The sequence below is a fragment of the Podarcis erhardii genome, assembly GCF_964252035.2.
Source record: "Podarcis erhardii genome assembly, chromosome: 1".
In the NCBI taxonomy this organism is placed as follows: domain Eukaryota; kingdom Metazoa; phylum Chordata; class Lepidosauria; order Squamata; family Lacertidae; genus Podarcis; species Podarcis erhardii.
Window position 1 is genome coordinate 98,742,253 of NC_138497.1, and position 1,096,953 is coordinate 99,839,205.

The 1,096,953-nt window shown below is 41.7% G+C and overlaps 9 protein-coding genes and 3 long non-coding RNA genes across 38 annotated transcripts; 5 read left to right on the forward strand and 7 right to left on the reverse strand.

The window, feature by feature from the left end:
• The first annotated feature begins 207 nt into the window (after nt 1–207).
• Nucleotides 208–47,095, forward strand: R3HDM1 (R3H domain containing 1). Of its 6 annotated transcripts, XM_081871049.1 has the most exons (26): nt 208–346; nt 1,449–1,659; nt 8,524–8,565; nt 9,007–9,096; nt 13,430–13,544; nt 14,444–14,522; nt 15,591–15,650; nt 15,739–15,879; nt 18,669–18,777; nt 18,863–18,958; nt 20,081–20,118; nt 20,204–20,254; nt 20,375–20,601; nt 24,935–25,189; nt 26,063–26,217; nt 26,700–26,801; nt 28,396–28,671; nt 29,694–29,817; nt 36,200–36,354; nt 37,318–37,466; nt 40,535–40,638; nt 41,834–42,003; nt 43,271–43,421; nt 43,672–43,754; nt 44,433–44,517; nt 45,653–47,095. In XM_081871049.1, exons 2-26 carry the CDS (start codon nt 1,489–1,491, stop codon nt 46,015–46,017), a joined length of 3,393 nt encoding a protein of 1,130 aa, XP_081727175.1. In that variant the 5' UTR covers nt 208–346; nt 1,449–1,488; the 3' UTR covers nt 46,018–47,095. The 6 variants fall into 6 exon arrangements, with proteins under 6 accessions (XP_081727175.1, XP_081727177.1, XP_081727179.1 ...); XM_081871051.1 differs by lacking the exon at nt 26,700–26,801; XM_081871053.1 differs by lacking the exon at nt 24,935–25,189.
• Nucleotides 47,096–50,071: 2,976 nt separating this feature from the next.
• UBXN4 (UBX domain protein 4) lies at nt 50,072–69,248 on the forward strand. 2 transcript variants are annotated; one of them, XM_081872432.1, is made up of 13 exons: nt 50,072–50,334; nt 57,874–57,976; nt 58,740–58,768; nt 60,728–60,846; nt 62,311–62,449; nt 63,094–63,181; nt 64,645–64,699; nt 65,208–65,369; nt 66,166–66,293; nt 66,682–66,784; nt 67,494–67,625; nt 67,776–67,981; nt 68,655–69,248. In XM_081872432.1, exons 1-13 carry the CDS (start codon nt 50,253–50,255, stop codon nt 68,791–68,793), a joined length of 1,485 nt encoding a protein of 494 aa, XP_081728558.1. In that variant the 5' UTR covers nt 50,072–50,252; the 3' UTR covers nt 68,794–69,248. The 2 variants fall into 2 exon arrangements, with proteins under 2 accessions (XP_081728558.1, XP_081728557.1); XM_081872431.1 differs by having other exon boundaries at nt 50,075–50,334; nt 65,205–65,369.
• Nucleotides 63,190–64,633, reverse strand: LOC309348817. Its single transcript, XR_014159560.1, has 3 exons — nt 64,303–64,633; nt 63,590–64,072; nt 63,190–63,407 (listed from the first exon to the last, which is right to left on the reverse strand). It is a non-coding gene; the product is annotated as an uncharacterized lncRNA (long non-coding RNA).
• A 57-nt stretch (nt 69,249–69,305) lies between the features above and the next one.
• Nucleotides 69,306–93,195, reverse strand: LCT (lactase). Of its 2 annotated transcripts, XM_081870421.1 has the most exons (17): nt 91,712–93,195; nt 90,669–90,745; nt 89,213–89,296; nt 88,971–89,076; nt 88,319–88,397; nt 86,399–87,107; nt 81,788–82,436; nt 78,092–79,654; nt 76,403–76,671; nt 75,285–75,575; nt 74,188–74,386; nt 73,709–73,911; nt 72,376–72,473; nt 71,622–71,756; nt 71,051–71,274; nt 70,195–70,431; nt 69,306–69,846 (listed from the first exon to the last, which is right to left on the reverse strand). In XM_081870421.1, the coding sequence occupies exons 1-17, from the start codon at nt 92,367–92,369 to the stop codon at nt 69,635–69,637; spliced, it is 5,793 nt and encodes a 1,930-aa protein (XP_081726547.1). In that variant the 5' UTR covers nt 92,370–93,195; the 3' UTR covers nt 69,306–69,634. The 2 variants fall into 2 exon arrangements, with proteins under 2 accessions (XP_081726547.1, XP_081726548.1); XM_081870422.1 differs by lacking the exons at nt 88,971–89,076; nt 90,669–90,745; nt 91,712–93,195 and having other exon boundaries at nt 89,213–89,231.
• Nucleotides 93,196–93,324: 129 nt separating this feature from the next.
• MCM6 (minichromosome maintenance complex component 6) lies at nt 93,325–112,511 on the reverse strand. The gene is made up of 17 exons (XM_081871473.1): nt 112,326–112,511; nt 110,670–110,816; nt 109,980–110,090; nt 108,705–108,954; nt 106,377–106,542; nt 105,565–105,710; nt 104,738–104,888; nt 103,712–103,853; nt 101,914–102,055; nt 101,706–101,813; nt 100,550–100,705; nt 98,657–98,785; nt 97,681–97,842; nt 96,863–96,998; nt 95,282–95,446; nt 94,597–94,736; nt 93,325–93,816 (listed from the first exon to the last, which is right to left on the reverse strand). Exons 1-17 carry the CDS (start codon nt 112,442–112,444, stop codon nt 93,700–93,702), a joined length of 2,487 nt encoding a protein of 828 aa, XP_081727599.1. The 5' UTR covers nt 112,445–112,511; the 3' UTR covers nt 93,325–93,699.
• A 3,268-nt stretch (nt 112,512–115,779) lies between these two features.
• DARS1 (aspartyl-tRNA synthetase 1) lies at nt 115,780–163,934 on the reverse strand. The gene is made up of 16 exons (XM_081872333.1): nt 163,656–163,934; nt 160,198–160,255; nt 156,324–156,416; nt 149,263–149,365; nt 139,554–139,656; nt 137,203–137,283; nt 136,127–136,186; nt 127,255–127,366; nt 125,640–125,774; nt 124,160–124,307; nt 121,930–122,076; nt 120,273–120,315; nt 119,846–119,926; nt 119,267–119,378; nt 118,260–118,331; nt 115,780–116,335 (listed from the first exon to the last, which is right to left on the reverse strand). Exons 1-16 carry the CDS (start codon nt 163,725–163,727, stop codon nt 116,244–116,246), a joined length of 1,512 nt encoding a protein of 503 aa, XP_081728459.1. The 5' UTR covers nt 163,728–163,934; the 3' UTR covers nt 115,780–116,243.
• A 54,940-nt stretch (nt 163,935–218,874) lies between these two features.
• CXCR4 (C-X-C motif chemokine receptor 4) lies at nt 218,875–224,221 on the reverse strand. Its single transcript, XM_081869386.1, has 2 exons — nt 224,007–224,221; nt 218,875–220,567 (listed from the first exon to the last, which is right to left on the reverse strand). Exons 1-2 carry the CDS (start codon nt 224,022–224,024, stop codon nt 219,494–219,496), a joined length of 1,092 nt encoding a protein of 363 aa, XP_081725512.1. The 5' UTR covers nt 224,025–224,221; the 3' UTR covers nt 218,875–219,493.
• Nucleotides 224,222–232,386: 8,165 nt separating this feature from the next.
• Nucleotides 232,387–848,666, forward strand: THSD7B (thrombospondin type 1 domain containing 7B). 9 transcript variants are annotated; one of them, XM_081870551.1, is made up of 34 exons: nt 232,387–232,412; nt 236,784–237,092; nt 307,340–307,436; nt 429,330–429,430; nt 478,491–478,612; nt 479,236–479,400; nt 481,343–481,394; nt 552,316–552,490; nt 632,622–633,459; nt 635,946–636,197; nt 642,399–642,565; nt 651,662–651,817; nt 654,267–654,464; nt 700,142–700,336; nt 703,401–703,635; nt 707,323–707,438; nt 713,089–713,221; nt 716,269–716,372; nt 744,172–744,366; nt 751,589–751,852; nt 763,641–763,819; nt 812,150–812,283; nt 813,167–813,320; nt 823,226–823,367; nt 825,192–825,307; nt 826,345–826,462; nt 835,658–835,803; nt 837,064–837,223; nt 838,851–839,024; nt 839,751–839,846; nt 841,413–841,495; nt 843,768–843,960; nt 844,823–844,910; nt 847,515–848,666. In XM_081870551.1, the coding sequence occupies exons 8-34, from the start codon at nt 552,352–552,354 to the stop codon at nt 847,594–847,596; spliced, it is 4,857 nt and encodes a 1,618-aa protein (XP_081726677.1). In that variant the 5' UTR covers nt 232,387–232,412; nt 236,784–237,092; nt 307,340–307,436; nt 429,330–429,430; nt 478,491–478,612; nt 479,236–479,400; nt 481,343–481,394; nt 552,316–552,351; the 3' UTR covers nt 847,597–848,666. The 9 variants fall into 9 exon arrangements, with proteins under 9 accessions (XP_081726677.1, XP_081726678.1, XP_081726673.1 ...); XM_081870547.1 differs by lacking the exons at nt 232,387–232,412; nt 236,784–237,092; nt 307,340–307,436 and adding exons at nt 416,551–416,620; nt 417,934–418,001; nt 434,555–434,657; XM_081870550.1 differs by lacking the exons at nt 232,387–232,412; nt 236,784–237,092; nt 307,340–307,436 and adding exons at nt 416,562–416,620; nt 417,872–418,001; nt 434,555–434,657.
• On the reverse strand, nt 287,308–292,769 carry LOC309348869. The gene is made up of 3 exons (XR_014159574.1): nt 292,653–292,769; nt 289,140–289,279; nt 287,308–287,836 (listed from the first exon to the last, which is right to left on the reverse strand). It is a non-coding gene; the product is annotated as an uncharacterized lncRNA (long non-coding RNA).
• LOC309348642 lies at nt 825,482–951,925 on the reverse strand. Of its 3 annotated transcripts, none has more exons than XR_014159497.1 (4): nt 880,133–880,254; nt 851,288–851,373; nt 849,227–849,300; nt 825,482–825,561 (listed from the first exon to the last, which is right to left on the reverse strand). It is a non-coding gene; the product is annotated as an uncharacterized lncRNA (long non-coding RNA). The 3 variants fall into 3 exon arrangements; XR_014159499.1 differs by lacking the exons at nt 825,482–825,561; nt 880,133–880,254 and adding exons at nt 942,151–942,269; nt 947,782–951,925; XR_014159498.1 differs by lacking the exons at nt 825,482–825,561; nt 851,288–851,373; nt 880,133–880,254 and adding exons at nt 942,151–942,269; nt 947,782–951,925.
• LOC309348188 (carnosine N-methyltransferase 2-like) lies at nt 881,121–897,111 on the forward strand. 9 transcript variants are annotated; one of them, XM_081873207.1, is made up of 12 exons: nt 881,457–881,804; nt 882,027–882,172; nt 883,776–883,864; nt 887,656–887,875; nt 889,268–889,405; nt 889,538–889,596; nt 892,505–892,643; nt 893,587–893,639; nt 894,413–894,520; nt 894,610–894,740; nt 895,241–895,334; nt 896,093–897,111. In XM_081873207.1, the coding sequence occupies exons 4-12, from the start codon at nt 887,850–887,852 to the stop codon at nt 896,446–896,448; spliced, it is 1,104 nt and encodes a 367-aa protein (XP_081729333.1). In that variant the 5' UTR covers nt 881,457–881,804; nt 882,027–882,172; nt 883,776–883,864; nt 887,656–887,849; the 3' UTR covers nt 896,449–897,111. The 9 variants fall into 9 exon arrangements, with proteins under 9 accessions (XP_081729331.1, XP_081729337.1, XP_081729338.1 ...); XM_081873205.1 differs by lacking the exons at nt 882,027–882,172; nt 883,776–883,864 and adding an exon at nt 881,121–881,341 and having other exon boundaries at nt 881,498–881,804; XM_081873206.1 differs by lacking the exon at nt 883,776–883,864.
• On the forward strand, nt 931,425–954,453 carry LOC309348332 (histamine N-methyltransferase-like). 2 transcript variants are annotated; one of them, XM_081873455.1, is made up of 7 exons: nt 931,425–931,549; nt 934,260–934,404; nt 935,134–935,186; nt 937,291–937,398; nt 940,902–941,032; nt 943,125–943,218; nt 951,943–954,453. In XM_081873455.1, exons 2-7 carry the CDS (start codon nt 934,274–934,276, stop codon nt 952,296–952,298), a joined length of 873 nt encoding a protein of 290 aa, XP_081729581.1. In that variant the 5' UTR covers nt 931,425–931,549; nt 934,260–934,273; the 3' UTR covers nt 952,299–954,453. The 2 variants fall into 2 exon arrangements, with proteins under 2 accessions (XP_081729581.1, XP_081729580.1); XM_081873454.1 differs by lacking the exon at nt 931,425–931,549 and adding an exon at nt 934,034–934,067.
• Nucleotides 954,454–1,096,953: the final 142,500 nt, after the last annotated feature.

Genomic DNA, 1,096,953 nt, shown 5'->3' on the forward strand with positions numbered 1-1,096,953 from the left:
TACACTTCCCACGTTTCAAAGGCAATCTGGGAGGATACTATTGAATGGATTGTAGAGAATGGGCTTAATGTCATGTTTTTAAAAGATTCTAAACTTTGGATTGACTTTTATATATATATATATATATATAATTGTTTTAGGTGTCTAAAAGGGATGGTATTTCTGATGCCAGACAATATAATACCGTCCAGGGGTCTCCAATGGTGATAAGGACATGGGACTCCTGCCAGATTCCAGATGGTTCATCACAACTGACATCTTGGTTGGCGACTGTGAAAAAGATCCTTGGATTATTTTATTTTATTTTCGTGGGAGACCGCAGTCGCAGATCTACAGGATACACCAGGCAAGTAATGCCAAGCAGCTATTGATTATGTAACTCTTTTAAATAAGATTTTTTTTTAAAGGTCTAAGTTTTCTACTTAACAGTGCAAATCCTTTGCCTGTTTACTAAAAAATCCCACTGTGTCCAATGGAACTTAGCTCATAGTTTGCGTTGTTAGGGTTACAGTCTTAAAGACTTAAGTATGTAGAATGGACCCCATAGCTGTTGACTATGTGTGTATTTATGTATATTTTTATCCTGCTTTTTATTGTCTCCCAAGGTGGCTGATGTCAACAAAATAAAATAAAGAGAGAGACAGAAGTCTTTCCATCAGGCTTACAAACTAAAAAGACAAGGGGAATGGCAATGGAGGGCAAAGATAGAGGAGAGGGAGTTCTGGGAAACAAAAGCTTTTACTACATTACTTGTGACATTTTTCGTGGCCTAATAAATGGCTAATCCATTTTTTGAATATTTGTCATTGGCCTTCCCTTACTTTTCATGTATCCTGCTTTTATTCATTTTAATTTTTCTTAACAGATTTGTCTGATTTTTAAATACTGTGGATTGGATCCAAAGTATCCCTTCCATGAATGAAAGGACTTCTTCTTTTTATAAAATAATTTGAGATCCAGTAGAGGCTCCCACTGGAATAAAGGGGGAAGTAATTTCCACTTGCATCCCCCATCACCTCCTGTTCTGTTCCACAAATTCATCCAGTGCTCTGGAACAGCTTTTGGGGGTTCTGAAAAGGAGCATCTTATGACTGGATTTCCACTCTATATGTTTAGTACAAATAATAGGTAGAGAATATTCTACTGAAAATGACATTTTCTTGGATCAAGCTCAAAGTTCTAGTTGGGGAATCACACCGGAGTTTTAATAAATGGACTTTCATAGTTCTTACTCTTAAAGCTTAATAAATCTTGTTTGGTTTTCAGACTTAGTTTTGATACTTAAATTGGTTCTGAGATCTGTAATTGTGGTCGTTCATGATGAAAGGATGTTCATGGAGAAAACTATTTTTAAGCATGGATTAGATATTGTTCTTGTTACAGTTATGTTATATAATATGTGAACTAGGAGAACACAAATTATAATGGCTCCTCCTCTTCTTTTTAAGGCTCCATATTTCCTTTAGATTTTTAAAATAACCTTTTCTAATGAGGATGACTGATACTGTTACTGTAAAGGAGGGAGGTGAAACAATGAAAGATTCAGAAACGGAGGTAAAAGACAACACTGCAGTGCAGCCCTTCATAAAATCAGAAAGCCACGAGCGAATTCAAGTGGAAAAGGATGAAAGGTGTACCGATAATAAAAATGATGTGCAGGTAAGAGATTTCTTTCACCTTATTTTCACCCTCATAATGCATATTGAGCAATGAATTCTTTAGTGCTACTGCACTTTTTAGGTTCCACCCCACAATTTCCTACTGTGAGATGCCATTCTGCTTCAATGATGTTTTAATAACAGAAACTGCATGTATATTTTTCTCTTTCTTTACATTTCCCTTCCCTTATTGTTTACTTGTTAGTTTGCTTTCAGTTATTCCTGAATAGATATGAAGGTACGTTTGCCAATTTTCCCAGATAGGGAGATGGAGGTATTATTGTAGCGGTACATGTTTTGTTGCACCAAATTGTAGAGTTATTATCTCACTATTAATATTGTGACTGCATGCTGCTTGATAAAACACATCGAGCCTAAATTAATATCTGTTGTTTTGACCTGATTGCAAAGTCAGGCAATTTGTCTCCATTCAGTGGCCCAAACAACACGCTCCATGAACGGAATACATGAATTTTGCTGTGTGGTGGTTCCTCTTTTTACTCTGTATGTGTGGTCATGTTTTGTCTTTCCAAATTATATAAATTGGTTCATTTCAAAAGTGCTTCAGTTTTTTTGCTTACTTAAGCATTCATATTCTGCTTAACTCAACAAAAATGGAAAGCCATCTTTTTAAAAAAATAGTAAACTTAAAGGTGGCTTAGAGGGTCTAGCCATCTTAAAAGGGTTAAATGCCTTTGCCTGAATGCTACCCACCTGTCAAAGTTGACCTGCAGGAGAAGGATCTGCTTCACCAACATGTTCCCTGACGAAACAACACCCAGCAGGTTAACCCTTTCCTCACAAGCTTGACGAGAATCATGGGATTATAATTTTGTAGGGTTGGAAGGGATCACAAGGATCATCTAGTCCAACCCCCTGCAATTCAGGAATCTTTCACCCAATGTAGGGCTCGAACCCACAGGCTTGTGATTAAGGGTATCATGCCCCACTGACTGAGGATTCAATCATGTTGGTCAAGCAGCACCCAACAGGATTGAAACCTGCCCATCAGGTTGGCTTGCGCTGGCCTTACGGACCCACTTGGACCTTCTGGCCAATATTTTGTCATCTCAGTTCTCCTAATCTACTTAAATTACACCCACACTTCCTCTTCCTGTGTGTGTTTATGTGCAGGCAGACAGTCTGCTGAAGTTTGCAGTTAGCATGTAAAGGTGGCAAAAGGGGAAAGCTTAAGAAGCCCCACTGCACCACAATGCCAGGTGTCCCTGTGAAATGCAAGTTCAGTACTTTGCCCACAGTTGGGAGTTGTTGGTGGGGTGGCAGGCAAAATAGTGTGTGCAACTGCTGCAGCAGTTTTGGCGGGAATGTCTGGTTCCTCAACCTCTTCAGCCCTGCCATAGATTGTTTTGCCACTTATCTAAGTGACAGAGGTAGCAACTATGGTGCAGCCATCTGCTGCTGAGTTGTTGTGAAGCACTCAGAAAATGGTCAACAAATATCTCTCTCCTGCCTTGCATTGATTTGTGGGGGCACAATGGAGCTGCTTTTGGAGGAAGAAGGGACTGCTCATAAGCTAAGTACAGAGGTAGTGAATTCCTCTTCCTCAAGTAATGGCTATAATGGTTTTAATCTATCCCCTAGAGTTTGTCAGCAGGGGTCTGTAGTTTTAGTAAAGCCAGCAATAGATTTGTCAATGGTCCGTATTGTGGTTATAGCAACTGATACAAACTCATGCGAGTAGCCTACCCTTTTCCCCACAGACCAGCCTTTACAACTGAATGAAGCAATGCTGCAGGAAATTAGAGAAGCCCTGTTAGCGAATATTTCTAAGGAAATAAGGGAACTTCACAGTGCTTCTAGTACCTAGTGTTCCAGTGCCTGTACTCCAGGCAGGGCTTCAGCATTTCTGCTGCTGTTGTTCGTTCCACTGCTCAGACTAATGTAATGCCAGCCTCCACATGCAGTTCCAAGAGGGCAAGTGAATAAGAGGAGGTGCTTTAGACTCAAAGCAAGTTACTGACACCATGTCATTGTAGACCTTTTTTTAGTTTTGGAATTGAAAGAAGGCGAACACAGTGATGAAGCGGAAGAACACACCTCTCATATTCTTTCCCCTGCATGCCTTTGCTGTACAAGACATTGGCCTCACTGGGTCTTAATGACAAACCTATTTGATACTCAGTGCTACATTGCTTTTGGTCCTTGCATTCCTTGCATTCCTTGACATTGGCATTTGTCGGATTTTTGTTTTACATAAAGTAGAAATAGTACAGTTGGCGCTGATTATAAACAATATGTGACTTGATTGTATTTGATTATAACTTAGTTGCTCATTTATGATTTGGGATAGACAGTGATACAGTTCCCCCAAGTATTAAGAGCAATAGATCTAACACAATTTATGCTGGTTTCATCATTACAATGCCTGAAGAAGCTTCCATTTGATAGCTATAACATTCAGAGTGGCTTGTATGTGAATGGGGAGTTTCCTGCTATGAATGTCTGGTGACACTGTGAGAAATGTCTCCCCCCTCCCCCCAATAGGTACATGCAATAGGCCTGTGAGCAGAAGTGTGTTCTCAGTATAAGCAATGTGGAAATTATTTTTTAAACTGAGGCTATGTGGCAGTGTTTGAAACTCCCATTGTTCTAGGCGCATTTTGTAACAGGGAATTTCATTAGCACAAGCAGTTTCTGAGCTCTGGGCACAGTACTGCATCTAATATTTCAGATTAAAACTGCAGAGTGGAAGGAAATAAGGACCTTTTCGTGCCTCCCCACTTCCAGCTACTCTCTGAAGAGTGGAGGAGAGACCCTCTTAAGAATATTAGGGGGTGGGATGGGGAAGGACTAGACCACGTGAAAATATATTATTAGCTGCAGTTCATTCATTTCCAGCTTTGTATTCTTGTTATAAAAAAGCGTGCCTAGATATTCCGTTATTGCGCCCATAACCTAGGTTTAAAGTGCCATTTAGCTCCTAGCTTTCACATCTGTTTCTAACACTACTATGTGGAAATTAGTGTCATGCAGAAACTCTCTGTGTTATAGGTACTACTAACCTCCTGAGTCCTTACCGCTTCCCATCACCTGTTGTTTTGGCATCTCTATTCCCTTAATCTTAGTTCTTGAAGAATGAGATCATATTGCACACTTATTCAGAAAAAGTGCTTTATAGGCAGTTCTCATGTTATTTGCAAGTAGACTGAAAGAAGCAATTTGCACCTGGTTTTTAGGTTACAGTTAAAAGGTTTGCCCATCTGTTAGGAAAAGATACTTGTAAAATGAATGAGATAGAAAAATCCTTCCTCCAAATGCCACCTACTTAATACAAATTGTGCTGTTGATGATTTCTTTTACTCAAATTAAGCATTGATGCAAGCCTGCTACATGTAAGTTTCTCTTTAACAGGCCTTGATTTTCATTGTAATGATTTTAGCAATTTTAAGTAAAGAATGAATGCATCTATATATATGAGGGGGCATGCATGGGTGGCAGGATTTTGTTTAGGCCACGATTTAGCACTTTGGAATCTTTCTCTGAGACACTACATAGGTTTCCAGATTAGGCTGTTTCCATCAGAGTGTGATTCATGCTTCCTCCTCATTCACCATTAGGAAATGTAAAAAGAAAAGAAAAAGCCTTTCCCACACTCCATTTAACAGAAGCAGATGAAATTTACAGGCATACTGCCAAATTACAAGCAAGTGCCTCTAGGGGTGCTAATGCTAGGCACCCTTTTAAGTTTATAGGAGTTCACTTTCCATATGAAATCATTCCCTCTGGTTATAGGCATGATCTATTAATCACAGTGGAGCTCTTTCTCTCCTTCCATGTTGTTCTCCTTTCCTCCTTTACCCCATTTTGCTTTTTATGGTAAGCTCTGATATTTTATTTTTGCTTCCTGCGGATACTAACTTACTGTACACTGTGGAACTTCTACCTCCACTCTGTTCTGCTCCCATCTCTGCATGCACCTTGCACCCTCCCCAGATCTGTTCCAGAAGATTTGGAGGACCCCTAAATCCATAACAGATTTAGGGACTTACAGGTGGTAGAAAGGGGAGATTCTGTTGCACAAGTTGGGCTCCAAATCATTTTTCCTTAAAATTTTATTCATGGTAATATATGCAAGAGGCTCTAATTTTAAGACTGCAATCCTAACTGTATATTCAATGGGACTTGCTCCCAGATAAGTGTGGTTAGAATTGGTGCCTAAGACTGAAAACATTTAAAGCTGACAACTTCTACAGGTACCTACTGCATCTGGCAATGCACACCTACATTGTTCCAGTTTGGGGGCATCAGTGCTTTTGTAGAGTTACCTTATCAGGGTGATGTTATGCATCAAGAAGGCTAGCAATGCTAAATAGGAAAGGACAAAAAAAATCTATGACAAAATCTGTCAAAAACAGCACTTTATCCTTAATGTAAACCACATACATTATCAGAAGTCAACATTTATAATTTATGCATAAAAGCACCAACTGTTTTATGCATGCTACTGTTTTATGCATGCTGTTGTAAATAACTTTGTTCCTTTCAGGCCTGCATCAATTATAAAACTTGCTCCTATAGCAGTGATCCTAAGCATCTGACTGTTTGTCAGCCTTGGATTATACAGCTCCACCACTAGGACTCTTTGCATGATCTCCTAATCTCTCATTTGGTGCAAATGCAGCTGCATCTCACACGTGCACACTGTATTACCAAAAACCGCCATCTCACAGTTTGCACACTTGAAATTGGGCAAGTTCTAACAATAGGCCTAGTAGAAGGATCTTGGACCCTAGATCAGGCATAGGCAACCTCGGCCCTCCAGATGTTTTGAGACTACAACTCTCATGATCCCTAGCTAACAGGACCGGTGGTCAGGGATGATGGGAATTGTAGTCTCGAAACATCTGGAGGGCCAAGGTTGCCTATGCCTGCCCCTAGATTCTTACTTACACTTGAAAAACAACTATACATGTATTTAAAGGTCTAGCTCACTGTTAGATGAACAAACAAAAGATATTTATATCTTTTCTGAAGAGGTTGTTTACAGTAGCTTTATCCACCATCAAGGGATGTTTCTAGGGAACGTTACCTTTGTGTAGTAATAAGAAGAGCTTGGTGTATCAGACTACTCAGTCTGGCATCCTGTTCCTTTACAGTGGTCAGCCAGGTGCCTGTGGAAAGCCTGTAAGGAGGATATGAGGACAGTTTCTCTCTCCCACAGTGGTTCTCCAGCAACTGATAATCAGAGGCTTTCATTCTGGGGGGAATATATTGCTATTGTGACTAAAAGCATTGGCTGACCTGAGATTGGTCACTTTCATTGAGAAGAAGGCTACTGTCTAAACTGTAGTTTAATCATGCAGTGTGTGGAAAAAGTAGTGCCTTTGTCCTGATTCTCCTGATTTGATAACCCCAGGTTTCTCTCTCTCTCTCTCTCTCTCTCTCTCTCTCTCTCTCTCTCCACCATGTATATTTTTATATCTGTTAAGATGTCTCCCTTTCTGAATTGCTTTCAAACTAAATAGTTCTAAAATGTAGCCCAGGCATAGGCAAACTTGGTCCTCCAGATGTTTTGGGACTACAACTCCCGTCATCCCTAGCTAAGAAGACCAGTGGTCAGGGATGATGGGAGTTGTAGTCCCAAAACATCTGGAGGGCCAAGTTTGCCTATGCCTGATGTAGCACTACCACTTATTATCTTTACCTTGAAGAAAAGAATCCAGAATTTCTGCAAGCAATTAGTTTACCTCCAAGGGCTAGTGAACCTTCAGCTTTATCTTAGAACTTGCAAGCAAATGCTTTCACAAAAAATTGTTTAGAAAATGCCTTAGGGGCTCTTCAGTTCCAAGAATATATATATGCAAAAAATGCAAATACTCATAAAGAAGGAAGATTTGGGATCCCAGATTTAGAATTGTATCACCAAGCATATTTACTGTCAGGTACACAATTCTGGAGATCCACAACTGAAAACAACTGTCTAAATTGGGCTGCTTTGGAATATTTTTATGTAGCGCCTTTAGAAAGATGAGCGGCATTTGGGTCTAAATACATTATGCTCCTAAGTCTCTCTGCCAGCATTGCTTGCTGGAGGAAATCACTAGCAGAGGGACTCAGGAATGGTGGCGGTTTCACCAGTGATATTCCGCTGAGTGAAGCCAACCACAGTCTGTTCCTCATACTGGTCCTTGGCGATGTATTGCTATATCACCCAGGCCTAGTCATGTGTCGTTTCTATACTGGACGAAGTAGTAGTTTTGATGCAGGTCATTTCCAGACCATTTTCAACTTGTGGCAGGCAGTGTCAAATTGGCTGTACCTAGTGGCTGATCAGATAACTGTTGATATAAAGTTTGATTGCTTTCAGCAGGATGTTTTTGCTTATATGTGTAGCAGTGCCTACTGAAGATGGCACTTTCTCTGAGGAATACAGTAAAAGGTGGTAAGAACAGTAGTTACTTTCCAGAACATAAACCAGGCAGAAGAGTATTGGCTAAGTGGCGGCAATGTTATTTTAGAAACAATAATCTTCCTTAGTTTCTGACAGTTGTGTAACCCCTTTGCCAGTCTGAGCTGAGCAGATGTGGGGGGCAGAGCGAGCAGGGACTTTTTTTGCACTTGTCCTGGGGTGTGTTAACTTTTCATTAGCAAGTTATAAACTTGACAGACTTTTCAACGTATAAACAGAATTATTGCTCTAGAAAGGAAGGTTGATGTTTCTCCATCCAAAGATCTTCGGACCATGCCTTTTGCATTTGCTCATAGGATGGATAATCCTGTAAATAATGGTCAGGGTGGCATTGTTTTCTCTCTGCTGTGCACACTGGTGAATTGATTAATGCTTTTATACAGTCAGTGCATAAAGTTTTAATGCAAACTCTCTTTTGTTATGCTCACCATTCAGCGGCCAGTGCAGTCTTTTGGACAGACAGGAAAAAGGTCAAAGGTACAGTAGACTTGTGTGCTGGCATGCTAAGGAAGTCTTCATGCTTGATGAAGCCTTGCTATTTTGTGAAAATATGTATTGACTTCAGTTTTGTTCTTTTTTTTGGCAATAAAGTATTTTTGTTTTGGATTTTTGATTTGCCTAATTGTTTTGTTTTGCTTTGCCTGTATATTTATAGTGGCTTCTTGTTGCTAGACAGAGGAAATAGTGCTTCTCTTTGCTTAATTTTTTTTCCAGTAACTGAAGTTGCTTTCTGCTGATATCATGATGACTTTAAAGCTTTAACTGCTTGTTCTTTTGCCTTCTCATAATGAATGATTGTGTATTGAAAATAGTCAGCATACGAATGTGAGCAGTTTTGTTATGCGCTTGGCAGTAAGTTAAATTGAGGAAAACTATCTGTGAACTGTAGATTTTTAATTTATAAATACTTTTCTTTAGTCAAGTACAAAGTTAAAGCTAGTTCGGGGCCTGGCTGTGTGTGAAGAATCTCCTCCACCTCCCACAGCTGAAATTTCACAGGACAACCAGGTAAAAATAAAATTGAGTATGAGACCTGAAACCTGGGCTTTTTGCTCTTTAAATTATGTTTTGAAAGAGAGCGGGAGTAGGGTTGCAGTTAGCCCTTTTGGGGAATATGTGAGCAGCTAGAAAAAGTGTACGCATATGGATGCATGTTGGTGTGTGAACAATTCATCACGATAGAACACTAAATCATTCCCTTGATCAATAACATAAAAGTACTTGGGTTGAGTGAATATTGTTTGCACACATGCTCTGTGTTTCCTGTGGCTCATACCCAGCTTTCTGGTTGGCAAAGTCATTTGATTTTTGAATGTTTGGTAACTCTAGAATATCTCTGTGTGACTAATACAGTATAGAAGGTTTAGCTCTGCAATCAATAAAGTGATTTGCAGTATACCTACTAGTGACTTAGAGACTTGTTTCCTGACGTTGAAGCAGTCATATTTAATGTGCCTGAATTTCATGTTCTGTAGAAATACGGTACTTCCCTTGACACCAGTGTGGCCTTATGAGTCCATCTTACTAGAGGAGCATAGTGGGATTGTCTTGTAAATCTCTTTAAAAGTCTGCCCTGTGTGGGGACTCCTGAGTAAATGCAGTTGTATCATAGGGCTTTATTATAGTCATTGGCCTGTTTTGCATGGAACACTAGTCCATGATTTAGTGCTGTATGAGCAAGCCCAAGGTACAACTGGAAAAGGTCTAAATGAGTCAAGAAACAGAAAGTAATGGGAGAAGTTGGATTATGTGGTGGCCAGTATTATGACGTAGGTGACAGGAATTTGAAATGAAAGCAGGGTTTTTCCCCCCGCTACAAAAATATATCTGACAGGAATATAGTTTTCTCCTCCCTTTTGCAAGTAAAATAAGTGCTTAGTTGTTGTTTTGTTGTTATTTTTGAACTCACAAGTCAGAAAGTTGCTACCTTTTAAAATAAGTGTTCCTTTCAGTGTGCTGGTGTACTGTACACTCTTTGGCATGTGGTATCTGTATCATTTTAGTTGTCAGTTAGCGGTAATAAGTTATTTCTCTTTAACAGCAGGGGTATGCATTCTGTTATTTGCTATGAACCTATACTAAGTTATTTACTAAATGCAAATCCTCATCAGGGAAATTAGCTAACTACTTTGGGGGGGGTGTCATGACTCATACCTTACAACATTCCATTGTAGTATGAGTATCCGATTTCTACTTCCATAGTCAAGAGAGTCATATTGTCTTGTGTATATTCAGAAGTGATACTAGCACTATAGTTGGCTGAACCTCCTTGACATCTGTGGCATAATGGAAGCAGGAGTTGGAAAAGATAATAGATTCCTACACTCAAATGCAAGAGAGGTGTTGGGGTTGTTTTTTGTTTTTGTTGTTTTTTACAATAAAGTAACTCCTATCAGTCAAATCAGAATTGTAATGTAGGGTTGAATTATTCTCCGAAATGGACGGATTTCTCATATTTCTCTTTTAACTTCAGCTGTGAGGGTGAGTCAGGTTTCCTTCGAAGCAGAAGCATTTCTCATTCATTCTCTAAAATGATATTGGCAGATTTTGCAGTTGCTTTGTTGTATCTTCACAATTTGCTAAACTACAGGAAGTATGGTGAGAGTAACTTAGATTAATTTTTGTTGAGCCCTGAGTAAATAAGGAGATCAAGGCCACTGAGAGGGGACTAGGCTTTGTGCACTGGGCCCAGCGCCAACCAAGGGTCTGGACTCCTAGCTTTCAGTAAAAAAACAACCCTAAAACAGATTTTTGTATGCTCTGAAAGGAAAGTTTTGAAGCTATGTAGAGCCACTCACCCAGAGACTTTTCTGAGATGAGCCAGCCTGCACACACCCTTTTATGTTTTTAATCAGTGAAGTGAGAGCTGTGTTTGGTAAGTGAGCTGTTTGGACACTGGGCAATAGATTTGAAACCTGGTGTCCTAAAGTGTTGTTGTTTCTCCCTCTGATTTACTGCACTTTTATTTCCTGTTTGGTATAGTTTTCTTCCATCCTAGCAACCAGAAGAAATTCACTGTAAAGCAAACTTACGCTCCATCTTCGCTATACATTTAAAACAGTATCATACCACTTTATACAGTCATGGCTCCCCCCCCAACCCCGGTTACTATTGTTTATTAAGGGTGCTGAGAGTTGTTAGGAGACCCATTCATTCTGCTCATGGAGGTGCCATTCTTAGAGGAGGCAGCCCTTTAGGCTGAGAATTAGTGGACTGGCTGGAGCAAAAAGTATCACAAGTTAGTTTAAAGTGTGAGACTACATATTCTCAGAGTATTTTTGTTCACATGGTTAGCAAACTGGCATTTGTTCGTATTTTGCTGTAAACACCTGTTGGCATTCTGTTTGTCAGACTTATTACCTGTGTGTAACTCCAGATTTATTTCAGGCCTGCCCACCCCACAACTGCAAGAAAAGGGTAAAAATTTGAATATGACCTAAAAATATTCACAGATGTTATGCAAATTTGAGTCTTTGAGAACAGCAGCAGAGGGCCTAATCCATATACTTTATACCGTATTGGCCTGAATATAAGCCTCACCTTTTCCCCAAATTCCAACTGTGAAAAGTTAAAGTGCGGCTTATATTTGTGACCTTACGGTATGCAACCATGAGTGCAGGGGAAACAGCACCAGGAGCGTGGCAAAGCAGTGCCTGCCAGGAGCAGCGAGGAATGGAGCGGCTTAGGTATATTCGGGTATTTTTTCTTTTTCTCTCCCCCCCCCCCCCATCAAGTTTAAAGGTGCAGCTTATATTTGGGTGCAGCTTATATTTGGGCCAATACGGTATGTAGCTCAGGAAATCCTATTTGAGATCCCTAGTTGGGATACTTGACAGTTGAAAGGGGCCAAAAGGATATAAAGTGAAAATGCCTAATCACAAAGCAGGAGACACCTCTACTCAAGCTTAGTTGAACAGTCCTCAAATCTGAAGCTCGTTTTAAAAGATGAATGAATGCAAAAAGTCATGTTTCCATAAATGTTTTATGACTAGTTTACACATCATAATATTTATGTGTTATTTTGATACTTTGGGAAGGTTTGGTATATATTCCTTTTTAAAGTAGACTGAACTAGTTTTTGAAACAGTGAAGTTTTGTGCAGTTTATGACATAATTCAACAATTTCTGGTTTTTGTGTGCTCTATAGTAGTTATTCTCTGGCAAGGTTCTCAACTTGAATTCATTTCTATTTCTTGAAGATTCTCTGGTGAATGTTGAAACGAGTTACAATTGAAAATTTAATGAATACTTTATTTATTTTGCTGCTGTTCTGTCTTTAATGGCACAAATGAGCAGTGTTTCACTAGCTGCAACTATATTTCACATCCCTTAAATCAGATTTATAGAGTTGTGTCCACTGTAGCAATTGTCATTTTGGAAAGATTTAGATAAATGAAAAAAGACTAAAGCAGTATGCTTAAAGGTATGTGACAAATTGTTCAAAATAAAAAAATCTGTATCAATGTAAATTCTGTCAAATCCAGGCACTAAAATGGGTTGTTGTTGTTTTAATAAGTAAACTGAAGGAAAGATTGCTACAAGGTAAGAGTTAGCTTTACAGAATGCATCTTTCCTTCTCTCTCTCTCCCCCCCCCCCCAGTTCTGTGTCCTTTGTTAGTTCCAGGGAATGGGAATCTGCACCATCAACTTTGTTTTTTTTGTAAGTCCTACTGAGTTCAGTGGAGTTAACTCACAAGTAAGTGGGTGTAGAATTGCCATCTAAATGCTGAAACGAATGGCCAGCCATAATTACCCAGTTTCATGTAACGTTAAGCCAAACACATGGTTTAGCGTAAACAAGCAAATGTCCAGGTTTCCATTGAGAAAATCATGGCTGCTTTGCTCTTTTTCTGGTCCTACTGCTGTTGTGCTGCTGTGAGCAAAGCCATGTTTTGACCCGACATCACGTCCCCTGAGTGATAAGCCAGAGAACAAATCTTGGTTAAAGCACATGGTTTGTCTCTCTAGCGAAATAAAGCATGAGCCCAGACTGAGAGACAATGCAAAACCCAGAGCAAATGCCCATATATTTGCTTGTCTGCGTTAATCCATGTTTGCCTTAGCATTATAACTGGACCACTGCTTGGGTTTTGTTTGGTCCCCAGCCACTGAAATCTATGTTGTGCACTAAAGACACATAGTGGGTTTGTGGGAAATAAAATAACGCTAATAAATCAATTTTCCTTTTAAATGGATTGAGAGGTTCAAACAAAATGCTGTGTGATTCCTTTCTGGATTCCAACCAACATACTAGGCTCTCTGCTGCAGTTGGTCGATTGCTTAAAATGACACATTTTTCATAGTGGGAGGGGAAAAAATGACGGATTTTACTTTTCAACAGGAGAAAATTCAGATCCAGCTAACACAATCTTTTGAAAAGGAGGAGAAACCCTTGAAAGATGAAGCAGAAAAGGAAAAGTCCATTGATAAATTGCCCAGGAAAATGTTATCAAGAGGTTTGCTATCTATTGTCCTTTTTAAAAATCTCATTAATCTAGCAGGAATGCTGTGAGGTGGCAGTGGGGGGGGTAGGGTGGAGAAGTATAACTAGAATAGGACAGTGGCCTGGACCTGACTGAGAACGTTTTTATCTACTCCCTCTTTCATTCAGAAGCCAGAAGGTGGGGAAAGGCCAAGGACAAAAGCTAGGCCGTTGCCAAATTTATTGTATGATTCTGTGCATGTTTGTTCAGAAGTAAGATTTCAGTGGCCATGTTTGGATAATCATATCTCTACTTAATAACCCAAGATATGAACAAGCTTTGTGGTCTCCCCCCCCTTTTATATGAGGAAGAGAACAAACAACCCACTTGTCTCAACTGGGAAACAATGTTTTACAACTTGGGAACAAGCTGGGATATGACACCATGGTTTGAAGCTGGCTTAATTTTCTGGCTTATTCTGGAACTATTAACCATAGTTTCCTGGTTTGGACAAAAAAGAAAATTTATAGTTAGTTCAAGACTTCCTTTCTTGCTTGTTGGCTTTCACAAAGGAAGGAGTAAAGGGGTTTCTTGTCTGCTCCCAAGGCATCTTCATATATTGGCTATTAACCCATGATGTGGTTGGCCAAACCAACCCCCTGCCTTCAAAGGGGATTACCCCTGGGTTAGTTTGGGTGACCCTTGGGAATAGTGTGGGGTATAGAGGGGGGAGTTGGCAGAAAGCATGCCCCCCTTATTTGAGCCGTGGTACAACTTCGTTTCCAAGCTGGTGTGCAACTATACTTCCAAATGTGGTGTTCTGGTTACTAATATGTAAAAAGGACAGCTTTTAAAATATAAGGAATATATTTTACTAAAATAATTAATACATTTTCTCCAATCCTGGATTTTTCTTTCTTGTTTCTTTTTAGATTCTAGCCAAGAATATACAGATTCAACTGGTATAGATCTACACGAGTTTTTAGTAAATACGTTGAAAAATAATCCCAGGTAAAGAGGTGGTAGTTTGTTCGTTGTTTTTAAATTCAAAATTTATTAAATTCAAATTTTGTTACTCATTTTAGTTTGTGGTACTAGTAAGTGCCTCAAATATTGCTCTGAGACAGTGGTTCCCAATTAGCTCATAACTGTGGAAATAAGTTTTGAAGATAAGTTTTTCACATGACCCAAACAGCTGAGGGGTATGGAATGATGCCATGGGACAGTTACACAGACCCCAATTACGAATCACTGCTTTAGGATGCCTTGTGTAAAGCCTTAAAATATTTATAATTCTGTATTTTGCTGCATCAAAGCCTACTCCTTCAAATGATTATTTCCATTCCCTTTACTCACATGTTAAGATAGCTTTGTCTGAATGATTATCTGCTGAAATGGGTACAGAAACTTACGTAAGTGATGGCTAATATGATGGAAAGCAGGGGCTATAGCAGGGGAAGCCAATGTGGAGCCCGGCAGATGTTGCTGGACCACAGCTAGCATGCTTGCGGAGGCTGATGGAAATGGTAGTGCCACAGCATCTGGAGGGAAACATGTTGGCGATCCTTTATCTACAGCAATTCCCTTGGCTGCAACTCATGTGGCTTTTGTTGTTTACACCAAGAAACCATTTTTTTGGGAGGGGAGGCCTGGGGGCAGGGAGACTCTGCCAGGCTCTGCCTGGGTGGAACAACACCAGCATTACTCCACTAGTGCAGGGCTTCTTGTTCTACCTGCCAAATAAGGCTTTCCAAGGCTGAGCCAGTCCAGGATCCACTGGATCCAAAGGCAAACTATCATACAATATCACTGGGCTCAGTTGTTGTGCCAACAATTTGCCTGAACCCCACCTACCCGCCTATCCAGTGTGCATGGCAGAGCCATGGCAGGGCCATGGCTTTATTAAGCTCTTCTTGTTAATATATTTTAATACATTTGTGATTTATAATCATAGAATCATTTTTAATAGAACAAATAGTATTCTTGCATAATACACTTACTATATTACGGCATCTGGAAGCACTATTGTCTTCTTTTGGATTACCTCCTTTGTCTCACCCCTGTGTTTTTGGTTTCTAGGGACAGAATGATGCTGCTGAAATTGGAACAGGAAATCTTAGATTTCATTGGTAATAACGAGTAAGTGCTACTTGCTGGTTTTGAAGAAGTTTTTATTATATATGGTGTAGTAACACAAGTAAAACTAAAACTTGATGCTGCTTTTCAGAATCCCTCGAAAGAAATTCCCCCCCATGACCTCTTACCATAGAATGTTATTGCACAGAGTGGCTGCTTACTTTGGACTGGAGCACAATGTGGACCAGAGTGGGAAGTCGGTTATAGTAAATAAAACCAGCAATACCAGAATGTAAGTTAGGAATTTTTTTAATTCTTCATTAATCAAGCAGTCCAGTTGTCTGGATGATGGAACGTTTTAGTCTACTGACCCAGGTAGAATCTAATGAATGTCTATTTTTATTTCATTTTTTTAAAGGATTCTTCTTTTCCTAGAGGTGATCCCTAAAATATGATTGTATTTCAAATCAAAGGGATCACTAATTTTGTGGGTATCATGATAATTGAAAGCTACTTTCAGTGTCTGGGGTGAGGATGTCACTATTCATTCTCTGACTATCTAGAAATCTCTCCAGTGCTGCTGTTCCTCCATCTTGTGAGAATAATTCTTATTCCTGAACTGTAAGAATTTGGGAGCTTGAAAGTAGAAGGGTTACAGCAGGCAAGACAATTAAAATGTATAATTGGGTTAGAGCTAGCTTTTTGTTGCACTACCTGTTTTTCTGTTTGTTATTCTGTAATTGTTATGCACAAATCATACATTATTCATAAAATAACAGAGTCTTCAGTAATTATCTACACCACAAAAAGGGTCTTTTGCTGTATTATCCTGAAAAAAAATATTGTAATATTTTTAACAGATTAGTTCTAACTTGACACACAGTTCCTTGCATTAGACAACCTTGAGCTCCCTCTTGAAATCAGACAAAATGCACAAGCTTTTCCATGTACAATGTATGCCAAACGTCATTCAATCAGTCATTTGCCTATGGGATTTCCATATTTCCCCATTTATGAAACATTTCTCTTCTAGCTGTAGTAATTTAGAGGAAACAATAATTAATGCCAACCTTGGGAACCAAGTCTTCAGTTTTGATGGTGTTGGTGGCAGCTCACACACAGTAATTGTCCTTAATAATTTCAGCAACTTTCTTCCCTACATTCACATCATACACGAAAGTCTTCTGGTCTTGGTGCAACACTTCTTGTGTTAATTTGTTGTTTTCCTGGTCTTTTAAAAATAGCGTTAAAGGTGCTGAAATGCTTTGTCAAATTGGGGATTAAGTATGGCAGCCAAAGTCAAAGGACAGCATGCAACGTTTTGCATAAATAGAACAGTTCAGCAAGAACAGTAGACAAAGTACCTTCATATGTAATAAATTGATTTCATTGGGAAACTAGCAGTGGGCCTCTTTTCCTTTTGGAGCCTTACACCAAGCCATTGTGTTCAATGAGATGTTGATTCTCATATAGTTGCTCCCATGTAGAAGACCCATAGAAATATTTCTACTGTGTAAGAGTTTGAATACAGGAGGGTTAACCTTCACTTACCATGTAGATGCCTGATCAGAAAGTCACAAGTAATATTCACAAAGGTCATTTTATGCAGAAGTAAGGGAGCCATAGGTATTGCTGAAGGTTTTCTGGAAGCCTCTCGCATGCTGGATGAGGGAAACCTTACTATTGAGTTAAAGTATAGCTTGCCTCTTAGGGAAGAGGAGCTAGTTTAGAGAACACGCAGTTCCATTGCTCACCCACAAATTAGTCATCTGAATAACAGTAGAGTCACAAGCACCTTGTGGTCTGCTGATATACCATAAGTTTTTTCTTTGTCTTTGGGTGGCAGCTATATTTGCTCAGAAAATGGTATTGCAGAAAAGTGAAACTTATTAGCTGTTATGAGGGTTTTCATTTCATTCCCACAATTATTTTTTGTGTTTGGAAATAATTATCTCATCTTTGTAACTCCATCTTTTCAGTCTGTAAAATGAAACAGACATACAGCATTAAAAAAAAGCTATATTTAAGATGTGCTTATGCAAGATGTGCTCAACAATTACATATATTTGCTTGCTATACTCTTTGTTGTCTTCCCTGTTGTAAAATGACTTTGACACCTAGTTAATGAAGACTTTAGTGAGTTGGAGAATGAGCTACAGTAACAGATGAGCCCTTTTATTGTGAAAATAACTTTTGATATCAAAAAACATAGGCTGCTTTCTGGAAGCCCCAATAATAATTAGCAGGCATTTCATATAACCTATAGACTATGTAAATTATTTTAAAAGGTTTTCAATGTTCTTATTTTAAATCATTTGGGATGTAAAATAAGAATTTTAAAAGAAAACCTTGGAGGTCTGCTCCATATTGAATAAAACCCAACTTGCCTTTTCCTCATAGGCAGATTCCCCGCTCCAGTGCCGATCAGTGCTGTTAATGACATCATCAACCCAGTGCACACTGGGACGACTCAGTGGAGTGGTGATTGCAGGGCAGTAAATTCAGGGACCTTTAAGAGAAAAGAGGTAAGACAGTCTAAAGGTTCTCTGAAGTGCCTGCTAATTACATTTGGGCATCCAGTAACTCTTAGGTAGTTTGGGAAGTATTTCATTTAATTATAATACAGTTCAGGAATTAACTTGATCCTTGCTTTTATGCAAATCTCTAGAGTAGAAAATAAATGAAAAAAATTGCAAAACATGTGTGCTAGTGTACCACAGTGTGTAGTTAGCAAGGCCCCAAATAAATTTCTTATTTGTGAATGGGTTTAGAATTCCCATTTACAAATTAAATGTTTATTCTGCTGTTAGCATTACTTAGTATCTGTATGCCTCAATACAATTTATTCAAATAAACGTATGAAATGAAGGGACATCAGTGCTCTCACAAGTGCATAAACTTCACTAGTTGCAAAAAAAATAGATCAAAGAAAATGAAGGTGTTAGGACAGAAGCTGTATCCAGGGCAGTATCCCAAGTGTGTCCTCAGAGTTGTACCTTCTTCAGATTTAAAGGTACACACAATTTAAAACATTTTCATACCTGTCATGATTTATTTCATCTTACTCATTTTTTTTTAAAGACCTGACCAGAAGTTTTGTGAACATATAAAAGATGAAAAAAGTGAAGATTTTCAAAAGCGGTACATCCTTAAAAGAGAGAACTCTAGTCTAGACAAAGATGATAACCAGGTAAATGTTAAACTCATATAGTTGTTTTGACTACACACTTGCATTGTGCAATAGAAATTGGCAATTAATAACTTATTTAATTTAGATGCGAATACGATTAAAAGATGACAGAAGAAGCAAATCTATAGAAGAACGAGAAGAAGAGTACCAGAGAGCTAGAGAACGAATATTTGCACAAGATGTAGGTATTAAATTAGAAGGAACATTCATAGCATCTTTGACTATGTATGACTACCGTGACCCTAGATTGTTATACAGTACTTTGTTTATAATACTTGAATATTTAAATCACTTTGTTATGCATTGGGTAAAGGTTATAAAAATGCTGTGACTACATTAACATTCAACAGTGTGTTGAGGGAGCATTCAGTTGGTTTGGAAACCAGCAAGCAACCTGCTATTCTTCTCCAACTCTAGACCTTTAGATAAGGAAAATTTACGCCAAATAAGGAGTGGTGGATAACAGACTGAGGAATAAAAACTAATCAGGCCAGCTGTCCCCTGAGGACTTGTTAAATTCTGGATGTTTTAAGACTTGCTGTCCAGTTTCCATTGTTTCTAATAAAACTTATGTCCATATTAATTTCTTGGAATCTTAAGGTTTTCAAGAATATTTTGTATTTCTGAGAAACTTGCAGTAGAGACATGAAGGTGGGGAGGCATTTGTTCACTTTTTAAATAATATGGAATGTGGATTTTTTTTAATAACATGCTACTTCTGTGACAAGAGTGTGGGATAGTAGGGATGTGCCAATGTGGAGGATGTAGGTTTCATTACTTTTTGTCAAGGTAGCCTTGCCCCCTTTACCACCTCCTTACAATCCTGATCTGCCCTTACAGAGGGAGTGAAGATCTCTGTATTGCTGTTCATTAAGCATAAATCATCTTACCATTATTTAAAATGAGTTCAGACATCCACCTGTACATATGGTGATTCTTAATCGTTCTGACTCTTTCGTATCGTTGTAATTTCGTACAGTGTAATGAAAAAAGCAGCCAGCACCTTATGGTTTGGCATAAAACAAGTCAGGCTTAGATTGCTGGGCTGGGTTCACATGTTCAAACAAACCATAGTTAGACTAAACAAACCACGGCTTAGCATTAGGAGTAGACTAGGCTAGCGTGTGACATGGCTTGCTATAATCTTACTATTAACTTGTGAACCGTTATTGGGTAGTATGGGCTATTTATTACAGGTGACCTAAAGACATTTAAACATGTGTGTCATATTATTTGTCACATTGGGATTGATAATACAGTAGTTAGCAATGGTGATCTTCATTCTACACTGTTTCTTCCTCAGTCGCTGTGTTCCCAAGAGAATTACATTATTGACAAAAGGTAAGAGAAATCAGTTTTTAAACAAGTTCCTGTTTGCTTTTTCTAATAAAATATTAAGCTACTGTTTTATTGAACATGCCAACAGAATCCAGGAGGAAGAAGCCAATAGTACCCAGCAAAGGCGGCAGATCTTTAGGTATTGAATAAATTGGGTTTTTAAAAAAATCCCAAAGTATTTTGCACGTATTTCACTTTTTCTTGTCCCTGATTTTGCAAATAATCCCTGTATTTTATAAGCCAATTTGGTGAATTGCAGGGTCAATAAGGATGCTTCAGGGAGGTCAACCAACAGCCTTCAAAGTAGTACAGACAATGAGCTAAAGTATTCTGAATCCCGTCCATGGAGCAGCACCGACTCTGATAGCTCCCTTCGCAATTTGAAGCCAGCTGTGACCAAAGCCAGCAGCTTCAGTGGGATCTCTGTTCTGACAAGAGGCGATAGCACTGGAAGCAGCAAAAGCACAGGCAGACTATCTAAGACAGGTATGAGTGACAAACAATCTGCTAATGTGTACATGCATCAAATATCTAAGGAGAAAATATACCCCCTTTTTGCAAAAAGTAGTCCTCCGCCCTTTCAGAGATTATTTTGAGGAGAGTTGCTTTGGCTTAATTGCAATAGCATTTTGCTGCAAAACAAGTCTGTAGTGTGGTGGTTGGGAATCTGTGGCTTTCCAAATGTCATTGGACAACAACAGCAATTGTATCTTACCACTGGTCATTCATTGCTTGCTGGGGCTGATGAGATTTGGGAGTCCTGCAGCATCTGGAGGGCCACAGGTTCCCCATTCCTGATATAGTGATTAAGTTTGTGTTGTTATAAAAAGACAAGCAAGGCCCAGTGTTATCCCATTGCAGCTGGAATAAAGGCAATGGCTTTACCCACCTTTACCACCTGAGTCAGTTACCCCCCCCCAAAAAAAAAACCAACCATGTTAGAAGCCATTGATTATGCAACATATTTGGAACTACCTGGTTAGGCAAGGCATTTGGGTCAGCATTAACCCAACTGGTCCTGATTAATTACTGTGGGCAATATAATGAAGCTTGACATACAGTATACAGTGCCAGTCAAGGAACTGAAATTCAGTTAACATTACAGTGTGTCCCTGACATATTTAGATTGGAAAGTTTTTGTTTCAATAACACTGTGGGGTCCTAGACATAAGCAAAAAATTGGGGGGAAGAACTACAATAGCCAGTTTCATAAGAATGGCTGAGAATTTCTTGGTGTAAGGTTTCAAATGGCAAGTGTACTCTTCATGTAAGATAAAACACACATTGGGTTTAATGTACACAAGTACTTATGCAAGTACTTACCTTTGAAGCAAATACGTGAGCCAGGATAGATTGAGACCGTTGTGACCCAGTGTCTATAAAGCAGGGATTTGAGTGCAGGCCACCCATGCCCAAATCCCAGCACAGCCTTCTGCACTTCTGGGCTGGGACAAGCTGAGCTTTCCCGCTGTCTCACTGTTCCCCCTTTCCCTCTTGGTAATTGGTAGTGATGTTCAGTTTTGGGAAGCCAGGTGAACAACCCTGCCAGCGTTGCCTCCCATGGGCAACTGCCTAGTTCAGTATTGTCTACTCTGACTGGCAGCAGGTCTCTGGGATTTAAGATAAGGGTCTTTCCCAGCCCTACCTGGAAATACTGGGGATTGAATCTAGGACCTTCTGCATTCAGAGCAGTTGCCCTGCCACTGAGCTACAGCCCTTCCCTGACGACGAAAGCAGTTTGTTATTTTTTATGTCTACATTTAGGCTATCTCCTATTGAAGGCAATTATCTTCTGTATCAAGTTTTGCTTCGCTTATAGAAATTAAATAAATAAGTAAATAAGATGAAATAATTTTTTGTTAAGCATGAATTTAAGGAATAACTTCATTTGACAAAAGGTGTGAGCTATGAGAGGCTCAGTCCTGCTACTGGGAACCAGTTTTAAAATATATCTTCCTATGGATACAGGTGATCTAGGAGCTATGTTCTTTGCCAGCTAAGCAGTTATCAACTTTTCGTTTCTGGGAGTGTAAAGCTCTGAATTATCCTAAATCTGTAGTAGTGCATGTCCTTTCTGAAACACAAAGTACCAGTCATGAAAGTCAGCTTGCTTAGTTATCTTTATTTTATTTTTTTAGCCTCCTGATGTTAGCAAAAGCTGTTGATCTTTGGGTCTTATAGGAGAACATGTCAATGAAACATGGTTTGTGGCCTCACTCGATGGAGGCTGTTAAGAGCTTGTTTGTGATATGACTGTGAAAGGCAGCAGGGCATTTGCAGAACTTCCAATGTTCCAGCATTTACTTAGCTCTTTCAGAACCTTCTCTTAATTTCACAGGGTCCATCTCATCTCTGCTTTACAATTCAACGCTGAGTTTGGACGTAGCCCAACATATCAATCTATAGGCCATGTTGTGGGAGGAATAGGGATATTTGTTGGTGATGGTGCTCAGTCTCTTGTGGAGAGTTTCTTCACATAAAAAATTAAGGTTACGGGCACAGCAATGTACAAGAGCCCTTTCCATTACTACTGTCTAGCAAGAAAAACAGCCACTGTTTGATGTTTGGATTTCACAACAATGTTCCTATAGTATTGAGGCTACAGTACTGTAATATTTTCCTTGGTAGTTCTCCAGGATTGGTCCTTCCAGTTCTTAGCTGTGTTAGAATATACTCATTTCTCCCTCTCTGAACTTCCTAATAGGCATCCACAGGTATAAAATAAAACTTTTAAACTTGTGCAAAATGTTCACTGTTGTGAAATGAGTGCATACCTGTGCATGTTAGAAGATCCTATAGTTAGGTTGGCCTTATAAGAAACAAGTTGGGTAATTCATTAGGAAAGCACTAACTTCAGTCCCGGGAGCACTTTTGTTTTTTGCTGGAATCTCAGCGGTCACCCACAGTGTGTTAAATTTCCAAAGCAAGAGTACGTACACAGGATCTCTTCACAGTTAAGGTACAAGCAATCTGTGTCAAGCGGTCCTGAGTCTGCAGTCTTGCTTAGGAACATAACGAGTGCCTTGCTGGATCAGATTGTAGTCTTTTAGGTTGTTGCTTGATTTTAAATGGCAGTTTGAATATAATTTGATTGATGTTACGAATGTAATTTTATGTTGCTTGGTTTTAATTATATACTTTAAGTTGATGGTTTAATTATGTTGACTTGGCTCCCAGTTGAGCAAAACGGCAGCATAAAAATCAGATAAATGAATAAACTAGTTGAGCATTATTTGCAGTCAGCCTACAGTCAGTGAATGATCCTCCAGAAATAGACCAGTGGGCCATGCCTACATTGATCTGATGCACCAAAACGAAAGCATTAAAGCTTTAGGTATTCAGATTTCATATGTAACATACTAGTTCACAGAGGCCATTTCAGTCTGGCAAACCATAGTATAAATCTGGAGTAGCCAACTTGGTGCTATCCAGACATTTTGGACTATTGATTCCTGGTGGTAGTAGTACTAGTAGTAGTAATAATAATAAGAAGAAGAAGAAGAAGAAGAAGAAGAAGAAGACTATCCTGCTCTTCCTCCCAAATGAGTGCAAGCTAGCAAACACACAAACGATAAACCTCTAAAATACTGAAAAATGATTCTAATATGGATGCAGCTTTAATTATGCTGATGTCAATCAAATTTGAAATCTTGGAAGATTATACCATTTTATAAATGGTTAATTGTTTTCCTAGCATGTGGCTTGATTTAGAATGCTACGAAAGCCAGTATAAATTCTTTCCACAGTTTCATCAGTGCTGCATCATGTTGCAAGGTACACTTGTAGACACGCTTGCAGCATACTGATTCAGCCACAACTGAAAAGCAAAATTAGTACCATAAATTTTGATCTGCTGTGTGAAGATGAAAAGTGCAATCAGAGTGAGAGCTCTTCTCAGTGAGGAGCAATTGTTCATTAAAAAAAGACAAATCTTGGCTCACCAGAGCCATTTAAAATGAAAGATGTTGGCTTCATCTCAGATATTTATCACCTTAAAGACTATACAGAAGCTGCTGACTTATTCTTGCATCTCATATATGTACTTTTATTACAGAATTTGAAATATTAAAGCTAAAGTTGAGGTATGCCAGGTCCCATTTTGGTAATAGGTTAAACACGTTGTCCATATTGCCTATTGACATCAACATGGCTTAGTATTGACTTCCCCTTAAGATTAGCTTCATCTTGATACCTAATTCACTGACTGATATGCGAGGGTGCGGTAGATCAGGATGGGGAACCTGTGGCCTTCCAGTTCTTGTTGCACTACAATTTCCATTTCCCCTGACAGTTGGCCTTGCTGGTTGGGGCTGATGTGTTGGAGCTCAGGAGCCTCAGAGTCCCCCCACCCAATGCTGTAGATAAACTGTGTTGTAGGCTATGTATGTGATAGAGGGGGATCTAATGGTATTACATGGTCTCTTTTGAAGATTGCTTCTGCATGCTTTGGTTGCCTCAGATTTCTCAGCCTACTGCTCCATTGATTAGAACCCTTTTTTGGGTGGGTGGGAGGGAATAAGACATGGTGTGTTGCCATTCTGCTTTATTTTTCTCATGCCTGGCATGAGGGCAGCGAACCTGTGCAGAAGTTTGGGGCAGCTTTAGGGCAGGCCCCTCTTCTCTCCTGGCATTCACTTGTAGCTGATGCAACTCACAATCAGGAGAAGCTGCAGGGGTTGGGGCGCGACGGGGCAGCTACTGTAGTTCTAGACTGTGCATTTAAAAGCGTTAAGTATTTAATAACAACCTGCCTATTTAAATGTGCATGACGATTATTCTGTCTCTAGGTGAAATTCATTTCTCGTTACTCCTCTCCTAGGTTCAGAGTCTTCTAGTAGTGTAGGGTCATCCACGGGTTCTCTTTCTCACACCCAGCAGCCTCTTCCAGTCACAGCTCTCAGCCAGCCTTCTCATGGCACATCTGCCGTCTATCCAACTGTCAGCACTAGTAGTTCCCTTCCCTTTGACGGTGGCATAAGTGGGCAAGTGGCGCCTCCTAGCAGTAGCTTCTTTTTGCTTCCCTTGGAAGCGGCAGGCATACCACCTGGAAGTATTCTGATCAACCCTCAAACAGGTTGGTATCCAGCCGTGGATGTCTGTGCCTTGTCTCTGTCTCTCTGTCTCTCTCTCTCTCTCTCTCCTTCCCCTTTCCTTCCTTTTAACAATAACATTTAACTTGCAATAATGTGTAAAAGAAAATAAATAAATAAATAAATATTATTATCAGTTATTTATTAAATGTATATCCCACCCTTCGTCTGAAGATCACAAAGATCTTTCTGCCTTTCCCTCCCCACCCTCCCAGCCTGATTTCCCCTTCTCCTAATTTTGCAGCAACATGTATTTTAACACCTCCTCAGAGGACTTTGTAAAATTGTAATGTTATATACCCTGATGTACAAACAGTGAGGAATAGTGAAGATTTCTCATCAGATGATGCTCTTCTGCCTTATGAGGAGCTCTTGTGCGTACAATATTTTCAAATGACACATGAATAAATAATAATAATAATAATAATAATAATAATAATAATAATAATGTGGAATTGACAAGTATAGATGCTGCAATTGGTTTATTATCTTAAATTACTTTTTTCTGTTAATACCTTCTATACCTAGGTTGGTCTGTAGATAGGAATAAATGTACAGTAGTCCTTTATTGGGCCACCTTCAGTTGAGAGTGAAGGGGTGTGATATGGTTCTGCTGCTAAAGCTGAACAGTGTCTGAAAGGGAGACCATCTGCAAAGCCTTCGCTTTCCCACTTAATCTTCCCACAAAAAAGCCTTGCTTTGACGCCTGCTATTAAACCCTTTTGTCCTCTTGAGGAGTAAACTATAAAGCAGCGCTGTCTCTTGAAAATAGGCAGTGGTTGTAATGCTATGTTTTGTTTTGCTGGTAAATTGCCTTTTGCTGAATAATGTGTGTGTGTTTCATCTCGGTCCTCTAGGTCAGCCATTCATTAATCCAGATGGCACTCCAGTTGTGTATAATCCTCCTATGCCTCAGCAGCCTGTTAGAAACCAAGTGCCTGGACCTCCTCAGCAGCCACCTCCTCCCCTACCACCTCAGCAACAGCCAGCAACCAATCACATCCTATCACAGGTGCACATGCCAAAATATGCAATGCTTGACTGAGTGTTCTTGGCATCCGATGAGAAGAAAACGGTGGATCGTTGTGGCTATTAGTTGGGGAAAGGTGGTGCTGTCCTATTTATGACTTGGGGGGACAAATTTTTGTTCCAAGCGACTGCATTTTCTTAAAGCAGTGAGACAACCTGTCATGGTTACATATGCAATGTGTGTGCCTAAGATAAAAATCTTACAAATCCGTCTTGCTTAATGTGGTGTGGGACATCCTTATGAAGCAAGTCACACCTATAGATAGAGGAATGCTTGTCTTTAGGGTTACTGTAGGTAATCTGAGTCTTGTGTCAAATTTACTTTTAGTTGCACAATTAATATGGAGGATGTTCTTGATTTTGCATAAATTTATCCCCCCCCCCAAAAAAGAAGAGAAATACTGCCACTTCCATTTCTTCTTACTCTGTTGTTAACTGGTGTGTGTTCCACTGTTACTTCTTCAGCCTATCCGACCTCTTCAGCCTTCTTCACAGCCTGTTCAATTCTCCACAGTCACTTATCCACCCCCGCTCCTGCCCGTCTCGTCTACCCAGCAATACACTGTGGTATAATACCTTCTACTCACCTCTTCTGTGCATGACAGAATCTTTATAGACTTAGCTTCATGTGTTGGGATGTGCATGCATAATAAATAATACAAATACTGATTGGCTGTGGCATCCAAGGTAATTCAGCATGGGCCGGGGAGGACAAAAAAGGGTTCAAGGAAGAAAATAATCCTGTCCTGAGTTCGTTGGAAGTTTACCTGCAAGTTAAAAACAAGCTGTGTGCACAAAAACAATTGCATTCTTGATTTTTTTAAAAAAAACCTTCTTTGACATTGCTTTTTCTCAGCCAAACAGTATTTGTTTGTACCCCTTGAATATTTTTTATTTTGTTAGGGCCCTTCTCTCCCTCCCCCCCGCCCGCCTATTTCTTTGACTAACCTCCTAAGGTGTTTTGCTTTCTCTCATCTCCCACTGCAATAAAAAGCTTTCTGCCACCCTTTAATGTTTGATGGGTACCAGAGTTTGTTTCCCCCTCCCCTGCTTTTGAGTGCTGCAGCTTAGCTGCATTCCTCAAAATTATAGACATCCAGCTTCCTGATGCAAGGTAAGATTCTCCACATATTGGAGTCCTTCATTGCAGTCTTTTGGATGAATCTGAAAATTTCAGATTCTGTCAGTTCTTGCTTTTTCCGCCTAAAGTTCAATTCACCCAATTCTGCATCAGTTCGTGGTTTTTTTAAAGGACCGCATGAATATTTGCACGCATTTTCATGCTAATTTCTCCCAGTACTCTCATTCTTGTGTTCATTTCCCCCCAGTATATAATTTTTTGTGTGCAGTTCATTTGTTTGTTGGATAACCGCATTGCAAAATTTGGAGAAGTGTGAATTTCAAAGGATAAGTTGCACTTTGGTTTGTGTATTGATTCAGGAAGTGTGAATTTGGTATGTTTGCATTAAAAAGAAACTGGATGAATTTCTCGTCCATTTCTACTTGGAGAATTATGCTTTAACATCAAATCAGATGAATGGGAAAGCCCCATTGCATTAGTGGAAGTCCTTGTGTGCACTTCTGCTAGTGGCACTAGTTAGCTGAATCCTGCCCTATATATAATATGCGCGCGCGCGCACACACACACACACACACACACACCACTCCCAACATATTTAAAACCAAGTTCGATGAATGGACAGGTGATTTGTCCTGGCTACTAAATGTCATTTTTGTTACAAACTCAAATTTGCTCTTTTGTGTAATTGAACTTCTCATACACAAAATAGCCAGATTTCCGTGCCTCCCTCCCACCAAGGTTCCCCAGCTTGTTGCATCTGTATCTGTTGGCAAATATTTCCATGGTACAATAGCACCAGAAAGTATTACCAAGAACACTGAGCACAGCTTTTACAAACATTAAAGTTTGTGTTTCTTGCTGTAGGTATAAAATTTGTGTGTCATTTCCCATATTTCTACTTATTGCTGCTAATGAGATGCTACCTTTGTCTTAAAGCTTTCACTTTTAAGCTGCTATAACTAGATGTGAGGCTACTTCAATATTTCATGTTTAGTTGTGTGTTGTTGTTTTAATCGAACAGTGCTATCTCCTCTCGTGCATTCGAAAGAGGAATAACTCTTACTGTTTTGCTTATTTTAGCAAGACAACCTAGGATCCCAATTTAGCCATATGAGTCTCTCCCGACAGCCATCTGGGGAAGCTGCTGATCCTCATGCCACCATGTTCCAGTCCACGGTTGTCCTTCAGCCCCCACAGCAATCTGGTTTCATCATAGCAACGGCCCCACCTCCTCCACCAGCCCCACCGCCACCCCCTGGCCAACCTGTTCCTACTCCTAATTACAGTGCATCCAGCCACCCTGTCAACCAGCAAGTTCTTCAGCAACAGGGATATATGCAGCAACCAATGCCACAGGTAGAGAGAGCTTTGTAATATTACCAGACAATGTCAAAGGTGTAGTTCATATTAACTGCTGATTAAACTGAATCTGGCTTTGTGTAGGGCTTCCTCTTCCTCCCACTCCTTTAATTTATGTGGAAGCAATCTGAACTTCATACTTCAATCACAGAAAGAATTAGAGGACCCTTGCTGTCAACAAGTATTAACTTTGTTTTTGCTTAATTTTAGCAGAATTAGAAGTTGATGCATATTTATTACATATGCGAGTCTTCTGTTCTTTAAAAGGACTATGTGTGCATTACAATAGTTAAAATAAAGCCTCATAGGTGTTCCACTGACATATTTGTAATACAGTATTTTGACCTAAACAATACGTACTTTAAGTGAGACTATAGTACTCCTTTTTTTATAGCTGTGATAGCATGCCTTAGCCTGTATCTTGTTATTGTTGAGACTTCCACAAGAGCCTCCTCTGTTTATGATAATGGATTGTATCCAACAAAGTCATATTCAGAAAAAACCCCTATTGAAATAAGTGTACTTAGGTTAATCATGCTCATTGTGTCCACCCAGGCATGGCCAAACTTGGCCCTCCAGCTGTTTTGGGACTACAATTCCCATCATCCCTGACCACTGCTCCTGTTAGCTAGGGATGATGGAAGTTGTAGTCCCAAAACAGCTGGAAAGCCAAGTTTGGCCATGCCTGATACAACCCAATACTTCGGTTATCACATCGGCTGACAAAGCATGGAGCCACATTGTGTCTTTTTGCTGTTTTGGATCTAAAGCTGGATACAATGAATGCATGTTAAAATTTCACCAAGAGATAATGCTGTTCAGCAGCTAAGCATTTAAATAACCCCACTCCTCCTATTTTTCACTAGACTTGCTTTTCTGAGTGTGTGTGTGTGTGTGTGTGTGTGTGTGTGTGTGTGTTTATATGCTTTCTTATTTATCTGCCATCATTTTATGCTGTTGGACTTGACTCAATTATAGAAGCATATAAATGAATCTTCAACATGTTGCTTCCTTTTTAGATGCCAGCCTGTTACTGCGCTCCAGGCCAGTATCCACACTCCAGTCAGCAGTATCGGCCAGTTACTTCTGTTCATTACAACACACAGCAAAACCAGCCACTGCCACAGCCTGCACAGCAGACAGGTTGGTGGTCTCTCCCCCTCCCCACCCCCTATAGCCCAAATGCATGGACTTTTTCAGGGTGCTGTGTAATGCAGGAGGGAATGCGGTTTCGTTGTGAAAGCCTAAAAGGTCTGTTACAAATAAAGTAAGGGTTTTTTTGGCTTTGAAGTGCTGATAGAATTCCCATTTGGTGAAAATGCATTCTTTTAAATTGTTCAAGCTGATAAATCCCAAGTGACCGGATTCACAAGAAAAGAGGGTGGGAAGTAAATTATTTGTTTGGAAAACATAACCTTGAACACTCATTCTCTTCAATCCATTTTTGGCAATGTGAATAACTTCTAACAAAAGTCCAAATTGACATGGATTGATGTTCTCCTCAATTTTCAACTCTCAAGTTTGTGCAATTTATACTGTAACTGTAGCATTGCTCCATAAGTTTTTACCTTAAACTTGTTCAGAAATTCTTCAGATAAGATATCTCTGATCCTGAGTTATGGCGAACAAGTTTATCTCCCATTGCCCTTGGCTTTTGATGTTTCTCTGAGTCTTCATCCTCAAAATCGCATAAAACTATAACATTTTGGCTTTGTCTTTTCCGTGTGTTTTCTGCTGTTTCTTGAACCTCGTTTAGTCATAGGTGGTAGTTTTAATACAATGACACCCTTACTTTTTGCAGATTGAGCTCTATTGTCAAGAAGTTTTGTACTTCAGTATGGTTTAGTGTTTGTGCATGCATTAATTGTTAAGAAGTACAAAGGGGATTCTTCTTTGAGAATTGACAATTGGACTCAGATGCTTTGCTTTATTTTTTGAAATTTTGCATTACATCAGAGCCTCTTAGAAACGCTTTCTAGAATATGAAGAGGAACAGTTACGGCTTTTGTCCCACTGGCAACACCTGTGTTCTCAATGAGCATGTTTTCATTCCCACAGCAGCTAAATAAATAGCAGGGAATATAGGATTGGCTTCTCTTTTAATATGTGCTGTAGAAGTGCAAGGGCTGTCAAAAATGAGACTGTGGCCTTGATCTAGTCATGTTGATAAGGGTTTTAATAATTTTTAATGCCGCCTTTGAAAACTTTGAAAAGGAATACCTCTTACACCATTGGGTCAGGCATGCTGTATCTACGTAGGCCCACATGGAAAGATCTTTTATAGGAAAGGATCAGGCTGGTTATCAGAATACCCAGAATGTCTGCTCTCTTCCAAATCCCACACAAAGGCCTCCAGGAAGACCTGTTTTAAAGTCTGTGTTGATTATATTGGTAGGAGCCACCTTGACTCATTGTGAAGGGATGAAGTAGCATTTGAGCATTCGAAAAGTCAAATATTACCCATTCCTTTATATATCAACTATTTTAAGTCACCTTGAGGATGTCTTTGGGACAGAAGGGTAGCATGCGTTCCAGAAAAAAAAAAAAAAAGTTAAGATTTTCTCACTTTAAAATACAAATTTAAAATCACATAACTAATTCTTATTGAGCAGTGTTTAAAAACATTTACAGAGCACCACAATATTACAAGGGCAAGGATGATAAAGAAATCCTAATAGAAAATAATATATTTTATTTTTTTAAAGAACCACCTTTCAAATCTATTATATTTCAGCAGTGATTTTGGCACTAATAAAGTGTAGTTCTGTAGTAGGTTTAGGGCTACTAACATTGAATGAGAGAGAATTGTATGATCATATTTGCTTATATTTGCTATTGTACATGGGAATACAACCATGTTAAAGTTAGATTTTGCCCATCTTAGCAAGGTTTAAAATGAACCCTCCCTCTTTTTGTGTGCACATGGTATTACTTTAATCTTTATTTTAGATCTGAACAAGTTGCCTTGAATCAATATGAAGTTGGGACCTATTGAAATCAATATAAAAAATAGGTACAAACTTTTCACACTGATTTATTGAATTTCAATGGGACTGCAAGTAACTTCTAAGTATAGAGGTTGGATGTATGCAGTGGCTTGGATCCTAATTCTTCCTGCTTCCAGAAACGCCCTGCATTCCACCTTGCATTCTTTAGAAGCCCTGCCCCAATAAACCTTTGGGGAGGGCACAGGTGACTATAGGAAGGAAGGAGAGGGCTAGAAATTCCTTAATTTACCTTCTAATCCAAGATACTTCCTTTAATTGCATAAGGATACTGTCTCTGACTTGGCTGCCTTTGAGATACTTTAGGGCTCATTAGCCAACCATGTCACACAGTTATTAAAATTCTCCTCTGTTTTCTCATGCAAGTTTGCCTTACAATATTGAGGATTGCTATTGATGAAACGCAAGCAGAAACTTCCTTTGCAGTGTAGAACTTGGTTGCAAGTAATTCTCACTTCCTGTTTTACAACTCACGCTGGGCAAGACTGCCATGACCAATACATTGTGGATGTAGACATTGCTCATCAGTATGCTCCTGCAGAAGGGGTTTTGCACGTTAGGCAAAGGGCCAGAGCAGGTTTGTTTCTGAGGAGTTGTGCCAGCTTATACACACATTTAGAAGCTTCTGGAACCACCAGTGCTCTGCTGGAAAATTAGGTCCAAGCTGCTGAAGCTTAGAGGAAATGTCAAGTTAGTTTAAGGTTTTTTGAAGAATGGCCTGGAAAGTTTCCTGTTGTGTGTATGGGAGTTTAAAGATTTCTAGGGCAATAGGAAATAGTATCTATGTAAGTACAAAAAAAGCACAAGTGCTCTGCAAAATGTGAAAGGATGGAAGTGTTTAAGCCCATTCTTTTTAAGTGAAAGCAAAAATAAGCCCATTTGAATGCTCCCTGTTGTTCACCACTATCTTCAGTGACCTGTGTTTTTTTTTACTTTGCAGCATTTAAAATATTTTAGATAATTACTGAGAACAACTTTCAGAATGTCTACGTATTTTGTAGTAAATGTGGTTTTATGTGTGTCTCTGTGACAAACCAGGCCGTGGTATGTGTGATAGATTGTGCAATAGATTGGTTTTATTCATGAGCTGTTGGATTCGGGGCCGTAACACTGTCTGAGAGGGTTACATTTCTCACAGTGAACCGGTCTCTTTTTCAGCTGCTTCCTGGCTTCCTTTTTAAAGGGGTCTCAGGTGTGTCTGTCTTGGATTGTTGCTTTCTGATCAAGGAGCAAACACTGTTCTTCCCTTTAAGAAAATAAAGAAAGAAAAGTCAGCAACATCTGTCCTTACCTAGGTGGCACTAGAAGGAAGCACCAGGAAGGTGATGTTCAGAAACAGACATTGGGCAAGAATATCTTTGACAGGCTTTTTTTGCCTTTTTGTGGTCTGTTTTGTGTGTCCTGTGTTTTTTGTGTGTTTTCTCACCATGCTTGAGGTTTGCACTTCGTTAGTGAAATATTATGTCTCTTCCTAATTGCATGAGATGCAGATCGTGGTACTATAAGCAATTTCGTTATTTAAGGAAGAGATAGTATTGCAGAATGTATTTTCTCGTTCTTTGCAGAGCTCTTGAATTTTGGGAAGCATGAGGTTTTTAACTACAGTTTGCTAGCGCTGCTGTAAAATAAATTTCAGCAGGTGTTGCTTCTTCCCTTTCTTTTTCCTGCTGAGTGCTGTATTTCTTTCATGCCACTTGGTATTCTGGGGTAGAATAGTGAAGCTAAAAATAGAAAGTGTCTTGAAACCCCATGGGGCAGTGTGTTAGCAGCAATTTATATTGCCCTAGTTCCTCTCTCAGCATGGAAAATTGATTTTTGCTTTGTCTGTGTGAAAGTGCCAGAAGACACTGAATAATTTTCACAGCTACACTGCAGTCCCTGAGAAATATATATATATATATATATATATATATATATATTTAATTGAAGTTGCAGCACTTTTGTAGATTTCCAGGTTTCTATGCCATCATTGGTGCCGTAGCCTGGGTTCTAGTGCTGCTGGACACAATTTGTTAGGTGCTGAATATATTCAGGCATCTATTTTATATGAAAATATAGAACTGTTGAGAGGAGAGCATGATAAACCCTCAGGATCTCTCTTTTCTAAACAAGATTGGGAGGGAGGTATACTAAGTAAACTGTAACTTTGCAACCATGCATATTTAATCTGGCTTGTACACATCTTTTAAGTTTATGTTTTAATAGTAGATTGTTAACATGTGTTTTAGCTGCAGTCCCACTCAATTACTTCAGATTATTACTGATTTCACCTTTTAAAAGAGATTGGATGCTCTATTTCCTTGATGCATACATATGATCTTAATAAGGAAATAAAGATCCTGCTTCTACAGGATGTAGTTTTACATAGTCCGTCCAATATTTTAGGTACAAGGCAAACCTGCCTTAAGGACAAGAAGTTGGGTGAAATCATCCACTTCTCCGTTCCGAGCTTTTGAATCTTTATCTAGTAATGAACATGATATTTGATAGCCTGTGCCTAGAAAACAGGTGTAGTCCACTCATCAGACTTAACATCTTATGCCATGCTCATTACTAATCAAATAAATTTGCTGCAGCAAAGACTTGTAGGAAAACAAAAACAAGGTGTCATGAATGGGTTCATTATTTTTGGGAGAGCCCTAAGGTTTAGTACTGTATTCAGTCTGTCTGGGATTGTGAATGCACACATGTAAATAATGCAGCATGGCTGTCCAGATGAAACACTTCTATTTAGAGTTAGGCAGAACCGATTATTATTATTATTATTAAACAGCAAAGCACTGACACAGGCGATACATCTTGTTTTCAAAAGCAGGACAGCAAAGTGTAATGGAATGTGATACTTCCCTTGAAACTGGGAAATCAGTGTCTGAAAGTTCAGCACACCATTCACCATTTCAAAGTACAAATAGTAGCTTGGCCCCCCTCATGTTTTCAAAGGAGAAAAAAAATGCCAAACACATTATAATGCAACAGCTGAAATGAGGCCTCTCAAGCACTGGGTGCTTTACTTTATTTATATGATTTTCCAGGGAGAAAGGAAGGCACAATTGTAAAGGAGTAATTAGGAAGAAGAGCAAAACGATAGCATTATGTGGCCAGAAAAAAAAGAGAAAGGGGCAGCTGATCATATTTTAACAGATGAAGGTGTATATTGCAGAATGTAGGTCTTAATTTGAGTTTCTAAGGGCTCAGTGTCAGTTTATTGAAATAAAACATGTTTGAATGTTACAGATACAGTGCTGGGTTTTCACTGGAGAAATATCCCATGCCTTTAAAAGCTGTGCTCAGCACCCAGTGCTTTACACTGTATAAAAAAAAGCTTACAAGAATGGTACATTTTTTTTACATTCCACATGCAAATTATTTTCCAGTAATTGGATGGGAAAGAGAACCTTTTCTATTAACTTATTCTGTTCACCCAGCAAAGGATCAGTGCCGAATCTTGCCAGCTCCATGCATAGTTTTACTGGGACCATATACCTTATTCTCAAAATAGAAGAAAAATAGGCACCTGGCATTGATAAGACTATGCTCAGTCTTTATTTCTTAAGTAACTTAGAAACTTGAGCCTGTTCTGTCAATCTGTATGAAGGCATTTGGTTTAAGAAGATCTGGTAATATACTTTTAAGGTGATCTGATAATACCTTGGCCTTTAAGTAGCGAGGTGGTACCTTAGCTTAAGGTCAGTGAGAATTTAGCCCTTGTTCCTGTCCTTTGAACCCCTTTGGGAGACTTCCAAACTACCATCTTGTCAGTAAATGGAAAAGGTGATAGGAGGGGGAACCTTTTGTTGCAAAATATTCCATGTTCTTTTTATACTTAGGACTGTTCCAACTCATGAAATAAGTCAGACCTGTGACCAGGTAAACAGACACACACATAACACACACACCTCAGCCTTCAAAAGTAAGATAAATTGTCTGTCTTGCATTGTTGTTCGGTGGGCTTGTTCAACTTGATATGCATGTGTTGTTACTGATTAAAATAAAACAAAATTACTCAAGGAGACAATGAAAAAAGAAAGGAATCAAAGTTCAAAAAGCCAATGCTTTGTATACCTGAATAGAATCTGTCATTTTAGTAAAAATGAAGTACAAACTCATAGTTGCACTGGACTTAAGTAGGCAGAAGTTGCCACATGCCAACTAATTATAATTCGTTGGAGGAACCATCCAAACAAAACTGCCCCATGTATCTATAGTGCCCTTTAGATGTTATAACACTGGCATGGGAGCTCATTTTCCTGTGAGTTCAGTCAGTGCTATTGCTGTGACATCTGAAAAGGCCCACAATTATATGAGCAGGGCTATTGACATGGGTCTTACTGCACAGTTGTTGACAGATCCTGTGCAGTTATCCCTGCCAACCTCATGCTGATCCTTTAAACATTACAACATATTTGTGCAATAAACCCACAGATTCCTGTACTACAGCTGTAGCATCTAAAGGGAACTGGGGTATAAATATGTTTTGTTATAACATGTCAAAATGAATAATAATATTTCTGTATTTGCAGGTTACCAAGTTATGCCTAACCAGCAGCAAAACTACCAGGGTTTAGTTGGCGTCCAGCAATCTCAGAACCAAAATCTAGTCAGTGGCCAGCCAAACAATATTGGAAATCAGATCCAAGGTGTACTTGTTCCGTACCCACCTGTGCCATCTTATCAAGTAAGCTATTGTCTGTTGTTGTCTTCTTATTGCAAATATGAAATATAATTGATTCTTTTTTAAAACACTGAAGCTTTGCCTAGTCAGGACTAAGGGTGGTTGGTCACTTTTGGTTATCACAAATGTATGCAAACTTCATTCTTAACTGCCGCAAAATGGTTTGTTGAAGTGAAACATTTTATTTGTAGACTAAAGCTTCACAGTTACTCAGTTTGGATTTTAAGCAATGGAGAAATTTTGCTTACTCTGTTTCCAGAGATCAGCTAAGCCCATTTGCAGAACAATCAAGGTGGCCGAATACAGTGCGTCACCTTGTCTTTCTGCATATTAGTTTTGTGTAGCTGACATTCACCTACCACTGTTCCACATCGTTTTCATAGGCATCTTGAAGAGCCAAAGTCTCTGGAAAATCCTCTCTGCCATTCCACAGGCTCTGGTCAAGAGTGAGACCTAAGACTTCCTCTGAGCTAAACCACTTCAAATTATATGTAGGGGCTGCTGGAAAACTAGAACCAGGAAGAATATTAGGCTCTGGAAGGCCCTTGCACCTAGTTTTCTTTGTGAAGGGAATTACTTTGTATGGATGAGAACTCATTCATTTTGGACCCCTACCTATAATTTGAAGCATTTCATCCTAGCGATAGGTTTTTGCCTCCTTGGTAAGTACTAGGCTGTCTCTCTTGGACCCATGAAGCTGTTGTCAGGATGGGTATTTATGGACCTTGGTTTACAGCAGGACTTGGGAATGTGTGGCCCTCCATTTGATATTGGACTCCCTTCTTCTATCAGCCCCAGCTAGCATGGTCAATGCGCTGGGATTATGAGAGGTGCAGTCCAGCAACTTCTGGAGGGTCACTGGTTCCCCACCCCTTGTTTACTAAACAGGTTGTCACAATAAATGTCTCAGTTCTTTTTCTTTTAAAAAAACTTCATTAGGTATCCTAATGTACTTCTAATCCTCAGGTTTCAATGGCTCAAGGTTCCCAAGGAATGTCTCAGCAGACATATCAACAGCCAGTTGTTATTCCCAGTCAGTCTAACCAAGGACTATCCACATCGGGAATGCCAGTTTACTACAGTGTCATTCCATCTGGACAACAGAATAATTTAAGGTGAGTTTAACATTATTATTTTTTTAAGAATGGGTCATATTATTTGTATGCTGCTTTTCCAAAAAATGGTTGTGCTCAAAGTAGCCAGAATCCACAAGAAAAAAAGGCAGTAGGAAAAGCAGTTCATTCAAAAACGTATTGATCTTTAGTAATCTGAGCTGATGTATTTACAAGGATCTGAAATACAATTTCCTACATAGAGGCTGTTTTATTTTTATTATTAAAAGAGAAATGTCTGGTGGTCATTTTAGTCAAGAAATGCTGTAATTGTGCAGGGCATGTAGCTCAGTTGGTTAGAGCGTGGTGCTGATAATGCCAAGGTTGCATTTTCAATACCTGTAAGGCACAGCTGCATATTCCTGCATTGCAGGGGGTTCGACTAGAAGATCTTCAGGGTCCCTCCCAACTGTTATGATTCTATGTCTGCTGAAACTTCAAAAACCATAAACTGCCTTCCTGGGCATATATTTATTTTCTCAAATTTCTTATTTTGCTCAGTGGATCTTAGACTTTACAGCAATATGTTCTGTGCCTTGTTCTCACTCCTCCTTGCAGGAAAATTGCAACTGTGCTTACTTAGGATGCAAAAAGATAATACATTTTCAAACTGTACTTACTCCCTTTTTTCCGGCACAGAAACAGTACAGCTTTCCCCACAGCTTCACAACACAATGGGGAGTTAATCATCAACATTTTAAATGCCTTTCTTGGCTGTCTGTCTTGCCCACCCTCCTCCTAGTCTTAAGATGTGCTGTTCACCTTTTCAAAAGTTGAAAGAGCAGGAAAACACAGCATTAAAAACAATCCCTTAAAATGAGCAGCAAAGCTGCTTCAAAGATGTGGGTCTGAGTTTGCCGTTTCGAACTGATAAGCATTATGCATAGCCAGATTCTACTGCGGAGCTGGTTACCTCTGACCTAGACACCAGACAAGGAATGATACATCTGTATATAACAGGCATAGGCAAACTCAGCCCTCCAGATGTTTTGGGACTGCAACTCCCATCATCCCTGACCACTGGTCCTGTTAGCTAGGGATGATGGGAATTGTAGTCCCAAAACATCTGGAGGGCCGAGTTTGCCTATGCCTGGTATATAACATAGTGAGTGCATTTCCTCAGTGTCTTGACTGCTCAAGCTGTCTTAGGTCTCTGTGCAATCCTGGTTTCTTGGAAGGAGTTAATTTGGCAGCAGTCCCAGACAAGTAGGAGAATTACCTATGCTATCTGTTTCACTTATGCCAGTCTGCAGGTGACCTGCTCTAGCTTTTGTAAAATTATAAATATATTTATTTACAGCCCACCTTTTCCCCAGACGAGGACTCAAGTCAGCCAACAGATAAAAACACAGATAAAACAGAAAAAGGCTAAATACACAGGAAATGTGACATATTCCAGTGAACCTTTGCATCCAGCCAAAGTGTATGTGTGAGGGGGTTGTGTAACATATGCAGTACCTCGTGCCAGGCTCAAATTTTACTCCTAATTGTGGCGTTTCATTTGCACCATCACAAAGAAGGTTGTGATTTAAACAGTGGGAGCTGACAGCAAGCCGCTTTGTGGTTCAATTGGATTTATTCAAGCATTTAACAAATACACAGTTGTTCTAATGGCATTCATGTAGTTATTATTACTAGCGGTACTACATGGATGGAATGAAACGATCTGATTCTTATTTGAGTGCTAAGAGGCAAACTAAGATGTCTCAAAAGGGCAATCCTATACGTGTCTACTTGAAGGTAAAAGCCCCACGTAGTTCAAAGGGGCTCACTCCCAGGGTATAGGATTGCATAGGATTATAGCCCAAGTAGTGTGGTGTATTCTTCCATTGGTCCAAAAGGTATATTTTAGCCTGTTACCGGCTCCTGTTGTGTTTGTGGAACCCACGCCCTACCATTTCCTCTCCTATAGTGATGAAAGACATAATGCAGAACTTATTTCTACATATCATCCAATGGATTTCTGCATTAGGATGGATTAATCTGATTTGTGACAAATGAATAAACCTGTAATTACTCCCTAATGACAAAACAGACAAAGTGTTTTAAGCAGTACCTGCAAATGGATACCGAGAGATGACTGTATCCTATGGTTCTACTTCACAAACATGGATATGCCACTGGGCAGAGAGTAAAGTATCAACACAACATTAGTTTCCCACTTAAGGCCAATTTCTTTCCCTTATCAAGTAAAATGGATGGGTTTCCAAGGATAAAGCAATAGTATCCTGCACAGCTTTTTGGTCATCTGCAGTTATTCTGCAGAAGTACTGCGAAATAGATTTTGAGGTCACCTTGGTGAAGAGTTCTGACTTTGTTTATATTCCCTGCAAAACAACGAAAAAATCTCGCCTGTAGGTTATCTTTGTATCAGTTCTATTTGATATTTAGGGTTCCTTTGATCTTTGAGCGTTGTGCTTTGAAAGCAGCTTTTATTTTTTTAATGTCAGCAATTTGCAGTAATGTGTTGCATTAATGGCAATCTTCAAAGCCTGGTCACCTTTCCAAAAGCCACACCATGAATAATTCACAAGAAGATTAGAGAAATGAGAACAGTCACTAATTTTTTCCCCTATGGCAACTGTTTCACCCTCTCATCTTAAATTTTATTAGTATAAATTGTAAGTAGGGTTCATTTCCCCCCCTAGAGCTTATAAATCTTTTCAAATTATGAAATGACAAACGAATTGTAAAATGGCAAAAAGGGAAGGAATAACAATGTGCCCAAGCAGTCTGTAGGATAACCACATTACACAGGTTTGGCTGCTTTCTTCATCCTGCGGGGGCCAAGGAGGAGGGCTACAGCTAGCCAGCCCTGTGCTACCTCTTTACCTATTTTGCCAGGATGGCAGGTGTATGAACTAGCAGGGTTGCGCAGCTGTACTTTCTGTAACAAGTAAATTATGTATTGGTTCTCCTGTTCAAAATCAGATTGCATGCTACAAGCGGCTTTCACAAATTTCAGATATCCTGGCTGAGGTCTACAGTTTGCATTTAATACACGGTGTTTTCCTTCCTTCCATCTCTCTCTCTCTCTCCGCCGCCCCCCCCCCCCGGCCCGCCTTCTGCAGCTCATCAGTAGCATATCTTCAGCCTCCTGGATCAGAGCAGATACAGTTCTCTAGGACAACCTCTCCCTGCAACTCCCAGCAACTCCAAGGACAACAGTGTGCAGGTGTGAAAAGAGAATCGTGACCATTAGACCCTTTCACTCTCTGATCGTGGGGCTAATTTTTTAAAAATAAAAACAACAACCTTATTTGCTTATCAATCCTAGTCCAGTGAAATTGCATACAGTGAGTAGTGCATGTACTGGATTCTAAGATTTGTTGAAGTTCATGAATGGAGACTTGCCTGCCTTCTTATCTCCATACCCCTCCAGGCCCCGTGACCCCTGAGAAGCCCTATCAAGAAGGCCAGGGGCACCCTTCCAACCAGTGTGGGATGGCATGCATCAGGCAGGGGTGGGCCTTCTGCTGGGGAAGTGGAGTTCACCAAAATTAGACAGACCTCTTCCTGGCGGCGGCAGCAGCCGCCGCCGCCGCCGCCGCCGCCGCCAATGAAGTGGGCATTGGGGCAATGATGTCAACTGTCTGCTCTCCTGGCCTAAAATATTTTTGCTGTTCTGGCCTAACTTACCTCACAAGGTTATGGAAAGAATGAACTTGAGAAGGAGAGACTGTATGTGCCACCTTCAGTTCCTTCAAGGAAGGGAAGGAGACGAATGAAATAAGGATCTCGAGAGCAGTGGGTGCTCAGCATATCCTAGGTCTGGCTTTTGTGTTCAAAGCACACACAAAAAGTTTCTCGTAACTCCTTATAATTTCAGAGAACAATTGGTACTTTGCATTGTGTACTTGGTGTTCTTAATGGAACTGTAAAAAGAGGAAGAAAAAGAATAATAGCTTAACAATGTGCTCTGGGTTTCTAAATGTTATTAGTTGAGATTTTGGAGATTTGTTTCTTTAGGAAATATATAAAAAAATTTAAAAAATTGTCCAGTAGCACCTTAGAGACCAACTAAATTTGTTCTTGGTATAAGCTTTCATGTGCATGGACACTTTTTCAGATACACAAATACCTGTTTCTTTATGAGCTATAGTCCCCCCCCCCTTTCAGGAAAACTGTTGTGCAGTAGACAGTATATATATAAAAAGTAGGTTGGAGGGCTGCAAAATTGCTTCCGACATGTACAAAAGCCCTGAATTGTGTCTCACCCCATTTTCATCTCTGACCTTGGTGGATCACGGAGTGGAGAATTTGCTGATGGCCTTAGCAGGTGGATGGATTAAGGTGGCTGGAAGCAATCTTTAGGAAGGTTGGGGTAACTAGGAACTTAAGCACCCTTCTTTCCTAATTTTGTTTTGTAGCAGTAGCACCACCACCAGGTGGAGGAATGGTAATGATGCAACTCAGTATACCCAACAATCCTCAGCCTCGACCCCATTCACCTCCCCAGTGGAAACAAAATAAATATTATTGTGACCATCAAAGAGGGCAGAAGTCAACAGATTTTGGCGCTTTGGACAGCTCTACACAGGTATTCCATTTTGATGTTTTAAAAAGGGGGGAGCATTCATTTCATCATTTTCAGTGTGTAACAGGTTTTAAAAAATATTTATATACCATATTTTTTGTCCCATAGGACGCTCTGTCCCATAGGACGCACCTAGTTTTTTGGGGGGGAAATAAAGGAAAAAATTTTTTCCTTTATTTCCCCCCCAAAAGCAGGTCGGGGAAACCGAACCAGGTCGAGGAACGGCGCTGCGCCTCCCTTCTGTCCCCCGAGCTTGTGGGGCTGGCCGATGTCTGCCTCAGGCGGCAGGCTGCTATCCGCAGCGTGGGGAGCCCTGCGGGGAACTCCTGCAGGGCTCCCCATGCTGCGGATGTCTGTCCGGCGCGCAGGGCGCTCTGCTTCAGGGCGCCCCGCCCGCTGGGCGTCAGGCTGCTATCCGCAGCGTGGGGAGCCCTGCGGAGAACTCCCACAGGGCTTCCCAGGCTGCGGATGTGCTCCCGAAGCGCCGGGCGCTCTGCTTTCAGGGCGCCCGATGCTCCGGGAAGCAGGCTGCTATCCGCAGCCTAGACATCCCTGCCGGACCTCCTGCAGGGCTGCCCAGGCTGCGGATGTCTTCCTGAAGCCTGGAGAGCGAGAGGGGTCAGTGCGCACCGACCCCTCTCGCTCTCCAAGCTTCAGCGAAAGCCTGCATTCGCCCCATAGGACGCACCCAGATTTCTCCTTCATTTTTGGAGGGGGAAAAGTGCGTCCTATGGGGCGAAAAATACGGTACCTAAATATTATATATTGTGGAAACGACTAAGAAAGTTGTACAGATCGCCAGTATAAAATTGCCCCTTTTTTGGTATAATCAGTGGTTCCTGTGTCTTCGCCCACACGCACCACAATATTGGATGGCCTAGTGCTGCAGCAAAAGGAACAGCACACTAGTATGGGGCACAGTCTGTCCTTCAAATGGTATCCCCAAAAGGTTTCCTGACTTACATGTCTAGGAAGAGGGGCAGAGTATTGTTTCTTGCGTTTAAGCATCTTGCCAGTCACAGAAGTAGTAACTTTGTAATGGGCTTGTGATTTTATGCATCATAGCTGCATAACAGAGAATCATCTCTTTATATGAAATGGAAAATGAGAAGATTTCAAAATGCACAAATTCACAGTTCACTTGCAGTCTATGAAACTGATATTCACAAGGGCCACCGCCCCCCACCAAACAAACTTGAAAGGGTTGCTTTCATCTATTCTCGTAAACTCAGGCATAATGTTCTCTTTCCTTTTTTGTTTTCTTTTAAAGTTGCAGCATAGTCCACAAATAGGTAGTCCTGTCACCTCTCCAGCCCAGTCGCCAGCGCCAAGTCAGCTGTCAAACATAAAGAACATCCGTCCCACGTTAACACCTCTTCCTCTTGTACCCCCATTCTCTAGACCCTTTGTTCCTGGACAAGGTAAGAACTTGATTACATTTTTTACTTTTTTAAATTCACTTGGAGAGTCGAATTTTAATGTTTCTCCTAAGGCATGTTGACTTCCCATGAATTTGGAATTGACTCCATCCTAATTAACTGCTGTCAGTGCAGCTTCATTGACTTGGAATATCGATACCATTGCACAGAAACAGTTAATTGCATTTGTTTAGAATTATTTAGAATTGATTGAGCAATCTGAAACCTAAGTTTATTTCTATGTCTTCTTCAGGAGATGCCAGATATCCCTTACTTGGTCAGCCGTTGCAGTACAATCCTCCAGCTCTGCTACATGGGCATGTAGCAGGTCCACAGGTAGGAAACAGTAGGAAACAGCCCAATAATTTGGATGTCACTTGTTTGTAAGTCAGGTTCATTTTATAAATGGGAAAGAGAGATTACCCGCTTTCCTAAAAAAAAGGAATTGTTTACGTTAGTAAAAAGTAGGAGCAGCTATTTTGAAATAAAAAACATGCATAAGTGATGCTCCAGTTTGGGGTGGGGAGAACCAAGATAGTTTCATTACAAATTAGGCTAGACAAAAATGTCCATTGTCAAAATGAAACTGCATACTGTTACAGATTTCTGTATATGTTTGCCCTCTTTGTCTTAAGTTGAAATCCAGGTTAAAGACAGGTTTGGGGGTAGTAAGAATCTAGGCTTCACCTAGAACTACTGCCATCTTGCAAAGTGTAGAGGTGCACTGTGCTGTTTGGATCTCAAAGAGGGTTCATTGACCAATTGCTCCAATGCAATTATTCAAGTTCTTCTGGAGTGCAAGTAATTTTTGTCAATGTGAGAGATGTGCCACTTCATGGGTTCAAATGGCACAGCACTGCACCTATTGCCAAGTAAAACATTTTCAAGAAAAGGAAGCAGTTGTTTATCATTTGCTCAACTTAGATGAATTGTGTCACACCCTGCATCCCTTGTGGGAGGTAAAAATCAACCTCTGATCATTCTTTGTGTATGTCTGACCCCTCTCCCTGGTAGTGTCAGCCTGGAAGCAGACATGGGAACCGAGGAAGAAAGCCAGCCAAAAAGGCTGCTTCTACAGACCTTGGTGCAGGAGAACCAGGTATGTGACGTATTGTAACTTTGATGCAGCTGAACTACTAGGAAGGTATATTATGCCTGTTACCATTCTATCACAGCTCTCTAGGTCTAAATGTCGTCTGGAGATGGATTCAGAATATGCCACAGCAATAAGAGGTGTGATAGGTTACCTGTTCAAAGTGCTTTGCATCTGTGCTCAGATTGTGCGAGCTACTGCTATTTCCCTATCACCATGATCACATTCATGATCTAAAGCTGATATTGCATAGTATGCTTTCTACACGTGCCCCTCTCTGTGATGAAGAGCCAGAGTACGTTTTTAGTTTTGAAACTGCTGCCATATCTGGAATGTGTATAAATCTCATTGGAGAACCTTTTTTTTAACGTACCAGTAACGGAGACAGAGTTTGTGAAAGACTCTTGCAAGAATCACAAAGTGACATTTTTGTTCCAGCAGAGTGTGTGTGTGTGTGTGTGTGTGTGTGTTTGTGTTTTATAATTTGTAGGGTTCCTGCCATGAGAGGGGAAAGCCAAATATTATAATTTGGGTTCCTGCTGGAAATGCTGGTTCTCACATTCAATTTGTTGCAAAATAGCAGATTTTGAAGTTGGTGACTATTGCTACTACTTACTGAAACCCATAGCCACTTAAAATTTACTGGGTAATCTCTAATTATGGCATTGGGTTGTCAGAAGGGAATCTGTCAGTAGAAAAGGGAAGGAGACATTTCAGTGATCCTCCCAGCACCCCTCCTAAATCTGCTTCAGAGAGTCCCACTAATCAATTCCCTCCTGCCTAAGGACAATCACCACTGGATACACTGATCCTGACATTAGTAGCCTCAGGCCATGTAGAAAACTTGGCAGTTAATAGATTACCTTTTCTCTAGGTATTGAGAGGGTGTGGTGGCCCTTGTCATTTCATGTCCATATGCTGCACCTTTCCATTCAGTAAGTTTTTAAAATAGCTGCTGCACAGCTATTGATGTCTCATTTGTCTCTTCTTGATAACAATGGGCATTATTGAATTGTTAGTTCAAGGAACTGGGTTGATTGCCAGCCAAGCACAAAAACTTGTTGGTGGGTCTGGATCTGGATACCATAGGCATTACAAAGCAAGCCATTTTTAATCCTGCATGTCTTTTTCCACCCCTCAGTTGTAGGAAAAGTCTTAGAAATTACTGAACTGCCAGAAGGAATAACTCGAGCAGAAGCTGAAAAATTATTTGTGGAACTTCTTAAAGTTGGTGCCAAGATTCGGTGGCTACGGGATCCCCAGTTCCTACAGGTGCAACAGCAGCAACACCATCACTACTGTGGTAGTGGAGATAGTAATGTGAACGCTGAACCTTCCAAACTTAGTGACTTGGCATCTACGTACACGGTTCTAGCAACGTTTCCAACCATGTCTGCAGCCCAAAATGCATTGAAGAAACAAAGTAATTCACTGAACAAGTTTAGGCTGAGAACAAGCAAGAAGCACTATGACTTTCACATTCTGGAAAGGGCTAGTTCTCAGTAACAGCTAGGTCATTGAACATTCAGCCTTTATCACTTCCATGTCCTTATCTCCTCTACTTGATTGGCTTGATGTTTATGGGTTTTTGTTGTCTTCATAAAAGACTCCTTGGATGCCATGTGACAGTAAAGCCTTTGAAGAAAATAAGCCCAGTGATCCAGGAGAAGATGCAGAAATAAACACGCAATTTAAATCATCAACAACAAAGTAAAATACTGCTGTGATGTGAAACGGACAGGCAGCCTTCTTTGAAGAATGCTGTTGAAAACACCCCTTTTGTAGTAGTTTCGTTTTATATTTCTGAATTCTTGTATCAGATCCAAAGCTCTGTTGTACAGCGAACTTTTGTTCATAAGGAAAAACCATATTCTTACGTGTATTTTGTAATCCCTTTGCACACAGCCAGCACACTTCTGTCAGTTTAAGGGCAGTGATCTGGGGGAGGGAGGGAAAGAGAAGCGCTCCTAAGGAATTTCACTGTGTTTCTAGCCCAGTATGCCAAAGGGCAAGGAAGGTAGCATATTTCTCTTCCCCTCTGATCCTCTTCCAAGGGTAATGGAATCCAACAATAACTACTGAAGACCTTCTCCAGTCCTGCCGTTTCAAGATTTACTTTAGAGATGTGAACCTTTAACTGCCAATAAATTATATTCCTGAGCAGCTTGCTTCTGTTCCATCAGGATAAGTATTAAAAGGGGGAAATGAGCACTGCAGAAAATTTTTAACTGGAGCCCATTAGTTTTTAATACACAGTGAGGAAATTAAATGTGACTCCCCCAAATGGCAAAAAAGTAAAAAAAAAAAAAAGTTTGCACTTTAATTGTGTTCCCATTGATATAGTTTTCTTTTCTTTTTCTTTTTTTACTGTAAGAGTAATCGCATTTGATAAGTGCTGGAAACTTCTTAAGTGGTTTAAATATGTTTTTTCATCATTTGTAGAGGATCACTGGACATCAAATGATTCATTGCACATATAAAGGAGACACCTTTTCAATTTCTGTATAATTTGCAAGGCTGTACAATGTGTGCTGATGCAAGCCTTTCTTCAGTTTGGAAAAAAAATAAATGTTTACAAGTACAAGTTTTCTGGTGTATTTTTTTTTTGTGAGCTTGAAAGAAATGGACATATTTCATATTTCATAATGCAGTTGTAGATAGTCATAGCAGGCATCCTTAAGCAATGAAGGGTACTGGATTGGACTTCTGCATGAGGTAAGACTTCAATTAAATTGAATTAGTTCTGGCTGTAAATAGAGAAAGTAAGATCATAGTAGCAAAGTCATACAATGCCCATTCTGTGTACAATTACTTGGAACTAAATTACAGTGGTACCTCTGGTTGTGAACGGCATCCGTTCCGGAGACCCGTTTGCAACATGAAAAGAGTGCAACCTGAAGCGCCGTGTCTGCGCAGGTGCGCAGCACGATTTGGTGTTTTATGTGCGAAGCATGATTTAGCCCTTCTGCGCATGCGCGAGTGACGAAACCCAGAAGTAACCCTTTCCGGTACTTCCGGGTCACTGCGGGACGTAACCTGAAAGAACGTAACATGAAGCAAACGTAACATGAGGTATGACTGTACATTAAGTTTAGTGGAATAATCTATGGTGGGTTTATAGCTTTAATGTAAAAACCTTTGTTGTAATCAGCATCTCTTTGACTAATTCCACTTTCTGTTAGTTTCTCTGTTCCACACTACTCTTCCTCCTCCTGAAATCACAGTGGCATTAAATGAATTACGGAGATAAACTGGGTGGAATATGGTGCTGAACAAAAAAAGTTGTCAAATCCCCTTTTATGGCATACAAAACGGTAGTACAACCTTGGCTACAGTCGATTTGGTCCGGGAAACTGCCTGGATGGAAGACTGATTAGGAACGAGTTACAAGCTGCTAAGTAGAAAGTAGGATTTAATTGTTAGCAGTAAAATAAGCTGCCCAGCCAAATGCAACCACAGTACATCAGTTATCCGTTTTATTCTGTACGATGGGTGGTGAACTTAGTGCCTTCCAGATGTATTTAGAACTCCTATTAGCTGCAGCCAGCATGACCAGTAGTCGGATCAAGGGAGATGTAGTCCAGCGGCCATCGCTGCTACACAAGATTAGCCCATACAAGTGGAGATAACAAGTGGAGGAGGAAATTGTTCAGATTGTCAATTCAGATAATAGATTGGCAGAAATTTATATTAGGTGGCTAAGTACTGAGAAAATATCATATTCAGGAGATATTGTTGTCCTTAAACTCATATTAAGGACTTAATTTGTTGAGGCAGGTTCTTAGTACATACTGCCTGTTAATGTCATTTCCTCAAAGTATAACAAAGCATTTTAGTACAGAGTTAGCATGCTATATTTTTTAGATTGGCAGCCAGCATTTTTAGCCTACTTAAAAATGCAGGTGTTGCATTTTGGGTTGTATCTTCCAGACAGCTGTCTGCCAATAGCATGTTTTTGTTTGAGTTGTCACTCGCAAATACAGTGGCAAACTCATTTATTAGAGCCAAGATTGGTCTTGTGCCTGGTTTTCACTATTAGTAAAGGTAAAGGTACCCCTGCCCGTACGGGCCAGTCTTGACAGACTCTAGGGTTGTGCGCCCATCTCACTCAAGAGGCCGGGGGCCAGCGCTGTCCGGAGACACTTCCGGGTCACGTGGCCAGCGTGACAAAGCTGCATCTGGCGAGCCAGCGCAGCACACGGAACGCTGTTTACCTTCCCGCCAGTAAGCGGTCCCTATTTATCTACTTGCACCCGGGGGTGCTTTCGAACTGCTAGGTTGGCAGGCGCTGGGACCGAGCAGCGGGAGCGCACCCCGCCGCGGGGATTCGAACCGCCGACCTTTCGATCGGCAAGCCCTAGGACCTGAGGCTTTTACCCACAGCGCCACCCGCGTCCTAAGACGCTATTAGTATAACTACTAAAATTATTACTATTAGTATAACTACTAAAATGCCTCAAGGATACAAGAAGCCAATTTACCTATCTCATTAGACTGTCATCTGCATTTACTTGAGTTTTTAGTGTCTGGAAAAAACAGCTACATAAAAAGCAATGAGTGCAGCTCAATCTTTATACATGTTTACTCAAAAGCAAATACTCTTAAGCTCCGTAAGGCCTAATTTCCTCTCACACCCCAAAAACAAGAGTGTTGCAGCCTTTGATATTAGGAAGCTAATAAGTTTGTTGGTGAGATGAGTACTTAATTGTTTAGAAGTTTTATCCTACCTGTCCAGATACATTTACAATTTCAATAAAAAGGCAGCTGTAATCATAAAAAGCAGCTAAATTCTAGATACCAAAAGGCCATTGTAGAAACATTTTTGGCTAGCAGGCTTGCATGAAAATCAGTGGAATGTTTATAGGCTTTGTTTCCCACAAGATAAAATTACTTAAAGTCTGCTTTGTTTTAAACGTTTGTAACTTTCCAGATCTTAGTTCTATTTTTTAAATAGATATACTGCATAAACAAACCCTACATCTTGCAACACATGGGCTTGGAGATGAGCCTTTCCCCCACAGGACTTAGGAGTAGGTTTAAATAGCTGCCACTTGATTTGTGCTTGGTTCGCATTAGCAAATAAAATCATTCAGTGTTGCATAAAAATCAAGTGGTTTTTATTTGACACGTTCACTTTTCAGCCAATACTACGGTGCAGTTTTGAGTACCTCGCCTACAAAATCAAGATTTTTGGCAGTTTTCCAGTTCATGCCCTCATTTTTGCTGCTGTCCCCACCCCAAAGCGCCGCTCTCCTTGTCACTCCCTCGCGAATCGGCTGCTGCTGAGCCGCCGCCTAAAAACAACAAGAAAGCCGCCGCGGAATCTACAGGCGCGAATCGCAGCCCAGTTTACCTCCCGAATCTAAGCGTGCCCTACTGCCACAAACGCTTCCTCTTTGGTGTTGTGAGGGTGATGATTGGTGGTGGGTGGGATTTTTTTTTTTTATTATTAAGGCGCATGCGCCCTTCAATGTTTTTCCCCTAGCTTGGGCGGAGGAATCCAGGAAGCGGATCTGAGTGGGCGGAGAGAGAGAGAGAGAGAGAGAGAGAGAGAGAGACGTCGTAGTAGGTGCAGCGAAGCGCGACGCAATCGCGTCCGAAGCGAGGCTGACGTTTGTGACGCGCATGCGCGCTCCGCGTCGAGGCAAACGGACCGCTGGGGAGGCCGCGGAGGGGCAGGCAGCGGGGCGAGTGCTTGTGCATAATAAGCCCAGGCCCGACGGTCCGCCGCCGCCGCCATTATGCTGTGGTTCCCTGGCACCATCCCGGCCGCCATTGCCGCCGCCAAACAGCGCAGCGCCGTCTTCGTGGTGTTTGTGAGAGGTACGGGCCCACCCCCGTGTTTCCCTAACGTGAGGATGGGCGGGGGAGGTTTCGGCTGCCTCCGTGCCTCTCTTCTCAGGCTTCTTTCCCTCCCCGCCCAGCCTCAGGCAAGCTCCCTCCGCCCATGAAGAGGCCTCTTGAACGTACGGAGGGGCTTCGTCCCACCCTCGGCGGGGCCTTTGAGTCCGACGCCCCGCCGACTGCCCAGCAAATTTGGGAAGAGGAGAGGGGCTTTTTTGCTTAGAAGCACCCGAGCTCGCCAGTTCAGCCGGTTTTCCCCTTTAACGAAATAAAAGAAAAAAAAGGGGGGGGAGGTGTCTTCTTGAAGGATTGGGGGGGGGTAGCGGAGAAGATGGGAAAGCCAGCCAGATGGGCAGGGTATAAATAATAAATTGTTGTTGTTGTCATGAGGAGCGCCCGCGTTTCTGTGGAAATACCGAAAGGAGGCACACATACGTGGGCGCACTCGTGTGCAAATAACTCAGTCGACAGAGCGTGGAGACTCATAATCCCAGGGTCGTGGGTTCGAGCCCCACGTTGGGCCAAAAGATTCCTGCATTGCGGGGGGGGGGGTTGGACTAGATGACCCCCGTGGTCTCTTCTGACCTTACAAATTTTATGTTAACGGGTGTCCTGGTGCGTGGAAGGGGATTGGCGATTTAGTGGAAACATCCCCGTGTCCTGTAATCACAGTTGGCTCCCTTCCTTCCAATGCTTGTTACAGAACAGGCTTCCCTAGCTCAGTGCTTGTAAAAAAAGCCATGGCTATATGCTTCATTCAGTAAGGTCTTGTGCTTCCTCCCCCCCTTTATTTCTTGTACGCCCAGCCTAATGCTTCTTGCTTGTTCTTATTCCAGTGTATATTCATAGCAGCCATATGTGTGCCCTGGAGCTTGGTACTGATTTGGTGCTCTCTCCTGTCTTGTGACCTATATGGGGGCAGTGCTTGCTGTGTCATGCTGAGCAGGAAATAAAATGCCTTCATTGCGTAGGATAAGAAGGAATTTTTAATGTGCATTCCTTCATGGAACTCAAGGCAGCGTATATGTATGAAAGGACTGACCGAATCGAAACATGCTTAGCTTCAGCAAGCTGGCTGCATCATGTGTTTTTACACCCTGGAAAGGGGTATCTGTAGCACTTCTATGTTGTTGGAAGTTGGTTTGATGGGAGTTGTAGCCTGACAGCATCTGGAGGGCCACAATTTCACCATTGTGCTTTACGACTTATGCTAGTGCCATGTATCCTGCATATAGTTTCTGGGAGGACTTGTTGGTTTAAAGTTTATCCATGTTTGAATATGTTGGGTTCAGGTCATCACATTTTGGTTTGGTGCTGTAGCACACAACTAGAAGTTCCTGTGGGAAAGTCAGATAACATTTCTTCCAGGACACTACCTTTAAAAGCCCTGTCTCCAGTGCATGTAGGCTATGGGAATTAGAAGTGCTGCACCAGTGCATCAAACGCTGGAGATTATTGTCACACTATACTTTTCATTAAACTGGTTTTCTGTAGAATCTGGTATGACTTCTTCCCCACAATGTAAATAGTTGTCATGATTCTTCAACTGGAGACCTGTCTTCAGGAAGATAGTAAAGGACAATAATGGGCTGTCATTACCACAATTACCTCACATTTTCTCAAAAATTACCCGTAATACCTTTGATACTGTCATTGCCATGTCCCTATTGCCACTTTTTTCTTAAGACTCAGGGCAAATTATAAAGGGTAATTTTTTGCCTGTGCCATGCAAACTTACACTTACATTCCTGCTGTCACCTTTTTTGGAATTGCCACAAATACATTTATGTATCTAATTTCTCTTGTTACATCTCTTTCCTCCCATCCTTCCTAAATATATGTGTAGTCATAAGTTCTGAAAGTACTTTTACCATAACTGGAAAAATCTGGCATCTGATCATGTAAATGCCTCAGAATGTGCCTAATTTGTTCTGCCTTTCAGCTGTATGCTATGAATTCTGGATGCAGTTCTGTGTTCTTAATATTCCCACATGAATAGTAATAATATTTAAAATACATATGCTTACAGTAACTAGACTACAGATAACTATTAAGGCCTTGCAGATTTATTGCCAGAGTGCATGAACTTTTAGATTTCCCACTGAAGTAGAAGGGACAAGGAAGTGCTTCATTTTAGAATATCCTGTCCAGTGTGTCAATCATCTGGGAGAATGCTAGTTAAGTAACACTAGAGAGGTTATTGGTAGTTTACAGAGTAGCCTCAGATCTACTAACAAGCATACAGGAAGCTAAGTTAGCTAAGATAGGATGTTAGGTGTTCACTTGTTATATTTGTCCATGCCAGGATTTTTTTCCTCCAGTATATTTGACACTTCTGATAAAAAATTAATTTTCTTCTATTATAGTGTGCAAAATATCTGTCTGCACATGCCATTGTTATTCTAGAATCCAAAATAATTGATTGTTAAACTGTTTAGTGTACCATATGCAGATGTTAAAATAGAATGCACTAGAATTTGCAGTCTGCATTAATTTTATTTATTGTAAGAGCACTAAGAGTTTTATCCAACTAAATTACTGGATGCACAGAATGATTTCCACACCCTTCATATCATCTCAAAATCTGATCTAGAGGATTGGAGAAACCCTAGGGCAGAAAAGGGAGGCAGAGTTCCATTGTGCTTGCGAAAGTTGTTCCATGCTTACAGCTACATAGTTGGATGCAACCCTATATCCTTTCCTCATTTGCACTATAGTATGCAATCATTCCACTTGTGACACAGGATTAGAAAGTATTCTGGGTGCACCCTTTGAGATAGTTGGTGGAAGTCATATTGTTCATGTTGCACTAAAAATTGATACAGAGATGGCCTGCATTTCCTAGAATGGTGGAGCTTCAGGATATGCACACATATTTTGAAATCTCACTGTTTTAGTGTATTTGATGTATCTTAATTGACAAGGCAACAGGAGAGAATGAAATATTTTTCTGCATCTGTGAAACAATTGTTGACAGCTCCTGGTCATTATGCAGCAAAATTATTACCAATACATTTCTAGTAAATGGGTTTTCAGGAATGTGGAAATGTGTGGCATCCAGTTTTGTTCTGAATAGTGATAGTAATGGTATGTATATTGTGGTTGGTAGACTGATATAAGTTGCTCTACAGCTCTGGAAAATTGTCCATAACTGGAAATAGTGACTGTTTGACTTACTGCCTAAAGTTGGCTTTTTTGGATACACCAAAAAGCTGCTTAGAGAGAGGGTAGGATATAAATATAGTAAATAATTCAAAAGAATTGAAGTCATCCATGTCAATTTAATGATCTGAAGTATTTCTAAATTTTAACACAACACTGTATAGGCTGATACAGGCATGTCCAACAAGAGACTGTGAACTACTCCCAGTATAAAAAAACTTGCAGTGATTGTCATTGGAGGAGGAGCGTGCGTGGGGTGGGTGGGTTGCCCAGAGTTGTTAAGCTTTCTTTAGGAGGGAAGTGCCCAGAGTTGTTGAGCTTTTTGTGGGAGGATTACACAGAGGTTGTTTTTTTTGCCCCCCCCCCCATAAATTTTTGTACACGATAAGGATCCTGTGATCTACCAGGATTAGTCAGGGATCTACCGGTAGGTCGCAGTCTACTAGTTGGACATCCCTGGGCTAAAACAATCAGCCCACCCAGCATAGCCAGTGGTCAGGGATGCTGTAGTCCAGCAATATTTTTGTGGCTGCAGTTTCCCTCATCCCTGGGCTAAAATACTGAAATTTTGCAGCCATCTTTGAAGTAAAAATTACTAGAATGGTCAGGCCCCGCAGTCTTAAGCAAAAACAGTATCATCAAACTGATGAAAACTCATGAACAGCTAGAAGAGTGCAGAACTGTTAGAATTGATCGTGGCACAATGGAATGATTGCTTAAAAGCATTGAAATTTTGCAAAGTCAGTTATATAGCATTTTGTAAATTAACAGCACTCAGCTTGTGCATGGTATGTTTCTTGCATGTCTGCTGCATTTTACATCGCATGATGAATATCCTTGTGGGAAATCAGCACACTTGAGCTCTTTATTTTTCTTTCCATGTTCTCTCTAGGGAAGTGATTCTAGAGTACACAGATTATAGCTGTGCTAGCAATTGGCTCAGCTCAGCTATTTTCTATGTGTGCCTGCCTCTGTCAATACTGCAGAGTTGTTCTTAAGCATAGTTTAATTATACAAGTTAACCTATTGACAAGATCATTTGAAAAAAATGTAACCTTCCCTTTCTCAGACTACTGTACTTTACTAAGTATCAGTATATGCACAGAAAAATGGTGGACTTTTCTGTTGTAAAGCTCTGTAGGTATTAAATAGTGATGAGATACAGTATGCTACTCAGAAGTCAAATGGAAAGCAAGTGGGTTAACAACAGTATTAAATCAGATCACATACCTATGATCCTTTCCCTTCTGTTCTCTTCTATGTATTTGTATTCAGCTTTGCACTCTTTCCTGAAAACTCGGGTCCTTGAGTTTGGAGAGCATCTTGGGGAAACATAATGAGAAGTGTGTTCCTATCAAAAGTATGAATAAGGGATTCAGACACACTTTCTATCATAAGTTTTCAAAGTTTAAACCCTGCTTCTTCAACTACAGAAGTGAAAAGCAGCAGATACCACGGGAAGGGTCCACACTGCACCTATTCATCAGTCCTCCTGGAAACTGGGAAGCTTGGGCTCTTCCTGCATACCCCCCACTTCTCATGTATGCTAATGGCTAAACAGTGCAGGAAAGAACCCCCAGCATGAAAATAAAGGAAGAAGGGCCCTGAAGTGAATAGGTTTCCCTCAGAAATTATCATTTTTAAACTGATAGTATCTTAAGTTATAAATAGAAGGGGAGAGCAAGAGTTAAGTAATGTTTCACCCAGATGCAGGTGCTGCTTCAAACATTCACATTACTGTAAAGTTGTTGGCATCCCTCTGTCTCGGGAGACAATGGAGTGCGTCTCCAGGGGTAAAGTCAAACTGCTATGTTAGCAGCACCAAAGTGATCTCCCCAGTACGCAAGCCTGGGAGTGTGTATGGGGGACCTGGGCTGCCCAGATGACAAGACCCCCCTCTTGGCCGTGCTGATGTGATCTAAAGGAAAGCAGGGCAATATGTTTGGCACCAGTTTAGCTGCAGAAGTTGCTGGAAGGAGGCGTACAAAATGCCATCCAACCACCTTAGGAAATTCACTCCAGATTTGTGTAAAATATATAAAAACACAAATTCAGAGAAATAAAAATAGGGTCTAATCTTATGGGCCAGGGAAAGCCCAGTCTGAAAGCTAAAATATATATGTGTGTGTGTATCTGAAGTACAGGAGTAATCTCATGCATAGATCATATTGCTGGAAGTAGGAGGAACTGCTATGTATAACATTGGTAGCTTGAACTTTTAGGATATAGTCTGGCTGACGCATTAGGATCTCAGACAGAGAGAAACATTACATCAGTAACAAATGGATTTAGAACTAACTCAGTTGGTCTTTAAGGTGCTACTGGAAAGAATTTTTATTTTATTTTGTTTTGACCATGGCAGACCAACACGGCTACCTATCTGTAAATGGATTTAGATTTATGATAGTGGGTGAATGAAGGTATAGAAGACTCTTCCAGACCACTTAACTTATATTTGTTTTCTTCACTTATGAAGAGCCACTAATAGTTCCCTTGCTCCTTTGAACTGGCAATAATTACAGTGGTGCCTCACAAGACGAAATTATTTCGTTCCGCAAGTTTTTTCTTCTTGCGAGTTTTTTGCCTTGCGAAGCACGGTTTCCCATAGGAATGCATTGAAAATCAATCAATGCGTTCCTATGGAAACCGCCTTCAGACCAGGTCCGGGGACATTCTGTCCCCCGACCTCTTCTGAAGGCTGGGGGGGGGGGGACAAGGGCTTTTCTTCCCACCGCCAGCCTTCAGAAGGCTGTTCTGAAGGCTGGCGGTGGGAAGAAAAGCCCTTCTCCCCACCTCCCGCCCCGCAAGCTCCGGGGACAGGAAGGCTTTGCTGCCGCCCGCCAGCATTTTAAAAGCCCCCGGGACAGCGGAGACTTCTCCGCTGTCCCGGGGTGATCTTAAAATGCTGGCGGGTGGCAGCGAAGCCCCCGGGACAGCGGAGACTTCTCCGCTGTCCCGGGGCGATCTTAAAATGCTGGCGGGTGGCAGCAAAGCCCCCGGGACAGCGGAGACTTCTCCACTGTCCCGGGGCGATCTTAAAATGCTGGCGGGCGGCAGCGAAGCCTTCGCTGCCGACCCCCAGCATTTTAAAAGCCCCCGGGACAGCGGAGGTCTTCTGAAGGCCGGCGGTGGGTGAAAGTCTTTGCTCCCCCCCGCCTGCCTTCAAAAGCCGTCCGGGATAGCGGAGAAACGCGCTCCCTGCTATCCCGGACCGCTTTTAAAATGCTGGCGGTGGGGAGCAAAGCCTTTCGGCCCCCACCGGCCTTCCTGGACCTCTTCTGAAGGCCGGAGGGGGGGAAAGGCTTTGCTCCCCACCGCCAGCATTTAAAAGAGGTCCCCGGAGATTTCTTGCTTCGCAAGAAGAAAGCCCATAGGGAAATTCGTCTTGCGGAACGACTCAAAAACGGAAAACTCTTTCGTCTTGCGAGTTTTTCGTTTTGCGAGGCGTTTGTCTTGCGAGGCACCACTGTATTCTCTTTCAAATTCTGCCCTCTTTCAGTTTCTAAAATTGTGAATTATAATAGCTGAAAATATAAATGAACACTTCATGCCTAATTTCATTAGGGGGAACATTGCAAATTGACAACAGGCTTTCTATATGGGTTGTTATAGCTTTGTTCTGTTAAAAATTGTTACTTTGCTTTTACAATAATTGCACATGAATATGTATGCTTTTATATTGCTATATGAATAAGTATTCATTAAATTGCTTCTAAAATGTTACAATTTTCTAGCTGGTGCATTGTTTGGCCACTTTGTTGTCCTTTAAAAATCATAGGATTGACAGATTATAAAATAAATACTAGCTATTTGGCTTTTAGAGAGTGGTGAAAGATTTATTTGCTGGAACATAATGAGTTTGTTGCAAACAGAATAGTTAAAATTTTTTCATATGTAAATTAATAAAATAGCAAATACAAGTTGATCTATTGCACATACTGATGTAATTATCAGTCATATTTCTAGCGCAATCCCTTTGATCACATGATCTAAAAATGTTTTAAATGAACACCAAACTGTGAGAGACCCTTGTTTTGTGGAGCACTGCATGTTGATGTTGCACCCCCTTTACATAATTATATGTCACTTGTCTTTCTCGTTTGGGTTATCTGGAGCTGCTGGTTGTGCATATCTTGTACCTGTTGTCTGTCTGTGACACTTTTGGGTCTAGAGTCTTTTTTTAAAGCTGAGCCGTTGGCACCTGGTAAGTGGCTTATACTATCTTTGGGTCTATCCCAACTCTGTAGTTGTGTGATCATCCTTGCCCTAAAGTTATAAACATTGCATTTCTAGTATGCTGTAATCTGTAATTAATCTATATTTGCATCTGTGAAGAAGACTTCTTCTTTTTCGCAGGGGATGATGAACAGTCCATAGAGATGGCTGCCAGCTGGGAGAATGAGAAAGTGACTGAGGCAGCAACAGATGGCTTTGTAGCTATTAAAATAGATACTCAAAGGTTTGGCAACTTATTTTACTGTTGTTTTTGTTGTTAGTAGTAATTTACTTTTAAAGAGACCGCTGTATAATCAATATGTAGTTATTTTGGAAGGGAATTCAATTGGTATGTGTGTGGAATATTGTTATCCAACTACACACTAAGTGTATATTTTACTGAATAGTTTACTTTATTCTCGTTATATTTGTGCTACTCCATTCTCCATTAAAATAAGATCCAACTGATACTTTTCACTTTGAAAATTAAAAGCCATAATACTTTCAGGAGGACTTTAAAGTCTGGAGGAGACAAACCGTGAACCCATGTTCAGACGACACCTAAGCCAAACCATGGCTTAACTCACGCATAGGCAAACTCGGCCTTCTAGATGTTTTGGGACTACAACTCCCATCATCCGTAGCTAACAGGACCAGTGGTCAGGGATGATGGGAATTGTAGTCTCAAAACATCTGGAGGGCCGAGTTTGCCTATGCCTGGCTTAACTCACAGGACTGGAGAAGGAATAAAGCAGCCATTATCTCCTTTCCTGGAGCCCATAATTTGTGCTAAGCCATGGTTTAGCATAACATTACATATAATCTGTATACTGTTTTATGTAAGTTAATTTCAGTGTAGTGTTTTAGAGAAATAAAAATTAATTTGTTGTGATCCTACAAGGCTTTTAAACAGTCAGATATACAATAACAGTATATACAATAACTGATTATTTTATGACATTTCATATTAGTGTGATTGTCTAAACTTGATACTTTTTTTTACACAGTGAAGCCTGCCTGCAGTTCTCCCAAATCTGTATCCTTGAACAAAATATAATAAATTGAATCATTTCACACTCAGATGTTCATTTATGGACTTGGTTATTGTATGGTGCAAACTACAGGATCTCCTCCCTCAGGAGATTCTGTCTGTTCTCCTTTACTGCTCCATATGCTTGGAACTTCCTTCAGGAATACCTGTGTGATGCCACCTTTCTTACTCCATCTAAACGCATCTTCAAACCCACCTTTTCCTGAAGCCTTTGGCAGAGTTTCCTGGTTACTGTACCTGGTTACTAAGCCTAAGTATGTGAAAGTGAAACACCCCTTGTATATCTCGCCTCCACTTCCTAATATTGTAAATAATAATATTAGGTAATAATTTAGTATTACTGTTCTCAACAGAGAGGCATCAAAACCATAGTCATTTCTGGCTCTCCTCACTGGGGGTTTATCTCTGGTTTTTCATCCTGTGCTTTTCTTAATTGTTTATATAGTGATATGGTGTATACTGAAAAACTGGGATTTTGAGGGTGCTGTTCCATGAAGAAAACAGGTTGCATGAAACAGCACCATGATTGGGATGGTTGTTCTACTTGTAACCATCTTGGCTAAGGTTTATTGAATAACTATCTGGCATGAGACCATTTCAGAAAAACAATGTGACCAAACTGAAGATAGTTCTTCAATTTTTAATTACAGCAAGTTGATTTGCAGTAAATTTAGGAGTAATGAAAAACAAATAAAAGCCCACCATGCTATTGACTTTTGAGCTTCACTACCAAAACATGTTTTGTGTGTGGAATGTTAGTTGATGCCAAAACGATTAGACTTAAGACATGTAGAATAGCATCTACTACAACCTTGGTGTACAGAGGCAATTTACTTTTGAGTACCAATGACAGTGCGGGTGGTGCTGTGGGTTAAACCACAGAGCCTAGGACTTGCCGATCAGCAGGTTGGCGGTTTGAATCCCCGTGATGGGGTGAGCTCCCGTTGCTCGGTCCCTGCTCCTGCCAACCTAGCAGTTTGAAAGCACGTCAAGTGCAAGCAGATAAATAGGTACTGCTCTGGCGGGAAGGTAAACGGCGTTTCCCTGTGCTGCTCTGGTTTGCCAGAAGTGGCTTAGTCATGCTGGCCACATGACCCGAAAGCTGTACGCCGGCTCCCTCGGCCAATAAAGCGAGATGAGCGCTGCAACCCCAGAGTCGGTCACAACTGGACCTAATGGTCAGGGGTTACCAATGACAGAGACAAATCACAGGAAAAGCTGTTTTCTTCATGGTCCTGCTTATGAGCGTGCCAGAGGGATTTGACTGGCTGCTGTTAGGAAAACTAAACTGGGTTGAACAAATCTTTGCTGATCCATCAGGGTAGGACCCAAGCAATATTTGACCATGAACTACTGCCCATGTGATTTAATTGAATCTCAAGATGTGGCTCACAGAGGATGCCACTTAAAAACAAAAGAGGTGTATGTTTTGAGGTTAGAAGTGATCCTTCTAATTTGTGTTGTTTTCATTCAAAAGTTTTTTGTGCAAACTGTCTCCATGATAATCTGACACATTTCTTTAGAGCTGGGAGAAGAGGGGCGAGGCAGCAGAAAAGTGATGGGCTTGGTATCACTTAAATTTTCCATGGGGAATTCAGATATTTCTGTACTGGTAGCATCAGTTTGCTATAGGTGGCATCCAGTTGGTGTCCCATCACTGATAAAAGGTGCTGTTGGCAGATCAGGAAGGCAGGCTCTTTTGAGCTACTCCTCTTACTCCTCTAGCCCTACACACCCCTAATTAGCTTTAGAAGGCCCCTATATTTGGAAAGAAGAGGAAACTGTCAAAAATTGTCTCCCCCATTTCAGTGAGGGGCACTAGTTCAGTATATGCTTTGCTCAGCTGTTTGCAATAATTTATAATCATTTGCATTTATGTTTCTTTTCCAAATTACTTTTGCCTTCCTTACAATTGAGATGTTGTCCTTTACTATTGCTGCATAGATCCTGTAGTGTGTGTTCCATCCAGTTTCTTTATAGGAGACAATGGAGTCCCGTTGGAAGTGATTGCTGGCAGCGTTTCTGCAGAGGAACTTGTTACAAGAATTCATAAAGTCAAGCAGGTAAGAAATAGTGACTGACCTGGTTTTTCAGCATAGTGAAATAAATGTTTAAAAGCTCGTTCCTGTTGAATGGATTACAGGCAGAAAAGGTCACTGTGTCAGTGTCAGTATGCCTATAGAATTGTGAATTCTATATGTTCTTGCTTGAAGAAAGAATACTTAATCATACTATAGTTATGCTAAATTAAGCCAGTTTTATGTACCAAGTTGGAAATGTACTAATAGAGCAATAATGACTTTTTCTAGAAGACATTTTTCTTGATGGGCTTGATCATTGGGGGGGAAAAATCACTCCTGAAATGTACTTGTTTCTTACCCTTTTTTTAATGCAGCAAGAAAGGTCAGGTTACATGTGTTTCCCCTCATTTGCCCCTTTAAGATCAGGCTGTACAGTGGTACCTTTGGTTGTGGGTGGGATCCATTCCGGAGCTCTGGTCGGATCCCAAGGTTTCCGCAACTGGAGGCACCGCTTCTGTGCATGCACATAGTGTGGTAGAGCGCATCTGCGCATGCGCGCGCAGTGAAACACAGGTTTGCCGCTTTTTCAACCCAAAGTTTACGTTACCCGAGGGTAATGTAAGCCGAGGTACTACTGTAATTAGTCTTGAGACATGGTATAGAACTATTGTCCCCTTCACACCTCCCACTGGCACTTTTATGATGATTATTTTACTGCAAACTGACAAACTGGTAATCTGGATTAAGTTTTCCATAAGATTAGGCCAGGTGGCGACCCAAGCTTTTTATTTAATCCTAGCTGCCTCTTAAGTGTGTACCAGGACATGTGCTATTCAAGCATCTTTTTCTAAATGTTGTATCTTTCCTTATCAACCCCTGTGATATTAGTTTGCCTTCAGCCCCTGCTTGTGGGATAATATTAAATACTAATTTGATTGTTATATTCAAGGCTCCTTGACTCGGTGACCTATAGTTAAGTGGTCTGGAATTTTGTTATAGAACTCTCTTCTCATTCTACAACTGCTAAAAAAGGGGACAGAGCTGTGCTACACACCAGTTTTCAGGAGATTCAAAACAACATCAGAGAAAAACTGCAAACAAAACAACTTGTTCTCACATTAAGAAATAGTAATATATGACATATTTTGCTTCCTTGTCCCTCTGCCATATGCCAATAGAAGGGTTATTGTACTCATTTCAGGAGATCTTTAGCTACACACTACTCTTGAAAGTGAAGTCATCCATAAAATAATAGTTGCTTTTTCTTTCTGCAGTCAAACAGGGCCTTTGACAGCCATGCAGCCATGGTTCTGCTCTTTTCACCATGTATTAGTATCATACAAAGTGCACTCTTAAGCTTACTATTTGTAGATTAGGCTACATGAGCATCAGTTTTGTACTTTGAAGCCTAGCACTTGTTTTCACTTTGATTTAGAAAATGGCTTAAAAATCAAATGTTCTGGAATTACAGTCATTTACTGATATCTACGCTTCTTTCTTCCTTAGATGCACACGTTAAAAAATGAAGCAATGGAAAGTTCTACGCCGTGTTCCTCATCTTTAAATGGCATCACAGAGGGCTCTCAGTCCCAAACAGCTGAGTTTGCTGAAGCACAGCCTGAAAGGCTAAGTGTATCCTCAGTTGGTGAGTATGTGGAGCTGCCTACATTCAAGATTAGTATTTACATATGGAGTTAAAATGGTAATCTTTCAAAAGTAAAGGATGGGAAAGACCTCCTTTAAGTGATTACCATTTTTGTGTGTGCCTCATTATGCTACTACCTTTTAAGTATTTTTTCATTCCCCTCCATAACTGCTGCTCGTCCCTGCCACGCTCTTTCTCATCTGCAGTTGTTTCTTCAGGGCTGCATCAAGAACAGGACAGGGCCAGCCATGCCTTGCTCATTCTGACACAAGGAAAGAGTGGTACAGAGACAGGTGAAGTGGAGGTTGTAGTGCTGTCAGGTATGCTACTGGCGTTGCTGAGAATGAGCAATTCAGTGCATTAATTAGGCAAAGGATATCTGAAACTATGTTAATTGCTTAACTGTTGTGAAGAACCTGGTTCCAAAGTTGAAGTATTCAGAATATCAACTTTGTGCAGAAGCAGCTGAAGATGTTCTTGATTTTAAATAGTGAGCTAGTTTGGATCATTAATATTCATAGTGGCATGATAACAATATTTTGTAAGAGTTCATACAGCAATTGCTTATGATGGTAAAATGTTGATACTTTTCCCCTTTCCCATCTCCTCCTTTTCACTTACCTGCTATTTCTAAACTACTGAAGGTGAAGTAAATTTGGACCAGACAAATGTGGAAAGTGGCGGAAGGGGGGAATCGCAGACTACAGATGACCTTACAGCCAAAGTAGAAAGGTATGTTTTTTGCAGACTTTCTGGTTATTCTAGAAAGCAGGGCTAGGCAACCTTGAGCCCTGAGGGCTGCATGCAGCAGTGGGAAAGCAGTTGAGGATTGTCTGGCAGTTTTCATGGTCAGAGCCAGCCACACACATGCATGCACTCTCATTCGTTTTTCCAACATACAAACACACACAAAGAAAAGATGGGACTGTGTGGCAAGCACAAGACTGCCCTGTAATAACTGTTACAGATAGGTAGCCGTGTTGGTCTGCCATAGTCAAAACAAAACAAATTCCTTCCAGTAGCACCTTAAAGACCAACTAAGTCAGTTCTTGGTATGAGCTTTCGTGTGCATGCACACTTCTTCAGATACTTCTTTAAGGTGCTACTGGAAGGAATTTGTTTTGTTTTGTCTGTAATAACTGTGTCATCCATATCTATCAGACTGGATCAGTTCAAGAGGAAATTGCCGCCATTTATCATTACTTATTATTTCTAGAGTCTGACTTAAGGGCCAAATCATCAAGCCAAGGCTTAAAAGGCAGATAGTGTGAGAAGAAGCCATTTCAAGAGAATGTGAAAAGCACAGGAGAGGGCAAAATTACACTGATCTGTCATCTGGATTGCACTTCTCAACTGTAGTGCAGAGCTACAATGCAGTTTAAATTGCCCATCGAAACAGTCCAGATCTTTTTAAGCGCCTTTTGAAACCTGTTCTTTGGCAGAACGTCTTCTAGGTCTATGACAGGCTCTCATGTTTTGTTATTTGCTGCCGGCCAACCCTTCTCCAGCTTTGCAACAGCACAGAATGAAGGTGTTGTTTTTTACCCACAGTTTTCTAGTCTATGCATCTTCATGGCAAAGTTCTTACCCCTTTTGTGTCATTCTAAAGTTAATTCGCCAGGCCTGTGTACAGTGCTGCCTCGCAAGACGAAATTAATTCGTTCCGTGAGTCTCTTCGTCTTGCGAAGCACCCCGATTAGCGGATTAGCGGCTATTAGCGGCTTAGAAAAAGGGGGGGGGAGGGAAAAAACTTGCAAGACTCGCAAGACGTTTTCGTGAAGCACCTCAAAAGACGGAAAACTCTTTCGTCTAGCGAGTTTTTCGTCTTGCAAGGCATTCGTCTTGCGGGGCACCACTGTATTTGGCAGTGCAGGCAAGGAAGTGCAACCTAAAATTTAATAAAAGATAATACTGATATATTGTTTTTGCTTGTTATTATGATACATATTTTTGTGTTTTTATATTGTAAACTGTCCTGTTGTTTTTGGATAAAGGGCAGTATAGAAATTTAATAAATATAAAATTAATAATGGTAATAGAACTGCTGTTGGAAAGCAGAATTGCTGTATTATAATATACTGCCTTTCAGTTTTGGGTAGTTTTGTTTTTTGGCAGAGTCATGTATAGCACTTTGATGTGCACTTCCCCACACAGAAATAAGGTTTCACCTTGTGTTTGTATTCTTCTAAATTTAGAGTGACAAAAAAACTTGAAGAAAGAAGAGAAGAGAAAAAGAAAGAAGAAGAGCAGGTAGAGTGTAACTGAATTTATAATGTTGCATTTTATTTTTATTTTGAAAAACGTATAAGCTGCTTAATAAAATACTGTACATAAAATAATATGAATATCAGTAATACATAATGTCCCCCCCCCAAAAAATATTTAATTAAATTATAGGGATAGGCTTGCTGGAATAACAATTATCAGGTGGCTAAAGCAGCAATTTCATTCTCTTTTGATGTCCGGGAATTTTCTATTAAACTAATTTTCAGGAAAAATTTAAATTAGTTGTGTATTATATGATAGGTAAAGGTAAAAGGACCCCTGACTATAAAGTCCAGTCGGGGACTCAAGTTGCATGCTCATCTCGCTCTATGGCTGAGGGAGCTGGGACTGAACAATGGGAGTTCACCCCGTTGCGGGAATTCGAACCGCCGACCTTCTGACCAGCAAGCCCTAGGCTCTGTGGTTTAGACTACAGCGCCACCCGCATCCCTTTAAAAGCTTAGGAAAGGTGTATTCTCTTTTCACTCAGAAGGAAATCAAGAAAGAAGTAGAAAGAAGAAAAAGTGGGAAAGATATGTTGGAGTACAAAAGGAAACAAGAAGAAGAACTTACAAAGCGAATACTGGAAGAAAGGAACAGAGAAAAAGCTGAAGACAGAGCTGCTAGGGAGCGCATCAGACAGCAGATTCAAATGGTAAGTCATCTGTTACAAGGGGGCCTTCAACAAAGTGTTGCGTAATAGAGTGCTCTCTGTTCAGGATGTCAGTCTCTCAATTCCTGTTCACCATCTTCTCCTCTCTCCAGTTTCCTATCCCCACGCCACCCCCCGCTGGCCAGTCAGCATTTCACTCTCACTCATTTTTCTGATTCTCCTTTGTGTGTTGAATATGGAACATCACTCAAATAACTGAAATCTCTATTAGTACAATATATATGATTTATTAGGTGAGCTTCTTGGAAAAAAGTATTTTCTTAGCAAATTGATCTTCAATATACTGTATTTTCCCGTGTATAACGCTCCCATGTATAAGACGACCCCTATTCTTTGGGACTTCAAATTAAGGAAATGGGGAGATTGCTCAGAGTTGTTGAGCTTTTTGGGGAGGATTGCCGACAATCACTTATCTGCCTGGCCACTGCACACCACCTGCCAATCACACACCTCGCCAAAGCCACCAATCATTTGTCAGTTCAAACACAATGGATAAGCAAGGCTTCCAAACTCCTATTCCCAGTTGCACACAGGGAGGAGGGAGAGGACATATCTAAGACTCACCTAGGCTCGTTCATGGCATGGTAAAGCGTGGTTTAGCATGAAGATGGCATGTAAAGGTTAAGTGTTCATTGAATATAATAAATGAGAACAAATTATGTCCCTCACCACATACAAGTTGGTTGGTAGTAATTTCTTTCCATGAGACTGCACTGATTAAAATAGCCTTGACTGGGCCATGGTAACATGTAGTGAATGTCTTTGTCCTCTTATGAAGGATCGTGCTGAAAGAGCAGCTCGTTTTGCAAGGTCCAAGGAAGAAGCAGAAGCTGCAAAAGCTGCTGCTATCCAAGCTAAGCTGCTTGAAATGGGAGCCAGGAAGGAAGCATCACAGAGGGAAAGAAGGTGAATTCTTTTTCATGCCTTCATCCAACTCTTCCCATTCCCTTCACCTTGTACACACCAACTTCCTCCTTTATTGTAGCACCATGCATTTTTTGCTTTGTTGTCTCACTCCTTTATCAGTCCATACAATCAACCTTCTTGCCCCTCTCTTTGTAAAACGATAAACCCTCAGCTGAGAACATGTTTCTTCTGTATTCTGTATATTCTCTTAGTATGCTACTGCTGCTAAGGAGATGTCAAATAATAATTTGATCTAACTTAAAAATAAGTGCAGTTGATGAACTCTTCCTCTCTAATATCTCCTGGTATATGAGTGAAGCATTTAAAGGAACTTAAGTGATGGAAGCTGTTCTTAAAATTCATTCTTAAACTGATATATTTTCCCTAGTGCTATAGCAAGAATTCAGTTTCGCCTTCCAGATGGATCCTCTTTTACCAATAGTTTCCCTTCGGATGCCCCGTTGGAAGAAGCCAGACAATTTGCTGCACAGGTAAATGAGGATTTGTTTTATTTTTAAGTTATAGAAGAGCATGTATGTATAGTTACCATAATCTCTTCAGGATTTCTGAGAGAAAGATGGAACGTTTTGAGGAAAAAACAGGTGGCAGCTTTGGCCCTTTGTCTGAATGCTTGGGAGGGTTTTAAAGATGCCAGTTATTGATCTTGTTAGTGCATAACATTGACCATAAATAATGTGGGTCAGTTGCATTAACACAACTACAAACCACAAGCAGCTAAGTGAGCTGGTCTTCAGTTTGTTTCCCACTGTGGTAAGGGCAGTTGAGAAATGGAGACTCTGTGTGCACCAATTTGCATCTTGTACACAAGCTAATTACCCTAATATCTGAACAATTGTAAACTGTTCTGAGAATATTTGTTAAACTAAATGAAAGTTTTACAACCTTATACATGTCACTACTCGTTTTGGTCTGGCCACAAAATAGGATGCTTCCAGGTGTCCTCAAACTTGCCCTAACTGGCATACCTCTTGCATAATTTTTGGGTCCTGTGTCTTCAGAAGACAAAAATAGTAGATGTTGGGCACAGATACCATGTGTAAATTAAGAGTGTTGTTTTCCCCCTTTGAAATAACTTATTTTGAGATGAAGCTCTGCATTTCATGGTTAAAGGTCCTTCCCATTTTTATTTCTAAATTTTAAGGGGAATATAAAGTACTTACCTGATTTGTTCTACTACAGACAGTTGGCAACACATATGGCAATTTCTCATTGGCGACAATGTTCCCCAGGAGGGAATTTACCAAAGATGATTATGGGAAAAAATTAGTGGACCTGGAACTTGCCCCAAGTGCTTCCGTAGTATTGTTGCCGGTAAGTGTGCTTTATAGAAAAGATTATTCAAATTGTATCATGAACTATTTTACAACCATTCAATATTACTTCTTGAAATAACCTCGTGTATTTATGGAGTTTCTTCTAGAGTCCAGTTTTCAGTCCTGTTTGTTTTGTATCTTCAAACAGGCTGGAAGGCCAGCAACAGCAGTTGTCCAGTCTTCAAGTGGAGATTTTTGGAGATTCCTGGGTACTATCCTTTATCCACTCATAGCTGTTTGGCGATTTATTAGCAACTTCCTGTTTACGAATCCTCCTCCTTCCCAGCCTACTGCAAGACCTCATCAGCAGGATCACTCAAACCCTTCAGCATCAAACACTGCAGAATCAAGCAGGTAGGACTGACAAGTGTTCTTAAATTATTGTTTTTCACTCCCTCTGGTAGATGCAAGGGCTTGGGAGAAAGACAGGGTTTCCCCTTGTTTAGGCTGGCATACAGAGAAACTCCACATGAATAACTAACATGTATGTCAGTGGCTCAAACTGGCTTCTATGGACAGGATACCATGTTGTAATCCAAATCTACTTTTTGATGGGCAATTAGCAGTGTAGGGGTAAGTAATAAGAATAAACAGTGTGTTGCATGCTCCCTGGCCATCTTCGCTTGGTAAGGTTTCTTTCTGAAACAGCAGTTTGGATTTCCATGCCAGCTGCTGCCAGAAAGATAGCTTCTGAAATGCATCCAGGAGCATTTAAGATTACATTTTGTGAATGTGCCAAATTAATATCACCATGAGCCAGGAAGTGATGGGCTGGAACCGGCAGCAAACATGTCAGTGCACTATAGTCATTCATAGGTGACATTCCCTCTGTTCTTCAGCTGAATCCACTCTAGGGTGCATTTGGAAAGAAATAAAAACTACCTTTTGTACACTGAAAGGGGTATTAATGTGAACTGAATCAAATTCTCCCGTTACTTCTCCTGGGTGGAGGGTGCTAGAATTGAATCAGGAGCTGAAATTGCCACTGTAAGGATTTAATCTCGAACTGCATTTCTTCTTTATTTAGACAAGCAGTCAGGAAACGAGTATTGGAAAAGCGGGGTGAAGAATTCAAAAAAGAAGGCAAAATCTATAGACTGAGAACTCAGGATGATGGAGAAGATGATAACAATACTTGGAATGGAAATTCAACCCAACAGATGTAGTTTTTATGAGTAAACTGTGCATAGTAATCACTGATTTTTCCCTTTGATTTAGTTATTCCTTCTGCTGCACAGGTGGGCTTGTATGAGTATGCTGCCTGCATTATGCCATATTCCTGTCATAGCACATGGAATAAGGTGTTAATTGTGTAGCTGGATACTGCAACTGTAACTACTGCCAAAAGCTCAAAGAATGTAAAAAAATCCCCATCTTCCATCAGCTTTCAGAATTTCATACTAACTAGCCCTGTTGTCATCTGAAGGCACTTTTTAATCTATATAAATCTTGGAACAAATCGGAAGCCCAGATTAAAACAAGAGAGTCTGACTAGCAGAAGCGTAATACCTTGCAAATTGGATAACTTATTTTTCCCCCCTTTAGTGCTTCTGCAACTACAAGACTATATACTGGTAGTTTTTAATCTCAGAGCATTCAATAAAGGTTTTCAAAAAAAGAAGTCTGTATGTTCCTTATTCAGAAGTTCTCTGATACCAACTTGACGCTTTGCAATATGTTATCAACTTGTTCATTTATTTTAAAATTGTCCCCACCCCTTATTCCCAGGGTGAACTGCACATAACAATTCAAGCAATAAAAATATTAACGTCAACAATAGGTATTAAAATCAGTGCTTTTTTTCAGGGAGTATTCAAGGGTACGCAGTACCAGCACCTCTTCTTCTTGCTTAAAAAGTATAGCACTTACTGTAACAACTTCATGCTGAGTACTGGCACCTATTTTTTCTAGAAAAAAAGCACTGATTAAAATAATTGTGTGTCTGTTCTAAACACGGGCAGGAGAAAAAACTCGCATGATAAACTAATTAAATGCAAGCTGCAATATTTAAAAACTTTTTTGGCTGGCTTTTTTGGTCCTTTTTCTATATAGATATGAAAAAAGAACAATGCCTAGCACAGACATTAAGAATAGGGAAAAGAGCACATAAAGGCCTACTTCTGCATTAGACAAAGTCAAGTCCAGTCCCAAAAACTGCACCTTCATGGCTGAATTGTCGATAGGCCGAGCAGTGCTGCTTGTTGGCGCCATAGTAGTACCTAGAAATGTAAGTGAAATTCACATGAATGACACTATGAGCAGGCCTTCTGATCACCCCTCATTTAAATCTTTTTTACTTGCTTCTCCAGCCTTCCAAAATACATCAGGCCATTCGGGCAACTTTTCTGTAAAAATCTAGACTAAATCATTTAAGGACATTACACCAAGGATTTTTTTTTTACACAGCCTACCTTTCGGTAACCACATACCACCTTACTTTCCAGAATGTCATTAACACGATATGCAAGTTTTCTATAAAAGCGAAGTTAAAAGTTTTAAACATTTAGGTTATTTTTACTGTACCACTTCATGGATTTTCCTAACTCCTCAATTAGTAATTTACTTACCTCCAGATTGTGACTCAAGGCACAAATGAGGCCCAGTGGCTGGATCTGGAAAGCCATTACACCGGATGATAGATGAATAATATTTTGAAGACTCCTTTGGAATTCTGGATAGATTTGGGTCTGTATAGTTGGTGTAATACAACCCAAATCTTTCAGCAAAGCCCACTGCCCATTCAAAATTATCCATCAGGCTCCATACAGTGTAGCCTCGCAGATCAACACCATCAAGTACAATTCCTGTTAAGGTGGTGGGGGGAAGAGTTTTAAAATGCAGCCCTATACATGCGTACACTGTACTTTAATGATCAACAGGGAGTGAAAACCAAAGACCCCTTATTAACACTAGGTGCTTTACAAAGTATCCATTCCAAACAGAGAGTGGCTGCACCTTAAAAATCCCAAATTCCTTTTGTATCCACAATCTGGATGATCAAAAAGTCGTCAATTAATGGATTTTTTTTCTCACATCTTCATATTTACTGGCAATGACAACAATGAAACCAGACAGTGGTAACCATTTTAGAGGACGTAATCCAGAGTAAGAGTATGATCTTGTGTCAATGGGAATTAAGCAACATATTCTATCTTGATTCTGGAGACTATTCTTTCACCCCTGAAGTCAATAGAAAGTGGAAGTCCTGGGGCAGCTCCAGAAGACATGTTAACTCCCACACTAAAAACCAGTCGTGCTTTCTGCCCAGCCCTATGCAGATACAGCCACAGAAGGGCCTTACCACCAACTCTGTTGCAAGGAATGCAGGGCAGGGCAGGGCAGAGGATCACAGATCAATTTAAATCCAAGTGTCACAAACATTTGGGGGGTGATTTGGAACCATGTGGAGGGGAAACCATGTACCTTTTAAAGCTTCGTTGATGTAACTCCTTAAGTAGTGAATTCTCCAAGTATCATTGAAGCCCCCGTCTATACGCTCTGAAATCCCATTCTCGGTCACATAAATAGGTGGGTCATTGTATTCTTCCTGGATCCACTTCAGGAGCCTCCTGAAGCCGAAAGGGGTCACCTTCAACCAAAAGGAACCAGAGCCCAGCCAGCTGCGGTCTGTTATAGAGGCAACACCCCTGCAAAAAAAGAACATGATAATAACGTGGGAAAAGGTTATTTGTATTGATCCATTAAAGTCAGCTAGACATCAACCATGAAGACTGGTCAACAGTAGCCTGGTCAACAGTAGTTGGGGGCTTAAGTGTGATGCAGTGTGCAATGCACTGGGTTTAGAGAGGAAAATGGGTGCTCAGCCTTAAAACTTTCTAGTAGATCACCAACTTGATGCCCTCCAGATGTTTTGGAATACAATTTCCATCAGCTACAGCCAGCCCAACCAAGATTATTAGGCACAGAGTGAAAGCACAGATTCCAGAAAAGTATGCATGCTTTGATGCAGTATGAAGTCATGCTCACATCTTACCTATCAGCATCGTAGGATGTAAAGAGAGAAGAATAGTTTAAGTTGGATGCCAATACTGTTGTATAGTGGTTCAAACCAAAGAAGTCAAATGTGCCTTTAATCCTCTGCTTTTCACTTTCAGTAAATTCAGGGAGTCTGCAACACACACAAAATGGGAGAGAGGCTCACATAGATGCATTTAACAAAAGGGAAAGCTTCAATTATCATACTTACTTTTTTAAAGAAAAGGGCACTGTCATTCAGAGCAAAAGTATTGTTTTTAAAAGCAACAGCTGGTAGCTGGAAATTTTAACATGAACAGTAATGATGACCACATGTACTTCACCTTATTCAAAGAGCAGGTACTCAAAAAGACTAGTCCCCTGCTTTGTCTCAATCACCACCCTTTCCTGCTCCCTTGCTGTACTACAGTATTACAGGCTCTGAACATACCCTGGATGGAGGAGAAGGAACTTTCAATATAGGGTGGTTCTGTTTCAAGGGGAGTTTACCCACAACTGTGCTTTAGCTGCTGATTGCCTGCAGCATTAAGCGAAGAGGGCAGTGCACACCAGGAGGAAAGCAGCAGCAGAGGAAAACCACTTTGGGGAGGGTAAATTTGTTCTTGGACACAGCCAGGGTGGCCCTTCAAAATGTGTGGTTTATTTTTATTTCAACAATTTAGATAGAATTGCTTCTAAGTGACATGAGCCAACAGTATGGACCGGCCGTGGTTGTGGTCCAGCTGCTGCAGTTAGTCCTGCCAGACACTTACCTCGATTGGCCGGCACTTCTCTCTTGTATCCTCCTTTTCATCACTTCGCTATAATCACCGTTTCTGAAGATAGGGTGAGCAAACCAACCAGCAAAGAACTACAACAGGGAAATAAAAAGGGATGCTTATTAAGCAACGCTTTGGCAACAGAAGAAGAAGAGTTTGGATTTGATATCCCGTCTTTCACTCCCCTTCAGGAGTCTCAAAGCGGCTAACAATCTCCTTTCCCTTCCTCCCCCACAACAAACACTCTGTGAGGTGAGTGGGGCTGAGAGACTTCAAAGAAGTGTGACTGGCCCAAGGTCACCCAACAGCTGCATGTGGAGGAGCGGAGACGCGAACCCGGTTCCCCAGATTACATGACTACCGCTCTTAGCCACTACACCACACTGGCTCTTCAGGTCTCTTGGCTGAACCAATAGTTACCAGTTCGTCAGACTGACCCAAAAGGCAAAGTCTCATCCCTGTCTCCAAGTGTCTGTTTTTAAAGGATAGTGCAACACCCCCCAAGATATCCAAACAATGGCAGCTGACTGGTCAGGATCGTGGCCAACATTATGATTTGAGTGTTCAGATGAAATATGGTGCCCAAGGATCAACACCTTGGGTCCTTTAGAAGGATTGACATCTTGTTTTGCTGAGTCTCTGAAGCAGAGTTAAGGAAATAATACAAGAGCCTGCCAGAGGAGGCTAAATGACCCCCTAGTCCAGCATTCTGTCCCCATAGAAGCCCCAAAGGGAAACCTGTGAGCAGAACCTGAGTGCAACAGCACTCTTCCCAGCAACTGGTACACAGAGGTTTACTGCCTCCGACAGTGGAGGAGTTCTGTAAGACAAGTGTGCTAGGTCACACCTGGCCTTTGCAATACAGCGTTGCTCCAGGTGGGAAAAGGCCTGCAAGGCAGGATGTATGCATGCACAGCTTAGCTGCACAGAAGTGGAAGCGAGGTCAATCTGGGTACCAGAGGCGGGAGCACTATGTGGAGGGGGGGAGACACACACACACACACACACACACACACACACACACACCCCTCTCCAATCATACGAAGACTTATCATTTATGCATTGACTGGGGGCCTGGCTGGTACACATTCAGGAGCTAGTCCACATGTTCTTGATAGCTTCTTCATGTGTTTGTTACCTACAGCTACAGCTCTGCCTGAGCAGAGGTTTTGTGTCTGTTCTTTCTCTAATTGGAAGATCACATACCCATTAGTGTAGTCCTGGCTACCACAAAGCTGGCAAAGGTGCTATACCGCCCTAAGGAAGTGAAAGCAGGGTGTGTGGCTAAAATGTACTGATGTGGGTCCCTTTGGAGTCATCACATTACCTGGACATATCTCCTGGCAGCGTCGAGGTCCTCCTGCTTGGCAGGGTTCTTGGGTTCAGCCCACTCTACGCTGATGGAAAGAGAGATCAATCCTCCTTGCTTTGGGCGGTATGTTTCATTGTAAAGATGCCAGACTTCTGCATGGGCCTTGATCAAGTTGTGGCCCACTATGTAAGGGGCTCGGCCTGGTCTGGCAGAGATGCCTAAGAAAACAACATGATTGGAAGTGTGTTATTCTGCAGCACTGGACTCAGCTGAAGCAGCAATTAATGGTGCATTTTGATAGTGTTTCTCAATAGTTCTAGGCAATTTGGCTTTCAACCAGGAGACACCTTCAAGAATGGCATCAGATTGTCTCCCACTTTCACTGGGCATCTATCACAAAGCTGTGTTCTCACAAACAACCACACAAGGTCAGATCATCAGTGTCCTTTGGTTCTGCAAAGCTTTGCTCTTGCCAATGAGAACCTATACCTTACCTGGAGCTGAGACTCCATAACCGTAACCAATGTTAGCAATGGCATAGGGTTCGTTCAAGGTTATCCAGAATTTCACCTTCTCGCCAAATCTTTGGAAAAGGATCTCTGCGTAATCTTTAAATTTCTGGATTATAGTCTCATTTTCCCACCCTCCAACATCTTGAAGGGCCTGAGGGAGGTCCCAGTGGTACATAGTTACCTAGAGATGGAGACAAGACATTCACAAACATCTGCCATTTTGTCAAAATAACCAACCATCAAATTGTAGTAGGAAACAGGGGCAATGCAATGGGGGGGGCATACAAAAGTAAAGCTAAATGTGAAGTTTGTCCATTATTTAACTATTAGGCACAGTCAGCCATTTTATGCAGATCTACCACATGTAACTCAACAACAATTCCTGGATTGCGATGGTCGGAAAGCAAACTATTTCCAGAAAACACGTGAGGATTAGCAACACCTTTTACAAGGCTATCGAGACTTTGAACGTAGCATCTTCAGTTCTCCCTTTTCCACCTTTCCCTGAACCCTCATTCAGTCAAGGAAAGCGATAATCAAGAAAGGAGTACAATATGGGATGTATTTCAGAAGTTCTTGCGGCATGACCTGGAAGGTGTAACACAGATGGGACCTGCCATGCCTAATGGTGTCCAGAAAAAGGCTACAGTTTGGGAGTGGAAGATGAATTCCTGATAAAAGTTTATTCTACTTCCTTGTGGATACTTGGAAGAAATCCAATGCAGAAACTTAGATTTCTGGAGCAAAGACACTGCAGTCTCTGCTCTCTTAAAAACCAAGGCAGATTTCATAATTGTTAAGTTCTAGATAAACACCCTGAGCCCACATTATCTTCTGCACAGGTTTAAAATAGGTAGAACTTGTAAGTGACTCCTCTGATTAGAGTATGGCAGCATGCATTTGTGTCAGCCTCTATGAAATGGTCTCTGACCATTTAACACAAGCTAATTGAAGATGTCTGAGAATTGAAGATATTGCCAGGTTCTACAGTGAACACTGATAAACATAATCTAATTAAAAATCAGACTGATAACATATGTTACACCTCTTCCCCTGAGTGCAGAAGTCCAATCATTTACCTGAGGCTGGATATTGGCCGCAAGGAGAGCATCCACAAGCCTTTCATAGTATTTCAGGCCAGCTTCATTTATGTACTTGGTGGTCCCATCAGGGAGAATGCGAGTCCAGGAGATGGAAAAGCGATAATGAGTCACCTGGAGGTCCTTCAGAATAGCCAAGTCTGCCTCCATCTTGTGGTAGCTGTCGCAAGCTACATCTCCATTTTCATCGTTGCCGATTTTCAAAGGCGTATGTGCAAACTGGTCCCAAATGCTGAGACCTTTCCCATCTGCTCTCCATGCCCCTTCGATCTTTAAGGAAACAAATATTTCTCACATTTGTATCCCAGCTCAAGGTGACATACATGCCCCAGCCTCGGTTTTTATCCTCACAACGACCTTGTGGAAGTAGGTTAGGCTGAGAGTGACTAGGCAAAGGTTGCCCAGTGAGCTTCACGGCTGAGTAGGAATCTGAACCAGGGTCTCGCCAACCTTAGCCCACCATTTTAATCCAGGCTTCCCCAACACGGTGCCCTCCAGATGTTTTGGACTACAACTTCCTCAGCCACAAGCTGACTGGCCAATGGTCAGGGATGCTAGGAGTTGTAGACCAAAACATCTGGAGGGCAACAGCTTGGGGGGGGGGAGGCAGCTCTAACCACTACATCACCCTGGCTCTCACCCCAGTGATTCATCATCATCAAGGTCCCCAAGCCTGACAGCATTCAGCTTGCTTAGTTGGCATATTATTCACAAAATGAAGGTTTAGGATAGCTTCCACCAAACAAGCAACCGTCTACCAATAGATTACCTAAACCTGGAGTTTCATTCATGTGGTCTGCAGCATGACGGCAAATCTGTGGTTGAAGACTCACACATCCATGCCATTAAATCCTTATTTGCATTTTTTTATTGCTTCTTGTTGCTCCTTTTATTTCTTATATATTTATATATTACGGAATTCAAATTTCAGTACAATAAAATATGACAGGTAAGGAACAAAAGAAGCAATTAAACTGCAATTAAGTATCATACAGCATCTAGCACAGTGCATTGCAATTTTCACCACAAGCAGAAAAATCATTAAGCTGCTCTGCAATTTTTGAGTGGTCCGGTGGGTGGGGACCAACTGACCTAACCTGATATGCTGATGATGCCACACTCCAATAAAAGTTCTCCGGAAATTCTCCATAAAGGAATTCTTCCTCTTTTGCCAGAGGGATTCCATTTTGACGTATGATTCCAGCGTAATATATCGCTGAACGTTTTGGAGTTCTTGGCCTGTTCGGATTTTCAAAATCAACCTGGTGAAGGCCGAATCTTGGCTCGTAACCATTTAACCATTCAAAACTATCCATGAAAGACCAAGCAACATAGCCACGAACGTTCACGCCGTCCAGCTTGTAGGCTAAAACAGAAAGAAACACTTGCTTAATAGACCATCAATGTAACGATGAGCAAGAAAGTAGAATTGTGAAAAAATACACTAGTTACCCATTATATGTTCACATGCATATTAATAGTCAATCCTTGCCAATTCACAAGTCCCACCGACTTACTCCCTTTCCACAAGCATTATTTATTTATTTAAATTACATACCACCTTTTTCTCCAGGTACAAGAGGAGATGGGCGCTGACAAGCGCAAAAAAAAAAAAAAAAAGGGTAAGGAATTTGCACAATATTTTGTTTCAGCTCTTACTTCATAGTCATGCATTTTCAAGGATAGCAAATCCCCAAACCAGGCTTTACTAAAAACCTTATGAATTATATACCTTTAGGAAAGATCAAAAATTGTATTTATTATAACTATAATTAAAAACCATTATCAAGAAAGGAAAGAAAAAAGGACTTCTGCACACTTTAATGATGTTTTGTACTTATTAAAATGCTATTGACTGTACCATTACACTCTGTGACACAAAGGCTGAGGATGACCAGACTAATTTAATGCATGTAGCAGAAACAACCCTCACGTGTAGCTGTTTGGATAATCCACGGTTTGAGGCCTGTAGCCAGACATTTTGTAGAGAAAAGAGGGAGGCCTGAGGGGTTCAGAACAGTTTCAGAGCAATCAGAATATAAATACAAGTAGCCTAATATGTTTAAAGCTATTTAATTGGGTTCAGTGTTAAAACATGGGTGTGTAAAGTAAATTTCAGGAGGAGCACAACCTTGACTGAATCAGACTCTAGCATGAAGGCTATAACCCTTGTAACCACCCACCTTCTCTTGTGCTCTGGATCAATACCCTCGATCTAGCAATATACTTTAAAAAAACCCAATCACATAACTGGTAATGGTGTGACCAGTGTGTTGTCTAATTTGGCACTCACAGAGTTCTTTTAATGATGCCTTGTGGCGTACAGTGGTGCCTCGCAAGACAAAATTAATTCGTTCCGCGAGTCTCTTTGTCTTGCAGTTTTTTCGTCTTGCAAAGCACGGCTATTAGCGGCTTAGCGGCTATTAGCGGCTTAGCCGCTATTAGAGGCTTAGAAAAAGGGGGGGAAAAGGAAAAAAACTTGCAAGAACTCGCAAGACGTTTCGTCTTGTGAAGCAAGCCCATAGGGAAATTCGTCTTGCGAAGCACCTCAAGACGGAAAACTCTTTCGTCTAGCGAGTTTTTCGTCTTGCGAGGCACCACTGTATAAGCATTTTGTGCTGACTCTGCACAGTTTGGGAATGACTGATCTAGAATCTAAAACTAAAACTAGTCTACACAGACCTCTAACTGATTATTTAGCTGATTACATTGAGCAAACTTCTATTTTTACCCAGTATCTTAAAACTAGACAACCTCAACCTGTTGCGTTATTACAACATCTTTACCTTTCAAAACTTCATCAATGTGTGTTTTGTAATAGAAGATCCTGCTGGTGTCATCAACATCAGACTTGGCTTTTAGCCCAACCCCGTTCTCAGTAATGTAAATGGGAGGATTGCTATATTCCTCTTTGATCCAGTTTAGCAGCCTACGCAGCCCCCAGGGCACTGCCCGCATATTTTCCATTGCCGAGCTAGGCCAAGAAGGGTCAATCTCCAATACTCGTTCTTGATCATACTCGTAAGAATATGGTTTCAGCCTGGTGGTGCTGTGCTTTATAATTCCAGCAGTGTAATAATTCAGGCAAAAGACATCGGCTGTGCCCCTGATATAGTCTTTTTCTTCTTGTGTGAAACCTGGAAGCCGGGAAGATGGTAGTTTCTGTAGTTCACTCCTGTTCCCTACTTTCCACTTCATTGCATCTGGGTAATCGCCGTTTTTAAAAATTGGGTGTGCAAACCACCCTCCCATGAACTGCAGGTAGCGATCAGCAGCTTCTACATCCCGAGGATTGTTTAGTGTCTTTGGCTCAACCCAATCCATGTTGAGACTCAGAGAGATCACACCTTTCTGACTCTCTCTGTATTTCTGGTCATATGTGTGGTAAACTCTTGCATGGGCCTTTAGTATTGCATGAGTAACACTGTAGGATGCATTGCCCGGGTTATCTTTTACATTTGGTGGGAATAATCCCGTATCGTAGCCTAGCACAGAGATGGCAATAGGTTCATTGAAAGTAATCCAGAACTTGACCCTGTCTCCAAATGCCTGAAAACAAAAGTCTGCAAAACTATCAAACAGTTCAACCATCACAGGGTTTCCCCAGCCACCAATGTCTTGTAGAGCTTGGGGCAGATCCCAGTGGTAGAGAGTGACCATTGGTGTGATGTTCTGGGCCAGCAAACCATCAATCAGCCGGTTGTAATAACTGACACCATAGTTATTTATAGAATGGTTTCTTCCATTTGGAAAGATCCGAGGCCACGCCAGGGAGAAGCGATAGGTGTTTACCCTTAAGGCTCTCAGCAAATAAAGATCTTCATCTACTTTATTGTAGCTGTTGCAAGCTATATCTCCTGTATCATTGTTCTTAACATTCCCTGGGATGTGGGTAAAATTATCCCAGATGCTAGGTCCCTTCCCATCTGCATCCCAACCTCCTTCAGTTTGGTAGGCAGCAGTAGAAACACCCCACAGAAAATCTTCTGGGAAGGTGCCATAAAAATATGTGTCTCTTTCCAAATCAGACTGTTTTGAAAATTTCTCCCAAACCACCTTTGCCTTGGAAGGAACTTCAGAAGCTGATAAACTAGGCAGCCGTGGAGGTATGGAAACATCCTTTCTGAGCGGCTGGAGAAATTTTCTTGAGACCGTGCTAGGAAATCCATTATTTTCAATAATGGTGGAGAAGAAATAGGCAGATTCTTTGGGTGTCCTTTGTCTGTTTGCATCTTCAAAATTCACTTGGTGTAGGCCAAACCTTTGACTGTAACCTGCTGGGCCTTCAAAGCCATCAATCAATGATCGGGCAATGTATGCTTGAACATCAACTTCATCTTGCTTTATAGCTGTCAATGAAGGAGATAGAATTTAGTTAAGATTTTTAATCATTTGTTTAAATACATAGCACAACCACACCTATCTTCTTCTCTCAGCATTGCAGCAACGGCATGGATTTTCAGAGGGTAGTCCATATTGTCCCGAGTCAGTGCAAGCTATTATTGCTATTCATCTGCACATTTGAATTTCCTTTTAAAGTCATTTGCATGTAAGAGACAATATACAAAATGGCATAGGGAAGTGATAATGCACTAAAGGAGTTCAAGGACTTTGGCCGGTTCACACATGCATCCTCATCATTACTCAACTATACAGTACTTGGCTATACAGTACCTGGAAGAATACTTCCAGATGTATAAAGTAGCAACCAATCATTTCTATCTGGCTTTGAGCAGCAAGTGAAGCAGCAAATCTTTTCCAGACGTCTGGAATCTAAGTGGCATTATGTAGCCAGGTGTGCAGTTCTTTTCCCCAGCTCTACATTAAAAGGTAAAGGTAAAGGACCCCTAACAGTTAAGTCCAGTCGTGAACAACTCTGGGGTTGCCGCGCTCATCTCGCTTTACTGGCTGAGGGAGCCAATGTTCGTCTGCAGAAAGTTTTTCTGGGTCATGTGGGCAGCATGACTAAGCCGCTTCTGGTGAAACCAGAGCAGCGCCGAAAACGCCGTTTACCTTCCCACTGGAGTGGTACCTATTTATCTACTTGCATTCTGACGTGCTTTCGAACTGCTAGGTGGGCAGGAGCAGGGACCCAGCAACAGGAGCTCACCCTGTCGCGGGGATTCGAACTGCCGACCTTCCGATCAGCAAGCCCAAGGCTCAGTGGTTTAGACCACAGCGCCACCCGCATCCCAGCTCTACATTAGGATCATGTTTATATATTCCTTCCTCACTTACAGCACTGCAGATCATGTATTCTTTCCCAGCCACCACACCCGCAATTTAATGGCAGGGAAAGGAGTGAGAGAGAGAAAAGAACCAGATATAAGACAATTCTTTTTGGAGGGGAAAGGGTTGAAGTGACAAAACTGGTTCCTAGGGGGAAGAGATGAACCACAGAGGCTACAACAATGTAAATAGCACATAATTGGCCAAACAATTTGCTAACAGCTGCGCGATAGGTCATCTATCTATATCTTGGGGAAATTGTGCAACTGTTCCAGTGCGTTAAAAAACAACAACTGGTCAGATTTTCTGAGCCCTGAAAACAAAAAAAAAAGGAAGGTAATGGGAAATGTGGGAAGAGTATGTATTGATCACTATGTCATGCAGATGACATAAGTACATGTAAATTCCACAGTAAATGTCCAAGGTTGAAGCAGCCTGACTCTTGAAAAGCCTTGTGAGTGAAGCAATGTGAAAATTCTGTCTGTGGCATGTAATCTTTGATGGTTCATTCCTATGAGTAAATCACTACAGGATACAGGAGTAACCAAAAAGGAATGAAGATGCAAGGTGTGAACTAGCATTCTCATGTTCAGGCATTCAGGGGTTACAAACTAGGCATTCCTTGATGTCCTTTATCATGGGGTGACAAAATATACTCTGGCTGGGATGAATGCATTAATTACATCGTTTTCCACCAGGCTCAACTCAAAAGAGCATCCAGACCTGTTTGGAGGTGCAGAGCAAAACAGTCCTGCATCTTCTAAGCAGGCAGGTCAAAATCTGATAGCTAAGCAAGGAAGTCTCAGGCGCTGTCCTTCAAGCCAACCTAGGTAAGCAACCTGTGTATTTCATACACTGCATTTAAGCTGCTTTTCTAACACTGTATGCCTATTACCCGGCAAAACTGTTCTTTTGAGGACATTTAATTAAAGTATTAAATTTGCTTCCGATTAGTTAGGTCAGTGTCTCAAACCATTTTTAAATGAAAATCATCACATTTAAAAAGTGATGTTTGCATGCCATGTTCACATGGTGAACATATCTACTCATTCCATTCCTTTCCCCACTGGGACGGGGCATGATATTTACAGTTATGCTGGAGATTGACAGGAATGTGATAAGATCTTGGAGGATATTGTGTTGAAAGGGAACAGGGGGCTAAGTCAATAAACTTGACTTCATCCTGACAGGTTTACTTTCAATTCCCTTTTGCATGCCTGTTCCCTGCCCCAATTCATAACAGCCCCTTGTACCTTTCAAAGCCTCGTTGATATAAAGCCGGTAGTAATCCACTCTCACGGTGTCATTAACAAGATCGCCTCCGTCACCTGTGGGCGCCCCATTGTCTGCTATATAAATTGGAACCCTTGTTATCCCAGTATATTCTTTGGACACAAACAGCAGCAGTCTCCTCAGCCCCCAAGGCACTGCGTAGAGCCAAGGTGCAGCCGTCTGCGGCCAAGAAGGATCCACGTGTTGGGAAAAGTCTCCGATATCCTCATAAGTTGGAGCGCAGCTATGATTCACTGGAGCACTGATGAGCCTGGAAGTGTAGTGGGAAAGGCCAAAGAAGTCAGCCGTCCCCTTCACTTGCTGCTTCTCCTCATCGGTGAACCCGGGGAGCTTGGCGATGGGAGTTGAGCACTGCTGGTTCTTCTCCTGGATCTGGGATTTCAGGACTTCTGGGTAATCGCCGTTGACGAATATCGGGTGAGCAAACCAGCCCAACATGAAGTGCAAGTAGCGTTCTGCCGCTCTCACATCCTCGGCACTGCTTGGGGTCTTGGGTTCAGCCCAGTCTGAATTCAATACTATTCCCACCTTCCCATGCTGTTCAGGGCGGTACTGGGTATCATAAATGTGCCAGGCTCGAGAATGAGCTTTGAGAATAACATGAGCCACCTTTTTTATGGGAAGGAAGGAAAAAGTATTATTCCACTGAGTACAACTCACTGGTAGAGCACATCATTTTCATGAAGGAAGTGCCCCCACTTCTCATCCTTTACATGATCTATATACAGTGGTACCTCGGGTTACATACGCTTCGGGTTACATACGCTTCAGGTTACAGACTCCGCTAACCCAGAAATAGTACCTCGGGTTAAGAACTTTGCTTCAGGATGAGAACAGAAATTGTGCTCCGGTGGCGCAGCAGCATGAGGCCCCATTAGCTAAAGTAGTGCTTCAGGTTAAGTACAATTTCAGGTTAAGAACGGACCTCCGGAACGAATTAAGTACTTAACCCGAGGTACCACTGTAAATGCTAGGGAAGGCCTCTGCTTGAGACTTTGGAGAACTGCTTTCAACTGCAGCAGAGAAGGGTAGCCAATATGGATTCCCTCCAGATGTTGTTGGACTCCCATTAGGCCCAGTCAGCATGGCCAAAGGTCAGGAATGGGGAGGGGGGAGTTGTAGCCCAACAACATCTGAAGGTACAACATTGGACTACGCTTGGGCTTGCTGGACCAAGTAGAAAGACAGGTTTATACGTAAAAACAAAATAAAAAAATTCCTTCCAGTAGCACCTTAAAGACCAACTAAGTTAGTTCTAGGTATGAGCTTTCGTGTGCATGCACACTTCTTCAGACAGAGAAGCCAGTAGGAGAACATTTCAATCTCCCAGGACATTCTATACAAGATCTCAAAGTAGCTGTTCTATTACAAAGGAATTTCAGAAATAGACTGGAAAGAGAAGCTGCTGAATTGCAACTTATTACCAAACTTAAAACCATGGAGAGACCTGGTCTTAACAAAGACATTGGATTCTTATCTCATTATACATGACAAAGCCATTTTTCACCTTCTCACCCCTTGCTTTTTCCTGTAAGACCTATTGCAGTTGTTAAGAGTCGTCAACAGGCTCATCACAGCTATCTGCCAATCACCCATTCCCACCACCCTTCTGAGTAATACCCTTCCCCACCTTCCCACTATTTAGAAGGGTCTGGTGACTTCTGTTTCAGTGTATCTGAAGAAGTGTGCATGCACACGAAAGCTCATACCAAGAACTGACTTAGTTGGTCTTTAAGGTGCTACTGGAAGGAATTTTTTTATTTTGTTTTGACTATGGCGGACCAACACGGCTACCTATCTATAACAGGTTTATACGTACACACCATTGATATTTGCAGCCCACTACATTTCCTCATAACATTCAAATGATATTTGAGGGGCCCAGGCTCCAACCCCCTCCCACCTCAAGGCTTAAAGAGATCAGATAATTATAGCAGCTTTTTGTCATACCTTAGCTCAAAATCAACTTTGCACCATGTCATAAAGAACACTTACTACAGTTTGCAATGCAGGAAACAGTTCCTTCAAATGCAAGAGAACTACCTTCTCACTTATTTGCTTGCTGCTGCAACATTTCCAGTCCCCAACATCTGAAAACATGGCTGTAGTATATGGTATTGTAGTATCAATAAAAGTATCTGTCCTAAACTGGTTTCAATTCCAGTCTGCTAAAGATTCCATTTCTTCCCCCAACTCCTTTCTTTGGAAGCCAAAGCGTCCTGACAACTAAATCTAAATTAGCCTATATTCCAAGTAACTGGTAACATAATATACGCTCATGTGGCAGAAACTATTCCCAGAGCAAGCTAATCCAGGTCTGCCTACAGGCTGATACATGTGCTGCATGTACCGTATTTTTTGAACCATAGGGCGCACCCAGTTCCCCCCCCCCCAGCCCCAAAGAGCAGCGTACAGGCTGCACACAACCTCTCCCTGCCAGAGGGGTTGCGTGCAGCTATGGAAGAAGGCAAGGCAGCGAGCGGGATGGATCCCGCTCGCTGTTCTGGCTTCCGCTTTAGCCCCGTGCAGCCTCTCCTTGCGGAGGGGTTGCGCGCAGCTATGGAAGAAGGCAAGGCAGCGAGTGGGATGGATCCCGCTCGCTGTTCTGGCTTCCCCTTTAGCCCCGTGCAGCCTCTCCTTGCTGGGAGACGCTGCGCAGGGCTAAAGAATCCATAGCCCCGTGCAGCCTCTCCCTGCGGAGGGGTTGCGCGCAGCTATGGAAGAAGGCAAGGCAGCGAGTGGGATGGATCCCGCTCGCTGTTCTGGCTTCCCCTTTAGCCCCGTGCAGCCTCTCCTTGCCGGGAGACGCTGCACAGGGCTAAAGAAGCCATAGCCCCGTGCAGCCTCTCCCTGCCGGAGGGGTTGCGCGCGGCTATGGCAGAAGCCTGCATTCGCTCCATAGGACGCACACACATTTCCCCTCAATTTTTGGAGGGGAAAAACTGTGTCCAATTGAGCGAAAAATACGGTATTCAGAAACTGTCCATCAGCCAGTCTCATGGCAGGACAGTCACATGATGGATAGCTGTGTGGTATTTGTAAGGCAATAAAAAAATCCCTGGGATTCTTCCCTGAAGATGTCCTGACATCTACTCAGTTATCTGTATTGATGTATGGTTACAAAATCCTCACAAATCTGCCAGGAAATATTGAATGTGCCAGTAGTTCTCATTGTACCACCTGCTTATACATTCTGTTTTAGAAGTTAGAGATAAGATACCCAATATTTGGAAATCTTTGCCAACCCCTTTTAAATTTTTAAAACCCCTTGAAGCACAATACCCTAATAAAACTCTTTTCTTCCTCCTTATACCTAAGTGGTGCACAAACATTCTGATACACTGCTCAACTGCACTATGATCTCAGGTGTGGAAGCAGAGAAAAATAACTTCTGCTGATCCAAGAGATTCCTAGTCTACTTGTAGATATGGGTTTAAAGATGCTTATTTGGGCAACCACTTCTGAATATAAAGGTAAAGGGACCCCTGACCATTAGGTCCAGTTGTGGACAACTCTGGGGTTGCGGCGCTCGCTTTATTGGCTGAGGGAGCCGGCGTACAGCTTCCAGGTCATGTGGCCAGCATGACTAAGCCGCTTCTGGCGAACCAGAGCAGCACACGGAAACGCCGTTTACCTTTCCGCCACAACGGTACCTATTTATCTACTTGCACTTTGACATGTTTTCAAACTGCTAGGTGGGCAGGAGCTGGGACCGAGCAATGGGAGCTCACCCCGTTGCGGGGATTCGAACCCTAAACCTTCTTATTGGCAAGTCCCAGGCTCTGTGGTTTAACCCACAGTGCCACCTGCGTCCCACCTCTGTATAGGATGCCAAATATACAGTGGCCCCTATCAGGAGCAAGATAATGGGTTTTTTCTTCAGTGCATGAAAATGCTTCTGAGGGTCCCTTCCAACATTACACAACCAGTGTCTCTCTAACCACACTGCAGCCACTTCCAATACTACTCTGTAGTGCCAGAAGTAACATGCAAGGAGTTTGTTCTATGCTGTGACACCCTTCCCTGCCAGTATTGTTCCAAGCCCTGGGAGGGACAACTCTCTGACATGGGAAGAAGCCAAGTGGTGTAAGAGCTATGAGAGAATGGTTTCCGTGCCACCACAGTTCCAATGGCAGAGACCCTTCTCTGGAATGTATCATGTCAATACCATTAAGGTAGACAAGAAAGCCAGAGAGCCATTTCAGAATGAAAAGGGCACAAATCCAGCCAATCTCGATTTTTTCCATTCATGTTATCTGATGGTTAAATCAAAACATCTGGGGGTTCAAAGCCATCCTCTGAACAAGAACAGTGACCAACTGAAGGGTCAACTGCATGCTCACACACTTGCTGCAAGATTGCTGATACTATAGATTAGAACACGGTAGCTTGACCAGACCTAAAGACTCATTTGCACATTGACTCCATTCATGCCCTCTGGTAGAATCAGACATGGGGCCAAGTCTGGTGAGAGAAGAACTAGATTAGGAGGCAATGGTCCACCTTTTCTATTTGTGGAGTCAACACAACCCGTAAAATTAGGCCCAAACTGCTGCACTTGTTGTCAGTACCTGATAGGATGCCACGGCTGGATCAATAATTCCTGGAGGATGCTGCCCAGTGCCATATCCAGCGTAGCTAATGACCCAGGGTTCATGGAAGGTAATCCAGAATTTAACACGATCCCCAAAAGTGGCAAAGCAGAACTCTGCATATTCTGCAAAGGCAGTGACGATGCTCTCGTTTTGCCAGCCACCAAGATCCTGCAGAGCTTGTGGCAGGTCCCAGTGGAACAAGGTCACCATGGGCTCAATATTTGAATCCAGCAAGCTGTCTATCAGTTTGTTGTAGTAATCTACGCCTTGAGGGTTCAAGCTGCTCTTACTCCCATTGGCAAAAACCCTAGGCCAGGATATAGAAAATTTATAAATATTTGGGCGAAGGCCTCTAAGGAGATAAACGTCATAATCCAGCTTGTGGTAGCTATCGCATGCAACATCAGCTGTTTGATTCATGTGGGCATGGCCCTGGTGCCCGTATTGATCCCAAATGCTCTCCCCTTTCCCAGCCTCTCTCCAGGCTCCTTCCACATTGAAGGAACCTGTCGATGTGCCCCAGAGAAAACCGCTAGGGAAAAGGTCAAGCAAAAAGGAGTCTCTCTCCAGCTCAGGTTGGCTGGCAAATCTTTCCCAAACTGCTTGATAGGATGAAAGTGGAGCAATAGTAGGTATCAGGGTTTCCTTTGCCTTTGGTTGGCCGGCCAGATTTCCTGTGTTTGTGCTAAAAAAAGAAAGAGAGAATATGTCAACAAGTTAGGCACCAGGCATAAACATTCCTCTTCTCCCAGGCCTCTGGCTAATTAAACAATCTATGGTCGTTCAAAATAGGGGAGGGGGTCATTGTTTTATTTGTTACTATATTGTGTATTTTGTATTTTAAACTACCCTGTGATCTTCAGAGGAAGGGCAGAACAGAAATGCAGTAAGTTAAATAAATAAATCAAACTTGTATTGTCATTAAATTTTTATTCAGGATGGATAAGCATTCAAATCAGGCTGAAAATAGAGATTTCAAATATCGTGGGTATCAAACTTACAGAAATTTATCCAGTTTTTCGTTGTTTTTTTTTAATGTGGCAAGCCTAAATCTGTATAACAATGATCATCTACATATAGATTAGCGGTGGGGAATCATAGGCTTTGGGACTAATTGTGAACTGCTGGACCTCTCTATGTGGCCCTCAGGATTCTCCCCAGGCCACTGAGGAGGGTGCAGAGAGCATTGGCCCTGCTCTCTGCACCCTCCCCAATGGCTTTCGCATGGCTAGACTGTGTCCTTGAACTGTGATAATGTCTCTTGCCTTCTTGGATAGAGAAATAGGTGGAACCTCTGGCTTTCTGTAGCTGGAATGTAGCAATGTAAGAGTCACATTGATTCCTCCACTCAATTTTAGCTCTGTCCCCGCCCACTACCACCACTGCCATGTGGCTCCCAGAAGGTTGCTCACGACAGAATGTGGCCCTTATCCCTGAATAAAAGAAACTCTAACTATTCAGCTAAACATACAGATTCATGAAGCCTGCTAGTCTATGTTCCATATTTATATTACACAGTTGAAACGTTATTTGCTACATCCTGATTAAATATACATATACCCAGTGCTTTTTGTAGTTAAAAAAAAGAGAGAGTGAGAGAGAGAGCTGGCAGGACTCATACCTTGATAAAAATGACATTGGTGCCAGCACAAAATGGCTGCCAATGTCAGCAACAACAAGAAGAAAAAAAGGTAACAGTATTGCATACCATAGAGTACCATCATTGGAATATACATCTATATTAGATACTTGTATACACATGCACACACGTATGCATGCAGAAACACACACATACACACACAAACATATGCCTGTGTAAGGACTGTAGTCTTAATTGTGCAAGTAGCACAGCTTCATAACCAAACTAGTTTAACATTAAAAATTAACATTTTGTACCAAATTGCTTGAACGGACGAGCTGTTCATGACGCAATTCACATCATACCCTATTGCCCATGCTTGAACTTCAGAAATGGCTGAAAATAGAGGGGGGGGGGAGAGAGAAAGAGAAGAGAAGTGTATCAGCACAATGGAAAAGGGCACACATTAGGCCAGTAACATCCAGTCCTATGCTATAGTTCTTTTTCAGTGAAGCCCCACTTCCTGTAAATAGTACCAAGGTCTCTCTCGGACAGTAATAGTGGGGACAGGCGGTAGTGGGGAGAGACTTGGCTCATTTCCACCAGGAGCTGTGCATTCAGTATTGTGGGCCCAATTCTGTGGAACTTTCTCACAACTGAGATCAGACAGCCCCCCCCCCCCCCCAGCAAAATTGGTGCAGGTAAATTTTTCATTTCAGCAGGCGTTTAAAGTAGCTTTTCTGATTTTACTGTTAACTTTAACCAATTCTATCCTCAGTAAATCTTTTGTAACTTCACTGTATACCACTTGGAGACCATGCTATTAGGTGATATATAAAGGGTTGAAATAAATACATACATATACGGACGACAGCATAGCCTGTATTGTATTTCACTTCCACCCACACATCCAAAATACCACACAGGCAAGCCACAAGACCACAGTTCCTTCCTACAGAAGACACTTACCACTGAAAATGGAAGCCACTGTTGCAAATCGGTTTTCTTGCAAGGAGGAACACTCGTGGAACTTGAGACTAAAGAGCAAAATACCCATATTGTTCGTCCCCATATGCTATAAACGAAAAAGCAAAGCAAAATGCATGAGTTGTATCAAGGAGGACTGTCAAAACTGTGTGACATCACCTCCCGTGTCCATCTATAACAGATAGCATCCATATAGAACACTTGGTACAATTGCTAAGAATTACCTGTAGCTCATCCAGGAACTTTTGGAAAGCTGCTTCCCTTTCACAGTTGTACTGAAGGTTGAGAGAGAGAAAGTCCAGAGAGTCCTGGAATCAAAACAGAGCATTGTCATAGAGAGATATAGCATTTATAATAACTGATGTTACACTTTAGGCAGCAGCTACATCTATTATTATTACTTTATATTTGGAACCAGAGTTCCTCTATTGACATTCTTCCTTATTTTCTAGGTGGGATTCAATTGGGCAAGAGTTTGGCTTGCACAGTGGGGCTCCTCCCTCCTCTCCCCAAGTCCCTGAAATTTGCTCAGGGGAGGGTGTTGCGAGGACACCCAGAAAAGCACACAAGTGTAGGGGGGATCATTCCATCTGACTAGCCAAAATGCTCTCCCTAATGGAATGATTGACATAGTGCGCCGTAAATTACGTAACAATTAATTCCGCCTCATTCTCAAATAAAGAATCATTAACGTATCACCAATTTTCTTGGAGAGCTCTTTAACTGAAGTTTCATGGGGTGAGGGATAAGAGAAATTCTGAATCATCTTGCATGTCATGCTTCTGGTTTTTCCCTCACATGTAAAATGCCAATTTGAAAAATAATGAAAGGTTGGTAAATGATCTTTAAGAGTGATAGACTAAAATAGTTAAAATAGATATATTTTAACTATATATGAAAATAGTTAAAATAATATATTTTAACTATATATGAAAATGAAAAATGGGTCTGTGGGTTGACATTTTCAGGGAATACCTCTGGTTGTTATGAGGTAAAAAGGTAAATAAAGGATCGCTGGACAGTTAAGTCCAATCAAAGGCGACTATGGGGTGCAGCGCTCATCTCACTTTTCAGGCCGAGGAAGCCAGCGTTTGTCCATAGACAGCTTTCAGGGTCATGTGGCCAGCATGACTAAACTGCTCCTGGCGCAATGGAACACCGTGGCGGAGACCAGAGCGCATGGAAATGCCGTTTACCTTCCCACCACAGTGGTACCTATTTATCTACTTGCACTGGTATGCTTTCAAACTGCTGGGTTGGCAAAAACTGGGATAGAGCAATGGGAGTTCACCCTGTTGGGCAGATTCGAGCCACTGACCTTCTGATTAGCAAACCCAAGAGGCTTAGTAGTTTAGGCCACCGCACCAACCAAAACCCCCTAATTATGAGAAAGTGACAACTATGTATCTATCTAGAAAGAGGCAACTCTGCTTTGGCAAATAACTTCCAGAGAGTTGTAACCTGCCCAGGGAGCTTATGGGGAAGAATAGTTAAGATATCTTATAAAACAAGCAAATAAACAAGCCACTGATATGCCCACCCTTCATTCGTCTAACCCCCTTTTATAACCATCTAAGTGGCAATGGGTTTCACAAAAGAATTAGGCATTGAAATAATTTCTTTCCTCTGGCTTTACTGGATATGCTGTTGTAAGAGTCCTAAGAAAATAAAAGGCGTTACCAGAATTGAAGTCAACAAAGATCTTGCTGACACCAGCCCAGCATCACTAACATCTAGTGAAATGGACACTTTCCCATCTGTAAATGAGAGACAAAGTATGTTGTCAATTTTACTTTCAAAATTTCAATGCAAGGAGAGGGAATACTTTCACTAGAAGCAATCTCCAGGAATTCCTTTATAGTTTTCTCATTATATACTGTATTGGCCTGAATATAAGCCTCACTTTCCCCCAAATTCTGACTGTGAAAAGTTAAAGCGTGGCTTAAATTTGCGACCTTACAAAAATGGGCTCCTATGATATCACTGCTGAAACAGACATACGGTAAAACGGTATGGGCATGAGTGCCTGCGGAATTTTAAGGGTTCGGGTATTGTCTTTTTTTCTCCCCCCCCCCCCCGAATTTTAAAGGTGCGGCTTATATTTGAGTGTGGCTTATATTCGGGCCAATACGGTAGTGACATCAACATTCATGTGCCCTACAAACTGATCTCTGCCCCAATTCTAAGTTTGGTGGAGTATACTGCATGTAATATATTCAAGCAATGTGTGTTCATCTGAATGAACTTCTGTTCAGTATCAGGAGGAGGAGGAGGAGAACAACAAGTTCTTTGCACTTAAGCCTTAATGGAAAAAGTGTGGGCTGAGAGGAGATTTGAATGAAGAGATCGTTCTGATTTTAGCTGTGTTCTCTCCACGTCATTCTTAAATATTATAAGGCTCCTTGGCCCATTTGTTCAGCAGACAAGAAATAATTTTGGCAGGAGTCTTAGAAAGATGGCGCAGGACAATGGCTGGGCCCATCTAAGAGGCCTGGTGGGCAAGACAGAAGAAGTCAAAGGATTTTTTTTCTTAGATGAAAGACGTCCCTCCCCTCCCAGCAAGATAGCGATCAGAACTTCCAAGGCCTGTGCAGTATCAGTATGTGCACAGAAGTCACGTCTTCCATACGCACTTCATTCACATGCACACCCCATACGCATAGTGCATGTTACATTATCCAGAGGCACATCCCATGTTCCCTCCTCCCCACCAATTTCTTTACCTTCTGCTGAGTATTTTTCATGGTAGATTTCATAAGCTTTCTCATGTGCTGAAGCTAGCACCTGCAAAGGGAGGGCCAGCGGATCTCCATGAGGCAAGCGCTCCATGTCCTCAGGCAGGCTGCCAAAAGTGAGCCAGGTGTCCACCAAGTCGCCAAAAGATGCAAAGGAAAATTCTGCATATTCCACAAAAAGGTCGGTGAAAGTCACAGATTTGCTCAAAGCAAGCCGGGTCTCCAAAGACTTCGGCAAACGTTTCTGATGTAGAATTAAAACCGGTTCAATGCCAGCTGCTTTGAGAGTTCTCAGAAGTTGTCTGTAGCATTCAACGTTTGTCCGGTTGGGGTTTCGGGCATTTGCCTCTGGAAGGATGCGAGTCCAAGGCAAGAAGACTTTAAAATGGGTCACACCACTTGAACGGAGCTCAGCGAAGTACGGCGGCAGAGAAGGTAAGGAAGACCCATCGCAAAGGTAGTTTGACTGTCCTGTTGCAGAACTGAGAGGTTCTCTTAGAAGTCCACTTTGGAAGTTTAAATTACTTACTAAGTCATCGCTAAGAGGGCCGGCGACTAAAATAAATTTCTGAGTAAGATCCCAGCCTACTCCAAAGCAAGGCAAAGGAAACAGAAAAACCAAACACACCTTGTACACCAGTGCCATATCTGCTAATGCAATGGTGGAAGAACTTGTGCCACTCTTATACTACATCAGAGATAAAATTAACAACTTGTGCAATCACGAAGATGCAAAGTTCCCTAACCTCAACGTACACAAAGATAAGACAATCAAAGGTTTAAGTCCCACTGAAGGTGCTATTATTAATGAATCATATGCAGAGTATTGAAGAAATAAAGTTGCTGGGCTTAACAATACAGGCCTCAATACAGATATTGGAAAACTCCATTTAGATAACTAGAAGATACTAAAATGCAGGGCTCCCAAATCAAAGCTGCTAACACAAGTGCAGAGAATTGGAAGGAAAATAGTTAACATTCCCCTCGATAAAAAACCCCATTGTTTTCTACCCAAAGTTTACTCCGAGATCAGAATAAGAAAATAATAGTAAAAAACAGCATGCAGAAAATCTTATACACAGAATAGACAGCATGTCAACGATAATTATTGTGTGGGCTTGACTTCCATTTTACATTAAGAACAGGAACTGGCACTGGTGGGGTGGGGATGACAACAACGACAAGTGACCCTTCCTCCTGTGCGCTTTTCTCACCCCAAGTTACTGCCACCCAGATACTTTGGGAGCAAAGAGCTGGGGGCGAGGATTGTGGTCAGGAAAACAGCATGTGTGGGAAGTCAGACCTGCCCTTGCATGCCATGGCCTGCATTCCCATCCCTGTATCGCTACTCTTTCTTTTAATAAAACCAAGTGCAGGCCTGGGATAGAGCCTCACGGGCCAAATGTATCATCTACTCATGGTCTTAATGTGTTTCTATGTGAGGGTGATATCATCATACTCATACCAAGTCCCAAACATTTAAGCCTATAATTCAAGCATTGAACAATAGATCCCAAATCCGGTTTGGAGCCACAACCTTATAGAATCCTATTAAAGTGGTGTTTGGGCCTATTTCTGTAGTGAAAAAGAAAAAGAAATCATTTTGTATATAAGGAATACTTTATTTTTCACAAATTAAGATAGGCGTCAAGGGGACCTACAACATAAGATTATGCTACAGAGATGCAGAAAAAATATGTAAAAAGCATAAAAGGAGCTGAGGATATGGAAGTTTTGTTCTAAACAGCTGCCCTGTTAGGTTGCTGGGCCCTTTTTCTGGAAAGGAATGGAGCAGCTTTTCCCTTAATAAAAGAGAATTAAAAAGAGAAGGTGGGTGAATTATGTGACAAAGCTTTTTTTGGGTAGCCAACTATGTACAACAGTGATAAGACAGATAAGATATAAAATTAGCCAGTTGAGTGCTGGTCTCCAATAGGGAATGGATACGTTGTGACTGTAGAATTGTTTCATAATCCCTAGTCTTCCAACAAGTAGTTAGGATTAACTACAAGGTAAGGGTCTTCTTCATCAATGCTCTGTCCTTCCACAGAATCTTTCAGCCCGGTCTGTGTGAGCTCAATTAGAATGTGGTCCTGAAATACAGAGAGCCTCAGTCAGGCCATGTTCTGAAGAGTCCTAGGTCCACACATTGTAAGACACCCCAGTCACAAGCATACTTGCTTCAAAGGAAAATGCCATTGCTTTAAAGCAGGATTTACAGTGGTACCTCGGGTTACATACACTTCAGGTTATAGACTCCGCTAACCCAGAAATAGTACCTCGGGTTAAAAACTTTGCTTCAGGATGAGAACAGAAATCGCACGGCAGCGGCGCAGCAGGTCCCATTAGCTAAAGTGGTGCTTCAGGTTAGGAACAGTTTCAGGTTAAGAACGGACCTCCAGAACAAATTAAGTAAGTAACCAGAGGTACCACTGTACTTCCAATTGAGCAATTAATATCATGTCCTCTTCATCTCCATTTCTCACCAAACTTATGTGTGCCAGAGTTAAAGGCTACCACCAACAGCTCATCAAGTGCATTCTTCTGCATATCTACTTGGAAGAATGTACTACTGATTCAGTGAACTCGCACCCAAGTATGTGCAGTATTGCAACCTTAGATTACAATCATATGCACACCTACCTGGAACTAAGCTCCACTAAACACAACAAGACATGCAATTCTATATATACTTGCTTGGAAGCAAGACGGATTTAACACAGTGCCATGTGTCACAAGGTAAACATGCATATAAGATGGGGCATTGAGCTAATCAAAGACCACATTATTTTTATCATCACATCCTTCAAGGAATTTAAAGTAGGGTTTTTACTTCAAAAAAACCTTACAATTTCAGGTATAAGTGTACGTACATAGTGTGTAAGACGATGGATCACTTTTTCTATTATCATCTTCTTATTTATCAGTTCTTCTTCAGAATCTATTTCTGATTCAATTTCCTTTAAATACCAGTTGATAAGTTCACTCTTTTTTAAGGAGGCGTCATCATCTTCTGCAGGAAGAAAAGAAAGCAAGGTGATGATGATGATAAAACACTCTGAGATCCCAGACTGACTGCCTCAAAAATGTTTCAAACATGATTCAGGAAGTCAAGACACCATATACGGAAAACGCTTGCTGGCAGCGTAGAAGGGGAGCTGGACTTTGTTTATTATTTACAGCTAAGACCTTCCAATCCAGGATTTATATTTTTTTTGGGGGGGGGGGAGAGCAGAGGGGAATTGAACTTGCTGATCCAAATTGCTGAATTGAGCCCCAAATCAAATTTGGCAGGCTGTCCGCAACCCTACTTCCTCCCCCCACTCTTGCTACAGTTAGCATTAGGGGGAAATCATCTTGTAATGGTAAGTCGGAGGGTGGGAGAAGGAGATGATTTCATGGGGACTGTAGCTGGGGAGGGATGGCTTAAACCACTTAACCCCACACGCTGCAATTCTGAGACCTTCCCAGTGGCTTGCACTTGGATTTCAAAGAACATGCAATGTGATTACTAAGCATGTACTTAATTCTGCATGCACCAAGACAATGCTTTATTACCTTCTTCCGATTTTCTCAGATGCATTACAATGAGGTTTGAGATTCTGCGATATTCAGGGAAACTAAGCCTTAGGGAAGCCTTTGGTGCCACATCCTTGCTCAGATCATCTGCATGTCCATTGATGCCATTCACCAAGCCATTAATGACTGCATTGTCTCCATCTCCTGAGCACAGAAAGTTTTTGTACACATTATGCCAAGGTGGGGACAGAAGCCGCAGTAGAAGCACATCACAAATGACTTAATTGCCTGTTTCCCCCCTCTACCCAGAACAAACATTTTGAAAGTGTAGCAGTTGCATTTCTCTTATCATATCAAATGATGTTATCTATATTTTCTAGCTGGCTGAGATTTTATAGTCTTCCAAACAGATACCTTATCATTTTTAGTTCTGTAGCCATAAGGATTTCAGGGCATAGTTCTTATTTTCAAAACAATAAATATGAAAGATACGATGTCTGTTATCTTGATTAGACCAATGCACATTATTGACTGATTTACAGCTCCATAAGACACATATCTGCTCAGAGGTAAGCCCTACTGACTTCAATGGGAGTTACTCCTTGGTAACAGATTACACGATTGTGGTTGAAAGCTTATATACTGGGTCCACAGAAATGTTCTCTTAGTAGTGGTCCACACTAAATCCACCACATATAAAATAAAGAACAAAGAACAAAATGCCTTCTATTGGTTTTTTTTTTAAAAAAAAACCAAAACAAAACAGGTTTCAAATAAAAATCCAATTCATTTAAAAGCTTTTTGGTGGACTAAATACTTGTTGAGAAGATGCCAAGCAGGCAATGCCAAGCAAGAGCTCCACCACTAAAAAGGTTCCACTTGAGATCTTAAACCTACTGGCTTAAGGCAAATGCACAGTGTGGTGGCACACACTGCTAAAAGATTCTCTGCTCCACTCTGCCTCCTGTTGCTGCTGCACCGCCAAGAAAGCAAGCCAGAGCCTGACTTGTCATGAAGTCTGAACCTGGGCGTTTAGTTTTTCTCCTTCAAAACAAATCATGAGCAATAAAGCCAGGAAGAAACTTTGGTTTTCTACACGTTAAACCATAGCTTGTTTTTAACTATGCTTCAAGAGTACTGCAGGAAAAATGTGTGTGTGTGTGTATATATATGTACATATATATGTGTGTGTGTGTTGATGTATAAATATGTATATATGTGAGTATATATATAATATATATGTGTGTGCATGTGTATATATGTGCATGTGTACATATATGTGTGTGTGTGTGTGTGTGTATCTGTACAAGGCTTCAAAGGACAAAACTAGAACCTGAACTGGACCCAGAAACAAGCATGTTCCAAGAATTATTTTATTATTAAGAGATTTATTTTGCGACCTTTATTATAACAGCTTTCAATGAGGCTATCAGTTAAAAACATTTGTCAGGTGTTCCCCAACCTGGTGCCTTCTGAATGTTCTGGATCACAGCTTCCAAGAGCCCTAGCCGGCATGACCAATGACCAGTGACAATAGGAGCTGTATTATAAAACATTCTAGAGGGCATCACAGGTTGTGGAAGTCTGATATAGTCTATAGTTCATCAGCAAATTACTCACTCTGAACTCCATCCTGGGCCTCAGGCTCATCAATGGCTTGTTCTTCATCTTGGTCTAAATTGATATCTGGAGTTTCAACTCTGATGATGGATTTGTTCAATAACCTGAAGGCTTCCTTCACATGTTTTGGATGGACCTTTACAAATATTTAAGAAGAGTCAAGATGAATAAAGAAATACCTGTCCAAACACATTATTTATTTATTAAAAAAAAATACATGCCATGAACTCATATAAAAATAAATAAATCCAAGGTCGTGTACAACAAAATATACACGTGAAACAATTTATAGACAATACAATTGATGGGCTCCAAAACATCTGTTGGACATAGAAGCAACAAGAGTACTTTCCAACTTGTCCCCCTTCCCTGTGCCAAGGAGGAAGGCTCCACTAACACTGGATTCACAGTCAAAAGCCAAACACGGCCAACTTCTAGAAATGAAGAAAGCTAAAGATACAGTTCATAAAGTTGTTATCTTTTACTTAACTCTCTTTCTCTGAAAGACTGAAGGCTTGTGGGCCACACAAAAACTTGCAGCTGGTCTAAAATTTCAGCTAAAAACTTCTGCAGAATAAGCATTTCCACCCCTATGTAGAAACATAAGCTAGCACTGGACTAGTTACAAACTGAACATGTACCATTCATATAAAAGGTTTTCATTTCAAGCAAAAGTAATCCTCAAATTTATGCTTAAAATGATGAGAATGAACCATGGGCATTTTTAGCTATATGTTTAAATAGAATAAAAATGTTAAGAACAGCTGCATTGGTCAAAGCTCTGTCCTGTTCCATGCTGCCCCATTAAGTATAGCTACCTCGTCGCAGCAATGCATCCGTGCCATTGCTTCCGACAGCCGAATCATGCTTTCTAGCTGCCGCACTGTGATTCTCCATGACGATTTTGTAATGCCAGAACCATCCCTCTGGCGAAGGCGCTTATATTGTTCAACTATAAAATCCTCCGAGTCCTTAGAAATCTATTGGAGAACGAATGAAAGGAAAACGTGGTAAGCTATAGTGAAATTGTGCACCACTTCCCATTTATAAACTTCATATATTCATTGGGGCCGGAGAGTCAAACTTCCATTACAAACTAGATCAACAGCTGGATATGGATTCGACATTTATTTGCAATGAACGACAAGAAAGAGTCAATCTAAAAAAAATTATTGCGTAATTAAAATGCGCCTGTCTACTGTGATTGACAAGAGCGGCACAAAAATACAGTACAAAATTATTTATTGTATTTATATGCCATCCAAGGGGCTCAAGGTGGCATGCACAATCTGTCCCCCATCCTCTTTTTATCTTCACAGCAACCTTGTGAGTGACTGGCCCAAGGTCACCCTGTGAGTTTCATGGCTGAGTGGGGATTCCTACTCTGGTCTCTCTAGCCCAACACTCCAACCACTGCACAACAATGGCTCACCTGGACACTTCTTGCTGCATCAAACAACAGACACACTAAACTTTAGGCAAACCCAACTGGCTCCAAATCGCTGCCACAGAAGTAGAAACCAGTTACACTACATCCTAATTAACCAGGCATGCTCGTACGTGAGCCTGAGCATTAGCAACAACTATGCCGAAGTAAAAGTAACCACTATACATTTGGTATCAGTTCAGGTTTCTCATGCCATGCTGTGCTCAAACTCTCTGGAATCACAGATCTCGTAGAGTTGGAAGCGACCACAAGAGTCATCTAGTCCAGTCCCCATGACCCTGAGATCAAGTGTCTCATGCTCTATTGACTGAGCTATCCCAACCTAATGCTGAAGTCTGTCTCATTACCTTGGGTTTAAACTGCCTGGCAAAGAGAAGATACCTTCGGATGTCATCTAGCGAATACAGGCGATCAATTGATTCGTCTATCCTAGAATGAAGATCCACAATGCGCCTTGCAATGGCATAATCTGTAACCTGAAGGGGGTAGGTTTTGGTCAGAATACGTGAACTAAAGTTATAACAAATCATTAACAAAACAACAGAATAAAAATGATGCACACAGCAACTTCCAAAACGTTTGAGGATATATCGATGGTTGTTTAGGTAATGCAAGCAGCTCAAATGAAACTGAGCTGTCCAATACAGGAATAGATACCAAATTAGTCCAGTCAGTGAGTTCATTTGAGTCTTTAGGGGTAAAAAGAGAACACCAAAACAGGATTAAAAAAAACCAACAAACTACCATCTGTTGTAGAAGCAATCTGTTTTATACATTTTTTTAAAGGACTAAATATTCTATTATGCACAAGCTTCCAAATAATTCCATCAGCTTGGATCCTAAGAGAGTTCATAGAAGGAAAGTTTTCCCTCTCCTGCATCGCAGCCACCAGTGCCCCCATTACCTGCTAGCTACCCTGAGGCGTGTGTTTGTGTGAGAGGAGAGAATATATAAAAAATACACTGGGATGTTTCTCCCTTCCTCCAGCAATCTCCTGCACATCATCCTACATTGATCAATAATGCCCCCCAACACTCTAAAGAGGATTTTTAGTCAGGTGGACACAAGAGAGATGGGGAGCTTTCCTTCCACAACTTCCTTGAGGTTGATGCAGGGGCATAGAAAGGGGGGGGTGCGGTGGGGGCAGCTCGCCCCCCCCCCCCGTGCATGGCATGGGTGCCCATGCAGTTAACTCTGTCATTGGGTTAGCAGGGGTTAGCAAACTTTTTCAGCACAGGGCCGGTCCACCATCCCTCAGACCATGTGGTAGGCCGGACTATATTTTTTGGAGGGAAATATGAACGAATTCCTATGCCCCACAAATAACCCCGAGATGCATTTTAAATAAAAGCACACATTCTACTCATGTAAAAACACCAGGCAGGCCCCACAAATAACCCACTGTTGCCTTGGGCTGCAGTGGTGCAAAAACGTGGTTACAAAGCATGGATCCTCAGGATCTTTGCATTGGGTCACCCCAAATTCACCTCAGGATCTTTGCATTGGGTCACCCCAAATTCACCATCAGATCACATGTCTGTGGCCACAGCATGAAGCACAAAAATGATACATCCACTGTTTCATTCAGATTTTTTTTTTCTTGTTTTCCTCCTCTAAAAACTATGTGCGTGTTATGGTCAGGTGCATGTTATCGAGCGAAAAATACGGTAACCCAGAAATGCATTTTAAATAAAAGCACACATTCTACTCATGTAAAAACACCAGGCAGGCCCCACAAATAACCCAGAGATGCATTTTAAATAAAAGGACATATTCTACTCATGTAAAAACACCAGGCAGGCCCCACAAATAACCCAGAGATGCATTTTTTTAAAAAGGACATATTCTACTCATGTAAAAACACACTGACTCCCAGACCATCCGCGGGCCGGATTGAGAAGGCGATTGGGCCGCATCCAGCCACGGACCTTAGTTTGCCTACCAATGGGTTAATGTCTTGGATCCCAAGATAAAATTGCACCTGCCACATTGTTGTAAGATGTTCAGGTTACGCTCCTCCCACCCCATATGTGCTACTGTGTAAGCAATGGGCAGACTAAGACAGAAATGTAGCAATGGTTGTAGGGGGAGCAAAGACAGACATATGGCAATGGAAGGGATTAAAATGCACCAATGAGTATGAATGGGCAAAAAAAGAGAATTCATAGACAACTGCATTTATAGCCTGCATATTTCTGAATCTAAAATGCATAATATACAGTATGTAGGTTACGCATTACCTCATTGCATTCATCCACAAGAATAAAGAAGAGATCAAATCGAGACATGATGGGGGCTGATAGGTTTATGTTCTGTTTCAGAGACTTTGCTCTATCATAACGTCCACCAACTGGGTTAGCTGCGGCCAAAATAGAGGTCCTGGCATTCAGAGTAGCCTATTAAAACAAGAACATGTTTGTTTGCTTTTCCTAAGCAGTGTAGAGTTGTTAACAAATTACATAAAGAAAAAGTGTTGGGGAAGAAAGCACAGCAGTTTCAATGGTAAAAACATCCTCCACTCTACCAAAATACATCAACAGGAAAATGATTTCCAGGAACACTGTATAAGACGATAGTAAAGCCTTTATTATATTTTCCCTGCAACATTTATAACAAAGGTGAAAATCAGCATATTTCATTGCAGGCTACTTTCTTCATTGTTTATGTGGATGGGCTTTTCAAAAGGAATACAATCTACTGCTGTTTAAGGCCATCAACATGCCCCTAATTATCAGGTGCTTAAGCCATTAACTTCATGAAATTATGGACACCTAACTTGATGTATACTGCAGCACAATTGTTAACTTTCTTGCTTAGAAGCATGTCCTACTGGGTTCGATGGAGCTTGCTCCCCCAAAAAGCCTGCAAAGGATTATAACCCAATTATCCAGTTTTTCACAGTGGGACAGATTTCTGGAAGAAATGTCTAACAGGAGGGACTAGCATGGAAAGTTGGTGTTGTGCAGATGTCTTGCAACAGTAGTGCTCCCGCTGCTTTCCAGGATGGGGTGGGACAGAAAAACCATGAGATTGGGACTATTGCAGGACTCTCATAGCCACTAACTTCCCATCACCCTCTGGGCCCCTGCACTGGTCCAGGTAAGCAGCAGTATTGCTGCTGCTGCCAGGGACTGGTGGGCTTAATTTTGATGTAGGGTTGTGGAAGAGGAAGATATCCTCTTATGAGTATGGACAACAGACTGCCACCCTATTCTAGAAGCATTCAGTTGAAAGAAAAGTTCCTTAGTTTTTCTAATGGAATGAAACTATTTGACAGAAAATAGGAAGGGTGGAAAGACGATCTGGCCCAAAGGTCACTGGAGAAGCAAAGAAATCTCTCTCCAATACCATCTGAGCAAAGGATACACAAAGTTCAAGCAACACACAGCCACTTACCTTAACTCCTGCTTTAGTAATGGATATAGTCTGTTGCTCCATAGCTTCGTGAATGGCAACTTGATCCCTCATATCCATTTTGTCAAATTCATCAATGCAACAGACTCCCTAAAAGAGAGTGCAGATTCAACAACTGTACTTCAGCACTTGAAAACAAAAGGGGCCCCTCCTTTCAGAGCTACTAAATACTATGCATTGGATAACTTACATTATCTGCCAACATCAGAGCTCCAGCTTCAATGACAAATTCATAGGACTCTTCGTCTTTCACAACAGCAGCCGTTAAGCCAGCAGCGCTAGAGGCCTTTCCACTGGTGTAGACAGCTCGGGGGCTGAACTCCTCCACGTGCCTGTTGGTTCAAATTGGCAGGCTACTCAGCAATTCGCATCAGAAAGGGCAACACAAACACTGCAGTTGACTTTAAAGTTTTGCAGGCTGCAGGGCTCTAAATTACCTAGATGATTATTTGATAGCCATGAGCAAGGGGGGAAAGCAAGCCTATTTAGTAATTACAATGTTTATTACTTCAAGAAAGTAGTTTTTGTTCCAACAAGTAGCAGCGCCCTGCTCAGTGTTTAAGATCTCCTGCAGAGGCCCTTCTCCCTGTATTCCTTCCATCAGGAGAATGGAGGGCATCTACTGGGGGTGGGGTGGGGGGCTTTCTCAGGAGTCATAATGGAGGGCACTCTCCCCACAAGGAGGTTGCCTGGCATCAAAACTGTTATCATTTCAGTGCCGGGTTAAGAGCAGTCTTTTTCATCTAGGCATTTTAATATATTCTAGCCATATTAGCAGAAATTGAGTGATATTTGTAAAGAAAACAATTAGAGGAATACATACAAGGCAGAAAGAAATGATATTATACAATACAAATCTGTGTTAAAAAAGAATGTTTATATTATGAGAATGGGTATAATGAGAAGGATGGGAAGGATTGTGTCGATGAACACTTTTATTGTGTAAATAGTGTTGTCTTCTCTTGTCTTTTCTTCTTTTGATTTTTTTATTTCATATCTTTGTTATTTCTTTATTTTTTTTCTTTTCTTTTTTATTATTTATAAATTTTCTATTTACTACCTAATTTTCTTTTTCTTCATATGTAAAGAGATAGCACATGTTTGTATAGATATGTAAATTTTAATCAATAAAGAATTATATACTGTATTTTTTGCCCTATAGGTCGCACTTTTCCCCCTCCAAAAATGAAGGGAAAATGTGTGTGCATCCTATGGGGCAAATGCAGGCTTTCGCTGAAGCCTGGAGAGCTTCAGGAAGCTATCCGCAAGCCTTGGGAGCCCGGCGGGAGGTCCCGCTGGGCTCCCAAGGCTTGCGGACAGCAGCCTGCAGCCCGAAACCCAGGGAGCGCAGCGGGGCACATCCCGGGCTTTGGGCAGCTCTCCGCAAGCCTTGGGAGCCCGGTGCGACTTCCCGCCGGGCTCCCAAGGCTTGTGGACAGCAAGCTCCGCAAGCGATGGCGAGGTTGAGCGCAACCTCGCCATCGCTCCCGGACCCATTCTGGGGGCTGGGGTTGGGGGAAGCTCGGGTTTCCATCCCGCTCGCTGTCATGGCTTCTTTGCTCTTTGGGGCTCAGGGGGGAAATAATTCCCCCCCTTTATTCCCCCTCCAAAATAAGTGCGCCCAATGGGCCGGTGCGAAAAATACGGGGTGTGTGTGTGTGTGTATATATATATATATATATATATATATATATATATATTCTAGTCATGTTTTATTTTTGAAAGTCTCTACAACTCAATTAACGTCTTCTTGGTGCATCACAAATTTAAAAGACAACAAAATACAACTACAATCCAAAGCCAGAATAACGGGTACAGAGACAGAAATCAGCATAAAGCCACTGTTTTACAGACAGAGGCAGCAATCCTATATCCTCTTACCAGCGACTAAATCCTCCTGAACACAACATACACGAACAAGTATGTGTAGCCAGCTACCTACAGTGACAATGCAAGTTAACCATATGCTAGTTCGCAAGAAAACTTACTTAAGAAATTGACTCTTGGCAGTACTCGGATCGCCAACAATACAAACGTTGATGTCACCACGAAGTGAAGTGCTTTCTGCTGTTGTCTTAGGAACACCACCAAACAGCATGAGTAAAACCCCTCGCTTAACTTCATCATTACCTGCATCACATAAACTAACAGTTAGTTTTGGGGACGCTCACATTTAGAGTCAATTCTAAGAACACAATGCAGGAGAAAAGCTTAAGATTCTAGTTGTTGTTATGGGCTGGCTTCAGACAGTAATTCAAAATTCAAACAAGTTTTTTCAGGGACTGGTTAAATCTCTGACAAGCTACTGTTCTGATTGAGCAGCACCAGCCTGGTGCATAGCCACAGGAAAGTCTCAACATCACAGCTGCTTCGTCACCTCTCCCCGATATGGCATTAAAATGCAAACAAGGGACGTGATCGCTAAACATAATTAAATATTACAGTTCAAATTTATTTGTGTTGGACAGAGTGATTACCAAGATAACACAGCAGTCAATAGGAATAAGCCATCTTAAACGGTCTATAAATCAGAGTCCAGGGTTATAATCATCTTTTAGAGCACAGAGGTTACTGAATAAGGAAAAGCCAGAGAAGTTATCTGTACAGATTAAAACCCACAATTACAGGATCATGTTCTCACAGCAAGGTTTGAAGTAAAAGGTAAAACAAAACTGGGGGCTCTTCTTTCCATGGTCCCATGAAAATAGAATGCACAGAAAAGCAGCATTATGTATTTGCAAAAATGGCCAGAAAACAGGCAAATAATCTTAAAAAGGACTGCATGTAACTCTCAATTGCTGTATTCCTATCTTACTCTTTGGGTGCAACACCACAAATGACATACAGGAAACAAAATTCAGAGTTTTGATACCTCCTGTTCAAAAGGGATAACGAAACAAAAAAAGACATGAATACATATTAGACAATAGGAATTTAATTTGAAAGCTTCCAGCTGACCTATAAAATTTGTCAACGATAGCAAACATTACTATGGCTCCACAATTAGATTTTACCATGTATGGTTGGAAAGAGGCTGGTACAAAGATTGTGATAAAGGTTTTTATCCTGGCTCATTTCAAATACTTTTTCCCACTCCTTTACTGACATCTGGTTTTTAATGCTTTCTGCAGTCTGTTCTTCATCTCGCAGCTCTTTGCCACCAAACTAAAACAAAAGAGGGTTGAGGGAAAATATATAAAAATGCAAATATATTGCAGAGACTAGAAAATAACTTAAGTCTTAAGTCAGGGAAGGGGACTCTGGGGGGCTCCAGATGCTGTTGAACTCTTAACCCCCACCAGCCCCAATGCTCAGGGGTGATGGGGAATGTAATTAAGCAACATCTGGATGGGCACAGGTTTCCTATCCCTGGTGGGAAGTATGTCACAAGAGGACTTCAATTTAAATATCTCCAAAATGAGACCATTTAGGGCTGTATCTAAACATTCAACATGTGGTGGCAGAATGCAATAAAATATTTTAGGTTACAGGTGGGAGAATACTCCCCCAAGTGGATGAGGTTGGAAGGTTCTAGCCCAGAATTTGCTCCGCTGTTCTAGTTCTTGAATATCTAAAAAGTGTCCAATCTACCACTTTACTCTATTGCAGTGGTTCTCAACCTGTGGGTCCCCAGATGTTGTTGGAGTACAACTCCCATCATCCCTGAGCTCTGGCCTTGCTCGCTAGGGGTGATGGGAGTTGTAGTTCAACAACATCTGGGGACCCACAGGTTGAGAAAGCTGCTCTATTGCTTGGCTGAAAGGGACAAGAGAACCAAATCCCATCATTAATATCTTCAAGAAAAATATTTTGGAAGCTCCTCTTCCTGAGTAAGGCTTACCCTTGGGTTCGTTGGTGCAACGTAACATGCTAGAAAGACCAATTTATAGGATAACTCTCTGACTCCAAGTGCACGAAGTCCTCTGACACCTTCAGTTTCATAGCCTTCTTTCCCACTCACACGAGAGCCAGTTTCTGCTCGGACACCTATAAGAGCAAGACCTGTTTTAAGTTCTGCTCTAGGAACATGTGGTCATTTTCAGCCTACACATTTGAAAAAGGCAGAAAGGCACAGCTTTTCACTTTGGAATGTAGGTGGGAACAGCAATGCCTGCACTGAACAAGCTCCCACACCACAGAGAAAGCAAGCCTTTTGCTTGAAGTATACTGAAGCTGCAGAGTTTCAGGAAGGCTGTCCTACACGTGCCCTTTCTTTCTTTCTTTTTCTTTTTATTAAATTTTTATTTTTTACCAACAACCAAAACACAAACAGTGAAACCCCCCAGGCGGCTGGTACACTGCGTATACATAATCAATAATAACATATTCAAATCAACCATATGTACAATTTTATATACGTTAACACTCCTCCATCCACAAGGATTATTTAACTTTTAACATTTTAATTGCCCCAAATTGTTCAAACCTACCCAAATAATTCAATATCTTCTCAAACCAATCCTCCTCTTTCCCTTTCATTCTGTGTATCTTGACGGTTAGATATTCTAATATTATTCAGTTTCTTCCTCCATTGGTTCATCCCCAGCTGTTCTGCATTTTTCCAATTACTCGCTATAACCATGCCATTTCTGAACAAGGAAAGAGCCCCTCCCACTGCTCTGCTCTGCTTTGCTCTGCACAGGGTCAACCAACCTGGGGTAGACAGCTGGGACACATCAGGCACAACAATGAGGGAACCTGTGAAGTCACACTTGTCACCAGCCTGGGCCGATTCCACAGCTTCAGCCCGTAGTATCACCTCAACACTGCGAGGAATGCTTCCCCGGGGTAGCTCAGCTTGTGTCTCCTGAATACGGACCTGATGAGATAGGAAAAGCAAGCTGTCAAGAGGCAGGAAGTTATCTTATCATTACTAGTTTACCTGAAAATGTCACAAAACTGAACCCAAATGTTTCCAGCATGAAGACTACCGGGGGGGGGGGGGCGGGTAATGATGCTGCATTCCTAATGAAGTGCCTTACATTTTTTAAGAACCCAGAATTTTTGAGATTTCTAATTACCAACATCAAGTTTCTAGGAGCCCTGGTAACAGTTACAAATACCTGATTAATTTTCAGGCTCTATCTGATAGCTATCATGGAGCATCACCATAAAACAAAACTAACAGCACAGCTATTAAGCAGGTTCCCTTAAATGTCTAAATCACCCTCAGTAGGCAAAGGGCAAATCTCACAGGGAGCACTGTCAGAAGTGCAAGCTTGTTTCTACCATGCTAACGGCTGTGGAAAAAACTGAGATGGACAACCACCAAAGAAGCAATACACCAGCAGCAAAAGATTCTGTCAAATATAGCTCTTAGTCTTCCATCAATGACAAATGTCTAAGCACGCATTCAAAGCAGATTTTTGTTGATACACCTTTCTACTTCTCAAGTGGAAAGCACTTTACAAATGTGACAGGTCTATACAGCAACAAAACGCATGTGGTTCAAAATGGTAAATTCAAGAATGTTTCTAATATTGTGAAAAAATATCTAGAGAGACTAGGTGGTCCCTGTAGGCTGCACAATGAGATCACTTCTCAGCGCTATTGCTGATCTCTACAGCAGCTGAGACAGATTCCTAAATTTACAAGGTGCATCTTGCTCTTTGGGTTCTGAAAAACACCTGATAATTAAATACATTTTTCACTACAGAAAATTATTCTTAATAGGTTGAATATATGCACACTTTAGTTTGGATTGTGAGCTTTCCTGAAAGGAAGGCCAGGCCCCTTCCATTTGTGCAAGGTGTGCGTGTGTATATGTGCCTGACCTCTCATGCAAACAATTGCAGGTAGAAGCTACTGGGAAAAGTTACTGGGAGCATGACATGAGTGAACTCCAGTCACTTCAATTATGAAGACAAGAGAACTTTCAGGTCTGAATACAGCATTCTGGAAGACGAATGGCAGTAATTTACAAGAGCTGACCATAAGATATTCCAGAGGGACTGCTGTGTTATCCTGCTGTAACGAAACCAACGCAGCCTTGTGGCACCTTAAAGACAAACTAATTTAATATGGCATAAGCTAGAATGCATTTCGTAAGTTGCATCCACTGTATCCTCAGTTGGCAGATTTTCACTTACACACAGGAAAAACACAAAAATTGCTACATTTTACTCAAGTGCAGGTGGTGACCATTTTCTGTACATCCAACTGACATGTGACTGCTGATGCACAGGTCGGACCCAGAAAAGGGCAAAACAGGAGTGGAACAGGGCACAGTGGACTTACACGTGCTCCACTGATGTGTACAAGGGCCAGGAATGGATCTCCTGTGCAAAATGTTTGCCACTTGTAGTAAGAGCAAAACTTTACACTTAAAAGAGACACAGGACATAATGCTAAATCACTGTTCAATCCTACATCAACAGGCCTTTACCGTCAGGCACCTGTGTTCCTTCTCCTTCCTGCATGTCAAGACTCCCGTCCTTTCACTATAGTTTAGTTTACTATTTTATCCAAAACCAGCAAACTAAGATTTGTTAGCTGCAAACCAAGATATTTTGATTCTGAATTCCAAGGCAAGCATAAACTTTAGTTTGTCAATTTAGACTAAACAGCATACAATGGTTTGCCACAAACCCGTGAAAGCAGGGAGGAAATTACAGTTCATGTGGTGCCAAACCATAATAATAATAATAATAATAATTTATTATTTATACCCCGCCCATCTGGCTGGGCTTCCCCAGCCACTCTGGGCGGCTTCCCAAAAAAATAAAAATAAATTAAAATACTGTACTACATCAAAACAAAATAAAAGGAAAAAAATTCCTTCCAGTAGCACCTTAAAGACCAACTAAGTTAGTTCTAGGTATGAGCTTTCGTGTGCATGCACACTTCTTCAGATACCTGTACTACATCAAATAAACCATGGTTTATTTAACTTTACAGCTGAACCAGTCAAGTATAGAAGACTAACCTGACATCACATCATGTTTTCAAACCCAGCAGAAATTCTGACAATTGATGAATTACCTTTTGAAAGTCAACGAATCTGGATTTGTTGGTGTCCAGAAGGAACCGTTTCCTATTGGCACAAACTGGGTTTCTGCAGATGTTGGGTTGTGTGTACTTGAACTGCTGCTCAACATCTTTTATCACTGTCTGGCAATCCAGGCACAGGAATGTTCCGCTTACGAGCTCTGGGTGAACCGGGTGGGTGCGGACTACTTGCCCGCTAATACGCATTAGCGACCCAATTCGAGCTGACGTCATTTCACGAATTCTGTTTAAAGAACAAAGTCAAATTCAAAAGCTCATCAGTTTTAAAATACATTCCAGAAAATCAGATAGCAAGTGCATGGCCTATTATGGTCCATTGTTGTCGAAAGAGAACCAGAACTGACAAGTACAAACTGTTCTGTAGCTAACTGCTCACAGCAGTTAGGTGCAAGCCAACTGAATATGGTGGGATGATTTCCCTGACATTTAAACAGAGGACGTAATCAAACCTTTAGAAGTTTAGGAACCTGAGCTGCTGACTTTCAATCTTGTTCCCCGTAACTTTTAAAAATACCTTGTTGAAATATTGTAAGCAGACAAGACACCATGGTTGACAGTGTCTAACACCACATAAAGTTCCAACAGAATCCAAAGGACACACTTCCCCATTTTATTTTTGGCAAAGGTCACCACCTACAAAGGCTAGCAAGGTAATTTCATGATCAGGCTGGAAGCCAGGCTGAAGCTGATTTTCTAGGCCCATTTCATTATGGCAAACCTGGAGCTAAGATGCCACCTTGAGACCCAATGGGTTTCATACTTTAATGGAAAGAAGCATTTGCCACAACACTAACCCACACAGATAGTTTTATTGGGCAACTTTTCTTAGTCAGGACGGGCAAGGGTCTAAAGCACAGGTAGTAGGCCTCATATCTGCAAAATCGCTATCCATGTCTTCAGGCAAAACATCATCAGTCTGAAAAAAAAAACTTCTCTCCATATTTCTGAAGCATATCCACATGGCAATCTCCTGCACATTTTCTTTTAACTGTATAAAAAAGAAAAAAATTGATGGGAGTATGGTTGTGTGCATCAGCATCACTCTTCCTGATAAACCATGTTGGCTATCAGTATATTCTGATAGATGAAATGATGGTATAATCGGCATGGGTAGCCTATGACTCACAAGTTAATGGAGGCCATTTGAATGCTCCTGAATTGTAAATAACATCCTACAAAGAAGGAGCTTATTTGGAGTTACCTTACTAAATTGTATGCTTACATCTTTACAGTATCAATGTATCTTACTTGTGTCTGGTAGGTAGGTCCTGGAAAGCAACATAGAAGTCCTTATTGGGGGGAACATTTCCATGGTCTCTAGCAAAGGTTTTTACAGCTCGACACAAGAAAGGATAGACTCTAAAATAGAAAAACAAGTTTTAGTGATGCAAATCTTTATTTTATACCCTTTGGATCAAAGTAGCAGCATACACCATGAATTTCTATCCTTTAAAGTATCTTGGAACAGTACATTGGTAAAATACAGTAATATTAAAACAAGTGAAAAATACAAAACTGTGGTCTGACATATCTGTTTGGCTTTTTGTTCAAGTAACAACTTTGCAAACGTTATATATATAATTAACTATACTTTAACAACTTTGCAAACGTTATATATATAATTAACTATACTTTTAAAAACCACCACCAGAGGGCTGTGAATGACAAGCACCTTTAACTGTGAAAACATATTCCCTTCTTTCTTAATGTTACTTAGAGCAGAAATGGGGTAACTGTGACCATCCGTATGTTTTTGAACTACATCTTCCATCATCCCTAACCAAAGCCCATGCTGGCTATGGGGCATGAGGTGGAGCCCAACATCATCCAGAGGTCCACAGGTTCCCCAGCCTTGACTTAGAACTCCTCTAATAAAACCCAGGATGGGTAAAATAGTTATGATGGAGCCAACTATTCAATAAAAAAAACTATTCTTACCTATAGAACTCTTCTTGGATTGTGGTAGCAAGCTGCTGATTAAACTGCTCCAGATCCTCAAAGCTCACAATTAACGTGTTTCTCTCTGGACGAATCAATTCCTCTGCATCTCGCAAGTATTTAACTTCTCCATCACTGTTCTGAAATCTGAAAATAACAGTATTTTAAGGGACAGTTTGCAGGAATCGTTTCCTAAATAGTGAGTCTGTGCACATGCTACACTCTGTGCTAAGACTATAAAGAGAAAGGCTTAAAAGCTAATAATGAGACGCCATCACTTAATGGGAGGGAATCCCTGCTGCTACTGAACACCTAATGAAAAGCTGAGTTATCGCTGCAAGTAAAAATGTTCATTTTGTATAAGCTGCACACAGAATACTGAAGAGCCCTGACATTTCACTAATTATGCCACATGAAAAGGAAGGAAGCATCTAAATATGAGAAAAAAATACACAGACCCCAGTGGTGTGGTCATCAGATTACAAGAAATAATGATTACAGTTAGGAGGGTTGATGTAATCAGTGAAAAAATGAGAAAAAAATAGCTGCCTTTTATCAAGGAGTCCCACACTACAGCCCATTATAAGCTTTGTAGTCCTATGCAAGTTTACTCAGATGCAAGAATCATTGAGCTCAATAGGATTTTACTGATTCGTAATAGTGTAGTGGTTAGTGTCTAGTGTTAGACTAGGACCTGAGAAACTAAGGTTCAAATCTCCACTTAACCATGAAACTCATTTAGGTGACCTTGGGCCAGTCATTGACTCTCAGCACACCCAACGCCACTGGGTTGTTGTGAGGATATGGGGCAGGAAGAGAACCATGTGCAACACCTTGAGGTCCTTGAATAGAAATGTAGTCGTAAATAATTAAAAGTGTGCATAGGATTGCAGCTATGCAGACTGAGCCTATGTACGCTTCCTCAGAAGTAAGCCTCAAAAGTGTTTAAGCTGCAGCGGCAGATTTACATTTGAGCAAGGGCAAGGTGGGGCTGTTAAAAAGCTGTTTCACAGCACTTCAAAAGGTTAACGTTATTCAGGAGGAGGCAACAGCGGGTGCTGAATACTGCAAAGAAAACCCCCTACTACTATTCTTGTTTATTAAACTTATTAGTCCCTCCCCCCCCCAAAAAAAAACCCTAACTCAAGGCGACTTACAGCAGTAAATAAATAACACGTACAATTAAAACCGGCACAAAACTAAAGTAGAGTAAAATATTTATCCCTCTCTCCATGGGCGTGGCCAGGATTTATGTAGTTAAGTTTTATTTGTTTGTTTGATTTAGGGCGGGCAACTGCGCCCCCCGTACGCCCCTCCCCCCCAAATAAATAGGGCACACCTGTTGACATGTGGGAATGAGGCGCAATCCCAGCAATCAAACACACTTGTCCAAACAAAACAAAACCAAACCAACAGCGTCTTAGGGCCAGGAGAAGCAGGATGTCAGGGGATAAATACTATGCACTCTCCGCCCCCCCCGCCCCCCACTAAGGGAAAGCACAAGTGCAAAAGCTACGGGCAGCGGATGAGCGCCGGCCTTGCTCCCAGGTGGAGGGGGGCTATCTAGGCCTCCTAGTCCAGCAAAGCGCAGCGCACGACCACCGCCAAGCGCCCAACTTCGCTCCCCTCCCCCCCCCCGCAGCTCCTACGACTCACGATTCGAGGAAGTCCTGGAACAGCTTCTGGCACTTCTCGGCCACCTCGTCGCGGATTTGCTTGAGCGGCGCCGCCGCCGCCGCCGCCAGCCCAGCATCCCCCGCAGCGGCTAAATCCATGGCGGACAAGTTCTCTTTCTTTCTTTCTCTCCGGCTCGGACAGAGGGGAGGATTCGCGCCACTAGCGGAGCCCTCGTGACAGCACCCGCCAACCAGAAGCGCTCGGAGGCCGAGGCCACGCCCCACCGGAACGTTCGCCCGGGAAAACTTTTCGCGCCAAACCTGACGGCGCGGGAAACGGGGAGAGCGAGCGGCGGGGGCGTTCTGAATACGTAATAAGTGGGCGGGAACAACCTCTGGCACTTCTCAGTGCAAGAACACACACACACACACACAGTGAATCTACCCTCCTGTCCCATCCCTTGGAAGGTGGTAGACCAGGGGTAGGCAAACTAAGGCCTGGGGGCCAGATGTGGCCCAATTGCCTCCTCAATCCGGCCCACAGACGGTCTGTGAATCAGCATCTTTTTACATGAGTAGAATGTGTTCTTTTATTTAAAATGCATCTCTGGGCTATTTGTGGGGCCTGCCTGGTGTTTTTACATGAGTAGAATGTGTGCTTTTATTTAAAATGCATTTCTGGGTTACCGTATTTTTCGCTCGATAACACGCACCTGACCATAACACGCACATAGTTTTTAGAGGAGGAAAACAAGAAAAAAAATTCTGAATGAAACAGTGGATGTATCATTTTTGTGCTTCATGCTGTGGCCACAGACATGGGATCTGATGGTGAATTTGGGGTGACCCAATGCAAAGATCCTGAGGATCCATGCTTTGTAACCACGTTTTTGCACCACTGCAGCCCAAGGCAACAGTGGGTGCATGATTTTTTTGGTGCAGGCTGTAGCCATGGACATGTAATGTGATCTGATGGTGAATTTGGGGTGACCCAATGCAAAGATCCTGAGGATCCATGTGGATCCGTGCTTTGTAACCATGTTTTAAGTGGGGAGGGAAGGAAAAACACAGAAGGGACAAGGAGCACGAGAGGGGTGCGCGGAGAAGCAGCTGGCTAACAATGCAGGAGAGGGGTTTAACGGGAGGGAGGAAAGAAAGCCAAAAGTTTTCCCCCACCCACCCAAGCCAGCCCCCCCCCCTCCCACCTGCATTTTCCGGCTGCCTGTGATGGACGCAGCAGCAGCACCAGCAGCGGAGCACGGAGAGGAGGTGGTGGTGGCTATCAGCTGCGCTCCTAGCGAAAACAGTGGGCAGCAAGACCCTGAGGCAGAATGCAGGAAAGCAGCAACCTCCTCTTTTTAGCCTTCCCTCCTCCGCGATCTGATTTTTGCTTGATTTTTGCCCCATACTTGGGCCAGTCGGCTCCAGGGACCACACATTCGCTCAAGAACACACAGAGACATTTCCCCTTACTTTTTAGGAGAAAAAATGTGAGTGTTATAGAGAGAAAAATAGGGTATTTGTGAGGCATAGGAATTCGTTCATTCCCCCCCCCCCAAAATAGTCCGGCCCAGCACATGGTCTGAGGGACGGTGGACCAGCCCCCTGCTGCGAAAGGTTGCTGACCCCTGTGGTAGACTCTGCTTCTTTGGAAGTTTTTAAGCAGAGCTTGGATCTGTCATGGATGCTTTAGTTGAGATTCCTAGAGGTTGAAGGAGATGACCCTTGGGGTCCCTTCCAACTCTACAATTATATGATTCTATGATGGCACATGACATTCACCATGAGGATGGAAGTGGAATTACCCCAAGTGTCATGTTTAGTTGATTTCTACAGAAGTATTTGCATACAGTTACTAGGAATGTTAACTAGGACCACTAAGACAAACAACATGTGGCAGCCATCCTTACAGCAGACTAATCTATTCAGTAAAGAGGGAGTGAAGACCTTGATACAGGGATGTCATTTTTTGCAGTATCCCCCTTAATGGCTGTAATGTGCTCCATTTCATAGAATCATAGAATCATAGAGTTGGAAGAGACCACAAGGGCCATCGAATTTCATAGGTTGTCTACTGTCAGGGCACCAGGTACCACTGTTTAAGAACTACTGTCATCTGTGTGAGTTACTCAAATGAATATAGTAAGCACAGCAATATGGAGCAAAGACATTTCCACACACATGGGATGAAGGCATAAGGGATGATCTGTGAGAAAACAAACAGAAATCTGCAATAAATTCATTTGTCCTAAAACATCATTTTCCAAACCTTTCAGCATGAATCAGTGAGCGACTCTGTTATTTATTAGGATGAAGCATCCAATAAAGCCTATTATCCAGAGATACTACTAGCTCTGCATGGGAAAAGGTAATTGAATTTGATCGATTCCAGTTAGATTAGCTGAACAAACAACTCTTTCTGGAACCAGATTTAACAGCAATAAAATTGTGGTAATAAGTAGTTATTTATAATCCACTTAGCAAACAAATACAGCTGGGAACGTGCACACGCAGGCAAACCCATTTTAAAAAATGTTTCTGGGAATATGCCAGTGCTTAGTACTCAGAGCTGGCCCATTAGCCAAGCTGCCTAACCTGGTTTCTCAACTGGATGACTTCATAGTCCTCATTTTCTGCACTGTCCATTTTTTGCCCAGACCTTTGTTTTGAGTGATAATCCTCAAAAAAAGGTATGAAACAAAATATCAGTGTGTCATTTGGCTGAGTCTATTTAAGTGTCTGCAATTTGCACACACTGATTTCTGCATCAGGACCTTTAATTAATGGCAATGCCCCTGAAAATTAGGATACCATAATTCTGTACATACATTGGTACCACCCACCGTCAAATCTCACATCGTGGCTTAATTGCTTGGAAACACTTAAAAATCTGGCCAGCAATTAAATAATAATAATTATAATTATTTAATATCTTACTCCTGAATAAATAAAAACATCACAGAACTGTAACTATTAGCTCTTTTAGTTGCAATTTCAAAACACAAGACCAAATTATTGTATTTTACAGGAGCATCAGTGTGTATGGCACTTTACAAGAGAGCAGGTTCCAGTATTACAATCTCAGCGATCTCAGGTTCCAGCACTTACAATCTCAGAAAGTATGGGTAATGTCACTGAACTCTAGTTCCCACCGGCTTCAGCCACCAAGCCCAAAGGTCAAATATTATAGGAGTTGTAGTTCAGCAAGAGTGCCCCTGCCATGCTGTGGCCCTGAGGTTCCTCATGCCTGTTTTAAGCACATTCTCTTAAGGCTTACATACATGATCATCTCTTTTTATCCTCAATAGTCCTGTGAGATACGGAGGTTGAGAGGCAAGCCAGTTATTAAGGCTCCCAGCATAGTTCATTGTTCAGCAGGGATCAAGATAATTATGCCCTGCTTAAAGTTATTTTCTAGTGTTGAAAAGCAAGACAGCACACTGACAAAAAAATACAGACAAATTCTGCAATGTAGAAAAAAAGAGACACACACAAAATAGTTAGGGAGTTTTATTGCAACCTGCATTTATAAGTATGTAAGATCAGAGTTCAGTATTTCCCATGTTAATTGTCAAAATAATCTGTTTCCAACTCACTATTTTGTCAATTTCTCTTACTACTGTTTATCAAATTCTACTCTGCTGCCATATTTTTTAAAAAACAAATGTCCTCCCCTTATTACACAACTATGAATTTTTTAAAAATTCAAGTGTATAGAAAACTGTAAAGTACAAGATGGTAACAGTACCCTTAACTTCAAATATGTTTCATAAAAAGATTACGTTTTCTGCAACACGACCCAGATCTGTTAAAATGGTTGGCTTCATTATTAGTAATAAATTAGTGGAACATTTGTTATTGTGGCACTTTAGTAGGTTAGATGTACATCCGTTGCATACTGCATTTATGCTATATTGTTCAGAGCAGGGAGCAAACTTTCAAACTCGCTCTGGTCTCCTTAAGGCGTTAGACGTTTAGGATCACGAGGGAACATGGACGTTTGCCTGACATTGCTCAGTCCAAGGAACAGCATGGTGACTCTTTCCAACCCTGTAAAATTAAATCCAGTCTCATCAGCTAGGTGTAAACATATACAGATATACATATACATGAGCCAACAGAGTGGTTCATGAGTCGCGTCAAGCTTTGTACTCAATGTGCTCCTCTGCTGTACAGCCAGGAGGGGATAGAAAGTTTTCACTTTAGTTTTTAATTCAATGCAATTTAACAGGTCATCCAAACCTTAATCCGTGGTTCATTGAAACAAACCAACCCATTGCTGGAAGGTAGCTTGTTGGGTTTGGATGGATCACCAAGCTTGCAGTTCATCACAAACAGAAGCAAACACAGTTTGAGCTGCTACATTTGCTGAAAAGAATTTTGTTGGAGGGCATCACCACACCCCAAAGCCTCATATGCACAGCAGGCTGCCCCATTAGCTTCTGCTGAGAGCGCTCTCATCCCTTAAACACTACCACATGCTCATTAGATCTGCAGCACAAACAATGCATCGTAGCAGGCTAAGCTCAAAATCCACTGTGTGGTTCACTGCTACAAATTCTTCAAAATATGTAATTTCTATTTCTATTAATATTTAAAGCAGCCTTATGCAAAAAGTACCACCAATCTGAAAGCCTGATATCTGAAGTTGTTTGGATTTTTAGTTTGGCAAAGACGGGATCCAGCACCGTTTTTACCAAGAAAAGAATGCAGGAGGCACTTACAGGATATACTGATTAACCTTTCCCAGGCTTGTGGATTCTTCTCCGTAAATCTACCCCTAGCTGTTTTGCCTTTAGCCTGGTTTCAGAGCTTGGCTGAGATAAAAAGAGGATAGGAAGCAGAAGTGAGGTAGGTTAATCCCACCTTCTCTTATTCTGCAAACACTTCCCTGGCCGTCCCTTCAATTAGCAATATGAGGGAAAGATGGGTTTGGGAAACCTGCATTTCCCTTCAAAATGTGAAAGTCTGTGAGGCTGGTGGGGCTAGAGCCCGGAACAATTTTCCTTCTCAGCTGAAGCCACACCAGAAGAGTTAGCAATGGAATAGTATCCCATTGCTTGCTGTATTTGAGTAGCGTAACATGGTTGTACAGTGGGTGCTCGGGTTGTGAACATGATCCTTGCGGGAGGCACGTTCGCAACCCGCAGCGTTCGCGACCTGCGCACGTGCGGGTCACAATTCGGTGCTTCTGCATAAGTGCAAAGTGCGATTGAGCACTTCTGTATATGTGACGAAACCCGGAAGTAACCGTTCCGGTACTTCCGGGTTCGGCGCGGTGCGCAACCCAAAATCGCACAACCCAAAGCGTCTGTAACCCGGGGTATGACTGTACTATTCCGTGTTTGTCATGTGCTAATTACTGCCTGCAAAATTGTTCTTGTAAAATCAGCAAAGTTTTGCCATATAAAGCAAGTTGCATAACCTGTAAATGAAAAAGTGTTAAATAAATCACCAACTTTGTACTTGGGGGAAAAAATGTTCAAGTTTGGTCCAAATACAACCAGTGGAGGTGGGGGAGAATTAAATGAGTTTCATCAAAACGCACTGAGTATCCTAGACTTTATATCATTACCTCTATTAACAGCAGGAATAAATCTCCATCAAATAAACAACCGCTTTCTTTCTTCATCATTCAGTGCCCCACTAGTGGGAAGAGGGGCTGGAAAGGAAACACCACCGCTAACAAGCAGTAGGATTTTCTCCTTTGATTGTGGGCTTTTGAATCTTGTCCGATCTTTTCCTTTGATAGTTGTCTTGTAGAAAGGAAAGCAAAGCTTAAAGCATGGATTGTTTTATAAATCTCAGAGATAAGAAGCTTAGGATGTTTCTCAAACATACACATCCCTGGTAAATCCAGGTTAGCTTTCCAAATTAAGCTCAAATGCTATGATCATCTTTGTTGTAAAACTGTCCTTCCATATGATGATAATCCAGGGCCAGAATACAATGAAAATAAAATAAGCTACGTTACCTATGCCACCACCAGCATGGGGAGGTGCACCAAAACGGAAGGAATCAATGTAAGACTTAATTTTCTCTAAATCTGTAAAAGAAATAGATTATTTTGCTTCACGTCCAATTCTCGTTAGCACAGCAAAAGCATGCAGCATAAATAGAAAGAATACACATTAATCCAAAGTAGTTCAGTTTCTGGACAGCTCCCCCCCGCAACAGACTATTACTGTTTTGCACAAATCCAGTGTGCTTAGTAGCCAAAGCTGTGTTGATCCTGTTGTTGCTGTTTAAAAATTGAACAGAAGATATGAGCAGCAGCTCTGTTTAAGGGGTTACACCCCCACCCAAAAAAGTAAATCCACAGAACAGCAGGATATTGCTTTCGGCTTTAATATAGTACAGGGAAAGGCACCAGGTCCACCAGCCCCCAGGCCCACCTGTCCTTTCTGTAACTGACATCCTACCTGGGGACAATATTCTTTGATTTCCCTTCAGCAACTAACAGCTGCATGTTTACCAAATGATAAAATGATTACCCTGAAACACCTGCAGGTATCCAAATCCACTTTTGTGCATCCCCTGCATTTAAGTCCACCTGACAATTCAACATATTTGATGGTCCCCTGAGCTTTTGGGTGGATGGAACTGAAATATAATTGTAGCGAGACTGACAAATATTGTACAGAATAGAAACTCGTGACCTGGGGAAAGTTCCCTGGAACAGGCACCCTTAGAAAAGTTGTTTGTGGCTGAAAACTTGTTGGACACATTTGTTATATGTTGCTAAGACACTTGGCTGTGTTCTGACTAAGATCCTACACTTAGGGCCCATCAAAATCAACATAGTAAGTTAGATACCGCTTAATTTCAATGGGAAGTAACTTAAATTTGGATCTAACCATTATATTTCTATACAAAGAATAAGGCTTCCATTTCCTGCTCTAATCTCTCCTCTTCATATCCTTGTTGCATGCATTGATTTGAAAGTGAAAGACAGGATTATATATATATCTGAAATATTACCAATGCCATGGTGCAAAGCTCTCTCAGTCAGCAGCTGAGGATCGTGAACTCGCTGAGCCCCAGACAAAATTTCTTCTCCCCTCATGAACATATCATAGGAGTTGGATGTTTTCTTTTTAAAAAAAGATTGAATTTTAGTAACTAGCAGTTAAACGGTATGCAAAATTTGGCCGTTGTTAAGCACAGATTATGCCCATCCCACTTCCAACGGAGAAGGCAGGCCTCTCCTTCCCTTGTGTCCACTGCTTTCAAAATTGCTGAAACTGTCAGTACAATAGCAGCATCTTTTTCCATTGGAGATCATGGGACTTGTAGTAAGAAAAACAAACAAACAAACACCTGCTGCTAGCATTGGTTTTAGTTCCTGAAGGAACCTGTGCAAAGGACAATGATCAGTTCAGATTATGAGACCCATACCTACTCAACACCTGACTTTAAACTTACTACATAAATATGATATAATTGTGGCACAAACTCCATGCCAGGCCAATCCCCTATTGACACCTGAAAGAGGCCTGCAATGTTCCATCATATTTCACAGCAATCAAAACACTGATAAGCATGCGACAATTTACTTACAGGATTTGCTGGATCTGGCATTGTGTAGAAAGGTCTTACAGCCAGAGGGTATTTGTCAAGAATATAGAAGTCTGTGTCATACTGCAAAATACCAGGTATAAATAAAATTAAGGGTTTTTTTTTGAAGGAAAGAGGTTTTAAAAAACAACAACTAAATAATACATATCTAAAAATTTGAGGAGTTTAACAACACATGATTTTGCTAATCAGTTAATTCCAAAGTTAATTCCAACAAGTTTAAGGAAGTTAAATTTGATAGTATCACGCAGGTTCTAAGACAGCATATTAAAAACACTGTAAAATTCTATATGAATGACCTGCTACAAATGTAAACAATTTCCTGTGTCAAGCATACCTGTTCAAACTTGTTCCAAAAATACGCTTTACTGCTATATTAAGGATTCAAAGTAATTTTTAAAAGGTTTACCTTTTCCTTCACCAGTCGACCCAAGAGCTTTTCACTTGGTGTACTGAAAGCAAAGATTTTAAGGTTCAGGTTAAAGCAGCTTTTTTATAGTTCGTGTTTCTGAGTCTTTATGCACTGATCTTTGAAAAGCTGTACAAATCCCACAAATGAGAAAATACGTGTATAGATCCACTCATGCCATTCAATTGTTTTAGGCCAACCCTGGATGAATGTGATACTGTATTATTGGTCATGGGAGCCAGACAAGCTCCAAATGTTGGATCAGGAGTGGCTGGTTTTATTGCTTACCACCCAAGCCTGCAGTGGGCTTTATTCCCTGCTGGTCTCTGCTTGGCCACATGACTAAAAGGGACCAGACCAGACTCTGCAGTATGTTATGCAGAGGTGGCTATGCAGTCACTATTTGCATACTCCACTTCCATATACTGCATTCATAATAATGCCTACACAATTAATTGTTTCGCTAAATGTGTCTGTGAGAACCAAGATTGGCTCTGGTATAGTACACTTCGTTTCCTGCAGTGGGAGTGCCCTCCCTGTATGCTTTCCATTCTCCAGTATACAACTGGCATCTTTAGGCACACTCCACTTAGGATCACTGGTTGCTAGCTTCAGGCAATTCAAAGCGCCACAGAGATTTTTTTTAAAAAATGAAACTACTATAATACTTATAGCAAAAGGCCCAACGCTACACGTTTTTCTTTTGCAGTAGGGTGGTCAGGACATTTGTTTACTCCTGAGATATTGTGAGCCTATAAAGAGACACATAACCATCTGGAGAAGCAGACAGAAAGTAAGCTGTCACTGCTTTACAGAATTGTATGTCTTCATTAGACAGAAACTATGTTAAGTCTAAGTAATATTTCCTAGGGATGCTTAAATGGGTATAAGACCCACTGACTCCAATGGATGCATTTCTGAATAAGCATGCATACAACGAAACTCTTAGGATGTTCAAGCCTCTATAATGAACATAGTTCACAAACATGGAAGCCAGACTTCCTTATTTTGTGCAGAAGACAAATTTAATCAGAAGGCTTTCCATCATCTGTTGATTAACTGGACAGGTCAAATATTTGTTTTGGTAAATAATCACATCAACTTTTCTCCATTAAAGTAATTTTACGTTCCAGAATGAACTATTGTAATCCCAGGACCGAGGATTTTCAGTTTGTTTGTTTTTAAACAGACCACTGTTTACAGAAAGAAGAAGCTGTTACACTGCTCTGGGTGGTCTAGGATGAATTAAGGGACAAGAGAGAGACTTCAGGGCCACACAGATTTGGGTTGACCTGTTTATAGACAGCTCCCGGCTATACTGCACCACCAGGTTTGTTCCCTCCACTTAAGAGCTTGGATTCTGGAACAGATGTTTTATACTACTTGGAATGGTGAGAAACCAACATTTAAGGTGCTCTTCACACATCACATTCTTAACAAGGAGAATTATTTTAATGGGGCGTCTCTCTATTTTGTACATGAGTGCATAATGGTGGCAATTCCTATAGCTGGAAAAGTGTGACAGGCTTGTGTTGGCATTCCAGCAAATGTATGAACTGTTTTCACAGCGACATGTAATCCAAATGTAGTCCCAAAATGGTTACATCTGCAATACCAATAGATATGGCACTAATCTTTCCCATCAACATGAGTGTACCTGAGATCATCTTCATCCCCCATCTCTACTCCAGCTTCCCGAAGCATGGCCAGAGCTTCTCGGTACTCTAGCCTCAACGTCGGCTCCAAGAACTTGAATGGGTCACATGGAAATTGTTTGCTCACAGTCTGGATCTCCGTTTGAAACCTTCACGTAAAAAAGATTGCCATTTTCAACAAAAGCAAAAACACAGAAGAGAAAAGGCACTACCCTTCTTCACCACAAGAGCTCACTCTGACACCATGCAACATTTATGATCTATGTTTTTCTGACTTCCTTCAACAACAAAAAAGATTGGATGAAATGCGAGGAGATTTTCATCATCAGATCTCAGGGAGTAAGAAGGAGCACATGCAAGACCCTCAGGTATTATGGGCCTAAACTATGAAGGGCCCTAAAGGCAAGAATTGGCACTGAATTTAGCCTGGAAACAACCTGTAACCACGAATCTCATATAAAACAGGTTATAATGGAAAATCAATTTGGCTGCTGTATTCTGAACCAGTTGCTGTTTCCAGGCAGCCACACCCTGTCTTGAGGGCATTATGGTAGCCAACTGTAGGGGTTATCAGTAAATGTGCTACTGTATTCATATTGCTATTTTCCACAAAAAGCTGCAAAAGGTTGTTGCTGCTCCTGGTCACAGTTTCAAGCTGGGCATATAGAAGGGGACTGTGGTCCAAGAGAATTCTGCAGCTGCAAGCTTAAGTATCCTCCAGAATGTTATGAAACTGTCCTGTATGAGGTGTGATGCCAAAGTGGGAAAGCATGCTAAGCCTTTGTAACAACAATACTAACTGTAATGTACATGGCTATGTGGCAGCCCTTACATCCGAGAGCAGCCTTATGGCCTTACCATTCCATCCACAAAAACCTGTGGGTTGCCCTTCGATGCAGCTCAGAAAGCTGTTGTCGGGAGGAAGACAGCAAAAGGAAACAGTTCATGGCCTACAACCTAATCCTAAAATGGGCCAAGGGGCTGTACATCATTCCCATGGCATATATATCCTTACTGTTCTGTAGTCTACAATAGGGAGCGAATGGATTTCATGCCAAAGGGATCTGTTTGGCTTTTCCCCAGAAATCTGAATTCCACCAGCAAAATTCAAGTGTAAATAGTAGTTTAGAAAGAGAGCTTGATGCTTCCAGTTAAGGAATGAGTGCATCTTCGTCCAGGAATTTATTTTCAGGGCCAAAACTTGAGCACTCAGTTCTTTCACCCCAACCCATTCCTGCAAAACCACTCCCCCCCCCAGCCCCAATTATATTTGTTTCAGCAGCCTAGCTTGGAAACAAAAGTTGCTGCTATTGTTACACAACTCAGAATCAAATATCAAATCTACTTCAGGTATTCCAGAGATCTCCCAGTAGATTTATTCTCTGCCCACCCCTGGTCTAGAATGGGTTTGTGTGTGAAAGAGCTGAGTGCTCAGTTTTGGCCCTGAAAACAGATTCCTGGACGAAGATGCACTTGTTCCTTAATTGTAAGCGTATTCTCTGCCTACCCCTGGTCTATAAAAAAATATTAGGGGCCAAAAAGGATGATACGTGTAGGTATGAGAAGAAATCTGAAAGGCAGTTCAGCAGGGCAAGAACAAGTATTCACAAGCTGTATCAGACTAAAGGACCACACAGTCCAGCACTCTGTATCCAACACTGACTAGTTTGATGCTTACAAACAGGGCAATGAATTGAGAGAGTCACCTATGTTGTTCAGCAGCATAACACCTATGAACACAGAGGCTCCTTCTTAGCTATTATAACCAAGAAAGGCCTATTCATGAATCTATTTAATCCTTTTAAGAAGCCATCAAGGCTTCTTAAAGCCATCAAGTTCATACTGCATTAGAGAAACATGAAATGCTTTTATGCTTGTCTTTAACCTGCTTCCATTCTATTATTTCACTGACTTATGGTCCATCAGTAGAAAGAAAAAGAGATTTCTCTCTACTCATGTAGTTCCTCGTATGCAAGATCATGCTTGTGCCCTGCTAGCAGACTTCAGTATCAAAAACTGTACTTCTTGCAAGATAGAAAAAGCTGAGATTTGGTGTACAGATAGTCAAAAGTTATCCTGATTACAGATCCATCTGGCAACAGGGTACTTTTATGACTGTTGCCTGTAAGACATGATACAAACTCTCTTTCTCACATTAGCTTTGTCACTCCAGACAACATTAAATAGCCTCTCATTTTCTATGGTTTCTATAGCATGTAATTTACTTCTTACCTTTCTTGGAGTCCTTTGAATATCTGCACCATGGTGTCTGCGATCTCATCCACCACCTCATGATAATGGTAATTAAAGGCCATTTCAATATCCAGACCAACAAACTCTGTCAGGTGTCTATGAGTATTAGAGTCTTCTGCCCTAAACACTATACAAAGGGGGAGAACGTTTTAAATTACTTTAAGATCCTGAACAAATGGGTCTCAGTAGAGACTAGCTTCAGACAGACACTCTAGCACCAAATTACTATTTTAAATAGACAGAACAATAGCTCTTATCTGAAACAGGACTCTAATCTCCTGCCAGAGAGACCCCTGTTAAACACCAAAATGGTCATTGTGGTAGTAAAATTTCTGCAAGTGACTCTGAATCCTGGCAAGGAGGTGCTGTTGGCTCCCCTGGGAGATAACAGTTCAACAACAGCTGTCCATGCTCTGAGTTGGGAGCTAAACCACTAGATCAGGACAAATACAGGGCTCTTTTTGTGACTTGAGAGTGCAGCTCCTATCTGAAAACCGCAGTCTGTGCTATTCCCAAACTTGTGAAGATTTAGAACAGTAACACACACCAGTGTGCATGTAGGTCCTTTGAACACCATCAAGAAACAATTTAAGCCAACAATGAAGTCAGTGAGACTTACAAATATTTTTGTATTATCTCAGAATATTTCCCCAGTTCATATATTACACAGTGGTATTTCTCCTGCCATGGAAAAGTAGCTTTTATCTCTATCTCCACCCACATTTTATATTATGGTACCTATGATCCAGGGTCTCTGTGTCAACCAATACTTTGTGCAATTTCTCTCCATCGAAAAGAAATAGGCGGGGGCAGGAGCTAAAGTAGTGCAGCTTTGGTGTGCAGCACTTGGTTCTTATATTCAAGAATATGTTTGGGGATATGAGGTGCACGGATTGCTCTACAATACAAAAATGAGTACAGTACTCCCCTGTAATTTATAGATCAGGGAAGGGGAGAGGGAAGATAAGCACATGCTATCTATGATGATAATCCAAACTGATATATTGTGAAAAATCAGAACATGAAAATATTTTGCACCGTCTAATTTAGGATGTATTGATTTTCAGCAAGCCCACATTAATAAAACCTCTAGGGCTGCCAAGCTTGTAGGCTTCTATTAAGTTCATTGAGAGATTAACCATTACAGTTGCAGTCATCTTTTTCTCTGCCAGGAAACAGCTGTATGATACTTCCAACAACCACTAGAGAACACCATAGCTCTGTTCACTGTTCTCACGTCAGCTGAAAATATTACATTTGTTCCGCCTGCAAACCCTGTCAAACTGCCATATGGATTAGCAGCCTTTGCATGAAACTTTTGTTTGGTTTGCAGATTAGAAAGGAAAAGGCCTCGCAATGCTCAGTACGTGCATAACCTGAACATTTAGTGCACGCTGGCTCCAGAGACATGACTGTTGCATTAGTAAGAAAGGGGGAAAAACAAAAGAGCTTTCCTCACCTGGCCCAATGCAGAAAACCTTGTCAAAGTCAGCACAGATACACATTTGCTTATAAAGCTGTGGGGACTGTGCAAGGTAGGCACTGCTTTTGAAGTAAGAAACAGTAAACACATTGGCACCACCTTCGCTGGCAGCTGAAAAATAAATGCATTTATCTATAAAGCAGGAGCAAACTTAAGTGATGTATTTTTCTTGATTTCTTCAATTATTGCATGCAACTGACAATTCAGCAAGTACACTTTCAGAGATGAAAATGGAATGTTTAAACACTTTCTCCAAGGGTCAGAAGACACCACCCGGCGCCATTTTGCTGACTGAGGTAAATTACAAGATGGCACTTCCCCTCCAACACTACCACCACTCCACATATAGAAGCTGCCCGGCAAATGAATCTTACTTCGACACAGTCAATAGGATAGCACCAGACAGACCCAACGGCATTGTTCTTGGGAGGGTATACACAGCTCTAATGTCCAGCAAAGGTGAATGGCCTCAGAGTTCAGGAGGAATGGCTGTAGGGACTGCTGCCACCGCCCCAGCACCTGAAGCAACTGCCACACACTACCTAAAAATAGGGCTGGCCGTAGTAATAATGCCTGACACATTTGGTATCACCTAGGTCTGTGTTGTTAGGGTCGACAGACCCAAGCCTTCTGCAATATGCTGGAATGAAGAGCAACCTTCCAAGCCCGATTCTCACCTTCTTTCCCTATCTATGGTGCTAAAATGGACTTAAAACCAAGACAAGCTAAAATGCCTGCTCCAGAAGAGGAGGAATGTGGCATGAGGCATTCAGGTGGGGTTTTATAGGAGAAGGGAGGAACTGCAGTAAGAATGTTGCATTGCAATCCATATTCTACTATTTCCATTCCTTTCCAGACTATGGATTTTGGCTTCACACAGCCAATGGCAGTGAGAGGGGGCAGGTGGGTGGCTTGTCTGTAGGTCCCAGTGGGCACATGAATTGGCTGTTGCCAGCCACTGCTGTAACTACACAATATAGTTTGTTTTCAATGTTTGTTATATTGCCTTTGGTTGAAAGCAGCCTTGCATTTAAGCAGTAGCCTAGTAGCCACCGGTGACAAGGAGCTCTGTGTAGAGGAGTGAACAGGCTGGCAAAGGAGAAATGAAGCAGTATATCCACCCTGTGTCCAACAAACAAACCAATAAAGGAACAGGAGAAGCCTCCCCCCCCCCCAATATGAACCAAATATATAAATGCAAAAGTTAGCTGCTGTGGGAAAGATAGATCTCTCTGTCTCTCTTCTGCCAGCCCCAAGCAGCCTAGGAAGCCTTTCTGCAGGCCAGCTCATTTTTCTGGGCTTCAAGACTGGTTAAACAGATGTAGAAACCTACACAAAATGCTAAGGAATAAGCCTGTTTCTCTACCCTGAGATTACTGGAGAGTGCACCAACTTTTGTTTTTCCAAAGGATACAGCAGCATCTTTTTTAAAAAGAAAAGAAAAGAAAAGGTTTTAATGTGCAATTGATTACTTAAAAATCAGTGAATCCTTTATGGTTCGATAATATACTCCCCCCCCCACCTGCACAATAGTGTACTGCCTCCAAAATTGCAAATTTATTTGAATCTATTACAAATAACCAGTACATACCAGAAATAATCTTTGGAGTCTGAATTTCCACAAACCCCTTGTGAATGAGTGTTTCTCGAAAAAGCTGGCAAATGCCAGACTGCAGGCGAAAGACAGCTTGGCTAGTGGAGGTCTGTTAAAGAGAAGATATTACACTAAGATTTCTAGCTTTATTTCACTTGCTGGACACTGTTTGAATTTTATCAGGACAACAGATTTCATTAAACAGTTCTCTCAAGAGAAATTTTTATTACCCAAAGGCCTGCAGAGGAAACTTTCTGATAGGTTTGCACAAAAAGAGCAAGCAAAGCTGCTAAAAATCTGTACCAACAGCTGAGACAAAGGGGTTGATTAACTTTTATTCATCATATAGATATACAGGTAAGGCGTTTAGACAAAAGTTACAAAGGTACAACTGTCTTCTATAGAACGACATTATAGCATTCTGCTACCAATAGCTGAATCCGCTCTACAGTAGTCATTGCACGCATCCATAATGAATATATAGAAGTAAAAATAATGCTTAATGTAAACTAGATGAAAAAACCAAATTGATAAAATATATATAGAGAGGCTATACAAAGTCACCCACTCCCGTCACCCACACACAGCAAAGAAAAGTCAGCTCAATACAGAGTTGGAGGTAAAATCTAATGCAGTGATGGGTGTGGGGGGGGGGGAACCTTCTGCCATTTCTCCCCTCCAATACAATAGTTCTTCTTCCAAAACAGAGACAAGCTTGATACTGCTCAGAGATCACAGAGATTGCTTGCTTGCAAAACAGTTAACATACCAGCATGCTATGCAAATCAAGAACCCTGAGGTTTATTGTGAAGAAAAAATAAATAATAGTTAAAAGCAAACCCACAACTGCGTTGCCAACATACAGCTGCATGTGTCTATACAGTAATGGCATTTTTTATCCTCCCCTTCCCCCACCATCTGTGCCTCCTAAATAAGGATGTGCGTCACTGTTCTGTTTACTGCAACTTTTTCAAGATGCCTACCTTTTCAGTTAGGTTGAGATGTGTGGTTTTTCACATGACATGACGCCAAGCCACAGATGTGCAGAAACGAATACAAATGTGATACATCTGTCAGGGTTTTTTTGTTTTCAAATAAAGTTGCTTTTTCGTTTTTGTTTTAAACACAACGGACTGCATTTTTTAAACCAAAGCTTGCTTTCATTTCTTCACTGGAAAGTTGCAGATTCTAGTTAATTAAAATAGTGCGAGAAAGTGGCTGGTACCATCTTTCTGGTTTGGTTTCCCACCCCCCTCTGTTTTGTTTTTAGCCACGTGAGATCTTAACCACAGTCACACTGCGTTCCTAAAGTAGAGGGTTCAGCGCAACCTGACTTTGTTTTCAGCTGATTGGTGGAAATAAAGTCTGGCTTGAAGTGCAGAGGCTCATCTCTAACAAACATACAGGCTCATCTCTAACAAAGCTGTGCAAAGTACAGGAGGCATAGCTGCAAGGAAGCACAGCATGAGATGTGCTTTATGTGACGCACACACGACTGTGTTCTGCACAAACAAAACAAAAAGACTCGTAGAAGAGAGTGAAAACTAAGCAACCACCAGCGGCTTAGTCTCACCACAACCACCCCCATAATATATTTAGCCTACATTAAAAAATATATACAAATGCTTGCACAACATTTTTGTTGGAGTGCTCTTGATAATTTGCTGTCTTGCTAAATAATAAGAGCAATGAACTGAATACAGAGTTTGGCTTTTGCGTTCATTACAACAGCCTGAATGTATTATACAATCTAATGAGTTATTTTGTTAACTAGGCTAGTACAGTATATGATTAGTACAGTACAGTACAGTACAGTACAGTATATGGGGAAATCCAGCCAGATGGGCAGGGTATAGTGAAATTATTATTATTATTACCAAGTGCTGCCAGATCTACACTCCATTTTAGTTTATCTTCAAAAATAGTTCTGCTGTAAAAAAAAAATAACCATTGTGTATTGTTCAACATCTTCACAAGGAACTAGGCTTTGGCAAATTTCTAGGGCTAAAAACAGAAGCAGATGCTTTCAATCTCTCTCTCACAGACCTGGTGGAGAAAAGCGAGGGGCACATGAGCCCTCACATTCTCATATCTCATTAAGCCATAGTTTGGCTCACTGTCACATGTGAACAAGACCAATGTCAACAGTATTAGGTTAGATGGATGAATGGTCTGTCCCTATATAAGGCCAAACCCAGAGAACTAACAGATTTCTGTCAATAAGCAGCATTTGGTTGCTCTTTTATTTCTTCCTCCTTACTCAAAGTTTAAGGAAAGCAAATCATGTTAAATATATATTTTTAGGTGACTTCTAACAATGAGACCCCTAAATAGCAAATAACCTCTATCAACCAAACCCTGGCCAATGAATTCTAATCCAGGGGCTAAGTTTTAGTACAGCAGCGCTATATCTTTAACTAGGAAAGAAAAGGAATCTTGAGTTACTATCTAATCCTCAAATTCAGCTGACATATCTAGCAAAGTAGCACAATGTGCTGCCACAGGCCCTAAAACTAAAATTCTTGATATGGGACCCTACAACAAAAGCTCTGGAAAAGCAATTTGATGGAGACAAATGATCACTGCTCAAGAAAATATACTGCAAGATCCCCAAGACTGGAAGTTGAACCTTAAGCAGGTTTTGACCTTGAAGTGAAGATGCAGATTAGGGAACAGACAATAAACAAAGGCTGAACTTGTTTCTGTTACCTAATTTATTACTGAGTAATTCCCAGATTAGATTAGATATGTAACCAAAACATTTACGTCAACTCAACTAGGGCAAATCATTTTTGTTTGTTTGTTTCAAAGTGTCACAATGAAGCCTTAGATAATAATAAAAAAAGAAGGGAACAATTTTGGTTCTCCTTTGTCGAAGGTGGCTAAAGTCTGAGTTTCATGTGCTAACAGAAGTCCACTTTAAAGAAATAGCATAGGAATCTCTGAATCACAGGCTACAAGACTCTGATATCAATTTGCCTTTTCATTCCATTGTCCACTACATACGGCATGTCAGAAACTAGAAAAATTTCACTTCATTTCTTTCGTCTAGATACAGGAATCTCTTTAAGTTTACTGTTTCTTGGAATTACAAAGTCACTTTTTAAAATAAATTTATTTTTACTTGTGTTGACAGTGGCCAGTTATTCAGGCTGAAGCTCTACAATGTTTACTACAAGTGTTGAATTTGTATAAAATCTACAATAGTAGCAAGCGCATTAAAAATGAAACATATCAAATGTGGTGTAGTGGTTAAGAGTGGTAGTCTCGTAATCTGGGGAACTGGGTTCGCGTCTTTGCTCCCCCACATGCAGCTGCTGGGTGACCTTGGGCCAGTCATACTTCTTTGAAGTCTCTCAGCCCCACTCACCTCACAGAGTGTTTGTTGTGGGGGAGGAAGGGCAAGGAGAATGTTAGCCGCTTTGAGACTCCTTAAAGGGAGTGAAAGGCAGGATATCAAATCCAAACTACTCTTCTTCTTCTTCTTCTTCTTCTTCTTCTTCTTCTTCTTCTACCTGCAGGATTCAAATCTTACTAGCTTGATGAGAACCATGCTTCCACGTCACCTGGATCAGCTTATCTTAAACTTTCTAATTAGCTATAACAGGCATAGCTACCTATTTATGGACTTAAAGCCAAGTTTACATGGTATACTAATGTGCTTATGATTGCACAGAGACATCTATTTTTATTTTAAAATGTACTACATTCATATCCTACCTTCTCTCCATCTTTGGCCAGTCACTTGCTCTCAGGCTAACCTACCTCACACAGTTACTGTGTGGATAAAATGAAGGATAACTGTATACACCACATTGAGATCAGCCAGTGAGCTTCATGACTGAGTGAGGATGTCAACCACAGGTCCAGCACTCTATTCACTAAACCACACTGGGTCTAAAGTATTGTATTAAAGCACAGCAAATGTAGTGCGGCAGGCCAATGGGGATTTTGCCAGCCCCCCCAACCCCAATCTGATAAATACAATACGAGAGCCTCCATTCAACTTCCTCAGACAAAACACAGGATGTAGTCTCCGAAACCTTTCTAACAATTGGATTTAAGAGATCTGGCTATATGTATATACAACTGTGTTTATTGAATGCTTGCATAGAATTCAACTACTGCTGCTGCTGCAGCAAAAACAGTAGATGCTGTCAATGTAAGCTATAAAAGATAACAAATACAAAGAAATAAGAAACAAAGTAAGGCCACCTAATTTATAAGTGTAGGCTCATGTCCAACTGAAAGGAGAGCTAACTGACTAACACAGCTGCTGCTGTTTTATTGAATGATTAAACTTCTGAGAAATTGGAATGTTACTTTAAAAAGCGGAGATGGGGGTGGGGAGATGCCTGGACCAGATGGAAGTGTTGAGGTCAAGAGTTTGACAGAAGATATGCCTGTATGTCAGTAGAGGCAAATGTGAGGACAAATGAGGTGTCAACACTGGGAAATTAAACAAAAACCCCATCTACAAAATTGCACATTTATCCATGTGTATTCCTATCAGTCCTCTAGAATCAATTGTCACAGCAGGACTTGGGATTTTCATTTTAAATCTGAGTGATTTTATTGATATCATTCTGCAAAGCTTCTGTCAGTTACTCTGAATCTAAAGAAGAGAGCTATAGACTGGATATGGGATTACATATAATTTCCATTTCAACCACCTGACTTTCAAACGAGGAAAACATGACACCAGGAAACCATATTTGACAAAAGTCATTCCTGTGCATTTACTCTTTCTTCCTCATGCAGTTAACTGACTCTGCAATCAAAGAAGTGTAAGGATTAACGGATTGAAGGGAGGAGGAGAAAACTTATCTTATTCTGAAAGTCTTAAATTCTTCCACAGTCTATGTACAGTAGTACAATAAGGAACTGGAGACTGTGCTAAAGCAATAAAGAATATCTTAAACACATTCCTGAAGTTTAAGCTTCAAAAACAAGTCTTAAATAATGTGCGAGACTCTGGTGTCAATGTTATATACTATTGCTCATAAAATGTGAAAATGAATATTGCTTTTGGGATGCCAGAGGCAATATTTTATCTTTCTGTTCACATACATCTCTGTTGTATGTGAACACACATATCCATGCGGAGACAAATGCTTTGTTTAAGCTTAAGGAAAAACACCACAACCTTCTTGTGTTGTCAGATTGTAGATACATGCATTAAGGCTAAACTCTTGTTCTCACCAAACTTGCTAAACTCGCTAAATTCTTGTTCTCACCTGTGTCTTGGCTGTACCACTTAAGACGGCAGGTAGGGTGCTCTCCCATGATATAGCACCCTTAAATACCAAGATTTCCCTGCATGTAGACAACGAGGTCTACCTGCAGTCTGAAATTGTACAGTCCGGACAAAGACATACCATCTGAGTAAGAACTAGGCCCACTTGAAAGAGGCATGCTTAAAAAGGGGGGGGGGGTTGCAAGTTAGGAGCCGATCCTGCAACACACCTCGAAGCCTGGAGTTGTCAACTCATTCAATCTGAAGTTCAAAGTTGTGACAGGTGTGAGCACTAACACCACATTGAAGGAACAGTGAAATGCACAGAGGAGCCACAATTCGGCCTGCTCAAGCCTCTCAGCTTAACAACTGAGGGTAGTGGAGTTACACATTTTTCCCATTCTCTCCTGTCCTCACTCCATTCCACCTACCCCTTTCTTGGTTTTTATTTGGACAGGATTCATTAGCTATTTTAAGACTGGGCATATCCTTCCCCACCTGTAAGATACAGAAGTATTTCTTTGCTATTTTCTTCTTCTCCCAGTTACATGTTTTATCTATATCTAACGGTTCTGTTTACATTTCACTTTTCAGGTGGTCCCATCCTCATCCACCCCAAGCGAGGGATTGCTAAGGCTTAGTTGTGAGTCCTATTTTAAAACATCAGGGATTGGCCTAGAAATATGGGGATTTGTTTATTTCTTAGATCTACAGTCTGCTCCTTCTCCCAAATGAGATGGGTCAATAACAGAATACAATTAAAACCAGGTCTACTTTTTTAAAAAACCAACCTTCTTTTTAAAAGCTGAGAACAGCTTTAAAACAACAACCTATCACCCACTACACAGCTAATAATGACACCAAATATTTTATGTACTGAAGCTTTTTCCAGGTCTTAATCTGAGTCAAAGCTTTAGGCCCAGTACCTAGAGATCTAGAATTCAAACCTGAAGTAGCAAAGAAGTACAAAAGTACCTCTGGGGTTGTTCAGAATGCTCTCTGACTCTACACAGAGCAATGCTGCCTGCCTGCAAGGATATCTGAGAAGGGGCTTTCAAGATGATGTACATAATTTCAGCACAAACCTGGGCACAGTCACCTCTAATTTTATAAATTCAAGCAAGAAATGAAACGAGCAAAAGCCCCATGCCTGACAGAAGTCACTTAAAACAAAGGTATGTACAGCTGACTGGCAATGTGAGAAAATAAAATATCCCCTCCTGTCTCTATCTGGGATTGCTGCGGACATTCAAGCTTAGGCAGAAGTTTTCAACATTATGAGATCTAAAACTGAATAAGCAGCTTCCGCTATGCTGAAGCCAGCAATCCACGCTGCCCAAATCATCTTCCAGTGGCCTTTCCCCAAAATTGTATTTCTTTCATTAAAAAGAGCTCAATGCTTCTTAAGAACACAGATATTTGAGGGGAGCAATGAAGCAGAACCACCAGCATCAGCAGGTTTTTCCCCCTCCTGTATTTCTTCACAGAATGCACACAATGATTTTTAAGAGAGATGACACTTCCAGAAATATCAAGAGCAATCATGGATAAGGTTGCTCTGACAGATGGTTTAAGATGCATTTTTATCCTCTCTAACATATATACTTTTGCAGCAGAAAGAGCTACAGCCTACAAATGTTCCATTTATTTGGCACTGGATGCTTGGGCTCATTATTTGTGGGCAGGCAAATCACTTCAAGCTGCAGCCTTTACTTATGACCCTGATGATGGTATTGCTAATGGAATCAGAGGTGGACTGAGAAAGTTAGGCTGATCCTGCTACACAAACACAGGAAGACAACAACTCTGGGGCAATTATTTGTACTAATAGTTTTCCATACACTATTTAATGTGCAAACAATGGCAGAAGTCGCCCTGTCCCTTACTGTATTACAGGATCATGCACTTTAGACTAAAAACTAATGATAATTATTCATGAAGAAAAGAGGGTTCTGCAACAGTATCCATATAAACACACACACACACACACACACACACACACACACACAATGTGTATTTGCAAAGTGAGTGGTTCAGAACAAGAACATGCGAAGAGTCCATCCTTGCCAAAAGACAAAATCTATCAACCTACCAGACATCATATCACCCGGTTTCCCAAGGGTGTGTCACAGGGAGCAAACACATCATGGAAAAGCACCAGCAAAATAAACTGTACCAGATGTTTTAAATAAGGAAGGAAGCCATCTGTCCATCAAATGGGGGGGGGGGGAGGTGTTCTCAGCCATGGGATGGAAATGCCCAGACTAGTGAAATGTAATATATGTATATTTAGTCCTTCTTCTGGCATTGTTAAAGGTATTCCTATACCCTTTTTCAAGTGAACATGATAAAACAGTTCACATAACGTTATTAAAGCTATAAGCATCGATAAAAATTATACAACTGAAAAGAAAAAAACCAACAAGTGTTTTGTCTTGAAGGTGCTAAAGCAACTTCTCCACCCACCTCCCACCCAGGACAAGAATATTTGCTTTATATTAAATATGATTTAGGATTATGCAGTAATTTACAGGCCACAGTCAGGTATTTATCTCTGTGTACCATGAAATGCCTCACTGCAGATTTTTAGTTGTGACACTCCTGTAATATTCACTGGTAAGCATGCTTAGGAACTGCTGCCTTAGTATAACAAAGTCTGTAATCACAGACAGGCATGCTAACTTGGAATAAAACGCATGGAATTTGATGGATCTTGCTTCTGAGAAAACATGCATGGGATTGGAATACATTTTACATTTGAATCATTCCTTCACCTCAAGTCTCGGTAGGCAACTAGTCACTGAGACTCAAATAACAACGAGCAAAGAATGGCCAAGTTGAACTCCCAACAGCAGGGACAAGTTTCATGTATGTTTTCTGTGTTCTGGGCCAACACTCCCTAGTTGAAGCACATGGTGTTGACCCAGGTGAGCATTTGGTGCACAGGAGAATGTGACTCGTAGAGTGACTAGTGACATGGCATGTTTTATTTCTCTCAAAAGGTATCCATGTTCTACTATAAACAGAGCTTCAAGGGAAGGGCAATGCAACTCTCAGGTGTCATCATGCAGCCAGCTCTTAGCTGGCTCCAAACATCCCCGATTACATCACATTACTATGCAATTCGGTTGGGCAACCAGGATCGCATAGCAAAGTACCAAAACGGCAGCCTGATAGAAATAGTATCTAGGCAGCAGCAGATTACCGGAACAGTGGTTGCAAAGAAGCATGAGAAAGTTGATACCATTTTTTCCCGGAGGGCTTCCCACACCCCTTGAAAAATCAGTTTTCTCCTCAGAAATGTTTTGATGGCAAAAATTCACTGTGACTCTTAAAAAACTGGGCTAAAGAGGCCACTGTGTATTATGTGGGTGTATGTGTTTGCCACTGATGTAACAAACTCAAAGGCATTTGAAGCATCTTTCCATTGGCAGTTTTTTCATGTTACACATCCCAGGAATACAAGTAAGTGGTCACTTTTAGCACTACCATTATCACTGACTTTTGCTGGAGTGAAACAAGTTTACAGCAAATGGGTCATACAAACCCCCCAGAATTCTGAGTCCTGAGAAATAATCTTCCCACCTTCTAAACCATTTGCTTAGTTTCAAGGCCAACACAAGGGGTTCTTACCCTTAAGTCAATCACTCTGTTGTCCAATCTTGTATCCTGGTTTACAGTAGCTCTTCCTTCCTGAAGAGTTGCAAAAGAAAAACACACTGAAAACCACACGTGCAGAAGGGCGGGTGGGAGAGAGAAACAATGAATGTTTTGTAACATAAGAAATCTTTTGGTTCGTTGCACATTCAGAGGGAAACTCCGTAAGCTGCTCACACCTAAGATTTTCAGTGCCTGAGATAAAGACACCTGCCAAGTGTCTAGCACAGCTTGAGTGAACCACTTCTGCACCAAGAGGGAGCAGCTGTGTGGTCTGCATGTATCATATTGCCTTCACTAAGGATGTTTCTGAACGGGAGCTTCCTGTGCTCTTGGCATGATGCTTAAGTACAAAGCCAGACGTGTAAGGTGAACATAATTCAAATAGCAGGTGTATGCTGGTTCCATCACCATCCTTGGCTACAGAAGGGAGATCAGGACAGGCCATCCCATCTGGCTGATTCTGTCAGCAGGCTACCTGGAGAAGTCCTTTTCAGAGACTGTTCTCAAAGGACCAAATAAAGTTTTGGAACATTTGACATGTTTGACCTGTGACAAGTTTTCCTAGTGACTTTTAAAGAACGATTTTCCTTCAGGATGACTATCTTTGGAGAGGGAAATCTAGACAGGCAGACAATGAATGCAGGGCATCTTATCCAAAACCTGCTATGCTTGCGAAATAATTTCTTCATACAAAACTTCAGGTCTATCTATCTGCTTGTTAAGTATCTCTGTACAAAATGTTGAAATAGGAGTAATTACTATAGGTACCAACCTTGTTCTCTTGAGTAAAAAGAGCAGTTAAGCCCTGTTTAGGAAAGTTTTTAATGTTTGATGTTTTGTTTTGCTTTTAATATTCTGTTGGGAGCTGCCCAGAGTGGCTGGGGAAACCCAGACGGGTGGGGTGTAAATAACAACAACAACAACAACAATAACAACATTAATGCTGGATGATAACAAAATTCAAGGCTTTAAAAAATAAACTATGAATAGTAGCTACTGAGATTTCAAGCCCTTGTTTAATCATTAACTTTTAAAAAAGTTATTTTCACCTCTTCTCCTTCCACCTCTGGCCGAATAGCATCATCCAGCTGCAAGGGCAGTCGGGGTTCAGCCAAACTGATCACATAGATCTGAAAGAAACATTTTTTTAAAAAAGAAGCATAAAAGTACTGAGAAACAGTGTGATTTACAGAAGTATATTTTTGGCAGAAATATGAAACAAGCTTTGCATAATGATTTTCTGGAAGAATATAGAATAAGTCAAGGGGGAAAAGTAAAGAGAGACATTTGTTTGGTTTTACTTTCAGTGCAATATCAAAGACACTTAATAAGAACTTTGTTATCTTGCATTCTATGAAAGTTGATTACATTGATATTGATTTGGTTTGCACATTCCTTCTCCCAGGTCATTCTGCTGCTACGCTGCACTAAGCCAAGCATGAAGCATGTTGTTTGAACCCAGGATCATGGTCTGTTTCTCCTGGTCAAACCATGAACCTTAAACCATAGACCAGGGGTAGGCAACGTAAGGCCCGGGGGCCGGATGCTGCCCAATCGCATTCTCAAACCGGCTCATGGACGGTCCTGGAATCAGTATGTTTTTACATGAATAGAATGTGTCCTTTTATTTAAAAAGCATCTCTGGGTTATTTGTTGGGCCTGCCTGGTGTTTTTACATGAGTAGAATGTGTGCTTTTATTTAAAATGCATCTCTGGGTGATTTGTGGGGCATAGGAATTTCGTTCTTTTTCTTTTTTTCTTCTTCTTCTTCTTCAAAATATAGTCTTGCCCACCACATGGTCTGAGGGATGGTGGACTGGCCCACGGCTGAAAAAGGTTGCTGACCCCTGCCATAGACAAACTTATGGTTAGGCTGGAGAGAGCTAAACCACAAACACGGGTTCAGATTACACACCAAACAATGGCTTAGCTCAGCGGAACAGAAAGACCAGGGAGGAACAAAGTGGTCATGATCTCTTCTCCCAAAATCCACACACTCGTACATTCACACTAAGCCACAGTTTGGTGTAGCGAGACATATGAACCATGCCACCATCTCAAAAGCCGATTTAATGATCTAGCTATTAGGCCTGAAATAGCTGATCTTTCTGAAAACTCACATTCTGATGCTAGATTAAGTATGTTAATTCCCAATATTCTTCACGGCTACACTGACAGAAGTCTAAAGGCATATATCACTGCAGTAAAATGGGTAAGGATGCAGCTGATGTTCAGAACAGGATTGCAACTTAATGCTTGCATTTTTAAAAGGTGAAAAAGTACCCAAAAAATTAGCACGCCAACAGAACATCCATAATACCCAAGAGATATTTCAGAGGGGGGAAATAGGTGTTTTATCAACAGTGTGAGTAAACATGTGATTTCTAAGGGAGCTGTTTCAGTTGACTGGATCCAAACTTCCAACAGTGGGACTGAAGCTGGGCAGGGGGATTCTGGCCAGCTGCCCCTTCTTCCTGCAAACATTTGCACCTTCTTAAACTCTGCTTTGGAGAGCTGGGAGCAGGTGGGTGCAGGGGAAGGGTGAAATAAGCAAATGACTTCTCCCCACCGCTACTCCTGGATCAAAAGCCTTTCATGATCAGCAATTCATGGAAAGCTAAGCCTGGAGTCTGTCATCTTTGGCTTAAACACCTCGCATTCCATGTTCTCAAAATTGACTTTTGTCCTCCAGCTGCAGGTGACTGAATTTAAGTTGTGACAAACATTTACAGCACGGGTTGAAGTCGTACTCAATCTATGAAACAGGTCTGCAAGTCATCAGCCTCCCAGAAAAGAGGGACAAAAAATATGGCCAACACTCTAGTGTGTTCAATAATGTTTACTGCCTTTCAAGCAACCCTCCCCACAACATGGGGATTAACATTTAAAAGTTTGGGGATCCTGAATTTTCTCCACTTCCACTACTACTACAGAAATAGTAAGTGGTTCCACCTTTCAGGATTGCCTGGAAGACACATACGATTTAAATGTCTTGTGCTGTGTTACACTTTAGAAGCAGATGTTTATGTACGCTGGGTTATCCATCTATTTCTGAATAGGTTTCTGGGGAAAATGTGAACTGGTCATTCCTACAAAAAAACCCCAGGTCTGTCTGCATATTTTTCTTTTGAGAAAAACAGATTTTTAAACACAATCTAGAAGATACCATTTAAGGAACACATGGAAATGAATATTTCCTTTAATATACAAATAAAATGGCTTTATAGTTACCTCATGTTGCTATTTTAATTGCATATGCTGGATAAATCATTTTATTTCTTCTTTTTGCTATTTGCTTGCCTAACTCTCCACCAAGAAGAATAGTACTTAAGAGTATCACCAGAAATCTTAAAACAACAACACACAATAGCATTTTTTAGTTTCCTTCTAAAAATATTACCCTCTGAACATGCAGTTCAATATCTTGCTGAGTGCAGCCTCCAATTTTATGCGGTACTTTCCTCACAACACCTTCGATGTCAACAATGCTCTCTTTGTTGATGCTGCCAATTAAAAAAAAAAGTCGGTATGATAATTGCGTCACAGTTGGGAGTATTCATTTGCATTTTTGATGACCACAATGTGGAATTATTATTCTTATTCTTATTTTTAAATTAAATGTTGTACCACTGTAAAGAGATTTAGAAAGTGATTTAAAACACATCATCAGGAAGCAGGGGACATTAGTGAAATTATTTCTCAGCTGTGATAAATTAACAACAGGGTTGATGGCTGAAATGGAGGATAGCCCTAAAGAGATTTTTTGTCAGCATTTCAGATCCAATCATTACATCATCTGTCTGGGAAGCATTAAGCAGAAATAATACTCTAAATGCAAATGAGCAAGGCTACAGTTCTTCCAGATTGTCAGGTGTATTTTTAAAGCATGCACTTTAAAGGAAGATGCAGATAAAGATGGGACAAAAGATAAACTTAAAAGTGGAATATTTTGATTTTGTTGGTAAACTCAAGCATGGAAAAGCAATAGTAGAAAAATGCTAAGGCTGCTTTTCTTCTTAGTAACAAAAAAATCTCAAAATTATCTGTAGGGTGGAGACAGAAGGCTTGTCTTCAGTCAAAAAAGTCAGAAGCTTCATTTTAAAAAGGGGATTGAAAGATAAAATTACCAGTGCATTAATATCTTTTACCCTAGCATCTCATATTTTTAGATGCATTTCATTCCGACAGCACTTTTCCGATGAAAAGGGGTGTATTTATATTTCTTTTGCTTTAACCACTATTGGCTGAAAAAATCCAGTGGACAGATTTACTCAAGTTCTTTGTGAACATCATGGCCGAGTAAGGATTTGACCCTTCCATGATCAAACTCAAAGCCCAATACACTGCACTGGTAGATGTTTGTGCTTCTGAACCAGGTGCCTCTTTGGGCTATGTTTGGTTTAGTGTTACAAGAAATATCCTACCCTTTTCTCCCCCACCCCCTGGCCACTGCTTCACAGACAGTTCCCTTCTCCTCTGGCATGAGATTGGAAGTTTCTGCTTTGAATTTTGAGTAAAAACACATTAATGTGTCATCCAAAAAATATACACTGTGGTTAATATTAACTATGCTCAGCTTGTTTTTCTAGAACAGTTGATCTAGAAAAGAAGCAAAGGTTTCCAAACAACTCCTCATGCCTGCACCAGAGTAGAGGGGAGTGCACGAACCTGGAGTATGGCATGCTCATTCCTGTTATGCCAGACTATGGTTTATCTGAAACGTAACTGTGATGCTCAGACCAACCTACTGGCTTGCCTCCAACATTTATGTAGGTAGATTCTGAACTGCAACATCCGGTGCTCCCTGAAATGCTTCTCCTGAGGGCCAGGGGGGATCAGTGGAAATTGGAGAGAGGCAATGTAGGTAGATTGCATGCTAACCCCATCAATCTACTATGCGCCCACCTCACTATTTCTCTACAGGGGTAGGAGATAGTATCCTGTACCAGACAAAGCTTCCAAACAGTTTTCACAGACAGATCCATACCACATAGCTGTTCTTCAAGTTTGCAATGGGATGACTTTAATAAGATCAGGAAGGGACACAGCCATGGTGTCAGATGGACCTGACATTAACACACATCTGGCTATAATAGCTAGCTGTTTGTCCAGGAGCCAGGGAGGGTGTAGAAGAGAACCCAAGACTGCAGAGACTCAAATAACAGATTAAGAGGAAACAGACACCGCACAATATTCAAGTAAATAAGCCTTGATGAGGTTCCAAATTCTTTAATCCCACCTACTTTAAAAGGCAAACACTCGACCCTGTGGTATGTCAGCAACATCAGGAAACGAGAATGAGATGTTTAAATCTGATCAACCATTAAATCACACTATGCAAATTAAAAGTTCCCATGAAGACTGTTAAAGATCATTGTCATTTCTTGATCTGCCAAGCCTCACTGAAATAGAAGGTTTCTGTCAAAGCCATCAATGCCTGCTCTTAATAAGGACATCGAAAGGATTTGAAATAATAGAGTCTGCTGATTTTAATTCCACCCTCCTCTCCTTTACTCATTCAAGCAGTCCCTACAAGTGACTCACTGATCCTCTGTTTCCCATTCGTGATGGTAGGTGTTGGCATACTAATATCAAAAACGTTGATTTTTGGAAAGGTCAAGGTTTCTCTCAAGATGCTTATATTATAAGGTGATGATTTCTCAGCAGAGGTTCAGTAGTTTTTCCAAGCCCAGTAGTTGCCAAACTGAAGCAACGGAAACCTTAAGAAGGTACTTATATACTTATCAGGAGCATCAACAGAAAAATCCAATCCTGGTGAAATGCCCTTTCCCTACTCCTCATACCATCTACTTCAGCTGTTGTCTTCAATGTTTCATACCAACAAGCCTATGGCTGAAAATAGTGGTGGCTGAAAGGTTTCATGGGAGTTAATGTTTGTATAGGCCCAACCATTGTCGAGATAGACAGAGGTCATGAGGAAGAGGGAGAGAAAGGTTGAACTGTACAGCGTTGCCAGCTGTTGGCTTGTCCAACCCCAGCAATGATCTTGCAAGAATGAGAGAACGTAAAAGAGCACTAATGGGCAGACTACAACTCTTAACAAGAAGCCTGAGAACACAGATCAGAGTATCAACAGAGGCCAGGGACTTATTGCACAGGAGTTAATAGTTTGTAAGTGCTATATAGATGAACAAAAAGTATAAAATTCTGCTTCTCCAGTAGTCAGAAAAAGCACACTTGACTGGTTTTTAAAAGCAGAGCTGTATAAATCAATGAAAAGTATTTTAGAGCTGATATCTGGTCTCTCATAATCTCAGAATCTGGGGGGTCCTGAGGGACTGCCCTGCTGCTATTTACCCACCCATGATTCTCAATGGGAAATTATCAAGCGAAAGCTTTCTTCCTTTACCACAGGTAGAAGTCAGCTTCCATACTGGGAGATTCCATGCTTGTTTGAACATAGGATCTTCCCTAATTCTGGGAAATTAAACCTTTGTTAAAGGCTTAGGAGACTGTGCGGTTTGCTCTAAATCTTCCTGGGGAATTTAGGACTGTGGGAAGATTTGAACAGGGCACTGCTAGTAGCTCATGGTCATGAACATGCCAGAATAGGTATAGTAATAGTAACAAAATGATTACCTACATCTTATCATTTGCTTCAAACCTATGGTACACGAGGGCCTTGGCTGAATTTGTGTATTCTCCCATGCATACTTTGTAGCACTTAGTAATGTGTCAATGAAAAGTCAAAACAGGATAGCCAGGATTACAAAAACAAGTATAAAAAATCCAGTGTCAACCAACTCCCACCTAGGGTCAGAATTAAGAAGTTAGAGTCTGTGTCTCCATGCAGGGATAGGAAATAATAGAGGTAAGTAGAAAGTGAACCGCAGGTCACTTGTCAGTTTCCAACAGGCTGCCTAAACTCCTTCAAAGAATGGTGGAGCACGTAAACCTCAACCTTATACAGTAGCAACACATCAATGTGTTTTAACTTGGCTAGCATATACAGTATAGCATGGCACTTCTTCTATATATTCTAAGCAACAGTATATACTTAGAATCACTTAACAAATAACTATTATGCCTACCCTAAAGAGATCCTAAGAATGCACTTGTGCTTTGTTAAGTTTAAGACACACTGGTGGGCTGTGGGAAAATTAATAAACATAAAAGTAGACAACATAAAACTAAAGTCAACCCAAACCCAGGGCAGTCAGAAAAGCAAGATCACAACTGTGATCTTTTTTCCTTTTTTTTAAACTCCAAGAAATAACTGTTCTGGACTCAAAGGAAATTAGGAATGATTGTGTACAGGAACTAATGATTTAAGAGTCAGTTTAGGAATGCCCCCTGAGCAAACAGAAAACAATTCAGAGGAAGAAGCAAAGAGGGACTACAAAGGTCAGTAGCAAAGAAAAGTGGAACTTTTGCTGAACGCAGCTTACTTCCAAGTAAATATATATGGGCATCTTTGCACCCGGGGAAAGGCATTAATATCATTGTTTCCAGCTGACTGCTCAAAAACTATATGTCAACAACATACAAGAGTGTCTAGTGAATTATTGTATTTTAGTATTTTGTTGGCAGCCGCCCAGAGAGGCTGGGGGAAACCCAGCCAGATGGGAATAATAATAATAATAATAATAATAATAATAATAATAATAATAATAATTTAGTGTGGGAAGCAATCGCACCATGTGTTTTTCCTACCTCAGAAATATCTTTTGAAGAAGAAAAGAGTATAAAATCTGCATGTATGGCTATTCTATACAGTCACCTATAGTGTCATAGGAAAAGGTTTACATGCAATGCGTCCCTTGGTTCATACCTATTTAATCTACTCCACTCAAAACAGAGCATGCATTTTTATCCCACTCTATCACTGTCTGTAGGTACTAGGGGCCTGCACAACCACATGATTTAGTTCAGAACATAATTTGGTGTTTTGGAGAAGAGCCCATTTCAAATGGGCTCTTCTCCAACACTCTAAATTGGGTTCTGAACCAAATCAAGTGGTTGTGCAGACCCCTAGACTGGACTGAAACAATTTAGAGGCTTATCAGGGTCCAAAGTTAAATTCCAACTCAGAAAAATAAAGCTTTGCATCTCCTCCATTTACAATTAATGTGGAATTAAAAAATATATAGTAATACCCCTAAGCACTGTGATTGGAGATCCCTGGGAATATCATTCCATCCAAGAGAAGTTAGACATGCCAGTCACACAAGCTCCCTTTCTCCCTTCTCCCCACCTTGGTGCTTTTCGTATATGGCAAGCGGAGCGGGATGGGGGATTCAATTTTTGCAGGCACACATTCTGCAATATGCTTTTAACATTGCTGAAGCAGCCCAGTCCCACTGGAGGTTCTTGCTTTGGGTACTTTATCTAAAACAAGCCCCAAATCTGCCCAAAGAATCCTGCTTCAATGTGGGATGTGTCCAAATCAGATTCTTTAAAAAAAAAAAAAATGTTATGAGGAGCAATCTATCACTTGATTTCAAACTAGACCACAAAGGCACGCTATTCCAAATGGTCAAATTATTTAGGTCATGAGGCTCAATAAATACGCAAGTGTGCTTGCATTGCATCCCTTTCAGGAACGTAAACTGGATAACCTACATTTCCACCGTTAAAAGTTTTATGTCATCAAAGCCAACAACACTCTGTTTCTGCACATGGCAACGTTTAAGCTCAGCTATCCAAGTATTAGTCAAGACTTTCTGCTTTAACCACATTGATTGTGCAGTCTGGTTGCATTTGAGCAAACTTCTTTCAACAACTTTGTATTGCAAGATCAAACCCACAGCCACCGCTTAGTAATGAATCACTTTCAATCAGGTTTCTTGATAGAAAGCTTTCCATACTGCAGAAAGTTCACGGAGGTTATTTTTCTTTAGCTGACACCTAAGTGCTTTTTTAGTTGTGTTGAATTAAACAATAACAGCATCCCTGAACCTGAGCCTGATTCAACAAAAAGATCTGTTCTGACCATATTGCCTCCTTTTGCTCTCTCAAATGCGGTCAACTCCAAGGGCACATGCAAGATGTGGCATCCCATAATTGGGCTATAGTCAAATGTAGGTTACCAATTTTTGACCTAAAGTGCACCACCATATTAATTTCAGTTTGTCCTCATCTGTCCATTTTCATTTAAAGATTTGGTTCTGGGCTACATTCTATCCAAAATCTGACATTAACTTATTTAGGGCTCTGAAATATGACATAATTGCAAACTGATGAATGAGACACTAAGATTTATTATTGATGCTCCAGGGAGGACCTCTTGAATCATGACAAGAACAGAAATGGGTACTTACCACTGCTAAGTGAGCTCATGCAGGCCTATCAAACAAGTTTCATGGGTCAGTAATTTAAATCAATGGCTAGTTTATGTCAGGTAACACTTTAACTGCTTATGGCCAAAGACTTTTACAACAATAGTTTTCTTGGCTTTTTCTCTCAATCCTTTTAATCAAAAGTACCCATTGCTTGAGTCAAGTCTCATAAAACACCTTGGTATTCATGAATTTGAGCTCTGTTTGCTGAAGCTGAACATACTTTACATGACTCAAGTTCCAAAATTGTTGTTTGAGTTTAAAGTTTCATTTGCAACGAACAATGAAAAAAAATACTAATATATGTATAAAGAAACTGTAGTACTGGTGACCCATTTCGCTACATGTTATTTGAAAATATACAACAAAGGTTTATTTTGCAGTTATTGGAAGGACAGTTCTATTAGGCTATGCTGAATGTCATTTACTATCCAACCCAATAGGCTGGTTAACAGTAAAAACTCTAGGAAACTAATCCATGCTAAATGAACATGTCAACTTTTGCTACCTGAGATCAGTTCCTGCTACCTTATATATTGAGCTACAATTGGCAATCCTTTGCTCCCTTCTCCAATATCCTATTTACTGTAACTCAGCAGTAGCAAGGCTAACAAAGAGAGCAATCGATTGATGTCACCTCTTAAGAAAGGTAGCACTAAACCTTCAACATTTTAACTGTGCCAGTAAATTCAGTGAAGGTTGCGGGGGGCGGGCGGGGAGTGGCTTTGACATGACTGCTCCATGGTCACTGATACACAAGAGCTCAGCTTGACTGGCAAGAAAGTGGAGCTGTGCAGGAAGCTTTCCTCTAAACAACTGGATAGATCTAGTGGGCCCTTTCATACATAGCATTCACAACCATGTGCGTCTGCTTCAGCACATCAGTCTCTGTTGGTTTAAACTACAATTCCCTGCTATGTCCATAATAAAACATTGCCGTTTTAATGTTGGTTTACTAGCCAGGATCATGTAGTGCGTTCAAAACAGGTTCAAAATCTTTTCAGGGATAAAATGAGCTGTAGTTTACACTAACCAGGACCAGCTCACTGAAGCAGGAATGAAAAGGGGAAAGAGGCTTGGGGAGGCACCAACCCCAGTCTCATTTCTCAGCTTGCTAAACTATATGGGATGTTATGCACAGAACAGCATGTGGTGGGAGGAGAGGGGATATTATTCTGAAATGAAATCTTCCCTTCTTGCACAGGTATGGTGGAAAAACAAATGTAACATGTTTTGCCACATGCTCACTAGATCTCAAGTGTCTTGGGTTTAAGCATGGCTAGGTTCTGCACTGTTCCTTACACATCACATTCCAGTGATGGCCAAACTTGGCCCTCCAGCTGTATTGGGACTACAACTCCCATCATCCTTAGCTAACAGGACCAGTGGTCAGGGATGATGGGAATTGTAGTCCCAAAATAGTTGGAGGGCCAAGTTTTGCCATCACTGAGTTAAGCAGTGTCACTCTGCTGGCACTTCAAAGTCAACAGTAGCATGTTAAATGTTTTCAGTTTGAGCAAGAACACATTTCTTCTAATGACTAAGTAGCAGAAAAGCATCGCTCAGAGAAAGAGCTTCTGGCATGAAAGCTGGAGTATTTTCAGCTAAACATTTCATATCAATAGTTTCCCCCATTACGAAAGTTCTCAGCTCTGTGCCAACACTGAGAAAAGGAGAACTATACTTGTTTGGCTATGTGCAAGAAGCAGCAGAAGCAGTGTGAACCTAAGATGCTCGAAAACTGCAGATGCCTCTCATATACAGCCAGATGTTCAAAACTGTGTTCGGATAGATCCCATGAAATGGGTAGGAGAGCCAGTTCATGTGAAATGAAGGCAAGGTCATTCATTCATATACACATAAGAAATATTGACAGCATTCGAACAGGGATAAATGCTTAAGTCCACTCCAAATGCATTATTATTTTCTCCTCTATTTTATAGAAAGCTGTAAAGAAATAAAAGGATGAAGCAGCCAGATGTGATGTGAAGGGGGTTTGGGTTCATTAGCATGCCTTCCTCTTTGGACAGACTCCTTTTGATTCAAGCTTCTTTTTCTTTTACAAAAGGTGGTGAGAGGTTAGAGTGAGCAATCGAGATTGGCATCAACTTTTTTTGGTAATCACTACAAGTCAGTAGGATTTTGATTTGATTTGATTCTTTACACTGGCTAATTCAAAGTGTATAGTGTTAAGTGGGGAACACTCCAAATTAAGGCCAAAAAAGAACTGGGGAGCGCAACCAGTTGCCTAGGGAGCAGTTGTCTAAGGGAGATGGAGATGACAAATTGACAATTAGAGGCAAAATGCATGGCTTTGTTAGGGGGAAAAACCTTCAGTATGAAGGCATGAACAGAGGATACAATAGGAAATGCCTGGTGCAGAGCAGAGCTGAAACCATTAGGAAGGTCAATCAAGGACTCATGACACAGTTGGAGCCAAAGCGAGGGCACCACTTAGGAAGACCAAATAAAGAGAAAACCCACATTTCTCTAATTATGTTCTCCAGGAACTAGGAAAAAAATTGAATCTCAAAGACACTAAAAGAATTAACAGAACATGTTACACATGCTCTAAATACTAGTAAGCTAATGTGATACTGAGTGTGCTGCTCCCTATGGCCTTGAACTTAATTTCCAGAACTTTTTGGCCCTTTTAAAAACTTTTCTAAGGAGAACAATGCATCACTTTCCTCTCCACCCCATCAGAACTGTCTACACCTTCTGGCATGCATTTAGGGCCCACCCCTGAGCCACGAAAGCTATGTCGAGAAACAGAACAGAAGTATCTTGAGTTCTCCATACTAAGGTAGACTCAGAATTTAAAGCCTGGATGTACCAGGTCAAAAGCTGGACACAGAAACATGTTCTGTTCTTGTAAAGGCCACTTTGACACATAGGCGTGTAAGGGATCAAACCAATCGGTGTTTCAAAACTAAAAGGTGTAAACGATAACCCACCCACTCTCAGTAGTGTAACTTTACACACAATGCAAGGCCCAGACGTAGAGAGAGTTCTAAGATCAGAACTGGAAGCCTGCTCTGGTGCCACAATCTAGTTCTGTTGCCTAGCTTGTTTCCAGGGTACCTTGCTTTCTGCCCTCATTCCCAAATTGCTTTGGTAACCCAGGCACCCATCAACTCAGACCACAATCTTAAAGGCCCCTGTGGAGAGAAGGCAGACCCTTGCCTTGACCATAGTGCTTCTTGCTAAAATAGAAACAGAGCCAATTACAATCGGGGGAGGAGGACTTGAGGAAGGGGGGGGGGGAATGCTACACAGAACAAGTTTTAGTTCCAGTAATGAAGATTACAAGAGTGCAAATTAGGTTCCTAACCCTTTCTGTCTTTTGGAGAGAAAAAAAAATTTGCACTGCTGAACTTCTAAATACCTTCAATTTGCACTTTGCATTTAAATGAGGCAGAATACATTACACAGTAAAGATCTCATGCTTAAGTAAAATAAAATAAAAAAAGATCGAGCCTGTGTTCACATGCACACACAAACATCCGACAAAATAATGTGTCCAAGTTCAGCCTGCCAACCTTTTTGTTAGCCAGCTTGAAAGTAAACAGGAGCTGTCTGCAGAGACAGAATGCTCCCCCAGCAGTTCAGAATGAATTTCAAGGCTGTGTTCCATTTTGTCTTTGTAAGTGTAATGCATTCAACACTATAGTGAGCTGACAATTTAAATAACTACATTTTAAAAACAAACGTGGCATTGATGTTAATGTGCGAAAATGGTCCCAACCACTGGGAGCCTGGGTTCCCACCATTGTTTACTGTGACAACAGGATATAATTGCTTACTTACTTGGCAGCAAACTTTACCATCTGCTTACTTGCATGGTCTCCCACAGCCACCAGAGCCTGGACATTAAACTGCTGCTGACGTAGGACTAAGAAACACTGTTTTCCTGAAAAGAAAGAGGAAGGAACAATGCAGGTGTATTCAGGGCAAGTTACTTGGGATCTTTCTGAATGAATACAAAAATATGTTCTACTACTTTAAAATTAAGCCAGACTTTTAAACGCTCACAAAGCAAAGCCTAAAGGCAGACATGTGCATCCTTTGGCACAGATTTTTTTACTCACAATAACCTTTTCATAGTTCCAAATAATTTCTTTCTTTTTTTTTTAAAGCCAAATAACCTCTTTGGATTGCAGCCTATGTATTTAGGACACTTGAAATGATCAAACAACTTATCCTTATTTTATAACAGTTGTCTTTGTGAAGTGGGTGCAAATATAAATAAAATTTTGTGGGCATCTCTATGGCTGCAATCCTATACACATGTACCCAAGACGTAAATGCCACTTAACTCAATGGTATTTTCTTTTGAGTAGACATGCAAAGGATTGCGCTGTAAATTAAAGGGTAACTGCACTGGCGGAATGGCTTTTGCTCACAGCAACAGGATTCTGCTTCCTCACTTCCTCCCACCACACTCCCAAATCTGCTCTGGGGGTTCCCCCAACTCTCTGCAACAGATGGATAAAAAGATTGAGAGGACTTATTGCAAAACTTGCTTTCATCCTTCTCAGGATGCCTCCAGCATCCGTATTGCAAAACTTGCTTTCATCCTTCTCAGGATGCCTCACCACCTTTCTCCTGTTATCTTCCCCTGGAAGGTCTTATTCAGCCTTTTTCTCTGATTGCTCCTGCCTGTCAGTGACTAGTGGGGGGAATGGGAGAGAAAGAGAGAGCACTGGGGCCTGAAGGCACTGTGACACAGAGGTAGTTGGGAGCTACATCTCTGGTCCCTTCTGTGTCTCACTGCTGCAGATGCAATCTGAGTGATTCCAGGAAGAATGGGATCGTCACTTGCCCTCTGAATGTGGTGCTTCCCCCTCTGATATTAGAGCCTACTAGGAGAAGGAGGATGCACTCTAGCCCCTGTGTAAGATACAGACTAGAGGGCCTTAGGCTTGCTTGCTAGAGTCAAGCCTGGAGGTTTGACTCCCCTTATAAGAAGGCTACCTCCCCTTATGGGACATGGGTGGCGCTGTGGGTTAAACCACAGAGCCTAGGACTTGCTGATCAGAAGGTCAGCGGTTCGAATCCCCGCAACGGGGTGAGCTCCCATTGCTTGGTCCCTGCTCCTGCCAACCTAGCAGTTCGAAAGCACGTCAAAGTGCAAGTAGATAAATAGGTACTGCTCTGGCGGGAAGGTAAACGGTGTTTCCGTGCACTGCTCTGGTTCGCCAGAAGCGGCTTATGCTGGCCACATGACCCGGAAGCTGTACGCCGGCTCCCTCGGCCAATAAAGCGAGATGAGTGCCGCAACCCCAGAGTCGGCCTCGACTGGACCTAATGGTCAGGGGTCCCTTTACCTTTATCCCCCCTTCCAGGATCCACTAACTCCTTTTTCAGGAGAAATTAGTCCTTGCCTATATGCTCCACTCCTCCACTGGCTGAGAATGTGTTCTTTTTCTGTCTCTCAGGATTGTTCACATTTTCTCTTTTCAGTGGGGGGGGGGGGGGATGGAAGGAAACCTATTATGAAACCTGGTTAATACCTCTGTTTATTTAACTCAGAAATATATATGTGGTGTTCTGCCAAGTATCTGTGTCAGAGATCATGGCCATTTCTGATTAAAATGACTATTGTTTAAAACACACTCTCACTCTTTTGCGATTCTGCGAAACAGACAAGATGAATTTTCCATATGCAGCTCAACACCTTTTGAAACAGCTTTCTGACTCATAACATTAATGTTGCAATGAACTGGCGACTGGACTTCTACCGAGACTCATATCAGTTCCTCCAATGCTTGCCACCAACGGAACCTGAATCACACATCTCATTTTTAGTTTGACAGCTTGGATTCCTACCAGTTAGCGGTTTGGGCCAAATATTGTGGCTAACATAAGGCAGACAGGGAAATTTGTCATCTCTCTGCCTTACGCAGTACAACCCCTAATCAGACGTGTCACTTTCTAATCCCATCCTTATACCAAGCACCTCCGAGAAGTACAAATGAGTTTATCTCCATATTTTCTCACAGTTAACCTGAGAGATAGCAACTAGCCCATGGCCCCCCAAAAAATATTATTATTGAACAGTATGATATCTTGTTATGCTCAAGCTTGCAGAAAGGCTCTCAGCTGTGTACGTTAATAAATTTTCAGACTCTTGAGTGATTCTTTTATCATGACATGGTACGAGGGATAGAAAGATTTTTAGAAAGGGCCATAAGGAAACCAACTTGCCCATTCTGAAATTTTCTACCCATCCCAAGACAAGCCCTCAGCACCAGTCTTCTCACCTGCCCATTCCCCACCCTTTTACAAACATATAAATCTGAAAGAGAATGGAAATAAGGGAGACCAGTAGCCCAGCCTAAAGCTGAAGGCTGGTTAAACTGTTCCAGCATTCTAATTTCCCGCTACACACACACACACACACACACACACACACACACACATATATATATAAAATTCACTGACCAGTAGGGGGAAAAAACCCTCATTTGCATAGTTAAGGGGGGATCTGTTCCTTCTGAGCCATACCAATGACTCCAGACTGTGCTCAGAGCATGTGACGCTGTGAAGTGTAGCACTTTATTCACTCAGATTCATTTCTCTGGTGGGTTTTTAAATTTTATTTTAACAATGCATTTACCAGTGCTCCTCTGGACAATGGTGGTTTCAAGCAGGCCCAAAAATGATCTGGAAATTTAGGCAGCATTGGTGTTGTACATTTTGTATCCTTCCTGTCACAATTTGCAAATCAGGCGAGGGAGGAGTGCAAGAGGGAAACAAATACAAAGGGGCTGGGGCAGTAATGCCCCCAGGTTGGGTCTTTCCAAACTTTGGGAGAATTCTCAGAAATATCTCTGGCTTTTTAGGAGAATTTGAACGCACCATGTGGTATTATGCATTTCCACAACTGCGCAAGAGTTAATTTGTCTGAAACAAATTAAAATTAACCACGGTTTGGATAACGTGGCAGGCTGTGGTTAGGCAAAAGTAGAAGCGAAAGCTTTTGAAAACTCCCTCCTTGCAGTCATGACGCAAAAGTGGCGAAGATCACAAACCTGAGGCTTGCCTGGTCTCATTCATATGAAACTAAACTTTTCACATCAGTGCACAGTAGGGAAATCTGAATCCCGTCTCATTTTAGGCAGCCCCTATAGCCTCCTGAAGCTGCCTTGTGCTGCCCCCATCCTTCCATCTCCATAGAGTTCCTTCATTTGTGTTTGTTTCCTACTTATTTTTTCCTGGCTACTTACTGTGTTTCACCTCCCTTCATGCAGTTTTAGTACAATTGGAAGTAGTTCACTTTATAAAAAATAAACTCCCTCCCCCTGCTTCTTCCCTATGGAACTTTTCCCCTCAACTTTCCAAGATCAAATTTGTATGCTTCTGTCATATATGCATGTGTGTGCGGCACACTAAAGTCAGAAAGGAGTTACTTTCACTTGCTTTCCACAACAGGGGGTTTATTGGTCTGTTGTTCTAAAGATAAAATGCTCTGTATATTTGAGTGCAACTGAATCAAACTCAGTAGGCTTTACTTCCAAGTTAACCACACAAGAGCGAGAATTCTAATGTAAGGTAACCACGGTGAAAATTGAAGCAGGGGGGACTTTACTCTGGATTAGTTAATTCAGAAACTTGTCCCTAGCTCCACCCATCATCTGCTCTGGCTCTGCATACCACTGGTGTGGGATTATGGTCCCTCAAGTGGGGGGGGGGGGAGGCTACCCACTCCTGGTTTAGCCCGGCGTATGAACACGGGTCACTGTCCAAATTGTTCGCTTGTTCTTAATTCTACCGAGAATTATAGAATCATAGTTGGGAGGGACCATGAGGATCATATAGTCCAACCGCCTGCAAAGTAGGAAGGGGGGCGGGGTAATTCTGAAATAAAATAAGGTCACCATTTTAAGAAATATATTTATTCATTTCTTTCTATACCATTCTTCATTTTGAGAATTATCAAGGTGGTTCGCAAACAAGTGAAACAGCAAGATGCAGCACTAAAACCAGATCAATAAAATACAGTGGTACCTCTGGTTACGTGCTTAATTCGTTCCGGAGGTCCGTTCTTAACCTGAAACTGTTCTTAACCTGAAGCACCGCTTTAGCTAATGGGGCCTCCTGCTGCTGCTGCCGCCACCTGATTTCTGTTCTCATCCTGAAGCAAAATTCTTAACCTGAGGTACTATTTCTTGGTTAGCGGAGTCTGTAACCTGAAGCCTATGTAACCTGAAGCATATGTAACCCGAGGTACCACTGTAAAGTTAAAAGTATCAATCACAGTGGCCAGGAATGTTGAGCAACAGGAATTAATGGTCAGGGAATTACCCAGATGAACAGGTACGTTTTCATTTGTCAGCAAAAACATCACAGAGTTGAAGCCCACCTGATCTCTATGGGCAGGTCATTCCACAAAGGAGGTATCCTGCTGAAAAAAGATCTCCCCTGCACCAGTGTAAGGTGCACTTCTACAGGCCATGGTACTGTAAAGAGACCTCCTCCGCAGATCACAGCAACTAGGCTGGTCTGTACAGGAGAAAGGCTGGTCTGTATGCTCCCTTGATAACTTGGTCCTGAGCTGCTTAGGGCTTTGTATACTAAAACCATAAACTAGCCAGTGCCGCTCTTTCAACTATCTAACTCTGAGTGAATGTTGGCACTCATGTGTGCCTGCCAACCATCCCAGATGAGCTTCATGGCTGCATAAGATTACATATTTTTCCATTTTAAAAACACATATATGCAAGTTAAAGCTGGCACACCCATTCAGGCCACTATCAACATTTGCTAGTACAGTTGTACCTTGGAAGTCAAACAGAATCTGTTCCGGAAGTCCGTTCGGCTTCCAAAACGTTCGGAAACCAAAGTGCGGCTTCTGATTGGCTGCAGGAAGCTCCTGTAGCCAATCGGAAACCATGGAAGCCCCTTCGGACATTCAGCTTCCAAAAATAATTCGCAAACCGGAACAGTCCCTTCCGGGTTAGCAGCGTTCGGGAGCCAAAACGTTCGAGAACCAAGCTGTTCGAAAACCAAGGTATGACTGTATTATTATTATTATTATGAAAATCTCTCTCTCTCACACACACAAAAATCCCTGGGATCTTTAAAATAAATGATTAACATTTACTGTTAACATTTATGCCCCCAGAACAAGTATGAAACTATAGTGAAATAGGTAACTGACCAGATTTAGTAACTAACCTTTCTTTTCTCCCTATTTATGCCCAATACAAGAAGCATTTCTATCAAGCATGTCAAAGATTTTGGGGAGCAGAGTTCAACTCCAGTTCCTCAAGCTATTGTCATATTTGGTTCCAGAAAGCCTTTTTTCTTTAAATATACGGTTTCTCAACCATGAGGTAAGTGAAGTTCAAACAAATGGAACATCTGTCAGACTTGTATGTCACCTGAAGAGGTCAAAGCATATTTAAACTTGTGCAATGGAAAGTGATCCCCAAGAGAAGTAGTACTCCCATAGTGAAGAAAAATGGCAGGCAGGTGGTTCTGTCTGAACAAGCCATGCCATGGAGCTCAAGCTTAGATAAGGATTTCTTTGAGGCCACTCTAAGAACATTTTTAAAAAAAAAAAATAATGAGCTGGCATATTTTGTTTGGGGCTACGTGAAAGGCCAATTCGTTCCAGGGTTTCCCATTTCCTTTAAAACTTAGGAAGTAACACAAACTAGCTTTATTCCGATTATCCAACTTGAAAAGAGAAATTCTAGTATGCCTGATGACTGATACTTCAGCAATGGTTTTAAATTTTACTTCAAAATAGTACTTTATAACTTTAGAGGCATTTAAAAGTAAGTATTCCATTATACAGCCTTCTTGAAAGCACCGTATTTACCTGTAGGTCTTTTTCTACCATGTTTAACTATAGAAAAAGAACTAACGCAGAAAGACAGGCACATTTATTTTGCAATATGGAAAACAGAAATAAAAAGTTTTGGCTACTGCATTTGTGGCAAACCGTTCTCAAGAGTGTAACATTCCATAAAAATCCAGGAGGGAAAGACACAGAAAGCAAGAATCTAGAGCACCTTTAAACACATGCAACTATTTCCAAGCAAGCAGTCTGGGGCCATCTCCTAGCAATCTACTCCTGAGTAAACAACCTAGTTATCATTTCAAGCTGCAAACTGAGGGAACTAGGTGAAGGCATTCAGCTTGTTCCACCCCATTTTCCTGCCAGGGAGATATCTAGATATCCTTGACACAGATATCCTTGACACAGCAGGCTGGAATATTTTCTTTTAAAATCCCTAAGCTGCTATTCAGAGTACAGTAGTACCTCTGGTTACGTACTTAATTCGTTGCAGGGGTCCGTTCTTAACCTGAAACTGTTCTTAACCTGAAGCACCACTTTAGCTAATGGGGCCTCCTGCTGCTGCCATGCCGCCAGAGCACAATTTCTGTTCTCATCCTGAAGCAAAGTTCTTAACCCAAGGTAATATTTCTGGGTTAGCGGAGTCTGTAACCTGAAGCATATGTAACCTGAAGCGTATGTAACCCGAGGTACCACTGTAGTTCTAGAAAGCATCAGGACAAGGGGAGAAAACTTGACCCTTACTGACCCATAATAAAATGTTTTTAAAGAACTGTGCTATTTTAATGGACCTTTAATAAAGGACAGATCTACAGATAGTTTTATTTGTTGTAAGCTGTGGGCAGTACATAAACCATCTAAATAAATAAATGGTGCATAAACAGACTAGGACAGCCTTCCCCAACTTGGTGCCCTCAATATAATTTTGAACCACAACTCCCATCAATCCCAGCCACCGTGGCCAATGATCAGGGTTGATGGAGTTGTGGTCCAGCAACATCTGGATGGCACCAGGTTGAGAAAGGCTTATCTAGGGCAACCTTGGAAGAGCTAAGCTTACCTTTTGCTCTGCTGGTATGAATCCTCCCACGAACCCAGACGACGTCATCGGCTTTCTCTGCTGTCAAGTCCTTTATTCGAACCAACACACGATCTGCAGGCAATACATTACTTGGTTAGCTATTATATTCATGGGAAGGAGGAACAATAGCCATTTTGATGCAACAAAGCTACCCTGTAGATTTTATGTACATTTACAAGGAAAGCTATTTACAATGCATTCGTGGCTGAAATGAAACCTTGGTGGCAAGGGATGCCTTTTCCCAGCTTCAGTCAGTTCACCATCTCTGACTTGGTACTGGATATGAAGTCTGGGCGCATGTTTTCTTAACCTCCCATTTGGATGACAGCAGTACCTCTCCCTGGGTATGAGGGTTTATTATTTCACACACATAGTTCTACCCCTTTGAATAATCTGACCAAGTGCTTTAGAGGAGGGAATGGAATAGGTGGAGCAGCATGAATGAATGGTGAGTTGAGTACTCTGTTATTTTATATAAGGTATGCAAGATAAGGAGTCTGTGGTGGGGGATAGAGGGAATATGAAGTACTGTGTATACAAAGATTGCATGTCGTGGTCGGAAAATGAGAGGAGGGGATATCCATCGAAGTGGTGGGGAAACTAAGATGGCTACAAGCCATTCCACTCTCTGCCCTAAGGATGCCGTTTGTGAATGCTGCTCCTCATGCCAAGGTCCATGCTGCTCAGTTTTATTCCATTTTTACTTAGCTTTTAAGATTTTATCTGATTCCTGCATTTTATATGAATTTATATTGACTTTTTAAATTACATTTTATGATAGCCGCTTAGAGATTTCTCTTCATGCTAAGTGGTATGCACATTTTTATAAATAATAAATAATGTTGCCTTTTTAATAAGGCAAGCAATCTTGTAAACTATTAATATCTGTGTTAGTTGAAAACCACTGCTTCAGGTACTGGAGTTGGTTCTTTCTGTCTGGAAGCACAACTACCTTGTGTAGTACCTTAGATGTCTGCTCTTTTCACACTAAGCTTTTCTCTTTCTTTCTCTCTCTCTCTCTTTCTCTCTGTCTCCTTCCAACTTCTGACTTTAGTGTCTTCCTATTCCAGCATGCCTGTTTTGTTAATTTTTCACTTTCTGAATATCTTCACAGCTATACAACTACCATATTATACGCTGAGGTTGGATTCTCTTCAGAATAATTCTTTTAGGTTCTGCAGATTCATTTAAACTTTTAAAAGGATAAGATGACTCTAAGGAAGTTCTATGTGATGAATACCATGAATCTCAAAGGTAATTCTGTTGATATGGATAAGTTTGGGAATAGTTAGAGGTAACCACTGCTCTTCCATGAAGGAGAGATGTTGTCTTCTCTAAGTAGTTTGGACAGAAAAACCTAAACACACTTAACAGATAGTGTCAGCCTCACTGAACACATTGTGACTTACTTTCTAGCAAACATGCATTGGATTAAGCTGTTGAAAACAAATTACTCTGAAACAGGGATCTGTGGTAAAAGGGATACACCACTACACTGTTGATGCGCTTGAGGCGGAAAAATAGAAAAACGATGAAACGGAGTAACAAGTTCTAATCCAATTTCAAGTTTCACCAATGTTAACGAAAACTGAAACAGATCTGCTAAGCCTTAGTCAGACAGAATTACATCAACAATTTAAAATTATTACAAAGCTGCAACATTTTCCAGACATGAATAAAAAGGACAAAATGAGGTATCACCCTTTTCATAAGTCCCTAATGTTCAAGGCATCACCCAAAATGTGCATTAGATTAACTTTTTAAAAAATTACTGTAGACATAATGGCCCAACTTTCATTAAAACCAGATGGCAAACACATTTGACTACATGTTCTGACAAGGTCCAAATAATTATTTTCAACTATTGCACTGCTTCTATAAAAAAATCAGAAAGCAACTGCTAAAGAGAAACATACTGCAGAAAAGTATTTTTGCACAAGTAGGTGAAGTAATCTGTTGCTTTTCCTTAATGGTGGTTTTTTTTAAAGAAGAAGAAAGTTCTAATAACTTGTTTCTTTAAACACTGAATCTGAATGCTTTCCTTTTCTCCAATCCACAATGGCAACTTAATCAACCTTTTTAAAGCACTATCCAACTTTCTATTCCTTCCAACTCTTTCTTTACATGATGCAGTGAACCACTGCCCAATTTCCCCCCTCATGTTTCTCTCTCTCTCTCAAAAATGAGAACCAAACCTCTCAATTTATTTCTTCTTCAAAGCTGCATTTTGCAAAAGCAGCACAATATACATCCCAACACTTATGTGCTTGGATTACTCCCAGCTCGCACACAGAACATGACTTCTCAAAGGCTAGCATTATGTCCAAATACAAATTCATGTAGTGTAATATCTATTATGGACTTATCTGCAAGGCTGAACTGAAGCCATAAGCATGCCTACCCGGGAAACTGGCAAGTATGCAGGAGTGGCTTGATGTATTTGTAGGCATACACATAAACTGTCTTATTAGCCCAAGTAAGTTGCTGGGCCACACCCAACAAGTGAAAAAAGGCCATTATTAGCTTAGTTTTGTGCATATCTAATTCTCCCTTAATAATTACTTATGAGGAGGAGTGTGGAGTGTTAGGCGAGGGGTAGTACACATCATTCTCTTTCTGGGATAGTTTGTCCCACCTTTGGTCCCCATCCTGCACTCATCTCTCACCTGTGGCCCCTAGAAGCCGTCAGCATGCGACACCGCTCAAACCCCAGGAAACAGCTTCGACTGGCCAGCTTCGACTGGCCAGAGTTAAACAACTTTTGGATGGCTTCCCCATACTTGATGTATGATTACAAGAAATCATGGCTGCAATCCTATGAATGCCTAGAAGTCAGTCCAATTGTATTCATTGAAATTTACATCTGTAAGCAAAGTTTCAAGAAGGAATCTAATGTTGTGCTAAGGCAATTGTTCCGTCATGGCAAGCATTCTGGCTTGCTAGACTCAGCAATCCCCTCTTGTAATGGGGTATGGGGTTGCTTGTGCGTAAGGCGCAAACTGCTCCGAGCTGAGTAGTTTGGTTAAAACTTTCCCCCAGGCTGGACAGTCAGTACTCCGTGACTGTCTCAATCACTGGCAGAATCCGTCAGTGGGCGTTTCCTGAATTTCTTCCAACATAGAAGTTCTTTCACACCCAATCGCCGCCTGCCTTCTCTGCGCGAAACCTTTCTGTGCAGAGTGGGCGTCCCCAGAGGAGGTCCCGTGCTCTCCCCGCTGGCTTCACTGGAAGAGTCCTGGAGCCTTCTCTCCGAAGCTCCCTCAGACTCCCCTTTCTCCCTAGCGTCACGTCTATTTCCTTCCCCAGCGGAAGCTTCCTCACTCTCCTTGCTGGTTCCCTCTCCCGCATCATTATGGAGCCTCATCACCACCCTTGGCTCCGATGGCAGTTTCCTGACACCTCTCCTCCTCCTGTGTGCTGTTCCAGGGCTTCTCCTGATCCCCTCAAAGCAAATTTTGGGGGGTGCAAGGAGGGAGGGTGAAGGGGGCAACCCCATCTGCGCAAATAGAAGTCCTTGCACAGGCATTCTGCTCACAAAGAGAAAGGGGCCTCTATAATTTCTGTCTTAATACGTGGCAATTGTTCTCTCAGATTTTTAGCACATAGCAAATGTGACTGGGTTGTTTTTTTTTGCCATGTGTTAAATTTAGCTGAAGTTCCACAGTATTTTGTTAACTGCAAGCATGAAGTGAAACAACCTCTTACCTTTTTTCCCTCAGACAGACTGGCTCCACTGCAGCTAGAAATGGTTATCTGTATATTGGACCTGACACAACTATCAGCACTATCTTGCAGATTGTGGTATTTACAACCCAATAGTTTTTTGTCTGCTTTCCAGAATTTTGAAACTGACCTGGTTTCTCCTGAGACTGGATCAGCGGCAATACTCCATACCTTTCCTTGGCATAATCCTATAAAGGGGAAGAACAGTGTGTTATGCTAAAAGCTTTTACACCAAGCCAGAGTCCAAATAAGACAAAAACAAAAAAACGCCTGCATGTTGTGTGCACAAATCTGAAATGACACGCTTCATTTGAGCATTGCTAGCTCTTAACGGATGGCAATGTTCTATATAAGAAGTCAAGTGCTAAACACAGACTCCAAATAAGAGCCAATTTTCACTTTGCTTTTGGTAGTTTAGAAAATGTACATCTCATCAAGTTTGCATTCATCTTTTATCAAGTTACTTTAAAATGTACACCACAAGCTAAATTCAGCACTATATGCTACATGACATTGCCTTTAGTACTGATCATTCCACACACACACACACATACACACACAGGGGAAAACATCATGTGAGTGACATCAGCCTAGGGATCAACTTTCTCAAACTACGCTTTTATCACAGAATGAGTTGAGCCTTGACAACTGTGAAATCACCATGCTTCCCATGCATCATCGCCATAACAGATATAAGCTCAAATAACTCAGCTGCAACCACCAGCTATAAACCTATGGGAATAGACTGCTTTTCGTGGAGGAATTGGACTATGGCATTCAATATCCCAGTTGATCTGCCAGACCCAGACTTCAAGTCATGGAACAGAGTTCATTATTTACTCAGGCTTGTGCCTAACAGGTGCACAAATGGGAATACAAGGAATGCAGTGTTCCCAGAATTTAGACTATATTTCCAAACTTTTTCATCCCATTTACTCTAGTGTAGTTTCAGATTAATAATGTGAGACTAAGAAAACACTCCAGTAACTAAATATTAAAGCTGCAACCTCATTATGTTTCAATATACTATTTGAGGCTCCGTCTGTGTAATAAATAAATGATCCTAATTTCTATCCTTGGTATCTCAGGAAACAAGACTCCAGTCCATAAAAGGTTATGCTAAGAAAGGTTACCTAAAGGATCAACCCCCCCATATGCCCCTGCCCAGCAACTGCGCTTCTCAAATGAGCTGCTGCTGAGAGTACTGCATGCTCCAGAGGTATGCTCTGGTTACATTAGAAACTGGACTTTTAGTGTTGCAGTTCCAGCCCTCTGGAATCAATTCCCAGCTGAAATTAGTTAAGACAACCAACATCATGACGTTCAGGCATCTACTGAAAACATTTCTGTTTAAGATGGTTTCCCCTAAGGTGTGACCTAATTGACTATGAAACATTAACTGTGCATCTGTAGGAATGGTTTAAGTGTTATTAGAATTTATATTTAATCTTATTTTTGCCCTGTTGTACCTCACTTTGATGGTCTTAGATTGTGAACCTGTTTATAAATTTGTACAATATGAATGAATTAAAAACATTTGTTAATCTTTAGGAAGCCACAAGTCTCTTTGTTGTTTCTACTGCCAGCCGCAGTGGGCAATAATAGGCAAGCCAGAATAACAATTGGGGGGGGGGGACCTAAGATAGTTCCACTAGAGAAATATTAGGATGGCCTCATCTTGGGAAATATATAGATAGAACTAGTTATTGCATTAGGCAATTCCAATTTTCCTAACACTGACATGAACATAAAATGTAATTACAAATGCTACCCAATCACTCTATCATCTAAGTTTACTCAAGAATGGAATATATTTTATTTTCTCAAGCTACAATTGCTCCAGAGATCATGTGCAAGGAATTTTCTACTAACAGAAGGAAAGGGGTTGATTTTTGTCCTGTACAGCCCAAAAACCTGCTCCAGATCACTGGAGGACCCTCTGGAACAGCATGGGAGGTGGAACATCAAATTGCAAAGGGAATCACCAAAATCTCCTCCCTCTTTCATGAGTGTCAGCATCCACTGAATCGCCAACCCTTCCACAAAGCAAAGAGCTGATTCAAGCTGCAATGTACAGCTGCCTTTTATGGCTGTGATACTCAAAGTCAGAGGTAATGCAGCAGCTGATTCTCAGGGGCTGCTCATCATTATTGGGAATAATTTTTGAGCAGATGAGCTTGAACTAAGTAGTTTAGGCAGCAAGACTAATCCCACTTACCCACTGAATTCAACAGGACACTTCTCAGTAAACACAGTTAGGACTGTGATGTTAAATCAACTGTGGAGACAGTTGCCTGCTCCAAGAATTAATAATTACAACAAAAACAAATATAAATGATAGATATTTATGAAAGCAGAAGACACTGAATATAGTTTGCACATAACATAAATTATACAATGCATATTTTCTGCTAGAGGACTCATGTTCAAAGGTCTTCTTAATAAAAATGATATAGTCATAATAAATATAGGTGCTCAGAACAGATCACCTTTGATAAAGAATTCAAGAAGCTAATCATGTTTCAGCTTGTTAGGACATTAGTAGAGTGTACGTTTCCACCCTTTTCTATGATGCAAGCCTCCTGTAACAGGCCCATATGCCTGTTCAGTGAGCAGAATAGAGGTTTTGACACCACAGGGCACGGGTGGAGCCTCCCAGGGGCTGCACCTTGGCCTATGAGGCCCATAACCTGTTGTTGGGATACTGCCAGGGAGTCAGAGGCATCAGGCAGCCGTCCACGTCGTCACTGGATGAACTCCAGACTCCCATTGGAACAGTATCAGTCAATCAGATATATCCTAACACACACCACCCGCCCATCAACTGACATCACTGGTGGTGGGCAGGAGGGCAGGGTTGAATCCTGCATCCGCTGTCCAACCCTGTTCCTAGCAGGATGTCCTCCCGGCTCATCAGCTGAAATCTATTCACCCCTAACCCTGAGGAACGTGCCAACAATTGCACAGCCCCTCCATTCACCTTTCCGTAAGACACCCCTTAACCTGAAGACGGACAATAATAGCCACGCACATGCACACCCCACTGACAGCAGTTTCATTTAAGGTTTGGCGACACAGCGCTCACACACAAACTCATTGTGCTGTTGCTTCTAGCAAACAGGTCTTTCTGCAGTGTTTAAAAAATGCCTGGATGAGTGCTTTTTCTTTTTTAGTGAGTAAGTTCGCTCCCACTGTGTGAGTGAGGAAACTCCAACCCCCCAAAAAAGTTGCTGCTCTCATCTTGCACAGCACAACGAGTGGGGGGGGGGAGTTTGATTGAAACGCGTAACGGGGAGCTATGAAGACCCCTGTGTTACCCGACAGCGTCTTCATGGGGCAGGCGGGGGGGGGGGTTACGTGCATAGGTATAACATAGCACCTTCCAAGCCCTTCCCAGCGGAGTTTCGCGTGAGGAAATGGGATGGGGGGGGCGGAGAGAAAACGGAAACGGGGGGGGGGAGACTTCTGACCAGGCAGTGGGCCTTTGAAGTTTGCAGTCCGCCCCCTTGAAACCCCCCCTCAGTGCCCACCCCCTCCCAATAAAGCAGTAGGAGACCCCACCACACCCCGCCCCCTTCGGAGACCCACATCAGCCGGCGGCTGCTCCATGGCGCTGTCTCGGTTCCGTTCCTGGTTCTTGCGGGCGGCAACGCCGGGCATTTTGCCACCTCCGGCAATAAAGTTGGCCAGAGCCGCTTTATTTCTTTTCTTTGTCCCCTACGGGCTTCCGTACCACCCTTTCTCTTTCTCTCTTTTTCTAGCCCCGACCCCGCTTTTTTCCTTTCCGATACTTGCTCTCCCCAGAGTCCCTCCGCGTGTCCGTTCACGCCGCTTCCGGGCACGTAAAGCACGCACAGGAGGACACGGCGGCTACGTCACGCGACAGCGCTCCCGGCCGTTCTTTGCTCACTCAACCCCTCCCTCCTCGCTCAGGGAGACGCATCGCGCGAAGCGGCCTCGTTCTCGCGAGCTTTCCCGAGTTCCTCCGCTCAATGTGTCCTCCCGTTTCTCCCTTGTCTTAGAAGTTGCCCGTCGCAGGGGAAAGGGAGGCGCGGGAAATTCAGGAAAAATAAGATAAAGGGCCTCTAGATAAAACGGGGGCGGGGGGGGGGGTTTGCATTGCTCTCTCTCTCCCACGGGAGGCAGTGAAGGTACTAAACTTGGGTGGCTTTTAAAAGAGGGCTGTGCAGATCAGTGCAGGATAAGCCGGCTATTGATTTGTTTTCAGCCGCATTCCCTCCGCCGTCAGGAATCAAAGGAGCGCTTGTGCTTGGCTTCTTGTCAGACTCCTACAAATTGGCAGCCCAGAAAGCTGTTGGGTAGAACGTGTGGCTCGAACCCACGACGCTGGGATTTAAGAGTCTCATGCTATGCATGACCTATGCAGTTGGCTGCTTTGAAAACAGGATGCTGGGCTGTTGGCCTAATCCAACAATGGAACAGCGGTCGCTGGTGTCGCTGTGGTCTAAACCACTGAGCTTTTTGGGCTGCCAATCAGAAGGTCAGTGGTTCAAATCCCCGCTATCCTGTTGCCTCTGTCCCAGCTCCTGCCAACCTAGCAGTTCAAAAGTATGGCAGCGCAACTAGATAAATAGGTACCACTATGGCGGGAAGGTAAACGCCGTTTCCATGCAATTCTGTCACTGTGTTCCCATTGCTTCAGAAGCGGTTCAGTCCTGCTGGCCACATGACCCAGAAAGCTGTCTGTGGACAAATGCTGGCTTCCTCAGCCTGAAAGGAAGATGAGTGCCGCAACCCCAGAGTCACGTTTGACTGGACTTAACCATCCAGGGGTCCTTTACCTTTTTTATTTCTCCACAAAAACATACAGTATGCCGCCACAAACGACTTACAATGCCGTATACGTTATTCTTACTGTAAACTGCTTTATTTACCGTATTTATTTGTTGTTGTTTTGCAATCAAAACAGTATATAAATTTTGTGAACTAAGATAAACGTACCCACCCAGAAGTAAATGCCACTTTTTCAATGAGTCTTATTCCCAAGTAAAAGTAACTACAGGATTGGAGCCTAGAATTCAACATGACTTTCTTCTGAGTTGGCATGCGTATATTTGCAGTGAATAGGCATATACAGTATAACCTGCACTGATAGTCATACTCAGAGTAGACCCACTGAGGTCCATTTATTTTACAGGTCTGCTCTAAGAGTAATATCTGATACCACTATGCAATCATAACCCCACTTACCTTGGAGTAAGACCTACTGAATTCAATAAGCCTTACTTCTGAATTGGGTTAGGGTAGGATTGAGCTGTGAATCTGAAAGAGCTGCAAGATGGGAAGAAATTAAACATGCAACAACAACGCAAACATATGTGTGTATATATATATTTAAAAGTGAAACTAAAAGATGGATATGAATGCCCATTAATTTCAGCAACACTTACGCACCTGCCATTGTGGTAAAACCCTCCTTAGCAGGATGATATATAGATTACTGAATCAGCCTGAGGTAAGGGTTCAGCCCCTAGCGTACTTTGGTAATCTGCCAGTCCTTTTTTAATGTTTGGGCTGCTCCTATGTTCCATTAATTTGGACTAAGTGAGGGCAAGGGGAGCGACATCACAAGGGCAGGCTTCACCTCCAGCTGGATAAACAGACAATAACAACTCTACAGTGTGCCTATCCATGTATATTTGAATGCAAGGAGAGATGCCAATGAATACAAGCGAGGCAGGGGCAGAGCCTCTCCCCATCCACTCCTGGGCTGGAGGTTCCCTACCCATTTCATAAAACCCAAGGGTTAGATCCAACATTAGTTGTATTTAGAGTAGACCTACTAAATCAACAGACTTAGTCGTGGGCCTGCAGGGCAGCAATGGGCCATTGGATCTGGTATAGCTCAGCCCCTCAGACTCACGCATACAGAAGCAGACACCAGTTCTGTGGAGGAAACCTTACTTAGAGTGTCTGTGCTACCAAATGAGCTGCTGGTGGTGATAAGGGATGATAGCCACCTCATCCTAAGAGCTTTTGAAGAGGCCACTTTTCTCTAATATTACTGCTTTGAATAACTAGCTAACTATTTAATATAGCTTTGAATGAATGACTTCGCTCCACTTGCCTGGGATAAGGGGATATTATTGCCTTTTGCGGCTGACACACAATCTTGATTCTAGCAAAAGCAGCAGCACAAGATTCGGTTGTTAAATAATTTGCCATTATCTGCTGAGTCCTGTCTCTTTTGCTGTGGGGGCTCTTTTTTCCAATCCTTGGTAACTGCATAAAAACTCGTGTCAAATAGAACCTCAGTGAAGGGTAAATTAAATTAAAACTGAACATCTGGGGCTCAATCTAGTCAAACAATGGCAGACAAAGTGCCCATGCATGGAGTCCCACAGAGCTAAGACTGCCTTCCACCAGCACAAGTACTCGCTTTCCCTGTTGCCATTCACTGTAGTATCCCACCTTTGCACTCATTGGAAAGGAAATGAGGAAAGCAGAACTCTGTTTAGTTTTGTGAGATTCTGCACATGTGTGCTGTGTACCGAAACCCCTTTTTTTAGTCCTGAAAACTCATCTGCAGAATACGTTCTCCCCTCTCCCTCGGCTATAAATAATGCCTCAGGTTTTTCCCAGGAGCCACTGTTTTAATTGTTTCTTACTCATTTGACAAAAAACAAAACATGTTTACGATTCCCAGATGTCCTGTATTTGAATGGAACAATCTTTGTTTCTAGAAGAACGTAACTCCATGGGACACAACACATTTTTCTTTCCATAGACCTTCACAGTGCCAATGCCACACCTCCACAATATCTCCTATTGATGAGTTTTTTACTTCTCTCTCCCCCCACTATCCAAATAAACATGCATTTTGGTGTTAATTGCAATGCGATTCTACAGCCAACACCCTGAAAACCAAACCACAAAATATTAACTTCAACTTTAAGGAAATGATACACACACACATACACTATTATTTTGATTGGGTGAAGTGAAATCTGCAAGGTTAAGTCATTTAAGTCCATTCATTTCAATGGGCTTACTCTGAGTGCAACTTAGTAGGATATCACCCATTATTTCCCATTTTTAATAGCTAATCAATGATGTAAGCAACATCTCCAGTCTTTCTAGTAATGGGACTGGCAAGGAGCTTTACTCAAACTAGCTCAATCTGGAATGGAAATGGATGGAGGCAGCAGAGTTCATCTGCTGTGCCTTCTGTTAAGTGGAAACAGTTGCCCTTTGAGCCATATTTTGTTTAAAAACCCAATTAATAGGGGTGCTACCTGCCGTGAACTTAACAGTGATGAGTCCAAATAAATCTGTTACACAGAGTTAAACTAGGCAGAGGAGCACGCTAAGCCCTGTTGAAAAAGCTTTAACACCCTCCCTCTCCATTCATAAGGGGATTGCCAAATGGGGGTGACATCACCAGCTGTCAATTGGACGGCCCCCTTGGGTATACACAGATGAAAGCTGTATTGCACTTAAGTAACAAGACATGACAGACCATGTGTGAGTGCTAAATAATTTATACTTCAGGCTATGTACAGTATACCACAAAGCCAAACTGAAGACATTTTGGCAGCTTGGGATTTAAAACAAAACTAATTCTATTCTCCCTCCCCCATCCCCCCCCAAAAAAAAGAGGGGGAGAGAAAGCAGGCAAGTGCAGTGCAAAAAATAAAAAATAAACTAAGTGGATGAATTTAGAGGTTAGAGTCTCTTTGGGTATAAGTCCAATAAATGCTTGACAAGTTGTGCCAAAATAAGGCCTATGCTGTATTTTAATAAAACTATTATAGTTGTGCTCTTTTGAACTCTTATTTTTGAATTCAGCTATGGGTGCTTCTGCACTGCCTACTCATTGTTCTACAAATCGACGCAATTTTTCATGCTTAAGCATGTGCATCTCCTAATTTCCATCACGTCGGTTTTTCACCTTCAAATCATGAAATGCTTTGTAGACAAAAAAGGATGTGATTGATAAATTGGTAGTGCTACCTGTAGTAAAAAAAATACTTCATTGTTATTATTCTGTTGCCCTTTGATGGGGGAAAAGGATTTTTTTTTCTGTTTTGCATATAACAACATAACAGGTCGAATGAAGAGGATTAATTTAATTAAATCCTGTAACTATGAGGGAAAACGCAACTATTGGCAGGTATGTAACAAATTTATCAATTTTTGACCAAAACTCCCATCAAAATAAACAAAGCAAATAATGAATCCTTACAAAATGGTGTAGGAATAGAATTTGCAGGAAAATCCAAATCCATCCTGGATTTTCATTTAGGAAGTTGCTACCCTCCGGATGTTTTTCCCCCTCCTTCAATGGGAAACAAAACCTTATTCAAAGGATTAAATGAGATGGCTATTCTCTTTGTTTTGCAACTTCAGTCAGAAGTCTTTTCCTCTGACAAACAGCGTTTTCAATTAATACACTTCTAAAACAGGAACTTTGAGGAAGTGCATGCCTGTGATAAGAAGCAAAGAGTATTTCTTTTCCAAAAGGACTTCACACAAAGAGGCATCCTTTTTCAATTAAAAGGTTGATAACAACGGAGGTTTAAAAATCACGGTTCTGAAGGGCTATTCTGATAAGAAGCAAACCACATTTTGTGCTAAGCTGAGATGAGCGGTGCATTTAAATTGGAGAGAACCAATCTCATCAACACTTTTGGTTGCTATGAATTTCAAGGTCTTTTTAACAGAATTGGGAGCGGGGGACTCCAATCTTATATTTGGAAGAGCAGAGTTAAATCTAGCAATCATTACTTGAATACACACACACACACACACACAGTGTGTGTGTGTGTGTGTGTGTGTGTGTGTGTGTGTGAAATATGTACAGCTTGAGATGTTTTGAAAATGTTCCCCATATTCTTTCTATAATACCAGGCGGTTCCCCTTTTGTAAAATGCTGGAAATATTTTATCCTACTAATAAATTCACCAATTCATCTTAATCTCCAAGAAAATGTAATATGTGTTCTTCAGTTTCACTTACAACACATCCCCCAAAGTTTTTCTGACTTGTGATAAGTCATATGTGAACATGTGTACAGTTCTGGTTGCCTCACCTCAAAAAGGATATTGTAGAGTTGGAAAAGGTTCAAAAAAAGGGCAACTAAAATGATAAAGGGGATGGAGCAACTCTCCTGTGAAGAAAGGTTGCAGCCTTTGGGACTTTTCAGCTTGGAGAAAAGGCAAGTTATAAAATTATGCATGGCATGAACAAAATGGATAGAAAAAAATAATTTATTTCTTTTATAACACTAGAACTCATGGGCATGCAATGAAGCTGAATGCTGGAATATTCAAGGAGAGCGCATCTTCTTGAAGGAACTGAGATCCTGGATGCTTCTGAAGCCTGATAGTGGTCTGCACCCTTGCCCCTAATTTCATTTCTGCATCACATTGGCACTGCTAATGCAGCAGTCTGACTTCACCCCTGGAGGCATACTCCATTGCCTTTCAAGGCAGATGGAAGCCAACAACAATATAACCACTCCATATGTCTTTTTGTTTTTCATTAATGATGGTGGCAAGGTGGTTATATTGTTGTTGGCCTCCATCTGCCTTGAGAGACTTTCCTGGAGCCCAAGCCTGGGCAGTGTGTAGGGAGATCTTGGGCCGCCAAGACAACAAGACCCCCCTCTCAGCCTTGCTGATGTGGTCCAGAGGAAAGCAGAGCAATACATCTAGCATCAGCTTGGCTGCAGGAATTGCCAGAAGGAGGCGTACAAGTCGCCATCCAACCATCTTAGGGACTCCACTCCAGATTTGTGTGGGGTTTACTCCTTAGCGTTTTCTTCTTCTGAAGATATCCCACAAAGCAGCGGAGATTTAGGTTCGGAGTTTTACTTCTCCTGGATGTACTACCTTCCCAGTTTGAAGAGCCCCATCTGCCCCTCACTTTCCTCTACAGCACATGCAGAAACCACCTTCTTGACCTTTGAGCCCACTATTGGTCTCATCCGTTCAATCTGCTGGAGCCAGTCTTCACATGCAGGGGAAGTCCCTAACTCACCGGGGGGGGGGGGGGAGCAGGTTGAGATTCATTGGCTACCCTTACCTGGTTTAACTGGCCAGCCAAAGCTGTTTCCTGGGATGTTGCCGATATCACATGCTGACAGCTTCCAGGAGCCACAGAATGGGGACCAAAGGTGGACAAACTACCTCAGAAGGAGCATGATGTGTCCCCCAACAAAGGTAACAGCCCTACTGTTATTGCATCAATGACATTACCAAAACAAAACGACCCAGCAGTCTGGAAGGGTCCATAGTGATACCACCCTGTTCCTTAATTTTATGTATGCACAAATTCTTTGGAAGTGTATGCATCAACTAATAATAAAAAAATTAAATAAGTCATGTTGGTGGCTCTTTCAGAAAAGCAAAGCAGGTGCTCAAGCACAGAACGATAAACACTAAAAGTGGTGATGCAGAGAGCTAAGAAGCAATATCTAAGATGTACCGGTAGGTTATCACATTTACAATATACTGGAATAATTGTGCAAAAAGAAGGGGGCTGCTGTTGTTACCAAAGCAAACCTAAGAGGTCTTTTTGTGTGTGCTCAAGACTATGGGATGACAGTCACACACAAAGGTCTCGCAGCAAGAGAACTGAGCGATTCCTGGAGGAAATAAACGTTATCCTGAGAACAACAGCTGAACCAAAATCCCATAAGCCAGGAAAAACAGCTACACAATTACACTAACAGGTGGCTGGTTTCAAAACAAATTTCAAGGTCTGACAGCTCTGTGCACCTGCTATAGGCTGCTTTCTTTTTAAGGGGTTGAGTTTGGCATGATCCATACATAAAAACTATGGTTTGTATTAATAAGAAAAGCCACCCCTGCATTCGAGAGACGATAAATGTCTAGAATTAGCCAATAGGCAGTTTCCCTAATTTTACATTCTGTCTTAGTGCAAAAGTAATGTTGGAGCCAGAAGTTGTTAGTGTCAAATTGAGGGATATAATGAGCAATTTCTTTCACGATCATGAGCACCAGAAAATTAATCCCAGTGTTCAGGACAGGCAAAACTATAACAAGGGCTATTTAATTCTGAGCTCAATATCTGAATAATTTTAGGGCAAATTTAGGATGTTTTAAAAGTTGTTATTTTAAATTTGGGTATGCCTTTTCTCTCTCCAGTGCAACTATAGATCAGGGCACACTTTCTTTTTTGTTTCTGCTTTGGCTGAGGAATAAAATTGTTTTACCCACTTTCTCAGGACTGTCTGGCCCCATCACCTGGCATCTTTGGGAAGGTGCTGGGGCCACAGCACCCCATCAGGAGCCATTGCCTGGGGCCCCACTTAAAAAAACCCACACTACTCAGTGGTTTGAGCAATGATCCAGCAGTTGGGCCCAGGTCCCATTTTAATTTCCCACAACTCCCTAGACCAATAAACAGCAACATGAAAGGATGATATGATTTAAATCATAATCTGGGCTGCCATACCAAATGAGTTTATTAAACAATACAATTTCTTAAACTTCTTCTTAAAAGCCCCCCCCCCCCCGTTGCCAATATCTTGTCAGTGCTTGAGAAGTATTTGTCCCTGTTTCCCCTCAGATCCAAGGTTGTAACTTCATGTAACACTTTGGCCATTGCTGGCCATGCCATTAAAGGTAAAGGGTCCCCCTGACTGTTAGGTCCAGTCGCAGACAACTCTGGGGTTGCGCGCTCATCTTGCTCTATAGGCCGAGGGAGCTGGCATTTGTCCGCAGACAGCTTCCGGGTCATGTGGTCAGCATGACTAAGCAGCTTCTGGCGAACCAGATCAGCATACGGAAACGTCGTTTACCTTCCCACTGGAGTGGTACCTATTTATCTACTTGTACTTTGATGTGCACTTTGCTGGCCATGCCATTACCCACTGTAATTACCCACACTGTCATTGTCAGGCATTAGCCAAAATAAAGGGAAAAGAACCATCTAAATTAGCCCTGCTTGAGGCAAACTACACCCACCTGCCAATCACCTGATGTTATACAATGTTAGGCAGGAGACAATTAAAGGGATATTGTATTTCTGAACTAAGCATTAGGACAGACAATAAGTCCTCTATGATAGTAAAAGGTGGCAGAGGAATCTTTTATCTCTGATCTTAATGCTAAGCACCTACTGTTGTTGGCATGGAGTGCACCTTCAGAGGTGTGTGAAGTCAAACTGTTGGGAGGTTGCAGCACCTTCTGTGGCTGTAGAGACCAATATGGGACAGACATGTTTTGTTGCAGCTGGGGCAATAGAAGGTTGTGCTAATGCAGATGAACCATGGCATTTCTTCTCTTTTCGCTCCTCTCAGTGGTCATTCCTCCTCTGGTCACTGCTATGGAGACACGCAGAGGCACCAGCCCTCTGTCTGCCTGCTCTTGGCAGTAAAAGGCAGCATTTCTCCCCATGCCCACACCAGCACTGTGATTGGTTAAAGGTACTGTGAGAGGTAAACTGCAATGCCCAGAATTCTTTGGCAGAAACTATAGAAAGCAGAGACATCACCTTGCTGACAAAGGTCCGTATAGTTAAAGCTATGGTTTTCCCAGTACAGTGGTACCTCTGGTTACGTACTTAATTCATTCTGGAAGTCTGTTCTTAACCTGAAACTGTTCTTAACCTGAAGACCACTTTAGCTAATGGGGTCTCCTGCTGCAAGAAGATCAAACCTATCCATTCTTAAGGAAATTAGCCCTGAGTGCTCACTGGAAGGACAGATCCTGAAGCTGAGGCTCCAATACTTTGGCCACCTCATTGGGAAAGATTGAGGGCACAAGGAGAGTTTGACCAAACTGCGGGAGGCAGTGGAAGTCAGGAATGCCTGGCGTGCTCTGGTCCATGTGCACCTAAAAATGTACTTTCCAACTCGCTGTTGGAAAGAGTCCACATATGTTAAAAGTGTTTGCAAAATATACAATGGTTGCATTCCGACATTGCATTTTTAGGTGTACATGCTAAGGGCCAGTTTGTACTTATGCTTATCAGTAGTAAAGTATATTTAGTATTAGGCTGTCAGTCTCTGCAGTATTGAGATATTCACATTTCTTTGCTATTTAAAGCAGGCTGAATGCAGATTTTTTTCCAAAGTATTTTGAATACTGAATTTGAATTAGCTTTCTGACGTTGCCCAAAGCATCTAGAAAAGCATAAGTGGAACTGATCCCAAGAGTACATTAGGCTTAAAAACCTATTAAGGAAACTTAACTATAAGCTAGTAATGTTTATTATTCATATAATTTGTTCACAGACCGGAAGACCAGTGCGACTGAACCAGAGAAACGTGAATTAGAGAGATGTAGAATTCTTCAGATCTGCAAAACTATGGTAGTCCTCTGTGATCTCAGGAAGGATTTAATTCCTTGAACTTAAATTCTACTGTATTGCAAAGGTCACTGTGCAGTCATCAAAACACTTTCCATTCTAAGTGCTTGGAGCGCTTTGTGCTTATGAAGGAGCTTGGCTTCTTCCTGTGAGATGTCAGCACTTCCTCTGGTGGTGTTGGGTTCATAGCTCCCTGAGCCATTAGGATTTTGGAAGTATTTCTGTAGCTTTTGGCAAGGGGAAGAGTTCCATCTCCTCAGTTCACACAATTATGAAACGCATATGCCCAGGATAAATGATCATTCCAGCCTCATTACCTGAACAGCTTGATGAAGTTTGTGGAAGATGGGACAAAAATTAGAAAAACAGGTGGGGGGGAAATGGTCCAGGAGACTTGATGTAAAAAGTACATGCTGCACAAATGTCTACTTCTGAATATCATGCTCCCTAGGGTCTATTGAACGGCAGAGTACTATTTGCATATGCATTTTGAATTAGCTTGTTACAGGTCAGGAACTGCTAAAATCATACCTTACATTTAACGTGTGTGTGTGTGTGTGTGTGTGTAAAAAAAGGGCAACAGGACAAAAAAAGTACACCTTGAAGAAGAACTATACAAAAACACAGAACACAAAATGAGTAAGAAGCAAAATTACTATAAGGGCATACCTACAACTAACACCAGTGGGACAGGGGAAAAAATGTTTGAAGGGCATGAGGAAGAGACAAAGCGCCAAAGTAAGTTCAATAATTTCCCCAAACAAAATCATACTGGGCTGTAATGAGACAACCCATTGTGTGAGTAGAATCTACCTGAAGTGCTGTGAATGCACAGAAAACATGAGGGATATGGTTTTCTTGGAGAAGCTAACTCATGAACTCAAAGTCACCATAAGATTTTATAGTCATAAGGGAGCCCTTTCTTTATCTGACATGATGATGGGCTTTTAGCCTGTACTGGATTCTGGGACACCTGCACTTTGATACTAGCCTTGTTGCTCCTCAGGAGAGATTACACTTTACTTGACGTGGTTTGGCTCACTATGGGAAGGAAATGGAATAAATAGAACTGGAAGTGCCAAGGTCACTTTTAATAGCACACGAATTACTTCTCAACAAGCTTCACAATTGCTTTGTTTCTTCCTCCCTGTAACATTATAAACAGGCATCGTCAAAGAAAGCTAAAAAAAACCACACAAACACAAGGAAGCTGCAGAAGCTCTTAAGAAAGGACAGAAGTTGGCCAAAAGGGTTCACTGAGAATCCCACATTGTCCAGCAAGTGTATTTTGAAGTGACGTCCAAAAGGCTGGCTTTGTTTTTTTTAAAGAGGAAGCAGCTATATTGTCTGTATTCCTGTGCTTTAAGCACAACATAAAACACATTGGAGGTGTAAATGCTGCGTGTAATTAAGGCTCAACGTTGTGACAACAGAAGGTTTTTTAAAAAGAGTGATACACCCTAATGAAACAAACAAACAAACAAAGCCTAATTCAGCATGCATTTCCCTATAGAATTCAATCCTATTGATTTCCATGAGGTTCCCAGACTCACAGGTGAATCTATTTCAATGCTGGCCATGGGACAACATCTTCCGCTGCACCCAAGGACAGCAGGCTGGTTTAGGGGGCACAGGGAAGGCCATGTAAAACACACACTCCAGTACCTTGCCACCACTCACTCCCTGTTCCCCTGCATCCTCTGTCATGGGTGGTTGCCTCACTTTGCCTAACGGTAGGGCCAGCCTTTCATAAAATCTGCGAGCCTTACCCACCTCCTCCCAGTTTTGTCTGATTGTGGCAGTCCCTATAAACTTCTGTGGAGGGTGTCATCACAAAAGGATACCACAATAGGGTATCAGGTTCTTTTTGCCCTGCTGTGTCAGTCAAGCACTGCTTTATGTAAGGGTGTGTAGTATTTAAAGGAACCACATTATCTTGCAGTTCCTGAAAGAAGCATCAAATATAAACCAGATTTATAAGGTTCAGTAATTCACTGAGCTACATGAACAGCATTGGCTCGTTTTGTTTTCCCAAATGGCAAAGGCTGGCGAAATGTCATTTAAAAGGCCTCTTTAGCACCTTACCCTTTGGAAAGGATTCAAGGTTTTTTGTTGTTTTTTTAAGGGTGACCTTTAGCTCACTATGTCTCTAAAAATGTGTGACGGAGGAAGGGATGCATTAAAAGAGATGCTCCTCGTGGTTGTTCTCATCTTCCCACCTGCCATTCAGTCACTTCTTACAATTGCTGCATTTGTTATACAGGACTGAGAATCGGGAATCTGATTCATGCCATTGGCACTTAAGTTTTTTAATGCACTGGCTGCTGCTTTGTTATTAACTCTTTTTATAAGGTTCTGTTGGTGACTGATCACATCTTCAGTTAGCCCTTCCTCGCCTGCGAAACGCTCTTTCTTTTAAACCCGAAGTTCACATGTCCAGGGCCAAATACTTTACATCACTTACCATGGTCCAGTAATCCTTTGACCACTCTGATGTACTAACAGTAATAAAAGGAGAGAGGCGAATGCATACTTTAGGGAAAAGCAGGGACTTGACTCTTCATTCATCATTATCAGCTTGAGTAGAAATTATCCCACTTGAGTTCAGAGCTACTAGCCACAATGGCTATGCTCGACCTCCACTGTAGCAGGCAGTATGCCTAGGACCCTCGTACTTATAGCACTGCCTCTCTCAGTATGCCCTGCGGAGGACCATAAATAGCAACACCCTAGAGGTCCCGGGCCCTAAGGAAGTCAGATTAGCCTCAGCCAGAGCCAGGGCCTTTTCAACACTGGCTCCGGCCTGGTGGAACGCTCTGTCTCATGAGACCAGGGCCCTGATTTCTTTCCGCCTGGCCTTTGGCTTGGAATCAACTTGATCCCTTCCCCCTCTTTCCTTTTTCCTTTCTCCTTCTGTGATGGAACTCTTATTTGGGGACTTCCCTGGCTTTTTTCTGGCCCGCACAGCACCAGTCTGGATAGTTGGCCTTGGTGAAGATTTGACGTTTTCATCCCCCCAAAGTTCTTGATTTGAGTTGCTACTGAAATGAGGCTGCATTTTAATGCTGTGCTTAATCTTGTTTTTAAGTTGTATTTTAATCAGTTGTTTTTACCTGGTGTTAGCTGCCCTGAGCCCACTCTTGGCTGGGGAGGGCGGGGTATAAATAAAATTTATTATCATTATCATTATCATTATTATTATTATTATTATTATTAACAACAACCAGTTGCTGGGAATCACAAGTGGGGAAAGTGCTCTTGTGGCTCAGGTATACTGCTTCTAGGCTTCCTGTAGGCAACTGGCTGGCCACTGCTGAGAACAGGACGCTGGACTAGATGGGCCATTGGCCTGATCCAACAGATTCTTCTTATGTTCCTATGTTCTTGCACATGTGGTGAAAAGTTCACAGGGCAAATGACTTCCCTCTTTGGCAGTGGTGTTGCACAGAGGGAATGCCAGGGAGTATAGCTCTAGAGGAGCAATGGTGTCACCTTTAGAGGGTAAGTGATGGGCTCTCCTTGCTATGGCAAAGGAGGTGATAACGAGGCTTTCAGGTTTTACTATTATTTGTGACATATTAGCATAGAGGACCCCTTCATGGATCACTGCCTTGCCGTGGCGAAGGGGCTTGAATAACTCAGAGAAGCTATGAACTATGCCGAGCAGGGCACCCAAGATGAACAGGTCATAGTGGAGAGTTTTGACCAAACGTGATCCACCTGGAGGAGGAACCGGCAAGCCGGTATCCCTGCCAAGAAAACTCCATGGACAAAGACAACAGGCATATAAAAGTTATGACGCTGGAAGATGAGCCCCTCAGGTCGGAAGAGCAGAGGACAAGTACAAGTAGATCCGGAGTTGATGAAGCGGCTGGGCCCAAGCCGAAAGGACGCTCAGTTGCAGATATGCATGGAAGCGAAAGGAAAGTCCAATGCTGTAAAGAAAAATATTGCATAGGAACCTGGAATGTAAGAACCATGAACCTGGGTAAGTTGGATGTGGTCAAAAATGATATGGCAAGAATAAATATTGACATCCTGAGCATCAGTGAACTAAAATGGATGGGAATGGGTGAATTCAGTTCGGATGACTATCATATCTACTACTGTGGGCAAGAAACCCGTAAAAGAAATGGAGTGGCCCTCATAGTCAACAAAAGAGTGGCGAATGCTGTACTGGGATGCAATCTCAAAAATGATAGAATGATCTCGATACGAATCCAAGGCAGACCTTTTAACATCACAGTAATCCAAGTTTATGCACCAACTACTGCTGCTGAAGAAACTGAAATTGACCAATTCTATGAAGACTTACAAGACCTTATAGAAGTGACACCAAAGAAGGATGTTATTCTCATTATAGGGGATTGGAATGCTAAAGTAGGGAATCAAGAGATAAAAGGAACAACTGGCAAGTTTGCCCTTGGAGATCAAAATGAAGCAGGGCAAAGGCTAATAGAGTTCTGTCAAGAGAACAAGCTGGTCATCACAAACACACTTTTCCAACAACACAAGAGACGACTCTACACATGGACATCACCAGATTGGCAACATCGAAATCAGATTGATTATATTCTCTGCAGCCAAAGATGGAGAAGCTCTATACAGTCAGCAAAAACAAGACCCGGAGCTGACTGTGGCTCAGATCATCAGCTTCTTATAGCAAAATTCAAGCTTAAACTGAAGAAAGTAGGAAAAACCACTGGGCCGGTAAGATACAATCTAAACCAAATCCCTTATAAATACACAGTGGAAGTGAGGAACAGGTTTAAGGATTTAGATTTGCTGGACAGAGTGCCTGAAGAACTATGGGTGGAGGCTCGCAACATTATACAGGAGGCAGCAACGAAAACCATCCCAATGAAAAAGAAATGCAAGAAAGCAAAGTGGCTGTCCAACGAGGCCTTACAAATAGCGGGGGAGAGAAGGCAAGCAAAATGCGAGGGAGATAGTGAAAGATACAGGAAATTGAATGCAGATTTCCAAAGAATAGCAAGGAGAGACAAGAAGGCCTTCTTAAACGAGCAATGCAAAGAAATAGAGGAAAACAACAGAATGGGAAGAACCAGAGATCTGTTCAAGAAAATCGGAAATATGAAAGGAACATTTCGTACAAAGATTACCATAATAAAGGACAAAAGTGGTGAGGACCTAACAGAAGCAGAAGACATCAAGAAGAGGTGGCAAGAATACACAGAGGAATTATACCAGAAAGATATGGATGGCTCGTACACCCCAGGTAGTGTAGTTGCTGACCTTGAGCCAGACATCCTGGAGAGTGAAGTCAAATGGGCTTTAGAAAGCACTGAAAATAACAAGGCCAGTGGAAGAGATGGTATTCCAGCTGAACTATTTAAAATTGTAAAAGATGATGCTGTTAAGGTGCTACACTCAATATGCCAGCAAGTTTGGAAAACTCAGCAGTGGCCAGAGGCTTGGAGAAGATCAGTCTACATCCCAATCCCAAAGAAAGGCAGTGCCAAAGAATGCTCCAACTACTGCACAATTGCACTCATTTCACACGCTAGCAACTCTACAAGGAAGGCTCAAGCAGTATGTGGACCGAGAACTCCCAGAAGTGCAAGCTGGATTTAGAAGAGGCAGAGGAACCAGAGACCAAATTGCAAACATGCGCTGGATTATGGAGAAAGCTAGAGAGTTCCAGAAAGACATCTACTTCTGCTTCATTGACTATGCAAAAGCCTTTGACTGTGTCGACCACAGCAAACTATGGCAAGTTCTTAAAGAAATGGGAGTGCCTGATCACCTCATCTGTCTCCTGAGAAATCTCTATGTGGGACAAGAAGCTACAGTTAGAACTGGATACGTAACAACTGATTGGTTCAAAATTGGGAAAGGAGTACGACAAGGCTGTATATTGTCTCCCTGCTTATTTAACTTATATGCAGAATTCATCATGCAAAAGGCTGGGCTGGGTGAATCCCAAACTGGAATTAAGATTGCCGGAAGAAATATCCAGAACCTCAGATATGCAGATGACACAACCTTGATGGCAGAAAGTGAGGAGGAATTAAAGAACCTTTTAATGAGGGTGAAAGAGGATAGCGCAAAATATGGTCTGAAGCTCAACATCAAAAAAACAAAGATCATGGCCCCTGGGCCCATCACCTCCTGGCAAATAGAAGGGGAAGAAATGGAGACAGTGAGAAATTTTACTTTCTTGGGCTCCATGATCACTGCAGATGGTGACAGCAGTCACGAAATTAAAAGACGCCTGCTTCTTGGGAGAAAAGCAGTGACAAACCTAGACAGCATCTTAAAAAGTAGAGACATCACCTTGCCAACAAAGGTCGGTAAAGTAAAAGCTATGGTTTTCCCAGTAGTGATGTGTGGAAGTGAGAGCTGGACCATAAAGAAGGCTGATCGCCGAAGAATTGATGCTTTTGAATTATGGTGCTGGAGGAGACTCTTGAGAGTCCCATGGACGGCAAGAAGATCAAACCTATCCATTCTGAAGGAAATCAGCCCTGAGTGCTCACTGGAAGGACAGATCCTGAAGCTGAGGCTCCAATACTTTGGCCACCTCATGAGAAGAGAAGACTCCCTGGAAAAGACCCTGATGTTGGGAAAGATGGAGGGCACAAGGAGAAGGGGACGACAGAGGATGAGATGGTTGGACAGTGTTCTCGAAGCTACAAACATGTGTCTGACCAAACTGCGGGAGGCAGTGGAGGACAGAAGTGCCTGGCGTGCTCTGGTCCATGGGGTCACGAAGAGTCGAACACAACTAAATGACTAAACAACAAAGCATAGAGGAAGTAAGACAATGAGGCTAGCTTCCTATTCAATGACCTCCCCGATTATTTATCTGTAATTAACACAGTTCCCTTCCTTTTTTTGATCTCTCGGGGGGGGGGGGCTATCATGGTGAGTTTCTGTGATTCAAAATTTACCACTATGCCACTGCTTTTGAGCAAACCCAAGCCAAGTCTTCTCTCATGCCCCTGCTCATCTTGTTTCACACTTTAATGCAGACTTTCCAGATTTGGTGCCATCCAGCTGCTTTGGACTGCAGCTCCCACTAGCCCCAGCCAGCATGGTTGAGGAAGGCTGCTTCCTTCAGTAATAATAATAATAATTTATTATTTGTACCCCGCCCATCTGGCTGGGTTTCCCCAGCCACTCTGGGCGGCTTCCAACAGAGATAAAAAATACACTAAAATGTCACATATTAAAAACTTCCCTGAACAGGGCTGCCTTCAGATGTCTTCTGAATGTCAAGTAGTTGTCCATCGCCTTGACATCCGATGGGAGGGCATTCCACAGGGCGGGCGCCACCACCGAGAAGGCCCTCTGCCTGGTTCCCTGCAACTTGGCCTCTCGCAGTGAGGGAACCGCCAGAAGGCCCTCGGAGCTGGACCTCAGTGTCCGGGCAGAACGATGGGGGAGGAGACGCTCCTTCAGATATACTGGACCGAGGCCATTTAGGGCTTTAAAGGTCAGCACCAACACTTTGAATTGTGCTCGGAAACGTACTGGGAGCCAATGTAGGTCTTTCAAGACCGGTGTTATATGGTCTCGGCGGCCGCTCCCAGTCACCAGTCTAGCTGCCGCATTCTGTATTAGTTGTAGTTTCCGGGTCACCTTCAAAGGTAGCCCCACGTAGAGCGCATTGCAGTAGTCCAAGCGGGAGATAACCAGAGCATGTACCACTCTGGCGAGACAGTCCGCAGGCAGATAGGGTCTCAGCCTACGTACCAGATGGAGCTGGTAAACAGCTGCCCTGGATACAGATTTGACCTGTGCCTCCATGGACAGCTGTGAGTCCAAAATGACTCCCAAGCTGCGCACCTGGTCCTTCAGGGGCACAGTTACCCCATTCAGGACCAGGGAATCCTCCACACCTGCCCGCCTCCTGTCCCCCCAAAACAGTACTTCTGTCTTGTCAGGATTCAACCTCAATCTGTTAGCCGCCATCCATCCTCCAACCGCTTCCAGACACTCACACAGGACCTTTACCGCCTTCACTGGTTCTGATTTAAAAGAACCAGGATTTAAAAGAACCACCTCAGGATGGTGATGTGAGGTAAAATGAATACATGTATGTGAGAGAGACATTGCTGTGGTGGAGTTGTGGTTGTTTTGGTCCCATGGATCACTGGGTTGTTGGAAGTCCCTTCCCAGTTAACAGGGGGGGAAATGACCACAGCGCTTGACCAACGTGTCAAAATGCCAAAAACTTTGTTCCCATTGAAACCAATGGGAATTTAAATTAATACATGACTAGGGTTGCAACCTCACTTTACATTTAAAGCACATGAGTACAGTGGTACCTTGGGTTACATACGCTTCAGGTTACAGGCTCTGCTAACCCAGAAATAGTACCTTGGGTTAAGAACTTTGCTTCAGGATGAGAACACAAATCATGCTCTGGCTGCGCAGCAGCAGCAGCAGGAGGCCCCATTAGCTAAAGTGGTGCTTCAGGTTAAGAACAGTTTCAGGTTAAGAACAGACCTCCAGAACGAATTAAGTACGTAACCAGAGGTACCACTGTACTTCAAATGTATGGTACAGATGTGACCTAATTTGTCCCAACTAAGCTCAGCTGAGCTCAACTAACTTGTTGCAGCTAATCTTTACTAACTAGGGCTGCAGTACCAACTCCATGTATTTGGGTGTAAAGCCCAATGAATTCAGTACGGCTTAGTTGTAAGTAAACATGGTTGGTGTTATGGTGTTGGTGTGGATCCAACCCTATGTATGTGGCAAGCTAAAATAACTTAAACCCCTGCATGCTATTGGTGACCTTTACTAACCCTGCTATGGCCATGGAAGTCTGCATTGTAAGATGCCTTTGTTTCTTGCGCTTATTTGTTTTTTGATACTATCTATGAGTGTTGAGCGATTTCTTCCTGCAGGGCCCACATTTACTGCAGCAAAAGGAAAGGCTGGGACCTGAGAGCCTTTTGACGGTTTGATTCCAAAATGCAAAGGGCATGGATTGCTCCCTGCCCTTTCCTTGCTTTCCTTATCTCTCTTGCCTATTCAGAGACATGGGCTTCTGTAGCAGACTGAATGGCTTTATAGTCCAGCCAGAAATGTCTCAATGCATGTGTCTACCTCAGACAGAGAATAATATTCTTGGATGCCAATCAGCTTGCAAGATACCAGGTTTTGACATGGGAGTCTGGGCTTTGGTTCTTACCATAATGTGAGCCATAACTTGAGATTACCAGACATCCCCGTTTCCCGGGGACAGTCCCTGTATTTACAAATCAGTCCCCATACAAAATCCATTGAAGCTGAAAAGCGTCCCCGGATTCATTGAAAAAAATCTGGTAACCGACTTCCGGGTTAGCGCCTCCGGTAATGGCAGAATTCCTCTGATCGGGAGGAATTTGCTTCGTAGGAATCCGGGTCTGGCTGCCACGGCGAAGGCGGAGACCCACTAGAAATCACAGGTGGGTGAAGCCTGTGAACGTGGGATTCGGCTGGCACCTTTTGCACCTCCCCTACTCGCGGGGAAACCCGGTTTCGGGGATCCGGAGCGACGTGGGGTGAGCGGCGCGGTGCTTCGAATTGACTGCTTCTTCCACGGAGTTAAGCCACATAGCTGTTGCCGGAGAGCGCTGACTTTTTCCTGTGGAAAATTTGATCTTAAAGCAACTACCCGTGAGTAGAGCGGAGAATTGGATTTTTAAACGTCTTAATTTGGTGCCAAAACGAGGAGGTCTAAAACAGGAAGTCCACCTTCACCTTTTGTAAATAGATTGAAGTAATGAGGATGCAAACTGAAGTCTCGGAAAGCCTATTGTAAAGGACTAAATTTCCACCAGTAAAAAATACTAAACCCCCCTTGGTGGCAGGAGAAGAGGGGGGAAAGTTTTGGACTGAGTATACCTGCAGGAGAGAGCGAACAGAATTAATATACCACCGCTCCGATCCTGGAAACGGGCTGCCAACAGGACTGACCGTGATTAGAATGTTCACTGACAGTTAGTTAAATAAGAGGAATACATTGTTTCCATGGTCTCTGTCTGCGTTTAAAAAGGAGTAAAAGTAACAGAAAATTGAAACTAACTTTATTGTTTGAATTGAGTTTAAAAGGACTAATACAAATAGAAACTGTTTCCCTCTAGAGGAACTGTTTCCCTCTAGAGGAAGCTTTTGAAACTGTCACAAGAGCTGAGCTGGGGAAATTTCCAGCTGCAAGATAAAAACCTGTGAGAGTCTGGGGACCTTGAATCGGTTAAGAATCTTGACAGAAGAGGCCTTAGTGGTTGTATTATGTAAGATAAGTGACTCACTGGAACAGCTTCACAAAAAGGTGGATGTGGTAACTACCAAAATTGACAATTTGGGACAAAAAGTGAACACCAATATAGAAACTATTCAGAAACTGACACAGGAATCTACTTTTACATGGCAAACTGCGGAGAAGGCTAGGGAGAAAGTTATTGCCGTTGAATCTAAAGTAACACAATTGGAGAGAGAGAGAGTCCCAGCCTTACAGATGATGACCAAAAGTTGATGCCTGCTATGATTGAATTTAAAGAAAATCAGATTTCGAGGATCAGAGCCCTACCTGAACTGGAGAAGGAAAGTATGATAGCTTTCCTTACACAGGAATTTGATGACTTTTGGGACCGGGAATTGGGTCAAAAGAGATTAAAACTGTGAGGGCTCTCAGACTTGGAAGAGGAGGGAAAAAAGAGAAGAACAAAATAAGAGACTGTTGGAAATTCCAGAGGAACTTAGAAGAACAACAGTCAAGAGTGGAAATTTTGAAAGACGTCCTGAAATACCTTTCGGATCTTAGATTTAATTATGGAGATTTGGTTGCCCTGTCGAGAAGGAAAAAAATCATCTTTAGGTGGGAGTTTCCCCGAGATCTACTCTTTAGCCTCAAAGGAAAGAAAATGAAAATAAGATCAGTGGAAGACAAAGTAAAGTTCATGTATAAATATGAAGAAGACTCGCAGAAGGGACTTGGAAAAGAGTTAAGAGCATCGGACAGAAGATCACCGGGTTGATGGACTATAGGGAATTGGCGGATATGACTGGCAGAATCCAGGACCAGGGAGAAGAGTCGGTGGAAGAAGATTGGAAAAAGTTTAAAGACTATTTATAAAAATATTGTAAAATTAATGAGTGTTAGAAAAATGTTGGAAAGGAGCTATATGGCTTTAGTAGAAATGTTACAAGGAATTAAGTACAAATAGATTATTAGAGTATTAAAGGGAAAATAAAGTTAAAATATGTTAAGACAATTATATATTAAAGGGAAAAATAAGGTTAGAATATGTTAAGATAAATTACAGGACAGAAAACAGAGGAAGATGGAAAGGAATTGCTGAAACAGTTAATTAAAGTGGAATACAAAAAGGGAGGTGTGAGGAGGTCATTGAAACAAGTAAATGAAAGTTAAGATACTGAACTTATTAGATGTGTTTTAAATTGTGTTTGTTTGGTTTTGTTAATTTAATGTTTGGGGGTTGGTGTTGTGTGGTGTTTTTGTTTTTGTATTGTATTGTATTGTTTTGTTTAATTCTTTTGTTTTTCTTTTCAGTCTTTAAAATGTTAATAAATATTATTTTTTTAAAAAAAAGAAAAAAATCTGGTAACCTTACTATCTCCAGATGAGCCATACCCAGAAAGAAGAAAAGAATATAGTAGGTTTTAAAATAAATAAATAAATAAAATAAAATCTTAAAATATGCTAGCTTTCTGTAATTTGGGTGGAATGCCTGCACTTTTGTGGCTTGGTTTGCCCCCCCCCTTTTTTTCACCTTTCCACTTTTATGCTTCTTCTGTGTCGTGTAGAAAAAGAATGATGGCCTGCTTCCCCTTAACCCTCACTGTGCTACCCTGCCTTTTCAGCACAGGAACCACTTTACTGTATTGCATCATCCAAGCTGTTGGAATATGAAGATCTGTGTTTTATGGTACAAGAAAAAGTCATGATAATAATTAATACCAAGCCAAACAAGGGGGAGGTTTGCGTGTGGCTCATATTTCAACTGCTTAGGAAATTGCTTTACCTTGGACCATGTCAGCAAGGCCAAGAACTGGGTCTTGTCGTTTGCCAGCCCAGGACCTCCAGACACACTGCCCGGGCTTGCACCCCAGAGAAGTTGCAGCAAAAGCAACAAGGGAGGCAACAGTTACGAGTTATAAGCGCAACCTGATTGGCATAAGGTGTGAGCACTACGGGTTGCCTTCATTGGTGGAAAAGCCTAAGGAAAGTCACATACCGGTATGCTTTGGCTCACTTAAACATAAATACACAGTTAAGGGCTTCAGATTCTTCAGGGATTTACACTACTTGCTTTTGGATTCGCCCATCATATCTTAGAGGAAGCTAAGAATCATGATGGTGATTCAGTAACCAAACCATTCTCCCCATGGCATCAAGACAGAACAATATAGTAAGGAAGAAAATGCAGACTTCTCAACACCATGATAGTCATGAAGGGGCATGAATGTTAAGATAGAATGGGGCATAATCCTGTAGCATATTTCCCCCCTTCCTGCTAGACTGTGAGACCAGAAGTGAGTAAGAATGGGGCAAAACAAGCAAGTACTTGCAAGCAAGAAGGGAGATGCTCAAGAGGTGTGTGTGTGTGTGTATGTATATGTACCTCCTCTTTCTCCTGGCCACAAATTTCCCCCTGCAAACTCACCCTTCCTCTGTATGCCCAGTATATTGGTAGTTGTGCCATTTGGTCCATGCATTTGCTGAGATCATGTCAGGTTCTGGCTTTCACCTATGTAGCTTCTGTGCCTGTTTCCACCCAGATGGCATACACCAGAACTTGAACTTAACTTTGGTTTTTGCTGTCACCCATAATGTCCTTGTATTGCCTTTCTGCCATTTTGCCTATGTTAGTTTTGATAACTTGCAGGGAACCAACAGGAGGGGCTGCAAGTCCTGTCGAATGACATTTCCCACCTGAATTTTCATGCACACAAATGTCTGTGAGCACTCCAGCCACAACACGTAGGGTGATGTTTTGGTTTACACAGAAAGGCATGTCCTTTAAGAATGGGCACAGGTGTGGCAGAGGACTCAACATAGCCTATAGCCGGTCTGTTGGGCAAAAGGAAATGGACAGGAATCCTGCCCTATTAGTCCTCTTCCTTTTCCAGTAGCAATGAGCCTGGAGATGGAGGGAAATGAACAAACGCCAATCAGTCTTTCCCTCTAAGCCCCGAGGCCCTTCTTTGCACACCAGCTGAAGAAAGGAAATGCAGTAGGATTAGCCCATTTCCCTTTGAAGACAGCTGTGTGTACACAGCGCACAGAACTGGAGTATTATTTTGTTCCTTGCTGGCTGGCAGCAGCCTCAACTTGCAATGTCATCTTTAACTGGGGGTGGAACCAACGTCCTGTTGCGGCATCTGCCCAGAGGGCTGCTCCGGTGGCCTCTCTCTCTTTTTTCCTGTTTTTGCGAGCAAAGCTTAACATGAAACTGTTAAATAGAGAAGCACCGGAATAATCTTGCAACAGCACCAGCTGCAACTATGGACGGGGTGTGGTGGTGGTGAGGGGGTTGCCCATTTTGGGATTGTAAAATGTAACTGAATCTCTTTCCTGCCTCTGTGTGCTTCATTGTTATGGGGAATTAGAGCCAAACCAGATACGGTGTTCTGATGGGATCCCCCGTCTCTTTGTTTAAAAAGTCAATGGGATGGGTACGAGCGTGTGTGGATTTTGGGACCCATGGCACCATGGAGGAAGGGAGCTTCCGTTTGTGCTGTTGTCCAAGTCTCAAGAATCTCCACCAGCTTTTTATATAGGCTGCATGGAGGCAAATAGCTGCTGGCATGGGCATAGCCAGGATTTTTGTTGTTAGGGAGGGTAGAACCAACATGATTGGTCAGTCAGTTGAATATTTCTATTGTTTTACTTGACCTAAGGGGGGCAGCTGCTCCCCCTGCCCTCCTCTCTGCTGGTTGCTGGGGCAAAGCCGTTTAGGTGAGATAAAGACACAGGGCAGAGATGGGGAATCTGTGGCACTCCAGAAGTTGTTGGACTTCAAGTCGCATCAGCCCCAGCCAACTTGGCCAGTAGTCAGGCATGATTGGAGCTACAGTCCAGAGACATCTTGAGGGCTACCGGTTCCCCAACCTTGGCACAGGCAGAAGGAGAGAGAGCCACAGCAGTGAACTCCCGATGTGGTAGAGCCCTAGCCAATGATCAGAAGTGATGGGAACTGTAATCCAACAACATTTGGGGTACCTAATAGGGGGAGGAGAAGAGTTAGCCTTCTTCCAGCACAGTGGTCTGATTCCAAATTGAGGGCACCTGGAGATGCTTTTAAAAGAAGCAGGAAATCAGACTACGGGTAATCAATCACAGCCTCCCCAGCTATGGTACTAAAAGCAGAAAACTAACAGCAATTCATCCCTACCTTTTTTCAAAATTTGGATCCAACTGTGGCCCTCAGGATCCTAAATACCAGTCACTGGAGACAAACAGCAGGAGAGGGCTGTTGTGCTCAAGTCTTGCTCATGGGCTTCCCAAAGGCAACTGGTTGGCCATTGTGAAGTACAGTGGTACCTCAGGTTACATATGCTTCAGGTTACAGACTCCGCTAACCCAGAAATAGTACCTCGGGTTAAGAACTTTGCTTCAGAATGAGAACAGAAATCGTGCTCCGGCGGCGCGGCGACAGCAGGAGGCCCCATTAGCTAAAGTGGTGCTTCAGGTTAAGAACAGTTTCAGGCTAAGAACAGACCTCCGGAATGAATTAAGTACGTAACCTGAGGTACCACTGTACAGGCTAGTAGAACAGATAGGCCTTAGGTTTGATCCATTAGGGCTTATGTTCTTAAATAGACGGTGAAAGACTGGGAAAAGATCCTAAGAAGATTCTGCAGCAGTGGTTTCATGGAAGAGGGTTTACTTTAGAACATTCTGATATTACTGTAACAGAAAACAGAAGCAGCAGGTAGTGTTTTCTTTTCTTACTTAAAATCTAACAAAACTATAATTCACAAATAGATCTCTCCTTATGAAGGGTTACAAGAAAGTTTAAGGATGGATCTCATCACTTCATGGGAAGTTGCCTTTTACATGGAGTCAGACCACTGGCGCACAATCCAGCTCGGTATTGTCGACAAGCTTACACTGACTGGCGCCTTCAGCCAAATGCTGCTCCAAATTTGGCAGTAATTCATAAGACAGTGAGCTATTCCAAACTCTGGCAAGTGGATTGGGTGTGCGTGATTTCAAGGGGCCTAGGGGTGGAATGAGAAGAGGAGGACGGAGGGCAAGCCCAAGCCAAACAACAAAATAATGTTCCCGATAATTCCGCATTCCTCACCAGCCATACTGAAGAAGGGTCCCCTTTCGTACCCAAATTCAGAGAGGCAAAAATTAGCCCATGGCACTTCAGCATCCCTGGAGCAGACTGGCCTGCTTTGTCGATGCCAGCAGCATTTTGCTCCCCTTTTTGGAGAGTTGCCTGGCAACGGAATGCTGTCCGCCTGAGCAACTGTAGAAGCCCATTGAAAATATCAGGGGGGGGAAAGAGAGGAACAGAGGCAAAGAAAAGAGGAGGGTGGAAGAAAATGAGCTCACCTATTCAGACTGGGTTGGCAGGCATTTAAAAAACGGGGAAAGCTGAATGGAAGGGTAAATAATTAGTAATGCAGCTATGCAGACATAGGCACTCATTCTCACATGTGTCATAGTAGATGTATACGGCTGTCAATCCGATGGTTGCATTGTGCTTTAGAAGACTGAGACGAGGGCCTGCCCTCCATGTTTAAGACGACAGGAAGACCTAGAGAAGGGACGATAGATATAAGAAGCTGGGAGCAGTTATGTCGGTCCACTACCATCCCCCACCACCTTGAGAATAAAGGAGGAAATGGCCTCAGTGGGGAGATTTGCTCCTGCTAAGAGAGAGCTTGGTGACTTGAGAATGACAATATCCCTTATGGATATGTGTTTCTGCTTCAGATTTAGTGGATGATAGGTACTTTTGAACATGAGAGCTTGAGGAATGGAAATTAGTTAAGTCAATCAAAGTGGCATCGTGGGCTTGGAGGGAGGGCAGATTTAGGGATAGGGCAGGCAATGAACAGTGCCTTGATGAGGATTTTTGTTTCTCATTGTTACCTGCCCTGAGGCTTCAAATATCAAAACACTGTGTTGTCTTTCTTGTCAGTCATAATGGGAAAACTTTGTGTGCATGTAAAGAAGCTACCGGGGACAAGCGCTGCGTGTAATTTCTAGAAGACAGGAAATATTGTAAGAAATTCTCGTCCCTTTAATACACAACAGCTCCAGTCATAAACACACTTATTAGGCAGTTAACCCCATTGAACACAGTAGGAATTTCTTCCAGGCAAATGCACAGCGTGTGCTATTAGACTGCAGTTCTATCCACCTTTATCTGAGAGACTACTGAGCACAGCGGGACTTAGTTATAGTGGTGCCAGAGACAACTATTACTCAGTTTGCACATTTGGCATAATAGAAATGCGAACAATCATAATCTGAATGAAGGTCATAAGAATGTAAGAAAAGCCTGCTGGATTGGGCCAGTGACCCATCTAGTCCAGCATCCAGTTCTCAGAGTGGCCAACCAGTGGGAAACCTGCAATCAGGATTCAAGCACTCTCTCCTGTGGTTTCCAGCAAAGAGTATTCTGAAGCATTGCTGCCTCAATCTGTGGCAGCAGAGCATAGCCATCGTGGTTTGTATTGTAGTTGATTCAGATGATCACAGGACCACATACACAGCACGACAATCTCAGTGCATTGTAACAATAAGAGTAGCCTAAGGTTAAATGTGCTGCATGTTTGGAAATTGTTAGCATCATCATTATCAACAGCGACATTTACAGTATATTCTACTGCTCCTCCAAGGGCTTCAATTGAGGGAACATGGTTCTGCCCAAATTTGATCCACACAATAATCCTGTAGGTTTGGCTAAGCGACGGTGACTGGTGAAAGGTCACTCAGTGAGACTAATGGCTGAGTGGGGATTTGAACCCAGGTCTCCCAGGTTCTAGCTAGTCCAGCCCTCTAACCACTGCACCACAATGGTTTTTTCTTTCTTTCTTTTTTGTATAAACCCCAGGGGAAGACCAGATTCAGAACTGCTGGACAAAATGGAGCTTTTTGAAGAATGCAACCATTACAGATATAATCTATTCGGCAGGTTAGAGAACCAAATCATTTGGGGCTTAAATGAACCTCCGAACGTATGACATAGTGTAGGTTAATTCAAAACTGGATTAAATTTTTTTAGCTATTTGTGGATGCATTCACCCGGCATATCATTTCAATTCTCTGCAGTTCAGTGGCTTGTGCATCTCCCCACCCCCACCTGCCCCCAGTTTCCTTGCAATGCCCAGAAAATGAGCCACACAAGTTGCCCATTGGGGAGAACACACATGAAGGTCAGCATTCTGCGTCTTATGAATATATATCTATATATATCTACATCTATCTATCTATCTATCTATCTGGTGGATTTTTCCTTTTAAGAGAGAGAGAGAGAGAGAGAGAGAGAGATGACCACAGCAATCAAATATTTCCAGGATATAGGAACACACCAGCAATTCTTACGCCTGAGAAAATGCATTTCACTTTCTTAATCTAGGCTTGACCTTTACAGTTTTCTTATCAGCTTTGCCAGGCATGCCACACACAAAACAACAATGTTGGAATAACTATAAGATGAAGGCAAGCATTCACAAAAGAAGGAAATTCTGAATTAAAGGTTTTCACTCATGCCTTTCAGGCCAGCTGGGTGGTGTGCTACTTAGCGAGGAATCGGGGAGCTTACAGCTCAGTACCAGGCATGCTTAGATGAGTCACACCCTCACCATACATTAAAAGGAGATTTAGAGCACACAGATTCCCCCAAAGAATCCAGGGAATTGTAGCTTTGCAAGGGCTACATTCAGTTCCCCAAAGCCCCACATAGCTCAGCATGGCCAACTCATAGGTAACCGTGCATAGACATGCAGCTGGAGTTGCACTAAGCCGAGTCTCTTCCCAAAGTACAGTCATCCTATTGTGTGGAAGTGACAAAGTAATTATTGCCAATATTTTTGCAAGTGCTCAGCAAGATTCGTTTGCCCAGTGGCTTGCTTCATAATACTTGGTTATTTAATTACTTATATTCCGCCTTTCCCCCCAGAACAAGGATGCAAGGTGGCTCACAAGTTAATACAAACATGGATAATCCTAGTGCAAAAGCTATAGCTAGTATTGTGCTGGATGTTGCTTAGCTGAAGGGAGTTAGAATGTAGAGTTCTTAATATAGAAACTAATTGCCACCAGTGATTCTTAAATTGTGTTGCATTGCAAACTGGGACAATCATGTTTTCTGTTTTCTTTTTTACATTTACACCCTACCTTTCAACCCAAGCCACCATCCAGGCATCAACTGAAACCAGATCTGCTCAGTTAAAGGATGGGGGTGTTACGAAAGCATGCAGTGTGGGATAAACAGTTGATTGATCAGGCCAAATGCTTATTGTCATAAAATGTCCCCGCAAACAAATCAGAATGAATACTCAATGAAAAGTAAAGGTACAGGACCCCTGGATGGTTAAGTCCAGTTGAATTCTATTATGAGGTGCAGCACTCATCTCCGCTTTAAGACTGAGGGAGCCGGCATTTGTTTGCAGATATGTGGACTCTCCAATGTCATCCATTCCTTCAACCAACAAAGACAAGATGCTTCATAATATAATCTCGTTTCCAGCAGGGAGAAACCTCCTCTCTCTTTTGCATCTATCAATATTCTCTGTTTTTCCCCTTGACAGATATATTTAGAAATATGTTTTTGCCATACATTGAAACAATCTGTCTTGCCAATTACCGGAATTGATTGAAACAAAAATAACATTCTTGGTAATACAGTGGTGCCTCACAAGACGAAAAGAATCCGTTCCGCAATTCTCTTCGTCTAGCGGTTTTTTTGTCTTGCGAAGCAAGCCCATTGACGGCTTAGCAGATTAGCGCTATTAGCGGCTTATCGGCTTTTAGCGGCTTAGCGGCTTAGCGGATAAGCGGCTTAGCAGCTTAGAAAAAAGGGGGGGAGGAAAAAAACCCCGCAGGAACTCGCAATACATTTTCGTCTTGCGAAGCAAGCCCATAGGAAATTCGTTTTGCAAAGCACCTCCAAAACGGAAAACTCTTTCGTCTAGTGAGTTTTCCATCTTGCGAGGCATTCGTCTTGCGGGGCACCACTGTACATTCATTTTTATAGTCAACATTCTACCTAACAGTGAAAGTTTCATTCTGCCCAAATTTACCCATTTCTTTTAATATCTTCTCAGGTTTTTTAAAAATTATCTTGATAGAGAATTATATTATTTGCTGTTAACCATATATCTAGATACTTGATCTTCCTTTCAATCTTTAGACCTGATACATCTTGTAATTTATTTTTACTCTCATCATTCATATTTTTTACCAAGAGTTTGGTTTGTCTTTATTAATCTTAAGACCTGCTACATCTCCATTATTCTGTATCTCTTGTAATACTTTCCGGATTGACTCTATTGGTTCTTTTAAGGATATCACCATGTCATCTGTGAATGCTTTTAATTTATATTGTCTCTTTCCCACTCTTATACCTTTAATTTCTTGATTACATATTATTGTTTGTACCAATACTTCTAAAACTAATATAAACAACAAGGGTGACAACAGGGAGCCTTGTCTCATTCCTTTAATTATTTTGAGATTCTCAGTCATGACATTATTTACTATCAGTTTAGCTAACTGTTTAGTATATATTGCCCTGACTCTGTGTCTCCACAGCTCATATATTCCAAAACTTTAAACATAGAATCCCAGGAAACATTGTCAAATGCTTTCTCTGCGTCTAAAAACATTAAAGCCGTTTGCTTTTCATTTCTCACTTGTAAATATTCTGTTATATCAATTATATTCCTAATATTGCCCTTCATTTCTCTTCTTGGCAAGAATCTGGCCTGGTCATAATGGATTACCTCTTTTAATGCTGTTTTCAGCCTATTTGCTAATATATCTGCAAAAAGTTTATAATCGTTATGCAACAAAGATATAGGTCGATAATTGTTGAGTGGCCCATGTCAAATGGCAACAAATCCTAAGGAGCTGCCTAAAACGCTGTGGCCTATCAAAAGAGGAACATCAAAGCTGATTATTTTACCAAGAGGCACCACACAGGGCAACCCTTTGATTTCTCCCTTTACAGCTTATACGGTCAGATAAAGCTATTAAAAAAAACCAAAACCTCAAAGAATCCTCTTTATTTCTATTGGGGGGAGAGAAAGCAGTGATCAGGAGCAAGGTGGTAGTGCAGGCTAATATCATCTACACATGCTGATGGCCTGGGCTTTTTAAATTACCCCCCCCCCCCCGTGGGATGAATAGAAATGCTGCTCTAAATAAAATATAAAGAAAGAAAGCCCTTTACGGAAAATCCTGCATTACACTGCATCAGCATCATTGCATTGTGAATGATGACGGACCACAGCTGTTTATTCCTTTGATTCTTCTTACTGACAAGAATTTTAAGATCGATTTGGACAAAGTGAAATCATCTTCCTGTTGTGTGCCACGAGATAGGCAAACAAAAGCACCTGTGATATTTAGAATGTCAGCAGTTATCAAAGAGTCGGAGACTCTGTGGAGGAGTCAGCAGAGGCAAGCAGATGGGTCCCCAATCTAATCCCTGCTCTGGCTTAGATGTGAAAGATGTGTACTGCTTACAAGCAGTCTTTAAATAATGGCTATACCATATGCTGCTGCAGAGAAGCACATTAAAGTTTGGCAGACTTGGGCGAAAGAACATATTTTGTATCATTCAAAGCTTAATTGCCCAACTTTTTGCAATGTTACCTTAAAACACTGGTCTGTGTGCATTATCGCTATATTTATCAGATCAGATGGGTGTTTTGAAAAGTAAATACTACTTTCTGGGGTTTTGTCTTTTAGCAGATTTAACTAGTACATCTTTCTACAAACATCCTCTCCCCACCCTGAAACACATGAAAATATCGATCAGGAATGATGATACCTTTTAAGCCCAAACTATTCCCAAACTATGGACATAGTAGGGTGCAATGAGAAAGGAGAACGTACCTTCAAAAATTAAGCCGCCACTTCGGACTTGCTCCTTGGAGTAAGGAAGCCCCCTGTGGCATTGCACCCTTTCTTGCCATACCAGTACAGTGGTACCTTGGGTTACGAACTTAATTCGTTCTGGAGGTCCGTTCTTAACCCGAAACCGTTCTGAGGTGTGCTTTCACTAATGGGGCCTCCTGCTGTTGCCACGTCGCCGGCGCATGATTTCCATTCTCATCCTGGGGCAAAGTTCTCAACCCGAGGTACTACTTCCAGGTTAGCGGAGTTTGTAACCCAAAGTGTTTGTAACCCGAAGTACCACTGTATATGGGCAGCGATATCACCCCAAGCAAAGGTGTATGGTGGTGATGCTGATGCATTCCAGGCTATACCTGACAGGTGTATGGGAATCCCAGAAGCCCAATAAAACACATTCGGGATAGGCACAAGGTTTGAGAAGGCCTCATGTTTCCCTGTGGGTTTACCTGGTGTCAGCAGCTGGGTCTGGAAAGCCTCTCATCATATTTATTTATCACAATACCCTGCGGTGACACTCTGCCAGGTGCTACAGGCACTTTGGGAAATGTAGCATTGGTGGATGGCTTCCTGGAGTGTGTGGCGGGGTATAAATAAATTATGATTATTAAGCCGCTGCCAGGTGCTGATACCCTGACCCTGCAAATGCTGTTCATGCCTTGTTACACCAGAAGAGCTGGGTATACATGTCCTGATTCATAGGTAAATTGAGCCCTTTAAATACATTTTGACTGGGTTCCTCCTATCACAATTCTGCAGTTTTTTTAATCACTATCGGTGCTGGTCAATGGCGAATTTTGCAGATTTGTAGTGAGCAAGGATCAGGCACACTTTAGTTTTTAATTTTAGGAGATATGACTAACTGATACACAGCACAGTTTATTTCCATTCTGAGATGGAGCTTCTTTAAACAGCCAGGAGCTGTAACTGTCCTCTAATGACTTCCTCTTCATATTTACATGCAAAAGCAACTTCATTAGTTCTGCTTTGTTTCAGTGTTTTCTCAAGCTTGTTTTGTTTTTGTTGATAAGAGACCAGGGCACACTGAAAGAGTTTGCAAAGCATTGTCTCTAATCAAGTGACAAGTGATAAACAGGCTTCATTTAAACTGCGAATCCCAGCAGTAGTTCCACTGAAAACAAATGGCGTTTGCTGTTTTGTAGTTTGGAGTGTCCCCATCTCTCTGATTCTGTTCCCATTGCAGAGCAAAGACGACAATTTGCATATGCTGTTTACAGCTTTGTGCCAAAAGTTCTGATTTGGTGGTGTCCAAGAACTTGATAGTCACGTCTCTTACCCTTTACAGAAGTTTTTGAAGATGCCATTATCTAACCCTTTCAAGAACATGCTGGGCAACATCTACCACTTTCTCTCTCTCTCTTTCATAACAACTGCATCTGAAGCAATAATCCCAAAGGAACTTATTGTGCGCAAGGAGCTTCAGAAAAACAGATTTTGATGGATCCTGTGCCAGGAAAGTGTTTCCTCCTGAATCAACGTACAGCCCCAAAGTCTGCAATCTACTTGTTAGTGCTGGCAACAGTTTTCTTTTGAATACTGATAAATGGTAATTCTCTCAGATTCCCCCAGCCCTTGAATTTCATTATTTCTAAGCTAGTTACAGAGCCTCTCATAATTTTAAAGGGCTCTAAGCCCCCACAACTTCATATTACCAAAGAAGAATCCTGTTATTTACAGAAGATTTCCTATATGTATAAAACATTCCTGATGATCCAGTTGCAGCTATCAGCCTTCTACAGCACAGCCCTATAGATATCTACTCAAAAGTAAGTCCCATTGAGTTCAAAAGGGTTTTCTTCTAGGTTGGCTGGTCCTGAATGGGGTAACTGTGCCCCTGAAGGACCAGGTGCGGGGGGCACAGTCCTTCAGGGGCACAGTTACCCCATTCAGGACCAGCCAACCTAGAAGAAAACATTCCTGATGATCCAGTTGCAGCTATCAGCCTTCTACAGCACAGCCCTATAGATATCTACTCAAAAGTAAGTCCCATTGAGTTCAAAAGGGTTTTCTTCTAGGTTGGCTGGTCCTGAATGGGGTAACTGTGCCCCTGAAGGACCAGGTGCGCAGCCTGGGAGTCATTTTGGACTCACAGCTGTCCATGGAGGCACAGGTCAAATCTGTGTCCAGGGCAGCTGTTTACCAGCTCCATCTGGTACGTAGGCTGAGACCCTATCTGCCTGCGGACTGTCTCGCCAGAGTGGTGCATGCTCTGGTTATCTCCCGCTTGGACTACTGCAATGCACTCTACGTGGGGCTACCTTTGAAGGTGACTCGGAAACTACAACTAATCCAGAATGCGGCAGCTAGACTGGTGACTGGGAGCGGCCGCCGAGACCATATAACACCGGTCTTGAAAGACCTACATTGGCTCCCAGTATGTTTCCGAGCACAATTCAAAGTGTTGGTGCTGACCTTTAAAGCCCTAAATGGCCTCGGTCCAGTATACCTGAAGGAGCGTCTCCACCCCCATCATTCTGCCCGGACGCTGAGGTCCAGCGCCGAGGGCCTTCTGGCGGTTCCCTCATTGCGAGAAGCAAAGCTACAGGGAACCAGGCAGAGGGCCTTCTCGGTAGTGGCGCCCACCCTGTGGAACGCCCTTCCAGCAGATGTCAAAGCGATAAACAACTACCTGACATTCAGAAGACATCTTAAGGTAGCCCTGTTCAGGGAGGTTTTTAACGTGTGATTTTACTGTATTTTTGGTTTTTATGGAAGCCGCCCAGAGTGGCCGGGGAGGCCCAGCCAGATGGGCGGGGTATAAATAATAAATTATTATTATTATTATTATTATTATTATTATTATTATTATTATTGGCTGCAGTGCAATCTCATACCTACTTAATCTGGGAAGATGTGCCACTGAACTTAATGGTACATATTTCTGAACAGATATGGAGAGGAGTGCAGTATCAATCCTTTTATTCCCACTCTGTAAGAACACACAGGCCCTCACCTAGCATGTGTCACTAGTTTATGCCCTCTCTTGATTTTTAAAAAATAAGTCTCATTAAGAAAAGCTAGGGCAAAATACAGTATTTCAAAGTTTAATTCTTTTATCTGTGTGTTTCCCCTTTCATTAATTAAACTGTGTGATGATGAAAGAGGCCCAAATTGGATAACTTTCCTGCAGGGAAAGGCAGCAGGATGGTGGCCAAATTTTAACCATATCAGGCTATTTTTATTTACCTAGTATCTTTTCAATATTTCACATTGATTTATAAAGTCTATCCCAGTATATCCATAGCTCCCCTTCCCACCGTAACAATTCTGGCCATGGACCTGAGTGAATGCTATCTGAAAATGCAGCACTTTTGTTTGCATGGCCATTCAGGAGGTGAAGGAAATGTGGTCCTCATGGTAGCCTTGCAGGAAGACACTCGTTTGACTAAGACTCTGCATGCAGGTGTTGGCTTTGTGGTTTGAGAGCAGATGTCAACTGTCTGGCTAACTTAGACTTCCCAGACATCCTGTGACCGATGAGTAAGTTTATAGTTTGCTCATAGCCGTTGAGCCAACCAACAGTTTGTCAACAAGTTCAAATGTTGCACCTAACTTGTGGTGGTATCTCTTTAAGGGGACTGTCATATTTTGGAGGGAAACCCCTGACTTTCAGTAAGTGGGGAGGGCATGGAGTCACAGCCTGGCAGAGGCGGCTAATACAACTACAGGCCCCAGTGAAAACAACTATTAAAACAGCTATCTCGTGAAATAAAGGAAGTTATATTACACTGAGTTACTATGACATCTGTCTCCACTGGTGCATCTAAGAGAAAATTACATAAACCACATAGGAACTAGGAGGGCTAAATATTTATTTTATTTCTTTAGTGGACAAAAAGCACCTCCCCTATGAGAAAAAGTTTTGGGGCTTTTTAGTTTAGGAACAAGGCAAGTATGAGGGGATGTGGTAGAGGTTTATGAAAACATGCACTGTGCAGATAAAGTGGATAGAGAAATGTTTTTCTCCCTCTCATTTATTTGGCATATTTTTAGCTGGCTCATTTCATCTTATTAGAATTGCAGGGTAGGGTATAATTTGCAAGTCAGGATGCCTACAAACCATGTAAAATGGGCTTTTAGACAAAGCTACACATTGACATTTTTAAGCAGAGGTTAGATGGTCATCTGTCATGGATGCTTTAGCTGAGATTCCTGCATTGCAAGAGGGTTGGGGTACATGGCCCTTGGGGTCCCTTCCAACTCTACGATTCTATGACAGTAAAGACAGTTAAAAAGACTTTGATCCTACTACTACTACTAAGTCCTATATCTTGGGAGGGGGGATATTTGGATCATCCTAGGAAGATTGGCAGAAGATTCAGACTCAGTGCAGATGAAAGGAAATACTTTTTCACACAGGGCCCAAGTGATTTGTGGAATCCTCCATTAAAGTGGAGGTTTAAAAAAATGCTGTTGTAGTCAAGGATGATTGATGTCTCTAATTGTTCCCATAATTTTTACTGTGATTAATTGCTGGTTCATAGATTTCATTTATTCTTTATTCTTTATTCGTACTGTAGCACCCTGCTTGTGGTTAACGCTTAGCTGGAATGAAATATTCAACGCAGCAATAGAGAAATTAAAATAGTAATTTATTTGTCAGACAAATAAATAAGAGGCTCAGTGGTACGTGGTTACCAAGCTCTGGCCTGGCCTCCTGCCATTCTGGCCAGCACTTATATTCCCTTAATCCAGCCCCCTTTGCTCCTCCTGTGGCTGCCTCTGTCCAATCAGCCTGGTTGAAATTCCTATTGGCTGTTTGCTAGAACCAATCACAAAAGATACACCCACAAAAGATACACCCACTTCCTTGCCCTTATAAGGGAGACAAAGAGCTATATATATGACATATAAGTAATAATATATCTTACATGGAATCTTAATTACCAGCTCACCTCTTGCCCTCCTTGCCCTATTGCCTTATAAAACAAATGTTTAATCTTACATTTTTATGTTCAACAGATGTCAAGGATCTTGAGTTTCACATCAACATTGAAAGATTTCCTTCATTTAATGTTTCTAAACAAAATGCCTGACAACTATATATCAAGACTGCTTGGATGGCGTCTTCTGTCTGGCAGGGGGGGGGCTGGTGGCTGACTTAATTTCAGGATAAATACAACTCTTACAACCATATGAAATAAGAATCTAGCATTCCTTAAATCCTTTGCATAATTACATTTAAGCCAATATATTTAAGCTAATATATTTCATACATTTATCATAGGTAGCCTCTTAAAAGAATAAAGCTTTTCAAAGTAAAAAGGAAGGAACTCAATAAAACACAGCTTTTAAAAGAAGCCTCTTCAGTTTGCACCTCCCCCTTTCCCCCTCCTCTCCAGCCTCAAAATAAAATAGGAAGAAGCTGCTTCTTCTGCCAAGCCAGTTGCCTTTCCAACATTTAACACATTTTAACCTTTTTAACTCTCTCAGTTTAAGAAACAGCTTTAGAAGAGACTTCCCCAAAAATGCTCTCTTTCTTTCTAGCTAAATGTTTTTCCTTCCATTTGCTCCTGGCCTTTCAACCTTAGAAAGAAGATCTGGCTCATTTTACTGGGAGGCACATTAGTATTATCTTTCCCCATTCCTAATGGTGTTTTCTCAGCCTTGGGGCAGCATATGTAATTCTCCCTTTTTATGACTTTGAGAATTGTTTTTCTACTATAAATCAATGGGGCCCTCTTGTCTTAGGAGAATGGCCAAGGTTTCTTCTGCCTGGCATGAAACATTTGAAAATCCTTTTTTAAGCTCATTTTTAAATACAAGCCTTGATTGAAATATATAGAAGCTTTGATAAAAATGCAGGCTTATGGTTAGGTGCCTCAGTACGTACATCTGATTGAATGTTATAGCTTATAACTTTATTAGAATCATGTTCACATTCTACCTTTAAAACGTTTTGCATTTTAACAGCCATGCCTTCCCCCCAAGAATTGTGGGAACTGTATTCTGTTTGGAGATCCCCTCACAGAGCTACAGTTTCCCAGCATCCTTAACAAACTAAGTTCCCAGAATTCTCTGGGGGAAGCCATGACTGTTGAAGTGATATAAGAGCACTGTCAATTTAACAGTGTGGATGTGCCCTAATAGGCCCATCCATTTATTATTTGTAAACAGCTTATTTTTAAAAAATCTCTTAAGTGTTGTTATGCATCTAGTCCTACACAGTGCTATTTTTTTAAAAAAAAAATAGGTGCCAGAACTCACCATGAACGTCTCTTTTGTTCTGTTATCATGGCAATGGTGCCCACCTGAGAGGTACCAGAACTGAGTTCCAGGTGAAAGAAAGCCCTGGTCCTTCATCTGTTTCTGAAGCCAATTGCATCCAGGCACACACAATCAGGACATACAGGTGACGGCCTTCTCCCTTCATTTGCCTCCACCATCAAGTATTTAGAGCACATGTAAACATCTCTCTCTCTCTCTCTCTCTCTCTCTCTCTCTCTCTCTCTCCACAGGAATGCTGCTTTTTCACAGTATCCCTCTGGTGAACAGAACATGCACTCCAACCCTCAGCTGGACACTGCTTACTTCCATCACATTTTGACCTCACCTTCTGCAAAATGTCACTTTGCCGTTCAGTTCAGGAGCTTCATTCTGATGCCACAGAGTACCCCTTGCATCATTGGTGAGGCAGCAACGACTATCAGTCCTGCTAACCGATGCTTGTCCTCTCCTTCTGAAGGATCAGGCTGTTCTAGGAAACATGCTCATGCTGACATGCAGCGTGTTCGGAACAGTGCAAGTAGGCATTGCTCAACATGCATGGAAGAGCTGACTGGTTGCGCCCCATTTCTCATACTTTGGATTGAACTGTAGCAAACAAATTCTATTTGCTGCTACAGCTAAAGCTGATCTGCACTGCCAGCCATAAGATGATTTCTGCTCTTAGATGCCAATGAGAAAGGTAACGGAACTGCAGGAAGCAAAAGGGTTGACTATAACATGGGTCTGTTCAATGTGTAGTTTAGTTGTGTTCCTTGTGTAACTGGAAAAGGGATTTCAAATCAAGACAAGAATGCTTGCCTTCAGTCCACTGCTTCGTTCGCTCTGTCACGGGCAACCTCCCTGTTAGCCTAAAGGTGCCAACAGCAAGCCAGGCATTGCTGCCGGGGGAGACCCGCATTTCTGAGGTGACATCTGGGTCCTGCAGCTGGGGACAGTAGAAGGGGGAATGGGAAACAGTGTACTCTGTCATCAAAAGGTGGTGGTGGTGCCAAGTTAGCATGGAGGTTACATACAGATGTCATTTTTAAGAAATTCAGACAAATAGCTTGGCTATTAGATAAAGACAAAGATTTGTTCAGAAAAACCTGATTTGTGTACAAATATTGGCCAAATGGGGCTAGCAGGAGATGTGTTGATTCTGAAATCCTGATGGCTGGCTAAATAATATTTTAATGTTGAGCGATCACATTCAGAAGCCTCCGTGCAGAAGAACAGATGTAGACTGGTTTACAGCAGTGGTTTCCTGAATAACTCACTGTTTGTGGTTTTCCTAGGCAGATACTTCAGATCTGATCAGTGTGCAGGGCAAAGAGTGTCTTCTGAAAAGACCCAGTATTCGGGAAATCAACACAAATCAAAATCCGTCAGGTAGCTGCATTGGGGCTAAAGGAAACTGGAAGGCTATTGAACTGGCTCTGTTTTAGAAGTCTGATCCAAGCCAAGGACAATCTTTCCACTGACTCCTATTAACTTTTGATCAAGCTCTGGGCGAGATAATTGAATCTCTTTTGGGGGTATATATATCCAGAAGGGATGCTGGAACTGAAATCCTTTGAAAGCAGAAGCAAAACAGAATAAAGCACAAAGTTGTACAGGGCTGCATCTCCTTTGGTTCCTAAAGAGATAGAGAGAAACGAAAAGGAAGAAGCAAGGAAACCCAGGGGATCTCCAGCAGAGAATAAAGCACACTTAAAGACGATTGATTTTATCAGGCTCAAGTTTGCCCGACTCTGCACTGGATTGTGACCAGTGCCTTAAAGATAGGGCTTTTCTGTTGGCACCAGCCGCATTGATAGGTCTTGAGACCAGTTGGGAAACTACAAGCCTTTGATTCACACATTGTTCTCTCAGGATTTCCTTAGGCTAAACTACAGAGCATGAAAGAGTCCCATTTACAGGAGCCAGTGAATAACTAGGAAGTGAGAATCACACCAGCCATTATTAAAAGATGTTTGCAAACGTGCAGGCTGCTCTGAAAGGCCTTTCTCTCAAGCAATAGGCGCTTTCAGGCTGATTCAAAGCAAGCCAGGTTTTCTGTGGTACCACAGCCTGCGTGTCACCATAGACAGCCACTCATGTGACTGGTCTGTGCCTCTTTCTCTGCTTTCTTGCAGGTTTTCAGGCACAAGAGCATTTTGTGTCATGGGTGGGAAAACTGTTCAGATGGGGGTGGGGGCAGGGCAAGTCTAACAATCCCTTAAACAAGAATGCTGTGGTTGTAGTTCATTCCTGCACTGCTTCTACCTCTATGTCAGGGAATCTTTTGTGGCATGCATGCAAGCAAGCAAAGAAGCAAGCAAGGAGGAGCTGTCCCACCCGTGGCTCTCCAGATCTGCCCTGTCTCTGGGCAACTTGGCACAGACCTTTTCATCTGCAGGAAAAAATTGCTGTTTTGGCTTCTTGACCATTTTTGATGTAGTTTTTTTGTTAGCTTCTTACCTCTTCCTTGTCTATATTTGTTTCCCCTGCTGCCCCCCTCCCTTCTTCATTTAAATAAATAAACAATGCCTGGGTGCAAACCTTAATTAAATGTGCCATGGATGCCTATGTTCCTGCTCTTACAGGATGTCATATCTTAAGTAATGGTTTGAGAGAGGCTTTACACACTCATGGTATATAGCACATTGCTTCTTTGTCGCTCTGGTCAAGCAGGATTTTAAAACAAAACAAATCCCTTGGTTGCAGGAATTTGAATTACATATAGGATTTCACTACCTGTCAGGACAAGAAGCAACAGTGACCTTCAGTGAACCAGGTGTCATTTTTACCTAGGTGCTCAACTGAAACCCAGCCTTGAAGATAGATGTCTATATATCAATTCTAACAAATGAAGAGCAACTGTACAAATCAATTGTGTGATGAAATTATTTTTTGGAAGGCCTAAGTCAACCCAGGATGAGAAAATACAGTTTAGAAAATGGTATAGTTTTGGACAGCATCAATGTAGAGTTTCTTACTAATACCCCTCCCTATTCCGATTGTGTGGACAAGGTTTGGAAGACTAATTACTCAAGCATTAGCCTTAATGAATGCATTGTTGCATGAGTATTTAGCTGAAATGTTCACACTGATGACTATTTGCTTTATATTTAACACCTTTGAAGCCTAAATAAATATTTCGCTAGTTTTATGCCTGAAAGGCATCCTTATTCGCACTTATTGTTCTGCAGGTTGCTTAAGGGTCATCTGTACCTCATGTTCAGATGGGTGGGCACTGACTCCTGAAGGAGATGTTTTCAGCCCTTGTCATTTGATTGTCCCTTGCTGATTGTTCATTGAAGACATCTGTTCAGTTTAAAATGAACGAGCCTCCAGGGAGTCTTGATCTGTGCGTTTTCTTCATAGACATCTATACTTATTTCTATATAATTTAAAACTGAAATGGAACTCTGCTCACGGAGGAAAATGAGTTTAAAGGTTTCCTAGTAAGTGATGGGCTGTTATCTATCTAGCTATTCTTTTCGTTTACTAGAATATGGAATATTCATTTTGAGTTCAGTTGTGTGTGTACCTAGGCCCAATTAGGGATAGTGAAGGGGGAGAAACTGTTTGGTTCATATTATAATGTGAACCTAGCTAACCCACACTTTCTGAACCAATACACTAAAAAGCAGCAACATGCAGCCATCCTTTGACATTCATGCTTCTGAGAATTTTGTAATGTAGCTCTCTAACAAAAAAAGTGTGTATCAAAAAATGCTGGGGAGAATTGCACACAAAAAGGCTTATATTAGTGAAATAATGTGCAAAAATGCATTATGTGAGGGGAAATTGCTTGCAAAAATGCATATATTAGGCCAAAAAATGCAAACACAATGTGTATTTTAGGTAAAATGCACAGAAAAAATGCATATGAATTTTCAGATGGATTTTTTAAAAAAACCCCAAATGGGTATCAATTTGGGAATAATAATTTAAGACGGAAAAATGAGAGAAACGAAAATTGACAAATTGGTCCTTCTCTAATCAGGGTTGCATATATTAAACTTTAAAGGTGTGTGTCTTTCAGACTTTGTATTTACCAGCAAACACCAGTCCTGCACTACGACACTTGCAGCACAATGTGTGTAGCTGCTCCAAGGCCACTACTGCCCAATGAATTATCTTAATAGGCAAGAAAATTGTTTGGCTTTCTCTTCTGTCATATGCCTTCAGTGGTTGTGCTTTGCCCTTGCTGCTTTCTGAGAGGGAGGGCAGGCAGGCAGTGTGATGCCATGGTTAGCTACAATTCTGTGCAACACTTACTTGGAAGTAAGTTCCTTTAAACAAGTGCTGTTAAGTTCTGACTAAACGCGCATGGGATTAGGGTGATAAGAGTATTTCAACCTGAGTTCAAATGCCTCCTTGGTAATGAACTCAGTAGGTGGTTTTGGGCAGTTACTGTCTCTCAGGCTCATCTACCTATGTGTGTGTGCTCCACGACTTGGAGGAAGTTCAAATATAGTTGTTAAAAATGCTGCAGTGGCTGTGTAAATTGGCAAGAAAATAAACCAGGGGTCAGCAAACTTTTTCAGCGGGGGGGCCGGTCCACGGCCCCTCAGACCTTGTGGGGGGCCGGACTGTATTTTGAAAAAATATATATGAATTCCTATGCCCCACAAATAACCCAGAGATGCATTTTAAATAAAAGCACACAATCTACTCATGTATGAAATGAAATGAAATGAAATTAATTTATTACGGTCGTAGACCAGAAAAAAAACAAAAAACAACGGTAGTTTACAAGGGGAGTAATGGTGTCAATTAAAAAAATTATACATAAAAGCAATACACATATGCACACACACACACACACACGCACATGTAAAAACACGCTGATTCCCTGACCGTCTGCAGGCCAGATTTAGAAGGTGATTGGGCCGGATCCAGCCCCTGGGCCTTAGTTTGCCTACCCATGCCCTAAACAGACAACTCAGAAATGAGGCTTAGGATAGGCAGTAAATGAGGCTTAGGTTAAGCAGTAAATTCTGTGTAGAACTGCGTAATCTTAACTGCGATGAAGAGTGAAGTGCTGGATGATCACCACGTCCAAAGTCTTGCTTGCTCATGCCACCCAAAGCAGAACTTACTGAGTTCATAATCGAGGAGGCATTTGAACTCCAAAGCCAAAGTGTCCCTCTTTTTCTCCCAATAGTTTGTTGTTGTTGTTGTTTTTTAAATCATACCCTCTTTTGTTTTCTATGTGGGAAGGGAAATGGCAAGGGACCCGATCCTGGGGACTCTCAGGGGATGTGCATCCAGTGGATCTGAGACTGCCTCTGCCCAGCTCATCTTAAGCACCACATTTTAAGCACCAGTACAGTCGACTGTAAATCCATGCCTGTGAAGCTTTCAGTGGGTGTAATGAGATCTCTGGGGCAGACATGCCCCTCCAGCTGGTGAAAAGGAACCTGCCCCACCCTAACCCCTCCTTGCTAGTGGACCTGGGAATTACAATTATTATTTTTTTACTTCAGTGTAAACCTGCATAGAATCAGAATGTAGCTTTTACTTTTAGTTAGGTTTTTTCTCCAGCTCACTATTTGTAAAAGGATTATAACGAAGCCGGCAGAAAATCCATAGCTGCTTCTGTTGGGCAAACATTATCACCTTGCTTCTGCATGATCCTCACAGCTTCCAAAGAATTCCTTTACATATGGAAGGAATCATATATATAACTGTGTAGCAAATAAAATGCATCATAAACCGTAACAGCCACTACCAAATACTAGATGAAACGTACCTACCTATTTTAAGTGATAAATGATTAGGAGTTTCTCTGCCATCACACTGGATAGAATCTCTGAATATTTATTGGCAACCATACCCCAAGAAAAATAGAACCATTACCTTTCGATAGAAGCGCAGTTCAAATGAAATTAGCCTTTCGAATGAGAGTGCTTGGAGAGTCTTGTCCATGATTTAGTGATGTAATAATCAGCACTAATTTGATTTAAAAGGGACTTGTGGTTGCCTTCATACAACTGGGAGGCATTAGCCATGACATGACCTCCTAGGCAGCTGTAGATGTAATGGCAGAATGAAGGTAGGGTCCCATTATTAATGTCCCGAGCTGACTGACCTTCGGTTAGATTAACTCCACTCTTTAGTGGATAATTTCATTTGCAGCAGCTGAGATGCCTTTTTCAGGGTTTGCTGATTCAGGTTTACAATGTCACTGTGGTTGTAGAGCTTGTTAACGTCAACCGTCCAATGAGCTTTGCTCCTAAAATACTTTATCTAAGAATGGCAAAAAGTGCTGTATTCGGCATTTTGGGGCATGCTGGTAGCAATCACGTACCTTTCGCTGCCTTGGGCACATGTCCTGATTGAGGTGGGCACAAAGAGCCTTAGAAGAGTATGCGTGGAATTGTGGGTGTTCATCAGTGTATGAAAAAAGAAGCTGGCAAATAAGTGTTGGTTTTCCCCAATCTGGAAACTCTTACAAGTTAAATGAGAGATGGTGGATTGCTTCTGAAGGTAACTTTGGTTTAAGGCAGGCTTCCTCAACCTCGGCTCTCCAGATGTTTTGAGACTACAATTCCCATCATCCCTGACCCCTGGTCCTTCTAGCTAGGGATCATGGGAGTTGTAGGCCAAAAACGTCTGGAGGGCCGAGGCTGAGGAAGCCTGCTTTAAGGGAAATCACTGACAGAAGTTGGGGTGTCTGATTTTTGCAGGGAATGGGGGGAGTTTGGCAAAAATGGTGCTGCCCAGCTTGCCCTAGCAGAAGTGATTTTTGCTAAGATGAAACAACGATGGGCTACAACCCAGTTGTCAAGCAGCAGACTCTGCCTTTCGGATTACTAGTTGTTTTTAGTGCAACTCTTGTGCTTTTTACAGCTGACTCATGCACACAAATTTAGCAGAGGATTCATTTCATATTAATTAATTTAATATGGAAATTTAGAGAAAATTTCCAGGGAAAGTTAGCTTCCTGTGCTAAATTTGTGTGTGTGAACTGCTGATAAGGCACAGGAACAGAGCCAGGCACAAGGCTGAAATTGGTTCTAGTTCCCAGTTTCATATTCAATAGAAAGCTGCATGAGTGGCCTAGATAAGGTAGTGACATTTATACACTGCTACATCATAAGAGAGTCAGTATGGTGGTGTAGTTATTAGAAGAATGTTGCACTAGGACCTGAGAGACCAAGAGTCAAATCCCCACTCAACCATGAAGCTCACTGGGTGACCTTGAGCCAGTCACTGTCTCACAGCCTAGCCTACCTCACAAGGTTGTTGGGAGGATAAAATGGGGAGGAGTAGAACTATGTACACCATCTTGGACCCCTGGAGGAAAGGTGGGATATAAATGTAATAAACAAAAATCAAATGAATAAACAAAGCTTTCGGCTAACCCACTCCCTTCTTGACAAGAAGTCTGCTTCCTTCAAGATGACCCAGCATTTTTGAGCGATGCAGGAATTATTTTTAGATGTAGAGATGTAGTTACCAACTTTTGGTTGGTCTGTGCTGAATAAGAATCTGGGAACCAAGAACCAGCTTATAATAATTTGGTAATTCATGCTTCTAAACATGTTAAAAATGAACCTTAACGACAACCCAAATTTACTTTGGGGCAATTTAAATTCTGTAGTCTTAGGTCCCTCTAGACAAGTTGCTTTTTAAGGATTTGACATGTTTAACTTGGAACAGCCACCCAGAAATTTGGAAATGCTGCTTTTGATGTTCACTATGTTTTGACCAGTGACCTTCTGTTCAGGTGGCTTTTGTACTTAGGTGTTGTGCGCATTCAACATGTTTTTAAACTTTCTTTTGCAAAATGAAATTTGTGTGGTGTGGTTCCCCTGATTATACTTTCCTTCTTTTCCTGTATGTTGTAAAATGAAAAGTTTCTAGTAAAAATCACTTATTTTGGAACCTCTTTGTGCTTTCACTGAAAATCTCTTGGTCATAACAATATGTACCCTTGGTCATAACAATACCCTTCCCTACTCTTTTCTTAAATATGCAAAGCTTTGTTGGTCAGACCATAGCAAAGCGGTTGTGTCCCCAGAGTGCGTACCATTTAAATAGTATATTCCAAAACAGGGTGCATTCACCTAGTGTCGAAACAAATATAAGCAAAATTCTGCTTGTAGTTTCCATGGTACTGTATCCAGTGCCTTTAATACAGGAATCATACCAGACCAGAGTAATTAATAGTGGGGCACAATTTGGCTTGGTGTTACTGGTCGCAACAAGACTTCTTTCTGTAGTGGATTAATGGTGACATGCTTGCCAGAAGGAGTGTCTTTTCAAAAGGGAAATGACTGAAGTGATCTTTGGTGCTCTAGGAGAGGGAAAAGGAATCCCAGTGTATAGAACAGCATGGAAGAAGATGGGCAAAGACAACCGTGGGAACAGGCTTCAAAGGCAGGGGAAAGTCAGTGAACAGCAGAGGCGGAACAGCTTGTAAGCATGTTCTTTCTCTTTGTGGGTGTGCTGCACACGTCACGGGCGCCCACTGTTTAAAAATAAGACCAGTGATCCCATCACACTGCAATGTATTTCATCTTTGCTGTTGCCTGTTTTAGTCTTATGCTGTATTGTGATTTTTAAAAATGCATTCTGTATATTGAAGGAATTCAAGAAACAACCTTAGAGGCACAATGAATACAAATTACAAATTTGTATTATTATTATTAGTAGTAGTAATGTTTAGCAGTAAGATCCTAGGCTGCAATCCTAAGCACACTTACTAATTGGGGAGTAAGTCCAATTGATCTCAGTGAGAATTTCTCTTGAGTAAATGGGCTCCTGCTTTGCATACAGAAAGTCCCAGGTTCAATCCCTGGCATCTCCAGGCAGGGCTGCCTGAAATCCGGGATTGCTGTTGCCAGTCAGTGTCAGCAGTACTAAGCTACATGGACGAAGAGCCCAACTCTTTATAAATAGATTCCTATATTCCTACTCTTATGTTCAAAGAACTTCCCATTTGTCATTTATTTTAAGCAATAGCAATGACCTCTTAAGGCAGGTCATAATTTCTTTGCCAACATTGCAGGTAAGGCTGAAGCAGGATGGCTCGCTTAACCAACTGAGTTCTTGGCAGCAGGGCGATTTCAGACATTGCACCATGCTGTTTCTCCTTCTCTGGTAAAGCCATTCAGGGAGTAAATAGGAACAGAAGCAAACGGGCAGCTCTTTGTCTTCAGTGATGTCACTGATGGAACTGACACAGAGATAAAGGCCTTCATCAGAAGAAATCCTCTCTCACTTAGACCAATCAAAGTAATCACGGGAAGATCTGACTGGTTTATGGAGCATTAGATAACAGTTTCCAAATCAAACAAGCCTGGTTAACGTTTGCTCCCTGGAGGGATGAAAATAAAAATCAGAACAGCAAAAGTGGTGTCACATCATAGAAGCCTTTCACATGACACATTTAGCTGTTTTTAGGCAAATATAGCTGTGCACACTGTGAAAGCATCACATCACGAGAGGTAGAAGATTTCTTGTCATACTTTTACTTGCCTCTTTCTTACACATTGCTGTGTAATCCTGTTTGAAAATTGAGTTTAAAAGGAAACAGCAGCATGTGGGGAAGAATGCTAGCCAGGGAGAATGGATGCACTTGGTTTGATTTTGAGCTGCAATCGAAACTCCTTAGGAGAGCTAGCTAGTCTTTCCTAGGTGCTACACAGTTTTCATACCCTCCAAGTGTCCAGATTTTCCAGGAACAGTACGGGAATGATTTGATCCTGAAATGTCCCTATTTCCCCTGCCAGTGCCGCTGCCACGGACAACATTGAAGCATGCCTGACTTACTCATCGGCATTTGGTATTGCTGATGTTTCTGCACAGGTCTGGCCCAATACATTTTGCTGCCTGAGGTGGAACAGTAAATGGACCCCCCCCCCAACACACACCCTAGCCAAATCAGTGTGTATAGTACCCAAGGTCAACCAAGTTGTTTTAGCCCCTGGAGCAGAAAATACCACAAACACTGTTTCTTCCTCTAGCAGTAAAAACACAACAATAATGAATGAAATAATGAACTGTTGGCTGCACTTCAGTGCCACCCAAAATCTGTTGCCTGAGGCAACCACCCCAGACTCCTAATGGAAGAGCTGGCTCTCTTTATAAATCTTGAGTTCCTATGCATGTGCATTGGATATAGTTTCCAACAGAGCTGACATTAATCTAGAAAATTCATTATGCAAGAAGAAGAAGAAGCACTGCTAAGTCACATAATGATGGGTGTTATTTCAAAGGAGATTGACTTTTCCATCAACAAGTACCTTACAGCTGCATTTCTGTTTTGGTGCCAAAGGCCCATTGAATGCATAACTGAAGGAGTGGCATCCTTTAAGAGACTTAAGCTCAACCGTTTCCTAAGTTTTAATTCTTGGTTCTGTGAGAGAATGTACCATTGTTGTGTTGCTACAGCAATACATCTGGTTTGAGGAAATCCTTCCTTTCATCCTTATGGTACTTCCTTTCCCAAACATTTTTTTAAAATGCTGCTTTTGAATGAATGTGAAGGGCTCATTCATTTAATTAACAAACACCAGCACTACCACTGAAGTACAATACAGATAATACAGATGCAATTATTTAATGGCTTCATCATATATACTATTTCTCCCGCAGAATGATTATTCTTTTGTGCAGGACAAATCATGTATTTTGTGACATATGTTGATGTTTGGATTTTTGGCCCCTGAGAGACAGTAGCATTTGTGTAATGGTTAGAGTGTCAAGAGTTGCAGCAGGGAGACCCAGGTTCAAATCTGTATTGAACTATGAAGCACAATGGGGATCTTTTGCTCAGATACTCTTTCTTAGTTTAACCTAGAGTAGAATAAAAATGAGGGAGGAGGTGATAACCATGTGTGCAACCCTGAACTCCTTGGAGAATGGGTTAGCCAAAATCTTCCTAAATAAGTACATTGCATATACATTAGTGCTGGATAGACATTCAGTGACATTTTTCTCTAGTCATGGAAAAGGGGATAGTGTTCATAGCACAGGTGTTACTTCTTTTGCATCCCTGATATCCAACCATACAGTAGAATATTTGCATAGGGGTGTGTGCATGTAAATTGTGTTTGTAAGAGTCTAGCAGTCTTCCCAATATACTGTTTGTGTGAGCCTGAGGTCATGGATCATGTACTTGGCTGGGTTTGTGCAACCACTTTTGCCTTGGATCCTTGCCTATCATGACTTATCTGGAAGGAGGGGATAGCCATGGAGATACACAATGTCTCAGTTCAAGAAGGATTGGTCCCAGGCTCCCGGTGAGGAGTGTAGCTGGGACTGGGACACACCGGGGCAAGTTGGGGAATGGGAAGGAAGGTACTCATAGGGTGATGGAGGATGGCGAAGGTATGGGGGTCAGTGTATAGGAACCAGACCAGCAGGACTCATCACCAGAGACAAAGGAGCCTCTGTCCTCACAAACACAGTGGGCTCCGAGGCGTAGGTAACAGAGGAAGGAACGCTCTAGGGCAGTGTTCCCCAACCTTGGGCCTCCAGCTGTTTTTGGACTACAACTCCCATCATCCCTCGCTAGCAAGACCAGTGGTCAAGGATGATGGGAATTGTAGTCCAAAAACAGCTGGAGGCCCAAGGTTGGGGAACACTGCTCTAGGGCAGGCATAGGCAAACCCTGGCCCTCCAGATATTTGGGACTACAATTCCCATCATCCATAGCTAAAAGTACCAGTGGTCAGGGATGATGGGAATTGTAGTCCCAAACATCTGGAGGGCCGGAGTTTGCCTATGTCTGCTCTAGGGAGGCTGAGACAGGTAAGGGCCCATAGCCCAACTCCCTAGCTGGCCAGGTGGGGCCTGCAAGCTGTGGGAGGAGGTGATTCCTCAGCTGGAGCGGGCTCAGAACAAGTGAGGGTCACATGCCTCATCAAGCCCAGGTGCTGTAACCAGCTTGCATAAAAGGGAATCTAAAAGGAAAGCAGAGCTGAGGTGCTGTTTCTGCTCAACTGCCCATGTTGATGGACCTTGGCTTGGATGCTCCTGGACCTCTTTGGACTCTGCTTTGGGTTTGACTCTGGACTATATCCTGACTGCTGGACTTTAGACTTGGCTGACTTGGCTTGATCCTGGACTGTGTTTCCTGACCTTTGGACGCATGGCTTTTGAACTTTGGACTTGACATACTGACTTGCCACCAGGTAGGCCAAGGGTTCAGAACGGGGCTGTCTTTGAAAATGGTTTAGAAGCTTCAATTAGTGCAGAATGTAAGGAAAACACTGGGGCCTAGTTCAATTAGCAGAATACCTGGCACCTGGTGGAGTTTGTGTTGTGCTCAGGAATTGGCCTCTCCCTTTGGATGGTCAGTCAGAGAGGCCTACTGTCATTCTTGCTTCTTGCTCATGGTGTTGTTTTTTTTAGTTTCCCTCAGACAGTATGTTATTGTGTTACTGTTTACTTAAAGCTTTGTTTGACATATACGTGAGCTGCTTACTTTGCTGAAAGAAAAGAAGCTCTGCTGAAGAATAATGAATTTCCTAAACTTGGGTGAGTGAGGAGATATTCCCAGTCTGACAGGAGAAGCTTCAGTTACTGCAGAATGCAGTTGCCTGACCGTTGACAAGTTTTGTTTTTCTTTCCTGAAAGAAAGTCTCGGCTCCATAAAATTCCCACTGATTACAAATGTCGCTAATCCTGAATACTTTACTTCCATAAATCATCCGGGTGGATCAATGCGGTTTTTTGTGTTCTAACAAATGGCAAGCTGGTCTTCAAGGACTTTTGGATCTGGCCTCTGGAGGTTTAAATCACCGGCATACTAGCTCTTCCTGAGGTTTCCTTTTCATAGGTTCTCTTGCTGGTAAAGGTCTGTTGTTTTTTATTCCGTTATACAGTATCTTGCATTAGTTTCATGTGAAATATAAAGGCTGGCTGACTGCAAAGTGTAAAGGAGTGGTGGCCGAAGTTAATACTGGAGTCTTGTGAGCATTTGCTAGCTGTTTGCTCTATATAAATTAGACAAACCACACAGAATCCATTGTTAGGGGTGGAATTAAAATGAGCCGATAACATCTCAACAAGAAGACCTGGAGGTGGGCAGGTATCTTATTTCTAGATTGGTTGCAATATTGAACCAATTAATTATCTGGTACTGTTGTTTTATCTTCAATAGGACCACTTCAGACTATATTTTCTTTTGGGAGTTTGTTTTGTTATTGCTATTAATTCCCCAGGGAATTTAATTGAGGATTACATGACATCAGATGGGAGAGAAAGATGAGGTCAGAATTGAAGGAGGAAACATCAGGCTTGCATTTTAAATAAGAGCAACAACAAAAAAGCACAGCAGTTTTGTTCCTTTATGTGAAATTACATTCACACACATCCTTGTGATGTTCAGTTTACTCTAGAAAAGACATGCTTTGTTAGACCACTACATTATTTGTTTGATTTTCACATTTGTGATTTTCACACTGTGATTTCCTCATTCCTTCCAATGTCAGCTAAACCACAAGGTACTTGGAGCTGTATTAAATTTTTCCCCGCTCTAAGCAGTAACTGTGAGACCCCTTGATTAGGGCTGGGCTGGATTAACCCTTTATATCCTGCTACAGAATACCCTCCAACATTTCTCTGATGAAAATAGGGACATCCTATTTAATAATAGTAATAATAATACTTATACCCCACCCATCTGACTGGGTTGCCCCAGCCACTCTGCATGGCTTCCAAGATATATAAAAACATAATAAAACATTGAACATGGAAAATTTTCCCTATATAGGGCTGCCTTCAGATGTCTTCTAAAGGTTTTATACTTATCTCCTTGGCATGGGTGTGGGTGGGTGTCGCATAACTATTCTCACTGTACTGAAATCAGTGCTGGATCTATACTTTGCGGTCTGTACACATCCTGCACTGGGCCATCTTGTCTAATTTGCAAGCTGATTTCTCATGTACAGCAGCTCTTGAAATGGAGTATGCATTCTTAGGGAGATCTTTTGTCCATTTACATACATGTGCAAAAACACCACTCTCCCTGCATTTGGTTACTTTTTTTAGGGTTGAGCATATATTGCTAAAAATGCATACGTTGCAAGCATGAGAAAATGCATTTGTTAAAAGAGGCCACACTAGCAAACCATGCATACCACCCTCCAGTATAAATGACTGAAAATGAGACTCTTGCTTTTGTCATTCTAATATAATAGAACTATGAGTGTGTTGTGGTCACTCAGCTTTTGGAATATATTACACTCTGGTTTATTAGAAGCGGTGCATGTGATTTAATTTGAGTGACTTGCATTGGACTCTATGCAAATAGAACCAGAGTGCTGACCTTCTAAGGAACCTCACTTCAGCAAAATGGTTTAAACATGAGTGCGGAAACAATAAACCATTTCAGCGCCAGCACAGTGTTTAGATTTTTCTCAGTAAATCTGAATTGTTTCAAAGATCTGAAATGCTCTAAAAAGAAGGGTTGTGGGAGCCAAGCTACTCCTTTCACAGAGGAAATAGCAATGCACTATTGTATTCCCTGGGAAAAATATGTCTCTTAAAAGTAAAGCCGGAGTGGGGACCCTTGGCTCCAGAGGCAAAAAGTGGCCTTCCGAGCTTCTCTCATTGGACCGACGTGATTCTTTCCAGGCTACACTCTTCATCAGCCTTGCTTCACTCTGAGTGCTCTTGCCTGGATGGAACATGTCTTTGAACTGATTAGGTCTATTGCTTGCCTGGATGGAGGATAGAGGGCAATGGGAAGATAAAGGGAAGGATGGCATCTATTGCTCCACCCACTTTCACCTCTGGCTCCACCCAACACTGACATGTTGCCCTGGAAAGGTTGCTCAGATAATACAGCTCTTGAAAAATGCTCCCCAGCCATGGACTAAGGGAAGAGATAGTGAAGCTCCAGATAATGAGAACAACATACAGTGGTACCTCAGGTTAAGTACTTAATTCGTTCTGGAGGTCCGTACTTAACCTGGAACTGTTCTTAACCTGAAGCACCACTTTAGCTACTGGGGCCTCCTGTTGCTGCCACGCTGCCGGAGTACGATTTCTGTTCCCATCCTGAAACAAAGTTCTTAACCTGAAGCACTATTTCTGGGTTAGCGGAGTCTGTAACCTGAAGCGTATGTAACTTGAAGCGTACGTAACCTGAGGTACCACTGTACACCACAAGGGCAAGGTGAGAAAGCTTGCTCACTCATGTTGTCTTACTTTGACGCATCATTGTAATGAATAGAGCTTTGCTTAGCAGAACCTTCTTCAGTGCACGAGTTAAACTAAACAGTTGCTTTTTAAAGCTCCGTTCCTGACTGCCCAGCGTATACTCTACCACGGCAGGCTGTGCAGTTGCTTCTGGTGGCACAACTGAAGGCATGTCTGCTATGCCACCAGCATCATGCAAGTTTAATCTCTCTCTCTTCTGTGCAAACAGAAAGCATGTAGCAAACTTCTCTTTTCCATTACACTACATTTCCAGAGGCAATCTCTGTTTGGGTGCAGAGCCACCCAGCCAGCTGTGCTGGGAGAAATTACCCTTCCAAACGTTCAGCAACTTTCAGTGGGCCAACTTCCCTTGTGAACAGGGTTCAGGCTTAGAGGTAGAGCATTAGCTTTATGTTCAGATGGTCAAAGGTTTGATCCTTGGCATCTCTAGGTAGTGTTAAGGATAGATGTGTCTAAAACATTTGGAGTTGTGCCAATCAGCACAGCTAATACTGAGCTAGATGGATCAGTGGTTTGGCTCAGTACAAGACAGCTTCCAATTTTCCTTACCACCCCAAGTACATGAGTTATGTCATTATGTGCACAGACCCACACTTTGTATGATAACTCTCCCAGCCATATTTTTTCCCAATCTTGTATGTCAGTTTCTTCTAAAGAAATCTCAGCACACTCCAAGTTTCTCATCTCAGGAAGAAACTACGTGCACATGGGGGTCTCTCTCAACCCTTAAGGCTGCGATTTCCTGAAAAAAAACATTGCAACCATGTCAAATGGTGTCATTGTGCCAGTTAATATGGTGCATACTTTTAGTGAATGTGAGGGTGCTCCTGCCATGAAAGGCTGTCAAAATAATTGACATCTCTCCCTTTTCGTGATCATGCTTCCTCTTGCTTTGACCCCATGTCATTTCAGTCACATATCCTCACTGAAGCAGTGTGTTTAATTTATTATCATTTTAGGTACCAGGTAAATGCCTTTTTGTTCCCAGAGTCCTTTTAACTGCAGTGTTGTATAGTCATCTTATGATTCTAGGTTCTTCTACCAAATTGTTCCCTTTGTTATGATTTTGTAGTTAGCTGCTGTGCTTACGTTGCTGTTGTTTGTTACGATTTTGTAGCATTTATGACTAGTTTTTACTGTTTAAACTTTGCATTGCTCTTGGAATTCTGAAAAAGGTTGGTCAGCTGCCCAGAAAACCAAGTTATATGGATAGCCAATAAATGCAAAAAATAAGGTCAGTAAGCAAGCACTGCTGGTATGGATCAAAATAATATCCAGTCCAGCATGCAGCTTTCAACAGTAGTTCCAGAAAGTTCATAAGCAGGGCATGAAGGCACCAGGGTCTCCCTTCTTTGTCCACAGAACTGGCATTCAGAGGTATACAATCTCTGCAGTGATCACAGCTAACCCACACCCATGGGGACGTTGTGGGTCTTCAGCTGTTGGACTCACAAACTCCCATAATTCCTTATGTGGAGAGCCACAGGTTTCCTATTCCTGCTTATTTGCTTAGTCCCTTCCTATAGTCACTTAAAGTGAACCACATCCCCAAACCTTTGTTCAGCGAATTCCTTAAGTTAGCTACCAACTCCCTTTTTCTGGAAACTACAAGCAAGTCTTGCTTCATTGAACAAGTCTGTGTTCTAGAATTATGAGGGAGAAACATGTGCCTGCATCCACATCTTGTACAATCATATTATCTGCAGTTTCCTGTCAAAAAAGCCCTACTTGACAGTTACATTTGTTGTGCTCTATGAAACAACACCTGCAAAAGTGCTCAGTGGAGAATGCAAGTTCACCCAAAGCCATTAATGTCTCATCCCCAAAAGATCACTGTATAGGCCAGGGGGGCTTAAAGGGTGTCCCCGCCCCGCTTCCTGAGTGTAGGCCTATTACAAATACAGACAAGTTTCTTCTCCATTTAGTTTCAAATTGATTTAATGGAGGCAGAGACAAGTTTACACATACAGGATATGGTTAAAAAATTAAAATTAAAATTCTAGCCTTAATGTAAGAGGTGATATTAGTCAGCTACTTGCTGTCCTGAAATTATGGGAGCACTCAACTCCTCTTGACTTTTGCAATGCCTTTCAAGGGTGAGAAAATAATTCAATAACTTTGAAATTGTGCCAGAATAGCATTCTCTGAAAAAAAAAAAAGAAATCGTTGTATTCTTTCTGGCTCTGTGCAATCAGAAATAAGGAACTTTGGTTAGAAAGAGGTGGTTTTGAGACATCAATGTGACTCTCGAGCCTGTAGCTCTCCCAACTTTGTTGGTTTACAACTCCCATAATTCCCAACCATTGGCCTTGCTGGCTGGGAGTAATGGAAGTTGGCAGTCCAACTGAATCTGAAGAACTACATTTACCACCCCCAACATAAACAGAAAGAGGCAATGGATGGGAGAGAGCAAACAGGGCAAGGGGAAAGTAGGTTTTTTTACTACTGCTGCTGCAAGGCTGTGTAAACAATAAACAAATCACCAGCATCCTAGGAAAAAAACACACACAGAGAAATTGGGTTTGGTGTCAATGACCCCCAAACTCAAGACCGCAAATCAGAATCTAACCTTGGGAAGGAAGAACAATAGTTGATTTCAAAGACTAGGGGCTATTTCATAGTACAGGGCAGAGTGGCTTGTGTAGACAAGCAAAATGTTCTGGTGCAAGTCAGAAAAACAAAGTTTGGACTGTTTTACTCAATATTAAGGAATGGACATATAATATGGCATCACAGGTATCCCCATCCCCAGCAATACTCAGGAATGAGAGTTTTGTCTAGAACCATGTTGTACCCTCCAGATGTTAATAGAATACAACCTCCATCAGCCCCAGACAGTATGGTCAGGGATGAATGTACCTGTAGTTTAACTTCTGGAGGGCACCAGGTTGTCTAGAATTTAAAATACCCTATTCATCCAAAATTTTCAAGGGCAGAAAAAAATAATAATTACTAACTGAAATTCCAAGCAGGACAAAGGGAAATAAATAAGGAGCTCCAAAATGAAAACAAGATCCCAAGTAGTTTTATTTTATCACAAACTTTTATTTACAACTTTACAATGGCAAAAGATTTACAAACCAATTTGCTATCAAAAGAGCACTTGACAAGAAGATACTTTGGTTGTAAGTGTCACTGGGTGCAATCCAGCTGCATTCAATTTTATGCATTTTGATATTTGCCTTCTGTAGGATGTGGATTGCACCCACTTTCTGCAATGAAATAAAACTAGTGTAAACCAAAACAGCTTATGCAATCTGGACCAGAGGCCTAAATAGCCGTATAAAAGATTATGTCTTTTTTCAACCAGTACAATGAAAATACTTCTTTTATATACAAAAAACTCAAACGCAACTGTTATTCAACATCTGCACAACTAGACAGACAAGCAGTAAAACTTGTATCTCCTAGCCACATATTCAGGCCCTGCCTCCTAGACACACACACTCACCAAGATGTACAGTTTATTTTATAAATAAGTCCATTAAATCCCACAGAAAACTAAAAGCAAATACAACATTCCGTCTGGGAATAAACTTGTACATTATCTTGAAGGAGTTCAACCTCCAAAATCACATAGAACAAATATATATAGAGAGAGAGTCCCAATTTTACAAATATTGAGAGAAAATAAAATATATTGTTAGCTGGAATGGAAACTCGAAGACTCCGACTCTGTCGAAACAGAAGAATGTCCCCCTCGCTTGCCTTTGGAGAGAATCTTAAGGCTTGAGCCTCTGCTAACAGAGGTCAAAGCATTTTGGGCAGATGTCTTGAATTTGGCACCCAGGAAAGCATAAAGGATGGGATTCAGGCAACAATGGAAATATGCCAGGGCTTCAGTAATGGCGATCCATTTGTGCACAACCTCCTCAAAGTAACAGCCGTTCTGGATGACTCCAAGGAAGACAAAGGTGTCTATGCTGATGCCAATGTAGTATGGTAGCCAGCAGGCAAAGAAGGCAACAATGAGGATGACTGTGGTCTTCAAAGCTTTGCGCTTCTGTTGGCCTTTTGACTGTGACAACTTGGAAATGATAATGCAGTAGCAAGTCAGGATTATAAGACCAGGCAGGATGAGGCCTACTATAATATGCTGAAACCTGAAGGAAATTGTCCAGGTTTCATGAGGGTAAAATCGCTGGCATACGTATTTTACACCCGGCTCACCAGTGACCTTTGTGCTAGCAAAGATGATATCAGGCACAGTCAGAAGCAGAGCTGGTAGCCAGACACCAATGTAGACGATCCTTTCTGCCAGCAACTTCCTGGGTCTCTGGCTGTTGGTTGCATGCACAATTGCCAAGTATCGATCTAAGCTTATGAAGGCCAAGATCAGGACACTGCTATAGAGGTTGACCGTATAAATGCAATGGACTACTTTGCACAAGAAGTTGCCGAAGTACCAGCCGATCACGGCATCCACAGACCAGAAGGGCAAAGTGATTACAAACAGGAGGTCAGCCACTGAGAGATGTACTCGATACTTGTCAGTCATGCTCTTCAGCTTCTTCTGATAGCCCATGACAACAATAACCAAGCCATTGCCAATGATTCCCGTCAAGAAAATGATGGAGAAGATTGTGGGCAAGAAGATCCGGTTGAAATCAGCGTTCTCCTGTCCAAAACATGCTTCTCCTTGGTAGATGCCATCGTCACCAGAGCCGGTCTCATCAGTACTATTGTCAGAAAGGTCAAAAAAGTACGCAGAAGACAGCTGTAGAAGAATTAAAAGAAAAAAAAACAGTAGTTAGATGACAGCGAGAGAGCTTAGAGTTAGTGTACACTCACTAGCAGCAAGCGTCAATGTTGTATAGCAGATAGCACCTTAGATTTGATAACCAGGATTCAAATCCTCAAGAGTACCTCGAGGTAACCTTAAGCCACTAACTGTCAGTCTTTTCTTCTATGACTTTTAGGGAAATTAGAGTGATGGAAGCAGTGCTTTTGAGAACATTTATTATACTTTTATTAGTTGCAACAGACAGGGAAGGTTCTCTTTTAATTGTTTATGCTTTGCTACGGTAGTGTACCCAAGGGTTCTGTCATTCTGCCTTTAAAGCTCCTAATTCTGCAACTATAAACAATAACAGCCTAGTTCCTTTTTGTAAACTTTCAATTTTTCTTAACATATAGACTACATATTTTAGTTTCCAAGAATGGTCAGTGACCTAACCAAAAACTAGGAAGAAAACATGAATCTTTCAAGACAAGAAATGGAAACTAGCTGTGCAAATTAGTTCCAGACTAATTTGGAATTTTTCAATTTCTTTCCCCGCTGTTCTTCAAACACAAGGAATTTCCTTCATGGATCACTAGATAAAATCTTGCAAATCATGTGCCCATAATGCAACAGGTGACAACTGTTACAGGCAAGTTAGATCAGAGCACATGTGATATACTTGCAATACTGTCAATCACTGCTTTCCATTGCATCTATGTGTAGGCTATGAACAAAATAGTACACAGTGGGGATCACATGTGGTCTGCAGGGTTTTTGTAGATAGAAGTGCTATCTATGAAGTCAAGTCATCATGACTGAAGTGATTCCCAGATGTACAGTAAAAAAATGAACATTAGTTCCCTATTTATCTTAATGACAAGAAGAAACTAATTTTAAAACAGAAGTAGGCATTATAATGGATTTACAAAAGCCACCCAATAGAGCTTCAACTTGGGATATAAAAGCAAACATCCAGACTATCTTCAGTATTTCCTCTATGGAATAAAATGCTGGTCAGAAAATTTGTTTATGAACCTGAAGCAAAGTTTTTATACAAAGTTTTCATTAGCCATGCAGAGCACTGTGCTATACAGTTTCACATATTATGACCTGGAGGAGTCTAGGAAAGGGATAATGGATTACTGGTCCATTAAGAGGAAAATCCAAGAACATCCATAGGGCCAACTCAAAGGACCTTTATTAGGGCCTACTAACAAGTTACAATGAAGTGGGGAAACCTGTGACTTAATGGAAATTCACTGGGTTGGATGTTGAGCAAAACAGAGAGAGAGAGAAGGGGGCAGAGAAGAAATAATGAGGATGTTGGGCAAAATGGACAAGCCTAAGTCCTCATGCGATTACTGTTCCCCCATGGCTGTTGCATAGGACTGTGTGTCAGTAGGAGGGAAAGGACATTTTTCAATTTTGCCCGCCAACAGAAGAAAGAAAAAAAGAGAGAAGTAGCAAGAGAAAGGGCATCTTAGGAAACCACCAGCCAAGCAGACAGGGGGAAAAAAAGCAAGGGGAGGGCGTGGCCATCTAGGTACAGCCCCTGCCCTCTCAGGCATTGAGGTTTTTTCCCCAGTCTCTTGCACAAGCTTGTGACATGAGAAGGGCATCTCAGGAAACCACCAGCCGTTTGAACACTTAGGCAGCAGCGAATGAATAACAGCCAAGGGAGGGAGTGGCTACCTGGGCGCAGCTGCTGCTACCCAAGACTTTGAGATTCCCTCCACCCTCTGCATCTCTTGCACAATCTTTGCTCTCACTCTTCAACAGAACTCAAGCAACTTTGTAGGCCAATTCAAAGCACATCTATTTTTATTTGGGCCACAGATTTATTTATTTTTAACAACTTTTAAAAAGGAGGCCATCCTGGATCAAACCAGAAGCGCCAACATTGCTTTCCAACAGAGAAATCTCTTCCCCAAGCAGAACACAGATGTTCAAACTGCAAATGAACTAGGACCCTTTAGATCTTAACATCTCCAAGCATGCAAGGGCTCAAAAACTTATTCAGGAATTTTTGTTGAGGTCTAGAAATCCTTTGCTGAATGTTAAGTAACCTTTTGAACCAAATCTGTTACCCATTTAGCTAATGAAAGTTGGTATTATTCTGTCATGGATGCTTTAGTTGAGATTCCTGCATTGCAGGGGGTTGGACTAGATGACCCTTGGGGTCCCTTCCAACTCTACAATTTGATGATTCTAAACAGCCATTGGCCATCTGGTGTGATACACCCTCCAAGCAAACTTACACAAATCACAATATTCCTCTAGCTAACCTCCGCCACCCTTTGGCTCCACCTCCCCAGTCTTAAACGGATCCATCATACAGATCCCGCTGCGTGTTTAACTTGGGACAGGTCAACTTAAGAAGCAATCGTTACTGCTCATAATGACGAAAGGCTGCAGTCCTAAACCCTCTAATCTGGGAGTGAACTCCACTGAATTAAGGCAGGGCTCACTTCTGAGTAGACATAGCCCATTTCTAAATATGAGTTCCCACTGTCTTCAGCGAGTTCTGCACCATTCCTCTGGTTTTGTAGCAATGCAAGCTTACGACTGAAGAGAACTGGAAAGGCAAGGCGGCTTCAAGAGTGCTCAAACGCGCTCGATCCACCTCCTAACTTTTCCTCGCTTAAGCCTAACAGAGACAGAAGGCATGCCAAAAAAAAGTTTGGGTTTTTTGGGGGGCAGTATGTAAACATGACTTTTTTTTAAGGGCAAGCTGCCGTTTTAGTTAAGTGATTCATGCCCTTCCCCCCGCAACAGGTTCCTCGGGCTGCAAACCACGCGCGCACCCCGCCAGAGGTCCATCTACGATTCTACTTCTTATTATTGCGTTGTGGGGAAGATCTTAAACCGCCAACCCCAACTCGCGCACATTTACGTGCAAGCAAGTCGCGTTCCTGTCCATGGAATTTCTCCCTAAGGGAAACTGAAAAAAGGACGCACGGAAGGGTGCACGAGCACGCGCTCCACGGCCGCCTCGACCCCCAGCCTTAAAAAAGAGGGCAAAGTCCGGGGGCGACTTTTCTACAGTCTCTTGCAAGGCTACTGCGCCGGCTGTTATTGCAAGGTGCAGTCCCGATCTACTGCCAAAGGGCGAGAATCTGCTTTATTGTAAGAGTCCCTAGGAGCCTTAGAAGCTCAGAAGCAGATTTGCTTGCAAAGAGGAATGAGCGCGCTCCCATCTCTTCGCCTCTTGGAGAAGCGGAGGCGTCACCCACGTCCAACACGACTACTATTGTGATTATTACCACCGAAACGGCCGCATGGCTGTGCTTGGGCTCTCCCTTATTTCCCGCGAGATCCCGCTCAGTTAGGCAACGCGCGCCACTGGAAAGCGGCATCTCCACAGCCCTCCAGTCCGAACACTCTTTCTCATTCATTCAGTCATTCCACCCCTCCGTCGTCGCGCCACACTTACACCCGCGCTCCGATCCATGGCTCCCGTGCTCTCTCGGCACAGCCTCGCCTCGCCACTTGCAGCTGCCGAACCAAACACAAACAAACTAAAGTTCTCGCGCCGGCGCCACCCGCGCTCCTTATAAAGGCGCCCTCCCCTCGGAGCCAGCCCGCAAGGCAGCAGGCGCCTCCTCCCAAGTCCGTAAGGGAGGGGTAGGGTGGGGATCGCGGGTAAGAGTAGGAGGGCGAGCAAGCGAGCGATCGGCAGAGCGTGCAAAGGAGGTACCCCGCGTGGTGCCTGAGCATGCGCCGAGGGACACCGCCGAGCTTTCCTTGCATGAGGTCGTCGCCGCGGACTACACGCCTGGGGGGAGGGAAGTCCCTAATGGATTTGCAAGGGATGCAAATCCTTTCACTTACGTTTGCCCACTGAGTCTACGGCTCCGCTTAAGAGGGCTTCGTTTTCCAGAATCCAAGGCTGAGGACTGAGTTCGTGTCTTCTGTATCGCCAGGGATTCCACGTACTGTATACTAAAAGAGGGAAGCAACCCAAATCAGACCCCAGAGAAACATTGTTAGCAACGAGAAGAGAAAGCCATACTTAGAAGATGCAGATCATGTTCGTTTTAAGGAGAGGTCTCCGAAAGCGACAGGCCAAATTTACATAGTCATAGTTTGCTCTTTGTCCGTTGTTTGGTACTCAGTGAACATGGAGGTGTTGTTCCATATATATATATATATATATATATATATATATATATATATGTACAAACACACACACACACACCATCTAAACTTGATTCGTAATCTATAAAAGTTGCCCAAACTGCAATCCTGTACATGTTTATTTTCGATTAGTCTGTTGAACTCAAATGACAGTTGCATACATAAGAATGGGTTGCAAGAAGAGTAAGCAAGGATAATGATGTTGATAATAATAAAAACATATAATAATAATAATAATAATAATAATAATAATTAACAACATAGTGCCAAATTAAGGAAGATCCAACTAGAAAACTATTTATCAACACCCAAAATACCGGAGAGATGTAAAGTACCGCATTAACTAGCACTGGTGAAGCCTTTGTTTGCCTTGAACAGGCAAGGATCATGTATGCTTTTCATTTGTACAATTCTAGCAAAGACGTCTTTGTCACAACTGTGGTCATAATCCCGGTGTGTACTGCTAGTTTGGTGTGTTACACGCACACGCACACACACACGCGCGCGCACACACACACACACACACACACACACTGCTTAACAGTTGGAAAGTAATGCAGAATCACTGGTGTCTTTGCACTTGTTTGCAGCACTTTCCATGCATAAGTTTGTTATTGCTGCCACAATTTGTTGTGCAATTTTTTTGCAACCATCACTATACCTTGTGGCAAAGAATTTCATACATTAAAGCCACTTCCGGCCTGCCCAGGAGGTGGGGTTGCGGGCTTCACGCCCACCCCACATGAGCGGGGGCTGGTTTCAGCCCCCGCGAGAACAGGGGAATCCCGGCCGCGTCTGCCCCCCCCCCAGCCAGCCCTATTTAGGGCCGGCGCAGAGGGGGCCCCCACGTTTTTCCCACCCTCTCTCCCTTTAGGTAGGCTTTGGGTAGGTCTTTGACTTTGCTATGGACTTCCGTCTGTCGCCGCAAGGGGCATGGTAGGAATTTTTCCCAATTGGCAATTTATAGCCTTTTGGTTTTTCGCCTACCTCGTAGCAACTCGTAAGAGGATGTGGGGGGGGGGGAGGAACGCCATCACCTCCCCCCCAGTGAGCAAAGGGTGGTCCGTTAAAGGACTCCGGGGGGCGTGGCCCTGTCCGAAGCCTATGGAGGTGTGGGCCAAAGGCACGCCCCCGAGCGGTGACCTGGTGGAGCTCCTAGTCGACGTGCCTTGGCAGGAGACTCCCCCGATATAGTGTTAACCCTTCCCCGTGTCTCCAGCAAATGGGCTGGAGCCGGATAGTCGATAGGGCCAATGCCTAAGCCAATGCCTCTCATTCCTGAATTCAATAAAGTTGTGGCCTAATTCGCCCAATTAACCTTAAATTATGGTGTCTCGTGTCTTTATTTATCCTGGTGGGGGGCGGGAACTCGCCACGCAACTACTATGAGCTGTGTGAAAAAGTCGTTTAGCTGTTCTTACTGCCTTTCCAGTGTTTTCAGAGAGAAACAATTGCCACACTCGCCTTCCTTTAGACATTGTTTTTTTCTCCCTGAACCTAACCTCGTAAGCCTTTTTTCATATGAACTTCTGGACTTCTGATAATTTTTGTTGCTCCCCCTTTCTGTATAACCTGCAGTTCTTCGGTGGGGGGGCATAGCTCTATAGGATCTTGGTGCGTCGCTGCTTCAGGAGCACAGAGCTACACTGATCTACATGATTGTTGACTGGGCCAATAAGTAGGTTGCACAAGTGACTTAAGGTGGGTTGCATCTGTGGCATTTCATTTCCTTTTTTTAAAATAGAAGTGGAAAAATATGGAGAAGGAAGTTTTACACAGGCCTCCCCAGCTCTTGGGAATTGCAGTTCCCATACTGCAATACTGAAGGTTTTCTAGGCAGGACTGTTAGCAGTGTAGGTAAGGATGGGGAAAGGTGACAACGTGAAAAGAGGGACATAGAAGTCAAATCATTAAATTGGGTCCTACACTGCTGGTTTAGCTAAATGTTTTGAAGAGCCCAAGGACTGAAGCAGAAATGTTTCACCATCCAATTTGAACCTGTCTTATGAATTTCAGTGATAAGGACATCTTTGATAGAATTCTACTGATCTGATAGAATGACAGGTGACTTCATTTACAGATTTTCTGTAGGACGTACAAACCACTCTAAAACAGGTGTGGGGAGCCTCAGTTCCACCTGACAGTATTTTACTGTATTGTTTTGATATGTTTATTGCGGTAAACCATCCTGGGGCGTTCTCAACAAAAAACAATATACAGTGGATGCTCGGGTTGCCAACGTGATCCACACGGGTTGCGATTCGGCACTTCTGTGCATGTGCAAAGCATGATTTAGCACTTCTGTGCATGAGCGACCACTGAAACCCGGAAGTAACCTGTTCGGTATTTCCGGGTTTTGGCGGTCCATAACCTGAAAAAACGCAACCTGAAGCATCTATAACTTGAGGTATGACTGTATGAGGGATAGATAAATAAATAAATACACAAATCTCTTGCTTCTCCCAGTTTCTTTCCAACTTTGCTCACTTCTTGCTTTTGGGCCTCATCCAGCACTGGCATGCAGCTCTTGGAAAGTTCCCTGTGAGGGAATGAATGGTCTGTCAGGCTGAAAAAAACTTTCCCCACCCTAAAACCAGCATCATAATAATCAGTATTCCTGTCTCTCCCACCCCAGTCCCATGTTTATAACTGGAAATGGAAACCAAAGAACTTGCTTCGCAGCAAATGGGCATGTTGGGACACAACCTGGATCTCCTGGCCTTGAAGCTCACCCTTTGGCAGGTGGGCCAGAGGCAACTGTCTACAGCCGGCATAGGCAAACTCCAGCCCTCCAGATGTTTGGGACTACAATTGATGGAAATTGTAGTCCCAAACATCTGGAGGGCCGGAGTTTGCCTATGCCTGGTCTGCAGACTTTTCTCTAAACTCTACTATTTACTCTAGAGTATTTACTTACAGGTCCAGCAATAAAGTCAAGGTTTGCTACATTGAATTGGCACAGAGGCTGGTTGTCCCCTCCTATTCTACTTCGCTGGTTCACAAATTAAGCTCATTCAGCAGTGAAAAGAAGGTCAAAGGTGACTTTATTGGTTCGATGAAAAACTCCCTTGAAGGCAAGGGTCTTCAAGAACGGAGTTTTCAAATGTCAATGACTATAAGATCGATCATTCATTTATTTGGGAATCGGAACTGTGCTCTGCTGCTTTTGATGAAACTTAGAGTTGCTTGAAGTATTAGGCGTTTTCTTCGAGGACAGAACAGGGGAACCACCTCCCTCCCCTCCCAAACCAACATGCAGATAACAACACACAACCATTTCACTGAGTGTGCACATGTGGGGAAAAGGTGATTGGTTGTGGTTGTGGCTTCTCATAAGAAGTCAAATCCATGCATGAGTTCCATGCTTTTTATGATATCAATGTGTTTGCTTCTGTGTAGAAAACATGTCCTGTTTGAAGCAAACCTTACTTACCAGTCAATGGCTTAGTACTGCAGCCTTGGAGTGGAGTCCACAACTCATTTGTCTGGCATTAATTTCACTGGAATTCCTCCACGGTTAGTAGTTTTGGGATTATGGTCTTTTGGAGTTGGCTTTTAAAAAATGTATAGTCCCTGTTGTTACTCAAACTATATTTAAGGGATGCGGGGGGGCGGGGGGCGGGGAATTGTCTGAAAAGCTTCTTTTGAAAAGGAGTAGAAGTCTGTGATTAATGATTTCCAAAGCAATAAAAGAGGTGGCTACGTCAGCAAAAGCATCTCATTCTCTGTGTGTGCAACAAATCTTTTCTGGAAAAAAAACAGCACTTTTCCTCATTTGTTGATTGCATTAAATGCTCTGCTACCATGGAATAGGTTGTGAAAATTAGAATCAAGTCTACTTGTTAGAAGTTTTTGAAAACGTGCAATTTACAGTGTGGAACCTTAAGTGCTTTTACAATAATAGCATATCAGGCATCTGTGAATCATTAGCACACACTTGTTGAATGATTACAAAATGTTTATGACATTCGCTGATGAACGAAGTGTGACACTTAAATGTAACTGCTGAAATGGTTGACTAGCTTTTGAAAAGATGAACTAAAAGCGTCTTTAGTCACATTATTCTATAGATATAAGAGTCAAGCCTATGGCAGCAGGAGTCTTTGTTGCATCCGTGTGCTTGCCATGAACAGAAAGAGCACTTCCACTCACAGTGGAGGCATCAAGCAGCATCCTATGGTCCTATATGTTGCAGCTGTGTCACCTCTGTTGCTGCAAACAGATGGAATGGTTACTAATAGCTGGCAACTGAGAGGAAGGAGGAGCCAAAGGGCCCTGTTTTCACTGCTGAGGAGGATGGGAGTGGGCCCTGGGATAATGAAAAACAAATGTTCTGTTACACCTCTCTTTCTGCGGCAGACAAATGGAATGGAAAAGGTATCCCCTATTCCAGACATAGGCAAACTCGGCCATCCAGATGTTTTGGGACTACAACTCCCATCATCCCTAGCTAACAAGACCAGTGGTCAGGGATGATGGGAGTTGTAGTCCCAAAACATCTGGAGGGCCGAGTTTGGGGGTGCCTGCCCCATTCCAACCATGACACTGTACCAAGGGAGGTATGCACCATTATTGTCACCCGACTATTCCTACTTTTGATTCCGATTCTTCCATTTTGCTCATCCAAACCACGTGCTTGTTACTGAGTGACTACTGTCTAATGGCCTGTGCAATGAAGGCGTGCTGTGTGCTGTGTAGCAGAAGCAAGACTATTTTCTCTATGGCTCCCTTTGTGGCCTCCAGCAAAGCACTTAACCCCAGTGCCTTAACTCATCCATCTGTAAAATGGGATAACACTGTTTTAAGTGCCTCAGAGGGGTATTGTGTTGAGCTAATTTGATGCCTGGAAATCACCTCGTAAATGGACAGAGCTGTATTTCAGAGTCCCAAACCGAACTCAGAAGGGAACCCCAAAGAAGGCTGTGGTCTTATTTTCTTCCATTGGGTAGGATGTTATGTTCAAGAGGAAGAAAAATCTGCTCTCCTGTGGGATAGTTTACTGCTTGCTAAGACTGAACTGACCCTGACAAAATGCTTTTGAGCAACTCAGTTAATCTTTCTAGCAAACACGTCTCCATTTGTGTGCCAGCACAAGCTGACAGTTTTATCTCTGAGGATTACATAGCAGGGCGATGCAGGATGCATTTCCAGGACGTTTCCAGATCTGACATCAGATCAGGATTAGGAAGACAGTCAAAATGACAGGCATTATTACCTGACTTGTGTCATTGCTTCACCTTGAGCAACAGGTCCTCTTGGCTCAGACTTGCTTAACCAGACGTGGCTCTGGCTTTCCTCCTGATGTGAAAGTTCCATGAAAACTCTTCAAGGTGTTGGTCAATGTGAATGGCAAGTTGCAAGTTGAACAGGCTTATTCTGAAATCTAATTTTGGGCCTTTATTTAGTGCTAAGCACAATTTGATTTTGCCTGTACTGAAGAATGGTTATTATGGGTGACCTATTTAGAAGATCCCATAAGAGCCCTGCTGGATCAGGTCAAGAATTCTGTACTTCCAGCAATGTACTAGATGCTTCCACAAAGCCCATTACTTGCCAGGCCATAAAGGTGACAGCTCTCACCTCATCCTATACCTTCATCAAATGGTGTTCAGAAGTATGCTGCCTCTGTAGATGGAGACCAAGTTTAATTTCCATGGCTATCATATGAACATAAGAAGAGCCCTGCTGAATCAGGCCAGAGGCCCATCTAATATAGCATCCTGTTATCACAGTGGCCAACCAGATGCCTATGGGAAGCCTACAAGCAGGACCTGAATACAACAGCACTCTTCCTCCCTGTGATTTCCAGCAACTGGTATTCAGAGACATATTGCCACTGATAGTGGAGTTAGAACATAACCATTGTGGCTAGTAGCCATTGAGATCCTTAACTCCCCCTTCCTTTTTTTTTTTTTTTGTAATCCCAAATAGCCAGGAGAGGTCCAGCAAGCTTTGGGTGGTTGCCATACAATGGTTGGTGAGCTATGTTGAGTTTGGTGGGTCACCAACCGTTCCATGGTTTGGAAATTAAGGAGAAATTAAGCTGAGCCTATGGCATGGAAGAGATTGATTCTTGTGTCCCCCAGGACTTGACAAACATCAAATCTGTGTTATGTCTAGGAGGTATCTCTGAAGTGGTTTGTTCAGAACTAAACACAAGGTTAGAAAAATAGTACACTGAACAGTAGAGTTGGTATGCTAAAAATATCTTGGGTACAGTCTGTTCAGGACGTTGTGTGCTATCAGATACTTTGATACCCGTTTCAAAACAGGAAGAAATACTGGTACATCTGAGGGACCCTGAGGATAAGTCGACTACCTGCCTCATTGCTTCTAGAAAGGTCCCCTGCTGTCGCTTAGGGCAACGTAACCATGGACACGCTCACTCATTTGTTGCTTTGAGTTCCGCTGTCTAAAAATTGGCGCAACTCCCAGTTCAAAACCACATTGGTCTTTAGGTATTAGGTAATCATATGGGCGTAATGTTTTTAACCGTTTTTTTGCGGTCAAGGGCATGGCACAGACAAATTTGCTCAGATAACTATTACACCATCAAGAAGAATAACCCTAGGGAGGGATTAACTCTGGCATGGCCAAAATTTGAAATCAAACCAAGAAACCACTTATTGTACAGTTAAGAAGTGCTGAACAATTTGGCATATAAATGTATGTTTGAAAACATGTGGTATATAGCAGCCAAGGGACTTCTGAAGAACTTTAGTCTTCTTTGTTCTCTGATCTGAACACCCCTGGCAATCTGGAGCTGTAACAAAATCTATTTCAGTTTTGCTGCTGAACACCTGTGCACGATGAAATGGACCTGCGCCTAGCAAAAGCTTGTAAAAGCTGTAAACAACCAGTTGGTCCAAAAGATACAATGCCACCTGGTCTTTTTATGATGGATATGTTGATGGTGACAATTTTAAAATGTATTTATTATATTAATGAGAGCATTTTGGTATTGGTGATTACATCATGGAAATAAGCTTTCTCCACATCCTCCCACCACTCCCCCTTGTGATTCAGAGCAAATCAGCCATGGCTTGTTTCAAACACCTTTTAAAAACTTTTTTGTATAATCAGGCTTCCTCCGATGTTTTATTTTCCCCACTCTCTCTGTCAGTATCTGCTTAGTGTTGTGATTCAGTATTTTATTGTATTTTGATACTGTACCATGTATTTCTTAGACTTAAGCTGTGATTTTTATTTTTTTTTAAATCACTGTACTTTTTCTTATAAACTGGTTGTAGAGATATATAAATTGTATGCATGCATGCCTGCATGATAATATACTGTCTTTCTGGCAAATCGTTGGGGGGCGGGGGTTATAGTCTAAGAGGTATAACAGAAAAAGAAAAAGAAGCAAATTCAGGCACCAGCAAATTGTGTGTGTAAGCAAATGGCAATTGGTCTCAGGCAGCTGGATGAAGGGGCTTTTATCTCTCTCCTTCTCCATCTGATGTATTTAAAGTGGATTGGCTCTTGATGGGGTCAGTCATGTGGTGAGAATTGCCCTGGGGTAGTTGGTCCCAGCTGAACCAATGGAAGAGCCTCACACATTTCCTTGGATGCAACCAGGTGATATATTTAGCACCATCCATATATCTGGCCCTTTTATGTCACAGGCACATAAACAAAAGAGATATATCTTCTTCTGACAGGGGGAAAGCAAAACTGAAGAAGAGAGAAGGTGGTGACTGAGGTAACAGCATTGACTTAGTGTTGATTTGCATTCTATGGAAATACAAATATTGCTACAAATATTGATTTTTGTGTTTAAATCCTGCCTTTGTTTTAAGGAGCTTAGGACAATGCTAAGCAGTGGCCCATGTGGTGAAGCAGCTTATTTTATTGGGGTTGCATGGGATCCTCTGCAGGAATGGTTATGTTGCTGTGTATGCGCAGACCTGCCCTTCCCATTGCCCTGCTCTTACTCCATCCCTATCCAGGTAAACAGCAGTGATGCCCATATGGGCTACAATGCAATGCTGTAAACATATGTTCTTTCCCTGCTTTCCATTTGATACTCAAAACAACCCAGAGTCAGTTTAGACTGAGACATGAGTCCCCCTAAAGTGTTATTTACATGAATGGGGCCCATGCATTAAAATCGGGGCTGATGGCCCTGCCCTTGATGCCACACATCTTTCCTGGCTCCCTCCTTTGGCATCCAGGAATGGAGCATGGGCATTTGAGCTGAGGAGGAAGCCTCTGCATGTAGACTTCCATGGGTGCTGGAACCCTGTACCATTGGGATTCTAGCTCTCATGAAAGCTCATATGTATAGGCTTCTCCTGCTAAGTCACCCACACTCAGGTCCCATGCCTGGGGACACCATGCTGCATGGGGGCAGAACCAGCAGCACAGCCCCACTGCCCCTTTGGACACATGGACCCCCTTCACATATAATGTATGGTATAGTGATTGTCCCAAGTTTTATGACTGACCAAGGATTTAGATCTGGCTCTCAGCGTTCCTCATTCAGTACTTCTAAGTGGTATCCCACACTGGGGTAATATACCTAACAAATATGGTGTGTGAAGTGCTTCCCCATGCAATGCTGCAAAAGTACAAATAGTGCAAATAGTCAAATACAGGGGAAGATAGATCAGGAAAGCACTTTACAACACTTAAAAAAAAGGATTATAGGTAGTACATAGTAGCTGCTTAATTTTTAAAAATTCTGACATGTAATGTAGAGAAATACAGATTTATGTCGGCAGATAAAAGCCCCATTTGCACTATAATTTCAAAGCAGCACCATATCACTTTAAAGAGTCTTGGCTGCTCCCAAAGAATCCTGGGAATTGTGGTTTGTTAAGGATGCTGGAAATTGTTAGGAGACCCCGTATCCCCCTTCCAAAGCTACAATTCTTAGAGTTGTTAAACGATTGATCCTTCTTCCTAGGGAACTCAGTGAATTGTAGCTCTGTGAGGCGAATAGGGGTCTCCTAGCAACTTTCAGTATCTTTAATAAACCACAATTCCTAGGATTCTTTCGGAGCGGCCACAGGTGTTTAAAGTGGTATAATATTGCTTTGATTGTATAGTGCACATGGGACCAAAGGCCAGCCCATTATACTCTAATGTAGGTAATTGTCCAATGTTACCTAAGGAAAAAGCACATCAAGAAGGAAAGGGAAGAGAAGAAAGAGAGGAAGAGAAGAAATCACAATTAATATTTGTACCCCGCCTATCTGACTGCCCCAGCTACTCTGGCATCTTCCAGCTTATATAAATACACAGCAAAACGTTAAACCTTAAAAAGCTTTGCTATACAGGACTGCCTTCTGTTATTCAGTATATTTCAGGAGGGACTGTAGCTTAGGGGTAGAGCACATGCTTTGCATCCGTGGCTTCTGTTAAAAGGATCTCATAATGCCAAAGACTTCTGCCAGAGCCTCTGGCGAGAGATTGTCCATCAGTACTGGGCTAGGTGTACAAATAGTCCAACCTTGTCTAAGGCAGCTTCCCATGTTAGCTCCTTTAATAATTTACAGAGAATATGATGAACTGGCATCTCTCGTTAAAAACATCTCACATACAGTGCAAATAAAAGGTCAGTGTTACTCAATTAGCTGTATGTAAAGTGATAGCTGTGCAGAAAAGATATCTCAGAGAACTCATCTGACGTATGTGTCTGCTTTGTCCAAAGGGAGTTTTAAGAAATACAGAAGAGTTTTAAAGGGCATAAAGAGACTGCGCCTCCTGTCATTGTTCTGAATGTAGGAATTGAAATAAAAAGGGTTGTGTGAGAGGATGTGTGTGTTTTGAGGCAAAATAGGGAAAAAAATGAGGAGAACCAAGTACAGTCAAGAAAGACAAAGTAAAAATAAGCCCATAAGAAGAAAACAGGAGTTGCGGGTAGGGAGAGAGGCAGGAACCCAGGCCACTGAAGGGCAATGGACAGATAAAAGGAAAGATGACCTTAAGGATTAGGAAGGGCCTCATCTGCAAGGTGCAATAAAGGGGAAGATGGCATTGCTGTAGCATATCCGTCCCATTTATGAAATACTGTTGCAGGGCTGTTTTATGCAAGTCTCAAGGTGACTTTCTCTTAAAATATTCAAATGGTGAGCTGCAAAAAGGGCTCCCAACATGATAAAATGGCAAGGCATGTCTCACCCTGAAATATGTTATAGAAAAAACCTTTTTTTCTGGATGTGTTATTTACAACTTTATCATGTTGTGAGTAGGCTTGCACAACCATATTATGAGAAATACCAAGGGGGAAGCTTACATTAGACTGCACTTCTTTTTGAATCAGCCTGCCTTTAAGAGTACAATGGTACCTCGGGTTACATACGCTTCAGGTTACATACACTTCAGGTTACATACGCTTCAGGTTACATACGCTTCAGGTTACAGACTCCATTAACCCAGAAATATTACCGTGGGTTAAGAACTTGGCTTCAGGATGAGAACAGGATAAATTGTGCTCCGGCGGCAGCAGGAGGCCCTATTAGCTAAAGTGGTGCTTCAGGTTAAGAACAGACCTCTGGAACGAATTAAGTACTTAACCCGAGGTACCACTGTAGCTAAAATGACTGATTCAAAGATACGGAATATGGAAGGTTTCTATTAGCATCAAGAAGTGTCAAGGACTTTTTTGGGGGGGACGGCAGCGGTTTTGATTCCAGTTCACAGTATAGATAATGAATGAGATTCTGTGTGAATAGTGGGTTTTTATGTTGGTTGGGAATTTGTATCGTGCTGTGTAGTGATTTTCTCTGATATTGTGGATATGGATAATATGTTATTTGGATTTTTCTTAACTCATTTGAAATCATGCTTATTGTCTGTGTATATATCTAGATTATTTTGATTTTTCTTTATTGTAAACCACTTGGAGATATGTACATAGTAAGTGAACTTAGCTTTTTCGTGTCATCATTTAGACACATCAGATTTTCCTGCTGTTGAGCAGGACACATCACAGGCTCTTTCTAAATCAAACAAAGAGTGATGCACATATAGGGATTCTAATTAGTTTGAACCGGGCGGGGTCTTATCCTAGCTATAACATCATGGATGATATTCTGAACTGACAGAGAACATCTTAAGCATGTAAATATACCCCTTTTCAGATGAACCTTGAAAAGTATAAACAAAACAAATTCCTTCCAGTAGCACCTTAAAGACCAACTAAGTCAGTTCTTGGTATGAGCTTTCGTGTGCATGCACACTTCTTCAGATACACTGAAACAGAAGTTTCCAGACCCTTCTATATAGTGAGAAGGTGGGGAGGGGTATTACTCAGAAGGGTGGTGGGAATGGGTGATTGGCAGATAGCTGTGATGAGCCTGTTGACGACTCTTAACGACTGCAATAGGTCTTACAGGAAAAAGCAAGGGGTGAAAAGGTGAAAAATGGCTTTGTCATGTATAATGAGATAAGAATCCAAGGTCTTTGTTCAGACCAGGTTTCTCCATGGTTTTAAGTTTGGTGATAAGTTGTAATTCAGCAGCTTCTCTTTCCAGTCTATTTCTGAAATTCCTTTGTAGTAAAACAGCTACTTTGAGATCTTGTATAGAATGTCCTGTTCAATCTCCCAGGACATTCTATACAAGATCTCAAAGTAGCTGTTCTATTACAAAGGAATTTCAGAAATAGACTGGAAAGAGAAGCTGCTGAATTACAACTTATCACCAAACTCAAAACCATGGAGAAACCTGGTCTGAACAAAGACCTTGGATTCTTATCTCATTATACATGACAAAGCCATTTTTCACCTTTTCACCCCTTGCTTTTTCCTGTAAGACCTATTGCAGTCGTTAAGAGTCGTCAACAGGCTCATCACAGCTATCTGCCAATCACCCATTCCCACCACCCTTCTGAGTAATACCCCTCCCCACCTTCTCACTATATAGAAGGGTCTGGAAACTTCTGTTTCAGTGTATCTGAAGAAGTGTGCATGCACACGAAAGCTCATACCAAGAACTGACTTAGTTGGTCTTTAAGGTGCTACTGGAAGGAATTTGTTTTGTTTTGACTATGGCAGACCAACACGGCTACCTATCTGTAACTTGAAAAGTATGTTATGCATTCTCATTTTTTACTTTTTTACTTCCAGACATGTTGGACATGAATGCACATACGTTATGGCTATTATTTCCTAATGCCATTGAGCGCAGAGAGAAGAAATGCTATGGTGCATCTGCATCAGCACAACCAGATGCTTCATCTGCCCCAGCTCTGAAAAGACATGCTGCTCCCGTATTGGTCTCTTCAGCCACAACGGGTGCTGTAACCTTCCAACAGTTTGACTTCACCTCTAAAGGTGCTCTCCTGCATTGTTTCCTGAGACAGACGGATGCCAACAAAAGCAATCTGCTTTAATTCAGCATCTTCAGCCAAACATGCTCCAATAGTTCTTCATCAGGTAATTCTACCTTCTTGTTTCTACCAGCTAAGTTACTCGTGTTGGGTTTGAGTGTAATGTGCTAAAGAGGGTCTCGAACCTGGATCTCCAGTAACCAGCCTCCAGAACCTTTCTTCCTGGACCCCTACCATCCTGTTTCCTTGGAAGGTATACTCGGCCTTTGGGCAATGGTGGGGAACCTGCGGCCCTCCAGATGCTGCTGGACTTCAGCACTCATCATCCCTGATCATTGGCTATGCAGCTTGGCCCACCGGTGGGACTGGGAATCCAACAACATTGGGAGAGTCATAGGTTCTCAACTCTTGCCTTGTGTAAAAGGGCATCCTCTATTTGCAGATTCCCATAATCAGCTAGCTGACCTTTCCCTCTGCAGCTTTTGTACTTCCAGCTGATTCTACAAGTCAATCAGAACATATAAAGCCCCAGCTCTTCAGACTGTATAACTCAGTAGCAACAGCAGACTCTTGGACCTTGCCTTGCTACCTGATTCCAGTCTGTTTCTAACCATGCCAGTTGCTTCTAGTTTAGCCCTTCTGATGCTTGCCCATGTGAAGCGCACCCCAGCTACAGCACACACATCTTGGAGCAAATCCCGACAGAGTAAGGGGGTTGTGGTTTTCCCTGCTGGAAAATCCCAAACACCCTCCCCCAAAAGCTCATTACAAAAAGAACTGAATGTCAGGGCTGCATATGTTGAGATCTATCCAGCTGGATGCTGCTCTGCAGCTATGTGTATGGAGGGCCATCAAGGGTTCAGTGAACTTCCTGTTTTGCTGCCTGCCTGGGACTTCAAAAACAGGAGGGGTTGCCATTGTCAAGCACCTGGGCTGATGTGGGCATGAGTAAAGATAGCTAGAGGTAAGAACATTTTGGGGAGAGCATTAAACATGTAAACAAACTGTAGCTTCTTGGTGAAGACATGATGTGCTGTGGCATACTTCACCTTTTGTTTTGCTAGAATTTTTGAAAACCCCCTGACAGATTCATTACCAGTCCACCCAGTCCCTTACTTTCATAAAATGATCTGGCCAGAAGAGAATAGCACTATAGTATCATTGAAACATGAGTCCTTTGTTAGACTGTCAATCAAATGGGAGTCATCGGATATGGACAACTGTCTGTCAGGAATTGGAACAAAACATCTGTCTGTATGCTAAGCATTTTCAGCACCAACTGACTTTTTGAACACTTGAACCAACGATCCAGAACTGTTTCAGTGTATCTGAAGAGTGTGCATGCACACGAAAGCTTATACCCAGAACAAACTTAGTTTGTCTCTAAGGTGGACAATTTTTTTATTTATTTCAACTGTGAATCGTGTTGTATGCTTCTTACTTAGCCTAGAGAGAGAGAAAGAGAGAGAATCCCTAAGCAATAAGTTAGCAGAGGATAGATGAAGACACTGGAATTCTCTTATATAGGCTATTTAGCAGCTCACTGAATTTTGGACCTATTGGGACTATCAGCTATCAGTAGGGACACAGGAGGGTTTTACGACAAGGGGTAGGGAGAATTCCACAAAAAGCTAGCAGCAGGCATGATAACTGGGAGCATTTTATGAACTTGGTCAAGAACATAACATGCATTCTTATGAAGGTTTTGCTCAGTACTGTTGAATTTGGTGAAACGGGCTGGATCTAGACACATAAAAGAAGTGTTTCAGTTAAAGGCGTTGTAAATTTCAACAGGGAAAACAGGTAGAGAAAAACCGGACTCCACAGCACCATCTGGTGGCACAAAGTTATATCGCATATACAACACATATAAATCGCTTTTTCTTTACCAATTTAGCTGAGTCCAGCGAACCAAGGAAACTAGCTGACTGACTTGGCAGGCAGATGTTAGTCAACAAATAGTCAAACACTGCAGGTACACAACCAATAAAATGCATAGCATACAACACAAATAAAACAGGAGGCACATAGAGTGATATCTAACATTAGTCATACATGGTGTAGACCTATTGAAATCAATGAACTTAAATCCTGTACTACTAATATATATTTAGCATATATATTTAACTGGAGTTCTCATACCAGGATTTCCAGCTGTACTGGAAAATGTCCTTAGGTGGGGTACAAGGTACAGAGAAGGAATTGGCATTTTACTCTTGAAAACTGGATCCCCTCCTCCCACTCCTCCCTCTTTATATTGGGACAGATCCAGGTTTAAACAATTCTATGTTTCTATAGGTGTACGTGTACTTTGGCCCTCATCCTCCTTGAATCTTTTAAGAGCTAGAGTTTTGTCAGTTTCGACTGTCTTCCTTGGAATTCTGACAAAGTTATTACAAAGCAAGTCATTTTCTTCATGCCAGTTTTGCCAACTTTACCTCCCTTTCTAGCACACTGTTGATCAAAAGAGCCTTGCAGCCCAACTTGGTAAACTTGACAAAACTCCAAAGCAAGATTACCCCTCATTTATATGGATAAAGTGCTGTGAGAGGAACTTTTGGAAGGATTGCATTAAAGGAAAAGACAATGCAGCAGGCCTCACTTGGCAGGAGAGTATGGATAAGCCATGCAAATGTAAATAGTTGCAAGTACACTGAGTTTCTGTATGCCTTGTTTTGGAATTTTAAAGTGAACAACATCAATAAGTACAGTGTTTTTGAAATTTCAGAAAGTGCTTTGTGGGGTAGGTGACACACTATAGTTATTCTGACAAAGGTAAGGCTATGACCAAGTGGTTAGGAGGTTGGATTTATCAGCCAAAGCTGTAGGGTGTAAGACTTGCTTTTTGCAATCGCAGCCTGTGCGGCTTTAGGCAAGTCATTTAACCATCCTCTACATTAGTGTATCCACCTGAAAAAATCAGGTATTGATATCTGCCTCACAGAGGTGCTTCAGGACTTAATTTTGGAACTGATACCACACATTGGAAATCCTCAAATGAAAGATGACAAAAATGTTCCAAGTTATTTTCTATTATTCTGCCATGCCCTTAATCTCGGTCCTTGAGCAACTATTGATCTCCAAGGGAGTTCTGTGTACAAATCAAGGGCTTCATAGTGCATCATTCACAAAACATGAACTTTTGCAGCACAGTGACGGCAAAAGACTAGGGAAAAAAGGGTACCAGTCACAGAAAGTCAGTCAGTTGCAGCTAGGTAAGCTTTGAAAGCTAATGAAGTTCAATATAGTGTAGTTGATGTTGCGCTAGATTAGGCTGTGGGAGGCACCAAGCATAGAGACTGAAAGCGGATAGAGTGATACATAGCCTGAATGTCTGGTAAATGTTGCTCTATCCCTTGGCCGGTTGTGAAAACCCTATATTTTTCATTGGGTATTAGGGGCCAAAACAGGCAAAGTTTTAGACTGGAATTCCAATAAAGACTACACTGGTGTGTGACTCCAGATTTCCCCCTGTCTCTGTGAGTTCAAATGCTTGTAGCGTTGAAGAAAGATTTATTATGTCAGCAAGACTGAGCTTCACGATCCCACAAAATTCATTGCATCCCCATTACTTGTCAAAGCAGAGAAAATAATACTACATAAATATAGCACAATCGATTTGCTCAGTTTGTATAAATATCTACTGATCACGCCATTCAGCTTCCTTTACACATACATTGGTTGCCTCGGTACACATTTCTGTTTTGTTTCAAGAGCAGATTATTCACAGTTCTGGTTGCCTGTTGATCTTTATTGGATGTTAGATAGGAGAGGCTTAGAAGAGAGCATCCCAATGTGTTCTGAGAATGTTGTACTCTGGACTTGCATCAATCCTGCTTTGGCCCTCTTAAGCTGTTCATTTTAAATGTTCAGAAATATGTGGGTGGGGGAGCTGTGAGGATGAATGTGGTAGCTCCATCCCATGTTACCTTTCAAGTCAAGCTCCATAAATTGGAGAGTAGCTGAAGTTGGGAGCCTCTTTTGTACTCTGGAGATTCTCTGTGAATTTCAGAACTGTGATGGAGTTCCTCTAACATGGGAAGACTCCATGAGTACTGCTGACTACAGATAGGCACCCTATCCGAATAGGGTAGTTTTTCTGAGGGGTGATGAGAATGCCAATGATAGGGACCAGAGCTAGTGTGCTTGTCCCTGCACCCCTTGTGTATTCACTGAACACTTGAAGTGAATAGTTGAGAGGAGCTTTAGTTGTTCCTTCTCATACTATACATTTATAAACTATAGGTAAATGGTCTTCCACAGCTATTCTGCACTTCATATAAATAGGAGAAAGGGAGCAAGCCAAATGTGCTCACAACCAATCCCCAGCCTCTGAGTCAAAAATGAAAAGGAAATTGAAATAAGAAAAATAAAATGCAATTGCTTTGTGATGAAATCAGTGCAGTCTATGTTTGAATGCAATTTTGATTCCAGCCCTTACATCCCTAGACTGATGGTAAAATGTAAAATTTGTGGGGGAGGGGCACACACAAACACATTGCAGTTTCTTGGATATATCACAATGTCTGGAGGTTCAGGAACCTCCAACTTTTTCTGCAATGAGCCATAATCCATTCCACGAAGTTACAACATCTTCTGGAAAGCTAGTTATTACAGCAAAACCTACAAAGACACTTGTGGCCATAACTATCCCAGTGGCCCTTTGATCGAAGCCATTGTCTTCTGGGCTCTCCCTGACTTTGTTTCTGCTGCCTTTCCGGCCCTCTCTGGTGCTCCCTTGCATTGAACAAGCCTTAAAAATGTTCCCAACTGGCTGATTGCAGTGGTGTTGTGAAAGTCTGTGGGGTTTGTGGTTAGAGGCAAACCCAATGATTTAACATCTGCATGCCCATTTAAGAATTGGGGCTGATGTAGTAAATAATTAGGGACGCAGGTGGCGCTGTGGGTAAAACCTCAGCGCCTAGGGCTTGCCAATCGCATGGTCGGCGGTTCGAATCTCTGCGGCGGGGTGAGCTCCCGTCTTTCGGTCCCAGCTCCTGCCCACCTAGCAGTTCGAAAGCACCCCTAAATGCAAGTAGATAAATAGGTACTGCTTTATAGCGGGAAGGTAAACGGCGTTTCCGTGTGCTGCACTGGTGCTGGCTCGCCAGAGCAGCTTTGTCACGCTGGCCACGTGACCCAGAAGTGTCTCCGGACAGTGCTGGCCCCCGGCCTCTTAAGTGAGATGGGCGCACAACCCTAGAGTCGGACACGACTGGCCCGTACGGGCAGGGGTACCTTTACCTTTAGTAAATAAGCCACTGAAACACTGAGTCCAAACTGTACTCTGCCTGAACAGTGTCTGCCCTTCTTGATGTCATTGAGCCAATTTCCTGCTGGTAGCATACTCAATTGGCAAGTGAAAATAGCCCATCATCCTCTTCCATTTTAGTTATCCAAAGAAGGGCGATTGAGATAAAGAAAAGTCTTATTATTACCATGTATTATTGAGCCTACTACTTTGTAATTTGTTGCCAGCAACTAAATTTTACTATCTTATCAGTCCTGCGTGTTTGGTCTGAATGAACGCAACAGCATGAAGCATTTAAAAAACAAGCTTCTATAACCATTTTGCATCATCTAGGTTAGGGATGTGGAACTTTTTTCAGCCCAAGGGCTACATTCCCTTCTGGACAATCTTCCAGGGGCTACATGCCAGTGGTGGGTAGGAAGAGCAACAAAATTGACTTTTACCACTGTGCAGTAGGCTACTTTCTACATACTCTTTCGCAACCTTCTATATCTTCCATCCAGACTTGGTAGAGAGCTGCACTTGGGCCCTGGGGTAAGGTTCCTCATCCCTGTCCTAAATATAGAACAGGATAAGCCAGATGTCTCAGGCATTGGAGTCAAGATAGACTTGTGTCCACACAGGACTTGAACCAATGGGTGGAAATGGTAAGAAAGCAGATTTTAGCTAAACCAGTTTCAGACAACTTTCCAAGAGTATGAGCTGTTTGAGAGTGGAACATTCTTCCCTGGAAAGTAAGCGGTTGGCTTTCTCTGCTTGATGTATTCAAGCCATTGCAGGAGAACCTGTGTTTCTCAAGATGCTGTTAGCATGGCCAATGATCAGGGACAATGGAAGGCTTCTCATTCCTGCTTGAGGTTGGATAGCTATCTGTCAGGGATGCTGTGGATAGCTGCATCATGCATTGTAGGTATGCATTGTAGGTAGCTATTCATTGGAGTAGCTGATGTAAAGTCCCTTCTAATCTATTTAACACCACAGAGCTTGTCTGTCTATTGACAACACCTCAGACACAGTGCTTTGGAGGGAGGCGGTTGCCAAGCTCAGCTGTGAGTCTTAGATGATGGACATATATGCGTACCCCAGTGCTTTGTGATCAAATACAGAGTTTACTGAGAACTGTAATCATCATCATCATCATCATCAAATTTATTATTTATACCCCGGCCATTTGGCTGGGTTTCCCCAGCCACTTTGGGTGGCTTCCAACAAAATATTAAAATACAGTGGTCTGTTAAACATTTAAAGCTTCCCTAAACAGGGCTGCCTTCAGATGTCTTCTAAAAGTCTGGTAGTTGTTCTTCTCTTTGACATCTGGTGGGAGGGCGTTCCACAGGGTGGGTGCCACTACCGAGAAGCCCCTCTGCCTGGTTCCCTGTAACTTTGCTTCTCTCAGTGAGGGAACCTCGGCGTTGGACCTCAGTGTCCGGGCAGAATGATGGGGGTGGAGACGCTCCTTCAGGTATACTGGATCAATGCCATTTAGGGCTTTAAAGGTCAGCACCAACATTTTGAATTTTGCTCGGAAATATACTGGGAGCCAATGTAGATCTTTCAAGATCGGTGTTATGTGGTTTCGGAGGCCACTCCCAGTCACCAGTCTAGCTGCCGCATTCTGGATTAGTTGTTGTTTCCGGGTCACCTTCAAAGGTAGCCCCACATAGAGCGCATTGCAGTAATCCAAGCAAGAGATAACTAGAGCATGCACCACTCTGGTGAGATAGTCTGCGGGCAGATAGGGTCTCAGCCTGTGTACCAGATGGAGCTGGTAAACAGCTTCCCTGGACACAGAATTGACCTGCGCCTCCATGGACAGCTGTGAGTCCAAAATGACTCTCAGGCTGCACACCTGGTCCTTCAGGGGCACAGTTACCCAATTCAGGACCAGGGAGTCCTCCACACCTGCCCGCCTCCTGTCCCCCCAAAACAGTACTTCTGTCTTGTCAGGATTCAGCCTCAATCTGTTAGCCGCCATCCATCCTCCAACCACCTCCAGACACTCACACAGGACCTTCACTGGTTCTGATTTGAAAGAGAGGTAGAGCTGGGTATCATCCACATATTGATGAACACCCAACCCAAACCCAGTGGCTGCATGTAGATGTTGAAAAGCATGGGGGAGAGGACAGAACCCTGAGGCACCCCACAAGTGAGAGCCCAGGGGTCTGAACACTCATGTCCCCCCCCCACTTTCTGAACATGGCCCAGGAGGAAGGAGCAGAACCACTGTATAACAGTGCCCCCAGCTCTCAGCCGCCCTAGATGCTCCAGAAGGATGTTATGGTCGATGGTATCAAAAGCCGCTAAGAGATCCAGCAGAACTAGGAAACAGCTCTCACCTTTGTCCCTAGCCCGCCAGAGATCACAGACCAGTGTGACCAAGGCAGTCTTAGTCCCATGATGAGGCCTGAATCCCGACTGGAAGGGATCCAAATGGTCCGCTTCTTCCAGGTGTGCCAGGAGTTGTTCAGCAACCACTCGCTCAATCACCTTGCCCAAGAATGGAAGATTTGAGACTGGGCGATAGTTGGCCATATTGGTTGGGTCTAGAAATGTTTTTTAAAGAAGCGGTTTAATGACCGCCTCTTTCAACAGGTCTGGGAAGGCTCCCTCACAGAGAGAAGCATTCACCACCCCATGAAGCCCATCACCCAGCCCTTCCCGGCTAGCTTTTATAAGCTAGGATGGGCAAGGATCAAGGAAACAGGTGGTTGGTTTCACTCATCCAAGCAGCCTGTCCACATCCTTGGAGGTAACAGATTGGAATTGATCCCATGCAACTTGACTAGACAGGACTCTAGCACTCTCCCACCTTGGCCCTGCTCCCACAGTGGAGTCTACCTCTTCCCGAACCTGAGCGATTTTATCTGCAAAAAACTTTGCAAAATCATTGCAGGAGAGCATGTGGCCCGTACTGGGCCCCGATGGAGCAGGTGGTTCCGCTAAATTGTGAACCACCTGAAAAAGTCTCCTGCTTCTGTTTTCTGCAGATGCAATAGAGGCGGTGAAGAAGGTCCTCTTCGTCGTTCCTATCGCCAGTTGGTAGGCTTGACACTGAGCTCTAACCCGTGTCCGGTCAGCTTCAGAATGAGTTATCCGCCACCGGCACTCTAGCCGTCTCAGCGATTGTTTCATTGCCCTCAGATCTGTGGAAAACCACGGGGCTGTCCATGCTCCATGCAATTGGAGAGGGCGCTTTGGAGGCAAACAGTCAATAGCCCTGGTTAACTCCACATTCCAGCGAGCCACCAGGGAATCAGCTGAAAGGCCATCAACATTCCCTACCACTCTTTGGAAACCATTTGGATCCATTAAGTGGCAGGGGCGGACCATCCAAATTGGTCCCACCTCCCTGCCGAGGGGAAGGGTTGCGGAGAAGTACAGTTGCACCAGGAAGTAATCTGACAATGGCACTTCTTTAGTTTCACTTTTACTTAGTGTCAGATCACCAACATCCATAGAGGTGAACACCAGGTTTAAGGCATGTCTGCAGCTATGAGTTGGGCCAGACTTATTCAGGGACAGCCCCATGGAGGCCACGCTTTCCACGAAGTCCCAAGCGGCCCCTTGTAAGGTTGTGTCGGCATGGATGTTAAAATCCCCTAGGACAACCAAACTAGGTGTTTCCAGGAGAACATCCGCCATGACCTGAAGCAGCTCAGGCAGGGAATCCTTGGTGCAGCAGGGAGGTCAGTACACCACAAGGAATCCTGTACTGCCCCTATTGCCCAACTTCCAGAACATGCACTCAGAGAACTGGGTCTTCCCAATAGGACGCCTGGTGCAAACTAATGACTTCCTAAAAATCACTGCAACCCCCCCTCCCCGGCCACAAGGCCTGGGTTGCTGTGCATAAGAGAAACCTGGTGGACAAGCAGTGGCAAGGACAGGCCCATATGCTTCATCCAACCAAGTCTCTGTTACACATGCCAGGTCAAGTCCTCCATCCATGATCAAGTCATGGATGGCAGTGGTCTTATGAATCATTGACCTGGCATTGCACAGCAGCACCTTCAGGCCATGTGGGTATCCCTTGCTGATTCCAGTATCCGTCAGGACAAGACCAGACCAGACCCGTGGGCAGGTATAGTCTTCAAATAACGACTAAACCTGCCTCCTCGGTAATGACATGGTCTGGTCTTAGTGTAACTCCTCCTCCTACCCGTGATCACTGAGATCGGTTGTCCCAGTGCATCCCCCCCCCCCCATGGAACCTGCCCCAGCCATTTTGTTGTCTGGGACCCACCCCCAGGCAGCCCTGACCCCTCCCCTTAAAACAAAATAAAACCTATATAAAAACAAAACAACACAATAAAACAATAAAAACCAAAAACAGTAAAAATTACAAACATACCAAAATTAAACAAATTCCCAAACCCGACTAAACATCCATCCCACCCCCACACCAAAAAGAATTTTAAAAAGTTAAAAAAGAAAATTTAAAAACAGAAAGAACTCTGCGCTGTTCTGCGTTCTCCTGGGCCAGGTGGTGAGAGGCAGGGACAGGACCCGAATGAAACACATTCAGTTGAGTGTCCAATATGTAATTCAATGTAAAACACCTTGGCATGTATGAAAGGAGTTCCAAAGAATGTAAGTGAATACGATGAACATCATCTAGGTAACTTTCAAATAAAATTCAATATCCCCTCCCCTTAATCTTTTTGTATGTTCAAATTGTTAAAATGGTTCCTTTGCTGGAGTAGCTGCATTGCTTAACAATGAATTTCATACAAAGGATCCCCAGGGCAAGAAAGAGGAACAGGATGCAGGCTTTGAAACTTTGCTGGCCCAATCAAGATCTTTATAGCCCCAGGCTTTGAAGAGGGTTAATTTGGAGGGCTGTTTTAACCTTTTCTTTTCTTTTCTTTTCTTTTCTTTTCTTTTCTTTTCTTTTCTTTTCTTTTCTTTTCTTTTCTTTTCTTTTCTAAACACATTACAATATATCTGTGCCTTCAACTGAAAGCTTTTATCTGTTACCAGCTGGAATTGTTCTTAAATTTTCTTTAAAACATCTCAAAAAGCTACAGTCCACTGCTGGGATTCTTTAACAACTGTTATGTAATGAAAGTGAAGTACTGTAATGGGTGTGGGTAACTCCCTTTCTGGTGCTTTAACTTGCAAGAAACTTTACAGAGCAACATAGATGCTGCTGTTAGATCTGGCTGAATCAAACCCAACACCCATCCAGCCCAAAATAAGCTCCCTCCTAAATGGCTTCATGGTAAGGCAGACCAAATTGTCCTTTCGACAGTAACATCTACAAATGATTCAAGAAGTATCCGTCATAGGAAAGGTTTGTTGTGGTCGTATTAGAATACAGTGGTACCTCGGGTTACATACGCTTCAGGTTACAGACTCTGCTAACTCAGAAATATTACCTCGGGTTAATAACTTTGCTTCAGGATGAGAACAGAAATTGTGCTCTGTCTGCACGGCGGCAGCAGGAGGCCCCATTAGCTAAAGTAGTGCTTCAGGTTAAGAACAGTTTCAGGTTAAGAACAGACCTCCAGAACGACTTAAGTTCTTAACCAGAGGTACCACTGTACTCCACTTTTTCCTTTGTGTTCATTAAAAAGTAATGTAGTTAATATTTTTTCAAACTCTGCAATGCAGTGAAACTTTTTTACCCACTTTAAAAAAACAGGGAACACTCTCTCTCTCTCTCTCTCTCTCTCTCTCACACACACACACACACACACACACACACACACACACATGTTTACCCTGCAGAAAACTAGGCATTTAGTGGTATATAAATTCATAAATAATAATAAATATTTTTTTTCTGGCTTAGAGTGCATACTTGTCCAAAGCATGGTTGGCATCGTCTGTCTTGGGAGACAATGGAAATGTGTACCTTTGGGGGTGAAGTCAAACTGTAGGAGAATTACAGCGCCTGCTGTGGTTGTTGAGACCGATATGGGAGAGGCATGCTTTGTTGCAGCTGGGGCAGATGAAAGTGAAGATGCAGATGCAATCATATGCGTATTTACTAAGAAGTCAAGTTCAGTTGGGTTTAACTGCCAAATAAGTGTATTTCGGATTGCATAAGTGCTACAACTGTTATTTGTATTACACTTGCATGTACTGTATAGGGTAGATGATTGGTGACTGCACTGGGTTAGGCAATCAGGCCTGTGAGCTAATCCAGATTGCCAAGGCTATGCCTTTGGCCCATGTGCTGCCATATGCGATGCTGCAGAGATGGGTTTTCTACAATTAGCAGGAGGTTGAACTTGATAGGTTTGCAACCTTCTCATTCTATGCAATGATCGTAACAGGCTGACTATTTCAGAAGAAAACTGGAGAAAAGCATTTTCTGAGGGAGGGGGCAGAGACCTTGGCAAGCCTTACTTTATAATACATATGTAGAGGCATGACTCATTTTTCAGATTATTGCTCTTTTTTGCAGGATTTACCACACTCTCTATTTAAGTTATTATTATATGAGCTGTTAGTTCTCAAAGGACAGTATGGCTAATGAGACTCGCACAGGCTTTTATTTTCAAGCTGTAAGGCATGAGGCTAAGCAGTTAGCTGTTGGATTAAAACCCAAACAGAAAGCGTTGGGATAGATTGCAAAGGTATTTTTAAAATGGTGTGCTGCGAGTTTAACTTGTAAGAGCTCCGAAATGAGGCTTTGTTTCCCAAGTTTTTCCCAAGCAAATTCAGTACAAAAGGTCCACTGTTCCCTCGGGGCTTTACATCATGGTGCTATCTTATTGTGCCTGATATTTTGCCAGGCATGTTGTGAGGTTCTTGAGATGGATGAAAATAAGAAGGGGAGGGGGTGAGTTGATCCTAACGTCCTTTATAGCAAGGAAGCAGAACCACATTTCCTTTCACTCTGCCACAGCAATATTTTCCCTGGACTTGTTTCTGCTTAGACTGACCAAACTAATTTGAAATTCTTTCCTTTTTTTCTTTTTCTTTTTTCTTAAGAAATTTTAATTTGTATGATCAAACTAAATACAATGTGTCTGTGGAAGGCAGCTAAGAAACTTTATGGCTGTATGTGTACATATCCTAAGGCCATGTTGAGAATGTATCAAGTCATGTTTTTATATTGGGTGGTATTCAGTGTTCCTGTTCTACTAGTGCAAGTGGCTTGTAGTAGTGGAATGGAACTCTCTCTCCCTTTGCAACCCCCTGTGCACCCTCAGAATAAGCTCTGGAGGATTGTGGGACACTCTGGAGAAGATTTTGGGGAAAGGAGAGGAAACGGAAGAGTAACTGCAGCTGGTACTGCTTTGGATACAATCCCATAGTATGCTCTTGAGAAATATACTGATATGAATGCATTGTGTCATCAACAACTTCCCATGGTCTTATATGCAAAGCATAGATTAATTCCATTAGCTCTGGCATAAGTTTGTATGAAGTAAATTATGCTGAGCTAAGGTCCAGGATGCGGGTGGCACTGTGGGTTAAACCACAGAGCCTAGGACTTGCCAATCAGAAGGTCGGCGGTTCGAATCCCCACAACAGGGTGAGCGCCCATTGCTCGGTCCCTGTTCCTGCCAACCTAGCAGTTTGAAAGCATGTCAAAGTGCTGTACCTCATTGGTTATCCCCACTGGAGGTCATGAGTGTTAAAAAGACAAACATGAGAGAGGATTGGATGACTTATGGAGATATTGTAATTAAAGAGGGGGGGAAATGGAAATTGAAGCCATATGAACAAGTTAAAAAATATGTATATGATTGGTTGCACTACTTCCAAACAAATGAAATGTTTAAAAAGGATTGTAAAGAGAGGAAATATATTGAAGGAGAGTCTAGATTTCAGAAAGAGATAATAAATAATGATTATGAGGCTTCAGGCCCAGGAGGACTCCCCTGAGTGAGTGCTGGAGGGTCCTGCTCTTGCCACTTACCATCTGGCCTGGGGCGGGGCCTGACAGGCCTCATAAGGACTGCTTGGTGCTTGCTGCCTGCTGCCCAGGAGGACTCCCCTGAGTGAGTGCTGGAGGGTCCTGCTCTTGCCACTTACCATCTGGCCTGGGGCGGGGCCTGAAGCCTCATAAGGACTGCTTGGTGCTTGCTGCCTGCTGCCCAGGAGGACTCCCCTGAGTGAGTGCTGGAGGGTCCTGCTCTTGCCACTTACCATCTGGCCTGGGGCGGGGCCTGACAGGCCTCATAAGGACTGCTTGGTGCTTGCTGCCTGCTGCCCAGGAGGACTCCCCTGAGTGAGTGCCTGAGGGTCCTGCTCTTGCCACTTACCATCTGGCCTGGGGCGGGGCCTGAAGCCTCATAAGGACTGCTTGGTGCTTGCTGCCTGCTGCCCAGGAGGACTCCCCTGAGTGAGTGCTGGAGGGTCCTGCTCTTGCCACTTACCATCTGGCCTGGGGCGGGGCCTGAAGCCTCATAAGGACTGCTTGGTGCTTGCTGCCGGCTGCCCAGGAGGACTCCCCTGAGTGAGTGCTTGAGGGCCCTGCTCCTTCCTGCCACTTACCATCTGGCCCAGGGCGGGGCCTGACAGGCCTCACTAGGACAGTGTTACTGCAGGAGGGGCACAGAGTGTTTTTAAAATGTTTTTAAAAAATTTCTTTTGGATTTTTTGTATGTGGGGGTGGGGGTGGGATGGATGTTTGGTTGGGTTTGGGGATTTTTTTTTTTTTTTTGATGATCTTGTAATTTTTACATATTTTTGTTTGTATTGTTTTATTAGTTTTGTTTGTTTGTATAAGTTGTTATTTTGTTCTTAGGGGGAGGGGTCAGGGCTGCCGGGGAGTGGGCCCCAGCCCACAAAATAGCTGGGGCATGTTCCACAGGGGGGAATGCACTGGGACAACCGATCTCAGTGATCACGGGTAGGAGGAGGAGTTACGCTAAGACCAGACCATGTCATTACAGAGGAGGCAGGTTTAGTCGTTGTCTGAGGACTATTCCTGCCTCCGGGTCTGGTCCTGACCGGATGGATACTAGAATCAGCAAGGGATACCCACATGACCTGAAAGTGTTGCTGTGCAATGCCAGGTCAATGATTCATAAGACCACTGCCATCCATGACTTGATCATGGATGGAGGATTTGATCTGGCATGTGTAACAGAGACTTGGTTGGATGAAGCTGATGGGCCTGTCCTTGCCGCTGCTTGCCCACCAGGTTTCTCTTACGCACAGCAACCCAGGTCATGTGGGCGGGGAGGGGGGGTTGCAGTGATTTTTAGGAAGTCATTAGTCTGCACCAGGCGTCCTATTGGGAAGACCCAGTTTTCTGAGTGCATGTTCTGGAAGTTGGGCAATAGGGGCAGTACAGGATTCCTACTGGTGTACCGACCTCCCCGCTGCACCAAGGATTCCCTGCCCGAGCTGCTTCAGGTCGTGGCGGATATGCTCCTGGAGACACCTAGCCTGGTTGTCCTGGGGGATTTTAACATCCATGCCGACACGACCTTACAAGGGGCCGCTCGGGACTTCGTGGAAAGCATGGCCTCCATGGGGCTGTCCCTGAATAAGTCTGGCCCAACTCATAGCCACGGACATGCCTTAGACTTGGTGTTTACCTCTACGGATGCTGGTGATCTGACATTAACTAAAAGTGAAACAAAAGAAGTGCCATGGTCAGATCACTTCCTGGTGCAACTGGACTTCTCCGCAACCCTTCCCCTCCGCAGGGAGGTGGGACCGATTCGGATGGTCCGCCCCTGCCACTTAATGGATCCAATTGGCTTCCAGAGAGTGGTAGGGGATGCTCTATCCCAAGTTGATGGCCTTTCAGCTGATTCCCTGGTGGCCCGCTGGAATGCGGAGTTAACCAGGGCTATTGACTGTCTGGCTCCGAAGCGCCCTCTCCGATTGCATGGAGCCCGGACAGCCCCGTGGTTTTCCCCGGAGCTGAGGGTGATGAAACAATCGTTGAGACGGCTAGAGCGCCGGTGGCGGAAAACTCATTCTGAATCAGACCGGACACGGGTTAGAGCTCAACGTCGAGCCTACCAAGTGGCAATGGCGACGGCGAAGAGGGCCTTCTTCACCGCCTCCATTGCATCTGCAGAAAACAGCAGCAGGAGACTTTTTCAGGTGGTTCGCAATCTATCAGAACCACCTGTACCAACGGGGCCTGGTAGGGACCCCAAGATCTCCTGCAATGCTTTTGCAAAGTTTTTTGCAGATAAAATCGCTCAGATTCAGAAGGAGGTAGACTCCACCGTGGGAGCAGGGCCAGGGCGGGAGAGTGCTAGAGTTCTGTCTGGTCCTGTTACATGGGATCAATTCCAATCTGTTACCTCCGAGGATGTGGACAGGCTGCTTGGACGAGTGAAAACGACCACCTGTCTCCTTGATCCTTGCCCATCCTGGCTGATAAAAGCGAGCCGGGAAGGGCTGGGCGATGGGCTCTGCGGGGTGGTGAACGCTTCCCTCCATGAGGGAGCCTTCCCAGACCCGCTGAAAGAGGCGGTCATTAAACCGCTTCTTAAAAAAACATCTTTAGACCCGGCCAATTTGGCCAACTATCGCCCAGTCTCAAATCTGCCATTCTTGGGCAAGGTGATTGAGCGGGTGGTTGCTGAACAACTCCAAGCACGCCTGGAGGAAACGGACCATTTGGATCCCTTCCAATCGGGATTCAGGCCTCACCATGGGACTGAAACTGCCTTGGTTGCGCTGGTTGATGATCTCCGGCGGGCTAGGGACAAAGGTGAGAGCTGTTTCCTAGTTCTGCTGGATCTCTCAGCGGCCTTTGACACCATCGACCATAACATCCTTCTGGACCGTCTAGAGGGGCTGGGAGCTGGGGGCACTGTTATACAGTGGTTCCGCTCCTTCCTCCTGGGCCGTGTCCAGAAGGTGGTGGTGGGGGATGAATGTTCAGACCCCTGGGCTCTCACTTGTGGGGTGCCTCAGGGTTCTGTCCTCTCCCCCATGCTTTTTAATATCTATATGAAGCCGCTGGGAGAGATCATCAGGGGGTTTGGACTGGGTGTTCATCAGTATGCAGATGACACCCAGCTCTACCTCTCCTTTAAATCAGAACCAGTGAAGGCGGTGAAGGTCCTGTGTGAGTGCCTGGAGGCGGTTGGAGGTTGGATGGCGGCTAACAGATTGAGGTTGAATCCTGACAAGACAGAAGTACTGTTTTTGGGGGACAGGAGGCGGGCAGGTGTGGAGGATTCCCTGGTCCTGAATGGGGTAACTGTGCCCCTGAAGGACCAGGTGCGCAGCCTGGGAGTCATTTTGGACTCACAGCTGTCCATGGAGGCGCAGATTAACTCTGTGTCCAGGGCAGCTGTCTACCAGCTCCACCTGGTACGCAGGCTAAGACCCTACCTCCCCGCGGACTGTCTCGCCAGAGTGGTGCATGCTCTAGTTATCTCACGCTTGGACTACTGCAATGCACTCTACTTGGGGCTACCTTTGAAGGTGACCCGGAAACTGCAATTAATCCAGAATGCGGCAGCTAGACTGGTGACTGGGAGTGGCCGCCGGGACCACATAACACCGGTTCTGAGAGATCTGCATTGGCTCCCAGTACGTTTCCGAGCACAATTCAAAGTGTTGGTGCTGACCTTTAAAGCCCTAAACGGCCTCGGTCCTGTATACCTGAAGGAGCGTCTCCACCCCCATCGTTCAGCCCGGACACTGAGATCCAGCGCCGAGGGCCTTCTGGCGGTTCCCTCATTGCGAGAAGTGAGGTTACAGGGAACCAGACAGAGGGCCTTCTCGGTAGTGGCGCCCGCCCTGTGGAACGCCCTCCCATCAGATGTCAAAGAGATAAAGAATTACCTGACGTTCAGAAGACATCTTAAGGCAGCCCTGTTCAGGGATGTTTTTAATATGTAATGCTGTATTGTTTTTAATACTGATTGGGAGCCGCCCAGAGTGGCTGGGGAAACTCAGCCAGATGGGCGGGGTATAAATAATAAATTATTATTATTATTATTATTATTATTATTATTATTATAAGGTTTTGTCAAAAATGTATAAAATGCTATTGGAATGGCAAACAAAAGACGAAGAAGTTAAATCGGTTATGATACATTGGGCCAAGGATTTTGGTTATAATATACAGCTGACAGATTGGGAGAAGGTATGGAAGGAAAATATGAAATTCACTGCATGTATGACGATAAAGGAAAATATCATGAAAATGGTATATAGATGGTATATCACTCCCGTTAAACTTGCAAAAATGTATAAGACATGTAATAAATGTTGGAAATGTAAGGAGAAGGAAGGGTCGTTTTATCATATGTGGTGGGAGTGTAAGAAAGTAAAAGGCTTCTGGGAAATGATGTATAATGAGTTGAAAAAGATGTTTAAATATACGTTTGTGAAGAAACCAGAAGCCTTTTTGTTAGGAATTACAGGAAGCGAGATCAATAGAAGTGATTATAAACTTTTTCAATATGCAGTGACTGCGGCAAGAATTTTAATGGCTCAAAAATGGAAACAAGAAGATTTACCAACATTGGAAGAATGGAGACGGAAATTGATGGACTTTGCTGAATTAGATAAACTGACAGGAAAAATCAGATACCAAAAGGATCACAAGTTCATACAGGACTGGAGAAAGTTTACGATTCATCTGGAAAATATATGTGATGAACAGACAACGCTAGTCGGTTTTAAAGAGGCTTTGTGAGGAGAAAGGGTGTTGTAAGAGGGGAAAGAGCTGTAAAGATTCACTAACTAGCAATACAATTATAAAGGAAATGTGAATTAAATTTTAAAATCATGAGGATTGTGGAGGGAGCTGGGGGAAGTCTAAAAGAATTTATGTATTATATTGGAAAGTATGTGTTATTTAAATTTGTAAAAGAAAAACTTTTCTAAAAAATTAATAAAAAAAAAAAAAAGAAAGCATGTCAAAGTGCAAGTAGATAAATAGGTACCGCTCCAGCAGGAAGGTAAATGGCGTTTCCGTGCGCTGCTTTGGTTCACCAGAAGCAGCTTAGTCATGCTGGCCACATGACCCGGAAGCTGTACACCCTTGGCCAATAAAGCGAGATGAGCGCCGCAACACCAGAGTCGGTCATGACTGGACCTAATGGTCAGGGGTCCCTTTACCTTTACCTTTACCTTAAGGTCCAGGAAGTGAACCCTACTGACAAGGGAAGGAAACATACATGGCATGGCTGGGCTTGCTAAGAGGCAATGGTCCAACCAGTGAGATTTCTGAGTATACATGTTTTTATTACTTGCCAAGCCAGTGCTCAGAAATTTGTCCCTCATGAAATTACTATTGTTGTAATTTCATGAGAGTAATGCAAACACTGATTTTGGTTTTTTGTTTAACTAGCTCCACTGCTGGCAATTCCGCATGTTTAAATAAAGAAATGGTCAAGGTACATAGACAGAGGGGAAGTTGGAGTCCAGTTTATTTTTTAAAGATACAGAAATGTAACATATTATCTGTTTTCAGCTGGAGAAAACTGTGTGATTCAGGGACCTCACCTGGTACCTGGTTCATTGAACAGAAAGCCAATGCAGTGCAATGCAGAAAGCCAATGCAATGCACTTTTCACCCTTGGACTGCAACTTCCACCAGCCCTAACCATTGGCCATGCTGACTGGGATTGATGGGAGCAGGAGTCCAACAATATTTGAAGGGCAACATGCTCCCAGATGTGGTTTATGTAGACCAGCCCTCACTATGTAATCAAACTCTAAATAGGAAAGCATTACTTCTGAAGCGATATGTAAGGTCTCTGTGTAGTCTTTTTCTGTTTCATAATAACTGTCTTACACATGCAATTGGCCATTGAATGCATAGCTGTCAAGTGTCCCTTATTTGAAGGGACAGTCCCTTATTCCAGCACCATGGCCCGCTGCTATCCCTTATTGATGGATGTCCCTTAAATGTCCCTTAAATGATGTCCCTTAAATTTCAAAGGAAGCAGCTCCTCTCCCTCCCTCCCTGCCGGCCAGGGAGGAGGGAGGCTCCAACTGTGTTGCTTGGCTGTGTTGCTCACCCAATAAGAAGTCTAAGAACGACTGGGGGGTGGAGCTTGCATGCCTTGTGCGTGGCTAGTTAATGCAAGCTGAGGGGGGTTTTTGAATGCTGGACGCCATTTTGTTGCATGTGCTGCTGCAAACTTTGCAGTGCAAAGCCAGGCCGGGGAGCCATCTTAAGTTGAGGCTGCATAGGCCTTGTGGTGCATGTGATCCAGATTCTATTCAGTTGAACCTCTGGTTACAAAGTTGGTTGGACAGTGTTCATGAAGCTACCCAGCATGAGTTTGTGCAGACTGCAGGAGGACAGGAAGACTGGAGTGCCTGGAACAGGTGAGGCTGCAGGTCCCTTATTTTGGCTGCTGGTCCCTTATTTTCAAGGCTGCTGGTCCCTTATTTTCAAATCTGTAAGCTGACAGCTACGATTGAATGTTGCAGGGACTGAGCAATAGACATGTTTGTTTGAATTTACCTTGGCATAAATATAAATGAAGAAGAAAAGCAGTTCTCTGGTTAGCTGTTGTTGTTTAGTAATTTAGTCGTCTCCGACTCTTCGTGACCCCATAGACCAGAGCACACCAGGCACTCCTGTCTTCCACTGCCTCCCGCAGTTTGGTCAAACTCATTGTTAGAGGTATCGGGTTGTTGCTCGAGAGCAATCAGGCAAAATGCCTCAATAGTCTGTTCTAAAGCTTTCTTATTGGTGGTGAAAACCTTTAGAATTCAGAGTGCCTCTATTCCATGTCTTGCTCATTCACTGGCAGAATCTGAGAGTGGGCGGTCCTTAAATCTTCCCCAGCAGAGTAGTTTCTTGACCCCCAGTCTGCACCTCCCCTCTCTGTGCGAAAGCTTACTGCGCAAGGAAGGCTTGGGTAACGGGGGACCTCCCTCCTCCCCGCTTTGCTCAGGCAAGGTGTCCTGGCACCGCCTTGCATCCTCCGAGCCCTGCATCTCCTCCCCACTAGAGGCGTGGCTGCCTTCCTCCGCTGAGGAAGTGCTGCTTCCTGCGATCTTTGGGGGCTCTCTGTAATCCATCCGCCTTTTCCCCTCTCGCTCCTGAACTGATGGCAGTTCCCTGACACTCATGTTAGTAGCTTCGAGAACACTGTCCAACCATCTCGTCCTCTGTTGTTCCCTTTTCCTTGTGCCCTCAATCTTTCCCAACATCAGGGTCTTTTCCAGGGAGTCCTCTCTTCTCATGTTAGCTACTGTTTTATAAAGGGACCATTTTGAGATGGATGATGATGATTATCATCATCATCATCATCATCACCGTGGACAGATCATTTTGGGGGTAAAGTCTATTTTGACTTTATATTCTGGCTCAAACTGTTGACAGGCTTCAGAAATGTTCAGTCTGTTTTCTAGTGGGATTATAGTAGGACAGCAAGATAAGACTGGACTGTAATAAAAGTGGCTTGGAGAACCCCTGGGCTGGCAGCCACAGGTTTTCTTTTAAGTAAGGAGAAGAAAAGCCAACTATTGCTGAAAATACTTCTCCAGAAAATGCTGTGTCCATAGTGAAAAAATTGCCATGTGACTCTGGGAAAACCAACTTGAAGAAAAGCACTGGCAGCTTAAGGTCTTTCAGTCAGTCTAGGAATGGAATGAAAAAATAGCAACACAGAACATTAGAGAAACTGGGATATTTGCCATATACACAATGATAGGCCTGAATTCCTTGGAGAGAGGGTGGGATACAAATATGATTTATAATAATGCATTTGGTGTTTCTGTGAAGCTTAAGTGCTCAAGGTACTTCATCTACATTATCATCTTTGCTGCCAGAACCCCTAGGATTACTGCTGAACCAAGGGCCTCCATAGTAAGTGATATAGTAATGAGGCCTCGGAATTATTAAAATGAAAACATGACCTAATAGGAAACCACTGGAGCAACTGCATAATTGGAATAATAATTAGTCAGCAAGCAACTGGAGTGATAGATGCTTAGGAACTCTGAAATCTCCAGTCTTGCTGACTGCAAATGTTGCAGAACCAAACAGAGTTACAAAAGCACGTTCCATCATCATATTTACACTGTAGGGTTTCACAACCAAAGAGATATGCTCAGGGAAATAAGGCAAGAATTTCTGCTTACTTGTTAAGTATCCCTGTGTCCAAAATGGTGTTTCTCCATTCCTTATTTTCAGTTAGGATTGCAGATGTTCAAGGGCTTACGTTTTATGGTGGAACATCGTAGTCCCCAGAGAACAAAATGGTTGCCCCTTTTTCAATCAGCCTTTTTTTCCCCCTTTAAGCAACTGTGCTCCCCTTCCTTCTCCACATAACCAATAGAATGGATGACAAAATCTGAATGATCATAGATACACACAGGAAACTGTCTTAAATTAAGTTGGACCATTTATCCATATATTTCAGTATTGTCTATTCTGTCTGGCAGCCACTCTCTAAGGTCTTGGGCAGAGAAGGTATTTTATATCACCTGCTATGTGCTTTGTTATAGACAAAATTATCCACACTTTGCTGCTGTAAACATACTAGCTAGGAAGGAAGAATAGTGGATAGTAGCCACTGTATTGCAATGGGTCATTGTGTCTTGGTGTTAACCAGAAGGTTGGTGATTCAAGCTCACCCCAGCATAGCAGTGGGCAGTATTCCTGCATTGCAGGGGGCTGCACTAGATGACCCTCTGGGTCCCTTGCAACTTACGATTCTGTGATTCTGTGAAGAAGAAAGAAAGCTAACAGTAAACTGGCAAAAAAGAAAAAGAAGTGATTTTATTATAGCAATTACATTGCCCAGCAAGATCAGACCAAAAAGAGGTACAGGTCTGAATTCTAATGTTGGTATTAATCTCACAGAAAGGCTGTATTCATTTGAAATAGGACAAGTTTCTAAAATGTGAAATGCTGTATTAGTACATGAAATGGAGATGTATCTATCATCTATCACCTATTGTTCTCCTGCAGTATAGGCTTTACTTTGTTCATCTGATCGCACAGCCCATGCACTAATATGACGCACACATACGATGTGGCAATAAACCACTGCCACTGTGCCATTAGAATGTGAAATGCTGTATTAGTACATGAAATGGAGATGTATCTATCATCTATCACCTATTGTTCTCCTGCAGTATAGGCTTCACTTTGTTCACCTGATCGCACAGCCCATGCACTAATATGACGCACACATACGATGTGGCAATGAACCACTGCCACTGTGCCATTATCAAAATTGTCGGGCATGGCCTGGAATTGAGTACATGTTTGTGTCACTGGGGGGATGCTGTCTCCAGCTTGGAAAACACTGTTGTGTGGCTCTTCCATTCCCTTCCTGTTGGGCAGAGACCTTGGAAACCTATCACATCCATCTCTTTTCCTGAGGAACAAACAAGTGATGTGATATGGCAGTATTCTGCATGTACACATAACTGGAAAGTGCAGTTCTGCAATGGTGCCCTCCAGCCACCACCTTGCAAGGGGCATGGCAAGGCCAGTCCTACACTTAGGCAGAGTGCAGTGACCCTCCTCAAGTAGCAGCAGCAACCACAAGCCATTCCCCTGTGTTGAAAGGCAAAGCTATGTGTGCCACATAACCTTCCCTGTACTCTGCAAGCTGTGGAAGTAAGATTCAACTTCCAGCCTAGTCATCTTCTTTACACACAATGGAACAGTGGCACCATCTTGTCCTTCACCTCAAGCTGCATAATGTTTAGGGTGATTAGATGTCTGCTTGGTGTTCTCTTCCTCCTCACACAAGATATACATGGTGTTACCTTCTTCAGCCTTGTCTTCCCACTTGGATTTGATGGCTGCCTATTCTTTTCTGATGCTACCACTTGGGGCCACTTGGGGTATTTGGGTGGGGTCTGAAAACATGCTTCTGGATCTTGTCCCTTGCATGTGTGGGGCTGCCATGGGTATGTATGAATAATTAGTGGTATTGCTATGTTGGGGTTGGGGGGGGGGAGTGAGGTTGCACCTAAGCAGTTATACCCTCCTAAGCAGTGCACATGTCAGCCATGCTGCTGCCGACCACTCAGCCAGCTTGTGAAGTGGCCTCATGTGTGTGTCAGCACTATGGGCATAGTGAATTTCCACATGAGGGGAGAACCTGATTGTCCCAGCATCCCCATATGCATGAAGGGGCTCTAGCATAACTCATCTGGTCAAAGAGGTGCAACTCCTGCTCCCCCACTGCCAGCCTTGTGGTTTCAGGAACAACCTTTGTTCCTTGTGTCTGCTATGGATATGCATTCTTGAAAGTGTTGGTGGATATTGGATACAGTATGTTTCTTATGTCATTTATGTATTCAGGAAGATTTGTAAACTGCTTAATCAGAAAGCTCTCTAAGCAATGTATGTAATAAGATTGTTAGTGAAAGACAGCTAAAATCCACAAAATAGTTAAACAAATATATGGAAATCTATCTTAAGAAGTGTGCATGCACACGGAAGCTTATACCAAGAACAAACTTAGTTGGTCTCTAAGGTGCTACTGGACAGGATTTTTTTTTATTTTTTTATATATTTCGACTGCATCAGACCGACACAGCTACCTACCTGAATCTAAATACATGTGTGCATGAGAGAAGGGGTGTGTGTGTGTGTGTGTGTGTTTCTGGTGACTGTGCATTTGGGAATGGAGTAGGCCCCATGCATATTAAGTCTTGAGGAAATTATTGAGGTATTCTCAACACACACGAGTTCTTTGTTAGTTTTTTTCCTGCATTGGCTATTTGCCAGTGCTATAATCATATTACCTTGGAGAAAATATAGAAGGAAACCCTTCCTTCCTTCCTTCCTTCCTTCCTTCCTTCCTTCCTTCCTTCCTTCCTCTCTCTCTCTCTCTCTCTCTCTCTCTCTCTCTCACACACACACGCACGCACGCACACACACAGCTTTTCTTAATGATTAAAAGTTAATTAGTGGTTTATTCTTTTCAGACACTTCCCCACTCTGTTCCAATTAACACTGTCTCATCAGTACTATTATCCTGTGATATCTCTAGCTGTCATCAAACATGCACCTCTTATAGTTACAACAGCATCTTATTTAAAGTCTGGAAACACCAGAGGAGATTACTGTTATCTTTGGTGCAAACATTACATAGGAGTGGCTTGTTAGGATAATGTCTAAATAGCGAGTAGCAAAATAATCTAGGCCTGAGCGAGGAGAGGAGAGATAGCCTTCCTTTATTCCTGACAGTTGAAAATTCCTATGGACAGATTTAAAGTGCATCATAAAGAGTTTAAGAACAGTCAATGATATCAGAGAATGTGTTATGTGTCTTGTGTCTGAAGAGGTTCCCCACTCAGTCATGAAGCTTACTTTGTGACTTTAGACTTCTTTCTTTCTTTCTTTCTTTCTTTCTTTCTTTCTTTTTTTGCAGCGTAACCTACCTCACAGGGTTCTTGTTAGGGTAAAATAAAAACATTTATTCTGCCTTGAGCTCCAAATATTGTTGTTCCATGTTGTGGCCAGTGATGTGAACTATGGATGGAAAAGAAACACAGAACGCCAGTTATTGAACGCAATCACAAGAACATTATTTTAGTCATCAAGCAAACTAAAGAAACTAAAACTTAACTAAACTTATTTTTTTAAATTAACAACTAAAATTTTCATTAAAAATACAAACTTAAAAACTGAAACACAGAATACAATTTTTTGCTGTTCTGATAACCATATACTGTCAATATTCATGATCTTTAGCTTTAGTAGTGTGGTTTGCCCAATGAGTTTAAAAGTGGCAACACCCTTAACCACATGCAATGGGTAGTTCAGTTATTGTGGATTATATTTCCCTGTAGATTTTTTTTTCTTGTGCAAACCAACCTACTGCCTCCCTAATCTTGTATTTTTTAAACAGATAACACAGAAACTACATTCTGCCCTCATTCATACTGTGCATGCCAAAATAGGAACATGGTTGTTATCAGAAGTTGGAAAGATAAATCCCCTTGCTTATGCTGTAAGTTATTTCAAAACAACAGTTTTTAAGGCTGAGTCAACTTTATCTTTTGTACTCCTGTATCATTACCCAAATTCAACACGTATGCACATTCGATCCATGCTCCTTTAAATACAGGCAGTGACTGTTTTGCATAGGCATTGTGTTTCTGACCACCGTGTGTGTTGGTGGAGTGCATGTAAGCCCACCTCACCCTGTTATGCCCCCCTTTCCAGCCATTTTTGGGGTCTGCACCATCCACTTGTGCATGGTTGCACGCCAGTTGGACATGCTTAAACCAGCCATTTCCTGTACTTAGAAGCAAGGACCCACTGCCCACTTGTCTGCTGCTTCTGTGTCTGTCACCTTTCTCCACCCAGCTGTTCATATGTTTTGGGACTACAACTCCCATCAACCCCAGTCATGCTGGCTGTGCTGATTGGACCTCTAGTCTAAAATATCTGGAGGGTTGTCAAAGGCTGGTGTATTCTAAAAGTAAATGCACTTTAAAAGGAGTCGTTTCAAATATTTACAAAATACGGTACTTACATTGAACTCATGCGGTATGCTGACTGGTTTCAAAAAGTCTTCTGGAGAAAAGATCCTGAAAACACCATTGTAGAGAATGTTTGGAGCTCAATTTGGTCTAAACTCCTTCTGAAGAATATATCTTCTAGGGTAAGATAAACAATGATTACATTAGTATGTACAGTGGTGCCCCGCAAGACGAATGCCTCGCAAGACGGAAAACTCGCTAGACGAAAGAGTTTTCCGTTTTGGAGGTGCTTCGCAAAATGAATTTCCTATGGGCTTGCTTCGCAAGACGAAAATGTCTTGTGAGTTCCTGCGGGTTTTTTCCCCTCCCCCCCTTTTCTAAGCCGAAAAGCCGCTAAAAGCCGCTAAACCGCTAATAGCGCTAATCCGCTAAGACGTCAATGGGCTTGCTTCGCAAGACGAAAAAACCGCTAGACGAAGAGACTCGCAGAACGGATTCTTTTCGTCTTGCGAGGCACCACTGTATATGATATTACAGTGGTACATACGCTTCAGGTTACATACGCTTCAGGTTACAGACTCTGCTAACCCAGAAATAGTACCTCAGGTTAAGAACTTTGCTTCAGGATGAGAACAGAAATTGTGCTCCGGCGGCACGGCGGCAGCGGGAGGCCCCATTAGCTAAAGTGGTGCTTCAGGTTAAAAACAGTTTCAGGTTAAGAACGGACTTCCGGAACGAATTAAGTACTTAACCCGAGGTACCACTGTGTATGCTAGTCAAGTTAAAACACATTGATGCGTTGCTTTCAACAAAGTGCTGGTGTGGTTGCCACTGATGAGGGAGTTATTCTCATATGTGATGGCTATGCCCAGTTGCACAAGATTTTTGCCTAAAGGTATTTCAATAAATACTAATTATCTTACAACCAATAACCTGGCCAATGACCTGGCTAAGCTAGGACCCTTAAGAAACAATATAGGGCCATCGGCAGTGCAGGAGAACTGTCCTTCCCCACTGCTCACCCCTGCCCTAAGATGTGAACAGAGACTGCAGATTTGGAAGGTTGCCAGGGTAACTAGGTGTCTTTAGCAAAGTGTGCTGGGAAGAAGAAGGGGGAGAAAAACAACAGAGATCCATTATAGGCAGGCTGGGAGAGATGCCTTGGGCTCGAGCTTGGTTACTTCTGTGGGGAACTAGCCTCTCTTGAAGTGACCATGCTGTAAGATCTACACTCCCTCCATGCAGACTGAAGGTGTAAATAAATCAGATTTCTTAAAGCTATGACAGCGTCTACCGCATCTTTAATTCTCCAAAAGGGGCACAGATCCTGGTTGAGGGCCAAGAACCCTGGAAGCCAATGCATGGATATACAACCAGAAACAGTATCCATGCCTCTCTTCAAAACTATTGGCTATTCTACAGTTCTCCACAACATAATATTGTGAACAGGAATTTTCAACTCTGACAAATATGAAAGATCAGAAAAAGAGAAGGGCTTCTTTGTGTTGATGAGGAGATGAGAATTTGTCTCAAATTAGACTAAATATGAATTAGATACTCAGCAAACTCACACCTCTTATTGAGTTTGTAGGCTTGTTTGTAATTATATTTTGGGAATGATTTATGTTCTTATGTATCTTCATTATTTTATACTTTCTGGATGTCCCATGATCGCATTATAAAGTAGTTGCCTACCTATCGCTTTTCTGCCCACTCTACTTTTGGCTCAAAAGCTATTCTTGCTGAGCTATTCTGTTGCATTATCCCCAGCACCTAGTTCTAACCCAGCATTGGCAAAGCCCCTGTAAGCCTTCTGAAATGTCCCAATGAGTCCTATCATTTGGGAATTATTGCCCTAGAAAATTACATGTCCATGTGACAGGTGCACATATATTCTGCATTTTATATTGCTCAGAACAGCTATTTTATTGGACATCTTTGAATTCTGAATTCTTTCCACATAAGTAAGCAGAATGATGAGCCTGCTATTGTTAATCTGTTTAAAGGCTCAGTTCCTGAAAATAATTATAAATGCTCAAGGGCGAGCAACCTATAGGTTCCATTCATTCAAAAAGCATTCTTCAGATCAATATGGATCACTATCCCATTTTATTACTCTCCCAGCTATGCCTGGGTTCAGTGTTTCATCATTCCATACTCCTGCTATAGCTGTCTGCTTTTTGTAATTATTTTTGCATAAAATTAGTTGCATATTTCATTCTATTCAATAAAAAAGCCCAGAAAAAAGGGTTTTCTGGGGTGATCAATAGTGAGCTGGTGCCTGACGAGCTAGGGGTGGAATGAAGCTGATAAATGAATAATCCTTTTGGTCTAGTGTGTTTAATTAAATTATTGAAATCTTGTTACTGAGGCCTCCGTTCTTGCATTTTAAAATCCCAGAGTTTGAAACGTACTATCTGTTCTTAGCTTAGGTTTCTTAGTTGTGGAAAAAGTACAATTTATAAGAGATACAGAGCAATCCCATACATGTCTATATAAAGTAAGTCCTGTTGATTTTAATGGGACTTACTCCTAGGTAATTAGTTATAGGACCGCTGCCATAATATAAGTGCATGTCCTTTGTTCCGAGGACCACTTTTCCTGCTATATTTTATTGCATTTGTTTCCAAATGAAGAATCGTGCCTAGAAAACTGGCTACAAGTTGTAATGCGGGAACAGGCATACACAAATCTGTGATAGCAAATAAGGTCCTGTGAACTTTCACACGTTTCTTCGATCCTTCTCATGTTATTCAAATATGTATTTAAAACTTGGTGGCTGCTTCTTGAAATGAAAAAATAGTTTCAAGGGAGGGTGAATCAGTGGCAGAGGAAGAGGACTGCGGGGAGAGTGCACCGCCCCTGGCAGCGCGGTCCCGGTGGGGTGCCGTCACAGCTGCTCCCCCTCCTGTGCTGGGTGCCACGCCCCTGGGACGTGTGACACGCCCTGCCATGCCCCCGGGATCCGTGCCAGCCCCGCCTCCGCCTGCTCCCCCCCCCCCGGGGCTGGAGCATGAAGCTCTGCCACTGGGGTGAATTTCATTGGAGAAGGTCCAGATGTATGTTTGCCCTTGAAAACTCAACCATAGAACTGTAGAGTTGGAAGGGACCCCAAAGATCATCTAGTCCAAACCCCTGCAATGCAGAAACATGCCACTGTCCTGGGATCGAACCTGCAATCTTAGCATTATCTGCACTACTGATATTAACTTGTATCTAGAACTCTGTGTGGAGAAAAGTGGCTACTGGGTGGGGGTGGGGGTGGGGACAAATTTGAAGCCAGAAGAGAAGGCGTCAAGTAAAGCTGTTTTTCACTATGAGAAGCAGATGTGACTGTAGAAATACACACCTTTGTCTGAAACATCTAGTTTATCCCATTGCAGTGAGAAAATGTTTGGAAGGAAATGCAGGAATTCAATTTTAATTCCTCTCATACACTCTGGAGCACACTGGATTTGGAGTAGGCAGTGTAGTACTATTAATTCCCATAGCAAAGGCTATGCAGGAATACAGGATTTGAAGAGTTGAGGCTGAAGGTATTTGATGCCTGGGAGTGTGGAAAAGGAGATGATTGTGGTGATTTGGGGAACAGCAGGGCTCATGTGGAATCAGGATGCTGAAGGGATGTATCACAACATGGCCTGTTACTTGCTGGGTTTGGCTAGAGAGAAATACGCACCTATCTTTGAGCCTTCCTTTGCCTGTTACTGTATTCCTACATGAAAAGCACTTATGCATGGGAAAATACATGAAAATGCCATACATTCATAGTTCTGTGGTTGAACACAGCTTCCCAATATTCATACACCATGCACACATGACATAAAAAACGTGTGTGAGATCATAAATTGCAAACTACCTGTGGGTTTTTCACATATTGTTCTACACATGCTTCAATCACCATCAGAAAAACAAATGGGTGGGGGGAATAACCCAGGAAACTTTGGTTATTACTGATTATATTATTATTTCCTAGATATGTAAAAAACAAGGCTCTGTCCAATATAAAACATAGGACCAAAGACAGCAGAGCCTTCCTGTGGGCTGACATTGAAATATACAAAGAGCGAGAAGCAACATTGGCGCAAGAGTTTTGAGAGCTGACATGGTTGCACAAGCTGAAGCCCACAAGCCTGTCACTGAGTCTTTCACTACTTCCTTACTTCTTCCATAATCAATTTGTTAGTCTTCAAAGTGCTACAAAACAATTTTTTGTTTTTGCTGCAAGATACTGGCATGGCGCCTCTTCTGGAAAAACCTCTTTGCTTGTTTCCCTCAAAACATGAGCAGCAGAATGTGTCATGAGAATGGACCCTGAGAGAAATGAATTCGTTTTATCCTCACCTTTCTCACTTTCACCTTTCAAATATAAGCAACAACTCCCTGCTTGTCGCCTCTCTCACCTACTTCTTTGGTTTATCTGACACCTTTGCAAGATGTGGCGGATCCTGTTACTCAATATGAAGCATTTGTCCCTCTCATGAAGAGAACCTTCTTCCTGTGATGGTTGTGGGTGTGAAAGGAAGAGAGTTGTCAAACACCCTTGACAATCTTCTCCTCTTGTTAGGCCTTGGTTGCATCTTCAGATTTTAACAGGCCATGGAATGGCTGCCAGAAGCGCCAGTGTCAAACTCCTCCCAATGTTTGTCTCACAACGGCAACCGAAAAGGAGTTGACACACTTATGCTATTCTTCTTTAGGTTCTCTTGAATGCAGTTTTCACACAAACCAATTTGTCCACTTTCACAGTTATTGCACACAGAAATTCAAGCGCACTTGTGAAGTGTGCTTTGGGCTGTAAATTTGCCAAAGGAGCACAGTCTGCAGCTCGAATTCTGCTACTGAGCTAGATGGACCAATGGCCTGACTTAGTATATGGCAGCCACCTAGGCTCCTAATGTGGGATGTCTCATGGGGAAGCTGTTGAGAGAGGAGAGAATCACCCCAGACTGTAGCCCCTTGCACCTCATCCCACTTTGTTCAGGAGGTCCTCCAAGGAGGCCTCTTGTGGGGCACCGGGGGGGGGGGCAGGGCAATCTCCTTCAATGAACTTTTAACTTAGGATCCAAGCTAATGTATATGACCTGTGACCCTCTAGGCCAGTCTTTCTGAATCTTGGGTCTTTAGATGTTGTTGGACTACAACTCCCATCATTCCTAGCTAGCAGGACCAGTGATCGGGGTGATGGGAGTAATTGTGGTAGAATATTACACATATTTTCTATAGTGCCTTATGATACTGCAATACTGCATTATCAAGAATATCCAATACACCATAGGGGGAAAATATTTTTTGTTGGACCAAACTTTTTCCAACCTGCTTCTTTCAACTGACTTATGGCAGAAAGCTGTGTATGAGTTTTCGCTGATATTATCCGAGACGCTTTGACAAGCATATCTGAAAGATTTCGTAACTGCCTCTTGAGTGCAAGAAAGCGAAAGACTGCAGATGAGGGGAGCAAGGGAAGAAGCAACTAATTAAAACTGTGATGTTGGGAAACAGCAGTTCTGCTTGAATATTGCAAGTGTGGAAGGAAGCTGGCACTGTGTCGCCATTCAGGCTGTGAGATAAAATAAAAAGGGGTTGGGAAAGCAAATGAAGGAGCAAAAAAAATGAAGACAAGAGGTAACGTATTGTCTTGCATGAAGCTCATTCACTTTCAGATTTATGTTTTGGCCTTAGCAAAATGAAATAGAATCCAAGGAATTGTGGAAATCCCTTGGCAAAAAGCACAAAGTGAACGTGTTGTCATTCAGCTGGCACAGAGGAGAACTTCCCTTTGGGTTGTTTTTAATAAGATGATCGTTACAGCAGAGTGAGAGGTGGGTGGGTGAAGGAAGCCAGGTCTCAGCGATTGACTAACTTCCCTCAGAGATAAAAGCAAAAGATGCCTTGATACTTAATCTAGGGATGGCTGAGAGGGGAAAAAAAAGATAACATATTAGATGTGGGAGTTACTATCAATTTAATCTGACAAAGAATTGTTATACATACAGTGGTACCTCGAGTTACAAATTCCTCAGGTTACAAATGCTTCAGGTTACAAATTCTGCTAACCTGGTAGAGTTACCTCGAGTTGAGAACTTTGCCCCAGGATGAGAATGGAAATCGTGTGCCGGTGGTGCAGTGGCAGCCAGAGGCCCCATTAGCGAAAGCACGCCTCTAGTTAAGAACAGTTTCAGGTTAAGAACGGACCTGCAGAATGAATGAAGTTCATAACTAGAGGTACCACTGTATTCAGAATTCACAGAAAATGCCACTATCTAGAGTTTTGCAATCTCTAGAGTACTCTCAACTTTGTATGGTTCACCAGAGCTTTTTTGTGATGGTGCTCAACAGCGAGGTAGACTGTCACCTATTTTCATTTTTCTTTTGCCTATGGCAGCCATTTCATCAATATAAGTGTACTGAAACCTCAGAGTTTTTTTAAATAAAAAAGGAGAGGTTTATGCATTCTTTTCAACAAAGGTGGCCATTCTGTGCCTATGTGCCCTCCATTGATCTGAATGAGGTAGACATCTTAGTCCTAACCAGGTGTTTGTCTGAAACTGTGTTTAGTGGGTGGGGAGGAAGCTGAGAATGCTGGGTTTGCTCCTAACATCCCAGTCCCTTCCAACTGCAGGCCCAGATATTTGTACATTGGGTGGAAGATCTGAAAGGGGGCTTAAAGTGGGTTTAGCTGAACATGCTTCTCCCTTCTTCTTCAGAATTTCCTGGTCAATGTGGGAAGTTATGGGATGGAGCCAGAAGGAAAGTTGGGGGCTGGGTTTGGCATGCGTGGCTCCCATGTGTTATCTGAATATCCAGATGGGGCTCTAGTGTGTGAGCATTTTCTGTAGGTAACTGTGAAGTTGTGCAAGGCACACAGCCTGTAAAGTGTCCAGAAAGTTGCTATCACTGATAAATGCAGCAGTAACACTATAGATCTGGGGGAGTAGTGGGGTAGCCTGACACTAAGGACAGAGGTGTTCATGTCATGGTGTCACTTTGATCCTAAAAGTTCCTTTGAAGAAGCTGTGAGCAGCATGGGGATCTGCAGTTTTCTGTGCAGATTTCACACCTGATTTAGTGTGCCTGACCCAAGGCTTCCATCTGGGAGCTGACAGAGACCAAAAGCTAATTGGGCTTTTGTAGGGTTGAGATGATATTACTGTGGATTGAGCAATGCTCCCATTGGTCCATCTGTATGATATCTATGCAACCTGTAACTTTGCAAATAAAAATAATATTAAACAGACATGGAAAAACTTTAGCACTTTCTTTTCCTAAATGGACATTGCAAGGATTGAGGTGAATATTTCATAGCTCAAGAAAGAGGGAAATATAATGCAATATTTATATTGTAATATTACTTGGAGAGCTCAGTTACCTTGCTCTGACATCAAGAAGGTTTATTCTGATATTTTAGAGGGTTCTAATGGAGGCATTATTCTGTATTGTTGGTTTTGGGTCCCCCCCCCAATAAATCAACAAGAGCTACCTATATTTGGAGAATACAAAATTGATCAGCCAAGGAATGCAATAATAGAAAATGACTTTTTAGTACCTGAGGATAAGACTTGAGGGTTACATGCTCTCTAGCAACTATGTAATCCTACCCAGCTTGGCTTTTTTTGACTTTTCACCTGATGCGCTACCTAAAATTATTCTCCAGCTTTGCTAATGTGAGTACTACCGTTTTCTTTTTTTTACTGTACTGTCTCAGAAGGGACCTGTTTGTTCAATTTCTGTTTCATATAATCATAGAATGGTAGAGTTGGAAGGGACAGTGAAGGTCATCTAATCCAACCCCCTGCAATACAGGAATCTTTTGCCCAATATGAGGCTTGAACCCATGACCCTGAGATTAAGAGTCTTATGCCCTACTGACTAAGCTATCCCAGTTTTGCTTATGAATTATTTTTAAATCTCATATCCTACCTATTTTTTCAGAAGAAATTCAAGGTGGCTAACAATAAAAAACAAAAACATCAACAATGTATAAAATTCAACCTTTTCATAAACCAAAATATTGGCAAAAAACAAAACTCAAGTCCACAATCATAATTACAAAGCAGTCATCAGAATGAAAACATCAAAATATCAAAAAGAATGAAATCTTATTCTGAGTAACTGCTGGGTTTTGTATTTTCAAAAAAAAAGGGGGGGGAGGGGGAAATAGCCATTCCTGTTTATTTGTCCCAGAAGCCTTTGGGGCAACATGAAATCTGTTTTGCATCTAGGAGAACCTAATCCAATTAAGTCTGGATTGCATCTCTTGTACACCAATTTTGGAGTGTTAAAAACTGCAGAGCCCAGTCCTTCAGCATTCCAAGCCTTTTCTCTCTTCCACCTTCCGTGACTTTGCTGTTATTCAAACCAAAGAGGAATTCTGGAGTACTAAAGAGCTAACATTTTACTTGACTAGAAAATGGCATTTACGCTGTTGTGAATGGCTTCCCATATATATATATGATGTTTTGTACATCCTGACTAAAAATACAAGGAGCTCTGAAAAGACAAGATGGGTCCAAACGGCGAGCTTAATACATTAGAAACCAGAGGAAATTAATGAGGGTAAAAGAGAGACTTGGGGAGGAAACCCTCTGAGACACATTCTGTGGAAAACAACAGCCTTCTATGCTGTAACGTGAAGCATTAGATCAGCCACTATTCACTGCCAACCGTTGATTGGGAAAGTCTGCCAAATGCCTTCCTGCTTTAGAAGTTTGATGGGCTTTTCTGATAGGCAGTTGGTACTGCTATCCTGTCATCATTTGTGCTACAGGATTGTGTCACAGGGGAGGTGATGTTAAGGAGGAAGTAAGCAAAACAACTGGAAGTGATGGTTAGTGTGATCAGGTATCTTTTCTGTGTGTGAACAACAGGAACCCTCCGGGAATTTGACACTGGCCAGTATCATCTTCTCACCATTTTAGTTCTAGCCTACGAGGCTGGACCCCTCTTGTTAATATGGAGGCAATTAAAGTGCAGGAAGACCTGTCCTGTACATTTTCTGAGTAGGTTGTTTTGTAATATGACTGGTATGTTGCCAAACATTCGGTAATACAATTAGGTTCTGTTTGTCTTGAGTGTTTCCTATATTGTATGATTTGCTCCTGTAAATTACTGCATTTTTCTGCTTTATCAAGGACATATAGAGATCAAGATGGAGATGGAGAGGGGCACTGGTGTCTGATCATTATATTTTCATTTACTGCTCATTTTTAAAATCTGCTCCTCTTAAAGCTTGAAAAATCAGACCCCTCAGCCATTGCCCTGAATAAGACTTATCGGTCTGCAAACTAATGAATGTAGCCTGCTGTGACCTCTTTTTATTCAAAATAACAGTGGATTCTGCCTGAATAGAATCAATCAGCCTGGACATATCTATTTTGATTTTATTTTTACTTGGAAATTTAAAAGTGTGCAGTTTAAAAAATACAGCCCATTTCACCTGCTTTGGCTGTCTTCTCCTGAAAGGAGCATGGATTTCAGACAGCAAAATGCAAAGATAATTTCATCTGATTGCATAAATATAATAATAACAACAATTTTATTATTTGCACCTTACCCATTTGACTGGGTTGTCCCAGCCACTCTAGGCGGCTTCCATCATATACAGGACATAATGAAACATCAAACATAAATATCAAATAAAACAATAGGAAAATCCAGACCCTGTTCACAGATAGCAAATATAACATGCTGGGTTGTGTCTAGTGTTGGTTCAATGTTAAAATTAATGCGTATAATTCACTTGGGTCCATTAATTTCAATGGATCTAGTCTTATTGCTTAGTTGGATGCACAACAATGCTACAAAAACAAACGAAAGACATTTTAGTGGAGCCATTTCTCATCTTGAGTTTCTAGTCAACAAATGTGAAATGATCAAGGCCAGATCTACACATGCATGATGCAGGACAACAATATGTAGCATCTTCAGATGACAAAGCTGACTTTTTCACTCGGGGCTGCAGGTTAGGAACCATCCTAATTTATTGTCATCCTACGAGGAAAACCTGCAATTCCACACCTCTGACAAGTGTTTTGCCTGCTGTCTGCTGAGTGCATTTTCTACTTACAGGGATTTCTTCAATGCAGAGAAACATGTTAAAATGTGACACCCCTACATGTTGCCTGAAGTGGTACAGTCTGTTTTATCGCTTCAGGATTCAACCACTTTCACCAGCTGACCCAAGGCTGCACCAGTGATATAGGAAATCTCCTACATTAAACCTGCACTGCAAAAGAAAGCCATCACCAGAGACAAAGGGCCAGGCTAGAACCTCATTATTTTGTGTGTTAAGTTTTCTTTTTACATTTTCTTTGTTTTTAGTGTGAGGAATATATGAAAGTGATATTCCTGCCACCTGTGGTTTGAAATGGCACACTTCATTCTCTCTTGCTTATGTAGACTAAGCCCAAGGCTGCAAAACACACACAAGTTGTTGTTGTTTTTTTCTGGGGCGGGGGGTGGAGACTGATGATGTGTGTGCATAAAAGTCATTTGCAAATGCTGTAGAAAAAAAATACATACTAGCTGAAATACTGTACATTTCATTGGAATTTGTTCTCACATGCAGGCAGCAGCACACCACACATTTCAGGATTGGAAATGTGGTTGGTTAAGCCCTTGTTTGTAATAGCCTCCAGGGCCACTGCCATATGTCCGACAACATTTTCCTTGATGAAAGTGTTGGGGTCATTCATCACACACACAACAGATCCATTCAGACAAATCACCTCCATGTAAGCTCCTTCTGCAGAGTGATTGCATAAAACAGTGGGGAAATGGTGGTTGAGTTTATTCCATGTAGTATCACAGAAATCAAGGGGTACATTAAGTGAATCCTGTCCAATGAGTTTGGCCTCTAAATGCTATAAAGCTAGTTCCTTTGATGATGCAAAGCAGCTTTTGTAATGTGGTTAATTAGACTAACAATTCATTCCCCTGCCTAGCTTTATCTTGCTTGAATTGTCTTCAAATATTCTTTTTATTTTCTTCCCCTTCCGCTGGATATCAAACTTCCCCTTGTACAATATGCACCTCTGAAATGACACCAATAAATTAAGCTACGTACATGTTTGAACAAGAGGTTTGCAGCTCTGAAATAATCAGGCAGTTGTTTTCTCAAACCAGCTCCGCTGAACTTTACAGAGCAGTTTGTAGTTAATTAAGCCTAATTGTAAGATCATATTGTAATACACATTGTCTAAGTGAAGTGAGGCAGTAGATTGGGGTTATTGTCCTTAGACACAAAAGAAGTGGAAATGATGACTTGGCCCCTTGACGAGACCGCCTACATCTATTTTCAAATGGACACACTGTAGGGAAGTGCAGAATAAATCTGCAATGAGCTTTTCTTTCCAATGAACCCAATTTCTCAAGAAGTGCTTTTCAGTGGCAAAAAAAATAAGCAATAGATCTAGATTGTGTGTGGAGAAAACACAAGTACTCAGATTCCATTGACTCTAGAATATAGTGTCATGTGTAAGCAGCCAACTCTGGTTTATTTAACTGATTGTTAATGGAAACAATCCACCTTCAAAACATGGTGTATGAAGTTGGCTTGTTTCCGTAAACCATAGTTCAGATTAACCACAGTAAACCATGGCACAGTAAACTGGTTAATCTAAAATGGAAGGAGGAATTTCTGAACTCTTCATGGGCATGTCAGAAAAGGTGAGGTGGGAACTTGCAAGTGCATAGAGAGGTTAGTCTTTGTATAATGTGAGGATGCAGCCAAAGTATTAATTTGTCTTGTGTTACTTAAAGACAAAGTAGCAAGAACTGGTTCATCTGATTAATGAAGGTAGACCAAGAAGGATTGTGGATATTGAACTCTGTAGCTATAAACACATCCTGGTTGAGAAGGAGCAGAGGGAAAACAACACCTTAACAATGTCAGAAGTCCTGAAGATAACAGAAGTGCAAATAGCATGTCATGATAAATGTTGTGAGACAAGGAAGCAGCATGTGCTTTGCATTTGTCAGTGTATTAAACACTTAATTATTATCTAATGCCAGATGGAGCACTTTTTTGTATTATTACAAAAAAAAATTTTTAAGGCAAAAGATAAAATATCTAGGGCAGTGGTGGCCAAACTCGGCTCTCCAGCTGTTTTGGGACTACGTTTCCCATCATCCCTGACTACTGTTCCTGTTAGCTAGGGATGATGGGAGTTGTAGTCCCAAAACAGCTAGAGGGCCGAGTTTGGCTACCACTGATCTAGGGAGAATGAAATTACTGATTTACACATGTCCAATTCATGCACGACTGCACATGCACACATCACAGCGACCTGGAAGTGACCAGAAAAGGGCAAAATGGGGCGTGGACATAATGAGGCAGAGTGGTCTTATGAGCCCTCCACCATCGTGTGTGCTGACCTGAAACACAACCTCTGCACAAGTTGGGGGAAGCCTGTGTATATTTCAATATTTTTAAAAATCTGATTTGTGTGCATTCATTCACAACTGGAAAAAAGGCTGAGAGGAAACTGTCTCTCAAAGCAAAAGGAAACCCCAGTGTGTTGTGTTTGCACACTTGCTGAGTTTTTGCCATTTCCCAGCAATGCTATTAAAGAAGGTGACCAGTCTGTGCCTAAGCATTACCTGCACATTCAGATTCCTTGTGAGGGGTCAAAAGGTAACACTTGTCTGATCATCAGGTCTAGGCTCAATACATTTTGTTGCCTCAGGGAAATGGTGTCCACTGATCTCACCTATAGAAACTGATCAGAGTGGCAGTCCCCCCCCCCCAGCCTACTGACAGCACAGCATCCTTCTGAGGATAGCAGCCTTGCTTAGGGGGCACAAGGCAGGCCTTCCAGCACTGCACTGCCACTCCCTGCCCTCCATTGTCCGCTGCCCAAGGCAACTGCCTCACACTGCCTATTGGTACGTCTGGTTCTGATGATAAGCTCATCTAGTTTCATTCTTTTTAAACTCTTTAAAAAGTAACAGCAAATTTAAGAACTGTTTTGATTAGTGATGAGCATATCAACAGAATCTGTCCAACCACCTTTGTTTATTCAGAGTTCAGCTCTTCTAGAGTTGATCCCTCAGTGACTTTTGACACTGATACGTGAGTCATGTGGGCAAACATTATGACCATTGTGTTGTTTGTGTCTGAGGCATGAACTTTGGTTTCCTATCTTTCAGCTTAGTTGTCTGTAGCCGCCTGGGTCATTTGGTGTAACAGCTGGAGCTTCCTGTTTTGAAATCTGATACTAATCAAGCATGGAAACTGGTCAACAATGATACATATTTCTGTTGGCCTTAAGAGTCCTGGGGAAGAGTCCTGCCAGACTCTTCTATAAGTGATATAAGAGAGCTGCTTTCTCCAGAGGGTGCCTGAAGAGGAAGCTTCCTTAATGTAGGATGCCAGATGACTTATCAGCTGTATGCACCCAATTTGTCAAGCAAGTCCTTATTTTCAAGTTTGCATCTCAGTGGGGAATTTTCTTAGCTGCCTACAGAGCATGGATTCTAAACATTTTGCAATGAGTTGGGTTGCCATATTTCCCAAAGTAAAAATCTGGACACAAAAGTTCTTGAGTTTTTTGGGTTTTTTAAACATATGGCTCTGCATGCCAATTTCCCTGCACGCCTCCTTTCCCTCCTTCCCTCTTATCCAGCCCTTCATATCCCCCACTGAAGCCTCTCTCCGAAGCTTTCTGCCGGATGGTATCCCCACCAAGTGTGTCCGGCAAAACAGAGGAGGCGGTTGTTAGGCTGGAACCTAGAAGTGCCTTTGTGGCCAACCAAACCTCAGCCTCTTTTGGCTTTCAGCCTCTTTTGGCTACACAGCTGCTGAGCATGAAGGGCCGGGCTTTGACAGGGCGACCCACGGGGAATGAGCCACCACTGGCAGCAGCAGCAGCAGCACAGCCACTATCTGCGTTATGGGCAGGAGAAGCCCCATGAGGAACTGAGGCCATGGTAAGGTGAGAGTAGTTGGGCAGGGTGGGGGGTGGGGAGAAGGTTGGTTTGCACGTTAAACTTGACATTTTGAGCTATTTTTATGGGAAACTGGCAAAAACGCCAACGCCAACATGTGTTGTGTAGTAAACGAAAATCTGCCCTTATTCATAAGACCTTTTTTTTTTTTTTATTTCAGTTGCCATACGTTCAAATTTTCCTGGACATTTGTCCAATTTCTGTGTGGACACTGCTTTCTACTACAGTATTCCGGATATGTCCGGGAAATTCGAGATGTATGGCAACCCTAACAATTATCCTCCTCCCAACTGTATGTGTGCCATGGGGAAATAAATTGTTCTGAGACTCCAATTCCAAAGAGTGACAAAGCAATTGTAATCCTATAAGTGATGGCTGAGAGGCAAGAAAAACTATTGGCACAAAAGTTACCCCTGGAAGTAAGGGTGGAATATCTGCTACGCTGGAGAATATTTATTACACACACACATACACCCCCTCCCCCAATTTCTTTAAAAATGACTAAAGCAGTTAACAATTATCTCTACACAATAAAAACCATGTGAAAATGTAAACATATGCACACCCAAACTCATAAAACTATAATATGTGGGACTGCCTTTGAGGGCTGTCTGGAAAATAGAACTGGTGCTGGATGTAGCTGCCAATGTATTAACTGGGGCATGTAGCTTGGAGAACATAATGTCAATTCTCCAACAACTGTTTTGACTGTGAGTTGGTTTCTGGTCCCAATTCAAAGTGCCAGCTTTTACCTTAAAGGTCCTAAACAGTCTGGCTCTGGCATATTTTGTAGGAGTTCCTTCTCCCATCTTAATATCCCAGGTAGCACATAAATTTTTCTTTGAGGTCCCTGGTTGTGGGAGGCCCAACCAGACATATGGCTGATGACTCCTGGGAATGGTGCTTTCTCAATGGTGCCAAATCTTTGGATTTTTCTCCATTATGTAATTAATCTTGCTCCTTCCCTTTTGACCTTTCACCATCACTCCAAACCGGTACTGTTCTGGAGTGTTCTTGGGATTTCCTAATGGTATTAAGCTGTGACTGCCCTTTGCTCCTGATGGATCATTTTGGTGCTGGTGATCTGTTAGTTTTAGTTGCTATTTGGATTATTGCTTTTAATGTTTTGTGATTTTAATGCTGCAATTTGCCTTATGGATTCTTGATTCAAAGCAGTGTGTGTGTGTGTGTGTGTGTGTGTGTGTGTGTGTTTATTTATCTACACATACAAATAAATATTCTTCCATATTTATTAAGATCAGGAATGTTGGTACACACTGCAATGTTTGCTAAATTTGTCAGACAGGATTCAAGCTGTCCCAGAGGAGCTGAAAGTGAAATTACTAATCTGTTCTCACAAATGGGAATTTCCATGGGGGTCCTGTTTTTATATATATATATATATAGATAGCACTGGGTTAATTTTATGGAAATCTTAAGTCTGTAAATGGCTAAGATAAACATGACATTATTATTTCTGTAGTGTATGCATTATCAACTAAATATCTGGCATGTGACTCCTTTAATAGGAGCAGCTATGACACAGGAGGCCAGCTCCTGGAGAGTTGGCTTGGAGGTGTGGCTAGGAAAGTTTTTACAACCCCAGCAGTTTCCCAGACCTCATCAAGAATGACTGTTAGCTCAGTTTGCAGTGAGTTTCTGTGTAAGCAGCGGAAGACAACAGAGTTTCTTCTTTCTTTTTACTATTATAATTTAAATGGTTCTTAATTATCTGCACATCCTTTATTTCAAAATAAAATATTTAGTAGTCACTTTTAAATAATGTCATGAACTGTGAGGAGTTGAAAATCCTAAACGGTGTTTACTCTTAACTATGGCTTGTTGATACAAGTCAGACTCATAAGTCATAGTTTGAAGCTGGTTTGGTTCAAACAAACCATAGTTAAGATTATCCAGAGCTTGTCAGATTAAAGGTGAGATTCTGTTGGTGTTGGTGTGGTGGAAACACGCTGGTGGAACCAATCTGATGCTCCCACCAGCATGTTTGTACTATGCTGACTTCCCCCCACCCCTCAACAAGAGTAGTGTGGCCGAAGAGATCCTGCCTCACTGCACTGTCCACTTCTGCACTGCACTGAAGGAGGAGTAGGGAGGCTAGTCTCATTGCTGTCCCAATAAACTATGGTTTATTATGACATCTGAATATATCTGTGGTAGAAGAAGAAGAAGAAAAGGGCATTGTGCTGCAAGTTTGGAGTGAAACCCTTTACCAGGTTTCAAAATGCTGAAGATTACTGAACTAATGAAAACACTTTGCAATTAATTGAGACTAGGGGGTAGTAAAGCTCCCATTTTCAGTGTTCCAGCCCTTTACAATCCAGAACAGTATAAATCAGAATGTGCCATAGCTTGCAACATAGATTTTGATGAATTCAGGCTGTCAAGGAGAATGTTGTCCTCAGAATTTGTGTGACACTAGTGGAAATTACAGGGCTATAGATGACCTTGAGGCAAATCAGTATAAAGTGGACTTATCAAGCTTAAGGAAACAAGCAAAAATAGTGTGCTGACCGCCGTAATGTGCAAAATGAATGTCTTATCTGCCTGCTTTGAAAAACAAAGAAATTCACAGAATGCAGAGGAGTGATTCGTATTAGACTTACAGCCTAGTTTATGTTTCTACTAGATAATGATGTTTGCTTCACCTCTGGGTGTTACTGAGGCACTGCTTGTCCACAATCAGGTGGACGCAGATTAATTTTTTTTCTTTTTAAGGTGATTGCATATGGCAATTCTATGGTGGTGGAATTGTGATTCTATACATTCGATTTCCATTTGCTACGCACTCGTGTCAGTTGGATTGCTGCTGCTGACCAGGAAGTAGAGGAGGAACAAGGCAGGCATGGTGCATATTCACTGGTGGAAACCAATCTGGTGCTCCTGGTGGTGCGTTTGCACCATGGTGACCTCACCACTGCCTCCCCCTGTACTTCCTAGTAAGCATCAGCAATGTGAGCAGGTGAGTGGTGAGTGGTGGTCTCTTCCTACACCATCCACTACTGCTTTTAGGTACACCCACACAGCATTTTCAGATACATTTTATAAGTTTATATTCAAATTCTGTTCTTAGCATCAGTTGTGATCCTTTTTTTAAATAAATAAATAAATAAATCATTTTCATCCTATTTTTATTCCATGATAGAACACAGAGTGGCTGGGTCACTGGATAGAATGCAAGGTGGGATACTCAGGGTTCCAAAGTGGATTCCTGTTCAAACATAGAGCCAACCCAACTCTGCTTAATTCCAGCAAAGCTGCTTTGTGAAGTACAGCCGTACTGTGTTCTGGCACTATAAGCTTGCTTCTGAAGCTAGAAGCTACACCTCTACTGCAGTCTGATCAGAAAGTGAATATTTCCAAAACAAGACAATGGAACCAGGGAATATTAGGGCTTAGTCCTGGGTATGTGAATTAATCCTGAAGAGCCCCTGCCAACACATGCTTAGGTTTAGGAAGTAGGCTTTGCATAGATGAAGACTGCAATCTTAGATCTACTTACCTGTGAATAAACCCCATTTAATTCAAGGAGCCTTACTTCTGAGTAGACATGCGTAGGCGCGTACTATTGGAGCCCTTTTTGTGTTGCAAATTCCAGGGCACTGGGAGCCTGAACCATACTTTCCCTGCATACAAGTTTTCTCAACTGAAAAGTAGTTTGGCCTTTAAGTACCAAGAGGACAAATGGCATTTACACAGAACCAAACGAGAGGAGAATGTCAACGAGAATCCCATAGCGTAAGGAGTACTAACTCATCAGACAGGGTTTTGACTAATTGCTGGCATTCACAAAGATTTTCCCCTTTTTCCCCTTTAGCTGAATCGGGTTTGTGTGCATCCCAACCCTCCAGATATAACACAGCATTCTCACTAGAAAGCGAAGGGCCTAATTGCACAGCACCATATTTCCTCAACATTTAAATAGTTCTCTCGCTCTCATTTTTCATTACCTCCAGGCAACTATAGCAATATCGTAAAGGGTGGCACATTATTTATTGCAGGTTCAAAGACTGGTAGACTGTTGCCACTTAAAAGTAATAAGGCTAATTAAGGTTTATTCCAAATTAATATGAATTATACATTTCCTGACCTTTGAATCACCATGCAATATTATTCCATTGTTGTTCTGCATGTTCAAAGGTCAACTTTGTATTTCTCTAGACACTCTAGTCGGGCTTTAACAAATCACTAGGGAATACCCCTAGACCTCTTGATTAAGAGCCAAATTAGACATGAATGCACCTCCTCTGCCCCATCTAGTATGGCTCTTAGGCTCAGACTACATTTAACAATGGTAGTCCCATATGTTGAAACTCAGATTTGCCCTGGTGATATAGAAAGTGGAGTTGAGGGGTGGATTTAATGACCAAAAGAGGATATGCAGTGGGGGAGTGCTGTTCATCTACCTCCTGGATGACATTTTCCCTTCACCTGGACTCCCATAGTGGAAGTGAACACAGCCAAATTTAAAAGGTCACACAAGCCACACTTGCCAAGGAACACTCAGGAATGCATTTTAAGGCTCCTGATTGTATTTTACAGCTGCGCTTTTACCTGCTCCATTCCTGACATAGTACATGACATCAGGAGAGGGGCAGGTAGGCATGGCATGGAGGAAATGGCCTTCTGGGCTAAAATGGGACCTGGGCTGGCTCACACTGGGCCCATGGTCCAGAGATTTCCTGCAACATATAATGTTTGCCCAGTTCTTAACATGTTCCATTGAATGTGTTTGCAGTGGATCTGTTACAGTGCATATGTTAAGGTGTTACAACAGTGGATCAGCTGAAAAGGGAGAGAAGGTTTTAAGTGTTATTGTTTTTGACAGTTTGTGTTGGTCTGCCTTGAAAAGATGTGGAGTTCAGCATCTGGTGACAACATGCACACGATTGTTTCACCAGCACTACAACTCATTTCAGGCTTTCTGAAACCCGGGGCTGCAGCCACAGATTGAGGTGAAAACAAACTCTGCTTCTCTGCTCCCCCCCCAAAAAAAATTTCAGATGTCTAAATTATCAGTATAAGGAAACATAGCAAATACCTAAGCTCACAATGAAACTGTCAAGAGCAAACTGAACTACTTGTTCAAACGATGCAATCTGTATCCTGTATTACATTTAGTCATTTTAAATGTCACACAATTCCTCATTGTAGGATGGCCTCGGCTGAGCCAATCTATGACCAATTTTGCAATTTTTGTGATGTCTATCAAATATGATTAGCTTGTCAGAAAGATCTATTGCTGTGTTGGTGGCAGACAAAATAAGATAATCTATTTTTATCAAATTTCTGTTGAAAAAAGGGAATGAAAGGGGTTCTTCCCCCCTCCCAAAGAAAGAACCCTGAGGTTTCAAAGTGTTTGATCTAAATGTAGCTCTGTCCCAGTTTAGTGTGCTGGACCCATTTTGTTATCATAACAAATATCATCTCCCGTATCACTGTGGTTGTGGGCATTTAGAGTGAGCAGACACTAGATTAAACTCACTGTAAAAATATATTAAGCAGTCCATTCACATAACAGAGCTTTTCTCATATGTGGCCTAGAATTCAAGTCTTGGTCAGTTTGTGAAAGTGTCACAAAAACGTAGAAGTGTAGAGTTGGAAGGGGCACTGATGGTCATCTAGTCCAACCCCTTTGCGATGCAGGGAGCTCAGCTAAAGCATCCATGACAGATGGCCATCCAACCTCTGCTTAAAAACCCCCAAGGAAGGAGAATCCACCACCTCTAATGGGAGTCTGTTCCAGCTCTTAGTGTCAGGAAGTTCTTCCTGCTGTTTGCTGATGAAGTAGATAAAGGTAAAGGGATCCCTAACCGTTTAGGTCCAGTCGTGGCCGACTCTGGGGTTGTGGTGCTCATCTCGCTTTACTGGCTGAGGGAGCCGGCATACAGCTTCTGGGTCATGTGGCCAGCATGACTAAGCCGCTTCTGGTGAACCAGAGCAGCACATGGAAATGCCATTTACCTTCCCGCCGGAGCGGTACCTATTTATCTACTTGCACTTTGACATGATTTCAAACTGCTAGGTTGGCAGGAGCAGGGACCAAGCAACAGGAGCTCACCCCGTTGTGGGGATTCGAACTGCCGATCTTCTAATCGGCAAGCCCTAGGCTCTGCAGTTTAGATTATACTTTATAGCTATTATTTCATGTCACCCCCAATCCCTACTCAGTGCAAGAATTCAGGGGTTCCAGGTGTGCTTACCCAGTGTTTGTGTTTCCTTTTGTAAATGAGGCACAGTGGAGGCTGTGGTGCTTTTATGATATATGTTTTATTTACACATTTCTACATCCTGATCCTACGATGGAGGGGTTCACAGCATCAGCACCCCAGAATAGTCCTGCTTCTTCCATAGCTGCAGTTCTAGATCCGAACAGTCCTCAGCCATTTATCTTCTTCCTGCTTTCTGCTTGTCACATAACTCCTACTCTCTAAGCTTCTGGTCTACATTGTTTTCCCCTTCCTTCTCTAATCTATTGGTTTTCTCTCTCGAGTGAACAGGGCCCCACTTCTTTGCCACCTCTAACAGAGGTACTTTGTACTCCTATTGGCCCATCCCTCAGGTGACTACCTAAACATAGGAAGATTAGTCTAGCTTAATTAGCCCTTAACACATGCTGGATTTAGGAACGTCTAATACACAGGTTTAAATACACACTGGTCTAGCACAATTTTATCACACTAAGCCTTGATTAAATTATAACACCTACTGAACCTGGCAATTTAGGGTGTCTAGCACTCACGAACTCATAACACTATATTATGCCTCCCCCACGTCATGGTTTTCAGTTCAGAAATAAAGGAACTAGAGATGATCTCTTGACATTTCATGGGGAACTACAGATGCGAAATGAGACAGATAACTTGTCAAAATGCACATGCCTCAGACTTGAGATGGTACAGTGTGATTTCTGAAAGTTTTAAATATAATTCCAGAACTGACCACAGGAAACTTGTGGTGAGATGGAAATTGTACTCTGGCCAATTTCTGGACCAAACTTCCTTAAAGTTAAAAACAAATGAAGCAGACAGCCTGCCAGTCAGTCAGTCAGTCAGTCAGAGAGTTGGAAAAAGCGAATGACCTTGGACCATGAGACACTGATTCATTCTGGGGCATGACACAAGTCACTTGCACCTCTTTGGCCTGAGTCATCTCGTTGACCAGAAAAAAGTAAGTAAAAAGGAGAGACTCTTTGTCCCCCCCCTCAAACTGGGAAAGTGGTTTGATCTGAGTTGATATCCTTCTAATTACCATTAAACATCAAAGACAGCCTTAACCATCAAGGGATATTGGGAACGTGCACCTACCAAATGGGTCCATGATTAAATGATATGGAGACACTCAGTGCTTTTGCATTTATGAAAGTAGAGGCTATGCCTTTTCACTGAAAAGGTTTGAATAACTCAAAAACTAGGGGTAAGTTGGCTAGAATACTACCAGCTTAGGGTGACCTTTGAAAAAGATAAGACGTTAAAAGGGTTTGATAATAAAACATCGACCTTAGAGAAGGAGGTTTTACAGAACAACTGAAAGACTCTCTCCAAAATGTATAAGCTGTTACAGAATGCTCAAATAGAAAAAGAGGAAAAGGGAAAGCCATAATAAGATGGGAGCAGGATTTAGGTTATGTAATTGAATATAAAGAGTGGAAAAACTGTGGTCAAAATTTAAAAATTTTACAGCATGTTATTTAAATAAGATAAAACTATCTGAAAATGCACCATAGGTGTAGTTAACACCGGAGAGATTGGCTAAAATGAACAAGTCACTTAGTAATAAGTGTTGGAGATGCACAAAGCTGATTGGAACCTTCTGCCATATGTGGTGGACATGTCCAGAGATCAGAAGGTTCTGGGACATGATCCATGATGAAATAAAAAAGTTACTAAGAACTTCACATAGCAAAAGACCAGAAACATATCTTTTGGGAATATTGAATAGTGATATTCCAAGAGAAAATACGAAATTCTTTCTATATGCGACATCAGTGGCGAGAATCCTGGTGGCTAAATACTGGAAGGGTAACCAGGTACCGACCAAAGAGGAATGGTTATGTAAATTATGTGAATATTTGGAACTGGTCAAATTGACAGATATAATATGACTAAAGCCAATGAATACAGTCAAGAAGGAATGGAAGTGCCTTGAATGATTATTTAGAAAGACAAGGTTCTAATGTAAAAATTTGGCTGTGTCTAGAATGACCTCGTGAATGGAAAAGGGGAAATATACATACAGTGGAACCTCGGGTTGCAGACGTAATCCTTGATGGAGGCACATCTGCAACCTGCAGTGTTGTGTCTGCGCACGCGCGTGATGCGATTTGGCACTTCTGTGCATGCGCAAAGCGTGATTTAGCACTTCCGTGCATGCACCAGCAGTGAAATCCACTCGTAACCCTTTCTGGTACTTCCGGGTTTCCTGCTGTCTGCAACCTGAAAACACGTAACCCAAAGCGTTTGTAATCCGAGGTACCACTATATATACATATCTATATATTAAGATGAAAATAATACTGAAATACAGATAAAATATGAAAGGTGAAAGGAAGTGTGACAGTAATGGAAGTCTATTATTACTATTATTTTGTAAAATAGTGTTTATTGTATTGAAATATTGTATTGAAATACTTCTCTATTCTTTTACTGACTACTTTTCTTTGCATTTTCTTCTCTATTTTTTCTTTCTTTATATTATTCTTTATGTATGGTTTGGTATTGATGTATTTACTTTGCAATGAAAATATAAAGAAAGAAAGAAAGAAAGAAAGAGAAAGAAAGTAAGTAAGTAGAGGCTATGGACTGGATTAATACTTATGAGTCCCTTGCTAATGACAATTGGTTCCTGAAGAGGAGACTATAGGGGAACCCCCCATTTATCAGAAGTGCCAAGACCCGGAACCAAAGATAATTGGATGAGGAGGCACAGGGAGAGTAGGATCCTCCTAGTAGACTCCCCACATTGCTGGCTATCCTGAAGAAATCTCTATTCCTGAAGAGCCTTAGGACCTGAACATGCCAATGGCAGCATGAGATGACTCCACAAAGGTTGCCTGAACTCTAAGCTGGACCTTGAACCCCACCTTGTCACTGCTGTGTGACCCAAAAGCAGCTGCCTTAAACTACTGTCTTTTGCAACTATTTGGGAGGAGGGGGGGAAACCCATGTACAGAGCCGGTCTGCCCATGAGGCATACTGAGGCAGCTGCCTCGGGTAGCAGAAACCCATGGGGTGGCATTTCCCACAAGTGCCCCGTTCCTGCTGCCACCACTGGAGAAACAATGAGAACTAGCAGCGGTGGCTTCCAGCAAGCTCAAGAGTTCTGCTAATTGTAATGGTTTCATTGGATTGTTGACATCCAGCCTGGGACTTTTATGGTGAAGGGCAGGTATGAAATCCTATATTACACGCAGCCTTGTACCTGGAGTTACTTTGGAATTCCAAGTAACCAATAAAAACTTAGATTTATAAATGGATAATGTAATTTGTTAGTTTCCTTCCAAATTTTGTTAAAATCAGTGCAGTTTTGCATCATCTTCATTCAAAATAGGCATCCAAACAAAGAGAAAAACTGCTTCTAGATCTCAGGAACAATTATGCAAAATTTAATTATTATTCTGTTCCAGATGAAACCAAATCGAGCAGCCTCATGACCACTCACAGGAGAAATACAAAAAGAGAAGTTAGATCAGAGTCAAAACACAGGGAAGTCTCTCCCCCCCCTCTCCCTCTCCCTCTCCCTCTCCCTCTCCCTCTCCCTCTCGCTCTCCCTCCCTCCCTCCTCTGCAGGACACCAAGGTTTACAGTACAGTGTTTCAATTTGTTTTGCATACATGTGTGTGTGTTTATTTTTTTCTAACTGGTTGCCTAGACAAAGTTTGTAACAGAGGTCCCGTTACCCATCATAGAGCTGGATGAACCAAGGGTTTGGGTGTTTTTTGTGTGCTAGTTGCCGCTGCTGCAATACCTTCTGGGCTTATATTATTGGATCACTTTATAATTCTCTGGAAGATTTACAGTGGAATGAATCTGTTACTACTGTAATAAATAAGAGTAGTTTAAAATGGTTGGTTGGGGTCTGTATGAGAAATGGTACCACCATGGATCTCATCACAGGTGTGATATTACATAAATCAGTTATAGGTTTTCCCCTTGCATTCTATAGATCACCCTTGCCAGCCCAGCTGTGAGAAGCACATGGCTCATCACAGCTCCACTTTTCACTTGGTCTCTTAACAAAAAGTGCAAAGTGGAAGCTGCGAGGGAAGCTTTAAAGCTAGCATCCTTGATAAATGGCACAGAAGAGTATTTGTGGCTTAAGGCCTTGAACATTCATTTCCCCCTAATATTACTCCCAAAGTTGCACTACTGATGGTTAGGCCTGGGGCTATCTGAAAGTGGAGATTTCAAAACACCTCATTGAACTAATTCTCCAGACTGATACATTTTAATTTGGTTTCGATCAAGGTTGTGTACATGTCGCCAGCTTAAAATGCAGCAAGGTCATTCTCCCCCAACCCAATTCATATTGGAGCTGGTTTGTGGGAAAATGCAGCAAAATGCAGCAAAATGCAATGTTTCACAAGAAATGACTAAATAAATATGGATTGTGACTAACATTGTGTCTCCACTGCTCTCCAAATCAACATTGGGGGTGCACCGGGGGTGCAGAAAAGGCAAGAGTGTGTGCATAGTCCAACAAATGCAACTGTATAACATGAATGAAACTGAACAGTGAACAGAGGAAAAATTAAAAATTAGCAGTCAGAGTCCAGGCTAGATCTACTTTCCTGAATGCTAATAATTAATGTGACTTAATTCATAGACTAGAAGCACTGAAAGATGGGAAGAGGCTTGTTTCTTACAAACCAACGAATATAATAGTACTTGTACATTTTGCCTCCTATATTGGGTTTTACAAGTGCTAGAGGTTTTTTGTTTTTTGTTTTTTGTTTATAAATAAAGTTGGGAATCCAGAGAATATAGTTCATTGGGGTGAGGGGAACTGGCTCCTTCTCTCCCCCACCCCCAGTAGATGCCAATGTATTTCTCTCACAGAACAACAGCTTGACTCAGCCATTGTTGAGGCACATCTGCCTTCCCATTCAGCTGCTGGAAGGCCACATGTTGTTTGCCGTCATTTTCCACGAGTCAAATCACCCATGACTACCTTATTAAAAAACTGATTTGTTTTGAAGTCTTTCTTTTTGCAAGGCTTTTCAAGACTCTGGAAGGCTAGCTCAAAGGTGCTCCTTAAATGCAGGAGGGTTACAACAACTGTGACCCAAATAACCTTTTGTTGGTTTGTTTACTGCTGTGTTCCTGGAAGAAAGGGCCAGACAGATAAGCAACAATTAACTAGGCAGCAGTTCAAGAAACCAGTCAGCAATAAACACAGTTTGAACAGGAATGGTTAAGACACAAGAAGACCAATTCAGCCCTGCAAAAGAAACACTGCATGCTGGGAGCTCTCAATAAATAACTCATTGGCTTTCCTGATAGTTCCTAAAGTGTTTTTTCTTCTTCTGTTGGAGAAATTCACTGTTCACATTGTGGGCTCACATTTAACTCTGTGCATGTTTATTTTGTAAAATATAAAGTGACCTTTGTATTGAAAAAGGGATCTTAGCTACCTTTGGATAAGACACTAAAAAAGGAATCACAAACCTTTTTGGGTAGTGAGCACATTTGGAATTCTGAGGAAGTATCAATGCAGGTCACAAAATGGCAGCTGCAGGGGTATGGCATAATACAAAATGGCTGCCACATATAACAGAGCAGAAAAAGAGAAAGTAATACAAAATGGTGTAGACATGCTCATCCCTAATCTCGTGCACTGTGGTTTTCTGAGCAGTTATTTGCTAAGTCCTTTCATGGCTGTCATATTATGTACTGGCAGGCACCCTGGGACCCATGGGCCTCAGGTTGGTGACCCTTGTACTAAGCCATAGCTTAGCATAGCATAGTGAGAATTAGAACAAGCAACAGTGAGTCTCAGGCATTACCTCTCCTGTTTCCTCTCTTCTCCAGCCAAGCTGAGGAGGAGATCAGAAGCTTTTGCTTCTGATACTGATTAGCTGTAGTTTAGCATTACGTTCAAACCCTAAACTGTGGCTAATCGGAACTACAATCCGTGAAAATAAGTCCGCTTCTTAAACTATGGTTCAAAGTTGTGATTTCAAGCAAAGCATAGTTAAGTTTAACCACAGTTTGAAGGGTCTGGACAATGTAATGACATGTGGTTCGTCCTCACAACTGTGCCAGAGAAGGTGAGGCTTGTGGTTTAGTGTTTTGTCTGAATGCATCCATTGGGTAAAGGTCCACTCATTCATCCTTCACTCTGACTGCTATCACCGTTTACTTGAAATAGTTTGTTTATGATAGTGTTACCACAACCAAATTGTTTCAAACCTCAGAAAACCAGTATATTACAGAATTTCCATTATGTGTTAAGTACCACATTAGTTCTGGTAAACATTGTTTTGTGGAATGCTGTGTGGTGCATTTCAGGGTGAGTGAGTTACTTTCCATTTTTCTTTTATTACACTTTGCTTACATTTTTATTACTTTGCTCTAGATGAGCCAGTTTCTATTACTGAAATCCATCTGAGAGAGATCTTATTACCTGCAAAAATAGCTTTTGATCTTTACACTTCAAAGGTAATCCTTTTCTTCTCTGCAAATGGGATAGCCTGTGATATAAATACCACCCTTTAGACACGTTTTCCAGGGATGCCTCTCAAAGAAAGCCACGGATTAGTTCATCTGTTGGTTAGAATGTGCAACTCTTTTCAGAATGTAAAAATCTGGTATTTAAAACATAAGTTGATGGTTTCTTTCATCATTGTAATGTGTGTGTGATATATTGCTAAAAGCTGCACAGGAATAATACTTATCTTTCTGGTTATAATTCCTTCCTCTTCATGGATACAAAGTTGCATGTACCTGAATCAGTTGCAAACTTTGTACTCTTAAGGTATTACCGTAAGATTCATAAGCAACTTTTGCAGAATTGGCAATGGTACTGGTTGTTTGCATTTTTTTTAACAATGAAAAGATGTATTCTTAATGGGCTTTTTTTTGTAATTCTCCCCACCATCCTATTGTATGGAATAATTTTACCATTCATACTGCTTGTAGTCTCAAATCTATGAGTAGTTGCCCTTTAGCTATCTTTATGTAGCCACAATGACACTTTTCACATACAAGAGACAGGTATTATTGATTGGAGGAGGCCCATGCCAGCCCAGGGACCACTTCATGCCTGGCCATGCTGACTGCTGATGCATGTTGAGCCTAGTTGCTGTCCCAATCCTTTGCTCCCAACAGATGCAGAAAATAAAGGAAAAAGACATGTTGGTCCCATTCTGTCTTCAAACCCAGTGCAGTGACAAAATCCATTTCCACTGCTGTCCACACTTCAAGAAGGATCAAGATCAGAGAACTAACAAATTAGTTAGACTGTCATTGATGAAACTGCCAATCCTGCCTAAAGCAGTCATGATCAGGAAATAGAAGAAATGACAGCAGCTCTCTTCACCCAGGCAGATATTAAATCTGTGCTTATGTTTCCTCGTGATTTCTCTTTCTCTTGGTTTATTAACTATGCAAAGCTGCCACTGTAATGCTGGAAAGGATATTTGATGAAGAGAGAGTGCAGCCAAGCCCTATCCCTTCTGGCACATCATATATTATGTGCTGGACAGGATGAAAGGTGTAGAATCAGAGAATTGTAGAGTTGGAAGGGACCACAAGGCTTATCTAGTCCAACCCTCTGCAATGCAGGAAACTTTCACCCAGTATGAGGTTGGAACTCACTATCCTGAGAATAAGACTCTCATGCGCTACCAACAGAGCTATACATTACATTTGTGAGGAGCTGCTACAGCCCAGAAGATCTCTACATTTTTTATTTGCATGTTTTAATCAAAGATGTTTAGATTTTAATGTTTGTGAAATTAGTTTATATACTTGCATTTGGCTTAGAAGCCTATTTTTGACACGAAACAGTATATAAATACAAATAATAATAATTGAAAGCAAGGTGGGGAATTAGCAATGCAAACTCTAGCCCAGATCAACCTCCTCTCAGGGGAATGGAGCAACTTAGGATCCAGTGGCCAGTTCTGCCCATCCCCTATAACGAACTGTTTAGGGACCCAACACTTGCAACATAACAATTCAATGCATAGCAAAGGCTGATCTAGGGGAGGATGACCAGGCACAGAGCTTCTGGGGTGCTGCCGCGAAAATGAAATCCAACAGAAGGCAAGTAGCAGTGTGGTGGATTTTGGTGTTGCGTTCATGTACCCAGCTATGTCCCCCCTGCAAACCTCAGAATAAATGCTCAGTTTAGCAGTTTCTGTTTGGTTGCTTGCTAAGCAGAGACCCTGCTGGGTTTGAGGAGTTTACTTTTAATTTTAAAAGTATATCACTTTTCTGGTGAGGTTTTTTGAGAAGATGGCCATGGCAGATGGGGGCAGAATCTCTAGACCATTTGGCTCCTTATAATATTTCAGTCTAAAAGCTGATTTAAACTCATCATGTGTGACTTCAGAGAGCAATGTTAAAAGAGTAATAGGCACACTTTTGCTGTTTTAATTGAAAAGGAGAAGGGATACATTACTAGTTTGTAATATATAGCATGTGAGCTGCTGTTTAGGATGGAGATATGATCGTGAAAAACATTCTCTCTTCTGTCTTTAGCGGTCCAAGCTGTACAACAGAAGTGGGACTCCCCGCCCTATGTACTGAGATGTAGATGGAGTGCATTTCAGAATTCTGTCTCAGTTAAATATTAGACATTTTTAGGGGTTCATTTTCACTTTACTTGCTCCTTTCACAGAATGATTTAAAGAGGGGATGGATTAAGCAGGCCATTTTCAGAATGAAGCATCCCTTATCATTCCTCATCATTCCTCATCTGTACAGCTCCAATGTTCTTTACAAACTCGACACCAATCTCATTATATCCGTGCACCAGACTAGTGGTTTGAGGCAGACAATGGAGGTACATATGTATTATAAAATGGTGGGGAAAGCTGCACCCGATTCAGACTCTGCAATGGATTCTTTTCATCCAGAAGCGCATCAAGATATGTCTGCATATCTGCTTCTAATCTGTGCCAGAATAACTAGTGGTAATGTTTATTAGTGGTCCAGTGCGAAAGGCAAAGCATAAATGGACAACCTCTTATTTCACATAATAGACTTTCTGCATCCAATATTGAACAGAATGCTACACCCACTGCAAACCCTTCCTCCAGGGGCAAGGGCAACAGCTTGCCCCCGCAACTGAAAATTTTGGGGGAGCCCTCAGTCTCCTGCCCCCCTATGATGCCCCTGTCCATGGATGTTATTAAGGAGCAGCCCAAGGACCTTGATCCCAGATCTCTTTCCCCTTCCTTGCTTTAAAAATACTTTCAAAAACTTTGTTTACACATATGCTGGGCATGCTGCAAAATGCAGTGTGTCAGTGGGAGCCCACCCACCACCTCGGTTTCCTCACAGACATAAATTGGCACCTGCAAATTTGAGCCATAAGCCTATGCATTAAGTGTCTTAAGAACCTAGCAACACCTCTGCTTCTTGGGATGGCCACTGATCCATTCAGCTAGGGATAGACAACACAGTGCTTCCCCTGCCATCCCATCATCCCTGTGTATTGGCCATACTGACTGGGTCTGTTGGGATTTGTGGTCCCACAAGATATGGAGGATGCTGCATTGGCTGGGCATGTGAGAGTCTCTTAAGTGGAAAAGGTTCTTTTAGGAGCAACGAGGGTGCTGTTGAAATGACAAAGTGATTGCCTTGATCTTCTTCCAAGATCTCATCTGGTGGGTGTCTTATCAGAGTGATCTCTGAGAACATAAGGCCGACTAGAAGAACAAAGGGAATTGTCTGTGTTTTACTTGGGAGTTGCAAACAGAAGAGATAAATTTATGTGGCGATTTAAAAGGAGGAGGGTTGTGAACCCATCTGGAAGAAAGGAAAGCCAAGAGCCACCTAAAGAGGCTGGCTGACAACCTGCTGTTTTTATTGTTAACATGGCGTGTGGTTCAAAGCTGTCCTTCCCAAACCACACACTTCTGTGTAAAAGCGGATTACAATTATTTATAGATGTCAGCTGGCTGCTCACCTCTCTCCCAATGCAAGCACCACTGCTTCTCAAATTCCTGCACATTGACTTTTCCAAAGCGTAAGAACCTAACACCATTTTTGTTTTGGAGTGCTGTTGCCAGGTTCATTCGAGTGCACAAAGGCTGGGAAATAAGCAAGCTGACACAATATAGAATGGGGAGAGTTCCTAGGTCATAGAGCACATGACTGGTGTGCAGAAATTCCAATCCAGTGCCACCAGGTGAAGCTTCCCTAGCTGAGACCTTTGAGAATTACTGCTCCTCACTGTATGCAGCACAGCACTAAATGGACCAGCAATTTGACTCAGTCTAACTGTATATTCGTGAACCTTCCATAGTTTTATTCTTGTAACAAAATTGAATTCTGCAGCTACAGAATTTGAGATAATTTAGCTTTTTAATGCTCTCCATTCAAATTCTTCTTCCCTGCCCTCCCCTTTATGTTTGTATTCACCTCCGTTTTGCTTCCTCAGCTCTCCTTATCCTTGTCTATAACCCCCCATAGCTATCTCTTCCATTATTGTGGTGAATTATCTGTGAATCAGGACAGTTGTCTAGCATGTATTAGGTTCTGCTTACTGCTCTGTTTTTCACAAGTCACCTCACAGAAGTTAGGCGGCCATGGTTTTCAGTCTCAGGACCTGGAGAGACTTCCAGCCTTTGACAATCATTTTCTCTGTGATGAGCTTTGTTTTGCACCTGACATATAGAAAGGCAGAAGGATAGAACTGTAAATCTTTTGGCTGTAAAAACAAAAGGTTCACTCTGTCTCCATGAAGCTGGACAAACCCAGGGGAATCCCTATACGGCTGTAATAATGAAAAAAGTTTATCTTCAACTCTAATTTTATGCAAAATAAATGACATCGATTAAAGTCATTTATGAATGCCCAGAATTTGGAATGTTCCTTATTGTTCATGAAATATATTTCATTGGGCTTAATATTCTATTTTTAAAAAGGGAAAACTTTGTACTATACCTCTCTACGATCACCCACAGACTTCATTTTTATAACTGGGTAGCTATGCTGACGTTGAGCTGCTTATGGTGGCCTTGTGGTGTTTAACTAAGGCCATGAAAATGGCTGGATTCGTGCTTTCCCTGTGCTTAGGCAAAATGTGTTTAAGAGGCATAGGCTCAAAGTAAATTGAAGTGAGTTTTTTTGAAGAGAGAAACAAGCTGTTCCTCAAAAACCATTAAGGGTTCTGTCACCCGGAACATCCCCATCCTGTTGACCTTATTTACAGGTTTATTTATTTATTTCGCTGAAAAACGGAATGCCATAACTTTGATATATAGACCTGGAGAGCATTCACTTTCTGTAAAAGGAGGTGCTGTGCAAAATGGCCAAGAGAATCTGTGCGTGCCCCAGCAACATAAACAAGTCTAAGCACAGTGAAAGGTATCATACACGATGGGTGCTTTTTCTTTTCTCGTGTAGCCATACACTTTGGAGGCGAAGCAATTTGGCCTCTTGCCATGGTTACCAGTGCAATAATGCATTGAGAGAGGGGTGGGGGAGGGAGACGGGTAATAAAAGTGACAGCTGTGGAGTGTTATTGACAGTCCTTCTTTTAAATGGCAAACTGGGTCTGCATTTGTCCTGATTGTCACAGAGCGGCTTCTTATTACAAGGGAAGGACCAAGGACTGCAATACAGAAACTCGTTACTTCACCAGACCAAGCCCCACATACAGACTTTTATTTTGAGGAGTAGGTGCTGGGGTTGCACATTGCAGGTACTGAGTGCGTTGTGTGATTACAAGGCGAAAGGTATTTTGATGGGTTGCAATGTCTGCTCCTTGTTAGCTGTGGCGGGCTCTTTTGCTCCCTATTAAGTGGAACGCCTTTTGTTTTAGGGGAATAGTCATTGTAAGGACATAAGATGGCCCTTCCTGGATCAGACCAAAACCATATCTAGTCCAGCATCCTATTCACACAGCATTTGACCAAAGGACTATGGGAAGCCTGCAAGGAAGGTATGAGCACAGTACCTCTCTCCTGCTTGTGAACCCTAGTGACTGTTATTTGGAAGCATACTGCCTCCAGTACACTGGAAGTAGGACACAGCCATTGTGGCTATTAGTTATTGATAGCTCTGTCTTCCATGAATTTGTCTAATACCCTTTTGAAGCTGCCAAATCTGGTGGCCATCACCACATCTACTAGAAGCAGATTCTATAGGTTACCTATACACTGTATAAATAAGTATTTCCTTTTGTGTTTCCTGAATTTTGCTTCAGTTCAGCTTCATTAGATGGCCCATGGCTGTAGTATAATGAGAGATGGATAAAATGTTTCTGTCTCTCCCCCCACTCATGCATAATTTTAATGCAGCTCTATCATGTCTCCCTCCTTACTTGGCTTTTTTCATTCTCAAGAGACCTTTCGTCAAAAGGGAGTTGCTCCAGTCCCTTGATTATTTTGGTTGGCCTTTAGGGCACCTTCCCTGGCTCTACAATATTCTTTTTGAGATGAAGGAATCAGAACTGTACATGGTATTCCAAAGGTGGTCACACCATAGATTTGTATAATGGCATTATAAAATTGGCAGTTTTATTTTTAACCCTAATTGACATCAAGTTTTCTTTGTGCAGGGAATTTAAAATTGGAAATGAAATACCTCACCTGCAATGACAACCCAGAGACATGTTTGCGAATGAGGTCACTAACATATCCCCTGGCAGGAGACATTCATTCTGGGATATGTCTTGTGTTGCCCATGTGCTTCCTAACCCTGGTTCATATTATCCAAACATCATACTGCAGCCCAGGAGACATAACTGAATATTCATTTATTCAATTATATTCCAAGGTGCTTTCCAATAAATCTCAAAATATGGCATACAACAGTGTTCTTTTGACATTGTGTATGTAAATGTGCACTTCAATTGCAATCTTGGCCAGGAGATCAATTGGGAATACGCAGTTGTTGCACATGTGTTTGTGTGTTTGTGTGTGCATGCTCACAGTTTTAATATCTGGTCAATAAGTTCATTTGGGGCCCCTTCAGGCATTTGCTTTTATTTAAGAGTTCAATTATTCATTAAGTAAGAAATAAAACCATGCTTTGCCCTATAAGTATCTCTGGCTATTTGAAAACCACTTGGGCTGTTGTCAATTAGAAGTCACATAGGAGCAAATTCTGATTCATGCATATTCTTGACAACCCAATGTCAGAACACTTATTTCAAATCCCTAGGAATCAGTCTGCAGTGGAGCATCTCTAGGTGAAGAATGTGACTTCTTCCCTAAGTAGCATTCACACACCTCTCTGGATTTCTTTAATATGTAGGAAGCCAAGCGACAGCAGGAGTAACTGTTTGGCTCCAGGATGTCCACTGCTGCTTCTTTGTTAAATGTTATGCCCCAGATTTTTACTACTTGATGTAAAAATGACTCATTTTTGTCCCACCCAAGTGTCATTTTAAGCCTTCTGCGTTCCCTGGGAATGCCTTAACCATATTGGGGTATCCACCTTGAGAGAGAAGGGTAAATATTGCCTGTTTTCAAATATTTTTCTAGTTACTGGGCTATGCAGGTGCCAAATTTCAGGGCTCATCAGCAAGCTGTCTCACACATTTGATATCCCTATCAGTAACTGAGTGCGTGGGCTGTGTACAATACAGGAGACAGAACTATCTGTTTACACCATAATTACTTAACCATGTAATTTCCATTCCTTTCTCTGCAAACCACTTGGCACCTCAGTGATCAATAGCTTTCTCATGAACGAATCAAGCACGCCAATGAAATTTGTGGTCTGTGAAATAACCTTTACCAAATGGGATGCGCTAAATTGACTAGAAATTATTAGAGCTATCCAATACATACCAATACGCAAGTAGCACAGCCGCCACTGGACGGCATGAATTGCCATTATTTGTTGTCAGAAATTCCAATGAGATATGTGCTTCTGGTTAAGTGCTAATTCATATTGAGCAGCCCAGTGGCTGAAGCCTGAAGCTGTCAGGCATTTGGCTTGGGTGAACTGGAATATTGACCTACACCTCGTATATTTATGCATTTATCCATCAGCACAGATCCATGGCTTGTCAGGTTTATATTGCATCTGGTCATACTTGGCTCAACAGAGAAGAAGGAGGATTATTTCTGTGTTAGCCAAACAGAGTTAACTGTAGCACTCAGGGCTAAACTACAAATAGTTGTAGAAGGGAATGGATGATGGAAGGGAAGGATAGGGAACATGTGAGTCCACAAGGCTGTCTTGATTGTGTAGGAAGCTGCCATTGGTCCATCTAGCTTACTATGGCTAGACTTGGTCAAAGCTCTCCCAGACCTACCTGGAGATGCCAGGAACACAGTTAGACAAGGTTGGGAGATAAACCAGTTGTTAATGTCTGCACCAGACCTTAAACTCTGTTGTTCAAATTTCATTTTTCAAAGCATATATCAGCGGGTTGTCCATTGCAATTAACATAATTGCTCCTTTTTAAATGTTTTGAGATTCATGGGATCAGGGAGGGACACTATATTTTAGTCCTCAGCATTATGAAGTAAATTAGACAGTAATCTCTCTAATCCATGGTTAGGGATTGAGCTCTAACATTTCATGCAAGTGGCAGATCACTTTAAAACGACTGCAGTGTTTAAAAGTTGCTAAATTTGTTGATCTCTAGCCCCAGAATATATGTACAGCATAAGGTAGCGAAAGATTAAAAGGAGCATTCCAGAGATTTTTAAAGGTATGAATTTCCAGGGATTTTCCTATTGTCACTTGGCATGACTGACTGACCTCTGCAAGCACGTCATGTCTTGATGGATGGCCCTTCTCTGAATAACAATAACAGCAATAAGGGACACAACAAAACCCAGCTCCTTTTCTTCATAATCGCCATGGACGGCTGGCTGTCAGGCTCAAGCACGCCATCATTGTTCAATGCATTTACAAACCAGGCAACATTACAATGGCTTCTACTTATTGGCTTGTGAACAAGTTCCTGGGGAGATGGGCGGGGGAGCGAGTACTGCAGCCAGAACTTCTCGGTATTAAGAGAAAGCGATGATGGAGAGCAGATTGGACTCTCAAAGAAAATATGCCGCTTCTCTCATGGATCTGGCTGGACATTTTACAGAGGAAGCCGATGAAGTCTGTTTTAGTAGACTTCACACTTCCGCCCACTCTCTCTTTCTGATATAAAGTCACAAAGTGATGCTTCAGATGTGATCATTTTCTAACATGGAAAGCATGAAAAAATGTATGAAAATTGCACATGTGTCTCTTTCACTGGTTGACTACGGCACTCAACACACACACACATATATGAGAAAATTACACATGTTTACAGTATACATAATACAGGTATGTCCAAAGTCTGTTTTGGGGGCCTAATCTGGCCCCTCGGCCGGTTTTATCTGGCCCCTGTGGCAGTTTATTTATAGGGGTCAAATCCTAAAAAAAAGCTCAACAAGTTCAATCCTAAAGAAAGCTCAACAACTTTGGTCAGCCCTCACGCATGTTGACTTTATCAAATCTGGCCCTCTTTGAAAAAAGTTGGGGTACCCCTGATGTAATATGTGTACAGCCTTTCCGTATGATTCTGTTTGGAAGTGAATATACTAAGGCACAGTACAAAGGATAGGGAACCTCTGGTCCTCCAGATGTTGCTGGACTACAAGACCCAGCATCCCTGACCACTGAACATGCTGGTTAGGGCTGATGAGAGTTAGAGTGCAACAATACCTGGAGGGCCACAGGGCCACCCCAGCCCAGCAGTGACACATGCCATATAAATGCCTACTACCATCAGTGAATGAACACTGAAGGACAACCGTTCAGGTTCCTTCTCAAGTTGTGATACAATTATGCTCTGAATAATGTATTACAGTCATACCTTGGGTTACGAACGCTGTGGGTTGCGCGTTTTTGAGTTGCAGACCGCGCCAAACCCGGAAGTACTGAACAGGTTACTTCCGGGTTTCGGCGCTCGTGCATGCGCAGAAACACTGAATCGCACCACGTGCGTGCACAGACACGGCACTTCAGGCTGCGAACGCTGCGGGTTGTGAACATGCCTCCTGCACGGATCACGTTCGCAACCTGAGGTATGACTGTATTGGTGTTATTGAGTCAGAGGTGTGGTTCCACTTATGTCCAGTGGGTGTCAGCAGCACATGTGCACAGCCCTCATGCTTAGCACAGTAGTTCATGCAATGGGGAACTGGGGAAATTGGGTTCATTATCTGGAGAATCCCACCCATTACATCACATGTTTTGTATATATGCGGGGAGGACAGAAAGAAGGAAGTTGTAAGGGGTCGGATCCTTCCCACACTGTCCTTATATTCCTTTACTGATGTGCTGTTGCATGGTGCAATAATTCATAATATTTTACATAGCTCCTTTTGGTATTGTTCCTTTGAAGCAGAATTATTTGTTATCCAATCAGTTAAAATACCCATTAATATGTACCCATAACAAAGCTTAACATAAGCAGCAATCTATTGACACTGGATTGATGTTGTCTCATAGGTGAAGAGAACATGCATTTCCACATAAAAACATCATTTCTTAACCTCACTTAAAAACAAATCAAAACCAGAGAATCTCACCTCTCATGCTTCTTTCTTTCTTTCTTTCTTTCTTTCTTTCTTTCTTTCTTTCTTTCTTTCTTTAAAAAAAATCCCATTGTGAATCTATCTTGACTGGATGCTTTTTCTGATTTCATGACCCTTAAAGCATCAATTATCTCTGACAATTCTATCAAGCTTCTATTACGTTTCCACCTATTAAGTTTCCAGAAACCACAAGTAAATTAATCTGCTTCAATCCAGTCATTAATCAGATGGCTAAGGGAATAACTTTGAGGAGGAGGGGGAAAGCTGTGTGTAATTTATGGTAATAGGATTCCACAGAATGTGCTCCTTTCAGTTAATGATTTGTTCTCTTCTACATATAAGATTGATATTAGATTTCCAGGACTTGTTTTCCAGGCTAGATCAATTAGGTAATATTTGCACAGTTATTTGAAGATGCAAAACACTATGTAAATTCAGAGTATTGCTGGTAATAGCAGTTTAGTCAGTAATCTGCTGGGTGTGTAGTCCTATTTGTAAAATACTGCTTATCACTTTCCAAATAGAGTTTAAAGGACCCAGACAGATGACTCATTTTCTGAGGCACAGAAATACTTGCAGCATGTGATAATAACACACACTAATGTTTTTTGTTTCATTTCTTTCACATGCATACTGTCCTGTTCCCCTTTGATTTCTGAGCATATGTGGGAGGGAGGAACCTGCTAAAATCTGACACTTCCCTTAGGACCTATAGGAATCCGGTGATGACAAGAGATGGCTCTGCTATTGTGTGAAAATTATGAGTAGCTATTGGACAGTCCCTGTGAACAAAATCAATGAGACATAGGTTCTCTTGCTTCCAAAGAATAAGAAGTGGAAAGAGAATATGCATTTCTATTGTTCTGTGAACTCTTGCTTAAGAACTAGTGGAAGACTTCTGGTAGGGCAGCTTCAATATCAAGGCTTCCTGATACAGGTGCTCCTGTGGAAGCTGATGACAGCGGATGACACACAGCTCTACTTCTCTACATCTGCAGGTGTGCCAATTAGGACTGCAATACCTCAGGGACTGCCTCTCTCCATATGAACCTACCTGGACCCTGAGATCATCATCTGAGGCCCTTCTTTGTATGCCTCCTCCATGAGAGGTCCAGAGGGTGGCTACATGAGAACGGGCCTTTTCTGCAGTAGCTCCCTATTTGTGGAATGCTCCCCCCAGGGATGTTTGATTGGTGCCTTCATTATACCCCATTAGGCACCAGGCAAACGTTCCTCTTCAACCAGGCCTTTGGCTGATTAACTTTCGATACCCTTTTAAATGTGTTTGTGGGAGAGGGTGTAGGGAGGGGTCTTATTATTTTGTTTTGTCCTTGCTTTTATTATGTATTTAATGTTTTTATCTTGTATTTTATGCTGCGAACTTCCCTGAGACTTACGGATAAAGGATGGCATACAAATTTAATAAATAATAATAAAACTTTTGGCCAAATGCCTAAAGTCATAAAGTCCTGAGGCATTCCACTTCCTAGATGCCACCACTGCTACCTGGAATCTGGAGTAGGTCCTCTGATGATGAGCAGAGCAAACAAAGGGGAATGTAGGGGAAAAGAAAGTCCTTAAGGGATCCAAACTGTTTAAAGCTTAATAACCACCTTGAATTGAGCGTGGAAATAAACTGGCAACCAATGTAGATCAAACAAAACGAATCTAATGTGTTCTGATAGCCTCATTCCAGTCAATATCCTCATAGCAGTATGTTGTACTAGTTGCAGTTTCTGATCACTTTTCAAGAGCAACTCCACTATTCATTACAGTAGTCTAATCTAGAGGTAATGAAGGTATGGATGTCTGTGATGAGGTCATCTTTCATTCAAGTAAGGTCATAGCTGACGTACCAGCTGGAAAAATATGCTTCTCACTAACTATAACACTTGTCCACCCAACAGTAGTGCCAACTGGAACGTCCTCAAACTAAAGACTTGATCTTTTAGGGAAATTGCAATCCCACCCAGGACAGGCTGCACCCCCTAATCAAAATCTGATGGTCCACCCAGTACCAGTATTTCACTCGTGTTAACATCACACCTTCAGAAAGCTGCTGACATAGACCCGGTGTCCTCTATCTGAGTATCACTGGGTTTGGAAGGCACTTATCCTTTAATGGGCTGCGAGATGCACTTATTATTTAATCAGTAAATGCTTTCACCATATCAGAACAATAGGCTGAAAGGGGACAAATGAATAACTAAGAGAATGAAATGCAACCTCAAAACCATTTGGACAACTGCTTCAGGGGGCCATCTGACATATGTTTTTTCCCTTCAACTTTACTAAGGGCTTGGCAGCGAACACTTCTCTTTTTTTTAAGTTACTAAAACGCAAACAAATTAACTCAACTTTAAAATTACTGACATTTAAACAAATTAATAAATGCTGATTGACAATGGACTTCTATAACATTTCAAATTAATTAAAAAGTGGGCATCATAAGGTTTCCCTTTGGCATTTCAGGCACCTGAAGTAGCCCGTAAGCTTGATCCCTGTTGTCAAGTTAAATACAAGGCACAGGACACACGTTTTAGTGAGTCCGTTCCAGAAGCCTGACAGGCTGAGAGGCCCATGGGGAGTTTCCCTCAAATAAGGAGTCCATCAAGTGCTAAGACAAGTGTTTTGTATCAGCTAACCTGTGACTTCTTTGCTTGATTGGGAAAAGGAAAAAAAAAAGATTCAAATGCCCTGGCCTTGTCTTACAAACTCCAGTGGGCTAAATTGGTTTTTCCCCTTTCCTCGCAAGAGATTAATGTTCCCTAGTGTGTGGTGGTGCTGGGGATAGAAATGATGAAGTGATGCTGCTTGAATGAGAATGGGATTCCCAGAGCCAAGAGATATTACCAATAAGAAAATATAGTTAAATATCTCCCTCATATTTTTATTATTGTAAAGAAGCAGTGCGACAGCAAATGAGTCAGACTCAAAAAGACAACACTTTTCTGTCAGTACGCAGAAGGCTAAGAAGCAGGTAAGGTGGCTGGTGGAAGGTGTTTCTAATAGTGCTTCTAATAGTGAAGAAAAGGCTTGGATGCCTCACAGAAAGGCTCTGAGATGTGGCGCAGCAGTGCCACCACCTGAGAGAAAACAAGAGCGGAAGAGGAAATGGAAATAATTGAAGTGTAAAGAAAGGTGTTAGTGGAGTCCTAATTTCAAAACCATATGACTTCTCACACCCCATTGACAGCAGCTCTCTGGGAGCAAGGCCAGCTTCTGGGCCTCTGCCCAGATAGCAGTTATATTTCTTGTTTTCACAAAGCTTTTTCGAGCCGTAATATAGATCAAGCAGTCCCAGTCCTGTGGAGGCTGTTTTAGTTACTGAGGCAGGAACAGTGGTAGCTGGCAAGAAAGCAAAGTAGCTAAGGGGAATGAGACACCCCAGTTCTTCTCCTACATCTCCTTTAACTGCCTCTGGACGTGCAAGTTCCATTTAACCATGATGGCTAATAGCAACTTATAAACCTGAGCAACACAAATGCATCTCATCCTTTTAAAAAGCCATCTAGCCTACTAGCCATTGCTATATCTTATGGCAGTGAATTCTGTTTTAATTGTGAAGTATACACAATTCCAGCTGCCAATGTGGCTGATTTTAATTATTATTTTACTGTTTTAAATAACAGCTATTCTCAGAAAGAAGACAATATCAAGGACTGAATGACCATAGGAATTGGATATCTTTCCAGACTGGCTTTTTAAAAATTCTGCAACATGACACTGATGCATAGTGCATTACTGGTGGATTCATTCTGGACCATCCCAAACATCATTCTGCCTTATTGAGTGTTTTGCAATGCTTCCCCAGCATTACTGCATTATTGCTGTCTGGAGAGACACTCTTACACTATAGCACAACAAAAGCTGGGACAGAACTCTCTCATGGAATATTTGGGTTTTTGCATTCTTACTGTCTAGTTATAAAATTCTCCATTCACCAAATTGTCTCTAGCCTTCAGGCCATGCTATCTTATGCCTGCAGCGGTTCTGATATACAGACTTTAGATGCTTATTTAAACCAATATCTTTTACAATGCTTGGCCTCTTGTTGAAACTTTGGGATGACCACTTGGGGTGTGAGTTTGAAAACTCAAATGTGATGCTTGTGGAGGCAGGAAGCAGAAGACTTCCAGGTTCTTGCTCTGAAATTTAACTCCCTGGAGATCCAGTCAAGAAGGCTTAGCTACCACAAGCCCCCTGAAACATCTAGTCAGAACCATAAAAATAAGAATAGCCTCCTGGATTGCAGCAGTAGCCTGTTTAGTCCACCAACCTGCTCCCACAGTGGCTAACCACATGCCTCTGGGAAAGTCGCAGACAGAATCTGACCACAACACACTCCCTTTCTGTGGTTTCCAGCAGCTGGTATTCAGAAGTGTATTGCCACCAAAAGTGGTAGTAGAATATAACCACCAAGGTTTATTCTGCCGCTCATTCTCATCTGTAAATTCATGCTGAAGTATTCTTATAAGAAATCGAATTTACTTTTCGTTACATCTGCTGCAAATACTATTGTGTATATTTGAGTGGCTAAGCATAAATGTGGAGTTGTGGAATAAAGCAGAAGTCTTATTTCTAGTTGGACACAATATTTTGTTTAGCAACGACGGTACCTTGGGGCAATCCAGAGAGCTAATAGGATTGACTTGTCGGCCCTGGAAGTCAGGATATGCATGAAGCAGCATCTCAAAACCACTTATTTATAAGTGGGCCTATTAATTGTATCCAAAGGCATTTATGGACAAGTGAAGGCAGCTTTAGTCGATCTTCCCCCCACCCCAGCACCCTGCCTCTGCCGCCTCTGCAGTAATTATTTCTGGTTCCTTCATGGCAGTCCCTCCAAAATGTTAATAGAGGTATGGTAAAAAGATTGTCCATAGTTTCATTCCTAAAGGGGGAAAAACCTACTTTCAAGATTTAAGCGGTGGGGTGGTGGTGGTGGAATCCACTTTATTGCATGCAAAATCAGAAAGAGTGACAAGAGATGTGCTTTAGGTAAAAGCACATATTCAAATGATTCCTTATTGACCAGGCATAGCCCCTATCTTCTGGCATCTGCACTTGCTAAACCATTTTCTTAATTATTTGAAATAGTTCTGACCCACCATTCAGGGCATACTGGCCTCACAAAGTGGTTTACAAAATGTTTTAATTACACACACTAATAAAGTACCTCATCAGCCCCACTAATTTACAGCATAAGCATATCTTAAGAGCATGAAATAGTAGTCAGTCAGACACTGATTGGAATGGGAAAAAAGCCTTTATGGACTTCTTGATGACCAGTGTTGATGGACCCTTGCATATTTTCCTAGGCAGAGAGTTCTAAAAGTCACCACCAAAAAGTCCCTGCTACACTGGTTATAATCTACCATCAATCAGTGGTGGGCTAAAAGCAGGATCTCTGATGCAGATCTTAAAGCTTGTACAGATTTAAAAGGTAAAAGGACCCCTGACCGTTAAGTCCAGTCACAGACGACTCTGGGTTGCAGCGCTCATCTCACTTTATTGGCCCGGGAGCTGGCGTTTGTCCGCAGACATGTGGGGCATGTGGCCAGCATGTGGCCGGGGCATGTGGCCAGCATGACTAAGCCGCTTCTGGCAAAACCAGAGCAGCGAATGGAAACACTGTTTACCTTTCCACCAGAGCGGTACCTATTTATCTACTTGCACTTTGACATGCTTTTGAACTGCTAGGTTAGCAGGACCAGGGACCAAACAACATTGGTAACACATTCCCAGGCCAAGTATACAAGTATGGCCCTATTTTCATCTGTGACATGTTTAGGGAGTATAAATATTTCTGAAGGCAGCCCTGTTTAGAGAAGTTTTTAATGTTTAATGCTGTATTGTTTTTAATATTCGATTGGGAGCCACCCTGAGTGGCTGGGGAAACTCAGCCAGATGGGTGGGGTATAAATAATAAATTACTACTACTACTACTACTATTATGAAATGCTGTGTCTGCATCCTTATTGCTAAATGGCACCATTAGATTATGTTGCAAAATATCCTCCTGGACCACCAAACAGGACAGAGGGGTCCTAAGAACACAGTGGTTTTTGATCCTCGTTTTTAGTTAGCTCTGAATTGGGGTTGCTGACTTATGGCCCTCCAGATGTTGTTGGACTACAACTCCCATCATCCAAGATTATTGGCAATGCTGATGGGAGCTGGATTCCAAACTATTTGGAGGGCCACAGATTAGCCACCCCCAGATTAAATCACGATACAGTTGCAAGACCCTAGTAAGATAATAGTCAATTAGCAATCTGTTAGGCTACATACCTACAGTACTATTCATAACATGCTACATTGGGTAAGAATTAAAAAAATTATTTATAAATTTCCATCCTTTTTCTTTTAAAGGCAAGGCTTATATGTGTGTTTAGGATCTACCTGCCTTGCATATATTTGTGTGGGGCTGGCATAAATACCTGGCCCTACAATCCATCAGGACCCACCTGCATTACCACCTCCTTTTAAAATCCAGCATAGTATTGTACTCCAAACATCCCCTGAGTGTTGGGTCTAGCTACCAACACTGTTGCTCCAGGGCACTGTGAGATATTAAAATGTGGTTAGACTCCAGTGCCCAACATTGTTTGGGAATATTGCTGCCTGCCGTGAGGGATGCTTGCAAGGGATGGCTATAGGACAGAGAGTCAACTCGGGTGTTCTGTTCTGTTAATTATGCGTTTGGCTTTTAAGAAGTTTGTTCTAAGCAGCATCCAGTATCTGAGGCGAAAGAGTGGAGCAGAGCGAAGAAAGTGGTGGTATAAATATGTTGTGAGTGTGACGGGAGGTTATGACTAAAGCCCTCTGAGCATTGCTGGAATCTGTTTCTTATGGGTGCAGAGGTACGGTAAATGCCAAACACTGTATCTGAGTGAAGTCCCTCCATTGGCAGACAAAATAAACAAATCCTTTGCCTTTGAATTTTTGCAGGTAAGAATACAGGAGCGTTACCAGGATCCGATAAAAGTCTGGTTTCGTCCCCCCCCCACCTCATATTTCAGTACAGCGACTACTTTAAATTTTGGTTGAGTAGAATATCAAATATTAATGGTAAATGCAATAGGAAGAACATAAGCACAGAACATAAAGTGTTAAAAATCGCATATAGTATTTTTTATATTCACCACCGTAGTCTTAGGTTTCTGGCTTTATCAGCAGAAATCCATAGCAATGAATAAATATCTCGAAATATCTGAAAGGTATGCACAGTGTGTATGGAGACTGATCTGAGACACTAAAATGTCAGGATCTGTGTGGTTCAAGAATAAATTACAAAGAAAAGAAGAAGCAACAGTTTGTATAAGCTGGGTGCTTGAAAAGCAAGGGTGTCTAAGGTTATCTGTCCTATCTGTACCAAACACTCTCTTCATCACAGGATGGAGAAGTGTCTGCCGAATGTGTCATGTAAGCAAACAGAATTGATTTTCTGCTGATGTGACACTGCTGCATGTAAAGTCTTCTATCTCTGTTTGTTGCAGCACTGCTAGACAAATACAAAGCAGACCTCAGTCACTCCTAGACCTCTTGAAACTGGGTATGAATGTCAGTCTGGGGCTTGTACCTGATATGCAGGAGATTGTCCAACATTTTTTTCCTGATGATTTCCATCTTTGAGGGAGACGTTGGTTCTTTTAATGTCACATTGTACATTTTTCTCCCCCCTTTGACAAATGGAGATAGGAGTTCATCTGGCACTTACTGTATTTTTTGCACCATAACACTCACTTTTTTCCTCCTAGAAAGTAAAGGGAAATGTCTGTGCGTGTTATGGAGGGAATGCCTACGGGTGGCATGCCTACGGATTTTCCTCCTCTAAAAACTACGTGCTTGTTATGGTTGGGGGCGTGTTATAGAGCGAAAAATACGGTAATTTGAAACACAGAATTGTGCTCTGAAGCTGGTCTATTTAGAGCAACCAGGGCTCAGAGAGAATTCCACATGGAATTCAGTGGGGGCTTACTTCTCAGTAATGCATTGACCCACACTGGAAATTGTGACAGCAGTTCTTAACCAATATAAGACAGTTAGGCGTTAAGTATTTATACAAGTGCAAAGTGAAAGTGTCCACTGTTTCTTTGAAAAGGATGAAGATATGGAGAGAACCAGAACAGGTGGAGGCTACGCGACTTTTCTCCCAACAGAGAAGCAACTGCGACAGCAGGGACTTCAGCTGAACCAAAGTAAGACCCCACCCCCATTTAGTTAGGTGCTAAGTATTTGTCCAACTGCAGTGTTTAAGTGTCCACGTTATCTTTGCAATGGAGGAGGATGGGGAGGAAAACAGAACAACTGGTCACAGTCCATCATCTCAGCTTTGGGGGACACCAGCTGCCACGGTTGCCCATTCACTTGCCTTCCTCCTCTAGGCTGGTTGGCAGAGGTCAAGGCAAAAGGAGGTTGCTGTCCTTTTCTGTGCTCTCATTGCTGCTGCTCACACAGGGTGGTCAACTTGACAGCAGCAGGAAAAAGAATGAATAGGACCAGAGAGATCTGGGAGTTAACTGTGGGTTCCAGGGTGTGTGGGGCCCAGGACATTGCCCAACAATGTCAGTCCTTCCTGAAATGTGTGTTTCTAATTTCATTTGGATATCTTGGCTTCAGATGATGCTATTGCTTATGAAAAACAATTGCATAGTTGAGTTAAACTTATGGCCTCACTTTGCTCAGCCAACCACTGCTGATTATTCACAATGAACAATTTTTGTAGGAAGTGAAGAGAAAGGTTGGATGACTCAGTTGAGAGAAGGAAAGTTTCTGGTTGAAGGCTTTGGATGTGGTGAAGTGCTGTTAGCACCAGCGGTTTCAATAGGAAGTTGATTGCATCCTTTGTGTTGGTCATTAGGATCATATCAACTATCAGCACCATCAGAACGAAATGACATTTTCCATCAATGTCAGTCCCTAATGGAAGGGAACATTGTGCTGTATTTCTCTTGGACTCCAATGCCCCAACAACCCAGTTTCAGGTTCCATTGTTAAAACAAACAAAAAAAGCTTCCAGCTTGTTTTTGATGGGACTCTCCAGGCATCTTCATTTCCACCTAGCCATTTGGCAAGGAAATTGCTAAGATCTTTAGATCTGTTCTATTTACTAGTTAGTGTGAATGATGGCAAGAGGAATCAATTACACTGCAATAATGCACCCCCCCTTGCAATCCCCAGGCTCTATTCTTCATGTTCTGAACCAGAAAGATTTAAAAACCTGAACTGGGGATAAAACAAATTTGAACTCAGCCTATTTTACTTCTTGAGGATTGTTGTTCCTTGCTGAAAAGTTGGCTGAAAGGGGGGTGTGTGTGTGTGTGTCATTTTGCAATGCAAGAAAAGAACTATTATTTGTTTAGGAAACTGCTGCTGCTTTTTGAACTGCAGGGGTCTTCAAAGCAAATTAGAATACTCAACAATATAAAAACACCTCAAAGCAGAAAAACAGCTTGGCCAGAACAAGTACCCTTTAGACAGCAGTTATAAAACACATACAAAGCACAGCAAAGACTGATGGGCAAGATGAGTGGCATTTCTTCATCCAATTCAGTGTTTGGAAACAAGGGTTTTGTTAACTTCTGAAATACAAGATTCTATCATTGCCCAATTTAAGCTCAGTTTTCCTACATCTTCTTTAGTGAGCTCTGTTGGGCTTTGATTCCAGCACTGTCAAAATAGTTACACTTTGGTATTTAAATGAATAAAGAAAAGCTGCTTGAGATTAAGGACTCAGCTGCACAGCTGCAGATAAAACGTTTTAAGTGTGTTGTAAAGTGCAATATACAATGTGACACTAGATGGTGACAGTGAGCTATGGCAAATTCAATATATTTTTCAAAATGTTTTTTTAAAAAAGCATTTTCACAGCGTTTTTTATATGTGTGTAGATTCCACTTAAGAAACAGTGAGTACACTGGCAACTGTGTCAGAGTACGTGCATGACCCTATGCCTATCAGGTTCATAGTAGCAGTTTGAAAGTTCTGCACATGTCAGCTACTTAGTTGTAGCCAGATATATGATATTCTGTGACACAGGAACCTAGGAAGCTACCTTCTTTCATGTCTGCCCATTGGTTCATCTAACTCAGTGTTGTGTATATTAACTGGCAGTGGATATCCAGGGTTTCAGACAAAGACCACCATGCAGTGGATTAAGAATTTTGCATGTCACACTATAAGCCGACACTTTGGTCATGTGCCAAGTCATGCTGATAGCTTAATAATAGGGACATTGGAGGCTGCCTTTTACCAAGTCAGACCATGCTCCCTTTTAGCTCAGCATTGTGAACACTCACTGGCAGCAGCTCTGCAGGGTTTCAGACAGGAATCTCTGCCATCCCTACCTGAAGACACCTGGGATCGAACTTGGAACCTTTTGCCTGCAATGGGATTTGCGTGTGTAGGTCCCCAGACCACCCCTCAAATAATTTCACACATCACACGTAATTTTAGTTTTGGTTTTGGGGCACTATTTTGGCCACAACTTTATTAAAATACAAAATCAGTGAGTGGTTGTATAGACATTGGTTATGACTATCTGTTCCCCCACCAGGGACAGAACTGACATCCGAGCTCCGATCGAAAGCCAGTAGAAGGGAAAGTCAATGTTGGGAATCAGTTGAGCTTCAGACCACGCCGCTCACCCAACCAGCTCCTCAAGGCTTGCCGGCCCTGGTCCCATGACAGGGATTGGATGAAATCGTGGCAAGCCCCAGGATTCCTTTAACGGAATTCCCTTCAGCACAATTTGAGGGGCAGGCACAGCCTAACCTGACCCCTCCACCACCAGCAATTTATAACCAATGCCTAACCGCAACTTTACAAGTTGTGACAAATTGCTAAGTAGTAGGCAAAAACCAAATGGCACCAGCCAATCAGCCAAATGGCAAAATTCCTACTAGGCCCCTGCACCAAGGCAGACGACCCCATGACAGGCAAAGCAAGGTCAACCGGAAAACAGGGCGGGCGGGCGGGTGATCTGATGCACTCTTCAAAAGAGTAAGGGAAACCAAAGAGCCCCGTATTTAAAGCCTAATGGTCCCACCCACCAACTTGCAACATGCAATTTGCCCCAGCAACCCGGTCATCCAATCAATGCCCCATGCAGTAGCCATAAACCTGCCTGGCAACACAGGGCTGACCCGGTGGCCCACACCGCAACACACACTCTCATTTAATTGGAGAATGTGCTTTATATGATTGCACTGTAAGGTTGCAATCCTAAATTTAGGAGTAACCAACATTCAGATACTGTTGGAATGCTGCTCAGTCCCAGCCCGCGTGGCCAATAGCCTGGGGTGATGGGATCTGCACTCAGACAACATTTGGAAGGCATCACATTGGCCAAGCCACCTTGAAGAAAACCTAGCTGTACTTCATGGGACTACTTCTGTGTAGAGATATGCATTATTGCTGTGTCATTCCGCTGCCTGAGTCATGCAAACATCTATTCCACGGATTACTGTGCTGTGTATATTTATGAGCTTTTTTTTGTAAGATGCTTTGAATTTCTCTTATCAAGAAGAGCTGGGTATACATTTCTAAATAACTTTTCACCTAATAACATAATGTGGTTTCCTGGGAGAAGTATCCATAAGAATTTTGTTCAGAGAAAGGCGCAGGTACATTATGCGTTCCTTCTCTTGCTTGTTGTTGTTTTTCCTAGCCAATATGCAAATGTCCCTATTGCATTTCCATCTGAGCAGACTGCACAACTTATATCATTGTGATTGTAGCAGATGCGAGCAAAGAGTATTTACCAAGAAGGAGCAGAGGCACTGCTGTTGCTTCTGTTGTTATTTCCTGCAGCAGAACCTGTCGGCTGGCAAAGGGAAGCAGAATGGAACAGCCATGAGGCTTTGGCATCATCGTGGCATAAGAACCTTTTGCTCAGCTTCAGGGGTATGAAGGAAAGCACCAGCCAATTCTATTAAAATAGGCTTTCCAGCCAATTCTTGCTTCCCCAGATGCAGTCTGTTCGTATTCTAAATAAGAAAAATCTACTTAGTAGAAGTACCACCGCAACTGGACCAGTAAGAACAAAGAAACCTGTAACTGATTGTACAATCCATTAAAATTAAGTAAAATAAATAATGCAGGATGTCATGCCTGCTGGAGGTGTGCTGTATCAAGAGGAAACGATTTTCACATATTCAGTGGTTTTGGAGAGAGACTATTGAAACTGAGGGTGGAATTCAATGTTGCCCTATTACAAATAATCTCTCTGTGTAAGCATGTCAACTTGCCAGATGGAACAATCACCTCTCTTCACTGTATGCTGTTCTGGGGTTCTCCCCAGAGCTATTTTTTTTTGGGGGGGGGTGCACAGGTTGAGGAGAGGAGAGGGAAAGCCCCACTGCGCAAGTGGAAAGCCTTGTGCAGGGCTTCATCTGATGAGGTTAATTAGGTGAATCTTCCCTTGGAGAAGGACTATATGTGAGTTAGCAATAACACCAACATTTGAAGGTTTGGTCCCTAAAAGGAGACAAGAAATAGATAGAATAGAAGTGGCTTCTGAATGGAAGAGAACACAATGAAGAATGAAGGATGATGGGTTGAATAAGATGTGTTGTACGTTGTGTATGGAAAAATGCACACATCTTAAAAAGCATGTGGAAATAAATGCTTTTGATTTACCAGATTTGTGCAAAGCAACAGTTTAAAAATAAATAAATAAATTTTGTGCTGTGCCTGGCCTTGCCAGGTGGAAAGCCAGCAGTCTCCTAAGGAGCACCTCACCGGGGCAAGGCAGGTGGAGGTAGGAGCTCCTTGGATCTCCAGACTTAGAGAAAAACATAAGCACACTGGACACTTCCCAACTTTTCTGTTTTTGGTTGGGACTCAGTCACATACTGGCTAATTCAGGAGCGTCCCCAATTATAGTGGATGGGGAGATCTTGAGCAACAAACCTGCTTCCCAAAATTTATTGCAATATTTATTGCAATAAGGAAAGTGGCATGAAAATGCACAGTTGCTTTGATGCAGTGTCACAACAAACAAATCAGAATGAATGCTCATTAAATAGCCAATGCTGTCTAGCCTCCTCTCAAACAATCAGGACAAATGGTTGTCTAGAAGCACCCAGCATTTCACGTACAAGCACAGACAGCCAAGTTGGGGTGTGGAGAGCAATTTAATGCAGTTGTTTTGCACAAGAGCAGTTCTGCACAAAACAGCTATAAAGTGGTACCTCGGGTTAAGTACTTAATTCGTTCCGGAGGTCCGTTCTTAACCTGAAACTGTTCTTAACCTGAAGCACCACTTTAGCTAATGGGGCCTCCCACTACTGCCACGCCGCTGGAGCACAATTTCTGTTCTCACCCTGAAGCAAAGTTCTTAACCCAAGGTACTATTTCTGGGTTAGCGGAGTCTGTAACCTGAAGCGTATGTAACCTGAAGCGTATGTAACCTGAGGTACCGCTCTCTCTCTCTCTCTCTGTGTGTGTGTGTGTATATATATATATATATATATATATATATATATATATATATATAATACTGTGAATGTGCCTTCAGCAACAACCAGTGGAAATAGGCACACCACATTCTTTCCTTTGGGCTGATAGAGTAAAATGGCTAGGTTTTGCCAATCCAAATAAATGGGAAGAAAGTACAAGCTGCCCTTTGGATGATTTTGTGTGGATGACTCAAAAAGCATGCACACATCTACTTCAAACTCTTACGTGTAACGTGGCCCTAGCTAGGACCTGTAAATGTTGCCTGTATAGCTCTGAAAAGTGTCATGATGCTGGTGGTGCCAAAATAATCACCAACAATGTATTAATCACCCTCATCACCATCATCCTGTACCCCCCCAACAAAAATTAAAATCCAGGCAAGAAACCACGACATAGACCACTGTAATGGCAGTCCTTAGTGTAAAGTGAGCCTGACCTGATGATAAGAAAACTTGCAGCAGAATAGACCTGGCATATGTAAGTGCAAACCTTAGATGCCTGCCGGTTCCTTCTCTTTGCCTCCTGCAGCTTATAGGGTCTCTCTCATTTTGTTATTTATTTTTGCCTCCTTTTCAAATGTTTATATGGAAGAAACCTTCAGGGCATAACACCTGGAGTTTCTCTATGTGTTCATATAATTATTACACCACGTTTTTATATGCACTGCAGCATAGTACTCCTGCAGTAAGGAGGGGGAGGGAAATCTATATTTTTCAATCATACTTTGGAGCCTGATTCCCTTAAGTAATCTCTGTTCTCGGGTATTTTATTCAAAGTAACATTGATTTTCCTGGGAGATTAAAACTTGCCTTGAAGATTGGCAGTATGTGTGTTGGGCAGCGGGGGAAGCTTTCCTGAAAGTGTGTGTGTGTTAAGCAGGAATTTTATTAATCGACTCCCTGCAGCTTAATTTTGTTTATGTAAGTAAAGAACAATAAAGAAGATTGGTTTAAAGTTTAGTTTGCTTGCTGAAGAAAGGGTGAGGGAGAGAAAGAACAAAATGAGAGCTGTTCTTCTCCTCTCCTGTGAAACACCATGCACTGCAGTAAACAAAATTCAACAAAGAAAATAGTAGGCAATGAGTCACCTCTCAGGGCTCATGACGGATGTCTAGTTTACCTGGGATATCCTAAATCTTGCAGTAAACCAGCATAGCACAGTGTGTGTGTTTTGTTAGCCAGGAGAGATTTTTTCATTATGAGCAACAATAAGCACATTGTTTAGTTGTTCACAAAGCTACAACCTGCTGTGTTTGCTTCTGGGGTGTGTGTAGGTTGCGACTTGAGTGGGGTGTGCATGTCTATTTCATCTTGCAGACAAACTGTGTGAACACACACACACTGTTTTGAAGTCACTTCTTGTGGCTTTACTCTGAAATGTATGCCTTCCCCCCATATGCTATTATTATCATTTCTCTATAGCACTGGGCATTTAGTGCCTCATTTAATTTACCTTCACAGTAGTCCCACGAGCAGTAGCAGACAGTGCAGGGAGGCTGTGCCATGTACATAACCTCCTTCCTGCTGTGTCTCTTCTGTTGCATAGCTGCATATTGTGATGGAGAGTGGCAAGGTCGAGGTCAACACAGTGCAGACACACCCAGTTGGGTCCATACCCTGAAGGGAGGTCAAGTGAGTGGGGCAGCCACACCACATCATCTGCCCCTTCCTGTGAAGTAGAGGATGATAGTTTATTCCTGTTGTACAGAATGGCTAAAGCTAAGGCTATAATATTTAGGAACATAAGGACATAGGAAGCTGCCTTATACCAAATTAAACCATTGGTCCATTTAGTTGAGCATTGTCAACACAAGCCTTCCCTAATGTGGTGCCCTCTATAACTCCCATCAGCCCTGGCCAGAATGGCCAGTGGTCAGGGATGATTGGAGTTTGAGTCCAATAGCACCTTGGGATTGCAATGTTGGAGAAGTGCTTGGCAGTAACTTTCCAGAGCTTTGGGGAAAAGAGTGGACTCTCAAATAACCAGGGGCGCCGACTTATAAAAAATATTGGGGGGGCGGGGGCCCATACCGACTTATAAAAAATATTGGGGGGGCCCAAGACCTCCAAACCGCTGCTGCTGGGGGAACGAAAGGGGCAAGCCCCGGGCTGCCCCGACCTTAAGTGAACCTGTGAGGGCCCGCCCTTTGCGGCAGCCGATTGGCTGCCGCCGTGGGCGGTGAATATTAATGAGCTAGGGGGAATCCCTGCTTCTCGCGGGGCTGACGCCAGCCCCGCGAGATTGTTGATGGGTCGAGAGCCTGCAACCCCACCCCCTCTCTAGATCGGGAGTGGCTTTGTTTTAACTCATTACTGAATGTATTTTAAAAGGTAACTATCGTCAAACAAGGAAAATAAAAAATACCAACATAATTTTGTGATTTTACAAAGCATAATATAACTAATAATTTTCTTAAATTATTGGGGGGGCAGAGCCCCCCCAAACGAATTTTTGAGGGGGCTCGGGCCCCCTCAGGCCCCATGGAGTCGGCGCCTATGCAAATAACGTTGGTATACCAGTGTTGCAGCTTGCAATGCAAATGCTTCTCAGAGCTACTCTGGCTGGGGGCTGAGAATACTAGAGGAAATGACCAGGCTTTGTGGCAGAATACATGCAAACAGCCCCTAGCAAATCCCTGGAATCTCCAGTTGTGGTTGTTGTTTAGATTCTAATCTAGCAGTGCTGGGAAAATCCACTGCCTTTGGTTGGTTTAACTTCTGCTCTTTTGAAAGAGAATTCAGTGCATTACATGAGTTCTCTTGTAGTGGGGTTGTGTGGGACAGGGGCAATTTGTAACTTTACTGCTGCTGTATAATTGTTAGAATGCATGCTGCAGTTTAAGCTATAATCTGTTACACACTTTCCTGGGAGTAAGCCCACTGAGCACATAGGCACTTCTGAGTAAACATGTGCTGCTAATGTGCTAGTTTATCTTTTACATATCTTATCCCATAGTATGTATATAATTAAAAGCATTTATAGGGTTGTACCCATTACTGACCCTACTCAGAGTAGACCCATTAAAGTTAATGAGCATGACTAACTTACATCTATTAATTTCATTGGGTTTCTTTTGAGTAAAACTTAGCAGGATACAACCTATAAACTATGTAATATTTTAAAAATATCTTAAGTGGTAATCTTTACATCAATTTTGCAAAGTAGGCTGTTTAGTAGGTTATTAGCTCTGGTTTTTGTCATTATCTCCACAGCTTGCCAATCAGAGCTGTGCAGTGGTGGAGGAAGGGGGTGCAGGGGGTGCACCCCGCCCCGGGTGTCATCACTGAGGGTGGGTGACAAAATGAGGTTTTTTTAAGGGGCTCTCGAAATTTTTTAGGAGTGATGTGGTGGCTTAGGTGCCTGCAGGTTCTGCGCGGCCTGAAACGGCAGCGTGGGACTTGCGTCTGCGTACGGCCTCTCCCTCAGTCGCCCTACAGCTGAGGGGGAGGCGGCGGAGAGGCTCTAAGTGTCAGAGAGGCTTGCCTCGCCCCCGGCTGCAGGACACGCCCCCACAATAGGCACCCGAGCGGCTAGTTACGCCACTAGAGCGGTGCTACTTCTTGTCAGCATTTCCTCTTTTTCCTCTCAAAATCCCACTTGACTGGCATTCCAGTATTTTCCAGTAGATCACTTAGCATTGAAAAATGTTGGTATCCACAGTAGATTTCCCAGAAACCAGTAAAATGGAGACCCTTGCAATACTCTTGAAGTTTTGATGTAATCTTAACCAGCAAAAAGAGAAAAGTAAAGGTGGGCAGAACATGGTTTGTAAATAAAGAAAAATTGCCTTTGGTGCAAAATATTGGAAGTGAACTTGGCAGTTCTTTTTCAGTTATTTCCTGGCAGTTGGCCAGATCATTTCCTTGTCATGCAGACTTGCCTCCTTGGCAAATGTTAAACCGGCAGAACAAATTGTCTTGATTTTATGAATTTTCAGCCACTAGACTGGTACAACACTGAAAAACCCAGTTGCCTTAACTATACAGCTGCTCTTGCAGCAGTATAATGCAACAGGCTCAGAGACCAATGTGTGTCTGCCTACTGTTGTTGCAATGGATGAAAATCATTTTAAAATATACAGTGATTAAAAAAACCAAAAACAATCCCCAAATGATGTCTTCTGTGGGAGAAAGGGACAGAGCTGAGAAAGAACCATATGCCATAATTTCCAAGTCTTGTCACCCAGACACTTCTGGGAAGTGCTCAATTTGGTCCTGTAATAAGGTCTATAGAAGATCATAATAGGACAGACTACAACAGGATAAACCTGTGGAAGCGAAGACAAATATTGTGGGATGAGCATAATGCTGCATTCATGTAACAGCCAATTTCCCAAAGCCCAAAGGCAGATTTATATTCCCTTGCCAGCCAAGCAGTAGAGCCAAAAAAGCAGAGATGGCAGTTAAATGTCATTGCCTGGAAATTAATTATGATGCTGGGTATCTTTCAGGGGCTGCAGGCTTTTTCTGCATGTAGCCACAGGAATATTTCTCAATTCTGAAACAACACGGAAAGTAGATATGATACCAGACAAAGTTCAAGGTTTCAAATGTCAAGTGTATTGGCTTACAGTGTATTAGTTTAGGATTAGATCAGTAATAAGTCTTTATTGAGCTTAGTTCATTGTGGGAAACTTTGTTTTTGTTTCATGCTATTTCTGCATTTCATTTTCAGTTTTCACCCCCCCCCCTTCCTATGAGCACAGACAAAATTCAGAGAATATGAGTTTGTTTCCCCACCACTTTCTGCAGCAGAATTTCTGGTTTCAGGTATCAACTAGCTGGAGATTAACTTAGCTCCTAGATAAGGCTTACTTGTAAACCATCTCAAGCTTGTGGCTGAAAGTTGTGGTAAACCCAATCACAACTCTGATTCCACAACACAATGATTTCCAGTGACAACTTTCACATGAGAAACATAGTTCAGCTCAGGCTAAAATAAAGTTGGTATTATGCTTTTGACCACTAAGATCCCAAACTCAGTTCTTCTGAGTGTGGTTGTGTAATGCAAAAGTTGTTTCAATCTGTGGTGTCACTCTTATCAGCCATCTAAGGGAGGTCAGTCTCAATACCTAACCGGAGGTCCTTTTAACTGGAGATGCCAGAGAATGAACCTAGTACCTTCTGCTTACAAACCATGTGCTCTTTCTCTGTGTTATGGTTTCTCCTCAACTTACCCTAACTCTTTATCAACTGGATGGTAAGGTGGACAGATACATCATGATTTCCAGATTCAGTAGCCAAGTAATTCCTGCATTGCAGGAGGTTGGACTCGATAACCCTTGGGATTCCCTTCCAACTCTATGATTCTAAGTCCAAGCAAATGTGTTATTTAATAAATGTACTTATTACAAAGCTTTCAGCGCATTGCGGTTCATTTTGCTGGATGAGTGCAGAATTGTAAACACTGAGGACAGAAGGAGACAAAACGCAGAAAACTGCAGATGGTGATAATTACATTCTTAACAGTGGCCATTCACACATACACAAGGTCTTGATAACACTGGCATCCTGGCATTATAAAACCAAGAACTCATGTTGTTCGATAGAAATCCATTGTCCCGATTTGATCCACAAGCAATAGCACTGAACCATTTGATGAATTGCAGTTCAGTGGTTTCCCACAGCAGACTGCCTCTGAAATTCCTTTGTTCTAGTATGCTTGCTTTAAGGTCAGTTAACTGACTCTTGAAGAATGTATAATGGAACGTGTTTGCTTGAACTAAGCTTTAGATAGCCATTTGGGCACAACAGAGTAATAAATTGATACTGTTGCTGATACATTTTTAATAAAAATTCTCCTAGTTCCATTCTTTCTTTAGCACTCCCAATGAACTGTTAGCCTTCACCAAACAGGTGTCCTGCATATGCTTTGGACTACAACTCCCATCAGCCCTAGCCAGTATGGCTAATGGGTCAGAACTGATGGATGTTGTCCGAAGTCACAGCCGATTCTGAGAGAAATTAAACTATATCAAGCTCAATATTCCAAATTGATAAACCAAGAAATAGAATGGAAGATTAAATCAATGAAACAAAAAACTTTTGAATCGGCAAATAAATGTGGGAAACTGCTAGCTTGGCAGTTGAAGAAGAGACAGAAATTAAATACAGTTACAAACCTAGAAATTGAAGGAAGAAATATCCAGAACCCCATGGAAATTAGAAAGTGCTTCCAGAGATACTTAAAAAAATTATACACTCAAGGGCCGCAAGATGAGGTTGAGATTAAACAATTTTTGGAAAGAAATGGACTAACAAAGTTGTCACAAAAAAACAGATTAATCCTGAACAACAAAATAACACAACAAGAGATTGAACAAGCTATCCAGAACATGCAACTGGGCAAATCTCCAGGGCCAGACGGCCTGACCTCCAAGTATTATAAGACATTAAAAGACTATCTGATCCAACCAATGATGGAGGTCTGTAATGAAATTATGGAAGGGAAGAAGGCGCCGGAATCGTGGAAGGAAGCTTTTATCACATTGATACCAAAATCTGAAGCTGAAAAGACACAACTCAAAAACTATCGTCCCATCTCCCTTCTGAATGTGGATTACAAAATATTTGCAGACATTTTGGCAAGTAGATTTAAAAGAGTTCTTAATGAAGTAATTCATAAAGACCAGGCAGGCTTTCTCCCAGGCAGACATATGTTTGCAAATACTAGGAACATTATTGACGTTTTGGAGCTTTTGCAAACAGACATAAATACAAAAGCAGTGTTAATTTTTATAGACGCGGAGAAGGCCTTTGACAATATTTCTTGGAAATTTATGAAGGGAAATTTGAATGAAATGGGAGTGGGACGGGGGTTTGAGAATGGGATTGACGCAATATATTCAGAACAAAAGGCTAAACTGATAGTTAACAATGTGGTTACAGAAGAGTTCAAAATTGAAAAAGGAACACGACAAGGCTGCCCGATTTCCCCTTTGTTATTTATTTCGGTTCTGGAGGTGCTCTTGAACTTGATCAGAGGGGACCGGTTGGTGGAAGGGATTCAGGTCGGAGCGAAACAATACAAATTGAAAGCTTTTGCAGATGACCTAGTTTTGACCCTGCAGGAGCCAGAATCTAGTACGAAAAGAGTATTACAATTGATACAGGATTTTGGTCGGGTGGCAGGATTTAAATTAAATAAACAGAAAACTAAAGTGTTGGGAAAAAATTTGACAGATATAGAGTCGGAACGGTTTCAGAGAGAAACAGAACTAACTATGGTTAAAAAAGTAAAATACCTAGGGGTAAACATAACAGCAAAAAACCTGAGTCTATTTAAGGATAATTATGAAAAATGTTGGTCTGAAATTAAGAGAGACTTGGATAGTTGGACAAAATTGAAGCTTTCTTTGTTAGGCCGAATTGCTGCTATCAAGATGAATGTATTGCCAAAAATGTTGTTTTTGTTTCAAACATTACAGATTGTGGACAAAACGGAGTGCTTCCGGAAGTGGCAGAAAGATATATCTAAATTTGTCTGGCAGGGCAAAAAGCCCAGAATTAAGTTTAAGATATTAACAGATGCGAAAGAAAGAGGTGGCTTTGCCCTGCCAGACTTAAAGTTGTACTATGAAGCCGCAGCTTTTTGCTGGCTAAAAGATTGGCTACTTCTCGAAGACACTGACGTGCTGGACTTGGAAGGTTTTAACAATGCTTTTGGTTGGCATGCATACTTATGGTATGACAAAGTTAAGATCAATAAGGCCTTTAAGAACCATATTGTCAGGAAAGCAGTGTTTAATGTCTGGACAAAATATAAAGACTTATTGGAAAATAAAACTCCAAGGTGGCTTTCACCTCTGGAGGCTAAGGCCCGAAAAAGACCCAATATGGAGGCCAAATGGCCAAAATATTGGGAAATATTAGAAAAAGATGGAGACAATTGGAAACTGCAGAGTTTGGAGAAAATGAAGGACAAGGTGCGAGACTGGTTACATTATGCTCAGATTAAAGAAGTTTTTAAAAATGACAAAAAGTTAGGGTTCCAGGTGGAGAAATCGAAGTTAGAAACAGAATTGTTAGAACCAAAGACCAAGGTACTATCTAGAATGTATAACTTGCTGCTAAAATGGAATACACAAGACGAAATGGTTAAATCGGCTATGATAAAATGGGCACAGGACATTGGGCATAACATTATGTTTGAGGACTGGGAAAGGTTGTGGACCACTGGGCTGAACTTCACTGCATGTAATGCTCTGAAGGAAAATGTAATGAAAATGATATATAGATGGTACATGACCCCAGTTAAACTTGCCAAAATATACCATTCGTCTGATAATAAATGTTGGAAATGTAAAGAAAATGAAGGAACATTCTTTCACCTCTGGTGGACATGCCCTAAGGTGAAGGCCTTCTGGGAAATGATATATAATGAGTTGAAAAAGGTATTTAAGTATACCTTCACTAAGAAACCAGAGGCCTTCCTTCTGGGTATTGTCGGCCAGAGGGTGTTAAAGAAGGATCGAACATTTTTCATGTATGCAACAACGGCAGCAAGGATTCTTATCGCAAAAAATTGGAAAACTCAAGATTTACCCACACTGGAAGAGTGGCAGATGCAGCTGATGGACTATATGCAACTGGCCGAGATGACTGGCAGAATCCGAGATCTGGGAGAAGAAAAGATGGAGGAAGACTGGGAGAAATTCAAGATGTATCTACAAAAACATTGTAATTTGTTTGAATGTTAAGAAGGATGCTAGATTATAAAAAATTGGCCACCACTAAACTAGATTTAAATTTGATGCTAAGTGAGATTAAAGAAAATATAAAAATTTTATTGGAAAAAGTGCTAGATTATATTTGAATGTGTGGACATGTGACTGTAAACAAGTTGATAATTTGTTTGGAAAAATTTTTTTAACGACGTAAATGGGAGAGGGGGACGTGAGGGAGTCCAAAGAAGCGAAGAATTTGTTGTCATAGAAGCAAGATTGTTTTATGTGTGCATTTTATATCTAAAAAAACCTTAATAAATATTTTTTTTTAAAAAAAAGAACTGATGGATGTTGTAGTCTAATACATCTGGGTGGCATCAGGTTGGAGAGAGCTGCTCTGCATGGTGAGCTAGTGTAGTGATTATTACACTTAAGACTGATGGAGTGCTGCCACCTCTTGGTCATGCAAATTATACATGATGTAGACGAGTTAGTGGGTAATACCAGACCTGAGACACTCACATTACCCTTGCTTTCACACAGGGAGAGATGAAATCCTTGTCATACAGTGGTACCTCGGGTTACATACGCTTCAGGTTACATACGCTTCAGGTTACAGACTCCGCTAACCCAGAAATAGTACCTCGGGTTAAGAACTTTGCTTCAGGATGAGAACAGAAATCATGCTCCGGCGGCGCGGTGGCAGCAGGAGGCCCCATTAGCTAAAGTGGTGCTTCAGGTTAAGAACAGTTTCAGGTTAAGAACGGACCTCCGGAACGAATTAAGTACTTAACCCGAGGTACCACTGTATTTGCAAAACTATCCATTATATTTGAAAGATGGTGTGGCATTATAGCTGGCTTGGGTGTCAATATTCATTCTAAGGGGCTAACCAGAAAATGTTTTTGATTGGCAACATAGATAAGCTGTCAAAAACCGTGGCTGGCATGAACAGTGGGCGAGAATTTGATCCTCAGGCTTGCCGAATTCTGCTAAGATATCCTTCAGATATTATCAACATTCCATGAATTAATCAGTGCTTTCAGGATAGCACAAAAACTGCGCTGTAGGAAAAGGGAATAAACTGTTGTTGTTTTTAACACATAGGGTTTATTTGAGCTTAATGTAGCTAATACTGAGACACTGAGGATGAAGGATGGGCAAATCCACCAATTTTTATTTTTCTCATTTTTCCAAATCTTGAGTTCAGGTCACGACATTTTCATACCATTTTCTCATTTGTTAAAGTCCTCATCAGCATTATAGCGTGAATTTCTCTCAATATGTGCACTGTTGTATGCAAATTTTCCTATGTGCACTGTTGTATGCCCATTTTTTTGCAAAGCGATTTCCCTATGCTAACGTATGCACAAATATGCAGACCTTACCCTAGTACACATATTTCTGTACACGTCCCTTGACTGGAGAACTGCACTGGAAAATTTGGAGAAGTGCAGATTTCAAAAGGTGGCTGTCTTTTGGTTCGCATAATGTTTTGGCAAATGCAAATTAGGTATGTATGCCTTTAAATGCAAACAGGATTGTATTTCGCACCCATCCCTATGGAGGAATCAAGATTTTGTGACCCATGCACCTGACAGTTGTCTTCCTAGAGAAGCCTGCCCCACATGCTGACAGCAGGTGCCTGTGAAGATTCTATTACTGCACTCACAGCAAGTTGCACTTCAGAAAATGCCTTTGATGCAGAATGAGGGTGGGGACCCTAGAATTTACAGGGCTTATTCAGACAGATCTCCTGTTTCCTAAAGAGCTCTTCAACCCAGGAAGCTTTATGCATGAGTGAGGTGATCTGTTGTGGAGCAAGACAGCGGTCTTGTACCTTCGCCAACTGTGCAGAAGAGACGTTTTGACTGTTGCAGATTTTCATCTCTGCTTGACAAGCTGCACCTGCCAAAATACCTCCTTTTGTGTAATGGTTGAAGGAATAAGAACCCTGTCCTTCTTGCATTTGATCACTTTAGGCACGCAGCCTCCATTTATGTCCATATGTTCTTTCTCCCTTCACTCAGAGGAGGAAGGGCTGAAAACTGACCACAGCATCACAGCAGCCACAAGGAAGATCACCCTTTCTGGATGTCTGGTAACTGAAAGGGAGGAAAATGCCACCAGTAGACTTGCAATGTGGCCAGACTTCAACAATACCTTAATCTACTGCACCCCCCGCCCACCAGTAATAATCTTAAGAGTAAGTTATTCGCAAAGGTTCATGACAGCGGAAAATCACTCATGATTAATGACTGCAAATGCTGGCATTCCTTTTCAATTGTTATGTTTACATGAAGCTTGAAATAAACAAGCATTAATATTCTAATCTGTGGTTACCTCACTGAGCTCCATGCATGGCGATTGTAATGACAAATTCAGTTTGATTTGCTGCTGGGTTCATCTGGCTTGATGATTAAAACTGTTTTTAAGGTTGGGGGGGGGTAGATGCTCTCACCAAACATATTAATGGCAAATAAATCAAGGTTTACGAAGCAGCAAATGTCAAAACAGATGGGTATACCTAACTTTGCTGAAGTCTCTACTACTCACAGGAGGCAAGAGACCTTATTATTGAGGGTGTAATGTGCTTGCTTTTAATTGTGAAGTCCATAGTGGAGTGGGTGACTTTCTGGCCCGACAGCAGCACATGTCAAAAGGACCTAGAGGTTTTAGTAGACCATGAGCTAAACGCAACTCAGCAGTGTGGTGTGGCAGTTTAAAAGCTAATTCAGTTCTAGGCTGCTATAACACCCAGATCGCAAAAAGCAATGGCACCACTCTGTTCTTCTTTGTTCAGACCTCAGCAGGAGTACTCTGTCCACTTCTGGGCAGCACAGTTCAAGAATTATATTAAACAGCTGGACTATGTCTAGAGAAGGTGACAAAAATGATAGGGAGCCTGTAGACCAAGTTTTATATGATATGGTTGAAGGAAGTGGGGTTTTTTGGCCTGGAGCAGAGACAACTAAGGAGGCAGGATGATGGGCATCTTCAAATGTTTGGCTACCACATGGAACAACTTTGTTTTCTGTTGCTCTGAAGCATCCTTTCTCAACTGGGTGCTCTCCAGATATTGTTGCATTACAGCTATCATCATCTGTGACCACTGACCATGCTGTCTGGGGCTGATGAGAGTTGCAGAGGGCACCAGGTTGGGAGAAGCTTCTCTAAAGGGTAGGATCCAAACCAGCAGAATCAAAGGACAAGAAAGGGTTTCTTTTAAACAAAGCATTAGGAAGAATGACCAAATAGTACGAGGTATTCAGTAGGGAAACATGCTGCCTTGGAAGATGGTGGATTCACCTTCATTATAGGTTTTTAAGCAGAGGCTCAGATGGCCAGGGATGCAGGATTTTCTCCATCAACAGGGTCCCTTTCAACTCTCCATTTCTTCACCTTTCTAACTATAGGAACAGAGTCAGACAAGCTTCTTGCAAGTTTGCATTTATATTTTTCTGCCTAATTTTCTTTCCCAAGCTAAACTTCTCTAGTATTGCCAGTGGGAAAGTGGGAAAGCATATTTAGGCAATGTATTATTTCTCATTCTCCTGCCTTACTGATACGACCTTAAAAATTGTTAAAATGGTTCCACGTTTTCCCATTTCCCTGAGTGGTAAGAGATTCCAGGGGTAACACTAAAGAGCTTAATTTCCTTGGGGTGATGATGATGATGAGAGAGAAAATATTGGTGTTACAGTATTTTTTTTAAATATTTCCTTTATTTACAATTATACCAGCAGACCATAACTGGTGGCAAAGAGAAAAGCAGAAAAACTGCCAGGTTCCCAGAGAGGGATCCTGCACCATTAAGGTGTTTTCAGCCAACTCATAGCTCTGTGTATCTCTAGTTCCAAAGGAAACTAGCTGATTGTGAGAAAAACTACGTGGGAGGAGACTTGATGATTTCCTGACCTGGCATTGATATTCACTGGGTGAATGCTTGTGGTGATAGGTTGTGCTTTGGCCCATTGCCAAGGCAGGCAGAACCTGGGAAGACATCAGGCCTAGAAGCGAGTGAGTCTGTGAGTCTGCTCCTGCCATTTAAGGGTGGAACATTTGCATGTTGACTGCCAAAATAGTAGTCAACGTCAATGAAACATTGTTTGAAAATGTACTGTGTAAATTGCTTTGAGGACAGTAAAAAGGTAAAGGGACCCCTGACCATTAGGTCCAGTCGTGACCGACTCTGGGGTTGCAGCGCTCATCTCGCTTTATAACCCACAAATAAAAAACCAACCAACCAACAAAAGGTTGATCCTTTTACATACCCCTCTTCAAACCTTTAGTTTGGGAAGGGTATCTTCTTTTTGTACCTCTATGTTGCTACTTTTCTGTCTTTTATTGTTGCTCTGATTTATTGATTTATTCTATCGTTGTGCTTTTATTGTCTGTTTTGTCATATTAATATGCTGTTCACTGCTTCCGGAGGCCTTTGGGCCAAAAAGTGGCAGATAAATCACCAACCAGAACAACAGCAGCAGCAGCAGCAGCAGCAGCACTAACACATACTTGTTTACATGGATATAACAGTTCCTTAGGACTGCAATCTCCAATAAATAATTGACTTCAGCAGGGCTTTAAAGGTGCTTTAGCTTGTGCTATCAGGCTCACTGTTTCTTTCTTGCTGGTCACAATCACCACAGAGTTTCCTTATCTGAAACCAGCCTTCCCAAACTGTGCCCTTCCAGATATTGCTAGACCGCAGGTCTTATAGCCTTGACTATTGCCAAGTGGGACTTGGTAGGGCTAGAGAGGCAGAGAGGCCAACGATGAATGGGGCTAGAGCCAATGACAGTACTGAGGCTAAGGAGGAAGGAGCCGACAGCCAGGACCATCTCCTGGACTGCAGGTAAGTAAGAAGGCAGACAGGTGGAGGCTGGCTAAGGGTAGACTGAGGTTGAGGGAGCAGTTCCCCAGTCGTCCCAATGGATTAGCCTCCTTCACCATTGGATTTGCTGGCTGGGGCTGGTGGCAGTGCCCAACATCTGTTGGGCATCAGGTTGCAGAAGTTTGTTTTAAACAGAGTACACCCCCTGCCCTCCTCTGTCTAGTCCTCATCCCTGCAGGAGTTGCCTATATGGGAAACATCTACAGCCATTACAGAGCATTCATGTTTGTTTGTGGCAAATCTCTCATGTCCACTTTGGACAAAACAGAGGGATAAGCCTGCCTGTACTAATCAGACAACAACAACAACTAATACTACTACTGCTACTGCTACTGCTACTACAACTAAATTCATTTATGCCCCTCACATTTCCCTGACAGGACTCAAGGCAGCTTACGTATAAAATAAAAACACTAAAAACATGGAAAAATAATAATTAAAAACAAACATTAATATAATCAAAACTTTATACATATAAAACACATGCATATACCTGTACATACATATAAAATATATACGTATATTAGAGGAGGGGTAGTACTTCTGGTGGGGGATACATCACGCTCCTTGTGGGGTAGTTTCCCCCCACCTTTGGTCTCTACCTGAACTCAGCTCTCAAATGTGGCTTGTAGAAGCTGTCAGCCAAACCCCAGGAAAGGCTTTGATTGGCTGGGTAAATCAGGTGAGGGTAGCTGATAGGTCTCAAAACCTTGGTGAGTTAGAGACTGCATGCAAAGTCAGGCTCTGGAGCAGAAAAGACCAATAGTGGGCTCAAAGGTCAAGAAGGTGGTTTCTGCATGTGCAGCAGAGGGAAGTGAGGGGCAGATGGGGCTCATCAACCTGGGAAGGGAACACATCCAGGAGAAGGAAGACTCTGAACCTAAATCTCTGTTGCCTTGTGAGATATCGCTGGGAAAAGAAAAGGATAAGGAGTAAACCCTACACAAATCAGGAGTGGAATCCCTAAGATGGTTGGATGGTGCCTCGTACACCTCCTTCCAGCAACGCCTGCAGCCAAACATAATGCTCTGCTTTCCTTTGGACCACATCCGCAAGGCTGAGAGCAGAGTCTTGTTGTCTGGGCAGCCCAAGATCTCCCTACACACTGCCCAGGCCTGGGCTCCAGGGAAGTCACTTTGGTGCTGCTAACACAGCGGTTTGACTTCACCCCCGGAGGCACACTCCATTGTCTCTCAAGACAGACGGATGCCAACAATATATTTAAATGTAAACACAACAAATAATCTTCTGGGGAGGTCTCAAAGTTTCCTTGTGCTGAACACTCTGGGGAGTTTCAGGACCGCAGATGCCAGTCTCACAGCTACATCACTGGATACAACAAACAAACATTTGATATACCAGACCGTCTATTTACAAGAAAGGGTATGGAAGAGAGATGCATTTTGGAGGGGAAAATGGATAAAATGAGAGATGAGTCACTGTCAGCAGTTTGGAAAGCTCTGTATGAGTGCATATGTGTGAGGGCAAGATTTTATCTTTACTTATACACTTATATATAGTGCATTCAGAAATGAGCTGTAACTGACTTATGGGTCGCTCAAGTCATGGCTTGGTCTTTAGTAGCTAATATAAAGATCAAAGCAGAAGTGCCCTGGAAGAAAGCAGGATCATTTCCCACTAGAGTGGCAGGCAGCATCTGCTTGTGGAGCAGCTCATTGGAGGCCACTCCTGAGCCCTACTGCACAGCAAAGGGGAAGGTCTAGTGCCTTTCCCTCAGGGTGCCACACTGTGGCAGTAGAGTGACAGGAGCCAGCGGCACAACTAGCCAACCAGGGCCCTACAGCCCAGAGACTGGAAGAAGATGGAGGCAGCAGTAAACAGGCACCATGTCAGTATCAGGGCCAGCACAGGCATGCCAGGCTTCACCAGAGCTGCTGCTGGTTTTGCAGCATCCCACATTTTTTCCTATTCGGAAAATATGAAACAAAAAACCAGGGCATTTTTAGTCAGAGGGCAGCTGGCCAGGCATGCACATGATGAGAGATGCTTATTTCATTATAAAATAGATCTCCCTTTTCTAAAAAAATAATGGACACCAGCAGGAAGCAGAGTTAAAGCAGCACCTAGCAGGACTGGACCCTTCCACTCTGTGCAGTGTGGGTGGGAGAGCAAGAAAGGAGCACAACATCTCCTTTAAAAATCCCAGTTTAGCATTAGCCCAGCCCCTGGGGAAGAATCAAGATAAGATGTTTCCTGGGCCGTGGTGCGTGCATGTGCATGTTCATCCCTAGGAACTAACAAATTGCATTACCTTGTTGTATTTATAAACCTCAGTATATTTTGTTTGTTAAGAATTCCTGCACGGTACCAGGTACTTTCTGTTGGTTTGAAATATTTATATTTGATTTGTCTGTTTTTATTTTATCTTTTACATTTTATATCCTACCCTTGGTCACATGACCTCAGGGCAGGTTTCAATATTAGAATATGAATTAATCATAAAGCAATAAAGCAGCCCGATGGAGCTCTGTGGGGAGCATGTTCCATAACAGTGGCATTATTGCCAAGAAGGCCCTCCGGCAGGTCCTAGACGCCCCCTCCCTTTATTCCATTGAGTGATGGAACTACTTAAAGGGCCTCCCTAGAAGATCTTAGGCCACAGGCAAGACAATATTGAGAGAGGCTCTCCTTCACGTAGCCAGGTCCAAAAATATTCAGTGTCAGGGACTGGGCAGAGGAGGAATGGTGGAAACGGCCTCCCCAGCCTGACCCTTCCAGAGAAGAAGGAGACAGTTTAGAGTTACAATAGGGGTTTAAGGGAGGTCACATCTCAGAGGCAGATGAGGGGAAAAGTTGGGAAATAATAGGAGAGGAGGCAGCGGGGAGAAAGCAGCAGCAGCAGCAGCAGGGGGGTGACAGCTAATGGACACAGTGTCTTTAGAAAGCATTCCAGATCCCCCTCTCCCAGAACCTGGCAAGCCTTGAAAGTAGGAGAGCAAAGGGCTCAAAGACAGAGGGCACTGCTCAGCACCCTTAGCAGAGACGTTGAGATTGACAAATGAGGAAGTGGAAGAGACAGGGGTGTGTGGATATTCACTTGGGACAACGCCATTATCCAAGAGGCTGGGTTCTAAAGCCTCTCTCTGTAAATACTGAATAAAAAGTAAATGGTAAGAACATTCCTTGTCTTTGTATATTCCTGGGCAACTGGCCATGGGAGTCGCTGGCAGCATTCAGGGCTTTATAAGGTGAAACCTTGAATGAGGCTGGATGACAAATCAGCCAGTACAGATTTTTGAGGACTGCTGTTACATGATTGTGAGCCATCAGACCTATCAAAATCCTGATGGTTGAATTTTCACTAGCAGCAATTTCCGAACTGTCTTCAAGCCCAAAACTGAGTGAACTGGATTACTTTAAATGGGAGGATTTAGAGCATGTAACCACACTTTCTCCATCTAGGAACAACTGTAACTGGCAAACCAGACATAGCTGGAATTACATTGGTACCTTTGGATGCTAACGGGATCCGTTCCAGAGCCCCGTTCACATCCTGAAGCGAACGCAATCCGCGTCTGCACGGGTTGCGATTCACCACTTCTGTGCATGCGCGTGACATCATTTTGAGCGTCTGCGCATGCGCGAGTGGCAAAACCCAGAAGTAACGCATTCTGTTACTTGCGGGTCACCACAGAGCGCAACCTGAAAATGCTCAACCCAAAGCTACTTCAGCCCAAGGTATGACTGTATATCCTATCTTTCTCTTTGACGAGAGGTCTTCAAGAAGAGTTATAGTACAATAATACACCAACAGGCAAGCAAAAGAAACATAACAGCCAATCATCACTGAAGTCTTTTCATGCACAAATATTATCTGATGTTCTGTGGGTGTCAGCTGATTCAAGTGGGCCACAAACAGGGCACTTAGGTAGAAGTAGAATTAAGGGACTCATTACATCCTCACAAGGATTTCTGCTTGCATAATGGAATGGCATCTCTTGGCCCCCTGTACACTCCCTAAATCTGTTCTAGGAGTTCCCCCAATCCCCTAAAGCTGATTTGTGGAGGTCTCAGGACAGGGGGTGGGTGGAAGGAAAGGCTGGAAGGTTCTTTTCAGTAACCAAGTATAACAGAACAAGTGTATTAGGTACTGCTCAGAGAGATAGCGTTTGGTCCTGCCTCCTGTTGGATCAAATGTGTTGACCCGCTCCATAAAATGTGGAAATCACTGCTGTGGGGAGCAAAACTTGATAAAATTATATAAAACTGCAAAACTGCACAGGCTTCCTGCAGTCTTCCATTTTTGTACCATCTTCACTGTGCTACCCCTTGGCCATCTTAATATTCTGGAGGCTGCACAACACATTAAATAAATAATGTAGCCGCCTAATTTTAAAATAATTTCATTGTCAGGCCTTTTTCATGACATGTAATCAATATTTATGCCTGCCTTGTTCACAGGAGAAGCAACTTTTCTCTTTCCCTTTTATACATTTGACCTCATGTTAAGAGATGGCAGTCCTTCCCCCCATGCTTTAAAACAATTTACCACAGTTTCAGTCACTTTCTTCTTCTACTGATCTAGAGGTTCAGGTGAGGAGTTTGATAAGCTCTTGTTTTATTTCCAGCTTCCAAGGGCTCTTCATGCTGTGGTGTATTTCAAGCAAATGGGCTATGAACTAGCTGTATTCTCCTGCATTCATAAGTCAGAGAAAGTATGTCAACAATATTTACTGCTCTGAAAAGCTTTACCAATATCTGGCAGAGTATCAGCATGCTTGGTTGTAATTTCGAAAGAGAAATAGATTATTTTTTCATCAGTTTTTTTCTTCTTCTTCATAGGGTTGATATTGATTTTAAAAATTCACACACGGCACTGCTTTTTTTTTTTACATATTGAATAAAAATAAAATGTGCACACGATGCTTCTTTTAGGAACATTTTGTGAACGCTAAGATTTCAGTATTGGACAAGAATGCTTTCCCTCACAGTGTGCACATTCATAAAGTGTTATTTTCTTCTGCACTACAAAGAGCTAGCCAGACACGCTCTACAGTACAGTCAGCGAGGGAAGATTCCACCCCCCTGTGAAATACACAGTGAATGTTTTTAGGACTTCACAATAGCTAAGCCAGGTTGTAGGTTTTTCTTCATAGTTAGAGCTCTGGCTCTAAGTGACTCACTCTGTGCAAATGGCTTGTGGTGGCCATTGGCTGTTGGCTCTGAGGCAAGGGTAGCTGGAGATTTTCAAAGGACACAGAAACAGGACTGGAGACAGCTGATGTTCACTCATTCCTTCCATGTCCAGAACAGAAATCAATCTAGGGAATACAATCAGTATTTGCTGTGGTTGTTTTCAGTCTGTAAATGATACATAATGATACATAATTGGGAAAGCACCACATTGGCTTGGCATTCCTGCTGTGGGAATTCAGTTGCCAGCAGAGGGCAAGTGGCAGCATAAAAACTTGCTGGCTGGCTGGCTGGCTGGCTGGCTAAATAAATAAATAAATAAATAGATACTCTTTTTTAAAAAATAATGTTTATTAAGGGTTTTTTAATTACAATATGAATAAGCAAACAAAAATATTACATATCATAACATATTTTCTTATCTCCTTTGGACTTCCTCACATCCCCCGCTCCTGCGTTCCAAGTTGTAAAAAATTAAACCAGCAGTTTGTCACCTTGTCTCCATCCTTACTGTCTAATTTTCCAATGTTATATCTCAAATTTTAGATACATTTATTTCACTCCTTAACAAATTAAACTTAGCCTAATAATTATCTAAAAAATTTGTTTTTTCTTGAATTTGACTTATCTTCATAGTTCACTTCGTCTGTTTTAATGGTGCCAAGTTGTTTATAATCAAGCATCCTGCTTAACATTCATACAATTTACAATATTTTTGCAAGTAAATCTTGAATTTTTTCCAGTCTTCTTCTACCGTCTCCTCTCCCAGATCTCGGATTCTGCCAGTCATCTCGGCCAGTTCCATGTAGTCTATCAGTTGCATCTGCCATTCTTCCAGTGTGGGTAGATCTTGAGTTTTCCAATGCCTTGCTACAAGTATCCTTGCTGCTGTTGTTGCATACATAAAAAATGTTCGGTCCTTCTTTAGCACCCCTTGGCCGACAATACCCAAAAGGAAGGCCTCTGGTTTCTTAGGGAAGGTATACTTAAATACCTTTTTCAGCTCATTATATATCATTTCCCAGAAAGCCTTCACTCTAGGACAAGTCCACCAAAGGTGAAAGAACGTTCCTTCATTTCCCTTACATTTCCAACATTTGTTATCAGACAAGTGGTATATTTTTGCAAGTTTGACTGGGGTCATGTACCATCTATATATCATTTTCATTAGATTTTCTTTCAAAGCATTACATGCAGTGAAATTCAGCCCAGTAGTCCACAACCTTTCCCAGTCCTCAAACATAATATTATACCCAATGTCCTGTGCCCACTTTATCATAGCCGATTTAACCGTTTCATCTTGTGTGTTCCATTTTAACAGCAAGTTATACATTCTTGAAAGTACCTTAGTCTTAGGCTCTAACAATTCCGTTTCTAACTTCGATTTTTCCACTTGGAATCCTAACTTTTTATCAAGTTTGAAAACTTCTTTAATCTGAGCGTAGTGTAACCAATCTCGGACTTTGTCTTTCATTTTCTCCTGACTCTGCAATTTCCAATTATCCCCATCTTTTTCTAATATTTCCCAATACTTTGGCCATTTGGCCTCCATATTGAGCCTTTTCCGGGCCTTAGCTTCCAATGGTGAAAGCCACCTTGGAGTTTTATTTTCCAATAAGTCTTTATATTTTGTCCAGACATTAAACACTGCTTTTCTGACAATATGATTCTTGAAAGCCTTATGAATCTTAACCTTGTCATACCATAAATATGCATGCCAACCAAACGCATTGTCAAAACCTTCCAAATCTAGTACATCAGTGTCCTCGAGAAGCAGCCAGTCTTTTAACCAGCAGAAAGCTGCTGATTCATAATACAGCCTTAAGTCTGGCAGGGCAAAGCCCCCTCTTTCTTTCGCATCAGTTAGTATCTTAAACTTAATTCTGGGCTTTTTGCCCTGCCAGACAAATTTGGAAATGTCTCTCTGCCACTTCCGGAAGCACACTGTTTTGTCCACAATCTGTAATGTTTGAAACAAAAACAGCATTTTTGGCAATACATTCATCTTTACAGCAGCGATTCGGCCTAACAAGGAAAGTTTCAGTCTTGTCCAACTTTCTAAGTCTCTCTTAATTTCTGACCAGCATTTCTCATAATTATCCTTAAATAGACTCAGATTTTTTGCTGTTATGTTTACCCCTAGGTATTTTACTTTTTTAACCACATTTAACTCTGTCTCTTTCTGAAACCGTTCTGACTCTGTAACTGTCAAATTTTTCCCCAGTACCTTAGTTTTCTGCTTGTTTAATTTAAATCCCGCCACCCGACCAAACTCAGTTGTAATACTTTTTTCGTACTAGATTCTGGCTCCTGTAAAGTCAAAACTAGGTCATCTGCAAACGCTTTAAGTTTATATTGTTTCGCTCCGACCTGAATTCCTTCAACCAGCCGGTCCCCTCTAATCATGTTCAAGAGCACCTCCAGGACTGAAATAAATAGCAGTGGGGAAATAGGACAGCCTTGTCGTGTTCCTTTTTCAATTTTGAACTCTTCTGTAATCACATTGTTAACTATCAATTTAGCCTTTTGTTCTGAATAAATTGCATCTATCCCATTTTCAAAACCCCGTCCCACTCCCATTCCTTCCAGATTTTTCTTCATGAAATTCCAAGAAATATTATCAAAGGCCTTCTCCGCATCTATGAAAATTAGCACAGCTTTTGTATTGATATTTGTTTGCAAAAGTTCCAAAATATCAATGATGTTCCTTGTGTTAGCAAACAAATGTCTACCTGGGAGAAAGCCTGCCTGGTCCTTATGAATTACTTCATTTAAAACTTTTTAAAATCTGCTTGCTAAAATGTCTGCAAATATTTTATAATCCATATTCAGGAGGGAGATGGGGCGGTAGTTCTTAAGTTGTGTCTTTTCAGTTTCTAATTTTGGTATCAATGTGATAAACGCTTCTTTCCACGATTCCGGCGCCTTTTTCCCCTCCAAAATTTCGTTGCTAACCTCCATCAGTGGTTGTATCAGATAGTCTTTCAATGTCTTATAATACTTGGAGGTAAGCCCATCTGGCCCTGGAGATTTGCCCAATTGCATATTCTGAATGGCTTGTTCAACCTCTTGTCGTGTTATCTTACAGTTCAGGATTACTCTATTTTCTGGTGACAATTTTGGTCGTCCATTCTTTTTCAAAAATTGTTTTATCTCAGCCTCGTCTTGCGGCCCTTGAGTATATAGTTTTTTAAAATATCTCTGGAAGCACTTTCTAATATCTGCAGGATTCTGAATGTTTCTTTCTTCAATCTCTAAACTTGTAACTGTATTTAGTTTTTGTCTCTTCTTCAACTGCCATGCTAGCAGTTTCCCACATTTATTCGCCGATTCAAATGTTCTTTGTTTCATTAGTTTAACTTTCCACTCTATTTCCTGGTTTATCAATTTGGAATATTGTGCTTGATAGAGTTTAATTTCTCTCAGGATCGGCTGTGACTTCGGGTTTAATCTTAACTTCTTCTCAAATTCTTTAATTTTCTCCAGGATCTTGTCTTTTTTCTCATTTTGTGTCCTTTTCTTTACAGCATTCTGTTGTATCAAGAACCCCCTCATCACGGCCTTGCTTGCGTCCCAGATAGTTCTTTTTTCCACTGTGGTGTTCAAATTTATCTCAAAGTAATCCTTCAGGACTTTTTGGGCCTTCTTGGTAATCTCCTGATCTCTAAACAAATTGTCATTCATCTTCCATCTAAAGGAGCCGGTAGGTAGTAGTGTCATATCCATCTTTACTGCATTATGGTCGGAGCAGGTCTTTGGGCAGATTTCCACCTTTCTGGTCTTAGGTGCCAGACCTCTAGATATCCATATTTGGTCGATTCTCGTCCATGTCAGTTGGGCTTCAGAAAAGAATGTTCCTTCTCTTCCCAAGGGGTTCTTTGTCCTCCAGATGTCAATCAAGTCCATATTGTCAGTCAGTTCGAAAAAGGTCTTAGGTAGTCTGCCATCTTTTGTCACGTTTTGATTTTGTGACTTATCCATGTTGGTTGATACCACGCCGTTCATATCTCCCATCATAATGATGTTGTCATAGTCCAGATAGTCCAGGACGCTCTCATGCAACTTCTTATAAAATTCTGATTTCCCCTCATTTGGTGCGTAGATTCCTAATATCAAAAACTTCTCTCCTTGATGTTGTATCTCAATTGCCAAAATTCTTCCTTGCTCATCTTTAAATAAAAGTTTAGGTGACAGGCTCTCCTTTGCATAAATCACCACTCCTCTCTTCTTCACTCGATCCGAAGAAATAAATTCTTGGCCTAATCTTTTATTTATTAGCACTTTTTTATGGAGCCTAGTCACATGTGTTTCTTGCAGACAAATAATGTCCAATTGTTCTTTTTTCAATATGTAAAATATCCTCCTCCTTTTTCCCGGGGAGTTGCACCCATTAATATTCCAGCTCAGCAGTTGCAGAGACATCCTGAACAATTCTGTTATTTCTCTGGGGGTGGTATCTTTTTCTCTGGATCTTCAGGTTCCAAGGGTAAAGGTACAACAGATGCTCCAGGCCCCAAAGGTGTTTCAGTTCCTTTCTGGAGGTCCTCTCCGTAGGCAATCAGAAATTGATCTCTGTCTTTAAGTGTTTTGATTTTAACCTTCTTCCCTCTGAAGGTGAAGGATAATCCCTGAGGAAATTCCCACCTAAAGATAATTGAATTGCTCCTTAACAGTCTAACCAGTTCAAGATAGGCGGATCTAAGGTCCAGCAGTTGTTTCGGGATGTCCTTGTAAATTTCAGCTCTTCTATCCAAAATGTCCAGTGACTTTTCGTAGTGCAGACCCAATATCCTGTCCCTTTCCTCCTTCGATCTCAAAGTTATCAAACAGTCTCTGGGCTTGTCTTTCTTTGCAAATTTTCCAAGTCTGAAAGCCGACACAATTTTAAAGTCCTTTTCCTCCTGTATAGGCCAGAACTTGGAAAATTCTTTAGTCAGGAACTCAACTAAATTTCCTTCTTCAACTTCTGGTATCGACCTTAACCTTAGGTTATTTTCCCGATTCCTCAGTTCTATCATAGACAAATACATCTGTTGCTCTCCAACTTGTTTATAAAATGGTTTTACCTCTTGTTCTAAATTTTCAACTTTTTGGCTAGTTGCCTCAGCCAATTTACGATTTTCTGCAGTGGCCTCAGCTAACTGCCCAATTGCTTGTACATTCTGTGCCACCTGCCCAGTTATTTTATTTAGACAGGCTGTGTTCTGGTCAATTTTGGCTGTTTGTTCATCCGCTTTCTTGTCCAAAGATTCCACTCTCTTATCCAAAGATTCCAATTTTTCATAAATTTTCTCTAAAATTGAAGCAGTTGCTCCTGCGGCCATATCTTCCAGCTGTAGCTGCTCAGTTTCTTCTTCCCCTGCCAATGGCAGAGTAGGCACAATTTCTTCTTCCCCTGCCAATGGCAGAGTAGGTACAGATGATCTACGTGTCTGTAAGGCTGAGGTTAAAGTTGTTTGTCTAGTTCTTGCTCCCCTTTTTCTTGTGCCGCTCATTCCAATTTTATCTAGAAGTCAAGGTCAAACTAAGTTGTTCCCATGGGAGTGCAGCAGCCCAAGAGCAAACAGTCAAATAGGAGGAAAGGAAAGAGAAAGTAGAATAATATCACTGCTGTAAGTCCAAAGTCCTCTAGAGGGAACTTAAAATGTCTTGAGGGAAGAAGCCAAATCAAAGAAAGTCAATAAAATCAAATTTAATGTCCAGAGACCTTCAGTAGCTAGTATTTAGCAGAGTTGGTATTGACAGCATTACATTGTTTCTGACAAGTGCCAACTGGTGTTTCAAAATAGCAAGTCCAGAAACCCTCAGGTTGTTACAAGTCCAGATACAAAATAGCCAAATCTGCAAACTGACAGTTCTATTGTTCAGGCAGCCCAAGTACCTGGGCTTCTCAATCAAAATTTGTAGTTCCCAAAAAAGAAGGTTAACACAGTCCAAGTAAAAGGTGAATCCTATAAATAAGTTAAGTCCTTACTTTGCCTAGAAGCAGCTTCAGTGAATGCTCAAATCAGTTAGTTTAAAAGCCTCTTCAGCGGCTCCACACCTCCAGCTCTTTTTGCTTTGAAGTTTAAGTAGCAGCGGAAGACGGACTTCCTGTTTACATCTCTCCGCTTTTAGCCAAATTTCCACTAATTTAGACTCAAATTGTAAAAGTCCTTCCTTACTCACGGGTTGTTGCTTTTCCGTTCCGAATGTTTTCAGGAAAAAAGGTCAGCGCTCACCGACAGCAGCTGCGCAGCTTCACTCCACAGAATAGCGATTGACTCACAGCGCCGCAACCCCCTCCACGTTCAGAGGCTCCTTACGGGGTCTCTTCTTCGTTTCAAGGGCCGCTTCTGGCACCCGCCGAGTCCCACGTCCCCAGGCTCTTGCTGCCTGCGGTTTTTCAGTGCGGGTCTCCGCTTTGCCGTAGCGGATGACCCGTTTCTGCAGAGCTTCCTCCTCACAGCGCAAGGAGGACCGCCATTGCCATTCGCGCCGCCTCTGGAAGTACTCTTTCCCCATATTTGGCCTCATAGCTAGAGATCTGTTTAGAACTGACCCGTATCAAGCACAATCATCTTGGATGCTAGCTGACTGTGGCTGTGAGGCAGGTAAATGGTCTGGTTTGTGAATGTCTTGATATGAAATGGCTTCACAATGCCACTGGCCCTACCATTAGGCAGAGTAGGGTGGCTGCCTCAGGTAGCAGAATATCACTGGCCTGCAGATGCAGAGCAGCAGGGAACATCAAGGTGTTAGAAGACAGAGCTGTTGGCTATGCACATGGGATGAAAGGGGGAAGCGCCATTTTGGCTTTGTATCATCTTGTCCTTCAGGTAGTAGATTATTTTGGGCCAACATTCTTCTATATCTATTTGTAGAAAATCACGAAGGAAACTATGTAATACAGTGGAACCTCTGGTTACATACCTTCCTCCTTGTGAACGCTTTGGGTTATGAGCTCCGCTAACCTGGAAGCAGGTGCTCCCAGTAGCGAACTTTGCCCCAGGATGCAAGCAGAAGTTGTGCACCAGCAGTGCGCTGGCAGCAGGAGGCCCCGTTAGCAAAAGCGTGCCTCTGGTTAAGAATGGTTTCAGGTTAAGATTGGACCTCCGGAACGAATTAAGTTTGTAAGCGGAGGTACCACTGTAGAGATGTTTGAGGAGGACAATGTCATCAGCTGGTAGACATCTTGTCATTCAAACAATGGAGAGACAGATTTGTGGAGCATTATCCATGGTCCATCCAAGAGAGGTGTTCATATGCATGAATACGTGTGCATGTTCTTCTTCTTTTCCTCATTTTATGCCAGCCTTCTTCTTGGGAGACAGCAGGAGACTGAACGAGAGCGTGACAAAGACAGACAGAGAGAAATGAAGAAAATGAGAAGGGTCTTTGCTTATTTCAACCTCATTCAGGAGGCAGCAGGTAGAGTGATAGGCTAGTTAACTATCTTGTCACATGATTCTGTAACTTCAGGATGCATGATATATCTATATCTAACTAAAATAAAGATAGCTGTGGGAATAAAGAGCAGCATCTAAATGTAACGTGGAAAGTTACCTGTAAGAAATATCAGAAGGCATTATGTAATTTAGATAGACTGGTGGCTCAATTCCCCCCACCCTTGCCACTTTTCTTTCTAGTGTTATTTTGTCTGCTGTTTTTAGAATGGGGACTGGTTAGATATGATTTATTTTGTATTCATTACATTTTTTTTATTGCTTCCCACAATAAAATATCTCAAAGTGACGTATAAATTCATAAAATACAAAACAGCTTGAAAAGCCCTGGTTTAGAGAAGGTAGGGGAAATAGGAAACTATATCTGCAGAGAGGAACACAGGGCCTGGAGATGTTCCACTGAGGGGGTTTCGATGATCTGTGAAGGGAGACAAAATCTCATATTGGGAGCAACCCCTATGCTTATCTGATTCATGAACAGATAGCAGGAATTGACCTCCTGTTTTCCATTTTACTCTGCAGCCATGTGGCCAACGTCTGCATCTCTGTCGAAGGACTTCTTCATTTCTTTCCTTCCTTCCCTTTGAGTTTGCCCTGAAAGAGCAATCTCTTTCACACCTCTGGTTCTTGCGTTTTGCAGTCTTCGCCTCAGACTCCCTCTGTTCAATCTGTTCTGCTTTACTGCATTCCCTGTAGCAGTTCTGAGCATCTCCTTCAACCTGCCGTTTGTGGCTGCATCTGCCAGCTTCAGTAGGCTGATCTAGGGAGAGATCTGCAGTGCCAGAAGCTAGGTGTTGAGCATCTGCGCCCATTCAGTTTGCTGCAGTTGGCAAAGCAGACACTGACACACACAGGCTGAAGGAGGTGCTCAGTACTTTGGTTGCTGAAGCTGTTAAATGGGAATGTAGCAAACAGAAGAGCTCTTGAGCTGAACAAGAAGGTGGCAGCAGACAGGAAAAGGATGGATGTCTTTCCCAGATGCTCAGGAGAAGTAGGTTTAGGCTAAGACTCAGGCAAAGGACCCAATGATCCCCCCAGATTCTACACACAGAATTTGACCAGATTTATCAGTTAAATCTTTCTACAGCAATGGCAATGGGGCAACATTGGAGGGTGAGTGGGGAGGTTAACACAGTATCAGTGCAGCAATGTGAGAATCAGATTGGCTCCTCCACTGTACTAGAGGACAGCTTGCTAGGTTAGGAAGTGCAGAACGAGCTAAGTTAGGGGACTCATGGGGAATGGCGGTGGTGAGGAAGCCATCCATTTTCTGGTATCTGCCCCCTGAAGCAGCTGTCTCACTTTGTCCAATGGTAGGGCTGGCCCAGCTTCTGGAGCTAGAAAAGAAAAGATATAAAAAGGGAGCCAGCACTGGCCAGATGAAACCAACATGGGCTGCAAGGTGAGCATCCCTGACTGAAGGAATTGTCAGTGATAAAGAGATGTGATAATGAATGTTGAGTTGGGGTGGGTGGGTGCGCTAGCTTTCAGAGATGAATAAATAAAAGGTAGGAATAGAGCTAAAGAGAGCTTCTGTTCTGCTTACTACTGAAATATCCAATGCTTGATAGGTAGCAAAGAAATGTCCCGGAAGGACAATATGAAATTAATTACAATTTTACTAGAGGGCAAAGGTGACAGCTTAGCTGAGGCACATTGCTTGGGCACTACTGCGCTAAACAACATAGAATGGGAGAAGAAAATGTTCAAGTCAGCATCTTCAGGCAGAAAAGAATACAAGGCTGAGTGTTATTTTGTTAATTCATCTAGAGAGGCACTTCAATGTTTAGGATGGTGCAGTTGAAATTGCAAACCCAGGGTTTCTAAATGCTTTGATTGTGTAAGTAATACCTTGAGTTTAGGTCATTATAGGATGCCTGCATTGTCACCCAAGGTGTCTGTGATGAGGGCTGTGGCCTCTTCAAAAGCTTTCAGTGCCTCATTAAGACATTGCCCACAAGAATTACGTAAACCATGCTGACAACTGCAAAACCACTTCAAAACTAAAATCACTGCCTGTAGTTTTCCAGAAGGGAACAGAAGCGAGGCCTCACATTTCACATTGTGTGAAGGGCACGCAGATAATAAAAACTAAAAATACTTGATTTATATCCTGAAGCAGTATGTTCCATTATAAACAACAATTTGTTTTACTCTTAGACGTTGGTCAGCCCTCGCAGGGCATAAACCAACAGCCCTGTTAGAACCGGGAATCCTGGTTTCCTATTCCAGATACCAATGGGACAGCTGCCCATAGGAGAGAGTGGCAGGCATATGTAGCGGAGACACTCTTGCAACAGCCTAGGACAGCCTTCCACAACCTGGCTCTCTTTGAACTGCTCCAGCCTGCATAACCAATAGGCAGGAATGATGGGAGTTGTAGTTCAAAATATCTGGAGGGCATCAGGTTGTGGAAAGATGGCCTATAACCATCCTAGACTTGGAAATTAGGGTAGGTTTTGTCCTTCACTACTCCCTAATATAAAGATTGTGGGTCTCCCACATTCTCTCTAGCCATGAATGAGAGGACAGAATGGTGTGCGTGTGTTTCCCGCACCCCACTCCCTTCCTCATTTGTCATTGCTGCTCTCCCTCTATGTGTTGGGGGTTCTGAACTCGCTCAGTGGAGCTTTCTCTACATGTTTTCCTGCACAATTTTAGAACACTCTGAACTTGCAGGGTTCTAAACAACGCAGGATAGGGCAGCTGCTCCCTTGCAGAAGTTCAGCCACTGTGGAGGACTTTAAGAGGAGGCACCAGGTGGTTCTCCCTAGAGAAAGCATTCTAAAGACGGGGCACAATGTCCAAAACAAACGGCCTCTCTCCAGTTGCTGCTTGACTCACCTCAGGCAGTGGGACATCTGGAGAAGGGTCTCTTCATGTACGGCAAGTTGTGTGGGTGTTCATACCACCTTGTCTGAGGGAGAAAAGAAACTGGTCCTCTCTCCAGACTTAGTGATCCCTTACCATCATTATCCCTACTATTCTTTTATTAAAAAATCGCCTACAGGTTGCTTGCTTGTTTGCCGAGGATCATGGCAGTGGATGGGATTTTACATGACAGGGGAGTTAGCAGCTTTGTTGCTGAGTCATAGGTTTACCTGGCCATGGTCTCGAAAGCTTTGAAGAGGGTGACATTACCTTGGAGTCCCTGATGAGACAGTAGCCATCTTGGTGCCTGCAAGCTCCAAACCAGCCTTAGGCACCACTTCAAAGCCTAAGGGATGCTCTTAAGTTATCAAAGCACCAGCACCCCATATAATATGGGGGGGCAGAGGCACACTACTGCTTTTTGGCTTGGAGTATGTAAGGATTGGATTTACCCATATTTTTTGAACATGGCATTATTGGAAAACAGTTATTCCTTTCCTTCTGAAAGCTGACCAAGCAGCCTAGGACGATCCCTTTAACAAACCAGACAGATGGAACTAAAGACAATGGCAGCAACTTGCACAAAAATTTGGATTTTTGTACAATTTTCCTAGGTATAAACCATGTTGAGCTAAAATGATAGATTCATGTACACCTGCAAGCTGTCTTTCTACAATGCAGTCTTTGATTTCAGGTGCATTTGAAATGGATGGCAATTGAATATGAGACATGACAAAGAATATATTATCCTTACTCTGATATTTCTGATGCCTATTTTTTCTTAGGGAAGATGAGCACTTAAAATACAAAATTGTTGAGTACAATAGAATATTGCAGGATTCTATTTCTATACTGTTTACTGGCAGTTTTCCTGATTTCTTTCCACATTCTTCTAGCTGTTTATTCCCAGTACTTCCTCTCTCCTGCTTTGAAAAATGGCAGTGGGGAAGAGCAGTGGTGTAGCGTGGGGGGTGCAAGGGGTGCCAGCCGCACCGGGCGCAACATTTTTGGGGGCGCACTCGGAGCTCTCTGCCCCTACCTGGTCCTGGCTCACTCTCTCTCTCACAGTGCTGGCTGTGCGAATCTGATCCGAGCTGCCGGGTCGCCGCCCACTGTGGAGGGGGAGGGTGCCAGGCGTGCATTGCGGAGCGGAGAGAGAGCGAGGGAGGGACTATCTGGGGGAGGGAAAATGCAGCGGCCGCCCAGCGCAGAGCTGAGCGCAGGAGAGAACTACATCCGACCAGCCCAGTTTTGGAGGGAAGGTGTTAGTTGCGGCGGAGCCCTGGCGCCCCGGGAGGCTGGCCGGGCCGGTAATGGGGCTGGCCGGTGGCGCCGCTGCCATCCTGCGGACAAAAGGGCTGCCGCCCCCGGCCGAGCCCCCCCCCCCGCGAAACCAGGAGCAGCTCTCTGGTGCTCGAGGGCTTCGCAGGCCCTTCATCTCCCCTCCATTGGCGCCTCAGCCCCCAGCCCTGCCTGCGCGGCTCCTGCGTCTGGGGGCGCGCTCGCGCGGATGGGGTGCCGCTCCCCGCTTGCAAATGGTGCCCGTAAAGTCACATCAGAGACGCCCCCGGGACCCAGTTGCTGCCTTCTTCCCCGCCATGTGATTAAGCCTCGCACTACTTTGTGGCAGTGGTGTAGCGTGGGGGGTGCAGGGGGGGCCGGCCGCACCGGCCGCAACATCTGGGGGTTAGGGTTAGGGGGCGCAAATTACTTGCCTTGCCCCGGGTGCTGACAACCCACGCTACGCCACTGGGGAAGAGGCAAAGTGACCAAATCCCCAATTCCTTCATATTTTTTAAAATGAAGATGCACCCCACAGCAAGTTTTTCTTTTTTAAAAAAATCCAGAGATTATTCTGACTGGGTGAGTACTGATTTCAAAGTCCAGTGATATGAAAGGATTGGTATTCATCCATCCATCCATCCCTCCATTCATTTTAACTTTTATTTTCCATTACTAGAATTTCCTGGAATTTCAAAGCAGCTTCCATTAAAATATAAATTTATGGCATATAAAGTGCCATAAAGCCCCAAACATGACCAATTAAAAAGTCACTTGGCAGCAGAGCAGCAGAAATAATTAAGCCCAAGATGTGTGACAGTATCTTGCTGTAGGTTCAAGAGATATGATGATGTCAAACTGAAGATAAAAGCAAGCAATTAGATGGATGTACTAATATATGATTGTGACATTTCTGATAATGACCTTCAATCAGGGTAATCTGTCTAGAGTGTCTCATGGCCCCAGAATAAACCAGAGCTAGAGGATTCCTCAAATATCTCCATGAGGTGAAAAATGAGTTACCAGACAGAAGCTGTGTATCTCTGTGTCCCCTTCAAGGGAGAGGGACCAAGTAGTGCTTGCAGTGTTGGAGTCACTGATTTGGACAGTACAATGTCCATTGCAGGCATTTTCATAGTTATCTGTGACCTTGTAGGTGTTGTGTCAAGCGCAATGTTTTAGAAACTCTCATGCCTCCATTGCAATGTAGGAGTACTTGAAGTTTACTGTTCTCCATCATTGAGATGATGGATTTCAGGTGCTTTTAGCTACTGGTATGTTCCAGGTTATTAAACAATATTGCTATGTAGAGTAATAATACTAATAATAGCAACCATAAATAATATTATAACAGCAGCATTGATAAGACAATAGTTCAAAGACTGCTGCCTCAGCCTTGGCATCTTCTTTCAATGTGTATTTCTGGATCAACATCTTAATCTTAAGTATCAATCATAAGACATGATAGGCAACTTTGACATCTGCAGGCAGGATTAGACAGCTGTAATATAACTTCACTTAGGAGTTTATTGACGTTTCCATTTTGAGTCTAATACTCGCCATTGACTGTTTTTTTGACGTTCATTAGCTATGAAGACTTTGGAAACCTATCACATTATAGAAGAGTTAACATGCTAGAAAGGCATTAACTGCCTGCCTCAGGCCTTGAAGAAGCATTACTGTCTTCCATATGAACCTGCCTGACAGAAGAGTGCTTCATCTGAGACTTCTGTCAGGAAGAATGTTCCTGTCTTCCGAGAGGAGGCAGCCTGGTACCTGAGACAGGTCTTTCTCCATAGCAGTGACCCATTCTTGAACTACCATCCCTAGTACATTGGCCTGACATTGACATGTGCATCTGTAATGTTCAGGCTGAAACTGTCCTGTTCACCTGAGCTACTGATGGCCAATGAATACATTTCTGCTTTAAACTGCTCACTTATTTATGCTGCTTTACTTTTTTAACTATATGGATTTGAATCAGATTTGTAGACCTTGAAGGCCAATATAATAATAATAATAATATAATAAATTTTATTTATATCCCGCCCTCCCCAGCTGAAGCCGAATATGGTGGAAGGTGGATTTTTTAAGTAAGTAAGTAAGTAAGTAAGTAAGTAAGTAAGTAAGCAAGCAAGCAAGTTATAGGAAAAATAATTATTATCCATTTTGGCAAGTGTATAGGGTGCTATAAAAGCCCAGTGGGTTACTGTTTATTGTTCTACCAGCCAGAATATAGTTTATTATCCTGTTGACTGTTGTTGTTAATTAAATTCTATACCACCCTTCATCCAAGGATCACAGGGTATTTTACAAAGTAAAAAAACAAAAATACATACCATAGTAACAAACAAAGACAATATTCCGTGCCCCCCCCGCCCCAAGTTTAAAAGGCCATAGACTGTTGAATTAGCCAAAGGCCTGGGATGTTTTTGCTTGTCACCTAAATATATGTAGCATAAGTGCCAGGTGAGCCTCCCTGAGGAGAGCCTTCCACAAAGAACAAGAATTTAAGATTTGAATAGGCTCTTAATAGTCTCCCAACTCAGCAAGCTTTACTTATATCTTGCACTAGGTGGCAGGCTATACACTTGCATTTGGAACAGGAGGTGGACAGTGTACATCAGGGTCTATTATATTGCATTTGGATAGCTGCTGGTAGAAGCCACGCCCAATGTCTCAGTGTTTTAGAGATCATGGCATTTGTTATACTTTTGGAAGCCCCACTCCGAAGTTGCCAAGATGACTGATTTAAAATACACCTTCTCAAAACACACCAACAGTTTTATTTACAAGAAATAGTCACATAAACCTGGAGCAAAGAGATGAAAAACTGGATGGATCACGATGTGCCTTGAGTGATTTTTTTTTTAATGGTATGCCGAGAACAATACACAAGTGCCCTATTGATTATTATTTTTTTGTAGAACAATTTTAATGTTTAAACTTTGCTCCAAAGTTAACTTTGCTCCATGTTCTATGTAAGTCTAGGCTGCCCTTGAGCTCAGATTGTTAGTCAAGTTGAATTTTCTGAGTGATGCATTCAAATGGAAAATGATGCCAAACCACTAAACTCATTTTCTATTATCTTCCAATCCAGAGTCTATTATTATAAGATATATAAGTGAACTCTCACTGATGACTGGACAGGATAATTTCATTATTGCCAGGAAGATATGCATTTACTGAATCTGACACCACCAAAATCTCCTTTTGGTTAGAAGGGATTGAGTTCCAGATACCCTAAGACGAAAAACACAACATCACACTCAGGTCTCCAACCTGATTGATAAACATCTGACAGGGGGGGTTTGTTATAAACATGTTTTGAACCCAGATTTAAAACCACAATGGTCTCCAAGGTGGGGTCATAACATGACCAAACTGGCTTTAGTTACCATGACTATGGAGTCTGATTATGGACTTCTCATCTTCCTTTGCTTCTTCCCTAGTTCAAAAGATAAGCTTTGCGGTGTGTGAGAATATCAATTGTCCTTGAGCAACTGCACAGATTTCCTAGATTAGCCCAGATAGCCCCCCTGAGAAGTTAGAGGATCAAAAATAAGGTGTCTCTCTGTGTTTATATGCAGCCATAATAGGAACCCTGGAAGAAGCGGAGCATGTGAGTAGTTTGTCAACGCTGAACATAAGAAAAGACTTCTGAATCAGGCCAATGGCCCATCTAATCCATCATCTTGTTCTCACAGTGGCCTACCAGATGCCCGTGGGAAGCTCATAAGCAGTGCTCTGTAACAACTCCATCCAACTAGGATTCTCAGCAATAGGTATTTAGAGGCATACTGCCTCTGACAGTGGAAGCAGAACATATTGTGGCTGGTAGCTTTCCTCCATGCTTTGGAGGAACAGTGATGACGACAAAACCCAGGTCCTGTGTATCACTAGGGACAACTTGGTTTCTTAAGAATATGTCCAGATTGCTAATATGTGAGAACATGAGAAGGAGATGTCCATATTCAAGAGCGCTGTAAGCAATAGGGAAGCACCTGCTCCTCAGGCGGTAGCATCTTCACCTGCCATGCATACATAGCCTAGGAACTGAAAGGTAGTCAAAGGCAAAATTCTGTAATGCCAAAGGAATGATGCTGTTTTCCTTAAAAAAGAAGAAGTGTAGGGGTACTCTCAATTTGACTCAAGAAAATCACAATTTTATTCTTCAAATCGGGGAAAATAAATACAGTAAATGGACAAAAGTACAAAGATTCACAAAATGTTTAGGGGTATGCATCCCCTTGTGCCCCCTCAAAAGCACTGGGAATGGGATTATAGTTTTGTTTTCTGAAGTAAATAAAATTCCCCTTCAGAGGAAAGGATATTTGAGAGTTACACTTATAGATCTCAGCATACAGTGATGTGTTGCAACATTCAGTTCATTAGCAAATAATAGAGAATGTCTTGGTACGTTGGTTAGATTATTTGTTGCTCAGTCATTAGGTGTAGAGATGTGAAGGGGAGTATTATGGGCTAATTTGTCATTCTATGAGGCTGTGTATGGATCTGAGCAGGGGGCATCTACCATGATGTAGAATGGATGATGAGAGGTGGGGGTGTACACAGAATTTTGGCATTGTACAGGACCCCACTGAAATTTGAGATACCAAGGTCTACCACTGATGTGAGAAGTATAATACATGTTATTGGCCACTTAAGAATGGCAAAGAGGACATCTAATTACTCTCTTCTACAGTACCAGTAGCCTAATAGTCGGTTCCTGTTTCTATCAAAAATGCAAAGATTGCAAGCAGTGGAACAATCAAACAACTGGTTTCCTGTATATCCAGTACATTGAATTTGCTGCACACCTGGTACTGAAGTTTATAGTTTGGAAAGTAATTTGTTCAGTTGACATTTATTTGCAATTCCCAAACTGGTATTCCCAAACTGATTCAAAATTCTCACTTCTCCAAATCTTGCAATGTCAAACGAAATGAACGTGCACAAAAATGCATATGCTGGTGAAAGTGACATATAAAAATACAAAACATTGTATTTGGGGGAATTTCTTGCAACACCCCCCCCAAAAAACCCCAACAACCCACAGACATGTTCATCATTCCCTATTATAAATAATGAATAAATGAGTTAGTTTGGACAAGTTGCTAGAGTTGTATGGAGGCAGTGAGAAAGTATGGTTCAGTCAGCCAGTGCTTTGGAGGGAGTCATGGAACACTTCCAGACTGCTATTAATTTTTGGTTGGATTCAATCACATACTGTACTGTCAATTTCAGGTTGTACTATGAAAATTGATTTCAAGCTCTTGTTCAACACACACAAACTGGTGCCCAAATCAGACATTTTGTCATTAGAAAATATCCTGGAAAGTGTGGGATAACATTTGCTTGGCACAATATTGTCTAACCTCCCTGCAAACAAATAAAAATGAATAGTTTTTAATAGCCAACTTCACCTAATCTCCATGCCAACCAGACAGAATGAATGCTCAATAAACAGGGCATCTGAAAGTGAGCAAATAACGTTGGGTAGATCAGATGGATCTCTGGAAAAGTGGCAGTGGGGGTGGTTTTGGAGGCTGTAGACACCTAGCAAGGTGCTTTATAGGTTGGCAGGAAGGAGGGCTAGGCTTTCAGAAGACTGAGCATTCATAATTATGGGCCACCCCTGTTCCAGAACCACTCCAAAACTAGAGGTTTTAGGTCTCTACGCCTTACAATAGCAGAATAAAACTGCAGCCAGCCCCCACCGTGAGCATAACAAGCTGAGATATCTTATTTTTCTTCCTTTATGGGTTTATTCTATACCATGCCCATCTCACTTCAGGAAACAAAATGTAAATCTCTAAAACTGTCACTTTCTCCAAATAATAGTGAATTATTACTGAGATTCTGTTATCCCGATAGTCTATAATAACAGCACTTTCCTGAGCGAACAATCACATCCCAACCGAGCTCACAGCTGAAAGGATGAAACCTGCCATTGAAAATTTCTGGCAGAAAAGCAGTGTGTTCTCTCAAAGAAAAGAACTATACAGAAGGAAAGGGAAGAGGGACTGCTTCCTATGGTTGCCTCCAAACTCTTCTTGATTGCTGTATTGCCTTACCTTGAGTCATAAGGATGGCTGTTTTTCAAATTAAAGCTTCCTTGCACTTTTTGATGATCTATTGCTCTCCTAATCTATCTGTATTCATAGGCAAGGTTAGAAACATTGATGTTTGAGCTTTCACGCAGTTCCTTTTTAAGATCCATGATCTTCTGAAAAAGTCAATCTAGTCCCCCCTCAGCACGATGTCTGGTTACGGCCCATTGTTGCTCATGATTTCTAACTGGGCTGGACGTGAGTGAGTGGCAATGTGGCTTAGGTTTTGCTGTGCCCCTAGCTACCTAATTATACTCATTATTAAGGGGTTCCCCCCACCCTGTGATGCGAATTAATGGATTCTGACTGAATGAACTGAGTGCCACAAGGCTATTGCCTTTCGTGAAATTTATGCATTAATTAATCCTTTCATTAACAAATTATTTATACTATCAGCTTCTCTGGCGGTGATGTGCAAACTCATTAAGCTGTTGTATCTGGTGAGTTATGGGCAGAGTTATTGGATAGAAGAAAGCACCTTAAAGTCCCACTGATTCCAACAGAAGAGATGAGGGGAAGGGGCATAATTCTGTGGCAAAGCATCTGCTTTGATGTGGGGGGTTCCAGATTCAATGCCCAGCGTCTCCAAGTAGGGTTGGGAGAGACTCCCTGCCAGAAACCTTGGAGAGCTGCTGCCAGTCAGTGTCAATGGATCAATGGTCTGAGTCAGGATAAGGCAGCTTCCTTCATTCCAACAACAAGCACTTGCTTAAATATCTGCCATTGCATCTAATGGGTCTTAAAAGGCCTAATGTTTGCTGGCTCATTCTTTTACTAGTCTCACTAAAACAAAGAGGCCAATTTTGCCAAATACCATGCAGGCAAAGCAACACGTAGGATGAGACCTAAGTAACTTGAACACTGGGCTGGATCTGGACACATCAAAGAAGTGTTTCATTTAAACACGTTTTAAACTTTGTATGAGAAATTGGCTTGGCAAAAACGGAACTCCACAGCACCATCTGTATCACCATGTTAGAATGCATAAACAACGTGTATAAAGCGCTTTTTTCCTTTGCCAATGTCGCTGAGTCCCTGGTATGAAAAAGGTAGCCCATGTCAGCCCTAAGAAAAGAGCTGTTGATTTAGCCCAGTGGTGCACAGTTGGCGCTAAACACAAGTAGTCCTGCAGCAGGCTTTAAGAGGTACAGCTGTAGGACGAGGATCATGGCCAGAAGACTTCGTTGTCTTTGCTTGTCTTGCCAGGAATCAGATGGCACTTTAGCTGTACAGTGGTGCCCCGCAAGACGAATGCCTCTCAAGATGGAAAACTCGCTAGACGAAAGAGTTTTCCGTTTTGGAGGTGCTTTGCAAAACAAATTTCCTATGGGCTTGCTTCGCAAGACGAAAATGTCTTGCGAGTTCCTGCGGTCCCCCCCCTTTTTCTAAGCCGCTAAGCCGCTTATCCGCTTATCCGCTAAAAGCCGCTAAACCGCTAATAGTGCTAATCCGCTAAGCCGTCAATGGGCTTGCTTCGCAAGATGAAAAAAACGCTAGACGAAGAGACTCGCGGAATGGATTCTTTTCGTCTTGCGAGGCACCACTGTAGTGATCAAGTCACATCTGCAAGACTTGAGCAAAAGCTGGCTTTGGGAGAAGGCCACTTATAAGATTTGACCGAATTGCTGCCTTGGTGCTGCTCACCCTAAATAGGTGCCCATCTCTCTATATGCTGTAGACCTTAATTTTAGCCAAAGAAAGCTGAAATTTCTCCTCATGTTGTCTTTTTTTGCATTCTGCACCAATGAAGGGGTGTGTGTTGCTGGTGGGGAGATCTACACTGCAGTAATTTGTATGCATGATATATCTGTATCCTGTCTTTCCACCAAATGGCACTCAAGGTGGTTACTTTATTTTACTCCATGGGAGTGCGGGTAGGTGGGGATCCCAAATCGTTTATTTTGAGCTGGACAGTAACATTGCCATCAACATTTCCTTTGCTTTTTTCACTTTGTCGTGTTGTAAACAAAATAAATCTGCCCTTTTCCCCTTATGGGGTATCCAAGAGCCCGTATAGAGTCCTTACATGGGTTCCCTATTGGTAGGAGAAAATAACAGAGGCCAACCAAGAGAATATTGAGAAGCAAAGCGGCTAGTAAGCCTGATCTTTATTGATCTGTTGCAACAGGATGCTCCCCTCACATGCAGGAAAAGAGGAGGACCCAGAACCAAGGTGTGTCTGCCCTTATATAGATTTAAATTCCCTGCCCTGGAGCTCAAGACCACCCCTCCATACATCATACATACATCACAGAAGGGGTGTAACCCAAGACCACCCCCCACAAACATCATACCTACCTCACAGAAAAGGTGGTCTAAAACAGAAATTTGAATGTTGTTGTTTTTCCTGTCTGCCAGGTTATCTGATAATGCCTTATCTGATTGCCTTTCCTGGTAGTCTGTCACACTTTGAAATGGTGATTACTAAATTCCTGTAACAATGAGAAGGCTCCCTGACCCCCTCCCTCCTTGCAGAGAAAACATTTGGTCAGTTTGGAAGGCAAAATGGTTTCAGGTCGGTCTTCCTGTGCTGATCTATGTACGTGCTTGGTTGGTACATTTATGAACATTTATTATATATATATAAGACCTTAAATTTTATTATTACAGTCTATTGACAATGTGTCGGGGGGTGGGGAGTCAAAGTACGGGAGGAACATTTGTTGACAAGAGATTGCATTTCAAGGGTGTTAAGTTTGTTGTCGGATCAATTTGATCCATTGCTTTAAGTGTCTTTATTTTTTGGGGTGGGGGGTGGGGGGGGGTGGAGTAATGTATTTTATTACTGCTACACGGTAGCGTATTGCATGGATTGTTTATTTTATATTGTCTATGCTGCTCTTGTATCAATAGAGTTTATTGATAACAGTTTTAAAAATGAATTTATTTATGAACGTATGTATACTTAACCTTTCACAAAACATCAGGATGGTGTGCAACAACATAAAAAAAGAAAAAAACCAAGAAAAGCATACAGAAAAAGTGGGTTAATGACAATAACCACAAAATCCTGTTGTTGTTGTTGTTGTTGTTGTTGTTGTTGTTGTTGTTGTTGTTGTTGTCTTCCCAAGAAGAGGACAGACATAATAACACCATGAGATGTAAATAAAGGGGGCCAGCCACTTATTCCATATCTTTCTCTAATTCATCAGGGGTTGCTTTGATTTCATTCTTCCCTGACCCAGTCATGTTATTTACTAAGAGATAAGCCCTAATTCAATAGGGACGCGGGTGGCGCTGTGGGTAAAACCTCAGCACCTAGGACTTGCTGATCATATGGTCGGCGGTTTGAATCCCCGCGGCGGGGTGAGCTCCCGTCATTTGGTCCCAGCTCCTGCCCACCTAGCAGTTCGAAAGCACGTCAAAGTGCAAGTAGATAAATAGGTACCGCTTTATAGCGGGAAGGTAAATGGTGTTTCCATGTGCTGCGCTGGTGCCGGCTCGCCAGAGCAGCTTCGTTACGCTGGCTACGTGACCCGGAAGTGTCTCCGGACAGCACTGGCCCCCAGCCTCTTAAGTGAGATGGGCACACAACCCTAGAGTCGGACACGACTGGCCTGTACGGGCAGGGGTACCTTTACTTACCTTTAAGCCCTAATTCTATTGACATCAGTAACTAATATTTTGTGAACTGAGCCAAAGAAAGTTCAGAAGTGGCCTTGTGTTTTTTTTTAAAGGACTGGTTCACCTTGTGACTAAAGGGCAGGAAGAACAGCAATAGTGCAAAACGAATAGAGGATGCAAATCTTTTTATAGTGCTTGAAAGCACCGGCTGATCAAATCATTCTGTTTCTGAACAACATTATACAATTTAAGGCGCGACCTGGCGAATATACCACATATGAAGAGTCAGGTTCATTACAATGCAGTAAAGCGTTTACCATTTGACTTTTCCTTCAAAGGACTTTTGAGATGCTTCTTTGGCACATCCTCTCTGATCTCCGCTATCTTCTCTAAGGCTTTTGTGAAGAACACAACTTTCAAAGGGAGTGATCAGACCTGCATGCTGCTACTGGATTAAATGCGCGGATAAGGGGAGCATGGAATACTAAAGGGGAGCTAATTTGTGCTGCCCAAGTGCTTGTCAATCCATACTAAAAAAAGGGTGATTTGGGGACTTGGATCCAGAGAAGGCTTGTGGGGGTTTGGTTTTCTTCTTCTTGAGGCTGGAAGAGTGTGCAAATTGGACCAATGGTCTTAGCACAGAACAAGAATGATCAGTGAACTGAATTTGAATTTGAGGGACCTGGATTGAAGACCCACCTCTGCTATGAACATGGAGGGGGAGAAGCTCCTCCTCTAGGCCTGTCTGGCCCATTGCTCAGCAATATGCAGGACTCTCTTCAAGTGGGGTGTCAGGGGGGAAAAGAGCCAGCAGGACTGGAGCTGTCATGCTGCTGGGTATCAGGGGCAACCTCTGACTCCCCTCTGAGTCTGCACTCACACTGAGACTCAGCCTCCAGACCTGTCCTGGAAGCACTGCTTTTCCTGACTCCCCTTGATTGCTCAAACCCCCTGCTTCTAGCACTTCTCAGCTGGTCCTTTCACCCAGACTGCTTCCCAGTATCCTACCACCTCGATCTGGGGTCAAATTTTTCTTCTGGGGGGCTTTTGGGAGTGCAGCACCCACTGCTCTTCCTCATACAGTGGTACCTCGGGTTAAGTACTTAATTCGTTCTGGAGGTCCTGAAGCTGTTCTTAACCTGAAGCACTACTTTAGCTACTGGGGCCTCCCACTGCCGCCACACCACCGGAGCACGATTTCTGTTCTCATCCTGAAGCAGAGTTCTTAACCCGAGGTAATATTTCTGGGTTAGCGGAGTCTGTAACCTGAAGCGTATGTAACCTGAAGTTTATGTAACCCGAGGTACTACTGTATAGCCAGTCCCCCTCTCTCTCAACCCACACCCACCTACACCCACACATAAACAACTATCAGACATATGACCTGGCTTTAGTATATCTCCCTTAAGGGAGATCACCTACAATAGCCCAAAGTAGTATGGCAGCTTTAACACTTTACAAAAATTAGTTGCATTTATAAAGCTTTCAGTGGCACAGTGAGAGAGGAAATTGGACATCGGGCCTTTGCTTGTTTTTTTTTTAAATAATAAAAGCAGGTAGCAGCTATTTGAAAGAAGGTGTCAATCAAGCTGATGGGTCTCTCAAGCCAGTACTGGAATGGGAAGAATGAGCGCAAGAAAGGAGGACGTTTCTCAAACACAAACATATTAATGTTGGCAGCCAGTGCGTGGAATGTGGGAAATTGTGCCATTGTCTATGGTAATTTACTAAAAATGTTTTCTGTAAATTATAGCTATTATTGCAAGAGCCTTTCTTTCAGTGGGTATAAAAGAGAGCTTAGTTTATACCTAGGGATGCTTGGTGCTGCTTGCATTAAATAATTTCAGTTGCAAATTATGACAGCCTCAGCATCCATGTCAGAATGTATGAATATATATGTGTGTGTGTGTGTAAAGGTATATCCAGAACATGTTCTCTATAAGGCTTTCCTAAAAAGTGACCAGTCAATCTTTTGTTTTCAAGATCCATTTTATTTAACTGAGGGACTTCATTGTGTTCTTTACCTATATTAGGCTGGTGTATAGTACCTTTCAAAATTCCTTCTCATGGATGCTGTGTTGGAAACAGACTACCGTATATTCATTCTTGGACCTACTTCAAAAGGGGCCTTTTCATAAGCAGAGTTACTCAGTTTGCTTTGTGGTAAAACAATTGCAGTAGGCACACACATTCATAGAATCATAGAATCATAGAATCATAGAGTTGGAAGAGACCACAAGGGCCATCGAGTCCAACCCCCTGCCAAGCAGGAAACACCATCAGAGCACTCCTGACATATGGTTGTCAAGCCTCTGCTTAAAGACCTCCAAAGAAGGAGACTCCACCACACTCCTTGGCAGCAAATTCCACTGTCGAACAGCTCTTACTGTCAGGAAGTTCTTCCTAATGTTTAGGTGGAATCTTTTTTCTTGTAGTTTGGAACCATTGCTCCGTGTCCGCTTCTCTGGAGCAGCAGAAAACAACCTTTCTCCCTCCTCTATGTGACATCCTTTTATATATTTGAACATGGCTATCATATCACCCCTTAACCTCCTCTTCTCCAGGCTAAACATGCCCAGCTCCCTTAGCCGTTCTTCATAAGGCATCGTTTCCAGGCCTTTGACCATTTTGGTTGCCCTCCTCTGGACCCGTTCCAGTTTGTCAGTGTCCTTCTTGAACTGTGGTGCCCAGAACTGGACACAGTACTCCAGGTGAGGTCTGACCAGAGCAGAATACAGTGGCACTATTACTTCCCTTGATCTAGATGCAATACTCCTATTGATGCAGCCCAGAATTGCATTGGCTTTTTTAGCTGCCGCGTCACACTGTTGGCTCATGTCAAGTTTGTGGTCAACCAAGACTCCTAGATCCTTTTCACATGTACTGCTCTCAAGCCAGGTGTCACCCATCTTTTATTTGTGCCTCTCATTTTTTTTGCCCAAGTGCAATACTTTACATTTCTCCCTGTTAAAATTCATCTTGTTTGTTTTGGCCCAGTTCTCTAATCTGTCAAGGTCATTTTGAAGTGTGATCCTGTCCTCTGGGGTGTTAGCCACCCCTCCCAGTTTGGTGTCATCTGCAAATTTGATCAGGATGCCCTTGAGTCCATCATCCAAGTCGTTGATAAAGATGTTGAATAAGACCGGGCCCAAGACAGAACCCTGTGGCACCCCACTAGTCACTCTTCTCCAGGATGAAGAGGAACCATTGAGGAACCATTCAGCTCCAGGGTGTCTTTTTTAGTGTGTTAGAGTATTGCTAGGGTATTTTGCTTTTAACTGGTGAAGTGTGTAGCATAGCCAGAACTGAGCATTGCTTTGGGATTAGCATTCCCTGCACAATTGCCAATACCCCTCAATAACTATGGTCTGTGAATGGGGCCCTGCAGACTCTACTTCAACCTGTGAATGTCCATTTGGTGAGGACCCATTTGATTGGGATATTTTCCACTGTGGAATTTTGTTCTCTGTTGAGAATAGGGATACCAGCATTAAGGTGTTTCCATAATCAACTAAATAATATTAAACTGTTGTTGTTGTTAAATTTCTTAATCACTTTTCTCAATATGACCCAAACAATGAAACAATGAATCCATAGACCATTTTATGCACTCCATACAATTAATAAAACAAAAACTGGTAGTATATAGAATTAGCTAAAAATAAACGGAATATTAATTATCAAAGCAGCCCATAACATGCCACCAAATAGCTTACAGTAGAGGAAAGTTTTAACTGTTTCCTCAGGCTTCTCCCGACCATTGGTTGTTTTTAAATTGCATTTTGTTGTGCTTTATAGTGTAAACTGCTTCGGGATTTATTTTTGGAAAACAAAAAGCAGAATAGACATTCGTTCAATAAACAAATAATACTTGCTTGATTTGTACCTGTGAGATAGTAGAAAGGGAAGATACTTTCTGCATAAGTGGTGTGACCACACAAGGAACTAAAGAGGCAAGCTGCAAAAGGTCAGGTGAACTGGGCCACATTTAATTAAATATTTAAACCCCAAACTGATTTGCATAGGTGAAAAAAGGTGTGGGATTAACCAGAAGCCAAACTCTGGGTGAGTTAACCCTGCCAAGGGCCAGGGGTAGCCCATTTTCTACTCCTTTCCTTAATCCCCACCCTTTTGGGTGAGCAGGGAGAACTTCCTGTTCCACTCCCTCCCTGAGCCCCACAATTCTGGGCAGGTGTAACAAGTTGTCCCCAAAGGTGCTCCCTAATCATGCCATGAGATCCTACAGCCCTGAAGGCAGGTCTCAGGACTACACCCTCCTTCTTTAAAGGGTTCTAAGGGTGCTTTCCTGCCCACCTAGCAGTTCGAAAGCACGTCAAAGTGCAAGTAGATAGGTACCACTCCGACGGGAAGGTAAATGGCGTTTCTGTGCTCTACTCTGGTTCACCAGAAGCGGCTTAGTCATGCTGGCCACATGGCCCGGAAGCTGTACGCCAGCTCCCTCGGCCAATAAAGCAAGATGAGCGCCACAACCCCAGAGTCGGTCACGACTGGACCTAATGGTCAGGGGTCCCTTTACCTTTACCTTTACCTTTACCTTTACCTTTACCTTTACCTTTACCTTTACCTTTAAGGGTGCTTACCAAACCTTAACAAGCTCATAACTTCCTACACCTCCCTGACAATCTGGCCAATTAACATACTTAATAACTACCACCTGCTAAATGCACATACCACTATGCTAGTTCGTGTCTATTACTCTACCCACTGCACCACACTTGCTCAGACAACTCTGCATGTTTACAAAGGGACGGGTAGCTCTTTGAGCAGGAGACTGGGGTATGAGCTCTCACTTCTTCTAGTTCTGTCACTGTATTACCATTGGTCCAATGCAGCATGAATCCATTATTTTTTTAGGACATGGATCAGGAACTATTGGTTCCCCAGATATTCTTCCCAGCTCCCATCAGCCCCAGACACCATGGCCAACAGTGTTTAGGGGGCTGGAGCTGCCTCATCTTTGATGTATGGGGTAGGAAAGGTTCCATTAATTTGTCTAACAAAATGCTGGATCCCCCCCACTCCTGTAGCAGTCTTTCCCATGTGCACGCATTTTACAATGGCAGCAGAGGAAACAATGGGTTTCCTTTTATTTCAAGAAGCATGAATTATTTCATGGCCTCAGTTGGAGACACTCCAAGTAGGTCATCTATTGTGAATTTAAGTGTCCTTTAATTACATTTAAACAGCACGCACTCCTCTTACCCTGGATTTTAAAGGGCTGCCAACTAATTGTTTCATGATTGCTATGATGTGGCATTTGCCACCTTGGCTATTTGTCTTCTGCTGCCTTTCCCTCTATATAGATATTCCCTATGTTCTCCTGCCCCATCCTTGTGACAAGAAGGGCACCTCATAGGAACAGAAGAAGCCACTTCCTATCCACTGTTCTGCAAAAATGCATGTGAGCATCCAGTCTGTATATGAACAGAGTTCTTGAAGTGGAAAGCAATAGCAGGTGTATCTGGTAAATCAGCCAAGTCATGAGCATCTCGAGGGCTAAGGCTGTTACTCTTATGTCAGTCATTCTGGCTGATGGTCGCTAATGAGCTTTTTGGTTGACAGTAGGCAATGCTCAAAGTCCCACCCCTTGACATGATATCTTCCTCACAGATCAGTCAACTTCTCCATTTGTCATTCTTAAAGGCCAGCTCTTGGCACTTACCTGCCTGGGGGGCAAAAACGTATAGCTAACTTCATGCCATCTGCCTTGATATCATGAAGCATTTGAAAGAAAGAAGCCTGCTATGGTACTTTTCTTTTCTCTCCTCTGTCCTTCCTATTTTACAAAATGCTCATTCTGTGGCATTTGTCACCAGAGCAGAGACCACATCTTCCCATTTGCTTCCCTTGTTCTCAGTCCATATAAACCAGGGACAAAACACAAATAGCCCTGCTGAATCAGACCAAAGACTATGGTCTGATTTGGTCCTGACAATTGGGAAACACTGGCCTGTGAGCGTTCCAATTGGAGAAGAGCCTTTACTAAAGGTGTCATGGACTTTGAAGATGCTCAAACTCAGGATGAAAGGGAGAAACATGCTAAGAGGAAGGCATGTTTGGCAAACCCTCACCATGATCAATTCCTGCCCAGAAGTCTATGTCCCCACTATGGAAGGATGTGTGGACCCAGAATTGGCCTCCACAATCACTTACGGACTCACTGTTAAGACCGTTTTAATGGAAGACAATCTTACTCAGCTATGAGTGATCGCCGAAGAAGAAGAATGGTCCTACAGTGACCAATCACATGCCTTTGGGAAGCCCACAAGGAACAAATGGGGGCAAGAGCCCTCTTGTGCTCATATTCTCTGGCAACTAGTGTTCAGAGGTAATCATTGATAGCCTTATCCTCCATGGGTTTGTTCAGTCTCCTTTTAAAGCTATCTGCTTTGGTGGCCATAACTGCATCTTGTAGTAGCAAGTTCCATAGTTAAATAACTATGCTTGGTATGAAGAAATACTTTTGTCTGTCCTGAATATTCCAATAATCAACTTCAATGGATGACTCCAGATTCTAGTATTATTAAAATATCTGCCCATCCACCCCATGCATAATTCTGTACTCTTCAATCATTGCTCCAGACATTGTAACCTGTGGCCTTCTGAATGTTGTTAAGACTGTAACTCTCTTCATTCCTGATAGCTAGCTTGGGTTGATGGGAGTTGGAGTTCAACAACATCCGAAGGGACACAGATTCTCCATTCCTTATATAAACCTTATTACAGGCCTGCATATTCCATAGTCTTCCTGGTTGATGGGATTTTTCTATAACTACAATCCTAAATCATGGTAATAATCATTCCAGTAATATGCACAATAAGATAGCTTTTATCCAGACCTCTCTCTCCTGGACCTTGACTTATATAACCCTGTTTTGATATTTTTTGAAATCTCCAGATTTCTGTGAGTTTCTGTTTGGGTTGGAGATCTCTCTTTGGCTCCTTGGCTTGCACTTGCCCCTTCTCTTCTCAGAGCTTTGTATTGTTACACTGTTCCTGTATCACAGATCTTTATATATAGACAAAGATCTATATAGTTCAGGCACAGAAGCAGAACCAAATAGCAGAGATTCATTCAAGCATTCATTGAAAGGAACACAGGGCTCCAGATCTTCTCACCTCATTATCTTTTGGTGTCCCAGCTATATTCCAGCTTATTTTCTCTCAGTTGCTTATTAAATATTTTTAAATGGTATGATAGCTCTACTAATCCATTCTTTTCACTCATGCTCTCTTACTATGGACTGTGTTGACAATGAACTAGCTGCACTTCTGACCCACAGCTTTTCTAACTATCCAATGGGTTTCTAAGGCATCCAGTATGCCGTATCCACAATTTCCCCTTGGTGGAATTCTAGGCAAGAAAGTGTTTTCCTTGAAAAAAATGCTGCTTATTTCCCTTTGCTCTCCTACTGGGAGGATCAATTTAAGGTAGTAATACCTGTTTGTGGAATGCTCATATCTTACAAGTGGGGTCGTGGGTGGTACTGTGGTCTAAACCACTGAGCTTCTTGGGCTTACCGATCGGAAAGTTGGCTGTTCGAATCTGTGTGATAGGGTGAGCTCCCATTGCTGTTGCAATTTCTGCCAACCTAGCAGTTCAAAAGCATACCAGCGCAAGTAAATAAATAGGTACCGCTGCGGCAGGAAGGTAAACAGTGTTTCCAGGTGCGCTCTGGTTTCCATCACAGTGTTCCGTTGTGCCAGAAGCAGTTTAGTCATGCTGGCCACATGACCCAGAAAGCTGTCTGTGGACAAATGCCGGCTCCCTTGGCCTGAAAAGTGAGATGAGTGGAGCACCCCATAGTCGCCTTTGACTGGACTTAACCATCCAGGGGTCCTTTACCTTTTACCTTTATCTTACAAGTAAGGTTGGTGCTGGCACTACTATATTTTATGTGCCAAATTGGCAAACAAATCTGTTCCAATCAGATTATAAATCAGGCAGGGGATCTCATACACAGTCAAGGCTGCCTATTTCAGACATGATCTTCAATTCAATGATGACAGTGGTGGGGGCAGGAGAAGTAGTGTGACTTTAAGAACAGGCATAAATGCACTACTGTGAGTTCCTTTCAACATGTCTGCCCTCTGCATGTGAGCAATCCAGCACTTATGATTCTATGATCAGAATGAGGGCGAGTTCATATATGATTGAAACATGAAATGTTGACCTGAATGTGTAAAACAGCCATCAGAGATCAAATTGCACTGCTGGAGTAGTCATGTCACCTGACATTACTGAATGGAAGAATTTTCCATGGAAGCAAATCACATGTTCAGCTATGATGAGATGAGTGAGATCTACACATATGAAATTGCCCTGGGATAATTTTATACCTGGTCATCCCACTGCCTTTAATGGCATTCTTTTCCTTCTTTGTTTATAAATTGCTTCCTATGAAACATCTCGAAGCTGCCATGTGGAACATTTTCATTAAATGTAGTACTTTTCACTGAAACTGTTTATTTTTCCCCTCCGCCCCATCAGCCATTTCTAAACACCATATACAGATGACCTTTTTTTTTTGACAAGCTGGCTTTATTAATGCAACTTACAAAACCTAATTAGATCTTGCAGAACCATACACCAGCTAAACAGTCTCTACTGCATTATTTTGAAGTTTACTAATTACTTTCACAAGCTACAGGCTTGAAGACGGTATGAAAATTCAGGTAATAATACACAGGCAAACATACACCGATCTATCTTGGCATGTGAACAATGTTTCATAGGGTTTGAGAGACATATAAATGAAGCCAAAGTACACACACTAGAGAGAGCCTCCTGGGAATTCTTAAAAGGCAGGAAAGGGTGTCCCGCAGAGGTTGTTTCAGCTCGTTAATGAGCTGACTTAGCATGACAATTCCTTGCAAGTTGCTTTTAAATTATATAAATATGTAAAATGAAAGCTTATTTCCTTGTCCACCACTGGGGAAGGCTGCTTGGGAAAGTGCCCAGAAGAAAATGGATTTTGCTGCACAGCATATTCCGAATTTTCAATGTTTATTCATTGTGTAAAGGGGTGTGTTTCATGAGTTAAACAATTCTGTGATAATTAAAGGCATATTTAAATGTTTCCTATCCTCTCATTAGGCCTATGCTCACTACAAGTGCTTCCCCATCTCGCTTCCTGCTGTCCAAGCTAATCCTTTCTAGGAAAAGGGATTGATGTAAGGAAATAATAAGAGCTGTACTAGATTAGACCAGGGCTTATCTAGTCATGTATTCTGTTTTTCTGCAGTGGCCAACCAGATGCCTATAGTAAGTCCACAAGCTGGACATGTGGTACATTATAGTGTAAGACATGTTGGTATAGGAAATGCTTGCATTATACAACACATAGCTTTCTAACTTAGGGGTCCAATAGGAAAACAATTCTATTGGAACCTATGAGTCATAGGTTTATGCAACTGAATGTTACAAAACTGCAAGGCTGCAGATGAGAACTTGCATGGAATCATAGAATCATACAAGTTGCAAGAGACCAGGATCATCTAGTCCAGTCAAACCCAATACAGGAATCTTTTGCCCAATGCGGGGCTCAAGCCCTCAACCCTGAAATTAAAAGCCTCATGATCTATTGACTGAGCTGTCCCAGCTGTCAATGTATGAAGAAACCTCACAACTCACACTAGATTGTCTCCTCTTGCCTTTTGCAGTCCTTGTTGCCGTATCCCACACTGTGCCATGGTGTGCCCTAGCAGTCAAGAGCAGCTTTCCAGAGACTCATGTGCATTGCAGAAGGGGGAATTGGCAAAAACCAGGAGACCCACTGGATACAACCCCATTTGTGCCTATGGATTGAATTTTCTAGGTGACTCAATTAAATGGGAGAATCAAAACTGCCAGTCATCCATAATAACTAATAGAGTCATACTTTCTGGGGTGAGGGTTGAGCAGGATGGCCCATATGGATTTGAACTGAAAAGAGTTGAGATAATGTGCTCCTCCCACAAACCGTTAAAGCTGATCTTCGCTACCACATGATCTGAGCATTAGCTGTTAATTAAATGTAATCCTAATGCTAAATAGAGTTTTCTTGACAAAAACGACATCACTGCTTTTTGGTAAAAGACTTTATGCGAACTGCTAGTAGAGGTTTCACATGTAAACACATACTGGTAAGGGTGGAGAGCTGTCATTTCCCCCAGTCATTAGTCTAACCATGACTGCTTATTTGGAACCTGTTAATTCAGTCCTAGCCAAATCCGTTCATGTACTTGATGGCTGAGGGACTTGGCAAGAGTAGAGGGAGGCAGACAGTGGAAAAGGTGTTTGAATAGAAACCATTGAGTTGGCTGCAGAGAGCTAATTCTACAGCTTTGTCAGCTGGCTGCAACCAAGGGGGCTCTTTGAGCTTCAGTCAGGCTACTAACACAATCCATGATTTGGCTGTGGCAATCATTTAAATGCTCATCTCTTGTTGTCAATCTGTTCTGGCTTAACCAACTGAATCCTGGGAGAGAGCAAAAGCTTTGCAGCTTTCAACCCTCTCCCCACCTCACCTCCAATATGCAGACCTAACTGCTGATGCTCTTCTGAGCTCTCAGGAAGCACTACCCTTACAAACATAGCAAGGGCCACTGTTAAGATCATTCCAACAGACGTTTGCATGGCACATCAAAGCAGAGGAGAAAAATAAAGTAAAGCTTCAAAAAAATGATTAAGCAGACTTTCACAGGATGAATGGCTTGCAATGAATTGAATAGCTGACATGCTACTGTGAGAGCCAAACACTGTGTCTTCTGGTGGCACCCAGGTATCATCTTTGACTGGATTCCAGCTAACATATTTTAATCCCCCCCCTTTATGTTGGAGTTTGCTAAATTAGCTCTTGTTTTGCTATGACAGAAATCATACATTGAATCCAGAAATTAAGATTTTTTTCTCCCTGCAGGGCACACTCTTTAAGAAATTTGTCATTCACACATTTTGAATATGCCTTTCTTACGTAGCTGACAAAGACAGGAGGAGTAGAAAATAATGTGAAGCAGAATAATTGAGGGCAATGTGTCTTTTAATTTGTGTCTGATTCTGAAGAAATCCGAAGATGCCGCAGCAATTATTTGGTTTCTATGGGTACTGAGGATCAGCTGTGTTAAGGGCAAACATCCTTCCAGTCTCAAGTGGGCCATTATTTCAAAGATGGTTGTGCCACAGTCATTTGATTAGAGATGTCAAAAATTACTGGATATATGGCTAGTTCCATCTTGATTTCTAGAGTTGATCCTCAAAGCCTGTGAAACTCACATGTGCATGTTTTCATCACTTGGGGACTGCAACATCCATTAATGTCTTTTGTCTGTGATAGGGTCTTTGCAGCTCTATATCCAAGAGAACTTTCATTTTACTGTAGGCTCACAGGCATATAAGCCTTTTTCAGATATCCATCTGAATTGGGATAATGGGAATGAAGAGGTTCCTGGTTGCAAGCCCCATCCCTAACCTAGGTAATTTTGAAGGTGTTAACTTGTGTATTTACAGTTCCCTCCATACAATCAGGATACCTACTTTTCAGATTTCCAATCACACAGAAGAGCATATGCACATAAACTATGTTTGTATCTTCAAATGTATGAGCATGAGTCGGTGTTAGGCATCTTCCCTTAAGTCACACTTACTCCCAACAAGTTTATAGTGTATACCCATCAAAGGCATGAATGGGGCTAATGCTGTTCAGTTGATGCATTCAGTTTGCAGTCATTAAACGGGGAGAAATAAATCAAGCACAGAAGAATCAAGTGATCCAGGGCCAACCTGGGAACCAGCTGTTAGTCCTGAATTAGTTCCAGGAGATGGGCTAATGTTAAGGTTTTTAAAAACCCAAATGAAACCAAGAGCAGAGGATTCACGACCATGGTGTTCTCCTTTGCAAGCAGCTTCTCAGCTGGGAAGCAACTTGCAAAGGAGTACCCTGCACCGTGCTGATTCTATGCCTCTTCTGAGCAGCTGTTAAGTGGAAGCACCTGTGGGATGCTGTGTTGCAAGCAGCTTTCCTGTAGGAAAGCCGTTTGGGAAGAAGCACTCTGCAACCCACAGGATTGATGCCTCCATGCAACAGATGATGCATGGAGGCATCAGTCCTGTGGGTTGCTGCTTTAAGGATGGGGTATTTGGCTGGAAGGAGAGTCAGCTAGCATAGGGCTCTTACCTTCCCCCGGAAAGACGTAGTCAGGTAGGTCTTGGCCTTTTTACATGGTTTTTCTACGCAATGCTTGCCTCTCCTTCTTTCCTGATATCCCGTTCCTTGACAGCTCTCGGCCATCAATATGACCCATGACAATATGTGGCTGTCTCAGCTTGACTTGGCCGATGCCCAAATTCCTCTGAATAAGCTTGATTTGGCTCGGGCACAGCCCTAATGTCTAACAGTGGATCAGTTCCAGGTTTTCCCTGTTGGTCATCAGAAGATGTTATGCATAATTTGTGAACAGTTTTTAACTGCTGCATATGAGTTGCCTTGCACTGAAAATGCTGGCCTGTAATAAATGTTGGAAATGTAAGGAAAGGGAAGGGTCGTTTTATCATATGTGGTGGGAGTGTAAGAAAGTAAAAGGCTTCTGGGAAATGATATATAATGAGTTGAAAAAGATGTTCAAATATACGTTTGTGAAGAAACCAGAAGCCTTTTTGTTAGGAATTACAGGAAGAGAAATCAATAGAAGTGATTATAAACTTTTTCAATATGCAGTGACTGCGGCAAGAATTTTAATGGCTCAAAAATGGAAACAAGAAGAATTACCAACATTGGAAGAATGGAGACGGAAACTGACGGACTTTGCTGAATTGGATAAACTGACAGGAAAAATTAGATACCAAAAAGATCACAAGTTCACACAGGACTGGAGAAAGTTTACGATTTATCTGGAAAATATTTGTGATGAACAGACAACGCTAGTTGGATTTAAAGAGGCTTTGTGAGGAGAAAGGGTATTGTAAGAGGGAAAAGAGCTGTAAAGATTTATTAACTGGCAATACAATTATAAAGGAAATGTGAACCAAATTTAAAATTATGAGGATTGTGGAGGGAGCTGGGGGAAGTCTAAAAGAATTTTGTATTATATTGGATATGATGTGTTATTTAAATTTGTAAAAGAAAAACTTTCTTAAAAAATTAAGAAAAAAAAGAAAATAAGAAAATGCTGGCCTGGGTAAAGTATAAACTTTGCTAAATGGTGAAGCTTGGACACAGATCAAGAAATTCTTGAGATACAATGAATATGGTGCCTTCCGAATTTTGTTGGATTACAACTCTCATCAGCCCCACCATCATGGACAATGGGAGCTAGAATCTAGCAATATCTGGAGGTAACCATGTTGGCAACACCTGCTCTAGCTTGTCAAATTCGCACTTAATCATCAGCTTCACCACATTTTAATTAGTCTTGACAATAGCAAATACATCAAAAGTATTTTTTTTAATGCAGTCTCTGAATCTTTAAAAAATGAAATACGCACAAAATTATGGCCAATTGTATTCATGTCAGTCTATCATGGCTATAAAATGGATTTTTATTAATAAAAATAACAGTAGAAATTCAATTATGCTGATTGTAATCTTACAGATATATCAAAATAACTTTGATGCCATTTTACTGTCAGAAAGGCAAAAGAGGTCATTTTTCCTGTTAGCCATCTGTCATAACTGGCAAGTAAGAACTCATTTTCCCGTTGCTTGGACCGATATTCATATATCCCTTGAATAGGTGATGCACACATTTATTTTGTACATTGCTAAGACAGGATATTGGAGCATGCAATGCAGATGTCTACTGCACTTTCACTGTTATTATAACTGAAAAGAATATTTTGTCACTGGTTGAAGGGGATAATCTGATGCCTGTTTAAAACTGCAGATAGCACCAGTTGGGGCCTGAGAAGAAAACTTACTCAAGTCTACTTGAGTAATTGGGCTTAGATTTGCGGGGTTTCCCCACTTCCTCATAGTAACATTGCTTACATTATACAGTGGTACCTCAGGTTACAGACGCTTCAGGTTACAGACTCCGCTAACCCAGAAATAGTACCTCGGGTTAAGAACTTTGCTTCAGGATGAGAACAGAAATCGTGCTCCGGCAGCGCAGCAGCAGCGGGAGGCCCCATTAGCTAAAGTGGTGCTTCAGGTTAAGAACAGTTTCAGGTTAATAACGGACCTCTGGAACGAATTAAGTTCTTAACCTGAGGTACCACTGTACCTTATTTTGTCACAACTTATCCTATCAGGCTGTGGAGACACTGGGCCAGGTCCACAGCAGGGGAAAATGATATTGGATGGCAGCTTGTTCTCCAGTTTGTTCAGATAAGGCATATTGGGGTATCACTTCTAGACCTCAGCCACCACTTTTTTTGGGGGGGGGGGGTTACTGGCAAGGCTGCCACACTCCCAAATTGCATAATAATAAGCCCATGTTATTTATTTGTGGCATGATGGGGCTGAGATTCATGGAACCTCCATCAAATTTATCCCAGCATTCGGGCTGGGAAGGTGGTGTCAGCCAGACACTGGGCTGCCACATGACTTTCCGTTGGGCATACCAAACTTTCTGTAACCAATAAATTTTGTGACCATTTTAAACTGCACTTCAGCCTATTTTTCAAAGTTATTTTACCCTTCATACACACTCAGACACAAATCTCTGGTAGTTTGCGGCGGTGTGGGGTGGGGGCTCTGTTGTGCTAATATACAGTTGAGTTCAAGTAGAGCCCACCACCACCACCACAAAACTTCTAACATAGATTTCATCGGATTTAAAATGTGCTGTGACACAAACAGATTTGGGAACTTGGCTACCTGAAAGCAAACAGGAAATGGTTAATACATAATAGGTCAGGAAGAAAGGAAGATGGGAAAATGGCTAAGCCTATTCATTTACACAGCAGTGCCATGGCACAGCGTTAGCACAAAGTCATATAAAATGCTTTAAAATGTATGAAAGGAAAATGCTGTTTTCCTGAAGCAAACAACTTCTGGCACCAGGAGGTACCTTTTGTTAGGTTGCATTGTATGAGGGAGCTGTCCAGTTGAGTGATTGCACAACTAGATCCCAGTTAAGCCTGGAGAAGAGGAGGTTTCTTACAGACAACAACAATGGGGAACCTTCAAGGAAAATAAGCAGCCAGAGTAATTGAACATGTGTTTTATGTAACCATCGCTGTATCTTTGAGCCAAGCTGTGCATTGTGTACTGCTTCTAAATCAATGAATTAATAGAATAGCTTATGTGCAACATCTCTATAATTAATAAGTGGGACAGCTTCTGGATCTTACACATAACTGTCCTGAATGGGTAGCAAGCAAACTTTTCTTAACATGTGGACTTTGCATATGTTTTTCAGCTGCTTCTATCAAATTTCTTATGTTTACTTAGACAGTGGGGACTAGACGATTTGATCTGGGAAACCAATGTTCTAAGTCCTTGGTCAAATTTGCCTGGGAGAGGGCATTTGCTGTGGAATTTCCTCCCTGCAGAGGTATGTCTGGCTGTTGGCATTCCTAGTCACATGCTTGCATGTTCTTCCTCTTGTTTGATTACCAGATCCCATCTGCCTATGCACTAACTGGAGGCTGTGGTTAGTGGTCTTCAACTAAAATGGGTTATTTGTCCACCTTGTTGTGGCAATTGTGTGATGTTAAATGTTGGTATTTGTTCTGATAACTTTTGAGGGATTATGGGAATTTTAACCATTGCTCCAATAGCCCAGGAGGCAGATGTTCAGTCTGCCCTGTGTGTCTTCCAGGAAGCAGTGACACCTTCCCCATCGCCTAGGTCCTAGAGACTCTGATGAACAGATGGAGCAGGTTCAGCCCCCTCCCTGGTGGAGTGTTAGATTGCTTGCCATCTAACACAACCACTTGCCATGCTCAGTTGTGCTCAGTCCATTCCTTTATAATGGGATTGCAAGGGTGTGTGTGTCAGTTTTGGATCAACATCTTTGCTTGAGTAGCATCATCACCTGTGGTGCCTTTAATTTTTTAAATATTATGTTTCTGCTGAAAGATTTTTCATAAGTAACAAAAATGCATTCCGTGTCTCTGTTTTTAAATCATAGCAACCTTCATACAAATCAATTACAGTCAGTTTGAGACATTTCTTGTGGACAATGTGGGGTTGAGAGGGAAAGAGAGGTGGGGAGAGACTGGGGAGAAAGTAGAGAAAGAAGTGTAACTGTGCCTTTGAGTAGATATGTGTATTGCCTGCTGTGTCTTTGAATTGCGTTTTGCATCTGTATTGCACTGATTTGAGCATTAAAGCATTTTTTTTTGGGGGGGGGATGACATCCGAGTAGACATTCTTCAGTGACTGAGAGCCAGGGTAGCCTTCTCCTAAAATACATTCAAAGTTGCCATAGCCATCTGCTACTAAAATAGTCATCCAGGGGCCTGGATGGAAAGGTGGAGAGTGGCAATGCAGCTGAGTGAGGCTGGTGAGGAGACCTTCTGAGCCCCTGGAGCTTTCCACCAGTGCCCAATTTAACCCAGGCTATGGTCACAGGACACGGGTGGCACAGTGGGTTAAACCACGGAGCCTAGGACTTGCTGATCAGAAGGTTGGCAGTTTGAATCCCCGCAACGGGGTGAGCTCCCGTTGCTTGGTCCCTGCTTCTGCCAACCTAGCAGTTTGAAAGCACGTCAAAGTACAAGTAGATAAATAGGTACCGCTCCAGCAGGAAGGTAAACGGCGTTTCCGTGCGCTGCTCTGGTTTGCCAGAAGTGGCTTTGTGATGCTGGCCACATGACCCGGAAGCTGTACGCTGGCTCCCTCGGGCAATAAAGCGAGATGAGTGCCGCAACCCCAAAGTCATCCGTGACTGGACCTAATGGTCAGGGGTCCCTTTACCTTTACCTATGGTCACAGGAGCAGTGGAATATGCATTATAAAGTCAAGACTACTGGTCTATCTAACTTAGCATTGTCTGGACCGACTAACAGAGAAGGTTTCTGACAGAGGTTTCTGACAGAGGTCTCTCCCTGCCCTACCTGGAATTACCAGGAATCGAACCTGGAACTTTCTGCATGCAAAGCAACTGTTTTCCTGCTGAGCTATGGTGCTTCCAATATCATTAAATGTCAGAACAGGTTATGTTAACTATAGAAACAGCGTTCCCTTATCCCAGTCTGATACGGCCGGTCTTCAAATGTTTTGGGGCTCATCCTAGTAACACTCACTGAACAGAGTGAAGCGGATTTCTAAGTAAATATGCATAGGAATGCAATGTTTGTCACTTCAACCATACCATAACTTGATTGCCCAGCAGCTATCCTACTTTGCAACTCACTGATCCTTCTCTTCCAATCCTCACCATTCATGTATCTCAATGTAGGACATTTTTAATCCTCTTATGTGCATAATGAGATCAGCATCAAAGATGGTGGGAAAGTCAGTGCTCAGTCAACTGTTATCAGCAGCAAGCTATTTGATCCTGCTTTCCCCTAATATGCATAGCCCTGGGAAGCCTACAGGTCACCCTGTAGGTACTACCCTGTATACATCTTGCTGTATGCATCTATGTTTACTTGGAATTAAGTTGAAATGGTACTTGTTCCCCAGTAAATATGCACAGGAATGTAGCCTTCTTATTGCAAGATTGCAGCAAAACTTGGGTTTCTTTCCCCCCTCTTTTATTAAATAATTTTTATTAAGTTTTCACTTTTACATCTTAAAATAAACATTTTATATACTGTTAAATATCCAACGACTTCCCTCCTCTCTTCCCTTCGTTCATTTTATTAATCTTTCATTCCTGCATATTTTACTCTGACCATATTAATCAGTTCTCCACTTTTACATCATTCGAACATTAATTACACTGTTGATTTTATCTTAATGCTGCCAGCATTTTCAGTTGTGTACAGTTATTTTCCATATACTCACTAAATATTTTCTGCTCTTCTTTGAATGTGTGTTCTTCTTGCTCTCTTATTCTATATGTTAAGCCTGCATATTCTACCATCTCAAGTTGCCAGTCCTCTTTGCCTGGGACCTCCCTCTCCATTTTTGGGCTGACAAAACTTGGGGCAAAACTTGGGTTTCAACTTGTGAATTGAAACTGTTGCAAAACATCTCAGGAAGAAATCATTTGTTAACAAGTACAGAGCAATTGCTTTTTATGACTGAAACATTTGCTAACTGCGGAATTCATGGATTTTAGCATTTCCTGGAAATATATATAAATCTTTATATCTGAGAAGGGCATGAGGCAGTGATAGAAACTGCACCTAAGAATGAAAGAAGTCTCTGACAATGAAAGTGCCATGTCATCTAGACAATTGGTATCAACTATAAGGTGTAGTTATGCTTTCACTTATATTTGTTTTAAATTGATTTTCCCACCCCAGAAAGTGATAGTTTGAAGCCTATCCTTATAGGCTAACAATTTTACCTGCTGGATGACTCCCAATATCCTGCAGTGCGGTACTTTAATTTTATCTGACTTTATTTTGTCTCTGCTTGATCGCTATTGTTTTCCCAAGAATAGCCAAAAGCAAAATGTATACAACAGGAAAGTGCTGTGTTCCATAAGAATGGTACAAAGGAAACCAATTCATCTTAACCCTGAGCCAGGGAGTAGATTAGCCAATAAAACTCACAAGTGTCACTGCTTAACAGATTTTTTTTTTTGGGGGGGGGTATACTTCTCACATTCACAAACCTTAAAAGGTTTTTCTGTTTCATGAAGCATTCTTACAATTGTTGCTGTCAGGCAGATATTTTTCTTTATAGCCACAACGGCATGTTTCTAAGAGACAGTGTTCATATGCACTCTGGTTTGCCTGCATGGCCGGAAGCAAAGCCTAATGCTCTTTGAGTTATCGATGGCTCTCCAGTGATGAAAACGGTAAGTCCGTAAAATAAGTCCATCACAAGGACTTATAACTGTGCTTACTCTTGAGTCCAACACAGGTACAAGGAGAGTCCAAGGAGTGGGTCAGTATAAATCCTTCTGATGTTATAATTTTCATCCTTGCTGAGACTTGCAGGTATGTTCTCGTGAGCAAGTGCCCTAAAATCAGGAACTGCTCTAAAAATCTCAGTTGTATTTACTAACAAGAAGGAATTTTACTACCTGCAGTCCCAGAGGACAGATTTACCTACCTATCTCAGGGATGAGAATCTGTGGCTTTCCAGATGTTGTTGGAGGTCAACTCCTATCAGCTCCAGCATGGAGCCTGGCCAATGGCTAGGGATGATGGGAGCTGGAATCCAGAAGCATCTAGAGGGGAGTGTCGGTTGCCATCACTGCCTCCTGAGGGAGCAACTTTCATAGTTTCATGCATGAAGTAGTGCTTTCTTTTATCAGTCCTGTATCTCCCATCATTCTGCTTCATTGTATGTCCACAAGGTCTAGTGTTATGAGACAGGGAGACAGGGAGAAAAACTTTTCTCTATCCACTCTCCATACAACAATGTTATATCTAGTTTCCCAGGTACAGCCCTGGTTGGAAGAAGAACACTTGTAGAGAGCTTCCCCGTCCCTTCCTCCATCATTCTAGTCATGTTGGTTTCCTTGATTTCCCCCACTCTCCTTCCCAACTCCTCTCAGCTGTGTGAAGTTAGGCGGCATGAAATTTGGCTGAGAGCCTATAGGGCCCCTTGGGTCTCAGGTTCCCCACTTCTGATCTAGGTCTTTGAGGTGTCCCAACTGTTTTACAACTTAGCCTCAAAGGCCAGTTTAAATATTCTTTCAGTGCATACAAAATCAGTTTGCTGCATCTGTGGTCATCTATATGACCATTCCTTCTTTGCTTGACCTTGCATCAGAACAGAAGCATTGTACTGACATAAAGAAATGCCAAAAGGTGGAACCATCCAATTGAATTGCTAAGTGACTTTACTGTAACAGATGTAGTTAGTATCTTTTGCAGTATCATCTAGAAGTTCCCTCCCTCCCGTGAAAACTGTCAACATGGAAACAAGTCCTTCACCAAGAGGTACTTATGTATGGGTCAGTTTTAAATGCACTGGCTGCATAGCTAGCTGAAAGCTATTGCTCCTTCACAGCTATGCTGCATCCAAATGAGCCCATCTAGGAAACTGTTCCACATTTTTCAAAAGCAGCTGCCCAGAATTGGCTTAACATCTATTGCATTTCTGTCAAGTGGCACTAGCTTTCACATTAGCCCAGGGGCCTAATTAATAACGGAGCATAGTTAAACCGTGGCTGGCTAGAAGTACCCTTTATATAAAGCTATTGAAAACAGATTGGATACAAGTGATATGTGAGGGAAGAGTTAATGTGAATGGTAGCAAAGCAGAGAGGTGGCAGGCGCAAGATGGAATCATTGCACAAGTCTTCTCCTGCAAGCTAGGATTGCTTCTGATACTGTGGCCAGCTGGTCCATTACAAACCTTTCAACACATAACCTGTTGAACAAGAGAACTGTCATTAACATGGCCATGGTGGTGACTAACATTACAGTGGTACCTCGGGTTACATACACTTCAGGTTACATACGCTTCAGGTTACAGACTCCGCTAACCCAGAAATAGTGCTTCAAGTTAAGAACTTTGCTTCAGGATGAGAACAGAAATTGTGCTTCGGCGGTGCAGCGGCAGCAGGAGGCCCCATTAGCTAAAGTGGTGCTTCAGGTTAAGAACAGTTTCAGGTTAAGAACCAACCTCGGGAACAAATTAAGTACTTAACCTGAGGTACCACTGTACACTGAGTGCTTCAAGACTTTGCTGTACTAGGCTTTCAGAACTTATTGGGTTGCATGAGACACATAGCGTTCGTCCTGAGTTGCTTGCAGCGAGGCTAAATGATACTGTGTCAAGCAAGTGTTATCCAGGACTGGCCCACCATGAGGCAAGGTGAGGTGACCACCTTAGGATTCACAGGGGCAGTAGACCCAGCCTCCAAAGAATGCATTCCCTGCTCCTGCTCCTGCTCCTACCATGGTAGCAGGACACTCCTTGGATGCCAGATCTGCCTCCTCCTTGGCAGCTCTGTCCCCCGGTGCTACCTCTGCAGCCAATGAATAGGAGGTGTGCTGGTCTCCTCCCATGCTTGTTCCCAATGAATAGCTGGTCTCCTCCCATGCTTGTTCCCAGTGTAGATCTTCATTCAACCCTACTTTCCTAGCCAGGTTTGTGTGTGTGCATTTTCTGGTTCGCTTGGGCTGGCCCTGGTGTTATTTCACACTTTCCATTGCATTTTCCTGTCACTTTCCTTATCAGAAAAGGGACTATCTTTTGTGGAAGCAGGTTTATTGCACAATGTCTTCCAATAAACTTTAATTGCTCAGCCTGAATTGCTGGTTTGCGATTGCACTCCATGTGGCACTGGCAGCAGTGACAGTCTGGTCTGGAAGAGCTCATAATATTAGCTTAGCAAAGAAGATTTTGCTTAGGAGAAAGAGAGAAAATAAGAGTTGTTATGGAAGTCTTCCTTCCTTCCTTCCTTCCTTCCTTCCTTCCTTCCTTCCTTCCTTCCTTCCTTTTCTTTCTATGAGGTAGGGAGAGGAAGAGAAGAGAAGAGAAGAGAAGAGAAGAGAAGAGAAGAGAAGAGAAGAGAGAGGTGATGTACATGGTTAATTTATATAACACTGAAGAGAGATTATGAGATTATTATGCAGTTCTAACTTCAGTGAATAAACAAGAGACTGTGCAATGCAGGTGACATAAAAATAATTATGGCAACTTGCAGGGAATTTGAAACGACGTGGCAATCTATTTACCCAAGTATTCAAACAGCTGCTGACCAAACAATTATAACAGCAGAACATAGTGTTTTGCCAGTGTATTAGATTTTTCTTAATAGACTAGGAGCTGTTTAAAGAAATCAATAAATATGGAATAAGGAGAATAGCTTCTAGACTGAAAGGCCTATATTTTGAATGGTATTAATGCTCTGGAAATACTAGGGATAATGGTAGAGACCCGCAGTTTGCTAACTATCTTTGGTGGGCAGTTGAAGAGAAGACTGTGTGGGTTTGAAGCAAGCTACAACCAAGCTGGGCTAGTTGCCATTATGTTCTCAGTCTAGAAGGTAATGCACCCTGAAAGAATAATTTGCTCTAATCATACATCTTGATGAGTTCAGAATTAACTGCAACACAGCCCGTGGAAATAAAAAGAGTTGGCCACGAAAGCCAAGAAGTTATTGAACCACAGACGGTTTTACAGCTGCCTCAAGGAATTACACTGAGTTCTTTCTTCACATAATGTGAGAAATGACTTAAACAAATAGTGTGCTGAATTGTGGGGCTGAATTCTAGTCTCATCATGTAAAATGACATAGTGGAAAGTTCTTGAAAATGCCCTACTAGAAATGGCTGGGAATTGCTTGACAGTCCTGGGACATCAACATTTTATTTGTAGACCTATCTGGCTCATCAGGGAATTTGTTGTTGTTGTTGTTTAGTCGTTTAGTCGTGTCCAACTCTTTGTGATCCCATGGACCAGAGCACGCCAGGCACTCCTGTCTTCCACTGCCTCTCACAGTTTGGTCAGACTCATGTTTGTAGCTTCGAGAACACTGTCCAACCATCTCATCCTCTGTCGTCGCCTTCTTCTTGTGCCCTCAGTCTTTCCCAACATCAGGGTCTTTCCCAGGGAGTCTTCTCTTCTCATGAGGTGGCCAAAGTATTGGAGCCTCAGCTTCACAATCTGTCCTTCCAGTGAGCACTCAGGGCTGATTTCCTTAAGAATGGATATGTTTGATCTTCTTGTAGTCCATGGGATTCTCAAGAGTCTCTTCCAGCACCATAATTCAAAAGCATCAATTCTTCAGTGATCAGCCTTCTTTATGGTCCAGCTCTCACTTCTATACATCACTACTGGAAAAACCATGGCTTTAACTATACGGAGCTTTGTTGGCAAGGTAATGTCTCTGCTTTTTAGGATGCTGTCTAGGTTTGTTATCGCCTTTCTCCCAAGGAGCAGGCGTCTTTTAATTTCATGGCTGCTGTCACCATCTGCAGTGATCATGGAGCCCAAGAAAGTAAAATCTCTCACTGCCTCCATTTCTTCCCCTTCTATTTGCCAGGAGGTGATGGGCCCAGTGGCCATGATCTTCGGTTTTTTGATGTTGAGCTTCAGACCATATTTTGCGCTCTCCTCTTTCACCCTCAATAAAAGGTTCTTTAATTCCTCCTCACTTTCCGCCATCAAGGTTGTGTCATCTGCATATCTGAGGTTCTGGATATTTCTTCCGGCAATCTTAATTCTGGCTTGGGATTCATCCCGCCCAGCCTTTTGCATGATGAATTCTGCATATAAGTTAAATAAGCAGGGAGACAATATACAGCCTTGTCGTACTCCTTTCCCAATTTTGAACCAATCAGTTTTTCCATATCCAGTTCTAACTGTTGCTTCTTGTCCCACATAGAGATTTCTCAGGTGACAGATGAGGTGATCAGGCACTCCCATTTCTTTAAGAACTTGCCATAGTTTGCTGTGGTCGACACAGTCAAAGCCTTTTGCATAGTCAATGAAGCAGAAGTAGATGTCTTTCTGGAACTCTCTAGCTTTCTCCATACTCCAGCACATGTTTGCAATTTGGTCTCTGGTTCCTCTGCCCCTTCTAAATCCAGCTTGCACTTCTGGGAGTTCTTGGTCCACATACTGCTTGAGCCTTCCTTGTAGAATTTTAAGCATAACCTTGCTAGCGTGTGAAATGAGTGCAATTGTGCGGTAGTTGGCACATTTTTTGGCACTGCCCTTCTTTGGGATTGGGATGTAGACTGATCTTCTCCAATCCTCTGGCCACTGCTGAGTTTTCCAAACTTGCTGGCATATTGAGTGTAGCACCTTAACAGCATCATCTTTAAAAATTTTAAATAGTTCAGCTGGAATACCATCACTTCCATTGGCCTTGTTATTAGCAGTGCTTTCTAAGGCCCATTTGACTTCACTCTCCAGGATGTCTGGCTCAAGGTCAGCAACCATACTACCTGGGGTGTATGAGCCATCCATATCTTTCTGGTATAATTCCTCTTTGTATTCTTGCCAGCTCTTCTTGATGTCTTCTGCTTCTGTTAGGTCCTTACCAGGCATATAAAAGTTATGACGCTGGAAGATGAGCCCATCAGGGAATAGGAGAAAGTAAATACATAGTAAAACAAAACACAGTTAAAATCAGTAGAAACTATTTTTTTAAAAAACCAGAAGTCTGCATAGTGTTGAGTATAAGAAATTTTGCATGCCTCCAGTCAGCAGGGGAAGGGTTGAAGCTAACAGGCAGGGGAAATGTACACTTTGTGGTTTCCTGCCAAACTCCCAAGCTCCACACCATCCTTTTCATCTCTGTCTGTCTGTCTGTCTCTCTCTCTCCTGAATGAGGCAGCCATGAGAAACCACCCTGCACCATGTAGGCTTAGAATCTGAAGCCATCCTTGTCAATGAGACAGAAAAAGGCTGCTGGTGGTGGGACTGCAAAACTACAGCTTCCATTCTTTTTAACTGCTATAAACCATTAAAAGATATAGAGCAATTGTCAGTTGAACACAGAGAGTGCCTGCAACACTTTCCAAACAAGTATGCATAAATAACTGTAGAGCTACAACATACATTTAAAGCACATCTAATGCATATTGAAAGCATGTGGCTTCCCCAAAAGAATCCTGGGAACTGATGATTAACCCTCACAGAGCTGTGATCCCCATAATTTTTTAGCAAACTACATAATATTATAGTCCAGCAAGCTCGGGAGTCCCCATCCCTATATTAGAGATAGCTCAGGCCAAGAGTTGTGAACCCTATTGAGAGCAGTCAACATCAAAACCATGAATGCATTAAGGCATCTACTGCTTTTCTACTCTTCTAAACCACACCACCAATTCCTGGAATGAATTAGTCATTGCTCAGTAGGGATGCAAAGCCCCTGTTAAAGAGAGCAAATACCCATGATGGAACAGGCTCACAGATCTTCAGGCTTGCCTACTATGAGCATTACGTTTCCATTAATAGCTGATTATGTAAGCTCACAGCTCTTCTCCTATGGCGCTCCTGCTACACGTTCCCTGTGGCTCACAACATGCTCACAGAAATAAACCCAGATGCAGGAAAACTAATTTCCACTTATTACATTTTAATTCTTTGTTTTAAAATGTCTCGCTTGCGATGCCTTTTTCCGATGTAGCAACAATTGGTTGGGAACAATTGGAAATCAAAATAGTCGGGGTGCCCTCAAACCATAACATGAATAATCTCCTCCCCCACCCGTAATGCTGGGGTGATTAGGCTGGCAGAACAGTAGCATTGTAGCACATTAAAGTTAGCTATATATTAAATGGAAATTACACAGAAATAATAGCCTACGTTTCTATAGACCCCTGGGGTACTTTCTTGCTTTGTTATGTTCAGCAGCAGTAGGGAGAAAATTTATCCTTCTCTGCAGTGGGAAGCAGTAATCAGTTTGTTTCTAGTACTCTGACTGAGCATTTGAAGGGAAGGGCTCTAGCTCAGCGGTAGGGTTGAGCTGGTTTGCATAAAGAAAGTTGCAGGTCAATCTCTGACAACTCTAGGTTGGACTGGGAGAAATGTCTGAAAACCTGGGGAGCAGCTGCTGGTCCATTTAGACAGCACCGAAACAGATGGACCTTACAGATCCAACAGATGGATCTGTAAGACAATTTCCTATGTTCCATTGTGCCAGTGTGAGAATGCTTTTAACAAAAGAGATTGTGATCTCCAGAAAATTTTCACAGCCTTCATTTTTAAGATAAGAGGTGGTTTGGCTTCTGCTGCACTTGAAGATATAGAAAGATTCTCAGGCTTCAGTCTTAAACACACTTACCTGAGAGGAATACCCATAAATATGATGGGACTTCAGAGTTAATATGCACAGGATTGTAGGGTACTAATAGCAGAATGGATCTATTTTATACTATTTTGCCAATATTTGCTCACTTTCTTTCTTTGTGTAAATGACTGGGGAAATCATAGGGCTGACTGACACTTGTGCCTTGCTTGACAGACTTATCCTTCTCAAGTACTTGGTACTTGATGTCTCACAGTTGGTGGTGTGAACTGCCTTTGCTGAGGAATATTGTGTTCATGATCATGTCAGATGAAACAAAAGCACTCTGTGGTGTTTGATCTGTGATTGCTCTTTGAAATATGCAAGTCACCACCAAATGTGAAGGAAGCAAAGATGTAGAACCAACGATTGAGTGCTTTATCCCACACCCGAAGGATGGTGCTGTTGCTAGACCAGATCCTGCCTGGAACTCTGGAGGACTCTTCCTCAGCCAATTCATCTTTTTAGGAAGGAAAACTATTCCCAGAATGAGTGTGCTCAGTGAATGTATGGGGGGGGGGGGAGGGAGCAAAACTGTCCGTGGCAAACTCCCTCAGAAAAGATGGGAGCAAAGTAGTGTAGGTGAATTAAACTTAGACTTGCCCTGTCAGAAACAGCTATGAATCCAGAGGTTCTATGTTTGTGGCAGAGTGTGTATAATACTATAATTCAGCAAACAAGGACTCTTACTGTTGTTGTGGAGGTCCTGTGACCACTTATTTCTTGAACTGGGAATAAATTAAAGATGAGGCACAATGGGGAAAAGGCTAGAATTTTATTAACAAGCATTCAGTGTGAGATAAAGCTTTGTGGTTTCTCTAGTAAATGCACAGTACTTCAATCAAAACTTCTTTTACAGATGTAATTAGGAACTTTACTTATAACTTTCACCCATAAGTCTGTTTCTAATAAATCCAATTCCTCCTAGAATCTGTTTTACCCTGCCTGTAAAACGCCTCTAGCCCCTTTCTAGTATCTCTTCCTTTCCCTCAGGAAATTAAACCAGTTTCTCTTGCCTAACAAACTCCTAACTTCTCTAGCCAGGCCTTTTCTGGCAGTTAAACTTTCAAATTCTACTTTTTTTAAAAAAAAAATGTCCACTCCTGCTTGATGGTTCGTTTCTCCACCCTCCCATGGTTGTCTGCAAGGTCTCTAGGACAATAACCCAAGGTCTGTCCATCATGGTTCCTGCTGCCCATGCCCTCCCCCTGGTCCACTGGTTAGCAAATGGTGTCACAGCTTCTGTTTCTAGCCACACTTTTGTCTGTAATGAGAGCACAATAGTTATTTACTTCTTTTTTTACATAGTAATATAAAGCGATATATATATATATATATATATATATATATATATATATATATATAGCAGTGAACAAAATAACATTATAAAGCACAGCAAAGAAAACAAATCAGTATAAAACCATAAAACATTTACAATCCACCCTGCTGGCAGTGTGCATGCAGGCAAAATTACTGATTTATTATTAGTGTGTGTGTGTTAAAAATGTGGCATGAGAACTCTTGTAAATTTTTTTTAAAAAACATCCTAGCAGGACTATATTACTGTGCCTGCCAGGGCTATATTTTCCATCAGTGGATTCAAATTGCTTCTAGCGCCAGCAGCATTTTGTTGTATCACTTCTTTATTTTGAGGCTAGGCATGAAATACATTTCTTAAGATACCACTGTGGCAGCAGTAGCAGCAACCATGACGTAGATAAAGTTTATGTGGGAGAGAGTAATGGAGTTTGAAAAGAGCCTGAAAACTGGAAATCTGTTTGAGCTACTTAATGCCAGTGTCTCCGCATGGCAAGCGATCAAATAGCAAGGAAGAGATAGGCGTGCGTATAATCTATTTATTCTTTTACGGTAAACTAAAGGCAGCTTATAAATAATACCTTTTGCTTGTACTAATGTGTGGCTTCTACAGGGATGACTGCAGCCAGCTGGTTTGGCACTGAGGTTGGCATTGATTGCAGCAGTAGGAACCGGCCAGATGATCTGAACATCAGATCCCAAATCAGGATGATTTAGGCTGGGGTAAAGGCATTAGGTGAAAGGGAGTCATAGCACAACAGCGTATATGCTTTGCATGCAGAGAGTCCTGGGTCCAATCCCAGGCATTGCTGGTTGACAGAATCAGGTAGGGTGATATGAAGGGCCTCAGCCTGCGACCCTGGAGAGATGCTGCCTGCCAGAGAAGACTAATGGGATAGATGATTTAAATAGCCTGACCTGGTATATGGCTGCTTCCTAAGTGAAAACTGCAATGTTCATGTAAAACAAACTTGGGGTAGATCTCTCCATTTTTACGAAGAAATTATGTGAAGACACTTCATAAATCAGGCTGAACTGAGATGGCCACCCTTCAGGAAGTGCAGCTCAGGCTTCAGCCATCAAAACTATAGTTATAATACTGCCATGATTGGAGGCAGTAATTCTTCTGAATGCCAGTTGCTGGGAAACCGCAAGAGAGGAGTGTTGCTCTTCGGCTTGGGTCCTGCTTGTGGGTTTCCCACAGATATTTGGTTGGCCACAGTGAGATCAGAAAGCTGGACTAGGTGGGTTGTTGGCCTGAGTCAGCAGGTTCACCTTATGTTCTTGGGAAGATATGTCTCCACCATGGAAGTTTGAGCAGGTTTTCTTCAGTTCCTGCCCTATTTTTAAGGGCTTTTTATAATTCAAGAGCTGAGTTCTACAGGCAAAAATGATATATACAGTATCAATACATTTTAAACAACAACAACAACACCTTGTTCCAATCAGTCCAGTAAGGATGCTCCATTTGCACTTCCTGAATTAATATGCAGATTTGAATGCAATTATCCTTCATTTTTTGCACTTCTCCTGATTATGTGATAGATTTCTCCTAAAACTGCATGTTTGTTGTTTAAAATGGGTACAAAAGTGCATATTTTAGAATAATGCATACAATGATGTATATTTTGCTCCCAAAATGTTAAAATCAATGTGAATTTTTGTCTGTATGGTGGGTGTTTTTTTAAATGCAGATTGGTATGGAAATATGAGCCAACACATGTGAAACTTACATAGAGTGCTACTGGAAGGAATTTGTTTTGTTTTTACATAGAGTGGAAATAGATTGATCTATCAGTCTTTAGTGTCTGTTTTTGCTTGGCACTTTATTCCTATTTCTTAGTCTTTCTCTTGTTGTTCATACTTTTCCTTACCTTGGCATTTTTTGACTTGCCTCCAATTATGGTGAATTGCAATGTGGCTGGTACTGGATAGCCTGACTCTTGAAGTAGGTGACCTCCTTGGCTTCTGATTAAACCTCTGCCTTTTCACCATTCTGCCCTCCCTTCCAGCCTTCTCCATTACACACCCACCCCACATCACGCCACACATACCTTGGTTCTGACACATAGCATCCCAATTCAGCACATGTTTCTCAATTGCACTTCTCAGCAAAAGCATTTAAGTTATGAAATGTCTCTGAAATGTAAATTGTAGAAGGAGGTGAGGAATAAATGAAGCAGTCACTGAATAAATAATAGACTCTGAGTTGGTGCCTGTCCATCTATGTGTCAGGCATCCCATTCCAGAGTGTAAACTGTCTAGTTATATCACAGAAGGGAGAAACAGCTTAATGCAAATCAAAAAGAAGAAAGCGGTATTATTTAAAGCTTCTGTTTTTGTTTGGGGGTAAATTGCCGGAGCTGTACATGATACGAAATATAATCAATTTCAGAGTGAACCAATTTGCTTCTGTAGCATTTCTTGGGTTTAAATACAAAAGTCAAAGATGGGGGTCAGGGCAGGGGTGGTCTTCTCCCTCTGCTAATTAGTCATGATAATAAATTATATCAATAATGGATCAGAAAGAGAAAAGTGCAAATTTGCATCGCAGTAAGCTGCTTTTTCTTCCTCTCTCAGCTTCATCAGGTTGTAGAGCAGAGATGGGGACCCTGTGGTCCTGCAGATGCTGTTGGACTACAGTTCCCATAATTCATAAACATTGGCCATGCTGAGTGGGGTTGAATAGGGCTGATGGGAGTTAGAGTCCAGCAACACCCATAGAGTCACGGGTTCCCATCCCTGGATTTATAACAATTGACTGTTCAACATGAAGTCTAGCAAATACCAAACAAATGTTTGAAAAGGATTATTTGAATTGCTTCTCTAGAAAAAAAGAAAGGTTTCATTCTTCTCTTTAAATGTGTTTGTTCCTAAGAAGCTCTCCATGCAGAAATGATATCCATGTGCCTCAATTTTGGATGATCTCTCTTCCTTCTTTGAGGGGAAAGAATCTCACAGGACTGGATCAAATTTGCTGGAGAAAGCAGAATAAGTAACTTCAGTATACTTAGGCCAATCAGTCTTCAATTTGAAGAACAGAACAGGGAAGAGAAGTATATAATTAATGTAAAATCTTATCTGTATGGCCAGCTAACCATGAGAGAATGGGTGTCAGTCTCTGACCTGGGAGCAAACTGGATTTGAGCTATGAACTTGCTGAGCAGCACTGAATACATTCCTCAGCCTCGGTCTCCCACGTATGTGACAGGTCACTGCTTTTCTATCCATTTCACAAGGTTGTTTGGAGAATGAAAAATGGCATGACTATATAATAATTTGCTTAAGAAAAGTGCAGGAAGAATTAATCGTAACCTATTCACCCTGAAAACAGAAGGATAGTTCTAAATGTTCCTGATAACAAGTTGTCTTGACCCTACTTGCCAGTAGAAGAGGAAGTTCTCTGCAGATGTGAATGCTGGAAGTGAAACATTGTGGGATCCCTTCTTTGGCAAGTTTCCCCCTTAACATAAAACATCTCTCATAATTTCTAACCGCTGACCATGCTAGCTGGGGCCAGTGGGAGTTGGGATTCCAACAACATCTGGAGGGCCATGGGTTCTTCACCCCAGCCATAGAAGAAGGGTTCATTTCTTATTCTGCATGCGTTAGGACTATCCTGCTACCCCCACAGGCTCTTGTTAGAAGCCCGCTGATTTGGAACAATCAGCAAAGGGCCTGAAATATGGGGGAAAGATAAGGGGTCCCTCCAAGAAATCAACAAGCCCCTCCACCTGATTCTCATCAGTTTTAGCTAAGTTCTTCCCATTCTCTACCTAAAAGCAGTAGCTCAAGATGGCAGAGCACAAATGGTAAGGGGAGAGGGAAGTCCCCTTATGGCGTCCTATAATTCTGTCACTGAATCAATGACATATTTAGGTTGTGGAGCTGATACAAATCCACTGGAAGGATAGGTCAGAAGTAATATGAGACCACCACTTTGCTGAAGCTAAGCAGATATGGGGATGGTCAGTGTTTGGATGGAAGCCCTTCTGGGAGCCACGTTGGGTTCCATGTTGGAAGAAAAGTGGGATATAAATGCAAAAACAAAAGAGAGGGGGGAGGGAGGGAGGGGGGAGACATTCTGCATGGCTTTATTTTTACCATTTCAGAAGTGCATAAGCGGGAATTGGTTACTTTCAAAATTGCCCTACACCACACTCAGGTGCTCTATGTAACTGGTCTTCAACTCTGAATCCCCTTACTTTATTCTACACCAGGGGAAATAACATGCCACAAACTTCAAAGTATGCCACTCATGTGAGCAGCTGTCTGTGAGAGTGAGCATCCCAATAATTTAGCATCTCTTAGTATCACATAATTTTACTTCTCTGAAGTGAGCACATCTCCCATGCTAATCTATGGCTCCATGAGGAATAGAATTAAGAAAGAAAGCAAGGAATCGGGGGATAAAAGCAAGCTCTTTCCCAGACAAGACAAACAGAATGAAGTGAAATTATCCTACTAAATGCTTGCCAGGATATGTTTGTTCTGCTTTCCCATAAGCAAGGAGTTGATGCAGGCAAAGAAAACCAGAAAGGGTGTTATTTTGTTTGATAAAATACAGCTCACCTGCATACACTGCCTTTGTGGATACAGTTTCATATCTTTGGCTGTAAAACTCACAAATTCTCATTCTAATCACTCTGGTTATGAAAAGTGTAGACCAACTAGATATACTCCCTTTCCAGAGGTCATAATATGAGAGGGAAGCAGGGTGATTATTTGGGAAGAGGGAGAGAAAATAAGTTTAAATAAACATGGGCAATCTAGGATGAGGATAGGCCTCCAAAGGAGTGTCCAGTAATGAGGTCAGCCCAGAGGGAGGCTGGTGGGTGGCAAAGGCAAAAGGGAAATGTTGAAAACAAATAGAAGCAACAAGGATGGAAATCTTCGTCTCTCTCTCTGCCATGCTGTGAGGTTGCAACAAAGCAAATCTAATGAATGTCACTGTTCCATTTCTCCCTCCCCTCTTCAGACACCATTTCTCAAATATGAAATGTGGTTCATTATCTGTCATGAATGTTTCCAGCCGTCTGCCAGAAAGGGAAAAAAAGAGAGAGAAAAGAACACGTCAGGAAATGAACTATGTAGTCTCTCCTCCTTCCCTGTCAACATCATCACAGGGACAAGTAAATAACGGCACTTTGAAGATACACTGAGACATCAATGCTGTTGCATGTTTGGAAGACATTGGTTTGGGTCTGGAAGTTCTGTAAGCAGAACTCCACTTGGGATACTTTCTTTGGAAGTGGCCAGGGCTGGAGAGTAATTTCTTCCTTCCACCTGCTACCCCCTGTGCTTCCTAAAAAGCTAAAGGGTGGCCCCTTCAGAACAGAATGGGAGGTGGGTTTAGGGACTGCAGGGGAGAAGAGGGATCATTGCAAAGCAAAAAAGGAAGGAAAGCAGAAACACTAATCACTCAAACCTCAGTCTTCCTAAAGAGCCATATTAAGTGCAAGACTAAAATGTTGGGGCTCAGTGAGCCTTCCTGGGGAGGGCATGATCATATCAGAGTAAACAAGAAGTCTCCTAATGAGGTTGTAGATGTCTGACAACCACAGTCCCAGAAAGTCAATCATAAAATCTGGCCCTCTCTCTGTGTGTGAATTGAAACAAGCCATATTGAAACAAACCAGCTGGTATCTGCTCTCTTCAATGGACTAAGGAAATGGTGGGTTGTGTTTTGTTCCTCGGAAGTTGTCTGAGAGCTGAGGATTCTGTTCCCCAACAAGAGCAGGGCTGGTTTACATGCTGGTTTAAGTTCATTCACTGAATGGAAACTCGACTGGAGAAAGCCATGTGATCAAATTGCCCCTTATTTGGGTTCATTCACACTTCCTCTTAGCCTGCACCTGGAAAGCTCAGGTTCAAGTGCTTTTCCTCTTGTCCCACGCTTTTGTTTTTTTTAAAATAATATTTATTCAGATTTTTTAAAGACTACAGAGAAAACTTGAGAAAAAAAGACAAAAAATACACAATACAACACAAAAAGCAGGAAATAAAAATAAAAAAGAAAGGAAAAAAAGAGAAAAAACAGAAAAATACAAAGAAAAAATGCAATCATAAAAAAAAAATTTAAATCCTTTGCATAACAACTTCCCTTTACTTATTTTCTTGACCTCCCCACACCTCCCTTTTCTGTATTCAAGTTCAAATTTTTATTTCAGCAAGTCCTTTCAACCTTATTTTTTAACTTAATAATTTATTTTAATATGTTATTATTTTACTTTCTTTCTTTCGTCCATTTCCTCAGTTCATTTTTGCTTAATCTTCTATATCTAATCATTTTTCCTATATATCCTTCCAACCTTATTTTCATTTAATTTAGTTCATTTTAAAAACCACTTTTACTTTATCCAATCTTAACTCTCATCCAAACTTATACATCAATACTTATTCTTAAGACATTTCTCTAAGGTCGACCAAAATTCCCTTCCACGAATTTCCCAATTTTCATACAGATAACAAGACAAAAAGAAAAAGCAAATTATAATTATGTACCCTTTGAGTTCCCAATTTCTATTCCACCCATACCCCCTTCCCGGTTTCAGTCCCCAACAGATGTCCAACAGTCTCAATATACAATCAGCCTGGAGATCTTACATCCGAGGCTCTTAATTCTCTCTCACTTCCTCTCTGCCGGTCTTTTTGATAGTCCTTAATATTGAAAACCAAATCTCGGGGGAGCTCCGGCCCAACAGGATCCACATTTCTTCCAGCCAGGCCTTCATACTTAAAGGTAAAGCCTATGGGGTATTCCAAATCTTGTTTCATACTCCTTTCAAATCCAAATGTCCCCAAAGCTCCAACTTCCACCTTGATCAAATTTGTAATCCTTAGGTCTTCAGCTCTCCACATAAAGAGATCTCTCCATTTTTCACTCTCCAATTCAGGCCGGACTTTCCACATCAAGTTTTTATTTTCCTTTATTGCCATCATGTCAGGCCTCAAATTACAGCTCTCCTTTAACATCTGCAAGGTTGCGGCTCCCCCTTCCTTTTCTTCAGGGACAACATATATCTCCTCCAAATTCTCAGAACTCTCAAATTTCTCTGTTTGTCCAGTTAAGTAGGCTTCCTGTGTTGGATCCTTATCAAATTCAATGAAGGTATTCACTGTTACATCCAAAGTTGTAACACTTGTAGCCAAAACATCAATTTGACCTTGCAACTTTCCCAAGAGAACAAATGCTCTGTTCAGTTCAGCCTGTATTTTTCCTCCTCCAGCCATTCTTTGTAATGTCCCAAAACCCCCTCTAGGGGAATTTTAGTTCCTTGATGTTCCTTTCAGCACAAGTCCAAAAGTCCAGTTAGTTTGTATCAGCCCTTCCCTTTTTTTCCCCCCAGGAGCAAATTGTAACAAATGTAACCAGCAGAAGCAACAGAAACAAAGTCCTCTTTTTGCGTCTTGACAGCTAGCTTGACAGCTGTCAAGATCTTCTATACCTCATCACCAGGCTCTCACGGAACACTCCCGGGTCCGGGGGGGGGGTGGCACTTCAGGTCCCAGATTTAGTTCTTTTTTCTGCAGGCTCCCCTGCTTCCAATAAGATTTCTTATAGTGCCAAACCGTGAAATTAAAGTCTTTTACAAGAAAAAAAAAAAGAGAAATTCTCCTCGACCTTAGTTAACAGGTCCTTTGCTTTAAGTAGTTTACAGAGAGGGAAGGCGGACTTCCTGTTTAGACCTTCCCCGATCGTGCCGAATTAAAATTTTTTTCTTTAAAATTCCAATTTCCGTACTACTCACAGGTTGTTGCTTTAGTCCAATTGTTCACAAGAAGAAGTCAGCGCTCTCCGACAACAGCTGTGCGGCTTCACTCCGTGGAAGAAGCAATCGACTCTCAGCACCGCGCCGCTCACCCCGTCCCGTTCCGGAGCCTTCTTGTCCCACACTTTTGAGGCACAGATCCAAGTGGTTGTTTGTTGTTTGTTGTTGTTTTTTGTCTTTCTCCTATGGCTTTCCTCCAGAAAACCCAATAGATCAAAAAAGTGGAAACCCCAGTTGCTGCTTGTTCTGATGCAGAGCTAAAGATTGGGTTTCCTCTGGGGAAAGCAACAGGGCAAATGGATGTATGATAAGCCTTTTTATGCTGCTGTGTGAATACTAATGCTTATATAGACTAAATGGAGACGAGGGAGGTATTTGGGCTCTGAGGTTTCCAGAACTACAAAGAAAACCTTCAAGGGGCAAACTCTCCAGCCAACCCTATGAGCCCTGGTGTCCTAAGAGGCAGTTGAATGCTGATTAACTTTTGGGCAGAGGGGGGTGTAAAACTGGATGGGAGAGGGAATGCCATCAGTGGCATGGCTGGCAGGAAGTACCCTGTGTATATAGGAGCACCCTGCACAGCTACATGTAGTTTTTGGGAGGGGAAAGTGTTTTTCATTGTTGAGGCACTATGGACTTTCTCTTTCTTGTTCTCAGATAAAGTGTATTGTTCTCAATCTTACAAATACATTATCACTTGATCCTTACAAAGACTATGGCTGCAACCCTGCACACTTCCTCTCTTTGGCTTTAATGGATTTAAGCATGATTAACTCTGTGTTGGATTATAGTTTCCAGATAAAGGTCAGTGTGCCTTATCCCTACTGAAAGCATAGGAGCATAAGAAGCAAGGTTCATTGAATCAAGCAGTGGTGAGATGTGTCCTGGAAAACTTATAGGATAATGATGGAGATAACTGTTCCCTATTGTTCAGGCCTCACATTTGGTAATCTGGGGTAGACTGCCTCTTTTTTTGATCCCTGTGCTTAACGATAGATTACCCTCTGTGAATTTATCTAACCCTTTGTCATAAAAAAGAGTGGTGATCGCCACATGCTGCGTGAGTTCATTGAGTTAATTAGGCATTATGGGAATAAATACTTTTACTTATATGACTATATAAGTGATTGTGAACATAGTGGCAACCAACTTTTCCATCTCTCATCTTACCTTCCTCTTTTTCCATTTTAGTTTTTCTCTTGACTGTGACAGGGTAAGCATGGTCATCTTGTGTCCTGCTGTGATATGGCTCTCAACCCTGCATAACCCATAAAATGTGCTCTTTTAAAGCAATTGGGATGTTACATGGACAGAGTCATTTTTGTCTGTTACCTGTGGGATTGTCAGTTTTCTGTGAAAAGGAATTGCAGCAAGGCAAAGTTTATTACAGCATAGACATATTCTTTGATGCTTGACATTTTTACGCTCATGAGGAGGATCGGGTCAGTTAATATATGCATATGCTACTTAAATCTCTTTTGAGGACATGTTCCTTGAAGTCTGCAAGGAGTTTTTGCCCTAAATCATCTGTTAATTCTAGTCATGCATTTTGCGAATGGCCTACCATCCTGGGGGGAAAGGAAAGGTCTGTGTGTTTCACTGAAAAAGGAAAACTAATAAGGTGAAGGAATTGAAATGGGAAAGGATTATCATTCTCTTGTTACTGGCATAGGAGCATCATCTATGCTGTTACTTACCTCAGCAGCGCATTAATGTCCCCATTTCTCTAATGAGCAAATGCATTTATTTATTTTTAGAAAATGAGGTGCTTTCTTTGTAAAATTTCTTGTAAATATTGTTTTGATTTTTTGTCGATCTCATTTCCTTCTCTTGTAGATTCTCAGTCTGTAATTATTTCCATTTTTTAAATGGAGAAAAGAAAAGAACAATTTCTAATGAGAATCTCAACTGTCATAGTTTTATAAATTCATTGTGTTTCTTTATGTAGCAACATTTTTATTGATTCTGTATGAAGCTTCCTGTTCCAACTGGCTGAAGGCCTATGGTGTGCTGGGTAAGATCCCAGAGGAAATTACCTGGCTGGAAGAGTGACCAGCACTAATTGCAAGGGACAGGCAGAAAGCAACCTAGAAAGCAGTTTGAGGCTAAGGTTTTTCAGGACCTAGGAGAGCTCCAATGGATATTTCTCCAAAGTTCAAGTGAATGCTTCCATCAGGGCCCTTCTGCCCTAGGCCTGGCTCCCCAATCTTAACAACATATTGACAGAGGCATCATATTGATACCTGTGTCTGGCTTCTGCTGCTTCCTGCAGCCCAACCACCTGTCTGTCTTGGACCATATCACCTGCCTCTGACCAGAATCCGGACATCATCTAATCATATCACCTGCATCTTTCACTTCTGTTTGACTGCTGTGGAATTTAATAATCATTCTTTCATTGTTCATATCACCAGCCTTCAGATTTTTGAGTGGCTGCTTTTGGACTTAACCCAATGTCTTCTCTGGATGATGCTACTGGCTTCTGTCTTTGCTGGACCAGAACAAACTCAAAGCCAGTCCTGTTATTTATCTATTTCATTTATTCATTGCCTGATTCAAAAAGGCTCAGTGTTCAGTAGAAGGCAATGGACAAAAATTACATGGAAGATGAAAAACACACAGTCATATGCTACTTCTCAATACAATAATGAAAGCCCTTCTCTGAAAACATTATCACCAGTAAAACTAACTAGCTACCAAATGGCCTACAGAACATAGGGGTGGGTGACTGGGAATTAACAATCATAGAGGTGGTGGAAAAGGAGAGTCCTTGCATGGCACTGAGAAGATGTTAATGCGACCTGCACATGAGTCTCTTTGGGGAGAACATTCCTTAAACAGAAGCCATTGTGCTGAGATCATTTTCATTGTTAAATCTGTGACTCACTGTGCAAAAAGGTCAACATGGTGAACAGTTTGCCTTGGATGTTCTACGCAAGTAGAACTGTGACACTTGCATAGGATAGTGGATAAAAACCAGAGATATGAATTATGATTTGAACCCAACTTCTGAGACAGAATGTAAAAGCCAGGACCATCAAAGTTTCACTCAATATATTATTGTATGCAAATCATTATAGAGCCTTTGAACACAATAAAATACTAAAATTCAATGTGGACTGAGAGACATGAGGGTAAACAACACTTCCAGGTGCTAAACAGGTTTCAACCATATAGCTTTCTTCAGTGGCAAATATTACTAAGTACACAAGCCACTCCAGAGTGGATCCAGAGTACATGGTAGGTCAAGCTTGCTTATATCAGGCCTCAGGCTCTTGGAAAAATAAAAATTATGAAAGCATTTTATATTTACATATTATTACAAGCCTAAAACATGAATAATGTAACTATGACAGATCAGATATCACAGGCAGAGCATTCATATTACCTCTCAACATCTCAAAAATACCAGTTTTCAGTTGGAGCTGCTCACCGAGTTATCTTCAAGATTAGTGAGAAGACATTGAATGGTGTCTTAGGGATTGTGGATCATTACTGATTTCATGGACTGATGCTGTCTGCAGATGTGAATCCTTCCAGAGCTTATCACTTAATGACATAATAGCTGCCTATGTAAGGCAATCTGTGTCTACTGAAAAGTGCTGTTATGTGATATGTAAGATCTGATTTTCAGCTGTGATCTTTCTGCACATGCAACTTATGATTTCTTGCTGCAGTCTTTCAGTAATGAAAAAAATGTGCAAAATGAGGTATGCATGTCACATTTCTTGCTTTGAATTGTGATCTCTCTAATATTTCATATTCATAAGTCTGCTTGCATGTTAGATTCCAAACTGTTTTGCTGGCATAGGCAGGAAAGTTAATGCTGGGAAACTTAAAGGTAAGATAATAAGCTATGTTTGAGAAACTGTATACCTTTCACAAGGGAGAAAGTCCAGCAGATGTTCCTTCTTCCTAAAAACTGCAGTGGAAAAGGCACAGCAAGATTGCCTTAGTGTGCAAACTTATGAACTAATCATGTACTGGATTGACCTTGGGCAAAGGGCAATGATTGCCAGATGTCTAGAAAGTTACCTTAGGCTCAGCTTCTTTCTAAATCGATAGGTCATCATTACACAGAAGAATACTATAAATAGACAGGTTGAATAAATTACTGCATTAAAATGTAGACATCTCTCTAAAAATACTGTATGAAGAAACTTCATACAGTAGCTCCTCACAGTGTGCATGGACTGTATATTGGGGTGGACAACTACATCTGGCCATATCCTTACCTTCCCCACTCCTGGTAGCAGCATGCATCTGCCAACCATCTCACATCATTATGACCTCAAGTGACAGCTTCAAAGGAGATCACTGCCAATCAGCTGATTGGCAATTGTAGTGAATACATGCTATCATGGCAAATCAGCTGATTGGTGCTGAGAATGTCATTCTATCATTCTGCACATATTCAAATGCAGCTTTTAAATGTTTTATTATTTGTGTAATGCCTGAGACTTAATTGCCTTTTCTGCATGTTTAACTTTTGTCTTAGGCAATACAATCAATTACTCTGCTTATCAATAGTACCCTTTTGGATTGTTTCCTGTTTGTTATAATAGGTTTTGACTCCCTCTTTCTGACAGTTTGATTCCTTCTTTTTATTAGCTTAATTCTTTTCCTTTGACCTCATATTTCTCCTTTCCCCCTCTTTTTATGACTAAATATATATTAAAGGAACAGTTGCCATTCCCGTGTCCTTATGCATCTGGGGTGCAACTGCAACCCATAAAAATGTTAAGAACTGGCACCCTTGTAAGTTTTATACCACTTTCTCAAAAGAGATAAAATCCTTGGGGAAGGAACTTGCTCAACAGTGGTAAAAGTTGAGTAGAAAATGGCTTTCTATAAAAATAAAGCACTAAAAAATGAGATGAGTAAAGCAGTTTTAAGAGTAACTTTAAGCAGAGAGGATTTCAGATACCCTTTTGATAGTAAACACTCCCAAGCTGGTGGTTATTGCCTTCAGGATGAATGTGCTGTAACTCCTAGAAGTGCCAAGATTATCCTCTTTCACTTTCTAGATTCCCCCCCCCCCCAGTCCTGTAACAAGTTTATTTGGTGTCACCAAGGTCTCAAGGATGTTCCAATTCGGTAGTGCAAACTTTTACAATCTGTTCAAACTCTCCACTATGTTGGCAGTGAAAATGAGTCACCGCCATAATTCTCCAGTTTCTTGGGGAGAGTAAACTGCTTTCCTTCTTCAGCATGTGTCATTTTCTTATCAATGGAACAGACTAGATCAATCAGCCCTCCATTCCCAAAATATCATTGGCAGAACTGAAATAGCAGCTATGGGCTTATCCATGCTTACCTTCCTCTGCTCTTTCCAGACACAGTCCACAATTTAAAGCTTTGGGTCTGAACACCCCTCTTCTTTTGCTCCAGAACTTTCTCCATGAAAATGCATTCTTTAAAGCTCAATTGGAGCAAATATCAATCTGCGGAAAACCCAAATTGGTGTATGCTCGGATTCAGCTTTAAAGAGTGAGGGTTTGCGGGGAAAGATCCAGGGCAAAAACAAAACAAAAAAACCCCCAACAACGATGCTCAGACATGGAGTATTAAAGTGCAGATCTCTGGCTGGAGTGGGGCAAAAGGTAAGTTTGGGTAAGCCCTTAGTGAGTGACTGTACTCAAACAGCTCCTCAAGGGCAGCCCCCACATGGATTCAGTCTTAAGCTACCTCCCTACCTTCCTCTTGTTTGTAGTCTGTAGTCATGCTCTGCTCTTATTCTTCAGTTGGGATCACATTATGACCCTTTGCCTTGCAGCTGGCTCAGATAGTCCTTACCATCTTTCTCATCTAGATTCCAACTGGAAATTCTTACATGCATATGAGCCTATATTTGTTTTATTTTATTTTTTGAAGGAAAAAAGAACTACAATGGCACAACAGAAATCAGCAAGAAAATTTCTTTGAGTGTTTTCTAAGTCTCTTCAGTCCAATGTTCCTGGTGTGTAAGAAAACCCTTTGAACATGTTTGGCTAACTGAATCTTTCAGAACACAAGAAAGACCTTTCTTACATCTAATAGCTGTTGCCCTGAAGATGAACTCTTTTGAGTTGGAAACGCACTGGGAATCTTGAACTGAACAAACCCTTACATGCACACACAGAAGCCTTTTGCTATCTCCCAAGTTTTTTCATCTGAACCACTTACTTGGTTTTCTCTCAACTTGCATCTTGATCTGTCTGGTTTTACCCTAGTACTACAGGTGATTCTTTCCTAGATCGCCTGTGGGGTGGTGGTAGGTGGTCAATCTACATCAGCACCCTGATGTATATGAGGGTAAGAAGACTTTAACCATAGCCTCCCACTGTAGCCCCAACACAGGCTACAGGACTGTCTTTCCTACTAGGGAGAGTGAGGAAGCTACCACAGGCCTTAGATTTAAACTATCATGAAAAGCCAGCAAATCGTTGTAACTCAATTTATTGTTTTGTTTTTTCTGCCAGGTAGGGGGAATGGTGCTTGTGAGGTTTTCTGCTATGCACCTTAACCTGGGGGTTCGGAAGGAATATTTTGATGCTTTGAGGTATCCACGCCCTCCAGTGCCTGCAATTTGCATTGGGGGGGGGGGAACTACCATTGGAGGCAGTGGGAGCTTTCCTTCAATGCCAATCGCAGGCATGATGTGAGAAGCAGTCAGAGGACAGTACCCCACCCAGTGCCGATAAAGAAAAAGCTTGCAAATGGTGTGATCACAGCTGGCTTGACCCTTTAACACAAGAATTTCTAGATCAGGAAACTGTTTTTGGACTAATACATTTAGCTGCAGTAATGTTAAAGAGCGTGCATTGGTTATGTTATGTTGGAATGCTTCTATATCAGTTTCATCATGACGTTTCTGAGTATTTGATTTAAATTGTGTGTGTGTGTTTTTTAAAAAAATGTGTTTGTCTTAATACAATTTCCACCTATTTGTATTTTTTCAATATAAAATGTATCCAGAAATTAATTAGAGATGAAAAAGAACACATTCCAATGGTAAAGCAAAGGTCAATGTACTTCTTTCATCCCTTTGCAGGGCTAGTCTCATTCTAAGCATCATCTTGGCAAGTGTTTGGTTATTCTCAGCAAAATTTAATCAATTTCCAGGTGATCATTACAAGCTTCAAAAAACTATTGAAGTGAAGTTTGTTCATTGTGAAAACCTATGGCCTTTTCTGCAGTTGTCTTCCCACTTTCCTTCCCCCCCCCTCAAGATCTCCCCCCCCCATGAGTTAGTACCACAAGTGCTGCTTCCTCGGGCCATTTCACATGACACAATAACAAGCCCTGGTTTGCAACTGAAATCCTAGTCAGGTGTTCATAAGTGGCTTCAGTGAACATGCAAGGAGGTGGGAATGCACTGGTTCTGCCCTTCCCCATGGTAGTTGCCCTCCATGAGTTGAGGAGGGGAAGCTTCTGGTACAAATGGAATGCAATACATATTTAAGACCCTGTTTTTCCAGCATTCTCTGTGAATCCCTGCTTCAGACAGTCCAACTCATGGTAGATGACTAGAACAGCAACTGGCGACGAGCTAATGTGCAAATGTCTACTCTCCCTACATTGTGAGTTCATTTTAAAAAAATAAAAATTATTAAAGTTTTTAAAACAAATTTTAACATATTCAAGAAACTCAAATTACATTTTACATACTCAATATACCCCCCCCCATGACTTCCCCAACTTCCCTTTCTGGTTTAGAGTGAATTATATTTGTTGTGCATATAGTTTTGTATCCCTTCTATGATAAAATAAACTTATTTCTTAATCTGTACTTAGTCTTTTAGTCCTTATTTGTATTTACTATTTGTATTTGTCGATTGTAAGTGTATTACTCAAATCCTGCAAATGAGTTCATTTCAGTGTATTGTTTCTGTATATATATCTTAAAAGGTTCCCAATCCTTTTTGAAGTCATTATTGTATTTATCTTTAAGTCTCTCAGTTAGCTTTGCCATTTCCATGTATTCCATTAACTTTTCTTGTCATTGTTCTTTCGTTGGTATTTCATCGCTTTTCCATCTTTCAGCTAATAGCATTCTCGCTGCTGTTGTCACATACATAAATAAATTCTTCTTGTCTTTTGGTATATCTTGACCTATAATACCTAATAAAAAGGCTTCTGGATTTTTAACAAAGGTTATCTTAAACATTTTTTTCATTTCATTATAAATCATGTCCCAATAATTTTTAATTAGTTTGCAATTCCGCCACATATGATAAAAAGTACCCTCCTTTTCTTTGCATTTCCAACACTTAGTAGTAGTAGTAGTAGTAGTAATAATAATAATAATAATAATAATAATAATAATTTATTTATACCCTGCCCATCTGGCTGGGCCTCCCCAGCCACTCTGGGCGGCTTCCATAGAAACCAAAAATACAGTAAAATATCACACGTTAAAAACTTCCCTGAACAGGGCTGCCTTAAGATGTCTTCTGAATGTCAGGTAGTTGTTTATCGCTTTGACATCTGCTGGAAGGGCGTTCCGCAGGGCAGGCGCCACTACCGAGAAGGCCCTCTGCCTGGTTCCCTGTAGCTTTGCTTCTCGCAATGAGGGAACCGCCAGAAGGCCCTTGGCGCTGGACCTCAGCGTCCGAGCAGAACGATGGGGGTGGAGACGCTCCTTCAGGTATACTGGACTGAGGCCGTTTAGGGCTTTAAAGATCAGCACCAACACTTTGAATTGTGCTCGGAAACGTACTGGGAGCCAATGTAGGTCTTTCAAGACCGGTGTTATATGGTCTCGGCGGCCGCCCCCAGTCACCAGTCTAGCTACCACATTCTGGATTAGTTGTAGTTTCCAAGTCACCTTCAAAGGTAGCCCCACGTAGAGTGCATTGCAGTAGTCCAAGCGGGAGATAACCAGAGCATGCACCACTCTGGCGAGACAGTCCGCAGGCAGATAGGGTCTCAGCCTACGTACCAGATGGAGCTGGTAAACAGCTGCCCTGGACACAGATTTGACCTGTGCCTCCATGGACAGCTGTGAGTCCAAAATGACTCCCAGGCTGCACACCTGGTCCTTCAGGGGCACAGTTACCCAATTCAGGACCAGGGAATCCTCCACACCTGCCCGCCTCCTGTCCCCCCAAAACAGTACTTCTGTCTTGTCAGGATTCAGCCTCAATCTGTTAGCTGCCATCCATCCTCCAACCGCCTCCAGACACTCACACAGGACCTTCACCGCCTTCACTGGTTCTGATTTAAAAGAGAGGTAGAACTGGGTATCATCCGCATACTGATGAATACCCAGCCCAAACCTCCTGATGATCTCTCCCAGCAGCTGCATGTAAATGTTGAAAAGCATGGGGGAGAGGACAGAACCCTGAGGCACCCCACAAGTGAGAGCCCAGGGGTCTGAACACTCATCCCCCACCACCACTTTCTGAACACAGCCCAGGAGGAAGGAGCGGAACCACTGTATGACAGTGCCCCCAGCTCCCAGCCCCTCAAGACGGTCCAGAAGGATGTTATGGTCAATGGTATCAAACGCCGCTGAGAGATCCAGCAGAACTAGGAAACAGCTCTCACCTTTGTTCCTAGCCCGCCGGAGATCATCAACCAGTGCGACCAAGGCAGTTTCAGTCCCATGATGAGGCCTGAATCCCAACTGGAAGGGATCCAAATGGTCCGCTTCTTCCAGGCATGCCTGGAGTTGTTCAGCAACTGCTCGCTCAATCACCTTGCCCAAGAATGGAAGATTTGAGACTGGCGATAGTTGGCCATCGTGGCCGCATCTAAAGATGGTTTTTTAAGAAGCGGTTTAATAACCGCCTCTTTCAGCGGGTCTGGGAAGGCTCCCTCATGGAGGGAAGCATTCACCACCCCACGAAGCCCATCGCCCAGTCCTTCCCGGCTAGCTTTTATAAGCCAGGATGGGCAAGGATCCAGGAGACAGGTGGTTGGTTTCACTCGTCCAAGCAGCCTGTCCACATCCTCGGAGGTAACAGATTGGAATTGATCCCACTCAACTTGACTAGACAAAACTCTAGCACTCTCCCGCCCCGGCCCTGCTCCCACGGTGGAGTCTACTTCTTCCCGAATCTGAGCGATTTTATCTGCAAAAAACTTTGCAAAATCATTGCAGGAGAACATGTGGCCCGTACTGGGCCCCGATGTTGCAGGTGGTTCCGCTAAATTGTGAACCACCTGAAAAAGTCTCCTGCTGCTGTTTTCTGCAGATGCAATAGAGGCGGTGAAGAAATTCTTCTTCGCCGTCGCTATCGCCACTTGGTAGGCTCGACGTTGAGCTCTAACCTGTGTCCGGTCAGATTCGGAATGAGTTATCCGCCACCGGCGCTCTAGCCGTCTCAACAATTGTTTCATTGCCCTCAGATCCATGGAAAACCATGGGGCTGTCCGGGCTCCATGCAATCGAAGAGGGCGCTTTGGAGCCAAACAGTCAATAGCCCTGGTTAACTCCACATTCCAGCGGGCCACCAGGGAATCAGTTGAAAGGCCATCAACATGGGATAAAGCATCCCCTACCACTCTCTGGAAACCATTTGGATTCATTAAGTGGCGGGGGTGGACCATCCAAATTGGTCCCACCTCCCTGCAGAGGGGATGGGTCGCAGAGAAGTCCAGTTGCACCAGGAAGTGAGCTCATTTTATACATTTTTGCCATTTTCACTGGTGTAATATACCATCTATACATCATTTTTCATATAATTCTCTTTCAGCAGTATACAGTTTGTGAATTTCAAATTGCTCTTCCATAGCTTTTCCCATTCATCCAAATGTATATTATGTCCTAGGTTTTATGCCCACTTAATCATGACTGATTTCACCTCTTCATCTTTTGTCTCCCATTCTAATAATAAGCTGTAAGTTTTCTTTAACAGTTTATTATTCTCTTCTATTATTTATTTTTGAAATCTAGAAACAGTATAACTAAATCCTTTCTTATTATCTTCCTTAAAAATCTCATTTAATTGTCGATGTTGCAGCCAATCACTATCCTCATCCTTGGTTTATTCATACTCTTTTAATTTTAATTTCCCTTCTCTTTCTATCAATAAGTCTCTATATGTCGGCCATTTTGACTCCATATTTATTCTCTTGATTGACATTGTCTCTGTAGGAGCCACCCAACAAGGGTTTTTTTTTGCTTTAACCACAATGTGAATTCATTTAAGTCACATAAGAATGCCTTAATAGGGCTTGAGTAAATGGTCAACAGGGAGAATGATACCACATGTTTTCAAACACCTTTGTCTCAAACATGGCCTCAAATGTATGTAATGGTAATCTGAATTTAGATCAGGAATAGCCATTTTGGGTAGGAGACAATCTGGAGTGAAGAAACAGCAGGGGGAGAGATTGTTGACCCTTTCCAAAGCTTGTCACACACCACACACCTCTAGACTTTGTCCATGAATAATTTAATTCTCTGCTACAGCAAGGAATAAGTCTCTGAATAAATGCTAATGAGTAAGTCACAAGTACCAAAATAGTGACTCACTCTTTATGCTTGTACAAACCTGGCGACAAACTCATGCATGAGAAGAGCCTCTTCTGTTTAATGGAAATCACACTGCTGACTAACTTGGCCCACCTACAATGGAAAATAGGACAATTTTGCACATGGCAATTATGTTCTCAGTGCAGTCTCTGACAAGAGATAGTAGTTTCAAAGGAAATTCTAAACCACAAAGAGTACAGCATACTCTCTTACTGCTCTATCCTGCCTACCTTAACTTTTGATCTCATGTAAATGCGGATTTAAATGGGTACTCAGCTGTTCCAGTTAGAAAGTACTTCTTGGACTGCTTTTAGGCCACGCCAGAGCAGATGTGCATGGGACAAACAGGTAGAAGATTATGTAAAATAAGCATTACTTGCTGAAATTGAGCAGGTAAGAGCCATGTTTCTATTGTTTAGAGAATTGTTTAGAGTTTAGCAAAGAAGAAGAGGAAGAGAAATAGGAAGATTTACTAATAGAGTGTATGTAACAGAGATAAAATCAGTTAAGATGAACTATAAAATCAGAAAACCTATGTAAAATGCTGACTGATTTTTTATATATATAACAAAGTCTTCACCAGATGCCTGAAGTTCAACAGGGATGAGACATGTCTGATCTCAGCTGGGAGGGAGTTCCACAGAATTGGGTCCACAATACTTAATGCACAGCTCCTGCTAGATATGAGGCATATGCCTGTGCAATGGGGGGCCACTAACAGTGACTCCCCTGAAGACCTCAGCGATTGAGCAGGGACATAAGGGATTAGGTCCGTGTTGTATCCCAGACCCATGTTGTTAAGGGCCTTGTGAATTAATATGTGGAAATGAGCCTGGTAGCATATGAGCAGCCAGTGATCATCCCACCCTAGCTGTGCTTAGTAATTATTTTGTTTTTCTTTTGGCACCATTAGTTTTTCCATGGCCAAGAGGCACACTTTGTAACGTGCATTAAAATGCACATCTCATTGAAAACAATGCAGCGGAGAGAGCAAGCAGCAACCATGTTCAGATGAACATTCCAACAGACATATAGATGACAGCATCTGATTTATGCCCCAAGACAGTTTTACATGTCTAGAAGCCTGCGTCCGAATATCTATCTTTTGAGCCGGTTTGGGGCAGCTATCCAGGACAATCTGATGCCAAAGCCCAGCCATCCTATATGCCACCTAATCATACCAGCTTGTGTTAAGTAAAAGCAGCTTAATCATAATCTTAATCCCAGGAATGATTTATGTTTGCCCAATTATGGCTAAGCATATAACGGTTAAAAGTCCCTTGCAAGAGCAAAAGCCTGCATTTGCAAGTCATTTTTCCGTATGACTGATGAGTCTTTTCAGTTTGCCTCCGTAGTTGTGGAATTGCCAGCAGCAATTAGAGGTGGTGAAAAGGATCTCTGTGCATTGAAAAGCTTTGCCGGCTACCTCGCTTGAGTATCAAGCAATTGGCAATTCTTGGTTTGGAGTCGCCCCCGCCCCAGTCACTTAGAAACAGGGCTGGTTCTACCATCCAGCACAGTGAAGCAAATGGCTTCACTGGGTAGGGGGTAGGGAGAAATAGATAGGGACATGGATTTGGTCTCTGAATGCAAAGCTTTTAGAAGCCTTGTTCCACTGCAGGCAACAAAATATTCGGAGCCAGCATGGCCAGAAAATAAAGTCTTTGCTTGCAATGGGAATGATGCCATTTCACAAACATCCCTCCCCACACGGGCAATTCTAAAACTTCTTGAACAACCTTCAAATAATTATAACACACACTTCTGAATTGCACAAAGGGTTCCAGCTGCACAACTCCATTTGTCTTTTGGATTTGTGCATTTTAATTCTCCAGTGTCATTTATGAAATGCAGCAGACTGAAGCTAGACCACCTCCTCCCCCTGCTCCACTCTTACATCTTACATCTTCTTGGGAAGCATCGCATTATATACAGCATAATTACATAGTACAGAAAGAGCAAAGGAATACAGTGAAATGGTAATTCCTCTCATGACATCCCTTTTGCCGCAAGATAGCAACAAAAGTTCCAGTAACCCTTACAGACTAGCAAAGAACTGTGAAGGTGGACTACTGGGGGCGGCAGATCATATTGCACTGTTATTGTTGTTGTTTATTAGACTTGTTAGCCATTGCTACCCAAAGACCTCCAAGCAACTTAAATGCATGTAAAAATGTAGACATAAATGCATTATACCTTTGAAAAATATCATACAAAGCACCTACTATTCATTAGTATGTATGTATACAAAATACACACATGAGCAGAAACATACACAATCACCCCACAGGAATCTCTGGCAGCACGCAACATCCATTAAAATAAGGACCACACATTCCAAAAGTCTGTTACGCTCGTGATATAACTAGTTTCATCAGCGTTAAAGAAGACAATTCAAGCTCTTGCGGTTGATAGATCTGTGATTGTTTTAAATGACATTTGAGGATTTTAGCAATTTTCAGTACTACCATGCCCCATTATTAACCTCCGTCAGGACAAGTATTATCACTAGATCAACAGGACCAGGGATGTCAACTTGAATAAAATATTAGGGGGAGGCAAGTACGCCCTACCCCACATAATCAATCCCCTATGCACCCCTTAAATCTGTTCCAGGGGGTTCCCCAACCCTCTGGATTGTGGGTGGGTGGGGTGCACACATAGGGGCAGGAGAGGGAAGAAAGTTCCATTGCACAAATGTAAATCTTTGTGCTGATAGGATACATTAGTTGTATACTGCCCAAAGTTTTTGACCTCTGTACCATATTGTAAATATGCAAGATCAGAAGTCCACTTCTGTATTATAGGCAGATGTACGGTATACAGCTGTGCATGCAGACATGCAAGCTTTGTAAAATAGAATCCCCAGTGTGTGACTAAAGCCATAGCAGCCCAATTAGATTTTGCCAAATCATTGTAAAAGGGATGTTAATAATGGATGTCAGCAGGTGTCATCCCAAATCATTATGCTGCCTGAGAGGGACAAGATGATGACCATTCTTTGTCCAATGCACAAATGCTGAATGTACTGGCAACTGACTCTTACTTCCACACATGAGGTGGCAGGGCAGGAGAAGCAGCCCAGGAGAGACCATGTGGCAACAGGGCAGAATAGTGGGGAACTCAAGAGGAACAGCTGCTGCTTCCCCTTAGCCAGGCCAGACTTTATGAAGGCCGTTATTATGAAACCTTCAGGGCACAGATACACATCATCATCTAAAGAACGGCCCCAGAAGACTATTATGTTCAGAGCCTAAAATTATTCAACTGTACCAATGTATCTATGCTTTCTGGCTCTGTGCATGGTGATTCTGACTGCAGCAACATGTCCACCTGGGTTTCAAATCTTGGGAAACCTCTGGGGATTATAACTCAGGGGTGATCTCACAACAAGGCACAGAACATTTTTGTTTGTTTGTTATTGTTGCTTTATGTCAAGAGGACATGCTGAAGAAATAGGTGGATTCAGAAACATTTGCTTTCAGGGGGCATAGGAATGTATTCACATGTTGAGAAATTTAAGGTTGGTTTTTCAAAATAATAATAATAATAATAATAATAATAATAATAATAATAATAATAATAATTTATTATTTGTACCTCGCCCATCTGGCTGGGTTTCCCCAGCCACTCTGGGCGGCTTCCAACAAAGATGAAAAATACACTAAAATGTCACATATTAAAAACTTCCCTGAACAGGGAATTCAGATGTCTTCTGAATTTCAGGTAGTTGTTTATCGCTTTGACATCTGATGGGAGGGCGTTCCACAGGGCGGGCGCCACTACCGAGAAGGCCCTCTGCCTGGTTCCCTGTAACTTGGCCTCTCGCAGTGAGGGAACCGCCAGAAGGCCCTCGGAGCTGGACCTCAGTGTCCGGGCAGAACAATGAGGGAGGAGACACTCCTTTAGATATACTGGACCGAAGCCGTTTAGGGCTTTAAAGGTCAGCACCAACACTTTGAATTGTGCTCGGAAATGTACTGGGAGCCAATGTAGGTCTTTCAAGACCGGTGTGGCGTTTCTGTAGGCCATTTGATCATTCCTCTATTTTTAATCCATTGTTCATTAAAAATATGCTACAAGTGTCAAGATGCCTCACCTCTACTTCCTCCTTTATCAAGCAGTTTTACTTTAAAAAAAGATCAGGCTGCTCCACATTTATTTAGGTTGGAGTTTTCAAATGAATTCAAGGTACCTGCATTCCTAGACCTTAGCTCCTTTTAAAAGATTGGGCTGTTCTTCAATTATCCAGGTTGGTGTTTTCAAATGACTTCGTGCCATCCACATTCCTAAGCCTCAGCTCCCAGACTTCACAGTATTACCAGGGATGAGAAACATGCATAAAGCCCTTCAGATGTTGTTATGCTTCAGCTCTCATCAGCCTCAGCCAACATGACAAGTGGTCATGGATGACAGTAGCTGTACTGCATCATCTTCTGAAGGTCCACACATTCTTCATCCCTAGGAGAAAGGAAGAATCAGCCATGATCCAGTCAGCCACAGACTGGCATCATTCTGCCTAATTGCTGAATAAGAATAAAAATAACAGGGTCATTGTGAGGATAATGTGGTGCAGGTCCCACAAGATATGATCAATTTTTAGCTTTCCCCCTCATGCCCCTTTAGTGATCTAAAACAAAAAGGATCCAAACAGTCACAAAATATATATCAAATGATCATTTATATTAAGCCAAAAGTCAAACAATGAGCACTCCAACTTCCCTCTTTTTTCTTCATGGGAATAATGCTTGCCAAAATCTTCACCGTGTGAAATTTTATTTATTACAATTGTGTATTTATATGTGTCTGTGCTAGCCTTCTGCTTGACAATAGGCCTCCATGGTGCATAAAAATAAGATAAAATTAAAACACAATAAATGTAAGCAATACTTATTAGAGGAGATGCTAAAATGCCCCACCAAAGCATGAGATATGCAAACAGCAAATGAATTCAATGATAATAACACAACAGAAATTAGAAAGAAGACCCTACCCAATGTACAACCGGTATCAGGTTTCAACGAGAGAAGCATTTCCATCCATTATCTTCTAATGTGTCCAGCTGTCACTGACACACCCCTCCTGTTCCCTCTAGAGGAGTTAGAGAAAGATGATGCTACCCAGTCTATGAATTCCCCACTAACCATAGTTAAATAGGAAAGGTGACAACACCGCTTTAGTCTCAAACCTGAAGCGATGACCTCAAAGGGATTAACCCTTTGGAGGTGGCCTGCCAGTTCTAGGCAAATGAGAAATGGCACTTGAGAAGTGTGCTTCTACCAGGATGCTTCTAATAGCACTGGATTATCCCATCTCTAGTTCATAGGTTTTCTCCTTGCCTGCAGAGCTAAACACCACCACCATCTCTTTCTGTATTGATTAACAAAGGCATTAGGAGTGAGGACAGGGAATGATGATATAAAATGAGCTCCCCCTGCCCTTAGAAGTTGCTATTGCTATTCTTTAACAAGTCTGCATCAGCCATGGAGGAAATAGTTCCCTCTACTAGAAGTGGACTATTTAGATACTAAGGTCAACTAGCACTGGATATTTGCAGTCTTCTGGGTTCTCTTTGTCCAGATAGCTGGACAGTCTGAAGCTCCCTGCTCTTCCTGGTACCAGTGGCCCTGGTGACTGATGAAAGGGAGATGAAATTATGTAAAATGTCGTTACAAATTAAACTGATGTGAACATGCCCAAAGTGGCACAAGAATGCCATCATTTCCGCTGGAAGTTGTGTAGATAGCTAATTCTGCCCCAAAGATTCAGCAGATCTCTGGCGATTAGGATATGACATATTTAGTAAGCTTCCCTAAGCTTCTCCTTTTAAACACTGCCTCTGCTAACATAATTTCACTACTGAGAATGTTCAAGTCTGCTTTATATGCTTTTTTTTTTTTTTTAAAGGTAATGTTCATAGATTGCATGCTGGAAACTTAATTTATACAATTTTTTGCTATACTTACCTTGGATTTTATTTTATTATTACTTTTAAATTAAAGAACAAGAACTTGTCACTAATCTGTTTTGAATAAATTGTTTACATCCTGGTATTAAAGGTACTGCAGGGGATCAAAATACCATTCCCATATTGAATATATCAGAGGAAGAAAAAAAATGTCACTTTTTCTTTTGAAACCTACAAACCTAGAGAAAAATCAAACAAAATAGATGTTAGGTCTTTGATCTCTTTCCATGCTTAGAATCACAGGAGAATGGTCCTTTCGTTTTGTCTTGAAATTATTCACCCACTGTAACTTCAAGGCAAAGGAATGCTCAAGAGTTTCCATAACTTATCATGGCTACCTAATTAGAAAAAAATAACCTCTCTTGCACAAGATTTTTAGATGATGCCTCTAACATTACAAAGAGGCAACATCATAGCCTGCAATCCTTGCTATTGACTTTTGCCAGACCTAATGTTGCTATAGAGCGGCTAGCTCCATCATTTGTGTGTATGTGGTGTGTGAACCTCAGATGAAATCTGCTAAGTAATGATTTACTGTGCTTTCAGCATATGCCTGTGTTATTGAAACAAATTGAAGAAGCAGAGACATGTAATTTATTTGTTGGAGCCAACTGAGTAAATAGGGAAGTGTCTCAATCGAATGAGTGATGCTTAGGTGTAACTAGCATTGTATTTAAAAATCTAATATTTACTCCCTTGTGACACCTCCTTACCTCAAATGCATGATTAAGGATCATACTAAGTGTCTTCTCCCATTTACTAGGACAGGAATAAATAATATTGCTTACCATATCAGGATCTTATGTTTGTTTGTTTTTTAATTAAAAATTAAAATGGTCGGCATGCAGCATTACTATTAATGTTGTCTTTTTTTGTCTACCTCTCCTTCCAGAGAACTGGTCCTGTGCCTCATGAAAAGGGAACAGTGATGGAAGGAGAGAGGCAATGTTGGGTAGGAAAGAGGGGGGGGAGCAGTGATGATTCACCCCACCCTCATTGTTCATGCCCCCATTTTTGAATTTTGAAATAAAGCTCTCCTGTTTACATACCTCCCTGCGCCTCCCAGAAAATTCAAGTTTTTTTAAAAACAAATAAGAAATTGTAAGTACAATGATACCTTGGGTTACATACGCTTCAGGTTACATACGCTTCAGGTTACAGACTCCGCTAACCCAGAAATAGTACCTTGGGTTAAGAACTTTGCTTCAGGATGAGAACAGAAATCATGCTCCTGTGGTGCAGCGGCAGTGGGAGGCCCCATTAGCTAAAGTGGTCTTCAGGTTAAGAACAGTTTCAGGTTAAGAACGGACCTCCAGAACGAATTAAGTTCTTAACCCGAGGTACCACTGTAGTGTAAATATTCGCTGGGTGAACTTTTTCTTTTCATTACTCATTCCAAAGCATCTGTTGGAGCATATTGTCATTAACTGCTGGTTTGTTTGCTTCCTTTGGTTTACAATGCAGTATAACAAATTGTACAATAAAAAATAACAGCATTAACTCAACATCATAGCAACCTATAGAAAGTAGTAGTGTCAGCAAGAAGGTTAGTTACATTCAATTTCACCTTTTGCTTAAATAAACCCAATGTAGGTCAACCAAATTCTTTGGGAATCCTAGAATCAGCCCCCCCCCCCGAACACCCTGCCTCATGCTGTCACCCACCCAGGCAAAGCTAAGGTTAGATTAAGAAGTAGGGCATCCCCAGCAGATCTTAAAATACAGACTAGGCAGTAATTGCTCATTATATATGAGAAATATATTAGAGAAAAGAAGGGGTGGGCCTTCTTAGGGAGGGAATTCTTCAAAGACCTTTCTTGTAGCTATCAGCTTTGCAGAATAAAGGCACACATTTGTTATCATTTCATTATACTGTTCATTTTCATTATAAAACATCTCTCATTTTGGTACTCATTTGTTAAAACCATCTTTCTTTCATTATTTATTCATTAATCGTGCACCTATCATCATTTTCATTGTATGTTTTCTTACCTTAACTCTTTTTTTGGGGGGGGGCACCATTCTGAGCAGCAGGGGAACTGATACTAGTGGGCATTCCTATTGGCTACCATCTTACATTCCCAGAATGTTCCTAGACATTGCATTCTTCCTGGGCATGAGTGAAAGGGAAACAGTGGCTTCACCCACCGAAAAGGGGAACTCGGATTAGCGTGCATCCTTTTTGTGCCACAAATGGCCCCCAAACGATACAACATTCTTGGAAAATTAAATGGCTGCCAATATCAGCCCCATTGCTGCCACCAGGGAGAACCAGGTTAGACCTCCCCTTCCAAAATGGGTATGAACAGGCATGAAATGTGAGCAATGTATGCTTTCATTATTCATGGCATTCTCTTCAGAATGAATGAAAACGGAACCCAATGCCCCCTTTCAGTTAATATTTTCAAACATTGCAAAATGAAGGCACGCTTCTGAGGCAGAATGCAGCTGCTTTTGAATATATTAATACATAGGGCAGTTTATGTGGGCAAAAGCTCTCCTTATACATTTTGCCTAGCACTCAGCAAATGTTAGTTCTAAACACATGTGGAGGGACAGCTGTAGCAGAAGCCATTTTTATGATTTTCATGACACAGAAAGGTACCTCACGGTTTCATTTGGTGGCCTTCATTCCTTTCTGACAGCTTCTTTAAACCTTATGAATTTTCTTGACATCCTCCAGCTTCCTTGCTCTCTTCCCTCACTATATCAGTTAATGCCCAAAAGATTGCTCAGCCACGATCAACCATGAGCCTCAAAAGAGAAGATTTCTGCCATGTTGACTACTGCCAGTCAAACTTCTAAGCCAGTCATATAACAAAAGGTTAGCCAAATACAGTGCATTTTGCTGGAAGAATGAGCAAACAGGCTGCTGATCACGACAGCTTTGTATATTAGCCTCCTACTGTGAACCAGGGAGGCAAGATTATATTAAATGAATATGTAATCCCAAGCATTATATACAGATTAAAAGTGACTTTAGCTTGGATGTCAGAACGATGATGGATGGAAGTTCCTTGCATATGCATTTCCCAAGTAAACTCTATTAAAACAGCAAGCCTTTGTGGAATTGAATCTGCTAGTTTTGAAAGAGACAAAATCAATAATTCTGGCAAACCTGACAAATTTTATTGCCTCCCCCCACACCCTGACTTTGGTAGGCCGGTAATGGGTCTGCAAAAGTCTGACTTGAAAAAACATGCTAGTCTCTGTTGAGGTAATCAATTAAAGCTGCAATCCTTCACTCTCCTGGGAGTAAGCCCTACTGAGCATACTGGGTCTTACATCTGACTAAGAAGAGAGGGCTACCTATGGCTATTAGCCATGATGACTATACTCTGCCTACACAGGAATGCTTCTGAATACCAGTTGCTAGAAACCTCAGGAGAGAAGATGGCTCTTGTGCTCAAATCCTGCTTGCGGGTTTCCCATAGCCATCTAGCTAAGAACAGGATGCCGGACTAAATGGGCTATTGGTCTGACCAGCAGGCTCTTCATATGTTCTTATGAGTAAACATGTTTAAGCTTTCACTGCAAATATATTTTCCTTTGCTAAGATAAAGCCACTTCTGCCCTGCAGAGGAGGTGGAATTGTGGGCGTCACGGCCCCACCATGCGTGCAGTGGCTGGAATCCCCAGCCACGTCGCCAATCGGCCGGCTCTGGGGTCATGGCCTGCCCTATTTAACACAGGTGCGGGTGGGGATCTCCTTCTTTTCCCACCTATCAGCTGTTCCTGTTTCCCACCCTCCTGCCCTTTAAGGTTTCCGTTCCTTGACCTTGCTATGGACCTTGGTTGGTCGCCGTTGATGGGCCTGGTAGGAATTTTTCCACTTGGCAAATTGGCACCAGCCACTTGGTTTTCGCCTACCTCGTAGCAAATCGTCACAACTTTCTTGGTATTGGTGGTTAGGCATTGGTATTGTTTTGTAGATGGAAGACCATCACCTGCCCCACATATTGAGGGGTAGTCTGATAAAGGATTCCGGGGGGGCGTGGTCCTGTCTGAAGCCTATGGAGGTGAGGGCCTAAGGCATGCCCCCGAGTGGTGACCCCGGGGGAGTTCCTAGTTGATGTGCATCAGCAGGACTCCCCCTACTGGTGGTTAACCCTTCCCAGACTTCAAGGGGACGGGCTGAAGCTGGATATAGTTGGTTAGGACCAGTGCCTAAGCCAATACCGCTCCTCACCTGTAACCAATAAAGTTAACCTTAATAATTGTGTCATGTGTCTTTATTTCCACTGGGGGGGACGGGAACTCGCCACACAATGCATGTAGATGCCATGCTATGGGGTACAGGTATTATACTGGTTTGTTTGTTTTGCTTTGCATTTCCCCATCTGAAAAGCTTGTGGCCAGGAAACCATTGTTTCTTTAAAAAAATAATTGACTCATAAATTACACTAAAATAAAACTGTGCCAACTTAAATGCATACTAAACAAAGTGATTCTGTCGTGTCCAAGAGATACCCTGCTGGGTGGGAGAGATTTTTCCTCCAATCCCAGGAAGGCTCCCACTGTTTATCAATAAAAGCAATTGGGAGCACAGACAGTTATTGTAAAGGCTTTCTGCCCTAATAATTGCTAGAGCTGGCCATGTTCTTGTATATCATGTGCTTTGTGAAAAGGGAGCTAGGACTCATATAGAGCCAGGACTCCCAATGGCTTTTGGTGTTATATAGTGGGAGCATACCTGGGTTTGGAAGACAATATTTTCCATCCAACGGGATAACTCATAGAGCAGGCTGGAGAGAAACTTAAGAAAATTCCAGCGCAGCTTCCTTCAGTAGCAAGTATTGTTGCAATGATTGTACTGTTTTCCCAAGGTAGACCTCATCATCATTGTCACTGTCATCATCATCATCATAATTATAAATTATATTTATAGCCCACCTTTCCCCTGTCACCTGATATGTACAAGTGAGAACGCTGCTTTGCCTGTTTTGTTTTGTTTGTTTTTTGTTTGCCTTAATGGAATCTGGAAAGTTCAGGTTCTAGCAAGCAAAGCAAGACAAGATCAAGTAGTGGAAGTTCAAATCCAGCTTTTAGTAAGGCAAAGCAAAATAATGTTCTGATTTGAACATACTCAGGTGGCAGTATTTTGGACAACTCTGAGTGAGCAACATGCCGTGTAAATGCTAAAGATAAACTGAGGGTTTGGCTTTTTAAAAGTAATTTATTTCAGCCCATCCTTTCCACAACTCTACTGCCTGAGGATAAGCGTTACTTGTCTTTCTTGGGCTTCGCACCTGGCATGTGGGGGCCATGCAATTCCTCCTGAGTTAGGCTGAGTAAGGATCCTGGATTCAGCTCTGCAGGCTCCTTCCCTCCAGCCTCAGCATCAGGAGACTGGTCAACTTCCCCAAGCTCAGGCCAGCTTCACCTTTGACATCAAGGCCTGCGTTATGACAAGCAGTGGTCAAGTTCCAGTAGCTAAGTGCCTTGCATCTCCATCTGAAAGTATCTTAGATAGCAAAATGAACTCTGCCTGCATACATACCATACATTTAAAGCACACTGCTTCCCTCAAAGAACCCTAGGAACTGTAGCTTACCCCTCACAGAGCGACAGTTCCCAGTGCCCTTAACAAATGACAGTTCTCAGGATTCTTGGTGGGGAGGTTGCATACTTTAAATGTATGGTGTGTACATAGCCTCTATCTGGCTCCTTGGCGAATTGCTGCTAGCGCAGAGGTAGGCAATGTGGTACCTTTCAGATGTTTCAGACAACAATCCCCATCCGCCCTAGGCAGCATGGCCAATGGTCAAGGATGATGGGAGCTGTAGTCCACAGTCACCACAATGGCTATGTCTATGCTGGACAATACTGGGCTTGACAGTTGAGGACAGCTTGATGTGTTTATTTGCGTGCAATATGAAATTCAGCCCATGTATGTACAGAACTGAAAATGCTCAAATGATGCCATCTAACTGTGAAAATGCATAGTCTTCCCCCCAGCAAAAAAGAAAAAGAAGAGAGATTTGCTTAGGTAGTACCACAGAATCAGCTTGATTTCCAATAGATGTATGACAAGAGAGAATATGAGATTATGGCAAGTTTGATATATGAGAAGTGTTCTGTTTGAAAGTAGGATGCTACTCTGAAAATAAAGGGGGAAATAGTGGTGCTGAAGCAAAGGAGCTGGAAAAATAAATTGAATGGCCATTAGAAATCATTTTTCACATCTTACAAAGCTGAAATAATTAGCGCTTTGTGGGTTATCTGTCTCTTATAGTTTGGGTTATTTATTTATTTATTTATTTTTAACAGATGACAGGTAATTTGACAGCTCGTGTAGGAAGGTGTAATTTTTTTTCTCCCCTGACACATTCAAACTGCTAGTTATCTGCAAAGAAACACACAAAGGACCTATTTTTATACACTTGGCTCAGAAGCTCTCCATAATAAGAGTTCTTGTTTTGTACTCCTGTGAGGGATTGGTCTGAAGGGGAAACAAGCTGCAAAGTCTGGGAGTCCACAGGAGGACATTTGGCAAAGCTTGTCCATCAGATTCATAACCCGGTGAGTCATCTAGGCCTAAGAAACCACTTTAGCTCTAGTGGTCCAAAGGGAATCACCAAAACAGAGAGCCTAAAGCAAGTGGGGAGTGCTTTGAAGATTGCTTATCTGTTTCTTTAAAAAAACGAAGTGGTACATGACGCCACCTGCCCAGTTCATCCAGGAGTGTTCTGGTGTTCTTAGTACCCAGTACCAGAGGCTACCACCTTCCCAGACCCTCCAAGTGTCCCTATTTTCTACGGACAGTCCTGGATTTACAGAAGCCATCCCAGTTGATCCCAGATGTCTCCCTTTCTTTAGAACATTCCTGTTTTCATTGGAGAAATGTTGCAGGGTGTGGAGTTATGTGACCCCCAAACCAAGGAGATAAGTAACTTTGCAACCTTTATAAGACATCTGTACACTTTTATTATGTTTTCATATATGTTGGAAGCCACCTACAGTGGCTGGGGTAAACCAGTCAGATGGGTGGGGGAAAATCATCATCATCATTGAATAGGACAACCCTATTTTAATTGGAGAAATGTTGAAGGGCAAGCCTCCTGTTGATCCACCCAGAGCCAAATGGGTCCTTGCGTATCATTGCTTCAGGAAAATTATACAGTACAGTGCCAGTGGGTGAGGTGGTTCTCAGGTGGCCACAGCATTGTGACCGATGTTGGAGGACCCTTCCCACTGTTTCCTTTAGGTGCTAGGAAGTAGCAGTGGAGCTGAGTGCTGCAGGGTGGCCGAGCTGGTACCCTTTAGGGATGATGGGAATTGTAGTCCTCCAACAACTGGAGGGGACCAAGTTGGATGCCGGCCTGTGTAAGTGGTTGAGGATTGGACGGTTACTTTGGAATGAGCACAGGCTATTCACGTCTTCTCTCTCCTCTATCTCACTTCTATGGTAGCTATGACAGCAGTCTCTTTCTTGAGCCAGGAATGGAGATTGGACAGAAGTTGGAAGCCAGTGTCTGCAGAAAGTCACTTTGACCTCTTGCTCTGAAGGCAAGGACAGCCAGTATGCAAGCTGGTTCAGTGACTCTGCGTTGCCATGAATATAAAATATGATAACTAGATGTGGCCTGAACAACTTGGAGAAAGGATATGGTACAAATGTATGTGCATTTTGTTTAAAAGACATTCATTCAGGTCCATTGTTTCCTCTTCCCCATTCTTCCCATTCCAGAACAGACCTCACTCATTGAATGGATGAAGTACAAGCAGGACAAAGGGTCACGGAGGAGGCACCTGTTGTGGTATATAAAACTGAATCGACCCTTTGGGCTCCCACAATATTTTTCTCTAGAGATGCAGCAACTCAAAATCATAGTTCTAACAAGAGACCTCAAAGGTCAGTAAGTCCAACTCCTGTTGACCTCATAACCTGATTCCTCATATAAGCTTTCACATCACTTAATGGACTTCCAACAAGTTGTGGCATTAAGCTTAATTAAATTGGAACGGGAGCCATTAAAGCCATGAACACATTTAAGGTTGTAGACCTATTGAAATTCATGGACCTAAATTAGTCATCGGTGTTAATTTCAATGGGTCTACTCTGAGTGGGACCAGCACTGGATAGTACCTTTATCTTCCTTGGCCTCATATTGTATTTTCGCTCTTTTTGATGTGTACTTCTCTGTGCTTTTTTATTATTATTAAGGACTAAAAAATAATAATAATGCACCATAATTTATTAAAAAATAATCACTTAATGAGAAGGCATATCTTTTTATTACTATATGCCTCAAAATAGGGAATAGCTGGAAGTACTGCCAAAGTGCAAATCACTATTATGTATGTTCCCGCTGCCAGTTTTGGAAGCTTTTCCATTATGAATGAGCTAAGTAGCAATTACTGGAGGAATTACGAGGGAGCAGCTTTTTAAAAATTAAGAGCCTTGCCCTGCTCCTGTTGAAATGAATGGCCAGGCTCACTTTGACTAAATTGGCTGGATGATGCAACATATATTCATTTATGATAATGATATGTAAACATAAAGGCAATCTTTCAGCTGGAGAGTTATTGAACATGGACTGCTATTGCAACTACTTTCAGGAGTCTAATATAAAAGGAACTGGCAGTAAAAAACTACACACACATGCACACAAAGACCCTGGCATTTCTTGGTCCAATATTTGTCACCACTAACCCCCTATTAAGTATTTTATGCCTACACATATTTCCCCCCTCTTGTGTGCCTGCACATTTTCCTTTCTGTACTGTAATATCCCAAGCAGAGCTGAAAGCATTAATTGAGAATAATGAAGAACTCAAAAATTAATTATAGATTACAAAACCGGATCTTAATATGATTGTAAGCGGAGCTGTCACCCATGAAAATGCATGGTGATCATTCCATTATTGTTAAAATCTATGTAACTCATGTCATGGCAACAATTCACCGTAGGTAATTTTTCCTCAACTGCTGTGTTACTGGTTTTTTAAAAATAAAAAATGCTATTAATTAAATATCCAAAGAAATTATCTGTATTTAGTAACTACAGTAGTAATTTAAATGAGTTCACTGTTCAAACAAAAGCACAACACTTCAATCAACTAGACATATACAGTACTGACTTGGAAATAAGTCCCTTTTAAATCAGTGGGCCTTATTGCCATGCCAATACGCTAAGGACTGGGGTGTAAAAGGCAAGCAACCCTGATATTAAATTAAATCAAATATGTAAGTGTGCAGTACAGTAGTGTTCATTTCTAAACAGCAATCTCCCCTTCCCTTTTTGGAGTAAAATTGGGGGGGGGGGAACATTTCAAAACAGTGGAGAATTTCAAAAGGAAGCCAGTCATCTAAATAACAGTAATCTAAATAACAGTGTATGACAGTCTGCTTGTGATGGGCAGGGAGAACGTTCTGACTGTTAAAAATATTCCTTTCCTTGGTTTCTTTGGCAAGAGACGGGTGGAGATAAGAAAATACACTTGTCTGATGTTTTCTGTATTGGCCCCTTCTCTCCGGGAGATAATGTATTTGTGGAACCATGAACAAATGGATCGCTGCGCCAGGCTTAGTTCCTGCTGTGTACCTTAGCTGGGTGCATCATCTGGTATCACGGACTCTGAAAGACATGGTTCTTTCTTGCTGAAAAGAGGCGCATTTCACAAAAGGAGATCCAGCTCTGCTTCATGTCAACGTGTTTCCTATTCTTTCTCCAGCTGATTTAGGGTTCAGTTTAACGTGATTGTATTCCAATGGGGGAATGCAATGAGTTGAACAAATTGTTCCCAGCTCCTGTGTACACTGTAGACCTTGCTTAGACAAAGGTCAGCAGTTACTCTATTGAAGAAAACTGACTGATCAGCATTTAATGCGGCAAGTAAAAACAAAGGAAGCTTGGGGATTTGTGTGTCATAACTCAGCATTGGGTGAGTAAGCAACATTTGCAGTTCATAACGGCCTCAAGCTCAGTTGCTTCCCTGCCCCTCTCCAACGTTTTATGTCCCACACACTGCAGAAGGCCTAGAACAAACCCTCAGGGTGTAGGGAAGATGGTAGTGGGTTCTTTGGGGGAGATTCATATACCCTCCTGTGGATTTATTTTTGATTCAGATTTGTCATGGCCAGTGGCTAGTACAATAAAGTTATTTGGATCTTGGAATACCCTCCAGAATTTTCCCAATGAAAATAGGGGTGTCCTCCATACCCTCCAGCATTCCTCCAGTGAAAATAGGGACGTTCTGAGAAAAAGCGGTACATTCCAGGATCAAATCAGAAACCAGGGCGGCTTCTGTAAATCCATGACTGTCCCTGGAAAATAGGGGCACATGGAGGGTCTGGAGTCAGATGCATGTTATGGGAGTTCCCTGCTTCACAATTCACCAGACATACTGGGTGAAAGGGTAAACTGGAAAAAGGAAAGCTAAGATGATAATGAATGGGAGAAATCAACAATAAGAAGTTAGGGTTCCTTTCCTTACACGCAGGCACACTGACACTCTTGGAGGAACAATAAAAACACCTGATCCTGATACTGTGGAAGCATCCAGACCGTGTGTATTTGTCATCTCTGTCCACCTCTTCCATCCATTTATTTGTTTGCCTTTTTTCTCTCCCCACTGTCGAGTTATTTCTTCATTGGGGTCCAATTTATGAGAAAATAAACTTTCCCCTCCGTAATTATGTTTGATGATTTATAGATTAAGAACCAGTATTTGAAAAAGAGTTACACAAGAGCTTATATCCACAACTGCTTTCCCTTGAGTCCAGCATAACTGTTCTGGTTGCAATATGGCAACATCCTTATGAATGTCTACGTGAGAGGAGAATTAATGTCATAGACCGATGAATTCAGAAGTCTATGCGGTGTGCATTGAGTTGTAATCATGGGCCCAAAATAAGAGGCTAACGCCTAGCTGTCTCAATAGGAAGCAAAGAAGCTTATTTAAGTCTTGTGAAGATTAGTGAAGAATATTTTGTATGCTAGTAGACAAGTAATTATGAGGAAGTGGGGGAATGTAACCTGCCTATTACTGTCAGGCTGAGTAACAATGATGCTTAGCTTAGCTGCCAGAAAGTGGATTGCATCCAGAGAATGTTTGATCGCGTTTTGTTATCTTTTATGTCCCAGTGATGCAATTTTTACTGATTCCTGTTATTCATCCTGTGTAGAAATATATAAACAGATCAAAGATGGATTTTAAAGCAATACTGTTAAGCAGATGAGTTTATTTCCTTGTTTGTTATTTATGGGGTTTTTTTATATACTGCAGGAAGGGAGCGGGGAAAAGAAAAGGGTGGACTAAGAAAACCAAGGAGGAATTGCTCTTTTTGATCATCCTGTGTCAGTATCACACAGGAGCACGTTTCTACAATGTTTAAGAATTCTTTGCTCATTGGTCCTTCTAGTTCTTGACTTTAAGTGAATAGCTAGACAGGGAAGGTCAAATGTGGCTTCCAAGGCTGTAAAATGAGAAAGCTGCCATCACACTGCAGTTCACACAGTCACCCATAGCAACTCCAATGTGACGACAGAACAGGCAGATGAGAAATCAAGCAGCGCAGGTGGCAGGTGGCCCAGGCGGCCCAGGGAGGCTATTTAATGGAGGTTAGGAGGTAAAACAGAGAGCAGTTTGGCTAACTTCTCTCTGAAGCACCTGACACTCCTTTAAAAGGGGTTGTGGGTTGAGGTGAGTGGTGAGGGAAGAGGTAAGCTGAGAGGGGAGGAGGGTTAGGTAAGCTGAAACAGAAGGTTTGGACAAGATGTAAAGGGATGGGTGAGGTGTAAAGAGAGCAGGGGTTGATCAGGCATGGGGAAGGTATGTGGGGTCAGTAAGCAGAGCAAGCATATGTGCCCCTAACACACTCAATTTGGGAATTTCACTGGGAGTGTAGGAGCCACATCCCAGTCCTTAAGAGCTTTCCCATGCTAAGAAATATGCACAGAGCTGCCCCCCCCATTCTGTAAAGTGAATGCACAAGCACACGTGGAGATCTCAGATTGAATGACAAGGATTTGTTGTTCTCATCATAAAACTGACCCAGTTAATTGTCAAGCGCTACCTCACCAGGCCTGCTGAGCCCTGAGGCCCCATCTGCACTATACATTTATAGCAGTATCACAGCACTTTGTACAGCCATGGGTCCCCCAAAATAATCTTGGGATTATTTCCTTTTCCTTCATTTCCTTTTCAGAACTATAATTCCCAGAGTTCCCTAGGAAGACGGATTTACTGTTAAACGATTCTGAGAATAGTTACTCTGTGAGGGCACAATTCTCAGCACTCTTAACAAACTACCGTTTCCAGGATTCTTTGGGAGAAGCCATGACTTTTCAAAGTGGTATGATGATGCTTTAAATGTATACTGCAGATGGAGCCTGAATCTTGACTGGAACCAACGAAGGACTAATCTTCTAATAATGTACAGTTGTACCTTGGAAGTCGAACGGAATCCGTTCCAGAAATCTGTTCGACTTCCAAAATGTTTGAAGCCACTGCAGCAAATCAGAAGCCTAGGAAGCCCCATCGGACATTTGGGTTCCAAAAGAACATTCGCAAACCAGAACAATCACTTCTGGGTTTGCGGCCTTCGGGAGCCAAAACGTCCGTGTTCCAGGGCATTCGGGATCCAAGGTACAACTGTATTGTGACAAAGCATGAAGACTAGCGATATATTACAAGTTTGTCTCCTATGACTGAGCACTCAGTCAACATTACAAGGCCTTTCTAGCCATGGTAGACATAAGTCGGCTGGGTATTAATAGAGATGGGCCACTGCTGACTGGATATCTGTGTAAGTCAGCTACCTGGGCTAGAAAGTAGATCTCATTCTTGACTGAAAAGACTTGAGGGATGGAAATATGTGGGTGTTTCTTTTTTTAATTCCCTGTAGCAATTTACATCTCCAAGAGAAATGTCCTCCTCTGCTCTCTTTTACAGATTTTTATCTCTAGCAATTTAAATCTCCTAGAGAAATGTCCACTTCCTCTGCTCTCTTCTAGGCTAGGACTTTGGCAGTCCCCCGTAGATGCATGCAAAAGTTCCCAGACACAATTTCTCGCACCTCAAGGTAGGATTGGGAAACTCTTTAATCTACAATCCTGCCTGAACAGCCTCTGCTAGTCAGTAGCTAGATGAGCCAATAGTCTTACCTGGTATAAGAAAACTTCCTGTATTCCTGAGACCCATCAAGGAATAACTGTACTGCACTGTAAAAAATGAAGAAGTGGGCATAATAGCACTGATCTACTGTTATGTTTTGGAAAGTCCATTGTCCATCTGTTCTCTATGTGATCAAATGCCTATTGAGATATCATCACCATACTTGGCATGATGGTTCCTGAGATAGAGGAGCTGGTTTTCATCTGTGTTTGGATACCATTGGGCACCATTTTGAGTCAAGATGTTGATCCAAACTATTCCAAACTGTACTGATTTGGACACTTCAGATGATATCGTCACACAATTTAGCGTGGTTGTTCCTCAGATTGAGAAAAATATTTTAATCTATAATCTGGAGACTATTGGGTGCCATTTTCAATCATGATGGTAGGCCAAAATATTCCAAACTGCACTGATTGGGATGCCTCTGGAGATATCATCATCCAGTTTGACATTATAGTTCCTGATATGAAGGAACAGGCTTTGGTTTAGATACTGTCATGTGCCATTTTGAATCATGATGGGGTACCAAACTATTCCAAACTGCACTGATTTGGACACCTCTGAAGCTATCATCATATAATTTTTTTGCCTAGAGTATCCTGTTTCAAAGGTATTGAAACAATAATAAGCATGCCTCCTTTGAACACCCTGTGTTCAGTGAGATATACACAAAGGAAATGTGCATAGTGGGATAGGGAACCTAGGACCTGTGCCATTGTACTACAACTATTATAATACTGTACATGATCCTTGATTATGTTGGCTGGGGTTGATGGGAGTTGGAGTCCAATGTCCTTCAGAGGGCCACAGGTTCCCCAACCCTGGTGTATAGCATTGCAACCTAAGTCGGTTTTACAACTTCTCATTCTGTTTTGTTCAGCCTGAAGCACAAAGTGCTTCCACTACATATCCAGTTAGCTTTTCAACAAGTACCATCCACTTCATCACTGCTAGAGAAGATTAAAAGCAGGTCATTTATTTCTCACATCTATACTTTTCTCCTCCTAGCAAAGTGAAAAGGCATGCATTTGAGCACAGACATCCTCAGAACCACATTGTTGCCTTTAAAAATTGAATATTTAGAGCATTTAACAAACCTGTGAGCTATCTGATAAATTCTATTGATCGACATACCAAAATTTATTTAGCCTGCTAAACGAGAAATATATCAAATGTGCATAAAATGTGATAGGAACATAGGCAAGGAAATTGTGGTCATGCAATATTTTTTTAAAGCAACCTGTGATTTACTTCAATTTCAGTATGATTTTATTTCTTCCTTGTCAAAAAGGTCAGGCTCATTTCTGTATCTCCCAGTGGTAAATACAGTTAATGTGCTGAGGCTGCAATGCATCCAGCATGGAGGTCATTTAATGGTGACATAAATTATTTTACTAGCTTTTCCTTCAAGTGGGCTATGAATCCATGTAGTATAAATGAATATCAGAGCTGTGATGCTGTTTCATCCTGCCAAGCAGGCTGAACTTTAGTGTTTCTTCTCTCAGTTGGGATGCTGCAGAGTGACAAAGACGATAAGCACTTTTGATGGAGACAGTGGGATATTGCTATTTTTTTTTCTTCATCTTATTTTTTAAAAAAGATCTTCCATACTGTGTATTGAATTCTAGTATGCAAATAGATTTTTTAATTTAAAAAGTATTTACTTTCTTTTAAGCAGGAAAAAAAAGGGACATGGGTGGCGCTGTGGGTTAAACCACAGAGCCTAGGACTTGCCGATCAGAAGGTCAGTGGTTTGAATCCCTGCAACGGGGTGAGCTCTCATTGTTCGGTCCCATCTCCTGCCAACCTAGCAGTTCGAAATCACGTCAAAGTGCAAGTAGATAAATAGGTACCGCTCCGGCGGGAAGGTAAGCGGCGTTTCCGTGCGCTGCTCTGGTTTGCCAGAAGCGGCTTAGTCATGCTGGCCACATGACCCAGAAGCTGTACGCCGGCTCCCTCGGCCAATAAAGCAAGATGAGCGCTGCAACCCCAGAGTCGGCCACGACTGGACCTAATGGTCAGGGGTCCCTTTACCTTTACCCAGTGGCGTAGCGTGGGTTGTCAGCACCCGGGGCAAGGCAAGTGATTTGCGCCCCCTAACCCGTGGATTTGCGCCCCCTAACCCGTGGATTTGCCCTAACCCCAGAAGTTGCGCCCGGTGCGGCCGGCCCCCCCTGCACCCCCCACGCTACGCCACTGCCTTTACCTTAAGCAGGAAAATTTTTGCAATTGAATGATTATTATTTTTAAGTAACACTTTATTTTAAGCAGGATAAGGTTTGCAATTTGTATGGGTGTCAAGTTTCCATTTTTTTAAAAAAAAAATCTTTAGATTTTCAAACATAACATAATCTAAAAGTAAAATATCGACATACCAAACTATCATATATTAGCGGCCTCAGTAACACGTATCACACATCTAAATTAACTTCAAGGGGGGAAAGCTTTAAAACAGTTTTTAAAGATAGCTGTGTTAGAAACTTTTCCATATGCTTCCATATGCTACCACAAAGGCCTAATCTGAAATGGGTCACCATTTAACAAGACTTATGAAAGCTTCTTTCAGTTCAGTTGAGCTGTAAGGTCCAAGTGGCTCTGCAAGATATCATGGGTGTTCAGGGGGTGGTGGATGTTGGCCTTTGTCTTTTCTGCTGGTTTCACTTAAGTGCCCACACATAATAGAGATTTCAACTGAGTGTTGGAACAAGGGACAGAAAGGTCACCTTCTGGAGGAGTTCTTCTGAACAGTTGGTAATAAGGGTTGAGCAGTTTGGGGATAGGAGCATGATAGGCTGCTGTGCTTGAGACTAAATAGAACTCTCAAAAGTACCTTGTAGTTTGGGATGTCATGCTTGTGACAGTTATTAATAGGGATGGAAGTTGTAAGATAGCTATTTAAAAATCTACGTTCTAACCCAGGGTGACTGCTTTTAGGAGCTCTGAGGCTGGATCCTGAGCGACATAATTTGTACTCTATTGGAGAAGATGTCAGTAATGAGCTTGGTTTTCTAACACACCATGTTAAATAATCTTTCTTGTATGGGCATATCAGTGCTGTTTTTGTTTACCTCCATTTAGTTTTTGGTTTTTTAGAGTGTCCCTTGCTGGGATTCTTGCTTCCTATGTTTATTGCTGTTTTATTATGATGGTGGTTTGATGCATTTTGTGGTTTTGTATTGGGTTGTTTGATATTTTATGGTGCCTTGAATTCTTAAAATAAAAAAAAGCAGGATATGATTTTTTTTTTAAAAAAAAATGGTGGCCCTAATATAGTTGGCAATCACAGAAAAATCAAAGGGTGATTCAAGCTACTTCATAGGTACCAACCAGCACCCATAGTGAGCTCCCTATTTGCTATAGATGGGTGTTGGTTGGTACCCAGGGCGCATGGATCATTTACAACGTATCTGCTTGGAAACAGAGGACCAGGTGAACTAATTATTTGTCCTGATCCATAACAATTTATATATTCAGGAGGCATTGACCCAAACAAGATGGTGGAAGCATGCTCAGAACTACCCAAGATGGTTTCATGCTTTTGATTATGTGGTTGAGCTTTCTGGTAAATAGAAATAACTGGGGGGAGGGCAGAATTCCATCCCTCTTATCTGCTGGACAAATTACAGCCACATGCTGTGGCCACACAACAAGGTTTGTTACACTCTTCCCTCCTTGCCGCTTATGTATGAATCTGACATGCACCATGTTCACCCTGTAGCCATCCCAAACCATAGGAATTATTGCAAATCCTATTTAAATTCCCTCACCTGCCCAGACAAAATGCTATTTGGGCCAAATTAAAGAACATGCCTCTGGTCACACAGATGACACCAAACAGTGTGGAGCACAGGTGAAAAAGAGGAGACCCAGAGCCAATGAGGAGCTCTCCTCCAAATTCCTACTCAGCCCCCCTCCAAAAGGGTGAATAGCAATGCCCACCCGGCAAAGGGTGGGATGGCGGGTGCCAACCAAAGGAAAGTGGGGGCAGGGCAGAGCTGGCTTAAGTAGCCTGCTCTCTGCCTCTTCCCTATTGGACAATGCAGCCCATGTGTTTGCCTCCCCCAGCCAAACCATCTCTCCTGTTCTTCCAGCACTATTGTACCAACTCCTGCCACACTATCAGTTGTCAGTGGGAGAGTGGTATAAAGAAAGGGATCTACAGGTAACTCTTTGGCAATCTCTTCAAGGGTTACTCACTTGGTATCAATTGTGTGAAAGAAATATTTTCTTTTTTAAAAAATTGTGATTATTGTACACAAATAGCTGTTCCAGAGGGCTGTTCCAGCAGTGTTCTGCTTATGGCTTTAACAAGTAATTCATTGGACCCCCAAAACAGCATGTTTACTGAATCTCTGTTCAGAAAAAGATCACCTCTTAGGAATCATTATATCTTCCGCTGAATTATTACAAATGTAATTTGATGCAATTATACTTTCAAATTATACTATATACCCCCATTGTGTTTGCTTTGTATATTTACATGAACTAGGCTAAGGATGAGTTTATTATTGGGTTTCAGAACAGTAATTATAACGTAGTTATTTCACCCAACTTCTAATGAAGCTTACAGTCAGGCACAGCCGATGGAACATTAACATTAGAGTGGAAACACTCCTTAAAGCAATCCACAGGAAAGGATCAATCAGTGTAAAAAGTCACAGCCTTCACGCAGTATCGCTGTGCTCTGATAGTCTCTAAAAATGAATTCTTAAGGATCATTTAACAAGGACTGTTTATCACTTAATATACAGTAACCATTCTGAATACACAATCATGGCAGTTAAAAAGACGGTGGAAGAAAGTTGCATTTTAATTATTATTTTTACCTTTTTACCACTATAGAGTGGTAGTGAACACAGAACCAGGGTGAAATTACCTTGGGGCCCTCCAGATGGGTGTTTTATTACAGGGGTCTGCTCTTTGACACCCTAATGGTGCATTAGTGATGGATTTCTTCTGCTTTAGTTTGTTCTATGATGCTTTCCCAATGCTACCAAATTGGTGGCACTCAGGCATGGGGTTTGATGCATTAGTTTTTCTGGTTATATTGCTAGTACTTCTGTCTGGACTTTGAACATTCCAAGTGTTTCTGGACTACAATTTCCATTAGCCCCAGCATAGCAAATAGTGAAAAATAATAGGAAGCAGATTCCAGCAATATCTGGAGGGTATCCGGGTGGCTACCCCTGCATTATAGCCTGCCTATCCAACACCTAGAGCTACAGACAGACACAAAAAATTAAGTTACAGATAGGTAGCCGTGTTGGTCTGCCATAGTCAAAACAAAACAAATTCCTTCCAGTAGCACCTTAAAGACCAACTAAGTCAGTTCTTGGTATGAGCTTTCGTGTGCATGCACACTTCTTCAGATACAAAAAATTAAGTTACAGATAGGTAGCCGTGTTGGTCTGCCATGGTCAAAACAAAATAAAAAAATTCCTTCCAGTAGCACCTTAAAGACCAACTGAGTTAGTTCTAGGTATGAGCTTTCGTGTGCATGCACACTTCTTCAGATACCTGACAGGTAGCCGTGTTGGTCTGCCATGGTCAAAACAAAATAAAAAAATTCCTTCCAGTAGCACCTTAAAGACCAACTGAGTTAGTTCTAGGTATGAGCTTTCGTGTGCATGCACACTTCTTCAGATACCTGAAGAAGTATCTGAAGAAGTGTGCATGCACACGAAAGCTCATACCTAGAACTAACTCAGTTGGTCTTTAAGGTGCTACTGGAAGGAATTTTTTTATTTTGTTTTGACAAAAAATTAAATTAGTTTCTCTGCAATCTCCTTTTCCTCCTTTAGCACACCTTTCCTTTCAGTCCCTTGTCATCTAAAGGTTCAACCTACTTCCTAGACAGTTTTCTGCTTCTGATTTATTTAAATACTTTTTGTTATTATTGTAATTGGTCCTAATGCTTTTAGCAATATGTTCCTTGTCTTGAATTACCCCCCTCACTGATCCCTCATTGTCCACTTGCATTTCTTTCGTCCACTTGCATTTCTTTTGTGTTCCTTTTTGTCCTCCACATTTGGGCAAGATTTCCATTTTCCGAAAGAAGCCTTCTTGCCTCCAGATGCTTCCTTGATTCTGCTCCTTAATGACATCCTGTTAGACCTTTCTGCTCTGTTGTATCTGTTCTCTTTTTCTGTTATGGTTTTAATAAGCCCTAAGCATTCTGGTGAGATTTGACCCTCCTGCCTTTTCCGGGAGTATGTCCTACTGAATTCAGTGGGACACCACACCTCTGAATAGACATACTAGAATGGTGCTCTTAAATCTGTGTTAGAATATGGAAGAAACACTGAAGCAGCTTCAAAACAAATGGAAGCAGTAACAATTGGTGGCAAGTATCTATTATTTGTCATTTCTGACCAGAAAGCATTGCTGTGTCTGTCATGGGTGTAGCCAGGATTTTTGTGGGGGGCATGCCTTTTATTGTGGGGCCAGAACCTCAGTCAGCTTTGTATTTATTTATTTATTGGGGGGCAGCTGTCCCGCCCTGCCTCCCTTGGCTACACCCATGGTGTCAGTGGTGGGAAACCTGTGGCCTTCCAGATGTTATTGGACCCCAACTCCCATAATGTCTGACCATTGGCCATGCTAGCTAGGGCTGGGGGTTTTTTTATTCTAACAACATTGGGGGGGCAGCACAGGTTTTCCACTGCTACACTATTTGCTTCAGATAGCATGTATATATTACCTGTATATACTTTGAAAGGAATGCCTCATTGCTTTGCCTATCACAACCTAAGCAGAAACTCTTTTAGCACGCTCTTATTGAAGACATTAAGCTGGGGGGCATCTCCATACTTGATTAAATGGGGAGACAGAAATGGCCATTTCACTTTGCTGGTAAATCGTTTTGCCCAGCTTTGACACAATAATTTGCTTAATTTCTTAATGCGCTTCTACAGTTCAGACTGCGCTCCCAGCTTTTAAGTGCCATCATTAAATTCTCATTTCAAATCAATGTACTAGTTGCACATTGCTGGGCAAACAAAGTATTTAAAGAGTTATCCCCATAATGCAAGGTAATTTGTGGATCCTCAGCAAGGCCCATGAAGTTGCAGTTGTCTTTGCCAGTAGAAGGCCAGCAAAAGGAGGGGGAGTCTAGAAAAGACTCATTTGCTGCCAGTATCACAGTGTTTGGCCTGGAAGTCAGCTGCCCTTTACAGAAAGAGCCTGAATAAACCAGCAGCACAAAACACAGCTGACAAGGCCCAGCAGCTGAACAAATGGACAAGTATGTAATTTAGCTCAGCCTTCCTTTTGGGGTGGGTGTGCTTAATTAATGAGGGTGGTATAAAAGGGTGGTAATGAATACTGAGTGTCTGTTAGGTCAGTTAAAGATCATTTTTGTGCACACAGTGGCTTCATTTTCGACTAAATCTTTCAGCCTATGATAAAAGAGCTTACCTTGAGAGAGTTCAAGGAATTGAAAGCAGAACAGGGGTTTTTTTTGGGGGGGGAGGGATATTCAAAAACATAAGAAAAGAAAAGGGGGGATTGATACCAAATGGGACAATGAAAAGATACAAAGCAAAGAGAGATAATTGGGTGCTTGTGAAGAGCAAATAGGAAAGTATGGTGACGTGAGATACAAAATTATACAATAAACACCTGGTCTTCAATAGATGAGCCATATTCCACAACTGAATCACATTGTAATGTAAAGTCATACCATTCACACCAACTTTTTTTGTCTCTCTGTTTACAGATTTTTAAGAGAAGGGAAGTTAAAAGTAGTTGTCAGGATTAAATTTTTTTAAGACTACCACAATAAAAACATCAAGTTAAAGGAGTGAGCATAATAATATGTTTTGGAATTTTTGCTCCCTATTTTTCTTGATTTGTTATTTTCTTTCTTTCTTATAATTATTGTCTATGCCCCCCCCCCTTTGTCAGAGATGTAGTTGTTTTGACGGGACCAAGGCAAACTCATAGAATTGTAGAAATGTAGAGTTGGGAGTGACCTGAAGGGTCATCTGGTCCAACCCCCTGCAATGCAGGAATCTAAACTAAAGCATCCATGTCAGATGTCCATCCAACCTCAGAGATGGCCACCCACATGGTCTCAGAGTTGCAAAAAGGAAACCATGGTTCCAGACTGACCTCATCGCTTCATATTATAGCATTGTGCACAAAATACCCAACAAAGGGAGGCTATTTTAGTTCCCTGCTGTGGTGAATGTTTCCATCTGGTTAGGTATTCATGTGCACTCATTTGCAGTCAGAGTATGTGATAAGGATAGACTCGACTCAAGATCTGAAACAAGGTTTGCCACATGAAGACAGCCACCAAAGGCAGGAATATAGTCGCTATTATGGTTATTCTGGCCATTTTTGGACCACACTTCCCATCATCCCTGATCATTGGCAGTGATGACTGGGACTGATAGGTGCTGGAAATCAATAGCACCTGGAGGGGCACAGATTCCCTACCCCTGTGTTATGAAATCACACTGTTTATGTAATGGAATATTAAAGATCGCAGCTGCATAAGCATTTTTCTATGCTGGGAAGAAAGGTGAGAGCAGCATAATAATTCAAAGCAATTCCAATTCATTTCAAATGCAACATGCAAGTGACCATGATTTGTTCACGCTGGACCATTGTGCTCAACAAGGTGTCATAGACCTCTGCTGAATATTCACGGAAATTAAGTTTTTTGACCACTAGAGGGCTTCCATATTTTTATTTAAAGCAATAGAAACACAACATGGGGCATAAGTGTAAAACTGTAAGATGACTGTATGCAGACATACAGGATCTACATTATCGAAGAAATATATATTTCAGTGACTAACATAGCAGAACTTTTAAATTCTTGCAGCAAAACATTTTTGCTTCTGCCTTCATCAGTTGCTCTGATTAAAATGTTGCTGTTTCCAAGGTGGCAGTTACGGTGTTTGTTTGTTTGTGTGTGTGTGTGTGTGTGTGTGTGTGTCTATATGTGTATATGTTTATAAGTATGCAACATTCTCTCTATCATTATGTTGCCAGTTTCTTGCAAATGAAACAGCAGCTATAAACATCTAATATGTGAATCCTAATGGGAAAGCTAGCAAAAAATCAGAACAAAGTTGTCAGAGCAAATAGTTTAAAAAAATTAACATTGTACATGAAATTTAAATAGCAATACATAGGATAGTATGTATCATCAAGTCTCAGTAGCATATCATCAAGTCTCAGGAGTTCCACAGGTCTGGGTATAAATTACTCAGGTTTGAATAGAAATTCATCTCTTGCTTTGGATGCATGGCATTTTAGCTTTGTTCCACCCTTCATCATTGCAGACATTTATTTCATTTTTTAAGACCTGGATCTGACAGAAGATCATGATTGCAATAAAAATCTAGGCTGAGTTTCAAATTGGTAAGAGGCAGCACACTTCATACTACACAGTGCAGAAGTCCTGAAATATAGATAGCTTCTTATCTTCCACATGCCCCAAGCTCAGTCCACAACAGCCATAGTGTGCTTACAGCCTAAATGTGTTTAATTTGCTCAAATTGAAGGTTGGGAGAGAGAGGGGGAGAGGGGAGAGGGGAGAGGGGAGAGGGGGGAGGGGGGAGGGGAGAGAGAGAGAGAGAGAGAGAGAGAGAGAGAGAGAGAGAGATTATAGTGCCATTCTAATGGATATGATGCTAACTGAAGGTTTGGGATGTGGGAGTATAAGAAGTTAATTGGTAGCTCTTAACATAAGCTCTTGCTTATTAGACCCCCACCTGATCTATACATAAGGGAAAGGGCATCTGAGGTTTAATTGGGTGAAAGGAGAAGGGATGTGCAAGGACATCTTATGTTTGGTTCTGAATGCTTGATTACAGCCTGTCTTAAAAGACTTAAGAAGAACTGCATCCCAGTGGATTTCGTTGGCTTCCTAGCTTTGTGTATCTCCATTTTCTTTTTAATGGACCTAAAGGGGTTTAATAACTTGATCTCATAAAATTCAGGGGGTGGCTGAAGATTGTTTTGCTGGGCAGGTACAGAAGCTGACCTGGCTACTAAATATTACATCAAAACTGGTGATGGGACATGACCTCTTCAGAACTTGTGGGCAGGAGGCTAGCTCAGGTGGTCCCACAGCAGACACTACTCCATCTTTACTACTGCTTCCAACATCACAGAATTTGTCGCCTGAGGCAGCTGCCTTATTCTGCCTAAACGGTGGGACTGGACCTGACAAAACTGATGTCCTGAGGAAGCTGTCCTGCTTCACGTATGTTACTATTATTGCTTGATGTGAGAGGAAAACCATATTGCAGATGCCTTTGGTAACTGTCCTTGCTAGAATTACAGAATACTTTGCTATGATATTTCAGGGACAGAATGGATCTTGCAAATGCTCTGTTGAGCAAAGTGCTGAAATGCTATAAGCATAGAAAAGGTACAATAGGCAGTTTTTCAGGCAGTGTGAGAATGGCCTTCCGTACAGCCTAGTACTGTATTGCTTATTATGAGGCTATAGGATGGGAGGGATGCACAATGGATGTTTACAGACCAGTTTCACAACTGTACCTTTAAAAGGGAAGGAATCTCAGAAACTATTTTTAGCTGCTGCCAGCTTCATTATATTTTAAACTGAAAGACAGATGAATTGCCTTGAGAATACAGCAAGAGGTTTCTTGGAAGCAAAGCTCAAATGGCCACATTATTCATGGCCCAAAAACTATAGTTGGTGAATCTAGAATTGCCATGAACCTGCCCCAGGGGCTTGTGGTGTATACTGTGTCAAAGACCAAATGAGGCAGCTAACAGCTTTTTGCTCAGAGAAGAGGCAGAGCTAGCAGGCTGGATCCAGACTTAGGTTGCAATTTTATTCTCATTTACCTGGGAGTAAACCCCGCTGAAATCAGTGGAACTTACTTCTGAGTTTATGTTGTTAGGATTCCAGCCTTAGTCATGCTTAGGGTAGACACATTGAAATGAACTGGGCAAGTAATGATTAGGAATGGGCAAATCTGTCAGTTCTTTGAATTTATCGTCCCCCCCCCATCTTCAGTTCATTCTTCCACATTTCCTCATCAGTTTGAAATGCTTTCTCATAAAAATTCTTAAGTGTTTTACTGTGAATTCCTCCTAATGTTCACATTTTTGTATGCAGTTTTGCCTAACAAACATAAATTTTCATAGAAATTCCCCCCATACAATACATCTTTTAAATGTTATTTTCTCCAATATATGCATTATTATCCAAACTTTGTCCTAATGTATCCATTTTTGCACACAGGAAATCTCTGGAGAACTGGACTGCATAATTTGAAGAAGTGCACATATTTCAAAGGGTGGCTGTGTTTTGGTTCCCATATTATTTCAGGATGTGCAAATAAGGTAGGTTCTCTTTTAACGTGAACTGAATTGTATTTTCCCCATCCCTATAATGGTTAGGGCCCATTGATTTCAGGGGGTCTACCCTAAGCATGGTGGTGCCTGGCTCCAGTGGAATAGGTAATATCCGAGTAAGTAATACTTCTGACATTGACTATCACCCAATGTTTTTAATAAGGCTGAAAATCATGGCACTTTTTATTTTAATCAAGCAGTCTACATAGTACCAAACATTGAGTTAAGTTATTAAATAACTCATGCAACATGAAGTGAATAGGTAAACTGTGTCAGTTAATGTTGCACATCACACCAATCTCAGAATGACGCGATGTTCCAGGGACATACCCAGGGTTTACGTTTCCTTTGGGAATGAGGCAGAGCAGAGACTGTGGTGTCTTAATGATATATAGTTTACACATATATACAACCTGAGCCTGCAATGGCGGGATTCACAGCATTAACACCCCAAGAGGGTCTTGCTTCTCCCATGGCTACAGCTTTGGATTCAAATGGAAATCAAACATTGCTCTCAGATGTTGCTTTGACTCTCTCTCCAGATTGCTGCTTTACCTCTAGGTCACATCACTGTAAACAGTCAACTCTCACCTTTCTCTTTTTCTAACTACCAGCCAATTGAAGGTGATGGTGGTACCAGCTGTCTCACCCAGATCCGCTTCCTTTGTTCCCTTAATGGCCCACCAGCCAGGCCATCACCTCAACAGGAAGCTAGCCTGGCTATTCCAAGAATTAGAAGGGGGGAAGGCATTAGAAGGGTCTTGGCCTGCTCCTACCACCCAAACTCATAACAATAATCAATCAAATAAGCTACTCATAGAGTCAGCAAAGTAAACCAGTCCCACCATGTTTTGGCTTGCAGTTATTACTCATAGCATGTTAAGACTCTTCTGTTGTCTCCTTCATCTGTGTTTTGTTACACCAAATTCTTTCCCAGGTGCCTTGAGGTTCACTGACCCAGTTTTCTCAATAATAACTAATAGACCCTGTTCAATGTGGCTTCTTCTTTGATGCAAGCAGCACCTTGAATTAAGGCTGTGAGAGAAGAGATGAAAGGTCAACAAAGGTTGCTCTTGATTTGTTCCATGCCAGTTTGTCCCTGTGGTCCAGTAGAAGCTAATGCCTTTGTTTCCCCTTTGCTCACTCACTAAGACAACGGAGCAACAGAGCACTTGTGAAGAAGGGATGTGCCCACTGTTCTCTGGCCAGCTAGATAGCACTTTGATATTTGGATCAAAAGTCTTGCTTTCAAGGGGACAGAAGTTATTTCCCGGGGAGGGCGGGGAGAGGAGAGAGAAGCTTAAATGGAGAGAGATTTCACCTATGTCCAATCTTGTTCTGTGTCATTGTCTCCTGTATCTGCTTTAGCGCTATTCTAGCCCATTAATGACAACATTGTAAATAAAATAACAACACAGTGCCATGTAGCTGGCTAGCCAGATTTGGTTGTGTGATGAGACTGGTGGCAAATAAAGTCCACCGTGAATGATGGCAGTGCTTCCTGGATCAGTCCTATGCAGCCAACTGGAAATCATACAGGTAGTAGGATGGTGCCACAACTATTTGCAATGTCACTGAAGGCAAACAAAGTGCATTCAGACTGAGGGCAATGCTTCCTGAATATGAAATTAGCTTTGATCATTATGGCAGCTGTGGAGAGGCAGCAGACTGGACAAACTGGAAGCAATGCCTCAAAACAAAATAAAAAAATTCCTTCCAGTAGCACCTTAAAGACCAACTGAGTTAGTTCTAGGTATGAGCCTACATAGTATCTGAAGAATCTGAAGAAGTGTGCATGCACACGAAAGCTCATACCTAGAACTAACTCAGTTGGTCTTTAAGGTGCTACTGGAAGGAATTTTTTTATTTTGTTTTGACCATGGCAGACCAACACGGCTACCTATGAAGCAATGCCTGTTTATATAGTATGACTTACTGGTTCGTGTACAGATGATTGCTGCCCACTCCCCTACATGCTTATTCATTTTGAAGATGCACATTTGCTTTCTGTTTGTGCAGAGTAGGACCCATTCCAACAAGTTCAAATGATAAGAAAGGAGATTTCAGCTAAATATTAGGATGGTATGAGCTTTTTAACAGTGAAGCAATTTGTGTCAAAAGGAGATGGAGCTTTTTAAGCAGACTACTGATGACCGCCTCTCGGTGATTTAGTAGCGGTGGCTTTTCTGCATAGGTGGGTGCTGGACTAGATGACTTTTGAAGCTCCTTCCAACTCTATGCATCTATGATTGCACTGGGAAAGACTCCTTAACTACAGCATGCAATTTGTAGCTTATTTCCAAACTGTAAATTGGATGATTTTTAGTGTCAATCTTATGTTGTATTTATTGTATCCCTTGCATACCTCCTATAGATCTCTTTTATCACTTTAGTTGAAGGGCATTTTAAAAATATAACAAATGAAAAGTAGTCTGTCATACTTGCTCAGGACTCTTTTTCTTTTTCTGTTTAGGTTAGGGTCCTTTGGTCACCATCTCCCTTTGCCATAATGCCCTTGTGTGACTTGAATTATCTGCACTTGGACAGTGGAATCCTATCTGTCTTTTACTAAAAAAACCCAAACTGAGTTAGGTGACACTTCTAAGAAAAGATGCTTCTGACTATAGCCAGAGAGTACTCATGGTCCATAGCATCTGTAAAGATAGATAGCTAAAAATCCTGCACATAAGAGTCATGATATCTTTATAAAACCCTTTGCAAAAATTGACTCTGTTCACAGCTAGGAGTCAGGGACATGTCACAACAGCATAGGAATTTGCTGTTATTTCTGCGGCATGTTGTTTTCCTCTGTTCTCTGTTCCCTTCACTCCTGGCTTTTGTACAACACCCAGGTCCATGTCTCTGAACATCTGATCAACTGTAGTACTTCTTAGTCACGCACAGTTTCTTGCAGAATGGGAAGCTTGCATGACAGTCTAGATAGGTTTGGCTATTCCTCATGGATGAGCATCCCTCTCTTTTTCCCCTCTGATGCATTGTGAGCATAATGTGTCCTGTCCTGCTGCCAATACATCCACAATAGATGGCACCACTTCTCTGCATACAGATACACAGGAGTAATCCCCCCCCCCGTTGCAATTATTTATTCATTTCTTCTGGATTCTTTTGCTTTCTTGCTCCCTGCCCCCAAGAGAAGAGATGCATTGGGAATTGGACCTATTGTGATTTCTGAAATGAAATGGCCCGATTTGCACTTCCCAGAGTCATGTGTGGATCAGATCACAGCTCTCCATGAGATTCTGCACTTTTTCTGAATGTTGCAACATGATTCTTAGAAAGAAAAGATAGATATTTAAATAATCCAATGCAGATATATATAATTTAAAATCCCAATGCAGATCCAAGTGGAGATGGGAATGGAGTCATGGTGCAAATGTGTGAAAATGACCAGTACTGCAAATAGTATCTGTCTATCCCTGTTTAATATACAACAGAACTTAATTTAAATCACCTAGACAACTTGAGTTATGATCATCACAGGCACTGCATCCTCATACCTGGTCTTTCTGACTTTTTAAGATCTACGCATATTGCCTTGCTGTACTGAGTCTACTCCGCAGCTATTGGGTGTGGAGCAGGTGGGCATGGATTGGGAAAACTTGTGGGCTATCTTAGGTTTGCATGGTTAGAGGTTGCCCTCTGCTCCTCTGCTGGACTTTAACCTGCAAGGGCATGTGGTCAGGCTCTGAGTGGTGCCCAGATAATGAAATCCCTTTCTTAGTGTTCTGCACCTTCATTTGCTTTGATTTGCTATCAAGTTAAATGAAAAAATGTATCCTGAGGAGCTAGCACTGGGGAGAAGAGTGGCTAATGAAAGCACTGTGCTCTGATTTTTTAAAAAATGAAATGAAATGGTACAATTCAAACATTGTACAATTTAAATATTGTTTCAGAAATGAAACTGTTTTCATTATGCATGCATGTGAAGGGATGGTGTGTGCCCTGATGTGCAGAATAAGCTTCAACATAATCGGTTTTATCATGTACTTGACAAAGTAGGCTTTAGTGCACAACAGCTTGTGCCATAGAACATTCGAAATGTACTGTGTGCATCTTCCCTATGAGGAAAGGTTGCAGCATTTGGGACTTTTTAGTTTAGAGAAAAGGTGAGTAAAAGGTGACATGACAGAAGTTTATAAAGTTATGCATGCCATGGAGAAAGTGGCTAGAGAAAGATTCTTCTCCTCCCTCTCATAATGCTAGGACTCGGGGACATCCAATGAAGCTGAACGTTGGAAGTTTTAGGACATATAAATAAAAGTACGTCTTTACACAGTGCATAGTTTAACTACAGAGTTGGCTCTCACAGGACACAGTCATGGCCAGCAATCTAGATGGCTTTAATGGAGAAGTAGACAAATTCAAGGAGAGTTCCGTCAGGGACTACAAGCCATGATGGCTCCACAGTCAGAGGCAGTAGTGTTTCTGAATGCCAGTTGCAGAGAACCATGGCAGGACAGCGTGCTCTTGTCCTTGGGTCCTGCTTGCATCCTTCCCACAAGCATCTTTCTGGCCTCTACCAGAACAGGATGCTGGACTAGATGGACCATTGGCCTGATCCAGCAGGTTTTTCTTAGGTTCTTATGATAGGCAACAAAAATAACCCCTCTTAAGGCACCTTCAGAACTCCTCCAATCATTTCAGTGAATGTATGGGAATGGTAGTGAGATTTTACTCACTACTCATGCTCCATGTTCACAGTTGGGTGAAGGTGGCTGGTATGCATATAGATCAGTGTTTCCCAACCTTGTGCCTCCAGCTGTTTTTGAACTACAACTCCCATCATCCCTGACTAGCAAGACCAGTGGCAAGGGATGATGGGAATTGTAGTCCAAAAACAGCTGAAGGCACAAGGTTGGGAAACACTGATATAGATGCTATGGTTTCCACTTCATTGGAGGTGGCCTTCATGCATCTGTTTATATAGCAGCCCCCTACAGGCTACCACTGAATATGTGGCCATCAGGCTGCATCATCCATGGATGAGATCCTTCTATCCCTTCACATGCTCATTGAATCCATAGGCTGGGAAATGACTTTCATTGAACTTAGTGGGTCTGAATGTTTAGGACTTCTCTCTTTGTCTGTTAGATGCTGTTACTATTTTTGCTGCATGAGAACGTGGCTACTGTTTTGGAACTCATGATATCACTGAAGGCTCTTCTGTGTGTGATTCCAAGCCATACTCACAAAGGTAAAGTGAGAGTGCTTCTAATATTCTCTTCAAAATAGAGAATATATACCTTTATACGCCTGGAAATGGAGGTGTTATGTCTTCATTTTTGCTCCCATGATGCTTTCTATATGGGTGTAAATTGACTCATGATCTGCTCCCAGGGGCGGCTTTTGAGAAACTTGTGGGATTTTATCCATACTCTAATTGGTAATCCTGCTTCTCCTTTTTGTGTTTATTGTGCTTAGATTATCTGATACAGTTCAATGAAAATCAGTTCAGTGAAAGCATGACATGCCCAATTTGTCAGCTACATTACCTTGGTGATTCCTCTCTCTGCTTCCTTTCTTGTCAATGCAGCACCCAAGATCAGAGTGAGTTTGCACTAGGGCTTTCTTTATGTCTGATCCTATTAGTACTCATTTTGATATAGTAGAGTTATTCTCCAAAATGGAAATAAGGAGAGGGAAAGTGTTCACATAATATAGAAATGATTTGAAATCCGTTAGAGTGGAACAAAAATGTAGCTCAAGAGGAAAATGGCATGGAGATGAAAATTAAAAATAATAATGAAACTGGAGTGTTGAGTGCCCACTAAATCATTCCCAAAAATTTGTGTAAAAAGTGAAGGTTATTGCATAATCTTCTGGGCTGGATGATGGGAATGGAATTGGCATGTAACTCCCCAGTCACTGTAAATTACAACGATCACTATACTACATTTTATTTTAGCAGAAATGCTGCAGAGTTCCTTATTGGGCCTTGATTGCTTTGCACCTGTGACTCCCTTAGTAGGCAATGCAGAAGAACTAGCTCCATGCACATTTCTGGAATGCTTTTGTGAAATACCTCCATTCATCAAGGGGATTGTGAGAGATACTGCAACACTTCTTTGTGTCTAGGCCTGTACTATGAAAGGTACAAGAAAGACTTGTCTCCTAATAAACTGCTGTATGCTACCCACTTCCTTGAGTGATGAGTGGTTCCAACGTAAGTACTACCTGGGTTTGGCTTCCTTTGAAGGAGAGAGAGGGAGAGAGAGACAGAGAGACACAGAGAGCATGCACGCTAGTCTGGTTCATTACATTTTTTGTAGCATTTCAGTAGTAGCATTAAATTTTGTTTTTAACTCATTTTTATAATGTTTTATAATGTTGTATTGTTTTAGTGTTGTTAGCCGCCCTGAGCCCGGCTTCGGCTGGGGAGGGCGGGATATAAATAAAATTTATTATTATTATTATTATTAGTTACCTACAAATATGCAAAGCCTAGGCAAGCAACATACACCCCTCCAAGACAACCATAACAGCCAGAAGTCCTCTCTCTCTGACTCTCTGTCTGTCTGTTCCAAATTGCAAGTTCTTGTTTCATCTCTCTCTCTCCCCTGACTCCTCATAGCTAGGAAAGTTCCTCAATATCGGTTCGGTAGGTTCCCATTATGATGCAAACTGAGTAAACCCATCCCTCTGCACTCTAGAATGCTTCCCAGTGACTGCCAGTGAATTACTTTCCTCATCTGTCCTGCCCTACTTAATTATAAAATGTAACCCAGCCCAATGGAAAAGCTTCTATTATTGTAGGAACAGTGTTGGGGAATTGAAAAAACCTGCTTCTCTTGATCAATTTTGTTAAATGGCCAAACAAACAAACAAAACTATCACCACCCATATTTGACCCAGAAGCAACCAACTGTTCCTACACTGCCTTTTCTATGTGAGGGGTGTGAGAGAGTACCGCTGAGCAAAATTCAAAGAGGGCTGGCAAAGGGGTGGACACCCTGTGACTGGTTTCTTACAATCAGCTCTAAGAATGTGCTACAGAAATCTAGTGCTGGCAGGAATTTCAAGGTAATAGAGCGTGATTACCTGTCCCAAAGCCAGAATAGCTGCACAATATCCCCTTTTGGTTAACCTGCGTAAATGAGCCTTAGTCGCAAAAAGTTCTCTTACTTAACAATAACATTCTGAATCTTTGTTTAAATTTGTTTTCTTTTTTAACACTCTGCATTAAAAAGCAGGGTACAGAAGAAGCAGCCAAGCCCTCGTACTCTTTGATTGAGCTAGAGAAGTCAGGGCTTCAAATTAGAATAATTTTAGTGGCCAGAAACTCAGACAATAGCAAGAGCAATTTTCTTCAAATTTTGCAGGCAAATCTCGTTTGACTTCACAGCAAACCTGGCAATTTTCAGGCCAAACCAATTTGTGTCATTTTTTTCCCCTGGCCAAAATTACAGGGGTCTAAAAATAGGGTTTAGATTATAATGACAGTTTCTGCCTTTAACCTGTGAACATGAAATGCAAGTCTCCATTATACTGTAGTTCTTGCTAATTAAGTTGGGGGGGTAGCGACAGGGGAAGAAAGTCAAGTAAACCATTAAAGCCGTAGTGTTGCCCTAAGTCAACTATTCTGAGCTTTTTCCTGTGAGCTTTTTTTGGTCTCTCAATACAAACTCAGAGATAGGACTTTAAGTAGCATCTATGAAATGTTTTTGATCATTGTCATTCTGTCTTATTGTCTTTGACAAATGATTGTGATTTGGGGGGCACTTTTGTTCTCTTTGGGAGGGAGTCCTGCAGTGTGGAACAATTGAATAGTAGTGGCAGGTTGATTTTAGACCCTAGACTGCAACATGCTGCTATACAAAGCTATGGACTGAACCTTAAGCGTAACAACATTTTTTTGTTCCTATTGTGCTTTAAAGAAGCACCCACAGCCCAAAATAATTTTGTTCTTAAACAAAGCTTTCAGATAAACTACAAACTTTTTGTAAAAGCTTCACAGATATGTTGGGGGCAGAACCCAATATTGATTCCAACCCATCTGAATTAGTTTTATTCAGTTTCTATATCACTTCATACAGAAAGAATCCCAAATATATTTACAGGGGCAAAAACAATGAATAACCACTTAAACAGAAAGGATTTAGATATAGTGTTGAAATCTTATCTGTTATTTAAATATCCCAGTGTACCTTCCGAAATATGTGTCACTATAATAAAACCAATACTTCGTTGTAAAACCCCGGCTGTTCAACATGTGTTTTCTTAGCTGAGCTCATGGTAAGTGACTCTTACCTGGTTTGGGGTGGGTGCTGGTTTCACCCCCCCCACCCCAGGAGCAGAAAATCTTTCCCCTCACAACTAGCCATTGGACGTCTCCACAACAGGACACAATGGGTTCTGGGGTCACCCAGGTCCACTTCATTCTGGTCCGCTGTTGGAGAATAAAAGCCTGCTGTGGTGAGGACTGTCAACACAGTTGGCGGAAAAGCAACCTGCCTGCCTCACATGTTGCTTTTAGTTGATTAGTATAATGACCTTGCTGTGGTTTAAAAATGGTTGCCATATTTGGAGCCAGGAAGGAATTTGCCTGCAAACACATTGGACTTGTTTGGGGTTTCTGCCTTCCTCACAGCTATTGTCACATCTTTCAGCAAATAAAGCACTGGGTAATCCTTAGTCTGGTTTCTGGGTCCAGGGTGATTTGGGGCATTGGCCTGACCTCAGGCAGGTGTGTTCTCAGGGTACCCTAGTAAAGCGGTCTGAATGAAAGCTTCTGTCCTGAAGCCAAGCATGGGGCAGAAGGGCCATAGAAGCTCTCTTTTTTACCCAGATGTGACTCTCTCTCTCTCTCACTCACGCACACACACACAACATACTCATCCCCCAGAATAGTATTCCAGTACCTTGCTGTAGGCAGCATAACAACATATTCACAGGGCTTCAATGACTCCATAAGGACATAAAAAGAGCCTGCTGGATCAGGCCAATGGCCCATTTAGTTCAGCATCCCCACCGTGGCTGAACAAATGTCTGTGGAAAACCTGCAATTGGTACGCAAGCAAGCAGTCTCCCCTCCTGTGGTTTACAGAATCTCCTATTCAGAAGCATGCTGCCTTCCTATGGAGGCAGAGTACAGCCACTATGGCTGGTAGCCATCGATAGCCTTATCTTCCATGAATCTGCCTAATCCTCTTTTAAAGCTATCCAATTTGGCTTTCTATCACCTGTCTGGATTCTTCCAACATGCAGCTTCATTGGATGTCCACAATTTCTAGTTTTATGAGAAACTAGAGCTTTCTCCATGCCATGCATATATATATATATATATATATATATATATGCAGGTTTTGGTGTCCTCGGGTGTCTTCCCGTGTAAAAGTTGGGGTGTCTAGGCGACGTTTCGACGAGGTCTCACTCGTCATCTTCAGGCTGGTGCTTTCGGCTTCTTGTTACTGGAACAGAGCAGGATCTCAGTGTTTGAGTTCCTATAAATACTGTAGAGGGGGTGTGGTGTATAGCCTCCAATGTTCTGGGCAGAGAGGAAGTTCCCAGGCTAGTGTGCCTTTTCTTCTTTTGTTCCTTAATTACTTGAGAGATATCTTGAGTGATTTCTTGAGTGATATCCTGAGTACCACTTAGGTGGGTCATTAGGTGTGGATTAGTTGTTAAAGTCTTTGTGTCTTGACCTCTTGAACTTTGTGAAGAGTTTTCCTGAGAAGATGGCTGTACTGTACTTAGTTGTGCTCTGGCTTGGCTTCGTGTATAGGGGCGAGCTGTGGTTTTGTGGCTTGTGTCAGCCAGGTCTGTGTAGGGATTGCAGGGGGGTGCAGCATCCGGAGGTGCCACCATGGATTGGCTACTGGATGGTGTCTGTAATTCATCTGTGGAGAGGGTCTGGGTTTGGGTCTGGTGTGGTTGATTGGTGTTGGCGTTCTGTGTGCCTCTGGATCTGGTGTCAGTTTTTGTGGGGAGGGCTAATTTCCAGATGTCTGGCAAGCGGGATGTGTCGTCACGCTTGTTCATGTTGTGAGGGTGTTTCTCTATCTCGATGGCTTCCATGATTATTCTCTTGTGGTGATGTTCCGTGTTAAAGAGCAATTTGGAATCTGCAAAATTAATTTCGTGTCCTGTTTCTTTCATGTGTTGGAAAAGAGAGGAAGTTTTTTCTTCTTTTTTGACGGCATTCTTGTGTTCTGCGATACGTGCATTTATTCGTCTGTTTGTTTGTCCAATGTACGTGGCTGGGCAGACTTTGCAGGGTATTTCATAGATCCCTTGGTTTTCCAACTGGATTTTATCCTTGGGGTTTCTGAGGATATTGGCTATTTGGGGGTAGCCAATCCATGGTGGCACCTCCGGATGCTGCACCCCCCTGCAATCCCTACACAGACCTGGCTGACACAAGCCACAAAACCACAGCTCGCCCCTATACACGAAGCCAAGCCAGAGCACAACTAAGTACAGTACAGCCATCTTCTCAGGAAAACTCTTCACAAAGTTCAAGAGGTCAAGACACAAAGACTTTAACAACTAATCCACACCTAATGACCCACCTAAGTGGTACTCAGGATATCACTCAAGAAATCACTCAAGATATCTCTCAAGTAATTAAGGAACAAAAGAAGAAAAGGCACACTAGCCTGGGAACTTCCTCTCTGCCCAGAACATTGGAGGCTATACACCACACCCCCTCTACAGTATTTATAGGAACTCAAACACTGAGATCCTGCTCTGTTCCAGTAACAAGAAGCCGAAAGCACCAGCCTGAAGATGACGAGTGAGACCTCGTTGAAACGTCGCCTAGACACCCCAACTTTTACACGGGAAGACACCCGAGGACACCCAAACCTGCATTCCTGTACCCGTGAAAATCTACGAAAGCATATATATATATATATATATATATTGCAGTTCTATCATGTCACCTTTTACTTGATTTTTCTCTAAACTAAAAAAAATCCTACAAACCTTTCTCATGGAGGAGTTGCTCTGTCCCCATATCATTTTGGTTGCCCTTTTCCAAACCTCTTCCAACTCCAACATCCATTTTGAAGTGAGAAGACCAGACAGGTACACAGGATTCCAAATGCGGCTACACAGCATTTACATTGACAAGTTTGTTTTCCTTTCCTAATGATCCCTTGCATGGAATTTGCCCTTTTCACAAGTGAAATGATGATTACTGCATTAACTGTACACTTGTTTACACTGAATTGCCTTTGCCATTTTACCGCCTATGCACTTAGTCTCTTTAGAGCATTTTAGAATTTCTTTTTAACTATCCTGAACAGTTTAGTATCATCAGAAAATTGGGCCACCTCGCTGCTCACCCACAACTCTAGATCATTTATGAACTAGTTAAAAAGCAACATATCCCTCTGTCCATCCATTCAGGGAACCGTCCCTTTATTCCTACTGTTTCCTAGTCCACAAGAGGAGCTTCTCCTCTTACTTCATGACTGCTCAGCTTACTCAAGAGTCTTTGGTTTGTGGATGTCAGCTGGGAATCACTCCTTTGAATTGTTTCAGACTAGATATGTTGATCAAAATGTTATTTATTGTAACTTTCTTTCATGGCTGTCATTGTGCATTTATCCATTTTCACCATAATGACATCTTCCTTTCTCTCTCCTCCTCTGGGTCTCATTATCTAATTCAAAACTGGCAGGATTCCTGCTTTAATTGGATGGTCTTGGCTGTGTTTCCTGGGCACTGATACGCTGATTCCAAGGTGAAGGAGTGGTGCCCTTGTAGTTGACAGCTGGGATAGATTTTCAGCAGTCGCTGTTTAGAATTGACACCTTGCAGCTGGGCCTTTGCCCAGACCTTGGACTGGATATTGAATGCCAAGGACCCAGAAGCCAAGTTGCAGCCTTGCACTGTGATCTGGAGTACAGGCTGGTAGCTGTCACTCTGAACAGACACTAACGGCTTCCTGCTGACATCTTCTGTAGACCATGGTGGCCAATTGGGAGTGAAGTGTGTGTGACCAGTCAGCTAATTAGAGAAAACATTGCCTGCACACAAATGAAGCCATTGATGGGAAGCCTCCACTATATATTCACAGAACTTTTCTACATGTCCAGGTTTTATTAAGTGAGCATTTGTTATAAACTACATTAATATCTAAAATGAAAAGTCCTTAAAGCCTGCCTGGGCATATCACATTTTCCCGGGAAGCCGAAATCCACAATGAGAGACACTTCTTTTAGTGCCAAGCGACAAACACTTTGCACATGCTTAGACACATTCTTCTTTGTCTGATTTTTGTCAGTTCCAGCCTAAGCCCTAGCTCATATTAAGACCTGATTATAAATGAATCTTTCCACTGGGCTTTGCCAAGGAAGGAATCTTCTGATTTTGTTGACTGTTTTATCATAAACTGAATCCACAGAGTCTATAAGCACCAATAAACTTTTGTGCTTCCCCCTTTATCTCTACAATATATTTTCTTTTAATATTTACTACGGACTATTTTATTACAGGTTAGAAAGAAAACTGGGAATTATCTGACAGATAAAGAACAGAGAAGCGGCTGAACTCTAAATTACGAACCATAGCAAATAACTGTTATAATCCATTTGCGGTTTCCCACTCCGCTCTTCCCCTCCTTCCTTCTCCTGTCTTAATAGAATATAACTGATGTTTCACACTGTGGTCTGCATTATAACTTCACAGTGGCTGTAGAGATGTATTAATGTGCTTATAAATCTTTTATATTTCAGCAGGTTTTTAAAAAATCACACCATCATTCCTAATATAATTTTGAACAGTCATAGTGGATTTTCTGGCGTTGTTTCTTTCTTTCTTTTTTTAACAAAACAGTGAATGACAAGCTTACCCTGGGCCTTTTAACTTCTCCATCCATTCCTTCTCTGGCATCTAAAATATGCCCCGGAGGCTGCATCAATGTTTATTTAGGAAAAACATTCATGACGACATTTCAAAATGTGCAAAGACAGATTAGTTTAGCAAAGGAAATTGCTAATATAATTCTGTTCATCATTTCCAGCGAGATTTTTCTTTTCCTATCGATTCTCCAGTGTGCTCTTCTAGGAGCCAAACAGAACCCCCTTCTCACAGCTGGACCCACCACTTAAGCAGAGCTTGGGAGGGGACCATAGCTGAGGTTTTTGCATGCAGAACATCGCAGGTTCAACCCCCAGTATCTCTGATTAGGAAGTATCTCAGATAGGTGATGGGAAGGACTAGAGACAAAGTAGAGAATCCTGGCAAAAAAAGACTAAGTGTTTGATCTGGTAGGCTGAATTCTGTGGGTCAAACTGAACAAGGGATAAACATGTAGCAGGCAACTACAGAACAAGTGGGGAAGTCTGATTCTCACTGCGAAGGCAGCATGTGGTAAGGAAGGGCTTATCTATTCACTCCCACACTGAGCCTGGAACAATCATGTCCCTTGTCATTGTTCACTTCCCATGGGGAAGCCTTAAAAGAAGGTCCCTGTTGGCACCAATGGGACTTCTCTCCTAAGACTTCTAGCTCAACAGTGGATGGTGTGGTGTGGGAACACTGTCATAGGCCAGGAGTCATCTTCACCTGCTGAACATCAGCCTGAAGAGGGGATAGGGCAGAGTGACTCCACCTGCAGCTGATCAGCCTTCAAGGACACAGAGGAGAAGGCACAGATGAGAACCAGCTAGCTTTAGCCTTCTTAAGCAGAGCTTCCAGCTGCAGTCAGATGCTGATAACAATGCTTGTAGTTCCTGGCCCCTGTCTTGCTGCTTCCTGCTCATCTTGACCCTTGACTCCCTGTTCATCAGATTCCCTGAGCCCTGGACTGTCTGACAATGTGGATTGTGGATTGCTCTTCACCCGACCCTTGGACCGGACCTAACTTTGGACACTGACTCTGTCTCCAAGCAAGTACACCTCAGACACTCTTTGGGTTGGCTCCACTGAGCTCTGCACATTGTGGCTTAGCAATGAGACCATGACAGACACTTCCATTCCAATCCTGGTTGAGTTGTTGTTGTTGTTGTTTAGTCGTTTAGTCGTGTCCAACTCTTCGTGGACCAGAGCACGCCAGGCACTCCTGTCTTCCACTGCCTCCCGCAGTTTGGTCAAACTCATTCTGGTAGCTTCGAGAACACTGTCCAACCTGGTTGAGTACTGAAGAGATAAACCCCTTTTTCTTGTGTGCTGCTTTTACAACATTAATTTAGATCCCCTGCTATATATTCAAGCACACATCTAGAGATTCTTTCATATTTTACATAGCAAAATTGACAAGCCTGTTAATTCCTGGGGTGAATTAAGTGATATCATGAGAACCACAGTTATCCTACTGTATGTCTTGAATGATTCAAGTGCAGCACATCTGCATTCAGGGTCTCCCTGTATCCATCATAACAGCTTTGAGATATCACATGAGCTTACTAGTGCTAGGGGGAAGCACACTCATACTCACACCAAACACATCTAGTTTCCTACTCCATGCCATGATATGCGAGTGTGATGAAGTAATTTTTTTTATCCGTTCACTTTAAATGCCAGGGCTATGTGTCTAAGTAGAATTTTATTAGATTGTTTTTATGGACTAATACAGACAGAGGCAGCGATGGCGCAATAAAACAGTTAGGTTCCCTTTGAGAATTTGGAGGAGCAGACTTTGGTTTTCTGTCAGAACTTCCTGCCACCATCCATCTCTATGGATTGCTGCTTGCAGTGCACACAAGAACTAAATTGTTTTATTGCTATTAACTGCAGATGCTATGGAAACCCAAAATAATTCTTCCCCTATGATCAGGGTCTGTAGAGCCCGCTAGTTGGATCTACCTATGTTTTCATGGCGTGAGTGCCTTGTTTCTGGCCGTCAGAATCGCTTTTCCAAAAAAACTTCAGGCCCCATTCAGCAGAAGCTGGCTTATCACACTTTGAACTAAGTGAAGTAATGTGCACATTATCACTATAAGTTCAGAATCCAGAATGACCCAATTGAACCACTGCAGCTACAAAGCTATTCATGTAGGAGATGTGCTACCTACAATTGCTGGTCAGGAGCACCTCTCCCCCCCCCCCCCGCTAATTCGCTGATTTTGTGCAATGAGTAAGTATTGTTATAAACAATGAAATGGCCCTATGACCTTTGAAGAACCACTCTAAGAAAGGGGCAAGTGCTGTATCTACATCTCCTAAAGAAATCTACCAGCAAGGTTCCCCCCCTTTTTTGCCACATATACACTTCCAACATACTCTACTGGGGAGAAAGGTAGCCTTTTCAAGGGGCCATATTTCTCCCAAGGGTCTCCAGTTGCTACCACCTTGTACAGTGTCAAAGGTATTAAAAATAACTGTGCTACACAACAAAGGTACTAATCAAAGTGTTTGTGTGGGGGGAGATTGAGATACAATTTGACCTGTGGTAATTAATTCTGGTAGTATAGTTTGTTATTTTCAATGCTAATTGCATGCTTCAAAGCAGCTTACAAAATCAAAGCAATAAACTTTCCCCCCATTTTTTAAATCAAATAAAACCATACTTCTGGGCTGGAGAAGCTGTGATTCTCCAGCTGTTCTTCTCTAGCTGTTGATACAGCTCCTTTCATCCCTTACTTTTCATTGGCCATGCTGACTGTTGGCCATTGGAATATGGAGGGCCACAGCTTCCCCACCCCACAAAGCCTCCAACATTTCTCTGATGAAAATAGGAACGTCCCATTCCATAGTGATAATTTTACTATTTATACCCAACACATCTTACTGGGTTGCCCCAGCCACTCTGAGTAGCTTCCAACATATATAAAAAACACAATAAAACATTAGGTAAAGGGACCCCTGACCATTTGGTCCAGTCGTGGCCGACTCTGGGGTTGCAGCGCTGATCTTGCTTTATTGGCCAAGGGAGCCTGCGTACAGCTTCCGGGTCATGTGGCCAGCATGACTAAGCTGCTTCTGGTGAACCAGAGCAGCGCATGGAAACACTGTTTACCTTCCCGCCGGAGCAGTACCTATTTATCTACTTGCACTTTGACGTGCTTTTGAGCTGCTAGGTTGGCAGGAGCAGGGACCGAGCAATGGGAGCTCACCCCGTTGCGGGGATTCGAACCGCCGACCTTCTGATCGGCAAGTCCTAGGCTCTGTGGTTTAACCCACAGCGCCACCCGCATCCCTCAATAAAACATTAGAAAGAAAGAAAAATTCCTTATACATGAGTTGCCTTCAGTTGGCTCAGGGGTTGGATAACCTCATACCCTCCAACATTTCTCCAATGAAAATAGGGATGTCTTAAGGGAACGTGGGACATTTCAGGATAAAGTCAGAAAGCGGGACGGCTTCTCTAAATCAGGGACATCCCTGGAAAATAAGGACACTTGGAGGGTCTGCACCCCATCATAATGAAACAGATCATATCATAAAATATCTGTATGTTAAAATATCAAAAAATGTTTGACTAAATTAAATGGTTTTTACCTGATGGAATTTCAGTTGCAGAACTTTGCAATGGAAAGACCACCCACCTTGCTTCAGAAGGCAGAGGACATGGAGGTCTTTGATAATATACCTTATTATGAGGTATAATTTGCCACAGTATGTGCCCATAAAATACACTACTTACCTAGACTAGAGCATGCTTTTCAATCTCATTGAGTATATTTGCCTTTTTCTTGCTGAAATCTGGAGTGAGCAGTCTTTCTTGAATGCTACCAGGAACTGAATAATGATTGGTAGGTTCTGCCACATTAAGGTGACGACTCTAGCGTGACAAAATGCACACAGCCTCCAGAAGGTAGAAGGTGCAGTGTCCAAATACAGTGGTGCTACAAGGTTTAGCCATGACTACATTTGGGGGAAATGAGCCAAGTGCAAACTAGGCACCAAGGAATGCCTGACAATCCAAATTTGGTGCATCTGTATCCAGATCATGAAGATGATAATCTAGATGATGATGATGATGATGATGATATAACCATAACAGTTTTCATTTCACTTGGAAGAAGCAAAGTCAGGGTGATGTCATCTAGATGTAGGCAGAACGGGGAGTCCCAATCGCTTGCTCTGTCAGACTTTTCAGGAGTTGTTGAGGGAAGGAAAATAAGAATATATGTATGGAAAAATCTGCACAAAATGTGGCAATCTCATCTTATTTCATGCAAAGCACTTTGAAGCTCTTTGAAACAGCATGCAATCCTTTATCTTTCTTTAGCCTTCATGTGACATGATACTTCTGTAAGTCACTGAGATAAAGCATCACAAGGAGAAAATCTTTTGAATTACCTTGGTGACCTTGCTTTTTCAAAAAATGCAAATGTGTGTGGGAAATGTGATATCCCAGAAAAGCAAAAGTTGAAGAGAGCCTGTCTTCCCTAAACGAATGAGAGAGAAAGCAACTATATATGTGTGTGTGTGTGTGTTCTGTGGCGCCTTAAAGGCCCACTGGTATATTGTTGCAGTGACACGCCCCCCCCCCGAAACTGTATCCATGGTAGAAATGGCTGTGGAATGGCTAAGTTTGGACAGGGCCAGTGGGCCTATAGTAATTCATCCAGGATCAGGCTGCATACACAAGATACCCTTAAGCCTGTGGTTCCCAATTAGTGGGTTGTTCTAAAGTGAATTTCTTAGGATGTTTTCAAAGGGTTTTGTTCTTTAGATATGTTCCAAATTCTTTTTAATGTATTATTTGGTGGTTTTGCATGTTCCTTGAAGAAGGAAAACTTTTTCTAAATGTAATTGGCATTAACAACCACAATAAACCTTAAGAGGGCATGTTTAAAACCTATTTGGCTGTATCCAATGCTAGTAATCTGAATCAGTGGCGTAGCGTGGGGGGTGCAGGGGGGGCCGGCCGCACCGGGCGCAACTTCTGGGGTTAGGGCAAATCCACGGGTTAGGGGGCGCAAATCCACGGGTTAGGGGGCGCAAATTACTTGCCTTGCCCCGGGTGCTGACAACCCACGCTACGCCACTGATCTGAATAGACTCATTGAAATAATGAGCCTACTCTGAGTAGTGGGTCTACTCTGAGTAGAGTCATACTCTTTTGTTTCTGGGCTTTTATTTTCCTTATTATGACAACATTTTAAAAATTTGTCAGAATATCCCACATTTTCAACAATCGTTACCTCTCTCACATGGCACCTGCTGAAGGCCAAGGTTCTTGGAATTTTACCATTCCAGTACAGTGGTACCTTGGGTTACATATGCTTCAGGTTACAGACTCCGCAGGTTACAGACTCCGCTAACCCAGAAATAGTACCTCGGGTTAAGAACTTTGCTTCAGGATGAGAACAGAAATCACACGGCGGTGGCGCAGCAGCAGTGGGAGGCCCCATTAGCTAAAGCGTTGCTTCAGGTTAAGAACAGTTTCGGGTTAAGAACAGACCTCCGGAACGAATTAAGTACGTAACCAGAGGTACCACTGTATTAGGAAGGGCATTTCTCTGGATCTCATAGAAATGGCTTGCTCATTTGGCTGGTACAAGGAATGATTGTTAATTCTACCAAAAGAGTAAGAAGGAAAGAAAGAAAATAGTGTGTGTGCTTGAGATATACAGTAAAACGGTTCACACCACCTCAATCTCCAAGCCGTGTGAGATTCCAGGGGTTCCAGGTGCTTAACCAGGGTTCAGTTTCCTTCAGAATGAGGTACAGTGAAGACTGTGGTGTCCTTAGGACATATGGTTTATTTACACATATATACAGCCTACGCCTGCAACTGAGAGACTCACAGCATTGAGACCTCAAGAGGGTCTTGCTTTTCACAGAGCCCCAGCTTTGTATTCTAGTGGTCATCAGGCATGGCGCTCTCTCTCTCTCCCTCTCTCTCTCTCTCTCTCTCTCTCTCTCTAGCTTTTGCCTGCTCCTAGCCTCTAGCTTCTAGTTCACACACCTCAACTCTGGCTTTCATCTTTCTAACTAGCAGGCAGCTGAGGGGGAGGGGTTGCTTCCATTTGTCATCTGGCACAGAGCCACTTACTTTGTTACCTTAACACATAGGTTCCAACTCATTGTAGCCCTGGGTGCCCGAGCAGCCACAAAATTCTGCATGAAGGGGTCGGGCACCCACAAATTTCAGTGTCAGGGCCATGCACACTGCCTGGCACCCATGGCCCCAGGCACCCATGGTCGTGGGGCCAAGTTGGCATTGCTGCCTTAACAGCTCATACTATGGAGGGGCATTATCAAGACACTTGTCTGGCTATTCCAGCTACTGGGTTCTTGTTAAAAGTATTAGAAGGAACTCGGGCATACAACATTCCCCTCCCAGCCCTCACCAAACTCACAGCAGTACTTTTCAAATGTAGCCTTTGAAGGGTAACAGAAGAGCACAGTATTAACACATTAAAAGCTGTAACAGAAAATAGGGCAATCTTCCAGGTTATAACACAAGTCCACATCAGACCCCATAATGGAACTCATGTATTTTATTTGGCTGGTTCTTGTTTGCTAAATCTTGCTGTTTCGGACAAAGGACAAAGAAACCTGAATCTGCTAAACCGAAGCTTCCTTTTAATGCTAAATTCACTTTTATGGCCTTTTAAGAACTGACAGAGCAACATAAAAAGGAGAGAGAGATGGAAAAGCAAAACCCTAAAGAACTAGAACATGTTTTGAGGTATAACACAGCAGGGGGATATTGTAGACTGATCAAGTGGCAGTTAGAGAGAGGAGAGGGAGAAATAAGAACCCAAAGGAAAACAAAATGTAAGGCTGAGCAAAAAAGCTTGGCTTTGGTAAAGGTAAAAGAGAACAGTTTTATGCCTTAATAAAAGATTGCTTATTTTATTGATTTCAAAATAAACTAGCCTGTTCACTCCTGAATAAACCAGCTGAAGCTTGAAAAACACAGGCATTCATATGGCCTTGGGCAGCACTGAAGCCCCAAGCTAATAACTCTTGCCTCAGCCAAATAAGTCTACCAAAACTGGTGTTCTCTCACTGCAAGGGCATTCATCTCCAGGGTGAGGGGCATGTGGGATAAAGGAAAACCATTGCAGCTATCAGATCTCTTTAACTATGTGCCAATCTAAATAAAATGCGGAGGATGCCAGTGCTGCTATTTGTTCTGCTTTCATTGCTACTAAATGGAAGCATCTACAAAAGCTAAATTTTTAGCACACCGGCAGCAAGAATTTTGCCAATATTTCTAGTTTCCAATGGGATGGTTTTACGTTTTAAAGCCGTTTGCTCTGCTATAAGCAAGAACTTTCCTTCACTGTCTTACAACGATAAGGCAACAGAATTAAATAAGGACAAATCAATACAAAGTAGGGAGGTAAGGGGAAAAACTATTTCCAACAACTAATGTCCAGGAGGAAAGCTAGGCAAAATAAAGCAAGCAAGCAAGAGAAGTACCCAGGAATACCTTTTACCAGTGTCTGGCTAGTAGGGCAGCTATGGCCATTCCTGAACAGAAACAGCATGACCTCAGTTGTCGATGCATTAGAATAATAGAATTATAGAGTTGGAAGATACTACGAGAGTAATCTAGTCCAACCCTCTGCAATGGAGGACTCTTTTGCCCAATGTGGTGCTCCAACGCATGACCCTGAGATTAAGAATCTCATGGTCCACTGACTGAGCTATATTGGTGCCTTCAAGATTAGTTTATTGCAATGTGCTTTGTTAGAGGCTTTGTTAGAGGCTTTGTTAGAGGCCTTAAGGTTGGCCTAGAAGCTGCAGCTGCTGTGTATCATTGTGGCTTGACTGCTGCTTTAGCAGTGGTGCAGTGAGAGTGCCCTCCCAGCAGCAGAGGTGCTACATTTGCTGGGGAAGGGCAACAGTGAGGACAGGGGAGCTGCAGGCTGGTGGCAATGGCTGCTTACAAGTAAGTGCATCATAAGCGATGCCAGAGGGGGGCAAGTCCCATCCATCACAAAACGTAAGATAGCATAAAGGAGGAGGCAGCTTTCTTGATTCATTAAGCTCAAGCCAATTAGGAGTATTGAAGAGCCTATTTGTAAATGAATTTGTGATATCATCTTAACCCACGTTCCACCAAACCCAAAAGGTTTCTACAATATGGAGAAAAAGGCAGTGCAATTAGGGTTGTTGACTTTTCATGGGTGGTATTCAACTACATTTTACTCAGAACTGACTCCCTGAAATGAATGAACATGACTAAGTTAGGTCCATTACTTTCATTGGGTTTACTCTGAGTAAAACTTAGTTGAATACCACCCTATTCCAAGCTTTTTTGGCCTACCATTTCATCACTAGGTTTAGGTACATATAACATTAAAAGAAATCAATGAAGCCCTGTGGGCAATTTATGGAATATATAAAATATTCTTTTCACTGCATTTAAGCAGAATACTTGTAGGATAACCATCTATGTCCTAGTGAGCGATGAAAATGTACTTTGAGATAACAGTGCTTTCGATCTCACCTAAATGTTGGTGTGGGGACTCCAAAATAAATTGAAACATTTGTCTATTTTACTTGTTTAGCCAGTTGCATTGCTTTTAAATTTTGAGATGGCTGATGTTTGTTAAAATTATTTTTAACAAAATGATTGCCTGCTGCTGGTTATGGCCTCTCAATAAAAATAGCACATTAGTCAGTGAGGAGGCTGCCAGCATGATGTATAATTTACGGGTTTACTGTTTTAGGATCTCTGCTGTTTTAAGATATCTTACTATCTGGTATGATCAAAACAAAGATGGATTTTATGCATCTGTTTTGCAATACCACGGTGCTGTGGTCTGTGATAAATTGGCACGCTTTCCTTGCTGACTGTTTATGGCTTATTTCAATATTAATGCTATGGCAACCTCTAGTGCCCCTACAATTTCTGGGTATTGTTACAGATCTGGGGTAATGGAGTTTGGGGATGCAAAGGCACCCATAATTTCTATTCACATAACTTTAGCCACATTGCATGTTGATTCTGTAGTTTCTTGACAAATATTGCTTTTTGATGTGTTTTATTTCCTCAAAGCACCTTCAGTCTGATCTGACTAGAAAATGTAACTCACATTCACTTTGTACTGCTTTGATGCCGACAACATCTGGGGACCCAAAGTTGAGAAAGGCTGAATTAGAGACTTGGACGCCAATCCTAGACCCATTTGCCTGTGAGTAAGTCCCACTGAATTCAATAGGACTGACTTCTGAGTGGATGTGATTATGGTTGTGCTGTTAGTTACAATGGGCAATGGAGGCTAAGGTCTCATATCTTACGAATCTCAACATACTAACTGTTCATTAGTTCACTTAAAAATGATGTCCTGCTTTATCTGTATTCAAACCTCACAGTGGTGCACATAGGTTTCCATTAGCATGAATCAAAGTATATCGTATAGCAAGGTAATCTCCTAATGTAAAATAACTATGTCAACTTTATATTAGAACCTCTATTGAGTAGGCAAATCCTCTGTAGGTTTTGATTCTCATCAAATCACCACTGGGATTTGATGGTGGTTTCTTTGCAGATATCTCCTTCTTCCCTATGATTTCTGCACAGTGAGCTGGATCATAAATATGATCCCAAACAAGTATAAATGTACGGCATCTATTGCTGAGGTACCTTCAGGCTGAGCAACAGCCTCAATAGTGTGGCTCACCACCAACCAGGGGAAGAAATAAGATTTTAATCCAGAAGAAGTAAAAAGTGACTTTGGTTTATTTATAACTTTTGGAAAGAGATGAGAAATCAAGGAAGGTTTAGATTGTTCACCAGGCTATCAAATACTTAGAAGCCCACAAACAACTTAATAGTAGCGGGTCTTCTGTTCCTCAAATCCTTGCAGATTAGGCTTCACCACTGGGAAGCAGTAGAATTAGATGGCAGCTCCACTCCCAATATATGTTTCTGTCCTGGGGGATTCTGGATTTGCAGCTTTGTCTGTCAGGGTTATGCTCAATTAGGCTTCCTTAGAAATCTTTACAAGGCCTCTACTGCATAAGCTCTCCTAGCTCTGTAAAGGCTCTGATCTCTCTTGTTCACAGAGATGGGCCGTCATACCTGGTGCCCGTGGGGACTGATGCAGTGGAAGGCAGGGAGCCCAGACAGGAAATGGAGCCAAAGGCAGTGGCAGGCAGAGCCATACCCCTCAGCTGTCCTGATTTAAGCATGGCATCTTGTTTTGGGGGACCGTGCTTTCACGAGACATCTGGTTCTCGCAAGATCACAGCTCTGAAAGACGTGTGTTTTGTGGTGCTGTGCTCTTGTGCAAGTCACCAGGCTCCTGCGAGATCACGGTCCCCAGAGACACACATTCCAGTTTTCCTCAGGGCCTCATGCCTCTTGCCTTCTGTTCAATGCCCAGTGTGGTGGAACAAGCTACGCTGCCCTAAATCCGTCTCTGGTGCTCAGCACCTTGGCTTGAGTTGAACAGCCATTTACTTCTTCCTCAGGCAGCAAAATGATTATGAGCCGTTCAGTACATGTAAGATATTGCCAGGGCTTTCTGGAGGCTTCATTAGTGTCAATAGCACATTTAAAAGGGCTATCCCTCTCCTCAGAGGGTCAATTACCAATTTTGGGAATGTGGAGAGGGGAACCCACCACAGAGCATAGCTACTTGCAATATTTCTTTGGCAATTCTAAACCTGTGCAGTGTAAGCTAATATCTGAAGGAGGACGAGAGAGATCTGTCTACTCATTCCCCCCCGCCCCACCATCCGTAACACTTATTTCACTGTAATTATTCTACTGTTACTGCTCCCAGCACCTCAGTTAAGAGTGTGTCAGCACTTTCATTATGAAAGATCTATTTACAGGGCCTAAGAATTTGGCTCAGGAGGAGACTGTGAACAATCTTATATTGTGAAACTTTTGTGTGTGTGAGAGAGAGACTGTTTATCTAAATTACATGAATATCACTTAAAAAGAGAGAATGAAACGAACATAAATCTGTTAAGCCATAATACCCTCGTCAGGTCTGATTCATGCAGCCACTGAGCAGGTATGGCCATCTGATTTCTTTTGTGCCCTGACATGCACAGTTTCTGAACTTGGAGGAAGTTCTGAAAACAGGTGGCTAAGTGACACAGTACAATAACAAAGTACAATAACAAACAGCAAATGTTTGAAGCACATTTAAAGTTCCTGAAGAATCCTGGACACAAGTTTGTTAATGGTACTGGGAACGGTAGCTCTGCGATGGGGTAAACTACAATTCCCAGGATTCTTTCGGGGAAGCCATGTGCTTTAAACATGCTTGAAATGTATGGTGTGGCTGTGGCTGTAAAGTCATCATCCCATAATCCCATTTACTATGAACAAACGGCATACTGGCGAGGCATGCTGTTAACTCAAGCTGTGTGAAGTGGCCATTAATCAGCTTAAATCTGAGAGGTCTTGTTTAACTGGCTTGTGGAATAAGCTTCCCCTACAGGACTGAAATGAAGAGATTGGATGTGAAATACGATTCATGCTACCTGGTGTCATTCATTCCTGCCCTTAATTAGGTAGGCTGCAGTATGGGAGCAGGGGGGTGACAACATGAGTCAAACGTTTTAAAACATTGGCTTGGCTCCAGAGTTGTATGGAACAGAATTCTTCCAACTTCATGCTCCCAAGGGAGGAAGGGAAGAGACAACCCCTCTCCCTTGCCAGCCCCCAGTGTCGCCTAAAATCTGCTCTCACTTCTGTGAATGAGCAGGTCTGGAGTTAACTCTTTGAGAAAGATACCGTTAATAAGAGAGTTACCACTGACTTTTGCTCAAGAATGAACTGAGGCCAGATCAATTCCAAGTTCAACCTTAGGTAGACTGTGGATTTGTGGAAGAAGGAGAGGTTGGGCTCATCAGAATCTGAGGAGCTCTGATGTATCCCAGCCCTTGGACTTTTCCAGATGATCTGTTTATTGAGAATTCATCTTCATTTGCTTGTGCAAAGTTAGACTGGGGCTGCATTTGCACACCACACATTTAAAGCAATCCTAGGAGCTGTAGTTTAAGAGTTGCAAGGGTACCTCTATTCCCTCTCCTAGAGCTACAATTCTCAGAGGGGTTTAACAATCAATCCCTCTGGGAACTCTAATGTGAGGGGAGTAGGCATCTCTTAACTCTCAACAACTCCTAGGATTGTTCAGGGGAAGCCATGACTTTATTGACAATTAGATGGTCCTCTTTCCCATTTCTATGTCTCTCTTCCTTTATTGACTTTATTGAGTATTCATTCTGATTTGTTTACATTTCTTCTTGTTAACCATCCATTCACCCCACGTTTTTCAGAGCACTCTCCAAATTGAAAAAAGTGCAACCAGGATTTTTTTTTTTAAGTGTTTTTTTTTGGGGGGGAGCTTTGTTGCACCAGGCTGACAGGCCCTTTAATCTCTTTTAATTGTCCCAAAGGGATACCATCAAATCCCTTCCCCAAAATACTGACAGTCTGGAAGCAGCCACTATCTCTGATGTACACAGCAATCCCTATCAAAACTCCTATTTGGGACATTGCAAATGCATTGGAAGTGACCGTTTTGTGAGCCCATCAAGAAGACTCTTTGTCTCCTTTGTACAAGTGCATTAAACCACCCGGGTAGTTTTGATTCATTTCAATTCCACCACCCATCCCATGGCTTTTCCTGAGGCAGGTTATTTATAAATAAATAAATAAAACAATTGTATTTCTATCCTATCCTCATCTCAGTAAGGTGGCATGTGAGGCATAACCGTAGGGTTCAGTGAGTCGCCTTTGATTTAATAACATTTGCTTCACATAACTTATCTACAGGTAGCAAGAGATAAATCACCCACAGGTTAATTCTTGAAAGTTCAAAAGCATTTGGGATAAGCTGCATATTTGTGCATGTTGAGGCTGCCCTTAAGCTGCTTTAATTTATGCAACCGGGACTTACTCAGCAAGTCACCATAACTCTTATTGACCTTGGCAGCTGTCGAATTGCTCATCCACTTTTATGTAGCCTGGGTGTCAACATTCAGAGAAAGTAACTGGAGTTTATAGGCACAGTTTTATTTTCAGGTCAGAACAAAACTTACCTTTCCAAAAGCACTCGGTAGCAACCAGTCATGATCAATCAAGATCTCCCTTACAGGGGCAGATTCTCTGGAGCAATTTTCTTGCCATGTGGTATGATCCAAAAGCCCAGAAATCTCTTGCCATGCTTGGCTCCTCTAGTCATCAACACACAAGGAGCAACTCGTATTTTTAAGGCTTTAGAACAGAGATGCACCCTAGGTTGATTTCCCACATCTTAGGGCCTAATTTCATGCAACTTTAAATGTGTAGCTTGAAATGATTTTTTTTTTTTAAATGAAAGTAAATGCCTGGACAGAGATCCAGATGGGGATCACAATAGAGAGGGAAGGGAGGTTTAACCCTTCCCTCTCCTTGCAATTTCGAGGGGCAAAGAGCATTCTCCAGCAGAGCAAATAGTAAGGGTGAAAAACACCCTTCTAATTGCCATATTTTTTCAGGATCACAAGTCCTGTTGAACTCAGTAGGAGTTACTTCTGAGTTGGCATAAATAGGATTGCATAGTAAAAGACAGCAGTGTATCACATCAAGGGTCAACACATGGATAACATACACAATGGTGTGTAGTAACAAAAATATGTATCCATAGACACTAAACATATTTATTTGATTAATTTCCCCCATATAATATCAGAAAGCAATTTCAAAAACAATTCCATATATAAAATAACAATTCCATATATAAAAAATCCACATATAAAAACAGTTTCATATGTGAAAATAGTTTCAGAACCTGCCCATTATGTTGTGGTATGTAAGTTGAAATTTGTCTTTGAAGTTGTTGTCATTTATTCATTCAGCAATGTATACCCCAAATGGCCCACGGGTTAGTTGCCATTGCTATTGTTGCACTAAAGAAGGCTTAGGCTGCAATCCTAGGCATACTTACCCGAGAGGAAGTCCCACTGAACTCAGTGAAGCTGACTCCAAAGAAAGTGTTCACAGGATTGCAGTCTTAGTGGTGTCAAGCTCGGCTGATGGACAGGTCTTGGAACAATTATCCCCCAGAGTAGCCTGGCACAAACAATCAGGGCATAGTGCCATCTGCTGCAGTAACTCTTGATGACAGATGTCACCACTGTTGGACAGTCAGTGTAATATGTGGCATTTTTGTTTTGACCTAAAATTGATTACCTCACCTTTTGAAAAAAGACTAGCAAATAACTATGCTAATCAAGATGTATCAAGTCACACAGGTCACCATCAAACTGCCAAGGTCTGCATCATTTAGGCAACAAAACACTCTTTAGGTATTATCTCAGAAGGGCTAAATCTGTACCAAAAATATGGAGCACAGCATTTTTATTACCCACCTATTGGATATTTGCCCAATGTGCTGTTGCTATTTATTCTCTATCTGGCAAATAAAGTGGGGGAGATACATAAAAATAAAAATTAGCAAGTATTAAATATATGTTCGATCACAGACCTACAATTTTTCAGAGTGGTTTAACAGGAACACTTCCTGGGGAACTCGTAGCTGTGTGAAGGGCCAGTATGTCAGCCCTTTTATAAATAAATAAATACAGGTAACTCACAGCTTACACTTGTTATATTTATGTGATCACAGCTTTACATGGGTCGGTGGGTAATAAATAAATGGAGAGCAGAGGAACCTCACCATTCCCTACTATTTATTTATTTCCCACCCTTTGTGCACACCTGCAGTTGTGGGCTTGCCAGGCTTTGGGGGAAAGGTGGAAGGGCTCTGGTAGCATCCTAGAGCCCTCGTAAAGCCTTCCCAGAGCTTGATAAGCAGCCCTCCACCTTATGGGGTGGGGGCTGGTTCCTGGGGTTCCTGGCTTTATTGGGTTTTGTGTTTACATGTGGGCCCCCAAATTGAACCCTCACATCAGATGCGAATTACCTATACAGACGCCAATAAGAGGTGAGAATAATCTATTCATCTAGGCTCAAACTTTAAAAGTCCATGAGAAATACTTAAATCTATAGTACTTAAATATATATTTAAGCTTTCTACCACATCAGCTTGCCCAGTCCATTAAGATAAACTTGGGAGGCCCTGCTCTGAATTCACATCTGGAACCCATTCTGATGTCTTTCTGGTAACTGGCAAAAACACCTTTTTATTTTTCCAAGCCTTCTTAAATTATTGCTTTTAGCTTTTATTTCACTTACTTTTTCTTACTGCTTTGGTTTTTCATATTACTCTTTGATTGTTAATAGGTTTATTTGACTGTAATGCTGCAGTTCTTATACACACTTTGCTCAGGGGAGGGGCAAATGAACAACTTACTTCTGAGTAGGCATCTACGGAATTGAACTCTGAGCTGTCTTGATGGTCAGCGCTCATCATCTTTCTTATATGACTTTTCATTGATGTGCAATTGTTTGTTAACCTTTCAAGGCAAACTTGTCCTTAACCTCAAGGCTGTCATAGGTGGCCAGTAAAGATATCCAGATGTGTGCTGAGGTGAGAAAACCCTTGGAGCAATCTCCGGAAAGGAATCCTCCAGACACATGAAGTACCTGCCATTAGAAATTCACCAGAGAAACTGAGAAGGAAAACAGGAGCCCACCATTTGCAAGTTCAGCTTTTCAAGGGACTACTTGACCTGCTTCTACACAACTTCCTTTGCCAATGAAAAACATAATCTGTCACTGGCCAAAAGGTGATAGAACACACATTTCTCTTAAATACCTGAGGATCTGAACTTTTGAGGTCACATAAACTAATATTTACTTCTAAGCCAGCATGTATAATATCAGAATGCAGAGCAATGATTCCACCCTTCTACATTGCTAAGGGGATATGAAAAGGATGTCTTCAACCTGACACAGGATTCACAATAAAAAAACCTGACTCTTGACACTAAACCTAATGATCAATAGCCATGATCAAATGGCATGTTAAGATCCCATGTGCCTCTTTGGCTTCATTTTTATGTACACACACACATACCTGCTCATACACACAGTGTCCAATGTAAAATGCATATTTATTTATTTTATTCCATTTACAAATTGCTTCCCATAATATATATATCTATAGGATATCAAGAGATTTCACACTGAAAAAATCAACAATTCTGCCTGCAAGAACAATTCCATATATGTAAACAGTTAAAACAGTAACATATATAAAAACAATTCAAAACCGAAACAGATATGACAGCCTCATCTTCCCAAGTGTAGTGCAATTTTTTTCTTAACTGAGTGCACTATTCCCACACAGAAGGAGCCTCTCAAACAAGATCTATAATAATAATAATAATAATAATAATAATAATAATAATAATAATAATTTTTATTTATACCCCGCCCTCCCCAGCCAAGGCCGGGCTCAGAGTGGCTTACAAGCAATAATAAAAACAAGTTGAATGATTACAATTTAAAAACAAAATTAAAATACAACATTAAAATATTGAAACATTAAAATATTAAAATGTAGCCTCATCATAGGAGGAGAAGGAAAGGAAAAAAGAAAGAGAGGGAGGGAATCAAATTGGCTCCAAGCCAAAGGCCAGGCGGAACAACTCTGTCTTACAGGCCCTGCGGAAAGAAATCTGATCCTGTAGGGCCCTGGTCTCATGAGGCAGAGCGTTCCACCAGGCCAGAGCCAGAGTTGAAAAGGCCCTGGCTCTGGTTGAAGCCAATCTAACTTCCTTAGGGCCCGGGACCACTAGGGTGTTGCTATTTATGGACCTTGACGCTCTCCGTGGGGCATACCGGGGGAGGCAGTCCTGTAGGTACGAGGGTCCTAGACCGTGAAGGGCTTTAAAGGTCAGAAGCAGCACCTTAAATCTGACCCTGTACTCTACCGGGAGCCAGTGCAGTTTGAAAAGCACTGGGTGAATATGCTCCCATGGCAGAGACCCCGTGAGGAGCCTCGCTGCAGCACTCTGCACCCTCTGGAGTTTCTGGGTCAGCTTCAAGGGCAGCCCCGCGTAGAGCGAATCACAGTAGTCAAGCCTGAAGATGACCATCGCATGGATCACTGTGGCCAGGTCGGGGAGGGAAAGGTAAGGGACCAACTGCTTGATGCGGCAAAGGTGGAAAAATGTCGCCTTGGCTGTTGCTATAACTTGCGCCTCCATGGAAAGGGAGGCGTCAAGGATTACACCCAAACTCTTAACGGAAGGCAATGGCACTAATTAGGCCCCCGCAAGAGAAGGGAGTTGGTCCCTCATCCCCATGCCATCCCGTCCCAGCCATAGGACCTCTGTCTTCGAAGGATTTAGTTTCAATCGGCTCCCATGAAACCATCCAGCCACAGCTTCCAAGCATCTGGTCAGTGTGTTTGGGGCCGAGTTGGTGTGGCCATCCATCAGCAGATAGAGCTGAGTGTCATCAGCATATTGGTGACAGCCCAGCCCAAAGCTCCGGATAATCTGGGCAAGGGGGGACGTAAAGATGTTAAAAAGCATTGGGGAGAGAATTGCGCCCTGCGGCACTCCACACACCAAGGAATGGCGGGACGACATTTCCCTCCCTAGTGCCACCCTCTGTCCCCGACCAGAGATAAAAGAGCACAGCCAGTTACGGGCTATGCCCTGTATCCCCACGTCTGTGAGGCAGTGGTCCAGAAGATCATGATCGACCATGTCAAGGGCTGCTGACAAATCTAAAAGGATCACCAGTCCTGACCCGCCTCGATCCAGTTGTCTACGGAGATAATCTGTTAGGGCAACCAGAGCTGTCTTGGTCCCAAAACCAGGACGGAAACAGGACTGAAATGGATCTAAAGCCGATGTTTCCTCCAGAAACCTACCAAGCTGTTCAGCAACCGCTCTCTCAATTACCTTACCCAGATATGGAAGATTTGAAACTGGGTGGTAATTGGATAGGTCTAAGGGATCTAATGAAGTTTTCTTTAAGAGTGGACACACTACTGCTTCCTTCAGTTCCCCTGGGAATGTCCCCGTGTCAAGGGACAAATTGATAATTTCAACCAGGGGGGTCCGCACAACATCTGGACACTCCCTAATTAGCCAAGATGGGCATGGATCAAGGAGGCAGGTGGTGGGCCTACCAACTTATATGATTCTGAGAATCATATGTTCATTTTTATCAGACATCAGTTGTCACCATCACTGTGAAGGTTTCTTCACAATGCAGTAAATCAGATGTGCTGAGAGCTGTCATCAAATGGTTTCAGCCTTAAATATGTGGATGTTCCTGGCAACATGTTTACTTCTGGAGTCTGTTGTTGGGCTACAGCTCCCATCATCCCTGACCACTGGACATGCTGGCTGGGACTGATGGGAGTTTGAGCCCAACAACACCAGGTCTGCCACAGGTTAGTCACCCCTGCTTTGAATGGTCCACTTCTGCCCATCATCAAAGGATTTATGGGCATGTGTGAATGAGCTCAGTTCCTTGTATGCACATATGATTTCACTTGATTATAAGTGCATTAGTAGATAATTATTAATATTCTAGACCACTTATTTTGGGTCTTAGGTGCAGATATTTAGAAAGATTTCCATCACCAAAGACTGTTGCACCATTCTAAAGAGTTTTCTTTGCTGACTTTTTGCACCCAAAACACATTGATTTTATTGACTGTGCTAAGTTAGCAGTTCTGAGGGCTGATGATCATAATTCTAGCATACTGCACAGCTTGAAGAAAGAGATACGTTGAGAGGTTAATGCTTTCAGTTATCTAATTGCAAATTAACATCATTCTTTGTAAATGACAAGTAAATGGGTTTTTCCCTTCCTTCTCATCGCAAGTCACATTAAATAGCTCAATTATTTGGGAGACCATTGCCAGTTTGGTTTGGAGAGGGAGACTAGCCAAGGCTTTAATTTTTTTCTGCCTCACAAAGAATCTGTATCTGCAGATTTTGAAAGTTCTCCTGCAGAAGGATGCTCAGACTCTTGCCTTCTCTTCTACTAAGAGAAATTAGTCCAATAAAAAGTCACATTATCTGCTTTATGTCAAGAATTCTGGTGACAAATTGCAAGATAATTTTGAATCACATCCACCTAATTACAACCTCTTTACTTACACTAATGAGATAAATATTATGCTTGGATATCCTCTGTTTTGACAGCTGCAGATGAGTGCAGGCACTTAGCAGACTACATTAAAATTAAAGAAAGGCTTGTTTTTAAAGTTGAATAATAATGGAACTGGATTACACAAAGCTGACTGCTTCCGATACAACATTTCTATACAATTCTGTGACTCAGTGCTGAGAAAACCACTCATTTGTAAAGTGGAACACTAAGATAGCCTCCTGTTAAACTAACATTGTCATTAAAGACAAGGATAAAAGTAATCTAAAATGTTACACTCAGGTCAATTTTGGCCACCCATTGTGCTACACCCTTTTAGAGTGGGGTGGTGGGGTGGTTTTTTTGTCTGGTTCGTGGCCAGGGAGGGACGGGGGGAAAACCTCCCTCCCTGTACACTGCAATGCAGTTGAGAATTGGTTTAGGTAGGAAAAATCCGTATGAGACTACAAATATAGTGTGACCCTCCACAAAAGGTGTTAGTGCTGTAGCAAGATAAGTGAACAAGAAATGATGTTGAAGTGAAACAGGTTTGGACTTGGCTGGTTTCTGGATGGGAGACTGTTTGGTAACTGTCTGTTTAATGCCTTTAGAGATTCCAGAATAATAGCTGTCATTTGCACTTACTGATGAAATGTTGGTCAGTTAATTTCTGATCCAACAAAGGATGGTAGCTATGCTTTCACACATAGTATGGTAGTAGTAGTAGTAGTAGTAGTAGTAGTAGTAGTAAAATAACCTTCAGTGTATTCAATAACGGGCCTTTGAGCCTTGCTGTGAATGTTGCCACACTCAGATTAATAATTGACACTTTCTTTCTTTCTTTCTTTCTTTCTTTCTTTCTTTCTTTCTTTCTTTCTATTTATTTATTTTTAAAACCCACAATAACTTTCAGGTCTGTTGTAAATATTGATTAGATGAAGATCATAAAGTACTTTGTACATTGTTTTAAAGTCCAAGGCACTTTTTAATATTCTGTTTGGCAGCATGAACAAGGCATGAAAACTATGGAAGACTTCTGCCAACAATTGGACTGGATGAAAATGATGCATTTTCCATTGCTGTATACCAAAAAATAGGATAGATGTTTATATGGTATTATGGTGACATTATTTATTTATACATACATGCATGCATACATACATACATACTAAAACACTTGCACTGTGCAGCATTTTACAGAGTAACATAAGCAACAAAGCAGAACTTTGCTCCAGGTTTCTCTGCAGTCAGTATGTAGACAGTGGGGCTGACAAGTGAAGAAGAGGTGGAAAAGAAACATGGGAAACAGTAAGGGAATGTGAACAAATGGAGCTCTGTGTTTGGAAGGTGCAGCCAGTTTGAACCTGGGTCGTCCCTAGTGTGGGCTCACAGTGTGCCAGAATGGGGAGAACATGGGATGCCTCCTGATAGGAACAGAAAGGAGATGCCATGGTTATCATGGAAAAAAACAGCTTTCCCCCCACCAACTGCTTCAGAAAGATGCCAATTATGGATGGAATATAACACAGCAATTCTCATTTTGCATGAGTGGCACTCTCTTAAGCAAATAATCCCACTGATGTCAATGTGACTTCAGAGTACTTCTCAACTTAACCAATTAGAATATTTATTGTGTCACGCCTCTGTGCTACAGGAGCTAGCTTCACCTCATTTCATATGAATATTGCATTACTTCTTGGCTTGTCGGTACGAAATTATTGCACATCAGCTACAACTATAGCTGTCTGCCATCTCCAGTCTTGGGGATTTGCAAGCAATCTCAGCCTTGCAAAATATGGGCTGTGCTAAGTAGCCTTTTTCTAAACTTCCCATCTACTTTTGAAATCTACCAGATCCATCCCCTCCCCAAAAGCTGATTTTTTAAAATGAATTGCATGTATAATACATTTTCCATTCCGTTTCCCAATGGAAAATGTATTTTACCCTCTGTCAAATAGAAAATGAGTCCTGTGCAGTATAGGTAACAAGATTAATGAGCCTCGGCACTTATTTCTTAAGTGTATTTTAAAGGCAAGCAGTAACTTTTAGTCCAAGGGAAGTTTCCATTCCCTTTATTACATTTTTGCATTTGATTTTGTTTGGCAGCTTAAGACAGCAACTTTACATAAAATGGAAGATAGGCTAAGATTGCATGAATTCCTATTTCCATGTTATTGCATTCCTAATAAATCATTTGTGGCGAAAAAATTGGGTTCTCTCATCAGCATGATTTGAAACAGACAGCAGTTTATTTATGGTCAATTTCTGAGGGTATATACATTGTTCATCAAGAGTCTCCTCTGCTCTCCCTCTGTGCTCCTTTCATTTGATTTTAGATTTTGATTATGAATGGAGCTATAAAAGCAATCTTCTAAAGCTCATCAACACTAAAACTCTTTGTCCTGGCATCCAAGATCTCATCCATCATGTAGAAATCTATGGACAACTGTGGGCATGAACTTGCTGAAAGTATTATGTTTGTGTTTACAAAGTCTTATGCAAAAAGCAATTTTTGGCAAAAGGTCCAGGATGCAATGTGTCACTGAAAGATGATCAAATGATCCAGAGATCTGCCAGTAGACATCTATCTTCCAGCAGGTTTACAAGTCTTTGTTGTGGATTATTTTACTGCTGGTGGATGCAAGAGGCTCCAGACTACTGCAACCTCATATGTGAATGTAGCATTTGATGCTGTGATTATGACCAACCCAGACAACATGGTCCTGTAAAAGGAACTGAGACAGACTGAAAAGCCTTACTGCTGATCTGACCACCAGGCATTCTAAATTAGGTCAGGTATCAATAGGTATAAAAAGAAAATGCTATCAGTTTTCACCTGTGGAACAGACCTGGAAATGAGCTCTGAGCCCTACAGAAGAGTTTCTTATGAATCACCCTTGAAATATTTCTATGAAACATAGAAATTGCCTTATAACAAGTCCAAATGGCTCAGTATTGTCTATACTGACCGGCAGAAGTGATGGGGTCTCTCCCAAGGCTACCCAGAGGCCCTCGGGATTGAAACCAAGACTTTTTGCTTGCAAAACAGATGTTCTCCTGAGCTATGGTCCTTCTCTGAGTGAATTATTAGTGGATGACACATAGATTCCTGTGCTAGAGTTCACACAGTGCTATGTTAGCAGTTCATACATCTACTTGTGCAAGAGATTGTGTAATGTATCACACTACCTATGCTGAACAAGCAGATGCACATCAGAGTTTTGGTCTTCTTGCCCTATCCTGTTGCCAGCATGTAAAGTTGCCCTCGTGGGAGTGGAAGACACCTTCCACATGTGGTAGGTCATTCCCAGACTGCTGTGCTCATTCCTAGATACAGATTTAGCAAAACACTACTATATTCTCTCATTATCTGCTAAAACCATTCGAGTATGTGTAACATGTTTAAAATAACAAAAATACAAATATTACGGCTGATAATTATTCTATATAACAACTAACCATCATCCTTTCCTTTCTTTTTGAAACACACTTTCTGATGTTTTCTGCTGTCGCCTTCCCTAACACTGTATTGATTTATTTAACACATTTTTATCCTGTTCTTCAGCCAAAAACAGGGACCTGGAGCAGCTTACAAATGAAAATGAAAAGACAGTCCCTGGCCTAAGGCTTAACGCAGACTTACAAAGTTGCTCGTAAGTTTGTTCAGATGCACAGCTCTGCCCTCACAAAGCATAGGAGCAAACTCCCTAAAAAGTTCTCCACTTCTTATGGATGGAGCTTCTGAAATATGAACCATCAGTAACAACTTTGCTCAGGTTGCAACCATTTATGCTTCACATAAACAGCTCCTAAATCAAAACCTTCTCCCAATAGAAATGCAACCAGCCAAGGTCACTGCCTCAAGCGCTTGGCTTGTGCATTTGTTTCCTCTTAGGATACTAGTCATCTTTCTCAGTTTTGTTTTTCCAGTACATGCTGCATATTTTCTTACGGGTTTGCAGAGCAGAGCCTCACATTACCTTTAATAATAGGGGACTGTTTGTATAGCAAAATGTACATCAAGAATGAAATGAAAATGGGGGAGACTTTGAACAATTTAGTACTATGTTGCCTAGCTATTAAAATAATTGTTGCCGATTCTTTTGTAAACTAGCTACTGTTGTACAACATATCACAGAAGTGATTGTTTTTTTAATCACTCCTAAAGCTTATAGAAACGTTATCTATGTAGACACCTGAAATCTGAGTTATATAGCTAGGTTAATCTGGTGCTAATGCACCTTTTTGCTGGCTGCTCAAATAGTTAATAAACAACTAGAAATCTGTCCAGTGACTTGGAAATATTAAAGACTGGAAAACTGCATGAACACCCAATCTTTCCAAATGGAGCACAGAGATAAAACTCTTTAAAAAAAATCAAAACGTGGAATGGTGATACTTTGCATACTTTAAAAAAGTTCCTTTTATTGTCTTTGTTTCAGCCATCATGTTTAATGAATCAGGTTGAAACATACATAGCCTAGAAGATAGTATGTTATTTATTGAATTTATATCCTGCCGTTTCTCCTAAAGGAGCCCAGGGTGGCAAACAATAAGTAGCAATTAGCACATGGATTCCTAAAAGGGGTTGGAAAGCAGGGTTCTAGTCTGACTCCAACAAAATTTCAGAGTGTTCTTCCCTGACTATAACTTCTGAGAATAAAAACCTTATCACACAAAATGAAAAAAATAAAATAAAAATCCCTCCCTCAGAGATGTGTTTTGGAGGTGAAATGGATGGGGAGCAGGAATGGAACACACAGAACCTTTTCTGTTTAGTGAGAGGAAATCCTTCCCCACAAATGTCTCCTCAGCACCAACTTTGCTAAGTTAGGACAAAAGCGAAACAGCTCCCTTACTCTATGACAGTTGATTGTGGTGGCTGGTAAGATTTTTACTTGGTAGGGCTGCAAGTTTTAACCTTACAATATTTATTTATTTTTTCAGCCCATGAAATTTATGCACCACTCAATGTGGTTTACAAAAGGAATGAAACAATACAGTTATGAGCAAGAACCATTAAACATTCAAAAAGTTAAAACCAGGACTTGCACACCACTTATTTAGGAAAGTGTGCCATTAAACATATGCAGAATTACATTGCCCTCTCACTAAACAAAATGTCAATCATTCTCTGCACATCTATGGACACAGGATGAGATTTTGCTTAAGAAGATCCAAGTATGATAATCAGACTCCATACCTCTTATTTAGAAATCAAGCCATATCATATGGCATATGTTTTTCAATTTCTGTATTGATTACACCTAACATCCATGGCCAAAAATGCTAAACAAGCACAAAATGCTTTAAAAATAGAAGTAAGTAACATTTGCTTCCAGGTGCATGCAGTTTTCCTTGTCCCTAAAGTAAATGTAACTTTTCATTTTCCAAAACATTTTCCACCCTTTAAATTTGAATCAAGTATTCCAACCAACAGAGAAAACAATGATTGCTTCATTTGAGCCAGGGCACATCAGAGCGCATCAGAATGTATTTACAGTGCATGGCTCAGTCATGAAAATGTGAAGTAATAATATATGTTCGTGTGCAGAGTATATCACACTGAAGTAATCATAATCAACCTCTTTTGTCTGAGATTAGGAAGAATATCTTCAAGGTTTGATGAAGGATGTAGAATCAATCAGAGTGACACCCAGACAGGCATAGAGCCCAAACTTTTCATTTTACAAATTCATTGGGGGGCGGCGGAAGCAAGCAAGAAATAAGAGCAAGAACATTTTGCTCAGTTCTGCAGTCCATAGGCTTGCCATACATCTGAAAAATTCTGGACATGTATGGAAATCAGATGTCTAAAATGGTGGCTGGCAGGAAATTTTTGAATTTTAAGAGATGTCCAGAATTTCCTGCATGTATGGAAACCCAGGGTTTTGGTTTTTTTTTGGTTTTCTGTTTGTGTGTATGTGTGTGCCACCAAAGCTTTCTGTCTTGCTTCAGCCACTGTCTGCTTCCCTTTTGGCCCTGTCCTCTGCCTCCTGGCACGTCTGCTTGGCCCACTGCTCTGGCTCCACCCACCATATTGCCACTGCCTTTGGAGGCAAGAGAGAGTGATGGATGAACGCAGGCATGGGTGAGACAAAGCATTCGGCAGGGAGGGTCTGCCCGGGCATGGAGTGTATCCCTTCCTTGAGCACCTCTCTCTCTCTGGGTTCTGGGGATGGAAATCTCCCCTCTTTGATGGGGGTCATCTCCCCTCCTTGATGGCTTCTTTGGTCCTTCTCCCCCGGAGGTCTCTGGATCTCCTCCCCAGCTTTGCACCCCTGCACTCTGGGTTCGCTGCTCCAGCAAAGCCTTTGCGCTCCATCCCTTGTACATGGGGTGGGGGCTGCAGCCTTGGGCTGGGCGCAGGGCTCTGCTGAGGCCAGGGCTGTTTTTTGCTGCCCTTCTGGGCTGCCTCACAGCAGCAGCAGGAAGAGGGAGTCAACACTTTCTCCACCCACAGCTGAGTTTGAGGCAGGATAATATTTGAAGCCCTTCACAATACATCTGTTTGTGAGGCGCGATATATAAATAACCAACAGGATGGTGGGCAGGTTGTCTAACCCTATGCATATGTACTGCTGTGTTCACTGGGGCCTATTCCTATGCAAGTGTGAACAGGACTGCAACCTAAAGATGGTTTTTAGAAAGCTGATGAGCTCATCCAAGTCTGCTATCTTTTCACAATGTTTTATTGTACAAGATCTCACAAAACTAAATGCAGCCCATTAACCTTGTATGATCACCAGTTGCAGATGGCATGGTGGGGCAGAGGCAGTGGAAATGTATCAGCAGAACCAATCTGGCACTCCTGCCAGTGTGTTTGCACTGTATCACCCTCACTGCCTAAGCAGCAGTAACTCACCTTCTGCATGGTCAGGTAATTGCCTCTGCACCACCACACCATCTGCTACTAGTGGTGACTAGCAGGGTTTGACATACTCCCTTGCTGTCTGCCTGGGTTATCTAGCTCTTGGTAAGTCTCAGTATATGGTTGATTACCTGCATTTAGCCTTTGTGGGTCAGGCTGTGCAGCCCCGCATGAACAACTTTCTGTAATTGTAGACTCTAGAACTATAGAGCCCCATGCAATGTGTGCAACTGAATGCACAATCTAGAGAAGCCAAATGCAAAAACTAGATAAATGCAGTAAATGCACACTTCTTCTTCTTCTTCTTCTTCTTCTTCTTCTTCTTCTTCTTCTTCTTGTTGTTAAAAAGCAGCTATCATGCAATTTCTTTGTTGCAAGCCTAACTCTTTCCATTGTTTGGGAACAAAACATTGCACTTCTGGCATAGGATCAAGATTAGCTCTACTTCAGCACTATATAAACCTAGGTGTTCTTGATTCACATGAAACACCCTGAGGGAGTTCTGTACAATTGGCTTTGCGCAACTAGTGAATTACAGCTTCATAAGTGACATCACAAATGTGGATTTCATTATTTTTGTATATACAATTGACAGTGGCTACCTTGAAAAAATAGATAGATAATCAATTGACTACTTTAGCAGTTCTAAAAATAAGTGGCTAAGCCTTAGGCTACTACATACCGAGAGCCTGTAAGTTCAAGGACTAGATAAAGAAGCTGCCATTTTTATTCTGAATGTTAATCTTCAAACATAGCCCATCCCCCTGCACAGTTTGTTATTGTCAGAAACACTGTTATGTATATTGTGAAGTAAAAATAAGCCAAGATGGGGAATGTTTTAGACCAAGGTAATAGAACTGTACGAGAACAGAATAGAGATGTTTTAATCATGCTTGCTGCTGATCTTTATATGTATATGTATATGTATATAAAATTATTAATCTGAGTAGTTAGGGGGGAAATGACACAATGACAGTTAATTATAAGTAATCCTGCAGCACTTCAACACAGACTAATAAGAACAGAGAGCTCTGCCAGCAGTTGGTTATATCCTCAAGGGGGAAAAGTGATTTATTTTAATTTTTGCCTAAAATAATTTCACTTGCTTCAGATTCAAAACTGAAGTATAATTTGCTTAGTAAATATATCAGATGATTGGTCTCTAGTACTCAGAAAATCAAGAATGTAAGAAAGGAACTGGTTGTTTAGATCTAAATGCCTGTGGAGGTTTTTCAGGAATCGAAGTTGGGAAAGAGACTTATGCATGTCTTGCTTTATTCAGATAAGCACAGCAGCTGAATAAAAACCCTGCCCCTTCTCAGACGACTGTGCCCATGCCATCATGTGGGATGAGGGACTGGTCACCATTTAATTTCCAGGAGGGCTGTTGCACAATACAAGCAGAAGGTTCATGGATCTTCTTGGACTCCATTTGCAAAGAGACAGATCAGACCCTTCTGCTTCCTCATATTATCTATAACAGAGGTGGGCAGAAAGTAGAACAGATTCTACTGGTAGATCTCTGGGTGATTTGCAGTAGGTTTACAAAGATTTCTGACTCCCAATGATTTGACAATAGCAATAAATGAAAAAGGGCTCCGACTCAAATTTTGCTGTTGAAATTAAGGATGCTTAGGAAGATGAACCCAGTCTAGGTTTGTGGGTGACAGAAATACAAGCTGTGTTCTGTTACTGAAAACAAACTCCCTGGGCTAAGCATTGCTCAGAGTTATCCATTTCTTAATTCTAAGTTTATGCCTGCTCCATGAACCACTATGCTTCACTAAAACCTGGCTGATAATCTTGGGATTCTAGCTAAAACCTGAAGGCAATCATGTAAGATAGCAGTCTGTTCACTCCTATTCTCTAATTCTCAGAGAATTCAAAGGAAAGGTGTTCATCCCAGGAGGAGGTCTCTTGCTATCTAAGAGCTGGTAAAAGGATTTGTGGAGCTTTGTGTATATTCTTTAGTGGATTTTAGTCTTACTAATCACAGGAACAATGCTTTATTAATTACCACTCCTTTGTGAGAAGTTGAGCACTGTTAATCCCCACAGAGCCATAAGAGGAGAGGGCTTGCATAGCACCTTGAGGCTTCTATACAACGTTGGTCAGACTTTCTGAATTTGGCTCCTTTTTTATCTCCTCCTAACCTAATATTAGTAATCTGCTGCATAAATAAGCATGTGGAGATACTCATCTTCAGTTGCATCCAGCCTGCTACTGCATGCAAGGATCATATAAATTGGAGGTAAACAGCAAGAGGAGTATTATGAACTCAGGCTTGCTAGAGAGGTTAAAAGCAACAAAAAAGGCTTTTATGGGTATGTTCGTAGCAAAAGGAAGAACAAAGAAACAGTGGGGTCACTCAGAGGAGAAGATGGTGAAATGCAAACAGGGGATACAGAAAGGGCTGAACTCCTCAATGCCTTCTTTGCCTCAGTCTTCTCCGATAAAGAAAACAATGCCTGACCTGAAGAATTTGGAGCAAATGATTCAGCAGAGGAAACACAGCCCAGAATAACTAAGGAGATAGTACAAGAACACTTGGCTAGTTTAGATGTATTCAAGTCTCCAGGGCCAGATGAACTGCATCCAAGAGTATTAAAAGAACTGGCAGATGTGATCTCAGAACCACTGGCACTCATCTTTGAGAATTCCTGGAGAACAGGCGAAGTCCCGGCAGACTGGAGGAGGGCAAATGTTGTCCCTATTTTCAAAAAGGGGAAAAGAGAGGACCCAAATAATTACCGCCCAGTCAGTCTGACATCAATACCAGGGAAGATTCTGGAGCAGATCATTAAGCAAACAGTCTGTGAGCACCTAGAAAGGAATACTGTGATCACCAATAGTCAGCATGGATTTCTGAAAAATAAGTCATGTCAGACTAACCTGATCTCGTTTTTTGACAGAATTACAAGCCTGGTAGATGAAGGGAACGCAGTGGATGTAGTCTACCTTGATTTCAGCAAGGCATTTGACAAGGTGCCCCATGATATTCTCGTAAAGAAGCTGGTAAAATGCGGACTTGACTATGCTACCACTCAGTGGATTTGTAACTGGCTGACTGACCGAACCCAAAGGGTGCTCATCAATGGTTCCTCTTCATCCTGGAGAAGAGTGACTAGTGGGGTGCCACAGGGTTCTGTCTTGGGCCCGGTCTTATTCAACATCTTTATCAACGACTTGGATGATGGACTCAAGGGCATCCTGATCAAATTTGCAGATGACACCAAACTGGGAGGGGTGGCTAACACCCCAGAGGACAGGATCACACTTCAAAATGACCTTGACAGATTAGAGAACTGGGCCCAAACAAACAAGATGAATTTTAACAGGGAGAAATGTAAAGTATTGCACTTGGGCAAAAAAAATGAGAGGCACAAATACAAGATGGGTGACACCTGGCTTGAGAGCAGTACATGTGAAAAGGATCTAGGAGTCTTGGTTGACCACAAGCTTGACATGAGCCAACAGTGTGATGCGGCAGCTAAAAAAGCCAATGCAATTCTGGGCTGCATCAATAGGAGTATAGCATCTAGATCAAGGGAAGTAATAGTGCCACTATATTCTGCGCTGGTCAGACCTCACCTGGAGTACTGTGTCCAGTTCTGGGCACCACAGTTCAAGAAGGACACTGACAAACTGGAACGTGTCCAGAGGAGGGCAACCAAAATGATCAAAGGCCTGGAAACGATGCCTTATGAGGAACGGCTAAGGGAGCTGGGCATGTTTAGCCTGGAGAAGAGGAGGTTAAGGGGTGATATGATAGCCATGTTCAAATATATAAAAGGATGTCACATAGAGGAGGGAGAAAGGTTGTTTTCTGCTGCTCCAGAGAAGCGGACACGGAGCAATGGTTCCAAACTACAAGAAAGAAGATTCCACCTAAACATTAGGAAGAACTTCCTGACAGTGAGAGCTGTTCGACAGTGGAATTTGCTGCCAAGGAGTGTGGTGGAGTCTCCTTCTTTGGAGGTCTTTAAGCAGAGGCTTGACGACCATATGTCAGGAGTACTCTGATGGTGTTTCCTGCTTGGCAGGGGGTTGGACTCGATGGCCCTTGTGGTCTCTTCCAACTCTATGATTCTATGATTCTATGATTCTATTAGAAGAGAGAGATCACAGGACACATCTGATTCTTTATTAAAATAGCAAATCAGGAAGGAATCATCAGCAGAATAAAAAAAACAGCTCTTCCTGAGATTCTTTACCCCAAAATCAGTTTGGGTTCATAAGGGCACTGGAGGTGCACTCATCTCCACTAATTCAAAGGGAATCAGGAAGGGTCCTCTGCCAGATGGATATGGGAAGCAAGTTCTCACATGCTGTAGAACCTTATTCCCCCTCCCCATGTAATTTGTGCCCTCCATTAGGTCTCCTATAGACCCCAGTTTGAGTATCACTGGCTGTAATGATCCAAAGATGCTTGAATTCCACTCCTGCATATTTCCCTCATAAAGATCATCCTGACTTCCTAACAATTAATGCTTGTCTTCACAGTACCATGGACAGCTCCCAAACACACGTTCTGTGTTCTTTCTCTTAATCCATGTATTTAGGAGGCGATCTTTGAATCCCAACCTAAAAGCTTTATTCTACATGTTATTAAATTAGTGGTGAGATTCCCGTATTGCAAGTGGCTGGAGTAGATGACCCTCAGGATCCCCCCCTAAAATTCTATGATTCTATGGGTGTATGATTCTATTTTTAAGAAATACTAGTTTAAATGTTTTTTTTTAAAATAATATATAAAAACAACCTTTTTGAAGCATTGGGCATCCCTATTTATTAAATTATTGTATTAGTGCTCAGATATTCATGCAAAGGCAAGCCTGCCCAATCTGCAAGACATCAAGTCAAATAAATATAGTTCAACAGCAGTAGAACTGCCCAGACTAGCAGGAGAAACATGGTGTTTATGAAGCTGTCATGCATGGCTGGTGTGCTGTGTTTGACTTCGTGGGTTTCAGACTGTGCAGGTCTGATGTAAATATTTTAAATACAATTTTCTTATATGATCCATATAATTCCAAAGTCAGCTGTGCCTACCCTCTTATATCAGCCATTCCCTCTTTCCATAACAGATTTGAGTTTTCAATGCAAGGTTATTCTGACTGCTCTATCTAAAATTGTCACACAAAGGCACATGTAGGGAGCCTGGTTTACAATTATACAATTGCTGGCAATTTCAGTATTAGACTCCAAAAGGCCTTCAAAACTAGAAAAGATTAAATTGCACTGCTGTCAAGAAGTCTGCATAATCAGGGTCATGAAATGCTATGCAGAAAACTCTTTGGAAGAATTATATTAGAATTTTAGGGTTGGTTCACACATACACATGATTGGCATGTGTGGATGAGCTATCAGATTAAGCTCTACAGTATTTTCAATATAAGCTCACATCATGACAATCCCACTTTTTCTGTTTAGTTAATTCAGACACACCAGTTGAATCATCAAGGGCTGAGTAAACAAGTTTCTAGACCTTCTGGTTTATGGAGAAGGTTTTAAAGTCTGCCTAATGTCTTAGCAGTAAAAAAAAAAAAAAAAAATTCCCCTGAACCATAACTTGCTTTTCAGGGACAGTCTTGTCAGAACAGGCATAAGGCATCAAGGATGAGACAGGGAATCCCAATGATTTCCTTACAGCACAGGGAGTGGCTGTAAAACACCTGTCCTTTTCCCTTTCAGTTTGAAGAAGGGTTCACCTCATTTCCCTTTTTGTCTTTGCACTGCAATCAACAGACTTTGTTGCCACTGATTGAAATGTTGATCTAATCCTCAGTTGTGCCACTCCACCATGCTTGTGAGGAAGGAGGTTTCCTGCTTTTTATTTTTGATTAAAAGCACCACTTGTATGTTTATGCAAATGAAAGTTATTTTAAAACAAACCCTCTTAAACATCTTTTTAAAAACTTTGGAAAAAGTTCTCTGGGCTGGGAGCATAGATTCAAAACATCACAGGCACCCCTCATTCTGAATTTTATACCACAAAGTTTCCCAGTGAATTGGCAAATGGCAAAACTCATTTTCCCTAGTGGTGTTGCCAGTACCCATAATTAGCTTGGTATGTATAATTTAATTTATTTGGCTCGTAACGCTCAGCTATTATGTTCCCAGACACATCTTCTCTGATATTAAAACAGATTATGTGCATTTAAACCAAGAAAATTAGAGTGGTGATACTCTTTAATGTTAACCACTTATTCTCAATTAAGCCTTCAGTAAGCTTTCAGTAATTGCTGTGAATACATGTCAGGATCACTCAGATAAGCAGCTTTTTGTTGGGTGAGTATCCTGACTATTTGGGCTGCCATACATCCAGAATTTCTAGGACATAGTTGAAAGCAGTGTCTGGATGGAAAACCTGAAGCAAAACTAAAAAAAGCTCAACAACCAGATATCCACTTTTTGAAATATGGCAACTCTATATTTGGTTAAATCAATAAACTCTTTCATTCCTGGGAACATTTTTATGGGGTCAGAGTTGACTTTCCAAACAGCAAACCACCATGCATGATGCTACTAAAAGTGGATGCAGAGCAGGTGAAAATAAAGCAGTTTCCAGAGATTTTCAGTTACATCATTAATGTTCCATCATGCACCATGCACAATGTCAGGTTCAAAAACTAGTTTCTGAGGTTGATAATGATTTTTAATTTTGTCTCCATTCATAATGGAGCTCTGCTTTGAAATAGGTGAGCTGTGGGTCAGGTGAAGCTGGTTCAACTTCTCCAGGGAACTTCTCTGGGGAACTTCCAATTTTTCTTCCAATTGCTCTTCCTTCAATTGCCTACCGCCAGCACCACTGTGGTCAAACTTTATAATGCTTCTTCATGCATCCTTAAATATGGTATGAACTATGAATCACTGGATGTAAATAAATCTGGTGGTACTTGCAGGCATCCATGTTTATGCACAATATTGATAAGAAAGCATGAGTAGAGGAAGTGGAACTGCAAAAGCCAGAAGAAGCTGTAGCAATGATTGCTTTGGCGAGAGAGGCCAGGAATGTGGTTGGCCCTTCTGACAATGGATACCAATGTCCTGGAGCAGCTTATATGATGCAATATTATTCCATCTTATCAGAACAGTAATAAATCAGAGGAAGAATATACTTGAGAAGCAAATCTGAGCTTGACAACAGGTACCATGCAGCCACCCTCTCTAGCTGTATGTTCAAGACTCCAATCAGGAAAGGTTAATAGCTTGTGAATTTCTTTGCCAGGCTTTTCTTGTTTTGCATGGCAGGTAAAATTCCTGCCCTCCTAAAATGGTTGAATAATTGGGGAGGGGAAATACATTGCTTTAGGCTGCACTTTACTAAAATTTCATTTCCTCCATTCCCCAGCATCTTTGATACATAGCCCATCAGGGAGGCAGTGTTGACCACTGTACTTTCTAATTGTCCTTTTCAAGTGTTGTAATACTTGCTATATATTAAAAACAAACAAACTCATAGCAATAGGCTTCCCAAATATTTATCTCTTTTCTCTTGTCACTCAAGTTTTGACTCATAACCTTGTAATACAACCTTTTTGTTACGTCAACACTCTTTACTGGCAAATCACCTACCAGTAAAGGTGTAGTATGGTAGGGTGGAAGGCCAACAACAGGTGGAGCCAGAGTCGATGGTAGACAGAGCCAGAGACAATGAGAGGCAGAGCCAATTAAATCCAGCTTTGCTCTTGTCATCCTCCTTGGTGAATTCTGCAAGGGCAACACTGAGACCAAGGAGAAGCAAGCTGACAATGCCATCCTTTTGGAATGGACATAGATAGGAAGGCAGGCAGGCAGCTGGCTGAGGCTGGTGGGGCTGTGTCTGATTTGGATCAACCTCCACTGGTAGAAGGACAAGCCAGTGTGATATCATGGGTAAATAATGTTTAGTCGGCAGAATGCTTCTGTGCTTTAAATATATAGCCAAGAAAACATATATACTTAGCTTTCTATGAGGACTGGCTTCATGTAAGGACATGAAGCAGAGTAAAGATACCCCCTTGAGTGACAGATGCAGTGAGTGGTGGCAAGGTGTTGGAGCAACGTGTGCCAAGTGGAGGACACTGTCCCATCATCAGTGCTGAACTAAGATTTAACTGCCAGTCCAGTCAGCTTCTCTTCGTGGAATGGAGTTGGGAAGGATGCCATGCTGCCTCAGGCACCAAAAGTCTTGGGCCAACTTTGCTTCCAACCACGTCTAACATTATTCTTTGCAAGTCAGCTACTACATCAGCTATAGGAGGAGCAAGGTAGTATTCAAAGCACCGGCATAGTGGAAGATTACTTAGAAGTTCCTTTGTGTGCACTGTAGCTAGGTTTTCATCCAAGTGCATGTAAAAGTGTGTGTGTGTGGAGGGGAGGCCTTTATCCTCCTAAGCCAGAGAAATCATTATGAAATAATGTATTTTCTCTCCCTACACAAATATGCGGTGAAGTATAGTAATATAACACTTGCAGAAGTTTGGGCTGCAGTTTTCTAACAAACTTCCTAATAGAAATAGCATTGGGATTCACCTCCACAACCACTTGCCTCTCAGTATCTCTGTCTTTCCATCCCCAAATAAAGTAGCTGCGATTGGCTTGTGAAATAAATGTTCTGTTTACTTGCACAGAAGTGGAAAAAAGCAGCAGCTTTATGCCCTAATCTTGCTTTGCCTGATATTTTGGGTGCGATAGAACCTATTTGGTAACCAGTGTGGTACCTGCAGATAATGAGGAGCCTGACTGGACTGGGAAACATCTCCATAGCATCCGCATTCAGTCATTATCTGATCCACCACCACTAGTAATAGTCTAGCTAAATATTCTGTCTATCTGCATTTTTTCATATTCTCTGGGGATCTGCTGACCTATCCTATCTTGAAAAGTTGTTGTTGCCACAAAATGAGGTGCTTTCTTTTCTTTCTTGCTTCTTCATTATTTCATTCTGTTTTTGCTGGGGTTTCTCTCTGCGTCTCTCCTCCTCCCCCACTACACAGGAATATTATTAAATGGAATGTTTTGTTAATCAATCTGTGCTCAAGCTGCCAGGCAAGGAGATAATACCCTGTGTAAACCATGGATGAATGACTTCCTGCCTATCTCCTCTGCTCTTCTAATTGCACATGACAACACTCAAAGGGGCCCCTGTGAATCTCTGGCACTGACAGAGCAGAGGAGACACCAGCTTCCCCTTGCTACTCTCTGTTCATTAGCATTGATGCTGCTGAGCAACCATCCCTAGGGATGAGATGGGGAGTTCTTTATTCCTTTCCTTTTCTAGGCCTCCTAAACTAGCACAGGAGCTCCGATCTAAAAATATATCTATGATAACTAAGAAAACAGCTGGTTGACACAACAATACTTTTAAAACAAGGCCTTTCTGTAGGTAGTTTCATGCCCAGCACAACAGCTCTCCTTGAGTAGTTTCATGCCCCCAGCTGATACCTCTCCATTCTTGCTGACCCCTCTGTAGCATGCACCACCATCTGGGCCATTGTATTGCATAGTCCTTTGGGATTTTAGACCTATTATCTGCTTGGCTGTTTGCTTCCACTACTGGAATAGTTATCACAAGAGAAATTAGGTGATAAAAGAGTACAGAGTTTCTGTGGTTGAGATATGCCAGTATAAATAATGGTGTGTGTTCTCTTAGGCTCAAGGATCGTCTTAACCTAACCTATCCATTCCTATCCAGACAGAGGTCTGATGGGAATAACAAGATTTTGCTTCTAATTAGATGTGTTTCAGATAGGAAAGTCAGTTGTGTTCCTTCCTGTCTTCTTGCCATAAAACACAGTCCCAAGTGTTTTGCAATTGTCTAAAGCCAGAGAACAACAAGCAGCATTTACAGATCAAGTTAATCACCTTGAAGTCCAATGGATTGCAGTGGGAAAATTAAGCAAACCACTTGTATTGAAATCAATGAGGCTTTAAAGTCCATAATGTTTACTGGATCACACCCAACAGTTCTGGAGCAAATTGAAATGGCATAAAGGTGACGTGTTCCCTCTGGAATATGCAAATATTTATTTTGCTCACTCTTGTATCTGACCATATGTTTTTGCGGGATTTTCTGGTAGTCAAAATGTCTGCAAAGTCTGTAAACAGAGGCAATCATGAAGTGAACATACACTGCAGACAAGGATCCTTCCTTCAACAATTTTTTTGGGGGGAGTGATTTTGTGTCACCAGCTTCTGTTCATTTCTAGAGTTATCGCCCCATCACCACCTAAGAGACTATAGACAAGTACTAAAATTTTATGGAAAAGATTTAATTTTAAATTTGATTGTAGACTTATCCCAGTAATGCTATGTTTATGTGTTATTATTTATTGCACCTCCTCCAGAAACCATTCTGTACGCCTAGGGTGATGAACTCCACAAAATAAACATGCAGCAGGAAATAATTAAAGCAAATATTTCAGGAACCAGCCGCATGCTCAAGAGGTGCTTGTTCAAACTTTTCCAGGTATGTCAGCAAATAATTATTTCCATCCAGAAATGAACCAGGAGTATTTCTTTCAAAATGAGCTGGTATTTGTAATGAGTCAGGCTGACTGCTTCTAAGACAGGAAAAGGAAGAAGACAGTGACCCTATGTATTAGTTATAAAATGGGAACTTTCCATATTGCTTGTTATAATCCAAGGGGGTTTTGTGAGAAGAACCATCACAGTGATACATTTGTTAAATACATGGTGCTAAATTCAGACTTCCTTCGCCTTTTGAGATTCAGCTTGCGTGCTCTTCTAGAAGCTCTTCAAAAGAACCGAAGATACAGCAGCAGGCTTCCTATGCCCATGGGACACAAGCAAAAAAAAGGGAGCACCCCTTCTCTGCCTGGTTTAGTATAGGACTTGCTTGAGCAAATGGCTTTGTGCCCAGCTTTCTTGGAACTATCAGTTGAGCAGCAGGGTTGCCAAAATGATGCACAATAACAAGCTCCAATCTACATAACACCTGGCCTATACAAACCAGGTCATTATGAATTTGATCCAAGCTGTCATTCACGTTGCTTTGTTATTCCCATACAGGTTTGCACTACTCATCCATGAAAGGGAATCGTCTCTTAGCATTTCCATTCTCACTTCCAGGTGCCATCCTCCTTTACCTGAGCATCACATTGGAGGACTTGCAAGATCCATTTAAGCAACAGGGACAGCGATGAAAAGAAGAAGCATCTGAATGCTAGATGAGGCAGGAGGACAGCTGGAGGAATCCTGTGGGTTCAAACTCCTGCTTCTCGCTGCTTGCACCAGGTTAGACATTCCTTTTTCTTTCACTGATACTCTGCTTTGCAATTCTAATCCCCCAAATGCCTTTGATAAACTTTGGAAGGAATGCACATCTTAAAAATTTACTCAAGGAGTATATCTTTAAAATACAGTAGATCAGTAGATGATATAGTATAGAACAGGAAGATGCAATAACAGTATGTGGTCCATCAAGCTCCTCCCCGTCCCCCAAATCCATACAGATTCTCACTGCCATCTTGTGGCATCCAATCTGCACAACCACCATTCCATATTAACTCTTTTCCTGGGGGAAAGACTTTGCTGGGTTTTCCTGATGCACACAACAGGTTTTTATGTTGCATAGGCATTGTGTACAAAAAATGGAAATTTGTTAAACTTGTCTACCTATTCAGATTGCTCAGTTTAGGTAAACATGGTGGACGTTTTGTGTAGGGAGTCACCTACCACCACCACCACATGTGTCTTTCTCCTCTGGGCAGTGGCAGGAATAGATAGTTCTATACAATGTTCCTTCCACATCCACCTCAATGTATTCTGAGATCTGCAACTGCTGTTCTTGCTCTTCTGGCCCAGAATCGGTGTCTGAGGTGAGGGCATGGAATCGATTTTGCAGCTCCAGTGACACAACATTACTTCTGACAGTCCTGCTTCTGAGTGTCATGTTCCTCCAGGGGTTCATCTTCTGCAGTGGGCAATTTCCCTTCTCCTTAGGGGCACCCCACCTGTGTTGTTGTTCCAGGGCAGTCCATTCTGCTGTATTTAGAACTTCCTTCTCTTGCCCAGTAACTCAAAGTGTGTACAGGTGGGCCTCAAGTTACTGTACCTTCTCTTCTACTTGCTGCAGGTGTAGTTTTGCACATTCTCAGACAGGAAGGCAAACGTGGCACAAGTGCTGCAGGTCACTTGCCATCCATGTTTCTTGGTTCTATGTACGCTGTGAGACAGCACTCTTGGCCTCCCCTTCAAAATGCCGTCACAAAGGCTCCTGTTTACAAGTCTGGTCACAAGCTCCCAAAGGCTGCAATCAGCAAAATAGAACTGATAAGCTTCATCAGATAAGCTTTGGTTGGCAAGAAGTCACAAACTTTGGTCTGGCAAATTCTTGCCAGAAGTTATTCCAGTAACATGTGGTAACTTTACCTGTTTGCAGTCTGATCCCTAAACCTGTTAGTTCAGTTTAAAGGAATGAAATCTCAAGCAGGCATGCTTTAGGATAGCACACTACCTGGGTTGAATCCAGGAATCTTGTGAGTGAAGTTGTGCTCATGGAAACTCCTAGCCTTGAAAGGAGAGGGGAGGAAGTCATCAGCATGTTGCCACTCAGAATTTGCTGAGAGATAGAGGACTTATGGAGAAATGGTATGGGAATCTGCAGTGGAAAGCAGTCATTGGTAAAAATGTCCTTTCCTCTCTCTGCCAGTAACAGTCTCTGTGTGATTACGAGGCTTTTGGCAAATGGAAGGAGCTCTTCCATTCATGAAAGGTATCCTCTGAATCCCAGCCAAGGCACTTTTTGGGTTCAATTGTGGCTCCTAGGGGCTGCAGCTGTTCACATTTTTAGACCTTTTCGCTTTGTTCTTGCCTCGTTTTTTTGTGCATAGTTGACACTCAGGTCATTCACTCTACTTGGAGAATCTGAAAGTGCAATGTAGTTTGAAGTCTACAGTGGGCTAGAAGCAGGAGGGGAACACCTATTAGCCTAGATTTGGCTTTAAAGAAGTGACAGCCTTGGAGATTTCTGTGTTGCTACAGTTTTACAAGAGCTTGTGTGCTAATCCCTTCAGGACTGCAGCATTTATCACCTACCACATAGGTGTTAAGCACTGCTTTCTAGGGGAATTAGTGCTTCCTCTCTCGGCTGCTTTTCCACTGAAAAATAAGCAAGGAAAAATGATGGCCCACAGAAGGAAAGCTAGAGAATAATCTTTTGTCTTTTTGTTTGTAGATTCTTCTTCTGAAAGAAATAGCTCATCGGGGTTTAATGTCACTTCTAGCTGGTAAGCTCAAAGAAAGAGTCATTCTTCAGAGGTATTGCTGCCACTTCAGAATGTGAATGAAAGTAGGTCCCTTTTCCTCTTCCTGGGTAAACAGATGGTTTCCAAAAGAGGGCATATCATGATCAAGAAAGCTTTGTTTATAAAATGATGGTTGTCCTGCTCTATCTGGGGTTGCCCCACTCCCAAAATCCTAGCTCCAGCTTTGTCACTTGTGGTTTAGCAGGCCTGCTTCATAAGGTGTGCCTCTCATCAGCTTAGACTGGTGCACCAGCTGTGACTTCTTCAGGACAGAGGTGGCCTGGCTGCTAACTTCTGAATTCACTGCTGTCTTTGAAGACAGTAATGTAGGAAATGGGGCAGGAGCCGGCCACTGGCAGAGGAACGGGACTGCAGAGGGAGCGGTCCGCCCCTGGCACCCTATTCCAGTAGGGTGCCATCGCAGCGGCCCCCCCCCCGGACTGCGGGCGGCGCACCATGCCATGCCCTCGCGGGCGGCGTACCACACCCCTAGGATGTACGCCACACCCCCAGGGCACACGCCATGCCCCCCCGGGGGGTGCCAGCCGCCCCCCCGCCTGCTCACTGCCCCCAGTAGCGGAGCATGCAGCTTTGCCACTGGAGCAGGCACCCATCAACTAGTAATTGCAAATATAGCACATCATAACAGATTTATTAAGATTATTTGCTGTACTAAGAAAGCAATCCAATGGTACAGTCTGCCAGGATGAGCAGCTTAAGATGCAGCAGATCTCCCAAGAGACACCAATGTCACTTGCTCATCCCAGTTTAGCGAGAGCTCAAGCAGTGTATGTCCCCCAACCAGGGTATACTGGAAGTGTGATGTGGCAGGGAACAAGAGAGGCAGGACTTGGGCTAGAATTTAATCCTGTTCAGCTCAGTCACATGACCTGGCAACCAAGCGTACAACACTGTTTTAAATGCTTTCTTTTTTTTGCTGGGCTTTGGGTTTGGTGGGCTGCTGCTGCTGCTGAATGGCATTTGTTGTATCACAGTATTTTAATATTTTTTGGAAGCCGCCCAGAGTGACTGGGGAAGCCCAGCCAGATGGGCGGGGTATAAATTATTATTATTATTATTATTATTATTATTATTATTATTATGCCAGCTTCTTGTACATAGGAGTGTATTCCCTCAGAAACAGCATAAGATCTGAAGTATTAATTTCAAAAAGTGACAGATCCAAGGTAAATTTGGGAGAAATCTATAAAATAATTACAGAACTGGAATCATCACAACAAATCTGTTGATCAAAATGGGATGCAGATATGTCTAGCAACATATCTTAGTGAAATATGGACATAGATCTGGGAAATTTTTTTTTCAAACTTTGTAGGATCTTAAAATAAAATTTCTGTAAAATCATGACTTGTTGGTATCTGACTCCAGCTAGACTGACTAAAATATATCCAACAATAAATAATCAATGCCCAAGATTCAGGAAAGTCCAAACACAAACATTTATTATATAATTTTGGAATGCCCAAGTTTTAAAATTATTTTGGGAGTCAGTATTAAGAGAAATAAATAATTTCCTAGGTCAATATCTTCCAATAGTAGTAGACTTTAAAAGATCTCTTAAGAGTCTTGTTCCACCCTACCCTCCTTTGTGGTGATCCCATTAGAGAGAAGGGAAAAGCAAAGCAGCAATAACAAAAAACCCCGAAGAGCTTTACAAACAGGTCCTTCTGCAGTGCTAAGAAATGTTAATCTAAAGGCAGATTGGGAGTGGGAGATGCTGCAGTCCAACTGTTCCTGGTGCTCAGCGGATGTGTTGATTCATTGCCCCAAGTCAATCTCTGCTACCCCAAATACAGATAAAGAAGCTGAACACCAAAACACATTGCAAAGCGATCACCCTAATCAATCCAAGCCCACTCCTATGGTGCCCACAATTTACATGGAATAGCTTCATTTAGGTGCACCCTTAGCCACACTTACTTGGAAATAAATAGTGACTGGATTTCACTTGTGTATAAACTTGCATATCAAAAGGGTGTAAATTTGAAGTGGCTTTTCAAAGGAAAGATATTGTCACTGCCTGTAGTAGGGCAGGCATAGGAATAAAGGAAGCCTTTAAACCAAGTCAGACAACTGGTCCATCTAGACTGTCAGAGTGGTAAGAGCTTTCCAGGCCTCTTTCCCAGCCTCCCACCCAGAGGCGATAACAATTGAATATTGCACCTTTTGCATGTAAAGCATGTGGTCTACCACTGACTTACCACCCCTTCCTTTAATATGTTGCACACTGCAGCTTAGTTTCATCTTGCCTGGCATCTCTAGTTACAAAAAAACACACACCCCAAGTTAGGTAGTAGGCAATGTGAAAACCCTCTTCCTGAAATACTGGAATGCTGCTGCTGCTGCTGCTGCTAGTCCATGTAGTCACTACTGGTGTGGATAAACAAACAGACTGGCCTTGAATAAGGCAGCTTCTGATGTTCCTAATAGCAGCTTAATCTGCAGCTGGTGAAGTTTCTAAAAGCATAAATATCTGCTCTACCCAGTCTTCTGTTCATAAAAGAGATCACTGGGGTCTAATTTAATGATTTTATATTATTTAACAAAACATTTATACCACTAGCTGCAATAAAAAAAATCAAGCCGTTATTATCCCCCCCCCTCAATATTTGAGTTAGTTACAATTATGAAGCTGTCCCATAATGCAGCTCTCCACAGCAAGCCACCCCTTTGCCTCAGATGCTTTGAGCTATAGCTACCTCTTTGCCTCTTTGTTCTTTTCTCCAAACTACAGTTTGTTAAGAACATATAAATCTGCCTTATGTCGAGTCAGTTCCATATAGCTCAATATTGTCTACACTGACAGGCAGTAGTTTTCTATGGGATGTTGGGTGGGTTCTCACCCAGCCGTACCTCAAGATGCTGGGGATTAAATTAGGGACCTTTTGTTTGCATAGAAGGTGCTTTACTAGTTAGCTACAGCCCTTATCCACACATAGACCATTAAATTCTAAGAACAGCAGCTGGTGAGGATGGGTGAGAAAGGATGAGTCCATCTTCTTCAAAAGCAGGGGTCAGCAAGCTTTTTCAGCAGGGGGCCGATCTACAGTCCCTCAGACCTTGTGGGGGGCCGGACTATATATTTTTTTGGAAAATGAACAAATTCCTATGCGCCACAAATAACCCAGAGATGCATTTTAAATAAAAGGACACATTCTACTCATGTAAAAATATGTTGATTCCCAGAATGTCCGTGGGCCAGATTTAGAAGGCGATTGGGCTGGATCCGGCCCTGGACCTTAGTTTGCCTACCGATGTTTAAAAGGGCTTCACATTTCAGCAATTATCTCTGTAAGGTCCTCCAACCTTTGCTCCCACAGAGGAAACATGAACAGCCATCCTAGTAATTTGCTTAACAAGAGATAATAGACAGCGGCATTCATCATAACTCTATTGTCACCTTCTGATGTCTGCACATCAACCTGCCATTAAAGCTGCACGGGCAATTCAAAAGCTGGCAGTCCCTTTTGGATGCTTCACACTGAAAGGGACAGTGATCACCAAACTACCCTCCTTGACCTTTCCATCCTGGTAACTTTAATGGCAATTGTGACAGAGGCCTCTGTAAACTGCTGTACAGCCACCATCAACAAAGCTCTTTCTACATTATTTAACAAACCGCAACATAATCCATGAAAGATAAATTGGTTTCCTTCTTAGGAAAAAAAGAAAGAAAAAAGAACAACCACCTCTTTACCTTGTAGACACCAATTAACAATCTGTAAGATTCAAAAGTGGAGAAGGAAAAATTGCTTGCTTCATTGACTTCAAAAACAAAAAGTGTTTTGACTCCATCTGGAACACAATAATCATAAATTACTACAAAGTGGAACCTGAGGGGAAAACATGACTTCTTCAAAATCAAAGTACAAAACAAGGCAAACAATGGGAAAGCAGAAAATATTTTTTAAAAGCAGGGTGGGGGGAAGCCAACAGAATTCTTCAAAGGAAGAGAGTAATGTATAAAATTCAAACCCTATTCAACTTGATATATCAGTGACTTACTTATCTTAAGAAGTGAATACCTAAGACCTGAACATTCTTCAAGTAGGGTTCTCAACCGTTCAGAATAAACCAAAACAGACAAACAAAAATACAGTCTTGTCTTTCAACAGCAACATAATCTGTGCAAATCGGCAGGCATGCTTAAATTTAGGGGGAGCCACCCAAGTGAGTGTGTGTATGTGCTTGGTTTCGGGAGGGTGCCTGTCATGAATAATCTACTTGAGTGTTCTCTTAACAGCTGGAACAAAAAGTACAACACAGTTCATTTTCAGGTGTAAAGCTGGTGATACTGGTCATCACGTGGCCATCGCTGTATTAATTATTGCTTTTGTTTTTAATTTAATGGGGGGAGGGATGCACAACACCAGTGCCCATTCAGTGAGTGACATGCATGTGAGAGGCTGTGACCAGATCCATGCATTGACATACGACATGGATAAATCATCCAAGAAAATCATGCATCAAAGTTGTGAAAAAGGGAAAAGCCATAAAAAGCAAGGTATTGAAAAGCTGAAAACTTTTGTGTACTTTGGGTTGTTTTTAATGGCTACTGTTGCCTGTTTCACAACTTTGATGCATTATCTTCTTGGATGATTTATCTGTGCTATATAGGACAATAAATCTGTATGCATGGATCTGGTCACAGTCTTCTGCAAGAATCTATTGGTATATGGGAGCTGGCTTGCCCCTAATGTTCCTGTGCACACAGGGTGTTTGAGCAGAAAAGGGACTTGAAAGAGTTTCAGCCAAATGTGCTTACAAAGTCTCCTTGTGATCAGGACTCCAATAATGCTGGATGTGCTTATAAGCCGGGATAGCTCAGTTGGTTAGAGCATGGTGCTGATAACACCAAGGTTGCAGGTTTGATCCCCATATGGGTCAACTGCATATTCCTGCATTGCAGGGGTTAAAATGAGGGTCCCTTCTTCAGGGTCCCTTCCAGCTCTATGATTCTAAGCCTCCTTTATTGGGCTGGAGAGGCACCCCCACTCCTCTTTCCCGATTGTAACCCTCATGCGTTTGTTTTGCATGAATAGGGCTAGGCGTACTTGGTGGTGGGTAATAATACTCTTTAACCTGTGTAGTGTTGACACACTCAGATATGACATCATTCACACAACTACTTTATCTTCCTGAATATGATCCATAAATCACCTGATGTCCCTTAAACAGGATCACTATGGAAAGCAACTGATCTAGTTGATTGTACACCCATGGTATTGTCAGAACACATAGTTTCTTAGTTTTTAGCACTCTTAAGCAAGGCTTTTTCTTATTCTTAAGACATGACCTTAATTCTCAGTAACAAGAGGTAGGCCTTTTGCAAAGGTTCATGCATTCCTTATCTCAAGGCAGGTTATTTGTCTTCCTTTTTGCTTAACCAAACAGCCAAGACAGTGAGAATCTCTTGCTGTGTGTTCTACAGCTTCCCTCCTTTAGAATGTCTCCTAAGGCAGACAATCAGTCAACCCTTCCCTTCAGAGCACTCCAAGACACTTCTGCCATTAGTACTTCTGGCCAATGGGAAGATGCAACCCAAGACTGCATGCAACAGCTGAGGTCAGAAATCTATAGAAGCAATGGGATAAAGATTACCATTTCCTGCTTACAAACAGTGTGGCTTGCTATTACTGTACCTGTGCATGGGCCATTTACTCCCCTTCCAAGATCTTAATAAACATATGTTTTTACAAAGCTCATCATCACGATGTTTTACATTGTTGTTAACCACCATTAACAGTAATTTTGGAAAGAGAAGGGCTGTTATTGACTGAATTGGAAAGGTTTCATTTGTAAGAAGGCAAATTGGAGAAGTCATGTGGGCAACAAGCTTGCAGCTGTTTGGTCATTTGTGATGCTTTGGATGTGTATCTGGACACCCTTTCCAAGATTTTTCAGGGCTGCTGAAATATGTTGCCTGACTACTGTTCCTACTGTCTCTTTGTTGTACAATGTGGGTGTAACTGGTTGGGTTGATCGCTGGCAAGCAACTGCAGTGGATAGTTGGGGTGCCAATTTTTCAACTGTCATTTGTAGCTGTGTCTTAAACAGTAGCACAGTCTGTATAAATTAACAGAGAAAAGGTTTTCACGAGTAGATATGGAGGTCAGCAAAGCAGGCACCTAATTGCTGGACTCAAGCTTTGGCAAAAAGCTAGAAGCAGTAGTATCAGCTGTAATTTCTTTTTGTATTCACTCTAAGTCACAACAAAAGAAACAATGTCTGTTATGCAAGTTCCAGCGTTACACATAAAAAACCCCCACCTAAATATAATAAGTGTGGATATCAGTAAAAAACAGCTGCCTGTCTATCATCACACATCACCCACATAAGTATCAAGAAATTTGACACGGAAAAATTGACTGAAAAATTGCCCCCCTTAATTGCAGAAAACTTCTCTGATTCAGAAGTGCCTCTATTAGCTACAGACAAAAACTAGTGGTACTAGGTTTATTCAGAGCTGGGAGTATTCAAACAAACGAGGTGGCACAATGGACTATACCGTTTCAGATACAGTTTGTATTCCTTCCAAACAGAAAAAAGCACAGCAGGAAAAGAGTTGGGTTACAACATTCTTGTATGCTATTGTGTTGTTGCTTTTATTCCAACAGGATTTTTTTAAACAAACAACAACAAAAAACGGGAAGTAAAAAGTGGTACCCCTCACTTACGGTATTGCTGTGGTACAATCCATACCTCAGAGCTCTACCACTTCATTTACCCTGTTGTGTAAGGTCCATCCTGAGTACAGGTGCACCATATGCAAGCACAGAGACCCTATTTTCCTCCTCATTATGACTTTATACAGGCAGGCAGGCAGGCGTCAGGAAGCGACACCCTGGAGTAACTGCTAGCCAGTCTTGTTGGGCGGATGGGGACCTGGTCTGTGCTGTGCCCAGCAACAATATCTCGTCCCCCTCGGACCCTGGTAGTGCAGGGCATAGGCAGGGAGGCCAACAATCTGCAGAGCCAATGACAGGCCAAGTCAGCGCATCCTAGCTTGGTGCCCCTCCTGTTCCCTGCTACAGTTCCACCCAGGCAAAATGGATCCTGAGGAGGAAGCTGGCAGCCAGGGCTGCCTTCTGGTTTGGAAGTAAGTCAGAACCCAGGTTGGCTGAGGGTTGGTAGGGCTGTGCCTCCTTTGCCTTCATGGACCAGTCTTCCTTGGACTCCTCAGAGTGGGCAAAAGGATGGCTTTAAACATTTTAATGCTTTTCATTGCATGGTTTCATTTCCTTTTATTGCTGCTTTTGATTCTATGGAAATGTTTGTCTCTTATTTTTCAATAAACCAACACATAAGTTAAGGTTTCAAGGAAGGGTCCTTGTTGCTCCTCGCTCCCAAGGCTGCCTCTGCAGCTGCGGGCGAGCAAGTGGCACCGGTGGGGGCTGCACTGCCGGGGGCCCAACTTATTACCTCCGCCCACTAATTTGCTCCCCTCCCCCCCTCAGGGAGCTCCAGGTGAGGAGCATTGTGGTGACGCTGCGGGGGGGGGGGGCAAATGGCCCTCCTCTCCCCGAGAGTCTTTCTTAAAGTTCCAGAACTTGCCCTTTCTTCCCTTGGCTTGTGTTCTGGGGCTGAACCAAAGAGCTCCCTTGGGCAGCCGCCGCCCTGTCTGCGGGGCCCCCGCCTTCCCTCCCTCTCTCCCTCCGCCCCTCCTCCTGAGCTGGGCGTCCCCCCTGCCCTTGATTCCTCTCGCCCTGCCTTGGCGGAGGCAGGTGGACGGGCTGGGCTGGGCTGGGTTGGCTGGCTGGTTGCCGGCGGGAGCCTCTGCGCAGCCAATCGGGTGGCGGCGCCGTGGAGCAGCTGGCGCGTTGGGCCGGCGCGCCTTTCGCTCCTCGCGGTTCCCCTGCGAAGCGGCCGAGCGCCGGGCGGCTGTTGCACACGGGCGCCGGGCTATGGGTGCGCTGCTGCCGAGCCACCATCTTCCTCTGCCCGGGGAAGTGCGCCGCCGCCGCCGCCGCCCACTTGGCCAGACCCAGGCGAGCCCGGTAAGTGCGGAGCTGCTTGGCAGCCGCAGCAGCCTCCTCTTCGGCGGCGCCGCCTCCTCTCGCTGCGCCCGTGCAGGATGCCAACTTGGGAGCAGGAGGGCGCGGGCTCTCCCTCTCGACCTGTTAGTTTCCCGGCCGCCTTTTCTTTAGGATCGCGAAGGGATCGGGCGGGGCAAGCCCTTGGACCTCCGGAGGCTGCAGTCCGGGTCCCGCTTACCTGCGCGTAGGCTCCATTGAACTCGGCAGGACTTACTTCGGAGTAGGCAGGCAGATAGGATCGCGCTATTCGTCTGCATTCTAATAACTGCGAGGAGGGTTGCGCTCCCCGTACTGCTGACTTTTTTGGGGGGTGGGGGTGGGGGGGTGGTATATCATTGCTTTCATTTCTTTTACTTTGTTTTCAGCGCGCGTCCTCGGAATATTCAGGGAAGGTGTAAAATCTGCATTGCCTTTGTAGTGAACTGTCCGTGCACAATTGATCCAAAGGGCTGCGCTCTCGGGAGTGATCCAGCCAGCTCCCAGGACCGTTCATTTTCGCTTTCTGACTCTTTTTTGGGGGAGGGGGGCGGCCGTCAATCTGCATTGCGATTGTTTAGATCTGCAGCCCTCAATACAGGAAAGAAGTTTGCGGGCGTCTGCGGAAGGGAACGTGATAGCAGCTGATCCCTACATGAGATCATGTAGTCTGTTCCGTAGTCTTCACTTTGGCGAGGAAAAAACGACAGCGAACGGGAGTTGCAAAGGAGTCGCTGTAGCATCAGGAGAAACTGGCAGCGCGGTCCTTAGGTATGTTTTGGCCAGAACGAAACTGCTCAGTAAACCAGCGCAAGATTGCAACAGAGCAATCCGAGGTATTAATTGGAAACCAAGCCCTCCTTTAATTCAGTGGGATTTAACTCTTAGCAGACAGACATAGGATTTGGTTGCGCACCTTTTGGCCAGGGTGTTTGAAGGGCTTTGATCCCAAACACGCTTGCTAGGCAGTAAATCATCGCTGAACTCCGTGAGGCTTATTCTTGGGTAACGCGATTAGGTTTGGTGTGAATGTGCCTTTAAAGTGAAACTGCTTAGTTCAGTCATTCTGTCTCCCTATCTTTATTTCAAGCATGTCGCTGTATAAAAGGAGTTTCAGTATCTTGGGAATTATAAACACACACGCCTAAAAAACACACCACCCCATCAACTATCTTCCTACCGCTTCAAGTACATTCATTTTCCTTGTAACACTTTTCTAGAGATCTTAAGAATGGGATCAGTTGCTTATCATTTCCTTGGAACAGATAGTCTCTTATCAACGTGGTTAAAATGCCTTGCAGGTTTGTTCTTTAGTATGTGTCTTGGTTGTATTTCATTGGGGGGGGGGAGAGATGTATTTTATTGGGAAAGTGATAGATGCTGTCATGGCATTTCTGAATGCATGCTATATTTTTTGATACTGTGTATGATTAAAATTTTCGGGGAGGGGAATCCAAGTAGTTTCCCCCTCCCTCCTTCCTTTAAGTGTGCCTCAATATTTTCACTGTGTTTTATTAACCATGCCTGGTACAATGCGTGTGGTAAAACGTTTCCTGGTGTGTGTATGTGTGTTTCCAGGCAGTTGCTGAATGTCAAGATGATGAATTTATGTTTCAGATGTAGTGTCAAGGATAGCACAGGTTTGTTGGGTAACTAGAAGGCAGCTAATCTTCAGGGACATCCCTTTTGTGCTTTCTGGTACGTGAATCTAATAGCTGCTTTAAGGTTGTTCCATGGAAGGGGGGGGGGTAGGAAACTTTTCCCCTTTCTAATAAAGGCAAAGCCTTTTATTAAGACTGCAAGCTCTTCATTGTGAATATGATTAATTTTTTCATGTGTAGCAAAAAAAATACAGTCTTGGGAAGAAAAAAAACCCCTGCATAAATTGAAGGTTTCTCTTTTTTAAAAAAGTAGCTATCACTTTATTCTTATTGAGCTGTCATTTTTTAAAAATATTTTTCATACTATGTGTGTAATGCTACACTTCTCTCTCCCAGTAAAATACACTCACCCCTGAAGTTGTTTCCTGCACATTAAACCTGCATCACAACCCTTTTCTGCTTTCTTTGAAAGACTGAAATTGACCCTTTGAGTCAATGGATTTCACTGTTCTCCTTACCTGCATAACCTTTTGGTTTGGGTCAGCTATTGAAAAGCCATTACTCTTGGGGTCGATCAGGTCATCTTCACATTTCAGTTTCTTCCCCCAGTGTTCTGATAAATGCACCAAGGTCAAGCCATGTAGAAATTTGTTCTTTGATAAAGAGCAATTGGCAGCAATAGGTTTTTGATTCCAAGTCTCCCTTCCCCCCTTTATACTTCAAAACTCCAGGAGTAATCTTGCCCTTGCTGAAGAATCATTCTCTTATTGTGTAGACGCTATTTGAAAAAGTTGGATGTTCCTAAAAATAATAAAACCAATTTACACAATTAAGAATACGGTCATCTTGTAGTTACTAAGCTTAGCTGAACTCTGTGAGGCTTACTTCTGAGTGGACATCTATAGAATTGCACTGCAAAGATGAAACCAGCACAAAAATGAGTCTTCCTCTAGATTTTAATGAGTCTTCCTCTAGATTTTAATATCAAAGTGTTCATGAAGTACCATGGTAATTAATAGTATAGCATGCAGTTAGCCTGTGCTGTGCTTCTGCTGGTGTCAGGAAAGTGAGTTCATTTTACATGTGAATTCTGCACACCCAACCAAAATTACTTAGAAGACGCTTTCAACTGGAGTGATTGAGGTATGCTTCCATATAAATGTGTTTAGGATTATACTAAATGAGATGTTTTATAGAAATTGCTGGTAAAGTGGGAGAAAGGCAGTCATACCACACTGACTTTAACCTATATGAGAAACTACTGAATATTACTAAATCTCAGAAACCTCCAGTCATCTGTTAAACAGGATGCCAATATTTCTGCTTTAAAAATAGTTTGGGCTCACTTTTTAAAATATGTGGTGCTTTGTTCAAGTTAGCATCACTTGTGCAAGTCAGTTGTGTTGTGGTCACTTCTTAATTGATTAGTCTGTACACAACTCAGCAGGACATTTTTTGTGTGTGACTTGCATATAGGAGACTTTATATGGAATGCAGATAGCATTCAGGATGCTGAACTTTCTCTCCTGGCTGTTTTTGAATTTCACCTGTCCCCATTAAAAAGAGGGGAAAAATAAACTCTCCTTATGGGAAATATGCCATATATTTGCCCAGAAGAAGTGTGTCAGGTGGTGTGGAGACTGTAATGTCCACATCAGAATGATAGTGGGAGAGGTAATCGACCAACTGAAGAACTGGTTTGCAACACACAAGTTCTTAGGACGGGTTGTTACATGTCTTCAAGCCTGGTTGCTATTTTTATTTATTTATTTAGAAAATTTATACTGTGCCCTTGAGTAAAAACTCTCAGAGCAGCTCCCAATCAATAAAGTATAATAGATTGATCAGAAACGGGGAGGCTTTGGAGCTGACACTGTGCTCTACTTGATTGCAGTTTCTCTTTTATCCTTGATACCGAAGGATGTGCAAGAGGTAAGAAAATCTACATTAGGAAGTTATAATATGAGCATCTATGTAATTTTGTTTCAGAGGTTTCATTGTAATACTCTCAGTGTGCAACAAAGTACTCCGACAATGGCATCCTATATATACATGTCAGCTCAGAAGTACGTAAGCAAGTAAAGGATTGCAGAAGTACATAAGTGTGTATAAACATCACAGTATGACTGCAAACTTTGACAAATGGGTCTTCCTAAGTGGAACTGTGCTGATAATTCAAGAATACCTTTTCGAAGTACCTTAAGATTGTAGACTCAGGCTGCAATGTTGCTTGTAGGCTGATTAAAATCCCTATCGGGGCTGCTAGGATTTAAGAGGCTTAGTTGTGCACAGGATTGCAACCTCAGTTTGTATTTTTGGCATATCAGTTTAGTGCTCATCTTTCACTGTGCTGTACATAGAGGACTAGACAGATGCTAGCTGCTGTGCTCCATATGTATGCATTATGGTAGGCTGTTGACTTGTGCCCTAGGGTCATGTTCCTTCCTACTTCATTACTTCTGTTTGAGCAAGGACATTCAAACAAGCTCTGTGTCTTGTAGCTATTGTTTCCAAGAAGTTATATGGCTGGTTTTTAATTCTGGCTTCTGAGCTGCATTTCTTTTTCCAATAGGCTGCCTAGATCATTGTGAAGCATATTTTCTGTGTTGGCAACTGCAGCTTATACGAAGTGCTGGGTTATGCTATATGAAATCTGGAAACTTTTTTCCTAGATTTCTTGATCAACGTGCTACTTTGTATGAGGCATATGTAGGAGTCCTTTACTTATGTTGTTTTTCAAGGACTGTCTGGGCTTCTTTTTGCCTAATCTTTGGGGCTAAAGGATAGGGGTAGTTTACGAAGTATTGTATGATACGGAACAACCCATGCTCCTTAAGGGTTCTTAGAAACTGACAGAATTTTAGAAAGTGTAAAATAAATATTAGACTAATGTTTAGCTTGTGATGTGAAGGTGGGTGAGTATTGGAGGTATTGGCAGCAACAGATGTAATAATGATATCTCCCTTTAGAGCACAGGTGGGAAGCTCTTGAGATTCTTCTTGGCCACGCTCTTGTTCCCAGACCACAGGGTGTTTGCCTGGTTAGAATGTGCCCTTGAACTCTGATGATGCCCCTTCCTTGCCTGGATGAAGGGTAGGGAGGGCTGGGTGAGTGTGTGTGTAGAAACCTGCCTCCTGTTCAAAAGTAAAATTTACATTCATTGCTGCACCCACTCTGGCCCCACCTAGCACTGACATGTCCAGGAGTGAATGTGGCCTTCAGTCTGAAAAAGGTTCACCTCCCCTGCACTAAAGTAGGGGTAGGGAATATAGCTTCCCCATGAACCAGCCAGTGTTACATAATAACTGTCATTTCAGCTTCCTTTTCCTTCTTTGCATGCTACTTAAACATAGCCAGGATTTGTTTTCCTTCTCTGCATGGCAGATTGCAGCCATAGCCCTTCTCATCCTGTGACAAGGTTGTGGACCAGGCATGCCGCACGCCTCAGAGATTTGTGCATAGGCAACCCAGGCTGTATGATGAGACTCAGATATGTCTCTGATCTTCTGCAAGAAATATATATATATGAATTAGTATGCATGTATTCCATTGCATGTGATTGCAAATATTCAAGTACTCACACTTCTCCTTCAGGAGCAACTGCATATCCTAGTGTCTGCATGTATTTACTGTTTACATAGCACTTCCTTAGGCATTCATATTTGCATATCTTCTCTATTTCCACATTTGAGGATTCTCATCTTCACACTTCTTAGTAAGGTCTATTGAAAGATGCAAACAAGAATGGCAATCAACTGCAATAACTATAGTGAGAAAACTTGGGTAGCTCTTTCAGAACTAGGGTAAACTGGGAAAAAGGAAGGGCATGTGTGGGAAAGAGTTTTATAAATGCTTTGTAACTGGCAGATGTTCTGAGAAGTGGTGAGAGACGAGTTTCCCGGTTGATATCCAACAGACCAGTAGCATAATTAGTTGGATAACCTGAGAAATTATTATAAGAATGAGGTCATGAAATCTTCTGGGTAATTATTTTCAGCTAAGTGGCCTCCAACATTGTTGCCATCTGGTTTTCTAAGGAAAAATTATTTAAATGGGTTAGTTCAGTAGTATCAAAACAGTATTATGTTGCTGTGTATTTCAATATATACTATAGTATTCATATACCCCCTGCTACTGTTGTCTAGGGTTGCCATATTTCAAAAAGTAAAAAACAGGAAACCCTGAAAGTTGTTCAGGTTTTTTTTTTAGGAAGACCCCAAAATTGTATTGCATTAGAGTCCAGGTGGTACTTAGGGTGGAGAAGCTTTTTATATATTGCTTTATTGATAGTTACATCATTGCCCAATATAAATAATTGTATTTATGGATTTTTAATTGCATTTTCCATTTAATATATTACGCATCACCTAGAGGCATTGGTGCGGGTGACACACTAATGAGTAATATTAATTCAGGCAGCATCAGGTCTGAATTTTGGAGGGAAGTGGGGTTGTCGTGCAAGACCTCCCCATCCACTATATTTGTGCAACCCACATTTCTGGTATGTGATGGAAACTCACTATGCCAGTTGCAGTCTGTCTGCCTAACCTACCTTACTGGGTCGTTGTTAAAATGAAATTGGGAGGGAGTGCAGGGATAACCATGTTCTCCATCTTGAGATCCGGGGGGGGGGGAAGGAGAGTATATATGTAATAATAATAAATAATAATAAAAACTTGGCAGAGAAAGATAATCAGATCACATTAATAAACTATTTAGTTTTTGCGAGCCAAACTGTTGACAGAACCCTTTCTGTTGAATGGTTTGTAGCAAAAGGGTCCAAACAGGCTTCTTAGACAGGTAGGGAAAAGGGGGGAGGCTCTTTTGTAGGTCAGCAGCTGTAAGGGAAATGGGTCCAGCAGAAAGAAGGAGCTGCGTTTAAGAGAGTTAACAAAAACCACATGTGTGAAGGGAGGCTTGGGAAAGATGATTGGAAGTATGGTATGTGAACAAAGACTGAGATGCATGAGTGACAAAGGAAAAGGTGCTGGCCACCCTGAACAGAAATGATATGTGACAAGAAAGAGTTCTGCTGAATGAAAATAGAAGTTGTGGGAGGCAGGAGAGGCGGTGCGGGTGGGGTGGAACAAAGAGGCAAGGTAATATCAAACTGATTGGGACAGTGAATGCATGAACGAGGAGGGTAGAAGAAAAGGCACAGAAAAAGACATGGTATTAAGTGATGTTGAAGCAGAATGAGCGGGGGGGGGGGGAGATGAGTGTGTATGCCAATCGGATCATGACTTGAATAGGAGATAAGGAGAAAGAGAGAGGAAAGGAGCGTGAATTTGCAAGGAAGGTGCGGAAGGAAATGGCATGGCAGACAGTTTGGCTTTTGCGATGGGAGGATTCCTATAAACAGGGCTGTCTTAAGCATATGCGATGCCGGGGTACAAAGATCTGCCCGGTGCCCCCTCCCCCAGGTTGCCCAGTCCCAGGTGCGCAGGAGGGCGGAGCCGGCTGGCCACCTCAGCATCTCACTGGCTCGGTTGCCCCTGAACTTGCAGCGCAGAGCCACCCACAGCAAAAGAGCCCGCCGCAGCACTTCAACAACGGGCAGGCTCTTCCCTAGACTCAACTCTTGGGCCCCAGACTCTCGGCCTGGCGCCCCTGAGAGCCTGGTGCCCAGGTGCCCTGCACCCCTAGCACCTGTGGGTTAGATGGTCCTGTAGGCTGAAGAGTTTGGGGGCTCTGTTTCATTACAGAATTTCGTTAGGAGCTAGTTTGCTGCATGCATAAGACTCAGCACAGCTTGTCAGTGTGTGACTTGCAAGTAACAGTAGGAATCCTTCCTACACAGCAGTTGTACCCCTGGAGTGATTTGGAATGCACTTCCCCACCCGCCCCCAGGGAAAAATAATGGGGGCAGTGACTTTTGGCAAATGAAAAAGTTACTGGATGCACCCAATTCTTCTGTATTCAAACCTTTAACATGAGTAAGGCAGCTTAATCAAGAGCACATGCAGAAAAGTTACAAAGTAGTAGAAACATTTATTATGATACGACGTTAGCAGGACTAAGGCATGAGCTGCCAGTTTGGAACAGAAAGAAAGATTCTGAATATGAACGCATTCATGTAAATGTGCTGCCTCTTTTCTAGAGCACTGAGGAGCACATGGAGCCCCAGCAAAAACTCCCATTCACTTTGTGCAGAACCGCCTCTATTCATCTGAATGGGTTGACCTTTTGTGGATGTGGGAACCCCTTTTATGCCAACCTGATTTCCTACATCTGCAAACAACTACAGGTTTGGTGTAGTTATAGCAGGTGGAAGTGAGGATAGGCTGGATAGCAGAAACCAGTAAGTCTCTGACCCAGTCCAGCATGGAGATAGCTATGCTTTAAGGCTTTTGATTTCAGTGGTTTTAAGCATCCTAACTCCCTCTTGGCTTGTGGCCAGGAGCACCTGCTGCTTCATCAAACATACTTGGTGCTTGCATCATGTTACAGACTTTGCTTCAACTTCTTTGCTTTACTAAAATAACAGAATAAAGCTAGCCACGATTTCTTGGGTAAATAAAGCACTGTCGGAGAAAAGCTCTACCTTCAAGAGGCTGGAAGTATCCTCCAGTGGTTACTTCACAATATTTCTTGTTGCTTTGGGAAAACTCTGCATGTTCAGAAACACAAGTGGCAGCGCAAGAGAGGAGGACTGGTAGGTGTTTGTTTCTGGGTGCAAACAACCACTTCTGTGCCAAGGAGATTTATATGAGAATTGGTGTGATTGTGATTGGTCTTCATTTTATTTTTTTTAATAAGGACATGTTCTTTTTCTGTTTCCTGCTAAACTTGCAATGTAAAAGCAAAGTGGCTCCCTTGAGATGAATTTCCTGAAGTCAGAAATACAGCTCTCATGGGAATAATTTTAAAACAGCAAATAATTTAATGTTTTGATGGCGAATCATAAAGAAGTAATCCCTGATGTGAGGATATCTGCCTATACGGGCACAAGTCATAACAGGACTGTTTCTACACAGTCAGAGGTGAACTGACAGACTGAGGCAGTTTGTAATCTGTGGCTAATGAAGGCTACCTACTGAGTCTCCCTGGAGGATGCAGAACTTTGTTAACCCATTTGACAGATTTGCATGTAACCTATTATTATTATTATTATTATTATTATTATTATTATTATTATTAAAAACCCACATCAAACATTTAATGTATGAGATGGTTGGATTAAATATTTCTAATTATCTCCTGCAAATGCCTTCCACTGATAGGCAAACATGTAATTCTTCCACTGGACACCATTTCCGCTCAAGATGCCTTTATTAATCATTAAAAAAGATTTAGCTGCTTGTGCATCTCTATACTTGTGCATCTGTTCTGACACTGAGCTGTTCTCAATAGGTCGAACTTAATAAATGTAGCAAGTGAATTATACCAAGTGCTTGTTGAGCACTGGTATGAATTTTATTCCTCCAGAGTCTTGTCATTTGAATGCATTATAGTACTAACCTACAAATATTTCAAGTATTTTCTTCTGAGCTAAATAAGAACTATAGTTGTGCTCGCATCACTTTTATGTTATCTTGACCCTGTTGGAATATGAGAAGTGCAAGTCCACACTCGGGGGGGGGGGATCCTCACTACCCACAATGCACATCTTATTTAGAGAATGAAAGTTCAGCAAGACAGAGAGTCTTTCCTTTGCAACCACTTCATACTAGGAAAGGGAGCTTGAGTCGGATGGACTAAAACAAGCCCTTTGGAAAGTACCAAAGCATTGAAATCTGGGACCTAAGGCAAGAAGGGTTTATTATGTACTAATCCACAACATCTTCAAACACAGTATTGTCTGACATATTAGCTTACCAAGAATCCAGATCAGTGTTGCTCATGAAAAAGAAGAAAAGTGCATAATGCCAGTCCACACTAGGGCAAGGATATGGAGTCTGTGGCCTTCCAGGTGTAGCTGGGTTCCAACTTCCATCAGCTTCAGCCAGAATGGCTGCTGGACAGGGATGGGGTGCAGGGAGTTGTAGTCCAGAAACAAAAAGTAAGGATCTGCACTTAGGCAGGAAGAACCAAATGCACAAATAAAGATGGGGGGGGCACCTGGTGGACTAGTCCATCTAGGGGTGGACTACAAGTGTAACATGAGTCAACAGTGTGATCCTTGGAGGTTTTTAAGTAGAGGTTGGATGTCCATCTGTCATGGATGCTTTAGCTAAGATTCCTGCATTGCAGGGGGTTGGACTAGATGACTCTTGGATCCCTTTCCAACTCTATGGTTTCATGATTTGAAGGATCACAGGTTCCCCATCCCAGCATCCCTATTCCTGAAAGCTGCTTCAAGTTTTCGGCATCTTGGTACTGTGACTCTATGATTAGTGTTTCTCACTTCTTATTCTCCATGGAAATGCTACATGGAGTAACACTGAGAGTATTGGAAGTGTTGTAGACATAATCAAGATTGTGTGTACCTTTAGATTGGACTATAAAGCCCCCTGTGTTTAGCTTTGACATGCGTTGATTTGATCTTTAGGGTGGCAACCTGGCAAAAAGCAACACAGAATCTGTCTGGCAGCTGTTCACCTGTTTGATCCCTGAAGTCAATTGAGTGCTGCACTTTCTTTCTCAGCTAAATGCCTTTCTGGACCAGGGCAACTATAATGAGACACCCATTGTGGAAGGTACTACACAGGATTTTCTCTAAACATAGGAGTCATTCTTCCTCAACTAGATTAAACAACAACATCAAGATTCATTCTGATTTTTAATTATTTGTTGTTGTTGTGGAAGGATGGAGAAAAAGTATTTTCAAAAAAATATTTGATAGAGAAATGCTTTTAATGAAAGGGTTTTTTTTTGCAGGGGGTGGAGTGGGTTATTCCCTCTAAAAGATACATGATTAATAGCACCAACACTGCCTTCTGGATCACCTTGCAAGAGGTTTCCTTCATCAATCTGGCAAGCGGATTGTATAGCAGTTTGCACCCTAATTAAACTCCCCAGTTGGGAATGTGCTGTTTAACAGATTACCTGTAGTTAAAGTGCAGTCACTGGAGATGTAGTTAACATGTCAGTGTTTAATACCGAGTTCCAAACATCAATTTTTTAAAGGGAAAAAAACAAAAACAAAGCAGGCTCATTGCAACGTAACAAATGCTTCCTTAAAATTACATACCTAAGTTACAGTGAGTCCTGTTTATTTACTCAGAAGTAAGCCCCACTAAAAAAAAGGAAAAAGAAAAAGAAGTAAGCCCCACTGAGTATATTTATTTATTATTTTATTTATTTATTTATATTTATACCCCGCCCTCCCCAGCCAAGGCCGGGCTCAGAGCGGCTTACAAACAATAATAAAAACAAGAAGAATGATTACAACTTAAAAACAAAAATAAAATACAACATTAAAATAATGGAACATTAAAATATTAAAATGTAGCCTCATCGCAGGAGGAGAAGGAAAAGAAAAGAGAGAGGGAGGGAGGGAATCAAATTGGCTCCAAGCCAAAGGTCAGGCGGAACAACTCTGTCTTACAGGCCCTGCGGAAAGAAATCGGATCCTGCAGGGCCCTGGTCTCATGAGGCAGAGCGTTCCACCAGGCCGGAGCCAGAGTTGAAAAGGCCCTGGCTCTGGTTGAAGCCAATCTAACTTCCTTAGGGCCTGGGACCACTAGGGTGTTGCTATTTATGGACCTTGAGGCTCTCCGTGGGGCATACTGGGAGAGGCGGTCCCGTAGGTACGAGGGTCCTAGGCTGTGAAGGGCTTTAAAGGTCAAAAGCAGCACCTTAAATCTGACCCTGTACTCCACCGGGAGCCAGTGAAGCTTGAAAAGCACTGGGTGAATATGCTCCCATGGCAGAGACCCCGTGAGGAGCCTCGCTGCAGCATTCTGTACCCGCTGGAGTTTCTGGGACAGCTTCAGGGGCAGCCCCGCGTAGAGCGAATTACAGTAGTCAAGCCTGGAGGTGACCGTCGCATGGATCACTGTGGCCAAGTCAGGGCGGGAAAGGTAAGGGACCAACTGCTTGATGCGGCGAAGGTGGAAAAATGTCGCCTTGGCTGTTGCTGTAACTTGCGCCTCCATGGAAAGGGAGGCGTCAAGGATTACACCCAAACTCTTAACGGAAGGCAATGGCACTAATTGGGCCCCCGCAAGAGAAGGGAGTTGGTCCCTCATCCCCATGCCATCCCGACCCAGCCATAGGACCTCTGTCTTCGAAGGATTTAGTTTTCAATCGGCTCCCACGAAACCATCTAGCCACAGCTTCCAAGCATCTGGTCAGTGTGTTCAGGGTTGAGTCGGTGTGGCCATCCATCAGCAGATAGAGCTGAGTGTCATCAGCATATTGGTGACAGCCCAGCCCAAAGCTCCGGATAATCTGGGCAAGGGGGCGCATAAAGATGTTAAAAAGCATCGGGGAGAGAATTGCGCCCTGCGGCACTCCACATACCAAGGAGTGGCGCGACGACATTTCCCTCCCTAGTGCCACCCTCTGTCCCCGACCAGAGATAAAAGAGCACAACCAGTTACGGACTATGCCCTGTATCCCCACGTCTGTGAGGCGGTGGTCCAAAAGATCATGATCGACCATGTCAAAGGCTGCTGACAAATCTAAAAGGATCAGCAGTCCTGACCCGCCTCGATCCAGTTGTCTACGGAGATCATCTGTTAGGGCAACCAGAGCCGTCTCTGTCCCAAAACCAGGACGGAAACCGGACTGAAATGGATCTAATGCCGATGTTTCCTCCAGAAACCTACCAAGCTGTTCAGCAACCGCACTCTCAATTACCTTACCCAGGTATGGAGTATATTGAGGTTTACTTCCAGGTAAGCATGCACCGGATTGCAGCTTCAGTAGTATAATAACAGCAATGTTAGGCATCTCATAAGTCCTCCTGTTTCATTTGTTTGGTAATTTCATTGAGGAGAAAATATTTTGATGCTCTAATGATATCACCAATAATGCCTTTATTCCAGGGCAGAAATTAGGTGATTGTCTCCACTTTGAACCCAGGGATAATGTTAAGTATTTGATTATTTCAGAGTGGCTTCTACCCAAGATAAATGCCACTAATTGCAGTTGCTGGGTTGGTTGGATGATCAGGAAGGTACTGAGAGAGTTGTTTTCCTCCTGCCCCCCTCACCACTAAGGGTAATAAGCAATTCCAATCCATTCTTTGCTACCAGATGTAATACACTCCTTAAATGAGGACTTAATGGTGTGGAAACAGAAGGCTTTTTGAACTTTAGATACCTATAACCACAGGCAGTAGCTAATAATGCAGTGGTTATTGCCACGCTGAAGTCAAGTTATTCTACAACATTAAAAAATTGCTGATCACTGAGTCTTGGTTTTGGGGTAAAGCAAAGGCAGGTCTATTATTGAGCTGGTCCAAGTAGTGATCATGTTGGGATCTGCACATATAGGCTACTAGAGATACCATTATCTATAGCATGTGTAGGCAAACTAAGGTCCAGGGGCCGGATTCCGCCCAATCGCCTTCTAAATCCGGCCTGCAGATGGGAATCAACGTGTTTTTACATGAGTAGAATGTGTGCTTTTATTTAAAATGCATCTCTGGGTTATTTGTGGGGCATAGGAATTCATTCATTCCCCCTCCAAATATAGTCTGGCCCCCCACAAGGTCTGAGGGACAGTGGACCGGCCCCCTGCTGAAAAAGTTTGCTGACTCCTGATCTATAGTCTAACCTGTGGCCTCCAACATTCTTCAGATGAAAACTGGGACATTCTATTCTACATTGGTACCACTGCTTTAAAGTAATAGGCACCCCCTTTGCCCCCAATTCTTGCCTCTGTCTCCATCTATAGCATCCTTCCACCCACCCCTCCAGCAGGGAGGAGATGGGTGTGTGGTTACCCCTGGTACTTCCATCTGCATGCCAAAGGGTAAGAGAGGGTTTCCCCCCCTTCTTCCCACACTGCTACAAGACAGCAAAAGGGAGCTGGAGCGCTCAAATGAGAGGAGGCTGTGGAGGTGAAACATCCCTCCTTGTTAATGTTACAGCTCATCCCAGAGCATCAAAATATTCTGCACAATTTATTTTGTTGCAATAAAGCTGTTTCTATTCCTGAAACCCAGGATTTGTGCATTAACTGTGTATGGGGCCTAAATAATGTATGTATGTGTGTGTAAGTGTAATTCACACATTCATTCTACATATATTGCTCCTCCTCTTATTTTACTCTCATGGTGCAAGCCTGTATGTTTATCTCCTTGGAAGTAAACCCCGCAGAGTGCTAAGGATTTTGCTCACAGGAAAATGGGAGACGTGTGTAGGATCGCACCTTCAGTTGTGACATACTTTTTGAATGTGTGGTGTGTACAGTAGACTGTAAATTCCTGCAGGCAGGGACCTAATTATTCCAGTGCCACTCTGTGTATATATACCCAGCAACAAAATAATCATAGCAATACAGTAATAATAGTGTATTAATGTGAGAGAGTTATTTCTCCCACTGGTATTGGAAAACAGGATACCTCCGCGTATATATTTCAGGCTGAAGCCCTGTACTTTATACATTTACCTGGGAGTAAGTATCAATGAACTTAATGGTTTTTGCTTATGAGTAGGCACATGTAAGGCTCGCACTGCATTTTGACCTGATCAGGTCAGCGCACACTGAGTTGCGGTCCTGTTCTGTGGGTCACAGTCTAATAACCTGATTCAGTGCATACTTACTCAGGTGTAGGTCCCATTATGTTTAGGAGTACTTACCTTCATGACGTGTATGTGGAAGATTGCATCCTGGTGCCTCAGAAGTAAGTCCACTTGATCCCATGTCTGTGTTTGGGTGCAATAGGACCCTTCACACAATTACTCTAAATACGATTTCATTGAGCTCGGTGGGAGTAATTACTTCACCTCCCTAGCCCTGCACAACCCTAACTCACGAATAACATTACTCTTATACATGCCGGCTCATAAGTAAGCTCTGCCTTGTTCAGTGGAATTTACTCTCAGGTAAAGGCATGGGATGAAGGGAGTCAATACAGCTCCTTGCCAAGGGAGCCTCGATATGCCTCTGCATGTGAGTAAAGGTGAAGGTGAAGGGACACCGGACCATTAGGTCCAGTTGTGACCGACTCTGGGGTTGCAGCGCTCATCTCGCTTTATTGGCCAAGGGAGCCGGCGTACAGCTCATGTGGCCAGCATGACTAAGCCGCTTTTGGCGAACCAGAGCAGCGCACGGAAACACCGTTTACCTTCCTGCCAGAGTGGTACCTATTTATCTACTTGCACTTTGATGTGCTTTCGAACTGCTAGGTGGGCAGGAGCAGGGACTGAGCAACGGGAGCTTGCCCCGTCGCGGGGATTTGAACCGCTGACCTTCTGATCGGCAAGTCCTAGGCTCTGTGGTTTAACCCACAGTGCCACCAAAGCAGAGAATGAGAATATGGGTGGATCCCTGGGAGGGACAGAGTCCATTGAACAAAGGCTGCCTTCCTTGCCGGGTGAAAGGACTGAAGGAGGCAGTGAGACGCACAGGCATAACTGGGCAACCACCCTTCCTTCCCTGACTGAGAGGGAGCCCCATATGGAAGAACCTCAATGGGCAGAGTTCTCTGCTGCCTTCCAGCCAGCACTGGCAATGAAACCAAAAAGCAAGCCCTGAGAAAGAACTTGTGATGGATGCCAAAGGTCTGGCTTCTGGAAGGAGATGTGAGGGCTTTGACAGGATCCCGGAGTCCACTTGCCTTCTTCCCAAAGCCCAGTAAGTGCTAACTAGGTTTTGGGCAGGAGCCCTCATGTCTCCTTCCAGTGTCTCCCTTGCCACCTTAGGAGCTGCTTCTGTCCGCTGGCCAAGGGAATTTGGGATTCTGAATGGCCAAGTGAGAAACTGTGATAAGGGTTTTCACGACTGTCTCGGCATTTTCGAGGCAGTTGGAGGGTATGCTAACGTAGATGTCAGGGTTGATGAGCAGCACAGACATGTATCCCTCATGACCTCTTATTTTTATTAGATAATCTTCATTTTATTGATGCCTCAGATGTTCACAAAAAGCTTGGAATTATGATGCATATTTCCTTGATCCATGTCAACTACTTAGCATCTCTTACTTTTCTAGTAGAGATGTTAATTTCATACATATTCTTTGATCAAAAAGAAGAAACGTGACCTTTTGTATTGACATTGGTTGGAGCTGCCTTTGTTCTATGTATGATTACGATAGCTATAATCCTTGAATGTTGTGCCTTTCTGTCTGTAGAAGTGATCTGGTTCTCCAGTGTTGTTAACTTGGCCTTGGTGGTAATTATATCTATTGTCTATAATTATATCTATTGTCTGATATTTTTCAACTGGGTGCCTTGAGGAGGCTGTTTGAGTTTCTGCATCAGTGTTGCGGAAAAAAACACATCTGATGATGTCATGCATATAAATTGCAAAATGACACATTGCCTGTTACTTAATGTTAGAAAGCATTGTTTAGCTTTTTGCTTATTGTTTTAAGAACAGATGAGTGCATGTTCTGAAGACAGAATGCATTCACCCTCCAGTAAACTTAGCAAATGGAAACATATGCTAGCTGGAGAGAGTTTATTTTGGCTTTGAGCCTATGTGAATAGTGCCATCATATAGTTCAGACACTAGGGTGGAATCTAGACACATATTAAAAATGCTGTAAAAATGTTTTTTAAAAAGTTTTGAAAAATATTGAATTTGGCATAGCTCACCATCACCATCTAGCGTCACATTTGTATAATGCACTCTAGCATACACTTAAAACATTTTATTTGCAGATGTATAGCTGAGTCCCCAGAGGCACGGGGCTTAGTTGTATCTGGGTGGAGTCAGTTGTGCAATGGTGTGTTTGTCTTTCTTGTTTTAAGAGACAGTATAGTTATTGTTTGCTTCCTGACTGGCCTGCCCTCAAAGCCTTCTGTGGCAGGATTCGGTCATACTGTATACAGATGAATAAATTAGATGCTTAGTATTTCAAGCTTTACCTGGATTAAATATTTTTTTATGTACTGGAAACCTATATGCTCCTGCGGCCACCATGTTTCTCATGGAAGGAGGCTTGAGTACATTTATCAGTGCTTGCAACTGGAAAAGAGAGATTTGGTTCTCTAACTGCTAATTGAAACCCAGCCTTTTAGATCAACTTTTAATTGGCAAAAATAGACCTGCAAGCACATGCAGATCTTGCCCCCCTCTGTTTGGAATGCTGTTTTTACAATTCAAACGGAAGCCTGGTTACTTGGCAACTACATAAGCTCTTATAATGAAGCCCAGAAGCCCAGATTACTATAAATGAATAGTTCATGTACATATTTTTTCACAAGTTAATTGAGATTATGTTTAGGAGCCTTCACTAGGTTCTAATTCAGATGCATCTCCTCCTCCTTGAAAGAAAAGAAAGAAATGATAGAATGGCAGGAAGACTTTTGAGAAGTCAAATGATTATCTTAAATAAAATGTTAAAGAAGATGCATAGGATGCTAAAGAGTAATAATTTAAGTGTACTTAAAGGGTGTCCCAAGTCATGAGATGTTTTGAATGGTACCTGCTTGCTGGGGAGAGTGTGGTTTCCTTCCTGTATACAGAACACTGGAGACTTTTTTGTAATATTCTTGCAACTATACAAGTTGCAAGCATTAAACCCTAGCACAAGGATTCAACCCTAGAAGACATCAGGTTGGCCCCACACCAAAGCACAAGAAATAGGCCCTGTACCCCCAAACTGTTAACCCACAGTTTTCTATGCCTTTGTCTCACTTTGAGCCAAAATTGCTGTTATGAAGTCACACATAAAGAGTTTCATCAGCCTCACCCTTTAACTGTGTGTCTGTGTGTGAGAGAGACCAGTCCAATTATTCTTTCATTCAAACACGTGAGAGAGTGCCAATGATATCCCAGGCATTAGCTGCCATCCGAAGATTATTATGTACTATTAATGAAAGAACAACCAGTCAGAAGCTGCAAGTGGGACATGCAACAAAGGGAGTGCTCCAGTTCAGAATACTCAGTACCGTTTCCCATCTCTCTCAGCTTTCCATTATTTCTCTCTGCTTCTTTGTCCACTCCATCTGCTAGTCAGCATTCTCTGGGTCTAATTTTGGTGATTCCTCCTTATGTTTTTTTTTCTCCTTTGAAGAACTTTTGTATTCTGAAAACCTCAGACCCCTGTGCCCCACCCAGCAACCTACTGATATTGCCATTTGTGCATGGATGGTTCTGTTTGTGTACATCAGCAATGACAGTCCCTCCTGATCACTGGAAATAGATGGAATGCTAATCTCACCAGGTAAACTGTTGTTATTCAGTCAAAGGCTATGACAGACATGTAAAGCAATGAATCAATATTATACTGCAAAGCTAGAATTTCAAACCGTCTATTATAACACAAATAAATGGCAGAGGTGCAAACACAGAGGCAAGGAGCACGAACAACGGAAAGAAGTGTGCCGAGTCAAAAGACGGTTGAAGATGGGCAGCAATCAGACAGATATTTGCTAGCAATAACTTTTGCAGGTGTGGAAAACTAAGCCAAAAAATTCACTCACAAACTAGGAAGATCACCGTGGGTTCAGCTTCCTAGTGTACAGAGCAATGCCAGATGAACCCAGTCAAATAGCAGCTCAATCTTCAATATCCCTCTTTGTGAAAAGGTTATGGCTGCCTTTGAGAAGGCAACCTGATGATTTGGAGCAGCGGGTGGAGAATCATTTTCAGATAAGTGGGTGAAGCCAGAGGCAAAAGTGGACAGAGTAATGGATGTGCCTATTACCTTTTGTCCCGTTCACCTGCATTCTGGCCTCACAAAAGTCAAGAGTTTTTTGCACACCCACACCTACCTCTCCCTTCACCATCTAGGCAAGAAAGAGGCATCACCACAGCTCATGAACACATTCACAGCCAGGCAAAAGCACTTCAGGCAGTTGTGAAGCAGGGCCAGTGAAGGGCATGGCCAGAGGTGGTGGCAACAGTCCTGAAGACCTGGTAGAGAGGACTGGAGGGCTTAGAGGGCAACACTTGGTTCCCCTGCCTGGCGTTAGAGCAGTCTTGTTTAGCATCAAGGTAAATGCTGCTGCATTCGGTGCTAAGAATTGCAGCTTTAAATTGGATGTGAAATTCCAGAATGAGGTCTGGGGCCTAATAAAATTTTGTGGGGAAAAAAGATACACATGGGATATAGAGACCCACCTCCTGACCATTATAAGCTTTGATTCCCAGCAGGCCCCACACTCCCTGAAGCCACAACCTTTGTCTCTGTGTACTTTGCTTGAATTCCTTATAATGCAAAATCATATGTACTGTACTATTATAACAATCTTGGCTGCTTTTTGGAAGGAAGTGGTGGACCATACAGGCAGGGGTTTAAAGTCCCCAAGAACAAATACGTAAATCACGAAATGGTATGAAAATTCCTACAGGAAGACTTCCCTCCATCTTTAATTACACACACAAAACAAACTCTAGAAGACTTTTTTCTTTTTTTAAAAAAAAGCTTTCCTCCATAGCCCCAAGAGGTTAGACGCATGGCTGTTTCACAGTAATTAAATTCTTTTAACGCCAAATTGCATGCAAAATAACTGTTAATAAATTCGCCAAGCTTTCTCATGGAGATCAGAAAGTGGATCTGGCATGCTCTTTGGTCAGAAGGTACAGCTCTTGAGATACGATTCTGATTGGGTTACTGCTGAAAACTGTAGGGACACCTCCTCCCTTTAATGGGTCCTGTGCCCTCACCAGGCAAGCCCATCATTCTTGTTTGGTTAAAGCTCTCCTATCCCCAGGTCACATTAATCATTTTACAGATCATTCTGTTCCTAGAGCTGTAGATATATAAGCTGTTGAAATGGAGAGTGAAATTCCTCTTGTACGAAAGCTCTTGTAAGGTTTTCAGATTCTTTTTAGAAATATAGGTTTGTGATTTCAGAAAGTTTTAAAGCCACTGATGACCACCAACTTTTTAAAAGCAGCAGTGACTGGAAATCAAGGTTTAGACATGGGGGGGGGGGAAATGGAGGGTTCTTATTTTGCAGCAAGTTTCACTATTTTTGCTGGACTTGTCTAAACTTTCCCTTGAGAAATCATGTCTGAAAAGCTGTTTATCAGTTTCCATATGCACTGCTTCTTCTGTCATTGTTCTTTGTTTTTGGCTGCTGTGACCTAGAGTTGCAGCTTCTTCAGAAATTCCTTCTTGTTTATGGAAAACACCTCTCTTCTGCTAGTACTCAAAGCACAGCTTAATCTTTAGATTCACTGACCTTTATTCCTGAGTTCCAATCAAGACTGTCACTTACTGTGGGTTGGTTGAGGCACATTATAAATCATTACTTCTTCCACCAGTCAATCAATGGCCAGTTCTGTTCTTTAGCATTCTGAAACTTCCTTTCCTTGTTAAATGTGAGGTAGCGTTGTCTGGTGGATTGAACACACAGCTGCATGCTCACTTGTACATGTCCAGCCCATTTGTGACTTTCTTCTGTTTTCTAACCTTAGCTCAATTCCCACCCTCCCCCTAGCTCTGTTAGTTTGGTGTGGGAATGTCTAGGGGCCAAAGCACATGTACTGAATGAGATCTATGAATGACTCTTCCAATTTTTATAACTGGCACAGGGGACACTTAATTTCATTGTCGGAATTGTGCTGGAGCAGGTTGTGTTTAATCTTCCAAAATCTGCCATTAACCTTGCAGAAGAATAAGTAAATTACCGTTTCTGTACCTCTTTTTCCACTCTAGAGGGCTGAGAGATACTGTGTTTTAGAGAAACCTCAACCTGCTTCATGCTCTGGATATATGCTGCATAAGCATTATCGCTTATTCTGGTTCTAGTGCAGTCCCACAGCTGTTGTTTGAAGCCTAAGTACAAATGATGTTAGGCACTAATTCATCCGCATTCTATGGTTTCTCAAGAAATACTGCTGTTTGATGAGTTTTCCCTCAAACCAACTCCTATCCATTTTGAAAATGTATGCTGCAGTTAAGGTGAGATATGTGCTTTTGAGAGACCCACTGCACATATGCAGATGACAGTCCATGCACAGATGATGGCTTCATTGAAAAGGTGTTTGAGTGGTTTGCATGAGCAAAATAGTACTAGTCATCACTGGATTAAATTTGGACTTTTTAAAAATGATTGGTCCATCCCCCCCCCCAAACTCTATACTAGAAAGAGTGTGGAAAAAATGTTTATGCAGTTCACAGGTATTTAGAATGTACTGTTAATATATTCAATATTTTGGCATATTACACAGTTTCTAGTTTATTAAAATGATTGCAGCTACAGTAAATTCCCAGACTCTGAAGCTACTAGACCTTTCAACATAATACTTTGATAAAAAAGGAAAAAATTAAAGAGCTAGCACTCTTTTAATTTTTTTTAAAAAGTCCAACTGTAAAAGTTAGATTGGAATTAAACATAATTGTAAAATGATAAAAAATATTTTTTCTTGAGGCAGATGGCACTAAAAGGATACTTATTATAAATCAAATGCAAGCTAAGACTTTCATCCCATCTTTTTTGCTTCCTCTTGGCCTATGATTTCTTTTTGTTTTGAAAGTGCCTCCATTTCAGTTGACTTTTTTTTCTTTTTTTGCTACTGCGGGTGGAGAATGAATTATCATTACAGACAGTTTCTGTTTATGTGTGAAGACTGTATTTCCAATTGTAGCTTCCAACTGGAAATAAAATAAGGAAAGAACACAGGAAGGACTGGTTTACTAAATAATACAGTATTTTATTTTATTTTATTTTATTTTATTTTATTATTTTATTTTATTTTATTTTATTTTATTTTATTTTATTTTATTTTATTTTATTTTATTTTATTTTTGTTCCTTAGACCGGATGGATGGGAGGTTGCCTGCTCTTACATTCCCTTCTAAGAAGCAGGTACCAGTGTTTGAAACTCCCATTGTTCTAGGCACATTTTGCGACAGGGAATTTCATTAGCGCAAGCAGTTTCTGAGCTCTGGGCGCAGTACTGCACCTAAGATTTCAGATTAAAACTGCAGAGTGGGAGGAAAGGAGGACCTTTTTCTGCCTCCCCACTTCCAGCTACTCTCCATAGACTGGAGAAGAAACCCTCTTAAGAATATTGGGAGGGTGGGCAGGGGAAGGACTAGACCATGTGAAAAATGAACATAATATTTTAGCTGCATTTTCAGCTGCATGTGTGCCTAGACATTCTGTTGTTGCGCCTATAACCTAGGTTTAAGGTGCCATTTAGCTCCTAACTTTCATATCTCAGTTTCTAACACTGGCAGGTGCATAGTTTTGGGGGTACTTCTGGATCTGGAAGTGCAGGTATCTTCTATGAGATTTCTTTGAAGTGAGAGTGGTGTGGCTAACTTTTATATATTTTCCTTTTACTGAGGAATGCTTTTGTTATTAGATAGCACCAGTGTGTACAGGCATGTTTGATCTCCATAATTGGGTCCAGCAGGACATAGTTGATCTCCCATGCTAAGCATAAGGCGGTCAGGGGTGTCTCTTAATTTTGTGTTATGCTTCAACTCCTCCAAGGCAGCCATTTTGTGACTAGAATCCCCAGCACTCTCTCAAATTCCAAAATGTGTCCAAAACAGTTGTTGACTCCTGGAATACAACTTTCAGCAACTGTGGTGGTTGTATGGGAACTTACCATGTGGCTGCCCCATACATTGCGTACTGTGGAGGTCGCCATATGGAAACACTTAATTAGGGACAGTCACATACTGTATTTGCTTCGTCGCCACCGCCATCATCATAAGGCTATAGTCATTTTTACTGCTGGTTTGTATGGTACTTAAAGTGCATCTTCAATACCTCTGTCATTCAGTACCTGAAATACAGGCCAGCTGAATAGCGAGGCAGTCGCCCATCTTCTCACTTGTTCTAGCTGATATATACTGTTCTTGCATGTTTTAAGAAGAAGGGGTTTTAGTGGCCAGGACTAATCACCTTTCCTTTATTTCTGCTTTCACTGGGGTTGTATCTTTCCAGCTCTTTTGTGAATGAAATATCCTATAAAAATTAAATGACTATTAAAGTGTGTTTTAAAGTCCTCTGCCCTTTACTTTAAAGCATCTTAATGTTTTATGAGGCAATTCTTGAAAGATTTTATAGGATAGCCCTTTAAAAAAACCCTGGAAGTGTGCATTTTATAGGGGCATTTGTACCTGTAAAACTGTATGGACACATGCTGTCTGTTCTTTAAATCTTACAACAAAATAAATAAGCTTGAACATTCAGTCAGGAATGGCCTGTCGGTGGCTATTACAAAGAGCAAGGCTGATGTGGATGACCAGGGGATATGATGTTATGCCATATTGCCCCCTAATCACTCCTGAGAGTGAATAACTAGGCTTGAATGTTTTCCTAATTGTATGGTTGTGCTTTCTGAAACATTAATTACTGGCCACAGTTGGAGATTACAGTTGGGCTAAATAGATCATTTGTGTGGCTCAGTATGATATTTATTGTATCTATTTATTAAGATGTTTAGATAGAACAGGAAAAAAATGAACTGAGTTTTAGCATCGAGCATCTTAACTTACATGACACCATGCTTCTCATAATTAAAAATAAAATTTAACAGCTGGTTTGAGTCAACATCTAAATTTATGCTGTAAAACCTGGAAAATAAAGAAGTAAAGGGTCCTTTATCTTAAACGGTGGTTTCATCCTTTCCTTTAGAATAATTTGGGCTGTTGCAGATCAGACTTGCATTCTGGTTTCTAAGTAGGGCAGACAAATGATGAAAGGGGAAAAATGTCTTTCAAATACTACAAAATGGTGGACACTTCAGTGTCTCCTCCTTCTAAATAGGATTATTTGGAGAGAGAAAAGATCTTTGAGGATTGTTATAAATATGTGATAGTGCACTGGTGCTAAAATGATTTAAGATCTTGCATACAAACAGCTTACATATCCACAGGGTGGCAAAATGCAGCATTTTACCTACATTGCAGCAATTTTATGCTGGTTGCAGATAAAAACAATAGACTAAGATCTTCTTGTAGAAGCAGCATGTATCTGATGCAGATGTGCATATCTAACTCTGTTAGAAAGTTCATTGAACTAGAGGATATGGTTTTTAAAGGCATCAGAAACTTACATATATATATCTAGTCACATGCAAGTTGGACTGGAGTTAGATCATTTGTACCAGAATACAACTGAGTTCCCAACATATCTGTGCCAGGTTCCCTTTAGGGTAAAGGCTTGGGAGAACCTACTAATTTGAGGAATGATTGGTGATAGGTCGTTTTAGATCCTACAGCAGGGTCATATTGTGAGGAGCAGAAGTGAACGTTCAATTTGCTAGTGACATGATTAGAATTTTACCTTTAAATATATGGGGGACTTACCCACAGAAGCAGGATTAGTGGATTTCTAGTCCACCAGTGACTGCTAGTCTGGATCTGAGTGCCATGGCTGTGTGCATGGCCTGTTGTGATTGCACTATTTTTGCAATGGAGCAAGTAGATAAAAAACAAAGACTTTTGTAAACATGAACAGAGATTTTTCACTGCATTTGGTTGGTTTTATAATCTGAGAATTGCCAGATGTAAATCCTTAAACTGTAAATCCTGTTCAGTGAGTTGGGGCAGATAGAGTTGTATCAGCATGTAGCTTGTGTGTGACTATTTGTCTTGTCAGATATGGCCCTGTTACCTCTTGTCCCTTCCTATTTTATGCATTTTAGTGAGGCAGAGAGAGACAGAAGCAGACAGGCAGACATACACAAAAGCTTGGAGGTCCAACCACTGAGTGTGATGTAAAGTATTCTTCAGAAAGGCAATCTAGCCACCATGCTCCATGGCTGAGTCTCCAAGCTCATGTATGAGCTTACAGGGAACCAGGCACGAGGGCCTTCTTGGTAGTGGTGTTCACCCCATGAAACGCCCTCCCATCAGATGTCAAGGAGATAAGTGACTATACAACCTTTAGAAAACATCTGAAGGTAGCCCTGTATAGGGAAGTTTTTAAATGTTTAATTTTTTTTTTTTAAAAAATGTTTTTAAACATGTTGAAAGCTGCCCAAAGTAGCTGGGGCAACCCAGTCAGATGGTAAAGGGACCCCTGACCATTAGGTCCAGTCGTGACCGACTCTGGGGTTGTGGCACTCATCTTGCTTTATTGGCCGAGGGAGCCGGCATACAGCTTCTGGGCCATGTGGCCAGCATGACTAAGCTGCTTCTGGCGAACCAGAGCAGCGCATGGAAATGCCGTTTACCTTCCCGCCGGAGCGGTACCTATTTATCTACTTGCACTTTGACGTGCTTTCGAACTGCTAGGTTGGCAGGAGCAGAGACCGAGCAACGGGAGCTCACTGTGTCGCGGGGATTCGAACCTCCAACCTTCTGATCGGCAAGTCCTAGGCTCTGTGGTTTAATCCACAGCGCCATCCGTGTCCCTAGTCAGAGGGTAGGAGTACAAATAATAAAATTATTATTATTATTACCTGCTTCCTTTTTGCTCATCTAGCCTGCAGTGGTCCAGGCTCTGCTGCAAGAAGATAGGCTGGCAGGTGCACCCTGCAAATTCATATGGTGAAACATGGAGCATGGCAACTAGAACAGCATAGCATCCTGTTGTAAGGGTTAACAGAATCGGTTTATTTGTGTGTATGTAGTGGATGGGCTGTTGGGCTGTATAAATGGATGGATATGGTGGGAGTGAGACATGGAGAACATGGGAAGAGCATTCCTTTGTAGAAATGTCTTTAACTCAAGCTGAGCTACAATGGAAGAAAGGAATAACAGAAAGGGCACTTATGTTTCCTTTGAAGTTCAATCATTTGCAATCATAGTTATATTAGCTGAATGATAGGTCGGTGGCTAGATCCTCTTGCTCAGGATCCTTACTGCTTAGGTATAGTTTCATCAAGGATAATCACAGAGTTTACAAGGTCAGATAAATTGTTCAGCACCTTGGAAAGCTCCCGTTGGAATGGGCCTGCCTGGAACTTTCCCCTCATAATAGGACATAGGGTGAAGTTGCCACTGTGAAGATTTGGAGCCTGTTTTGTTTCAGGACTCACCCTCTGAAAAGAGCTGGCTATACTGTTTGAAGGGCCTGGTCTGTTTTCTTGTTCCAAGCTTCTGCAGAGCTGAGGAGAGCTCTGTGCAGCTGCTGGCCTATCCTTTGACTCTGAGGATGAGGCTAGCACTACTATACCTGCTGACCAGGAGGACATAAAGTAGGGTCCTCAGTGATCCCCACTGGGTACAGCTCTCTGAACTTCATCTTCCTCCCTGTGCCCTGTAAGACCCTAAGGTTAGGCGTCATGACACTAAATAATGATAAATACTCTTAGTATTTTAAATTGCAACCAGGATGTACTGGTTAGTGTTCATGTACAGCTGACACATGTTTTCTCCCAAGGAAGGACAAAACTAATTTCTGTTGTCTCTCATTAAATTTTAAAGGTTTTTGTGTGATAAATATTTAATTGGCCAGGTATATTATGAGTAATGATGAAATATATAATATTTGTCTTTAGCTTCTGTTTGTGTTAGCTTGTCTAAACAGTTTAATTTCACCAAGCAGTAGTTAAATGCCTAAAAATACTATAATAATGCAGTGCACTTCTCTTGCACCATGCAGCATGAATTGACTTTTATAAAGCTGCTGAATCTAGAATTACATGACCTATGTTCAGATCTCTCTTTTCCATTACAAAGATTTGTTGGCAGGGAAGGGATTAAAGATTTTCTTTTTTCTTAATTGAAAAATGTATTCATATTTCCCGATATACAAATTGCTAATACATCGGCCTATAAAAGACAAATGGATCTTTTAAAAAAACTATAAGGCTATGTTGTAAATGAGTTCATGGAAAAAAAGAAAATAAGAAAAATCAATCAAGGCATAGTTGATCATTATGTTGGCAGTGTTAAATGTACAATTAGGTTATTCACCAAGGGCTGATTTGGAAACTATACTACAGATTGAGCCTGCCATACAAAAATTCTCTTGGAGATGCTTCACATTCCAAAAAGTAGTAAGTTTTCTGCATTCTTTAATGTACTTGGAAATTTCCATTAATTGCCATTCCACATCTTAAATAATGCAGAAAGAATAGCAATACTTCTGTTTCAATAAACAGAATATAGAAAGACAAGTATAGGCACTCTCCTTGCTCAGTAATTTTCAATGGGTAGTTTCAGAGTCAAATTAGATTTTTTATTATGTTACACCTCCTCAAATGACCTTAAATCACATGGTCCTTGGGTAGTTTCCATCCAGACACAATATCAAAGAAAACTTGGCTTAAGCAGTAGAATGAGCAGATTTCATGCTTCAGGGATTTGCATTCTAATCCATTGACCTGTTCTACCTCTAGCCATCAAGCAAGGATATCTATCTACAGGTTTCCTATAGAAGCAAAGTTACAAAAGATATATTATTATGATATCTGTTCTGATACCTTAGTATATTCCAGATTACAAGTAGCAAGAACACAGCCCCAGTTGCCTCAGTCAATCAACCCATACATCCCAGAAATTGTTCCTGCTCATTGAATGGCTCCATTAATTCCCTCTTTGCTCACATATTATTTTTTTCCCATATAGGTCCAAGGGTAAACACCTGCAGAAACAGTTTTCCATTGTATTAGTCAATGTGGTATAGGAGGTCTGATGAAGGTCACTCAGAGCTGCTAATGAGTCTTGTATATTCTTCACTCTGGTGCATGATTGTAGCTTGACTAAAGCATTGCATATCCTTCTATTTCTCACGCCCCAGCAAGGTCCAGGCAGACAGAGACAGTTCTGCCCCTAAGACAGGTATTCACGCCTTCTTAAGCCATTAGCTAAAGTCTCATTGACCAAAGTTTGTTTCATTTCTTTCCATAGCTTCTGGGGTGATCATTTTCACCATGCACACAGATTTGCCTCTGAGAGTTGAGCTCAGTAGCAAGCTTGAGCCAGCACTGGGCCCAACATTGTCTCTAGTTGTTGCAGTCCTTAAAACCACTGAGGAGATGGGACCTCAAAATTATACTGCAAGAATTGTAACTTCTAGAATTCCCTGAATTTTGATTAACATACCAGAACAAACATAGCAATGTATCATCTGTGAATGTATCCAATTCTGGTTCAAATTCAGTGAAACTATTTGTTCCCTCTGTTGTTACAGGCACATTTCCGGATTTTTTACACATTTCATCTTCTAATATATTCCTTTTTATATTATGAGACTTAGGCCGGTTTGGCACAGTGAGACTTACATGTATAGGATTGTTCTGTAAATTTGGTAATGGCCACTAGTTCATAGGTCAGCCATCCCCTCCTTGAATAGCCTTTTGTCTTCTGATTACTGAAATAGCTTCATATTTTCACCATGCCTTTCAGTGAAACCAGTGAAAGGAGGTGGGAAATAATGGCTAACTCTCCACGCTTATAAAAACGAATCTTTATTCATTGAGATGTTTCTAGAGAAGAACTGAAATGTTTTCAAAATGTCCAAATGTTCTTGCAAAAACCCAACCAAATCCTTTCTTTGTACTATTAGGGTTAATTTTGTTTTGTAAATGGGTTTAGCGACAGACCAGCTTTTACTGGAAATGCAGCAGAAGCGCATTGTTAAAAATTGTATGGATTCCGTGTCCATAAATGCAAAGGATTAAAACTTAGAAAATAGCTAGTAGACTGCTCCAGGGTGCTTTGCCAATTTCCTGACATACTGTGATTCTGCCAGTACACCTGATTCCTGACATTTAATATTTCTGCTGTTCTGGTTTTTAGCTTCTAAGTTCTGAATGTCAATTGGAGGTGAGGAAACTCTTTGACATATGCAGTAATTTTTCCAGTACCTTTTGGGTACTTTTTTTTTATTTGCATGTACTGCTGCTTTCATTATTGCATTTTTATTGTGGTTAGCTTTTTGTGTACATCAGCTTTGTGGATTATGCTGGAAATTGGGCTTAGCAGAATACATGCATAAAAAATCTGTCACTTTCTAAAACTTTAGTTATTTACATTGCTGTTATTTACATTGCCACAGTTTGTCATAAAACGGAGATTTGTGCAGGCTTATGACACTTAGCATCCCATCAAAATATTAAAATGGTGCTCATCCATATCTGCTCTTGATCCCATAGTTCTCAGGACTGTTGTCCCTTTCTTCCCCCCATGCTAGCTAGGGAATGTTAAACTTGTGGAAGCATGTGGAGGTGTCCATTAATTCTGTTAATGGTACAACATGCATCAGTGATTTATATTTCAGTGAATGAAAATTGCATATTGGCAGCTGCAGATAACTGCCTCAGATGTAGCAACAGGTTTCCAAACAATTAGTGCAGGAAGAAAGAGCTACTTGTCATGTGGATAAGCCAGTGGCACAAAGTTGTGTAGGCTTCATAGGAGCCAATATCTACATTTGAGTACAGTTGCCATACTTCCAGTAATTCCTGGACATGTCCTCTTTTGGGGGTCCTACATGCCCATCCGGGGGGATTTTTACATTTTAAAGCAAGTGTCATAGATTTGGGGTTGTTGTTGTTGTTTTAAAAATAATTGTGTGCAGGTGGCACTGGCTCTGGTGTAGGCGGCTCAGGCTTGGCAGTGGCAGAGGAGATGTCGGGCGATTGCCCTAAAAGAGCTCAACAAATTTTTGTGTCTGGATTTTTACCTCTTGAAATATGGCAGCCCTACATTTGAGGCACCTGTATTCAGATGCCCATATGTAGGTCTGTTAGAGAATAACTAAGCACACTGTGTGGGTGTAAGCCCATTTCCTTTGAACACAATCAAGGAGAGAGGCTCGATAATGATGAGGCAGATGTGCAGATTCTATGCTGCAGAAGCTTCTCATTCCCTGTAGTCATCTTGTGGTGCTGAGTAGCCATATATGCCAGTTTGCCACAGGAGAAGGGAGGTACTGTGGTCTAAACCACTGAGCCTCTTGGTCTTGCCGATCGTAAGGTCGGCAGTTCGAATCTGCATGATGGGGTGAGCTCCTGTTGCTTTGTCTCAGCTTCTGCCAACCTAGCAGCTCGAAGGCTTACCAGCGTGAGTAGATAAATTGGTACCACTGTGGCGGGAAGGTAAAAGGCATTTCCATGCACTCCGGCTTCCGTCACGGTGTCCCATTGCACCAGAGGTGGTTTAGTCATGCTGGCCACATGACCCTGAAAGCTGTCTGTGAACAAATGCCAGCTCCCTCGGCCTGAAGCGAGACGAATGTTGCACACCAGTCACCAGTCCTTTACCTTTTTTTTTTTTTTTACAGCAGAATAGGCAGAAATATTTTCTTAAATCAAAAGGGAATCACTTTGTATGTGCATGCTGTATTCACATAGGATTTGACTGAGTCTAAAACAGTTTTTCATGTTATATTTTGTAACTGCTTATTTTTTTTCAAATAAAAGCCAGGAACAACAGGTAACACTGATGCAACTTAATTTATTTGCCTAAATTGTCAGCTGTGAATAATAGCTGATCACAACAGTTCAGAATCTACTTTTTCCTATTTCAGATCATTTAAGTAATTTTGTTGTGATTAGCTTAAATTATGGTTCTATTGAATTAATGCTCTGTGCAGAGTGCTTTGAACACTTGACATGCACTTTAGAAATGCTAAAGGATTATTCTTACCTGTCCATTATTTAAATGGTAAACTGAGAATTTTTAAAATGCATGTCAAGTGGCCAAACTGATCTAAACAATCTGTCCCACTTAGAAATAAAAAACAACCATTGTTTAGTGTCAGACTAAAATACTGCTGGAATCACCTGTATGTTAGCCATGTCAGGAGAATGGTGAGCTTTTAGTGGGAAGTGTAATGCAACCCTCAAGAGGGGGGAAACAATTGATCTACTCTATTTAAGACCAGATGCATGTGATGCTGAAAATCTCTTCCCTTTTAATTTCCCATTTGAAACCACAGCAGTTTGCTGAGTCCATCTAGCTTTCACCATTCTTCCTTTGGATCTTGCACTTCAACAGGATTTTTGCATTCTTCTGCTTCCTTCAGCCACACTGAATCCCAGCCAGCCATTCCTGCCACCCAGGCATTTCATCTCCTTTCCTGTCAGCAGCACATCACCTCTTATTTTCTTAAGCAATGTATGGTCTTTCTTCTGCTCTCCTCCCCTTGCTGCCTTTTCCATGGAGTGTCTTTTCCCTTGTATTTCCATCAGGTTTCATAGAATTTTCACAGAATTGCAGAGTTCTGTATGCTTTGTTCCCAACCTTCCCTACCTTATGAGACACTTCCGGCCATTAGTCTTTTTCTGCACAGCGCCCCCCCCCTCCATTTTTAACATCTCAGCCAAACTAGGAACTTACCCTTTCCTCAGTGGAAGGAGTAAGATAATCCTGTTGTTGACACCTTCCTTCTCTGAGCTGTTTGAACATTTGTGAATATTCCATGATGGGCCTGTTGCCAGACAGTTATCACAAAAGTCTTTAGTATGCTGCAATATAAATGGTGAGATCTTCAGTGGCAAATGCAAATTGTAGGATTTAAAAGTAAGTTGAAAGTATTGTGTCTTTTCTGATGAGCTTCATATATTCTAAGAAAGTACAGAGGAGAATTCAGTTTATGCATCAATGGAGAAAAGTTTAATGAATGGGAAAAAGACATTCTTTGCTCATTTTAGACTCTCTACTTCAAATGAAGTCCTCAAAGAAGCTGCATTATTAACACCATGCACCAAAATTCCCTGTGGTTTTCTTAATGTGTATGCAAAGAAATTGGAGAAGCTGCTATACGATTAAGTCAGGAGAGTATTGGCAGATTGAGAAAGTTATGGCAAGCATTGATAAGATCATTGGCTACAGAATATAGAAGTATTTAAAGGATGACCACATTACACATACAACACTAACATAAATACAAGATCAACTTGTATGTCTTTTCTTGCATCGTTTGGCAACGGCATTGGGGACAATACAGAACACAACACAGAGAAAAACTTCCCTACAACTGAAGTGGTAGCCTGTCTATGGTGCTGAATTAGGAATAATTAAAACCCAGAGGTGTGAACATTTGTTTTTCTTTAACAAAGGATGGTTATAATGGTCATGAAGTTTAAGGAACGGTAGCCTTTTTTTCTGAAGATGTACTAGTCAGTAAGGTGGCAGTATAGCTAAAACAAAAGGTTAAATGTTGTCTCTCACACACACCCTAATTGTATAAGAGTCACACAAATTTTACAGAAGTTGTTTTGATCATCCAGTTTGGGGAAAGGCGGATGACCAAATCCAGCTATTTGTTCCTTTTCTTCTCACCTTTCTATATCTGCTAAGCAACAGACTATAGACATTTTTTTAAAAAAAACAGGCAATATTTTAGTTGCTATAGGAAAGGAGGATTAAAAATATTCATTCTGAAAATTTTTTCCTCTGTGATTGACAACTTTGTGTATGGGAATCATTTTGTAAATTGTTGTCTGCAAGAATTTTATGGTGCCATTTTTGTGTGGCTTTGAATTACATTTCTCATACGACATTCACCTTAGAAGACCATTTGTTTAGTCCTTGGTTCTTGTTGTAGCCATTTTCTTTTTTGTGATATACCTGTTGGAGTGAGATTATGCAGCGTTACATGGCCCAGGTTTTTCTCATACCCCGTTCCCCCAAACACCCTTAGTACATTTTGGCTGGTGTTACATGATTGAGCCACGTGCAAAATTGGGGTAGGTACGAGTTTATGTGGGGCTGGGAGAAATAGATCAATGGAGTCAGTGTGGAAGCAATAGAAGTCATGAGGACATCACTGGCTCACATGGTTCAGCCATCACATCCAAGGGGGTTGTTTCTGTGGGACTTCTAACTGTGCTGTAAATTGCAGCTAGCACATAAGAAATCCCATTTTGGACCAAACTAGTTTTTGTACAATAACTCAGGGACTTTCCTATTTCCCAGCTGTGCCTATTTAAGATGCCACAGGTAAAATCAAGATTGATTAATGCACAGTAAGGCACTGATGAAGCAGCCTTCTGGCTTCTGGCTGCACCAAACGCAGTCATTTTTTCACCTTATTACATATGGTACCTGCCACCTATTTTATTATGTTTGGGAACTTCTAATATAGTGCCTCCTGTCTTGTTGCTGATAGCAAAAAGTCATTGGGGAAAAAAAAGATATTTAATATACGTCCCCCTTCTGTTTTCTCTGATAAGATATTTCTGTCGAAATGGATAAGGAGATGAGATGAGGATCAGTCACGATTCATATGCAAAATCAGTGCTGTAGGATGCATGTTAAATCCTTGATGCAGCATCTCATTAACTTCCCATACATTTAGTGATAGGCACACGGACTGCCTGTAACAGGCAGCTATGAATTATTGGTGATGGTAAACTTCCATTTACTAAAGCGCTGACAAGATATGCATGTCAGTATATCTTGTAGCTAGTTTTATGTTCACCTAATGTGAAGATTGTGTCTGCTTAACCATATCTTTCATGACGGTAATAGATATGGGGAATTTACATTTATTTCTGATTGATTGACTCCTGAAATGCAATGTTACAAAGGGAGAGTGACGATCAGCTTTTCAGTATGCAAATTTGATCATAACCAGAAACAACAGCAGCGGCTTAAAAAATTGTCACATTAATATTTGATGTACATTTTTTCTTTGGCTACATATTTCAAAGTCTCTTTTCCAGGGATTACGGTTAAGACAATGTAAATCTTTATGTTTTGCTGTTCCCAAGCACTTTAAATAGTATGCCACTCTTGAGAATTTTAAAATTAGGTATAAGGAACATGGAGGAGATAAATGGCTTTGCTCATCTGCAGCTGGGAACATAAGTCAAAATTCTCCTTTCGTACTAGGACTGATCTAGTTAAAATTTCAAGAGAAAAAAAGAGGGTATCAAATATGAGAGAAGGAGTGGGGGGAAGGTGCAAGGCTCAAAATGATGTTGAGAGATCTACAGATTGTATTATTGTATCCCTTGGGCAGGAATGGTTTCACCAAAACACCTTGGGTCAGGTCATGTACTAGTTTAATTCCCTGCATGTTTAACTCTGACCTGGTAGTTAGCGTTGATGGTCCTAAGACATTTGTTCAGCCCTACAGGTTGTGCCGGTGTTCCGTGTGCTGCGCTGGTGCAGGCTCGCCAGAGCAGCGATGTCACACTGGCCACGTTACCTGGAAATGTCTGCGGACGGCGCCAGCCCCCAGCCTCTAGAGTGAGATGAGCGCACAACCCTAGAGTCTGACAAGACTGGCCCATACGGGCAGGGGTACCTTTACCTTTACCTTACAGGTTGTGCCAGATGACAGTTCTTTCGCTGGCATCCCTAGAGCAGAAACCTTTGGATGCACTGTGTCAAATGCTTTTTTCAGAGTAGAGTGGGGATGTGTGGAATCCTGAGGGCCTTTAGAATGGTTCTGGATCCTCAATACTGGCAAAACATCATTTCTGTAAGCTAGGGTTTTGAGCAGGTTTCATACTTGGGCACTGCTGCACTTACCATTGTAGATTTTCCTGCTCAAGTCTTTCAGCTCTGTGACCCGTTTCACCTTGAACTTGGAGGCTGTTTGATATAATCTCAAACGTTGGTTCCATGTGTGGTGACAGTTATGCTTGGGCTTCACCATACATTACAGGAAGGCTTTACGCTAAAAGATCTATCCTATGCACAGTGGCACTTGTGGATTTGCCAGTTTGCTATGAACAAGGAGGTAACCTATACACTGATTTCAAGTGGCCACTTTGTCATGTGAATCAGCTCTAAGTGTTTAGCTTTGTTTATTCAAGCCAGCGTAGTGCTCTTCAGGGGTTTTCTGCTCCTGCTTTCTTAGACGTGTTGCAAGTGATTTGAGAGTTCATAAAATGCAAGAATAACAGCATACATTAATTTGCATATTCTGAAGAGTGCTCAAGGATGATTGAAATGAAGAAAATGGTTCTTCTGCTGAAGCATTACATTGATAGTTATTATTCCTAATGGTTTCTGACTGTGGGTTTTCCCAAAAGCTCTGCAGTTTTCCAGAGCTTTGTTTAAAAAGCAAAGAGGAACAGCACAGCAATCTCTTCCAGTATATTAAGTTAATAAACCCAGAAAAAAGAGCAACATCTGGTATCTTACAAAATTGGAAATGAGGAGAAGGACTGTGCAGATGCTATTATTTGATAAATTAGATTTGGTATGTAAACCAGTTGGTACAGATTCAGTTAAATGACAGCTATGTCAAGCTTCAAGGTAAGCATTTAAAATAAATTAAAATAATGACGGTCAAGTAAATTCATACAAACAGTCATGTTGCATTTGGACACTGGTAAGCACTCAGAGAGGGGCTGTAGCTCAAGGGTGGAGCATCAGCTTTACAGGCCAAGGTCTCCTGCTCAGTCCTTAGCATCTTCAAGTAGGGGTGGGAGAGACTTCCTAACTGAAACCCTGAAGGGTCACTGCCAGTCAAGGTAGCCTTTACTGAGCTAGATGGCCTCATCTCTCTTGACACCAGCTTTCAAATGGTTATAGAGTATAATTCACAAAACAAGGTAAACCCAAGCTCAATGATTTTTTGGAACTGTGTGATAGCCAAAAACACCATCATCCTGTGCATTCAGAAATAACATTGAAGTCATCAGAGCTTACATCCAGGCAAGCCTGCTTAGCTTTGAGCTGTCAGGGAATTGCTGTGTTGTGTAAGTTGCCAGTTCCATACCTCTGCCTTGGGATCAGTGAGGGCATGTTGTGGGATATGTTGTCAAACAACTGGATGTGGTAGACCTGGAGGGTAACTGATTACGAAAGATACTTGAAGCGTTAGTAAGTACTGCCAGTTCTGTAGGGGCATGTAAAGGTTGTAAAACGGATCTGTTCAATATAAAAAAAACCTGCAATAAAAGTGTTAATAAAAACTGTTTTATTGTGGCATAAATGTCCAAACCATATGAATACCTATAGCTTATGTTGTATATATGCGACACCGGCTACATAATTGGAGAGGCAACCAAGGTTGTTTTGGAAACGGTTGAAATCAAAAGGTTCCATGTTTGTTGCATGCCAAAGAGAGGACTTAATATATTAATCTTCCTGGGGGCAGGTCAGCTTGTGGAGGGTTCCCAAGCAGTCTCTCATGTGTGAGCTGACCGAACCTTTGCTTATCTTCAAAGTGGGCCTTTAGATCTTGCCCCAAACACTTATCGCCTGCAAGGAAAGAACTTATTGTGTCATGTGTCACAATGAATTAAATGTGCACTCCCTCCTTAACTTCAGGCCAGCCTCCAGACTCCCCACTCCCACCAGCCCTCTTTGCTTGAATCAGGAGAAACACTTGCTGCAGGCCTCGCTTTCAGAGCTTTATCAGAGCAATCTGTTCTATCACCAGTGGGTGCAGAGAGATTAAATCGGTAGTCAAGAAGCACACAACTGTTATGTTTCGAATTCTGTTTGTTTGCCAAATGAGGACAGGCACCATTTATAAATGCACAATTGCAACCTGAACTGCTAGTGTATTGAAGGACCCCATGCATAGTGTTTGGTGTGTTGGTTTGTGATGCTAATACATCATGTCTGTAGCGCCAACATAATTTGTTATGTTCTGTTGGCACAGCAAGTCTTAGGATCACGCTATTTATTGTTAAAGTTGGTTCTTTCTATGTGATTCATTGCTTAGTTCTTTTTTAAACAGGATTAAGGGAATTGTTGAAGTAAGTCTATGCTGTGTGAATTTATTGAGGTTCAAGCATAGGTTAAGTGGTTCAAAAGGGCTTAACAGGATCTTTGTTTGAAATATCCCTTTTATTTTCCATTTCCATACTCAAATGTGTATTTAAAAAAACTGCTGATCTAAGACAAGTCTGGAAATGCAGAAAGATTGTTTTATTGTCTTCCAGAATGTGTTGAAGGCTTCACAGAACAATTTTACCAGACTTTTAACACCTTATTTTTCTTCTTTAAGAAGCAGCTAATTAAAACAAACCTGTTGTAAGAGTGGCTAAAATAGAAATGTTGTGTCTGCGCTGTGAATTCCTGGGACGATTGAGAATGATTAGAGCTTTGCCCTTTGGGGATTCTGGATTTACATGGTGAGTGAGCACAGACTATGTGTATACCTAATATAATAATTAAAAAATAGGAAAAACACCTGGGGCTTGCAAGACTCACTATTGCAAGACTTACTCACTACAGATCAGCTTTTTATTTTCTATTCCAGTTCAGCAAGAGTGATGTTCTTATATGTATATTTTAAAAAATGGTATCGGGAATCTTTTGATTTGACTATTTCCTTTAAAATATCTGATAGCTTGTGATTTTTTATGTTTAATGGCAATAACCAGTTATAGTAAGAAAATGCAGAGCTGCTGATTTGGAATATTGGGGGAATATTGGTGAGGAATAGGGGTCTGCTGACAACTCTCAGTATCCTTAACAGACTACATCTCCCAGGATTCTTAGGGGAAGGCTTAGGCCTTGATCTGATTGGGGGTTTGGTTCTTGCACATGCAGATCAAGGGCCAGAGACACAGAGTACAGTCAAATAAAGGCTGTCAGGTTTTTTATCCAGTAGGCAAGAAGGGTGAGGTGAGATGGGGGCATATTCCATGGGACAAGATGAGGAACCAGTCCTGGAGCAGCTGTGTCAATAGAGACAGTCATGCCCCTATTGTGGTGGGGAACTTGTGACTCTCCAGATGTTATTGGATTCCTAACTCCTATCAGCCCTAGATAGTATGGCAATTGGTCAGGGATTATGGAACTTGTAGTCCTACAGTAACTGGAGATCCACATATTAGCCACCACTGCCCTCTTGGTTTCTTAGGTTACCTGGCCTTGCTGGGCTGATCAGAAGCAGCATGCTGTCTGTCCTTTATATGGCTTGTACTGCAATGTAGGAAAGATCAAGTAATGCCTTTGGTGTGCAAGCTTCTTGGGCCAAGCTGCCTGAATTCCCTTTCATGTATCCTGGTGCTTAACAATACGCAATCAAGTTGCCAGATGTGTGGTATTACAGTTGAGGAGGGGCACATTTTCAGCCTGAGCACTGCATCCCATCACGTAGGTGCTGTCTGGTGTGTGGGACCAGATGCAAAGATCAGAGGAGCAACAGATGGGCCTCTTACCTTTATACCATGCAAAAGTCAGGGGTGTCTGTCTCTCTGTCCAGGCAAGCAAGAGGCATGATGACAATTCAAGGACACATTCCAATGAGGCAAAGACATTTGAGGAGTGCTTAGTGCAGCACTAATTTGGATGGTTCCAGTTGTTGCCTAGGGAGGATAAAGAGAGCATTTGGCTTTTAGGCTTGAGGTTCCCCACCTTCCCCACTAGCAGAAGTACAGATGTTTCCTTTTGCCTACTTTCCTGAAAAGGGATCGCAGGGTACCATCACTGTGAAACAGCTACGGGCAATGTAAGTATCTCCTCTGCCACACTGTTTATATGAGTAGACAACTTGCACAGGCAGTTATTTGTCTATATCAGCTGGCTCAGTGATAGATCTAAGAGCTCTCGGAGGGATGCCTGTTGAGACCCAGAACTGTACAAGACCCCAATTCTTTTGCTGCAGCTAAAAATACTTGGCGAGCAACTCTGAAATATCTGTGCATTCTGAAATGTTATCTGTTTTGGCTAAGGAGTTGTTTCTTAATTCCACCCCTCCTTTAAATTATAGGCTATGGCTGTCGTGTCCCTCAGAGCCATTAAGACATGTAGGTGAGCCCCATGTCTCATGGCACTATGAATATTTTTATTATACCTTGTTGCACATAAACTAGTGTATGCTAGAGTTTGCCAGGGAAAAACCTTTAAAAGCAATCATTTTAAGGATTGCTCAAACTATACCATTATCCTTTAGCCTTTTCATCTCAGTGGTTTCTGTATTTTCAGGATAAGCCTTCCACTTATGATGTCTTATTGAAAAATAGCCTCAGATTATTTTATGGGTGTCAAATGCTGTAAAAGGTGCATACTTACTATATATTAAATAGTAAAGCAGTTTGTGTGCCTTGTACCTTGTCCAAAAATAATTGACTCATTAATCTCAGCCATATCAACCTGGTCCCATTAGGAGGGTCAAATGCAGGTTAATTTTAATAGGAGAATGGAAATCAGCTTATGCAGATGTATGCTTTTGCTGGTGATTTTTGCTGTATGCAATTGTTTCTTATTTTAAGAAGGCACAACTCCAGAAATATGAAAGAATTATCGTTGAGCAAAAAAATTGTTGTACACCTGAACAATTCTGGTTTTGGAAATCAGTAAAAGCTGAGCAGAAACCTTAGATGATCTCTCAAAGTGATATGTTGTGAAGGAATCATGTAACCTTTTTTCAGGCTGTCTTAAAATGCCCTTAGCTCACCATTCCCCCCCCCCACACCCATCATTAGCTTTTATGGTTGAGCTGTAGTGCAGGCATCCCCAACCTGCAGTCCTCCAGATGTTTTAGTCTACAACTTCCATGATCCCTAGCTAACAGGAGCAGTGGTCAGGGATGATGGGAACTGTAGTTCAAAACATCTGGAGGGCCGAAGGTTGGGGATGCCTGCTGTAGTGGATCCAACTCGATCATCTGATGAGGCCAACCTAATTTTTTTTTAAAAAAGCATGAATGGCTCATGCCACATCTCTCTTGGCAAGGTGTTCGGCAGGACAGGGTTTGTCCCTCTAAAGGTCAATGCCTCCAGGGGCATATGCAAGCACCAGAAATATCCCATCAGAAGATTTAAGTGATAGAGGTGAATCTTTTATTGGTTTTCAGGTCATCTGCTGCATGCTTGGTAGCCTGTTTACAAAGAAATTGCATCATACTTTGAGATATTATCTTTCCATAGCAACCAAGATTCAAAGATATAAAGGGAAAATCATTAAATAATAAAAGTTTGCTAGCTAGCTACCACCCTATTTTGATCTTATTTAATTGAAACCATTAAGTGTATTGCTGTAGAGGCAAATGGAGCCCACTGAAAATGAACCTGGTTCCCACATATAATTGCTAGACCAAATCCACAGGGAGAGATTCTGTAGAGTTTAAGTAGGATTAAACCAATATGTATTTATAGAAAAATCTTTGATCCTGGAGAATGCTGTAATATACAGCAATATTATTTCTATATATCTAAAAAAAATCAAAAAAATCCATGGTGTCTAGTGGAGGATTATAATAATTTTATATGAAGAGTGACTGTGCTGTATAACATAATTGGATGGAAAGATGAATTGACGCTGGTATTATTTCCTTTATAAAAAATAGAAACTAAAAATAAACTAACTTTGTATCAATTTTCAAAAGGATTAGCATCCTTTTCCCATATATTTTACAAGAACATTTAATGTCCTACTTCTCTTTGGGAGGGTTTTTTATAGATACATTTGAAAGAATATCGAACCCTGTCTTAATCCACTGTTGATGTTTGCTACTAAGTCTATGAAATGAAGTTTAATCTTATCAGGAAAATATCCAGTGATTCCAACTAAAATTAATGGGTGGCATTCTTTCATTTGGTTGTTGGTATTGTTCTGTTTTATCAGCAGAGCATCTGCCGGAGTTAATGTTGTATGACCATTTCAAAGTTTATGAGAAGTTCTGCTTTTATACAAGCTAGCAACATAATGTTAGCCTCTTAATGGATTTGAATGGCAGAATGTTATGGAGGTCTAACTTGGTATCAGCTGTAGGCTTTGAAAATTCCACCCTGAATCCAACTAATCCTTCTTTTCAAATGTGTTATGATGTTAGGCTTACCTTTTTGTTTCTTTGGCTTGTATCTAATGGGAAATTAGCTCTAGCAAAAAGTGGTTTTACATGTTCAAGGCAAAGGTCCCAATTTTCACAACTGCAGTCCTCTGTGGCATATTCTGGTCTGTTCCAGAGCCTCAGGAGAAACTGTTTGAGTGGCTCATAAGCCAGCCGAAAGGTACTCATTTTGATCCATATAGGCCCAGAGGTTTTCATCCTCTTAAGACGTCTCTTCTTTGGGCTTGGTCCCAGTAAGAAGGTGGTGGGGCATAACCTCTAATTAGCCAGCGGAAGTCTTTATTCAGTAAAATTCACCCATAATATATAATGTGTGTACCTTTGCTGTGATACATGTGTATAATAATATACATGCTATGATACATCCTTCCCAAGTAACATTTGCATGCATCTTTAGAACACATTTAATATGCATCTCTTTGGATGGAAGTGGTTCTGAGTTAGGGCTGAAGGTCAGAAGAAAAGGGAGCTGACAAAAGTATAAGAATGGGAACAAGGATGCACACTCTTTAATGAGAAAGGTAGTCTCCGTTGTGTATCATTCATGCTCTTAGCAATCCTGTGGGAAGATTTTTTTCCCCTACATGCTCTCGGCAAAGGGGATAATTGAGGGCTGAAGGACTTGCACATGTTACTCAGTAAGCATGTGCCAGACGATAGATTGCAATCAAAGTCTAGCATACCATTAGTTTCAACCCATTAACTCCCTTGACCATTGGTTAATTGGACAGGTAGAGCTTCTGTTTTGTCATCTTGGCTGTGTGTGTGTGTGTGTGTGTGTGTGTGTGTGGCTTTTGCATGCTCACGGCAATCAAAATTGTGAGCAACAAACAGGGGGAGTTGTTTCAGTTGCACCAGTGTGTAGGGCCAGCAAAGCACAGTCTTAAATATGTCTTCTTGGATTGTGCAGATATGGAGGGAATGAAGGGATTGACCCAAAGCTTGTAACTGGATAACTTTGTAGGTTTTCATTTTATTCTCAAATCTTTTAGAGTGTCTTTGCTCCTCCTCAGATCCTGGCTGTCACACTACTGTTAAGTATTGCTTGGCTTTGCATTACATCTGAACCTGGGGTCTTGGTTTTTCTCACTCCAGACAAACAATGAGCTGTAGCCAGAGTTTCTTCTGTGGCTTAATACTCATGGGTTGTCAGGGGAATATAAACCAGGAGCCCAGGTTGGACATAACACCGTCAAAACCATGGCTTAGCTCACATCAGTTCAGCACCAACAGCACTGCAGGAGGAGCAAAGCAGCAACAGCCTTCTCCCTTAGAGCCCACACGTTTGCTCGTGCTAAGCCACAGTTTGGCTTACTGATATGTGCAAACTGGACCTAGGAGGTAAATATTCAAACAGAAGCTGGATACTTCTCTCCTTTCCTTTGATGGGGTTCTTACTTCATGCTGGCAATTTAAGTATGACACTTATTCGCCAGTTTATTTGCACTTCTAGTTAAAAGCTAATCTTTTGCTAAATTTTGGTGTGTTTTATAAATTAATCCTATGCAGTCAGAAGTAAGCACCACTGAGTTCAGTAATGCTTAACCTCAAATAACTGCACAAGCTTGTAGTCTTGCAGTATTAATAAACTGAGTATTATGCTATGTACTGCTGCTGTTTGTGCGCTCTCTCTCTCTCTCTCTCTCTCTCTGTGTGTGTGTGTAAGTGTAATAATGGATCAACACTGTGGCCTTCATTTTTGAACTCTCCCTGGGAATGTAGCTCTGAGGGCTGACATGTTGAACTCCTGCACTTAACAGATTACACCAGTGATAAGGCATATGCCATAGGTTGCCATGGATAGCTGGTGGTGTGGTTTTAAATGTTTTTATGTGTGGTCCCCGCCCCCCCCGTCGAAGGGAGGCTGCGACCTATGGTCAAGACAATAAACTAAGCAAACTGTAAACTGTTGACTGAGAGATGGCGATCATTACAGGATCATCTCTTGGACAGTACCCTGATGATGTGCTAGTCAATGGGAAGTGGTTTCCTGCAGATTATTTTTTCATTGGTAACATTTCTGTTTTTCCTTTTTAAAAATTCATGGCTGTCTGACAGAGCAGCAAATGCCCCCCCCCCAATCACAATACATACTATCTAAAGTCGAATTATTTTGAAACCAGCAGTAGAAAATCTGCCCTCAAAATGCATCAATAACAAATCAAATAACTGACCAATTTGTTGTCCTTTTCTGACATCCCACTGTTGGTTTCTATTTCCCTCACTGAGCAGCAACTGCAGTCACAAGACATTGTTTTGCATTCCACAGTCCAAGTTACTGTTGGATTCCCACGGGAATGGGAGACTGGATGTGACGTACACTGGTTTCCTGTTTTTCAGTGTTCTCTCGGTTTCTTTGTTAGAGAGACAGTTGCTTCTCTGCTCTCAGAGGCAAGATGCATGTTTGGATTCTCTCAGCATAGAAGTGTAAATAAAGTTAAGAATGTGGCACATACTGCTTATCCTTCTACTGTGTGGACTACTCTGCTTGGGCTCAAGATAAGACGAACCTGTATCAGCTTCAGATGGGCTGAAGCTGGTCAAAATCTCACACCCACATCATCTGCTAGAATAATTCAAGTCACCTGTCTGAGTCAGCTGCCTTGCTCTGTGTCATTTTATTTTATTTTTTAAAAGAAGGCTTGCTTGATGATCAATCAGATTTCTTCCCTCCTTCTGTTCCATGGCAGTATGAATGGCATGGCAAGTTCCAGACCTGAGGTTGTCAATAAAGCTCCCACCGTCTGCATTGGATCAATCAAGCTCTTATCAGGAGAACTGAAGGAAATATATGCGCACATAAATTTTTCCCTTCCCCTGGACAAGCATTTCAGAATGCACAGGACGAAAGTCTGCAGTTGATTGGAATAGCTAAAAAAAATGTGTGGGGTTTGCCCCCCCCCCCAAGTGGTATGTAGTTGTGGATGGAATTGGCATTTCTAAATCATTTCTGCCTTAGTCATTCCCCCATCCCCTTGCAACTGCCCATTCAGAGGGAAACAATTGAGCTGCTAGAGAACTTTTTCCTCTTATTTGTTTTGGCTTGTGTGTCAGCTTGAGAACTTGTGTCCCTTAAGTAGAATCCTCTTAAATGTGTTACTGAAATTAAAACTGAAAACTGGGAGAGCTCTAGAACCATCCATAATATTAACAGTCATTTTTCAGCATTATGGCTTACCTTATGGCATGTGTAGCAGTTCTGCAATTCAGGGCAGGTCTTCAGGCTGAAGTGATAAATAACCCCAGCATCCTGATAATAAATACATGAAAAAGATGCATATGTACAGTCCCACTGGGACTGCAGTGGAAAGAGGTGATTTATGTCCCCATGAGCCTGGGTGGGAGGTTGAGCGACACCAGAGTGGAGTACTCCACTTGTCAGCCCTGTCAGAATGCTGCCCGGAGTTCTGTTTTGCAGCAAAAGCAGCAGAGATTCCTGAAAATAAGTGGAACAAAATTAATTGAGAGTTTTATTTCGATCTCTTATATGCACAATCAGAAGCAGTGGCTCTATAGCTAAGCCAAGCCTCCTCTGTGGCATGTGGTTGGGTTTGTTTTCTCAAGACATCTGCAGAACCCACCTCTGCAGTTCATCTCTCTCTTTGCACTGCAGTATAGTATCTGTAACACAGCGATGGGGAGCTTGTGGCCCTCCAGATGTTGCTGGACCAAGTTCCATCATCCCTGACCACTAGCTGGGGCTGACAGGAGTGATGTTGCTGGACTACAAGTCCCATCTTCCATGGTGCTCGAGCATGCTTGACAGAGGCTGATGGGAGTCCAACAAGATCTGTTCTAACTAGAACTGTTAAGAGTTAGTGATCCACCAAGCCCCATATATACACTGTCTTATCAGGTGCTTAGCAAGCCTTGAGGTTGGTTTTTTTTTTTTTTTTTCTTTGTTGCCTGCCTGGGATGGCAAAAACAGGTTGGGTGGATAGATGAGAAAAGTAACTGGCAGGCCATAATACATGACTGGTGATGCCAACTCACTGTTGATCGGATATGTTATGGGTTCATGTAAGGCCAGTCCTTCCTTGAGTCAAGAGGATAACCTTGATGGTCTTTACTCTTTTAAAAATATGTAGAGAATTTATTTATTTATTTGCATTTATATGCCACTTAATATTTCAAAAATCTCCAAGCAGGTATATATCATAAAACACTAAAACAAAAACACAACCTAAAACCAGTGAAACACAAAGCACATAAAATGGATATAAAGGCAGATCGAACAGAAATCCAGAAGATGCAAACATGGTCCAATCCCAGGGATTAGGAAGAGCCAGGGCAAAAAGATAAGTCTTCACAAGGTGTCTGAAGCAACTAGTGTTTGCTGCTTCATTCATGGAAGAGGGAAGGATCTAAACTAGAATGTAAACATGGCACTTAAGGATTGGCTTCATCAGGGTGGGTGGGTGGGGATTAGGTGTCCATTGGATGAGCTCCTGCACCACCCCAGTACGGCCTACATTACTGCATGGATCGCCCTAGAAGATCAGGGAGTATTCTTACTTTGAATAGTTCTTTCAGCTTAAAACAAGACTGGGGAGCCCCTGTGGCCCCTCTGTTGTTCGGTCCCAACTCCCATCTGCCCCAGCCACCATGCCCAATCATCAGGAATCATGGGAGATGTAGTCCACCAATCTTTGGAAGGCAACAGGTTCCTCACCCCTGGCTTAAAAGGATCCACTGCGGGCCCCTTAAAATCTTGCTACAAGCACTGATGAGAGAGTAGTACATTGTAATAGGGTTAAGATAGAAAGTGAGCTGCATGACTTTTAAAAATGCTTGCTGAGTTTTCCTACAAAACCCATGTGGTATGTCCAGTGGCGTAGCGTGGGGGGTGCAGGGGGTGCCAGCCGCACCGGGCGCAACATTGGGGGGGGGGGCACGCTCGCAGCTCTCTGCCCCTACCTGGCTCACTCACTCTCTCTCACAGTGCTGGCTGTGCGAATCCAATCCGAGCTGCCGGGTCGCCGCCCACTGTGGAGGGGGAGGGTGCCAGGCGTGCGTTGCGGTGCGGAGCGGAGAGAGAGTGAGGGAGGGACTATCTGGGGGAGGGACAGTGCAGCGGCCGCCCAGCGCAATGCTGAGCGCGGGAGAGAACCACATCCGACCAGCCCAGGCAGCAGCAAGAAGAAGCTGGCAGCGGCGGCAGGTTAGGGGTTAGGGGCGCAAATTACTTGCCTTGCCCCAGGTTAGGGGGCGCAAATTACTTGCCTTGCCCCAGGTTAGGGGGCGCAAATTACTTTCCTTGCCCCGGGTTAGGGGGCGCAAATTACTTGCCTTGCCCCGGGTGCTGACAACCCACGCTACGCCGCTGGGTATGTCCATTGTTTGAGGGTTAATAATCCTGGTGCTTCAGCCTCAATGTATCTACAGCCACTGGGCTGGTACAGATGTTCTATTGATGTCCTCCATCCTCATTTCTTGGATTGCCATGGGATATGTTAACTCCGTAGAAGGCTGTGCTGCTAGGAGAAGAAAAAGCTGCTTTGTGTCCCAGAATGATTTGATGAAGCTTCTAGTGTGAGTTGCCTTGGAACTTAAATTGGGATGGAGAAAAGAATGTTTGCTGTAAAACATGAAAGGATATCAAGTGACTCTTAAGGATGAGGTATTGTTGCCCAGTAATTATCCGAGTTTATAATTAAATAAAAGATTATGTGTGGCTGGCTGTGTCTTTAGATTTTTATTTTATTTTACATTTGTGGCAAGAGTGCTTTTCTTTCTTTTAAACCCAGTTTTTAAGAAACTGTTGTACAGATATAGGTTTTTACTTGATAAATATTTGGGAGAAGGGTTTTTGTGTATGTATCCTGCAGCTTGGTCTGATAGCATATGATGCAGCAACTGTGTTGAAACAAAGGATGTTCGGCCATGGATAGGAGATCATCTAGGAACTCTAGATATGTTGTCTTGGTGTCCTGTTCTGTGAGAACCCTAGGCTTGCAGTGGAAGCCAGTCAGAAGCCCATCAGGAGTTCAGAGCTTCCAGAGCACTGCAGGACCTTGGAGAGCTCCAAGCGTCTTGGTGAGTTAGCTTTACAACTGCTTAGCTCTGCAAGTACATAACTCCAGCTGAAGCCTTATATATGTTGTCTGGACTATAGTGACAGATGGGCTGACTGGCTGTTAAATGTAATCTTTGGTTTTTTTTTTTTTTTAAAAGCTAGCTGGATAGAGGCAGTGTTTAAAGTTCATCTTCCCAATCTAGCTGCTGGGGCTGTGTTTCTGAATTTTCCTTAGAAAAAGCAGTAATTGTGCTGAACAGACATTCAGGAGAGACGTTGAGATAGGATGGGGTTACACCCTTTCCCCTCTTTGTCACTGAACATTGTTCTAAGAGGGCTCTATGTATGCAGGCATGGCTGTTGGGTATGCATATTGTGCATGGATTGGACATAATGTGAAAAGGAAGCTCTTCTCTTAAATCTTATTCTTTCCCCCTGTCACTCACTGTATCACTGAAAGCGTCATGATTTCAAAGACTGTTACCCTAATCCACCAATATATCCATGCGTGCTCCTAATGTAGATATGCACTGTGATGCTTATACCATCTCCTGTGAATGTAATTGATGAACCCAGTGCAGAGTTCAAGACCTATCCCCATCTGGGGTCACTAGTTGCATGCAACTAGTTCAACAATGTGTAGTTTGGTAGGGAAGCTTTATGCTTTTTGAGTTGCATCAAATCTCCATGGTGCCTCCATGGTGAACCCTTGGAAAATTAGGGTCATTGCTTAGTGATAGAGCACATGCAACCACTGCAGAAGGTCTCAGTTTAAATCTTCCAATTAAAATTTCTCTTGAGATTTTGGAGAGCTTTAGCTAGGCAGCAGTACAGGACCTGATAGGCCAAACACTCTTGATAGACAGAGTGTGCAGCAGTTTCATATGTTAGCAAAGTTGACTGCTGTGAGTCGGAAGTCTTGGGAAAATATGAATGCTCTCTGTAGCTTTACCATCCCATGTGCAGTGCTTAACACATGCGCCTTTCTGAATGGATATGCTGTGTATTTTTATTTATATATTCTTTCTTTACCTTTTCCAAGCCTTGAGGCATCATGTAAAATGAATAAAAGCAATATTCAGGTATAAAATGAAAAAATAAATAAATCTAATATAGCAGAATTAAAACAATAGGTTTAAAGTGCTATAAAATAAAAGCAACACAATTCTCTGAAATGTTTCCCACCTTTCCCCCCCTTTTGATGTTATACGCACCATAGTTAATAGTGGGTACAGGAGTGATTCTAGTATCAGTAAGTATGGCCTGGTTTTTCAAAAAGTTAACAATTGAACAACTTCTTCAAACTTAATGAGCAGATAATGAGTTCTGTTGCTTGCTTTGCTTTGGCTAAATGCAACTTTGTTCATGAAGCATTTTAAGTAGGAACAGTTAGGGCTGCCTTTTTCACTCATTCCACTTTTTGGTCTTTAAAAGTTCCTTATTCTATGGACTCTAGGTAACAATGCTTATCTCCATGCTATGGAAACCTTCATTTGCCCTGAAAACCTTCACTTGATGACTTCTGCAGATCAGACTGCTGTGAAAGAATAGAGCAGACTATTTTTTTGGCATTTTTTTTTCTTTCAACTTCCTCAACACTTGGTTGGCAGCACTGGGAACAATGGTTTGGATCTAAAGAACTGAAAGCAGGACGAGAAAATACATATATTTGTACTGATCTGTGAACTTTTGTTGAAGACTTCTTGCAGTGCAGTTACACAATGTATTGTGGTTTGCACAAAACGTATCAGAAACGGGGTAAATAAAAAGTTAGTAGCTGTAGCTGGCCCAAGACATTTTGCTGCCTGAGATGAAGGTCAAGGCAGCATTCCCACACAATGAGATAGTATCCTCCTATTGCAGGCATAGTGAACTGTGGCTCTCTGGATGCTATTGGAGTCCATCATCCCTGATTCATGCTTTTGAAGACTGTTCCCATTATCATCCTAGCTGGAACAGAGGTTGGAGCCGAAAGTCCACAGGTTCCCCACCCCTGTTTCACTGCAGCTGTAGTGGGGTAGGTGAGCTGAAAAAATTCACATCTGGCAACCAATGTGCCTCTTTGGTTTCAAATACATTGGTAGATGAGTCTAAAAAGCCTGGGGCACAAAGCGTCAGGCAAAAAGGGTCCATATGTACATACCATTAACACCTTTAGATATCTCCCATTTCTGTTTCTTATGAAACAGGTTTAAGTACCATTTTGAACTTTTTTTTTAACCCCCCCATATAACTACTTATTCATTTAAGGTTGTCCATATAAATAGGATACAAATAAAGGAAATGTGGAACATGAAGAAAAGGGAGGAAGGAAAAAAATATAAGATGGAGTAGGCAACCTCCAGATATTATTGGATTGCAACCTGCATCATTGTCCATCTGGGTGGAGGGTTAGCTATCCCTGATCTAAGACATAGCTAAAGCAGTTTTATAAACATGTACAGCTCCTACATAGTTCTCTTAATTTAGTTAGGTTAGTTGATTTAGGGAGCACAGAAATTTGTCTTGTGTCCATTTAGACCATTATTAGTGATTCAGAATGGCACTGGCTTTCCAGGTCTTGGAGAGAGATGCTTCATTAGTTCTGTCCCTGAGCTGAGGCCCATTCCCATAGACACTATTTCCCACTATCTCTAATGGCAAGAGATGAAGATGGGAATGGTTGGCTGTCAAAGACTCTCAAAACTGCTAGTTAGGAAAGCATCACTGTTTAACACCTGAATCTTTAGAAAGAGTATTCTCTCTTCACCTGATACTTCTGTATAAACCCCAATCTTTGAAAAGGCAACAGAACACAAGGACTCCTGTTAAAGGAGAAAGGTGAAGAATGGCAAGCAAGTAAACCTCTTCAGCATGTCTGCTTCTCTGTATGTAAGAGAAAATCTTCCGTTTGGACATTAATCTTACAAATAAGGTGCTCACATGAAGCAATTTCTGGCATGGCGACATCCTCATCTTTTAAAAGTGGGACGCGATAGATTTGCCATTTCTTAAGAATCAATCTCTCTCCCTTCAACCCTGAGCAATTGCAGCCCACTTCTAAAATGCTTTTTGAGGTTCATGTATTGAAGAAAAATAATGTAACAAATATAGCTCTAACTCATTCAATAGCATATGATTCCGTACTATTTTGAGTCTTTGAACAAAAATGTCTTTAACAGATGTAAGATTGCTACTATCCTTTCTGAACTGGCTGTGCACTCACACACATTGTTTCCTAGTCGGATGCATCCAAAAATGAACATGGCCCTCACTTTATTAGGAGGAGGATGCAGAAGACCCTGCTACTGCTTTGCTGAGTTGGAGAAGTCTTTTTATTTTATTTATCTAGCAAAACTTCTATACTGCTTGATAGTAATAAAACCTCTAGGTGGTTTGCAAGAAATAATAAAAATTATCAATATAAAGCAGTTAGAAAGAAATAATTAAAAACATTTAAAAAGGTAATTAAAATTAGGAATAAAAAATGAAAACACATCAGCACCTGTGCATCTTGGTAGACTAACTGAAACAAAAATGCTTTAAAGAGGTGCTGGAAAGAGTATAGTGAAAGTTTCTGGCCAATGTCAACAAGCAGGGATTTTCAAAGTGAGAATTCTTACAAATCTGAACTCCACCAACATGTTTGCAAATGGAAACAGGCTGTAGAAAAGCCTTGCAGAACTTTAAAAAAAGGGCACATGTTGTCGGAAGATGAAGGAAGGCTGATATTCTGAGCAGATGGGCAGGCTGATAAAGCAGGAAAGGAAACGAAAGGTTTAATCCTTCTCTCTACTGTGGTTTTGTGTGATTTTTGTTCTGCAGGTTCATTGTAATGAGTACATTTTTGGATCCTGCTGATGAAAAGCTGTGTTAGAAGACGGTGTAAATGACAGGTGCTGTTATTGCTTCATATTGCATCAACTCTAGGTTTTACGTTAGAGCAGGAAACTGAATGTCTTGTTCCGATGATAGGCCAAATTAAATAAGACAAAATCAAACTGCCCTTTAAAACAAGAATGAACATTTCTTATAAATATTAAAATGCTATTACAGAATTGATTGGAAATTAATTTGCCATACATTTAAATCAAATTAAACTAAACTAAGGAATGCACTCCCGGTTCCAGTGAATTTAATGAAATCTAAACTCCCATCTTCAATTATTATTTTAGCATCTCACTAAATTATGACAATATAATAAGTACGCCACCAACGATGTATCAATGTACATAATGATTAAACAGTAACTGGCCAAGTTGAATAATCATACCAGAAAAGTGTTTGGAATGTTATATGGTTATTGGACTTATTTTTCAGTTCTGTGCAGTGTTGGCAATTCATATAGTTATTCTTCACAGCCATCTTTCTTCTTCTCTTTTTTTTTTTTTTTTTTTTTTTTTTTTTTTTTTGGTGACTTCTGTTTCATTTTTTTTTTTTTTTAAAAAATATTTATTAAGGTTTTTTTAAAATATAAATGCACACATCAAACAATCTTACTTTTATAACAACAAATTCTTCACTTCTTTGGACTCCCTCACGTCCCCCTCTCCCATTTACATCATTAAAAAAAGAATTTTTCCAAACAAATTATCAACTTGTTTACAATCTCATGTCCACACATTCCAATATAATTTAACACTTTTTCCAATAAAGTTTTTATATTTTCTTTAGTCTCACTTATCATCAAATTTAAGTCTAGTTTAGTGGTGGCCAGTTTTTTATAATCTAGCATCCTTCTTAACATTCAAACAAATTACAATGTTTTTGTAGATACATCTTGAATTTCTCCCAGTCTTCCTCCATCTTTTCTTCTCCCAGGTCTCGGATTCTGCCAGTCATCTCGGCCAGTTGCATATAGTCCATCAGCTGCATCTGCCACTCTTCCAGTGTGGGTAAATCTTGAGTTTTCCAATTTTTTGCGATGAGAATCCTTGCTGCCGTTGTTGCATACATGAAAAATGTTCGATCCTTCTTTAACACCTTCTGGCCGACAATACCCAGAAGGAAGGCCTCTGGTTTCTTAGTGAAGGTATACTTAAATACCTTTTTCAGCTCATTATATATCATTTCCCAGAAGGCCTTCACCTTTCTTCTTCTCGTCTGTGTTAGACTAAGATCTGGAAAACTTGGGTTCTAGTCCCCACTCAGCCATGAAGCTCACTGGGTGACCTTGGGCCAGCCACCAGCTCTCAGGCTGACTTACCTCACACGGTTGCTGTGAGAATGAATTGGGGAGTGGGATAATCATGTGTTTCCCAAACTTTTCCTGACCGTGGTCCCCTTCCAACCTTGTTTCCTTCCTTTGGTCCTCCAGAAGCATAGCCAAGGGGCCCCCAAAATAAGTAAAAATCAATACAAATCTGAGGTTCTGCTACCTTAACAAAAGCCTGCCCCCTAACAAAAATCCTGGCTATGCCCATGCCCCCCACCCTACCAGTAGAAAGGTAGCTATTTAAATGTTTTGTTTAAATGTAAATCATGAAAATAGAACATGTTTTATTTTATTTTTATAATTTATACAAAATACAATTACATAAAATAATAGGAACATAATGGAATATTGTTGAAGCAGAAAAACATAGAATCATGGAGCTGGAAGGGACCCCAAGGGCCATCTTTCTAGTGAAACCTCCTGTAAGTAGGAAACTCAGCTTAAGCATCAGTGACAGATGGCCATCCACTCTCTGCTTAGAAACCTCCAAGGAAGGAGAGTTTTGACTCAACAAACTTTTTTTTATATATATATCAACGACTTGGATGATGGACTTAAGGGCATCCTGATCAAATTTGCAGATGACACCAAACTGGGAGGGGTGGCTAACACCCCAGAGGACAGGATCACACTTCAAAATGACCTTGACAGATTAGAGAACTGGGCCAAAACAAACAAGATGAATTTTAACAGGGAGAAATGTAAAGTATTGCACTTGGGCAAAAAAAATGAGAGGCACAAATACAAGATGGGTGACACCTGGCTTGAGAGCAGTACATGTGAAAAGGATCTAGGAGTCTTGGTTGACCACAAACTTGACATGAGCCAACAGTGTGACGCGGCAGCTAAAAAAGCCAATGCAATTCTGGGCTGCATCAATAGGAGTATAGCATCTAGATCAAGGGAAGTAATAGTGCCACTGTATTCTGCTCTGGTCAGACCTCACCTGGAGTACTGTGTCCAGTTCTGGGCACCACAGTTCAAGAAGGACACTGACAAACTGGAACGTGTCCAGAGGAGGGCAACCAAAATGGTCCAAGGCCTGGAAACGATGCCTTATGAGGAACGGCTAAGGGAGCTGGGCATGTTTAGCCTGGAGAAGAGGAGGTTAAGGGGTGATGTGATAGCCATGTTCAAATATATAAAAGGATGCCACATAGAGGAGGGAGAAAGGTTGTTTTCTGCTGCTCCAGAGAAGCGGACATGGAGCAATGGATCCAAACTACAAGAAAGAAGATTCCACCTAAACATTAGGAAGAACTTTCTGACAGTAAGAGCTGTTCGACAGTGGAATTTGCTGCCAAGGAGTGTGGTGGAGTCTCCTTCTTTGGAGGTCTTTAAGCAGAGGCTTGACAACCATATGTCAGGAGTGCTCTGATGGTGTTTCCTGCTTGGCAGGGGGTTGGACTCGATGGCCCTTGTGGTCTCTTCCAACTCTATGATTCTATGATTCTATGATTCTATGACTCATAATCGTTGCTATCAATCTATATTCATTTTGTGAAGCACAAGATGACCACTTGCTGCTGCCAGGAGTCTACAATCAACATTTTAATATGCGAGAGACAAAATAGTGGAAGAAACAGGAAAGGGTAATGGAAATGGTGCTCAATTGGGAAAGAACTGCATGGCACGTCCAGGTAGAGGGGATGGCAAGAGAGAAAGGGTGGAATTGTTCTGCATGAGCAGCAGGCCTTCAGGCAATTGAGGATGACATGGAGCTAGAGAAGCAGGATATACTGGGATTTAAGTGTGGACAAAGAGTGGGTGCAAGGCCATGGAGGGCATTGGAGATAATGGACAAGGAATCTGTGTTGCATCCTAATGAGAAGAGGAAACCAGTGTAGGGATTTTAGGAGAGGTTTCATGTGGGCAGAGTGATGGGGGAAGTGAATGGCTGTGGCAGCAGAGGGGTCTGAGTGGGCTGAGGTCAGATGTGCTATACAGCCATTTATAAATGCCATCTCCAACTCCTCGAAAGATTCCATCAACAGTGTCTCCGAAAAATTCTACATATCACTTGGGAAGATGGGTGAATTAATGCCAGTGTACTGGAAGAAGAAGATAACCAGTGTTGAAGCGATGATTCTTCAATGTTAACTTTGTTGGACTGGTAATGTTGTTCAGATGCCTGATTATCGTATTCCAAAGCAACTACTCTATTCTGAACTTAAAAATGGAAAGCATAATGCTGGTGGTCAACAAAAGAGGTTTAAAGACTCTCTCAAGGTAAATCTAAAAAAAGTAGGATAAACACCAACAATTGGGAAACACTGGCCTCCAATTGGAGAACAGCCTTTACCAAAGGTATCATGGACTTTGAAGATGCTCAAACTCGGGAGGAAAGGAAGAAACATGCTAAGAGAAAGGCACACTTGGCAAACCCTCGCCATAATCAACTCCCGCCCAGAAACCTATGTCCCCAATGTGGAAGGACATGTGGATCCAGAATTGGCCTCCACAGTCACTTACGAACTCACTGTTAAACCCGTGTTAATGGAAGACAATCTTACTTGGCTACAAGTAATCGCCAAAGAAGAAGCTATACAGCCATGGAAGCTGTCCCAGGTAGTGCTATTACTACTGTGTTAGGACTCCACGCACTACATGGCTTTGCCACTGCTGTTGAACAGCTATCCTTAGCAAGAAATGTGGAGCAGTCTCCTGTCTGCTTAGCAAATCTTCCTGCGTTTTAACCAGTAGAGGCACTTATACCTAACCCTGTATTTTCCTGAGTAGTTCATGGGATTGAGTGAAAATCAGACACACATGAAGTAGGTCTGCACAAAGAGGAAGGAACAGGACTGTGCCTTGCCCTCATGTCACTTGCCCAGCCTAAATCTGCCCGTGACATCAACCCATTGAGTATGGAAGTCTAATGAGGAATACATACACATGCTCTCTTTGCTCTGCATATGTGTATTGAGTGAAGGGAGCCTGGTCATTTTATCTGCAGTGAGAAGTTCTGCTGCTAGTCATTTAATGGGTATAGGCTTATAAAATTCTTAAGAATTAAGCTTTCCATTTTATAAAGCATATACTAGCAATGCTTATGTCACAGAATTTTTTTGTCACAGGACTAAGGAACATCTTGACTTCAGTACAGGTAGAATAAACAAAAACTTTCATCTTTTCAGGTGGTAATAGCATGTTTAAAATCCGAAATGTGAAATGAGTGGATCATTTTCTGTAGGTCGTGCTCCTTCCCATAAGCCAAGCTGCTCTGCATTCTCAAGGGGAAAAGGAACAACCGAGTTGACTTCTCATTATTTCTTCCTATGGTGTGTTCTTATTGAATTATTGCCAGGTATTGCCAGCAGATGCTCATCAAGCCACTGCAGGGCTCCTCTGTTAATTGAACTATAATGGGTATGACAGCAGGGAAGGTCAAAAATGATAGGACCAGTGATGATATAACATGAACTCTGGTCTCCTACAAACTGAAGAGATAATTGCCCTTGCCAGGGTATGGTTCTGCAAAAGTTTTCTTTGGAGAATCTGCCGTGTTCCTCTTTGTGTTCCATAGTTATACTAGTCATCTTGGTAAGAACAAGGTCAACCTTGCACATGGGCTGGTAGCTTTTACTCTGAAACTACAGAAACTGTCATTGTAGAGGTTGAAAGGTAAAAGTGGTCACGGGCTTGAATTTAAGGACAACCCCATTGTTTTCAAGGCTTGTTACCGTAATTGAGCACAATACAACTATAGGATCTGTTTTCTCATTTGCAGTAGTAATTATTGAATTGTTTGAGAACAAGGCATGTTGTTGGTAAATAAGCGGTTCTTTTCAAGCAAGAATATTTAGCAAACAATAAACATGTTTAAAAGGATGGAGTTTTCCAGGAGTAGCCATTTTTATTTTTTATTTTGCTTACAAATGAAAGAATAATAATATGGGAGTATCTGGTGACAACTTGATTGCACATCTAAGCCATATGGTTACTCTGGGCAACAATATTTTGGGAACATATTTCTTTTTCAGAGATGGAAATCCCTAAAAAAGTAATGCTCTGTATAGGTGCTTTGTGTTACTGTTGTGAGACCTGATGATGCACCTGAATGCCCACGTTGGTCATGGATTGAGCATGGAAGCATCAGTGACCAGCTATATCCTGACAGATGGGCATTGCTCTGCTGCTAATATCCAAGGGTTAAAGGTGCCTGCCTCTTCCAAGCCATCTTGATGCATTTTTTGTTTAAGTACTAAACCACAGAGCCAACAACATGGGAAGTTGGCTTTTGGGTGTGTGTGTTTGTGTGGTGGATTGATTTTTAAATCAAGGCAATTTAAATAATTGATATTGTCCTTTGATCATGCAGCCCTCATATGCTGTCTTTATTTAGAGACCCAGAGACTGATTTCCACTTGACACTTTTTCCTCATGCAAGGATTCTAAGCAAGGATACATATTGAAAGCTAAGGCTGTAACGCTAAGCAGCAAAAAGTACTGTGGCATGTTAAAGACTAACAGATTTATGGTGGCATAAAGATTTCGTGGACTAGAGAGCTTACACGAAAGCTTATGTCACAGTAAATCTGTTTGTCTTTATGGTGCTGCAAGACTCTGTTTCAGCAAAAACAACAAATACTTGGGATGCACACTTCCTATCCATGCTTCTAGAATTGTCTAGAAGCAACAGGGTTACTCGGCAAAGTAGTGTTCCTGAAAACAGAAAGCAAATAGCCATGCTGTTTGGCTGACAGTCATAAAGATTCATAATTTGAGAACTAGACACATTGTGGAAGCACTGGCAGAGGAAGAGGCATGTGGGGGGATTGCACCGCGCCTGGCAGCGTGATCCCGGCCAGGTGCCATCGTGGCTGCCCCCCTGCCCGCGCTGGGCACCACACCACTATGGGTGGCACACCACGCCCCCAGGATGTGACCACACCCCCGGGACATGTGCCACCCCCACCTGCTCTCTGCCCCCCCCCCCCGGTGCCGGAGCATGAAGCTCTGCCACTGTGTGGAAGTTGTTTTGAATTTGGTTTGCTGGGGACTCAAAGGTCAGAGTTTCCCAGCTCAGATAATGTGGCCATTTGTGGTTTGCCTTAAATGAAGAAGGGAAGCAAGACATTGTGATGCTTGCTGGAAGTTGGAAATGCTTGGCCAGAGGATCCCGTGAGGCTCATTCATGCAACAGTGAACCATAGTCTGATATTACATCTGAAGCAGACCAATCTGTTGCTGAGCTTTAAGAGATTAGGCCACAATCAACTTGTATTTAGCATAAGATTTTATTTTAAACATGATTGTATTTTTATAGAAACACTGGTGATAATTAAATTGGAAAAAAAACTTTTGTAATCTGCAAATTAATTTTTATATATTGCACATGTGTTTGTGTATGTGTGTATGCTTTTTATTTTACCCACTTATTAACCATTTACTTCCATTTCCCCATAATTTTAACTTGCATTTTATTTTCAGTGTTATTTTACTGCTTGTATTTTTTTTGCTAGTGTGACACACGATCACTTGTGTCGAGAGGTGGGGTACTCTCTAAACACGCAAAATAAATAATATTGCGAACAATGTTATTGATGCTTCTCCCACTGTCTCCTTGTTACTCCCGGTTCTCTGCTCATTTGCATAGCAGGTACAAGATGCAGAACAGTTTCACTTCCAGCGCTATTTAGGCATTATTTCTGAGCATTGTTTGTATCATATTTACGCTTCCCCAAATATTTTCACTTATGCGCGCTGCCTTTCAATTTTCTGTAGTGTAAGGAATCTGTCCCAATCTTTTGATTACGGTTTTATTATGTAAGTGCAGGCATATGGGCAGCGGTGTAATGTGATATATTTGCATACAGATGAAACAAGCCTGACTTCACTTGCATCTTTCTGAATGACCTGCTCAATCTACACCATCAGGAAATATGGAAAAAACAATGCAGTGCTTTCAGAAAGTATCCAAACTTGGGAGTCATTTCTTTGCATGTGCTGGAAGTACCTAATGATAGATTGGAGTATAAGAGTAATATCACTTCACAGAAGAGTTCTGTTCTATGATTCTTTTAATTAAAAACCTTTTTGCTGATGGAAAGTTCATTCTCTGGTGTTTTCCTTAATGTATTCGTAATGCATCTGTTTGGACTCCCTTGCTAGAGATATCTTTCATTATAATCCACTTAACCGAGTTCATAATTAAACTTCTAAATGCAAAGCTTCCTTCATTAAATTTCCAGGTCGTACACTGAAAATCAAGGTTTGTGGTACTAAAGTAGGAAATGTGTGGGTTTCTTTTCTCTTCCTAATTATATCAACAGAATGAAAGATATATATTTATTACAACAGCCTTCACTCCTCTGTACATTGCAACCCTATATACCTGGAGACAAGGCTTCTTGTACTCCTTGGGGTTTTCTTCTGAAAGTAAATGTAGAGGATACATTGTTAAAGAGTTCTTCATAACTCTGCCGGGGTGGTGTCAACTAATGATGTAAGGTGGGGGCACAATCTTACTAAAAACTAAAAGAAAGAGACTCAAAAACCTTACTAGATTTTAATGAGTCAGGTCTTTGACTGCAAAGCAATTTATCTCAACATTAAATACCTCCCCACCCCACCCCTGCTATGGTATCTACCTAATACTATCCATTGCAGACACACATTGTGGAATGGTTGTTTTAAGGTTTTCTGTACACACTGATAGTTCTTGCATAATGAGGAATGATGCACAATGTGTTGGTATTCCTAGATGCTGGAATACAAGCCAGGGATGGATGTTGAACTACAGTTATTTGTGAGCAAATACTATATATCTTTATCTATATCTATATATCTATATCTATCGTCTGAATATCTTCAAAGTTTGCTGCATCACTTCAGTATCTGAGCAAATGCACACTCCTACTCTCTACACAGTCAAAATGCCCTCTTAACTCCCTTGCCTTAGGTGAGCTCTTTGTACCCAAAAGGACTTCCATTTGTGATACAACATAAACTCGCAAGCATTTCCTACTAAACACAGGAAATTGCCTTATAGTAAGTCAGATCATTGCTCCACCTAGCTCTGGATTACCTACACTGACTGGCAGCAGGGCTCTGGGGTTTCAGGAAGGGACAGTCCCAGTCCTAGCTGGAGATGGAACCTATGACCTTTTGCATGCAAAGTAGATGCTCTACCATGGATCCACAGGCCTTAGAAAAAAAGAAACAATCTTTGCCTTTTCCCTTCTGATTTTCCCCCTTTCTGCAGCAGCTCAGCCCTTCACAAACCAGCCTCTTTTTGTTCTGTAATCAGTCTGCAGTTAAGAAATGTTAAGTGGAAATAATAATAATAATAATAATAATAATAATAATAATAATAATAAGTTGTTTCCATAGCACAGTTTCAACTTAAAATTTTCATTTATTTTTAATGATTTTCATCTGCAAAAGGAGTGAATCAATTGGCAGAATGCATGAAAGGAATTTGAAATGGCAGGGTATGCTACCTGTTTGCATTTAAGTCATATATATCCCCTGCTGAATGCTGAATGGAAAATACACAAGCATTCCCTGCTTCATCAGCCAGACTACTGCATCTGGAAGCTGAGATACACAGTAACTTAATTTTAATCTGAAAATTGGAGGCCCCCCTAATGCAATTTATTCATGGTGCTGTGGATTGGCATATGGTGTCTGTACGTTTTTATTTTATCACCTTGACAAAAAATTTAGTGTGTCAGATTGTGTTATGGAAACCTTGCATGTCATTCTGATCTTGCTATTTTACTTGGGTGCAAATTATTGGAACCAAGTAGTTAACCTGGCATATGAGAGATGAGAATCTGGCTCAGCCTGGTGTAATTTATTCCTGTTTTCCCTGACTTGATATAATCTCTACATTCATGTCAGAGAAAGCGCCAGCCTGTTTTTGCTGCCTTTCTTAAGAAATTACAATATGCTGAGACTTAGAAGCAACAGCCTCATAATATACACAAATTTCCTTTCAGCCATTGTCTTCCATGAACACGGTCTTAACAGTGAGTCTGTAAGTGACTGTGGAGGCCAATTCTGGATCCCCACATCTTTCCACAGTGGGGACATAGGTTTCTGGGTGGTAGTTGATCATGGCGAGGGTTTGCCAAGCGTGCCTTTCTCTTAGCACGTTTCTCTCTTTCATCCCAACTTCGAGCGTTTTCAAAGTCCACGACACCTTTGGTAAAGGTTGTTCTACAATTGGAGTACTCACAAGCCAGTGTTTCCCAATTGTTGGTGTTTATACTACATTTTTTTAGATTTACCTTGAGAGAATCATTGCTTCGACACTAGTGATCTTTGCTTCTTCCAGTACACTGGCAGTAGTTCGCCTGTATTCCCAAGTGATGTGTAAAATTTTTCGGAGACATCATTTATGGAATATTTCGAGGAGTTGGAGATGGCGTTTATAAGTGGTCCATGTTTCACAAGCATACTGTAAGGTTGGAAGTACTTTACAAAATGCTTTGCAAACAAGCATTTTGGTTTCCCAAACATTGCACTTCAATTGGGAGAAAGCTGCACTCACCAAGCTCAGGCGATGCTGGATTTTGGCATCAATGTCGGCCCTTGTGGAAAGGTAACTGCCCGGGTATGAGAAGCGATCAACATTTTTCCAATGTTACACTATTGAGTTGGATTTGTGGCGCTACGGGTGTGTGTGTGTGTGTGTGTGTGTGTGTGTGTTTTATGCTTGTTGGAAGTTTACTCATAAGCCACCTCCCCTGTGTTCAGTAGGCATGCCAGTATTGTAGCATGAGTGTGGTTTTTCAATAACATGCAGAAACGAGAACAAAGCAATATACAAATGTTCTTACTGGATTTGGGTTCTGCAGTAAAATCTGGGATTTTCAGTTTAGGAACCTGCTCAACTCAGGGAAGAACAGTTTAGTAGTATATTCATCTCCAGCAGGATCATGGGCACTGGGATATGTTTTCACTTGCAGCTGTCAGCATCTGCAAGAAAAGGGAGAGGGTGACTAGGGCTGAGCTAAGTACGGGCTGAGTCTGAATTGCAGTAAGGCTGGGGCTCAGATTGTAATTAGCTGGGAAATTCTGAATGCGTTGGTATTCCAAAATTCTCAATGATCCATCCAATGATGTAGCCGCTTCAGGAGGTGCAGGAGAGATTTTAAATAATAGTAGCAATTATTTCCCTGCCCTAGCACAGGCCCCGGACCCTAATTCAAGCTGAATGAGTGTTTACTGTTTTCACAGAGAAGCTCCATTGAATAGCTAAACTAACTTACGTTGCTGCTTCTTTTCCAGCAAGACCATCTCTATAGCTTCTAAATTATTGCCATTTGCTATTGGCTAAGCTATATACGTGAATGAAGTTAGATAAAAATGTCATTTCACTTCCATTTTGGGTAGCCTCTACCTGATAAATATAATTGCATACGTTTATCATGATAGAGACTGTTTGAAAGTAATTTAAATAAAACTATCTTTTTTTAAAAAAGTTTTTTTTTATATTTTGTACATCTACTTTGTGTGGTATTTTCAGGCTTATCTTTGCCTTATCTGCACACCATGTATTGTGTATAGTAATAATAGTTCATTTTATAAGGTTACAAATGTAATAGTTTGGAAAGAAGCTTTTAATAACTGATAACTATAAAGAAAAGCACCAAAAATGATGCAACTAACCTTTTGTGGAACGAAACCTGTTCCTAATATTTGACTCTTCGTATTATGAGATATGAAGCTTCACGCTACAAAACATGAGGGAAATGACCAGTAGCAAATGTAAAATGTTAGAATCTGAGATAAATGCCTGGCAGGCAGAATAAATGCATGGAATGGGAAAGGGAGTTCAATGTTTTATAAATTTGTTCTTGGTAACAAAGCAATTGACTTTTGTTGATGCATTTATTTTGGTGTTTGAGATGCTACCATTTGTATTTCAGCTTTGTGAAACATCCTGCAAGTTGGCAGTATGCTTTCCTATTACAAATATGGGTCCTAACATACCAACATAGCAATCCTGTACTCTATAATTATTCTGTCACAGGGAGAGAAGATATGCTGCTATTGCTCTAGTGGATATGGCCACTGTATCTCTATGCAAGATTATCCTCATAGTATTTTTTTAGTGTTGTACACTCCTTTGTTATCTTTGCTAGGCAAATATAAATAAAGCAAAACAACTGGTTTGCAGCTCATGAAACTCATTTTTTACATGGTTTAGGGATGGCACAAGACTACTGGAAGAATCTTGTGCCTTTAGCAGCTGTGTGGCAGGCAGAAATTCAACATATTTAGCTATATCTTGTAAGGAAATGTAAATCTGGGAAAAGCTGCACTTGTTGACATTCTGTCTATCAAACATCACCCTGATTTATTTTGGTGCTCTCTGCCCCATATTTACCTAACTTTGAGAATGGCACAAAGCATACACAGCTGTCATGTAAGTTTGTGTGTGTCCTCTTTTGTAGACGTGGTAGAGGGTCAAATGCACATGTAGTGTATTGGACCCAGAAAACCCTGCTAGCAACCTGGATCACTTTTGCTTTGCAGAGATCTTCATATTCTCCTCAAAATGTCACTGTAAGTGACATTTGATGCCACCTCGTATCCCAAGTCATATTAATTTTGCTATTGCAAAGTGGTATATCTCCACTAGAGCGATGGATTAAATTAAATATCCTAGTAAGGTAAATAAGAAATAAGAGTATCAAATCTCAAAGGGCCTTTGCAGAAATTCTGTGAAAGTGGAGAATGGCGGTGGCAAGCAGACAGGGAATAAGAATCTCTTCCATTTCTCCAGTCGCTTCCTCGTTAAAACACTCTTTCTTTGAAGGGAAAAGGGCTACCAGGGTCCAGTGATATATGTGCTTTTGTGTGTGTAATAAGTAGTTCAACCATGTAGTGTAAGACTTATTTCTGTATAAAATACCTTAGTGAAATATTAGGGCCCGCTTCAAGTTGGCTGTCACTTCTGCATAGGGGAAACCACATACATTTTCTGCTGTAGTGAGTGCCACCCATGTTTGTCTTGTTGTATATACAGCCAATCTCAGCTTCTTAACATATACAGTGGTACCTCGGGTTACGGTAAGTACTTAATTCGTTCCGGAGGTTGATTCTTAACCTGAAACTGTTCTTAACCTGAAGCACCACTTTAGCTAATGGGGCCTCCCGCTGCTGCCACACCGCCAGAGCATGATTTTTGTTCTCATCCTGAAGCAAAGTTCTTAACCCGAAGTACTATTTCTGGGTTAGTGGAGTCTGTAACCTGAAGCGTCTTTAATCTGAGGTACCACTGCACATGTTTGTTTTTGACGTGTAAGTGGCAATATGTGTATGAAAATATGAGACACCACTTAGAGGTGAATGTTCTTATGAACATAGTATTATACTGACCCATACCATAGGCTACAAGATTGCTACATTCCTTCTTAAAATCTGTACAAGTGGCATATTTAAAGGGTTAGCTGGTGACTCTGCTCCTCTTTAACTAACTCTTTTTCTATTTCCCACCTCCCTTCTCTTTATTTTAGGAATAGTGAAGTGATCTGGATTGAACTTCATGAAGTATGGTTCTAAGGGATACCTGGCTTTGCGCTCACTGGGCATGGCAGAGCACAAGAAGCTGCTTGGTTGTGCTTGCTCTCTTATTATTACACACATCTGATTTGGAAGGCAGGAAATCGCATCCATTTGTCTGGAAAACAGGTAGGGATGCGCATATTCTTCCTTACTGTGACTGTGATTCTGTGTGAGTTTAGGCCAGTGGTCCCCAAACGTTTACCTCCATGGTCCACTGGAAAATTGTTGCGGGTCTTGGAGGTCCACTTAATGATTTTACCTATCTGTTGTAGCAATTATAATGTACTGTATGTTTTTTTTTTTAATATCAAACATCTTAATTTTAGCTCCTCGTTAACTTTGGTGCTACTCCTTTCCTCCGCTTTCAAGTGCCTCTTCCTCTTGTCACTTCCAATTTGTCCTCTTCAACTTCCAGGTGACAATGCACCTGCTGTTCTTCACAGGTGTGCAGCAGAGCACCTGAATGAAGCTTGTGGATCATGGTTTGGGAATCCCTAACTTAGATACATTGAACCAAACTGCCTTTTCAGAATATCAGGTGGTTCAAGCTCTTCAGAACATAGGTGAAGTTGACTCTTCTGAGTATAAATCTTTCTTTATGTAAAAACAAATTAGTAAGTGTGGGGCTAGATGCCATCTTCTTGATAGACTAGCTTTCCACAGGCATTTTTTTAAAAAAAATTGGCATGGGAGTATGAAGATACCTCTACACATTTTCCCCACCTGTATTCTGGTATAATTCCAGGGGGCTGTACTGCACATTTTACTTGAAGCTGTAGAGGAGTTGTTAGTCCTTTTTTATTTTTTCTTAAAAAAAAAGATGAATAGTTTCAAAGATGCATAAGATAAAAAAAATATATACTTTCAAATTTAACCTGCTAGCTGGGCCTACAGTAGTTTACTGTTCCTATTTGCTTGTATGTACAACTTGAAGCAAGACCAGAGGAGAGAAGTTTGCACAAATTTAAATTCATGCATTTCTTTGGCAGAGTGACCGATTTTTGCACATGAACAGAGCAGAAATTAGTCTACATCTGCAAGTTGTACAAGGGGAAGTGGTCATTCCCTGAAGCAATCAGCCCATAATTTGAGTTTTAGTAGTTAATCAAGCATAGCTCTTCAAAGTCATTCTGGGTTTATGCCAAGACAAAGTGGTGGTTTCTTTCTCCCTCCACCCCACAAGTCTGGGTTTCTGTGGGTCCAAATGCCTTGTTATATCTGGAGTGCCACATGTTCACCATCCCTGGGACTTCATTCAAAAAATTTCAAGGGCCTGGAGGCAAGGGGAACAAATATATCCAACAAAATTTTAAAGAGATGTAAGACTGACCACTATTCTTTTTTACTGTAGTATCTTAACTTAATGTCCCAAATTATATCACACCTAAAAGATGTCTTAGAGATAAATATGTGTAACAGACTATGCATTTCATTCTTTTTTCATTCAAAAAAGGAGAGCTTCATGCTCTGGCATTGGGGGGTGGAGAGCAGGCGGGGGCAGGGCGGGTGCGTGTCCTGGGGGCATTGCGCATGTCCTGGGGCATGGCATGCTGCTTGCAGGGGCGTGGCACCCAGCGCAGGCGGGGGGGCAGCCGTGATGGCACCCCACCGGGATCGCACTGCCAGGGGCTGTACACTCCCCCCGCACTCCTCTTCCTCTGCCAGTGCACACAGGTCAATTTTCTAAAGGCTGCGTATTCTGCACCAGTTGCAGTTTCCAGAACATCTTCAAGGGAAGCCCATCACAGAGTTCATTTTGGCAGCATCATAGCTGAAAATCCAAACCATCACCTTTTTATGTTGAGAAGAATGGTCAGTTCCACCTAATCAGGTTTACTCCGTGTATTTTTATTGCACAGAAAGGAGAATGCATGGGGCCAAAGTTTAACTATCTTGTGGGCCAATTGATTAATTGTAATATATACATATAGCAATATGCAGTAGAAAATAGGAATCATCTGCCTGTTTTCCTTAATGTCACTTTCAGTCATGTGAATGAGACAATTATTATCATGATTGTTATTATTTGGTTCCTGATTTCCATGCTTGGTTTTGAATTGGTAGTTTCCTTTTCCCTGTGTAAAATGCAAAGATTCAGGCTCTGCAGCTGCTTTCTTGCACTCAGGCTGTAATGAGCACACTGGAATGCAACAAGCAATAAGTAAGCATGCTTAGGTTTGTAGCCTTGACTTTATATCATAGTTAAACAGAAGCATTGTAAGCACATTGTGATAAATTTTAAAACTTGAAGATGTTGAAATTAGATCACATAAGAAATAACCTAATGCAATTTGGAGCATTCTAAAAATAGATGTTATTGTCAGTGAAAATTTTAAGAAAGAAAAATAGCTATATTACATATTTTTCTCAGAGCATAGCACATTCAGCAGAGATATGGAGTGCTGATCTCATGAAGTAGCTGGGGGGGGGGAATGTTTCAAGATATAATTTCAGAGTAAGTGAAGTTTCTCATGTTCATTGTTACATTTCTATCGTGAACTGAATGTGTTTAGAGATGTGCATTGTTGTTCATAAGAAAGTGAACACCCTCTTTGGGTGCTTCTCCTGGAAATATTTTGACCTTTGCAGGTATGCCTTCATTGATTATATGAAATACCTCAGAAGTTTTAAAGATTCTTAAAATGCCATTGAAAATGAGCTAATCTCTATTTCTGTTTGTGATATTTGTGATCAAAACAGTTGTGAAGAACATACCAGTTTCTGATTTCTAAATAGATGAAGTATCGGGGTAAACATGGAAAAGTATGTTAAGGGAAACAAAACAGAACATAGCATTTGGTTCCTTTTCCTCACTGATAATTGAATTATAGATAATAAGGACAGACATTATTTTGCAGGTCTTTAATGGATATGGTTGCATTCAACAAATGTTATTGTACTGGACATAATTATTTTGTAAATACTATCCTTATTTTAGGATAAATTAACAGATGCTTGCTTGGAGGATTTTCCTACGCTTTGAATATTGATTTACACAAAATGCTCAACAAAGAGTGATATGGTTTTTTTTAATTGTTATTTTATTATTGTTATTTTTTATCGTGTATTAAATTTGTATACCACACTTCATACGAATATCACAGGGTGGTTCACAACATAAAAATACAAAATAAAACACAAAATACAAAATAAACACACCCACACACCCAATATGTTTCTCAGAAATCACCAGTAAAGTTTGAGAGTACTAAAAGCTTTTATTTTGGGGCGATAATGCAAGGATCCCAGCTAGATATAGTTTAGAAGCAGGGTAAGGGTGAGGAATCTAGCTAAGGAAAGGAAATCTTCTTCCCGAAGCCATTCATGAAAAGAGTGGTGTGGATCAGCCTATGAAGACTATAGAGCTTTCTGATGAGCATGGGATCTGACACACAGAGTAATCTCATTCAGGACAGGCTCAGTTGAGGGACAATACATGGCAAAGGGCAGAGGCTGTGAACTGCCATGAAACACCACAATAGGATTTTTTCGCTGGGGGGTCACAAGAGATCTCTGAGCCAATCAGTGTCCACTGCAGGAAATGTAGTGGTACTATCCTAGAAATTGTAAATTTGGACTTAATCCAATTACAGGAGAACATGCTTGCTGGAGGCTGCGCCTTAATTTCTGTGAAAGAAGGGCATCTACTTGCAATAGATGTAGCACATATTTCAGGGACTGATTAGACTTGCAGTTACATGATCCATTATGCATATCAGTTATTGTGAGAAATTACCTTATGCAGCAGCCACTCTGGGGATGATTTTCGGTGTGAACCACTGGGGCTTTCCTTAGATAAATGATACTGGGGTTAAGCTTCCTCTGAATAATGCTGGAGCTGTCTCTGATTACGAGCGCTTCACCATGTTGCTTAGAGCGATGCCAAAATAAATACTTTGGGAAGGATTCACCTGATGAGCCCCGCCAGTGGAAGTCCTGTCAAAGAGCAGGCAGTAATAACAACAATACAAATAAGAATAGGAAAAACAACAGTAGCAGCAAATTTTTTGTTTTATGGAGCTTTTAAAACCTGATTTTGTCTATACTGTTGCAACTTTCATTGCAATTTTTTTTAATAGTTTTTACATCCATTGCTTATGTGGCTTTATTATTCAGATTTTCCCACTTTTTTGTCAACATTAAAATCCATCATTTCCAAAAGTTGAAAAAAATCAATTTAATATTAGAAATCTCACAGAAGTGTTATTTTTCTTGCTGATCATTAAATAAATGCATTAATTTATGGTGAGTGAGCCTTGTTTATCCATTTTTGTGTGTGGCTATGACTTGCCTTCCTCATTTAATTCTAATATAGGTAGCCAAATTAAACCAAATATTTACTTACTCTGTTTTTCCACCAAAGTTGATGTGAGAAATGCTCTCCCAGCATTTAGCATAATGTTTTACTGCAGTGACTATGGGATTGTGTTGTTATATCGTTTTGGTAAAAAAAAAAAGTTATATCAATTATTGAAAGTCTCATTGTCAATGTTTATAGTTTTCTTTTATGTTACATGCCTTTGTTCCTTCTAGTATGATCACATCTGCCACATCTTGAAACTGTTGTCCTCTCCCTTCTATCTGTGACCCAACATTTGGTGTTAATTATGTCTTATAATTCATACAGTTTCCAAAGGGCAAAACACCATCTGGTCATGGTCTTAAAAGAAAAACAACATCAACAACAAGTTTTGGTCATCCGAAATGTATTGCATTCATCAGGTATAGGGTATCACGTGGCGTTGTTGGACCCCAAATCTCACTAACCCCAGCCACCATGGGTTGTAGTCTGGCAAAATCTGAAAGGCCACGGGTTCCTCACCCACTCCTGCCATACCTCTAAAGTCACCAGCTAACAGAAATTCTGTACCCACCCTATTACCTAGCTCTTAACATGTTCTTACCCACTGGAAACTGGTCCATTAGGGCAAATGGAGGCAATGCCCCACCAACTTCAGTCTGTACTTAGTCCTCACCTGGCTGCTGCCTTCCATTCAGCTACTCACAGTGTGAGCTTTGTCAGTCATTGGCCCTGTCTCCACCTACTGGTGGTCTCCCAGCCTTCTGTGTTAGCCACCATGGCTCTTAACAGTACATCTTTGCACTTCTAAACTTATTCTTCACTGTGAGGTTTTATGAGTTTTTTTTTTAAAAAAACCTCTGAGATATTTATTTTACTGTGTGTGTGTGTTTAATATTTCCACAGTTATAGATATTCAGAGCACAGCACCTGACAGACATTCATTAATGGCTTAATATCTTAATATGTCCAGATTGATTGCAACTGAACAGATCCATATACACATTCCCCCCACCCCACAATTCAAAATGCCCCTGCTCAGCATTTTAAACAAAATTATAGATAGCAGCAGTGATGGGTGATTTTAGTAGGGCTAATTTTCCTCAGCATCCCTCTGTGTGCCACTGCAGTTCGATTCAACCAAAGTTAAGCTCTTTTCAAGCTTTTTGACTTCAATAGAACTGATTTGTAAGAATGCCCTGAAATCTCTCCCACTGAATTCAATGGGATGCAAAAAAAGAAAAAGAAAAGAAGATGATTCACTTTCACTGGATTATAATGTATGATTATTACATTCAAATGTACATTTTTTTCTTTTTAAAAAAGCATAATTAAAAGTGTTTTACTTTATCGCAGTTCGGAATATGTATACTGGGCAGAAACTCGCAGGCTTTGCTGAAGCAGAGTTTCCTTTTATGCCCTGTGTCTTGGAAGGCTGGTCATGAAAAATCACTTTTCAAATTAGAACTTAATAAAAAACTTTCCTGCTCCGAACAGTAAGCCCTACTCCCTATGCGATTAGTGGTTTCATTTCTTTCTCAGCAGTTGGGTAATGATTATAGCTCCAGATGCTGCGGGAGCGATAAAGAGATTGATTAATTTCACTTGAAAGGGCATATGTTCAAAGAGAATCCAATCGGAACACCACGAAAAGGGTGCTGACATCCTTGCAGCAAGAAAGCTTAACATAACTTGCTCCCCGACTGTTTCTCGGGAAAAGGATCCTCACACAAATATTATTCATCAAGTCAACATATGAAACGTTTAGCTTTTGCCTACTCAACAAGGAGAGAGATTTCATTTCTGGGTGGTAGTTGTTTCATGAGTTTATGCTGAATCATTCTAAAACACACACACACAACACAACACAACACAATAGAGGTTCTGCTGTACTGGAAACTGCCAGTGAAACTAGAGTGAGTGCCTTCAGAGCTGACCTAAGCATTGAAGTATATTTGTTGAATGATTTATATGGATAACCCAAGGCTAATTGCTCAATAATATTGCTGTGTCTGAAGATCAGTTGAAATGCCTGTGAATCAGCATTCTTGTAAGGATGATGTTTTGGAGGGAGGGAGGCATCCCCAGCATCATCCTGTGCTACAGTTTAGTTGTGTCAGCTTGTACCATTGAACCAGGCAGAGTAAAACCTAGCTTTTCTCCAGTACTTTCTCCTCCAAATTCTAGTTTTAACAGTACAATAAATCAGATGGGGGACCCCTTAGACCTGGGCCACCCAAATATGGTCCTTCAAACATCTGTCTGGCCCTTGGAAACCGCCTTCGTTGGTCCTGCTTTGCAGCCCAGCTTTTTTGAATGACCAGAATGTGTCCTTGAATTCTGATATTGCTTGCTTATCTGGGTGCAGAACAGAGGGGGGCATGTGAGGGTGAATAAAAAAATAGGCTACTGGACAAAGATTAAAAAAACAACATTTGTCACTCTGTTCACTTTCCTGTGGTCCTTCCCACCACCACTGCCAAATGGTCCTTGGAATATTGCCCAGGAGGAATGTGGCCCTTGAGGTAAAAAAAGGTTCACTACCCCTGAAGTAGGAAGTAGGAAGGAACGTGCTGGACTGTTCACACAGCAACTAAGCTTTGTGTGTATGCGTTAAAAGAGAAATCCTTAGCTATGTGGTCTGGAATGGTAAGCCCCACCTCTAAATGCTTAGAATTTGTCCCCACTCCCAGCAATTTTACTGAATATCCTGCCAACTTCTGTGGGCAACAAATGGGTTCTGGGATACTCACCTCAGCTTTAGTTATTGCAGATTCTTCAACAACCCACTTTTGTTTTTTTCGGTATTTTTTTAAAAATTTCTGGTTTAAAAAAGAAACCCTTGCAAATCATTCAATGGCCTATTACTTTTTGTATTTAAGTATATATTTACTGCGCTTTCATAAACAAAAATAACAAGGTGGTATACAACATATTAAAAAAAACCCCTACTATGACATCAATAAAGACTGATTGCTTTAAAAAAAACCCATCCCAAAGGCCTGCCTAAATGGTACAGATTTTAAAAGGTATCTGAAAGGAGGCAGAAAGTAAATCCTGAAGGACTTCTGTTGACAAGGAGCTCCACAGGGCAGGGCCTGCCACACCGAAAGCTTGGTTCTTGGTGAAGGCCAGCTGCAATTCAACATCATGGGGGAATCACTGAAAGTGCCCCGTAAGAAGATGTCAGTTATCAAGGATAGACGATAAGCAATCAGGCTAATGTACTTTGGGCCCAAGTTGTTTAGAATTAAGCACAGGAACCTTGAACCTAACCAGGTAGCAAATTGGGAGCTTACCACTAGACCCCTCTCTGTCTTTGGACTGCCTTTGCTCTTTGCCTTCATCTGTGCCCTTCTGCCTCACCACAATAACACACAGTCTTAGATTATCAGCCCAAATAGTATGTTTTCATATTTCCTTTTTAGATTTTATTAGTCATATTTTTGCATAATGAGAAAAAAATTGATTAGTTTCAGCAAGCTAAGGCATCTAGATAGCAGTGGCTGGTGATAATCTTGCCGTTAAACTGCATCTTCCCACGATAGCTTATCATATATTACTAGTAATCTAATCTATATTTTGCCTGACAATTTTATTTATCTGGAATACATTATGGAACCATAATCCTCACATAAGTTTCCAAAATCCATTATTATTTTCCCCAAGTCTAGCCTAGTCAAGAAACATTCTCAACTTTCCTCAGTGTGAAGTTAATGTCAGGCAACATTAAATTCCAGACCAGTAACAAGGTTAAAGTCCATTCTCTTTTGATCCTTCAGAAATGGTTCTATGTGTCATTTTATATGCCTTCTTAATAGGGCAAATCATTTTTGCTTCTAGTCCCTTGGAAGCCCTGAGACATCACTGTCTTTAGTTATGACATTTTATGCGTATGGAAGATTCCATAATTAAATTAGTAATGTGCATTAATTATACATTTCTTTCCATAGTAGTTGTCTGTGCTGTTGGCTCTATTAGAAAATGGCAGAATACCATCAGAAAATTTAAAAATATATAGAGGTAATTAAAATCTTTAAAAACTATTCTAACCAGCTTTCCATCTGTTAAGCTTTACTGGGGTGTGTGGTATTACACAGAAATTGGTAAGCAATGCATTTTAGGTGTTTTTTCCTGTGTATAATTTCTGAACTCATGACGAAATGCATGCTGTTATTTGTACCATTTCCAAATCCAAGCAGCTCATGTTCTTGACACCGTCCAGTCAATTTTCAAACTGTTCTGTTCCAACTCCATTGATATGATTTGAGGCCTGAGCGGCAGGGCTACTGTGGTTCATAGATAAGATGTGGGGGTTTTTCTGGATCTTTGTATTCTCCACAGTCTCTTAGCAGCAGCTGATGGAGCACAAATTGATTTTCAGTGGGACTGATTAAGGTTTATTTTTTATCAATTAACTGTCTTGCTTTTAACTAATTAATCTGTCAAGGTATATAATATATTATTCTAAAGGGGACATTTTGGGAATGTTAAATATAAGATGCTCTTAATTAAATAACAAAAGAAAATTATCCAGGCTGCAATTTTCACCAGGTTACTGTATAATTTGCCCTACCAAAGGCAACAAAGGTTAGATTGCGCTTAAACTTGGGGGCACCTTGTTGGCTTGAGAGCATACATGTAATAGGCACCTTACTGGTTTGAATCCATCTTACGTCTATTTCCTAACTCAAGGGTCAGATATGCAGTATTTTGCACCACATTTTTACAAACAACATTTGGGTTTAATCTTATAACAAATGTATTATTAAAGTCCACAATAGGGAAAAGACACTATCACTGTTTTCAACCCTACTTGGGAAAGTGAAACAGTGCTTCTACATGGTTGGGAAAGGACCCATGCAATCATGAAACAAGCCCTGGTGGGGCTTTAGACTTCTTTTTCTAGAACAAGGATAGGGAACCTTTTTCGGCCTAAGGGCTGCATTTCCTCATGAATAACTTTCAGTGGGAGGTAGGGGGAGTCTTCCCCCTTAGGTATTTCTGTGTTTCTCCTTTTGATGTACAGAGCAAGGCCGCCTCCAGAATAGCCTTCCCTGTCCTTCCTGTAGAGAGAAACATGCCACACTGTTTATTTCCATTCTACAGTCGTACCTTGGTTCTGGAACACCTTGTGACTCAAATGTTTTGGCTCTCTCTTTTTTTTAATAATAATTTTTTATTCATTTTCCAAACATTTTTATACAATCAACTCATATTAACTCTCACATTCATCAATTTTTGACTTCCCTCAGTTTCTCTGCCAATCTTCCGTTAAAATTTCTATTGTTAACGCATTTCTGAACTTATTATTGCCTTTAACCATTCCTCTTCCTTTCTCCTACTTTCTTTTTTACAATATTTCTTAATTTTTCACAGAGACTCTTCAAAACCAACAAGCGTTGTCTGTGCATCACATATGCTTTTCAGATAATCTGTAAATTTCCCCCAGTCCTCGATAAACTTTTGGTCTTTCTGATATCGAATCTTCCCAGTCAATTTATCAAATTCTGCATATTCAGTCAGTTTCATTCTCCATTCTTCCACAGTTGGAATTTCTTCCTGCTTCCATCTTTACGCCAGAAGTATTCTTGCAGCTGTTACAGCATATTGGAAAAGTTTACAATCTTTTCTATTAATTTCATTACCTACCAATCCTAGTAAGAAGGCTTCTGGTTTTCTAACAAATGTATATCTCAACATCTTTTTCAATTCCTTATATATCGTTTCCCAGAAGCCTTTCACTTTTTTGCATTCCCACCACATATGATAGAAAGTTCCTTCTTTTTCTTTACATTTCCAACACTTGTTACATGTTTTATACATTTTATCTAGTTTAACTGGCGTTATGTACCATCTATATACCATTTTCATTACATTTTCCTTCAATGCGGTACACGCTGTAAATTTTAACCTTTCATTCCATAATTTCGTCCAATCATCATATTGTATATTATAACCAAAGTCTCTGGCCCAATGTATCATTACTGATTTCACCTCTTCATCTTTTGTATGCCATTCCAACAACATTCTATACATTTTAGACCAATTTTTATACTCATTATTCAATACCTCTATTTGAAATTTTGATTCTTTTCCTTCATATCCACACATTTTACAGTCTTTTTCAAACATTTCACTAATCTGGTAGTAGTGCAACCGATCATAAATAAATTCTTTCACCTCTTCATAAGTCTTCATTTTCCATTCCCCCCCCCCTCTCATACTATCAATTCTCCATAAGTTATCTACCTCCCCCTCATGTTTATCTTTTTCACACACATCACTTCCAATGGTGAAAGCCAATGGGGGAGTCTTGGTTCCAACAAATTTTTATACCTCTCCCACACCTCTATCAATGATCTTCGGAAGATGTGGTTTTCAAAGCCTTTATGAATTTTTTTCTTTTCATACCACAGATATGCATGCCACCCGAATCTATTATCAAATCCTTCTAAATCTAACAACTCTCCATTCTCTAATTTAATCCATTCCTTTAACCAACAGAGGCATGATGCTTCATAATATAATTTCAAGTCTGGCAGGGCGAAGCCACCTCTTTCTCTCGGATCTGTTAATAACTTAAACTGGATCCTTGGCTTCTTGTTTTGGCTCTCAAATGCCACAAACCTAGAAGTGAGTGTTCCGGTTTGCAAACTTTTTTTGGAAGCTGAATGTCCGACACGACTTCCATGGCTTCCAATTGAGTGCAGGAAGCTCCTGCAGCCAATCGGAAGTCGTGCCTTGGTTTTCGAATGTTTTTGGAAGTCGAACAGACTTCTGGAACAGATTACGTTCAAGAACCAAGGTATAACTGCACTAGGTTTCTGTTATGCTCACTTGATCTCCTTTAAGATCAAGCACCATGGCTTGGAGGCTTCTAGCGCTAACCTACAAACACATACGTATGGTATCTCTCTCTTCAAATGTCTTCAGTATTCCTGGTCTAGGCTATGGTGCTTTGGTGTCCTTGAAATACTAACATATGTCCCTGCACCCTCAGTGCTTAATTCTACCTCCCCTCCTTTTAACAATCATTAACATCTCCCCGCTCATCCCTGGGAGTTGATTTGTTCTGAACAGCATGCTCCTGATCGCCTGCTGGGTCTTCAGAAGCTTGACTCTCCACCTTTTTTTTATTTTAAGGGCAAGCAGTCTAGTTCCATCTGACTCAAGTGGAGCCCATTCCTTTTGTGCAGACCCAGCGCCTAACCACATCCCACTGTGTCTTAACAAAGTCAAACCCTTCTCCCAACACTACCATATCATTCAGACTACACAGCTGAGTCTTTCTAGTTGGCATTGTGCAGGGAACCTGTCTAGGTGGTCCTGTGCATGGAAACTGTAGCATTTCAGAGAAAGTCTTGTTGAAGATTTTAGCTTTCAGCATCCTACTTAGGCTCTCTAGGACCTTCTGCAAGCTGCACACCCATCACACACCTAAGTCACTAATGACTGAATCACCCACTACAAGGATCTTCCCTTTCCTCAGGAGGAGTATTCTAGGTGCAAAGGGATAATTGTTCATCTCCCAAGTAGTGGGCCCCTTCTAAGGGATTATTTCTGTCTTCCTTTGCTTCTGTCTGTCTACCTCCCCCTAGACCCTCATACTCCATGGCAAGAGGGGAACTATCATCCTGGTATTGGAATGCAGTTATCACACCCCCAGAGGTCTTGTCTGCCAGCCTCTCTGCCTCTCTCAGCCACCTTGGCCATGAGGGAATGACCCAAGAGCTCATTGCACCGAATACAAATTCACAATTTCTGTCCAGTAGGCAGAGAGTCATACTTGTGACAGTCTCGGCAGTATACTGGAAAAATCCCACACCCTGCTGTCTTTCAACCTGCAACAGAAAAAGAAAATGCTTCATGTAGATTAGCAGGATGAATGAAGGTACAAAATAAAAATGTTAGACATGGCAGCTGGAGAAACCCTTGGCATCTAAATGTAGGCCATAAAAGTAGGAAAAACAACGACCTTTGGTTCAGCCAGGGCACAACAGGAGATTAAATCTGCATGAGTGTGAACAACTGAGCAAAGCAGGAAGAATGTAGCCAGAGAGGTAATGATATTGGACTGTAGGCGAAAGAGAGAGGTTGGGCAAAAAGGGGGTGATGGTGATGGGAGAGAAGAGGGGAAAAAAAAATATGAGGAGCTTGCTTTAATATACCCCTATGGTTCCCAGCTAGTCAAATTATGTCAGCATCTTCAGGATTTGTTCTATTCTTTCCACATTTACCACTGCTGTACTGCAGGTCTGCATAACTAATCAGCCAGCAAGCACATTTCAACCCACTATCCATGAAATGAGTCTCACCAGAAATTTAGGCTCCCTTCCATTTTTATGTCTGCCTGGGACTAGTGAAACGGGGGTTATCTGTCAGACGATGATATATGGAGTGTAATCCAACATAATGCTATTATGATTGCTCCATCAGCACAAGTATTTCTGCTTGCCAGACAGAATGATAGACCCTGTCTCCCCACCCTGCATGCTGCTCTGGGTGTTGTTCAGAACCTGCCCCCCGGCTGATTTGGAAGGGGCGGGACACACACCAGGGGAGGAGATGAGAGAAAGTTCCATTGCACTAGTGGGGCTCATTGTGCTTGCTCCCTCCAATGCAACTATTTAGTGCATTGGTGCCCTATGTTTGGCCTGGTGGCTCTCAAGCGGGGCCTAGTTTTTCCCTCCTAAAAAGTTATGTGAAATCAGAATACAACTTAGGAAGTTTAGCAATGAAGGTGTACTAGGGTAGATCCAGTACTTAACATTTTCACCTCTTTAGTGTGTATTGATGGGCGTTTGACTGCTGACCTTTACTAGAATACCTTCTGAAAATGCACAGACGGTGGATGAATGATATTTGAGGATAACAAGCCTATGACACTGGAATAAATTGGGCTTTTGAGGAAGATAAGGGATTAAAGCTGTCCCCTGCAAATGGATCTTTCTGAAAAACAGCATCTGTACGTACTTCTTAAAGTCTCAAGGGATGGTGTTGCCACACCTGTACATGAATTTTGCACTATTACCATAAATAATAAAAGCTAATCTTGGTATTTTTCTACTTTTAATGTCATCTCCATCAGCATTTATCCTTATACTTGCTGTGGAAACAGCAAAAGGATGTATGTACCGCAAATTAAAAAGTTGCCAGGTGAATATCTTCACCTTTGCTGATATTCTCATTAGTTTGTCCTTGATTGATTCTGGGAGGGGTAGATCAGCTTTTGGAGCCCTCACAATGATTTAATCATTACAGCACACAAGGTCCCAAATCAGATTTGAGGTACATTTATAAGTGTGTGTGGGGGGGGGGAGGGAACTAGTGAACAGCTGCAGCGCATATGAGGTGGCTGATAAGTGATAGCACCCAACTGGCCTGTTACTAATGGATTCCCTCTAGGCCTTCTCTGAAAGATCATAGGAATGAAAGTAAAAGTGCTATTTCCTCTGCAAAATATCTGGGGCTTTATTCACAGATACCTGTGTGCACACAGGTGCTATATGCTTACAGTACCATGTGCAAGAGCAAGATTCACCAAGGCTTTTTCTCCTTCTTCTTGCTAAACCATGGTTTTGCATATAAGAATAAATGTAGAATATATGCAATACACCTGTGTGTGTGTGTGTGTGTGTGTGTGTGTGTGTATCTGCAAACATATGCAGATATATACAATATAAAATGTATATATGTGAATATATGCAAATATATACTACAATATAAAAATGTTCCTATATCATAGCAATAATTAAATACTCATAGACACTAGAAAACAATCCCCTTTTTCTTTTCATCTTTTATGAAAACAATAATACTAAATCATTTCCTTTGTACTTGTGTTACACATTATTTGTGCACGTGTATATGTATGTATCAGGAGAAGCTCTTAAATGTCCCATGCTTTGAGCTGTATAACTTAAGCCTCTTGGTAGAAAATAAAATAAAAGGACTCCTTTCAAGATCTACTGACTTCTTCCCCTTTGGGGAACTGTGTAACTACAGCCTCTCAGGGAAGAGCCTTCCAGATCTGGCATGGTTCCCCTCATCCAGATTGCCTCCTCCTGGCCAGGAAGGATTATTAAAAAATGCTTCTTTTTCCAGTTGACCTTTGCCTTCACAACAAGGTTGTTGGAACTCCACTGTGTCCTGTACTACTTTTTTTTTTTTTGAAAGTCCTAAATCTTAGCTTGTTCTCTGGTCAGCTGAACTGACTGCACTCTCTATTTAGAACTAGTAACAGAATAATTAAATAAAAGCACTTTTAACTTAAGCGGCAGTTTCAGTATTAACACCAGTGACCCATGGTTAACTATGTGAGCCTCAGCAGAACATTCTAATTGAAACATAATAAGTCAATTTCATCTGCCACTATGTAATAACATGGAGAAACTTGTTTTGTGTTTGTTTGTTTTTAAACCCTGGCTGGAAAGAAGCATTTCAGTTTAAAGTGTTGTAAATTTAAACAGGAAAAACAAGTAGAGAAAAGCAGGACTCCACATCGCCATCTGGTGGCACAATGTCATATCGCATATACAATGCATATAAATCGCTTTTTCTTTACCAGTCTAGCTGAGTCTCCTGTCTTTTCACCATTCCCATTCATGCAAAATGGCTCACAGTGTCCAGGGGCTAAATAAATCTCATGTACTTATAGATGAGCTGTCAAATGAACATAAAAAAAATCACCAACAGGGTTTTTTCTTTAGTGTGCAACAGCTCACGCTTAACCATGTCTACTCAGAAGTAAGTCCTATTTAATTAAATGGGGACCTACCCCCTAATAAATGGGGTTAGGATTGCAGCTCTTGGAAACTTGGGAAAAGAATGTTTTTCTCCTCTCAGTGTATGTTGCTAAATTCTTGAAGCTGATCATTTGTGCAGTTTCATACACTGACATCTTATGCAAAAAATGTAAATGGAGGAAATCATTTGATGCTCTGCTTGCTTTAACATTTTTATGCATTTCAAACTGTGGTGTGTATCTGACCCAATTCTCTCTTCAAATTCGTGGGGGGGGGTTATGTGGAAAATATTACTTTAATTAATTACTTGTTTTGATCTGTTTTTTTATTCTGATGGCTGAAATTTCATGTACAATTTCATCCACTTCTAATAATAAAAAAACACCCTTCCATTGCTTCCCTGGAGATGCTATTGATGTCCTCTCCTTTAAGGCATACATTACAAATTAAATGTGAGAACCTGCAGCTAAAAGAAATTGCTCCAAGGCACTGATTTGCAGGGATGAAAAATCAATAACAGTTTCATTAAGGAAAAGAAGGATGGGAACTTTAGACATGCTTTTTTATGAAAAAAAGAAAAGAAAAGGGACAATCACTGATCATTTTGCTCTGTTGTATCCTAAGAAATTAGTTACACCACACAGCGCTGATTGGGTGGATTTTCAAGCCTGTACGACTGTCCTGAAACACCCATCCAAAGTAGAAAAGGCAGATTAAGAAATCTTGCTATGTAGAAGAAAATGGGGTGAGGTGCTCTTAGTTGTTGTTGATATCCAGTTCTGCTTTCCTGTAACATCTGAATCAGGAGAGGCTGTGCAAGCTCTGGACTGGTGCCTGAATTCAGCAGTGAGCTCGATGGGGGACAATAAACTGACTCTGAATCTTGGCAAGATGGTGGGATTGTGGGTGGTTCCCTAGTCCAGGTAATTGGTCAATTTCCTGCTTTGGATGGGGGTCATCCTTCCCTTGAAAGAGCAGGTTCATAGTCCAGGGCTTCTCCTGGATCCATCTTTATCACTAGAGACCCAGATGACCTCAGTGGCTATGAGAGCCTTCTGCCAGCTACAGCTGGGAAGACAGCTACCACCATATCTGCACCAGGGTAGCTGGACCGCTGTCATCCATGCTCTGGTAACATCCATCTGTATTTGGGTGTGCTGCATTTTGGGTTGCCCTTGAGGTTGGTGCAGAAGCTATAGCTGGTGCAAAATGCGGCAGCTGGACTGCTCACTGGGGCAGGATATTGCCAATGCGTCACCTCACTCTTGAAAGATTTGCACTGCCAGTTAGCTACTAGGCTATGTTCAAAGTGCTGATTTTGGTGTTTAAATCCTTATACAACTTGGGAACAAGGTGCCTGAAAGATAGTTTCACTCCTTATATACCCAACCAACCTCCACACTCTGTAGGTGAAGGCCTTCTGCAGCTACCATTGTATCAAGTAGCTGGTTCCACACATTGTAGGAATTGGGCCTTTAATGTTGTAGCAACTTTGGGATTCCCCTCCCCTTGAATATTAGCTGTCATCTTGTTTGTCTTTTAAGTTAAGACATTTCCTAGTCTGTTTCGATATTGTAATTGTTTTTTAAGATGGATTTTATTGTTTTATCACATGTTGTTTGTCTCCTGGGCTCCTGGTGGGGGGGGGGATAGTGGGCTGTTCAACAAAGTAAGTTTGAGGCAGTTTAAATCTATTTTCATATATAATAGGTTTACACAATCTGTAGCCTCCATGCTATAGGTGATCCACCAAGCATGTCTTTTGGCTTGGTAACAGTCTTTCTTGTTGGCTTGCCTGGGACTGTATAAATAAAATGAAAGCAACTAGAAAACCAGACGACATAGTTTATGGACTCCATAAAAATTTGGGGGGACCACCTGTTGTGCAAATATATCACATTCTGAGTCTTTTGACCAGGCCCTTTGTGTGTGTGCCATGAATGTTTAATGTATGTTCACTTTCCTCTCTGCTGGGATGAGGGAAGTTAGTTACAAAGCTGAATAAAAGACAGATTCAAGCCCCTCCCTTGTGGTGGGTTGTGAGATTTAGTTTGGGCAAATGTGTCCCTCCACTCAGCTCTGCTGCCTAATCCAACCTCCCACTGGTAACCACCAGTGGAGTGATGCAAGTGCCATTTGGCTGGTACAGAGTTTATCCTTCCACCTGCTGTGGGCAGGTGGAAGTGCCACTGGTGGAATCCCTGTTGGCAGCAGTCACCGGAAGACCCCAAACACAGTGCTCTGGAGTTAAGGAGGGGCTGAGTAGTCTAGGATCTGTTGGATCTCAAGATGGATCCGCTGCTATTGTGTGATGGCATTGGACCTGTTTGAGGCCCTTGACAGCCAGGGTTTGGAATGCTGTCAAGTTGGCGGAGAAGAAGGAACATGTCTCATTGTTTGCAAGATTATAAAGTGCCTGTAAACCGCAGAATCCACTTATTGCTTGATAACAGTTCCACATGTCCTTGCTGTATGCAAGGTGTTTTGTCTTTTTGAGGCATTAGACTTAGCCAGCCCTGCAGCTGCCAGAGCATTTCAGAGTTCTGTAGCTGAGATTTATCTGTGCACATTTGGGTTGTAAAATGTCTCGTATCGTATGCGGTGAACAAAACAGAGAACACTATCATGTATGGCATATTAATCCCAGGTCCTGTTCAGATGTCACAAAAGCAGATGGCATGGGATAACCAGTGCTATTTAAAGGTCTTTTGTAGCAGGCCAGACTTAATGCTTTTCTTCTCCTCCCTAAGGGCTTCTATACCTCCTGCTGACATCAGTATCAATCATGGAAAGATGGGAGTAATGAAAATGGAACTCTGGCAATTGCTCGATGCCATAAAGGTAGAAAGGTAAAGGCATCATGAGAGGGTCAATGCCACTGGCTTTACCAAAACAGGCAAAGAAAACAAATGTACTCTAGACTCCAGCCCAAATTGCAGTGATCATGGCAGTGCAATAATATCCAAGAGCATTGATGTTTCCACTTCTGCTGCTGATTAGAAATATTATTTAGGTTTTAAAACCAAGTTTTTATTTGCCTGCTGCCATTTAAAAATTCTTCCCGACTTGCCCTTCTCAACTACTTAACTGAAAAGCCAGCCACACCAGGTTCCTCTATTTTCAGGGAAATCAAAGGGAGAAAGTGAAAGGCCACTCCACTGGCCAAACTGTTAGCAACTTTTGGCTCCTCCTCTCCTTTGGCTGTGTTCCATCCCAGCTGGTCCTTAGAAGAAGTTTGTTACTATAAGAAGTAGCACCTGAGGTTGTTTTCTCTCTCTACCTTCTGTGAAAATGGATGCTGGAGAAGATAAAACTTTGGTCTGCTTGAGGAGTGATCTTCCTGGATCCTTACTTATCTACTAAAGTGAGACCTCTATTAGTAGAAAACAGTGAACTTGAACAAAAAGGTAAGAATTTAATATGCATATGTTCAAATAGTCCCTTTAAAACACGGTCTCAGTTTTATTGAGTCAGATCAATCTTCTGTTTGGGAGTCATTCTCCAGCCTTCTTAGGAAGCTCCTGCATTTTCGTAAATTTGTGGGCACTCATTAATTGCATTCAGATCCTTAAAAGACTTTTGGTATTCATGTAAAGGCTGAATTGATACCCAATTGTCTTCACAGCAGATGTAGGGAACCTCCCATTGTCTACTGGTGCCTCAAATAGAAAGCTGAAATGTTGGCATCAAAGGACAGATGCTGGACTATCTTCTGCAGTTGAGCTGTATGATGAAGAACATTGCCAACTTAGAATGTGGAGAACAAGAAAGAGAATGTATTTCACATGTGCAGCATCTCTGCCATTATATAGGTAGCATTTAATGGTAATCAGAATTTCCTTTGCCAAAATAAGGTTTGTTGTATACCATGTCCATTCATCCGCTGCACACAGATATTGGTTACAATCTGAAATTGTCTTAAAGCTCTATCTTATTATCCACTGAGGAGCACAAATATGGGAAGTACTGGGAAATGTGACTGAAGGTGACATTTGTCTATGAATGCATATGCCATCTTTGTAGTTGCAGACAGTGCAGAATATAAACTCACAATTTGTGTATATTTAGAGAATGTATGTCTTTCAGCTTTACATCTACCCTATACTTTTTGATGCCATTTTAGCTTTGTATTATTATGCCTTGGTGATAATAACACATTGAGACAAATGCTGTCAATGCATATGGCAGTTATAGGCCTGTTTAGTGTTCCCATTATACACTCCCATTCTGGAAAATGTAATGACCAACCCATTAAAATGTACTTAGGACTGATTATTTTGGTCAGCAGCAAGATTTATTTGCAAAAGCCTGCATGGCTTTCTCTCTGGCTTTTTAATTTTAGCATAAAAACTGAAAGGAGAGCACAAGTGAGCATGAGAATGAGCCTCTTTCGTAGCTGTATTGTTTGAGTCTATTCAGGGCTTCTTGGTTTTTGGGATTATGCTGTGGAATGGACAATTTACTTGGGTATCCAAATACATATCTACCCAGGAGAATAACCTTCCTGCTAAGACACAGTATTTTTACAGGTTTTAATCCCTAAACTTTTCTGTGATGGCTGTGTTTCAGCTTTGTGGCTGTTCAGATTTATAGATCAGGAGTAGAAAACAACATCCTACACAGCCAGTTTCACAACAAAGCAAAGGCAACTTTTGACTTGTTATTCTTGAATAGCATACTAATTCATGCTACATGGAAAAATGATTTAGAGACTTAGGACACTTTTTAAAATGGTTTGTGATGTGGCCTGCCAATAGAGTGGAAAAATTACAATTCTATTGCTAATCTGGTTTACCTCTTTCAATCCAAAGCAGTTTTACTGAGATACTTTTTGTATTGTGTGGAGCCTTCCTTGTTCATATAATCAGCATTTTATTTGTCTTTATGTGATAGCTCTAAGGCATTCACTTACTTACACTATTGAGAAGCTAAGTTGCTATATGTTTCATTTGTACAAACAATCATGGATCCAGATATGGAAAGTTGGGAAGAGCAGTATGATGGCAGTATGATGATATATCTTGCTCAATGGTTTAGTAGCTGAACTTTATCTATGGAAGTCTTGAATGTATTGGTTTGCTGTTGATGCTGGACTAGATTGCTGACGGATGTTGATGTTAGTGCAAAATACATTCATATCAGATCTTCACGGTGGGATAGGAAAGAGAATGCTACGTCTTATAATTGTGTTTTCCAGTAGGCAGGGAGGGAACACGACACAGTGTTTAGCCTATTCATACTTGCCCACATGTGTTCACATCCAGTTGTGTTCTTGTGTGATCCAGGATGGTTTAGATTTGCATGACGATTCAGGTCATTGTGTAGAGTGCAAGGTTGACAGGTTTTGCAAAGGAAGTCTGGGTGGAAAGAGGGCCTGTAGAAAAATCACAATAGGTATAAGTATAGAATGTGTTATGGATTGCTGAATGGAAAGAAAAATGGATAGAGAAGGGCATTTTGGAAGTTTGGAGCTTTATGGGCATTGAAGACTAAAAGCATGATAGGAGAAAAAATTGCATCATGATTTTAACTGATAATCTCTAGATTTGGCTATGATCGATTCCTCACAATTGTGGGTGTTTTGTTTTCTAAATTGTACTGGTGTATTGTATGGTATAATCATGAGTTATAGCCTACGTAACAATGTGAGGTCAGATCTTAGTATAATCAGCAGAATAGATTTTATTTACCTGTTCTAAGTTTTATTTACCTTTTATTTACCTGTCCTTTATACTATCCTTCAATCATATTCACATGGCAATTTACAAAAAGAATGAAACAATTAAAATGTAAATAAAATGTGTGTGTGTGTGTGTGTGCGTGTGTGTGTGCAAGTGAGAAGTCACATAATAATAATAATAATAATAATAATAATAATAATAATAATAATTTATTTATACCCCGCCCAACAAACTTCCAACAAAACACTAAAATACAATAACCTATTAAACATTAAAAGCTTCCCTAAACAGGGCTGCCTTTAGATGTCATAAAAGAAACAAGCAAAATCCCCAACTGGGAGAGTAGAAATGATGCCAGTTAACCCCCAGGAAAGGTTTCCTTGCATAACATAGCTAGGTATTGGTGTAAACACAAACTGTACTTTTATATATGGATGTGATTTTAAAACAATCGTGCACAGATGCTGTGCAAGTCTTTTTTAAAAAATGTTCAAGACCATGGCAAGTGATCAAGAGACAAATCCTCAAAACTGACTTAGCCCCTGTCTTTGCAGAGTTGTACACAAAGCTTTGGTTAATGTATACTCTGCGTACTGAGCTAATTATACAGTACAGCAGTTAGTCAACTTAGTTTTTCATGGGTTGTAGATTTGTTCTGGGGTTTTTTTTTTAAAGTCAATTAGCTGAAGAGATCTTTGTGGTTCTTCTTCAACTTACACTTTGTTGTATAAGATATTTTTAATAGGGCCAAACAGCTGTTCAGTGCTTAAGTTTCAAGTCCCTGGGAGACCTTTTCCTGACTAATGGGCTCTGTCCACCTTTCCTAGTCTTAGAATACCAATTAGCGTACAGAGTGAGACAGATCTCATTTCAGCGCAGTCTGTTCTTTGAATTGAAATGCTCACATCATATCAATTATTGAAGATACAGGATATGTGTAACTGGAGCCACAGGTAATGGCTATGGGCTCGTCTGTTTAGAGTGTGGAAACGTCCAGTATGCCTCAAGCTGTTGCTGCACATTTAAGGACCATCTAACATCAACGTGGGAGTCTCCCATAACTGCCATTCATTTCACTAGAATTCCTCCAGGGATACTTTGGGCACAGCAGTTAGCAATCTCCAGTTGAAATTTAAACCAGATGCTTTAGACTTCCAGAGATGGTGAATTTTGCACTGGTATATGATGTATAAGCAAGAAACCAGTGCATGAAAGCTTCAATTGAAAAACCCAAGGGGCAATATATGCAGTCTTCATGTGACATAGTTTTTAATTTAATCAACCAGCCAATTCACTCCCTGAAGAATCCTCAAAGTAGTGACCAACATTCATTTCAAAACAATCCATAAAAGAAGAGGCAGCATGAATTAGAAGAATACCAGTACAAGAGGAAATCAGCCTGAAGTCATCAGTTGGTGATGGGTGACAAATAAAGAGGTGGAATTGTGTGCTCCATTTTAAGTGGGATAAGCACCCCTGGTCAACACTGCCACCATTTGAGAATGTAGGAGCAAGGCCAAGAGTAGGAGCACCCCAGACCTGTAAACTTGACCCTTGAAAGGGAATGCAATCCTGTCCCAAACAGGTAAAGTTTCTATCAGCATGCATACTGGCCAAGAGAACTGTGTCATCCAGATTGAGTTTGGATTGTTAGCCCACATTTGGTCCATTACCATTCTCAGACAGCAGTTCATAACTTTCCCTAAATAGCGTTGGGAAAGAGAACCAGTGTTGCATAACATACGCATGCTGATGACAGCAAAACACCATCTCTCAATCTGATAGCTTCCTACAGGTGCATGCAAATGTTAAGCAGCATGTGATAAGGGTGAGGTGCAATCCTGTGCAACACTAAAGGCTGAAGCCTCAACCGTAAATCACCCAGGACCACATTCCGTAATTGCCTATCAGGAAGAATAGAAAACTCTGCTAAATAGTACCCCTTATCCTCAAGCCTAGAAATGTGTTAACACAGATTTGTCAGTCTTTAGTTTGCCTCAGTAGCTAATAGCAAAGCCAAAGGGTTGTCACTGAGTACATTAATTCACTCTGATTTGGAATAAAAGTGGGAGAGACTTGGGAGTTTTGATGGGCATTTCTTTTGTGTGCATGTGCATTTGCATTCATATATTCCTTCTTAGTGAGCCATTTACAAGAGATGTGATGCTGTCGACTTATTTATGATCACTCTTCAGGAGTACTTAATGTAACAAGGGCAACATATCAAAACACTGCTCAAGGGTTTGTGGGGATTTGTTCTCGTCTGGTGTCATTCTTCTGCTTCCATACGGTATTCTTCCCCTGAAACCCAGGAGAGCTGCTCCCGAGCATTGCATAGAATGCCAAGCTATATGGAGCAGTGATCTGACTTGGTAGAAGGCAGAATCCTGTGTTGAATCTGAAGAACCCCAAGGACTCCAAATCATACAGAGAAGCTCCATCAGCAGAAAAGACTCCTCACGGCAGAAGTATATCCAAACACAGGGAAGCTGTGGGGAAGTACTGGGCAGCTGAGTTTCCTTGAAGAAGTGAGAGGGCTCAAGAGGATGAAGGTCAGTTGGATGATATGCCCATCGAGCATTGTAGCACGTAGTTTATGCTTGGTTCTTGCTGCTAAGCCAGCAGCTAACCATTCTCACTTGCAGTGGACAGCAGCCTATTTGAGACTGTAAAAATGTTGCCTGACCAGCTGATGCTGCCTCACAAGTCCTGTAGAGTAAATGGAACTCTTTATTACCACATACCAAAGCAATAATTTAAGAAAAGAAATATCCTTTCTAAAGACCAACATAATTGTTTTATTTTTCTGTGTCTCTGCCCCCCCAAAAGTCTTACAAGATTGTTCCAGAGTACAATCTTCTGTGTTCCATTGTGTTCAGTGTGGCTTATTCCTGGATAAGTGTTTTTAAGTTGGCAGTCCTATGACAGAATCCCATGCATACTTACTTGGAAAGAAGTACAAGTAAATTCAAGAGGCTTCCGCTCAGGGAATATGGAATTGCAGACTTAATCCCAGCTTCAAGGCTTCAGAAACACAACAGTATACTTCTTAGCATTTGCAACTCTCTGTACTCTTCAGAATTTATTCCTTTAAGACAGGGATGGGGAACTTGTGGACCTCCAGATATTGTTGGGGTACAAATCCCTTCATCCCTGAACAATAGCCATGCCATGCTGGCTGGACCTGCTAAAAGTTGTTCCAGTCTAGCAACATCTGTTCCCCATTCTTGCCTTAAAAGTAAAGGTAAAGGGACCCCTGACCATTAGGTCCAGTCGTGACCGACTCTGGGGTTGTGGCACTCATCTTGCTTTATTGGCCGAGGGAGCCGGCGTACAGCTTCCGGGTCATATGGCCAGCAGGACTAAGCCACTTCTGGCAAACCAGAGCAGCACACGGAAACGTCGTTTACCTTCCCGCCAGAGCGGTACCTATTTATCTACTTGCACTTTGACGTGCTTTCAAACTGCTAGGTTGGCAAGAGCAGGGACCGAGCAACGGGAGCTCACCCCGTCGCGGGGATTCAAACCGCTGACCTTCTGATCGGCAAGTCCTAGGCTCTGTGGTTTAACCCACAGCACCACCCGCATCCCTCTCATGCCTGCCTTAAGGCACATTAATTCATTTGTATTTTGGGGTCGCCACCTTTCTGAAGTCATTTGGAGATTTGCCCATATATTCTTCATAAGACCAAAAGTTTGGAGTGTTCTGTGCTGGCTTTTTTTCAGACAATTTCAGAATCGTGAATGAAGTGAATTTTTCAGCCCATAGAAAGGAATATGTGGACCCCCACACCCTTCAGTATTACCTGTAGGCACAGCTTAATTACTGATTTAATGATTTCAGCTGTCCTATGTCTATAGCTTGTTCATCATGCAGTGGTGCACAATGCTCAGCCTAGTCCTTGGAATAGCATGCTAGCATCAAGGATTTGTCCAACCGAGAAAGAATACAGAAATGTAATCCCCCCAACCCCTCTTTATATAGTATTTATTCTGGCTTCACAAGGTTTCCCTTCTGTGCCATTATTACTATGATTTGCCTGCACAGAAATGTAGAAAGTACAAAAGCATGAAAGCTCAACAATCAGACATACATTTCCCCATAGCAATCCCATTGGCTGATCGCTGCTGGAAGGCTCATGTAAACCTTCTGTCTGATTTATGTTTTTCAGTAGAATTTCTGCTTCTAACAACATGATCTCAGGTTACGTAGTTCTGAAGATACCCAGCCTTTCTGTGTGTTGTGCTTTCACTGTGAAGTGGCCTTTCTCCACCTTCCACACCACAATTTCCAAGATTTGGAGAAATGCCAAATACAGAAGCCATCTCTTGTCAAACTGCAAATCTGTTGCCTGCAGTTTCCAGGCATATGCTGGAGCTGAGTATTCCAGTTGCAGCTGTAAATATGTTTTACAGACCAGGTGTTCCAAAAAGCACATTAGATTTGTCGTCTTTTGGGGATGGGGCTTCTGAGAAGCAGCTGGGGAGGGGATCAAATAAGTGCAGTGAACTACGATGCCTCAGAGTGACCTCTTCGTTTCCCCAGTAACTCTGACTGCGTTCTCAAGTGAAGCTTTCTGGCCATGATTATTGAATGTGCTGAAAAGTCTAAGGCTAATATAACTTAAAATGTCTAAGCTTATTTTCAGCGCTTTCGGGCTCAAGAAATCACGTTGTTAGGACTTGCGTAATGGTTGCTGCTACACTTGCTAATTATTGCTTTTAAGTCCCTTGGGGTGATATCCAATGTCATGAAAATGAATGTCCGCTTGTGTGACAGGACTTCCTCTCCTTTTCCTTCCTTCAGCAGCCCTCCATCTGCTCTGCAGGATTCCCAAACCTCTGGAGACAATTTGGAATTGCACTTTGGCCATAGAAGGAGGGGGACCCTCAAACAGCATCTATCCTGTTGGTGTTGGGTATCACCCTTGAGCTTTTTTGCACAGTGTTTCCTGGTGTACTCATCAGTGACAGAGTTATGTTAAAGATTTGCTTGTTTTTTTAATATTGATATCTCAATTATTGATATTAATTAATAAATTGGCAAAGAGGGCCGTATCACGTAATTTCTGTCCTGGGTAACGTGTGCAGTTGGGTAGCTTTTGGATGAAATGTCTGGATCACAAAGTGCTCTTTAGCAAGCCTTTGATGTATGATGCTGCACTGCTGCGAGTAATTCATGTTTATAATCAAAGAATAGCCCAAGGACTCAGTTCCATGTAGGTGATACTTCCTAAGGATTTTTTTTTTCCTCCTTCAGAATAAGACTCTCATAGGGCTTACTTATTACCCTCTGATGCTAAATAGCCATGGGGAGGAAATGGTTGTGAGAAACATCATGTTCCTTTTCAGCAATTCATTTAGTACTGTGAAAGAAGTAATTTCAGTTGCTGGTTGTAAAGAAATAACTGAAGATGTTAGCTCATGGTAGTGAGTTATTGACCTGTGTGAGAATAGTATGAAGAGCACATCATTTTTCTGATACAAGTCAAGATAATTTACTGGGGTGAAAAACAGGAAATCAGATTTACTTATTGGGGTGAAAACAAAGAAGTAAAATTTACTTTGTTTAGCATATAACTTTCATGGTCATCCAGTGACATATGGAAGACCTGGGGAAAAACAAGAATTCTTTCTAAACACGTGCACATGTATATTATGCTTATTCCTGGTTTCCTTACACTCTTATAAAAGAAGAGGATTCACTGTCCTTTACACCTCTTTCAAGATGCCAGTAAAGTAACTGTCAATGTCCCTTCTTGTTCTTTCACCTTCTTTGGATTTTTGTAATACTAATTTTCTGGCTAAGCCTACAGAGCATTCTACTCATCTTAGTAACTCTAGGCAATGCCCAGGTCATTTCAAGAGGAAAAGTGAAATACAAGATTTGGTTGGGCATATGCTGCATGTGGAGGGAACCACTTACTTCTGTGAATTCATTATAGCAGGTGTTCTCAAATTGTGGTCCACAGACCACCAGTGGTTCATTCAGGGGGGCTAAATTGTAGAAATTGTAGAGTTGGAAGGGACCCCAAGGTTCATCTAGTCCAACCCCCAGCAATGCACAGCACATTACAATTGCTACAACAGGCAGAACATTCATTAAGTTGTATACCAGTGCTCTCAGCAATGGTTTCTTGCCCAGTCACCAAAAGTAAGAATAGACCACCAAGTCACCCAGTCCAACCTTCTGTATAATTTATTTGCTGTTAACAACTGGGAATAGCTGTGAAGGAGTTCCTTTTAATCACAATAGTAAGTGCCCAAATTATTATTCCGCTGTGTCAGACTGTATCTGGAGTATTGTGTCCAGTTCTGGGTTCCACATTTTAAGAAAGGAAAGTATCCAGAGGAGGGTGGCCAGCATGGTGAGGAATATGAAAACCAAGGCCTGTGAGAAATGCTTGAAAGAGCAGGACATGTTTAGCTTGAAGAACAGAAGATTAAGGGGAGGTGTGGTAGCCATCTTTATATATCTGAACAGATTTATTGTGTTGCTGCAGAGGGGACGACAAGAACCAATGGATGTAAATTGCAGGGAAGTAGTTTTCAGCCAAACGTAGTGGTAAGTGTTGTCCAGTAATAGAACAGGGCACCTTGGGAGGTGATAGGCTTTCCTGAATTGGTGGCATTTCTGCAGAGACTAAATCAACATCCATCAGGGATGCCATAGCTGCATCCTATATTGCAGATTCTGCATTGAGCAGGGGGTGAGCTAGTTGAAATCCAAGTTCCCTTCCTGTTCTATGATTCTGTGAAAGAAAAGGAAAATGTGTACACTAAGTGTATCCTCAAATGTAGCATTTGCTGATTCTGGTGCCTGGAAAAGATACTGAAACCAGAATGCATACACAGCAAGAGCCACAAATGAGGCAGGTATATGTACCTCAGCAGAAGATGCTGTCCTTATTTTATCAAATAATTCCCAGGTGAATGCTCAAATTGTGTCTGGCTTAGAATCTGTGTTGTCAGTGACTAGGCTTGCACAACTTTCTGCCAATTAAGTTGCAATTAAAGTACAAATTAAGTTTAGATACCCCATCTGTCCTTCATTCTGTGTTACATCGAATCTTAAAACTATACTGAGGTTGTATGTACGTTTTCCATGCATAATTTTGTTTTATTAGATTCCTTAAACAGCTATTTCTTAAAAAGACCAAGGTGTCTTGCAGAAGTTATAGTATACAAAATTAAAACAAAATGATACAAAGCAGTATTAACAATATTCCCCAGAGTGGCTGGGGAAACCCAGCCAGATGGGTGGGACATAGATAATAAAATTAATAATCATAATAATATAATCACCTCACCCCAAAAAACAAACAAACAAACAAACAAAAAAAAAAAAAACAGGGATGATCAGTTTAAAAAGCCACAAAAGCAAACATTGCATCAAATCCCTGAAACATCTTGATCTGGCATCAAAAAGATAACAAAATCAAGTGCCAGGTGGCATCAGGTGGGCATAAGAATAAGAATAATGCATGAGATATTAAAATATAGGAAGTAGCTGCTATTGGGAACTAATATATAGTTAAAATGTTAGAATCCAAAAGCTCATTCTGTAGTAGTCTTAGTTAAAGGAAGTCATATAGCCTTAGAGCCAGAGAAATGTGGGTGGAAGAAGGCTTCCTTCTATGGCCAGGCACACTTTGAAGGTGGAATTGCACTTTCAGGAAAAGGAGCTTCTTCCTTCTCCCCTCCACCCACAGTAGAGGGTGTTTTTTTGGGTTTTTTTGTAGGGGCAGGGGGACAGTAAGGGGTGGGATAGTGAGAGAAGATGACATTCTACCAACCCCCTTGTGCTGGTGCTTCTCTGCATCAAAGCCATAGATGTCTATAATGCTTTACTAGCTCTTTAAATATTAGATCGAAAGTCAAAGACAGAATCATTTAAGGGTACTGATTTATTTGTCAAGGATTTTCCTTCTTTGAGAAGTTGCTCCCTTTGATATTTGTGTCACTGATGCCATAGCTCTACAAGGTAATGTTTTCTGTATCTGCAGAGATATCCTGGCCACAGAAACCTTCATTTAGGTAGAAACAAGCAAGATATTTGTGTGTGTGTGTGTGTGTGTGTGTGTGTGTGTGTGTGTGTGTGTATTTCATCCTTCTGCCCCTTTATTTATTTATTTATTTATTCATTTATTCATTTTAAAAAAACCTCACTAACTTTTATACTGTTCACACCACACTGTCCCTACTGGAAAACATACGTGCAGTTTTATGGTTCAGTTCATGATCCCAATTCTCACTACATTTTATTTCCTATTTTTTGCTTCTCTTAAGTGTTTTTTTCTCCAGTGTTTGAGTACTTCAGGTTGGCAGTAGGTCATGGAAAATAATCTTCCTTTTTGAAAAGTTACTGAGCAGGGGTTGTATAACTTCTGTGGGTCTGTGTAGTGCACAGCACAATACTGTGGATTGTGCTGTTCCATGAATGCAAGCAAGCCATCTCTGTTAAGTGAAAGGGTTGGATCCAACAGCAGTTCCCAATGGTGAAAGTGTGTATGTGGAGGGATGGTATTTTTTTGCTGAGTTCACCTCCTTCCTGCAAGCCTCCAGCACTACTTCTCATAATGTTCTGAAGCACCCCCACCCACCCACTATCTCTGGTGCAGGTTATCAGAGAGACATTTATCCCATGAGCAGAAGCCAGTGTTTCTAAACACAAGAGGATGGATATAAAAACGCTCATTCACACGAAGGGGGTGTTTTTGCACATTGAAGGGCTGTTTACACCTGCACTAGAAAGCTGTGTGAGGCAAGTGAACCCCAATCCAAATATGTTCTTTTAGATGCACAAGCAGTTGTGCAAGGTCTTTCAGAAGCTTGAGTTACTGACATGAAAAGGATCCTCTTTTGGACCAACACTGCTGTGCTTTTACTCCTCCCCCACTCATTTTTTCTTTTTTTCCAAGTGTCAAGCTATGAAAAAGTATTTCCTTTATGCTATCTAGCATTTGCATGTATTTTTATTTTTTTGCACATTGATCAGGAGCCAGTTTGACCTAAACAGCCCAACGGTCCTGCTGAATTATTTTAGCAAAAAATTGTTGGGTGATACATGGTTTGGTCATGTACAATAATTTTTGGAATCCATTCAACTGTTGGCTCATACAACAATAAAGCCAATGGATCAATAGTTCTTATAAAGTGATTAGCTTCAATGAATAAGAACCTGGAGAAAATACCGAGTTAAAGGTTAAACCATAAATAAGTTGGGAAATACCATCTGAAGAGTCTAGGCATACAAATACCCTGCTATTTTTACATCTGTGTATTGTGTATTGCATATTTTAAATGACTGCTTGCATCCAACAGATTTTCCTTTAGTTAAAGCAAAATATAGATGTGTTTATGAATGAACTATACAGGAAAGGGCTGTAGCTCAGCGGCAAAGCACATTCTCTGCATAAAGAAGGCCCCAGGTTATTATTTTTATTGTTGTTTTCTATCCTCTGTGTCTTCATGTAGTGTTGGGAAGGACTCCTGATGTGCTGCCAGTCAATGGTGGTTGTTTTCTTTCTAATAACAGATTTTATTGATTTTTCATCAAAATATGAACAGAGCATTAAGTTTCTTCCAGTTTCATTCCCCCTGTTTCTTGAACAGAAGATGAACCTGCCAGATTTTGCCATAAGCCCGCTTGCAAAGTTGGTGCTTGCCAGTCATCACAGTGTTCCTTTGGATATTTTATAAATATTTTGATAAAACCATCCACATCATACATGTTGTTCAAGGCAGGCACCCTCTTTGTCAGTTTCTCAGATAAGCCAATTGCCCATACACTCTGTCACTATTGTTTGATGTGTTTAACCTGGCCAGTAGCTAATAGGCAGATTGTGAAATCTTCCAACATGGTGTAATATATGTATAGTGTCCCACAAAGCATCATAGTAACTGGGTTATGAAGCTTCTGAACCAGGCACAAGGGTAGCACACGACAGTAGTCTAACTGTGAGGTTATAGATATATTGATTACCATGTCAAAGCTATTCCTGTCCAGGAATAGTTATAGTTCATACAGTGGTGCCCCGCAAGACGAACGCCTCGCAAGACGGAAAACCCGCTAGACGAAAGGGTTTTCCGTTTTGGAGGCGCTTCGTAAAACGAATTTCCCTATGGGCTTGCTTCGCAAGACGAAATGTCTTGCGAGTTCCTGCGGGTTTCCCCCCCTTTCCCCCCCTTTTCCTAAGCCGCTAAGCCGCTTATCAGCTGATCCGCTAAAAGCCGCTAAACCGCTAATAGCGCTAATCCGCTAAGCTGTCAATGGGCTTGCTTCGCAAGACGAAAAAACCGCTATACGAAGAGCCTCACGGAACGGATTAATTTTGTCTTGCGAGGCACCACTGTATTGGATAATGGGATAAACATGGGAGGAAGTGTAGTTATAGACAGAGGCTTCAGGCAAACAGGTCCCACTGTGCCTAACAATTCCTTCTTGGGATACTGAAGAACTCACTTCTACCTGCCTCCATGGCTTTAAGGAGACTGCTTTTTTTTTTTTTTTACCAGAAAAAAAGAAAGAAAAATGAGCCAGAGTGTTCCAGTAAACCCAGTCTCAATTCCTCAAGCCCAGTAGCGTAGCCTGTGATCCAGCATTTTCCCAATAGCAGTCTTGGAGATTTCTCTGATTCCCTGCCCCTGGCTCCAAGCCTCTGCCAGTCCTGATGAGGTACAGCTGTATCTTTTGTAGGTTTTTAAAGAGATGGCATTCTGGCATACATTTCTTGTTCAGGCCACCCTTAACACTGATTATCTGGGTTTAAACGACATACCCTTTTGGGTGGGTGGTGTATATGTCTCCTGAAGCAATCGTGCTCTGCTTTTTTCTGCTTTTTTCACAGAAGTTTTCCATGTGATTCTAACTGTATAGTGTAGAGTTAAAGCTGGAAAATAAGTGAAAGGAAAAACCCCTCTTGACTTTGGCTTAGTGAATCTTAATTACATGGAATATCCCCTTGTGACCTGGCATTTTCAGAGCCAAAGGCTTATTTCAGTGAGATCTATTAGGCTGAAGAGCATTTTCCCAAAGGAGATGGCAGAATCTCTGATATTTGATATATTTAAAAGTACACTTGGGAGATAGCTAGAAAAACCTTAACTACAGCTGGGGCCAATTTGTGTGTTGTCAAAGGCATGGGCTCAAGGGACGATTAGGAACATGTAAAGGTGCCCTAGACCTAATCAGACCTTTGGTACATCTATATTGGCATTGTCTGTAGTGACTGGCAGTTGGCTCTCCAGGGTTTCTGACAGGAACCTTTCCCAGCTGTACCTGGAAATGTCAGGGATTGAACCTGGACCTTTTGCATGCACAGCATGTGCTCTACCACAGAGCTATGGCCTTTCCCTGCCTGGTTTGTATGAATTTCCAGCAGGAAATGAGGTCTGCCAGTGTGATTGTGGTCAAACATTTACTTATTCTTGGAGCACACTGATTATTAACATTCATTCCAATCTGGCTTTCAACCTCCGTTTTGCCTTGGTGAGTCAATGGATGTTGGGAGTGCAAATCTGCTAGTTCTCCTGCATTCACTTCAACTGGGTCAGTTCAACTACTCAGTGAGTCTCCTCCACAAGGTTTCTTTTAGTTGTGACATCTACATTCTGGTCTTCTTCATGGAGCCTGTAATTCCAGTAGATGATTTCTTTCTGCCTTTGGAAATTGGCTGGAACTAAGACAATAAATAAGTAACACAGATTAATTAAATCAACTTTCACTCTTCTTTGGTACTAAGTTATTATACACGAAATTGTCCAGATCTGATAAATCTGACAGGTGTAATCAGTGGTTGTTTAAAGGCATTCAGTACCATTTCCCATTTCCGTGTAATGAGCTCTTTTGAGTAAGAGCCACCTTCATCAGATGCGACTGGCGACATGGGCTCTGGCCATAAATATATTCATGCCACAGTAAACCAGTTAATTGCTAAGAACACCGTGTTCTCATAGGTTGTTTTTTTTTTGTCACTATAAGTTTCATTCTTTTGTCTTGGACCAAAAGCTTTGTTTCCAAGGCCATTACTATACTCTAAGAGCTCTATTAAGTCCCTAGGCAATAATGCTGTGATGTCTGTATAATTACGCTATCATAAATTTAATAAACTACAGATTGCTCATTTTCTGAACACATAAAGTGCAAATTGCAAAATGCATTTGTCCTTCCCTATGCTGAACACTTATAAGTACGTGGTCTTATTCCGCTCCACCTTCAAAATTTAAAAGAGAGGATATATCTAGTTCATGTTTATGCTGTAGTTTGATTTAAGTTGGAATTGTTTATTTTTGTGTGTGTGCAGCATTTTTGAGATGTGGGGGATGACTCTATTGTTGAGTCTTCAAATCATAGTGCCAGATTCTTCCACAATGGAATGACTGAAACAGAAAAATTGAAATGATAGCAATTGTAAATGTTTAAATATTTTGTGGTATTTCAAAGAGATACAGAGGTTTGTCCCATTCTTTAGCACCACAAATGAACCAGAAGCGCACCTCATATCAACAAGGAGTTTGGACTTCCGTGTATAGTGGGCCCAACTCTGTGGAATCCCCTCCCATCAGAAATCAGGCTGCTGAGTTTCAGGTATAGAAGGTTTTATTTCAGTAGGCCTTTGCATTTTGAACATTGCTCTAATGTTTCTATTTTCTGATGTTTTAGCATATGTTTTGAACCTTGCACATTGTGTGGTTTTGTTGCTTCCCTTCTGTAAGTCATTTTGAGACATAGTGAAAAGTGGAGTGTGTGAATTCCTTAAATGAATGGATAAATACAAAACGTCTCATTTTCAATTTCTCATAAGTAAAATAATCAGGTAGTAATATATGTCCTTCTAATGTTCCACACAAGTGCTGTCCTGGAGAGGGAGAGGATAGAGAATCAGACCTAAGAACAGGCTAGATGCTCAAAAGGTCATTGGCAAATCTCATCTGGTAAAGCAACCAGCTATGCTTTCAACATTTAATTTTCCCCAATATCATCAAAAAGGAAATTAAGCTAAAATAAATATAGATCCATACTTTTTTTTGAGGGTGGGGGAAGCAGTATGTTGAGATGCAATGCATTGTCGACAACTTTGTTATCTAGTCAGCAGACCACTTGGCCTGTGGCACATTAAGAAGCTTCTAGTACATACTCCCTTTTCTTCTCTTTGTCTCCTTCTCCTTCCTCAATAAACAATCAGAGAAGTGTGAAGGCAGATTTCCAGGCAGTCCTCAGTATAATACTTCTGTGCTGCTTTGCAATCTACTTTCGAATGTGGTGGGATAATAAATCCACAGTGTGTGCGCAAGCCCCTGGGTGAGCATATAACCCACAAGAAGTAGTTTTCTGTTTTTCCGATTACCTCTAAGCAGGCAAGAAAAGGAGGGTTAGTTATTCCCACAACTCCTAGCCATAATGAGGTTGAAGGATGAGCTGTACATAATTTGCCGTGTTGTAATACTTTCAAAATTTGTTTGGGCCTGTAAGATAGTTCACTTGATATTTAGGATTGAAATAAAATCAACCAGGTGCCAGATCAATGCTTTTGGGCTGCGGCATATACCCATGGCAGTGTCGGGGGCACTTCCCAGCCAAAGGAATGCACACACAGTTAACTCTTTATTGTCAAAACTGATACAGTAGTTTCTGTGGCTCTGAATACCCACCCAGGCTAGCATCTAGGCAACTATTCTCAGGTCTGCACTCTATGGAACAGTTGCAGCAACAAGGGGGCCACACTCCCTTCCATCAGTTTATGTACCCCGCCCCCACATGGGCTGTTTGCACACAGCTCCCTCTGCCCATCTCTCTTCAATCTCCTCCTGCAGTGGTGTGGAAACATCTAACCCTTCACTTGCCTGGCCTGTCTCTTTCTCATCTTTTGACCCTGTTCTGTGCTCCTACCTCCAGCTCTGAAGCTTCCCTTGCCTGTCACTCTTGCTTCCTGGCTGGTCCAGTTCCCTACAAATCACTGGCCCCCTCTCTTGATTCAGACTCTAGCCTCCCTTCTTCCAGTGCACACTAATCAGCATCTTGCCAGCCCCTGACATGAGGCATCCAACTAACACATTCCATAAGTGCAAAGATTTGTGCTTGTGCAAAAAAATCACCGCTCTGCCCTCCACAATTCCTAAACCTGTTCTAGAGGTTATCCCAACCTTTTGGAGCAGATTTGGGGAGGGTATGGGGGTGCACAGGAAGAGGAGAGGGGGAAATGTTCTGTTGCACGAGTACAAATCCTTGTGCTGACATGATGTGTTAATTAGATACTACCCATAACTTTCACTATGTATAGAGTCGCTTCATACGTGCAGTTAACTCAGGCAAATTCAGCTATATGTACAGTACAGTGGTACCTCAGGTTACATACGCTTCAGGTTACAGACTCCGCTAACCCAGAAATAGTGCTTCAGGGTAAGAACTTTGCTTCAGGGTGAGAACAGAAATCGTGCTCCAGCGGCACGGCGGCAGAAGGAGGCCCCATTAGCTAAAGTGGTCTTCAGGTTAAGAACAGTTTCAGGCTAAGTACGGACCTCCAGAACGAATTAAGTACTTAACCTGAGGTACCACTGTACTTGGCAAAAAAGTGCTCTGCAATAGGAAGCCTACTGCAGCAGTTCCTGCAAAGGCATCTAGGAATCTTTTGTTTTCCTTGTTTCTCCTTCCCTCTAACTAGGATCCCACCCTCCAATTTTAGGATTCACCCCCCACAAGTGCTGGAAGGTCCAGCAGTTGCCCATCAAATATGGTGGTGGTTGGGTCAGCCTTTAGGCAGGGGCTTCCCCCCAGCTTGCCAAGTGGTAGCCACTGCTTACCAAGGAGCCACAAGCTCCCAAGCTGTCTCCCGGTCCATCAATTCACCTAGCTCTTGCTTGCTGGCCTCAGAAAGGCGCAGTGACTGAGGGAGGAATAGGTGGAGGCATGGCCTCTGTGTAAACAAACAGCTGGTGCCCTCAAGATAGACAGGGAAGTGAGAGTGAGCCAGAAGACCCCTTATAGCTCATGGCTCCCTCCCCAACCACAGGGCATTCATAAGCGGAGTGTACTTTGATGAATTTTCAAGCATACTGTGATTTTTACTATTTGTGTTTTTCGCTTTATTCGCTGAATTTAGAACCTACTCCCCACATAAAAGCTGATTCTGCTGCACTCTGTGGATGTTAATATAGGAAAAGAAATCCAACTAAAATAAGAAAATGGAGGCTGTCAGCTATTTACAGCTGGGTAGTTACTGAATTTTTCTAATAATGATGCAGGCTCTTCGTAAAACTGCTTTTGATTCTGTTTTAACTAACTGAGTAAATTAACTCCCAGGCACTCATTTTGACTCAGAACACCATGTGCCCATGGATCTCCTCAGTGTGGAGGCTTCCTCATATGTTTCAAATGGAGACAGGAGCTCTACTGCTTGGTTATGTGATTACAGGCATTTCATAGCTCCGGTAAAAATTATATGTCCCATGCCAAATGCTCAGGGCAAGTTTCTTGACCTTTTCATTCACTTAAAAAGCTCTCCAGCATTTTGAAATTATTTATACCCTCTTTAGGCTCTTCAGCTGGGTTTAATTCTTGCCGAGCAAATGTTGCAATTGCAGCTAACACAATTCATTCAATTCTCTGATTGTATCAATATGCAATACAGTGGTACCTTGGGTCACATATGCTTCAGGTTACATACGCTTCAGCTTACAGACTCCGCTAACCCAGAAATAGTGCTTCAGGTTAAGAACTTTGCTTCAGGATAAGAACAGAAATCGTGCTCCGGCACTGTGGCGGCAGCAGGAGGCCCCATTAGCTAAAGTGGTGCTTCAGGTTAAGAACAGTTTCAGGTTAAGAACAGACCTCCGGAATGAATTAAGTACTTAACCCAAGGTACCACTGTATACTTGTACGCTTCCTTCTCTGCAAGGAGTGTTTCATCTTATTATTCTACTGTCTCCAGAAACACTTTTTTGGGGGGTGGTGGTGAGTATATAGAGAGAATAATGGTTTTAAATTTGCTTTAAAGCCAGTGTGGTGGTGTAGTGGTTAAGAGCGGTAGTCTTGTAATCTGGGGAACCGGGTTCGCGTCTCTCCGCTCCTCCACATGCAGCTGCTGGGTGACCTTGGGCCAGTCACACTTCCTTGAAGTCTCTCAGCCCCACTCACCTCACAGAGTGTTTGTTGTGGGGGAGGAAGGGAAAGGAGAATGTTAGCCGCTTTGAGACTCCTGAAGGGGAGTGAAAGGCGGGATATCAAATCCTAACTCCTCCTCCTCCTCTTCTTCTTCTTCTTCTTCTTCTTCTTCTTCTTCTTCTTCTTCTTCTTTTGGCACATGACCAGTGGTTGTATTGATGGAGTCAATGATTAAAAATACAGTTATAATGAACACAGCTAAAGCTATTTTTTCTGCTTTGTTTTATTTCAGTATGAAAGAGCAGAAAAATAATAATATAAACCCAAACAAGTTTTGAAAATATAACAGCAGTGTACATTTCTGAAAATACAGAAATGATTTTTTAGAAGTACATTTATCATGGTATTTCTTTTAATTTGCACTCCTGCTGTACTATAAATGTAATAACCATCAAAATGAAAAATGCAACAGATTGATAATACCATTGAGTTTTAATTAAAGCACTGAATTGAAAAAGGCCCAGATGGATAACAGGATAATGTAGTTATAACCCTGTTATGAAAAATGCTGGGCTGCCAGTTATAGCATCTTATAAATAAAATGTATGCCAAAATAACATAGTTTTTTTTTAGAAGACTACCCAAAAATTAATCATTTAAGTCTGCAAAACAGATGGTTTCTCTGTTTTATTTGGTTCGTCTGAAAGGCACAGATCTCTTTAAATCAGTAAATGTTCCTTTCCTCCCAATTGCCCAGATCCCTCTCCAGCTACTCCATCCAGTTCTGTCACTACTGGTTCACAGTTGTAAAATCTCTGAAACATTAAACTCTGAAAGGTCAGTAGGTGTTTGTATTTAACTATTTAGCATACTGAAATACTAATGGAGTTTAAAACAGAAAGCCACTACTGCAACCATATGTCTTGTCTACTTAGAGGTATGCCCAATTGATTTCAGTGGGATCTACTCTCCAGTGGGTGTGCATAGCATTGCAGCCTGAATATCTCATGATGGCTATAAAACCTGTGTCTCCATTACAGGGGGCATTGTGCCCTGTTCAACTATTGCTATCTGTGACATTGCTGTCACTAACTATATTAAAGGAAGTCACCATCCACATCTGAAAATCACTCAGCGATGAAAGCCATATGCCATTGCTGTGTTGTGTGTGTTTTGACAGCTCCATAGGTTGTGCCCGTCATTTTAAATGAAACTCAGTAAGCTACACTTAGTATAAAAGTCCAGAGCTGACCACTACACCTGGGCATAAGACCTCATGAACTCAGGTTCCTGGCTCTGCAGCTGATCCAGGGGTCAAGGCACCTGAAGGTCTTTCTCACACAAACACAGTCCCAAAGAGCTCTCTAGAACACCTGAGCTGCGTTTCAACTAACGTGGGCAGTTGAGAAAGCACAGCACCTCAGCTCTGGTTTCCCTTGCCTGCTGATTGCAACATCCAGGCTTGATGAGGCATGTGACCCTCACCTGCTCCAAGCCTACTCCAGCTGAGGAACCACACATCATCTCCTAGAGCTAACGAGCCCCACCAGGCCAGCTGTGGACTCTTGCCTTCCTCAGCCTCCCAGAGTGCCCTTACACCTCAGAGCCCTTTGTGTTTGAGGAGACAGGGGCCTCTCTGGCTATGGTGATGGGTCCTGCTGTTCTGGTTCCTGTGCACTGACTACCATCCTCTGTTGTCCCGTGAGTATTTTCTGCATCAACCTCTTTTCAGTCCCCAGCCTGCCTTTTTGTCCCAGTCAAGGCTACACCCCTCTTCCTCCTCCCCATTGTCCTGCCAGTTCATGACACATATAATCTAGCTAGTCTTGTTTAAATGGTAATGAGCTTCTTTGAAACCCTAGTTTGAATTTTGAAGATTCTCTATGCCTTGCCTAGTCTAACTTTCTGTGTTCCTCATGCACTGAGAATGTCACGAATGGGAAGCTATTATTTTACCAGCAAGGGGTCAACATGGAGCATGATTATTTAAAGTCACTTGCCTTCCAAGGCATGAGGTTAGGATGATGAGGATTGAATTGTAGTTTATAAATGTGGAGCATGTCTTACTTTCCCAAGTTTTATTTTAAGATAGAAGCTTAAATTTCATTGTAAAAAAACAGAAAAAAGGTGAAGACTGATAATTTCAGAACTGAAGGGTGCACATTCCTGATGAAATACAATTTGAAAATAAATGTCTAATAATACATTAGAAGGAAGGAAACTTGCAGAAACTCTTATTTGAACTTAGTAAGAGTATATTTGAGAAAGGGCTTCCACAAATTGCATGACAATTGATATGAACACTTGCAAAAACGGGTGATCAAGAATTGTCACCTAGAATTGTTAGCTAGCTGCTTGTAAATTCATTAACTTGTATTTTGCAACGCTGGCACTTATCTGTATTGAATGCTTTTATAATCACCACATTATTATTGGCTGAAATATACAACAACTATAAAAATTCATAGAATGAGAGACACACCATTATCAAGACTTTTATTTAGGTATAGTGGCTAATGGAGTGTGCAGAATAATAGAACAGGCTTTCATTTGCTAGTAGGCATCAAATTTGTTGCTTACGTTATTTCAAATTTGAACATGGGTAACTTCACATCTTTATAACTGCATAAACAAATTATTCCAATTGTGCCAGGAAGTTTGCAAGTACCTGTCTGTGTGGCAAAGCTTAAGCAATTTTTCATAGCTTATTCCAGAGATTTCTGATTTAAAAAATAATAATCTTCAAAACTAGTAGAAATACTAGTTCTTTTCTATAGCTCACATTGAGTAATGCGCAGCGGCACATCTGGTCTTGCTACCAATTTTTATTTCAGCAGGACCCCTATTCAGAAATTAAATAGCAGTGTGAATGTGGAGGCCTGCCCTTCTAGATGCCAATGTGTGCTCTGACTGTACCCTCTGGCCAATGTCTTGTCAGTCTCAGTGTGAAGAGGCCATATGTACTCACATAGGGATCCCTGCAGGGGTGAGAATGCCTAGCCAGCTTATCCTTGCCAGCTAATTCATGCATTTAGTGCCCTCAAAAAGCCACTAGTTCCATCCTTCTAAAGGACATACATATATGTTTCCAAACTCCCACCTGGCAGTTTCAGAACAATTCCATCTTCATGTGCCAGCTATGACTCTGCAGGTACAGTAATGTAACATGGATGTTTCCTGTAGGCAGCACACAGTAGGGGTGACGTGCATCTATACCATGCAGGTGTTTAAAGATGCAAGTGTGTGAGCCATACTTTGATTTTGATAGGGAGAACATAACTGAAATGCTAATGAATCTGTGGCAATTGTGTCTGCAGAGCTGGCATCGCAGGGTCTGTTTTTTTTGGGGGGGGCATATATTTACAATAACAATCGATGTAGTCCTAAAATTGTGCTCTTACGTGAAGAGGCCCTCTTCGTAAGACACACTCCTAGAGTTAGACGGGAAGCTCTAGAAAGGGCTTGTAGCAGTTTTGAGAACCATTAGAAGGAAAATTTTAGACATTGGAAGGAAATATTTCAGGCACTTTATTCTTCCTGCATACAGATTAATACAAATGAGATGGGCTGGTGTTGGATGGAGTTGTCCAAGTAAATTATAGCCTCCCTGCAAAAGGGAGAGGATTATCTAGCTGCTATATTTTACATGCTGATTCCTATTTCAGTCCCTTTCTGTGTGTGCTTTAAAAGGACAGCTTAATCCTGATTAATCATTTGGAATACTCTTTAAAAAAAAAAAAAAGTCTATCTAGTTAAATATTTGGAATAGCCCAAATATTCTTGTCTGCAGTTTGACTTCAGCTGACTAATTTTCTCCATCATAGCATGGGGAAGGCATCAATTTGTCTACAGTATAAATCAATGTTAGTGTGTAGCATGCTGTGGTAAGGCTGAGATCCCCTACTGGGATTGAGCTCCAGTAAACTCAATGGGACTTACTGCTGAGTAGGCATGTAGAGGATTACATTGCTAACTTCAGTTGAAACTTGGAGCCACCAACTTGTGAATAATTACACTATATTTTAAGTTGTGACTTTACATGGATTGTGGACAACGTTTGCTTTCTTTTTAAAAAAATGTATTGAGCTGTGCATTCAGTGAAGTTGTCCTTTCCACTCAAGGACTTCCATTTGAATTATGCAACTTCCCTTTCCCCTCCTTATGCACCCTCCAAATCTGTTCTGCTGTTGTTGTTTGGGGGGTGGGGGTGGGCACACCCTTGCACGAATGGGACACCTTTGTTGGATGTAATCAGTTGATCCCTCTGTGGCTGTTACTATTGAACTGCAGCCAAGAAAGTGTTGGTAGCAATACATTAATTTTACAGGACCTAGAAAGCAAACTTTGCTCAAGTTACAGTTTAAACTGACTTTGCTCAGTTAACACAAACCCATCATTCCATTGCAGGGCTGTAAACAAGGAGTGATACACTTTGTAAAAAATTGATGCAGGTCTAGGTGCCTGACCATCCTGGCTGAACACTACCTACAGTCCCTGTATTGTGACTTACCAGGTGCTTGATAACCCTCTTGAGAACCATCTATTGAATACTTTTTCCAGGGAGGCCCATTGGATGCCAACTTTTGTCACTGTTTTGATACCATACAAAAACGTTTTTCATTTTGGGAAGCACTTAGGGAGCATCACTGATTAGTTGTTATTACTCTACTCCGATTATGTTTTAAATATGTTTTTTATATACTGCATCACTGCATTTTATCCTTGTGCATCGCTTTGGGACTTTCCGCTCTGTGAAGGGATTCATAAACTGATAAACTGAAAAGCTGCCAAAAACAGTTGGTTTGACTTTGCATCTCTCCCCTGTCCCACAGCTTTGAGCCTTGGGGGCGGTTTTGATTTTGATCTGTTAATGTGGGGGGTGGCCACACTCCTTCTGTCAGCTGTCAGGTTCCCTTGATCACAGCATGTGTCTGGACAAAAGCAAGAGCAAATTAAAATCATTACATTTCTAGCCTGCATACACATATACACACCTGCAGAATTTTCCTAGCATTCAGGGGTCCCTCTTCTACACCTGTTAAATTTCTTGGCCCATCCAGAATCGGTCCCATACCACACCGCAGTTGTTCCTATTGACCTCAAGGGATCCCAACAGCAATACATACCTGCAGTTGTTTGTAGGTCACAAGTTTAGGGTGAGTTGGGAAAGGTTTAGAGAACTGAGGTCTGTGGAACCGCAGAAGAGAAAAGATATAGCATAGTGTTTAAGAGTAAGAGCTGCAAGTCTCCATTTTGAACCTCAGCTTAGCCACGATCTTATTCATTAAGGTCCTCAGGAAAGTCAGTATTTATAAGCTACATATTGTAATATGACCATTTGTGATGGGTGAGCTCCTTTGGCTCATGTTGGATTGGCTCCAAATCTCATACCCTTACCCCCAAATCTCCAATCCTCTCTTTTCTACCTACTACCTTACTTTACTAGGGTGCTCTGATGGAATCATTAATACTCTCAAACTGTAGGAAGCAGAAGGAAATCTGTCTCCTTATCTCTCTCAAACCTGACACCCTACATAACTGGTCAGTCCTCAAATTCCAGTGTCTATATTCCTTGCAAAAGCTACATTTCCCAGGAGTTATGGGCAGCCTAGTACACTAGTATATGGTGCACTAGATATGGGAGGGGGGGAGAGATCTTCATCTCCTCTCTTTGTTGCTTTCCCAGGCAACCAGAGTATGAATGATAGGTAGAATTGAATGGAACTGAGGATATTGCAATACCCGTGAGATGGGTATTGCAACTCTGGCTCAGATTAAAATCCTACCCCGGGAAGAATTTGAGGGCTGAAATACTCACTTGTAGTGGAGGAGAATGTTTCAGGTTCTTGAAACTTGACTCATTCCAAGCCTGGAAGTACGAGTTTGATGGCATCACTTGTGAGACTAATGACATTGGTTTACTTTCCAGGATTACTATACGTGAAGTGCCGTGAGCATCTGTGGGAGGTGAAATTATAAATACTAGCATTATGGGATTAACTCTCTCTAAAAAATTCAGTCAACTTTCTTAAGTTCAGGAATGCACAAATGCAGAAATGTTTAACTTTTTCTAAAAGCAACATATTGAAAATGGTGGAAAATGAGAGATGTTTTATGTCTGGCATGTTTTGATCACTACCTAATGTGGCGAATACTTTGCATTGGCATCCCATCTGTATCAAACAGTTGTAAATAATGACCCATCTGCTTGAAAATGGTGATTTCGTTAGCACATTCATGAATTCAGTGCTTTGCATAATTATGTTTATTAAAGAAATGCACCTGAGTTTCCATTTTAAACTGTTTTTCTGAACTGCAACATTTCAGTGAGTCTATGTTTATAGGAGTGGTTTGCAGAAAACACACACACACCAAAGTCCTGTTTAGGCTGTGTGTGCTGCTTTTTGTTTTGCTTAGCTTGAGTCATTTTTCAAAATAATATTTGGGAGTGACAGTGGCTGTATAGAATCGTGAAGACCTAATTGTGTTTCCATATCATGTAAATGATTTTAAATAAAAAAACACCCAATTTATTTTAAAGGCAACCATTCTTGAGTTGAAATCGAAGGCTGAAAAGTCCACCTCTTGGGAATGTCACATCTTGAGAGTTGGGCAAAATAAATGTCAGGGATGATTAACTTAAAATCATCATTTCTTTGCAGTTTAATTTAGTAGTTGTTCACAAACCTCTATTAAATATGACTGAACAGTCAGATGTATAGGGGGAGAAAACACTAGCACAGGATCAGAGAGAGAGAGAAGCAATCTATACAACTCAGTAGTTTTATGGCAAGCCATAAATCATCACTAATGCCCTCTCCCTCCTCCTGTATATGTGTATCTTTCACGTCTCGGGTTTGTTCATTTCCCTCTCATTTATCTTATCTGCTTGTGTCTTTTTTTGTCTGTTTCTTTTAAAAAAAGAAGTCTAGAAAAATTGTGACTTCTTAGCATTCCTTCCTACTGTCCCTCATGCCCATAAACAGCTTAGTTTGATTTGACATTTAGTGCTGTGTTGGATCAAAAGGAAAGTCCTGTTAGAAATGGGCTCCCCCACCCTTCTTCCCCCTTTCACCCCCCCAGTGGCCCCCAAACTCTCTCCAGCAGTCTGTAGGTCACTGCTGAATGGGATGGGCTCTGGCATGGAGCAATCCCAAGTATACGAAGCCTGCGCAATTTATGCCAGCTTAATTTCCAACATCATAAATTAGCCCTGTTCCAAACTCCTATCAGGAGCAGGGTTCCTGCTAGCTTAGCCAGCCTAAGTGCAGCAGAGGGAAAACAAGCTGTTAAAACAGCAATTGGTTTACCCTTTTTGCTGGTGTGAGTTCTGCCAGGTTGTTGCCTGCCCCTTCCGCTCCCCTAGAACACCCATTTTTCAGAGCTTACGCCAGCGTAAGATCCAGTGGACTCAGCTCAGCTGGCTAAATCCAGGCTAAGCCCAGGGGAGGGAGTTACACTGGCATTTCTCTGGCTGAGCTGGGATGTGGGATTTTTTTTTTTCAAGCAGCCTGCTGAACCAGAGAGCTGCTGGGTCTTAATTTGCTCATCCCAGTGGACCTTGGATTTGGATTGCTTCCTCAGACTGCAAGGTGTAAGCAGAGATCAATAGTTGCTTCTGAGAGCAATTTTTAAAATATTATGTAAAGAAATCTGTTTGCTGGAGGCGATTTTGACTCCCGTCATGGGGAATAACGAAGGGAATAGTTGCTATATTTCCATCTGAAAAACCCCCAGAGCTTTTCTGTTATATTGGGGTGGAGAACTCCAGGCCCAGGAGCCAAACCTGCAGTCTTCTCTACCTGGCCTCAGAAACCTCACACGGTGAGGGCCCAGATGTTCTTCAGATTGTAGCTTGGCTTCTGTTTAAATCCGTGCATGAAAAGCAGCTTGCCCTGCACCCTTCGGCCCATGAATCCACACCCCACACCTCAGCTTTTGCATAGAAAATTACAGTAATTGCCTCAACTGTCTCATGAATCCTAGCAGGGTCCAAGAATTAAGCAAATGTTACCTACTGTCTTTCTTGCTCTGCTTGCCGTTGCACAGTTTTGCATCATCTAAAACTCATTTAGTTGATTGATATAGCAATAAAAATACATTTACTAGCAGCCAAGATAAAAAGCTTTGCTAAACAGTCTTTGTCAAATACGAATCTTCTTCACATGATTTCACCTCCTCCCCATTTTTTAAAGGAAAAAAAGACAAGGGCTCAGTAGGGAGGCAAAAAAACAGGATACCTGACAACCTTACAGCAGATGAGAGATTGTTTTCAGCATGGGAATATCAATTTATAGAATTTAAAGTGATAACATTTTGTATGATAAGGACTGGAAAACAAACCGAAACCAGCAGGTAGTAACCATAAATGTTTCAAAATGATTCAACAGCAATGCATAATAGGGCCAGCGCAAGACATGTCGATGTTTGAGCCAAGGGGAGTCACCACTCTTCCTCTTCTCCGCCATGGCTCCCCCTTCCCTCTCCCTGTTTACTTCTAAATGTTTTCCTCCTGTTAACTTGGAGGGATTGTGCCTCCCTCTCTTTGCCCTGTCCCCTCTACCTTGCTCTGAGGATGCAAAGGTGGGCTTTCCTCAGAGCAAGACATTCTGGGAGAGGAGGCTTAGGAGAGTGCTATTTGGCCACAAAGGTAACTTTTTATTATTTAGAACAAAATTAGCACCTTGCCCTGGGTGCTTAACACTGAGTAATGGCTTGTGTGGGAAGCCATGTATTGGCCAAGGGCTCTGATTGGTGGCAGCAGCAATGCACTTGCTGCTGAATGGCGTCTCAGCACAAATAGATAGCACCAATCTATAGCTGTACGAAATCTATAGATTCCATAGATCTGTGGGCCAGACCGTTCCATTTTGGGTGAATGAAAATGGCACATTTCCCCTGTGGATGGAAGCAGCCCCACTGCCTGCCTGTAACTACAATTGGCACCCGAGGGTCTGCTGGGAGGGCAGTGACTGGCAGTGCAGTGAGGAACCCTTCTTACTGCTCAGGGCCCCAGCCAATGCCCAACCTGACTGACTGCTGGCACCTGATAATGGAGACCTGATAGATGCAGTTTTCTTCCCTGAGAGCGCAGCTGCTGTAATGCACATTAGTTTGGGGCGTGTTGGAGGAAGGGGTGTGACATTCTGTGATACTGAGCCACAGAACATCCCGTTGGATGGTACTGCAGGTAATGTTGCTCTCTGCCATATTTGAGCATTTTATACAAACTCTTGCAAGACATCCTTAGGAAGTAAATTTTAAGTATCTCAGTGTCTTATCACAATGGAAGACCTCTAGCACCCGAATGAACTCATTAAAGGGCAGATCCTGCTGTGCACTATCCAGCCACAGCTTTGTGCTTAATTCAAAACAGTAACCTGTGTGGGAAGAGGCTTTGTGTGTGACAGGTGCAGTTGCGTCTGTTTCAAAAGTATATCAGTGTGGTGTTGCATTGCGTAGGCAAAGGAAAACTGAAATAGCAATTGTGAAATCTCCTCCCTTCCCTTGAAGAAAATGATACGGTTGAAATCTACTCAGCTTCGATGATACCCTGTCATCTGTGAGACACAGTAAGAGGACAGTGATTTGAAGGGAAAGGGTGGTGCAAATCAGTGATCTCTCCACCCACCCTGCAAGAAAATATCTTAAATAATCAGAACACCAGTGGGTTTCAGTTGGTGGCTGAGCTTGAAGGAGTATACTCTTTATCACTTTCCCTGTAACTTAGGTAACTTGAGAGCTGAATCTCCTGCCCACATTTGATTTAGTAAAGCCAAAATGTCTTTTGCTTATTCCGTTTGATAAAAGGCCTTGCTCATGGTAAGACCTTGTCGCATCCCTGGCATGGTAAATACCATCTTTTACCACATGGGGGAGTATTGGCAAGAAATACGCATCACATGAGACTGGCAAAGTAGAATAATCTTGTGATTAATCTGACCATTAACTGGTTTTAAAATAGCAGCCCACAGGCAATTTCAGCCCTTGGATTTTATGGTGGTGGTGGTGGGAATCTTAAAGGTAAAGGTAAAGGTAAAGGTAAAGGTACCCCTGCCCGTACGGGCCAGTCTTGCCAGACTCTAGGGTTGTGCGCTCATCTCACTCTATAGGCCGGGAGCCAGCGCTGTCCGCAGACACTTCCGGGTCACGTGGCCAGCGTGACAAGCTGCATCTGGCGAGCCAGCGCAGCACACGGAATACCATTTACCTTCCCGCTGGTAAGCGGTCCCTATTTATCTACTTGCACCTGGGGGTGCTTTCGAACTGCTAGGTTGGCAGGCGCTGGGACCGAACGACGGGAGCACACCCCGCCGCGGGGATTCGAACCGCCGACCATGCAATCGGCAAGTCCTAGGCACTGAGGTTTTACCCACAGCGCCACCCGCGTCCCTGGTGGGAATCTTACCTGTTCCTAATTCTGGCCTGAACCCTGATTGATTTGGGTCTAGATTTGGTTCATAATGCCTTGCAGTTCTTAACACCATATACAGTGGTACCTCAGGATAAGAACTTAATTCGTTCTGGAGGTCCGTTCTTAACCTGAAACTGTTCTTAACCTGAGGTACCACTTTAGCTAATGGGGCCTCCCGCTGCCACACAATTTCTGTTCTCATCCTGAAGCAAAGTTCTTAACCCGAGGTACTATTTCTGGGTTAGCGGAGTCTGTAACCTGAAGCGTCTGTAACCCGATTTTAGTGATTTTAGTTACAGATAGGTAGCCGTGTTGGTCTGCCATAGTCAAAACAAAATAAAAAAATTCCTTCCAGAATCACAAGACAGAGAAACCAGTAGGAGAACACTTCAATCTCCCAGGACATTCTATACAAGATCTCAAAGTAGCTGTTCTATTACAAAGGAATTTCAGAAATAGACTGGAAAGAGAAGCTGCTGAATTGCAACTTATTACCAAACTTAAAACCATGGAGAGACCTGGTCTGAACAAAGACATTGGATTCTTATCTCATTATACATGACAAAGCCATTTTTCACCTTCTCACCCCTTGCTTTTTCCTGCAAGACCTATTGCAGTCGTTAAGAGTCGTCAACAGGCTCATCACAGCTATCTGCCAATCACCCAATCCCACCACCCTTCTGAGTTATACCCCTCCCCACCTTCTCACTATATAGAAGGGTCTGGTGACTTCTGTTTCAGTGTATCTGAAGAAGTGTGCATTCACACGAAAGCTCATACCAAGAACTAACTTAGTTGGTCTTTAAGGTGCTACTGGAAGGAATTTTTTTATTTTGTTAGTGATTTTAGTTACACTTTTGTGGTTCGTTTTGTTACGATTCCATTTCTTACTTATCAGTACAGGGCTACAAGAAGGTGGTGTCAAAATCCAAAACAACCTAATGCTAAAATTCATTAGAAATTGTTTGTGCGTTAACCTTAAACGTATTTTAAGTGGTGAACAATTCCACACACAAATTTAAACTAGTTTATACAACTCTGAACATGGCTTAGGGCTATAATGTTGGGATGTGGGTCAATACATTCTTCTCATTCCTTCTCTGGCTGGGTTTTGTTCTGCATCAATAATATCTTTGCCCCTTTGGCATTGAGGAAAACTTGACACTTTTTTTGGTCATACTCTGCTGCCTCATAGGCATTTTCCTACAGATTTACATCTCCAAACTTGGGTATTCAGTCATGGGAGTAAAAATATGTGTTGAGTACAATTCTGCTTTGCCATAATCTAGCACAGGGGTTCCCAAAGCGACCACCAGAGGTCTGTGAGCTTCATTCATGTGGTCAGCATGGGTGACATTTCTGTGTGCTAACTTAACAGCCAGTGAGGTTTTCTGTTATGCAGAGAAAGATATATCAGGATAATACTCATAACAGGACTGGTAGACTTCATTTTTGTATTTCTGAACAGAATAGTTGGATGTGTTTTATTATATTTAATTATTTGAAGGGGAAAGACATTTTAATGCTGTTGCTTGGGGATTCTAAATGCATTAGCAAAGGATTGGCTCTAATTAATTCCACAGTCTATGATAATTATCAAGTAAAGCAGCCTCATAAAAGCATACAATTACATTGAAGCAAATGCATATTTGATCATTAATTAGTAAACCATCAAAAGCAACGCTGCAGATGTTTGTCGTTTTGTATAACAGAATTAAATCTGGTCACAGTAATCATGGTATACCTAAATGGGTATCTTGGCAGCAGCAATAATTTTGAAGCCTTTATGTGGTCGATTTCCTGCAGTGTATGTTTATGGTAATGTGTTTACATATGTCTGAGCATGTTGAAGTGTTAATCTGCTGCTGGGGTGGCTATCCTCCAGAAGCTCCTACTTCCATCAGCCCCTGCCCCCGTGGCCAGGATGATGATCAAAAGAGCCATAGGTCATCCATCCCTGATCTATTACAAGCCTAGATGTACTTGGTTAAAATCACCAACTCTACACCACACACAGAAGTGCTGTCTCTCTCACACTCATGCACACACACACATGGGCTGTCCCAGATGCTGTACTGTATATCCCATGATACTTTGTTTTAATGATGTTTATGCTAGGTACAATTATCCTGTGTACAGTACCCCGTGCAGTATTATTTAACACCATTCCCCCTATTTCTGAAGTTCAGATGTGAGTGATGAGCTTTCTGTAGTCAAAACTGCTCACAGCATTCATGCACGAGATGTAGATGTCAGCAGGCCTGAGGGGATTCCAGGGTTTTGAGAAGTGAGATACCACTGCTGAAGGAGGGATGGATGCCTCTGACACCCTACTGAGGACTGAGCACACTCAGTAGCCACAGACTGTTGCATCTCTGTAGGGTGCAGAGAAACATGGCATCACCTGGAAGTGGTCAGAGAGAAAAGGAAGGCATGGCTGCAGCTGCCCAAGAGATGTCAGCTTGTGGCGGATCAGCTGGCAGGAAAAGTTAGCTGGGAAGGAAGGCAAGGGTAGATGAGAGGTCCAGAGGAGACCAGTAGGTAAGCAGGTAAATCTGTGTGTCTTTTCCTCTGTTGTTCTTGGCTCCAATTCTCTCCTTCTGCTTCCTTGTCCAAGAGGATGCAGAAGAGATACAGAGATATAAAAAGGATGGAGAGAAACATTCTCATTTTCTGGAGAGGTAATTTCCCGGTTCGAACTGGGAAGGTATTGTTAAACACCTCCAGGGGCAAAAGGAAAAGCTGCCCATAGAGAGGAAGAGAGAAATCCAAGAGAAATCCAGCATTGGACACCAGTATGTTAAGTGCCCCTCCCCACTAACAAAAAAATTAAGGATAGCAGCAAATAATGCAAATTCGAAACCAAAAGCAATGCATTGGCCCCATGGTTCAAATTAGAAGGGGATGTGATTTTAAGCCAGACATGCTAGAGCTCAGGTAGACCTCGGTGCTTGAGTGAGGCTTGTCTGTAACAGGAAGTTCCTTTATATGTCTTTCCGTCCAGGAGGAGCCCATGGTCAACCTTGGATGGTTGCACCCAAGCCTGTGTGAAAGGTTCTTTTTTGAGACATAGCAGTTCATTTATTAAGAGACTGTATATGCCTCCTTTCGTTTCTAAACAAAATGCCAAGGTGGTTCACAATCAACAGCCAGAAGTGAAGGGAAAATGTTCCCCACATGAAGACATCCACACAGCCTGGAACCTTGGATTGCACAGGCTTCCCATGGATGCCTTCTTGTCTATGTAGAAGGTTCAATCACTGACATGTCCAGTTAAAAAGAATTAGCAGGTGATGGGAAATACTTCAGATGGAAACCCCAGAAAGTTGTTGCCAGGCGGAGTAGATCATATTATATTAGACAGATATTCCGACATAGCTTAAGGCAGCTTCCTGTTTGTAGCTATGATTAGGGTAAATAACATCATTGGTAAAGTAATTAATTGCATGCTGTCAGCATTTATGGAGCAAGCCAAGCAAGTAGGAGTGGATAAAAGCTTTGTCTGGAGTCTTCATTTGCAAGGATATGAAATATTTGACATGCTAGAGGGAGGGTGAAGTTCATCCCGTGGTGCCTTTTATGCCACATCTACTGATAGACAGTGAAGATATTAAGTGTTTTGAAAGTTCAAGATAATTTTCATGCCAAGTACAATAGGAGTTCAACTCTATTTTAGTCAATGAATGCATATCTACTGTTATAAGAACCTTGCGACTCTATCTCTGCCATTATTATTATTCAAATATTTCACTAGATTGCTCTCATGGTTGGGTCTCTTTATTCCACCTGCAATCATATAGTTGCAGCTATAGCTTGTTCTGTGTTTAATCCTCAGTATTTTCCACCCAGATAATTGCTTCTTTCGGTTTAATCCCCTTTTCCTCCTTTCTTTTCTTCCATAAACCTGGCTGTGCTCTTGTCTGCAAGGCACAGGTCACTTATGTATGTCATTCTTTTCTCTTTCCCCCCCCTGAACTGTCAGCCAGTTATGCCAGGGAGGAGCTAATTCTGCCCTCTCTCCATGTGATGGGAGGTAATGGTATAAACAGACCTGGTGATTAGGCAGTGGATTTTGAGTATCTTGAAAGTGCAGAAGATTGTTGGTTATTTAATTTAGTACTATTATATTTTTACTCCTAAGGAGCAGCACGTGTGTGGGATTTTCTACCTCAGGTGCCAAAATGAATTGGCTGGGTTGGGTTATTACGCACCTTCACTCTGGCAAGTTGGTTATTCTGCCTTAGGCTGCAAAATGCCTTCAGCATAAAAGTTAAGCCTGTTTAATTCCACATCAATTTCTGTGGGAGAGTGAAGCACAAGCCTAACTCTGTCCCTTTGAAGCTGCTGTGATCTGAAATTCTTTTTACTAGGTCAATTATGTTCAAAATGCACATGCCATTTGCCTGACAGGGAGAAGTATCCATAATTTACGACATTATCACAAGTCCTATTATGTCATGGTAATAACACCTAGTTAGAATGCTTTCCTTGAACCCCCTCACTAATAGAAACAAAGGAGAGGGGGTTGTGGATTCCCAAGCACTGCCTTACAGCCCTTGGTGGTAAAGTGATATAAAGGGGTCCTATGTGTTTAGGATTCCTCCACATGATGGGGATCCTGCCCCAGTTAGGTTCCTCAGTTTCATGGAAAAGCTCTGTGCATGTAGGGTTGCCATACGTCCGGGAATTCCTGGGCATGTCCTCTTTTGGGTGTCCTACATGCCTATCCGGGGGGGGGTTTATATTTGAAAGCAAATGTTCTGGATTTTGGGTGGTTGTTTTTTTAAAAAAAATGTGTGCATGGGCAGTTCTGGTTCAGGCTCTGGCTTTGGTGTGCTAGGCCTGGGCTCTGGTGCCCTGGGCACGATGGTGGCAGAAGGGCTATCGGGCAATTGCCCTAAAAATGCTCTACAGCTTTTTGTGTCTGGAATTTTGCCTCTTGAAGTATGGCCACCCTAAGTATATCTAAACATGAATGGCATTCAGGTGTGTCCTTCACACACCCACACACCAAACAGTGCCAGCAGTTGCATTGGCACTGGGCGCCAAGCTTGGCCCTCTCACACTTTGGATAGATGCCTGAGGCTCCCCCTGCTCTCCTGAGTGTACCTTCCTTAGAGTATCATGAATCCATGTTTTGAAATGTAATTGAAGTTTTTAACTTGAGTCACTGGGTCAGCGCCATGTTGTCATACTATAGCCTGATGTATTATGTACTGTACTGATATGGGCTCTGCATGTGCAGTCAGGATTGTATATGAGAAGGATAAGAGATTGTAGGCTTCTTTATATACATATGGGCCTCTTTATATACATTAAAATAGTAACCTGTGTAATTGAAGGGAATGGATGGAAGTTGATTTGGCTTTGTTTAGTCTTTCCAGAGGAAACTCTTTCCCCCTGGTAATTGCTGTGAGGAGACTATAAACTCTTATCTTGGAAAAATGAATATGAATGATTGTAAACAACTTACTTTTTTAAAAGAAAGAAAGAAAGAAAGTGTTCCTTGGTTTATTGCCCCTGTAGTATTTTTCCGTTTTAAGTTACTGTACAAGAAAAGTTATTTTTGTTAGCTGGTGCATGTTCTGCATATAGCAACAATAGCCCTCAGGCAACTGAAAGCAAAATGCTTACATGTGTTTGTCGCAGACCAAGCCCAATTGTATTTTCAGCTTTATTTGTGTTAATGAGAAATAACTCCATTAACACCGGTGAAGTAAGTGATAGCAAGGTAAGCAAAAGCAGAATTTTCTTGTCAAATTTTCTTGTCAGAATAGACAGGGACAGGTGTGTATGTCAGGGGAGAGGGATTGTAATGTATGAATCTTACAGAATGCATTTTTTTTTGTTCTTCAGCCAGGAAGCGTTTATGTAAAAATGCTCTGTAGCGCTGCCAAACTAATTCAGTTGCTTGGAGTTTGTATTCCCCAAAGAAGTGCAATACAGAGGGCCCTACAGGAAATGACACCTGTCCACTATCCTTCTAAGGCCAAGAGGCATAAATCCTGATCAGGGGAAATGCTTACCTTAAACCTTGTTTGATTGACACGTACTGACTTGTCATATCAATCCAGCTGTTAAGACACTTGTCATTTTTGTCAGGTCGAGCTGCATTACATATGCTGGCCTTACGCGCTTTGAGGAACGGAGCCACCTGAATAAGCAAGGCACTGAATGCATATTACAAAACGTACCTGGCATTTTGTCTTACAAGGACAGCAGATTCCAGAGTCTTTAAAAGAAAAGGGAATGGGCTTCCTGGTAGGTCTAGAGTAGCTCTCCACTTTCTGAATGACGATTGTTTTCGGAAGAAAGGATTACTCATATTGCATTAAAAATATAAATAGTGTTGAAAGGGATACCAAGAGTTATGTAGCCCAACTCCCTGCAATGCAGGGGGTACAGGCTGTTTGTATTACCTATAGAGCAGGTGTAGTGGAACCTCAGAGCTGAAGGCAAAATGCAGCCCTTCAGGTCCACACCCCAGTCCCAGTCCATACCCCACCAGCCTTGTTTTGCACCCTCCATGGATGTTTTTGCCTGGTTCAAATATGTCCTTGCATTCTAAAATGCTTCTTGCTTTGCCTTGATGGAGGATAGAGAGGGCTGTGCATGGAAACTAGCCTACAGTATAAAGGTAGAATTAGTTATCATCTTTTTTTTCTGCCCACCTTTGCTTCTGGCTGCACCCACCACTTCCATATGTCTCCAGAAAGTAGCCCCCAGGAAATGTGGCCCTGGCACTGTGGGAAAAAGTGCATAGGTTTCTGGTATGGCTTATCCTAAACATTAGATTATCAGATTACCCAACTGGATGGGCACACACGTACAGTGCACCTTTCTACATTGGTATGGATAACTGTGTTGCTAGAATCAGCCATGCATAAGGCAGGCTCACCTTCTCTCAGGAAATGGCTCAGAAACCTTTGGTGGGCAGTCTTCTATTTTCTGACGAAGCCTGGTGCTAGCCAGCTGGAAAGAGGCCTGCTAGCTCAACTCTTTCCAAGCAACTTGGAGGACAGCCCTTGATTCTCAAAGTTGAGGAAATCGGTGATAGCTGCAGTTGTCTAAGGCAGGCACCCCCAAACTCGGCCCTCCAGATGTTTGGAACTGCAACTCCCATCATCCCTAGCTAACAGGACCAGTGGTCAGGGATGATGGGAAGTGTAGTCCCAAAACAGCTGGAGGGCCGAGTTTGGGGGTGCCTGGTCTGAGGGATAAAAACCAGCATGCTGTGGTGCTGTGCTTGCCTAACCACCTTTCCCTTTTACTATTGCTGTTTGCTTTCAGCCTTGTCTACAGGTTTTGTGATGTCTGGGAAGTTGCTGCATCTGCCTCAGCAGTTGGATTCCATCCAAATACAAGTCGGGATGGGGAATCTGTGCCCCTAAGACTAATTTCACGCAGCCATAATTTCATGTGGCTTGCAGAGATGGTATAGAGCAGAGAGAAAGATGCAGTGGGGTGGCACAGAGAAAGGAGGGGATGAGGTGTGTGGAGAGAGAGAAGGAATACAGTTCAATAATGTTGAAAACTCCACCCACTATCAGCTCTGGCTCTACTCACCTTATGGTTGCTGTCACTTACACTTCACAGGGAAAAGTATCCTCATCTCTGAATTAAAGCAGTGTCCTGTAACTGGCAAGTGTCATAAAGACCATGGAGTCTTCTTCATTTGCCCCAACAACCTCCAAATGAACTTTGGTAATCCAGTGGATAAAGCATTCATGGGATAAAAGGCAAGGTTGTCCCTGGGCATGCCTCCTCCTGGTTCCCGCCTAAGAAGACCTTTACCTTGGCTATGCAGAAGAGAGGAGTGTTTCATTATTGAGAGGAGCTATAGTGTTGGCCTTGGGTAGGTTTTCAGTAATCCTGCAAAAGACTTGCATATCTTCCTCATTGCATTGGGACCCTTGCCCCTACCTAATATTTGGGAAGTCCATGGTGCTGGCAGGGGAAACTTGAAGCTGGCTCCAGCAGTCCTAAGACAGCCAAGATTGCTGCAGATATCAGTCTGGGCTTCACTGGAAGTGTTGAGACAGAGGGAAGGCAGTGTGTGTGTGTGTGTGTGTGAGAGAGAGAGAGAGAGAGAGAGAGAGAGAGATGGGGGAGAGGAGATACTTGTTTGTATCCATGTTTGTGCATGGGCATGTCTGACTATGACCACCAACCACCACTACATGTGGCCCTGAGAGCCAAAAGGGTTGCTCATCCTAGCTGAAAACAATAACCCTTTCTGCAAGTGAAAAACTAGTGAAATTTACACTGGCCTTATTAGGAAGCAGTGTTGGGTCAAGAGCTGGTGTAATAGAAAGAAAAGAATGCACAAACTGAGCAGACCAACTACAGTATGAACAAGTCTGGAGGCTGAGAAAATCAAGAGAGAAAACCAGAAAGAATTATTCATGACTGCAGGAAATAGTTATTAGGGGAGAGTAGAAGGTACTTTAACAGAGTCCTTGCTGCCCATGGTGTTCATTCATTAATTTTGTTCCACGTGTTTTGTGGCCAAAAAGGTTTTCAAAGCAGTACAAATCCCTGCAAAATATGTTCACAAGAAACGATAGTGGGATGAGTATGTTTATCATCGGCAAGAGCACTGCTGTCCTTCTATGTTCAGCACTCTCTGGAGAAAAGAAAACAAGCACCCTGCCCCTGAGGGCCAGCCAGAGGCATTTTGCTGCCTGAAGCAAAGGGCAAGTTGGTCTCTCCCCCACCTTCTGTTTTTTGTATGGAAGTTGGCTGGAATGGAAGTTAAACCAGACTTCAATACCGGCAGTAGGTTGGCATGCTGCAGCACACTTAAGAGCAGAAGACTAGAGAGTGCAGTACAAGCCCTGTGGCACTCACAGCTCTATCATGGGCTCAGCAGAAACACCCTGGGGGGTGGATTCCACTGCCCCCTTCCCACACCTGATTGTCTGAGGCAGGCTCCTCACTCTGCCTAAGGATAGGGCCATTCCTGTTGTCTGCATCCAAACAAGGCTGAACATGGCCACTTTCTAACAATTGATGGCATAATTATTCAGACACCCTCTGTCTTTACATGAGCTCCTGGTTCAAATCCAATGTCTTCTATGCCTAAGTGTGCTCTGAGCTCCTGTAAAAAGGACTGCGTGCACCAGACAATCACTCATTTCTCTCCATCCACGGGCAACTTCCATTATGTACTTTCATATAAAATTTGATAAATGAAAAGATTGAATAGGTAATCATTAATGCTGTGCACTTGCATAGATAAGGATTAAAGTAAGAAAGCATGAAGTCATTCATTTTGAGGTGCCAAGATTATTTTTATGGGTTTGAATTAGAATCAGGATATTTAGAGTAAGAAGACCCTACCCTGCGGTGATTATTGAGAGAAATTTATACAGGGTGGCAGCAATTTATCTTTGGGAAACCACAAGGGAATAAAGTTAGGTGCACATTTAACATTTTGATCTGTAAATTATCTGTGTGGTCCTGAGCATCTTCCCCCAGAAGTAAGCATCATGGATTTGAAAGATTCTTACGTTTTAGCATGCTTAAGATTATAACTTCGTAATGCTTTCACATTATTTATGCAGTAGTAAATATATTTTAAATGATATTTGGAAAAGTGAGTCTTTACAGAAGCAAAATAATAAGAGTGGCTTGTGTGTGTAAGTCTGTCGGTCCATGTGTGAGCCAGAGCAGAATCATGCAAAAGTGGATTAGGACACAAAGATGTCTTATTGGATCTCTCAGTGTTTTTGGTGGTAACTCCAGATTTGATCAGAGCTATGACTTTGGGACAGGGTTGTTTAGATCTCTCTCCTAATACGTTATTTTCCTCTAGTCTAAATTGCCCCTGAAGCTGTTAGTAGGGCTAGCAGCAGTTTAGGGCAAGTTGAAGTGGGAAAAGGTATTAAACAAAGGGATTGCTGTAAATTCAAGTAAACTTCCAAGCCACAAGTGAGAAGAGTACAGATTACTGAGTTGCTTGACCCAACAGTTTGACTTGGTTTAAGGCAGCTCCCTTTGTTCCTGAGTCCCTATCATAGGCATCCCCAACCTTTGGCCCTCCAGATGTTTTGAATTACAATTCCCATCATCCCTGACCACTGGTCCTGTTGTAGGCTAAAACATCTGGAGGGCCGCAGGTTGGGGATGTCTGCATTAGCATATTAGAGAAGGGCTCTAGTAGAGCCTAATCCATGACATATAATCATAGAATGGTAGAGTTGGAAGGGACCCTGAGGGTCATCTGGTCCAAATCCCCACAGTGAAGGAATCTCCATGACAAATGACCACCAACCTCTGCTTAAAAACCTCCAATGAAGGAGAATCCACCATCTCTCATGGAAGTTCATTCCACTGTTGAACAGATCTTACAGTCAGAAAGTTATTCCTGATGTTTAGTCGGAGTCTCCTTCTTTGGCACTTGAAGCCATTGGTTGGGGTCCTACCCTCCAGAGCAGAAGAAAAAAGCTTGCGCCATCTTCCATGTGACAGCCCTTTAGATATTGGAAGATAGGAGGAACATCCAGTCACGTGATCCACCCTATCTCCATTCTGATGCATGTCAGTTTGAGATTTACTCTCCTCTCCCCCTGTGAGCACTAAGCATTAAAAGTAAGATAAACTGGTGTTTGGGCATCTATCACACTGTTACGCTATATGCATTTAGCAGATTGAAGTGCATTATGTCCTGTGGCATGAACCTGAAAATGATTGTGTTTAAACCGATGCCAGCTTCTGACAAGGATGCCGTGCTTTCTAAAAATCTCTTTGAAATGACATCTGAAAAGTTGCCCGTGTTCCTTGAAGTGTAGTTAATAGCCATTACATTTTCTTGACAGTACTGTTCAAGATAATGTGGGAGCTCTATTATTCAGAGCTAGTTATCTATCATTTACCAGTTAAAAGAAGAAGAAAAAACACCCCAAAAGCCCAACAACAGAAAATGATAAATGAACATATTCCCCAAATGGTATTTGAAAACATTTGATTTGATTTGTTGGTGACATGGAAGAACAAAGATGCAATGAAAAGATTACTGCTGCTGATGTTCAATTCACAACTTCCTACAGATTTATGCATGTTCCTTTCTTATCAAAGGAATGCTGTTGAAATGCAGGTGTGGTTTGTGTTGCTTTCAGAGGCAGCCATGACAATTCTGCAAGTTTTAGGTTTGCTTAGAAATGGATATGTGGAATTAGTGCTCATATTAAGCTATTCAATAAAACCACATGGGTCTGCAGTAGTAAGCTCTTTCCGATTGAAATTTTATGCAAATACCTGTATTTGCAGTGTGCGAGAGATGAAGGAAACCACCTTTGAATATTTTTGTTCAGCTTGTGTAAAATGATAGCTCTGTGCAGAAAATGCATCTGCAGCTTTGTGGCGCCAAAGGAAGCAGATGAATGGCTCTGGGGACAAAAGTATGTGCATTAGGGGAAAGAAGAAGAAGAAGGTGATGATGATGTATTGTAAACACATGCAGAAGTTATCTTCATAGTTTTGCCTTTAGGAAGGCATCATCTAAGATGATAAAATGAGAAACAACCAGAGACCATCTCCAACAGAGGACTGCACAAGCACAGTAAATTCCTGGTGTCCTCTGTTTCCCCTCAAACATGATAGCATCTGGGGTGATCTGTATAGTATTCACCTGTGCAGAACAGAAGGTCCGCACCTGGGTTGGTATATACAGGACTCCCATTAAACACTTCTGTCACTTATCAAAACCACATCCCTGTTGTCCAGGGTTTGTGAATTGGCTCCCACGCTGCTAGGTGATTGCATGTCTGTTTGAGAAAGTGGGGCATTTTTATAATTATTCAATAAACTGAGGTGATAGGTCATGGAACAGTAAGGAAGGAGAGGAAAGGTGGAGGGATCTCTCTCTATATATATATCGATCATCTATCTATCGCACAATAGAGAGAGTTAAAACTTACATAGCAGTTTTCCTCCAAAGAGCTCAGAGTGGCTCCTCCAGCATTTCCAAGGAGTGTTTTCCAGTGGAGACTGGTCTTGCTTACAACCAGTCCAGGGGTTGGCCCTGGGTGTCATCTGTCAAGTGTTGCCCTTATGCGTAGCATCAGAAAGGAGGATAGGGACAAAAACTAGAAATGGTTCTCCTTGTCTACCATTGGCTCTGGCTCCAGCTACTGTTGATCTCCCTGCCTTCTGCCTTACCAGTCCCAGTGCACACAAGCTGCCACCAGGTTCTATTCAGGCAACTACCAGAGCTAAACCAGCCTAGCCTCAACTGTTGGAATTCTGCCTCGGTCAGAGGAATGTGCCATTATCCAGGCACCGGCTGAATTCCTTACTGACCTCCCTCCTGCGACTCCCGGCAGGAAAACAGGCGAGGTCTGTAATCGGCGATTTTTCCCAGAGAAAAACACACCACTGCTTCTCTCTCCTCCCTGCTATCCCCAGGGAGGGGAAACAGACAGACAGAAATGTATCTACATGCTTTTATTTCTGTCCTTTGCAGCCATACAGATAAACATGTCTGCACTCTTTACAACAACAGCAGAGAGTATCTAACTCCACCCATGTACATCCTGTACAGGTCAGATGACACACACTGAGCTAACGTCCGGTGCTCAGTACGGAGAATGGACTGCCCCTTTCTTTTTTTTATAATATTTTATTTGGATTTTTCAAACTTAAATGCAAAAATAAAAAACAGTATAACATATATCATAACATCTTTTCATAACATCTTTGGACTTCCTCACGCCTCCCGCTCCCATTTGCATCATTGCCAATTCTTGCCAGCAATTTATCATCTTATTTACACTCTTATGTCAGATTCATTTAAGTATAATCTATAAATTCTCCAAAAGGTTTATAATTTTTCCTCAAATTTACTTATCATCTTAATTCTCACTAATTTAGTGGTGCACAATTATTTATGATCTAGCATCCTTTCTTAGCATTCAACCAAATTACAGTATTTTTTAAAATAAATCTTGAATTTCTTCCAGTCTTCTTCGACTCTCTCCTCTCCCAGGTCTCGGATTCTGCCAGTCATCTTGTACTGCCCCTTTCTTGCCATGGTAACAGTCACAAACATCAACATCCTGTCTGGCTTTCCAGCCACCTGCAGCTGACAAAGCTGCCGCTTGCTGCTGCATTGCTTCTTTATGGTAACATCAACTGTAGGGTGAATCTGGGCATTCACCAACTAAATGTGATTAAATGTGCTGATAATGCACCTTCAGTGCATTACCTTAATCTTTTTTTTTGGCAACTCTATGAATGGGAAAGCAAATTTCTGAAGCAGGGATTCTCCTACTGGAACCCTACTTAGGTGGCGGGGACAAGCAAACAAGACAAAGGTGATGCGCCCGAGCTCATGAAACCTGGCTGTGCTCCCCTCCCTCTCTTAAATGATTTGCTTTGCATGTAAGCCGTGAACACCCAAACAGGGCTGAGCTCTTTATCATGTGTTTTCTAAACCAATCTAATTGCCACTGGCAACACAGAATATCCTTCAACTTCTTTTGACAGTTAAATAAGCTCATAAGTTGAATGGGTGGCAGGGATTTAACAAGTCTCTTGGCTCTAGTAATTCTGTGCTTCCCTTGTCTTCAGGATCATTGTACTTACTTGTCAAATGCCAAGAAAGGTCTGGAAACTCTTGTAGCAGCTAGCCTTGAGAATTGTTATAATTATTACATATTTATTCACACCCTGCTAAATAATTTATACCCTGACAGGGACTCAAGGTGGCTTACAGATAAAATAAGAACATGGAAACGGGAGTTCCAATGTCTTTTTGTGTCTCTTGTAGGTCTGCACCAGTCTGTTGATGCAAAGTGTGTTCTAGGATTAAAAGTAGCACTAGTGCTTAAATGCATTTTCCAGTTGTAGTTACTCATTTTTATTTATCACATCTATATGCCATGTTTTGCCTCAGCTAGAGGTGGTGTACATTGTTCTTCCCTCTCAATTTCATCCTTGCCACAGCCCTGTGAGGTAGGTTAGGTTAAGAGACTAGCCATAGGTGAGCTCTACAAGTGGGCTTCATGGCTGGGTGGGGATTCTCGCAGCGCAAGGTTGTCCCCTGTTTATACCACTAACCTTAGAATTGAAAACAGTGCCTCTCTCTTAATTCAGAATGACCCTTTTTAGTATCATGGATGTCAGCTGGGATTTTTTGTTTTATGTCAGTGTTCTTTTTTAAAAATTCAACTGTAAAAATTCAATAGAATGTGCAAATCAATCAAAGGAGAATTTTTTTAAAAAAGCATAACTGTAACTTCAGTGTCTGAAGTTAATACAGATGCTAACTTCCTGCTGTGGTTTGAGAGAGAGTTTCTCCTACAAATTGCAGAGATCTCAGAAGCCACAGTAACTTGGAGTAGGACTTTTAGTGTGGCTGTCTCTGTTCTGTGGAACAGCATTACTGATGATCTACGACAGGCACCCACTATCAGCTCTTTCCGGGGGGCAAACCTGAAGACGTTTTTGTTTCAACAGGCTTTCTCAGCTGGATAAATGTGTCTTTGTCACAAATGCCTAGTTTTTGTCTTGTATCAAATGCATTTGCTGTTTTTTTGTGTGTGTGTTTTTAAACTGTTTTTAATCGCCTGATGTGTAAATGAGTGAACTGACCTCTTGGTTCTTCAGCTGAAAGTGCAGACAAGTCAATAGTGAGTCTTTTCCCCTTTTGTTCAAATGCTGTACTGCGCAAACCCAAGAGAAAGGCACGTCTGCTCCTGGAAGAGAACTGTCAGTTAACATTCTGCCCACCACAGTAGCTGCTGCTCTTGTGCTCTTAGAGATTTACAGCCACAAATTTATGAGTCTCAACTCCCTAGTTTTTCTTTTTCTTTTTCTTTTTCCTTTTCCCCCTGCCTTCCCCCATTTCTCAACTTCTCTTTGCCCTTTACACACACACACAAAATTCTTGGCTGAAGGAGAAAACATACCATCCCCCAAAAGAAGAAAGACATTTTAGCAGTAGAACTTTGAATTTCTCCCTTTCTTGCCTTCAGCCCACCCAGAGTGAAAACAGGAATTGTATGCTGACTTAGTCATGTTCATTAATTTCAGTTTGTCTTCTCTGAGTAAAACTTCACCACCCAAGTTCTTTGGATAGATAGCTCAGTTGGTTAGAGCGAGGTACTGATAATGCCAAGGTTGCAGGTTTGATCCCTGTATGGGACAGCTGCATATTCCTGCATTGCAGGGGGTTGGACTAGATGATCCTCGGGATCCCTTCCAACTCTGCAATTCTATGAACTTGATTTCTCATCATTTGGTGCTGACTATTGAATGAGCTTTTCTGTAAAGTATTGTGTGTGCTGATATGCTGATATTACCACATTTTTCGCTCTGTAAGACGCACTTTCCCCCTCCTAAAAAGTAAGGGGAAATGTGTGTGAGTCTTATGGAGTGAATGCAGGCTGGAGGCTCTGCTCAGCACTCCCTCCTGCGCTGCGATCCCGCTTGCTGCCCTGGCTTCTGGCTTAGCCGCGTGCAGCCTCTTCCAGGCAGGGGGAGCCTTCATCTCGCTGCCCGGGAGAGGCTGCGCGCAGCTGTCCCATAAGCCAGAACAGCAAGAGGCTATCCCAGAAGCCAGATCCCTCTTGCTGTTCTGGCTTCTGGGATTCAGAATATTTTTTTTCTTGTTTTCCTCCTCCTAAAACTAGGTGCGTCTTATGGTCTGGTGTGTCTTATAGAGCAAAAAATATGGTAGATTTCTATGAGTTGGCTCACATGCAAACCACCACTTGATTCTGCAGTCATCAGTAAAGCTTGAGTTGACTGAAACTCTGCAATACCCTGAGACTATTTGTGTAATTTGGATTTACTTTGAGTGAAATGTGTTACAGTGCTAGCATATTTAACTGGAGGAAGCACAAGCCCACTATCATTTATTCAGGAGAATCCCCAGTGGTTCCTACCAAACATAGATCTCAGAGTGACTGCAGAACAGAGGATTCCCCCTCAGGGACAAATGAGTCACATTAATGCATTCCTAATTAATCCCCTGGAATCAGTGTCATATCTGATGGTCATATCTGATGCAGGTAACAGCTCTTATTCTGCTATTGATTTATGTCTTAGAAGGAACAGATTCCCTTCAGCAAGCATACCTTTGCCTTAATTGAAGTAATTACTCTTGTTTGCATTTTCTGAGAAATACAAACCAGTTTCTTTCAGCAAGAACCTAGTTCCCTTCGCAAACACACAGATTAGTAGAATGCACTTTGTGACCATGCTGCACCTCTGTGGTGGGGAATTCAATTGCTCTAACTTATGACAACTAGTACCTGTGCCCTTTGTTATTTACATTGCTTGTGTTTTCATTTGGGCCCCTGCGAAAGTTCTTTACAAATTCGAGCTGCTGCTTGGTGATAAACCCTAACCTTGCATCTCCATCGTCTGCAATTGTTGGGGGGTATGTCTAGGAATCTTGCCCATGTTCTCCCTTGTCAACATGTGCTGACCCTGTGGATCACTATGGGAGCCATCTCTTTTTCTTCAGTTCTAGCTAGCATTCCTCCTTGCCTCACATTCCCATTTAACAGATAAATGCATCAATTTCCTTTTGCTGTTCATTACTTGCATCTCCAGGACTGGATTCAAAGGTGTCTTTTGTGAGTAGAAGAGCACTACCACTTGGTAAAGGCAGCCTGGTTGATTTCTCTCTCTACTACAGCCCACCCGCATCCCATCTAATGCTGTTCTGGAGGGTCCACTTACCATCAGAAGAAGCTTCTGGGGACACAGTGGGCTATATAGCAGGTGACGGAACCAAAAAAGTTCTACTGCAGAAGCAAAGGTTGACTTGCTCTTCTGTGGCTCTTTGCCGAGACTACCAGTTCAGGAGCTTCTGGCAAGACATAACCAGACATATTAATTGGGAACATGTAGAGGGAAATGTTGTTCTGGGCCATTTATTGCCGCCTATATTTAAAGTTTCTAAAAAAATTACCCAAATGACCAGATCTTTCCCAGATTGACTCTTCAGATTATTCTGTAAATCTTTTTAACCTTCCAAAGTGTCAGGTACCATGTGTATAAAATAGTAGAGTGTGATTGCCTCAAAGTCATATGGGTTGTTGCCATCACCAATCCACATATAATACAAATCCATCCACACCATTCAAAATAATGTTAAAGTCAAATTCCTGTTGTCCAACTTAAAGAATGCATTTCAGGAGATAAATATGCAAGATTCCTATATGAAGCGTTCTCCCAACTCCCCCCCCCCCAAAAAAAAAACGCTGCTACCATTGAAGGCATGCATCTGGGGTTGGGGCTGGGGGCTGCCCCATCTGAAATAACTGAAATAATAATTGTGTTGTTCTTTGATTGTCTAAATGCATACTTCTATAGGAAATCAATTTATCATTGTGGAAGCAGGAAAAAAATATTTTAATCTTGCTGAATAGTGCATTTCCCATCTTGAAAAAAACTTCCCATAACATTTTTTTGGGTTAAAGATTACATCAATAGCACATGGAATCAACTGGCAGGTAACAGGTTTTTAAATGTCACAGCCGCAACATGACCCAGATTAGGCTTGCCTGAACTCATTAGAATCAATGTGTTTGAAGCACGGCAAAATCGGTAAAGGATTTTGACTTCTGAATTTATTCCAAATGTTTGTGAATGGTGTCATAAAACAACTCTTCTGACTTCAACCAACTCTTTCACTATAAAGGATCTGAAACAGACATTTTAAAAGAACTCTATATATTACTCAACAAGTCTCTTGTTAGCCACTCAGATACAAGGGCTGGTTAGTATATTGAATAGCTGGCATATCAGTCTGGAGTTGCATAGCTTGGTGCCCTCTATCACTGTAAACCTATGAACCTCAGATGAAGGACATTTAATAAACAAGGAGTGTAACAGTACTGGGTACTTGATAGTGGAGAGTGAATTGGCTTTGTAAATTACCTGGTGTGAGGTTCTGGAAGACACCAGTGTCATGTTACAGGGAACCAGGCAGAGGGCCTTCTCTGTAGGGCCACCCTCCCTGTGGAATGCCCTCCCTTTAGGGCAAGGAGATAAATAACTATACAACTTTTAGAAGATATATGAAGGGAGCCCTGTATTGGGAGGTTTTCAATGTTTGATGTTTTATTATGTTTTTATATGTGTTGGAAGCTGCCCAGAGTGGCTGGGGCAACCCAGCCAGATGGGTGGGATATAAATAAAACTATTTTATTTTATTTTATTTTATTTTATTTTATTATTTATTATATTTTACAAGTTGTGCTTGGACAGGATAAAGCACATCTAAATGCAGACATCTATCAGATACATTGTTAATAAATCTAGATATCTGTTCTAGTACTGTAATGAATAGCATGTTTATTGCCAAATTTTCTATCTTGCCCTTCATTGTAAACGATCACAGGTGAGGTTGCAACACTTAATTGGACTATGCTAATTTGTTAAAGTTGGAACAAAATTCACTGTATTGTTTTGTACAATTGTGTGTTTTTTGGGGGGGAGGGTGTAATGGAGAACATTGAAGAACCCTGCAGCCACAGAAGTAGTTTGATGAAGGAAGGATATCTGAGACATTCCACAGCTTTTCTGTCGGTGATATGTAAGAGCAGGGAGACAAAGCAGAAAACTGTAGAAACAAAGGGACAGGCTTCCCATGTCTCTGTAAGCAATAGATGTGTCATTTCTATTTCTCAGAAACAGAACAAATGTGCCTTCATACACACCACCAATAATATGCAGTGTTCAGAAATGCCTACCCATGACATTTAATGCAGCTGACCCTCAAGACTGGGTGTACTTTGTATATGGATTGAATATTAATTAGTAGCAATGTGAACATCAAGGGTATGTGCTCTGCATAGTGCTAATAAATCTGTCAGTACCCCTCATCAGAGCTATACAAGTGCATGGCTGTTATCCCATTTGCTGATATTAAACAGAATGACGGGAGTACCTTTTGTAGGCCAGCCAGCTTGTAGGAGCAATATGCTTGCATCAGTGGCTCCCTCCCACTTTGGCTTGCACAGCAGGGGCTGTCATTCCATTCAAACAGCAGCTTCCCAAAACTTAATCTACAGCTGCTTCCAGCACACAGAAGGCAGCTTCCAGTACAGAGGCAGCTTCTAGTATAACCAAGGAAAACATCTTTTTGAAAAACTCCTGCTGATTCTTTGGGGGCCTGAGGTTTTCCTCTTGAAATAGAACAGGGATGAATGAAAAATTACATGCGACTTAATCTGTTCCTTCCAGGGTTGTTATATTTCTCAACCTTCATTGTTAACTTAGAGCCATAATGATATTTGTAGGGTCCTATAATTGGAGGGAGTTGTGGCTACACATCCCCTTGTTGATAATAGGAAGAGGATTCATATCTAAATCCTCAAGCTATTTTAGCCATCAAATCCTACAATAAGCTATTTCAGTGGGTAAGTGGTACTATTGAAAGTCAGTGTGGCTTGGTTGTTGGACAAGGACCAGGAGACCCAGGTTCAGATAAGGAAAGCTTATTGGGTGATCTTGGGCCAGTCAGTACCTCTCAGCCTAACATACCTTACAGAATTATTATGAAGATAAGACAGGATAGATTAATGTATGCACCCCTTTGCTCTTTGTTGGAAGAGTGGCATATAAATATAATACACAATAATTTTTTCTCTGTGTGTGCTCTGTAAAGATATTGTAAGGGAATAAACCTGCTTAAAGCTTCCTAGATATGGATGTGTTCAGTGGATATTTCTGTTCATTATTTGGAGTGGAGTTGGAAGCATTGTCCATTTTGCAGTATGTAGGTATGAGAGTATGGCATTCTTACTGAAGAAAGGTGTAAGGTTGAATACACACAGTTCATTAGTCTCTGGTTTTCACATCTTTGTTAAAGGAAGTAGCAGAGAGAGTGACAAGATGCACAGAGGCAAGGGCTCCTGTCCCTTTAACAGTTGCTCAGAGAGAGAGAGGGAAATTAAATCAATGGAAGAAGGAACTTTGCAGTCAAGTTTTGTCTTGTAGGGGAAGCTGTTAAAATTTCCTCTTCCATATAGCAGTTAAAAGTATAGGAGCTCTCCCTTCCTTTGCATGTGGCTATAATAGGTAAATTCATTGAATTGCTAATACAGTTTGGGTTTTTCTTGCTGCATCTAAATTTACAAGCCCTGTTGAGATCAATGGGAGTTCTGCACTGGTAACTGTAAAGCGTTGCTGACTTAATCAATCTTAGAAGAAGTGAAAAATGGTGCTTCACATTCTCAATATATTAAAAGTACTAAAAGAGATGAACAAGGGACCTTTCTGCCTGATGCTAATCCTGGCCAGGGCATTTAGCTGAGAAATAAAATAACTGATGTGAGTCAACATGGTTTAATTGAAAATGCTTTTGCCAAACATCCTGTTATTCCTTTGTGGCGAGATTAACAGTCTGCTTGATAAAGGCATTTGTGATGTAATATTATACCCTCAATTAAAAGGAGGTATTATATAGAACACAATCAGGGTTCACATTGTATGGATTAAAATTATCTTTTGTACAGCTGTGAATAGAGATACCGGTTAACAACACCGTGTATAGCCAAGGTTAATTTCTTAGTTCAACATTGTTCTACTATCTACTGTTGTAATGACATTATAAAATGTTTGCTGAAAAAGTTTTTACGGTTAACCATATGACAGCTGCTGAAGAATAGCCTGTGAAATGGAGGGAGTGCAGGGGAGTTAAGCCTACCTGGTAAATTATCAATTGCAAGCAAATTAATACCATTTGAAGGAAGACGATAAATTTGATACCAAAAGGCATCCTGTGTCCACGAGGAAGCAAGTCTTGTTGGCTCACCACTGCCCACTTGCTCATTTTGAGTTGCTGCCATATTGCCAAAGGAGCCAAGGAGGTTGATGAATGTGCGTGATGGTCCAAAAACCACAAAGGCTGTAAGTACTTGGCTAGAATAAAAATTAAGACAAGTGACATGACCAGATGAAGAATTAATATTTGTATTCAGTTAATATTTACACCCCACCTTTCTTCCATCATGGAAGCCAAGGCAGCTTCCATGGGGTTCCCAAGGGCTCTCTCATGCACTGGAGGCTGAACCATTAGGGTGCATAGAGCACGACCTCACCAGTCTCAAGTCTGTCCTCAGCCAGCCCTCATCAGCCAGTCTTCTTACTTACAGCCAGTCCAGGGGGTCAGGGTGGCCATGGTTGTCAGCTTTCTCCTCTTTTCTATTAATGTAGCATTTTAGGAGGAGGATGGTGGAGAAAATGAGAATTAGTTGGCACTGCCTGTTATCAGCTTGGCCTCTGACTACTGTTGGCCTCTCTGCTTTCTTCCCATGCCAGTCCAAATGGACACTAGCCACAAATGCGTCCAGGCATTGACCAGACCTCACTGCCTTGAAACCTTTAACAGGAGAATGTTTTTGTTCAATCAGCAACAACTGCTACAAATATTACTACAAATGTTTTAATGTAAACAATTACTATTATTATTATTTATTCATTTTGTTGCCTCTTTTATAGTTTTAAGAGGGGTGGAATCTCCAAGAAGTTTACGACACATTAAAACATCAAATGAAACACTCCAGAACAAAACATTAAGAGAAGAAAGTCAAATATAAAGTATACATTCAAAGCAACATGATTAACAGGAAACTAAAATATTAGCTTAAAGATTTCAAAATAAAACATTACAAGGTCAGCTACAGCATAAACATTTAATGCAGCAAAGTTAACAACACTAACAAAAACTATTTTAAACATTTCAGATAAAAATATTGCTAAATTAAGTTTGATACTAAATGTGCATTTAAAACAGCGTAAGTAGGAAAAGAATAAAATATTATATGTACAGAACATATACCGGTAAGCTTCTGTTGCTGCCAGTCCTGCCAATGGTGGTGCATGGTGGGCGGTGGCTATGGAAGCTCAGGCTCAGTGACCTGGGTCTGCATTCAAAGACAGCCAAGATATTCTTTGGCATCTTCAGCGCCCTCAGCTTTTGCAGTTGGAGTCAGCGAGGGCCCTGCTCTCCCATGCCAGGTGGAAAAAGCCCTGCACGCCAGGGAGCAGGGCTTCCAGGTCTCTCACTCAAAATGATGTCAACTTGGGTTTGAGAACAGGACGTTACCTAATACAGGGAAGGGCCAGGTTTCCTCACTTAGTAGAAGGTAAATCTCATGTAATTTTGTTTATGGGACTGGTTCATGTATCTTGTGCCTAATCTGAATTTCCTGCAAAGCTTCTCTTGCTTGAGAGCATAATGGGATTTTGGTTTTGTGGGCCATGCCAATCCAAACAAATATGGTTAGCTCTAGTAATCTGAGCATTAGTTTCCAAGATCTTGAGAACAAGGTCAGCTTTCGGCACCACCTCTCCACCCCATAATATGATGATGATGATAGTGCTCAGCATCTGGCTAGGTTCTACATAATAACTAGGTTTTAACTCCACTGTTAGAGGGAAAATCCTTCTGAATGCAACTTGCTAGAAGTTGCAGATGGGGAGAGAGCTCTTGGTCACTGTGAGAACAGATTGCTGGACTAGATGGGTCTTTGGACACATCCAGCAAACACTTCCTATGTTCTTTCTTTCTTGCTATCTGTGGTGTGAGAGGGGGAGAGAGAGAATCTTTATAATGGATAAAAATGAGCAGGTTGGATCTGTGAATGGAAAGTGATTAGCTTTGTGTTTCCATTTTATCCAACCCCCCCATGTTTATAAATAGTATTTTGCAAAACATCCTAATATGTATTCAGCTATTATTTAAGTTAATGGAGGGCTTGATTTTATGGTTTCTTCCTTCATATTGTTAGACAAGCTAATGGGATTTTATAAGCAAGTTCATAATGCAGTGTTCTATGTAGCCATCTCAGAATTGATTATCCATTAACTACTGATTAAAAAATACCCTCCAGACAAATTGGAAATAGAACGGAATTTTATTTTGAGTCAGCAGCATCTGTCCATGACGATAAAAGCACAACAACTCAGAGCTTTCTTCTAAGTGTCAGACTGTCAGGCTAGAACATGATCATATGGAGAGAGGCTGGAGTTGTGCCAACAGTACTTATGCTAGACGTCAACTACAAATATTCAGCCAAAGTGAACTGGGATGATCTTGAAGAACAGTAATAGCAGCTGCCTAAAGTAATTCTCCAGACTGGCGGTAATGAAATCATGATTTGCTGCTATTATGTCTGGTAGTTGCTGTCTATTCCAAGAATTAATCCATGCTTTTAAAAGGCATATCACTTGATTCCCATACAAGAGCTGTGTAATGCGTTTTTACTTTTTGTGGATGATCCATCTTTGGTGGATGGAAGTGAAGAAACAGATATTTCTTTTAATAAAATGCTAATGAGTGCAGTTAGTAACTAGCAGCAAAAGCAATGTATTCATTCCCTTGCCCCCGGGGTTCTGTCTCTAGTATGAATTGCATGTTGCAGCTTAGACAGTACCTGCCTAAAATGAATCCGGGTATTGAATTAATAATTTAATCTGTATCCCACAGAAATGAATGGGACTTAAGTTCGTAATGTGTAACTTAAATCTCATTGATTTCAGTGGAAACTAAGTGAAACCTATTGGATGCAAACCACTGTGTGTATACAGTAACACACACACACACACAGAGAGAGAGAGCGGGGGGGGGGGACTGGCTTCCAAACTTGAATGAACTGTGGAATGGTGAGCTGTTGACAAAATGTCAAACTGCAAACATGATTATAATTGCCATCCTTATTAAACTACATATTTTTAGGGCTGATGATGCCATTTTGTCCCCTAATATATGATCATTATCCAAACAGCTTGTTTTCCAATGTACATGTGCCCTGCATGTCAAAAGTGTGCGCAAATGTCATTGTGCCCTTGTGAGTGTAATTATTGTATAATTTTTTTACTCTGCAGGCATGAAAAGAAATTCGGCCTACACCACATAAAGCAAGTTGTAACTACTATTATGTGCTGGTTAACTGAATTAGATAAGGAATATGGGCTGACATCATAGTACTTTCCCCATCAAATAAAAAGCTTACAAATTAAAATATTGACTGCTTTAAAATATAGCTGCATTCACATTTCTTTTTAACTCAGGACTACTGATGATAGCTTTCCAGGCACACTATGATTTTATTATTTATTATGTTGCCAAACTTCTGTTAGTTTGAGATTCTAAAATTTCAATTTCAATTTCTTTCTTTCTTTCTTTCTTTCTTTCTTTCTTTCTTTCTTTCTTTCTTTCTTTCCCGTCTGCCATTTTACTGCATCACCCCTTTGTTTTGGGCTGTATACTATTGTGATGAATTATTTCCCCTATACTATTGTGACTTAATCAATCTCTGATCCCTCTCTGATCCCTCCTTTTACAAGGTGCTCTGTTAACAGGCTTGTAAATCCTATCTCATCCACCTTTTCACCTGAGAAGATCTTTAGCTACTTTAATTTACTGACTAATAATGGCAAATGGCGGGGCTGCAAGAGCGTAAACTGCACATGAATCAGCAATGTGAAGCTGTTCTGAAATAGATGGGGTGTAGTTCCTTACCTAGGGAACATAGGAAGGAGAACTAATGATGATTGGGCACAAATTAGGATTCAGGAGCAGCTGTTACTTAACAACCATTTTAAATGGTTCCTGTGGAGGGCAGGGCTACTCTGTCTTTTAGTGGTTGTATACAGCAGGTACTTTCTGGAGGTACAGTTTATCATGCAGGTATGAGAGAAGCCTCAAGTACTGGAAAGTCCTACAGGGATCTCATCCTGATATTTTCCCAGTTGGATTACTGCAATGCATTACACATGGGGCTACCCGCGAAGATGTCTTGGAAGCTTCTACAAGTATAGTGGTACCTTGGGTTACATATGCTTCAGGTTACATACGCTTCAGGTTACACCTCCGCTAACCCAGAAATAGTGCTTCAGGTTAAGAACTTTGCTTCAGGATGAGAACAGAAATTGGGCTCTGGCGGCGCAGCAGCAGCAGGAGGCCCCATTAGCTAAAGTGGTGCTTCAGGTTAAGAACAGTTTCAGGTTAAGAACGGACCTCCGGAATGAATTCAGTACTTAACCTGAGGTACCACTGTATAGAATATGACTGTAAGTCCCTCATTCATTGGAACTTGAGCCTGGATTATTTCAGAGGGGAGGGAGTTCCACAAGTTGAGCACCACTACAGAAAAGACCTTCCCTAGGTTGGTGCATAATGCACCTCAGCCAGCAGTGGCAAAATCAGTCTCAAGAAATGGGCATGTCTGTGTCAAAGCAGGTTTTCCTTTGCATGTGCACAACCCAAATTGTTTAGACCTTTCGATGCTAACATTGTGGGTGCCTGCCCCAAAGTCCTGCTCATAATGTCCTACTGCCGTTGACCTGAGGCTGAGAAACCCTGAGGATTTGTGAAGCATGGCGTTCAAACACGGTGTGAATCCATTTCAATTCAGTCAAATAACCCAGACACGACTACTTCGGGACGATTGTTCAAAACCTAGGTCATCTAACAGAAGGCCCTCTCTGTGCAATGCTTCCACATTTTTTTTAATTGTTTTGACCACAACCCATAATGTTGCTTCTTCAGTGATGGGTGTGAGGTTTCTGATCATGCCTTTTAATCTTCTCATGCTTAAATGCACAAGGATTTATGTTAGCACTTCAGGTGGAGAAAGAAGGATTCTTGTATCACTGGGTATTTGTGCTTCCCTGCAGTACAGATCAAACTGAGGGTTTAGAGACTGTTGGTTTAATGTTACAAAGACACAGTTTCTCACTAGAAATGGCTCATTTGTCAGCAGGTTAAATTCCAGAGGGCTTTGCTTCATGTTTTGTTTTACTTTTTAAAAATGAATCTCACGTGAGCATTTACCATTTCTGACAGCTGCTGAATGCTCCCTTCTGTGGATTTTCCCGGCATAAAAGAATCATTTGTTGTTGTTTCAAGTATCTCTTGTGGTCAGGGACATTTCTACTACTCCTCTGCTCGTGCTTACTGTTTGCATTCTTCCCCTTGCATTATCCCTAAATGAATACCTACTGCTTCTAACCTCTACCTAATGCCTCTAGCCCTCTACATTTGTTAAGTGTTTGATGGTTTGTTTGCCAGACACTCATATTTGCCATTTATAGCTTTAACAAAAGATAGAGAATGGTGTTATTCCTCATCGTGATGATGCTATATTTCCTAATTTTCTGACAATAAAAAGCTATCAAAGCAAAAGAAAAACCCCACGATTGGTGCAAAGATATTGATGGTACTCAAAGATGCTTAGAGATTAATAAGTTATTATGCCTCGTGGCTCTGGCAGGGGCCTTTCTCTTGCTTGTTTGCCGAGACACAAACGATTGAATTGGGGACCTTGTGTGTGCTATGTTTCTCTCCACAAAGGTGGTGCTGGTAGCCTGTTTTTTCCCCTCACTGAGCTTTTATGTGCAGTGCGCTCTCTCTCTCTCTCTCTCTCTCTCTCTCTCTCTCTCTCTCTTATACACAAGACTACTGGAAGAATTCATCCAGTGTTTTCAAGTGGGTTGCTGGCAGCTTGCCATTGTCACTTGACTCTATTTCTCCTTTTCATCTGAATAAGGTATGGTGGTTTTACCTTTGAATGGGTGTTTCGGATCAGTTTCAGCTGAAACTTAATCCAGACGAGAAGGAATTTTTCATGATGGGTGGTCTTAAAGTACAGGAGCCTCCTCATTTACGGGGGGGTTACATTCCCAGGTACCACGAGTATACATGAATTGCGTATAGTGGGAAGCACCATCTTAAAAGCCTGTAAACACCTTCTAAACCTTTGGAAACTGTTGAAACCGCCATTCCCAAACTCCAACTCTCTACAGGCCTTAAAGGTAAGTGCAAAGGCTCTTGAGATTGCAGTTGCCATTTTCCCACTCTTTTCTGTCCGTTTTTGCATCTTTTTGCAGTTTAAATCAATTGTACTTAATTACCGGTATTTCCTGGTGCCGTGTGTATACATGGTTGTGCATCAGTGTGGTGTAGTGGTTAAGAGCAGTGGACTCGAAATCTGGTGAACCGGGTTCGCTTCCCCGCTCCTCCACATGCAGCTGCTGGGTGACCTTGGGCTAGTCACACTTCTCCCTGAAGTCTCTCAGCCTCACTCACCTCACAGAGTGTTTGTTGTGGGGGAGGAAGGGAAAAGGAGATTGTTAGCCAATTTGAGACTCCTTAGGGTAGTGATAAAGCGGGATATCAAATCCAAACTCTTCTTCTTCACCATCATCAGTCAAACACGCATGGGTGTGCGTGTGCATGACATCATGATGTCACACGCACTAGACACCCATAACCTGGGGACCAAGTCGCCTCTCCTGATAGCAGCTATTTTATGATTGGCATCCCCGGGACTCCCTCAAAGTTCAAAATGTGCCCACTATCTCAAAAATGTTGGCGACTTTTGCATTAGGGCAGTTAGGGCACTGTGCCATCAATTTCACCCTTCCCACTCCACCACTTTCTGCTCTCTTACTGACAAGTCAGGGTGACAATGCCTGCCATTACCTCTGGCCCCATTTATGGTTGGTCTCCGTGCACCCCACGGTGCACCAATCTCGTCTCAATGCACCCCACCAGTCTCAATGTGCACCAATACACCACTGAAATGTAGTATGATAAACTCTAGGTTCTCATAATCTCTGAAATAATAACACAAAAAGTCTGACTAGCTAGAGGGCAAAGCAAACAAGACACTTCCTATGGTGAATGGAGAGATTTCATTATGTATATAAACTGCAAAGACCGAGACAGGCGAGTTGCATCAAAATATCTGAGTTTGTGGAAGACTTGGGGAAAAAAAAAGCCTTTTCTTGAATAAAAACAAGTCATCTGCATTTAAATATGTATTTCTAATGCATTTTATCTCAAAGTGCACATGCCTAAACTTCTGCATTAAAAGCACGTTTCGAGATAAAATATTTTGTAACTGTTTTGAGCCTGAGGACTATGTCAGAGAATTTTGGAAATGCAAGAGCTGGTGGATAGCTGTGTCCTGATCCACAGATTAAGATGGGGAATGTGGATCAGGCTAGTTCATATCACAATTTGCAAAGACGGAATCCCTCAAACATCCATACTGGGAGCAAGTGCTCCCTCGGACATACTGGGCCCAGGTTAAATAGCGCTTTAAGCAAGAAGAATCAGCATCTTGAAAACAGCACTGAAACCAACTGGAGGCATTCCTGCAGTCTGGCTGTTACATTCTGGGCAAACTGTTTACAAATTGTCCTCATGAGAAGCCTCACGTGCAGTAGCACATGACATCAATCCAGCGGTGCAGATGTACAGTATCTTTTCCCAACAGCAGGCTATATAACCAGGAAACCTATTATTTGAATGCTGTAAGCACCCTGGTGGTTTGCTCCATTAGTTGTTTGCTTGAAATGAAGGAACAAACTTGTTGACACAGAGGCAACGTGTGTTTGAACACTGTAGTTCAAAAAATGTGTGTTCCCCCATTGGGTAACCATGCAAATACAAATCCTGGAGCATGGATGCAGATTTTTGTGCAGATTCTTTCTTTCTTTCTTTCTTTCTTTCTTTCTTTCTTTCTTTCTTTCTTTCTTTCTTTTAGAAAGGACATAATAACCAAACACATGCATAAGTGATGCAGACCAGAAACTACAGGTCCCAGGATTTTGGGGGGTGGCATTAGTGAAATCTACTTTAAAGGTAATGGTGTGTACACAGCCAGTGTGTGCAGGGTGTGTTTACACCTCTTGCTACACCTCAATGCTTCTGAATATACAGACTACAAAGGCACCATGGCTCTCCAGTAATTTCTTCCTACGAGAAAACTGATCCTGGATGTTTCTATTACTTGAAAATGAGAGGCTGTATTTATATTGTGAAGAAACCAAGGGAAAGCATGCAGACTGGTGATTGACAGGAGTTTTTAGATTAGGACAGGATGCAGACTTGGGAGCTGAAGGCCTATATGTCTTTGTGAATCACTTCAATGCCAGCCCATAATTATGGCTTTTTGAAGCCACTGTTTCTTTTGGTTTTTAATAAATGTAAGCACATTCTTGTTCACTCTCTGCAGCTATTTCTGGTAATGGATCATGGATTTATGGAGAAAAACTGCTCATTACAGCCTTTTAAAGGATCTAATTAATTGCTAATTACCAAGCACTATTTAGTGGGAAGATCTGGAGCTTTCTACTCTGTTTAAACTACGGAAGTGGAAATTTGGTGGCGCAATGAGGCATCATAGATTAGTTTGCTGCTGTGTTTAACAGCAAATGTCAAGAGGCACTGAGAACCCATCAGAATAAATTCTATATGTTTGTTATAGTTTCTTTTAAAAACAGAATAGAAAAGATTAGGGTTTTTTGTGGGGGCGAGAAGGAATAAGTTGAACATACGTATGCATTTTGCATTTTGGCTTCAGCGCTATCAGCCTGTCCATGTGTCAGGAGTTGGAGTCCATGATACGATGTCTGTTTGACATGGACACACACAACCAGATTTTGGCTATTTTTATATTATAAATTCTTCTTTGATGAGTCTTATTTTTATGTTCACTATGGCCTTGTTTATATTGGGGTGGGGAATGATATGTAGGAGTTGTTCCTTTGTGATTGTGTTGTACTCCCACTGAGAGGAAAATTTGAGAAAGTGAGCATCTGTAAGGGGGCTAGACATGTGGATATGGTGACTTGTGTAGTCACAGCAACCCTTCTCTGCAAATTACTGTGGCTGCCCATATACATTGTTTACATGTGTGCTAATTATAATCACAAATCTTGCCTCTGAAACAAAAAGAGCGAGGACAAAGGAGGCATCTCAGGCAAAGCCAACCGTGAAATAAAAAAAGTTAATAATAGAATAATAGAGTGGCAGAGTTGGAAGGGACCCTAAGGAGCATCTAGTCCAACCCCCTGCAATACAGGAACATGTGGCCCTCTCATTGATTGAACCTGCAATCTTGTCATATGATCACCAAGTTCTAACCAACTGAGCTATCCATAGTATAGAACAGTTCGGTTGACTTCCACAGTCTTCAATAAGCAGAAATGCAGATTCACACACTATGTAACTGCTGTGGTACATATTCAGTAGGAGATGTTCAGTAGGGAGGTGATTAATGCCTCCTTGAAGGAGGCGGTAGAAAAACCACTCCTCAAGAAAACCTGGATTTGGAAATTTTAAATAATTACTGGCCGGTTGCCAATGTCTCCTTCTTGGGCAAGGTTTTGGAGTGGGTGTCCGCAGACCAGATCAGGCTCTGTTGAAGGAAACTGATTTTCTGGATCCATTTCAGTCTGGGTTTTGGCCTGGATGTTGCTCTGTCAGGATAGAGACAGAGGAAATGTGTCCTTAATAATCCTCCTCAACCTCTTGGTGGCTTTCAATACCATTGACCATGGTATCCTTCTGGAAGGGCTGTCCAAGTTGGGAGTGGGCAGCTCCACTTTGCGTTGGTTCCTGTACCACTTGGATGGTCATTTGCAGAGGGTGATGCTCTGGTTGTCAATTAGTTCCCGGGCCCAATTCAAAGTGCTATTTTTTTTACCTGTAAAGCCTTAAAACGCCATCTCATGATGGTCTTTATCTTAAATCTATCTCATGATGGTCTGTTAGTGGTTAAACAATCCAATGCTTGGTGAATTTTGCTTCACAATGGTGGAGAGAGCTGACTTTGAAAGGATTAGAAAGTGAGGTCTTAATGATGCAGCAATTTTAGCTATTCATTTTATTTGTTATTCCTGTTTAAAAAATGTTTTCCTAAACCTTTCAGAAATGAGTTTTACATTGTGACTATATCATTTCTTTATAAATTTTGTTCTGATTCATTCAACACGTTAAAAAAACTTTTTTATGTATAAATTGATATTAATTCTGCATGTGCCTCTAGGCCATTTTTACTTTTCAAATGAGTTTTTGTATATATTTCCCCTTTTCCTGCTTATAATTGAAGATGCTAGAAGGTATATATGAAGAAGCTGAGAGAAAATTTGATTAATATATGTTAGCCTTTAAGAGAGGATAATTTTCTTTTTGTATGCAGAAGTACTAAATGCAACTTCTTTTCATGGTAGAATAATAAGTAAATGTACCTTTCATCACTTCTATGTTTGCCTGCATTTCTTTTATTTTTAGTGTTTAACTCACCTCAAATATCTCTAATGCTAAAAAACAGCAAATCACAATCAAAGTTGTGGGAGGCAAGGGTTTCTTATCTTCTCAATTTGATGCCATCCTGTTCTGACATACTGACAGTGGAGAACTATCTGTGTCTATTCGGAAGTAAATCCATTTGAGTCCATTGGTGCTTACTCCCAGGCAACTAAGTATAGGATTGCATCTTGAGGTTATGCAAATTATTTCCTTCAGAGTCTCTGTATATCGGATCTTTTGATCAATCTGTTATCAGAAGCTTATACAGTTCAAATACTTGGACATCTAGAAAATGTACTGTGAGGATATACCTACAATGGAGACTTCAGGCGGTTTAACAAAGCCCTTAAAACCCTAGGAACTGTGTGTATGTATGTGTGGCTATCATGTTAATCAGACAAAATCTCCCAGCATTCTTTAAGAGAAGCCATGAAAGCTGTGGTATAGATGTTTTTTGGCTGAGGACCACTTTCCAACCAAAGTATGTACACATTCTCTGCCCGGTAGGCAGAGTTTTCCTGAAATTTTGGCATAAGTGAAATCTGAAAAGAATCTGGGCAAAACTTGAGGAAGGCTAAAGAGTTTTGTTATGTGTTTTGTGGAAGACAGCCACGTGTCACTTGGGGAAAATAATTTGATAGTTTGTGTCTTCTGACGTAATGCAGGTGTTAGCTACTTAAATGGTTTTAATGGGTCTGTACAGCTCTTTGGCATGGGTGTTAATGCTCAGCTCAAGGCCAGATAGAGAGATCAGAAGGGGCATATTTGACCCCCTAGGCCTCATATTTCCTACCCTGACCCTCCTGGGTCAAAGGAAGAGAGTCAAAGAGGTCCAAAAGCTGGGCAGTGTTTAAGAAGACAGTGCACAGATAATTTATTATGCTGGAATGTAAGAGAGTCTTCAACCGTTTTCTAGATTTCTCATGGGTTTACTTTTGGGCTTTGTATGCTAACAGACGACAGTTTTATATCTAACCTGGTGGAAATATTACCTAGGTGGGTGTATTGCATGAATATAGGTTTAATCAATCCACTGGGCTCACTCTGCATCCAATAGAAAACTAATCCTCAGTGATGACAAAAACAAAACAATACCCCTTTTCCCTTTTGCTTTCACATTTTGTCCTGGATCCCTCTCAATTTGCGCTCATGACTATTCTGCATTTCTTCCCTCTTCTTTATTAGTAAATGTGACCAGGCCTCCATGAAAGAGCTGCCAAGAGATAATTATTCAGCAAAGATGGATGACCTACCTACTTCAGTAGATGCACATCAGGGGGAAACTTGGACAGACTTGAATAAAAGCTGAGTCAAAGCCAGCAGAATTCCAGTCTAAGCTCTTAAGATACTATATTTTAAATGTGGGCTGAAATAAACAGATAGTGGTTTTATAGAATCATAGAGCTTGAAGGGACCATGAGGGGCATCTAGTCCAACCCCCTGCAATGCAGGAAACTTTTGCTCAAGGTGGGGCTTGAACCTACAACCCTGAAATTAAAGAGTCTCATGCTCTGCCAACTGAGCGATGTCTTAATATTTATTGCAAAACTGGTAGAAACAGGATCTATCAATTGCAAGGTTCAGATACAACCCCCACCACACCCCATTCTACAGGTGTGTGTATTTAAAAATAAATAGGTATATAGGGTTTTTTAAAAGAAGTTTTTCCCACAAATTGTGAAAACCGTGCAGAAGACAGTGCCGAAATGCAAGAAGCCTGGATTGGGTGTGTCTTGCTGGGCATAATTCCTTGCTTGCAGCTGTTTGTTCTGGTCTGTAGTTGCATTGTGTTTCCCCATTTTCTGTTAGTGAAGGATGGTGAATTTGAGAAACGGGGGTTTCTAAAGAGACAGAAATCATTTTACACTTCAAGCCAGTTATTCCCTTCATAGATGCAAACTTTAACCAATTCTTTAAGATTTCCTTTCCTTTCCTTTTTTTAGGTCATTGGGGACGATGTATAGGTGATTGTGGTTCGGGCGGTGTTCAGAGCCGAGTAGTCTGGTGTGTTCATTCTGAAGGGTGGACAACCCATCATTCAAATTGTGAACAAAGTGACAGACCTGAAAGCCAGAGGAGCTGTTTTAAAATATGTGACTGGCATCTTGAACTCTTTGAGTGGGAAGTTTCAGAATGGCACCTGTGTGTTCTTGTTCCTTTTGCCCTTGGTGAAGTCAGACCAAGAACTTCGGCATGTGTAACAGCCCAGCATGGATTACAACACAGAAAAGTACAATGTATACAGAAGTTGAACAGAACAGTAGTTGCGAATGAGATATGTGAATATTTTACCCCTCAGCCACCTATGGAACAAGCTTGCCTAATACCTTGCCCACGGGATTGTGTAGTGTCTGAGTTTTCCTCCTGGTCTGTATGTGGCAGACACTGTGGAAAGAGTTTACAACACAGAACCCGTTCTGTTATTGCGCCGCCACTCTATGGCGGAGCCAAATGCCCAAATCTAACTGAATCGAGGGTTTGTGATGTTTGGATGTCTTGTCCTCATGGGGAAGAGGAATATACGTACAGTCTTAAAGTTGGACCCTGGAGTAAGTGTCGGATGCCTCACCTTAAGGAAATGAATATGATTGGGAGAACTATGCTGGATTTTGGTTCCGAATCAACAGAACGAAGCACCTTCAAACTTCAAGTGGTGGAGAATTTCCAGAATTTTCATAGATCTAGGTCACACTACAGTTCCAAGCCTTGGGATATAGAAATTGGTTATCAAACAAGGCAGGTGAGGTGTACGAGAAGTGATGGGAAGAATGCTATGCTGAGGTAAGAGATCAACTTCATTCCTAAGAGATGTATGCTTTAAAGGCTGCTAAACATATCTACTTCTCTAGTTTTGAATGTGCATTTTGCCATGTACAGTGTTTTGGTTTCATTCACATGTAGTCTCGTTTAGCACTAAAGTTTCATATGTTGAAGAGACAGTTTTGGTAGTGATGTATACATATAAACTACAATTTAAATGAGGTTTTGTTTTGCTGATTTTCAACCAGCATTCAAGTTTTCTTCCATCAAAGGGAGCAGATAGTTATTTGTTTCCAGAGCTTCCATGGCTATTGAGAGCCAGTTCAGACATATGTAAGTCATCCAAAGCCTGGAAGAAACATCTTTGTGGATGAAATAATTTCAGCCCAGCATAGGAGCCAACTCCTAGGGGCTGAGGGGTCTTCACCACCTCCAATAAAATATTTGAGAGGGCCTGCCATTCATATGGTGTGCAAACATCACGTCATGTGATCGACTATACAGGGCAGGGCTTACCTACCCCCCCCATATTTTATTCAAGTTGGCGCAGCTTAAACCTAGTTAATGGCTCCCACTTTCAGTGTCAATTCACAGGCGCAGAATAGCTGGAACACATGCTGTTGTACTCATACATACTGCTGGGAATAAACTGCTACTTTCCGAGATGTTCTGTGTTCGGCACTCTTCCTTTCATTCTACTGAATCTCTGGTCAGACCAATCCATGAGAATAATTTGTAGTTTGCTGAGCTAACTAAAATATTATTCTGGTTCATTACTGTACTTCCATTATTACCATACAGGCCACATTAATCCTCCCATCATGGTGAGTGAGGTGGAGCAACACTGCTGTATTTTTGGCAGAGTATGCCTCAACAGGAAATCCTGAGGAAGAAAAAAAAAACATTCTTCTGGAACAGTTCTTCTGGAACAGTTAAATGTAAAATATATTAGCACTGATATTTGGCTTAAGTTGGTGTGTGTGTCTATGATATGAAAAACATTAAAAGTTTTTGAAGTAATTGTGCTCATAAGTTTCTCAGGCTGTTCCCAGTGTTTTCTCATAATCTGTAGTTCTCAATGGGTTGGTCATTGCATGTGAGGTGCATGTATTTTATTAATGTTGCTGAACATCTTGTACAACCACCGAAATAGCCTTTTAAGGACCTGATGTTTATTATGCTATATCTTTTAAGGGGGCATTGGTTAGGCGAAAAGTTGATATTTTTTATTGGTTAGAGAAAGAGTACTTGGGTTCAAAGATATAGCTTGTCTTAATCTTGTTTGCACCAGTTGCACCAAGAGTTTCGGTAGTTGGCTTCAATATATACCAGTTAAACTTGCAACATGGTTCACAGATGGAAAAGAAACTGTTAAAATAGCTTCACCAGTTTACATTTTTTTAATTGGCGAGAAGTGCTAATGACACCATTTTCCTTTACCACATTGGGAGCAGGAATGTGGAAAGTTGTTTCTTTGGATCAGATATGGATGGTAGTAGTGTCATTTTTCTACTGGGGATTGGCATTCCCAGTGCAGTCCCTGGTAGAAAAAGACACTCCACTTGGGTTCTGTCCATGTCCATCCCTGATTCTGCCTCCTTTGCATGATCCAGGGTCAGTTACCAGGCCTTGAAGCAATGGAATGGGAGATAGCAGCAGTGGTGAGATTTGCTATACTGAGCTCAGCTGGGACCTGTCCATCCCATTTGCCTTGATACTAAGCTGCAAGCACTCAAACAGGGGCAATCACTTTTGTGGTCACCTCTGTTGGTATGTTCATGCCACCTAGTAATAGCACCCCTCCTAATAATGTATCCAAATAAAATACCTGAAAGATCCTATTCAGATTTTCACGCGGACCAAATATCAATTAAATTAGTTTTCCATCTGCAAAGCAGAAACAACCCTTTAGTACCTTTGCAATTTTATGCTACATTTAGTGTAATTAACCTCACATTATGGGTAATTAAACACCGTGATCCTGTTTTAAAAATGTAGCGTTGTGAGACATTATGAAGAAAGGGGGCGTTTCAGCTTGTCTTTCATTTCATGAAATTTATGATTTAGATTTTTATTTATTTATTTATTTGGGGAATAAACACATTAGTGGAGGTGTCTTCTATATGGCATTTGCATGCAGCTTTTGCCTAGGTTGTTTAAAGTTTCCAAGCAGTGCCTTGGCTTTGCCATGCAAACAGTTGCAAATAGTGCCCCTGAAGTTGAGAGTGGAAGGGGAATGCTAGCACCCTTGCAAGCTAGCTGTGGACTTACATAATTTTAAAGAAACATGAATTTTAACCAGACATGGAGTTGTTGCTTTTGCCATGACCCTGGAATTTCTTGGGTTTCTCTCTTCCCAATGGAGGCTTGGTAAAGTGTAACTTGCAGATCTGGCTATTACGGAATGCTTCATAGTCTTCCTGCCTCTGTTTAATCACAGACCAGGTATAAGAGAGAATGCTTCAGGGTTGTTGTGGTGTTGTTAACAAAATACTTTCTTATCACAGCCTTTGTGTGCAAGAAACCATCCCTTTGACCTTTCAGTCCTGTGTTATGCCTAAAGACTGTGAAACATCAGATTGGTCTTCATGGAGCTCCTGTTCAAAGACTTGTCACTCGGGGGATCTCTCACCAGGATACCGAATTAGAACTCGGAGTATAAAGCATGTTGCTGTAGGAGCCGGCCGAGAATGTCCTGAAACAGAAGAAAGGGAAGCCTGCAATGTTGGAGGAGGTGATCGTGCTCATCCATGCCCAAGGTAGATTCCATAATAATAATAATAATAATAATAATAATAATAATAATAATTTATTTATACCCCACCCATCTGGCTGGGTTTCCCCAGCCACTCTTGGCGGCTTCCAACAAAATATTAAAATACATTGGTCTGTTAAACATCCTTGCCTTCCTTTTTCCTTTATTCAAAGAGAGTCTGAACCTCAAATACATTGGATGGTTTAGTAACTTTTGTTCATGTGGTACCACTTGCTTGGCCTGTGGCCCAGTGAGGGCAGAGTGAGGGCATGTCTCAGTGCAGATTTGTCTGTACATCTGTGTGTAGGTCTGTACATGTGCATGCATGTGCATGTGGCGATCACACAGGGTCCCCGGATGTTTCAATGTCTATTGATCCCTGTGCCACCACTTTATTTCTCGCTGCCACCACCCAGGCCCTACCTGGTACAATACTGAATCTAGTCAGGGTTAAATTGGAACATAAACATCTGTTTATTTATTGCAGTTTAACAAGCGTGTGGTTTCATAAACAGTATTGGTCAATTACAATCATGGGGTGCCTATCCAGACCTATAACTTCCACTACCTGTTCTCACTCACAAAACCACCTCTCAGTTGGTCTTCCTAGCTCCTAACTGTTCCTGACTCAGCTTGTTTCACTACACTAACTCAACCTACCCACAGACTCTATCCCAAATCATTCCCACTTCAACCAACCACCCAACTCTCAACGAACTCCTCCCTTCGCCTCTCCCAGAGCTGGTTTTATAGTCCCTCCGACTCCACACCCCCCAGGTTCTGATTGGGTAACCTGTTTAACTATTTCACCTCCAGCACTCTCATATGTTAACATCACAGTGCACTCTCTCTGACTTCCTCTGTGGTATCTTTTAAAGAGAACCCCATTTTTACTCTCTCCATTCCCTCTGTCAGCACCGAGAGCAAGAGTGACTTGAAATACAGCCACATAAATTGCTTGTCTTAGACCATCTTAGATGGTCCTGGGTGGGACTGCCAGCCCACAGACCTAATCATTAGGTGTATGGCAGGTTAAGGTGGGTTTTGGATGAAAGATGCTTTGCTGATTGGTCAGCTGATTGGCGGTGCCTGCAAAGCGTCTTGTTCAGTGCTTACCAAGAACCAACTGTTAGCTGCTTGTCAATGCTAGGAGAACACTGAGCAAGCTGTGCAGGCAAAAACAGGTCACCTGACATCATTGCTCCTGTGTTATAGGGACAGGAAGTCAACAGCTTTTGGTGAGCTGCTCTCTGCGGTCTGCCTCTTTTATTCTTATTCCCGTTCCCAGCAGCATCAGTCCTGACAGCCCTATTGGTGACACAGAAGGTGGGCAGAAGGGACAGAGGCATCAAAGGGGAGGTTGTGGCCATGTAAAATCCAGCTCCAGATCTGCAGGGTACCTGGTGTGAAGTTGACCAGGAACTTTATATTCCATGTGTACAGGAAGGTGTGTGCAGTCTTGACTCACTGCATTGCCTTCTTGTTATGACGAACTATGGTTTGTTGCTATGTCTGAAAGTGTCCCCAGGAAAATGTGAAGATTGTCAAGATGAAAGTCACGTTAGGATTTGAATGTAATTGAAGGTTTGTGTAGTAGGCTAGAAATCTAGCTACTCGTTTGCAGAAAGTGGGAAAACAGAAAGGGGTATTTACGGTAATTGAAACCTGCTATGCAGTTTGACATGGTTAACCAACCAAACAAACAAACAAACAAACAACAGTCACCTATAGCAGCTGGTCATGTAGCAGGGTGGTTCAGCTGCACTGTTTTCAGACAGTAATGTTAGATTTATGGGTTTAGAAGCCATGCAGATTCATGTTTACAGAATGGAAGCTGCTACAGCAGCATGCTGAGCATCTATGCTTTGCAAAGGTGTATAAGGAAGACAATGTGGTCATTTTCCAAGCTACTCAGCCAAATGCAGAGAGGAGCATGCTCAAAATGATTTCTATACTGCCACCCCCACCTCACCCCACCCTGCAGTTTCTAATATGCACATCTGTGCATATACTGTCTTGTATGCAAGCAAGGGGTTGGATCCTTTGCAGACAAGTTTGTAGCTTGCCATAGAAGTCATAGAAGTGACTTCTGCTCTTATCATAGATTAGTGGTTGCCATATTTCAAAAAGTGAAAATCCAGACACATTAAGTTTAGTTTTGGTTTTCTTTGGACAAAGTTGTTGGGCTTTTCTTAATTTTGCAAGACATCTGGGTTTTCCCAAACATTTTGGCAATTTCTGCCCGGACATTGTTTCACACTGCCCTATTCTGGCTATGTATGGCTACCCTATCATAGATATATTTCCTTAGGACTGGTCATATCATTGTTGAGCTTGGTGCTCGTATTTAGTTCATTTCTTTAATTTCTATCTGGTGATTTAGCTTCAAGAGTCTTTATTCTATCATAATGGTAGAAGTTTTTCTTGAGTGGTTGTAGTTTCAAGTGCCTTTTAAAAGTTTCATATAAGTAGATTATTGTTGTATTGAAAAGAGCCCTGAATTTTGCTATCTGCTCCTGGCTCTTCTGAAGCAGGTGGTGTAATACTTACAAAATATTTCTGAGGGGGAAAAACAGTGCAGAGGTCGTGAGTGTGGTGTGCACTATACAATTGTGTTACTTCAAAATCAGCAACCTGCTCATCATACATGTATGTCTTGCTATCAGTAGAAGAGAGAGGGCACTTACATTTGTTGCTTGATTAGATCTTGCAGGGTGGGTGGGGGGGAGCTCTTGTATGCTGATTTTTACTTTTCCATCCCCAATTCATGTCAATCAGTAAGACAAAAGGGTAGATTGCATGACTGATTTTGTTCTCTGTGCACAACGCGTTGTTACGCATGACAGTCATGTGACTGAAATATTCCAGCCGCCAGCCAAGGAGTGAGGAAAGAGATTTGTATCTGCCGCATCTTCCTACAATTTTTATCAATACCAGGAGACATAAAATATGAGGCATGAACAATGGTCCAAGGCTGAAGTATTTTGTTGTGTCTGATGTGTTGTATGGGTGGCCACTTGCACATCACCCCAAAGATGAAACACATCACTAAAAAACAAGACTGTGATTAGGTGCCAAGTCTGCTGTCCAAGTGCTAACCTGCTCTCCCTTCTTATGCTATTTAGTCTTTAAAAAGAACCCAGTCAGATGAGCAGAGAATAATCATGACCATCATCATATTTGGGCCAGACAGCACTTCAGCTAGAGGATGACTTCAGAAGACTATCCTCTGTATGACACAGAACCACTCTATATGTTACTCCAACCTCCTATCTATGTTTTTTTGTCTGGCATTCTTTTTGCTTTCCGGTTGAGGGGCATGGAGAAATTGAAACAGATCTACATCAACATTCCGCACTTGTGGGTTAACTAGAAAGTGCTTCTCTGCTTACTTTTGTCATATACACACAGGTCCCACTATCTACCCACTTGTTATGTGAAAATTCAGCTAACCAAACTTAAAGAATCATGCCCAGACTTCCTTCCTTGTTTGTGCTTTGCTGGTCAGCACTAGCAGTGCTATTTTTCTAAAAAAAGAGGTGTTGGAACTCACCATGAATGCCTCCCCTGTTCTCTTATAATGGCAATGGCGCCTACCTGAGTTTCAGCATATTGCAGGAGAGGGAGGGCTTTGCATCCAGCAAATCTGAAGCCTCCATGAATCCACCTTGAGACAGGTCCCTAGAACACCTCCCTTTTACTGTCTCCTTCATCAGAGCACTGGCAGTGGAGGAGAGGAAACATCTGCAGATGCTTCCACAGCTGAAAAGAGGATGCTTCTGTGGGCATACCTTCTTCTTCACCCACAAAGTTCACTCTCCATACTCTTAAGGCCCCTTGAGATGTTCTCCCGTGGCCCATAGGATTTCAGCCTAAACTTTGTTGTACCATTTTAATGTTTTTCTCTTTCTAGTTTAGACATGTTCTATACAGCCCTGATTCTGCTGTCCGTCTGTGCTTCAGCAATGCTAAACATTTTCAATGGGGTTCACACCTGCAGTGATTCTTTGCTTATTTGCCTAAACACTAATTTAAATCAACACACATCTACTTAAAACAAGAGTTGTTAGTGACTAAATGAGAGTGTGTACCTGCCCTTAAGCATTTGGTGTTATAAATCGGTTTCCATTTAGCCCTGAGAAATGTGACATTAATGTGATGGGAAACAAAACACAGTACTTTGCCTTGTTGCTGTTCAGCTAACTACTTCAGAATTGAAATTGTCTGTATGGAAGAAAAGAAAAGCCACATTAAGGAAGGGTGGTTTTTTGTTTTTTTTAAGTTACACCTACGAAAAGTTACACCTCCTATTCTGATTTTATGCATTGTGGGAGGACAATGTCATATTTGTCATGTAAGAAGGCTGTCTTGCAGAGATTCTGTTCATTTGTTTGTTCTTTTCTTTTTCCTAATAATAAATTTTGTCTGTCTTCCCAACTGCACACAAAACAGTGTATATTTAAATGAGAGAAAGACAGTTCATCTAAAAAGTACTGTGAATTAGAAGTAATCAGTATTTTTGTAAGCATCTCCATGCAGAACAGAATTCTAAAGACCTTTCAAAATAGACACTGATAGTTTGGATAATTTAAGCTGATGCTGAGAAGTGTAAGCATCAACTTCATTTTCCATTATTATTTTTTGTGAATAATTTGAGTCTGGAATAATTGGTTGGAATATTTTACTTTATGAAAGACAGTCTGAAACACTGGTGCTCATAATAATTAATCAATAGTAGCACCAATGGTGTGCACCAGATTTAGCCAGATCCCAAACCGATTCTGGTTGACCTGGAATTTACCTGGATTCGGTTGAAGGAATCCCAGATCACCCTGGGTCGAATTGAGTCCACCTAGTACTACCCAGGGCTGTTAAAAGGGTGTGTGTGCATTTTACACACATATATTTATGTAGCCTGAGATTTATGTTATATTTTATTACACTATTACTGCTTAAATCTCAGGCTAAGTTTGCATTGTTTTCTTCAGCTTTTAATGGTAATTTCGCTGCTTTTTAATTGCTGTGTACCTTATTACTTACTCCCTGCCTCTTTAGCCCATTTATTGATGGTATATTATAGTGTTTTAAATTGACTTTGTCAAGTGCCATAAAGGCCACCGTAGTTAAATTATGGAATACAAATATTTTGAAGAAGCAAAATGAAACCAATGGCAGCACTAGTAGTTTCCTGTTTATTGGGATATGAAGAAAGTGTGTGGAATTGAGTTGGTGCTTTTGGTTGCCTGTTGGTGGTAAGGGAACACCTAGCTATTTTAAATGAATTCAGATCTCCAGGGCCAGATGAGCTGCACCCAGGGGTACTAAAGGAGCTTGCAGGTGCAATCTCAGAGCCTATAATCTTTGAGAATTTTTGGAGAACAGGTGAGGTCCCTGAGGACTGAAAGTGGGCAAACAAAGAAGATCTAGGTAACTACTGACCAGTGAGTTTGATTGACCAGTGAACATTGATACCAGGAAAGATCCTAGAACAGATAATTAAACAGTTGATCAGTGAGCACTTAAAAAAGGCTGCTGTGACCCATTAAGACCCATCATGGGTTTCTCAAAAATAAGTCATGCCAGACAAATCTCATTTCTTTTTTTGATAGCGTTACAAGCTTAGTGGATCCAGGGGAATGCTGTGGACGTAGTGTCTCTTGATTTCAAGGCTTTTGACAAAGTCCCCCATTGTTATTCATGTTAAGTATAATTGTTTAATTCACACTGAAATGCAGCATGCCTGAATGTGTATCCTAATATCATGAAACTGTTTTGGATGGTACTGAAGACTGCAGAGGGGAGAACGAATGGACAAATATTGTCCCTCATCTATTAATGACAGCAACCACTGGATCAAAAGCCCCTTTCTTGAGCACAAAGGCACCAGCTGGATTCTATTCAGTCCTTTAAAGTGTTTTCGTCAGGCTTCAGAGTTATTTTTAAAAAGAAAGAAAAATGTATAGCTTTTCTTATTTACAGATAAACTATAAGTATTGTGGGAATTTTATTCCCTTAGCAATTTTTCTGGCAGTTGCGTTTTGATTTGGGGAATACCGAGACGTGCAGAGGAATCCAAAGTAAGTCCTTTTGTGTTTGATGGGATTTATTCCCAACAAGTGTCTTTAGGATTGCAGCCTCAATAATTTGTTAGCTACTTATAACAAACACGTTTTTACATGAATTAATGTTTGTGATTTTCTGCAAGATATTCATGGAGAACATCTGAATGGAAAGGATGTGATGTCACTCTCCTCCTAGAACAGCAGGACCCCCGACACCATAAGCACTCAGCCCTTTGTGGAGGTGGTGTACAGGTCCGGGAAGTATACTGTGCCCAGATCACACTGGAGGAAACACACAAGTTAAAGGAAGGTATGCTAGAAATTACTTGTATTACCTATAAATAAATAATTGGTATGAAATGATGAAAAGAAGGTTGAGGTTGTACTGCAGTGAAATGCTGGGTATAGGGTTCCGGATTCTGCAATTAGAAGTTTAGAGCCTTGGAGGTAGCATTATTTGCTTGCACATTTAATGTCAGGGGTTTCCAAGGTGGTGCACATGGGCACACATGCACCTGTAGGAGCTGCCCATGGTGCCTAGGGGGTCTCCTCCCCTTGCTGAAATTAGGCTTGAAAGAGGCATTCTCTTATTGCCAATAGAATTGGTTGGTTGGTGTGTGTGTGTGTGTGTGTGATGCTTGCAACTATTTTCTGTTTTGCAAATGTGCTCATGGACGAAATAGGTTGACAACTCCTGATCTATGCTGTCGATTCTAAAGGATCCAGAATGGATGGTGATTTGGCTGTCCCTTTCATGCACAAATGAGAAGCTAATGGCGTACTCAAAGGCTTTACCATTCACTGCAGTGGAAGAGTCAGACTAGAATATGGGGAAGCCCATAAACATTTCTGGTGAAGTTCCAATTTATAAAGATGTGTATACCCTGGTTTTCATAACAGATAGATAGATAAATTGTAAAGGGAAAATTGGAGACCCCACTTTCAAACAGTTCTCACAATAGACAATTGTCAGAAAGGTTTGTTTCTCCTATCCCCTTTCCTTTTCCTTTCTCTCTCTGCAGTAGGTCCAAGAATCAAATATTTTTCTATATTCAGAAGAAAAGCAAGTGGATAGACAGATGCCTGATGAATAATTTATCTTTGTCCATTTTCTTCACTATACCTACTGCTCCTGCAAAATATGGCTTTGTACAGAGATGTAAGATAGCAAGAGCGTAGCATCACAGCTGAGAACTGACTTGTTTACAAAGGCAAAGCAAGTCTATTTTAGGGCAGATGGTTTGCCCTCATCATCCCTCTTGAGCAGTCCACCTGCTGCAAGCTGATTATCTATGCCGTCAGTTTGAAGGAGGATATCTATTCTGTCACTATGTAGAAGGATTTGTTTTTGTCACCTGTTTGAGCCTCCCACAAATACAACAGATCATTTGCAAGAGGAATCTTCATTAAGTGATGTTACTTTCTCTGTAACATCAGTTGCTTTCTATGGCTTTTGGGGTTGTCTGGGTTGCCCTTGCCTCAATTTCTTTTCTACATATAGCTGCCCTTGTGACACATTATTTGTTTTCCCTAAATTTTCAGAAACTTACTACCCACTTGAAAGTAAGGGGGGGGGTGGATTGACACAAAGAAACTAGGAAAACCAGGTATATTCGCTTTATCAAAGGCATAAAGTAAGGCTTTGGTATTTTCCAGTTTTAAGCTATTAAAAGTGTTCCAAAACAGCCAGCTTCTGGAATGCTGGAAATTAATTATGAAACTCTGGCGTATTGGCATTTGTTAATTTCCATGCATTTATCTGGGTAAATAACTTTAATCAAATGTTTATTCTGTTTTAAATTGGAAATACTGGAGAGCCATTTCACTTAAGAGTCCTGCAAGTATAAAGACTAGTTCACCCATCCACTTCACTATATTAAAATTACAGGCGTACAAGAGTGGTCCTGTAGTTAAGGCAAGCAGGGAAAACAACTTTCCACCATTACAAGACTCAAGATTCTAAAGGTTTATAAAAATGGCAGTGGTTGAGCTATTTGAAGCTTGAAGCTTGGTGTACACGATCTTCCTGATTAATTCCATGAGAGTGCCATATTTCCAACCAATCTGATATAAAAAGATGCCACAGGTACAATAAATTTAAAGGTGCTAAAAATTGACACTTTCCTTCACCCCCCCCCCCAAGAAAGCATATCATATACTGTATTTATTTCCAATTTTTGTAATGTACTTTGTTCGGGTGTATTGTGGAGCGCAATCCTGCATTGCTTTGGCAAAGTCATGAGTAAGGGTTCAAAAGTTAATAGAGTTTTCCTGCCTCATGGAAGTCTGTGGAGAACAAAGAACTGGCAGATAGTGCAGAGCGCGGCCAGATTGAAAAATAAAGCCCAAGGTCCTACCAGTGCTGAAGTATCTGTAGAGGGAACCACATACCGAATTCTCTGTGTAAAGCCTATTTCTTTAATTAAGGGATACCAAAGGTGCAGAGGTTAAGCATGGGGTTCACTAAGCTTTTTGGAATCACAGAAACCTGCGCAAGTATATCTGACCCTGCCCAACAGACACTGCAGCCCTCCATGATATAGCCTTAACTCTGATTTTAACTCTCACCTGTCTGTTCTGTTGATCAAATTATATAGAAACAATATATTGGCATATATTAGCTGTATGAATATTTGACTACAGTAACAGAACCAAACCGACCGTCAGCAGCGTGTGGGGCGGGGCGTAACGCAAGCACTTGATGCTCATTTGCACAGTTGTAGTCTGTTAGGGCAGTCTCACTGGTTGTATTCTCCAAAGGCAGGACTATTCCTTTGAGTGCTTTTCATACCTGGATAAAAGTTAAGACCTAACGTGTGATCCAGGTAACTTGCTGAGTACAAAGACCGTACGGAAAGTTTCTAAAATTTAGTTCATTTAGAAGGCAAGTTGTCACCAGCTGTCTAAACCCTTTTGAATTCTACTGATTCTGGTGAGAGGGGCTTAAATGTTTATTTAATTATCCAATTTAAATTTGTAGGCTTTGGGCTTAATTTGCCTGGATCAAATATAAGTTTAGTTTCTAGGAGTGACACTCAGATTAGAACTATAATGTCTACTTTGGACCTTCAGTGATTTCAGATGTGGGTTCCGTTGCTGACATCTGCTAGAGACCCACCTTTAATTTTGAACTAAATGGCTCTCTGTGTTTCCTTTGTATATTTCTCTTTTTCATATATTCTCATTCTCTCTCTCTCTCTCTCTCTCTTCAAATGTAAGAAGCAGAAGAAAACAGTGATCACTTAACTGCTACAAGCCACTGTAGGCTAAAGTGTGACCCAAGTATTAATTAGCCAAGTGTCCTTGAAGTGAATTTCCAGCTGTGTGGCAGCAGCTCTTTCACGAATTTATCACATGGGACTGGGGCTATGTCTCACAGCTGCAACCATGCCAGCAGAGCTGGTTTCATGAGAGTCAAATGTATGATATTGATTCTGTGAGAAAGACCCACATGACTGGACCCTGGACATGTGGCTGTGTGATTCAGATACAGCCCATAGTCGCATGGGATTGATTCAAAAAACAGCAGCTTTCACACAGCTGGAGGTATATCTAAAGGGCACTTCAAGAAATCTTAAGATGGTGGTACAGTAAATAAGATTTTAGACCTTTGTTTGCTCAGAGAGAGGGAGCAGGCCTGTCACATACAGAGCTACTGATCTAGTGTATTGATCCCCCCCCCCCGCCCAAAGGAAAGGGTTAGTACAAAATAAATATCTCTCCTGAATGACCTAATTTACTTGATAAAGGACATTCCTTCACAGCAGGGAATAAATATATTTTAACCTGGTGATGTGAAATTTACATTGTTGGGATGTTCATCTATTGATCCGTAGCTTCTCCACCAAACATTTCTGTGAGTCAAATTGGTAAGATCAAAGCCACATAATGGGATGATAAATATGTAACAGCTGACTTCTTTGGTGGAGACCCTTTGAAACAAGACAGAAAAGGATTCTTCTCAGATCTTTGGGGTGTACAGCTGCAATGCTTCACATTCAGAAATAGAAGGGTTTAAATTCATGAAAGGATGAAAAATATTGGTAATCACACAAGTGGAACATTTCTGGTTTTCAATCATTATGGATCTTCTTAAAGTAGAAGGAACAAGCCCCCCACCCCCCAAAAAGCACCACTCTGAATAAGCATGTTTTTAGAGCAAATAACCATCTTCATTTTGCTGCATTTTCTGACTTTCCTTCTGTAGTGTATTGTTTCTGGTTCTATCATAAACACAATATTTTTCTGTGGCTCATTGCTGGCTCCCATGTGGCTTCTTCTAGCAATTCTAGAGCCTTCCTTACTTTACCCTTTGGGACTGGCAAGTCTTTTAGAGCTATCATGAGAAACAAGCCAAAAGCACCTTTACCTACAATGAATACCCTATGCCAGTGATGGCCAAACTTGGCTCTCCAGCTGTTTTGGGACTACAGTTCCCATCATCCCTGACCACTGGTCCTGTTAGCTAGGGATGATGGGAGTCCCAAAACAGCTGGAGGGCCAAGTTTGGCCATCACTGCCCTTTGCAATAATGGTAACATTTGCAGTAGTCTCTTGTTGGTGCTCAGCTTTGTACAAACCCTGCTGTGGCACTTCCCACTCACCGCATCATTTTTCTTTTGCAAGCCTCCCATCACAACTTAATTGGGCCAAGGTTGCAAGTTTTGCAACCACACAGAGAAATAAAGAGGCAAGATGGAAAAGGTTGGGTGAACTTGGCCATGTTTATTTAAACATTTACACCTCTGCTTTGTAGTCAATTCCCAGGCCCCTCCATTCTCTGAGCAGCCAACTGCAGCTGCTTCTGACACAACATTTTATGCTCCCACAAATTGGTAGTTAGGATATATTCATTACTGTAACCATAGAAGTATCTTCATGCATGGTTCCAGTCAGTGGGTCTTGGAGATACCATATCTTTCATTATCAGACTCCAGTGGTATTTTCCAAGCTTATTTTCCTGAATGCACTTGCTCTATTGATTGAGATTAGATTGTAAGGATTTTTTTTTTTTCATTTACAAGCTTGGTGAATGGTCCAAAGGGATGCTAATTTGTCTTATCTTCTTGGAAGATCAATGCCACTGCCTTGCTAAAGGTGAATAAATATTGCAATCTTGCATCTGTAATTGGGACCATCATTTGTTTTAAATGATCAGTTCATTTATACCAGTTAAGCCAAACATGATTTGCCAGCTCTTTACTAATTTGTGCTTGTTGTCTGAGAGACAATATTTCATATTATAACTCGAGATCCATCATTTCCCCCCAGCCAGTTTATAACAGTGCTGAAAGGACACAATGATGTGATTCACAAGTAGGTATATTGATGGCTAAAGGACATTAGCGTAAGTTGTTTGTAGATTGTAACCTATGCAGAAAGAGATTTAAAAATAATAATAAAGAGACACTATTCCTATCTTGAACTCAGGTAACAATTCCATAGGCTTCTGCTGGATATTAGGCTTAACTTTTGGTAGATATCAAGATGCATTGCCCTGAGAGTTTAATATTGGCTGTAGGGAAGTCAAATCCAATAGCCATCTTGAAGGACAATCTGTCCTGAAGTTCCCATTTTCTTACATCCATTCAAATTTATTTGTAGGTGTTTGGAAAGCTCTCCAACCTAGCTCTGAATTCTTCAAAATGCTTGTTTTCTTCTCAGTCTATAGGGAGCATAAAGTTAAAGATCCATGAGAAAATATAATCCACTTCCTAGGAGAGTGACAAATGGCTGTGAGAGAACTTAATTATTGCCAGTAAAGAATGCATCCATTTGTGCATGGCCTGTAATTGCTTAATGTTGTTGTCTCCATCGACATGAGAGTGTGAAGATGTAAGTAGTTAAAGCCTACTGACCCAGCATGGCAGTTCAGTTAATTTTACTAAGTAGCTGCTTTTTGTAAAACCTGGTGTTCAGTATTGTTGAGTTCATCCCTCTTGTATCAAGCATTCAAGTGCAAGCCTACAGAAAATCAGCTCTTTTTTCCTAATTGAATTTATCATCTTAGGTAGAGTGCTGTAGAATTTTCAATCACAACACTAGTATTGTGGGGTAAAGTAAATGTAACAAATGGATGGATTGAATATAAAAGCTACAATGTGTAATGTTCTAAGAGGCATGACAGATTGCATTTAACAGCAGTGTTATGTTTATTAAAGTAAAAATGATTTAAAAACAACAACAACAACTGAGTTTAGGAATAGCTGGTAATTAACTCAGGTGACCTGAAGGAAAGAAAGCTTATTGGATTGGATACAGATCTGCTCTTCCATGAGTGAAAAAGCTCTTTTCATATCACTGCCTGTCTGGACCAGGGAGGTGATTAATGTCTCCTTCTGAGTGGGGGGTCCTGCATGCTTGAAGAAGCTCCTTGTAAAACCACTCCACAAAAAACCCTCCCTAGATTTGGAAGATCTAAGTAACTACCAGCCAGCTGCTAATCTCTCCTCCTTGGGCAAAGTGCTTAAGCGGGTGGTTGCAGATCAGATCCATGCACTCCTGGAAGAAACTCCATCCTTATAATATTTAGATATTCCCATATATAGAGAGAGATGAGCACCAAAGACTAGGAAATAATAATAGGATTTTGATAGCAAGCTTATGGTTGTGTTTGCATTCATCTTGCAGACTCTTAAATGCCTGCTCATCAGAGAATCTGATAGGTATTAAGGAATGTTCATTCTTGTTCATTAATTGGTTGAGCATACATTCATACTTGGACGTTTCAGAAGATGACTATCTTTGAAGAAGGACAGATAAGGAGGAATGGATACACTGAGACTGACCCATTTGGAATGTTTAAAGTGTTGTGCGCGTTGTGTTTTGGTCATGCCCCTGAATCAGAGGTTTTGTGTGTTCTCTGTGCCAAGGTTGCTCACTGAGACCAGTCCCTTCATTCACTTCAAAATAACAACAACAACAAACCCACCAACCCTGCCCCCCCACAAAACCACACAGCTTCTCTTGAATAAATGTTTGCAGACAGTTGAATTCTATGAGCATATTGAAACTCCTGTTCCTCCAAAGATTACTGTAAGGTTTAGTGGTAGTAATCCCACATAGCTGGTCCCAAACACAATATGAGTTTTTCTATTGTGGCCTTTTGGGGAAGCAAAGAACCCCTTACTGTAGTGTTTCTTTCCATTCTGTAGCTTCCCAGTGTCCACGAAAGGCTGTACTCATCCTGGGACAGTGTATTTTTCAGCAAGTGGTTGGAATTGATAATGGTTGAAAACTTCAAGCCAGTAACAAATATGATCTGGCTCATGCTTGCATCTCATACCAAGAACATTTCTCCAGTATTATTACAATAAAAGTTTATTACTTACCTGTTGTGTTTCATTCTTTTTTTCATTTTGATTTCATTTCTGCAATTTTATTTCACAAGGTGAAGTGTTCACCTACTTTTCTTACTCCAATAACTTGCATTATTTATTATAGTGTGTGGTCTATATTGCTGGTGCGCTCCAAAATAAATGGATTGCTGCCAAAAGGCATTGGAAAACAGTGTCAAAACAAGTGACATGGCTTCAACAACATGGCTAGTATTGCTTTGTTATAGATGAAATGGAATCCGTTTTTGATGACAAAATGCAGTAAGCCCGATTTGCTGGCTTGTATGCCAGTGTATTACCAGAATGATAAATTATTTTGCAAAGCCTAATGCTGAAAGGCATATTAAGAAATGCATGAGACTCTTTGAAAGGGAATAGCTTGATGGTTAAAACTGACTAATATTTATCTTGCACTTTCTGCCAGTTGACTTTTAGAACCTGTAGAAAAGGGCTATTTGCTTTAGAAGCAAGGTGAATTGGATTTCTGCCATCTTGGTGTAGTCCCTAAATGAATATGTCAAAGGCAATATTGTCTCTAAAATAATAATAATAATTCCGAAAGCAGTCTTTTCATCTAAGCAGAACTTTTCATTAGTTTTTTGAATTAAATTTGGGTAATTACCATTTGATTATGAAGTAGTATCCTGCAAGTGCCTGAGGAACAAGATATTTATGGTGGGGGGGAGCGATTCCTGTGAGTTTTTAAAACTCCTGTTAATTCTTGTCATTTCTGCATTTCAGCTTTCCCCATATAATTCTATGCAATGGAATTCTCAGCACATAAAAATGTAGAATAAAAAAATATTACAAACCCAACTTACCCTAACACGGTAAATAAAAACTAATATTGAAATTGACTGATAAATACCAGGAAAAAAATTACATACATTTATAGCAATGTGTAACTTTTTTCAGAAGAACTGAACTATTGTGCTTTGACACAGCTCTATCTTTTCACATGCATGGAAGTCAGATTTTGATTTCTTTGGAAACCAGATTTCATATTGAATTATAGGTTTAATTATGTTCCCAATATGTAACATGAAAGACCATAGAATTGGAAGGGAGCCCCAGAGTCACCTAGTCCAACCCCTGCAATGCAGGAATCTCAGCATGTGGCCCACTATACAATTTGAAACCACACCGGAGACTGCTGGAAGGCAAATTAGCTTATTTCCACTAATTTCCTCTGAAATGGTGCTCCTATGGGTTGGGGAATGCTGCATGGTGGACTGCAGTAGGTAGAGAAATTTGGCAAAAAAATCAGGTCTCTCATGCAATCAGAAGTGTTTTCCATATTGTGCAATAACTGGATGCAAAGTTTAGAAATTAATTGCATTCATTTCTACCAATATCTTTTTGTATCTCAATGTTTGTGAATAAGCATTTAAAGTAATTAGGGCATTTCAGACTATGTGAGTGCCTTGTTTTAGGTTCTGTCCATTTTGATTCTCTCCATCAGTCACTGAGGCTTTTTTTTTTTAAAAAACAACAACAACAACAAACAATCTCACTCCACATCATATTTCCTTATCAAGCTCTTTACTCTTGGGACTCAGCTAGACTGGTAAAGAAAAAGTGATTATACACATTGTATGTGTGATATAACATTGTGCCACCAGATGGCAACATGGAGTCCCGCTTTTCTCTACCCGTTTTCCCTCTTTAAATTTACAACACTTTAAACTGAAACGCTTCTTTGATGTGTCTAGATCCACCCTAATAATGTCACACAAGTAAGAGAAGGAGCTTTTGCTTTAGAGATTACATATGTAGTAAGGGCTTCTAAATGCACTCCCCGCCCCCAGATTAGACAGAGTTCGCTGTGATCCTTTTAAAAAAGTAAAAAACACTATATCCGTTTTAAACAAATTGTTCTTAGCTGCAGTGCTAAACTGCATCAGGGACGCTAATTATTGTGCTGATTACACTGTTGTTAGCTTGGATTCTGAAATAATTTTGATGGTTGCTTGAGAATATATTTGTTCTGCATTGCAAAACACTCCACGATTTGAAGGAATAATCTCTGTGTTTTTTGCTCCCTCTTGTTTCCTTTTTTCTTCCTTAAGTGGCTAGACCTGTTGAAAAAAAGCTCTGTCTCGCTCCTGCTCCCCCGGCTTCCCAACTGTGCAATATCCCATGCCCTCCTGAATGCCTGGTTTCTTCCTGGTTGGGATGGGGGCCTTGCATTCATGAAAACTGCCAAGATAATCAAGGGAAAAAAGGTGCGTTCTGATCCACTTTCTAACAGCTTTTGTAGGAGTGGGGCCTTGCTACATTACAAAACTGGATGAATCTAATGTATAAAAGCTGACTTTATATTTATAATTAATCACTTTTAGTGTGTTTTTAAAGACCTGTGGGGTGGGGACTGCTAGTTTCTCCACAGCTTATTGATTCCAATGGACATCACAGCCCGAAATGTGTAACATGATTTTTTTTTTTTACTATGTAAATAATTTTATAACTATTTGGGTCATTATATTAAGATGTAAAACTGCATAAGGCAAAGGACTGTAATTCAGTGGCATAGCATCGTGTGGGAAAAAATATTTTTAAATACCTGTTGTTTTTTTTAAAAAAATCTTTTTGTAAACTGCTTGCAGGTTCTGTTCACAACAAAGCAGTATATAAACTCTGTTAAATAAATAAATACATAAATTAATAGAACCATGGCATCTCCAGGCAAGTTTGAGAACATCCCCTGTTTGAAACCCTGGAGAGGCTACTGATTGGTGGCATAGACAATACTGTACTAGATGAATAAATGAACACACTGCATCGTCATCATCATAATTTATTATTTGTACCCCGCCCATCTGGCTGGGTTTCCCCAGCCACTCTGGGCGGCTTCCACAAAGACCAAAAATATACTAAGATGTCACACATTAAAAACTTCCCTGAACAGGGCTGCCTTAAGATGTCTTCTGAATGTCAGGTAGTTGTTTATCTCTTTGACATCTGATGGGAGGGCATTCCACAGGGCGGGCGCCACTACCGAGAAGGCCCTCTGCTTAGTTCCCTGTAGCCTCACTTCTCGCAATGAGGGAACCGCCAGAAGGCCCTCGGCGCTGGACCTCAGCGTCCAGGCAGAACAATGGGGGTGGAGACGCTCCTTCAGGTATACTGGGCCAAGGCCATTTAGGGCTTTAAAGGTCAACACCAACACTTTGAATTGGGAAACGTACTGGGAGCCAATGTAGGTCTTTCAAGACTATGCTTCTTGCTTCAATGAGAGTCAGTGGTGGCCACCAGCTGGATGGCTTTAAAAGAGAATTCGACCCATTCATGGAGGATAAGGCTGCTCAGTGGTTGCTCACCATGATGGCTATGCTTTACTTCCATTGTTGGAGACAGTATGCTTCTGAAAACCAGTTATTGGAAACAGCAGGAGATGAGAGTGCCGTTGCACTCAGATCTTGCTTGTAGGCTTCCCACAGGATGCTGCATCAGATGGACCATTGACCTGATCCAACAGGCTTTAATTGTTGGCATCCATCTGTCTTGAGAGACAATGGAATGCCCCTCCAGGGGTGAAGTCAAGCTGCTGTGTTGGCAGCACTGAAGAGGCCTCCCTGAGGCGTAAGCCCAGGCAGTTGTGTTTGGAGGTCCTGGGCTGTCCAGATGCTTATGCGGTTCAAAAGGAAAGCAGAGCAATATGTTTGGCCGGATATGCAGACTGCAGAATATCAGCTCCTCATTGCTTCATAATGCAGAATAATTAATTATTTCCATGGGCAAGCTTTTAGGTCTCCTTAGAACCTGAGCTAAAGCTCATGTAGGGGCCACAGAACTGCATATGCTCTCTTCCACTTAATGGACTCATCTTTCCCTCTTCACTGCTGACCTTCATGTGTTGAGTGTGAAGGTCTGAATGGTTTTTTGTTTTTGTTTTTTAAATCTATGGTCAACTGAATGTATTCAAAAGTCTCTATGCAGAACCCAGATTGCACAGGGTTCCTGGTTCAGAAAGACGACAGTGGTACCTCGGGTTACGTACGCTTCAGGTTACATGCGCTTCAGGTTACAGACTCCACTAACCCAGGAATAGTACCTTGGGTTAAGAACTTTGCTTCAGAATGAGAACAGAAATCGTGCTCCGGTGGCACGGCGGCAGCAGGAGGCCCCATTAGCTAAAGTGGTGCTTCAGGTTAAAAACAGTTTCAGGTTAAGAACGGACCACCGGAATTAATTAAGTACTTAACCCGAGGTACCACTGTACCACTGAATAGACTTTCACACCCAGCATGAAGTTTGGAAGTGAAACTAGCAGAGAATTGGCATTGGGTGGGGTGACACCGGCACACAGGGAGTGGTAGGCAGTGGATCCACTCCCACCCCTCTTCCAAATTTGTTGAATACATGGGAGCTCACGTTCCTATACCTTAAACTTGTTTTAGGATCAGAAATTGTGACAGGAATCAGAGCATGTGAGGGATGGAGGGTGTGCGTGAGCCTAAGGCTCGTTCATGTAATCCCAAAGCATGGGCATTATGCTGCATTCATGATGCAGCTTGGCGCATGTTGAAAACCACAACAGCACAACTATAAATAGTACTTTAAAATGGGTATTTGTTTTTTCTTTGGGCAGACTGTAATATACAATCAGTTTATGGAATTTCTTTCCTTATCAGGTGAAATCTAACTATCACCTTTGTCCCCCTCCCCTCTTAGGTTTCAAAATGAGGCAAAGACACATCATTGTGGAACCTACAGGCACTTCTGGCAATTGCCCGCACTTGATAGAATCTATTCCATGTGAAAACCCAGTGTGTTACAAGTGGATCATTTCAGAAGGAGTCTGCTTACCTTATAACGGAATATGTGGACAAGGGAATCGTGTGCAGCATGCTGTATGCAAGAACTACAAGGGTATGTGGTACAAACTGCACTTTATTTAAATATATTTTGCATATTCTAAGAGATTTCAGAACTGCGCATTAAGCAAAATTCCATGATGCAAGGCTTCCAGTTTTATAATAAGATATGAATTTCCCCAGAGCTTATGGCTTTATCATACTCTGGCTTTTGGTCTTAAATGAGATCTGTGATCTTAAAATAAATACTTCATGCTTCCAGTCACTTTCTATAACACGGCATCCTACCCTGAAAGCATGTTAAGGGGGCAGGGAGGCAGTGCACACTAGCTCTACCCCCAATGTCATGGTTCCATCAACTACAGCTTCAAACGTTCCTCACATGTTCAGTAGAAGGTCTGAATGGAGATCCTATCTCTGGATCATTGTGCTTAGAATTCTCCCTGCATTCAAGAACTCTTGTTACAGGGAACCTCTTAAACATGTTCCTTAGAATGCATTTAAGATCCCCCTTCCAGAAATGTGGTAGTGGAAGAAGAAGTAGGGATGACACATGTCAGAGACATTAGGTGTGGAATAACTGCATATGGCCCTGCATCCCTGACATGATTTATGTGTCCCATATGTTGCATTGAATGTCTGAATAGGGCTTGTGGAAAATCTTATGAAACCGTGTCATATTCCCCACAGTGTTGCCTAGCTTGCAACAGGCAGCCACAGTCTGAATTCAGCACAGGCGGAGCACTTGCCCTGTGGACCAGAGGCAGGATGCATGCTAGCAAATCAGATACTTGATTAGGCAAACAGAAACTTAGGGCCAAAGATGGGCATGTGTATACTTTAGATATCATTTTGAAAAGATGAGGTGGGGGGAAATGAAGCAGGGCTGGTATGAGTTGAGATAAGGCAAGGGTGGAGACAACCTGTGTTGTTACTTGATGCAGTGCATTGTTGGATTAACCTAGAAGAAAGAGCCTGGTGCCTCTCCATCGGTTTGGGAGGTCAAATGAGCATCTTTAGGCTATGTGGTCAGCTCATAGTTCTGCAGTCCAGAAAATGACCAATAGTTAGGTCTGAGAGTGAGACTCTTGAGGGTGCGCCTAAAGAAGGGGATTGTTTTCCTGACTGAACAGGGATGGAACTTGTGGCCCTCCAGATGTTTTTGCACTCCCAAGTCCCTTTAGGCCCAACCAGCATGGCCAATGATCAGGGATGATGGGAACATCATCTGGTGAGCCATAGGTTCCAAGCTCCTGTCCTACAAAGTGGAGTGGTCCCCACCCCCGAAAGTACATACCTGTTCATCAGAGTAAATGACTACACAACACTTAGGCTCCTTGACACCAAATAGCAGGCACGTTCCTTCACCTTCCATGCCCAGCTTAATACAGTACTTTCTGGTTTGTCAAACTGTGGCTTGCTGGAAACTCTGAACCAAGGAAACTATGGACTGATTGTTCCCTACATACCAGGATTGCAAACTATGCTCTTGCAATAATTTCACAGCTAGTCAGCCAAACAGGGCTTGGAATTTTGCACTATATTAAACTAAGTAGTTGCATAAGCAGAATGAGTTCCAGTTACACAACAGGACTCCCCATCCCCAACCCTTCTCCCCAGCACTTTCCTCACATCTGCTCCAGAGAGGGTTAGACGAGTTGCTAGAACCATGCACAAGGAGAGAGATCATTCAGTCAGACAAGCAAATTTAAATACAGCCCTATATTAGAACCAAAGGTAGACTTCTCATTCCGGCTTGGACATAACTACAAAAAACAGCAAGCAAAGTAAAACAACTAAAGGAACTACCGTACTCTGCTCCTAAGGAGTGTTTCACAATTACTAAGCTGTAGGTAGGGAACATTCTTGAATGCCAGCAAGGCATTGTTTGCAATCCTGGTTTATAATGAGAGCTCAAACCATAGTTAAGGCAAACTGTGGTTTGATATTAATCCAGCCATGCAAGAGGAGGAGGCAGTGAATGAGTATGCACCGCATTCCTTGTGCAAAAAACCATCCTTGGGCTATTATATCCATTGCTCATGTTATCTTGTTGGTGGAATGGTATAGTAGAAATCTTTTAAATAAACAGTACTATTTAATATGAATTACGGAATTTGCATTTCTGAAAACTTTGAACTCCGTGTCTCTTCCGCCCCCCCCCTTACTACAGCTTTTCAAAAAGTGTAGTCGAGGAATATGTTGTTGCCTTGCAACAGCTGATTTATGCTACATGATTCTGATGATATGTAAATGAAAACATTGTGTTGAGTAATATGGTGTTTACTTAGCAACATTTCAAGTCTGGAATGTGTTCAGTTTACAGCTTGTTAATAATTAGTAAGCATACATTTTTATATGAAATGTGCAAACAAACAGTGGGTGGTGTTTTCCTACTGGCAGGTTGAAATGCATCCAAAAGCATCATATTTTCTGATGAGGTCAATGTAGTCCCATCACAGGATTGTATTATAGATTATCCTTCAGTCTTTAAACATATAGAATAGTGTCATAATTTTAGAAACTGCCAAGTTGATACAAATATTTGAAATAAAGGAGCGCCGTTAACGACATGGAGTTAATACCACAGCAGAAATGCTGCTGAGAAGAAACAAATGAGGTTAATTATCGAGTGGGCTCAGTTACTGTGTAACCTCCCTCCCCAAGTTGTTCAAAGTATTGCTGAACTCTTCCCACAGTCAGGGACCCTGATAAAGCATGAAGAGCATTCTTGGGTTCAAGCGAATGCAACCAGAATGCAGGATCCCTAGGCAGACATTCTCTGTGCAGCATGGAAAAGGTCAGGGACAGAGCAGGAGCAACCACTTAGACATGATTGTAATTAAGTTTGATTTGATTTATATATCCATGGTGCTTTTCATTCAAATGAATCCCAAAGCAGCTTACAAGCGATAAATAGCAATAGCATGATAGAACATGATTAGGCCTCATCATGGGACTGAAACTGACTTGGCCGTGCTGGTCAATGATCTCCAGCGGGCTAGGGACAAAGGTGAGAGCTGTTTCCTAGTGCTGCTGGATCTCTCAGTGGCCTTCCATACCATCGACCATGACATCCTTCTGGACTGTCTAGAGGGGCTGGGAGCTGGGGGCACTCTTATACAGTGGTTCTGCTCCTTCCTCCTGGGCCGTGTCCAGATAGTGGTGTTGGGGGATGAGTGTTCAGACCCCTGGGAGCTCTGCTGAAATGTAAACATTTCCCCACATCTAGCAATGTGTATTCCCCCATCAGCCTCTAGCAATGTGTATTCCCCCATCAGCCTCCATTGGTTACACTAATGGAATGCAGGACACACAACTGATCTTTTTCTTAATCCTTTGGATCCCCTGAAAATGATCTCCTTACTCCAGTCCTTGTAAAATCTTTCTGCCCTCTTCAACTGCAGCCCCATGCAGCATGATCCACATTCTTCATTAGTGCCCCGCAACCACATGTAGAAGATTTTCAGTGGGTGTAGGAACTGGAAATGAAGGAAAAATATTGGTTGTACAAGCTGTGTTCCACTTACACAACCACTGGACACAGCTCTTTGCATGACCCCACTTTTATAGTGGTCTGTACACCTTGTGATAATTAGTTTCTTCAGAGTTGAAACACTTAGAAAGCCAAGCTCTATCTCATCATAATATTCTGTTGTGGAATAGTCAAACTTTATTAAGGCAGACTGAGTATTCAACGTTTGCCTGATATCCCTGCCCTCAAACAAGTAGTTTCACTGCTGAGTCTGTGTTTTAATTGACATTACAAATTGTGAAAGATGCTGCCAGTTTCTCCCTTAGTTCTGTCATTGAGGGGAGAAAGATGTTCATAGTTCTTTTGTATAATGGATACAAAAAGCTAGGAATGTATGGTGGAAGTAAGAAGTTTGTGATTGAAACCATTCTTCCTTTGCACCAAGTGTTGTAGGAAAGGACCTATTGAATTCAATTTGGCATTTCCTTTGCAGCTGGACATTTGTTTTCTAAGCATGTCCTGTTTAAATTTGGAAAGATTTCTCAGGACATGTTCAGCTCAACTGACTCATTAAAAACAGCAGCATGGCTAACTATTATGTAAGTCTGGGATACTCCTTGAAAAGTTGTTTTTTTCTTTTTTTAAAAAGGAAATTTACTAGAATTGATAGACCTTTCTTCAGATTTTACTTATCTTAGATGTTGACATGCTTAAAAATCAGCAATTACTTCTGCCCATTCCTGGCAGTCCACACACAGCTTGTTCCTGCTGAGACCAGTAGGGCAGATGAAGACTGTAGAATTTATCATCCTAATTGTGCAACAGTAATGTTGGCTCTACTAGTCCTCTGACTAATCTCAGTGCACAGTGGATGTAAGAGAGTGAGAACATAATCTTTCCCTCTCTTTCAGAGCAATGTAAAGATAATTAGCACAGGCAGCTGTAAATCTTCCAGGTAGACACAGCCCTTGGCTGATATCTTTGCTACTGGTGTGGAGCATGCCACAGTATTCTGCAGTGAGTCCTTGTTCAGTTCTGTTGTGTCAAATGTCAAATATTTCCATCAAATGCCTATGAGCACATACTACAGACTATGTCAAGAATCTTAGAGTTGGAAGGGACCCCAAGGGCCATCTAGTCCAACCCCCTGCAATGCAGAAATTCCAGTAAAGGAGTTCCAATAAAGTAAAGATATGCCCAATAAATTAGCTGGACTGTATGCAAGTATCTTATCCCATGGTGAATGTAATGCTTCTTGAGCAACAGTGTTAAAAAAAGGGACAAATATGGGTGCTCTGCTTGCCTCTCTCTCCCTCTGTGCTTACAGACTTTACGGCTAGCCAGAGCAGCTAGGCATTTGGCTAACTAGGAGGGTGTCCTGATCCCAGCTAAAATGAGTCCTTGTCCCTGTTCTGAGATTCTGAAAACATTCCAAAAGGAGGCCCCTAGGAATTACGAAGCAGGACTTGCTAGTATCAGGAAGTGGCAACTCTTTTCAAAGGAGCTGGAGGGTTTCCTTATACATTAGAACAGAGGTGGGGGAACCTGCGGTCCTCCAGATGTGCAGGACTGCAACTCCCATCATTCTTGCTAAGGCCATGCTATCTGGGTGTGGTGTGAGTTGGAGTCCAACAATATATGGATGGCTTCAGGTTAGCCATTTGTGAATTGCAGAGAATAAGGGCTGGTAAATGCATACATGTTTATCACCTGATCGCTAAACATTTTGTAATTGACAGCCAAATGTATGAAGAATTGAAAAACGTGTGTGAGCTGACCAAAGTAGCTATGGAAGCTCTTTTGGTGGTAATTAATCTTTGATTATCAATTTGCACATGTGCATGAGCATTTGAAATACGAATGATACATGTATTTGCTGGTCCTTTAAAATAAAGGACTGGTTCTTTTTATTCTGCCACCCATGGGAGAAATGGGTACCTGCCCTCTTTCTAGACTGTTGCTTGCAAGTATTTTGAAGGGAAGTATCATTGATTTATAGTGTTTGTATCTTTCTGCCCTGCATCTCACTCACAAGAATGTTCATGGTGGCTAACAATAGCATAAAAAGTACTAGTTCAAAATTATCAAATAAAATCACTCAATAAATCTCCTTTAGTAATGCATACTGAGCTACATTAAAAAGCTACTCTCTTAAGTGGATAATGTTGGTAAAGCCACAAAAGCTTGAACTAATATTTCCCTAAGTGCCAGATGTGTCTGCTTATCTAACCTGCACTTCATTTGTGTCTTATGGTTTCTCTGTCAGGAAATAATAGCAGAGCGTTATTTAACTTTCTGATTCCAGAATTCATTGTCAACTGTGTGGTTTAATTTGCAGTGGTTTTGCATTTTCTTGCATTTTTCTAAAGCACTCTGGCTTTGCCAGGTCAAATAAAACTTTGAATCCTATTATAGCTGCATTAAGTGGTTATACATTTTAGTACACAAGCTGTAGTGAGGGATTGTTTCAGAGATACATATTGAGGTTTTAATTTTGCTTCGAAGACTGATGTACCTTTCCTTAAAGACATTGTGTAAGCTTTGCTAGTGGATTGTCTTTTGAAGAATGATCTGCTCTGCTCATGAAACAGAACTGAAGCAATTGATTGAGAGAGAATGAAAGATGTGCCTACAGATATCCAGTGAATTGGACCTGATTAACCTAATTTAGGAGAATACTCAGCAGAGAAGAGAAATTTACACATTAGCTATATTATTTAAGTAAGATTGATCTGATTGTATTTGGCTAGATAGGCCTTTAATAGGATTCTCCTGTTGTTGTTGTGTTATCATTGAAACTATATATGCTACCACAGGGATAAAATGAAAAGTAGCCGTGGTTGTAAAAGCTTTGCATATTAAGTTAGATTTATAGCCAATTCTTTCTCAAATGCTCATTGCTGGATTAGTAATAATTTCACATGAAACAGAACCAATGTGGCATATAAGTTGTTGTAGTAGCAAATGAAACAAGCCATTTCTGTGGGGTATTTTGCTGACATGAGACTGAACTCACTTTTGAGCCTTTCTTGTTCTGTGGGTGTGTTGAACTGGTGGTTTAGTGGCAAGCTAGGAAACATGCAGGTGGTCTGAAAGCTCAGTTGTGCATCGCCTCCCCTATCCTTCTCTGGCAGGAATGCTTTCATTTTTGAGGGACCTTCTTGATGCTTGGTGAGACTGCTTCTTGCAATATGCTCCAGCTGGACAGCAGAGACAGTGGGTGGCTTGGTGGGGAGCATCCCTTCAGTGAAACATCTTAAAAGCCATATACTGTGCTGGCATGGTGAGCCAACGTGGAAGGGGAAAGACCAAAGGAAGATAAACTTTTTGTGGGTCACCAAAAGGGCAAGGGTGTTAATCCCCTAAGACCTTGTTGAAGGTCCACAGCCTGGATGAATGTATGCTGCTTCGTGAGATAGCATAGACAGAAAGTTATTGGCTTCCATGTGGGGTAAGAGCTAAGGGTAATGGTGGGCATAAGCCATCTCTGGGTAAAAGCCAGGGGAGAATCCCATCCCAAATGAGAGATGGGATGATGTTCTTGGATATTTGAAGACTTGAGTCTTGGATCCAAACCTTTGGGATGCAGGTGCATTGCCTTGAACATGGTATGTTTCTTATACAGCTGTTCTACTTTTGATTTTATATTATTCTCTCGTTTATTTATCATTATTATCATTCCACCATTCACAGATCTCAGGGTGGTTCACAACATAAATATTCAAGATGAAAGCACAAAATACATAGTAACTTCCCACTCTCTTTAGCTTAGTTTAATCTATTAAATTAATTAAATTAGGTAAGTTTATTTGTATTGTTTTATATAATATAAAACAGATTAATTTTTCTATTTGCATATTGATGTGATTATTTCTATTTGTTTCTAGGTTGTTTGTTTTTTAAAAAAGTTTTCATCTTAATCTTAACTATGGTTTGTTTGAAACAAATAATCTTCAAACCATGGATTATGAAGCTCCCTTGTTTCAACAAACTATATTTAACAATAACCATATAACAATAACAATAACCAACTATATTTAACAATAACCATATTTAACAATAACAAGAACCATAGTGGTTCAAAGGTAATGTTCAACAGTGGTTAATTCAAATCAGAAGTCAAAGTTTCAGATCCTCATCAGAGGAGGGGAGGGAGGAAGCAGCACATCAATGCATGGCTCTGGTAGGTTCCCATAACAATAAAACCATAGTTAATTATGTCATCAAAGCACAGATATTTTCCTCTCTTGAAAGTACTAGGTTACGCTGTGCAAAGACTAAATAGGATCATAGATAAATTGGTAATGCTACAAATCACACCACTGTTTATCTTAATTTTGTTTTGCCGTATTTCTTAAGATTAGAAAAAAATTATACTATACAGCAGGCATGAAATATTCCAATCAATTCATTACACACTTACATATTGTTTGGGGGAAAATAATAATTTATCCATCCCACTGTTTCCTTAGAGTGAATCAGATAATGACAGTGTCCATAAGCTGATTATATGTGATGATTTTTTTATTAAAAAAATGAGAGCCTTATCTATCAATGCCCCTTGTAGTCAGCATTTTGCTTTGTTGCAATTCCCTCACAGTCCTTTGCTAATTTGCTTTTTTGATATTGTGCTACCTAGCAAGAAATAAAATTAAGAACAAAGAAGATTACTTGGGGATAATAAACAGCTTCAATAAAAATCTAAATGACTAATCAGACAAAATAAGTCCTGTGGCATAAATTAGAAGAAAATTGCAAGACTGAGAAAAGTGGTTGAGAATGCTAAAATAGTTTTCACTAATGTATGTCTCTTTCTGAAGACTTCCAGCGCCCCTTTGCTCATGAAACTCTCAGGCCAACAACAGTAGGCTCTGAACACATTCTGAAACCAATCAGTCTAGGCCAGCCTTTCCCAACATGGCACCCTCCTTATGATTTGAATAAAAACTTCCACCATCCCTTACTACTGACCATGCTAGCTGTGGCTAACTGAAGTCTTCAAAACATTTGGAGAAATGTCAGGATAGGGAACAGGTGGTCAATACATTTGAGAGCAGCCGTGAGTCTCTTTCTCTGAGAATCCTTATAGTCTACTGTAGAACCCATTCTGCATTCCACAATTCATTTTAGGATTAGGATGAAATGGAACAATTTCTAGCTCTACCAAAACTTTCAGAGCAGAACTGCTTGGGGTGCTTGAGAGAGTGGGGAGAGGGTGAGAAAACATCTGCTTTGTTATAATAATGAGACTTCTACTACAATAGCTGAACTATTAACCACTTGAATGTATGAGCCATTGTGCAGTTTTGTGACTTGTGGGATCCAAAAATAGTTTCCCGTATCTGGTGCCTTAGTGCCAGACCATGGTCCCCATTCCAATTCTGCTTCTCAGCTCTAAACAGCAGTCTGTGCTGTCATTTCTGTTCTGTCTTTGTCATGGCATCATTACTATGTAGGTTTATTGAGGGCAAGAAAGGAGACGCCTCGCTGTAGCCTCTTTGTTTGACGTTATTTCAGATTCATACAAGCCATAGAAGCCAATGCAAATGAGTGCCTTAGCTAGTAATAAAGGATGGTAAGAGTATGACTCTTTGCCAAGTACAAGTTCAAGCTTATGAATGTCTTCCCATTGCAGTAATAGCTTACATAAAAGAAGCAGAATGCCTAAATTTTGCTGTGATTATATTTAAGGTCAACAAAGAGAGCCTCTGCTGTGATACTCACTAGTATGTATTAAGAGGAATGAACATTTATGAGAACCAGTTTCTTGCTGTGTGAAAAATGAACCATTATTATCCTTTTAACCGAGACTCACTTTGATCTGATTAAAATACTGGCATTATGAGAAGAAAAGAAATAGTTTAAAGGCAGAGTTGGGAGTTTTCAGACAGGCTTATGGATTCAGAAAGCATACTCAGCCAAAAACAAACAAAAAATGTTGCAGTTTAATCCTTTTTTTTTTTAGGCTTCATGCTAGCTTTTTGTTTTTGTTTTATTTAAAAGATTACAGCACATTGATCAACTGCTGAAGTTACTTCCTAGTTTTCTGTCCCATTTAGAACAGGTTAAAAATGATGGGCAAGATTCACTAATGAGTCCTGTCAGTGGAAGCTGTGCAAGGACTTCTGTTTGTACAATGCTTCCTCTCCCTGAACTCACTGACAATGGAAGAGGAAAGAATTGCAGAAACTGAGTCACTGCATGAAAAACACATATGACATACTTTAAGTCCATAGAGGAACATCTGTGTTTGCTGTGCTGCTGCAGGAAATGGATTGCTGAATCTGGCCCTTGAGAGAGGCTATAATAAATCTGGAGTAGGATAGACCGTTTCTAACATTACTCTACTGGGGTAGAATTCAGTGAAACATTTTTGTCTCTATGTATACATTATTATTACTATTAGAAATATTTTACAGTTGCTTTTGACAGTAAAGGATTCCTGAGTGGCTTGCCAAAAATGAAAACACAACATATGAAAACAATTTAAAATGAGGAAAAGAGAAAGCAGTGGGGATCCAAAATACATAAAGTGCTCATCCAGAGCAAGTACTATCCAGCCCACTAAAAGATGAGCACCACCATAGGAAGCAACATTAACTAACCAGTTGCCTGGGCAAAAAAGAAACGTCTTAGCTTGACACCTAAAATCCCCACAAAGAGCATTCGACAGACAGGGAGCTACCACCAGAAAGGTCCGTTCTCTTGTGGCCACCCCCTCCATACCTCCCAGCCAGTTGAGAGCTCTGTTATCAAGTGCAAGAGGGCACTCAGGGGTGATTGCATCGGTGGCCCTGGTCATCCATGTATTCCACAGATCAACCAGGGGCCCCCCGGCCATATATCAGCCAGAAAATCACCCCGAACCATCTCAAAACCAATTGGATTCATCACTCTCTGAGGGCAGAACATTCTCTAATAGTTCCCCCCACCCCTGCGGAAGGGGGAATGCCACTGAAAGCCTAAAACTAAACCTTGGAGAACCCAGACACTTTTGGCTATGTGATTCTTTTCTTTACCTTTTGAAGCTAGTTTTTAAAGGTGTTTGGATTCAGTTAGAGACTGCTTGGCTGATCTGTAAGCTTTTGTCACATCTGTGTAATAGGGAAGGCCATAGTGCACTTAGAACACAAGGGGCCAAGTCCAATCCTTTGCATATCATAGAAAACTCCCGTCCGAAATTCTGGAGAGTCACTATCAGTCAGTGTAGTAGGATATACAGAGCTGGATGGACACTACTAAGCTAGATAGTACAAGGCAGCATCCTAGCTTCTTATGTGAGAGACAGTCTCTCCCCCCCCCCCAATTCTAAAAACAAGCACCTAAACCTGAAATTTTAATGTAACTATTAGGCAGCTACAAGCAGCGAGACAACAAGAATCCATATAGAATGCCCATGTCTTAACCTGACTCTGGATTGTTTTCTTTCTTTCTTTCTTTCTTTCTTTCTTTCTTTCTTTCTCTCTCTCTCTCTCTCTCTCTCTCTCTCTCTCTCCCCCCCCCCCCATTCTGTGAGGTGATTTTTGCAGCCAATAAATCTCATAAACTGCTTTAGTCAGAGGTTAAGACTTTTTGCTGTCTGAAGAAAAGAATTTCAGGATGCTGTTAGCCTTATGTTCTGCAGAGACCAGTCACTCAGCATCCTGTTGCAATTCTAACACAAAGTGAAGGAAAGCACAGTCAACAAGGTGATATCCTGTTAAGGTCTGATGCTGTGATCTGCCAGTAGTAGAAAGAGAGGCTTTATATCACAGGATGGCTGGGGACCCTTAGCAGTCAGATACTAATTGTGATGTATTTAGCTGTTTAACTGTATGACTTTGTTTTCTTTTGTCTTGTACCTTTATTCTTTGGGGACTATAGTTCTCACACAGATAGACAGGTGTGTTCTCTGTGTTGCAAATTGTCATTGACACCAGCTGGGTTCTTGTAATCAGAAGTTTACATAAGTCATACATTTTGCTGTTAGAGGTGGAAAATCCATATTTTGACATTTTTTAAAGATGGAGCAAAATTATTATTATTATTATTACTATTATTATTATTCTTTACATATATACACACACACACACACACATATATCACAGGACAGTTTACAGTATAAAAACACAAAAGACGTAACATGACAACAAAACAATTCCCTTAAAATGTGCTGTTAAAAAAATAATCAAATTCCTTTCCCTAATAGATTGTTGATATAGTATATGTGGTAACCTTTCTACAGGTGCTTTGCATTTATTGGAACCAGTGGCTTCCTAGCTTAGATCGAAATGAGCTCATGATTTTTTTAACAACAGTAGGAATATATTAAATATATGGCTCACAACTGAATGATGGTTTATAACTGACATTCTTAATATCACCATGACATAAAATTAATCCCTCACCTTCTGAGTCTGTTATCATCAGCAGTATGAAGGCTTTATTCCTAGGTCAAATGGTTGTTGCTGCTAGGACTCGAAGCTGCTGATCAGATTTAGAGGATCCAGCTTTTCTAAGACATATATTGTCAGTTCTTTCAGTCTTTTTAATTATTAGCATCATCATCTTTTTCTTACTGGTGTACACATATTACTGCCTTGAATACATGAAGGATCTTGCTAGTCTCTCTCACCCCTCCCCTTCAGCAGCAGATCAATCTCTTTTAACATGCATGCGACTAAAAGTGATGGAATGGGACAAATGTATTTCTATAGATCGCATCTTTGTTCCACCTTTCCTTTGAGGAGCTTGGAGTCACATTAAGGGTTCTTTCTTCCTGTCCGTTTTACCATCCTCCTGTGAGGAAAGGGACAGAAGGAGGGGCCAAGTCACCCAGTAAGCCTCATGGCTGAGTGGGTGACACTGGAAGATAAGATAGGGATCTCTTAGAAATACGTAATTTACAGTGAGGGGGAAATGTATTTGATCCCCTGCTTAATTTGCCTGTTTGCCCTCTGACGAAGGAATGACCAGTCCATAATTTTAATGGTAGGTTTATTGTAGCTGTGAGAGACAGAATAACAGGAAAATCCCCAGAAACCCAGAAGACAAAAGTCAGAGGTTGATGTGCATTATAATGAGTGAAATAAGGATTTGATCCCCTATCAACCAACCAAATGTCAGGCTACCTGGTATCTTCACTGTATGTAACGAGCTGAGATTAGAAGCACCTGCTGTAAGGGAGAGGTCTTACCTGTAATCCCTGCTCGTTACAGTACCTGTACAAAAGACACCTGTCAACAGAAGCAATCAATCCAGCAGATTCCAAAGTAGCAACCATGGTCAAGACCAAAGAGCTGTCCAAGGATGTCAGGGACAAGATTGTAGACCTCCACAAGGCTGGACTGGGCTACAAGCAGCTTGGAAGAAGATGACAACAGTTGGTGCAATAATTAGCAAATGGAAGAAACACAAAATAACTGTCAGCCTCGCTCAGTCTGGGGCTCCATGCAAGATCTCATCTTGTGGAGTTGCAATGATCAGGAGAATGGTGATGAAGCAGCCCAGAACTACACGGAGGGAACTCGTCAATGATCTCAGGGCAACTGGGACCACAGTCAACATGAAAACAATTGGTAACACACTATGCTGTGAAGGACTGAGATCTTGCAGAGCCCGCAAGGTCCTCTTGCTCAAGACCCAGAAGAGAACTGGGTGAAAGTGTTGTGGTCAGATGAGACCAAAATCAAGCTCTTTGGCATCAACTCAACTCACCGTGTTTGGAGGAGGAATGTTGTCGACAACCCCAAGAATACCATCCCCACCGTCAAACATGGAGGGGGGGGGACATATTATGCTTTGGGGGTGTTTTTCTGCTAAGGGAACAGGACACCTTTGCCGCATCGATGGACGGGACCATGTATCATCAAATCTTGGGTAAGCACCTCCATCCCTCAGCCAGGGCATTGAAAATGGGTCAAGGATGGGTATTCCAGCATGACAATGACCCAAAACACATGGCCAAGGCAACAAAGGAGTGGCTCAAGAAGAAGCACATTAAGGTCCTGGAGTGGCCTAGCCAGTCTCCAGACCTTAATCCCATGGGAAAGCTGTGGATGGAGCTGAAGGTTTGAGTAGCTACACATCAGCCTCGAAATCTTACTGACTTGGAAAGGATCTGCAAAGAGGAGTGGGACAAAATATCTCCTGAGATGTGTCCAAACCTGGTGGCTACCTACAAGAAACGTCTGACCTCTGTAATTGCCAACAAGGGTTTTGCCACCAAGTACTAAGTCATATTTTGCAAAGGGATCAAATACTTATTTCACTCGTTATAATGCACATCAATCTCTGACTTTTGTCTTCTGGGTTTCTGGTGTAGTGGTTAAGAGTGGTAGTCCCGTAATCTGGTGAACCGGGTTCGCGTCTCCGCTCCTCCACATGCAGCTGCTGGGTGACCTTGGGCTAGTCACACTTCTTTGAAGTCTCTCAGCCTCACTCACCTCACAGAGTGTTTCTTGTAGGGGAGGTAGGGAAAGGAGATTGGTAGCCGCTTTGAGACTCCTTAGGGTAGTGATAAAGCAGGATATCAAATCCAAACCCTCCTCCTCCTCCTTCCTTTTGTTATTCTGTCTCTCACAGCTACAGTAAACCTACCATTAAAATTATGGACTGGTCATTTCTTTGTCAGAGGGCAAATGGGCAAATTTAGCAGGGGATCAAATACTTTCCCCCCTCACTGTAAATGTAAAGTCAGGTGCGTAATCTTGGGCTTGATGTGTTCAAGCACATCAGTCCAACACAAATATGAATAGCTCCTATAAAAGACTTTAACCCAGTCCTTTTCACAGCAGGATATATGATTTCTGTTATATTTGCAGTGATAGTCATGCCACAGCTGCCACTGGGGATGTGTGGCATTGGTATAGACATTGACTCATAAGATCAATGAACAAAGTGAGGAGAACCTCAAATATTTATTGTTTATCATGCCTGATGCATTCAATGCATAACGTAACTCTTCTTCATAGGGAAATATTTTTTTTTGTCTTCTGCGTGATACTCTTGTTTTCCTTGAAAGGTTGTATTCAGTCACTCCTAGGCATCATCATGAAGTCTGTTCATACAGAGTGATGTGCTTGTCTTCCTGCATGATGCAGTTACATGACATGCACCCAGATTGGCTAGCTGAGGTCATAGAGCCTATCCACCAACAAAATGCTGTTTGTTTGTTTTAATTGAAAACAGGATCTACTGAAACTGCACTGCAAATGTTAGCCTCCAAATATAGTCCTATAGTCCTAATATGAAGGTACTCACTTGCAAAGCCAAACACTTTAGAACATTGCTTCAGTACAGCAAAAATGCTTTCTTTTCCTTCCCACCCTTACTTTTTTCCTTGAACGTGTTTTGAAATGATGAAAGCTTGATCATTATGAAACTAACAAAGATCAGGAAGTCAGACATAACCTTTTGCAGTGTTCTCTGAAAATTCTCTGAAAAGTGCTTGACCCAGGAAGCTTAGTACTGTATTATAAAGGTCACCTTAACACTGTGTTCATTATGGCATTGAAGTGGATATGTTTAGTAGAATTCACATGTAGAACAACTTTAGCATTTATTAAAAGTAGAGTGCTTCCAAGCCAATTCAGGAAAAAATCATCCAAGTTTCCAAGCCAGGCGAATGAAGATACTCAGTCAATCTACAAAAGCTTTAGCATTCAAAGTTGAAAAATAACTCAATATTAAATAGATCTTCTGTCACTTTCAAATAGATTACAGATCCTGTTATTCACATGTTTACTTGGTACCGATCAGAAGATAGTAATATCTGTAAATGTCAATAGTAATTATTGCTTCATTCAATGAAGTAAAGCATGCAACACAAAAAAAACTTAAGACTGCACCATATCTGTATTTCCACACAGTTTATTTTCTGATTATGTCTTTGGTTGATGCTTACGAGTGATATGAAGGAGATAAATGGCATGATACCCCCTATCTAAGGTCAAATAATTACCTATAGTACCAGTCAGTTGTTCAGGGAGAGTGGAAAGTGGCAGTACTAAATCATGCCACCTTTTCAAACAGCTGGTTGCTATTACCATTTTTTTTATTATTCCAGCTATGTGTGTGCAGGTACAGAATCGGGAGGGAGCAGCTGCACACACATGCACAAAGAGGAACTGAGCCTTTATCTGTGTACAGCAGAAATAGCTAACATTGTGCTCTCCATGTTGATGGATGACAACTCCCATCATTTGTGACCGTTGACTATGCTGGAGGTGGTGTTGGTTGGAATTCAACAATAGATTAATGGCACCCCAGTTTCTTATGCAGTTTCTATATATATATCCACAAAAACCGTCTACCCTAGATTAAACTAATAGTATTTATGGATATATAAAGCTGCCGAGTCAGATCACTGGTGAAGCTTGCCCGGCAATGACTACATATATTCTCTTCACTGGGAAATTCCCAAACACATGGGTAGCTAGTTAATAGTAACATGTGGGCAGAGAGGTGTTTGCAAGAGACACAGATCCCTTTCCTTGCCTGTTGATTCTCACCAAAATTTCTTTTCTTCTGTTGACCTTATGTTCTGGTCTTGGAACTGGCAGGGTGTGTGGGTGGGTGTTGTAAGCTGTGAAGGGTAGGGGGACCAGCCAATAAATAGTTTGGAGGGACAATTGAATGGAAGAAGAGCTAAGGACCCACTCTTGTTCACATTAAGGTTAGGAGGCAATGATGGGATTAGCAATTCCTTCTTCCTCAAATCTACCTCTGCCCTAACCGGGAGGAGCTTTCAAAGGTCTAAAGTAGAAGGATTCCCCAGCCCTGCCATCTGATATCATTTTAACTAGAAATGTCAGGGGTTTCCATAAGATTTTATGGCTACAAAGCATGTACTCTTCCACCACTGATCTGTGAGACCTTCACAGATTCTTTTAATAAAGCATACTATCAGCTGGCATCTTCATACATATTCTTGGCTGACAGTGCCAAGGCTAATTCAAGTGTGTGAAAATGGGAGCTGAACCTTCCACAGCTCAACATTCCTTCCTATGCTGGCCTCTATTAAGAGAGCATCACCTGATACATTCATCTTCTCCACTGACATCAAAGTTCCTTTCTGCCTGCTGAGGGAGAATGTCCTTAAGCACACTACTAATCCTTGCTCCCTATCTGAGAATTTAAGTCTCAGTTCCAGGCAGCTGGTGCCTTACATTACCATGAGGAAGCATGTAAGCTATTATGAGGTTTCAGCTGTCTATGATAACTTAAGCATTTTCGGGTAAACTTCATGTATCCCATTTAAAGGGAGAAGCATATAAATCTATTGATGTTTGATATATCTTAGTTTCCAGGTTGCTACGTGTCATCAGTCTCCCTAGATATCTGAATGGAAACAAGAACAACTGGATGACAGCATGCTCCACATATTTTTTGATACTTAGTTAAGAATAGTTGGGGGATTCCCATCCAAATATCAATGTAGGGTTGCAGGGAGATTGTGACTGGACGCATAGGAGGTTGCATGCTCTTGATGGGGTTACACTCCCTCTGAAGGAGGCACTGGTCTAATACTACACAGTGGCTGTTTTCCCATCTACTCTTTAAATTACTACAGCTATACCAAAGTTTAAACAGCATTACACTGTCTAATTCAAGCATAAAAGCCTTGTAGTGTTCACAGTTATTTTCTTTGATGCTATTGACAAACAAAAATACACCTGCAATCATTAAACTATCTAGATAACCATATTTGCTGTTATTAATTTATTTAGACAATTTCTGCACTGCTTAATATATATAAAAATATCAATTTAAACAGTGTACAGAAAACAGAAACAGCAAATGCTACAAAAACACAATAAACCTTTTTTATGTAAATTACTAATACATATGTACTGATCTCAAATTCTTCTCCTTCTGACATACCACCTCATTCAACACCTCTCAACTTCATCTCTCACTGAGAGCTCTCTCAAATAAACTCACAGATCACACCCGAAATCTCACTACAAAGAGAGTTCCTAGAACCTTTTGGCATCACCCTAGTCTAGTCTCTTTCCCTAGGCTTGCTTTCATGGGCAGACACCAAAGCTGATGGACCTTCCTCAGGCTGCCCACAACTGTGTCTTGTTCAGCGCTAAATCAGTTGCAGTCCACACACAACCAGTTCCAGGCTACAGTGGTAGTGGGCAGCAAAGCAGTGCAGGCAGGGTGGTGCAATTCAGCTGTCTTCCCAAAGCCAAGTGTTACTGCCAGTTCCCGAGAGGAACCAGCACCGGCACTTGGTGTTGGGAAGACAGGTGTATTAGGCCAAAGGCCCCATTAGTCCAGCATCCTGATCTCACAGTGGTCAATTCGATGGCAAGCCCACCAGGAGATCCTGGGTGCATCATTGACCTGTGACTCTCAGAAACTGGTGTTCTGAGGAATGCTGTCTCTGGCAGTGAAAGAATATAGCTATTGTGGCTAGTAGCCATTGATAGATGTCTTATATGAATTTGCCTAAGCTGTTTAAAGCCATCACTACCACTTGATCCCTGGAGGGTGGATGCAGAGCCAAAGGGAGACTGGGAGGAGAGTGCTAACAAAAGCTGCTTGCCAATGAAACAGTTTATGCAAATTTACCTGGGAATATATACAATAGGTTAAGGAAACAGAACATCATATAAACTTACCCTTTACAAATCTTTATGTGAGTGACCTATGTGTCCTTACTTACAGCGGGTATGTCAGGTTGTCCTATAGATGATATTTGAGAAAGATAACTATCTGTATCTGTCACAACAAAAATAAAATAATCCTATATAACTTAGAAGAAGAAGAAACCCTAAAGGCTGAAATCATAAGCAAATTCACTTGGGAATATATCCGTTGAGTTAAGGAAAACTCAAGTATGCTGAAGATTGCATATCCTTTTGTGGGCTTGCTCCCGCTTTGTCAGACACAGCCTAAGTCACGAAGGTTACGAGATCTATTTTAGTATCCTAATTGAGCATGAAGAAGATGGTGTGGTGATGTAAAACAATTTTCAAACGTAATTGCAATTTTAAGCATAAGTTATAATTTTATCTTAAAACAAAATGCAATTTCATGCTTAAAACTCAGCATCATTTAAACCTTTCATGCAGAGCTGGAGCTTAAGAAAGACAATAGTAGGTAATTTAAAATCCTATTATTTTCATGTTTTCTTTTCATTCTGTCTGTCTGAAGATGTCTGATTATCTGAAACTAGATAGCTCCTTTGTTTAATTGATTTAAGCGAGGAGATAAGATTAGCAGCTCCCTTTCAAAATTTATTTTTAGGCAGTCTCTAAATGGCTGCACAAAACATTTGTAATATAGCATAAACATGTGAGAAATTGCTGTATAAATTGAGCCATTCATGTAGTGTTCAGATTTCATTTTTCTCTACTCTTTTGTTAGAACAAATTTCTCCATTGTGACAGTTTTGTAGATCTTTTCTCCACCATTCCCCTCAATATCCATGCATTTCCTCCTATCCTTTTTATCAGATTCTTGCTAAGGATTGGCAGTTGGGCTACAAGTGTTGAATTATTGTTGAATTGTTAGATTCTTTCTTGTGAACTGTAGTCTATTTTTACCAGCTGTTTGGGTGTTAGATTTATTGTTGCAATTGATACTCTGAAACGGGTGGTATGTTAACCCCAGAACCTACCAGATAAGCATCCGGGAAAGATAAATGCCAATCATAAATTAAATGACAGCTTTGATTGACAGCAACAACAACAAAAAAGGGAGAAGGTGGTAGAGATCCAAGTACAATAATGACTAGGTCACTTGGCAGCAGTGGCTCCAACCTCTCAGTGTTCCAGCCATTTACAGTAAGAGAAGTTGCTCCAGCTAAAGCACATTTTAATTTCTGGGAGATAATAGGGGACAGATTGAGTTAGTTTAGTCATAACACAAGTTCATCACTACTGGAATGAGCCTTGTGCTTACATAGTCCCCTCTCCCCTTCACCTTCTATTTTGTCTCTGTTTGCTCTTATTCACTGCTTTACTTTCAGGTTAGTGGCAAACCATAGGTTGGCCAGGGCAGATGTTAAGCAAACCATAGGTTGCCACCAAGGCAGAGGCGAGGGAGAGGATCAGAGTGCACAGATGTGGAAGGCAGCATGCAATCTCAGAGCATGTCTACAAAGCATCAAACCATGGTTTGGGGTTATGTGTGTCTGAAGTAATATCCCCACCCATCCAGCACATTATTCGGCACTCTGCAGCTTCTTTGACGCCTGCATCCACTGACATTTGTTTGTGATTGTATAGCAGACATAGGACAGAGATGGGGAACCTGTAAGTCTCCTTATGTTGCTAGACTACAGCTTCCATCACCCCTAACCCAATGGTCACACTGATCGGATCTGATGGGAGTTGGAGTTAGATTGTGCAGAGGGTTTATAAAGTGGTAGAGGAGATATGGGTCTTCTGGGGGATGGTGCACCTTCTTTCACCACTGTTCCAGTTGTCTCCACACTTCTACCTCTAAACATCATTTCCCATCAGTGATCAGAGATTTCCAAGCCTTATTCTGGCAATCCACACAATCTTACATTAAATAAATAAAAAAAGTACCAGGCGTTGCTTGCTGAAAATTCTGATGATGCTCTCTGGTTGACACCTGAGAAAAGCTTGAAGGCATTTGTTTTGACGTCATCCTAGAAGAGAGGAAGAAGCACTGTTGACATGAGTTTTTATCTCTTGTTCTTTTGCTCAGCTAATTTCCCTTGCTTCTCAGTTGCTAGGGGAAATTAGCTGAGCAAGCTGGTTGGAGATAAAAGCCCACCATCCAGCCATGGCTGCTTCTCTCTCAGCCTGATGTTCTGAAAAATGCCTCCAAGCTTGCCTGCAGCCTCAGCTGTCAGGAAGTCACCTTCAGAATCGGAACCTGGCTACTTTTCACATCACTGGCCACCACTTGCACTACTCCCACCTGAGGCAGGTGTTTCACCCCGCCTCATTGGTGTGCCAGCTCTGAATGTATAACCAGGCTCTAAAACCCGACATTCAAAACCATCATCACCATCGCACATTGAAATAATAACATGAAATGAAATATTCTTACAGTATTTGTAGATTTTTGCCAAAATCATAGAACTATCCATTCCAGTTGCAGAATATGACATTACTAAACACCATTGCTTCCTCCGATTGCAAATACTAGGCACTGGGCCCCCAGATCCAATTGGGACTGCAACAGCACACCACTAAAATAACTGGTATTTGTTTAACAAAAGCCAAGCTGCATAATGCCAAATTACCTGAAAAAGTAATGTATACATCAGAATCTAACTCTGATTTTCTGTTAGAACTTGAGTGCATATCTTGAATTTGGGGTACATTATCTGTGCTTTCACCTCTTCCACACTTCTCCTCATGCTGCTCTGGTCTATGCTTATATCTTCTGTTCACAAGGTCAGAGTTTACATTCCATGCTAGCAGTGCCCATTCCATTAAGAATTTGTTCCCAATATGGTACATTACCATGGAACCCATAACCGGGTTGGTAGAAAATGTATGTATGATGCCTTGTCCCTCCCTTGAAATGTCCTGTGTATGGAATTTGCACTTGACTGCATTGCCACAGATGCACCCTTAGCTGCAGTGCAGTCTCCCACTCCCAGCTACCCAAGCACCACTCCCAAGCAGCAACTGCAGAGATTAGGATTGCAGCCAAAATCAACATATTTGTTAACAAAAATATTCCATATGCATACTGAGCTGCACGTTGACATTTTAGGCCGTCGTTGACCCTTAAAATTATATACATTTCTTTGCTGTTGTTTTTTATATATTTGTTTTGCAAGATCATCTACTTTACATTTTATAGCTTCTATAACTTATTCATACAATAATACAGCCTACAATTTCCCCCCAGACCATCATCTTAAATGCCAGAGGATAGAAAGAGGAATTTTTTAATCTGATATTACCAGACTTGTTTTCTTTTAATATAAAGTCCATGGGAAGTAATACATTTAAACTATGTTTAAGTAGACAAGAGTAAAGAATCAAAGGCTAAAAAAGCAATCAACATTAATTTTCTTTTGACTGTCTTTTTCTTTGTGTTTTATGTTCTTTCCATGCTATGCAATTTAGTGCTATTGCATTCTGCTTAAAATAAAAAAGATTGCTTAGATGGCGTGTTTTTACTTCATGCGATTAAGGGTGAACTGTCTGGACATGTCTACAAAACATAACGTTTATCAACTTTAATTGATAAAATATTTTGAAGTGAGGTCTCATGTGGATAATCGGCTGGTAACTAAGGTTTGCATAGACCTCCAGCAGCCTGTTACTGATTGTTTGTGGCTTCCCTCAAGCCCTGTTCACTTGGGTATAAAGGGGAGGGGTGTAGTGTAGCCTCAGCAGCTAGATGGGTCCTGCATAACAGAGTCTGTTTTTTGTCTCTACTGTAATGGACACAAAGGAGTCACTACAGAATATGTCAGAGGAGGCATATGAGATCACTCAAAGCAGTAAGTGAAATGGGGTGCTTATATTTGTGACCCCTATTGATTCTCATTTCTTCCTGTTTTAAAATGAAATTCTTACGCTATGCTATTCATATGTGTTCTAAGGATCCACGTGATGGGTGACTTGCAGCGAACTCCACCCATGTATGCAACCGAAACCCACTTCTGATTTCTCTCCCTGCACCTCACTCAATTGCTGCATGCCCAAGGAGCAGACTTGGTAGGTTATCAGGGGCTTCAGGGAGGAAGAGAGAAAGCAGAAGCCCCACCTGCTCACACTTTGTTGTTGTTTAGTCATTTAGTCATGTCCGACTCTTCGTGACCCCATGGATCAGAGCACTCCAGGCACTTCTGTCTTCCACTGCCTCCCGCAGTTTGGTCAAACTCATGCTGGTAGCTTCAAGAACACTGTCCAACCATCTCGTCCTCTGTCGTCCCCTTCTCCTTGTGCCCTCAATCTTTCCCAACATCAGGGTCTTTTCCAGGGAGTCTTCTCTTCTCATGAGGTGGCCAAAGTATTGGAGCCTCAGCTCCAGGATCTGTCTTTCCAGTGAGCACTCAGGGCTGATTTCCTTAAGAATGGATAGATTTGATCTTCTTGCAGTCCATGGGACTCTCAAGAGTCTCCTCCAGCACCATAATTCAAAAGCATTAATTCTTCGGCAGTCAGCCTTCTTTATGGCCTGCTCCCACTACGACCTGCTATTTTGAAATGGGTTCCCATGTTGATTCACCGTACACTGGCTGCGTTGTGTTACATGCTCCATGCAGATAGGATGGTAACTTCTTCTGCACTGCTAAAAATGGTATAGGAACCTACATTTATTATCAGATATGAACTGAACCACATTGTCAGCCTGAACAGCTCAATTGGTTAGAGCATGGTGCTGATAATGCCAAGGTTTCAAGTTCAATCCCCATATGTGACAGCTGCATTGCAGGAGGTTGGACTAGATGGCCCTCAGGGTACCTTCCAACTTTACAATTCTTTGCTTCTATGACTCTCTGGGTCATGATCTTACTCTTCTTGCCTTTACATAAGCTAATTGCCTATCTGCCAGTGCTTATTCAAAGTGTTGGCACATCATGGCTCCATTTCCTCTTCTTACATTTCTTTTTGTGTCTTCTGGATACATCCCAGCTCCCTTCTTATTCTTTTACTTCAGTTCCAGTAAACCATTTTGCTTTGGTCCCTTGACAGCATGTGTGGCTCTTCCTTGCAGTACAGAACATCACAAGCTTGGCAGCTTGAAATTCTTTTGAATAATTGTTGTTGTTGCACATAAGAGCATTTCTAGCATTTGAAAAAGGGGGCCTGTGGCCAGCTAAGTTCTACTCATTGCACACCCATTGTTAGTCATTAAGTAAGCCATGCCCATTGATTTCAGTGAGTCTTCTTGGAGTATGTTACTTTGTGTGCAGCTCAAGGTGCTTAAAGCAGCCTTGGGGTTAAGCACTCATCTCATGCAGGCAAATGAGTGGGCTAGCAAAGGAGGGATGAGGTGGAGGGAGTGCTTCATCTCTATTCTGAACCCAACATAGAAACCATTTGGGCTGCCAAAGGAAGGAAGTCACTTCCTGCTTGCCCAGGAAAGAAATGTGGTGAACTTATGTTGGACGGATAGAGCTCTTCATCCTTCTTCTACAGGCTAGTAACTTTTCTACTTTATTTATTTGTGCAAATCAGTAGGTTTTGTGAGCCTATTTACATGGCTGGCTTAAAACACAAACTGTAGGCTTTTTCTTCAGAATCTTCAGGGGATCTCAACATTTATTTATTTTGGAAGAGGGAGAAGCTGAGGGTCTATCTTTTTTAAAAAAGCAACTCTTCTTTCCAGGATAAAACTTCTAGTAAACCACAGTGATCAGAGTATTCATATGCATGAAAGCAAGCTTTGTGTTGGGATTTTATAAAGTGTGGTTGCTATTCATTCCTGATAAAAGGACCTGGACTTGTTCCTTCTTATTTTCAGACCAGGCTTTAGCCTTTGTGTCCATTCCAATTCCCTCAGGGAATAATTTTATTTTCAGGTAGAGGCAATACATTCTGGCTGCTCAGATGAGTGACTACAGAGGTTCATCATTGGAATTTGAGAAAATAAGACCAGCAGAAAGATGGATGACAACAGGGGATGGGAAAGTTGTTATCCTAGCATTTGTCATGGTCTGGAACATTGAGATAGATGGGCAAGGCTCCTTAAGGTGTGTAAGAGGTTCCTTTCTCTGGCAGTCTGTTGTCTTGTAATAAATTTATCTTCTTGGATAAGATGGGGATTGTGTGCTTTATTTAAGCTCGTTTTATTAGTGTTGTTAGACTTCCACACTTCCAACCATCCCATTGTGAATGTTTTGGACATCAGAGGTGGTTTTAGGGTGGTGTGAACTGTGCAGTTCATACTGGTTGACGCCTAGCAGGGCGCTAAAACAACACTGTAGAACAGGGGTCAGCAAACTTTTTAAGTAGGGGGCCGGTTCACTGTCCCTCAGACCTTGTGGGGAGCTGGACTATATTTTTTTTGGGGGGGGATTAACGAATTCCTATGCCCCACAAATAACCAGAGATGCATTTTAAATAAAAGGACACATTCTAGTCATGTAGAATGGACCATCCACGGGCCGGATTTAGAAGGCGATTGGACTGGATCTGGCCCCTGGGCCTTAGTTTGCCTACCCATGCTGTAGAACATAGCACCTAATTTTAGCACCGCACAGGTTGCTACTGAAATTTGAGAGCCCAAAGTCTCTGTGATCTAGTCACTGATCTAGGCTCATAATCAGGCAGCATTCACACAGAAATGCTGTTTGCGAGAACCAGTTGCTTCCTTATGCGTTGAGCCTGAGTCACACAATCAGAGCTACCCCCTTTTGGGCCACTACAGTTGTGCAAAGCACAACAGCTGTATGTCTAACCCATGACTCCCACAATGGTGCTGACATTCACAAAAAGTCCTTAGCAGCCACTACTCACTTCCTTGGTGTTGCTATACATACATAAAATAACCAGTGTTTGAAAACCCTATTGTTCTGGGCTCATTTTGCAACAGGGAATTTCATTAACACAAGCAGTTTCTGAGCACTGGGTGCAGTACTGTGCCTAAGATTTCAGATTAAAACTGCAGAGTGGAAGGAAAGGAAAGGAGGACCTTTTTCTGCCTCCCCACTTCCAGCTACTCTCTGAAGACTGGACTCATTCGTTTTCAGCTTTGTATTTTTCTTATAAAAATGTGCACCTAGACATTCTGTTGCTGTGCCCACAACCTAGGTTGAAGGTGCCATTTAGCTCCTAGCATACATATCTCAGTTTCTAAATCTGAAAATGTCACAAAGTGTCAGTGGAAGAGAAAACAGATCGCATTTCTACAACCCCCAGAGCTGCTCTGCTTGCAAAGCTTGTGCTGTAGCACCAAGCTAAGTCAATGGAAAGAGAAAGGCAGATAATATCAAAGTGGAAAATTGATTGGGAGTTTTCTCTTATGATCAAGCAATATTTAAGTTTTTTGAAATAAATAAAGTAATAGTCAGTACACAAAGGAATACGTATGTAGTAGAATATTTTGCTTATTTTATTAAGTATCTTCTGCCCAAGAAAGTAGTGGATAATGGCCGGACTAACTACTATCTCTTTAATTTCCTTGCTTAGTAAACAGCTAAATCTACAGTTATGAGACAGGCAGTTTTTAATATCCCTAGTTAGTATTAGGTATGATTATTGATCCATTTCATTGACTCAGGTCAGGTAACAGTAATTTTAGCAATACAGATGAAGTAAAACTTTCTTACTCTTGTAGTATGGTATGTGATTAAGTCTGTATAATACCTTTTCTTAGTTTCATGGCATTTTACTAAGTTAACTTAGTAGGCAATAATGAAGAGCCTTGACATTGGAGGCTGTAGGCTTCATGTCCCAGTAGTGCATGTGAGTCTGGAGTTTAGACTTGTGCAGGGTTGAGATACTAGACTTGCACTGCTTTGGCATCTGACAGCCTACTTTTTAAAAATAAATAAATAAATAAATAAATGCTGCTGAGTTTAATGTGAAGCTTGTGTTCATGTTAAGTATGGGTTATACCATGTAATCAAAGGCAACCATCCTGCACAGTTAGGCTACCATTGAAGCCAGTGAAATTTAAATGGTCTAAGTGCTTGCTGGAGGGCAGCCCTTCCCCTGTTTTGCACAGGCTTTGTTGCTGTGTCTTTCCTCAAGCTACTGGTGTTCAAGGTAACAGGCAAGTGGGGATTGTGCTTGTGCGCTGCTCTGAGACATCCTCCTTTGAAATATGTTGCAATTTGTGTTGTGTCAAGTAAACAAAAGCAATACTACAATAATAAAATACAAAGAGACCAGTTCAGGCTACAATGATGTAAGTTTAATTCAGGATTGCAGTACTCATTTTTTTTTATCATGTTGAGTTTCAGTGGAGGGACTAGTTTCTGATGATGCCTCCTCTAGTTAGGAACATTGGGAGAGGCTGAATCAGACCATTGATCCATCTAGCTTAGCATTGTGTGTAGACCAATGGTGGCCAACATGGTGGCCTCTAGACAATATTGGACTATATAACTTGCATCAGTGCTGACCATTGGCCATGCTGGCTTAGGCTGATGGGAGTATAAGTTACTGCTATTGGAAGGGCACAACTTTGACTGCCTCTGGGCTGTACTGGCTGGCAGAAGATCTCTGAGGTTTCAGACAGGAGTCTTTGCCAGCCCTGCTTGGAGTTGTTCTGTATCAGGATAAATTAGTTGGTTAGTGCATGGTGCTGATAATGCCAAGCATGCAGGTTTGATCTCCGTATGGGACAGCTACATATTTCTGCTATTGCTAGAGGTTGGGCTAGTTGATTTTCGGGGTCCCTTCCAACTCTACAACTCTATGATTCTGTGTCATGAACTGAGTCTGGGACTGTTTGTATGCATACCCATGTTCTCTGCCTCCGAGCTGTGGTCCTCCCTAAGATCTAGTTCCTAGACAATTTGACAATCCATTTCAGCTGCTTAACACACCCACCTGAACTCAGTGCCTATCCATTCATGAAGTTACGTGTACTGCTCCCTGGATTGATGACACCTAAAGTTCCCAGTACTGTTCAGCTGATTAGCATTTCTCCGATCAGTATGAGGCATACAAAGAAGGAGATAAAAGAGGATTATTATTTTATTATATTTGTATCTCACCCCTTCTCATAGGAACTCAAATTGGCATTTCCCCCCAGCTTCGTAATAACCCTATCAAGTGCTGAACGTATTCTACTATCATAACATAATCCTCTCCTCAAGATCTATTTGCCAAAGCAAATTCACTGGATTGAGTCAGTATGTTGAAACTTTCAGTAACCTGCTCTGTTTTTCCTTCTGCTTCCACATTTGTGTCTCCATACTTTTTTTTTCAAGATACATGAGTGCATTGTAAAGCTGGTTGAAAGCGAAATGAAAAGTGATGTTGGTGAAACGCTCCGTATAATCATCTGATTAATTTAATCCCCTCTGTAAGCTTCAAATGAAGGTGAGCTGCAGATAAAAGGCTGCCCACGAGAGCTAGTGTTCTTCAGTATGTCTTAAATTACATATTTCAGCATCATTGAAAATCTTTTCTGAGAGAGGATTTATTCTGGATTCACAAAGGCAGAGTTCTCATTACAATAGGAGCCCAGCAAGGAAGTTTTCCTCTCAGCACTAAAGTCCTTCTCATTTATGCAGCTTGAACTAGAACTAGTGTCAGTTCTACAGATATGTTTTGTTCAACAGAGAAATCCCTTTCAACTTCCACATTGATCAGCTCTGTTTGGCTAGGTTCAATACAGGCACTGATGCCCGATTCCAAGTGCAGATATCTTTAAACTGAACGGGAAAGGGGCCTGAGCAGATAGTTTTGATTCTGCTGCTGGGACTTTGCTTGTGGAACCTCATCAGGAAATTGGCTGTTGGCAGGTTTTTCTGTGACTAATATGTAGTTCAGCTTCTTCAGGGGTATGGTGTCTGGCCTTGAAACAGCCACTCCCAGCCCTCCACAATGAGCTCATCTATAAAAACATGTACGTTTCCCCCTCCAGCAGCCTCTTGTTGTGGAACTTCAGTTCAAACTGTGGCAGGATGGAAGGTGCCATTATAATGCCAGGGCAAAAAAATGGTGTGTGGTGTTTTCAACCAATCAGCCATGCATTTCTTGACACGAGGTAAGGGGGAAATCGCAGTCGAATATGCCACAATCGAAAACAATGACAACAATTAGCATAGGCAAAAGAGGAAGCAAGAGGAACAATTCAAATAAGTATAAAAGTAAATGAAATTGGGAAGGAATACAGATGTTTTGCACTTGCTAACCAATATACAACACTTGGAAAGCAAGGGGCAGCAATGTCAATTCGGCCTCTTACATCTAACAGTCTTCGTTGAAGGATGGTTATGTTACAGTTCTAGATGAATTCAGTGTGTGCTCAGAGAATCCATGATCGTAACTATGATTTTTTTTATTTAAAAAAAATGTACCCAGAGCTAGTGCCATTTGATCCTCAATGCAGATTAATCCTGATCCATGGAAGAGGCAATTTGTCCTAAGTATAATCAGAAATCAAACATTTTTGCAAAATCAAATAGTTGTTCCTTACATTTTCTTTCAAATTAAGTGATGTGTTCAGAGTGCAAACAAGAAAACAAGCAAAACAAAACATCAGAACAGAACCTAATGGTTGTGTTAACCTACCCATCTCTGTAAATGATTTTGAGGTTCCTCAGAGTAGGAGTTATTTTGCATTCCAAATCAGTAAGACTAAATCTCATGTGCTACGTGACCTTTCGGATGAAAAAGGAGATTGTGCCAGTAATCTTATCTGCAGTTTAGTACTGCATTTCCTGTTACGTTGCATTTATGGTTGCTTTGACTGTATTAACTACTACATGATGTGGTCCAGTCATTTTATATTCTTCTGTACATGTGCATCAGCTCCCTAGTCAGTTTATTAGTTTTTTTACGCCCAATTACTGCATAGCTCCTATTACTTAACAATCTAGCTTGATGCGACAAAGGAAGAGGAAACTTAGCAATGAGAAAGGTATATTACAAAACACCCCTGTACTATGAGAGGACAAATCCAGTCCTGTAGTGACTGTAGTGTTTCTTATGTATAATATAGTAATGATACAGTATGATAGTACAGTCCAATGGCTGGGGGAAATACCCAAATCTGCATGATTCCAGAGCTCATACTATGCTAAATTTATTTCAAAGTGTCAGGTTTCATACATGAGGTTACCCTGTTTTACAGAGTAAAGGCCAAGCAAAATTTTGTGGTGCTCTGGGCCTGGGACTTGTCCCCGTCCGCCTCCCCCCCCCCCCCAGCTTCAGAGTTAGGAGGGAAGCTGGGACTCCAATGCTGCACTTCTGAGCTACCTGTTAAAAAACACACCCAGAGAAGCACAAGCAACATACACTATATAAATATATATTGCCAAGTCAGAGTTTAAGAATGCATGAAGACAGCAAGATTCTATTTGCTGTGTGAGGGCTTCAATAATTTATAGAATTAGTAAAAGCTTTATTATATTTTTTGTGTGCCTGCATGGACTCAATTCACTCAGCTATGCTACATAAAAGTTCAAAGGTAGTATTTTATTGTCATGCATGAGAGGAGAGAAATAAATTGGAGACAGTAATGTAATCATGCTCGCCGATGTGCTCTGAATTTTGAACACCATCTATTAGGAGGTTTGTCACAAAATACTTAGCTTGGGAAATATTTATTAATACTGAAGGTTTTAATATTTTTCCCTGCCCACGTTCTCATTTCTTGAACATGCAAGTGGGAAATATATCCTGTAGAAAGCAGTTGCCATCAAATAACACTTCTCCATTTTAATATCTGAATGAGTGGAAGTGGCTTTTCCCTCCCCTTAAGTTATAGAAAGATTATTACTTTTTTCATTAGTGTGTTGCGGGGGGCGGGCTAGGGTACATTTTAAGACACCCTTTAATGTCCCCCTTCCATTGTGGAAAACCAACACAATTTCTACCACCAGCACTATGGTGAGCTTAAAATGGTAGAACTCATTTGATTTTTATTTGATTTTATTGATTTTATGTGTTTGTTTTAACTCAGAATAACATGTGGAACTGCAACATTTGAATAGTGTGCATTGTTCAGGATGCTGGACCAAAAGAGCAAACAAATTGGGGAATGCAATCAGTACAATTAAAGAAAAACCCCTCAAATATTATACAACTAAATTTATCACATTTTATAACTACAGTAATGAAAAACAAATGCCTCGATACATGAAAAATAGACAGACAAATGCTGGTATATGATAAACAACGATGTATATTAAAAAACAACAACACCAAGCATGCTTTGACCAAACATTGGTTTTCTTCAGTACTATGATAGTCAGTCACAAGTTCTCACATTTACCGTATTGGCCTGAATATAAGCCTCAGCTTTCCCCCCAAATTCTGACTGTGAAAATTTAAGTGCAGCTTAAATTTGCAACCTTACAAAAATTAGCTTTTATGATATCACTGCTGAAGCAGACATACGGTAAAACGGAAGGGGTGTGACTGCCTGTGGAATTTTAAAGGTGTGATTTATATTTGGGTGTGGCTTATATTCGGGCCAATACGGTACTCATGTTCAAAGCAAAGCAAACCTCTTGGTCTAATGTGTCACAGTATATAACCATGGAACATGGTTACTTTTTAGAAACAGCTGTAGCACACGCGTGGACAAGTTTAAAAAGCACTGAAAATGTTTGTATAATCCAAAACCTAAGCTCTCTGGGACAGCACCAAAGGCTCAAATGCAGACAGAGGAAAATTGGAGAGCCAGAGCTGTTTCTCTCAAAACCCTTTTTCTTCAGTCCCCTGGTCTACCTACCATGCTGCTCCAAAGGATCTCCTAGCCCCCTTAAGCTGATGGCGGGGGGCACAGGGGCATTCAGATTAGCCAGAAAGAAATCACACCACTTTCCCATGAATGGAAGACTCTGCTAGATTAAACAGCTTTCTGCCAATGGAAGGGCACCATTTAAGATGCAAACATGTGATTGTGACTCATGTTGCCTCGGATATTATGCCTATCTTTTGAAACTTAGTTATGTCAGTGACTTGCTAACTCATTCCCTGACAGGAATATGGCTGCCAAACTGCCCCCTAATAGATTCCTATAGTACCACAACACGTGTCTCTAAATGAACATGAACGCCCCGGATACAATACATATCGTAATAATACATGGTCCACAACCTAAAGAGAGGTCATTTAGACATACCCATAGCATTTTCTTTCATGTCTGGTTTTGACTCCCCCACCCCCACCCCCGTTTATGCCATTCCTTCCATGTGATATCACCCACACCTTTTGGAATTCCTTCAAGTTCTTGTGGCTTTTAGATGGGTTTTAATCATTAATGTGGTAGAGTTTTTTGTTGTAAATGTTAGTTGCTTTGCAACTTATTTGGGTTTGGGTTTGGGGTTTTTTAGTCCTAAGGACCTGTTATGTGATGTGGCTGGAATACAAAAATAAATAGTATGCCATTCTTCACATGAATTGAGGGTGGAGGAGGGCTGCAGAACATAAGCCCAAAGTCCTATTGGGCATGCAGTTCTTTCACTTTGCTGTGTTACAACATAGTCTTTTCATGTCTACACAGAAGTACCATATTTTCCCGTGTATTGAATGAGGTTTTTTGACTCAAAAATCACGTCAGAAAACTGGGGTCGTCCAATAAACTGATAGTAGAATGGCGGGGGGAGAAGCGGCGTGCCGCCAGCCATTCGGTTGGTGGGAGCGCAGCTTCCCCAGATGCCACAGCAAGCGGGGAACGATCTGGGGTGTGTGTGTTTCCTGCCCACAGCTGCACTGGGGGGAGAAGCTGCATGCCACCAGCCAGCTCTTTGGCAGGAGCGCAAATTCACCCAATGCCACTGTGCATGGGAAGCACTCACGGGATCGTTTCCCGTGAGTGGCGGCATTGGGGGAAGTTGTGCTCCTGCAAACCAGATGGCTGGAGGAGGCGCAAATTCACCTGATGCCCCTGTGCACAGGAAATGATCTAGGGAGTGTTTCCTGCCCAGAGCTGCGTGAGGGGAGAGGCTCAACAACTTTGGGCCATCTCCCCTCATTTTCTTAAAATTTAGTCCCCAAAATGGTGTGGAGGAGTCTTATACAAGGGGGCGTCTTATAGACAGAAAAGTATGGTAAGTCCCATCAATGGGGCTTACTCCCTGGTAAGTGTATGTAGGATTGCATACACTACATACACTGCATCTGCAGAAATATGCAGAATCATATTGAAAATCCAACTCTTGAACTTTCATTGAAATGTCCTGGTTTGCCATGCTGTAGGCAATCATTGGACTGAATTCAGCGATTTACTAAACTTTACTCTCCTTGGAATCTCTTAGATGTTTTCCCAAGGGTGAAATATTTGCCTGAATGGGTTGTGCAGAATAAGAATAGATGAGAGCACTGATTTGTGAGGGACCTTAACAGATAGACAAAAAATTAGAGAAAGAGCTTTCCACCTATAGAAACACTGCAGTAAAACCAGGTGATGACAGAGATCTCAGGAATAAATGGATTCAAGCAAAAAGAAAGTCACAAACTGCACTGAGGAGATCTAAGAGGATGAGAATTGAGTAGAGACTTGTGGAGATAAATGACCACCTTGGAAACGGCAATTTCAGTGGAGTGCTGAGAGTGGAAGCCAAATTGCATGATGTCAAGAGTGCAGCGAGAGAAGGATAAAAGGGAAGTGAGGTGGGGGGGGGAGAAGGAAGATGGGTCAAGCCATGGCTTTTTGAGAATAGGTGACATAGTGGCATGTTAAGGAAGGAAGCGAGCATAGGAAGGGAAAGAGGGATAATGGTGGAGAAATGGCAACCATGAGTTATGAGATCAAGGGCATCCATGGAAATGATGGGTGATGGTGAGTGGTGGGGGTGAGGGAAATCATATACTGGAAATTGGAAAGGGAGAATAGAAAAATAAATATCAAAAGAATATGCAATGTATTTACCATGTGCTTTCCCTAATAAACCAATAGAATGTCCCTGAAATGGAGCTAGTCCCAGGAGAGCAGCCCAGTAGACAGTGGTGGTGAAGTGGTGGCCCTCATACAGCAGGAGAACTGGCAGGGCCCCTTCAAAGAGGAAAGAGATGGCCCTGCATAGACAGTACTGTCTCTTCATGCTGAGGGTGATCTCCTTTCTAGCTGCCATGTCTGCTGCTGGTCCCCCTCCGCTGGCCATGGGGAGGAGTTAGGACATATATTTTTCTTCATTGCAGAGGTCTGGAATGTATTGTTTTAATGGACACTTCAATTGTCTAATGATTCTATCTTTTGAAAGAGGAGCAAGTGTTCGTGCCAGTGGCAGACTTGAATGAATTTGAGAATCCTTATCATCCTTAAGTTTGGAAAAGAAAAACAATATTTTTCCCCAGGTGGACTGTTTCCTTTTTATAGTATCATAAATGATCGATCCCTATGAATGGTTTTATAGATGCCATCATAACTGAATTGTGTGTAGGATTAGACAGTTGTTATAAGATAACCGGTAGACCGGTTATAGAAGATGGAGCTGCTTTGGTATTTAATACTCTTTAAATGCCTCCTTAGGAATCATGTGCTATGGGCTGTAAATGATGGCATAATTATTAATGATGTAATTAAAATTTGAGGCTCAGAGGCAAAATAGAAGCACACTAGAAAGATAACATTTATGTTGTGGTATAGTGGCTCAATTGTGTGTGTGTGTGTGTGTGTGTGTGTGTGTGTGTGTGTGTGTGTGTGTTGTCTGCGTGTCTTCAGCTAAAAGTGAAACACTTTATAAATCTAAGGAAGGATCTCAGTGAGATAAAGAGGACAGTATTAAATTTAAATATTTTGGGACCTATCACCTATCCTACAAATAAGCTTGAAGCACAAAAGTAAGCGTAACTGAAGCACACTTGTGCCATTGCTCTGAACTGGTTCATTGCCCCAGCAACACTGGTGAGCAGGGCAGGAATGGGTGGGGCCAGTGTTAGCATAGCAATTGTTGCAGTGCGTTTTGATACACACACGGAGCTGCTGCATAAATTGGCTCCTTCTATTTCAGTGGAACAAGCAAAGCATTGAATGCAAGCTGAGGAGTTGCTAAATAACAGTGATAATCTGGGTTAGACAATTTAATCATCTCAGAGGAATTATGAACACCAGTGAGCGAGCTATAAGTATTTACTAAAACCTCCTGTAATGTACTTGTCAGGGAGATGATAGTATGGGATAGCAGCTGCCTCTCATCACACTGGGATCAAGTTGCTGTGTTTGTATTGCACATGATTAAACTTACCTGCATAGGTGCAAGCTACTTTACATAATGTCACTGTCATTCAAATCTTTGTGCGTGGGGTGCCAGCCATTCCCAATTTGTCAAAAGTGGCACAAATTGATCTCATATGTACACTCCAGTCACACGTTTCTGCTTGTTAATTCCTTTAGCTGAAATTACTTTCTTGGTTTTCCACTCACAGTAGATGGTGACTAAGCACCTATATTTTTTTTCCATTTCAAATTTTTTTTTTTGAATTATTCTTAAATTTCTGCATGTCAAGGCCTTCATACAATTTTGTTTCTGACATCACTGTAGACTTTGGGTTCATGTATTTTATGGAATAGAGATTCCATGCTAGGCATTAGGTCCTGTCCGCGAACGACTTTGGGGTTGCGGCACTCATCTCGCTTTACAGGCTGAGGGAGCCGGCGTTTGTCTGCTCCGCAGACAGTTTTTCCGGGTCATGTGGCCAGCATGACTAAGCAAAGATGAAACTTCTGGTTAAATTCTGAATATTGATGAGAACATTCTTCTGCCTATAGCTGGCAAAATTGGGGATACTTAAGGTGATTTCTGTTTTCTGCCCAGAATGCTTCTTGATCTTAATGCTACTATCTTAATGCTGGGTGTTGCTTCTTGCTTCACCCCAAATAGCCTTCAAATTGCATGGCTATGGTTGTAGTCCTTATGCATCCTTACCTGAAATAAAACTGCACTGAACACAATGAGCATCATGGTGGTTGTTGCTGTTCTTTTCTCTTCCTGCCCCCACTGATCTGGATTAGAATCTTCTAATCCATTTTTAATCACTGTGTTTATAAGTAAAGCATGTGTTGTTAAAAGGTGCCAAGGAGTAACTATTCCAGGTTAAGTAGTACATGCCAGACCCAGATTAGTTGCAGGATTGGGCCAAATCTGAGTATTAGATATACTGGTTCTTTCATTGTAGAAAAGCTCCTGTTGTTCCCACAACCATTTATCCTTTAATTTTGGAGATTCCCAGGTGTTTTGGAAAAAGGTTGTTGATTCCCTTGAAAAATCCACAATGCGTTTATAATCATTCATTATCATTATCATCCAGTGTTTTGGAAAACAGAAACTTTACCAATTCAAATCATATTTGCAAGCCTATTAGATTTGCTCCCTCCCTTGTAAGTAGGTAAATTATTTTATGTACATGGGCAGAGCAATCCTATACTACCATGCCAGGACTAGAGGTGCTCCGCCACTCCATGGCCAGTGAGGACACACACTTTCCAATCTTGAATGTCATTCGTATGTTGTGATGTAGCAGGTGCACTTTGTCCTAAGAGTGCAACTGAAAGAGCAAGTTTCCACAAAAGTGTCGGGGAATATTCAGCCCAGTTATCACCATCTTCATCATCAAATAATAACAACTATCCTGCATCAAAGCGATAGACATTTGGCAACAAAATCCACAATATATATATATATATATAACAATGCTCTGAGGAAATAATCTTAGTTTTCATATGCATCAGAATGAGGTGGCAGAGTGAGCTGTGCCACTTCAGGCATGTAGAGAATTGCATTTTTTATGCTCCGATGTGCAACACACAAACACAATCAAATAATATAAAACTGGCTGTAGGTAGAAAACTCTCTCTTCAGGGAGCAGGCTGGGCTGAAAACCTTTCTGCATGACGTGCTGCTTGGTGGTGGTTTTTCTTTTCCTGGTAGTCACATGTGTTTGTGTGTACTTAACTTGGGACCCATACAAAAGTGTCACCCTCCAGCTGCAACCTGCAGTGGCACTGTCCATTATGCCTCCTCATTCTGCTATGTGTATAAACCAGTCAGTGTTAGCTGGGTTGTCTGAACACTGAGTACAATTTGCAAGGTGGAAAGGATCAAGGACAGAAGAGAGATGTTATCTGTGACGATAGAAGCAGATGAACATTAACTAAAAGCTTCATGGGGATCATAAAGGGCAGAGAGACCTTAGTAATGGATTTTTTCTTCAAGGTTTTAGTATGTTATGTGATCCAGCCATGGACTGGAACTGAGGAGTGAAAAATGAAGAGAACTAAATTTTACACCAAGGTTACATGCCTGGAAAGAATGGTGGATTATAAGATAATTAAGGTTCAGAAACTCTTGGATAGGCAGAGATTTATTGCTGATGAATTACAAGAAATTCAGTTTTATCAAGGTTAATTTAAGAAAATGAGCAGACATCCATGAAGTGATAATAGCCAAAAGACAATTAGCCACTGTAGCCACCAATGCTTAAAGAGCAGGAATTCAGAGTTAAAGTGACAGATCATCAATTATTATTTTTTTATAAAAAGACAGACCAAGACTGCCATCCTAACTTTATTGATCTGGGGGCAAGCCCTATTCAATTCAACAGGATTTACTTCTGAGTAGATGGACATAGCATTGCACTGTGAAAGCTGGGGAGGGAAATAGGGCAAAGTACTGACATCTTGAAAATACCAAACATGAGGGATAATATATATAAAGAGAACTGTTGAGGAGAATTTGAAAGGGAAAATGAGAGACAGAAGAATTAAACCAAGCCAAAGCTAACCCTCCCTCAAAAAACAGAAAGAGAGGAGAGGAGAGAATTTATTTATTATTGTGTATTTCACTTGCATACCACCATCCAACAAAGTTCTCTTTGTAATTTGCATAAACAATAAAATGCAGATGCAATTCACAATAAACACACACACAAATCACAAAACAAAACAAAAAAGCCCAGCAAAACATCAACAACTGAAATCAGCATAAAACATAGGAGCTAAAAAAGCAGAAAATCAGTGAGTGACAAATTGGTGCCAAAAAATGGAAGCACCTAATTTATGACAAATGAGGACAGAAGATACACTGAATGGCAAAGGAACAGAGGGAACTTCTGTGCAGGTATTTAAACTTAGCTAAGTTAAAAGTGGATTCAGTGAAATGGAGAGCCAGTCTTTTTTGTTTAAAAAAGGCATGTCTCCAGTTTTCACTCTTCTCCTCCTGTGGCTGATTTTCCAGGGCAGCCTCTATTTTTCCCTTTTTTAAAAAAAGATCCCAAGATGCAATGTATAGCTAATATCCCCTTTTTGTGTCTTGTCAATTGCCACACCAGATTTTCAGGGCTTTCAAGTGTCTGGACACGTTTGGGGGGAGATTCCCCTTGTGTGGATGTTGTAGCTATAAATCATCTTCATAGAAATCTCTCATAGGCTCTTGCACAGATTGTTCAGCTGAAGATGAAGAATATGCTTTGGGCAGGAGTTCAGTGAGTAATACAGTGGGTCTGATACAAACAAAACTTAGGAAAGCTATTTCCTTCCTTTATATTTTGTTTTGTGTGATTTTAATTGAAATGCTTTATGTTCTAATAGTTATCAGACAAGTCCTTTGGGTAGACCAAAACTCCCATCTAGCTTTCCACGGGGACCCTGCTAGATTATTCTGGGAAGATTGCCAGGCAGGCATAAGGACAATTGCTACCACCAGCACTACTGATGTCTCTAGAAATTAGTTGGTGGTATAATGCCTCTAAACTTGGGATTCCGTCTAGCCACCTTTGCTAACAGCCACTGATAGATATATTCAGGGGCGCCGACTTATAAAAAATATTGGGGGGGGGGCCGTGGGCCCATACCGACTTATAAAAAATATTGGGGGGGCCCAAGACCTCCAAACCGCTGCTGCTGGGGGAACGAAAGGGGCGAGCCCCGGGCTGCCACCACCTTAAGTGAACCTGTGAGGGCTCGCCCTTTGCGGCAGCCGATTGGCTGCCGCCGTGGGCGATGAATATTAATGAGCTAGGGGGAATCCCCGCTTCTCGCGGGGCTGACGCCAGCCCCGCGAGATTGTTGATGGGTCGAGAGCCCGCAACCCCACCCCCTCTCTAGATCAGGAGTGGCTTTGTTTTAACTCATTACTGAATGTATTTTAAAAGGTAACTATCGTCAAACAAGGAAAATAAAAAATACCAACATAATTTTGTGATTTTACAAAGCATAATATAACTAATAATTTTCTTAAATTATTTGGGGGGGGGTGGAGCCCCCCAAACGAATTTTTGAGGGGGCTCGGGCCCCCTCAGGCCCCATGGAGTCGGCGCCTATGGATATATTCTCCGTGAAATTTGTATAACCCCCTTTTGGAACCATGTAAGCCAGTGGCCATAACTACATATTACAGCTGCAGGTTTTTTAAAATTAATTTTGCATTGTGTGGAATGACAAAGCCCTGACAATTTTCAAAAATTGATTTTGGGCCAGACGCTAATGGGAACTTTCCCCCAAAGTTTGTAGGCACACAGGAATACATATATATATATATATATGGTACAACAGGGATAAACCCGTTTGGTGCAGTAATCCCAACAGCAATCTGGAGTCAGAGCAAGAGGGTGTACCTGTAATTAACGAGAAATGGGGGGGGGGAGGGAAGGCACCTGCACATTATGCATTCAGTCTACTTTGCTATACGAAGAGCCTCACGGAACGGATTAATTTCGTCTTGCGAGGCACCACTGTATTTATCACCGCTCTTTATATGCCACCTTTCAGGATACAAATGCTTCCAAGGCAGTTTACAACTAGCATCGCTGCACATTTTAACACACACCTCCATTAACATGTCACAGGTCATAAAGTTCCCTTCCAACAGGCAGCTGGTGGTATATGGCCCTGTGGAGAGGGAAGGGGGAAAGGCTTTGGTTATTCCTTCACCTTCTCTCCTCACATGGCCCTTTTCGGGGAGGAAAGAGGAGTCTTCCATGTTCCCGTTCCTCCATCCCATGTGTTTATCACCTGTTCCCTTGATTCTTCTCTGTGTGTTCTGAAACAGGCATGCAGTTTTATTTCTCCCTTTGTCGCATATTAAGTCTTTACTACTTGTTTTCTGTTTTGTCATTTCCTGCCTTGGCTGTTCTTTTCTTGGCTTTTCTATTATTATTGTTTTTTTATTCTCCCTTTCTGTTGCTGGAATAGTGATGGGGCCAAAGCAATTAGATTTACTTCTCACCCTGCTGGTTACACTGACAAACTGACAATGCTTCTCACAGAAGTTCTTAACTATGGATTGGCATTAGCAAAAGTCAGCGCCCAGGTAGAAATTTTCTGTGAAGTGTGACATAGACCTTCCCGTTGGCCGTGCAGTGCAGTCAGAGGAATAAATCTGTACTCAGACTTATTAGCGTTTGATTTGGTGTCTCAACATGGAAAAAAAGTCAATGGCGAGATTACGAAGAGCTGAGTACATTTATAGATGGCTGTATCAAATCAATCTTACACTCCTCAGTTCTGGCGTTGTTGTGAAATGTTTAAATGTAACAGTTCCATTAGCTAATTAGATGTCTGGGGAAATACTTTTACCCTGTTAAGCCTATTTACGCTGAAAGATTTGAAATTGCTATTAGTAAGCAGGCAAATGGCAACTTTGATTTCCCCATCTCCTCCCCACTCTTAAAATTTGCTACTGTCTACTGACATCTTTGTTATAGACAAGCAGTTACTCAAGGTTTATTGGCATTGTTTCCAGAGATTTAAATGAGATATAAAATTTTATAGCAGCATAGTATTTTAATGACTGTTTCATTATTTTACATGGAGGACATGAATGAATAGAAGGAGTAATATTGATGGACAGCATGTCATTAGAAGATACAAAAAAAAAAAAAAGGTCTGTGAGTCATTTATGTGCAAATTAGGGTCTTTTGTGATTGAGGGCTTAGTTGCAGAATTATATATAGTCCAATATCTCCTAGTGTAACAGGGCAAAAGAGAATCTACGTGCCATATATATCCTGGAGAAGATATATATTGATATGCTTAGCATAACTTGACTCATCTGCTGGATCAGGAAGTATATCATATGCTTTTATTATCAATGATCCAAGTGCTGCTAGGCTCTTGCTCTTGCTGCCGTTTATACTTGGAGTGCCCTTTAGGGACACCTGGGAAGTGGCAGGTGCCTCCATATCTTCCTTTCTTCAGTACATTCCTCAAAGCCTGCTTTGGATAAAAAGCCTTTGGTTCAACCTTAAATCTTCATCCCCAACTAGGAATGAAGGAGGATTTTGTCATGTTGACATTTTTAAGTGGGCTGACCTATTTCGCACCTCTTGGACTCGTACACAAATCAGGACATAATTATATTATTCATATTTCACAGTTCTCTGAATTTTGTGGTGCAGTTCTCGGCTCAAAAATTGTTTAAAAAACTGTTTGGATAAAATATATTTAGAAATGTGTACATTAAATAAAATGCATATTTGAATGGGCTGTCAATTGACTGATCCACCTAGACCCTGTCCACAACTGTAATGAAGTTTTAAGTATGTGTAGCTGAATTTGTGTGCACATTTGCCCCCTGTTACGCACCCTGGATGTGGGATTGCACTGTGGGTTAAACCACAGAGCCTTGGGCTTGCCAATCAGAAGGTCAGCGGTGCAAATCGCCACGACAGAGTAAGCACCCATTGCTCGGTCCCTGCTCCTGCCAACCTAGCAGTTTGAAAGCACTTCATGTGCAAGTAGATAAATAGGTACTGCTCTGGCGGGAAGGTAAATGGTGTTTCCGTGCGCTGCTCTGGTTTGCCAGAAGCAGTTTAGTCATGACCCACATGACCCGGAAGCTGTCTGCGGACAAACATCGGCTCCATCGGCCAGTAAAGCGAGATGAGCGCCGCAACCCCAGAGTCGGTCACGACTGGACTTAATGGCCAGGGGTCCCTTTACCTTTACCTTTTTACCCTTGCTTCTTCTACTATCCTTTCAGTCTCTTTGTTTGTCAAAATGTAGACTGTCTTCAGACAGGACTAAAAGTGACAATAGATTCTGTACTAGCAAATGCAAGTAACGAATGCCTTATTAGTGTTGTATGTCGCAATGTGGCATAATCATGCAGTTGCTGAGCTTTTTTAAGGATTTTACCCCAGGACATATACTGCCACGGGGGCCAGATTAAATCGACCAGCAGGCTGGATTAGGCACCCTGAAACAGACTTTGGGCATGCTTGGCATAATGTAATGCCTTTTTACATGACCCATTAATAGGAAAATGGGTGAGGACCATGTTATGATGAAGTGAGACTGAAGATTGCCCAATAAACCTCTCACTGGAACAGTAAGCCTGCAACTTTGACACATTTAACTTATGTGTATTCAGCTTTATGTGCTTGGGAAAAAACAAAGGAACAAACAAAGAAACAAACAGGGACAGGCGTCTAAGAAAAAATACTTTCGCAATCCTACCCACAATTGAATGATGTGCTTTGGCTATACACAACCCCCCCCCCCCACATCCGCCTTGACCAAGGATACAACCCCAATACCTTACTTGCCAAAGTTATGACAATTATTATGAGGAAGGCAAAACCTCCAGATGGGCCCAATTTGTCTGGAAGACAGATTCAACCTTGATCCCAAGTATGGCAAGTCGATGCTTCCATTTTTGTTGTTCAGTCGTCTTAGTCGTGTTCAACACTCCATGACATCATGAAAACAGAGCATGCCTTGGAAACTCTCACTTTCTTCTCAAAGCTTCTCCTTTTTTATGTCCATTGAGTTTTCTTGGCAAAATACTGAAGTGGTTTGCCAGTTCCTTCTCCAGGTGGATCACATTTAGTCTAAACTCTCGGCTATGACCTGTTTGTCTAGGGTGGCCCTGCACAGCATAGATCATAGCTTCTCTGAGTTATTCAAGCCCCTTCACCATGACAAGGCAGTGAGCCATGAAGGGGGGATGCTTCCATAGCAAGGTCTTAATCGTGTTCTGCTCACTCTCAAGCAGAACCTTAGCATAACAAAAAGGGTGGGTGGGGAAGCTGACTGGACAAAATCATGGACAAACCACTGGAAGCCTATGTGACTGCTGGGGAAGGAAATGATGCCCTCCAAGGCTGTGTGGGAAACAGGTGCACACCCCCTGCCCCAGTGCTGCCTCCTCCCACACCAGGCTGCAACCACTGCTGCCGATGTAATAAGGCTGTGAACGGCCAAGAACTATCATGAAGATGAAATAATCGCAGGACAATTAGTTTGGGATAAAATAGGCCACAATGTTGTTGATTACAGTTTTAAGTTGGTCTTGGTGTAGGCACTGTGTGTGTACCCTGAATCACACAACCCGACTGCTGGTTGATTATTGAGTAGGGTTAATCCCATAACGTACATCAAATCAGGGCAGTCCCTCTCAGATCACCATGGGGGGGGGGGAGTCCTGGCTTACCAAGCCCCATCTGGGAAGCACACCACTGGACCCTTCTATGGGATACCCATTTGTTAGAATGGGGTGGGGGTGGGAGTCCCAATTCCCCCATCTATCTTTTGGCTTTAGGCATGATCCTCAGAATATAGCCCCTGTGAAAGTTGCAGGCTTACTGTATTTCTAGTCTTTTTAAACAAAAGATTTCTGTAATTCATTGGGAGAATGGCCCAGACTTACAAAACTTTTGAGAAAATTTTGCATTCTGCACTTGTTACACATTTGGAAACTTACTTCCCACCACACTTGAATAGAATTGCTTGAAATCACTTGAGTCCCAAGATCCACTTATATTTTTTTCAGTAGGATCCAGTCTCACTCGGGTGGTTTTAAATATACCTTGTGGATGAGAGTCTTTCTTCCCTTTTTTCATACCAAAATATTCAAAATGTTTCCAAGAGTGATAGATTTTCAATCACATCTCTTTCTCCTACATAAAAACAAAAGCATATATTTTCCCCAAGGCCAACTTAGGTTCCTCTTCCAGAAGCTATCCACTGTCTTGTAGGTACCACCCACACAGATTGAGCCAAGTGTTAAATATGGGCAACTCATTCTACTATGAGTGAAAAAGAAGAGATGGAAGTAAGTCTTCTGTCTGCTGTAAACCATAAACCTGACAGGAACTGACTATTTTGTTTATTACTTGTAAATAGACATGGTGAAACAGAACAGATTTTCACAGTTCAGCTACTTTAAAGTATTGCTGTCTCCTCATCCTACCTTTTCCTTGAAGGACTCCTCACAACTTCCACCTTGACCCCAGTTCTCTGAGATGTGGTAACAACTGCCATACAGACAGGATGTCAAAATGCTTGCAAAGACTATAATGCTAGCATGACTTGTAGAGGCAAGCACATAATTGGTGCGCGGTTTAAGAGTTCCTCTTCTCTCCCCAATCCCAAACCCTTAGCTTGCTCAGCTGTCAGCTCAGTGTTGAACACACAGAGTGCTGCTACTGAAATGGGCCATTCAGAGAGAATGATTGAATAGAGGTAGATGCAGTGAGAGAATCTTTCCAAACACGTCACAGAAAAGATTGATACTCATTCATGATGAGATGTGTTCCTGTAGGAGAGGGATTTTCAAACTTAATTCATCTTTCGGCAGGCTAGAATAATAGTATAGCGATTAGGCAAGTCAAATTTTGTCTGATCAGCAGAGGCATGCATATATATATAGAACATATCTTGTAGTGGGATTGCCTGCTCAATTCTCTCTATTACTCCCCATAATGTGCTTGAAAAGTTTTATTCATACTTCGGGGACTAAGAGGCTGTCCTCATTTAGGAATATGAATGCAGAAATTACTGCTGCACAATTGACAGCTTTAAGCACTTCCACTGATTTCCACTCATTTGCAAGCTGGTATATGCATGTTGCCCCACAAAAGCAATAGAAAGCTTTACCCTCAGCTTTATAATTCTTTGGCAGGCAGCTTCATGGTAATCACAACTCTAGTTTCCAATGAAGAGATGGTTTTCTTCTGCAGTTGCAGTTCTAAGTTTTATTGCCCCCCCCACTCCATGTTTAAATGATTGATCTTGTTGGTTTGGTCTTGGGTTCATTAAAGATAACGAACGCTTTGCAGGTATCCTAAAAGGAGGAGCATTCAGAGTGGGAATGTTGTTCATAAGGGGTTTGAGATTTGAGCTTTTAAAGAATTCAAACATGAGAATCATCCAAGATTCCATAGCCCATGAGCAAGTCTCTTTCCCTGCCCTTTTTATATATTTGCACATGTGTTAATGTTGTGTCAGAGTGTAGCAAGGGTTATGTTTGACAAACCACAAGTATTTCCGTTACCCTTCCAGATTAATATGTGCATTTCTATTAGTGTTGAAGCATTTTTTTTTTTAAAAAAGGAAATAATTTATTGAATATCTGCTTAAGGCTTGCAGCTCACTAGACATGATTTCCTCAACACTTCATAAATATCAGTTATATACTGAATATCCAGCTTTTATGAAAATGTTGAAGAAATTCTTCAGCATCTTTTCTAAATTATACAAAACAGAAGGAAAGAAACTGAGGAGGCCATCTGCTGGTGTGCATAGGAGAGCTGAGGGCAAACACAGATGTTTGAGAATAAGAGGGCATCTGGGGTGGAACTAAACATTAGGAGAAATATATGAAGTAACGTTAGCCATATTTGCCCATGAGAAAAATTCTGAAGTACAGTACTTGTTAATTAGGACAATGGCCAGTTTGTATTTATTCCCCCTACAAAAGCACCCTGTTTGTTTCACCTCAAGATGGAGGCGGAACTGAGTAACAGCTGTTGCATTTGCAGAGACAGGGCCTCAGTCATTATGAGATTCTTATTTTCCATGAGGCCCAGGTGCCTCCTTTGAATGTCTGATATCTCCTCTCCCTATTGAAATCCATTTTGTTAGTTTGAGCCCAGTTCTCCAATCTGTTAAGGTCATCTTGAATCCTGATTTCATCTTCTGTGGCATTAGCTACCCCTCCCAGTTTGGTGTCATCTGAAAATTTGAAGATTATCCCCTCTATTCCTTCATCTAAGTTGTTTATAAAGATGTTGAACAACCAGAGGTCCAGGATAGAACCCTGCAGCACCCCACTTGTCACTCCCCCCCCCAGTGAATCGTCCATGAGGAACGATTCAAGAGCACCTTTTGAGTTCAGCCTGTCAACCAGCTACAAATCTACCTAACAGTTACTTCTCCCTTCCTTCATAACAACTAGTGCAGGTTAAGACATTTCTTAACATGCTGTATATTTTCTTGTAGTGCCAGTAGCAGCAAGTTAGGTGCAGTGATGGCACAGGATCATGCAGCATAATGATGTTTGGAATGTAGGGTTAGTTACATTAGATATCATGAAGAGCGATTGGCCTAAGACATAGGGCTGCCTGTGGCCTGTTTTTCATTTTCCAAATGTCACATGAAAAATAATAAAGTTTTAATTATTGTGAATGTGATGCAAGGTGGACAAGAATGTGTTCTCGCACATTCTACAAAAGTCCTCTAATCTAGACCAGGCAGCAAAGGACTCCCACTGGTAGTGTTTCCATAAGGACAAATCCCAGAAGTCTGATCATAAAGAACAAAAGAAGCCCATGAGGTTTGGTAATTGAAGAGGGTATGAAGTGCACACGTGAAGCATACCTTGGCATCCCTTCTGCAGTACTTCTGTGAACCAATCAAAGTCCTCTCCCTGCCATGCTTTCATATTTCTCCAACTACTCATATTTTTTAAAGTGGTCATATTCTTAACACGGGCTTCTTCTTTTTCTCTTCCCATTTTGTGTTGATTTTAGGTGAGGATGTGTCAGGTGATCTCTGTGCAGACTCCCCTTCGCCTTCCAAGACCATAACATGTGAAGTACCGTGTGGAATGGACTGTGTTGTGACTGAATGGTCACAGTGGTCATCTTGTTCTCACTCATGCACCAGTAAAAATGCTGAAGGCAGGCAAAGCAGAACGAGGTCAATACTGGCATTACCAGGAGAAGGTGAACAGCACATCTCTTATGGCTATTTCTTTGTTTTCTTTACAGACTTCCTGTGTCATGGCAAGGTTAGGAACTGTATATACCAGAACCATGGGAGTCTCTTTTGGTACTTCCTTATTCATTGAGGATAAGACTTTCCCTCTTGAATGATATGCTTTCAAACTATTTTGAGTCCTTGAACCAGTAACAGACTGCAAATGAATAACATTACTTTCTTATGACATTGCTTAAGATATGGCCCGGAATGCTACAATACCAAATATCTGAGGTGGATGTTAAAAACTTGAAGAGCTGTTCTGGAAACTCTGCCTTATACTTTAGCTTTCCTCATGGCTGTATGTGTTGAAATGTGTTATTTTTAATATAACCATAGCGTGTTCTCTCGCCAGCATCAAAATCTTCAAAACTTAGCAGCGGATGGGTGCTGCATTAGCAGTTGAATAGTGGCCCCCTGTGATCAGTTAAAAACACCCCAAAAATGCAATTGGGAAAGAGCAAAGTTATGAATGCACATGCCTAGGATTATTAGATTAACATTTTTTTAAAGACAAAATATAGCATGCAAATATTATGTATATTTCGGTGTGGTGAGGAGTGATTATGAGTTGTGCCTCCTCAAGGTCATGTATAATTCCACATTTTCCTAGAGAACTGTTTGGATTAGTCCCCAGCCCCAGTGAAATATGAGTAATTAATAATCTTTATCACTTGAAAAGAATTTTCACCTACAAAGCTCTGTACAAATATTCATTAATCCATTCTGTTTCCAAATTGTATCTGATAACATTGAAGCCATGAGTTAATGAAGCTTTTTAATATATCAGAATATTTGATTTTTAAACAGATAAATTTACATAGAAAAATTAATTAAATGATGATGCATGTTCCTAATAATATTGATGGTAACTGTAGAGCCATAAATCCGAGAAAGCAAGCTAAAGACACAGTGGAGGAAACAGTGTTTAGCTAGGGCCAAATATTTTTCTGTGAAAACTTAAGTGTATCATTAAAAAAATGAATGCACATATTGGAATACTTAAATATTGAATTACACATTAAATATTTCATAGGTTAATTCCTTTGCAGGGGCATGGGATAATTAAAGTCTGGAATATGTAATTTCAAGATCATTCCATTTGACTTTAGTGGTGACCTGTTTGTTCTACTTTACCCAACTTATGGATTTAGGGAAGGGTAATGTGCTAGCTTTTAATGGCCCCAAATATGTCTGAAAACAGTACAGTGACTTTGAAGGTTTAGAAGAGGCAATGAAAAGCAGTTTATGCAGTGTTGCCAAGTATTGATAAAGTGGACCAACAGAACAATGCTAGTTAGATCAGGGGCTTTTATTGTTGTTGTTGTTTTTTAAATGTGAAACTAGAAACTATTTTATATAATTGAATCATAGAATTATAGAGTTGGAAGGGATCCTGAGGAACATCTAGTCCAACCCGCTGCATTGCAGGAGTATGCAACTGTCCCATATGGGGATCGAACCTGCATTATCAGCACCACACTCTAATCAACTGAACTATATGTTTTTATATTGTGAGTTGCTTCAGGATGCCTCATGGGAAGTGATCCATAAATGAAATTATCATTTCTCTGGTCATTGACTATCTTGGCTGGGGCTGATGAGACTTGGAATTCCACACCTGGAGGGTGCCAGCTTCTTAAACCCTGGACTACAAATTTATACAACCCCTAGGTGAATGCCTATCATCATTTTGGATTATGGCATTTCGGATTCATAGGTATGCATTTTCAAGATGAATTCTTAGGGATGGAAACACCTTCTGGGTGGCATTCTGGACCATCTTTTTCCTATTTTTTATGCAAAAGGCCATACATAGTACCTTCACGTCTACAAGACATGCAGTTTGCACTTTGTTGGTGCAAAATGGCATCAGCTGGGCAGCTTAGGGAATGAAATTTAACAATTTGAACTTTTTTTCTCCTCCATAAGAACAGCTTAAGAACTTGGAAATTACAGTTTTCCAATGGGAATTATATCACTAAATTTTTCAATAAGTATGCAGAACAAAGGATGGTTGTGTTTCAGTAGGCGCTTAATTTACTTGGTGCTTGTCTCTGCCTCACTATCCCCCCCCCCCTTTGTAAGTGGTGGTGGTGGTATTGTTTATATGGTCATTTGAACACTGCAGCCTCAGGAAAGCAATGGCAATAAAGATAAGCTTGTGCATCTATAGTTTTCTCCAAGTTTCTTTGATGTTTGGTATTTCATAGAACTATAATTAATCACCAGCTAGGGAATTCAGTTTTATCAACTCATACCAAATTCAGAGTTGGATCTGTGTGGCTCCATTTTCTGCTACTTTCTGCTTCTTTGTAACTTAGCCTACAGATTAAAAAATCAACAACAGATCCTGTGAGTATTCCACAGAGTATGCGTCGGGTCCTGTATCCCAGGGCTGCTACTTGAGGGCAGCAGCTCACTGTAGTGATAACATGTTCAGATCCCAGTCTTAGCTCCATCATGACTGTTGTCATTGCTACTCATTGCTACCTCAGTGCTCTTTGTCAGCTCTTTGTCAGCCAGTTTTGGGTCTCTGTACATGGAATACTGAAAGCACTGCCATGTGTCTCTGAAGCTTAAGTCAATGTGCATAGGCTTCCAGAGTGGATGCTTATGACTTATAATAATGTATGGCTCAAATAAAGGGCAATTGAGCAATACTTGATTATAAGTCATAGGATCGTGAAACTAGTATCATAAGTTGGGGAAATTGTCCTTTTGTGTGTGACTGAACACAGCATTGTGCAATACAGGCAACTTTCATTTTGTTCACATTCAAGGCACATGTGATGGATGACATGCACACCACTTTTTGCCCCAGAATAGGGCGGGCTTACACGCACCCCACCAATGCACACTGTAACCCAGAACACAATCCCCACGCAAATGGGGAGTTACCTGTACTAGTTCTTGGAAGATCCTTTATTGCAGCAGGAATGCAACCAGTGTTTTACACACACACACACACACACACACACACACACACACACACACACTGCTACACACTGTTGCTTTTATTCTATACAGGTGGAAAGTCATGCCCTCCTAATCATGCACTAGAAGAATATCGTACATGCAACGAGCACGCTTGCAACCAGATCTACTGGGAAACATCAACATGGAGTCCCTGTTCAGAAAACATCTTGGTAACAGCTCTGAATGCTACCATTAACTGGAATGGTGAGCCCACCTGTGGAGTGGGCATGCAGACAAGGAAGGTCTTCTGTGTGAAGAATAATTCTGGCCAGGTCCCAGCCAAAAGGTATTGTTCAGAAATGCATGGCACTGGAGACACACCATATCCATAGTCTTTGGTTTGTCTTCTTCTAACTTAATTTCCTTCAGACCTAAGAATGTCATTATAGAAGTGTCTTGCTAAGATGGTATGCAGACCACCACCACACAACTCTTCCTTCTTTCTGTACTGCTTGGGTGCTTCTGGGGTTTGGTGAACAAGGTAATACTTAGCTAGGCTGCAAGAGGTGAAACAGACAGAGCTCTCTATCCACTTCATTCACTTAAAGAAGCTGCTGATTTAATGTAATCTGTTCCCTTTTCTGGCACTTTTTTAAAAATGGAGGGAGATTCAAATGCCTTCCTACTGAGAAAAACACATAGATAATTCAAGAACAATAAATTACCATTATTTCTTAAATTTGTATACTGCCCTTTGTCCAAAGATCCCAGGGTGGTTTACAACATACAAACTGAGAAAGGGAAATGCATAATAAGGTAAAAACCAATACAAACCAATAACCCCCATCGCACAAAAGACATAGAATGTTAATCAGCCAAACATCTGATTGAAGAGAAATGTTTTCTCCTGGTGCCTAAATATATGTAACGAAGGCGAGTCTTTTCTGGGGACAGCATTCAACAGATGGGGAGCCACTGCAGAAATGGGCTGTTCCCATTTTTGCCACCCTCGGGACTCCTTGTGGAGGCGGTACACAAAGAAGGGCTTCAGATGATCATTGCAGTGCCCAAATCAGTTCATATGGGAAGAGGCAGTCAGAGGGTGTTATAAGGAATGCAGATCTACTGCTGTAACTTCCATAGTTACTGGTTTAAAAAAATAAATAAATTTTTTTAATTCTGGTGGAAGAATTGATGAAAGGGAAATGGCTTCCACTCTAAATGGGGTATTTTTTCAGAGTTATCCTTTTAGGAGGTCTTGTACCAAACCCCTTTTTGTTTTTGCTTGATGGGATCTTTAAGCTCAACTGCTGAGAGAGATTTCCCCCCCTCAGAAAACAAACAAACATTTTCCTGAGCTTTAGAATGTGTGCACATTTGGATACTAGTCTAGATTACACCCTGCTAGCAGAATTATCCCAGCAAAACACAAAAAGGTGGAGAATCATTTAGCATATGTTGACTCCCATAAAAGAAAGGTATGTGTGAAATGTTCATTGCTATGTTGATTTATAGCATAGTAATATATATATATATATATATATATATATATATGCTTTCGTAGATTTATATATTATATTATAATATATATATATTATGTTATTCTAAACAATATTTATCCCTATGTATGACTTAAGCTTCTGCTTTGCTTTAGAAGCTCAGAAAAGTCAGAAGCACATTTGTTTCCCTATACATACATATATACATACAATCAAGACATTGCTAATTACTTTCTGCACCGTTAATTAGTCTGGAGAATGACAGCCTGGTTTTAATCCTTGTATCTCTCAGAACAATTCTGCTAAAAATGAGCAGGCTACGTTGAAAGTTAATTAAAATTCTTTAGATTAATGAGATTAATTGAGGAAAGAAATGTCTAGTGCCCATTGATAACCAGGAAAATTGTCAGCATGAGGTTTTTTTTGCCATTTGCTGCGTCATACACTCTTTCAAGCATATTTTGTTCTTCATCCCTTATGTAGAAGTCTAAGTGAGGGACAGTGATCTTCAGTGGCACTCTAAAACAGTGATGGCCCAAGGAGATGCCCTGCAGATGTTGATGGACTACAACTCCCATCATCCCTGCTGGGTTTACCATACTTGCTTTGGGCCGATGGGAATTGGAGTCCAACAGCATCTGGAGGGCATCTTGTTGGCTGCCCCTGCTTTGAAGTGTTCAGGTAAGTCTTGAAAGTCGGAACAGTGTTTATTCGAAAAGAGAAAGTGTTAAAGGAATGCAAATCTGCCTTGTAATGAAGAGGTAGCACAAAGTGACTGCAAGTACTGAGATTTCTGAAATTGGAACTTTAACCTATAATGGCTTCATTGGGGGGAAATGGTTTATACTCGTCACACCATGAGCCGGTTTGACTAATAGTATTAGCAGAACATAGTGGAATCATAGCTGATGGGGCAACCCTGTATGATCACAGTTAGGGATGTGTGTGCACACATGTGCAAGAGAATGGTGACCGCAGTGGAGATACCCCAGATCTTATAACAGAAAAATGCAAAGTTTCTTGACAAACAAAATACCGATTCTTTAACTAGTTCATTTGCTGACTTTTGTATACCAAATATGTACATCTTTGCAGGATAAGGCTTTTAGCCCTTGCTCCATCAGTAAACTCTATGTCCTTTATCCTCCTTAACTCATTGAAAGATTAGGCTGCCTGAGACTTGTGGTTTCAAAGTATAGGTTTCTGAATTTAATCATAATAATGAGCAGGAAAATTGTTTGTGACTAGACCTGCTTATTATATTGCATTTGACTATTTATGAAAATTTGAGCTTCCAGTGATTCTCTAAAAGCTATGGGAAGTGCTTAACCGCAGGGTAACTTTGAGAAGAAGATTTATGTATCTGCATAAATATTCAATTTAGGTTTTGCTGAAGTTATGAAATGTGGATTTTCGCTCCTATTACTTTGAAGGAGGTGGGAGCTAAATTTATTTTCCATTTTACAGACCTCCAAGTGGATAGAAAAATGAACAGTTCCTAGAAATAAATTTCAAAGAGATAATGGAAACAAAAATGCATTATATACCAAGAATTCATTTGAGAACAATATACACACTTATTAAAACAATGCATTTCACTGTTTCACTTGGATTAATTTTAAAAACTTTTTGTTTGATATTATTAAATATTTCACAATAGCAGCTTTGTGGCCTATGTTTAACTCCTACCATACTTTGAAAACTGTCAGTGATTAAGGTACTGATTGGTTTGGAAGTTATATTTCACTTGTGGGTGTTTCTCAAGCAATCTGTCTGCATGGAAATTAAGACTGTGAAAAGCTTATTCTTTCCTCTCCTTTGTTTTACTGTCCCATTTAGAACAGCTGATCTTCCACAGCATATAGAACTGCCCCTTTTACCTCCCTCTCATAATTCAAATTAGGCATTGCTGACATATGAATTTTATTCGTATTTTATATTGAGAGTTGGAGGAAGGAAACCATCCATCCAGGATTACTAGGCAATAAAGATTAGGGCAAAGATGTATAAATGGGTGGAATGGGATCAAAAAAATTAGCAGCTATTGGAAGCCTCTCTTTATAAAAGAACCGGCAAGAGATGGCTGTTTTCTGGATTTTATGCTAAAAGCTGGGACACAAAAAAGTAGGGGGGCATTAAATTCAATGTGAACACTTTCAGGAGGGTGGTGTGTTTGGATTTGATTATGCTGCCTTTAAGACAAGTTAAGTGATGGCTTGTTTTAACCATGATCTGTTCAACAAGTCACCAAGTATGACACAGCTAAACAAATTCCAGATTATTTCTAAAAAACAAAAAATGTGTTTTGTTTTCCAGCTTCTCTTGTCTTGTGCTTATGTATTTCTAGTATTATCTATGAAAACCTATACATGTCTACTTAGACGTAAGGGCTTGTGTATAGTGCTTGTGTATAGTGTGGAGTTCTTTATCAGAGTTTTCTGTTTTATTGCACAGCAGAGATTTTCCCCCCTAAATAATTTTGGGGCTTTCTTAAAGGCAGTTCTCATACGTTACACTTAAAATTGTGTTCTCAGGTGCCCAGAATCCACCCGGCCAGACACAGTCCGCCCATGTTTGCTGCCATGCAAGAAGGATTGTGTGGTGACCCCTTTCAGCGAATGGACACACTGCCCTACCACCTGCCAACGCGGTAAGCTGCTTTAAAAGAGGGATAAAGAAGTTCTGGTCAGAACAAATAAACAATCCCTATCATATCAACACAGAAGATAAAGTGATAAGCTTTTGTTTTCGTTTGGATTCAGGTAGTGAGCAATACTATGTACCAAGCACCTTAATCCTATGAATTGGCTTTTTGTGCAGCAGTACTGATGCGCACTACTGTAGCTAAAGCATTGCAAGCCGAGAGGAGCTCCACAGGTCTGTACCGCTTGCCAGAAACCTCAACCCAGCCTCTGATTTGTTAATATTACATTTTCATCATTAGTTCCGCAGTACTTGCAATCTACTAAACCCTTCACAAAATGTGTTAAGAACACAGTTTAGAGCCAAACTAGACATATTAATTTATGGGTCAAATTAACATGCATGCGATTTAATTAAAAAAACAAACAAACCCGACATGTAAATAGCTACTGAGAAGCAGAGCAGCCTTGGAACTATTTCTGTCCTTCTGATGGTAAGTTGCATCCCTGGTGGAGAAATGACTCTAACTCTCTCTTTTCTCCCTCCCATGGAAAACAGCCTTTCTGAAGCTGCTGTTTTCATTAGTGGCAGTGGAGGCTTTCCTTGAAATGCAAAGGACACACAAAAAGTAGGCAAGTATAAGATAGACAGAGCTGGACTGCTTTGGATCAAATCTTCAATGTTTTCAGCTTGCAAAGGTAGTATAACCATTGCCCTAATCTGAATTGGGCTGTGGCTCAATCCAAATCCAGCATAGCCACACATCACTCTTTTGCACAGACTTCAATGTCATGTGCATGTTATGGAGCAATAATCTGGAAAAGTTGGAAAATTCTGTTTGAAGACCTTGAATAATAATAATAATAATAATAATAATAATAATAATAATAATTTATTATTTGTACCCCGCCCATCTGTCTGAGTTTCCCCAGCCACTCTGGGCGGCTTCCACAAAGACCAAAAATACACTTAACATGTCATGCTTTAAAAACTTCCCTGAACTTCAGATGTCTTCTGCCTTCAGCCTTCAGATGTCTTCTGAATGTCAGGTAGTTGTTTATCTCTTTGACATCTGGTGGGAGGGCGTTCCACAGGGTGGGCGCCACTACCAAGAAGGCCCTCTGCCTGGTTCCCTGTAGCTTTGCTTCTTGCAATGAGGGAACCACAAGAAGGCCCTCGGCGCTGGACCTCAGCGTCCGGGCAGAACGATAGGGGTGGAGACGTTCCTTCAGGTATACCTTGAAGATATGGGCTCATTTTCAGCACAGGGATATTTGTTGTTTGTTCTAATTTGATAGGATATTCAGGTTCCCCCTCCCATCTCCTAAAGTACAGAACTGTGCTTTGAGCTAAATCATTGGATAGTGGAAGTTTTCCCATGTGTCCAGTGGCTTTCTCAGAAGCTCGATGCTAAGTAGAGTTGGTGGTGGCAAAACATTCTAGAAATGTAGTGTGTTGAGTATCAAACAATCCATAGCCATTTCATCCCCCTTGAGATTTCACAGCAAAACTGCCATCAGAAATGTGGTTTTCAGTGAGCACTGAAAGCACAGGAAAAACTCAGTCCAGCTAAGTCATACTCAGAGTAAAGCCACTGAGATCAATGGACTTAAGATGATCATAATTGATTTCAGTGGGTTTACTCTGAGTATGACTTAGTAAGATACAACTCTCGGGAAAACGTAGTGTCAATATTGTTCTCCCCTCCACCATCACCTTTTTTAAAAAATACAAGTCATTCCATCTCAAATTAAAATGTGATTTGCATATCAGATAATATTTTTTCCAGATAAGTAGACTTATACATGCTTTATGCAGAAAGTTCTCCTGATTTTTGTACAGTAATGCCTAATTCTGTTGGAAGTTATAATTGTTCCCATCATCTTTGCTCTTGTGTTCTCTGCCTCTACAAAAATTGCAATATACACAGTAAGTATTTCTCAATAGATTTTTCCTGTCATGAATAGTGCTTTAATTAGTTGTTTGCTTTTTGTACTCTCAACAAACTGTATATGAATAAGGAGAATAAATTAACTACTAAATTACTCTGTTTATTAAATAATCCTGTACAATAAAAAAACCTCCTCCAAATTAATTATTTAACCTCATTGGCAGAGTTATCATTCTAATATGATTCTAAATTAAAACTGAGTTGTGGGAATTTTGTTGCTCACTTGGTTTGCTATTGAGATGGCTATACTGGAAGTTCTTTCATTTGTGCTGCACAATGAAAAATGCAACATGATTGGAAGTTTAGAAATCAGTTCATGTTCTATGCATATAAATTAAATAGGAGAGATTATTTAACAAAGACAATATGTAACTAAATGCCTAAGCCACAGACAAAGCAGGAGGCAGTTTTACATATCAGATATTAAATTAAATATCTGCCAAAATAACAAGCAGCTAGGCAAGCAACTTTCAAACAAACAAACAGAACAGATATTGGCATTGGAGCAAATCCTTTGCCTCAGATAAAATATAAAAAGCTGAACTGGGGAATTGGTGTCCAGCTTTCCCACCTATTGCTTGTCCTTCAGCTAAATGTCATCAGACTGTTTTCTGCAAAGAGTTGTCATACACCACGAATCCGCGTAGTTGATATTTTGCTTAAGGAAATACAGTGGTACCTCAGGTTACATATGCTTCAGGTTACAGACTCCGCTAACCCAGAAATAGTGCTTCAGGTTAAGAACTTCGCTTCAGGATGAGAACAGAAATCGGGCTCCAGTGGCGCGGCAGCAGCAGGAGGCCTCATTAGCTAAAGTGGTGCTTCAGGTTAAGAACAGTTTCAGGTTAAGTACGGACCTCCAGAAGGAATTAAGTATTTAACCTGAGGTACCACTGTAAAGAGGTGGAAACTAATAATTTACAACAAGAATTTGGAGCAAAACGCAGAGGTCCTGCCAACAGCACAGCACACAGTGGCACCACCACCAGCAGGGCTTCCTCTTCCGGTCCTAAGGCCCAAGGTGGTTGATATTAGGTCCTTGGGTCCCAGGTCATTTGGAACTTCTCATGCTAGTTCAGCCACCTTATATTGGGTGCAGTAGTTCACTGGCAGCCTGCGCAGTGCTCTGAGGAGCAGTGACACATCGCCCAGCTTGGCTGCCTACTGACCAACTTGGCAGCAGCAGTCTACACTAGCTGCCAGACCATCTTCAAGGACAGTTTCACATGACATGCATTGCTGTAGTCTGGACAAGACATCACTAGGGCATGGAAGGAAAGTACAAAAACAGAAGAACATTCAAAGCGATATAAATAAAAAATTGTTCAGCAGCACATTAGAGACCAACTAAGTTTGTGCTGGGTATAAGCTTTTGTGTGCATGCACACTTCTTCAGATACGCTGAAACAGAAGTCACCAGACCCTTATATATAGTGGGAGGGTGTGGTGGGATTTTTCTCTGAAGCGTAGTAGGAGGTGGGTAATTGACTCAATGGGAATAATAATAATAATAATAATAATAATAATAATAATAATAATTTATTTATACCCCACCCATCTGGCTGAGTTTCCCCAGTCACTCTGGGCGGCTCCCAATCGAGTGTTAAAAACAATACAGCATTAAATATTTAAAACTTCCCTAAACAGGGCTGCCTTCAGATGTCTTTTAAAAATAAGATAGCTGCTTATTTCCTTGACATCTGATGGGAGGGTGTTCCACAGGGCGGGCGCCACTACCGAGAAGGCCCTCTGCCTGGTTCCCCGTAGCTTTGCTTCTCGCAATGAGGGAACCACCAGAAGGCCCTCGGCACTGGATCTCAGTGTCCGGGCTGAACGATGGGGGTGGAGACGCTCCTTCAGGTATGGTAAACAAAGTGATGTGCCTCAAGATGCTGTGGGTGGGGTGGGGTGGATATGGATTTTATTTCCAAAGCAGCCCGACATGTTTTGGCCAACTTGTATTTAAAGGTCTTCTTCAGAAGTTAAATTGGAAAGCAGCCTGCAGAGATTCCTGTTAGATATATCTCTCATAAACATTATAATCAAGCACCATATATGACATCAGGTATGGGGCAGCTGGGCATCGCTTGAGGAAAATGTCCTCATGAGCCAAGTTAAGGTCCCTGCTGGACCCAATAATGCATGCAAGCATAGATTCACAACACCTGCTGTTGAAAGAGCTTCAACAAAAATAAATAAATGCTGCCTTATTTTGGGAATAAGATAGATAACATCATTCTAAATAAAATGATGCTTGGAAAATTTGGGAAAGAAGTCAGACAATTATTCTTCAATTTTAACATATTTTCCCCATATCTGTGAGAATAATTGGAGTGGATCTCAGTGAGTGGTTGAAGTTGTTTAGATCGCATATAACTGAGTTTTAAAAAAATATGAATTTGGAGTGTTCTTCGTATTGGATTGAATTGATGACATTGCTGAAATGGTTAAAGTTGTGTACAATTTTTTGCAATGTTTTGACATGTCAGGTTCTGTAAACATCCATATAAATAATAAAAACTTATTTTAAGAAATGGCATGATCTAGATCAGCCTTCCCAAACCTGATGCCCTCCAGATATTTTCAGCTACAAATCCCATTACCTATGAGTATTTACCATATTGCCTGGGGCTGAAAGGAGTTGCAACCGAAAACATCTGGAGGACACCAAGTTGTGGAACAATCTACATAATTAGAGGATTAGAGTTGACCATGGAGGTCATAGTTATGGGAAGGGGGTGCCTGCCCCTAGGAGGAACTGCCTGCTATTTTCCATCCATATGGATCCATACATACATACATCCATACATCCTGTATGGGAACATACAGGAATAATAATAATAATAATAATAATAATAATAATAATAATAATTATTATTATTATTATACCCCACCCATCTGACTGGGTTTCCCCATCCACTCTGGGCGGTTCACAGCATATATCAAAACATAATAAAACATGAAACATTAAAAACTTCCCGATACAGGGCTGCCTTCAAATGTCTTCTAAAAGTCTGATTGTTGTTTATTTCCTTGACATCTGAAGGGAGGGTTTTCCACAGGGAGGGTGTCACTACCGAGAAGGCCCTCTACATACAGTTGAATCATACAATCCCTGGATATGCAGAATGAGTCCATTATATCCTAATTCATTAGGTCTAGAAAATATATCAAGTAGCATGGCATTGTTTAGCAATAGCATGTATAGAACACCATGCTTAGTGGCACAGATGTTAGATATGAATATACATTGACATCATGTGATGGTTCATCATCATTGCCTATAGAAGGATAACAAGGTTAACACTTTTGGGATTACAGTGGCCAAGGAGACCTGCTGCCCTATCCTAGCAAGTGCCTTCTGTTTCTTGCAATCCACAACAACCAACTACTATCCACATGTATAAAAAACACAGTTCTGGTTTTGTTTTGTTGGATTGGTGTAAGAATATGATGCTTTAGATGTCACATGTTTGTTAATCTCTAACCCTCTTCTACTCTCTCTAGATTGTACCTAGAATTTTCAACTTGTTAACAAATGGAAATAAAGTCATATGTTTTACTAGATTCAGTGTAACCAAAGGCAGGATTTGAAGTTTGACACTTTTCAAATCAAAGGCAAAATCGCTAATGCATGAAATTACCTAACTGTGAAAGAAAGACAGAAAAACCAACATTTTGCTACCGTTTTAAAATATGTTCTCAGGTAATGCTCCTGCAATGAAACAGTCCCGCTACAGGATTATTATTCATGATGCTGTTAATGGAGGACAGGAATGTCCAGACACCTTGTTTGAAGAAAGGGAATGTGAAGACATCCCTCTTTGTGCTGTGTACAGGTATTTTATATATATATGTGTATATAAGAATGTCTAAGTATGAGAGTTGTAGTACTGTATTCACAAAATGGCCAGTAAATTTAATCCATGTTTGTTGATTTTCATTGGGACATTGAAAATAGGCTAATATCTTTTTGGAAATATAGGATGGTATCCAGCTAACTCTTTTTTGTCAGCACATGGAATTTCTACTTGCGCAAGAAACTCCGCCATGTGCTCCTTCCCTTCCCAAATGTGCTCCAGAGGGCTGCGGTGAAACCCATAATAGCTTTAGTTGTACGGGGGCAACAGGAGGAGATGGGGGCAGGTTCCATTGCAAAGGCAGATATTCTTTTTTTTTTTTAATAATTTTTATTGATTTTCTAACACAGATTAAAAACAAAACAACACACACAAATAAGCAAACAAACATATAAACATGTATAATTTCAAAACCTCTTTTTCATAAACCTTACTTCCCAGACTTCCCCTTACCTCCCCTTTTCTGCATCCCTGTTTTAAACTTTTTTCAACAACCCCTTACGCCAATCAATTAATAGCATCTTCTTATTTTAGTTTCTTCTCATACTTAATCAGATACAGCTGTAATTCTATATTTTCCTTTCCCTTGACATTTTAACACTCGTTAATTTTGCAACAGTTCTTAAGATATACTTTGAATTTCTTCCAATCTTCTTCCACCGTCTCTTTTTCTTGGTCACGGATTCTGCCAGTCATCTCCGCCAGTCCCATGTAGTCAATCACCTTCGTCTGCCATTCTTCCAGCGTGGGTAGTTCTTGTGTCTTCCAATACTTTGCTAAAAGGATCCTTGCTGCTGTGGTACTGCAGCAAAGGCAGATATTCTTGTTCTGTATACTTTTTACCTTCAGATACAAGGCAGTAGTTCAGTTTAACCTGGATTCTGCAAATCACCGCATTGATGTTGAGTTTGGAAAGCGTGCACCAGCACTAGAATCCAACATCAATCCTCTGACTTTGTGCGGTAGTGTGGTGTCTGCTACCCTTAAACACGTGGTACCGTGTTCACTCCTGGAGAAGCCCAACCTGGATCCTATTGTTTATAACAATTAGCATCTGACTGCAAATACACATTTCTGGGGTAAAGTGGTGGAGAGAGTAGTACAGGAGAGAGTTGCAGGAGTTCCTTGAAGATATAAATCACCTGCATTCATACCTCGTGTTGCGTTTTCTTCAGGTTGAGCGTTTTCAGGTTGCATCCTGTGGCAACCCGGAAGTACTGGAAAGGGTTACTTCCGGGTATCGCCGCTCGCATATGCGCAGACGCTCAAAATGACATCACGCACATGCGCAGAAGTGGCAAATCGCGATCTGCGCACACGCAGACGCAGGTTTCGTTCTGTTCATGTTGTGAACGGGGCTCCAGAATGGATCCCATTCGCAACCAGAGGTACCACTGTACCAGAGTTCAGGACTGAATCAGCCGTGGTTGTCCTGATGGCTGACCTAAATTGAGACAGGGATGAAAGGATTATGATTCTGCTTCTTGATGTCTCACTGGTTTTTGATAACATTGATCATGGGTTGGGTATTGGGGTTACTGTTCTACAGTGGTTCTACTCTTACCTACAGGGTCAAGTCTAGAGAGTTACACTGGGAGACTGTGTTTGGCCCCATGATCTTTGTGCTATGGTGTGCACCGGGTACATTCCTATTCTTATGTCCTGGGGGATTCCCTAACCCTCCATAGCAGGCTTTTGACGGACACTGGTACTACAGTAGGAGTCTGATTTGGCAAAATTACCTCTTCCCCTCCCCTCTGCTTTCTGGCGGTGGGAGTGTCCCATGGATGAAACTCCATTCACAGAATTTCTGGATTAAAGCCATAGTCATTAATTTATCCAATGTGACCACTTGCTCTACCCCACAATAATAATTAAATTATAATTCAAACTATGTAATTAGTTTTTTTTAAAAAAAGAACACGCTTTGAAATACCGACACATTGCTAAACCTACTGAGACATCATAGCTATCTTATCATTGAAAAAATGTGTATTGCCTGTTTGAACACTCCAAATAAATGTTTATTTTAATAAGTGATTCACATAACTCTTAAAAGTATGATTGTTTAAGTTAAGCCTGGTGTAAATTTAGGCATGTGCCAAGAGCTTAAAAACCCAAAGCCCAATTTTGCACTCATCTGTGTGCATTCATCTGTATACTTTTGCAAATAAGGATGCTTTTGTTGGATTGAAGCTCAAATGGATAAATGACCCTGAGCTGGTTCATGGTTTATCATGATGAGAACATGTTGCAGTGAGCCTAAGGCTGATTCATGCTCCCCCTCTCCTCTTCCAGGGCAGCCACAATAAGAATATCTGAAGCTTCTGCTTCTGCTTTTGAGCATACTTATGTTTAGCTAAACTGTGGTTTGCTGAAGCAGACTCGCGTTCTGAAGTTGGCTTAAAAAAACAAACACAATTGCTAAGATTAACGGCATTTTGTCAGGTTTGGAAGAAAGAATGAGCTGTGGCTAATCAAAAGCTTCAGATCTGGTCATGGCAGCAGCAGATGAGGAGAGAGGAGGTGGATTTCATGAGCAGGAGGCTTGCTGCAGATGAAGTCATACTTTTTCATGTCCAAACCTGCCCATTTAACCAGTAGAAACATATGTTGTTCTTCACCTAAGTGAATGAGAGAATGCCTTCACTCCTTCTATAGCAGGAGTGAGAAGTCTTCTCCAGCCTGAGGGACACGTTTTGTCATGAACCACCTTCCAAGGTCTGCATGCCAGTGGTGAGCATGGCTGGAGGTGCAGGGTGATGGATGGGTTACTGTATTGGGATAAATAAGGTGTCATTTATTGCAAATATAGGCTTCAATCAGAGGAGCCTTGGTACGTTCCAAATGTTTTGCATTGCGTCCCAAATCATCACAGCCAATGTTCAGAGAAGGAGAGACTTGGTGTTTAAAGGGTCAGGAGAATGAGACTGAATCAGAAGCTGTAATTAATGGATTGTTCTTTTCTGAAACAAATAAGTAAATCAGAGTATATAATCATAGCTCTTCTTTTGTTGCAATTCCAGCTGGAAGATCCACAAGTGGAGCTGGTGTATGTTGGTGCCAGATTCTGTAAGACAAGGTGTGCTAGGAGTCAATGAAGCATGTGGGTACGGTTTGCAGTCAAGAGGTAAGAATGCACATTTTGAAATGCTGGTTTCCAGAATATTTTTTTGTTAGCCGGCTGCACCTTATGCCATCTAACACTTGGGCTTACATTGGAGTGGGAAGCTACCTTTTTTTGGCATTCAGCCATTCCTCCAAAGGCCAGAAGTAGGCATAGCTTATTGTATATGTGTGTGTATGGATACAAGCTATAGAAACAGCAGACATATGCACATGCAGACAACACACACACATGCACACATCCTCACACACCACCCATACACATTCATGCACATTTAGCACACACACAGTCTTTCTCACATACAACATTGCACGCACGCACGCACAAACACACACACACACACACACTCATAGGTATACACAATCAGCATCACAGCCCTGGGATGGGGAGAGCTGGAAAGTTACGTGCATAGTAAAATGCAATCTTTTCCCCTGCCACTTGTACCAGTGCTGGGATACGGGTGGAATGCTGCCTTTTACTCAGAGAATAATGGGGTTATTTCCACCCGCACTACTGTGGTGCTAAGCGCTAAAGTTGGAGAGAAAAGACCCAGTCTTAGTTCTAATCAGCACAGCACTAAGATGGGAGATAAAGCCCGCTGCTTATACTTTAAGAATACCTATACTTCTCATTTATTGCCTCCCACTCTGCTTTGTACTTTCCTTGGGTTTTTATGAAGCCATTCTGGTGACTGTTTTGGTTTTTCTTTAGTATTGTTAGTGTTACTGTATTATGATTTACTAGTGTTGTTTCCTGTTTCAAGTCTTAATAATAAAATGTATTTTTTTTAAAAAGGGGTTTTTGTAATCTTAGTGGTGTGGTGATTAGTGCAAAGATCAGAGATTTAAGATCCTTCTACCTTCTCTTTATTTAAGATTTATTTTATGAGGCCTTTGTTGGCCACTGATAAATCAGTTGGTTTCTTTTTAACTTGTCTGTTAATCACCTAATGACTGCTGTTTTGTTTTGAGTGGTGCTTTTATTGAACTTCTGGTTTGTAAAGTAATTTAGTAATTTATGCAGAATTTTTAATGCACAATCCAGTCACAAATAATTGACACGGGCAGAAAGAGGAACATAGATGCTGATGTGTCTATACACGATGCAAGAGAAGTGCATGCAACAAAAGTGTCGGTCAAGGCGCTTCCTAAAATACCGAATTTTTCGCCCTATAATACGCACTTTTTCCCCTCCAAAAATGAAGGGGAAATGTGTGTGTGTCTTATGGGGAAAATGCAGGCTCCTTGGCTTCAGCGATAGCAACGCGAAGCCTCCGAAGCCTGCGCTCCGGAGGCTTCGCGTTGCTTGCACTGAAGCCAGGAGAGTCTGCTCTTTGAGGCTGGCGGTGGGGGAAAGCAGCGCCTCCTCCATCAGCAGCCCCAGAGGATGGGGGGCAGCAGGAAGGCGCGCTACGCCTTCCCGCTACTCTCCAACCCAGGTTGGAGGCTGGCGGAGGGGGGAAAGCAGCGCTTCCCCCATGGCCAGCCCCTTCTCCCTCCTCTGGGCTTTTGCGGGAGATGGGGGAATTCCCCCACCTCCCGCAAAAGCAGGCAAAAGCCGCGCGCTCTTTAAAGGGGCTCCGCGGCTTCTGCTGGCTTTTCTAGGAGGTGGGGGAATTCCCCCACCTCGTAGAAAAGCCCGTAGGAGCCGCACAGCCTTTAAAGAGCACACCGCTCTTGGGGGCTTTTCCCCGAGGAGGGAGAAGGGACTGACTGGCCGTTTCAGTCCCTTTTCTCTCCTGGTCAAAAAGCCCGTAGGAGTCGCGCACGGCTCCTGTGGGCTTTTGCGGGAGGTGGGGGAATTCTGCCACCTCCCACAAAAGCAGGGAGAAGGTCTTGGAGTAGCGCACAGGCTGCGTGCAGCCTGTCCGCTGCTCCCAGAGCTGCGGGGGGGAAATCATATTTTTTTCCTTGATTTCCCCCCCTGAAAACTAGGTGCATCCTATGGGCCGGTGCGTCCAATAGGGCGAAAAATACGGTATTCCATTGCTGACTCAAGAATGGATACAATGGAAATGGAAATGGAAATGGTTGTCAATAATTAACTCCATGCTTTCTGAGGAATGACAAAAACTGTAGGAGAACTTGTCTTCCAAAAAGCATGTTATTGCATATTTTAGTATGACTTGTTGGCTCTATGAGTATTAGTTCCTGGAGCATGATAATTAAATTATAAAAGTGCAACTTTGAGAGCACTAATGTGGGAACCTGAAACAGACTGGTGCTATTGAGAGGTTAAGCACACCCCTTGATAACAGTTTTAGTACAGTAGCTGAGGTATCTGGTTGTTAGTCATTCCTGCTGGAAAAACAAACAAAACACTTTAATGGAAGGTTATCCCAGTAGAAGATGATCACATGTAAAGTACCATATGTTAGAAAGTTTAGAATTTCAGTTTTTAGTGCTGAGCTGTAACATGTGCATAATTTGGGAGCAATAAAAAAAAGTCTGTGCAGGGAATTGAAGTAAGTAAATGTTTTAGAAAAATAGAGAATAAAGTTACCTGGGAGGTTTGGCTGCACGGATTTTCATTTCAGAGGTATGAAGGCAGTTGCTTCTATTGGAATACCATTCCAGATTTATTTCTCTTTCTATTTGCTTTATGATTTGTTGTTCTTGGTTTCTTTTCCCAGTAGATATGTGAGCTGTCTGGATTCATTGTCAAAACTTTAAATCCTTTTGTAAGACTTAGGTTGGTTTTTGTTGTTGGGTTTTTTTAAAGATAAAAAGATTCCAAAACAAAAACTCTTACACTTTCCAAGTTGATGTTCAACATCTCCCTCTGCAAATCTGAGTTTATGTTTGTGAAATAATAGTCATGGATATTTATTAGGACAAGTTCTATAGAAACCTTTTTTTAAAAACCAAACAAACAGTTCCCAATTATCTCCTCCATTTTAAGTCAGTTGAAAACATGCAAAGAGTCGGATGATATGGACTACAAAGAACTTCCAAATTGCTTTTGGGTTCTGCAGCACATTAGGGAGACAAATTGAATTAAAGCAATTCTCATAGGTGGGCAGCAGAGGGATAAGAATAAGAAATGTGAGAGACAAGGTACTAGGATGTGGGATTAGATATCATTGTCCATTTAACATGGGTAGCTCAATAGTACAGTTTCCTCATCTTGGCCAGTGGTGAGGTAACATTTTACATTGTTCCTGGAACCAAGAGACCTAAGAACTCTGCTTGTAGAATATCTATTTGTTTGTTTTGGGTTTTTTAATTATGTATTTCGCGTTTTTTATCTTGTATTTTTATGTTGTGAACTGCGCTGGGATTGTCGGGTGAAGGGTGGTGCTCAAATCTAATAAATGTGACTCTCACCAGTTAAGCAAAATACATTAAATGTTGTGGTGCTCTGTGGGTGGGGCAAGCTGTGAGGTGAGGGTGGAGGTCTGAGCTGTGAGGAGCTGTGAGGAGATAGGTGCAAGGGGGTCAGTGAGGTATAAAGAGAGGAGGAGATGGTTAGGTGCAAAGAGATGAGGGTTTGGCCAGATGTGGGGGAAATGATGGCAGAGGGGCTGCTGGGTAAGCAAGGTGGGGGAAGAGAAGTGAGAAGCATGGCGTATATACTGTAAATATAAATATAGATATATATTTTTCAGTCATCCCAGTGCATGGCCAACAAATAACTCTAAAACAACAAGATAATAAACTAGGTACTTAATGTAAGCAGAAATTATCACTATCTACCAATATTATAATTCTTTTGAGGTTAAAACATCCTTGACATATCCTTGCTTGGTAGTTACATGAACTTATTTACTAATTATGAGTCATTTCCTGAAAATAATATTTCAAAATTGAGCATGTACATCTAAGGTTACATTTATGATTGGCGATAAGTGGTAGAACGGTCATTTAAGGTTTCGCTATAGCAACCTTGTGGCAGAAAATGATTCACTGTCCTGTTATTTAAGGGTTCTAAAGAATGACTTGCATGTAAAGGGGCACCCTAACGTAAAATACTTTTGTGTGTGTAAGAAATTCGGGGGGGGGGGGTTTGTATAGATAATTTTCTGATTCAGAATATACGGTAGTTGTGGTGCTTCTGAAACTAGCACTCCAAAAGAAAGAGCTCCTGTCCCTTGTTGGACACACTAGACTCATGTACTGATGTGCAAACTCCATGCAGTAGCATTGGGGGCCGAGCTGCCCTTTCCCACTCCCCTCAATGTACCAGCCTGCCTGGAATTCTTTTCTTAGGTTACATGTTTATGTAGCTGCCTACACTTACAAAGCCTGGTGCTCTATTTTGTGGCATTTGCACTTTGATTTTGTAGTGGTATGAATGGAATCTAGCCATTATTTTGTTTGCATTTTGGCTGTTCCTGTGCAAACACTGGGTTGCCATTCTGCTTGTGCAATGGAACTGCCCCCTCCTCTCCTATTCCCTGCAGCCTCCACCCCATGCACTCTCAAAATGTGCTTCATAGAGTTGGTAGACCCTCTAGAGTAGATTCTGTGGATGCACACAGAGAGGAGAGGAAGTCCCACTGCACAAGTGGAACTATGCACTTGCAACATTGGATGCAACCCATTGTCTCTAATACATGCACTTAGGGAGAGAAGAAAATGGCCTGGTGCAGCCTCAAACCTCCTGACTATACACAGAGTTTGACCATGTGTATATAGCTTAAATCCTCTCCTTATTGAATGTTAGAGAACTGGAGCTCCTTATGTGTCAGTTGCAATTTTAGTAGCAGCGCTCTGGTTGCCACTGCATAGGCTCCCCCCCTCCCCAACTGTAGTCACCCCAACATCATTTGCAGACACAAATTTTGACAGTAGAGCTCTGGAAATGATCCACTGGGAACAAATGAGTTCTCAGAGCAATTCAGGACAGACTCTCCAGATCTCAGAGTCTCTGAAAGAACCCTTTTCTACCTTCTTCTGCATCTGAGAACCTCCTGGGGGGATAAATAATTGGCCATGCCAGTATACAATAAATTAAACAGTTAACTTTAAATGACTGCATACGAAACTATCATTGATGACCTGATTATTATTATTTTTGCAGAAGTCCTGGGTACACATTAACCTTGGGGAAATCTGTAAAGGATTGCCATTGGCATACTATCCATTAGACAAGTGCTTGAATTACAGCACAATTTTATTTCACCTTGCTAATTCACTGCTTGCTATAGTCTTATGTCACATCCACTTTTTCATCTAGGGTTTTTATCATAATAAATTCATTCATGTTCTTAAGATAGAACAGCAATTTAAATAATTGGATGGTTATATGGTCAGAAGGGTGGGGAAAGGGATATATCTATCTAATATCTTTTTTTGCTTTCAGTTCCTATTACATGTACACCAGTTAAGTATTGTTTTTATGTTATTAATCTGCACTCAAATGTAAAAATACAGTGGTACCTCAGGTTACAGACGCTTCAGGTTACAAATTCCGCTAACCCAGAAATAGTACCTCGGGTTAAGAACTTTGCTTCAGGATGAGAACAGAAATCGTGTAGTGGCAGCAGGAGGCCCCATTAGCTAAAGTGGTACCTCAGGTTAAGAACAGTTTCAGGTTAAGAACGGACCTCCAGAACGAATTAAGTTCTAAGAAGATGGATCCCTGCTTCATGTCATGCCCCTAATTCAAGGACAAAGCAGAGCTTTTCCAAAGCCATCTTGTTTATTTTCTTGTCAATGCTATCAGCCCCATTCTAAACATGTATAGTTGGGAGTAAGTCTCACTAGGACTTTCATGTGGAATATTAAAGGTGACTCCAACATTGCAAGCTGCCTCTCATCTAGAAGCAAAAGCGTTTGAACTCCTCCTCACAACCGCACTAGAACAGGGGGTGGCGAGTGCAGAGGCCTGAGGCTCACTGTGGTTCATTCTTGCAATGCTAAACTTCACTTTAACATTAAGTGCAATCTAGCCCAAAATTGTTCTATCAACACTCTGAAAACCAAGAAAAGTCTTTATAGCAATCTGACCTGACAGGGATATGTGCAGTGTTACATTCTAACCAAAGGCAATTTAGTAATGTGCCGAGTTTCAGCAAAAGGAAGATGATAAACATTGTGTCAGGCAAAATTATACACGTAACTTCAGTGCAAAAATAGGCAATGTTCCCCCTCTGATGGCTTTTTATATATAGTACTTGCACATGAAAAGTAAGGCACAGGGAGGCCGGAGTTTAGAGCACCAGACTTCTATCCAAACTGGGTATTTTCTCCTAGCATAATACAGAAGACTTGAATTACAAGATAAATGCCTTATGCAAGAAACATTAACAAAATCAAAAATAATGAGAGCAAAAGACTTGAAGGGACATCAAAGCTTTTCACACTATGGCTTTCTCCGTTAATGGGAAGGGATGAGAGACCCACCACCAGATCAATGAGAAATGCTCCTGTTAAAGTCAGGTCTAAATGTACACAGTTCAGAAGTGATATTAGCATTTCTCAGTCATCATCAGACGGCTGGTTGTGTGGAAACTTTATTTAATAGTTTAGGGAAAATAAAGGCCACTTTTGTTTAAGGTGCTCCTACTTTAATGTGGAAAATGGTGAAGGGGTGATGGGAGAGTGCAGGGATCCTTTTAAATATCATTCCTTCATTAAGTTTGGTCCTCCTTAGATTTCTTTTATCTACTGTGCAGTGCCTTTGATTCAACCGACCATCTTAGGCAGTGTATTCCTCCCTTCTTTTTCTTTCTGTTTTTTTTTTTTTAAGTGACAACAGAGCACTAAGCAAGAGTATATAGTAGATGAAAGATGTCTTTAGAGATCCAAACTGTTCAGGGACTTGCTCAAGAGGATGAAAGACATAATGAGAGAGGAAATGAACAGCAATCTCTCTTGAACACTGAAGTGAGTTTCTTCTAGTTAAAACAAAATTCACTTTACACTATTTCATAGTGAAACTGCTATTCCTCTGTTTAAGGGTTGTGTCGTTCCAGTGGCCTGGTTGAGACATTTCACAAGGATTGTTTTGTCAGAACAGAATTTGGCTCCTCCTTATTTGAATTTGGTATGGTATTTGGTATTCGGCTGTGGCCTGTGGGTAGCATTCTGAGGAGAACGAGAGATGAAGACTCACAAGCCATGGATTAAAGCCAATAGTAAGAACCAAAGTCCAAACCAAGAGGCAGGATCAAGATGTAACCCATAAATCTGGATATTGGTATATGCATCCTTTTTATGAATGACACGTGTCAACAACAGAAGTATGGCTTCCAAATTTAAGTATAAAGACATGGCAGGCCATGGGGGACATTGTATTTTGTAGACTGGAAATATTGAGGGTAAGGGAGAGAAATCCCAGAGGGTAAGGGAACACAAGTTGCAAACATATAGGAGTAGGCCACACCAGAAAAAGCATGGCTTGACTGGTAGCTAATTGGATTCTTTTTTTCTGTGAAGGAGGAAGAGGGAGAGAGGCAAAGGCAAGGGTGGTGGGAAAACTACTTTTGCCATATAAGGAGAAAGGACGGCACTGGGGATTTTGAAGGCTGTCATGGATGCTTAGATGCAGCAAGGCAAGCTTGGGATGTAAATAGGGCTGCATAAATCTGCCCTTCAGAGGGCAGGTAATTAGGGAGAGAAAGCAAGCGATTGAAGTAGAAAAGTTGTAATGCGAATATTCCCTTCTTCAGAGAAAGGGGGAGTGAAGAACTTCCCTTTCAGTTGCTCATGGTGACATGTAAGTTCAAGGCTAGGCCTGAATACCAGAGGCCTTAAGGCCAATGACTGCCCTTCCTTGACAGATTGCAGGTTATTTCCTTTCCCATACAACAGAGACAGATGGGGAAATAAATGTAGACAAGACTGTTTAGGTTCCTTTTGGCCCTGTGCTGGTTCAGTTCCCAAAGCAAGTTATGTGGGATCATTGACCCTCCCCCCAACTGAAAAACAAATGGCTTGAAAGGTGAAGCTTGATGGTGTATCCTTCCTTGGGTTCAATCTAGGGTACATATAACTTCTCCTGTAAGTAGGAGATCCTAGAGTTCAATGCCTTTCTCACATAATTTTAAGACAGTGTGATGTTGATTTGAATTATTCTATGAGTCTATGAACCTCCTATGGTTTCTGCCCTCTTCCCCAAATGATTTCTTCCACAGCACATTTCAATGTATTCTTAAATGCAGTACTTCTTTTCCTAGCCTTTTTTTATGTGGAAGACGTAACATATTCTTGCCATGTTTCTCTGATCTCCCAGCTTTTCATATGCAGAAGTGATTGGCATGAGGGTTCTCTCCAAGACATGCACACACATATGCATGCAATTTGCATTCTGAGGTGGTAAAGGCCATTTCTTCTTCTTTGCCCTTACACTTCACTCTACTATCTGCCCATCCCCTGTGCATGGACCTTTCTTCCATACAGAAAAGGGATAAGCTGTGTTCAGGTATTTTCCTGAACGTTCAAAGGGTTAAACTGGGGTATGGAGTGCACATGCAACACTTCTCCAGTGTCCCTGGTCTGCTCTTCAGAACTTTCTGCAAGTACTGTGAAGTTCCAAATAAGCTTTTGAAGTGTGTTCAATTAAAAGTGCTTGCAAGCCCCTGGCTTATCAGGGTTTTTGATTGCAGGGACAATTTAAGTGAATGCGCTTAACAACTGACTTCAGACCTAATCATGCAAAGATCTGCATGATCTGTGGATCATGCATACCTGGGGATGTTGGGATGTGGGGCTTTCATGCAAGCCTCTTTCCCATCTCCAGTTTAACCCTTCACCAGCTCAGGTTAATGCCTGGACAAAGCTATATTCCCCCCCACCACCAAGAAAAATCCATAATTATATTATAAATGTATACTGTGAGTGAGTATTCAGTTTCATGAAAAAAAAATGGATTTATTCTAAGCACATTTGGTGCATCGTAATTAACTCATGTGGTAGGTGATTAGAAAAATGACATTGGCTTTGTGGAACGGTGGGTTTTATATTTATTTTCAGAATGATTAATTACCGTATCCACATAAAAACAGCTTTAAAAATGCTTTTGTTGTCTATTTCATCTCTCGCTTGCAACGGCTGATAGCTTATTCAAATAGTACATAGCTTTATCCGGTACAAAAAGAAGAGCAAAGAGATTTAGATTATCTGCACTGATGAGCAAAGCCTAACGGCGGGCATGTCCTGCCGTTGTCAAACCTAGCTTAAAATGTTATCTTTCACCTTAGAGTAGTGTATACTTTTTCTATTATATATATATGTGTGTGTGTGTGTGTGTGTGTGTGTGTGTGTATATGTATATATATATGTATATATATATGGTAAACTTTAAAGGTGAGTGGAAACGAAGAAAGAAAATCCTACTGGATGTGTTTTCAACATTTTGAAAGGTAAATAGAATTAATCTGAAGCACATTACCTGCTGAAAGTGGACCTCTAGAACTGTACACTTTAAATCTTAACATGCAAGTGATATCTGCCAGTTGTCTTTCCAGCTGTGAAATAAATCTAAGTTTATTTAAGTTTATTTCCCTGGGAGTGTTGCAAAATGCTAGTATGTGTTGAGATTTCTGATTAGGATGGTTATTTTAATATCAGGCAGAGTTGAGAAGAGAGTGATCCCTGAGGGAATCAAATAACCTTCTATACCCACTTGCTTAGCTGTTGGCTTTGCCCAGCGTGAAAATAAAACACATAGGATGCATGTTATTTAAAATAGGTATATATCTTCTCTCCATCCCATTATTCTGGTTTCCTTCTATTAGCAAATGATTTTTTGGCTGCAGAATTAAATATGAAAAGTACTTTATATAGCTAGATGGGTCCCAACAGTGGCAAATGGAAAGGTGAGTGTTAAGTGCCCCATTTGTTTGGTTTGTGTCACAAACACCACTGGGGAAAGATGCTTAATATTTTCCTTGCCGCTGAATGCCCTTTTAAACCGCCAGGAAAATATATTTTGAAAATTACAGCCTTAACAGGGGGGTTCTGGTTTTTAGTGAGGAAAACAACTCCGCAAATGTAACCATTTGAGACATTTTAAGTAACTTAGGAATGAATCGGAAACTTTGATGCAATTATGTTCTCTCATATTTTCAGTGGTAGAAACAAGGAGTTCCAACTATATATATATATATATATATATATATATATATATATATATCAGAAAGGATTTCTACCCATTCGGCATTTAATTTACATTCTAGCTTCACTCTACCCTCCACCCCTGATTTTCTCCCTCTTATAGAAAGCAGAAGGTGTCTCTGTGATACAAGCCTATACTTTATGAGATAAACAAATGAGTAATTCAGTGTTTGTCATCGGGTATGTTCCATATACGGACCAAGTCATAATTTTTGAATTGTCTGTTAACAAACACTAAATCAGAACCTCTTGTTTTGAAACAATAGTTGTATTTCATAAGGTATATTTGACACTTCATTATCTTATCTGTGAGAACTCCCTTCTTCTCTGAAACAATATCCCTTCAGTTGAACTTGCAGTAAAAGTCAAGGTCGTAGCAGCTTGAGAATAAAGTTTTATATGGGAATTACCTGCCTTGCTATGGAGAATACAAGTAAATCAAATGTGCTGATAGGATATCTAAGTCTACAGCTCCTTGGCTTGTGTTTTATTTGAATCCAGTTGAGAAGAATTTGTACTGCACCTTTTTATAACTCTATCCTCCTTGGTGAGTCTTTCTTCAGAAAGTTTTCTACTAGAGCTAAACCCATTGATATAGTGGGGGGAGGTGGTTGATATATGTGACTGAAATGAGGAAACACTTTCCCACATTTTGTGCATTGCTATTTCTAGTGGGCTATCATAGACATTCTCAAATAAATCTAACTTGCCTTTTTGGTTGATTACTGCCTTTGCAGTTTGAATTTATCAGTTGGTTCCCCCATCCGGCCTTTCATTTTGCTGTAGAACAAATTTTCATGGAAATTGAAAAGGCAAGAATTGATGGTGTTTTGTTTCATTTGAATAAAAAAGACTTGCAAAGAGATGTTGCTGTTTATAGATATCATACCTAACACTTGCAAGATGTTTTCCATGAATAAATCCATTGCAACTAATGAAATATTTGATATGACTAGATAAGTTTCAGTACATTAAGGACAGAAATCTTTAATTCATAAGTTTTATAATTGCTTTCTAAAATGTTGCCAGTAGGCAAAGCCTGTGTGTTCTGCTAATCTTTGCTTTAAGGTATAATTTGCCAATAGTCTAATGTTGTTGGCATTTATCATGTTAAAAAGGTTTTCTGTTTCTACTTACAGAATGTCTCTGGATTGATTGATGGGAGCAATCTAGTTTTTATAGCGTGCTGAAACTATTTAAAACATTTTTTATATTGATGATCCCTTTCTAGAATGGCATAAAATGCTTTAAGCACTATGGCCACAGTCCAACAGCAGTTTGAACATGCCTATTGAACTTCTGTGACTTCATTGTCCATTGGATTGTGGCCTAAGGCTACAAGTCACATCTGAAACTTAATGGCAATATTCCCATTTATTAGAAGTGATGAGTTAAGGTTATATTTATAGCTCAAGTGGCTACCTAGTAGGAACTGTAGTTCACTATGGATCAACCATTCCAATATACAACAAGGTAATCTAATTAACTCTTGCAGTTTCATCAGCTATATTGCTTGCTTGCAGAAGAGTTTTCGCCCCTTCAGTGCATTGGCCACCTGCTTCCACCACCGCAGACCCACAACCTCTTATCTCCTGTACTTATGTTCAGATGTGCTGTACATTTACAAATACATCTTTGAAGCAGCTAGTGTTTTTCTTCGCTTCAGGCATCATAAAGGGATAATGGCTACTTACACTGTGTAACAAAAATGGCAAACCATCTGAAGATAAGTAATCCTAAACAATAATGAGATGAAACATCACCTTTCTCTCTTTTTTTTTTTTTCTCGCATAATTTTTATTGTTTTTAAATCATAACAAACAAGAAAATAAAACAGTTTACACCTTGTTGTCACAGATTTCTTTCTATAAGACTTCCTTCAGCTTCCCCTGAAATCATCCATACCCTAATTTAACAAATTCACACAAATCCTAGCTTATATTGACATTATTTTCTCTTTCCTTCTTTTTCTCTTTAGACAATATTCCAACCTTTTCACAGAGCTTTTTTAAACCCAACTAGCGTTATCTGACCTTCACTTACATTTTCCAGATATTCCACAAATTTCCCCCAGTCCTCAATGAACCTTTGGTCTTTTAAATATCTAATTTTCCCCGTCAATCTGTCCATCTCCGCGTATTCTAGTAGTTTTGCTCTCCATTCCTCAAGCGTCGGTATGTTCTGTTGTTTCCAATTTTGAGCCAATAAGACCCTTGCAGCCGTTGTTGCATATTGGAAGAATTTACTGTCATTGTTCTTTATATCACTTCCTGCTAGGCCTAACAGAAAAGCCTCCGGCTTTTTCCCAAAGTTATATCTTAATATACTTTTCATTTCATTATATACACTTTCCCAAAAGCCTTTGACCTTTCTGCAGTCCCACCACATATGGAAGAAGGATCCCTCTTTTTCCCTGCATTTCCAGCATTTATTACAAGTTTTATATATTTTTGCTAATTTTGCAGGTGTTATATACCAACGGTAAAACATCTTCATGAGGTTCTCTTTTAACGTTATGCAAGCTGTAAATTTAAGGTTTTTTTTCCAGAGTTTCTCCCATTCTTCATAATATATATTATGGCCGATGTCCCTTGCCCAATGAATCATCACAGACTTCACTTCCTCATCTATCAGGTTATACTCTAATAGCATATTATACGTTTTAGAAAGAATTTTGTAATCATTGTTTATTATTTCAGTCTGGAATTTAGATTCTTTATCCGCGTATCCTCTCTCTTTAACGTCTTGTCTAAACATTTCGTTTATTTGGAAATAGTGTAACCAATCAGAAACATCACCTTTCTCTCAACTTGTTCAGTAATTGTTCTTTGTGGCCAGATTTTTATTTGTTAATCCCTTCCACAGCTTCATGACCTTGTATATTCCAAGCCCCACAGTGCCCTCAAGTGTTTGTGTAAACTTTTCTCATGGCATTTTCTGTGGGTTTTTATGATCCAGAGACACGTTTTCAACCTTAATTATCTACCCAATCTTAACTTGCCCTCAATAATCATCTAGCAAGCATGGTTCATAAATTTGCCGAGAGTTCCTTAGAAAACATTTTACCTGCAGAATGCATTATCTTTTATTGAGCCCCATAAAGAGGCAATTCTTCTGTAGTGTAGTGTTTTGATGACACAGTAGTTTTCTTGCCTGTTTTCTCCCCCTCCCTGTCCATTGGCCTACTACATACACTTAGCTGCTGTTATGCTTGTCTGAAAAATCCAGAACAAAGAGAAGAGCCCTTGACCTTCATTAATTGATCACCTTGCATTTAAAATGTTAGGTTTCTAAGAAAGTGCTCAGTGAAATTTCTCTTTGGTTATCTTTCTGATCTTCTCTACCAGATCCTTGCCCACTATACTCTAGCTTTGCTTTTTCTCTGTGTGATTAGTGAGCTGCACCTTGCCTCTGATCATACAGACTTCACATAAATGTAAAAACCACAGATCATTCATGTTTCCCTGAGAAGCATAGACATTTGTCAGAGAGAAGTTCTGTAACGGCAAACAACTTTGTAGCTCTATCCACCTTTTTGAGGATTCATTTTTACCTCTCTGAAACCTAATTAAGATTTTTAATTTCTGGAGTAGTTTGTCACTAGAGTCAAGCAGTACACTACCCATTCTCAACCTGATTATGCCACTAGCACTGCCACCAATAATGAATAAGCAAAACAAGTAGACAAAAGTAGGTGGAATAAGAGAGGGAGGAGAGGTAGAGGAATAGGAATGCTCTGTTAATCTTCCTTACCCTCTGGAAATCCCCCCCTTACTTTTCTGAATCACACTCTTTCTCTTTGCTTTTACCATTGGAAACAAATAGCCAGTAATGTGGAACTAAAATGGTGCTACACAAGACTCTAGGCTTCTACCTTTCTCCCTTGTCACATTATATGTGCCACCTTCTTTCCAATTAAGATTCAGCTCTCTGTCTGTAAATGGCGGGCAGTCATCTCAACCTTTGAATACGCAGTGAAAGAGCACATCATTCCAGTAATTCCAGTCCATGTTGCTGAACCAGAGTTGCCTCATGGCTACTTTTCATGGTTTTCCCTGATTCTGGCTGCTGTTCTACGCCATTAGCTGACTATGTATTTAGCCTTAGAGGGTTCAGCTATGCATTACATGCCCATGTTTGTAGAAGGGAAAAGGCTGTTTCCTTGCTGCAAAGCAACACTGCGAAGAGGAGTAGGAAAACAGTGGGGTTGGGTTGCTTAAGGCTTCCCCACCCTACCACTTGATTTGCATAATCAACAAAACATGCATAATGTGCAAATTAGGTCACCTGGATTTCGGGGACTGGAATATAGCAGCTATATCCTGACTGCAGATGTAGTAATGATGGGCTTAATGTGTCTTCAGCAACTACAAAGCTACCCTCACCCCCTTCTTGAAGTGTCACTCAAAGGGGAATGAGGAATTGTCATTCACCAGATGTTGCTAAACTACAGCTCCCATTATCCCTGACCATTGGCCATCCAGGCTGGAGCTGATGGGAGTTGCAATCCAAAAACATCTTGAGGGGGGTGATGGGTTCTCCACTTCTGCAGTAAGCACTTAAGGGGATACTGTGGTGCTGTTTTCTGAATTTAGTCCGTGGCTCATTGAATCACAGACATTGCTTCAAAATTTTCTTCTCCTGTTTAGTATACCAGAAGAAAAGTACCAGATGATACAGCAAAAGGGAATAAATAGGATGCTGAGGTTGGGATGGGGAGGATGAGAACAACTTGGGGGTGACTGTGAAACTGCGAAAGAGTGGGTTTTAGGATCCTTAGCCCCCCACCAATTACAGAAGACACGGTAAAGAATGTGCTCCTGAAGAAGGCAACCACCATTCATAAAGAGTCCTAAATCACACCTGCAAATTAACAACACTGATTAGCTTTTTACTTTGATTCTGACTCCCATGTAATATGAAAGCAAAAAAAAAGAAAAAAGAAAAAAGAAAAAAGAATACCTTAAAACATATTTATATTGTTATCGGGGAAATAGTGAGAATTTATAAAACTTGCCAAATGTTGCATATTTGTATTTTATTTTAGTCTGTTTTTGTGCATGCTTCTGGGGAAACAGCTGCTATTTACTGTATCTCTGACACTAAACATTTCAAACTTCAGTGCTCTCTTAAGCGAGGAATATGCTTGAGGAATTCTAATGGCTGCTCAAAGCTTTGAATTGTTTTCTTATTACATTTTATTTCCTAAGTAACCCATTTAAGAATGAAACAGATAATTATACTTTATTATACATATTTACTTGATTTTCAGTGAAATGAGGACTGTCCAGATATTTGCTCTTGCATATTTTGGAATGCCTCGCAGATGCATGTATCCTTTTGATGGTTCTGCTGTAGGAATGACCCTTCTACAATAGGAATGACTGGTCATGATAGCAGAACCAATACGTTGTATCATTGGCATTTCATAAGTTAGACAAAAATATGCTGATCATAGGAGCTGCTCCCAGTAGTAGGTGGGGTGGTGGGCTAGAGATGCTTATCTGACCTGTTGGATGATGAATTGCTGTTGCTTACCAGGGGAGGGTGGGGTGGTGCAAACACACCATCAGGAGCACCAGATTGCCCCCAGTGGTGCATTTATCCCATGCTGACCTCACCACCACCTCATCCCTCCCAGTAAGCAGCAGCAATGCACTTGCCAGGAGGTTAGATAAGCATTTCTGCTTCAGGGTCCATCTGCTACCAGCTGCCCCTCTTCAGGCCAAGATTAATTCTACACTAGCTGTTTTCTAAAGAATTGCAATCATATCAAGGTCAAACCACTACACTACCCTGATTTATTTTTTTTAGTTGTGCTCCTGTTTTTGAGATCCGGTTTATGGATTTTTTCTGACTTTGAATAAAGTTGCAGTACCAACCTATCTAGTGTAGACTGGCAAAGAGCTATTGGTGCATCCAGCTGTAAGAATGGTCCATGAAGCAGTTGATGAGGTGGTTGGTGATACACTTCATTGCTTTATTGTGGTGTTGGTGGGGACATGGTTGGTTGTGGACCCATGTGCAGTGTACTCAGGGATGGGAAGGGGCAAGGTGGTGAACAGGTGAAAGAACTGATGCAGCAATGTTCTGGAATTAAAACTGGCCACAACTTTATTGATTACAGATGTAGGTAGGCTTTGGCCTCGGCACTGGGTATGCATCCTCAATCAGCCTCCCACCTGATGATTGAAGTTTCAAGGGGTTGTGCCCAGGTTAAGGAGCACCCGATGACATAGGTCAACTAAGCTGGCTCCATGGACCTGTCTGCTCACCTCTTTTCCTTCAGGACAGGAATTCCCGCCTAGACCTCTTTAAAGGGGTACCCTGAGGTACCACACCTGGGAGGAAGGTGATGCAGCAGTTCACCCCCTTCCTGGGAAGAAAGCCTAAGAATTCAATGCAATGCCTTATACACCAGAAGGTGTGACAATTGCTATGAGGAAGGCAAAACCCCAAACAGATCCACTTTGTTTCCTTCCCACCCCCGAATACAACAGCCAATTACATTGACAGCAAGGTCTTTTAAACACAATGCTTGCTGGCCTGTATTTAGGCTGGGCAGGTGGGTAGAAATCTCACCAGCTGTGCTGCTGGCTCATCAATGCAGCCGACTTTTATACCACAGTGGCAGACCAGAGTGAAGCTGTGCTCATGCTGGTCTGCCACCAAGGCCCCACCCCCTTTGAAGGCCTCTATTGGCCAGTTCAAATTTGAAATCTTGGCAGGCTATCACATTGTCCCCCACGGCTAGCCGGGTGCAAGGACTACCGGCAGCCATGAAGGAGAGGGGCCTGATCTCCCCCTTCCCTGCCCCCAGGAGCCATGCAGGGCTACAACAATCGGCCACCAAAAGAGGGTAAGCGATCTTTTCTGACCCTTTACTAATTCTGTGTTTACAGCCATAGCAGTTGCTTATACATATTATCCAATACATGGTCAGTAGTCCAGGATACACACCCACAGGTTTCCAAGTGTGCTTTGGCTATGTAATTTACACAGCCAAAATCCCGCATTAGTGAGTAATCTTCTCCTTAGGCTGTAATGCTGCAGTTATTCCACAAACTAAGGACTGTAATCAGTAGGTTGTCCATATCCCTTGATTAGTGATCTTGTTGTATCATGTGCTTTGTTTTGCTTGTTTCAAGCTTAATTGCAAAATAAAAACCCAATGCTTAAAAAAAAAAAAAAAACAACCCAAAGGAAGTGATTGGCCACATTCTGGAGAATGTGAACAAGCAATTGTTTTGGCTGCAAAGAGAAGGAAGGTAAAAGGTCAAGTGCAAGTAACACAAAAAATAAAGGTAAAGTAGAGCCGAGCAATGCAATGCTCACTATGTCACCAAGTGCCTTGGGGACCATTTGGCCTCACCATGAGGAAGAGAAGGAGGTGGTTGCATCATGGTGACTTGGCCATGTTTTATTTTTTAGTTTTACATTTTAATGCAGATTAACTAAAGGAAGAGAGAGAGAAAGGCCTGTCAGCTCACATTAGCTATGCAATCTGCACATCTTTCTTAGATTATACATACAGATCAAATTTTTGCCGTCCAGTGCCTGAGTAGACAACTAAGCAAAGCTGGTGTTTGTCAAATGTAGCAAGGGCTATGTTCCATATTAAAACATCTTAATACTGTGTCTTAAATGAGGGCACGGCAACTGAAGTTACAAGGAAAACCAGAAGACCTCCCTGGGTTTAGTCTAAAGAAACAAAAAACAAGTGTCAGATATGTTGACAGAAGACTATAGTCCTGGACATTCTTACCTGGAAATAATGTATGGAACACCATACATTGAAAGCAGGATCTTTTGAGGGGAGGTGTTGTGCTTTAAATGGATGTTGCAGACATGCCCTTAGTAGTCAGGATAAACAATGGATTAGCAAGTAGCATCTTCATAATTTTCCTAAATATACAGGGATCCAAAGATCTACTTTAGGTGCACCAAAGGCATCACAGAAGATTTTTGATATTTGTTTTTCCTTTGGACACCACATAAACAAATAGCGCATCTCATTTCAGAACCTGCTTTTGCTTCCTTCTGTTTCAAAGGCAACACACCATAAGACATGGACAGCTCCTGTTTGAAAAGCACAAGTGCAGATCTTCCCTGGAAATGCAGAGCTAGTTGTGTTCCAACCAAGGGAAATAAATATAAAAATGTTGTTACCAGCTGTCTACAAATAGCACAATAATGTCAATAATCAAAAAAGTAGGCTGGATATGCTGTAAAGTGAACATACTCCTGATGGTAGCATTTTGCTGTAGGAAGAGATGATTGTGTTGTGTTGGGTGATCATTAGGGTACTTCCAGTGCTGCTTCTGGAACCTACATATATGAAGTGATCTTTGTTTCAGCAGCTACTGTACTTTAAAAGAATGAATTAAGCTGTTCTTTGTAATGAGATGTGCATTATCTTCATGCCATTAAACTTAACACGATCAGAGTAAGAACCCGCATATCTGCTAAGTTTTAATAACATAGTACAAACAGTACCTGAGTTGCAGATATAATTAAGATGTCTCCTTTTCCCCTCATTTTCTTTCTTCTTCTTTTTGCTAATATAAAGAAAACCTAAGTATAAAGAGCAAGTGACATACTGCAGATGGAGTCTCCGTAATATTCATTTCCCCATTCTTCTTTCCTTTTCATTTTAAAGCAACAGAAATGGAAGAAGGAAGCCACAGTGGCATATCTGCTAACAACTACAGAAAAGAAAGTGTTTTGACTGATAATGACCTCAGCAACAAACATTACCATAGGATCAGTAAATCTAATTGCAGGCTCATCTCTCCTTAGGACATAACACTTTCAATACTCCTCTGGTGGCATTATAGGACTTGATCATTCTTACATGACAAATAAGCAGAATGCCTCTCCTTATTTGTGGCGGAGATCAAAGTTTTAGAACACAATATAGGAAATGGATCTTTCAGCATCTTCCCCTTGCCAGCCTGTATGTGTGATGGAGATTTATTTTCCTCTGAAGATAGCAGTTCTGTAAAGGATTTCATTGCTCCATGATAAAGAATACTTAAGAAGATGTGTTAAAACATGGAGATTTGCACATGCAGCCTTGTATTATTCCCTTAAAAAAAGAAAAAAAAGAAAACTTCCACACATCACAACTAGATTTTGTTGTTAATAGTATTCAAAGCTCTGTATACATTATATTTTCAAGGTTCTACATCAGAAGCTTTTAACCATCACCTTTCTTCCCTCACTTTCTTTCTTTCCCCACCTTTCCATTTAAGAGTGACCTTCCATTTACAACACAGTATTTGTTTTCATTTCACAGACACTGGCCAACGTTCTGTAATGGCTGACAAAGGTATTTGATTTTTTATGTAATGGAAGATAAAATATATTTTTATTACTACTCCTTGGAGTAGATTTAGCTGTTTACCAGTTTGAGATGTGTATGTCAGAAGGTAATCTGAGATCAGACTAACATAGGATTAAACACATGTATCCATTCATTCGTACACAAAGCATGTCTTGAAATTGTCTTCAACCAACTCAAGCAATTGTATAACATTTTTCATGGGTGGCACAACCCATTTTGCTACTTGAGGTGGAATGGCAAGTGCTGCCCTACCACCACTGCCACTACCACCACCACCACATCTGCTGCTGCCACTCCTGCCTGCTGCCTGTCACATCTTCCATTGGCGGAGAAGTGGTGCCACTATTGGCACCAGTTTCGGGCAGGATCGTGCCGATTTGGGATGAAATCTTGCCCCAAATAGATGTGGGATGTGATCTTGCTCGAAATTGGTGCCAATGGCTGTTGTGCTTCTCTGTCACTGGCAGAGGACAGGCAGGGTGCACAGAGGTGTGCTGCATCAGGAGCTTCTGCTGCCACGGCAGTGGCCTCACCCTGCTTAATAGCTGGGCCCACTCTTTCATTTTCACATAAATCCGGAATAAGAGTTGGTTCCAAAATGATGCTGGTCAGGTAAAATCTAGTGTACATTTTTCCTGCAGTGCAGTGGTTTGTCTGATTTCCCCAGGGTTCAAACTTCCCATTTTCAAGGAAAGAGGCTGTGGATGCAGAGGATATATACTGTACTGGGAGAAGGTATGGACCTCAGAACCAGTCTTTGATGTACCCACCTTCTCTGAAGCTCCATCACCCGAGGAACCAGTTTCTCTCTGCTCTGAAGAACTGGATTACTTTCTTCAAACTCTGATGACTCCAGCTCAGAGGTTATAATAGAACCTCTCCGCTCGCCATGTTACTGGAGTCAATGGCTCTTAAAATAAGCTGGGCCTCTTAAGAGAAAAGTCTCCACTCATTAAGGTTGGGGCAAGATGGAATCCTGCTTAAGGCTCCATAAGGACTTTCTGGTTGCTAGAGTACCATTCAAGCCTTGCTTGTCTAACTTGAGCCCATGCATCACTTGGAGCTATCCAGAGTGCTAGCTGTTTTACTCACTTGCCTTGACATCTGTTTTGCCTGGTGTTTCTTATCTGGCCCTATCCTCTGAATTATGTCACTTTGACCTGTTGGAACCTGACCGCCATTTGACCTGACTTTTGCTTACTGGATCCTGAACTGTGATTAGCAGTCTATTGACCTTTTATCACTTGAATCTGTGCCTGTCACATACCCCAAGATGGGATTACTGCCTGCGACAGACCAGCCTTATTATCACCTTGTTCCCTTTCCAAAACAAGGAGAGGCTGTCATAGCATGATGTCATTGCTCCTGCTAAGAAGAAGAAGAAAGTCCTGGAGTTGTACTTTCTTGTGTTCCCTCTCCACTACACCACTGCCAAGAAGCAAGTCAGCAGCAAAGGACAAGCCAGGAGATCAAAGCAAGAAACAGGCCAAAAGTCAGGACTGAAGAATAATGAAAGATTCAGGAACCAGAGCTTCAGCCTTGAAATCTGGTACCTTAAGCCATGTTGCCTCTCATAACTATTCCTGGCTGACCCAAGACTACTGGGACCTGCTGGGGAGCCATGATCCACTCTTCTGGAATTGTTGGCATCTGTGGAGTGGAACAGTTCATCTGTTACCTGGGATAGTTGCTGGAATGATATAGAAGTGCAGTGTATGGCAGCATGACCAAGGGCTCTTCCTCACAACTTGCCCCATATTCTGCCCTAGGAAATTGCCCTATTCTATAAAGTTTCTTGAAGACAGGAGTGCCTGGCGTGCTCTGGTCCATGGGGTCACGAAGAGTCAGACACGACTAAACGACTAAACAACAACATAAAGTTTCTTTGTTCTCCCTTGATAAACAGTTTACCATGGGCAGAAGAAAGGAGAATGAATTGTCTTTTGGGGGCTTTGTTTTGGGAATCAGACAAAACAGGAATTGTTGCCTCAGATTGCTTAGGCGACACTCTTAAAGCTTGACATCAGATACCTTGAAGTCCAACATTTCTTTACAATGTAGTCATTTGGATTATGTCATTACATTCATATAACCTGGTGCGACAAACCAGGTTAATACCAGACAATAAGGAATACAGCCTTTGCGCTGCTGGTGTGAGCCAACATGGCTTGTAGTAGCACACTAGATTTGAAGCCACTATTATGAAACACAGCACTGTGATATCACTCAAAGTTGTCATGTAGAATGAAATGGTTGAGTAGGGAAGAGCAGTATAGTCAACTCACTTGACATGCTGTCATGGGAAAGCTTGTTGTGTGTTGGCATGCACAATATGATGGATAGTTGAAAATTGCCTGGCATATCAGTGGTATTGAAATATACAGCATGGGAGAGTGTTGCTGTAGCCATATCAATGCAAGGTATGATTCTCTCACATCTTTGAATATAATGAAGTATCCTTGTGGTATTGATTTTATAGAAATTGTGATATCCATGTGATACTAATTTTATAGGAATTGTTGTGACCATGAAACAACTGAACAAAAATACCATGGCTTATTTGTTCCCTCAATACCATTAAAAAATTATTACTTTTTATTATTAGAACAAAAAGCCTTTTCTTTTTTTTAACTGATTTTTTTTCTTAGGGGCTTACTTAAAGCTTTAGGCATTAAAGCAGTGGTGGATAATATCAAGGCGTAGAAGCCTTTTTGAATCAATAACCTTTTGGAACACAAGGCCTCAATTATCTGCTGCTAACTGTCCATCACTTTCAAAGGCATCCATTATGGCTGTGTAAGTATACTCCAGTAATGCAGCTGAAGTCATTTTGAATGACTGTCTCTCAGGCCTGCCAGTGAAGTGCAAATCAGGCAAGGAAGTGTTTGCTGTCTTCACTCTGCCTTTAAACCATTTGTGGCAGGGGGCTTGAGAGAAATGTTGGTCCCTAGAGAAAACTAAAGCTCCTTGGTTTTTACTTGCCCTGAAATAATATGTAGCCCACTCACAGGTCCTTATAATATCAGTGGAAATAGTTGGTCCTGGTGAGTATTACCGGTAACTGCTTTCAATTTTAACTTGAGGATGGCCATTTGTCCAGCCTAATTTTAATTTATTTGGGATGCATTTTAATCAATTGTTTGTTTGTTTTCATGTATATTGTGTTTTTATATGATGTTAGCCGCTCTGAGCCCAGCTCCAGCAGGGGAGGGTGGGATGCAAATAAATTATTATTATTATTATTATTATTATTATTATTATTATTATTATTATTATTATTATTATTCACCAGTTAGGAGTATTCCATAATCTTAAAAAAGCAAACTTTGATTAAAGGAAATAACATAATTAACTTGCAAGCTATTTCTGTATCTGATCTGATCCAACAAAACATTTTGTTATGTTTTTAATATATGTTCCATCAACACATTCAAAGTGGCGTACATGGTTTTATCCTACTCCCAGTTTTATTTTCACAATCCTGTGATGTAAGCTAGACTGAGGGATAGGGCCTGTTCCAAGGTCACCTAGGGAACTTTGGCACTGAGTAAGGATTTGAACCAGAGTCTCCACAGTCCTCATGAAATGGTCTAACCATTACAATCAGAGACATATTTAGGACAACACAACTGGTTCAGTTGCACTGGGCGCGGAGCCTAGGGGGTGCCACAACTATTATATAGACTGAAAGGCGGTGGGGGGGTTGATTTTTGGAATTTTGGCATTGCATAGGGTGCTGCTGAAATTTGAGATCTTGAGACCTGCCACTGCTTCAGTGCACTGTCTCTTCAAATGACCAGGCAGGGAGCAGGGAGTTACGTCTGCCTCAGATTTGATGGCTTCTCATGTTTCTGTAGTGGTAAAGTGATTGTAAGAACCAGATGTTAAAAGGTGGTGCTAATTTCTTCCTGCAGTTCATTAAACTTTGCATTGGGAACAAACAGCTGTTGTAACATTCTCCAGCATCAAATTGCAATTGTACCATACTGCAGATAACCCTGGAGGTGACATTTCCATCTACTAATACAAGCACCAGCAGTAACAGTGGCGTGTATTTTTTAAACTGGAGGCATGTTAATACTGCGAAAGCTTTCAGGGGCCTCAGCAAAAGGGTTGTGCGCTTTAGTTAATAGCCATTGAATATCTTCATGGCCATCGGTTTTCTCTCGTATCTTTTTTACTCAGTTATTACTTGCCATTAGGACACCTTGCGCCAAATTGTAAGATGTATGGAAAGAAATCTCTTCCTTTCATATATTTCAAAGTTGCTACCTGTTGTTTTTATTGAATGCCCCCTAGTTCTAGTAATGATGTCAAATACTAAGAAACACTTACTGGTTTCTATCCAAACTCGTCATGTTTTAATTTACTTCTTACCATCTCACTTTACCAGTCAATCGATCAGTCAATCCCCTTTTCTCTCACTAGCCTTTTTAAATGCAGAGTCAGTCCTGTAAAAAGGCTGCCTGATGGAGTATACTTATTTTCCCCTTTCCCCTTTTTTCCATCTGTCTGTCTGTGAGTGTTAGTGTTCCTTTGATAAATTATCAGAAGTCTTCTGGAGATCGTAAAGCCCTCTTAGATATACTGTGCTGAATTTTTCGTTCCCCCACATTTGTCAAACATTTTCCTGTTAGCTATAGCTGCTGAAGGTTGTGACTGTAAGCCAGTTTGTTTCTTTTCATCTGGCTGCATTCTGTTTTTTGCTTGGTTTTTCTAAAGCTGGCACTCCTACTAACCTTGTGTGTGACTTTAGAAGGAAATATGAAATTCTTCCAGCACAAGGTCCTTTGAATTGCAGGAATCATCTCTGCAATTGGTTTGGTATTCAGATAGTGATGCATTTAGAACTCCAGAATATTTTGGAAAATATTCTGTTTGTGCCAATGACACTCTTCGTATTTCTCTCTGCATGCTCATTTTTAATGTCCTTGCATTCTATGAGATTGTTATAATATCAATAAGAGTCGGCTACTGCAACTCTGCTAAGGGTTTAATGCAGATTTACTGCACATTTTAATACTAGCGTATTCTCCATACCTATAGCACTATAAATCAGTCAAGACTTGGTTAGCTCTGTCTTAAAAAAGGAAATTCTCCAATACTTTCCTCTTTGTAGCTCGGACTTGGAAAACCAGTGCAAATAAAACAGCAAAATCATAGAAATTTCTGTGTCATCAATTTGAAGGCAAAGTTGCCTCAGTGTCCTTCTTGCACCTTGAACAGATATTGGTAAATGTTTTCAGTGAAGGCCAAATCATTCATTTCTATGGGAGCTGTAGGAATGACCTTCTGCCTTCTGAAAATTGCAAATGATTTTCGAAGGGGGAGTGGACATCCAAAGCTTATAGTTGGCTTATTCTTTTCTGGAAAAGCATGCATACATAGATTTACTCAAACTTGAGGGCTGCTTTCTTCAGCACTATTCAGATATTCAATTATATTCAGAATGTAGGCCAATGAATGCAATGTACTCAACACTACGAAAATCCACGGGATATTTTTATTCAGTTCAATTTGTGGGAGCAATGAATGCAAAGTGTGAAAAATGCCTACTATTTCAATAGCTAGAAGTTACAATAAAGCTTGTTTAAAGATTTGCTCAGCATTTCAGAATACCAAATACATAAAATCCATTCGATTCTACCATAAAAAGTTTTATAGCAAAATCTCTGAAATCTACATTTGATGAGAACGAATTGTAATTAAACTTTAGAGCTTACAGATGCTATATTCCAAGTCTGATACGCATGTTGAGAAAGAGACAGCTATGCAAATAAAACTCTGGGCCACAAACACTAACTTGCTTGCTGAAATTCCTTGTCCCTTGCAATGATCCAACGTTCTGTACTATTCAAAGCACACCTAGGAATTCACAAGAGTAGCAGCTTCCTACTTTTCTTCAGTGTCTGGTGGGGCAAAATGTTCTAAGATTAATATGTTCGGTTTGAGAGGATGGCTGCTAAGGGGTGAAAGATTAATGAAAGTCCGTTTCTGTGCTTATCTATCTTTGTCATTCATTTGGTATAATCATTCCATTATGAGGTTCATAATGCGTTTCCTACTGCTTAGGTGTATTTTTTCAAATGTGACTTTAAGACAGCAAGTGTTTGCCGGTCCAGTCACTACTTTTCTTTTAATTTCTTTTGAGTGCAATAACAGCTCACATCTATGGTCAGGTTGCAGCACTGTGAAAGTTTATATAGAACTAAAGGAAAGCTTTTGTATTCTTCTAATGTAAACTAATACTGGATTTCAGAGAGAAGCATGAAAGATATAAATACAGAGGGATCCAACAAAGCCATTTCATGAGCAGAATAACTTCTGCCCACACAGTGGAATTTCCTTTCCCTCTCCTCCCTCTGTGCATCCATTTTTTTGGGAGGGGCGGGGTTACTAGTAGTACATGAGGTGAGGAAAGAGAACGGCAGTCCCATTGTGAGAGTGGAAATTGTTCCACTAATGTAGTGACATTGTTGAATACAGCCCAGAGATACAACTACCTAGATTTGTTAGAAGTGGCATTCCTTCCTACAATCAGTATTATATATGGGGAAGTGTTAGTTTACTACAGGAGCTGATGTGGTGGCTTCTTTCTACATACAAGAAATAGGTGGGGTTGCTGTCCTCTGTTCAGAACACACAGATGTGTAGTACATAATTTTTAGACCATATAAAAGAGAAAAGGCATGCATATATGGGTCTAGTACTCCCAGAGATAATGAGTACCTTCATTTATAACATTTAATCTTCTAGAGAGGATATCTCTCTTCACTGACAAGGGTAACCTTTATGTCGACTGCTGGATGCGCTGCCAGTTAAGAGAGAATTTAAGAGACAAAGCAATCACAATTTAACTATTAGCATTTTAGAAGTCATTATTAAAATATTGATTTAAGTTTCTGCTGGGTCTGTGCAGACTGATTAAAGTATTGTCTTGATATGGGGGGGGGGAGGGAATCCCCAATGTTTTCAAGTTGTTATTTTTCTTCACTGATATAACTTTCATCCAAATACATCTATTCCAGCTTTTATTTATTTATTTAATAAAATTTTGTGTGTGTGTGTGTATGTGTATAAACATGTGTTTAACTTTATTCCTTTTTCTTCTCATTTTGCAATTCCAATCTACTTCAGAGGCAATGAAAACAACGCAGATAGCCATTAAAGTGTGGATTAATCAGTAATATTTGTAATGATGCAGCCAGCTTGTTGAAGATGTAATAGAATCTCAGTCCAATTATTGCATCATTCCACAGCTTTATAGGACAAAATATCAGCCTAACATGAAAAATCATAGAGCTTAACTAGATCACTGGAGCTGAATTGTAATGTGTGAGAAAAGAACCAGCCATTAATATGGGACAGCGTTCTCAGGAGGAATCTTGCCATCTTAAGATTTAGCCTCATTTTTTAAAAGTATTTATTTAATCAAAACATATCAGCTTACTTTTTTTAAAAAAACAACACCCTAAATTTCATTGCCTAAAATCAATTCACTCAGGTTGAAATTTGAGTAACCAAAACAACACACTTTAGCTGGGTTCATGATCCTATGGAGCACACTTATACCTGGAAATCATTTTGAATTCCAGCAGTCCCTTCCAAATCCCCAATTCTGTACAATTTTTGGGTCAAAGTGAACTGGGTCAAATATCACTGCAACCTCTGTGAGAGTGCACTTTAAATTGTCAGCAATAACAGCCTGTGGAAATAAGGGGGGAAATTATTCTTAATATACCTCTCGTACTACTTTGCCATAGAACTGGCTAACAAACTGGTGGACAAGAAGCTATTATTAATAGGGCAACTGAGGAAAACTGTTGTGTAATGTAGCTTGCAAGTTTAGTTGCTGCAGGCAGATCCACAGCATTCTATGCACATAAATAAATGTTGTTTTATTTATATATATATATGGAGTTTATAGTGCCAATAGGCCATGCTCGTGTTTCTGTGTCCTTTGAGCACATGGAGACTTTGAGACTCCTTCCTTGTTGCAAATAATTTAAATGCCAAGATCTTTCTGCTGTGTTTGTGCAGTTCAGAAAAGACAATCTGTTATGGGAAGCAGTGCTCTATAGAAACACCAGTGTCCCCCAAAAGTTCTGTCGCTGGGGTCATGGGACAGAATACATCAGAATGTGTATTAATCATTTCATCACTACATTCAGCTATGCATTCTTTGTTCAAGGGGCCTATGTACTTTCAGTTCTGAAAAACAAACAAGCATCTTTTTAAATAACCTGTATACAGATTTAAAAAATGTTATTGACTTCATTAGTTCAGTGCTTTTGAGATCTTGGTTGGAAGGAACACACTATAGATACTTGCTTCTTAACTTTTTCTATGCCTCTGCAGCACTCACTGTTTTCTTTTGTGCATTTATTTTGTCCAGTTGTTACATGTGTCTTGGAAAGCAACCATTCAGTAGATGTCAGTGAGTGCTTGAAGTGGGCAGAACCTATGCCATCCCTTGTTCAGGACTGCCTCATTCCTTGCAAAGATGACTGCACATTCACCCCTTGGTCTAAATTTTCCGCATGTGCTTCAGACTGTGAATCAACGCGAAGTAGAAGACGAACCCTCACAGGTAGTATCAATATTTTATACTTTATCCTTTAGTCCTTTTGTTTCGAAATGACTTTGGTGTAGACTTTGAAAATTTGTCAGATACAGTTAGGGCATTGTTCATAGAAGGTGCTTTACATTTATGTTGAAATAGCACAATACAGTTATAATTATTGAAATTCGTGCTCCACTACTGTGCCACTGCAGGAGTTTGGCCAGGAGAGACATAGAAGTGGCCACTGAGTATCTCAACCACCATGGTTTCAAAGTCAACACAGGAAGGGGCTCCCTTAAACTAGTACAATCAAAGCAGTGGTTTTGGTTACAAAATGACAGCAAAATACAAAACTTGGCTGTCACTGACAGACCAAATGGGATTCTAGTCGTCATCATATTTTTATAATGGTAGCCCATCAACGAGGTTTTATAGTAGCCAGACTATGACTGGCTACTAGACGTGTGACCAAATGGATGAGTGGCGGCATCACTCCAAATACCAGTTGCTGGAAGACACAAGAAAAGTGTGTGCTGTTGCCCTCACGTCTTAGTTGTAGGAAACAGTGATCAAGCCCTTGGTTTGATCCAGCCACACTTTTATTATATTCTTATGTCCCATCAGTCCACAGGTAGCCCCAACTTTTACTGCTTTTTTTCATGCACAAACCCTTCAGCTAGCCTAAGTGGTCACAGCCAGTTCTCTCTCCAAGCATATTCTATGTGTCCATCCATAGGCAACACTTCTTGCCTGAACTATTCCTCTGTTGTCAGACTACATGAATCATTTGGGGATATGAAGGATTGTCTGGAAAGTGACATACTTGGCACAGCACTAAAACATATTTGTCTCTCAGAGAAAACAGCCTAGAGGCCGCTTAGGAAAGATCCGCTGGACAGCACTTCACAAACGGCTTGTCAGTGGAGAACAGCACTTCTCTGCTGCTGTGATGAACTCTTTTTTTGACAGCTAGCATAGCATTGAGCTGTTGTCGTTGCAATGTGCTCTCTGTTGAGAACTAGGGTATTAGAGTGATTATAAGGCTAATCAATGGAACAGGAAATCTGTTTATATCTAACTGCACCCTGACACAGGAAGTGCTCAGTTCAAATACCATGACAGCTATGAACTCACTAATGGCCAGACTAAACATAAACTTTAATGTGCAGCATGTAGCTCTCTCTCTCTCCCTTCCTACTTTTATTCATTACAGGTGTATGAGGGCATCCTTACCAAAAAATTCAGTGTGTCAGAAGGGGGAGGGTTATTTCTTTGCTCAGAAAGAAAATCTGCCCTGCCCCATTCCTAGGAAGAAAGGAAAAAATATTCCCATTAGTTCCAATGACAAGTGTCCCCCCCCCCCATGTATTCTAGTTGTGCAGGAGAGGATTATTTTAGTTCCAGTTGAATTTGGGAGGGAAGAGATAAGCCTTCCCTTCCTACACACTGCCCTGTTGCATGGCTGTAATTAAGAAAGCAAAGACCTAAGAGACATGTAAAGTGGATTTGGCACTGAGGGATTGTAGGCTAGCTACCATTTCCCCAGCTTCCCAATTTTGATGTGAGGATCCTCATCAACCTTTAGGTGTGCCTCCTGGGGACATAGGGGATTGACGACACCCTTCCCCTGATGTCCCTGTTCCAAGCCCATGTTGAGTGTGAGGGTCTGAAGTGGGCTTCCGAGTGCATTCAGATGACCACACCTAGAAAACTCAGCATGCTGAGCATACTTGCAAGTTCCCTTGAGTCCCTCATGCTAAAAGTCATAAGGGAGTGGAGAGGACTAGGCTGGCACACAGAGATGTTGGGAACATGGGCAGCGCACATACTTCCAGTCCCCCACATACTTGTTGCCATTGTGTGTTCAGGCTAAATGCCTCAAGAGGACTATACTGACATACCCTACTGTGTTGTTGTGGGCAGTCCCATCCCGCTGAATGCTCTAAAGTATTGATTAATAAAAAGGAAAAAATCATTGCTTTAATTAGTGAGAGAAGGTGTAAGTGTAGCACCATTTGAACTCCTCTTGTCTAATGTACTGCTTAAGTAGTTCACCCAGATGGCTGACAAGGTCTCTAAGTGAGTATATTCCTGGAAGGATTGGAATTTATTCTGTTTAGCTCCACAGAGAAATGAATCATCAGTCATCTCAGGACTCTCAATTAGGGGTGTCATGAGAAATTGAATATGGGCACTCATGTAGGTAAATTTCCCAGTTGGTTCTCTCTCTCTCTCTCTCTCTCTCTCTCTCTTTCTTTCTTTCTTTCTTTCACAAACCAAAGTGGTCAATTCAGTCCACCTTGAGTGGATTGCCCACCTGGATTTTGCTTGTGCACAGTCCCTGCTCAAAGGGGGGGGGGCGTACATTGTGGGCTGTTGCCAGTTACTTTTTGAATGGGAGAGGTCTACCAGAGAGGCCTCTCCCATTCAGGGATTGTCCACAGCTTCCCCAGGGAAACCCGCAGTTTACCACTGAATTGGACCAAACAGCAATTGGGTTTTCTCTAGATTGCTGATTGCCCAATTCAGTGGTAAAGAGAGTGTTTTTCAGGAGAAAGCTGTGGGGAAATATAAAACTTGGGACAGGTGGAAGTCTGGAGAAGCTCTCAGGGATGAGCCACCATGCTGGCTATCTCACAAGGCAAGATTTGTCCCTTGGTAGGAGGACGCGGGTGGTGCTGTGGTCTAAACTACTGAGCATAGGGCTTGTCAATCAGAAGGTCGGCAGTTTGAATCCCCACGGCGGGGTGAGCTCCTCTTGCTCGGTCCCAGCTCCTGCCAACCTAGCAATTTGAAAGCACATAAAAGTGCAAGTAGATAAATAGGTACCGCTCCAGTGGGAAGGTAAACAGCATTTTTGTGCGCTGCTCTGGTTTTGCAGAAGCAGCTTAGTCATGCTGGCCACATGACCCAGAAAAACTTTCTGCGGACAAACGTCAGCTCCCTCAGCCAGTAGAGTGAGATGAGTGCCGCAACCCTAGAGTCATTTGCGACTGGACGTAACTGTCAGGGGTCCTTTACCTTTACCTTTTTTAGAAGGGCTTGGGGGGGGAGGGAAAATAATCACGTGAGCAGTTGGAAGAAAGGATGGAAAGGTCTGAGATTTGGGGAAACCAGGGGCCCATTAGCAGTCTAGTTAAACAACAACCCCATGCTCAATGAGTTTCAGTTTTTATGGGTCTGGTTGAGTGGCCCTAGTTCATTTTCAGAGTGAGCTTTTAGTCTATTGTTCTCAGTTACCTATATTTCCATGCTGGTGCCAATCCTCAGATTCACTTTGTGCATTTAGTCAATGTACAGTATAGCTATTCACAGTGACCACTTGATGTGAATGCATGCATGCACAGAGACCCAAATAGTGTGTGGGAGGTGTTCTCTGAAGAGGAAGATGCAGTTCAGTCCTCTATGCATTTGCACAGAACATTACTCTGAGCATGGTAGAAACACACGCAGGTCAGGGACCAAACCTGAGCTTTCAAGAGCATCAGGCTAATATTAAATCCTTTGCCTGGGCACCATTGCCACTGTACTTCAACCTTAGGCAGCAGTTACCAGATCTGACTCTCCATTTGACATTAAAGTGTTTACTGCTTTGCTCTAGTAAATACAGCAAGATCAAACAATTGCAAAAGAGAATCCACTTACCCTCTCTATTATATGGCAAAATATTTTTGGTTTTTTGAAGGAATAATATAACCTTGGCTTTTATATTATTAAAGGTGGAAATGCCGCCTCTAGCATATCACTGTTATAACTCACAAGAGAATTACTTTAGGGTATAATACCAGGTGTAAAAAAAAGCAGAACCATAAATGTTACTCTACTGCAAAATGGCCATTCAGTGTTTTATGGTAAGAATTTAACTATATATATTGGTAAGCCATGGCTTCAGGGAGACTGAGAATTCCTGTTGGTTTTTAAATACAGGCATCACAGTGAAAGCCATTATAGTGTGAACTACACACACACACACACACACACACACACACACACACACAGAGGCAAGAATAATCAGAAAATGGTATAATAATACCCATGCCTGAGTAACTCTTGTTCTTTAATGAGCCATGCTCATGAATTCTCATGTGAACAGATAATGCAATAATGTTATTGAAAAGCTGCATGATGCCTTGCTTAGAGTAGCAGAGCACCCTTTAATTGGTTGCATGTTACTTTAAAACAAACAAACAAAAAGGCAATAGCTACTGTGCATTTTTGATATTCAGTCCTGGAACCTCTTTATGCTGGAAATGTTTACTAAAGCTGTCATGTTTATTTCTTTCCCCACTTTGTTGTTGAAGCCTTTGATGTATCACCTCGGCTAATAGAATGTCCCGATTCTCCTTTTAAGTGGAAATAGAAAATATTAAATGTTATAAGTGCAAAGCGTGACAGCAAAATGTTTCTCATGTGTTTTATTCTTATTCATTCAGATTTGGTATATCATAGCATAGGACAGTAGACACAGAGTTTGGCTCAGGGTCATAAGAGATGTTACTCCTACAGCCAGTGTGGTGTAGTGGTTAAGAACAGTGGACTCATAATCTGGTGAACCGGGTTCGCGTCCCCGCTCCTCCGCATGCAGCTGCTCGGTGACCTAGGGCTAGTCACACTTCTTTGAAGTCTCTCAGCCCCACTCACCTCACAGAGTGTTTGTTGTGGGGGAGGAAGGGAAAGGAGATTGTTAGCCGCTTTGAGACTCCTTAGGGTAGTGAAATAGCAGGATATCAAATCCAAACTCTTCTTCATCTTACTAACGCCCATCCTTGCTCTTCCTATGGAAGTCATCTAGGCCTCATGTATGGGAGTAGCTGAAGACTGTGGACTGCACAGTACCGATGTGGGCCTCCCCATTTCCTAATGCATGACACATGGGACTAAACAGAGACCGCTAAAGCCTTAATGCAGCAAAGGAGCCTGACAAGTCTTCTTGCTTTATTTTGAGCAGAATAAGGTTGGAGAGACTACAACGCTGCAGAAGTTCAGTAGCAGGTTATATGCTTAGCTCCGACTTATGTGGTGCAACCACAACATAGCCTGTAAAGCTGTGCTGTTGACATGGCAGCTTTCCAATCCCACATGACCCCCACTTTCATGTGTTATTCCTTTATTCCTGGGACTCATCCAGAAGGGTGGTTCTCATGCCACTCTTGTAATATTTGAATCAGCTGGACCTTATTTCCTCTAGAATAGGCATAGGCAAACTGGGCCCTCCATATGTTTTTGGCCTACAACTCCCATGATCCCTATCTAACAGGACCAGTGGTCAAAGATGATGGGAACTGTAGTCCTAAAAACATATGGAGGGCTGAGTTTGCCTACGCCTGCTCTAGAACACCCACATCCCTCCATAATCAAAGCATACACACCAAACACTCCATTTTAAGCAAATCACAAAAAAGTGAAAGTAAGCAAAGAAGGAAACAGTTTAAATCTTGAAGCTATGAGAAGTGCTGCCTTGGTTGATTTATTAGAAAGGAAAGTGAGGTAACTGGTATTAATATTTTTCTCAAATAAATGTATCTGATTCATCATGAAAATTGGTCAATTTTATGGCTTTTATTGAAAATCATCCTGCTGCTTAGAGTATGTTAATGTGCACGTGGATTAGCTTCCTTCTTACTTTGTATTTAATAGCATGATTTATTTTATGCTTAAATACATGTGTGGGCTTTACATTTAGCATTATTCGTTACAGAAGCATCCCCAAGCAAATGCTGGTTAGAAGGTAATTTGAGGTTACACTACTTTGAAATCTGTATTATGCAGCTAACATTTTTGAAAAAAAGCTTTATGTTCGAGAAAGGCATATTTATCTTCTTTAATCATTAACTCAGTCAAATGTGCAGGCATTGAAATTGACTGTTTTGTGTGAAGGAGAAATAGACTATTGCAAAATATTGTTGGGTGACGTCCTCCCCAGCCCCGACCCCCAAAAAACTGAACACTTTTTTGTTAATGTTCAAAAACCATTTTTTATTTAAATAGAAAAAGTCTTTAAGACTGCTGGGTCTTGATTAAAAATAATTTCTGATCATCATTTTTAAAACCAGCTCTGAGAATGTTAACGTGCTAATTAAAAACCATTTGGAAAATAGAGTGGAATGAATATTCTTTGATGCAAGCAATCCAGTTAAATTGTGTTAATATCTCAGTATCTGTGGAGAGAACTCATGGTTGGCTTACGTGCAACTTTTCACTTTCAAAAGTATTACTTGACAGCTGCTGAGTGTGCATACTTATTGTGCTACCTGTTAATGCAAAGTGAAATTAAGCCCTTGATGCCGAGATACAATGGGATAAAGAAAAGTTACTGTATGTTTAAAGATTGTCCTCTCAGGACAAGTCCACTTCTGGAATAGATTGGTAGATTTGCTGAAGTCAGGAAAGGGAGGAAGAATTGTACTTGCTTCTCTCAGTAGAGAACCTTGTGGTAAACTGAAAGTGTGATACAACACATTGAAAAACCTTAAAAGAAATAACAGTTTTTGAGCTTCAAAATCTCCAGGTGATGAGAAGTTTCAGTGGTGTAGTGCTTACCTGGGCTGGACTTGGGCTCCTTTAGAATGATGTCACTGGAAGTTTGTTGGCATTGTGTAATTTCTTTGTGTTTATTTACAAATATACAAGTTGAACATGGGCGGTGTTACAGTGTTAAACATTCTTGACCAAAATACCCTGCCAGGCCTTAAGCATTTCTTGTCTACTCATAAAGTTATCCCTGATCTCACGAACCTCCAGTACATATCCCTGTTGTGTATTCAGCTAATTTGCAAAATAACTTCGAAGGAAGAGCCGCAGCTTGCTGAATCTACCTAGTGGGTTTCCCTAAGCAACCAGTGATGAGGTTGCAGGGCTTAAAGTGAGGGGAGAGAAGGGAGATAATAAATTTATTTTCTTAAGATAATTATGGGGCAAATTAAGAGCTTTTTCAGGTGTGTTTTTTCCTAATAAGAATAGGCAGACAGTTGTTCTCTTTCTATCATTTTGTGCTTCATCCCAAACAATTCCCCCTCCACAAGTTCCTTTAGGTTCTCTGGTTGCCCTGGAGACAGCGACATTTTCTCGGCCCTCTGGAGCACGGGCAACAACAACTAACAGATGTCTTTGAACCAGCTCTTCTGTATTTACATTTCAGATTGTGTTGGTTCTAACTGTATCAAACCCCTTCAAGTGTAAATAATACGACATATTGTTATCAAAAGCAGCAGATGCTACGCTAACAAGCATATTTTCCCGGTCGGAACAGGGAGAAGCAGAAAGCGAGACAAGTGCCAGAATACAGAAGTGTATCCCCTTGTTGAAGCGGAACCATGCCCTTGCACAATATTTACCAGCCGGCCCCATGGAAATTGGTCGGAATGCATAATTTCCGTAGGGAAAACAGAGCTGCAGCTAGAACAGAGATTTCATGGGCATGCCAAGGAATGCGGAGAAGGGGTGCGCTACAGAGCCCTGGCCTGCTACGATAAGACCGGCAGACTTGTGGAACCATCTCATTGCAACCATTCAGGTAAGTTAGAGTGCCCTGTATAAACAATGGAGGCCCAGAGTCTACCACTGGTCATGCAGCGTTTGATACCTTTCCATTTCCTGTGTCAAACATTAGCTGAATCCCAGATAAAAGAAGACAGGAAAATTTAAGTGATGTTGTGTTAGTCAAGCTTAATATGTCAGTGGGCTTATAAAGAGGTTCGCCTCTTTGAAGTGACTCATTTCAGTTTGGAATTTGTTTGAATTGAATGCACACCCTTAGTTGAAGCTGGTGGTAGCAACTGTTCACAGGGTCCTGATCTCCCAGGTACAATCTTTAGTGCATGCTGGAGGTAGGGGGCATCTTTATTTGCTATACAGAAGGGAGGATTTCAGCAGGGATACCTTTCCTGACAAATGACATCTGCTGAAATTCCTTCTTCTGCACACCTATTAAAGGTATAGGAAGCCTTTCCTCCTTTGCACCTGGTCACCCCCATCGTTCTACCCGGACACTGAGGTCCTGTGCCGAAGGCCTTCTGGTGGTTTCCTCACTGCGAGAAGCCAATGAACCAGTGAAGCCAGAGAAGTTACAGGGAACCAGGCAGAGGGCCTTCTCGGTAGTGGCACCCTCCCTGTGGAACGCCCTCCCACCAGATGTCAAAGAGAACATAACAACTACCAGACTTTAAGAAGACATCTGAAGGCAATCCTGTTTAGGGAAGCTTTTAATGTTTGACGGATTACTGTATTTTAATATTTTGTTGGAAGCCGTCCAGAGTGGCTGAGGAAGCCCTGCCAGATGGGCGGGGTATAAATAAATAAATTATTATTATTATTATTATTATTATTATTATTATTATTATTATTATTAGCACTCCTGTGGAGGGTAAGCAGTGTAGGCTTGCACTGAAGTCTCAGGCCTCCCATCTGCACTCCATTGCTGGAGTTTGGATAGCACTGTTTGATCCTGTTCTTTGACTGTGAGGTCTGTATGGCTTTCTTTTGGATTTGCTGTGTGCCAGCAAATCAAATGTTGGTTTAGTCATTGGTCGTACTCCTCTCTCAGCCATGTTTCAGATGAGCTGCCTTTTTGTTTGTTGAGGTGCCATATCAATGCTTAGCTATTCATAACATCTATCATTTCCTTAAGTTTAAAAAGAAAAGAGACAATTTTTAAATGTTGCACAGTTGTTGTTTTTATAATTTGTGGGGAGATGTCACAAGTGCTAGCTAATTACCAATGTTCACAATCAGTTCTTACTGCAAATTTACAGAACCCTTTCCCCACCTAAACCCAAGGTGTGGAAATGTATTTTTAAACTGAAGTCTGCAAGGCTATACACATTTAGTCAGGGTTCAATGGAGCTGACAATTCTGTAAACATGCACAAGAATGTGTTACGTAATTCGTTTGGCATGTATAAGACATATCAGGGATTGCACTTGAATGGCCTCACTGCACTATACAGTGGTGCCCCGCAAGACGAATGCCTCACAAGACGAAAAACCTGCTAGACGAAAGGGTTTTCCGTTTTTCGAGGCGCTTCGCAAGACGAATTTCCCTATGGGCTTGCTTTGCAAGACAAAAACGTCTTGCGAGTCTTGCGAGTTTTTTTCCCTCCCCCCCTTTTTCTAAGCCGCTAATAGCCGCTAAGCTGCTAATAGCCGCTAAGCCGCTAAGCCACTAATAGTGCTAATCCGCTAAGCCGCTAATAGGGATGCTTCACAAGACAAAAAAAACGCTAGACGAAGAGACTCGCAGAACGGATTATTTTTGTCTTGCGAGGCACCACTGTAAGTGTAGTGTCAGTCTTCAGTTGTAGACTGCTATTACCATGGTTTGTAGATTAGAAACTTTAATTTATATGCTACCTTTCTACAAAGGAAATTGTGTCCAAGGCAATTATAATCAATGAAGAATAAACAAACTTCAATAAAGGTAAAGGGTAAAGGGACCCCTGAGCATTAGGTCCAGGCGCGGATGACTCTGGGGTTACGGCACTCATCTCGCTTTAATGGCAACCCACATCTCATTAAGGTTGCCTGCCCCATCTGTCCCCTGTGGCAATCTTACACACCATGCTGCCCCTGCACTCTAGGGGCATTCTGAATTAGTTCCCTTCCTTTGTCAGCGCTAAGGGTGAGATGACATCCTTTCACATAGTTTAATGGCAGCCCGCCTCCCATGCCTTACAGCTTCGTTTTGAATTCTCCTTGAGCTGAGGGCTGGGATAAAACAAGTGGAAGCAGCCAAGCCCTTGATGGTAGCCAGTATATCTCTCTCCCCTGCAGATCTGACAGCTGGTTAATTGTCTTCTAATTACTTTGTTATAGAGAAACAATGGTATTGAGTGTGGCATCCCACCCAATAGGTATGACCTAAAAATAACAGCGCAGAGGTGGCAGGATTTATGGAAAGAGAAAGAAGCAGAAGAATTAAGGAAGGGTGGGAGTCAGTACACCAGAACATTGAACACAGGCCAAAGGACTAGTAGTCTGCCTGCAAACATGAGTTGGATATACAGACTATTTGTTACCCTATCCTGCTAAAGAGTTTATTCTCCCATCAAGCTGCTGCCTTTTGCTTTAGCTCTTCCCTTTGCCTGCTGTCACTTTCTGTCACTCTTTTTGTTTTGGTCATTTCCTTCCCGTATACTCTGCACATATTCCAGTTTGCTCTGCTTTTCTCATTTTGGGCTTTGTCATGCGCTGACTCCCACTATCCCCAGTGGGGAGAAAGGGTTGTTAGCAGAGCTGGTGTTGTGCCGATCAATTTGGTTGTAATGAGAATCCAAGGAGGGAAACCAAACAGGAGCAAACAATATGAAGATATTCTGTAATGGAGGAGTTCATTGGAGTATAACAGTTTCATGCTAGCGCTGACAGTAAATTCAGGGAAGGCAGCTTCTTATGAGTCATTGCACACCTTTCCAGATTTTGCTTTCTCAAACTTTTTATCAGTAAAGGCAGCACAAGCGAACTATTTCATTAATAGGGAGGGTTTTCCCATTCTTTCCTTGCCTATGGGCAACAATTTTAATTCGGTAAAATCTCTTTGGCAATTATGGCGTATTTTGATTTCTTGTTAGTATGCCTCTTTGAAAAAACCAAATTAAAAAATAAGTAAAAAGCAGCATTGCTTTTGAAATTATTATTTAGCCCTTATACACTTGAAAATACTGCTTTATACAATAATCATATATGCTGCAACTGTCTCAATGTGCAGAGTGCTATGTCACTCACCATCTCCTTCTTTGTCAGAATTTCACCATGGCTATTTTTTGGTTGACAAATAGAGACATGAGTCTGAGAGATGGCGAGTCTTTAGCTGAAGTGAGATTTTTGAACTTGGGTGCTCTTGAATAAAATACAGTTGCCCACACGCTGGACCACCTCAAATGTACCCCACTAGCCGTGTACTGTGCCTCTCAGAAACTTGACAGTCCACCTGGGTTTGCAGTCCTAAGCAGACAGCAACATGTGGGTGGGGTGTTATTGAGCCCTTAGCTGTCTGTTTTCAGCTTGGCAGATTGCAAGTTGTGCAGACTTTCATCTGGGCTCTTAGGAGCTAACTAAAGAGTTTCTCCTTACATTCCACCTCAAATCAGCACCATTATCAAAATTAAATATGTACAGTCATACCTCGGGTTAAAGTTGCTTCAGTTTGAGCGTTTTCAGGTTGTGCTCCACGGCGACCCGGAAGTAACAGAATGCTTTACTTCTGGGTTTCGCCGCTTGCACATGCACAGACACTCAAAATGACGTCACACGCATGTGCAGAAGCGGCGAATCGCGATGTGCAAACACGCAGATGCGGGTTGCATTCTCTTCAGGATGCAAACGGGGCTCCGGAATGGATCCTGTTCACATCTAGAGGTACCACTGTATATAAGGCACAGTTGAGACCTCTGCTTTTGGACACACGTAGCTTGGCCACATGGGTTTTGATTTTGGAATTGCATATTCTTCCCTAAAAAGCTATGAGATAACCACCTGTTAGTGTCAGGTCCTGAAATGGCAATCATTTTGTCATACCTGCAAACTGCTGTTGCAGTCAATGGGATGCAGCTGCCTCGAACACACATCTGCAGAGCAGCTGTTTGAGCTGTTACAAATCACATTGTTAAAGCAATCCATAGATAGGTGCAGGTGGAAACGTGTCAGTCTAGATATAAAGGAACACAGTTGGTCCAAAGTCCCAACTGAGACAATGAAAAGAAAAAGGAAGTTTACCAAGAAAATTCTCGACTTGCTTGTTTGCTTGAGGATTAACCTTAATTAACATCGGCAGTACCCCCCTGCCCCCTGTTCTGTACCCTTCTCTAGATCTTTCCTTCTTTTGCTGTAATTGTGGGAATTTGCCTCCTGCAGAATGAAAATGTCACAAATTGGCCTCTGCTGAGCCACTGAAATAACTGGCATTGTTGATATGTGTCTAAACACAGCTGCATCACACAGAGAGAATGAAGACTTATGCTTGGAAACAAGCTCTCTGGGTAATTCTGGTTTAAAGCTATTATGCATTTCTTGGGACATTGCTTAGGACTGAAGCAGTGAAATGCAGGCCTCCTCAAGGTCACTTCCTCAAAATATAAGCTTCATCCCTTGCAACCTTGGAAACTGTAGCTTAAGTACAGGTGCATGAAGCATACACTGAGAACATAGGCAGAGGCTACAACTGCTGACAGCTTGTGCTGTTTCCAGGATTTTTCACCCAGGGGCATAGCAATAGCACTGTCCACTGAGGTGTGCTGGCCCAAGCCCTTTCCCTCACAGTCCCTTAAGGGGACCCATCCCATGTGACTAAGGAACTTGCCAGATGCCCTGGCACCAGTTGTAAGGTGCGTCAAACAGTTGTGACAAATAAATAAAAAGCCCTACAAATGCAACAGAATAAGTATACATACATACCAAACAGAATTAGTATGGAAAAGGTAAAAACAACAACCCAGGAACGAGTTGACCAGTTATATCCTGATTAAGATTCCTTCCTTACCTTGACAAGCAGGAGCTAATCTGGGTCCATAGCAGTCACAATAGTAGCTTAAGACTTAGTTAGCACCATGTGAAATGGTAGGTAGGTCTGAATAGGCAGGAAACACAATGCCTGTGCCTTTGGAAGGCCTACCCTTGTATACTTAATGAGTTGACCACCCCACCTAATGAGCAAGTGTATGCCTACCAGCCATTCCAGGTCAACCTTCGCCCACTCCCTTCCAGCCACTTTGTGACTGGCCGGGAAAGGAACTGAGGGCCAGGCAGTCCTTTGTGGCTGCAGCAGCCAGGCGTGCAGCTCACCTTGTGTCTTTGCCTCCATCATTATGTCACAGATACAAAGTGTCTAGTGTCATTGGGAATCTGGGGTTAGTATTCAGTGACACTTTGGCCAGAAGGGTGCAGACCCTGTTGTGCACTTCCTCTAAATCCAATGCTCAAAAAAGGATCCTTTCAGTGGTTAGCAAATTGCCTCTTTGCCACTGTGAGGTATGGGAATCTTGCTGATAAAAAGGTAAAGGTAAAGGGACCCCTAATCCCAACTCACCACGTCACAGAAGATGCTGCTGTATTTGTCCTATCACTGTCAACTAGAACTGTCAATACACTTGACATATGTGCAATGCTGTTTTAGAGTGTCATCAGTTAATTAATCAGTGCTGATTATTTATTTATACTTCAAGTGTTTCTCCCACATCACAATAAGCTAAGTGCAAGATAGAAAAAAGAAGTGATCCTGCATGTATGCCTTGATAACGTGTTGGAGAAAGGCTATTCCAGGTCTCATGATGTTGTTCAAATGAAAAGCACTGAGACAGAGGGAATTTCATACGATTCTGGCACATAGCCATAGCTCTTGTATTGCAACCATGCCCTGGTGTCCTGAGGGCAGAAGGCCTCTGTTGCCTATTAACATAAATATTATTTGCATATGCAAAACCAATGAATCTGGTGGGGTTTTCTAGCCTCCATTGTTATACACCTTTCATGTTTTGTTTCAAGAAAACAGTGTTTTTATTTGGTCTGCTTCCAGGGAAATCATCCTTGTCATTGTCACTGACACCTGGAGTGACACAAGAAATCCAGTCAAAAGACCTTGAATTGTCTGAGGCACCTTTAGGCTTTCTTTCCAAGTACTACAGCTGTTAAAAGTTTGTTAATTAAAATGGTGAAATATGTTAGGAGTAGATGCAAATGAGATTAAAACTAATTAGATTTGACGTGCATCTGCTTCAAAAGCAGCCTGCATAGATGGTTTTGTTTCCTAAACCATCTCCTACCTTCACACAGTTGCATTAAGATTCATATATTCTGTGCAAATATAATGCACCAAGCAAAGTTAAGATGAGCCAAGAAACAGTTCCAGAAATGCCACTGGTTTCTATAAAATGCAGATTGTATACCTTTATTCATTACATTCTTAGAAGTCCACCTTTGACTACAGAAAGCTGTTTTTCTCAATCTTTTTCTTAGGCTTGAAACCATAGATTTTACTTTATTTTTGGCTTATGTATCTGAAAAGGAGAAATAATGTGTCCATGTGCACTATTGCGCCACTCATCAGCCCCTCACTGTGCTCAGTATAAATGTTTGTGCTTGTTTTCAATGTATTTGATTGCTCTTCTGCCTTGGGCTTCACAGTCCAATGAAAGCACTGATGGGTAGGAAAACTATCTACTCATATACTGAACAAGACATTTACTTAATAAACTTGAGCAGCTAATGCTTTTAAAAAGCAGCTAATAAAGACTCTGGGCAAAATAGTGTTGGAGACAACCCTAGGCACCCAACCAGTCCTCTCTCATATGCAAACACAAAACCACAGATTCAGTTTGGGTCCTATGTACATAGTCCCACCCCATTCTTGTTGTTTCTTTCCCTCCTTGCACCCACTAAATTTGTACTCTACCTTTCTACCCAACAGTGCTAACAACAATCATGCAAATACGTACAATAAAATACAGCTAAAAATCAATAAAAGGCAATGTAAAAAAATCTGCTAAATCTCTTCAGATTTTTCAGTACATACTTGTACTCTTTAAGTAGAGAGGGCCTAGGTTCATCTGCTGATAACAGATGTATTCCTACACAGTAACTGATGACAGAGTAAGATGCAAGCCTAGATAGGAATTGGGGGGGGGGGAGTAACCTTATTGCCTGCAAAAAAAAAGGGTGTGGTTGAGAGTACTTAACTATGAAATCTATCCCCCCCCCAAAAAAAAAATCAACACAGTTATTCACTGTGGACCCTGAACCAACATTAGCTTTGCTGCATTATAAGTAGTTGGTGCAAACAGAGCTACTAATATTATGGAGTGTGTTTGCTAAATGCTGTCGCAGTTGAACAGACTGAAGCACTAGAAACCATCCAAATAGTTACATTTCATAGTTACTTAACTTACAGAGATAAAAGCCCTCTTCCAGTTATTGGGCAGCCCACAAATGCCATTAATAAAGGACATAGGCAATTTTTTTTTTAAAAAAAATGGCAATAAGGGTCCCAAGAACATAGTCTGGTGGTACATGATGCAGCCCCTTTGGAGTTAAGCAGGTCTGAGTTGGACAGTCCCTGGGTGGGTGATCGCCGTTGGCACTGTCCATAATGCCCAGGACTTAGCACTGCTCCAGAGCTTTGTGTTAGAAAATGGCAGCTGCCAACTTGCCCCCCTCCCCAAATGGTAGAGAGTGTATAAAGAAAATTCTGCAAAGTGGCCTTTTACTGGGGGCGGGGTGAAAACAAAAAGCTCCAACATTCCCAGAAATTGTCTTCTGGAATTTTTTGGCTCAACTCTCATATTGTCCAATATGTAGGTTGTCCATAAGACCCTAAGCTTCTAAATCCTTCCTGAAGCTTAATTGATTTTGCCTCAATTAATCTGCCTAGACAAGGCACTTACAATTAATCTGCCTAGACAAGGCACTTTACATTTCTATGGAAAGTCCACTATTATCCAGGCTCACAAACAGTAAGAAACCAAAGAATCATATTGCACCAGAGTTTATATAAAGAGCTCCATTGCTAACTCAAGACATGTTGCCCCCTGAGGGGAAGGATAAGATGGTGCATTTCCATGTAGACTGGAAGTTGACTCTTACTTCGAACACCAGTGATACAACAGGTCCCTCCACTACACCTGAGGGCAGAAAGCTAGCTCAGAGCAATGTAGGCTGCATGGCACACCAGGCACTGTCTTCCCCCAAGCACCTACCACCTGAGGCAGCTGTCTTAGTTTGCCTAATGGTAGGGCTGGCCCTAACAAACTTTTTTCCCCTTTTAATTTATTCTAACTTACTTTTCTTCAGTGAAAGCTGAAAAGCAGACAATCACACAATTATTATTTTTTTGACCTTCTGTTATTTATAATGCATAATCACAAAGTGCACATGAAATCCGATTGAATCTACTGATGGTGGGTGTAAGGGAACTGCTGATAAATAATAGAGAGCAGTGATACTGCCTAATCTAAATGGATTTGGAGACGTAAGTGGCTATGATGAAGCATTTGTCTGCAAAGTAACAAACCAAATTAGTGTACATTTTAAATTAAACCATTATACAGCTTAGGGGAAGAGCTGCAATAAAGAGCTATTATGGAAAAAAATGTTAAAGCTATCAGTCTGTTGTCAAACTGCAGTGCAAAAGGTTAACAAAATGCAGATTTGAAACAAAAAAAGAGGAAAGGAAACGATACTACTAATCTTTGTATTTATTGTTTTTACCCTTGTCTGCAAAATTGATTTCATTGCAGCTTAGCTATTCAGGCAGTTTCAACTGGCTGTGGGTATTTTACTAATATAGTTCTGTGATAAGAAAAGTTGGCTTTGCTATAAGCAATTTTAATGCAAAAGCCAACAAATCATACTGCCAAATGGTTTTATAGCTTAAGCCTGGATCTCAGCCTCTTACATTCGATTTAATAGAGCCGTGTGATCAATTTTGTCATTTGGGGATGAATCTAGTTCAGTTGACCTCGGAAGCTTGTAGGTTCCCCCCTTAATTTTGAGAGATTAGGGGCACTCAAGAACTTGAGTGGTGACATGAGACAGAATTGTTGCAGCGTCCAGATCAAGTGATAAAGCCGAGGCAATCAAGCAGGTCTTGGCAGCAAGAGAAATAGCAAGTGATTTCAAGCATATTTTTAAAATGGTGATTCAGTGATTGAAAACAGTTTACTTGCAGGTGGTCCTACAATGAGCACAGTGTTAGTCAGGATTTTCCTGGAACTTTCCTTTTTCTTTTTGTCATGAGCTAGAAAGAAGCTTGTCTTATCAGCAGGATAACCAGATGAAACAGAAATCTTAAATTTCAGCATGGGGATGATTCTTACCAAAGTTGAAAGGTTCTCTCTTAAGGACACAAGAAGAGTTCAGCAGGATCACACCAAAGCCCCATCTAGTCCAGCATTCTGTTTCTCACAGTGGCCTATGGAAAGCCTACTGGCATGACATGAGGTCAATAACCCTCTTCTGCTGTGATTCTCCAGCAACTGGTATTCTGAGACTTATTGCCTCTGATTCTGGAAGTTCAGGTTTTGTATTTTATTTTTCTTACCCCAGTGAGCATCACTTTAAACTTATAGATCAAGCTTCATTGGCCCATTTAATTGGCCCAATAACCCAGTCTGGAATTTATCTTGAAGCTGATCGCAGTTTCTTTCAGTGCAAGACTTTATTGCAATTATACACTGAATTTTAAAAGCGTTTCTTTGGGTTCCCTTTTCAGCTCTTATTATAACCTCAACTGTGTCAATGCAGGCTAAACCAGCCTTACCAAACCTAGATACTCTCCAGATGATTTAAACTACATTCCTAGCCAATGCCTATGCTGGCTGATGATGATGGGAGTTGTAATCCAAAATGTCAGTTGGGAAAGCTGGGCTAAACTATCAGCTTTTATTGTGAGAAGGGGTTTGTCCCTTTGCCATACTTGCATACCGCATAGGCCTCCTCTAATTGTTGTTAGCAATAGTCATTCAGTGAGCTGGTTCAGGCATCAAGCCAAAATTAAACCAGGATATTATTATTATTATTATTATTATTATTATTATTATTATATAAAAACCACACTTAAACCACAGGTCATTTCACAGACGATCAAAAACATTCTGGCTTGTTTTGTGAGAGTTTGGCTTGTTTTTCCCCTGTCTACTTCCTGCCTTTTTCATATTTCATGAAAACCTTTGCAGTATCCTACCACTGGCACTGTATCACTGCATCACCATATCTCCTTCCCATTGACTAGCTGCAAAATCAAGGGTGTGGAAATCTTCCTGGCATTCTGTGCCAGCTCTTGTCAACAGCTGGCTGTTGCTACAAGATCTTGGCGTTTCTTGAACCTTTCCTTCCACTGCTCATCTTTATCCTCCAATCACTCTTAACATTGCACTGTAACATAATTTCTTCCCCGTTTTATAGCACCCACATCACCCCCCCCCCTTCTTCATGAAGGCTTGCTATGTGAATGTATCTTGGGGAGGAGGGAGTCACAATCTAACTTCATTGCAAACTGCAAAAAATAAAAACATGGAGAGGGGAGAGACTCGTTTTCTTTCACAGCCGAGATTCTGTGCCCCACAACTTGACATTTGTCTCCTGAGGGAAAGAGATGAAGGGTTGGACTACAGTGTGTGTGCATATATATATAGGTTTAGGGAATGTCCCAAGGGAAATTATTGTAGAGGTGCTGCTGCTCCAGCTAACATCACATCACCACCTATCTCACCCCATCTCCTATCTGTCTTTCATGTGCTGGGGCTTCCAATATGATTTGAACTCTCCCTCCCCTTCTACTGTTTAGAATTCAGCTTTGGGGCTTTCTGGCATGCTTAGAATTCAGCCTGGCCACAAGGCCCACTAAGCTTAATGGAATTTACTTCAGAGTAAACATGCACTGGATTGTGATGTAATATGGATAGGGGAGGGAAGTAGTGAAGACAACAGAAATGGTGCTTTGAAGCCACGGCAGGGAGGAGAGAATCACTCAAATGGCTGTTTATGGGGAGGAAACCTAACATAAATTTGTCGATAGGGGGATCAGTATATACCTTAAATAACCTATCAAGTTGGCTGTTCAGCGGAGGTATTTGTCTTGCTCTTAAAACATTTTTAGGAGCCCCATGCTCATGTGCACAGGCTTGACTTGTAAAATTTTAGCAACAGGCTTTTAAACTTTTATTTTATTTTAAAAATAACTAAAGTGAAAGCTAGTCCTCATGGAGAGCAGCCTCTTTAACTTTCCTCCAGATGTTCGTCTCCACTCTGTGCCCTGGCTGTGTAAGGAAGGCAAGTCGGGGTGGGGAAAGGTTCCTGTCTCCAGACAGATTTAGCAGTGGTGTCATCTTCAGTGACATGTCTAGTGGTAGCAGCTGAGCATGGAGAGTAGTTCAACTTTTCAGTCACTGTTCTCTAGCATCTCAAGCTTGAAGGACAAACAAATAAACCACACTTAAACTGTAATTTAAAAAACTTTCCAGGTTCAAACGTAATGCTAAATCATAGTTAAGGTCAGTAAGCTATGGCTTATTTTTGCTAACAAATCAGTAGGCCTAGTATGCACATAATGTGAAACCATAGTTTATCAATTTAAGGTTTATTTAAACCATAGTTTAGTGCTATGTACGAACCAGACCAATGTGAAGAACCAATGAGTTGACAGAAATATAGGACTCCTAAGCAACAATCACTTGTTTGAAATGCCCAACCCTCCTAGTTCCCATGTAACTTTCCAGATACACCATTCCAAGACAGATGACCTTCAGACTATTAATTAGATAAATATCTCAGTGTTAAGATAATTTTCACTGTTCTGTCTTTCCTACATTTTTATTTTAGGTTATGTTGAACAGCCTTGTATGGTACCTTGCCCATTTGATTGCAAATTAAGTGACTGGTCTAGTTGGGCCCCTTGCAGTTCGTCTTGTGGAACAGGAGTGAAAATCCGGTCCAAGTGGCTTAAGGAGAAGCCTTACAATGGAGGACGTCCATGTCCAAAACTGGATCCTAAGAATCAGGTGAGGTATATCAAGAAACCAGTAGGACACTTTTACAGTGTATCAGATACATTTAGGGAATTATCTGGATTATATAAACAAGACAGCTTCCCTTTAGTAAATATTCTCCCTCACCTGGTCATACTTTTTCCTAGGAATACATATTGATACAGCCTTTCATGTTTATTTCAGAGTTCCTTCCTTATTCTCAAAAATACTCCAGTCTCTTTGGCATTGTGAGTAAATATTTATACCATGTTTCCGCTGTATCTCACAAATCACTAATAACAGAGTGCATTCAGCGAGACTCACTTAAAATAGTCTGTGAAGATTGATTCTTTGAACCTATTCTTCATTATTTCCCTCCCCCCAACAAATTCAATTCCACTCTGTTCTAATAAGTTTCTATCTGACAATTACAAGGTAATTTTCTAGTGTATACTCTTATTAGGAGAAGACACAGATATAAATGAGAATATTCAGATGGAAAATTAGGAGTAAAATATTTTTCAATTAATGTTGCAATTTAATGTAATAAAGGAACTTGGCAGTTAATGCAGACAGGAGAATGTATGGGCTCATACAATTAAAAATGTTTAATGCTTTTAAAGTCTATTGAAAGAAACTCAGTATCCTACTCTTTGTGCTGGTTATTTCTAAAGGAGATGTGTTAGTATTTCCTTCATTTCATCTTTTCTGTTTCTAATACAAGCATACTCAGGAAAGTCACTTGCGGAACTTTGACTGTAGCGTGCAGGTTATCTTAACATTAAGAAAGCAAAGAAAGTAAGAAAACTGATCTAATATTACAGTCCTACAGAAGCTGGAAATAAGCAACATGGAACACATTGTGACTTACTACTGCACTGTGTTCATTCTGCCTCTGGTCATGGTTTCGCTTTGCACAAAATAAGAGCTTCTTGCATGGGATGCACTTTTACACAATCTATTTAAAAGGTGCAATTCAAATAGCCTTTATTTCTTAGGCTTGGTTCGTGCTGCACCCTGGCAGGTAGTTATGATGAAGAATCCTACTTACTGGAAATCAAGCTGAATACCCTGGATTAGGGGCTTTAACTCTGATATTTTCCCCGCAATAGTTTGTATACACGATAGGGTGCTGGAGTGAACCTGAAGCTTGTGACCTCCCCCCCCCCCACCATGCAGAGAACTGTTGGTGTGAATTAAGCACATACGTTCTAGTCACACAATTTGTCCATTGTGGAAGAGCTGCAGGCAGATCATAAAAGCAAGGCCTTGTTCTTTATGCACAAACATACTTTGAACCCTGGTTCATCACAGAAATTTGGGGGAAGGTATGTCAAATTTGAGGCTCACTTTTGCATTCAGGGTTATATCCAATGCTTCTCCTATTCAGAGCAGACCCATTGACGTTAATGGTCCTAAGTAATTTAGGTTTGTTAGTTTCAACATTTCTTCTTCTTTGGCGATCACTCGTACCCAAGTAAGATTGTCTTCCATGAACACAGTCTTAACAGTGTCCATAGGTGATCGCGGAGGCCAATTCTGGAGCCACATGTCCTTCCACAGTGGGGACATAGGTTTCCGGGCAGGAGTTAATCATGGTGAGGGTTTGCCAAACATGCCTTCCTCTTAGCACGTATCTCACTTTCATTCTATTCTCCAGGTGGAGTGCTCGCAGGCCAATGTTTCCCAATTGTCGGTGTTTATACTACTTTTTTTTTAGATTTGCCTTGAGACAGTCTTTAAACCTCTTTTGTTGACCACCAGCATTACGCTTTCCATTTTTAAGTTCGGAATAGAGTAGTTGCTTTGGAAGACAATAATCAGGCAACTGAACAACATGACCAGTCCAACGAAGTTGATGTTGAAGAATTATTTCTTCAACACTGGTGATCTTTGCTTCTTCTAGTACACTGACATTAGTTTGCCTGTCTTCCCAAGTGATATGTAAAATTTTTCGGAGACACCATTGATGGAATCTTTTGAGGAGATGGAGATGGTGTTTACACATGGGCCATGTTTCACAAGCATATAGTAAGATTGGTAGTACAATAGCTAGCATACAGTAAAGTTGGTAGTACAATACCAACCCTCAGTGAAGCACAGTATGGCAACTGTCTAGGCAATTCTAGCAGTCTAAATGCTGAGCTAAATGATCAGCCAAGCTAGAAAACTAGCTTTCTGTCTCAGTGGCAAGTGAATAGAACAGGAACACAACTCTCTGCCACCTAAAGTGAGGGGAGAGACATTGTCACACCTCCACCATTTCTTTCTCTCTTCCCTTTGCCACTGTCTGGTCTCCCTCTTCTTCCCCTCCCAGCTGCTGCTTCTGTCGCTGCTGCACCTCAGCCCTCATCCTGGCCCACTTATATTTGTTTGGTTTTGCCTCTGCAGTGGCCACAATGCCAATGAGCTTTCCTCCTCTATTCTGGCTTGGTTCACTTTGAGAAAGGACTAAGGGAGAAGGCCATGCCTAACAACAGACATTCCTGGCAAGGTGGCTAGGCAACCTCTTCTTGGGCACAGCACCTAGAAGCTTTGTTTAAAGTTAGATAAAATTGTCAAGCTACTTGAAAGTAACTTTAATGTTTCGCCTAACCTGCTGCTCACATCCTTTCTCAGAGCATGGCAGGATGGGGAGGGGGGAATGGTGGTAGTCCTGCAGACACCTCTCATCCATGCAAAGATTCTGTAGGTGCTCCTGGACTGGCAGCAAGACAAGAGAGCAGTGTCCCAGAGGAAACCAGTTCCTCCAACACACACATGCTTGCTGCCTGAAACAATGGTGTGAAATTACTTTGTGATTGGGCCACCCCTGCAAGTGAGTATAATGTGAGGTACGGTCATCACATTTTATTCAAACTCTGCTTTGAAAAGCTGGATTCAAATTGGCCTTAATGTTATTTGCAATCTTTCCATTTTCTACAGCTAGGTTTAGACAAAGTTTTGAAGTTTCTTATTGCTTTCTTACATATTAACATACATAAGCAATAGTGTAATAGAAACAGAGCCCAAGGAAATATGATGATGCTCAATAAGATAAATAATGCCCATATCTCAGTACTTTCCCTCATAAATCTGGGAGATCACCTAACAGGTAAAATGAAATTCCACTGTAAATAATGCACAGATGATAAGCTTGAGGAAGATATAGTAAGGCCCATCACCCACAAACATGGCAGAATATTTATGTCAAAATTCAAACACATTTTTTTTGTCAGCTTTCTAATTTCAAAATTGGTTTAGCACCTCTTTGAATGGAATTCTTAAATTTAATGGTAGATAAACTTCATGGGAAACTATGAGACAGAAATAATAATAATAATAATAATAATAATAATAATAATAATAATAATAATAAATTTTATTTATATCTCGCCCTCCCCAGCCGAAGCCGGGCTCAGGGCGGCTAACAACAGATAGTGTTCTGTATGTCTTCATCTAGACCAATGAGACACATGAAGATTTATTTCTGTTTTGGAATCGTGCCTGTGGATAGCAAATTCTGATATTTTCCAGATTGCCATTAGATTCTATTGCTACCCGAAGAGTAGGAAACACAATAGCATAATGAATACCATTTCTTATTTTCTGTTGGGATGCACATATTGGCTTTGAAGTGCAACAGAGGAATAATGTTGACAACTGGATTTTATAAACTGAGTTGATACTTATATTGTGCTCTCCTTTAGAAAGCTGAGAGCAGCTTATATGAAGATGCTAGTGATCTTCACCCAGACACTGATCAACTCCACACTTCCTTAGCTTCACCTTTCCTTCAGAGACAGGTACTTTTAGACCAGGGTAGCTAAAGCCAGGCTGTGCAGGTGTTGTTGGACTCCAGCTCCCATCAGTCTTGGCCACTGGCTGGGCAGGCTGGGGCTGATGGGAGTTGGAAGGCTGCACATTGGCTACCGCATCCTAATCCATTCACATTCATTAAGAATGTATACTTAGATAGAGTGTTCTACTATACTTTAAGTCTATTAACTCTAGTACTATCCTCAACAGGGACATGGGTGGCGCTGTGGTCTAAACCACAGAGCCTAGGGCTTGCCGATCAGAAGGTCGGTAGTTTGAATCCGTGCGACAGGGTGAGCTCCCATTGCTCGGTCCCTACTCCTGCCAACCTTGCAGTTTGAAAGCACATCAGGTACAAGTAGATAAATAGGTACCGCTCTGGTGGGAAGGTAAACTGTGTTTCTGTGCGCTGCTCTGGTTCGCCAGAAGTGGCTTAGTCATGCTGGCCACATGACCTGGAAGCTGTATACCAGCTCCCTCAGCCAGTAAAGCAAGATGAGCACCGCAAACCCAGAGTTGTCCGTGACTGGACCTAACGTTCAGGGGTCCCTTTACCTTTACTATCCTCAACAGAGAGAGCAAACAATTATTTACCCCCTTTCTGTCTTTTATTTTTTTTTAAAAAAAATAATTTTTATTGGGTTTTTACATTTTATAACAACAAACACACACACAAAGACAAAAACACACAAACACACAAATACAATTACATACCCTAATTTTCTTTACCCACTTTCATTGACTTCCCCCCACCCCCTCCTCTTACATCCCAGTTCCAAAATTAATTCAGCAAGTTCTTACCTAACCTCTTAAACATATTCATATTGTTTTTAAAAATTAAATTCTTTTTGTTTATCTATATTCAACTTATCCAATTCTCTTATAATCATTAATTTCTTTTTTTTTTAAGGTCGATCTAACTTGCCCTCCACAAATTTTCCCTTTATTATATTAATTATAGGTCACATTGACCAAGTAAAACAAAACATAACATTTTATAGTTCTATTCTCTCTCCCCCCCCTGCCCCGGTTTCTGTCCCTTCCCAGACAAATGTCCAAAAAACAAACAAAAAATAGTTCTTAGCCCGGATGCCTCACGTCCGAGGCGTCTGATTCTCTGTCAGTCCCTCTCTGCCAACTATATTGGTAATCCTCTTTGTTGGTCCTAAGACCCCGAAGGAGTTCAGTCAGAGTCACATCATATTTTCTTTCATCCAGAATGTTAAAGAGTGTTTGCTGCGAAAGACCATCTAGTTTTCCATACTCAAGAGGAAAGTCCCAATCATGTTGCTTTATTCTTTTTAGTTTTAATATTCCAAGTACTCCAGGGACTTCTCTCTTCTTCTTTCTCATCTTTCGCAGGTTTGTAATCCATACTCTAACAATGCAGATTCCTGGTTGATATTTTCCACTTGTAGTGTCTGAACTCCTTCTTTCTTCTCTGTCAATTCCAAAGGCATCTCTTCCTGCTCAGCTGCAGAGTTTTTATCATGCGTCTCCTTTGTGCATTCAGCAGAGTTGTTTGTTTCAGAATTCAAGGTCATAAAAACTTTACTCAGAGCCATACTCTGCTCCTGCAGGATTCCCACGAGAAAGAACATTTTTTCTATCTCCGCCAGTAATTTTCCCTCTGCAGCCATTGTAATGTCACTAATTCCCCCTAGGGGGCTTTCAGTTATTTAGTAGTCCTTTTCCAATAATCTGTTACTTTGTTATTATCAATACTTTGTTTCCAATCGCCTCAGTTCAAATGTATCTGCTTTAATTCCAAGAGTTGTTAAATAACAAAATTCTTTACTTTGTCCGCCCGTTTGACAGCTTCTTTGACAGCTGTCAAACTCCTTTCATTTCTTCCTCCGGCACCCAAATAGGACACTCCCGGGTTTTTGGGGGGGATTACACACAAAGTTCCAAAATTCCCTTTCTCTCCAGCACAAAATCTTCTTCTATCAAATTTGTGAAAAACTTTTAAATCATCAAAACAGTATTCATTCCGCCTTAATTCTCCGTTCCTTGCTTTAAATCGTCTATAAGTAGAGGGGGTGCGGACTTCCCTTTAACACATCCCCCGATCGTGCCGAATTCACAGGATAAAATTTTTAAAGTCCAAATTCCACTACTCACGGGTCCTTTGTTATCCAGTCCAAATTTTGGGAAGAAAGTCAGCGCTCTCCAGCCATGGCTTGCGGCTTCACTCCACTGAAGTAGCGGTCTACTCTCAGCACCACGCCACTCTCCGTACCCTCTCCGCAGCCTTTAAAAAGGCTCTTCGTGGGTCGGGGAGGGCGCTTAAGGTGCCCACCGAGTCACCAAGTCCGCAGGCTTCCGCGCCTGCGGTTTCTGAGGGTCCCCATGTCGCCGGCACGGCAAGACCCATCTTCAGTAGAGCCGATTCCCTCCGGAGCTCGGAGGGAATCCGCCATTAGCCGTTCGTGCTAACCCGGAAGTCCCCCCCCCCCCTTTTTGTCTTTTAAAGGTTTGAAAAGTGAAATATGTTTCCTTTTTGGGATACTCTAGACTTGGCATTCACTAATTAAAACATGTGCCCCTATGAAGAGCTTGTGCAGTAGTGTTGCAAATTCCTAGTAGTGCTTATAATGGCATGGAGGCTATCGTCACATGATTCAGAAGAAAAACTTGTAATACAGCCTGCCCTTAAGCTTATTTTCTGAAGGCTTGATGTAGTTTGACCATAGATGCAGATGTCACAAGACTACTGCCGCCCTCAGCTGCTAGGGCTGGCTCGCCTGATGGTGAGAGGCTCAGCAGGTGCAAAGCTAGCAGGAGGGAGAAGGAAGCTGTAGGCAGTGAGAGGACTGAAGTCTCTCCTCTTACCTTCTCTCTCTCTTGTTCACCTCCTTTCCACAAACTGCAGTCTCTTGGGTGCTAGCTGCGGGTTCTGCAACTATATTCAATTATCCCCATGTCTGTTGCTTGCTTGCTTCTCCCCCTCTGCACTGTAGCACTTAAAAAAAAAAGCAGTTCCATAATGGATGGAATTTTCTTCTATTTTTAATAAATTTCTACAAAATAAGAAAGGCAACTAGAGAGGGTCAAACTGCCTGAAAGGGAAAAAAATTATCATTTCACCTCAGTCACTGAAGTTCAATTAGTTTGGAGCAGTATTTTTAATAAACAAGTTTGGTCCCTGCCAAATCTCTAGTGGACAGTGTGGCATGTTGCTAGACTTGCAAAGCTTGGGTGTCATAAATCAGCATGACAACAGCTAACACTGAGGTTGAACTTATTCTAACGTCTTTGTCTAGGGAACAAAGGAGCACAGTAGGATTGATGCCTTTGTTGCCCTTTGGCAGCAGGTTTAGACCCTCCCCCCCCCACCTTAACTTTTCCAAACTATACTAAGAAACTTCTTAAATTATCTACATGTCCATTATAAATATTCACATTGCTGTACTTGCTGGCTTCCCCAGGTGTTACATTGTCACTTGCGATGCAGCGCCAGCATGCTTTCCCCCCCTCAAGGTGAGAAAGAGGAACCACCAGGGAAGTTTTAATGTGTTGTCTTTATTCACATAAATGAATGTATCTCTCTGGAGGAGACTTGAGGGGACTTGCTGCCCAGATCTGCCGCCCAGTGTCTAATAAATAGGTCGCCAGTGTAGTGACTTCCATATGTTGTTGGGCTACAACTCTTATTGATCATGCTGTCCAGTGCTGACAGGAGTTGTCTGATAACATACAGAAGCCATATTAGCTACTCCAGTCCTATAATTTCATTGAGTTAATCAGAGTTCTCTGCTATGCAGGCACCTTTGTCCCCATGATGGAACAGGGGAGGTGAGATGTACAAACTGAGCTGGATCAGGTTGCCCAAGTTCCATGCCTTCTTTTCCTCTTTTCTCCTCTATAAATATCCCTAGAGCAGGCTTAGGGCACTTTCAGATGACTTGCTTATTGAGCATTAATATTTTGTTTGCAAAGAGATTAGACAGCATTGGCCATTTAATGGAGGCTGGATGATGTTACATCAAAGCAATTGTTATCCCACACTTTCCCAATCCCTTTTCTCATGGCAAAAACTTCAATTTTTGTGTGTGGAAGCAGCTCTGTTGTGCAAGCCACTTACTCAGCTATAATTATGCAGCCTGAATTTGCTGGCGTGCAATTGAACCCCACCTGAAACTAGCAATATTCAGGAAGTGAGACAATTTTCATTCAGGTTTGTCCAAGCCAAGCAGCAGCATCCCTCAGGCCATTGCAGTGCCATGCAATGAAGGGGAGAGTGAGGAGTCCACTTGCTACCATAAAACATTTACCACATGGCCATTCACTGTCTTCCTGCTCTTTTCTACTTATGAGGCCAGAGGCAGCAATGCCATGGAACATCTCCATTAGCTCATCCAGTTTTGTCCCACCACTTTCTCCCAGGAAAATCCAATCTTTACTGCTGAATTGGAGCAAATGTCAACCAGGTTTTTCTCAGATTGATGTTTGCTCCAATTCAGCACAAAGGAGTGGTTTTCCAGGGGAAAGTGATGGGGCAAACAGAAAACCACTGAGGCCCATGTCTAGAAAATATGGGACAAGCTGAAAACTGCTCATACTCAAGCTTTTTAGCCACAGGACAAGGGGAAATGTAGACAATCCCAGAGTTAGAACTAGATAGGGGTGACAGTAAGTAAAATACCCATATAGCTTGATTAAAAGATGGATCTTCATGCTATTATAAGAAGCTATGAAGCTTGGTCAATGCTTATTGAAGTGACTATCTTATGTGGAAGGAAGTCCCACCATGCTCAGCAGAACTCACTCCCATATACAGTGTGCACAGGACTGTGTATTTCAGCTCATTATACGATGTCTCAAAATAGTCACTGGTAGCCTTGCTTTAAGCCTTGTGTCTTGCTGCTGAAGTCATGTGTGATGTATTGATATTCTGTACAGACAGAACTTCACTTAATTTGCTTTTACTGGGAGGGAGGTAACAAAGAAGGAGAGAAACTCAGGCACTATTATGTGGCAGGTAATAGTGACACGCATGGCCGTGCTGCTGAAGATTTTGCCATGTTATCTATAATAATAAATTCCAGCTTTGGATTCTGCTGCCATATGATTTTACACTGAGCTTCTTTCTCTTTGAGCATATGGCAACATTAGTGGGGAATCCATAACTATACTCTGGTGTCCCATCATCTATGTGAAAACTGCATTGCAATGTTTTCTCTCTGTAAATAAAGCACACTGAAGTAGGCTATCCCTGGCATAAAGGGGGTGAGAGGGGACATAACAATTTAATGATGGAGACATCAACAAGAAAATTTTGGGTTGCATTCAGTGCAGCACTAAGGCTTTGGTTCTATAAGCACAAGGATTTCTCCTGCATGATGAAATATTCTCCTCCTCTCCTGCACTGCTAAATCTGTTCTGTGAATCCACTTGGTGCCCTTATAGAAAACATCCAGCAATGGAAGGGGAGCCAATGCATATTTTGCAGATTTAGAAGGCTGCAAGGGGGGATTTGGCAAGAATGTCCTTCCCTTTTCCTGCATTAGTGAATGCCTCTGCTGAGCTAAAAGCCCTTCTGTGAGTGCATCTGAACCCCACCCAATAGCAATCATGTATAGGTGGAGCCTCATGCATGCCAATCTGTCCGATATATTTCTCTTAATCCACTTTGGTGATGGTCTAATAAAAGTCAGAGTTTAAGTGGTCTTTATGCCTTGTCTTGAGATCTCACACTATGATGAGTGAGAACTAACAGGCATGGCTCCTCAAGCAGCCGAGTATATGAATGTGACATATTTCTAAGTTGTCAGCATTAGACAGAGGATCTCATTAAAAGTTTAGAGCCCAATCCCAATTATAGCTCAGAGTAGTTGTCAAATGTCATAGCCATGTCTGAGGTGTCCAGGAAATAATTTCTCTATAAGAGAAGAGGTAATTTCGTGTCATAATGGCCAGGAATTCATTGCACGCAATAATATTGAGACCTTTCACTGCCTTTTCTTGTTCTGCATACCTGAGCTTATGGAATGTCACTAAAGGTTTTCAGTGCACTGAACTTTCTCTCTAGTTAAAATCATTTGTGGGTGTGGCAAGGTGAGAGAAGAATCCTTATTTATTTCTCCAGCATTCTTCTGACTACAATTAAGGACCTGTGATGACATGCATAAGACATCTATTGTCCACTGTCTTGAAAATGCAGAGCCTTTGTATTTTCTCAAACAGGGGGAAATCCTGCATATGCTGCAGTGTGCCTTGAGCATTTTACTGCACAGAAGGGACAAAGAAGCCCTTCTGGATTGGGGCCCACACATCCTATTTCTAAATGTAAGGGAACTGTTCAAGGTCTGCTTACCTTGGTGTGACACTGTGATACTACAGGGGTGGCTGTCCATAACTGAGAGGGTGTGGGGGACCTTAACCCTTTTCTCGCCAGAATCTAGACTATAATAGGTTTTAAAAAATCATCTGATTGACAATTTGTTTATTAACTGCTTTCCTTACTAAAGTGGCCCACAGTGACTTACAAAAATAGTATAAACACTAAAACTAAACGTCACACATTTTTCATAAATTCGAAGGTTAGAAATTGGGCAGCGGATCAGAGTTGTGTCCCTGTTTATGTCATAGCTCCCCAGAACATATTCATTCTTATCAAGGTTGCCCACACAGTGCAAATAGCTGTGAAACATATCTCATCCCTATCCATAACACTATAATATACTTATGGTGCAATCCTATGCATGCCGATTCCAAAGTTCAATGAGTCCCAGGTAAGTGTCTTTAGGATTCCAGCCTTAATGGATTTCAAATATTGTACAGATACACACATAAAGGCATAAAATTATGTTATAATTTGATCTCATAAATCCTCTCCGAAGGATATGTCACTTGCTGTTGTTTCTAGGCCTAGATTGCGGTAAATAAAGCACCTGACAAATGCCTCCGCAGTCATATATTACTTTGGGATGCTATTCACAGGCAGATTAGTTTTTTATTTGTTTTATTTGATGTTTTCCCATCAGCTAATAACAGTTACTAAATCTGGACAGCAAACAGAGGATTTATATAATTTGGAACGCGTACCTAGAGGAAGTAAACATCGGATGATGGTTACTTCAACAGCAAGAAGACCAATAGGCATTCATTAGAAAAACCTAATGGAAGAATTAGCTATAATTCAGAGCATCTCAGTGGGAAAGTCTGAAAACTGTGTATACAAAAGCAGGTATTAAGACAACCAGTCTGCAATAAGCCAAAGAAAATTGGCTTCATAAGACTGTATTGCATGCAATTTTGAAGAAAATGAATTTACTAGAAAATATGCCATTTCAAAAGAATAATCACAACAGTTAAGGATTGGTGTGTGAGTGTATGTGCATCTCTGTTTGTTTCATTGTGTATATATAGGTACAGAAGGAGATGTGATAGACCATCAGCAGTGCAAACATAGCATAGTTTTGCCTAGAATCCTGAGATTCTTGGCTTCATTGTAATGACAAAGCAAGGTTGGAAGATCTGGAAAAAACATTGGCAGTCCTTAGTAAAACCTTACTAACCAGAGTGACTTCTTACCAGGTCAGAGCAAATTGTGACATCAAGCCAAATGCAGCCCACCAACCATTTATTTTTGTGGTCCACCAGGACTTGCACACTGTTCTGTTTGCAGTCCCAGAGAGATGGCAAAAACAGAAGTTCCCTGATAAGGTGGACCACAGGCATACTAGTCCCCCCCCCCCAATAAATGCTTTTATGACTTTCAGGCTTTGAGTGGTTTTCAACTAAGTTTTAGTCAGAGTAGATCCATTGAAATCTGAGCACATAACTAGGTTAGGTCAAGTAACATCAGTCTCTGATCTGTCAGAAGGTAAGTTCTTATTACCTGTGATCTAACACATCAGTATTGTAGTTTGTGTAAGGCTTTTCCCAAAGCAGCAGGATTAGCTTACTTGGCTTAACTGAAAAGCTTAGTTATGATGCTTGTGTGAACTGTAATATTTTGTCTTGCCAAATATTAGATCACACAGTTAGGCAGGCAATTGCAAGTCTTTTTTTGTGTTTACGAATATATTACATAGTGTGTGTGTGTGTGTGTGTGTGTGTGTGTGAGAGAGAGAGAGAGAGAGAGAGAGAGAGAGAGAGAGAGAGAGATTTTCATGCAGAATGTTGAAGATTGTTAGTTGCCTTGAGTATCTTAGTAGTTATTGCTCAAATTGTGACCACGCATATGTTACCATATTCAAGTTTGATGCTATTTTTTTCCTTTCGTTTTTCTCTATATTTTAAATGTTAACATCTTATTTTTGGCTGATGCATAACTGACCACCCTGCTTCAAAATTTCAAAAGAAATAGGCTGCTGTTTGCAGATATCTCCAGGACAATTCATTGTGGAATGTGTTCCACTGCAGGGTTTCTGGGACTCCATTCAACCATGAACACTTTGGAAGCATCTCCACCATCAAAAGAGAGCTAAGCCCCACTGCACACACTCAGTCTCTTGCAGGCTCTTGCATTTGGAACATGGCCTAGATCTCTCAAATGTATTGTAGGATAATATGCACACAGTGGGCTGTAGATGCTTACCTCCTTGAGATTCTGCCAAGCTGCCTGTCTGTGCAGATACGTACTTTCATAGTGCAATAAATAACAATATAACATTGTAATTCTTGAGGCTGGCGTAACTATTTTGATCAGACTTTGCACAGCTTGTGACCATGTAGCTCAATCAGTCATGCAGCCTCTCAGGTTCTCAGTAAGCCCCACAGTCTCTGGAGTAATACTAGGGCAGGCAGCAAAATCAAGAGCCTTAATGAGGTGCCAGGTAGGCTGCCATATGCTGTCAATGGGCTGCATTCAACTTAATGGGTCTCTTAGCCACACAGACTTGATTTAGCTATATGTACACGGGAAGCTGCCTTGTTGTTGTTGTTTAGTTGTTTAGTCGTGTCCGACTCTTTGAGACCCCATGGACCAGAGCACGCCAGGCACTCCTGTCTTCCACTGCCTTCCGCAGTTTGGTCAAACTCATGCTGGTAGCTTCGAGAACACTGTCCAACCATCTCGTCCCCTGTTGTCCCCTTCTCCTTGTGCCCTCCATCTTTCCCAACATCAGGGTCTTTTCCAGGGAGTCTTCTCTTCTCATAACGTGGCCAAAGCATTGGAGCCTCAGCTTCAGAATCTGTCCTTCCAGTGAGCACTCAGGGCTGATTTCCTTAAGAATGGATAGATTTGATCTTCTTGCAGTCCATGGGACTCTCAAGAAGCTGCCTTATAATGAATCAAATGGTTGGTTCAGTAGTGCAGCTCTCCAATCTCTCTGGCTAAGACCTTTCACAAGTTGCAGTCATTTAAGTGGAGATGGCAGGGTCTGAAGCTAGGGCCACATGCATGCACACTGCCACTGACCTAGATTAGCACCTATTAATTCACATTATGCTAGTTGTCTAATTTAATGTCATATTGGACTCAAGTGTAAATCATTGTAGCAGAGTATCTTAAAATGTTTTCCCTTAGTGTGCTTATTTTAATGAGAAAACACGAGCCTTAAACCATTTCATAATTAAGCAAATCCCAAATCTTCTGAAATCTCTTCTGTTCTGTCCCAGATAGCTATACTGATGGAGGACCAAGGAGGCCACTGTTATGGCCTCCTGAAACATAATTGTATTCACCCAGCAGGTGCTGCATTAGCTTGAAATACCTTGGCCGTAATGCTATAATCAATAACCTATGTGGATTTTGTAATAAACTGTTAAATGAGCTTGAGTAGATAACAAAATAGAGATTTGGGCAGATGGTATTAATGGGAATAACAAGTAAAAGTTCTTTTGCAATTACATGGTCTAAAGTCGGTGAAAACTGTTTCTTCAATTAACACTTCCAATCAACCTCATATTAAATTCAGTTAATTAAAACTTTTAGTAATCCTCACACAAAAGAGGTTAGCACCATAGCTCAAAGACACAAAACTGGATGTTACATGAGATGTAAGAAATGATATTATTATGAAGGAGTACAGGACCCTTAAACAATTAAACAGTATTTTGTTATTTTTTGTATGTCACTTTAACAAAAGTGTATAGACTTGCTGTTTCAATGTTTGAATTGTCATTTATTGGTATCTACGATGTCCCAGAGGAAGACACACCTTTGAGATGTCTCTATTGATGCACATAATTTATTTAGGCATGTCAAATTGACAGTGTTGCCACAGACCATCAGTTCATTCCTATACAGTTTCCAATATAGTGCAATGTGTGATGGAGGCAGGAGATTCCCCTTTCCCCCTTTCCCTTTTAAAGGAATTGCTATACCTTTTCTCCCAATGTACACTATTTCCATTTCATTATCTAATTTATTTACATTTTTTCAGATTGTATTAAAACTCCTTGTAGTGCTTTGCCTAAATCACAACAGTTTTGGTTAATTTTGCTAAAGGCAAAAGCAAGAAACAAATTGTTACACTTCACTGTATCCTTCTTATCAAAAAGAGCACCTTTCCTTTGCAAGATTTACCCCCCCAAAAAGTCATCTATGAACCTACCTCTTTAATTGTGATTGAGTGAGAGAACAAACAGGCAGAACAAGTGAAGGATATAGCATAACCCATGTATTACGTTGACATATTTGTTATATAGACTATAAAGAGGACTGATTCCTCCTCCCAGTAGTTACCTGGGGCTGCCCTATAACCAGGATGGGGAACTAGTGTAGGACTCATTTGCCATCAACCCAAGCCAACATGGCTGATGGGAGCTGTAATCCAAAAGTATCTGGAGGGCCACAGGTCCCTCACCTGCATTTTATAATGCAAAATTTGGACATTGTTATTTGGGAAATGCCATAGCTGCATGAAACCATCAACATCCTGATCCAGCAAGGGAGATTACCATATGAAAATTGGGCTTTGCCCAGATAGCCAATGTGCATGTGGATCTGAACATCTTTGTTCAGGCCTACTGAACTGTTTGGGTGCTATTGCTGAAGTGCATTCCTATCGAGAGCCACAAATTGACCACAGCACCTGTGTGCCTGCTCTGTCTGCTGTCCAAGTACTAATAGTTGATGGACAACTTCAAAGCCCCTGCTCTACCTTTCTCATGCTTCTTTGCCTTTAGACTGGACTTAGCCTGGATTCCTTCTGGCAGAAATTCAAATCAAGGGTTGTCCTCTGTAAAGTTGTACATATGGGCATCCTAGTTTCCTGCCTGCCTAATCCCAGTGCCAAAGTGATTACTTCCCACACCAGTTTCCCAATGGCTGAGGCAATGCTGGCATGGAAAGGGGTCGTTTTGTTAGCTCCTCTCACTTGACTTTATATTACTGTGTAACCTGTACCTAGACTGTCACACTTCAGTCTAAAATTTTCTCCAGAAATATTTATTTGTAGCGAGAAGCATTCAGCCATGTGAGTCATCCACCTATAACCTGAAGTTGTGCAGTCAAGATTCCTGTTTAGCACTTCATCTCCCACATGTGAGAAATAGATTGGTTGTCTTGTTAACTCATACCGGCACCTTCTGAGCCTTTGTCTGCTTACTCAGAAGTAAGTGCCATGAAGTTCAGTAGAACTTCCTCGCTCATTAGTAGGTTTAGTACTGCTGTGCTAATATAAGAATGCAACAAATGCTGGTTGCCAGAAAAAAAGGAAAAAAAGCACAACAGATTATCACATTAGAATGCCACTTATTTAAGTGACTATTTCCGTATAAAATAATTTATTGCACAGATTGGAAAGCATCAAATGCTTCCCTAGCATTCCAGTGACTGGCATGCATCTTTGTTCCTACTAGTACCTTGGGAATTCTTTTCCCTTTTCAGTGAAAGGTTTTAGGGCACCCCCCACACACACCTTTTGACACTTTGACAGCTTACAGATTCACACTGGAATGTTGTTATCTTTTTCATGATACAATCGCCTGCAATGTCATCACAGCATAGGGTGAGCTGAGGGGGGTTGAGTTCACAATGTGCCTTCTGCAAGATGCTATTTAATGTGTTTTATAAAATCCACTGATGATATATATGCCAGTGATAAGGAACCTAAGTTGGTCAACATGAGTAATTGCCTTTATACCAACACCAAAACCCCCCACATTATTTCTGTTTTCATTGCAGACAGTAAAGAGGGCAATTAACTCTATATTTTTAGAATCAGGAATCTAATATTTTATATATGCAATGGTTGTTCTCAAACTGTGAATTACTTCAATTCATTTGCCATATAATAATTTTTATTTCTGACATTGATACAGTTTGACATTAAATATGCTTTTCTGGTTTCATAGCTTTTAATCTACATCCCCTTCCTGTTTATATTATTGCTGTTGGATTTGACTTCTAAAACCTAAACATTCGTAAATTGGGAGCCAATCTAAAATTGCTGCAAGACACATAGTATGCCCTCTGCTACCTATACCACTCATCATAGAATTGTAGCATTGGAAGGGACCACCCCCTACAATGTAGGTATCTTTTGCCCAATGTGGGGCATGAACCCACGACCCTGAGGTTAAAAGTCTCAGGCTCTACCACTTGAGCTATTATGTAGGTGTGGAATCATGTCCCTGAATGCCGCCCCACTTCAAAGTCTCCTTGTGTGAGCAATGCAAGCACATTAGGGAAAAGAGTCCTCAGTCCTGCTGAATATTTGTATTCCATAGAGTTCCACAGAATTCAAGTATGTTCACCTGAGATCAGCTGGTTTTCCCTCAGTATGTTAAGGACTGCAGCAAGAAGCTGCCATCCTGCAGCTGCTTGTGGCCACAAATGTCCTACTGATTACAATGGGAACTAGGGACACATAACTCTGAACATGACTGAAACCCTAAGAGTACAATCTAGCATATTTAAGGTTCCATTGATGAGATTTAAACGGATCTAATTGTGCACTAGATAGCACCCTCTGGGCAGCATTAATCACATAGCTTGTTCTGTCACCACCATTCATTTCATAACTCCCTAGTGCTTTGTGGATTATTCCTTGAACGTTTTAAAGAGCTGATTTCTGGCAAAACACAAAGATGGGAGAGCAGCCTTTACCGTTTTGACAATATCAAGTAAGTTAGTTTCTTATTTTCAAACCTGGATGTTTAATTAATTCTGCATAATGGTACTTATTATAAATTTAATGGAAGCTATTTTTATGGGACAGTTTAATATGCTTGTGTGCTAAATATACACAGGTGCTCGAAATGTATTTCATTTGACCCATTAAACTATCAAAGGTAGTTGTGCTTGAGTTCCATCATGAATTTGTGAGCTATAATGTTTAACTGATAGCCCCCTAGATTCCATACCCTGCTGTAACAGCCTATAACTATCTACCCAGGCAAAAAGTGAGTAGCGCACTCTATTAGTGGTTCATTTACTTGGTTTTCAGGAAGAGCCAGCCAAGACTGATTGCCAATGGCAGACACTGTGTCTGACTTCACCATCAGCCCCACAGGGGCTTAAAAGGAATGTTGCCTAAGGTGGCAGGCCTGCTACTGCCAGGGTCACCACAAGTAGGTTGACACCAAAGGAATTTGTCCTTAAGAAGTCTCTTTGAGAGACACTAGGGCGAGGACAGCACCCCTTAGTAATTTTGACTCCCTGATTGGGCTGAATTCTTGGTGAGAGGCAGGAGCAACCGGAAGTGTGTGTGTATGTGTCTGACCTAGCCTTTTGGTAACAGAGAGAATTGCTGGGGAATTATGACCTAGTACATATCCTCCAAGACATCAAAGACAAAAACCGGGATGCCATTTTCCAATTTTTTCTTACAAGAGGATGGCAGCCATTTTGGGCATTGTGATCTCACACCATTTCACACCCTATTTTTCCCCAAGTGATTTATTTGGGCACAGCATTAAAAAACATGTGTTTGGGCGGCACCGCCTGAGCTCGCAGCCCTGAAAAAAAAATAGTTTTTTGGGGAGGGAGGGTTGTGGTGCGAAATCGTACGAGATCATGGTGCCCAAAATGGCCACCATCCTCTCATGAGAAAAAACAGGATGTCCTGGTTTTTCTGGGATACTTGCAGGGTATGGTAATGAGGGCATGAAAACCATTCAAGGGCACCTATGCAGGATGCATGATTTGTGGTAATGTAATATGTGTGTTGTGTCAGGAACATTTTATTCAAGATTCTGAGATTTTGGTGTCCATGTGAATGAGTCAGGATGTGCTTGAGAGGGGAGAAGGTTGATTATGCCCCTATAGAAGTGATCACAGGTAGAGTTTCTAGAGGGAGGGTGAGAGGCACAAAAGATGTCATTGCTCCATGTGATTATAAAATTGCATGTTGCACCAATGGCATATTATTGTCACCTTTTTAACGACTGATATAAAAATAGGCACATATATCACTCAAGTAATTTTCTTCACTGCGGATATCCCCCCCCCCCCCCCGGAATTGTTTTCTGAAAATCTGGAAACCATACTGTAGATAAATATTAGCTCAGATTTAAAGAAACAAAACTTGAGATCCCTTCTACAATTGAAAATCAGCCGTCAAGTGTGGTGCAGTGCATGCCACTTGTATCGCATACTAATTTTTGCCATCCAAATGTAAGTGAAGACCTTAAAACTGCTCCTGTCACTTAGTTTGAGGGTTTCACTCTAATCACTCCTTGCAGGGGTAGCCACTTATAAGTTTTTCTATCTTAGGCTATTTCACCTTAGACTCTTCACCACTGGTTAATGATCCAGGCCAATGTGGGTAGGTGATAATTATGGATGATGCAGAAGATTGCAGAATTCCTGCTTCAGCTCTGACACAGAGTCACTGTCTGGGCAAGGGTGTCTGCTGCAGTTCCTTAATCACTGTGGGTGGACTAGTACTTAAACAGCAGATGGAGATGTAAATCTTGGATGCATTATGCTGAGTTTTTATATTTTATATGTAAAACTAGATGTCAAGGAAAGGTGTGCTGGCTTATCCTTCTCCTTGACATTTATGTGGAGACAAACATTCAATCATCTGAGCTCCTAACTACACTCTGAGTAAAATTCAAGCACAGGTGTCAGAGCCACCCGAGGTCCCAGCTCACAAGAGACCAAAGTCCAGTCCAAGTTATGTACAAAAGGATTTATTGAAGATCATTGTAGCCATTACATCCCAACTCCGTGGCTCCGCATCTGTTACCCTTAGATGTTAGAAGTCCCCTCTGAGTCCGTCCCTCCCCTGCACCAATTTAAGAGGCTTGTACTGCTCCACCTTTTCCTCTCTTTCCTTTTCCGCAGGGTCTTCCTGCCCCCCTGTCTTCCCTCTTTCCGGGACTCCCCAGAGGCTGAGTCTTCTCCCGCCTGCTCCCCCCTCCTTCGTGCTTTGGCACCAGGCTCCTCCTCAGAGCTCTCCTCATTTCCGCGCGCCTCTATATTTGAACTTGGCGCGCGTACGTTGCCTCTGACCTTCCTTTCTACAGTTACGCTGCTCTCGGTACTACACTCCTCCCTTTCAGGCAGGACGTCTTGCTCCGAACTCCTCCCCCTTCCTCCTTCCTGTCCTGCTCTTTCTGACACACTGGCAACTCCCCCCCCTCCACTCCTTTCCGACGGGGGAGCTGGTCCCGCTTTGCCACTCCCACTGGGGATTCCCTCTTCGTTCCCCTCTTTCTGACTGCTTCCCTCTCTATTGCCCCTTGGCCTGACCAGGGGGGCTCCCTTCTGGGAATCCTCTGATTCGCTAGACGGACTTTGGGACAACCTCGGCTCGTTGTCGTCCTCTTCCTCCTCGCCCTCGCTCTCTGTCTCCTCTCTCCCTAAAACCCTGACATCCGGCTTCTCATCTATGGGCTGTTAGAACTAGGTCCATCACAGAGGAGTGAGTGGAGCAGGTGGAGGGACCAGTTTGTGTGGTGCCAGGGAGAGACTAATAAAAGTGTTGCTATATTGGCACTGAGCAGATCAAGAGCAGCTTAACATTGACAATGGGATGCAATGCTTCTGTCCCAATCCCGCTTTCTGGGCCTCATCACAAGGCCTCTGCCTTCAGATAACAGTCAGTTGCTACTTGAGCAAGTAGGAAAGGTCCTCATCAGGCCTTATCATCATTATTATTATTTACTTATTAAATTTGTATACTACCTTTCACCTGAAGATCACAGGGAGGTTACAAACAATATAAGCCCTACTAATGTGTTTCTGAAGTAGAATTCTAGTTGTATCAGAGCAGCCACCACAAATAGAGCTGGCTCCCAACACTTCATTGTTAACCTATCTAATTTTGCTGCCCCTACAGCCCTATTCCAGGTTTGATCCCAAATCTTGGCGGCAATTACTAAGCGGTCTTATACCAAGTCAGACCATTGTTTGTCCAGCCAAGTATTGCTTTCTTTGACTATCACCTGCACTCCAAGAGTCTTGTGCAAGGGTCTTTCCCATCACTTCCTACATACATTCTTTACCACTGAACTGAGAGCAGAGAGATTAGGTAGTTGAAAATAATCCTTGACATTATGCTGACCATTGGAAGAGCTCTGTACATTACACAGGCGTGTGCTTGAGCAGATGAAGGAGGAACTCATGCAGCAGTTGAAGGACCTTGCTTGGTCTCTGAGCACTCAGGGGGAAAGCCTGTGCTAAGTCTGTTCTAATGTATTATGGGCTCCTTTACACATGCTGTTACCCCTCTGCAAGTACGCAGAGGTATCAGGGGTGAGGTGTACACCCATGTACACATATGAAAATCATGCAGTTTTACCACTCATGGTTGTATTAGGAAGTTGGTGCAGACTGTGGCTTCCAAATCAGTGCTACCAATCTATTTACATAAAATGGAACTACTTCAAACTTCGTTCTACCAAACTTTTTATTTTACTTTTTAAGCTGCCTATCATAACAGTCGGGTTGTCTGGCACATGAAAGTTGCTGATACGTTTAAAGTCATTTGGAAGTAATGTATTGTCTGTGGCGTTAGCTTATGAAAATGCATGATTAAATTACTCTGGCATAGTTCTTATTATGATAAATTGTCACACATCCCTGCTTGTTTTAATTTAGCCGGGGTATTCTTTGGGGGAACAGATTGTGTGCTTGTGCATGATGAACCAATGCAGGAAGGTCCTTTGGGCACTACTATAATACAAATCACAAAATAAGGGCTTCTTCACAGTTATTAAGTGTATTCACCCTAGGGTCTTTCTGTGCTAAAAATGAAGCTCAGGACTCACACTACCTGCTGAAGACTCACATATTGTTTTGCAGTTAAATAGTTGTAGATAATGCACATATGCTTTAAAAGATTCTGTTTGCAGTTATAAGTACCACTGCCTATAACCCTGCCTATATATGTGTATTGTATAGACATAATGTAGACAAAGAACTTGCATTTGTGATCTTGCCCATGCTTACTTGGAGCTACATCCCAACATATTAAGTGGAGTTTATTTCTAAGTAAATAATGATAATTAACATTTATCTGACATTTAAATTAGGAGTAAGGAACATCAGGTCCAGGTTCCAAATGTAGCCCTTCAGGACTAGCTCGCTCGCTCGCTCTCAAAACTCTCCCTAGGCCAGCCACTATCCCCTCTGGCTCCACCCACCACTGAAATGCAGCACCCAGAAAATTCCCCAGGAGATACATTGGCCCTTAGACCACATGTTCAAAGTGTGCAATCCTAACAAAAAACCAAGTTAGTATTACTGCCTAACTTGTTAAAGGTTGGAGGTTGGGGAGAGACTGAGGGGAAGAGAGAGGGAGAGAGAGAGAGAGAGAGAGAGAGAGAGAGAGAGAGAGAGAGAGCGCACATGGCTTGCTTAGGTCTGCCTAGTTATTTCATGGCAGAAGTGAAGTTTGAACCAGATAATTTCTCTTAGCCACTACTCTGCAACAGCTCTCTTTGGGTTGCATCAGGCTAAGTCACACTCAGAAGGAAAATCCCATTGAAATCATGGTTAACTTAAGCCTGTTGATGTCAGTGGTTTCTTTGTTTGTTTTTGAAAGGATGACTCTCTGTTAATACACAGAGCTGCAACTCTATGTATTCTGCTCTTACTCTGCTCTTATTCAGTAGTAAGCATGCAAACAGTGCATTTTGAGACATTCATAGAAATATGTCAGATGATAATGCATTTGGGATAAGAGCATGTATTATTTACCAAAATAGTTGTCAACGAAACAATGGGAAAGTGGCAAACAAGGAGATAAAGCAAGCATAACACAAGGCATGAAAATACAAAGGCATGGCACTTGCAAGCTGATATTAAATGCTGGGTGGTTAAATGAGGAGGTGCAGTTTTTCTGTTGCTAGTAAACCAGAGGAACAGCCAGGTGTAAACACCATGCCTGCATTGTAGGTGAGGTGCTGTTTAGTAACAGGGAAATGATTTTTGTGTGGTTGTGCAGTCTCTCCCCTCTTCATGTGTTTACCTAAGCTATTTGCAGAAAGACCGAATAGGACTTAGGACATCTGCTTTTCATGCTTCATCTGCCACATCTGAAGAAGGAAGTCATCTTCCAGAGAATAAAAGGCATAACCTGTTGCCATTACATGGGTGCTCTTGGTGACATGTATGTCTTTTTTCTTTACTTTTCTGTAACATCTGAGACAGATCTTACTTGTCTAACCTCTTTATAGTTTCTTAACCTCTTTATAGTTTTAATGAGCTCTCCAGTAACTTCTCCAAGTGCAGAAAAGCTTTGATGGCTACTATAAAACTCAAGGTGGATTCTCTGAGTGGCTGCAGTCCATATTGCATCAAGTGTAGAAAGCAGCAAGTGCAGAAGCTGGTCAGTCCTGCATCTTCAAGCCTTAGTCTCACCTGGGGATGCTGATATAATATGAGGGAAAACAAACTACCTGCAGCCTGTGAGTAGGATTCTCTCTTGAATCTAACACACTAATTACAATCATTGCTCCTGGAGAACTCCTAACAATCAGGGGCTATTCAAATGTTATCCTTGCCAGATGGGAGCTGCTTTCACCCCCAAGCACTACCTCTATACAGCTGGGATAATATTTAAAAGAAACTGAAAAAGAAAAAAAGAGGCAGGCAAAAGTAGCATAGAAATAGTGTATTTTATTTACAAAAGCGCTGCAACTTTCTGTTATTATGCTGAATGTGTTTCAAGTACAAGTCTTCATCAAGGACAGTAGTTATTTATTGTCGCCTGTGAAGGAGTTTCTTTGCCCTTTGGGAGAACAATCTATGAATAAGCTACACAATTTTTTGGGCACTTGTGAGGTTCACTTCTTTGAGAGTTTTCATTTGTTTTGAGCTGGCGCTGCCTATTTTCCCTGACATTTTTTTAAATGACTGAGCCATGTAGTCAGGAGCCAGTCTTTGTAGGTTCTGGCTACAGAATCCATGCCGTTAACCCCCAGGCAATATAGGTCACTTGTATGTCTAGGCTGCCATTGTTAGACATTTGTGCTTTGGATCAGTTCTTGTTCATCACTTCTAACTGGACAAATGGCATTTTAAAAGCCAGGTCTAGCACACAGCAAACTCGCATGGCAAAGAACCGGGTCGTCAGTCATCTTTTTGCTGAGATAATCTGTGCCTGAGCTCAAGCACACAAAGACACTTATTTTAACTTATTTTTTATTAAAATGTGTGCTAGTATAGTATGTTCCTTATTCCTTGGCGATATGGTAGTATCCTAAAATATGTGCTATCTAAGTTGGGCTGCATAATCTACCCATCTAAACACTCTCAATATTTTGTGAACAACTCCTCAGACTGTTTTACTTCTATTTTGCCACTATTCTAACTGCCCTACACTGTATACTAAGGACTATTATAAGTGAATTTTATTTCCCCTTTATTCAGTGATGGGGAAACTGGACTTCCAAATGTACAGTTCCAAATTCAGTCAGCCCCAACCAGCATGGATAATGGTCAAGGATGATGGAAGTTGGTAGTCCAGCAATATCTGGTTCTCCATTCTTTTCTTAATAAGTATTATTCTTGTCTTGTTATGTGTGTTCTTGCCTGTGGTTTTGGTTTTCTTTAAATCCACTTCTTGTGGAAAAAAAAAAAAAGAACGTGCGGTTTCCATGCAGGATGGTACTATAGCATCAGCAATGATTACAAACACAACAGTTGCTCCTAGCAATTGTGAAGGAATGCCTTACAGTTTCATAGTTTCTTCTTGAAGGGAGGAGGAGGTCTTTCTCAGCCTCACAATAAGCAGCAAATTGGCTTGGTGCCTTGTTTTTCTCAGCCTGATGATATTTATGCTCACAGGCGCAAAAAAAATCCTGGCTTCTAAAAATTGGTTTTGACTGACTCAACACCCATGCATGTTTTCTTTCCAATCAAGATATTTGATGAATAAAAAGTTTCTATAGCAACAGGTTAAAGAAGAGAAAAGGATCTGCTTCTAGGATTTTATCTGGCGTATGATGAAAATACAAAAAAAAGTAGCTCTGCTACTCTGATTTAGTTGGTGTGGCCTTCTGTAGATTGTTGCTCATCAGTTCTGATTGCTTGGAGATGACAAAAATTAAGTTGGAGAAGAAAGTTAGTTCTTAGGGTTGAGACAACCAGTTCCCATCAAATCACTGACAAACATTTCAGAGCAGTTTTTAATGGTACAGAATTAAGGATTTCGGACAGCTACAGCAGTCCCTTTCTTTTTCCCCTTTTTTAAAGCATCTGTCGCTTAAAAAATATATTTTTATTAGAAGTCTGCAAAATTCTTAAAATAAGAGTTTTATAAAAACTATTTAAAAGAGGGAAATACAATGGAAGAGCAAAGTTACAGATAGACAAAATAGACATATGGATGAAAAATGTTAAGGGCATGCAGTTATGCAACAGGCAGGTCCATCCAAAGAAGGTTTCAGGACAACAGGGTTGACTTCTACAAAGGATCAGTGCTGCCTTGCCCCAAGGCAAGGTGATGTACTTCAGAGGGGGGTGCAGCTACGGGATATAGTTAATGGTAGGATTTGGTTCCTGAGTGATGCCATGAGACTTTTAAAAGTGTTGCCCTTGCTGGAAGGCACCATTAGGGTTCTGCTTCAGATAGCAAAATATCTCGAGCTAGCATTATCATAAGCAATCAATGGATAGCATTTTGCTTGAAAGGGGTTTGGTTTTTAGTCATGCTTGGAAACAATTCCCCAGGCAGTATACATTGCATGGAAGAAGAGGGAAGGCTGAGACCACTGGCCCTGACTCCGCAGTTATGTCCCCCCTCTGGCCTTACCATACACACCCACACCACCCACCATCCACACATTGTCATCATGGTGTTTCCTCCTAATCATATTTTCATTCAAGATGGCAAGGTCTCACATAGCAATCAGTGAAATCTAGCACAAAGTTTCAAGCAGCTTGCACTTAAGTGGTGCAGTGTTGAACTTTTGATCCATCCATACTGTGTATTTAACAGTTTCTGTGGTCAGTGGTTCTGCAGGGTCCAGATTAGCAAATAATAGGACCTTTGGATTTAGGAAACTGTGGATTTTTAACATTTCCAAATTCTGTTAGGAACAGAATGCCTACTGCATAATCTTGTGATTTGTGAAGAAATGTCAACTCTGATAAATCTGAAACCAATTGATTTTTGTTTTTGTACCATGAAAATTGGATAAGATTTGCTCTCCTGGTAATGATTGATCTCTTTTGCATCTGTTTCTTCAGAACACAATGTAGCAATTTATTTAATTTTTTTATTACTAATCTTTAATCTAGTGCTGTGTTTGTTGAATGCAGCAGACAGCATGTCCAAACAGGCTGTGCTCAACTGGACAATAATTGGAATAACTTTTTTAAGACACAAATTTATTTATGTGCTCATTGGTTTCTTTGAGCCCATTATATTGCTGAGTTATTGGATGACATGGTGATTTGATTGCAAATGGCTAAATGATGTTCTGTCAATCCAGTCAGACTTGGAAAACACTGTTGTCATAAAATCAAGGACTGATGTCTCTTCTTCATTTGTTGCAGTTGCTTAGATCATTTGACATGGTAACCCGAAGATCGTGATAAGTTATAAGAACATCATTTTTTAATGGCCCTAGGAATGCTCCCTTCCATCTTAGACAAGGACTTGCAGAGGAGAAATAAGTTGTGGGGTTCATATGGTGACAGGGAGGGGGGGTCCAAATTTCACATGCAAGAGGTGTGGTTATGGAGTTACAGTAGAGATCTGTCAATTTCCTCAAATAGCTAAGGCCCATGAACTTCCATAACTGAGCATCCTTAACCCAAGGCCTCATATATTCAGATATGTAACAGCATTGTTTTAACAAACAAGTTATTGTAAAAAATAAAAAATAAAGCAAGCAAATCAATCTACCCTAGATTAGTTCACAGTTCTCAACAGCCCTATGTAGGCTCCTTCAGATTATAATTTGGGCAATCTGAAGAAATGCCCTGTTTCCAAGGTATCTTCTTCCATCTCCAGGTCACTTTTTAGAGTATCAAAGGGTTCAGTTATGACAACGTCCTCTTAAACTGGGGGAAGTTGTTTATAATGCTCTGAGGTAATATCCCCATTTGTAGCATAAGGGCACCCAAATGCAACCTTGGCATTAATTTTAAAAAATGTGTGTGTGCGCGCATGCACGCGCACACACACACTCAAACATTGATGCCCGTGTCTGCAGTTCAGATGTACCACAAAGATTATTGACATGGCTACTAAAGAGGCATAAGAAGAAGATATGTCTAAAATGTGATAGTCTAAGGGCTGCCAGAAGAGCTCAGATTTACCTCTGTCTTTACAAACTTCAGTGGCAAGTATGGCTTTGTGATACTTACTCTGCATCAGATTCTGAATCATCAAGGCTGCTCCAAGACATTTTGCTACCTTAGGCAAAGGACAAGATGGCACCTCCTGTCATTCCATGTACAGAAGGTGGTCAGACTGCCAGTTGAGTCTTACTTCAATGGGGGCTGGCTCCACTGCACCTGATGGCCTCGGGCTGGCTTATGGAACCCAGGTTATGTACTACTCGGCCCATATAGCTCTGCCCTCCAACATCTCTCTGCCACTACCTCCTTCCAGCATCAACTGTCCAAGGCAGTGGTTTTCAATCCCTGCTGTGGCACCCTGGGGTGCCTTGAGGGGTGCGACAGGCAACACTGGCCTCTGTCCCTCTTTCCTTCCCTCCCTCCTCAGATGCCTTCTCATGTCTCTGCCTACCAAAGGTTTGCATAGCTGTTTGTTGCAGCAGCCCTGGCTACAAGTTCCTCAGTCAAATGGTGCCTCTGGGGCTGGCGTGAGGGTGCTTCCCCATCCCCTGTGGGGCAGTGTGAGGAGGGAGCTCCCAAGGAGACTCCCAAGGAGAGGGAAGAGGAGGCTGAGGGAACCCTCCACAAGGGACAGTATTCAGAAAGGGGTGAGGGACTGCCAGCTCTGCAGGCAACAGGTGACATAACTGGGCTCCTGAGCCCCACAGGGGTGCTGCAGAAAGAAGGGAGTTGATCAAGGGAGTCGTGGACTCAGAAAGGTTGAAAACCTCTGGCCTAAGGCATCTGGTAGAGCCACCCCTGCAAGTCAGCTATAATGCAGTCAGTGTGTTTACCCGTGATCCTTTCACTTTATCTATTTACTACTCCTTTGTTGCACAGTGAAAGTTACAGCCCTCTTATCCTGTCAGTTTTATGTAAAGCAGGAAACCCCCCCCCCTTTTTTTTGGTACAGTAAGCAGCACTTCATTAGTTTCTCATCACTTTTTTTAGCTGCTCGTCACTATTTTATGTCTGATTGAAAGTTATTCAAATGTACCCAAAGCTTTTTCCTGTGCTGCAGAGTACAGAGAAGCTCCCTGGGAATGTGCAAATGTAGTGGAAGTTTTCCAAGCGATGAAAGAATTGCTAATGTTTTATGTTAACAACAATTTTTTGAAGAGTTTCATCCATTTTATAATTCCAAGCTGCTTTGTTGCAACATTATTTGAAGTCTTCAAATAGAGATTGTCCTTTATTACCAGAACAGTAGAAATAACCTAGTAGTAAGAGCCAGTTCTGGCCACAACTTTGTTTAATGCTTATACAGTGGTACCTTGGTTCTCAAACAGCTTAGTTGTTGAACAAATCGGCTCCTGAATGCTGCAAACTCGGAAGTAAGTGTTCTGGTTTGCGAATGTTTCTCGGAAGCCGAACATCCAATACAGCTTCTGCTTGAGTGCAGGAAGCTCCTGCAAACAACTGGAAGCCACGCCTTAGTTTTTGAATGGTTCCAGGAGTTGAATGGACTCCCGGAATGGATTAAGTTCGAGAACCAAGGTACCACTGTAATATAAAAAATATTAATAGGCCATTCATACCATAAGTTCAAACAAACACACTTGAATATCTTATCATCAGATTTCTTCCAAGCAGTCATGCGCCTGCCTATAAACTATTGACCGGTTCAGATAAGTGACTCTCCAGCTCAATTTCTGCAAGCAGTGGATAGCACAGTCCATACCACATTAAGAACATAAGAGTCCTGCAACAGACTAAACACCCATCTAGCCCAACATCACGTTCTTATAGTGGCCAACTAGATAGCTGCTGGAAGCCCAAAAGTGTAGGACCTGAGTACAAGCGATTTTTGTCCTGTATCCGCACCCACCAGCTCATCCTGGTCCCTACGAGAGAAAAGCTTCCCATGGGGTTCAGGACAGGGAAGCAAGAGATGGCAGCACAGCAGCTCTTCCTTGGATGCAAGAGGACCTCCCTGCTTTCCCCATATTCTTCTTTCAAAACAGAAGAAGACACATGAAGCATATTGACCCATGTAGCATCTCCACCCATCTGGGATCATGGGGACTGAACTACAACTCCCATCATACCCAGCTGCTGAGATTTTCACTGGGGACAGTGGGAGTTCATGCCAGCAGAAATTCCCTCTTCTCCACAACTATTAAATACCGCAGGAGCCCTGGCCTCTTTTGATCTGGCCACCCTAGCTCGAAGTATCTTCCTATATTTCAAAGAAGCATATAGGGAACAGAGAGAGATCCAGACAAGCCTTTCCTATTGAAGGACAAGCTGTTGACCCACTTCCCTATTCTGAATCCCAAAAAAGTTTCATTCTTTGAGGACCAGGATCGGCTGGGTAGTGAGGGCAAGGCCAACAGTTGGATGAATTGTTAGATTTCAAGTGGCCTAATCATACAATAAAACACCCCTTAGTTCAGTTGGGCCACTTTAAGGACCCAACTTATTTTAAACATATATTTTTCAGTGTGGTCTTGATTGCAGAGAGACTGCCCAGTGGAACCCCTGTATTTCCCTTTTCTCTTGTTTCAGTGCAGATGTTTCAGGGCTACAGGAGCAGGCAATCTTAGATACCACTGAGCATGCTCAGCAGCTTCAGTGCAGGATCAGTCACAGCTCTATATCCATCTGATCTATATCCATCTGGGGAAAAATATTGACAAACTATGCCTAGCAGTATATGAAAAGTGTTGCGAATGAACTTCTGTTACTACTTAAAGAGTCTTTCTTCCGAGAGAGAGCGTGATTTTAAATGGCCAGTTAAAAAGTCAATTCTCTGTGCTACTTTTATCAGCGTAAATGAATTAAAAAAAAATTGAAATCCTGTACAACCCCTCTTATTGCAGTCTATATTGAAACAGATTGTTTCATTTGTCATGAATCATATTCACTTTTTCAGTCTTGGAGCACCAGGTAAAAATATGCCTGTTTATGGAATTTGCATGGGTACAGCTGCAGGCTAAAATGCTTTGATGTAAATCTGATGAGGCTTGACTCCATCCTCTACAGCTGAACAAAAAAATACATTGCGATAGTAAGAACAAATTGGCTTTAATGTGTTTCTGGTTGCTTGTTGCCATTAAACAATGAAAGAGGAAATGATAAATCAATATCTGGTTCTTCACGTAGCGGAGAATGCATATAATATCAATTATCATTCTTAGCAAAGTTAATTCTCAAGATATACTTTCCAGCCTTATCTGGGTTACTTACCTGGGTGACCAGAATGTTTCATCTGTATTTTAGACACAGACAAATTGAAATACCTGACAGTTGCATGATACAGATAATCCTGGGGCAGTGATGTAGGTACTATGAATGCCATACTTTCTTCATCTGTCTAAAGTCCCCCCCCCCTAATATTTATGTGAGGGGTGAAGAGCCCTCAGCCTGTGGGTCAGACATGGCCCATCGTTGAGTTTCATTCACCCCAAAGGTCCTTTCCCACCCACTAGCAGTTCAGCAGGAAGCAGCTGAGAAGAGAAAGGGCTTTGACGTTGTGCAAAGTGCAAGATCTTCTGAAAAGCAGATCAACACAAAAGGAAAATGCCTCAGTAGGGTGGTAGGTTCGTAGTGCTTGTAAATGTGCAGAAAGTGTGCCTGCATTTTGCAGTTGCTTGTGTGCGGTTCTTTGAAGTTTGAGGGTTTGACTCGTTTCAAGGCAGGGCATCCAGTTTAGCTGTCCACTGGTGCTGTTAGCAATCTTCTGCTGGGATTATAGAAGGGTGGGGTTTTGTTTTGTTTTGTTTGCATGCTTGGAGAGTGACCCCTCCCATTTTCCCCTACAAACTTTGTAGGAAAAAGTTTGCGGAGAAAATAAAAGGTGAAAATTAACTATATGCTTCAGTTTCCATGGGAAAAAACTGTTTATAAGTGGGGGGGGGGATGAATGTGTGCATAAAGGATGTGTCATTGGGTGTGGGTTTCACTTACCCACTTTTGGAATATGCCCGGCCCAGCAGCTCTCCACCAGGTTATGCAGCCCTTTCCCCCAAAATGGTATCCAACTCCGATTCATATACAGAACTTCAGCAAAGCTTCCAAGACTGTTTACAACCCCCACTTTTTATTTTTGCTGCTGCTGCTGTTGTTGTTTCCCTTCCTTTTCCTTTTTCTTAAATATACATTTGCAGTAGATGAATAATTTAAAAACAAGATAAAAATACACAAGATAACAGTGTGTTGTTTTAAAAACACAACAACAACATTTCTAAAGTGTTTAAACTGGGAGAACAGAAATGTATTTGGCTGATCACAATGTTGGCACCCAGTGAGGCTCCCTGCATATAGAATTCCCCCCTGAAGAGATTTTCTCTCTACCTGCCACTGATCTCAAATATCACTTGTTTTATCTCAGATGTCAGGTGTACCTAGAGGTTATTTGGGGGGGGGGGAGAGAATGCTTGCCCAAGACTCCAGAGAGTTGCTGCCAATCGGAGCAGATAGAACTGGATTAGGCAGATAGTCTGGCCTCGTCTAAGGCTGCTTCCTATGTTGCTGGCTGCACTCAAGCTTCAAAACCCCATTCACTATTGAACAGCTGAAAAGGGAGGGTGTAATTTGGAGGAGACAAGGGCTAAATGCTACCCACACTCTGTTAACCTTAACCTTACACGCAGCTTAATGTGTAAAATGCTACAATCATAGGCATTGCAAGACGTGGAGATGTTTTTCTGCCCTCCCCCCTTCTTTCGGGAAATTTTGTTTAATATGTTCTGTGCAGAGCAGCTTAAGATAGGAAGCACAACCAGCTTCTACTTAGCACAGTTGGTAGAATGAAGCTCCCTTTGTGCTTAATTCTCATTCAGGTGCCATTGAGTTCTCTTAACAATGGAACTGTCCAAGAGAACCCATTATTTGTCAGATTGCAGCAACCTCAGAATACAGCTTGAATATGTGCTGCTGTGGCTACTAGACTGCTATTAAAGCTTTTGGAATTATTCTTTATTCTGCTAGCTTGAAAGTAATATAGGTTGATATACCAATCTATTAGTATAAAGAAGCAGTATTTCCTCCTAACAATTACAGGGCTGTGGTGGGGTAGAGGAGGATGCTCTTAATAATACCTGGGTAGAAAGTGCTGTACTGGTGAAATTACCAAGGTAGCATTGTTACTTGACCTATTGTTTGAGGCGTCATCATGTGTTGAAGTCACCGGCATATGTGGCCTAATCAGCTTTGTTGTCATCCCAAAACACTTGCTCCCAACCTATGGATGTCACTGGGACTTTGCTGTACTCTTCTTGGGGGGGGGGAGCACCCCAAATCTAATTGTGGGTTTAAAAAGGAGCTAATTTCTTCAAGGTACATTGACACAATCTTGTGAGAATACTCTTCCATGGTTTATCTAACCCACAATGTTTTTATTTGATTACTACTAAACTATTTTCTTTGAAACTTGTCAAACTCCTCTATTTGTAAGCACTCTTGCTTTAACATCGCCCAAGCTGACTATCAACAGCATTTAGTACTTTTCTGGAGTTAGAGCCTTTGACCTAAAGGAGCTGCGGTAATGGACCAGCTAATCATAGTAATTACACAACAAAGAACCGAGCACATTTGTCCCATCCCCACTTGAGATTAGGAAGGAAGGAAAGTGCTTCTACTTGACTGATGGTGCTTAACAGCAGCTGGCCAGTGGGTAAGATACCAGGGTATGTGCTGAAACTGTGCATTAAGCATCCAGAGAATGGATATTTAGCATGTCGCTGACAAACATTTGTTGATTCTTTTCAGCAAAGTCCCCAGATTGAAGAAGTCATTTTAGGACAGGAACATATTAATTAAGTGTGAGTGTTCATTGAGGGGACTCCAGTAGCAATTGGCTCCAAGAGAGCAGCTTTTCTCTTTCAGGGACACCTATGCATGGAACTCTTGTTTCCTATTAAGTAATTGAAAAGTAAAGTAGGATTTAAGAAAAGTCCACCAACAGCCCAAAAATATGGCAGCCCATAGTACTGCTGCACACCTGTACTTGGAAAACACAGTGCTACCAATCCTGTTGGCTTAACCAACAAACAATGAATCAACGTATGTGGGCTTCAGGAAAGAGATGTACAGAATGAACCCATCTGCTTCCCAAAGAAAGCCCCATGAAGATGTGCCTTAGATGCTAAAATAGGATGGTACTGTGCTCTGCCTTTTCCTCTCTTCTGTTCTTGTGTTCTTTCCTGTAGTAGCACTTCCTTAGATTTCAACATGGCTCTCAAACTGAAAGCTCTCACTGAGCATTTACCTCAGTAGCTTTATTGCACTAGTTCTGCCTTAAAATCCTCTTTCTATCGCTGATATTTTGTTCACGTTGCTTTTCCTTCACACCATTTCTCCTCCTCGCTTATCCAGCCACTCTTGAGTTGACCAGCTTCACATGTTTTTCATCCTGCTCTCCATCTGCCTTTCCCTACTATCCTCTTCCATCATTTCTTAGAGATCTATTATCTCCTGAGTCTTTGGGGTCCTTCATAGCTCCTTACTTCCTCTGCTTCCACTTCTATTCCGTCAAGGAAGTTCCTAATGTGCAGAAATATTACAAAGAGGTTTATGTGCTTTAGAGCACATCACAAAGTGCTTCTCAGGATGCTCTTCAGAAAGCTGGTGTGATGTTCAGAAACACCCAGGGTCTTGTAGAAACAAAGCACTGGGAAACTGCTTTGGACAACTGGAATAGGGATTTAATGCTTTGCATGTGCTTAATAAGTGAAAAATAAAACATTGTTTATGTTTGTACACTGTTCCAACATTTTCTTCAAGTGGTAGAAGTTTGAGAAGACTTACAAATGTAGTTCAAGATGCTCTTTCAAGAATACTTGAAATATTAAATCCTTGTAATTGTACTACTTTGGAGAATGGGTGTCCGTGTACCTGTGTTGTTTAACAAGCATTTTAAAGTAATTTCCCCCTCATAAATTTACCTTTATAATGATCGCTTAGCAATTTATAGAGATTCAGTACCATGTGATGGAGGTTGCCAACACATAATGTATCTGGCTGTGTGAGTATGTATGTATGTATGTCACCCAAGCACACAAATATGCAGTCACGAACTGATACCCAGTTTAAATTTATGTTTCTGCAAGGATCAGTGTCTGAAGTAATTGATAATCCTCAATTTCAGGGTATTCTGCATCGTCCTGCCCATAAAGCATCTTTGATTTTCAGTACCTATCTATTATGCTGTAATAATAAAGGTTAATGATGCAATTCATTCATTTACTTAGTCATTTCATTCACAATAGTTTACACTGGATGTGTATCTAGAATAATTATTTTTTTAAAAGAAAAGAACAAAGATAGGGCGTTTCAGGAATCAAATACAAACCTTGTGTTATAGACACTATAGTTTTAAACGGGGTTTGTGCTCTTTCAGTATTCTCCTGCAACAACAAAACTAATGAATATATAATTTTCTCTCCTTTTTGCTTGTCACGACTTGCTAACATGGACATCTACAAAGGCTCAGGTTGGTGATGCAATCTGTATTGATATTTATTGTTTAGTTGAGGAGGGTCTCTCTGATGTTGTTCTTCACCACAAAGCACCCCTCGCTCACACAAACAATCTCCCCACCCGTGACAGTAATCTCTTAGCTGAGAGTGTTGACAGGATTGTAGCCAAAACCAGGAACAAGAGGGAAGGCTTCTCAGGGGAAGGAAACATTAATATATAGAGAGGGAGGACTGAGCATGCTCAGTAGCTGAATAATGTTGAGTGTAAGTTGGAAAAGAAAATAAGGAAACTTGTAGGAGGGTACAGAATGAAGGGGTATGTGGTTGTCTGGCTGCCTGCCTGGCTGGCTGGCTAATATCAGAAAGTGTGAATACATTTATATATGTCCTAGTTGTCCTTCTTTAAATCCAAAAAAGTATTACTGCATAACTTAGAGGTGTCCAGACTCTACCATCATCACTATTTTTCTTCACTTTCTGTTGCTGAGCACATCCTTAAAGTTTAGCCAAATGTACAAAATCACACAGATTATAGCTTTATCTATCTCTCTTTAACTTTTTATCTCCTTTTAAATTTATCATGGTTGCCTTCCTTTATGATGGAGGTGGGTGAGGAAGCAGAAACGATAGTATCTAAAGATTCTTGAATCAGCAGGAAATGCATAAATGTTCAACAGATTTCCCACTAATAAGTCTGCTTCTTAGGTTAGGAATTGCAGCAGCACAGCAAAACACTTTGTTTTGGGTCTGAAATGTTGATGAGAATAGCATTCCCCTGTGTGCATTTCAAAGGCCCAAACCACTTTGGATGAAATATTTTTCCTGATAATAAAACTGAGGTACCTAGCTTTCTTTTTTTAAAATAAATAAATAAAAAGGTTTTAGAGAGTTGGTCATTTGTCATTTTAAAAGCATGTATAAAGTACACCACATTGCTGCCTTGAGATCTTCCATATAATCAAAGATTAATTCTTCTATATAGGGCAATCAGCCCGCACACAGGATATGATCCTGTCTTCCACTCTGGAAGGTGCTGAATGCTTTGTGCCTTTCACTCAGCACCAAATAGCATGCAGCCACTAGTTACAGTAAATCTCTAGTGCTATTTTTTGCCTTGGTTCCTGTTGGAAGTATTCGCAGTCGCATAATAGATACAAGAAATCATTAGTGTTTTTAGATCTGTCAATATTTTAGAAAAAAAACCTATTCATATTCAGCCTCTGGAGTCAACTGATAAGTGCGGCTGAAGTCTTCAGTGTGGTCTCCAAGGGAATTCTTCAGGAAGATTCTGCTGTGTTGAAAGTGAAGCTCGGAACGGAGTGTGATGGAAAAGGTTGTGTCTCTTGCCTTCCGAGTAGGAAGAAAGGTGCCAGCAGCTATAACATTGTTGCTCAGTGGCAGCGAGAAGTGAGCTGCTTACTTTCTAGCACTTTAATGGGAGGCATATTTTCTCCCCCCCCACACACACACTCATACCATTTACCCTTTGAAAACATTTAGCACTGCACCAGATTGGAGCAGCAGTGTGGTTTACAGGCTGGGAGCCTGTTGTTCACACAAAGCTTTAGGGTCTCATAACTCCTGCTGCTACTAATTAGAGACCTGGAGTTTATTGAAATGAACAATCACTCAGAGAATATTTTATCCCATATTTTCACATTTAATTACACCAGCTCATTTTAAACTCTGTGGAAGGATGCCAGTGCTTTAACACATTGTAAGCAGATGATTAAAAAAAAAAAAAAAACCAACCATGAGAGTTACAAGAAATAAAACCGTTTAGTATTATAAATATGAATGAATTGTAGTCACGAAGGTTTCACTTTGGAGTGGAATGGCGGGACTGAGAAAGAGCTCGTTTCAGTGTGTTTTGATGTTTTTAAGAAATCATTTTCTTTTTGTTGCACCTCCCACAGAGGTACCTATCTCTGAATATTTAACAGCCCGTTGGACCATATCTAGAGACAAGTCGCTTAAGAGAATTTAGAAAATCAGATGAGCTGCAAGAGAAAACAAGAAAAGCAGAACTATAAGAGTTCGTTTAATGTAATTATTTCTATAGCATCTTCAAGGCATCTTCAAGCCATTTTACAAAGGGAAATTGTGACTGTGACTTGCCCAAGGACACTTATCCCAAAAGGATAAGGAAGGAGCTCCAAGGGACAGCAACTTCCTTGCATGCAGAAAGTCTCAGATTCAATTTCCAGTGTTTCTCATTTAAACCTATTGGCTCTGGGTTCTGGGAAGGACCTCCACCTGTCTCTGAGTTCAGAATTCACTGCCATAGTGAACAGTACTAGGCTAGGTAAGCAGCCTCATACAATAGGGTTCTTTAGCGTTTGGTCTCTGCCTTTGGACTTACAAGTTAGAATAAACTTCTCTTCTATAGCAATTTGTAAGGGTTTCTCCTACCTACCTAAATGTTTGATGATTCAGTTACAGAAACTTAACAGACCTTATTAATACTTCTGAGTGCCTTTCTGTGTTTTGTACCTATTGAGCTGTGAAAAGAGATTTTTTTTAAAAAAAAAAAAACCCACACATTAATCATGCATGTTTCCAGCTGCAAAAATGTTTTGTGGGGAAGGTGAGTTTCCCCAGGATTGTGTGGTTTGGGGAACCATAAGTAGTCATGAGAAAGTTAGAAAACATCTAACCAATCCACCCCCACAAAAAAGCCCCTCAGAATTATTAATCTTTTGATTTTAGCATCTCTCGCCATCTAGTCAACGTTAGCCTGTCACCCGCTTAGAGAACATGAATGCATTATAGCCCTCATTGGTGGATATACATTATATCTCCTAAATTTGAAGTATCTAAATGCTTAAAGTTATCTAGGGCTCGCCTGTGCTCTAGCCTATAATGTATGGAAGGGTAAACATGGGCATGATTCAAGTTGATTGGCAGCCTAATCCATCTTGAGGGAATGAATTTTGGATCCTGGTGATCATGAGATACAGATAAACTTGATATGTCACTACCCCCCCCCCCCTTTATGCATAGGGAGGAGGGTTGGGAAATAGTTTGTGTGAATCTAACACTGAGCCCCTCTGTAATGTGTTGACTTTCTAGGCAGGAAAGTTATGGCTGGTCAGGCCCTCAGCTGGGGAATAAACAAGAGCAAAACACTTTGAAATTAAAGAAATGGTGAGATGTTCAGACAGGGAAATAAAGCAAAACTCTGTACAGAGAGCTGCAACTTTCTTTAAGACCTGAAACTGTGTAGGACTTTGTGGCAATGTATTGCAGAGAGCTTTATTCCCACTTACTTGTGCTGACCTCTGTTATCTGTTCACACAATATGCTTGGAGCCAGCCCAGGTGAAACAGCCTTTGTAAATGTTTCACCCAGCACTTTCATAATGATAAACTGCCCAAAATGGGAGCTTTAGGAAACCAAAGATGTAAGTTTGATGAAACGGAGATGCTCTGAAATGAGGTACATTTTAATTTACAGTTGTGGTACATATTATAAAAAGATAGGTAGGTTTGTGAGTGGGAAAAGTGTCTGAGCATTGACTCCTTTGCTGTTAGCTTGGTGACTAATGCATTAGGCACAACAAATCCTTCCAAACAAGAATGCATAATGTGGACTGGTAACTTTACAAGGATAATAAGGGATGGGGAGAGTGAGTGGTCAGCTTAAAAACCATGTCATTTCTGACAAGGAGGGATGCTGTAGTTATCTGAGCTCAGCTTCATGAAAGTGCATGAAAAAGCCAAACCCTGTATTATATTGCAGGGGGGCTTTTCTAACTGTTGATTATACATTTGATAACTCACATGTAAACCAGATTGAGGTCAATGGAATTTATTCCCAGTTAGGTATGCAGAGGATTGCAATCTAAGGATTTGTTCTGGATGTGATGCTTTGGTGAATTAAGCCCAAGACATTCTGCAAGAACAGATGCTGAAAATAAATGAAAATACAATTAACAAGTTTCACTTTTTGCATTCCTCTTTTGTATTTGTGTTTGGATTGCATGGTTTGCTTGTATTGATGTATATATAAAATCATATATATATATATATATATATATATATATATATATATATATATTTGCTTTCGTAGATTTTCACGGGTACAGGAATGCAGGTTTTGGTGTCCTCGGGTGTCTTCCCGTGTAAAAGTTGGGGTGTCTAGGCGACGTTTCGACGAGATGACGAGTGAGACCTCGTCGAAACGTCGCCTAGACACCCCAACTTTTACACGGGAAGACACCCGAGGACACCAAAACCTGCATATATATATATATATATATATATGGCTTAATAATGCAGGATGTGTGCTAGTTAGGAAAGAAAGTTTTCTACATTGTCCATCTAGCTATTTAAAAGGATAGGATCTAGGGCAGTGGTGGCAAAACTTGGTCCTCCAGCTGTTTTTGGACTACAACTCCCATCATTCATAGCTAGCAGGACCATTGGCCAGGGATGATGGGAACTATAGTCCCAAAACAGCTGTGGGGCCAAGTTTGGCCACCACTGATCTATGGGGAAGTAGCACCCTCAAAGGCTTGGCAACTAACTTGTACAGGATCAGTGGCTAAGTCTTTATTTACAGAAGTGGCCTTGCAGTCATGAGTCTGGATTTCATTTTTATAGCTTGCTTCCCCCCTCCTTGCTAAAGGGGGGCCAGCACCTGCCCAAGTCATGAAATATCAAAACAGCTGTCTCTATTAATTCTGTGCAGCCTGAGCTGTATGAGTTTGACTGTGAGAGCTGTGCTGACCCAAGTTCAGATTCTTTTAAAAAATCACCTGAGCTCCACATGGACCCTGGTGTAACAAAAGAAGAGAGACATTACAGAATCACTTCATGCTAACAGCTGCCTGATTGTGAACTCTGAACACTTGGGGAAAAGAGTAAAGTGGATATAACAAATCCTACAAAGTGAAAACCTCAGTTGGAGAGTCTTGGTAGTAGCGTTTAATATCTAAACTTTCTTGCCACCCGACCTAGTGCTTCAGTAAATCAAAGCGTGTCAGCCAGCTCTTCTAAAGAACTTGATTATTTAGCACTGGCTGTATTTTATAGTGGGGTTTCCCTTTAGTCTCTATATTTCTTTTCTCCTGCTCCTTTAACACATATGGCCACAATCATCTTAGAAGGAATGGTCAAGTATTAAATTCATCCCCATTTTGAAAGGAATGGTCTAAAAGCTTTCTTCAGTGTTCCATTGCTAACCATCTGATTCAGTCATCGGTTACTTCTAATATAATAAGAAGATATTGACTTTTCTTGAGGGGGATATCAAGATTTACTGACTTGGAGACTGAGGTATTTGCTGAGGGGAAATTGGAGTCAATATTTTACTCAAGGGACAATAAGTCCTGATAGTCACTGGTATATCGAGCCATTGTGTGATTTTCAGAAGTGCTGAGCAACACCAATTCCAACTGATGAGAGCTGAAAGCATCTAATACTTGGAATGCTGGGATGGTGCCTGGGTAAAATAACTTAGATTCAAGGAAGAAACAGGTCAGAGGATCACAGACTCCTTACTCAACTTCAATCAGAAGCTTACTGATAACCAATCTGTTAAGTGGCAGAAACTTTTCAAGTAGCTTTAGTGTTAATTGTGTAAGCACATGCACATATAAATTTATAGATGATTGAAATGGCCACCATAGAACAGAGTAGCAAAGGTCCATACAAACCTCACAATGTTAACTTACAGATGGCAATAGGAGAAATTCAGTTTGGTTTGCATTTAAAGCCAAATATATCAAATCCACACTTTCTGAAACAATATGAGAACCCAAACCAGCCATTCTTCAGCATTCACACTTATCTGAATTTTGTGATGCGGCTGTCCAACCAAACGATGCTTACGAAGACACATATATCAGAGGAAAGTGCACATAAAATCATAAAACTGTACAGTTGAAAGGTACCATGAGGGTCATCTAGTCCAACCCTCTGCTATGCTGGAATCTTTTCTTGAACCCATGACCCTGAGATTAAGAGTATCATGCTCTACCAACTGAGCTATCCCAGGTCATGAAAATAAAGTACATAATGCATTATATCAGGATAAAATGCTTGTAAAAATGTCCACATTAGTCAAAACTACATTAAAAATTGGTTTTATTGGGAGAAATTTGCACCAAAGTGTTGAAGAATTTTCTTTTTTTTTTTAATTGCAAATTCTTGCAGAAACGTCAAGAACTGAATTTAAGGTTGGAAAAATGAGAAAGCTGGAGAATTGAAATTGGCCAATCCTTTCATTTCTGGATGGCAAATATGTGTGTGCACTGACATAAAAACAAAGATGCAAATCTTTAGAGTTGGTTTGCATGGGGTTGGGGGTCCTGCTAGCTTTCAGGTATCAGTTTAAACCCCAACCTCCATCTTAAAGAGCATTACCAGAAGGCTCTTAAAGTTTGCAGCTAATACTCATCTGCTCCAACTAGCCTTAATTAGTCATAAGCACCAACTATTCTGAGCATGATCTTTCTAAGGAAGATCCTCAAAAACCTCTCAGCTCACACAGCTGAGTAGGTTCCCCTCTATGCATACTTATCTAGTACTTTGAGATTCAGTAATTTTCGAACTTCCCTGTAATTCCCATATTCACCCATCTCAATCAGCACATGATGATTCTTAATCAGAATGATACTTATATGCAGGTGCAAGTAACCATATGAAGACACCATTGTGCAAATTGTATTTAAGTTAGGAACTTCTTACGTTCTGCAATGGCTGATCCCCTAGTTAAAACATTCCATCTTCTCCAGAACACAGATATGAAAATTGATACTGAGCTGAAATTTCCTGGTGGGTTCTAGCCTTATTTAGGGCCCTTCCAGAATGGTGCTTTATTTGGCAACATGTTTTTGACACATCGCTGCTGGATATTTTCTGCATTAATTTGCTCTGCAATGCTTCTCCAATGCTACCACTGTGTTGCTGTCTAGAGGGCTTATAGCACAACTAAAGCCAAGCAAAACTAAATCAGGACATTAGTAGTAGTATAAGTTGTGGGCTTTCAACAGGCCGTTATAGCAGATGCAAACAGTAAATAAAGCTGTGTGAAACAGTATTGAATCTGAGATTACATATGACTGCCCCAATAGCTTCATTAGCATGAATCGTCATGAATGTGCAGTGAAAAAGGACATCTGAAGGGGCCCTTCCTTGAGGTCCTGTTCTTTACAAAATCTCTATTATTCCTGTGGTGTGTGCTGATTTCACGGTGTGATAGCTGTGTCTCAAGCGCTGCATTTAGTTGCACCATTGAGCAAACATTTTCTTGTGTGAACCAGTTTTGGCAGCCATTAGGGGTATGTTGCAACTAACAACTGTAGCTTTCAAAGCATACCCATGAACATTGTAAATACCTTTGAACATTGATCTGTTGCTTGCTCTACTAATTTCCTCACACAGAGGTTTTAATCAGGATTCAGCAAAAGTGTCAAAGAGCGTTTGATTTTACCATTCTATTTCTGTTTCACATTGACATTTTGTTCTGTACAAGCTGCTAAGTTATTCTTCTGTCATCATCATCTTCTTAACATATGCTACCACTTGATAGTGAGTAGTAAGAACTACCGTATATAGCTGAACAGATAAATAACAGTGTAACAGTTTAGGGTGGAAGGAACATATTTTGACTGCAGTATTTGCCATTCTGCATTGTTCTGTCTTAGAATTCGCTTTGTTCAGGCTACCTTCCAGTGCTACTATGCCAAGCCTGAAAATCAGAGCCCTTTACTTTGTCAGTCAGAAAGCTATTCCATCCACATGCAGGTTTATTTGTTTTCAGGTAGATATAGCTGGTTGAACCTCCAGCTATATTGCATTATGTTATGTGAGGCCATGGTGTGGGGGAGAAGATTTTCCCTCGAAACAAATAGCCGACATTCCTAAATCCTTTGAGGGTCTGGCATTATCCATGCTGACTGATACGTGCTAAACAGTGTCCATGGTTGCAGGCAAAAGCAGTCCAGTGCTTTTGGATCCTGCTTGTGGTGGCAGGGGTGAAGATGGGAGAAGGAACTTGAAGATTGATGACTGTCATCGATTTCTTATCAGATGATGCAAAATTACAGACAGATCTTCAGACTGCATCTCATAATCAGTGTTTTATAGCTTAGAGATGTAAATTGCTCAATTGACTTCAATTGATAATGTTCCTAAGTAGTGCCCTTATAAGGCACTTGAGAGGTAGTGGTGAATTTTCATTTTGGGGGGTGTCCTTCCTTATTTCTGCACTGTTTAGCACTGTAATTTCCTTTAGCTGGGATCTAAAAATATAAATATGTGTGTGAGAGACCTGGGACCTTTTTAACTTTGGAAACTTTGGTTTCCCAGACCAAAGTGTCCTCATAACTTAGTCTGAAACAGCTGCTTGCTCAATAAAATGGGGTGAAAGAGTGGGTAGAGATCGCAGTGGTAATAAGTAGGCATTGAAACTGCAGAAGGAAAATTTGTGAGTGTGTGTGTGAGAGAGGGTGGGTGAGTGGGTGAGAATAAATAAGAGAGAACAAATAAGTTGCCTGGTCGTTCTGGAGTTACTGAATTGAAGAAGAGCCCCATGAAGGCAGCTGCTCTAGTGCAGGTGAGAGTTCAGCAGGACATGAACTCTGTTTTAGATTACACAGAGAAAGAAATAGGCAGTGTGGTGTAGTAGCCAGAGAGCTGGACTAGGACCTTAACGGCGATGGTAGAAGAACCTGAGTAGGAAAACAAAAAAAAGGTGACTTAGAAAAGCAAAGAATGTCAGCAAGAGATGCACCTGAGCTTGCTGACTCTAAGACAGGCAGCAGAGAAATCAGCATTTACAACAACAAGCAGCTGTAACACCTTAAACCGGGGGGGGGGGGTTTGAACTGTGATGGGAATAAACTTCAGTCACATAAAATACTTAACAGGGATAATGTGAACCTTTCCATCCAGAAAGAGATTTAGTTCTTTCCAGTGCTATTTTTCTAGAAAAAGAGGTGCCAGAACTCACCATGAATGCCTCCCTTGTTCTCTTATAATGGCAATGGCACCCACCAGAGAGGTGCCTTAACTGAGTTCCACTGAGTTCCGGCTGAACAAAAGCCCTGGTTCTTTCCCATGATGCAGACAGATATCTAAGGAGAAAGATGCTCTTGTCAGTGTAGTGCTGAGCTGATAAAACCTTTCCAGATTTTGTGTCTGATCTGTATCTCCTTTTCTCACCTTGGCAACAGAAGAAGAAACAAACAGGAATGAGCTGTGGTTGTGTAAAAATACGTTTCCAGGCAGTCGGAAAGACACCACACTCTACTAATGTAAATGTACTTCCAGCCCAAGGGATTATCATCTAGGTCTTAGTATTAATGATGTGCTGTAAAAGTACTGACTGGGTTATAAATGAAATATGTACAAATCGAGCAGCCTAGTGGTGCGTCTACTTGGCCATATTTGATAGGTTACCTAATGGACACCTAACCTCTGCAACTCACCGGAGCCTGCGTTCTTCACTTCCCACTCATCAGATTTAGTGCTAAAGCACTGAGCTATGAGCACGGGAAACTGCAATGCAGATGTGTCCCCAGAGGATCGGAATGAGTATGAACTCTGGGATCTGGCCCAGTTTATAAAAATACTACTTAACTGAATTTCCATCTGGCTGCTTCTGTACGTCTCATAACTTGCTTCCACTGAATATATCTTGTAGGTTTCTTATGTAAAAATCTTAGCACTGCAGACACTAAAATAGCACTAAAAATGCTCAATTGAAAGTCAGGGCATTTTTTAAAAAAATGTGTTTACTTGGTGCCTAAGACTTAACAGAAAGCATGCCAGGTGAGCAGCCCTGGGAAAAGCATTCAATAATTGGATACCATTTATCCAGCCATCAGCTGCCTGACCTCAGACGATAAGTAATATCATAAGGACTTCAGTGGCAGGCACTGATGACGCTCAGTATGTTACCTTCACTTTAATCGCTTTTGCCACCAGCTCCAAAAAGTCTCCAGAAGGTTTCTAGAACGATTTGGTCATTGGCTCAATAGTTGCAAGTTTTGGGGGCATATCTTGGGGGAGGGGGACCTTGTGTGTTTGGAGAGTATGCAGTATGCAATTATTGCTTCAAGGATGCTTAACATCTTCGTAGTGTTTTTTTATTGGTGTTCAAAGTGCTTGACATACAGTATCTCGGTAATCCTTTCAAAATCCTTGTTATGGTTGCAGTGTTGTAGATTTGAGGATGACAAATGGTTTCTTACCTAAGTCTATGTGGTGATCCCCATTGTTATATTTGATTGATCAGGGCCTGGTTTATTATTATTTATTATTTATTAAATTTCTGTATCACCCGTCATCTGAGGACCACAGGGTAGATTACAATATAAAATCACAAAAATACATAACAGAGTAAGAAACAATTGCGCGCGCGCACACACACACACACACAGAGAGAGAGAGAGAGAGAGAGAGAGAGGGAGGGAGGGAGAGAGTTTATAGTTCCAAAGATTGCTTAATTAGCCAGACCCCTAGGAAAAGAGGCCTGGCACCTAAAAATATGCAATGAAGGTGCCAAGTGAGCCTCCCTGAGGAGCGCACTCCACAAGCAGGGAACCACCACAGAAATTACAGCTCACATTCTTAACCAGTTCACCACACTTGCTTCCAAAATATGTTCAGCTGCACTTTTACTCCTTTGGTGTTCTCCTATAAGCCACAGTGATAAGGATCAGGAAACTGTCTGGAAGGCCAAAGAAGACTGCTTCTAACTTTGTATGGAAATAAGCCTTCTTTCTTGGATTTTCAACCCCCCATTTGCCCCACAACAGTTGGATGGGGGCGGGTGGGCGGTGTTAGTGGGGAGGAAGACTTGAATGAGTAAATCAGCAAGTGGGAAGAAGGAACACCTAACACCATGTTTCCCTTGAAATATTTAGAACTAAATAATTTAGAGTAAGGAAAAGCAGCATGTTCACAAGCTCGAATAATTTTGACTCCATAGCTCTAACTGTTAAAGGACAATTGGCTGCTTTGCATTTATTCTCCTTCATTTCAGTTTTATTGGTACAATAAAACTCTGAATCTCTCATTATTAGTTAATTCTTCTTTTCTCCCTCTCCAATTCTATCTTCCAGGTGCCATCTCATTTTAAATTTCACCCAATTCTTTCCATCTGAATCTTATTTCCCTGTATGCACTGTGGAAAATACTGAGTTCAGAAGCAAAATCACTTTTAGATGGCCCATTTAATGCACTCCAGTGAGCATGTTTTAACCTGGGGAAACCAATGTGTGTGTGATTCACTCCTCCTCCCAACACAGATACCCTTAGCATAGAAGAGCACCATTACATGAAATACTTTGGTGCATTGTTTTCTCCAGGAGCTTCCTTTTGTAATAAAAAGCCAGCTGCAGATGAAAAAACGCCCCTTTTTTTTCTTCATCTTGGAGAGAAAAACAGATTTGGAAGGAGGGTTTCTGAGCAAACAACTACCAAGAAATTATTCAGGTGAAAACACACACACACCATCCTCCCACTTTGCCACTCAATCAAAAAACAACATTTGTTTTTTGTGATGAAAGAAATCTTTTGTAGAAAAACAATCCCATGTATTCTCTGACTTTGCCCTCACACACATAGGGACAAGCATCTCTGCATCCCTTGCTCTCCTCAAGGAAGAATAAAAACTTTCAAATATTTTCTTTGTATATCGTATTGTTGTTTTATTGCTATGGCCGATGGCTGACGCAAATAAAGATTCATTCATTCAAACACAGACAAGAATTGACTCAGAGGCACTCACTCCTATGACAGACAGCTAAAGGCTAACAGTCTTCCATCCTGTCATATCCTCCAAGTGTTCATAGAATTGTAGAATTGGTACTCTAACCTACTGCAATACAGGAATCTTTCACCCAATGTGGGGCTTGAACCCATGGCCTAGATCCCTCTCCCAGATAATTCTCTTTAAAAGTGGGTGGATGCACCTTTTCTGGAACACATATTGATAAATGTATGTGTGTGAACACTAAAGACCATGCTGTGCACAATATCCCTTCTTGTCTATAGCAGTTGCTGAGATATACATCTCACCTCAGAAGATCCATGCTGAAAGACCCAGCTTCAAAACCCAAAATCTCCAGGTAGGGCTGGGAAAGGTTCACTGCCTGAAACCCTAGGCCTAGAAAGTTGCTTTCAGCCAGTATAAAAACATAAGAAAGGCTCTGCTGAATCAGGCCAAAGACCCATCCACAGTATTCCAGCATCCTCTTCTCACAATGGTCAACTGGGTGCCTAAGGAAAGCCCACAAGCAGGGCCTGAGTATTATATTACTCTCCTCATTTGTGATTCCCATCAACTGGTATCCCAAGGCGTACTTTCTCCAACAGAGGAGGTAGAATGTAGCTGCCTTGACTAGTAGCTTTTGATTACCTTATATTTAACAGGGAGCTATATGAACCAATGGTCTGACTCAGGTTAAGATATAGGGACAACTATGTTTTTCTTTTATATATTTATCCAAAGAAAGAATCACTCTTCTATCGCACAGTAAACAAATACAGCATATAAGCAATGTATGTTAGAGCCTTCAATGGTATGTCATACTGAAAGTGGCAGAGCACACTAAGTGATGCAAAGTGAAGTGTTAATTTTTCATCTATGAAATGCTAAATAGGATCTCCGACATTTGTTTCAGTATATCCCTGTCTGCATGCGCTCTGTGATTAGCATGTTCAAACTTCTGTCTAGCCAATGTGGAAGGGGTTGCCACATTGGCATATGGGGTGTAAGGAGACTGAAGAAGAATACTAACTTCCTCAACACTACCAAGATGGCCATAGTTCCAGTTAAATTGACGAAGGAGTAAATATTATACCAATTCCTTTCCCCTTATACATACTCTCAAAATATTAGCCAGAGGTGTTCTGCTGGTAAATTCTCATGGATTTAGCAACAAACTAGTTATCTGTGCAGTGTGTGTGAAAATCCCCAGTCCTTGCAATGAGATTTTCACAGAATGATGGAGCTGGAAAGAATTAGGGTTAGAATCATTCAGTCTAACGGGCCTTCCTCTTTAGGAGCCTCCTACTTTTTTCTAACTCCACAGATGCAACAGAATGAAGTGTAGAGGCCTATGCTGGTAGAATGGATGGTATGATTTCAGAGTGCAGGTGAAGGACCACATTTTGAATGCTTCTCTAGGGGGGAAAAACTCTCTCAGCAGATAGAAAACTGGTACAGTTACATGCAGGCTAAGATGGAATGTTTTCTTCTGATGCACTGGTTTCGCTTCGTTTCAGTGGGAAATATTTATGTGGAAGAGCATTCCAAAAATGTAACCCCCTACCTCACGGATAGCCAATGTGGTGTCTTCTAGAAGTTGCTGGGTTGCAACTCCCACCATCCCTGCCCATTAGCCATTGTGGCTGGGGCTGAAGGGAGCTGCAACATCTGAAGTGCACCACATTGGCTAATCCTGCCCTAACTGTATCCTCAAGTACGTAGTGCCTTCTGTTCTGCTACTTCAACATTCGTCCACCCCACTTTGTGTCACATGTGTTGGCAAGCTCATAGAGACTAATACAAGAAATCCAAACCAAAGCATGCCACATCAAAAAAAAAGCTACAAGCTGAGAAAACTCAGGCTGTTCAATATTTGGTAAAGCAATAACCCAGCAGACCTCATAATTTTAAACATTTCCAGTTATTTGTCCAATAACATAGTTGTCTTTAAATTATGTTCTGTTCGCACAGTACATGTTTTACATTGAGTGACAGAGGATGGTCTCTGGAGCTCAGCTTTAAGCAAGCAGGTAGCCTTAATTTATTATCCACATTCTGATATTCAATATAAGTTAAATAAATAGACTGAATTTTTTAAATCCTTCCTAGAGAATACAACTTTACTCATTCATGATTTTCAAGCAGAATGATACAATTTTAAATATGTTTTTGAGACAAATGGGCTGTGAACTGACAGTTTCTGCTGCATTCTTTATTTCATATATTGGAAAATATAGTTGAAGTGAAAGCACAATTGTGTGCCCTTGAGACTTATTAAACGTAATGGAACTATCATCATCATCAACAACAACAATGGCTTTTTATATGCCTATTAAATACATTTTCCCCATAAAGGTTATTTCCTTTGCTTTAGCCTTAGGAGCACACAAAATAGAAGATTTTTTGCCATAAATAAGTTTTAGAAAAATATGCATGGTTTTAGAAAAAAACACAATGTGTTGTATAATTTTAGGAGGGAGGATTTGATAGATGTTATGTGAGGTATTGGAGGAAATGACACTGTAATGGAATTCTTGTGTAGCTCCATACATATTACATTTTCTGCACATCTTTTGGCAAGTCCGTAATGAATCAATGAATTTAAACACTACAATACTCTCAGAACAGTGGATGAAATCCAGCATGTTCCTTAGTGATATGTGTGTGTGCTTTGATTTTTGCTTTTTTGGAAAAAAATGTTGTTTTACTGAAGTATTTCTGCAGAGCTGTTCACTTGGATGATTGATTATGTATAATTTTGCATGTTTTCCCTGGAAGGTGTATGAGGCAGTCCCATGTTACAGTGAATGCAATCAGTATTCCTGGACAGCAGAACCATGGTCTCCTTGCGAAATCAACAGCGAGCTAAACTCCCTGCACTGTGGTGAAGGAATACAAACTAGAAAAATAAGGTGAGTAGATATAAAAACAGTAGGTTTTGAACAGAAACATTAAGAAACTGAACTCTACAGACCCACAACCAGCCTTTGTAATGTTTTTCTATGTGACGAGAAACGTGCCTTCCATCTTTCTACAGCCATCTCTAGAGTTCTGGAATAGCCTTTCTGGTCCATATTGTAGAAGAGATGCATGAAATAATGCTGGTCTGTAGGGCGAGAACCCTGTCCCAAATGGGGTGAACACATCTCTACTTTCAGTAGCAGGACTTTATTCAATTACAGTGGTGCCCCGCAAGACGAACGCCTCGCAAGACGGAAAACCTGCTAGACGAAAGGGTTTTCCGTTTTGGAGGCGCTTCGCAAAACGAATTTCCCTATGGGCTTGCTTCGCAAGATGAAAATGTCTTGCGAGTTCCTGCGGGGTTTTTTCCCCTTCCCCCCCTTTTCCTAAGCCCTAAGCCGCTTATCAGCTGATCCGCTGATAAGCCGCTTATCAGCTGATCCGCTAAAAGCCGTTAACCACTAATAGCGCTAATCCGCTAAGCTGTCAATGGGCTTGCTTCGCAAGATGAAAAAACCACTATACGAAGAGCCTCACGGAATGGATTAATTTCGTCTTGCGAGGCACCACTGTAATTGTAGCATTTCTACACAGTGTGCTTAATATTGCCTTTCACCTTTTCTGCTTCTGTACAAGAGGCATATGGCAAAAAACAAATATTCTGAGAGGTAATGAAATGATAAAGCAGTCAGAAATTCTGTGTAATGAATATAAATGTATGCACAGACCACTTACAGCACTACAAAAAATAGTTTGTTTGTTTTTTTAAAACAAGACTGATTTAATCTCTTTGTTCTTGACGGGATGCTCACTTCACATTTTTTCCCTCTGTAGATGTATAAATACCACCGAAGATGGCAGTGGCGAGTCTGTAGCCAACATGCTCTGTAATCAGTCCGAAATCCCCCTTGAAAGACAGAAGTGTACCCTCTACTGTCCCAGTGAGTGTGTTGTGTCTGAGTGGGGTCACTGGAGCCAGTGCCCAAAGGTAAATTAGTTCTCTGTATTTCAAACTCTTGGCTATTTTCTAAATTACATGTATGTCAGGATAAAGTATTAGGAACTTACCTTTTGCTGTTCAGACAGGAAACCTGCTGAAATAATACTAAGTGAAAAGATACAAGGAGATCTTCTAGGAGAAAAACACTGATTACTTATTTTCTCTGATAAAAATGTCATTATAGGATACTCATTAAAGCCTAGAAGCAAAGATGCTGCTTTGGAGATTTTTGTTTTGCTTAAAAAAAAAAAAAAAGATTGTCACTTAATGTGTGTGACAAGATGGCTAGGTGGATACAAAGCTTGGTGCAAAGAAATACAAAGAGGTTGTTGCAGCTGAGACAGAATGTGTGTTGCAAATTGAGCAAGAGCACAAACTCTCTCCATGTTACCATTTGAGGGTAAAGGTAAAGGGACCCCTTACCTTCCCGCCACTGCGGTACCTATTTATCTACTTGCACTTTGACATGCTTTTGAACTGCTAGGTTGGCAGGAGCTGGGACTGAGCAATGGGAGCTCACCCCGTCGCAGGGATTTGAACCGCTGACCTTCTGATCAGCAAGCCCTAGGCTCTGTGATTTAGAGCACAGCGCCACCCGCGTACAGTACAATTAATATACCCAGTGGTTGGATAGCCAAAGCCAAACCAAGAATTTGTTATGTTCTTGCCATTAAACTTGGCCCACTGAAGTATTTTGAAATCTCCCACCTGGAAGAGTTTTGTATGCTGCTGTTAAATATAATGTAGTCATCTGGAAACAATGTGAAGGCAGATATCTACAACAGTGATTTGGTTTACGCATGGGCACTGCCACCCATGTAAAAACATTATCATAAATGCAACCTTTGTTTGAAAATGAGTTTTCAGCTGTTCCACCAGTCTTGTTTGATGAATATAATAATCATATTTCCTCAGAGCCCAAGCTAATGAATGAGCTGAGAATCCAGGCATCTCTAAAGGGTAAATTGGTAGAAGTACTAATTAGTGATGCAGGTACTCTCCTGTGGCATACTCATTGGCCAAAGGATTAAAGTGTGAAGACACACATATTGACAATTTGATGAGGATTGTCATAAAGAACATTTAGGAATTAGCTAGCATTTGGTAGGTTCAGTAGCTACTCCTTTATTAATTATTATGGAGAGGTGTCTTGCAAATTAGTTTCCCCTCTTTATCTATAACCTATTTCTTGATTTTTTCTTATTCCTTTGTTACAGCTGCCACCACGTACTAGTACCATCTGTTTTCTATTTCAGTTTAACCACCAGTACTTATGGATAAGCATAGGACAAAACAGTGCAAAGATCTGAATATGAAATACAAAGTAGATTTATTTTATTTATAACAGTTATGAATATAAATATATACTGTTTGTATGCACAGGTGCTTCATAATTAGATTGCTAACTCCTTTTTGTTATAGTTGCTTTAAATAAGAATGTTTACACTGTATGGTTACTGTCACTATAGTAAATACAACCAAGGGGTCCTTAAGACAATAGTTATGTGAGTTTCCATTCCTTCCTCTATCCAATTTCCCTGTATCAATCCACCTCGGTTAACACTCAGCAACCAGTCACTGTGGACTATACTTGCAGTCTTCAGTCAGGTCCACAATTTCTTCCCTCTGTAGTCTCTCAGGCCTCTCTTAGGACATCTGCTGCAGTCTTCCCTCTGCCCCAGGTTTTCAGCAATCCCACTGGCACTTAGCTGCAGAACTCTTCTGAAGGCTGCCCTTGGAGTTGAACAAACCTCCTTCAGCTCTAGCCAGTGATGTCTGCTCTCATCTCCTCTCAGGCTTCAATAAGCCTCTCTGAGCCACTTCTTTAAGTCCTTCTATTTCCACTGTATGAGTCCAGCTACCAGCTGAGCAGCAGCCTCTGTCAGTAACTCCCTATATTTTGACCAGACCCTGGCCTTTGTATTATCTCTAGCCAGGACCACCCAAGGCAATCATTTCAACTTGAGTGGAATTCTGCCCCCTCGTGGGCCTGTGAACTATAATAAGTATGTACTTGGCAAGCTCTCTTTCTCACTGTATTGGGCATTATTTTATTTTATTTTTTTGGCTTCCTCCACCCCAGAATGGTCTTTTTTTCAATGACTGGGAGGGTGAGGGAAACCAATCATTGTAAATCTCTGTGTAGTACCAATATCATGGATATGACATTGTGCAAGTCTAATGAGGAAAAAAACCACATTGTTGATATAAACATACTTCAGCAAAGGCAAAAATAGCCATGTGTTGGTCTGGGGAAAAACTGTTTTAAACAAAAATGTTTCAAATGTGCCAGCAATAAATTGGCTGAGTTTGTTAAAGCTGACAGTATATGAGATTTGCTATGTGGTGCTACATGTACAATCTGCTAATCAGGTTGCAGCTTTTCTTCTCTACAACTGCTCAGTTACAGAATTTTAGTATTTAGGGTGGTGTGGAAGGTCTGGGACTCTGATGGTTAAAGATTGGGTCATGTGGAGAAAGGGATAACTGCCCTTTCCTCATGTGACCAATTACAGCCCTATCAGGGCCTTACACTCTTGCTATTTAAATAATAAAAATCAGATGCATCAAATTCATACACACATTTAACATATCATCCATCTTGGCCCTACCTATGCCACATTAGTATAGTTGTTTCTTGTATTATTTATAATCTAGTCAAATATTCCATTTCCTTCTTCTTACCAAAGGACCAGCTGGGGAATTCTTCTATCCAGACTGGATGCACATCTTGTCTGTTTCAATAAACATTGGCAAATTAAAGCGAAGCACCTTTTTCTTCAGAGGCTTCATATTAATTCCAGTGACAACGGTGTGTTCACACATCATCACTTGATTGCTTCTTCTTCACAAACAACTGAAAGGCTATCATCTCCCCTTAAATATTCACCATTGAAGTAACATAGCAGTACCTGTCGTGTCCTGACTCCGTCTTCATCTGACTTGGAAATGTAATTAATTGACTTCAGTTGAATTCGTCAAAGCATTCTTAAACTGAGCTTAATATGCAAGTTGCGCTACAAGTCCCTGAAATAATTATCTCAGATATATTGCATCAGCTGTCAGCTTTCTTGCTTGCAACAATTGATAACCCCAATAGCAGATCTGAGTGGCCTCCTTGTTCTCAGCAACTGTTAACATTTACAGTAGTTAATTCAGGAGGGTTTGATAACAGTTCATTTAATTATGTAAATTTATAGCACAAGGAACAGAATGAAAGAAGAAATGCTACTGTTCCTTGTGGATCAGCCGCAGCTTCGTGGACTTATATGCATATCAAGTAGGTTTAGATTTTCATAAATCAGATATAAGTTCCTGAATTATTTGATGGATGACTCTGAAAACAGAAGAAAGACACAGGTTCACATGTCAGTGGTTTGTTTTTTGTTTTTTTTTACTGCACCCCCTGGGTATTTTGGGTCATAAATCTGAATTTTTCCAAACTGAAACGAGATTAGTAGCTTAATTCGTTTTCTTAAATATCACTTTTACAGAGCCACTTGAATGGCTGTGGAACTGGAACTGACAAACAAACAACAAAAATAGTATACAGTGGTACCTCGGGTTACATACACTTCAGGTTACACACTCCGCTAACCCAGAAATAGTGCTTCAGGTTAGAACTTTGCTTCAGGATGAGAACAGAAATCGTGCTCTGGCGGCACAGCAGCATGAGGCCCCATTAGCTAAAGTGGTGCTTCAGGTTAAGAACAGTTTCAGGTTAAGTACAAACCTCTGGAACGAATTAAGTACTTAACCTGAGGTACCACTGTACTCAGGAGGGCATAAGACTCTTAATCTCAAGGTCATGGGTTCAAACCCCACCTTGGGCAAAATATTCCTGCACTGCAAAGGGTTGCACTAGATGACCCTCGAGGTACATCCAACTTTAAAATTCTGTGATTCTAGGTTTGCTGCAGGAACTGATGCGACACTTATGCTGCAATATGATCCTGTTCTTGGAAACATTTCCCAGGAAACCTCTATGCCTCTCTCATGCTCAGTTATGGCAGTCACAGCTTATGGCAGCCTTCCCGAGGTTGGTAGCCTGCAGAGATTTGGGACTACAGCTCCCATCAACCCCAGCCAGCTTGGGAAAGGCTGCACCATGGTTTCTATGGCTCCTATAATCCCCAAAGATCTATTATTCCAGCCTTTTCTCTTTCCCTGAAGAAAATGCAGCAACATGCTAACCAATAGCTTTAGGGTTCTTGCACTGAGGATAAAACCTAGCATTGATCCAAAAGGAAAGATTGCTGTAATGTATTTCTAGAGTTCTTTCACTGCCTCAGTGTGTGTGTGTGTGTGTGTGTGTGTGTGTGTGTGTGTGTGTGTGTACACATACATATACACGTTCACTATTAGAAGTATTTTGTAAGACATTTACCACACATGTAGGTACTTCTTCAACACAAGCTGCATATGCATGTGCATGATCCTATAAAATGTGATTGTCTTGGGACCAGATTACATGAAAGATCACCTCCTGTCATATGTATACCTACCTAAATCTTAATAGTGGGGCTTTCCCTGACTTATTCCAAACAGCCCCTGAAATTGGTCCCAGGGGAGGGTCAGGAGAACCCCCAGAACAGTGTGTGGAGGAAGCAGGTATAGGGTTGTTTGATCTAGCAATTTGCAATGTCTGTGCAGAAAGAACAATTGGGAGAGTTTGTTATTGAATTCTACGTGTTTTTCTATTTTATTTTAATCGTGATATATTGCATTTTTGTTACTACATTTTTGTAAGCTCCCCAGGGAATAATTTCTGATGGGCAAATATACAAATTGAAAGAACAACAATAAGCAAGCAAAACAGACACTATCCAAAGCTCCATGCAATTTCAGTGTACCCAAAGTGCTTCACATTGGTCCCATTCCTAATGGTGGAGCCTTTCTTACAACAGAAAAATATTGGGTGATCTCCACCCAGGCAGAGCTCTGTGGATTTGGGCAATTGAATAGAAGTATGTTTCATTCATTTCAGTGGAAGCTACTTCTGTGTAAGTGACTGTAACTGCAATTGACATGTAATAAAGCACAATTTTTGTCATGAAGATTGCAAAAGTATTAATATTAGTCCACTCTTGGCCAAACACAATATTAATAAATGTTATATAGTAACACTGAAAAGCTTGAATATGAATAGATTTTCTGTCTCACACATATATACCTGTCCTTTGGGTAAGATTTGCTTTTTGCTGGGACCCAGGAAAGTTCAAAATGCCATTATAGATTTGACTGTGGATCTATTTTTATTTATTTATTTATTTGTTGAAAACCAGAGCTCATGTTGTAAATAGCTTATGAAATTGTTACACTGGGTGTTCACATCTGCATGCAGATTGTTTTGTATGGTTCATTAAGCAGTTAGAAGTGGTCAAATCCCTTCTCTTCAAAAGCATTTTCTGCAGCACAAGCCTTGACTTGCACATTTCATTATGAATAGCTTGTTAAACATCATGTTCCTGGTTCCATATGCAAGCATTCCAATAAATTGCAGGGACAGTGAGCATTCTACAACCTTTGTAGCCAGCAGTTGAGAGGGCTTTGTGAAAAACTAGACAGAGAAGAATTACAGATTGCTCACAGAGAAGGTATTTAGATAGTACTGTACACAACACATCAGTACCTAAAGAGCATTTTTAGGTAGATCTCTTTCCTCACAAATGTACATCTGGTGTTTTCTCTATTTGGTCCCCAAACATATTTCTGTGTTAAATCTTGCAGTGTGTGTGTGGTAAACCATGACTAATTGGGGCAGCTGGCAACACATCATGTTCATGCATGAAAAGGTGATCATTGCATGTACCAATGTGGAGCTACTCAATATGGTGGCTTTGATAGGACCAGGGAAGTCCTCTTCTGCAGAGGAGCTGCAATGCATGTGGCTCCAGTGTGTGGTCTCAAGACTCATCAGTAAACAGGTCTGGATCTGGTCAGTGTCTGGATGAGTGAGCACCTGTGAGTCACATGTACAGTGCCTTGGGTTCTATGATAGAATAAAAGTGGGATATGAATGTAAGGTAACAACAAACAATGCATTGGCACGCACAGAGAGTCCCTTTAGACATGTGCTGAATGCACAGTTGGTGGGAGCACACCTGTTAGGCACATTGGTGATGAGACTCACTCACATAGCCCTGTAACCACTACCACTACCACCCTACAGTTAAACAAACTTGGCAAGTTCCATGTTTGAATGAATAGGGCTTCCCCCCAATCTTTCTGCTCAGTTACTTGCACCCCAAAACAAACTGGGAAATTAAAACTAGTCACTGTATGCTTAAGCATGCGATCCAAATGTATATCAAAATCCACATTTGAAGTAGCACTTGGAGATTTCCCACAAGCTCTCTCACTTCTTTGAAGGTTACTTCAAGATGTTTGGCTCTCTAGCATATATAGAAATGCAGGTGTGCAGGCGAATTTTTTTGAGGTTCCATAATTCTTCCTGCAACCCCAGTAACAGGCCTAGTAAGAATGCCAGTGTTGTTTATTTTAGTGATGGTATTCAAAAAGTGTTGCATTGTTACTGTGTTTTAATTTCCCCCCACTTCCGGTGTCTGATGGTAATAAGCTACCACCAGACACACCTAAAGAGCAGGAAAGCAACTTTGTTCAAAGGCGGCACTCACCTTGCAAACCATTAGCGACTATGCCTCACTGTCAAGGTGTTTTTCACCTGTCCTGCCCCACCTTGGGGTCTTCAGAAGGAGCAGCTGTTCCCTATGTGTGTTTTCTCTCTCACACACACTCAACACACTTTTGTGGGGAATGCCCTTTGCCTTCTGTCAGGAACATGGAAGTATTGGGCTTTTAGTCTTTCTATTTTTCAGTTTTAAATGTTGAGATTTTGTTTTCTCCATTTTTTCTGATTTGCTCTTTTTCCTTGAATTTTGTATTTCTCCATGGAACGGTTGTCAGTGCATGTTTTCATGCTAAAGAAGTCAGAAGTGGTCATTCAGCAGCTGGGCCCTCTCTCCTTCCTGCAGCACGATGATTGATTTTAACAAAGCAAAGCAAATGCAGTAGAGCTTTAATTGGGAGCACCTAGCGAGATACTTCTCTTTGATTTTTATTGGCAAATCATTTATGCTACAGTTCTTGCCTGCAAGGACAAACAATCAGATTAATTGCATGAAAGGTAATAAACGATTCGTAAACACTTTGCAATGGGATTAGTTTTCAGGTAATTAAGAGTAATGGCTTACCTTAAATGTATCTGGGTGACCATACCCCAGGTAGCAGCAGAGGTTTCAATAAGGTTCCTTTCTGTGTGAAATTATACCACAAGGTGATAGATAACTGTAAGCACCTGATGGCATTTGCTTAACTGGGAGAACAGGGGGCTGTATCTCCCTGGCAGCTCTCCAAGAGCTATCCAACACTTGGAACCAGCCTCTGTTGTCTGTCTCGCTTTTCTTATAGGGTAGGGTGCAGAAATATATGCACTGCAGTCAGCTGGAGCTGTGCCAGAAATATATTGGGCTAAAGCCACAGCAGAATTTAACTTCTGAGCTGTAATGGCTCAAGCCTTCAGCTGAATATTCAGGAGGAAAAATGAGTCTGTTCTCATCCTCTGACTCTGCGTGTCTCTTCTTCTCAAGTTCTGCCTTCGATGACAGCTACAAGGCAATAAAAGCATATGCTCTTTAAAAAAAATAAAAATATCACTTCTGCCTCTGTAGTTAATGAGCTTTTAAATAGGAAAAATAGAACCCTCAATGTGATTTATGGAAGGACGTTGCTGAAAGAATCCTCAATATTTGGGGGGTGGGGGGGAGAGGATTTGTGTTGTTGTTGTTACAGTACTTGCCCAGCTCATGGCACTTTAAAAAAAAGTCCTTTGATTTCTTTTCTCCCCACCCAGTGAGCAGGCACAAGCTCATTACCATCAGTTAAATATAATCAAGGCTATCTAACGAAACTTTTTATGTGGATTTTATTTCAGTATTTAGAAGCATCTCTCCCCTGCTCTACTCTTCATCGCTTGTCTCATTTCACTTCACTTGGAATCAATAACAGTGCTGCTACTGATGTCAAATGGTCTAGAATTTGCCACTATTTTATGGCAGAATTCTGCCATTCTTAATCACTTAAGTAACCCCCATTAGCCCCAGTGTCACTACCATCATGATGGAGTGTAGTGGGTTAAGACACTTACAAGTGTATGCTGACATAATTGCCCTTTATGAGCTTCCGAAAAGCTATTGAACTACTGGAGTTGCTGCCTATTCACTTGGCCGCTGCTCAGAGGTCCCCATGCAATTGTGTCCTGGGGCAGACAGGGACATGTTGCATTCCTCATCTTCTTACCCCAGCCGACGGGCAGGATCTTTCATGGCCAGTCAAGGGGTCATCTGCAAAATGTCTCATCCTACAACAAGGTACTCTGAGGCATAACCATGTTTAACAGGACAATCAGCTTAATGTTTAGTATACAGCAATAACAAAGAATTCTCCATTTCTCGGCGTGTTTGATTGCAATAGTAGCAGCAGGAAGCAGCAATTCTGTACAGGTTGCTTGGAAGCAATTCTGACTGTGTTTGATGCATCTAAACTTCTTTTTCAGTGTGTTAGGGTTGCTGCTTTTGTTGAAGAGAATGCCATATAATGAGATAGGTTAGTCTTAGGTAGGTGCACTATTCCTGTTCTGAATCTTCAAAGTAGCTGGTCGTTAAACCACATCAGGGAACTTTAGCTGGCCTTCCTCCGATGTGGCTGGCTAAGAAACATTTGTAGCATTTACACCTTCCCCACATGGGCACATACCCTCTCTCAAGGTAACGAAAAGAACTAGATTATTCCCATTTCATCCAAGCCACAATCCCAAGGGCGCCACATATGGTCTGACACCCAATACTGCTTGCAATATTCATCTATTTATGAGTTTAAGAAACTATTAATTGAACTTTATGTACATTAAATCAGTAACAGTGTGACATGTTCAGTCTGCCAGCCTTCCCCCCACCCACAGCCATGTGAAACTTTCATGTCTCAGTTTCTCTTTCTTGGTTCATCTCCTGAAGAAAGCCTTAACTGGGGGGGGGGGGTTACTAGTTCCTCATTTACGTAGTAGGAAAAGTGTATCATTTTAATGGTAATGGTTATAATAGCTAGAGTTTTGGCTCCTTCCAATCTAATAGTTCTTTGCTTACATATATTCATTGCTAGAAAAAGTAGGCACATGCATTGAGAAAATGAATTTGATTTGTTTAACAGGGTCAGTGGTCAATGGAACTTGATTTGAGTCTATCGTCTTCCTGCTGATCGGGTTGGAACATATTTGCAACTTCTAACACACATTACTTTTCAATAAATCTACATCCAATTTTCTTTTACACTAAAAGGCTGTTATTTTTTTAAAAAAAAAATGTGTGTGTTCTATTGCTGTCTGACTTTTATAGAAATGTGACTTCTTACTGATTTTTGAGAATGATGGGAGATGTTTTCTGAGGCAGACACCATCTAATACAGGCATCCCCAAACTTGGCCCTCCAGATGTTTTGGGACTACAATTCCCATCATCTATGACCACTGGTCCTGTTAGCTAGGGATGATGGGAGTTGTAGCCCCCAAAACATGTGGAGGGTCAAGATTGGGGGTGCCTGATCTAATACCATCAGGAATCCCAGTCCTTCTCTAGTATAGCATGGAAAGTTGATGAAAGAGAACAGATGTAGCATTTTCCCCCATTGCTAGAGAATTTGATGAGCAGATTTGATGGGGAATACAAGAGAATATCCCATTGACTATTTCTGTTCACAAGCAGGTATAACACAGTCCTTTCCCTCTACTTAGGATATCACTCAAGATCTGCTAACAAAAATTCAAATACACATCTTTTAACATATACCTTTAATCTTTATCTTAACTCTTTTTCCCCCTAGCCATGTGACCCCAATATAATGCAAACACGGACTCGGCATGTACTGAGGTCTCCTTTAAATCCCAAGACCTGCCCTGATGGTTCACAAATGCGACCGTGTGTCCTGAATCAAAATTGTTTTCAGTTTCACTACAATTTAACAGGTAAGAACCCTTCACTTTTGCTGGTACAGAATTTAGTGCTATGCCTGTATGTGAAGTGGAGAGAGGTGATGGCAAAGTGGTTGAGCATTAAAGACCCTAAGGCTTGTTAGGTGACGTAGGCCAAGTCCTTGCCTTTTGACGAGGCATATAGATTGTCTACCATCTTTATTTAGATGTTAGTTTTTTGAAGCTTTGGAAAAACAAAGTACTTTGGACCCTGACACACACTTTATGGGGGAAAAAACCCAATTAAAAATATATGCATGTGTCCAGGAAACATTTAGAAGCTTGCCTGCATTTAAAAATCGTTAGCTACAATTCTGTTATTACCTGTGTTTTCAGTTACTGTCTCCTTACAGCCCAATGTCATGCATGTTTACTTAAAGATAAGTCCTACTGAGTTCAAAATAACATATTATGTTAACATATTATGTATATTTGTATGTGCAAGAGTCTCTAAATAGCAACTGTCAAGGGCATTGATGTGGTTCAAGACCGTGGTATGGGTGGAAATAGCAGGCTAAGTCCCCACAAAGCTTGTCAAGTTTTTGTCCTGAAGTAAGAACTGCAGACAAAATAAAATAGGAGTATTTTTGTTAAGTTTTCTTTTTGGGGGGGCGGGGGAGTCCTAAGTGGGTTGTAAAGGTTTATGCAGAGGCAAAATTCAAATGTCCAACTTTGACCATTAAATAAGGATGTTGCTGGTGATTCAAAAAAAATGGGGTAAGTGTTCCATTAGGGCTTTTACAAAACATTATATTTCAGTAACATTTACCTTAGGATCATTGCTGTGTATCACTTTGGTGCACTCTCTCCATAGAGATAGGCATGTAACAGCATAGAAGCAAATGAAACCATCACCTCTTGATAAATTCAGCAGAAGCAAAACTTGATGTCCTAGTGCAAAACCCACTCCCATGCATAGAGTGCAGAATCAAAAGCCAGTACTAGATTTTTCCATTCATTGTAACATTGGGTAATCTCTGTGCATGCAAAATAAGGTGTATATAGACAACTTTCCTCCATTGAAATGAATGGGGAACGCCACATATGCAAGAGTTTACATCTAATTTGTAAACATCTAATTACATCTAATTTGGTGTGAAGTTAGCTATGAAGTTGTGTGTATGTTTAGAAAATTCTTCAAAAGTCAATTGGAAAGAATATGTATTGATTTTCATATTCTGGTAACCAGCATGGAAAACACATCCATCCATACAAACTAAACATTTTATAGAGCACTGAGAGGCAAAAGCACAACACCTTGGTGAATAATCTTTTTACTTACACTTTGAAGATGGAAAAGACTTCCAATTACTTATGATTTATAGTCATTTTCAACATTACCTTTGCAGAATGATACAGTGAAGATCAACAGCCTCTTTAAATTGTTTACACTGGTTTGAAGAAGACATTAATGTTTCAAAAGCACTTTATTTTTTAGAATGAAACATGGCTTGCTTTGTCAGACAAAATTCAGTTGGAGGTTGTGACAAGCTTTGCTTTGAAGCAGTAACACCTCAGAAAATGGTTATAACTTTATTATCCAGGGGACAGTCTAGAACTTGATAATGCATGGACTGCTTTTAAATCCTACATTTTATCACCACTGGACAATTTGCAGTATACTCAGGGGGGAATGTTATTTTTCAGGGGCACTTCAGATTGCCCATAGGTGACTAGGCATAATTTAATAATAACAATAATAACCTCTTTCCTTGACTTCTATATGCTCCTATCAAGCAAATATAGTTTCATCAAGCTTAGAAATTAAAGATTTCTCCAACAGTTGATGGCATAACTAAATGCTGACGTTTCTTATAGACTGGAGCACATGCCAGCTAAATGAAAATGCAACCTGTGGACAAGGGATTAGGAATCGCCTTCTGAGCTGTGTTCGGAGTGATGGGAAAGTCGTGGCTATGACCTACTGTGAGCAGGTGAGGTTTCATGTATACCACTAGTGCAGGTGTGCATCAGTAGGATGTGCCATGTAGGACTTGTGCCATGTAGGACAGAATCTGGCTTTCCAGCAAAGCTTGGTTTTAAAAAAATCTCATCTGTCTCATTAAATGAGTTGAAATTTTCTTTGTAATTATTTATTCCTCTTGCTGCTGTCTGGTTACCATGCAGCTCAGTATTCTGAATCTTCTAGATATGGTTTCATTGCAGTCCTAGGATCTTCATTTGTAGCCTGTGTAGGAATGAAGAATTCAGGATCCAAAACCCAAGAAAGACACATTTAGGGCAAAACCTGAAAATTTTTTAGGCCTATACCCGTGTTACACAATTGGCTCTTTTTATTCTTCTTTTCATGAGATGCAGGAGTGACTAGCAAGTGGTCTTTCAAAGGTTTTGCCACTGTTATTGTCCTTGTCTTTGAAAGCAATGTGCAAGGTGGATGCAACACACACATGAGTTATACAGTACAAGGCTATAAAGCCAGGATAGGGGATGTTGCTCGACTGCAACTCTCCTCATCACTGTTCATTAACCATATTGGCTGGGATGGATGAGAACCAAAGCCCAACAACATCTGGAAGGCCACAGTTTTCCCACTCTTAGTAGTTCAGTCGATAGAGCATGAGACTCTTAATCTCAGGGTTGTGGGTTTGAGCCCCATGTTGGGAACGTTTCCTGCACTGGGGGGAGGGGCTAGATGACCCTGGTGACCCCTTCCAAATCTACAATTCTATAATCCTGCTATGACCACCTGGGAATCGGCCCCATTGGAAGTCCATGGGCCTTACTTCTGAGTAGACATGTATAGGATTGCACAGCAAGAGTGTTTCTACATTGTGACCACACAGTCCAGATGCAGTTAGCGGCATAACTGGAACACCTATGAGGGGGGTGGCGTACCCAAGCAAGCCACCTTCATTCATTTAGATGGGTGTTGGCTTGCTAAAAGCTAGAAGCATTTTTCATTCCTTCCCAGCCACCGGTGACAAGTAACTCATTCTCTGTTTGCTTACAGCTAAATTTGGAAACCCCTGCACAAATGGTTGCTGACTGCCTTGTGGAATGCGTCGTCAGCTGCCAGTTCTCTGAGTGGTCCGCCTGGTCAGAATGTTCACATACGTGTGGCCTTGCAGGTAACCGTCCGTCAATGTTCTATCTACGTTTCTTAGAATAGAAATATACTATAAAGCACACCATCAATAATAAATGCTCCGTTTCTGATCACAAGGTTATGAAATTACGTAGGCCTAGATCCAGAGACAGGCTGGAAGAAGGGGCTGAGGGGAAGGTGATTTTCTTCCACATGTGCTCTCTTAGTGACAGTCCTTTTCCTGCAGAGGGTGTGAAGTAAGGGACTGCAGACCTTATCTGTGGTGAGGTCTCTAGAGCTTACTGGAGGGTGATTCCTGGAATACAGCATGCCAGCTACAAAGTTAGATGACCTTAGTAGCAGCCTCACTCATTCAGGCGGACGTTACTCTGAGGCAGACAATGGACAGACTTCCTCATCTTCTGTCCAAAAGTCATAAGGATATTCAGATGCTGCCAATACATAAAGGAAGAGCTCCCATATCTTGTGCATAATACAGTGGTACCTTGGGTTACATACACTTCAGGTTACATACGCTTCAGGTTACAGACTCAGCTAACTCAGAAATAGTACCTCAGATTAAGAACTTTGCTTCAGGATGAGAACAGAAATTGTGCTCCGGCGGCAGCAGGAGGCCCCATTAGCTAAAGTGGTGCTTCAGGTTAAGAACAGTTTCAGGTTAAGAACGGACCTCCGGAACAAATTAAGTACTTAACCCGAGGTACCACTGTAATATAGGCAGTGATGCATTTGATATCATGTGTCCCCTCTTTAAGCGGGGGCAATATATAATTGAGTCTTGCTGCAGATGTGAAGCTGGGATTTTTCATTACATCTGCAAGTCTGTGGCCCAAATCAGACTTGGTGTGAGACTTTTTTTTTCCTCTTCAAGAAGCACAATGGAAATAAATTGGAATAAGCACTTTTGGAAAATGAAAGATAGCCATATTCAGTTTCTGTTATCAATACCAATGCCCACAGCACCTCTGCCATATACATCATTTCACAAACTATGGTATAAAGTTTATATCATGGTGATATATTTTAGTGGCCCATGGGACTGCTCCAGTTGTTTTCAGTTCAGGCTTTATGTTGTGGAACAGTACACAAAATATGGTTTGCTGCTGTTGCTGCACTACAGGTGGGAGGTGTTTTCCGTGACTGGTGGTAAAACGTTTTGATTTCTTTCTATAGCTTTCGACCAACAGAATTCTGTGTGTGTGTGTGTGTGTGTGTGTGTGTGTGTGTATCCAGCCTAGTTCTATGCAGCCCATTTAAAGTAAAATATGAGATGTTTCTGTAGCTGTACATTGTTCTGTGGATACCATTAGCTCTCAGTGAATATTTATTTATATAAGCATTGATGTAAAAGGCAGTTCAGCAATTCACACTAGTGCAATGCATAGCTGTCAACTTTTCCCTTTTCTTGTGAGGAATCCTATTTGGAATAAGGGAATTTCCCTTAAAAAATGGGAAAAGTTGGCAGCTATGGCGCAATGTGACTTCCTCCTGTCCTCTCCTTCATAGCTCACCCCCAAAATCTGCTTTGGAGGGTTGGGAGAACCCTCAGAATAGAAGGGGGGAATCATTCACAGGGAATGCAAAACAGCTTGTGCTGATGGAACAATCTCCTTAGCACTACATGTAGCCCAATGTTTTAACAATGCAAATGCAAAATGTGCATATTTCAAATGACTATAAGGTAATTAACTCAAAATTAAAACATTGTTGAAAAGGTCCACAGGAATTCCACAGGAATACTGAGGGATGCTCAATTGTTCCATTTGAGGAGAAATCAGCAAGACTCTCAAACTACTGCTGCCTTTAAAACATGAGAAACTTTTTGACTTCAGCTGTGGAAGATAAGAGATGTAGACTTTCTAGGTGTAAATGCAGGTTGTTCTGGATTGGCATTTTTTAACCACAGACAAGCATTATAGTTCCATGTGGGTTTCCGAGGAGATTAATTTCTATGCATAGTTAGGAGTTTACATGCAGAACTTCAGCAATCATATTATTTTGTTCTGCAACAGATTGTTGGACTAGGGCCTGGGAGACCAAGATTCAAACCCCCACTCAACCATGAAGCTCACTGGCTGACTTTGGGCCAGTCACTGCCTCTCAGCATCACCTACCTCACAGGGTTGTTGTGGTTTTATAGGAGAAGGAAGAGGACCATGCACACCACCTTGATCTCCTTGGAGATAAGATGGGATATAAATGCAATAAACAAACTATAAACAATTCTCTTTTTTTTTATAAATAATTTATTAATTTTACAACATAAACAACATAAACAAAAAACAAACAAACATAACGCGACTTCCCCAAACCTCCCCTTCACTGCATCCTTATTTTAAAATTTTTTAGCAATCCTTCATCCCTTTTTATATTTAATTCTCTGCGTCCACAAAAATCAAAACTGCCTTTCTATTTATGTCAGTTTCCAGAAGTTCTAAAATGTCTATAATGTTCCTTACATTGTCTGACAATTGTCTGCCTGGTAGAAAGCCTGTTTGGTCCCCATGAATCTCCTCCAACAAAACTTTTTAAAATCTTTTTGCTAAAATATCTGCAAAAATTTTATAATCCACATTCAAAAGTGATATAGGGCGGTAGTTCTTAACCTGATGTTTCTCAGTTTCTGTCTTCGGTATAAGTGAGATGAATGCTTCCTTCCACGATTCGGGAGCCTTTTCCCCCTCCAAGATTTGGTTACTAACTTCTTTCAATGGCAAACTATAAACAATTCTCAATGGCCTGATGGTCTTTTCATTCCTGTATGTGGCAATTTCTTGAGGCATACAATAATATACACCATACTACTGGTAGCAAGAAGCCTAATTTGCTTCTCGGGCACAGGAAGAAAAATACTTGCCCATATCAATATTACTAGTTTCTATGTTTGAATATATGAAAACATCCTCCAGATTCTTGATGCATCTGAATCTAAATCTTGCAGGTCGATAATGCCCTGATATAATGTCCAAAATGTGCCCATGTTTTTGGTATAGTTTGCTTATCTAATATAAAAGCAGGAAGTGCAGCTACACTGGGCACTTAAACCAGTTCAAATATTAGGGCTCCCCACCTCCACATATTGTGATTCTTTTAGTTTTTTTTATTTGCAATTTCTCCCTCCAACACAAAACTACAGTTTTCAAAGTTCAGTGTTTAGGACATAGTAGTTTAGAGTATTTACAATTGCTCCACATTTCTAGTGCTGGTGATGTGTCGAAAGAGAGCCTTTATTTCAAACCAAGGTTGAGGCAACAGGTTTCAGTGCTGACAATAGTCAGAAAGAAGGAAAACATCCCCCCCCCTAGATGTTACTAGAATATAGGAAGAGCAGCAGAGTAGTGGTGAACATAAACTGAACTTAAAGATTCCACATACACAGATAATCCCATGGGAGGCTGTCTCTTTCAGAAAACTCCTTTTAAACCTGAGTCACTCACTGCTTTCATTGTGTAATGATTTATTTATGGTATGTACAGAAAGATGATGGCAGAGAAGAGACAAACCCAAGAAGAACAGGGCGAACCTGTGAGGGTTTTTTCTGATCAAAAATAGCTCTTAGGGAAATATTTCAGGTGGTGGTGCAGCTAGGGGATCCCAAAAGCCTTTGGCACACAAGGTGATCTCATGGGCCCACTATGCCATCAAGTGCTTATGCCATCATTGCAAAGCAGTGCCAAACTGATAGCAAAGTAAACAAAACAAAACAAACAAACAAAGGAACAAGTTTCAGTTGCACACCAGAAACTGCCAATCTGCCAGTTTTTTGCATTAGAACAACATCCTTACAAATGAATTTATAACTTTAACTTCATAAGGTTATTGTTTCTCCACAGGATCTAAGCCACTTGGCCCTTGCCTGTTGGGGTTTGCTGTTCATGCAAAGTGACCCCTCACCATGTTTCCATTCATGTGATCCTAGTTCTCTAGACATGGCATCACAGGGCAAGAGGCCTTGTGCTGGCAGAGTTTAAGAGTCCCACAACAAAGAAATCCAGTGCAACAGTTACACCAGCAGATGCTGGTTCTTGTTGTACAGTGGTACCTCGGGTTACAGACACTTCAAGTTACAGGTTACAGATTCCGCTAACCCAGAAATAGTACCTTGGGTTAAGAACTTTGCTTCAGGATGAGAACAGAAATCATGCAGCGCAGCATGGCAGCAGTGGAATGTCCCATTAACTAAAGTGCTACCTCAGGTTAAGAACAGTTTCAGGTTAAGAAAGGACCTTCAGAACGAATTAAGTTCTTAGCCCGAGGTACCACTGTATTGCGCAACAATATTCTGCCAGTGCAGGAATGCCCCTCAATAACCTTAATTAAGTGACAACTTCCCTTGTCCCACTGTTTTCCCCTGGAGAAAAACACTCTTTAGTGCTCAGTTGGAACAAACAGCAATTCATCCCCCCCCCCCGCAAATTGCTGTTTGTTCTGATTTAGAGCTAAAGAGCAGAAAACCACTTGGATGTGCTTTCTAGGCATGGGACAACCAGAAGTATGGATGAGTCCGTAGTGTTATGCATTGGATACAACCCAGTGATACAGCCCAGTGACACATATATTGATATATGAGATCTAACTTCCTTATTTCAGTCTTTGTATACTCCACATTCTGTACCTTGATTGTATACTGTGGTGGCCAGAATCCTTTTGGAGGGGACAGTGAAGGCAACGGTGGTGGGGCATTTATTTTGGGCACTCTATTGATCTCACTGAAGGTGTTCTAAAATGCTACCTCTTTTGCAAGTGTAACGTTATGGCAACATCAGTAGCAAATCTGATCTCTGTGCAAGAATAGAGTTCCAACTAAGAGCCAGTCTTCCCCACCATTCCTTGAACCCATTTTTCCTTCTTGTGCTGTTGGTGTTCAGCCACTGGCAGTAGTTCCTGTTGATGGAATGGCAGAATTCTACTACTGTGTCTTTTACTTCTGACCGTGCAATGGGAATAAGGGGTCACCACCATCCCAAAAGGCATTTGGGCAGTGGAGTTATTGTTTTCCTACTAGAAGGATGCTGCTTGTGCTGTTTAACTTGCTCATTCACAACTTATGCAAAATCAGAGGTGTTTGCAGATGGAACCAAATTACTGCGATGAGGAATGTTTTACTCAACACATAACTTAAGTTGTAGAATTCATATTTACAAGATGTGGTGACGTCAAGTAGTTTAAATGGTTTTAGTAATGGATAAGGCAAGTTCATGTGGGACGGCTGATCAGTCATTGTCTATTTTCCATGGTAGCTACAAATCGATTCGTAATGTTCCAAATATGATCTTCCCAGGACAGCCAGCTCTCCACTACTGTAGGCAGAATACTAGGCAAGATGGACTTTGAATATGATTGACAGAAGGGCGTCCCTAGCATATTAGCAAATAGGATGGTTGCAGCTGTTGTTAGAAGAGTGTTTCTCCCCCCCCCCCCGGAAGTGAACATTTACAATTTAAGAACTATGTATTTTTTCCCAATTTGCCAAAAGGATATGCAAATAACAGCATGGATAAAAGCAAAGGACTTCATTAATTTCAAACAGTTTTTCAATATCTTGCCTCAATAGACTTAACTTAAAAGACAGTTCTGAGTATAAAATGCTGGGGTTCTTTGTCAATTTCTAAGGAAACTGGTGGAACACCAAGGCTCCTGAGAAAACTCTAAACCTTTGAGTAAAATAATAATATTGGCTATTATCCCATGTATGGTTAGGCTGCATAAATTCCACTGAAGCCAAGTAATATGCAAAATTGTAACCATCATTAGAAAGAATCCTTTACCAAAGATTGAAAACTGCCACTTAACTTGTTGAGTTCTGTGGCAGCATTTCCATTCAAACTCCACATGCAATTTCCCAGAAGAATCCAATTAAAATGACTTTTTAAAAAAATAAATTTGCAGACTTTTAAAAGAATGAGTCGTGAAATCACACTAATAAAAGGGAAAAGAAATGGAAACGGGAAACCATGGACTTCAAGCTATATCAGAATGCACATAATGAAATGCCCTGTTCCTAGAATCATAGAATCATAGAGTTGGAATAGACCACAAGGGCCATCAAGTCCAACCCCCTGCCAAGCAGGAAACACCATCAGAGCACTCCTGACATATGGTTGTCAAGCCTCTGCTTAAAGACCTCCAAAGAAGGAGACTCTTACTATCAGGAAGTTCTTCCTAATGTTTAGGTGGAATCTTCTTTCTTGTAGTTTGGAACCATTGCTCCGTGTCCGCTTCTCTGGAGCAGCAGAAAACAACCTTTCTCCCTCCTCTATATGACATCCTTTTATATATTTGAACATGGCTATCATATCACCCCTTAACCTCCTCTTCTCCAGGCTAAACATGCCCAGCTCCCTTAGCCGTTCCTCATAAGGCATCGTTTCCAGGCCTTTGACCATTTTGGTTGCCCTCCTCTGGACACGTTCCAGTTTGTCAGTGTCCTTCTTGAACTGTGGTGCCCAGAACTGGACACAGTACTCCAGGTGAGGTCTGACCAGAGCAGAATACAGTGGCACTATTACTTCCCTTGATCTAGATGCTATACTCCTATTGATGCAGCCCAGAATTGCATTGGCTTTTTTAGCTGCCGCGTCACACTGTTGGCTCATGTCAAGTTTGTGGTCAACCAAGACTCCTAGATCCTTTTCACATGTACTGCTCTCAAGCCAGGTGTCACCCATCTTGTATTTGTGCCTCTCATTTTTTTTGCCCAAGTGCAATACTTTACATTTCTCCCTGTTAAAGTTCATCTTGTTTGTTTTGACCCAGTTCTCTAATCTGTCAAGGTCGTTTTGAAGTGTGATCCTGTCCTCTGGGGTGTTAGCCACCCCTCCCAGTTTGGTGTCATCTGCAAATTTGATCAGGATGCCCTTGAGTCCATCATCCAAGTCGTTGATAAAGATGTTGAATAAGACTGGGCCCACTAGTGGCACCCCACTAGTCACTCTTCTCCAGGATGAAGAGGAACCATTGATGAGCACCCTTTGGGTTCGGTCAGTCAGCCAGTTACAAATCCACTTAGTGGTAGCATAGTCAAGACCACATTTTACCAGCTTCTTTACAAGAATATCATGGGGCACCTTGTCAAATGCCTGGCTGAAATCAAGGTAGGCTACATCCACTGCGTCCCCTTCATCTATCAGGCTTGTAATTCTGTCAAAAAACGAGATCAGGTTAGTCTGACATGACTTATTTTTCAGAAATCCATGCTGACTATTGGTGATCACAGCATTCCTTTCTAGGTGCTCACAGACTGTTTGCTTAATGATCTGCTCCAGAATCTTCCCTGGTATTGATGTCAGACTGACTGGGCGGTAATTATTTGGGTCCTCTCTTTTCCCCTTTTTGAAAATAGGGACAACATTTGCCCTCCTCCAGTCTGCTGGGACTTTGCCTGTTCTCCAGGAATTCTCAAAGATGACTGCCAGTGGTTGTCTGTTGTCTGAGTTATTACCTATGCAGTTGTTGCTGCTGCTAATTATTAGATTTCTATATACCACCCTTCATTCGAGGATCACAGGGCAGTTTGCAATATAAATGAATCTGTTTTTAATAGTGGTAGATACATGTTTTCTTCACCCAAGCATGCCTGCTATGTGTTGTTAATTAGTAGCAGCTGATAGAAATGCTTCACTGTTTCCTTAATTAAACTCATTTTTAAGTTCCATCTCTTTAGGCAAAGGCTTAATAGAACTGATGACAAACTAGCATATTGTGCTGCTTTCATGTTCTTCTATGGCAAGTTAATCAATAAAGATAAGGTGGATCATAATGAAGTATTGCAGAAGCAAAAAATCCTTATTATTAAGCTCATTTCCCCTTTCATAATTAACCTTAATGAAAACGATGGCTTGCAAAGTATATAAATGCAGAATATAAAGTAGTGCTGGTGAACTTGTTTAGTCACCCCCTTGTTTATATTTTAGGTTAATGATATATTTATTTTAAAACATATCTTAGCATACTTTCTGGTGAATATTTCTTTGTATATGTGATAGACTTCATTAAATCTCAAAATCATGATGTAGAGGGGAATATTCCCCAAAATTAATAATTATGGCAGTGCTGTGTTTCACAGTAACAATTGCCATATGTTTCCACTGCCTCTTTCCCCCCTCCAGATGAAGTTTGAGTTTTACGACCAAATTACATTTATTGTTGCTGAAAAATTGCAAGCATTGTAATGGCCATTACTGTCCATAACCACTTTTACAATTTCCATTAAGAACCTATTTATTTTCAGCGAAATATCCCTAACTCAGTGAATAGAAAAAGAAATTAGGTTACCATTTCTGGAATAATAGTGCTGAATGCCATTCATTAAAGTATCAGCTATCTCATTTTTTAATCCTCTGCTGCCCAGGCACAGAGGACGACCCAGAGAAGAAATGTTTTCTCTTACACTATTCCAATTAGAAGACAGCTTGTTATTGAAATGGAAAGAGTTTCCTGAATGGTAGCCGTGTAATTCGGAAGACTGTGTTAAACTGGCAGGCTTTCTGTCTTTATCAAGTTGAGTAACCAACAGAGGCTCTCATTAAGGGAAGGAGAGGGCAGAATTGCCAGAGACGTATGCAAGAAACATCCTATTACAGTCTTCAGACACTGAATGTTCATATGCTCTCATTAGTATAACAACACCATTGGTATTATAGCTCCAGCAATGTTCTGCAGGCCCAGGACTTTGCCTTCTTGCAGTGGTTCCCCATTAGCTTGGAGGGAGGGGGGGGCTCTTCCATCCTTCTGCCCCAAAGGAAATGCCCATAGAAAATAGAACTGTAGAGTTGGAATGGACCACAAGGATCATCTAGTCCAAATGTAGAGGTTTCACTTCCATTAAAGTGCATAAGGAATAGTGTGTGTGTGTGTGTGTGTGTGTGTGTGTGTGTGTGTGTGTGTGTGTGTGTTGTGCTAAATACTCTCGAGTATGACATTGGGACATGCATGATCCACAGCTTGATGTGCAGTAAGGCTTCTTATTCTCTGTTAGAAGATGAAAAAGCCAGCCCTTACATGGTGATTCATAGGCAGAGTGGCAGCTGGAACCTCTTAGGAGTGGTGAGTCAGGGAGAGGATTTGGTAAGCGCCTTTGCTTCCCCAGTAATTCTCCCAGCAACAGAGGTTGCAAGGGACAGAGTTCCTATGAGATTTGAGCCACTGCAGGCAACTCTGAGAACTTCTCTAGTACAGTGTATGATCAGTTTAAGAATAACCCTCTCTTCTTGTTTAGGTCAGATGCTACGTACCAGATATATAATTCTACAAGCACAAGGAGAAGGAAGACCCTGCCCAACTGAGCTCACCCAGTACAGAAGCTGTGTTGTAAAGCCCTGCTACAGCTGGGTTATTGGCGAGTGGTCCCCGTGCAAAGTCAAGGTATCTGTTGCGTGCTGGCTTAGAGGAAGATCTCCTAGCATTGCCGGTAGAAAAAGTGCATAGCTGTTCTCCACATGCTGCAAAACTATAAGACAACTGAATATATGCTTTTAAGGTTAGAGAGCTATGCCATTTTAATATTCCTGAAAACAGGAGGAAATTCCTATCAAATTGTGGCGAATTCATCATAAATGCTAGTAAGCAGCTGATTAAAAACTAATTTAATAGCAAATGCCAAAGGAACATACATTTCTAATAGCACTGGGATGAGTGTCATAGATCTTTTTTATAGCAGCAACCCTAGATCAAAGCATGATTTAATTTCAGTGAATTCTGCCATGAAGGAAATTGACTTTTGCACTAAGAACACTATGTAGTCTGTCTCAGTACCTCAAAAGGCCTTGAAACAGTATAGTTTAAAGCCATTGCATGAAGTGCTGAGTGTGACTTTTCTCCTTGGGGTGATTATTTTTTTTTAATGGTCTGAAAATGTAAACGCTGACGTGAGTTGTGGAGCCTCAAAAATATATACCTCTGCTTTGTCAGCACCAGCAGCCTGCATGCCCTCTCTGCCTTCATGCCACATTCAGCTTGCACTGACTTGCCTCATGTGTTTCTCCACCCCTCTCCCCATTTATACCTCTTAGATCATGCTTCTTCTGAAACATTTGATCCAATATATTGCCTTAACTTTAAACTGATTTTCCACACTCAACTTTTTTCATGTGGGAGAGGATGGGGTCTGCTTTGCTTTCTTCATGTCAAAATAATTGGATGATGCACAGGGGAAACTATGGCAGAGAGAAAGTTGTGATATATGCTTAAAAGACACGTATAAAATTGTCACCATTAACATCTCTTCTGAGAAATGAACAAAGCCCCTTCCTCTCGCATATAATTTTATTAGCTCATAGAGCAATGTTTTGAGCTAGGTTTTTAGTTCATCTAGGTCTTCCAGAAGTTCAAAGAGTATTTGTCTTTGTTTTTGCCTCCAGTGAAGTGACACTTTCTGAAGATCTGATGCTCAGAGTGCACTGGATACGCATTCTTTGGTAACCTAACAAATTTCTCTCAGTTGTGTGGACTGCAGGCAAATGCTGGAAATAGGAAAGGCCACATCTTCCATCTGGACATAATCTGCTCACTTTACAAATGCTCTGGGAAGCTTCCAGGAGACAGGATCTATACAGTATACTTAGCATTCATTATTAATGTAGTAAGAGCTATTTTAGTACCATAAACTTCCATTATTTCTCTTAGGGTGGACAGTGCGGGGACGGATTCCAAGTACGGGACCTCACATGTATGATACATGATGGCTCTTTATCGGCAACATCTAAACAAGCGGAAAGTTCGTTGTGTGGAGAGCTTCCATCTAAAGATGGTGCATTGCAGCTTCCGTGTTCTGTGCCTTGCCCAGGTAAACTCTGTGGAGGACTTTGTTTTGCCCTTGCGCCATTGCGCGCACACGGTCATGTTCTGCAAGACAATATGACACTATAATTTGATTCACATTTGCCGCCTAATAATATGCTTATCTGCAGCCTACTCTGAGCTTCCTTGATCTCCAATCCTAAACATGACTCCTCTGGAGCAAGTCACACAGAGTCCATTTTGACTTCCAAGACAATCTCATTGTGTTCAATGGGGCTTGTTCCCAGTTAAGTGTGCATAAGATTGCAGTCTTAGTCCCTTAAGAGACTGGCCTTTAAGCCAAAGTAAATATTCTTGATTTCACATATTGCCCTTTCATAATTGATGCTCTCCCATTTATAATATACTGTAAAACCTCTTCTAATTAGAGTCCCATCACATTAAGAAAGGCATTCACAATCCTGCAGTTCTTAAGAATTCTATGCAAAGCTAGAGCAATATTGTAGTTCTCTATGTGATTCTTCCCAGGCTTCTATTAGGAACATGCACACCTTCATTCTACATGGTTCAGCTTTACTGAATGTGTGCATAGCATACAAGTGAGCCATATGGGCATACATATCTAGAATGACTAGGTTGGATGGTCTTCTGCCATGGTATGCTTTAGCAGAGATTCCTGCATTGCAGGGGCTTGGACTAGATGACCCTTGGGATCCCTTCCAGCTTTACAATTCTATGATTCTATCACTAGTAGTGATGATAAGATTTATAAATAATGGATACATCATATGAATTATCACTACACATTGTTTTCATAAAAAGTTGTGTGCACATACTCCCAAACTGTGACCCTGCACTTATGTCTAATGAGACTTATTTCAAGCTGATGTTACAACTTTTCACATGTGAGGGTTTTAGCACATGCTCAGAATTTGATTAAGCTCTTACTCTGCTTCAGTGACAAATTGCCCTTCCTTCCTGATAGCTCCATTGCAAATCAGACATAGTTTTCCACAATCCTGGGTCTAGAGGGGCTTTCCAATCCAACACTTGCTGCTTGGCGCTGTGATTTTCACTTCTGTGAGGAGGCCATGTTCCTCAACAGTTGAATATGAGAGTCATCAGTCATGGGGGACTGAACCATCTTCAACCCGACCCAAAGGAATAGATGGTGGCGAGGCCAATAAGGGAATGCAGTGGCAGGGATGAACACATTGGGTAAAGCCCAGATCTAAGCATCCAAACAGAACCTTTCTCTATCATCCTGCAACAGCAATGACCCTGGCACTTTAAGAATTTTAATGCTCATGCCACTTTGCTAGACGCAAATATCAGATCTATGCAGTAAAATGTTAACTAAAACACCATGTAGATGAATTCAAGCAAGCAAGTTATATTATCCTCTATCAGGAAAGAAGAAGAAGAAAAATAGTCAAGATGTCAGCCTAACATGTATTAACTGGAAAAATGTCTCCCTGGACCTTAAAAAAGTCATTACCATGAACGGTCTAAACCTTTTAAGAATCTGATTTTGAATGATAAGAGATAGCAGAACAAGTAGTGTTACCTATTAAGTTCCAACTGGCATTGCTGTGATTTCAAGTTCAAACCTTCAGAGACATAAGTAATAGAGCTATAGAAGTTCCCTCTTTCCCCCTTCTTCTTACACACAGGTGATTGTCATTTGACAGAATGGTCAGAGTGGAGCTCTTGTGAATTAACGTGTATAGATGGCAGGAGCTTTGAGTCTATGGGTCGTCAGTCTCGGTCAAGAACGTTTATAATTCAGTCTTTTGAAAACCAAGACAGCTGCCCTGAACAAGAATTGGAGACACGGCCATGCTCCGGTAGGGAATGTTTCTTGCTCAGCCCTTTCGCTGTATTTTACAGAAGCGTTCGCACTACTTTGTTATTGCTGTCAAGGCCAGCCCAAGACGCTTTGCTGCCTGAGGCAGAACAGAAAATGACACCTCCCCAAGTCAAGGTTCATAGTACTCAATGCCAGTCAGGTTGTTTACACATGAGGCAGAATATGTCACCTGCGTCTCTCAGCCTCCTTTACAAGAAAAATAAAAATTTCCTGCCCTTTCATGAGACCCAGAATTAGCTGCCTTAGGTGACCACCTCACTCAGCCTAAAAGGAGCACCATCTTGGTATTATTGCGTTTTTGGTGTTTAATCATGCCTTGAAATTAGACTTTAAACATTCTTTTTTCTCATCCCACAATGACCAAAAAAATTCAAAGGCAATAGCAGGCGAGTGGCAGAGGGGGGAATGGGGTGGACTCAATGGGGAAACAATGAGCACAGCCAAATGCCCTCATGTGTGTCCTCTTTGCATGTTTTGGTATAATTTATTTACAGTGCAATCCCATAAACCTTTGTTTTGAAATAAGCTAATTGAACTTAGTGGGGCTTACTCCCAGCTAAGTGTATATAGAATCACAGCCTTAACTGTTTGCCTATTAGGAAATTTTGAATTTCATCTGAAAGAAAAACAGGATACATTGTAAATGCGTGAATACATGCTACCTTGCAAACTGATTAATGTTGCCCTGTTGTTTGGACTATAGGAGGGAAGTGCTATAATTATGTATGGAAAACAAGTCTTTGGCGAGATAATGAACGCACAGTGTGGTGCCAGCGTTCTGATGGGGTGAATGTCACAGGTAGGGACATCCTCGCGTCTACTGCACACAGTCTAGAAATGTTCCAGAACTATGACTTATACAGTGATGATAATGATGACGATGTTGTTTAAGAGGAAAGGGAAATGTTCCTGTACGTGGGATTCTCTTTGAGGGCTATTTTAGTGGTCTCTTGAGAACCAGAATTTGGAGGAACACAGTATCTATTTAACCTGAAATGTCCTTCTCTCATTTGTTCACCTAGTTTTACCCCTGCTGTATTTTAGAAATAGATTAAAACAATGGCCATTTACTTCAGCTTTTTAAAAATAGGACTCATTGTTGCTGACAGGCCATAGCTCAGTGGTAGAGTGAGTATTTTCAATACCAGCGGTTCCAGGTTCAATCCATACCATTACCAGGTAAGCCTGGGAATGTATCCAGTTTAGAGCCCTTAAGAGCCACTTCAATTCAGTATATACAAGACTGAGCTAGCTGGCATATTTTTATTTTAGTTGCTGTTTCCTATTGTTTGATTGTGATTCATTTTCAGCCGCTTCATGAATCCCTGTTGATTGAATCAGATTATAAATATCTTACATAAAATAATAGTTCAGCCACCTAGTGCAGGCAGGAATATGCACACACAATGACTACGACATGGAGGGATCAGCCCACCCAAATAAAGAATGATTTGAGAGCAGGTACATACATGGCAGAAAGATTCCAGCAAGCAATTAGCTTTGGCTGACTCTGCCATTAATTTACCCACTTGATTTCATTGTTAATGGAATGTGCATTTTACAAATATTGTACAGGTTTCAAATAATAATCATGCTAACAGAACTGAAGGATAAGTGCTTAAGTTGGAATATCCATTTTCACTGACAACACAATGAATGTCAGAGACAAAAGGAGAATCCACAAGTACAAGTAGGAATAGCCAATTCTCCAGTTCTTCATCTCTGTACCATTCATTCCTTCACTCCCTAGAGCCTTCCCCCTTGTTCCTCTTAGAAATGCTTGGGGCATTCAGATTCAGTATGGATAGTGAATTGGTTTGAATTATCACCAAATTCACGAAGGGCTGAATCACATTTGCCGGCAGACTCAACATGATCTCTTTATAACCAAGTGGGAATGCCATTAGTGAGCAATGGGGGATAAAGTCACTTCCGTTCATTTCATTTAAAGGCTAATGCATCTCAGGAGTAATATCAAACAACTCATTTTATTTGTATACTGCCTTTCCAAAGTGAAAGCCCCAGGCGTACTGAACAAATTACACATAAATAATAAGATACCAAAAAAAGTAACCTCAACAACAGCAACAGCCCTCCCCCAACAACGCCCCCGAAATAACACTGCACACAAGAGTCTGTTCAGCAGCCTTGGCTTTTGTAGCTGGAGTCAGTCAGGGCCCTTCCCAGGCCAGGTGGGAAAAGGCCTGCAGTGCAGGGAGTAGATCTTCTAGGAATTACAGCAAAATGAACACACTGGCATTTGTTTCTTTTTTTTGCCAAAGGCAGTGTTGCAGCAAAGTAAAGTTTTCCCCACAGATATCACTGACTCTTTTTGAAATGTACCTCTTGACATTTGCTCTTACAGGGGGTTGTTCCATTCAGATGCAGCCAGCTACAACCAGGCATTGCAGCCCAGCCTGTCGGAAGCCCTTTTCTTACTGCACGCAGGTAATCCAGATTGTGTACTTTACATAGTCAAAATTAACATTTGTTTACAGCTAATACATTGTGCTTAGACTTTGCAACACCCACCCACAGCCTAGAGGCATTGTTTAGTATGTGTAGGACACCACCTAGTGAGATAATCCAATAATTTAATTAGATATATAGGCACTGTGGAAAAATAATGCAGAATGTATATGCATGGTGGTTTATTGTGGTTTGCCAAGCCTAGTTAACTTTGTTTCTTCTTATTTTCATTCACATGTCCAGGGAAAGTTGATTGTAATTTTAAATATAAGGCTGTGAGCCCCCCCCCCAAAAAAAAATTATCCTTGTCCACCAGAAAGAATATTCAGTTCATGTGCCATCAGCAGCCTGGTCCCCTCTCTGTTCAGAAGCTGTGTTATTCTTCCTCCTCCTCCAGAATTATTTGAAATAAAATTATCCTACTAGGATAGCTTCCCTTCCCTTTTGACTTTGGCCCAGTTACTTAGCACAGATAATAACATCCACAACAACCTATGAGGAGTAAGCCAAAAACAAAACTTCAACACAGCTAATGGTGTCTCTGGATCAGGACAGGATTGTATGTACTGCTAAGCCAAATCATGACTTTGCTCTGGGTGGCACAGCTGCAGTCTTTGCTCCAGGAACCCACAGGTTTGCTCCTTTGTGCTAAGCCATAGTTTGGTTTAACACAATGTGTAAGCCAGGTCATTGTGCCTAATGGTTGTAATTTTCTCCACCAAAGAAAAGTGCATACAGGTGACCGAGTGGCATTCCACCACAGGGCGGTAACCATGGCTTATATTCAGGCGGTGTCCCCCTGCTGGCAGAAGGCTCTTGGTTAAGAACATAAGACAAACCTGCTGAATCAGGCCAATGGCCAGTCTCATCCAGCTTCCTGTTCACCTGTTGGAAGCTTGCAAGGTGTGTGACAATGCACTGCAACCTTTGGCAATTTTCTCTCACACCTTCAGCCCCTTCCTCAAATCTACAGTGGAAGGAGGAATCACTGAAAATTGCTTTTCCATTTTGCTGATGGAAGCCTCCCCTAGATCAATCAGCCTTCTCTCACAGGAGGGATGCCAGCTAGAACCAGTCCATGACATTCACTCATGTGGCGAGGAGAATTTTGCCACACATTTGGACCCATTTATATATTCCACAAGGAATACCAGGCAGTGGGTTATTTGTGGGGTGGCGCTGTGGTCTAAACCACAGAGCCTAGGGCTTGCCAATCAGAAAGTGGTTTGAATCCCCAGGACGAGGTGAGCTCCCGTTGCTCGGTCCCTGCTCCTGCCAACCTAGCAGTTCGAAAGCACGTCAAAGTGCAAGTAGATAAATAGGTACCGCTCCGGCGGGAAGGTAAGCGGTGTTTCCGTGCGCTGCTCTGGTTTGCCAGAAGTGGTTTAGTCATGCTGGCCACATGACCCGGAAGCTGTACGCCAGCTCCCTCGGCCTATATAGCGAGATGAGCGCGCAATGCCAGAGTCGTCTGCAACTGGACCTAACGGTTAGGGGTACCTTTACCTTTACCTTTAAAGTGTAATGAAAATGTAGGATAGGTCTGGTACAAGCAGTCAGGTAGATGTTACACCTTGAAAAGTTAATATGTTGAAAATCAATGCCTATAGAGTGATAGCAACCATGACTGGGAGCCATGATGTACCTGCTGTTTGGCTGAGTTTTTTTCAGACTCCACATGCAGCGGGGTATGTTTGTACATCCCTACACTTACAAACCCCGCAGATTGGGAAGGTTAGCATTTGTATCTTTGATCTTCCAGCTACAATATGAAATGATATAGACAAGCAACAGCAGCACTGCATATGTGTGAGTTCATGCATGCCTATCTGAAATAAGTCCAACTGAATGCAAAGGGGGTTGCTCCCATGTCAGTCTGCCTAGCCTTAGGTATTTTTTACTAACTTAGCCTTTCTAACGTTGCAGGATTTTCACTGGCGTGAACTTTTTTTTTACAAAGATAGATTTTGTGATCCGTGTTTCTGTTACAATGCTTTTATCCAAACCAAGCAAAAAAGGGGCAGATCCCCCATTGCTTTACTATGATAAAAGAAACCCTTTTATCAGTTTGTACAATACTGGCAATCTGTCCTAAGCCTTTGGGATAGGTTGGGCTTTAAACTTAAACAAATACATAAACCATTTGGCATCAGGTTAACCTGTGAAAAGCCAGCAACCTCTCAGCAGAAACATCTTTTGTGGTGAGTTTCTATGGGCTGATTTCAGTGCTGAATACATTCTTATTACCTAGAGTGGAACCTGCGGTTGCGAGAGAGGCTATACAGAAATAATGAGATCAAATGGCTTCCTGGATTACTGCATGAAGATACCTGGTTTAGAAGATAAGAAAGCTGATGTCAAAACAAATGCTGCAAAACATAAACCCATCAACTCAAAAATGCATGATATTTTCAAAGGATGGTCCATTCAGCCTTTTAATCCAGGTAAAAAAAGATAAAATGTGGTGAGAGATATTTTTTTAATCCACACACTATAAAAATAAAATTAGTGCAGTGGATCATGCAATTAGAAACATTGCTGCAGGATATGCAAACTCTCATTTGCAACTTAATTAAATGCATTGAATTCCATTTACATTACATTGTAAAATTGTGCCAAAACATCACTGCAATATTTGCAGTGTTACAGCCAATGCCATTTTTATAATTCTAACATAATTAACCAAGAAAGGTACAGTTGTCTTTAGTAGATGAGGCTGCCATACAATGAGGAAAAAAACTAGTCTAATTCCTAGATTGATATTTTCTGCAAAACTCTTAATTGCATCTGTCAGTCACCTCCATGTTGCTTTGGGCTCTAATCACAGTGGTCCCAATCCAGGGAACTGGGAATCAAGCAGACGGCTGCACACCTGCTGCTGGGCTGATGAAGATGCCCTTTATCCCAAGATTGCTTGTCACTGTGAGTGCTGACAGTGCTGATCACCTGCCAGGCAAACAGGAGGATTCAGCATAGTCTTCTGTTCTTATTTACTTAACAAGTAGATGATTCGGGCAGCATTGATTATGTATTAGGTACAGGTCCACCCGTGGTGCTGAATGCAGTCTCACACCCACAGACCAGAATTTGGTGAAGTTGATGTGCATAGAGAAGCTTATTTTTGTATCTAGATGGGCATCTCTCATAGGAGCAACTGATCGGCATTTGTTATCTCACCATTGCATGCTACATGGATTTCTGTGTATATGCTTCTTTTTACTATGTTCATAGCTAGATAATCACTTCATTTCAATGTTTAAAAGTTACAATTTGCCTCGTTTTGTTTTCTTCCCTTTTCTGATCCAGATGGAAAACTTAAAATATGGGTCTATGGAGTATCAGCGGGTGGGTTTCTCATGATAGTTTCCCTAATATTCACCTCATACCTTGTTTGGTAAGTATTCTGTCTACTTATTCTTTTCTTTGTTTTATTTTTATTTTACTTATTGCATTTATATCCCAAGGTGGTATAAATGCCTCCCCCCTTTTCTCTGGCTTTCCCCACAACAACCTTGTGAGGTAGGTTAGGCTAGGAGGCAGGGACTGGCCTAATGTCACCCAGGGAGCTTCATGACATTCTAGCCACTAGACCACACTGGCTCCTTATTTTATAGGTTTTTATCTCAATTTCAGACACTTCACTAGAACCAGGATGGATGAACTCAAATCAAGTTAATATAAATCAAAATGATAAATAACTTGCAAGGACAACACTCCAATGTCACATTGTTTTTTGCTGGATGTAATTAGGAAACAATGTGGTATTTGAGAACATTGTCACTTTTTCTTAGGATGAAGCACAAAATAATATGTATGTACAAGAGAGAACCATGTGTACTTTCAGAGCTTCATTTTATGTTGTCACTACACCCACAGGAACGGAGCTGGAAGGGAGTTGGAAGTCATCTAGTCTTTTAGGAATCTAGACTTTGCAGGAATCACAGCTAAAGAATCCCCAACAGATGGCCATCCATCCCTTGTTGAAAAACCTCAAGAGCCCACTGCCTTCTGAGGGAGTCTGTCCCGATATTGAGCAGCTCTTACCAAAACTGTTACTGGGAGGTTTAATCACATACAATTCCGAACAGAAAGGAAAAATGGAAGGCACTTTTAAAAAGCAGGATGAGCTGAAAATAAAAAGGGTATAGTGTAAGAAACAGAAGGTGGATTGCCGAGGATGAGCACCAGTGGAGGAGCAGAGCAGGCAGGAGCAAAGTGCTGTCACTTATCCCATAGCAGGGAACACAATGGAGTGCTGTTTGCCAGTCATCTGCATGCCAAATTAATACACTTCTGCCTAACCCCAGAAAGAATTTCACAAAATAAGCAAAGCAGAATGCATGACCTCATGCATATTGAGAGGGGTTCAACAGTCACTTTTATAGCTGGTATTTTTTGCAGTCCCTGTTGGTGATGACCCACTGAAATGCCACAAAATTGTGAGCGAGCTTTTGAGCCCAACAGACTAGTTGTTAAGAAAAGTGGAAGGAAATGGCTTAAACTTTAAAGCATGGAGGAGATTCATGGAGGAAAAGTTAGCAGTGCCTACTAGCCAGAATACCTATGTTCTGTCTCAGGGAAGCCCCAAGACATTTTGCTGCCTGAGGCAGAGGGTAAAATGGCATCTCCTCACAGTACAAAAGACTGGTAAGGTAAAGATAAAGGGACCCCTGACCATTAGGTCGTGGCCGACTGGGGTTGCGGCGCTCATCTCGCTTTATTGGCCAGGGGGGCCGCCATACAGCTTCCGGGTCATGTGGCCAGCATGACTAAGCTGCTTCTGGCCTACCAGAGCAGCACACAAAAATGCCGTTTACCTTCCCGCCGGAAAAGTACCTATTTATCTACTTGCACTGTGTGCTTTCGAACTGCTAGGTTGGCAGGAGCAGGGACCGAGCAACAGGAGCTCACCCTGTCATGGGGATTCGAACTGTCGACCTTCTGATCGGCAAGCCTTAGGCTCTGTGGTTTAACCCACAGTGCCACCCGCATCCCTACAAAAGACTGGTAGTTGGTCTTAATTCATTGCTGACAAATAGAGAGTGCCTTCCACTGCACTTGAAGACAGCAGAGTAGCTTAGGGGGTATAGAGCAGGAACACATAGTTCTGTTCATTCTCTGGCTCTCAGAATCTGCCACCTGAGGCTGCTGCCTAATGGTAGAGTCAGCCCTGTTTTGCCTCCACTGTCAGAGCCTCCCTCCCCCTGCCCCTCCCTTACCTGGGTTGTGCAGCAGCAATGGTGGGTTCTGGCAAGATTTGATGAGATCTTGTAGAGTGCATAAGATCTCACAAATTTCCTAATTTACATTTTGAATTGTCATTTAACAAACAAATTTAAAGCTTCTTAATGCAACCTTAGATTGTGTCCTTAGAATTTATATTTTCTGTCAACTAACAGCTGAACATTCTTTGCTCTGGAATTTGCAGACACACTTGTAGAGTTGTCAGATATTCCATATTTTAACTGCATGGGGGAAACAGCTAGCTATAGCTGCAATACAGCATTCCAGTTTTGCATGACCCAGCCACTTTTAAGTCCAATTGATTTCAGTGCAAAAAGCTTTAGCCATGTGCTTAAATCACCCATCACAATCAATAGTGTTTAACTTTGGCTGGATCATGCCCATTGTATTATTTTACTTTAGTCCAATTAAGCTCTAATTAACAAGAGAACCTCTACTTCTTAATGGCGGCGTTGGAGGGTTTTCGGCAGGCTAAGTGCTTTTGCACTCAGTGCCTCCTTGCCCAGCCCCCATATTCCATGCCGGAGCAAGAGCCAGGTACCAAGATGAACTGTGAGTGAAGCCCATTTCTCTGGTCCCTGGGAGGAATTTACAAGGATGATTACCCTCAATCATCCTTGTTCTTCCTTCACCAACTATCTCCCACTATCGTAGGGGCTGCCTCCATTAAGGCAGAGCTGACCTGGAAACCCACTGCATTATATTTAATTCATATTTTAAGTTTTCTAAAGAGATGTTTTCTCCCCCCTTTTAGCAAAAAGCCAAAGCAGCAGCAACATGCTTCTCCACAACCGAAGTGTCTGACCCTAGCCTACGATGGAGATGTTGACATGTGACGTGGACCGAAATCCAAATGTAGACATCAACTGCCTTAACTGCTTCCCCGCCCACCATTTTTTCCCTTTCTTGGTTTGGATCTTATTTATGTTTTTTGGAAGCATCTCACAATTGCTGATACACATGGGCAGAATACAGTTTGCAAATGTAGCAGTTTTGCCTTTTGGTTTATCTGAAGAACATGGCACTCAAGGACCTTCTATAACTTGGCAACACTTTTCCCAAGGGGGACCTGAGAAATGCATCTTTCCTGTTTATCAATGGGAATAAGGATGAACAAGTCAATCTGCAGGCTACTACTGATTTTTACCTTTAAAAGCATGACAATCCTGGGGGGAGGAAAGGTGACATTTACTGTAATGGACAAGTTCGACATGGCATCATTACGCACTATATTAGTGCAAGCTTCTTTATTCTTCACCTCTTTCAGCAATGAGTTTTCTAGTGTTTACATTTGAGTTACATTTGGACTGTGAAACTGATTCATACGTTTCTCAAAAATGTCTGGAATTCCCTTCGTTTTCTAAGTTCTTGGATTTCTTAGATGGGAAAACAATCTGATTTCCCTTCAGATTGAGATCAGAGGAGCAGGATAACAAGCACTGGGAAAAATTTCGCAGCACAGGACCCAGATCGCTTTGTAAACCTGTTTTTTTGAAGAGGAGGAAGAAGAAAAAACAAACTGGCAGATGTTTTGATGACTAGGAAAATGAAAGTGCTCAAATATATATTTTAAATTAGTATTAAGCCATTTAGATACATTTTTAACCATTGAAAACTGTAATTCAGTTTGTTTAATATGAATTCTGCTTTTGTATTTTAAACTTTATTATCTGGAATATTTGTAAATTCTTTTTTTTTAAAGTTTATTCTTGACCTTATTTATTATACATCTTAACACACACAAAATACTGTTTGTAGAAGGCCTTGCATTTTAAAAAGGTTTCCAAGTCTACATTCTGAACATCCTGAAGAAGATACGTGTTTGTAATAGTATATGTTGCAAGTAAGGAAGTGCCATCTTGTGGTATTGACATGTATTTATAAGCAAATAAAAAGCTAAAGAGTGTGGGAATGTTGATCCAGACACACTGCAATCTCTGTCAGTAAAAGGTTTTCTTTTTGGTCCAACAGAATGAAAATCTCCTGATAGCCTAATCATACCACATTCATGAGCCAAATGTATGAGAGAGGGATTCAAAATGGGGTCATGTTGCAATTATGTATGAAAAACTAGATTCAGTAAGTCTCAAGAGGTGAAGATGTTCTCCATTACAGGTCTGTTTCTCTGAATGAAGAACTTGTCTTTAGATGTTCTCAAAAGAGCTGCATGTATCTCTCTACTACAGCAGGTATATCCACAATTGAAAGCTACTCTTCCCCCTGCATTGGCCATACCTGTCAACTTTTCCCTTTTTTTAATGGGAAATTCCCTTATTCTGAATAGGATTCCTCACAAGAAAAGGGAAAAGTTGACAGCTAGGGCATTGGCCAATAAATAAATAAGCAGCCAACAGAAAATAATCTAGCTGTCATTACTAACTAAGTTAAAAATAGTCCAGCCACCATCCTGAATAGTTTTGGAGATTTTGGTGCTATTTCTCTGGAAAAAGAGGTGTCAGAACTCACCATGAATGCCTCTCTTGTTCTCTTATAATGGTAATGGTGCCCATCTGAGAGTTCTGAGTTTTGGTGATTTCCATCTGAAAAGAAGCCATAGATAGATATGAATTTTCTCCCTTAAGGCCAGAGCACTACAAGCAGGGATGGTGTTAGGTGGTTAAAATGACCTCACCAGCAAGCTGTTCTGGGAATTCTCCTGTCCCCGCTCAAGCCAATTTAAAGGGTATGTAGGGGAGTGAAGGGACAAAAGCCCCACTGTACTAGCAGAAGTCCTTATGTAGGCTTCTGCGACTAGGACTAGTTTGTTGAATCCCCCCTCCTTTTCTTTTTTTAATGGGTAGGGGAAGAGAAAGGGCAGGAGATCTCATACCCATCTCAAAAGCCTGTTGGCCACATTCTGACAAGGCCCCTGCCTACAGTGACACCTAATTTAGCACTAAGATGGTTGAAAGGTCAGTTTGCTGCCTGGCTTCTCACCAGAGCAGAAGCGACCAGCCCCACACAACTAGATGGGTAGTAAATGGCACGGCTGCCCTCATCTTAGGTTTTATTCCACTCTTGAGCTTCAACTCATGCCACAGTGACTGCTCTGACAAAGGCAGAATGAAATTCGTCATAATCCTTAAAAGACAGTAAAGAATTTCCTTTTGTCCATAATGGGCTCGTGGGAAGACAATTACCATTAGCTAAATTGACATCTCTATTGTTCTGAAAGAAAGGAAAGATTGGCCCATTTATGGTTAGCACAAGCTTTGCTAAATATTTAACCAAGTTCTACAAGATTGACGTTAATTTCCCCGGAACGTAATTTTATTACCATATGTGAGTGAAGGGGCAGATTATTTTAAAAGCAATGTCATTCTATTCTAAACTGCAAGGCAGTATATCAGATATTCACAACCCGACTTTTTGGATGTATTAAAGTTGTTACCCATCAGAATGGATTAAGCTTCTGCACAATGTGAACAATTTTTGTTCCAAGTCAGTTGAGAGTCTAAGTGGTCACTTTTGAATACAGTCTTTCAGTGGAGTGGTATTTGACTTTTCTTTAGCACTTATTCCAATGAAATCATTACCATGAACTCAACCTTCTTCCCAGCCACCTAAATTATAATAGCATTCTAATCTTCATGCATTCAATAAAAAAGTGCATGCTTATTACATTGGGTCTACACCTGCAGGCAGAATAAGATGGGAGAATACTGAAGTGGTAGAACAGAGTGCTCAACTTTACACTGTAAGTGAGTATTATAATTTCTCAAGGTGGTAGTGTAGAATAGGCAACTTCAAATTGGGAGAAATGCCACTTTTGTTTGTTCCCACTGCTCTCAAGGTGCTCTGCCTCGCTGAGCCAAGGTGCTTGGGCTTCCATCTAAGCCAGGCATGTCCAAAGTCCATTTTGGGGGCCCAATCCAGCCCACCGGTCGGTTTAATCCAGCCTCTGTCTGTGGCAGTTTATTTGTTGGGTAAAATCCTCAAAAAACCTCAAGAATTACAACCCTAAAAAAAGCTCAGCAACTTCAAAACTTCAATCCTAAAAAATAAAAATAGCTCCAACTTTGGGGGGAAATCCTTAAACAAAGGTCAACAACTTTGGTTGGGCTTAGGAACAGTCAGGGCAACGATTGTATTGGCTGACCTTAATTTGTAGCAATTAATGATATTGTCTCATTATGTATTAGGTATATCTGCTTGAGAACACTTCTTGTGCAAATGGCTCTCTTGTCACTCAGTTCATAACTTAAACACAGAATCATAGAGTTGGAAGGGACTCTGAGAATCATCTAGTATTCTAGTACAACCCCCTGCAGTGCAGGAATATGCAGCTGCCCCTTACGGGGAGCGAACCTGCAACCTTGGCATTATCAGCATGACGCTCAAACCAACTGGGCTATCCAACCATCCAAGAGCAGACCCCGAATTTGCACCTTCTTAGAGCCTTGTATGGAAGTGTCACCACCACCACTGAACAGCTCCTTGGCAGCCATTAATATAGGAACCTTCCAGCCCATGCAATTTTTCGTTGCCCATCAAAACCCTGCTTTTCTATGGCATGTAGTTAGTTACCTGGGCTCCATTCCTCTCCTGCCTCCTGGTACTCATTTCCTTTCTCCATTTTTGCTGCTGTTCTGAACTCAGTTCCATTGAGGAGCCTAGGGAACAAACACATCACTTTGTGATGTACAGCCTCGTACAAGAAAGCCTCAATTCTCTAACTTTTCTGTTTCTAAGCTTAACTACACTGGTGCCAGTGACCCGCTCTTATCCAACTCCTCTCATTTTTAACAATTGGGTGCCCACTTGTCTGTCTGGCATCTCTCACCATACATTTTTCTCCATATTTGGCATGTGAAATTTCCTACCTCCATTTGCCCTGTTTCATTCTGTAACAAGCCTCCTATTAATCCAAAATCAATCAACCTGTCTGTCTTTCTGTCTGTGTGTCTTGATTCTGAACCTTGGCTTGTCCTCTGAATACTCATTTCCTAGTATGCAGTATAATATCCCCAAGGCAAACAAGACTCTAAGCTAAAGATCTCATTGCATGTACACACTTACATATTTGTCACCATGCACGCACGTAATGGAAAACATCTAGTAATATTACCACAATAAGAATAAATACTGTCCCTGCAAGTAGAAAGGTAGTACTGTATATCAGGGGGAAAGCTTATGGTCCTAGTCCAGGCCTGTGCTTTTAAAAAAATCCAGTTTTTAAAATAGGGAAACATTCAAAAATGGGTATGAAATAGAGTGGTCCACCTCCATCACCTCACCTCATTCTGTTGCACATGTAGACAAGTCCTGTCAGCACCCCTTGTTACTAGTGGCCTCTTGAATGTGGATAAGAAATGGCATATATGAAATCTCAGTTTTGAGTAGTTATTAGTGATTATCACAGTTCTTATTTAGTTTTCCTATGTATTTTAGTGCCTACAGTTATATTTCAGTCAAATGCATTATACCCTCGTTTAAAAAATACGGCTGCTCCTGTATCTTGAATAATGAATTCCACTGAAGAAATGGCTACAAGCAAATATTTCCACTTTGATAAATGTACTTAGTTTTTCCAGTTAACACACTCAGTTACAGAAGAATGCAAAACTGGCTTGGGCAAAAATGTGGGTTAAAAGTTTACAGGATGACTATCCATTTGGAAAAGCTATTTGCACGGAATAGGAAGCAAAAATCAATGTTACTGTTTTTTCCCCTCCTGGTAAATACAATAACTTCAAGCAAAGAGGTACAATTATTTCTGAATTTAATACAATGGCAAAACTCCTACTTATCCCAGTAGAGTAATAATTTTCCTCTGAATGCGAGTGAGAGAGAATTCTTTAAAGTTTATTCCTAATGCAGGCATTTCACTTGTGAGGGGAGAACCATTTAATACAAATTCATTATGCTTTAATCAGCCATTAGTTCAGGCAGATGGGATGTCCAAAGGATAGTAGAAAGGGAATGCTTTTCACTTTTTCAAATTGCTCTTAAAGGCACTGCTAGGATACTGGCATTCCATCCCACTTGTGTGCGATGTGCAATCGATGGTTTGTAGGCACATCTCCTAAAGAGCCCAATTTATAGGAAAGATCTTCCATTTCAACCCAGCCCCTGCATTCTATTAGTAAAATAGCCACAGTGTTTTCTTAATGCGTGTCACAGGAGTTCAAAGAAGTTTGAATCTACACCAAGGGGAGTTTACATGTGTGTAGCTAATGCCTATTGGCAGCCAGCACACTAACAGCAAAGGCCAATGTGTTCATTTGGCATTTTGAGCCTCTGTTCGCTCAAGCCATTAAATGGCTTCCATTGATTTCAGAAGAGCTGACTCAGGGCTTGGTGACCTGCAATTTATTGCTCAGTTGCAGTTTTTTGTCTTCAGAGCTCCTCGCAGCCGTGTTAGCTAATCAATCCTCCAAACACCTCTGCGCAGTCGGTAAGTAATACAACTTAAATAATTAAGTAATTTGGATTTGCCATTTTCCACCTTTCTTTGTTTAAGAGGTGGCTGAATCAGTTAAGACAAGCGATGATGGATGACTTATAGATCCCTGGGAGAGCAAAAACGCCAACTGTAGGGGAAAGTACCAGGGCTGATTTCCACAGAACAGCAAACCTGGGGGGGCAGGGAGGCATATTTGCAGATACCCAGAGGGATGTGGAAGTGGGCCTTGTAAATTTAGATCTGAGACTGACCATGGAGCCAAGCCTTCATTTCAGATTCCTGCATCAGACCACACACAGCCAGCTCCGCAATGGAGTGCTCAGAAAGGAATGCAGAGTGAGTTCCAGGGAACTAAAGATTGAAAATCCTCAACCAGGCATTCATACTGCATGCCCTGTAAAGCCCTCCCACCATGTTAACCCACAGACATTGGCATGCGTATATGAAATGCAGGAGATTTGGAGATAATTTGCAATACAGTGGTACCTCGGGTTACATACGCTTCAGGTTACAGACTCTGCTAACCCAGAAATAGTGCTTCAGATTAAGAACTTTGCTTCATGATGAGAACAGAAATCGTTCTCCGGCGGCGTGGCAGCAGCAGGAGTCCCCATTAGCTAAAGTGGTGCTTCAGGTTAAGAACAGTTTCAGGTTAAGTACGGACCTCCGGAACGAATTAAGTACTTAACCCGAGGTACCACTGTACTGAAATTCTGTTTCTTAACCATCAAACTATGTGTTTAAAGATCAGAATGTTGCTGAAATTTGGGAGCTGGGATAAAGAGTAACTTCGTTGTGACTTCTTCCATTCAATGAAGAGCTGAAAGTTTTATTTTTGTCAATGCCTTTCAAAAAATGGCATAGTCTATGCACCTGGACTGGAGAGAGATTATATTGACAATTCTATGATGGCTAGATGCGAGAATGTCTATTGATTTGTTGTTGCTCCTGAAGAAGCAAATGAAAGTATATATCAGATATATACCTTTTTGACTACTCCAACTCTTTCTCCCAAATCTCCAATCTTAGTCTGATGTCCCAAGTTCTCCTAGGTTTCCCTACAATGCAGGCAAGGGGGCCATTGCTATACATCAGAACTCCCTTTAACAGTGTCATAAAGAGGGATTTTCAGCATATGTAGATTGTGCAACACCCTATATTATTAACATCAGGCATGTAAGCAATGCTAGAATGCAATAACGAGGGGTGTGCATTGGTTATGCACATGATCTGAATAGTGAGGTATATTGAGGTGGGGTGGTTTATTTTTGAGGGTGTGGGTCTTCCTCTTCTGTGTCAAAGCACAATGTCAATAACTTCCCTCCAGTTGGATCAGGGCTGTTACAAAGCCTTGTGTTGCTTTGTCCTTTCAGTACTTTTCTGTACCTTATAGAAAGCTTTACATGCTTTTCTATATCTCTATGTTCCTTCGGGTCCATGGGCTTTTCAAGCAGTGAGGTCATCCAAAAGTTGCCTGTGGACGACTGAAAAAGACTAGATTTATTTATCTGTTAAAGCACAATTGTGGATGTTTAAAAAAAGAAGAAGTTAAAAGCCTCTTTTTAAAATCCTACATCTCTCTGCTTTAACAACAAAACCCAGAGTTTTTCAGAACTCCACTCTGTGTTCTAAGCATCATCATATTGTAAGGCCTTTTGTAGGACAGAAACAAGCACTGGAAAAACCACTGTGAAGCTGCAAGGTTTTTTAAAAAATGTACAGCCAATAATACACACCATTTAGCCTCCTCTTAATTATTTTAAGGTGAGAGAGAGACAAACCCCTGCTCTCCCCTTGCTGTAATGCAGGGACGTCCAACTCTCAATAGACTGCGATCTACTCACAGTATAAAAAAACTGGCAGTGATCTACCCAAAGTTGTGGAGCTTTTTTTAGGAAACCAAAGTTGTGGAGCTTGAGCTTTTTTTAGAAAGCTAAAGTTGGGGGGGGGGGACACAGAGCTTCATATTACAGTGGCACCTCGGGTTACAGACGCTTCAGGTTACAGACTCCGCTAACCCAGAAATAGTACCTTGGGTTAAGACCTTTGCTTCAGGATGAGAACAGAAATCATGCACCGGTGGCAGGGAAGCAGCGGGAGGCCCCATTAGCTAAAGTGGTACCTCAGGTTAAGAACAGACCTCCAGAACGAATTAAGTTCTTAACCCGAGGTACCACTGTATACAGAGTGGCTGAGAACACAAATTAGTGATAAAAGTGGAGAGTGTGTGTAGTAAATCAGAAACAAGTAAGGTTTTTTCAAAAAACACAGATACAATGGTACCTCGGGTTAAGTACTTAATTCGTTCCGGAGGTCTGTTCTTAACCTGAAACTGTTCTTAACCTGAAGAACCACTTTAGCTAATGGGGCCTCCTGCTGCCACCGTGCCACCGGAGCACGATTTCTGTAATCATCCTGAAGCAAAGTTCTTAATCTGAGGTACTATTTCTGGGTTAGCCGAGTCTGTAACCTGAAGCGTATGTAACCCGAGGTACCACTGGATAAAAATAAGGTGGATGTTGGGGTGGGTCAGTGCACTCCTCCCCTGGGAATAACATGAATTATATGTATTCCTTTACAAGAAAGAGAAAAGGGTAGGCTCTGGTTGAAAATGTAAAAATCACGGAAGGCAAAAATGTGTTTCTTTCTTGTGTTTAAAAGGAATTCTAAGAAATTCATTCCTCTCTTAGATCCGTGGATACAAAAGAAATATATAGAAAGGACTTCCTTCTCTTAAACTTCCACAGGCACCTTCATTCATCACACCTAGAATCCACACCAGCAGACAATATTCCACTGGACAAATCTTGGTCTTTACTGGCCTCTTTGTGATGTGAAAAGGGGTGGAAACACCGAATCCACACACAATGCAGAACCCTCCTATTTCAAAGAATCAAAGCCTTCCTTTTCATTGGGCTCAGACAAGGTTAAAAACTTTTATAGTTGATTTCTTAAAAAAATACTCAATAAGTTACTTTCCCTTTATTCTCTCTTGATCCTATAAGGTTTTTATATGCAACTTTCTGCTATAACATGCCGTCATAAAGTGTTTGTGTGTTTGGGACTTCTTCTTAACTACAGAAGTCCACTCGCCTCTGAATTGTTGACAGCAATTTCAAGTGTAGGACTGAATAGTTCATCCCTTTGTAACTGGTATGTTGTCAGAAGATTGTTTGACTCTTAGTACAGTTTAAAGAAACACACAACAGGCTCAGGATCTCCGCTATTAAACTTGTAAATATTGCATACGTCTGGTTGACTGACTGACTGACTGACTGACACACACTCTCTATGTGTCCTTCTGTCTCTCTTACACACACACACAGGAAAAGCCTTCCTATAACCTATTACCAAGCCCCCACAACTATTTTAAAAGACTGGGAATGTTTGTAATCAACACTGACACAGTTAAAGGGAAAAGATGGGTCCTTTTTGTTTTTCAGAGAGACAAGATCATTCACCAAGTTTTATCTTTTTCAGGTTGTGTACCATAACCAGATTTTTGTCAAAATGCAGGAACAAGGCCAACACATGAACTAGGGTCACATTTTATTAATGGCAACAGCAGGGGAAATGAGAATTGTGAGAACTGCAACCTCAACCTTAGGTGAGCTGAATTCTGACCACACCCAAGAGCATAGCCCCAAAGCCAGGGCCCCACCTTAAACCGAGTAGGAAGGTCTTCCTTATGCAGCCCCACAAACCCTCATGAAGCCCCACAACTCTGGCTAGGTGTGGCAGGATAGCCTCAAGAACATCCCATATCCAAGCTATGGGTCCCCAAACTCAGAGCAGCTGGCCTCCAGAAATGCCTTTCAACTCCAAAGGTCCTTAAGTTCTCTTATCTAACATAAACTTTTCCCTTATGTAACATAAATTCCCCCCGCACCTTCCTGCCAGACAATGTGACCAAACCCATCTAGTTAACTGTACCCATCCCAAGAGACTTACCACCTTCTGCATCCAGTACAGAGTTGGCCAAGCAGAATGGGGAAAGCAAAGTAGAAACAACAACTACAACAACAACTACAACAACAACAAACTTAGTTCCAAAGCCTGCACTTGAACAGAGAATGGACTAAGAAGGTGCAGAAAGGCTGAAGAGTCCTCTGTAGGCATGGCATGATTTTATAAATTACACAGCCACACAAAGCTCCACACATGCAGACACCAGTGTGTGAACACATGCCTACCACTGCAATGCCCCATCTTCCTCCCTGGCTGGCCACGATGTTATTCACTGTCACAGCACAGCACGGCCAGAGGGAGCAAATTAATCTAAGGAAGAGCTTTCCAAACTTTTCATGTTGGTGACACACTTCTTAGACATGCATCATTTTGCAACATGGTAATTCAGTTCTACTAGCAAACCGGAAGTTAAACTAACACCTTTCCAGCCCCGGGAGGAGTGTGGGGAGGGTTTGCGCGACACACCTACACACTGCAGCCGACACACTAACATGTTGCGACACACAGTTTGGAAAGCGCTGATCTAAGTACTCGTATAAAGTTAGAAATGTGTGGGGTTTTTTTTTTTTTTTTAAAAAAATGTGAGTCCTGGAAGACCTTACCACATATCACCCATGGCCTGGGAAGGGCCCTGACTGACTCCAGCTACAAAAGCTTAAGCTGCTGAACTGACTCCTGGGCTGCGGCACTGTTTGGAGGGAGTTTTTGTTGGAGAGAGGGTTGCTGCTGTTGGGTTTTCGTATCTTTATTTTAGCTCTTGTGATTTACAGGGAAATTGCTAAGTTTGCTTGTGTCTTTTTAATCTTTTGTTTATGGTTTTATAACTACTTTGGTTATATTGTATTTTTTCATATTGTAAGCCGCCTTGAGCATGGTTTGAATTGTGGAAAGACGTCATACAAATAAAATTGTATATGTATATATGTATACAGTGCTTTTTTCTAGGGGCCACAGGAGTACGCATACTACTAAACATTTTGTGAATCTTTGTACTTTTGTCCATTTACTGTATTTCTCCCTCCCCCCCATCTGAACTATAAAATGATGATTTTCTTGAGTCAAAATGAGAGTACCACTAAACTTTTTTTAAAAAAAGAAAAAAGCACTAAATGTATATATTTGAGGGCTTTGTAGCACTGCAGGAAAATTGCTTCCTGAGGGATTTAAATAACATGTTTAAGGAAACTGCAAAGCACCATCAAGCAATGGTCTTATAGCAGCTGGCCCTTTATATTTGTCTATATTGTCTTTCTCTCCCATAGTCTCTAATAAAGCTGTGGGAGTGTGTGTTCAAAAAACAAACAAGCAATCAAAATAGTGTCCCATTTCTATGTTGAAAAAGCAGCTTCCAAATGCGGCGGAGGGTATGCCTATTCAGAGTGAGAGCAGGACGCATTTCCCTCACTCTGAACTGGCTTTGAGATGGCATCATTTAGCTACTTAGCTATGTGATCACACACCATGACACCCACAACATAATTCCCAGTTGACTAGGAACATAATTATTGACAACAACTTGTTTTATATGGGCAGATTGGAGGCAAGGTGGCGCAAATCAGGGACCAAAATGCAGTGAAATGTCTGTGTGTTTGAAGGAATGTTTCAGCCCCTGAAAACTTCCTTTTTGCACTACAAATGTTCATCTGTGCACTTTTGACATTGCCCCCATCACTAGCAAGAGGAGAACTACCATGGGTGCTTTGGCTGAGATTCCTGCATTGCAGGGGTGTTGGGCTTGATGACCCTCAGGGGTTCCTTCCAGCGCTACAACTCTATGATTCTATGATCATCACTTCCTCCTCCTTTCAGCTGCAGAAGGGGCTTTGTTCCTGTGTTATTCTGTCCCAGGTCTCCCCCTTGTAGCTGTTGTGATAAGTGTGAGGTGCCACAGCGGAGTACATGCTGTTACGTACTGTATCTTAAGCTTCTGCTTCTGCTCCTGCTGATCAAAGAAGCTTGGAAAGTTTAAATATGCTGTTCCTAAACACATTTAAATACTTTAGATATAGACCCAAATAATGCCTTTGAGTCTGCGGGAAGTCAAGCTTGAAGGGATTTAACAATAAGATATAGATTGAATGCACAAGTCAAAGCAATCTAAATCGTAAAAGATGAACCAAGCAGAAAAAGCTGGTGGGGAAACATATTTCCACAAGCAACTACCCACCAGAAAACAATTGGCATCATATATTAAACTTTGCATCAGATTTAATCCCAAGCCGTCCTGAATTCCCTTACCTTTGAGTTCACCTCAAAGAGTCACCCTTGATTATTCTCTCTAAATGAAAGCTGTAGCACCATCTAGTGCACTACAATGGTAACGATCAACCAGAGAGTTATTGTGCGCTGTGTGTGTGAGGATTAATACATCCTCATTTAACCTTCTCTATGCATCTAGCTAGTTTCCAATGTTTACTGTACAACTGGGGGCTCCATGCCTGATTCGAAACCCCAGAAGGTCAGGGTTCTAAATCACATGGGGAGCCTCCATGGGTATTCCCCACTCCAGAAGTTTGCTCTCCAACTCATGGGGAGTGACAGAGACACACGCAGAGGTAGATGTCATCACACTCAGCTGGGGAAAAATATATGCTCCCTATCCCTGGACACAGACCACTTGAATATTCCAGTATATCCCTCCTTTGTCAAGCCCAAGACTCTGATCAGGTATCACCCATAGGACATAACCCAGACTGATAGTCCAGTCGACAGAAAATCAATAGAAAACCCAGAAAAAAGTATTTGATAACCTTGAAATTGCCATAGGTTTTGTAATTTTATTGCAATGGATTAAACATATTTATTAATTTTCTTACATTAGTATCCTGCTTTTCAGCTATCTTGGGAACATACTCTAGACCATACCCTAGTAATCACAGAATCAAAGAATTGTAGAGTTGGAAGGGACCACAAGGGTCATCTAGTCCAACCCCTTGCAATGCAACCCTCTTGCCCAATGTCAGGCTTGAACCCATGACTCTGAGATTATCAGTGTCGTGCTTTATCAACTGAACTATCACTCTCATTAGATACAGTGGAATAGACAGTGGGAACCTATCCAGGACAACGCAACAACCAGAGAAGTGCCCCAAGACCTAGCCTTTCGATCCAGTGCAGAATAAAATGATGAAGGGAAGCAAGAGATGTTGGCATTTGTTTGTGAGCAGACCCTCACGCCTGGCCCCTTGAGAAAAGAGCACAACCCTGATTTGCAAATGGACAGAGCAGCAGGGATGCAGTTGACACTAGACTGCACACCTCAAAACTGCCCAGCAGTTTCTGAACAGGATGAAGTAGACTATCATGAAGTCATGGGTGGTGGCAATGTTCAGAATAATGAATCCACACACGAGATTTTGAGGAAGGGGATCTCTGCTATGAGATGTGCGCTCTCTCTCTCTCTCTCTCTCTCTCTCTCTCTCTCACACACACACACACACACACACACACACCTGCCTCTGTAGTGGGAACAATACTAATGATCTGAAATGCTTTGTGACAATCTCACTACACAGATGGTGCAAAATGTTTATCAGAACCTGAGATACGCTGTTCCCTGGGGCAAAGGAACTGTAATCCATCCACCCTGCCAAAGCTGTTTTATATATTGCAAAAAATAATGAATTAACTGCTTAGAGAAGTGCTGGGGTCCCTTGGGCAATTATAGCGGCACCTTCCCTAGCAGGTTCAATTTGTCCAGTATTGAATGCAATCCCCCACACCACTCTGAACAATGACTTCTGTTGAGGCAACTAATCACCCATGAATGTGTGGTGCGGCTGTTTCTGCTCAACTGGTTCTGAAGCGATGTACTGACTGCTAGAAATAGGAATGTGTGTGTCCTGTTTTGTACTCGTCGCCCTTTGGGAGCAACAGAGTTACTTAATAATATGAGCCACCAAGCATGTTGCCAGCAGCGGATGCTTCTGTGCTGCAAGACAAAGAGGCAGAGGAAGAACTCTTGTCTTCTTCTCCCAAGAAGAAGCAGAGTTTCCAGGTGTCCTTTTGCCCTGAAGGAAGAGATGGCTTAAGGCCCCACTTTGTACATTATCTAGGGGGATGGGATGGAAAAGATGACAGGGCCTTTTAAACCTGTGTCGAAGAGGGATTTTCAGCACCTTTCACCATGTCTACTAGCCATGAGAGGGACGCGGGTGGCGCTGTGGGTAAAACCTCAGCGCCTAGGACTTGCCGATTGCATGGCCGGCGGTTCGAATCCCCGCGGCAGGGTGCGCTCCCGTCGTTCGGTCCCAGCGCCTGCCAACCTAGCAGTTCGAAAGCACCCTCGGGTGCAAGTAGATAAATAGGGACCGCTTACCAGCGGGAAGGTAAGCGGCGTTCCGTGTGCTGCGCTGGCTCACCAGATGCAGCTTGTCACGCTGGCCACGTGACCCGGAAGTGTCTGCGGACAGCGCTGGCTCCCGGCCTATAGAGTGAGATGAGCGCACAACCCTAGAGTCTGTCAAGACTGGCCCGTATGGGCAGGGGTGCCTTTACCTTTACCTTACTAGCCATGAGGGGTATGGTCCCTTTCCACTGTTGTAGAAAGTATCCCTCAGAATACCAGATTCTGGGCATCCCGAGTGGGGAGAATGCCCCAGCACACTCAGACCCTGCTTGGGAGCTTCCCCCATAAATCTGGTTGGTCACTGTGAGAACAGGATGCTGGACTAGATGGACCACTGGCCTGATCCAGCAGGGGTCTTATGTTCTTATCCTGCCCTACGTGAAAAGCTTCACATGTTTGAGGTCTCTCTTTCAGACCCTCCAAGTGCCCCTATTTTCCGGGGACAGTCCCAGATTTCCAGAAGCCATCCTGGTTTCTGATTTGATCTTGGAATGCCCTGTTTTTCCTTAGGGTGTGTTTTCATTGGAGAACTGTTGGAGGGTATGGAGTTATGCAACCCCTGAGCCAAGGTGATATGTAACTATACAACCTTTGGAAATTTAAAATATATTTTTAAATATTTAATGCACTATTATGCTTTTATATATCTTGGAAGCTGCCCAGAGTGGCTGGGGCAAAGCAGTCAGATGGGTGGGGTATAAATATTATTATTATTACTGAATAGGACATCCCCATTTTAATAGGAGAAATGTTGGAGGGTATGCTCTTTAAGAGCAGGCTTGGATTGTAAGAGCAGTTCTCCTTCCTCCTTACATGCGTGTGGCTTCTTCCTTTATCCAATTCTGGCTAGTTAGGATGTTTTAGTCAGTTAGTCTCCAGGCGTGGAGAACCTTAGGCACAACCACTCCTGGCCTCTGTCTCTGGTCCTCAGAAGTCTCCCCAGACCACACTCCCCGTTGGTCCTGTTTTGCAAACTGAGTGCATGATTACGCTTGATTTTTCCGGAGGAAGGACAGAGATGAGTGAGTGCGTGTGTGTGTCGAAAGCGATCTACTGTATAACAGTAAAAACTCTGTGCATTGCTCTGCCCACTTTTGTCTCTGCCCACCCCTGGCATGGGGCTATGGGAAGGTTGCTGAGAAGTGAAGGCAATTGTTTGGGCTGACAAATCCTTCTTATACCTGTCTTGTTCAAGGTGCTCGGTTTTGGGTGTGGGTGTGTTTGTTTTGTTTTGCTTTGTTTTCAATGTGTGCCTGTTCTTCCTGGATAAAAGAAGGTTCTGCAAGATGCCTTCACTCCTCAATTTAGGGGCAGGAAGATCATCATCACCATCACCATCACCATCACCATCATCTTGGTCAGTGAGTAGACTTCACCATTCCTGTCTGACTCAAAACACGCATCCCACTCAGTCAGTAAGGCATGGTTGTCTTGCCTGTTAGATCAGTGCAAAAATAAGCTAGATTGTTCACCAGTTTTATAGGACAGTCTGGGTCTATCTGATCTGATGCCAACTCTTGCTTCCAAGCTTCAGGAAGGCGTCTGTTACTAACAGATCTTTTTTATCAGCCGCTTGGGAATGAAACAGTTTGAAAATGCTGCTTTGTTTTTGTTTTTAAAAGTCAATGGAAATGCTGCAAAAAAAATTCCTTGCATAGTATCAACAGACTGCTCTTTATGTCATGTGACAGCAAAAGTCTGTTTAGCCCATCTGCTTATAGGCGAGTTTCAAATGGGGGCCGTGGATCCAAACACTGTCCATCATCCCCAAACACTGTTTGTTTTTAATACATCAAGCCGACAGTATTGTTAGGAAATAGCCTGTGGTTCATTGCCAAAGAGAACAGCATTTTCATAACTGCGGTGTTTGCCAATAAAATGTCAGCACTTCCTCAGACATATTGATGTCAATGACATTCAGCTCCGGTATACTTAGGACAGGAGGTTTGCATAGCAAAAACATATGGTACAAGTTAGCAGATGCTAATTTTTTAAGCGCTGCTGCATCCCAGTTCCATTGAAACAGATCTGCCAAATAGCAGATATACACATACCTCGCCTTCACTCCCTGTTGTCTGGTCACCTGTCTTTTATTTATTATGATTATGTCTCATAAAATAAATCTCCCAGACACTGTACAAATAAAATGAGAACAACAACAAACAACAACAGCAATAACAGAACCGTACTACACTAAAACCACAATAAGACACAACTAGCAAAAAAAACACCTAAATATAACACAACACACAAAAACTTTTCCAACATGATAAAAATGAGCACCAGTTCTACCCTCAACTTATCCATGTGCCATGGCTGACCTAATTTGGGGCTTCCATCACTAAATCAGTCCTGCAAAGACAGTGATGGGAACCTTTCTGCAGTCTGAGGGCCACATTTCCTTCTCTTTAATCTTCTGTGGGGCCACATGCCATTGGGAGGCAATGTGTGTGGAGCAAGGAATTTTAGCTTTGTACAGTAGGCTAATTTCTACAGACACTTACCCCTCTGTCCTCTGTCCAGGGAAGCAAGAAGTGTTATCAGGTTTCAAGGGCACATTCCAGCCAGGCAAAAACACCGGGGGGGGGGGGGGAGAGTGTGAAGCAGGGCTGTTGAGGGATGTGGCCGGAGGAGAGTCTGAAAGGACACGGAGAGAGGCCTCAAGGGTGGCGTTTGGCCCCCAGGCTTAAGGTTTCCTACCCTCCTGCAACATATTGCTACAGACGCCCCACTTCCCTGAGTGGAGAAAAGCCCACAAGCATCAATGAAACAGTTTAATATATTCAATAGAGACAGGAAGTACTGGAGCCATACAAAGCAAACTCGGGGCAAGCAACACTGTGGATCTACTTTCACATTCCAAGTCCTTGTGTTGTGTGTTTGTGGGTAGGCTCTTCACAATTTTTCACTACGGCACAGCTAAGGGTCTAAGGGTTGGGCCCTTCTGGGATCCATGAGGCTATGGATCCAGCAGATCCAAACCCCCAGCACCCTGCTCCCAAGCCTCCATTTCAGGGCTTTCTTATTTCTACTACAGGCATGAGAACTGCCAGTGGTAGGTCTTTTTGCCCTCTTCCCACTAGTGGGCCAGTGGAGGAAGGAACATGCCCACAACCTTCTCAGTCACCAGCATCAGTGGAGGAATTAGGATTTTGCTTTTAGGGATTTCCCCTCCCATATGTGTTTTATTTACAACATGCAAGATGAAAAACAACCATTCTTGCAGCAGGTAGCAAAACAGCTGATCCTGCATCAGGTTACCAGAAAAACAATTGTTTCAGCTGACACAAAGGCTGTAATACATCTCTAAATAACTCCAGGCAGAATTTCTCTATGTGCTTCTCTATTTATAATCTCCAAATTCAAAACTGTGAGAGTGCCTCTAAAACTGTTTCTCTGAACTCCCACTCCCTCTTCCAAAAACAGAAGAGAGAAAGAGAGAGAGAGATTGATTCCCAAACATCAAGGAGAATGTCCTCCGTGAACAAACATAATTAGCCATCATTCCCCACGGGCATCACTGCCCCCTCCACAGTGCTAAGTTGAATTCCACCCTATATCACAAAAACACTGCAGTGTCCAGTGACCTTCATCTTAAGGAAAGCAAATTCGAGGTTTGCAATGGCACCCCTGAAGCCTCTCACTGCTTGGAGAACAAAGCGGTTTCTGTGGTGGCAAACCTTTCTGTCCAAGGAAAGTCATTCTTCTTGTGACATTTCCTCCTGCCAGCAAACAGAGCTCGCAAGATTAGCTGTTCAGCTCTGGATGAAGCACGGTTGCCTTGTAATTAGATGCCGCACCATGCGTCTCACTCTGAGCACCACTCCGCAATGAGGTCCCGCACATGCTGAGGAACCCTTGATTTCTGCTGCTTTCAATGAGACTCTCATGCACACTTTTACTTTTCACATCAGCAGAGAGGCAGCACTTATGTTCCTAGTGGTATTTGATCACCTGCAGCAGCTGTGAACTGCAGAGGAAGGCTGCGAGCTTTAATTGTTTTCAATCATTTTGGAAAGAACAGCCGCAACAGCACTCATCTGATGTGGCAGTTCCCGATTCTGCTTTCCTGGCGGAAGGGAACTTGTTGTCTGAGTTCTTTCCCTTTGGAGATACTTTGGCAGCAGTGTGAAAGTTGCACTGCAAAGAGCCAACTCCAGTGGTGAAGCTGACTCCTCTTGCTGCCAACTCCAGGACCCCCCACCTTCTGTGTGAAGTAACACAGTGCAGTCAAACAACAGTTTTTTTGGGGGGGAGAGGTGGCAGCACCTGCAATGATCTTTGCCACTTGGCACTCGGAACAGGTAACTTGTTCAGGTGTGGAGTGAGATGCTGGCAGGGAGCAGAAAATAATGGATGGCATCAGCATGAAAGAGAGGCCACCCCCCCAGAGCCAGCAGATGCAGGTGGAAGTAAGGAGGGGATGCCAACAGCAAGGGATCGCCTCTGCTCATTCAGATGATTTACAGCAAACATTAGAACCTCCCACCACATGATGGCAGCAGGCAAACAGCAGTTTGCTCCATTTCCCCGACAATTGAATCTGAGACTGCAAAGCAGATATTCTGTTAAGCCTAATATACCTTGTGGGGTTTGTAGCGAGACAAACTGGGGAGGGAGGAACCATTTATGCCGCCTTGAGCTGCTTGGAGTATAAATGTAATAAACAAGGAATAAAAACGCTTAGGAGGACTGAACAGCAAGAAAATGTGACTGGTACCCTTGCCGCCATCTTTTTTTAAAATATTGAATTTGTTACAGTTACTGGCCAGCCATTCCTTTGCTAGGAAGATTGTTTGTTCATGACGCAGAGCAACGGACTATCCATGGGAGGTACCAACAAGTCATTTCATGAACAAGTGTTAGCTCATATACCCCAGTAGTTGCCTACGTTGAATTCCACCCCCGCATTTAAAGTGCATGACTTCTCCCGAAGAATCCTGGGAACTGTGGATGTCTTAGGGTGCTGGGAATGGCAGCTCTGTGATGGGTAAACTACAATTCCCAGAATTCTCTGGGGGAAATAATGTGCTTTGAATGTGTAGGTTGGAATTCAACATCTTCCAGTTGTTCCATCTTCATAAGCCAGACAAAATTATGCCCCCGAGCCAGTTTTTTTGGAGCATGTGGGGGAAGGAGAGTGGGGAAAACCTCATTGCACAAGGGCAAATCCTTGCATGGGCTTCCACTGATGGCACTGGTTAGGTGAACCTCATCCATGAAATTCACCATTTTTGGTGCATGGCTCCTGTACTATGTCTGAAAGTCTGGATAGCATCTTCCAGTCATTGAGCTGGTTGGACCAATGGTCTGATTCTGTATAAGGCAGTTTCCTGTTTTCATATTAACGACAATAACTGATCCAAGGTCACGTAGCAAGCTTCATGGCTGAGTGGGGATTTGAACCCTGAGCAACCAGCTTCTACTTCAACCACTACACCATGCTGGCTTGCCTTTAATGTTCCACCTCCCAGGAAAAATCTATTTGACTGCTCTGTGGTGTGAATGTAGGGACACAGCTCTTGCTGTGGGCAAGCTGTACCTCAGGTAGTCTCAGCAGGTCTCTGAAAGCAGTTATCAACTTGACATATACACATAATTTTTGCAGCAGGACCACAAAATCAACTTCCCATTCTGAGACAAGCAATCATAGCTCACACTGACTGGGAGTCACAACTTGCATCAATTAGAATAATGGAGATCTGCTAGAGATAGTAACATGAAATGAATCGGTTGTGTTTCAACTCCAGACAAATACCATATCGATAGCCGTCTTATTACAATTGTCTCTTTCTTTATTTTTATTTTTTTGCCAATTGGTATTGATTTCCGAAATTTGGAAAACTGTCTCTTTCAGTCTGTGAAACAATATGGTTTGGGGGTTGCCTTTTGTCTTAGCAACTCTTATAAGAATTATGGAATGGAAAAAGAAATATTTTTTTTGGGGGGGGGGGGAGATCAGGTATCCAATGAGGTGACAGCTCCTTGTTACCAATTGCTGAATGAGATTAGCAACCCAATCAAAATTTGATAATCAGGTTTTGCTGAACTGCAGTTCTCAGCATCCATGACCATGCACCATCCTGGCTGGGGCTGAAGGAAGCCCAACAACGTCCAGAGGGCCACTGGCTCCCCACACCCGCCCTCCCAAGTCCTACAGAAACACAGCACATTCTGTTTGTTTGAGTGTGGGAGACCGGGGTCCAAATCCCTCCTCAGCCATGAGCACGGAACTACCTCACAGCTTAACATAAACGGAAAGCTTTTGCGAGGCTGAAAGGTTGGGGAGGCCTCTTGGGTCCCCGGAGAACACAAATGTATGAAAAATCCAACTGCTTATGATGGATCCTGTCTATGATCCTAACCAACGTTCCCCAGTAGTTGCAGCCTGTCCCATTCTATGTTGTGCTGCCTGAGCTGGACAAGGAAGATGAGAAGGGACTCCATCTATTTAGCCTGGGTTTATCAGTGTGGAATTTGTGAGCTTTAAGGAGAGATACACAGAGAGGTGGGAGACATGGGACTTCCCCTTCTATCTGCCCTTAGATTCATAGGAACCTGGGAAGCAGCGTAAGAGCAAGGCAGATCATTGCTCCATCTCACTCAGCATTGTCTACACTGACTGGCAGCAGCTCTCCAGGGTTTCAGGCAGGGGATATTCACGGCCCTATTCCTGCATTGCAGGGGGTTGGACTAGATAACCCTCGGGGGTCCCTGAGACCTTGCATGCAAAGCAGATGCTCGATCGCTATGCTATGGCCCTTTCCCAACTAATTCAGCAAAAGCTCCCTGCCTGCCCAGTTTTACCCCAGCTCTGAACTCTGTCTTATTAGGAAACAAAAACAACAGAGAATTAGAGGCTAATCCAGAATCCCAGCTTTTCGGGTTGTTTAGGGTAAGCTGGAGGTGGGGTGAGAGGGAGAGCATTTCATAAGCAGAATAATAACAGGAGAGAGAGAGAGAGAGAGAGAGAGAGAGAGAGAGAGAGAGAGAGAGAGAGAGGTAAAATTATCAACCTCAAAACTTTTGCCTTGTAGCGCCATCTGGTGGAGAAATGTTATTAAACGCCTTCAAGCAGAGGCTCGCCAAGTGGAACTTTTATTTTAACTGCATTGAATTGGGGTTTGGTGTAGGCAGGATGAGATCTGGCGCCTCAGGCAGCAGATGCTTGAGGGCAGGGAGTGGCAGAGAGGCGGGGAAGAGCTGTGTGTTTGCTATGCAGCCTCCCTAAGCTAGCCTGATGCCCTCAGGTGCAGCCAAGGCAGCCTATGTAAAAGACTTAGCTGGAATTCTGTACAGTTTCGCAGGTGGCGCTGTGGGTTCAAACCACAGAGCCTAGGGCTTGCCAATCAGAAGGTCGGTGGTTTGAATCCCCGCGACGGGGTGAGCTCCCATTGCTCGGTCCCTGCTCCTACCATCCTAGCAGTTCGAAAGCACATCAAAATGCAAGTAGATAAATAGGTACCGCTCTGGCGGGAAGGTAAACGGCGTTTCCGTGCACTGCTCTGGTTCACCAGAAGCGGCTTAGTCATGCCGGCCACATGACCTGGAAGCTGTACACCAGCTCCCTCGGCCAGTAAAGCGAGATGAGCGCCACAACCCCAGAGTCGGCCACGACTGGACCTAATGGTCAGGGGTCCCTTTACCTTACCTGTACAGTTTCTGTGCATGGAAACAAATGGAGTGCTACCTTCTCTTCCACCACAGGCAGCAAACTATCTTTGGGCTGTCCCGGGTATGGAATCAAAAGCACTCTACTGGGGACGTTGTGAGCATTGTTCACTATTGCATATTAGTCACGTTTCAGGTTCCAGAATATCTAAAAATGCCCATATCTTAACCCATTGTATCATTTGTTTTTAATAATCATAGAATTGTAGAGTTGGAAATGGATCCAAAGGTCATCTAGTCCAACCCCCTGCAATGCAGGAATCTCAGCTAAAGCATCCATGACAGATGACCATCCAAGCTGTTTAAAAAGTCTGATGAAGTCCACAACCTCCCGAGCGAGTCTGTTCCACTGTCTAACAGCTCTTACTGTCAGAAAGTTATTCTGATGTTTAGTCGGAATATCTTTTCTTTGGTCCAAGTTCTACCTTCCTGAGCAGGAGGAAACAAACTTGTTACATCTTCCATGTGGCAGCCCTTAAGATATTTGAAGACGGCTATCATTAGTCATGCTGGCCACATGACCCAGAAAAACTGTCTGCACAGCGGACAAACACCGGCTCCCTTGGCCTGTAAAGCGAGATGAACACCGCAACCCCAGAGTCATTCGCAACTGGACTTAACTGTCAGGGGTCCCTTTACCTTTATCATATCTCCTTTCAGTCTCCTCTTTTACAGGCTAAACATACCCAACTCCCTCAACTGTTACTCATAAGGCTTGCTTTCCAGACCCTTCTTGGTTGCCCTCCTCTGCACACGTTCCAGCTTGTCAATATCCTCCTTAAATCGTGATGCCCAGAACTGGACATAGTATTCTACTATAGGTGTGGTCTGACCAAGGCAGAATAGAGTGCTGCTATGATCTGAAGCCTAGAATAGCAATAGCTTTTTCTTGCTGCTGCATCATACTGATATTTCACAGAAGGGGAGAGCAAACTTCAGGCTTGTGGGGTTTTCTTTTTCTGCAGAACCCAAGGATCCAGAAATCAGAACCAGGTACAAAAGAGAGGTTTGCAGAAAGAGGGCCACAAAGTCTTGAGGCAGGGTCTAGGTGAAATGTTGATGAGTTTCCCTGGACTTTCCTCTCAGTGTAGTTGGTACGTACTGTTTAAATTTCTCACAGTGCACCTGAGCACTCACTGTGGTGTCATTCTAGTAGCAGACAGGTGCTACTCCTCTGATCATTGCCCAGTTGTGTTGCAGCTTTTTACTGGAAGGCAGAGGGGGAAGTACCATGTTTCGGGGAAGTTGGCTTGGTGCAAACACACCAGCAATGCCACTGGTTTGGCTCAGCCATTGTGTTTGTACTCTGCTGACCTTGCTGCCATCTTGCACCTTCCCCCATCTATCTCCTGTTAAGCAGCAGCAATGTGACTAACCAGAGGTCAGGTGAGTAGCACTGCTCCACCAGCCCATCCAGTACTGACTCCAGGCCACTGGGAAAATTAAAATGGAGGCAGGCAGGCCCAGCTGTCCAGTGTGGAGAGGCCTAGTGGTGGGACTCCTGAGGCCCTAGCAGTTGCTTGAAAATGCCAGGCACTGATCTTGGGCCCAGGTTATCTTTAATATGAAGGTAAGAGTGTCAGCTGTCACTTGTGTAATGTTGGAGGCCCTGCTTTTTCTCTCTGGTACAACACCCCCCCTCCCAGTTATGAAATGATTAAGTTCCTTTGTGCCTCTTTCCCCCTCTTCTGCCAAGTTTCCTTGGCAACATCACATGACCTGCATAACGGATGCCAATTTCTGGCCATTTTCCTTTGCCGCGTGTGTGTAAAAAGATGTATCCTGAGGTAACTAAAGCCATTCCACGGACCCCTGCACTCAGATCTATCTGCTTATGCGGGAAAAGCAATTTAGTGTGAGAGGATTATGAACAAAATCACAAAGGCACAATCAGCCTCGCAGCTATTCAAGCTACTGAAGGAAGTTAATCCCTTGTATTAAGCAGCCAAAGACTGCACATTCCTTAGGGCCAGGGTGCAACAACTGCGCTTTCCTTTGTTGAACAGACTTCACAACCTTCCCCACTGTTTTACATGGAATTCGGGGCCGATTCTCACAGAAGTGTTTTGCACAGGGCCTGTCGACAGTCAATGGAAGCAGGTTGGAATTGTCAGCCACAGACCATCTGCTGGCTATTATGGTTTCTTTCATTGTTTGCTAGAAAACATGCCCACCCTGCCATAATCCTCAGTTATGTTGCTGGGATATTAGAAAAGAAGCCATTTCACATGACCAGGTAGAATGCGTTGTTACAAAGGTTGTGTACTACCCCTAGTCTGTGCTCAAGATTCCAGGCACTCACCCAGAGTCATGTTCCCGCTGAGAAGCAAGATGCAGCAGAGGCTCTAATATGGTTTAACTACACATATTTACACCTGAGTTTAGGTGAAAGGGGTGCAGATCTTACATCATTGACATCTCAAGAGCAGCCCAGCATTGCAGACAGAGCCATCCTAAACACCATCCCTTTGTTCCTGGCTTCCCAGTCAGCTCTAATGGTCTCTGCCTTCAGCCCCACCACATGGTTTTCTACCTACTTCCTTTATTGCTTCCAAAAAACCCCTGCTCCAAGCAACCCCTCCCCACCCAGCTGTTATTCCAGCCCAGTTTTAAAAGGCACATTTTCCCTCTGAGCACACCCTGCCCCCTCTCTTGTTTTCAATCCTAAACCTTTCTCCACCCCGGTAACTACGGCAATTCTGTTTTGCACACCCCCAAGGATTTCTCTTTGATGGGCCATCAACACATTTTGTCATGTAAACAGCCTCTATTCCAGGTAAGGGCCTAGCTTAGCCTGTAGTTTTCCACTGGCCTGAAATCTTCCATTCTGTACTCCAAATGTTATCTAAATACTGCTGCTTATTGATTCCCACCATTCCATAACAGACTCTGGAACCCCAGCTATAAGGTAAAAAGGTAAATGGTAAAGGACCCCTGGATGGTTAAGTCGAGTCAAAGGCGATTATGGGGTGTGACGCTCATCTTGCTTCAGGCCGAGGGAGCTGATGTTTGCCCACAAGCAGTTCTCCCGGTCATGTGGCCAGCATGACTTAACCACTTCTGACACAATGGGACATCGTGACAGAAGCCAGAGTGCACAGAGAGGCCGCTTTCCTTCCCGCCACAGCTATAGCAGTGTGATGGTGAAAAAAGGGGAGAGGACTCTTCCACCTATATTCATGATCATGCAAGCTACACCTGCTGAAAATGACCTCATATTCACAACTATTAAAGTGCAAGAATCCTGCTCCCTTTCCCATCAAGAACACCCTCATAGTATTCCACCGCAAGTAAAGGGGCTATTATAAATGATTACTAAGTAGCTAATTAATATCCCATTATTTAAACCACTGTATATTTAAAAACAAAGTAACTGACAGTCTATTTGCATTCTGCGTCTGCAGAGTGATGGTGCTGTTCTTGGAAGTGTTTGTTTTAACTAACTTGATTGAAATGTTTATTTGCTTGCACATTAGCTGTAACATAATTGTGTAGCGAGGCCCTGGGGCCCAAAGTTCCCTTTTAGGAATAAACACATGGAAACAAATATTTTGAATTAATGGGATAAGTAAGACCACAACTTTATTGGTTACAGATGTGAGTGGTTTGGCTTAAGCACTGGGTGAAACCGGCTATGTCGTGACTCCTGCCTGTCTGCAGGAAGTCTCTGAAGGGTCAACAACTGGTAGGAGGAGCCCTATGATATACATCAATTAAGAGCACGTCCAGGGTTCCAGATGGGGTCGTGGCATGGCCCTAGCCCATGCCCAGGCTTCGGACAGGAACCATGCCCCCAGATCCCTTTAACGAGATACCCTTAATGAGGAGGGGCAGGCAAAGGCAACCACCTCCCCTCCCATGAACAAGGCTTACCCAATGCCTAACTGCCACTTGAGCCAAATGCCTCGCCACCAACACCTTCACACCTGCAACCAACACATAATGCCCTCAACGATATCAGCCAGCCAAATATCATTTCCCATATTGGAATGGTGAACACCATCAGTACGAAACAAGGCCTCCTGGTTAAAAGTAATTCTGGGGTGCCGCATCACCGGACCATTCAAGAATTGCATGGTTAGCAATTTTCCTGGCCCTGTTGATAGCCGCTGGGTAGGGGCAATCTTGCCAGCAACGCCTCTCCAACAGTTGGGACCAGATTAACGTCAAGTCCAGCATACAAGGCCAGCAGCCTATTAAAGTCCTCTTTGATGTTCTTGTTCAGGTCAATGTCCTTCCTTAGAAGCAAGTTGTTCTCTCCTAGTTGAACAATCAAAGCATCGGGGGGGGGGGCATGCAAGGCCATCACAATTGGCTAACTCCTCCCACTTCATGCCACACCTCGTGACCAGTGATCCGAACCCATTCATGCAGAGCACAATAGATTAGTAGTCCATCACCTTAACCACTCAGCCACCTTGAAAGGAGGTCGCCCCCAGCCATGCCGTGATTTAAATGGCAGCAGCCCCCACCCCCGCTAACCCAATTGTTCAGTTGGGGGGCTTGACGTGACGGAGTCCCAATTATGTGGGTGGCATCACTCTGCCCCCTGCCGGGTCACAGTGAGGTCCCAGATGCCCACCCACAAATCCATCCCCCAGAGAAGGGGGGTAGATTACTGTAGAAAACAATCTTACTATCTATCTTACTGCATAGCTTAGCAAGGCATTAACAGATGAAAAGGAAGGACCTACTTAGTGCATACAAAAACAGGCTTTGACCTGAACTTGTTCCTGAAACACAAGCGCACATCCAGGCAAGAAAAAGATTCATTGACTCTCCTGTAAGGTATGGGCCTGCTATTCTGCACCATTTGCACTGGAAACCCTTTCCTAAAAATCTTAGCCATCCCGGTGTGTGTTACTTATTCCACCACTTTGCTGTAATTATCCCACTGCACTTCTCATTTCATTATCTAAATCCTCTCTTGTTCTAACCCTTTTACCTCTCAGTGAACCATTTCAGATTCTGGAGGCTGTACTCTGTACTCCTTTGAAAGTGAATATGAACTATAATTCAAGCAGACTTGCAAAGAAAAATGCTAATCCACAGCAAAAAAAAAAGGAAAAGAAAAAGAAAAAAGGAAGACGAACAAAAGAGAAGTTATGCTAAAATTTAGAGTTAGGAAAGTAGTTAGTATTCTGAAGCTGTAGAGGAATTTGTGGGAAATCTAAGCAATTAGGAGCTACAGAGGCTGATGCAAAAGTACTCCTGTCTCACTTGAAAATGAGGGCAGAGACGGGGGGTTTTCTTTGGTCTGGCTTCCGAGGTATAGGACTGTGTTTCAACGACGACAGGGCCAATGACTATATCAGTGTTTCATCTAAGGAATTGTGGTGCTGGGGTGGTAAGTTCTGTGCCGAAACCACTGCAAAATTCAAGGGCAACACACACAACCTATATCTGTTCCGGTCAGTGTTTGGTCAGCTGCATGATTTGGCAACTGATCCAGCTTAGGGGAGGTAGGACTTCAATAGGCCTTACGTCAACAGTACAGTTAGGCTACGTGCTGGCATTAGGGCAAGGGTGGGAGGGAGAAGATCGTGCTTGTCTGAGAGAATGTGGCATCTTAATAACCTTATCCAACCTTGGCTGGGAATTCACCCAGACTCCCTCTGCTGGAGGAACAAACTGTGTCTGGGTTTCCTTTTTCACCTTCAGCCTACCGTGGAAGGTACTCCAATTTGCTTCTTTGACCGACGTAATGCAGAAAACAGAGAGTATGCACATCTGAAGGGTTATGGCGACAATCTGGGACCTCGGCTATGCACAAATGTGTTTTTGGAAGCCGCAGTCCCCAAGGTATCGTATCGGCTGTGCTTAACAGGGCAGTCTTGAGCATATTTATTGAACAAAGCCCCATTTCAATTCGGTAGATTTATTTCTGAATAAACCAGGCTAGGATTGGACTGTAAAGAGTTCAGGCATCTTAATACTCTAGAGGACTAGAGGGATAGAAACGAGTCTGTGTGCCAGCATAGCTAGGCAGCAGAAATGCCATGAAAGACTTGGAGGCTGTAGAGCAGCCTTCCCTGAGCAGCTGGTATGCCCAGATGATGTTCAAGTACAAATCCCAGCAGCTCCATAGTTGGGGATGATTAGAGTTGTAGTCCAACAACATCTGGAGGGCACCAGGTTGGGTAAGGCTGCGCTAGCACATAGCAAGATAACGAAGAGTCACTAATGGCATACTGTGACACAGCATGTTAGGGTGCATTAAAAGGAACATCATTTCCCAGAACAGAGACAGTCAACATGGTGACCTCCAATTCTCATCAGCCCAGCCAGAATAGCCAATGTTCACAGATGGTGCAAGATATAGTCCAACAAGATCTGGAGAGTACCACATTGTAACCTAATGTCCAAAAAACCTCTGAAAGATACATGTCCTAAACTTAGGAATTAATAGAATGGTAATAATCAACATAGAAAATACTGGGTTCATCCTGGGCACCACAATTCAAAAAGATGCAGACAAAATATAATAAATTCAGAGCAGAGGATGATGAAGACCTATGTGCTCTGCTCTTTCCCTTCTGCCCATCTTCAGATTTCATGACACAGGTCTCGTCCTGGCAGCAAGTCAGCATGTCAAGTCCCCACTCCAGGATCAATCTATGTGTCCAAAGTCCAAACCAAAGCACAGTCCCATGGAGATCCTGGAACACCCAAGCTGAGATCCATCAACATGGGTAGTTGAGCAGTCATAGCACCTCAGCTCTGCTTTCCCTTGCCTGCTGATTGCAGCATCTGGGCTCGATGAGGCATGTGACTCTCACCTGCTCCAAGCCTACTCCAGCTGAGGAATCACACACCTCCTCCTGGAGCCAGTGAGCCCCACCTGGCCAGCTGTGGACCCTTGCCTGCCTCAGCCCCCAGAGTGCTACTTCCATTGCTCCCTACACCCCAGAGCCCACTGTGTTCAAGGAGACAGGGGCCCCTCTTGCTCTGGTGATGGGTCTTGCTGCACTGACCCCCACCCCCACCCAATCCTCCATCACCTCATGAGTACTTCCTGCACCAACCTCTCCCTCCCCACCCCTAACTCACTCGGTGTGTCCCACTCCTGGCTACAGCCCTCGCCAGGATCCTCTTCCTCTTTTCTGTTGTCCTGCCAGTTCATGACAGGTCTACTCTGTCCTGCCAGTTCCTTGTCCTGCCATGCTCACCTGTCATGGGGTAGTCATTGTGGTGACCTCCAGATTTTTCAGACTACAATTCCCTTCATCCCTGATCATTGGCCATACCGGCTGGGGCTGTTGAGAGTTGGAGTCCACAGCATCTAGGGGGCACCATGATGGCAACCCTTGTAGGCATAGAAAAGCCCAAGCAGAGCAGTGATGCAATTGAGTGATTTTAGACTTTGGACCTACTAGTGTTACAGATGGCAAAATGTGGCAAGCCAGTCCAGCTGCACTTGGGGGTGCTCCTACTCTTCCTGCTCAGTGGGGATCTGGACATTGGCCCCAAAGTCCTGCCTTGTCAGTAACCAGTGGCTTCTCTGGAGAATTTTTTCCCCAAGGCTAGTTTGTAGCACTGGCTTTATGCTCCCTCTCTTCAAGGCCTCTGCTTCCCCATGCTAAGCCATCCATGTTGCTACTACCTCCCCACTTAAGTACTGGTTAGCTCACTCAGCAGAGCCTTGCCTTCTGACCAAGGGCTTTCTGGCTGGCTTCCCAGTCTGAACCCTAGCTGCCAAACTTCCAGGAACGAGGGGCCTTAGTCTAGTTATCTCCCTGTTGCTTGGCAGCCTATTCCCATTTGAGGAACACAGGAAGTTATCTTTCATCAAGTCAGGCCATTGGCATTGTCTTCTGTGAGTGGCAGCAGCTCTCTAGGATTTCACACAGCCTTATCTGGGATTGAACCTGGCACCTTCTGCACGCAGAGCCACTGCTATGCCATTGAGCTGTTGATCTATTCTCCCTGCCCTCACAGCTCCACCCAGGACTCATTTTAAAGCCCCATTGGCTAGAGCTGTAGAATTTGCCTCCTTCTGCCATGATCCTGTGGTGCTGGAGGCCACATTTTCCCCAGCTATATGAGGTCTTTCTCCCAACCTTGTATTATTGCTTGTTTCTGATCTTGGGAGAACAATGCTCCACAGGGCAAGACCAAGGCCAACAGGGGTGAGTTAGGCCTCAGCCACGTAGTCCTTGATATTTATTTAGGTTTCCAAATCTCATCCCCAAGACACCAAACTAGGGTCTTCAAACATGTAACGAGACTTTAAAATGTAATATTTTAAGTGCCTATATGAAATTAAAATGAACCCAAGTCAGCCTAGCCACCAAAAGTCAATCCAAAGAGAAGCTGCTCACACTTTGGGGAAAGAGAAGCAGTCATTTAGACTCCCTCACTGCATGCTCTTGAGGGACATTGGATTTGATGCTAAGATGGAACAGGCAACGGATAGATTTTATGAGGAAATATATACAGATCCGGTGAGGAAATGTTACAGTTGTTTGGGATTCTTTACTTAGAAAAGAGGTACATGAGAGGTGGCATGACAGAAGTTTATAAAATCATGCACTGAATGGAGAAAGTTGGATGGAGAAAAGTTTTTCTTAATGCTAAAACTTATGGCCATACAATGAAGCCAAATGCTGGAAGATTCAGCGGAGATAAAAAAGGGAGGAGGAGGAGGAAGTACTTCTTCATACACTGAATAGTTAAACTTTGGAACTTGCTCAGTAGTGGAGGAGGAGGAGGCAGTAGTGACCACACTGACATGGACAGCTTTAGAAGAAGGTTGGATAAATGCTTGGATGATAAAAAGCTAATGGCAGCTACTAGCCATGACGGCTATGCCCTGCCTCCATGATAAGGGGCAGTCATGGGATCCACAAGAGGAGAGAATGCCCTTGTGATGAAGTCCTGCTTGTGGTTTTCCCATAGGCATCTGGGTTGCCACTGTGAAAGCAGGATGCCAGACTAGACGAGCAAGCTTTTCTTATGTTCTTATTGTGTGAGAGGGAGCAATTCAGGAAGAAGCCAGACTAGGGTGCAGGCATCCAAGAAACCACAGTGCACAGTTATACCTGAAACTGTAGATGCTACATTGTAGAGCTGCCATCTAATTTTTGTATGGTTAAGATTATTTATTCCCTGTATTGTAGTTTTTCTTTTCTTAACCCCCTTTCTTCTTTAATGTGCATTAGATATACCCTTCCTGCAGCCCAGACAGCCTCCCTTTCCTCAAAGCATACTCTAGCACATGATTGGCAGCATTGCAAATGCTATTTTTAGAAGTGGCTTAAGGGTGCCATTGGGGGCATTTATTTCCAGTGTATATCTGAGCTTCAAAGAAGCCATGTTTGTCAGCATCACAACAGAGGATCACCTGTTACAATCCCCATAATTGTCACCCTCTCACTTCCAGGAACAATCTGCATATTAAGCACAAATATACATTTAATGTCACATCTAAGTTGGCCCTTAATAAGGAAACTAGATCTGCATTAACTAAAAAGGTGAGGAGTATTGGTTAGTTTATGCTTAACCTATCTAATCACAGGAACATGGTATAAAATAATTCCCAGTAGAGCTGCATAAATGATGAAGCTAATCAGATCTAAGCTGTGCACCAAGTTAGAAATACCTGGGTAATAATATCAGTGCAGAAAGGCCATGGGGTGGTGGTCTGGGGTCATTGGGGGTGTAAAAGACCTACAGTGGTGCCCTGCAAGACGAATGCCTCACAAGACGGAAAACCCGCTAGACGAAAGGGTTTTCCGTTTTGGAGGTGCTTCGCAAAACGAATTTCCTATGGGCTTGCTTCGCAAGACAAAAATGTCTTGCGAGTTCCTGCGGTTTTTTTTCCCCTCCCCCCCTTTTCTAAGCTGCTAAGCCGCTTATCAGCTGATCCGCTAAGCTGCTAAGCCGCTTAACAGCTGATCCGCTAAGCCGCTTATCAGCTGATCCGCCAAGCCGCTAATAGCGCTAATCCGCTAAGCCGCTAATGGGCTTGCTTCGCAAGACGCAAAAACCGCAAGACGAAGAGACTCGCGGAACAGATTCTTTTCGTCTTGCGAGGCACCACTGTATTACTATTTCTGCAGCAAGGTCCTTCCAATTAGCATGAAAGGAGAGCTTTTTGTATGCTCTGAAGCATTTAGGACAACTAAAATCATAAGGTGCTTCAGTTTGAAAAGAAAGATATACCGGTTCTGTTCCATACAATGGAACTTCATGGAAAACACAACTTAAGTCACTCTGAATGATGATATTGGATCATGCCAAATCATTTGCCCATCTATGTACACTGAAAAGAGTAGATCTAGCTGAAAGGCTACCCAGAGATGTCTGCAGTGATTGTTGTAGTACAACCCAAATTATTATTATTATTGAATAGTTTTAAGATTAATGTATAATCTTAGAATTTGCCACTATGCTACTGATAAAAGGATGGCCATTTTCCCCACTCAATAACAATTTCAGTGATAGTACAGTGAAGTCTTTTGTATCGTTACCAATTTACCAAGTGCATCTTGACCAACCCCACATCCCAAGTTCCAGGAAACTCCAGTGGCTGAACCAGCTTGACGGTCAGACCAGAACTGGTATTCTGTGACATTTCTATACTTATTTTGCTGGCCAGAGATGCTGAAACAGCCGTATCTCAGATTGAAGGACCCTTGGGAAACCACGAGAAACCCTGAAGGTACCCAAAGCTGTAAAGTATTGGAACAAAATATGTAAATATACTTAAAAATTAAAGTAGGTGTGAAAGACCTGTAGTCAAGCAGAGGTTTTCACAATCCTATGAGACTTACAATCTCAGTTAATTCCCTGGTTTATTTCCAACCCCCAACCCCCCCATTATGATTATTACAGCTTACTACCAGCCCTTCACCCTAAGGTCCCAGTGTGGACACAATGATAATATTGAAACAATACTACACAATATTAAAAACAGTTTAAAATGACTTTAGGATTACAAAAGAAGGTGGGTCCTAAAAAATAGAATGATAATTACCAGCTGCCCATACAGGCTTTTGATAATTGTTCCTTCATAATTAATCCTTTTCTTAGGGGTGTTCAGTTTCTCAATAAAACAAAAATATCCACTTAACTGTAGCATGTTATAGAAAACACTCTTTAAGCATAGGTAGGGAGAAAGTGTAAATCTACACATGATTTAGTGAAGTTTGAATTAAAAGAAAGCAAAATTCAAACTCCTTAAGGCAGTCTACCCCCTCCCCCCGCCTTGGCTAAGGTCTTAGGTATCATGCAGAACCCAACAGCATACAGTTTCCAGGTGCCCTTTGTTTTTAAGCCCTTTCAAAATGTCCAGTATTGCTTCATCCACATGGTTTCCAGGCTCTGGAACAGCTCCAGTTGTACCATGTATTATATATATATATATATTCAAAACTTGAAAAGAAGGAAAGCAAGAGATACTTGTGTCTGCCCCCACCCCTTAAAATCTAAACCCATCAGGACTGGGGAAAAGAAGGCTCATTCTCTGCTTATACGAACCGATTAGAGTCTTATAATCAGTAGGGCTTGTGGAGAGCCAACCAGGAAAATAAACATACAATAAAATATGTTTCAGTTCTTTATGCTAATGAAGGCTGATTCAAATGGCCAAGATGGATCATGTTTCTGCTTGTCCCCAATTCACCTTCAACAAAGCTGAATAGCTGGTCAGCTGAGCTTTCCAGGAAAAGAAGTGGCGTCAAGGAATGCCTCTGGGGGAACATGTGTGACCATAGGGGTCATGATGGCAACATGTGCACTAAACATTGGCTGTTTTGTGCCTCCTCCTCCTATTGGTCAATGTTGCAGACCTGTTAGATGATGCTGCTAGTGCAAACCTAGAACAGTTTGGAAACCACCTGACCACATGGGCTGCATTTCCTTTCACTTTTCTCTATTTGCAGATAGGCAAAAACACACGATAAGACACTCCCAACCCCAGAGCTACTTGGTCACTTTGACCCTAAGAAACGATGATTTCTGCTTGGATGGAGTGTCTAGATTAGATTTTAAACAGTTGACCAAGGATGTGAGGCCATCTTGCATTTCTGACGCAACTGGTAAGACCCTATCCAGCAATTAACGGACTTTCTCCAGAGCTTGGCTGGTTTTCATCCATCTGGTCCACGTGTACCTGAGATCCTGCCCCTGCGCTTGAACTTGCATTTCCCCAAAGGCACCGAATACAAGTTTCTTTGTGTGCAAAGTAAGTAGCAAATTCATCACAATGGGATTGATGACATAAATCCAGCAACTTTTGTAGAAGCAGCTTTGTGCTAGAGCCCAATATACAGTCAGCTGTTGTTATAAACAGGATAAAACTGTCACGAATATGACTCATGCATCATTGCTCCCTTTGTAGGCAGGCAGAGAATGCAGCAAGTGGTCCAATAACTGAGCTCATTAAAGAGACAGTTCACCTCCCACGGGAGGCCAAACAGACTTGCTTGGGCATACCACTTGCGCAGGAATAGTTATACCAGGAACTTGCATTGGGGATCTTGCTTCTGCCTCCTTAAAACCGGAGGAAAGGAATTGGCACCTTCTCATGCACAATTGCTACTGCCACCACCTCGCTGTTTGCAACCTGCTTTTCAGCTGACTAAACTCAGTGAACTGAAAGACTTAGTCCACTGGAGAGCGGAACGAGAGACCTTAAAATAAAGGAGGTAAGCCACCTGGAAATATAAATAAATATTGCAAACCTAACCCTTTCCCACCATTTAGTCCCATTGTGACCATTTAGGGAAGGGGGTTGGGGACCAATAGATGCATCCTCCTTTAAGGGATCATTTGTCCCCAGAGAAAGTGTACGTTAGACAACTTTTCTGAGGGTGTGTGTAGCAAAATTCTAAAATCATCTGTGGGTATCCCATTACTTTGATATTCAGGGTTTAACAGGGTTCTGAGTCTTTCCCTGGCATTGCTCTGTTCTTTCCTATGGGTCATTCTGTTCAGGAAACATCTAGAAGGGGCAGAAAAAGTTTTTGTGAAGGTAAACAAGCTAAAGAAAACCTTAGCTGTTTCTATTTAAAAGGTGAGAACTCCACCCCAAATAACTCCCCTCCCCCAATTGATCTTAAGGAGAAGGTTTGCCCTAGGTTCATGAAATGCTGAAAAGGCCGGGCCGAATAGTTCAGTCCACCTCTCTTTTCTTAAAATTATTTTGCTCTAGGAGAATCTAATACGTTTTGTAAGGTCTCAGTAAGGCAGGTGTGGAGAACCTGTGCTGCACTACAAATCCTGTCATGCCTACAATTCATTGGCTACACTTGCTGGAGGTGATGGGACTTGTAGTTCAGCAACATCTTGTGGGTCAAACTTTTCCCACATTTAAAACAAAATAAAAAAATTCCTTCCAGTAGCACCTTAAAGACCAACTGAGTTAGTTCTAGGTATGAGCTTTCGTGTGCATGCACACTTCTTCAGATAATCCTTCCAGTAGCACCTTAAAGACCAACTGAGTTAGTTCTAGGTATGAGCTTTCATGTGCATGCACACTTCTTCAGATACAGAAGTGTGCATGCACACGAAAGCTCATACCTAGAACTAACTCAGTTGGTCTTTAAGGTGCTACTGGAAGGAATTTTTTTATTTTGTTTTGACCATGGCAGACCAACACGGCTACCTATCTGTAACTGGAACTTTTCCCACATTTGTATCAGGGCATCAGTCAGTACAGCTTTATAGACTTCTGTTAGCCTCATTCTTCCTGAGGTGGTAACTCTATCTCTGGGCTGTATGGCTTCGGAATGGAAATGGAGGCTTATGCGATGAAAATGAGCATATAAGGGAAAGACTAGGTCAGGATATTCCACCCATTGTCAACATGGAGGTTTATGTATTTGTAATACTCGGGCGTGTGAGCCTCTTCCTGCAGTCTGAAGTCATATAGCTCAGGCATAGATTTACCACCTATGGGAGAATTGGGCTCAGCCAGTCTTTCTACCTCCTTTCCATTAACCTTCTATCGAACCCAGGAACCATACAGAGTCAGACTACTGCTGCTTCCAGCTCATTATTGTTGACACTGACATACTGGCAATGTTAAACACAGGACTCGTATTTACTAGTTCATGCCATGTTTATGTAAAAACACACCGGTCTGAAATCCTGGACACCTTTTGCCTAACATCTAAATTATTTTGCTTAGAAATGCTTCCGCCAAATTCCTGAGTTTTATTTTAAACCGTAAGCATAATATTCAATTGTGGTGTGTTTCAAAAGGCTTGCACTTGGTTTGGACTTTATGCATGTATACTTAGAAGGCTATCCCTGCTGCGCTCTATTGGGCTTACTTCCAAGTAAGTAAGTGTAATATAGCACTGCAGCCGAAAACCTAATCTGAGGGTACCATGGCTGCTGGTTTTGTTTAGGTGGCCCAGCCAAGTTGAGCAAATTTAATCTGCCGTCTGAACTTCTCCAGCCTATCATTATATTTCCAATGGGTGTCCTTAGCCCACAGGGTCACTGGTACACTTGTGCTCACAAAAGCACCGGATATATTTTACCAGTTGCTGGTCCTTAATTGCCCTCGGGCAAATTCTCCCAACTGAAACATTCTTCCCAGGTCAGTTCCTGAGCAACTGTCCTCATAATGGGATGACAGCCTGTTTCCTCCCTATTCGCTTCCCATTCAGAAAACCTGCTGAGAGATCCTGCTGCCCTCTGCTGCCCCAGGAGTGCCAAGCCAAAGACATCTCTATCTGATTTTCCACAAGGGCATGAGGTTAAGTAAAAGATCTAACTATATGGATGGAAAATCCAGCAATGAAAGAAATGAGTGGTGAAGGCTTCCTAACACATCAGGTTTAGTATCTGAAACAAGACCAGGTAATTTGGCATTCCAAGATTCATGGAGAAGATCAGCTGATAATACCCTGAATTCTGACCATTGACCATAATACAGGGGTACCTCGGGTAACAGACGCTTCAGGTTACAGATGCTTCAGGTTACAGACTCCACTAACCCAGAAATAGTACCTCAGGTTAAGAACTTTGCTTCAGGATGAGAACAGAAATAGCATGGTGGTGGTGGCAGCAGGAGGCCCCATTAGTAAAGTGGTACCTCAAGTTAAGAACAGTTTCAGGTTAAGAACGGACCTCTGGAACGAATTAAGTTCTTAACCAGAGGTACCACTGTAAAAAGATTGATTGATGATAAGACTGTTGGAAGCACTCCTAGAATTTACATGTTTTTAATCCTTGCTTCCACCAAAGGTAAGGCTACCCTCCTTTCTTAATGTTGCAGATGAGGTATCACTGGATAGACAGAGCAGGGTGTGAGTGAGTACTTCTGTAACTCCTCAGTAAAAAAGGAAAAGTAATGGATATCTGCATTTAGAGTTGCATTTGGAAATGCACACCCATTTGGAAGTAGCACAGCAAGAGTAGGTGACATTTGCATCTGGGGGACAACTGAATTCAGGTGCTACCTACCTGCAGCTCCCTTTTCCCAATGAGATGTGTATTTTGAAGCCCATCTGAGCGGGCTCCCCCATCCATGTTCTGCCCCAACTTGTAATGCATAACTGCTCTTTATTAGAACTGCAGTGGAGCATAACTCTTGCTATGGAGTACTGAAACTGCGGCAGAGTGGCAACAGTGGTAGCATCCACAAAGTTTCCTGAACAGTACTTCTTCTTCTTCTCTCTGGTTCCCACTGAAGATAATCCAGAAGGCATAGTTTGCCCTTAAAAATGTTGTCATGTAGTCAAATCTGATTAGTTCAATGGCAACACTGATGCTAATGTTCCCTAAGTTATCTATGATCCCATGATTCGCTAGAATCTTGCAAGGAAGAAGCTCTTTCAGATCATTTAAATGGCAGCAGTGATGTTAGCATGTTCACTGATTGGTTGGCTATAGTGACTCAGTTAAGAAGCTTTTCCAAATCATTTAAAACTGTCCAAAATCAAGGTAACAATGGCTGAAAATAGGCATGAAAAAGCTATAAAAAAGTATAAAGCAGCAGTTTTCACAAACATTTTCATACTTCCTGAAACAGCAACTTTCACACTGAAAACCAAGCTCTAATGATAGAATACCTTCAGTTGGCAAAGTTATCAGGAAGAGTAAGAAATGACACGAAACAGAGTCTATAAGGAATGGAGAATATTTAAAGAATACTTAAAAAATCATAAGAGTGAAATTCTCTTGGCAGAACTAGACTGATTCTTGTAAAACAAAAAGTGTAAATAATACTATGTTAGGTTAGGGCATATGAAGATAATTGAATGTAATATGAGGCTGCGTGTTATAAAGGAAAGAATAGACACAGTAAACGAAAATTTTGGAAGTCTTTTTAAAGTTTATTTATAGAAATCTTTTTTCCCCTTTTCCCTTCTTTTTATGAAATTGTATTTGTATGAACATAAAGGTCAATTTGTTATTATATTCGTACACAAGATTTGTATAAAATTATGTACTTGTTTTTCATTATTTTTCTTCTTCTTCTTTGTTCCAGCTTTTGTATTGAATACTGTTGTATATATAGACTTCTTTTTTTAACTGAAACTAATAAAGATTATTAAAAAAGAAAGGGGGGACCCTAAGCTTGTGAAAATTCAGCGCAGCACTAATTTTCACTTACTTTGCTAACTACGCAGCCTTGCAGCACAGTCCTATGCATGCTTAGTTGAAAGATGCTTTCATGGTGTTCACAGTGTGCCTAGTTTTGTAGCTTGATAATACCAAGCAGTCATCTGTCTTGAACTAAAGTTATATAAAGTTTTATTGATGGTTGGTATACATTTGGCTGGTATACATTTGGCCAGCAGAGGGAACAATAGACCTTGTTCTTGAGCAACATAAAGAGGGAAAAGCTTTTATCATTCCTGCTAAGGAAATATAAAGAGGGAAATGTCAACAAGAATGACTGATAACAACCATGACTGTAAATACTTTCACTGACTTAAGACAATTCAGGCAGAAAGGGTGCCTTTAAACATGTATTTCTTACATTGTGAAGTGACTTTTGTGGCTACTTCACAGGAAATTCTTATACAAGAGTGCCATTTATGACTGAGAAAACAACCTTCAGACTCCCAAAGTTTCACTCCTGGGCTTTTTCCAGGAGTGTCACGAGTGACTGGCCAAGGAAGAGATTTGGAGGCATGGTGAAAACATGACCCAGAATCTAGCAGCTCTGGGAAAAAGCAAATTGAGTGTTAGGAATCTGTAGTGAAAAGTTCAAAACTAAATTGGCCTATATTGCAATATATTTATAAGTCAGCTGTGAAGCCACACTTGGAATACGGGGTACAGTTCCAGTTGGCACAACTCAAAAAGAACGTTGTCAAGCTAGAAAACGAAAGGATAATAAACATGATCAGATGATTGGAACAAGTTCCCTACCAAGGAAGGTTACAAGATGGAGATTGTAAACTTCTGCATTGTGTAAACAAAGTGGATAGAGAGAAATTTCCTCGTGATACCAGAATCTGCAGCCATCTAACTGCTGCCTAACACTTATGTCAGTGAATAAAACAGTTTTACCTGCTTGGGGAGAAATTGCTAGCATAAGGTTTGTCTCACATGTTTTTAATTCTTCAATGGGAAACGCAACATGGGAAAGGGATTTGGAGTGTAGAAGCTGCAGGCAGAAAAAGCACCCATCTCATCATTGTTTCTGTGTTCTGGATTCCCAGCCCTCAAAGCTGCTTTTCTTTGAAAATGTTTATGTGTTTTGTTACATGTGTTCATACAGTAGAGAGCAAGGACAAATGAGCAGAACCTTTATACAGGGTAGGAGAGGTGAGATTCTAAAGTCCACTTGTCCAGAAAGAAACTGCCTCTTGGCTTAAGCTAAGCTTTGGAACCAAGTACTTGGTCAATAATACTTGCTACTTCTTGTTTCATACCTTTGTAACTAGGGTAAATGTTTGGGGTAGTATGTTGTGGTCCAGCAAACTGCTTTTAAGGAAGCGCACTGAGTTCACATGCAACACCAAACCATCATTAAAACAAACCAAGGCTCATAAGCTAACAATCAACCATGACTTAGATCATGGTTTGTTGCCAATAACCAAACCATAGATTGAGCAGGTTTTAGACTTAATGCTAAGCCATGATTCAATAAATCAGAGTTTAATAAACTATGGGTTAATGCCATGTGTGAACAAGGCCAATAAATGTTAAAATGTAAAATTTAGTATCGCAAATTGTTCTTTGTATGTTTCATAGCTATACAGTGCTAGCTGCTGAACTGAGAAGGGGCATGCTTCTTGACCTATTTAAATATCACCCTTTCCCCATACACTTTGTATGCCAAGTTTCTTGTGCACTCCCTAAAGGGGTAACATTATGACTTCATATGTTATCTATGGTCTTCAGGATAAGGTATCTTCTTAGAGCATACTAATTCAAGCGACTGGGGGGAGGGTGATAACAGGTGTGAGGAAGGACATTCTGAGATACTACAGGTCATAGAAAGCTCCTCAGTGGGCCAGGAGACTGACATACAGTGACAGTAACAGATGGAAATATCAACTAAGAGTCAAATCTGTCTCTAACCTTTAGCACTGCTGAGCCAAAATGCATATCACTTTGAAATGGATGAGGGGGGTATAGGAAAGTACCAGTAGAGACTGAAGACCAGCTGTGCCTGCCTTCTGTACTTCAACACACTGGAGTCCATCTGGAGTATATAAGCCAAAAGAGAGCAAGAACGGGTCCTTAAAGAAGACAGAGACTGGAGAAGGCCTGTAGAAGACATGGAGCCAAAAGCCAAGGTGAAAAGGTAAGAATGATGTGAAGAGCCACTCTGACTGTATAAGAAGATAGACATCTCTATTCAGAAGGATTTTATATTATATATACATCCATTTTTACAGTATAATATATATTTACACCCATTCTTACAGTTTACTGCAATGTTGAGAAGTTATCAGGACCGTTATTGCAGACTGAGGTTTAGAGACAGTGATTTTTCCAGTGCCATTCAATCAGAGCAGAGGAACTTAAATATGTATGCTCATATTTGGATTAGATGACCTTCAAGGTCCCCCCCCCCCAAAAAAAACCCTCTATCATTTGTTTGGGACACAGCACTGAATATGCCCAAACCCACAAATAAAAACCCAGTGTTTAAAATATTTAATTTAGTTACTAGTCCTTATGGTTTTAAAATGTGGAGAGCAGCTCATGAAGTGGTTTGTTTTTTTATCTTGTGTTTTTGTGTTGTGAACCACCCTGGGATGTATAGATGAAAGGCGGTATGCAATTTTTATAAATGATAATGATAAGAAGCAAAAACTAGCCCAAGACTGTGTAGGATTTTGTGTCATCATGGGGCAGGGATTCAGTGTCCTAAAGACTTCTGTGTCCCTCTGCAAGAGAAGCAAATGAAGTCCTAACTGGTGTGGGGGTGGCACTGTGAGTTTGTGTAGATATAGTATGTGGGGTAGAAGCCTACCCTTAGAGGTCACATCAATCAGGGACCTAGACAAGAACTTTGTTGTCCGTCTCCAGCAAAAACCCCACAGATGCTGTGAACTGCCCTGAGATCTAAGGATGAAGGGTGGTAGACAAAACAAACAAACAAACAAATAAGGTGTAGGAAAGACCTGACTTCACCCAGATACATAAGTTTAGTGCTGCTTAGCAATTAAACAGTGGAGTTCAGTGGGTGTTTTGATAGACTGCATCACAGAAATAGGGAACTAATTAATATGATGGTCTAACTCAGCATAATGCTGCTCTGTATGCAGACCACTAAAGACAAGTCAATAATTTCCAAGCTTTGCTCTTAAGCAATAAAAAATGAACCTGCCATAAGGTAGTTCTGCATTTGTATTCAACCTAAAATCTTTTTTTGCTGAAATAAATTCCAAATGTTTCTGCAAGTTCTCCCTGTGTACAATTTTTATGTCTCACTAAGCCTGCGTGTTGCAAACACACATACACATATAAACATATATTGCCAGAGAGGTGTGGCTTTTCAAGATTGTGGCCTAGAATGGAACAGACACACATCACAAATATGCACTCACAACAATGCTGTGAACCTGACTGGCTATCAGTTACTTCCAGGGGGTTGGCATGTATGGCTGTGCTACTTAGGCCAGGAAGGAGCTGGGTCATTCTGGTGCAGTTAGCCATAAGCAATATTTTTTTATCATCACCAATGCAGAGTCTCCAAAACAAAGCAAAGCAGAAGTGCAGATGGCTCCTTCCAAAATGGTGTGTTTTCCAATGGATTTTGCTCCATGAATGGTGCCAAGCTGCCTGTGGTTAGAGCCATAGATGATGATGAAGAGTATGGAAAAAGGTACGCCAGGGAGCACCAAAGCCCATGTCTCGGGGTTGGGAGAGTAACTGTGAAATTACTGCCCAGCTGACATAGGAACAGGTGAGGGATTGCTCAAATTGCTAAATAAATACCATATTTTCTTTGCTGCAGGAAAACACAAGATGCCAATTTTGAGAAAGAGATATTGGTGACATCTGCAAACAATTCAGGTAATTTTGAAGCTTAGCAAGTTGCAAGACAGATATATATTATTGTGGCTACTTGGCAAAATGGTGCCATGGCAAGGCAGGAAAACCTAGAGTCCAATTAAGACCACTGCTTCTACATCTGAGCTCACACCAGCCTAAGTTGGAATCTTACCTTGCCTCAGTTGCAGAATCAAAAGCAGTGAAAAAGGCAAGAATGGGAGGTGTTCTCTACATGCAATAATAAGACGAAGATGATAAAATGAAATCCTGCATGAGAAGCCATAAGCAACAGCAGCTCCATGCCCATCTGCTACCTGGAGAAGGGTACATGTCCCACTGTCACACCATGGATTATTTACTGGCAATGTGACTGGAGCTGGACATAGTTGTGTCTGTGTGAGGAGACCATGTTATTTTGAAAGAGGGCACTGGAGCAGCCACAGAGACAAAGAAGAGTGGATACTACAAGAGTAGGTCATTAGCTGGTAGTTCAGTAGGAAGGTATAGGGTGTGTGTGTGTGTGTTTGCATCCTACTGAATATAGGTGTGTATCCACAGAACATCTTTGTGGATTCCGCTAGCAACAATTATTTTAGATAGAAAAGGCAGAAATCTGGGTTCTGGTCCTCTGATTTCAGAGGACAGGACTTCTAGCATCTAACCAGAAGATCAAACAGAAAAGAGGTTAATGATGGGATCTACACCATAACATGACAGTCATCTAGACTAGACCAGTAGCAAAAAGGGCCTTCAGTGGAACAGCATAAGCTTCCTACACAAGAAGTTTGATCCCTAACTATGGTATTGAAGAGGAATGGGTACTTGTGACCCTCCAGATGCTGTTGTCTCCAGCTATAACTCTTCTCAGTTCCAGATGGTAAGGCCAATGGCTGGGGATGATAGGAGTTGTAGTCCAGCAACATCTGGAAGGCCACCAGTTCCCCATTCCTTGCCTTGAGAGCATGAGATTTGGAAGAGCTTAAAATACATGCACATTCTTGAGACAATGGCATATAATAGGCAGAATGATTGGCACATGATCAGATGGAAACAGTAAGTATCTGACTCATTCATACAGGATGTTTTTCATTAGCCCAGTCCTTTTAATCCCATCTAGCAATTCCTGCCTCCTCCCCAACCTCAAGACTCTATCAATGCAATACACTTTATGTGGCGCTTCCCTTGTGCCTGGTCTTGGGGCTCCATCTGATGCAAAACACTATGACTTGACTATTGTTGGAGACAGATTATTGCCGGTACATAACTTTGGTGCTCAAGGCCCTTCACGGCCTAGGGCCCTCGTACCTACGGGACTGCCTCTCCCGGTATGCCCCATGGAGAGCCTCAAGATCCATAAATAGCAACACCCTAGTGGTCCCAGGCCCTAAGGAAGTTAGATTAGCCTCAACCAGGGCCAGGGCCTTTTCAACACTGGCTCTGGCCTGGTGGAACGCTCTGCCTCATGAGACCAGGGCCCTGCAGATCTGATTTCATTCCGCAGGGCCTGTAAGACAGAGTTGTTCCGCCTGGCCTTTGGCTTGAAGCCAATTTAATTCCCTCCCCCTCTCTCTTTTTTCTTTCTCCTCCTGTGATGAGGCTGTATTTTAATATTTTAATGTTTCAATATTTTAATGTTGTTTTTAAATCTTGTTTTTAAGTTGTATTCATTCAACTTGTTTTTATTATTGCTTGTTAGACACCCTGAGCCTGACCTTGGCTGGGGAGGGCGGGGTATAAATAAAAAATATTATTATTATTAAGAGTTGCAGTGGCTTCAATGCACTACTTAGCCAGGTTCAAGGCTCTTGGATTAATTTACAAGACCCATAACAATCTGAGTCCAGGATACCTCAAGGACCACTTAATCCCCTATATTCCTGTCCAATCATGGATGTCTTCAGAGGAGTCACAATTGTACACTCCTGATGCTGTGTCATGATTAGCTACAGAGACAGAATCCTGACTATCTACATGCCCAGGAGGCTGGGTGGATTATATGTTTGGCAGCAATCTCGAGTTCATCAACAGCTACATATTTAGTTACAGCAGCTATTCTGCTGCATAACGTTAGGTAAGGCTGTATTAGCCAAGTCCCTGCTGCTTACATACTGTGCCCCCATCTCTCCCCTTTTTTATGACAGCAAATTTCCTGCTAAAATTTATGCTAGTGTAAGAATGCCATTACGTTGGCCATTGGCCCCAACTAGAATTGTGTTTGGTAGGGGGATTTGGGAGCACTCCTCTACCCATCCAACCAGTATAACTCCCAAGTAAAGCATTCAGAATTTGTCAGTTGCTAGGCACCATTGGCTAAATAAAGCTACATGCTCTATGAAATGTCAGCTGAGTATACATTTGCTGTCAGATGTACATCTTTAAAGACACCCAAGTCTTGGTCTAACAGGGGCAGGTGGTAAGACATGGAAAATAACATGTGGAGGTCCTTATCTAGCATTTTATTGACACTCCTGTAACTGCAAGGGTTTCTCCATTCATATCAATGGAAGCAAGATGCTTATATGAGTGTTCCTTTGTGTACCCCACTCTGCTGGCTCCAGTGAAGTGAATGGGACAGTTGTCCAAGTGCTCTGAATGTGCTCTGGATCAAGATTATGGTTGGCAAGCTTCATAAAAGGCATATCAAAAGATATATACATATAGTGGCCTTAATTCTCCCCCCTACTTGTGTCATACCTCTCACATTCTTTGAGGATGAGTCATGTATGTTAAATGTATAGCCACTATACACTATACCATAGTGTGTGTGCACAGCCTAGTCTTATTTCATTGCTTTCAGCGGAATCTGTCATAAACTAATCTTTGGTGCAATTATTTACTATTGCTATTCAATGCACCTCTGAAGTTTTCTTTGAGGTACAGTGGCATTTATTTCCAGCTCTTAACACCAATTTGGCTTTACATTTCAAAGAGCTTTGTGTGACCCAGCCCATGAGAAGCCTTACAGTGGATGAATACGCAAAAGCCTTTAAGTCATTCTTAGACAATTCAACTGAGCACCAATGCATGGGCCAGTTCAATAAGGAGGAGCTGCCAGGTATAATAGCCAGGTAAGAAAAGAAAAATCAGAATTCTTAAAAATATGAACTTTGGGAAATGGTCAAATGTCCGTAGCTTCCTGCACTCTAATGCTCATCCTTCTCTAAAGGTCTCAAGGAATATTTATTTATCATTTATGTCCATTCTATGATAATGGACGTGCAACGTGGAAACAAATCTCATGGGATGCCTTGCAACCAATCCTGAGTTCAGTAGGGTTTACTCTTACTTAAGTGCAAAGGACTGTGATCCAACTCTTGGTGAAACTCCATATGGGAACTCTAGATGAGAACTCCTTTGTTTTGTGCATTATTTGCCCATTTGACTTCCCCAAGTTACATTATTTGGATGGAAAACTCTTAATTTAAGGCAATCAATCTTAATTTAAACTGTTACAGCTTCACAGAGCATCACTGATGTTGCTTAATTCAGGGCAGTTTGAACTAGTGACTCTAGTGCTCAAGAACTGTACTGTTATATGACACAGAAATGCTAGCCTGAGTTCATTATGGTCATTGGTGTGAACACATAAATTTATTGGACAAAAATGACTGGAACACAAATCTTCTAGAAATATCTATGGAAGCGGGGGGAAGCATATATTGTGATATATATTGCTCAAACCACATCTTGCTGTGAGAAAGTTTTGGCAATGCATTTAGTGACAGTGGCACACGGTTTAGCAAAATAAATGTAGGGCTGCCATACGTCCAGATTTTCCCAGTTGAAACTGAGATTTCAAAGGTGGAATTGACATGCGGGGGAAATTTCTGAAAGGTGGTGCTTTGCCCTGGATCTTAGGCAAGTCAATAGAAAAATCATGGGTTGTTTTGTTTTTGAGTTTTTGTAAACTTTTGGGGTGTCCCGGTTTTTACCTTTTGAAATATAGCAACCCTAAATAAATATCAAAACTCCTGTATTTTAATGCTGTATAATAAATGCTTATCCTTTTAGCCTTGGAAATGGAAAATCTACTATCAATGTGTTAGGTGTGGGAAGTGGCACAGGTAAGGAACAAAAATCTAAAAAATAATTCAGTTATGTATCTGCTTTGAGTGGGACACTCATGGTGGCAGCTGCCAATGCTTTGTTGTCGATTTTTCCTTTCTTTTAACATAGACACACAGCCTATTTTGCTTTCAGGCTAAGGTATCCATTGGTCAAAATTATAAATAATATGTGGCTCATTCCTTGTGCACATTTTCCTGAATCTGGATTTATATAAGTGCAATGAAGTTGGATTATTTTCTTTCAGTGTACATTATTCCACTTGGAGTACAGTTCCAAGTGTCATAAGGCTTGAGTGTCTGGTATACTGTTTCTGTATAATGTCTGAGAGGATTTTTTTGTAGGTTTTTTTTTTTTTTTTTTTTGCATAGACTATAGAAGGAATGGGTGTAGCTCACTAGTTAAAGCCCATGTTTTCCAAGCAGAAGGGCCCACTATTGATCCCTGGCATCTCTGGGTAGGGCTAGGAAAGATCGTTGAAGGGCCATTGTCCATCAATGTCAACAATACTGGGCTAAATGGACAAACAGTCCGAGTCGCAATCAGGCAGCTTCCTATGCCAATGCTTGGGAAATGGCTAGTAGCACTTGTTTAAAGCATCTGAAGCTTCTCTGAGGTATACCTGAAATACAGCAGGTTCCTCAGCATGTTTACTTTGAGATCAGCCACACTGAGTTCAATGGAAATAAATTCTAGATAAATATGCACATGATTTCAACCTTAAGGACCGACTGATTTTAATGAATTAATTTGCTTTGAACTTATCTTATAGGTGAGCAAGACTTGAAAATGATTAGGATAATTCAGGCTGTGCATCCAGGAATCTTTATCAAAAATGAAGTCATAGAGCCCAACCCTCAACACATTTTGGCGTATAAAGGTACAGCATTGCATTCTTTCTCTATCAGGATAACTGAGCTTATGTTGTGATCCACATGAAGTTCACTTTATCGATTATTTCATAAACAGAGGCTGTAAGAAATTCAACTGACCTAAAGAATGTCTCATTCAGCTGGCACCAGTTGACATCCATGGAATATGAGAAGCAGGCAAAAGAGCAGAACATTCAAAAGAAATACGACTTCATACACCTGATCCAGGTAAATTAAGGACCGATCATATGACATTCTCTGTTTTTGTGTTAGCTCACATTCTTTCTTCAATATAATCAACAACACTTCGGTGTCCTGGTATATGACAGGCCATATTTCACCAGTTCATCAGAATGGAAAGGAAATGAATGTGATGTTGATAATTCCTGCCAAATTATACTTTAGCCTTTACATAGGATTTGCTTAGTTTTGTGTGAGCAGCAATACATGTCTGGGACGCAGACTAAAACCATTTTTTGTGCAAGTAAAATCTGACAAAAAAGCGAGGGTTAAGGAAAGAAGGGGAGCACTCTTCTTCCCATGGGACTGCCCATACAGATACAACCTCGTATTGGCCCAATCTGTAAAATTAGAATTAATGTGTTTTGTTTTTTTTTAATGGAGAATAAAAGCAATGGGGCATTTATTAGTTTTCATATGCAGAAGCCCTCTATGAAGTTTATAATGATATATTAACAAGAAAATGTTTCTGGCATTATACCTTTTAGATGCTGTACCGTGTGGAGGATATTGCAAGCACTATCCGATTTTTTCACAGCTGCCTAGATTGTTATGCTAAGCTTCTGATTATAATCTTATCAGGTGAGTGGTTTTTTTGTTTGTTTTTGTTTTTGAAGTACTGTTTCCCCAACTTGAGTAAGATTCTCCTGGAATTAATGGGGGCCCAGTTCAGGCACCAGCCAGGGACTGTCAATGTGAACAGTGCTGTGAGGGTGTGTGCCAGCCTGCCTGTCTGCCTTCAGTGCGCCATCCCTGTGCACTCCCATGCTCACTCTTGACCTTTCCGCATTGAGCAAGATGGGCGGAGGGGGATTTCTAAGCATGTTCATAGAAACCTAGGCAAGTGCCCTATACAGTCAGACTTCTCCTTATTTGCCATCCTCTTTTGTATCTGCCTCCCTTTCCCTTCCTGCCCAGAAGGCTGCCAGGGAAGCAGCAGATTGCTGTTGTGAGATATCTGAACTGTTTGCTTGCAGAGGGCTTCCTAACCCATCTCCCACTGCTCTATGTCGTAGTTTTATTTCTCATTTCAGCTTTGCCTCCTCTCTCTTTCAGGCTTTGCACACCCACGTAAGATCAGACCTCATGTCTAATGGGTGAAATGGGGGCTTGCCCATTTATTTATTTTTTTAGACAGTAGGTGTGGTGTTGGAGGCTCTTGATCAAGAGATTCTACAACTTATCAAGGAAAATTACTATTTATTAACTGCAGTATACTCATATACAGGGGGCGTGGGTGTGATTTCTATGTAGTAAGTGTGCCTACAATATTAGCTTTGGTTTATGTCGCTTTAATTCTGCACAATGGCTCAGTGAAACTCACAATTCCCTTCCCATAGGTAAGAGTGGGTGGGCCTCCATATGGAAAAATTACAGACACTGTCTTCCCCCAACTGACAGCGGCCACTACATCACAGCTGATGACATCAAAGTTGTCTTGGAAGGAATGGGAGTTACATACCAAGTATACAATTTCCCTTCTTATTGGGATATAACTGAATGCTTTATTGAAGGAGATACCACTGGAGGTCAAACAATGGACTTTCTGACAGGAACTAAAGACTTTATGAATTCAGCACCCCAGGATCTGAAGCAGAGTCTTCTGCAGGCTCTGGGCCAGCCAGAATGCAGCACCAAGAAGGATGGAAGGGTTATGTTTGGAAATGATTTGAGTATGTTTGTAGTAAATTCCTAATACTAGTCAAAATAGTAGACACCATTTTAGTTTGTGTTTGGTTAGGTACTAAGCAAGCAGAATCAGTTCTCTGTTGTGAAGAGAACTTGCTCAATACTGGAGAAGAGAGGGGCACAAACGGGGGAAGCTTATAAACATTAAGAACTGGAAGCAAACGTATTAGTGGATCTTTTGTGATTAAAACGGTATATATCTTGTTTATCATAGCAGGAGATTGACATTAGTTTTCATGGATACACACTGCCTCTGAGGCGCAGGAAAGTGTTGCAACATAGAGCGTGATAATTTGAGTATATCAAGGAGAGACAGCAACCTTTAAATTATGTTCACATAGCAGAAGACAGGTACCAGGGACTAATATTTAATGTATTGTATATATTTAAGAAAGCTCAGTAGCCTAATTTTGTACACATTACATGATCCCTAGGTATTTAGCCCAGCAAATATTCTGTGGTGCATTTCTCTCTTTATTACTTTGCATCATAATATGAATTTTGGATAATAGGAGCTCCTTACAACCAACAGTTAGAGGCCCTGAGGACTTTAGTACCTTTAAGATTTGAGAATTATTCAACACTGGCACACTATCAGCATGAGTATGTTTATGTACATCAGCCCCAAAGTAATATGGTAAGCCTGCCACTGTAATTTTTGTACTTTCATACTGTGTCCTTCCTTTTTAAAATAAATTGTTTCACACAGAGAGTTAATGTTTTCTTCTGTCATCAGACACATGGTATAGTTTCTCCAAAGGAAAAAGCATCTAGCTGGAGTTGAGAAAACATACATCACACACACACACACACGTACCTCGGGTTAAGAACTTAATTCATTCCAGAGGTCCATTCTTAACCTGAAACTGTTCTTAACCTGAGGCACCAGTTTAGCTAATGGGGCCTCCTGCTCCTGCGCCACCACAGTGCAATTTCTGTTCTCATCCTGAAGCAAAGTTCTTAACCCGAGGTACTATTTCTGGGTTAGTGGAGTCTGTAACCTGAAGCGTCTGTAACCTGAAGCGTCTGTAACCTGAAGTGTCTGTAACCCAAGGTACCACAGTAATATATATATATATATAGAGAGAGAGAGAGAGAGAGAGAGGAGCAGCAGCAGCAGCAGCAGCAGCAGCAGCAGCAGCAGGCAGGGAGTTTGATGGATGTACCAGAACTTGCACCCCATTCTCTTGAAATGGACTTGCCTTATGTTTTCAGTGTTTCTAAATGCTTGCCTTTGGAGCATACAGTGGCTAAAATGCTTCCCTTTTGTGCTGACTGGATGGCTATAAAGCACTGGAGACAGGGAACCTGCTGAAGAAATAGTAATGGGTCATCAACCCCCTCCCCCTCCAACCCTGAACTGCTATATCCCTGTCTTTGTTGGTTCTGTACTGTTCCTGTTGCCTCCCAGACGGATATGGGATATAACCTGCTCCACTAGCACAGTGATGGTGCATCTCTGTCCCATATATAACTGGTGTGTAGGATCAGTTTGCCTGTTACCAATCACCAGTTATTTTAGGACTTCTGTTGGTAAGGAAGAGGTCACAGAGGATTCAAGAAAAGAAGCAGTTAAATTATGGTTGTGGAGAGAAAATTAAATATCTACCGTTAATTAACAGGCAATTCTCCAAGGAGGCAAAGCAATTAAAATCGGTTAGGAAACTCTAAGCTGAAACCCAAAATGTGAATACTGTACACTTTTTTTTTTTTTTTTTTTTTGCTTCACATGTTTTAACGATCATTTAACAAAAAAGGAAATTTGTCAGAATTACAGAATGGTAGAGTTGAAAGGCACCCCTGGGGTCATCTAGTCCAACCCCTGAAATGCAGGAATCTCAGATAAATCATACACGACAGAGGGCCATCCAACCTCTGCTTAAAAAACTCCAGTGAAGGAGGGTCTACAAGTCCTCCCGAATGAGGATTAGATGACCCCAGTTGCTGCTTCTGCCTTCTGGGAAATCAAATTATCAGTGAGGTAATGGAGAATTTTGTTGGACCTTAAATTCTTGGCAGAGTTTGAGGAAGTTGAAATCTCCCATGACTACAACGGCAGTGGTACCTCAGGTTAAGTACTTAATTTGTTCCGGAGGTCCGTTCTTAACCTGAAACTGTTCTTAACCTGAAGCACCACTTTAGCTAATGGGGCCTCCTGCTGCTGCCGTGCCGCCGGAGCCTGATTTCTGTTCTTATCCTGAAGCAAAGTTCTTAACCTGAAGCACTATTTCTGGGTTAGCGGAGTGTGTAACCTGAAGCGTATGTAGCCCGAGGTACCACTGTACAGTTCTCCTTTTTGAATCTTTGGTAATCTGTTCTAGGGAGACATCATCCAAGTCTTCAGTCTGGTTTGGATGTCTATAACAGACACCCACAGTAAGGTCACTGTTGTTTCCCTCTCCTAGAATTCCCCCCATATCTTCTCAATTGGTCTTCCATACTCCAAGTCATGTACACATCATTTACATAAAATGTGATTCCTGCATATTGTTATGAGAAACCTTGCATCGTGCCCTTTATTTTGTTACCATTAAGAGCGGTGGACTCGTAATCTGGGGAACCAGGTTCGCGTCTCCGCTCCTCCACATGCAGCTGCTGGGTGACTGGGCTAGTCACACTTCTTTGAAGTCTCTCAGCCCCACTCACCTCACAGAGTGTTTGTTGTGGGGGAGGAAGGAAAAGGAGAATGTTAGCTGCTTTGAGACTCCTTAGAGTAGTGATAAAGCAGGATATCAAATCCAAACTCCTCTCCTTCTTATTGTGTCTTTGCCAGTAACATAAACTTTGCTTCAGTGTCTAGCCTTCATATAGCTTGCTTCCCCCGCCCCCCCCATCAAATCAATATCAACACACACACTGCTCAAGCACAGTGGAATTAGTGTGGCCACTAGAGGGCTATGTAACTCAACACTTTTGATCATCTCCATTTCAAAGCTGTGTTAAGTTTTAACAGAAACATGAAGCTTGCTGCAATGGTTTGCTCTGGGCTTCGTTTTGCTGGATCAGGGCACTGTGGCATCTGCCGTTCAGAAGAGCGGTGGCGAGGGGCGGGCGGGGGGGGGGGGGGAATCTGACCTATTTCAAAGTCCGGTTGTTGCCTTGATCATTCTTACCGCTGGCTGTCAGACCACTATGCGGATATTCCCTTTGTTTGTCTGCCAGGAACTGGGAGCTAAAATTCAAACTGGAATCTTTCGATGCCAGGGAATCATTGGGAGGCAAGGGTGTCGTCTATTTAAAGAAACCATAGAGAAATAAATGAGCTGCATGCTACTGATCAGTTATTGTCTACTAAGTCCAGTATGGTGTAGTGTTTAGAGGGTTGAAAAAGGACCTGGGACACCTGGGTTCAAATCCACACTAAGCCGTGAAGTTCACTGGGCGAACTTGGGCCAGTCACTGTCTCTCAGCCTAACCTACCTCACAGGGTTGTTGTGAGAATAAAATAGGGTGGAAGAGAACTATGAATGCCACTTAGAGCTCCTTGGGAGGAAGGCGGGATATAAATACTACAAACAAAACAAAACAAAACAAAGCCCAATTGTTAATCAATTGGGAACAGGACACTGTCATGGGTACTTCCTTCCCCCAGCCCTATATGGAATGCCTAGGATGGTCATGCCCTACTTTACAGCAGGTTGTCCTCTGTTCAGTAGCAGCTGTGTGGTGGGGCAGTCCTAATCTTAGGCTGTGTACATATGTACATTTAAAACACATTCAGCCCCACCCCAAGAATCCGGAGAACCATAGTTTACCTTCACAAAGCTTCAATTCCCTTAACAAACTGTAGCTCCCAGGGTTCTTTTCGGGAAGAGGGTGCCTTAAATGTGTTCTCAATGTACGTATGTTATGCATGCAGCTTAAAAGAGGTCTTCCTTCCTGTGCGCAAGGGATCATAATGGTTTTTGCACAGAATTCCCCCTCCTCCAAAACCACATAACACATATGGGGCCCCAAATGTGATATGTGCTTTGGAGGACCTGCCTTGTAGAAATCTTGAATCCATGAACTGTGTGGAGGGGAAATCGCATACCTAGCAGTTGTCAGTGCCACCATGGCACTAAAAACATTGATCCAAGGTGCAGATCCTCATGATTTTAACAAGGCATTCCCACCCACACAACCCACCCTCAATTTAAAGGGAGAGGGATACGAAGGCAGGTATTAGAATGGGATCATATGTCAAACTGATCCAGAGATTGAAACCCATATGTGGTAGGGGGTCAGAGATGTCTCTCCAACCTGATGCTTACTGTTCTGTAAGGAAGAGAAAGTACCTGGGGGTGGGAGAAAGAGGGGGAAGATAGGGTAGTGACAGGTGGGTAGGAGCCTTGGCCTCACTGGTTTATCTGGGTGAGGAAGGGGAAAGTAGCTGAATTCTTTCCAGTGTGGCCTTTGGGGGGAGGGGATCCCACAACCTCTCCAAGGAGCAGGGAAACATCCTATTGCCTTTGCTGTTATAACTGAAAGGCAATTGCATTCATATTTCATATTCAGCTAATGTTATTTAATAAACTATTAAAAGCCTCCCTCTGCATTTCCCTCAGGAAATGTTCAAGGCAGCTTGCAAAGTGTAGATGCATGGCATGATCCATGCATTCTTCTTCCCTTCCCTGGTCAGCTGGCAGTGCCTGCTGTAACTCACCCTCAGCCACAATCCTTTGCATGTTACTTAGAAGCAAAGTCCCACTGGGGTTGAAAGGGATTTACTGCAAGTGTAGATAGGATTGCATCCTAAATGCTACTTTTATCTGCAGTGTTGCAAGGTACACTTTAAAAAAAGATACATATAGCCATTGTTATAGACAGATTTGTAGCTGTACTTAAAAGAAGCCGTAGCCAAGGCACCGTCCCAAAGTAGATGCTGTACACAAATTGAATGTTTATGATTTTTAAGAAGAGTAAACAAGTAAGGGGGGAAAGGAATCATATACTTCAATCTTTCTTGGACTGGAAGTGAGTTACAGTGCTATTTATGTTTTATCTTCTTTATAGCTTCCACTTGGCATGCTGCAAAATCACACCTTAGGTTTTACACTTTATTTGTTTTGCTTATAGCCATTTGGAAGTTTGTGAAACAACTTGAACTTCCAGTATACTGCTTTACTAGGAGTCTCCGTAACACAATGTCCTCAAGAGCTTAGTATGGTATAAGAGTGCTTTAAATATATAGGCTGGATGTGTGCCAATGTTGGATTTTAAATGTGTGTTAGTTACCGTATTTTTCGCCCCATAGGGCGCACCGCCCCATAGGATGCACCTAGGTTTTTTGGGGGGGAAATAAAGAAAAAAAAATATTTCCCCCCCAGGCACGGGGCTGGCGCAGGGGAAGCCCGAGCTTCCCCCGACCCCAGCCCCGAGAACAGCCTGCTATCCGCGCCGGTCTCCCCAGGCTTGCAGAGAGGTGCGTGAAGCCCGGGCGCGCTCTTCAGCGCGTCCCAGGCTTCGGAATGCAGGCACCTCCGCGCAGCCGTCGGGAGCCCAGCGCGACTTCGTGCCGGGCTCCCGAGGGCTGCGCAGAGCTTCCTGAAGCCTGGAGAGCGATCGGTACGCACCGACCCCTCTCGCTCTCCAGGCTTCAGCGAAAGCCTGCATTCACCCCATAGGACGCACACACATTTCCCCTTCATTTTTGGAGGGGAAAAAGTGCGTCCTATAGGGCGAAAAATACGGTAATTTCAAAAGTTACTTTTTATGCATTTCTTTGTTTTTGTTACATAACCCATAGTCTGAGTCTTTCAGCCACAAATAAATAAATACAAATGAAAAATGATTCCCTTGCAAAATGCTTGTGAGTTTGCTAAAAGGTAGGCCCAACTGTGTTCAGTGAGGCTTATGGCCTAATGATTGCTGCTGTCCAGCTCTAGTCTTAGCTTGTCTAGGCCCAGTGTTTCTCAAACTTGGGTTCCCTGCTGCTGTTGGACTACAACTCCCATAATTCCTAGCCCCTATGCCTGCTAGCTAGGGAAGATGGGAGTTGTAGTCCAGCAACAGATGGTTAGATGGTGTCTTGTATGCCACCTTCTGGCAACACCCCGCAACGGGGTGAGCTCCCGTTGCTTGGTCCCTGCTCCTGCCAACCTAGCAGTTCGAAAGCACGAAGTGCAAGTAGATAAATAGGTACAGCTCCAGCGGGAAGGTAAACAGTGTTTCTGTGAGCTGCTCTGGTTTGCCAGAAGCGGCTGAGTCATGCTGGCCACATAACCCGGAAGCTGTACGCCGGCTCCCTTGGCCAGTAAAGCGAGATGAGCACCATAACCCCAGAGTCGTCCGCGACTGGACCTAATGGTCAGGGTTCCCTTCACCTTCACTGTATATGCAGCTAATTAAGATGCACAAAGAACTGTCATGGAATGTTGGGTGGGAAGCTCAAAATAATCACTATATAAGAATGGAAAATGATATCACTGTATAACTGAAAACTTATAAAAATGTAAATACAGTGGTACCTTGGGTTACATATGCTTCAGGTTACATACACTTCAGGTTACAGACTCCACTAATCTAGAAATAGTGCTTCAGGTTAAGAACTTTGCTTCAGGATGAGAACAGAAATCATGCTCCATTAACTAAAGTGGCGCTTCAGGTTAAGAACAGTTTCAAGTTAAGTACAGACTTCTGGAATGAATTAAGTACTTAATCTGAGGTACCACTGTAATAATAATAAAAGGCTTGGCAGTTGAATCTTACTTCAGTACTAGTAATGGGATTGTGTCCTGCACCAAATCTGAGGACACCAGTTACTGGAGGGACAGGGGTCCAGGACATGTTTATGGCAAACACAGCCCTGACCTCTCACACTGGGCTCAGGAGGAATGGTTGGGCAGCTGCCACCACCACTGCCCCCTAGCATCTGCTATCTGAGGCAGTCACCTCCATCTGCCTAACAGTAGGGTCAATCTGATCAGCCAGCAGAAAGGAGAAATGGGCTTTGTTTTTTTGTTTTTTGCTGAGACAGCTACTTATCTGTAGACTCCATTTTGAAAGACAAAGCAACCCTTCTCCTATCCCTCCCCGCCAGTCTGCCTGCATTAAACTCCTGTTTTCTAAAGGCTACCAAATCAATCTGTTTATTTGCTTCAATGGCTTTTTCTACCTGGACCTTAAAAGACTCAGTGATACAAAATTGATTCAAGGGCTAGCTCAGCTCACTGCACCTAAAGTATTTATGGAACTCTGCAAAGGAATCTGGGGATAACAGCACTGTCTTATATAATGGCAATTCCAGAAGGAGGAGATACCAAGTCATCCATGCCACCATTCATTAGCCAAGGTCACTGGCAAATATAAGACAGCAGCTGATACAATTTCCTTGTCCAGATCCTGCCGCTCCTATTCCCCTTTCGTCTTAGGCAGCAAAGACAGTCTCGGTTAAAAAGCACGACTAAGCTACAGGCATGCTTCTGAAGTTAATGGATATATATATATATATATATATATATATGCTTTCGTAGATTTTCACGGGTACAGGAATGCAGGTTTTGGTGTCCTCGGGTGTCTTCCCGTGTAAAAGTTGGGGTGTCTAGGCGACGTTTCGACGAGGTCTCACTCGTCATCTTCAGGCTGGTGCTTTCGGCTTCTTGTTACTGGAACAGAGCCTGTTCCAGTAACAAGAAGCCGAAAGCACCAGCCTGAAGATGACGAGTGAGACCTCGTCGAAACGTCGCCTAGACACCCCAACTTTTACACGGGAAGACACCCGAGGACACCAAAACCTGCATATATATATATATATATATATATATATATATATATATATATATGAGAGAGAGTTGGATCCCTGTGGAACATTTTTTTAAAACAATCTTTGAGAAGTGACAGAACACGTTGTAATGGGATTTTCATCTCCTCTATTTGGTTCTCGATAGCCTGATATAAACTTCAGTATGACTCATGAGCAACTTCAGGGAAGAAGCATATGTTTTGTCATCTTTGTAAAAGATGCTGGTGCTGGTTTCACTTCTATTTAAAGTGCCAGCATAGCCTGCCTTAACTCCCAACAGGTTTGTTCAGGTTTAGTTAGCATCCAACTCCTAATCACATTGCTAAGTCCCAATGAAATTAAGGTGACAAGTTATTCACATCTTAATTAGAGTTTTTTCTTCAAAACAAAAAACAAAAAAAAAACCCACACCAAAAATATATTGGAAACAGCAGAGTAGGGCTTTTTTTTTGGGGGGGGGGAACCTACTCAGTGTGAAAAATGAGGAGTTAATATTCATTTATTAATTTTGGAGTTTACTCTTATGTAGATTTTTTTTGTTGAGCCTTTAGCTAAAATGGTTATTTAGAAAAGTACAAGAGGCAGATGCTCTCCATTCCTTTTAGAATCCTGGAAAAATCAACGTTTGAGGAACCTGCAAGAGTAGAGCAGGCCTCCCACTTCCCCCGCAAGAGAAATGGAGATGGTGGCGGAGCTCATGTACTGTACTTTTCCCTGTGAGGCACCTTTTGTGTGTTAAACAACCTAAACACCTAAAAAGGATTTTTGTTTTGCTTTGTGAAACATTCAAAGGGTGTGTTAGAATTCCTGATCCATGATTGCAGTCATAGGATTGTTGTCTTTCACATGACGGTATGTTTTGACTCCACAGAGTGGGAAGTGATGGGGACAGGATGTTTGTGTTACTGTGACCTGTAAAGGACTATTTGTTCTTTTTATCTTTGCTGTCTCATGCTAGAGAGAGAGGGATCCATGTTGCAGTGCTCCGAGTGTGTTTATATGTAAATAAAGTAGATTAACCAAAATGCTGAGTTGCTGAGGTCTGTCATGCATGAGCTGCGAAGACTCTGCGGATCCCTAAGTGTGCTGGTGTCGGTTGGCATCGGTCACTGTGATGTTCAGGTTGAAGGAAGCTTTTGAAGCTCCCAAATGAAAGACCAGGAGGGAGAGAACATGCCAGTTGGGCATATGTCTCTGCCAGGGTCCTACTCGAGTGTAGGCTGAACTCCTGACAGGGGGCAAGCTACATGTTTTTGGGTTGTTATTTTTACCAGAACTGCATATTGTTATCAGATGCGTATTTATTCCATAAAAAGGACACCTCTCCAGACATCCTTTTTATTGCACACTTGTGATAGCCCTGATAGCATTGTGAGCACAAACTATCATTCACAGCAATCCCATTTTCAAAAACATTTGCACATGTAAATGTTTTGGGGCAGTCACTCTGCTTCATTTCCCATCAGTGCATATCCTGTAACTTCCTGTTGAAATCCTGGAACTTTTTATTCCACAGATATTTTGGTTTATTTTTCTTTCACCTTTGTTGCTTCCCTTCATACAGCAATAATGTGATAGCACTGGGGCAATGACATCAGAACAAACTAATGTAGAATAAATCCACCACTAATGCCCTGATATTGTGTCAACATGTTACCAAATATACCTGCAATAAAATACAAGTCTTGCACAAGGTGTGTGTGTGTACTCACCAACAGAATTAAGTGCTGCATCCCTGGAAACAATAAAACCACAGAGTGCTCAGCTGTGAGTAAATTGTGCATATTATTTGCTTAGAACGCATTTGCAGAGGAATTTCCCACTTCTGGTTCAGTTGTTTAGAACAAAACTCAGAGGCCTGGAAAACAGTCGCCAAGAAGTGCCAAATATAAATGAGGCCATTTGTATGTCAACAATACTTATTCCATCACACTAGTTCCACTGCCAATATATTGCGAACAGTCCCAGCTGCTCCCTTTTAATATGGGTATATTTTACAATGGTTTTTCATACATCTTCAATAATAAAGTCACAAGTTAGGGGGAAAGAAGTGGGAGAGCAGAACAGGGAGGAAAGGGCTCCCTCATATTTTCTATCACATATTCCAAATGGGGAAGCTTTGGTGCTCCAGTAGTTGCTGGACTACAACTCCAGTCATCCCTGCCCATTGGTTCTGCTGCTTAGGGCTGATGGGAGTTGGAGTCCAACAGCCTGTGAGGGGGCTGCAGGTTCTTTATCCATCCTTTAAGGAAATATTAGTATACACCCTCAACTGTTCCTATTTACCAGTGAGGGTCCATATCTTAAGATTGTCACTATTTGTCAAGAAGACATTGGCAATGAGTTCTTTCCCAGTTTTGGTCAGTGTGTACACATGGGCAGTTACAGGTTTCATCAGGTTCCTAAAACATGGAGGGAGCCTCCATCTGTACAGAATGGTTCCCAACTGCAGTCAATTGCTGTCCAAGTCATGAAAGGGGTGAGGTGGAGAAACTGGTGTCCTCCAGCCCACTTTCTCATGTGTTAATTTCTCTGCCAAATATTAGCCCCTGAAGAGGGCTAAAAGCAGGGATGTGGAACCACCGGCCTGCAGGCCAGCTTTGGTCCATGAGGCCATTTCATGCAAGCCATGCCCACCTGAGGGAATTGTTAAATTTTATTTTATTTAACAAAATTTATATAACTCTTGATTGTAACAAAACCGCTAAGAGGTTTATATGAAATATTGAAATTACCAGTAAAAACAGTTCATTAAAAGCCATTAATATCAGCAGTAAACTAAAAAGAGGTTAAAACACACCAACATCTATGGCTTGCCTAGGCAAACATGTTTTAAAGCACGACCAAAAAGATTGCAGCAAAGGCAAGCCTGATGTTGACTGTCAACGGGTTCCAAAGTGTTAGGTGCTGCTGCATGAAAACATTGATTTCTTACAGTGCAGCATGAATATTGTTTGGCACCTGTAATGCTGCCTGTTCCACATATCAAAGCAGTCAGGTAGGCCAAGTTGTGGGGAAGGCAAGGGCAAGGCTTGGCTGAAAGGAGTTTGCAGTGCTTCCCAGGCTCCTGGCAATGGATTAATGGGTTCATGCAAAGCACTGCAGAAAAGGCTTGGCAACCACTGTGCTTAGTCCTCCCCAAGTACCATTCACAGGGCTTGCAAAGCTTGCTCTGCCCTGTGTGCAATGCTTCCTACAGAACTGAGCAAGCCTTTCAAACTACCTCCCCCACTCCTGTGGGCCACCACTGACAGCTGTCAATCACTTGATGTCAATATGATGTTAGATAATTGACAGATGGGGGGGGGCTTGTCTTCACCTTTGGGATATTTTCATCATTGTTTTCATCAGCACACACACTTTTTGTCCTCCTAGAATCCTGACAGCCTCTGGAAGGACTGATTTCCAAGTATTTCAAATGTATTTCTAAGTAACTCTTCATGCAGAATAAAGAACACTAGATTAATCACCATTCTATTTCCACATAGACTTCGAGTTTGCGCTGCTTGGGGATATGTACAAAGCTAGGGAAAAGTCATCCAGAGTTCATTTTACGGCAAGTTTTAATTCTGTAGGGAAGGCAAAACCAATCTCTTCAATATGACATTGAAAATGTTTCTTGCTAACATCTGGCAAATCTGTTTGTTTGCATTTTCCACCATTGCAGGACTGTTATTTATAGTGTTCGTATTCTAATTTACATTTTAATTTTATGAGTGGATTGAGAATTCTTTAGAAGCTGCCGCAGTTGGTGTCGCTATGCACAGAGTAGAATAAGCAGCCCCACACTGTACTGGAAGTTATATTTTAAAATACCTGAATTGAGGTCTGGCTTGATTCTCCTGGGAACTTTTAACCCACTGGTGCATATGCTCACCAAATGAAGCTAGGCTTTCACCCATTTTATTTTGATGCTATGTCCCTTTTTCCAAACGTGGGATAATCACAGATTTGCAGCTCGTGGGTATAGTGGGAATAATGCACACCAGGCAACTGTCTTGGGTGAAAACTTGCCACAATTTTATTCATTATGCCGCAGGTAAGTGGGGTTGGCATGGCAGTAGGGTGGGAATCATGCCTTCATTTCAACCAGGCCTTGTTGGAGTGCCATTCCTCTGTTGGTTGGGATATACCTCAGCCACCCATGGGAGTTGACCAGTGTTGGGTCCCTCCATGGTGCAGATCAAATATCCAAGATCCTACTGGCCAAACAGGGAAGGTTTTAGATAAGGTTGGGCCCCAATTAAGCTAGGGGCATGCCTGCATCATAGCTTCTCCCAGGGCCCTCCTTTTTTGATCCTGCCTCATGCTATTTCTGCGCATAGCTGTGACAAGAGCATGAGAGCGCTTGACAATATAGATGCACACACAAAGGGAGAGGCAAGAGACTCGCAACCCATTGGTTGGGAATAAAATTCCTTTTCGGGTTCTGTTTCCCAGTGACCCAAGCAACCCAGGGAGGCACTAGCACTGAGGAAAAGTAGGTGGGGAAGCTCTTAGGGCAAAATGGCCCTTGGCCACCTGATTCCTTATGGGATCCCGCATGATCCCGAAGCCAAAGGAGCAAATTCCTAGTGGCTGAGGTCCCTTTGTCTCTGCAACAATTTTTTGAGGGGGCTACCTCCCCCCAAAATGGTCTATGTGTGCCATGTCATGTGATCAATTATGTGGGGTCGGGCTCACCTGGGCCCCCCAATATTTTGTTCAAGTTGGCACTTTTGCCTCAGCCTCTTGTGGGATCTCACAGGAGCACAGCAGAAAGGCTAATCCATGACTACCTGACATCCTGGGTGCCGCTGCACCACCAGACTATGGTGTGCCCCCTGCAGGGGCATGCAGAATGGCCCTTTTGGAGCCATTCAGAGAAATGCCATATGCCAATTGACGGTGGGCTGCTAAATCTAGCTCTTAGAATTCTCTGCTTCTGACTGTCAAGATAAAACTAGACTAGAAAGGCTCTTTAATATCATTCTTGACTTAGTCACTGTAAAAACAGATACGGTAATTACTGAACTGTTAGAATGGAGAAGTTAGCATCTTCTTTAGGGGTGTGCTGAACATTCTCCTGATTTTGAGGTTGAAAATTGCAGAAAATGTTATTGAACAATTTAAGTTCCTGTTTGGTACCAAGAGCAATCACCAAGCGCAAGTGAATGCAAGTAGAAGTGATAGCAAATGGGGATGATGTAAACGATGAGGGGAATACTTTTGCCCCAGAAAAACACAGAAAAGGGACGGTGGTTTTCAGTACTGCTGAATATATTTGCAAGAAAATCCCTGTGAATAGCTTTGCTTTTCCTTAGTATTGCTTAAACACTGACACTTAATTTTTAAAGGCATATGTTCTGAAGAGTGTAAGCTCCATAACCTCAGGATGCTTTCCTGTGATTCATCCCTGCATTGCAGGGGGTTGGACTAGATGACCCTTGGGGTCCATCCTACTCTACAGTTCTAATATTTTAGAATTTTAAATACAGAACCATTGGGTTCCATTGGGATTCTGTTCTTTGGGCGGAGCTACAACTCATAGCATCAATCTAACGAGGACTCTTTCTCCAAATGTACACAATCCATACAAATCATGAATGAGTGCTAGCCAGGGGAACAAAGAGGAGGCAGACGTTTTTATGCAGTTGCCACGATTTTGGTGGTGATGGAAGGAATAACTTCAGAAGAAGCTTGATATCTAAGGATAGGTGCCCTTTGATTTAAAAGAAAGGAGGAATATCTAGTTATCTTAAATGCTCTGTTCAAGCATACACACCCTACTGTGGTCATTATTGTACCTCAACAGAAGTAGGGCCTCTTTTTCCTCCCCCTGCCCAATATGTTGCCTTTCATCTCTTTTGCGTGGGGAAAAGAAGCTTCAACCACCTTTTAAAGGAGCAATCACCATGCCATTGAATTGTGAAATGACGATGCATATGGGGGGACTTTGTGCTACCCCTTGTATAGCCTTAGTGGCTTTGTGCCATTAACTGCTTTTGTGATTGAATTGTGCTATTAGACTGTGAAAAACGCTTTAACTGGAATATTCCAGGTAAAGTCGTTGTTGAATGAGACATCTTTGATTTTATATCATACCATTTTGTTCTTAAATCATATTTTGAAATCTTGGTTATAAAATGTATGGGTCTCTCTCTCTCTCTCTCTCTCTCTCTCTGTGTGTGTGTGTGTGTGTGTGTGTGTGAGTGAGAGAGAGAGAGAGAGAGAGAGAGAGAGAGAGAGAGAGAGAGATGCTATTTCTAAACACACATTCAGTATGCCAAAATTTGGAAATTAAGTGGCGATCAAGTTTATATGATCGCTGTCTTTTATCTGAAATGTCCGGTTTCCATAATTTCGGTACTTCATTTAATTGCTGCTCCCTTTTAAACTATACCTGGCAGTAGGGTTGTCATATTTCAGGCAATAAAAATTCAGATAGAAAAGTTGTTGGCCTTTCTTTGGCAAAACTGCAACCACCACCACCACCATTTTTGAGCTATTTTTATGGAAAATCGGCAAAAACAGCACTGCCAACATAGGCTGCCATACATCCGGATATTTTAAACTGATTTCTGCCTGGACACTGCTAGGGGCATCCGTATTCCACATGTGTCTGGGAAATTCTAGACATATGGCAACTCAATCCTATGGGTTTCATCTGAATTTATGTTTAGTCAAATATCTGCATGGGCAAAGAAATTTAGTGGGTTTTAGCTTGTACAGCCATGAGTCAAAATACATGAACTGAAAGTCTACAAATCTCAGCTTAGCTATGAACACTTCTCAATTGTTATAAATTCACCTCTTGGCCATAATCTGCTGCCAACTAGTTTTGTCCACTCCTCTGCTCTGTCCATGTTATAGCTGCATTGTGAGTCCAGAAACCAACTCTCTTGCAGGGTTTACATGACACCTTGCACACCACAAAGACTACACTAAACAATAGTATCAAAATAGAGAAGTTGCAACCATGCTCTCTTGCCCTGCATCACTGCAAAAGATCCATCCAAGTCCTCTGCTTTGGTGTATGTCTGCGCTAAAACACAAGAAGAGCCTGGCTGGATCAGGCCAATGGCCCACCCTGTTCTCCTAGTGGCCATGCAGATGCATATGAGAAGCCTAATAGCAGGTCAGGGAGACAATAGGCCTTTGCTGCCAATGCACACTGTTCAGAGGCACACTGACTTGACCTTAGAGGAAGCATGTTGCATTTGCGTCTTGTAACCATGGGCAGCCTTGCCCTCCACAAATCTGCCTGATTACTTGGTACCAGCCCCTTCCTTGGGTAAACATGCTTCTGTGAGCTTGATGAAGTGGTCTGCACTTCCTAACTTCTTGATTTGCAACACCTCTTGTAACACAGCCAAATCAAAGCCCGTTTTCTCTATTTCAGGTATTTTAGAGGAACCCTGATGGGAAGTGGCTATTATTTTCAAAACTCTTAGAAAAGACAAACGCTGCTTAAATTGACACTCAAGCATAAAAACAAGTTTTGAGGGAAAAGTTAGTTTCAGGAACTCTCCCATAGAGGAAAGCAAGAAGCATGAACTGAAACATCTTGACTACAGTAGTTAACAACTGGAATAGTAATGTGTTAAAATGGCATATCTTATTTTTAAAAAGTAATGCAGCATGCTTCGTATCGACTGAAAATCCACACACCTTGAACACAATTTGACTATCTGCCTAAAAGAGTTCTGGCATTAACTTACTTATTAGAATTTTGTGTTAGTGGTAGGTGGTGGTGTGTGGATATGTAAAAGAACAAAACAATTTGCTTTTAATGTTAAATATTAATGACTTATTAGAGGGAAATGATTTGAAATTCCAACGCACAAGCAAGTACTTTGGAACTGCTATCAGTTAAAAAAACACCTCCCAAGAAAATGGGTGGTTAAGAATAAATAATAGCTTCATTTATTTCAATTTTATAATGCAAGACTGATGAGAAATATAGTTTTTAAAGTGGCAAGAGTGTTTGTTGTGGGGGAGGAAGGGAAAAGGAGAATGTTAGCCGCTTTGAGACTCCTTAAAGGGAGTGAAAGGCGGGATATCAAATCCAAACTCTTCCTCTTCTTCTTCTTCTTCTTCTTCTTCTTAATTTATTATCTGCCCTTCACCCTAGATTTTCTGGGTGGACTGCAACATTAAAACACAATATTAAAATCAGTTTAAAACAACTTACAATAGAGACGATAGTTAGGGGTACATAGTAGCTCAAGTACAGGGCAGGATTCCTATGGCTGCAAGTTTAGGAGAGAAAAATCGTGTTTCATTTTTTCTTTGTAATCAACAGCAGTTTGGTGACCTCCTTGATCTCATTTTATAACCACCAAGTTCTCCTGTTTGGCTTGAAATGAGACTGATGATGACTGAATGAGTCCACTAATTATCAGACTCTGGATGTAAATAAAAGCAGCCAATAGCAGAGACCATTAATTTTTTGTTATCATGGGAAGCATTGCTACAGATCAGTGTGAAAACGCTGGCTTATGCCTCACTGCTCTGACGAGCACAAGCCAATTACTGCAGATGAATTAGCTGGTGTGGTAGGAAGAAATAAACATCCCACAACAGACTGCTTTCATCCCAGTCAGCCGCAACGTTGTTTCTGATCACTGACTACGTGAAGATTCATCTAATTAATTCTTCATCTAATGGAGGACAAACAACAAACCATGCAGTTGGAGATGAGATTTGATTTAACAGTGGGTTAAACTTACTTTATATTTTGGGTCTGTTGACCTTACTTAGCTGCAGTTCAGTCTAAGCAATGAATGCTCAGTTTACACAGAAGTAACTGAAATCAATGGGATTTAGTAACTGTTTAGGACCATAGGCTTATTATCCTTTATTGAATTTATATACTGCCCTTCATCCAAAGATCCCAGGGTGGTTCACAGTATAAAAACACAAAATACATAACATAACAACACCAATAACCTGCCCCCTGCCAACTGAAACATTTTTAAAAGCAGATTGTTTAATCAGTCTGAGGTCTGGGTGAAGAGGAATGTTTTTGCCTGGTGCCTAAAAATATTCAGTGAATGTGTCAGGTGAGCCTCCCTGGAACAAGAATAATTTATATAAGTGTTTGTCTAGTGGCTATTGCTGTCAGCATCACTACGAGTACCATAATTTCAAGCATTTACAGTCATACCTCATGTTACGTTTGCTTCATGTTACATTCTTTCAGGTTACGCCCACGGTGACCCGGAAGTACTGGAAAGGGTTACTTCCAGGTTGCCACTCGCACATGCACAAAAGCACTAAATCTTGCTTCGCGCACATGCACAAACGCCAAATCGCACCACACACCTGCGCAGATACAGCACTTCAGGTTGCGCTCTTTTCATGTTGCGAACAGGTATCTGGAATGGATCCCGTTCGCAACCAGAGGTACCACTGTATTTAACTCTTAAGTCCTAAAGTTAGGGCAATATCCAAACAAAAGTAATCACTTTAACAGTGCAATCCTGAAAGGTATGTGTTTGACCTTCCTACCCTACAGCATGCCAGACTCAGGCCCTCAGGGTGAAAGAGAGTAAAGGAATGCTTTTGCATTATTCTGTTTCTGCTTAAATTATATTTAGTTTTTTCCCATTGGAAACAAGGCAGAGAGGGAGAGATGGGCAAAGCAATCAAACCCCCTGATTCTTCCAAACAGCCTTGCCCATCTCTACTGCTTCTAGAATGCTTATAGGAGTATCGTGAGAAAATTAAAGAGATCTACTAAGTCGCCATGTGTTCTATACTTCCTCTGTGTTAAGGAAACAGTGTTCCATTTCTGATTCATACAGCCCTCCACCATCTATTGCTATGCTTGCCATGCCCAATTTTCTTGATGCCCATTTTAAAATTGGACCCCTGTCCTCATGTCCTCTTTAGTGGCTTTGCAACAGTACTTGCATTTCACAAGGTGACTGCCTAATGTTTTTAGATGGTCTCCTTAGCTATGGTTTTAAGAAGGCTAAAGGAAAACCTTTTCAGATAATGGTTGGCTAACCAGAGCAGAGGACACTGAAAACAGGCATATACTGACAGAGGCCGATTGGATCATTAAGATAACCAGAGGAGGCTTTCCATGGTGGTCCTTACCCTCTCGAATCGCCCCTCCCCCTTATTTGGCAGACATGGCCTGCTGGGTATAAAAACCTGTCTGTTTGCTTGGCCGTTCCCTGACCTATAGCTAGGGAGAGAAATTTGATTCAATAAGCATCTAAAGGTGAGTATACCGAATTCACAATTTCAGAAACAATATGAGAACTGAAACGCGGCCATTCTTTGAAAATTGCACTTCTTTGAACTTTGCATTCCAGTTATCCGGCCAAATAACATGTAGGGAAAATGCCCAGATATTTGAAAATAATCCATAATTCTGTTAGAGGAAATTAATTTGGCAAAAATATAACACAGAAAATGGCATACAAAAAATGTATATTATTTTGTGAGAACTTTATTTTTGCAAACTGATGTATAAATGTGAAGAACCAACCTAAGGTTGGGAAAATGAAACCCGTGATGAACCAGTAATGAATTATTTGTTCATTCTTACCCTTAGCACTGTGTCCTTCTATTCTATCATCCATTATTTTGTTTTTCTGTTTTAATTTGTATTTTTATTGTTGGAAACTGCTTTGTGGTTTCTTTTTGCTGTAAGTGATTGAGTGATATTATTAATTCAATAAAACTACATAAGGGAAGGCAATGCTACGGCTCAAATTGGTGAGGGTCAGGAGACAGACCTTTCACCTTTCATTGAGACCCAATATTTTCCCCATAATCTGAGCATTGCTTTGCTATTGCTTTTCAAATTTGGAATTCTTGAAGTAGAACTAAGTTTGCTTGCCTGAAATAATAGATATTGGGAACTCAGAAGTCTGCTTCTTTTTCTATATATAACCTTGGCATTTGCTACTGCTTTAAAATCATGCTATGTGAGTAGCAGGTCTTACTGATGACTTTTCATGCTCTTAAACTTTTTCACTGAATTGCTGACCCACTGAGCCAATTGTTACATGCCGGTATTCTTTCCCTCCAAATGGACCACATAGCAGTTTCACTGTTAGGCACCAGAGGTCAGCCTTGTTCTGTTCATTAAAACAAACAAACAACCAACCTACAATATAGTCTGGGTTCTTTCAGATGGGGAAATAGGAAGTATCATTTTCTGATCCATCTCACAAGCTTAGTACACAAGATGAGTGCAATCTGCTGAAGATCCATAATCAGCTGGCTTGGTACTTATATAAAACTCGAAATGGATAATCCATTTTTAAAAAGAAGTTCCCCCTCTTCAGAGGCAAGCTCAGGGTGAATTCACATATGCCCTGAGGACAATGAGAAAAATAGCAAAAGTGTCGATATTTCTCTCCCAGCTTGGCCACCATATATAGGTGCCACCCATGAAATGAGGTTATTTCTAGAAATTTCTGACAACACTCAGACAAAAAGTCCTGAAAGGAAGCTGTAAGTCTGAAGTTTAATGCGTCTTTAACCAGTATGGTGCATTCAAGGGGTTTGGGGCAAAACTCCCACCAGGAGTTGGCCATGCATACATCATTTTAGCTAAATCAAAGTCACCCTGTGGCCTTCTAAACACCCTAGTTAGGATTGCAGTCATGGCAGCTCAAGGAAATGGGCCCCTTCAGGAGACGCTCAATGGCATAATATTTCCATCAGCCAGAACTCGAATTGTTTGACTCCACAACCTCTACACATTTCAAGGCATCACAACACCATTCCATAGTTCCTCCAGCTCTTTTGTTCACTCTTTTCTCATCCGCTTTAGCCAGCAGGACTGTACCTTTGTCCCACATTATTTATTGCATTTGTAGCCAACTGTTTTTGCTCCAAGGACCTCAAGGTTGCCCATATGGTCGCCTTCATTTAATCCCCAGAAAAACCCTGTGAGGTAGGTTAGGCTGAGAGGCAATGACTGGCCCAAGGCAGAGTGGAGATTCCTAGTCTTGACACCCTAACCCCTACACCCCACTGGCTATCACCAGGCAGAAAATGAATGAAAAGATTGGCGGATGAACAGGCTGTGCCGAGGAATATGGACTCCCTCTTCACTGCATAAGCCAGCAATGTTGAACCTCTGACTCTCCAGGTGTTGTTGGATTGCAACATCACCCTTAATCCTTGGGCATTTTGGCTGGGGCTGATGGGAGTTGGAACCCAACAACATCTGGAGAGAGCCACTGTGGTGTAGTGGTTAGGAGCAGTGGACTCATAACCTGGTGAACCGGATTTGTGTCTCCGCTCCTCCACATGCAGCTGCTGGGTGACCTTGGGCTAGTCACACTTCTCTGAAGTCTCTTAGCCTCACTCACCTCACAGAACGTTTGTTGTGGGGGAGGAAGGGGAAGGAGATTGTTAGCCACTTTGAGACTCCTTAGGGTACTGATAAAGCAGGATATCAAATCCAAACTCCTCCTCTTCCTCTTCCTCTTCCTCTTCCTCTTCCAATGGGCAGTTCAGGAGTACTTTGTATACTGACTGGATATCCTTTAGCTTCAAGTAACATGGTAGTTATTTAACAGGGTTGGGGGGTCTGTAAACAGGTTTCTTTTCACAAACTTGTGCATCAGAGCCTATATTTGTCCACCTTACTCCTGAGTGCATGCAGGTGGGTACGCATAGGTGGGAAATCATATGCTGTTATTTCTAACATGACCAAATGTGGATAGATTCTGGTCCCCTTAACACCAAGCAGTGGCAGGGGTGCTTACTTGTGCCCCCTGCAGCCTTGGAACCTGACTTCCGGTGGTACCAGTCTCTTGTTCCCAGAGGAAGAAGGCTTGAAACCAGGGGAGGGTAGTGGGATGACGATAAGTGGTCAAAGGGAGAAGGATCAGACTGGGAGGAGGAGATGGCAGAAGCAGAAGTAGTGAACAGGAAGAGGCTATGGCAGAGCACTGTTCAGACTCCAAGGCAGAAGCAGGGGCTGGGGAGGAGTGGGGCAAAGAGGCAGAGGGGCTGGCTGCAGAAGACGCCAGGGAGTCTCCCCTTCCTGCTGTGACTGGCTCCCCTCCTCCCCTGGTCTCCTAGAACATGCTGAGAAATAAGGAGGACAGAGAAGAGGGAGGTTGTGCGCAGATGCAGCCTGAGACTGTGTGGGAAAGACCCTGGAGATGAGGAATCCCACTGGACACTGGGAAAGTTTCATCTACATGTCACTGTGAAGGACACTGGGAGACCTTCAGTCCTCATAACTGTTTCATTGGGGCAAGACCTCCTTTAAAGAGTCGCTGAGGCCACTAGGCCAGTGCTGTAGATTTCCTTGAATAAAGAGTTAACTGAATCGAATGATTCATTGTGTTGTGCTAGCCTATTGCCTGACTCCAGCCCTGACACTCTGCTGTGACCCCCAAATCTCAGGGAAACCTGCATGAAGGGGCCTTAAGATGCTTTTCACTTCAGCTCTGCCAAGCAGTTGCACCGTTCTGGCATGAAACTACGTAGTATCGTCAGCAGTAAAAGTTATATTCTGGCCAACAAAGGCACATTTCTGTTTACTGTTATATATAAAAAAAACAAGCCACAAAGAAGCAAAGGCAGAAAGCTATAAGATTAACTAATGCGATTATATGGATTAATTCTTTAAATGCAGATTACAAATGTGGATTTTTAATCAATGATGCTCACTAGGGAAGCAAGTTTGCTGAAGGCACCTCTGTAAATATTCTAGTCACATCTCCAGAGGGTGGCCATGCATTTAAGAACCCGGTCTTGCCACTAAATGATACTTCTGTTTATTTCACTTCTCACTTACCCTCAACTTTTGGGGGGGAGGGGGTTCACCGATATTGACACAGCACTTCATAGCCTGTTTATTGCAGCACTTTCGGTGCTGATGATCAGTGAACACAGAGGAAAAACCAGCAGACAAACAATTTTCAAAGCAAGATAGGCATTTTTAAAATATATATCTGTTCGATAGGCAGTTCCTGTATGTTATGCTCATAGACCTAGGACCAGTGGACGAGCTTCATGCTCCGGCACCGGGGGTGGAGAGCAGGCGGGGAGGGACTGGCACACGTCCTGGGGGCGGGGCACCCAGTGCGGGTGGGAAGACAGCCACGATGGCACCCCACCAGGATTGTGCTGCAGGGGGCGGTGCGCCCCCCCCCCGCACTCCTCTTCCTCTGCCAGTGCCTAGGACACAACTCTACATGTCTGGGTCCTGCTCACCCAGAACCAAAGAGTTGGAGGTGACTGTACAGGCCGTATTGTCCACTCCCAACCAATGCAGAAATGGTATCATGACAGCATCCCAAATAGGCAGCCATGCTGCCACTGCTTGAAAACCTTTAATGACAGAGAACCCACTGCCTTCCAAGCAGGGATACGTGTTGAAGGTCCCAGATTCAAACCCATGCATTTCCAGGTAGGCCTGGTAACAACTCCATGAATCAGTGGAGAAAGTACATTCAGATCTCCCAGCATAGCTTTACAAAATCTGTTCATGCAGAAACACTGCTGCTTATATCAAAATCTTGTTTTAATTTAGATTTTAAACAAAAACAAGAACCCTACAACTTATCTTTCCAAACAGCATTCAAGGCAGTTCCAGTATAAACCAGCTAATAAGACACAATCATTTCTATCTTGCTCTAGCTGTGCACAGCCAAACCTTTCCTTTAGATACCGCTTAACAAAGTAGCATTTGAATTTAGTTGTAGCGGAGCTGGAAAAGTATATCTTGCTGACGTGAAACTGCAAACTGCAAAAAGGAAGCAATTATTTGTCACAATTTTGTTTAAATGTTCCAAAAACGGTACGGCTTGTTCAAACTGTGCGTTAGAGAAGTGTGCCTTCCTGGCGTACGTTAATGGAAAGGACTGCAAACAAATGAGAGACTTTGTTTAATTAGCACTGAAATTGAGTGTGCATGGCTGGCGACTGTTAAAAGTCCATCTGGCCAAAGACAAATGAGGACCAGAATGTACAGAAGTCTCCCAAACCTGGCTTGGCAGAACACACTAACTGCAGCCTTGGAAAAGGGCAGGGTTTCAAAGGAGAAAATGATGCCTCTTTAGAAGTCCCAAGTAAATAAGGCAATACTCCCAGGTCACTGTGGATACAGGCAGGCAGACATAATAAGGGGTGAAGGCAAGACGGGACATGAAAAGCTCTTTTTGCACTTCCCGCAGCTGCCGCTTCACTGTGGCAGGGAGCGAGTGAAGTGAAAGTGAAGTCCCTGGGGTGAGTTTTCATAACCATTTCTGACAGGCAGGAATAATTACACGCCGATTTTCTCCTCTGAGGTTTGAACTTTCTTGTGCAGGCAGTCCTATGTAGACAGGTTTAAAATCTCACTCCGCTTTGAACTACTTCCACAAACTATTCAGATACGTAATGCAGCAGAGCAAAGATGGGCACAGGGTTGAGGTGTGTGTGTGTGTGTGCCAGTGGCTTCAGGAGAGAATGCCATCGCCCACTTCCTCTTCCTGGCCAAGCCCTTCCTTTGCTCTTCACCTGTCAGCAAGGCTAAACTGCCTTATTATAAAGCTAGTTTGTCTTCACAGGGCTCTCAAGTGCTTTTGTGATTCATGACACAGGAAACGTATACTCTCTGAACCCACAACTAAGGCTGCATGTACATTGTACATTTAAAAGACATTTAAAGCAACTGATTCCCCGCCCCCCCCCCCGCAAATCCTGGTAGTTTCCCCCTCACAGAACAACTATTCCTGGCAACCTTAAACAATAGTTCACAGGAGTCTTTAGGGAAAGTCATGTGGTTTAAATGTATGGTGTCTCTGCAGCCAGAGGGTTGTGTGTCCATATTATAGTCAGCTGGGGGGGGGGGGAGAGATAAAAGTACTCATATCCAGAGCTTTTTTTCACCCAGAGCTCAACTCAGGCACCTCTCAGGTGGGCACCATTGCCATTCTAAGAGAACCAGGGAGAGGTTCATGGTGAGCTCCGGCTCCTCTTTTTCTAGAACTATAGCACTGCTTATATCTTGAGCAGTTGAGTACCATCACAAAAAAGCACTGAAACAGCAGAGAAAGGATCTTAATCACCATGTCTGTTGCCTACACCTTACAAGAACTAAGGTAAGCAAAAAAATCTGATCAATATTTTCAGATCTGTCCATGTATCCATACACATGTCTTAGATAAAAATCCACAGAATTATCATCAGGGGGATGTTTACTGGAGACAATTGTGTGCCACAGACATCAATACAATAGACACAATTACTCTATAAATACATATATTGCCTTGCTTATTTGGGGGAATTAGCAAGCACCAGACAGCAAGTGAAATTACTTCTCCAGACTGAAGCACCTGTGCACAAATAGAACTAGCAAGATGCTTCATTGTTACAATTTGCAAAGGCAACCCAAACCCATATGTACTTATCCATAAGCATAACCAGCTCCTAATACAAATATAGAAATGGGCAGCTTTAAATACATAGTGCTGATGGGGCCTTAGCCTGTGATTATGAAAGCAAAGTAAGTCCATTTGAACTTCCTTAAGAAATAATTTTCTTACTTCATACACTTACATCTATTAATAGTAACTTGTAACGTCAGGTAGTAAGTGTGGTATACTAAGACTTTTAGGGTGTGATCTACAAACCATATAAAGATTACATACCCAATATCTATTTACTTATGCTATACTTTTGTTGAATTCCCTATAGTTCTCAAGAACAAATGGAAAGGGTGTTTGTTTGAAGAAGCAGCTTTGGCGATTGTTCCCCAGCTTTGAAAATTCATCTACTCACTACTTGATAGCATCTTGGTGTGATTCCAGAAGCAATGCAATTGAGGTTGAATTGCACTGTTAAGATATAATTAACTTGTGCCATTGATGTTTAATGGAATGTTAGCCATGACTAACTTTCACTGGAAAGAGGCCAATGTGTCTTAATGAGTGGAAGAACAGTGGTGTGCAAGGCAATCCTAACCATGTCTACTCAGAAGTAAGTCCTACTGAATTTAACAGGGTGCAACGTCACAGACAGGGTTAGGAACCATAACCTTATCTTCTCATTACTTTCAATGAAAACTTTTGATGGAATGTGGCTACTGAAGCCATTGCAAATATGCCACCTTAAGTGATTTCGATTATGATGTTAGGGAAACAATGAGTCTTTTTCAAAGGTATGGCTGTTGTTCTGTATGCAAAGGGTTACAAATAGCTCAGAGTCTGTGTGACAATGTGGGTACACAGCGGCATGCAGGGTACCTAGGGGATAGAGCTCTCCTTTGAATTTCTCTCCACACTGAAGAGAAATACCATTAGAAGCCCCATCCTAGCAGGGCTAGATTAAATCAGTCTCAGCCCATTACTTTAAATAATCAATACCCATAAGTACCAGGCGTCTGTCTCTCACTCCATCATGAAAGCTGGAAAGCTAAAGGAGGAGACATGTAATTATAGACATTTTCAAGGTTCATTTTTAGGAAAATTAAACATCTAACATTATGACACTTGACAGGCTGCTTCTTTCAATAGCTCTGGCACATCCTACACAAATACAAGACAGAGCCAGAGATCAGAGGCAGAGAAAAGGCAATTTCGCTTAATCTTCTAACTGCTACCTTCACTTTTTCAACAAACCTAACAATGCCGTGTGCATCCTATTGAAGACAGGGAGTAAAACTCCCATTAATTTTTATGGATCAGGACTGTATCAAGAGAGCTTGGCTGTCTACCTGGGAAATTTTTACTTTATGGTTTTGTTTCTCCTGTCAACATCTTTGTCATGGCTTGTGCAGGGGAGTTAACCTATGAGGAACATCTGCTACAAAATACACTGTTGTGCAGTAGGCAGCAACAAAGAGAACAAATTCTACTGCTCTGTTACAGTGGTTTTGGACACTGGTTTTTAAATCTCTGTGACAGGGGCTAGCAGACTTCAGACTTTTGGGATCCACCAAGTGGAGCCATGTGTGACAAGACACACACTTAAAGGTAAAGGTAAAGGGACCCCTGACCATTAGGTCCAGTCGTGACCGACTCTGGGGTTGCGGCGCTCATCTCGCTTTATTGGCCGAGGGAGCCGGCGTACAGCTTCCTGGTCATGTGGCCAGCATGACTAAGCCGCTTGTGGTGAGCCAGAGCAGCACACGGAAATGCCGTTTACCTTCCTGCTGGAGCGGTACCCATTTATCTACTTGCACTTTGATGTCCTTTCGAACTGCTAGGTTGGCAGGAGCTGGGACCGAACAACAGGAGCTCACCCCGTCACAGGAATTCAAACTGCCGACCTTCTGATTGGCAAGTCCTAGGCTCTGTGGTTTAGCCCACAGGGCCACTAATAGTCTATGTTAAAGGTGGAGAACCTGTAGCCCTGCAGTTGTAGTCCAGCAACATATGTAAGGCCAGTTTTCCTGCACCTGGACAGAACCCAAAGCTGTTCTGTGCAGAATGCACAGTGGGAAATACTGTGAAAAGGAAATGTGTGGCTAGGCACATACACAAATCACTATATTTTACAGCACTAGACCACAATGTAAGAACCCCTTTTAGGGATTTCTTGAGATAATTCTTACCCTCATGCACACAGACATGCAGTAGTGTTTGCAATTTGCATACAGCCATACTCCTCCTCCTCCAAACCTAGTCTCCTCCAAGAATCTTAGCCTTTCTTCTACAGTGCAGTATCTATGGCAAAATTATAAGAAGAGGATTATCTAGAATATCCCCAAGCAGACAAGAATTGGTATTCTTTCACCAATACCAAAACTGCTGCCTTCAGTTTTTTGACACTTATGCCAGACTTTTGACTTGTACTTCCTTAACCTTTGTACAGATCAATTATGTTCAATTTTCAATTATGCAGTGATTTGGCATGATGATACGCAATGGACAAGAGGATGACACTGTTGCCTGCTTAGGTCATGCCATCTCATAAACCGCTTGCGTACTCAGAAGTAAGCCATGCTTTTTCAATAGTATTTCTTCTCTTGCTTAGGAGTGCAGCCAAAGAGCTCTTTTTATGCTGTTTTGAAAACAAATGCTTGAGAAATATGATTTCTATGGATTTTGATACCAATGGACCCGATCCACACCATATGAACTCAAGTGTGTAACTAACCTTCAGATTTTGCCTTTCTCCAAATTTTGCAATATGCTTATTGTAGTTTAATGTCCAAATTAATAAAAATGAATATTTTAAGATAAAATGTGTTTAAGAAATGTGCAACTTGAAACTTGTAAGCCCAGCTACCTCCCTCTGTATTTGGGGTAAGGTGGTTTTGTGCACATAAGCTACAGTGGGAGTCGATTTGTGTTACCCACAGCAAACTCTTTCCGGAAGCGCGAAAAGCTCCACCTGATTTATTTACTTATTTGCTAAATCTATGATTCACCATGAACTTATTTCAGGGTGGATTCAAACCTTATTGCATAGGATGGTACTGAAATTGCTTCTGTGCCTCAGGAGATATAAGGGAGTTGCAATTATAGGTGTTAGTTCTTTTTAAGATGGGTTAACATAAGGATCTGGTCAATGGCCCATTTAGCTTAGCATCCTTTTTCTTACAGTGGCCAACCAAATGTCTGTGGGAAACCAGGGAGCAGACATGAGCAGAACAGCACACTCTCCTGTTGTTTTCAGCATCACTGGTATTTTGGAAGCTTTGCTGCCTTTGTACAAGTAGAGCAGAACCATGATGGCTAGTAGCCGCTGATAGCCCTCTTTCTCCATGTGTTAGTCCTCGCCTCCATGGTTACTGAACCAGTTAAAGGAGAATTAAAACCGCATCATTGCGATACATCTTGAGATAATTTTATTGGAATAAGATACAAAGTCATCGGTATATTTGGTAGCTTATTATATTTATGTGGAAAGTGTTTTAGTTGCAATGCACAAATCTTTGAGCTTGGAGGATAGCAGCAAAATGAGATTCCTTGGCCTAACATCTGCTTTAAGAGAAGGCTGAGTGAGAAAGTGGGAGGGGTGTTAGAAAGGTGTTCTACATTGCCAAGAGGAATTGGGGGGGGGCAGTTTTGTGCAGGAGGATTATTAATTATGAAACAAACAACTGGGAATAATACGATTTGGGCTAATAACTTTTGGCATGGTTAGCTGAACACCTAAATTCGTCTAGGCATGCATGCAAAGCTACAAATATGGAAAATTTACTTTTTCTCCAATTAGCCATGACACCTAAACTAGAACTCCCATATTCAGATGCAGTGCAGCTTTTGACTCACAAATCAACTTGGGGGTAAACAGTAGGAGACTTCTCTCTCCACCACACATTGATTGAGAGTTTCTGAGGCACATCTTACTGGGAGCTGTTGGAGAAAGAATGCTGAACTAGAAGGATCTTGCATGGCATTTCTTACATTCATAGCTGGCAAAGCAGTGGAGCCAATGAAGATCAGGAACCATGCATCCCCCCCCCCCGATCATTTTGGGATCCCCTTCCATTTTTCATGATTGCAGGTGTTCAGCACATCTCCAATTCAAACAAGAGCATGACAGAATGGAGGCATTTCCCTCCAGCAAGGAATAAAATACCATTGACAACAGGTAATATATATCATAAAGTGAATTGGGGAGAAGAGGATGCTAATGAGATAGTCAGACCCTCCAGGGATCTCCTTTGAATTCACTCCTTGATGTGATCAAATTGAACCTTTCTGTAAAATTATTCCTTTTCAAACCATTTTATAAAATCCTGTACTTGTATGGATTTCTCCCAATGGATCTATATCTGAGTAGTCTTGAACTGAGGGAATGTGCCAGTTACAGATAGGTAGCCGTGTTGGTCTGCCATAGTCAAAACAAAACAAATTCCTTCCAGTAGCACCTTAAAGACCAACTAAGTCAGTTCTTGGTATGAGCTTTCGTGTGCATGCACACTTCTTCAGATATGCAGGGAATGTGCATTCATCATCTCTGGAAAGGAATCATCATGGCACTGTTTTCCATCCTGCATTTCTTTTCATTTTTAAAATATCCATCCTGCATTTCTTTTCATTTTTAATAAATATCCATCCTCTTTCAGAAGAGCCTCGGACAGTGCAAATACCACCTTCATTGCCCCCGAGTAATAACTCTGTTAAAAGTGAAGATAAAAATGTTTCACACAGACTACAACACAAATAAAAGGATGCAAATTGAATGCAATGTACAGTGCTTAATCTGATGCATGGTTCTTCCCTGGAACCTCTTTTGTAGTTGTTCTCTATTTTAAAGTGCTAGAACTATTAAACCATAATTAATAAAGTCTTTAAATTTAGCTTGTACCCTTGTATAGGTGTGCTAATAGGTTAAAAGAACAAATTCCCTAAATGTTTGCCTCTTTCAGACTTTCCGCGTTAAATAAAGGTCATGGTCAAAAAGCGAAAACCATATCTGAACACAAGGATAGTGAAGATTACTGCATCTCATTAAAAGAAGGCACAAACATAGATGCTTCAATTAAAATTCAGGATGAATAGGAAGCTGAGGTGCCAAACAACAGTGGACAGTTATAACTTTGAAGTCACTAGTCTATGGTTTATTTAATAAAATGAACAAACAAACAAACAGCAGCTTGTTTTTGCAATTCCAAAGTGACCCAAAGGAGTGCTTAAACAGATGAAATAGTTCAGGCATTTCCTAGAGGAGGCTATAGCACTTGAATTAAGTAATGATACATGGAGAGTGCCCACAGTGGCATGGAAGTAGATTGAAATGAGTAACATAAAGGTTATGAGGAAAACCCTATTAGTAGCACTTGTGGGTCTCCAGTGTGGAGCAGAAAGAGTAGGAGGCTTTCAATTGACTTACTACCTGTTCCTCCTATTAAGGAATAACTCCTTATTTAATATTAATCTTTAGGGTGCTTCCAGACAGTCATCATTTTGGGATGGGATTTAATAACATACTGGCAAAAAAGAAAAAAAAAAGATATGGAGCTCTTATGCAACAAACCCACTTTCTCAAAAGATCAGACTTTTTGCAATAAGGAAAGTCATAGGAAAATGCAGTGGAAAGTGTGGGATAACCCAAGCTTTGGTACCACATTGTCGAGCCTCTCTGAAAGCAAACTGGGATGCTTAATAAACAGAAAATTTGGAAGAGAGAGGCTTTAGTATTCCTAAATACAGGCACTCCCCTTTTCACCTCCATTCTGCCCTCTTCCAGGTGCCAAAGGATTACACATCAATTGGACACATCTAAAATGGCTGCCACCTGTATAGAACTAGTGTCATGGTGGTAAGCATAGCCTTCCCCCCCCCCCTAAGAAGGTGCCTAAGCAAGTTCATTCATCACTCTTGCTCTTTCCTGGGAATCTCTTATCTCCATGTGAAATATACTCGGAGCTGAGTGTTGATTTCATGCTCTTTATTTCAGCTCATGGCAAACAGGGAGTGAGTCTTCCCCAAAACCTCTGGCTATATATACATTATTTACACAATGGGTCCCACGTGATCAGCTGATTCAACTCCCCTCCTGGAGCCAGATTGGGAGGCTCCTGCAGACCAATCAGGATGCTACCTTCTAGGATCCTACTTGCCTATTGTTGTAGGATCCAAGCTCAGTACATAACACTATGGATGAAGCGCAAGCTTTGCAAATAAATATTTATGGCACATTAACAAAACCATGCAATCGTAAGACAGAACAAACTGGGAGTGCTCCCAGACTGCCACTATTTTATGCATTGGATTCTATAAAAGCAAATCCAGGTCACACAATTAATCCAGATTTGGAACTCTTGCGCAACCAGCTTCCTTCCAAAACTAATGGGCTTTTTCTGGTAAGGAAAGTGATACACTAGAAAATACACTAGAAAGTATGGGGTAACCATTGCTTGACATGACATTGTATAACCTCTCTGCAAACTTTACACAGACAGATCACAATGAATACTCAATAAGCAGGTCATCTGGAAGCAACATAATCTACTAGATGGCAATTGTGAATCCATGTTCAAATTGCCACTCACCCATGAAGCTCACCACATGACCCTGGGCCAGTCACCTTCTCTCAGCCTGACCTACATCACAGGACTGTTATGATGATAAAATTGTGAAGAGAAAAACCAGGAAAGAGGGAATATAAATCTGGGGGGGGGGGGGCAGTATTGATTTGGGAGTGTGTCTAAGGTCTTATATTTAATATTCAACCCCTTATCATTCCATGTCAAGGCAGCTTAATTTTGTTTGTGCTGCATTTTCTGGTAATACTTTCTCAACCATCTTTTTCCCATCAGATTTTTCACTTTTATTCAAGTTCATATCCTAACAGGCAACAGTATAGAAAGAAACACATGTCCGTATGTCTTGACTTTGGACTAAGAGTGAAAAACAAATGTGTAAGAGAAGCAGAAGATCTCACAATGCAAACTGAACATTTTATAAAAATGGTGTGATAATTAAGTACTATTCTATAACTGAAATTACTTTGTTCCAGTGCCAGGTAACTTTTTCTTATTAAACTGAAGCATTAATTGGTCATTTCAGCACCTGCTGATAATGGATGCTACAGACATTGTTCACATGTTAATAAGAGCAGATTACACATTAAGAGAACTGTTGAAAAATGATCCACAGGTGGTACTTGACTCCAAATGAACTAGCTAACATGTTTAGATCTAAAAGTGACCTATGCTGGAAAAGTAAAGGAACAATTGGCACATTTTATCATTCATGGTGGTCTTGCAGAATAATTAAAGGATTGTGGGAGATGGTTCATAACGAACTTAAGAAAATGTTTAAGAAGGTTTCCTAAAAACCCAGAAGCTTTCCATCTGGGAATAATACAGTGGTGTAGCGTGGGGGGTGCAGGGGAGGCCGGCCGCACCGGGCACAACATCTGGGGGTTAGGGTTAGGGGGCGCAAATCCACGGGTTAGGGGGCGCAAATTACTTGCCTTGCCCCAGGTGCTGACAACCCACGCTACGCCACTGGAATAATAACAATGGAATTCCCAAAAATCACTCTACGTTAGGGATGGTTGTGACTACAGCAGCCCAAACTCTGGTAATACAAAAGTGGAGAACAGATGCAGTACCATCGCAAGAAGAATGGCATCTTAAAATATTAGATTATGTAGAACTTGCCAGCATGACAAACGGATTAAGAAATAAAGATGATAAACTAAAAGAAGACTGGACATTATATATAGGTTATATGGAAAAATACTATAATAAAAAAACAAGTAACAGACTGAAAAAATAATCAGCAGTAGACATGACAAAGTGGGATAGTGTATAGTATGGAAAACAATTTTGTAGAGTAAGAAAACACAGTTTGAAAAGATATCAGATAGGGAACCAGGGAAAGAGTGGAAGGGGAGTTAAAGTCAAGATATATAAGAGTATACTGTATAACTGACTTTCATACATGAGGGTTCTATTCTCATGAGGATACTGCCTTTGATGCCTGCTATTTAATTTATAGTTGTTTTCAATGTATTTATTTATTTTATCTATTTATTAGATTTATATAGCACCATTCATCATAAGATCTCAGGGCGGTACACAGAAACATGCAGAAACATGAAATAAACTAAACTCCAACTCCCATCAGCCCCAACAAACGTGGATAATGTTCAAGGATGGTGGGAGTTGCTGTCCAATGATGTCTGGAGGACACCATATTGGCTACTATTGCTGTAGCATGTAAACAGTTTTTGGAAGCTGCAGTAATGGAAAATGTGTTGTTGCGTGTGTGTCCTGCTTACGGGCTTCTCATAAGCTAGGGTTGCCATATTTGAAAAAGGGGAAATCTGAACACAAAAGTTGAGCTCTTTTTTTTGCCAAATCTTTTTAAAAAGAGCTTTTTGAGCTTTTTTTAAAAAATGGAATTTGCCCAAATTCACACTGCCAACATGGGTTGCCATACATCTGGAATTTCCCAGACATTTCAGCGATTTCTACCCGTACACTGTTTCTGATGGCCAAATTCTGGCTATGTCTGGGACGTTTCGGACGTATGGGAACCCTACATAAGCATCTCATTGGCCACCAAAAGAACAGGATGCTGGACTAGATGGGCCACTGGTCAGTCTAGCAGGCCTATTCTTATGTTTTTAAGAAAACAGTTGATGCTGAAATGCTTGGGTTTCCAACATAACATAATAGGATGATAAAAACATGGAATTTGGTGTCACACTATTATAAATGTTCTACTTGTGCAAATGTGCAGCTTTCAAGATGGAATGATCACTCTCTGTCCCTGCGCACTTCTTGGCAGGAGGTGTGTGAGTGCTCTTCCCAACCCTCCAAGCCAATTTTGTGGGGCACTGGGAGGGAAGAGGGAGGATGCCCTGTTGTACAAGCAGAAGTGCTTGTAGGGCTCCCTAGATGAATCCTGCCCTATGCGCTCTGTGTATGGTTTTTTAAAAAACATTTTAATACAATTTTAGTGGAGGTTATGATTTTATGAAGCTTATTTATTTTTGTTTGCGACTTTCATTTGTTTTTACTTTACCCCCCCTTCACATTTGGCCTATAAAGCCTTGCTTGTAAAAGTTACTGATGCTTACTCACTTCTGAGAAATAGAAGATAAAGGGGGAAAAGACAGTGCAGATGGGCAACAGACTGCTAGAGCGCCCAGGGCATGAGAATTTTGGTAGCCCTGGGAGACAATGCAAGCACATATGTCGTACCCTGAAGTAGCACACCATCTATAAATACATTTTGTATGTTGATAGACATGCACAGCTGAAATGAGTGTGTTTAAAAAATCATGATTTTTTTTTTTTAATGGAAGCAGTTTCCACTGTGAGTCCTCAGAGTTGAGAGACCAAATGAACTGGTCATGAAACAAGCGGTGATGGATCTCAAATGTGGCAAGAATTTATGCCAGCTTCCCAGTTTTACACCCCATTCAGTTGGATGGAGGTTCTGAAAATGGATGGCTTTACTTGCTTTATTGACCAATATTACACAAGCATCTATAGCCAAATGAAAACCTCTGCTATAGTTCCTGGGGTTGTGGGGAGAGAGACCTGACTCTTACTTTCCATAAAATTGTGCCCTCTTCGGCTTCTGTCGGCTGCTTTTCTCTCAGAGCTGATTCAAGAAACTGAAAGAAAAGGTTGAGTGCCTTGTACTTTTGCTTCCCCGGTTTCTACAGTAACATATGAAGTGGTGCTTACAAATCTCGCTTCACATTTACAAGTGGAAGCAAGCAAGCAAGCAAGCAAGCACATGACTCTTTGTGCTTCTCCTTCTCACATCTAACATTTGAACCATTACAAGGACCAAACTAGATGTCTACTTCAACAGGACTCCTGAAGAAAAAAAAAGGAATCTGTGTGTTTAAGCTCCCATTTTTATCAGCAGCTGCATTAGTGACCCTCTGACACAAAGAGAAGAACACATCCATGTCAGAGTCAGCATAGATTAGAAGATTTTGATGTGAGGTCACAATCTACTTACTGTAACAGCATACCCTCCAACTTTTCGGGAGGGTAAATCGGGATGCACACACCCTGCACCATACGCCCCTCCCTGCCCCCCACCGCCTTAGCTTCTGTGGCTCGGGCCATGGCAACCTGAGGCCTACCTGCATGGCTAATCTCAATGCCAACACTGTCCCCCCTCTGCTGCCACCGTGGCCTCTGCCTCAACACCACTGTGGCCACGGCCTTTGCTGTTGCCACCATGGCTGTCACCATACTTCCGGAAGCTGGCGCCCCCTCAGGCCTGAGGTTCCACATCCCTGATTTAAAGAATAGCAACAGATCTGGCAAATTCAGGAAACGGTTTTTAAAACCGTCATTTTGAACATTCCTGCAATTCTTGAATGGGCATGGGACCCACAAAGTTGTCCTCAGCATGTTGCCATCAACTTCGGGAAGGAGCAACAAAGCAATGAGCACTCTGCTCATATGGCATAGTAAAGATGGTGATTCAAAACTGAAAACGCATCACATGAGGAGCAACTCATATGAAGTGGCATCCACATGAGAGTGTCCACAATTTAGTTCCTCGGGTAACTGCTGGTGGGGAATTTTGCTAAATGTAAACAGTCTCCTTCTAGCTGGATCCTTGGAGATTTCTGTAAAGTTCCTATAACTGCTTAAATATTCTGATGTGTTCAAAAAATTCTGCCTGGGCAGCAGAATTTTACAAGGGGGGGGGGTCATATTCTGTTATGAAAGTAAGCACATTTTGTTTTTTAAAATTAAATGCCTGCAGCTGAATTCTCTCCATACAGTAATATAAAAATGTGATATTTTCAGATTTACATTAGTGAAAATGAAAGCACTTGAGTTTTCAGTCCTACTCAGAACTGCTCCTGCTTCTTTCCTCAGCAGGAATACCCTGCTTGCCAAGACACTGATTTTGTGGGTGGAGATAGAGTCAGCTTGTAAAATATGCTTGCTCTGTAACAGAATCCATTTCCTGCTAACTACAATATTGCAACACACCCACAAATAGAAACTAGCACTTCCTTAAGGCAGAGACTTTTACATGTAAGTACTGTATTGATATTTTCAAACACTGTCCTTAATGTCCTTGAAAGTAAAAGCTGAAAGAAACTGTGTTTTTCTACTCAAAACCAAAAGAACATTATCTTAAAACTTTTTTTTTTCCTGTTGCAATTGTTCTAAAGTTCCTCAAGTAGGGCGTGTTTTGAAATCAGATTTTTTAAAAAAAAAATTTGCAGTGTTTATGGGGTTTTGCTGTTTGGCTATTTGACAGTCTAAATTCTGGAATGGGGAAATGTAAACAGTTCCACTTTATAACTACTGATGCAAAACTGCTTTAAACCAGGCCTCTGATTTATGAGAGAGTGTGGCAAAAAACAACAAAAATGCTGCAATCTTGTGCATGCTTACTTTGAAGTAAATTTTACTGAACTCAGAGAGGCTTTCTTCTGAGCAAATTTGTATAGGAGAAGGCTGTGCAAAACGTTACAGCATATGCATTTAGAATAATAACAAATTAAATCACCATCCTTGTAATAATGAATGCTGGTGAAGAACTCCTATACATGATTTCACACAGGAACCAATTTTGCATGTTTCATTGTAGTTAGAGCCAACTTAATCAAACCTATAAATAAAATTACAACTGCTGCTATATGTGCAGGCGGAATCCAGAAATAATTTACTCAAGTTACTCCACATACACATAAAGCACATACAGTAGTTGTAAAACATTTGAAATGCCACGTCGTTCTTCCCAACTTCCTCTAAAAGACAGAAGAGGCTGGTTAGCATAAGACTGCATAAACATGGGCAGAATTGCTCTTTGATAACGCAGGGCAATGTGTCATGTACAGTAAGCCCACATTGAACTTGTGTACATTCAGCTTTATATGCTTGGCAAAAAAAACCTTTAAAATTTTGCTCTCGGTTTGTGTTTGGCTTGGTAGGCTGCAATCTGTACAGGCCTGCCCCTACACAGAATACCATATGAATTAGTGGTACCGAGAATTTTTTCACAGTAGTTTTTCTGTTGTGGTAACAGTACTTTTTCCAATGAGTAATGGGAACTAGTGCTATTGTGTCTGTGTATATCTTGGTTTGCCTCATCGTATGTTGGGGCCGAACACAGGGAGGAAAGATTAGCTATGTGGGCCAGCTGTGTATATACATTTGTACACTGTAAATGTCAGTGCTTTTCTTCAGCTGGAACTCACCAGAACTCAGTTCCAGCACCACTTAGGTGGGAACCATTACCATTATAAGGGAACAAGGGAGGCATTCATGGTGAGTTCTGGCACCTCTTTCCAGGGCTAGAAAAATAGCAGTGGAAAATGTCATTTTGAACACACAAAATACACAGCAAGTGGATCGTTTGGTAGTAAGTTAAGACTTTCCTGAACCCCACTTGGTTCCCCAACCATCCCTTAGTTCAGGGGTTGTCAACCTGGTCCCTACCACCCACTAGTGGTCACTTCAGGATTCTAGGTGGGCGGTAGGGGGTTCTACAGCACAAGCTGAATCCTCCTTCCATTGAGCACTGGTGGGCTCAAGAAAGATGCATTAGGGGACAGTAGGTACAAAAAGGTTGACTACCCCTGCCTTAGTTCATTTGCATGAAGCTGGGAAGCCAAGTCAAAGTACAGTGGTACCTCGGGTTAAGAACTTAATTCGTTCCGGAGGTCCGTTCTTAACCTGAAACTGTTCTTAACCTGAAGCACCACTTTAGCTAATGGGGCCTCCCACTGCCGCCACGCCGCAACAGCACAATTTCTGTTCTCATCCTGAAGCAAAGTTCTTAACCTGAGGTACTATTTCTGGGTTAGCGGAGTCTGTAACCTGAAGCGTCTGTAACCCAAGGTACCACTGTATGGTCAAGAAAGAAGGTTGTAGCATGGAACAGCCCAGGGGGAAATAATGACTAGAAAATGAAGAGAATGAGGGATATAGGAGACATGAACTTGATGAGATGAGGGCAATCAAAAGGGGGCTTAGAAAAGTTTCTTAAATAAAAGGGACTGCATGTGGTAGAGAGTAGAGAGAAAGGGGATGACTGTAGCAATGGAGGATGCCAGGGAGTCTAAGCAAGAGCAACTAGAGTGCAATTTGTTGTATTGATTTCAACTAATCAACCAGTGTTTGGTTACAGGTCTTTTATCATTTGCTGAAAACATACCAAATGCTGTTTTATGGCTGTGTGAGCATGATTAAAATACAGAGTAAATGCTTACCTAGGCATTATTTTAATAGGTTCCAGATCTTTAGGGAGAAGACTCTAATTCAATTTTAAAATAAAACATATTTTCTAGCTAGGCAGTAAACAAACAAAAAAAGCAAAACAAAACCCACCATTTCTTAGATGTCACCTTGGAGATTCAGCAAACCAAGCCACGGAAATGATTCCTGATAGAAATCACTTATTGCTCAGACTTACAGCAGTGGCTACGTTTACAAAGGAGCTGTACTCCACAGCTCTGTACAGGCTGGGGGGGGGGGAAATAGCTATTTGCTGCGGTCAAGGTCTCTGTTCAAAGTCCGATAAAAATGCCGATATGCTGCTTTAGTAAGTGCTTTCGTCTACTTACTTGCGTAATACTTGGCAGCTATACATTTCTAAGCAGTCCTTGACGTGGGAGAACTGCCGACTCTGCTCTGTATCCTTGCTTTTGCTTTTCTTTGTGCCTCACCCTACTCAGATTGCAGCTAAATAACTCTGCTTTTGCTGTATATATCTTCTTTTTTTAAAAAAAAATAGGTTGGTATTCTGCCATGGCTATGAGAAGCTTGCTTTCTGACCATAGCCACTATGTCGAATCCTTTCGTCTGTTCCTTGAGAATTCGACGGAGCATCAATGCATGCTGGAATTCATTCAGAAGAAGCTGCCAGGCATATTATCAAGGTAAAAGCATCAGGCATCTTATCAGAAGGACAAACTATTGATACGCTCTGGCATACATGATGTTTGTTTGTGTGTGCAACAGAGCCAGGTTTGCAAGAACTGCTGGAGAGTATCAGACTGCTGTTTCTGTCCTTCCTGTCCTTTCCTCCCTCCCCCTCCTTCTCTAGATCTTTAATAATGTTTTACTTCAGACATCCCAGTAGAAAGCTTTTCTTTGTGATAGGCTTTGCCTAGCAGAAGACAGATCTCATTGTTTGCTCTCATGTAAATATAGCTCAACTTCCACGTATGCACATACAATAATGAACAGCAATCACGATTTATCAGGATGTACTTTCCTTTGCAAAACAAAAACCCTAATAAAAAAAATTAACCTCATTGATGATTCATGTGTGGAAGCTAAATAAACATATGTGGCGTATTGGCTTAGGGGACCTGAATGCCCTAACCGCAGCAGTATGTCTAAGCATAGTATCCTAGTATATGGAAGCCCCATAAAAGTGTGCACTTTGGAACAAACCACTGAGACCCAAACCTGCTCCTGTCTTCATAACTCCACCTTTTCATTTATATAGGCCCATCCTGGGTTCTGCTAAACTAGACCAAGACCATTTCTGGGTTCTGCCAAACTGAGCTGATTGAAAATTTCTGAAAATGAATGTCATTGAACTTTTTGAATACCTACTGATCTCTTACTGTTTTAAAAAGATGCACTCTTTACCTCCTCAGTATAGGCAGTGGGAAATCTACAATCAATATTCTAAGTGTTGGCGGTGGGGCAGGTAAGTAAAGTATGAAGACATGCATTTAATTATTTGAACTACAGGTTTATATTATGTATATAACAGATTATAATTCATTTAATTTACAGTTTAGTTTCTCAGGTAGCTGTCAATAAAGCCAGAAGCAATAGGATTATCTCTACAATATGTTGTATGGAGGAAAAAGACACAGAATGACATCCAGTCTAATCCTTTGTATATTTAGAGTTTTGAGGTTTTACATTTTGTATGTTGAGACCTAGATGGTGAAAAGTGGGATATATAGACATAGATATGTATATATTTATACACACACACATTTTATTATATATATATATAATATTAGTAAGAGCTGGGCATTGCTGAATCCACTGAAATTAATGGGTTTGATGTACCTAATTCTGCATTGGATTGGGGCGATAGGTAGGAACACAATTATAAGGTGGATTTGTAAGAAGGCAGGAATGATTCCTGCTGAACCTCTGCTAGTAGGGCATAGTAGTAAAGACTCACTTCCTAGTAAAGGCCAACCAAAACCTCTGGGGGCACGAGGAACCACAAGAAGTGCCACATCAGAGGATCTCAGTGATTGAGGTGGAGCATTAAACACATAAATTAATACAGACCATCCAAATGTCCAAACAGGTATTCACATTAAGTTAGTGTTTATAAGAAATGTGCTCAAATTTAGCAGGGGCAGCAAGGTCCTCAGACCATTGTGAAACAGAAGGTGGGTGATCATCCTTACAGGCTTGAAGTAGAAACGTATTGGTGAGGGAAGGATCACAAAATCCACTTTTGTCGCCCTGCTATTAATACCCATGCTACAGGGCCATAATTAAAAAGTACATGGATATTTGCACATATCAAGGTTTTTGCTACTACACAGTCACTAGTTTAGTGACTGAACAACCCTGACAGAGAGCACCACTTGTTCTGGGAAACAGCTCTACTCACCACAGTGTGGCAGCAGGTACTATGGAGTCATGTAACTGTCTGCCATGACTGTTAGCCATAGATAGGCTCATTCTCCATTATTTTAACTAATCTTAAAAAACAAACTCAGGTGTGCTACCAAAAGGCAGCTATCCATCAGTCTTAGTGCAGCATTATCATTGACTCTTGGTATGAGAAGCACCCGACAGTAAAATGCGTAAAAGCAATGTCTTTTAGACAGTCTCACTATAAGTGGCAATAACTAATAGTGAGAATGTGTTATGCCAGTCCATAAAGGAAGTACGCCTTGTTTTCACCCTTTATCTTATTAATGTTGCCAACTCACACCCTCCAATCACAAAAGGCATTTGCTGTGCTATAAAACAGCAAATGTGCCATAAACAATCCATTTCCTTGAAAAGTTTAATTGGAATCTTAATGGTGAACATAGTGATAGCCTTTTTAAGGTAATTGTATCGGAGAGCTTAAATAATTCCTATAGCTTAATTTGAAAGTTGTTGATAGCGCAGGCTGCCGCATATTCAGCTCTTGAATCCCCCAAAGCACTTGTTTGCATATAAACAACTAACTGAACTCAATTAAGGTCGCAGATTAAGCTACAAATCAAAGGGGTTGGGGGAAGGGGTGGTTTATAATAACCTGGTAGGGGTGGTGAGTTGATTACTTGTGAATGGGAACGATACAATAGAAATGTGACTTTTTTAAAATTTGGAGGAACAGGTTTTTATATCAGTACAGAGTTTTGATTTTTTTTAAAAGGAAAGAATAGTATTTGTACAGAAGGCACAGGAACTTCTGTATGCTTAGAATGAAGGACCAGTGTGCTTCTGAGCACATGCTCAGCTCATGAATTTGTTTACAGGATCAGAAATGTTCTCATTGTTAATACACACACACCCCGCTCCTGGTTTCCCCTCTACCCCCGAATATTCATTTCAACAATCTTTTTTTTGGGGGGGGGGGCTTTTGTTGCTGTTATTGTTAAACCATTGGGAGTCAGATACACTGGTCAATATGCCACAAATCACCCTGAGATCTATCAGATCAGCCTTCTGCCAACCCATCTACATTGCTAAACCAAGTAATATATGTCAAGTCTTGTTACAAATACTGGCAGCTCTCCCTCTCATTCTCTCCCCTCCCCTTTTTTTTCTTTCTTGTGTCCTAGGAGAAGTTGACCTTCAGATTCTTGCAGAAGTACAGGCTAAATATCCTGGAGTCATCATTTGCAACGATGTGGTAGAACCAAGTGCTGAACAAATAAGTGCCTACAAAGGTATGAGTGCTGCAACCCCAGAGTCGGTCACGACTGGACCTAATGGTCAGGGGTCCCTTTACCTTTTATGCTTTCTTGGCTTCATTTCTTAAACAGTAGAGTACAAAATAATTTGCCAGATAATTTGTCCTATCTGTTGTATCATTCTCATCCCGGGAAGTAACACTTCCAGGGAGCATTCATTCATCACAATTCTCTCGCAAGGGAATGGGATAGCTATCGTTTGATAGCATGGCAGTGATCCAGAGGGGAGCAACAATAGCTTAATCCCTTCTGAAGCAGAAATGGAAACAGTACAAGTGAAGACACTTGCTGCTGAAACTAAGAGAAATAGATTGCAACTGCCTGAAAAGTTAGGTTTGAACTCACTCCGAAGTGAAGGGCTACTTCATATTAATTTCCTAGATGGATATAAACGCACACAATATGTAAGTTGCCAGGTCTGATGAAAGCACATGTCTGTTTTGACACGTGTGTTCATAATGGGAAGCTAATTTGTTGTATACTTGGCAAAGTAGGCGTATTTCCATTCCATGTGAAGTGGACCTGAGAGATACTAGCTCTCTTCAGATGTTCAGCCTGACCACATAAGCACCAAAGGAGAGTTGTGGGAAGGGAGCATGCAGGCCATCCCTGACCCCCAGTGTCCCTGTGTGTGCTAGCCCCACTTCTACTCCTGACTTTTGGAGGAGTGGGACAGAGCCAGCACTCAAGGGAAAGCTGGAGACAGGGCTGCGGGTGTCAGTGGCATAGCCTGGGTTGCCAAGTGCCGGGGCTGTGCAGAGGGGTGGGGTGGAGATAGAAATGGATGGAGTACATTCAACTGCCTAACAGTGTCCACATCAACCAGGAGACTGCAGCCACAGAGAAGAAAAGAAGACTTGTTCCATAGTCTGGAGAGGTCACCTTCCTAGAGAAGCCTTTTTCAATTCAGCCCAGTGATGGAATTTTGTGCCCCCTAACATTTTTGCACCTGGGACAACTGCCCCTGCAGCCCTCCACTCCCTACTACACCACTGGCGGAAGAAGCTACATCTTTTTGCCCTCCCATGGTCAGGCTGAACACCTGAAAAGGGCCATTGTCTTGTGGACTTTCTAAACTTCTTTGGTCATTAGCCCAATTCTGATTTTTGGCATAGGGAAGCCACAATGACAGGCATTAGCTTTCTTTCCCTACTCTTCATTTCCTGATGTCTCCTCACAGACTGTCTAGTGATTAAATAGAAGCAGACTGAGTCAGATTATTTTCAGTGCTGATATGGATTACTGCTCAATGATCTCCGAGTTTAAAATAGCAAATTAGATTTGAACTGTGGTCGTATAGGCTAGAGACTGATAAATGGAAGAGAGGACTGAGCAACAGCCGCAGCATTCAGAAGTGGTAGCCCATGTCCAAGAAGGAATGCAAAGGAAGGGAGATAAGTGCAGGTGGAACATTTCTCATCTATTTCACAGGGATGTGTCCTAATCGGAGCCCTGAAAAATGTAAGACTTTGATTGGATGTGCGAAGTTAAAGCTGTACCAAAGCACAATGTGTTTGAATGCTATGTGTATACAAAGCCCTTAGAGCACCTCCAGACTGTCAATTTTTTCAGGTGGGATTCAATTATATTCTGGCAAATTCAGGTTGTATAATTACAGTTGATTGGGAGGTCTTGTGCAGCAAACCCCGCTCCCCCCCCCCCCAAATTGGACTTTTTGCTATAAGGAAAGTGACAAGGAATTGCATCGGAAAGTTAGGGAATAACACTTGCTTTGATGCCAAATAATCTCTCAAACAAATACAAAGGAATGCTCATTAAATAACCAATGCCACCCAATCTCCCTGAACACAAGGGCCTTTCCACATACTCTGTTTATAGTGCTATAGTTGCTGTTTGATCCAATGTAAAAACTGAATTTGTAGCTGATTGTTTGCACCTTTGGTCACATTAGAGTGTGAGGGTGGGGTTTTCCTTTGCACACTAATGGTTGTTGTTTCTGTGAGAAAGGTTTTTTGGCTGTAGACACACCCCATGTGTATCCTTGTGCTCCCACAGCCATTAAATGTCAGAGCTGAAAATGGGGATAGCAATTTTGTAGCTTTTTGTGTGTGTGTTTAGTGTCTAGTATTCCCGAATCCTATTATTGTGGGAGTACAGGAAATTAGAAGACAGTCTATGGGACAACCTGAGCTATGGTGAACCTGGTTATTGTGATGAAATTTTGTCTGCAGCTAATGATTGCTTTCACAGGCAGTACTTTGACTCAGCACCATCATTCCTATCTGCCACCTCTCTCCTCTGAATAGCTCACAAATTCACAGTTTGCACTGGCCAGAGGGAAGCAGCATGAAACAGACATCTCCCAAACCACTCAGCAGCCATCCCCTCTACATAGAAACTAGGGCAATGCTTGCACACATGCTAATAAAAAATTATTATTATTATTAGTCACACAAATGGATATATTGAGGATCCATTCCAGTTCTTTCACAAAAGTCAGATTTCTTGTGGTAGATTTTCTTTTTTTAAGTACAGTATTCTGGCATGCTAACTGAATAATGACGACATCATGTGACAGAGAATATGCAAAAAAGAAAAAGTCCAGAAAACAAAGCCACTATACCACTATAAATGGAAATGGCCATTAGAGCTATTGGGGGACTTTCTGCCAAGAAACAGTGGAATCAAAGCTTGGAACAGGGTTCAAGTAGCTGTGAAACAGGTTCTTGGTTTTCTTTATTTCTGATAACTTTTGGGGCACCAAGAAAGGAGCATGACATATATCATGCTTTCAGCCCGGGATGCTAGAGAAATAGCAAGCATTTTCTGCAAATCAGGAAAGCATAGCAACCACCTCTGTCATTCAGTGCTCACAGCTGTGCTTAATTCAGAACTGATTTCATGAGGAGTTAAAATGAGGCACAATGGGGTTAAGTTTCCTATGGATTCTGGGGAATCAAAAGCCAATTGCATAATATATGAAAATACCTTATACACAATCTAGCCAATGTTATCAGTGGATATCAAAAGTAGCTGCCATTGGGCTTATCTGCTTCAATTTCTCCTATGGAACCAAGTAACATTTTATGCTGTTTCACTTTGTCCAGATAGCTTTACTCTACAATCCAGCCACTGTCTTAAGATATTTCTTCTACATTGTCCTGTAAATCTAAAAAGTGACCCTGGAATCTGAGTTCTAGATATAAAATAGCAAGTATATATAAGAACATATTTTCCTCCTGATTGGATTCATCAAACTACTTGAGAGGATGGAACTGGGGACAGATTCTGAAACAGCCGTATGATTTATGCTGCTCCAAAGTGTTCCTTCCACTTTGCTTTGCTCTGTGGAAGTGAGTGAATGGAAGGTGGCACCTGGCAGCTCAAGACTGGTCCCGCCAGTGACACCAGCGCGTTGTGCTTTTTAAAATATATGGCTTTCAGCTGCTTTGAAATTTGAAATGGAAATTTATTCTGTATTTGCAATTGAGATAAACTGTGGAGCTATCATATTTTAGAACGAGTAGCAAAGACAGAAAACCTTGAGAACATAAAGTTTTCTTGGCACAAGGAGACTTCGCTGGAATATGAAAGTCGAATGAAGGCAAGCAAAGAAGTGAAGAAATGGAACTTCATCCACATGATCCAGGTAAAGGGAGGCCTCAATTGTGGGACAGTTGTGGTTGTTGGGACAACCGTTTTCCTCATGCTACCTTTCGTGTGCCATAATACCACTTGAATGTCAAAGAGGTGCTCCAGTCCCTTGTATTCTAGAAGTTTGTTCTGTTCACAAGCAATAATATATTTGTTCCAAACAATCAAGCCCAAAGAATGCATGCAAAACTTGCTGTAGAATAATAAGGACAAAACTCTGCTTTGCATTAGCTAGCGCATCTGAATAAAAAGTGAGTAGAGCTTAATATGGCTGCACCCCTTTCCCCTCAGCTATGCAGTTCTCTGGCACAAAACTTAGTTCCACCCCCCAGCTTCCCTGCTTCACCTCTCTCTGAGGTCTACCGCCCTGGGCTGGATTTCTGCTAGATATTTTAAACCCTCTTTATTTTTGCTGCCACCACCAGGTACGAGAATAATTGCCAGAGCCAGTCAAGAGGCAAGTGTGTATGATACAACAATATCATCAATAACAGAATAAAATATTGCAGAATTATTCAGTGCTCAGAAGCATGCAGTTTCAGTTACATGCTTTCTTAGATGCTGCTTTAATCCATAGAAACACCTCTACCTAACTCCATGCTTCTAAATGTACCTAAGCAAAATCCACCCTCCCCATCTATCCCAAATGCTGTCCCTACTTGCTAAATCCGTCACAATCTACCCAACACTATCCATCCAGTTCCGAGGACCTTCTGAGGGACCTCAGGGTGAGAAGAGAAGTTACAAGGAACCAGGCGGAGGGCCTTCTTGGTAGTGGAACCTGCCCTGTGCAACACCCTCTCATCATATGCCAAACACAAACTTTCTGGAGACATATGAAGGCAGCCATGTATTGGGAAATTTTTAATGTTTGATGTTTTGCTGTGCTTTTATTATGCTGGAAGCCACCTAGGGTGGCCGGGGCAACCCAGGCAAAAGGCTAGGGTATAAGTAACAGATTATTATTATTGCTATTAATTCTACAACCTTCTCCCACCAGTATTTGAAGTCCCACCTGAACACTACTCACTTCCAATATTACAAGCACACCCCATTCCCCTCCCAATCCAACACTGACCCTAATCCATGTACTGTCCTGAACCCCTGGCCTACCTGGCAGCAAGTCAGTATGTCAAGTCCAAAGTCCAAGTCCAGGGACTGAGCCACACAAGCAAATTCAAAAGCTCAGGAAATGCAGTCCAGTGTCAATCCAAGTAGCCAAGTCTGAAGTGCTGTAGTCAGAATACAGTTCAGAGTCACACCCAAATCACAGTGCAGGAACATGCAAGTCAAGACCCAGCAACATGGGGAGTTGAGCAGAAACAATGCCTCAGCTTCCCTTTTCTACCTTGCCTGCTGATTGTAGCATCTGGGCTTGATGAGGCATGTGACCCTCACCTGTTCCAAGCCCACTCCAGCTGAGGAATCACACATCCCAGAGCTAATGAGCTCCACCTGGCCAGCTATGGGCCCTTGCCTGCCTCAGCCTCCTGCAGCTCCCTATACCTTAGAGCAGTGATGGCCAAACTCGGCCCTCCAGCTGTTTTGGGACTACAATTCCCATCATCCCTGACCACTCGTCCTGTTAGCTAGGGATGATGGGAGCTGTAGTCCCAAAACAGGTGCGGCGCCGAGTTTAGCCATCACTGCCTTAGAGCCTGCTGTGTTCGTGGAGACAGGGGCTCCTCTGGCTCTGGTGATAGGTCCTGGTTCCTGTGCACTGACGCCCATCCCCACCCCATCCTCCGTAACCCTGTGAATACTTCCTACACCAACTTCTCCTTGCCCCTCCCCACCTTGTCCCAGTGTGTTCCAGTCCTGGCTACACCCCTCGCCAGGATCCCCTCCCTCCTCTCCATTGTCCTGCCGGTTCATGATGCTACTTGCCTACACATTTAGCACAATACATACTACCATATACTACTTTACTGTAGTTGCTCTAATGTGTACGCAGTATCATTTAGACACACAACACAAATACATTTTTGGTTTGGGTATATTTGAGTCATTTCACACAAAAATGGGAGCATTCATGGAAAAGCTTCAGTGATTTCATTCTACATTAAAGTGATTCTTATATTTTCTAGATGCTGTATTATGTAAAAGACATCCCAGCTACTATCAGGTTTTTCCACAGCCTCTTGGAACCTGGGGCCAAGCTCCTTATTATTCTTGTTTCAGGTAAGTACTGATCTCAGTAGTTCAGGCACTGCTTATCTCAAGATTGAATTTCTGCAATGCGCTCTATGCAGAGCTTACTTTCTGCTTCCAGAAAGTGCAGTTAGGACAGAATGCTGCAGTGCGGTTGCTGACAGGAGTGAGGCCCACTCAACCTATAACACGCTCAGAGATACACACTGGTTGCCATTTTCTTACTAGGCCAAGTTCAAGGCGTAACTACAGGTATATAAAGCTCTAAAGGCTTGGAACCAGTTTACTTGTGGGATCACCTAATCCCATACTCGACCGCTTTGATCTGTGAAACTGGCGCTGTTCCACATACCACATAATACTCATTCTGCAGTTTTAAGAAATCAACCTTTTAGTGCGGCAGTGCCTACACTTTAGAACTCACTCCCTATTGATATCAGGGAGGTGCCTTCACTGCAGTCTTTTTGGCAACTGCTTAAAACATTTTCATTTAGGCATGGCTATCCAGACATTTAGATGCTTACATCCCCTCCCACCCCCCTTTTACTGTTAATTATCTTTAAATGCTTCAAGTGTTTTTTGTTAAATGTTAATATTACTTGTAAACTGCTTGGGTGTATTATTACAATCAAGTGGTGTATAAATTTTGTTAAATAAATAAATACTGCCAAGTACATTTCTTACACACTTCAAGGTTGTAATTTAGACTTCTATGTGATTTCCTATGAATGTGTCTTTTTTCATAATGGAACACCAAGACCCAGCTGCTTATACAAATCTATTTCTCAGAGATTAAAAAATACAAAAATTAAACTATCATACAAGTTATATAAATGTCTTATCTATTTATGCACCCCTGTCCCAGTCTTCAACACACTTTTGACCATATAAATAGACTATTATACATGTGTATCAATTGTACACACCCAAACTCTACTTTTTTAAAAAAGGATTTTAAAATACTTGTGTTAATCTGCTCCTCGAAGTGAATGCACGGTTCTAAGAAAAAGGAAACAAACTTGCAAGACATTTTCATCTTGCAAAGCAAGCCCATAGGGAAATCCGTCTTGCGAAGCAACTCAAAAAACGAAAAACTCTTTCGTTTTGCGAGTTTTTCGTCTTTCGAGGCATTCATCTTGCAAGGTACCACTGTATTAAAATGCACCATAAAAACATTCTGATTTAAACAATCTTATCTATTTATGCACCCCTGTCCCAGTCTTCAACACACTTTTGACCATATAAATAGACTATTATACATGTGTATCAATTGTACACACCCAAACTCTACTTTTTTAAAAAAGGATTTTAAAATACTTGTGTTAATCTGCCCTTTCAGCCTCCTCCTGTGCATGTTTTCTTGGATATAAGTCCCACTGAGCTTAATGGAGCTTACTTGGAGTTTAATGGTGCATAGAATTAGCATGTCTATTCTGTAGCATCATGAACAGCTTCATAGATTAATGATATGCAATGAGTTCGAGAAATCTATGCAATATTTCTTCTGGTATTGGTACCACATAATTAGCAGCTAAAATGGAAGTTAATCTCCTTTGTGGGGACATACCTATTCTCATGATGTGCGGTAGGTGTGTCTTTTTCTATCTTCTAAACAAGGCGTATCTCTTACAAACACATTTATTTATTACAGTTATAATATGCAGTGCTTTTTTTCTTAAAAAAATGTTTAGGGGTACTCTCCTTTTCCTATTCATATTGAAATTCTGCCCCTCAATGAGGCCAAACGTAGATTCACAAAATGTTTAGGGGTATGCGTACCCCTGCATCCCCCCCCCACCAAGAAAAAAGCACCGATAATACGTTATAATATAAAACTGAGGTAAGATAACCCTTTTTTCAAGAATGGAACTCAAAGCAGGATTTCTAGATTCCAGGCACAGATGCTACACATGTTAAACCTCTGCAAAATTGTTGCATTGTGTATGAGTCAGTTACAATCTAGAAGAGTGATGGGGAATTATCAGTTTATTCAGCTAGGAATGGGGAAGGAAGAGCTTACTTTTTATCCCTGAATTGCACCGAGCCATTGAGTTAATTAAGACTGTCGCTTAAGCACTACAGAGGAAGTAAGGCCCATTCAATGCAGTGGATGTTTATTCTGAGTAAACATGCACTGGTTTGTGTGTTGCCCTCATTAGAAGGTCCCTGATTCTTTGGATGTCATGGAATGTAATGGAGTTGTCTATCACAGAGATACGAGTTAATTATATAAACCTTAGAAGAATTCACAGAGTTATAAAATAGCTTTATAAAGTTCATAGCAGACAACAACAGCCCAAAATGTTCCATTAATTGCAGAATGTCCCCGTTTCCCCTCCCCTAACTGCACACAAATGTCACAACAAATGTTGCAAACAGAATAGGCACTAAGTCTGAAATCTCAACTCATGCAAGAAACCCAATTGTTCTTAATGAATCCATTAATCTGCTGCAGATTTTTCAGAATAGCACATGTCGTAACACCTGACTGCATGTGGCATTAAGTAAATCTCTACAATGGAGCTCTGTTGTGCTATTTAGCTGGCTCATTGCCCATGTTTACTGCCCATTTTGTTTAATATTGCGATACAGTGTAAAAAAAGAAAGAAAAAGAATCCCATCTTTGGCTGGTTATATTTGACACCTGAATAAGAAAGTTGTGATCAAGTCAATTGCAAAATAGAATACCAGAGGAAGTGGCATTTATATGTTCATATGGATATAGTACCGAGGCAGCAGAGCAAATTGAACAGATTACACACAGCAGGTATCAGTGCCTAATGGGCATCTTATGAGTACAACCAGCCAAAGTTAACTGTTTTCAAGTTCCACTGATTTCAATGGGCGAGTTAAACATGTATGAAAAACTCTTCCATTAAATTCAATGGACCTAGCAAGTGATTGAATAGCCTAGTTTGTGCCTGAAGTGTCCTATTCAGTTACAACAGTGGCATATTTTTTACTAGGCATAACAGATATGATTTTGTTATGAGTTCTTCAAATGCATGCCTAATTTTATCTCTCATTTTGAAAATGTGTATCTGTTTAATAGTACAAATTTTAAAAAGGGGAGGATAGAATTCTTCACAAATGGTTGATGCAGCTGTGGCCGCACTTTTCTCTTAAAATTGGGCCTCTAAACTGGGGGCTGCTTCTCCTCCATAAAGCTCACTGTATGACTAAAATAATAAATTGGGTAGGGTTTATATAATTGGCTGCCTTTCTATCATAGGAATACAAAAACAAAACAAACAAAACAAACAAAACAAACAAACAAACCAGGAACACAGCAGCACACAGTTGTGTGAATTACAGGGAAATGTAACTAAGAGCCATACATACATCTCATTACATTGAGCATGGTTAAACTGTTCCCAGACTGCATTTTTTCCTGATGGCACATCGAAGATGACATGTCTGCATGTTGTCTCTCCCAAATCCTCACACGTAGAATACGAGCATGCCAGGGAGAAGTCCCACCTAGCAAACCAATTCCCACAGCCATTTCAAAATCAAGAGATGTTGCAGTTCTGTATTTGAAAGTAATTGTCTCTATGTACCCAGATACAAAAGTAAACTTAAAATCAACTCCAAGAGAAATTTGAAAAGTTTAATCTACATTCTGGAAGAGGCTGAGGTACTGTATTTCACTGCATAATGGTCTCACCACTGCATAATAGTCGCACCCCCTTTCTTCTGCCCCTAAAATCAGTCCCAAAGCATTCAGGGGATTTCTGAGCACCAAGGGAAGACCTCAAGGGTCATGTTGGTACAGGATGCTGAAGCAAGGGAGGGGGGTAATAGGGAGGACTTGTGACAACTGTAGACCTCCAGTGAAAGAATAAGCCCTAATGAAGCTTAGGTAAAGGTAAAGGGACCCCTGACCATTAGGTCCAGTTGTGGCCAACTCTGGGGTTGTGGCGCTCATCTCGTTTTATTGGCCAAGGGAGCCGGCGTACCGCTTCCCGGTCATGTGGCCAGCATGACTAAGCTGCTTCTGGCAAAGCAGAGCAGTGCACGGAAATGCCATTTACCTTCCCGCCGGAGTGGTACCTATTTATCTACTTGCACTTTGACATGCTTTTGAACTGCTAGGTTGGCAGGAGCAGGGACCAAGCAATGGGAGCTCACCCCTTTGCGGGGATTCGAACCGCCGACCTTCTGATCAGCAAGTCTTAGGCTCTGTGGTTTAACCTACAGCTATACTGATAAAAAAAAAGTATGCTTGAGTCAGTGTCCACTGGTGCCAGAGAACGCCCAAGTCTCAGTTTGGGCTGTAAACCCACCAGGTCCCTTTGCCTAGGGTAAGTTTGGCAAAGAAGATATAGAAGGGCAGCAGGGTAGGTTTGTGGCCCAGATACTCGTATTAATCAGGAGAGGAGATATGGATAGACACGAACGGTAAGATAGGTGCAATGGGGAAGGGGGAAGGCTATCAAGGAAACCATGGGGTTAAGTGGAAGAGAGGCAAGGGAATAAAAGCACTAGACCAGGTGAAATAGGAAAAACAGCAACAGAAGAAACCATCTTTGAAATAATACTCCCACTTAAATAATACATAAAAGCAATTTCTGCAGTTCACCAATGTGACACCTGTGAAAGACTTGCTGTTCTTTGGCAACTCCTGTGCTTTTCAGTGGAGCTTGTCCATGTAGGAGTTCTTAGCAGATTCTTCTTGGTGTAAACTTTCCCCTACAGAAGTAATAGGGGATATTCATGAGAAACTGGGAGTAGAGGCTAAAAAGAGCAAAATGGTAAGGACACGGTTTGAAGGCTTCAGATCCTCCTACATACTGCTTGTCAACAAGACCGAGGCAGTTCTGAAGAGTTATGTAGTGTTGTTTTTAAGATAATAGTCTCCCCACACATTCAGTTCTCAACAAAGTATTGAAAAACAAAAGTAGTGCCATATGTTGCATCTACAGGGAGTGATTATTTTAATGTGCCAGTCAGGTAGTGTATAATTGCTCCGTTCAGAAATGGTGTTGAGTCACAGAACACTGACACCAGCACATTTCCTGCAATTAGTGCTCTGCATTCATTTTCCGCCAGGTGGAGAAGGGAGGTGGGGGAAAATATACACAAATTTGTTGTGCGGCATCGATTCTAAACCGCCAGAGTGTTTATGTTTCAGAAAGAAACTGTTTATAGATATACTGCTTTCCAAAAAGGCAGGCAAATGGCTTTATTAGCAATGGGGATTTGCAGTCATACCTCTCAGCAAGCCCTCATTAGTCTTGAATTTATTGCTTTCCTACCCAATGGGGCTGGTGGCTTTGGCCTTTTATAAATGATTCACATCAGAAATGCTGAATCATGCCACCAAGGGTACCAAATAAATGGATTAGCCTGAATTCACTTCCCACTGTTCCTGCATGTGGATATATATATATATATATATATATACATATATATATATATATATCCATCCGCAGGATCTTATCTGTATCCCTTATGCTAGTTTTTAGTAGATTTCTATAAGAATAGCTCCCTTGTCACAGTAGGATGCAATCTGACTGGCCTAAGGTTGCCAAATGTTCTTTATATTTTGAGATATCCCCTATTCCAGAACTTCACAGATGAGCAGAACATAATAGATGTCCCTTATCAGAGAATCTTGTCATTTCATACTTCTTGGAATAGACACCAAAGCTCTTTGATGTCTTGGGCTGCTTGCTTCTCTTTGGCCTGCTTTAAATCGGTGTAATTGTTTGTCAGTGGTCTGGCATTTCCTTGCAGCTTAGCCTCAACACTAGGCAGTGGCCTCTTTTAAATGTGCATACATTGGGCAAGTTCTCTGAGTCTTGACAAAATTCCATGAAAATGAATGGGGTTTTAATTGGTCAGCATGACTCAGATAATAATCCTGCACGGACTTGCACAGGTGAGATTTATTTCCTATTAAGCAGGCATAGGATCTGGCTGAATGTTCTATTCCTTTACTTTAAATGGGCTAAATCCATGAGTAATTTGAGAGCTGTGACATAAAAAGTTTGTTGGTTTGTTTATAACATTTCTACACCACTCTTCAAGCCCCCAGAAAGTATTTGTAAATGATAATAAAACAATTTATCAAAAAGCAGGGAGCTTCTAGGCTCTTACTGTTTTGCAGATGAGATCCAAGCAGGTTGCACAATTAAGGTAGATTTGGCACTCTTGTCAATACACTCACTCAACACACCTCTTGCTCCTCTGGCCTGGAACCAGTGTCTGAGGTGAGGGCATGGAATCCATTTTGCAACTCCAGTGACACAGTATGGCTCCTGACAGTCCTCCTACTTTGTGCTATGTTCCTCCAGGAGTTTGTTTCCAGCAATGGGTGATTTCCCTCTTCCATAAGGGCACCTCACCTGCATTGCTGTTCCGGGCTAGTCCTCTCTTCTCTATTGAGAAATTCCTCTTCTTGCCCAGTAGCTCAAAGTGTGGACAGGTGGGCCTCAAGTTGCTGTACCTTGTCTTCCAGCAAGGCAACCAGCTTGCACTTGCTACAGGTGTAGTTCTGCATGTTCACAGGCAGGAAGAGAAACATGGCACAGGTGTTGCAGTCACTGCAGCAGTTTCCTCGCCGTCCATGTCTCTTGGCCCTAGGCACACCATGAGACATCACTCTGGGCCTCTCCTTCCAACTCCCTTGCTAGATGCCCTCAAAAACACCCCTGTTTACAAGTCCTATTCATGAGCTCCTGGTCATGGGCTCCCAGAGGCTGCAAAAAGCTAAATAGAACTGCTGCTGGCTGCTAACTCCTTCCCTGTGACATGATGCCATATAAATTCCCCACAAACAAACCAGTATAATAGCTCAATAAACATATGATGTATAGCCTCTCCACAAACTTTGTTCAACTATATTAGGATGGATGCTTCATAAACAGATCACCTGGGAGCTAGCCTAGTATCGTATCAGGATTAAATTAGCAACCAGAACAGAGCAGATAATCTTCAATGCTGAAACTGATGAGTGAGTTCTACTCATGTATCAGCCACTTTAGCTTTGCCTCTAATTAGACATTAGAGTCTAATGTCTAATAATTTCTCAATAGTTCATCTCTGTTGGCATTATAGGGAGGAGGAATTCACACAGCGCTATTACCGTAGGTATATTACAGTGACTTTGGAATCCACCAACGCAGGCATCCCCAAACTTGGCCCTCTGGATGTTTTGGGACTACAACTCCCATGATCCCTAGCTAACAGGACCAGTGGTCAGGGATGATGGGAACTGTAGTCCCAAAACATCCAGAGGGCCAAGTTTGCCTATGCCTGTACTAACCAGTAGTTCAAGCAAACCATATCCTCATTAAGATCAAGAATTTGGGAAAAGTTATCTTGTAATGTATAACCATGGTTTGTACTTGAAAACAATCCTAGCACCACCACTGATGGTTTCAGGTGGTTTTAGGATGGCACTTCTGCTGGCAGAGAGAAGTGCAGATGGGGGATGGGAGCTTCTCCATGGTGGAGGTCCCAGCTGCGCCTTAGCAGGTAAAAGCAGTTACCGGTATGTTTACTCAGAAACAAACCCCGTAGTATTTAATGAGGATTTTTGTGAAGTACGTTTTCATAGGATTGCAAGCTTGGCATCCAGTGTGTTCTCTCCTGAATTTGTTCATGCACTCACTTATTCATACTGGACCCATAAATGGCTGACATTTGTAAAAATTCCTCTCCTCATATGGACAACCATACATATCTTGATGAGATATTGAGGAAGAGGCAAAAATCTAAGGGCTTGTTTACATAATCAGTTAAACTTGAATAACGCCTCCTTACTTCAACTTCTGATGATTGCAGATTCAGAGGATGAATCAAAAGCTGAAAAGAGTTAAACGAAAGTCAATAACCTGCTAAAATCAAAGATTTGCTTTCTGACTAGAGATGAGATAATGAAAGGACATTCTAAATGTTTTCTCCTCTCCACCCCCATCCCACCCTATGAATGTTCTGTCCCTTCAGTGATGTGTAGGGCAGCTATGGTAGTTTCATTGTTTACTCTTGCAGCACCATGTGACAAGACAATAATCCATCTCTGCTGTGCAAGTACATCAAAAGTGGCTCTGGTCTATGACCACTATTAAGCATCTTTCCCTCTCTCTGGATGGTTAGGAAAATTATCAGCCTTGGTCTAATTTACCATGATGGGCCAAAGGAAGGGCTTAGCACAGACTTCCATGCAGCTCCCTCTATAATCAGCGATTGGCTATTATTATTTTTAAATAAATATATATACCACCCTTCATCCAAAGATCACAGAGTGGTTCAGAACATAAAAATACAAAACAAGAACCCATAATACCTAATGAAAACAAGAATAAAAACAAACCAATAACCCCTCTCCCACAAACACATATAAAAGGCCATAGAACAGAGCTTTCCAAACTGCAAGTTCCAGGGAGCTCAGAAGCCCCCTCCACATTAACCTAAACCAGGACTTTTAGTGTGGCTGCCCCTGCCCTGTGGAATACCATTCATGACAAGAAAGAACAGGTGACCACTATTTGGACTTTCCAGAAACAATAGAAGACATTTTTGTTCTGACAGGCTTTCCCAAGCTGCATAAATAGGCCTTTGCCACAAGTGTCTGCTTGTTAAGAGTTTTAGTATTGTTTTAAATATATTTGTTGTTTTTCTGTTTTTAACTGTTTATAATTATTGTATGTGTAAATTGCCTCGAGAGAAAGTGCTTTACAAGGTGATTAATAAATCAGCAATAATAGTAATGATGAAAATAAAACTGCAATATGATTTATTTGGCAGGAACCAGTGGCTGGGCCAGGCTCTGGGAGAAATATGGTTCTCGCCTGCCTCTGAATGATCTCTGCTTGTATGTTTCATCTGCTCACATTGAAGAGATACTTGATGGGGCTGGTCTAAAGTACAAGTCCTATGAGCTTCCATCTGATATGGACATAACTGATTGCTTCACTGATGGAAACAGAAATGGGGAATTGCTGCTTGATTTTTTGACCGAAACCTGTAATTTTAGTAAAACTGCCCCCACTGAATTAAAAAATGAAATTATCAGAGACCTTAAAAAGCTTGAATACAGTGAAAAGAGGGGTGACAAGTATTTTTTTAATAACAATCTGAGTGCAATAGTGATTGAACCCTAAATGTGTTCAGCTGTGAAGCAGCCACTCAGTTGAATATTTATTATTTGTTAAATACTTTATTAGTTTGGTAAGTATGTGATGCTTGAGTCAAATACACATATATCCACAGTATCTAACTTTTTTTGCCACTGTTACAGCTGCTTAACAGTATTGTTAGGTGTTTACAATGCTACATATTAAGACTTTGCTAACAGATTAAAACATAGCTTGCAGAGTTGTACATCATTATCCTTGCACAGTGGTTCTGTTGTTGGCTATCGTGTGCTGAGATCATTAATCAAAACTTGAAAAATTGCAGGCCTGTGTGCCTCTTGATTGATGGAAAAGGTGTTGTAATGACCTTGAAAAGATGAATCCTTTATGAAGAAAACAGAAAAAGGAAAAATATTTTTAAATAGAACTTTATAGCTGCCTTTACAGTTATTGCAGCACATATTTCAAACCTTTAAATTTTAGAGCCCACAATCAGTTCTGCTCTTAGCTCTTTAATGTTTTTCTCTTTGGTTTAACGCTGTTTAAAAAGTAATATGTAGTGATAGGCTGGGGAGAAGAGGAGAAGAACCTTAAGATGCAGGTTTAGAGATGGGAAGAACAGGCCAAATGGCTGGGCATTTGTGCCTGTTTAATGGTTCTGGTGGAAGTGGAAAAATCTAAGTGAAAGGGGACCTCCAGTCAAGGTCATTGTATACAGCTCTGTTACTAATATCAGGAATATCCTGTGTTTGGTGAATCAGTGGCCCTGTGCATATATCTGCTACTGCATACATTATAGATACATGGGCATGCCTGCACACACCTCCTGTCCCATCACTCAGAACATTTAGAGCTTGCTAGCAGTGTGAAGTGGTCTTTTTGAGGAGTGAACATGTTTGAGCTTCACAGGCATTTCAGAGCAGGCACCAAGCACCTATGAATTCCCACTGGCACTGAGCCATGGAAGAACAACAATGGTGGATGCCTATCCTAGGCTTCTTCCCTTATCGTTCAGATACGTCATCAGGGGGATTACGAGTGTGAAGAAGCTTGAAGAAAGAAAAAGAGCTGAAGCAGGGCTGGAGGGAGATTACAACCTCAATGGTGAGCACCTGCCTTGCATGTAGAAGATCCCTGCCATGTCAACTTCACAAAAGGATCATGTAGCAGGTGAATGGCAAAGCCCCTCTTTCTGATGTTGGGCTATATTGATAAATACGTGCAGCTAGTTTAGGGCAGCTTCCTATGTTCCTTGGTAAGGGATGGAGGAACTACCCAATGAGGAATTGTTGCAGCGTTTTTAGCTTAGAAAAAAAATGTGAGTAAGAGGTGATATGGTGGAAGTTTATAAAATCATGCATGGCATGGAGAAAGTGAATAGAGAAAAGTGTTTCTGACACTCTCATAACACCAGAACTCATGGGCATCTAGTTGAATGTTGCCCCAGTGTAAAGCTCCCAAAGAAATGTGGAGCTACTTTTGCCACAGAATCACCCCAGTCTGTCCCCATGCATTGAGGACTAGGGATATGGCTTCAAAGCTGGAGCATTCATGTTCTGGACAGGCTTCATCCCTGGCATTTCCCCTGCAAATTATTACAGAAGACTCAGCCATGTGGTTGCCCCCCATCTCTCCATGTAACCCTGTGCTCAAGTGGGGGGTATAGAAACAGATAAAGGCAGAAGCCTCCTGTTTTGCTGTCTCACAGCCTCATCTTGTGCCTGATCAAGATTTGCATGCATTATTTTGCCAGCAACTTTAAAATCCTCCTAAAAGGGATTTTTAGACAGGATGGTGCCTTCTCCGTAGTCACCTGATTGACTAATGTAGGGTAGTTAAAAGCTACGGCTCATCTATTCCATTCCTCAAAATGAAACATACGTTGCTCAGATCACTGTAGCAAAAGGATGTGATTTAAGATGATCCCTTAGCAGTGACATTCACAGTTTTCGCACAGGCAAAATGACATTAGCGCTTCCTGTCAGCTTCCCAAATGTCGGAAGGAGCGGATTAATGTATGAGCCAACATATACGTGTTTCTGAACAATCTGTGGTTTTTTTAAGGTGCGCTCTGCATTTATGCCTTAGATACGTTGCTTTTTGTATTGATGGTTACAACATGGATACAATTCCACAAGTCTGTGCTCAAATAAAATAAATAAAATACCTGTTTTTAAATGTTCTTTACTGATCATTCTTCTGTGTTACACACTGATGGATGAGGCCAACTCTAGCACAGATTTATCAGTAAGGATTTTTGAGAAGGTTATGAACTGTTTGGGATTCTGCAAAGTCTGTCCAGAGGCGCAGAATGGAAACTCGGTGCTTGTATGATTCATCCCTAAAAATCTACACAGAAGGTATTTACATTTGTAGTTGACACACTTATTTTGCTATATTTTTTATGGTTACCAACAAAGATGAACGTATCGTCCAAAAGGAACAATATTTTCAAAGGAATTTTGGTACCTCTACAGAATTGGGTTCACAACTGAAAGACCATATTGTTGTACAGTACTTAATTTAAAGCTGGAAGGGAGATTTCCTACTCCATAGTTGATGTTAATGCACAACATGGTATGCATTGCAAAACTCATTTGAGTTTGCTGGGTGCATCTAATGCGGACAGAGATATACATCTCCCTTTGGCACTGATAGTAATGCACAATCAGTATGAATAAATCAAGTTTAGGCTTAACATGGAACTGCAGGGCAATTCCTCGCTGGGTGGGTTTCAGGGCTCTGTGGGCTAATCCTGTCCCCACCACCTGCATATTTGGCTAGTATTGGAAGGAGCTCTTGGTACCTATTGATGTAAGCATGTCTTAACTCTTCCACACACAGGAGACTGTCAATGTATTTGGAGCTTGTGAAGAATTCCCAATGGGGACACTGGGTATGAGCTTCGGATGCATGGCCCTGCACACACTCCTCATTTTATTTCCCCATGTGTTCTCTGAAAACCTGAAAGGAGTTACTCTCACCAGCATTTTTCCTCTGACTGCATCCTACCCATTTAGGGAACGATCCAGAGCAGTTATTTATTTATACAGTAGTATTTATTATCCTGGGAGCTCAAGGCATTCTACCTGGTTCTGCCCCATATCATTTAGTCCCTGCAATAACCCTGGGAGGTAGGTTAGGCTGTGAGGTAGTAGCTGGCCCAAGGTCACCCGGTGAGCTTCATGGCTGCATGGGGATTTGAGCCCTGGTCTCCCAGGTCCTTGTCCGACATTCTAACCACTACAACACAATATTACAAGCCTATAATCAGATCTAAGCCACCAATCAGGCATCCCTTGAGAGCAAATTCTCAGTGACAGACCCACTCAAAATAATCAAGGCAAGGCAAAGTCCTATCATCCATGTCCCTCTTGGACTTCAGTTAACTAAGATGTCATGATATCTGAAATGTTTCTGTGTCCAAGGTCCATGAACTGCAAACTTCTGACCACCTTCTGTTAGCTACCAAGCTATTTAACTGGTCCCAGGGTCCCCAGTTGTGTCCAATAGCTTTCTCTCCATACTGGCTCTGCTGAGAACCCTTCAGGTGGTCAGGCTAAACATTGATGTGTCATGTCTATTATTATTATTATTAATTATTTATTATTATTATTATTATTATTATTATTATTATTATTATTTATTTTGACTGTATAATGACTACGAGTAAATTGAACAAATTAATTGACCTCTCAGATGCTATCATCGTTCCCTCCACATTTCTTTCATTTTAACAGCAGCACCTCTTTTATGCTGGCAGGTGGGGAAAAGGGTTTTTCTTTTCTTTTTCCAGGGAAAAAATAATAAGTTGTTGGGCAGAATTTTCATTTTTAATAAAAGTATAAATGTTCGAATGAAAAGGATTAATATCTAATTTTACATCTTCATTTGCATGATGTGCCAAAATTATCTTAAATATTTGTTATGGATGAAACAGCTTTCCACCAATTTAGTCTCCTGCCCCCCTCCCAGTCTGGAGAATGTTAACATAAATTGTAGCATAAATCTTTGCCTTGTAGAGTAGCAGAAGGCGCATATAAAAACCCATATCTTTACTGCACATATTTCCCATTAACCATAATCTATTAGTAATTGAAGTTCATTACCAATTCTTGTAGGCTTTATTGCTATCATGCTGCATGACATACTGAACCTGGCTTGCATAACAAGAAGTCCTTGCTGGGAAATATCCTATTAACAATGACAGTGCATTTGTCATTGTGATAATAAACCCAAGAGCTGCCTGCAGATTATAAATTATTGTGGTGCCATTTGCAACGCTGTAGTTTAAAGTTTTGTCAGCCCTTCCATTTTAAGTCCCCTGTTTTTCAGTGAGTTATAACTCGGCCGTAAAAATCTGCAGCCTGCGAAAAATTTGGCTTACAAGGTCCTTGGCCCAAGAGGCTAAAAATAAGAATAAAAATTGAAAGGCTGGGTTCACTCCCAGTCAAATTATATACAAATGGAAGCCTAGTAATCAAATGGGAAGCTGTTTCTTTTGTATTTGCTTACCCTCCTAATTTATTCTCTTTTAAAACAGAGTATTTGATTAGTAGCTAAGTGCCACTATTGCAATGTAATGGCTAAGGGCCAGAACAAATGTAATACTCCCGGTCCTTTAGCAACAGTTAGGAGATTGGTAACTGGCCATAAAATGGTGCAATTTATAGGGAAAGGCCTGTAGCTCAGTGGGCTTTGTGAACAGGTTCAATCCTCAACATCTCTGGGGTGGGCTGCGAGAGATCACTTTCTAAAAACCTGGAGATTCTCTGCTAGCCAGTGCAGGCAATACTTTACTGAGCTAGATGGACCAATAGACTGTCTCAGTATGTGACTGCGGTTCCCTATGTCCCTCTTTTCCAAGTTTTCCTCCAGTATAAACACACACACACACACACACACACACACACACACACACAGTCTTAAGTTTGTACTGCCCTAAGCAATAGTTAATGCTAAAGTGTTTCCATGTTAACCAGGGTTTACAGGTTCATTTCAAATTCAGAGCGAGATCAGAACTCTGGTTAGCATTAATTGTGGTTAGGATTGGTGTAAACGTAACCCTTAGCTCAAATTGCTATGGTTGTAATGGGGGGAGGGGGGACAACAAAGAGCAGGAAGAACACAACGTTGCACTCCTTTTAGGCACTTCTTCACCTTTCCCCTTGACAACCAATAGGTTTGGATCAGAGATTAGGAACGTTATAGCAGTAGGAGCCTGAAATAATCCAGTTCAGATCTTGTCTTTGTGATGAATTCTACCACCTCTCAGCCCCTGCACCACCACTGCCTACCTGTGATACGAGATAGCAATGCTGACCTATTTTGCAGGGTTCTTAGGCAGACTGCAGAGGCCGTGCGATGCTGGAACACTACGAAGTCTGTACAATGCATCAGAAAGTCGCTGGTTTGAATATCACCTTTGCCATCAGCTTAGTGTGTAGTCTTATGCAAGCTTATTTATTTATTATTAGGTTTATATTCCACTTTACTACCAAAGAACTCAAGGTGGCATACGTGATTCTCCTGGCATTCTTCATATTATCTCACAACAACCCTGTGAAGTAGGTTGTGACTGGCCCAAGGTCATCCAGTAAGCTTCATGGTTGAATGGGGGTTTGAACCCTGGTCTCCAGGTTGTAGTCTGACACCAACCAGTATAATTTTCCTCTCTCTCTCCCTGCCACGTACATTATGAAGATAATAATAATAATAATACATTATCCAATACAAGAATACAAGTGTAAAACAACTGGATAAGGTGAGCCAGGATAGTTTCATAAATATAAGATTCTTAGGCAATTCTGAACTCATGAAGCTTGTTCTGATGTGACATTTAACAAGAATCAAAGAGTTTTGAATCTGTTGTGAGGGGCAGGAGATATTTCTGTATGTATTTGCTTCCTTTATTTTTCACAGTGTGGAACAGCTATTGGTGTAGAATGGCAGAAACTTGTTTCTCTAAAGATATGTTGGTAATTTTGTTTATTCTTGACAATTTTGATTTTTTAAAAAAATATTATTTTAATTTTCTTGCCCATTTCTAGGAAGCCATTTAAATTACAAAATTAATACTTCCTCAGCCATCCATTTTCAATCCTGATTGAAAACTAGAAGTGTGTGTGTGTGTGTGTTGTAAGAAATTTCCTCACTGGCTAAAACGGAATTATTTCTTGAGCTTATGTCTATAAAGTGCATTGACTCTCAAAATACAGCAGATGTTTTCACTAGTTGCATAATATATTTTTTCCAGCATGTAATATAAGAATCTTGAATATATGTAGCATTTCTCATCTCCAATTGTCCCTGAACGCTTTGCAGTCTTTTAATGTGAAAACTGCTTCACTTTCTACTGAGGTGCTGAAATCTCAGGAGAGCCATCTAACACCTGTTTAATGCCCCCCAGCACCATTACCTAACAATTTATGGCAGGAAGTAGAACAGAAAACGGTAGCTGAAAATGAAAAAAATTAGCAAAAGCAACTGTAATTATTTAGAAACTCAAGCTTTGCTGCTCGGAACATATACTCTGGAAACAAAATGCTTATCTATCTCTCTGGAGGAGTTCCTGTTGGCTGAGGTATCTCGTGGTACCATGGACAGCATTTCCAGGATCATTTTCTGTCTTGCACTTTGGCAAAAAGCCTTATACTGTGTGCAGGTGAGCAGAAGATCAAAATGGCAGACTTTCTGCTTTTCAGTAACTCTGCTGGAAGGGGAACTTCAGCGGGTGTCAATGCTACTATTACTGAAGGTCTAAGATAGTTCAGTCTTAGACCAACTCATCCAATTAAGCCAGTGTTTCCCAAACTAGGGTCTCCAGCTTTTTTTGGACTACAACTCCAGCTTGCAGGAAAACAGACAAATAGACTAAGGAAGGGACTGAGGGTTGTGGTGGTGGTGGTGTCAGCTGTGATATTCTGATACCACTTTACATGAGGGTGCTGCCGCACATGTGGGACTCAGGAAATGCTAAGCTGGAAAGAAGGAGAAGGGTAAACAAGAGAGGAGGCATATGTGTGGGTCCTGAGCAACTACACAAATCACCCTAGGTAAGTGATTAGGAGAACAAGTATTATTTGTTTAGGGCATGCCATTGTAAATAGTACAGCTGAAATGTATTAAAACATGATTGCCGTGGGGATGTCCATGAGTTCTCCAGTATGAGAGAGCCTCATTAATAAGATTTTAAGTGAAAAGGTTTGTGGATAAGCATGATCTCTTCACACATCTTTCACTCATGCCTCTCGCCAGTATTTTTTAAAAATGAAAACGATTCTGCGCTTCACGTTTTTGACTGAGAAATCCAGGAAATAACTGTACATCTGGTGTGCCTGGTGCTTTATGTGGACCATCAAAAGAAATAAATGAAGCTCACCCTACTCAACAATGGAATATTCTGGAAGGTTGCCTATGAATAAGTGAAGGAAGTGATTCACAATCACATTCTGTGCTGGAGCATGGCCAGGAATGCTTTTTACCAACTTTGCTTGGTAAGAAGATTGAAATCCTTTATTGTTTATTCAATCCTGTTCACCCTTATAGCTGCTTTTGTATCTTTTAGACTAGCCTACTAAAACATGCCCTACACCAAACTGTGAAATAGCCATAGCTTGCAGGCAGAGCTTCCATTCTGCATGCAGAAGGTACGAGTCCAATCCCTGGCTTCTCCAGGTAGGGCTGCAGAAGAGACTCCTGTCTGAAACCTTGAAGAGCCACTGGCACTCAGTGTAGACAATACTGAGCTAGAGGGACTAATGGTCTGGCTTTCAATGTGTATATAGGCTGGTTTGGAAGAATGTTGAGAAACCTTTTTGGTGGAGACAGTAGCACACTGGCTCCCAATAGAATTTGTGTCCATTGTGGCAGTGCTCTATCACCCTCATCTGAGATTCTACCAGTCACCTTTGAAAGCTTTTACCTTGAAAGATAAGCTGGAGGCTATGCAACCTAGTTTATTGTTTATTTTGTGTGGATACTGAAATGAGATTTATCTGGAAAAAATCCCCCCCCCCCGTTTTAAAAAATAGTATTTTTATTTGTACTTGTCCAAAGATATACAAAAATTCATACACATCACAAAGTATCTTTCTATAATACACTGAAATACTTAATCTAAAAAAGAACAAACACAAAAGGAATAGAAGGAAGGAGGGAAGAAAAAGCAAAAGAAGAGAGAGAGAGAAGAAAAAGAAAAAGAAAGAAAGAAAGAAAGAAAGAAAGAAAGAAAGAAAGAAAGAAAGAAAGAAAGATTAAAAGACTTCTGGTTCTGTCACGCAGCTCAGTATAATATTCAGTCTTTAACATCCAACAATTCTATCTTCTATAAGCCAGTATTTTTTCAGCCTTCAAATCCCAATATTACAAGTTCATTTTTGCTTTCATGCAAAAAGTCCACAAGAAGTTTCCAGTCCTGAATAAATGCCAATAATGATTTTTCTCTAATTAAACATGTTAACTTTGCCATCTCAGCCAAGTCCAACCTTATCTGAAAAATGCTATTGCTCAAGTCAAGTGAATAACTAACATTGACATTAAACAGAAATCATTTGCACCCCACTGCTCTGCTGATGTATTGTTTTGTTCATATATTCCTGGACTTGACTCCCACATAGTCTGTCACCTATCACAGCACAACAAAGATCAGTCTTCACCTCCAACAGCTTGACAACACTTCTGCATGGGCTCACTGGGGCTGTTGGGGGTTGTGATCCATAACACATGGAGGGCACAAGGTTGGGGATGGGTGATGTAGATAGTACTTCCTGTTTTGCATGGGTTTCTCTGGATAGTTGCCTTTTCAGGCTGTCTGGCTAAACTGACGTTTATTTCACTCTCTCCTGAATTGTCTAACCAGCTGCAGACAAATTTATCATGAGACTGCATTCTCTGGGTGCCACTGGTCTCCCTGAAAACTTTACAGTGAGATGACGAGAGTCAACACAAACAATGAAGGACTCATGTAGAAACCAGATGAGGCAAACCAAGTCATGTTTTGCACAACCCAGAAAGGAATATCCCATATTGCCTCTATTGGACTTCTATTTTGGACAGTGCTCCCATAAATACCTCAGCCCTAAGACAAATTTGCCTACCCATTGTCAGACAATTCAGGAGAGAGTGAAATACTGTTGTAACGAAACAAAGGGACACAGATGCGATGGCTCACTGTTCAAACGTCTTATTGATGTGTGAGGTCATTTTGGATTTCCAGGCCAACTAGCATAAAAGCTCACATCAAACCAACTACAATCCATTGAGATCCCATCTGCACATACCAAGCCTTCCAATATTGGCTAATTACTCTACTCTGCACTGTTGAGCCAGTTACAGTACTCCAGAAAAAAATCTATAAATACATTGATGCACTCTAAAAAGAAAATGCATTAACTGATTCAATTGCTGGTTATTAAAAGAGAGCAGCCCCTCTCAGCATATAAACCTCAGATGTAACTATAATCTCAGTTAGGTTACCTTCATTCTGTAGGAGTATTTCCTGAGAACAAATCAATGTGCTTGAAGGTTTATTGTGGGGTGTTTTTTCCCCTTTAAAAGAAAATCAATCCTCCTGCACTTATTGCAGAGGCTGTGAAATGATATAATGTGATCACGTCTCCATGATGTTTGGGGTTTTCTTAATAATGAAAAACCAACAGATTTCTGTTTCTTCCTTACCCATGTTGGGGGCATAAGAATTCACTGGTTACTTTGATGGTTCAGCTAAGGTCTATGAGCATGTGACTGTTGGAATCCAACTCCCATAAACCCCAGCTAGCATAGCCAATTGTCAAGGATGATGAGAGTTGTTGAGCAACAGTTGGAAGGCCAGAAGTCCTCCACACTTGGTGTATCAGCTTCTAACTAGATACTTCTGAAAGCTCACAAGCAAGGGATGATTGTTTTGGCCTTTTTTCTTTACTTTTGTCTGCAGCATTTGGACCTCAAAGATATACTGCCTCTAAACATTGAGCTTGGGTTCAGGTCAGCTGTCATGACTAACCACTGGAGGACAGGATATAGCATTCTTCTGGTTCTTCACTGCAAGATCTGTATGGATTTCTACTACAAACATAATATTTTGAATAAGCAGTCCTTCTATGAGAGTTATTTCAGAAGGAGATTTAGGAAACCTTACTTTTTCATGAGATCTAGAGCATCACAATATATAAATTTATATTTAGTTTAGATGTGCTCCAAGGAAGAGTCCCTTGTTTAATTTTTGTGGTAGGTGCTTGCTCTGAAGTATGATGATGCATATAAACTGATTATCCCCAGACTTTTAATTGCTCCTCCTTTTCGAGTGAATTTTAGACAAATTTCTCTTCATTCTGGTAATTGCTATTATTACCCAACAGCCTTTTTTGAAATTCACATCCCTTATTGGCTTTTGCCCATTAGAGGCCTTTGTCTAATGTCAAGAGGGAGAAAAAGTTTTGCAGGGTAAGCTTATCATTTTGTCAGTGTTCTCTGAGTCTACCCTTTGTTTTCTCTTTCCTTTCATGTAGCTCAAAATAGATGAGTCACAAGGAAATTATAATTAGTTTTGATGACAGGGCTTAATTAATATATGGTTGGCAATAGGTATGTAAAGAAAGCAATCAGGAAGACTGATTAGCCCCATTGAATATTTTCTTTTTGACAACCAGGATCCAAACTACATTTAATTCTAGGTAAATCAAGCTTACTAGTGGCCCACAAAAGTTAGGCATATTGACTTTACCAAGTGCTTTAAAAGCCTCTTTACAAAAAAGAAAGAAGAAAGGAATAAACAAAAATAAGAAATCTGGGCTTGGCATGTCAAATGTTGTACAAGCGTCAGGGAGATACTGATTGTACTGATGACAAGCAACTCTAGATCTGCCATGGGGAACCTTTTCAAGTTTGAGGGCTACATGCTTTTCTAGGCAAGCTTCCCGGGGCCACTGATCACACAGAGCCAGAAGCAAAAGTGGATGGACAAGAAAGGTTTGCACAGTAAGCTTCCTTCTATAAATAAATCCCTCTCTGTTTTCCAGCCAGCCAAGTAAAAACCATTGTAGGAGTTAAAGGGTCAGTGAGGGGTGTGAGGGGATAATCCTGAGGCCAAGACAGACAGGTTTGGAAGGTGGAGATGGCCAGGAAAGAAATCTTTCTGATGGTGGCATCTCATCAATAGAATGCCGTCCTTAGAAAGGCTTGCCCAGTACTAAACGTAGTGACTTACCTGTAGCTGATACAATAAACAACTGTCTATTTACCCTAAACCTATTTCTCTGCTGATATTGCTATTTTGTTTTACCTGCTGATTTTTCTATCTGATGATGTAATGTTGTTTGTTTGTTTCTACTTTGAAGCCTTTCATGCTGCCTTGGAATTAAATCAGTTGATGAGTACAATACAATACAGACAGATTAAAGATACTGTAATACCTATAGTAATAAAGTGTAGAAATGTATGCCTATTCTTCTGCAAAATGGCAAATGGTAAGGACACCCGGTCAAATAACTTTTAGGCTGCCATTGTATCCTTTTAATTAAGACTGGAATGGACCATACATTACTTGGTAAACACCTTCTGTGTCTAGTTTTTGCTAATAGAGGTTTCTCTTATGGCCCAGCTGCTATCAGCCATATGGCCAGTTTTTAAAGTGTTGCCCTGCTGCACATATGTAAATCTGCAGGAAGGTTCAAAGTCAGCGGCACAATCTCTGCAGAGGGATGCAGGATGGGAAGGAGTTAACACTGTTACTCCGACCATTTGCTGTTGGATGCACTCTCCTTTTTGGCCCCAGTGAACTCATTTCGGCTGCCTTATTTGCTATATGCAGAGCGGCCAAAACAAGTCCATACAAGCTAAACAGCTGAGAACAGATGAAAATAGAGCTAATAATACAGTCATTAGGAAGGGAGCCAATGTGGAAATTGCAGATGTCCATTTATGAAAGCAAAAGTTTAAAATGGGGAGGGAAAGCCAAGGGAAGGAGATAAGTGAAAGGTACAGACTGTACCTTGGGAGTTTCTTTGCAGCTTGCATCATTTTCAGTGAATGGGCAAATCAAAAGGAGATCCCATAAAGCAATAGAGGAATAATTTAGAGGTGCTCAGAGATTACATTCAGGTTTATAATCTGCCTTCCTGTGTATGCTAACAGTTGAGCTGTACACTTGTACAGTTATACCCATGTAACATTTGACAAGTACGCAGACTGCTTACACACAATAGTTTAGATGTACAAATGAACACATGTACACTCTTTCACGCAAACACTTGCATGTGTGTAGAGACAGTTTAAACCTCTGCCCAGTGAACAGGCCTCTTAGGGTGGCTGCTAAGTGGCTGTTCCCTTGTTAGACAGGTTGCTGTTTAATAGTCCCAGGTGGTCAGTAGTTATCTCATACATGGCAGCTACTTGCTAGGAAACATTTTCGTGATAGGTGAGGAATTTCTGTGTTTTAATGGTATAGCCATCAGAGCTTGGAAGAAATGAACCATTCTCCCCAGCTGTGTGCACATGTGTAGAAGGGGGCAGTTAATTTGGTGGGGGTGGGGGTGGAGAGAGACAGCTTTAGATTCTTCTCATGCTAAAGAAAATGGCTTTCCCCTTTTTTCTGCTCCCCTTATTTTGACTTAGTTGCTTCAATGAAGGGGATTGTGCTGCTTTGGGGGCTTCACAAAATAAAGCCCTGGACTGGTTTCAAAAAGTAACCTTGTCCGGTTGCACTGGTAGTACTAAAGCCTAGCAGCACCATTGACAGCTATATACTTTACACGTCCAATGACCTTAGCTGTCAACTTTCCCCTTTTCTTGCGAGGAATCCTATTCAGAATAAGGGAATTTCCCTTGAAAAAAGGGAAACATTGACAGCTATGCCAATGACAAACATGACAGTTGTCTACTTAAGAATTTGCTGTGTTGTGGTTCGAGGACCCGAACCCCGCGACGTGAAAAGAAGACACAGGGACACGTGACATAAGGTTAATGGGCTAGAAAAGGCCACAACTTTATTGATTACAGCAATGAAAAGGTATTGGCTTAGGCATTGGATCGCGAAACAAGTGGGTTTATTCACCAGGGGTTCATCACCTGTTGATTCTAATCCAACTATAGGCTCACCCCTGCTGTCACCGAGGGTCGTGCCATGGCCTCCCGCCAAGCAGGCTTCGGACGGAATACACGACCGCCAGATTCCTTTAACGGAATACCTCTAGAAATTGAAGGCATGGGCGATGGCCACACCTAGCACTTCAACACACCACAACACATTATTCCAATGCCTAACCTACCCACCAATACCACAAAAAGTTGTGACGATTGCTACGAGGTAGGCGAAAAAACGAAAAAGCCTAATGCCAAATGGAAAAACTCCTACCAGGCCCCCCAGGCAACCGGGGCGACCAACCTAAGGTCCATAGCAAGGCCAATGACCTAAGCCCTAACTCAAAGGGAGTGGAGGGTGGGTGACTCGCACAGGACGACGAAGAGAAATGAGGCCGGGGAGAGAGGCTGGCACTGCAGCATAAAGGCTGCTGGACACGCCCCCCCCCATGGCACCTGGTTGGACGGCCACTGGGGGGGCGTGAGTGCCAGCCAGGTGAGCTGGAGGCAGGGGGCGACGCCCCCTGCTAGGAGCGGTGTTCGGGCTCCCGCCCACAACCACTCCCCTCTCTTTCAGGGAGGAGAGTCTTTGTGGTTCGAGGACCCGAACCCCGCGAAGTGAAATGAAGACACAGGGACACGTGACATAAGGTTAATCGGCTAGAAAAGGCCACAACTTTATTGATTACAGCAATGAAAAGGTATTGGCTTAGGCATTGGATCGCGAAACAAGTGGGTTTATTCACCAGGGGTTCATCACCTGTTGATGCTAATCCAACTATAGGCTCACCCCTGATGTCACCGAGGGTCGTGCCATGGCCTCCCGCCAAGCAGGCTTCGGACGGAATACACGACCGCCAGATTCCTTTAACGGAATACCCCTAGAAATTGAAGGCATAGGCGATGGCCACACCTAGCACTTCGACACACCACAACATATTATTCCAATGCCTAACCGCCACTCGAGCTAAAGGCTCGCCGCCAATACCTTCAAAGCTGCAACCAATCCCAGAAGCTTCTGCTGACACTAGCTAACCAAATGTCGTTCCCCAGATCCGATAGGTGAACACAATCATTCCGGTACAAAGCTTGGTCGCCGATCCGGATACGGTCATGATAAATGACTCGGCCATACATAAAGCGCACCCAACGGGCTACCGTCCGATTTACGAGTTTCCTGGTTCTTTTAATGGCCATACAGCTTTGCGCACCGCGCCAAACAGTTCTTTTCAAGAAGGAGGACCAGAACACCGTTGTTCTGGGACACACGGCTGCAAATGCATTCAAGTCTCTTTTTATGCTCCACAACAAGTCCACACTCCTTCTGTTAGCGAGATCATTCTCCCCCAAATGAATCACAAGGATGTCGGGAGGGCCGAACTTGGCTACTTTCTCCCACAGCAATGGCATAAGCTCCTCCCAATGCATGCCTCTTCTCGGAAACCAGGAAACTCGAACACCATGTGGAAGGCCAAGATTGTGTGCAAGGCCGCAGCTCACCGCTCGTACGCGGGCCCAATGAACTATACTGTGGCCGCAAATCCACACGCTTCTCCTGAGCATAGCTGGGGGTAAAAGACAGAAAAGAAAAGGCAGATAAGTAGGGTAAAGCTGCAGGTCGCATATGAGGTAGAGGTACCACCTAGTGTCCTTTACCGGGCATGGGCCCAGCTGTGCCGATGCCGTGAGCTTAACTAGGACACCCTTACCAGCCTGATCAGTCTTGGACTGACGTATACGCACTGTCACGTTAGTATCGGACAACTGCACGTCCTCGCACAGGAGGCCGCGTGTTGAACCTTGTGCACTAACTTCAAACACCACCTCACCAACTCTAAGCGCGCCAAAAAGGCGATAGTGTGTGCTGCGGAAAGAGATGTGCTTTGAACCTGGACCAGCAAATTGACCTGAGTTTTATGCATATCTGTGATAACAACCCGTAAGAAATTGGCTTACGGCCCTCGGCCCTGTGAGGTTGTGACCTGCCCCAACCCTCAATGGCTCTAGGATCAAGAAGTCGCTACCCGGGTCATGAGCAAATGTAGCTTTTGAAAAGAAGCTGATGGCGGCTACGTGAATCTTTAAGGTTTTAGGAGCGCGTCCCAGATCATCGAGATGGGAAAGGTACTGCAAGACATCGTTAGTGGTAGGAGGTACGTCATGTGAGAGCCCAGATAACCCAGACCTGAAACCAAGGAAATCACACCAGGCCTTCTTGTAGGACCTGAGAGTGGAGGGTGCCACGGACGTCAATACTCCCTGTATCACTTTGCGTCTCCAACGTTCCACAGGTGCTCCGGAAAGGGTTCGGGCAACAGCTGTGCTCCAGGTGCAAGCGACCGGAAGCGAGGTATCGGAGGACGAACGCCCACAGAAGGGAGGAGACCCTCTCAGACCGAGATGACTGCCTGGCTAGAATGTTCATGACCGCCAGGTTGTCGGTCCTGAAGCACACGCAGGTGATTTCGAAAATCTTCCGTCCAGCCACCTCTATTGGAAAGAACTCAAGAAAGGTGAGCTCCCGCGTGATGGCCTGACCTTGTCATGCCGTCGGCCATCGTTGTGCACACCAGCGCCCCTTGAAGTACAAGCCAAAGCCTAAGGACCCAGCCGCGTCCAATTGGACCTGGAAGTCTGATGACAGATTCAAGACATCCTGCCATAGAGATACCCCATTGTAGTTCTCCAGAAAAGTCATCCACGCCTCCGGATCTGCCTCGACCAACCTGGGGAGGCGGACCCTGCGGTGTGGGTGTCTAAGACCAACTGACGGCCTGGCTAGGCGGGCACAGAAGGCGCATTGGAGTGGACCTGGAAATCAGAGGCCAAATTAAGGATTTCCAGCCATAGGGAGACTCCGTTGTAGTGTTCCAGAAATCTGATCCCCATCATCAAAATCCGCCTTGACCGACTTGGGAAGTCTTACTCTATGGTGCGGATGCTTGAGGCCCGCTGACACCTGGCTAAGCAGGAGCGAATTTTTTTATTTTTTTTTAAGGTTAATGGGTGTGGAAAGCGGTTTGTATTGGTAGCATATATTAGCATTACCAGTGGTATTCAATACTATTAGCACCATCGTCAATTGCTGAGTTTGGATATAAATATCGACAGTGATAATTAATTGATCGATAGTAATCAGCATTTAATCTTATTGGTACTTAGGTTAATTTGGAATTCATTGGACATCATTGGAGGCTATACTGACAAATTAACACATAATATACATATACTTAGATTGTAAGATACGTAAAATACATAGATGAATAATTTGTATAAAAATAATAAATTATATATATATATATATATATATATATATATATATATATATATATATATATAAAGAGAATAAGTGGAATGGCATCACATACCAAGATTAAAGATAAATATATAAATAGACAAATAAAATTAATAAAAATAAAAAATAATAATATAAGGCTGCTGGACACGCCCCCCCCATGGCACCTGGTTGGACGGCCACTGGGGGGGGCGTGAGTGCCAGCCAGGTGAGCTGGAGGCAGGGGGCAACGCCCCCTGCTAGGAGCGGTGTTCGGGCTCCCGCCCACAACCACTCCCCTCTCTTTCAGGGAGGAGAGTCTTTGTTGTGTCCCGTAGGCCTGAGGCACTCAGCTTGTAAAGATGAATTACTTACTGTTGACTTATTGATTGTTCTTATGCTTTGCCCTTTCTCTTGCCAGAGCCCAGGACAGCTAACAACATTTTGAAAACACAGTACAAATATCATATATATATAAAAACAGTAACCTTTAAAATAATGCAGGGGATAACAAAATCTCTGTGTCACCCAGTGAATTTCATGACTGAGTAGGGATTTGAACTCAAGCCTCCCAGGTCCTAGTCCAACACTTTAACCAATACACCATACTGACCCACTGATGCTTTCCAAGACTGGTGTCATATAATCTCATCTTGCTGTTTTCAGGTCAGCTATGAGAGAGTGCTACCCTTGGGCAGAGTGAGGCAGCTGTCTCAGGCTGCTGGTTTTGATCATCATGAAAGGGCAGCTGTTATGTACTGAAGTTCTCACCCTGGGCCAGCAGGGGGATACTGTAGATAGTTATGCAAATGAAGGATTGAAAAGTGACGTTCAGTGATTGGATAGTTTTAGAAAATGGCAACAGTTGCATTGTTCTGGAGCTCTATATAAGCAGGCTGACTGAGCTCCTCAGCCTAGTTCTGTTCTGGCATCTGAATAAAGAAGAGCTGTTTAAAGAATCGCTGTGTCGTCTGACACGTTCGCCCACAACTTAACAGCAGCAAATGCTTATTTATTTACCTTATTGTTCTTATTGCCAGGGAGAGGCTGCCTCAGGTCCAAAAGAAACTTGGCTGGCCTTGGGTACTCAGCACCATCACATGGGTAGGTAGGTGTCATTTGACTCTCTGCCTCAGGCAGCAAAAATGTCTTGGGCTAGCCCTGCATCCACTGGTGGGTTGCAATACATCCCTGCAACCACATAGCTTCACTTGCTCCTTTGAAGTCAGGTGTGGGCAACCTTTAGTCCCCTAGATGTTGTTGAACTACAGTTCCCATCAGCCCAAGCAAGCATGGCCAATGGGATGATGGTATTTGTAGTTCAGCAACATGTGGCTGAATATCAGTTATAACATTCCTGGGCTTTAGAGACAGACTCTGGGACAGATTTTTTTACTTATTGCTATCTCAAAGGTAGGAGTACTGAAAACAACGATGCTTCCACAGTTGATGTCATGGTGTTATTATTATTTTTTAAAATCACAAGTGATGTGACAAACATGGCTTGATGGTTGGTGAATGGCCCAGCTTTTTGTAGAAGGGGTGCCCGAAGCCGCCTCTTGGCCTCAGGCAGCATTTTAGCTTGTTATCTAATGGTTAGTGAGTACCTCTGTACAGTGGCACCTCGGGTTACATATGCTTCAGGTTACATACGCTTCAGGTTACAGACTCCGCTAACCCAGAAATAATGCTTCAGGGAACTTTGCTTCAGGATGAGAACAGAAATCGTGCTCCGGCGGTGTGGCGGCAGCAGGAGGCCCCATTAGCTAAAGTGGTGCTTCAGGTTAAGAACAGTTTCAGGTTAAGAACGGACCTCCCGAATGAATTAAGAACTTAACCCGAGGTACCACTGTATTGAGCTTATGGTCACCCATATGGAATAGTTCCACGTGGAGTAGATAATGCAGATTTTGGACATGTGAGTGTCGGCTGCGTTCGCATGAATCCTTTGAAATACACAGGACTCATTTTTCCACCGTGGGCCTTTGTCCACAGCAGTTTGCAATTGTACACACCTTTGTGCAAGAATGTCATCTGAAGCAAAAGCTACTACTGTATTTGTGTGGTCAGCACACACAAGTGGGCATATTTTCAAACTAGTGTGTGATGCTGTTCTCTATACCCCCTCCTCTCAATTAGCGATTCCACAGACTTAGCTTTAAAATAAAAAGAAGTCTTTTGAAAGGGGTGGGCTGGAAACTGGTGTGTTGATATACTGATACACAGAGGATATTCATCAGGCGCTAAGTTACTGTACTGCTTCCTATTTTGCCTGTTTCGTTCACAGACAAATTAAACTTGGAGAGCGGGTGTTGTACAGCTCTGCAGTGTCCGTAGGCCTGCCCCAATATAGGAGGCGACCTGAGAAGGTGCTCTGTTTAAGCAGCAAGCACTTGATAGGTGCATTCTCAGCACAAAACAGATACTAGCCTTTCCAGCAAGATATGCATTAGACTGGCAAATAGTGTGAGACAGGGACAACATGGGTATGACGTCTTGTGTACAACACCCCAGAAAGGTGCCTGCATGCAGCACTGAGTGCACAAGCCCATAGACAGAGGTGAAGTTAAGACTCCAAAGAGAAGCCAATTTCTCTGCAAAAATGAAAAGCGAAAAAGAGTGTGACTCTATTTTAATAAGAAGTTTTATATAAAATACTAAATACTGTAATCCTGAGTCTTTCCATAATAAAAAATATATATGCTAAAATAAATAAAAATAAAATAGAAAACACTGTGTTGAAAAAGAGGCTAAGCTATGCTTTAGATATATTGACTAGACAGCTTTATCTCAGCTTCTGTTTCTTTCAGATTTCTCAGGTGGATTCTATAACTCCTTGGGGTGCTTAAGGCCTTAAAAAAATAAAATCTAATTTCTTAATCACATGTTCTGAATTATTATGATTTCCTTCAATATTTCCCCTGCCCCTGGGAAATATACTCTAAGCTTGTTTCTGGCATCTGCCTTCTTTAATTCCTTGCGTACACTTTGCCAGACAATTTATGCAATATTTTAGAAATGTCCAATGCTTAAATGATTTTTGCTTGCCTTATTCTGTCTTAGTTGGGAGAAAGCCTCAGGCATTTTTTATTTTTATTTGTTAAAGGGGCAGTTTCATCTAAATGCCATTTCTGATATTGGTTTAATCATAGATGGACAAGCATAGCTTATATACAAATTCCAATTAAACTGCAAAAACATGAGAAACTATTCTAGAATTATTATTATTTAATAGGACACTGTCACAGACAACAGGTTAAATTATAATTAAATTTACAAAATGTTTAAGTAGATATATTATCTTTGTTTCCCCTTATATACTGCCTAACTGCCTGCCTTCTTTTCTAACAGTCAAGAGAATACACTGTAGTAAGAAATGTGTGGCCTTTGTTCCAAGTTTGCTCCAAATCCTAAAGCACTTTTATGCCACTGCGTCCATTTCAAACGGGCAATATCCTATAAGTGCAGCACAAAAATGCAGCTCTTTGTAGCCTGGTACCACTTCCCCTTCCCCTGTGGAGAGAAAAGCCTTACTTTGGGAAAGGAGAAGGTGGCAAAGGACTCTGTGGCACAAACGAGAAACAGACCCTCCAAGTGTCCCCATTTTCCAGGGATGCCCCTGATTTAGAGAAGCCGTCCTGGTTTCTGATTTGATCCCAGAATGTCCCAATTTTTCCTTAGGATGTCCCTATTTTCATCAGAGAAAGTGTACAGAGTTATCCAACCCCCTAGCCATCTGAAGGCAATCCTGTATAGGGCAGTTAAAAAAAAGTTTAATGTTTTATTAAACTCAGAGTGGGTGGGGGAACCCAGTAAGATGTGTGGGGTATAAATAGTAAAATTATCATTCTGGAACGGGACTTCCCTATTTTCACTGGAGAAGTGTTGGAAGTTATGGAGAAATACACAGGGAAAAGTATTGAACACCAGTAAATCTTCATTACTAACTTGGCAGCAACCCTGCAGTCACTTATCTGGGGGTAAATCCACCTGAACTTTATGGGATTTGCATCCAAGTAGGCATGTATTAGGTTGCTCAGTAAGTTAAACAACCTTTTCCCTGGCTCCTTGTGCACCTTTACTAGCAGCCCGATAAGCAAATATATCTTGCCTCTGAATCTTTTCCCATTACTTTATCCCACTGCCAGGAAAAGCACTGCCTGCATAATTCTTCCATGACACATGGGTGCTTTGTTTGCAAAGTGTGGGCATGCTTCCTGCTGGGGAACTAGTAAGGCATTTGAGGTGGCTTAAAAAAATGCAAACATTCAAAACGATGTTTTAACAAAACCCTGAAAGCAATAAAGAACATAAAACAAGGCAGACCTTAAAAAACAAGTAGCAGCAGCACAAGTTAGTGTGCAAAGCATAGGAGAAGAAGATGGGGAGCGACCTTAAAGCAACTCAGAACATTGCTCCATCCAGCCTGTGGGGTTGGGGAAAACCAGTGGACTTGCAGATGTGGCCATGCTTGTTGTGGCTGATGGGAGTTGTAGTTTAGCAATACCTAGAAGTTCCCCACTCCTAATCTAGCTCAAGACTGTCCACACTGACTAGGAGGTTTAAGGCAGTGGTTCTTCTCAGTTCAGCCAGGATATATTGAGGGTGGAACCTGAGACCTTCCACCTGCAAGATAGATGCTCTACCAATGAGCTACGGCCCTTATTATTTGGCATCACTATTATTTTGCTCTTGGTTGCATTTTCAAGTTTGTCCCTTTGCATATTACTGCAGTTTTGATTGGGGTGATGACTGTAGCTTTCTTTTTTTCAGAAGGCAGGCCGTGGGAACAAACAAAGCAGCAACAGCAAGGGGACATGTGGAAGAATGCGGAGAATGGGCTAAAAAAATGTGTTGCCACCTTAGCTATTCAGCCTCCATCCCTCCCCTTATCAGAATCAAGACGCCAAAACCCTCTGCCTGCTCTTCCCTCATTTGTGACAAATGGAAGGAAGGCTGAGCAGGAAGTTCATCCAGCTAAGCTCTCGATTGACTTCATCCGACATAATGCTTTTTAATCACTCTTTGAACAAAAGATTTAGTTCTAATCCACCTTTTGCTCAATTTGCTGCTCCTCATTTATTTCAGATCTTGTATTTGTGTAATTCCCTCTGCATATTCCCCCCCCCAAATGGGTTTGCATAAGAAGCAAATTGCTAATATCTTCAGACAAATGAATTTCAAGGACTATAGCCTTCCCCCTCCACCTCTTCCCCCCCACTTCCAGAGCCACCCTCCTCTCTCACAAGGTTTCTTCTTGGAGCATGGCAGGCAAAACGCATCTAATTCTCTCTTCTTCTTCTTTTTCCAGTGTGTAATCTTGCATTCTCTTGCTGTGCTCTTATTGCCTTCATTGCACTGAAGTGCTGTTATTGTGCATTTTTGCTAACAAAAAAAGCATATGATAATTAAACCTAGTTTGAATGAGAATGAAGTCTGCCAGCCCTTTCAATTATATTTTAAATATGCACAATAAATGTGCATTTTGCCATAAAATGCACTCCAAGCCCGAAAGCCACAGCTTGTACAGACAGAGCCGGCTCTTTGAGTGTTGCATCCCCATTTCCTGGATTGCAAAGCAGTTTGAGAATAGCATTTGGATTTGTGGACTGGGGGACAGGCTAGGCAGTCCTAACAGCCTTACTGAGGTCAGTATGCAAATGAAGCCTTACACCTTTGTGTTCATTACTTACACCGAAGCTGTATCTGCTATATCCATTATTATGGAGAACTATTTTATAAGACAAAATTGCTATCAAGCAATTGGTTATATAAAAAATGTTCCTTCAGTTTCTTAACCAATATGGTGAAGCCAGTGTGGAGTTGTGGTTAGGAAGTAACCTGAGAGTGTCTGTAGGAAAGGAGGCAGTCAGTGGGGAATGCAGCAGCCACCATGAAGTCCACTGCACTGATTCAATATTGGACTAACAAAAGTTAAAAGGGACGTGGGTGGCGTTGTGGTCTAAACCACTGATCCTCTTGGGCTTGCTGATCGGAAGGTTGGCGGTTCAAATTCCTGCAACGGAGTGAGCTCCCATTGTTCTGTCTCAGCTCCTGCCAACCTAGCAGTTCGAAAGCATACCAGTGCAAGTAGATAAATAGGTATTGCTGTGGCAGGAGGGTAAATGGCATTTCTGTGCACTCTGGCTTCTGTCACAGTGTCCTGTTGCACCAGAAGCGGTTCAGTCCTGCTGGCCACATGACCCGGAAAGCTGTCTGTGGACAAATGCCAGCTTCCTCAGCCTGAAAGGAAGATGAGCGCCACAACCCCATAATCACCTTTGACTGGACTTAACCATCCAGGGGTCCTTTACCTTACCTTTACCTAACAAAATGTTAAAATTCCTTGTTGTTTTCATTCCGGAGCTGAGCAAAGTCCAAGATTTAATTCATTTTGCCTTAATCATCAAAGTATAATTTGCCACTTATATTTTGCTCTCTACTCTTCTTCACCTCATTAATTAATTCCTGCTATGAAGACCCAGAAAAATCTACTTTGAAGTGCCTCATGTCTCCTTGCTCGCTCCTATAAGAACAGGCTTTGCAGAGAATCTGATCTTCATGGTCTACACCTTCAGTACATACAAACTGAGACTGCAGTATTGTACCCCGCCAGGAGTTAGCCCCATTGAGCTCAACAGGATGCACTTCTTTGTACAGATATATAGGATTGTACCATCACTTAAGATTCTTGATCAAGAGTATGCAAACTAGCAAAATACCCTGCGGGTCCATTTAAGATAAATATAAAAATACTGGTTCATGTCTTTAATGTAGATGAAAACTTACCTGGGGAATGCTATATCAAACACAGAAATACAGTCGCCTAATTTAAGCAATTTCAAGAAACTGAAGTGAGTACTGTAGTATCTACTTCTGCACCCAGTCTGATCAATGTTCTCAAATTTGACACAAAATTTATACAGGTGCCTTGCTTCCACATTCAAACTGGCTAAAGAAATGCCCTTAAACCATGTGAAGGAGGCCATTAGGTTCAAATAATATTTACATTAATTTGGAAAGCTGGAACTTGGTCTTCTCGAAATAACTGACAGAGAGCTCCAGGCACTTTCAATGTTCAAAAATCCAACTTACAACTGGCTTACATCTGGCAATGATCCTGTGCACTAAATCCATTTGGCTTGCCAGATGGCCCGAGACTTGAAGCTTTTTAATCTCACACACAAAGCACTTTGGGATGAGGAGAGAAAAATAAATACAGCCTTGTGACAAAAAGCTCGCTTTATTGGTTTTGGAGCTATGGGTGCTAGGAAAAAAATGTGGGCAAAAATAATGTTGTTTTCGCCACTTATTTTCCAAGCACGGCATATTCTGCCATTGTCCCCTCTCAAGCTTATTTATCACTGTTGAAAGGCGAGATTACTTATCAGAGAAGTGAAATGCCAGAGAACTGCATTATTTGCAGACCTTCCCACATTCTGAAGTTGCAAAAGCTTTTCTGTATTCCTGGGATTTTTACTATACTTTCTTCAGGGCCAGCTCAAGGCATTTTGCTGCCTGAGACAAAGAGCAAGATGGCATCCCCTGCCATTCCATGTACAGAAGCCAACTAGATCAGCTGCTGACTCTTTATTTCAAAAGTAGCAGCAAGATAGCACCCTTCAGGCAACTTGAGTGCAGCAGGCTAAATTTGGAGTGAAAACCAGGCCATGTGGTACCCAAAGCTCTGTCCTCCAACACCTTGTCACTGCTCCTTGCTCCTCAGCAACTGCCATCTAAGGCAGCTGCCTCATTCTGCCTAATGGTAGGACTGGCTGAGCTAGATTCATCATGTGAACTATGCATTGTTTCCTGCTCAAGAATCCTGCTTGCAATTTAAAGAAAAATATTTGATTGATTGATTGATTGATTGATTGGCTTGGGTGGCACATAATTCCATTGCCTCCAACACTTCTCTGATGAAAATAGGGATGTCCTACCATACACTCTGACATTTCTCCAATGAAAATAGGGACATCCTAAGGAAAAGTAGGACATTCTAGAATCAAATCAGAAACCAGGATGGCTTCTGTAAATCTGGAAGTGTCCCTGGAAAATAGGGACACTTGGAGGGTCTGCTCTGCCTTCAGCACCCCATCTGAGGCCTACTTCACATTTCTTTTTGGTAAGTTCCAGGAAAAAACAACAACAAAATATGCCATTGTTTTCCATGACAACTCTTGCAAAATGTGAAAACTTTTGGTATATGTACCTCCTTGAGCTTTGTTTCTTTAGACAAGGCATTCTTACCACATTCCAATGTATTTCATATCAGTGGGGTTTCTGGAACCTTAATTAGTTTTGTTTAAATCTTCTGAATATGCTTCCAACTTGCTAACAAATCTATTTGAACTGTGATCCATGCAACTTAAGAAAGCAGACCAAAGGAGGAGTTTCCTGTGTTCTGTGAACTGCCCTGAGACCTTCGGGTATGGGACAGTATATAAATTCAACAAACAAAAATATGATAAAAGTGTAACACTAGACATTTAAAGCATATTTGATGCACATGTAAGGCACATGATGTCCCTCAAAGAATCCTCAGAACTGTAGTTTGTTAAGGGTGCTATAAATGATGGTTCTCCGTGGGAGAAAGTGGATCAGTGGATCTGCCAGTAATCCAAGCTTATGCTCCTCTGAATGCAGCGTAAAATGGCACTGGTCACTGGTGCCACACAGCCCTGTGTTGTTGTTTTTTTTAATGCTATTCTCCACAGCCTGTAAATATTTTTGGGGAAGTGTTGTTCTGTAGCCATTTATCCTCCATCTCATAACTTGTGCCTTTGCCCCCCGCCACCATGTTTAACACTTTACATTTATCCTCCTTGACTTTCAGTCAGTAGCTGTCTGCCTAGTTCGTGAGATTGCCCTGAATCATAGCCAGCCCTCGAAAGTGTTTGCAATACCTGCCAATGTAGCAAATAGGATAGGAAATTAATGGTGCTGGATGTTAAGTATACATCATGTGTTCATCCTGGAGAAGTTTTTAAACTCAACATGGATTGGAATTAAACAAGGGCAGCGTAGTGTTTTCAAACACGTCTTCTTGCCTATACATCTCTTTGAAGCAATCTTGTTCTCCCCTGCAGTGGCATATAAAGTAGCAAGAATAAGCCAGAGTCTTACCCACCAAATTATTACCATTTTATTTTGTTTGACTCACTATTTCTTGGGAACCTTGAAAAGCATGACTGTGCCATGGAACAGTTCAAGCTTCAGAAACCTTGTCCTCTTTTTCATCTGGCTACCATACCTGCCCAGGGCAACTGTGGGTGCTTACCCAGAATTGAGAATCAGGGTGCTGCTTGCTGCTTCCCTTATGCTAGAACTAGACAGATCCTGCGGATTAAAGGGAAAAGAGTGGGGCATATCTGCCATGAATGGTTCTCTGTAATGGAGCATGAGACTTTTAGCAGGCTAAGGAATCCTTAAAGGGGACAACCAGTGCTTTTTTTTCTAGGAAAAAGAGGTGCCAGTACTCACCATGAAGTTCTTACAGTAAGTGCCACATTTTTTAACACAAAAAGAGGTGTCAGTACTGCATACCCTTGAGCACCCCTGGAAAAAAAGCACTGGGTGGGGACAACCCTAGATTTCAATATAAAAATGTAGATATCAAAAGGTGTGGTGAGCCCCTATCTTTGCCCATTTCTTGGAGCACTAAGAAGACCACCAAAGTTTTGCCACACCAAAGCTGCTTGAAAAAAACTGGCAAACTCTCCAGAAGTCTGTCACTTTTTCTAGAAGCACTTCCCAGTAGCAACTCTCCACCTTTCCATGTTTTCTATTATTGTAAGCAGAGTTGTGATGAATTTACTGTGCACTGTCTCCTGAAGCAGATCTACAAACAAGACTGCCCCATCCCTCTCTTCTGGATCCCTTGCAGACAGAGCTACAACATCCCCTCCATCTAAGAATAAGGGCTTGCCCAATGCCTAAACCGCCAACTCAGCTAACCAAAGTTCACCGACAAACCTCTCACATCTGCAACCAGCACTTCAAGCCCTCGATGAGATCTTCCAACCAAATGTCATTTCCATCTGCCGATAAATGTACACCATCAGGCTTAAATGATGCATCTTGAACAAAGGTTATTGAGGTGTTCCGATTCATCCAACCATGAAGAAGATATACCTTCTGCCCCACAGCTCTGCTAACTTTTTTCCAGGCATGGTTTAGTCCCACCAAGTGGGGGATATCTCACCATTGCCTTCTCTCCAACAGTTCCAACTAGCCGATGGCCATACTTGGATGCATATTATGTGGCTTTCGCAAGTCCTTGATTATGGCCTGGGTCAGGTCTAGCCGCTTAACTGGCCCAGATCATTTCCCCCAAGCTGTACTATCAAGGCATTTGAGCCTACAGCATACACATGGACTTGTTTCATTCTTCTCCAACCAAGGCATGGGATCAGGAAGTGGGAAACCCAGCTTGCCCAGGTTGCAAGTCCTGCCAGATGAAATCACATGCATATGTACCATGTGCACTATGTGGTATCTATAGATCCAGATCTTCCTGACAGCCATGCCATAGACGTCAGTCAACTGAAAAGGCATTTCTGGCTTGGAGTGAGTGAGTGTGTGTGTGTGTGTGTGTGTGTGTGTGTGTGGACTGTGCTGAATTTACGTATAAGCTAAACAAGCTATAGCTTAGGGCCCCACTCTCTTGGGCCCCTGAAAAAAATGTAAAGGCAAAAAGTGTTTGCATTATTAAGTTTGCTGTGAATAAAAAATCATTTTAAGTTAGTGCTTAATAATTATTTCACTATTAATAGACTTCTTCTTAATTGTATTTCAGTTCAACAATTACCTTGATAAAATACCAAATTTTGTTATGTGCAAATGGCTTTAGACACCTATTAGGTCCATAAATGACCATATAGCATATATTCAACACAAAAAGCAGCGACAATTTGTTGTTGACAAAGGACAGCTGGACATACAAAGGCCCCCATTACCTTGTAGCTTAGGACCTCATCAAACCTAAATCTGGACCTGTGTGTGGAGCTGGTGATGCATTCTCCTAAACTGCAAATAAATAAACCAAGTAAGCACATGCACCACTGGCTTTTCTCTTTGTGTGCTTGGGTGCATGTGACAATGTGGTATACATCCAGTCTTGGGCCAACCCTGTAACCACGTCTACTTACCTATAAGCATTGTCCCCTTGCTCTAAGTGGCATTCCTGCAATTAATTGCTCCCTAAAGTCAAAGGTAAATAGTTCCATGGGGTTAGAGTGAATCCTGCATCTATATCCATCCAGTACTGTTATGGCAAAAATGTACAAGTCACGTTCAGTACCTTATCCCAAGCCCAGTTGAGATGAATGAAGGTTGTGTTGAATAAAATATTGTGCCAAATGCTATTTAATTGTATTAGCATTCTATTTTCTCCTTTGGTGGAACTATGCCAGATCAATTTGGACACATTTGTCTGAGATCCAGCAAACAAGATTATCCATTAATCTGTCTCACAACGTCTGAAATATAGGTATGGACTTAATTTGTGTGCCAGTTTTACAACAGTGGGAAGGCTTTTATGAGAATGCTAAAAATGCTGAAATATATGTTTGCTGTTGAACTCTTTTGAAGAGAGAGGGAGGAAAGCGGGGAGAGAGAATCATTGTCCTCTTTTTATGATGTCACAGTAAAGTGTCTTTCAACCCGCTGTCTAGGCTAATGGTCAAGCAGATGGTTTGAAAGACAACGAGTGGCTAAATCTGTACCTGACAAGTGAAACTGGAAAAGCAAGCCCTTTCTGCAAGCAGAAAGCACCAAATTCAATAACTGGCATCTTCAGGTAGGGCTGGGAATGTTGTTTGTCTGAAACCCTGGAGAGCTCCTGTCAGTTATTGTAGACCAGGGTTTCGAAGCCTCATTTGGAGCCTCAGAACCAGGGTCCAAATGTAGCCCGCCAAGTCTACAAACCCCTCACTGACACTGCTTCACAATCTAAGTGGTTTTGACTGGTTGGAATATGCCCTTTAAATCTAACAATGCCTCACATCTGTCTGAATGGAGATGGAGAGTGGTGTGCGATTGTCTGTACGAAGGTAAAATTTACATCTGTTGCTCTGCCCACTTTTGCAACCATGGGCTCTGAGGGGAATGTGCCCCTCTGGCTGAAAACAATCCCCTGCCAGTGTAGACATTCTGGAGCTAGATGAACCAATGATCTTGCTCAGTATGAGGCAACACCCTATGTTCCAGTGTGCCAGGGGTATCAACAAAGCTTTGCTAATCCACACAGGCTGTGGATTGAAAAATTGTCATCAGTAGGATTGTGAAAAAGATGAGAGGATAGCATAGAAAACTACAGTGTCAGATTCTCCATAGTAACTGAATCAATTGAAGATTGAGGGCAACCTTGTTGCCACAATAAGACCAGGCATGATTCAGACAAAATAAAGCACTTTGTTCCCTTGATTTCAAGGTCCACACTCATCAGGTTCTATTGATACAATGAATAAGATCCAACTGCATGCTTAATTCTCCCACTGAAATCAGTGGGGGCAAATACTGAAGTTGGTTATGTTGTTTCCAACATTCCTTGAGAACAACAAATTGCTTTAGAGGTATATATATATATATATATATATATATATATATATATATATATGGAGGTTTTGGTGTCCTCGGGTGTCTTCCCGTGTAAAAGTTGGGGTGTCTAGGCGACGTTTCGACGAGGTCTCACTCGTCATCTCACCTCGTCGAAACGTCGCCTAGACACCCCAACTTTTACACGGGAAGACACCCGAGGACACCAAAACCTGCATTCCTGTACCCGTGAAAATCTACGAAAGCATATATATATATATATATATATATATATATATATATATATATATACACACACACACACACACACACACACTCTACATACATCTGTGGAGTTATATTTTATACTGGACTTATTTTATAGTGGTCAGGAAAAAAATCTTCCCACTTTCTAAAGTAGATCAGGGTAATATGCAATTTATTGATTGGGTGGCACATTGGTAAGTTTCAGAATAATCAGTTACATATATAAACATACACACACAAAAACAGCAAATGCCACTAAAATGAAAGTATAACAGCAAACAAAAGAACTCAGATGCTAACAGTCATTTCTGCCTGGTTATATTATTTCCGACAACTATCCCTTTTAAAGTAAAAAAATAATTAAAAATGCTCATTTCAGAGTCTTGGATAGCTCAAAATAAACTGGAGCCAAATGAGGTTCTGGTTGATCAGAGAGTCAGTCACTTGTATGAAGAGCTGTGGATTTCAACGTCCTCAACCTTTTGAGCAATGAAGAGAACACCATCTGGCTAGGCAGAGCCATTAGGACGTGTAGATTTTGTAAAGATACCCAGAGCTGTCCTCAGAGTGATCTGGAACATTATCAGCTCATAACTTGGCTATTTATAGCCTTTTCCAGTTCTACCCTCTCTCCACTTTTTCCTGTACTTATTTCTGTGTGCCTAGTGCCACTACCCACTATCCAGTGGTGAGTATATTGGAAAGGGGGAAACAGGGGGACAAGACAAGAAATCTCAACATTGGTGGTTTATCAGCAGCATCTTAGTTACAAATCTGATATTACAGTGATATTACAGGGAGACAGTCAATAATGGTTTAATGTATAACACACATACACATAGCAGGCCATAATCGAGGACTTGCAATAGCTACATGATATGTATCAAAGCATAGCCATTGGCTGCTCAGAGCTGTTGGACAGAAGGCAATGGCGATTATGGCCCAGGCCAGGTCTATTCCCTTTCGCTGGCCCAGACTGCAAGAATAGTGGAACTTATCTTGACATCAGTTTTCAAAATGGTATTTGAAGCTATGAATTATTCCACAAATGCACACACCCCGCCACCAAAGTTGATTCCCTCTGTCCATCCTGAGAAGTAATTTTGTGTTCTTAAATTTTACACAGATGGAGCAGACAACTTTAGATTTTCTTTGGGAGAAATTGTTTTCTAATATGCTTTTCTCTGGCACTTCCTTTTCCATCCCTGTTTACCACAGTGACAATATAAGCTGCTTTTGCCGATTAAGCTTTCTGAATCCCATAGGCAGTTTAAATCCTATCAGAAGGATCATTTTGGGAGATGTGCTTTTCATGTTCTTTAGCCCTGTTTCCCCAGCATGTTTCATTGTTCATTTTAACAGGTCTTGTGAGCATCCTCAGGCGCTTCCTAACTTATCCAATCTTCTGCATGCTTACTTGGGAGAACGACCCACTGAACTTTTGGTTTCTTACTTCTGGGAAAACAGGCAGAGGATCAGATCACCCAGTTCATGTCTAACAAATGCAATTCAGACTTACAGTAAAGCCTTGCTTTGCCTCCATTCCAAATGTGATTCCAGGAAATTACACCAATAGACGTATTATAATTGTGATTCAAAAAGACAAGTTAAACAAGACAGATATTTCATCTGTGCCCTATTTATTATTCCTGTTTTCATTTTTCTTTTCCCCTGAAACCTCTAGACCCCAAATCTAATCTCTCTCTGTAGCTTGAATCATTGCATTTTTCTTAACCCTCCGCGTTCTTTACTCCTGTTCCATGAACTGGTATATCTCATGGTCAAAAGCAACAGATAATCTGCTATAAGCTTTCTTTTAAAAAGTATGGGGGATGGGAAAGGCAACACATACCTTTCACCTGTGCTTTAAGGCCAGACATGATGTTGATGGGTGTTACCAGGCAGAGGGCCTTCTCGGTAGTGGCACCCACCCTGTGGAATGCCCTCCCATCAGATGTCAAAGAAATAAACAACTACCTGACTGTTTAGGGAAGTTTTTAACGTTGGATATTTTATCACTTTTTTATTGTTGTTGGTATTCTTTGGGAGCCGCCCAAGGTGGCTCGGGGAACCCAGCCAGATGGGCAGGGTATAAATAAATTATTATCATCAATAACATCACCATCCTCACCACCACCACCATCATTATTACTTTTCACATCTCTGTCCCATTCTCACATATAGGGCACTTCCAGACTGTCAGTATTTTGGGTGCAATTCAATGATATCCTGGCAAATTCAGGCCACACAGATCTTTCACAACAAACCCATGCTATTAGGAACTTTCATTGCAGCTTGCCAGATGGAAGGACTCCGCCTCTCCTCTGCCCATGTGCTGTTCAGGGGTTTTCCCCACCTTCCCAAGCGAATTTCAGAAGATGTGTGGAAGTGGAAGAGGGAAAGTCCTGATGTGCAAGCAGAAGTCCTTGCACAGGGTCTCTGCCGACAGTGCACAGTGCATGATAAGTGAATGCCACCCACAGTTTTTGCAATAAGGAAGGTGAGGTGGAGATTCCCTGGCAAGTGTGGGATAACACTTGATGCAATGTCATCAAACCTCTCTGCAAGCAAATTAGAATGTATGCTCAATAAGCAGGTCATCTGCCAGTGCCCATAAAGAAGGGGCTGGAGGATCTTTACTCTTCTAAAGTAACACCTGCTCCCGTCACTTTTCTCCCTTCCAGATTCACTTCATATTGAAGTCAGAAAGGGAGAAGGTGGTTGGAGCAATTGCCTACAGCAGAGATAGGCAACAAAGTGCCCCCTAGATGTCGTTGGACTACAACCTCATTGGCAATGCTAACTGAGGCTGATGGAGTCCATCAGTATCTGCAGGTGACCACAGTGGTTACCCCTGGAGACTTTAGGATGGCAAGTTGTGGGAAGAGAGAAAGTCCATCAAGCCTCTTTGTAGCTTGGAGACCTGTGTTGGGTTGTCTGTTGATACATGTTTATTTCCATAAGCAAACAGAAATGGAAGTTGGTGGTGGTGATTGGATTGCCATGCTAGGATGGGGGAGACTCAAGTTCAAATCCATACTTGGCCATGAAGGCCACTAGGTGACATGGGCCAATCACTATCTCTCAGTCTACACAGAGTTGTTGTCATGGAGGAAAATATTTTTGGGGGCATATGAGGCATGTATCCCACTCTGAACTCTTTGAAGGAAAAGTGGGCTTTTGATAAAGAATATAATGTTCATAATAATGCAAAACAGCCATTCTTGGTTCTTTTATGTAAAGCTCTCTTCCTCTTACCGATTTCATCCTCAGCATCTGACATTCCTTTGTTTGTAAACATCCCAGTGGATGGTTTGGCATGGGTTTTGACTTGGATTCAATACATGCAAGACTGACATATTTGATGAAATCTGACATGAGCGCACATGGGGCTAGGGCAGGACGATTCCAAGATCAAAGGCAGGACGAACAGATGGATCTAGAACAAAGATAACAAAATTGTTAATGGTTCCCCTTAGTAAGATGCTTGGCAGACTCTTTGAAATTGCCTATTTCATTGTTCTGGTTTTCAGCAAAATACTCATCATCCATCAGATATTGACATTTAGAATTAACAAGGATTCTACATAATTGATTTAGTTGTTTTTAACCATGGTCAGACATGAAACGTATTTTATTTCATTATCTCCTTACAGACAATATTTCAATACCACTTGATGTTTTGCAGCCATAATTGCATGAAATCCCTCCCAAATAAAGGTAACTGAAGCCAGTCAATATCTGCCTGATCCAGAAGCTATTGAGGTCAATATGAATCTTTCCCATGGGATATTGGAAACTGACAGTTTGCATTTCAAAGTGCTGTATGGAGGCAATAGCACTGAAAGAAAGAAGATGACTTTGATGAAGCAGGTTGAAGATAGCTGCTTACACAAACTTTTTGCATCACTCTTTGATAGGCATCATTTTTATCATTTCCCTTATGGACTATAGTTTGCTAGCATGGTTTTTAAGCTGACTCAGCTAGCAAACATTTCTCAGCAAGTGCCATCCAATGAATGCAATTAATTTAAATGAGAAATCCCCATCTTTCATTTCTTGCATCCCTTAAGTCCATGTTATAAGAAACCCTGAACAGATCTGTTCTTTTGAAAGGCATTCTAGTCTTCATTTCAAAGGTGGAGAGATCAGCCAGGGGTTTCTCTTATGCCCTGGGAATGGACCTGACCAAGAAATTAGGTCTTCTCCCAGGATCTACTCCTGCACTAGAAATTTATTTCTCATTACCTGAAACTTAAGCATGCATTTCAATTCAGAAATACAGTGGTACCTCGGGTTACAGACACTTCAGGTTACAGACTCTGCTAACCCAGAAATAGTACCTCAGGTTAAGAACTTTGCTTCAGGATGAGAACAGAAATTGCACGGCGGCAGCGGGGGCCCCCATTAGCTAAAGTGGTGCTTCAGGTTAAGAACAGTTTCAGGTTAAGAACGGACCTCCAGAACGAATTAAGTTCTTAACCCGAGGTACCACTGTAGATCTTAAAAATATTTTTCTTTAAGCCTTTTTGAGAGAACAAGGATATAGTAATTTCTGTGAAGGTTAATGCTTATTTCCTTCCCAAATGTAATTTGTTCCCCAACAGATTGGTTGTGACCTAGAGTGCTGTGGGATGCTTTCTCACTTTTGGCTATGGCAGTGTGCTTTCAGGACAGCATGCTTTCAGTCACCCACAAGTAGCAATGGAAACCTAATGTGCAGGCCTTGGGCTCTGGATCACCGCTTTTGCATGATCAGTGGCAGTGGCTATATAAGATGAATGCACACCCAGAGAACTTGAATGATGGGACCCACTGGGCTGTGTATTCATATATTCAGTTCCCTGGTACATACAACTGGCAGACAAGGCGTTAATATCCAGTACTTGGCATTCTCAGCAAAGATTTAGAACACCGCTCTGGAAAGTATATTTCCATTGATATGCAGATAAAGCCTGTGTATTTGAGACATGTTATCAAGGTTAATTAGAAAAATTATCTCATTGAAACAACCAAAAATTTTTTTTTTTAAAAAAAATCAGGTATGTCAACTCTCTTTTCCCGAAACACACTAATCTTCCCTGGCTCTGTTTCAAATGTGACTGTGATCCATCAAAGTCACTTCCTTAGCCTTCCCCAGAGAACATCAGAAGTTTAGCCAAGCTTGGCAATCTTTCTGTTGTGCCTGCTGTGTTAAAAGAAAACAGGGATTTAAGGAAGTCCCAACAGCAGTGTGAACAAGACATATTCACACACTTTATTATTATTATTATTATTATTATTATTATTATTATTATTATTATTACATGCTAACTTGTAACTATGCTAGTTAGTGAATAGCAAGTGATTGCTATTTAATTGCGTTCTATAGCCTTATTCACACATTACTCACGTGTAGGGCATAGCTATGTTGACCGTAGAGCAGGAATGTGCATTAACCAATCTCTGACATCACAACTCCATCCCACAACAGCCATGTGGGGCACAGTTGCCTGCAGAAAACACTGGCCATAGTCTGCTGGAAACTTCCAGATTGGATTACTGCAATACTCTCTATGGGGGGCTGCTGTTGAGGTTGACCTGGAAGCTGCAGCTAGTGCAAAATGTGACCGCTTGACTGCTCACTGGGACAGAATATTGCCATGATGTTGTGCTGCTGTTGAAAGAATTGCCCTGTTTGCCGCTTCTAGCTACCAGGCTAAATTCAATGTGTTGGTATTGGAATACACAGTCCTGGAGTGACTGGGTTCAGGGTACCTCACAGTTCATCTCATCCATTATCTCCCCAACCAATCACTGCAATCTGCAGGAGAGGGCATCCTGCAGATACCCTCTTATCTGGCAATCCATCCCAATTTATGTCAGACTTGGGCTTTTAGTGTGGTTTCACCTACGCTTTGGGACTCCTTCCCATTACCTAACAGGCCTTCTCTGTTATCTTTTCAGTGTCCACACTTTTGGAAGCAGTCAAAAGTGTTATTGAAGCAGATTTGTTATAAGTTTCTTCATTCCCATTCTGCATCTCTGACAAACCATGCAGTGGGTGTATGGCAATCACGTGGTTCAGACATGGCCTCACTGTGTGATTCATCCATCTGTGAGCCGCACCACGTCACTCATAGTGATTGGACCCATTCATCTTATTATATTGGCTCTGACTCTCTTGCAACAACCTCTAGCATGCAACTGCTTCCTGCCTCCACTGCGCTGGCGGCTCTGTGATGTGAATACTGCATGGATTGTTTTATTGCAAATCTATGACAAGCAGGACATTGTTGTAATGCTCTGAACCTTATTTGTCATTTGGGGTAGCAGTGTTTATGCACAGCAGTGTCCACACTGGAAGAAGAAGAAGAAGAAGAAGAAGAAGAAGAAGAAGAAGAAGAGTAGTAGTAGTAGTAGTAGTAGTTTGGATTTGATATCCCGCTTTATCACTGCCCTAAGGAGTCTCAAAGCGGCTAACGTTCTCCTTTCCCTTCCTCCCCCACAACAAACACTCTGTGAGGTGAGTGAGGCTGAGAGACTTCAAAGAAGTGTGACTAGCCCAAGGTCACCCAGCAGCTGCATGTGGAGGAGCGGAGATGCGAACCCGGTTCACCAGATTATGAGACTACCGATCTTAACCACTACACCACAAGGCATTGTGCAGCTCCATTCAAAGTTTCACTGGCCAAATGTCCTCAAGGAAGGTGTAAGTAAAGCCTGAACTCTCACGTTTTCTTGCTCATCCCAACTTTCCCTAACCTTTAATAGTTGGAAATTAGCATTTATCTTGCTGACAGCATAATCCTATGTTTGTTCACTTGAAAGTAAATTCTATTGCCTCCAATCAGCCTTGGTCTACGTTTGGGACTGAAAATTGAGTGTCTTTATTCGAGATCACTAAACACTGATAAATTAATCTATTACAGTGTAATCCTCAACATGTCTACTCAGAAGGAAGTCCCACTGAATTCAGTGGGGTTTACTTCCGGGTAAGTGAGTATAGGATTGCATCTTTAATGTCCCCTAACTACTTTGTTGAATCTGTAATCCAGATAGGGGAGAGATGGATATATTAACATTTTTCAATGTTTGGTTATAGGTGGGGGGTTTCCAATAAGACACATTAGTGATTGTAAATTCAAAGGTTTGGAGCATGTTGTTATTTTGCATTAATAAATACGTAATAAAAATTCACACTACCCTGCCTTCACGCACATGACCTTATCTTGTAGGCTTTGCTGTGTGAGACAAACATCTACATTGCCTGCTTTGGGGATATACACCTTAGTCTCTAGCTAACCCTCTCATCACTCACAAGTGTTGTCCTTTTGACTTCCATGTAGAAAGAGAGGATTTGCCCTCCCTATTTCCTTCAAGTGAAATAAAGCGGGGATTATGTCTGTAGCTTTTGTTTTCTTTAGATTCGGCCTGTTCGATGAATCCTGTCCTCTGTGTGATCTCTGGCTACTGAAGCATAGTGCCTCACGGATGCGAGTGAAGTGAACTCTGAAGTGCCATCTTGAGATCCAAAAGCAACAAAACTGTCATCTGCCAAAATCTATTTTTGTATTTTGCTACAGGGAATCGTCATAAATAAAGAGGGAGGGGGAATTACTTGTGTGGCCACTCTTTTTCTTTTACCCCTCCCCACCTTGATCATTCCTTCTCAGATGTCACCTGTCCCATTGCAGTGATGCTATGGAAGCAGGAGTGAAAACAAATTACATTACTCTCCGATGCATGGAATGAAAATGCCATTTTAGCCCAGAGTTTCCGTTAAAATTGCCAGTTTGCAACAAGAAGGGGGGGGGGGGAATCAGCAATGTCACTGCTGCTGAGGGTAACATAAAGAAAATAAATTGTATTGTAGGATATCTTTCATACCGTTATGCTGCATTTGGAAGCAAAATGTGTCCTTTGTATTCACGCTGATTTCTCTGCAAGGAAGGATATACATCTATCATTCCTGCAGTATCTATCCTCACCAGAACCTTCCCTGTTTTTATCCTTGCAGGCAATATAGTTTTGGGATGTAGGGAATACTATTATCTCCATCACACCAGTGGAGAAGTAAGATTTAGCAAGAGATCAGCTAATTTCCCTGAGGCTACAGGCAGCAGATATTTTTGCCCTTTTTATGATTTGGACATACCAATGCCAAAACAGCTTTGAGTGAGTCACACTGGCCATTTATTTAACTCTTCTGTTTCCACATATGCCCAGGAATTGACTGTTGGTGTCACCTCGCTCAAAAGTTCAACATTAAGCAGCACAGGGGGCAAGTTGAAAATAAGTACCTCTGCTTTTCCAGTGAATAAGGTGGAGTAGGTTGCTTCAGGCAACAGAATGCAGGCAGAAAAGAGGAGGTGAGAAATGGTGGCTGTATTATACTGGGAGTAAAAAAACCCGTGTTGGCCTTAAATTGGGGGAGGGGGCATTTGGGGCTCCACATTAAATAGCACTGTCTTGGGCTGACACTAACAACAGGGAGACAGCAACATGCCCTCCAGGAACCATGAGAGCACAATATATATTTCCTTCAAGCTTCACCACAGCAGGCAATGGCTAGTCATGCTGAAAGCACCCTCAAGGCACCCTCTAGGAGTGGCCATATAACAATGGTTTATGACAAGGTTGGCACTGTGTGAGTTACGGACTAGCTGGGTTGCAGAAGGTGCTCTTAGTGATAATGGGCTGCTGCACACCTTCCTTCCCTCATGTCCATGGCATAAACCTAACTCTTTCTCTTTGACCCCATTGGAGACAAGGGAATTAATTTTCCTCATGTGCAATAAACATGGCTTCTTGAAGTGTGTGTTCGAAACCTAATTTGCAATAAGAGCTCTCCCTTCAGTCAGAATGTGTTTGTTTTGTAATGCAATGATTTTCATTGTCCCAGAAGAGCAGTTAACAAGATGTCAATTAATCATGCAAATGAGGAGAAGCAGATATTGAGTTGATTATGCTACCTGGAGCTAAACTATGTGACTGCCAGCTGTTAGTTCTTTGCATAAGGCATGCTTCCCTTCGCAACCTGTGACCGGATAAATGTGCCCCATAGCAAATGGTACACATGCTTGAATTCCTTTAGGCACTGACAGGCTTTGTGAGGCTCTCCCTTTCCCACTTTAAGTCCCCAATCTTAAAGAACTGAAAAGGAAGTGGAAGGAGGCTTGCAAAAGGTTTTGTGAATCTCCACTCCCTTTCCCCTTTAAGTCCACAGTCTTGAAGACTTAACAGGGACGCAAGATGAAACTCACAATGCCTCTTCCATGTTTTCCCACACTTCTCTTATAAATTTCCAAGATAGGGGACTTAAAGGGGGAAGGGAAGATTTGCTTCAAGACAGTCCTGCGCTCCCACTGGAGCAAAGTTTGAGCAGGAGCTTCCTTAAAGCCTTTGCAAAAGCCCCTTTGAAGTAGCTGGCATATGAGAACTGCTTCAAAGGGTGCATTTGCACAGGGCTTTCATCCTTGCTCAGCTGGATCAGGGTCACACATCCAATGCAGAGTTAAGCCTTGTCCTCTTGCCCATCAGTTGATGTCATGATGTCAGCAGATAGGTGGGTGGGAGAGAGTTGTGGAAAACATCCTCACAGGCCGCATTGCACCCCCTGGCAGGCCAAGACTGGCCTCCAGGCCAGAAACTCCTTACCCCTGGTTGTGGAGAAGGGGGTGACACAATGAGAGGAGACATTTATTTTATTTTTTTAAAATATTTATTAGAGTTTTTGAATACAAATACACCAATAATAAACAATCTTACTTCTATCACCACGTAGTTTCATCACTTCTTTGGACTCCCTCACGTCTCCCGCTCCCATTTACATCGTTAAAAGGTTTTTCCAAGCAAATTATCAACTTGTTTACGATCTTATATCCACTCATTTGAGTATAATCTAGCAATTCTCCATAAAATTTATGTTTTCTTTAATCTCACTTATCATCAAATTCAGAATCTAATTTAGTGGTGGCCAATTTTTTATAATCTAGCATCCTTCTTAACATTCAACAAAATTACAATGTTTTTATAAATACATCTTGAATTTCTCCCAGTCTTCCTCAATCCTCTCTTCTCCCAGGTCTCGGATTCTGCCAGTCATCTTGGCCAGTTGCATATAGTCCATCAGCTGCATCTGCAACTCTTCAAGTGTGGGTAGATCTTGAGTTTTCCAATTTTTAGCGATGAGTATCCTTGCTGCCGTTGTTGCATACGAGAGGAGACATTTAATTCTTTATTCCCTGCCATTTTCATAGGGATTGGAATACACCACTGCTTCAAAACTGGAGCCTGCTATGGCAGATTGGCATTGTCTGTAGTGGAGTAGAACTGAGAACAATAAATGTTTACTCAGATATAAATATTGTGGGCTTATGGTAGGCTTCTAGGCCCCAAAGGGCTCACAATTTCAGTCTTGAAAGTCCTTCCCTCCCCTTGTCTTGAACCAGTGTAGGCTCTGGCATTCAAAATCCAGCTCTTTTTTACAAGGACCTTTTTTATATTAACCAGATCTTCTAGTTTTGTATTTTCTTGAACATGTTTATTGATTCCTGCTCTCATGGCAGAACGTATACGATGAACGTGTTTGGGGATTTTCACACTTCTGCTGTTATAATTTAAGCTTGAAATTGCTTTAATTGCTGTAGCCTGGACTTCTCATTTTCAGTTCCCAGGTGATTATTTTAATTTATTCTTTTTTATTCCCAGTGACAACTCAGTGTTTTTTTGTATACACTGAACAAGTTTCACAGAGATATTTTGAAAGCTCCCTCTTACTTGTTGACTCACAGCTTCTGTTACCTCAAACCAAACTAGCAGAACCACACAGAACATCACAGATGGACTAGAACATTGTTGTTGCTTTATAGAAACAGATTATGGAACTCAGGGAACCTCCATTAATGTGAAACATGTAAATTCTAAGGTGGAAAGTGGTGTGTGTGTTTTTTGAAAAAAAAAAAAAAGATTTTATATTGGTATGGCTAACATTCTGATCTCCAGACCACAGCTAGACTATGGCTCCCAAGATCCCTGTCATTTAAATAACAGGCTTTGATTGATATGGCCAATGCCGAACAGGACTGTGCAACTTAACTTTGGCAAACTGAATTTTAAGTTTTCCTGGATTATTAGTTTCAACTGCATAGGAAACAAAACCATAGACACAGAATTTTCTGAGAATACTAGGCAGCTGCTTTTCACCATTAATGCTCTGTAATAAGTTGAAAATGAAGTTCTTACTAGAAATGCTGTAACACACAGTGCTATTATGTGCTCTTTATTTAGAAAATGAATGGGCCCTCACTGAATAACTGTAAGTACCTTTATATTGGTAATTAAAATAAGATCTAATTTCACGCTCAATTGACAGTGCATAAGATCTTCCCTGATATCCAAAGCAGCAAAGAGTTTTATGAAGCTGCATATGTATTTATGATTGTTTAAGATTTTGGTTATAATGAAACTCCTTGAAGGATCAGAATAGTGCATTTCCATTTGCATAAAGACAATAAAAACCCTTGCAGAAGCCATTTCGCCTTCTATAAAAAGTGAGAACATAGCACCTTAGTGGCACAGACATCTGTTACTTTAGCAGATGCCACCATGTAAACTCAGTCAAGCAAGACTATTCACCAATCAGAGACTACCCAAATGGCCTCTGAAACTACATCCAATAGGTGACTGGGAGTCCTGAAAAGAGCTTGAGAGATGATAGACTTCCCTTCAAAGTTTCATTATCCAGTTTTAACAGTTGCCGTTTCCAACTTGGCAAACTCTTGGAATCAACATGAAAGGCTAGTGTTGCATCTTATTACCATCCCCCATTTCTCTCCTCCCTCCCTAATTCAAATTATATCTTGCCAGAAACAGAAAAGCCATTCCTTGGCCTTCACTGCCACCCTGCCAATTCATGCCCAGGAGGAGATTGTACTCCCCTTTAGGACTGTAGCTTTAATGGATGGTGCATAGTAATAACTGCCTCATATCCCTAGCAGCACTTGGTAAAAGTAACATTCATATCTTCTTGTCTTACATTTCTCTTCCACCTTCCTTCCATCATGAAGCCCAAGATAGCATGTGTGTGGTTCCCAAGTCTCCCATCCAAACAAGGGCCAAATCCAGACCTGCTTAGCTTTAGCAAGACATTGGCTCCACATGCCTCCATGGTGGAATTGTGATGCTGGAAGAGTGGAATGAAGCCATGGATGGAGAGATGGCCTCTATAGGGAAAGGGCTCTCACTTGGAGTGAAATCAGAGGAAAGAAAAAGCAAATCCCTGGTGCTTTTCTTGGAAGAAGAATGGAAGAAGTGTAAATGGAAGGGATTTTGTATTTTTAGATCATGGAAAATCACAAGAATCATAACAGGAAATGCAAACTGAACTGGGTGTGAATTAATGGATATGTAACAAGAAAAGAACTATGGAATAATATCTCAATATATGATCACAGCTGAGAGACTGGGGAAATATTGCTTAAGAGAATGTAGAATCAATGGATGTCATCCAAGGGTGAGTGTTTTGAATAATGTCTTTATGTAACTGACTGACAGAAAATTAGAAGTCCCCTTTCTTCTCTTTCTTCCTTGGTTTTCTTCTGTTATCCCCTTCTTTTTATCATATTTTTCTTATTCCTCTTTGATGTCCTCTGCTTTGGGCCATTATTGGAGTCTAAGGATTACACATACATGAAGGTGGTGGTTGGTTGGTGGAATGACCCTGAATGAAAGGCAAAGAAGGGAAGACCTTCCAGAGTAAGGCTGGGGGAAGAAAGGAAAGCCTTCAGGTGAGAGCTGGGAGGTTCACCACTTTCTCTGTGTGACATGAGTTAAGAGCTACCTTTGAGAGAGGACTGTGTTTTCTTTTCTCTTTCCTTCTCTGTTTCTGTTTTTATTTAGATTAGTTTCTTCTATCTTATTGTATTATGAAAACGCCTTGATAAAATCTTATACGAATTAATATCTAAATTTATGTTTCAGCTTTCTGTAAAATACTGTTTAGAGTATTCGCGATGTTGTATGATCTAAAATTAATACGAAAAAGCACCTTTGCAAGTACCAACATCATAGCAACTGAAAAAAATGCTTCTGCCATCACATGAGTTGAAGTGGCCATAGATCCATTATCCATGTAGTAGTGCCAGGTCAAATGCATGATGTCACCACATCCTCCCAGTTAATCCTAAGCCACAGCTCTGCATATTTCCAAATGTGATCACATGGCAGCTATAAGCCTGTATGTAGCTTGCACTTCTTGGATGGAGACAGACCCAGAAGAAGATGATTTAGTTAGTAAGTTATAGAATTTATAAACCACTCACCATTCAAAAATATTCATTCAAAACTCAAATAAATAAAAACAAAGAGCAGAATAATTAATCAAACAATACAAAAAATACATGAAATTCATATGTAAAACCAAAAGGAACAATATCCAGCAATGCTACCCTGAAAAAGCCTGGCTGAATAAAAAAGAATTGAGGAGCCAAAGGGAACAAATTGTTGGCACCATCCTGATTTCCAGAGGGAGTATGTTCCAAAGTGATACATTGGTTTTCATTATAGATATCTTATTGTCTCTATTCTATCCTTTGATTTACCAAGAGATATGAAACAGATTAAAGTGTGCTTTCTTAAATGGCACAGCCAGTGATACCATACCAAGATTTTGCGTTCTACTGCGAAGCAGAGTCTACAAAGTCCGTAACAGATAAGCCCTTTCTGAAGTTAGCTTACACTTTTAAATCAGCACTTCATGAAAGGCATTAAGAAAAACTATTATAGTACTATAATGGATGGCAACTGAGTTTTATATGCTACACCTTGAAGTAAGCAGTAGGATTTTCAATCACTTGATAACCTTGAAACTGCTAAGGTATCAAATTGCTATCATGAATATTGTGCAGGAAGAGAAATAACTCAGAAAGCTGCCTTTGCGAATAACAATCCAGGGGAGCACATTTTTTTGTGAAGAAAATAGAGTGAAGACAGAGTTGTGTGGAAAGGGAAATCTAAATGAATGCACCGAAACAAGCACTGCTACATTTTAATAAGTGGTGACCTGGTGTTATTTCTGTTTCCTTGCTTTTCCATTGGGGAAATGATAATATTACTAGTAACACATCATCTTAAGGGGAAGGATGGGAGCAGTTGTTGGTATTTTAGCATATGAAGGAACAAATGCTAGAAGAAAAGCTTTTGATTGTGTGTGTGTGTGTGAACATATAAGACACAGTGAAGCATGTCTCTGTGTTGGGGTATTTGGGAGAATATCCAAAACATGCAGACTTCTTGAAAACTGAGAGATTCAATATGATGTGAGACTAAATGTAGATGTCATAAATTAAGAAAGCAAGCTGTGTTCCTTTTGGTCTGCACATGTACTACATAGCAGAACAGTGGTGCTCTAGTATGTTTCTCCATTAATTGTATATATGGTTTTCATATGTATTTCAACCATTAGGGTCGTCTGCCTTCAAGGGTATTTTTGATTACTGAACTGAAAATGGGGGAATGTAATAAAAATGTGCATGATACCATTGTCGGGTGCTATAATGGTAAAAGATGAAGTGCAAAGGACCACAAGCATTATCTGAAGTGCATAAACAAAGGAATGAATTATTATTGCTGGCAATGCCAGAAGCTCAGGTGGTATTCCTAGAATTAAACCACAGACTGACGGTGTTGTGCCTGAATCCTAGGTCAAACCATGGGAGATGCTGAGCTGCAGCCACTGAGTTTGCAAGCTGCCGGGCATGAGCTCACCTAGCGGCCAGTCTTGAGTGCCTACTTCTAAATTGGTGCCAAACATCTGTATTGCAATAGTTCCATTTTGCAGCCCACAAGCTTTTTTCTGTTTATCTCTGCTCTGGGATGAACATGTGAATGTGAGGTGAATCTTAACCTTTTGCCTCCTTGTGAAGTGATATTACAATGGTGACTCTATCTATAGTTTTTTTACTTAAAAAAAAAAGAAGATTGCATCCAACTATGTTCTACTCATAGGAATCCTGTTAAAATAAATGGGTCTAAATTAGTCATGCCCATCAATTTCAATAGGTCTATTATGAGCATGACTAGCATTGGATACAACCAAAGAAGCATCACATAAGATCATGGGTTTAGAACATGGGGGAATGGCCAGTCTGAGAGTAGCTGGATTTCCATAAATGCAATGAGTTCTTCAGACTCAGGAGTCTGGCCAGAGTCTGAGGCTTTTTAAGACATCATTGGCCTGCTCGTTTCACTCGAATTTGTAGTCACAGTTCAGCCTTCTAGCCAGCTGTATTAATTGTGCTTAAGTCCAATACTTGTTGTTTGCAGATGATGCAGCCTTCACATCACACTCCAAGGATGCTCTACAGAGCCTCATGAACCATTTTGCCCAAGCCTGCTGGGGGTTTGGCCTCACCATAAGCCTGAAAAATACCAGCAGGTGGTAGACCATTTTGTCTACCTGAGCTCCATCATAACCAGCAACCTCTCCATTCACGTTAAGCTGGACAAGCATATTGGCAAGGCAGCTACAGCAACGGCCTCTCCAAAAGGGTATTGGAGAATGTGGTGCTAATGTCCAATACCAAGATGAAGTTCTGCCAGGCTTGCATGTTGAGCACACTGCTTTATGGAAGTGAGTCATGGGTAGCTTACAACCGCCAGGAGCAACACCTCAATGCCTTCCACATGTGCTGGGTCAGGAAGATTCTGGGCATCGCATGGCAGGACAGAGTCTCAAATGAAGATATGCTCTCCCAAACCTACATTCTCAACATGTCCACACTCCTGTCTCAGCAATGTCTATACTGGCTTGGTCATGTCCACAGAATGGAAAAAATTCCTAAGGACGTGCTCTACAAGGAGCTGGTTTCAGGCACCAGGCCTGTTGGCAGACCAACTCTGCGTTACAAAGATGCCTGCAAATGTGACATGTAGGTTGGCACCATTAACCCTGTTGCTTGGGAATTCCTTGCAGAGGATGGCAGTACCTGGAAACAGAAAAACAGGCTGTGTATTCACAACAGTGACCAGAGGAAGAATGACTGCAGGGAGGAGCACAGAAAGAAGAAATGCCATGTCATATCCAAATCCAAATCTGCGGATATGACTGGCAGAATCCGAGACCAGGGAGAAGAGTCGGTGGAAGAAGATTGGAAAAAGTTTAAAGACTATTTATAAAAATATTGTAAAATTAATGAGTGTTAGAAAAATGTTGGAAAGGAGTTATATGGCTTTAGTAGAGATGTTATATATTAAAGGAAAAAAATAAGGTTAGAATATGTTAAGATAAATTACAGGACAGAAAACAGAGGAAGATGGAAAGGAATTGCTGAAACAGTTAATTAAAGTGGAATACAAAAAGGGAGGTGTGAGGAGGTCGCTGACAAGGGAATGAAAGACAAGATACTGAAATTATTGGATGTGTTTTAAATTGTGTTTATTTTGTTTTGTTAATTTAATATTATGGTGTTGGTGTTGGTGTTGTGTTTTTGTTTTTGTATTGTATTGTATTGTATTGTTTCTTTCTTTTGTAGTTTTTAAAATGTTAATAAATATTATTTTTTTAAAAAAGAAAGAAGAAATGCCATGGTACACCTTCACCAGCAGAACTGGATGCCTTCATCTGCCCCAGCTGCAACAAAACATGCCTCTCCCATATAGGCCTCTACAGCCACAGCAGGCGCTGTAACTCCCCAACGGTTTGACTTCACTCCCAAAGAAGACAGATGGGTGCCAACAAGTCCAACACATAATCTACTTCTGGCAAGCCCACATGGTGTTAAAAAGACCTACCGTACATCCCTTTGCCTCAAAGGAAATATCAAAGAAATTTAATTTCTATTGAAGGCCAAGGATTATGAGATTTGATAGTGGGAGTTTTCGTTGTATATATTTGACATTTATTAAATATTGGTGCCAGTTGGTGTGATCCTGCTGATGTCATTTCACTAAATGCAAAATAGATCAGCATCAGCCTCCAGAAGTTTCCATAATTGTATTTCTCCTATGTGATAAAATGGTCTGCCTGCTTAATAGGAAACTTGGGCTGCGTTCTAAAGCAAAACAGTGCTTCAGACCTGTGGCTTTTTCAGGTGCCACAGCCTACTGAGATCGTTTGACAGCCATGTGAAAACTCAATGTCTGAAGTGATTCATCATTGTGTCAGGTTGTCCTGCTCTTTGTCACAATGACTGACAATAGGGGAAACTTGGAAATAATACAAAGATTCTATGTTCACTGATAGTGCCTGCATTGTGATTACAGAAGAAAGAAAAGAGAATGTGAGGTGAATCTTTAATCTCTCTCCCCCCCCCCCCCGTCTCCTTGTGGAATGATACTGTAGTGGACACTCTGTTTATGGTTTTTTGACTTGGGGCAGGAGAAGAGAGAAAAGAAAATGTAGATAATCAAGTTATGCTAATGAGATGGGCAGAGGCAGATTCAGGGCAGTGCAACCAGTCCTGCTGCACTGGGTGCCAAGCCTAGGGTGCGCCGTAGGGCACTGCAATGATGACATAGTGCAGAGGTTTTCAACCTTTTTGAGTCCATGGCTCCCTTGATCAGCCACATTCTTTCTGTAGCACCCCTGTGGGGCTCAGGAGCCCAGCTATGTCACCCCTTTCCTGCAGAGCTGGCAGCCTCTCACGCTTTCTTGAATACCCTCCCTTGTGGAGGGTTCCCTCAGCCTCCTCTCCCTTCTCCTTGGGAGTCCTCTGGGCAGTCGCTGCCGCTGCCCCTTGTCTCTGACCTGCCCCCCTGTCCCAAAGAGAGATGCCTCCTCTCACTGCCCCACAGGGGCCTGGGACTTGCCTGTCCATTCCCAACAGCAAGGGTTGGCGGATTGGCTGGCTGGGCTTCCTCACCCACTTGCTTGCTTACTTTGAGGCTGCTTCAGCTCCTGGCAACCAGCACCCCCTGGCCAGCCCAGAGGCACCATTCACCTGGGGATCTTGTAACCTTGGCTGCTGCAATGAATAGCTGTGCAAGCCCTTGGGAGACAGAGATGTGAGAGAGTATCAGAGGAGGGAGGGAAGGAAAGAGGGACAGAGGCCAGTGTTGCCTGTGGCACCCCTGTCATTCAAGGCACCCCAGGGTGCCACGGCACACTGGCTGAAAACCACTGCACTGAATTGAACAGAATGGAAGGCAAGAGGCAGGAGGTGCCACATTTTGGCCTCACACAGGACACCACCAAAATCTGACCAAAGTCCATCCCTGAGATGGGAGTAATACACTATCAAGCAAAATATTCCAGTACTGAGGAAGTTAGAGATCTAGTAGCATGCAAATGAGTATATGGGCAGAGAAGGTGAAATCAAACAGAAATAGCAAGATGGCATTACAAGGTGTATTTATATACACTTATGTTTTCAGCAAGCTCTGCTTTATGCAGCTGAAAGAAAGTGCTATCTAGGAACAGAAAGTGAAGCCACCTTAAATAAATAGACTTTAAATTAAGAATCCTTAAAAGAACACAATTAAACCCTTTCCCCTTCTCTCATCATTCATTACACTGATCTTGAAAAATAATCAAGGTTGGTCTTGTTCTGTTTGTTTTAAACATCTGGAGAAAAGAAGACCCAAAGCTTAGGGAGTGATCACCAAGAATATCTTTCTTTATGATATTCACCTATTGATTTTGATGATGGATGCAAAAACCAAGAAGCCATTATAAGCAATAAAAATCATATGGTGGAACCCAGAGGAATAAATAATTTTGCTGGTATGTTCAATCTAGACTATTTCGAGGTTTTACAAAAACAACCTTGGATTTTGCTATAGAAATCCAATGCAGGCTGTGTTCCATAAAGACTTATCCCACCATATTCTTCTCAAGTCTGACACAGACAGTGCACTGTCATTGTTTTTAAATGCATTTCTGGGAGAATGCTATGGAGCATAAAGTTTGTGATAAAGTGTTGTTCTAATAAACATTCTGGACGAGGGCTCTTTCAGCCTGAGGGCCACATTTCTTCATGGTGAACCTTCTTTTTTTTTTTTTTTTTTTAAATGTCTTTATTGAGTTTCATTTGGACACAAAATACAAAAAAAAAATTACAAGAAAAAACGAAGCAAATACTCTTAACAAAGAAAAAAGGAAAAAAGAAAAAGGGCATTTAAAAGTAAGAAAAGATAGAAACCACATCCAAAAAAAAAGATAAAGAAAAAGAAAAAGAAAAAAGAAAGACTGATACACTAAAAAAAAAAAAAAAAAAGCCGAACTTCCTTCCCTGCTGATTTCGGATTTCTGCTTTTAATAGTTTGGTTTTTACAGCTGGTATTAATAGATGGTTTATGCACCGGAAGTTTTATAACTGACCTGCTATAGTTGGTAAGTTTCCTAATTCGTCTTCAATATAAACCAAAAATTTATTCCAATCGTTCTTTAACTTTGCATTCTTTTGATTTCTGATTCTTTGCGTCATTTTTGCCAATTCAATAAAATCATATAATTTTGTTTGCCATTCCTTCACCGTGGGTATATTTGTGCTTTTCCAATTTTGAGCGACTAACATTCTGGCTGCTGCAGTAGAGTATTGAAATAAGATTTTATCTTCCTTCTTGATTTCCTCTCCGATAATTCCTAACAAAAAGGCTTCTGGTTTTTTGGGGAATGTGTATCTAAGTATTTTTTTTAGCTCACTATATATCTGGTTCCAAAACTTTTTCATTTCCTCACAACCCCACCACATATGTATAAAGTTACCTTCTTTTGTTTTGCATTTCCAGCAAGCCTTATTACCAGTCTTATACATCCTGCTAAGTTTTTCTGGTGTTAGGTACCATCTATATACCATCTTCTCTAAGTTTTCTCTAATGGCAGCACTCGCCGTAAATTTTATTCCCTCCTTCCACAGTTTTGACCATTTCTCATACTCTATGTTATGCCCCAGGTCTATCGCCCACTTAACCATAACATCCTTAATTTCCTCATCTTTTGTGTCCCATTCCAGTAATATATTGTACATTTTAGATAGTAATTTAAATTTGCTTTCGATTATTTCAATCTGGAATTTAGATTTCTTTTCATTCATTCCTATTTTCTTATCCTCTGTCCACATCGCATTAACTTGGTGATATTGTAACCAACTCGTCAGCTTTCCCTTCAACTCCTCATATGGTCTTAGTTTCCAGCTGTCTTGGGATCTTACCAGTAACTCTTCATATGTCAGTCTTTTCTCTTCCATATTTGTTTTTTTTATTATTAAAATATCTGTTGGGGACAACCACCAGGGGGTTTTCTTTTCTAATAATTTTTTGTTTTTTTCCCAAACTTCGTACAGAGGGCCCCTAATAATGTGATTCGAGAATCCTTTGTGGACTTTCTCTTTATTTGACCACAGGTAGGCATGCCATCCGAACCTGTTGTCCGCCCCCTCTAAATCCAATAAATCAGTATTCTCCAAGGTTATCCAGTCCTTGACCCAACAGAGGCAGGCCGCTTCGTAATACAGCTTTAAATTGGGGACTGCAAGACCACCTCTCTCCTTCCGATCCGTGAGTAATTTAAATCTGATCCTTGGCCTTCTTCCCTGCCAAATGAATCTCGAAAGGACCTTCTGCCAATCTTTGAATATTTTGGACCCTCTAATAACAGGAATATTTTGAAACAGGAACAGCATCCTGGGAAGTATATTCATTTTTATTGCTTCCATCCTACCCAACCAAGAGAGGTTGGCTCTATTCCAAACATCCAGGTCTTTTTTGATTTCTCTCCACGCTGGCGAATAATTATCTTCAATTAAGTTTATATTTTTTGATGTAAGCCATATTCCTAAGTATTTTAATTTTTTTGCCACCTTAATTCCACATTGACTCTCTAATTTTTCTTTTTCCTCATTTCCCAGGTTTTTTGCCAGCATTTTTGTCTTTTGTTTATTCAGTTTAAAACCGGAAAGTCTACCGTATTCCTCCAATATCTTCAGCGCATTACTAATGCTTTCATGCGGTTCTTCTAAGGATAGCATCAGGTCATCCGCGTAGGCTTTCAGCTTAAACTCCTTTAATCCAATCCTGATTCCTTGTATCTCCGGCGTTGATCTTATTTTGTTTGCCAATACTTCTAAGACCATGATAAATAAGAGCGGAGAGAGAGGGCAACCCTGCCTTGTCCCTTTCTCGATTTTAAATGTATCTGTTAATTTGCTATTTATTATCAATTTGGCAGATTGAGCTGAGTATATTGCCTGTATTCCTTTCATGAACTCGCCCTCTATCCCGACCCTTTCTATAGATTTCATTAGGAACAACCAAGAGACGTTATCAAACGCCTTTTCCGCGTCTATAAACATCAAAATCGCCGGTTTATCATTGTTCCTCTCCAAATGCTCGACTATGTTAACCACATGTCTCACATTATCTTTCAAATATCTATTAGGTAAGAAACCCGCCTGGTCTTTGTGAATCAGGTTTACTAGGCACTTTTTCAATCTATTTGCCATAATATCAGCAAATATTTTATAGTCATTATTTAATAAAGATATTGGCCTGTAATTTTTGATGTTCAGTTTGTCTGTTTCTGACTTGGGGATTAGGGTGATAAAGGCCTCCCTCCAGGACTCAGGTATCTTCCCTCCTCTTAAGATATTATTCATGGTATCACAAAGCGCTGATGACAATTGGTTTCCTAGAACTTTGTAGTACTTAGCCGATAAGCCATCCGGTCCCGGCGCCTTTCCCAACTTCATTTTTTTTATCGCATTCTGTACCTCTTCTAAATTTATGGGTTTATTTAGTTGGAGTCTTTCTTCATCCGTCACCTTCTTTCCTTCACAATTCTCTAAATATCTATCTATTTGCATTGGGTCTTCTTTCCCTTTTTTATATAATTCCTCATAAAATTTAAGAAATTTTTTTTGTATTCTTTTTGGGTCTACTATCAATTCATCCCATGGTGAACCTTCTAAGGGCCACATGTCAGTGGTGGGCAGGGCCAAATATGACATACAAAAAAAGATACTACTATGCAATATATAGCTATACAAATTTAATAAATTTAATAAATGAAGAAATAACAACAACAACAACAACAACAACAACAACAACAACAACAACAGCATAGAAATTTCAGGTGAAAAGGAAAGGAAAAAACAGTGATACAAATATATAGCTGATCACCTGAACAAATTCTGACAGGGATCTTGAAATGGAAAAATAAAGTAGTTGGATAGCATATGTAGAAACAGTAATCACAATGATTTGACTTCAACTGCAGCCAAAATGACCCGGGTCATGAGAAAGCGAAAAAATAATTTATTTTGCTTTGGAACACTTAGTTATGGCAAGAGAGGAGATTAACCTTGATTTCATTTTAAGTAAAGTGCAGAACCTAGTGCAATAAACAAAACATTGCTTAAGAAGCACTTTGACACAGTGGTATAAACATTATAAAAGTCAATGCATTTCGTATCAAGAAATTTATCCGTGGTAAGATTATATAAAATTAAAAGGATTAATCTTTTAATTCTTAGCTTATTTCTGACCACTTGAGACACTATTTTGCACCTGACTTGGATGGTGGATATTAGCGGGGGGGGGGGGGGGACACTGGAAGATGCATGCCCCCTTAACTTTTATGTTGGTCCCTTTAGCTAGTGTGTTTAGAAGGCTATGGGGAGCTTGATTTGGGTGAAATTGGTGCCAATTAATGCCACTTATATCTCTGCCCCTGTAATTTGAGCATTCTAGAATTTGCTGCAACAGGATAATGTGAAGACCATTAGGGCAGATAGGTTAGATATATAGAAAATCAGATAGCTAAGACAAGGGGCAGACTTGGGAAGATAGTCATCATGCTTTGTGAGCATCCTAGAGGTAAAAATGTGCTGGACCAAAGACGTTTTTCATCTAATCCAGGAAATAAATTCTTCTAATTGGGGGAAAGCAGCAAATTCCATGTGTAAATTATTTTAAAGTGTTGTAGCATTGATTTCGTATGTCAGCTCCTATAGCAATAATAAGACAAAATCGTTGTCTGCTTGGAAATGTCTGCAGTTATGACAGTCATATGAAGTTTCATTGAAGATACTTGATTAACAAATTCCAAAATGTAAGACTGGCATTTCAGTCTTCTCTTCAAATCTACTTTAAGTCATAGAAGAAGCCATGGTTCAGCAAAGGACCTTTATGATAAGTTTCAGTTTAATTTTACATTCTACTTTGCACATTATTTAAATGCAATTTTGGTTCTGTATGTACAGTGAACTGAAACTTTCATTTGGCCTGCTATAAAGTCTTGTCTGTTTTATCAAATTCATTCAGTCCTTAATTTCTGAATTCAGCTTTAAATATGAATCTAATCATGTCAAGAGTTATTAGCATAAGGTAAGAGAAATGTGAGTGTCTTCAATTTGAAGAGGCCAATATTAAAGTGTTTTATAGTGAATTATTTATGCTAGCCCTTTACTTGAAGCTAAACTGACAGATATTCATATCAGTTTCTCAGAGTTTTAGTCAAGTTAGGTAGCCATAGATAAATATGTGCTTTGTATATAGAACGATTTGTCTATCATCTTATAGTGGCTGTCCCTGAAAAGTACCACGTGGAGTAACATTTTATTTATCTATGTAGAAAATTTATTAACCATGTGATCAAAAAGCTCTCCAAGGCCTGTACAAATAAAATGATAGATAAAACACAGCTAAAATCCACAGACCAATTAAAAGCAAATATACGTAAAACTATCGTAAGTGAAAACATATTCTGATATTTGGTGGGATACAATGAACAACCCTTTGGCATCCGCACAAAGCACACACACCTCCTCCACTGCTGATACTGCTTGGAGTCTACCCAGGGAAGCCTCCGTTTACAGCACACAGCCATAACAATGGCAAAATAAGCAGCACAGCAGTGACTGCAGCGAGCGTCATGCTCCTCTGACCTGGATCTGCCACCTGAGGTGACTGCCTCACCACAATTCATGGGTAGGCCAGCCATGTGTTTGATGCTTTTATAATTCTCTCCATATAGTTAGGTCTGGAAACCAAGCCTTATGAGGAATGGTTGAGGGAGCTGGGTATGTTTAGCCTGGTAAAGAGGAGACTAAGGAGATATGACAGCCATCTTCAAATAGCTAAAGCGCTGCCACATGGAGGGTGGAGCAAGCCTGTTTTCTCCTGCTTCAGAAGCCGGGAGCTGAACCAATGGATTCAACTGACAAGAAAAGAGATTCTGACTAAACATCAGGAAGAACTTTCTGACAGTAAAAGCTGTTCAACAGTGGAACAAAACTCCCTTGGAAGGTGGTGGACTTCCTAGATGACCCTCAGGGTCCCTTCCAACTCTAAAATTCTATTATTTTGGCCCCCAAAATTGCAATAGGAAAGACATCTATGTTTCACTAAGGTTAAGGGGCAAGTCCTGAAACAATTCAGATATTCACACATACATTACATTACATTAGGTAACTGAATTGTAACTCGCAGCTGAATAATTCTTGGAGCATGGTAGAATGCAGTCAGAAATGTTTTATGAATTTTTTCAGCACTGTCACTTGACCAAGGGGAAGATCAGGCTTCAGAGAAAGGACAACAAAAGGTAGAAGAGAAGCATGGATATACATAATCATATCATAATATGCAAGGACTAGGATGCAATAATATCACATATGCATAAGCAGGAAGACCTATCAGTCTGTTTCATCTTAAACTCTGAAACAGTTTCATCAATCTGTTCCAATACAATATTGTTTTAGAAAGCCAAAAGATATGCAGGTCCTCGCAATTCAAATATGAAGGTCTCTCAAGTCCCTGGTAGAGCTTTCTATGTGTGTGTTTTTTGCGTTTTCTTTTTTTTAAAGCCTGGCCCAAATCACAGGGAAAAATAATACCATGTACAGATATTTTCTGTGGAAAGTTTAGTTATACTAGTGCACAGCTTAAGAAAATTAAAAGCCTCAGGCCAAAAAAGGAAAGAGTATAACAGGAATGCTTAGGAACGGTTTGTATGCTTGATTTGTTTTACAGTGCTTTTGGTCTTTAGTTTTGATTGGATTGTTTTACCGAAACATGAAGGGCATTTAGAAGGCAGGGAAGTGAATAGGATACATTTCCAACAATATGCCCAACAGCCAAATCTGAATGTCAGAGGTAAATTATAACAGCTTACATTGATGATGACAATACATTATAATTCATAGCTTGGCAAAATGTATCAAGGTTTCCTTGCTAGTCTAAGAAAGTGCTTCTTTTAACATTTACTCTTTAGGCTAATATTCAACTTATGCAAAATGGGAATCAATTAAACAGGTAACTTAATTCTAGCTCATATTTTGCCAAACAAAATACACGAGGTGTTCAATATCTGTAAAAAAAGAAATGTATTATTTCATAGATTCATGTTCTACCTTTTATCCACTTATACCAGAGCAGGATACAGAATACACAATAAAATTACAAGAACAAGAAAAACCCAATTCTTAAAAACACCAATAAACAAAGTTTCTAAAAACACCAATAAACAGAACAGCAGTCACTCCTTTAGAACAAAAGTCTGAGTAAATAGGTAAATCTTAATTTGGTACCAAAATGAGACGGGGGCACCTGGTGTAAGAAGCAGGCATTCCACAAACAGGGTGACACCATGGAGAAACGTGAGAGTAGATAATTTTATAATGTATAAATTTGAGAAATTTGAGACAGGTAATTTTCTCTACAAAACTTGGATTTTGTTCACACTCTGGCTCCATTTGCGTATAATGCTAAGCCAAACAGTGGCTTAGCAACTCAAATGAGCAAGCAGGCACATTCCTGGAGAGGATATCATGGCTGTATTGCTTATCCTCCAGTTTTGCTGCTGTTGCACTGCTGAGCTAAGCCATGGTTTGACTTAATGGCTTGTCGTCCCTGGAAAAGCCACAAGCTGTAAACAAAGAACAAACCTTGGTTACAACTTGTGGCTTGTCTGAAGCGAGACAAATCACGAGCCCAGGATCAGAGCAGTTGGAGTACTGGACAAGAAGCAAGGCAGTAACAATCTTGTCTCCAGAGATTCACACGCTCGCATGTCATACGTAATGGATGTCAATATTGGCCCATACACGTTTGAAGAAGAAATTAATTGGTGGGGCTCATTCTCATTCAGAGAGAAGGTGGCTGTGGAAATAAAGGTCATCACTTAATATAAGAGACCTAAAATAGATCAGCTATAAGTGCCCTTATAGAACAGTGAAGGAGCCTAACAGGGCCAGCAGTGTTGCTGACTGAAAATATTCATGGTTCAAGATTCACATGAAATTGGCAGGAAGGGTGGAATCCACACAGGGCCAGCCCAACCTAGAAGTGTTTTTAGAGCACGACAAGCCTTCCTATGAGCACACTGGCCAGCAACCACATGCAAGCTTGTAGCTTTGAATATTTTGCTTAATTGGAGAGTTGCCAGCTTATCGAAGTGAAATGGAAGCCCTCCGAAACCCAGCTTTGTTCACAGGAGATGATGTAGGAAACTGGCACTTAGCCACCTTATTGTGAATAGCCAGTTTTGTTTGGGGGGGGGGTGGACAGACAGAGAGACATTGGTTTATAACTTTTTTAAATGGTGAAAAATAATCTCCATTAATAGTTATATACTATAAAGTTTATGGCCACCTAGAAAAGTGAATAGCACTTTTGGAAACACCTCTACTACCATTCCTTTGGGAATCAGGACTGTTTCTGTGGAATTCTACTGTTAAATATTGTTAATATACCATGGCTTTAATCATCTAAGCTTCAGGGGGAAGGGTCATTGCTCAGTGGTAGAGCTAGGTTAGCCCCTAGCATCGCCAGGTATGCCTGGAAATGTCCCCCATCTGAAACCCTGGTAAACTGCTTCCAGTCAGTGTAGACAATATGGAGCTAAGTGGACCAATCACCTGACTCAGTATATGCCAGCTTTTAATGCTTGTGCATTTTATTTCCTCCACCACCATCTTAATACAGAACCCATTCTCTGCTTAGGACCCTCTGCCATTTAGATTACATAGTTTGTGGCTCAGCTTTGTCCTGGTCAATGTCAAATCATTTTCAGAGTCCACAAATGAAAATTAACACTGTGGGTAGTTTTGGAGGTATGTCTCACTGAGTTCAGGTAAGTGAGCATAAGATTTTAGTCTTACTGCATTTAGGCAGCATCCACTGTGATGAAATATACGGAAGAGGAGTCTACACAATGAAAGCAATTCCCTGGTACTTTCTGCACCCCGGAAAGAAGCAAGAAAAGAAGGCTAGTTGTAAAACCAGTGTGATGGGAGCAGAGGAGATGGAGCCGCGCCCCAGAAAGTGTGGCTGCTCCTCTGATGTGTCTCCTTTTGCCCTCCTAACTTCCAACGGAAAAGGAGACAGGTGAGGTAAACATGCCTTAGGGGTGAGGAGGTTTTCATCCTTTCTTTGATATCAGGCTAAGATTGCCTTGTGGATGGATATGGTTTGGTCAGACTATTTTCCAACATTGAGTCTATTGGGACAGCATGGAGTAAATAATCAAAATGCCACGGCTTGTTTTAGAAAAGGTATATCGGCATATTATTTAGACTTAAACTAAAGACACCTAGGTTTGGGGGACATTAAAATTGTCCAAGGATTATAGAATCAAAGAATCATAGAACTGTAGAGTTGGAAGGGACCATGGGGGGGGGTCAACTAGTCCCTGCAATACAGAATCTTTTGCCCAACAATGGGCTTCAACCCATAACCCTGAGACTTAAGAGTGGAGCTTGTTGTTGTTGGTAATGTTTTTATATTTTAGAGATATACAGTGGTACCTCGGGTTACATACGCTTCAGGTTACAGACTCCGCTAACCCAGAAATAGTACCTCGGGTTAAGAAGCTTGCTTCAGGATGAGAACAGAAATAGTGCTCCGGCCAGTGGTACCTTGGGTTAAGTAATTAATTCGTTCTGGAGGTCCGTTCTTAACCTGAAACTGTTCTTAACCCGAAGCACCACTTTAGCTAATGGGGCCTCCTGCTGCTGCTGTGCCGCTGGAGCACGATTTCTGTTCTCATCCTGAAGCAAAGTTCTTAACCTGAAGCACTATTTCTGGGTTAGCGGAGTCTGTAACCTGAAGCGTATGTAACCTGAAGCGTATGTAACCCAAGGTACCACTGTAATAGAATCATAAATATATAGAGCTAGAAGGTACCCCAGGGGCCATCTAGTCCAACCCTCTGTAATGCAGGAATATGCAGCTATCCCATATGGGGATCAAACCTGCAACAACCTTGGAGTTATGAGCACCAAGATCTAACCAACTGAGCTGGTGTTGCATAACTCCTCTGGGCTCCTATGCGGAAGAAGGGTAGGAGACAAATGCAAATTATTATTATTCATAATAAAATAACCCAAGAGTCAGCCAGTTTGGAGCTCTGAACATTCTGAATGCACTTTGAGCTGTATGTGACTAGGCTGCACTTCCCCCCATGGGGCAGGTGAGCTCCCCTTCCACACCTTGGTTATGCAGGTGGAGGGAAACATTGTGAACATCTCTTATGCGTTAGTTGAGCTCTGTGTGAATACTCTGTGGTGCCAGTGTGGTGTAGTGGTTAAGAGCGGTGGACTTGTAATCTGGGAAACCGGGTTCGCGTCTCTCCGCTCCTCCACATGCAACTGCTGGGTGACCTTGGGCTAGTCACACTTCCTTGAAGTCTCTCAGCCTCACTCACCTCACAGAGTGTTTGTTGTGGGGGAGGAAGGGAAAGGAGAATGTTAGCCGCTTTGAGACTCCTTCTGGTAGTGATAAAGCGGGATATCAAATCCAAACTCTTCTTCTTCAGGCGTTCTGTGCCTGCCTTTACACTGGATTAGGTCCTATACTTGTAGACAATTTATCTCACTTTTGACTTTCAGGTGTCTTTTGACCACTTTTTATGCTGACAACCCTATGCAGTTGTTTAAAATTTTCATGAGTAGTCATTTTAATGATTGTTCTGTACTGCTTTTAAAGTCCCCTCCCCCCACATTGCTGTACACTGCCCTGCTGTTTTATAAGAGGCAGGTACACCAATACTGTTATAAATAAATGAATAAATAAATATTGTGTAAACCGAACTTTCTTGGAAAAGGCCGCTTGCTGATGGCACAGCTAATATAGGATGACAAATTTGCTGCAGTGGCAGATGAATTATCAGGCACTATTAAAGAAAGGGCTGCTTGTTTGCAGATGCTTCTTTCCCATTCATGGAGGGAAAAACAACTTTGGTGTATTACAGGGTTAGGCCATGGGAAAGCAACTGAAACTGTGCATTGAGAATGGCAGCTGAGTGTCTCATGCGAAAATGTAAAAGGCCTTTCAAATAAACAAACAGAAAGGAAACCAAAATACACAGATGCTATTTTAACAGATGCTAGTAAAGCATGACTTTTTGTTTCATTTCCAAGATCTCCATTTGTGTCCTGTTCTCTGCCAGGACTTTCAAATGATCATTTCCTTACACAAATAGAATGGGTATATGAAATATTCCAGCTGGTTTAGCCAGGCGGTCTTAAAAAACTGTGTGAAAATACACAGAATTCCGGCCTTTGACAATATTTGTTGGAGCTTTATGAAGAGGAATCTCCAAGGAATGGGGGTAGGCAAGAACTTTGAAAATGGTATAAGTGCAATTTATTCTGAGCAAAAGGCCAAACTTATTGTAAATGGTATGGTTATGGATGAAATTCCAATAGAGAAAGGGACACGACAGGGATGCCCAATTTCCCCTCTATTGTTTATATCGGTACTGGAGGTTTTCCTTAACATGATTAGAAGAGACCAGCTGGTTAAAGGTATACAGGTCGGAACTAAACATTATAAGCTAAGAGCATTTGCAGATGACCTAGTTTTGACACTACAACAGCCAGAAACTAGTACAAAAAGAGTTTTGGAACTTATTGAAATATTTGGTCAGGTAGCAGGTTTTAAATTGAATAAACACAAGACAAAGGTGTTGGAAAAAAATCTCACGGTGGGGGAAAAAGATAGTTTTCAAAGAGAAACTGGTTTGGAAATTACTAAAAAGGTAAAATATCTGGGGGTGAACTTAACATCTAAGAATGTGAATTTATTTAAAGATAATTATGAGAAATGCTGGGCTGAAGTGAAGAAAGATTTCGATATATGGTCAAGACTGAGACTTTCCTTGTTAGGCCGAATTGCTGTAATTAAGATGAATGTATTGCCGAGATTGTTGTTTTTGTTCCAGACATTGCAAATTTTAGATAAGATGGACTGTTTCAAGAAGTGGCAGAAAGATATATCTAAATTTGTCTGGCAGGGCAAAAAACCCAGAATTAAATTTAAGATTTTGACTGATGCAAAGGATAGAGGGGGCTTTGCCCTGCCGGACTTAAAACTTTATTATGAAGCAGCAGCTTTTTGCTGGCTGAAACCATGGCTACTTCTTGAGAATACAGACATTCTGGACTTGGAAGGTTATGATAATAGTTTTGGTTGGCATGCATATTTATGGTATGACAAGGTAAAGGTACATAGAAATTTTAAAAATCATATTATTAGGAAAGCATTGTATAATGTATGGAATCGATATAAAGATTTGTTTGAAAGTAAAACCCCCAGGTGGCTGTCACCAATGGAAGCTAAGGCGGTAAAAAGATTGAACATGGATACAGACTGGCCAAAATATTGTGAAATTGTAGAATATGATGGTGAAAAGCTGAAACTACAGAGTTTTGAGAAATTGAAACCTAAAGTCCGAGACTGGTTACATTATTACCAGATTAATGAAACTTTTAAGCAGGACAGAAAACTAGGATTTCAGAAGGAGAGGTCAAAGTTAGAAACAGAATTGCTAGAACCCAATACTAAGAATTTGTCTAGAATGTATAATCTGCTGCTAAAATGGAACACACAAGATGAAACGGTTAAATCAGCCATGATTAAGTGGGCACAAGATATTGGTCATGATATTATGTTTGCTGACTGGGAGCAGTTATGGACCACAGGTATTAAATTTACGGCATGTAGTGCCCTGAAAGAGAACATAATGAAAATGATCTATAGGTGGTACATGACCCCAGTCAAGCTTGCAAAGATATATCATTTGCCCAATAACAATTGCTGGAAGTGTAATGAATGTGAAGGAACTTTTTATCACCTTTGGTGGACCTGCCCAAAGATTAAGGCCTACTGGGAAATGATCTATAATGAAATTAAGAAAATCCTTAAGTGGACATTTGTAAAGAAACCGGAGGCTTTTCTCTTGGGCATGGTCGGCCAATTGGTACCAAAGAAAGATAGGACCTTTTTTATGTACGCAACAACAGCAGCAAGAATCCTTTTGGCGAAGTATTGGAAGACTAAAGAACTACCTACTCTGGAAGAATGGCAGACCAAGGTGACTGAATTTATGGGACTGGCAGAGATGACCGGCAGAATCCGTGACCAGAAGAAAGAGACAGTGGAGGAGGACTGGAAAAAATTTAAAATCTATCTTAAAAATTGTTGTAAAATTTCGGAATGTTAAGATGTCAGGGGATTGGACACTAAGAATTACAGCTATAAATCGAAATTTATAAAGCAGAAACTCTTTTTAAAGAGAATTAAATATAAAAATGGGATGAAGAATTGCTAAAAATTTTGAAATTTGGATGCAGTGAAGGGGAGGTTTGGGGAAGTCGCATTATGTTTGTTTTGTTTTTTCTTTATGTTGTAAAATCAATAAAAATTATTATAAAAAAAAAAAAGAAAATACACAGAATTCTGTAAGCAGCTAACCCACCATTTGCAAACTGGATCAAGGGAGTCACACAGCTGCCCTGAACTAGCATTTGCTAAATTGTTCAGGACCTCAAATATTTGTTTGTTTGTAGTATTTTTACTCTGTTTTTCAGTCAGAATGTTTTACAGATTAATAGTAATAGATTATTACACAAATAATAATAAATAGTAATAGATTACACAAAAAGAAATGAGAATGTGGAGGGAAGATGAAAACAAGCAAATGCAGGTACCAGTTACTAAAGTTACAAGGTCCTCAGAGTAACTAACTATGATGGAAATTGTCCATGGAGAAGAGGAGCCAAAATACACTTGTTTCTCAGCAGAATTCATCTCCAAGCAGCCTTCAGGACCCTCTGGACCTACTCACCCAAAAACAATAACTCCTTGCTTCACACACTTGCTTTTCTACTCACAGCTGGGTTGTTTATGATGTCAGTGAGGTGACACATTGAGAGCCAGCAAGGTGTAATGGTTAGTGTTGGATTCAAATCTCTGTTCAGCCATGAAACTCAGTGGATAACCCTGGGCCAATCACAGTCTCCCAGCCTAACCTACTTGACAGGGTTGTAATGAGGATAAAATGGGGAGAAAGAGAACCATGTACTTGAGCTCCCTGCTATAAGTGCAGTGAACAAGCAAACAAATTATCTCTGGCATTGCTATTTGCCAATATTCCATATGACAATCAGATAAGCTGTTCTCAGAGAGACTTCCATTAAATAAGCTAAGCAGAAGAAGAGTTTCGGCTGCATGTCTATGGGTTAAAATATCATTTTTCTTTTGGGGGTAAATCCCCCCCCCCCAATTCCTTTAACATGACCAACCAAAAGAGCAAGCAAGATTTCAAGACCAACTGAACTTTTCATTTGGTTGGATACTAGGCAAAGCTGTCTTGGTAAACAAGCTGTAATGTCTGCCCTGGTCAAAAGTTCATTTTTGTTGTATTACCTTAGAAACGATGTAGCCGTAGCAGCATGGCTATGGAGGTTGTCATGAAGACTGGCTGCACTTCAGAATTTACTGATCTGCCACTGCCCCAAACCCTGAGTCCTTTTTGTCAGTTTCTCAGAACTATACTGATAGGTAGGTTTTTCAAAGAGAACACATGTTGCAGCATTGAAAATATCAGTCACTGTGCCAAAGGAGCTGGCAGCTCCCACATCATCACCATGTAAAAATGGTTCTTCTTTCATGCAAAATTATTTTTATTCATTTCCTTTAGGTATCATGTGGTGCCTTGGGCTTGTATTGAAGATAGCATTTGTATTTTAGTACAGATATGTATGCAAAAGGAATTTGAAATTATCCTATGTCTGTTTAGCATCTATATACAGTGTCTCTCTGTGATAACTTATTGGCTTGCACAGAGATCTGAATAATATCAAAGGCAGATAAGAGTAGAAGAAAACTCTATTCTACACCGAACATTCTTGTATAAAATACTGTAATGAAATTTAAGATCCCACTTATGTTTCTGTATACATTTTTATAGATATTAGCTCTAAAGAACCATATATTTAGGTCTGTGTGTTTTTAAAAGTCTGAAATCTGATTTATCTATGAGACACACTTCACAACACAAACCAATTTTGCTGTGGTAATACCATGTCAATATTTTTTGACAGAAGACAAATGTTGTTATTATATTGCCATTTCTTACCTTTGTAAAAGTTTAGAATTTTACAAAATGACTCTTCTTTACATGTCAAAATGGTAAGCTGGTGGGGACGGAAAAAAACTAAGACTGTTTTTTATATCTAGGGACAGTGATGGATTCTGCAGTGAGGTTAAAAATGATTTGGCACGTTATTGGCATTTTTAAAAAAGTGGAAAGTAAACAACATTTTCAATGGATAAATGCATTTTTCATATATAAAAATAGAGATGGGTGAAATACAGATGAGTTTTAATGGAATTATTATTTTTACTGGTTTTGATGTGTGATATTAAAGGGAGGGTTATTGATATCCTGCCATTAGACTTTGTATATATATTGCATAGTGTAAAACTGAATACTGTGATATTCCACCTATTTGAATAATAGTCTATCTAAAATATTTTTTTCATGCTGCTATAATAGATAAACTTAGATAGATTACTACATTAGATCAAGGATAGACAATGCAGTACCCTCCAGTTTTTGAAGTCCAACAACATATGGAAAGCACAACGATGGCAATCCTTGCTTTAGATTACTAGGCAGAATTGACAACAGCACATCAACAATTGATTTAGTACGGGAAGGACTGTTTTAAATTTCCAGATTATTTATGTATTTTGAAATCCTGTTCTTTTCCAACATATTGTAGATAATTGCCTTTGGCCCACCTGAAATACACCCATTTAGCTGTAGCCACTAGTAAGAACAGGGTTGTATAGGTACAACATTCTTATATGAGTGGCACCAGAGTGTTTTGACCAAACTGCATTTGCTGAATACATATTGGGTCCTCCCATGGCCTGATTCCTTGAGGATCTCCCAGCACGTTGAAAGCAAAATTTTACTTTGCAGGCAGAGGAAAACAAGTATGTATCAGCTCCAAAAATACTTCAGTGACTGTATATGGCAGATTATTTTTTAAATGCAGTCTGCTGAACACAAAGGGCCTCATTGACTTTCTGTTATGACGGGTCTTGCATTTTATAATTCCACACTGAATAATTCATTTAGGAATGTCACACTCCTTTTCCTCTTTTTTGAATGATATGATTGCAATTACCATTTCCCTAAAAACATGTTTTGTAGTAAGAGTGTCTTTGAAAATAAACAAAATGCAGCAACCATCAGAAAGCTTAGTAATTTAAGAGGTGACGTGTGGAAACATCTCCCCCTCCTATGCCATCCCAGTCTAAGGATGTGGCTCTCCCATCATCAGACTCTGGGGTCACTGCCCTATAGCTTCTCCTCCTCAATAGCCCCACAGGAGATTGTGATTGCAGAATCGGCTACAAGCCCTTTCAGGAATGTAGACACCTTACTTGGGGAGCAAACTCCCTGGGAAGGCACTGTCAGTCTTAAACCTTCAGGTGACACCGGTTCTTTGCTGGGACAACATCTTTAATAGCTCAGCTAGCAGGGGCCACTGGGAGCTGTCCAAGGTCCTGTCTGAGGATGTTCTGGTAACTGCTACTACTTCCCCAGTGATCACTGTGCATTACATCTGAGGAAGAGGTCAGTGTTCACCTGCACACCGTGAAGATAAGCGCAAGTGTGTGAGAATCAGCCTATTATCAATTTGCTTCTGAACAGATCACAGAACTCATCTGTGTACTTCCTTTTTTTCTTGGTTTTACAGCACCAACTAGCAACATTATTAAAGCAGATTTTGGTGTGCGAGTATATAAAGCAATTTGCTGTTTGCCACTAGCTACTATTGCAGGCATGTCATGTCCCCCAGATCATACTCTCCGGCATTAAGATATTCCCACTCTTCAATGTATGCATGCTTAAAATGGGTCACAATTTGTCTTCATACCACATAAAATGCCCACAGGTATCGTTACAGAATTCTATGTGTATTTTTACTATCTTTAAAACAATCTTTATTTGCAGGAAATTTACTCCAGCTGCAAAAACCTCCAGAAGTTCATCATCTTCACCCCTCTCTTCCACCCCCAGCCACCATCACCCGTTGTCACCTAGGAGCCTATTCTCTGTGAAACATGAAGCAATTAATTCACCCTGCCAAACACAAGGGAAAAGGAACGCTTTTTCAAATATCAAATCAGTCCAATTTCATTTAGACCTAAATTATTTTTCTGGTCCCTCTTCATGTAGATACCTTTGCAGTCAATTAGCATTGTCACTTTTAATCTGTCCTATTCCAATGTTGGTCATTTCCCATTAGAGGCTTATTAACTAGATTCTTGTGGTCAGACAGAACCTTGTGCCATGTGAGATCTGCGAAGATAAAGCTAGCAGTCATTATGTGGCTGACATTTACCAAAAGGGTAGATATTACAGATAACCTTAATCACAAATTACATTACACATCAGCAAATGAGCTTATAACTTTACATTTCCATCCAAACAGTGAAGCTGTGGCTCTTAACAGTTTGGGGGTGTTTCACAATTAAAATTAACTACCTCATAGGTTTTTGTTTCTTAATTAAAATGTTTCCTGGATTTATTGCATTCCTGTCAATATCTAGCAACTCCAGAGAGTCCTAAGGGTAGGAAGTCACATGAAAACACACACACGATATGGACTTGAAAATATCACTAGTGGGAGAAATCAAATAAAATCTTTGACTCTCTCAGTGAAGGGCTTCTTACCCCCTTTGTAGTGTTTAAAGCTCTCTGTTGCATTTGCATAAGAATAACACTCTTGATACAAACCTGTGCAGTGTTTGATCTGCCATAATTGCTGTACTGTCACCAGAGTCTTCACACTTTGGACATATCAAACTTCAAATACAATAATGGCCTCATGGCCTGACACCATCCTGTTTGCCCTTGCCAATGATTTAAATTCCTCTTGGCATTCTGGGCTTTATGAACTTTTGAGGAAACATGCAACAAAATTGTCTGGGTAGCCTTGTTAGCATGGTGGCAAATTTATGTTCTTCTTAGAATATGTAGTGAATTACTACAAAGAGGAATAAAACAACAATAGCTTAATATTTTGCACACTATGAGATTAGTTAGACAGAAGCATTCCTCTCTTGCCCAGATAAAGTGACACGATCCTTCATTTTAGGCCATTTCAAGATGCATCAAAAATGAGATTGGTCATAGGGTGCCCTAGACTCCAGAACAGCTCCAGCTCAGCAGGTGTCTTCTACGTAAGCTTCAGGAATGCTTTGTGATTTCCAGGCCTGTTTTCACAACTTCACAACTGTTTCCAGGACCTTCACAACTGGACAGAGGGTGCTGTCTACCCACCTGGTGATATAAACTAGCCCAGGCTTCCTCAACCTCAGCCCTCCAGATGTTTTTTGGCCTCCCATGATCCCTAGCTAACAGGACCAGTGGTCAGGGATGATGGGAATTGTAGTCCCAAAACATCCGGAGGGCCAAGGTTGAGGAAGCCTAAGCTAGCTAGTTGGCCTGTGCATACAGGCAGCCCAGTCCTTCAGAAGGACCATAGCTCAGTTATAGAACATCTTCTTTGAATACAGAAAGTCTCAATTTGAATCCCTGCCATCTGCTGGTAGGACTGGGAATGACCCAGCTGCTGCCAGTCAGTATAGGCAATACTGAACTAGATGGACCACTGGTCTGGCTCGGTATAAGGAAGCTTCCTATGTGGGTTAGGGTTCCTGAGCCTGGTGCTGGACCTAAGGTCTCTGTTTCCTGAAACCTAAGTTCTCCCAAGTCTAGGCCTCTCTCACTGTGGCTGCAGCAGTTAAGCCTCAAAGTGCTCCTGGTGTTTCCAGGCATCTTCCTGTCTTGTCTTGTCAGGTACCTTATTGCGGCTCCATTTAGTCTCTACTCTGAGTTACTATGAAGGAAGTCTGGACACCATGCTGAGGTAAAAATGAAACTAGTTTTTAAATTGTAAGATTGCACAGCAAAGGGGAGGAAAGGAAACTTGAGCTGTTCCATCAGCTTTGCTGAAGAGGTATTTGGCCCTTCCTCAGCTATCACCAAGCAGCAATGATTCCAGCAGGTTGCTGAGCAGAAGGGAAAAGTACCATTCCATCAGGCTACAGAGCGAACACACAGAATAGAAGCAGGCCCTAATGAGAAGCCAGACGCCTTTGGCTCTTCCTCTCCTTCAGCTGTCACCTTGCAGCAGTCATGCTCTCTCTGTGCTGCAGCCTGATGGAAAGAAGCAGATGGCAAGCAGGACAGTTTTGTCACCTCAACTAAGAGACTGGCACCTTTTGACTCTCTTTCCCCTGTACTTTGTCCATCTCAGCTAGCCATTATAAAAACTCCGTAACTTAAGAACTGGTGCCTGACTTTGTTTGTTTTGCCTCCTCCATCGCCATCACTTTTTCTTTTTTCTGCCATGTCTTTTACGTTGTAAACCTATGGTCAGAGACTCTTCTACAATTGATATGTAAGCCGCTCTGGGAGCTGAAGTGTGGGGCAAAAATATCCATATATAATTTTAAAAATAACTTCAATCATATTTATTTTGTTTTGCAACACAAACACACATAACACTAATAAAAAAAAGAAAACTTAAACAGAAAATACAAAAACCAATATGAAACAAATAATGAACAATGAATATGTAACCATATTTCAGTTCTTCTTTTCTTCGAGTTGACTTCCTTCGTCCTCAACACGGTTCTGCTTTCATATTTAGTAAACTGTTTCCTTCTCACGTCGCCCCCCTTTTCTTTCTATTTTAAGCTTTTACACCATAATTTGTTTTGCAAAAATTAATCAAAATAAGTCCAGGTATTAATTTGAGGGCACTGCTTTTTAAGGTAATCTCTGTATTTTCCCCATTCTTTTTGAAATTTTTGTTTAGACTGACCCCTAATTGCATCTGTCATTCTAGCCAATTCAATGTAATCAAATAATTTTTCTTGCCATTCTTTTTTTTGTTGGTGCTGTCTCATTTTTCCAATTTTTTTACAATTAGGGTTCTCACTGCCACTGTTGTGTAAAGGAATATTTTCTTCTTTTCCCTAGTGATATCGGAATCTAGTATACCCAGTAAAAAAAGCTTCTGTTTTTTTAACAAAAGTTTGTTTAAATATTTCCTTTAGTTACAGATAGGTAGCCGTGTTGGTCTGCCAAAGTCAAAACAAAACAAATTCCTTCCAGTAGCACCTTAAAGACCAACTAAGTCAGTTCTTGGTATGAGCTTTCGTGTGCATGCACACTTCTTCAGATACACTGAAACAGAAGTTTCAGACCCTTATAGAAGGGTCTGGAAACTTCTGTTTCAGTGTATCTGAAGAAGTGTGCATGCACACGAAAGCTCATACCAAGAACTGACTTAGTTGGTCTTTAAGGTGCTACTGGAAGGAATTTGTTTTATTTCCTTTAGCTCTTCATATATCATATCCCAGAAGCCCTTAATTTTGTCACAGGTCCACCACATATGTAGTAGCATCCCCTCTACTTGGTTCCACCTCCAACACATTTTTGATTTTGTTTTATACATTTTGAATATTTTGCTTGGTGTTAAACACCATCTGTAAAACATCTTTTTTAAATTTTAAAAATTAACCCTGCCTAGTGATGCAATGCTTATGTAGCTAGTAACACATCACACAGGAGTCTTTCTGTAGAGAACCTATATTCATTTCAAGGTACATGGTTAGGCTTTGGTATGAATGGTGACTTGGAACACAAAGAGGGGAAAGATCACTGGGCACAACCTCGACCCCCTCTCCCAGCTATGTACTCATTTGTTACATGAATTGTATGTCTGCCCAAGGTGACTACTTTACAAATCAGCAAGCAAACAATCCTCTAATTCTTTAAGGAACAGTGGAGAACAAACAACAAGTAGTATGGTGTGTGTGTGTTGATTATCCATGTAATCTTAAATATTGCCACAAGTACTAATTAACCGAATGAAAAAGCTTGACTTCTTAGCCATACTACAAATAATAAATAATAATAATAATAAATAATAATAAACTATTATTACAATCTCAGAAGTGATCTCAACTTTTTTTGGGGGGGGGGGAGCCTGGGGATTAGTGAGCAGGTGAGCAGAAGCCTCTGTATTTCTCACTCAACTGTCAAAATTATGCCCCCGCCCATTGCTTTCTTACGTGATGGAGAATCCATGTTTAATTACAGGGATCTTCTACCACCATGTCTAGTTTAAGTTTCATAAACAGTTTTTAAATTAAGTCAGTAGCTACAACTCTGTCAGGAACTCGCTAAGCGCTGTAACCATCAAAGCAATTAAGAAGCTTGCACAGAAGGTAATTAAAAGCCTTACTGGTTCTTGCTATTAGACTGACATTTTAAATGCCACTCGGTGTTTTATTGAGCCAATAACCTATTTCCCTGGTCTCCCCAAGAAATTCAACCAGCATCAGTAATCTATCAAAGTCGATAGGTACTTATATCAGTACTCTGATCTGTGCAGCCTGTTTCATGATATCCTTTAACAAAATACCTCTTCCTCGTTAAGGGAAATTTTTTACTAACAATGTTGATATAACACCATGTGATCAATACAAACTGCTTTGTGTTTTTGTTTTTGTTTTTGTTTTACAATCAAGCAGTGTATGAATTTTATGAAATAAATATCTTCATCATTGTGGTATGCTGAAAGGGAGCTTGTCTGCATTGGAAAAGAAGATGATGAATGTCAGTGGTTTGTGAGGCTTGCTCCATGGTTCCTCTCCTTTCATAACATGTATCTGAAGAGTTGTGCATTCCTGAGCTCAGCGAATGTAGGCTGCTGTGTTTTAGGAGCTTCCCAACCACAATCATAGGTGGCCATTACTGCAGAGCTGACAGCATTGCTGCATTTGCAGTTTTCCACATCTGGACAAATGTCTTTTAGGCAGATTCCATGTAGTATGATTCCACTAGTACAGTCAAGTTTCTGGCAGCCATTTGCTGAATAATTGCAAGATTGTAGCTCAACAAGGAAGTAGAAGTGAATTCCTTAGGGGTGGGTGCTAGTTAGTCAAGTATTCTATGTCCTTGGGAAAGGAACAAAACTCTCCATTGCTATTCATGGCTAAGACAGACCAAAAATTCTAAGGTGGAATTCAGATGGCAGTGCTTTTGCTATCCCTCCTAAACCACCCCATTAAGTTCTTTCTACTTAAACCTAGTTGGCAGGATGGCTCCTGTATTTATTTAAAATATACCACTTAATAGAATTTAAAATTTCTAAGGGATATACAATAAAAAGTACAATAAGAACACCACTGCTGATGCTTTCTGGTCCAGCTTTGTTAATCATAACTTCTCCTTCAAATGCCTTTCATAAAGCACCAAGCATCTTTGTGTTCTGGCGCTATTCTGAGCTTACTTCTATGAGCTCCTCAGTGCCATTTGCCTCAATCATTGTGAATGAACCAGACAGCAAAGGCAATTTCAATTTGGGGAAAAAAAAAAACCTGTCTCCAAAATGAAACTGCTGACAACGGACAGCAATGAACCCCATTCTTTTAAAATGCCAAAGCCGAATAGCAAGTTTTAAAGATGGCAGCAAAACCTGACAGGCAAGCAGTAACGTACTCTGAGGTTTCTGTTGCTTTCACTTCTTACGTTGCTTCAACCCAACCCAACATCCTCTCCTACAGTTGCTGCTGCAGCTGATAATAATTTCAATATGTTTCTAAATGTATCAGCATTATATTATTATTTATTAAGGAAAATCTATTTAGGCACATATAAAATCCATCCCCAAAAAAACCAGGCTCTGGGGGATTGAGCAAACAAGAACAATAGTGGATCCAATGGTCACGAAGGCAGTTTCTGCACGTTCTGTAGAGGGGAATGAGGAGCAGATGGGGCCCATCAAGCTGGGAACGTCACCCATCTAGGAGAAGGAAAACTCTGAACCTAAACCTCCATTACCTTGCAAGGTATCTTTGGGAGAAGAAAAGGCTAATCCAGAGTGGACTCCCTAGGATGGTTGGGTGGTGCCTTGTACACCTCCTTCCTTCAACTCCTGCAGCTAAGCTGGTGCCAAAGAGCTTGCTCTGCTTTCCTTTGGACCACATCAGTGAGGCTGAGAGAGGAGCATTGTCATCTGGGCAGCCCAGGACCTCCATACACACTGCCCCAGCTTGCACCCCAATGAGGTCACTTCAGTGCTGCTAATGCAGCAAAAAACAATGCAGGAGGCAGCAGTTAGGAGTTACAGGTCTCTGCAGTCACAGTGAATGCTGTTATTCTCCATTGGTTTGACGTCACCCCCAGAGGCACACTGTCTTTCAAGGCAGATAGCTGTCAACAATTTATTAAAAGTGCTTCATTTTGGCTGAAGTGTATTTACAGTCAGTTAGTTGCTTAGCTGGCTGCTTATGGGCAGCTAGCTGTGTTACCAGTATAAATAAGTATTATTTGTGTGCTTTTTGTCCTGTGCTTAGTCTAATGGCACAGCCCCGTGATGCATGTCACCCGAAAAGGACTTATCCATTAGAATTGTTTTCCTATTGTTAGGGGCACTCTGCTATGAAGACCTTAGGATCATCATTCTCCCTTTTGAGTTTGTTAGTCTATAGTGCGCATAAAGCATTGGTATAAAGCAATAAGTGGACACTTCATTTAGAGCTCTGAACATTCCCTATTTGGCTCAGCTGCTTAATGTACAAACTGATTTAGAAGAGGAATGTGAGCACTGAGCAGAGTTTGGAGCTGACCATCCTATGATCTGGAGTTCACAGCTGCTATTTTATTTTCATGGTCAAGATGCAAAGTAGGTGATTGACTTTAATCTAGGAAATATTCTGCAGTGGAAAAATTTAGTGGAAAAAATAAATCAAAATAAATCGTCCAATAAAATGTACAAATTTACTTCTCTTTTGAGCTGGGGCTGATAAAAAGCAGTAATAAGACTATGTGCTTAATCTTTTTAGGGAGACAGTTGCTGAGATCTACTTCTTATCCATTTCTTCTTAAACCATCAACATATTTTCCCATAGACCCTTTAAATGTCTAGCAAGGCTTAATGCATTTTCACACCTAGGAGGTGTTTTCAGTATCAGGGCTGAGGCTTGAAATATGTGAAATAATAATTTTTAAAAAAACTGTCTGAGCATGTCCAGGAGGAACAGGGTAGCTGTGAGCCCCACTGCTAGACTACAACATCCATAATCCCAGATTATGGCCATACTGGCTGGAACTGGTGAGAGTTCCAACAAGATCTAGAGAGGCACAGGTTTTACCTCCCATTTTCCTTTGCTGCCCCCTATGCATGGAAATCCCCCTCTGGACATGTGGGTCTCTCTTCCTGGTGCAGAGTCTAGGTTTCCCTGGTCCCTTGGCCACAACCTCTTCATGTATCTCCCTGAAGTCTACAAGAATTGCACCTACTGCTCTTCCTTCTCACCACCACTGCTGTCTGGACCAGAGGCCAGAGGCAAGTGAACCACCAAGTTGCAATGGGAACAAGCCCAGGGAATTCTTGTCAAGTAGGTCACCTGCTGGAGTGCAGGCCCTTGGAAGATAACTGAGCATGATGACCCTGGATGTCAGCCCTGCCTGTCCCTCCCTTCAAATGCCTTCTTTTGTCTGTTTTCATTGTTTAGCATAACTAAATCTTGAGTATGCAAAACTGCAGCTACCTACATTCATTCTCCATTCTAACTTTTACCTCTACCTATTATCTATAAGTTCAAGTGGGAGGCTGCGTATTTTTGTCTGTGAAAAATACGCTGTAATGAATGAAGTGTTTAAAGATTCTTTTAGCGATATATTGCATGGCTCGTATTCCTCCTTTCTTTCTGACCTGCCCATTCCTGAAGTTCAGCTAGGAAACAGACTCTCTCTTTTATGTTATTACTGTCGTTGTTCAACAAACTGTATAGAGAATCAGTACTGTATTTATCTCTACAAACATATACTCTTCCATAGTCATTTTGCAGTTCTCAATCTAGTCAGTGTCAAGGTATTTAATATGACCCATTCTTCATATAGAATAGTAGTCCCATTTGCCTCTTGGAGATTGATGGCACTGCGTGACATCAATCCCAAAAGCTCTGATGCGGGCCGTGGACCTCAACCAAAAGGATGATCAATCTCTCTGTGCTGTTCTCTCTCCTCTGGTCTTAAATCAGGCTGGTTGATATCTTTCCAGTTTCTATATTCCTGCATCAGCAGTCTGCCTAAACACGGCCATCACTCACTACCACTCTTCCAGCAGTGGTTACTGTTTCAGGTTTACTGTCTGCATTACTATGCTGTTATTATTGCCATTATTGTTTCCTGGATTTCTGCTGTATTACTATCAAAAAGCACAAGTCACTTTTTAAATACAAAGGCAGACAGTGATCCTGATACCAAGAAGGGGCAAGGAAGCAGCAAACCAGAAGAAAACTTCATATTACATTTTTATGCATCTCTTTGGTTTTTATGCATTCAGTAGCAAAATGATCATAATTATGACAGGCATGAGGCTGGGCTGGGCGTATTGCAAGGGCTCTAAAGGGTGTGCAGTATCTCTGCATGCTCTGCTCAAAGAGACACATTGCCCCTCTTTATGAAATCGTGGAGTCCTATGGATTTATTTATGGAATCCTAGCCAATGAATGCCAAACCATCCAATGGCAATGGTGGATGGAAGGCACCTTTTGTCCCCGCTACAAGTGTCCTTTCTCTTTCCGTTTATAAATGAATGGGTATTATCCATTTATGTGATAGGTTGCACTTGGGGAGGTCATTGGGATGCAAACATATTCCCTTCGGGCAGGTAATCCCTCCCCTACCTGGCCTGGTCTCCTTGGCAACGCTTCCCCCAGGTGGGATTGGACAACTGACTGAGGTAGGCGGAGACCTCCAGGTATCCCACCTGAGGCCTATGCTGTTGGAGCTGCTCCAGATCTAGGGGCTGCACGCGTCCACGCAAAGGGCGCCCCCCGTTTTAGGCGGGGAGCGGTCATTCCCTTCCCCTAACAGTTTGATCTGTTGAAAACCAAGCCTGAACTCTTCTTCTGCACAAACCCGTTTTGATTTGTAACTTGGTCATCATGCTGGAGTGTGACTGATTTCAAGATAGACTGTGAGAGAGGAATATGCGCATGAAACACATAAACTCAGAACTTGCACCATGATAGATAATGAATGACTTCATAATCTGCTCAATTATAGACATTACACTTCCAAGTGCAGTGGCAGACAGCTGGCAAATCAAAAATTGTTCAGACAGCAAGTAGATAGTTCCTGAGCTCTCTGTCTCTAAGCAGATCACTTCCTCCTTCTGAATGGAGTCTTCGTGGCTTCACAGAAAAATCACTACTGCAGATGCAGCTATTGCCCCCCAAATGTTGTCCTGGTCCCATCACTGCTCACCTTTCAGAGGGCAACTAAGGTTGCAAGTCTACAGACACTTTCCTGGAAGGAAGGCTCACTGAACTCAATAAGAGTTTACCTTCAAGTAGACATGCCTAGGATTGTACTGAAAGGCCATATTTTCTAGCAAGCTTGTTTAGGTACTGCCTATTACTGCTACTTTTTAATTCTGCTTTTCATTATACTGCAATATTTTAGTTTTATTGTAATTTGATCATGTTTTACTTTAATTGTTTGGTTTTGTTACTTTTACTGTAACTGTGGTCACCTTGAGTATATTTCACTAATCTTTTGTCTCCACTTTATCTAATAACAGCATTTTTTCACTGTTCTTTGCTGTTTCCTCTGTTACACTGAAATAACTGTTGGTCCATTTTCCCTCATGGGATACTTTAACTCATTTTTACCACTTGCTTCTATTTCTGGTCTTCCAACCAATTACACAGCCAAAATATGTAGCTCCTTCTTCAGTAATCTCAAAAGAAACTGCTGGATATATTCTTGGGAAATCAATGTGGAAAACACCAATAATGGGATTTGTCCTCAGTAGCAAAGAACAACACAACAATGTAAGGTTGCCTGAACAATAATTTCAGCTGAACCACGGTAGGAGAGCTAAACACTTTTCGTTGGTGGTCTAAATCACTTGTGGTCAGTATGCTTTTTGAAATCCATGTTAGCTGCATGCCAATCTCAAAATAAAATTAATTATCTTAATAATTTTAAACCATAAGATAAATCACATATCTTTCCACCTCACCCCCCAGTCCTGCTTAAAGATGTGTTCCCCTAAGTTTTTCCCCCAATTTCCCCCCTACTTCTCTGGGCAGTGAGAAGTTCCAGGGGCTTAGCTGTTGTATAGACTTTGTTCCATTTGAAAGGATGTCACTGAGGGATTCTTGGTATTTTGTAATACATGTCTTTATTAACAAACATACACAGGTGGAGGCACAAGTTGAACAGCCAACAGACATCTCCCACTGTAGAAACAGCCAAAATAAGATACTTACAGAGCCCAAACTCAGTACTCTTACTCTTCCTTGCTCAAACTTCAACCTATAGTCCTTTTCAGGTGAAGACACCTTGTCCCCTACACCTGTCTAGGAGGAGAATTCAAAAGGGGTCAACTCTTCTGATCATCACTTCTTACCTCTCATGGAGACACATCACCAGAACATAAGGGGCTATCCATACTCTTGTCAGATCAGAGATGCTAATGCGGCATTGCCTCAGGGAAAGCCACACTGATTGTCCTACCCTCAAAAATCTGAAAGGAAATAAGAACACTGGTTGTTTTTTACGCCCAAATGATTTTAAATTATCTCCCTAACAAGAAAGAGTATTAGAAAAATGTAGGAACTCAAGATAAAAGTCAGAGATGTTGGGCTAGAGGCCAGTGATCCATATCAAGAAGAATGGAACCGCCCCCTTGTGAATTACAGACCTAATGTAAGTTGATGATTAAACTCTCCATCATTATTTCCAAATGTGAATGTAAAATCCTTCGCAGTCTGGGAAACGTCAAGTCACCTTTCCTACTGAGATAACTTGGTGATGATAATTTATGAGCTATAGCCTTCATTAATACTCCCACCATGTAATGTCTTTAATTTTCACCTCATGTTACTTTCCATATTCCATGCAGCTTTTCCTGGGTCCACAAGAAAGACTACGTAAATGTGTTACACAACATCTTGTGCTTGGCAGGCAGCCAGAGGACAATCAGAACTTGCAACAGTGCCATCTCAAGGAACATCAAGGGGAGCCCTCCTGAACCAAGCAAGAGAGGCCCATCTAGTCAAGCAAGCTAGTCACACATTGGCCAGCCAAGATGACTATAGGGAGCCCACAAGCAGGGCAGCAATGTAGCAGCGCCCTCCTACCCTTTGTTTCCCACCAACTGGTTAGTATTCACAAGCATGCTGCCTTTGAAACTGGGGGTAATAAATCACCATCGTGACTAGTGGGCCTTGCTGAATTCTCAGAACAGTCGCATTACAGTCACATTTAGAAGGAAAGTGTGGTGTGGGAGTGGACAAACAAGAAACAAAAGAGGCAATCCTGCCTGCCCCCCTTTTTTAAAAAAAAAAAATAAAAGTTTATTCTGACAGAATAAGGGGCTCATAGCATTTTGATTTTAAAATCTTAATGTAGGGGAAGACCAAACTGTTCCATTCGATTTGAAGTATAACATGGGTGCTGTTATTTCTTCTTCACGGAGCTGTTGGCAGTGGCTGCCCAAACAGCATTTTTGTGGGAATGTTTAGGGAGGCAGGAGAGGATATATTGTTTATTAATATCCTTCCTAACTTGTGCTAGCAAGTTCCTTTTCCTTAGCAGAGTTTCACATTCCCCTTTTGAACGCACAGCGGATAACTGGTTGCAGGCTTGTGTAAGCCTCTCGCTATTAGGTTCCTGGTAAGTTCCCTTATATCCCTCTTACAAGAATAAACACACGACAACCTTATTTAAAGTCAATAAAAGAAGTTTATTCCCATCATCAGTTCACAGTTGGATCCCTGAAGGCAGACTTAGTTACAAGTAATATATGCATGTGGATCTACCCCATATGGGGGAATAATCCCAGTGACTGCAAGCTAGCAGTCACTGCAGTTCACATGATGAAAGAAAGATGGAAGAGAGTGTGGCAGCATGCCTTGTCCTTTTGTGTTACCTGGACAGGTAAGGTCACGCCACCTCTAGTCATGTGCAAAGGAAGTATATCCTAGCCAGGAGGAAACAGGAAGTTTTTGACTGGCTGGACCAAACATTCCCCTGCATGTCCACTCTAGGAAAACAAGGAATGTTGTACTTGGCTGCTACTTTATCTATCACATCCCACTTTTTGGCAAAAACAAAACAGTGCAGCTATTGAACCTCTATGTAGGAATGGGCTGATGTGTAAAGTGGGTCTTATTCCAGAGACTGAAGGGCTTTGTTAGGAGGTGGGGCGCTGGGAGGCAGGAAGCCTGTTTGTCCTCTTGCTTAGTTCCTCATTGCCTTTTTCAAGGGCAAGCTTCTTCTTTTTAAGAATCAAACTTTCCTCCAACCACATGAAATGTGCATTAGTCTGTAAATACATTTTATTTTGTGACCTAATTTCTTCCTCTTCGCCATAGTTTTTTTTTTTTTTTTTTAATGCAGACAGAAGCTATTTTTCATGCAAAAAAGAGAGCTAATTTAACTTGCATCAGCCATCCTGCATGTCTAGGAAGGCAACCTCTGTGGGTCTTACGGTAAGACCAAAATGAGGATATAAAAACCTGAAATACAGTTCACTTAGGCTGCCGTTTAGTAAAAGCACATGACACTTTTATCAGTTGTGTAAGTCCTTCTAAGTAAATTACACTGCAATGATGATGCCATTAATCATACCTCTGGCACTTTGCTGTAGCAAGAGGTATCTTACATCTATCCAGTCCTTTCAGAAGAAAGAGAAGAAATGTGATCATTTATCCTTTGCTTTTGTTTAAAAGGGAAGTGCGTTAATTATTTGTAATTCAAAGGCACTGGGGGAAAACAGACTGGTGTAAATTACATCAGATACTGCTGTATTCTTTTATATATTGGAAGTATGGTATTCATACTTTCACTTGCAAAGATAAATGGATGCCTTTAGCAAGGCCTAAAGAAACAATGTCATGGAAGTTGTTATTAAACAAAAAGAAAGGGGAAATAACTTTAAAATTAATTGCATGATACATGTTGCCATCTCTGATAATCACCAGTGGCCAAGCTAATGCAAGAAAGATTAAAAACATAATTAATAGGATTAATATAAATGTGACATGACCATTTGAGGCAAAACGTAAAGGGCTCTTTTTAAAGCACCACATAACTTATAAGGTTAAACGAGCAAAGGAGCTCCTGGTGTTTTGTTTTCAATGTCAGACTCAATGTTACAATCAACACTAAATATTAAGATATGCATCATGACAAGTAGCTAATATGTCTTCCCCTTATAGTGCATGTCAGTCTGGCTCATGAATGGTTTAGATGTACCATATAAAAAAAGATTACAAGGCCAGCTCTGAAATAAGAATATTTATAGTAGCTTGTTGGCTTTCTTGGCTGTTTTTTTGGGGGGTAGACAGGCCATATGCATAGCAAGGAGCTGTCTACATACCAAGGACAGCCGACATCCAGGTAGTGCCCTTCAAATGCTGTGGGACTGCAACTCTCATCAGCCCCAGCTAGCATGACCAATACTTAGGGGTGATAAGGGCTGTGCTCCAGCATCATAGGAACAAAGGGAGCTGCCTTCCACTGAGTCAGACAATTGGTCCATCTGGCTCAGTGTTGACCACATTGGTAGCAGCTACCCAGAAATTCAGACCAGGATCTTTTCCCAGTCCTACGAGGAGATGCCAAAGTTTGAACCTTCTGCATGCAAAGCAGATGACCTACCACTGAGCTACAGCCTTCCCTGCCGTTGGGCTTGCTCCTGATCATTGTGTAGGTCCAAGTCAGTTTTCTTCTAGGTTAGGAAACAAATCATCTTAGGAGAAATCGGAGAAATGGATATTCACAGGAAACTTTCAAATTCGTCAAACAATGGATTGTTACCATGAGCAGCCAAATTCAAGTGGAGCATCATTTGCACAGGTGACAGTGCAGACAGCGATCATTCAGAGCATCATACAATTAGAAATGATAGGCTCAGCAATTCGTTTAGCATTAAATCATTATGTGGAGAGCACATAGTGATCCTGAATAATTAGAAGCGTTGGATAACGAAGGTGGGCTAATGCAGATTAGTACCTTGTATTAATTTAAGTCAGTCACCACCTGGGGGCTGCTTTTAACTCTGTCCACATGGTGGCTGTCATTGCACGATGATCCATTTGTTTGCTGAGGCTCACTGTAAAGATCAGGAAGCTTTCTTCACCCCAGGCAAACATTGAAAAGGAAAAGTTTGTTCTGACATAGATAAAAGTACTCCAACCATGGGATGAAGTGTTGCAAGCAAATAGCTTCCTATGAGATAACAGGTGCAAGGAGAACATTTTAAGGAGATCTTGTGTATTTAAAACAGTCAAAACAATTCCCTCTCACATGTCCCAACCCTGGAATTGGCCCAAATGCCTTCATATGAACCTAGAGACGGCATCAGCTCCAATGTACCCTTACTAGAGCATTTGCTGCACTGCACATATCTGTGGCCAGGAACTGATCTGATAATGATGCTAAAACAACTCTAGATATACCATTCATCAGTGCAACTGCTTTCATTCACGGGACTACAAAAAATCTATACAATTTAAAGATTTGGGCCAAATATACATCTACATTCTGGGTTACCCTTCCTACATCTAGCATAACACACAATATCAGGCCAGAAATGCAGGGCTCTGTCCACCTACCAGCCTTTTTTGAGGAAAACATAAACTGAAATGATACAAAATTTACAACAGCAAAAACTACTCATAAGTATATAGAAAATCTCCCCAAGTGACAGATTATAGTACACTGGAAATGGAATGACAAATGGTTGCTTCTCTGAATTCGGTATATTGAAAAATGAAATACAGGATGCTGCATCATTTTATGCCGGGGGGGGGGGGTGGAAATACAGCACTGATCCTGAATCTGTGCCATGGATTTCTACAGTGAAATAAAATTGCTGCCTCGAGAGAAGTAAGCCATGAAACAGTGAATTCAGCTTGACACTCAACCAAGAGGAAGCTGACCTTTTAAAGCAAAAGAAGCAACATTTCTGCAGAGACTTTCCTTGGCCAGCTCCTCTACAGGCAATGGTGTGTGAACAAGAATAGCAACCATCACTACTACTGCAGTAGCAGTGCAATCCCATGCATGCCTATTCAGAGGTAAATCCAATTCAATTCAATGGGCTCTAGCCCATTCCTATTCGGAATAGATACATCAAAATTGATGGGTATGAATGAGCTCTGTTCATTTCAATCAGCCAATCAGTGGTGGGCAATGACATTTTTCATAGGGGAACAGTTAGGGCCAGAGGCACCAGCTTGCAAGGGCAATGGGGTGGGTGACATCGTGTGCTTGAGCATCACGCCTCCCTAAGTCAGACAGAAGCTTCCCTGGCTTTGGGAAGGAGGCACCAAGCTTTAATACTTTAATTTATCAGCAACATTTAAGGAACTAGCCTAGTCCCCCTAGCCACTGACCACCCGCCCCTGGAGCCAATTCTGAATGCAAGTTGATTACAACTCATTGTGCTTCCTGCTTTCAAGCAGCAAGAGCTGGTTTGTTGAGACAGTGGGGTAACAGTGATATCCCAGTCTGCCGACACAGTTGGCCACTGGCACCTACCAAGAGGAAGAGGGGAAGGGCAAGGCATGGCACAAGGAGCTTAGCATGGCAGGGGGTTCAGAAGACTCCCTCCACATATTGAAAGGCATGAACCAGGCCATGTGGGAAACACCCAGCACGAACATGCTGCCCCACTCACATATTACTGTACATGCCTCCAGCTCATTCTAAGAGTTTCTATGTGCGGGTGTAAGTGGAGTGTGATGGAGGAAAGTGAGGATAGCACATACAGCCACCTTCGCACTTTATTTCAAAATGTTCACATGAACACCCCTTACTGACAGCCTACAGTGATGGAACCTAGACACATATGAAAACCGTTCTGAAAATGCTTATTATTATTTTTAAAAATACATTGAATTTTCCATAAGGCTCTCCATTGCCATCTAGTGTCACATTGCATATTGCACTTAAAACGTTTTATTTGCAGCTGTATAGCTTTTCCTCATGCAGCTACATCTCCCAGCACCCTTACAAAAATACAGTTCCCAGGATTCTTCAGGGGAAAGTAATGTGCTTCAAAAGTGTTCTAAAAGTGCTTTAACTGTAAGGTTGTATTGTGTGTACGCATCCTCAGCTCTCTCAGGTTTTGCAGAGGTGCTGAATATGCTCTGAGCAGTCTTATCCAATCAGGAATCTTTCACACACCAAAAGGAAACAAGCACAAGTAGCAGTCTGCCCAAACCTACTCTACTTTGAGCACTGCCTTTTGGAGAGAGAGAGAGAAAAGAAAGGACTGAGAAAGGCAAACAGAGGAAGAAATGGAAAGATCAGAAATAAGAAATTGAAAGAGTGTGTCTAATGACAATACATTCAAAAATATTAAAAGTGGTCTCATATCATTTTTTATTTAAAAAATGGAACATTTGGCATTATAGAGCTTAGATCTTGAAAGTTGAAGACCCTTGAATTTTATGTTTTTATACTATTATTATTCCAATACCAACTCAATACTCACTTCATGTGGCCATGTAACCCTTTTACCCTTCCCCCTCGAATGAGAATTATTGTGTTCTCTGCCAGTTCTGTGAAACTTAAATGCTGACAGTTTCCCTCAGAATGGCTTTATTATATATAGAAGATTACTTCTGTGTGAGGTGGTCATTTTGCCAGGAGTGTTTCCTTTGCACAGCCAATTATATCAATGTGCTGTCATTATCAAGTGAAAGTCAAAGAATTCCAATACAGTACAGTAAATGTAACTCCATGTGTGCAATGAAGTTTCTTTTAAGAGCTCTTCAGCTGCTGCAATTCTACCTGAGAAATTTTTATATCATCAGCATATACCCTATTACTAGATTTCTGTCTTGTTTGTCAAATTTAAATGGCATTGCAGCTGCCTACTATCCCACATCCTTAACAGTCATGCACCGACTTACATTTTGCCTGCACAAAGACCAGATTCGACATGCTGTTTCTGTGACAGGTTTTAAGAAAGAAAAAAGAAAAAGGGAGGGTTATTCCAAGAGTGTAGTCTTTCTTGCTTAGCTCTTGATTAAAAGAAGAACATATACATTTGAGTAATGTCCTGGGTAACAAAGAAATTGTGATAAGTAGATCATGAGTCAGATTTTTTTTGCCAGTGGAATGGATAACATTCATTCCTTGACTGGCCATTATGAGCAAAATCTTGAAAAAAAGTGAAGAATACATCATTCCCACCTCTTTTCTGCTTCTTACACATTCATATTTCTTCTCCTCGCTTTTCCTTCTTTTGAACTATTTATAATATTAAGTGAACAGTTCTGTTTAGGGCTGGCCATTGCATATAATCACATACTTGTCCTTTTAACTACTTGAATTCTAACAAAAGATCAAGAAAGTTATTACACCACTTGTCATTTTTTTATATTTAATCACTGTATATGTGTGTGTTTCATTGTTTTTATTTTGTAATTAAGGTGGGGGTTGTGGCAGAGTGAGGAGCCCCCAGATTATTCACCCATCACTCTACACTATAACACCCCCCCCCCCAAGTTTATAAATGTTTGATATGTTAATTATATTGCCTGTGATAATTAAAAGGCCCCAAACAGGGTTGGTATCTTTTGCAATTAGTGTGACATCAAACCATATTATGGCTGGACTAATGGTCTGAACTATACCCTATGATTAGTTTTTAATAATTTTTATTTGTCAGCTGTAGCCCTAAATCCTTCACGTGAGGAGGGACAGCGAGGACATACAGTACCAGATCCCCACCACTTCATTGTCCTCCATGAGCTGAAGGGATAATAACTTGAGCAGCAGGAAGAATCTACTCATGCAGATTCCCTGAAATTATTTAGAACCCAAATTTCCTAGGATTCAAAAATGTGCACACATAAATACAGCAGGCTCCCTGCTTCAAAAGTTACTCCTCCAATGCAAGGGGAATGATGGCATGGGGACAGTAGAGCAGAGCTAATGTTCTTGTCTCAGCTCTCCTGCATCCCATGAGAAAAGCAGAATGCCTGAATAGTCTGGAAAATTTTTTGAATAACCAGTGTTACCTCTTTTTTAATTTAATGGTGTGCAGCAGGGAAGCGGCCTTTTTTTTTGTAAACCTGAAAGTATCTGCCTATTAAAAGATACGCTGTTCTGTTCAAAGACAGCAGCACTGCATAGATCAATGGTCACTTGATCTAATGGGAGGCAGCTCAGCTTGTTATTTACTCAGAATCCAGTGCATAGTTAACAAATGCAGAGGGTAAAAAGCTACAGTGTTTTGACTCAGCAGTCTAACAGAAAACCTTGAGTTTTGAGTTCTCCCTTGCACATAGTAAATCTATCCCCCCCCCCTCTCTTTCTTCCCCAAGTTTATTAGTTTGGCAAGTTTTCATTGTGGATGGCCTCTCATCGGCCATTTTTTATTTGCTGAAATTTTAGATCGCTGTCAACTACTTTTTAATAGGCTCCAGTGTTTGTATTTTACCCTCTGATATTATAGATACAACAAATTGCATCTGACAACCAATAAAACTTCCCACAGACTTACAGTCGCACCTCAGTGCTATCTACAGTAGATGTCATTCAGCACCACTGGCAGGCAGCATTAAGAGAGATTGATAACACAAGGGTGCCTATCTGCTGTACATAGGGGCTAAGTTCCAGAACATACTTGTCAGGAGCAAGTATCCATCGAGCAACTATCTGGAGTGGCGATGCACATCCTGTCTGTCACTTGGAGTTTACCTGAAATTTCATTTGGAAGTTCTCTGTTCTGCATATTTTGATTTACAGAACTACATAGTAAAATAAGTTACAAGGTACTAACAATTGATGCCGCTGGCTTTGTTCAGAGAGTCAAGCGTAGATGGCCTTTTGATCTTTTCAACTCCATGGTTCTTTACGTTATCTTTGGGAAGGCTCTAGTTTTAGTTATCATTAAAATAATAAATATTATAACCAGGAAAGTTACACAACGCATTTTAGATGCAATTCTTCCTTGTTCCCGAAAGCCGAGAACAGATAAAAAATAAACCCCCAATGAGTGTGTGAAGTAAAAAGAGGAAGGCTAAAGGAAAAGGGACTCTGTTAATTAAGAGATAAGGAGTTTTATCATTCCTTACCAAAATGGAGCTCATTTCTTTTATTTAAAAGTAGAAATCCTTTCTGGCACACTTTGTGAGCCTCTCCAACCACACAACCCCAATAGAAACAAGTTTAAAGTTACCTGTGTCCCACACTGGACTCGGCTGTGCACAGCTTTCTCAAGTGGAAGGTTTTATCATCAATAGTATTAATTATTTTGCTCTTCAGTAATAGTAACAAAGTACAGTGATTATCGTGAATTTTACTGGGGGCACATTTTCTCGTATTTAACAGAAAGGAAAATATCTATGTACATAGATTTGCCCCTCTTATAGAAAAGTGGGGGGAAATGCTGGTGGTAGTCTGATAATAATAATTATTTGGTATCAATACTGTGATATCAGTAGTACCATCCTTTACAATTCCAAATACCCTTTTTCCTGAAAGTTAACTGTAGCTGGAATCCTTAGCCCACTTACCTAGGAGAAAGCACCACTGTATTCAATGATAAAGGTAAAGGGACCCCTGACCATTAGGTCCAGTCGTGACCGACTCTGGGGTTGCGGTGCTCATCTCGCTTTATTGGCCGAGGGAGCTGGCGTACAGCTTCCGGGTCATGTGGCCAGCATGACTAAGCCACTTCTGGAGAACCAGAGCAGCACACAGAAACACCATTTACCTTCCCGCCGGAGCAGTACCTATTTATCTACTTGCACTTTGACGTGCTTTTGAACTGCTAGGTTGGCAGGAGCAGGGACTGAGCAACAGGAGCTCACGCCGTCGCAGGGATTCAAACCGCCGACCTTCTGATCGGCAAGTCCTAGGCTCTGTGGTTTAACCCATAGCGCCACCCGCTTCCCGTATTCAATGATACTTCTGAATAAATATGGTTAGGGCTGTGCTATAAAATGGTGGCAGGAGGACATTTCAAACTCGTGAAAATAAAATAAAATAAAAAGCGTGGGTTTAGGGAATCATTGAGCAAAGTGAAAATGAAATAAAGTATGTGGTTCATAAAACCCATATGAAGTCATATAGCATAGTCTTTGCCACTGCTGACAAGAGCAAATTCATAATTGCAGAAAGAGGGTCGGGAAAGTGAGGACATTAAAAGAAATGATGAACACCAGAGGTGATTTAACAGACTATCAAAGCACACAGCTAGGAACTTCACAGATTTCTTTTCTTCCATGCTGCACCATGTCACAATAATATTTACAGCGCTTACTGTAGCTGGCCAACATGTCTTGATATGCTATAAGGCTTTTTTTATTTTTTACAAAGGCTTCCTCTCCATTTACAAGTTCAATTCAAAGTGTTTGTGCACTGTTCTTGTGCTCAGGTCCTGCTTGCTGGTTTCCCACAGTCAACTGTTCAGCCACTATGGGAACAGGATTCTGGACTAGATGGTTCATTCCATCTATGTTCTTATGCTGGAATGCCAAACTATACTTTCACCTGCTCCATCAGTACACCAGAATTATCCCAAACTTTGCAAAAATTTGGGATTATCCTATAATTATCCTATAGCAACTTTTGTGGCACTTCCACACCCACACCCCATAACAATGTTAGGCTTAACCGTCCATAACATGTTAATTGCAAAGAATTTTGTCACATACCCAAAGTTGGAGCATTATCATGAACTGTTGGAGGGGATGAATTCAGATCGACATGATGTTTCACATGTGGTGGCTGTCTTAATCAAATCGTTATGGGTCCAGGACTGGCCCTTGTATTCATTTTTCCAGAGTCAGTGAATGGCTTCATATATAAGGACCTGATCATTTGTCTCCTCACAACAGCTAGAATGGAAATGGTCCATCAATGGAAATACTCAATGCACTTAAATATTCAAGGACGGTGGTCTATTGCCCTTACAGGGGGGGGGGGGGAACTGACCTCAAAATAACATGTTTTGAGGGGTGAAAGTAAATGTGATTAATCTGCAGATATTTACAATACATATCTGTCCAGGGAGGCATTATAATTCCCCGCAACTACTTTAAAAAGCCTTTTGGCTGGACATATTACCTATACATCTTCATGATTAAATTATTCTCATGGGCTTTATGTATGGATGTGATCCCGTGGGTGCGATTCCTTACACTTCTTTGAACAATTGATGTGCACTGTTACTTGGTGTTTCTGTTGTTTTTGTATCCTATATTGTGTACTATGCAACACATTAATATTTTTTTTGAAAGAAAACGCTGAAATCAATTTTAAAAAATATCCCAATAAAATATTTATTTTTTTTGAAAGGTATGGATGTTTAAAAATGACCTTTCTCAGCTGGCTGACATGCTATGCTTCTTCAGACGTGTATTTCCTGACTCTCTTCTAGCAAGTACAATGTTTTCAAATAATAATTAGCATTAATATAATACAATTGGAGCGAGCATTTAATTGAGGAACGATATTACAGTACCAACTATCTGAATTAGTTCAATGTTCTTCACTTATATTTAATATAGTCTCCTTCTTCCATATTGAATTTACAATCTTTTACTAAAAGCCTATTATAATAAATATACACAGCTGCTCATTACTTGTTATGCTTAAACTTCAGAATTCCCATAATGAATGGTTGGTACAATATTGCATGACATTTCTAGTAACATGGAAACCAACTTAATTAAGTCATATGAAAGTCAAATTGAAGTGCCTAACACCCTTGATGTTGGGGTGTATAATTTGGTTTAGATTAGCGAAACACACACTGAAATAATATTGCTTGCTAGCTTCCTAACCTGCCTGTTGCATCCAGGAAACATATTACAAAAATGTTATCACTAGCAGATGTCTGCATGTGTAAAAAATTCTTCCTGCCTAGTCTTAATCCACACCATGTTTCCATCACATAGACAAAAAAAATTTGGGCAACTATCTTTCACCAATAAGTACTGGAAATGCCAGATGTAAAAATATTTCATTTTCAGAATTTTCATTACTTCTTGTGGGAGCAAATTCCACAGTTTAACTACTTGCTTTGTGGAAAAGGACATCCCCACCCCCATCTTAAACCTTCCAACATTGAGCTTCATTAGATGGCCCCAACTTACTTGCTTTTACTCAAAATTAAAAAGCTCCAAATGTTATAAAAACACCCCAAATGTTTCATCAGAGGTAAGCTACTCAATTCCCTTGATCATTTTAGTCACCCTTTTCTAGAGTTACAATATCGTTTTTTAAGTGAGGTGACCAGAACTGAACCCAGTATTCCAATTGTGATTGTACCATGGTCTTTTGTTTTTTTAAATAATGGCATTATGATCGCAACAGTTTTATTTTCAATCACTTTCCTGATGATCCCTAGTAGGGAATTGGCTTTTTTCATAGATGCCACACACTGGGTTGACATATTCACCAAGCTTACTTCATTGAGCTTGTTTACTAAAAAATGAAAAAAAATATTATTAATAATATTAATAACTGGACCTTCACCTTCACCTTGATTCCACATAGTGAAGAAACAGCAGGATCCCCACAGCCCAACATACTGGAATATGGGCCTGTACTGTGAGGTGAACTTCATGTCCCGAGTTCAACATCAAAATGTTCCAGTTTAAAAAGTCTTGAATTTTAAAGTATCAGCATTTAATATCCCACCGCTTTTTGAGGAAGTAATTTCAAGTGTTTTATTTCCAGACATATCTAAATAAGGCAGTCAGTCCCAAGTAGCTCACATATATACACCTAACAAAGCCCTTATAAAATGGTATTGTGAATTGTAGGGCATTAGGCTGTATGATGCACAAGTCTCTTCTAATCCCCTGGATCCAGCAAGGGTTAGGATCTAATGGAGGATTCAGTTGTTGAAAGGGCCTTTGTTATACCCTAAGACTGGTAGTGAGAAGGACAATAGGCAGAGTAGTGTGAGAGAGATGCTCTAGGAGGAGGCAGAAGCCTGAGAGAGAGTCATGCCTGATTTCTGCTGGAATCTCAGGCTGTGACCATGGGAGAAGCAAGCTGTGAGACCTTCCACCATAGGCTCAGCTTCTATATATGTGTAAATAAACCATAGATCAGAAAGACACCCCAGTCTCCTCTGTCCTTCATTCCAAGGAAACTGAACCTGAGTATGCACCTAGAACTTCTGGAATCTCACACCACTTGGAGACTGGGGTGGCGTGCAACACTATATTGTTTCCCCCCATCCCTTGTCACTAGGTAATGTTTAGCAGCATTATTCAATGATATTCATAAGCTAACGTTCTACACAAGAGATTTAAAGAGCAAGTAGGCGATATCAAATTATTTTATACTCCATGCTAATAGTGTCAGTGGGCTTAATGAGTATGACTAACATTGGACATCAGCCGTTGTTTGTGATACCCCCACAAGCTGTACTTTGAGGGGGAAAGCCTTATCTTACACAACAAATGAGTCATAACTTTGCATTTATTATGTGAGGGGAAAATCATGCGGAAAGGTCCTCAGAAGCCCTTGGTTTCAGGAAGCTTTCTGCTGTTAATGTAGTTTGGCAGAATTCCTGTGAAAATTGCTCTGAGTCTCACACAGGTAAAATACATTTCCCCTCTGTATCAGTGCAGCTGATTAGGAAACATTTGGTTCAATACACAGAAGCACTCAAGAAATTGCAATGCACAGCTGCATTTAACAGCAGGCCAGGGCGATTTTATTTATGTTCCAGTGACATATGTTATTTAAATTACATATTCTTCTGATATGTGTAATTTAAATTATGTATTTCCTGGCCACTAAGGCTGTCAATGCAGTTCACAACGCAAACCCATAAAAATGTAACTTAATAGCAAATGTGTGCATGTGTGTTCTCTCTCTCGCATTATAAAACCCAGAAAAACAGCAAACAAAAAGAAGTGGACAGCAATGGAGCTGTGAAAAGTCAACTTTTACATCAGCCCCCAAAGACTTGGCAAGCAGGGAAAGTTTTTTTACAAGATTTCTAAGTTGTTATTGCTGATACTGTCCTGGTAAGGATTCTAAGGAGGGAATTTCAAGAGACCCATGATAAATGTCCTACCCCAATATTCTATCCACCAGTCTTAAGATATTTCAATTTCTTCACTCTGTAAGCTAGCCTTTTGATATATTTGATATATTTGATATATAGGCATGGCTTAGAATTACAGATTTGCATGGCAAAGTCTTCAACGCCAATATACTTGAGATTTGTGATCTACAACAAAATGGTGTCATGTATTCCCAGCCCCAAAGAAATCCATACTCCTGTCCAACCAACCTCGAACAGGAGGCTTGTGGTCCTTATCAGTAAAAAGGGACATCTGGTGCTGTGCTTCCGCCCTGGAAAAAAAACACTTTTTCTCGGGCGCGATCACTATGTGGGTCATGTAACTTGCCCAAGAGCACGTCCTGGAAGGTGCACATCCTCATTTTGGATCTGCAAAAGTTAGATGATGTGTGGGCTGGGCTGTGGATATCAGGAGAAAGAATAGGAAAATGATACTTCGCCCACCCACTTCCTTACCCTGAGGCCATCTCCTTCTGTGCTAAAAGGATCATGTACCAGGTGATGTGAATGACGCTTATATGCCTGATATCCTGCAAAGCTGCTACCAGCTGGCGCAGACAATGCTGTCCTAGATGGACAATTAGTCTGGTGTGGTATAAGGCAGCTTTCAGTGATCTTGTGCTGGTAAGGCTCAGGATTGGTGTTACTAGCCTTGGATGTAGTCATTTTATAGATATAGCCCAGCCCAGAAGGTGGATGGGTGGGCTTGGTCTGATGAGGAAAAGGTGCCATGTTACCTTTTTGTCCTCCTGAAACATCCATGCACAATGAGGGAAATTTCATAACCTCATGGCACATACTTTCCCAACCCCAATCCACTCATGCACAAGCTTTTAGCGGCACTAGAAGCCAATTCTTCATCTTTCCCAGTCTCTGATTGTTGTCCCTCCCCCCCCACCACTTAACTGGCACCACAGTATTCCCTACAGCTGGACCGCTAACAGTTATATGCAAACAAATATTTCCGAATATTTAGAAAGATCCCTCAGTATGCAGAAACCACTGCCTTTGTTTTGTGCTACCAAAGTGATCAGTACCCAACCATCTTGAGCTCACTATTAGAGGAGAAAACTCCATATATTTCTTAGTACAGAGAGATACACTTGCTATTATTTAGTGTGGCCTTCAACATGGTGCCCACAGGTGCCAATGTGCTTTCCAGTGCCTTCAGTGGTGCCTCCAAAATGTATTAGTAGATATTCTTTCAAAAATCCACAGTGCACAAGTGACAGTTTGCTCTTCCTGCTCAGTTCCTATTCAAATTGGGGCAGCCTTAATTGGATTGGGGAAAAACCCCCTTAAACATCCCCACCTTTCTTTGAATGCCAGTATTGGACACCCACCCTCCCTCTCTTTCATTCTGAAGAGAAAAGTGCAACTAGCTTCTCTGTGAGCGAGAGTGCCCGTGGCTGATGGAGTAGGTGGGCCACAGGATTTTGTGGTCCATTACCTTTTTACACATTTTTAGAAGTTGCAGCCATTTTATATTATGTCATTCACTCATTGCCCGGCAACCATTTTGTACTACGCCACACTCCCATGGCAGCCATTTTGTGACTTGAACCCATGACACTTTCTCAAAATTCTAAATTTGCCCAGAGGGCCAAAAACATTTTCAGCCCCTCACAGAGCTTTAGATTCATTAATCAGAGAAATCATTGATCCAAGACCTTATAGTCTTAACATTTCTCACCCTTTAAGGCATTTTTTCAAGCTGCCAAGAACAGATGCAGTCTCTCAGGAAAATTTCATGTTTTACAGAAATGCAATTATAGCCTCAGTCAATGACAACCCTAAATAAGCTCCTTAGTGTTACACAGGACTTGTCACCATAGCTCTTCTTCTCAGTATAGTAAGCATAGAATCATAATTTTAAGATAAGGTGGGGGGAATGCACTGAAAATTGTGCAATAACAATTGCTTGATGAAGAATAGTAGAATGTTAAAATCATAGAATTGGAAGGGACCCCAAGGGCCATCTAGTCCAACCCCCTGCAATGTAGAAATCTCAGCTAAAGCATTCTTGACAGATGACCATCCAACCTCTGCTTAAAAACCTCCAAGAAAGGAGAGTCCACCACCTTTTGATGGAGTCTGTTCACCTGTTCAACAGCTCTTATCAGAATGCTCTCCCTGAGGTTTAGCTAGAATCTCCTTTCTTGTAACTTGAAGCCATTGGTTCAGGTCCTACCCTCCAGAGCAGGAAGAAACAAGCTTGCTCCATTGCATGGTTTTGTATGTATTGTGGTATTTTATGCACTGTGACTTGCAGTTACTTTATTTATCCTAGTTTAGTAATTATTTATTGTAATTGCTAAGAGTGAATTTCTGTTTAATTATTATTTGCTGATGTTTTAAGAGTTTATTGTGTACTACCATCTGTGGTGCCACCTATTGTTATAAACTTAAGTTCCCAACCAATAAAATAGTGGATAAACCTCTGGACATAACAATGTTTATTTGGTCACTGCTCACAATTTCATTCATTAAATGCAAGGTGTGCACCTATGAAAAGAAAAAACAGGGCCACAGAAACAAAATCAAATAGACATGACTGCAAAAAGACAAAAGGAGCAGGGTAAGAAATGAAAAGAAACTCTGGGGCAGCTGCACATGGGTAGAGGGATATGTCCAGTTTTTAAACTTTAAAGGCACAATTATTCCAGAACAAGTAGACTAATCTCCATAGTTACAACTTAATGTTCAAGAGACAGAATGCATTTACAACAAAAACTTTGGAACTTATATTAAACCAAAGGCCTTATATCACTTGACCGAAAAGATTAATTTTTTTGCATAAGACATCAGTCTGTAGTCTCCTTTGCATTTGATTTTTTTTAAAAAAAGTTGTGTATTGCTAATTAGTAAAGGAAAATATGGATGCTTTGAAATGAAGAAAATAAGAAAACATGGACATCTGCAGAGGCATGGTTTAATGAACAAAGGCAACTGGAGGCATCTCTCTCCCTAATTCCCATTAAGTTGACAGACAAGGCCTTGAAACCACATTTCTGACAACGCGTCAACAAGAGCTAATCATACCAGAGTGCCCACCCCCGACTTTTTGTGTTAGAGGTAGAGGTAGATGCCTTTGACATGCAGTTTGTGCTTTTTAAACAAGCAGATCATTACCTTGCCTCAAAACTGAATATCGTGTCCTCCATCACAGAGAGCACGTGTTGCGGTGAGGTCACCCAAACTGTCCTGCTGTTGCTGGGGCAGGTACGATTGGATGGCCTCAACTCCCGATTGGTCGCCCCTTGGTTGCTGCGGAAGGAATTTGGCTCAGGAAGCTCGTGATTGGCAACCGAGGGACTATTTATATCCCTGCACGTGTTCTTGAGCTTCCTCTTTTCGCTGCGTGCACAGGATCACCCATCCTCCCTCCCTATATTTAGGGGCTTATTGACCTTGCTATGCCTGTAATGGGGTTGTCTGCTTTGGAGCAGGGGCCTGGTAGGAATTTTGCCACAGGCTGAATGGCTAGTGCCTTTTGGTTTTTGCCTACTGCGTAGCAAATCGCCACAACTTTGTAAGGTTGGCTGTTAGGCATTGGTTCAGTTGGCTGGTGGAGGGGATGTGGTTGGCTGTGCCTGCCCCTCCAAGTTGCTGCTGCAAGGATATTCCGTTAAAGGAATCCAGGGGCTCGCTTTGCTGTTGTCCGAACCCCTGTCGAGGGGCTAGGGCCACGTCAGAGCCCCTGGGAGCATTTGGGGGTGAGGTTAGAGACTGGTGTTCAGTTCAGACTTCCCCCAGATTGTTTTCCCTTACTGACGTCTGCCGGAGTCCAGGCGTCAGTGCTGCCCTGCCAAGGTCAGGTGCAGCTAGTCGAGAACCAACACCTAAGCCACCATTCACATGCTATAATCAATAAAGTTGTGGTCAAAATTATGCCAAAAACCTTAAACCATAATTCCGTGTCTATTGTGAATTATTTCAAGGGCAGTTTGGGAACTTTAACACACAAACTATAATAGAATTGAAACAAAATGGTAATGTTCTAAAATAACTGAGTTTAAATAGTGTTTACAGTTGTGTCACTCCTCAATTATGGCCACTTCAATCTGTCAATCTTCAGTTTTGGCTATATATTTCTATCACTAAGATTTATACCCAGTCTTCAAGCTGGGTAGTTTACAATAAAATATTTGAACCTAATATTGGCACTGCGTCAGTGCCACTGCCTCAATTACTATTTGAAGTAACCAAAAGCACTGAAAGTCCCTGATTATTTAGTGTTGGAGCCAGACCAGCAGAACAATCCTATCTATTCAGAAATAATTTCTACTGAATTCGATGAGACTTATTCCCAAGTAAGTGAGGTTGGGATTGCAGCCTAAATCATTTGAATTAGGTTCCACTGAAATCAGTGAACAAATTAGTTGAGACTTAAATCCCACTGATTTCAGTAGGAAGAAAGTTAAACTTGGTTTGGATTCAACTCATAGATGTCATTCAGTCTCAATACACACATTAGCCTGAAGATGATAAATGCTTTATAAAAAAATACAATCACTCTAAACACAGTAGAAAAGCTTCACAATGCTTTGATAATACTGAGAGAAGGCGGGTGGTATAAAGCTAATATGGCTGACACTCAGGAAACCAGCTTCAAAACTATGCTGCAACAGTGTGCACAATGGCCTTTGTCATGTGACTACAGGTAAAAAGCACCACCTGATTCCAGACAAGAAAAGATAAATCACCCTCATGGAATGAACGCTAAATAAACTCATGTATTGCAATAACCTACTGCAGAAACATCCATAGTCTGCAAGGGCCGACTAAATACTGCAAGTGGTCTATCTTCCTGTGAAGCTAGTTTGGATAAGACTACGTGTTATTATGAGACCTGACATTTTGTTGATCTGAGAGAGAAAACATTCAACATAATGCATTGTAACCAGCCTGCATCTAAAATGAACATAGTGTGCATCAGAACCAATAACTTGCTTCTTTAAAATAACAGTCCCCACAATAATGACTTAGACTTAGACCACTGGATTCCTTTAATTAAGGGAATACCTTTTGCCATTTGACCCACATTTCTAATCAGATTTCAAGGTAATCTGATTCTTTCAAATGTGTACTTTGGTGTGAAGTACACAAATAAATAAAAGCAACACAAATGCAGATGATGAGACTAAGAAATAAGATTCATGCTATGATTTCCTCATCCCATCTCTCATCAACGGTGAGAATCTAATCTCTGTTCACACATACTATAACACTTTAACTTCAGGGAATTGTTCCTTGAGTCCTTGCAGTGTTCAGCAGGAAGCAAAGGACCTATAATGTGACTTTATCATGCATCGTGCCATCATAAATTTGTTCGCCTTTCAGGTGCCACAATACTCTGTTATTGTGACTTGAATATTTTGAACATGACCTTAGTTCAAAAGGCAACCTACATGTCTTCCTCCTGGTGATATTTTCAAAAGAAGAAAAAAGATCCTCGTGTAGACAGAAATGGCACACAGTAACCCTAATTTTGGAAGTCCAAACAGGAACAAGCCAAATGTATAATGTAATGGCACTAGATACAGTTCTAGAAATAATAACATTGTACACTTGTGTCCCCATAATTCAATGGATTTCCATTTGCTCAAACAAAATGTCCCCTTCTCTCTGAAGCTCTCTATGCACCCCCTCAAGGGTGCTGCCTAGAGCAAATGAGGTCAGAGGAGGGGACAAAGGAGGCATGGAAGGGGAAGCCCGATCATGTCCACTGCTACAACTTGTATCTTGTTCCTAAAGTATAGAACCCTTTCTTAGTAGCATGTTCATAATCGCTTTTTCCGCAGTTGTTTCAATCAAGGATTTGCTTACACTGCTGAGGCGTAAATCTGAAGTGAGAGAAATGAACACTGTCCTGATTAATCAGGAATTCTGTCCTTGCCTCTGTTTTCACCTCAATGTATTAGTAAGAAAAGAAACAAAACAAAAGCACCTTAAGTAGGCAGAGAGGAAAAGAGGCCACAGAAAACATCTAGCGGTGACCTGCTCACAAACGAAATAATAACCAGGAAAGGATGGCTAAAACATCATTCCATCCCTGCTCAATTGAACAAAACAGCACGCAATCAGTGACTTCGTAATAGAAACCCACATTAACAACTTTGGAAACAACCTTTGTGTGCCCTTATCCTGTAAAATACAAGGTTGTCTTCTTCAGTTGCTGTTTTTGAATGTTCTGTGATTTGTTTTTGTTGCAGCAGTGAAATTATCACATTCATCAGACCATTCAAAGCCAAAATCATTACAAGAGCCTGAATAAAGTTACTATCATGAAATATATATTGCCATTTCTCACCCTGAACATAGGTTTGGAGTAATCATAAAAGATAGACCCATCTAGCATCCAACAGAGCAACACAATAATCTGTATTCCCTGGGATCAAATAGAGGTAGGGGGGAAATCCAATTATTGAAATCCTACAGTGTTGGAGCAGCACATGAGGCATTAAAAATAAAAATGGGAAAAGTAAACTAATGCATTCAGCATGAATGATGGCGAGATAATTAATGACACATAGAAATAGTATGGAGTAATCCTGTTTATGCAAAAGTAGGCATAAAAACAATAAATAGGCGTGTTTGATCCATTTGAAATGACATGCTTTTTAAGCTTCTCTTTTTTAAACAAAACAAAACAAAAAAACCACACCAAATTAGTAGCTTCTAATTAAAATAGCCCTCTTATCTTTCTAGATGCCAAATGAACTCTTGGCCTATCATACAAGATCAGCAACAGGGGATGTATAATCCTATTCTTTATTAGCTCTGAAAAAGTCTACTTTACACTTCAAATAAGACAACAAATAGGGATTAAAAAATGGAGCTCAGTTGGCCGTTCTAGGCAAATCAAGCATTTGTGAATTCTATTGGAGTTCAGAATCAGCATTCAGAATCTATATTTGCACTGCTGTTGTGAGTGCCGGATACAAAGTTCTTATGGCAGTTACAAAACAAGTTGTTTTTTGTTTTTAAATCAGATTAAATGAAAAAGTTAAACAAACAAAACAGGAAACTTTGATCCATTAGGAACGGTTTACTTTTAGAACCTTTTTTAAAACGAGGAGGAGCAATCATTACTTTCTAAGTAGCATGACTTCCTTAGAAGCAATTCAGCTTTATTTCAAAATAAAACCAAATGTGTTATATATGTGTGTGTGTGTGTGTGTGTGTGTGTGTGTATGAATGATTGACTGATATTGCCATGTGCTGGGATGATTTGAAGCAACTTTAGAAGTCCGGGTAAATCAGGAATTGGGAACCTGTGGTGCTCCAACTATTGTGGGACTCCAACTTCCAACCCTCACCATTGTGATGGGACTTGGTAGTTCAGCCCTGGGACCCAAACCACAGTGTGGAAGAACTCTCTCTCACCAATCCCCTTCCAGACAAGGGAGGGTTTTTGTTAAGTTGTGGGTTGACATAGCCGACAACACAGCGATTTCTCCAAGTAGCTCTTTATTTCGTAAGCTGGAATAGAACTGACTGCAAACAGCTCAGCCGGCCTGCTTTTATAGGCAGCCGGCTGTCAACATTGTAACAACAACAGCCCAGAGTTCCCGCCTAAAATAACTGACGTGGACCTGAGGGAAAACTATCTACAGACCTGAGTGAAGACTATATACAGTATCCCCCTGCTGGCCCAGGGTGAAACTTCACTACATAACACCCCTCCCCACCGAGATAAGGCGTTAGTTACAATCGTAATGGTTTCCTTATATACAGCACTACGCGTAATGGTTCAATTAGGCACAAAAGCATATCGGTTACATTTCCCATACTTAGACCAACAGTGATACATGTCCAACAACATAGTCCTTTAAATAAGCTGGGCGCTTGGAAACTCTGCCAGACTGCCGGGGACTGGTAGCCAAGTCCGGAGGGCCACACAGTTCTTGCTGAGGCTGTGGTGCGACCCTAGGTGGCGTTGGAACCAACTCCCCTGGATCCGTTGCTGTGGGTGGAGCCTCCGCAAGTGGAGTGGTCTGAGTCTGTGGTAAGTCTGGCAGACCCTCTGAAACGGCTCGGTTCGGCTCCACGCTGGCAGTTTGCGAGGGAGGTGTAGGTGGGGCCTCGCCATCTGTACGTGTCTCTTCTGGAGCCGCAAGTGCAGTTGGGGGCACCTCGGTAGTGTCCAAGTCCCCAACCCTGCGCCTAAGCTGGTCTATGTGCCGTCGCCACAAGCGTCCGTCTTCGAGTGCCACCTGGTACGAGCGAGGTCCAGTGACTCCCACTACTGTGGCTGGCACCCAAGGAATGTCCCCCACATAGTTCCGGGCAAAGACCTGGTTTCCTGGGACAAATGACCGTGGCGCGTTGGCACAGCCTGGGGGTTCAGCCACGGCAAAGTCCGGGTGTAGCCGGTCGAGCGGTGACCTGAGGCGGCGGCCCATAAGCAGTTCAGCAGGACTCCTCCCTGTGGCCGCATGAGGGGTGATGTGTTGCACGAACAAGTATTCGGCAACCCGCTCATGCCAGTCTCCCCGGTCCAGGCGCGCCAGTGCCTCTTTTGCCGAGCGCACCATTCTTTCCGCTTGCCCGTTGCTGGATGGATGAAAGGGTGCCGTTAGGGCATGGCGGATGCGCAGTCCCAAAAGATACCGCTCAAACGTGCCTGACGTGAACTGCGGTCCGTTGTCAGAGACAAGGACATCAGGACACCCATGCGTTGCAAACAGGCCTCGCAGCACCCGGATGACAGCTTCGGTAGTGGTGGAGGGCATCAGGGCAACCTCCAGCCATTTGGAATAGGCGTCCACCACTACCATAAAGGTCCGGCCGTGAAAGGGGCCAGCCAGATCGATGTGCACCCTCGACCAGGGTGTCTTTGGTGTCTCCCAGGTGTGTCCCTTAGCTGCCGGTGGTGCAGGCCTCGACTCTTGGCACGCTTGACAGGCGGACACCCAGGCAGTGATGGCATCGTCCATATTAGGCCACCAGACGTAACACCGAGCCAACGCCTTCATTTTGACAATTCCCGGGTGGCCAACGTGCAGAGCCTCCAGGATGTGCTGACGGAGTCCCTGGGGAATCACGACGCGGTCTCCCCACAGCAAACAGCCGCGATGAGCTGAGAGTTCATGTTGCCTGGTTGTGAAGGGCTGGAACTCCGATGCAAAAGGCCCTTGTGACCACCCCCTCCACACCCAGTTGAGCACCCGGCTGATGGTGCGATCCTGGGCAGACGCGGAGGCCACAGTGGCAGCCGATACAGGCGCTGCCGGAAGATCCTCAATCAGAAGGAGCGATGAAGCTGGAGCCGGGTCTTCCACAAATGCTGGAAGAGGGCAACGGCTGAGGGCGTCGGCATGGCCCATCGATTTCCCCGGGCGATGGATGAGCCGGTAGTGGTAGGCAGCCAGGAAAACAGTCCATCGCAGCATGCGTGGCGAGAGGACCGGTGGAGTTGGACGATCACCAGCGAGGAGGCCCAGGAGTGGCTTGTGGTCAGTGATGAGGTCAAAAGTCCTGCCGTAGAGATATTCATGGAACCTCTTCACTCCAGCCACAAGTGCCAATGCCTCCTTGTCGAGCTGGCTGTAATTCCGTTCCGCCGGAGATAGTGTCCTGGAAAAGTAGGCGAGCGGTGCTTCTCTTCCATCTGGAAAACGGTGACTAAGGACAGCACCGATGCCAAAAGGTGAGGCGTCGCAGGCAAGGACCAGCGGCCTGGATTCGCTGTACTGTACCAGCACACTGTCTGATGAAAGGAGAGCCTTGACCGCGTTGAAGGCCGCCGTCTCCCGATGACCCCAGGCCCAAGGCGTCTTTGCACTAAGGAGTCGGTGAAGAGGCTCAGCCACTGTGGCTTTGTGGGGCAGGAACATGTTATAAAAGTTCAGCAGCCCCAGGAATGCCTGCAACTCCGTCTTGTTCTTAATTTAACCTGCAAAAGAAAGGGATAAGGAATAAAAAACCTCTGCTGCTGACACTTCTGGTCAGGCTGCCGGAGCAGCGATCGCCTGAAAAAAGGAACTGTCAAGTGAGCTGTCAAAGGACAGCGGCTACAAAATAAGACTTATTTTGAAACATACTCGGGACTTTGGTGGATTACAATTTTAACAGTAAAGTGCTACAAACTAAAGACTTTTAATGGGACTTTTGCCTTTGGACTTTCTGTTTCTTTGTTCTGGGTGCCTTTGGATGGTTACAATTTCCTCCTCTAGAGGGCTTTAGCTACATTACGGAGTATCCAGTGGGATTTTCCACTTGCAACTTTCCTGTGTGAATGACCTTGAGTTATGAGCAACCCGCCAGAAGAGATTTCAACAAGAAGTAAAACAAAGCAGGCTCAAAAACAAGCTCAAAAAAGAGGCTCCTTATCAGGAGCAGCAGCTGCACAAGAAAAAATAACAGCAGCATCAATGGAGTCAATGACACAGGCCCTGCTTAAAATAAATCAGTCACTAGAAGTACTTACCAAGCAATCTGCAGAACTCACTAAACAGTCTACAGAGAACTCAAAGAAATTGACGGAGTTGACAACAAGACTAGACCTGAATACAACAACAATCTCATCTAATACAGATTCTATAAACCGATTGGTTCAAGAATCTACGGAAACAAGGAAAATAGCTGAGAGTGCTAGGTCCACTGCTGAAGAAACCAAAGGAAAGTTTGCGCCTATTGTAAAAAAAGTACATGAACATGATTCAGCATTAGCCCTACTAGAACTGGAAAGGAAAAGTAAGAATCTGAAATTAAGACTGGTTCCAGAAGAGGAAGAGGACAAGCTCGGGGAATTCCTTACAGACAAATTTCAAGACTTCTGGAATGATGAGCTAGATGGAGAGGAAGATGAATTTATGATAACCTCAGCCTTTCGGATTGGCAGGAAGCAAGGGAAGAAGCCAAGAGATTGTTTAATTACCTTAGGATCAAAGGAACAAAGAGACAAAATATTGAACCTACATTTCCAGAAGGCCTTGGTCATCAAAAATTCTCAGATTCAAATCTTCAAGGATATTCCTAAATACTTTTTGGAGGTTAGATCTCAATTTAAAGAACTAGTTGATCTACTTAAGAAGAATAACATCCCATTTAGGTGGGAATTTCCACAAGGGCTGTCCTTTAGCTACAAAGGGAAGAAAATTAAAATAAAAACAAACCAGGATAAAGAGATCTTTTTGGAAAGAAATCAAGAGGATCTTCAGAAAGGAACTGTCAGCGAGGAGGAAGTACCGGACATCTCAAATCTATCATTTGGACTGAACCGAGCACCGACTGAGGAGGAACAACAACTTGGTGCAGTCGGTGGAAGGTCTACCCAGTAACCAAAATGTCTCTGCAACTCTTCAGCTGGAACTGCAATGGTTTGAACCACCCTCGAAAAAGGGCTCAAGTATTTCATTTATTAAAGAAGGAACATCTAGACGTAATCTGTTTACAAGAAACTCACATTGCCAGGATACATAGAAAACTTTTAACAAACAAGAGATTAGGACAAGAATTTATATCATCAGATAGAGTCAAGAAAAGAGGAGTTGTGATTTATGTCAAGGAAAAATTTGAACCAAAATTGATCTTTAAGGATGACCAAGGAAGATACCTGGCAGTGGAAATCCAAATTTATGGAGAAAAAATATTGATTGTCGGAGTTTATGCACCAAATGAGGGGAAGGCTGAATTCTTTAAGAAGTTGCATGAGACTTTAATGGACTTTTTGGACTTTAAAATTATAATGATGGGTGACATGAATGGAGTCGTCTCTACAAACATGGATAAGGCCCAAAGACAAACAATATCTAATGACGGAAGACTACCAAAGACTTTTTTTGACCTGACTGACACTATGGATCTGATCGATATTTGGAGAACTAGGAACCCTCTGGAAAGGGAGGGGACTTTCTTCTCTGAAGCAAAAATGACATGGACTAGAATTGATCAAATATGGATTTCTAGTAATCTGGCATCAAAGGTTAAAAAAACAGAAATCTGCCCAAAGACCTGCTCTGACCATAATGCTGTCAAGATGGAAATGAAACTGACAACAGCTGGAACCTTTAGATGGAGAATGAATGACACTCTCTTTGGAGATGGGGAAATTTGCAAAAAGGCCCAAGAAACACTTAAAGACTACTTCGAGATCAATTTGAGATCAGACACAGAAAAAAGAATCATTTGGGACGCAAGTAAAGCCGTGATGCGTGGCTTCCTAATACAACAGAATTCAATAAAGAGGAAAAAGCAGAATGAGAAGAAAGAGAAAATTTGGAATCTAATAAAAGAAGGGGAGAAGAAATTGAGATCTAAGCCTAAATCCCAGGAGATATTAAGAGAAATAAAATTCTATCAGACACAATATATGGAATTGACGAACCAGGAAATAGAATGGAAAATTAAACAAATGAGACAAAAGACTTTTGAATCTGCAGATAAATGTGGGAAGCTACTGTCTTGGCAACTGAAAAAGAGACAAAAATTGAACACAGTGACATCACTCGAAGTAGATGGGAAGTCTATTAATAAACCAAATGAGATAAGTAACTGTTTTCAAAGTTTTTTTAAGAAATTATACAAACAAGGGCCAAAAAATGAACAGGAGATAGAAGAATTTATTGGAAAATACGGACTATCAAAAATCTCTGAAAACAACAGAAGGAGTTTAAACGAGAAAATTACAGACCAAGAAATAGAGAGTGCCATCCAGGATATGAAGCTGGGAAAATCACCAGGACCAGATGGATTAACTGCGAGATATTATAAAGTATTGAAGGATTGGTTAATACAACCATTGAAAGAAGTCTGCAACCAAATTTTGGAGGGGAAAAAGGCTCCCGAATCGTGGAAGGAAGCATTCATCTCACTTATACCAAAGACAGAAACTGAGAAACATCAAGTCAAGAATTACCGCCCTATATCACTTTTGAATGTGGATTATAAAATTTTTGCAGACATTCTAGCAAAAAGATTCAAAAAAGTGCTGTTAGAGGAGATTCACAGGGACCAAACAGGCTTTCTACCAGGCAGGCATTTGTCAGACAATGTGAGGAATATTATAGATATTCTAGAACTTTTGGAAACTGACATAAATAGAAAAGCTGTTTTGATTTTTGTGGATGCAGAGAAAGCCTTTGACAATATTTGTTGGAGTTTTATGAAGAGGAATCTCCAAGGAATGGGGGTAGGCAAGAACTTTGAAAATGGTATAAGTGCAATTTATTCTGAGCAAAAGGCCAAACTTATTGTAAATGGTATGGTTATGGATGAAATTCCAATAGAGAAAGGGACACGACAGGGATGCCCAATTTCCCCTCTATTGTTTATATCGGTACTGGAGGTTTTCCTTAACATGATTAGAAGAGACCAGCTGGTTAAAGGTATACAGGTCGGAACTAAACATTATAAGCTAAGAGCATTTGCAGATGACCTAGTTTTGACACTACAACAGCCAGAAACTAGCACAAAAAGAGTTTTGGAACTTATTGAAATATTTGGTCAGGTAGCAGGTTTTAAATTGAATAAACACAAGACAAAGGTGTTGGAAAAAAATCTCACGGTGGGGGAAAAAGATAGTTTTCAAAGAGAAACGGGTTTGGAAATTACTAAAAAGGTAAAATATCTGGGGGTGAACTTAACATCTAAGAATGTGAATCTATTTAAAGATAATTATGAGAAATGCTGGGCTGAAGTGAAGAAAGATTTCGATATATGGTCAAGATTGAGACTTTCCTTGTTAGGCCGAATTGCTGTAATTAAGATGAATGTATTGCCGAGATTGTTGTTTTTGTTCCAGACATTGCAAATTTTAGATAAGATGGACTGTTTCAAGAAGTGGCAGAAAGATATATCTAAATTTGTCTGGCAGGGCAAAAAACCCAGAATTAAATTCAAGATTTTGACTGATGCAAAGGATAGAGGGGGCTTTGCCCTGCCGGACTTAAAACTTTATTATGAAGCAGCAGCTTTTTGCTGGCTGAAACCATGGCTACTTCTTGAGAATACAGATATTCTGGACTTGGAAGGTTATGATAATAGTTTTGGTTGGCATGCATACTTATGGTATGACAAGGTAAAGGTACACAGAAATTTTAAAAATCATATTATTAGGAAAGCATTGTATAATGTATGGAATCGATATAAAGATTTGTTTGAAAGTAAAACCCCCAGGTGGCTGTCACCAATGGAAGCTAAGGCGGTAAAAAGATTGAACATGGATACAGACTGGCCAAAATATTGTGAAATTATAGAATATGATGGTGAAAAGTTGAAACTACAGAGTTTTGAGAAATTGAAACCTAAAGTCCGAGACTGGTTACATTATTACCAGATTAATGAAACTTTTAAGCAGGACAGAAAACTAGGATTTCAGAAGGAGAGGTCAAAGTTAGAAACAGAATTGCTAGAACCCAATACTAAGAATTTGTCTAGAATGTATAATCTGCTGCTAAAATGGAACACACAAGATGAAACGGTTAAATCAGCCATGATTAAGTGGGCACAAGATATTGGTCATGATATTATGTTTGCTGACTGGGAGCAGTTATGGACCACAGGTATTAAATTTACGGCATGTAGTGCCCTGAAAGAGAACATAATGAAAATGATCTATAGGTGGTACATGACCCCAGTCAAGCTTGCAAAGATATATCATTTGCCCAATAACAACTGTTGGAAATGTAATGAATGTGAAGGAACTTTTTATCACCTTTGGTGGACCTGCCCAAAGATTAAGGCCTACTGGGAAATGATCTATAATGAAATTAAGAAAATCCTTAAGTGGACATTTGTAAAGAAACCGGAGGCTTTTCTCTTGGGCATGGTCGGCCAACTGGTACCAAAGAAAGATAGGACCTTTTTTATGTACGCAACAACAGCAGCAAGAATCCTTTTGGCGAAGTATTGGAAGACTAAAGAATTACCTACTCTGGAAGAATGGCAGACCAAGGTGACTGAATTTATGGGACTGGCAGAGATGACCGGCAGAATCCGTGACCAGAAGAAAGAGACAGTGGAGGAGGACTGGAAAAAATTTAAAATCTATCTTAAAAATTTGTTGTAAAATTTCGGAATGTTAAGATGTCAGGGGATTGGACACTAAGAATTACAGCTATAAATCGAAATTTATAAAGCAGAAACTCTTTTTAAAGAGAATTAAATATAAAAATGGGATGAAGAATTGCTAAAAATTTTGAAATTTGGATGCAGTGAAGGGGAGGTTTGGGGAAGTCGCATTATGTTTGTTTTGTTTTTTCTTTATGTTGTAAAATCAATAAAAATTATTATAAAAAAAAAAACAAAAGTCCTGCCGTAGAGATATTCATGGAACCTCTTCACTCCAGCCACAAGTGCCAATGCCTCCTTGTCGAGCTGGCTGTAATTCCGTTCCGCCGGAGATAGTGTCCTGGAAAAGTAGGCGAGCGGTGCTTCTCTTCCATCTGGAAAACGGTGACTAAGGACAGCACCGATGCCAAAAGGTGAGGCGTCGCAGGCAAGGACCAGCGGCCTGGATTCGCTGTACTGTACCAGCACACTGTCTGATGAAAGGAGAGCCTTGACCGCGTTGAAGGCCGCCGTCTCCCGATGACCCCAGGCCCAAGGCGTCTTTGCACTAAGGAGTCGGTGAAGAGGCTCAGCCACTGTGGCTTTGTGGGGCAGGAACATGTTATAAAAGTTCAGCAGCCCCAGGAATGCCTGCAACTCCGTCTTGTTCTTTGGGGTGGGGGCCTGCTGGATAGCGCGGATCTTGGATGTGGTCGGGTGAAGGCCGGAGGCATCGATAAGATAGCCCAAGAACTCTACCTGTGGAACGGCGATCTGGCACTTCTCCCTCTTTACCTTGAGCCCGGCCTCTTGGAACCTGGTCAGCACAGCACGGAGGCGCTCGAACAGCTGCTGGTGTGAGTCTGCAGACACCAAGACGTCATCAAAATATGGTACCACGCCCGGAAGCCCTTGCAGGAGATGCTCCATAAGGCTTTGGAAGATGCCAGGAGCCACACTCACCCCGAACTGCAACCGGCGGCAACGGAATGCCCCCCGGTGGGTGACGATCGTCTGGGCTTCAGCAGTGGCATCATCGACTGGCAGTTGTTGATAGGCTTGGGCAAGGTCCAGCTTAGCGAAGACCTTACCCTCACCCAGGGAATGCAGCAGGTGTTGGACAACAGGAACCGGATAAGCGTGCTGCTGAAGTGCCTTGTTGATCGTGCACTTGTAGTCAGCGCAGATTCTCACCGACCCATCTGGCTTGACAGGCGTGACGATGGGGGTTTCCCACTTGGCGTGGTCAACCGGCTCCAAAACTCCTTGGGCGATCAGTTTGTCCAGTTGTTCGTCCACCTTAGCCTTGAGAGCAAAGGGGACCCGGCGTGGCTTTAGCTTGATGGGGGCGACTTGTGGATCAAGGCTAAAGGAGATGGACGTACCTGTATATTGCCCCAAGGTGCCGTCAAAAACCTCGGCAAAGTCTTTGACCAGACCCTCAGTCTCTGCGTTAGAGATGCAGTTGATGCCGGTGACTTCCAGGCCGAGGGCATCAAACCAGTCTAGCCCTAGGAGGCTTGGCCGCTGACCTTCGACCACCACCAACCGGAGCAGGCCCGAAAAATCCTTGAAGGCAATCCGGAACCGGCCAACGCCTACCACGGGAATGTCATTTCCTTGGTAGTCTCTCAGGTGTACGCGGTGAGAGTCGAGTTGCCTTTTGGACACTCTGGGTACCAGTCTTTTGATGGTGCTCCACGACACGATGGACAGGGCAGACCCGGTGTCGATCTCCATGTCACATGGAGCTCCCTCAATGAGCACCGTGACGTTCAGCTTGCGTCGCGTAGGCGAGTCGGTTTGGCCAATCGTGGTTCCAGACGGGCAGCGGCAGTTGGTGAGAGCAAAACAACTTTCCTTGGCAGACTGGAGTGAAGACTTGGACTTGCGAGTCGATGAAGGGGGGGTGTCAGACGGAGCCGATCGGCAGACCTTAGCGATGTGGCCCCTTCTGGAACACTTCCTACAGATGGCGTCTCTGAATCGACACTTGGCACGGGAATGGTTGCCTCCGCAGCCGGCACATTCCGGGTGGCCCTTGGACTTCTGTTGGAACTTCCTGCGCTTCCGCTTTGTCTGGTGCACGTCATCGTCTTCACTGGAGGATGCCTCATCACTGCTGGCCTCTTCATGATGCACCGGAACTGGCTTCCTAGCAAGACGCAGGCTGCTGGACTTGCGGATCTCCTGGGCGGAGCGTTCAGCAGCTTCTGAGGCCACAGCCTCCTCAATGGCTTTCTGTAGCGTGAGGTCTGGCTTGGCGAGGAGACGCCGTTGCAGCTGGATGTCCCAGACCCCGCAGACGATTCGATCCATCAGGGCATCGTCTAAGTCTCGGAACTCACAGTGCATTGCAGCCTGTCGCAGGGCGGTGGTGTAGTTGTTGATTGACTCCCCCTCTGCCTGGTTCCGGTGGTAGAACGCATGGCGGGCAGCAATCTTGGACGGCTTTGGTGCGTAGTGGTTGCGGAGCTTCTCTTGGATCATGTCCCATGGTGTTGCCTGGACTGCTTCAGGCGCAACCAATGCTCGGTCCGTCTCAAACACCTCAGGCCCACAGAGGCTGAGGAATAGGCCCCGCTTCCGATCCTTTGATACTGCTGTCAGCTCGTTGGCTTGGAGGTAGCAGTCGAACCGATCGAGGTAGGAGTCCCATGATTCAGAGGCTGGCGCAAACGGCGGTAGAGGCACAAGTGAAGCCATGATTCCGATGCTGGCGTGAAGGGCGATGGATGGAACACAGTGCTCTTAGCCAGAACAGTCAGCTCTGAATTGGTTCTGTCCAGTGATTTCGCTCAGTGATTTCGCTCTGTGATTCAGCTCAGTGATTCAGCTCAGTTCAGAGGCTGGCTGCATCTGGCTGTGCTCTGATGTCCATCCATCCCACCTTCGTTGCCAGTGTTAAGTTGTGGGTTGACATAGCCGACGACACAGCGATTTCTCCAAGTAGCTCTTTATTTCGTAAGCTGGAATAGAACTGACTGCAAACAGCTCAGCCGGCCTGCTTTTATAGGCAGCCGGCTGTCAACATTGTAACAACAACAGCCCAGAGTTCCCGCCTAAAATAACTGACATGGACCTGAGGGAAAACTATCTACAGACCTGAGTGAAAACTATATACAGTATCCCCCTGCTGGCCCAGGGTGAAACTTCACTACATAACAGTTTTCCTTTTACAGCAGCAGTTGCCTCTGCCAGAGACTAATGTTCACTCCTGCTTTTTTCAGAATATCTGATCAGAAATTAGATAAAGGAATAAAGAAAACAATGCTTTCTGCAATGTTTTCTGCTCCATCTGCATGCTTTTATATGCATTATAATTATTTGGATGCTACTCATCCTACAAGGTCATGCTGCATGTGTTTTCACCCGTCATTCATCTGGTATGTCCAAAGGTTGCATTCCATGCATGAACTTACGAAACCCCCTGCTTGAACAGAACAAAGGCCTACCTAGTTCAGCATCCTGTGCCCCACATATGGCCAACTGGATGCCTATGGGAAGCCCACAAACAAGGCATGAGTGCAACAGCACTCCTCTTCCCCATTTCATGTTCCTCAGCAATTGGTATTCAGAGGCATACTACCTCTGATACAGGAGCCGATATAGAGCAATTTCGACTAGAAAAAGGTAAAGGGACCCCTGACCGTTAGGTCCAGTCGCAAACGACTCTGGGGTTGCGGTGCTCATCTCGCTTTACTGGCCGAGGGAGCCAGCGTACAGCTTCCGGGTCATGTGGCCAGCATGACTAAGCCACTTCTGGCGAACCAGAGCAGCGCACGGAAACGCCGTTTACCTTCCCCCTGGAGCGGTACCTATTTATCTACTTGCACTTTTGGCGTGCTTTCGAACTGCTAGGTTGGCAGGAGCAGGGACCGAGCAATGGGAGCTCACCGCGTCATGGGGATTCAAACCGCCGAAATTCTGATCGGAAAGTCCTAGGCTCTGTGGTTTAGACCACAGCGCCACCCGTGTCTAGCCACAGTCTTATAATCCATGAATCATCTCCCTTTAAATGTGGTTTAAGATGGCGGCCATCAGCACATCTTGTTGTAGCAAATTCTACAATGTTTTGTGTGAAAAATGCTTCTCTTTGTCCGCCTTGAAACTTTCCACATTAACCTTAATTGGAGGACTCCAGGCTCCAGTGTTTTGAGGGAGGAAAACCTCTATGTACTTTTCCCATCCCATGCATAATATTGCCCAGCCCTCGCCCTTTACTCACCTTGAGCTCTGCCACAAATGGAAAGGTCCCTTCTGTTCAGAGAAGGGCAAGTCTAGATCCAACATCATGAGATTCTGAACTCCATAACCCTGGGAGAAATTTGGATGAATGGAATTGAAGCATCATCTTTAAGTTCATTGCTTTGTGTTTTGCTACCCCTTTTCACATGGCCTCCAGTTGATTTCCATGTAATAAATGGAGAAGGGAAGGGAGATTTTATGTATTATGCTTAACTTTTTTTTTTTTTTTTGAGTCTCTGTGTACTAGAGTAACAACATGCAAGAACAGAAAAGGAAAGGTTTGAAGTATGACACACTTTTTGAAGTGCGGGGGGGGGAGCCCCCACTGAGGAAATGCCTCAGCCATACTGACAGCTAAGGAGATTGGTGAGTGCAGCACCTGTGAGATGAAAAGGTTATTCCTCCCTGTTTATTTATAGTTCATGTGTAGTTCTTTGACACCAAAAGGATAATCTTATTTCTGATCCCCCTCCCCCGCACATCTTAATACATATGCATAAAATGTCTTATTAATATTTTGAACCAATGGTTTTTGGAATATATTTTGCCTGAAAGGGAATTACTAAATACCAATTTTTTGGCATTTGTTGTTGTTGAAGAAAAATATTTTGTAATCAAATTCTTGAAACTTTGCTTGAATGAGTGGCAATTATCAAACATTTGTTCTGTAACTAGATGCTTATCTTATACATCTTGGCTAATAAGTTCCATGAATACCATTGAATCTAACGGCTTCAAAAATCCAGTCCTTTCAATAAACTGAAACTGACACAGGGACAAATAGAAGATGCCTTCACCCCGGTATGGCTCCCCTTTATCACACACACAGCCCAACCAGACAATGACAAAAATCCACCAGCAGAATACAAATCAATATGGCTCACCTGAACCAAAACACCCACCCACCCCAGTCACACATGAAAACAAAGACCACCACAGCCAACCACAAATGAACAACCACACCCTAGGCCAACCCCAACCTCTCTCACCACCAAAGAAACACAAGTGAACAGCAGAGAACCTGCACAAGCAACGCTGACACCAAACCCTACATCTATTAAGTAAAATAGAAACATCGCCATCCGACCCCACCCCCATCACCTCTTTCCCCCTTTTCTTCCTAATGTCTCAACAAATGAAACCGATTTGTAAAAATGTTACATGGGGGAAAAAAATATGAGAGAGGGACATTGCACACACTTTTGTAAATCAAGAAACTCTTTAATAAAATTAAATAAATAAATCCAGTCTTTTATTTCAGCATCTTATTCAGAATATATATATAGAGAGAGAGCGCGCGCATAAAATGTACTAGAAATGTTAGCTATTTTTAGTGGCATGAGATTTCCACAACCTCTGACTCAGAACCTCCCACTAAAAGCCTCCTTTCAAAAGGATGAAGAACTCTAAGGTCTGTCTATATTATTTAAACCAGCAATTAGAACCAGATGTTACCGCACTTTATATTTAGATACCAAATTTCAACATCTTTCACGGTCTTAAGGAAGGAAGGAATAATTTCAAAAATGCAATTACTGCATATTGTTTTTATCCTCTCTCATTAATTTACCTGATTGCAAAGAAAATTAAGCTAATTTATATTTAAATTTGAAATTGGACCAGTGAGCAATTTAATGTCTTCCTCCATGAATCATGTGTGGAAGAAAACATAGCTTTGACTTTCATTTAATATTATATTAATTCAGCCACTTCCCATCAAGCAGAGAAATGCTGCAAACATACATACATTCATATGTCCATTTCATTTCTCATGACATGAAATACAACATCAGCACTAAAAATAACTACTTTGATATTTAGATGCCTATAAGGCACTCATTATACAAACCAGATTAAAATAAGCTTCTTTAAAAGTAATCCTCAAATATTCATGAAATAAGCTTTAAGTGAAATTGGACATGTGAAGTGGGAAGTCATCATTCATCATCATACTAAAATGCAAGATGCACGTACCACACACATCACTGAGCTAGAACTGAAAGCCACTCAGAGGTCTTGGACCAAGGACATTACCAATTCTCAAAAAAATATATAGTTTGCCCAGAAGACTGCCTGTCCCTGTACAGGCCTGTAACAACACTTAGATCATCTAGATAGAATCAGACCCTACAGAATATCACAGGGATAACCTGAAAATTGGCATTTTCTGCCATTGCCCTGCACAGTGGAATGCCCTTCCCTCTGCCAAACAGAAAACATATTAATAACTTCACATGTCCTGTGATGCACACACTATTTTGCCCAGGTTTTTTTAACCCAGAAGATTGGATTCTGTTATTTCTGAATTCTGTTCTGGTGGGTTCCCCACCCCCATACCCCTTATACATATCTATACTGGTTGTTTCTATATTGCTTAGAGATTATTTTAACAAACATATTAAGCACCTTACAAATGCTTTAAAATAACCAAAATAAATTTATACAGGACCTTTCATCCAAAGATCACAGGGCGGTTCACAACATACAAATACAAAATGAAAGTACAAAATACGTAACAAAAACAAACCATGCTGGACTACAACTCCCATCATGCTGGGTGGGGTTGATGGGAGTTATAGTCCAGCACAAGTGGGCCAAACATTCCCTACTGCTGTTTTAAAGTATAAACTTAAAAACTCCTTTTCTAGAACAAACATTTGTAATTGAAGTCCCCATTTATTTTTACGGCTAATTTGGGGACAGGTTTCTGGTTATTTCTATAGCTACCGTTCATTTGATGCATTCATCTAGAGAATGAAAATGCGTCTGGATTTTGCACAGGTTTGCCTGTTCCTTAACACTAATCCAGGATATTGCAACTACATATTGGAATTACTGTATTTCATTTCCATTTATTTGGGATTTTCAGTAGCTTAATAAGAACACTAGTTTCATATCTAATTCTGCTGCTATATATGCCAGATAGGAATCAAAGACTGATCATTTTATTTCAGTTTCCTTCTTGGTAGACCCTATGACAAGGGATTTAGAACCAGACTCAGAAATGTCAAGCAGCCCAAAGGCACTTTCTTTTTACAAAGTTGAGAAAATTATGTGCTTGCTCATAATTATTGCTAGGGAACTTCACCACCATTGACTTAGAAATCCTCATTTGCCTAAAATTCTAGACTGTGATCCAAGTACCTGCCTGTTTTACTGCTTATCCTTCTGGTAATTTTCCACCTTGCTTTATATTGTGCTGCACTGAAATTTTATGAATGGTTTCCCAACTCAAATGCCAACATCCCCCCCCCCCTTTTCTCATAAATATTACATGTATAGCTATTTCCTCCAGTTTTTAAAAAGTCGCTATGATCTGTGCCTAAATCATTAATCTCCTTCAACTGCCAAAACATCTTGTAGATATAGATCAATGAACCAGTGCCCACTCCTTTAAAAAAGAAAAAGAAAAAAACACCTGGAAAGGGCAGACTTTCAAAGTCAAGTTTAAAAAGCCATAGTTGCTCAACATTAATAAATTACAATGTTTGTATCTAAACACACACACAGAGAGAGAAAATTATCCTGTAGTTTGATAACAAACCAAAAGAAGCAAGGGAACAATATATCTGCAACTTTTCATATGCGGTTTGCAGCAGAAAACTTTAAAGAACAGAAATAAAACAATTTCCCCCCTTTAAGCTCTATCACTGTGCATTGTTTTAAAAGTATGATCCAGTCCCGAGCAGGAATAGGTGTTATGGTGACATTCTGCTTGACTTGCAAAACATGTCCGATATCTGCAAGGCACTATCCCTTTTCCAGTGTCTAATAGCAACTATCGTGCTGCCAGTTGTTAAGCATCCTCTAGCAGCTAGAGTCTAGCTTATTCCACAGTGAACACCACTGTAGCACATGTCACAATGCAGGTTACTAAGGTAAGGGTGGAGGAGAAATCTGATTCACTTCATATGTAAAGACAAACTTACGGTACCTAATCCATACTTTCCGAAGCAATAAACGAACAAAAACAGCACCATTCTTCAAAACTCACATTGCTATTAATTTTGAGGTGCTGTTTTCCAGCCAAGTAATGTGTACAAAAATGCATGTACTAGGATCCTCAAGTGTGCATATTAAACACATATGTTGCTGGGAAACTGCATGCAAAGTGAATTGTATTAGGGAAACTTGATTGCAAAAATGTGTATATTTGTCAACACTGCGTACAGAACTATACAGAACTGTACAAATATTTAATTGAGTGGCAATAGAGGGGGGTAGAGGGGGATGTCACTTGGAAATGGTAAATCTGGGTTAAAGGGGAAGGATACAGACCAGCATGTTTATGTCAATGACATCATGTGGGTGCTGTTAAAAACATGCATCGATCCCACAATGAACACCTATCTTGAAGCACCTGCCTAGGGTTGATCAACAGCACTATTCCCTGTTCAGCTTAATGCAGATCTGCAATGAGTTTGTACTGCTAAATCAATCACATCTGGAAGACCCTATTGTCACTCTTTTATAGCTCTGGTCTTTCTTACATAACAATCCCTCAGTATTTTCAGTTTGCAATGCTCCCTGTTTTATGAGTCAATGTGGAATTCCCAGAATGCTATCTGCTCACCTTCTTTCTTTTCTCACTTCCATTTGTTCTAACAGAGACTGCTATCCAACAGGCAGCACTTATATTCAGTCATCCTGCCTAATTTATATTGCTTGTGAGATCAACGGAAAACAAGACTTGGACATGCTAAGGTTCTTGTAGGAAACATTAATGTTATGATTATCGACAGGTCTGGGATTTTTTTTAAGTTATGGGTGCAAATAAATCTGACAAGCAGATAGCATTCTCTGTCTCTTGATTTTTGTCTTCAGTTTTTGTGCTTCTGCTATACCTGTGAGAAGATACTGTTACAGTTTCCAGACCGTATATTTATTTGAACTGATAAAAAACTGAAATGTAATCTTTTGAAGTGTAATCAAGTGAGAATGTGTGTGTGTGTGTGTGTTTTGTTGTTGTTGTTGTTGTTGTTACCCATTCGAATGAACTCATACATAATCAGATGCTTAGGTAGTCTATCAGTTCCTGATACTGCAGAGTTCTTATTCCTCAACAAATAAGCCTAATCTATGCACAAATGGGAAGCTCGAATTAGATCGATCTGTGGCACCTTTTTCTTTTCCATAGCCAAAATAGACAAGGAATGGTCAGCAGAATTTTTTACATTTTTCATATAGAAAACTGTGTTGCATCTTATAGTAGCTTCCAAGAGTATTTATTCCCCCCACCCCCGTGAACATCCCACCCAAAAGACCGCAACAGGAACACAGCAGAAACCACTTTGTCACTGGTATGACTCACTGAGCTGTCACTTTAAGAAAACAGGAGAAAAGAACAAAACACTGATATTTAAGCCCCGCTGCATATAATAAAATAGGCATTGTTGAATGGATGCAGCCCACTCCATGCCAAGGGATCAGGATGGGTAGAAATAAATAAATAAATATAATAATAATTTATTATTTATACCCCACCCATCTGGCTGTGTTTCCCCATACACTCTGGGCAGCTTCCAACAAAATATTAAAATACAATAGTCTGTTAAACATTAAAAGCTTCCCTAAACAGGGCTGCCTTCAGATGTCTTCTAAAAGTCTGGTAGTAGTTTTTCTCTTTGACATCTGGTGGGAGGGCGTTCCACAGGGCGGGTGCCACTGCTGAGAAGGCCCTCTGCCTGGTTCCCTGTAACTTGGCTTCTCGCAGCGAGGGAACCACCAGAAGGCCCTCAGCGCTGGATCTCAGTGTCTGGGCAGAATGATGGGGGTGGAAATGCTCCTTCAGGTATACTGGACCGAGGCCACTTAGGGCTTTAAACGTCAGCACCAACACTTTGAATTGTGCTTGGAAACGTACTGGGAGCCAATGTAGGTCTTTCAAGACTGGTATTATGTGGTCTCAGCGACCGCTCCCAGTCACCAGTCTGGTGCTATGCTAATTATTTCAATATTTAGTTATTGCATTTATTTGCTGCACTTATATCCCAACTTTTTCCTCCAAGAAGCTCAGGATGCATACATGGTTCTCCCATCTTCATTTAATCCCTACAACAACCCTGTGAGGTAGGTTAGGTTGCAAAAAAGAGATTAGACAAATTCAGGGAGGATAAGGCTACCAATGGCTGCTTCTAGGATCAGATGCCCCATGTATTTGAATACAGCCACTGGGGAGCAACAACACAAGAAAGTTGTGTCTCAAGGCCCCAAGACCCACCCCCAAAATAAATACACACAGACACTTATATTAGTTTAAGTTTTTGGGCAAATTTTGGCCACAACCTTATTGAAATACAATGATGTGTGTGGTATTGGCTTAGGCATTGACTCCCCACTATAACTGACTCCACCTCTCAGGGTGATCGTTCAATGGGGTAAACCAAATGAGGGAGCTAGATCGATGAGGACCAACCTAAGCTCACCCCAGGGTTCCTGTGGTCCTGGCATGGCCCTAGCCCCTCAAGCGGACTTCAGACGAGATCCAGGAGCCCCAGAATCCTTTACCGGAATACCCTTATTCATGGAGGGGCAGGTGATGGTCGCACCTCCCCTCCGCACAATCCAACTGAGCCAATGCCTAACCGCCACCTTACAAGTTGTGATGATTTGCTAAGGGGTAGGCGAAACCAAATGGCTAAAAGCCAATTTGCCAAATGGAAAAAATTCCTACCCAGCCCCTGTTCCAAAACAGGCGACCCAAACCAAAGCAAGGCAAGCGACTCTACCTAAACCAGGGAGGGTGGGCGGGTGTTCAGCCGTGCAAATGCAAGTGCCCCACTTGCATCACACCACCTACTGGCTATTGGCTAAAACAGCCTGGCATGATCCCAGGGGAATGGGCAGGACTTCCTCCTCCCCCCCCCATTTTAACCCTGTCAGGTGAGCTCTTGGGTCCCGAGAGCAACCAGGACCCTCTGTTATGAGGATCCCATTTATTGCCAGTGCTATTTTTCTAGAGAAAGAGGTGACAGAATTCACCTTGAACGCCTCCCTTGTTCTTTTATATTGACAATGGCACCCACCTGAGAGGTGCTGGAACTGAGCTCCGGTGAGTTCCAGCCGGGGAAAAAAACCCCTGGTTATTGCCCTCATGCCCTGCTTGTAGGTTTCTTATAGGCATCTGGTTGAACGCTATGGGAAATAGGTTGTTGGACTGGACATACCTTTGGCCTGACCATAGGGGGACCTTCCTATTTTATAATTTGAGAGGAGACAGACTATTCTTGTTAAAGAAAAGAGAGGGAGGAAAGGGACAAAGAAGCTCAGGCATATCAACAGCATATTGGTTGCCAACTTTGGTAGCCCACACATTATTATTTTTTTAAAAAAGTTTATTGAGACTTCCCATATCAAAGAGAAAAAAGTAAAGAAACAATTACTTGGAGCATATAATACACCTATATGTTAGGCAAGAGCAAAACTAGTATACAGCAGAAAATCTCCCACAAATATCAATCCATAACACACAAACAAATAAAAACCAAGTGAAGCAATCAGGGAACCATCATATAAGTAATGAACTAGTCAAGCATAAAGAGAAGAAGAAATTAACTCAGTCAGCCTAGAATATCACTCCGTAAAGCCACAGGAGTTGGGGGAAGGCAATCAGGCTCATTGACCAAAACATATTTAATAAAACAAAACCATTTCACATTAAACATATTTACTCTCTCTACTTGGGTTCTTCCTTTCCCTCAATTGATACGCAGGCCTTTCCATAAGGCCCACCAACTAAATCTGAGAATACCACTTCTCAGGGTTGGCCCAGGAAATACGCTTACCTTATACATTTTTTCTCCTGTGAAATGGTTTAAGGAACGAATTTAACTATGCTATGAAATCTCTTCCCTGTCAGTCTATAGAAGAGTGCTCTCACTTTACATGCCAATTATACTAAACTCATTTTCTGAATTCTTTCAACAAAATAGGTTTTCTGCAAAGAATGGAGGGTACATACAGGGTTGCATGAAACACCTCTTGAGATTCTCTAGGTTCTTCAGTATTGTGGTTTTATAATTTGAGTTATTTTAATACTTCATTACACCAGTGATGCACAGAGATATATTCCTATGGTCCTTATTTCAGGCTTTAGCATATGGGAGTGGACAATGAGCATTATAATGAGAACAAAGTTACAGCAACCATGTTCAGAGCAAGCCTACTCAGCCCCATCTAGTGCCCAGTCGCTGACATTGATTCAAGACACTGCTTTTTGAACCACTGGATCATAACCATAAAAGTTTTTGCTTTTCTTTCTAATGTCCATGGTTAATTTCTCTGCCTTCAACATTTTTTAAAAGAAAAGAAAAACCTATTATTTGTGGTAAATTTGCCATTCAATTAAATCTCTTGATAGATTTAGATAAACCTAGTTTTTGCAGCTTTAGATAAACCTAGTTTTTGCAGCTCATTAAAACTAAAGCATTAAACGATGACACTGAAAGGATATGAGCAGGCTGCAATTTTATTTTGCTGCAAAAAACTGTCAAGAGCAGCAGTTTTTTATGTTTCAAAAATCATATGTTTGCCTCAGTGCCACAAGAGTAATTGTTGATCCTGTGAAAGTGATGACTTATCTAGCAATAGACTACTGTTTTAAAAATCCAAAGCCACATTTTGAGCTATACACAGCTGTCCAATACGTACACAGAACCACTCTACACATGTCTACTCAGAAGTAAGCCCCTGTGCATTTAATGGGAACTTGCTTCCAGATTCCTGAACAGGCTTGCATTCTAAGGCAGGCTTATGCTGGCAGGGCAGAAATAAGCTCTACATTCCTTCATCCATTTCAGGGCTGTTGTGTCCTCCCCCCCCCCCCCCGCTTTTTAGCATTTTCAAAAATATGAGAAAAATATGCCCAACAAATGTTCATACTGTAAAGTTGTATAGTATTTGGAATAAAATTTCAACAAGCATGAAGATTTTAAATGAGACTAAACCACAGAGCCTAGGACTTGCCGATCAGAAGGTTGGTGGTTCGAATCCCCACGACGGGGTGAGCTCCCGTTGCTCGGTCCCTGCTGCTGCCAACCTAGCAGTTCGAAAGCATGTCAAGTGCAAGTAGATCAATAGGTAAGGTAAGGTAAATAGCGTTTCCGTGCGCTGCTCTAGTTCGCCAGAAGCGGCTTAGTCATGCTGGCCACATGACCCAGCAGCTGTACGCCGGCTCCCTCGGCCAATAAAGCGAGATGAGCGCCGCAACCCCAGAGTCGGTCACGACTGGACCTAATGGTCAGGGTTCCCTTTATCTTTACCTATGGCCACATTCACATCATATATTTAAAGCAGCATGATGCCATTTTAATCATGCATTTCTGCCCACAAAGAATCCTGGAACTATGAAGTTTTCAGAAGATTCCCTAACTTCCCACCCTGAGCAGCAATTCCCAGAGTTCCCAGGGAGGGGTTGATTGCTAAACCACTCTGACAATTGCAGCTCTTGGATGGGAATAGAGGGTCTCCAGTGCCGGATTTACATATAAGCTAAACAAGCTATAGCTTAGGGCCCCCCTCTCTTGGGGGCCCCCCAAAAAAATTAAATTAAAAAACCAACTGGATGTACACTTCCAAAATATAAGATAAAAAACAAATAAAAAAACTACATACAGCAACAGTGTTTTGTGCTCTGTAGGCTCCTATGATGTAAGTAATGGGCCCCACCTGCTAGCCTGCACCCTAAAATATCACTGGTTTGCTCATTTCTATATCCAGTGGTACCTTGGTTCTCAAACTTAATCTGTTCTGGAAGTCTGTTCCAAAACCAAAGCGTTCCAAAACCAAGGCACGGTTTCCCACATAAAGTAATACAAAATGGATTAATCCGTTCCAGACTTTGAAAAACAACCCCTAAAAGATTGCATTTCACTATTAATACACTTAATTATATTTCAGTTCAACAATTACTTTGTTAACACACATATTTTGTTATGTGCAAATGGCTTTAGATACCTATTAGGTCCATAAATTACCATATAGCACATTTTCAACACAAAAAAACAGTGAGAATTTGTTGCTGACAAAGGACAGCTGGACAGATAAAGGGCCCCATTACAATCAGTAGCTTAGGGCCTCATCAAATCCAAATCCGGCCCTAAGGGTCTCCAAATAACTATCAGCACTCTTAAACTGTAGCCTCTTGGATCTTTTGGGGGAAACCTTGAGTGTTTAAAGCGGTATCACAGTGCTTTAAGTGTACCATGTGAATGTAAACTGACTCTGCTAAAAAAAGGTAGTGGGAAATTAACAATTAGCAGAAAGGGGAATCAGCTTTGAAATATAAAACTAACTGACTAGACATTTTTCTATCTTCTAAATAATGAGGTACCAAAGTCATGGCTTCACTTACTCGTTGCTTTTTATTCTGTAGGGCAAAGAAAGCGACCAAGGTTTGTGTATACATGGAGAGTATTTTAAATTACTCAACTTAATAGTTGTCACAATGTGGTATTGTACCATTAAATACTACACAGAAAGGAAGATTTTCTCCACACTAACTCAGCCTGGGTCAAAGAAGCAATTCAGTTAAACGCGTTGCAAACTCAAAGGGAAAGACGGGACTTCACACCGCCATCTGGTGTCACAGTGTTATATCGCATATACAACGTATATAAAACACTTTTCTTTTACCAATCTAGCTGAGTCCTCAGTCTCTTTTCAGTCATTTGCAGCAGATGCTTCACGATTTACATGAACCACCATCACACACAAATGAAACTCTGACTGCAGTGGTATACAGTAAATGTTGAAGTGCAGGAGCTCATCATGACGAGGTCAAAAAGTGAGGCCAAAGAATATTAACCCATGACATAATAGCCATTTAGGGATTGGGGGGGGGCATCAATTTTGTTTTCTTTCAATTTCTCATTTTTCCAATCTCGAATTCAGTTCTCCACATTTTTGCATCAGTTTGATATTTTTTTTAAAAAAAAATCAGCATTTTAGTGTAAATTCCCAATAAATACATTTTTGTATGTAATGTTTTCTGGTACACACAATTTTGCAAAGCAACTTCCCCTAATATAATGCATTTTTGTGATTTCCACTAATATAGGCCCTTTTTAAACATGGTACTGCAAAATTTGGAGAAGCACAAATTTCAAAAGATGGTTGTGCTTCAGTTCGCATATTTACCCATCGCCCCCTCTACAGGGACAAAAAGGATGTTAAGAACCAATATTATGAGGTAGAACGATTTTGTTCTGCCATTATATATGTGACTGAAAGCTTGGGAAGCAAATGGAATAGCAGGAAATACTTGGAGGGAGCTCCTGCTAACTCCTGCTCGCCTTTCTACAAGTGAAACATTGAAAAATCGCTTCCATGAGGCAGCCACAATATGTGCACTGGATCTTCCTTAATCCTTTTTGCTACACTGTATTTCAACACTCCCCCTCCCCCCCCCAAAAATCACTATCTTTTCAAAATGCATCAAAAAATATATTTTCTTTTTTCTCTCGAGGACCCATCAGTCAGAGGGTAGTTAAGGGATTTTCTGAACCTTCCCTTGAATGCTGTTGATTGGGGTTGGCTTTTCCGATACCTTTTCTCATCAATGGCAGGTATTTACATCAAAGGTGAAAGCATAATGATTTTACAGTATTTCAGCTTTGTGATCAGCCTGGAGGCTTCAGGCGCCAGATACGTTACAAGATCAGAAGAGCTTGAATATTAATGATTCAGATGCCACTATGCATATAAACAAGTAGCACTAACTCAAATCACCCAGTAAATTTGTAGATATTCTCAACAGTTTCTTCCCAGTCCCCTTTCCATGATAAACATTATGCTATGTTCTACCTCCACTGCCAAGGGACACGAGTGGCGCAGTGGGTTAAACCACAGAGCCTAGGACCTGCCGATCAGACGGTCGCCGGTTTGAATCCCCGTGACGGGGTGAGCTCCCATTGCTCGGTCCCTGCTCCTGCCAACCTAGCAGTTCAAAAGCACTTCAAAGTACAAGTAGATAAATAGGCACCGGTCTGGCAGGAAGGTAAATGGCGTTTCCATACGCTGCTCTGGTTCACCAGAAGCGGCTTAGTTATGCTGGCCACATGACCCGGAAGCTGTCTGCGGACAAACGCCAGCTTCCTCGGCCAATAAAGCGAGATGAGCGCCGCAACCCCAGAGTCGGTCACGACTGGACCTAATGGTCAGGGGTCCCTTTACCTTTTTACCTCCACTGTCAAAGGCCATATGCCTCTGAATACCAGTTGCTGGGAATTGCAAATGGGGTGAGTGCTTCTGTGCTCAGCTTCTGTTTGCGAGCTTCAGATCACTGCTTTGTTTTTGTTTTGTTTTTCATTCATCCAATTCAACTCAGCTGCAAGTCTTTGAGTGATTACATAAAATATACATATACAGCTTGGGGTGATGATACTTGAAGGAGCACCTTATGAACACTTGGTTTTTTATTTCTTGTTAAAGTTATATCCCACCTTTCCTCAATGGAGCTCAAGGTGGCAACCAGGGTTCTCCCTCTCCCCATTTTATCCTTGCAACAGCCCTGTGAGGCAGGTTAGGCTATGAGATAGTGACTGGCCCAATGAATATGAAATTTTGTGCAGGAGGCTAGTTTCTGCACATGCTCCAACACCCCTCTCTACCCAGGCACACAAGATACATGGTCAAGAACACTCAAGGAGGGTGTGAAGCAAGGCCAGTGAGGGGAGTGGCCTGGGAGAAAGGGGAGTGGCCTGGTTGAGGAGAGTCCAAGGGCCAGACACAGAGGCCTGTGGGCTGCATTTGACCTCTCTTACAAATGAGGCTGGCAGTTTTATTTTCTGTCACTTTGCATGGAATTCACTTCTTGAGGGACAATGGCACACTGTTTTTAAAGTGGTTTGAGCTGAGGACCTAGAGTGTTGAATACAGACACTATTAATATTAATAAAAAGAACAGTGAAATAAGTAATGACTGGATTTCCTGCCCAATTAATGTCACTCGTGAATTGTTGTCTTCTACCTGTTTATAATTTCCGCAATAATACTGTGTGCTACATTTAAAGCTCAGCTGCATTTCTCTATGCAAATGTGTAGATTCACTCAACTCAGTCACAGATTCATCTGGGAACTTATTTTTACTATATGTTTGAAACCCAAAATAAGGTAGTAACTGGGTTCCCCACCCCCACCCCACCAGGGTTATGAACTGTTTTTAAAGAGGGAAAGGAAGGAGCAGAATGGGGGATACTCACTGAAATTAGCACTTCTACATCAAAGTGAAGTCTATACTGGTCTGTAAAAATCCTGCACCATTTTATGTCCAATAAACTATCTCAGCAGCAGCTGAGTTTTCAAAACAATAGTACTGGCTTCTGCACATGAGCTAATATGAAACACATAACACGCAGTTTATCTGCCCTTCATTTTACCTGACCTCTCTTTACCTCCATCTTAATCATCTTAGGTCCATTGTGCCACCATGCAAGCCTTTCTCCTTTATTTCCCTTTCTGCACTTTCTTCCAGGTGTAAGACCGCTCCACATTACCTGCTCAACATGCCATTTACCACATCACCTGAAATGCTGGTTCTTAAGCATAGCTTCTCTCACACCACCCTAGCCTTGCTTTCATTCTTATTGAGAGCCACTCAGTGTTGATCTCTTAGATCTGGGGTCACCAACACCATGACCTCCAGATGTTTTTAGACTCCCACCAACCTCAAACAGCATAGCCCATTGTCAGAAATTATGGAGACTGCTGTCCAAGAGCATCTAGAGAGTCAGTTGTTCACCATCCTTGTACTAAAGGAAGGTTGATAAGTCTAGGCCAGGGGTAGCCAACCTACTTTCCTCCGCATGTTGTGGATTACAGCTACCATCATCCCTTACCACTGGCCATGCTGACTGGGGCTGATGAGAGTTGGAGTCCAACAGCATCCGGAGGGCAGCAGATTGGCTATCTCTGGCCTTGGGCAGTTTGCAGACTAGGATGCATTTAGTAACAGCAAAGTCATCCAGCAAGGAGATACAGCAGTAGAATACAGCACCATCATCGAGCTGCAGAGAAACTGCCTCAAGCACAGTTAGGAGGATAGTCCAGATAGCTGGCTCCAGTTAATTATTGCTCTATTTTTAATCTATGGCCAAGACCAAGCATTAGTCCATTAATCACACAGTTTAATTGATCAATGCTTTCAGCACTGATTTTTGCAGCTCAATTTAAATTGAAACACTTATTTGCTCTACCCTCCCACTCCCCTGGCTAGTTTGCTCTCTCCCTATCAGATATTTTGCAGAACGCTCATCTTTTTGTAACCAGGTGCTTGCAGATATGTAGCGACACCTTTTCCTGCAGCAGCGGGACACGAGATCCTTGAATTAGGCAGAGCATTTGCACACTTCGTTACCTCCAGACAGAAGGACACAATTCTGAACAGATTAATTATAGACTTCAAGATGATCGACTCTCCACCTTATAAAAGTACAGAGAATGAGCCCCTATTCATTCTCCGGTGTTGCTAAGCATGAAATCAAAGGACTCTCTCTATATATATAGATAGATATAGATATATAATGTATGTGCACACAAGCACACCCACACCCCTATATCTAGCTGGAGTGTAAATAATACCCTATTTTCAAAGCTCATCCTGAATGAATGGTATCATGGAATTCTGAAAATTTCATATGCTTAGGGAGTACTTTTTCTGAGCAGTGCAGCTGTTTCTGCTGCTGCACAAGAATCCAGCTGGTCACAAAAAGTAAAAGCAATTACATTTAAAGTTGTACATGAGTTATACCACAACCAGATAAATGTGGGTTTGGTTGCTTATCTCAACTGCGGCATGTGGAACTTATTCATCCTTTTCATAGCCAGTTTGTTTGTGGACTGAAGTGACTAATATGATTTGTTTTCAGCTTCTAGATTAAAAGGTCTGCATTTTTACCCACCAAAAAAGAGAGCAATTGAAGTACAGAAACATACTTTGAAACTTTTTGCTGCCTCTCTGTCACATACACATGTAAACATGAACCAACTATATCCATTTTACTTTGAATGGTTTAAGAGAAGACATACACTAAAGCAGCTTACTTTCCTTGGTGTTGGTTTCACATACCAAGGTACCTGACACTGATGTGGTTGCCTGAACTTCCAAACAAAATTATTTTAGAATGGTATGGTCAGTGCAGCAAATGTTTATGACTTGAACCCATGGCCTACCTGGTGGCAAGTCAGTATGTCAAGTCCCCAGTGCAGGGTCACTCCACATGTCCAAAGTCCAAACCAAAGCACAGTCCAGCAGAGATCCTGGAGCATCCAAGCTAAGGTCCATCAACATGGACAGCTGAGCAGTCATAGCATATCGGCTCTGCTTCCCTTTTCTACCTTGCCTGCTGATTGCAGCATCTGGGCTTGATGAGGCATGTGACCCTCACCTGCTCCAAGCCCACTCCAGCTGAGGAATCACACACCTCCCAGAGCTAGCGAGCCCCACCTGGCCAGCTACGGAGCTGGGCTATGGGCCCTTGCTTTCCTCAGCCTCTGGGAGCACCACTCCCACCGCTCCCTACACCTCAGAGTCTGTCATGTTCGTGGAGATAGGGGCCCCTCTGGTGGTGATAGGTCCTGCTGCTCTGGTTCCTGTGCCCTGACCCTTAACCCCTTGTCATTCTCAGTCATCCCGTGAGTACTTCCTACATTAACCTCTCCTTCCCCACCCCCAGCTTACCTCGTTGTGTCCCAGTCCCAGCTACACCTCTTCCCAGGATCCTCTTTCCCTCCCCATTGTCCTGCCCGGCCATGACAGTATATTACTGAATAATGTAGTTCTCTAGGGAAGTCTGCCACCTTAAGCAATCTCTTCACCTTGCCTCATGGGTGGGCTCTCCCAATCAGAATCACCGTCAAAAAGATCAGATCTTTCTGCAAGCTGGCTAAACACTGTCAGCAAAGTTTCCTCTCAACTCACTACTTCTTTGAAGGTTTCCAGTATTATCCCAGAAAGAAAGAAGGAAGCTATCCTTCTCATACGTTTCAGCTGAGAATAGAATATTTCAAACACAACATGTGGCATCAGTTGCCTATTGTTTCATTCTGGAGATGCTGGCAAAAAAATAATATTTCTTCATATGGTTCCAAGAAATATTGTGAACGATTACGCAAAGGCTCCACAGCAGAGCCAATTGACCTACCCTGCCTTAATAACTCCAGAACAAGGCAGATCATGGAAAAGAGAGGCAACAGTAAGGAAGATACAAAGCCCCCAAGAAATAATATTGGAGAACACAGCCTTGGAAGACCCACTGAACAACATCCAGCTGTCAGCTTTGCTGGATGACATTGAACTCATCTTTGGTCACACTGCAGTTGGCAGAAACTTAAAAACTTCTGGAAGAAGCTTGGAAGAGAGCAGAAAAGGGAAGGGGGGGGGAATGACTCAGTGTAGCTTCTACTACATGCACACACAAATCTGGAGTTAAATGGGATTTATGGGGACATTTGTTCTGAAAAGCTATGTCTTGCAATATTTGCTCTTCATTCTTCTGTTATATTGTGTACCTTTTCCATGTTGTCCACAAGTTGTGTTGATACCCTATGCATTTTGGGGCAAGGTAGAATAATTGTACCACTTGAGCATGTTGTGGTTATAGCTGTATCAGTAATATGACAGATGTTGAAATTGTTATTATACAACAATAATCACCCAAAATTTTCCATCGTGGGTCACGTTCATCACTCTTTCTTCTTAAAAAATCCCAACCAATCCCCTTGCAGACAAAACAGGATATAAATGCCATTTCCCTGCTATTTATCCCTAGCATATTATAGCTAGAGCTGTGCTGTCTGAGCATAGAAGCTATTTTGCAGCTATCGTGTATCTATGGCTAGCAGTCACAGCTACAAATAGATATATAGCCTTTGAATTTACACTGACTTGGACTGAGAGTTGCAAGAGTAGAAGTCTGCTTGCTTACCAGACAACTTTCCATTCCCTTCCTCCCCATTCCCTTAGGGAGAAGAGGAGAAATAAGCTTGAAGAACTGTCACCATCTGGCTCCCGACTTCCTCCATACCCTGCAACTGCCACCACAGGGGCATCTGAGGGAACATTTTGCCCTGAGAGAAGGAGAGAAGAAGAATTAGACCCACTGCTGTGCAGTGTTGGACAATTTGGCAGGTCTTCAGTACTGCTGGCATGCAATGACATTTCAGCGTGATACCAAAGATTAACCATTATCAAGTTCAGAACAATAAATGATGGTTTATATGTTGCTTTTATTGAATTTAGCAGCTAAATGAACAAGGTACAGAGTCAAAAAAATGATATCCATGTTAATGTCCGGTTTATGAGGCTCTTCTCCCCTGATCCCTCATCTCCAGTCATTGTTTCTCAATGAATTAGAATCAGTTTTGAAAAGGGTAAAAATAATTTTGTTATTTTACTACTAATATTAAGAGGGTGGTGGTGAGAAATGAAAAAATTCTAAAAGATGGAGAGGGGATTTGGGGAGAGATGGGAAAATTCCAGGAGAAGATTAACATACACTTATATTGTTCCCTAAATCCATTCAGCTCTAATCCATATTAGCTAGGCCTGATAGCATCTAAAATGACTATTGCTGATCAGATGAGACAGTGAAATATCTTACTAGAGTATTTTTTGAGGTTCAGAGGCAGCTAGCATCATCAAGGAGGGCCAGCCTTCTGGAATATACACACTTGCTTCTCATTGTACTAAGATTCTGCTGAATGAAGTGTACCTACCTAGATCCACTGCAAATCTGCAGACGATGAAAGCTCATCCTTAGGACTAACGTGTTACACTTTGCCTCAAGTTAACCTAAGCACCCCCTCATCAATACTGTTAGCATCTAATCCACTGCTTTAATGCAGGCGTTTGCTGTCTTTTTTTTTTCTTTTAAGGTATCCTTATTTCTAGAGATGACAACATCTTTTCTTTGGTGTGGGCTGCCGTTAGTAATTCAAAAACTAGTTCCGCTAGCAATGATATTGCTCCCTTGTAAGTTTTTGTGTTGAGTATCTGCTGAGATTGTCATTTTTTTAATTTTTTTTTTAAAAAAACTACCTTCATTTTTAATTGCAACAGCTACCCCATTCCCTTACTGCCTTTCTTGAGTGGCTTGCGGCTGTGAAGATGCGTCATATCAATTACAGCTCCCTTATTAGCTAAAATCTGTTAGAAGCATCCTGCAGCACAAGCCATTAAAAACTAAAAAGCACAAAGGAAGTAAATTATTCAGAGATTTGGGCAAGTATGAATAATGATTGTTTATTCACAATAGATGCCAATTATTTTGGTACCTTTGCATCCTATCTTTCTCTACATGCAGGGCCAGCTCTAGAGGGTGGTAAGATGGGGCATTTGCAAAGGTCCCTAGACCTGCAGAGGAGCTACTGCTCAATAGCACTACTGTTTCCATTCTGTACTGGAGACCAGCTGCAGCCTAGCAGAATTCTCAATTGGCATGTCCTGATTCTTCCAGGCTATAGGGGCTCACTGAGGGCACCATGTTTGAGGTCTCCCCAAATCCACAACACTTAGGGTGCTATGTCGGAGGGGGCCCACCCTCTCTCTCTCTTTCTCTCTCTCTCATTCATGCTAGAGATAAACAATCACTATCTATGCAAGAGAATCAGGGGTTGACACTGTCATTGTGAAGGTCCCCTGAAAACCCTCGGAGGGCTCTGACCTTGCTTGTCCTCTTCCTTGCTGCCTATTCATCTAGGAAGTTCTCCTGGTGCCACTATTGTCATCCTTTTGGATGCTTTTATTCTTCCAGGCATTTGGGACTTAATATCAGGGCTTTTCCCCCCAGCGGGAACTCCCTGAAACTCAGTTCCGGCACCTCTCAGGTGAGCACAATTGCCATTGTAAGAGAACAAAGGAAGCGTTCGTGGTGAGTTCAGGCATCTCTTTTTCTACAAAAACAGCACTGAATATTAATGCATTTTGTGGCCATTCTGATAGGATCTAGGTTTCATCCTGTTATTAGAAAGGGGAATATATTTTTGTAATTGATTGTGGATGAACATTTTTACAGTGTTGGACTCTCTCATGTCCAGTGTAGGGCTAAGTAACTATCCCATCTGTGCAATGATTTTCATGTGCACAACGAGACTTCCCACCCTCCTCCCCTAAATCTGTTCTGTGGGTCCCCACAACCCTCCGGAGCAGATTTAGAGAGGGTGCTGGGTACATTGTCCAATTATAAATTACTGTGCAGAGGTGGCAGTTGCTTTGCACTACAGTGGATGCAAGTCATTGTTTTAAATTGATATGTTTGCTATATATTGAATTTTCTTTTTGTGTTTTATTACCGTTACAAGTAGTAGTAGTAATAATAATTTTATTATTTGTATCAAAAGTTCTTCAGAGGTAGATAAGGACAAATGGAATTAATAAAAATAGACACAAGGAGAAGGACCATCAGTCTCAATGCATCTTGCCTTCTCCCATAGGGAGCGATGCATATTGGGCTCAGAACAACAGGGCAACAGCAGGAATGATCTTTTCCCTGACACTTTTAAATATATTTGCTCACCAAAATTCAGATGCACCATCTAATGAGATGTTAGCAATGCTATAGTAGCAGGCAGGCAGGTTATAGGAAGAAACAAGGAAGTGGTAGACGTTCATTCTGTGATGAAGAACAAGTGAAACTGGGAGCTCAACAGCAGCTTCGCTACAGCTTTCCTGGAAAGGCTTCATAAGCTGAGCTGAAACAACGCATTGCTCCCCACATTCTCTTTATGTAGTGTGAAAATAAGAATAATAATACAAAAGGTAGAATTGTATACCAAACCAACCAAACTAAATATGACTTCTATATACTGTGGTACCCTGGAAGTTGAACAGAATCCATTCTGGAAGTCCATTTGACTTCCAAAATGTTCAAAAACCAAGGCGTGGCTTCTGATTGGCTGCAGGAAGCTCCTGCAGCCAATCAGAAGCCACAGAAGTTGTGTTGGACGTTTGGGTTCCAAAGAACATTTGAAAACTGGAACAATCACTTTTGGTTTTCAATCATTCAGGAGCCAAAACGTTCGACTCCCAAGGCATTTGAATACCAAGTTACAACTGTATAGTATTTTTTACGTGTTTCTGTTATATATAGACATTGCAGGGGTTGAACTAGATGACCCTTGGGGTCCCTCCCAACTGTACAAAAAAGAAGAAGAAAGGATTGAAGAAAGCTTAAAATGAGCACACTGCTACACTACATGCTGAAACTGCAATATGGGCCATGTGTAGGCTCATTCATTTGTGGTTTCTGAACCATTAAATACGTTATTGACCAGTTTAGTTGAGTTGTATAAGGATCTCTGTACGTTCTCCCTCTTCGGTGAAATTATAAACCAGAAGCAATTTTGTGCTGCCATGTTAATAATGTTTCTGCAATTATTGTCAGCACATGAGTATATATAGCACACAAAAAGGCAATTGATCGCTGGATAAAGGTGAATAAGGGGTCTCTTAAGCCTCCAGGATATGACAGGAAAGGAAGGAGCTGACCAGCATCCAGGCTGAGCCTCTATGTGGCAACATACACCAGAGAGGAGAGGTTTCCTTCTGATCCTCACCTAAACCCCACTCCAATAGCTTTTTGGCTCAGCCAGTTGGCTGGGGAAGGGTACATGCATCATGGCACGACCACCATCGCACAAGTGAGGCATCTTCACTCAGTGGTGCTGTGCACAGCAGCCAGGAGTGCATCAATGGGGGGGGGGAGGTGAAAGTGTGAGCAGATCCTGCAATCGGGCAGCACCCTGCACACATGCATTACTAAATTATATAAAGTAAATCAGAGGTGGAAGTAAGCCAAGGGAAATCTATGAAATGTAGTTAGGGGTGCCAGAACATGATCATATCACTTTTGGGTGGAAAAAGATTTGAGTAGGCATGGGGCCTATCCTTTGCCACCGAACCCATCTGTTGTGATTTGCAAATGACCTTGCATCAGAGGAAGGGGGGGGGGGAGAGGCAGGAACAAACCTGAGAAAGGAGCACAGCAGAATAGCAATGGGAGGGGACCACATCAAAAAAGTGCAAGCCAATAGTTAATTTGTTCTTAGAGTTCGAAAACTGCTAGTAGGTGCAGGAGCAAGGGTCACTCAGGGTGACCTGAGCAGCCTTGGTCCTGTCCAGAGAGACCTGGTTGCAAACTGGGCTCACAAAGGAAGGGATTGCTTGGCAAGTGGGTGGAGCCAAGGAAGTTTCCTTCAGCCTGGGGCTTTTAGCAAGGCTAGCATGTTCAGTATATGCTAACCTGCAGTACTATTTTCATTCTGTTAGATGCATAGGCACTGTCTCCTTGGGGCTGAGGCAGTTTCAGCCCCTTGGCTCCTCATGTCCTCACATGCACAACGTCCGGACATTCATATCAGGCACCCTCACCTAGAAAAGATGACACCTCTAGTTAGAAGCCTTGCTCAGCTCGCTGTCTGACTAGCTAACTATGTTTGGTACACTTATTTGCAGCAGCTTCACTGCTCCAGTTTTGTTCTGCCTACCTGTTTATAACTCAAGTAAAGTTTGCCAAGCTCCTTCCTTTCTGGATTCAGCCTGCTTTATTTAGCCACTTCTGCTCCCAAGGGAAAGCTGCGGCTATCATGTCTCCTATGGTGGAAAGTAAAGATATCTAAATATTCCCCAGATTGTGTCCTGGCAACCCTAAAGGAAACCTTTCATCTAAGAAGATTTGGTCCAATGGATAAAACGAAGGGGAGCGCTTACCCTCCCCCCCCCCCAAAGTAGCAAAAATATATTTGAAAGTAAATTACTAATGCCATTATGAGGTAAGCACTGTATGTGATTTGCCAAATGGTAACAGCAGAGATAGGTACTCAAGGCCTTCTCCAGTGCAATTTAGGAGGTCAGAAATAAGCCACAATGCTGTATTAGGCATGTGTATTATTTGGGCGGGTTTTGCTGGCAGCCTAGATTTTTGCATTTTCCAGGTGAGTTATGCAGAGACTGAACTGAGTATGTTCAGAAAATGAGCTGGGCATCATTTCTGCATTAGTCTGATAACTATACAAACAGATCCAGATGCCCACTTTTCATCTCATGCTGGAGGCATGCCTCATTGGTTGATCATTGCATGAAAAACAAAGATAAGCATTAACTATAATTGCAGAGAGGTGTTTACTCTGCTACAATTAAGGGGCTGTCACTGTTTCTATTAACCTTTATGTTGTTTGCATTTTCCATTTGCTCCATCTGCATGGAATAGATGAGAAAGTAGATGAGAAAAATATCCACCACCTAAGGCTGCAATCTGAAATATACTTACTAAGGAGGAAACCTTACTGAACGTGGGGCAGGAAAGTTACTTCCAAGTAAGCAAGCAAGTGTATCCCAGAGGGTCTCTTGTCTTGTTGAACCAGAACGAAATACAAGCTGCAAGTAGTTATTTTATAATATTGTGTTTTAACAGTATTTTATAATTTTATGTTTGCGAGCCACCCAGAGAGCAATATTAATGGGTGACTTTATATTAACAAATTAAATATCATTGTATTGATTATTATTTATTTATTTCATTCATGATCCGCTTTCCATGCAGCATCCCGAAGCAACTGACAATAGCAATTACATATACAGTGGTGCCCCGCAAGACGAATGCCTCGCAAGACGGAAAACCCGCTAGACGAAAGGGTTTTCCGTTTTGGAGGTGCTTCGCAAAACAAATTTCCTATGGGCTTGCTTCGCAAGACGAAAATGTCTTGCGAGTTCCTGCGGGGTTTTTTCTCCTCCCCCCCCTTTTTCTAAGCCGCTAAGCTGCTTATCAGCTGATCCGCTAAGCCGCTTAACAGCTGATCCGCTAAGCCGCTTATCAGCTGATCCGCTAAGCCGCTTAACAGCTGATCCGCTAAGCCGCTTATCAGCTGATCCGCTAAGCCGCTAATAGCGCTAATCCGCTAAGCCGCTAATGGGCTTGCTTCGCAAGACGAAAAAACCGCAAGACGAAGAGACTCGCGGAACGGATTCTTTTCGTCTTGCAAGGCACCACTGTATAAAAGTGGCTAAAACAACTGCACATATAAAAACAATTGAATGAAATAAAACAATTATTAAAAACAGTTTTAAAAAGCAGGACATACATAAATTAAATTCAGACCCAGGACAGTTTCCAACTGGGATAAAGACTATAGTTGCTGAAAGAGGAATGACTTCAGCAGATGGTGAAACGACAATGGAGAACACACCTGTCTGATATGCAATGAGGAGTTTCAAAAGGGAGGTGCCACCACAGTAAAGGCCTGATTCCAGCACTGTGTGGAATGGACCTCCTGATATCTGCAAGATTCCCTCTCTTGCAGAATGCAGTGATTGGTTGGATAAGTAGGAGATAATGACAATGATAAGTAGAAGATGAAGCAGTCTTTTAGCTATCCTGGCAAGCCATATAGGGTGTTGCGTTCCAATACTAGCACTTACACTTACAGTAAGCTACACTTACTGGTAGCTAATTATTACTGTACATATTGTAGTATGGACATAGGAGCCAACTCCTAGGGGCCAAAGTCCCTTCACCGCCACCCCATAAAACATTAGAGGGGGCTAGGGCCCTAAAGCTGATGAGCATTGCCATTCAAACTGTGTGCGCACACTGTATCATGTGACTGATTGTGCGGGGCAGAGCTTACCTCCCCGCCCCCCATATTTTATTCAAGTTGGCACCCCTGAGTATGAATGAGAAGTTAAATGGAACAAGTCCTTGGTTCGATTCATGGGATCTCCAGTTGAAAATATCACATAACAGTTGACGGAAACAAACTCTGCCTAAATACCTTGAAAGACAATGCTGGACAGTGCTGGTCTGAATAGATGACTAACCTGACCTGGGTTAAGGCAGCTGTTGTATTCTGTTAAGCAGAGCCTTCTCTGCTCTTCACTTTCACACTTAAAAGGCTGCCTTCATTTTTTACTTACCTACTTTTAACCCGTCAAATCTCATGCAAACATTCTATTCAATTACTACCCATCTCTCATTTTATCTGCCACCACCACCAGCAACTAGAGATAATCAAGAGATGGGGCATTTCTATCAGAGAGCAATATTGTGGAAGGCAAAACAAAGGTAAGCACCAAAAAATGATGTTTGCACATACAGTACTGCCTGCATTTACGGTAATCGTTATAATATTGTTGTGCATTGATGATTTCTGAACACCTACAAACTGAAATGCGTATTTCAGAAGTGGTTAGTGGAAAGTTCCCCGCAGAAGTAGAATATCCTATCCCAAGAGAGAATTTCTCACTCTCTCTTAAAAATGAGAGGAGGTGGGGAACTGCCTGTTGTTTCTGCCTCCTATACATATTGCTACTTAGGTGCAATGACAAGAATGAACTCCTGCAGCGTTGTAATCAAAAATTCTATTTACTGTGGTGAAATGAGAGACTGATGCTACTATATCCAATGACACAATAAATCCCATCACCTCCGACTGCTTGAAAGAAAAGAAATAAGGGACGATTTATTGAGGAAAGAAAACATTTATTTTATTTTAAAAAATTGTAATAGAGTACTGGTGAAACACCACCAAGTCTCGCTGCTCTTCTTGTTACACGATATTAAACATTCAGGGTTGAGTTCTTTTAAAACTTGGAATTTGGGATCAAGTGTCTGATAAGCTGAATGATGGGTTTCCAAACCAATCACATCTCATGTGAAAAACAGTAATGGAGGGTGGGGTGAACAGCGTATGGGGAGGTCATTGTGCCATTCTAAATGCTGGTATGGGAAGGAACAGGTGGGGTTTCAGATGCTCACATGGATGGAAAGTCTAACTAGCACAGTCATGAGCCTATGTGGCGGTGATCAGCTACTTACAGGGGCTGGAACTGAACTCAGCAAGGCACTTTTGCCCATCTGGATTATCTTTTCTGTTATTGCATTGATTACATATTTCCGCCACCCTTCCTCCAAGGAGCTCAGGACAGTATACCTGGTTCTCCCCACTCCCACCAATTTCATCCTCACAACACCCTGATGAGAGTGGTCATTCAAGGGTAAGTTTTGTGATGGAGCAAGGATTAGAAACTGGTCCTAGTCCAACACTCCAGCCCTGACACCAGAGCAGAAGCTCTTTCCTTTTTACATGTGCAACCTCTGTGCTTGTACTCTAGTTGCCAGTTTCTGGGCAACTTCTGTATGACATCTAGAACATGCTTTCCTGGACATTAACCAGCCAAAGTTCGGCACTTGTCCTTCTGACGTCAGTGAACAAATGGTGCATCCGTTAACTCGCTTATGTTGAAATAAAGGGGATTCCACAGTGTTGAACTTTGGCTGGACAATCCTTGTGGTTTTTAGGGCAATCCAACAAGAGGTTCCTTCCAGCGCATGGCTAATACACCATTTCCTTTGAGCTGCCTTCCATAGCCTTTTCCAAGCCAACACCCAACACTGTCCCCCCCCCCCCCCCAGAACCCATATGTGCTATTCCACTTGCTTTCAAATTGATTTTTTTTGTGTGTGTGTGCTGTGCCAGATTGAGGGAATACACATCACACGGCTTGAAATTAATTGAAAATGAAAGGCTTCCAGTTAAAGGCAAATTGTTTAATGAAACAAATTGTTTTAAAAAAGCATAGCTTCTGGGCTGAGACTTTAGATAACAAGTTTCAGCCCAGAGTGAAATTTTATGCCTGAGTTGTAAACCTCTGGAAGGTTTAATGGAGATTCAAACAGACTATTAATTGTAACGGTGCCAATATATTACGGAGAACAAGAAGTGTTTTTTTTGTTTGTTTGTTTTAAAGCATTTAAGAGAAGCAACTTCAATTCTTCATGGCTATTTTATAGGGGCTGATATTTTCCCCTGGTGCTTCTGTGTATGCATAAATGAGATAAAATGTACTAATATTAGCATAATCATTATTAGCCGATTTCTGCCATATGTACTTATGCAAAACTAAGTGGCTACACACCCATCCTGGCCTGCCATTTATAAGTCTTTCCCCCTCCATCTCAAGCACATTTCAACTGCATGGGAAAAGCGAGTGTGTGTATCTAGCAGCATACTGTCTCATCAGTCTTACAGATACAGGGTGCGTTTAATGACTGGAGGCATTCAAACATGGGCGGGACTGCCATCTGTCAAGGATTGTGTCCTGCACTGAGCCAGGGGAGCGAGTTGGACTGGCGTTTCTTTCAGATCCTTTTCAACTCTCAACACATCCACACCATGCATTAAAAGCACATGGTTTCCCCCTAAAGAATTTTGGGAACTCTAGTTTGCAGCTCACAAAGCTACATTTCCCACCACCCATTACAAGCTGCAGCTCTCAGGATTCTTTGGGGAAGCCACTTGCCTTAAATATACAGTGTAGACGCAATTCCACGTTGGTAGAGCAGAACTTATTGTAGGGCTCAGATATGGAGCACAGTAAACAAGAGTGCTCCTGAGGAGATGCAGAGTGCATTTTCATTATCACTTATTAACTACCAAGTCCCTACACTCCAAGGATTGCGGGGAGAAGAGCATTCAGACTGGATGGGCGCTGGTTTTTCCGGACAAATCTTTTGCTGCATGTATTAATATCCTACTTTGAAAGCATGAGAAGTGATGCTACTTCAGGTTTGGTGGCGTGCTTAGAAAGTTTGAAAACAAATACTTCTTCCTGTTTGAGCAATGTGTTTCCATTACTGTGTGGAGAAGATTCTATTAGCAGGGTTATAAATTCTCAGATCATACAATCCATTCAAAAGCTTCTCTTTAAGGTATTGGGATCTATTCTTTTTCTATGACATATTGAAAATCTCATGTGCAATTTGTCTTATGAATGTGACCCTGAAAGATGCCTGCTTACATTTTTCAAACAAAGCGAATAACACGGCCTTAGCTTTTCCTTTTTACCCCCACTGTGAAGCTAAGAGCATTTTCTTTATATAGTTTTAATGTTTGCCAAGCTATGATTATAATTGCTCGTTCTGTTACATAGCTGTGAGCTATGTCATAACAGAACAGCAACGCAATACTAAAGCCTGCATAACTTTAATACTTCTGTTATCAATTCAGTGCTACTATAGATAACCCTTATTTTAGTCAGGCACATAGTTACTAGGGTTGGGCCAAACCACACCATGCTTCCGGGATATCAGCAATTATGGCATCTTGTGAATGGACAGATTTGCCATTTGGCTAGTCATGTAAAATGGCTAGCAAGATCTGCCACCAAGTTTGATTTCCACATAGATTAGTTCACGTTCTCTACAAGAATGAGTGAAGAGCTGGTTGCGACAAGCCTTTCCGAAGAAGAAGAAGAAGAGTCTGGATTTGATATCCCGCTTTATCACTATCCGAAGGAGTCTCAAAGCGGCTAACATTCTCCTTTCCCTTCCTCCCTGACAACAAACACTCTGTGAGGTGAGTAGGGCTGAGAGACTTCAGAGAAGTGTGACTAGCCCAAGGTCACCGGGTTCACCAGATTACGAGTCTACCGCTCTTAACCACTAAACCACACTGGCTCTGCATTAGACAGATAAACCTAATGTGGTACATTGTCTGGCTACTGTCAGATCAAGTGGTTTTTAGCACTGGCCAGCAATGAATGGCTTCTTGGGTCTTATGTCTCAGTGAGCCTGGACATGCAAAGATGTTGCTGCTTATCTAGATGCGATTGTGTCTGACATCAGAGTAAACCTGGCAGGGACCAAACCTTGGAGGAAGATTACATTGCCTGTGTAGAAATTGTTTGAATGGTTCCAGATCTATTGAAATGATAGCCAGCCATATTTTTGTGGCTCCAAACAACCCTTATGGATGCACTCTCACAACCAGCCCATTTGTAATGAACACAATTAATGAGGAGTCATACCGAAGGAATAATATTTTAATTTTTTAAGAGAGAGAAAAATATTAATTTCAGAAGCGCACTCAGCTACTACTTATAAAAGCTTTAAAACTAGTTCTCCTAATTTGTTTTCCAGGATGGAGGTATTTCTTCTTTTGATCACTGCTTGGATGAAACCTACATATCAAATCAGAAGTTTTCTATCAAGCACAGTTTGGATTAACAAAACATTTTCTTTCTTTCATGTTAACAGTTTTTAGTTTCATTTCTGTAAGTGTCACTGGCAGTTATGTTTCTCAAAATACATTGCAACTGAAGTGTTTGTAATTGCAGCAGCACTGTAAAGACAGGCCTGTCATCAGCACCTCGCATCCCTGGAGAACTTAGAATCATGGAATTGCAGAGTTGGAAGGGACCCAGAGGGTCATCTAGCCCAACCCCTTGCAATGCAGGAATTCTGCCCACAGCTGAGCCTGGGTGGGCTCGAACCACCAACCTTCAGGTTAACAGCCAGATGCACTGACCCACTGCGCTCCTGAACCCTTAAAAATGCTTTCCCCCAGCCTTGTATCCTGAGCAGCATCTGGAGGTTGGGTCTGGGCTCCACATTAACTTCCCATAATGCCCCCAAACAATGCTACATAAGAGGTATTGGGCTAAATGAAAATGGTGTCCAGGCCCAGCTGACTGGCAGTAAGCCTCCAGGGAACAAGGGTTGTTCACCAGAGACCACTTTGCCTATGAGCCCTCTTAAACCTGTATATGGATCCTTCAAACCACCTTATCCACACATCTCCCTTAAAACTATCACTATTCTCTTAGACCTGTTCCTGAAATTTGTCTGTGGTGATGGGGTTTGCACATTTTTTAATTTAATATTGCCTGAATATGCGCACAGTTCACACCTAACTGCTATGAGGGCTAGGCTATGGGCAACAGTTTCAGATGCACTAGGATAAAGCCAGGACTTGAGGACAAAGCATAAATCAAGAGATGCTGAGAAGCAAGCTGGGAACAAAGGAAACAGGAATACCCAGGAGATAAGGGAGGCCTTGTTGATCAAGGCAGGCTTCACTGGAACAGGAAGCTCTCTTATCCTTCTTCTCCAGAAGGATATAAAGACCACTGTGGGTAGGTGGGCTCAGCCCAGGCCCTGAGGCTACTAAACTGCCTTTACAGCTGCTGCAATACACAGTACGGTGCGTCACCTCATTGGGCAGGTATAGGTGTAATAGTTTCCGGTTTGAGCCACAGAGGCTCTGGATGGGTTGTATGTGTGAAGAGCCTATTCTCACTTTGTCTGGAGGTTCAGTGATCTGGGTTCAAGGCAGTGGGAATGCAGAGAGTGAAGCAGGGCCAGCCAGCATAATCTTACTACTCCAGTCAGTCAGTGAGAACAGGGCTGTACGTATGTGCATATCTGTGTACAACTTTGTTAGCCAGAGCACAAAGACAGCAGTGTAGTGTTGAACACATTTTGCCAATCTTTGGTGGTTTGGTAGCATTTCCTGCCTGGCTATTTACACCTGCTCCGCCCTGGCTAGAGCTGCGTTACAGGTGCAATTTTCATATATTCAGAATATGAATCAGGCAGTTCTGTTGAGTCAATAGGAGAATTATCAAGTACTGCTGCCTCAAGAGCTCCTCAAGAGCCCAGCTGTGAGTTCAACTTTAGAAGGTGGCCAAAACTATAGTTTTTACTGACATCTGGTGAAGGACATAGAAACCTGGGAAAAGTCACTGGAATGGGTTCACATTCTAAGGTCCTGTAAAAAGCTTATACAACATCATATTTTTCAACATTGTAACATCCTTGTTAATTCCATTGTAATTTGTTTGGGGGCTTCTTCATTCAGTTTGACTTATTAAATACCCAATCTTTCAAGTGTGTGTGTGTGTGTGTGTGTGTGTGTGTGTGTGTGTAACAGAACAACAATGCATGTGTGTGCAAACCAGTTTTCAGCTGGTAGAGTCAGAAGGGATTGTAAGGGTCATTCCACCTGAAATGCAGGAATCGCAACAAAAGAATCCATACCTGATGGCTGGATAGGCAATCCTGGATAGGCAATCCTAATTCACATCTTAGGCTCAAACTATGCTTCACATTTTTAAGTTCTGACAAACTGACGCCCAAAAGCGCAGATGGCATAAGATTTTTTTTATTGCTTTTAGGCAGATGTTACTCTTTCTCCCAAAAAGAAAGATATATACTGTATATGTTAGGGTTGTGTGTGGCCCCCTCTGATCTGGGGCCCAAACCAGGACTTCCAGCCACTTTTGCCCTCTCATTTTTGGTGAATAGCAGCAATGCATGGCTTTGAGAAGCCAGGTAAGCAATGTTGCCCTCTACAACCACCCTGCCAGCTGCTACTGCACATGCAAGATAAAGTGGGCTTAATTGTTAAGAAGAATACATACAAGCCGTCCCTACTCCCCCCCCCCCGACTCGCATTCAAGAAGATCCAGTGCTTTATTATTGCAGGTTTCTTCCCTTCCTCCACATCAGCACTGTTCATGGAAGCTTTCAAAACATTATATTCTCATTATTTATGCCTGTGATTAAAACGCACTTGACATTACTGGAGCACTACAAGATTGAAAGCATGCTGTATAAATTTTCCCCAACTAATTAGCATTAGGAGCATTCAGGAGGTTTGGTGACACACTTGAGAGAAAAATAACTAAAATGAAATCTTCATCTAGTTACACTCTTGCAGAGCTGTCTTGTGGTGGTGGTGGTAAATCTGTGATGGAGCTAACATCACTTCTGAAGCTCTGCCAGCTCACTATGGCCAGGATGGAAGAGAGCTGAGTTCTGTTCTTCCTTCTTTCTTTCCCCGCCTCCTTCCATTGTAGTTAAAGGGAGAGATTGAACTAAGCCAAATACACGTGTTTGTCGCTATTACTTCTTACTGTATGTTTGTCTTTCATACAGAATGAAACAGAATAAAACTGAATAAAAATAAAGTGCTTTTCTTAAATGTGTATAAGGACTCAGCTATACAGCTGCAAATAAAACGTTTTAAGTGTGTTTTAAGTGCAATATCCAATGTGACACTAGATGTGATGGTGAGCCTTATGGAAAATTCAATGTATTTTTAAAAAAGCTTTTTTAAAAAAAGCATTTTCAGAACATTTATACATATGTAGATTCCACCCAAGTCTGCCTAATGAAATTCCTTCCTTCCCATTAGGGAGGCTGTTCTAAAAATGCCCACCTCAGGATTTCACAGATGGCCAATGAAAGTGGATTTATGAAACCTTCAATGTTTTTGTAGAAGAAATATGCTCTAGTAATTCCAGATTCAAAACCAGCCTGCAGAGAGCCCCTCTGGAGCTCAGTAAAACCCTGTGAGAAATTCTTTGGTGAATATTTTTTATGTCACATCATTTCAAGGAAGCTTTCCTTATAAGTTTCCAGCTCATCCCAACTTTATTGTTAGTCATGGAAATTAAACTATTCAGTTTTATATTGAATAATCAATACTTTAAATTACTCCTTCCTCCTCTTGAGCTTTGAATAGTTTCAAATTATGATTATTATTTTTTTAAAAAACCTCTCTCACAGGAAATAGCATCGACTCTTAGTGGGAACCGAAGGAATTGGAATCTGAAGGGATACTTTCCTAAAAGTTATGCTCATTAGCAGACACAGCTTATACAAAAGGTCTGCTGAATCAGATGTGGAAAGTGCCACAATGGAAACAGGATGTCAGCAGCTACAAATGAAAGCCTGTACAGGCACCGAACCTATGAAGCTCCTTCAAGTTTAGTGTGGTTTATATGTATTCCTTATCCATTTGGCAGGGTTCCTCCCTCCCCCCACCTCCCATAGCTCAGATATGATAATTTATTGCATCTGTTCCTTGCCAAAAGAAAACCAGGCCAGTCCATACAAGTCCACATGGCAAGTGGCCTGTGTAACAGTCCCTTCCTCTCCCAATTTGCAGGCCCTGCCTCTTAGGGCTGAAATTTTCAGCGGTTCAGGGAATCAATGGTGTCAAATGTGCCCCGGAACTTCTTTGTCTTATAATTGCACCCCATAAACTGCATACTGTGAGTTTGCTGTTCAGCAATCCCATGTTTCTCATTGGTTTTGAGATAGTAGATGAAGCTAGTGTCTTCATGGTCACCACAATAAAATAAAGGTGATTCCAGATAACCTGTTTATTGAACATTTGTCCTGATTTGTTTGCTGGGAGGTTAAATGGCATTGTGTTAAAGCAAATGTTATCATGCAACTTTCCAATGCATCTACCCATCACTTTCCTTATTGCAATAATAATAATAATAATAATAATATCCAATATTTTGGCGAAGTGGGCATGTTTTGCAAGACATCCCAACTATTATTGTGCAATATGAATTTGCCAGCATGTCACTGAATTCCACTCGGAAACAGCAACAGCCTGGAAGTGTCCTAAATGCCTCCTCTAATAACGGCAAACTGCTTATGTTGATAAGGGCTACAAATCTGTTATTTGAAAGCTGGTGGAGCTGTTGAAATAACGAGTCTTTGCTTCAGCTTTATTTTGATGAGGAAAGGAATCTAGAAATTGGTTAAAGAATCCTCAAGGATTAGAAATTAAAAGAACAGTGTTAAACCATGTTACTGATTTGAGGAAGGAAGCAGAGGGAAACGGTCAAAAAAACTGTGTGGTTTCCCAAAAGTGCGAAAAACAAGAAGCCATAAATGAAAGGAAGAATGAGTCATACGTTAATCACTGGAGATAGAATTCCTAAAGTAAGTGTGTAACAAGAGTAGTGAAGAAGTGTCTCAAGAGTAGCTTGCAACCTGAGAAAGATACATGCAGCAAAACGCATTCAAAACAGTTTCAGTGCCGTTTTTAGGGTTTATATATACTACACCATAAAAGCACATTCAAAGCACATTCTGGCCCTCAAAGAATTCTGGGCACACCAGTATATGAAGGGTTGCTGGGAATTCTAACTCTGTGAGGGATAAACTACAGTGCCCAGAATTATTTGAGGAGAAAATTGTGCTTCAAATATGTTTTAAGGGTATAGTGTGTATGGGCACCTGCTTTCAACAGTCCAAAAGTACAATATTTTCTTTAGAGCCTGAAAGCGTGATTACAGTGGTACCTCGTGTTATGGACCGGATCTGTTCCGGATCAGCAACTCGAAGTGCTGCATCTGCGCAGGTGCGAGTGACAAAACCTGGAAGTAACCCGTAACGTGAAAAGACGCAACAAAAAGTGGATTCAACACAACGTATGACTTTATAAGCCTGCTGAACTTTCCAAACGATGATTTGGCCCCCGAGTCTGGTTCACAAGCTCCAGCTGGTACAGAATGCTGCAGTCAGATTGCTGATGGAAGCTTCTGGTCGAGAACATGTGACATCACTGTCAAAGCATTTCCATGGGCTGCCCATCTACTACCAAGCCAGGTTCAATGTATTTTCATTAATTTACAAGAGCCCTGAGCAACTTAGGTCCAGGAAAACTCAGGGATTGCCTGAACCTTTCTATGTCATCTCTATCACCCTTGAGATAACCTGTAGGAGCGTCTCTGGTCTTTCTCCAGTTGGGGTGACTCCTTTGATGACTAGGAGAAACAGAGCTTTTAGTGTTCTTGACCCAGTCCTGTGGGGCATCCGGCCAAGAGAGATTCAGCAGGCCTCTTCTGTGCCAACTTTTAAACACCGCCTCACAACTTTTCTATTCTGGGCAGGGAATTAGAGTATACCACACACAATGGCCTATTGGTGTTTGTTTTCAATTCTTTTGCTTTTAACTTTTTATTATTTTACTGCATGTTTTTATGTTTATATATTGCTGTAGACCGCTGTGATATATTTCTAATGATACAGGTGCATGTAAATATTTTTATAATTAATGTGAAATACTTTTGCTTCTAGAAAATAAGCTGCCCCACCCTGAAAACTCACGTTAGACACTCTTCGCTCTAATAGAGAGCCAATGTAGTGTCGGGGTTAGAGTCCTGGACTAGAGCTTGGGAGGAGCAGGAATAAATCTCCTCGGCCAGAAAGCTCACTGGGTGAGCTTGGGCCAGTCGCTGTCTCTCAGCCTATCCTACCTCACAAGGTTGTGATTAGGATAAAATGGGGAAAGGGGAGAATTATATATGCCACTGTGAACTCCTTGGAAGAAAGGTGGAATGGAAATGTGTTTATTATTATTTAAAATGCATCCTCTTGATGTTAAATACAACTTCTTGCAGCATAAACCTGTCTTGAGATTTCAGACTGATGGGGGTCCTTTTCACAGAAATATGCACCTGAATGTACACTGGACAGTTTGTGAGATCTGTTCCTCACCCCAGGCCCTATCACAATTAAGGTTTTGTGCTGCAATCCTTGTATTTTTCTCTCAGGTTATCCTACAGCGCCCTTCACCTTAGCTATTTCCCTGGGATTCCTCCTCCACCCTCACTTCTCCCAGACTTCCCCACCAACGATTCACCCGTTCTTACTACCCTGTGTCTTGGTCATTTCCCCCTAACACTGCACAGTCCTAACTTCATTCGAATCTCACGCATATGGTGTTTTCTTCCTTCTTCTGTTTAGCATTTGTCATGGGGTAATGGAGTGTGAAGGTGCGCAGGTGTCTATGCGATACGGCTCAAAAAGAAAAAGAAGAAATAAAGCTCATAGTCCTGAGAGGAGGAAGCACCTGCGGAGAGGAAATGCATCAAGAGGAAACTGACAGTCAAACCAAAGCAAAAGAAAATGGGAAGAAGGAAAGCTCAAGGGTGTTACTGCAGACATAAACAAAGTGCCAGGGAAATTCCCCCAACCCACCCCGCTCGCCTTCTTTTTGCTGGTCTCATATTGTGGTTGGAGGAGCAGCCAGAGCAGCCTTAACTGAAGTCACATGAACACTTATTGGGTAAGTAATGTGTCTTAAGTGATTACTTTGAATTGCCTCTCTTTAACTGGTGTTGCTTCCTTACTTGGTGGGCCATTGTTTAGATAATGTGGCTGTAAGTAATAAGTAACTCTCACTGTGTGCAATGGGGTTTACTCCCTGGTTTGTGTTTACAATTACAGCCTTCAGAGTTTGTGCCATATTTTCAGAGAGCCCAGGCATGGTGAACAGTGAGCACTTAGAGAACCCCTGAAATTGACCAGGGATGCTCACATGAAAGGACTGCTGCTTCAGTAGCCAAGCCTTGACTACAGCAGCAGTAGAGGAAGAGTTGCACCACAATCCATTTAACCAGCAGAAAAGGCAGCTGCAGAGAGTGCCTGTGGCAGATGACCCTTCCTCCGAAAAGCAAAGTGTGGTCAAAATTAAAAGGTTCAGGAACCCAGACCAGACCAAATTTCATAAAATCATACATAAACTTTACTAAAAAAATCTCTACAAAAGTGAAAAACTCCAAATAATTACACAGATTAAAATAACTCAGAAGGTAAGAAAACAACAAACACTAATTAATCCAGCTAAATAACACAAAAACTTACACTTAAATCTCAGTAGGCTGAGCAGCGGAAAAAGATGCTGTCAAAAGCCCAAATAGATGCTGGGTGGCTGGCTGCCGAGAGCTCCCACCAATCCAGGTTATATGGGAACTTAGACCACGTGTGTTCACCACTTCCACCCAATTTCCTTGTGACACCGGCCTTGAAGTCTTAACAGGAGACTGTTGTATGTGATCTCTTTATTTCTGAGGTTCTAACCCATTCCCATAAACCAGTCTTAAAGGGGTGGTATCAGCTAGGTAGTGTCTGTGGTATCACTTGAATTCTGAAATCCTTGCCTTGCCTCATCTTTGACCTACTTTGTCCTGCCTTCCTTTGCCTGCCCAAACGTGAACTCTTACCTTGGGTCAGAATCCCTTTGCTGCAGAAGCAGTGGTTCAAAGCAGAAGAACCCCATGCTGCTGCCTATGAAGCTCAGGCCTAAGATGTGCTACAATTCTCTTGCTTTCATGACAAGTTAGGAACCCAGACGGAACTTATTCGCTGCTGTTTTCTTTCTACAAAGTTTACATTTCTCTTTTGTAAATTATGCATTTTACAGCAAACTCCTTCTCTGGCTCCCCATTTCACACAGTATTCAGCTCCACAACCCAGCGTTTCATGTCCTATGCAAACAAATACCCTTAAACTCATGTAAATGCAGGGGAAGGAGAAAATATCATTAACTTACGAAAGCATGGAAAATTGTTTGTGCTTGCAAGACAAAATAGTAATGCCTGTATAAAGCTTGGAAGCTCTTGAGTCCTGTATCCTATCATTTTTGAATGACTACAAAGGGAAGAACATGACAAGGATGTTTCTGCAACCCCCACCCCAGAAGTGATCAGACACGGCATTCAGTTAGGAAAGTGGAAAGCTCATCTATAACTCTGGAGGGATATTGTTGCATGCCACTCCAATCTCCAAGCGGTGTTCCAGGCACCCAGGGTTTGTGTTTCCTTTGAGAATGTAATATATGGTTTATTTACACACACATATATAACTTGAGCCTGCAGTGGAGGGGTTCACAGCATTAACACCCCCAAAGGGTCTTGTTTCTCCCATAGCCACAGCCTTGGGTTAAAAAAGAAATCAGTCATTGCTCTCTCTCTTTGCCTGGCCAGCCTGCAGCTTTTCTTCCAGCTTCTGGCTCACATAACTCAACTCTCCACTCTGGTCTTTTGTCTTTCTAGCTGAGAAACAGTTGAGGGAGGGAGGTCCACACATTTGACATCTGGCACAGAGCCACTTCCTTTGTTACCTTAAAGACCCATACCTAGCAGGCTGGCCTGGCTATTCCAGAAATTGATCTAGGAATTAGAATAGGGATGGGGGGTAGGCTGTATGCCCCAAATTCATAACAATGTCTTCAAAAAGCATATTTAGATATTCAACTAAAATAAAACAACTTTTTAGTTGTTTCTATAAAATGCATTTTTCCCCTGGAGATGAAAGGAGGGGAAAGGAATGAGAAGCTCTACTTTGGATTTTCACTGCCTTTGATACCATCTTTCATCCCATCCCCTAATACAACTGCCATTATAAAGATACTCCACCCCCATTAAAAAAAACCTATTATGCAGACACTTATGACAGATATGAAAATAATTTGTTCAAGGAAAAAGGATTCTAACCTTCTATTTCTAGGTAGCTTCTTTGGCGAT

What these genes read in the sequence shown, in the direction of transcription:
- R3HDM1 (XM_081871049.1), top strand. Translation starts at nt 1,489, where the DNA reads ATGAGGATGACTGATACTGTTACTGTAAAGGAGGGAGGTGAAACAATG. An exon ending in TGCAGCAACCAATGCCACAG is followed by an intron (nt 28,672 to 29,693) that starts GTAGAGAGAGCT and finishes CTTCCTTTTTAG; the next exon opens with ATGCCAGCCTGTTACTGCGC. An exon ending in GGACAACAGAATAATTTAAG is followed by an intron (nt 37,467 to 40,534) that starts GTGAGTTTAACA and finishes CGCCTTCTGCAG; the next exon opens with CTCATCAGTAGCATATCTTC.
- LOC309348188 (XM_081873205.1), top strand. Translation starts at nt 887,850, where the DNA reads ATGGAGCCAAAAGCCAAGGTGAAAAG. An exon ending in GATGAAGAGTATGGAAAAAG is followed by an intron (nt 889,406 to 889,537) that starts GTACGCCAGGGA and finishes TCTTTGCTGCAG; the next exon opens with GAAAACACAAGATGCCAATT. An exon ending in ACACATTTTGGCGTATAAAG is followed by an intron (nt 894,521 to 894,609) that starts GTACAGCATTGC and finishes TTTCATAAACAG; the next exon opens with AGGCTGTAAGAAATTCAACT.
- LCT (XM_081870421.1), bottom strand. Translation starts at nt 92,369, where the DNA reads ATGGCACTGGTGTACAAGGTGTGTTTGGTTTTTCTGTTTCCTTTGCCT. An exon ending in TGAAAAATACTCAGCAGAAG is followed by an intron (nt 90,746 to 91,711) that starts GTAAAGAAATTG and finishes TCTCATTTACAG; the next exon opens with ATGGGAAAGTGTCCATTTCA. An exon ending in AGTGGCTTCCATTTTCAGTG is followed by an intron (nt 88,398 to 88,970) that starts GTAAGTGTCTTC and finishes CTCTATTTTCAG; the next exon opens with CCATTTCTGAAGTTCAAGCA.
- THSD7B (XM_081870551.1), top strand. Translation starts at nt 552,352, where the DNA reads ATGGTTCTAAGGGATACCTGGCTTTGCGCTCACTGGGCATGGCAGAGC. An exon ending in ATCTCATTGCAACCATTCAG is followed by an intron (nt 751,853 to 763,640) that starts GTAAGTTAGAGT and finishes TTTTTATTTTAG; the next exon opens with GTTATGTTGAACAGCCTTGT. An exon ending in GTGTTCTGTGCCTTGCCCAG is followed by an intron (nt 837,224 to 838,850) that starts GTAAACTCTGTG and finishes TCTTACACACAG; the next exon opens with GTGATTGTCATTTGACAGAA.
- DARS1 (XM_081872333.1), bottom strand. Translation starts at nt 163,727, where the DNA reads ATGCCCGGCGTTGCCGCCCGCAAGAACCAGGAACGGAACCGAGACAGC. An exon ending in TGGAGCAGCCGCCGGCTGAT is followed by an intron (nt 160,256 to 163,655) that starts GTGGGTCTCCGA and finishes TCCCCTTTATAG; the next exon opens with GATTATGCCAAGGAAAGGTA. An exon ending in TGCCAGATCCAGCAAATCCT is followed by an intron (nt 119,379 to 119,845) that starts GTAAGTAAATTG and finishes TTTTTTAAAAAG; the next exon opens with AAAACATCCAACTCCTATGA.
- MCM6 (XM_081871473.1), bottom strand. Translation starts at nt 112,444, where the DNA reads ATGGATTTAGCCGCTGCGGGGGATGCTGGGCTGGCGGCGGCGGCGGCG. An exon ending in TTACTAAAGCAGGAGTTAAG is followed by an intron (nt 100,706 to 101,705) that starts GTAAGTGGCTGT and finishes TTGTTTTAATAG; the next exon opens with GCTACTCTGAATGCCAGGAC. An exon ending in CCAGGCAGTTTAAACCCAAG is followed by an intron (nt 97,843 to 98,656) that starts GTAATGAGACAG and finishes GTTCTCCAATAG; the next exon opens with ATTTCTAAGGACTCGGAGGA.
- UBXN4 (XM_081872431.1), top strand. Translation starts at nt 50,253, where the DNA reads ATGCTGTGGTTCCCTGGCACCATCCCGGCCGCCATTGCCGCCGCCAAA. An exon ending in GCTAAGTGTATCCTCAGTTG is followed by an intron (nt 62,450 to 63,093) that starts GTGAGTATGTGG and finishes AAACTACTGAAG; the next exon opens with GTGAAGTAAATTTGGACCAG. An exon ending in TCAGACAGCAGATTCAAATG is followed by an intron (nt 65,370 to 66,165) that starts GTAAGTCATCTG and finishes CCTCTTATGAAG; the next exon opens with GATCGTGCTGAAAGAGCAGC.
- LOC309348332 (XM_081873454.1), top strand. An exon ending in CTGCCAGGCATATTATCAAG is followed by an intron (nt 934,405 to 935,133) that starts GTAAAAGCATCA and finishes TTACCTCCTCAG; the next exon opens with TATAGGCAGTGGGAAATCTA. An exon ending in ACTTCATCCACATGATCCAG is followed by an intron (nt 941,033 to 943,124) that starts GTAAAGGGAGGC and finishes TATATTTTCTAG; the next exon opens with ATGCTGTATTATGTAAAAGA.